At 46.9% G+C, this 1,153,433-nt stretch overlaps 2 protein-coding genes and 1 pseudogene across 6 annotated transcripts; 1 reads left to right on the plus strand and 2 right to left on the minus strand.

Moving 5' to 3' along the window:
- Positions 1–693: 693 nt before the first annotated feature.
- On the minus strand, positions 694–570,133 carry MTO1 (mitochondrial tRNA translation optimization 1). Of its 5 annotated transcripts, XM_078652254.1 has the most exons (15): positions 570,007–570,057; positions 531,680–531,769; positions 531,493–531,581; positions 527,993–528,212; positions 473,210–473,409; positions 464,019–464,136; positions 463,606–463,895; positions 419,899–420,011; positions 357,483–357,673; positions 252,975–253,105; positions 250,166–250,370; positions 184,585–184,756; positions 75,764–75,882; positions 47,936–48,093; positions 694–6,059 (listed from the first exon to the last, which is right to left on the minus strand). In XM_078652254.1, the coding sequence occupies exons 4-15, from the start codon at positions 528,210–528,212 to the stop codon at positions 5,946–5,948; spliced, it is 2,031 nt and encodes a 676-aa protein (XP_078508380.1). In that variant the 5' UTR covers positions 531,493–531,581; positions 531,680–531,769; positions 570,007–570,057; the 3' UTR covers positions 694–5,945. The 5 variants fall into 5 exon arrangements, with proteins under 5 accessions (XP_078508380.1, XP_078508381.1, XP_078508379.1 ...); XM_078652255.1 differs by lacking the exon at positions 531,493–531,581 and having other exon boundaries at positions 570,007–570,108; XM_078652253.1 differs by lacking the exons at positions 531,493–531,581; positions 531,680–531,769 and having other exon boundaries at positions 570,007–570,133.
- Positions 214,516–215,713, minus strand: LOC144766783 (dnaJ homolog subfamily A member 4 pseudogene; annotated as a pseudogene).
- A 186,606-nt stretch (positions 570,134–756,739) lies between the features above and the next one.
- Positions 756,740–812,438, plus strand: STX17 (syntaxin 17). Its single transcript, XM_078652256.1, has 2 exons — positions 756,740–757,055; positions 809,633–812,438. Exon 2 carries the CDS (start codon positions 809,699–809,701, stop codon positions 810,617–810,619), a length of 921 nt encoding a protein of 306 aa, XP_078508382.1. The 5' UTR covers positions 756,740–757,055; positions 809,633–809,698; the 3' UTR covers positions 810,620–812,438.
- The last annotated feature ends 340,995 nt before the right edge of the window (positions 812,439–1,153,433 follow it).

Consider the following 1,153,433-nt stretch of genomic DNA (forward strand, 5'->3'; position numbering starts at 1 on the left):
ACTCCTTCAATTATATCTTGTTCAATTAGTAATTGTATTTATTTTTCAACTTTTCCTTGCATGTAACTAGGCACTCTTCTATGTGTTTGTGCTATTGGTTTTATTGCCTCATTTATGTGTAAAGTAATTTATTTTCCTTTAAATTTACCTAGGCTTTCAAATAGTTTAGGATACTTCTTTAAAATTGGATGATCTGTTGAAATATTACAATTCAATGCCAACAAACCCATAAGTTGAGCAGTTACATTGCTTAATAAGCAGGGACCTGGAACTTCACCTTGCAACACATGTACATCTTCTTTACTTGTTATATTTCCATATCGTAGGGTCTCTTCAAATTTTCCTAGGCATAGGACTGGACGTTTGGCACCCCATTGAAAAACACTAACATTTGAAGGTGTCAACACAGGTTAGTTTTTCATTTTCATATATTCAGGTATGCACATTATGTTACATGTTGCTCCACTGTCCAAAACAAAAGGAACTTCTTGTAATTCAACTAATAAATTTACGGATGTGGTTTTTTAAATATTTTCTCTTTTGATCATATTGATTTGTTGACAAACGCTACTTTCCTGTATTATGTTGCTTTCTTGCATCATATATAATTTTTCTGATTCCTCGAATTCTTCTTCAGACTCTCCTTCAATTTCTTCCATAGGTCTTATATATTTTGTGTTTCTAATTTATTTATTTATTTATTTTTTTATTTATTTTTTTTGAAAACCTTTATTATAGCATTCAAGAAAATACAGGCAGGGGCCTACAACCGCGGGGGCTGGCCGCTAGATAGATTAAGAACACCAATATTGCAGTACTACACAGCCCATCAGCCGACAACCCAGAGGTTCGGCGGCGATTCAGGACAAAACTGGTATAAGAATGCAAAATTAAGTTTCAGAATGAGTCGGAGGTTTCGTTTTATATTATATGAGAGAGGATCAGGTGCCATACAATCAAACCAGATAATGCGGGGGACAGGGTAAGAAACAGGATAGACACATTATAACCACTGTGATGGAGAGTCGGCGCCAAAGGATACAGATCGATGCAAATGAACACACAATATACAGTCCATGTTGCGCCAATTCTCGGAGCCTGCCCACCCGGAAATTGGATATCAGAAAAGCATGAGCACTAGATACAAGCATACGAGAAAAGTCCGAATGATTCGTAGCTATACTGATCCTTAAGAAAGAAAAGGAAGGAAAAGAAAGGCCATAGAAAATAAAAAAGGCAAAATTAAAAAAAAAACGTCCAGCCCCCCACCCTGCACCCCTGCAGATGGCTACAGCCTAACCCCACTAGCAGCGTGCCTGTCGCCCCTAATAACTAAAACCCTAAAGGAAGGAAAAAGAATGGAGGAGGGCATAGACATTCGGGCTCCCAGCCCCTTTAGACCCCCCGCCAGATACAGCAACCCCCTATCAATAAAAGAACACTTATGACAACAGTATAGAAGAGAGTAGAGAGTACCAGAAAACACCGCCCAGCCTCTTAGAGCAAGCAGTTGCAGGTCGAACACTTGTGAAAGTCACTCCTATCCTTCCCGACTTAGTCAATCCTAACCTTGGCCCTTCCGAACAAGAACACGGACCCCTCCCATCGAGACCCAAAGGCACACAGAGAGGTAATAAAGGAGAAAAGAGTCATCAAAAAGCAATCCATGGCGACTCGCAGGCAGTAGGTCCACGGGAACCTTAGACGCTGAAGACCTCTCCCTCCTGGACGAACAGTCCCAATGTATTCTGTACAGGAGTCGTAGAGTCACCAAGAGAGGAGAAGACGACCACAAAGTGAAAGGAAAGTCACAAACAAAAGTCTCCGGGAGGGGAACGCCTTCTGATATCTCCCCAGCCGGTAGCGGCGGAAGGTTCGGTGATACCATAACATCCACGGGAACACCGTCTCCCAGGGCACCATCCGATGGTTCCAACGCTGGTTTCCTCACGGGGCTCTCGCACGGAGTCAAAATGGCCACGGTTTGAATGGCTGCAGATTCCTGTTTCAATCGTAAGGCCGGGTCCGGGTCTACCCGGAGCATCTCTGATAGGCGCAAGTCCAATTTGCTCAATAAGACATCAACCTGTGATCGAAACGCCCAAATTTCCGCTAGTACTGACTTCAGCGATGGCTCATGCATCGTTCGATCCACGGTCTCATGCCCGATATCAATCCCAATCACCTCCCCGGGCGAATCCGGCATCCTCGGGGGGGACAAACAGGATCGCGAACAAACAGATGCGGAGGGTGACCGGTCTTTGCTCGCAGCCACGGTCCACACCGTTAAGGCAGCAGGTCAGAGGCCCCGAACCACGAACTCCGGCGGCCCCGATACCGGGTCCGCGGGACGGGAACCCCCACTCACAGCCAGCAATAAGCAGTATCACTCCTCCATTAATAATGAGCAATTGAAACGATCACTGCCAAATTCGGGCTTAAACAAAGCCTCCACTCCGGTCGACCGGACCCAGCCTGGTTCTTCTGGACGATGTTGTTGCACTGCAGCCCGGCTGTGAAAGTACTCGAGGCCCCGGCTTCACCGCTGGAGCAGGCCGCAAACTTCAACACGACAGAACTTCTTCCAACAAGCCGATAAAAGTTTCCGGATTTCACCATCGGAGTGCGGAACAGTTCATGCACACAGAGACCGGTCGTAGAGTCAGGATAATGTACAGGATATCGCGGCGGGTTACGGAGGTCGGCGGAGCCGGGAGCCTAAGCAGCCATCTTGTTTGCTGACGTAGCTCCTCCCCCCTCTAATTTATTTTTAATCAGATTAACTTGTTTCCAACTCTCTTTATTTTCTTTGTAAAATTTGCATATACTTGCAAAATGATTGTATCTTCTGCATTCTTTGCATTGTTGTCCTAATGCTGGACATGTTTTTTGATGTAGGAACTGAAATCCACACCTGTAGCATAATCTTTTTCCTCTGAATTGGGTTTCATTTTTTTTCCCTACTTTTTTGTTGTTGACATTTCTCTAATCTGTTTGATTGCTTTAATTCTCCCCTGTTCCATGTTTGTAGCATGCTTTTGGGCCTGCGTTTCTGTTTTTGCATGCAAATTATTTCTTGTAGAACATATTTTTTTTCTAAGACTTTTTTTCTAAATTTTATTGAGTTGCATCCTTGTATTACTCTTAGCCGAATGGCTTCTTCGTTGTTGAATTTGTCAAATTCACAAAATGCAACAAGTTTTTTAAGTCTAGTAACATAATTATCCATTGTTTCATTTTCTTGTTGGCATGCTATATTGAAATTATATCTTTCAAAATCTAAGTTTCTCTGAGGGTCAAACTTCACGTTTAGACATTTCATAATACCTTCATAGGTGTTTTTTTTCGCCTTCTGGGAATGTAGTTATCAGGCCTTCAACATCATCACCTACAAGGTTAAGTAATAGGTCTTTTGCTTGCTCTTCAGAGTATTTTTTACACGTTGCTTTTAGAAAATGTTTAAATCTCCTTGTCCACTTTTCCCACCTTTGTGAAATATTTTCTTGTTCAGACAGATTGAAAGGTAATGGTCTAAAAATTGTACTTGACATGCTTTCACTAGCATCTTCCTCATTATATATATCTGAATTCATATTTAAAACTTCATTACTTGTTTCTTCACCAGTCATGTTTTAATATGTATTGTTATATATTATGAAATTCAATTCTTATTCCAGTATAAGTTGTAATCAGAATAATCCTTTTATGTCTGTCTGTCACCTTGTTTAATAAAATTCAGTCAATATGTTTAATAAAATTCAGTCAATATGGTATTTGTCTGTTTTAATTATTTCCACATTTTCATATTTTATTGCTACTTTAATTTTCTTTTTTACACTGTAGCTGTTTTCCTTTAATATAGCATTCACATTTTCTTTTAAATGGGGCTCACGCTACTGGTAGCTATTTTCGTTTAATACTGTGTGACTCGCGCTACTGGCAGTTGCTTTCCTTTAATACAGCACTCGCGCTGTTCTCCAGCTGCTTTCCTTTTAATACAGCACTCGCCCTGTTCTCTTTTGACATAGCGCTCACTTTAGCATGCACGTAGCAATGTGGATCTCGCGCTTGAGCTGTTTTTTTTTAACACAGTGCTCGCGCTGTTTTCTTTTGACAAGGCAATTACTTAGGCATGCACGCGGTAATGTTTTCTCGCGCCTGGGCACGCACGCAGTGGCGCTTACGTTATTTTAATTGGTCTGTTTCCCTCGCCGCTGTGCATGGCCAGCTGATTTATGTTGCGCTCGCGCTAGAGGCTTGCAGCCAAATTAATTTACGTTCACTAACGTCAAATAAGTCCATTTTCAATCAAGGCACTCCGAACCATGTAGATCAGCCTGTGGCACTCTGAATCCTGTAAACAGCCGACGGTCAATTTTAACTCCTTGTGGAGATTTCTCGAAAACTTCTTACAACACGCTCGTCACAGCAAAAGAAGTCTTCATTCCTCACAGGTGTTCTTCTCCCTTTGTCGTCATTGTAAAAGAATCCTCTTAACACAGTGAGTACAGTTTAGTAATCTTGTTTAATGGAGCTTGTAAATCAGCTTCCAGATTCATCCCAGCACTTCAATTGAATGATGCATGCGTATTCTTTTAAAACCCTCAACATTCAACCCCTAACATTCTTTATAGAACAAATGACAAAACAATGTCATTTACACATTATTACACGGCCACATGTTTCTTAATGTCATCCCTCAGCCTGCCATTTAACAGTTTATAAATCTCCCCAATCAGATGTTTTTCTCCCCTCAACAACTCCACCAGTTCTACTTTATTGAACCCTTCACCTCCACCCTTTTTCTTCCCAACAAAGTCCCTAATTTGCAGAAATGTGAAAAATGTAATATTTCCTAGAGAAAAATTCCTTTTTGGGTCCTCAAATATGGCAAAGCCCTCTTCATTGAAAAAATCTCCAAGGATACAGAGGCCGCTATTCTCCCCCCACCGCTTGATGTGTGAATCGTGAAAAATATCTGGCAGGGGGGGATTATCTTGGAGGGGAGTGTAAAAGCAGAATTGCCCGATCCCTAGCTTTTTCCGAATACTAGTCCATACCTGAGCTGCATATAATATGGTTTTGAATCTTACTTTTTTAAAGTAGCTAAATTCGAGCTGTAACTTTCATTTCATTATCTTGATGTTTCCAGTATAGAACAGGTGCATATAAATATATGGTAAGCATATTGTTTTTTTCCAAAGTTTATTTTTTGTTGTTAAATGGAATATCACTATTAAAAAGAGTTCAAAGTGCATGCCAAATTTGGTGGTGTTGTATTCATTAATTCCCCAAAAACATTTGTAAAGGCATGAGTAGGAAATTACTTTTTGGTAAATAACTCCCCTTGTGACCTATCTTCAAACAAATAGTTTGGCACGAGCCTGTAAGGGGCTGACAAACTTATAGGCTGCCAAATGACCTGCATTAGCACAGAAACCAGCTGTAACTTTATACCCAGATACCTCTAGTGCTCCATCAATAGGGATGTACATAAAAACAGCAATAAGCAAAACTGCAAGCAAGCATCTTTACCCGGAAAGTTGTTTTGCTCTGTTTTGGATCATACGTATGTCTTGCACCAAAGTCCATTTAAAAATGTATTAATTGTCTTGACTCTTTTTGATGCAGGAAACTTTCTCATCGGAATAGAACGAAGGCACTCCCAGAGGCTTCACTCGACTGTCACTTATTAAATATCAGAAGGAACAAAGGGTAATATATAATAGAGTCACCTTGAGTCCATTCCAAAACCCACAACTCAGAGTTTTTATGGACGTTCTGTGGGGTTACACAATTCGATCTGTCTGAGGCACCAGCTGGGCACAGCGTGTGGCGCAGTCACCGTGTTGGACACATCCAATCCCTGCACACTATTCACAATTCAGGACAAAATGGTCAACACCATCTGCTTTGCAGCCGCTCGCCACTTCCGACCCTCGCACTTAATTTGGTGAGCTGGGACTGTTGTGTGCCTCTTTCCTGTTGCTCCTCACGAAGCGTAGCAGATTCACAATGGCAGCGGGGGTGATCCCAGGGACGCGGCTGGCAGCACCAATCTGGGAAACACGAGACACCATTAGAAGCGTTTTGAAATGGTTGCTCTGACAACTTCTTGTGTGAGTTACATTTTACAATAAACAATTAAATATATTTCATTCATAGTGTTCTACCAAAAAAGATGGTGACAAAATCTGAAAAAGTGCATAAAAGAGGTACAGTGTTCGGATCATTTGGCTATCATATTACAAAAGCAGAGCAGCAGTAAAGTGGAATTTTATCAGCAAAAGAAAAAGTGGTAGAAAAGCCAATACTGCAAAAGGGCAGAAGGTAGGGAAATAAGTGGTGATGCAAGGAAGCATGAAGCGCTAGAAGAAGAGTCAGTTTGTCAGCAGTTACAGAACAAAGTGCAGTTCTAGGAAATACATTATGCATCAGCAACAGCCACGCGAAGTAGAAGACTAAGCAAGGGTAAATATTTTTTAAATATTTGTTGCACACACTTAACGTTAAATCAAACACTAAAGATTATGGGAGGAAAACTTGCAAATAAAATAAACCACTCTCAATCGCTCTGTGTAGCGTTCTAACCCATAATTTTTAGTCCACTTCAGTGGTGGCTGGTGAACTTTGAAAATGGAGGGCATAAATCCATGCCTTAATTTGCACCAGGCAAGCAAGCCCATAGCCTGTGTTTTGGGGAATTGGATGGAGAGACAAGTGGCTCCTCCGTCAGATTTGTTTGGAACAGAGAAAATGTTACCTTTGTCAGAACAATTTCTCTCTGGCTCTTACTCTTTAGGAGCCCGAGCTGTGCCAGGCCATCAATATATTTGGAATGTAAATCGTGCAGCAAGCACCATCTAACGATTAGAGCCCCTTCAAAATCCCCAAAAGTTTATTTCTTTATCACACTTTTTCACTGTAGTACATCAAATTATATTACTGCATTGAGTGTTTTTTTTAGTTAAAACTATATTATTTAAACAAGAGCCTTAAAAACATTCATACACTTGCCTGCCCTTATGACAATGGGCCATATGTATCAATGTTAGGTTTTGCGATTCTCAAATAGCGAATTTTTGAGAATCGCTATTTGAGAATCGCAAAACGCTATGTATGTAGGATTTGCAATACATTTTGCGAATCCTACACATTCCTTAATTGCAAATCGGAAAATGCGATTCGCAATTAAGGAATACCTCCCCATTCATTACTATGGGCCAAGAGGCCCATAGGATGAATGGGAAGACGTTCTCAATTTGCGATTCCCAATTAGAGAATCGCAAATTGAGAATGCAATTTCAAGTGTGTCAGGGTGTCAAAAGGACACCCTGTTGCACCCCTGAAATGAGCATGGGTGCACATGTGGCGCACATACATGCCCTAAGGACATGTGTGTGCGCCACATGCCACTTTGTAAAATGCAAAAATGTGCATTTTTGAAGGAAATCGCAAATTACCACCAACCTGTAGTTGGTGGTAATTTGAGATTCCTTATGCCATATTCGTACAATTTGGGTGCTTCATACATTCCATTTAAGGAATCGCAATTTGCGATTCCTTAAATGCCTTCGCAAAATAAGGAAATGCAAATTTTGTGATTCCTTAATTTGCGAGACAGTTGTGCTTTCATACACCTTCATTAACTAACACAACACACTTCTTCCATCACAGCCGATATTGCCAGCTATCTGTTTTCCACAGCGAACTCCGTCCTGTAGCACCATCGGATATCACTTCTGTTCTGCCTCATCCGTTAGTGCCAGCCCCCCCCTCGCCTTCACACTTTCCTCACACTGAGGTAAGCACTTTCAATGCTCACTCAATACGTCATCAGGAACTATGTTAAGTATCTGTATCTCACTACCTCTCTTTCCTCTCACCTCTGTAGTACCCGGCTGGGTCCAGTGTGAGTACCTTTTCCTTTTTCCTCACTTGAACGGTGTTCTCACCTTATTCACGTGGCTGTGCGTACGCATTGTTTTTGTTCCAGGTATTGTCCTATTTATGGCCTTCCGTTTATTTATTTATCCTAGAACAACGATCCCACTAGATTAGAGCTTATGCCACTCTCCTTTTGAATTCACAGATGTCCCTATATCATTAGGTCCTGAGGAGACCCTATATTGTTTGAAGGGTCGAAACGCCGTCGACTTTGAAGAAAACTAATCTTTATACCAGAACTAATTATTGTCTATAGTGTTGGAAGAAACTGTTGAAAATACTAATGATCGTTTGTCAAGAATAATGGAAACCGCGTTGTAACTGTCACAAATATCACTACATTTATCTTTTTGATTCCAATTTTGCACTGGGGACACTATGCACCAATCTTTTTGTACTTAAGAAATTGTTTTTCTCAAATAATTGCTATAAACTTCTAAAAAACGCAAGTACAGTGTACTCGGCTACCTCTTTATCTGAAGTCCACTCGACCCATATACATTGTCATTGTGCATTCTTAATTATCCATGTAACCAACCAATGTTTCCACAAGAACCGTTGTTTCTTGATATACAATACGTGCCCATGTTCTCTGTGAGTAGGGTTTCCCTTGTGCTTGTTGAATAGTGCTTTCATACATAGCACTAGGCCAAATTGTGATCACAAACGCTAAAATTCTGCAAATTTCAGCGTTTGTGATCGCAATTCACCTTGATACAGATGGCCCAAAGACTCTAGTGTTGTTGCAGTAGGAGACCTAATGCAAAATTAACTCCAGAAACAGCAATCATTTAATTATGTGTCTGGGATCTCTTTCATGTAGGAAAAGAGGCAGCAGACATTCCTGTACTTTCTTCACACGTGAAACCTGCACGTGCATGATAAATTATGTTGATGCAGTGTACACCGGCCCAATTAAAAAACTCAAAAAAACGATTTTACATCAAACCTTAATTTGAATACATGGACAGAGAAGTGGCAGAAATCAGGGCACAGAACGATACAACAGAATAGGCAGCAATAGGCAGCAATCCACTACACCTTGCTTTGGCAGTTCCTTGTGGTTAAGTAGCTGAAACCAACAAAGTGGCAAAACTTTAGCGGTGATCGCAGAGTTGTATTAATCTACACTGTACTTACTCGAGTCTTGGTGCTGCAGGTGGCCAGCTGCAGATGGGGCAGGTCAATCCACATTTAACTCACACCCTGTGCTGTTCATCTCACAGCTAACAAGTCGTTCAAGCGATGCTGTCTCTAAATATGACCTGTACTTGCTCGTGCGTTTTCGGTTTGTGCAAAAAAGTCACATGCTCTGCCTACTGTAGTCCTCCCTCACAACGGCAGAGCCTGTCAGAAGCACACCAAACCAACGAAGGTGACTTATGAGATAAGTAACGTAAAGCCTAACGCATGGCTTCTTCTCACACGCCTGACTCAGTAACAATCAACTGCGCGTCTGCCATTCTCAACTACAGCACCCACTAAGTGATCCGATCCGAAGGTATATGTTGAATTGGCTATACCCAATTTAAAATGGCTAACGTACCTCAAAGTCGCTAGTAAATAGCACCCTGGTACCCAGGGTATGTAGGTTAGAGGTGTACCCTAGGGCTTGCTACACTGATTGTGTCACCCTGGAGGCCTTCCCAAGTAAAACAAGTCCCCTTAATCTGCCATTTCAGACTGATAGAGCAGCCATGCACTGCTACTCTGACTCAGACTCTGCCATTGACAGCAATGGCAAAGCCACCACTTCCCTTGGGCATGTGTGCATATCACCCCTTCGGCAGGCCTACCGAGCCCTAAATGCAGGGTGCAACATGACACAGGCAAGGTATGTGCTTTACATGTCCTGATAGTAAAACACATAAAACAACCATTTTTACTGAGGAAAGACTTGGCCGTCCGATCGGCAAGTACAGGGCTACACACTAACACCCTCCGCTGAGCCAACTCCTGAATATTGCAACCAAAGTGGGCACTCCAAGAAATCAAACAACTCGTTACATTAAGCCCGACTTGTATCTTAAGCTGAAATTAATGTAACGTGTTGCAGTGTGCAGCTTTAGCAGAGCTGCCACATTGTTGCCTTTAAAACTCCTGTGCCTTCCCGGGCACACATGGAACCTGCTCCACGAGACAACTTTCTGCCCTCCTGGAGAGACATGCAAGGACTCTCAGGAAGAAGAACAATGAGGGATTGCAGGCCAGGGAGGTATCCCCTCGTTCCTGCAGGAAGCCACTTAGGTGTTAGCCCCAAAAAGCAAGCTCCAGAGGTGAAGCCTACTTTGAAGATCTGCTCTACAACGTAGGACACCAGGGGTAGGGCCTCTCCATTGTTGCGGTAGACAGGCTGGCATAGGGAACAGAGAGGGGAAACCCGTTCCCAAACCGTTTTCCCCAGGGATATGTAGCCCTGAGATAGCCACACTTGGAGGGAGGACTAGGGAAGTCTGTATACCAGGAGAGGGGTCTTGCCATCTTGGGAGTGGGCAGAATGGTGAATCCTGGGATAGCCAGATGCCTCACTCCACACAATTAGTCACCAGGTGGGAGGGAACCTGGTAGCCCATTGGCTACCAACTGCATCAAATCCTGAGGGCACCTTTGAAGCATAAAGAGGGCACCCATGGCACGCAGACCTCAGATATCGACCAACTCAGAAGGTCCGAAGAACTGCCCTGCTGCAAAGAGGGATCAGCTAAAAGAGGCTGCACCGATGAAGACTGCACATGGTGGCTAGCAAAGAGAGGGACTGTGCCTGACGTGTCCTGCTCAAAGAGAAGTCATCTCCTGAGGCCAGGCAAATCCAGAGAAGTCCAAGGGCCAGCTGACTGGCCTCTTGTTCGCAGCACAGAGACCCAACAGCTGAAGAAGCAAGTTGGGGAGAGTTGGTAACCCAAAATATTCAAGCCACTGCCAACAACTTCGTGCAGCACCAAGGACCACGTCCCGATGCACAGAGTTGCACCAGAGTTCGCAGAATGCTGGAGTGCTGTCTGAGAGTTGCTGGGAACCTAAGAAGGCGAGTTATCAGCTCAGGATGAATTGGTCTGTGAACGCGACAACGGGCAACTGGTAGTCCATTGGTGACTGGACTTTTGCCTGACCCAAGAGGAGTTTGTTACAGAATTATGAGGCAACATTTGTCTTTTGTGGAGATGCATGTGACAAAGCTAAGCTTGGCAAAGCTCAGTTTTGCAAAGCTCTAAAGCAGATTCTGATGTCTGGATCAGCAAAAACGTGTGGTTGCAATTCCATGAGACATTGTTTTTCACGTAGATATGCACTGTAGTGGTCCTGGAGGAAGATCCTTGAAAGCTTAGTTTAGCCAACTTCTAGTTACTATATTTGTCCCCAAAGTCCTTGCGCAACTGACTAATGATATTTTTTGCTAGCAGGTGGATTTTTTCTTTCGGGAGAAATTTCAACATTATTACTGATCAGATGTGGAAACAGACTTCAGCAAGGTCCAAGGGAGCACGCTTCCAAGTCTACTAGGGAATTACCGAAATCCCTCACCTTAATAGATGTTTGTGGATAGACACAACACGCACAACAAAGGAAACAAACAGAATGGATGCTAGGCTAGAGTACTTATTGATTCGCAAGTTACTTGGTAACAGATTAAAAGGCAGACTTGCAGAATATCCACCTCTCTGATTACAGTCCAAACCAAAACATACTAGACCTGGGAGACCGACACGGTACAGACTAAACCACTCTCCCCTCTGAAGCCCGCTAGAAAGAAACTGTGCAAAAATGCTTCTTCCCCCCGGTAGAGGGCAATTTGCTGCTTGGTCCATCACGACGGAACTGACTGTCCATGCAGTAATGCTTCGTGAATGTATGGAGGGATCTCCATGTGGCAACTTAGTAGATGTCCAGGACAGGTGACCAGTGGACTAAAGCAGTGGTGGTACCCTTGGCCCTAGTAGAGTGAGCCTGGGCTTTAAGCCCTTAGGTGGGTGTTTTTGTCAATGCAGAGCACTATCCATGTTTCTGCAAAGCCTTCCATTCTTTCCGGCAAACCCAATGAATAGTTGGTCATCCACCTGATGGTCTTTAGTGCGATCAATAAAGAAGGCGAGCGCTCGATTAGAGTCCAAACGTTGGAGTCTCACCTCTTCATTGGAAAGATAAGGTCCAGCTTGTCAGGGAAGAAATTGGTATATGGAGGGTGAACCAACAGAGCCTAAAGCTCACTGACCTTCCTGAATGATGTAATGGCCAGTAAGAAAACCGTTTTGATGGTCAAGAGCCACTAGGAGCAGCTATGTAGGTGCTCAAACAGAGAACACGTGAAGTAAGTAATGACTACATTAAGATCCTATTGGGCACAAGGGGATTAGGTGGAAAGAAATGCTGTAAACCTTTCAAAAAGTAAGTCACAACTGGTGACTGGAACATAGGAGGGCTGATCTTGCAACTGCAGAAAAGGCAAAATTGCTTGAAACTAGCTCTTATCAGTGCCTAGGGCACAGCCTTACCAGGTTAAAGATAGAACAAAAAGGAAAACCTTTCTCAAAAGTGCAGCGAGAGGGGTTCCACATGGCGTAAGGAACACCAGGCCACCATCTTCTTCCAACAGAAGGTGTAGACAGTTTTAGTGGATGGACGCTTTGCTGCCAAGATGACAAAACAAACTTTGGGAGGGAGATTGTAAACCCTCAACTGTCACTGCTCAACCTCCAGGCATGAAGGTGGAGCGTACACAGGTTCTGGTGCAGAACTCTGCCCTTTTAGTGCACCAAGAGGTCATCCCAATGGGGCATCCTGACTGGAAACCAGATGCTCAAGCTCAGGAGTTCACGATACCATACTCTCTTTGCCCAATCTGGAGCCACTAGTATGACTTCGGCCTGGTCGATCCTGATCTTCATGAGAATTCTGGGCAGGAGTCCTCAGTTCCACTCAAGGCAGGACGCTGCTCCGAGTCACAGCTGCTTTGGAAACTACAGCACACAGAAGTGCTGACATAGTGCATTCTCGTCTGTGGAGAACAGATCAAGCCAAGGTTCTCCCGAGTCTTGGAAAAGACCTAGCACCACCTCCTGATGTAGATGCCATTCGTGAGCCGAGAGGCATAGGTGTCTGAGTTTGTCCACCCTGGCATTCAGGGAGCCTGCTAAGTGCGGCATGACCAGGAAGATGTCTTGGCGCTCCAGTCAAGTCCAGAGGCGCAGACCCTCCTATCACAGGGTCCACAACCCCAGCCAGATGATTTTTACAATATCACATGGCGGTGGTGATGTCCGTGAACATCTGAATCAGCCTTCTCTTGAGGAACGGAAGGAAGGCTTTCAATATCAAGCGAATGGCCCTCAACTCCAACAAACTGAGGTGGAGATGAGACGAGACTCTGCCAGAGACCTTTGTTCTCCACCTCTTCCAGGTGGCCACCCCAACCCAGGAGTGACTCATCTGTCACTACCATGAACTCTTGGTTTTGAAGGGAGAGGATTCGGGTGCTCACCCAATCATGGGTTTGTGAGCCACCACTGACGATCTTTTGAGTTTGTTCAGATATCTTGACCAGGCCGGAAAGATTCCCTTGAGGCTGCTCCCACTGGGACTTCAGATACCACTACAGAGCCCGCATATGTCATCAGGCATGCTTTACCAGCAGGATGAAGGAGGCCATGAGAGCCAGCAACCTCAGAGTCAGGCTCACCGAAATCCAGGATATAGGCTGAAACATTTGAATCATAGCCTGAATATCCCAGACACACTGCTCCGGAAGATAAGCACATAAACTGCAGTGTCCAGAGTGGCTCTGATGAAAGGGTCAGGTGTGACTTCGGCATGTTGATGGTGAACCACAGCGAATGCAAAAGGTTTGCCATAGTCTAGAGGTGGGAAACGCCTTCCACAGCCAGTCGTTGAGGGGGAAGTGAAAACTGGAACCTCTGACCTCTACAGAGGTTCTACAACCATCACTATTATTTTCATGAACACCCGAGGGGCACTGGTGAGGCCAAGGGGGAACAGAGTGAACCAGAAATGCTTGCGGTCCATGGTGAACCACAGGTAGTGCCTGTTGGCCGGTATGACTGGATATGGATATAGAAATGTGCATCCTCCAGATCCTGCGATACCATCCAGTCCCCGGGATAGAGGACAGACAGATCTTGAGCATACTTTAGCATCTTATATTTCCCTTTAATAAGTTGATAGCGCAGATCTAATATAGGGATAGGGCAGAGGCCTGTGGTTTTTTTTTTGCACCAGAAAGTAGCAGCAATAACAACCTAGCCCTAATTATGGTGCAGGCACCCTCACAATAGTTCCTTTGGTCAAAAGAGCTTGTACTTCCTGATAGATTAAGGAGAGATGTTCTTGGGATTGGGGGAGAGGCTGCGGTGTGTCCACAAATGGTAGGGAGTTTCCCTTCTGCATAATCTGAAGCACCCACTTGTCAGATATAATCGCCAACCACTGAAGCAGGTGGTGCCATTGGGATGGCTGTGCACGATGGAGTGCGCAATAAAGGGGCTTAGAGACCCCGGCAGTCAGAGGGGCAGGGGACTGGGCAGCATCTTGGGACTTGCTCCAGCATCCTTTTTGGACTCAACGGCCTTGTCTTTGAAAGGGCTGGGCAGGCTACTGGACCGGATATGGCTAGTAATGTTAGCCTGGTGATTAAACAGGCGGAGACATTTAAGGGCATGTGTGTGCCAGTGGACTGTAACCAGGGGTGGTGGTGCAGCACTACCACAGAAGCTATGGCTCTACCAGGGAGTCTGAGGAGTTCAGTCCATATGGATTGCCAATTTACTTGGCAGTGTTGCCTTCTGAGCAAAACACTCTAGCTCCAAGTGTCTCCATTTATTGTTTTTTACCAAAATTAGGGGCGCTTAGAAAACTAGGACTGAGTCACATTTGTGACTCATGTATTAAAAGTAATTGGCCATCTTACCTCTGCACTCATGAGATAGCTAATCAAGGCCAGGGAACTACTGTGCCTTTGTACAACATTAAAAAGTGTTATCGTGGGATAATGAAAAATATTCCGAGCTATACGAGAGTAGCTGCTTCTAAAGACAGACAATGCCTAGCTAAATATATCTTGATTCAGGTTTCAACAAGTTGTGAACCTGATCGAGAGTTTGGGCTTAATAGATATGATCTAGAACAGGTGTGAAGTGGTTCATGCCGTGTCGATGGGGTGGAAAGAACTGTGGCAGATGCCAACTCCACCTCTCAGGAGGGGGAGGCAAGGTGAAGCACATATCTCAGTCCCCTCCATCTTGAAGATGAGAGGATTCCGCTAATTAGGAAGAGGCTCATGTCCCCACCCACTGGAGTGTGGCATAATAGGGGTTGTTGCCACTCCAAGGAAGGGACCCATTGGTCCAGACCTGCACACCCCTTTAACACCCTAAATTTAGTATATAGGGGTGACCCTCAACCTTGCCTCCTCAGACTCAAGGATGAAAGAAGAAGGACTGAAGAGCTGTGCTGACCCCTGAAGGAGAAGAGGACACCATCTTCCTTGGCCCCAGCCCTACCAGCCTATCCTGTCTAGGACCTGCCTACTGCAAGAATCCTGGCGAGTCCAGCAGCCAGCAACCCCCAGAGCTGGGGGACCTGCCTTGCGACCTTCCCACAGACTGTCGCCCGTGGGCACCGGATTTGCTCAACCCAAGACTCACCTCCAAAATCCGGGCTCCGTCGACTCTGCAATTCTGCACCCGATACCCACGGCCCGAGTTTGAGTGGCCCAACACCCCAAGGAGGTCTCCCCAGCGATCCTGACTTGGGATCTGGTAATCCCCGACCTCCCTTAAAACTCCCAAGGATGCCTGCAACCACAACCCGAAGGGTCCCCCACCGCGACCGGAGCTGGTAAGAAAATCCGATGCCAGAAGACACCCCGCCCCACGGCCTTGGGTGGCCCAACCTACGGTGTTCAGGAATCCCCCAAGATCCCAACTTACCTCTCCAGCTGGTGGTCACCTTCAGGAAGTCTCTCTGCTGGAGCCTGCAGCGAAGAGCTCCATTGGAAAGCACAGGGTCCCAACGTCCACTGGTGGTGCAGCAGCTGTGCTGGTCATTGGCCCCTGCAGTGCTGACCTTAACCCTAGAAGCTTGGCTCCCACTACTGAGTGGCCCGCTCGTCAGCAGACCCTAACCAAAGGCTCCATTGGCTAAGATTGGGCCCTGCATTCTTCACCCAGCCGCCCCAGTGCCGCTGGTGGTGCAACTTGAGTGTCTATCTAGACCTTGGTCCTAACCCCCAACGCTCACCCTCGTGAGTCGAGTACTTACCTCCAAAACCAATAACCATTTTTCCTATAAGAACCCATGTTATAAGATTTTGGGCCTAAAATTGTTCCAAGTGTGGAACTGTTAATGTATGAACATGTATCATTTGATATTTATTTAGAAAGCAATGCTCTACACCTCTTCGACAACCATGAAGAAATGGCCATGGGTACCAGCAGTTCTCTGTGCTACTGTACTGCTCATGGTGTCTGCAGATTTCACATAAATACCTCTTACTTCAAAGTAGGAACATTGAATGACATTGAGTCTTAACTTTTAATACACGATTGGCAATATAACCAAACATCTAGGAGAATGCAGCAGAGGTCTCCAACCTTTTCTGTAATAAGAGTTTCTTATGTTCTATGAATACCGTTCAGAGCTACTGTTATTATCATTGTCCTAGTGAGCATATCAGAAAAGATTACATTAGCGACCATCTATGCAAGATTACCAGCAGTAAAGTGCCACAGACCGGGTTACCAGCACTACTTTAAAAAAAAAAAAAAGGCTATATCAATTTAGAATGCCTCTACCTGGGTAATACATACTAGCCATAGCTGTAATGGACAAGTTACTTACTTTCGGTAACACCTTATCTGGTAGAGAAATGATCCTTACCGTTGACCTTCCAAGCGTCAGGCTGGATCCGGAAGATTTTTCTTTGCAGTGCCCCTGTGCGCTAGTAGATGGCGTTGGTTGCTCCATGTGACTTTGTCGTGTTCGGCGTCGTTGTGATGTCTGCATCGTTAACATAACTGCGACTCTGGCGCGCTGATGTCAGTACTTTTCATGACCATCCACGCCAGAAACACAGAGCCATGAAGCGACTGACCATGGTGTGTTAAAAAGAAAAGCTAGGGCCCTGAAGGGGAACAGCCCTGACACTAAAACAATTCCGCAGAGTGGGGAGGACGGGTGGGTCGGTAAGTAATATGCGGCTAGATTTCTTACCTTTGAACAGATACCCAAGCAATACCTTCCCCGGAGGTGGGCCTGCGGTAATGCTTTAAACCAGGAAATTCTGCAAGACGAAGCAGCTAAACAGGCCCTTCCTGTGAACCTCAGAATCCAGGAAATAGTATCTGACAAGCGTGAGCAGAGACCCCCACGTGGCTGCTTGGGAGATATCAGCAAATGGAACACCACACTGAAGCTACAGGACGCTGTATGTAATTCCTTGGGCCAGGATCTTTAATGATTGTATGACTACAGGACTGCCCCTCTGCCTGCACTCATGGGAGGTGCGTGGTCCTCCAAAATTTGGTTGGACATCTGATTGATGTAACGCCACACTGAGGATAAGTATATCCATAAGGTGTAGTTTTCTAATGAAATATTTTCAACATTTTGATTACTTTTCGGTTTATTTTTCCAGGGAGGGAATTTACACTGTTGGTTTACCCTGAAGAAAGCCATGGACCCTTAGGGCCGTCTGTTGGCTGAAACACGTTGGCAAGTACTATCCTTGGAACACCCTTCATTTGTTTTTAATAGCTACCACTACTCCATATTAAAGGGATACTGGGAGTTGTTGGTGGTTTTTTAATCTTTAACCGCCCTGGCCTTTTCTCTTAAGTACTCCCTGAAACACGGTCGAGCCCACCCTGGCCTTTAGGAGCCAGGGTGAACCAGATGATGAAGCATGACACTACTAGTGTGTGTGTGGGTTATTATAATCCATCCAAACTGACACAACTGGCTGATCACTCAGCTGGGGCAAGGTCGTGAAATCACCCCTTGCTTAGGTATAGTATTCCTATAGCTAACCTTATATCTAGACACATATACACCTATAAGTCACTCCTATGGCAGGCCTTAACAATCCTGAAGGCAGAGTGCTTGGTTTTATGTGAGATGGTGCTCTAGCATGAGCTGAGCATGTCTGCAGCTTTCGGAACCATGTCCTTATAGCTGTTCTAGGATATTGCCATACCATATACTCTTAAGTGCATTATGATCCTCGCGGTTATTGCTATCTTTGGTTTGGCTTTATCAAAACATGTCGTGTAAGGTGTCATACGCTTTGGAATACTACCCCCTCGCCAGTTCTGGCGACCGGGGTAGCATTCCACCCTTCTAGAGGGAGAAGACATGTTACTTCCATTAATCCCGGTTAAAGTTAACCAGAGCCTCAGCATCACAAAATGGATGCTGCTGCTACAGACACAAGTCTGACCTCCTGCTGCTGGGAGTCCTTCCAGCGAGGGAGGCTTGGACAATAGGTTTCCTGTCACAGGGAGGTGCTAGCACCACCCCAGACAGGCTATAATGTATTGGGGCAGGGAGGGCTGAATGAAATGAGACACTGCCTGGGGCACACAAGGTGTCCCATGCATAGTCCAGTTCAAACCGGTGCTGGGGCACTCCAGCCCCAGCTCTGGCGCGAAACTGGACAAAGGGAAAGGGGTGTAACCACCCCCTTCCTGGGTTCCACCCATAGGAGGGACCTCGCAGGTAATCCAGCCCCTAGATTTGGTATATAGGTAGGAGCTGTATCCTTAGACTTTAGATATATCCTGACTGAAACTCTGATACGAAACTCTGGACCTTCGACATCCTACTCGACGTAGGAGACTGAAGAATCTCCGTTGTGGTCAAGGAGTGACCACCCTGTGCAAGCAGGCACCATCAAGAGCTCAACGGTTTGCTTTGTCGTTGCTCCCGCCGGAGCTCGAACACAGAGCCTGACAAGACCCGGACTTCCAGACATCCAACAGCCCGATCCACAGCCACAGCAAAGCTGAGACCCGTGGAGGCGACGAGAGACGTGGGACCGGCCATCTTGGAAAGCCAGCGAATTGCTTTCCGTGCAACTTCTGAGGCACCCTCGAAGTTGTGCATTGGGGATTGAGAAGCCCCAGCCCGAGCACCAACTGCACCGAAGATCACCTCTCCACACTCACCGAGTGCTGCATGGGGCCCTTTTGCATTTTCCTGTTCGACGCGTCTGTCTTGTCACTTGCCCGTTGGCTAGTGGCCTCTGTGACGACGAAACTCGAAATCTACACTGCTGGTCTGGTTGCTCCAGACTGGCCCTTGCTTCCCTGCGAAGGAGAAGCCCCTCAGTCCTTGCTGGCCTGAGTAAGAAGCCATCTTCGATTCCTGCGTGGGTTGCATTTGCCAAGGCCTGTTGACTCCGAATCGAGCACCGACACCGCCAACAGCGAGAGCCTTCGTGGGACAGTCCGTATCCAGCTCCTGGTCGTCGTCGACACCTCCTGGTCCACGTGGCTGCAGAGACAAGCTTCACGACATCACCTGATTGCTTCCCGACATCGCCTGGTTCCTTCCTGGTCACTGGCTAGTGACCCAGACTCTGTCCCCTCTGCTTTCAGGTACTCTTCATCCTCGATCCACCCTTGGATCCAACCGGACTCTTCTCTCCTGGTCGCCTGCAGCATCTTTTCTCCAAGGCTCCATAGAACTTCACGACGAAACCCGACACACTTTGAGACCTATGCACCCGCTTCCTGTGGGTGAGGTACCGCGAGTACTGCGGTGCTCCTGTGAAGATTAACTCTCCTAGTGTCCTAGTTTCAAGTGGTTAGCTTCTAGTCCAGTCGGAAGACTCCTAACTCTTTAACTTTCTAACTTTACGCACCCATTGACTTCTATGTGTGCACGCATGTGCATTTAGACTCTGCACCCGCATCCCGCGGGCCTCCTGCTCCCTAACAACTGTTAGTCCAGTGTAGCCCCAGCGATTCCCAAGGCCCTAGGCCTTTCAATTGTTCGTGACGTGGTTCTTATACCACTATTTTAGTATATGGTTTAGCGGGCTACCAGGGCCTATCCATATTTGTGCAACTTATTGTATGTTATATTGAGTTACTTGTTATGCGCTTGTGCCTCTGCCCTCATAAAGAGTTTAGAGGATTGATTTAGAAATAAACACATATATATTTTGAATATATAACCTGTGTGGTGTCTTTTCATTTGGTATTAAAGGGATTGCATATGGTAAAACAGCTGGCTTCACATGCCCTCTTGAGTTTAGCCTAAGACTGCTTTTGTCCATGCTACCACTAGGATAGCTGGTCTATAAGGTTGACTTCACAACCATCACCATATGGGTTGTTTGGACTGGTGCAAGGTGCTCACTAGAATAGTGAACATCATATACCAAGCCAACTTCTCACAACAATCATAGCCTATTTCTGGCCCAGAAACCTTTTTTATAGCTCCCTTGGCCAAGATAGTTTTGACTTCCTCACAGAGTAGAGCACGGTGATCCTCCGTCAGCGGATTGAAAACTGGAGGCATGGATGGAGGAGTAGTCTCAAAGGGGAGGGAGTAGCCCCGTCAGACTATTTGCAATACCCACCTGTCTGAGGTGATGTCCCGCCAGTGGTGGAGATGATGAAGTATTTTGCCACCAATGGGCGTGAATGATCCTGGGGTATCGACCGAGAGGGTTTTGCAGTGGAGGAGGGGATTGTGGCTTGGCTTGACTTCTGGCCAAACGACCCTTGGGGTCAGAGTGAACTGTGCCCATGACCCGCAGAGGTTGCTGAACGTGTGGGCCTTCTGACTGCAATGGGGTTGGTGTGGTTGGTAGCCCCTTTAGTAGTCACGAAAGGAGTAAAAAGCAGACAAAGGCTGGGATGTTGTAGTGAGGCCCAAGGACCGGGCCGTAGCCTGCGAGTCCTTAATACGCTCAAGTGCTGCATCTGCTTTGTCTCCAAAGAAACGGGAGCCATCAAAGGGCATGTCCATGAGATTAGCCAGGACATCCCGAGAAAAACTAGACGTTCTCAGCCAGGCGCGGCAACGTATGGCTACCATCATGGAAATCACTCTGCCCAGAAAGTCTGTTGTGCCCAAGCCACATTGGATGGAGAACTTAGCTGCATCTCTCCCATCTGAAATAGCCTGGGAGAGCAGAATCCAGTTCTCCTCCGAGACTCTGAGCAGCACCTGCGCAACTGGGCCCCGTATGGAATGGGAATAACTGCACAAAAGGCATGCAGTGTTCACCGACTGCACTGCTAGACTGGCAGAAGAGAAAATCTTCTTTCCAAAGATTCCAGTCTCTTGGATTCCCTGTCCAGGGGTACGAAAAGTAATGCGCCACAGGAAGTGGAAGCTTGAACCATCAAGCTTTTTGGGGTGGGGTGGGGTGGGCGGGCTGTGAGGAACAGCGGGCAATCATTCTGTTTACAGGAGCCCTGTGCTGGGCTTGGACCAGGTGCCCAGAAGAACATCAGTCAAGGCATAATTGAAAGACAGCAAGGGTTCCGAAGTGGAGACACCAGGCTGCAGGAACTCTGTCAAGGCGTTAGTCTTGACTGCCACTGTAGGGAGCTGCAGGCCCAGGACCTCCGCAGACCTATGCACCACCATAGCAAATTATGCCCCCTCACCAGTACCCAGGTTAGTGGGAGACAGCGTGCCAGAATCTGGGGAGGTGTCCAGGCCACTTGCATCACCCAGTTCCTTATACCAGTCCATCTCTTGAGGTTGCAGGATTTCTAAGGGATCCTGCTCCCCCTCCCAACCCTCCTCATCCATGCCTAACTCTTCAGAATAGGGCAGGTTGGGCTGCATGGAACCTTACGGCTCCGTCAGCACTTGTCTCCGGCATCGGTGGGCGCCCGACCGGCTCCGTTTCCTCAGGAATGAGGACTGGGAAGGTGCCGCCAGTGGGGACCTTGACAGCGGAGGCGGCGCTGGGAAGGTCGCCGTGTAGGAGCAACAGGCGCTGGTCCGGACCTGGGGACGGGTCCAGTACGAGGCTACAGTGATGGAGCCGAAAGCATAGAACCCAAAGGGACTCCTTCATCCGAGGCTGCGTGGAGAGGGCGCGTCAGCAGGGTCGGGCCACCCAATATGCTGCACATGGCGTCATAAAACTCCTTAATTTGGGCGGGGGTCACTCCCGGCCCCTGAAAGGGAGGGAAATACAGAGCCGACCCAGACACCCGCTCCACGGAGCAGGGCATCAAACGCAGAGGTTACTCCATCTTGTTGCGCGACGGACGGTTGACTTCTTGTGTTTCTTGTGATGCCTCTTACCAGATCGTGATGAGTTGGAGGAAGAGGACTTCGATCATCCGGAGAAGCAGTCGGACCTTCCTCTCGCCGAGACCAGGGTTGAGACTGAGATCGACAGAGTGACCTCCAAGATGCTGGGTGTGACTAGCTTTAAGGAACACTCCCTCAAAGCTTTTGGCACCATGGCCCGGCAATCGGAGCACGACTCTGTGTCATGGTCACACTCCAGGCACCAAAGACGCACCTAGTGGGGGTCCGTGACTGACATGGCGTGATGACAGGTATTGCATGGCTTGAACCCCTGAGGTCTTCTTGCTAGACATCCCTAGCACACCAGAAGAAGTCAACAAAAGGTAGAAAAAAGTCTACCAAAAAATGAGAAGGGGTAAGCTCTCGTTGACGGAACGGCGATAGCTGGTGCGGAAAGAACTGACGTCAGCGCGCCGAAGTGGCGGCTATATTGATGACTCGGATGTCATAACGATGACGAACACGACGCCAATGACGTCATGTTGAGTAGACCGACACCATCTATCAGCGCACAAAAAAAAAATCTTTCAGATCCAGCCTGACGCCTGGCATTTCAAAGATATGCAGCTAGATGTCTCTATCAGATACCCCTGGTACCAAAGTAATGAGTCATCAGTCTCCCTGATGCTGCTTGATTTATCACTTGTATATATCGTCTTCAAATATATTTGACAAAGTCTACCATTTTTCTCAAAACATCACCTTATGAGTTCTGAAAATACTCCCATTTTCATCTTCAATACACTGTTCAAATTTGGTATAAATATATTAATTCAACCTAGCAAAAGCTTCTAATTTAGACTGTGTTCAGAATGACTATAATGAAAAGGAGTGTCTCAGAGGGAGCCGGGTGTGACTTAAGCACATTGATAGTGAACCCAGATAATGCAGAGGCTCGTCGTAGTCTGAAGGTGGGAAACAACTGCATGGGGCGAAACAGACTACAACAACCAATCAACGAGGTAGGGTCAGACTAGAACCCCTGACCCCCACAGATTAGCTGCAACCACTGTTATCACGTTTGTGAACACCTAAGGGGAACTGGTAAGGTCAAAGGCGAGCACAGCAAACTGAAAGAGCTCTTAGCCCACCGTGAACCAGAGGTCACGTCTGTGGGCAAACAAAAAGGAGATGTGGAAATATGCATCCTGCCAGTCCAACACTACCATCCAGTCTCCTGGTTCAAGAGCAGACAGGGCTTGGGCAAGCGTGAGCATCTTGAATTTCTCTTTCCTCAAGAAGAGGTCGAGAAGGCACAGATCTAAGATAAAGCCAAGTCCTCTGTCCTTATTCGGCACCAGAAAGTAGCAGGAATAAGAACTACAATCTACTTCTTATGCAGGCATCCTCTCTATGGCTCCCTTGGCCAAGAGAGCCAGCACTTCTTGAAGGAGCAAGGAAAGATGGTCCTCTGTCAGCCGATCGTATGTGGGTGGCACAGGTGGTGGGGTAGTCACAAACGGGAGGGAGTAGCCCTTTCGGATGTTCTGGTGGATCCATAGGTCTGATGTCACTGCCTGCCAGTGGAGTAGGTGATGGCAAATCCCGCCTTGCACTGGATACCCATTGTGTTCAGAAGGCAAACTAAAGAGGCTTTGGAGGCAGCAGCTGCTGGGGGAATGGCAGACTGACTCGACGGCTGTCCCATGCTGTCTGTGGAACCAGCACCCCTGCCCATGAAAAGCCTGTTGGCCATGGTGGCTGGGAGGGTAGAGGCGCAGTTGGAGAACCTTCCGTGGTGACAAAAGGGACATAAGGCAGATTGGGGTTGACAAGGGTCCACAGACAAGCCCAAGGACCAGGCCATAGTTCTGATGTATTTTAAAGTGCTCCAGCGCTGAATATGCCTTCTCTCCAAAAAGGCAAGACCCATCGAAGGGCATGTCCCTGAGGACATCCCCTGAAAAAACAGTTGTTCTTAGCCAGACGTGGCACTACAAGGCCAATGATGAGGAAATCGCTTAGCCCTGAAAGTTGTTCATGTCACACCCACACCTTATGATGAACTTTTTGGCATCTTGATCATCAGCAATACCATAGACAGCACTTGTGGAACAGATTCCCATATTGTATGAGAATAATGGCCCAAAAGGCGCACAGTGTTCGCCAACCACAATGCTAGGCTGGCGGAAGAGAACATTCTCTTGTGAAAGGTGTCCAGCCTTTTGGAATTCCTATCTGGTGGAGTGGTAGGGAATGTCCCGAGGTTAATCTTGGACGTGGATGCTTGGACCACCAAACTCTCTGGGGTGAGGTGCTGGAATGAGGAAACTTGGATCCCCAGGAGTGGGGTGATGGCGGTAGGCAATCAGCCTATGCACAGGAGCCCTTGTGGTGGGCTTGAACGAGGCCCCAAGTATGATATATGTAAGGGCTTCATTAAAAGGGAGAAGGGGTTCAGAAGGGGAGACTCCCGGTTGAAGAACCTCTGTCAAGACATTTGTCTTGATTGCCACTGTGGGCAACTGAAGTTCCAAGACCTCAGCTGCTCTACGCATCACCATCCCTGAAGAGGCTCCCTCCTCTGTAACCACAGTAGGAAGAGAGACCAGGCCAGTATCGGGTGAGGTGTCTAACACACTAGCCTCCGCCAGTTCCTCATACCAGTTGTCCAATTCCTGCTCTTCTTCAGGGAACTGGTAACCATAAGGGTCCATAGACCACTTCCACTTGTCTCCTCTCCCGTCCCATCATGTAAATAAGGCACTACTCCACTCCAGGGAACATGGGCATGGTCGGTGTCCGTCAATGTTGCTCTGGTTCTTTTGAAGGAGTTGGGAATAACGATGGGTGCAGTGCCACCTAGGGGCACTGGCAACCCTGGCACTGGAGCAGGCATCAAGGAAGCTCTCAGTGATGACTCCGCTCTAGATCCAGCAAGAGATCCATGGGGCCCGACTGGCCCGATGGTGTACCCGCTGTCGGAGATACAGTAGGGCCCCTCCCATCCAAGTGGGGTCCAAAAGCGCTCCAGAGGGGCTTGGCTACCCAAATTTGAGGTGCATGGCCTCATAAAACTCTTTTAACTTGGCAGGGGTCACTCTGTCCTTGGGAAAATCAAGGAAGTGTGGAGCTTTAGGATGCGCTCCCTCAGTGCCTTGGGGTGCATGGCACGGCAGTCATTGTAATCGTGCTGTTGCTTCAAGCACCACACACACACACACCAGACCCCACATGGCTTAAAACCAACTGGTTTCTTCAGTAATATACCCACACACCAGGAGTAGATCTCAAAAAAGATTGTCAAAAATTTGCAAAAAGCCAGGCACAAGTGACTGAGGGCTAGCTGAGATCAGATCAGGGCTATTTGGCATGGAAAAAAAAGAACTGATGTCCGCGTGCCAAGTTGGCACCTATATAGGCACCGCGCACATCACTTCCAGCGCAGACGACACCAAGCAGAGCCAAATGACGCCACCTATCGACACGCAGGAGTAATGCTTGAAACTTTTCTGTATCCAGTCTGACGCCTAGACATAGTTCTAAGGTAGGTAATCCGCAGCTAGAAGTCTCTATCAGATTTTGTACTTTTGCAGTAATTCGGGATCAGGGACCACAACATATTGAAATTTGAAAAAAACTAATAAAAAAATAGCTGCGGTGGTACAGATGCACAGGCTATCAGGGCCTTTCATTCTCACAGCTCACATTTTCCACATTACACCTAAATGAGAAAGTATTCTAAATCTCACGAGAAATCCTGGCTTTGTGCTCAATAATGAAATTAAAAGACTACATAGGATTGAGCAACTTCAAGGCTGTGAGACATTATGAGTGTTTTGCCCCCCGTCTGAATAGTAAAGTGTGTTCCAAACAAGAAGGGCTGAAACGGTTTCAATATCAACATGACCTCAAAACATTTATTCTTAATTTCCGCCATGGATAGCCAACACTAACTAACAAAAGCAAGTGGGTAGTCTCAACTTATCACGTTTTGTTGAGAGAGAACGCCATACTCTAAAGTTTAAGTCTCAACAATGATGACTGACGGAAATCTTGCATCTTTAGGACTAGCGCCTTGCACAAAGACTTTTTCAAGTGATCAAAGGCAGCTGACAATCCGCAATCCAATTTACCTTCTTAGGTTGCTTCTGAGGCATCATTGCTATGAGTGGAGCAGTAATTTAACAGTAGTTCACCACGAAGATCTGGCAATACCCAGAGAGACCCAAGAGTGCCCTCACATGAGTCTAGGTAGGCTGTGTCTCCCAATCCAAGATTGTGTGAATTTTGGTCAATAACCACTTGCTGACCAAAGCAGAACACACTTGGCACTTGGTTTCCTTGACTGTGAGCTTGGCTTTCTTCCTTCCCTGCAACACCTGAACACTGTCAGGCTGTCTAAGTAGACAACATAAAATGTATCCAGGACACTCTGGTCATGGTTCATCCTTCTCCTCGAAATCAGTAGGTGCTCATACAACATTATCTAAAATTGAAACATGCCTCGGGGGGGAAAATGTAGTCTTACTCTTGGAATTGGGAGCTGCCAGCACTCAATAGAAAAGTCAAAGCTGACCAGAAAGTGACCTACACTACCTTATTGACCGCTTGGTGCTCTTTCAGTATTGTGTGGAGTCCACTGTTTTACATACAACAGCAGGGGTTTCTCAACCCCTACTTCAGTGCAGTCACCACTCTGTCCAGGGGCTTTATGAGGACTCAATGATGCCTAAATGTAGCATCTTGGAGATTTCAACTATGAAGTTGTCTTGAAGTTTTTTTTATTACATCTGATATGTCTTTGACTTGACAAGCAAGCTTTCTTCTACACCTATGGCGTGGTTACATCAAGGTATAAGACTAGGGGCCAAAGAAAACACCTCCATAAACTACCCTAACTGGGACTTACACTCCTCCTCTAATAAGGGTGTCAAATTGTAGAAGAGTTGGACTTCCTCCACAGAGCATCTGCTCAGCCTCTCACAATATTTCAGGGAGCAACTCACTCTCTTCGAATTAACTAAAAATGTGATGACTTTTTTAATGAAAATTATCATACTCTACAGAGACGCATCAGGACTGTGGGTAATCTAGGGTAAACTCCCTCTGGTTCAGATTAAGGCGGATGCAGGGAAGGTAGCAGTGAAAGCAGGACTCCCAGTGGCGAATGATAACTTCTGCTACTTGGGGACTGACAATTGCTTTCACCCAACAACATTATTGGCATCTCAACATACTGCCACTGCTGTCCAAAACAAAAAACGATTTTAAAGTCCGGGCATCATTACTGCTCTCAATGGCGGCCCGAGGGGCGTTATTTAAAATGTTAACCCTCCCTCGTTTCCTTTGTATCCAACAGCATCACCCGTATGAGATGCCACGTACATTCTTTGCAGGGCTACGTGCAAACATCAGCATGTTCCTCTGGGTAGGAAAGACCCATGCGTCTCCTTCGAAAAATGCTGTAGAACGGTATACTAAGCAGGATTGGGATGGGTCGATATCCAGCTATATTACTCGGCATCCCACATGATAAATGCTCAGTTTTATGCTGACAGAGAAGTAGGAACTCAACTTTATACAGCCACATGATATCCTTACCCTGCTCTACAGCGGGTCTCCACAGCATACCGTACCCCGATCTCATGTCACCCCGTCCTATGCTGGCATGCCATGTTAAAACACATCAAATGGCATGCCACACCGAGTGGGGCGGGTATGCCCAGACCTGGGTCCGTGCTCTCCATGCCACTGGAGTGAAGCTTCCTGGCTGAAAGCCCGAAACCGGTCCTAGGATGCTTGTTTCCAGTCCAGGGAGGACCTGGCCTGACAGTTCGGGCTGGACTGTTCCCATTGGGTGCAGGGTCAAGAATGATTTGCATATGGCTGGGTCCAATCTGGAATGGCATGGTGAGCAAAAAAAACTATGGATTTAGGCCCAGATCTCTGTACTGAGGTGAATGTATGACATTGTTCTGCATTCTGTCCATCAATTGTTCTTTTTGCATTTGTCACCCCGAGTGGGACACGTATGCCCAGATGTGGGTCCGGTGCTCTCCATGCCACTGGATGCAACCTATCCTGGCTGATGAGGGCTGAAAGCCCGAAACCGGTCCTAGGATGCTTGTTTCCAGTCCAAGGAGGATCTGACCTGGAAGTTCGGGCTGGATTGTTCCCATTGGGTGCAAGGTCAAGACTGATTTGCATATGGCTGAGTCCAAACTGGAATGGCATGGTGAGCAAACAAACGATGGATTTAGGCCCAGATCTCTATACTGGGGTGAATGTATGACATTGTTCTGCATTCTGTCCATCAATTGTTCTTTTAGCAAGCAACACCCTTGAGGTGGGAAACATGGCTGTTAGAGACAATAAAGCTATCCTATTGGAAGCTGGGACCGAATACGCATATCCACCCTGGGTGACATCTGGACAGTAGTAGGTAGTCACATTTGATCCTTTGAGGAACTTTCCACAGAGTTTCAGCTCTTTGCCACACAATTCTATAAATAATTACAATTAAGACATGCCCATGACACCTACAGAGACATGCTCACTGTGGTCCTGAAGTACAAACCAATCGAATGATACCTAACACTAGAAACCCTGGACAAGTAGGACATATCCCAATTGTACATAGGACTAAGGGCCAGCTGAGTGGCAGGCTTGTAGGGGTCCTAGAGGACAAAGACGGGAGTGGGGCAAAAATGGCTCCTAGCATGCTAGCTATATTATTATTATTATTATTATTATTATGCGTTCTTATATAGCGCTCGATTACCCGTAGGCATCTTGGCGCTTGCCTTGGGAACCCGTCCTGGCTTTTTTCCCTGTGAGAAACCCGTACTGGGCATCCCCAAGGTGCAAGCCAGGCATCCCGCCGCGGGAGGGCCGTAGTGGAGATTAAGCAGGTTAATGCCCAGAGCTGTAGAGTGTGAACCCGTGATTCGAGTAGGCACCGAAACGAGAATTATCTAGTCCGTGGATATTTGGGCTCAAGACCCTGCCGCGTCGGGAATTGAACCCTGGTCCCGGGTCTGACCTCTGCTTCAGGTCTGCCTCCTCTAACCAGTGAGCCACACTTCTCCACTATCCATGTTCTTACCTTGCCTGGTTCAACTTCCTCCATGAATTCTACTATACACCGGCACGTTTGTGGCAAATGAGTCGCTCCACCAGCCCTGCCTGCCTTTGCTATGAGGCCTCACAATGACAGAATCTAGATCAACCATTTTTAACAGGCTGTTTCCGAAGGTGAGGCCAAAAGACATTTCCAGGCCCTCACGGCCAAGTAAATATACTTTAAGAACAATGGTTTTAATGGTTGACGTTGTAGCAAATGCAGGGGAAGGTAGACGAATAGCACATGTTTAAAGGAAGAGAGGCTTTGTGACCTCTGCAAGAAACATGTTCAAGATTTAAATCATGACAGAATGCGTCAACGGGATGAATCTATGTGCTGCAGTGGTGAAACTGGTATGCACAGGTTGAGGAGCCTCAAGAAGAATGTTAAGATCTTGGGCTGACACAATGGAGTGAATCTGCACTTTGCGACTGAAATGGAATTGGGGGAGGGGGAATGCATATGCTTTGCTTTGGTACATTCCCAATTGGCTACTTGTGCACCCTTCTAAGTCCCTATATATGGTACTGAGGTACCCAGGGCATAGGAACACCAGAGGTGTCACCTAGGCTGCAGCATGTATTGTACCACCCAGGGTAGTCCCCTTAAACTGTGACAACATGCTAGCCACTGCAGCCTGTGTGAGTTGGTGCTTGCACCTCTCACAGCAGATATGTTTCCTTATATCTGAGGTCACTACATTTAAAATCTACAAGTCACCCCTAGGGCAGGCTCTTCAGTAGTGATGCCAGGGAGCTTGGTTATAAGTGTGAGGGTGCCCCTGCATAAGCAGGACACCCCTACAAACCCCGGAATTGATACTATAGGCTTTGTAAGTGCGGTTAGCCATTTAATACACATAATGGACATCAAGTCAGTTACGAGATGTCTAACTATATTTTGGCTGCACTGAAACCGGTCACTGTTGGTATCAAACATGTTGGACTCCTGCCCGATACCGATTCCAGTGTTGGATGTGGGATCCCATGTACTGGGGGGCTCCCCTAGGGTGCACCCCTGTATTCCCGGTACTAGCCTTTAGTGGTCTAACAGCAAGCTAAGGCTGCTGCCGACCACAGACCCGTTTCTGCCCTGCTGAGCTGAGCTCAAGCAGGGGAAGATAGAACAATAGGTTTCCTGTCACAGGGACGTGTGACCACCTCCTATACAGGGCTTAGTGTATTGAGACGGGGTTGGGGGCGCTTACCAGTGCCATCAGACTGCTTTGAAGGGTACATTTGGTGCCCTCTTGCATACTCCTGTTTTAGTCAGTTCAGGGAGCGTTTGGCTCCCGCTCTGGTGCAAAACTGAGCTGTATGTTAAACATGGACTTAAATAAACCTCCGCTGTGGATGGGCAGAATTAAAGTATGCTGACATGGAAGCTAATAGGTAAACTGTAAAGTATATAATTTGTTCAAGTTTTCCATACCATCATTTGTTTAAAGACTATGCATGTCAGGTCAGTACAAGTTATTATAAGAAATACAGAGCAAGTTATTTAGATAGAACGCAACATAAATCAAATTTGCTCTATGCTTAAATAACAAGTGACACTATTAATTAACTGCATAGTATGCACTTTATTAAGTTCAGTTTGGGACCAGTGAACTGCATGATGCACCTAGATTCCAGCAGTAGGGCCATTAATTCCCTTAGATTTCTTGCTTGGATTGGAATCCGAATTCAGATTTCACAAACAATCTTTGCAGAAGGCACATTACCAAGTGATCACTATTACTGGACAGTAGGTGCCCAGCATCTACCAAATGTTATTCGTTAGATCTTGGACCCAGTTTCACTGCTATTAATAGCCAGAGGCACCAACTGGCACAGGTATCATTGTCATGGTAGAAAGGCAAGTTTGCCACACCACATACAAGGTAATTTTGTTTCTACAAAACTCCCCTCTTGCCCTCAACATTCAGGAATTACATGGAACATAATTGTATGCCCAGATAAAAGTGTCTAAAAACCTTCCATGTTCTTTCGTATCAAGGGCAGCAACAGTACTACAAAAAGATAATCCGGCAGGGTAGGTACCAGGATATCATTTTCGGAATACAGTCTGCCCTAAATATTGTGCCCAAAGTATCGTTTACAAATGTCTTGCCAGCGCTGCCGCTAATGGTAGAAAATCTATACCCAAAGGAACGATATTTTTGCGAATGATATTTAGAGAGAATATTTTCGAAAGACATACTTCAGTCACAGTGTACAATATTCTTACATACAACCTCTGAAACAATGTGAATGCACCCAGGGTACATAATGTTTTTTTCTACTGTCTCTTTTTTTAAAGATACTCAATAATTTTAATACTGTAGTCAGTATGTGATGACATGTCAGTGCAAGGCTTATCTGTAAGTGTATGTTTCTTTCTATGAGCTCCCTATAAAGCAGGTTCACTGATATTTTATCAATTTAGCTTTCAGTGCGTCAAAAGAAAAGGATTTTAACATTTATGGGGCATGTCCTTAACACGTCTCTAGAGAGAAAAGGAAACTCCCAGTAGCCTTCCCAAAAGCAGCGGAGGGCCAAGAGAACTTTGTAAAGCCAGGGTGAAGAAAGAGGGCTTCAGCTGCGTCATCAGACATGGCTACTACTCAAAAAGATAATGGACCCGATTTGAATTAGCCAGTGGATATGGATTCCTCTACCAAGTTAAAATCATGTCCTATCCCAAAGTGTCTTTTTTCAGTCTACTAAAATTAAATAAACGCCAACCACAGAATGGGTGGTTGGATAAGGAGTAGTTTCTGTCCTGTAACTCCAGTTCTGTAGTAGGGGTATCTCTGTTATAGTCATGATCTAGTGAATAGTCCCGCCCATGTGCGTGGACCCCGGAGCAATCAAAAATAATCTCTTAAAGTGTCGAAACAATGCAAAACTGCACAGACACTTAAGAGAGAAATTAAAGACAGATAATGCAGCCTATAAAAGGCTACACTGTCCAGTACTTCAACTAGAAATTCCACCACAAAATCCACAAAACAGCAAAGCCTGTACAGATTTTCCCTTGCTTTAACAGCAAACACCCTCTGGAATGATAGAGAGGAGAACCTGGACGACAAGCCCCATAGGCTGCCATTATGTGGCTCAGAACAGGATACTGTGCCTTTAAGAGAACCTTCCAGAACTTCACAGTATCCCAGAATGCACTGCAGGTCCCATTTAGTTTCAGTTCTTTTTGAAGGCGTAACACGCCAGACCTGTAGCATTCCGTACATGAATATCTCTCTCCACCGGGGAGGAGGGCGGGCGCTTATGACTATAACAGAGATACCCCTACTACAGAACTGGAGTTACAGGACAGAAACTACTCCTTCTGTAGTAGGGGATCTCTGTGTATAGTCATAATCTAGTGAATAGAGTGGCAAGCCCATCCCCACACCAAAGCGGCGGTGGAGAACGAGAAATAACACCACTATTGCGCGAACAGATTTCGCAGCGAAGCCTGCCCAACCTGAGCATCTGCCCTGGCATCAGTGTCCAGACAGTAATGCTTAGCAAAGGTATGGACCGACTTCCAAGTGGCCGCCTTGCAGATTTCTGCAATGGGAACATTACGAAGCAAAGCCGTCGTGGCAGCTTTGCCCCTGGTGGAATGAGCCTTAGGTTTGCCCCCTAAGGCCTTTTGGTAACACAATTGTATGCATGACACAATCCACCTCGAGATGGACTGTTTAGAGGTAGCAAGACCCGTCCTGACTGAACCATAATTGATAAACAATTGGTCCGACCTACGAATATCTTTGGTTTTATCCAGATAAAATTTCAACACCCTCCAAACATCCAGGGAATGTAAAGACCTTTCCGCTGGAGATGAAGGATTCTGAAAAAACGTAGGCAAAGTTATAGTCTGGTTGACATGAAAATCAGAAATAACCTTGGGAAGAAATTTAGGGTGAGTACGCATAACAACCTTAGCAGCATGAAATACAGTATAAGGTTCATGGCAACACAACGCCTGAATTTCACTCACCCTGCGGGCCGATGTAATGGCCACGAGGAACGCCGCCTTCCAGGACAGGTGCTGCAACGAAGCCTTATGAATAGGTTCAAAAGGCTCCTTCATCAATCTGGACAGCACCACATTCAATTCCCAGGAAGGCGAAGGAAGCCTGACAGGAGGGAATACTTTCTTCAAGCCTTCCAGAAAGTCTTTGATCACAGGGATCTGGAAGAAGGAAGTCTGCGAAGGGCATTTCCTGTAGGCAGTCAAAGCAGCCAGATGAACCTTAATGGAATGGACATTAAGGCCAGACTGCGCCAGATGTAGTAGATATGGAAGGATGACATCCTCCTTGCAAGTTGTAGGGTCATAGTTCTTGGACTTGCACCAGATGCAAAACCTCTTCCACTTGTAAGCATAAGAAGTCCTAGTGGAAGGTCGCTTAGCCTCCGTCAGTATGTCCATGCAATCCTCTGGAAGATTCAGATGGCCATATTGCACTATCTCAGGAGCCATGCCGCCAAACTCAAAGACGAGAGGTTGGGGTGCAACATCCGCCCCCCGAACTTCGTGAGAAGGTCCGGCCTGCACGGCAGCTTCATGTGAGGAAGGAGAGACCGGTGAAGCAGGTCCGTGAACCACCACTGTCTGGGCCATTCCGGGGCAATCAGTATCATCCGCGCCCTGGACTGGGACAGCTTGATGAGAACCGTCGGAATCAGGGGAATGGGTGGAAAAGCGTACAGAAAGCTGTTCGACCAGTCGATCCATAACGCATTCCCCAGCGTCCCCGGCTGGTAGTACCTGGAGGCGAAGTCTCGGCATTTGCTGTTTTTGGCGGTGGCGAACAGATCTACGTCTGGAGTTCCCCACCTTGCGAAGACCTCTCTTAGTACTTCGTCGTTCATGACCCATTCGTGGTTTTCCTGAATCAGTCTGCTAAGTTCATCTGCCTGAACATTCTGCACACCTGGCAGATGGGTGGCCGTTATCGTCAATCCTCGAGCCAGAAGCCAGTGCCAGATCGCCTGCGCCTCCTGCGACAGAGTGCGCGACCTCGAGCCCCCCTGCTTGTTGAGGTAATACATCGTGGTCGTATTGTCCGTCTGTACAAGCAGAGAGTTGGTCTGGAAGGACGGGTGAAAAGCCTTCAGTGCCAAGTGAACAGCTCTGAGTTCCAGGAAATTGATGTGGTACGTGGACTCCGTCGGGGATCACGTCCCTTGAATCTGTAAGTCTCCGGAGTGCGCTCCCCATCCCTGGAGAGAAGCATCCGTCACGATCGTCTGAGTGGGAATGTCCTTGTGGAAGGGAACCCCTCTGAGGAGGTTCTCCGCTGAACACCATCACTTCAGAGACTGAAGAGCATGCAGAGACAGTCGTATCTTGTCGTCCCAAGATCCTCTCCTCTGGTCCCACTGATCTTCCAAGCACTCCTGCAGCGGTCTCATGTGCAGCCGCGCATGTGGCGTCAGGAAGATGCAAGAGGCCATCGATCCCAGTAGAGAAGACACCGTCCTCACTGTCGTAGATGGAGTGGTCAGGAGAGCCCGAACCTTCCGAAGGAGTGATAATCGTCGCTCCTCCGAAGGAGACACGCTTGCCGACAGCGTATTGATGGAGGCTCCCAAGTACTGAATGCACTGGACCGGAGTCGGGACAGACTTGGACATGTTGATGTGCAACCCCAGCTTGTTCAATAGAACGCACGTCTTCCGGAAGTGCGCTTGAGCTTCCGAGAAGGAGGAGGCCTTGATCAACCAATCGTCCAGGTACGGGTAGACGAACACCTTGTTCTTCCGCAGGTGTGCCGCTACCACTGCCATGCACTTCGAGAAAGTCCTGGGTGCAGATTTCAGCCCGAACGGAAGTACCGTGTACTGATAGTGATTGGTGCCGATTTTAAATCGCAGGAACTTCCTCTGTTTGTGTGCAATGGGCACATGGAAGTATGCATCCTGTAGGTCTATGGCACACAGCCAGTCCCCTTGTTGCAACTGAGGATAAATCTGATGCAACGACAGCATGCAAAACTTTTCCCTGCGAATCCACTTGTTTGCCTGTCGCAAGTCTAGAATGGGCCTGAACTCGTTCTTGTCCTTCTTGCGGACCAGAAAGAACCGGGAGTACAGACCTCTTCCTCTTTGAGACAGAGGTACGTCCTCTATCGCCCTTTTCCTTAACAGGATATCGGCCTCTGCCTGGAGCTCGCGCAGCTGATACTGCGAGCTGACCGGAGGAAACGATGGAGGAGGGCTGGTGAACCGAAGACTGTATCCATTGCAAACAATATTCAGCACCCACTTGTCCTGAGTAATTTTTCTCCACTCTGCCAGAATAAATTGAACGCTTCCCCCCACCGGAGCGGGTAACGGATGAAGGGGAAGTAACCGCTCAGGGTCGAGACCCGGCCGGGCCTTTGTTCACAGTAGAGGACTGCTGTCCACCTCTACCCCTCTGGCGTTTTTGGAAGGGTCTCCGGAACTGCTGCTGTTGTTGTTGTTGCTGCTGTTGTCCCGAAGACTGTCCTCGTCCTTTTCCCTGCGAACCGAACCGCCTCTGGAACGGGCGGTAGGGCTTCTTTTCTTTGGGCTTCTCCAAGCCCACAGCCGTCAGGGTCTCCGCCTCAGCCTTCATGCGGGCCATTTCATCATCGGCATGTTTTCCGAACAGTGTCTCTCCGGAAAAAGGCAGATTGGCCACCCGCTGTTGTGCCTCCGACTTGAGTGACGTAAGCCTGAGCCAAGCATGGCGGCGCTGGTTGACCCCGTGACAGTAACCATGGGCCGCCAACAGCGAGATATCCGCAGTGGCGCTGATGACCTGGTTTGAAACCAGCATCCCTTCCTTAACTATTTCTTGGAAGTCCTCCCTCCTGTCACGTGGCAGAAGATCCGCGAACTGTTCCAGGGAATCCCACAGTGCACGGCCGTACCGCCCCAGCAATGCCGAATCGCTGGAGGCTTTCATGGTCGTGGAAGAAGTCCCACAAGCCTTCCTTCCAGCTGAATCAATCCACCGGCTTTCTTTATCAGGCGGCACGGTGGAGGACGGGGAGGTAGAATGCAACTTCCTGGCCGCCGTCACAATCACGGAGTCGGGTACTGGGTCCATCCGCAGGAAGGCCGGGTCCGAATCCGGTGCCCTGTACCTTTTCAGAAGTCGGGAGGGAGCGGCCTTCACCACCGCAGGCGTAAGGAACAGCTCCTCCGCAGGTTCAACCAGTCCTGGCACCAATGGCAGCAGAGGGCGAGACAGATGTTTCTTGTGAAGAGTCTCGAATATCACGGACGTCGTAGGTGTAGGAGCCGTCACCGTGATGCCCAATTTCGCAGCCCCCCTCAGGAGAACCTCCTGGAACGTGCTGATGTCGTCTACCGGAGACACCCTTGTCTCCGGGGAGTCCGATAAGGTAGGCGAATATGAGCGAGTCCTAGAGGAGTCCGTACGGGACCTGGATCCTCGCCTCCTATGGCGATGCCTAGATCTAGTGGAGGACCTGTGTCTACTCCTCGATCTTCCTCTCCGTCCGGAGCGTGACCGTGATTTCCTAGGTCTGGGATGCTCTGCCGGCTTCCCCGGGGCGGGCGTCTTGGGCTTGGACGGGACCTGTGGCTTAGGAGTCCCTTTGGGAGGGGTCGGAAGCCTGGGCAACGAGACCGACCTCGGTGGAACCGGGGTAGGCCTCTCTGGCACATGAGGCCGAGGCACCGGTGGAGGTGGTGGAGGTAGAGGAGGCAACGGAGGAGGGGTCGGAGCCCTCGGAGGGAGACCCCTCGGCAACGGAGGCAGAAGTGTAACATGCTTCTGTGATGGAGTATACACCTCGGAGTACACCGATCCCGGTGATCCGCCGTCCTTTCCAGATCCGGACTGTGGAGAGCCTCCCACAGCATCAGGCCTCTCACCACGATTCCTCGACGTCGAAGAACGGTGACCAGACGGCGAGCGTAGGCCCCTCGACGTCGAGCGCCTCTTCCTCGGCGTCGACCGTCTTCCATGCCTCGACGGCGACCTCGGCCGCCTCGACATCGATCTCGTCCGCCTCGACGACGACCTCTTGCGTCTCGACGACGAACTCTTGCGCCTCGACGACGACCTCTTGTGCCTCGACGGCGACCTCGACGGCGACCTCTTGTGCCTCGACGGCGGCCTCGACGGCGAGGATCCCCTCGACGACGATCGCTTCCTCTTCGCCGACGGCGAACGGTGGTGTCGCTTCGACGGCGAGCGCCGACGCCGGGCCCGTCGACGTCGATGACTCGACGTCGACGCCGACGATGATGACGATGAAATCGTCAAAGGAGACTTCGACGGCGGCCTGTGTAACTCCCTCGACGTCGACCGTCGACGTTTCTTCGACCCAGAGCCCTGGGGAGATGGGGAACAGACCGTAGTCATCCCTCTCGACGTCGTGGTCAGTGCCACCGACCCTGATGGAGAATGGGAACGTTTGCTGGTCTTCCTGCCCCTGGGGAGCCCCCCAGAGGCCTCAGCATGGGCAGAAGAAGCCCCTCCAGACCCACCTTGCGCCTTCAGCCTTCTTTCCTCGAGGCCCTGAAGCCTGATCTTCTGTCTTTCCTTCAGGGTCCTGCCAGAGAAGCCTTGACAAATCTCACACTCCTCAGTGATGTGGGAAGAGGGAAGGCAGAGGATACACACCTCATGGGAATTCTGATTTTGCCTTCTTCCTGGAGCACTCCGGGCATTTGTCAAATAATGCAGGCATATTTGACATCAAAAAGGAGCAAAAACTAAGAAGAACAGCACTAAAGTACTTTAAAAGCACTCAAATCGAAATTAACAGTGAAAAAACACCAACAAACCCTTGAAAAGGGAGAGCTCAATGCTCCAGGGTCCTGCTTGCAGGAGCCGGAATAAAGAACTGAAACTAAATGGGACCTGTAGTGCATTCTGGGATACTGTGAAGTTCTGGAAGGTTCTCTTAAAGGCACAGTATCCTGTTCTGAGCCACATAATGGCAGCCTATGGGGCTTGTCTGTCCAGGTTCTCCTATCATTCCAGAGGGTGTTTGCTGTTAAGCAAGGGAAAATCTGTACAGGCGTTGCTGTTTTGTGAATTGCGATTCTCCTATTAACATGACCAGAGAATCTGGATTTCATTAAAGACACGGAGGCTAACATTATGCATTAATCCTTTTAATGCAGCTCACACAGCCGCCTACATCACAAAGGTTTAGAATAATAACAAGATGACATCACAGTATCCATAAAAGGCGTGTGCCAGGAGAGATCAGCCTCTTTTAAATGCCTTGAACGACAGAAGGAACGAAGAATGCATCTCGGAACTTGAAGGAGGTAATGAAGAAACTTGGAAGATCCCTGGAGAGACCCGGAGAATCCTTGGAGATTCATCAATTAGCATTGTCTGAAAGGAAAACAGGGGGAGTCAAAAAGGACACAAGGTAACCTTCAGAAGCAGTAACAAGGAAAGCATGAGGTTAGAAGGCATGAATCAATAAAGACAAAATAAGACAAGTCAATTCTCCATATCCCTCAAGGGAGGGACGGGAGGGATAATGTTAGCCTCCGTGTCTTTAATGAAATCCAGATTCTCTGGTCATGTTAATAGGAGAATCGCAATTTCATTACAAGACAGGAGGCTACATTATGCATGTTGGTAGCCCTGAAGAACAGCATCTGAGACGTGTTCTATGGGTTTGCAGTAATGGTGTGCAAAGGTAGAAGCATTAGACCAGTCAGCACAGTTTAGAATTACATTCAACTTACCACCAGACCAAAAGGACTTGCTGGACATAGCGCTCCTTAGGGAGTGAGCTTGGAATTTAGAAAGGTCAATACCAGCAAGGCTCATGGCCAGCTTAACCCATCTAGCAATGGAGCAAGATGAAATGGGTTTAAAAGGTTTGACGTAGGAGATAAGAAGCTGGTTTGCATCAGGTGGACGAAGGTCCTTCATTCTAGAGTCATATTCCTTCATGCAATTAACAACACAAAGTTTTGGGCAGAAATCAAAGCGAGGGTAGGAAATGAAATCAGACATAGTCTTGGTTCTCCTATGAATCTCGAATTTAACACCAAACATGTCATAACATCTATAAGAGATATCCAAGGCTTTGACATCGGAAACCCTGCGACAAGAGATCAGGCACAAGAGAGTGGCAAGTTTAATAGAAAGACATTTCCTATTAAGAAAAGAGTTATCAGGCCAGGAGGAAAAAAGGTCAAGCAAAAGTTTGACATCCCAGACAGATTGATATTTAGGTCTAGGAGGTCTCTTAAGTCTGATACTTTTGAGAACTCTACAAATAATAACATTTTTACCTACCGTCTTATGATTGACGAGAGAGTGTCCAGATGAAATTGCAGATCTAAAACAGTTAATAGATCTATAGGAGAGACCACTGTCGAAGAGTTCCACCAGAAAATTGACTATACTGGGGATAGGAGCTTCCACGGGATCCAAGTCCCTTTCCAAGCACCAACTAGACCATTTCTTCCAGATGTTATTATATCTGTAGTGTGTTCCAGGTGCCCAAGATTCTCCAAGGAGGGTGAGAGCCGAAGACGAAAGTCCAGACAATTGGTTAGATTGCCTGACACTTTCCAGGCAAGAAGGTTCAGGTTCCCTGAGAGAACCAGGTGGTGATCTTCTCCGCTTGCGTTTAGGAGGAGTCCCTGAGAAGCCGGAATCAGGAAGGGAACGTCGCAAGAGAGTTCCAGAGCAGTGGGGAACCATGCTTGAGACGGCCAGAAGGGGGTTATCAGGACCAAGGAGCATTGTTCCTGTCTCACCTTCTGCAGAACCCTTTGGATCATCGCAAAGGGGGGAAAGGCGTAAGGGCAGAGGGGAGCCCAGGGCTGGAGGAAAGCGTTCACAGCCAGAGCACCCGGGTCTGGCATCCAGCTGAAGTATTGGGGGAGTTGAAAAGTCAATCGGCTTGCGAAGAGGTCCACGTCGAAGGGACCCCAGAAGTGGAAAAGGGAATTGAAAACAGAGGTATCGAGTTTCCAATCGCTGAAGTCTAAAAGGAACCTCGAGTTCCAGTCTGCTGAAAGATTGGATTTCCCTGGGAGATATTCTGCCCTCAGGGAGATTTTGTGTTCTAGGCAGAACATCCAAAGTTTCTTGGCCAGGTCTGATAGGTCGGCAGACCTCGTGCCACCGAGACGATTGATATAAGAGACTGCAGAGATGTTGTCCATCTTCAGGAGAACGGATCTGCCCTGGAGAGAGTGTCTGAAACTCATCAGAGCGTAGAGTCCAGCTGTCAGCTCTAAGAAATTTATGTGGTGAGAAGATTCTGAGGGGGTCCAGACACCACCGGTGTCCTGGTCGAGGAGGCGTGCTCCCCAGCCGTGAAGGCTGGCGTCTGACTCTAGAACGAAATCCGGAGTTGAACCGAAGATAGCCCTTCCGTTCCACGCATCCAAATTGTCCAGCCACCAAGAAAGTTCTAGTCTGGCTTGTTCGTCCAGGGAGACATGGTCTCCGTACCAGAGGCCGGATCTGAGAGCATTGGCTTTCACTCTCTGAAGGGCACGGTAGTTCAGCGGGCCTGGGAAGATGGCCTGGATCGAGGAAGAGAGAAGACCAAGAAGTCTGGCCAGTTCTCGGAGGGAGAGAGATTGTTGTCTCAGGACGAATCTGATTTCCTTGCGGATTTTGGCAATCTTCTTTTTTGGGAGTAGGAGGAGACAGCTGGAGGTGTCCACAGTGAAGCCTAGGAACTCCAGAGAGGTGGAGGGTGAAAGAATGGACTTTTCCCTGTTTATAATGAATCCGAGGTCCTCTATGAGATTCATGGAGGCCTGGAGATCTTTTAGTAACTGCGAATGGGATTGGGACATGATGAGGATGTCGTCTAAGTAAATAATGAGACGGATACCTCTGGTTCTTAGGGTGGAGACGATCGTTCTCATGACCTTGGTGAAACACCAAGGTGCGGATGAAAGGCCGAAAGGGAGGGCCTGAAACTGAAAAAGGCGATTGTCCCAGATGAATTGGAGAAAGGGTTGATGTTCTGCAGCCATGGGTATGGTGAAATAGGCATCCTTTAAGTCCAATTTGACTAACCAATCTCCTTGGAGGAGGAGATCCCTGAGAAGATGGATGCCCTCCATCTTGAAGTGTCGATAGACGAGGTATTTGTTTACCTCCCGAAGGTTTATTACTGGGCGCCAACCCTTGTCCTTCTTCTCGACAAGGAAGAGGGTGCTTACGAAGTTTTTCTGAGACCAAGGTACCTCTATTATGGCACCTTTCTTTAACATAGAAGAGACCTCTTCTCTGACGATTTGCAGGTGTTCTGGGGGAAGAACCAGAGGGTTCGGAGTGACGTATTGATATGGGATCTCTAGGAAATCTATTTTGAACCCTTGAACTGTTTCTAGAACCCAGGGGTCTTGTGTTAGGGATTTCCAAGCGTGAAGGAAATGTTTGAGCCTGCCCCCGACCTTGGGAGGGGAAGAAGGAAGAGGAGCACTTACCTTGGGTAGTGTTGTTGGAGGCACCACGGGGGGGGAAGCCTCTTCCTCGGGAACCTCTTCCTCTAGGCGGGTAGTATTGCCTATTGTTGGAGGGGTAGAATCCTCTGCCGGTCGAACCTCTTCCTCTTCCAGATGAGAAGGGCCGGAAATTTCCACGGCCGGAAGAGCGGCCCCTTCTTCCGGCCCGGCCAAAAAGGTTTGTAGGGAAAACCCTTTTCATATTAGATTGTGCTCTGTCCAGAGCGGTAAAGGTCGCGACATATTTACCCAGCGTTTTAATCATGTCCTCTCCAAAGAGGAGGCCATTAGGCTTAGAGGAAGGCTCCTTCTCTGCGAGGTCGCCAAGTTTGGGGTTTATTCTGTTAAGGACGGTCCTCCTTCTTTCGATGTTAAGCGAGGAATTTGCGTTACCCAGAAGGACAATTGCCCTTTGGCTCCATCCCCTGATTAGGTTAGTATCCAGGGGAGTGTTGGAGATGTGGGATTCCTCAGCTAGGTCGAGAATTTTAGTAAGGGGGCCTAAAAGGTCGAGGAGGCGATCCTGGCAGGCTTTAAGGGCTCTTTCAAGGCCCCTCCTGGGGTCCTTCCCTAATTTGAATAGGAACTTTATAAGGTCAGGGTCTAGGTTGGGGGTTTGGCATACCTTGTCCTCAATGTAGGGCCTGGGGCATTCAGACCTCATGGTGTTGCGGGAGTGTAGCTCGAGAGAGTTTCTGAGCCATTTAGTTACGAACTTTGCAACATGGTCATGTGGATACCATCTAGAGCTGTTGGGGTGAGATATGTTGGTTGGGGAGAACATTTCTCCACCTAGGGGGTCAAGGACCGCGTCCTTTGAAGAGGGTGAGGAGTCTGCCTCTGAAAATGTGTTGAGATCCAAGTCGCCCAAGTCTCCCTCATCGAGGTCGAGCACGAACTCATCGTCTGGTTCGTTGAAGAACTCGTCTTCATCAGAACTAGGATCCACACGAGCGCTGTCAGTATATGTGCCGCTTAGGACACCTGTCAAAGTTGTGCCGCTAGGGACACCCAACCCAAGTGTGCCGCGAGGGGCAGCCTTGCCTTTTGAGGCGCTAGGGCCTCCCAAACCTTGTGAGGTGCTTGGACCTCCCATGATGTGCGAGGTGTCACGACCTCCCATGATGTGCGAGGTGTAACAGTGAAAAAACACCAACAAACCCTTGAAAAGGGAGAGCTCAATGCTCCAGGGTCCTGCTTGCAGGAGCCGGAATAAAGAACTGAAACTAAATGGGACCTGTAGTGCATTCTGGGATACTGTGAAGTTCTGGAAGGTTCTCTTAAAGGCACAGTATCCTGTTCTGAGCCACATAATGGCAGCCTATGGGGCTTGTCTGTCCAGGTTCTCCTATCATTCCAGAGGGTGTTTGCTGTTAAGCAAGGGAAAATCTGTACAGGCGTTGCTGTTTTGTGAATTTTGTGGTGGAATTTCTAGTTGAAGTACTGGACAGTGTAGCCTTTTATAGGCTGCATTATCTGTCTTTAAATTCTCTCTTAAGTGTCTGTGCAGTTCTGCATTGTTTCGACACTTTAAGAGATTATTTTTGATTGCTCCGGGGTCCACGCACATGCGGGACTATTCACTAGATTATGACTATACACAGAGATCCCCTACTACAGAACTACACTGACAGGTTAGCTTTGTTGATCATCTCCAAGGAGTGCTGTGCCATTAGACACGCTCTCAAGAAGTCTAACCATTATCGACAGAGCATGTAGAGACCATCGTTTCTTTCACAAAAAGCTGAGGCTAGTTTGCGGTCAAGTTGACAATTTTTACAGAGTGTGGACCATTTTACTCACTCTTACCATTCCGCGCTCTTGGTGCTGGAAGACAAATTGTGATTTCGAAATTGACAAGGGAACTAGCTCCTTTTAACTAAGAATGAATGTATAATTAAGGCATGAAAACCAGTCTGTGCTAGAGCTAATCAACAACTTGTAGTTGGTGCATCATGGAAGTATACCCAGTGAGACATGGTTCTTCCGGGCAATATCTCTAAATAGTGGGAGAAGCAGAGGAGGAGCTCACCCACCCTACAAGGAACTGCAGAGATGTCAAATTTCTTGCGATGGTCGAGCAAAGAATTCTAAAACTACCAAAACCGGGGACGAACAATATAAACAAAGGCTAACAAGCAGACTGACAGAAGGAAGTAAGAGGACCACACTGTGCCGTCTTCGTAAAAAATTTCTTTCAAAAAGGGGGTGGTGATGGACAGAGTATCCGAGTTAATCAGAACACTCCTACCCAGTCAACAGATCAGGGCTTGATCCATCACCGTTTTTTTAGCTCACTGCACCATCCCAGTTCAGAACCTGGCTATATGCAAATTAGTCTGTCCCTAGCCCAGTGCATCATGGGAACAGGGCAGACCAAACTACCAAGCCAATTCTTCACTGGAAAGGAAACAAGCTTCCGGGGACCGGTTTCTGGCATTACAGCCGTCTTCGGGCCGGCTTGCTTGAATCCTGATGGTGCAGTGAGCAAGGGACTCATGTCTGAGCATACCCTTCCACACTTGTGGTGGCCAAAATATTTCAAAAAGGGGGTGGTGATGGACAGAGTATCTGAGTTAATCAGAACACTCCTACCCAGTCAACAGATCAGGGCTTGATCCATCACCGTTTTTTAGCTCACTGCACCATCCCAGTTCAGAACCTGGCTATATGCAAATTAGTCTGTCCCTGGCCCAGTGCATAATGGCTACAGGGCAGACCAAACTACCAAGCCAATTCTTCACTGGAAAGGAAACAAGCTTCCGGGGACCGGTTTCTGGCATTACAGCCGTCTTCGGCCCGGCTTGCTTGAATCCTGATGGTGCAGTGAGCAAGGGACTCATGTCTGAGCATACCCTTCCACACTTGTGGTGGCCAAAATATTTCAAAAAGGGGGTGGTGATGGACAGAGTATCTGAGTTAATCAGAACACTCCTACCCAGTCAACAGATCAGGGCTTGATCCATCACCGTTTTTTAGCTCACTGCACCATCCCAGTTCAGAACCTGGCTATATGCAAATTAGTCTGTCCCTGGCCCAGTGCATCATGCAGTGTTGTTGTTAAATATTTTGTCCACCCTAAGCGTGGAAGGGTATACTCAGATGTGAGTCCCTTGCTCATTGCACCATCAGGATTCAAGCAAGCCGGGCCGACGACGGCTGAAATGCCAGAAACCGGTCCCCAGAAGCTTGTTTCCTTCCCAGTGTAAGAATTGGCTTGGTAGTTTGGTTTGCCCTGTTCCCATCATGCACTGGGACAGGAACAGACTAATTTGCATATAGCCAGGTTCTGAACTGGGATGGTGCAGTGAGCTAAAAAACGGTGTTGGATCTAGCCCTGATCTCTTGACTGGGTGAGAGTATTCTGCTTAATTCAGAAACTCTGTCCATCACCATCCCTTGTTGTTAAATATTTTGTCCACCCTAAGCGTGGAAGGGTATACTCAGATGTGAGTCCCTTGCTCATTGCACCATCAGGAATCAAGCAAGCCGGGCCGACGACGGCTGAAATGCCAGAAACCGGTCCCCGGAAGCTTGTTTCCTTCCCAGTGTAAGAATTGGCTTGGTAGTTTGGTTTGCCCTGTTCCCATCATGCACTGGGACAGGAACAGACTAATTTGCATATAGCCAGGTTCTGAACTGGGATGGTGCAGTGAGCTAAAAAACGGTGTTAGATCTAGCCCTGATCTCTTGACTGGGTGAGAGTATTCTGCTTAATTCAGAAACTCTGTCCATCACCACCCCTTGTTGTTAAATATTTTGTCCACCCTAAGCGTGGAAGGGTATACTCAGATGTGAGTCCCTTGCTCATTGCACCATCAGGATTCAAGCAAGCCGGGCCGACGACGGCTGAAATGCCAGAAACCGGTCCCCGGAAGCTTGTTTCCTTCCCAGTGTAAGAATTGGCTTGGTAGTTTGGTTTGCCCTGTTCCCATCATGCACTGGGACAGGAACAGACTAATTTGGATATAGCCAGGTTCTGAACTGGGATGGTGCAGTGAGCTAAAAAACGGTGTTGGATCTAGCCCTGATCTCTTGACTGGGTGAGAGTATTCTGCTTAATTCAGAAACTCTGTCCATCACCACCCCTTGTTGTTAAATATTTAGTCCACCCTAAGCGTGGAAGGGTATACTCAGATGTGAGTCCCTTGCTCATTGCACCATCAGGATTCAAGCAAGCCGGGCCGACGACGGCTGAAATGCCAGAAACCGGTCCCCGGAAGCTTGTTTCCTTCCCAGTGTAAGAATTGGCTTGGTAGTTTGGTTTGCCCTGTTCCCATCATGCACTGGGACAGGAACAGACTCATTTGCATATAGCCAGGTTCTGAACTGGGATGGTGCAGTGAGCTAAAAAACGGTGTTGGATCTAGCCCTGATCTCTTGACTGGGTGAGAGTATTCTGCTTAAATCAGAAACTCTGTCCATCACCACCCCTTGTTGTTAAATATTTTGTCCACCCTAAGCGTGGAAGGGTATACTCAGATGTGAGTCCCTTGCTCATTGCACCATCAGGATTCAAGCAAGCCGGGCCGACGACGGCTGAAATGCCAGAAACCGGTCCCCGGAAGCTTGTTTCCTTCCCAGTGTAAGAATTGGCTTGGTAGTTTGGTTTGCCCTGTTCCCATCATGCACTGGGACAGGAACAGACTAATTTGCATATAGCCAGGTTCTGAACTGGGATGGTGCAGTGAGCTAAAAAACGGTGTTGGATCTAGCCCTGATCTCTTGACTGGGTGAGAGTATTCTGCTTAATTCAGAAACTCTGTCCATCACCACCCCTTGTTGTTAAATATTTTGTCCACCCTAAGCGTGGAAGGGTATACTCAGATGTGAGTCTCTTGCTCATTGCACCATCAGGATTCAAGCAAGCCGGGCCGACGACGGCTGAAATGCCAGAAACCGGTCCCAGGAAGCTTGTTTCCTTCCCAGTGTAAGAATTGGCTTGGTAGTTTGGTTTGCCCTGTTCCCATCATGCACTGGGACAGGAACAGACTAATTTGCATATAGCCAGGTTCTGAACTGGGATGGTGCAGTGAGCTAAAAAACGGTGTTGGATCTAGCCCTGATCTCTTGACTGGGTGAGAGTATTCTGCTTAATTCAGAAACTCTGTCCATCACCACCCCTTGTTGTTAAATATTTTGTCCACCCTAAGCGTGGAAGGGTATACTCAGATGTGAGTCCCTTGCTCATTGCACCATCAGGATTCAAGCAAGCCGGGCCGATGACGGCTGAAATGCCAGAAACCGGTCCCCGGAAGCTTGTTTCCTTCCCAGTGTAAGAATTGGCTTGGTAGTTTGGTTTGCCCTGTTCCCATCATGCCCTGGGACAGGAACAGACTAATTTGCATATAGCCAGGTTCTGAACTGGGATGGTGCAGTGAGCTAAAAAACGGTGTTGGGTCTAGCCCTGATCTCTTGACTGGGTGAGAGTATTCTGCTTAATTCAGAAACTCTGTCCATCACCGACCCTTGTTGTTAAATATTTTGTCCACCCTAAGCGTGGAAGGGTATACTCAGATGTGAGTCCCTTGCTCATTGCACCATCAGGATTCAAGCAAGCCGGGCCGACGACGGCTGAAATGCCAGAAACCGGTCCCCGGAAGCTTGTTTCCTTCCCAGTGTAAGAATTGGCTTGGTAGTTTGGTTTGCCCTGTTCCCATCATGCACTGGGACAGGAACAGACTAATTTGCATATAGTCAGGTTCTGAACTGGGATGGTGCAGTGAGCTAAAAAACGGTGTTGGATCTAGCCCTGATCTCTTGACTGGGTGAGAGTATTCTGCTTAATTCAGAAACTCTGTCCATCACCACCCCTTGTTGTTAAAAAGTCTTCGTAAAAAAGGCGTAAAGTCAGCCATACTGAACCTTTTATTGTATGTTCACTTTTTAACGGTTTTATAGTATGATATTTTATGATCTTTTGTAACATGTTTTGCACTGGTTTTAATTAACTATGCATAATAAACTTTACCTTACCTTACCTTACCACCCTACAAGGATCGAGTAGTTGGGGGTCATGTATGGTCTGTTTGTGATGTGTACAGATAAGTGAATGGGCATGATGGTCATTGCTCGCTTTGGTGCCATTCTTTACTTGCGAGACCTGGTCTTTAGAAGCATGCCCAACTGTCAACAAGAATCCATGCCTGTGGTGCAAAAATGCCCCCCATCTGCAATGCCTTACCGTTTGTGGGCGGCTAAAGGCCAGCTTCTCACGAACCTCCAAAGACAACACAGCATCCAGGCTACGGTAGTCCAGATCCACTGGGAGCTGCAGCGCCTCTTCTCGCTGGACCTCAGCCATCTCTTGCTGCTGCAGTGCAACATGCAGTTCGTAAATTGCTGGATGAAGGGAAGTGCAGAAGGAAAGGAAAAGAACAAAGCCTTAAAAAGACACCAGATACCCGATTCGCTGACAGTTTGCAATAGGAACATTTGCCAGAAAAATACCCAGAAACCTGGGGTGTATATGCCAACATCTGTATCAAGTTTCCAATTAGCGTGCACATCTTCAGCAATGTCTGTGAATTTATCTGACCCTACTAGCAGAGTTTTTCTGTGAATTTCTCTGTCCTTGGGGACTCTGCTAGTGAAAAATCATTAACCACTCTCTGTCCTGACAATGAATGTACTATTACATTGTGACTTTTTCACATTCTCAAAACGTGCCTATCCCACACCCAGTGGCAGGACTGAAAAATTATCCTACACCTGTCTCAATAAAGAGCTTATAATGCTGATACCACACATGGGGTCTCTCTCAGGACTCGGTGGTACCACCATAAGCAATAAATGATCAGGTAAATAAACAATTTGGAGCAGTCCCTTGCATTGTCAGGCTACACCTCTTATTCCTCTGTCACCAAATGTGCTGATACAACAAAAGGAAAAACTTCAGTCCTTGAGCAAAAAAAATACCATCATCCGATTTATGACGGGACTTACTGAAGCCAATGAGCTGAATAAATCCGCTTTACCAGGCACATAGGCATAACTGACAATGAACATGCCTCCTATTCCTACTGTATGTGTGCCTTTGCCAGTACCCTATTCTCACCAAATGGTGAGAAGCAAAACTAATTTCTCTAGTGCTTAGTCACTTCCTTAGCCGTGGCTTAGCTTTGATCCAGAGGGATCCTTTCTTTAGCTGTATTTTTCCTCAGTCTGCTTCAGATGTTGTCGTTTATGCTGCACTGCTCCAGGTTTAAGTCATACACATAGCATAATTGGCTACTTGCAGCTGCTGATCCGCATTAACTTCTGAATCTTGTGTTTGAGGGATATACGCCCAGGACACAAGTATCCTCTGTTTGCTACCATCAGTAAAAGGAACCCTCAGAACATTGTAAGTTGCTGCATTTTAAAAGCACACGTATCCTGAAAGAGATATTGGATTTTATTACCAGGAAGAGTAATGAGAGAGAAGAGTTCACCCAGTATGGTACCGAGAACCCTTCTTGTCAGTGAGATGATAGCAGGGCATTCCTCCCAGGAATCCCCACTCCTTGCTGGAGGTCACCTGTAATGACACTACACAAGTCACATAAGTAATGCATAGGAAGATGAAAGAACCTGCTCAAAGGGCCATTTATCCACAAGTACCTTACATGTTCGATCCCGAAATGTATCATCAAAGGCAAGGGGAACAGGGGCGCTTGTAGGTCCAGCATTCTTATAAGTATTAATTGTATCAAACAGGTATGCAGTTCCTTCGGACATAGTCAAATAAAGAGAAAATGTGACTGGTCGGTCTAATATCTACACCATGGGACAAGTCCGCTCCTTTTGGAACTGGGGCCCTCAGACACCCAATTGGTGTGTCATGCTTTATCATTGGGCTTGCTCCTTGTTGGGCTGGTGCAGCAATGCCTGACCCGCACCCATAAAGGAGCTCTTCATCAGAGATCTTTTATTGGAATTCTGAAGAGAGATGTGTTGTCTATTCTGAAGGTAGGCAGCCATGGTGGGCAGATGTAATCATATAGAGGTGAAGGCTAGACCGGAAAGCTGCAAGTGGAGTAATTAGCAGACAGTGTCCTACACTGTGGCTTTAAAAGGATCAATATCTTTTTAGTGACAGTAGTAAAAGATATCTTCCACTTGGCCACATAGGAGGCCCGGTGGCCAGTCTGCAGGCTTCCATGAGAATGCCCATACATAAAGGGGGGAAGATTAAGGTACCCAAATTCTATGATCTCAGAAGCCAAATTGCAAGGTTGAGGAACTTGCGGTTTGGGTGTCTGATTTTCCCATGATTCTACTTGGGAAGGTCCAGCCTGTTGAGGAGCATCTTGTGCAGAACTAGAGAGAGTTCGAGCAGAGTCATGAACCAGAGCTGGTGGGCCCATGTGGAAGCTACCAGGATAAGAGTGAGGGACGTCTGCTGAAGCCTCCGAACCACTAACAGGAGGGGGGAGAAGAGGAAAAGTGTAGGCAAACATCCCTGACCAGTTCATTCACAGTGCAGCATTGCGGCTGGACTATGGGTGTGTAAACATGGAGGCAAGGTTTGGGCATTTGGCATTTTCTGCTACTGCAAACGGGTCTATTATGGGAAACCCCATCTCTGGAAGTAGCAGAAGCGGTTTTGCTAATGGAGTTCCCACTTGTAGATTTGTTGCCACATCCTGCTGAAGAGATAGGCAATGTCGTTATCCATCCCTGGAATGTACTCCATGAGCAAATTGATTTTGTGGCGGACAGCCCAGACCCAAATTCTCTGGGAAACCTGCAAGAATTGTGGAGAGCGTGTGCCCCCCTTTTTCTGAGGAGAATACGAGGCTGTGATATTATCCGCCTGGACAAGAACAACCTTGCCTATCAGGTTGTGTGCGAATCCCTTTGTTTGGACGGTCAGGTTCTATAAGAGTGCACTCCATCCCATAAGGGAGGCATCCATTGTAAGGGTCCTTTGCGGAACAGAGTTGAGGAAAGCGGTTTCGCACCACTGCAGAGAGCGGCAAGTGCAGTGGCCAATCAACACTAGATCGTCCCAATGACCCTCCATTTGAGACCACTATAGTGCTGGGCATTCCTGCAACGTACGGGACTCTGGCAATGCAGGAGACCATCATGCCTAGGAGGCGCATGACTGTTCTGACTATGAAGTTTTGATCTGGTTGGAAAAGAGGAAGCCCTGCCTGAAAAGACTGGAGCCTGACAGGGTTTGTCTACCCTCTAATACCTCTGAGCTGAGAATAGCCCCCAGGTAGGGTTGGAGGTGAGATGTTGTGGCGCTGAGTGCAAACCGTATTTCGTGAAGAAGGGCCATTGTGACCTGTGTGTTCACGGCATTGCCGGCAGGTGGCACTCTTTATCAGCCAGTCATCCAGATAAGAGAATAGAAAGACCTGTCTGCGCAGGTGTGCGGCCACCACCACAAGGCACTTGGTAAACAATGGAGGTGATGTAGTAACCCTGAAGGAGAGTGTAAGAAAGTAGGATCTGCTTTCACGGGTACCCCCACTTTTTGCATGGCGTCAGTATGTTTGTGACTAGTCTGACTGGGATCCTGCTATTCAGGACCCCAGTCACTGTGCTTTCTCCATAAATTGACCATGGTAAGGACTTCTGTACATCCACAATTGTCTACTGGCGGACCCTTATAAGCCCATTGTATATGGTACTAAGGTACACCAGGGTTCTCCCATGGGTTTCAGAATGTATTGTGCCACCCATGAAGACCACTCAAACTGTGACTACAGGCCTCCCATTGCAGCCTGTGTAAACTGGTGCTTACAACAGATATATGTTTCTAGGATTCCGGCGATCATGTTCGCGGACGATACCCTGCTCTTATCAAAAACACCGATGGGTATCCAGCGAGTCCTGGACGGTTTTGTTTCTTTTTGTCAGGAGCGAGGACTTGAAACCAACTCCTCCAAAACTAAATTTATGATTTTTAATCCACCTCCCAAAACACGTCCAAACCCTGTCATTGAGGGAGTACGCCTTGACAGGGTGTATACCTTCGACTATCTTGGCCTGACCCTCAATGAATCATTTAATTGGGCACACCATCAAGTAAGATCACCACTCAAGCTGACCCAGATAGCAGGGGGCATTGTGAAACTACTGAATAAATCTGCTTTTAAGCCGCTTGGCCCCCCTCTTGAAATTTACAAACTAAGAGCACGTGGGGCAGTAACTTACGGGGCCGAGCTTTGGGGTTTTAAGCCTGTGCCGGGGATTGCAGTTGCAGAGAATAGATTTCTCAGGCAGCTGGTAGCTTTACCACCAAGCACCCCCCTGGTTCCTCTTAGACTTGACTTGGGGATCTGGGCCATAGAAGAAGATCTGGCCCTAAGACCATTAATTTTCTGGAGGCGGCTCTGGGTTACCCCAGAGTTAAGTGTCTATAGGGGAGAGTTATCTGAGATCTTGCGACTACCTAATGCTGCTAAACTATCTTGGCTTATGCACGTCAGAGGGGAACTTTTGAATCTAGGCCTTGAGGCACTGTGGACTGACCCGGAGCAGGCATGTGCTGGCATTTCGAGACAGCAGTTGGCTAATCTGTTCCGGGAAAACAAAAGGGCACGCTTACTATCTACCAAGGACATGGGATCATTAACAGCTACGTTCCTAGTAATCAAGGATAACTATCACTTTGAGCAAGTCCTGGATGAGATTAGCCCCACTATGTCGAGAAAGCATTTTTTTCAGTGGCGTCATGGATCCTTGCCAATTAGAGCGCTGACTTCGAAATGGACCATTTCATCCTCTGGGAGTTGTCCAGGATGTACTGCTAGTCTTGAAAGTGAGGTTCATGTGATCTTTTTTTGCCCTGCCTATGCCACTCCAAGGAGGATTTGGCTTGTCCCGTTATGTAAAAACCTGGGTTTAACACACTGTGCCCAAGCCTTCAGGATTCTTAAGTCCGATCTTTCCCCGGTTGTTGTTTTCGCTGTAACAAAGTTTCTAGCTGCAATGTGGTTTAGGAGGAGGTCTCTGTTGGAACCCCCTAAAGACTAGATCTATGACTGTGACTGGACCACCCGGGGGTTGATGTGCCCTATTTTGTGCTGGGTTTTGCTTAATTATCTATCATGCACTTTAGCACTGTTTAAGGCATCAGTTTTAATGAATCGTTTATTGGTTAATTTTTACTTTTGTTTTAGCATTTTTAAATGTATACATTTGTAACTGCTCTTTTATGACAAACACACTGTCGAAATAAAGAATTTATGGATATATGTTTCCTTATATTTGAGTTCATTTCAGTTAACACCTATGACACCCCTAAGGCTGGCCTTTCTATCCTTAAGGCAGGGTGCTAGGTTATAAGTGTGAAGGTGCCCCTGCATGAGCAGGACACCCCTACAAACCCCCAAGTCGATTCTCCAGGCTTTGTAAATGCAGCCAGCCATTTTGATACATATAGTGGCCATCCATCATTACGCGATGGCTAACAATGTAGTGGCTGTGCTGAACCTGGGCATGTTTAGTATCAAACATGTTGAAATGGTACCCAAACACTGTTACAGGTGTTGGATGTGTGATTCCATACACTGGGGGCTCCTCCAGGAAGCCCCCAGTACTCTATGTAACAGCCTTTCAGGGTCTGCCAGCCATCTAGTGCTTCTGCCAACCCCAGACATGATTCTGCCCTCCTGCTGCTGAGCTGAGCTCGAGCAGAGGAAGGTAGAACAATAGGTATCCTGTCACAGGGAGGAGTGACCACCTCCCAGACATGACTTAGTGTATTGGGCTGGGGTGGGAGCGCTTGCCAGCACCACCAGACTGCTTTGAAGGGCACATTTGGTGCCCATCTTGCATACTCCGGTTTGAGCCAGTTCAGGGAGTCCTTGGCTCCCGCTCCGACACAAAACTGGACAAAGGACATGGGAGTATCCTTCCCTCTTTCCAGCACCTCCTCTGGGAGGGACCCCTAAATCGTCCTAACCCCATTCCTAGGGTATTAGAGGGCTTACCTGTGGGTGGGTCCTCAGATTCGTCGTGGGACAAGATTCAATCCTAAAACCACATCACTCTTTGACCGTCTGGACACTTGAACTTCACCTGGAACCGAGACTGCATCAAGGAAGAATCCTGCTGCTCCTGGTCTCACTGTTCTTCAAGTCTTCTTTGTCATCTAGGTTTCTTCCAGGATCTTAAACAGACCTGTGGACATCAAGGGTGCCCAAAGTAATCTCCCTTGGAGTGAGAAGTCACTCCCCTGCATCTGCTGGCACCACAACAAAGCTAATTGGTCTGCTGCTCCTGACGTCGCACAAACCTCGTCGACTTGCTGTAGCCAAGGCTTGTTGGCTCTGCACTCCAGAGATCTCCGGGATACAAGAAGCTCCAGCTTCCAGCATCTTTTCCTGCAAAGTACATCGTCCTCACCACATCCTCTACACTGTGGGCCTTCCTTCTTGGTGAGCTGATCGAGATCCTCTTTCAACTTCTGTACCTTTGGATGGTGGGTTCTCATAAGGGTCTCCTCCTGCTTCAGTGGGCTCCCCTGCTTGCTCAGGGCCCGCTCTGACTCTCCTGCTTGTGGGGAGTCTCTTGACCTTGCTAGTCACAATGTTGCTCCTTTATTCTCCACTGCAGTTGCAGCTACCAAGGCTTGTTAATGCTCCTGCCTGACACCAACTCCCTGGCCACCAACATTCGACATGGGACAGCTTGTGCACGGCTCCTGATCTTCGTCAGCATCGACTGGTCCACACAGCTGCAGCGACAAGGTCACCGTCAACTTGGTGCGCATTGCTCTTCCGTGCCTCCTGGTCACTCCTGTGTGGCATAGACTTTGTCCCCTCTGCTTGCAGATTTTTTTCATTCCAGAATCCAACATTGGATTCCACTGAACTTCTTCATCTTCTTCTCCAGAGGCACTTTTCTCCAAGTCTTCTACTGTCGTCTACGGAGGTTTCCAGCGTCTCTTCACCCCTATGCATTTGGCTTCCCTGGGGTAGGTAACCTGGTGTCTGGGATATACACGAGTGTGGTGGCTCTCCAACTTACTTCCTCCAAGGGAATTCTTCGGGGTTCTCTGGGAAAGGTCCTTCTGCTGCAAAATTGCAACTGTGACTTCTCCATTGACTCCCACTGGACTCGCGGCTGTGTTCCCATTCGGCACACAGCCTCCGTAAGGTTCTTGAGTACATACATTGGGTGGTTACTTCTGTCCCCGGCTCCTCTGGGTCTTCTGGTTCAAGTCCTGTCCTCTCCTGCAGTTTGCATTCTACTTTCTTAATATATAGTATGGTCTCCCCTGGAGACCACTGTATTTTGTGCTACTTACCTTCTTGCAATTGATGTATTTTTGGTGTATTGTGTTGATATCTCCGGGTAGGAGATATACCAATGTGTTAGTGAGTGTTGTGTAATAAATAGAAGTATATTTAAATAAACACTGTGTGGTTATTTTTCGTTGAACCTACACTACATAATTAAAGTGGTAAAACAAGCTGCTTAACACTCCTTCAAGATAAGCCTGAAGGCTGCTCTCCGCAGCTACCACTCTGACAGCTTTCTATGGTTTTCAAAGACCACTAAAATCACCATAATGGTTACCTGGATGAGTGCAAGGTACATCATTTAAATAAGTGTGACCCATATACTAAGCTAGCCTCCTACAGAGAGCATTTTGAATTGGTAATGTTTTCTGCCGACCACAAACCTGAGATATAAGCCATAGGCCGGATGGGTTGGTATGTGGAAATAGGCGTCCTTCAGGTCAAGTGCGGTCATGAAGTCGCCCTTTTGGAGAAGCAGAATGATATCTTCAACAATTTGTTTAGAGGTCTGAGATCCAGAATGGGTCTTAGGGACCTGTAATTCTTGGGTATTAGGAAGTAAAGAGAGTACACTCCCTTGCCCTGCTGATGGTAGCGGACGGGTTCTATAGCCTCTTAGAGAAAGAGTGCTTGGACCTCCTCTCTTAGAAACCTTTGGGGATCTGGGGAGTCTGTGTTTGCGAGTTGGAATGGTGGGAGGACGTGGAAGTGAGCTCCTGACAATAACCATGTTGGTTAATATCCAATACCCACTGGTCTGAGGTGACGGTCTGCCATGTGGGAAAGAAGTCTTGGCGGCCCCCCTCACAACCTGTGCTGTGTAGTAGGGGGTGGAAGGCTGGGGGAAAGAGGGAAGTCAGGGTTTGGTCGTGGTTGCAGCTCCTTTTGGGGTGCTACCCTTACCTCTGCCTTTAGAATTGTTGCCCAGTAGGACCCTGTAAAGCATGGGAACTCACAGACATTTTCCCAGGAGCCACAAAGTATGGTCTATGGTGTTACCATGGGCCGCATTAATGCTAGCAGGGTGGAGGTTGGGTTATATGAGGTGTGAAAGGTGGGTATACGGGAAGCAAACAATGCACATGTAATGGCTGAATTGCACAATGTAAAACCAGAAAACCTGTGATCAATTTGGCCTCCCAGCTTGACCAAACTGTGTGATCCTGGGCAATTGCTATTTTGAGGTCGAACCTGGGCAGCGCATGCACTGTTGTGCGAAGCATGCTGTACTCAAGTATGGACTTGAAGTTCCGCCCATATTTTTCATTGCCTTGTCATTGACTTTTATAAATGCTGGCTTCTGATTCTATAATAGGCTTGTTAGTCCCTCCTTAGTACCGCCTTGTCTTAATTTGAAACCTCCCATGAGGACTGGTCCTTTTACTTCTGTTACACGTCTTATTTAGTCAGTAAGCACCATTTTCTTTCATGAGTTTATCCTACTACAGGCACAACATGCTTTCCTGCAAGATTGAGCACATCATGCGCGCTTTCACTTTCCAAGCAGCCCGAGAAAAGGGCGGCCGGTTCTTTGAAATGAAATAAGTCTTGCATTTACAAAAGTCTGAGCTATTGACATTGTAAATGACAATGCCTTTTATTTATGAGTTAATTCTCAAAACAGATAAAGGCATTTTCATTTACAATGCCAATAGCTTAAACTCTCGCAAATGCGAGACCTATTGCATTGCAAATGCTTGTTTCACTTTGCCTCCTTTTACTTCTCTTGTGTTTGATTTGACACTGATTATATGGTTTGAGCCCTCCAATCCCTTGGGAGAAGGTATGTAAAATGTATTAACAAGCTCCATGCCGCTCTGTAGTATCGGCCGACAACAGCAGAAGAAGTTGGTCTGGTCTGACACTGGGAAACCTTTTTCTTGCCTCCTTTTTGTAGCCTTGACTGGGGTCTAAGAGAGGGAGGAAGGTTTCCTGGTTGACTGAAGTTGGTCTGGGACAAACATAAGGGGCATGCAGAACATCTGGGTTGTGGCATTTCAAAGATTACATAGGTTTTGTCCAGTGGGGTGGTTGTGTTGATGTCCAACTATCTAACTGCTCTGTTAGTGAGTTTACGGACTGCAAAAATGTTTCCCACTGGTGAATCTCAGCCTTGATATACCGTATTTTCCGGCGTATAAGACGACTTTTGAACCCCTGAAAATGTTTTGGAAAGTCGGGGGTCGTCTTATACGCCAGATGCCAAATTAGACCGTTTGTTTTTATGGGTTTTTCAATAGCGCGGACTACTCCTGAAGGTGTCAGACTGCTTCTGCATCAGAACACGTGGTTTTTTTTCCATTCCACAAGGCATTGTTTAGCGAGGGGCTGATCGGTACTTGCTCGTGATAGCTCCATTCAGAGAGACTCGCAGCAACTGTGCATCTAACTTAGATACCATACAGCCATGGCTGCAGGGCACTTTAGTAAATTAAAAGACATGCCAAGTAGCGATCAGGTTTCGTGCTAAGAGGCACTTCAGTAAATAAAAAGACATACCAAGTAGCAATCAGGTTTCGTGCTAAGAGCCAGATCGAGTATTCACAATCACAAGTAGTGTGGACGTACTTACGGTACCTCTAAGTCATAGAATGCAAGGAGCCTTGTCACAACTAGAGATGTGCGACCACACACATCCTCAGATTAGAAAACAAAACTATGCCACGGCCCCAACAAAATCAGCGAGGGGCTGATCTTGGATGCGAGTTCGAGCTGCACCATTTCCCGCCCACGCTTCCGACCCAGCCGGGGGGGGGGGCTCTAATCCGCCGTCCGTGCCCAGTGCCCAGTGTCAGAGCTCCGCCTCCCCTCGCACCGCGGGGGCTGGGGGGATATTGGAACGTCACTATGCTTGCTATGTTAGGTACCGGTATATTCATTTGGTATCAATACTGTTACTGTAAAGTGCTCTGACACAAACGGGTAAAGTCCGCGCTATATAAAATCGCATACCGTACGGTAAACCTTTTAGAGCCTAACCGTATAAGACACTCACGGTACCTAGATTTCTATTTCTAGCTTTTACCAACACAAGCCCAAGCCGTATAAGACACTCTAAACTAAAGACTCTAAAGATGGCAGCCGGGGATACCGAGAAGCTTCCACAGGCTTCCACAGGCGTTTCTGTAGGCACAACTACCGTATTAACATTTCACAGTGGAGCGGAACCGTTTATTTCATAAACCCAAACAAGGAAGTGGGGGTAGTCTTATACGGCGAGTATAGCACGAAACCTAAATTTTATCAAGCAAAGTAGGGGGTCGTCTTATACGCCGGGTCGTCTTATACGCCGGAAAATACGGTAATCTGGATTTTGTGAAGAATATCGTACCAGAGGAGGAGCTTAGCGCGCACCCAAGATGGTCGCGTGAGCTTAGAGCTCCCGGACCTTCGCCACCTCCACCGATTATCCTGTACCCTATCCTGATTTAGATGACGGGTTCTTATTGGCGCGACCCTGCTGATCATTTATCCGTTTTCGTATTTCGATTTGGACTCCGGGAGCCGAAGATATGGACTTTTGAACATTTTCGGCCTGCTCCATGGTACTGCCCCGGGCTTGATTTCTCTGCCAGCCGGGTAGTAATTGAATAACAACGGCTCATGCGAGTCTCCCTTGCCCGGTCTTCTACTTTCAGTTTCGATTCTCGTGCTTCGACCTCTTTGACTTTGCCTTGGTCGCCCTGGTTTATTGCTTTCTTTCTAACCACGCATCATTGCTGGTGATCCGGACTTTCATTGCTCCTTGCCTGGTGGCTGACCCTCAACCTATTCTCCAAGTTGCTGCGGGCGCATCGAGTGTAGCCATTCTTACTAGGTCTCAGAATACCCTCCGGGGCGCACGACCCAAAATGGCCATCAAGCCCGAGGGAGAAAAACGCAAGACCAGACCGGCAACTCGAGGAGGTCCCGTGCAGTCTAACGTTATGGACAGATATACCCTCGCTAAGGGCTCTCCGGGCGGACTGAATAAACCCCCGGCCAATTTTGGAGACGAATCCCCGATGGGTGAAGATCTGTCGTTGAAGGACGTCATGGGCGCCATTGCCGGGATGAAGGCCACACTGGGACAACAGTATGAAGCCCTGACCCACAAGTTGGACACGGTCGCAATAGATGTTACCCTGATCAGGGCAGATCTTGCGAAGACTAATGAGAAGGTCAAATCCCTCGACCTGAAGACATCTAGTTTTGTTACCGACGTCTCCGATTTACAGGCAGAGGTCGGTAACCTGCGGTCTGCCCGTGACTACCTCTCTCGACGCCTGGACGATTTGGAGGGCCGTGCTCAGCGGAACAACGTCCGTCTGGTCGGTGTCCCGGAGACGATGGAACCATCATCGGTGGACCTGCTGGTGGAGGGCCTGGTCCTGAATCATTTAGCGCCCAAGGGCCTCAGCAAGTTTTTTGCAGTAGAACGTGCACACAGGATCCCGGGTGGCCCGCCTAAGCTGGGAGCTCCTCCGCGTCCCATCATTGCTCGGATCTTTAACTTTCGGGACAGGGATGCGATCCTGCAAGCTTCACGTATGTCGTGCCCTACGGCGTATGAGAACACCACAGTCAGCTTCTACCCGGACTTCACCCAGCAGGTTCAGAAGCAGCGACTTGGCTTCCAGGGGGTGAAAAAGAGACTGAGGGACAGAGACATGAAATATGCCATGCTTTTCCCGGCCCGACTACGTGTGGTCCACAATGACAGAACTTTTTTCTTTGAGCATCCTGGAGTAGCTAGTGACTGGTTGGACACACTGCCCCAGGGACGAGAGCAATCTGATCATTCTGAACACTCCGGTGGAGCAGAGGGCGGCCCGGTGGACCAGGAATAGGGAGCGTAATCGGCTCCTGGACCAACGTATTGACTTTCGGCAGTGGTTTGATGCTATGCTACTATTGCTCGCTACTGTGTTGTCTGAATGGGGTGTGGGTGGGGGTTGGGTGAGTCTTCCTCCTCTGGGGTTCTTTTCGTAGAATAGTTGTATGTCAGGGCGACAGGCACACTGCAAGTTGGGGTGGCTTTTGAGTCTTACGCAGGGGTGCGGGGTGGGGGGTATGATGTTTTGGGGGGTTGAGGGGTTACGGTTTGCGTTTCTTTGTTTTAATCAAGGCATAGTATCGATGATCTTCTGTTTTACGGCGTCGCGTCTGGTATGGGGGGGGACTTGGGGTGGCCTCTGGGATGGGGGGTAGGGGACTACGAATACTGTGTTGGAACGTTAATGGGTTGGGAGAGAGAATTAAGCGGGGGGTAGTTTTGCAGCTGCTGCGACGTCTGTCCCCTGATGTGGTTTTGCTTCAGGAGACGCACTTGCTTGGTAATACGTGCCATGCAATGAATAGGCGTGGCTATCGTCTCATTGCGCACTCAGGTTTCACTTCTGGCTCCAGGGGGGTGGGCATTCTGGTTCGGAGCTCCCTCCCTCTAGCCGTTGACGACATTATACTGGATGATAAGGGACGATACGCCGCCATTGTGGGGCGCTGGGAGGGGAGAGTGATCACTCTGTTCTCGGTCTATATACCGCCAGGCCTCCAGACTACGACCTATGCCGACCTGGGAAGAGTGATCTTGGGAGTCCCCGAGGGTCTGCTTGTAGTGGGTGGGGATTTCAACTCTGTAGTGTCTGGGATGTTTGATCGTTACCCTCCCCGTGACCTCGCGAAGTCTCAATCCTGGTTGGGGGACTTCCTGGAGGCGTTGGGATTAGCCGATTGCTGGCGCCTGCATCACCCTGGGCAAATGCAATATACTTTTCACTCTGGGGCCCATGGCAGTCTTTCGAGACTGGACTACGTGTTGATTCCCTCCTCCCAGGCATCCCTCATAAGGGAGGTGAAACATCTTGCTAGGGGTATTTCGGATCATTCCCCACTGTGGATGGTTGTGGACGCATACCTGGGATCGGAGGGTAGGGTGGCCCCGATCAACCCATGGTACCTCCGTGATCCCAAGGTCAGAACGGAACTAATTAAAGCGATTGATCACTACTTTGCTGAAATGTGGGTTCTGTGTCCTCTTCTGTCTCATTGTGGGAAGCATACAAAACTGTAATTCGGGGCCAGGCCCTCTCATCGATAGGCAACGTTAAGAGATGTAAGCGGGAGGAGGTTGTCCGTCTTGAAAATGAAATCTCCGTTCTTGAGGGGGAGTTGGAATCTGAGGTCTCCCCGGAGAGGCTGCACCTTTTGGGTCTGAAACAACTTGACTATAGAGCGCTGGTGACTGAAGCTGCGAAAGAGATGGGTCGGGAACAGCAGGGACGTTTGTATGATGTGGGAGATAAGGCTGGTAAATTGCTTGCTTGGTTGGATAGGAGGGAATGTGCGAGTCGGGTGGTCCCTGTTATTGTTGATGTGAATGATGTGAGTATCACTGACCCTGCTGAAATTGTAGCCTGTTTCGCGGATTATTTTCGGGTAGTGTACTCCCCTGTGTCCGATAGACCTGAGCAGGACTCCCACTTGCTTCTACGCGATATCTCGCTGCCATGCCTGTCCGACCCTGAGAGGGATCTGCTGGAGGCTCCGCCTGCGGTTGATGAAATCGCGGTCGCCATCCGCTCGATTCGCTTGGGGAAGGCCTCTGGCCCTAATGGGCTCCCCATTGAGCTTTACAAGCTCCGTCCGGATGTGCTGGCGCCGTATCTACTATTGTGGAGTAGTGTGGCTCACTGGTTAGAGGCGGCAGACCCGGGAGCAGAAGTCTGCCCTGGACCAGGGTTCAATTCCCGACGCGGCAGGGTCATGGACTTGGGTCAGCGGACTCGATAATTCTCGCTTCGGTGCTTACTCTAATCAGGGGTTCCACTCGGCAACTCTGGGCATTAGCTTGCCTAATCTCCACAACGGCCCCATCAATTCCGGGGATGCCTGGCTCCACCTTGGGGACTCCCAGCAGGGACCATCCCACAGGGAAAGCCAGGACGGGTTCCCCAGAGTTATACAGCGCCAGGAAACCTACGGACGGGTAGCAGTGCGCTTTACAAGCTCAAATACAAATACAAATACAAAATCTACGGTCGATGTTTTTAGAATCACTGGAGACGGGCTCTCTTCCTCCTGATCAGAGATTGGCCTCCATAGTGGTTATCCATAAGGAAGGTAAGCCACGTGACCGTTGCGACTCCTTCAGGCCTATTTCTCTGATAAATGCTGAGCCGAAGATCCTGGCCAAAGTGCTTGCCAATCGTTTGGTATCTGTCATAAGCGATCTGGTTCACCCGGACCAGTCCGGATTTATACCACACCGCAATACGGCACTTAACCTTCGGCGCCTGCATGGAGTCCTTGCGCGAGCGGAAACTTTGCGTGAACCGGCCATCTTGGCGTCTTTGGACGCCACCATGGCGTTTGATACGATTGAGTGGCCTTATCTTTGGGCGGTTCTCTCTAAATTCGGTTTCGGACCCGCTTTTATTAGCTGGGTAAAATTGCTCTACACTGACCCTTTAGCCCAAGTAGTGGTGAATGGGCGTGTCTCGACCTCCTTTGCTCTCGGTAGGGGAACGCGTCAGGGCTGCCCTTTGTCCCCACTCTTGTTTGCCCTCGCTTTGGAGCCGCTGGCGGCTTGGTTGAGATGGGAGCCATCTTTGAGGGGCATTAGATGGACTCCGGAGTTTGAGGATCGTGTATCTCTGTACGCACACGATATACTCTTGTACCTTACGTCGCCTCTGAAGTCGTTGATCGTCCTTTTCGACGTTTTGACTTCTTTCCGTAAAAACTCCGGTCTTGTCATCAACTGGTCGAAGTCTTGTATTTATGTCCTCTCCGGCGAGGCTCCTCTCCTACCACGTGGCTGTCCTATCTCGGTGGCGCTGGAGGGATTCGAGTACCTGGGAATCTTTATCACCTTGGACCCTGTGCTTCGATATGAGCGCAATTTGCTGCCCCCTCTCCAGCGTCTCCGTGCTGATGTTGTAGCGTGGGGTAGGCTCCCTCTCTCTCCTCTGGGACGAGCGGCGTTGTTTAAGATGATGTCGCTCCCCCGATTTCTTTATGCGCTTCAAAACACGCTTGACATTGTACCAGCCGGTTACTTTCGGGAGATTGAAAGTCTACAGCGACGATTGATATGGGAAGGCCGTTCTCGTATCGCCCTTTCGAAGCTGACGCTCCCTTGGTACGATGGGGGCATCGCGCTCCCGGACATCCGTCGCTACTATTGGGCCTCTCAGCTGGGGGCCATCAACCACGGCACTTACGCTCCTTCGCCGAACCCGGCCTTTGCGATGGATAAATGGCTGCTGCCTGGTGGAGATTACAACAGGGCTCTATACGCGAAATCTGCCGGCGGATCTCTTACAGGCCCCACTAAAACAGCAGTACAGGTGTGGTATCGTGCTACGGCGGCCACGGGATGGGCCGACAAGCCTACCCGTGCTACTCCGCTTTATGCTTCGGATAAGCTTGGCTCCCTCTGGAAGTCGAAGGGTTTTGATAGGTGGGACATGATTGGAATCAGCAGGGTCGATGATGTGTGGATCAAGGGTAGAGTCAAGACGTTTGAGGAACTGAAGGTTGAGTACGACCTGAATGATAGGGAATCCTTTCGGTATGCGCAAGTCCGGCATGCGGTCCTGTCTGTTTTTCCCCTGGGTTCGGACGTTCCGGAGGCGTCCCCGCTTGAAGATTGGATACTGGATGGGCATGTCCCTGATAGCACGATCTCGCTCATATATAAAAAATTAATTAATACCAGGATTGACCTGCTGGATAACCTTCGAGAGTTATGGACTAGTGATGGCCTAGAACTCGATGACGAGGACTGGCAGTCTGCGATCTCTTCTCCGAAGGAGGTGGCTATCGGTTTGTCCAGCTCAAAATTCTACATAGGGTGTATGTACACTAGTGGAGAAGTGTGGCTCAGTGGTTAGAGGCGGCAGACCTGGAATCTGAGATCGACCGTGGACCAGGGTTCGATTCCCCGCCTCGGCGGGTCTCGGGCTCATAAATTCCACGGTCTCGACAATTCTCGCTCCGGTGCCTACTCGACTCACGGAGTCACACTCTGCGACTCTGGGCAATAGCTTGCTTAATCTCCACATCGGCCCCTCGCGGCGGGATGCCTGGCTTTCACCTTGTGGATACCCTGCCGGGGTTTCTCACAGGGGAATACCAGGACGGGTTCCCTAAGCAAGCGCGGAGATGCCCCAGGGTAAGTCCTGCGCTATATAAGTTTCATACATTTACATTTACATTTACATGTGACTGGTCCACGTCTGGTACGCATGGGGTTCTCGGCGGATGGATTGTGCAGGCGTGGCTGTGGTATGGTGGGCATGTTTCTCCATATTATTTGGGAATGTCCTGCTGTACTACGCTACTGAACTTGCGTGCATGATGTTATGTGTGAGGTCACGGGTGTGCAGTTAATGCCTGGAGCGCGGAGATGCTTGCTGAATGTCTGGGAGCCGAATGACTATATTCAGGCGCAGTTTCGATGGGTGACCTTGGGTAACATGATTGCCAAGAGGGACATTGCCCAGCTGTGGGGCGCTCAGAGGCCACCGACAATTCTGGTGTGGCAACAAAACATGGACTGGTGCATGTTTAGAGAAAAGACTGTTTATGTTTCCCGTGGCAAGCCCCGCAAATGGGGGAAAATCTGGACTCAATGGAACACATACCGTGGCGATATATGTACTCCCCCCTTTCCGGAACTTAATACCGACCTGTCTTCCTCCCAACCTGATGTTTCCTCCGCAGGAATTTAGATTGAATATGCTACTTACCAGTATGCATCTGTTCTTGGCATGTAGGGCTGCTAACATTCATATCTATTGCATAGATCGCCGCCTAGTGTTGGGTCCGGATGATTGCACATTGTTGTCCTGGAAGAGTCTTCGAAGTATCACGAGATAGGTGGCTCCTCCCCTGGACTACAGTGTGCATGGGCATCGACTCCATCCCCAGATTGTTTTTAGCCATTGTGGCAGAGATGGAGTGAAATAGTGTAAAGGATGTCCATGCTAATGATGAATGCAAGAGAGTATCTGCAGCCGCTACGGGCACCGGGGAGGAGGGCGGGCGATATGAATGTTAGCAGCCCTACATGCCAAGAACAGATGCATACTGGTAAGTAGCATATTCAGTTCGAGGCATGTGGGCTGCTAAATTCATATCTATTGCATAGAATACACAGCAGTCCCTCCATTAAGGACGGTTGCCCGTGCCAGCTGCAGAAGCTTGAAAAAGTGTTTTGAGAACAGCCTGTCCTACAGCTGCTTGCTGTTTGGAATGCACATCAACACAGTAATGTTTGGTAAATGTGTGTGGTGTAGCCCATGTGGCTGCTCTACAAATGTCTTCCAAAGGAATGTTTCCCAGGAAAGCCATGGAGGCCCCCAACTTGCGTGTGGAGTGCGCCCTTGGGGGTATTGTTAAAGTACGCTTAGCCTTTTGATAACAGATTTGAATGCATTTAACAATCCATCTGGCTATTCCTGCTTTGGAAATGGGGTTGCCTTTGTGCTGCGCTGAGAAGGCAACAAAAAGTTGTTGTGTTTTCCTAAAGTGTTGCGTTCTGTCAATGTAGTACATCAACGCCCTCCTAACGTCCAATGTATGAAGCATTCTTTCCGCTACTGTTTGTGGGTTTTGGAAGAATGCGGGTAGGTCAATAGTTTGCTTGATATGAAACTGTGACACTACTTTAGGAAGGAATTTGGGGTTAGTGCGGAGCACTACCCTGTTTGAATGTATTTGGATGAATGGCTCTTGGATTGTGAGCGCTTGGAGCTCACTAACACGTCTGAGCGATGTAATAGCAATGAGAAAAGCCACTTTCCATGTTAGAAACTGAATTTCGCAGGAGTGCAGTGGCTCGAAAGGTGGACCCATCAGCCTAGTGAGGACCACATTGAGGTTCCACACTGGAGCTGGTGGTGTTCTTGGAGGAATGACTCGCTTCAGTCCCTCTAGGAAGGCTTTAATGGCAGGCACCCTGAAAACAGAGAGATGCTGCCTATTCTGGAGATAAGCCGCTATGGCGGATAAGTGTATCCGAATGGAAGCGTACGCTAGATTGCATTTGTAAAGATGTAACAAATAGCATATGATGTTAGGAATGGATGCATCTAGCGGGTTGATATTGTGGTTTGTACAGTAAATGACAAACCGCTTCCATTTTGCTGCATAGCAAGCTCTGGTAGTGGGCTTCCTTGCCTCCCGTATGATATCCATGCATTCAGGAGGCAGGTTGAGGTAGCCAAACTCTAGGACCTCAGGAGCCAGATCGCCAGGTTGAGCTGTTGCGGATCTGGATGCTGAATGTCTCCATGGTTCTGCGTTAGGAGCCTGGATGTGAGATGCAACCTTTGATGCGGCACCACGGAAAGTTCTAGAAACGTGGTGTACCATGGTTGGCGTGCCCATGTTGGAGCAACCAGGATGAGAGTCATCGAGTGTTGCTTTAGCTTTCTTGCCACCAGCGGAATGAGAGGCGCTGGGGGGAAAGCGTACGCAAATTTGCCTGACCAGTTCATCCATATCGCATTCCCTTGCGATTCCGGGTGAGGGAACCTGGCGGCAAAGCTTTGGCATTTTGCGTTTTCCCTTGTGGCAAACAGGTCTATCTCTGGATGACCCCACTGCTGGAAGTACGGGTGGAGTACTGATGGATGTATCTCCCACTCGTGCATTTGATGGCTGTATCTGCTGAGCAGATCCGCCATCTGATTGTCCTTGCCCGGGAGGTGTTCTGCCATGAGGAAAATGTTCCTCTGAATGGCCCACTTCCACATGCTCTGAGCCAGATGAGACAGCTGTGGCGAGTGAGTGCCTCCCTGTTTTTGGATGTAGTACATGGCTGTCATGTTGTCCGTCCGGATCAACACGACTTTGTTGCACAGATGTACTTTGAAGGACTTTAGCGCCATGAAGATTGCCATCAGTTCTAGGTAGTTGATGTGCAACTTCTGTTGCTGGGTGGACCACAGTCCCTGCACAATGTAGTGGAGCACATGGGCTCCCCACCCCTGGAGAGATGCGTCCGTCGTTAGGATAGTCTGTGGCACTGGCTCTTGGAACGGTCGTCCCTTGCAAAGGTTGTGTGGATTCCACCAATGCAGAGAGTTGTATGCCCGACCGGTCACCAACACTAGGTCTGTCAGTTGCCCCTGAGCCTGTGTCCACTGATTTGCCAAGCATTCTTGGAGCGGACGCATGTGCAACCTCGCGTGCGGGACTATGAAGATGCAGGAGGCCATCATGCCTATCAACTGCATGAACACTCTCGCTGGTAGGGAGTGTTGCGGTCTGAACCTCTGGATCAGCGATTGAATCGTGTCGATCCTGACTGGGTTTGGCTGAGCCATAGCAGTCAGGGTGTTTATTGTCGCGCCCAGGTACTGTCGCACATGGGCTGGTTGAAGGTGCGACTTTGGGTAGTTTAGTGAGAACCCCAGACTGTGAAGGAGGTGAATAGTGTGGGACATGTCCGTGGCGCACTGTTGTTCCGACTTTGCTTGAACAAGCCAGTCGTCTAGGTACGGGTAGACATGTATGTCTGCCGTCTGAGGTGCGCCGCCACTGTCGCCAGACACTTTGTAAACACTCTGGGGGCAGTAGTCACCCCGAAGGGCAGGACTTTGAACTGATAGTGCCTGTTGTGAATGGTGAACCTGAGGTATTTTCTGTGGGATGGGTGGAGTGGGATGTGGAAATAAGCATCCTTGAGGTCCAAGGTTGCTAGGAAGTCCCCTTGGTTTAGCAGTGGCAGAATTTGCTGCAGTGTTAGCATGTGAAAGTGTTCTGACAGTATATACATGTTGAGAGGGCGTAGATCCAGAATGGGTCTGAGGGATCCGTCCTTTTTTGGGATGAGGAAGTACAGGGAATAGACTCCTGTTCCTTCCTCCTCCACCGGTACGAGCTCGATTGCGCCTTTTTGCAGCATCACCACAACTTCCTGCTGCAATAAGTGCAAGTGCTCTGCTGACATAGGACGGTGTCTTGGGGGAATGTTGGGAGGAGTGGATGTTAACTCCAAACAATAACCGTACTGGATAAGTTTTCTCACCCACCTGTCCGTGGTGATGGACGACCAGACTGGCAGGAACTGCTGGAGTCTCCCCCCGACAGGTGTTGGATGGTCGGGGGCAGCGACAGAGAGTCACTGTTTGTTTGCGGCAGAGGAACGGGAGTTGTTGTTCCCTCTGCCCCTGCCTTTGGCACTGTTACCTCGGTAACCCCCTCTACCCTGCTTGGGGTACGAGGTTTGTGCACCACTTTTTGCGAACTGTGTTTGTTGACCCAACTGTCCTCTGGTAACACCACGTGCTCCTGAGCGACGAAAAGTGCTTCCCCGGAATTGTTGAGACTGAAGCGCCCCCATGGACTTAGCAGTCTCATTGTCCTTTTTAATCTTTTCCAGGGCGGTGTCAACATCTGGACCAAACAGTCTGTCTGGATTGACGGGCTGGTTGAGTATTGTAGTTTGGATATCGGGTTTAAATCCAGATATGCGAAGCCAAGCCTGTCGCCTTAACATGACGCTAGTGTTAATCCCCCTAGCCGCTGTATCAGCCACATCAAGTGCACACTTTATTGCTGCGATTGAGATGAGCTTTCCTTCTTGTATGAGCATCTCGGCCCCTTCCTTAAACTGATCAGGGAGGTGTTGAAGGAGCTGTTCTAGGGTGTCGTAATGCGCCCTATCGTATCGTGCCAATAGTGCCTGTGTGTTTGCTATACGCCAGATATTGGCAGCCTGCGCAGCCACCCTTTTGCCGGATGCCTCAAGCACTTTCGACTCCTTGTCTGGGGGAGGAGCTTCACCCGTTGTTTGGGAGTTCGCCCTCTTGCGGGCATTTGCGACCACCAACGAATCCAGAGGCAACTGCCCCCGAATATATGCAGGGTCTCCAGGTGCTGGTCTGTATTTCTTTTCGATACGTGGGTTCACCACTCTCGCCCTGGTAGGTTCCTTAAAGATCTCTGGGGCATGTTTAAGGACACCTTTGAGCATAGGAAGGATTTTAACTGTTCTGTCTGAGACAGAGAAAGTGTCAAACAAAAAATCCTCCTCTACCGGGTCAGCATGCATGTCCACGTCATGATTTGCTGCCGCCCGCTCTATCAAAGCATTAAACGCTGCTGAATCCTCTGTTGGTGATGTACGTGCCCCAAACCCCTGTGGATCTTGTACCACCTGATGTCCACCTTGATCCCCAGTATCGCCATATGAGTCCAGTTGAACATCAGGGTCAATGTCAACTGGGAAATTATACTGGTCATCTTGGTCATCATCCTCTCCACCTGATTGGTCGGGGGAAGGTGATGGACTCCTTCTTGGTGGTGGCAAAACTGGTTCAACAAGGGCAGGAATGTCCTGTGCCGGCCTTTTCTTTTTCAGTGGAATGACATAGGATTCCAGTGGTTGGGAAGTGATTTTCCTTTTGTAGAGGGTCAATTTCCCCGTTTGGGCATCGATGTAATGCTCTGAGTGGTCTTCAGAGGCGTGATGTCGATCCAAGCCTTCGTGCGTGGAAGTATCCGACGTTACAGCGATCCTCGGCACCGATCTGGGTGCAAACGCCTTCGGTGACACCTTAGGTGGCAGAGAGTAGAGAAGCTTCTGAGGTGTGTCCACCGTTTTCGGAGCCGACGGCGTTGACGGCAAAGTCTTGTCCCGAATACGTTTGAGGGAGTCTGTGACCTGCTTAGTGAAGGAAGCAGAGGGTTTAGAAAGTGACGGCCGATGTTCGGTAGCGTCGGAGTCTCTCGGTGCCGACGAGTTGTCCGTCGACGAATCTTCGTTACCAACGGCTCGCGGGCCAGTTGCAGTCTTTGGCGCCGACGCCGGTGCTGCCGATCCGGCATCTTTGTGCCGATGCGTAGTGCCCCCTGCCTTCGGTTCATGGCTTTTAGTCGATTTTGACTCGACTGTGCGCTTACTGGTAGGCGCCGCAGCGGCGGCTGAAGGCGTTTCAGCAGTCTTCGAGGTCCGCGCCGGAGCAACTGTGCTTGCCACTTGATGGACGTCCTTCTTAGAGGATGATTCCTTGGGCACCTTTTGCGGCGCTGTCGACTCGACAGCCTTCTTCGACTTCTGTGGGCCGGAGGTCGACGGAGTCGATGAAGGAGTAGGCTTCGCTAATTTGTGTTGGACGTCGGCCATTTTAGGTTTTGTCGAATCCGATGGTTTCGGTTTCGATTTTGATGGGACGTCGGCCATCTTTGGTGCCGTCGAATCCGAAGGTTTCGGTTTCGATACGTGTAATGGCGGCTCCGCGTGAGTGTCCGTGGCCGGGCCAGAAGGTGGGGCCGAGGATAGCGGTGCTGGGTCGTGGGTAAGGCCGAGTGGCGATCCCGTGACCTGAGCCTGAGTCATGTAGATTTCGGGGCATAGCTCTTCCTCCGAGCTATCTTCCGCGGCCCCATAAACTTCTTCGTCGTCCCCTACCTCCTCGACGTATTCAAGGTCCAGGGCCTGTCCTTCGACTTGTTCTTCGGGCTCTGCCTCGACCTCCGTCGACGGTGGAGAAATCTGAAGATGATGGCTACCGCCTTCTTCTGCGGGGTCGTCGAATATGTCGTCGGGTGCCGGGGCCGCTCGCTGGGCCTCGAGGCGCGCCGCGCGCTGATGCTTGAGCGTCTTCTTTGACCTGAATTTCGAACAGGCCATGCAGTTTTCCTCGTGGTCCGGCGAGAGGCATTTATTACAGACCGGATGCACGTCGATATGTGGATATTTGGATCCACAGACGGGGCAGAACTTGAACGGGCTCCGCTCCATGTTAAGTTCGTCGGGGTCTTGCTGCGACGAGAGGGCCTCGATGTCCGAAGAGTAACTCGACTCCGCAGAATTCCGGCTCAGAGAGTCGGAGGATGGTCGAGACCGTACGCAAACAATACCGACGCAGGTAACGAAGGCCTTTTGGCCTTAAGAACAAAGTTTTCGGTTCCGACACGGAGACGTCGAAACCACATCCGAACCCAATGGCGGAAAAAAACAATCTGGGGATGGAGTCGATGCCCATGCGCACTGTAGTCCAGGGGAGGAGCCACCTATCTCGTGATACTTCGAAGACTCTTCCAGGACAACAATGTGCAATCATCCGGACCCAACACTAGGCGGCGATCTATGCAATAGATATGAATTTAGCAGCCCACATGCCTCGAACATTTTGTTTACTTCTGGTCTCCTTCCCCCCCCAATCTCACTGTATGCTCCGATGTTTGATTTACGTCGGTACCCCCCCCCCCCCCCCTGGCAACGTGGTGACGCATTTGTATCGTAATGCCTTGTTTTTGTTTTGTTTCTCCGTTTTCTTGTTCTTTGAATTCAATAAAAAGATTTAAAAAAAAAAAAAAGAATATCGTACCAATCCAAAACAGAGCTTGAGCCAACATGTGATGGCCACTGTGTGATCTGGACCTCGTTTAGATAATGACAAGGTAAGCCATGATGCCTGCAGCTATCCTGGCTGAAAAGGGCTGAAAGCCCGAAACCGGTCCTAGGATGCTTGTTTGCAGTCCGGGGAGGACCTGGCTTGGCAGTTCGGACTGGACTGTTCTCATGGGGCACAGGGTCAAGACTGATTTGCATATGGCTGGGTTCAAACTGGAATGGCATGGTGAGCAAAAAACGATGGATTTAGGCCCAGATCTCTGTACTGGGGTGAATGTATGACATTGTACTGCATTCTGTCCATCAACTGTTGTTTTTGCATTTGTCACCCGAGTGGGACGGGTATGCTCAGACGTGAGTCCCGTGCTCTCCATGCCACTGGAATAAAGCTATCCTGGCTGAAGAGGGCTGAAAGCCCGAAACCGGTCCTAGGATGCTTGTCTCCAGTCCAGGGAGGACCTGGCTTGGCAGTTCGGACTGGACTGTTCTCATGGGGCACAGGGTCAAGACTGATTTGCCTATGGCTGGGTTCAAACTGGAATGGCATGGTGAGCAAAAAAACTATGGATTTAGGCCCAGATCTCTGTACTAGGGTGAATGTATGACATTGTACTGCATTCTGTCCATCGACTGTTGTTTTTGCATTTGTCACCCCGAGTGGGACGGGTATGCTCAGACGTGAGTCCCGTGCTCTCCATGCCACTGGAATAAAGCTATCCTGGCTGAAGCGGGCTGAAAGCCCGAAACCGGTCCTAGGATGCTTGTTTCCAGTCCGGGGAGGACCTGGCTTGGCAGTTCGGACTGGACTGTTCTCATGGGGCACAGGGTCAAGACTGATTTGCATATGGCTGGGTTCAAACTGGAATGGCATGGTGAGCAAAAAAACGATGGATTTAGGCCCAGATCTCTGTACTGGGGTGAATGTATGACATTGTACTGCATTCTGTCCATCAACTGTTGTTTTTGCATTTGTCACCCCGAGTGGGATGGGTATGCTCAGACGTGAGTCCCGTGCTCTCCATGCCACTGGAATAAAGCTATCCTGGCTGAAGGCCCGAAACCGGTCCTAGGATGATTGTTTCCTGTCCGGGGAGGACCTGGCTTGGCAGTTCGGACTGGACTGTTCTCATGGGGCACAGGGTCAAGACTGATTTGCATATGGCTGGGTTCAAACTGGAATGGCATGGTGAGCAAAAAAACGATGGATTTAGGCCCAGCTCTGTACTGGGGTGAATGTATGACATTGTACTGCATTATGCCCATCAACTGTTGTTCTTGCAGCTTGACACACCCCTTTGTCTTCCATCAGTTGAGGATCCTGTATTCTGCCTCTTGATTCTGTCGGAGAGGTTTCTGTTTGCCTGTCTTCTGAAGAAGACTGGTTACTCAAGGCAAATTACTGACACAAGCCAAGAACCTTAACTTTGACTGAGGGATTTCCGTATAACGACACTGAGTAGGACACCATGAAAGCCATGAAGATCTAGTGTCTTTATGTAAAACAAAAGTGAAAAGGCGTACCTTCTTTGAGCAACCTTTCCAGGTGTCAGAGAGAAACAAGACACTCCAGGAGGAACAAACAACTTACCACTGAGCTTATGTTGGACTGATACCTTCTAAGAGACACCACACTGATCAAAATAGATGCCTAGAAAATACAGTACACAAGCTGCATTTGTTTTTTCAGAGGTTTCCATCTTAAGAAAGGTATTTGCCATGTTTACAAGATGGATGAGTAGAGACTCACCCCGATAAAAAACTGGAATAAACCTAACTTCAGGAGAAAAAACGGAAGAAAACCGTGACTGACATCCAAGATCTTTGAGTGAAGCCAAAACCTTTCTTCAGAGAAGAAAAGTAATATTAAGCCTAAAAAGGCAGCTATATATTCAAATATCCTTGCTCTATGAAGCATAAAAACGAACACGTAAACTATCTTTGCAAGACATAATAAACACAGTGTATTCGAAAAACTTTAAAGGGAAGGGACAACATTTCTCTTTAAGTAAAAACACAAAAACTCCTGCGCAATTTCTGCATTGCTTTTCTTTGTAGGAGTTTTTGGAAAAATAAAAAGAGAGTTCATTCTGTGCAAACAGTTATTCAAGGGCAATTTACAACCAAAATTAATAATATACAGAAAATGTGTCTTAGAGAAGTTTTCTTAATTTAATTTTTACAATGTAAAATGTGTCTCAGAATCCATGCGTCGACAGAGAGTGCACAGAGTTTATGAATTCAATGAAAATCCCATGATGGTGAAGTGATAAATCGACTGAAGAATCTATTGGCAGAATCTCCTCTGCCATTGGACTGTACAGGGAAGGAAATTCTGCTAGAGGGATCTCCACTTGATTTACTGTTTCATCCTGTACTCTAAAACGACTCTTCACAAGAAGCAAGGGCCATATGTATGAAGGCAAATTGCGATCGCAAACGCTGAAATTCGCAACTTCAGGTTTTGCGATTTCTTCGAAAAATTCACTTTTTTGCATTTTTCAAAGTGCCATGTGGCGCACATACATGCCCTTAGGGCATATATGTGCGCCACATGTGTACACATGCTTATTTAAGGGGTGCAACAGGGTGTCCTATTGACACCCTTGCAACCTTGAAATTGTATTCTCAATTTGCGATTCTCTAATCGGGAATCGCAAATTGAGAATGTCTTCCCATTCATTCCTATGGGCCTTCTAGCCCACAGGAATGAATGGGAAGGTATTACTTATTTGCAAATCTCAATTTGCAATTCGCAAATAAGGAATATGTAGGATTCGCAAAATATTTAGCAAATCCTACTTACATTGCATTTTGAGATTCTCTAATTGCGTTTCCCTAAAGATCGCAATTTGAGAATCTCAAAACGCTTTTTTGATACTTATCGCCCCAAGTGATCCACTGAGCAGCTCCAGGTGGTTTCCTGGTTATACCGACCCTTGGATGTGTCCCAGACTTAGCATCATATTTGCACTTATACCTTTTGATCAGCTGCCTATTCACTGCTGTATCAATCTTCTTCGCAGTATCACTGAGTGTCATGCTTTGGGCTATTATTTGACATTTAAGGTTCTTAGGGTTAAGAATTTCAGCTGGGTTTTTATTAATTTTACGGCTTTCCCTTTAAGAAATATATCTTCTTTTTCGACTTCGGGGGGTACTCATTATCACTGAATTAGTGATTCGTTTTACCTAGTATGCAAAATTGTGCATTTAATCTCCAGAAGTGCCCCTAAGGGTGAGCCTGTCAGTAGCTGGCCGCCGAGTCCCTCGATGTCGCTAGTTGTAATAATGTTCCTAGTTGTTCATAGGTCCCTGGCAGTGGCAGTCAGTTTTTGTCCTTCAACTACAATACATTATGAACCGCTTGCGCAACATAACACAAATAATTGATGTGGCCTTCTGTCACTGGCTCAGCTAAACTTCCTGATGAAAAATCTCAAATGCCTAAGCCGGAGACCAGATTGCAATTAGAGATTTCATGAAGGCCACATGGTTGATAATTGCTCAGAGTTCCAAGCCATGCCTGCTCCAAAAGCTACCGCCTGGGCAGAAAAATATCTGCTTCTTATAATTCCCATTTTGCATCTGATAGGAAAGATGAATAGTGCTGAAGATCAGCAAAATGTCCTACCTATGGCATAGAGTGGAAAGGTGTAATTTAAGAAATTGTGGCTCTTATCTGCCAAACTGATGGCCCAAAATGAAGAAAGACGTTTGCATCACCCTTTAGCTCACTAGGAGCTTTTAGTGTGTTAAAAACCATTCAGGATTATCAACACTAGGGCGAAAGAGTTTGGGGAATCAAACGCTGGTTACCTATAAATATAGACTAATGGCATAATCATGAAAAGGCCAATAAGATCACTGCATAGGCTCCGTTCTAAAAGAATGGATGCAAATAGTATGACAGAAACCAGTTTTTATTTGAAAAAAATAAGTTGTCTACTAGTTCATACATCGCTTTAAACGATAGCAACCTCGAAAGTAAAAAAAAAAAAAAAGGGGTGGGCATGGCAGCAAGGAAGGCCAACACTATTGAAACCAAGCAAACGTGTAGCAAAGTTAGGCACTAGATCAGTGTGTTGTGAAATGCAATTGGTAAACCCAAATGTGCAGGTTGAAGTCAGGAGGAGTAAGGTATACTTGAAACATGGACCAAAACAGAGCCATGCAGGACTGTGTGTCCCTGGAATTGTTGGTGTGACTACTTATCCCTCGGATTACTGGACAGTTTATCTATGTGCAGTGTGTGTGTGATTTCATCAGCTTGGTATCTCTAGGGAACATTGGTGAGGCTATTGAGTTTGCCTGTCCCTCTGATTTTGTACATTTCCAGGACCTATGTCCGTTCCTGGGGTCTCTGATCTCAGTGGGATTCTCAGTATATGGTCCAGAGGATCCTAGAATGTACCTTCAATTTTGAGGCGCTCCGACACTTTTTCAGATTCTGAAAATTTCTTCAAGGATTCTGGAAATATTTGCGCAAGTTTTTCTAAGTTGATATCTTGATATCTCAGCATTTCCAGAGCACTGCAGAAACAAAAGGATAGACGTTAGATACATCTGTGTGTAAGGGGCTAGGATTCCCCAAGTTAAAGGCCTGTAATGCACGTTTTTTTTTAAACCTCAACTCAGAACAAACATTTGCAATGCAATCGGTCTCGCCTTTGGGACCTTATATGTATTTAGCTATGAAGCACATTAGCCTGGGTGCTAAAACATCTACTGTTCTTTAACATGGAGGGAAAGTAAGCACCAAACTGCGTGACACACTAGGTATGGGAACACATGGAGAGATATATTGCCTTTCAGCAGGAAATGGTATAGTCTAAAGCTCTGTTTTTAATATAAAATCAAGGCCTTCGGTGGTCATATCACTAAAAATACAAGATTTAAAAAAAATATGATTGTCTACGGGTGCTCGTGGAGGACAATTTCTATGGACTGGAATCTAGAGAATGCTAAAGTGATTCTGGTATTTTACTGGCCTCTGCTGGTCGTTTTCTATCAAGAACGTTAAATAGAGGCAGTTGCCAGAAAAAGAAACAAGCATTTACAATGCAACGGTTTCGCCTTTGGAAAAGTTACAGCCATTGGCATTGTAATTGACAAAATTTGTATTTATGTGTTGGTTTTGAAAACCGATAAATAAATGGCATTGTAATTTACATTGTCAATAGCTTAATCTCTCGCAAATGTGAGACCTATTGTACCCTACGGACGAGCTCAGCAGGCAGCAATTACTACCACACACACACACACACACACACAGCCAGCCACACACACCCAGAGCCAGCCACACACACACACACCCAGAGCGCCACACACACACACACACACACACACACACCCAGAGCCACACACACACACACCCAGAGCCACACACACACACCCAGAGCCACACACACACAAACCCAGAGCCACACACACACAAACCCAGAGCCACACACACACACATACTGCCACACACACACACACACCCAGAGCCACACACACACACACACACACCCAGAGCCACACACACACACACACACACCCCAGAGCCACACACACACACACACACACCCCAGAGCCACACACACACACACACACACCCAGAGCCACACACACATACATACACACCCAGAGCCACACACACCCACCCAGGGCCACACACACCCACCCAGAGCCACACCCACCCACTCAGAGCCACACCCACCCACCCAGAGCCACACACACCCACCCAGAGCCACACACACCCACCCAGAGCCACACACACACTCAGGAGAGCAAGCACAGCGAGAGGGCAGGGAAGCAAGCACAGCGAGGGGGCAGGGAAGCAAGCACAGCGAGGGGGCAGGGAAGCAAGCACAGCGGGTGGAGCTGTGTGTAGGAGAAAAATGCGAAAAGAAGGCGTGAAAGAAAGGAGGGGGAGAAGGATGGGTGAATGAAAGGAAAGATGAAAGGTGTATGGAATGATGGAGAGAAGGAAAAATGGAATGTAGGCTGGAGAGAAGGATGATGAATGTAATGATGAGAGATAGTGGGATGGAGAGAAAGAAAGACAGAACGGAAGGGTGAAAGAAGGATTCATGGGTGGATGGAATCAAGAATGGGTGGAAGGAGGCATGAATGGGTGGCCGAAGAGCAGCCAAGAGGATGGAGAGATTGATAAACAGATATTATGTCAGCTGCATTTTTAAAGCACGCTTATCACCCGCAAAAGTACTCTGGCACTGTGGCAGATGAGTGAGTCTGGCCCTGGTAGGCTTCCTTGAAGAACCAATTGTGCGCTCATAGTGGAACTCAAGAAGGGAGAAGGAGGCTCTGATGTGTTGTGACAGGTTGTTACATGCTTTAGGAGCCATGTATGGGAAGGCAAAGCCTGATCTGCATTTGTGTATGATGGGGTGTGTGCTAGTGAGAGTGGGTAGAGCACATGTATGAGAGATAGGTGGAATTGGATGTAGTTGTTCAAATAGGTAAGGCCTATGTTTTGGAGCACTTTGTAGGCGTGGGTGAGGAGCTTAAAGTGCGAAGCACACAAAGTGTATTAGGAGTGAGTAGAGCTGCTTAAAGTGGAGTGTGTTATGGGCTCGGCATTGGAGATTAAGGACTGGTCTGGCAGCTGAGGTCCTTATGGTCGGAAGTCTTATGAAATGGTTGGTTATTCCTGAGGACAGACTGCCTCATAGTCTGGTCTGCTGGTGAGGAGGGCTTGGGTTCCCATTTTCCTGGTGCTGCCTGAAAGCCACTTGGGTGTACATGTCCAGAGTGTTGTCTATGATGAGATGAGGTTTCTTGCTTGCGGGTTGGGTGGGTCTGAGGTCTGTAAGCCACCAGGTGGAGTCCACATTTACAAAGCAGTTGTAATAAGCATGATTCAGCAACTCTGTTCTCAGCACTCTCAGGAAGAGGAGGGGCAGGCCCGCTCGCCTCACTGCCGCTCTGGGTGGGAGTGAGAGGGGGTCATATTACCGGCCCAGGGCAGCTGCTACTCAACCCGGAGGGCCGGGGTGGTGGGTGCAGAGCACGGTACCGACAGGCAGGGCACTGTCCTGCGAGAAACGGGCACACGGACAGAGACGGACAGAGGGGGGGGGGGGCGGGAACGGGCACACGGGCAGAGGGGGGGTGCGGGAACGGGCACACGGACAGCGGGAGGGGGGGCGGGAACGGGCACACAGACAACGGGCACACGGACAGAGACGGACAGAGGGGGGGGCGGGAACGGGCACACGGACAGAGGGGGGGCGGGAACGGGCACACGGACAGCGGGAGGGGGGGCGGGAACGGGCACACAGACAGCGGGAGGGGAGGGGAGCACTCACCTGGACTTCTTCCGGCGGCGGTCGGCCAGGAGGAATGACCCAAAAAAAACTTTAAAAACCACCGCCCACCGCCGCAATGACGTTCACAAAGGGGCGGAGAGCAAAAACATCACTGGAACGCCCATGAATCTGCTCGGGCAATGACTGACGCATCTCTGTTCCAATGGCTCGCCTCCATTTATGGAGCTAGCCGATGGAACAGAGAGGCGGGACAAAGCCCCATACTGCTTCTCAAAAGATTTCGCCTGCGCGAACGCTGCTGCACAGCGGACGCCAGGCGAAACATAAAAAAAGAAAGACCCTCAGCAGAAAGCAATTCTGGTATTTTACTGAACTCTAAAGGTCGTTTTCTATCAAGACAGCTAAAAAAAGGCAGTTGAACAAGCAGAAAGCAATTCTGGTATTTTACTGACCTCTACTGGTCGTTTTTTATCAAGACAGTTAAACAGAGGCAGTTGAACAGAAAAAAAGTCCCTGAGCGGAAGCAGACAAGTTCTAGGGCTGATCTCCAGAGCCCACATAGTACATACACATTTAAGTATATACTATAGTATATACAAGAGGTCTTGAATGCTCAACCTAAAAAGGGACATGGGAGGTAAGAGGGCACAGGAAAATAATTCTGATTCAAATTATAATAATTGGTTACTAAAACGATTGCAACCATCCCATTGCTCTACATTTAAAACATGAATACATGTATTTTAAGAAATGAGAACATATTAAAGAACACACAGTTAATTTTCAACAACCTTAGAATTACAGAATATTATGTTGGCCAACAATTAAATGAAAAACTGGTCGTCCAAATTCAATTAAAATTTGCAATGACAAAACAAATTCTTTAGAAAATGTGTTGTGGCTTTGCAGAGTTAAGAACAACGAAAGGCATTGGTAAAAAAAAGTCTGGCATTTTTAGAATAAAGTGCATTGGTTTTAGCAACACTTGCTACCTGAATCTAATGAAAGACCAACTCTCGCTGGATCGACGAAATGCAAGGCAAGTCTACAAACATCATATACAATAAAGTGCATTGGCATTAACTCCAGAGGACATCCAGCAGAGCCAATTGGACAACAGCCCCCCCGATCGATTAGTAAAGTGCATTAGAAAAGTGCCTTGGTTTTAGTAACAGATGCTGCCAGGATAAATGAACATCTAACCCCTGCTGCACAGAGGGGATACAAGGAAAGACTGGTAGTGCCATGTACAGTGAGGTGCATTGTTTTCAACACCAGAGGGCAGTGCATCTAACAGAGCTAATTGAACATATATCAGAGCTAACTGGAGTTCCGCTCCCCGCTGGATTTATATAATGTATTAGAAAGGTGTCTTGGTTTTTAGCAACCGACTCGATCAAAGCTAAGCGGACATCTAACTGTAGCTAGATCAGTGAGATACAAGACAAGGAATACCGCATCTTGTACGATAAAATGCATCGATGTTAACGCCATAAGGCTGCATGTCTACCAGTGGTAATTAAACATCAATTTCCTGCCAGATCGATAAGCTAGAGTTAAATAACACTGGAACAAGCGAAGAAAAATTACAGATGATTAAGACAACACAATATGTACAGAAAAATTCTTTAGTGTAACAATGGAGGGGTACAGTTCTTCCAAGGTAGATTAACCACTACCCTCACTCTATAAGGTGTGCAATGTAAAAGCTTGAGGAATACAGTATCACAGCACATTGATCAGCGGGCTAGAGGGCAGCCAGATAGATGCTAGTCTAAAATAGAGCATTGCCGTGTTTAGGGTTCTGATAGTCCTAGTATAGGGCTGTAGTTAGTGGGATAGGGGCAGCTCGATCCTTTTCAATTGCTACATGTTATGTTATGTTATATTTAATTTATACAGCGCACAGCTACACAAAAGTGTTCCGGCGCTGGGGTTGGAATGGTGTTGGGTACTGCCAGAAATGTAAGAATTGAGCTTGGGCCCAATATGTGTATAGTGTAAGGCCCAGGGCCCCCAATATACCCTGTGCCAGTGGGAGGGTGAGAAGTTCCCTGGATACTCTGGGATGTTTGCCTACCTATACTAATACAACCACAATGGATTTAAGGCGTTTTAGGAAGTGTAGAGTAGGTGGCATTGGGATGTTAGCAAAGAGGTACATTAGCTTGGAAAGGAGTATCATTTTTGTAATCTGTTTCATATGTGCAGTCTTATCTCTAGCCAAGTCACTACCCTGCCATTGTTTGCGCTCCAGAACTCCTGAGTATCTCTGCTTATCCAAATGCTCAGGTAGCGTACTGGGCAGTGAGACCATGTGATCTGGTATTGTAAGTCAAATATTTGCGTGCCCTCGTTGAGCAGGAGTAGGGTGGACTTGGCCCAGTTTATTTGGATACCAGACAGGCTCCCAAAGTGTAGCATCTCTCGTGTCACTGGTGTGAGATTCACATCAGGATCGCAGATGTATAGTGTGACATCGTCCACGTACATGGAGACTATTAGCCATCTGTCGTTCTGAGGAACAACTATTACTGTTTTGTTTTTAACCAGGACTTTCTTCCTGATAAACGTAAGCAACTAACTGCTGCTCTAGTGTGTACGTTAATCCAGAAATCTTTAGTTCAAGGACGCAAACATCCTTTTGGTTGCTTGGGAATAACTCAGTTTGACTAGTTTTGGGGCTGCTTGTAATGTTCTTAGAAATTGGAATTACTGCTCCTAGATTGTGTCAGCTTCTGCCATTTCTGCCTCCAGGCGTCTTTTCTTCTTCTCCGTCTCGAGGGCCCCTTCGGCGTCTGAAGCCGGGGAGATCATCTTTTTGGGTGTGGTGGATCCTGCCTCCGAAGGTATGATTTTGTCCTCAGCGGCCTCTCGTCCGGCCCTGTCTTCAGGATTTTGACATTCTTCCCTCGTCGGTATCCCTGGAGTGGGATCTGTGGGGGTCTTTCCGGCATGGCTGACCCTCGGTCACCATTTTTTTTGACAGCTGGCTGCCTTTTGCGCCTTCTTTATGAGGCCCTTGGTAACCGACAAGTGAGGGGATTTTGTTACCTTGTCTGTTTTCTTCTCTACGTCCTTCACCGTATTTTGCGGGGTACGCCTCCTCCCAGCGTCCCCTTGGAGGGTCTCAACATCCGATCCTCCGTGTGTCTATTCTGCAGTCACCTCCTGTTTGTCTTTGTCGCTTGAGAGGCCAAGTCCCTCAGCAATACCTGTTGTTCCTGGCTGACGAGCATGGCTGCGAGATGGTCCTCCCTCTGCATTCGACGGGCCTTGAGAGTCTTCAACACGAATACAGCACAGGACTCGCAGTCCTAATCCTTCTGATCCCTAGGCAGACAGAGGTTACAGACGTTGAGTAGATCGCGTTGTGCAAAGTTGTGGTGGCAATTAGGGCAAAATTTGAAAGGGGTATTTTACATGGCCCCTGTTAGACCTGGTCCATTGCATGAGTCTCCCTTCCATTTTTCTCTGTTGTCTCCTCTGTTTTTGATATGTTTTTGCTGGTTAGATTCTTTGGGCATTGTGCCACTGCTATTCAGTGCCACAGTGCAAGTGCTCCCTATTGTAAATTATTGTAATGGATTAGTGACTCCATAATTGGCTTATTTGATTAACCAGTTAACCGAGCCCCCACAACCCCCGGCGTGACTGCCACGCCCACTGACACTTGATCTTTGGCGCCCGGAGGCGCATTTAACATCGGCGCTTCCCCGGCAGAGCGGGGGAAAGTCCTGAGAATCCCGTAGGTTGCCTGGAGGTGACTTCTGGTCCTTGGGGGTTAATTGCTGCCCGTGGACCTCCCCGCCGCCGCAAACCATTACAACAGCGCGGCCGCGGAGCGGGAGGACCACAGCCCCCACAACCCCCGGCGTGACTGCCACGCCCACTGACACTTGATCTTTGGCGCCCGGAGGCGCATTTAACATCGGCGCTTCCCCGGCAGAGCGGGGGAAAGTCCTGAGAATCCCGTAGGTTGCCTGGAGGTGACTTCTGCTCCTTGGGGGTTCCTTGCTGCCCGTGGACGTCCCCGCCGCCGCAAACCATTACAACAGCGGCCGCGGAGCGGGAGGACCACAGCCCCCACAACCCCCGGCGTGACTGCCACGCCCACTGACACTTGATCTTTGGCGCCCGGAGGCGCATTTAACATTGGCGCTTCCCCGGCAGAGCGGGGGAAAGTCCTGAGAATCCCGTAGGTTGCCTGGAGGTGACTTCTGCTCCTTGGGGGTTACTTGCTGCCCGTGGACATCCCCGCCGCCGCAAACCATTACAACAGCGACCGCGGAGCGGGAGGACCACAGCCCCCACAACCCCCGCGACGCGGGACGCGCGCGGGCTAAGTCCGGGCAAAGGGCGGGCCCTCTGTGGCCCTCAGAGGCCTGAGGAGACTGGCCTGGGCAACGGACTTTGGTTGTACAGTAAATACCTGTTGCTTAGATTTAGGCGTGCATAAGTTTTGTTTGCGTGACTCTAATAAGGCTCAAATTCCTCAGCTTCTTTGCCCTGTATCTCACTAGTGTGTCTGGCTAGTTGTGCTTTTGGAGGTGTTCAATTAGGTAGCTAGTAGTTATTTAATATTGTTAATCACCTGGTTTACATTTCAATCACGCTGTGTAAATATGTCTATTTGTAAAAACACCACCAAGGGCCCGGGAGTATCCACACTTGATAACTACTTAGTAAAAGTGGTCTCCAAAATTAATAGTGATCGGAGAGCTTCACTAGGGAAATCTGGCTCCTCGGGGGTTTTGCTCCCTAGCTCCCTCCCCGATACAACAGTGACCCCCCTCGAGGCTAACGCTGACTCAGGAAGCAGGGGAATGGTAGTGACAGACGTCCAGGTACACCCACCCCCAACAGAACTAATTCCCAATATTGTTGCTAGCCCAGTTGGTTCACCCGGGCCAGATGAGATTCGCTCCAAAACAGCGAGAGCAGTCAGGGCCTGCAGGAAAGTGCCAACCAAACGGGGTGGTGGGAAGCCAAGAAAAGCTTTAGAGAGTAAGGTATCCCCTCGCAAAAATAAAGGCAAACATGGGGGACCAGAATCGCCGCAAACTATTGTAGGCTGTAGTACAAACATGGAACAATTTGAACTCCTACTGGGCGCTTTCGAGACTAAACTAGAGACAAAAATGGTAGAAATCATATCCCCCCTGTTGCATAAGATAGATGCACTTACCTCAGAAGTTGATAGACTGATGGCTCTAGTTAAAACCCAGCCCTCTCCAGTAGAAGTGGATAGATCTACAGATAAAGCCCCTGTTGAGCATCAGGATGGAAATAGCTCTGTACCTCTATTGCAACGAGCAGAAATTCTACCCACAGAGAGGCCCACACAAATTCAGACACCTTTAGTTAATCAAGGTCCCTCTGGCCACAAAAAACCTGATCCCATTGTTACAAAGTTAAACGTGAACCAAAATTCCAGAATCGACCTCCCCCCAGATGCGGCGCCCTTTGTGTGTATATTATCGGGGGTTCCGGAACTTAAACAAGGGAAAACAGAAGGCTATCAAGAGTTAAAAAATAAAGTAGCCTTCTGGCTTTCCAAGAATAGACCCCTTCCTCCTACCATAGATGGCCGTATCTTAAATGTTCGAAGGGTGGGGTGGCTTGGCCGCAGGACTAAAGATATATCAGGCGATCTGGTAATTGTTAACTTTAGGAGTACCCAGTAATTCCATTTCTCAGAGGCTGGCGTCCACAAGTTGGTGATGGCCCTATTGTAACGTGGGAACTCTTTGACTTTTTTCCTAAAGCCCGCACTAGCATTAATGTGACACCCTTGGTACCCAGGTCTAACAACATCCATTTCCGGGGTCGTCCAAACCTGCTAAGCGTCGAGTCTTTGATCTCCGCCGGGAGATATGCTCCATTGTCTTATCTTGATGGAAATGATTGACTCACTGTTGGGAATGTTCTATGTAATACAGGGGAAAAGAGGGGTTTGGCATCAGCGGATATGGGCTTGGAGGTTTTATCCTTTGCTCAGTGTTCTGAACCTTGTATTAGCGTTAGTACAACAACGGCACAAGATAATATCTCATTCATTGCCCCAGTTACTGCGTCAGTCCAGCTTGCGGTAACAAACCCCCACTTGTTGGACTCCGCCTACACTAAGTGTGTAGGTTGGAACATAGCTGGGCTTGAGTCCCGTTTGTGTATCCCTGATTGGGTGGACTTTATAGATCAAGGGAATGTTTGGTCCTTTCAAGAAACATGGGCACTTGTGCCGGTGTTTCGGGTGGGGTTTCTAAATTTTAGTAAACCCGCTATAAAAGGACTAAAAGGGCGCCCCGCAGGAGGGTTGACAACTTGGGTCCGTCAAAGTGAGGGTGTATGGGCTGAAGAAGTTGCCATAGACAGCCAAGACATACTAATAATAAGGATTAGATCTTCCAAAGGCTAAAATATCCTTTTAGTTAATATCTATGTTAGGGGCCTCCAGGGTGGACGAGTCTCACCAACCCTTCTCCTCCTGGACGACTTCCTCTTTAATGTAACTGAAGAAGGGTACAAGGTCGTGTTGGGGGATTTTAATACTTGCTTCGAGCCACTGGGCATTGATGATGGTTCCCTTACAGAGGAAGAAGACATGTCGTGGGGAATACCACAACTCGATCTACCACCGATTGGGAAATGGTCTTGCTCCGCCACGTTTATCAAGGGGTTGTGCCTAGATCAGGGTCTGAGAGCAACTAATGGTAGGGTAAGATCAGACAGGAAGGGTAGGCACACATTCAACAACGGCAGACACAGCAGTCGCATCGACTATATCTTAGTCGATGTGCAGCTGTGGGTTGCAGTTGTTGATATGGAAATTATTGAACGCCCCGAAAGTGATCACGAACCGCTTGTATTGGCTTTAAGGGACTTTAGCTTTCAAAAGACCAAGAGTTGGGAGTCAAACGTAGTCCCAGCTGAGGTTACCCTAAGTAATGATATGAGAAGGGTGCGCTGGCCCAAAATTGCTGTGGATGAAGGAGCGAGAAAGGAGATTAGAACTTTAGTGTCCAGCTCCTTGGAGCTTTTGAATAATTGCGGGTCGCAGGACGAGATTAATGCAAATCTTACAAATATACATTCCAATTTGTTTCGGGGCCTTAAAAAGCTGTTTATTAAGACTATCCCTAAACAGGACAGGAAGATGAGGCCTAGAGTAGTCACATGGTTTGATGATGAGTGTCGACGGACACAAGGGGACTTGTTTTTAGCTATTAAATCCAAAAACCATGGTCGAGTTAGGTCCTGTAGAAAAGTTTACAATGAAGCTAAACATAAGGCTAAAACTAATTGGGATGAGGACCGGTGGGTAAGTCTGACTGAAGCCTGTGGCTATCGAAACATGCAACAGTTTTGGCACTTACTAAAATGGGGGAAATGCCAGGAAGATCACCCTAGCCCAGCACATGTTGGTCAACAACAGTGGGTAAGCTTTTTTGAGGAACAATTCAGGAGTAACAATGTTGTTTTGGTTGACCTCCCATGCTCCGTCTCTGAGGAATCACTTACGTTTTCTATTTCTGAGGTTAGAAATATCATGACAACAATTCCGAGAGGTAAAGCACCTGGCCCGATTGTATTCCTGCTGATGTATTTCTGCAGGATCAGGATCTCTGGGCCCCGTACATCTGCCACTTGGCAAATGCTCTTGCGTCGGGAGCAAAGGTCCCTGATTCCTGGTACGGGGCAGAAATTCTACCAATTTATAAGAAAGGCGATCGCTCGGTTCCCTCAAATTACCGACCGATCAGCCTCATCGATGCGGTGCAAAAAATAATAGCCCGCCTCGTATTAGGTAGGATTCAGGAATGGATTCATGATTTTGATATTCTCACACCTCTGCAGGCAGGCTTCCGGTCCCATGTGAGCACTCTCGACCAAGCATTCCGCTTTGTGCTCCTATATTGGAAGACAGTTGTTTTTGGGAAGGGCAAGCTATACGCAGCCTTTGTGGACCTAAGGTCCGCTTTCGACCTCGTTCCTAGGTCCAAGCTGTGGGAATGCCTATTGAAGCTGGGAATGCCCGCTGTTCTGGTGCGATTTTTAGTGAACTTACATGCCCACACTTTTGCACAAGTACGTTGGGGTAAGCCTGGGGAGGTTACGGATAGATTTCCAGTTTCTAAAGGTGTTAGACAAGGGTGTGTTTTGGCCCCTACTTTGTTTTCCCTTTTTATTAATGGGGTCACCAATTATTTTGTGAACCACCCCACGGATGCTCCCACACTGGCGGTGATGAAAGTACCTCTGCTCATGTTCGCGGACGACACCCTGTTAATATCTAAGACGAGGCAGGGTCTCCAGCAGGCCCTGTCAAGATTTGAGTTGTTTTGCCGCGAGCATGAGCTGGAGGTTAACATTTCCAAAACAAAGTTTATGGTGCTGAGAGGAACATCTCCAACTGCTGCCAGGGTTACAATGGGTGGCACTACCCTTGAGCAGACTACGTTATTCACATACTTAGGTGTCACTTTTAGTGAAAACATTAGTTGGAAACCGCAAGTCGAGCTCTTGGCACTAAAACATGCGCAAATAGGAGGAGCTCTCCTTAAAGAACATAAAAGCTCCTATACTCGGCCAATCTCCCCGCTCATGAAAATTTACGGCCCAAAAATTTTGCCCTCTGTTCTGTATGGGGCTTCAGTAACCTGGATCCCCTAAAGGTGGCCCAAAATAAATTTCTTAGGGCGGCGATTGGATTACCGAAATCATCTCCGCGCATCCCGCTTTTGTATGATCTAGGGTTCCAACCAGTGGAAGACCTAGCGAGATTCAGACCCCTAGCATTTTGGCGGCGCTTGTGGACTACACCTGAGCTGCTGCTCTACGCCAAAGCATGTCTAGAGGTAAGGGATTTTCTGGGCTCTGATAATTTAGGATGGTTCAAAGGGGTAAGATCCACTCTGTGCGCCATGGGACTTGGTGAATTATGGCACAACCCTGACTCGGCCACCTTTCCACCCAAAAAGGAGCTGAGAAATCTATACTGGGAATGGGTTGTTGGTAAAAGACACTCGGAAATGACAGGAAGTTCTTTAACAACGACATTTGTTCTTTTGAAGGATGTCTCTTCCTTTGAAAAGTACTGGGATGTCATCACCAAGCCCCTGGATCGCAAACTTTTCCATCAACTGAGAGTTGGCTCGTTACCACTGAGGTGCCTAACTACATCATGGGGTAAGGGAGGGCCAGAGCACAGTCCACTCTGTATTAGGCAGGGTGAAAGTGTGTGTCATTTTCTTTTTGTTTGCCCCCTGTATGCTGCCCCTAGGAAAAAGTGGCTTCGTCCACTATGTAGAAGTTTGGGCACTCGTTCAGCATCCATAGCCTGTAGAATCCTAAAATCTGATCTATCGCCCTTGATAGTAATAGGGGTTGCAAAATACCTAGGTTGGGCTTGGATTCTACGCTTGAGGTTGATTAACTCGCATCAAGGTCCCAGTTAATTAAGCTATAAGGTCCTAACTAGACTCGGTCATTTTGTATTAATTGTCTTTTTTCTATCATGTTTAATTTTTAACTCTGCAAATGAAGTTGTGTATAAATGATTTAATACTGTCTTAGTTCATGTTTTTAACTTCACATTAAGTTATTTTTTTAAACAAATAGCAGTGCACTTTAGAAATGAAGATATAATGTTGGATGTGTAGCATGTATTTTTTTAAGATGAATAATCGAATAAAGGCTTCTTTTGACTTGACTTGATTAACCAGTTAGACCCTAGTACAGTGCACCATGTGTGCCCATGGCCTGTAGATCAAATGCTGCTAGTGGGCTTGCCAAGAGACTGACCAAAAGAGGGTTTGGCATATACGCAGCAAGGCCACGCCCGTTAAACAATAAACAAATCCAACTGCCAGTACTGCCACTGTCTTAAAAAATTCAAATGGAGGACTCGAATTAAACAAGTCTCTCTTAACCACTTTCTTGGTTTGAATTAATCTATTTTATTTTTCAATTTTCACCATTTTTAGAAAAGAGCAATTATTAGACACTTTCGATAAACATAACAACAAATATATTCCTCCCCACAACAAAATTCACATTGGTAGAAAAATTATTCGCACTGTTCACCGAGAATCTTTCAACGCCATTCTCACTCCCATACTTACGTGCAGTGTAGCATTTAAACTTGTGACTGACTCATTCTCACATTCTGACATACATCATATCTGCAATCACACAAAACCAACCCTTTAATGTCTAAACAACACCTCTATGATACAAATATATACAAATATTCAATGGAAACACTTCGTTGGAAAGTTTGTGAATCGAAAAAATCATACAAGGACTTGATTGGCCTAGAGTATCATGGTCGATGCAGAAGGCTGCGTGTTGTTGGGAGCTGGAAGCGCGACTCAACGTGAAGAAGCGTGTCACATCCGCAGCTGTCGCCGTCGCATCATCGGAGAAGCGTGTCGCCACCGTAAGGGTCGCCGTCGCATCACCGGAGAAGCATGTCTCAGTCGCAGCTGTGTGTCGTCTCATCACCGGAGAAGCATGTCGCTACTACAAGGGTCGCCGTCGCATTACCGGAGAGGCCTGTCGCGGTTCCAAAGTTACAGAGTCACCACACGGCCGTCGCACGTGCACGCATCGTCTTCACCTTGTCGCATCGCATCAAGGGCGCCATTTTCTCGCATCACACCGGATCGTCGCATCGGATCAAGGCGCCATTTTGTCGCATCGCAACCGGGCCGCACCACGAGATCGTTGCATCACCTCCTCTCCGGTAAGGAACAGACGCATCGCCTACATTGCGCAAGCGCTGAGTAACAGACGCATCGCCTCCCCTGAAGCAAGGAACCGACGCATCGTTCTCCCTGTGAACCTTTTGTTTATCTTGCGGGACGCATCCAAAGGTACTTTTTGAGAAACGTGTCGCATTTACCATCTAAAGTGAACTGAGTTATTTATACCATCTTAAAGTCATTTTCTTAATACCTTATTGTGGATTTTTGTCGTTTGGGTCTTGTGTTAAGTCTATATAAAAGAATACTTGGGGAACTTTGTGTATTCTGCCACTTTACCTGCTGTGCTTCCTGTTGACTTTTGCTGATTCTTTGTTTCGCGAGGAGCGTGACAACCTGGGTCTTTGCCCACCCGCCTCCCACCGCCTGACCTCTTTTCCACCTCGGGGTCTGGCCGCCGAGTGGAGCGTGGTGTGAGGCCTAAAAGACCACAAGACCCAGCATCCTTAGCGGCATACTCCGCGACATTTGCGCGCCAGGAGGCGCTCAAATACAGCATCACCCCGGTCGAGGGGGGGAACTTTGTGTATTCTGCCACTTTACCTGCTGTGCTTCCTGCTGACTTTTGCTGATTCTTTGTTTCGCGAGGACCGTGACAACCTGGGTCTTTGCCCACCCGCCTCCCACCGCCTGACCTCTTTTCCACCTCGGGGTCTGGCCGCCGAGTGGAGCGTGGTGTGAGGCCTAAAAGACCACAAGACCCAGCATCCTTAGCGGCATACTCCGCGACATTTGCGCGCCAGGAGGCGCTCAAATACAGCATCACCCCGGTCGAGGGGGGGAACTTTGTGTATTCTGCCACTTTACCTGCTGTGCTTCCTGCTGACTTTTGCTGATTCTTTGTTTCGCGAGGACCGTGACAACCTGGGTCTTTGCCCACCCGCCTCCCACCGCCTGACCTCTTTTCCACCTCGGGGTCTGGCCGCCGAGTGGAGCGTGGTGTGAGGCCTAAAAGACCACAAGACCCAGCATCCTTAGCGGCATACTCCGCGACATTTGCGCGCCAGGAGGCGCTCAAATACAGCATCACCCCGGTCGAGGGGGGGAACTTTGTGTATTCTGCCACTTTACCTGCTGTGCTTCCTGCTGACTTTTGCTGATTCTTTGTTTCGCAAGGACCGTGACAACCTGGGTCTTTGCCCACCCGCCTCCCACCGCCTGACCTCTTTTCCACCTCGGGGTCTGGCCGCCGAGTGGAGCGGGGTGTGAGGCCTAAAAGACCACAAGACCCAGCATCCTTAGCGGCATACTCCGCGACATTTGCGCGCCAGGAGGCGCTCAAATACAGCATCACCCCCGTCTCGCGGGACGCCGGGCGAAGCCCGGGCCAAGGGCGGGCCCGTTTAAGCCCGTTAAAGACCGGGTAAGACTGGACTGGGCCACCCCATTGACATTTGGGTTCAAGTCATCTCCCTTTCCTGTGATACATTAACTACTGTTGCTTTGTTGTGTCCCGGAGCTGCACATTAATCTCCCTAACTCTGTGTACCCTTACTGTTAGCATGTCGCCTAGAACTACAAGAAGCAGTAAGACATCTCATGCTGCCCAGACCATTGGCCCGATTGATCATTTTATTGCAAGGGCTAATGATGCTATCAATCAAGGTGTCCTCATATTAGAAAGGCGGGTCTCCCAAGATCTGGCTGCAGCCAAGCGTTCCTCCTTGGGACTATTGGCTGCAGCTAGAACTCCGCTGCGCCATTTAGACTCTGGCGCACCATTGGACTCCCACACCGTTCCAGGTACTGTGGATCTGTCGGTGTCTATTGAACTTTCAGCCACTCAGCTATCTCAGTCTCCCACACCCCAATCCCCCTTATCACTCGAGAGAACTCCGACTCTCTTTACAAATCCGAGTGGGGAGGACTCCCATACCCGGGGTCTTAGGGAGGGTGCTATACCGAAGAAAAGTAAAGGGAAAAAAGGGAAAAAGAACATGTCCCAGAAAACCAATTCCCGGGCTCATCCAGAATCTCTGATTCAACCCACCTCACAATCTTCACCGTCTAAACAAGGTATTAGCCAATCTTCGTTACCTCAGCAAGAGGCTAACTCTATAACACCAGATATTATCAATCTCTCGTCTAATATGCCTAACCTTAGCCTTAGTGGTAACGAGGAAAGAGGGCACGACCCTTGTACCCAAGATATCCATTTATTGGATAGACTAGAGGTACTAATTAAGTTACACATGCAACCTATCGTGCTATCCTTGTCCAAAATAGAAAAATCCTTAGAAATGCTAATTTCAGAATCCAAAACTAAGAAGAGCTCAATTCTTACTCTTCCCGTGGCTCAAACACTCAACCCCAAACCTACCAAAATAGGGACAACAACTATTCTCCAAGCACCTAAATCTACTACTACTACTGTAGTAGTTCACCAAAAACCATCAAACACGGCTGTGCAGCAAACAAAATCATCTACTGCCGCGAAAAAGGGCCCTGTTACACCATCAGTCCCAGTCCCACTTCCAGCCCTAGTCCCTACTCGTACTTTAATTCATGCCCCAGCAATTAAAAATGCCGCCTACAACACTAATCGGAAAGGCGGTCGCTCTTTCCACCTCCCCCCAGAAGCCACCCCGTTTGTTGTCATCATGACCGGGGTTCCTGAGTTAAACCCAAACTCAGAGGAACCAGGCTGGTCCTTAAAAAATAAAGTGTTACACTGGCTATCAGCTAACAGGCCCCTTCCCCCCTACTCTAATAACAGAGTCACAACGGTCCGTAGGGTCCCTTGGGTAGGCAAAGAGTTAAAAACAATTCACGGGGACTGTGTTATTATTAATTTTGAAGATTCACAAACAGTTGAACATATTTGCTCCTGGGTTTCCCAACCAACACAAGACGGAATAGGCACCAAACGATTGTCTTTCTTTTATCCTCCAGCTAACCGCTTTGCGTCAGGTCCAGAATGGAACTGGACCCAGGTAGGAAATTGGAACAGAAGACCTGATTGGCTAGACTGGGCAGGGCAAGGGGGTAGAGACACCGCGCCATCCTTTGGCTGGAGGGGTGTTCCTACATATAACAGATATGACTGCCTGGAGATGGTGGATTGACCACCATCTGTTAATATCCAGGATAACGTGAATTCCCTTTCCTCTGGACTATTACCATTTACTTCACCGAAACCTTCATTACCTCTGACTCTACCTCCTAGTTCCTTGTCATTGCCTCATATTGAAGACACAATTGTATTAGCAGAATTACACCCTCAATTGTGTTTTGAAGCCCAGCCTGCCCCTGTCACTGAAGACAATCATACTTCTTCCCACATTCCACTCCAATCAGGAAGTTCAGTCGTTAACACCTTAACTTCCCTTACTCTGTTACTATCTGTATTATACTGGAATGTAGCAGGTCTTCGTTCTAAGATCGTTCTTAAATCATGGTTGGACTTCGTATATACCCACCAGATAATTTGTCTACAGGAGACCTGGACAACTGACCCAATACATCTACAAGGTTACAAAACATTTCATACCCCAGCAAGTATTACTACTCATGGTAGACCTAAGGGAGGTTTAGCAGTGTACATCTCCAATAATCTGGATGTAAAGAATATCACTGTTCTCCATACCACTTTGAATTACCAAATTATAATGGTTATTTTTAATAACTGTACGTCATACTGTTTTATTAATTTTTACAATAACCTATCCCCTGTAGACTGTGTGAAAATTGTATCTGACATTTCCCACCTTACAAATGAGCAACGAATCAAGCAACCATCATCTGCCTGTAACGTAATTTGGGGGGGGGGGATTTCAATGTCCCACTGTGCGCTAATCACAAGAAAGGCATTTGCGGGCTTCTGGATGAAGAAGATTGTCCATTGACTCATTTTTCGCATTCCCAATTAGGTGACTCTCTTAATGACAGTCTCATCTAATTAGAACTGATGTACGCAAATGATCTCGTAGACCCCCCTGCAGACTTCAGACCCACTTTTCACGGTAGGGGTTTTTCAACTACTATAGACTTTATTTTATGTTCTTATACTTTAAAGGGCAAACTTCTTAAGTTTACCACTGGCTCAGAGATCTCAGGTGACCACTTTCCGAATAGTATCATCCTTAAGATAACCATGGATGATCTCCACTCAAATAAGAAGAGTTTACTGACCAAGAAATCTTTGGCCATGGATAGAACCAATGGATTTTCAGTGAAATGGTCCAAGATTGATCCCACAATAGTTACCAGTAAGGTTATATCCAAGGCACTTCCCTGGATAAACACCTGCCTGGCGGATGAATCCCCACCTGAGCTGATCATATCTAGTTTTCAGGAGATTCTAAATATTATACAGGCCGAGTTACTCCGTCATCATAAACAGGGCAATCAGCCTTCTCCAAGATGGTTCAACTCGGCCTGTCGTAAAGCACTATGGGCCAGATGTAGGTAGGCTTTTACCGGGTGGTAACGGCCAAATTCGGCCGTTACCACCCGGTAAAAGCAATTTGACATGTAGGTCCCTGTAATTTACAGACTCGGTAAATTTACCGGTAGGTAAATTTACCGAGTATGTAAAATACCGAGTCGGTATCATTACTGATTCCGGACAATTGGTATGTAGGTGGGACTCTTCTGAGTCCCACAAGCAGTACCACATCGGTATTTTACCATCAAATAATACTTGATGGTAAAATACCGTTTCTGGTGTGCATGCACATGTGTGCATGCACACCTATGCCATATGACAGGCAGACCTGCCCTTAGGGCAGGTATGCCTGCCACATGGCACCCGAGCCTCTTTTGGGGGTGCCAGAGGGTGTCAAAGTGACACCCCCTGCACCCTTGTGACAGTCGGTATTTTCCGATGTGGTAAATACCGACCGGTATATGCCCAATCAATCCTATGGGCTTCAAAGCCCATAGGAATGCATGGGCATTAACTGGTCGGTATTTACCACATCGGAAATTACCGACTGTTTCCGATTCGGTAATTGCACATCTGCAATTACCTACATCTCGGTATTTTTATTTTCCGACCTCTTAAATACCGAGTCGGTGTGACTCGGTATTTAAGAGGTCGGTAAATAAAAATTATCTACATCTGGCCCTAACTGCCTTAAAAAAGGCAATACACAATCCTGTTAGAGATAAAAATGAAATAGCCAAACTTAGATTAGAGTACAAACAGGCTCAGAATAACTGTAAAATGGATCAAAAGAAAAAATTATGGGCCCAATTACACGCGAGCTGCCAAAGTAAGGACAGCTCCCAGTTTTGGCATGTAGTCAAATCTCCTTTCTTGGCTGATGTAAATTCACACCAGCACTTGGATGTGGCTGTGACTGCAGACGAATGGGTGACCCACTTTTCAAAGATCTACAGTGGTTCTCCTTCAACCTGCACCACACAGGCCAAAATGACAGCTGATCCTCCCAGGACGCAGGTATACCCAATAGACCTCCACTTCAGCCTAAGTGAGATCACACAAGCTTTATCTTCTTCAAAAACCAGAAAGGCTCCTGGCCCTGACGGAGTCCCCCTTGACATCTTTGTTACCAACATAGACCTGTGGTCCCCCATCGTCACCCAGGTGATGGCGGCGGTATCAAAAATTGGCTTATTAGACTCCTGGTCCTCCTCCATACTCCTTCCAATTTTTAAAAAGGGTGATCGAAACAATCCAGCCTGCTACAGGCCTATTTCCCTCCTGGATTCCATGGGGAAGGTCGCGGGGCGCCTGATCCTGGAACACCTCCAGGATTGGGCGTCAGAGAACAACATCATGACCGACCTTCAGTACGGTTTCCAGGAGGGGCTTGGTACTGTTGAACAGGCTCTAAATTTAACCCTTTTAATAGGCAAGTACGTGGGGGCAAAAGGGGGTAACCTATACCTGGTCTACGTCGACCTCAGTGCGGCGTTTGACTGCGTAATACATGCCAGGTTGTGGTCCATCCTAGAAGAACTGGGTGTTGATCCCTCACTCATCAAGTTTTTACGTGAGCTTTACTCTGACGCCACGGCCTGTGTAAGATATGGGATAGGCGGAGAACTCTCACCCTCATTCCCAATTACAAGAGGAGTCAGGCTGGGCTGTGTCCTGGCTCCCTTCTTGTTTAACTTATATACTAACGGCTGGAAACAGCCATGTTAGTAAGGAACCAGGACCTACCTACTATTAGCCATCGCCCTATCCCAGCATTACTCTATGCTGACGACTCCGTCATACTAGCTAGAACACTAGTTCAGCTACAAAAACAAGTGGATAAATATTGCCAGTTTATGCTCTCTCTGGGGTTAAAAGTGAACAAAAGCAAAACCTTCATTATGTATACAGGACCCAAGGTAAAGAATCCTAAACCTCTTTATATTGAGCAAGTCAGATTAGAACGAGCTAGGGAATACCCTTATTTAGGTATTTTAATCGATGACCAATTGTCTTGGAAAAGAGCGATGGCAAGCAGGAAGCTGCTCTATCAGAGAGCGACCTCTGCGCTTGTCTCCTTTTCTAGGAAGTTGGGCAAACCTGCCCCATCTGAGTTGCTAAAAATGTATCACGCTAAATGCCACAGCATAGCAACATATGGCGCAGGTGTCTGGGGATATGTACCCACAGACGAATTGCAAAAAGTCCAAAATGGCTTCTTAAAGTACCTATTGGCAGTCCCACATAGTGCTCCAATTTACGGATGCCATATCGAGCTTGGCATCGACTACCTTTCTGATAACATCAAATGTCAGCCAATTCTCTTATGGCACCGTATCTGGAACAAGCCACAATGCCACCTAACACGCTCCTTGATCTCCGACTGCTTAAATATGGTGTGCTGGAAGAAAATTCCATGGTTAATGTATGTTTTTAATTTTCTAGAGGACCTGAACCGCACACAATACTTCACTGAGCCTTCCACATTGGTTGATATTAGCAGAAGTGCTTTGAAAAACCTATGTCTTAACCATCTAAGGGAATTACGTCTCTCTCGTGAAGTAACTAAGCAAACAAATGTGCAAGTATTGATGGTCCAAGTTTCCGCTGGTATCCAGCCTTACCTTACCTTTTACCTATCCAATTATGAAAAATATTTACTAACAAGGTTTCGTTTTAATTTATTTTTTCGTCTTGTCACTTTCCCCACTGTGTTAAACTGGTCCCATGATTTAAACAAATGCCCGTGTGACCAGGACTCTCCCCAATCGACTATTCATCTTATCTTGTTTTGTCGATACTATGAGCAGGCACGCAAGCGTTGGATTATTCCACTCTTGCGCCAAATGGGGTTGAGGACCTGTCGCCCAGCATTTCTGGCACTTCAGCTGTTAGATTCACAATACGTGGCAAAGAACGTTGCCCTTTTTCTGAAATCATGTTTAATGACTCGTAGTAAAATAGGGCTAATGTCTCACTAAATTTATGCTTATCCGAATTAAATTGTATATAGATTTTATGTAAAGTCTTTTTATTTGCTATTTCATAATGTAATAAGGTGATTTTATATAACTGTACTTAAATTGTATGATGTACTTTTTATGATTATCTAAAAGTTAATCGAATAAAGGTTTTCGAACAAACGAATACTTATTTTTATAAAACCTGTGTTGTGTCCATCTGTAGTGTTTTCACTGTATTACTGTATGTGTCACAAATGCTTTACACACTGCCTCTGAGATAAGCCTTCCTGCTCGTGCCAAGCTACCACAGGGTTGAGCAGGGGTTATTTAGGAGTGAAGCCCCCTTACTCTGACTAGAAGCAAGGGTCCCTATTTGGACAAAGGTGCAAGCCATTGCCAACTAGAGACCCCCCAGTTCTAAGAGCCCCTACCTTGCCTTATTTTGGTCTATCTGCGTTGTCGTTGCTCCGTCGGGATCCCTTGATCGGGAAAGGTGTCCGGAGGTCTCTCTCCTTCTCCAGTGTATTCTCAATTGACGAATGAGGGTTTTTCCTCTTAAATTCCTAGATTTTTGGGGTGTGGCCAAGCAACATGGCCGACAGGACGTGAGCTCCTTCGGCTCCCTGTGGAAAAGTAAATTTTGCCATGTTCTGTGTCCCTACGTGTCATCCATCATATGTTATGTGTGCATGATTAAATATGCATATGTACTCCCTATGTTTGATTAATGACGCAATTACAGTTGTGTCCATCTCTAAGTATGCCAGTTTCCAGTTCTCGTGAATACTACGAATATTAGGCCTATGTAAAGCTACGTTGCCACATTTCCCAGTGTGCACGTTACTCCATTGTAAAGTCCCCGTTTCTAGGCCTCAAAAGGGCCTGGACACCAGATTCAGCTCCTGTCTCCAGAAACCTCGCTGAGGAGCGATACAGCCCCCACCTGTATCCTCGACCCTTCACTTACTTCCTGCCTCGCAGTGCCCGGTCCAGCCTGGCTCTGCCTCTGAGTCTGCCAAAAGTATGTTATGATTCCAGTTATCAGTTCAGTCCTCCTTCTCTGCATTCCTAAACTACTGAATCGCATCAATAGTTTCCGTCATTGTCTAGCCTTCACGTCTCCACGTTAGAGAAATACTGCATTTAATGGTCATTTAATATTCTTCATCACGCACTACATGTAGAATAATGCATGGTCCAGTCTTAGAATCAAGTTAGCTTTTCCCCTCCTAACTTCTAGTTTATATCAACATGTTCTCTAAACATCAGATACTAGATACTGTTTAGGTACATGTCGCCCTGACTCTCCAGACTTCAGTCTCTGCTCCTAGCACAGAGTTCATAGCCCCCAGCTTCTCCTAGTGATACGTCATTGCCAGTTTGCGCGCACCATCAGGTTAGAGGTCCCGGCTCCTTAGGTAGCCCCCTCCATGGTTTCCGCCCCATTCATGACATATTCTGTTACGTTTGCATCACATGTCTATGTATACGCCCTGTTACACCTCTTTTCCCCCTTATCTTTCGCGACTGCTACGCGTCACGCCTTCTGCTCCACCCACTGCTACGCCTACTGCAATGTAATGCTATGTGTTTGCATTATGTATATATGCTCATGTATTGTTATTAAAAGTCAGCGCGCTCATCCCAGATCCAGCCCCAGCAGCTGCTGGGCCCTGCCATCCTATTCCTATGCAGGTTGTCCTGTTCCTGTCCTTATGCTGTATTAAACCTGCAAAACTCCTACTACCTCGAATCTTGACTCTTATTTATTGAGCTATCTGTTATGATATATGTCTAGTCAAAAAGAGAGGTATTATTTATTTATTTACCACATAATGGCGCCCGAATAGGGACTTGCCCTTTCCCCACGCGTCGGTGAAGCCACGCCGACCCCCTGACCCTCTGCAGTCGTGACGGAACTCTTCTGTGCACCGGCAGATATTTCTGCTTCAAGTATCCCTCAGGCCCACGGAGGAGACGGAGGAGGCGGTCCAGCATCCAAACGAGACGGTGGAGGAACGCGGCGAGTCCCGACCATAGCCCAAGCCGAGAGTTCAAGGTCCGAGGTATCCGGAGGCCCACCCGTAACAGAAGTCCGAAATTCGTCGTCCGTCGTCGTAGCAGTTCAGTCCGATCCGAGGCCTTCCGTTCTTGCTGCCCGGTGAGTACCATTACTGGGGTAGTATCTAGACAGGGTCAATCTAAATTGACTCTGGTCCGTGGGTTGGTGGTACACAGACTCACAAACGAAGTGTTCACCTAGGTGGATACGGGTCTTGATGCGTCCCTTTATGGGACCGGTATGTTCCGTACTGTTTCAGCAGTGCATCCAGTAACTCTAGTCTGTTCCGTTCTCGAGAAATTCTTGTGTTTCTGTTCCCAGTATTCCAGGTAATATTCTGTTCGAACTGTTATTTCTAAATGTTTTTCATGTATTTTAATGTCGTGGTATGAATGAGGAATAAGTATCGTGTTCATTGTGTATTGTATTGTGTCTAGATTACAGTCCAGTCATGCCACTCTTTTCGAAGTTACGTCAGTTAAAAACTAGAAAGGGTCTGCTGGAAGCAGCAGTTCCAGTTCCGTCTAGGGACAGTCCAGGTCATTTTATGTATCAGAAGCATGGCATAAGCGCCATTTTGTATCTAGATTTATGGGTAGAGTATACCAAACAGTTAGAAGAGAAGTATAGATGGCCCGTATCGGGTACATGGGATGCCGAGTGCATCATGCGAGTAGAAGAAGCATTATGGAAAAAGAAAGCCAGACAGTCACAGAAAGATGCCATCGAGTTATGGCGTAAAGAAGCCCATAAAAGAACCGAAAAAGAAATCAGAAAGTCAGAATTAAGTAGAGAATCCTTAGAACGAGCACAAGAAAAAGAATTAATCGAGATAGGTGAACAAGTCAAAGCCGAACAGTCAGACAGACAGAGGCATGCCCTTATTAGGGGTATGTATCCTCTCCTTGCCGAGGGCTTGCCAAAAGCGACCCCAGAGGCATCCAGTAATTTCCCGCCACCATTAGTTCCGACCAAGCTACGTCACAAACAGACCGCAGCTGATATTTTTATTTCGTCCTATTTGGATGACACAGTCCCAGAATATGCAAATCCTGTTCGCGCTCCGCCAGTCCCTGTAAATCAGGCACTTCCCGCTCCTCCAGACACCGGAGTACCTGTTACGGTACCCCCGGTCCAGCCCGCCATACAAGTCCAGCCTACATTTCCATTTCCAACTCTGCCAGGACGAAGAGCCTCAGTAGACGACTCTAGTTTAGGGGCCGCAGGAGGAGGTCCTCCTCAAACCCCGCCGCCACGTAATCGTTTAACGACAGCCGAATTACATGCACAAGCGTCACAGCGTACGCCCAGACATCAGACTGTAGCAGAAATAAGAAAATCCCTTGCCGAATGCGGCTATGATCCAGTCCCAGGCGAGGATAGTATGGTTCTATATTCATTCCGCGTAAGAAAGGTGGCCGAGTATCTAGTCACCTTACCGAATATGAAAGAAGATCTAGACAGAATATATCGTTTCATCCGTACAGGGGATGATCCAGAAAGTATTAGCGAGGCCATGTCTCAAAGGAAAGCCGAGATCCAGCTCATGATATTAAAGTTCCTGATCAATTGTCTAATAAGAGAACAAGATTACCCGTCTAAAGATCAAGCTGAAATGAGAACCCTGACAAGGTGGAGTGATAATATAGCCGAGGGTAAGCACAAGACCGTCGGTGCTATGGAGAGTATGTACAAGAAAATCCGTAGAGAAATAATAAAGATACACGAACAACGTAAAGCGGCACAAGTAAGCGAGAAAGAAAGTAACTCTGATACTGAAGAGGTAGAAGACGAGAATCCCGACAGAATAGCGTATGTAGGAAAACCTAGATTTCCAGATCGCCACTTACGCCTAGAACACAAGTCTATTTTCCACCATCCAGCACCAGAACAAGGTTCACTAGAACAAGTGTTTCAAGCTACCGATCACATTCTGAAATCACGAATCGGTTACAGTGAGTTAAGTACTATGCATGAACAAGAATTAGCCCGATCAGCAGTCCGATGGATTACTGATTCTACCACTTTTCCAGACGAAATAGTGGCACAAATGTTTCTGAAACTGCCCCCAGCCGAGCAACAACTGGTGGGTATGTATATGATCCAGCACCTCATTACATTGTATGAGGGTCAACACTCTGATCCAGGCCCGTTACACGATATCCTGAACGAGTTACTCCAGTATAGATGGAGAGGTCTAGGAACCGATTTAATTAGTGTCATTCTAGAACAGCGCCACAAATATAGAACGTTTCTGAACCCGCATTTTGTTCATGTCTCACCCCCAGAAAGTAAACCATTTTACATAGACAGACAGAATCCGTTACGAGAAGTCCACCCAGTTAGAGGAACGGGTGGCGAAATGCAACGAGTGTTTGTATACACTCCGATCACAAAGATGGAACTCCTCGAGATGAAGAAATTAATTCCCTGTCATGACAAAGATCCAGCAGGGTTCCATAGAGAATTAAAAGACATGCTCCGTATGGGAGAATACACGTATCCAGATATAATTAAAATGTTAAAAGTTCTGCTGCCCGCAGGGGTGTATGAAAAGCTCAAGGAAAAAGAATGGGAGGTGGGAGAGAAAAAGATCGATTGGGCAGTTCTAGAAGCTGAAGACAAGGCACGAGTACCAGGTACCGGTCTTGGAGATAAATGTAAAGAATTACCAGAATTATTAATACAAGTTTTACCCAGATTATTGACAACTAGAAAAGAAGACTGGGATGCAATCTCAGCCTGTAAACAGAAGCAAGACGAAGATATTAGTGATTTTTATTCTAGATTTGAAAAATGTTTTAGCATCAACAGTGGCCTCAAGACAAGTAGTGAGTCATACCCTCACCTTTTTGTTACTAAATTAGTCGAGAATTCAAGTCCACAAATTAAAAATCGAGTTTTGAAAGTCGAAAGTACCTGGCAAGCTAATACCCCGTCCCAGATGTTACAAATGCTCCAATACCACCAGAATAGAATTAGAGAAGAGCAAGAACACGAGAGAAAACGTATGAAAGACACGAAAATGAAAGTACTAGTTGCACAATCTGTTCCTCAAGACAGTCAGAAGAGGGGTCCAAATCAAGCCAGTCATCCAGCAGCTCCCGTTAAAGGGAATTGCAATTATTGTAAACAGCCAGGTCATTTTATAAACGAGTGTGCAGTTCTGAAACACAACATAGCTACCGGTAAGACTAAAGAAAGACCACGTCCGCCTAGACAAGAACAAGTTTCACAGATTCCTCAGCCACAGAATGCTCCACAGACAGTTACAGCACCGCAGCCTATTGCTGCAACACAGCACGTTACATCGCAGATGTACCAGTATGCACAGTCTGAGTATCCAGAGTACCAGCAGTATTCATGAAACAGCCTAGAGAGGGAGGTAGGCTTGCCTCTCATCGAGATACCTGTAGATCAAGAAGGTCCCTATGTTCACAGTCAAGTATTAGGGAAAGACAGAAAGTTTTTGATTGATACAGGGGCAAGTAGGACCACAATTAGTCACGCCGAAGTTCCAGGGGCTCCGCTCTCAGGCTCAAGAAATGTTTCCCTTGGATTTTCAGGAAAACCCATCGTAAATGAAATATCAAAGCCAGTTTCTCTAGAAGTAGGTCCATTGTCCCGTACTACTGATCTGTTACTTACTAAGTCATGTCCAGAAAACCTATTAGGCATTAAGACACTGAAAGAGTTAGGTGCAGTTATATGCTGTTCCCCAGAGGGAATACGATTGTTCCTACGTGACTTTAAGGGTCACTATGTATTACGAGATTTTGATTCAAGACTGTCTAATGTCCCGCAGCATCTATGGGCACAAGGTCCAACTGATGTTGGTTATATGCAAATCACACCCTATCGTGTGACTCTCAAGCCAGGTGTAGTGTTACCACGAATCAGGCAGTACAGATTGCCACCTGAGGCTGTAGCAGCCTTATCCAAAATTATTGACGAGCTCATGGCTCAAGGAGTAGTTGTAGAAACTGACTCCAATGTATGTAATTCTCCGATCATTCCAGTCATGAAACGTACTGATCCAAATGCACCCCCAGTATATTGATTAGTGATTGACTTACGAGAACTTAATAAGTGTATTGTTCCTCAGTACCCAGTTGTCCCAGACATTTCTTCCCTATTAACAGCCATTGATTTCGAAGCCACGTTCTTTACTGTAATCGACCTCAAGAACGCATTTTTCAGTGTTCCTATTCATCCAGACAGCCAGTTCCTTTTCGGATTTTGTTTAAATGGAAGGAGCTATATGTTCACACGAGCTCCTCAAGGTTTTACAGAAAGTCCTAGTATTTACAGTCAAGCACTCAAGAGACAACTAGACAACATTCACATGCCAACTGACACTGCCCTGCTCCAGTATGTCGATGATCTACTGATCACAGCCCGTTCTGAACGTGCTTGCGAGCGAGCATCCCTTACAGTCTTGTATTTCCTAGCCGAGATGGGGCACAAGGTGTCCCCTTCTAAGCTTCAATTCTGTGTCCAGCAAGTGGTCTACTTAGGACACTTACTGTCCAAGAGGGGTAGGCAGTTGACACCAGACCGTATCCAGTTAATAGCGAGTCTTCCTCAGCCCAAGACCCAGAAGGAGGTACGTGCTTTTATCGGCCTCACTTCTTACTGCAGACAATGGATTCCCCAGTATGCATTTCTAGCCAAGCCACTGATACAGTTAACGACACAGGAGGCAGCCGTATCGACTGTCCTCCCTTGGACATCTGAACATACACTTAGTTTCAATGAGTTAAAGAAAGCTTTATGCCAAGCTCCAGTTCTAGCTACACCGAACTACAGTAAGCCTTTTACACTTTTCGTTACTGAACGCGAAGGTACAGCATTATCTGTTCTCACACAAGATCAAGCAGGACAATACAAGCCCTGTGCTTATTTTTCGAGCACATTAGATCCTGTAGCCCAGGCTCTGCCTGCGTGCCTCAAGTCAGTTGCAGCCACAGCACTAGCTATCAGACAAAGTGATTCCATAGTTTTAGGACATTCCTTGACAGTACAAGTTCCACATTCCGTGGAAGTTCTTTTAAACCGAACACAGACTCAGCACTTGACAATTGCACGTTTAACAGGTTATGAATTGACACTGTTTCAGCCACACATAGAAATCAGACGCTGCAACATCCTGAATCCTGCTACACTGTTACCATCAGTTACTCCGAATTCTGCCACACATGACTGTGTGGAAGTGGTTAACATTACGACAAAGCCAAGACAAGATCTGACAGATATTCCGTTACCAGATCCCGACCTGACACTTTATGTGGATGGTTCATGTATGAGAACAAGTACAGGAAAACTAGTCGCCGCGTATGCAGTGACTACTGACACTAAAGTTATTGAGACCCACCGCATTGATACTCTGTCCGCTCAAGCAGCAGAGCTAGTTGCTCTGACACAAGCCTGTATACACGCCAAGAACTTGAAAGTCAATGTTTACACAGATTCACGCTACGCATTTGGAGTTGTACACGACTTCGGAGTGCTCTGGCAGGAGAGAGGTTTCATGACTTCTCATGGAACCAAGATTCAGCATGGTCTCCTTATTCAAGCTCTGTTAGATGCCCTACACTTACCGACATCTATTGCTATTATGAAATGTAAAGCACATACGAAAGTTACTGACATTATTTCCCAAGGTAATGATCTAGCAGATCGCACAGCCAAGCTTACAGCACAGACTCTAGACATTCCAGTTAACATGACACATACTCCAGATCCGACTACATGTATGACAGTTAAGGACCCTACACAAGATGTCATAGACATACAGTTCCATGCTACTCCCGAAGAAATCAAGAAATGGTCCGAACAAGGAGGGGTCCAGACAGATCAAGGATGGTTAACGAAGGGTAGAGCCACATGGTTTCTCCCCGACTCTATGGTTCAAGTCATTATCAATACCGCACATAGTCCAGCACATTTAGGAGAAAAAGCTATGTTAGACAGTATCCAGAACATTTGGTTCAACAAGCATTTACGAGCTGCAGCCAAGCAGAAAGTCCGTACCTGTATGATATGTTGTCAGTTTAATCCAGGTAAAAGTGTCCCGGTGGAACAAGGTGGATTCCAGCCCCCTGACCACCCTTTTGAAGTCCTCCAGATGGATTATATTCAGATGGAGCGATGTCGAGGTTTCAAGTATGTCCTTGTAGTTGTATGCGCTTTGTCCAGGTGGACAGAAGCATATCCAGTCCCAGATTACACAGCCGCGACCACTGCCAAGCAGTTGGTTCGTGAGTTCTTCCCCCGTTATGGACTCCCTAGAGTCGTATATTCTGACAACGGCCAGCCATTCTCATCCGAACTCATGAAGCATGTTTCCCTGTTATTAGGGTACCAGTGGAAGTTCCATTGTGTACGCCATCCTGAAGCAGCCGGTCTCGTAGAGAGACATAACCAGACCCTGAAAATCCGTATTGCAAAAGTGTGTAAAGAAAAAGGTGTGGACTGGCTAGTAGCTCTGCCAGTCGCTTTATTTTATATGCGCATGGTCGCACATTCCAGATCAGGTCTGTCCCCGTATGAGGTCGTTTTCGGCCGCCCCCCTAACATGTGGGGTACTCCTAGACCCCGAAGTATTACCGATGTTTCAAGTAATATGCTGACAGATTACCTAGCTTCCTTGATGTCTGCCCTCAACTCATGTCGTTCACAGGTTGCCGCTGCATTTCCAGACAATACCGAGGTGGCACCGCACGAAATCGTTCCAGGATCCATGGTGATGGTCCGTAATTTTGACAGAACAAGTCCGCTGGAGCCTCGTTGGAAAGAGCCCCGACAGGTCCTCCTCACCACCCGTACAGCCGTGAAGTTGGAAGGACGCAAAGGCTGGGTGCACCTTTCTCATATTAAACTTTTTAATGGACTGAAACCCGTCTTAAAGAACATTTCCCAGGATTTGAAGGATTGCCAAAATATTGTTCTCAAGGACTGTCCCGCAAAAGACATTGCTACAACCCCTCCCCTGTTAGAGAAAACTCCGCAGCAGGAGTATAAACTCAAACTCCGGTCTAGTAAAATAAGTCAGCCAGTTTGATTGTCTAAGTCCTCCCCTAGGTGAAACGGTTAGACTGTTTCTGACATGTATAAAATAGACCCCCATAGTGAGAGAGTTAGTCAAAACTCAATTCGATGTATCATTTTTCTAAGTTTCATTTTATTTCTCAGCATTATGATTTCCTGCACCAGTTATGCATTTTTCCTGTATTTCCCAGTTCTTCATGTAAATAAGTCTGCTAATGCTACAGTAGAGCACATGTTTAGTGACCTACCTCCTCATGAACTCTCTTACCGACTCGCTATGCGAAATAACTCATTTATCCGCATGTTACATTACTCACACCAGACCAGCAATGCCACTAATTGTTGGGTGTGTGGTCGACTCCCCCCTTTCCAGACCCCGAAGGGAGTTCTGCCACTTTTTCCTTATCCATTTTCACATAATGGTTCGTGTGGAGCATGGTCCACGTTAACATCATCCTCAACAGATATGTCTTTTCTTAACAGTACATGTTTTCCAGACAAGCAAGGTCTCCCCCACAGAACAGGTTTAGATCTAGAAAATGAAGTGTATAACTTAGGTAATTATTCGTCGAATTTCATGGTCCTGAATGTTCAGTCTGATACTACTCCAGACTTACCTGCTATTTCAGTACTACCAGTTAAAGGCGAATTATGTGTCCGAAATAATGGTTCCGTACATGTAGGACATAGTGATTGTACTACCATTGTCAAGTATAGTGACAGTGGGAAATCTATTTTTAAAGCTTCACGTCATTCCTATTTTATTTGTGGTCAAACCGCATATGTTCGTCTGCCCCTCGATTGGGAGGGAACCTGTTACATTGCCTTCCTACTGCCACCTGTTTTTCTAGCCCCACCTGATTATCATAGAAACACACATCTAGTACACATTAGACATAGAAGGGAGTCCCCAATTGTCGATTATACTGAAACTGCTCTAGAACAGTATACAGATTTCAACAGAGGTTTCTTTTTCTTTATAGGACCTATCCAGAATAGTAAGCTAATCCGTAGGTTAACCAGAACCCTCGAAGCTGTAGTAAATGAGACTGCCTCTGCTCTAGGTAATTTAACTGAAGAGCAATCTGCTATGAGATTTGTCGTTTTACAGAATCGTCTCGTCCTTGACGTCATACTGGCCGATAGGGGCGGGGCCTGTAGAGTCATCGGATCCAGTTGCTGCATTTTCATTCCAAATAACGCGCCGTCTGTTTATTCAGCTATAACCAGACTCCATAAAATTGCCCATATGATACACCAAGACCCAGGCACCTGGACATGGTCCGGTTGGTTCTGGAATATAATTTCCGCATGGGGATGGAAAATATTGTCCTTCCTAGGTATTGCAGTAGCGATCATATTCAGCTGCTGCCTCTGTATACAATGTGGCCCTGCGATTTGCGGCATTTGTGCTACCTCTTGTATTCCTAGTCCCAAGCCCCGTTCTAAATCCCGTTCCAGGATAATTCGAGACGAACAAATGATACTGTATGAGATGATAGATGGTATCATGAAAATTGATGTTTCCTGATGGAAACGTAGTGACAAGGAGGGAATGTGGAAAAGTAAATTTTGCCATGTTCTGTGTCCCTACGTGTCATCCATCATATGTTATGTGTGCATGATTAAATATGCATATGTACTCCCTATGTTTGATTAATGACGCAATTACAGTTGTGTCCATCTCTAAGTATGCCAGTTTCCAGTTCTCGTGAATACTACGAATATTAGGCCTATGTAAAGCTACGTTGCCACATTTCCCAGTGTGCACGTTACTCCATTGTAAAGTCCCCGTTTCTAGGCCTCAAAAGGGCCTGGACACCAGATTCAGCTCCTGTCTCCAGAAACCTCGCTGAGGAGCGATACAGCCCCCACCTGTATCCTCGACCCTTCACTTACTTCCTGCCTCGCAGTGCCCGGTCCAGCCTGGCTCTGCCTCTGAGTCTGCCAAAAGTATGTTATGATTCCAGTTATCAGTTCAGTCCTCCTTCTCTGCATTCCTAAACTACTGAATCGCATCAATAGTTTCCGTCATTGTCTAGCCTTCACGTCTCCACGTTAGAGAAATACTGCATTTAATGGTCATTTAATATTCTTCATCACGCACTACATGTAGAATAATGCATGGTCCAGTCTTAGAATCAAGTTAGCTTTTCCCCTCCTAACTTCTAGTTTATATCAACATGTTCTCTAAACATCAGATACTAGATACTGTTTAGGTACATGTCGCCCTGACTCTCCAGACTTCAGTCTCTGCTCCTAGCACAGAGTTCATAGCCCCCAGCTTCTCCTAGTGATACGTCATTGCCAGTTTGCGCGCACCATCAGGTTAGAGGTCCCGGCTCCTTAGGTAGCCCCCTCCATGGTTTCCGCCCCATTCATGACATATTCTGTTACGTTTGCATCACATGTCTATGTATACGCCCTGTTACACCTCTTTTCCCCCTTATCTTTCGCGACTGCTACGCGTCACGCCTACTGCAATGTAATGCTATGTGTTTGCGTTATGTATATATGCTCATGTATTGTTATTAAAAGTCAGCGCGCTCATCCCAGATCCAGCCCCAGCAGCTGCTGGGCCCTGCCATCCTATTCCTATGCAGGTTGTCCTGTTCCTGTCCTTATGCTGTATTAAACCTGCAAAACTCCTACTACCTCGAATCTTGACTCTTATTTATTGAGCTATCTGTTATGATATATGTCTAGTCAAAAAGAGAGGTATTATTTATTTATTTACCACATCCCGACCGGCCAGCCGCCAAAATCCTTCATTATCTTGCCCAGAGATGCCTGCGACTGTCTCTCTTGAGCAACGGAGACTCTGCGAGCTGCGGGAGTACACTCAATTGGAACGACGGCCTGGAACTGGCCAAAAGAATCCCGTCTTGCTAGGCCCGGTCTGCCACAGTTACGTGAGGCCGGGGATACGTCTGGCGCCCGCCTGAAGTGTGCAGGGGCTCCGGGGCGGTCCGCTCCCTTTCTGCTTGTCCTGCGGACGCGGCGGCTGCTGCCGGGGCTCTGTCTGTCACCAGGAGCCTCCCGAAGTGCACCCACTCTGGCCTGTGTCACTGTACCTGGACGCGAGGGAGGCTTCGCAAGGGGCATTTTTTTGCAGAGTTTTATATAGCGCGAACTAGACCCGAACCGAATCAGGTATCAGAGCGCTTTACATATTTTTCCAGTTACGTTACATTTTTACGTTTTCCAGTTACTTTCATTTTAGGCACGGGGAGATTAAGTGATTTGCCCAGAATCACAGGAGGTTTTTTTTTTTCGTCGTTACCGAGACTCGAACCCAGTTCCTCCAGGTCCGAGGTCGAGCGCCCTAGCCGTTAGGCCAACTCCTCTCCCGATTGAGAGGCCTCTGCCTTGGGCCTGGGAGGTGTCTGGGGATGGGTCTGCCCTCCACTGCCCCCGCAAACCTCGCACTCGCCGAGGAGCTGTCTGTTGCCGTTGGGAGACACTGGGGGAGGGGACTGGTGATCCTGCGCATCCCTGCCAGACCTGCTGTAAGTTACGGGCTACGGCCTGGGCTCCGTGGCGGTCCTGAGAGAGGAGGTCGGGGAGGCTGTGAACAGCAGCAACCGCCCGGAGCTATTGAACGGTCGCAATCTCCCCCCTGTTGTGCTCGGGAGCCTGTAGAAGCGAGGCGGCGCGATCGGCCACACTGGACCAGACTATTGGACCAAACTTAAATATAAAGAAACACTAGCTGTCTATAAAAGAATGATTCACGAAGGGAAAAAGAAATATTTTGAGGAACAAATTGAGAATTCTAAAAATTCATCTAGGCAACTATATCAGGTGGTTAAAACACTGGCGGGGAAGTCGGAGGACCTAGCTCCACCACCCTCGCAGGAATTCTGTGATGCCTTGGCCAGTTTCTTCTTTTCCAAGGTTCACGATATTTATGCTGAGTTTTCAATAACAAAATCGAATTGCATAGCTGAAGCCAAAAACTACACATGTTCGTTCTCCCAATTTAAAGAGATGCAAGATGAGGAGACAGCTGATATCATCGGGATGATAAAAACAGGGTCAGCTTTAGATCCATGTCCACCCAAAATTTTTCCCCCAATAGTCGATCATATAAGTGGAGTGACAACACAGGTCTGTAATAAGATGTTCATTTCAGGGGTTTTCCCGGATAGATTAAAAAACACCTTATTGAAGCCACTTCTTAAAAAAGCGGGGCTTGATAAAACCATGCTAAAAAATTATAGACCTATTGCAGGTCTGCCGTTCATAGCTAAAGTCGTAGAGAAAGCGATGAACAAGCAGCTGTCCCTATTCATTGAACAAAACACCTTACTCGACGATTCACAGTTTGGGTTTCGTAAAATGCACGGGACAGAGACTGCACTCATCAAGGCTGCAGACGACATCAGGACTATTAGGGACCAGGGAGGGACAGCGCTGCTGGTCCTGCTTGATCTTTCTGCGGCATTCGACACGGTCAATCATTCTATTTTGATTGGCCGTGTCGAAGAACTGGGAGTTCATGCCAGGGCAAAGGCCTTGCTGGCCTCATTCCTGTCAGGTAGATCACAGACAGTAACATTAGGGCCCTTTAAATCTAGGGATCTTGCTCTTCCATGTGGCGTTCCCCAAGGCTCATCTCTAAGTCCGACACTTTTCAATATATATGTGTCGGACTTAGCTAGGGTTATTAAAAGCTACCAGATGAGCCTCACCACATATGCCGATGACACTCAGTTGGTATTGGCCATTAAGAACGACAGGGAAGAAGTGGCAGTTCGATTCCAGAAAGGCATGCTGGCAATCAAGGAGTGGATGGCAGATAGCTGCCTACGTTTAAACTCTGAGAAGACCGAGGTAATTATCTTTGGAAAATTATCTCCGATATGGTCTTCCGTTTGGTGGCCTTCGTCATTAGGAACCATGCCAATCCCGGTTCATCAGGTTAGAAACCTAGGGATAATTTTCGACGAAAAGCTGAACTTCACTAATCATGCTAATCAGGTAACAGCGGTGGCATTTTATAAACTTAGACTCCTTAGAAAAATTCTACCATTTCTCCCAGAGAGTGCGAAGAAAACTGTGGTCAGTGCCTTGATATTATCATCACTGGATTACTGCAACGGTTTATTTGTGAATGCTCAATCTAAGGTGGTGTCCAAACTACAACATATTCAGAACGCAGCAGCAAGGCTGCTGTCAGGCACCCCAAAATTCACATCCGTCAAGCATGTAATAAGGAATTACCACTGGCTCACAGTGAGTAACCGGATCAAATTCAAAACCTTATGCCTTACTTATAAGGCATTACAAGGTCTTGGACCGATGTTTCTGAGACAGAGGCTCACCTTGTATCATCCTACGAGATCCTTAAGATCTGAACACCTGTACCAACTCACAGTGGCTCGGACGAGGACAGTCACCTGGGGAGACAGATGTTTCACCAACACCGCGGCCAAACTTTGGAACACTCTGCCGAAGGTGATAAGGTCGACATCATCACTGTGGCAATTTAGAAAACTTGTGAAGACCTGGTTGTTTGACCAATGATCTACTTCCTCAGCATGCTCCTTTAAAACTGACAAGGTTCTGACAGAGACAACAAGATGAGTTACAGCGCCAAGACACCTACGGGTATACGCCGCGCTTTACAAGTTGCAAAAATAAATAAATAAATAAATATTCGCACTTCCTGCGGTGTGCCTCGTCGGTGAATCCTCCCCGAATCTTTCTGTTGGTGCCTGGTGGCCCCCTGGGGTCTCAAGGGACAAATAACTGCTGCTGGCTATCCTGGGAGGTGGACACCTTGCCGCGAGGGGACTAATCCTGCCCCGGGCCCTTCTACTTATTGCCTGGGGATAGTGGGGCTGTCTGAACGTACTGGGGACCCTCGGACGGCCCCCTGCCTGGGGAGGGCCGCGGAGTTGACACTAGGGTTCGAGGACGCTGCGGACCCCTTAGCTGACGAGTGAGAGGTCCGACTGCATCACACTGGCAGCAGCATTGAGGTGAGAGGCCTTGAGATCTCGGCTGGACGCTTGCTCGACCCAGTCCTTGGACGCCACGGCCCTGGGGCCCCCCGGATGTGTCGGGTGTGGACGTGTGCCCTCTGGTCCTCGACTTGGTCCCCCGCATTCCTGGTGACATCTGCGGATGAGACATAAGTCTGCAGCCCTATAGACGGAGCTCGGCGTTTGCACCGTTTTGGGGTCCCCTTGAGAGCCTCTGCACTGCCTGAAACATGGATAAGGACAGACTTCCTCGCGCCCTCAACACCATCACACAGTACACCACACAGCGCCTCTCCACCCAGCGGATCACTCGCCAGACGGGACAGGATGGTGAGGGCGACACCTCCAAAGAGCCGTCCCGAGCTGCGCTGCTAGAGGCGATACAGGGGTCCAGCACCGCCCTGGAAAAACAAATAGAGACAGTCTCCATTGACGTAAACCTACTATGGGTGGACTTGTGGAAGGTGGCAGACAAGGTCTCCACGGCAGAGGGGGACATCGTCCAGCTTAAGGGAGAAGTGGCTTCCCTGAAGCAACAAGTGTCTCAGCTCACTCATTCTACCGGGGCACTGGAACACCGAGCGCAGGAGGCGGAGGGGAGGGCCCGTCAAAGCAACATCAGGGCCCTGGGTATTCCGGAGCGCTCAGAGCAGGGCAATGCGGAGCGGTTCCTGGAGAACTGGATATGGACTACGCTATGCCCCAAGGGCCTCTCAGAGGTCTTTGTGGTGAAGAGAGCCCACAGGGTGCTGGTCCCTCCACCACCGCCAGGGGCCTCCCCTAGGGCACTCATAGCAAAAATACTGAATTATCAGGACAGGGACTGTATTCTGAAAGCAGCGAGAGAAGCAACGGACCTCACTTTTGACAATGCCAAGGTCTCCATTTATCCGGACTATACCCGCCAGGTGCAGGAGCAGAGGAAATCCTTTCTTAGCACCAGGCAGAAGCTACGTGAAATTTATCTACAGTACATGTTACTGTATCCCACGAAACTTAAGGTGATATCCCAAGGAAAGGCCCATCTTTTTGACGCACCTGAGGAGGTATGGGAATGACTCGAAAATCAGGGGAGAGACCCTCCCCCAATGCGAACGGAGGGGATCCCGGAGTGCTTGGGTGTCCAGACCTCCAGGGAACAGCGGGAGAAGACGCAAGAATCGAGTCCAAGGTGATGCCCAGGCGGAGGAACAGCGAATTGCAGTGGGGGACGATGGTGCCCTGCGCGTGGAGTCTTCGGACTCTGACGACTCTCCCCCGCCAACTGGGTCAGGGATTCCCGAAGAGAAACTGGTGCCAGAGACTCTTCCGCCAACCTCTCATGTGATACCCTAATCGGTCATGGACCCGCTCACGCCCACTTTAGCTCCTGCAGGAAGGCTATATCCTTTTTATTTATTCTCTTTAAAAGTTGCTGTGGTGGGCGTGGGCCGGTCATTAGAGGCCTGGGGACCATTGACTTGTAGTGACTTGGGAGAAATGCTTATTGAAAACCGGATGATGCCATATGCGTCTTGTGGACAATACTGCACAATCTAGCACCATTGTCTCACATGTGTAAAACAGGGCAGTTTGGGTTATTTATCTATACCATGTGGTGGCTGGCCCAAGTCGGGAGTTGGTTCTAAGGAGGGGTTCTTATAGTTAGGTCTCGCCTACGCAGCGCGCATGCGCTGCATAGGAAAAAGAACTTTAGCAATCGGCACAGCTTTCTTGGCAAAAACGTGCACACGTTGCATTGCTTCTTATGGCAACGCGTGCATGTCTGGCGATTCACTTGCGGGAGCGAGCAGCTGGTGCCATATGTTATGAATTATCGTGCCTAGCTGCTCGCTCCCGCAAGGTAATCGCGCAGGCCCCCTCCTCTCTCCCCTTCCTCTGCTGCCGCGCGAGGCGCGCGTGCTTGCACTTGTTTTCTTTTCTTGCAGCTCTTCCTTGTTTTAGCGTGCTAGGGGCCGATTTATAATCCTAATCCAACCCTCCTCGAAGTATAAATTAAGTCATGCAGTAGTTCGAAGTGGAAGGAAGTTGCTGCTGTGCACTTGGGGTTCTGTTGTTTCTCGCCCATGAATGCAAGCCTAATCGGGAAGGTGGTGAGGGGAGCGCACGGCGCGCAGATACAATGGCGCATGAACAGCCGCACGCTTCTGTCCTGTTCCTCACTGCCATCTCTGCCCGAGGGCTCGCAGCCAGCACAGCCCCGGTGGTGTTTATCGGTATTCAGTCCCCGAGCCTCCGTCCCTCGAGGAAAGGCTGCTGCCCAAAAGACGTATCATTCTGCTCCCACTGCAGATGGCAGAGACGCTAGCAGTCATCAGCACAGGGTGTACCAGGCGGCTTCCTGTGCACCGGTCCGGGGGGGAGGATCAATGGCGGTTCGGTGTGTACCGGGCTTTTTAATGTGTAGCTAACGGTGACCAAGGCTCTCGCGCGCAGCACTGCGCATACCAGACATTCTTGTGTGCAGCCGTCTGGGGCACAGGCTCAGGGTAACAGCTGTGTGTACCGGACGGCGGCACCCCCTTGACGCACACCTGCCTGGGGAAAAGACTCAAGGTTGACACTGTGTGTGGCGGGATCTTTCACGTGCACCTTCCATGAACCAATGCACAGGTGGGTTTGCATGTACAGGCTGATTATTTGTGTGCACCTGCCCGGGGCTTATGGACGGCACTGCGTGTACCAGGTTCCTTCAAGTGCATCAACTGGCAACAAATTGTGTGCTGGGTTATTTCAGATGCATCTATGTGGTGACACTGTGTGTACATGGCTCCTTCATGGCATCTAGCCCTCCGCGGCATTGGTGAAGATGTGTGTCTCCAGTGAGCACTGGGCAGTGCTTTGAAAGACCTAAGGTTGTGGATGGATGCACCCGCCAGCTAGGGCGTAGCTTCCTTTGGTGACACAGGTGCAGTGGCACCTGGGCCTAGAGGCCTGTGAAGGGCCCACTCAGCCCTGATTATTGCTGTATTGCACAGTTCAAACGGCGGTCAGTGGGCGCATTTTCTTCCTTGCACGAGGGCCCAGGAAGACCGGCTACGCCACTTCCCCCCAGGCCCCCTCTGTGGCAGGCAGGGAACTACAGCTCTCACTGGCACAGGCAGCACTGCCTGGCACTCGAGACTGAGAATAAACGGCATCATTTTAATGAGTAATGGCCTTATTTATCACAGGACTGCAGCACTGCGAGGTTCGCATTCAATACTGCTGTTCAAACTGGCAGGAAAGAGGCACGAAAAGACCCGCAAGCAGAGACGTTCACACAGACACAAATAAAACATGGCCAACCTAACACCAAACTAAGTCACAGACATGCTCAATCAAACTCACACAATTTACACTCACTCAGACAGCCACACTGAGACTCAAACACATAGAAAACAAGCATTGGCACAGCCAATAGGTCTCGCCTTTGGGACCTTATAAGTGTTTAGCTATCCAGCACAATATCCTTGGTGCAACAACAACTGTTGCATGGCTAAACACTTAAAAGGTCCTAAAGGCGAGACCTATTGGCTATGCCAATGTTTTTTTTTTGTGTGGAGTATTTTTTAGCCGTGGTTGGGCTAATGGTACAGCTGTGCACGTCCTGGCACCAGCATGGGAAGGGCATTTCTGTATATTTTGTTGTCAGTATATTGCTTGTGGGAGGGTGTTTTTAGGGGGTTGTTTTTTTTCCCAGGCATTGCATGTACGGCATCTGGGGCTCAGGGTCTATGTAGCTACATGGGACATGGAACACGAGGGGACTGCTTATTTCACCATCCATAGGGTTAACATTTTTAAGCTGGAATGTGAGGGGGCTGGGCACTTGCACCAAGAGTTATAGAGTACTGTCCTTCCTCCGCAGGCATCAGGTCTCGATAGCATGCCTCCAAGAAACTCATCTTACTGAGGACGGAACTCAGAGGTTGATGAAGAAATGGCGAGGACAGATTTTCCACTTTTCATTCTCTTCCTACACCAGGGGTGTACTTATGTGGGTGGCCCCGGAACCCCATTGGCCGTTCAATATGTAGAAGCTGACATTAATGGGAGGTACCTGCTCCTTAGAGCTAAGCTAGATGGCAGAGATGTTGCAATAATGAACACCTATGGCCCAAACACAGATGACTCGGACATCTTTCAGTCCCTACAGGAGGTTCTGATATCAGAACTTGAGGTCCCATTGCTTTGGATGGGGGATTTTAATTGTGTCCTAGACCCCGACCTTGACAGGTTCCCGCCCGCACTGGTACGAAACCTAAGATGACGACGAAACTCCGAGAGGTTATGGGGAACATAGGGGCTCACGATATATGGCGCCAGGGACATCCAGCCCATAAAGTGCATACTTGTTTCTCACCCACCCATAATACACAGGATTAGACAGGATTCAATTTGCTAATCCCGATGCGGCTATATCTTTTGAGGTGACCTATCAAGCACGATTCCTATCTGACCACTCCCCTGTGGCATGTGTAGTTGACTGGAGGTTGCCGGCAGAGGTTCTTAAGGGCCCAATAGGGAAGCATCACATAGAACATGCCATAAATTATTATACTGACCTAAATTGGGATGGTTCGGGCTTATCACAAGCCACGAAGTGGGAAGCCCTCAAGGCGGTGGTAAGGGGAGCATGCATGGGCCTTATATATGGGGTTCAGAAACCGCTCCAAAGGGAAATGCAGGAGGAGGAGCGTCACCTTTTGCAACTACTGACGCAGCGGGGAGGGGAGGGGAGCGTGGCATCCAGGAACGTATCCATGACATTTGGGACAGGCTCGACAAATACACCATCACACAGTACAGACAACGCCTTCATAGGGAAGGAGAAAAATTGAGCTGGCTTTTGGCTTGGATACTCCGGAGGGAACATGCCCCTGACACGATAGTGACTTTGCGGGAGCCCATGGGAGGATTGGTCCACTCGGAGGTGGGACTTCTCCGAGTCCTCAGGTTCCATCTGCAGACGGTCTATACTGCAGACCCTGCGATCTCCGAGGCATCCTATCTCCCTTTCCTCCAAGACCTGTAACTATGTGCTATCCTTAAGTCAGCACAGAAAGAGCTCGATGAACCCCTAACGCTGGGAGAAATACAATCTGCCCTGCAGCACTTGCCGCGCGCCAAAACCCCGGGGAGCGACGGGTTCCCCCCGAAGTTTTATCAAGCCTTCATGGGCACGCTTCCCCGCCCCCTATTGCAGGTCTACCTCGAGGCATTTGAACGCGCCCCCCCCGAGTCTGACACAGGAGGAAATATGCACGATTTTAAAGCCTGGAGGGGATGCCCATGGCCCCTCATCGAATCGTCCGATTACGATGATAAACACAGATGTTAAAATCTTATGCAAGCTCTTGGCAACCCTATTAGCACCTTACATGCCTCACTTGATCCATGAGCACTAGTGTGGCTTCATACTGGGACGAAACAGCGATGAATCTGCTCCAGCTTACTCATATCATGCATGAGGTGCGTGATCGAGAGGAACATATGGTCTTGGTCTCCATTGACCTTGCAAGGCGTTCAACACGGTGGATTGGGGATACCTTCACAAGGTCTTACAGGTTGTGGGGTTATGCCCTAAATTTTGTCGCTGGATTCGAATCTTGCATACAGCACCTCGTGCAAGGGTTAACCTTGGGAGAGCGAAAGACTGGCAACTGGGATCGGGCACTCGCCAGGGGTGTCCCCTCTCACCCTTATTGTTTGTTCTGGCCAAAGAGCCCTTCGCGGTCCGGATCAGGACTGACATGGAACGATGGGGAATTACACGAGTCATATCATTTCATTATATGCTGACGATGCCCTGTTTTATTTGACTTCTCCTCGGGACGCACTACCGGCCCTGCTGCACCACCTAGGCAGATTTAGTGAGGTCTCGGGCTTGCGACTCATCCACGGTAAGTCCCTGATTTTTCCGCTGGCGGGACTGGCCTCTGTGCCTCTGAGGGATCTCCCAGACCTGGGACTGATTTGGGAACAGGTGGGATTCCGCTATCTTGGGATACAGGTGGTCCTGACGGACACACAGGCGTTAGCACATAATGTGGACCGCATAATCGCGTCTCTACAATAATCAGTGACATTTTGGACCACTCTTCCGCTGTCAGTGATGGGTAGGCTGGCCATCTCTAAGATGGTAATGCTTCCCAGGACACTATACGTACTCCAGAATTCCCTATGTCCGCTGCCGCCACGTGTCTTCAAAACCCTCAAGATGCTGCTCACATCCCTGCTTTGGGCTGGCCGACGTAGTAGAGTAGCTCTCACCACTATTATACAAAGCTATGAGGAGGGCGGTTTGGAAGCCCCACGCTTCGACTTACATTATTTTGTGGCTCAACTGCAACATGCGGCCCACTGGCTGACAGACACAGACAACTGGGAGAAACGCCTTCTCTCCGACAGGGTGGATACTCAGGCACTGCAGGAAGCTCTGATGCATGGCAAGAGGTCAGACGCATCTCTTCCCTACGTAGTGCGACATGCATCCGGTATATGGCAGCGTTTTGTCGAAAAAGTCCTAAGGAAAGCACCTTTTCACAGGAAGCTCCCGATTTAGATACTGGCCCCCTTCACAGACATGGGACGATACATGTCCTTTCAACATTGGAGGGAGAGTGGATGCAAAGTTCTTGCCGACCTTTTTCCCAACGAGATATTCATCACCTACGAGCAAGCAGAAGAGAACTTTGGCCTCGGACAGGGTCCATTCCTACACTTCCGGGGAATTCAGGACGTAGTGAAAACCACCTGGCCACATTACCCAGATATTCCACCCCTCACACACACCCTAGATATCCTGCTTAAGAGCGGTACAGGTCGCAAACTGACTTCTCTCCTCTACAAGGCTATGAAACAAGACTCTGCCCCACCGGTGCCACTATCTCGGGCTGCATGGGAGAAGGATCTCTCTCTTCAGCTGGAAGAGAAACAGTGGACAAGCATAGGCGCCCTTACACGAAAAGTCTCCTGGAAATGCCAGGTTTACATTAACACACTTTAACTTCCTGCATCGTACCTACCTAACCCCGGTATTCCTGAACCGCATTTCGCCTGATAGGGGAGATAGATGCCCTAGATGTGCTACAGAAAAGGCGGTCTTTTTACATTTAGCTAGGGATTGCCCTCTGGTCAGGTAGTTCTAGGTAGAGGTGGTGGGCAGGATTGTTGGGGCTACAGGCATACAGATGCAGCTTGAACCCTTGCATTGTTTACTTGCATTTGTCCGGAAGCCATAGAATAGGAAACTCCCATATAAGCTCCTGCAGTTAATGCTAGTGCTTGCTAGGTGGAGGGTAGCTATAACCTGGATGGGGCAGAGGGGCCCAGAAGTGCCCATCTGGCTTAAAGATGTCCGAGAGTGGCCCCTAGCCGAAGAAACACACATGCAACTCACCGGAAGGGACGAGAAACTGCAACAAGACCTAATGGTTTGGCGGGTGTTGTTTTCCTCTGGGATGGAGGAGAGGGAGTCCTCCTCGCAGGATATAACAGATGGTGAGGAGAGTGGGTTGGATGTAGAAAGTGGACCTCCCCTTGCCCCGGAGTGAGGGGACTGACCCCGGTTATATGCACACTGGGAATCAATGCTATGCCCCATGCCCCCTCCTCACTGTAATATGTTTCTGTATACTTATGTGACCCCATGGTATTTCCCCCCGATGCGACCATCTGTGCTACATGCCATTGATAACATAAACAATATGTCTATGTATGCTGTATTGATGCCGATTTGTTTCTGTATTTGTATAATGCAAATTGAAAAATAAAGTTTCCCCCCCAAAAAAATTCCTACATTTTTTCTGGGATTTCGTCCAAAAATTCAGTGACGTCCCTTGTCTCCAGATCCAACGGCGGAAAAAAAGAATCCGAAGATGGCAACGACCCACAGGAACTTCCGGGGTGCTGTCTGACGTCAGACAAGGGATGGACCTAGCACCAAATGGTGGTCGACGATGCCCCACAGGAAAAAAAAAAAAGAGACAATTCTGGAACCAACCACTAGACAATGGATTAATGCACAGCATCTGAATACATAAAAGGATTCATGCTGCAAAACTGTAGGACTCTCAGCACCCAAGGTTTCAAGGCTGAGAATAATAATTGTTCTTAGAATTTTGTGCGGCATTTCCCTCATTGTAAATATATTTTTATTGCAGCAAAGTAGGTGGTACAAACAAAGCATTAGCATCAAACCCCTCGGTGCCCGGTAAACCCATTAGTCTCCTGTACTTGTTCCACACAGCCGTTTAGCTCACACCCTGGAGGTCGAGCGGCGCAACCGTAAATGAAAACTCGTGTAAGGATATACAGCATGACTCCGTAGCATCTGGGCGTCCGTGAAATGGCAATGCTACTTTCCAGTTCTCCTTGTCTCCCCCCCCTTGCACATTGTCTAGTAGGATCAGTAATTATTCTTCTGCAATGTTGACCAACAATCTATGCGGCATTTCCCTCATGCAAAACTGCTGGCACCAACTCCTTTAAGATCTTATTCCCAACTGATCCCTTGGCAGTAAAAAGATTACATTTAGGGTATCAGTCAAAATATCAAGTTTGAAATATCGACTTCCACTAATATAGAGTTTTAAATATTGTGACACAATAATATCGACAGCAAGAATATCGTGGTCAAGAATATCGACTTTAAGGTAAGAAATATAGATTTTAAAAATATAGAAGTCATTAATATCATTTGCAAAAATAAAGTTATTTAAAATATCGAGTTTTTTAATTAGTGGTGTATTTTAGTATATATCTTAAATGTATGTGAGGTATTTTTTGGTAGTAGTATTCTATATGTTTTTTAATATATGTGTTAAATTTCTAGTAGTTATTAATTTTATTTTAATTAAATGTTGCGTTTTTTAGTTCCATAGCAGGTTGTGGGTTTATGGGAGAATTGGGTGGGAAGTAATTTAATTATAATAAAGTAATGAATATTTTTATTTATTAATATATTTTAAAATTGAGATTTTATAATGTTAATTGTGTTTTACATTTTTTGGGGTCAATTTTAGGTGCAGGATGTGGGGTTTATAGTGGTAAAGGGTGGGAAGATATTTATTTTTAATTAATTCATAATTAGTTGTTAACTAACATCAATTCATTAATTGACCGTTGCTATTGATAACTTCTTTTGTGGTTGCCTATGTATTGTATATATGAACCTGATGCTTGTTTCATAAAAAGAAATATAAAAAAATAAAAAATAATTAATTGACCATTAATTATGGCTATTGTGTAATTAATTTTAGGTTCGGGTTGTGGGAATTATAGGGGTAAAGAGTGGGAAGTATTTTTTTTAATTAATTAATAATTAGTTGTTAATTATATTGTGTTATGCTATGGTACCAATATTTGTACCACACTCAGCTACTCAAAGAGTGCCCCGGCGCGTGCCCAATGGGGTGGGAACAGAAAGAATAGCAAGCTAGTTAAAGAGGAAGGTCTTCAGTCTCTTCCTAAAGATCTTCGGATCCTGAAGGCCACGTAAGTCCAGTGGGAGTTGGTTCCAGGCCACAGCAGCCATATATGAGAGGTAGATGCCACCTAACCTTTTTCGACGGAACCTAGGAGTGCAAGCCATATGCATTGTAGAAGAGCGCAGCTGCCTAGAAGGGGTATAGAACCTAATACACTTTCTCAGATACACCGGACCAAGCCCATGGAGGGCATGAGCCAGTACCAAGGACTTAAACTTCACCCTCTTTCACCGGCAACCAGTGCAGGTTATGCAGATGTTGCCTGACACTAACCCTCTTAGGGAGGTTCAGTAAAGTTCTGGCTGCAGCATTGTGAACAACCTGAAACTTGTTTAATGAATAGCCGGGCAGACCAATGTACAAAGCATTGGCAAAGTCAATGTGCAAATTGATAAGAGCACGGATAACAGTTTCACTTGCGGAGGGCAAGAGTAGTGGACAAATGTAATTTTTAGTGCTTTCAAGATGCCGAAAGCACATTCCAGTCAATGTACTAATCTGCGGGCCAAAGGTCAGCTTTTCATCAAACCAGATCCCTAAGTTCCTAGTAGGTTGGACCCTGGGTGTACGCAAAGGGGACTCATCCGGCCAGATAGAGTGCCAGAACAGAGGAGGGAAATGACCAAATAAGAGAATCTCAGTTTTATCCTCGTTGCGTTTCAGCTGAGCCAATGTAAGCCAGAGGATACTGCTGTCAAGCAGGTTTTAACATGGGAGGTGGAAGACTAATTTTTATTCCACGTGAAAAGAAGCTGAGAGTCATTGGCATACACAATGACTTTGGCACCCAAAACCTCAGCCAGCCGAATAAGGGGAGACACATAAATGTTGAACAACAAAGGGCTCAGTACAGATCCTTGACCACAGTCATCAAATTCTGGGCAGTGGTTGTAAAAGGAGGAATCCAGATTTGCTGAGTTCTGTCCTCGAGGTAAGATTTCAGCCACTTCCATGATGACCCTATTATGCCAATTTCTATAAGACGGGCATGCGGAGCGCTATCAAATGCTGCCGACAGGCCCAGAAAGACCAAGGCAGCCCTGCCCCCTGCATCTAGAGTTTCACGGATCGCCTTGGAAATTTCTACAAGTGAAGATTCCGTGCTATATGAGCCTCTAAAACCCGATTGAGCCGGGTGAAGAAGATCATGTTGTTCCACAAAGTCAGACAGCTATTTGTTGACCTGTTTTGCACAAACCTTAGCCGCAGTTGGGAGAAGGGAAATGGGACAGTAGTTGGAGGGAAGAGCAGGATCCAATGTAGGTTTTTTGAGTAAGGGAACACTCATTGTCTGTTTAAAGCGAAGGAGGAAACATAGCTGATGCTAAGGATAAGTTGATCAAAGTGTTCATCACCGGATGGATCACCTCAGAAGCACCGGCCAACAATTTAGCCGGGCTGGGATCAGAAGGTGAGCCAGATTTAAGGGTGTTTAAAACTGCTAGTGATTGCCTCACTAGTATAGGTTCAAAGGCTATGAGTTTGACAGAGATGGAAGAAGGCAACAGAATGGAAGGGACCGTCGTCACTAGCTGGTTATACCCATTGCCGAAGTTAGCTTGTAGGGATCAAACCTTATTAATAAAAAAACTGGAGAGTTCCTCACACCAAGCGAGCAAAGAAGTGTGGATACTAGTCTTAGCTTTAGGGGAAAGGAAACTTTGGACAATAGTGCAGATTTCTTTGGCATTATTACCAAACTGGGCAAGTCACTCTGCATAATAAAGACTTTTAGCCATAGCAATGGTGGCATAGTATTTCTTTTGTGCCTTTTTGAGATTCATTCTAGAAATGGGGCAATAGCCCTGTCTTCATTAACGTTCCAGCCTTTTACATTGCTGTTTCTCAATTTTAAGGGAGCCTGTGAACCATGGCTTAGAGGGGAGATTCCTAATGCGCCTGGGCCTGGGCCGAGTCTCAGGAGAGAGGCGCTCCACCACCTTGTATATCCAGTTGGTGAAAATCCCGAGGGCTTCATTCAAATCACAAGATATTACAGGACATGTCTCAGCTAATGCTAGACTTAATACAGCTGGGTCTATTCTATGGCCAGCTTTCCCTTGTTGTTCTATAAGTAATAAGGGAACTATAAGGAGAAAAGAAATAAATGACAGACGGCAGAGAGTAAAACATAAGATAATATCTAACAGATAAATATTTAAACCAAAGAGCATAATTAAGCTAGAATAGACATCATAACACATCAAATTGTATTGCCTAAAACAGAGACTCCCAAATTGCATTACATTTAACAACTGAGCGGATGTCTCTTGTCTTGGCCAATGCCTGTTCCATATCGTACGTCTTTCTAACAAGAAGCCACCACCCATAACAGATGGTTTGGTGAAATCCACACCCGCGCAATAGTCAGCCTTGCCGAAACCAATAGAATAGCTAGTAAACCATTAATTTTGGAACCTACATCCCAACATAATTTCCTCTATCGTCAAAGGTATTTCCAACCCCAGCTTCTGAGAAAGGACATTCCAGACATCACGCCAGAATATCCTCAATTTTGGACATGTTACAAACATATGTTTAATATCCGCCAGATATAAATCACATCTTGGGCACTTTGTCCTATCAGTATGTAAAAAAAGTTCAATCGGGTCGGGGACAATCGATATTTGCCCGGCGGTATTGCCTCTGTGACCCTCTAGTTATTTAAATCAATGAAGAGGCAGGCGCTGGAGACTGGAAAGCAGGAAACAAGGTTTTTTATTCTCTCCGGAGGAGAACACAACGAAACGGACAGAAGGTATCGTTCTGAGGTGCTCTAACTGTATTTCTGAGGCCTGGCCTCTTATACCCACATTTATGACTTTATTGCAGATTACACATACATGTTTAAAGCTTTGATGTATGGAAAAGACATTCTCGGAACTCCCCTTTGGGCCCGTTCCCACACACATTTACAGTTTGAAGTCCCCACCCTAGTCACAACAGGTGATGAGCATCGCGCAGCTGGATAATCCGCCGATTCACGGAATGTGGGGAGTTTGATCGGATCTCATGGGGTGGGGGCTTTGATCAACCCGGGGATTCTTTGATGGGGGAAGCTTTCTATTGTACGGGGAGGGGCAAGGATGGTATCGGCAGAGCTGGGTGTCGGCTTGGGAACGGGGAGGACAAAACGGGCACACGGGAAAAAAGGGGTTTGCATCTAAGGGCCGGAGATCATGAAAGGAAAGCAGGGAGGCGTCGCGCTGGGAACAGGATGAGGGCCTGTGGCAGAGCAGCGCCGGAGAGGGGTTTATGACTCAAGGCAGGTGCAAGCAGGGGGTGGTCAGCGTGCGGGCTTAGCGAAGGCAAAGGGCTATGTCAGGGGCCAGCGGCATGCAAAAGGGTTTGTTCTGATCGGGGCATTTTAAAATGGCGGGCGCGCACGACAAAAGTGTGGCATCAGGGAAGAGGCAAGATGGCGCAGATAATGTTCACCAAAACGCACTAATTTTCCACAGTCCTCCCTTTAACATATTCAAGACATCTTGCTGGTTCATTTTCTATTCGGTTCTACTGTGGTGAGCATGAGAAAGAAAACGGTAGGAACCCTAGATGGAAAAGAGTTGTAAACAATACATTTTGAGGTTTCTAGTTTTTTTTAGGAGGTGCACCTATTTGATAAAGCAGGAAAGTCATAGGAATGAAATACAAAAACGGCGAGCAGCAAGTACATATCATAACGTGAACTGGCAGGTTAATACATGTTTCAGATTCGGATTGGAGCAGGATCAATACAATGGCGGCTGGGAGAGAAATGAGGCGTAGCAAAACGGTGGTTGAGGATGTCGAATGTTCGAAGTTTTATGAGTTCTCATTGTTCTTTGTGGTCTTTCGTTGGCGCTGTTGAGCACCGGCGGTGGAGCTACAAGTCCAGCTCTGTTCTAAGTTCTGCGTTGCAGGGCATGACCCTTTCCTCGCGTTTCTGGTCGGAAAGGTCCTTTTCGCCCTGTGTCCTTTGAGGTGATTGTCAGAAAGTTCCGATGGAAGAAGAGCGTTCAAAACAGTCCATAGGGTAGGTCAGAGGAAAAAGGGGGATGGAGCAAGGCCAAATTGGGAACAAACTAGGGGAACGAGAGACTTCAAATGGGCGGGCGTGCGACGGAATTCAGAGAGCGGGGACTTGTCGAAAGGCACTGGACGTCGAGCAGGGGCATCAGGTCGACCCTTTCTTTTCATGCTGTCGAAAACAGTGCCTCGTCCTGCAGCTCCTTTCAGTCGTGGTCTCGCCTTGGCTAATGTCGCAGGTGTCCCTTAGTCTGCAGTCGGGCCTCGTGCTCCCACATCCGGTCCTTCTCTCCTCCAACAGCAGTACCCTTAAACAAGTTTGAAAAGACAGTCTTTAGAAAATTTGCAGATGAAGATAATCAAAAAGTCTATTTCTCTCCCAGCTCCAGGCAAAGAATGAAAATGTCCGTTATATTTAACGTTCACAACTGGCATATGAATGACCGGTGGCGGACCTGTTGGATTTACTATGACTTTTCCTTCATAATCATTTATTACAGGCATGACAGTTCATCTGATGGTAACCCACCTTCGGGAGACAAATCTGGCAAAGATATGCCGTTCTCTAGAGTTTCACATTTACAAAAGGGTACAGTGAGTCGTCAACATGGTACTACACAGGTATTTTGCTGAGAGACGAACATGGCTAAACATTTCCTTTCTATCGGTGCATCCTGTTTTTCAACTACTGCGGGGTTCATTTTGATGATTTCTTTACCTTGGTCTAGTCTGTTAACCTTGTAAAACATCATTCTGGGTCCTACGTAACCTTTTACAGCCCGGTTACTTAACTAGGAAGGACAGGGGTTTTATGGGAAACAACCAGGGACATAGACAGGGGAGGTAACGGGGGTGATCGTTTTTCTGGTTTGGGTATTGCGACGATTCGGGGAGGGGAGGGTCGCGTATTCTGAGGTCCTTGTTTTATACTATAGGAGCCGTTGACATGTAGTTCCCTTATTTCGGGCCAGATTAGGGAACCTCTGTCGTCTTACCTGTCCTTTCCCTTACGGCCCAACCTGGGTTCATTGACTTCTAGCGGAAAAGGAGAGGTAATGACGCGGCCTCAGGGTGATTGTATTAAAGACAAGCGTTTGTGCAAATACTGACGGTATTTGAAGCCAATTAGGTGGTGTGCTAGGGGTGGCAATCTGCCAATTTCGGGGCTAACCACTCGGAAGAGTGGTAGTGCAAAAATAGAGAGAGAGAGAGAGAGAGAGAGAGTGAGAGAGAGAGAGAGAGAGAGAGAGAGAGGGAGGGAGAGAGAGAGAGAGAGAGAGAGAGAGAGAGAGAGAGAGAGAGAGAGTGCAACGGCAGGCTAAATAGTACACGTGCAACAGAGAGGGCGGCAGTGCATTCAAGAAAGGCTATTTAGTGCATTACACAGTAAAGGGTATTCACGAGTCCGCGTTAGAATCTTGTAATCATGCAGTTTGAGCATTAGACAGGGTAGAGGGGACGTGCTTTGAGAAAAGGAAAGAAGAAAAAAGGAGGTACCATTTTGTCGCACTTTCTCGCATTCTCGGTCCTTTGACCAGTTGGGTCAACGCCTCAGTCACACACACACACATTCCCTCACAGTTTCGCATCATACGTGACATGGGTTCATTCGTCCGGTCTGGTTTAAGGGTGATCACTTTTTATCAGGTTGTGCTAATTTTTCGGGTTTGTTCGATACGTGAGTAGTTTGCAGGCGTGCTTAGACACCACCCTGCGGCGCTAGTCCGTTTCGTGTATTCAGACATGGCAAGGTCTCAGATCTTCGCCACACCTTGGCTGTAATCTCTGATGTAACCTGCAGAGGGAGGAAAAAAGGGGGGGGGGGTGGGGGAGACAGCATCCGCGCGCATTCAAATACATGGATTCATAAGTCCTTTACTTACCTCTTACTCGTCTTTCCTCCTTGGGGCAGGGTCCCCGGGGATATAGTTTTCGGAGTCGAGGGGGGGGGTAGTGTGTTCATGTAGGGCGTGTGCGGGGAAACATAAAAAGGAAACCAGAGGTGCCTAGTGCGAGGTATCTAGTCAAAGGATATATCTCACTATCGGGATCCTTAAACCTCTTTCAACGCCGTGGCGTTCTAAAGTTCTTCGGTTCTTGGGTCCCTGCTACTTTGGAACGTTGTACTTTACAATATTTACATTATTTCATTTCACCCTCCTTTTACATTCCCTCATTTACACCATTCGTTTTACCCATCCTTGGAAGTCACGGTCTTCCTCTACGCGAGAGTTCATGAGTCAGTCGCGTACTTTTAAGACGGAGTGTCGTGTTGTCGATCCGATCCGTCCTCCAGGGCTGGGCAACCATCTTCCTTTAACCTTAAAGAGAGAGCAGAGTAGGGTGCACAGAAAAAGAACTTTCCTACCCATCCCATATTGTTTTAAAATAAAGCATGCAATACCCGTCCATAGTTTCAAAGACTTTATTTTGCAAATTCATTTCAGCATATGGATTAGGAGGGTGTGGTCGTATTTGGTCGGTCGTGGCAATGGCTAAAGTGCGTACAGTGGGGGGTGTCGTTTGCAACAATAAAAACATCGGAAAGTTTTACTCATTCATTTGTAAGAGACTAAAACGTCTATTAATTGGCTGGGGGTTCGGGGGCATATATTTTCATAATTTAGAAGCATAATCATAACAGTTGTAATCAGATTTCCTATATGCATACCGTACGTGTGCGTCGTAAATGAGGTTTACATCAGTTATAAAAATATAATACATTGTACATTCGTAATCAACATTTGTAACGGGGATCTTTTCACACTATTCGTCGAGTGAGTTCTCTTCGTCTTTTCTAGCCAAGTGTACAAAGGATCATATAAAATCTCAGAACATCAAATTTATATTAGTGCGAAGGAACACCACGAGGTGTTCGTAAGTTCCGATTGATACCAGCGCCATTTTGGGCGGGGCCGGCACAGTCCGGAAGCAGCATCAGGGGGAAATGTTTCCATTACTGGCAGTTTGGACCAGAGTCCTTTTCGGCAGTTCTAGAATTCACGCTAACAGAAGGTGTGGCAATGTCATGTTTGTTTCGTTGGCGATCAAGGCAGCCGTCCCTTACCGGAAACCTGCAAAGGCCGAAGGTTCCGCCGGGGACCTTTGTATGATCTTCAAGGCTGCGGAGATGCTGTCGGAGATGGGGGCTCGTGCTCCATGGGACAAATGTTCGAGTTGTATGGCTGGCCAAAGTTACTCTAGTGGCCGGGGCCCGCCTTCCAGCGGATCCAGACGCCATTTTGAGGCCCTACAGGGGCCACTCTCGTCGAGTTTGCAAGAATGGAAGAGACCCTTCGGAGTGAAAGGAAGAGGTCCCTGTTTTGTGAGAGCGGGACGTTCAGCTGGGGTGCAGCTGTGATGCCCCCACCTGGGGGGCGAGGGAGACTCGTTCACATCGTCTCCTTCTCCCGGTGCACTCCATGCCGCTCCTTTTCATCGCCCCGCATGAAGGCCTCTCCACATCCGGTGTTCCCCAAGCGCCACCATTGTACGTTCGGTGCTGCGCAAATACTGGGGTGCCACCATTGTACGTTCGGTGCTGCGCAAGTACTGGGGTACCACCATGGTGTGTTCGGTGCTGTGGAAGTATGGGCACCATCGCCTGACTGGGGATGTTCGGCGTCGGGCTGGGGGCTGGGAAACCTCCTACCGGTGGAGGTGGGAGAGGCTCGTCCGCGTCGCCTCTCCCTCCCAGCCCAACTTGGACAAATTGTTGTGGAGGTACGTGCAGGACATCCCGCCGTCCAGGACTGCTGCGGCTGTGACGGAAGAGAAAAGGAAGAGGTGCCTTGTTCTCCTCTTGGACATGTGGCGGGACTACCTTAGTCTTTCCAGGCCCGTTGCGGCCGGCCAAGGAGACATGTGGCGGGACTACCTGCAAATGCCCAGGCTGCGGGCTCCTGCCTCTCCTCCGGCTCCCCCATACGTTAAGATTTCCTGACCAAGAGTTGGCGGCGGGGCTCGCCTTATATGGGTTGCCGTTGGTTGGGCGTAGCCGTAACCCTGCCCTACTTTGGAAGGTTCCAGAATGGGGGGGGGGGGGCGAATGTTCTGTTTGACTTTCATTTTCTACAGTTTATCGTTATTATTCCTTGTTTGTTGTGTTAAATTAAAAGTTCAAGTTTATTAATGGTCTACGGATTTTGTTTTACCATTTCTTTCTTTCCAGGTTGCTTTGATGCTAGGTTTCTGCTAACAGAGGTCGAGTAACACGGAAACACGTGTAGAGGGATGACGCAGATTTGTACATTACATACACACAAACTCAGACGGGGGACAGTACAAGTACGACATACAAAGACCCAAGACAAATATAAAAACAGTTATTGGTCATAATTATCTCTTTCCGTCTGTGAATTTTAAACGAGGCTGGGTTCCCGTCTTGACATTGCCCGACCTAGGAGAACTTGATCATGCCGCTGAGATTTTCCTGGCGAAATCTGTGCCATCGGGCATAATCAAACGCGGTGGTTCTGTCTGGTCTGTCTATGTAAGTCGGGTTCTTCTCTGTCTCGCGCCTTTTCTCGTACTGTCGGTCTGTCGTTCTTGTCGGCCCTTTGCCTTTACTCACGCTCAGTAGAGTCGGGCATTGGGCTTTCCAGTGTCCGACATACCTACAAAAAGCGCATTGGTCTGACCCTAAGTCTGGTCGTCCTTTGCATAGTGTCGGGGGATAAGTTGTGGGTAGCGGTGTCCTGGGGTTGTCCTGTCGGTATATTTCCCTACTTGGTTTATCCTCGTCTTTTCTCTGTCGTTTCGTAGCCTCTCTGCGCCACATACCGAGACTGTCGAGCATAATTGGCGTCGTCCTATTATTTCGAAAGGCTATTTCTAACGTTTCTATTTTATCAAGGTCAAAGGATCCTGCCAGTGGCCACTGTTTGTCTTGGCTATCTTCGGTATACCTGTGCCATAGTTTATTATAAGCTATGGTGACTAACCCATAGTTTATGAACATGTCCTTATTAGGGGTGCCTTCTAGTGGAGCTATATGGTCCACCTCTAACACCCGGTCCGGGCTAAACAGGCTATTTATCAGTGGGGAGAAGACAGACATGACGGCTCGTAACGAGGGACTAAAAAGTCAGCACTGCCTATCTTATCACTAGGTGCAAAGACTAGACAGAATATTTCTATTCTACGTTGTTTGCAGGTAGTGAATACCTCATGGATCAAAAAAAAATATATAAAACCAAACGACCAATAAATAACAATGGGGAGAATGAGTAGGTCCGCAAAGATCTGCGTTACCTACCCTTTTCACTATCTGCAAAAAGGGTGGTCTCTTCCCTGCTTGCAGACAGGGAATCTCCAGGAAACAATAGTTTTGTGAACAACAGTTCAGTTTCAAGCAATTATTGAGTGGGGGAGAAAAAAGAACAAGCACGGCTGCTACCCTACCTATCCTCCACTGCTTGCAAAGGGAGAGAGAGCCTGTTGTTTCTCCGTTTGCAGACAGTGAATCTCCAAATAAAAATAATCAGAGCAATACTAGTATTTTGAACAATCAAGCAATCAAAACAAATTTTTTTTGCAACTTGTCGTGGCAACACGACCTTACCCGGACCATGTGGACAGTTTCTTGTCTTCCGAATCCAGCGCCCGATCGTCCTCTTTTTCTCTTATTTCTCACGGCACTCCTGATGGTTCCCAGTCAGGACCGTAGATCACTCGAGAGAGGTCTGTTCGGAACTAGTGAAGTTCGGATGATCGGCTGCCAGACGAGGGTCTATTGGGCAAGAGCTCTCCCGATCGTTGCAGTCGTTCACTCTGTCGTCGGGACCTCTCCCACTGGATCCACGAGTCGCTGATGGGCCCCACGCTTGGGACGCCAATTGTAAAAAAAGTTCAATCGGGTCGGGGACAATCGATATTTGCCCGGCGGTATTGCCTCTGTGACCCTCTAGTTATTTAAATCAATGAAGAGGCAGGCGCTGGAGACTGGAAAGCAGGAAACAAGGTTTTTTATTCTCTCCGGAGGAGAACACAACGAAACGGACAGAAGGTATCGTTCTGAGGTGCTCTAACTGTATTTCTGAGGCCTGGCCTCTTATACCCACATTTATGACTTTATTGCAGATTACACATACATGTTTAAAGCTTTGATGTATGGAAAAGACATTCTCGGAACTCCCCTTTGGGCCCGTTCCCACACACATTTACAGTTTGAAGTCCCCACCCTAGTCACAACAGGTGATGAGCATCGCGCAGCTGGATAATCCGCCGATTCACGGAATGTGGGGAGTTTGATCGGATCTCATGGGGTGGGGGCTTTGATCAACCCGGGGATTCTTTGATGGGGGAAGCTTTCTATTGTACGGGGAGGGGCAAGGATGGTATCGGCAGAGCTGGGTGTCGGCTTGGGAACGGGGAGGACAAAACGGGCACACGGGAAAAAAGGGGTTTGCATCTAAGGGCCGGAGATCATGAAAGGAAAGCAGGGAGGCGTCGCGCTGGGAACAGGATGAGGGCCTGGGGCAGAGCAGCGCCGGAGAGGGGTTTATGACTCAAGGCAGGTGCAAGCAGGGGGTGGTCAGCGTGCGGGCTTAGCGAAGGCAAAGGGCTATGTCAGGGGCCAGCGGCATGCAAAAGGGTTTGTTCTGATCGGGGCATTTTAAAATGGCGGGCGCGCACGACAAAAGTGTGGCATCAGGGAAGAGGCAAGATGGCGCAGATAATGTTCACCAAAACGCACTAATTTTCCACAAGTAGTTATGTTATTAGACGCCCACTTAGCTATTCTTTCTGGGGTGTAGTATAAAAGGCATATTGTCCAATATTGATGCAATCTCAAATTAGTAGAATGCACCGCTTCTTTTATAGTACTAAAAGCTGCGTAATGGTAAGCTTTTAGTACAATAATTTTTAAGTGTCACTGTAGGAAGGTATGATCCTTCTAGCATGGTTACCCCCACTTTTTGCCTGGTGCCAGTGAGTTTTTGACCTAGTCTGCTTGTATCCTGCTGATCAGGACCCCAGCAACTGTGCTTTCTCCCCTAAATTGACATGGTAAGAACTTACCACACAATTGGCCACTGCTGTACCATTTTAAGTCCCTAGTATATGGTACTGAAGTACCCAGGGCATAGGTACACCAGGGTTCTCCCATATATTCCACCCATGAGAGTCCACTCAAACTGTGACTACAGGTCTGCCATTGCAGCTTGTGTGAGTTGATGCTTGCACCTCTCACAACAGTTATACGTTTTTACTTCACTTAAAACCTATTACTCACCCCTCTGGCAGGTTTTTCAGTCCTGAGGGCAGGGCGCTTGGTTAGAAGCGTGAGGGTGCCCCTGCATGAACAGGACACCCCTACAAACCCCAGAGTCGATTCTCCAGGATTAGTGAGAGCGGTAAGCCATTTTTAGGTTTCGCCTGGCGTCCACTGCGCAGCAGTGTTCGCGCAGGCGAAATCTTATGTTAGACAGTACGGGGCTTTGTCCCGCCTCTCTCTTCCATTGGCTAGCTCCATAAATGGAGGCTAGCCATTGGAAGAGAGATGTGTCAATCTTCGCGGGAGCAGATTCGTGGGCGTTCCGCTGGTTTTTTCGCTGTCCGCCCCTTTGCGATCGTCATTGCGGCGGTTTATTATTTTTTTTTTAAAGGTTTGTTTTGGCCATTTTGAAAGTGTCGTTTGCAGGGGTGGGTTGCGCGATTTCAGTTTCCTGGCTTTGCTAGCAGGTAAGCGGCATTTGCACTTTGTATGTCTATCCCGCCCCCCCTCCCGCTGTCCGTTCCCGCCCCCCTCCCGCTGTCCGTGTGCCCGTTCCCGCCCCCCCTCCCGTTGTCTGTGCCCGCCCCCCCTCCCGCTGGCCGTGTGCCCGTTCCCGCCGTCCCTCCTGTCCCCCTGTTTCTGTGTGCATAAGTTGCTGTAAACTCTGCAGGAAGATCTCGTTTGTGTGCCGTATTATAAATCTCCGGCGGAATCTCCCTGTGTTTGTTGTTTCCGTTGCTGTAAGATCTGCAAGAGGCTCCCCCTACAACCCTTTGTTTGTGTGTCTGTCTTGTGGCATTACTGTGAGCTGCGAATCAGAATCGCCCTTTGACCCCTGTGTATGTAAGTTCAACTGTGTGCCTCGTGTTACAGTCAGCGCAGCGAGGAGCTCACCCTTAAGTGCCTGTAGGTCTTGTGGTACTGCAATCTCAGTAGAAATGCCCTCTAGCCGCGGTGTGAATGCATACATCCCCTATTACTGCGGTCTCCCCAAGCACAGGCTGACAGAGCCCCCCGTGAGATTTCCAGTGAGGGGTGGGGCGGGCATGAATGAACCGCCTCTTTGCGATCATCAGGGCCATTTGTTTCCAGGATGTCAAAGATCAAACTAACGTTTAATAAGCCATGTGACCCATGTCTGTGGAGGGCGTACCAGTCCCCCTTCCCGTGACACACATATTCCTGCTGCGAAGAGTTCCCAGCAGCAATCTCGGAGCCCTTCCAGGCATTTGCTGAAGTCCAAGCAGCCACCATGCTTGGCAAGCGACATGGGGAGAGGGGAGGGCGCTCTGGAATTAATTTCCTATCCGCAAAGCTCTTTGAATTTGGGGGCCTTTATGATCACAAAGGGAACTGTGAAGTGTTTGTTCCGACTGGGCTTGAATTTGCCTCCCCCCCTCATTTGCCTCCCCTCCTCCAATTTATTTATTTATTTCATGCGATTTTATATAGCGCGAACATTACCCGAAGGTGTTATGTTTCAGTCATAAGCGGTACAAAAGGGGGTGGAAGCTTGTTTCCGGTCCAGGGAAGGCATGGCTTGGCAGCTCGGGCTGGACTGTTCCCATGAGGCACAGGGTCAGACTGATTTGCATATAGCCATGTCTGAACTTGGGTGGCAGAGTGGGCTAAAGAACGGTAATGGTTTAAACCCAGATCTTTTGACTGGGTGTGAGTGTTTGATTAGTTCATATGCTCCGTCCATTACCACCCCCTTTTGTACCGCTTTTGGCCGCCATAGGTGTGGCAGGGTATGCTCAGACATGAGTCCCTTGATCACTTTGCCACTGGATTCAAGCAAGCCGGGCTGAAGACGGCTGTAATGCCAAAAACCGGTCCTCGGAAGCTTGTTTCCGGTCCAGGGAAGGCATGGCTTGGCAGTTCGGGCTGGACTGTTCCCATGAGGCACAGGGTCAGACTGATATGCATATAGCCATGTCTGAACTGGGGTGGCAGAGTGGGCTAAAGAACGGTGATGGATTAAACCCAGATCTTTTGACTGGGTGTGAGTGTTTGATTAGTTCAGATGCTCCGTCCATTACCACCCCCTTTTGTACCGCTTTTGGCAGCCATAGGTGTGGCAGGGTATGCTCAGACCGGAGTAACTTGCTCACTTTGCCACTGGATTCAAGTAAGCCTGGCTGAAGACGGCTGTAATGCCAGAAACCGGTCCTCGGAAGCTTGTTTCCGGTCCAGGGAAGGCATGGCTTGGCAGTTCGGGCTGGACTGTTCCCATGAGGCACAGGGTCAGACTGATTTGCATCTAGCCATGTCTGAACTGGTGTGGCAGAGTGGGCTAAAGAACGGTGATGGATTAAACCCAGATCTTTTGACTGGGTGTGAGTGTTTTCGATCAGTTCAGATGCTCCGTCCATTACCACCCCCTTTTGTACCGCATGTTTCAGTCATGACCCCGGTCGGTCCGGAGTTTACTACCCCCCCACCCTGCCCCTCCCTCGGCCCGCCCCACTTCCCCGCAGCACTCCCTCCAGGAGCCGCGACTGCACACACACGCACCAGTACCTGGCATGGGATCAGCTGTAGGTTTCACCATCTAATAATCCGTATACAATAGTTCACTTCTACCAGGCTGGCATTCACGGGTTTCAGACAGAGCTGCAAGTGGCTTCATTATAGACATGTTATTTTCAAGGCACGAACCAAATTAAAATGAGTAAACAAAGGTTTAAATCAGCCACAGTTCTCGTATGCCGCCGTTTGCAAGTGAACCGAGGGACTTTAATCAAACCCTGATCACATTCACACAAAGCGCCTCTCTTTACTGTTAGCAGGAGCATGGCCGGTAATGCGACCCTTCAAGGTTTCAATGAACAGCAGCACGAGTCTTGACTCTTTGTCACTGATTGGAGAGGAAGCAGGTGTGTTATTTGTCTGCAGCAAACATACTCTCTGCTAAGCAGGCCAGAGCTCTTGTGGCACTAACAAAAGGAGAGCTTAAGTTCTGTTTACTTGGACAATGCACTGTATGGGCAAACCCTCGGGTCACAGCAGTGACTGAGGTGCAAGTCCAGCATGTTAGTGGGGGTCGATATCATTTAAAAGCAGGGGGTCTGTGTGGTGGGTGGGTGCGTGTGGCTCTGTGTGTGTGTGTGTGGGTGTGTGTGGCTCTGTGTGGTTCTGTGTGTGTGTGGGTGCAGATGCAATAGGTCACGCATTTGCGAGAGATTAAGCTATTGGCATTGTAAATGACAATGCCATTTATTTCTCGGTTTTCAAAAACAACACAAATAAAACGTTTGTCATTTACAATGCCAATAGCTCTAACTTTTGCAAAGGCGAAACCGTTGCATTGTAAATGCTTGTTAGACATATAGTGGACATCAGTCATTACAAGATATTTATCTGTATAGTTTGATACCAAACATGACCGAATACGGTCATGTTAGGTATCAAACAGGTTAAAATCATACCCCAACTAATTAACTAATTGGAAGTATGATCCCATGTACTGGGGGGCTTCTTATGGGACCCCCTGTACTCCCACTAACAGCCTTTCAGGGTCTAACAGCAAGCTAGTGCTCCTGCCCACCAGAGACACAATTCTGCCCTCCTGCTGCTGAGCCAAGCTCGAGCAGGGGAAGGTAGAACAATAGGTTTCCTGTCACAGGGAGATGTGACCACCTCCCACACAGGACTTAGTGTGTTGGGCTGGGGGCGCTTGCCAGCGCCACCTGATTGCTTTGAAGGGCACATTTGGTGCCCTCCTTGCATACTCCAGTTTGAACCAGTTCAGGGAGCCCTTGGTGCGAAACTGGACAAAGGACATGGAAGTATCATCCTCTCTATCCTGCCCCTCCTCTGGGAGTGTTCCCAAGTTGTACCAACCCGTTCCTTAGGGTGCTTAAGTGTTTATATTTTGGTGGGTCCTTAGATTCGCCATGGGACAAGACTAAACTCTGAAACTACATCGCTCTTCACTTGTCTGGACACTTGGACTTCAACAGGAACCGAGACTGCACCAAGGAAGACTCCTGCTGCCCCTGGTCTCGCTGTTCTTCAAGTCTTCTTCGAGGTCCGGGTTTCTTCCAGGTTCTTCAACAGATCTGTGGGCATCAAGGACACTAGAAGAAATCTCCCTTGGAGTGAAGGAGTCACTCCCCTCCATCTGCAGGCACCACAAAGAAGCGGACTGGTCTGCCGCTCCTGTAGTCCTACGGACTTCCCGAGGTCCGCAACACAGGTGGTGGTTCTGCAACTCTCTTCAGGCCCGACCTGTCCTCTCCGCAATTTTGAGGCCAGTATACTTTGTCGGTATGGCTGGGACTGAACTCTTGGGCACCGTGTTGATTTGGCGTTGCCAAGGCTTGTTGGCTCTGCACTCCAGAGATCTTTGGCCTACAAGACGCTCCAGCCTCTCTTTCCCCCAAGATCAGCATTTTCACTGCATCCTCTGCACTGTTGGCCTCCATCTTTGATAAACTGCTTGTGGTCCTCTTGCAACCCCTGTGCCTTCGGCCTGTGGGTCCTCCTGAGTGTCTTCTCTTGCTTAGGTATTTTCCCCTGCTTGTTTGGGTCCTCCTCTGACTCTCCTGCTGTTGGTGAGACCCTTGGACCCTACTGGTCCCAACGTTTCTCCTTTTTCGTCTTCCACAGCAGTTGCGACTGCCACGGCTTGTTGGTGCTCCCGCCAGACATCGACCACCTAGTCACTGACATTCGACGAGGGACAGCACGTGGATGGTTCCTGGTTTTCGGAACCTCCAAACATCGGTGGCCATTGTGTCTCCGGGTCATCTCCGAGTGGCATAGACTCTGTCCCCTCCGCTTGCAGGTTCTTCACATCCAGAATCCACCCTTGGATTCTACTGGACTCATTCGCAGTCTTTTCCAGAGGCATCTTCTTCGAAGTCTCCCATTGCTGTCTACGGCAGGTTCTGATGTCACTTCACCCCCATGCACCGGCTTCCCTGGGGCAGGTAACCTGGTTCCTGGGGCATCTACGGGTGGGGTGGCTCTCCAGCCTTCTGTCATTTAAAGGGTTTCTTCAGGGTCCTCCGGAAAGGGTCCTTCTTCTCTAAAACTGCAACCGCAATTTCTCCATTGGCTTCTATCGGACACATGGCTATGTTTCCTCTCTGCACACAGCCTCTGTGGGGTTCTTGGGTACTTACCTAATGTGGGTCCTTGTGTCCCCGGCTGCTCTGGGTCCTCTGGTCCAAGTCCAGTCCTCCGCTGCAGTTCGCATTCCACTTTCTTAGTATATGGTTTGGTCTCCCCTTGAAGCTCATTGTATTTTGTGTTACTTACCTGATTGCTTTTGAAGTTTTCTTGTGCATTGCGTTGATACTCCAGGTAGGAGATATACCAATGTGATAGTTACAGTGTGTTTTAATAAACAAACTTCTTTATGCTAATCACTGTGTGGTTTCTTTTCATTAAATCTGCACTACAGATTAAACTGGTAAAACAAGCTACTTTACAATCCTTCAAGATAAGCCTGAAGGATGGTCTCCACAGCTACCAATTTGAGAGCTTTCTTTGGTTATCAAAGGCCACTAAAATCACCATAAGGATTGCCTGGATCAGTGCAAGGAGCTTCACTTAAATTAGGGTGCACCATATACTAAGCCAGCCTCCTAAATTGGTGTGCAGCGGTTAGGATTAAAGCCAGCACTGTTTTACCATTTAATCTAGGTGAAGGTTACATGACCATCACTAGCTAGTCATATTAAATACTTTTGTTCTGAAATCTTTTGGATTGGTAGTTAAGGATCTAGCACAACCCTTTCCCCACTCTTTTGAAGTTTAGTGTTCACTAGGGTAGGTAGGTAAGTTCCAAGAACAAGGACCCTGGCTGCATCCAAAAGACTTAAAACAGGTAGCATCCGTACCACATAGCAATTCTTAGAGTTGCTCCTGCAGGATGTCATCCAGAATCCTGATAAGTCAGAAGAGCAGTACCATGTGGGTATGGATGGTATGGCTCTGAAAGAAGGGTCAGGGTTGTCTCGCCCCAATGCTGAGCCTGACCAGTAGGAGTCTGAATACCTCTCACTGGTGAACTCGAATCCCCAGGGAATAGCTCTAGTGGCACAGAAGGTGGACCTAGAGGAAGGTCCCCCTTTATTCCTCCTTGGAGGGTGCAAAGAGTCCAGGGGCGATCTAGGTCCTCCTCTGTAAATTCTACCTCCTCTAACCATTGAAAGGAACCCACATCTCTAGCTAGAGGGAGAACTCATTAGAAAGGGAGTACCATCTGTTCAAGCAGGGGAGAGCCTAGCTCAGGATCAAAAAGGAACAGTTGGCCCTGGATAAGGAAACCCTGGAAGTTCAGAGGGCTAGGAAGAATTTGGGATTAGGCTCCCATGGTGACTGCACTAATGAGCATAGGGTTACGAAACACTCCTTTGACACTAGGAACTTCTGCAGGATTGTCCCTCCTTACAAGGAGGGGATGACATCCATAAATGGATCATTGCTTTAGAGAGGGCCTGTAAGGTGCATAAGGTCCTTCAGAGGCGGTGGACAGCTATCCTGTGGTAGGTACAAACTTCTCACAGTCAGGGAAGAAAATGCAGACAATTACACAGTCTTGAAGAGTGCTCTCATTCAATGGGTTGGTTTAACCACTGAACAATACAGGTTACGTTTAGGGACACACAGAAGGCACACACCCAAGACTAGGCAGTACACAGTGCTATTAAGGCTCTGTAAGGCTGGCTTCTTGGAAGTAATGTATATGACTAAGCAGGACTGTACAATTTACTAGTGAGGAAACACTTCCTTAAGAATTGTCAAAATCAGCAACGGCACCAGTACCTGGTAGACTCAGATCTGACCTCTCCGCAAGAATTGTGAAAGAAATATGCCAAATGGGTTCGTATCAGAGTGAAACACAAGTCTCGAAGTGGTGGTCCCAGAAGAAAAGTGGGGAAATTAAAGAATTCTGAAGGTCCCCAAAAATCGTCCACTGGGGTGGGTCCCAATCCTCTTCCTCCCCTGGTAAGACACCTTGGTGCTATTTGTATAAAGAGAAAGGCCATAAGGCACAGGACTCCAATTGCTCTAAAGCTAGCACCCTCACTACTATTACTACACCCCCTAGTGCCCCCAGTAGCAGCACTGATAGCAGTATTTCACCCAAGAATTTAGTTGGGTTCACATGGGGTACTTTAGTGGGATCTGGCCTAGTCAGATCACATACTCAGACTACCTTAGTCTGGGACAGTGGTATGAGCCTTGCCACCTTGGCTGTAAGTCCCACTAACTTGGGAAAGTACAGAGAGGAGTGTCTTGTAAATGGTCAAGAAGATGTAGCTTAGAGGGACACAGGAGCCTGTGTCACCATGGTGACATGCAGACTCATTTTCCCTCTACAGCTCCTACCTGGTCAAATTTACCAGGTGACCAATGTGGAAAGTGTCAGCAGTGATCACCCCATGACAGTGGTCAATCTTAGCTGGGGAGCGGTAGATTGCCCTAAGAGGGTTGCAGTATCCCCCAGACTGCCGGTAGATTGTCTCCTGGGCAATTATTTAATTTAGAAACTTCAGCCTGTGCTGATCCTGCCCCTTGTGAAGGAACTACCCCAGAGGTGGTCAGGCCTGTCCTGGCAGAGCCACGTAGAGCAGGGAGACCTTCTAAGAAAGAAATAAGTCTGGAGCAGGTATCCTGCCCCTCTGTGCAGAGCCTCTGTCAGCCAGGTGCTGTAGAGGCCAGGGATGTCAGTGGACCCCACAGGGTCCACTGTCACAAGGACTCCCTTTATCCTCGGATTAGGGACCCCAGCCTGGTAGTACTAGGAAGGTAGATGACTCTCAGCAATCTAAGTGATCCCTTTCATCACTAGCAAATAAGTGTTTTGCTACTCTGAAACTACATCGCTCTTCACTTGTCTGGACACTTGGACTTCAACAGGAACCGAGACTGCACCAAGGAAGACTCCTGCTGCCCCTGGTCTCGCTGTTCTTCAAGTCTTCTTCGAGGTCCGGGTTTCTTCCAGGTTCTTCAACAGACCTGTGGGCATCTAGGACACTGGAAGAAATCTCCCTTGGAGTGAAGGAGTCACTCCCCTCCATCTGCAGGCACCACAAAGAAGCGGACTGGTCTGCCGCTCCTGTAGTCCTACGGACTTCCCGAGGTCCGCAACACAGGTGGTGGTTCTGCAACTCTCTTCAGGCCTGACCTGTCCTCTCCACAAATTTGAGGCCAGTATACTTTGTCGGTATAGCTGGGACTGAACTCTTGGGCACGTGTTGATTTGGCGTTGCCAAGGCTTGTTGGCTCTGCACTCCAGAGATCTTTGGCCTACAAGACGCTCCAGCCTCTCTTCCCCCCAAGATCAGCATTTTCACTGCATCCTCTGCACTGTTGGCCTCCATCTTTGATAAACTGCTTGTGGTCCTCTTGCAACCCCTGTGCCTTCGGCCTGTGGGTCCTCCTGAGTGTCTTCTCTTGCTTAGGTATTCTCCCCTGCTTGTTTGGGTCCTCCTCTGACTCTCCTGCTGTTGGTGAGACCCTTGGACCCTGCTGGTCCCAACGTTTCTCCTTTTTCGTCTTCCACAGCAGTTGCGACTGCCACTGCTTGTTGGTGCTCCCGCCAGACATCGACCACCTAGTCTCTGACATTCGACGAGGGACAGCACATGGATGGTTCCTGGTTTTCGGAACCTCCAAACATCGGTGGCCATTGGGTCTCCGGGTCATCTCCGAGTGGCATAGACTCTGTCCCTTCCGCTTGCAGGTTCTTCACATCCAGAATCCACCCTTGGATTCTACTGGACTCATTCGCAGTCTTTTCCAGAGGCATCTTCTTCGAGTCTCCCATTGCTGTCTACGGCAGGTTCTGATGTCACTTCACCCCCATGCACCGGCTTCCCTGGGGCAGGTTACCTGGTTCCTGGGGCATCTACGGGTGGGGTGGCTCTCCAACCTTCTGTCATTTAAAGGGTTTCTTCAGGGTCCTCCGGAAAGGGTCCTTCTTCTCTAAAACTGCAACCGCAATTTCTCCATTGGCTTCTATTGGACACATGGCTATGTTTCCTCTCTGCACACAGCCTCTGTGGGGTTCTTGGGTACTTACCTAATGTGGGTCCTTGTGTCCCCGGCTGCTCTGGGTCCTCTGGTCCAAGTCCAGTCCTCCGCTGCAGTTCGCATTCCACTTTCTTAGTACATGGTTTGGTCTCCCCTTGGAGCTCATTGTATTTTGTGTTACTTACCTGATTGCTTTTGAAGTTTTCTTGTGTATTGCGTTGATACTCCAGGTAGGAGATATACCAATGTGATAGTTACAGTGTGTTTTAATAAACAAACTTCTTTATGCTAATCACTGTGTGGTTTCTTTTCATTAAATCTACACTACAGATTAAACTGGTAAAACAAGCTACTTTACAATCCTTCAAGATAAGCCTGAAGGATGGTCTCCACAGCTACCAATTTGAGAGCTTTCTTTGGTTATCAAAGGCCACTAAAATCACCATAAGGATTGCCTGGATCAGTGCAAGGAGCTTCACTTAAATAAGGGTGCACCATATAATAAGCCAGCCTCCTAAATTGGTGTGCAGCGGTTAGGATTAAAGCCAGCACTGTTTTACCATTTAATCTAGGTGAAGGTTACATGAAAAACCACCACTAGCTAGTCATATTAAATACTTTTGTTCTGAAATCTTTTGGATTGGTAGTTAAGGATCTAGCACAACCCTTTCTCCACTCTTTTGAAGTTTAGTGTTTACTAGGGTAGGTAGGTAAGTTCCAAGAACAAGGACCCTGGTTGCATCCAGAAGACCTAAAACAGGTAGCATCCGTACCACAAAGCAATTCTTAGAGTTGCTCCTGCAGGATGTCATCCAGAATCCTGATAAGTCAGAAGAGCAGTACCATGTGGGTATTGATGGTATGGCTCTGAAAGAAGGGTCAGGGTTGTCTCACCCCAATGCTGAGCCTGACCAGTAGGAGTCTGAATACCTCTCACTGGTGAACTCTAATCCCCAGGGAATAGCTCTAGTGGCACAGAAGGTGGACCTAGAGGAAGATCCCCCTTTATTCCTCCTTGGAGGGTGCAAAGAGTCCAGGGGAGATCTAGGTCCTCCTGTGTAAATTCTACCTCCTCTAACCATTGAAAGGAACCCACATCTCTAGCTAGAGGGAGAACTCATTAGAAAAGGAGTACCATCTGTTCAAGCAGGGGAGAGCCTAGCTCAGGATCAAAAAGGAACAGTTGGCCCTGGATAAGGAAACCCTGGAAGTTCAGAGGGCTAGGCAGAATTTGGGATTAGGCTCCCATGGTGACTGCACTAATGAGCATAGGGTTACGAAACACTCCTTTGACACTAGGAACTTCAGCAGGATTGTCCCTCTTTTACAAGGAGGGGATGACATCCATAAATGAATCATTGCTTTAGAGAGGGCCTGTAAGGTGCATAAGGTCCTTCAGAGGCGGTGGACAGCTATCCTGTGGTAGGTACAAACTTCTCACAGTCAGGGAAGAAAATGCAGACAATTACACAGTCTTGAAGAGTGCTCTCATTCAATGGGTTGGTTTAACCACTGAACAATACAGGTTACGTTTAGGGACACACAGAAGGCACACACCCAAGACTAGGCAGTACACAGTGCTATTAAGCCTCTGTAAGGCTGGCTTCTTGGAAGTAATGTATATGACTAAGCAGGACTGTACAATTTACTAGTGAGGGAACACTTCCTTAAGAATTGTCAAAATCAACAACGGCACCAGTACCTGGTAGACTCAGATCTGACCTCTCCGCAAGAATTGTGAAAGAAATATGCCAAATGGGTTCGTATCAGGGTGAAACACAAGTCTCGAAGTGGTGGTCCCAGAAGAAAAGTGGGGAAATTAAAGACTTCTGAAGGTCCCCAAAAATCGTCCACTGGGGTGGGTCCCAATCCTCTTCCTCCCCTGGTAAGACACCTTGGTGCTATTTGTATAAAGAGAAAGGCCATAAGGCACAGGACTCCAATTGCTCTAAAGCTAGCACCCCCACTATTATTACTACACCCCCTAGTGCCCCCAGTAGCAGCACTGATAGCAGTATTTCACCCAAGAATTTAGTTGGGTTCACATGGGGTACTTTAGTGGGACCTGGCCTAGTCAGATCACATACTCAGACTACCTTAGTCTGGGACAGTGGTATGAGCCTTGCCACCTTGGCTGTAAGTCCCACTAACTTGGGCAAGTACAGACAGGAGTGTCTTATAAATGGTCAAGAAGATGTAGCTTAGAGGGACACAGGAGCCTGTGTCACCATGGTGACATGCAGACTCATTTTCCCTCTACAGCTCCTACCTGGTCAAATTTACCAGGTGACCAATGTGGAAAGTGTCAGCAGTGATCACCCCATGGCAGTGGTCAATCTTAGCTGGGGAGCGGTAGATTGCCCTAAGAGGGTTGCAGTATCCCCCAGACTGCCGGTAGATTGTCTCCTGGGCAATGATTTAATTTAGAAACTTCAGCCTGTGCTGATCCTGCCCCTTGTGAAGGAACTGCCCCAGAGGAGGTCAGGCCTGTCCTGGCAGAGCCACGTAGAGCAGGGAGACCTTCTAAGAAAGAAATAAGTCTGGAGCAGGTATCCTGCCCCTATGTGCAGAGCCTCTATCAGCCAGGTGCTGCAGAGGCCAGGGATGTCAGTGGACCCCACAGGGTCCACTGTCACAAGGACTCCCTTTATCCTCGGATTAGGGACCCCAGCCTGGTAGTACTAGGAAGGTAGATGACTCTCAGCAATCTAAGCGATCCCTTTCATCACTAGCAAATGATATCCCCCAGGTGGACAATGTTGGGCAAAGCAAGATCTGGGACAAGACTGTCCCACCCCTTTACTGGCCCCACATTGCTACAGACAGACAGGATCAACCTCAAGCTGTACTCAGCAACAGATTGACTCCTAGGGAAAAGTACAAGTCAGTCATAGAGAGGAAGGCCTCTGCTTTGGTCTGTGTTCTGAAGAAGTTAAGACCAATTCCTATAGTGCCCACTTCCGTAGTCAGACACACCACAAGCCCCTTTCTTGGCTTAAACATTTGTCAGGTGAAAAATTGAAACTCTGGAGAGGTTCCAAATGCCTACAGGGGAAGAACTTCTCAGTAGACCACAGACCAGGGAGTGTCCATGCCAGTGCAGTTGGACCTTCCCTATATGGCTACTTAGGAAATTGAAACCACTAAAAACACCATTAAGGTTGCCTGGATTAGTGCAAGGTGCATCGCTTGAATACTTGTGCACCATATTCTAAGCCAGTCACCTTTCCACCTTCTCCCTTGGTTTAAGACCTCCGGTCTGTCTCATGACAATATAAGAATTAATTAATTGGTGGCCGAAAAACCCATCTCCGACCGCAATGAGCTTGTGCACTGGAGATCTTTACAAAATGTAGGGCTGCGCCAAGGCTTTTCAATATTCCCCTCACTACCTCAATTCCACAATTTCCAGACCGTCAAAGATCAGGACCGCTGCACATCATTAAAGTTGGAGCACTGGGAAATCTGTTGGGTCTATGCATGCTTGGCACGTGACCATCGCTCACTCCAGTAATAATTCTGATTCATGGGCGAGGGTTTCTTTTAGAGATTCATATGGCATTATCTTGTTAGGAATCATATTGTAGAATGCTGGTTCCTAATCATACTAGGGAGGCTGACTTTGACTAATATAGTGGCGGAAGGGTTTATAGCCTCCTCCCCAGCCCGGGAGCATGCACATGAAAAGCATCACACACAGAGCTCTGTAACAGACGTCTTTATTCCTCAGCATACGATCACATACTAACACACTGCGTCATGACTTTAAAAACCACACCGTAACACCTCCTGGCAGCTTGCATAATTCCTAAATTCCTATTTAATGTCGGCCCAGAACCACGAGGGTCCTAGCGCTCATGATCCAAAATACCCTACATCTCCTTTGTTACATGAAATGTACAAAGAACATTAACATATATTTCCTCAATACGTCATCGAGGCGTGCGCTCTGGTCTGCCAGATTTGGTGCTACAAGGTAGTAAAGGAGTACAATGATCATTCACTGATGACAGACTCAGATGCTTGATATGGGCATTCAGGTGGGGTTACCTCACTCATGACCTCAGAGGCAAATGTCTAAAGTGTCTAAAGTGTGAAGAGTCCCGTGTGATAGACTTCCAGTGACAATGAGCAATCACCGTGTGTCCTTTCGTCTTTACAATTCTTATAGGATTGGCAGCAATTAGAGTGTCAGTTTTCTGCTTCCGTTTCTGTTTGACCAGTACTTAGTTCCCTTTATTGAAGACCATATCTTGGGGTGTCGATGCTGATCAGAATCAGTTTTCATCTTGCACTTTTGAGAAGCGTCTGTGGCGCGAAACTTATCAGTGTTTATTGATCGGTCCAATGTCCATTGTGGTAGCTTAGTTCTGATGGCTCTCGCAAAAAGCAAGGTGGCAGGACTTTCACAAGTGGTGGAATGCGGAGTTGATCAATTGGCACAGAGGGCTTGACAAGTGGCTTGTTTAAGATTGATTACCTCCATCATTGCTCACTGAGGGTGCCCATAAATCATTCAACAACACCATTGGCTTAAGGCCAGAGGCATACTCCTGTGATGCATGAAATGGAGTCCAACAAAAAACTCCTTGAATTCAAATGAAATTGAAAGGCAAGCTATTGTTAATCCAGCCGCTTGAGGACTTTGTCATGGGTTGTTGATGATACATTTTCCACCAAAGGAAGACATGAGGATTCACCAATGCTACCATGAGATGAACTCCATTTTCTAGGAGCCCAAAGAAAAGCCACTATCTCCCAGGTATAAGCAGGAAGGTCAAACATGATCAATAGATGCTGCATCTCTTAATGAGATAAGCAGTTGCACAAATCTAAGCGAGGGAACCACACTCTCTCACTCTGTCTCTTAGTGCTCTTTTGATAGCCGGAATGCCACAACGTCCTACATGGCTAGCTCAATGACTTGCTGTCTCAGGCTCTCAGTGATGATGGTTCTCAAGCCTCTCAATACGCTACCCTCTTGGGTGATGGGATAGTTTATCTGGTACATTCTTTAAATTTGTTTAATTCAACATTGTCAGCAAAGGGTCGAATGCTTTTCTTCCATGCTTGAGTTGAAATGAGGTCTTTGAGAATAATCATGCTCTTATCTGTATTGGTATTCGACTGGCATAGGCAACAATGTGTCCCTGAGCATTTGGACGACCACTGTGTTGAGCAAGGATGGTCCCCAGCCCCACAAGGCTTGATCTACCGTGATCTCAGTATGTAGTTTGGGGTCACAAAAGGACATTTCAGTTGCATTCTAAATCGCATGTTTTATCCTTTTTAAACTTTGGTCATATTCAGGAGACCACTTTAATGGGGCACTCCGCATTGTTAAGTCTCTCAATGGGGAACTCACTATCGCAAAGTAACAAATGTATCTTGAGCTGTTAACTGGCCATGCCTAAGAAGGATAGCAGCATGGTTAGATCTTGTGGGGGACAAGTAGATGACAGTGCTTTTATCTTATCTGGGTCAAGAGTCATTGCCCCATCAGAGAATATGTGCCCAAAGAATTTAGGTTTGGTCTTGTGAAACTCACACTTTGTTGCATTCAAAATGAGACCTGCATCAGCAAGTAATTGACACACTTGTGCAAGAGCCTTGTCATGCTCCTTTTGTGTTGTACCAAATACCAGTATGTCATCACTGTAATAAAAAGCATGCAACACAGGTTGAATTACTCTGCATATAACATCATGAAATATTTCTGCAGTCGAAGACACTCTCAAACTCAGTCTTTAGTATCTGAACAAACCAACATGAGTTGAAAAAGTGGTAACATACCTGCCTGCAGTTCTCTTCCAGCTCGAGTTGTTCAAGTAAAGGCAGGAGAAGACTTTGGCTCAGTTCAGCTAAGTGGGGACCTGCATGCCTTTCTCGCTCAATAGTTTTGTTGGCCTGGCACATGTCAACACAAATGTACACAGCACCCCTACTGTCCTTTTTTAGCACCAACACTAAGGCCGAGACGCATGGTGTAGGATCGGTGAAGAGTTCTATAATGTCATGCTTCAACAACGTTTCAAATTCTTTCTCATCAGCTTCTTGCACATGAAAAGAGGTTCTGCGGTGCTGTTGTGCAATAGGGCGAACGTCCTCATTAATGTGAAGTTGCACTTTCATTTTCTTGAGTTTTCCTAAACCACGAAAAGACGGAACCTGACTTATAATTTCAGACAGAGGCTGTAATTTAGAGCTATCAGTCCCATTTCAGCAGCAGTGGCAAAGCTGAGTAGACATGCACTGGATGAAGTTCCTTAAAGGATATGCATTGGCGTTTGCACTGATGTTTTGTGCTGCATGGTTGCTGTGAATGACCCTTAGTTTTGCAGTGGTTCAGAAGCAGTCCCAGTGTATACCTTTGTGCCTGAACGAGTGAGCCAGGTACAGGAGACAGGTTGTTAAACTTTTCTTTAGGCATGATGTTGATCAAGGCTCCACTGTCTATGATGATAGTTTATGTTTAATCATTCACTTTCAGTGTGATTTTGGGACAACGTTCAAAAGAAGTTTGGTAAATTACGTTTGAACTGCTGTAGTCTTTACAAGCAGCTAATCCTACATGGGCACACCGCTCATTGGTAGCTACGATTAGCACACAGCCAACGTTCAAAAGCAGTTGGTGAATTACTTTGAACTGTGGTATTCATTACAAGCAGCTAATCCTACATGGGCACACCGCTCTTTGGTAGCTACTATTAGCACGCACCCATCTTCTTCCTCTGTAATCAACAGCAATGTTGAAGAACCTTTGTACGATGATCTTCACAACAATTGATCTAGCCTTGCTTTGATTTGTTGTAGCTGATGTGGCTTTTTGGTTTTTTGGGTGTGGCGAGAATGTTTCTGGAACCTTCTGGTGCCAATTTTCTCTTCTTGCAGCGACGCATTTCATTTCTCTTTTGCTTTGCAGACCATTAAGAAGTGTTTTTCTTTCACTCAACCCTGCATGCCTGTCCTACTGCTGGACATTCGTCTTCATGGGAAATAAAAATACACATTGGAAACATAACTTTGATTTCTTTAAAGATGTTGAACTACTTGCATCTTGTTTTCGCTTGTGCTTACCTTTTATGGTCAGAGCCGAATCATGATGAGCCGTTCCCGCCTCTGTATCAGCAGCTTTTCGATCTGCTCATTCTTCTGCTCTCACAGCCATTAACATTTTCTCCAGAATTTATGTTTCTCTCAACATGCGCCTACTAAATGAATCAGAAAGGCAGTCAGAGATGATTTTGAGACGAATGACTTCTTCGCTGGTAAAATCACATAAGTTGCAATGCTTAATGAATGTATCAAATCTTTCAACAAACTCCTCCATTGCTTTGCCAACCTGCTGTTGTGCTTGGTTGAAGATGTATCTTTCATAGTCAAAGTTTGGCATTTGATTGAACTTGGCTTTCATTCTTCTTTTATCTTTTGGTATAATTTTGCTTCAGTTGGCGAGACTTCCTGTATCACTTCTTTCACTCCATCACCAGTACTTTAAGTATTTACTGATCTTTTTACTGCATCTATGAAGTCATCAGATGTTTCGATCCAAGCAGCCCACTTTGCACCAATGTTCTGTTTCTTCGCCTTGTTGAATGGCGGGGATGGTGTCAGGAACATAGCTGCTGTATATTTTGTGCTATCCTCGGCCGACATTGTGCTGGCACATGTAGTCTGGGCAATTGCGGTGGAGAATAGCCTGTAACACCTGTAACTTCTGTAAGGATTATGTTATTTACCCTGTAAACATCTGTTCTTGACATGTAGAGCTGTAGATTAACATACTTTGCATAATCCTGCCATCTAGTGCTGGGTCCTGATGTTTGCAACTGTTTTTCTTTGATGAAGTCTTTTCCAGTCACGAGATAAGGTGATTCCTCCTTTCGTGATAGTGCGCATGGGTATCGACTCCATTGTTAAGATTGTTTTCCCACAAGAGGGCGAGAAAGGAGTAAGTAAGTGTTATACAGAGATGTCCATGCGTATGTAATGTGAATAATAAGAACTGCAACATCCACAGGTGTTCGGGGAGGAGGGAGGGCGCATGAATCTACAGCTCTACATGCCAAGAACAGATGCTTACAGGGTAAGTAACATAATTAGTTTGAGGCATGTGTTTTGTAAATACACATGCTTTGCATGGACTGTATAGCAGTATTCTCGCAAAGCGTTGGCTAACCAGTGGGTGTTGCAGTGGTTTGAAAAAGTGTATTTCGCACTGCTTGTCCTACATTAGCTTGTTGATGTGCTAATACATCCACACAATAATGTTCGGTAAATGTGTGGGGTGTAGACCATGTAGCTGCTTTACATATGTGAGCTATTTACCTAAAAAGGCCATAGATGCTCCTATTTTGTGAGTAGAATGTGCTCTAAGAGGTATAGTTAAAGTTATTTTAGCTTTAACATAGCAAGTTTGAATACATTTGACAATCCACCTAGAAATACCAGATTTAGAGATAGGATTTCCTTTATGAGGTGGAGCAAATGCAGCAAAACGTTTTTTGTTTGGCGAAAATCTTTTGTTCGATCAATATAATGTAATAGTGCTCTTTTAACATCAAGTGTGTGTAGAGCCTGAGGGCGTGGCTTCGCCTGGCTGCAAAATGGCAGACATTGAGGGAGCTTTGCCAGCCGAGTGACAATAGCTGACATAATCCAGCAGCCAGAAGACACATAAATCCACTGAAGAGGTGGATCGGTAACCCCTGCGCCATGTAGAAGTGGACGGATTGAGCACTCACCCATAATTGGCTCTGAGCTAGCTGCGACACAGACCTGGCTGTGTGAGGGAGCCTGTCTAACAAGCGGCCTACCCGTGAAGCAGGTGTCTACAAGCAAGGAACGCGGCTGGGAGAGCCTGTGAAGGCTGCGCATCCTGCCTTTAGAAAAATTACTTTTATTTGATTTGGTTTAAATCATAAAAGAGCGGCTTACCGCTAAAACACATAAAATCCATAACCAAGATACAAATTATTTAGTGAGTTCTCGTTAAAATATATGATAAAACTTTTTTCTCTAAAAACGTAGTACAACTGGTTGCGCATCCTACCTGGTGACAAAGTGATCTGTGGAAGCAAGAAACACGACAGGAACAGAGGTTGTGCCGCTAAGGAGCTGCAAACATCGAGGTGAAGCATTACAGACGATAGCGTGAGGAGGCCAGGAAGGAAAACAGATCAGTAGCTCTAGGCTGCAGGAGCTACCCTGAGGTAGGAGATGCTCCTACGGGAGGTGCGAGGGTCTACAGGAAAGTCTGCGGCAGTACGAGAGTGACCCGCACACTGCAACGCGTACTCCACTGCCCACCCCTCCCCACCCAAGATGTAGAGCGACTGGAGGGCCCCCGTGAGCATCGGATGCCCTCGGCAGCAGTGAAGAACAGGAACCGGGCCGGCGGCCCCTCCCCGCATTGGGCCTGTTTCGCGGCTACCCCAGCAAACTGCGATTGGTCAACTGGGGGAGGGCGAGCAGCTCCTGGTTGGCACCGCGGGGGAAACATTGTGGCACCGGGCTGAGCTGAGCACAAGAAAACTGCCCCAGGCTGCGCAAAGGACAGCAGCACACAGAGGTGGCTAGACCCGTGGCCTGTTGTTCGTCGGAGCTGCGCTGAGGTAGGAGAGATTACTGCTGGGGTGTGGGGGACTGGCGGTAGAGAGGACACAGTGCGAGAGTAGGCCACACATTCCGCCTTCCACGACACGTCCTCCGCTACTCGCCCCACCTGCCTAAGACACAGCGAGACTGGGGGGCCCTCGCAGACGCTGGGCCCCTCGGCAGTGATAGGGAGCAGGGACCACACCGGCGCCCTCTGCACTCGTCGGGCCTGCCTCAAGGTTGCTCCGGCAGTCACCAATTAGGCGGACAGGAGAGGGCTGCATGACCCACATTCAGCTACGCGAAGACAGCATTGCGACGCACGCCCTGGAGCCTGGCTGCCCCTCTGACCTAGCCGAACACAGGGATCTGCTTCAGACCGGACAAGGGACATTTGCACACCAGCAGAATGTGAAAGAGAACAAGAGAGTGCCCAGACTGAACGATATCCGTGGGAAAAATGAACAAGCCTGATTCCAAGCAGCCCAAACTTACATTTTATGGGCACTGCAACACAAGACAGGGTGAGCCCTCCCACACACACAACTGAAAAAAAAAGCCCTGGATGAAGACATGCGTTCAATAGTAATGGATGTTAAAACTAACCTAAAAACCATCGACAACAAGCTAGACCTCCTGACATCCTGCTTGGATCAGGTCAAGCAGCAGGTAGACACACACGATGAGCACATAAAACACACACATGGAGACAAGGATATCAAACACTAACGATTGAACGCCAAACAGAAAATGCTGCATATGGACAAAATACTTGAAATAATAAAGGCTAAAAACAAATATTTAGAACCGCGCCCTCACAGAAAAAAATGTATCTGCATCACCAGAATTCTGGAATCCACAGCTATTTCCAAGATGGAAAACTTTGTAGAGGACTTACGTGAGCTGGTTGAAAGTGATCTATCCGTGGTCTTGTCGAGAGGGCTCACTGAACTCTTGGACCGAGGCTGCCACCTGGAGCCCTAGCCCGCCCTATAAATGCCTGCCCCCTGCATTATTGGGACCGAGATATAATCCTCAGCCACGCAAGAGAGCGCGGAGAAGTGCAACACCAGGGAAACATCTCTTTCTACCCTAATTTCACTTTGGTGGTGCAGGCTGCTAGAGGAGAGTTCATGCTAAACAAACGCTTGCTCCAGCAGCTTGGAGTGAAATATGCCCTGTTGTTTCCGGCCAAGCTCTGAATTTCGCATGAAGGCAAAATTCAAAAGTTTACAGATCATTCAGCTGTGATGAAACTAGCCAAGCAAATCGGCCAAAACAGACGGGCCATATCAAATCCCCCCGCCTAACTGAGGTAGGCGGCACAAGTGATAATGATTAACTGCGTCAGAGGCTACACCCCCACAGCTCATTTTATGTCATAAGGAAAGAGACAAAGATGTTAAGGCAGTTACACTCAGAATATAACTAGATCATCCTTACCGATTACATACAATCACATATCTCATGATCTTCTTAACCACTTTGGTGCGTCGGACGGCCCACAGCCGTCTGACGTCACGGTGTGCGTGTGCGGAGGACGGCCGGGGTCCGCCGAACCACGCAGGTGTGGAATTCTCCAGCACGGCGGGGGAATTCCGGCCGAAGCGAAGCAGTTAATTTCACTCGGCCACCCTGTCCTCGTGACAGGATTGTCCCCCGGAGAACCCATGGCCCCTTGGAATAATTCCCAAAACTCTAAGATGACACGAAGTTTGGGGTTGGAAAAGTGGGTGGGGATGTTTACTCAACCTGATTGGGGGGTTGGAGTGTGACTGTCCACAATGATGTTTCTATAGTTGCAGGATAGTGGGGCGGGGGAAGGAGGGATGGTTGGGATTCTAAGGGTCGAACACACAAGACTGCACACAAACAGTGGGATGCACCGCGAGTATGTCCAGTTCCACTGTACATATATTAGTTATACACAAACTATTGAAATTAAAAGCCCCTAAGCCAACGGCCAGATTGTCACTGACAAACATATCAATACTTTACTGCGATGGCTAATGTTAATTGCCTAACGTTGAATATCAGAGGCTTAAATGATCACGGTAAGTCTTGGCTAGTACACGCGTATCTTGCACCAATAAGGACAACATATGCTTCGTACAAGAGATGCATTTGACAACTGGCGCACTTTCTAGACTGAAGGCCCGCGGGTGGGGCGAAACACGCTCGGTGTACTCAAACTATTGACAGGGAGTCTCGCTGTTGATTAGCAAAGAGTTACCAGAGCACACCACTCACTGTCACCTAGACCAAGAAGGCAGGTATGTAATTAGGACTGGCACACTATATAAGCAACCATCGACACTCATAGTAGTGTAGGGGCAGAACACAGATGACCGGGATTATTTTCTGAAAATATGAAAGTATGGAGGCGGGCAGCGAACTATGGCTCGCAGACAGTGCTATTGGGGGGTGGTGGGGTGACTTTAACGTGGCGCTGGAGGGGACACTGGACATCTGTGGGCCCTGGCGACCAAACCCATGGGCAGCAGAGCTCTCAATACTTATAGTTGAAACAGTGCACACAACAGGGAATACTAATTTGCCAACAGCTAGAACCGTTATGCCTAAGGGAGGATATCAGTCAAGTATTTATCTATACCAGGTTAGGGGAGACAACAATTACCCAGTCTACAGTTTTTGAGGCGTGAAAACCCTCCTTGGCTAAGAGATGGTGAACCATTGGGCCTGTCACTGAGTTGCTAATAAGGCGATGTCAGCTGCTAGTGAGATGCCAGTAGTGCATCCCAGCTCTGTGCAATGGGCAACTTACGAAGTCCTGCCGTCTCCTCTTTATGTAGTGCCGTACTTTCCGCCTGCGCCCATATTTTAAGTGAGCGTTTCCAACTAAGTATCTCCGTCGGGCGTCATTTTCCCATTTTTTAGTTATGAGACGTTTAGCAGTGATGAGACCCAAATCTCAGAACCTTGAGATGACTTTAGTTTTTTTGGATCTGGTGATAAAGCCCTAAAAGGCAAACCTTCCACGACAACGGCATCACCGTGTTTGTACATAAAGCCAGCGTTCTGACAATCTCTTGCCAATAAGTCTGGAGGGATGTAAAAGACCACAACATGTGCAGCAGGTCTGCATCAAGATGCTGACAGCGTGGGCATGCAGAGGTGACAATGTGGAAATATCTATTTATCATGTCTGGTGAGAGATATGCCCTCTGTATGATATATGTATGGATGAGCTTGAATCTTGAGTTATTGGGTATAATCCCAGCGCCTGCTAATATGGCCTCCCATTCCTTGTCCTTCCAAAGCTGACCTCTATCTGCCTCCCACCTAGTTCTATGTCGTTGCATGGGCTTCAGCGTGTGTATGAGAAGTGCCTCCGTCAGCCAATGCAGCACATTACGTGTAAGTACTGTACTAACAAGTGTGTCGGCGGCTCAACTGCCAGATATCCCCAGGCAGTTGATAAAGACTTCAGGATGGAAGTGTGTAGCAGAAATTGGTCCGCGGGCAGTTCAGCTCTCAATACTTTAACATCAGACAAGTTGCTCACTGATGTGTGGCGACACACCCACCCAAATGCACAGGAAGGCACATGCTTTTCCCCCTACCATGGCTCATGGTCACGCCTCGATTACTGTTTAATTTCCATGGATGCGCTTGCCAGGGACTACAGCAATCACACACCTCCCGCACAAGCTCTCTGACCATGCACCGGTATTATTAATGCTCCACGTTCCACAGACCGTCCACACGCACCTTCTTGAGGCGGCTGCCTCCAAACGCACTGCGCGACTCGGCCTTTAGAGAGGACTTCCGCAAGGAAATCATGAGCTATTTTGGGTCGGTTGAGTTGCCCTCCATGCTATGGGAGGCATTCAAGGTGGTCATACGCACAGTGGCGGCTGGTGACATCTGGAAGTGGTGCGGAACAAAGTTTGTGGTGAGCGAGTGTATTGAGCGAGCCCCAATGTAATAGGGTGGGTTCGGGTAGTTGTCCCCCGAGAACATTTTGAAAGAAGAGTGGGTAAATGGTGCATTTTAGTTCATATTTGCAAAAGCAAGAAAGTTATAAAGCAATTGTTATAGTGTCTTTTCAGACTCCCAAGCCGGTCAATAAATCTGCTGGTACTGCTCCAGCTCAGCTGTCCTTTCAGACTCCAAGTACACCCTTTAACACTCCCAGGCCTGCCAGTAAGTCTAGCGTCACCGCCCCAGCTCCACTGTCCTTTCATACTTCCAGGCCTGCCAGTAAGTCTACCGTCACTGCCCCAGCTCCACTGTCCTTTAATACTTCCAGGCCTGCCTGTAAGTCTACAGACACTGCCCCAGCTCCACTGTCCTATCAAACTCCCAGGACGGTCAGGAAATCGACTGGCACTACCCCCCAACTCCACTATCCTATCTCTGCTCTCTCTCTGGCAGGAGAGGGCCCTTTGGGTGCTAGCAGTAATTTCTCGTCCCCTTTCTGACAAGAGAGGACCCTGACGGGGGCTGGCAGTGGTTGCCGGGAGGATAATGTCTGATAAGTCCGAATTTTTGCGGCTCATGTTGATGTACTTTGACTCAGTGTGCCCTGGGTTCCTGCCAAACAGGTACCTAGGGCCTATGTTCTTTCCCTAAACTATACTGTTGGCAAACGCAATTGGCAACTCTCTGGCCACATGTAAGTCCCTTGTAAAAGGTACCACAGGTGCACTGCGACCAGGGAAGGCCTCTAAGGGCTGCAGCACTTAATGTGCCACCCATAGAGGCCCCTTAGCTTTACAAACACACCCGCACTGCCATTGCAGGCTGCGTGTTTTGGTGCAGAGCTAAGCGAAGAGTCGACATGGCATACATGTGCCATGCCTACAATCCGCTGCTCAGGTATAGGTAAGCCACCCCTCTAGCTGGGTGCACTATACCAGTGGTGAGGGTACAAGGGCATGAGTCCTATACCCCTACAGTGTCTAAACCAATTCTTAGACATTGTAAGTGCAGCAACGCCATAAAGAGTGTATGGGGCTGGGAGTTTGTCATTACGAACTCCACAGCACCATAATGGCTTTACTGAAAACTGAGAAGTTTGGTATAAAACTTCTCAGCACATTAAACCCACACTGATGAAAGTGTGAGATTTAATGAAAAATGCACTTAGAGAGCATCTTAGAGATGCCCCCTGAAAAACGACCTAACTCTAGTGTCCAGGCTGAGTGGCTGCCCGCCAGCTGCTGTAGGAGAGTAGGGTCTGCTTTCCTATGGTCACCCCAATTTTTGCTTTTTGCTTCACTGGTTTTCGACTTAATGTGGCTGTGGGCCAGCTCATCAGACCCACAGCCTGCTGTTCTTTCTCTAAATTCACATACATGTACTTTAGGTACATCACCAATTGGGTATTGGATCACCTTATGAGCACCTGTACAGTATACTATAGGTACCCAGGGAATAGGTGCATCACAGGCCTACCAGGGGCTGCAGCATATCTTTTGCCACCCCTGGCTGGCCATCCAAACAGACACAACTGGCTGATCACTCAGCTGGGGCAAGGTTGTGTAATCACCCCTTGCTTAGATATAGTACACCTATGTCCAAACCTATATCTGGACACATATGCACCTATAAGTCACTCCTATGGCAGGCCTTAAGAATCCGGGAGGCAGAGTGCTTGGTTTTATTTGAGATGGTGCTCTAGCATGAGCTGAGCCTGTCTGCAGCTTTCGGAACCATTTCCTTATAGCTGTTCCTGGGTATTGCCATACCATATACTCTTAAGTGCATTATAATCCTCGCGGTTATTGCTAACTTTGGTTTGGCTTTATCAAAACATGTTGTGTAAGGTGTCATACACCTTGGAATACTACCCCCTCACCAGTTCTGGCGACGGGGGTAGCATTCCACCCTTCTAGAGGGAGAAGACATGTTACTTTACTTAAATGCGGTTAAATCTAACCAGAGCCCCAGCATCACAAAATGGATGCTGCTGCCACAGACACAAGTCTGGCCTCCTGCTGCTGACTGAAACTCTGGCAGGGGAGGCCTGGACAAATTGTATCCTGTCACAGGGAGGTGTTACACCACCCCAGACAGGAGATAGTGGATTGAGGCAGGCAGGGCGAGTGAAACTAGACACTGCCTGGGGCGCACAAGGCTCCCCATGCATAGCCCAGTTCAAACCGGTGCTGGGGCACTCCAGCCCCAGCTCGGGCGCGAAACTGGACAAAGGGAAAGGGGTGTAACCACCCCCTTCCTGTGTCCCACCCATAGGAGGGACCTAGCAGGTAATCCAGCCCCTTGATTTGGAATAAAGGTAGGAGCTGTGTCCATAGACTTTAGATAATCCTGACTGAAACTTTGAAACGAAACTCTGGACCCTTCGAAATCCCACTCGACGTGGAAGACTGAAGAATCTCCCTTGTGGTCAAGGAGTGACCACCCTGTGCAAACAGGCACCATCCAGCGCCCAACGGTTTGCTTTGTTGCAGCTCCAGCCGGAGCTCGAGCGACAGAGATCGACAAGAACCGGATTCCCAGACATCCAACAGCCCGATCCACAGCCACAGCAAACCTGAGACCCGTGGAGGCGACGTGAGACGTGGGACCGGCCATCTTGAAAAGACTGCAAAGTGCTGACCGTGCAGCTCCCGAGGCATCCTCGAAGCTGTGCATTGGGGTTTGAGAAGCCCCAGCCTCGAGTAGTTTGTGCACCGAAGATCACCCCTCCACACTCACCGAGTGCTGCGTGGGGCCCTTTTGCATTTTCCTGCTCGACGCGTCTGTCCGGTCACTTGTCCGTTGGCTAGTGGCCTCTATGACGACGATTCTTTGAAACTTCTGAGGTTCTGAGATTCTGAACCCGTTTCATAAATGTCGTCGTATCATGACGATTTTGGTATCAGCGGACCGAAAATGGCGAGCGTAAGATGTACGAGTGTTTTCGTCATGTTCGAGTAACGTGATCATCATGAAATCAGGGATTCTGTTCTGAACCCTTGGGTTCCATTTTGTGTACGGCAGCCATTTTGTGGTTGCCCTCACATAGGCCGATGACTAAGGCCGAACGAGTCCTTGGGACACGTACACCTTTAGCTGACTTCTGTGTGACCTGGGCAAGCTGACTCCGTTGCGCGAGGCCAAACTTGTTGAGCCAGTTCCTTGCTCGGCAGCTGGTCAAGATTGAGGATCAGGGCCCAGGACATCAGAAATCTTTTATTGCACACAACTATGTCTTATCTTACTCACACCTGTCTCTGCTCCTTTCTTTATGGTCCGTTTACGATGGGGAGGTGCCCGTTTTTATTAGGGGTCCGTTCGACTTATCTGATGAAAAGTGTTGGGTCTTCCCGGGAAATTGATGGTGGGCTGGACAATGAAATGTGGGTTTGTCATGCAATACTTTTGTCGTGCACACATGGGATTGGTCAACTGTAAATAAGGAATGTTTGCCTGAAGCACAATATTTGGTATAAAAGGGATGGCTTGCTTTGTAAAATTGAGCAGTCTCCTACGAATATACAGCCTTTGTACTTCGTGGACCTCTGTTACTGGTTGCAGCCAATAAATTTGATCTTTGACGTCACCAAGAAGAGTCCGTGTTTCTGTAGTTCTGAGACAGGAGAATCCGGAGACTTCGGGTGTGTCCCCTGGCACCGCTGGGTCTTAAATAACCCGGTTCTTCATTTGGCGCCCAACGTTGGGCGACTTCAGCGGTACCGGTCCAAGCCTGAATATCGTGAGGAGCTTCGTGTGGCCAACCACTTCATCAACCCCTGTATGTCGTCGTGGTCCGAAAGTCTTTGCTGCGAGGTTCCCCACTTTCCAACGGCTACAAAGGACTGCTGCCCTGACTGTCGCCCTGTCTTGGAGCCTAAGACGATTTGTAGAGCGAGACGATAGACGGGTCTTCTGGTGACGTCATCGATACCTCAGTTAAGTATGAGTGGAGCGTCTCCCAGTCCTTAGTTTTTGGATATCCCTTGGGATCTTTGATTTGCGTTCTTTGATTTGGGACTTGCAAGTACCAAAGCCGAGGGACTCGTGTATTCGCGAGACTATCGTATTCGATACTCCCTTGAAGTTTGAAGCTAGACTAGAGAGCGAAGATGCCTGGTCTTAGCAGACTTGGAAGAATATTTTGTTGTGGTCGTAACAGGGATTCCCGATTGGAGGACTCGTGTCCGGTTCCTCCGATTGGAACTCCAACCTATGAGCTGTATGTGAAACATGGCGTGGGCCCCATCACGTATAATGAAGTATGAATTAGGTACACTAGGAAAGATGGTGTCCCCAAATGGCCCAAATATGGTAGTTTTGATACGGAAATTTTAGATAATCTAGAGGTTAGACTTTTTAAGAAGAAAGCCCGGCCGGCGATGTTTGACTCTTTCCGCTTATGGCGAAAAGAAGCCAAACAGAAAGAAATTAAATTAGCAAAGAAGAATAAAAGAGAGAAGGGTATCTCGATAATGCAAGCTGCTATGCAGTTTAAAGATAACGAAGAAGAACAAGCGAATGAGCAGTTGCACAGACAACGTATAATGGCGATTGATAAATGTTACCCAGCTTTGCCGCTTCTTCAGCAAGATGCAGCAAAGGACATTGAGAAAGATCCCTTGATGTCGCATTTGTTGAGTTCGCCACCCCCTTATGTGCAGAGTGCTACAGCACCTCCGCAACCTTTAGTTGTGCAACCTCCAGTTGTGCAGCCTCTTGTTATTCCACAGCCGCCAGCTCCTCTTCAGTTGGCTCCTACTCCTTTGGCGCAGCCTTCTCAAGGGCCACCGCCTTTGCTACCTGCTCCGCCTTTAATTCCTGCAACTTTTTCACCTGTTCTCGCTACCTCCTCTGCTACCGCTCCTACGTTGACCTTTTCTCAGTCCGCTTTTTCTCCTGTTCTGTCAACTTCTCCTTCTGTTCGACAGAGGATGACTGATACTGTCACTAGTCTTTCCCCCCCTTTCTTTGGGTCATTTAGTACGACCCCCGTTTCAGAGCGTAAACAGTTGCGTAGTCAACTGCCTGATTCCCAAGAGAGGGAAGTATTGGATCAGTTAGCGCATAAATGGGTCACTCGTCCTTTAAGGTATGATGTAGAGTCTGTTATGGATGTCTTTCGTCAATGGGAAGCGCCAAAGCAGAGATACGTCTTTGATAAGATGTGCACGTTCCTTCGAGAGGAATGGGAAGACGATGAGCTGGAACGAACTCCGCCAGCATTGTACAATGTGCAATCAGAGTTTGCGAAAGGCACGATTGTGGGTCCCGACGTCGAAAGAGCGGTAGCGACGCTGCTTTCGTTCAGGACTGAGTCTCCTTCTCGGTCGTTATTCGAGCCTGACCCTTCAGCTAGGAGGAAAGTGAGACAGTATCCCATGAGGGAAGTTCCTCCTGTATGGAAGGAAGCTGTTGCGGCTGATGCCGCTCATAACATTGATGCCGTACCGGCTCATTTTCAGCGTGTTTGGGTACATGTTCAGTGGAAACGTGCTGAAGTTTTGGCTCTTAAGCAGACTTTACCAGACCCCCGTAAAAATCCTGCAGGTTATTATAAGGAATTATCACAGACCGCAGACTCCTGTGTGATGAATTTAGCGGATATAGACATGTTGTTTGGAAATGTGGTCCCGCAACCTTTATCGGGATTGATTCGTCACACTGATCATGTGCAAGAGTTAGGTGAAACATGGGCTAATATTGGTGCTGCGGATGCGCGACAAGTTGGTGGTGCTAGACCTGAGCCTGTAGTTGCAGAACTCCCTGGTAGGATCATTATCTACATGAAAACATTAATGCCCGCTATGCGAGTAAACTGGGATAAACTGTCTGCGTATATGCAGAAGAAGGATGAAACCGTGTCTGATTTCTTCACTAGGTTTGAAGAGACGTTTATTGACCATAGTGGTCAAGACATGAGTACAGAAGGTGGTCAACGTTTGTTTGTTGATAAGTTCGTGCACAATTTACTTCCGAGTTGTGTACCAAGTTAAAGGATTCAGAGAGTTCTTGGGCTGTTTCCTCTTCAGCACAGATATTGGCTACTGCGCAGTACTACGAAAATTTGGGAAAAGGATGAGAAGGATAGAGCAGACAAGAAAATGAAAGAGTTGAAGACGAAGGTTCTTTTACAGCAAGCGTATCCCCCCCGTAGTAGCCAGCGTGATTATCAACAGCCTCAGCAGTTTCAGAGAAGCTCGCAAAGGTTCGAGTCTCCTCAACCGCGTTTTCTGGTAGGCCCCAATCAGTGTTCATATTGTAAGGAAGAGGGTCATTTCAAGTATAGTTGCCCTATTTTGTTGCAGCGTGCGAATGGTGTTTCTGGCACAAGAGGTCGGGGTATTCCGCAAACTTCTAGAGGTAGGGGACGTGGAGGTTTCCCCCAGAACGCACGTTCCTTTCCTCCACAAAATTCGATTAATAGTTTTGACCAGCAAAATAATGCATCTGGCAGGACGACTCAGTACTATGCTGACGACTACTACGTTGAAGGTGAGAATGTGGATGGTAATGATTGCTAGGACAGCCATGGACAAAGAGAGGGAGTTGTTTCAGTTCCAGTAGATCAGAGTGGACCTTATGTTGAAGTGATTACATCAGGTGTGTCAGAGCCTTTTCTGTTGGATACTGGTGCTACGAAGAGTTCTATTATGCACTCGACTCCCTGGCGCACCTTTGTCTGGCTCAACGAATGTTTCAGTAGGTTTTTCTGGCGCCATAGTTAGAAACCCGATTTCTAGTCCTTTGTCTCTTTCTGTTGGACCTCGTGAACTAGAAGCACCACTTATTCTGACGACAGGTTGTGGTGAGAACTTGTTGGGATTGGATCTGTTGAAAAGATTGTATGCGACGTTGTATTGTTCTCCTTCGGGAGTACAACTTACATTAGGTAAGAGAGTGGTCTCTCCGATGTATTTGTCGAGGGATCATCTTCCGACCGAATTGTCTTCTCTTCCCGACACTATTTGGGCTACTGGTCCTAATGATGTGGGTCTTTTGGAGATACCACCATATGTTGTAACGTTAAAAGCGAACGTTAAAATGCCACGCATTCCACAATATAGGATCTCTAATGATGGTGAAAGGGCGTTGCTAGAGATTATCCATGATTTGATTGAGAAAGATGTGATCGAGGAAACAAGAGGTAATGTGTGCAATAGTCCTGTTTTGCCTGTTTTGAAACGTACCGATTCTTCGCAACCGCCTGTTTACAGGTTTGTGATCGACCTTAGAGAGGTGAATAAGATAGTTGTGCCACAGTTTCCTGTTGTTCCGGATATCACTGCTTTATTGACTATGATTCCAGCTTCGGCAACTTGGTTTTCGGTGATCGATTTGAAGAATGCTTTCTTCAGCATCCCGATTGCCGAGGAGAGTAGGGATATTTTTGGCTTCTCTTTAGGAGGTCGAAGTTTCCGGTTCAAACGCGCTCCTCAAGGCTATTGTGAGAGTCCGTCAATATACAGTCAGGCTTTGAAAACGCAACTTGATACAATTGTTTTACCTGATGGCGCTGCCCTTCTTCAGTACGTTGACGATTTGTTAGTCGAAGCCGATACTGAGGAAATTTGTAAGAAGGCTACTTTATCATTGCTGCGTCATTTGTCCGATTTTCATCACAAAGTGTCTCTTTTGAAGTTACAATATTGTCGACAAGAAGTGACCTACTTAGGTCATCTCTTATAGAAGGAGGGAAGAAGATTGACCCCAGAACGAATTCAAGCGATTGCAAACATGAGTGTGCCAATTACACAGAGAGAAGTGCGCGCTTTTCTGGGTATTACGTCATATTGCAGACAATGGATACCGAATTTTTCTCTGCTGGCCAAACCACTGGTGGCATTGACCTGTAAAGATACACCGAATCCCCTCCCGTGGTCTGAAGATTGTCAGAAAAGTTTTTCCGAATTGCGTGATGCATTGTGTTCGGCTCCTGTGTTGGGTACCCCCGACTACAGCAAGCCTTTTACGTTGTATGTCCACGAGAGAGAGGGATGTGCGTTGTCAGTGTTGACACAATCTTTTGGGGACAAGCAGCGTCCATGTGCATATTTCTCGTCGACTTTAGACCCAGTAGCTACAGCGTTGCCGAGTTGTTTGAGAGCCACAGCGGCAGCAGCTGTTTCTATTCGACAGTCTGCTGGTTTGGTGATGAATAATACACTGATTGTGATGGTTCCACATGCAGTGGATACTTTGTTAAACAGGACCAAGACACAGCACTTAACTAGTGCTCGATTGTCAGGTTATGAGCTGACGCTTTTAGCGAGTCATGTGCACATAAAGAGATGCAATACGTTAAATCCAGCTACATTATTGCCAATTTCAGTTGAGACAGATGCTTCTGAACAGCATGACTGCTTTCTCAGGACAGAAGAGGAAACGAAAGGGAGAATAGATCTTAGGGACACTCCTCTTGTGAAGTGTGATGGTACCTTATGGGTGGATGGTTCATGCTTCAAGCTTCCGAATGGTGATACGACTGCGGCATATGCTGTTACGACTTTGCATACGATTGTTAAAGCTGCACGTATCCCACATAATTCAGCCCAAGCAGCGGAGTTGATCGCACTTACGAGAGCGTGTGTGTTATCGAACGGAAAGAAAGTGACCATATATACCGACAGCCAGTATGCGTTTGGTGTGGCTCATAGTTTCGGACGCTTGTGGAAGGAACGTGAGTTCCTCACGTCTCATGGAGCGAAGGTTCAGAATGGTCAGTTGGTAAATGAGCTTCTGGAGTCACTTACCTTGCCGTTGCAAGTTGCGATTGTGAAATGCAGTGCACACAAGAAGGTTACCGATGATGTTGGTCGTGGTAATGCGTTTGCAGACGAAGTGGCGAAAGACGTGGCAAGGGATGTGATGAGTCGGATGTATGTTGCGGGTCCGGCAAGATGGGTTCCGGATAGAGGAATGTGCGAGGATACGATAGAGAGTGTGAAGTCTATTCAAGCTGAAGCTACAGAGAAAGAATTGAGTGTGTGGAGAGAGAGTACGAGTAAATTGGATGCAAATGGTTGTTGGGTTGAGTTGTCAGAGCATCAGCGATGGTTGTTACCCGATGCGTACGTGCTTGCAGTGGTTACGATGGCGCATGGAATGGCTCATATCAGTGTGAAAGGGATTTGTAAGTTGTTGGCTCCAGTATGGCAAAATGCTGGAATTCCTAAGTGTGCAGAGAATGTGGTGAAGAATTGTATGGTGTGCTTGAAGTACAATCCTGGTAAGGGAACTCCAACCCCAGCTGGTCACTTTGCGCCTCCGACGTATCCGTTTGAGGTTTTGCAGCTAGATTTTATCCACATGGAGAGATGCAACAACCTGAAATACGTACTCGTGGTTGTTTGTGCCTTCTCAAGATGGGTAGAAGCATACCCCTTGAAAGATAATACCGCCTTGTCCACAGCTAAAGCCCTTGTCAAAGAGTTTTTCCCTAGGTATGGTTTGCCGAGAATGGTCTGGAGTGATGATGGGAGTGAATTTGTGGGTCAAGTGATGAAGAAAGTGTGCGATGGTTTAGGAATACGCCAAAAAATCCACGCTGCAAATCACCCCCAATCAGCTGGATGGCACTCTTAAACTGAAACTTGCCAAGATACGGGCGAGCTCTGGTCTTAAATGGCCTGATGCTCTGCCATTAGCACTTTTGTCAACCAGGATGACTGTACATTCCCGAGTAGGACTTAGTCCTTATGAGATTGTGTTTGGTCGTCCGGCCAACATATGGGGAGTGCCGAGGCCGACGAAATTCAGTGAGATTGAACACCCTGTATTGCTTGACTATCTTCATGATTTGACGGCTAAATTGCGTGTCTTACACCAACAGGTTCACAATACATTACCTCAGGCCTCTGACGATCCAGGACATGTCATCTATCCTGGCTCTTGGGTGCTAATCAAGAACTTCCAGCGGACAAAGAACGATCAGCCTCGCTGGATTGGTCCCTACTTGGTGCTCCTATCAACGCGATCTGCAGTGCGAGTACAAGGAAAAAAGAACTGGATCCACGGCGTACACTGTAAGAGGGTCCCTTTGCCTCTGCCGGACGACCAGTGGGTCCAGGAGGGTATCCCTGATTCAGAAACTGACACTGTGCCTCGTTTTCTGCCTTTTAGCGATGCACGTTTAATTGGAACAAGTTCTGAGCAAGAAAGCGACGATCTTCTGTAAGGAGCTGTGTCACCATCAGTTCGACTGGACACTACTGAGCCTGAACTACTGTTTCACGACCAGACATTGCCTGGCAAAGGCCGTTATAATTTGCGACCAAGAGTCATGGACAAATAAAGTGACCAAATTTTTCCTTTTGATATTTTGGAACATTCAGCTCTCCCATCTGAGAAACTGTTTTGACCGATTTTTGTTTTTCGAACCGCCATCCGGGTTCAGCTGTAAGGTCGCGGTGCCACGTCTTTGGAGTGCAAGCTAAGACGTTAGGTCGACGGTTCTGGTTGGTCCAAGGGCGTTCCCTGGACTGACAGGCGCATTCCTTAGCACGGAACACCTAACAGCCGCGAACAGCACGGTTAGAGGATGGAGTTTTTCAAGATGGAGAGACCTGTTGAAGAAATGAATTTCAAAAGCAGAATGTGTAAAATAATGAGCAGAAAATGTTTTTTAATATTGTGTCTTTTCATGTTGCTTAGCTTAATGATGTTTTTGGTGGGCTATATAATATTCTCTTTTCAAGTGACGTTTGCACCCACCACACAGCCCATACCTCCTTCTATTGTTTCTCCACACTCTTTTCATCCTCTGCCTGAACATGAGTCCATTAGAAGATTAGAATTCGTTAATAACTCTTTTGTTCAGCTTCTGCACCAACACCAACTAGTAGTGAACACGACTAACTGTTGGGTGTGTGGTCTTATGCCGCACACTACTGATAAAGGTATTCCTTATCTGGTCCTGCCATTCAGCTACAATGGTTCCGTGTGGGCATACATAACGATGTTCATATATGCACGCGAAGTCTACCTCCTACGTTCTGTGAAGGACAATCCAAAGAATAGTGCTCTAGTTAAGGGAATAGTCGACATGATTAGAGGAGTTAGTTCCTATGAGACAATCCCGAGAGACGAGACACTAGCGTATATTGGATGGAACGTGACTGGATATGGAGTTAGTCTGAGTGAGAACCAGCGAGCAAAAAGATCCTCTCCGATCTGGATCGTACCCCATCAGGGTCATCTTTGTCTGCAAGGTAATGGCAAGAATCCGAGAGCTCAGTTAGGGAACAGTATCTGCACTGAGACGTATGTTTTTGCGTCCCAGACTTCCCCATCGTTTCTAGCAGCTAAGGGTACCTATTTTGTCTGTTACGATAGAGCGTACACAAGGTTGCCCCCTGATTTCTCGGGCACATGTTTTGTCTCGTTCCTGTTGCCTCCCACCTACACAGCTGCGGCAGATTACCACAAGACGAGAGTTGTCAGAGGTGTCTTCAGTAAGGAAGATACTGCAGGACAAGAGTTAGGAGATTTCTTGAAGGGTTTTCTGCCGTTCTGGGGACCGATGGTTAACAGCAGGAACATACGGCAATTAACGAGAGTGGTTGAGTCCACGGTAGTTGAAACTGCCGGTGCCCTTAGTAACTTGACTGCCGAGCTCCAGTCGGATCGTCTTATGACTCTCCAGAACAGAGTTACGTTAGACGTCATACTTGCAGATAGAGGAGGGGTATGTAAATTGATCCAATCGAGCTGCTGTGTTTTCATTCCCGACAACGCTCCGACAGTATACCAGGCCATTTCCAAGTTACATAAGATCTCCGAATCTATACATGTGGATAAAGGAGATTGGTCGCTGATGGGATGGTTTTGGGAACTGATATCCACGTGGGGATGGAAGATTCTGATGGTCATTGGGATGATCTTAGCCATCCTTTTCCTGTTCTGTCTTTGTGTACAGTGTGCTCCTACTATATGTGGTCTCTGTGCTACATCGTGTGTAAGGAGACCGGTATCACGAGACGTGCTAAGTAATAGGATGATGCTACAGCAACATCTTAATGATCTGATGAGTATAGACCTAGATTCAGACTGACATGGGTTTAGGTTATTGCCTATGTAAGGGCAAAAGGAGGGTCTGAGGTTCTGCGATTCTGAACCCGTTTCATAAATGTCATCGTATCATGACGATTTTGGTATCAGCGGAACGAAAATGGCGAGCGTAAGATGTACGAGTGTTTTCGTCATGTTCGAGTAACGTGATCATCATGAAATCAGGGATTCTGTTCTGAACCCTTGGGTTCCATTTTGTGTACGGCAGCCATTTTGTGGTTGCCCTCTCATAGGCCGATGACTAAGGCCGAACGAGTCCTTGGGACACGTACACCTTTAGCTGACTTCTGTGTGACCTGGGCAAGCTGACTCCGTTGCCCGAGGCCAAACTTGTTGAGCCAGTTCCTTGCTCGGCAGCTGGTCAAGATTGAGGATCAGGGCCCAGGACATCAGAAACCTTTTATTGCACACAACTATGTCTTATCTTACTCACACCTGTCTCTGCTCCTTTCTTTATGGTCCGTTTACGATGGGGAGGTGCCCGTTTTTATTAGGGGTCCGTTCGAATTATCTGATGAAAAGTGTTGGGTCTTCCCGGGAAATTGATGGTGGGCTGGACAATGAAATGTGGGTTTGTCATGCAATACTTTTGTCGTGCACACATGGGATTGGTCAACTGTAAATGAGGAATGTTTGCCTGAAGCACAATATTTGGTATAAAAGGGATGGCTTGCTTTGTGAAATTGAGCAGTCTCCTACGAATATACAGCCTTTGTACTTCGTGGACCTCTGTTACTGGTTGCAGCCAATAAATTTGATCTTTGACGTCACCAAGAAGAGTCCGCGTTTCTGTAGTTCTGAGACAGGAGAATCCGGAGACTTCGGGTGTGTCCCCTGGCACCGCTGGGTCTTAAATAACCCGGTTCTTCACTACTCTGCTAGTCTGGTTGCTCCAGACTGGCCCTCGCTCCCCTGAAAAGGAGTAACCTGAGAGGGAGGAGCCAAGCTCTCGTCCGTGATGGCCGCGTTTTAGCTCGGCTCCGTTCGCTTTCCTGTCTGGAACGTCTATCCTGTGTTTTATCCTGCCCCGGGAAGTATTCTTTGATGGACTATGGAACTACGACATTTCACAGGCACTTACCGTTTGCTCCGTTTGTTCCTGGGTGCCGCGGATCCTGAGCTGCGCCCTTGTCTGCTTCGGGGCCTCCGGAGCGAGCGGGCCTGACACTCCTTGGCGGCGCCCGGGCGAGACGGAGCGCTGTGGCCGGCCCTTGGTGGCGGTGTGGGTTCGGTCGGAGAGGCCGATGTGCAATTAGACCGGTAACGGATATCCGGGCCTGGTCTGACGGTCCTGCGGCCTGGTGTTGGGGCGCTGCCTTCCATGGACGGGGTTGACCGTGTATGTGGCTCGTCTCCCCTTTGTTCTCCGGTCCGGCCATTTTGAGTCCCTCCGCCCGGACTCGGAGAACAGAGCCGGTGGCGTGTGGGGAGCCGGCGACCCGCCTTCTTCTGGTGGCCCCCCTTCATGCTCTGGTGGTGCCTCTGCTGGTGGTCGGCTGTATCCTGTTTGCCCCGCTGGTGCCCGGACGGGGGTCGGAGTTTGCCACGGCCCCGCCGGGCTTCTAAGATGGCGGCCGGCCCCATGTCTCTCGGCCGGGCCGAGACTGGCGACGCTGGTCCGCCGCATGGCACGTTTGCTGAATACCGTAAAGGTGAGCCTACACTTGGCGACATCCTCGCCGCCTTGCGCTCCTGGGGTGCTCCCTTGGCCGCACCTATCATTGACCTGGAGGAGGATCATTTTGCCGGGCCTGCCGGGCCCCCCTTGGTGGGTGCGGCTTCATCTCTGTTGTGTGCTGCTGGAACTTTCCTGGAGGTCGTGGGCCCGGCGGCTGCCGTCGGTGTGGGTGTACAGATGTCTGCTGCCCTCCTTCATCCTGTGCTCCCCCCTGTGCAGGGGGTCCGCCGGCCGGGTCCCGTCCGGACCGGCCTCGTTGGATCTCCCTTTCCTTTTTTGCCTCGAATTGCCGAACGAAGATCCTGTGATTGCTCTGCCGGATCGGCTTTCCTCATATTGTCGCCGGAACTGTGCCTGCATTGCCTGATGTGGTTGCCGTCCTTTCCTGTTCATCCGGGTCGCAATCGATATGACTTGTGTGGATTGCCGATCGGACTCCCTGTTATTCACCTCCTGTTCTGCATGATCTCGTTCCTTGTACGTTGGACGACTACAGCTTGGGATAAACAAGGACAGGGTTGAGATGAACTTGCCTCGGTGGACTATTATCTTGCGGTATGATCGGATGATCCGTTTGTAACTGTATGACTATGTTCGATTCTCCTTCATGTTCCTGGAGTTTATCCTTGTGCTTACTCTCTTCCCGTGGGCTCTGAGTATTCTCGGACGGGGAGGTGGGAGCTGATGGGGTTTTGATTATATGGCTCCTCTCCCGTTGTTACTTCCCTGTTTTCCCTTCTTCTTTTTGTCTTTGTGGTTCTTTCTTACTTTTATCTCTTCTATATTTCGGGTTCTGATTAGGGCGACAGGCACGCTGCCGGGGGGTAGGCCATAGCCTTCTGCAGGGGTGCAGGGTGGGATGTGCGGGGTGGGGGGGGGGGTCTGTCGTATTGTGTTTTCCCTTCGTTCTTTTTGGTTCTATGGCTCTTATGTATCCCCTTTTTTCGAGACGCGGTGTTGGCATGTGGCCCCCTGGGGTGTTTTTGCTAGCATGGGCCCTCTGGTATTCCTGCCGTCACGGTTTACTACGCATTCATTCCTCCTGTTACCACTAGTTCCATGTGCCGGTCTATTCTTGAGTGCTTCGTTAGCCGTGGGGCGCGTGCAGTGATGCTGCGTTCTTACTTCTCCCCCCCTTTTTTCCTATGTCCTTTCCCTTCCCTTTTTTTCCCCTCTCCCCCTTTTTTCTTTCCTTCCCCGGGTTGTTGTAACAGAGGGCTCTTTGTTTTGTAAGCCAAATTTTAGTTTTGTGTATTATTGTGTGTTCTCGTAGTGGTGGGAGGGCGCTGGGCAGCGGTTGCAATTGCTTATTATTGTGGGACTCACGTTCTGCCTTTACCAAAATGTGACTGTTCTTTTTGACTTTTCCTGTGTTCGTTATTTCTGCTTGCTCGCGGCCCACCACGGCCCTCTGGACTTTACAGATTGCCATTATTCTGCGACACCCTTTCTTCTATTATAAAATCAACCTTCTCTCATCCTGTTCATGGTGTTTGCTCGGTGGCTTCTCGCCTTTGCTTCTTGTATGGATTGCTGTGTTATCCTCATGGAGCTTCTGCACTGCCTGATATGTTTCTTTCATTGTGGTGGCCGGCCCGATGGGTTGTAGGCCCGTATCTGTGAGCGCTTTCTGTACAATAAAGGTTTTAAAAAAAAAAAAAAAAAAAAAAAAAAAAGAAAAGGAGTAACCTCTCTGACCTTGCTGGTCCGAGTAAGAAGCGATCTACAATTCCTGCGTGGGTTGCATTTGCCAAGGTCTGTTGACTCCGATCCGGAAGCCGACACCGCCGACAGCGAGAGCCTTCGTGGGACAGCTCGTGATCCACTCCTGGTCATCCTCGATGCCCCAGAGTCCACGGTTTGCTTTGTTGCAGCTCCAGCCGGAGCTCGAGCGACAGAGATCGACAAGAACCGGATTCCCAGACATCCAACAGCCCGATCCACAGCAAAGCTGAGACCCGTGGAGGCGACGTGAGACGTGGGACCGGCCATCTTGAAAAGACTGCGAAGTGCTGACCGTGCAGCTCCCGAGGCATCCTCGAAGCTGTGCATTGGGGTTTGAGAAGCCCCAGCCTCGAGTAGCTTGTGCACCGAAGATCACCCCTCCACAATCACCGAGTGCTGCCTGGGGCCCTTTTGCATTTTCCTGCTCGGCGCGTCTGTTCGGTCACTTGTCCGTTGGCTAGTGGCCTCTATGACGACGATTCTTTGAAACTACTCTGCTAGTCTGGTTGCTCCAGACTGGCCCTCGCTCCCCTGAAAAGGAGTAACTTCTCTGACCTTGCTGGTCCGAGTAAAAAGCGATCTACAATTCCTACGTGGGTTGCATTTGCCAAGGTCTGTTAACTCGGATCCGGAAGCCGACACCGCCGACAACGAGAGCCTTCGTGGGACAGCTCGTGATCCACTCCTGGTCATCCTCGATGCCCCAGAGTCCACGTGGCAGCGGAGACAAGCTTCTCAACAACCACCTGATTGCGCCAGACATCGCCTGGTTCCTTCCTGGTTCCATCCTGGTCACTGACTAGTGACCCAGACTCTGTCCCCTCTGCTTTCAGGTACTCTACCTCTTCGATCCACCCTTGGATCCAACCGGACTCTTCTCTCCTGGCCGCCTGCAGCATCTTCATCTCCAGGCTCCATAGAACTCCACGACGAAACCCGACACACTTTGGCACCTATGCACCCGCTTCCTGTGGGTGAGGTAACGATCTAACACCGGTGCTCCTGTAGTGGTTTACACCTCTAGGGTCCTAGCTTAAAGTGGCTAAGTTCTAGTCCAGTCGGAAGACTTCCAAAACAGTAACTTTATAACTTTTACGCACCATTGACTTTGCATTGGTGCATGCATGTGTGCTTTTAGCGCTGCATGTCTTCCCTGGACCGGAAACAAGTTTCCGAGGACCGGTTTCTGGCATTCCAGTCCCTTGCTCACTTTGCCACTGGATTCAAGCAAGCCGGGCTGAAGACGGCTGGAATGCCAGAAACCGGTCCTCGGAAGCTTGTTTCCGGTCCAGGGAAGACATGGCTTGGCAGTTCGGGCTGTACTGTTCCCATGAGGCACAGGGTCAGACTGATTTGCATATAGCCATGTCTGAACTGGGGTGGCAGAGTGGGCTAAAGAATGGTGATGGATTAAACCCAGATCTTTTGACTGGGTGTGAGTGTTTGATTGATTCAGATGCTCTGTCCATCACCACCCCCTTTTGTACCGCTTTTGGCCGCCATAAGTGTGGCAGGGTATGCTCAGACGTGAGTCCCTTGCTCACTTTGCCACTGGATTCAAGCAAGCCGGGCTGAAGACGGCTGGATTGCCAGAAACCGGTCCTCGGAAGCTTGTTTCCGGTGCAGGGAGGACATGGCTTGGCAGTTCGTGCTGGACTGTTCCCATAAGGCACAGGGTCAGACTGATTTGCATATAGCCATGTCTGAACTGGGGTGGCAGAGTGGGCTAAAGAACGGTGATGGATTAAACCCAGATCTTTTGACTGGGTGTGAGTGTTTGATTGATTCAGATGCTCCGTCCATCACCACCCCCTTTTGTACAACTTTTCACAGCTGCCACCACCAGACATGTTTCTGGACCCCTAGGACAAAAGCCTGCCGCTCTGCGGATCCTGAAACATTGCACATCCTGGGACGAGGTGCCAAGCCTCCACGAAGAACAGGGTCCACGAAGGGGACGCTTCAAAGGCCCTCACCGGTCTGACCCCCACTTTGGGTGGGAGCACTTGCTGCTATACATCAGTCATGTCGAAGCGAGTGACTGGCGTCGTCGGAGGAGGAGCTGAGCACACGCCAGTCACTCGCATCGACACAACTGACGTATAGTAGCAAGTGCGATGAGTATTGCGTATGTGGACTAGTACACCCTCGCAATTAAAAGGGGTCGCAGGCATGCCCATGAAGGGCAACTACCCGGTATACATTAAACAGACAGACAATTGGTGCAGTGTGGAAAAGTGACCCTTGCCCTCATGAAATTGCCGTAAGAACACATTGGCAATGAAACATGTTGTTTTTTAATTGAGCAGACACACAGCAAGGAATAAAGTAGTATAGCCAGTGGTTGTTTAGCTCGTTTTTAGACTAGGAGTAGCGGGTTTCTATGCCAGACCCCGTTACACCTTATAGGGTTCACATACACCACGCAGAGCACTTTGCTTTTTCTTTCCCTTTATCACTATTTTGGTTATAAGTTGGCAGTCGCTAATGATGAGAACCTGAGGATGCAGGACTAGAACCAGCCTGTAAACTCCCATGGTGTTACTCCAGTGAGGCACTGCCTAATTTTTTTGCACTATTTTTCTTTCTTTATTGATCACTTACACTGCGGGTGGGATATACCTTGAGAGATAGAGTACACATGCATATCTGGTTTTAAAGAATACCAAGTGATTCAGGTCACCTTCGAACAGAAGGTATACATAACCGCTGTCTTGTCATACAAAATTGTGTGACTGTAAATGCATGGTGGATGCATTGAGCAGTACATTCATCTATAGAACAGGTCTGTTGGATAGTATATACAGAGCCAGCTTCCTACAGAATCCAACTGTGGATCAGACTTCCACTGTCACTGGCAGCCGCATAGCCATAGCCAAGATGGTGGTGCTTCTGATGTTTCTGTACCTCTTTGCAAACATCCCGATCCCTCTCATGTCACAGTTCCTCAAACAACTCCGTTCCAATATGATCACACTCACATGGGCAGGCCGGCCACCACGAGTATCCTATGAAAGATTGACGCAACCACCCAAGCGCTGAGGTCTAGGCACACCAGACATGCAGCTATATTCACTAAGCGCCCGATCGCAATTGTTACACCACTGGCTCCACCCCACCCTGTTCCAGCCACACTTAGCAATCAAACACGACCAAGTTGTACCGTGGCCCCTGAAAACTGCAATATTCTAACGTTACAAGGCCCACAAAGCTGAACTTAACATTGTGGAGTGTATGCGCTGGGCATGGAATGGTCTCCGCAGACGGGCTGGCCTGCCGATGCTGTATGCACCCACAGCCTCCTTGATAGACAACCCTCTAATCCCACCTCTGCAGGACAGGGGCATGGCTAGATGTAAGGAGGCGCGTGGCATTAAAACATTTACAGATCTATACTCTGATGGCGAGTTTGTACACTGCTTCACTGACGCGGAGCGATCAACGCTCTCCGACATACTATTATCTTACCAAATCCAAGCACACTGTCATTCAATTCACAACTCATTTCCCGCTTCCCCACCAGACCTCACAGCACTAGAATCTTCGACATACTATTATCTTACCAAATCCAAGCACACTGCCATTCAATTCACAACTCATTTCCCGCTTCCTCACCAGACCTCACAGCACTAGAATATGTACACACAAATACTTCCCTGAGAAGACTTATAACCCGGCTGTACACACTGACACAGATGACATCAACAACTACCACCATGAAGGCCCGTATGGCCTGGGAAAGAGAACTACAATGTGAAATACCGGAAGCGCAATGGCAATATTGCTGTGCCCAACTTGTGAAACTGCCTCATAATTATAGATTGCAATTGATACATTTCAAATTCCTACATAGAACATATTATACGCCAAAACAACTGTACAAAATAGGACTTATAGCTGACTCACACTGCTTAGGCCTCTTTCTTTCATTTGGCAGGACCTGCTCCAAGGTGGCTAGGTTCTGGGCTGTGGTATGTGATGAGGCGGGAGCCATCACTGGAGCTGCCTTATTGCCGGACCCTATTGGTTGCTTGCTGGGCTTCGTGGAGGGGTCCCGGTGGGATGCAGGCACCTCACCCTGATGCTGCTACTGCTAGCTAAGCGCAGGGTAGAGATACACTGGGGGAGGCAGCCAATTTCGACAAAGCAAGTCTGGTTGGCAAACATCTCACACTGCCAGGAGCAGCTGACAGCAAACTGGGACATGATGTCTCTGGCATCCTGACCGAAAGATGTCTGGGAACCGTTTGTGGCTTATCTCAGATAGGTTGATATGAACGGGACAATCACTCCGAGCCCTTATGCACCTCTCACATAACACACAATGAGGACGATTAATAACAGACAATAGAGCCTGCATAGATGATGATTGCGCTGGATATCGCAGACAGGAAGGAGAGATGGAGGAAAGAAGGCTAATTGACATTGTTTTATGTAACTTTTCCAACAGGTATGGACATAACAGCCTGGATTGTGTGTACTGTATACTAAATGCTATGCAATGTCATCCTACGTGGTCATGTTGGGGTTGAGTTATGACATGTGGAAAATCAATACATTTAAAAAACAAAATGTGTGTAGAGCCCTTTCTGGTACTTAATCAGGTTAAGGGAAGAACACAGGTAACTCAACTGATTGATTAATATGAAAAGCCGAAACTACTTTTGGAAGGAATTTTCGATTTTTACGAAGAACCACTCTGTCTTTATGAAGTTCAAAGAAAGGTTCTTCTAAGGTTAATGCCTGTAGCTCACCAACTCGCCTTAATGAAGTGAAAGCAATTAGAAAGGCAACCTTCCATGAAAGAAATAGCAATTCACAATTGTGTAATGGCTCAAAAGGTGGACGCATAAGCCTTGTGAAAACAATATTAAGGTTCCAAAATGGTGGCGGTGGTACCCTGGGGGGGTATGATTTTTTTAAGGCCTTCCATAAAAGCTTAAATTACTGGAACCTTGAATAACGATAAATGTTGTGTATTTTGCAGATATGGAGCTAATGTCGCAAGGTGTAGTCGAATTGCTGTGAATGCAAAATATAACAAATAATATTTGCTGTGAATGCAATATATAACAAACCTTTTCCACTTTGCTGCATAGCATATCCTAATGGTAGGCTTTCTTGCCTCTTTAAGAATTGTCATACAATCTAATGGTAGGTTTAGGTAACCAAACTCAATGACTTTAGGAGACAAATCCCTAGATTGAGCTCCTTGCGATTTGGATGTCTGATTTCTCCATGGTGCTGTGTCAAAGGTTGGAAGTGAGGTGCAGCTTTGGGTGTGGAACCACTGACAGTTCTAGTAGTGTGGTGAACCATGGTTGATGAGCCCATGTGGGTGCCACCAGAATCAGCAAATGTCTGTCTGAGTTTCCGAACCAGAAATGGAGGGAGAGAGAGAAGTCGAAACGCTTAAGCAAATATCCCTGGCCAGTTCATCCATAGGGCATTGCCTTTGGATAGGTGGTGTAGGAATCTGGAGACAAAGTTTGGGCATTTTTCGTTTTCTGCTGTGGCAAAAAGGTCTATTTGTGGGAACCCCCATTGTCGGAAGTATGGAAGGAGAACTTGGGGATGAATTTCCCATTTGTGTACTTGTTGCTGCATCCTGCTGAGGAGGTCGGCAAATTGGTTGTGCATACCTGGAAGGTGTTGTGCTAGAAGATGAATCTTGCAATGTATCGCTCAACGTCGAATGTTCTGAGAGAAGCGTGACAACCGTAAAGAGTGTGTCTCCACCTGTTTTTGAACATAGCTGTCATAATGTCCATCAGGACTAGGAAAACTTACCCTTTGAGGTGAGGCTGAAAAACTTTTACCGCAAAATATACAGCTAGAAGCTCCAAGTAACTGATGTGGAGACTTTTGTACTTGGTGTCCCACAAACCCTGAATTGTTAGATGCTGGAGATTGTACCCCAACCTGTGAGATATGCATCTGCTGTTAGTACAACTTGTGGAATAGGGTCAATGAAGGGCCCCCCTTTTTTTGTGTTCCACCACTGCAGAGAGCGATGAATGCGGCTGTCTACCAACACAATATCTGTTAATTGACCCTGTGATTGATTCCACTGACGTGCTAAGCATTCGTGTAGGGAGCGCATGTGTAATCTTGCGCGAGATGCATGCAATGCATGATGCCATCATCCCTAACAGTTGCCTTAAAGTATTGACTGTTAGGTATTGGTTGTTTTGAAACTGTAGTAATACAGTTTGAAGGTTTTGAATTCAGGCTGCACTAGGAGAGGCTAGAGCTGTGCGAGTGTTTAGCGTTGCTCCCAGAAATGGTTGCAGTTGTGAGCATTGAAGGTGGGAATTTTGTGCACGGACTGTAAATCCCAACTGATGGAGAAGGTTTATGGTAGCTTGAGTGTGTTGTAAACACCTTTGCTGTGTGCTGGCTTTGATGAGCCAATCGTTCAGATATGGGAACACATGAATTTGTTGTCCTCTTAAATGAGCTGTAGCTACTGCTAGACATTTTGTAAATACTCCGGGTGCAGTAGTCACTCAGAATGGGTGTTCTTTGAATTGATAGTGATTTCCTGGTATCACAAATCTGAGATATTTGCAATGTGCTGGGTTTAAAGGAATATGGAAGTATGCATCCTTTAATTTTAGTGTGGACATAAGGTCTCCTTGTTGTAGAAGTTGAAGCAGTTGTTGAAGGGTAACCATATGGAAGTGTTCTGACAGTATGTATAGGTTTAACGTTCTGAGATCTAAGATTGATTTTAGAGACCCATCCCTTTTGGGGATTAGGAAGTAAAGTGAGTAAACTCCTGCTCCTTGGTGTTGTAATGGAACTGGTTCTATAGCTCCTTTTGTTAAATGAGCTTGTATTTCTTGTTTGAGAAGTTGTTGGTGTTGTAGCGAGACTTTGTGAATGCGAGGTGGAATATTGGGAGGATTGCTGGTAAGCACCAGGCAATAACCATGTTGGATAATATCCAAACCCATTTGTCTGATGTTATTGATTGCCAAATGGGAAGAAACTGTTGTAATCTTCTCCCAACAGGCGATGAATGGTCAGTGTGAGTGTTAGCAAGTCCCTTCTTGTTAGTGGACTAGGAGGTGCGTGTTGGTGGGCCTCTACCTCTCCCTTTAACATTGTTCCCGCTATAGCCACCCTTATAGAATCCTCTAAAGGGGGATTTTAGTGCTTGTGTCTTGTATGCCGAGACGCCTCAGGGTATTTGTCGCGCTCAATAAATGTCAAAAAATAAATAAATAAATAAATAAATATGAAGATGCGGCCGCATCTGTGTTGTTAGTTTTGGAGCCCCCTCTGTAAAAGGAGCGACGAAAGAACCTCTGATAGAAGGAGATTGAAGTGCTCCTATAGATTTTGCTACTTTGGTATACTTTTTCTTCTTTTCAAGGGATTGGTCTATTTGAGGATCAACAAGGTGTTCTTTATCAAAGGGTGCATTAGGAATGGTTTGTTGCACCTCTGGTTTGAAACTAGAAATTCTGAGCTATGCGTGTCTCCTAAGCAGAATGCTAGTGTTGATTCCTCTAGCTGCTGTATCTAATGCACACCTGATAGAGGAATTAGAAATAAGCTTCATTTCTTGCACTATTTCCTGCCCCCTTTTTTGTGTTCTTCTGGGAGATATTGCAATATTTCTTCCATCTCACCCCAGTGAGCTCTATCGTATCTGGACAACAAACCTTATGTATTAGCTATACACCAATTGTTGGCTGATTGAGCAGCTAATCTGTTCGCTGATCTATCTATCAGTTTGGATTCTTTATCTGGAGGTGGAGCCTCCCCTGATGTTTGTGAAGTTGCCCTCTTACGGGCATTAGAGAACACTAAGGAATCCAAAGGCAACGCACCCTTAATAAAAACTTGGGTCAGGTGGTGGAATATATATTTTTTGTCCACACTAGGTGTTAATATACGCGCTCTAACTGGGTCTTTAAAAATATCATTAGTATGCCTCATTATACCTTTTAGCATAGGCAACATTTTTGTTGTTTTGTATGTGTTTCCTAAGGTTTCAAAGAGGAAATCATCTTGTAGTGATTCTTTGTGTAAAGGCACTCTGTGGTAATTGGATACCCTAGCAATTAATTCCTGATATGCGTTGTTATCAGGAGGGGAAGGTTTTGCAGGATATAGATCAGGTTCTGTGTATTGAGGTTGATCTATGTTATAATCATCCCATGGATCAGGCGGTGGCTGAATATAATTGTCGCCACCCTCTCCTATATCAGGATTTGTGTTAGGCAAACCTGATGGTGTAATGTGTGGAGGATCTGTATCTGGTATAATGGGCACTGGTGAATAAGGTGGAGGGGTTTGAGGAATGTTAATAGGGCTGGAAGCCAAGTCCTTTTTCTTCATGACAGGGATTTTGTATTCAGTAGCTGCCTTTCGTTTTAAAGGTATTACTGGTTTAGCTGTTATGTGTCCAGTATCAGGATTTATATTCAAATATTTATTAACATTTGGATCTCATATGAGGTCCACTTAAAAGAGCATTCAAATTATTACAAAAATAAACTAAACATAACTAAACTCATTCCTCGTTTGGAGTTAACAACAATCAGAATACAGTGGCAAGGCATATCCTAAGAAATACAAAAATGTACGAGAAGCAATAGGTAGCAGCTAGTTCAGGTACTTGATAAAATCCAGAATTCATACTCAGCAAAACGTTCAGCTTTCACAGCAAGAGAAGGGACTATAAAGCATGGCCTAATATGTGCAAACAACAATTCAATAGCAGCAGAACATGTGCAAAACGCATTCCAGAATCACACTTTGGGTGAGTTTTTAACTTGACAGCGAAACAAAAAGTGGGAAATGAACATAGCATCTCCCTCTTGTGCAAACAGCAGCACAAAACAGCAATTACAATATATACATAAACACCTTAAAATAGTTAAAAAGTTTTATACACACTGCTTCATTTTTGGGAGAAAGTAAAAAATCGTGGGCTGAAACTACATTTTTAACACTATTTAGTAAAAACATTGGCCGAAGCCAACGACGGCGGCTCGAGGCCAATGCTGGACATGCAAATAAGACATGATCCAAGATCTGGGAACTTAGATTGCAAAGGTTGCAGATTTTTCCATTTCCCAAATTTGGGGACCAGTTTGCGGTTAGATCGTTTAGAGGTAGAAGATTCATGTGACAAAGTGTGAAAAAATGTCGGGAACCATGGTGTAATTTCCAATATACATATTTTTGTAAATTTTCAGGATTTATATGAATCTTTTTTCGTTTGGGATCCGGCTTTTCTTTCATTTTTTCCAAAATCGGCTCCAGTGGCTTTAAGGGAGCGTCTTTTTGTTTCGGTACCGACATTTTCGGTGCTGAGCTGAATTTGTCTCTTTTCTCTTTCGATCGGGAATGTTTCGGAACCAAAGGGGTATCATCTCGGCCCCGAGTCAGAAGGCTGGACTTGGTGTTTTGGTGCCGAGCCAGAAGGCGGGGCGTTTGAATCAGTGTCTCAGTGCCTACCATTGCCTGATTGCAGTAGTGGCCCAACAGCTTTTGGTTTAGTGGAGACTGGTTTGGGGGTGAAGGGGCTTTGGTAATCACGACACACTGTCCAGATGGAATGTCGTGGGACTCTGGTTCGATCTCCAACTCGAAATGGTTAGCCCTGAAGGGAGAAGGTCTCTTCTTCCGCTGCAGATACTTCCATCTCTTCTTGCTCAATATCTTCTCAGAAGATATCAGGGGTGTCCTCTATAGTTTGCCGCAGCATGTCTCTTCATCGAGACAGACGGTCCCGCAGAGTTTTTGGATCAGAACGATCGTCACAAATCGCAGTCTTCCTCTTTATATTCCGAGGAGAGAGAGAGGTAACAGACCTTATGCTGGTCGGTGCATGGGTATTTGGAATGGCATCCAGGACCGAATTTAAACGGTGTCCGTTCTATCAACAGAAGGGTGGATGCTGGGTTTTGAATTAGATGTCGATCGAAGAAACAAGCTAGGCCCGAAGGCAGTGTTTACAGTTTTTCCAATTAGAGAGTTAGAGGTTTCATAAATTCAGACACGAAAAAGGTTGAAGACGCGATTGAAGCAATACCGATGAAGGTAGAGTAAATTGCACACCGAACGGATCCCGATTGACGGTTTCGAATCAGAGCGCTGCAATACACGTCTGAACCCGATGGCGGAAAGAAAACAATCTAACATTGAAGTTGATGCCCATGCGCACTATCACCCAAAAGAAAAACAACTTGCAAACATCCAGACCCAACACTTAATGGCTGAAGTATGCAAAGCATGTGTATCTATAGCACACATGCCTCAAACACACAAACCTTGTACTTGGGGGTCTCCACATCTGATCGGAGGTCATAAGGTGCTTTACTCGCTGTTAGTAAGCAAGCTTCTGCCTTCATACCTGCTTATCATTGCCTTTAGCATTTGCTTTGCATGGATGATGGTTCTGTGTTATGGCGCATCGCAATGTCTCTTCTTTCAGCCCTACCAGCAGATTCTGGCAGGCTTTTGGAAAGTGCTCCTTTGCCGAGCCTTAAACTTCTTCTAGGGCTGTGTATGGGCTGGAGCGGGGCTTTGACTCCACATACACCAACCTCAGACTGCTTCACACCGATTTGTGGCACAAATGGCATGCATAAGCAGTTTGCTGCACCGTTGCAAATTCTCAGGGAGAGCAGTCTTGTTTCTTTAGGGCATGTATTTCCTACTCGTCACCAGTTGCAGCTTCCTCCCCAGGCCCTGGGCACGCAAATGAAACAAGCCATACACGGAGCTCTATAATAGACGTCGTTATTCCTCAGCATACGATCACCCACTCACGTATTGTGTCATGACTTTAATAACCACAGAATAACACCTCCCAGCAGCTTACTTAATTCTTGTTTAAAGTCTCCGAGAATGACGAGGAGCCTAACGCTCATGATCTTAAAGACACTACAGGGTTAAGCTTAATAATATGGCTCTGGCTTCAATTCATATTGCTCGGCTTATGATTCATGCTAAGTGCATGTTTGTTATAGATTATTTATTGTAGGAAATTAGGATCTGCTTTTATGGGTACCCCCACTTTTTGCTGGTTTTAGTCTGTTTTCTGATTAGTCTGACTGGGACTCTGCTAATCAGGACCCCAGTCACTGTGCTTCCTCCCTAAATTTGACAGTGGTAAGTACTTTGGTACCTTTTCAATTGGCTACTGGTGTACCCATGTAAGTCCCTAATATATGGCACTAAGTTACCCAGGGCATAGGTACTCCAGGGGTCTCCCATGAGCTGCAGCATACATTATGCCAGCCATGAGAGACCACTCAAACTGTGACTACAGGCCTCCCATTGCAGCCTGTGTGTGTTGGTGCTAACACAACTTACAATAGATAAAGGTTTCCTTATATCTGAGGTCAGGGCAATTAAAACCTATAAGTTACACCTATGGCAGGCTCTTCAGTGCTGAGGGCAGGGTGCTTGGTTACAAGTGTGAGGCTGCCCCTGCATGAACAGGGTCCCTCTACAAACCCCGGGGTCGATTCTCCAGGCTTTGTAAGTACAGTCAGCCATTTGATACATATAGCGGACATCAAGTCGATTGCGAGATGTCTAACTATGTATAAAAGGCGGCACCGAAACCGGTCATGTTTGGTATCAAACATGTTCGAATCCTACCCCAACACTGACACCAGTGTTGGATGTAGGATCCCATGTACTGGGGGCTACCTTAGGGCGCCCCCCTGTATTCCCGGTACCAGCCTTTCAGGGTCTAACAGTAAGCTAGTGCTGCAGCTGACCACAGACACAATTCTGCCCTCCTGCTGCTGAGGCAAGCTTGAGCGAGGGAAGGTAGAACAATAGGTTTTCTGTCGCATGGAGTGTGACCACCTCCCCAGACATGACTTAGTGCATTGAGCTGAGGTGGGGGTGCTTGCCAGCAACACCAGACTGCATTGAAGAGCACATTTGGTGCCCTCCTTGAATACTCTAGTTTGAGCCAGTTCAGGGAGACCTTGGCTCCCTCTCTGGCGCGATACTGGACATGGGAGTATCCTGTTCTCTGTCCAGTCCCCTCCTCTGGGAGGGACCCTTGAATTGTCTCAAATCTTTCCCTAGGGTTCTTAAGGGCTTACCTGTGGGTTGCTCTTCATCTTCAAATTCATTGTGGGACAAGATTCAAACTCAAATCCACTTCAACTTCAAGTGTCTGGGCACCTTGGACTTCGCCTGGAACCGAGATTGCACCAAGAAAGACTCCTGCTCCTCCTGATCTCGCTGTTCTTGAACCCTTCTTCGTCTTCTGTGCCTGTGCTACATCCAGGTTCTTCTCCAGGCATGTGGGCATCAAGGACACACAAAGTAATCTCCATTGGAGTGAAGGAGTCACTCCCCTGCATCTGCAGGCACTGCAACAAAGCTGACCGGTCTGATGCTCCTGACGTCCAATGGACTCCGAAAGGCTCAGAAACACAGGTGGTGGTTCTGCAACTCCCTTGAGTCTTCTCAGCAAGTTTGGGGCCAGTTTTACTTGTCAACCGCCGGGTCAGATCCCCTCTGCACCGCCTCGACTTGTCGGTGCCAAGGCTTGTTGATTTTGTCCTACAGAGAACTTCAGGCTATAGGAACCTCCAGCCTCTCTTCCTGCCAAGATCTTCGTCCTCACTGCACCTTTTGCACCGTGGGTCTGCATCTTTGGTGAGCTGCTTGAGGTCCTCTTGTGACTTCTGTGCCTTTGGCCTGTGGGTCCTCTTGAGGGTCTTCTTTGGCTTCAGTGGGCTCCCCTGCTTGCTCGGGCCTGCTCTGACTCTCCTGCAATTGGTGAGTCAGTGGACCTTGCTGGTCCCAAAGCAGCACCTTTTTCTTTTACGACGTCTGTTGCTGCAGCCAATGCTGGTTTGTGCTGACGTGGGACAGCTCGTGAATGGCTCCAGGTCCTCACAGCTGCAGCGTCATCACTCCTGCATCTTCCTTCATTGGTGGTCATTGGTCTCTCCTAATCACTTTCGAGTGGCATAGACTCAGTCTCCTCTGCTTGCAGGCACTCCTCTTCTAGAATCCACCCTTGGGTTCAACCTGACTCGTGCACAGTTTTCGCCAGCGTCATCTTTACTGAAGTCCTCCATTGTGGTCTACGGCAGTTTCGGACCTCACTTCGCACATATGCACCCGGCTTTCCTGGTGTAGGTATCCTGGTTCCTGGGGTATCCACAGGTGGGGTGATTTGTCTTCCATGGGGTTTCTTCAGGGTCTACTGGGAAGGGCCCTTCTTGTTGAAAGCTGCAACCACAACTTTCCTATTGACTCACATTGAGTACGCAGCTGTGTTTTCACTTTGCACTGGGTACTTACCTTGCGTGGTTTTTTGGGTGCCCAGCTCTTCTGAGTCTTCTGGTTTAAGTCCTGACTTTGGTCGCAGTTCGCATTCCACTTCTTTAGTACATGGTTTAATCTCCCCCACTGTGTATTTGTGCATACTTACCTGTTTTACATTTGAAATACTGTGTTCATATCGTGTTGATATCTCAGGGTAGGAGATATACCAATGTGTTAGAGTGTATAATAAATATAACTATTTTTATGACTACACTGTGTGGTTCTTTTTCATTTAACCTACACTATACGATTAGTTCTGGTAAAACAAGCTGCTTAACACTCCTTCTGGACTAAGCCCGAAGGCTGCTCTCCACAGCTACTACTTAGAGAGCTTTCTATGTTTGTCTAAGACCACTAAAATCACAATAAGGATTGTATGGATTAGTGCAGGGTGCTTTACTTAAATAAGTGGGCCCCATATACTAAGCCAGCCTCCTACAAATATGATAAAGGCAATTATGACCAATTTTGGGAAGCGTTTGGTATTATTCATATAGTGGGGGTTGTTCACACTTCATAGTAAAGGGTGTTTACAATTCACATTGTGAGTTGTGGTGGGATAGGATTCACTTTGAGAGGGAACAGATCAGGATTTGCATTGTAGCACTGGTTATTATTCATGTTAGGTTGTGTTACGATACACGAGTGGCTGTGAAGATTCTTAGGAGTTGATAAGGCTAGTGGTATGATTTTGCAAAAGGATTCTCACCTGATCAAGCTGCTGCGGTTGACACTGATCCCCGCTTCCGGTAAAAGCCGAACCCATTGCATGCTGGACAGTTTAATGGACCGGAGGGTTTCAATGCCTTCCTCCAGCAAGGCCTTCACCCTGGATGTGTGGGAATACCTCTCCTGTGACACACAGCCCGCATCAAGATATCCTGAAGAGGAATACAAGCGAGATTTAGAAAGATTAAGAGAAAACATTCTAATGGGGTAGGTAGCTACACTGATAGGGAGTGCTACAGTGAAACAAGTTGTCATGAAGGGAAAAGTAACGTACATGCAACACTGGTTATCTATCCTATCAATCTTCAATGAATTTATGAACAGTAAATAGCTCTTCCTGTGAGCAGTAACATTTTTTCAAGACAATTTTTACTGGTAACCCCTCAATCCAAATACAATTTCTATATTATTTTACACGTATGCCTTTCTAAAAAGGTTTGATAGACAAAAAAATTACCTGATAAGTTAACTAATCTATGTCACTAGCCTTGGAACATTTCTAATGTTTCTGTTTCTTTAACTGAAAAAGTGAAAAAAGCAAGCAGACAGATAGCCCTGATTTACATAGAGAGATACTGCACTGTGTCTATTCAGGTCTGGGCGACCCACCTATCCGAGATGACTCAGCCTTGGCAGTTGACTGGCAGTTCATTTTGAAGCTCAATTAAGGCACTAGCATCTTAGTTTAGAACAGTCAATCTAAGGTTACTTTCCACATTCACACAAAAGATGGTGGGTTGTTCATGATTTAGTATGAGTCAGTAAATCCACTTCTGCGAGTTAGAAATGTTTTTCAAACTCACAAAAAGGGTTACAAGTATATCAAAAAGGCTGTTTTGCAGTTGCAAACCCTGTAATTTTGTGAATCGCAGAGTTTGCAATCCCAAAATGGCTGTGTACATCTGGCCCTAGAAAACTCAACTGCATCCACCCAGATCATGTCTTTAAGAACCCCAATATAGTTTAGTCCCTCATAACTTTGAGCTCTAGCACACCATTTGTGCGTTAACCTTAAGGGTAACATACATTACAGATACTGCCTTCCTTGGCCTGTCAACAGCCAACGTTCTCCTCTCTAGAGACTCTTCCATAGTGTCTTTGTCAGGTCTGGCACCTGATGACAGTAGGAGTTTTAGCTGCACTTGTCTATAGATCTGTTTTAGGTCAATGTCTTATTTGGCCTGCAGATGTGTAAATAGCACTATGCCATTTGCATACCACACTTCATGCACTGTAAATATCACAATGCTATCTATTTGCCTAAAACTTGTAAGGAAGGACAACACCTTTAGCTTGGTTCCTCAACAATTGTTGCTGGGTATCAATCCGTTCTTACACATCATTTCCATATTAAGCTTTTTTCAGACTCCTACCACCACAGCGGTAACAGGTGGTACATTCTATCCATCAATTTGGATTTGTAAAGCACATGGCTGCCCCACTGGGACTTCCCAGAATACAAAAAATAGAAATTCCAGGTCTTCAAAAGTTTTGTAAAACGAGTCTACGGTGACTTGCATTCCCAAACTTTTGTAGAAAGGCAGTTCTATAATTTAGCACCCAGAAAGACAAAAGAGCGCCCTACCTACCCAGCTAATTTTACTCTAGGAATAGCTGAGAAATTGCGCTTGCTGGAATTTAGTGCCCAACTGGGGAGGTAAGGATACACAAGCAACCTTAAATATTTAGGTTCAGGGTGAGTCAAAGCTTTGTGCATTTAGCATAATGCCTTAAATTGAATACATCTAGCTATGAGGCGCCAGTAAAATTGCAGAAGATAGAGGGAGACCGATAACTCTGTCCCATTTAAACTGGTGGAAAAGAGGCTGGACACGGAGGGTCGATATGTGTTTGTCCGTGGGTTGTTGGATGGTACCCCGGTGGTAATAGGCAGTGTGTATGCCCCGAACTCTGGCCAGTCAGACTTCCTAACTAGCATTAATAGAATAGTAGCGGAATGGGCAGATTATCGCTGGATCATAGGTGGGGATTTCAATGCTGTATTAGATATTACGTTGGACAGGTCCCACCCACCATTATAGGCCACGGAGAGCAGGAGACAAGCAGATGCACTGACAAGGTGGGCCACGGGATGGGGACTGGCAGATGCATGGAGAAGTAAACACTTGCTAAGTAGGGAATACACCTTTTACTCCCCACCCCACGGCTTGCATACTAGAATAGATCATGTCTTTTGCACAAAAACCCTGCTGGGGGAAGTCACTCTGGCGGAACACATGGGTAAGACTCTGTCTGACCACAACCCTGTGGAGATTACATTTCAATGGGGCAGGGTTCCGACTCCAATACCTACATGGCGCCTTTCGCCGGACCTATTGGAAGACACGGTCTTTTGCACGTCCCTTGCAGAAGCTATAACCTCCTACTTTGACACTAACGATGGATCAGCGAGCTCCAGGCGATTGGAATGGGACGCTTTTAAAGTTTCCATCAGGGGTGTAGCGATGAGCACACGGGTGGGAATGCGAAATATTGTGATGGACAGACTCCGGGAGGTGGAGGGAAGGCTAGCTTTACTTGAGAGCGAGGCTGCTGGAACGAACGTCCCATTCACACCACTCCAGGAAGCGCACATTCAGCATGCAGAACTGCTAGAGGAATTGCGTGTCCTGGATTACAGGGAATATACCTGCAGACAGCATGCACTAGCTGAGAGGGCGGGCCCCTACTGGCTGCATGATATGGAATGACCCTGTACAGTTACCTATTGGAAGTTATAGATCAGGATGGGACCACAGCAGACACACAAATGGGTATTAACAGCGCATTCCGGGCGTACTATGCGACCCTGTACGGCCCCCACGAACCGCTATCAGACGCTGCGCTTGGGGAGTTCATGGAGGGGTTGGACATGCCGCACCTCACTACCCAACAGAGCGAGGAACTATCCCGCCCCCTTGTGCTTGGGGAAATACGACAGGCCATACGCGCGTTGCCGCGGAATAAGACGCCGGGCACGAACGGCCTTCCAGCCGAATTTTACGGAGCTTTTATTGATCTCCTTGCCCCGCGCCTCCTCGTGGTGTACCGTGAAGCGTTGCAAGCACAGGGACTGCCGCAGACATCACTCCAGGCCCTGATAGTGTCACTACTGAAACCAGGCAGGGACGGCATGCACTTAGGTAATTACAGACCGTTATCACTACTGAACACAGATTATAAAATATTAACCAAGATTTTAGCAACAAGACTGGCGCAATATGTCCCAAAACTGATACACCCAGATCAGTGTGGCTTTGTGCCGGGCAGGAGTACTGCCATGAACCTACGGAGACTTAGCCAACTAATGCTCAGTGGCCCGGAGGAACTGAAGAGGGAAGGATGTATCTCCCTAGACCTGAAACAGGCCTTCGACTCCATCCGATGGGATTACATGTTGGCGACTCTTACGCGATTCGGAATACCTCCCGAATATGTTGCATGGGTTAAACTACTGTACACCCAACCGACGGCCCGGGTCCGTACGAATGGGTGCATTTCGCCACAATTTGATATCGCGAAAGGTACCAGACAGGGGTGCCCACTGTCCCCGCTGCTGTTTATACTTGCATTGGAGCCACTGCTCTGTAAACTCCGGGGATTAGCGCAACACAGGGGCATATGTAGGGATGGAATGACACACATAGTATCGGCCTATGCTGATAATATTATCCTGTATGTCAGAGACCTGGGAGGGGGACTGGACCCTATCCCCAGCATCTTTGAAAACTTCTGCACCTTATCAGGGCTCTCTATAAGTGAACCGAAATCCTATGGGTTCTATTTCTCGGCGACGGAGGCAGAGGACCACCTGCCATTCACACCGCACTCCTTCCAAGTGGCGGAGACAACCTTCCGCTATCTTGGAATACAGATCTACAGAACCGCGAAAGATATGCTAGACGGCAACCTAGGGAGGGCAATCGCGGCATTGAAGTCGCAGGTACTCTTTTGGACAGCATTGCCACTGTCCGTACCGGGCAGGGTGACTATATCTAAGATGGTAGTACTCCCCCGTCTTCTTTACTATTTCACAAGCATGCCCTTCTTGATTCCCGTATCCACGTTCAAACTGCTGAATACACTGCTGACTGAATTGGTGTGGGGAACAGGGAGGAGGCGGATTAGCTTAGCCAAGCGCAGCTCCCCCCCCAACAGCGGGTGGTATGGGGGTCCCGGATATGCAAGCTTACAACTTCGCCTGCCAACTACAATGGCTGGCTTACTGGGTGGCCGGGAGGAACCTGCACGAAATCAATGTCACTGAGGCGGACTGGAACAGGGGGAAAGTGCACACCTTGATGCTGCCAGGAGTGGACATCCCCAGATCGTCTCCTCCTCTACTCCGGCTTGCAATTGCTTACTGGAGGAGGGCAGTGAGATATACTTCACACACGACCTCCTATGCCCCCACGATACCACTACTCGGCCTCCCGGTGGGACTGAGACCACTTTCGAACCAAAGGCTTCTGGGATGGAGGGAAGCGGGTGTGACGCAGACCGGGGATTTGTTCGCGGGTGGTAAGATCTTGTCATATGAGGACTTTCGTGCCACGCACCACGCACAGGGAGGTTCATTCCTGCTGCATGCAGGGGTGCGCATATGTATCACAAACATGTGGGCACCAGACGGGACGGAGCCGCCCACGAACCCCCTGCTCACAATGCAATACCTCATGGGAACAGGCAGCCACCTCACTAGATGGTTAACTCATGGAATACGGGAGGGCAGAGCAATCTCATTACAGACTCTCCGAGACACATGGGAGGGAGACATAGGAAGATCGTTCAGGGGCAAGGAATGGGACAGAATACTTGCATTCCCGAAAAAAGTGTCGAGAAACCTGAAATTTAAGTTCATACAACTCGTGATATTGCACAGAGCGTATCTGACCCCACACCGCATCCATGCAATGTTCTCTACCGCAACAGACACGTGCCCCCGATGTGGTGCGGAGAATGCAAATTTGATTCATATGCTCTGGGAGTGCCCAAAACTGGGATACTACTGGACAGCAGTACATACTGCCCAAGCCAGACTGGTCCCCTCCAAACCCTACACTGCACTGGAATACACATTACTGGGGCTGGGCCCTGTGGAGCATAAACGGAGTGTGGGATCACGCTTCACTGATCTGGCCCTGCTACTGGCGAAACGCACCTTAACAATGAGGTGGAAGTCGCCTAAACCGCCAGATCCGGAGATGTGGAGGGCGGAGGTGGTGCGATGGGGGAAAGCTGAAAGCATGACGTTGCAACGGGAGGAACGTAGGGGGCTCAGGAAGACCCCCATATCATTAGACTGGAACGCATTACTGGGGTCGTTTGAGGCAGGAGAGGATGGTACTTCTGATGACTCTGATGTGGTGATTAGCCAGCCGTAGAGTGTAATGAACAGCTGTGCTAACTGTCGCTAGAGTTGGCCATGCACAAGGACTGCGGACTATGCTTATCTCTAGGTGCACAGGGTAGCCACGACGTCCGAGAGATTTACATGTGTTCCCATAGGGAGTTGTATTGGACACACTACAAATAGTATACTCCAATAGAGTGGAATATGGCACGCGATTGTTGAATGGTGCCCCAAAGTGCCCAGGGTGGGAGGGGTTGGGTGGGGAATGTTGTACGGGGAACGTTTTGAACTGTGTTACCTGAAAAATGACTTATTGCTGCGGAGAAATGGTTGCGATTATTCATATGAAACGTAACATTTATGTATGAGAATACCATGACATGAGAAAGTTTGAATACACTACTAATAAAAAGATTTTCAAAAAAAAAAAATAGAGAGAGACCGATGCAGATTTATGAATGTGACATAAAAGGTGATCTGTCACGTTCTGAATGATCTGGAGCCTCTCATTAAGAATTTAGTAGCACCAAGGTAAAGAACACTGCCATAAGAAATACACAAGGCCTGCACAATCATCCTTTGAATGAAGGAAGGTAAAAGCCAAAATATTTTCCTAAAGCACCTAAGGATGCCAAAGCAACAAGCTGCCACCTTGATTATTTGCTTTTCCATAGTAAGTTTATCACCCATCCAGGAGCCAAGATCTTTAATCGCTTGACTGGGAGTTGATCAATAGCCCAATTCATTTGGCCATCAATGTGGTACCAAAAAAGAGATTTATTACCCACCAGTAGAACTTTGGTCTTGTTTCTATTTATTTTTAACAAGAAGCCTTATTCAGCCTGCATGCTATGGATCTCAGACTCCGTAACTCGAGGGGCCATACCTTATATTGGCTCACCAAACGGCCAGATCAAGCCGATGCTGCGTTACCGGTCCGGACATGCCTTAAGACATAAAAACAATGATGTGCACAGAGTGCAACACATAAAGAAAATATGTGTGAGAGCAAGGAAAGTACCTCACCAAACGGCCAGATCAAGCCGATGCTGCGTTACCGGTCCGGACATGCCTTAAGACATAAAAACAATGATGTGCACAGAGTACAACACATAAAGAAAATATGTGTGAGAGCAAGGAAAGTACCTCACGGACGAGACACCCGAGGGGGTTCCCGGTCTATAAATGATCGGTCTACCCACTTCTCATCATCGGTTACTTTCCTTGCTCTCACACATATTTTCTTTATGTGTTGTACTCTGTGCACATCATTGTTTTTATGTCTTAAGGCATGTCCGGACCGGTAACGCAGCATCGGCTTGATCTGGCCGTTTGGTGAGCCAATATAAGGTATGGCCCCTCGAGTTACGGAGTCTGAGATCCATAGCATGCAGGCTGAATAGGGCTTCTTGTTTGAGATTCGTTGAGTGGGGGACTGCCCTATATAGCCTCCTTTTCCCCTTGTATCCCTTTTGACTGATCTATTTATTTTTAAACAGTTGTTCCTCGTCCAGCTGGCAACCTCTGCAAAACAATGGACAAGATGAGGTGGTATAAGGCCTGCCTTAGCAGACAATGATACAAAGACTTGTGCATCATCCATATAGGAGAAAAGTGTCAGGCCTAGCGCTTCCACTATGTCCACCAGAGGGCGGACATATATATTAAACAAAGTAGGCCCCAGGAGGAGCACTGAGGAACTCCTTAAGGTAATGTGAACCGAAGATTCGTGAGGTTTGGAGATCGCTTGAGAGAAAGTCTTTCAAAAAAGATTGACATCGGGAAAGGGCAAAGTCCTGGATACCAAAGTCAGGTAACCTTTGGAGGAGCACATGATGGAACACAGTATCAAATGAGACGCACAAGTCCAGATGGATAAAAGCAGGGGTTCCCCCTGGGTCCAGCTACAGTCTGAGGTGCTCAGTTACACCTCGCAGCGCGGTTTCAGTGCTATGTTTGAGCAGGAATCCTGATTCTGAGAGGTAGAGCAAGTTATTAATCTCCAAAAAGCTGACAGTTGGCAGTTAATATGCTTTTAAATGATATTTTCACAATGGGGAGCAGCAAGATTGGATGATAATTAGCCCAGTTTGAAACTTCCAAATTCAGTTTTCTAAGTAAGGGTATCACCATCCCATAATTCCAGACCTGTAAAACCCAACCATTTAACAGGGAGGTATTGAGCAGATTTACCACGATTAAGGAAGAGACGGGAGCTCACTATTCTCTGAATCATTCTCCGTCATCGAAGTGGGAGTCTCACGGTACCATAGTAAGCAGTAAGACTTCTACCATAGGCCATAGTGGCAATAGGAGACACTTTTATAGCCTATCTAGAACATTTTCTACAAAAAGAAACAAACTTGACATGTAGCCAATTAGGCGAGAGCACCCTCTAGAATACGCCAGACAGAGACTGAATCCCTCACATTGTCACGCATAAATGGGAATAAAACATCCCAAACTTGAGGGGAGCCTCTATGGGGAGGAGTGTGGGTCACATGTGCATCTATGCAAGATACCAATAATGGATAAATGTAGTTACTGGTAAGTAAAATATTTTCTTATACAGTATTGGGGTATCTTTCATACATTCACAAGCTTGAATCAGAATACCAAGCAGTCCATAACTGTAGAAATATACATCATATTCACATAAAAGAACCCTTGTGGATAGTGGGTATCAATGCAACATGTTATACATCAATTTGTTAAATATGAATACAAGAATGTAAATTATTTTAAATAGAGTCAAATCAATTACAGTTTCGAAGGCGCACCTCAGCGAAATAAATGATGTAAAATTGCTTGCCGAACAGTAGCATCTCTTTTGTGGGCTGACTCCAAGCAGTAGTGTTGAGTATATGTATGAGCATTCTTCCATGTTGCCACTCTACAAATTCCATCCAGTGGAACACCGGCAAAAAAGACCTTCCTTCCAAATGTAATCAATGATCGATCCTGCCCGGGCTTTCTAACCGACTCCTTGAAATCATGCAGGAAGCAATCGGATTGCTTGATGGATGTGGGGAGATGGAATCTTGATGCTGCTTTGTCCATTAAGTTATGAAAGCCTCCAGTGTCTTTAGGGAGAGAATCTGCCGGATGAGGAGGGGGAGGAGATGGCATAGCAATCAAATAGTCTTGGAATCACTCAAGGGTGACTGTTCCTGAAGAAAGAAAAGCTGGCCTAATTGGTCGCTAGAAGGACTGGTAAGAGAGACTATCTCATAGAGTAGGTTGAAGTGAGACATTAAGGCAAGGGAATTCCTCCTTTTGGAAAAAGTGCCCTCACACACCCATGCGGGTATCATGCTTCATGTTCGGGCGTTGCTCCTCGTGGGATTGGCACTGCAGTCCCCCACGGACTCCGCGAGAGGGCTCTTTGTGGGAGTCCTTTTCTGAGAAACACCGCAGTGGTGAGTGCGGGTGTGTAGGGGGGGGGAGAGGTGAGTGAATTAAAAATACTGCACTGGTACCCTTCAGGGGTCCGTGTAGTATGGTTAAAACAGGTGACAAGAGAAGGCCTCTTGATTAACTTTATTAGAGGGGTGAGTATTTTCCCCCTGCTTATTGTCAAGGTGAGTGTGATACTGGAGAGTGGATCAGTTAGGTCAACATGTTTCACGCCTTTAATAGGTCCATAATGGATCCTTCGGCATTTCATCAGGACCGTGCTAATAGTGAAAGAAGTTAAAAATAGGAATGTGAGACGACGACACTCAGTAATCCCAATGGAACCTATATTCAGGTTTACTGTCAGGGCGTCAGTGCACCCTGAGAGCAACGCCCACTAGGAGTTCTGCTAAATCCGACCTAGAAGGGAAAAGGAGAGAGAACAAAACTGTTCCTTTAGAGATAGTCTTGGCACTCATTTGTATCGTGCAGAAGGAGTGCAGATGACTCCTACACTGCATTTGTGTCATAAAGAGGGGCACGGGGGCATGCTGTCACATTCATACCCCAGTTGCCGAAAACCGGCTAATGCAGTGCTCACACACACTGCACATCCATGCCCAAAGTTGTGTCGCTGGTCGCAATATATACGGCACCTCAACACACATGGACTGTGTGGAAGAGTCAGCATGCTGGTGTGCGCTTACTAGGATACATGTATCCACATTCATAATAAGAGCACAAAGACACACGCCTGTGATGTCTATTACAAATGGCGTGGGAGCCGTGATTTGTGTTGCAGTCCGTTAAAAGAACACTTGCCATTCAAATTCCTGTAAAAAAGTTACTCGGTGCGGCAAACAGACAAAAAGACATAAAAGCATCTACATCCTACCCCAACAAGTAGAAAGGCTGGCCTCATCTGCGTGGAGCGCGGAATGGAGAGGACTACCTGTGAGTGACATGGTGGATATGAACAATCGGCGGTTATGCTTGAAAACATACCTCTCGCGGGGTAGATGCAAGACAGAAAATACTCACGGACCCTCCCCAGGAACGCAGCATTTAAACTGCCCTCCGCAGCTTGAATGCTGGTGGGAGGCGGAAAATACTGTTTCCGTATATGTACCACGCCCTCCCGTCAACTCGGGGGCCGAGTGACGTGGGGGAGTGGAGCGTTGTATCGTGTAACTCCGTTTACGCGCCATGGTGGCCATATAGGAGGTAGCAATACCAGTTTGACTACTTGGTTACAACAAGTGTGGTTGACGAATTGCTGGAGGATTAAGGCACCAAATGTCACAATGGCAGATATACTCAGACAATTTACAGGGTTATCAAGAGGCTGTATTGGCAGCATTGCGGCCATAGTAAATGATACGTGAGAATAAAAGTGCATATTGCCACAACGGTGATGATGTAAAGGGTAATATGGCCAGAGGCAATGGTTAAAGTGAATGAAAAAGAGGGTAGCTGGCAAGGTTATGCCCAAAAAGAGGTTGAAGGGAATAGAAATCCCAGAGTATGTTGTCACAATGGTGGTCATGTTCAGCTTATCGAGTGGGCATATTGGCTGTATTATGTTACAATGATAGTTGTGTTCAGCGTATCAGGGAGGGCATATTGGTAATAGTATGGCCATGCCAAGCTTGACAAGGATAGGCTACTAAAGCTGTGTGGAGTTAAGCTCACAGTGCTCATAGCAGTAATAGCTGTCATATTCAGGGCCTGGAGACCTCAGTGCGTTTGGACCTCACCAGCAGCAGGTGGCAATTATACAGGGATCTGCTCAATGGGATAGACCTCTGCTTGGACATGAGCTAGTACGTGTGCCTGGCAGAGCTTCCTAATTGTAGGGTGCTGGACGGTCAAAACTGAGGACTGAAAGTGATGTGTCAAACCTCAGTTGTACCAGGACATCATAGGGCTTGCAATCTGTGGTGCAGGGAGATTCCTCTATGTCTCAGGTGTTCGTACAAGGAGGCGCTCTCATATCATGAGCTGCTATGGGTGATACAGGTTGTTGATATCAGGAGCGACCTTTGGCTGGAACAGTGATCAGTTTATAAACTCCGCCCAGGGGATGTCGTCATTCAAGCCTCTGGTGTTGCTCTGTAGGAGGAACACCCAGCGTTGTTTCTGTGTAAAGAGGGTTCTCGCTTACCAGTTGGGATTGGACTCGATAATGGTCCAACTCAAGCTATTAGGTGTATGGTTGGTCTCTGAAAAATTACTAAGCATTCTGTTATTTGTCTTCTTGCATCGGATAGTGCTTCTATGTTTACTAATCCGGACCTTGACAGGTCTCGTGGCGTAGCTAGGGGGGTGCGGGGGCGGACCGCCCCAGGCGGCACTGTTTTGGAGGCGGCAAGCCACCGTACAGTGCGTGCGGGTGAGAATTATGTAATCTTCCGAGCGCCCCACTTCTGCTCTTGTGTCGACGACCCTAACATAGATGTCCAGGGCAGAGATGGCAGTGGGGAGTAAAAGTCCCCGCGCGCAGATCCCACCGTTAAAAGGGAGGAATGTGAAAGGCCGAGCAGATGGCCCTCGATGCACAACTCCATGGTGAGGGTCCTTGGCACGTGCAGAAATGCGCCTTTAGGGTCGCACATTTCACTCGAGATGGCTCTGATTAAACTCTGGGAAAGCAGGCCGCGCAAACCTCGCAGCAGGCTGAGGAAAATGAATAGTCAGGTGTATTGAGACAGGTGTCAACAGTCCGTTCTAATGCCAAGGCCGCAGAGAAGCATTCTGTTACTGTCACTATATGTGTGATCGTTTTTCAACTTTCTACCTAGCAAATCCCTGAAATTTGATTATAAGGATGATTGTACAGTGTTCTGTTTTCTCTACACATAACACCTCTGAGTCGTCTTACAAAATAGAAAACCGATAAACCTATATGCTGTAATACATACAGTACAGGGTTTTCCTCTCATGGATATATTTTCCCTTATTATCCTTGTGTTGGCTGTTGAAATAGAACACGTCCCCTGCATGGCTCCGAAGAGCGGGCACAGCTGGCTCAAACTCCCTGTAGTGAGTTTGTGTTGGTCTTGGATAATTTTACCTCAGCTGAGACTTGATTGTTCCTCTTAACTACATCTTGTCACAAGCAGCCAAATGTGTAGTGACTGAAGCAGATGGAACTAAACTCCAGTAAGACTTTACCTCCAAAATAAATCCCTTTGTTCCAAATTAGATCTTCACAATGACCTCGTGAATCAGTAGGCATTTTTTTTATTTCTGCGCGGCCAGCAGGCAGTAGAGGAATGTTTGGGGTAATGCGGAGCAATATATGTCAGCAACATATTTATATACAAGTAAAATGTATCCTTCTCGTTTTATTCACTTCCAAACTAATGCTTGAAATGATGTTTACATTTAGCGTGACATATATAGAATGTAAAAATCGTATTCCTGTTCCCTCACGTAGGTATTGAGAGGACAAACATTGAATGACCATGAAAGAGTGCTCATTCAATGAAACTTCACGGGAGTCACTGGAGCAAATGGACCATTGTGATCAATCATTCTAAGCATCAAATAAATTACAGTTGTTCAGTGGGGTGTCGGAGAACATTCCATAAAGTATAGAACCCTGAGAATGCTGGTAATTTCTACATTTTTATTTCTTGATTTGAAATTGTATACCACACGTAGACGACGTTAAAGTACTCTACAGTTATTTTTTTACAAAAAACTGTAAGAAATGATTCCAAATAATAAACATACATATTTACAAAGAAATGTTCAGGATGAGGTCAGAGCATTTTGCAATTTGTAGATACATATTCTGAGAAATGCATCCAAGTCATACAAATCCATGTGTTGTCTTATAGTGAACGTTAAGTCATCAGTTTGTTCTTCACGCTACAATATTTAATTTAAGAATTGCACTGCATATGTGGCGGTGCAGGTGTTGAAGAGTGCTGCAATTAAATGTCACAAATGTAAGTGTTAGTATGGTGGCAGTCTGTGTGTTTTCCCTTGTACTGCGGTCACCGGTGTATTTAACTGTGTAACCTTGGACCATGTCATGTAGGTGCATGTAACTTGCATGATCGAGGTAACTATTAGCGGCGATACTACGTGTCTCTCGGTCCTTTTTCCCCCGCCCCCTCCCCTCCTCTCCAGGGGCGGCAATCTGAGGGATAGCCCCGGGCGGCACAAGCTCTAGCTACGCCCCACGTTCTACACGTTGGAGGGCCACGTGATAAGGTATACACAATTTTTGGTGTTGCAATTGGTATGTCTCTTTTGATGCCAAGGTTTCTGAAGTCCCAGATCTATGTGTTTTGTAGCTCTAATCAGGTGACATACAGCAGCACCCACAGGGAAAATATCCCTCTACTGGAGGAAGAGCCCACAGAGTAGGTTGCCTTGTCAGTTGGGGTTTTGGGCGAGTATGTACAAGTAAGTCCCTCATGTTCTGGGTGCGTTTAAAGGCAAACGAGTGAGTAGGTCCAGGGAAGAAGTTGCCTGTCTGTAACATGCCCCAGTGTTTTTTAATCACCTTTTGTATCCTCTTAGAACTGGGGGTGAATGTGGTGACACAGGTAAGTGTCAGTGGGTGTCTTGACCCTGCTTTCCAAGAGGCTCTCTCTGTGATTGTTCCTGGCCCTTTTGTATGCTTGGCGTATCACTTTCTGCGGATAGTGATGTTCATCAAGATTAGTTGTCAGGATAGTAGCTTGATTCTCATACTCAGCCATGGTGTTACAGTTCCTACAGAGGCGTAGGAACTGCCCCACCGTGAGGTTATCCCTGAGGGCCTTCGGGTGATGGCTGTTGTAAAGTAGGAGACTGTTCCTGTCAGTAGGTTTTTTGTAGTTGGTGGTTAGTATTGCCCCATTTTGAATGGAGGTCAAGAAAGGGGATACTACTGTTTGACTTTGTGCTTGTGAATTTCAAAAAATGGTCAAGAGTATTGACCCAGTCACAGTAAGTTTAACACCTTTCTGTGTCACCCATCCAAAGCACCAGGATGTCGTCTATGTAGCGGCGCCACACTAGTAAGTTTTCTTGGAAAAGGTTGCTCTCAAGTAGGATGGAGTAGTTTCTGTCCTGTAACTCCAGTTCTGTAGTAGAGGTATCTCTGTTATAGTCATAATCTAGTGAATAGTCCCGCTCATGAGCGTGGACCCCGGAGCAATCAAAAATAATCTCTTAAACTGTCTAAACATGCAGTCCTGCACAGACACTTAAGAGAGAATTTAAAGACATATAATGCAGCCTATATCCACAGGCTACACTGTCCAGTACTTCAACTAGACATTCCACCAAAAACCACAAACAGCACAGCTTGCCAAGTTAGGATACCGTGCCTTTAAGAAAACTTTCTAGAACTTTCTCAGTATCCCAGAATGCCCAGCAGGTCCCATTTACTTTCAGTTCTTTTTGAAGGCTTATAACGCCAGACCTGTAGCATTTCTAACATAAACATCTGTCTCCACCGGGAAGGAGGGCGGGCGCTTATGACTATAACAGAGATACCCCTACTATAGAACTGGAGATACAGGACAGAAACTACTCCTTCTGTAGTAGGGGATCTCTGTGTATAGTCATAATCTAGTGAATAGAATGGCAAGCCCATCCCACACCAAAGCGGCGGTGGAGAGAAGAAAAGTACAACACCACTACTGTGCAAACAGATTTCGCAGCGAAGCCTGCCCAACTTGAGCGTCTGCCCTGGCATCAGTGTCCAAACAGTAATGCTTAGCAAAGGTATGGACCGACTTCCAAGTGGCAGCCCTGCAGATTTCTGCAATGGGAACATTACCTAACAAAGCAGACGTGACAGCTTTGTCCCTGGTGGAATGAGCCTTAGGTTTACCCCCTAAGGTTTTATTGGCCTTTTGATAACACAATTGTATACTGGACACAATCCACCTCGAGATTGTCTTTTTAGAGGTAGCAAGACCTGTCCTGACTGACCCATAATTGATAAACAATTGGTCTGACCTATGAATATCCTTGGTTTTATCCAGATAAAATTTCAACACCCTCCTGACATCCATGGAATGTAGAGACCTTTCCGCTGGAGAGGAAGGATTCTGAAAAAACGTAGGTAAAGTTATGGTCTGGTTAACATGGAAATCAGAAATAACCTTAGGAAGAAATTTAGGGTGAGTACGCATAACAACCTTAGCAGCATGAAATACAATATAAGGTTCTTGGCAACACAACGCCTGAATTTCACTCACCCTGCGGGCCAATGTAATGGCCACGAGGAACGCCGCCTTCCAGGACAGGTGCTGCAACGAAGCCTTATGAATAGGTTCAAAAGGCTCCTTCATCAATCTGGACAGCACCACATTCAATTCTCATGAAGGCGAAGGAAGCCGGACAGGAGGAAACACTTTCTTCAAGCCTTCCAAAAAATCTTTGATCACAGGGATCTGGAAGAAGGAGGTCTGTGAAGGGCATTTCCTGTAGGCAGTCAGCGCAGCGAGATGAACCTTAATGGAATGGAAATTAAGGCCAGACTGCGCCAAATGTAAAAGATATGGAAGGATGACATCTTCCTGACATGTCTTTGGATCATAGTTCTTGGACTTGCACCAGATGCAAAATCTCTTCCACTTGTACGCATAAAAAGTCCTAGTGGAAGGTCTCTTGGCTTCCTTCAGTATGTCCATACAATCTGCAGGGAGATTCAAATGGCCATATTGCACTATCTCAGGAGCCATGCCGCCAAACCCAAAGACGAGAGGTTGGGGTGCACCATCTGCCCCCCGAACTTCGTGAGAAGGTCCGGCCTGCACGGCAGCCGAATGTGAGGAAGGAGAGACCGGTGAAGCAGGTCCGTGAACCACCATTGCCTGGGCCATTTCGGGGCAATCAGAATCATCCGCGCCCTGGACTGGGCCAGCTTGATGAGCACCGCTGGAATCAGGGGACTGGGTTGAAAAGCGTACAGAAAGCTGTTCGACCAGTTGATCCATAACGCATTCCCCAGCGTTCCCTGCTGGTAGTACCTGGATGCAAAGTTTCGGCATTTGCTGTTTTCGGCGGTGGCAAACAGATCCACGTCTGGAGTTCCCCACCTGGCGAAGACGTCTCCGAGCACTTCGTCGTTTATGACCCATTTGTGGTTTTCCTGGACCAGTCTGCTCAGTGCGTCCGTCTGAACATTCTGCACACCTGGTAGATGAGTAGCCGTTATCGTCAGTCCTCTGGCAAGAAGCCAGTGCCAGATCGCCTGCGCCTCCTGCGACAGGGTGCGCAATCTCTAGCCCCCTTGCTTGTTGAGGTAATAAATCGTGGTCGTATTGTCCGTCTATACAAGCAGAGAGTTGGTCTGGAAGGACGGATGAAAGGCCTTCAGTGTCAAGTGAACAGCTCTGAGTTCCAGGAAATTGATGTGATACGTGGACTCCGTCTGGGACCACGTACCCTGGATCTGTAACTCCCCGGAATGCGCTCCCCAGCCGTGGAGAGAAGCATCCGTCACGATAGTCTGAGTGGGAATGTCCTTGTGGAAGGGAACCCCTTTGAGGAGGTTCTCTGCTGAACACCACCATTTCAGAGACTGTAGAGCATGCAGGGACAGTCGTATCTTATCATCCCAAGTCCCTCTCCACTGATCCCACTGATCCTCCAGACACTCCTGCAGAGGTCTCATGTGTAGCCATGCGTGTGGCGTGAGGAAGATACAGGAGGCCATCGACCCCAGTAGAGAAGACACCGTCCTCGCTGTTGTAGATGGAGCGGTCATAAGAGCCTGAGCCTTCCGAAGGAGTGATAAACGTCTTTCCTCCGAAGGAGACACGCTTGCTGACAGCGTATTGATGGAGGCTCCCAAGTACTGTAGGCATTGGACCAGAGTCGGGACAGACTTGGACATGTTGACGTGCAACCCCAGCTTGTTCAAGAGATCGGACGTCTTCTGGAAGTGCGCTTGAGCTTCCGAGAAGGAGGATGCCTTGATCAACCAATCGTCCAGGTACCGGTAGACAAACACCTTGTTCTTTCTACCACTGCCATGCATTTTGAAAAGGTCCTGGGCGCAGACTTCAGCCCGAATGGTAACACTGTGTATTGATAGTGATTGGCGTCGACTTGGAATCGCAGGAACTTCCGGTGTGTCTGTGCAATGGGCACATGGACGTATGCATCCTGTAGGTCTATTGCGCACATCTAGTCTCCCCTTTGCAGTTGGGGGTAAATATGGTGCAAAGACAGCATGCTAAATTTTTCTCTGCGAATCCACTTGTTTGCTTGTCGCAAATCCAGGATAGGCCTGAACTCGTTCTTGTCCTTTTTGCAGACCAGAAAGAACCGTGAGTACAGACCTCTTCCCCTTTGAGACAGAGGGACATCTTCTATCGCCCTTTTCCTTAACAGGGTATCGGCCTCCGCCTGGAGCTCGCGCAACTGAAACTGCGAGCAAACCGGTGGAATTGCTGGAGGCGGGCTGGTAAACCGAAGACTGTATCCATTGCAAACAATATTCAGCACCCACTTGTCCTGAGTAATTTTTCTCCACTCTGCCAGAAAATATTGAATGCTTCCCCCCCCACCGGAGTGGGTAAGGGATGACAGGGAAGTAATCACTCAGGGCCTAGACCCGGCCGGTCCTTTGGTCGCGGTGGCAGACTGCTGACTACCCCTGCCCCTCTGACGTTTCTGGAAGGGCTTCCTCTGGAACTGCTGCTGCTGCTGTTGTCCAGACTGTTGACCTCGCCCTCTGCCCTGTGCCCCGTACCGTCTCTGGAACGGGCGGTAGCTCTTCTTCTGGTCCTTGGGCTTCTCCAAGCCCACAGCCGTCAGAGTCTCAGCCTCCGCCTTCATGCGGGCCATCTCATCATCGGCGTGTTTCCCGAATAGGGTTTCGCCCGAGAAGGGCAGGTTGGCCACCCTCTGTTGGGCTTCAGGTTTCAGTGACGTCAATCTGAGCCACGCGTGGCGCCTCTGATTAACTCCGTGGCAGTACCCGTGGGCTGCCCGGAGCGACGAGTCTGCAGCTGCGCTGATCAGCTGGTTCGACACCAGCAATCCCTCATTCAGAATCTCAATAAAATCCTCCTTCTTTTCCCGTGGGAGGAGGTCGGCGAACTGCTGGAGGGACTCCCACAGCGCCAGATCATAGCGCCCCAAAAGCGCAGAAGCACTGCCAGCCTTCATCGAGGTAGCGGCCGTCCCGCACACCTTCCTGCCCGCTGAGTCCAACCAGTGACTTTCCTTGTCCGTAGGCACATTTGAGGACGGGGTGGTGGCGTGTTGCTTCCTCGCCGCCGTCACAATCTCGGAATCCGGAACTGGATCCAATCGGAGGAAAGCCGGGTCTGCATCAGGAGCCTTGTATTTCTTTAGCAGCCTGGAGGGTGCTGCTTTCGCCACCCCCGGAGTGAGGAAGAGCTCCATGGCGGGTTCCACTAATCCAGGCACCAAGGGCAACAGAGGCCTAGATAGGTGCTTCTTGTGGAGAGTCTCAAATATTACGGAGGTCGTAGGCATGGGCACAGTCAGTTGGATGCCCAGCTTACTCGCACCTCTCAACAAGACTTCCTGAAAGGAGATCGCGTCGTCCACAGGGGATACCCTCGTCCGAGGGGATTCTGATAGCGTTGGCGAATAGCCCCTTGCACTGGACGATCCCGTGCTAGACCGAGACCGACCCCTCCTACGGTGTCGTCTGGATCTCGTCGATGAGCGACGGTGACTCCTGGATCTCCCTCTCCGTCCGGAGCGAGATCTAGATCTTCTAGGCCTTGGACGTTCCGCGGGTGGTTGCGGCGGCACCTGCGGTTTCGCAGGTGCTTGCGGCGGAGCCTGCGGTGGTGGCCTGACCGGGGACCTCGGCCGAGGTGCCCCCTTAGGCGGCGTAGGGAGGTGCGTCAGTGAGACCGACCTCGGAGGCCGTGGCGGTGCATGCGGAGGAACAGGAGGAGGTGGTGGCGAAGGAGTGCGCGGCGGCGGCTCATTCGGCAGTGGAGGAGGAGGAGTAGGTGACTTCGGCTTGGGAGGAAAGTACACCACAGAGTACACCGAGCCCGGTGACTCCCTCATCTTCTTCCTTGGCGTAGGCGATCGAGAGGTAGCGCCCCCTGTCGGTGACCGACGTCGCCGTCGTGCCCCTGAGGATCCGGAAGGACTCCTGGCTCCAGAACGCCTCCTGGAGGATGATCTCTTCCTCTTCGGCGTCGAAGAACGCCTCCTCGACGCCGGCGAACGCCGTCTCGGCGTCGACGACCTATGCCTCGACGACGGGCTTCGCCGCCTCGACGCTGAAGATCTGCGCCTTGACGTCGAACGTCTCCTTCTCGACGCCGATCGCCTAGTCGACGTCGAGGGCGAACATCGGTGGCGCCTTGATGCCGAGTCGACGCGAGGGCGAACGCGGTGTCGCCTCGACGGCGAGCGCCGACGCCGACTGGAATCCTTACGACGCCAAAGTGTCGACGACGACGTCGATGATGACGATGCCGATGATGATGATGACGTCTTCGGCGGCGACCTCGGCGGCGGTCTCGTCAGTCCCCTCGACGCCGAACGTCGACGTCGCCTCGACCCTGAGCCCTAGGGAGACGGGGAGCAGACCACCGTCATGCCTCTCGACGCCGTCGTCGATGGTATCGACATCGACGGAGAACAGCGACGCTTTCTGGCCTTCTTGACGCTGGAGAGCCCCCCAGAGGCATCAGCATGGGCAGAGGAAGTAGATCCAGCCTGCCCAGACCCACCTTGACTCTGCAGACTTCTTTCTTCCAGTCCTTGGAGCCTGATCTTCTTTCTGTCTCTCAGGGTCCTGGAGGAGAAGGTCTGGCAAATCTCACACTTCTCAGGTAAATGAGTAGAAGGGAGGCACAAGATACACACAGGGTGTGGGTCCGACTTGGCCTTCTTCCTGGAGCACTCCGGGCATTTATCAAACAATGCTGGCATTTTTGACAAAAAAAGGATTGCTCAGAATACTAGAGGAAGAGGGCACCAAAACACGTCGAGTGTAAGCACTCACACACTTTCAAAGTGCAAAAATTCTTAGAACAAACCCAAAAAAGGGAGAGCTCAAAGCTCCAGGGTCCTGCTAGCAGGAGCCGGAAAAAAGAACTGAAAGTAAATGGGACCTGCTGGGCATTCTGGGATACTGAGAAAGTTCTAGAAAGTTTTCTTAAAGGCACGGTATCCCTTTTTGAGCCACATAATGGCAGCCTATGGGGCTTGTCTGTCCTCCCCTTCCTCTCTATCATTCCAGAGGCTTTGTTGGTAGAAGGGGAAGTTTTTCTCTATGAAGAAAACTTGGCAAGCTGTGCTGTTTGTGGTTTTTGGTGGAATGTCTAGTTAAAGTACTGGACAGTGTAGACTGTGGATATAGGCTGCATTATATGTCTTTAAATTCTCTCTTAAGTGTCTGTGCAGGACTGCATTTTTAGACAGCTTAAGAGATTATTTTTGATTGCTCCGGGGTCCACGCTCATGAGCGGGACTACTCACTAGATTATGACTATACACAGAGATCCCCTACTACAGAAGATTTTTTTCTCGAAGGCAGACATGTACAGGAAGGCCAGACTGGGAGCGAAGGTACTACCCATGCTGGTTAAAGGCGTGAAACATGTTGACCTAACTGATCCACTCTCCACGATCACTTTCACCTTGACAATAAGCAGAAGGAAAATACTCACCCCTCTGATAAAGGTAATCAAGAGGCCTTCCTTTGTCACCTGTTTTAACCATATTACACAGACAACTGAATAAAGTTTTTTTGGGTACCAGTGCAGTATTTTTAATTCACTAACCTCTTTCCCCCACACACCCGCACTCACCACTGCAGCGTTTCTCTGAAAAGAACTCTGACAAAGAGCCCTCTCACGGGCCCCGTGGGGGACTGCAGCGCCACCCCCATGAGGAGCAACGCCCTTTGATGAAAAATGACACCCGCATGGGTGTGTGAGGGCACTTTTTCCAAAAGGAGGAATTTCCTCCGCTTTAATAATGTCTCACTTCCAACCTACTCTATGAGATAGTCTCTCTCAACAGTCCTTCTAGCGACCAAATGGGCCAGCTTTTCTTTCTTCAGGAACAGTCACCCTCCAGATATTATAACGTTAGTCTTGGGAGCTCTGGGTCTGGACCTCTCTTTCCATTTGCTCCCATTCCCCTCCTCTTTTTGTTTTTCGGGAATCAAACAGTCTTCCCATTCATGAGGTGGTGGTTGGTGTTCCTGAATTTCACCTTCCTCACGTTCATCCTCTGAGGAAGTATGGTCCTGTCTTGGGGTAAGCACATTAGGTCGAGACGATATGATCGATACAATAGGTGCTGGATTTACTGGTATAGCCAGTGGTGCAGGCTGGGGAGATACTGGTGTTTGTTCCTGTGGGTTGTCGGGAAAGCGCCTTTTATAGGCCTGCAACATAGCTTGTAAGTCATTCATAGTTCCTAATCTCCTCTGCAGTTGATAGCTATAATGTTGCTAATAATGCCTAGGATGACCATAATATGATAAATAATGGTCTTCACAGGATGAGCAGGATCTACTGAGACCTGTTTTTGAAGAATCAGACATGGTAAAGATATGCCAAATACAGAAAAATCTGAGAAAAATGGAGTAGAGCTTAAATAGACTCTCTTCACACGACATGTGGTAGAAAATTTGAAGGATTCAGCCTCGGTCTGGTGTGTTCTAAAGGGTGCTATTGCTTGATTGGCTGTATGTAATTTTTTTAAAGGGCCTAGATGGGCTATAAAAGTGTCTTCTATTGCCAGTATGGCCTACGGTACAAGTCTTACTGCTTACTATGGTATCGTGCAACTCCCAATTAGATGAAGGGGAATGATTCAAGCATGTGAATCTATGAAAGTTACCCCAATCCTGGATAACTAGAGATGAATCTGAAGTCAAAGTAGCATTAGAAGAAGCACAAATATGTGTCACCTTTAAAAAAAAAAAGTTTGCTACAGTCTGTTAGAGAGAGAAGGTAGGGGCAAAGCTGTAGCCAAATCTAACCAAGACTTCACAATTTGAAAGATTTCTTTAGAATAATTTTGGGCGGTATCAATTTTATCAGAGCAGCAAGGAGCAGCATGCCCTATGTTATTCTCTCAATGCCATCTTAAGCTTAGCTTTATCCTCTTGAGAACATTGCTTGTGCCAAGATCGTCCCAAGTATTTGTAATGTTTCTTTAAGGCTAATACTGAATCACATAACCAGGGGGCCGGAAGGAGAGATTTGAATTTAATTCCTGGTTTCAATTGGAATTCTCAGCATAAAGTGGTGTGGATCCAATCGGCAACAGCACTTGCCAGAGTATCCACAGTCTCTTCTAACTCAGGCTTAGAATCTTGGAGATAAGTACAGAAAATGGTGGGATTGCATGTGGACCATATAAAACGGGTCATACAACCTGGAGCAGACTTGCTTGCCTCAATACCCCAAATTGAAACATGGACAGCAAAATGATCAGACCAAATAAGGGGTATCAAAGAATCTACCAATGCATGTAATAGGTTAGAAAAAATAGGATTTAATAAATGTCCCTTTCTATGAGTGGGTGCACCGACTAGAAGCTGCAGGCCCAGAACGTTAAAATCTACAATAAGGGAGAAGGCTCAATTGCAATTAGAATTGTCAAAATGAATAATAAAATCACCCAAATATTAAAATTGGCACATTTAAGAACGTAGGGGGATAAAGCCCCCACCACCAAATAGCTCCACCTACCAGCAGATCCTGGTGGACGGTAGATCAACGAGCCAGACAAGCGCGGTAAAACTGGGCAAGCAATGTCGGTTAAAAACATATAGAACTTTAAAAAGTAAATCGTTCCCCCACACTAACACATTGCAATAAGCTGCCTCAGTGCTTATATTAGTCGCACTGTTTACTGGGTACATCCTTATTTATGAAGCGTGTAGATTGCCCTTCGTTCCCAAAATTAACCTATCCATTGTAAGAGTAGACTTTTTCAGGTGATCAAAGACCTAATCTTTCACCACACACAGCAGCTGCATAATATTTTTTTATTTGGGGTGTGATTTCCCACTCATATGTGGATCTCTGACACTTATTCAACACAATCCTTTGGGCACCTTTTGTCCAGAGCAGCTACCTGACCATGGCATCTACATTTTGGAAGAACCTATCAGAGACAGCTTGTGGTATGTTTTGCAATATGTACAAGAATCTTGGCAGATGAATCATTTTAAAAAATCATCCCTGCCCACCCATCACATTTTTGTTTTCCTCAGTGCGATGCATAAAGTGCCCTGGGTATGCCTAGACATTGTTCTGGGGTTTCTTGTGTTCCAATCTGGAGGACACCTGACATGGTAGTTCAAACTGGACTTTTCCTATCAGAGAGGGACCAAAGCTGATTTGCACATGGCTGATGTATATTTAGAGATGCATAACTCCCCTGATGTTGAAACCACTGTCTTCCCGTTACGCAACTTAAGTGACCTCATCTACCACCTTGCATGCGGTACCAACAGAATGTGTCAGACCATCAAGAAACATGGGTTAAGAACCTGCAGAACAGAAAATCTAATCTGTTTCTGAAACATGGGGATAATATCCTAAATATCAGATTCTCTGAGGAGGCGCAAGATCACACATGCAGATTGTGTCCAGAACAGTCCCATTGATTGACAATACCGGAGTCAAAATGAGGTTTAACTTCTGCCTATTGCTAGAGAACCCCCCCAAACAAGTAGGGTCAGGGTGTGCTCATAATAGTCCATGACCAGTACCAGGTACCTTTTTTCACCGGCCAGTAAGAGAATCACTAGAATAAATGGACTCCCGACCTCCTCAGAGAAGCTTCCACCACTTAAGTGAAGACAAAGGGGCTGTTGTGAGACCAGATCCTAAGACACAAATTGGTAGTGATGGTATGCACCCTGAACTAATCTCCAACATTTCAAGCTGCTAGTTACTAAGGATCATGTTACGTATCTTGTAAGCATCTATTCGTAGCATGTAGTACTTCAGATTCACATGCTATGCATACTCTTGCCATCTAAGGTTGGGTCTGGACCTTGCAAGTTGTTTTTCTCACGGAGGTTTTATGATCGGTGTAGGCAAGTAGAATCTGCTTTTATAGTTGCCCCCACTTTTTGCTGGTGTTATTCTGTTTTCTGACTAGTCTGACTGGGATCCTGCTAATCAGGGACCCAGTCACTGTGCTTCCTCCTTAAATTTGTTATGGTAAGTACCACAATTGGCTACGGGTGTATCCTAGTAAGTTCCCAGTATTCAATACTAAGGTACCCAGGGAGGGGGCGTGGCCTGCAGGGGCAATATGGCAATCGCGTTTTGAGCTTGCTCCGCCAGTTATCCCCTTAATCTGACACATTTCTCCCCTTTAATGCACCATCCATGGTACGGCGTAGTAGCGACCGGTGTGTGAGTCCCCCAGAACTTCATGAACAGACGACATCGCTGTGGCAGCTAGAGGATCAGGAACTGAGGCAGTGACTTGAATCAGGAAGCTGGAAGCGGGCGCCCTGCAGGGAGCCTGCGGACTTGCTCGTGGGCGGGCGCAACCCCCACCTCAACAGGCGAACAGTGGCAAAGAGTGGTGCGGCCTGCTCCCCCCGCAAGCATCAACAATGGAGGTGGGAATGGCACACAGCAATATCTGACAAGTTGCTGGGCGAGCAGCACTGCGCAACTAGAAATCGGACCTAGGCCCGTCTGGTCTGTCTGAGGAGGGAGTGCGGGGGCGGCTGCAGGGCACCGAGGTGAGGAACCGCGGAGGACGTAGGTGTGGATCACGACGCCTAAGGCCGTCTGGTAGGAGAGAAGACGAGTGGCGCTGTACTGCAGAAGCGTGACCAAGACCCGAGGGGAGGCCTGGGCTAAGGAGGTGTGTGATGTCCGGAGTGCTGTGAGCAGGCCGCAGTGATCACCTGTGGGCCACCTTAAGTTGGGCAGGGGAGGCCGGGGCCCAACTTGCTCTGAACATAGACTGGTGGCAGTAAGGCGTGCAGACACAAGAGTTTCCGGGTGGGGCCTGAGCCTTGAAGCGCTTGAACTTATTTGCAGCAGCTGGTTGCGCTGCCATGGGAGTTGCCTGCCTAGGATGAGAAGAGGGGAAAAAAATGCCTGTAGGCCTGTCACAAACTACTGTATAGAAACGGAAGATGGGTCTGGAGGAGCACTAGGAGTTAATATCCCACATGAACGCAGGTGCTAATAGAACGCTGCAAGCGGTCTATATTTGCAGAGATGGGCGCATGACTGTGTGTTATAGACATTCTAAAAGATAAGAAGGAGCCACGTCATGAAGAGATCTGGCGGGAGGAGTGTTCGAATATTATTGCTGCAACGTCTTTAGTATTAGTGCTGGCTATGGTCAGAGGACAGTGTATGCTTTCAGATCTGGTAATATGTGCACGCACAGCTGATTGGTGAAAGAGATGGAATAAAGGCTTCCGTCAGAAGACACTCATATGCTAGCAGACTACAGTGTAACGCACTGGATTCAGACGTAGGCTTGACAGTCTGGTGTACGACGGGCTGGTTGAAGTGGCTGTCTGGGTCCCACCTTTCTTCGAAGGGGAGCCATGGACCCCTGATAACAGACACTAGTCTACAGCTGTAGAGTGATTTTGTGAGGGGCCTGAGATATACTCCTGGGCCTTCCAAGCGGGGACCTTGTAAGGGGCCCACTGTGGTGCGCTCACTGAATGACACAATACAGCAAATAGTGACGACTCTGTGATTTTACTTCTTTGCCAAGCGAGGAGTGCTGTGGCAGCATGTGTGCTTTGGAAAACTTATCAGAGCAGATGGGTCGCACTAAGGGAACTGGGTCGAGGTCCTCCTCGAAGGTTACTGGTATGGCTGATGTGGATGAAACCTCCCTAATGATCGATTTGACGCCATCTTGAATGCTATAGAGAGATCCAGGGAGTCGATGGAATCCAAAATGGATAAAGTTGCACTAGATCTCACAATACTACATGCGGATCACCGGAAATTAAAGGACAGAGTTACGGCTGTGGAACAGGATGTTACTGAATTGAAGCCCACCACTGATTTCCTGGAGAAACAGTAAAATGCACATGAAGCCAGGATACAATATCTTGAAGACCGAGTGGACGATGCAGAGGGTCGCTCCAGGAGGAAAAATATCCTCCTGATTGGGCAGCCAGAGGGTGCTGAGGGTAAAGATACAGTAGCCTTCCTGGAAAACTGGCTTAAAGATCTGCTGCCCGCCTCTTCCTTCTCTCCTTTCTTCATTATGGAAAGAGCGCACAGCATTCCGGGCAGAAGGCCGGCGCCTGGTGCCGGGGCGCGCCCACTTATATTTAAATTGCTGCACTTTAGGGACAGAGATAGGATCCTGCATGAGACTAGGAAGATGTTGGAGATCAAGATCGACAATGTTAGGGTCCTCTTCTACCCAGACTATGCAATAAGAGTTCAGAGTCAAAGTGGATCCTTCCTACAAGTCAAACAAAAGCTTAGACAACTGAGCAGTGCATATTCGCTGCTGTACCCAGCAAGACTTCATGTGGTCTCTGAGGGTAAAACGAGATTTTTGATATGCCACAAGACACCTTGGACTGGCTGGAAACCACAGGCCAGTTCACTGGCCCCAGGCTGTCTGGCATACCTGGCAATAGGAGTAGGGAGATAGGAGTAATGAGGATTTCGCCGTAGATTGCTCAGGAGACAGGGCCCCAATTGGTCAGTAGCACCAGGTCCGGAGCCCCCTTTTCTAGCGAGTCAGTATTGATAGTAGGTGAATTGCCAGACACCACAGGCTTTAAACATTCAGTACAAGGTGTAGTTATAGGTATATGTGAAAAAGAGTGCAGTAACCAAGCACCTTGGATAATGGTGAAAACCTGACAGCTGACGTTTAGAAAACATGGAAAGCAGTGTTATGAGCCCCAATGTACCCCAATATAGGCCTAGGTAGCTAGACAACCTTTTACTTATATTCGTCCTGCCTTGTTCTACATAACGGTACGGACGCTGACCTTTTACCTAGTTAGGAGCTGAATAAATGTTTTGTGGTTTTCTTCGAAAACTAGCCTTATTTGTTATGCATGAGGATTTCTTAGTATCACGCAGCAGGATTACAATCTTCTGTAAAATAACTCTGTACAAAAGTCACTGCTATCGTCATCCTTGGATGAAAGGCCCACAGTACCATTATGCATCTAGGTGGATACATACTAGGTTCACTTCGATAGGGTCGGCATAGTAGGAGTATGCCTGATTATTGCTATGTATCTATATGCCTGCATATATTGACTGTTTTAGCACCATGGTAGAATTCTACCTTTTATTTATCTGTTGGTGCTTACAACTTTATATATCTGTTTCTATATAATGGTTGTTGCAGCACACATATTATTTACACCTGAGTGAGCACGAGTGATTGAGCAAAATGTGCTGTACTGTTTCCACGATCCCTGAGGGGGTCAGGGTTGTCATGTTCGATAGTTGCCAGAAACGATTTGCTCCTTGGTAAGGGCGGCTTATAGTGGCACTGTGAGCTAGCTGGTCTGCAGTATAACATATCATTTGAGGGTGTCTGGAATCAGTCTGGACACCAATCCCATAATTTATATTGTCTAAACGCACAGATCCTATATAGATTTATAGGAACGACACTATATGGCGCCCCCAACATTGGCTTGTTTCTTATTTAACGGTCAAATCTGAGTAGTTCTGTTGTGATTTCTCAGAGACCCCTACTCACATGTACCCAGAGACATCTGGAGTGGGAAGGGAAAATCTGCCCTATCTGAGTAGGCATATCCTATGTATTGGCTGTAGGTATGTTCAAACTTGAAAGATTATAGTTCCCCGTATTGCGCAAAACCTTATCTCTATTACCTTACAATTCCTTTCACATTGTCTGTCCAAGAAAGTGCTGCAAATGCAGGGGAAGCTGAGCAGGAAGGTGCTCTAAACATTTCACAAAAATTGCAGACATGCACTCACTATGAAATTAGTAGATTATAGAATCCCAGCATTGGGTGGGACGGTTACTTTTGTGATTGAGCCACATGAGGCATTCAGGACCGAAGTATTCTATTCTTGGATTAAATTCCCACCGCAGTTGCACACACACATTTGTTTCATACTTACATTCCAGATGAGACACCCGAAGAATATAATCCATACGAGTACACGGAAGTCCTGTTAACTTACCAGAAGCATATAAACTGGTTTAAAGGCGCCCTTACACATACCAAAGAAAAAGTAAGACTTGGTCCAATCAGCAGAGACGGAGTGATGTCACCAGTCGTAGCTGCTTACACACCTCATCCAGAAATTGACACATTGCCAGCAGCAGACTTGCGTCCATTTTACAAAGAATGAATAAAGCTATACAGAAATCTTATACAATTTGTAATGTAAACACTTACTATTCAACCTACAAGAGTCACTCAAGCTGGTCAGATACAAGGGACTGCAACAAAAATCACCCCACAAAAACACAAAACGCAATTATGAGAAGAACGCCCACTAGACTTGAGCAAATGCCATTCTGGATAGCACAGAAAATTACACAGTTAGAGACAGTGTTTCCACACACTGGCCCACAAGAAAAATACAGAATACTGACAATTTGCTTGCCAATGGGGATAGCTCCCCTGATAGAGGATTGTACCTCTTGGGGTACAGTTTTCACTGCCGTTTACACCAGAACTCATGGTATTCCCTCAATAGCTGTGATACCAGAAGTATTAAGACAAATACAGAATGAGTACGGAGCAGAACCTGCTCTGAACTTGGGGATGAAATTATTCAGCAATTTTTCCAAGGCATCTACAATTATGTTAGCAAACATAAATGGGGAAGCAGAAGCGGTGGCTATATACCAACGCCTGAGGGAATGCACTCCTGCACAACAGGAGCAACAATTACCTAAAATGATCGAAGATACATATACCGAATTAGGTAGAGATAATTTAGGAGCTAGAGCTACAAAACCACAAGTAATGGGTAGTCCTGAAAAGATAACTCCAAGCAAGCACCTGATTCTTCAAAAAAGAAATGGGATAATACTCAACAGAAAAGTAGAAAGAATAGGTCACAATCTAGGGGTGGGTCTCCTCAACATTAGCCCTCCGAAAGGAGGTAGAACCTTAGAAATCATGATAACATTAAAAAACCTGACAGGTATCAGGATACTGATACACATTCCTCTCGTTCCTTTCAGGGGTCATCAAAAAACGCTGAGAGGGAAGGATGGTCAGAACACAGATCAGAAAAACGAATAAAGTCCAAAGATACACATCGTACTTCGTACTATAATATCAAAAGAGAAGATAAACCCAAATCAAAACCTCAATTTAAAAAGAAGAAAGTAGCTGGCCTTAAAGTAAGGAATGCCCAGGCTGTTTAGGACTCAATTTCTGAACGGGGAATGGGCTCTGACGATGCTAGACAGCGTAGCAGAAGTAACAATAGAGCACCAGAACCTGGTGGAATTTCTGGTGACAGCGACGTTGAATGAACATGGTGACACCTGATACTAGGGTAAGTGTCCCAAACCCATTATACAAAATAACAATGGAGGGGGACAAACTCAGGAAAGTTAAAGGTCTCTTTTGGGAAAACCTGAGTTTTGGTTATGACATTCTTTTGTCTGAAAAAGATTGGCCACCCGAGTTTTTTATGCATTGCCCAAAAAGACAAATTGTAATTTTACCAGCTTTCTCTAACCTCGTTCCAGAATCACTAAAACACTTAATATGTGCAGAAGTGGGCCGTAGCACTAGCTCCTACATTATACCGCAATCAAGTAGGATGGGATGCTGAGTCACCTCACCATGTATTCCCAGTAAAAACTACTCCAACTCCATGGAGACAAAGCCCCATAAAACAAGATGCGAAAAAACAAGTCAGAGAGCTCTTAGATCAACTTGAACACCAAGGTGTAATAGAGAATTGCACCTCTTCCATGAATAATCCTTTGTTTCACGTAATGAAACACGATAATACGTTGTTTTTAAAAATAAATATTTACAATTTATTCAGTGAAAAAAGAAGCGTCTCACTCAAGTTTCACTCTCATTTTAACATCGCACTTAATTTAGGTCCCAGAACAAATGAACAAAGGAAAATATTAATATACAACTACATACATACAAATAATTACAATTTCACAAGTGCATAAAAAAAACTTAAAACGGGTAAAATGCATAGTCTCTTTGAGTTCGCTTCAAGTCTTTGTACATTAGGATGTTTAACATTGCGCACCTCCTCTAGGTTCGTCATGCCCATCTTCCTCATCATACACATTATTGCTGCAGCCATAGCGCCTTTCATTCGGATTGTAATCTGTTAGATCCACCTCTTCTGCATCATCTATGATCATCATCTCCTGCCTTGGGGAAGAAGGGATTCCAACAGCTGTAGTTTTCCCAAGGGAAGCCAGAAGTTTTCAAGGAAATGAACCATGAAGTGTATGATCAAAATTCCCCTCTTGAAAGGATCCCTGTAGATGGGCATGCCTTCATTAAACACAAACTTTAAACTGCCATGCTTTATTACTTCCCCTTGCCTTGAAGTGATCACAAGCATGCAATTATCCATCATCTGTATTGTCCTGTTACATCCACACAGAGCTTCAACAAGATCAATATCAATTTTCATTATTAAGTTATCTTCTTGTCGCCTGAAACAATGGTGATCTTGTTGATCCAAAAAAATTATGACGTCCCCAGCTTCCTGACCAGGCTCTTGATCTCCTTCACCATGGAAGGTTATGGTCTGTCCATCTTTCATATGTTTATCTATGTGGACTTCAAGGATCTTTTTTCACCGGTTAATCTTCCTCCCATTACAGGTTTTTCACCGGTCCTTTGGGTTAATGCGTTTCCCTTGGCCTGACACTCTGAACACATAGTCTGAATTTGCTGCACCATGCCTGGTCTAAGTTGCTGGATGTGAACCTCAATTCCTCAACCTTTGCAAACACTGCACTTCTCTACAGCTCCTTTCTTCCCTCCTCGCCCTTCACATTTATCACAAATTACATACTTCTGAAGATCCAATTTTCTTGCAGCTCCATTATACAGATCTTCCAGTGTCACAGACAGCTGATGAACAACATCCTTGCCTCGTTTCTCTCTATTCATCCGACTTCCACCACCACAGAACATATTGACGATATCCATCAGTGAGGAGAAGCCACCTCCACCAATGCCTCCTTCTTTAATAGCCTGCTCCCCTCCCTGGTCATAGAGGTCTCGCTTCTTCTGGTCGGAAAGAACTTCATAGGCCTGGGATATAAGTTTGAACTTTTCGCCCTCATTAGGGTTTTTGTCAGGATGGTATTTCAGTGCCAACTTCCTGTATGCCTTCTTTATTTCATCAGCGCTGGCTTGGGGCTTGACCCCTAGGCTGTCGTAGTACCCAGTTTCTTTCACCATCTTAAGTCTTTGTCTGACTTTCTTGAATTGCCAATGATCTTCTGCCGCACCTTTTCAGAATATTCTTATGAAGTTCTCCCTTAGCACAATGAGCCGAAGCCTCGCTGGTTAAAGCTAGGAATGTTTATTACAGGCTGTGGTTCGACTCCTCTCCTTGACTCGCCCACTGCTCGCGCTCTGTCTGACGGACTACAGGCATTTGAACACATCCACAAACACATTTGCAGTACAGAATGCACACAGTGCTGCATTGATGAATGACATTGTGCAGAAAAATACAAAACAACCCTAGATATCTCAAATGGATTCTTCTGCCAAAATATAGAGCCTGAAAGCAGATATTTTCAGCCCTAGGCTCTCACTGTCAATTTTGTCGACTGCCCCAAGGGTACAGAATAGCCCCGGGTTGTTCACAGCAAGGGTAACAGAGTTGCTTCAAACTTTTGATGAAGAGGCATTGTCCTATGTAGATGATATTTATCTGACGGATGATGAATTATTGATCCCTTGACCCGGGTGAACAACATCATTTTAGAATGCTCTGAGGGCAATAGATTTAACTAAAAAAAAAAAAAACGAAAATTGCCCACCTCAAAGTCCTATTTTTGGGATATGAGCTTTCAAGTGAAGGGAAAAGACTAGCAGCTAACTTTTTATAAAAGTGTGCGCTGCTCCAACCTCCAAAGACTCAGAAAAATGTAGAATCCATTTTAGGATTCCTAAATTTTGGCAGTACATACATTTTAGATTACGCTGAAAAAGTAAAGCTTTTCTACTACTTAATCTGACCTGATTTTTCAGTTCACCATTGGACACAGGAGCAGTCAGAAATCCATTGTTCCTTACAAGCTGACATGATAGCTCCCAAACACTTACACACATGTGTAAACACCACAAATTTGGTGATTCGTGTAGCGGCGTGTCATTCCGGGTACACCTACCTAACCTTCAACAAAGGCGAAACTGTATCTATTGCATACAAATCTCACCTGTACACAAACACAGAGATGCGCTTTGCATCCACTGAAAAGATTCTAGCAGCAGTACAGACTGCTGTAGGGAGAGAAGGAGCACTGGCACAGGGGGAACAAATAATTGCCGTGACTCCTGTACCTGCCTTAGAGGCAGTTACAAAAGCTAGCATTTCAAATGCAAAAGCACTGCATCCACGATGGATACAATGGGCTAATTCTCTCACTGCAACAGATGTAGACTACAAATTCGATTCTACACTAAAACACAAGCATTTCTACAGTGCGAACAAGAATATCCTTTACCGAATGAAATAATGCCTCTAGATCAGTATGAATACATCATTTACACTGACAGGTCTGCTCAGCCTGCCATAGGAAGTAAACATCAGTACAGCACCGCATATGCGATTGTAAAGGGTCGTATGTGGGATGGCAAGTTCCATCCTAACAATATACAGACACAGTCTCTAGGAGATTGCATGGCTCAGCTTGCAGAACTAAAAGCCCTAGTAATGGCACTCAAAAATACGGATCGAGAATTCCCCACACTTATTTTGTGCTATTAATTTAATTGTGTCCTGTCATACAATGAATAAGTTCACTACTGGGGTCAGAATGTTTTTAAAGAATCAAAAGGTTGCACAATAAAGCACATGTTGATGTGGGAACAGGTGGCAGAGCTGAAAAAAACTTGCAGAGGGCTCACGTGATTCATATGCTGAGTCATCAATGTGTTGACATGCACGTTGAAGAGAATTCATTGGCTGATGAAGCCGCCAAGGCAAAAGTGCAAACTGCTGCCGTAGCTGCAATCACTCTTTCTCACACCAGAATAGACGGAGACATAATGGTAGCTGTCATCGCTCCACGCCAAAACAGCTTAGCCTTTCCAAAAGGCTTTCCACTCAAGTACTCCTACAATGTTAGATGAGCAAAATATTCTGTATGCTTAAATTCCAGTAGTGGGGGATAGAGTAATGCCAAATATGGATCGCAGATTAGGTTCATTCTAGCGGCAAACGTGGGTCTGGGTTCAGCACACGCAGAGATTACTGCGACTGTTTCACTATTGAAACACCGCTATTGGTGGCTACGTCTAACGAAACAGACAAAAGCATTTGTCCTTAAGTGCAACATCTGTCAGCAGCTGAAGGGTTCCACCATAGCACTCCCACCGCAAACATCACTACTGATATCAGACAGACCTCTCGCTTGTGTCTATTTGGACCTCCCTTACAATTCGATTGGGCTTACAGGTATATCTTGGTGGCAGTGGATTCATGCTCTAGATTCCTGTGGCTTTGGCCTCAGTGCTTGGCCGACACCCGAACTGTTATACATTAACATGTATAACTGTTAACATTTTGTAATGCAATATGGCCGCCGAGTAGGAGCTCTCTTGCAGAAGCTCCAGGGTAGGGGATAATCGCATCGATCAATATCACCCGTTTGACCCACCATCCACCGGCATCTTTCAACCTACAAGCAACATTATAAGTAACGGGATCCCATAAAGACAGAAGGTAATTTTTGCTCACCTGGACGACGTTCATCACTGCCTCGATTGGGACCGCTCTGCATCGCCGTTCCCCTCCTGGTTTGGGCGACTGAGGACGCAGGCCCACAGCTTCTTCCTGGAGACTTTTCCACCTCGCCGCTCGCCTCGGGGGCTGGACGCTCCTCCCGGCTGCTAACCTCTCGACGCAGAGATCAGTACTGCGGAGGGTTCCGGCCTGGAAGGCCACTGAGTTTTTGCCATCTGGTTCACGCTCACACTGCTGACGGTGAGTTCTTGGCGCCTCATCATTGCCGGGGATGCAGCCTTGCGCCACAGACGACGCAGTTGTCTGCCCAGCTCCACGCCGCGTCTCTGCCAGATTCGCCGCTCGTCTCTCCTCATGCGGACGGTGAGTTCTTGGCACCGCATCACTGCCGGGAATGCAGCCTTGCGCCACAGAAGACGCAGTTGTCTGCCCAGCTCCACGCCGCTTCTCTGCCTGATGCGCCGCTCGTCTCTCCTCATGGGGGCCCAGAAATTGAACTTCGACCTCAGCATCCTTAACGCACTGCTGGTCTGCGATCATCCCCTGCAATAATAATGATGCAGCCCCTTCTCCGCCGACAACTCTCCTAGATGAGGGCCTCGAAACCACAACAACGCCTCACCACTGCCTTTTATGACAGAGCGCCTTGAGGCTTCTTCGTCACCGCCACCTCCCCTGACTGAGCGTTTACGAACCACAAAGCGCCTCACGCACTGCCTCGTAGGACGTAGCGCCTCGAGGCATCAAAGTGCCTCGGAACCTTCAGTAAGTCCGCTCACTCGGACTTGCCATTGCTCACTTTATGACTGGGACCAGACTGCCGAGGTTCCCAGCAGGAAATTTAGTTAATTGTTGTGAACCCCCCACCAGCACCGATCGGGGCCTGCCTCACTAAGGCTGCCTTCTGCCTTCGCCCAGCATCGCTTCATTTGCTGTTATGATGCGAGTGGAGACACGTGAAGGAGCGCTATTTTATTAGTGGCTTTGAGGTAGGGAGACCAACTGGGCTAATGTGAATTAGAGGAGTTGAGGCAGTGCTAAAAGGTGTGGTAGATGCACGGTTGCGACATAACTGTGTGATCTCTTGGTTGTCTTGGTTGTTTTGGAGCTAATCATGTCCACCCTTTAAAAAGTCCAACAAAATGGCATCTAGCCGGGGTCTGAAGCCTTCTAGGCTCCTCAAGATTGACGCGTAGCCAACAGAGAGGAAAAAAAAAGAACAGTGCCCCTTTCTACAGCAACACCCCTGATTTCTCTTCTCTGTGAACTTATACTGATCCAGTCCTCGATCCAGTCCTTCAGACCATTCCTTAGCCTGGAGCTCCCCCTAATGGCCTTACCCTAATATCCAGCCTCCCCCTGTCTCCAGCATCTCTGTCATATTGAGGCCTAGCCGAACTCCCCTCTCACCTAGCTCACCTAGGCCACCTCCCCAACCCACCTCCATCCACTCCCTTCCACTCCCCAAAGCTCCCCCTAAACCTCTTTCCTGCACGCATGTCAATTGTCGGTCCGCTGTTCGACATGCCACTGAAATCTCTGAAACTATTCTTAGTGAATCCATCGACATCGCGTTCCTAACGGAAACCTGGCTCAATGACCACTAGACAAGCATCCTTGACCTCCTCGCCCCTGCGGGCTACTCTATTCTCAGAAAAGACCGGCCCATCCGAAAAGGCGGTGGTGTTGCCATCATCTTCAAATTGAAATTACAACTTTCCCTTGTGAATAACACTAATTACTCCGCCCTTGAATACCTCGAAGCTGAACTCAAAATTCACGGCTCCCAACCCATTCGCCTTCACAACATATATAACCCTCCCGGCAATACACATCCCTTCGTTGATGAGCTATCCGACCTTCTTACACAATCGTCACTTTCCAACTCCCAAAACATTTTCCTGGGAGACCTCAACCTCCATTGGAATGAGACCAATAACCCCTCTATCACCTTCCTATCCAACCTTCTCGAGATCAATAACCTTGAGCAACTTTGTAAATCTTCAACCCATTCCAAAGGAGCAATCCTAGATGCCATCATTACAAGCAAAGATCTAGCCGTCCTATCCAACATCGTTCCCATCGACTGGTCCGACCATCATCTCATTCTGTTCTCTATAGCGGTCACTGCCCTCCCCCCCCCACGAAAATCATTAAACCCATGAAACTGTCCAGAAATCTTAATAATATCCCCCCTGATTTACTGGAATCCAAAACTCCATGCCAAACTTCTCGCCATCCCTCCCTCACTGAACACGAATGAGCTTACAGAACACTACAACAAAGCAGTCATGGATACCCTGGACCTCCTGGCCCCGCTGAAGCTTAAAAACCAAAGAACCATTCCTTCCAAATCATGGTTTAATACTGAGCTTAATAATGAAAGACGCTCACTTAGACGGACAGAAAGAACGTGGAGACAGCACCCTACCCCTGTGCACCTAGCTCGCCTTAGACTTGCAAGATCATCTTACAAAAAACACATCTTTAAACAAAAAGCATCCTTTTTCCGAGCACAACTGGATCGAGCCAAAAATAGACCCAGAGAACTGTTTAACATTTTTCGCAATCAAACCTCATCCACTCCTCCTGTACTTCTGGCCTCGACCACTAGATGCGAAGAAATAGCCCTCTTTTTCTCTGAAAAAATTGCTAGAATAGAACAATCCTTCCTCCAGACTCCGACCCCTACCTCCATTTTGGACATCTCCCCTAACTCACCCGCATCCCTCCCACCCCCCCCCTGCTCCCTCCATGATCCTACATAACACTGATCTCCCGTTCCCCTCCATTCCTTCTACCCTCCACGATTCCAATCCCCCTAACACTCTCCTTAAAAATAACGCCGCCTGGCATAATTTCCAGCCAGTTACTGAAAGAGATGTCTTTGACATCATTGCGAAACTTAAACCCTCCTCCCACACCAAAGACCTCCCCCCTCTAAACTTGTCCAAAACCTCAAACAAATCATTGGCCCTTCCTGGACCTCGATCATGAACACTTCCCTAGCCACCGGCTGTGTCCCCACCTCCCTACAACTGGGCCAAATCACCCCCATTCTCAAAAACCCTACTACCAACCCTAATGACCTCAACAACCTCCGTCCTATTTCCAATCTGCCCCTTCTCTCGAAAGCCCTTGAAAAATGTGTCCTTCTTCAGCTTGACAGACACATTGAACTTTTTTACTTACTTGACCCCCTCCAATCAGGCTTCAGGAAAGGTTGCAGCACCGAAACCGCCATGCTTAATATTGTAGATGACATTCACCACTCCCTCGACAATGGCGAATCTAGCCTATTGATCCTCCTCGATCTCTCCGCAGCGTTCGATACCATTAACCATTCTGTTCTACTCAAAGTCCTTAGAGAACGATTCGGCCTTAATGGTATGACTCATATTTGGTTTGTTTCATACCTGCAACACCGTGCTCAACAAATTAAAATCCACAACTGCTTATCGAACCCCTCCCCGATTTCTCTAGGAGTTCCGCAAGGATCTATACTCTCTCCCTCTCTCTTTAACCTCTTCATGGAACCCCTCACCCTCATTCTCAAACAAGCAGGGATCAACTACCATCTTTACGCTGACGATACACAACTCTACCATATGATAAAAACCCATGCTGACATCCTCCACCTCAACAACACCCTCATCAAAATTCAAGCCTGGTTCCACTCGAACCACCTCAAACTTAACCCTAAAAATACTGAAATTATTCTTTTCTCCCCAAAAAACAACCAGCTCCCCATTCAAAATTGGATCACAGACCTTAATGCCCTCAACTGCCCCTTGTCCCTAGCCACCTCAGTCAAATCCTTGGGCATCTCCCTTGACAACCGCCTATCTCTCAACGTACACATCAAAAACTCTGCCAAAGGAGCCCTCTTTACCCTTCATAACCTTAAGAGAATTAAGCCCTTCATCCCAATTGATGATTTTAGACTAGCAGTTCAATCTCTTGTTCTATCGCGCATTGATTACGGCAATGCCATCCTCACCGGAATTCCCAAAACGCACCTGGCACCTCTAAAATCAGTGCTCAACCTCGCGGCCAGGCTTATCACAGACTGCAAACGATTTGACCACATCTCTCCCACCCTCAAAAGGCTCCCCATTGAAGGCAGATCCACTTATAAAACCGCCTGCATTACGCACAAAATCCTACACCAAAACACACCGACATACCTTGCTATCAAATTGACCAAAGCAGGCTGCACGCGATCCCTAAGAAGCTCTAACACCCTCCTACTTATCCCCCCTTCAGAAAAAGAATTCCACTCAGTCACGCTCCTTTTCAGGCAATGCCCCACTTATTTGGAATGCCCTCCCAACAGACCTCCGTTGTAACCCGTCCTACCCCAGCTTCAAAAAAGAACTCAAACGTCTTCTCCTCAATAAATACGGGGGCTTCTAATACCTCCCGAGTGGCCTCGCCCTCTTAGCATCCCCCCACCCAGCTGCTCCGCCTACGGCTAGTGACCCCCCTCCTGCCCCCCCTCTCCTTCCCTTCCCCTTCAATCTGATCACCTTACCTCCCCTCCTTGCCTCTCCTTTACCTCCCGTTCCTTACTACACTTTATGACCTTTAGTTTTCTTTCACGTTTTGGTCCTTCCTGCTCCTAGGTATACTATATCGATCCTTCCCACCAAACTGCGACCTCTATATTGTATATCTCATTGGGTTTAGCAATTGTTTTTAACTTTTTCATCTAGTTTAACCTTTATCCTATGTGGACTGCTCATTTATGAATCAACTTTCTGTACTTATACACACTGTACCTGTATATAAACACCTTTCTATTACAATTGTAAAGCGCTATGATACCTCTGGGTCCAGCCAGCACTATATAAAACCTCTAAAATAAATACAAATAAAATAAATAAAGGATTTGCAAGTCTTTATAGGGACATAAGCAATTGGCACATTATATTCTGACCATGGCCCCACATTTAGCTCTAAGGCTTACAAGTAATCCATGGGAAGTTTGGGTGTTACATTACAGTACTCATCTCTCTATCATCCCGAGGAAAGTGTGATAGTGGAGAGAAAAAAACAGGACTTAAAGCCATTCTTAACATCAAGGATATTAGGCTCGGTGGCAGTTGGGGCAATAATCTATATACGGTCCAGAGAGCAATTAATAACATTCCAAGAAGTTCTCTAGGAGGCCGCACTCCACATGAAGTCCTATTTGGGACGAGAATGTGGGTACCTGACCTCGATTGTGGCAGCACAATGGCGGACAAAAACCCATTTGACATCGATAACCCTTTGGCTGTTTTACAGGGACTCAATGAACTCCGGGCACCAAAAATGCAACGTCCAAGTAAAACACGTCCACTGGGGAAGTAAAATTAATAATGGCAAGACCTGCCTGGATCCCAAAAGTAGGGGATCTGGTCAGAGAAAAGATTGTGGACAAGAAAGAATTTGGGCCATCTTACAGAACACCTGTACCTGTCCTGGCTGTCGCAGAAACAAGAACAGTACTTCTTCTGCATCTTGCCAGTAAAAAAGAAAAGAGATTCATCTCCATTGATCTGATCAAACCACACAATGTGGCCGATACTGAATAGCAGGCTGTGTGGACTCCTTGGTAGCTACCTATCTCCTCTCGCTGCCATACAGGAGGTTCAGACAGAAAGACTGATAACGTTTGAAGATTCTACTCTACGAAGTAACTGAGCTGCCAATAATGGAATGGAACTCATGCCTATTGAAATTGAACAACAAAGCACAAATGAAACACAGATCTCAATTAGGCTAGATAGCTACATCAATGTGAATATGCCTCCAAAATGAGTCATCTGCCAGTTCAACAAAGCTGCTGAGCTACCAAAGATAGATCGAACTGCATCTGGCTATTTCATCGATTTTGATACCTTCTCTCTGGATCCGAGTGAACTCGAGTCACTGCCAGCCCCAGTTTCCCACAAGAAACAACTTCATGATTTCTACTTTTGCCTGAAAAAGACTTACTGTGTTTCTCCCTAGCTACAGCTTTAGATAGCACTTGGTACACTGTTCCTAGCCCTCTGGATAGGTTTAGGGACTGTCTTTTTCTGGCTTCTGAATGGACATTATTTCCCAGAACGCTCCGCAGTATCAGCTGGTTATTGAAACCACATAGGACATCTCATTGTGAACAAAGAGACCTGCTCTTTGTGAACATTACAGAAGTTCCTGTTCCTGAAGGAAAAGTTTGGGATAGAGTTTCATATGATGTATTTTGTCCCACTATACTTGTAAAAATACTGCATGTATTTAAAAGACATTTGAATGGTATCATCACCTCCAGTACATACTCCGACGATGTTGTTGGTGCAACAACATCAAGTGTTGCAAGGTTAAACACTTATAAGGTCCCAAAGGGGAGACCTATGCGCTATGCCAATGCTTGTTTTGAGTGAGTGGCTCGTGCAGGTATGCCACTATGAGGTAGAGATGCTGAAAGTGCTTTTACAGGAGCCCCTGAGACATTGCGCCTCTTCAAAATGTATCCTGGGTCTGGGATAATACTTCTAGCCCCTATTCCCATCTTCTCGCAACCAATGCATCCTTAAATATCCCATGTGCAGCTGGGGTTGACACTCCTATAACCCCTGCCCTCCAGTGACAGTTTAATTGACACGGGTGGTGGTGTGGGGTGGTGGACGTGGTGGTGGACGTGGTAGTGCTGGTGGACGTGGTAGTGGTGGTGGACGTGATGGTGGTGGACGTGGTGGTGGTGGATGTGGTAATGGTGGTGGACGTAATGGTGGTGGACGTAATGGTGATGGACGTGATGGTGGACATGATGGTGGTGGAGGTGATCGTGGTGGACGTGGTGGTGGTAGACATAGTGGATGTGGACGTGGTGGTGGACATGGTGGTGGTGGATGTGGACGTGGTGGTGGACATGGTGGTGGTGGATGTGGTTGTGGTGGTGGACGTGGTTGTGGTGGTGGACGTGATGGTGGACTTGGTGGTGGACGTGGTAGTGGACAAGGACATGTTGGTGGTGGACGTGGTGGTGGTGGACGTGGTGGTGGAGGTAGTAGACGTAGTGGTGGATGTGGTGTGGTGGACTGATGGTGGTGGACTTGGTGGTGGTGGACGTGGTGGCGGACATGGTGGTGGTGGACGTGGTGGTGGACATGGTGGTGGTGGTGGACATGGTGGTGGTGGTGGACGTAGTGTTGGAGGACATGGTGATGGTGGTGGATGTGGTGGTGGTGGATGTGGTGGTGGTGCATGTGGTGGTGGATGTGGTGGTGGTGGACGTGGTGGACATGGTGGTGAATGTGGTGGACATGGTGGTGAATGTGGTGGACATGGTGGTGGATATGGTGGTGTTGGATGTGGTCGTGGTGGACGTGGTGTTGGTGGACATGGTGTTGGAGGACATGGTGGTGGTGGTGGACGTGGACGTGGTGGTGGTGGACATGGTGGTGGACGTGCTGGTGGTAGATGTAGTGGTGGTGGACATGGTGGTGTTGTGGACGTGGTGGTGGTGGATGTGGACGTGGATGTGGCGGTGGACATGGTGAATGTGGTGGTGGATGAGGTGGTGGACGTGGATGTGGTGGTGGACATGGTGAACGTGGTGGTGGACGAGGTGGTGGTGGTGGATGTGGTGGTGGTGCATGTGGTGGTGGTGGACATGGTGGATGTGATGGTGGTGGACGTGGTGGTGATGGAAGTGGATGTGGTGGTGGACATGGTGATGGTGGACGTGGTGGTGGACGTGGTGATGGTGGTAGTGGATGTGGTGGTGGACATGGTGGTGGATGTGGTGGTGGACGCGGTGGACATGGTGGTGAATGTGGTGGACGTGGTGGTAGTGGTGGACATGGTGGTGGTGGACGTGGTGGTGGATGTGGACGTGGACATGGTGGTGGACGTGGTGGTGGACGTGGTGGTGGTGGACATGGTGGATGTGGTGATGGTGGACATAGTGGTGGACGTGGTGGTGGAGGTGGAGGTAGTGAATGTGGTGGTGGATGAGGTGTGGTGGACGTGGTGGTGGATGTGGTGGTGGACGTGGTGGTGGACGTGGTGGTGGTGGATGTGGTGGTGGACGTGGTAGTGGTGGACGTGGTGGATGTGGTGGTGGTGGACATGGTGGTGGTGGTGGATGTGGTGGTGGACGTAGTGTTGGTGGACATGGTGATGGTGGTGGATGTGGTGATGGTGCATGTGTGCTGGTGCATGTAGTGGTGGATGTGGTGGTGGACGTGGTGGTGGTGGACATGGTGGTGAATGTGGTGGATACGGTGGTGGATATGGTGGTGTTGGACGTGGTCGTGGTGGACCTGGTGTTGGTGGACATGGTGTTGGTGGACGTGGTGGTGGTGGACGTGGTGGTGGTGGACGTGGTGGTGGACGAGCTGGTGGTGGATGTGGTGGTGGTGGATGTGGTGGAGGTGGACATGGTGGTGGTGTTGTGGACGTGGTGGTGGTAGACGTGGTGGTAGACGTGGTGGTGGTGGACGTGGCGGTGGATGTGGTGGTGGACATGGTGAACGTGGTGGTGGACGAGGTGGTGGATGTGGTGCATGTGGTGGTGGTGGACATGGTGGATGTGGTGGTGGTGGACATGGTGGTGGACGTGGTGGTGGACATGGTGATGGTGGACGTGGTGGTGGTGGTAGTGGATGTGGTGGTGGACATGGCGATGGTGGACGTGGTGGTGGTGGACGTGGTGGTGGATGACGTGGTGGTGGTAGTGGTGGACGTGTTGGTGGTGGACGTGGTGGTGGTTGTGGTGGTGGTTGTGGTGGTGGATGTGGTGGTGGACGTGGTGGTGGATGTGGTGGTGGACGTGGTGGTGGATGTGGTGGTGGACGTGGTGGCGGTGGATGTGGTGGTGGACGTGGTGGTGGACATGGTGGTGGACATGATGGTGGACGTGGTGGACTTAGAGGTAGTGAATGTGGTGGTGGATGTGGTGGATGTGGTGGTGGACGTGGTGGTGGACATGGTGGTGGTGGACGTGGTGGTGGATGTGGTGGACGTGGTGATGGACGTGGTGGATGTGGTGGTGGACGTGGTAGTAGTGGACTTGGTGGTGATGGATGTGGTGGTGGTGGACATGGTGATGAACGTGGTGGTGGTGGAGGTAGTGGACGTGGTGGTGGATGTGGTGTGGTGGACGTGGTGGTGGTGGACATGGTGGATTTGGTGGTGGTGGATGTGGTGGTGGATGAGGTGGTGGACGTGGTGGTGGACATGGTGGTGGATGTGGTGGTGGTGGACGTGGATGTGGTGGATGTTGTGGTGGTGGACGTGGTGGTGGTGGACGTGGTGGTTGTGGACATGGAGGTGGACGTGGTGGTGGTGGACATGGTGGTGGTGGACGTGTTGGTGAACATGGTGGACGTGGCGGTGGTGAATGTGGTGGTGGACGTGGTGGTGGTGGACGTGGTGGTGGTAGACGTGGTGGTGGACGTGGTGGTAGACGTGGTGGTGGTGGTGTTGTGGATGTGGTGGTGGATGTGGTGGTGGACGTGGTGGTGGACGTGGTGGTGGACATAGTAGTGGTGGACGTGGTGGTGGACGTGGTGGTGGACATAGTGGGGGTGGTGGACATGGTGGTGGTGGACGTGGTGGTAGAATTAGTGGTGGTGGATGTGGTAGTTGTGGTGGATGTAGTGGTGGTGGTGGACGTGGTGGTGGTAGACGTGGTGACGGTGGTGGTGGTGGTGGTGGACGACTATTGGGTAGGAGGGTGCTGGCAGAATGCGGAAGGAAAGGAGGATCTCAAAGGGGGCACATGGGAGAGCAGAAAGAGGCCGAATATTAGAAACAAAAAATGGAGATTAGATAGAACACTAAGCAGATTTAATGGGGTGGTCCATTCCTATAGCGCATGTGAATGTTCCTTAGCACCCTGTTTTTAGGAAACAGGGGGACCATGGGTGGATTAATTGATTAATCACGCATGATGATCGCACGCGATTAATTGATTAATCACGCATGATGATCGCGTGCGGAAGCTGGTGTTGTTCGAGTCACGGCGTTGGCTTACCAATGTGTGAATGTAGGCAAATTAGTTAATCTCCCGTGCCTTCTAAAAGGCAATGTGTTCTTGTGTGAATGTGCTCTGGTGTAATGTAACTGGGTGTCTTGTAAAGGTCTCTGCTTCTCTTGAGTTCAGTTTGCGCTGTATGAATTTACTAAACATACAGCCAGCAGACCTTGTAGAGCAAGAGCCCATTATATCCGTTCATGTAGCGCACGCAAAGCAATGAGGGCTCTGTACAGCCCAGTACTGCACACTACACAACAAACAAATATTCGTTCATGTAGGGCACGCACAGCAATGAGGGCTCTGTACAGCCCAGTACTGCATTTAAAATATAAAGCGCATTAAAACGCAATGCTCGATTAATAAAAAAAAACATGTTGTGCCTGCAGTGAGAGTGGCTCACAAAGAAAAGAAAAAAGTACTTAGCGGCTAATTAAGAGACACTATCTCCCGCCGCAAGTAAAAGATCCAATCCAGGTGGGCGGGGTCAAAAGTGGACAGGGTGGTAACCAGGAGGGACTAAAAAGCCTCCTGGACAATCGTAACACCCGGTTTTGCATAATTGGTGACGCAAAATGACGTGCACCAATGCAAAACATGGGCGGAGCAGAAAGCGAGCTTCTGGAATCGTATTGATTCCAAGAAGCCCTCGCATGGCGGCTGCTAACGCCAGGCGAGACCTAAAAATACATCAGATCAAAAGGGAAAATATAACAAACAAATATACAATTTCACAATATTTACACACAAAAGTGGGAGAGAACAATGGACAGAAACAGTTCATATCATTGTATAGAACCACCAGTGACTGTTAGATTATCTGTCATAGTTGAAATACTTTACATAGTCTTTTTCATTAACTTGCAGATATCCTAGTGATCTAGTGTCTATACATAAAAAGCATCAACGTGTTTCGGTGGGTAGCAGTCTATTAAAACCACCTTCTTCAGGATTGTTGGTATCTCCCGGCTATCAATTGTATAATCTTTCCAGGTTTATTTCACACAAGCTCTTGAGAGTCTTCAATATACTCTAAGGCTTTTAGAGATGTGTGGCCGAGTAATTCTGATCCATTGTCCCAATAACAGGTTTAAAATCTGTATACTTCAAAAGTGACACACTTTGCCAGTAGCGATAAAGATGGAGGGGTCAGTATCTATCTTTCGTATAACCAATATCTGTAAATTGTAATTTCTCCACTATTTTACAGATGGTTACGGTCCTCACAATTCAGTAACCAGATCCCTTCCAATTTCGAGATTGTACATCAAGATTCCTTTCTTTTTTTTGAGACAACATGGGGACCGCACCTCTGTGAAATAATGCTTGAAGCATTTAAGATTTGGTACATTTGTGCTCTTATGATGCGGTATGGATATATTATGTGGTTGTAATTGAGTTGTCTGGCTGTGCAAAAGAGGATATTAGTGTTTTGACTTAAGTCTATTTTGTGCTCCACTTCTTTTGGTCTTTGATTAGCCAAGATTAGAGACTTGAACACACCTCCTATTCCCTCACTTTCACACATTGAGGGATGGCAGAATTATACAGAGCGCAGTGAGGGTATGCTAGATGACATCATGCATGACATTTCATATAATTCATCAGTCCCCCAATTGGAAAGGATGGTTAGTTTGGCCTATTGGCACAAATAGGTGTCAGTCAAGATTCAAGGGTACCACCGAAGGGTTTAGTATCCATAGGCCTGAGCTACACCATGTATAACGAGAACATCCGGGGGTGGTGACATCATACGGTGTTGGGAAGTTATGCCTAGATTGGCTAAGAACCTCAACACTCTCTCAGGTGAAATAACACTTGTCCTTGCTCTCAGAAGACATGGATTTAAGGGATTTTTTTGCTAGGTACCCAGACACCACGTATTAAACGCTTCTTATATGCTATTTACAATGACATTTGTTACATTTCTCAACAGGAAGCTGCAAAGAGATTGCTTGAAATTGACAAAGTTAACTTAGAAAAGACTTTGGCAGTGGTTGACAATGGAATGGACACACTAACATTCAGAATGTAATCACTGGGCAACATTGTGTCTTCTGCTACAGATATAATGGAACAGGATCTGCCCATCCTACAACATGGACAATCACAGTTACTATCCATTTTTATTATTAAGCTGGACGCTACAATCATTTCGCTCTGGTTACGTGCCTTGGCGATATATCAACAGCACGTCTCTGGTCTCTGCATATAATTTAACACAAAGGCAGACAACAATGGCACAAAGAGATGCGAAATATACAATGCTGCACATTGAAAAATTAGACCAATTACCTTTCACAGTGGCAGAGTCACCGTCCACAAAATGGTTAATTCATGGCCATAAAACATTACCAGTAATAGCTTTCCAGTTCAATATTGCCTAGAACACCACCAGGTAGGCAGGTATAAAGCAATGGGAAAGGACTTCATCCATGACTCTTGAGAATTACCGTATAGATTTAGATGCAGGAATGAGGACACTGAAGTGTTTCTCAGCGGTACAGACTATGAGACTTCATTAAGTGGGTCTCTAATTTTCCAGAATTATATGCTTCATGAGGCCTGCAATGGTTTAGTTGCAAACTTATCCTGTCATGTAAAGGGATCCCCAGCTGCCGTGGTTAATCCAGTGTTCAAGCTATTCTCGAATGTGAGTTACTTAATGCTGAATGACCAAGGTTATTGTGGGATGCTTCCAGGCATCGCATATCAAGTAACAGTAAGTTCCAGTGTAACTTGTTGTATGAAAGTATTGTTTCCACCCACCCACACAGTCAGGAAGGCGCCGTTATGGCCTTCGTTGAATGTTTCCGTTATACGGTTTGATTCTCTGAGCTGACTGAAAGCCATGCTTTTACAGAAGGACGAGCCCTTAACTTCAGCCCGAGAAACTTTTGATCTTCAGGTTGCAAGGTCCCATGCTGAGATACAAGCACTAACATGAACTAACTTCCCTTTCGCTTTCGGAGAAATGGTACAGCAAATCTTTAACATGTCTGATACAAAGGGTATTGTACACCTATTTAAGACCATACGTTCTGGACTGTTAAGCACCTTTCAGACAGTCTTCAGAGTAAATCCAGCTATTATACACTCCGTAATCGGAAGCGTCTTTGGAGGGCTTCCGCTAACCCTGCTACTGGTAGTGGGTATCCTGATTTTAATTTTTCTGCTACGCAATAGGCATCCCTATCACCAAAGGGTTGGAAAAACGCTCTTGAAATGACATTGCCGTGACCGCATGGTACTCAATCTGGGCACTTCTTGACTTCGGGAGCTAAGCGAGTCTTGGTTCCTATCATTCGACCAGTCTGGATTGACTGTGTTCTGCCTGTTGTTCGCTGCTTATTCTGTGGACAAGAATGCCTGTTGGACCTCTATCTAACACTTCCATTCTTTGCGCCTCCGGACGTGGATGTATTACTGGACCCGTTAAGACCCACTTAGTGCAGTGTCCTCAGCGTATTCCTATGTTGATGTCTGCATTCTTAGAGCTCCCAAATGATGCTTCAGCTCCTGTTGCATTAGACACCGCTCTACTACAGGCACAAAGGCTTTGGATGTCTCCAGTGCTTCCTCCGCATCAGCTGTGGGAACTGAAGATCACCTTTGTCCTATTGACTGGATTTGTGAAGCGTTACAGGGACCGTCGCCGGCGAAGGCAAGCAGCAGTGATGCTGCGTCTCCCACACGGGACACAAACATTTGGCTCTCCATGTGCTTGGAAGAATTCGGCCTCTTTTCCAAAACAACTGAAATTGGATTTTTTTTTTTTTTTTTAAAAGAACCTTTATTGTTTCAACATAGAAATACACCCATAGGCCTACAACCAAACCGGCCGGCCGCTACGCAAATCAGGAAAAGGTACAAAAAGAAGCAATATAGCGTACAAAATACAGCGGTCCGGAGGTCGAGGGCTGACAAACATCCAGGATATGACATACAGTTAAAGTATCACACAATAAGAAGGATCTGAGTCGGTTCATTTTGCAATAACGGAAAATAAAATAGAATCAACGTCGCACAGTCATACAGTCCCCCAGCACAGCCAACTAAAAGCAAAAGTTACGCCAGCGATGTACATAGATTGAGAATGACGGGGGAGGGCATCAGGGTAAGGAGAGACGCAATAAACACTAAGCAATCATGGCGAACTAGTCCCACCCCTCATGGCAAAACACACTATGGGAGACGTGAAGACGACGACATCGAAAAAGAAAAGGGCAAAGGGCCATAGAGATAGAAAAGGAACAAAACAACAAACCCATCCCCCAACCCCCAACCCTGCACCCCTGCAGAAGGCTACGGTCTACCCCCCCCCCAGCAGCGTGCCTGTCGCCCTAAATAAGAGACCCGAAATACAGAGAAGAGAAAAAGAAAAAGAAAAAATACAGGAGAAGGGCCCTCGGTCTAGTGTTCCGGTCCCTCCCACCTCCGCATGCAAAAAACGTCTAAACAGCCTCGGTAGAAAAATACAGATAACAGCAGTCATGTGTAACGCAATCAATTACAGCTCAGCGAAGCGCCCCTAAATCACCATAGACCAGCTATAAGTCCCTCCATGTCCCAAACAAAGTCACCCCTGGCCTCTTCTGTCGATAGTACCAACGTTGAACCAGTTCTCAGACAGGACAAAAAGTAGCACAAAAGCTCAGAATACACCGGGAGGACCCAGCAGTGCCATCATGCCGTTGAACACAAGCCACCGGAGTCTCGCCAATGATGCACGGCAGAAGACGGATCGAAACAATATTAACAGCACCAACAGTCTCGAGTCCGAAGACAGTCCTGTAGTGTAGTTCCTATCTTCCCAATAGGCTCTGCGCATTGGAATAATACCTACAGCAGTAAAGGCCTAGGCCAGACGTTAACTAGGTCTACTACTGTCGATACTAGACTTAAGTTTTGGGTTTGCCAGCGTAGCTCAGAGTTCGCTAGAAACTTTCTCGAATGTTCAGGAAAGAATTAACTCCCCTGATTAGACAAGAAGGGATTTAGTTTCTGACAACCATAGAACATGACAACTTTGCTCTCCCCTAATCAAGAGTCAATCTCGAGAGTCGTGTGAGCACAAGGCAATTATTTTACTCAGTCAGTACGTGCATTCTTAGTCTCATCAGATTGTAGAGAAAAGGGAGAGACGGGCGTGTTCAATAAAAAGGTGTTATTTATTGATCAGTCTCTTTTCTCGTACAAGAGAAATGGATCGATATTATTGCAATACTTATAGTTAAGTAAAGTGCATACATTAAAAGCAATAGTATAAAATAATACTGTAAAAACATTGATATGGTTTCTGAGCCATATGATGTTTAAAATGATTAAAATATATTTACATACACATATACATTTGACTAAACGTACTCAACTGGTGTTTCTAAATACGCCTACCCCGTGTACCTGACCTAAGTCTAATGCGTGGGCGGGAATAGAAAGTTACAGTTTAAGTTAAGTTTGTTTTTGCCAAGTGAATAACTAAAGAATTCTCTGTGAGGGGTTATTCAGTTCTGTACCTGGAAGTTAGGATGAATGAGGAATGGTATCTCTTTCTCTGCTCTCGATATTCCAGGCTGCCTGCGAGGGCTGCCCAGAAGCGCCGGTGCTGGGTCTCTCGGCTTGAGATAGCAGCGCGTCTCTCAGCGCGTCAGGAAGGCGGGGCTGCTGCCAGCGGGGTCTGCTTCTGCTCTCGGCTTCGGCAAGTATGGCTGCTCCGTCTCGTCACCACGCGTGTGTTTGCATAGGGCAAGATCGGCAATATTTATACCTTAAAGGTGCCGAGATTGACGTAAGGATGGACATAGATACGTCATTAAAGATGTCATACGACTTGCTCGTTAGCACATTCTTTACTAAAGTTCTCTGTGAAATCAAAACAATGGCCGCACGGATTTTCCAGGTTGTCATAGGTTTGATTTGTTATGAGAACGTCGTATGCCTTATCAGGGGCTGGAGGAATGTCGCTTGTCTAATTAGATCTCAAGCGTTATGACCTAATCAGATAACACGTTCCTGTGCCGTAGTGTGACTGCGTCAGATAACGGTATCTGCATCATGGGGGCTTTTCTTGCCTCATGGGCTGACTGTTAGTTAACTTGATAGTTAGTTTAACCAGAATAGGGTCAGGAATAGGGGGATCGATTCAGAACCTATAGGAATACATGACAGTCCCGCCAGCCTTGAAAAAGGAATCACACGTAGCGGGAAGCGCTGAAACCCCGCCGGCGCCGTCCAAACCATGGACCGATGCTGTTCCCCAACTCGCAGGTCAGGGATAGGCCCCAAGGAGACAATCACATATGTAACAGGGTCATCCACAGCCAGTTCAAGAACCAAAGCCATCCTCGTCTCCACGAGTACAGATTCATCCGGGGAACACGTCAATGTAGCAAAGGCAGACACAGCGGCGCCTCCTGGAGAGCGATCCGCGCCGTCACACAACGGCGGAACAACAATGGCGGCCATCCTGTTCCCCAATTCTCGAGCATCCCGGATCAGGGTAGTCTGCAGGGATGTTAAAGCAGCCAGGACATCTCTGGGAGTGGGTGTTTTCTCATGGTGCCAAACCCCGGGTATCTCTCGTGCATCGGCTTCCCTACCCAGGTGAGGGGCACGCAGGAGGGCACCATCCGCCATAACAGCCGTTCCGGTTTCTCGTCCCTCCACCTCACCATGGGATCGGGCCCAACAACCGGACACTGCAGGATCCACAGCGGGATCTCAGTATTCGGGGCAGGCGACAGAAAGGAGAGGCACCAAAAGGCTAAACCAGCCCCCGTCGCTCCTCGAGAGCCATCCACAGATTCCCGGGGCGGGTCGTGATCGTGATCGGACGTTTCTCCGAAGGGGAGCCGGGCATCCCGAATTTCACTCCGGCCCGGCTATAGATCACCTTCCGCAAGGCAACCCACTATGGGGAGTGGGTGGATCTCATCTCTTTCGGCTCTCGGATCCCAGGTTCTCTCCGATCGGCTTCCCAGTGTAACCAGAGGCCGCTGGCATATCACTTCCGGCCGGACACTCTCCTCTCTCGAGATCCCGGTCTCAACACCTCGAAGGCCGCCAAACAATCGGGGACATTTCTTCGGGTCCACTGCACGGAGGAGCCTCAGAAGTAGACGGTAAGTGAATGCTTCCCTTCACCAACTCAAATTAGCAAATGCTGCTCAGGGTAATCGCCAGGATATACGTGCGGGGCGGGAGGGTGCACGGAGCCAAGCGTTTAAACAGCCTTCCCGATCGCCATCTTGGCTCCTCCCCCCTGAAATTGGAATTTTAAACCTTTTTTTCTTTTCTCGGTCTTACTGAGCACCATGGCTTTCAGGCGTACTCAGTTGCTCGAACTTTATAACTATTTTTAAGAACCTAGAGAGCTTTTTACATATTTTAAGGACTTATAAAGTTTTTTTTGTACATTTTATGACATTTTTACATTTTCAGTATGCAATGTTTTTTATTTCTTATATATATGTCGTGACATATCGGCCAGACGGATTAGGAGTGGGTGTTATGATTCATAATGTACCCCAATATAGGCCTGGGTACTCTCCTAACCTCTCACCAACATTTACACTGCCATTGTACTACGTAACGGTTTTGGTGCTGACCTTTTACCCAGTTAGGTGCTACATAAATGTTGTGTGGTTTTCTCCGAAATCTAGCTTAATTTATTATGCATGAGTATTCTCAGAATCACAGTGGTATTACCATTTTGTGCATAATAGCTGTGCATAAGGTTCATCACTAACGTCATCCTCGGCCGACATGACACAGCAAGGTAGAACTCCTGAGGGTACCTTTTGGGTATATAAACACCATATCTTTGCTGGGGCAGGTAGGGGAGAAAGGCTTCCATGCTGGCACGAGATGCTGAGGATCTTGCACGCAGACACTATCCCTCGCGGGGTGTCCATCTCGAGACAAAGACAGGGTCCTTCCTTTTCTCACTTCAGGTATTGGGGTTGGCTTTATCCTAGATTATCCTAGAGGGATTCTTGGCTATACACCTACATACATGCTAGGTACATTTTGGTTTATCTCGTTAGGGCTAGCATCGTATGAGTACGCATTACTATTGTCATGTATCTATATACCTGCATATATCCATTGTTTTAGCACTATGGTAGAATTATACCATCTATTTACTCTATAGGTGCTAATAACCATATACATCTGTTTCTGTCTTTTGGTTGCTGCAGCACACGTATTTTACACTAGAATTATGCTGGTTCAATAAATGATTATTTAAAACGTCCCCATCATTTATTCTGTGTATCTCTCTTAGACAAAGTGAGCATGAGTGACTGAGCGAAAAGTACTGTACTGTTTCCACGATCCCTGAGGGGACAGGATTGTCATGTTCTATAGTTGCCAGAAACTATTCTCTCCTTGTTAAGAGGGGTTCATAGTGGCACTGTGAGCTAGTTGGTATACAGTCTAGACACCAACGCACAAGTTACTTACGTTCGGTAACAATATTAGTAGCGATAGATTCCTTACCTTAGAATTACCCCCAGGCGTCAGACTGGATCCGGAAAGTTTCCGTCAGCAGAACCCCTGCACGTTGGTAGGTGTTGTTGTGTGGCTCCGAGTGCGTCGTTGTCGCCGAGATCACGCTGCTGGAGTTACTTAGCCACGCACGCTGACGTCAGTTCTGTACACAACTTTCCGCGCCAGGAACGCAGAGCCATGCAAGAAACTGACCACTGGTGCCATGAAACTAGGGCCCTGAAAGGGATGACCTTGACCCTAGAAATCAGTTTGCAGAACGGGGAGGATGGGTGGGGCGGTAAGGAATCTATCACTACTAATGTTTCTTACAGGTATATTGTTACCGAAGGTAAGTAACTTGAGCATCTGAAAGAAACACGTAGTGATAGATTTCTTACCTTAGAATAGATACCCCAGCAATACCGACCCTGGTGGTGGGTCTGCAAACCAAGATCACACCAGAAAGTCCTGGAGAACAGAACGGCCAAAGAAGCCATCTCTCCGGACTTGGCTGCCCAGGCAGTAATGCTTGGCAAACATGTGCAGCGAGGCCCACGTAGCTGCCTGACAGATGTCATGCAAGGGAACTCCCCGTCCCAAAGCAGTTGCTGTTGTTGCCTTGGAAGAATGGGGGTGCAGTCCCACCAGAGGTTCCTTTTTAGCCAAAGAATAACAAGCCTTAATGCACAGAACGACCCACCGAGAGATGGTCTGCTTGTGCACGGCCCGACCATTCTTGGCGCCCACGTAGCCAACAAAGAGCTGGTCATCCATCCGGAACTGTTGTGTGTGGTTAAGGTAGAATGAGAGCGCACGTTTTATGTACAGACGGTGGAGCCTCTCTTCCTCTTTTGAGGGATGCGGAGGCGAAAAGAAGGTGGGCAAAGAGATGGTCTGCCCGATGTGAAAGGCAGTGACAACCTCTGGCAGAAAAGATGGACCAGTCCTTAGAACAACTTTGTCAGGATGGATAGAGAGACAAGCATTTGCAATGCAATAGGTCTCGCATTATTAAAGTTAGAGCTATTGGCATTGTAAATGGCAATGCCTTTTATTTATGTTTTTTTTAAACATTTACAATGCTAATAGCTTAGCCCCTTCACTGCGGGGGTAAGAGCTGTCAGCATGACCGTCAATCACAGAGAGAGTATTAAAGAGAGCAGCACTCGACAGAAAGTTAGTTTCGGTACCTGCAGGTCTGTGGACTGATGCTGGGGAATAAAATATAATGTGCACTGTTTGTTTTAAATAGTTTCTTTACAATGCAATAGGTCTCGCATTAGGAACGTTTGAGCTATTGGTATTGTAAATGTCAAATTTTTTATTTATGTTTTGTTTTTGAAAATAGCTAAATTAATAGCTATGTCATTTACAATGCTAATAGTTATAACTTTCGCAAATGCGACACCTATAGCATTTCTAATGCAATATGTGTTGTATTTACGTGACTTAGATGTATTGATATTACAAATAACAATGGCTGTTAATTTTTTCAAATAATTAATACTTAAATAAGTTATTGTAATTTATAATGGCAATAGCTTAATCAGTGGAGGCATGAATAGGCAAACTGGTGACAGTACTCCTAACCCTCGCCCCACCATGAACCGGGCCGCTACAACATGCACAAACTAGGTATAATCCTGTGAGTGGACCCACAACAGCTTCACTCTAGTGTGCACCCCCCTAACCACACCCCTCGGTGAAATCTTGTGAAAACGCCCACCACTGCATGGTCACCAGATAAAATTCACAAGAAGTAGCTACTACGAATAAGCTCATTACTGACAGGCCAAAGAAATGTACTATAAAGCATAACCCATGTGTAAACTATACAAGGCCCCCAAACGAATTAAAACACACTCCGGGGAGCGAGTCACCCTCGGATCCTCCCTACCCAGTGTCCACGACTAGAGTACGCAATTTCGAGTAAGCACCATGTCCAGCAGTCTTAGGGACACTCGGCAGCGGACGCAGTCACGATCCAATATTATACATGGGTTCACTGCCCCCCGCCCCCCTTATGACTTGCAGCACCCCAAAACAAGCAGTGCTTGCCTACATCTATGTTGTTTTAGACCCGGTCTTTTACTAGATTACTGTAGGTCTATCATGAAGCAGTGTCTCTGAATGGCACTCCGTTCCCACCCCCGCCGCATCCTCTGCCCCTCCCCCATGTCCACCCACCCGTGTCCTCTGTCAGCTGCATACAGTAACGCACGCACCTCTGGGGCCCTTCTTTACCCCCTCCCCGCACTCTAGCGCCTTACCGCCTCCCGCAGCTGCCTCTCGGTGTCCCGCTCCCGCTGCAGGCACCTGGCCCGCGCCTCGGCGTTGTCCGCCTGCTCCTGCAGGGCGCGGATCTTCCGGCGCACCGCGTCCAGGGAGGTGCCCCCCCAGACATGTTGCAGGTCGGGGAGCAGGGGGGCCTCAGCTGGGCGGGTGAAAGGGCTGTTGCGTCTACACCGGAATAGGCGAGTGAGAAAAAGTCCTGGACAGGTCTGCACGGAGGACGGCAACCCAACCTTTGAGCTGGCGGAGGACGCAGGGACGGTGCGGTTCCGGGTAGCTCGTCCCCCCCCGCGCCTGTAACCGCGCTGCCCTCTGACCCCACGGACGCTCGGACCGGCAACCCAGAGAAACTCAGCTGCGGGCACTTTATGGGGGCGCCACGCCTAGCTATTCCTGGCAGACAGCAAGTTCTGGTTGTCCTTCGAACCCAATCTGTGGGTGGTATCCTGACGATGGAGCATGATGGTGACGGTGAAAATGATTTTGATATCGTCTGGTCACTGCACATGCGCGTTTGAGCCAGTTCCTTTGGGCGGGACTTCCGTCTTCGGAAGTCCCGCGCACGCGCCCACGGAGTGCCTGAGAGCGGGGCTCCCATGCCCGAGGGAGAGCCCCGGCTACCGAAGTCCCGAATGGCGGTAAGTGGGGCTTAGTTCTAGGGGGGGGGGGTGCGCTTGTGTGTGTGTGTGTGTGTGTATGTGTGCGATGGCGGCGGCGGGTCTTTGTATGTGTGCGTGCGTGTAGGTGCGCTGGTGTGTGTGTGGGGGGGTCTCTGTGTGTGCGTGTAGGTGCGCTAGTGTGTGTGTAGGTGCGGCGGCGACGGGGGTGTGTGTGTGTGTGCCTGTGTATGCGTGTGGCTGTGTATGCGTGTGGCTGTGATGTGCGCATGCGTGAGTGTGGGTGCGCGTGCACGCAGTGAAATCCAGGACAAGAGAAGCGCGTGGCACCCTCTTGTCCTTCCTTCCCCCGAGACAGGCAACTATACGTCTCCAGCGGGACACACATCCTTCGGATGAAGTTTACCAGCGAGACCTAAAAAGGAGGCTTAGAAGAAAGAGCCTGGAGCTCACTCACTCTTCTGGCAGAGGTGATAGCCACCAGGAAAGCTGTCTTTAAAGTAAGAGGACGAAGAGGACAGTTGTGAAGTGGCTCAAAGGGAGCACACATCAGATATTTCAGAACCAGGTTCAAGTCCCACTGAGGCACTATGAAGGGAACAGGAGGGAAAATATGAGTAATGCCTTTTAAGTATCTCTTTACAACAGGGGACTTGAAAAGGGAAGGCTGATCTGGAAGCAGTAAAAAGGCTGAAATGGCCGAGAGATAGCCCTTGATAGTGCCCAGAGTAGAGCCCTGCAGGGCCAAAGAAAGGAGAAATAGAAGGACCTCTGAAAGAGGGGCAGAAAGGGGATTCAGAGCCTTTGCTGTGCACCATGCCACAAATGTATTCCACCTGCAGGCGTATACCGTCTTAGTGGAGGGACGCCTGGCTGCCAAGATTACATCACAAACTTCAGGAGGCCGGTCAAAAGATGTCAACTGCTGCCGCTCAATCTCCACGCAAGAAGGTGGAGGTTGGGCAGGTTCAGGTGGAGGACCGTCCCCTACTGCTGCGGCAGAAGATCCTCCCGAATAGGCAGTCGGATCAGGGGATCGATAGCCATGCTAAGGAGCTTGGGATACCATACTCTTAGAGCCCAGTCTGGAGCCACAAGAATGACTTGGGCCCGGTCGCGCTTGATCTTCTTCAGCACTGTGGGTAGGAGTGGTATAGACGGAAAGGCGTATAGTAGACCGCAACTCCACTGGCAACGGAAAGCGTTGCCTAGCGAGTGCCGCCTTGGAAATTCCAACGCGCAGAACTGATGACATTGCGCGTTCTCTTCGGTCGCAAATAGATCTAACCAAGGCTCTTCCCACTGCTACAAGAGATCTTGCGCCTTGTCCGAGTTCAGACACCATTCGTGATCCATCATGCACCGGTGGCTGAGTTTGTCCGCCCTGGCGTTCAGAGAACCTGCCAGGTGTTGAACCACCAGGGAAATGCCCTGATATTCCAGGCATGCCCAGAGGCACAGAGCCTCCTGACATAGGGTCCACAACCTCACTCGCCCTGTTTGTTGCAGTACCACATGGCAGTGGTATTGTTCGTAAACATCTGCACTACTCTTCCCCGGAGAGAGGGAAGGAATGCCTTCAGTGCAAGCCTTATCGCCCGAAGCTCCAGAAGGTTGATGTGGAGCCCGGACTCCGCCGTAGACCAGAGGCCTCTGATCTACAGCTCTCCCATGTCGCTGACCTATCCCAGAAGGGACACATCCATCACAACTGAGTGTTCAAGTTGGGGAAAAGAGAGGGATCTGTCATTGACTCAATCGCAATTTGTGAGCCACCGCTGCAATTGTCGTGCAGTGCCCTCCGAGATCTGGACGGTATCGGACAGGTTGCCCCTGATGATGTGCCCACTGGAACTTCAGATCCCACTGCAGAGCCTGCATATGCCATCTGGCATGATACACTAGCAGGATGCAATCAGGCCTGGTAGTCGGAGGGTCATCCTGACCAAAACCAGGGACAGAGGCTGAAAGATCGGAATCATAGCTTGAATATCCCTGCCTCGCTGCTCGGGAGGATAAACCCAAAAATGCGCCGAGTCCAGAACCGCTCCGATGAAGAGGATCTTCTGAGAGGGAATCAGGTGCAACTTCGGGCACGTTGATGGAGAACCCCAGCAAATGCAGGAGGTCGGCCGTAATCTGGAGGTGGGAGACGACTGCCTGGGGCAAACCCGCCTTCAACAACCAGTCGTCGAGATAGGGGAAGACTGGAACCCCTGATCTGCGCAGATGAGCTGCGACCACCGCCATCACTTTCGGGAACACCAGAGGGACGCTGGTAAGGCCGAAGGGGAGCACAGTAAACTGAAAGTGCTCGTGGCCTAATGTGAACTGCAGGTAACGCCGGTGGGCCGACAGGACGAGGATGTGGAAATAAGCGTCCTGCAAGTCCAAAGCTACCATCCAGTCTCCAGGGTCGAGAGCAGACAAGACCTGAGCTAGCATCAACACCTTGAAATTCTCCTTCTGGAGGAATTGGTTGACGTTCCTGAGGTCCAAGATAGGACGCAGGCCCTTGTCCTTCTACGGGACCACAAAGTAGTGGCAATAACAACCACGACCTACTTCGGGCCCAGGAACGCGCTCAATGGCCCCCTTGGCCAAGAGGACTGTGACTTCCTGCTGACGAAGCGCACAATGGTCCCCCGACATGTTGTGGTACTAAGGTGGCATGGCTGGAGGGGTAGTCTCGAAGGGGAGGGAGTAGCCACTTTGGACAATTTGCAGTACCCACTTGTCCAAGGTGATGTTGCGCCAGTGGGGGAGATGATGGCGAATTCTGCCACCCACTGGCGTTTGATGGGCCTGAAAGTTCAGACTAGGAAGGCTTTGGAGTGGATGCTACGGGGGTGGAGGTAGACTGACCCACCCGCTGGCCCCCAGAACCACCTCGAAGGTTCTCACGTCCGCGGCAGCACTGAGGATGTTGCTGGGCAGGCCTGTGGCTCTGGAACGAACGTGTTGGGGCACCCCTTCCTTGGCCACGAAAGGAGCGAAAAGCAGAAGGCGGAGAAGGGCGAGTGGCCGACAGGCCCAAGGACTTGGCCGTAGCCCGTGGGTCCTTAAAGCGCTCCATCGCACTATCTGCTTTATTGCCAAAGAGGTAAATGGCATCAAAGGGCATGTCCATCAGAGTATTCTGGACATCCCCTGAGAAGCCAGTTGTCCTCAGCCAGGCATGGCGCCGAAGCAACACCGTTGCGGAAATCGCCCTGCCCAGGGAATCAGCGGTATCGAGCCCACAACGAATAGTGAACTCAGCTGCGCCTCTCCCAGCTGCTATAGCTTGGGAGAGCACTGTCCGAAATTTTATGGTATATGAGAATCCATTTTTAATTTGGAAAGGCTTGCAGCACCAGAATAAAGATAGAGAGCTAGCAACCCTGACCTCTAAACATTTTTAACCATTTTGGGTTGCACTTTACACACTTATTTTTGTTGGGGTGAGTGGTGCACTGTTACATCTTCCTATGCACCCTGTTATTAGAAAAATGTCTTTATCACTATTATGACTACCTACACACTTTATTGTTGTTACTTGGTTATTTTCACACACTGCACACAGAGAGAGTGACCGATGATGAGAAGTAGGTACACTGGACATTATTAAACCAGGAACCCCCTCGGGTGTCACGTCCGTGAGGCACTCTCTCTGTTCTCACACATTTTTCCTGGTGGTTGTGGGAACCTGTATCTATTGTTTAAAGCTACATCCTTGACCTACGAGATCAGTGTTATTTAACACGTTTAGGATGATCTAGATGGTGCATCAGAACATCCGTGTTGGTCTATAAAGTTTGGATGTTTTGAATTAGGTAAGGCGCTTTTTGTTTATAGAGCACTGTCCGTGCCTCCTCCGGGCAGTTGGGCAGCACCTGCGCAACCTTTTTCCACACAGAGTGGGAATAATGGCCCAAGAGGCATGAGGTGTTCACCGACCGCAGCCCTAAGCTGGCAGATTAAAACAGCTTCTTGCCAAGCTGCTCCAGCTTCTTGGATTCCCTATCCGGAGGTTCGGAAGGGAACGCACTCTGGGAAGCAGAGGCTTGGACAATCAAGCTCTCGGGAGTGGGGTGTTGGGAAAGAAAGAGGGGGGTCACCCGGAGCCGGGCGATTGCATCGGGCCACGTTCCTATCCACAGGAGCCCCTGTGTTGGGCCTGGACCAAGTGCCCAAAGGAACGTCCGAAAGTGCATAATTAAAGGGGAGCAAGGGCTCCGAAGAGGGCGCCGCCGGCTGAAGAACTTCTGTCAGGAGGTTAGTCCTGATGGCCACTGTAGGGAGTTCGAGTTGGAGGGCCTCAGCCGCCCTACGCAACACCACTGCGTAACAGACTCCCTCCTCCGTAGCCACAGTAGAAGGAGACAGCATGCCACGGTCAGGTGAGCTGTCAAGACCACTGGCATCCCCCAAATCCGCTGCCCAGTCAGGATCATAATCAAACTGTTGTATGAGAGGGTCCTGAGACCCCTTCCAGTCCTCCACTTCCTCCGAAATCTGTGAAACAGGCTGAAAGTAAGGAGGACGGACATAGGGGTAAAAGACCCCATCGGCGTCGGAATCAGCGTCGAGCTACGCTGATCCGGCACCGTGTTCAGGTCGGGGCTGACGTCGGCGGTGGCACCGGACGACGTCGGAGGTTGTGCCGGAGGAGGGTCAACCACCGGTGGAGGTGTTAGGAGGTCAACCGTTGTCACCCGGGATCTGAGCCCTGATCCAGGGGGTCCTGTGGCACCAGGGCCGAAGCTGATGATGGAGCCAGGGCCGGAGCCGCCGGTGATGGAAGGGCAGGACCCCCAGTCGGGCCCACGGGTCCGTAGCTGCACCGGTGGGGCCAGATGGCTCAAAGAGTCGGGCCATGGTAGCAAGAAACTCTTGCACATGAGCAGGCTTTGCTGATGGACCCAGAAAGGTCAGGTAGGCCAGCGGCGACATCACAGGCTTCGCCGGGACGGTGGCACCACCCACACCCTCAGCTGTGTCGCGCGACAGGCGAGGGGAAGTCGAAGAGCGACAACGCTTCTTCAACTTCTTTTTGGAATGCTTCGACTTACCTGACCCCAAGTGCGAAGACTTAGATCCAGAAGAAATATGGTGACGGCTCCACGACCAGTCCTTCAACCACCCACGGGACCGGGACCTTGAGCCAACTGCCGAACTTCCAGCAACTTTTGGGACCGCTCCCGCAAAGACTTCGGTGCCATGGCCCGGCAGTCAGGGCATGATTTAGAGTCGTGGTCGCACCCCAGGCAGTAGAGACACACGCGGTGTGGGTCCGTCACCGACATCATGGGGTGACAGTCCCCACAGTTCTTAAAGCCGGGCATCCCTACGACACCAGGAGTCAATCGACTCCAAAGAATTGAGACAAAATGACTTGAAAAAACTCAGTCAAAAAGTGACTGGGGGTACTTGCTCTTCCTGGATCTGCGCTTGCTGGCATGGAAAAAGAAAGAACTGATGTCAGTGCGAGTGGGCGCGTCTAAGTAGCTCCAGCGACGTCATCTCGGCAACAACGACACCAACGACGCAACCGGATCCGCATGACGACGCCTACCGATGTGCAGGGGTACTGCTGATGAAAACTTTCCGGATCCAGTCTGACGCCTGGGGGTAATTTTAAGATAAGGAATCTATCACAACGTGTTTCTTTCAGATCTTACAGTTTATGGTGTCTAAACACGCAGATCCTATATAGATTTATAGGAACTACCTGACAATGCCACAGCGAACACATACAGATTTTTAAGTCCTTTCCAAGCAAGCAAGTATTGTTAGTTATATAGAACACGACATAGGAAAGGTTTGTGCTAGCTAATAGTATGATTGTAAGATAAAAACAAGACTTGTAAAAGAAAATCAACTGGCTTTCATATGGTTATAAAATGTCTTGTGTTAACCCAATTACCAATGGAAGCAGATAAACATTACCATGATGCCTTCTTTCTTACCACAGTCTTTATTGTATGCTTGACTTTCAGGATTATGAAGGTTTCGAGTGAGAAATTGGATCATTCCAGTCTTTAAGGACAAGAACAGAGAAGATGAACACAACGCTGAGAAGTCGGTAAGAAAAAATGTTTTGATTAAAGCCTCATCTACTGACAGAAAGAGAGCATGTCTCATTTATGTAATGGGGAATCAGATCCACACGAGGAGAGCGCTTACAGATTAAGTTTTGTGAATATTTTTTAAGGATGCCTCTTGCAAAGGAGTTAAACCTGAAGTCTCTTTTATTGATTATCAAGGCCGTCTCTTTCAAAGGAATTAAATGTGATGTTCGAGTAGCCGTCCCCATAACATAATAATGTCATTTCACTCATTCCAGACAGTAGAGTTTCCTTTATGCCTTGGTCACTCTATACAAAAGCTGCCTCCATACTCCACTTGGACACATCTACAGTATCAAATGCAATTATGTATTATTATGGTGATTTCGCAAAAGATTTCATATGAGTGAGTTTTCTCAAACTGAATTAAGAATGGTAAAACAGCCCCAGGCTTAAGTAAATTCCTTGGACTCAAATGTGCTTAGAGTTAAACACAGTCTACCTCTCTGGGAATATTCACAGCAGTCACAGTAGATTACTCTCTACTTTCTCTCAAGTTCCAGGATTATGAAAGAGAATCATGAATGTAGGCAGTCACAAGCAAAGGGTAGGGGCTTACCGCCCAACAATAGGCAACTTTTGCGCACCTGAAGAATGTGGCCCATCCATGCACACTGGTTTCCTACTACACTCTCCAGCTGCCCTAAAACACAGCCCAAGCGGAGGTGCCACTAACAGACAACCGTCCTCTCAAAAGTAGGGTAGCACCACCGAGACAATTGTACTTAACTGGTTTCAACCAATGTCGCCTCCACTGAGCCGCAAGGGGAGGCTTACTGTTGTGTCCTATGTGGAAAGACACCAGGAGCCAGGATGTATTCTCAGGACTTCTTTATTCAGACTTCAGTTAAGGTTACAACATCTCTGTACTCCAGCCAGTCTAGTGTGGTACCAGCCCCACCAGGAGCAGCCTCCCTAGCTGCTCAGCCCATCTCCAACTGCCACATTCACCCACTCAGTCACCCAGGCATTCCACGCATCACAGGCACACCAACATTCTAATACCAAGACACACTCTGGCTGAGCAGCTAGTGGCAGCAGGGCTACAATACATGTTATATAATTATGTAGGATATAACATTACCTCTTTTTCATTAAACAAAAGAAAACTATTACATCACATTACAATTACATTACAGATCTCAAAGATGGAATCATAAAAGTAATAAAAATCACCAATAGCTGTTACTCTTTAGGATGCAATAAAAGTAAGCAACAATGAAGATAAAATCATTAAAGAACAAATTTCTAATCTCAAGTATGCAGCGATGATAATAATACATCACAAGAGAACCATATACTGTAAAGGAAGGACGGTTAAGATAAAAACAATTTAATTGCATAATCCCCCATCCCCCTTTATGAGAAGATAATAACAAATATCAGAACGTTGAATTAAGTTCCATAAATACTGTGACATGAAGCACTATGACCGAAAGGGTCGAAAGAACACACAACCCAAATGCCCAAAAGCATAACCAAAAATAGTGCTAAAGATAAAATTACCTATGACTAAAACCCAAGAGTAGGGAAAACAAAATAAATGGGTCGTCACCCATACTACCAACCATAAAGGTACTGTGCACAACTGAGACAGAGATAAATCTCACAACCAACCCCGCGTAGGAGTTAACCTAGGTACACACTAATGGGAACTAACCAATGACCCAACCCCCGCGTGAAAGTTACATACTCCAGAGTAGGAGTAACACATTTTCCCATAGAACTAATAAACCTGAAGTAGGAGTAGCACATTTTCCCATAGAACTAATAAACCTAAAGTGAAATGGAAACTGACTAAAGATCGACCACATATGACTATCCCTCATGTAAGGGAACTGTGAAAACCACCATTGTTAACCAGTGGCATCACTACCTAAAAGGTTGTACAAAAACACCTTACACTCACACTTGAAATGAAATAACATTTCCTTCGACATACTAGATATGCTGCTAATTTACACACCGAACAACACCAAATTCAAAAACAGTTAGACATTCCCAGTAATAGAAATGAATTACCAGAGGACAGTGAGCAAAAGCAACTAGATGGTAGTGTAAAACAGTGAAAGAAAAAGTACATGTAAATACGATTTTACACACATATTTAACAAACCTACACTCCAACGAAAATGGTTCGTACCACCCTGACTATTTCCAAAAAGAATTTTCTTACTGCCAAAATTACAAAATCACAGTAGACACGCTGTGGACTACGTTACCCATGTGCTGCTAAATAACCAAAGCATAGTTCACATGCACTCCGTTTCTTATGTACTGCTACAACGTTTATCCAAATCGATTTTCCTCCACATTCTATCTCGGCTACATCAGTGCCGCTACGTCGTTTTTCCACAGCACTTTTTCTCCAGATGCTCTCTCGGCAACGTCAACGTCACTTTCTACTCGCTGCAGTCCTATTTATAAACGCACCGCTTGTACAGACTTTAATGGAACACAGAGAAGTTGGCACAGCGCGTCGTATTACAGCCTTAGTGTGTCCGTAGAAAACTGCAAGAAGGTTGCACGTAATTACACGTAGCGCCGGGTGGCTCCCAGCACGTACATGCCCCACAACGGACCTAAGCAGCTGAAGCTCGTAGCCAACGGAAGTCCTACTTTACTCTCACTACTCCTTCGAAGACTTGAGAACGCACAGATGACTCATCGCTGCTTCGCTGAATCGACAAGAACATTCCACGACGTCATCATTTGCTTGCTGCTCTGGCCAGAAGAAGATCTCTGTCATGGATACAATGCAGGGCCAGGGACCAACCATCACCACACAGCTTCGCGAAGCTCGTTTCCACACGCAGCAGTTGGACCCACCCGTTAACCTCCACACCATAAGAAAGGTACGTTTATCTGCCGCTGGGGAAAACAACCTCATTCTCTTCTTTAATTAGAACAGCCGCTGGAGGAGGATAATGTTGACGGATTTTATTTACAGAAGAATTTCTATTTTAAAGCCAACACCTTTTTGATAAGCCATACGCCCAAACTTCTGAAATACTAGTCATAAAAATGTATCTGTGCTACCATGTGAACATAAACCTGTAGCGCCCAGAAGTGGAGGTTGTCCCATGAATAAATAAGCAGCAACTTCCCAAAATAGCACATAGTTTAAAATGGTGTCATTCTTTCTCCAGGTTTTAACACACTGAGACTACTGTAAAACCTTGCACCTTTGTAGAGTGATGAGGGAGAGTCACCAACACAAGTAAGAACTATTCCTCCAACTCACGAAATCCTTTCAACACACAGCATATTCATACTTCCTTTGTAAATAAACTCCAATTGTGTAGTCACTGCACGCTGTAAGGTAAATACACCTTTGTGACTACACCTTCCAAATTGTGCCACAAACTCTTTTAAGTCACTTTAAATAAAAGGCACTCCTCACACTTTAGCGTGATGTGGCTGGTACACCTACATCTGGTTGTAGAGACGCTACGCATCCAACTCACAGTCAATCTTGTACTTTACCAAGTGTCTGGAACTCCAGATGAGGCTGTAGATGAACTACTCAACCAACTCACTGTTCACCCATGTGGCTGGACCACCCAAAATCGGTTGTAGTTGCGCTACTCCACCAGCTCACAGTTGCAGATGTATTCCCAGGCTGAAGCGTCAGTTGGTGGTGACACTGCTCGTTGGGGCTGTCCATTGGAAGGACACTGGTGGGGCTGGCGCTGGCTTGCCTGGAAATACCTTCTCTTTTTTCTTGAATTTGCTTGTTGGATCTCTTGGTTACTCTCTTAGTTGTTTAATTTCTTTTATGTACCAAGAGTCTCTGGGGTTCAAGACTGTCCTCGTCGCCAAAATTATGTTGTGTCCTATGTGGAAAGACACCAGGAGCCAGGATGTATTCTCAGGACTTCTGTACTCCAGCCAGCCTAGTGTGGTACCAGCCCCACCAGGAGCAGCCTCCCTAGCTGCTCAACCCATCTCCAACTGCCACATTCACCCACTCAGTCACCCCGGCATTCCACGCATCACAGGCACACCAACATTCTAATACCAAGACACACTCTGGCTGAGCAGCTAGAGGCAGCAGGGCTAGAATACATGTTATATAATTATGTAGGATATAACACTTACCAACACCGCTCTGCATGTGTGCCAACATCCCCACAGATTGTTAGATGTGATTGATAATGAATGTAACTCTCCTTGTCCGTCTCCTACCTCCTCTTTCCCCTTTCTTTTTTCTGCCTTTTTCTGACTGCCTTTCTTTTCTCTAATTATCGATCAGGGGGGTTAGCTAAACAAACGTGACACAATGTCTCAAGACACTGATGTATAAACTACGCCTGGGACAAACTATGCTGACCCTGTAACATAATTGCTAATGTGTTCTTGTATAAAAAATAAATAAAACATGTTGAAAAAAAAAAAAAAAAAGCACCATACCTTGGGGCGTGAGTCTGATGTCTGCATTGTCAGGACGCAGAGACATCCGGAACTCTGCACGGCTGGTGAACATCCGATAGGGCTCATTTGTCCCCAGCATGGTGAGGTCATCGATAAGCACTCCAATGTAACCCTCAGTACGACCTATCGTGAACGGGCCTCGCCTGTTAACACGAAGGGCAGCGTTAATGCCAGCTATCAGCCCCTGAAAGAAAAAAAAGAGTGTTAATGTCAAAGATAGTTTCCTTTTACCTGATAAGTTACGAGAAAATGCGATAAACAATGTATTTGGTTAATTAGTAAAATACAATTCAAGAAAATCAAGCAGAGTCTATGAAAGGTAAGAGTAAGGCAACACAATTACAACAGGAATGAGGATCCCAAACACAGTATCTCAATATAATTAAAAGCAATATAGAGACCTAGGAACTGAAATAAGAATGTGCTTTATATAAGCTTATCAGAAAAGCTCAAAAACAAAAAAAAAAGATAATCACAACTGGAACCTCTAGATAAAAACATGATGAGCCACATGAAAAAGAACTTAGCTATAATACTCATTCTCTACATGAAAGCCTTTATAAAATGTCATAAATACTGAACAGACCTGCTGTCATGATCTGGGTCAGGATCTAAGCTTACCTTTCTGTGCCTAATGAATGAACAACCGTAACACTATGAGCTCACATTAGTTACATTTATTCCGGGGATGGAAAGGTTGGCAGTGCACTCACAACATTGGTGTCACTTGGCTTTGAGTATTTTATGGGCACACTGCATTGGTCTTTAAATTCAAAATAAAAACTACATTCCCCATGAGGCAATATAACTGTCATGGCATTTTGAATATGGCGGAATCCACCTGGAAGATAATGAGTAAAAGTTCTGTGTGGCCCAGAGAGCCCTTACTAGGCAATCAAAATACTTTGTTGTAGCAGCCATTGGTCTGTTACCAGACAATTGTTTAAAGCCATATAGATTGTTTCTGTGAAAGGAGGCTGTAGTTGAACTGAGAAGTATTGCAAGAAATTTAAGTCAAGTAAAATTTGATTTGATTCTGATTTTGGTAAAGTACTGTTCAAAGAACACCCCTGGTGGAATAGAAACACTACCTTTTGTTTTTTCACTTGGTTTCCAAAGCTACTGGAGGAAGGAGAAGGATCCTCAATAAATTCAGAGCCTGTTAATATTTTGAGATGTATATATATATATATGTGTCTAAGATAGCAGTTCATCCTTGAAAAATGATTCAATAGTGTATTAGCATACTCAGGATTTATACAATTCTGATAATTGTGTATATTTCAGTTTTGAGAAACAACTCAAAAGTACATGAAAAAACATATAGGAGTTAATTGAGAAAGTTAAGTTCTTATATTACAAGAGAGTAGACAGTTTATGCTTGTAACACAGACCATGGGGCTGATTTAGATGAATTCAAATGCACCAGTGAAATAAGGAGCAGTTTTAAGGGCGCTACTGGGGACACAGCTTGACATTAGATGTGTACGGTAAGTGCATTTAAGGAAAGGTGACTGGGGCACATGAAACGTAAGACGTACCAAGGGGCGTCTTACTCTTTCGCACAGAGAGTTCCTACACAACCTGCAGAACGAGCAACAAGCAGACACAGACTCGCCAGATCTCACAAATGTCACTAGACAGGGGTTAGAAGAAACCTGCTAATCCCAAGCCCTACTGATGAGGAGGCACTGTTGAATTTGGAGCTGGGAATGCACCTCTCACCACAGATTTAGCATTTGACAACAGGATTGGGGTCACAAACTGAACACACGCCCGTTATGCTCGGGGTCGGGGGCCACACTAGTTTGACTCACTGTTACTTGTATTTTTACTTTGTCCTACTCATTACTTCCCCCTCCCAAAGTGAATGCACTTATTTACAACTAGCGCAATGCTGGTAACATGTAAATGTGACCCTAGACATGGCAACTACCACTGATCGAGACACACTGCTGGCCAGGACATACACGATGCGCCTAGTCTACAAAGCGCAATTAATGAGTATATTGTAGCCGATGTGATGGAACCAGGTAGGTGAAGTTGCCGCTGTTAATTCTATACATATGTCTAATGTAGCAAGAATTGTGAAATTGGAAATGTAACGGTCTAACCTTGTCAATAAAAAATAAAAACAGATTTAAAAAAAAAAAGAGAGTACCATAAGAACTATGCTATCTTATTGGTGCAGGACTGGGGGGTCGCTGGCAGGCCGCAAAGGGCACTTTCAGGTCTGGACAAAGCCCTTCCGGTACTGAATGTCTCCTCCCAGCCTTCAGACCTCTGGGAAATGCCAAAGATCCTGTTGACCAGTCCAGTCTTGGCTTTGTTTAACCCTTGCAGACCATCATTACTCAAGGCTCCATCCACATTCACTTGCAGTTAACTCTGCCTTCCCCGTCAGTAGTACATCACGCCACAAGGCATTTCCTGTGCTGCTTGCCGTTCTCCCCCTGCAGTACCTCCTGGCTCTTGATGGCACTGAGGTATATGGCTATCTGACTTACTGGCCAGTGCGGTTACCAGTGCCTTTCCCTCTTTTACCTCCTTAATCTTTACTGCTTGTGGTTTCACAGGCCATATTTCAGACCACAGATCCCAATTTAAATTTGTTCCTATAACACGATATCTCAAAATGTGCTGTTGACGGGTCACTACCCAGTAGGAACCTTAATTTAAGGGATTATATCTTTGCAGTGCAATAAAATCTCAGAGCACAAAATAGGCCATTCTTGTCACAACCTGCCGCCTTTGCTTTCACACCAGGGTAAGCCACTGACAGACTCACCTGTGCTGCTGCCTCTTCGTAGCCTGTGGTCCCGTTGATCTGCCCAGCAAAGAATAGTCCTTGGACCCGGTGGGTCTCTAGGGATGGGCTGATTTGGCGAGGATCAAAGTAATCATATTGGACGCCATAACCTGAATCAAAAAGCGGAAAAAAGGCCTCAGAAATAGATCTGTATACCAGATCTCTGACATCAAACTGACTTGTGACACATATTTGAAAGTCTGCATTTTCCTCCAGTAGGATTTCAATTTTAGAAGAAATCCTATTATCATGAGGGATGTAAATGTTACTTAACCTTATTTGTAATCCGCAGTTCCATAATATTCATACATAATATTCATAACTGTTAGAATATTCCAACAGAGCTGGTCGGATCCCTAAATGCATTTAAAATTTGTATGGAAAAAAAATACAATTTTGAGCGCTCATATCAGAGTCGTTAAAATAAGCCTCTGGCTCTGTTTATCTATAGACCCAGAGGAAGATTAACCTGTAGGATACGCTAATCTTGGTCTTGCTGCATAAACTACAACAGAACCACATCGTGGGTGATCCTAGGATATCAAAAATGCTCTGGGTAAGTCTTATACGTCCTCTCTTGCCAGCTGCAACATGATCTGGTCGAAGTGAGGATCATCCATTTGAGCATTCTAGGGAACATACATTATAGACAGATGCAGAAAAAGGATGCAGGTGCTTTGAAAAGGACTAATATTGACAATGCTATTAAATCTGGTGTTGGCTAGGGACTGTTTGGTTTTGCAAGTGCTTATTTTGTTTATGAATTTTTTTGTAAGGCACACATATGAAACAAGCATTGTCTAAAAGTAAACCTATTTTTTAATGCAAAAGCACAAGTTACTTACCTTCGGTAACAATATATCTGTAAGAAACATTAGTTAGTTACAGATTCCTTACCTTAGAATTACCCCCAGTTGTCAGACTGGATCCGGAAAGTTTTTTCATCAGCAGTACCATTGAGTGTCGGAAGGTGGTGTTGGTCGGCTCTGCGTCCGAGGTTGGCCTCGTGTCGCCTGAATGACGTCACAGTAGCTACTCAAGCATTTGGAAAGACAAGGGTCTGTGGGAGGCCAATAGGGTCCTCCTGTAGCCTAGGTACTAACATTTCTGTAGAACAGCGATAATCAAGAGGAAAAATCTTTAGGGAAGTCCAGGCGGGACTGGTTACGCGATGTAAGCTGGGACACAAGGTTTGGTATGACATCACGTTTATTAACAGCATAAATGGAGTATCATAGCATATTTCTCGTAATAGTTCCAGTGCTCACACAAAAAGTGTACACGACTTTCTGCACCAGAAACGCAGAGCCATGCAAGACACTGACAATTAGTGCACAAAACTAGGGCACTGAAAGGATATCCTTAACTCTAAAAATCAGTTTGCAGAACAGGGAGGATGGGTAGGGTGGTAAGGAATCTATAACTAACTAATATTTCTTACAGATATATCGTTACCGAAGGTAAGTAACTTGTTCATCTGGAAGAAACACATTAGTTATAGATTCCTTACCTTAGAATAGATACCAGAGCAATACCAACCCCGGTGGTGGGTCTACAAACCAATATTACCCCAGAAAGTCCCGGAGAACAGAACTGCCAAAGAAGCCATCTCTCCGGACTTGACTGTCCAGGCAGTAGTGTTTTGTAAACATGTGCAACAATGCCCAAGAAGCCGCCTGACAGATATCGTTCAGAGGAACTCCTCGCCTTAAAGCAGTAGTGGCTGCCATCGCCCTGGTGGAATGGGCGTGCAACCCCACTGGAGGCTCCTTTTTTGCCAGGGAACAGGCCTTGATACACAAAATGACCCACCAAGAGATAGTACATTTGTGTATGGCCTGACCTTTTTTGGCACTCAGGTGGCCGACAAAGAGCTGGTCATCCACCCAGAACTGTTTTGTGCGGTCTAGATAAAAAGACAGCGCACGTTTTGGGTCCAGACGGTGGAGCCTCTATTCCTCTTTGGAAGGATGTGGAAAGAAGGTGGGCAAAGTGATGGTCTGCCCAATGTGAAAGGCAGTAATGACCTTTGGCAGAAAGGATAGACGGGTTCTGAGGACAATTTTGTCCGGATGCACAGAGAGAAAAGGAGGCTTTTGAAGAAAGAGCCTGGAGCTCACTCACTCGCCTGGTAGAAGTGATAGCCACCAGAAATCCAGTTTTGAGAGTTAAAAGCCTCAAAGGACAGTCGTGTAGTGGCTCAGAGAGAGCGCACATTAAATAAGTTAACGATAGATTCAAGTCTCACTGAGGCATACCCAAATAGGAGGAAAGATATGAGTTATGCCTTTCAAGAATCGGTTAACTACTGTGGACTTGAAAAGAAAAGGCTGATCTGGAAGCCAAAGGAAGGCAGAAATGGCCGTGAGATAGCCCTTGATAGTGCCCAGAGCAAAGCCCTGCTGGGCCAAAGCAAGGAGGAACAAGAGAACCTCAGAAAGAGGGGCAGAGAGAGGATCCACAGCCTGTGCTGTGCACCATGACACAAATTTGTTCCACCGACAGTCGTATACCGTTTTAGGGGGGGGGACGCCTGGCTGGCAAGATTACATCGCAAACTTCGGGGAAGCAGGTCAAACGACGTCAACTGCCGCTGCTCAATCTCCACGCGAGGAGGTGGAGGCTAGACAGGTTCGGGTGGAGGACTATCCCCTGTTGCTGCGACAGAAGATCATCCCGAAGAGGCAGTCGGATCGGAGAATCGATGGCCATGTTGAGCAGCTCAGGATACCAGACTGTTCGTGCCCAATCCGGAGCCACAAGAATAACTCGGGACCGGTCGCGCCTGATCTTCTTCAGCACTCTGGGCAGAAGTGGTATAGGCGGAAAGGCGTACAACAGACCACAACTCCACTCGCGACGAAAAGCGTTGCCTAGCGAGTGCAGCCTTGGAAATTCCAACACACAGAATTACAGATATTGCGCGTTCTTTTCGGTGGCGAATAAATCTAACCAAGGCTCTCCCCACCGTCGAAAGAGACCTTGCACCACCACTGAGTGAAGATGCCATTCGTGATCCATCATGCACCTGCGGCTGAGTTTGTCCGCCCTGGCGTTCAGGGAACCTGCCAGGTGTTGACCCACCAGGGATATGCCAGCCATGTCCAGAGGGGCAGAACTTCCTGACATAGGGTCCATGACCCCACCCCGCCCTGTTTGTTGCAGTAACACATGGAGCTGATGTTGTCAGTAAACACCTGCACAACTCTTCCCCGGACAGAGGGAAGGAATGCCTGCAGGGCAAAACGAATCGCCCGGAGCTCCAGAAGGTTGATTTGGAGGCCGGACTCTGCCGGAGACCAGAGGCCTCTGATCTCCGCCTCTCCCATGTGGCCGCCCCATCCCAGGAGTGACACATCTATCACCACTGTGAACTCTGGTTGGGGAAGGGAGAGGGATCTGCTGTTGATCCAATCCTGGTTTGTGAGTCACCACTGCAATTGTCGTGCAGTGCCCTCTGACATTTGGACACAATCGGTCAGATTCCCCTGATGCGCCACCCACTGAAACTTCAGGTCCCACTGCAGATCCCGCATATGCCACCTGGCATGGTCGACCAGCAGGATGCAGGCCATGAGGCCCAGCAGCCTCAGGGTCATCCTGAGGAAACCTGGGACAAAGGCTGAAAGATCGGAATCATATCCCGAATGTCCCAGACTCGTTGTTCGGGAGGATAGACCCGAAACTGCCCCGATGAAGAGGAGCTTGTGAGAGGGAATCAGGTGCGACTTCGGCACATTGATGGAGAACCCCAGCAAATGCAGGAGGTCAGCCATAGTCTGGAGATGGGAGACGACTGCCTGGTGCGATCCCGCCTTCAACAGCCAGTCATCGAGATAGGGGAAGACTGACACCCCTGAGCTTCGACCACCACCATCATATTTCGTGAAAACCCGAGGGGCGCTGGTAAGGCCAAAGGGGAGCACGGTAAACTGGAAATGCTCGTGGCCTACCGCGAACCGCAGGTAACACCGGTGGGCTGGCAGGACAGGGATGTGAAAATAAGCGTCCTGCAAGAGCAATGCTACCAACCAGTCTTCCGGGTCGAGGGCAGACAAAACCTGAGCAAACGTCAACATTTTGAACTTCTCCTTCCGGAGGAAGCGATTGACGTCCCTGAGATCCAAGATAGGACGCAGGCCCTTGTCCTTCTTGGGGAACAGAAAGTAGTGAGAATAACAACAACGACCTACTTCTGGAACGGGAACGCGCTTGATGGCTCCCTTGGCCAAGAGAGCCGTAACTTCCTGCTGGAGAAGGGCCAGATGTTCCTCCGACATGCAGTGGTATCTTGGTGGCATGGCTGGAGGGGTAGTCTAGAAGGAGAGTGAGGAGTCCCTTCGGACTATTTGCAAGACCCACCTGTCAGACATGATGGTGCACCAATGGAGGAGGTGATGGTGGATCCTGCCGCCCACTGTTGTTTGATGGGCCTGAGAGGTCGGACTAGGAGGGTTTGGAGGCTGCTGCAGGGGGGGGTTGGTGGACTGGCCCGCCCGCTGGCCCCTGTAACCACGCCGGTTGTTTTCACGTCCCCGGCCACGTGAAGGTTGGGGAACTTGCTGCAGCCTGGGGCTCTGGGTGGGACCTAGCGGGGCACCCATTCCGTAGCGACGAAAGAGGGCGAACAGCAGACTGCGCAGGTCGGACAGAGAGGCCCAAGGACTTGGCCGTAGCCCTGAGTCCTTGAAACGCTCTAGAGTGTTGTCGTCAAAGAGGCGATGGCCATCAAAGGGCATGTCCATCAAGGTGTTCTGGACATCCCCATAAAAACCAGTCGACCCCATCCAGGCATAGCGACGAAGCGCTACTGACGTTGAAATGGTCCTGCCTAGAGTCTCGGCGGTGTCCAGCCCACAACGTATCGCAAACTTTGCTGCAACCCTCGCGGCGGCAACTGCCTGGGAGAGCACTATCCAGGCCTCCTTCGGACACTGAGGCAGCACCTGCACCACCGAATCCCACACAGAGTGGGGATAACGGCCCAAGATAATATTTACTGCCACTTAAATTGCGTTTTTATGTATTTTATCTTTGTTTGCTCATGATTAAATGAAATGTGATGATTGTTCTGATTAATACATATTATGTATTGTGTTGTTACACAATTTTTAACGGAATTGTTTCTTATGAATCATTAAAATGAATGCTTTTTAGATACACATTTATATTTTTTTGTTTCGTTAATTCTCCTGTACATCACTGTTTTAATAATCATATAATTGCCTAGGAGTTGTTTCTAACTTCATTCAGATAACGGCCCAAGAGACATGCAATGTTTACGGACCGCACTCCTACGCTGGCGGAAGAGAATAATTTCTTTACAAGGTGGTCCAGCTTCTTGTATTCCCTATCCGGTGGAGCGGTAGGAAAGGCGCTTTTGGAAGTGGAGGCTTGGACCACCAAGCTCTCCGGGATGGGGTGTTGAGAAAGGAAAGTGGGATGCCCGGAGCTGGACGGTGGCGTCGGGCCATCATCCTGTCCACGGGAGCCCCCGTGTTGGGCCTGGACCAAGTGCCCAAAAGGATGTCGGTGAGGGCCTCATTACACGGATCAGTCACCGACAACATACGATGACAGGAACCACAGGGCGTGAAGCCGGGCATTGCTCATGCACCTTAGGAGTCAAAGACTTGAAAAAGACGTCAACAAAAGTCGAGAAAATGTTAGTCAAAAAATGACTGAGGTACTGCTCTTCCCGGATCTGCGCTGGCTGGTCGGAAAAAGAAAGAACTGATGTCAGCGCGGGATGGAGGCGTCTAAGTAGCTACTGCGACGTAATTCCGGCGACACCACGGCAACGACGGACACGGAGCCGACCGACGCCACCTTGCGAAGTGCAGAGGTACTGCTGATGAAAAAACTTTCTGGATCCAGTCTGACGCCTGGGAGTAATTCTAAGGTAAGGAATCTATAACTAACATGTTTCTTTCAGATGCACACATTACACCATTAGTCACAGGCTCTGCATGGGACTACCTACTGTACAAATGCGCACATTGTGTAAGTGGAGAATGTTGTCACTAACAGACAGGTAAGCCAATGGGCGAGGTGGACTGACCCCGAGCCCTAAACTATATGCTGTTGTGGGTGGAAGCAAAATATGAAAGACACTACCATAGGCCTATGGATGAAGAGGGCTGACTGAAAGACACTGTAAGAGAGCATATATTTCTATCAAAAAGGTATTGGACGACTTCAGATCTAATGAAAAATAATTGTTCAGAATTCTGGGCAGGTAACTCTATGGGACTTCTTGCCTATGAACTTGTGGTTCAGGGGTGCTATGTGCCATCATGTCTGAGATCTGTGTTCAAGTGAGACTTTTTCCCTTGACTGAGATCGAAACGTATTACACCTGACCTTGAGTCTCCTCTGCAAGAGATGACTGGCGATCCAAAGTGTGCCTGAAGTCTAGCCACTAATCAACAATGGACGTCTCAAGGGCGACCATCTAGGATTCAAAGTTATCGACAGGCGACAACCACCCTGACAAGTCAACGCCTAAGCATTTCAAGCTACCTACAACCCTGTCAGCAAGGTTTAAAAGAGTGGATCCCCAGTGCCATTTAATGAGAAAAGTCAGTTACTTTCAAAAACACTTTACTATCATGTAAAACAATGACAAAAATGTGCAGAGAGGGGAAACAAGATAAGAAGCAGTACAAACTGCAAAAACCAGAAGAAAACCCCAGTCAGGGTAAAGAGTACAAAATAAAGCCAAATAACGATCATCTAGGAAAAACGAATTTAAGGATTTTGCTGATTCCATGATGATGAGTTCAGAAGGACTTTCAACGGACATCAACGCAATTCCATACAAAGCCCTGTAAGAATTCAAACGTGCACACAAATCACAAACGATCAAGCCACCATGGTTATGTAACAATCGATAAAACGCATTAAGAAAGTAAGTGTTTTTGTTAGTGTTTTTTCTCTCAGTAGCTTTGTCTGACAGTGGTTGTTTGAGGGATTCCAAAACCGCTCTTTTTCAGTTTTTATTTTTATCAGACTTTGCATTTCTCACATTTAAAAAAGACTACGCAGTAGTACATAGGTGAAATTGATAAAAGAAAAACTGAAGTACACAGAACAAAAAATCATTTACTTTAAAAATACCATTAATTATACACCCCAAACACAATTTATTTCTTATTAATTTCAGAATACAACCAAGTAAGGTTCACATGGAGGTCACCATACATACAAGGTAGTACATAAACATTAGGATGATTGATGTACAAATAAACAGATCTAATCATTAAACAAGTGTGAGTTACATAAATTGCTGCAGTAGTACATCAGTGAAAATTATGTACAAAGAAACTGAAAGTGCACACAGAAAAATTCAATTTATTATACAACAAAAGCAGAATGTATTTATATTATTCTCAGAAAACAACCAAGCAAGGTTAATAGGGAGATCAGCAAACATGTTAGACAGTAGATACACATTAGGATGGTGGATTTGCGAGAGTTAGAGCTATAGGCGCTGTAAATTACTACTACCCCAGCTGTAATTTTGCAAGAATAAATAAGTATACAAATAGGTAGTCCGAATCTGTCTCTGCCACCGATGCAACAAGAGAATACTTCAGGGTCTGCTGTGGTATTGACATGGAATATTGCTGATTATAACCAAAAAAGATCAAATGGAGGGAGGAGCTACGCTAGCAATCAAGATGGCCGCGTAAGCTCCCGGCTCCGCTGACCTCCGCCAGCAGCTCGAATATCCTGCCTTTAATCCTGAACTTACATCAGATTTCCTTGTTTATTAAGTTTTTCAGCTTCTAATGGCGCAATCCCGAGTTTTCTACCTCATCGGCTGACGAAGATACGCCGTGTTTCCATTCTCGGCCTAACAACGTGTGGAAGCCGGGGCCTCGATTTCTAGCCTATCCGGGTTGGAATTGATCAACATCGGCCGTGAGACCTGGACTGAGCCCGGTCTCCCGAAGTGTGCCGTGCATTGTTGGTTTTTGTGACGATCCTGTGCATGACCAACACCGAGGACACACCGGCTGCCGGGGTGGGGGTCCGGTGCCCGAAGACCTTGCTGCCCTCCCGGGGTCGACGGGCTGGGGCCTTCACTGTCGGCGAAGGTGTGTTCTGCTAGACGCGGAGCGCCCACTGTTCAACATCAGATTTGCGTGGCCTGTTACCCCGGAGTAGCCGGCCTCCAGGGTTCAAGTCCTGCTCTGTCGCCTACTGAGGGGGGATGGAGCGGACGGAAGGCACGCCATCGCTGCAGGCCGTTATGGCCGCCATTGGGGCGCTCCATTCGCATACCATCGCTGTGTTCTGGACACTGATTGTGAAAGTGGACGGTATCCTGGAACCGGAGGACGACTCTGTGTTAAGTTTCCGGCTAGCTATGGTACCAGCGGTGCAACGAACGTCTGGAATCGAGGTCCCCGTGCAGATCCTGGATTTAATGAGCCTTGGCGGTCACCAATCAACAACAAGCCAGCCCGTGCTTATCGCCAGCGTCTCCTGCTCGATTCTGATGCCGCCTAACACATCTATGGACGGTCTTCTGTGTGGTAACAAGTTCCTCAGTGACTGTTCGAGATACTCGCTGTTCTTGGACACCTTTCCTCGTTCGATTCGTGAACCTTTATCCTGTATTCAATCCTACTGCACTGCCATGAACTTTTATGAACGCTTTGCCTTTTCCATCAAGATGGCGGCTCGAGTGAAGAAGACTCTTATGAAAGATCGTACTGGCCAGGGCTGAACTTGATCGCTTAGATCTGATATAATAGCTTTATGCAATGCCGGGGTTGTGCCTATACTGTGACGGGAGTTGGGTGGTTATCGACTATACTCCCCCGACTGGTTTGTATATTTTGCTGACTATTGGTTTTACCACGTCTCGGGGTGGTCGCTGTTGGCGGGGGGTACGGGAGACCGGGAGTGTGTTTGCTCTCTCCTCCTCCACTTTCTTTCTCTCTTTTTCCCTTCTTTTAGGGTAGTTCTTGGGCGACAGGCACGCTGTTAGTGGGGTTAGGCGGTAGCCATTGCAGGGTGGGGGGTTGGGTGAGGGTTTTTTTATTTTGCCTTTGTTTTGTTCTATGGCCCTTTTGTCTTTCCTTTTTCCTTTCTACGAGAGGTGGGCTGTTTACTCTCCACGGATCCTTTATTGTCAGGGTGTCTACGCTGGCTTTAATTATCCTGTATCATTGAGGACGGGGTCGCGTGGCTGGGATTGTTTTGGATCGTATAATAGACTGTTTATTTCTCCTTTCTAATGTGCGTAATCGTGATGGGCCATATGTTCCTTACGATGGTTTTTGGTATGTATATTTCCCCGCCTGTCTCTGTTCTGCATTTTACCGTTTGACACCTGATATCTGTAATGCCTACTCTTGTCTTACTGTTAAAATAAAAAAATATATATATAAAAAAAAAAGATCAAATGTTGAATGGTTGCCCTCACTTACATCTAAAGATGTAGCATGTTTATAAGAGTCATGGGAACTTGAACCAATATATTTGAATGGGTATAGCTCATTTCAAACTGCTGCTATACCTTCACCAGCTGGTCGTGCCAAGGGCGGGTTACTGACCCTACTTTCTAATGCTTTCCCTCTCAAAGTGAAGTATTTTTTAAACACATCGCCATACTATCACATTATTTTACTAGAGTATCATGTAGATCAGTATTGGTGCCTCATTAATTTTTTATAATAATAACTTTGGAAGTAACCAACCAGCAGTACTAGCCCCCCTAGAAAGATATATCGAATTTTTGCAAAATAAATGAACTAAACCTTGTAATATAATTTGGTTTGGTTGGGGTTAACGCTCACCCTTGTGAAAAGATGAATTCCCTAGTATGTGGAATGTTGGATGACGATGGAGAGAGCGTATCCCATTTTAATCACTAGGGGGTACGGTAATGCTTTAAATAGATTATTAATGACAAATAATCTTGTATTTTTAAATGTGTCTGAAAGTCGAACTGGTAAGTTAGGATATACTTTTTTAAATCATTCTTCTTCCTCTACCCTTGATTATTTCTTGGTTCCTGATCCAATAAGAGGGCTATTTTCTCATTTTGAGATCAATTTTTATGCCTTTAGTGACCATACTGCTATAACTTTCCTTATCCCCTCCCTAATGAAAAAAGAACCTACTTTCAAATTACATGAAACCCCAGTTATTGCAAGGAATAATGGAATTGTTTTAAAGTGGGAGAAAGTAGATACTGGGAGGTTTTTGGTGAACCTAGTCTCCAGTCGATATAAAGAGAGAATGATTTGTTTAGATTCTAATCATAACGATAACAAGGTCTCTGCTTAAGAGTTGATATTATCAGAAGCAAAAAATAACTTAATATAGCCTTATAGCCCGCCGTAGAGGGCTATACCGGCTATTAAAGGCCCTCTCCAGGGTTAAAGGCCCCGAGCCGAAGGCGAGGGCCTTTAACAAGGGAGAGGGACTTTAATAGCCGGTGTAGCCCAGCTACGAAGGGCTATAAGGCTATTAGAACATTCTGCCACTAGAGGGCAGAATGTTCTAACAAAAAAGAACAAAGCCTTATGGGAGCGTGAGGGGATTGGAATCCCCTCAGGGTCCTTGAAGCCCTTGTTCACAGCCAGAGCTGTGAACAAAGAATCATTGGAATGTTGGAGCTCCAGGCTTATACCAGCCATTATAAGGCTGGAGCACTCCATTGTTTTCAATGGAGCTCCCAACATTCCAATGTTCTAATTTGTGTTATACGCAAGGGTCAATCCAAGAAATTTAGTTGGTTTGATAAGGACTGCGATAAATCTCTAAAAAATCTCCATATGGCCTTAAAATCTAAACCTCGTAACTTACCTTTGGTTAAGTTATTGTGACAGGCATATAAAAAAGCAAGGGTACTGAGGCTGAAGTCCCTAAAGGAAGAGTGGTGGGAAAATTTGCAAAAGTTTGCTTTATTAAAAAGTTCACAAGCCTTTTCGTCTGTTATTAATGCACCATTTTTAAGAGATGAACATTCTATTTCCGATGGGGTGATGTATTTAAAGTTCTGGTCGAGCTATAGGTCTACATTTTGACCTGGGTGATTAAAGCAGCGGCTGAGGGCACCTATCTGGACGAACTCCATTATAGTCGCACACCTTTAAGTAGGGAGACTGATCTGATTCTAAATGCTATCGCCCCATCTCCCTCCTGGGCACCTCTCCAAAGCTGAAGGGCAGGGTACTTTTACAAAGACTGGAGCAGTAGGCGTCCGATAAGGTTATTCTTTCGGAGGCCCAGTGCGAGTTTAGGAGGGGCCTGGGGACAGTGGAGCAATGTGACAATTTGGATCTGCTTATAGGCAGATATACAAAGATTAAGTCAGGTTCCCTTCACTTGTGTTTTGCTGACCTTAGCAGTACCGTCGCGTTGGTGGATGACACAATTTTGTGGCATACACAGCTCTCACATGGGGCTCCCGAGAATATTGTTCACTTCTTGTCTCAGTTGTATGATAATCTATCTGCAAAAGTTTATTATGGCTCCAACGGGGAATGCTCTCCCTAGTTTAAAATGAAGAGGGGGGGGGGGAGGGGGGTGGGAGGGGGCTCAGGCAGGGATGCACCTTGGCTCCATTCCTCTTTTCCCTTAATGGAGTAGATGGTGCCCTGCAGGCTCAGCTGGCTGATTCACCCATAGTTGGCAGATGTTCAGCCCCAGTGTAATTGTAAGCAAGAAAGTGGTCCTAATGTCTAGGACCACTGTCGGTCTGCAGAGACTGATGGACACATTTACGGATTTTATTGAGGGTAGAAAAATAAAGATCAATATACCTAAAACTTTTACAATGACTTGTGGTAGAAATATCTTGAAGTGTAAGACATTTTTTAAAAGGGCACTCCGATTGTGAAAGTCAATTAATTTTTCTATTCGGGTATCCTTTAAACTACAATGATTTATTGATTCAACCCATTCAAAATGCTCGATCCAAAATGTGTAGAGTATGTGAGGGAGTTTTTTGGCTCTCCCGTAAACTTGGCAGTAGACCCACTAGGAAACGGTCATCATTTACAAAACACGAGCCCTTTGACCTCTGGGGGTCAAACTTACTGCTGTCCTCTTCAGGTGGAAGAGAACGGTTTTCTTAGACATCTTTTGTTTACCCCGCCTCAACACCATCCAATATTGTGCATAAGAAAGTGGGGCTAACCCACCTGGAGGACCTGCTCTCTCTTAAACCCATGTTACTTTGGCACTCAAATTTGGGCAAAAACCTAAACGGCTTTCATGAAATCTATAATTCTGTATTGTTTAGCATTAGACCAGGTTTTCAATATCCTGTGGCTATCCTATATTAATGTACTTTCCAGATCATTGCTTGTTACCCATGTGCTTTATGATGCCCTACAGAATCCTTGTTTTTCACAAGAGTGTGGTTAAGGCTTCATTTTTAGGTTTTAGGATACAAAATAGGGCCCCTTGTTGAGTCCAAAAATTTGACCGCTGTTTTTAATTTCTCAGACGCCTCTCCGGAAAGCTTTCAACTGTATTTATCTCTGGTGATCCATTTCCATTTCCAATCTTTATTTCGGCCATTTGGCCATAAAAGATGAACAATACACATATACATCACAGATAAATCAGTTCATAAGGGGATAAAACCATTGGAATGCATATACAAGGAATACTATAAAAACTGTGCATCTAGAATTTTAAGAAGGACCCAACATCTTTAAAATACGGTTACGCGTATGCCAAACCTTAGTAAAAAATTTTGTTAATGCGAAAACAGTTGGGCCAGAGACATCAGATTTTAAAATCCTATACATTGGTGCATATTCCCTACAGCCCATGTTCCTAATCAATGGGAGGAGCCAGTATTTTCTAGCTACCTTGTAGGCTGGGCAGAAAAAAGCCACGTGTAGGTCGGTTTCCTCCATGGCATCACAAGCCGGACACTGCTTGGTGGTGGGGGACGGTGACCAAGTGCTTGTAAAGGACCGGAAGGGCAGCGTGCCGTATCTCCATTGGAGAAACAGCTTTCTAGCGAGTACAGGGGAAATGGGATCCAATACCTTCTCAAACCTATAAAGGTCCTTGCTTTGCAAAAACACAGAAGATAGAGACCCTTCTGCCTGTGTAGCTTGGGCCCTAGCCAATTTTTGTTCATGGTATATATTAGCCAGGGACCTTTTGGAGATGTTTAATGCGGCATTCGCCGGCTCCGTCCATAAGTCAGGGAGCCCTAATTCCATACAAGTGACTTGGATGTTTTTGACCCAGGGGATGCGGAGCGCTTTTGGATGGTTCAATAATTCGACCAATTCCGCCCGATATTCTGCAAGGTCATTACTGCTCCACAGCCTACGCCAGAAGGCTATAGGTCTCAGGCTTATTTCATCGGCTAGCGGTCGTAGGCCCAAATCAAGCCTCAAGGGGAGGAGCGGGGTACTGGGCGGAAGTGCGGCTATCTGTCTTAAAAACTTGTTTTCCGTTAATGACAGGCTCCGACAAGGTGTATGACCCCACAATTCCGCCCCATACATAATCGCTCCCCTAGCCTGGGCCTTGTATATCTGGATTAGTGCCCCCAGTGGGCGGTATGATGAGCCAGTCATCATCCGGGCAATACCCCCAGTAGTTTGTGTAAGTTTGAGGTTTGCCCTACTCTGGTGGGATCCCCAAGACATGGTTTCGTTAAGAGTCACACCAAGATATTCGAAGGTGGCTACTCTCTCGAGTCGTACAGCTCCCAATTGCGGATTCGACCGCAATTTTTGATTCGGGTTCAAAACCATGAATTTGGTTTTTGCCGCGTTAATTTCTAGCCCCCTGTCAATACAGAAGGCTACAAAGGAATCGAGGATCCTCTGTATCCCCATTGGGGTTTTGGATAGCAGCAGGGTGTCGTCCGCAAACATAATTGCGGGCACCCTGCTGCCATTCAATTTGGGGGCGTCAGTATAGTCAGTGGCATTCAGGTGGGCGATTACCCCGTTGACGAAGAGGCAAAACAGGGTCGGTGCCAACACACAACCCTGTCTTACCCCCCGGTCAACGGGGAATCTATCGGTCAGTTCCCCCGACCTCCCACACCTCACTCGGGCGTAATTATTGTGATGCAGCCTCTGTAAGATTAGTAGGATGTCCGGGGGAACGCCCATCTCTGCCAAGACGCTCCAAAGTTTCCCCCTAGGCACCAGGTCGAAGGCGGCCCGTAAGTCCACAAAAATTGTGTACAGACTACCGCCCTCGAATTTTGCTGCCCTCCAATAGATAAGGTTCAATCTGAAAACCTGGTCCACTGTGGATACCCCCCTCCTAAATCCCGCCTGGTAGGGACTAAGGGCACCCACCTCCTCCATCCAATCCTGGAGCCGATTCAGCAAAACCCTACCAAACAGTTTCTGTGCTACGTCTATTAAACTGATGGGTCTGTAGTTGGCTGGGAGCAGAGGCGAGCCCTTTTTGAAGATGGGGACCACCTCTGCCCCCAGCCAAGTACTAGGGATTTCCATGCCGCCAAGGACTCCATTGAAAAGGGCAGTGAGGTAGGGTGCCCAGACAGTGGGCTCCTGTTTAAACATATCCCCAGGTAAGCCATCCAGTCCCGGCGCCTTTCTAGAAGCCAGAACTGAGATGGCAGCAGTGACCTCACCCAACGTTATTGGCTCCCCCTCGCAGCCCGGCCAGCCCACCTCAGTGACGGCAGGAAATTCACCCGGCTCAGCGCTGTATAAAGACTGGAAGTGTGCCTGCCACACCCCTGGAGCAATGTTGGGCTCTAATGCCGATTGTAGGTTCCCCGACCCCCGCTCACTATCCTCCAAAACAAACGGTGGTTTTGGATGGCTAGGGCCTTGGTGAGTTCTTCCCACTGATTTTCCTCCCATTCGGCCTTAGCGTGGGCAACTAGTTTCTTGTAAGCTCGCCTACTTTGTTTTAGGCTATCCCCCCCTAGCCCCTCCTTAATTAGTCTGAGGAGTTCTGCTTTTGCCCTTCTACATGCTGAGTTATACCATGATATTTTGCCTTGCCGCACCTCTCTTGGCTTTCGTGAGCTACAAGAGAGATGAGGGGCCGCAGTTTTTATAAGGTCCTCATGAGCCTTGTACAATTTGGCCTGGGAATCTTTATTGTTTGCCTCGGTGTCCAAGCTCCCCACAGTTTCCAAGATGGGAGTTATCCCATCATAGAGCATGGGGAGTTTGTTCTTGCTTGTAACCAAGTGCTCCCACCTGATTCTTCTCCTGCTATTATCCAGGAGAAGAGCAGGTTTGTTCCCTTCCGCATTGATCGCGGGAGCTTTGGGACCAGGGTGGACAAGGTCAAGCTCAAGCGGGTTGTGGTCACTATCGGTCCTCTCCATCACCCTAAAGTCCTGTATTGTCGGCCACTTCACTATTTGGGCCAGGACATAATCCAGGCGGGACTCTCTTCCCAGTCTGTTATAGGTGGTTTTACTGGGTATGTCAGATTTCATTCGCCCGTTACAAGCTCTGATTCCAAACTTTAGGGTGAGGGCTGTGATTTGTAGTGCTAGTGGGGTCCAAGCCTTCGGGGGGGGAGCTTCCACTAGGGGCACTGCCCATCTGGCCTCTTCTTCCGATGAGAACCCCTCCAGAAGACCAGGTAGAGGCTCAAAGTGAGAATTAAAATCCCCTCCCACCACATAGGATGAATCACTCGGTAGTTCAGATATATAATTCGAGAGTTCATCTATGGTCGGTGATTCCTTTGCAATTCCCGCTGGCCTAGAATAGATGTTAATAAACACAAGTTTAGCTTGGTTAGGCCAGGATAATGAAACCACAAGGATGTCTTCGGAGTTAGCCGACAACCGTGTTGCCACGCAGCCCAGATGAGATGCAACCCAGGTCGTAAGCCCCCCTGATGGACGGCCTTTGCCTTCCCACCTAGCTGGGATGAAAAATGACATGTAGCCTTGGTGACCATAATCCTCTCTGGCCCAGGTTTCCTGGAACATACATACGTCTCCAGTCTCGATATAATTTGCCCAGTCCGAGTCACCCAATTTGTTGGCCAGTCCAGCAACATTCCAGCAAATTAACCTCAAGTGTTCAGGGGTGTTAGTTGCCGTGCCAGAAGGGTTGAAGGGGATGGATTCAGACACTGTTTCAATGAGGAGCTCTGACGCATTACCAACAGTAGGGGCAGGTGGCTCAGGAAGTCTACAGGAGCCATTGTCCGCAAACACTGGCTCATTCAATATTCCAGATGCATTGTCAACATTGTGGGCAGATGGATCAAAAAGTCCGCTGGTGCCATTATCCGGAATCACTGGACCATTCAGTGGTCCAGGGGTTTTACCAACAGTCGGGGAAAATGGCTCGAAAAATCTACAGGAGCCGTTATCCCGAGACACTGGGTTGTGAGCGGAGAGTCAATCAACCCCATCCAAGCCATTCAAGCAATTAAAACAGTTGAAGTGGAAATAGGGTGTATCCGGCAATTGAAGATTTGGGCGTTGTGCATGATCCTTGAGTCTGCGTCTGTGTTCCACCCTTATCCATTCATCATGTGATGGAGCATAATGCATGCGAATAGGAGGGAAGAAGAAGGATACTGGAAGGGTCTGAATAGTAGAATCCAGTGAACGATTTACGCCTTCACAAATATGCAAGACAGTGCCCGGATCTTTAAAAGTTACCAAAATACAATCCCCTATTATTGTTTTTCTGGACCTCCCTAACCAAGGGACCCTTCTAACCATAATGATCTCATTATTGAAATGTGATGGTAGGGGTCGGTTCCAATTTAGCCATTTAATGACCTTTTTCTTTAGGGATTGGTAATCTTCATGTTCTCCTGTTCTTAGATGGGGGGCGCCTGCTAGTACCACCGGTTAGACTATTGGCTTCTGGCGGGAGATCTGGTCTCCGTGGTCTTGGGGCTGGCTGACCCGGGGAGAATGCAAGGGCGCTGCCAGCTTCTTGGTGGCCATCATTAGTCCCCATCTGGGAGCTTTGAGGGGCAGAGTCTGTTGGTTGTAAAGGCCTACTGGATGGATTATTGCGCGGTGCCTCGACTGAAATAGCCATTAGTGGCTGCAGGGGGGGGACAATAGGCGCGCTCTGAGGGGGGACTTTATTGGCACCCTGTGAGGCTCCTATTTTAGGAGGGTTTCCTACGGGGAGATAAGGTCCCATATTTTTAGATTGCTTACTAACTAAAGTGTTCAAGGTAGTAAGAGATGTCTCTAATAGAGTGAGCCTAATCTCAACTTTTTTCAGGCTATCGCTGATGGGCTGCAGAAGGGAACAGAATAGGAATTCTATACTCCCTATAGATATGGGCGGGGGGTTTGTATTAGATGTGTTGGCCACTGGATCGCTGTTAATAACAGGTATGTTGGAGCTTGGGACCTTAGAGGGGACAGCGATAGGCGCGGTCTCATTATCCTTCCCTGGTTGGAGTGCATTTGTATGTTTTTTCCCAAAATCTAGATGGGATAGTTTGGTTTTCCCCCGCCCCCCCATTGACTTCCTACTGCGTTTGCTAGGTGGAGGCCTATGCAACTCCACCACAACACTTGGTTTTGGCTTGCTCTTCTTATTTATATTCAAAACGGGAGTTTGAGTAACCAGATTAACTGGGGTAGCACATGTCATGGGGGGAGTTGTGTCTATGATCTTTTTGGGCACCATACCGGGGGTGCTTGGAATTGCCCGAAGTAAAAGGGGGAAATCCTCAAGAAACGGGGAATTTAAGTTATTGGGGGACGTACCCTCCTCTTGAGAGATAGGATACGGGATAATTTCTGTCAAGGATCTACTCTTCATAGATTCAATGGAGCGCCGTCGCTCCGCCCTACGTCTCTCCAAGGAGTTTTCTTTGCTCCCATCTCCTTTGGCAGATTTAAAATAATTGTCCAGCGTCCCTGTGTTGTTGCCCCCCTCCCTTGATGGAGTTTCACGTGCTGCCGGCGAAGGCATCACCTTAGTCAGAATGGAAGTTGAAAGTAAGTAAAGGGTTAGGGGTATGGCCCAGCCCAGCCTCCTTCGGCCCCGGACGGCCACAGACGGTCCCGCCCTTGTCCCGGGCTTCTCCCGGCGAGCTCCCGCGCGCTCCCGCGCAGCGGTATTCACGCGTTATTTTATAACTGTGGTTTGAAAGATGGGTTGTTGGGGGCGGGGAGGGAGAGCAGCCCAGGTGGAGCGGGCGCGGCTTCCTGGGACTCCTGGGATATGGAGTCCAGCCCTTTCGCTCGCAGCCCTCTGCCCCTGTTTAACCCCAGAAAACAGCTTCCACACAAAGACAAGAGCGCCCCTCTGCGATGCGGGACCCGCGCAGCGGGTTCCGCGAGGCGTGGAGGTAGACTGTGCAGAGTATCCTCGGGAATGCAGGATCGGCAAAACAAATAGCAAAGTGATCAATACTCAACCTTCCAAGGCTGCGGCTAGGTATAGTACATCACCTAGTCACCTTCTTGTTTATGCGTCAGTTGCACAGGGACCTATTTCTATGTTTTTCTATGTTTTAGAATAGCTTCTTACGTATGGAGAGCAATTCAGATGAGGAAAAACATATCTAGTTTTACGTCGTTTTTATTTTTAGACTGCACCTTTTGCTGTTGTGCATAGCATGTTTTTAGAATCAATCATTTTTATTGCGTGGTAGCATGGTAGTAAAAACACAGATTAGCTGCCTACATCAGGGCGCCGGCAGAGCGAAAACTGTTTAGAAATACACAGCGTTCAGGTCTACATCCCGTAGGGCGACCTCGCAATGGGTTCAAGTCTTAGTTAAATATTAATGTACCCAGCGAAGATACCACATTTATAGGAAAACAAGAAAACAAAGAAACAGCCCCACCTCCCCCAGCACACCCCCCACCCTCTCTCCGCATCAGTTTGAGCCCGCCTAATCCGCTGCACACAGCCGCCAGAGCAATGGTCAATCATCTATCAATTCGATCTGTGGATTCAGTAGGTGGTTCTAATGGTATGAGCTGTAGGATTTTCAGATATTTCGGACACGTTACTTCTCTCATAACTTTGGTAAGAATCTGCAAGAAGGGGGCCCATAGTTTCTCGAATTCTTTGCCTTTTCCTTCTACACTAAGCGATAGGCGCTCCATTGCTAAAAGTTGCCAGAGTCGATGGATCCAATCTCGAGGGTCTGGAACTAACATAGACCCCCAATGCACTAAGAGCACCTGACGCGCTGCAAGTAATGCCATAGCGATCTGCTTGCCCCTCAGTGACTTCAGCGGAAAAAACCCAGGGTGGGGAAGAACCAGTAGTGTATGTTCAGGAACACGTGGCAATGTAATCTGAAATGCTGCATCAACGTCATCAATGATTGCTGACCAATAGCGCACCAGTTTCGGACAATGCCAGACCAAATGCACCAGGGTACCAGTAAGACCACACCCCCGCCAGCAGAGGTCTGACTTGGACCTGTCCCAACACTTAATACGCGCTGGAGTATAATACCAGTAAGTAACCACCTTATATGCAGATTTTGCTCCTGCCGTATTGGAAGCAGTGCGATGTGCTCGGTAAAAAATGTGTTCCCACTCTTTGTGTGATAAGGGCCTCCCCAGTTCAGTCTCCCATCTGACTTGCACCTTTGTGCGGTGCCTCTTCGGATGTGTAGTGATCATGGTGTAAAGTTCAGATATGAGCTCAAGATCATCTTTTTTACACACCAGCCACTTTTCGAAGGTTGTCAGGGGCGAGACATGAGGGCGAGTTCTCAGCCAGTGTAACCCAGTGTGTGACCTGTGAATAGTGGAAGGCATCCAAAGGTGGTATGTAATAATCTTTACGCAACTGAGGCAAGGGGATCAAGTCCTCAACATCAAAAAGGGAACCCACTCTCTTGCAACCCTCCTCCCTCCATCGATGGAAGATCGGGGACGCACAGCCTGGCTGAAAGATGGGATTATCCACGATGGGGGACATAGAAGAAGGAAATGTGGTCCAACCTTTCGGGCCGGCTAGTCAGTCCCACACCTTGGGAGTCGGGGAAGTAACCGGGGAGGAATACAGTCTCCACGCTCTACGCTTGCGCGGGAGCCACAATTCGCACCATATGTTCCGTCCGGCCACCGATTGGTCCGGCGGGTTCAAAGATAGCATTTAGAAGATGTACAGAATGCGTGGAAGCACCGTCAACTTCACCGTCGCCATCCTCCCGTACCATGCCAACTTGAGACGTGACCAGGCAGCCAGCGCCTTGGTCGTTTGCTCCATCAGTATGGTGTAGTTGAGAGAGACCGTCTTAGCGATGGACGAGGTCAGACGAATGCCCAGGTACACGATGTCCGTAGGCTCCCATTGAAATGCAAAGTCTTGTTGTAGATCCTGTACCTCATTCACCGGAATAGAGATGTTAAGAATCTGCGACTTTTTGAAGTTGACCTTGAACCCTGCAACGTTCCCAAAAGCAGTAAGCTTCCTAGTCAGGGACTGCAGTGTAAACCAAGGCTGACTGAGTGAGAGGATGACATCATCGGCATACATACTAATTTCATTTGTGTCAGCTCCAAATTTAATGCTCACAATGTCAGGGTTTGACCAAATGCTTTGGGCAAAAGGCTCCATATAGAGCGCAAATAAAAGTGGGGATAGGGGACAGCCCTGACCCGTACCCCGGGCAATGGGGAACAGGGTCGATTTGCAACCATTAACCCGCACCGCAGCTGTGGGGGAGGCATATAAGCAACTAACCCATCGGATAAAGTAATCCCCGAATCCAAATGCGGGCAGCACCGCGAACAAGTACTCCCAATCGACGCGGTCACAGGCCTTTCCGTGTCAATCGAGAGCAGGAAGGCCTGAGTGCGTGATCGGTGTATAAGATCGATGAGATGCAGTAGTCGTTTAGAGTTATCCCCTCCTTGCTGCGTCGGTATAAAACCTGATTGGTCCGGGTCTACAATATTGTCCATAAGGGGGCTAAGGCGTGAGGCTAAAACACCCGCATACAACTTTGCGTCAATATTAAGGAGCAAGATTGGTCGGTATGACCCACAATCTTTGGGTTCTTTCCCGTCTTTAAGGATCACAGAAATTGCCGCCTCAGACATTGTAGGTGTCACTTCCCCCGTGTCCAGGAAAGAGTTAAAAAGTTGCGTTAAGGGGGCGTGGCTAAGATGGCGTCGGAGTAGGACGCTTCGCCTAACCTCTCCGGCGCCGATCCAGCAAAGCTACTTATAGCACGGTGCTGAGTGAGCGGACTGGCCCCTGAACGGTGGCAGAGGTCTCCGACACGCAGCGGAGTGACCTGGAGCCGTCGGCGGGGCGAGGCGACGCCTGTGGCGGCTACAGGAGCAGCGGCGCTTTGGGGCCTGAGAATCCCCGGTCTGGCGTAGTCTGGGGGCCGGCTCGATAGATCGCGGAGCCCGCCGCTGAGGGGGAGAGCCCTGACCGCGTCCCGCCCGCAGTTCACCCTGCGCCGGCTACCGGAGGTGGAGCGCGCTTTGCCAGTGAGGGGCGGACCAGTTTACCGGTGTGCCCCGGGGGTGCTTGGCGGTAACGGCCCGAGGAGCGGAGGGGGCCCAGAGTCGGTGGTGCACGGAGGCCCCGCAGTGCACGTCCAGGGGGACGGAGGAGGCGCCTGGAGGACAGCGGAGGCTGAGCACAACGAGGGTCTCTAGGGGACCTGGATCCGGTGAGTGGGCCCCCACCCTAGTCGGGAGAGGAGACGGGTGGAGCCAGGCCAGTGGACAGGGCCCGCCAGGAGAACTGCAGGACGTGCTGATTGCCCGCAACGTGGAGGCGGCCTGGTGATAGCTGCGATGTGTTACCCCTGCCCTCACCCTGCTGATCAACGCGGTGCCACCCACGCAGGCACTGGGGGGGGCGGGTGCACGTGGAGGCTGGACATCAATATTGCCCTGGGGGCCGCTTGAGCGGATCAGACACGGCACGCAGCACACCGTGCGGCTTGGAGGGTGCGACGGACGGTCGCTGGAGCCGCAGATCCCGACTTTGAACCGATGGTGGCACTAGCTACAGGAGGTCGGCACCAAGTGTCCTGGGTGCATTCCTCGGCAGGGAACGCCGCGGGGCCATTTTATCTAGCTCCTCCTATGGGACTGGTTTGCGCTCTGCGACCCTAACCTGCGGATCTCGAGAGACACTGCATTGCTTGTCGCCGAGGCACCTCTTGGCGGGAAGCTCCATCGACGCCATCCTGATAGGGTGGCTGCTGCTTGCATCGTGCCTCAGCTGGGGCGGACGGGCTGAGCTGGCCTCTTGCGGCTGCGGAGACCCCATAGCGGAGTTCCGCCTTTGGTCCCTGGAGTAGGGGGGATCGCCTTGACCCGCGCCTATTTAGGAGCTCTGAGATGTCCAACGCCCTGCGTAAGGGGAAGCCGGGGAAAGATGGCGCCTCTAAATCCTCGCAGCAGCCGGCCTCTCCTGGGGCGAGTGGATCGTCTCGGCAAACGGATGATGAGGCGCCCGCCACCAAGACCTTTATGACTGAGTTGTTCGCCGCTATCAAGGAGGACATCTCGGACCTCCGTGCTCAGTTGGCGTCGGACCTACGTGAGGTGCGGAGAGATGTGGATGGAATTGGCGAACGAGTGGCGACGCTGGAAGACCATGATATGAATGTGGCGAACGACGTGCACCAGCTCCAGCAGGACATCATCCGCCTCACTGAACAGAATCTGGATCTGCAGGCCCACTCAGAGGACTTGGAGAACCGATCTAGGAGGAACAACATCCGAATTCGTGCGGTCCCTTGGGAGGGTGAGGATGGTGATCTACGTGGCTATGTGCAGGCCCTGTTCTTACAGATCTTGGGTGAGGAAGATGTGCAGGAAATAAGAATGGATAGGGTCCATAGAGTCGGTTTACCTAGGAGAGGAGGGGGCCTCCTCCGGACATCCTCGTCTGCGTGCACGACTTCCAGGTGAAGGAACGCATCCTGCGGAAGGCCAGAGCCATCTCCTCCTTGCAATTTAGGGACCACCGTCCACAGCTCTACCAGGATCTGGCGGCGTCGACGCTTCAGAAGAGGAGGGAGTTCCGCCCGGTGACTGCCTTTCTGCGGGACCGCAACATCCCCTACTCGTGGGGGCACCCCTTTCATATCATATTCCGCTGGCAGAACCGGCTGGAGCGAATCCGCTCTCTTCAGGTGGCTAAGGACCTGCTGGGCCTGGATGACGTTCCTCCTTCTCAAGAGGCACGTACTTCTGCATCGCGGAGACGACATCGGTCGTCCTCCTGGCAAAGAGTTGGTGCGTCCCCGAACCGGCGGCGGCCGGACAGCGCTGCCAGCTTGCAAGAACGAGGAGATGCGGTGGCATCGGTGGCCTCCGCCACGTTGGCTGAATCTCAGCAAATCTCGGGTGCAGCGTGATCCTGGATCTATGGCAGATTGGCGCCGGAGGGGATCTGGCCCTAAGGTCCCGGGGGTGCGATTGTACTTTTGGAGAAGACACCCCGGACCGTGGCCCTGGGGGTCACCGAGTTGGTACCCTCTCCCCAGTCCCGGTCCAGAAGGGTTCTTGTGACCTGTGACCTTCTGGAACTGTTGAAGACATTGTTCAGGTTCAGTGCCTTCAGTTATTTTCTATTGTTGTTCTGTTTGCGGGTGTGGGGTGGTGGGTGGTGGGTCCTGGGGGCGAGGGTTGCGGGGGGGGGGGGGGTTTGGGGTGGGAGGGAATGGGATGGTGGTGGCGTCCGGAAGCTGTATTTGCGAGGTGCTGTTTACATTCGAGGTGTTCTCCTTTAGCGTCTGGTGCAGGGGCCCTTTCTCTGGAGCACTCTCTGCTTCATGCATAATTGCGAGTTATTTCATTGTTATTGGCTGCTTGGTGATGAGTGACCTGGAGTTCTTATTTGAGCATTGTGCTGTTTCCCGGGGAGGGACGTTGGCCTGGTCGCTGGTAGTGGTGTTTCTATCCAGTTGTCATCAGTGTGAGCTGCTTTGCGGGACGCCATGTGTGCCTGGCGCTGGGAGACCTGGTGGTGCGGATCTGGCGACGAATAAGGGGTGGAGGGGGGGCTGGCGGGGGAAGCTTGGAGTTGGGCCTGGCCCGGGTGCATGTGAAGTGGAGGTAACACTGGTCGGGGAGTGGGAGAGGATCCTGCTGGTAGGCTTCCAGGGCAGAGATTCCCAAGGTCACTATGCCTATTAGTGTAGGAACCTGGAATGTGAAGGGTCTCAACTCCCCGCAAAAGCGCCAAAAGCTCTGGAAGTACCTGTCGGATCACCATCTTGATGTGGTGGCCCTCCAGGAAACCCATCTAGCCAGGAAAGATGAACTTAGACTTCGGCACCGACAATTTCCCCTCATCTATAGGGCGTCAGCGTCCACCAAACATAGGGGGGTGGCCCTCATGTTCAAGGCGTCTCTTCACTTTCAACCTCTGGGGGTGAGCGGTGATAAGGAAGGTTGATGGCTAATGGTGAAGGGGTCCTTGTATGGCCGGCAATGTACTTTTGTGGTTGTGTATGCCCCTAATGCTGGACAGATTGGTTTTCTACAGGAGTTGCTGGACAGGGTGGGACACTTCGTGGAGGGGCACTTGTTCCTCTTGGGGGACTTTAACATGGTGTGGGACAGAGACATGGACAGTTCAGGAACGCGCCGGGCAGACTCGGGTTTTTTTTCGGTTGAAACGCAACGACAAATAGAGGCTTTGGGATTGGTGGACAGCTGGCGATTCTTACACCCGCATACTAGGGACTATACCTTTTTTTCCTCTGTACATCGTTCTTACTCCCGTATAGATCATGTTTGTATTAGTCAGGCCCTCAGGGGAGATACCGAAATCGGAAAGACACTGGAGAGTTGGGTATCTGATCATAGCCTGGTGGTTCTTGGCCTGCAGTGGCATGTTGGGGGGGACGGTTGGCGAAAGTGGTACTTCCCGGCTGCGTTGACACGGGATGAGGTGTCTTGTAAAGAGCTGCGGAAGGCTATAGGAGACTTCATGGCACTTAACCCGCCCTCTGATACCTCAGTGTATGTCACTTGGGATGCGTGCAAGGCCTCCCTACGGGGCACGTGCCTCGCCCTTAATGCCCACCTCAATAAGCTTAGGAGAAAGGAGAGGGAGGCCCTAGAAGCGGAGCTTGCTCTTTTGGAACAAGCACACAAATCCAACCCGTCTAGGGTGACTCTCCGTCCGTTGACGGCGGTGAGAGGGAAATTGAGGGCCCACTATAATAACCGGGCTGAGTTCACCCTCCTCCGCCTCCGCCGCATCTCCTACTCTCTAGGGAACAAGGTGGGGCGGCACTTGGCCCGGCAACTTCGCGATAAACGCGAGAAGGACTACATTGGGGGAATAAGGGACCACGTGGGATCTGTACAGCACAGTGATGCGGACAAAGCGGATCTTTTTGGCCGCTTTAACGCTGATCTCTATTCGGGTGACGCCCTTGACCCAGAGGCTCAATCTGCGTTTTTGAATGGTCTCCCGATACCGCAGGTCTCCAGAGAATGGAACGACTTGCTGGGTTCCCCCATCACTAGAGAAGAGGTACTAAACGCTATCAAGGCTTTAAAACTTCACAAGGCACCGGGCCCGGACGGCTACACTGCCCTGTTTTACAAGACGTTTGCGTCGGACCTCTGCGATTACCTGGTCTCCCTCTTTAATGCCATGGCATCGGAGGGCAGAACCTCTGAGACTATGGCCGAAGCTTTGATCACCGTCCTCCCCAAACCGGGGAAAGATCATACCGAGTGCGCTTCTTATCGGCCGATAGCGCTCCTCAACCTGGACGCTAAGTTGTACTCGTCTATAATCGCGGGGAGGCTACAGGACTTGATGCCGGCTCTGGTGCAGCCGGACCAGTCCGGATTTATAAAAGGACGGCAAACTCATGACAACTTGAGACGCGTGGTCCACCTGATCGAGAAGGCTAATAGACTTCATATCCCGGCGGTTTTAGTGGGGCTCGACGCGGAGAAAGCTTTTGACCGCGTCGACTGGGGCTTTTTACATCGTACCCTGGAGGCTTTGGGTTTTCACCCCGCTTCATAAGAATGATTGAGGCTAATTACAGCAACCCTATGTCTAGAGTGATGGTTAATGGCCATAGATCCGGGCGCTTCCGTCACTCGCGTGGAACGCGTCATGGATGTCTTCTCTCCCCACTCCTCTTCGCTTTAAGTATTGAGCCATTGGCGCTTGCGATTCGGGAGGACGACAATATCTTGGGCCTCCCCTTCTCCGGCGAACAGCATAAGATTTCGCTGTTTGCGGATGACGTGCTGCTCTCACTTAGAGATCCGGCGCTATCGTTGCCATATGTTCATGCGGTGCTCTCTGACTTTGAGACGGCGGCGGGTTTCAGAGTCAACCTCGCCAAATCGTATATTCTGAACTTGACTCTTCCCCCCGAGGAGGTGCTCCGACTGCGAGCACTTACCCCCTTGTCGTGGTCGACTTCATCTTTGCTGTATCTGGGAGTCCGTCTGACACCTACTCTAGGCGCCTTATTTTCGGCCAACTTTACACCAATGAATTGAATTGAAGAAAATTTATAGTGCGCAAAACAATAACCCGCAGGTATCAAGGCGCCTAACAATACAATCAAAATTTGAAACAGGCGTCCTTACATATAGGCTTGTTGAAAGAGGCGAGTTTTTAGGGCCGTGCGGAATTTCTGTAAAGATGGAAGAGATCTTAAATCAAGAGGGAGATCGTTCCACCATTTGGGGGCTAGCGTGGAAAAAGCCCTGCCACCCCATTTAGCTCTTCGGACACGGGGGGTTTTGAGAAGCAATTTCCCAGAAGAACGCAGGCTCCTACCAGGGGTATAATGGGAGATGATGGACCCAATACCTGTATCGCAGTTTTTAGCGATGGCTCTGTAGGTCATACAAAGGACTTTAAACCGGATTCGGAGTTCTACCGGTAGCCAGTGCAGTGATTTCCTGGCCGCAGTGGCCGAGGAGCGTTTGGGAATATCCAGGACAAATCTGGCTATAGCGTTTTGGACCACCTGTAAGCGCTGTAGGTGGCTCCGGCTTAGTCCAGCATACAGCGCATTACAGTAGTCCAAGCGAGAGCCAATAAGTGCGACAGCTATTTGTTTTCTTGCCTGCAAGGAGAGATATTTCCTGATCCTTCGCAGGGTATGAATCAAACCCCAACAGGTGGAAACAGTTCTGTTCACCTGACTGCCCATATCAAGGGCTAGATCAAGCATCACCCCAAGATTTTTAGCAGAAGTTGTAGGGGAGGGACATGTTCCCAATGAGTCAGGCCACCAATTGGCTGACCAGATGTTTTCTTTCCCCCCAAACACCAACACCTCAGTCTTCTCCCCATTCAGTTTAAGAGAGTTCTGAATCATCCAGTGACCAACCGCCTCCATACAAGATCTAAACTTGGAGGCGGCAAGCACATCAGAATGGGGGAGAGAGACGAGTATTTGGGTGTCGTCTGCATAAGAGACTACCTCCATCCCGAAAGATCTTATTAGCCTGGCCAGTGGGGTCACATAGATGTTGAAAAGGGTCGGACTAAGCGCCGACCCTTGAGGGACCCCACATAGTACTGGTCGGGATGGAGATAGGAACTCACCCAGCTTGACTCTTTGTTCCCTCCCAGTCAGGAAGGAAGTCAGCAGATCTAGGGCTGCACTTCTCACCCCTATCTCCCTCAGGCGAGATGTAAGCACTGAGGGGGAGAGGGTATCGAAGGCCGCTGTTAGATCTAACAGGATCAGGAGGGAGGTCTGGCCCTCATCTACTGTCGTGCGGATCTTATCAAGCACGATGGTGAGGGCTGACTCGGTGCTATGTTCCCTCCTGAATCCATGCTGGGAGGAATCCAAACATCCCGAGCCTTCCACAAAAGTAGCGAGATGCTTGTTAAGATGTGCCTCAAGCATCTTCGCTGGTGCAGGAAGCAACGAGATGGGGCGAAAGTTTTTTAAAACCTCCGGATCAAGGGATGCCTTCTTTAACAGGGGTTTGACAACCGCCTTCTTCCACTCTGTAGGGAAAGTACCATCTCTGATGGCTAGATTCATTGTTTCTAGCAGCGGTGGTAAGAGAGTCTCCCTACATAGCTTGAGAATTTTCAGTGGACAGGTATCCAAGGGAGATCCAGACTTGATCTTATTAAGCAGGATCTCCAGATCTTGTAAGATCAACGGAGGAAAAGAGTCCAGAATGCACGGTGGGGAGATGTCAGTGGTAGTCATATTCATCTCAACCCGAGTGATAGGCGCACTAACACAGAGTCTTTGTTCCTCGAGAGCTAGATGGATATCCTGTATCTTAGTGTGGAAAAAGGAGGCAATCCTGTCACATAAATCCTGTGAAGGAATAACAGGGTCAGGGGCTTGCAGGTTAACTAATGAGTCAACAGTTTTAAAAAGCTCCTTAGGCGAGGAAAGCGAGGTGGTCAGGGTAACAAAGTAGTCTTGTTTGGCCTGTATAATCTCGGCTTTATATTTCCTGACAAGAATTTTGTGATCTTCCTTATTCTTATGTTGAATGTTGATGATGATACGCGCTGAACTTGAGCGGTGGAAGCCGAGGTACATTTCTTGGTTGGGTAGGATTCACGCACTCAAGACCGTCCTCCTCCCGAAACTTTTGTATCACTTCCAGGCGTTGCCCATACCGGTGGAGTTAGACTATTTCCGTCGGCTTAAAACTCTGATGTTGAAGTATGTGTGGCAAGGTGGCCGGGCACGACTTTCATATGCAGTGCTTCGCCGTCCGCGAACGGAGGGGAGGGTGGGGTTCCCGGACATGCACATGTATTATAAAGCGGCGCAATTGAGAATACTAGTTGAATGGTCACAACAGCTTTCGGAAAAGCATTGGCTCCATATGGATCGGTGTGTGGCCGGACGATCCATTTGGGATCTGGCATGGAAGCCCAAGGCTGACCGGCCCAGGAATGCATATATTAGCACCCCAACCAGCACGGTATTGAAGGTCTGGGACACACTCAGTGGTGACGATCGATGGACTACCTTCCCGTCTCCATTTACCCCTATTCATTTTAACCCGGCTTTTCCTCCGGCATTGACTGACGGACCCTTTGACGTTTGGAGGGAGGGTGGTTGCCGAGCTCTTACTCACCTGTTCCATGGGGCGACACCTCTCACCTTTCAAAACTGTATGCGGGATTATGGGGTTCCGCCCACTGAACGCTTTCGACACCTTCAACTCTTACACTGGGCGACATCGACTGCAGTGGGGGACGCCGCCACTAGACCGCTGACGAAATTTGAGGCTTTTATTCTCCGCACGTCTACGATGAAGGGAACGATTTCCTTCATATATGGGATGTTACTGGATACCGCGGTTTCCCCCCGCCCTCGTTACATGGACCACTGGGAGGCTACCCTGGGTAGGGACATTTCTCACAGCGAGTGGAGGAGCCTTTGGCGGGATGTGGCGGCACATAACCACTCAACAGATCTTAGGGAGGCTCATTTAAAACTCCTGTTTGACTGGTATCTATACCCCTCTAAGTTACATCGGATCTTTTCGACTTCCTCAGATAGGTGTTGGCGGGGCTGCGGTATGTTGGGGGATTTCCGCCACATTTGGTGGGATTGTCCCACCATCCGACCCTTTTGGTCCGAGATCCTGTCCCATATTAAAGATGTGCTGGGTTATCCGGTTCCGAATTCAATAGAATATGTGCTACTGGGACTTAGGGACCCATTGTTGGAACATCAGACTAGAGCTGATAAGCGCATGGTATGGTTGTGTTTAGGGGCGGCCAAGTTGACATTAGCAACCGCCTGGAAAAACCCATCTGCACCGGCCATCTCGCTATGGCACGCGCGGCTGTGGCGACTGTTGAGTATGGAGAGAATGTCCGATATATTTTTGGGGAATTTTAAAAACTTCATGTTTACCTGGGGTCCCTTGGTTAGATTCTTATCCCGAGGTCTACCCTCTGCGGTCTGCCCCTCAGCGCTACGTGCATTGCACCTCTTCCAAATTTAACCATCTACATATGTGACGTTGTGCTGCATGGATGTTGGTCGCCACCACCGGGGGAAGGGTGGGGGGTGGGGGGCTGGGGGGCTTGAGGGGTGTTGGGGTGGGGTTGTAGTTTACTCTTAGTTGCGACATACTTTGCATGTGGAAGTGACCTGCGTGGCATTCCTGTATAAATGGGCTCCTGGTTGGAGACACCTTCTCTTGTAACCCTTTGGCCATTTGCTACGGACTTGCCGCACCCTCCAAATCGGTGCTAGTTGGCGAACACGAACATTGACATGGGTGTCGAACAGCAAATTGTACCATATATGACTTGGGGTTCTACAGCAATATTTTCAGCACCCCCTGTGTGGGGATATGTGGCGGTTTGTCGCCTGTTCCTTTATTCTTCTCCTCTTTCTCTTCTTCTCTTCTTGCTCTTCCTCGCTTTTCTACTTCAACCTTGAATAAATAACAAATAAAAATAAATTTTTTTTTAAAAAAGTTGCGTTAAAAGGGGAGCCAGCTCCACGCAAAATGTTTTATAAAACACAGCCGGGAAGCCATCTGGACTCGGTGACTTAGCTACTTTTAGCCGCGCTATCGCCGATATGACCTCTTCTATGCGAATAGCTGAGTCCAAATTATCGGCAGAAGTTTTGAGTAAGGGAGAAATATTGCAGGAGTTCAAGTATTCCCATGGATCATGAAGTTGGGCGTCGCCTTTCGCATAAAGGCGTTGATAAAACTGACGAAAGGAATCAAAGATAAGGGCATCTGTGATGTGTTCCACCACTTTCTGGTCTTGTATGAAATGGATGGCAGATATCTACGCTTGCGCTCGCAATCTATGTGATAGCATCTTCCCACCCTTATCTCCACTGAGGTAGAATTTGTGCCTCAGTCTCAGGAGAGCATGCTCAGCCCTATCTAGGTCCAGGTGTTTCAGCATGCGTCGCCGCATTTCCAACTCTCTCCAAACTCTCGGAGCCCCGGTCCGCTTATGAACTGCCTCCAGCTCTCCCACCTCCTTTTCTAATTTCGCGCGTTTCTCTTTGCGAAGGCGCACAAAGGACGCCGCAAAAGCGATTAATTCACCCCGCACCACCAACCTCAAAGCCTCCCACACCGCAGCAAGGGGCGTGCCCCTCTGGTCGTTCTCAGAGAGGTAATGTACTATAGTATCTCTGATCCGTTTGGTGACTTCCTCCGAGTGAAGTAGAGATTTGCGAAGTCGCCAGCCCTGCGGGGTTGAGTGCGAGCACCGTGCTGGGAGCAGCACTGAAATGAGGGCATGATCTGAGAGGGAGCGGGGGGTGATATCTGCAGCGTGCAAATTAGGGAGAAGAGATGAGGAGGCTAAAAAGTGATGTAGACGCGCATATGTTTTGCGTGCCGCCGAAAAGTAGGTATAGTCGCGCACAATAGGGTGCTGTATACGCCATACATCACACAACCCACAGTCAATCATTGTTTCCCAACCTGCGACAGCGCCCTTGTCTGATGAGACCTCTGCCCTGATCTATCCAGATCAGGATCCATTACAACATTTAAGTCCCCCCCGACTAATAGCGCCGTTTCAGGAGAGGCAAGAACCTCGGACAGGCCTAGGCGCAAAAAGGGCTCCTGCCGTTCATTCGGCGCATATAAGGACCCTATTGTCAAGTGCGTGTCCCCCAATTGTATCTTAACAGCCAATAACCTGCCCTTAACTTCTGCCACTGTGGAAACTACTTTGCATTGCGAGCGCGCACTAAAGACGATCGCCACACCATTTTTCTTGGATGGTCCAGAGGACCAGAGCTGCTGTGGGAAGCGCCTATCCTTCATGCGTCTGGTGTCTTTATCTATAAGGTGGGTTTCTTGGAGCAAACAAATATCACCCCCAGCATTCTCCAAAAGGGATAGTATTGCAGATCGCTTTACAGGGTTATTTAACCCTCGCACATTCAAGCTCACAATTTTCAGATCCCTACCCATCGCAACATTGTGGAGGAGAAAGGCTATGCACCCGCTCAAGCCCACCTAAATCTAGGACAGTAAAAGTCATCTCGTACAATCTAGTTACCTGCCTATCTGGCCCGTGAATTGATGCGGAGCCCCAAAGTAACACCCACAAAAAAACCATGCCTAAACCATGAGAAACCACTAAAGAAGACAAGAAAGTGAGAAAACAAGAAAACATGACAAAAGTTAATCTTAATGGTCAGCGTCCAGGGAAACGTAGCACAGGTCCAGTCCATACCAAGTTTTATGTGACTATCACTCTGATGACCAGGGTATGGTGTCACTGTACACAGTCGATGTGCTTCCCCCCTCCGGCTCCAGATGATGAATCCAAGTGGCAACCATGCTTAGAACATCAAGGAGTCTCCGGACATTCTGTTACCTGCGCCACCGACGAGAGGGCCACCTCCCTCTCCAGCTTACTAGCAGCCGTGTCAGGTGAGGGGCTTGGCAGCGATTTCCCGACCCGCTGCCATTCAGACGAGCGACGTCTTCTGCGAGGGAGTGGCTCAGCATCCCCTGTCCCAACAGAGTCTTCTCAAGGCCAAATCTGCAACAACTTGCCTTGATATTTGAAGATGAGGCGGAACGGGTGGCCCCAGGAATAAGGAATATTTTGCTCTCGGAGGTGGTTGGTGATGGGCTTAAATTCTCTGCACTTAAGCAATGTGGAAGCCGCCAAATCCTGGAAGAGTGTAGGTTGGTGACCACGGAACTGGACTGGATTAAGGTCTCGAGCCCTACACAAGATGAGTTCCTTCAGTTGAAAGTCATGAATGCAGACGAGTATATCAGGGGGGGAGCTTTAGCAACACGCAGAAGCCCCACCCGGTGGACACGGTCCAACTGTATCTCCTGTACCTCCTCGTCCCCAAGGATCTGTAGGAACAAAGTGCTGATGTAGGCACGGAGGTCCTCACCTTCCCCTTTCCAAGGGACTGCTCGGATACGAATATTATTACGTCTGGAGCGGTTCTCCAGGTCCTCCACATGGGCTTGCAAATCACTGTTCTGTTCCTGAAGGCGTAGCATCCTTTGCTGCAGCTGGTGTAAATCGTCCTCCCTACTCAGATCGTGATCCTTCAAAGTCGCCACTCTTTCTCCAATGCCATCAACATCACACCGAACCTCTCGCAGGTCCGCAGAGAGCTGTGAGCGTAGGTCCGGGATGTCCTCCTTGATAGCTGAGAAGAGCTCAATCATGAAGGCCTTCTTCGCTGGCGCGTCCTCTCCGTCCACTGGTGGTGCCCCGGCAGCAGGCTGTGGAACAGAGTGTCCTATTGGCTTCTGTAGAAGGTCCTTCAGGGATTTCTCTTTCCTTCCTCTGGTCGACGACATGATGGCCCCTGGCAACCTCCGCTCTTATGGCCCCTGGCAACCTCCGCTCTGTACCCCTCTCGTCACAGTATGATAGATGAGAGCAGTGTACCAGGCCTCATAATAATATCGGGCACCCGCTGTCCGGCTTGGCAAACTAAGCCAGAGCACCGTCTGTGCGTAGTAGGAACAGCACTCTTTGCCCCGCACCGTGGGATTGCGTCAGCCCCATACATGCGTGTACACTGCCTGCCTCGGGCCGACCAGATCTCTTTCCAGGCCAATATCCCCCAGGCCCTCAGCTTTGGCTCAACAAGAGGACTACTGTGATCCAGCAGGTCAGTTGGACTCCAAGGGCAATGGTACTATGCAGCAACCAAGCTGAGCCAGTCAAATTATGGAGCCCACCCCACATCCAACAGAGCTCAGAGCCCAGCAACGGCGGGAGGGTGGACTGCCACTGCGACTAGTCAGCTCTCCTGCAGCCTGCCTCGTGGACGCCTGCTCGGGTAAGGGGCTCCCGCCAGTGCCTCATCGGGGGAATCCCCACCCCCACTGCAGTTCCTGGATGTGCAGAGGCGATCCCGGGTGCAGCACCAAGCACAATAGGCACACAGTGAAGCTCGCAGTATGCTTGGTTGCAGCAAGAAGGGCATGACAGTCACAATCGTGCAGGGACACCTCCGGGGACCCCCACGTAAGCCTCCAAGAGCAGCCGCGCCACCTGCAGGGCCCCACCAGCCACCCTCACGTGCCGACTGGGATGTGTCATCCGATGGAAAATAGGCACCCCCTAGCTCTCCACCAGGCCAGGCGCCACACACGCTGCAGTCCTCTGCTCTGGATGATAGGCCTCGCTTAAAAATGGGGGCCGTCTAACGATCTGCGGACCTTCAGCCATACGTGCGCTATATAAATTGACAAATCAAATCGATGTCAGCCTCACCTGGCCACCTGAACACCACCGGTCACTCAGTCCTCACCGCCGATCCCCTGGAGGGCAGCCAGCTCCCATGTCATGCCCCACTTGGAGATGGGAGCATTGCACCCGTTGCTGCAAAAAATGTGCGGGAATCCCACGCCGTGACCCACTGTGTGTGCTGCTCCACCAGTTAGGCCCAAGGCCGCAGGGCCGTTTCTTAGTCACCAGACTCCGCTGTCAGTGACACACACCTTCCGGGCGCTCGCCAAGATCCGCGGCTGCCCACCACACTGCAGGCTCGGGGGGGGGGGGCACGGGAGAAGATACACCGCTCGTCCCGGTCCATAGACACTGGCGACGGCCCTCGATCACCGGATTCAGCTCCAACAGGCCACGCTACCGGCCCCCCGCTCCTCACCTCCGAGCCTCTGGGGAGGCGCCTTTGTCACTGGCACAGGAGCACAGGGCCACACCACAGCTCACAGGAACCTCAGCGTAACCTGGGCCCAAGCAGCGGGAACGCTCAGGGACGGCCCCACGCGTCCGCTAGACCCGCGCTCCCCCACCTGCTGTCTTTTGGAGGTCTTCAATCAGGCCGCAGCAAGGGAGTTTAAAATGGCGCCGGCCTCAGTCCGCGCCTCATTGCCGATACACCAGTGGCTTTACTCCTACGGTCCGCTCCCGGAGAAGAGCCCACCAGCGGGGCGCGCCTCCGTCCCGCTCACCAGGTAAGCACAGCAGGCAACAGCGCCAGAGCCCCAGGATGCCCGCAGGCCCGTTCCTTGCTCGCTGGGCCGCAGCAATGCTGAGGCCGGATAGGACGCAGAAAGCAGGAAAGGCCACCAAAGCTCAGAAAAGGGGCCCGCCGTCAGAGTCGGGGTGACCACCCATGCAGCAACAACCACCGGGGAGCGTAGATGGGCTCCGATATGGGTGATATTGCAATGCTAATGAGTGGCGGCGCCGGAGGGATAGGAATGCACGTTCTATCTCGCCGCCATCTTGGCCACGCCCCCATAGCATGTTTTTAATATGGGAAGTCTGCTTGAGTGCTATTTGTGAATGATGTGTTTTAGTGCTGCTTATAAATGTATGATTGCTTCTGAGTCTTTTTAAACCGTTTTATCTGTGCTGTTGTAGTAATTTCATACTGTTTGTTCTTTTATGGTCTAATGAGATTGTGCCAATGATTCTGAATCTAATCGACCACATTAACACGCTTGTAGCCTAAAATCTGCTAATTTACAATAAAATACAATACCATTTTTAATGTTGATCCAACACATTTGCAGCTTGTAGTAAACTCAGTAGAACAGGATTACATAAAATGAATAAAAAGATAAAAGGTGTCAGATAAAATGAGTCACATGTAATCTACACATTAAAATTGTGGTGGCGGGCGCCAATTAGCCCTCTAGCGACCTGCCCATATCGCGGCTGCCATGTTCTCCGATGAAGCAACATCTTTACAAATTTGTTTTCATCTATAGTGAGTGTACCCAAGTTGCAACTCTCCCCCACCCCATAAAGGTCTTCAGTTTGAGCTCTATATTTATAGACCTCCAGGGCTGGTGTTACAGTCTAGGATTTAGTAGCTTGACGTTTTTTTACAATGCCTCAAAGAAAGAGAGAGGGACCCAACAACCAAAAGAGAAGGGTAGCAAAAAAGACCTAGGCCAAACACCCCCTTTGGGTCTATCCACACATAACATACCACACTTACAAAAGGAACCTCAGGTCACCAATATGAAGACAATGGACAAAAAGACAGTGTAATCAGAAAATAGGCCTAATATAAAACATACACATTTATTCAATAACATATATGCAGGTACCTATGAATAGCAATGTACATCAATTTACTAAAAACAAACATTAAAAATATATAGTCCCTATCTGAACTACATATAACACAAAGCAGTTAAAAATCATCAATAAAAACCTTAGAATGGCGAAAGCCTAATCACGATAGTAAGAAAATACTCAAAAGAATTGTGAAAACAAGTAGGAAAAATTATTCCAAATCACAGAAAAGTACGACTAAATCATAAACAAATCAATTGTAATCATTTGAGACATTATATCATTCATCATGTATCCTCTAATACAATTGTCCACATAGATTTAAATTAGACTTTCCTTCTCAGTGCATCGACACGTTTCGGTGGGCACTAATTTATGGCCGTCACCTTCTTCAGGAAAAACCAAATATAGCTCCCAAGATCAATATAAAAGTCTTGACGGATGTGTCAGTTTTCGTACCAGGCATGATTAGCCTCCAAATAAAAGCAACCAAATGCTCAATTCAGTGAATTCCAAGTATCTATGACCAGCACTGTCTTGCAGCCTAATCACCCGATAGTATGGAGATGCAGGAATCTTCCAATCTTGTTTTGACGATCTACGGTGTCACGCCCACTATCTCGACCAAATTGCGAGAATAGGAAACAGCCCAGTTACAGGATCTGTATTGGCCGAAAAACACCACGGGGTATACACCTCCGTAAATCAGTAAGTTTACTGATTTACAGAGGCGTATACCCCGTGGTGTTTTTCGGCGTGACACAAAAGAACAGTGTATTTGTGAGTATATATTTTTATTAACAGTTTTGCAATAAAATCACATTGCATCTCATTACAATTATTTGAACGACAGTAGTATTGCTGTTCAGTAGTAGGACATATATCATTTACGCTAGGGGGATTCGTGAGATAGGGATATAATGAGGTAGACTGTCTACAAACGTATATAAAGCACTAGAAAATACATGATAAATCTCTAGCATGAATTCGGACTTATTCCCAATAAATGGCTACTTAACTGACCTACGATTATTACCAATGATAGGCTGAAGCAAATTTCTAGCCTTATCCTATGCCCAGGACTCAAAAAGAGTTACTGACACCTCTAAACAAAGTGGAAGATGATCGATGTCTGCTCTTTGGTCAACTTTGAAATCAACTACAATACCCCATAGTGTAACACTAACCATTATGTAATCAATTTTAATTTTAGCAACACTTCTTTTGAATGTAAGTGCATTTGGGCTATCTGATGGCATCCTACTTGCAGGCTTGCAACCCATGATCAAATGCAAAGCGAGAAAGTTCCATAGCAGCTGCTATACATAGGACAGAGGTACCTCAGTCTAGAAGAGATTCCAACCCAACTAATTGCAGTTTAGGTCACCACCAATAATAACTGCAGCTCCAGGGCGTATAGAGCCAAGGATGCTTTCCAATAATTCTACCCCAGACTACTCCATACTAGCAATTTTTGGTCTAATGTAAACATTAAGCAAATACATTTAATCTCTATTTTGCATTTTTATCTTTACACCAATAATATCAGGTGAGAGGTTTTCTAGTACTTATATAATTACAGTTAAAGAGATTTGTATCCATATAACCAGGTCCCCTGATTTCCTACCCCTCGCTGAGGGCTCGGAGTTTACACTGTATGATTTGTAGCCTAGTTTATTTGGTGGCTCCAATGGCCAAAATTCATGGAACAGGACAAAATCTAATTGGTCCATATATTCTTGCCACTCTGGGTCTATTAGTTTCTGGTTTAATCCCGTTATATTCCAGAAGATTTTAGATTTAATTGCGACTCATTACATGTACTGGCTAATAAATTGGCTTTAATATGCTCTGCTTCAACAGGGCAGTCAGTCACTCCACCGCCGCCCGGCTGCACTTGGTTAAAATATTCTGATATCATATTTTCTAAGATACTAGGTATAAAATACGGGACATTATGCATTGTCTTATCATTTAAAGTAGTTATGGTCCTCTGCCTTGCGAGTCAGTCAACAGATTCTAGGTCATTTTGTGCATGGCTATGACTAGGGTAAATAGTTCCCTTCATCATCATCAATGAAACTTTATTCGGCCACATTATGGCCATAAAAGTACATTTACACTAAGAGTAACCCAAAAATACAGTACAAATAGATGTTAAAAAAAGAGCAAATATACTTTTACATATACAATTATTTCAAAAACTGTTACTTAGCCCTTATATATATAGGGCCATATGTATGAAACGAAATTTGACTCGCAAATGCTGCGAATCGCAATCAGCATTTGCGACAAAAATTTCGCAAAATGCGATGTATGAGACATTATCGCAACGCAAAAATAAGGAATCGCAAAAATAGCGATTTCACATACTACGCACCAATAATTCTGCGATTATGAGTGCGAATTCCTAAACTGCGATTTTCAATTTGCAAAAATCACAAATTGAAAAAACGCATTTTAAGAAATCACAATGAAATGTATGAACAAATCGCAATTTGCGATTTCACGAAATTCGCAATTTTGAGAATCGCAATTACCACCAAGTCTCAGCAGGTGGTAACCAGGTGCAAACTATTTAAGGAGGCCCACAATGCAACAGATTTTTCCACAATGGCTGGGCTGTATGTGATAGCCAGGAGGCTGCAACTCAGAGCTGCTGCACAGAGGAAGAGACGCCAGGAAAGGATCTTTTGTGCGCGCATAACCTTGTTCCAGCGGACTGAGGAGGAGATCCATACAAACTACAGGCTGGATGAAGAGAGCATCCTTGATTTAATTGAGGAACTCAAACCTATACTTGAACACCCCACACGCAGGACACACACCATCCCCACCCACATCCAGGTCCGGTACTCACTGCACCTCTTGGCATCATGTAGCTTCCAGGGGGTGATAGCCTCAGCATGAGGGGGTCTCACAGAGTGCACTGTCGCGCCTTTTCCACGCATTCCTTGATGCCATGGTACAGAGGCTGCATCACCACCTCCATTTCCCCAGCACACCACAGGCAGTAGACCAGACAAAGCAGCAGTTCTATCAAATAGCACAATTTCCGCACGTCATTGGATGCATAGATGGGACACATGTCGCCATATACCCACCTCCCAGAACGTGTATGTGTTCAGGAATCGCAAATCCTACCATTCCCTGAACATACAGGTGGTGTGTAATACCAAGCATATCATCACCGACATTGTCGCTAAATACACAGGCAGCACGCACAAGTAAAGGATAGCATTGGCTGGACAGTGTCTAACCATATTCCTCCCACCCCACAGGTGACAGTGCGTATGCGGTCTGTGATTTCATACTGATTCCCTACCTGAATCCTGCCAAAGCTGGGGAGCAGAGGTACAACAGTGCCCACATAGCAACCAGATGTATCATTGAGTGGACCTTCGGGATACTCAAGAGCACATTCAGATGGCTACATAAGAGTGGAGGGGCACTACAATACAGCCCCCAGACCTGTTGCAAGATAGTGGTAGCATATGCTATGCTGCACAACATCGCCACCAGGAAAGGCACACTAGTGGAGTCCAGTGAATCGGATTCATCAGATCAGGAGGGGCCAGCACCAGGACGTATGCCAGCCCATGTAATTGGTGCAGCTGCTGGGCGCCAGAGGCGAGATGAGATCACACGCAACTATTTCTAGGTAAGAAAATATTACACAATGCTAAATATCAGTTGTGAGACTGTGTTTTATGTCCTTAACTTCAGGATGAATGACGGCACACAGACTGTGTACCACACAATGTACTGACTTATGCCCATCACATGTTAGTATCACAGTGCAATTGTACAATCAGGATCAAGTGTCCATGTAAACTGGGTTGATGCACCCATCTCCTGGTCCAAGTTAGTGCACCTCAATTGCGGTGCTGTCGGATCGGAGCCCCTGGCTGGGGGTGCACAGTGCCCTCCTCACCTGTCCCAGTAGCCCTACTATTACGCCCACTACGGCGCCTATCCTGATGCTGCTCCTGCCAGATTGTGCGTCCTCATCTGTTGGAGTTGTGGTAAATAAATAATTAATTACCGGTTCTATTTTTTAATACAGTGAATGAAACAGATAGCTCAATAAATAAGAGTCAGGATTCGAGGTATCTTGAGTCTACAGGCTTTAATCAGGCATAAAGGACAGGAACAGGACAGCCTGCAATAGTACGGGATGGCAGCTGCCAGGGAAGGGACAAGGGAAACTGGGTAACTTTTTGTAACAGTTCATAGTATATATATCAAAACAATTGCATTACATTCAATACAGTAGGCGTAGCAATAGGCGTGACTCGTAGCAGTCGCGAAAGATAAGGGCAAAATGATGTAACAAGAAGGCGTGTACAGGGCGTATACATAGACATGTGATGTAAACGTAACAGAAGTGTCATAAACGGGGCGGAAACATGGAGGGGGCTACCTGAGCAGCTGGGACCTCTAACCTAGTGGTGCGCGCAAACGGGCAATGACGTGTTACCAGGGAGAACTGGGGGCTATGACTTCTGCGCTAGAAGAGGAGACTAAAGTCTGGAGTGTCAGAGCGACATGTACCTAAGGCATATCTGGTATCTGGTGTTTGGAGTACATATTGATAGAATCCAAAAGTTATCAGGGCAAAGGCTACTAGACATTAGGACTGATGCATGCATAATTCTACATGTATTGCGTGTACGAGGAATATTCTATGAATATTAATACAGTATTTCTCTTACATGGAGACATAAAGGCTAGACCATGACGGAAACTATTGATGCGATGCAGTAGCTTAGGAATGCAGAGAAGGAGGGCTGGACTGATAACTAGAAGCATAACATATTCTTGGCAGACTGGCAGGCAGAGCCAGGCCGAGCCGGGCACTGTGAGGCAGAAAGTAAGCGAAGGGTCAGGGATGCAGGTGGGGGCTGTATCGCTCCTCGGAGAGGGTTCAGGAGACAGGAGCTGAATCTGGTGTCCGGGCCCTTTTGAGGCCTAGAAACGGGGACAATTCAATGGGTTAACGTGCACACTGTAAAATGTGGCAACGTAGGTTTACATAAGCCTAATATTAGTTGTTTTCACGAGGACTGGAAACTGGCATACTAGAGATGGACACAACTGTAATTGCGTCTTTAATCGATCAGAGGGGTATACATGCATATAGATCATGCACATATAGCATAATATGGGGAACACGTAGGCACATACAACATGGCAAAATTTACTTTTCCACATTCCCTCCTTGTGCCCTACGTTTCCATCAGGAAACATCAATATTCATGATACCATCTATCATTTCATATAGCATCATTTGCTCGTCTCGATTTGTCTTGGAACGGGATTTAGGACTAGGAATACAAGAGGTAGCGCACATGCCGCAAATCGCAGGGCCACATTGTATACAGAGGCAGCAACTGAATATGATCATTACTGCAATACCTAGGAATGACAATACTTTCCATCCCCAGGCAGATATAATACTCCAGAGCCAACCGGACCATGTCCAGGTGCCTGGATTCTGGTGTAACTGATGGGCAATTTTATGAAGTCTGGTTATAGCTGAATAAACAGACGGCGCGTTATTAGGAATGAAAATGCAGCAACTAGATCCGATGACTCTACATGCTCCTCCTCTATCTGCCAGTATGACGTCAAGAACGAGACGATTTTGGAGCACGACAAATCTCATAGCAGATTGCTCTTCAGTTAAGTTACCTAGAGCAGAAGTAGTCTCATTTACTACAGCTTCAAGGGTTCTGGTTAACCTACGTATTAACTTACTATTCTGGATAGGTCCTATAAAGAAGAAGAAACCTTTATTGAAGTCTTGATACTGTTCTAGAGTAGTTTCAGTTTGATCGACAATCGGGGACTCGATCTCCCTTCTATGCCTGGTGTGCACTAGATGTGTGTTTCTGTGATAATCGGATGGGGCTAGAAAAACTGGTGGCAGTAGGAAGGCAATGTAACATGTTCCATCCCAATCGAGGGGCAGACGAACATATGCGGTCTGACCACAAACAAAATAAGAATGACGTGAGGCTTTGAAAATATATTTCCCACTGTCACTATACTCGACAATAATAGTACAATCACTATGTCCTACATATGCGGAACCATTCTTTCTGACACATAATTCGCCTTTGACTGGTAGTACTGAAATAGCAGGCAAATCTGGAGTAGTATCAGACTGAACATTCAGGACCATGAAATTCGAAGAATAATTACCTAAATCATATACTTCATTTTCTAGATCTAACCCTGTTCTATGGGAGAGACCCTGCTTGTCTGGAAAACATGTTCTATTCAGAAGGGACATATCATTGGAGGATGACGTTAACGTGGACCATGCTCCACACGAACCATTATGTGAAAACGGATAAGGAAAGAGTGGCAGAACTCCCTTCGGTGTCTGGAAAGGGGGGAGTCGACCACACACCCAACAATTAGTGGCATTGCTGGTCTGGTGTGAATAGTGTAACATTCGGATGAATGTGTTATTACGCATAGCGAGACGATAGGATAGCTCGTGAGGAGGCAGATCACTAAATGTGTGCTCTACTGTAGCATTAGAAAACATATGTACATTTGAAATTGGAAAACATAAATGTAATGCATAACTTGGTAACCATAAGACTCAAAAATAATGGAAAACATAGAACAATAATACATCTTTTAGAGTTTCGACTAACTCTCTCACTGTGGGGGTCTATCTCATACATGTCAGGAACCTGTCTAACCGGCTCACCCGAGAGGGACTTAGACAATTAAACTGGCTGACTTATTTTACTAGACCGGAGTTTCTCTTTATACTCCTGCTGCGGAGTTTTCTCTAACAGGGGAGGCTTGAGTTCAGAGTCTGTTTTTAGGCAGTCTTTAGGAATAAGGCAGTCCTTAGCAAAAGTCTTTTCTCGTAATCCATGGAACTTCTTTATATGGCTCAGGTGGACCCACCCCTTCCTGCCTTCAAGTTTCACCGCGGTCCTTGTTGTTAGCAAGATCATTCGAGGCTCCTTCCAGCGGGGCTCCAGCGGACTTGAACGATCAAAATTTCGGACGAATACGTAATCACCGGGAACGACCTCATGCGGTTTCACCTCGGTGTGGTCTGGAAATGCGGCGGCAACCTGTGAACGACAAGAGTGTAGGGCAGACATCAAGGAAGCTAGGTAATCTGTCAGCATATTACTGGAAACATCTGTAATACTGCGGGGTCTAGGTGTACCCCACATGTTTGGGGGGCGGCCGAATACGACCTCATACGGGGACAGACCTGATCTGGAATGTGCAACCATCCTCATATAGAACAGAGCAACTGGCAGAGCTACTAGCCAGTCTACACCTTTTTCTCTACATACTTTTGCAATGCGGATTTTCAAAGTCTGATTATGTCTCTCTACGAGACCGGCTGCTTCAGGATGGCGTACACAATGGAACTTCCACTGGTACCCTAACAGAAGGGAAACATGTTTCATGAGCTCAGATGAGAATGGCTGGCCGTTATCTGAATACACGACCCTAGGGAGTCCATAGCGGGGAAAGAACTCACGAACCAACTGCCTGGCAGTGGTCGCGGCTGTATAATCTGGAACTGGATATGCTTCTGTCCACCTGGACAAAGCGCATACAACTACGAGGACATACTTGAAACCTCGACATCGCTCCATCTGAATATAATCCATCTGGAGGACTTCAAAAGGGTGGTCAGGAGGTTGGAATCCACCTTGTTCCACCGGGACACTTTTACCTGGATTGAACTGACAACATATCATGCAGGTACGGACTTTCTGCTTGGCTGCAGCTCGTAAATGCTTGTTGAACCAAAGGTTCTGAATACTGTCTAACATAGCTTTTTCTCCTAGATGTGCTGGACTATGTGCGGTATTAATAATGACTTGAACCATAGAGTCGGGGAGAAACCATGTGGCTTTTCCCTTCGTCAACCATCCTTGATCTGTCTGGACCCCTCCTTGTTCGGACCATTTCTTGATTTCTTCAGGAGTAGCATGTAACTGTATGTCTATGACATCTTGTGTAGGGTCCTTAACTGTCATACAAGTAGTCTGATCGTGAGTGAATGTCTGTGTCGTGTTAACTGGAATGTCTGGAATCTGAGCTGTAAGCTTGGCTGTTCGATCTGCTAGATCGTTACCTTGGGAAATGATGTCAGTGACTTTCGTATGTGCCTTGCACTTCATGATAGCGATAGCTGTCGGTAAATGTATTGCATCTAACAGAGCTTGAATGAGGAGACCATGCTGAATCTTGGTTCCATGAGAAGTCATGAAACCTCTCTCCTGCCAGAGCACTCCAAAGTCGTGTACGACTCCGAATGCATAACGTGAATCTGTGTATATGTTTACTTTCAGGTTTTTGGCACGTATGCAGGCTTGGGTCAGAGCTACTAGCTCTGCTGCTTGAGCAGACAGGGTGTCAATACGATGTGTTTCTATAACTGCGGTGTCAGTAGTCACTGCATACGCGGCTACTAGTTCTCCTGTACTCGTTCTCATACATGAACCATCCACATAAAGTGTCAGGTCAGGATCAGGTAATGCAATATCTGTCAAGTCTTGTCTTGGCTTTGTCATAGTGTTAACAACTTCCACACAGTCATGTGTGGCAGGATTTGAAGTAACTGACGGTAACAGTGTAGCAGGATTTAGAATGCTGCAGCGTCTGATTTCTATGTGTGGCTGGAACAGTGTAAGTTCATAACCTGTTAAACGTGCAATTGTCAAGTGCTGAGTCTGTGTTCGGTTTAAAAGAACTTCCACGGAGTGTGGAACTTGTACTGTCAGGGAATGTCCTAACACTATGGAATCACTTTGTCTGATAGCTAGAGCTGTGGCTGCAACTGACTTGAATTTTTAATGTAAGGTGGAACTGCACTCCTGTACTCAATGGTGAAAGTGGGTTATGTGGATACTGAAAAATCTTAGCGTGCTTACTAGTGTGAGGGTTGTGTGCCAAACTCCCTCCTAAGTAACAGACATGTAAATACAAGCCCAAGGCAACCCTGGGCTGCTAGTCGCACAGCAGATGGGCAAAACGCCTCTATAATTTAAATGGAATTTTTCTCATATATTTAAATGTTCAGGTTAACATTTATTTTTCAAAAAATAGTGTTTTAACTCTTACACATTATACATCAAAATTATGTCTCTGTACACTTGTTTCACAAACTATTCATGGTCACAACGTGAAACACTTGAAAATATTAACACAACATATTTTCAATCCAAGTGAGATAATAATAACGATTCATCAGTAATAGAAATTCAAAAAACAAAAACCCAATGCATTTCGGGTACATAGAGCACCCTTCTTCAGGGGATTAAACATGTACAAACAAAATTCAATGGTCCTTGAGTGATTTGGTCTTTCAAAATTCTGATTCGACAGGATCTAAAAGGCAACAACATACCGAACTCTGGTAAGTATTTCCATGTATACAAGGTATCATCTCGCAAAAAACATGCTGGAGTGAACACTGAAGAAAAGCAACCAAAAGTACAAACCACCACAAAACACCCGTGTTTTGTAAAGCAATCAGTAAAAGTGAAATGTGAAAGTCAGAACAGCTTATGAAGGAAAGAGAAATTAAAATATGAGGTTTTTACTTTCTCAGGAGTAAGAAGCAAGCTCCTAGCCGTGCCATCCTAAAACAACATGCTGGTGACAGTTTCACCTACTAGATTACTGTGCTCTACTGTTGGCCCTTAATCCAAACAAAATGTTGCTGCAAAGTAAAGAAATACGTACGGTCCTGTTAACAACTTTTTTCCTTTTTGTTGCTGGTCCAGCGAAAATATCCCTCTCTGTACCAACACCTGAACGACAAATTAATGCCAGTCTATAACTGCTGCCGTACAATATGCAATAAATAACTACTTTACTCTAACGCCGTAACATGTCTTACCGCCACTTTAAATGGGGGTCCACTCAGTGTTCATAAATAGTCGCCCTGCAGCATTCTGAGCTAATAGTACAATTGATGAGTCCGTGGCATTCAGATGATTTTCACCTTTTAGTTTTTGGTTACATGCATTCACTCATTTTACACACGTAATATTCTTTTCACACACATTCAGTCACCTTAGATTTTCATATATTGAGTGTATGTACATAGCGGGAATTTTCGACATTATGGCAGAGGTTATATACTTGAGTATAATAATAAATATGAGGATATTTTGGAACTATTTCTTTGATTCACGAGTGATGCAGAACTCTTACAGCGGTAATAATTGATTACTACTATGGATAGGTTTATTGTAGATCATTTTGCCACACGTTGTTAAAGTTTATAGCACGTATAAGGCATTAAGCAATACGACTGCCATTAGTAATGAGGAGAATCTAAGTTGAGCGTAGATAGTCCCTTCTTTGTGTTTAATGAGGCAGTAAACACCGGGCGAGTTCCGCACCACGTGATCGGCAGGGCGGACTCGCACCGGGAAATCATTCAGGACGCCGATGTTGGAGGCGCCAGGTTAGTGTTTGAATGGGGAAATTACAGAGACTTTAGGCAAGGGTGGTTACCGTGTAACATACAACTCACCACGAGTTTTTCTTTAAACACAGAATGCTGCAGGGCGACTATTTATGAACACTGAGTGGACCCCCATTTAAAGTGGCGGTAAGACATGTTACGGCGTTAGAGTAAAGTAGTTATTTATTGCATATTGTACGGCAGCAGTTATAGACTGGCATTAATTTGTCGTTCAGGTGTTGGTACAGAGAGGGATATTTTCGCTGGACCAGCAACAAAAAGGAAAAAAGTTGTTAACAGGACCGTACGTATTTCTTTACTTTGCAGCAACATTTTGTTTGGATTAAGGGCCAACAGTAGAGCACAGTAATCTAGTAGGTGAAACTGTCACCAGCATGTTGTTTTAGGATGGCACGGCTAGGAGCTTGCTTCTTACTCCTGAGAAAGTAAAAACCTCATATTTTAATTTCTCTTTCCTTCATAAGCTGTTCTGACTTTCACATTTCACTTTTACTGATTGCTTTACAAAACACGGGTGTTTTGTGGTGGTTTGTACTTTTGGTTGCTTTTCTTCAGTGTTCACTCCAGCATGTTTTTTGCGAGATGATACCTTGTATACATGGAAATACTTACCAGAGTTCGGTATGTTGTTGCCTTTTAGATCCTGTCGAATCAGAATTTTGAAAGACCAAATCACTCAAGGACCATTGAATTTTGTTTGTACATGTTTAATCCCCTGAAGAAGGGTGCTCTATGTACCCGAAATGCATTGGGTTTTTGTTTTTTGAATTTCTATTACTGATGAATCGTTATTATTATCTCACTTGGATTGAAAATATGTTGTGTTAATATTTTCAAGTGTTTCACGTTGTGACCATGAATAGTTTGTGAAACAAGTGTACAGAGACATAATTTTGATGTATAATGTGTAAGAGTTAAAACACTATTTTTTGAAAAATAAATGTTAACCTGAACATTTAAATATATGAGAAAAATTCCATTTAAATTATAGAGGCGTTTTGCCCATCTGCTGTGCGACTAGCAGCCCAGGGTTGCCTTGGGCTTGTATTTACATGTCTGTTACTTAGGAGGGAGTTTGGCACACAACCCTCACACTAGTAAGCACGCTAAGATTTTTCAGTATCCACATAACCCACTTTCACCATTGAGTACAGGAGTGCAGTTCCACCTTACATTAAAAATTTATACCCACAGTGCCAACTAGTGGACTAGCACCCAAGAATAATCATGTCCTGGCAGGACATTTCAAATTTGACCACGAACCAGGCAGAAACAAAAGTTTACTCACCAGAAGAAGCGGAAATAATTTATGCCTTAGTGAAGGAAGTGAGGGAATACGGAACATCAACAGGAACTACTACGCAGCAACTTAAACAACTCGAATATTTAATGAGAAAAGAAGTGAATCAAAGATTACACGCAACAACGCTGATTGAATATCACAAAGTCAAGCGTATACCTCGAGGCTTAAGGGTGGCTCTACGCCCAATGCTCTTCAAATACAACAAATCTTTTATGGCCCGTTGGAACGCTATTCTGAATAAATGTTCTCTTGATTTAATTTTGCTTATAATAGAAGAGATATCGACACTGTTAAGCGAATTAAGCTTCGACATCAATAAATTAAAAAACGAAATAAGCAACCGGATGGAAAATGAGAATTGGAATCAAGTACTCGAGAAGATAAATAAAAATCTTGATATGCATGCAAAGGAGGTACATGAAAGGAAGATCCGTAAGTTCCGAAGGGACACGATAGATTACAAGTTGGACGAGGTCTATACTTGGGCCGAAAAATATGCACAGAAGAGGGTCTTCAAAAAACCAGATGCAGCATCGTCCGAGGAGAGTATAGTACAAGATGAGGACTTAACGTTGCAGAGGCCCCCTGCGACTTTGACACATCTCACAGCACCAAACTTGGAGACTTCTGCTACCTCTTCCAAAAGTAGTGGACCTTTTTTAGGGGAGGGCCCCTCGATCAGAACTCCACCAGACAAAACGCCAGCACAGCAAGACGAAACACAAGGCGTGGAAAAACCAAAGGTGCACAAGAAACAAGGCAGGCCGCAGCGCACTGTGAAGAAGTGAACTCCTTGGTAATTAACATCTCATCAAGACAGTTAACTTCGGAAGAGATCAAAGTACTTAATAAAGGAACCTCTTTTGTTCCATCTTACACATCTAATGCACTAGAAACGGAGGTAGCCCTTTTTAAATTCATGCGAAAATTAAGATTAAGGTGGTTCTTCACAATCAACCCCAGTCAGCAAGAACTCACGCTTGAACAGAAGAAATTCAGACCCAAAAGCAGATTTTTATCGCCAATTTCTCATAAGACCCTTGACATCTTTGAATCCCAGGTCAAAAAGGATTTAGAATCAATACAATATGGTTCAAAACAACACCAAAACTTGAGTCCAAAAGAACGACGCACCCTTAATAAGCTGAGACAAGACTCTTCAGTGACATTTCATCCAGCAGACAAAGGAGGTGCTCTAGTGGTGCTTGACACCGACTTTTATAACAAGAGTGTAATGGAACACATTCAAGACAAAGATACTTACCTTCCTTTGGATCACGATCCCACAAATGAATTGTTGAGAATACTTGACGAGTTCCTGTCTAGAGCTTTAGAATCTGGCATCATAGATGTAAATACAAGGAAATTTCTATTCAATTCTGCACCTAAGATCCCGACCTTATACATGCTACCGAAGGTGCACAAGCACAGAACTAAACCACCTTTTCGTCCGATAGTAGCCGGGTGCGGATCCATCCACGAGTCTCTTGGATACTATCTTGACTTTTACCTACAACCGTTGGTCCAATCCTGGAAGACATACGTTAAAGACACCACAGATTGTTTACTGAAACTGGAATCACAAAAACATCTCTTTGCTAATGACATCTGGCTCTGCACAATTGATGTAGTCGCACTATACACCTCTATCGCACACAAAGAAGGACTGGAGGCAATAGAATGGCGATTGCTAAATTCCGAAATTGATCATGATAAAGCAGTGTTTTTACTAGAATTACTACATTTTGCACTCTACAACAACTATTTTGTTTGGATGGAAAACTTTTTTATACAGCGCACAGGAATAGCGATGGGTTTTCCCGGAGCGCCATCGTACGCTAATACCTACATGGCCCATTTCGAGGATCAATATATACTTTCAAATGAGATGTGGAAAAAACATGCAGCAGTTTTCTTGAGGTATATAGATGACATTTTAGTCATCTGGACAGGAACCAGAGATGAATTGGAAGAGAGCATTTCCAAACTGAATGAACGGAACCCTCGCATTCAATTCACACATAGTATTGAAAAACAGAAGATTCACTTTTTGGACATTGAAATAAGTAAAACACCAACAGGGCTATCCACGTCTGTATACAGGAAGCCAACAGATGTGAATAATGCACTGCTCTTCTCAAGTGCTCATCCATATAGTCTAAAAAAACATCTTCCGATTTCGCAGATGATGCGAATCAAGAGAATAACATCAGATGATGCACGAAGTGAGGAAGAGATTACCGCACAGATACAACAATACAAAGAGCGAGGTTACCCAGAGAAAATACTCAGTGAAGCTGCACAGGTCACATCAAAAAAAACTCGGGATGAACTTTTAACGCCAAAAGAAAAAATCCCCACGCAACGTGAGGTATTTGTTCTTAAGAATTCCACGCAAGCAACACAAATCAAAACAGCAATCAGGAACCGCTGGGAACTTATTGAAAATGAACCCGACTTTAAAACAGTCTTTCATGGCAGTCCCCTTTTTGCACATACCAGAACTAAGAATCTAAGAGAATTCTTGAAACCCCAAAAAAGAACCACCCGACTAAGAGAGAGGGGTATGATGAAATGCTATAACTGCGGACAATGTGGTAACGTCATCACAGGTGATCAATTTCCTCACCCGCAATCAGGGGTGACCATCAAATTACGACATAATGCAGATTGCAATACAGAAGGAGTTGTATATGCGATTAAGTGTCCCTGCGGACTAGTTTACGTGGGACGTACGAGTCGTAAAATAAAGACTCGCATAGTGGAGCATAAAAGTCGAATTAGGAATCGCACCACAACTTCCCCATTGGCTAGACATTGGGTAGAAGCTAACCATACAATTCCCCAACTAAGGTACACAGTCTTAGAATGTATAGAGCGCTCCCCAGGATTGGATTTGCATACACTTCTAGCTAGAAGGGAAACACACTGGATAAAATTCTTAGGAACAATTAATCCGAATGGTTTAAATGATCATTACGAACTTGTGTGTTTTCTCTAAATTTCATAACAGAATGCATGTCAGATTGTAAGGAGGAACACTGAGTCTTGAAACCTATTTATGCTTCCTTTTTTTCCTTTTTTTTCTTTTCCTTCCTATTCCTTGTCACAGCTAGTATATGATTGAGCTAATAGTACAATTGATGAGTCCGTGGCATTCAGATGATTTTCACCTTTTAGTTTTTGGTTACATGCATTCACTCATTTTACACACGTAATATTCTTTTCACACACATTCAGTCACCTTAGATTTTCATATATTGAGTGTATGTACATAGCGGGAATTTTCGACATTATGGCAGAGGTTATATACTTGAGTATAATAATAAATATGAGGATATTTTGGAACTATTTCTTTGATTCACGAGTGATGCAGAACTCTTACAGCGGTAATAATTGATTACTACTATGGATAGGTTTATTGTAGATCATTTTGCCACACGTTGTTAAAGTTTATAGCACGTATAAGGCATTAAGCAATACGACTGCCATTAGTAATGAGGAGAATCTAAGTTGAGCGTAGATAGTCCCTTCTTTGTGTTTAATGAGGCAGTAAACACCGGGCGAGTTCCGCACCACGTGATCGGCAGGGCGGACTCGCACCGGGAAATCATTCAGGACGCCGATGTTGGAGGCGCCAGGTTAGTGTTTGAATGGGGAAATTACAGAGACTTTAGGCAAGGGTGGTTACCGTGTAACATACAACTCACCACGAGTTTTTCTTTAAACACAGAATGCTGCAGGGCGACTATTTATGAACACTGAGTGGACCCCCATTTAAAGTGGCGGTAAGACATGTTACGGCGTTAGAGTAAAGTAGTTATTTATTGCATATTGTACGGCAGCAGTTATAGACTGGCATTAATTTGTCGTTCAGGTGTTGGTACAGAGAGGGATATTTTCGCTGGACCAGCAACAAAAAGGAAAAAAGTTGTTAACAGGACCGTACGTATTTCTTTACTTTGCAGCAACATTTTGTTTGGATTAAGGGCCAACAGTAGAGCACAGTAATCTAGTAGGTGAAACTGTCACCAGCATGTTGTTTTAGGATGGCACGGCTAGGAGCTTGCTTCTTACTCCTGAGAAAGTAAAAACCTCATATTTTAATTTCTCTTTCCTTCATAAGCTGTTCTGACTTTCACATTTCACTTTTACTGATTGCTTTACAAAACACGGGTGTTTTGTGGTGGTTTGTACTTTTGGTTGCTTTTCTTCAGTGTTCACTCCAGCATGTTTTTTGCGAGATGATACCTTGTATACATGGAAATACTTACCAGAGTTCGGTATGTTGTTGCCTTTTAGATCCTGTCGAATCAGAATTTTGAAAGACCAAATCACTCAAGGACCATTGAATTTTGTTTGTACATGTTTAATCCCCTGAAGAAGGGTGCTCTATGTACCCGAAATGCATTGGGTTTTTGTTTTTTGAATTTCTATTACTGATGAATCGTTATTATTATCTCACTTGGATTGAAAATATGTTGTGTTAATATTTTCAAGTGTTTCACGTTGTGACCATGAATAGTTTGTGAAACAAGTGTACAGAGACATAATTTTGATGTATAATGTGTAAGAGTTAAAACACTATTTTTTGAAAAATAAATGTTAACCTGAACATTTAAATATATGAGAAAAATTCCATTTAAATTATAGAGGCGTTTTGCCCATCTGCTGTGCGACTAGCAGCCCAGGGTTGCCTTGGGCTTGTATTTACATGCAACTGACTTGAGGCACGCAGGCAGAGCCTGGGCTACTGGATCTAATGTGCTCGAAAAATAAGCACAGGGCTTGTATTGTCCTGCTTGATCTTGTGTGAGAACAGATAATGCAGTACCATCACGTTCTGTAACAAAAAGTGTAAAAGGCTTACTGTAGTTTGGTGTCGCTAAAACAGGTGCTTGACATAAGGCTTTCTTTAATTCATTGAATACAAGTGTATGTTCCTGGGTCCAAGGGAGGACAGTCGATACGGCTGCCTCCTGTGTCGTTAACTGTATCAGTGGCTTGGCTAGAAATGCATACTGAGGAATCCATTGTCTGCAGTAAGAAGTGAGGCCGATAAAAGCTCGTACCTCCTTCTGTGTCTTGGGCTGTGGAAGACTCGCTATTAACTGGATACGGTCTGGTGTCAACTGCCTACCCCACTTGGACAGTAAGTGTCCCAAGTAGACCACTTGCTGGACACAGAATTGTAATTTGGAAGGGGACACCTTGTGCCTCTGCTCGGCCAGAAAATACAGAACTGTAAGTGACGCACGCTCGCAGTCACGTTCAGAACGGGCTGTGATCAGTAGATCATCGACATACTGGAGCAGGGCAGTGTCAGTTGGCATGCGGATATTGTCTAGTTGTCTCTTATGTGCTTGACTGTAAATACTAGGACTTTCTGTGAAACCTTGAGGAGCTCGCGTGAATTTATAGCTCCTTCCATTTAAACAAAAACCGAAAAGGTACTGGCTGTCTGGATGAATGGGGACACTGAAAAATGCATTCTTGAGATCGATAACTGTGAAAAATGTAGCTTCAGAATCAATGGCTGTCAAAAGGGATGAAATATCTGGGACTACTGGATACTGGGGTATGATACATTTATTAAGCTCCCGAAGGTCAATCACTAATCGATATACTGGAGGTGCATTTGGATCAGTACGTTTCAGGACTGGAATGATAGGAGAATTACATACATTGGAGTCAGTTTCTACAACCACTCCTTGAGCAATAAGTTCGTCAATAATTTTGGATAAGGCTGCTACAGCCTCAGGTGGCAATCTGTACTGTCTGATTCGTGGCAAAACTACACCTTGTTTGAGAGTCACACGATGGGGTGTGATATGCATACAACCTACATCAGTTGGACCTTGCGCCCATAAATGCTGTGGTACATTCAATAATCTCGGATCAAAATCACGTAATACATAATGACCTTTAAAGTCTCTCAGAAACAATCGGACCCCTTCTGGGGAACAGCAAATAACTGCTCCTAATTCTTTTAATGTCTTGATGCCTAACAAATTTTCTGGACATGATTTCGTGAGTAACAAATCAGTGGTTCGGGACAAGGGACCAACTTCTAGAGTAACTGGTTTCGAAATTTCATTAACAATTGGCTTTCCTGAAAATCCAAGGGAAACATTTTTAGAGCCTGAGAGCGGAGCCCCTGGAACCTCGTCATGACTGATAGTAGTCCTACTTGCCCCTGTATCAATCAAAAACTTTCTGTCTTTCCCTAATACTTGACTGTGTACATAGGGACCCTCTTGATCTACAGGTATCTCGATGAGAGGCAAGCCTACCTCCCTCTCTAGGCTGTTTCATGAATACGGCTGATAATCTGGATACTCTGTCTGAGCATACTGGTACATCTGCTGTGTAACGTGCTGTGTGGCAGCTATAGGCTGCGGTGCTGTAACTGTCTGTTGTGCATTCTGTGGTGACTGAGAAGTCTGTGAAACTTGTTCTTGTCTAGGCGGACGTGGTCTCTCTTTAGTCTTACCAGTAGCTATGTTGTGTTTCAGAACTGCACACTCGTTTATAAAATGACCTGGCTGTTTACAGTAATTGCAAGTCCCTTTAACGGGAGCTGCAGGATGACTGGCTTGATTCGGACCCCTCTTCTGACTGTCTTGTGGAACAGATTGTGCAACTAATACTTTCATTTTCGTGTCTTTCATACGTCTTCTTTCGTGTTCTTGCTCTTCCCTGATTCTGTTCTGGTGATACTGGAGCATTTGAAGCATCTGTGACGCAGTATTAGCTTGCCAGGTACTTTCGACTTTCAATACTCGATTTTTAACTTGTGGACTTGAATTCTCGACTAGTTTGGTAACAAAAAGATGAGGGTACGATTCACTACTTGTTTTCAGACCACTGTTAATAATAAAACATTTTTCAAATCTAGAATAAAAATCACTAGTATCTTCATCTTGTTTCTGTTTACAGGCTGAGATTGCATCCCAGTCTTCCTTTTTTGTGGCTAGTAATCTTGGCAAAACTTGTATCAATAACTCGGGCAATTCTTTAACTTTACCCCCAAGACCGGTACCTGGTACTCGTGAATTATCTTCAGCTTCTAGAGCTGCCCAATCAATCTTTTTCTCTCCCACCTCCCATTCTTTTTCCTTGAGTTTTTCATATACCCCTGCGGGCAACAGAACTTTTAACATTTTAATGATATCAGGATACGTGTATTCTCCCATACGGAGCATGTCTTTTAATTCACGGTGGAACCCTGCTGGGTCTTTATCGTGACAGGGAATTAACTTTTTCATCTCTAAGAGTTCCATCTTTGTGATAGGGGTGTAAACAAATACTCGTTCTAGTTCACCACCAGCTGTCCTAACTGGGTGTACTTCTCGTAACGGATGCTGTCTATCTATGCAAAATGATTTACTTTCTGGAGGTGAAACATGAACAAAATGTGGATTTAAAAACGTTCGATATTTGTGGCGCTGTTCTAGAATGATACTAATTAAATCAGTACCTAAACCTCTCCATCTATACTGGAGTAACTCGTTCAATACATCATGTAACGGACCTGGATCCGAATGCTGTCCCTCATACAGTGTAATGAGGTGCTGGGTCATATACATACCCACCAGTCGCTGCTCGGCTGGGGGCAGTTTCAGAAACATTTGTGCCACTATTTCATCTGGAAAAGTGGTAGAATCAGTAGTCCACCGGACTGCTGATCGGGCTAATTCTTGTTCATGCATGGTACTAAGCTCACTATAACCTATTCGTGATTTCAGAATGTGATCGGTAGCTTGGAATACTTGCTCAAGAGAACCTTGTTCTGGTGCTGAAGGAGGGAAAACTTTCTTGTATTCTAGGCGTGAATGTCGGTCGGGAAGTCTAGTTCTACCTACGTACGCTATTCTGGAGGGATTCTCGTCGTCTACCTCTTCATTAGGAGAGTCGTCTTCTTTCTCGGTTACTTGTGCTGCTTCTCGTTTCTCGTGTAACTTTATTATTTCCCTACGGATTTTCTTGTACATACTCTCTATACAGTTCTGTGTCTTGTGTCTTCCCTCGGCTATATGGTCACTCCACCTGGTCAGAACTTTCATTTCTTCCGGATCTTTATCCGGATAATCTTGTTCTCTTATTAAACAATTTATTAGAAACTTTAATAGCATGAGCTGAATCTCGACTTTTCTTTGAATCATGGCGTCGCGAACACTTTCTGGATCTACTCCTGTACGGATAAAACGATATATTCTGTCTAGATAACCTTTCATATTGGGCAGGGTGTCCAAATATTCGGTCACCCGTCTTACACGCAATGAATATATGACCATATTACCATCGCCTGAAACTGGATCATAACGGCATTCAGTAAGTGCTCGCTTGATATCTGTAAATGTCTGAATTTTTGGCGAACGCTGTAACGCTCGTTCATGTAGCTCAAGTATCGTCATACGTCTGTGTTGAGGCGGGGTTCCAGGAGGACTTCCCCCCGTGGCCCCTAGACTAGAATCGTCGGTGTGTACTGTACGTGCTGGTAGAGTGACTGATGTAGCGGGTACATGTACTGTAGGCTGGACCGGGGGTGCCGTAACAGATGCTGCAACGGGTGCCCCGGTGGCTGGAGGAACAGGAATTACATTATTTACGGGAGCTGGCGGAACAGGATTTGCATACGCTGGGACTGTGTCGTCCAAATAGGACGAGAGAAAAATATCAGCTGCGGTCGGTTTGTGACGTAGCTTAATCGGAACCAAGGGCGGCGGAAAATTACATGGTGCTTCCGGGGTTGCTTTTGGCAAGCCCTCGGCAAGAAGAGGATACATACCCTTAATAAGGGCATTTCTCTGTCTGTCTAACTGTTCGGTTTTAACTCGTTCACCTACTTCGATTAATTCCCTTTCTTGGGCTTTTTCTGAGGATTCCCTACTTAATTCTGTTTTTCTGATTTCTTTTTCGGTTCTTCTATGAGATTCTTTGCGCCATAACTCGATGGCATCTTTCTGGGACTGTCTGGATTTCTTTTTCCATAATGCTTCTTCTACTCGCATGATGCACTCGGCATCCCACGTACCTGATACGGGCCATCTATATTTCTCTTCTAATTCCTTGGTGTAATCCACCCATAAGTCTAGATATAATATGGCACTTAAGCCATGCTTATGATACATAAAATGACCTGGACTGTCCCTAGGCGGGACAGGGACTGCTTCCTCTAATAACCCTTTTCTGGTTTTTAACTGACGTAACTTGGAGAATAGAGGCATTGTCTAGGCTGGAATCTGGACACAATACAATACACGATAAACACAATAATGACTGGAAAAACAAATCATTCATACCACGACATTGAAAACACATTAAACGATATTTAAAATAATAGTTCGGACAGAATATTACCTGATATACTGAGAACAGAACACATGAATTTCTCGAGAACGGAACTTACTAGAATTTCTAGATGCACTGCTAAACAGTACGAAACTTACCGGTCCCATAAAGAGACACGTCAGGACCCGCATCCACCTAGGTGGACACTTCGTGTTGGATCTGTGTACCCAAACCCACGGACCAGAGACAAATTAATTGACCCTGTCTAGATACTACCCCAGCAACGGTACTCACCGGGCAGCAAGAACGGAAGGCCTCGGACTGGACTGGACTGCTACGACGACGGACTACGAACTTCGGACTTCAGTTACAGGTGGGCCTCCGGATACCTCGGACCTTGGACTCTCGGCTTGGGCTCTGGTCGGGACTCGCCGCGTTCCTCACCGCCTCGTCTGGATGCTGGACCGCAACCTCCGTCTCCTCCGTGGGCCTGAGGGATACTTGAAGCAGAAATATCTGCACGTGCACGGTATGGTTCCGTCACGGCTGCAGAGGATCAGGGGGCCTGCGTGGCTTCTCCGGCGCGTGGGGAAAGGGCAAGTCCCTATTCGGGCGCCATTATGTGGTAAATAAATAATTAATTACCGGTTCTATTTTTTAATACAGTGAATGAAACAGATAGCTCAATAAATAAGAGTCAGGATTCGAGGTATCTTGAGTCTACAGGCTTTAATCAGGCATAAAGGACAGGAACAGGACAGCCTGCAATAGTACGGGATGGCAGCTGCCAGGGAAGGGACAAGGGAAACTGGGTAACTTTTTGTAACAGTTCATAGTATATATATCAAAACAATTGCATTACATTCAATACAGTAGGCGTAGCAATAGGCGTGACTCGTAGCAGTCGCGAAAGATAAGGGCAAAATGATGTAACAAGAAGGCGTGTACAGGGCGTATACATAGACATGTGATGTAAACGTAACAGAAGTGTCATAAACGGGGCGGAAACATGGAGGGGGCTACCTGAGCAGCTGGGACCTCTAACCTAGTGGTGCGCGCAAACGGGCAATGACGTGTTACCAGGGAGAACTGGGGGCTATGACTTCTGCGCTAGAAGAGGAGACTAAAGTCTGGAGTGTCAGAGCGACATGTACCTAAGGCATATCTGGTATCTGGTGTTTGGAGTACATATTGATAGAATCCAAAAGTTATCAGGGCAAAGGCTACTAGACATTAGGACTGATGCATGCATAATTCTACATGTATTGCGTGTACGAGAAATATTCTATGAATATTAATACAGTATTTCTCTTACATGGAGACATAAAGGCTAGACCATGACGGAAACTATTGATGCGATGCAGTAGCTTAGGAATGCAGAGAAGGAGGGCTGGACTGATAACTAGAAGCATAACATATTCTTGGCAGACTGGCAGGCAGAGCCAGGCCGAGCCGGGCACTGTGAGGCAGAAAGTAAGCGAAGGGTCAGGGATGCAGGTGGGGGCTGTATCGCTCCTCGGAGAGGGTTCAGGAGACAGGAGCTGAATCTGGTGTCCGGGCCCTTTTGAGGCCTAGAAACGGGGACAATTCAATGGGTTAACGTGCACACTGTAAAATGTGGCAACGTAGGTTTACATAAGCCTAATATTCGTTGTTTTCACGAGGACTGGAAACTGGCATACTAGAGATGGACACAACTGTAATTGCGTCTTTAATCGATCAGAGGGGTATACATGCATATCGATCATGCACATATAGCATAATATGGGGAACACGTAGGCACATACAACATGCAAAATTTACTTTTCCACAGAGTGAGGACTCCTGGGCCAGTAGTGAGAGCTGCCTGCGGATGTGACCTGTACCAGGGCCCTTGCCACGGCTGTTGTGTGCCACCTCATGCTGCATACAGATGCTGCACCTTGACAGCACATTTGTTGCTGAGGACAGGCGGTTAACCGCCCGGGTGCAGAGATCTAGGCGCTGCATCTCCCTGCGCCTAGCAGCACGGTCTGCCTTTAGTTCCACACAGAGTGCCTCCAGGGCACCCGTCATGCCCATGAAGCCAACCCTGATTTGCCTCTGTAGTGATTTTATGTTTTTCGCCTGCAGGCGCTGTACTTTCAACATGTGCCCTTCCAGCCCGCCGAAGACTGTGTCCTCTCCTGGGGCTGCTGCACTGGTGGATGCATGTGCCCTGCGCCTGGATGGAACTGGTGGGATCAGTTCAGCACGTGCTCGAGCACGGTGTTGTGGCTCTGGCCGTGCTGGGACTGGTTGGACATCGCCATCGGTGTCCTGGCCTTCATCCTCCAATGAGGGCAGTGGTGGCACTACAATCCGCCTGCAGCGTTTTGGAGGGATTATTGGGCTGTCCTCCTCCTCCCCCGTTTCCTCCTCTTGTCCTTTTGCCTCTGGGTTAGGGGATTCGTCCTCTCATCCACTGACTGTTTTCTGTGTTACTGATGGTGCTGTGGACGTAAATGCACACATTAATTTTCTGCCCTGACTTGCACTTGACATGCATTAAATGTCACTGTTTGGAATTACATGGGTCCTGTCTGTCTGTATTTGGCCTTTCCTGATGCGCACATGCTGTTAGGGACTGGCTGGGTGTAAATGCACCACTGTAATGTGCATGTGACTACATCTAACATTATGCATTGCTGTGTGTGCTTGTGTACCTGCACTGGACTTTTAGTTTTGTTCTGCCCCCGGGTCGCTCCTGGGTGTGTGGGGGTAGTTGGATGGTATCAGGGGTGTGACGTCATGCTTCTTATCTAGTCTTGGTGCCTGGGGGTCGGAGCTGTCCAGGTCGGCCACGCCCATTACACTCTCTGGAAGCAGGGTCCCCTCAACCAGTTCCTCTAGTGGTGTAGAGGCAGTGGAGGTCCCAGCACCAGTCTTCTTGGCCTGCTCCAACCTGGCAGCCACCTTCTCCTTGGAGCACTGACGCATATCGTACCAGCACTTCCTTAGATCTTCCACGCTTCTTTGGGTGACGCCAACTGCATTTACTTTGCGCTGGATATCAGCCCAAATCCTCTGCTTGCGTGTCTCAGGCACCTGCAGGGACTTTTTTCCAAAGAGGTGCTCGTGGCTTATCACCATTTCCTGGATCAGGACTTCCAGCTCAGTTTCAGAAAGCTTTTGTTTTCTTTTCCTCTGTGTTTCCCCCTGCTGCTGTTTGTCGTGGCTGGCCATTTCTCCAGTGTCTGCCATTGTCTGTTGCACTGCAGAGTTCCCTCACCTCCACTCCTCCTCTCTCACTGTGCTTCAGAAACTCAGGTGCAGCATGGGTAATCACACTTCCTGGTTGTGATGTCATCAAGCTGCACCTGAGTTTCCGATTCTCAAATTGGCAAATTTCGCAAAATTGTGATTTTTTGGAATAAGGAATTGCTATTTGAAATGTCGCAATGAAAATAGCGATTTTTACGGAATCGCTATTTTATTGCGATTTTTTACTTACATACCGTTTCGCGATTCTAAACTTGCGATTCGCGAAAAATCACAAAATAGGAGTTTGATACATATGGCCCATAGTGTATCATGACAAAACCTATAGTATCGGCAAATACCTTCATAACAATGGATGTTATACAATATCAATACTAAGTTAAAAAAGATCATCATGCAAGTTTAAAAGCATTTCTTCATTCAGGACTGCAAACCCAACCTATTTCTATGGCTGATCCAAGTTTTTTCTTCTACCTACATCCCCTGCTAAAAAACTTGTAACCCCATAACATATCAGGGGAGATGATAGCATTTGCAGACATATCAGGGCAGGTCTTACTTGTGCAAACTGGAAGTTTTTTGAAAGAGGTCAAATATATTTAGACCGTAAATCATTACAAAAACCGCAGAAAAACAGAAAGTGCATCAAATCTTGGTCCGAAAAATCATCACAAGAACAAGGCTTTAGAGTCCCTGCCTTAGGGACTGAAAGACACAATGATTACAATTAAACCTAAATCTAATTAAAAGAAAGCGATGATGAAAATTATTGATAAAAGACCAAAAAGGTTGATCTAAAATCCCAGGGCTTATTATCATATAATGACTAATCGTGGGTTTGATAAGCTCACTATTTTTCCTTTCAAACCTTCTCCTGGTTAAGAATTTACTTTTATTGTCTTTCACATCGCAAAGGTACAACTGTCTAGGTTGATTAAAAAGCTCAGGGCGCCCTAATTCCATGAGCTATTGTGAGACATAGCCTAACCAGGGGATGTCTAACTTCATGCAATCTGCTAAAATAATTTGATTTAGGCAGGGTATGGGTCTAGAGCAGATTTTTTGCCACCATATTATGGGGGCCATTGCAATGCAATCTGTGATGTAACCCTGCCTTAGTTCTTCGTGCACCAGAAAGGCGGAGGTGCTCGGAGGGACAGTTAGAAATTTAAGTAGATATTTTCGCTCCTTGCAGAACATTAACCTCCTTGTAGCCCCGGACCTCACTACCATACGTTGTCATACGGACGCAATTCTCGTTATAAACCTTCAATAATGGTAATAGGGGTTACTCCCTAATCTCCTGGCAAAATCCAGTGTTGCTCCTGCTGCTCTTGCTAGTGTATTGTTCTTGAGTGTTCACTGGGCCACCCAGGATCCCTTTTCATCAAATAGAACACCCAAGTATGGAAAGGTTGCAACATTAGTCAAATCCCCGCCTTAACATATAAGTTATCGCTTCTCACTTTTTGTATTACCAGATGACGTTATATGGGATTTTGAAAAATTAATAGAAAGGTCGAGTGCGACCATAAAGTCAATTAAAGCATTTACAAGTCGTTACAGCCCTGTTTGGGTTCTGGCAAGTAAAACTGCATCGTCAGCATATAAAAGGGCAGGGATGGATTTAGAACCTACCCTTGGGGTATCCTTGCTTGCGCCACATAACACAGCTCTTACGTTATTAATATAGAGTGTAAATAAAACCGAAGCCAAGATACATCCCTGCCTCACTCCACTCTTGACCTACCATGATTTTGTTAGGGAGCCATTTTCAATATATCTAGCAGAAGCAGTTACATTAAGGTGAGACCAATGCAGGAAGGACACCAAGTCAGCATCCATGCCTATTTCTAACAGTAAAGGCCATAGCTTGTATCTATTGACTCTATCGAAAGCAGAAGTTAAGTCCATGAATGCCATAAACATACAACCTTTTTTGGCAAGAGTATATTTAATTCATGCATTGGTCCACTGTTCCCATGCCTTTTCTAAAACCAAATTGCAGGTCCGATAGCACATTGCTTTCTTCGAACTAATTGCTTAAACGATCTAAAATTACCTTACCATTATTTTGGCTGTCAAGTCTAATAGCGAAATAGGAAGGTAGCATGCTGGATCATCCCTGGCACCCTTTTAATAAATAGGTAAAATCACAGTCGTGGACCAAGAGTGTGGTGGGCCAACCATTGTAGCAGCATTAAAAACCCTTGTTAAGATCTTTGCTCATGTTCCTGGGTCGGACTTATAAAGATCCGCGGGAACCCCATCGGGCCTTGGGGCTTTTCGGGCTGTGGCAGCCACAATCGCTTTCTGGACTTCGTCTACCCTAAAACATAGCGAGAGCGACTCAGTACTGGGTTCCCAGGGAGTGGCAATTTGTTCTAAAACCACCTCAGTGTAAATCTGCTCAAAATGGCTGACCCATCTATCAGCGGGAATAACACACTCTGTTCTCGACAGATTACTATTCCGAAAAAAAGGGGTTTTTACAATCTTCCGGAATTTCGAGCTATTTGCCAGGACACTGACCTGATTTCGATCCTCCCATGTCTGTTCCTGTATGTTAACTTTCCTTGATTTTAAAGCCATCTTATATGCTTTCCTACGAGCTTTGATTAATTTTGGTCTTCTTCTTAGTCTTATTTTTTAATGCAACCATGAGGGCTTTAGAGGAATTTGTATTAAACCATTTTTCCCCCTTAATGTTTTCTGATCTTTTTTTACAAGTTAGATTTTTTACAACCTGCTTTGACAGCTTATTGAATGCTTCTATTACCACATCGGCTCAGTGTGGGTATCAAGGCACTGCTTAAATGTCATATTTGCCCTCCATATACAGCGCGTTAAAAAATCCTCTGGGATGATCCTCCCCCACCTAATTTTACGAGCCTGGTCTATTGGATAGAATTCCCTATTCGCGAGGCTCTTTAACTCAACTCCTCAAAATATCATCAAACTCTTAGATTCAAGAATAATTGGATTATGGTCACTGTAACTGGTCCAGGATGAGCTCACTTTCATCATATTTAGACGTAAGGGGGCAGATACCACAATATAATCTATAGTTGTACAACACCCCCTTCCAGAAAAGGAGGGTACCGCCTATGTTTCGTTTGTGTGCTCTAAACAATGTACATTATTGACAGCAAATAAGCTCTCTAGAAAAATACCTTGGGCCGAATGTTCAAAATGAGCCAAGTGAGCCAAGGGAGCCAGACTGTCCATTGCCCCCCTGCCCAGTATACAGTTTGAAGAGCAACGATGTACATTAAAGTCCCCCATTATAATAAATTCGCAATGGGTACGACTATCCTGTGCAACCTGCTTGGGAAAGCTTTTAAGTGCAGCTAAATGCTCACTATCATCATTTCTGCAGAAGGAGTTATAAAAATGAATGACCACCACAGTTGGACTCTTTGGAAAAGTTAGTTCAACTGCTAGCAGATGTGGGGAGGAACTAAACAGGCTCCTAATAGTACACGACAATTTAAGCGATATTAAAATAAGCAGATCTCCCTTTGCTTGTCCTGTAGAAGGTGGAGATGAAAAAGACGCAAAACCATCCAAAACAAAAAAAACAGACGTATCCCAGGTTTCTTGCAGTGAGACAATATGCCCGGATTTTTATATCGCTAACCACTGCTCATCATCCTTTTTCATCCTGCAATATTTCCAGGACATTAATATACAGATTGAGGGACCTTTCTCAATGGAATCAGAATGTGGCTGGGTCGAATTTGCCACTCTAGATGACAGGGGGCACCCTGTGTTTGCCATGCCATCACTTGGGGCTAATAGTCAGTCAATACTATCTAGGTTCCTCAATGGGGCAAATCTATTTACAAGGGAAATAGTCCTATTCATACTAGGGCACACTTTTGAGCTTTGTTTCCCTGAGACAGACTATGGGCATTACCCCGCACTCTTTGGTATTGGGCCCCTTCGGGATAAAAAATGGAGAGCGGGATGATCTGAATTCCTGTATTAGAATCTTGCCTGTGCGGACTGTAAATCACACCTATCTGTTTTTGTGGCTTGCCCCACCCATCCCACTCTTCTGGCCATGATGACATGAGGGACTATAAAACACCCATTTAACAATGATCTAAACAGCCAATGGGTCACCTTATGTACCAGGTTTGTTGTTGCCTCCTTAGAGCCCCGCTTGACTGGTGGCACACCCGCCAAAACGGTCACTAAAGGAACTGACTCAGGGGGTAGGTTTAAGACACAAGTTCTCTCGTCCAGCTGTACAGGGAGATTAGAGGATATTAAATCCTGTAAATCAGTCCCCTGGTTTTGCCCGGGTATCTATTAGGTCGGCCACTAATGATCTCTGCAAGGCTACACCGAGACCATCTTGTTACTCCCTATTATTTTTTGAGGATCTTAAACTCCCTTGTAGGCCCAAACTACCTACAGGTTGCTTGTTATGCCCTGGGTCTGTCTGTAGGCTCCCACCTATGTGCTAAATGCGGGCCACTGCTGGCTTGCAGACCATAACTGGTTAAGGGAACTGTAGTTCCAAAACCACCCTGCTGATTATGTCCCGGCCCTTCCTTCATTCCCACAAGCTCTGTCCCTTGGCAACTAGTTATGGGGCGGGAATGAAGCTCATTCGACCTACAAAGCAAGGCTTCCATCTTTTCCAACCCTAAGATAATAGGAGCTAGATGTGTCTTTAACATGTCTTTCATTGTTTGGAAAGGTTCAATCAAAGTCTGGCTCATGGCCACATTATCTAGATCAAGGACAAGTGGTTCTGTTTGCTTTTTTGAGGCCTGCGTGAATTCCTCCCCCTCCCAACCTCCTCACCTGTTTTCTCTTTAACTGGGGGTAGCAGCATAAAAGTACCATCAACTTAGTTGCCCTCCGCTCCCTCTGACAGATCGGTCACTGCTGTCAAAATAGGCACGATCTCGCTTTGCTCAACTGTTGGCAAGGAGCAACTAAGGGATGCTGAGCTCTGTGGAAGATTAATTAATTCCTAGGAGAGTCTCCTTTCCATCAAGGTGATTTCATTCGACAAGACATTTGCTTCCCTGCCCAGAAATGTATCAAGTCTTGTTACTGCCGCCCCTCCAACTGGCCCAGGCATAGTTTGCTTTCTCTTACCCATTGACTTTCACCAGTCGTTCAATGAGAGGCTGCGCAAATCGGCGCACAAAAGTGTCCCTTTCAACAGCAAATCCTCGGGGCACTGAGGTTAGATGGGTGCCCCAGCAAAGCCTCTTCCTGGCTCTGATGAGCACTTCATGTGCTGCGGGTGACCCGGGGCTAAGATAAGCACCTCCTGGAGCTTTCACATGACCCACGTTGGCGGTGGTACTCTGGCCGCATTGGTTGATGGGAGATGGAGTCCCCTCATCGTCCCTCTAACAGGCAGTAATACTGTACTGACTCCAACACTGCGGAGACCCGGGGCGGAGTTAAGCGCCTCCTGGCGCTGTCAGATGACCCACGTTGGTGCCGGTTCTCTGGCCATAATGGTAGATGGGGAATGGAGAACCCTTGTCATCCCTCTTTGACTTTAATGGAGCTGTTTGCTTTTGTTCTACTCTACTTGCTGTTGGAGCTGTATGCTTTTGCTTTTGTTCTACTCTACTTGCAGACTGATTCAACTTAAATCTTATCTGGGAGTTTGGAGGTGGGCTGGTTCTTAGATCCAATGCGAACATGCTATCGACTAAACTCTTAACTCTAAAAGTGAGGAGTATAGTATCAAAAGTTCCATCTTCACTCGTCAGACGTTTGGCCCTATTTATTTAGGATCGTACAATTGACCAACACTGGCGATTATGTCTAATACAGTGGATCGCCTTGTTTTTGAGTGAGTCCTTGTCTTCACTACCTACTGGCTTTAATCTAGGAACATTGGTCATGAACACTTCAAAATCCCCAAAGTTACACTGATAATTATTTACATAACCACTTTGTTTCAGTACTTACGGTTCAAATGTGCATGAGTGTTTAGCGACCCTCGCCCCTCAGATCTGGAAACCTGATTTCTCTTTATACTTGTACAACTATAAGGACTATAAGGACTATCCGAAAGAAACAATGACATGCTATGTCGCACCATTTACGCCCACTGTTTTTGTGACTTTGGATCATTTGGAAGCCTTGCTACTATTCTCCCTCACGGAATACTTTCTTGGGGGTTAAGCAAAAGTTGCGGGACTTACCTTTTAGGGTAGAGCGCAGGAGAGCAGGCGCTAGGGCATGCGTCTCGCGTGCAAGACACTACTGTATACAATAAGGGCTTGGAGCCCGACCAATGCTTACCATTTGCTGGCTTCATGTCACTCTTCTTTGCAGCCTTCTTAATCACCCAGTGCTGGCGAAATGCCATTTCCGATCATTTCTGTGGAGCAGAGGAAAAGCACAGATTGATTCAAGGTAATCTGTGCCTGTCAGCTGCACCAAAAGTGACTGAGGTAGTATTATTTTTCCGTCCCCGCCTGCTGCTCCCTCGATAGTGCTTATTTTATCTTGAAGTCACTCTTGCGAGATGTACGTTTGAAGGAGGAGCGGCCACATTTCACTTTATTTCCTCCGTAGACCTATTTACCATCTTGTGTTTTACTTTCAGGGGAACGCTGTTGGCCATTGTAATTTTTTTCTCCTTGGAGCCGCTATGTCTTTTTTTATGTCAATACTAGAATCGTTTTGTTGCCTATTTTATTTTATTTTTTGCTGACTTATTTTGCATGTTGACTGTTTAATAACTCATTTACGATGGATTATAGCTGCCCTGTTGGAAGCACAGCAATACACATCATCTTCACTGAAGCACATCAGTTGGCAGGGGATTAAGTCTTGCCCTTACATCCTGCATATTTTTTAAGCCTTTTGAGGTCGCCTTGCATATTTTTACAGTCTTTAAGTTTAGCATAAGCAATTTTTTGCTGAGTGGAATGCGCCATCACTTGCGTTTCAGGAATGATGGGAGTATGCTTGCCAATAGACAACATGCATGAGATGTGTAGTAGGTACAAACTTTTACCTCAAGATTACTTTTTTATATGTTTTATTCTTTTTTTGTGTTTTACAGGTTTAACTTATTTACCAAGTATGCACGAGTGCTGCTTGGGTCCCTGTTTTCAGAAACACATATACCCTTCCGTGAAGATCACACCAAAGGTTCTTGTGCTGCGTTTATTAAGTCTGGCATCTTCTCAAACGACGTTCAGTTTCACTATCACACTGTTATTTACCCTCAATGCTATGTAGATCTGCGGTACCATTTCCATTTGAAATGGTCCATGTTGAGCCAACATGTGAAAAAGCAAGCCGTAAGCCCTAAAGGCTGTTCTCCAAGAATGGTTTCAAATGGTTGGGGTGTTTGAACTACAGCACCAGTATACATGTGCCATTTCAGTAACCTGAAAAATTACCCATTTAATATAATGAGCTATAGTGACTTCGTCAGTTTTGGAATCAAGAGACAAAAGATCTGATTTCAGCCTCCTACTTGCCCGACTTGTTTGATCCTGACATTTTGAAACAAAATTGGTATGGCTTCAAAATGGGTAAAAGACTTGTGTTAAGCATGCATAAAAAACTCCTGGACACTCGTTTACACTTAAAGATAAATGGTCACGGAGATTAATGCAGATTCATTACAGCCTTCAAAAACAGGCATTGGCAAAGCCATTAGCTCTTGCCTTTGGGACCTCTTGGCTTTGCCAACTTCTGTGGCAATGTTGTACAGCAGTGGTTCCCAAACTTTTGACTCCTGAGGACCCCCATTGAGTCACCACTGGAAGCCGGGGACCCCCAAGCAATTTGTATGAGTTAAATTTCAAATATTCAAACAGTAATTAAAAAAAAAAACACACGTGTTCACACAAAACAAATACTCAAAGTACTAAGGATTTTGGGGCCAGATGTACGACCATTTCATTTAGCGCCTCGCAATTGGCGACATAATCCAAGTGGCAAATTGCAAGTCGCTAAATTAAATGTACAACAGTGTATTTAATACGGTTTGGGAATCCCAACGGGGTCGCAAATTGCGGGGCTCATTAATATTAATGAGCCTCTCGCAATTTGCGAGCCCATTGGAAATGCCCGCCCTCCCAGGGATGGTGGCCTGCTGGGCTCAGCAGGCCACCATGTCTGGGGCTGCTTTTAAATAAAGCAGTTTTTTAAAAATGCAGCCCCTTTACCATGCATTTAAAAAAAAAAAAAAAGAAAAGAAAACGCTACGTATTAGTTTCATTTTATAAGGGCAGGCAGAGGTCCCTGGGACCTCTGCCTGCCCTTAAAAAATTATTTCGCATGTATTTGCAAAGGGGAAGGGGTCCCCTGTGGACCCCTTCCCATTGGCAAATGCATTATCATCTATTTGAAGTAGGTGGTAATTGCAAGTGTTTTGCGACCGAAAAACATTTGTACATGGTTTTGAGACTCGCTATTTGGAGGGGAATGCCCCTTCCAAATAGCAAGTTGCAAAACCTATTTGGCGAGTCACAAACAAATTGCAACTCGCGAAATAGGCTATGTACATGGCCCAATAGGTTTTTGCATTCGCAAATGGGTTCACGAACCCATTTGCGCATATAAAAACCGATCGTACATCTGGCCCTTTGTATTTTATATTGAAGGAACAGCCCCTCTGTCACATGTATTTCATTTGTTTTATAGCATCTCTCATACCATTGTAGGATGTCAGAGCACTTTACATCACACACATATAGAGACATTGAATCATACATGTAAATCAGTGTGTATATAAAATGTTACATAAGGTAAAGGGGACTACAAGATTACATGTCATTCATTCTGGTAGGCATTTTTAAAGAGTGTTTGGTCTGGAAAAGCACAAACTCAGGATTCAGAACATAACACAGTGGCTAGTAACATTAAAAGTATATTTCCGCCCAAATAAATCTTTTTAGCAGCATCAGGATAATGAATAACTGGGGAAAAACATAAGTTACTAACTGGTACCATGCAGTTTGCAAGCAGCTCTTAGATGACAGTTTATAGGCCCCTCTGCTAGATTACGATTGCCACTTATGAAGTCCACAGTAACAAAATAATCTCTGTGACAAAAGCAGTAACCACGAACCTATGCACATAAAATACTGCTTTTCTAAAATGCATGTTACACGTTCTTTGCAGTAGGCACATTAACCCTCTGTGCTACATTAGTTAAGTCAAAGCTGCCACTGAACAAAACTCTCCTCACGCTCCAGCAGGTACATCAATCACTGGTATTATCTTGACACTTTTATTGTTGCTGGAAAGCTGCTAATTACACAAGAAACTTTTCTGTGCTTTTAAAACTGCTGCCTACGGACCCCTGGGGGTCCGCGGACCACAGTTTGGGAAACACTGTTGTACAGCACTAGCAATGCGCTGTGCAGCATGGGCAAAGTACATTTTAAAAAAGCAAATAAAAAAAAACAGGCCAATGACACAAGTGAATCATTTTGTAAGCCCACGCATGTGATGTGTGCATTTACAATCATAATTACAAATATGGGCCTACAAAACTATCTGAGTGTCATTTTTTAAATGTACCAATATGTGATTGATCAGCAAATTGAAAAAAAATAGAAAACAAAAACGCACAGAGTTGCTTTATGTTGAGGCGACCAGACAAATGCAAATAGAACAATTGATGGACAATGCAGAACAATGTCATAAATTGATCTCAGTACAGAGATCTGGGCCTAAGTCCATCGTTTTCTTGCTCCCCATGCCATTCCAGTTTCAACCCAGCCATATGCAAATCAGTCTTGACCCTGCTCCCTATGGGAACAGTCCAACCTGAACTGCCAGGCCAGGTCCTCCCTGGACTGGAAACACGCATCCTAGGACAGGTTTCAGAGTTTCACCCCTCATCAGCCAAGCTAGCTTGACTCCAAAGGCATGGAGAGCCCGGGACCCACGTCTGGGCATACCCGTCCCACTTGGGTGACAAATGTAAAAAGAACAATTGATGGACAGAATATAGAACAATTACATACATTCACCCCAGTAAAGAGATCTGGGCCTAAATCCATAGTTGTGTTGCTCCCCATACCATTCCAGTTTGAACCCAGCCATATGCAAATCAGTCTTGACCCTGCTCCCTATGGGAACTGGACTGGAAACAAGCATCCTAGGACAGGGTTCAGAGTTTCACCCCTCATCAGCCAAGCTAGCTTGACTCCAGTGGCATGGAGAGCCCGGACCCACATCTGGGCATACCCGTCTCACTTGGGTGACAAATGTAAAAAGAACAATTGATGGACAGAATACAGAACAATGTCATACATTCACCCCAGTAAAGAGATCTGGGCCTAAATCCATCGTTTTGTTGCTCCCCATACCATTCCAGTTTGAACCCAGCTATATGTAAATCCTTCTAGACCCTGCTCCCTATGGGAGTAGTCTAGCCCGAACTGCCAGGCCTGGTCCTTCCTAGACTGGAAAGAGCATCCTAGGACCGGTTTCAGGGTTTCACAGCTCATCAGCCAGGCTAGCTTGACTCCAGTGGCACAGCAGTCTCGTCATGAAAGACATATTGGGGGCTTATCTAGAGCAGAGAGGAGCTTGCAATCCGCATATTGCTTACCATTGGCTGGCTTTACTGTCACTCTCATGTGCCTGCTTTTATTTCAATGGCTTGCCTTGTACCACTTGTGTCTGTACCTTCCCCGGAGGTTTTTTCTAATTTACTTGTGTTTCTCCACTGTTCACTTTTAGGGAACTACTTTTTTTCTTTTGTCTTAAGCACTCCACTAGAGTGCATGTGTTTTCTAGTTGTCTCCAAAGTGTGCTTCTCTTCTCTACCAGCACGTTCTGTGTTGCACTCTCTCACTAAGTGCTTCTCCACATCGCCCTCCATGAGGCGCACCCTCTCGTGCGCTTCTCCTGTCGCATTGCTCTCTCACCTGTGTACTCCGCCCTAGCTCCACATGGCTCTCTCTTTCCCGTTTGTTTTTCTTCCTCCATGTGTGCCTAGTTGCTCTCTCTCTTGGCCATTTGCTTTTCTCCTCCCACACTTTCCATGTTGCTTCCACCATCTGTGCCCCAAAGTTGCTTCCGTCCCGCATTGCTTTCCCCTCATCCAGCTTTAAAAGAAAAATATGCTTTCATAATTTTTTTCTTTTTACTCAGATTGGTAGAAAAAAAAAGTCTGGTTCCTTTTGTAGTGTGCACTTATGTGGTTCATGCATTTAGAAAATGAACTGGCCGGCCACATAAAATAATTTTATTTTTAATTCTTCTTTCTCCATGCTGCTGTGCTTTTGGGGATGCTGTACAGCATCGCTGGAAACCAAAGGGGCAACCTATTGGCTTTGCCGGTGCTTGTTTATTTTTGGGTCAACGTGTACTAGTAGAGTCCGTTTTGATGTATAGATTTACACACATTTTTCCATAAGGTTATACAAGCGTATATTCCGGCCGATCATTGCTCCTCACTCTCCCACTTAAGTAATTTGCTGGTAGAAGCAGAATATGTATAGTGTGATTAATAAAAACCATTACAATATAATATGGCAAATTTTCATAAAACGCAACAAGGATTTAAAAAAGTCTTGACTTAAAAGAGATAATTAGCAGCACATTATAAATTTTCCAATTAGTTTGGAACATGTTCATGAATTTGACAAATCTGCTTGTAAAAAAGTCTTCTTTAGTATTAAAAGAAAAACAAGTTACTTACCTGTAACTTTAGTTCCCCAGTATTGGTAACTTTCATAGATTCCCATGCTTTTGTATCATTCCCCGTCGTCGGAATGGGAGTCTCTGTAACTAAAATTACATAGCAGTAGGTACAAAAGAGAAAGAAAAAAGGCCTAGGCCTCATTCCCTTTTGGAGCATATAACCCTCTTTGTGTAAAAGAGACCAAACTTTGGCATTAGCCAATCAGAAGAGCCTCACCCCTTAGAACCCTCCTGAAGGAACCTCAGGGCCTCAGATTTCCGTAGCCGTTGTGTAACAGTCACCATATCTGCTGAAGGCTGAGCTTTCCCCGGGAGGTGGGTGGGCGCATGGGAATCTATGAAAGTTACCAATACTGGGGAACTTTACAGGTAAGTAACTTGTTTTCTTACCCCAGTATTGGAACTTTCATAGATTCCCATGCTTTTGTATCAGAGTAGCAGGCAGTTAGCAATAAGAAAACACATTTTGTGTCATACTATACATTGCAATAGCCAACATGACATAAAGATACAAAATGTGCCAAATTACGGAAGGTGGGATAGAAAGGAAAGCTCACCAATTAGTGGAAGAGGTTCCTCAGGACTGCCTGGCCCACATCCGTATCTTCTTGTTGCAAGGAGTCCAAGCAGTAATGCTTAGTAAAGGTGTGGACACTGCTCCAGGTAGCAGCTCTGCAAATATCCTTAATATGTACCCCCGCGAAGAGGGCTGTTGAAGACGCCACTGATCTTGTGGAATGTGCCCGAACCCTGCCAGCCAGTGGTTTACCTGCTGCAGAATGACAATGTAGGATAGCACTGGTAATCCATCTTGCAAACCCCTGCTTCGACAGAGGGAGACCCTTGCTCGGACAACCAAAAGCAACAGACAATTGGGAGGATTTTCGAAATCCCTTGGTGTGATCCAAATAGAATTTCAAACATCGCTGCACGTCCAGAGAATGTAGCGATCTCTCCGCTGATGTAGCCGGGTGAGGAAAGAAAGCCTTAAGAATAACCGGCTCGTTCAAGTGGAAGTCCGAGGGTACTTTCGGTATGAACCTTGGGTTATTTCTCAAGATGACTGCGTTTCTTTTGAATTGTAGAAAAGGCTCCTGGATTGTGAGAGCCTGCAACTCCCCAATACGCCTTGCTGATGTGAGGGCAAGAAGGATAGCCAATTTTCATGACAGGAACTTCATGTCTGATCGAGGAATTGGTTCAAACGGGCATTTCATGAGTTGAGTGAGGACGAGATTCAGGTGCCAAGTAGGAGGCGGAGGCCTCACTGGTGGATAGACCCTAAACAAGCCTTTTAAAAATTGTTTAACAATTCTGGAAGACCACAACGAAGGTCCTGACTCCGACCATCTGTATCTTGAAATTGCTACCAAGTGTAATTTTATAGATGAATGGGCCAGCCCAGACTTAGCCAAGGATAAGAGATAAGGCATAAGCTGATGAGGTTTCGAAGAAAAGGGGTCAATTTTCTCTCTCGTGCACCAAATACAAAATCTCTTCCATTTAAGGCGATATGTTCTGTTCGTGGAAGGAGCCCTCGCTTGGGAGAGGACTTCTTTAATTTCGTTCGAGATGGGGAGATTCATAAATTCTCGCTGCTCAGGAGCCATGCAGTCAGGTGTAATGACTGTGGATCCGGATGCCAAATTTGTCCTTCGGACATTGTAAGAAGGTCTGGAATAGTCCTCAAGGGAAGAGGAGGAGCTAGCGACAACAGATGGAGTTCCGTGTACCAGAACTGTCTTGGCCAAGCAGGAGCTATCAGGATCATCCTGCATGGTTCCACCTTGATCTTCCTGATAAGCATCGGGATCAGTGGAATGGGGGAAAGGCGTAAACAAATGTCCTTGACCAGACTATCGAAAGCGCATTCCTCAATGATCCTCGGTGGTGAATCCTGCTTGCATAAGACCGGCATTTCTTGTTGGTCGGCGTGGCAAAAAGATCTATCGCCGGTTTGCCCCACTGGCGGAATACTTCTTCTAGAACTTGTTGGTTTAGTTCCCACTCGTGACTGACTGAAGATAACCTACTCAGTCTGTCGGCATTCTCGTTTAGAACTCCGGGCAAGTGTTCTGCCTGCAGTGACATCCCGTGAAGGATATCCCATTCCCAGATCTCCTGAGCTTCCTGCGACAACGGGAGAGACCTGGTTCCTCCTTCTTTGTTCATGTAATGCATGGCCGTGGTGTTGTCCATCCTGATGAGAATTCGTGAACCTCCTAGGCGAGGGAGAAAGGCTTGTAGAGCTAGTTTTATCGCTCTGAGCTCCAGTAGATTGATGTGGAGCCGACGATCGTGAGGAGACCAATGGCCACTGACATGCAGGTCTTGCATCACCGCTCCCCAACCATCCAATGACGCATCCGTTGTCACTACTTGAGGAAACGGATCGCCTACAAAGGATAGACCTTGGGACAAGTTTCTCTGGTCCGTCCACCACAGGACCGCTCTTTTCATTGTCGGAGTGACGGTCACCCTGTCGTCGAATGATCCGTGAACCTGTTTCTATTGAATGTCCAGTAGTTCCTGAAGAGGACGCATTCACAGTCTGCAGTGAGGAATCAGGGGTATGCATGATGAAATTACCCCCAGCAGTGACTTGTAGCTGCGTACTGAAAGACACCTTCTTTTTCGTAAGTCCAGAGCCATGGTTTGCAGCTTTTCCCGCCTTTCTATGGTTGGAAAAGCTTTTGAGAGTTTGGAGTCCAGGATGGCTCCCAGGAAACGTGCCTTCCTGGATGGGACCAGAGATAATTTGTCCTTGTTCAATGTGAGTCCCAGATTCTGAAACAGGTTTGTACAAGCCTGAACAGCGTCCCGCGCTACTTCCCTGGACGGAGCCTTCAGCAACCAGTCGTCCAGATAAGGGAAGACTTGAAACCGATTTCTTCGCAGGAATGCCGCTACTGGCGCCAGCACCTTCGTGAAAATCCTTGGGGCAGAGTGAAGTCTGAAGGGTAAAACCCTGAATTGAAAGTGGCTCTTGGCTACTGTAAAGCGTAGAAACCTTCTGTGTGCTGGGTGAATCGGTACATGAAAGTATGAATCCTCGAGATCGAGCGTGGCCATGAAATCCCCCGGATTGATCAGCCTCAGGATGTCTTCAAGAGAGACCATCCGGAAAGACATGGAGATGAGGTAGGTGTTGAGCTCCCTGAGATCTAAAATGGGGCGCCATTTCTCTAACGTCTTCCTTACCAGGAAGAACCTGGAGTAGAATCCCTGTCCTTTTTGGTCGGCGGGGAACCGGCTCTATGGCCCCCTTGAGGAGCATCTGATGAACTTCGAGCCAGAAGACGTAGGTGTTTTGATGGAATGGCTGCAGGGGGCTTTGGTGGTGAGATTTGAGTGAATTCTAAAGTATGGCCCTTTTGAATGATGATGAGCACCCAACAGTCCAATGTTATCTTGGACCAATTCTGAAGGTATTCGGATACCCTCCCTCCAACTGATGACTTCTTGGAGGAGGGTCCAGTAGGAAGAGCCAGGAGGCCGCTATTGGCGCTTGGACGCATCACGTCCCTGGCGAGCCTGCTTTCCTCTGTTGTTAGGCCTGGAATAATTGGAGGATTGGCCCTGCCTTTGTTAGTAAGGCTGGCGGTACTGCTGAGAACTTGATCCGTAGGACGAGTATCTTTGCTGTTGGTAAGATCCTCTGTAGTTTGTATTCTTGCCCCTGGACCCTTTAAAAGGAGTTTTGCGGTAATGGAGCGTACCCAAGGATCTTGCGGTCTCAGTGTCCTTTTTGATGTCTTGGAGAGTGTCGTCTATCAATTTCCCGAACAGTGCCTCTCCATCAAATGGAAGATCCAGGATCTTATTCTGGATCTCGGGACGAAACCAGGTCGCTTTCAGCCACCCCTGGCGACAAAGAGCCGCCGCTCCTGCCAAAGAACGAAACACCGTCGTGGCAATGTCCATGGCGCAGTCAATGACCTCCACTGATGTCGCCTCCCCCTCTTGCAAGACCTTTCTTGCTTTTGCTTTTGGTTCTAGCAGAAGCTGGTCCAGGAATGGTGCCACATCACACCAAAGTTGGCGGTTGTATCTGCCCAATATAGCTAGGGCATTAGCTGCCCGCACCAGAAGACTCGCCATCGACGAGAATCTTTTCCCGGCATTGTCCAATCTCCTTCCCTCCTTGTCTGGAGGAGTTGTTAAAGGAGCAGAGGGGTTGCGGGATTTTCTCTGCGCCGCTTGGGAAATCACTGAGTCCGGTCTTGGGTGGCCTGTCAAGGCAGCTGGACCATCATCAGGCGCTTTGTAAGTTTTATCTAGACGCGGTATCACAGGGACCACCGTCGCTGTTTTTTTCATAGCCTTAAGGCCTTCATCCCAGAAATGCTGTACTATTGGTATGGACCTTGTCGTCTTCCTGTAAGGTTCTTTGAAATAGTACAAGAAACACTCAGAGGCCACCGCAGGCATTGTTAGCTTGAACCTGCCAGTCGCTCTTTCCATCAGCTGATGAAAACCTCCTATATCCGCAGGCGGAGAATCCACCGGATCCGGACACGGAGATGGAGGGTCCGGAATGACGTATTCATCCCACTCAGAGGCCTGATCAGCTCCATTCTCAGAATCATGATCCTCATCCGAGGAAAAATCATGAGTTTCTGCTGGTCTGGAAGGCTCCAGTGGAGTTGATGCCTATTGCTGAGGAGACACCTGAGCTGGTAATCCAGGAACAGCCGCTGAGGCTGGCGCCGGGACAGGCAAGTCATGCGCAACTGGAGCCGGAGCAGGCCCTGCAGCCTTAGACTTGTAATCTTGCAGCATTTTGTGCAGGTCCTGCAGGAAAGAAGATGGTACCGTAACCATCTCTTGACCAGAATATTGCTGTGGTTGGGCAGCATGATGTTGATAACTTTACTCCTGGTCATATCCTCCTTCCGAGTCCGTCTCCTGGCATTTGACTGAAGTTGAGAGGGGCTGTCAGCATAGCCATACGAGTCCTGATCATCCCCTTCGGACTCATCTTCATCAAACAGCAGAGCTGGAGGCAAGGGGGTTACCCTCCTGGGAGATGTCATGTCCGGCGTAATTCTGGTCATGGAAATAGTCATTCTCTTTTCCGAAGCCAAATTCGTCGCCGGGAATTGAGAATGCAGCCGTCGTCGGCTTCGTCGCCGGAATATGCTTAGTCGACACAAGAACACTCGACGACGAGATGGGCGTCATCGACGACGAGACTGACGACATCCCAGTCGTCGTCAATGTTGCTGTCGTCAAGGCCCTCGTCGACGACACTGTCGTCGTCGCCACCGGCGACGAACTCCTCGTCGTCGACACTTTCGTCGTCGACATCCTCGTCAACGTTGTCGTCGACACCCCCGTCGACGATGCCGTCGTCGGCGAGTCCCTCGTCGATGCTGATGTAGCTGCCGTCGACGAATCCATCCTCGTCGACGATCCCGCAGTCGTCGATTGTCCCGTCGATGAGTCCGTCGACTGTCCCAGATTCAGTTTTAGCTTCGATTTCTTCCTCGCCGGAGCCTCCGTCGACGACGCCTTCTTCGTCGACGACTTGGAACTTCTGTCAGAAGATTGGGAAGAGGGTTTCTTGAAGGCTGGATCAGTCTTCACACCATTAGAAGGCGTAGATGGTCCTACCCTCTCCTTTTTACCATGGTGAGGAGATTCACCTGGACCCTGGCTCTCAGACTCTCTGGGGGTCTTTTTTGAGGCCTTAGAAGGATGCTCCACAGAAGTAGAAGGGGAACCCCTACCCCTTTTCACTGACCGTCTTGTTGAAGACACAGAAGCAGAGTCCTCACTGTCACTGGAGACAGTACCCTTCCTGGACTTCAACTTCTGGAGCCAAGTCAGAAGCTTACCCTCACGGTCCCGGAGGGTCTTGGTTGAAAAGGTGCGGCAGATCTTGTAGTCCGCAGCTTTGTGATCAGGATAGAGGCAGTAGATGCAATCCTTATGCTTATCCTCAATGAAAAGCCTTTTCTTGCCACAGGTGGAACATGGCTTGAAAAGGGCCTTCTTCTCCTTGTCAGACATCCTGGAAGGATCAGCAGACAATCTGAAGAAAAATCTGAAGAAAAATCTTGAAGAGAAAAAACTCCTGAAGAGTAGAATGAGCAGAGCTCAAAGGAGACTCCCTAAGCACAACGTGCGGTAGAAAATCTGAGGCTCCGAGGTTCCTTCAGGAGGGATCCAATGGGTGAGGCTCTTCTGATTGGCTAATGCCAAAGTTTGGTCTCTTTTACACAAAGAGGGTGATATGCTACAAAAGGGAATGAGGCCTAGGCCTTTTTTCTTTCTCTTTTGTACCTACTGCTATGTTATTTTAGTTACAGAGACTCCCATTCCGACGACGGGGAATGATACAAAAGCATGGGAATCTATGAAAGTTCCAATACTGGGGTAACAGTGTAATACTGCCTCATTGCAGGTTTGTAGTCCTTTTTTCTGAATGTTGCAATTATGAAAGATCGCCGCCGCAATGCAAATTTTGGGCAGCAGCAAACTTTGTGGGCTAAGCTTTCTCTGTGGTAACTGCAAAATGTGCAGGCAAGGATAAGTCTTGAATCTGCATTTTTGTTTAATTTTCACAGCACCAAAAAGACCAAAGCGTAATAGCAAAAACTTAATTCTTAGAGCCCATGAAATGAAAATCGCATGAGAAGGCAAAATGTTAGTGTTTATATAGTTGCCTGCAAGCAGGAAGCGCTGCTCACGAGGGCTTAATTTCTGACGGTTTCCTTCATGAGAGACAGAAAAGGAAAATGTTACTTACCTCCAAGCACCTGTTTGAAGTGTGTAGTGCTGTAGATTGACATGATCTCCATTCTTCTGCCATCCTGTGTTGGGATTGGATGTTTAAAAGTTGTTTTTCTTTGAAGAAAGTCTTTCGAGTCACAAGGTGCCTGAGCCTTTTACCTCAGTTGGCAATGAACATGGGCACCGTCTCCATGTTAGACTGTTAATCGCACAGGGGGTGAAAGGAATATGGAGTGCTGCGTGAGGAAGTTATGGTGAAACACGCAAAGGAAGTTCAATGGTAAGAAATGGAAAACGTTATCTGATACCAGAGCCACAAACTTCCAGGAAGGAGGGTGGGTGCATGTGATTCAACAGACTACATACAAGAAACAAATGCGGACAGGATACGTGGCATTTTCCATTTGTAGCATGTGTTCCTGTAGATACACATGCTTTAAACAGAATGTTAAGCAGTACCTCCCTGCAAACGGTAGCTAGCGAGTGGTGATGCAAATGTCTGGAAGAGAATCCTGAGGATCATGTGGCCAATCACTGATCGTTGCCTGGCTAGAATATCCATATAATAATGCTTAGTAAAGGTGGGTGGGGTTGCCTCAGTAGGTGCCTTACAAATGTTCCCTAAAAAACCCCATGGTTGCTTCTTTCATGAGTGTAGTGTATGTCCTGGGGGTAACAGGGACACCCCTGTTCGCTTTGGGATAGCAGCTCTGGAAACATTTGACTATACACCTGGCAGTGTCTGTTCTGGAGTTAGATTGGCCCTGTGTGGTTTTGCAAAGGGTATGAACAATTGGTTAGTCTTGCGAAAAGACTTTGTCCGGTCAATATAGTACATGAGAGCTCATTTGACATCTAGGATGTAAAAAGCTCTCTGCCACAGAGTCCAGTGAGGAAAAGCAACAAGAGCTCAATTTGAGGTGGAAAGTGGACACTAATTTGGGGAGGAGATGTGGGTAACTTCTAAGCACTACTCTGTCTTTGTGAACCTAAAAGAAAGGCTCTTGTATTGTGTAGGCCTATAACGCACAAACAAGTCTGCTAGATGTAATGGCCACAAGAAAAGCTACCTGCTAGTAAAGGATAGTTAAAGAGTGGAGGGGCTCAAAAGGGGGTCCCATGAGTCTGGTGAAGACTATATTAAATTTCAGACTGGTGCAATTGGGACATTTGGAGGTCTAACTCTGTTGAGGCCTGCCATGAAGGGTTTAATGAGTGGCATGCAAAAAAGGGAGAAATACTATGGCTGCTTAGTAGCTGAACTGTAGGCAATGTGATGTATTCCTATAGGTTCTGTATCGATCCCCCTATTCCTGACCCGGTTCTGGTTAACAACTAACTAGCAGCCATCCCATGATGCAAAAACCGTTATCTGATTAAGCCACACCACGGCACAGGAACGCGTTATCTGATTAGGTCATAACGCTTGCCATCTAATTAGGCAAGCACTATTCCTTCAGCCCCTGATAAGGCATACGGAGTTCTCAAAACAAATCAAACCTGTGACAACCTGGGAAAAACCCTGCGGCCATTGTTTTGATTTCACAGAGAACTTCAGTAAAGAATGTGCTAACGACCAGTTCGTATGACATCCTTATTGACGTATCTATGTCCATCCTTACGTCAATCTCGGCACCTTATAGGTATAAATATTACCGACATTGCCTTAAGCAAACACAAGCGGTGGTGACGAGATCGGAGCAGCGAGACTTGCCGAGGAGCCCAGCAGAGAGCGAAGCCCTCTGGCGCTGCCCCGCCTTCCTGACGCGCTGAGAACGAGACGCTGCTTTCTCCTGCCAAGAAATCCAGCTCCGGCGCTTCCAAGCGGCCCTTGCAGGCAGCCTGGAATATCGAGACCAAAGACGAGAGATACCAGCCCTCAACCATTCTAGATCTCAGGTACAGAACTGAATAACCCCTTACAGAGAATTCCTAAGTCAGTCACTTGGCAAAACAACCTTAACTTAAACTGCTACTTATGTACTCCCGCCCACGTATTAGGCTTAGGTCAGGTACACTGGGGTAGGCGTAGTTAGAAGCACCAGTTGAGTACGATTAGTCAAAAGTATATATGTATGTATCTATTTTATCCATTTTAAACCACCATATGGCTTAGAAACCATATAAATGTTTTTACAGTATTATTTTATACTTCTACTTTTATTGTATGCACTTTACTTAACCATAAGTATTGCAATAATATCGATTCATTTCTCTTGTACGAGAAAAGAGACTGATCAATAAATACCATCTTTTATTGAACACGCCCGTCTCTTCCTTTTCTCGACAATCTGATGAAACTAAGAATGCACTGAACTGACTGAGTAAAATAAGTTGTCTTTTGTTTTCACACGACTCTAGAGAGAGCAAAGTTGTCATGTTCTATGGTTGTCAGAAACTAAATCCCTTCTTGTCTATCCAGGGAGGTTCAACTCCTCCCTGCCTATTCGAGAAAGTTTCTAGTGAACTCTGAGCTAGCTGGCAAAACCCAAAACTTTAAGTCTAATATCGTCAGTAGAAGACCTAGTTAACCTCCATCCTAGGTCTATACTATTGAAGGTATTATTCCAATGCGCAGAGCCTATTGGGATAATAGGAACTACACTACATGGCGCCCAACGGTTTGGATAGGCGATAAAACTAACGCAAGACATTAGAGTAACTCAGTCGTGCTTTTTCACACAGAACCCCTTTTTCCATAATACTCCAAAGACGTCTGGAGTGGGTGAAAGGTCATATCCGCCAGACCTCGCAGGAGGAGACTCCTATGTATGGTTCTTGGTTTAGTCAACGTTGAAGGATACACTGTTCCAAAATATTGTGCATCTAATCTTTGTTTCCATAGAAACCTGATCTGCAAACAAACAAAATAACCTTCCTGACAGTACAATGTCAGACACTGAAGAAGAAAGAGAGACAGCTAGAATAGCAGCTGAACTACTAGCAGCTGATAATACTATGCAAGAAGCAGACCCGGATATAATACTCATCCCGGTCAACAAAAGGAAATCAGTAACTTTAAAACTTATAGAAAATGGACTGACACCTAGAGGTGGCACAGTCATATTCGTAATAGAGGCACACGAATATCGGCCGACAGAGGTATTCTATTCATGGATAAACTTTCCAGCAGCAAACGCTGTAACATAGGACTTCCACTATTACAAAATAGAGGAACCTCCTAATGAGTACACTCCTTTCGAGGAGGTGGAAGTACCACTCAAATTCCAAGAGCACCTGCTCTTGTTTAATGGCGCCCTAAAACATAATAATCACATCACCAGGCTCGGTCCACTAGGTAGACCAGGAGCAACGTGGCCGGTCCTAACCGGATACACACCACATCCAGACATTGAAGAAATGCCTGCACCAGAGCTTTTAGCACAGCTAAAACAACTAATTAAAATACACAGACAATTAGTCCAATATGTAATGCGGACTTCAACAGTTCAACCAGCTATTAAAATTCCACAGCTGACCCCTCATCAGGGGAACACAAATAAAATTACACCACAGAACATACAGTCCTGTCTAGGTAAAGTACCCGCAAAACGGGAACAAATACCTTTCTGGCTAGCACGAAAAATCACTCAAATAGAGGCGGTGTTTCCAGACACCACTCCTCTTGAGAAACACAGGATTCTGACTATCTGTCTTCCAATGGGAATCGCACCACACGTGGAGGACTGTGACACTTGGGGAACAGTCTTTGCTTCCATTTACACAAAAACACATGGTGTACCATCCATGTCAGTAATACCAGATGTACTAAAACAAATTCAAGATGAATATGGTCCAGAACCCGCTTTAACTCTCGGTATGAAATTACTGAAAGACTTCAAGCAGGTCTCGGCTATATTATTAGCCAACATAAAGGGAGAAGCAGCAAATGTGGCGATCCGCCAGAGGTTAAAAGAGACAAATATAGCAGACCAACCATCTGAAATTGCCAGAATCATAGAAAAATCCTGTGAAGAACTAGGTAGAGATAGTTTGGGTGGAATACCGGTAAAACCCCAACTAATTGAAAGTCCAGAAAAAGTATTTATTAAAAATAATTTAAACACTCAAAAGAAAAGCTGGGATGGAAACAAACAATTCAATCCTAAAGAAAAAAGATTCCAGTTCAAGGATGGTCTCCTCGGCGGAGAGAAAGATTTCCTGACCAAGGACGCAAGTCTCCCCAAAGGGAGCCCTCTGGGAAAAAATACAACCTTAGAAATAGGGATAATATAAAGAAACCTGAAAGATATCAAGATATTGATACACGTCCCTCTCAATCTTTTCAGACTTCCTCGCAGAAAACGGAAATAAGAGGACGATCAGAACACAGGGAAGAGCACGTCAAGTCCAAAGACAAGGAACCTGCTCATCCAAATAAAAAATTACAATTTCCAAAAAAGAAGGTAGCCAGCATTAAAGTAATTAAGAATGCCGAGAATACTGAGGACACAACTGAAAAACGGAGAATGGGCTCAGACAATGCTAGACAGCGCAGCAGAAGTGAGCATAGCTCGCAAAGTCCTTATGAATCATCTGGAGACAGTGGACACGAATGAATACATTCAAGTGGAAACTGCAGATACCAGAGTTAGCAAACCTCATAAAATATATGAAATAACATTGCGTATAGAGGGGGATAAGACTAGAAAAATAAAAGGCCTATTTTGGGATAATCTCTCCAAGGGCTATGACATCCTTCTAGCTGAACAAGACTGGCCACCCGAGTTTGTCAGGGAGTGCCCACATGGCGAAGAAATAATTATGCCTGCCTTCTCAAATCATATTCCAATTCATAAAAAATATACACTTGCAAGAAAGTGGGCAGTAGCTCAAGCCCCTGCCTTATATAAAAATCATGTGGGATGGGATGAGGACTCTCCTCCTCACAAAATCCAGTTAAAATCACAACCTACTGCACAGAGGCAGTACCCAATAAAGCAAGAAGCTAAAAAACAGGTAAAAGAAATCCTAGATCAACTTGAATACCAGGGGGTGATTGAAACTTGTACCTCACAAATGAACAACCCTTTGTTTCCTGTCGCCAAACCAGACAATTCATATCGTCTTGTTTTGGATTACAGACACCTTAACTCATGTTGCAAAACTTTTGCAGTGCAAAACTCGCATAGTGCTGCACTAATGAATAACATAGTGCGCAAAAAATACAAAACAACATTAGACATCTCTAATGGATTCTTTTGTCAAAATATAGCACCGGAGAGCAGATATTTGACCGCGTTCTCAATAAATGGCGCTCAAAAAAGCTTCTGTAGGTTACCACAAGGGTTCAAGAACAGCCCGGATTATTTTCAGCGAGAGTAACAGAATTACTACAAACATATGATGACGAGGCATTATCCTATGTCGACGACATTTACCTAACAGATGATGACTTGGATACTCACTTGAAGAGAGTGAACACCATAATACTTGGGTTCGCAGTAGAGGGTTACAAATTCAACTTTAAAAAGTCTAGAATTGCCCATCTAACAGTCCTGTTTCTAGGATATGAACTATCAAGTGAAGGCAAAAGCCTGGCTGACAATTTCCTAGAGAAATGTGCTGTACTCCAAGCACCTAGAACACTAAAAAAGTTACAATCAATTCTAGGCTTCCTAAATTTCGGAAGAACATACATTGCAAATTACGCAGAAAGGGTAAAACCCCTTTATGATCTAATAAAACCAGATTTTAAAAGAATCAATTGGACTCAAATACACACAGAAATTTTGAGATCGTTACAAACAGACATGTTAATTAAAACAAAATTAGAAACACGTGACAACACACGCAATCTTGTGATTCGAGTCATCCCAGGAAGATGCGGATTCCCATACCTGACCTCTAATGAGGGAGAAAAGGTACCAATTGCATACAAATCACACTCGTACACAAAAGCTGAAAAGAAGTTCAGTATTAAAGAAAACATTGTTCATGCAGTTCAAACGGCTATAGCAAAAGAAAAAGACAAAGCAGACGGTAGACGTATCACAGTCAGAACAGCTGAGTCAGCCTTTGAGGCATTAACAACCCCATGTAATTTACCAACAACAGCGTTGAATCCAGAATGGATACAATGGGTGAATTCAATTACAACGGACAGAGTAAAATACTACTTTGACCCAGAATTAAAAGAATTAAAATATCTAGAATATGAAATGACATACCCTCTGCCAATCGACATTCGGCCCTTACGACAGTACGCCTGTGTAATCTATACAGACGGCCGTGCTCAACCACCAGGGTGGGGAGAACAAGCATATAACCCCACATGTGGAATCACAAAAGAAGTGTGGCACGGAGGGAAACTGAGACCTCTGCTAATAAAAACACACTCAGTAGAAACTAATTCAGAAGAACAAACTGAAATAATAGCATTGAAAATGGCGCTAGATAATGCAGATCGCGAATTCCCGACACTTATAGTGTCCGATTCATATTACTGCGTCAAATCATATAACAACGATTTGCAGAAATGGATTCAAAACAGTTATAAAGATGACACAGGTGCAACAATAAAGCAACAAGTGCTTTGGAAACAAATAGTTCTTTTGCAGAAAGAACTACCAAAAACTCACGTGATACACTCACTGAGTCATCAGCGTGATGGCGTTCACGTTGCAGGGAATTCATTGGCTGAGACAGCCACAACGGTAGCAACTGAATCGGCTTCCGTAGTGAGAAAAAAGCGTGCAGTAAAATACATTGACGGTGAAACAGTGCTGGCGGTGAAAACGTCATCAAAAGGCGACTGCTCAGCGCTACCGATCAACTATCCACTCAATTATACAAACATAATCGATGCAAACTCCGTCCCTTTTGCTCGAATCCCTGGAGTGGGGGACAGAGTAATTCCAAACACGGACAGGAGAGGCTTGTTAATAGCAGACGCACATATGGGTGAGGGTCTTAGACACCTCATACTAAAAGATTCACTGGAAGAATTACAATCAGTGTACTGGTGGCCAGGCATGAGCCTGCATCATCACATCTTTGTAAAGAACTGCCCAGACTGCAATAGAAATCGCAGTGGCGAGAGAAACGGTATATTACCATGGCGTTTCACTCCAGAATGGATCAACAGTAAAAAGCAAAGCGTCCAATTAACATATACAGGCTAGTTTCCACTTATAATGTAGATCCCCAGCACTCAGCTGACGTCTGAACTGTTATAAAAAGATTTGCGAGTCTATAATGGCATATACGCTAGAAGCATGCTACGTTAGGCTAAAGTTTTTCCGCGTACCCTAATGCGTGTGGAAAAACAAGGTCAAATGAGCATAGCATAGCGGGACTCTTCTCCCTTCCTACCTGAGGGAACGGGATGGTGTGAAGAAAAAACTAAAGGCATAGAGCAATCTATAACAGCGAAGGTATTAGGTTCGGGAGCTGGGTGGGTCAAACATCTAATAAGTGTCCAACGTAGTCTAAACAACCTGCCAAGAAATTCTCTGAAGGGATTCAGTCCGTACGAATTATTGTTTGGGACTAGAATGATGGTCTTAGATCTTGACAGTCAGACTTCAGTGGTGAAAGACAAAAGCTTTGATATCAAAGATCGTTTGGCTATTTTGCAGGACTTAAACAAAACAAGGAAAGACCTGAGCAACATAAAGTTGAAACAACAGCCAACAACCACTGAAGAAAAACCACCTGTCCCAGCAAGACCTGTCTGGATTCCTAAAGTCGGGGATCTAGTCAGAGAAAAGATCGCGGTAAAGAAGGAATTTGGGCCTTCTTACAGAAAAGCAGTTCCTGTCTTATCTATCAACGGAACAAGATCAGTAGTACTACCGCCCCTTGCTGGTAAAAAGGAGAACAGAGTTGTATCAATCGACCTGGTAAAACCACAATCATGTGGCCGATAACAAACAGTAGGCCAAGTGGACTCCCGATAAGTAGTAGAACACCAAGGTTTGCTACAAACACAGAGGTTCAATCTAAAAGGCTACTCACATTTGAAAAGTCTACAGAACAACAACAAGGACTATGTAACAATGCTATGGAACTTAAACCTCTAAAAACCCAAATAAAAACTTTTAGCAGAGACACACCAATCTACAATGAAGTAACTAATGACTATGCTGCTGCAACAAAACACACTGATAAAGCAAACAGTAATCCTGAAGCAATTGAAACATTAGACGGAACGGCATCCGGCTACTTAATCAACTTCGATGATTCATCTGAAGATCTAAGTGAATCAAAGGAACAGACATTAACAAAAACTTTTAAAGATAAAGCTAAGGAACTTTTTAAAGAACTGAAAGAAACCTATCTGATTTCTCCATGGATTGAATTCTGGGTGGCCTTAGGTGCACTTATCCTCATACTTTGGCTCGTCATGATACTATGTTTGGGACATTTCATTGAGGGAAAATATGCTAAAATGGACACAGCAAGCCAGAAAATCAACTTGGTCCTCAAACCACACACGTCTTCACACGTAGAGAAAAGAGAACTTTCTTCAGTCAACTTCACAGCCAATCCTATACCCGGTGGGGTAGCATGGGACAAAACTGATTATGAAATCTATGGTCCGGTTGAAATCCTGAAATATCCACATCAAATCAAGATCTCATTGAGTGACTTTGTAAAACCAAACTCAATTGCTGATGATTGGGACTTTGAAAGTATTAATGATATGATGTCTGACCTAGTAATGTCTGCTAAATTTACAAAACATGATTATTTGCAGGGTTCGTCTAAATATGATAAGATGTTCTGCTATAATCACTTTAGTAACCATTATCTGCATAAATCTGCACAACCTAGAAATGTTTTAAATTATAATCAATGGGAACACTGTGCAACTCCTCCAAAAGGTAGCTCAATAACTTTTTATGACAAATATTCATATTTTTCAGGGTTCAACACAAGTAATGCAGAAACATTTTATTTCAAATTGTCAAATAAGACAGGTTCAAAGACCATGCTTACAAACACTAAATTGATATATTCAGACTCATTTTTTGAGCAAATGAGTACATTCGGGTTTGATTATTGGGACAAAAATGTTGAAGTGAAAAGTGTTTGGGGTACAAAAGAATGGCAAGTACAAGGTATAGAATCATTGTTTAGAGCCTGCATGATCCCTGAACAAATTATATTTTTGAATGACACTATTCAACAAACTACCTGTCTTGGCCTAGCCAAAATTATTTACAACAAGGGGTGGTGATGGACAGAGTCTCTGAATTAAGCAGAGTACTCTCACCCAGTCAAGAGATCAGGGCTAGATCCAACACCGTTTTTTAGCTCATTGCACCATCCCAGTTTCAGAACCTGGCTGTATGCAAATTAGTCTGTCCCTGGCCCAGTGCATCATGGGAACAGGGCAGACCAGACTACAAAAGCCAATTCTTACACTGGGAAGGAAACAAGCTTCCGGGGACCGGTTTCTGCCATTTCAGGCGTCTTCGGCCCGGCTTGCTTGAATCCTGATGGTGCAATGAGCAAGGGACTCACATCTGAGTATACCCTTCCACGCTTAGGGTGGACAAAATTATTTACAACAAGGGGTGGTGATGGACAGAGTCTCTGAATTAAGCAGAGTACTCTCACCCAGTCAAGAGATCAGGGCTAGATCCAACACCGTTTTTTAGCTCATTGCACCATCCCAGTTTCAGAACCTGGCTGTATGCAAATTAGTCTGTCCCTGGCCCAGTGCATCATGGGAACAGGGCAGACCAGACTACAAAAGCCAATTCTTACACTGGGAAGGAAACAAGCTTCCGGGGACCGGTTTCTGCCATTTCAGGCGTCTTCGGCCCGGCTTGCTTGAATCCTGATGGTGCAATGAGCAAGGGACTCACATCTGAGTATACCCTTCCACGCTTAGGGTGGACAAAATTATTTACAACAAGGGGTGGTGATGGACAGAGTCTCTGAATTAAGCAGATACTCTCACCCAGTCAAGAGATCAGGGCTAGATCCAACACCGTTTTTTAGCTCATTGCACCATCCCAGTTTCAGAACCTGGCTGTATGCAAATTAGTCTGTCCCTGGCCCAGTGCATCATGGGAACAGGGCAGACCAGACTACAAAAGCCAATTCTTACACTGGGAAGGAAACAAGCTTCCGGGGACCGGTTTCTGCCATTTCAGGCGTCTTCGGCCCGGCTTGCTTGAATCCTGATGGTGCAATGAGCAAGGGACTCACATCTGAGTATACCCTTCCACGCTTAGGGTGGACAAAATTATTTACAACAAGGGGTGGTGATGGACAGAGTCTCTGAATTAAGCAGAGTACTCTCACCCAGTCAAGAGATCAGGGCTAGATCCAACACCGTTTTTTAGCTCATTGCACCATCCCAGTTTCATAACCTGGCTGTATGCAAATTAGTCTGTCCCTGGCCCAGTGCATCATGGGAACAGGGCAGACCAGACTACAAAAGCCAATTCTTACACTGGGAAGGAAACAAGCTTCCGGGGACCAGTTTCTGCCATTTCAGGCGTCTTCGGCCCGGCTTGCTTGAATCCTGATGGTGCAATGAGCAAGGGACTCACATCTGAGTATACCCTTCCACGCTTAGGGTGGACAAAATTATTTACAACAAGGGGTGGTGATGGACAGAGTCTCTGAATTAAGCAGAGTACTCTCACCCAGTCAAGAGATCAGGGCTAGATCCAACACCGTTTTTTAGCTCATTGCACCATCCCAGTTTCAGAACCTGGCTGTATGCAAATTAGTCTGTCCCTGGCCCAGTGCATCATGGGAACAGGGCAGACCAGACTACAAAAGCCAATTCTTACACTGGGAAGGAAACAAGCTTCCGGGGACCGGTTTCTGCCATTTCAGGCGTCTTCGGCCCGGCTTGCTTGAATCCTGATGGTGCAATGAGCAAGGGACTCACATCTGAGTATACCCTTCCACGCTTAGGGTGGACAAAATTATTTACAACAAGGGGTGGTGATGGACAGAGTCTCTGAATTAAGCAGAGTACTCTCACCCAGTCAAGAGATCAGGGCTAGATCCAACACCGTTTTTTAGCTCATTGCACCATCCCAGTTTCAGAACCTGGCTGTATGCAAATTAGTCTGTCCCTGGCCCAGTGCATCATGGGAACAGGGCAGACCAGACTACAAAAGCCAATTCTTACACTGGGAAGGAAACAAGCTTCCGGGGACCGGTTTCTGCCATTTCAGGCGTCTTCGGCCCGGCTTGCTTGAATCCTGATGGTGCAATGAGCAAGGGACTCACATCTGAGTATACCCTTCCACGCTTAGGGTGGACAAAATTATTTACAACAAGGGGTGGTGATGGACAGAGTCTCTGAATTAAGCAGAGTACTCTCACCCAGTCAAGAGATCAGGGCTAGATCCAACACCGTTTTTTAGCTCATTGCACCATCCCAGTTTCAGAACCTGGCTGTATGCAAATTAGTCTGTCCCTGGCCCAGTGCATCATGGGAACAGGGCAGACCAGACTACAAAAGCCAATTCTTACACTGGGAAGGAAACAAGCTTCCGGGGACCGGTTTCTGCCATTTCAGGCGTCTTCGGCCCGGCTTGCTTGAATCCTGATGGTGCAATGAGCAAGGGACTCACATCTGAGTATACCCTTCCACGCTTAGGGTGGACAAAATTATTTACAACAAGGGGTGGTGATGGACAGAGTCTCTGAATTAAGCAGAGTACTCTCACCCAGTCAAGAGATCAGGGCTAGATCCAACACCGTTTTTTAGCTCATTGTTTCCTTTCCAGTGAAGAATTGGCTTGGTAGTTTGGTCTGCCCTGTTCCCATGATGCACTGGGCCAGGGACAGACTAATTTGCATATAGCCAGGTTCTGAACTGGGATGGTGCAGTGAGCTAAAAAACGGTGATGGATCAAGCCCTGATCTGTTGACTGGGTAGGAGTGTTCTGATTAACTCAGATACTCTGTCCATCATCAACCCCTTTTGAAATTATTTGGCCACCACAAGTGTGGAAGGGTATGCTCAGACATGAGTCCCTTGCTCACTGCACCATCAGGATTCAAGCAAGCCGGGCCGAAGACGGCTGTAAGGCCAGAAACCGGTCCCCGGAAGCTTGTTTCCTTTCCAGTGAAGAATTGGCTTGGTAGTTTGGTCTGCCCTGTTCCCATGATGCACTGGGCCAGGGACAGACTAATTTGCATATAGCCAGGTTCTGAACTGGGATGGTGCAGTGAGCTAAAAAACGGTGATGGATCAAGCCCTGATCTGTTGACTGGGTAGGAGTGTTCTGATTAACTCAGATACTCTGTCCATCATCAACCCCTTTTGAAATTATTTGGCCACCATAAGTGTGGAAGGGTATGCTCAGACATGAGTCCCTTGCTCACTGCACCATCAGGATTCAAGCAAGCCGGGCCGAAGACGGCTGTAATGCCAGAAACCGGTCCCCGGAAGCTTGTTTCCTTTCCAGTGAAGAATTGGCTTGGTAGTTTGGTCTGCCCTGTTCCCATGATGCACTGGGCCAGGGACAGACTAATTTGCATATATCCAGGTTCTGAACTGGGATGGTGCAGTTAGCTAAAAAACGGTGATGGATCAAGCCCTGATCTGTTGACTGGGTAGGAGTGTTCTGATTAACTCAGATACTCTGTCCATCATCAACCCCTTTTGAAATTATTTGGCCACCATAAGTGTGGAAGGGTATGCTCAGAAATGAGTCCCTTGCTCACTGCACCATCAGGATTCAAGCAAGCCGGGCCGAAGACGGCTGTAATGCCAGAAACCGGTCCCCGGAAGCTTGTTTCCTTTCCAGTGAAGAATTGGCTTGGTAGTTTGGTCTGCCCTGTTCCCATGATGCACTGGGCCAGGGACAGACTAATTTGCATATAGCCAGGTTCTGAACTGGGATGGTGCAGTGAGCTAAAAAACGGTGATGGATCAAGCCCTGATCTGTTGACTGGGTAGGAGTGTTCTGATAAACTCAGATACTCTGTCGATCATCAACCCCTTTTGAAATTATTTGGCCACCATAAGTGTGGAAGGGTATGCTCAGACATGAGTCCCTTGCTCACTGCACCATCAGGATTCAAGCAAGCCGGGCCGAAGACGGCTGTAATGCCAGAAACCGGTCCCCGGAAGCTTGTTTCCTTTCCAGTGAAGAATTGGCTTGGTAGTTTGGTCTGCCCTGTTCCCATGATGCACTGGGCCAGGGACAGACTAATTTGCATATAGCCAGGTTCTGAACTGGGATGGTGCAGTGAGCTAAAAAACGGTGATGGATCAAGCCCTGATCTGTTGACTGGGTAGGAGTGTTCTGATTAACTCAGATACTCTGTCCATCATCAACCCCTTTTGAAATTATTTGGCCTAGCCAAAATCAAAGATTTGAACAAACCGTCTATTCCAAAGCCAACTATGAACAGTAATAGCTCTATATATGAGGAGATAGACGTAAACCATATATTAAGCCAAAACAGAACACATCCTGATTGGAAACATTGGTTAATCTGGCCCACAGATACTAATAACTGTCAAGACAGATTCCTGAACAAAAAACAGGGGTTCAAATTGACCAGGCCAGACCCTAGATATTCCCAAAGACAACACCCAGGGATAATTACCACGTACAGTGTGGGCAACCTCTGCCTTCAATGGCTACAAACATCCACACTGACAGAAATTAAGCAACACCTAACTTTACTTACTGATGGTGCTGACTTGCGTGATTTCATTATGGGACCGCGCAAACAGCGTCAAAAACGCTTCATAGCAGCCTCTGTATATGCAGCTTATAATGAAGCCTGGAAAATAACTCAAATTGAAACATCAGAGAAAATACGGGAAATTGACCGTATTCATTTGGAAAAATCACTTTCGGTAGTGGACAACGGGTTAATGACTGTCCTCCAGAATATACTCTTTGGACAGCATTGTGTCTTCAGCAATCGACATAATATCGCAAGACTTACTTGGGTTACAACCCGGTCAGTCCCAATTGCGTTCTATTATACAGCTTGGCTGGACGTTACAAAATCTGCGTTCAGGCTATGTGCCTTGGCTTTTAATCAGCAAAACGTCACTATTCAATATCTTTAACCTTACTGATAAACAAATCGGTATGGCACAGAAGGGTGCTGATTATACAATCCTGAGCATTGAGAAACTCGAGAGATTACCTTTGACAATGTCAGAACGACCGGTCATTGAATGGATAATACATGGAATAATTAATATTCCAATATCTACTTTCAGGTTTTAATATTGCCAAAAATATATACAGGCTGGCATGTACGAAAAATTGGGTAAAGGGTACATTAAGTCAACATGGAACTTGCCCTATTCACATGCATGTGTCAGTAATAAAGGCCAGAAAGTGTTTCTTAGTGGCAATAATTGTGCGATGTCACTAAGCGGTACACTACTGTGTAATGGAATTAGTTTACACGGAGCCTGTGAAGGGTCTTCAAATAACCTTTCATGTCACCAGCTAGGCACACCTGCAACACAAATAGAACCATTCTTTAGGAGACTATCGAACGGGAGTTACATTCTGATTGTAGAACGCAGATGTTGTAGTTTACTGCCTGGAGTACCTTATCTCGTAACTACGACTGCGAAGGTCATGTGCTGTGAACGAGTATTGTTCCCCAGCGCAATGCCAGACAGGGAGGCGAGGTTATGGCCGAGTTTGAAATTTGCTTCTATTCGAATTGATACTTTAAGCAGAATGAAAACAGTGCTTCTTCAGACGCCAACCATGCTCACGTCATCAAAAGAAACGTATGATCTCCAAGTTGCAAGGACAATGGCAGAGATTCATTCGTTGTTATCAACTAATTCCCCCATACATTTCGCAGAAGTCCTGAACGAAATCTTAAATATTTCTGATACCAGTGGAGTCTCAAATGTATTTAAGATAGTGTTTTCGGGGGCTTTAACACCATTCAAAGCCATTCTGGGTATTTTTCCAGACTTTGTCCATTCCATCTTTGGTGGACTTCCTCTCCTTTTGGGACTAGTGGCAGGAATCCTATTTTTGATCCTGTTATTTCGCTATGGCAGACTGAGTCACAGACAAAACACCTGCGACAAGGGAAGAAACAATCCTAGCCATTGGATACCGGGACCGGATATCTAAAATCCTTGGACTATCCCGGCTTAGAGACCTGAACATGACTTGGTTTCTTTCATTTAGACCAATGTGGCAAAGATGTGTTTTACCTGTATTAAGGTGCTTGCTATGCGGAGAAGAATGCGTGTTGGACACCTGTCTGACGCTACAATCGGATGCGCCAATGGATGCAGAAACTTTGTTGGGTCCGGTCACGGCTCATGCATTGTGCTGTCCCCAGCGGCTACCAATCCTGATGACGGCATTCGTGGAAACTTCACCACTACGATTGAGGGGTAGTGAGGTTCGAGATGAAAGCAGCATCGATCAGGTACGACCTTCTGTCAGCTATGCTGATCAAAACATCAATGGAGGCAATCATGCTCATGAATGCATGTTTTCCGAGTTAGTGGAACTCTCACGGGAAGCTGTTGACAGCTTTTTCGACAGTCTGAATGATATGATGTTCACACCAGAGCAGAAATAATGACTTTGAGCAAGCTAGCACACGGCATTCCCATCGCCCTGAATTTGGCCTTCAACTTTAAAGATAAAGTAACATGAACAATTTTTTCTCCAGTCTACGGACAGCAGATTTTTCATAAACCCCAATATATTTTTCCGGGACACTTATCTTCTGCTTAAAGTAGAGAACTATTCTTAAAGAACTGAATTTCTATTTTAGGAACTTTAGAGACATTAGCTGCCCTCTGGCATGTTCATGGATATTTTATTTTGTGATGAAATGGACTCGCATTTTTTCTTCTGTATTAAGAGCCATTTCATGTGTCATTTTCATATCTTGTTGATAATAATGTATGAATATGCGTGATTAATTTAGCATTCCTCTACTGCTTATGTGCATATAGTGCATATAATTATATTTTTCTCGTGTATTACATGATTTCGAAATACATATGGATGTATTTTGGGGTGGTACGGTATACACATACGTCACTGTATATTTACTATGCCTAGATTTGTAAACATGGACATAGTTAGCGTGGAGTGGGTGTGATGTATTGCTATATGTTCTGTATCGATCCCCCTATTCCTGACCCGGTTCTGGTTAACAACTAACTAGCAGCCATCCCATGATGCAAAAACCGTTATCTGATTAAGCCACACCACAGCACAGGAACGCGTTATCTGATTAGGTCATAACGCTTGCCATCTAATTAGGCAAGCACTATTCCTTCAGCCCCTGATAAGGCATACGGAGTTCTCAAAACAAATCAAACCTGTGACAACCTGGGAAAAACCCTGCGGCCATTGTTTTGATTTCACAGAGAACTTCAGTAAAGAATGTGCTAACGACCAGTTCGTATGACATCCTTATTGACGTATCTATGTCCATCCTTACGTCAATCTCGGCACCTTATAGGTATAAATATTACCGACATTGCCTTAAGCAAACACAAGCGGTGGTGACGAGATCGGAGCAGCGAGACTTGCCGAGGAGCCCAGCAGAGAGCGAAGCCCACTGGCGCTGCCCCGCCTTCCTGACGCGCTGAGAACGAGACGCTGCTTTCTCCTGCCGAGAAATCCAGCTCCGGCGCTTCCAAGCGGCCCTTGCAGGCAGGCTGGAATATCGAGACCAAAGACGAGAGATACCAGCCCTCAACCATTCTAGATCTCAGGTACAGATCTGAATAACCCCTTACAGAGAATTCCTAAGTCAGTCACTTGGCAAAACAACCTTAACTTAAACTGCTACTTATCTACTCCCGCCCACGTATTAGGCTTAGGTCAGGTACACTGGGGTAGGCATAGTTAGAAGCACCAGTTGAGTACGATTAGTCAAATGTATATATGTATGTATCTATTTTATCCATTTTAAACCACCATATGGCTTAGAAACCATATAAATGTTTTTACAGTATTATTTTATACTTCTACTTTTATTGTATGCACTTTACTTAACCATAAGTATTGCAATAATATCGATTCATTTCTCTTGTACGAGAAAAGAGACTGATCAATAAATACCATCTTTTATTGAACACGCCCGTCTCTTCCTTTTCTCGACAATCTGGTGAAACTAAGAATGCACTGAACTGACTGAGTAAAATAAGTTGTCTTTTGTTTTCACACGACTCTAGAGATACACTCTTGATTAGGAGAGAGCAAAGTTGTCATGTTCTATGGTTGTCAGAAACTAAATCCCTTCTTGTCTATCCAGGGAGGTTCAACTCCTCCCTGCCTATTCGAGAAAGTTTCTAGTGAACTCTGAGCTAGCTGGCAAAACCCAAAACTTTAAGTCTAATATCGTCAGTAGAAGACCTAGTTAACCTCCGTCCTAGGTCTATACTATTGAAGGTATTATTCCAATGCGCAGAGCCTATTGGGATAATAGGAACTACACTGGAGGTGGAGGAAATGATAAATGTCCTGAACTGCCAGACTTAGATAATCTAGAAGCCGAGGAATGCAGTAGTGGACAAGCCTCATTCACTTCACTGCATAACTGAAGCAAGTGGTGGGCCTGCCGACTTCTGCAGAATGCCATGCATTCTTGCGGAAGACGCAGATATCCGAACTCTAGGACCACAGGTGCCAGTTGATTGAAATCTGAAGTACAAACAATAAGAGTGGGAGAGGCAGAAAAGTGTAAAGAAAGATCCCGGACCAGTTTATCCATTGTGCATTGCCCAAGGACAGTGGGGGAGGGTACCTGGCGGCAAAGCTTGGGCATTAAGAATTTTCTGAAGTGGCAAACAAGTCTATGAGTGGTGTGTCACATGTTGGAAATAGGAAAGCAGGACCTACAAGTGGAGCTCCCACTCGTGGACTTGTTGATGCGTCCTGCTGAGCAGGGCAGCAATGTTGTCGTACCCCCCAGAAGGTACTTCATCTCGAGGTGAATGCTGTGAAGTGCCCACTGTCATGTCTTTTGTGTTGGAGAGGAGCGAGTGCATGCATCCCTGTGTTTTTGAAGGTAGTGTATAGCGCACTGGCGTAACGAAAACTGAGGGGGCCTCCCTGCACGGCATGCAGAGGGGCCCCCTCCAGGCTCAACCAGGAGCTCTCTGGGCAGAGTGCAGTGCCGAGGGGGCCCTCTGGAGCTTGAGGCCCCCCCTGCACTGCGGGGGATGCAGGGGCCTGTGTTACGCCCATAGTAGTCATACTGGGCCAGATGTAGGAGGCCATTTACCGACCGGTAAATGGGTATTTGGGATGTAGGGGCATCGTTTTACAGATTCGGTAAATTTACCGATTCTGTAAAATACCGAATCAGTATTTTTACAGATTCGGTAAATCCCAGATGTAGGTGGGACTCTTCTGAGTCCCACAGGCCTTACAGATTCGGTATTTTACCACCCAATCCAATTGGGTGGTAAAATACCGAATCCAGGTGTGCATGCACATGTGTGCATGCACACCTAGCCATGTGACAGACAGACATGCCCTTAGGGCATGTCTGTGTGCCACATGGCACACATGCCCGTCTTTGGGGTGCTAGAGGGTGTCAAAGTGACACCCTTGCTGGAATCGGTATTTACCGAATGGTAATGCCCATTGATTCCTATGGGCTTCAATGCCCATAGGAATCAATGGGCATTACCGAATCGGTATTTACAGAATCGGTAAATACCGAATCTTAACGATTCGGTATTTACCGAGTCTGTGTTACCTACATCCCCCCCCCTCTATTATACCACTTCTTAAATACTGAATCGGTAAAATTTGGTATTTAAGAAGTGGTAAAATAGAATTACCTACATCTGGCCCACTGTCTGTTATGATTAGAACGATCTTGCCCTAGATGAGGGCAAGGAAGTCTTCGTGGGCAAGTTTTATGGTAAGGAGTTTGAGGTAGTTGATGTGTTGTCTCGGTGATAAGGAGCCCACATCGAATGAATGGTCCTGTTTTCCAGATACACCTCCAGCCGGCATGCGGCATAGGTAATAACTCACAGAATGGGGTGTAGGAAGAGCCTGTTCTGCAGCAAATTGTTGCTGCTAGAAGGCTAGCAACCCCTCTGTGGGTGTGTGCAGGCTTTCCCTGTGTCCCTAGGAAGGGCTGGATCTGAACGGTCTTTAGGGGGAGGGATTTGTTGGCTGTGTAGGAGAAAGATCATAGTCTGCGTGTCTACCGGGCACTGTTGCTTGCTTGCGCTCTTCATCAGCCAAACGTTGAGGTAGGAAAAATATAGACACTGCTCCTTCTCAGCAGCTACTACCAACAGGCACTTTGTGATGACCCTTGGAGCTGTGATGACACCAAAGAGGAGTATCTTTAATGGCTAGTGATTACCACTTACCATGAAGCAGAGATAGGAGCAGTGGGCGAGATGGATGTGGACATAGGTGTAGGCATCCTTGAGGTCTAACGACATCATATGATCCCCTTGTTGCAACATAGGAGCGCCTACTTGCAACACAAGAATGACATCCTGGACATTACCGTATGGAAATATTCGTAATGACTGAGGGGACGTCCTTCTTGATGACGAGGAAGTAAAGAAATAGCTCTGCCTTGCTCCACTGGTTGGTGGGCACCAGTTCTATGTCCCCTTTCTGAATGAGTATCTGCACTTTTTTCTGCAGAAGGATGAAGTTGTCACTGCTAAGTGTACAAGTGCGAGGTAGGATCTTAGGAGGACGTGTGAGAATTTCTAGGCAGTAAACGTGGCAGACCACAAATAATATCCCTGTGGTAATTTCCCAGCATGGGAGGAAATGCTGAAGTCTCCTCCCGAAAAGGGTGTGATCAGAGAAGAGGGGGCGAGTCAGTGTTTGAAAATGGAGACCTCTTCACTAGAATCTCCTTTGCTTCCCTTCCTGTTGCTATTGCGTCTGTAGGAACTCCTGGTGTAGAACTCCTGTCACCTGCTAGTGGTATAACTGCTGCTTTTGGTATGAGTGGGTAGGGTCTGGAGAAGTGGCTTTGAGACTGCCCTGAATTGCTGCCTAAGAAAGGAACCCCTGGATGAGAGAGCCTAAATGGCACCCATGGCTTTTGCGCCGTCAGTGTCCTTCTTAATTTTCTCTTAAATCTGCTTGACCTGCAGGCCTTAAAGATGTTTACTATCAAAAGACAAGTTCAACAGATGTTACTGAAATTCCAGCTTGAAGCCTGAAATATGAAATCAGTTGTGGTGCCTAATGAGGATACTGATGTTAACTCCCCTAGATGCAGTGTCGGCTGTGTCAAGGATGCAGAGAATGATGGCATTAGAGTCCCCTGCAGACTACTTACTCCACTCTCTTGAATTCTTCTGAGAGATGCATAACCAACTACTGCATCTCATCAAAATTAACCCTGTCTTAGTGGGAGAGGAGACCAACAGTTAGCTATCCTCTAGGGGCCATTCCTGCTACCCTCTTAACAGCAGTGTCAAGACACTCACTTTCTGTTTTGGGCGGGGGAGCATCAGACATAGCCTGAGCAGAAGCCCCCTTGCGTGTTGTGTAGACTATGGAGTCTAGTGGGACATGACCCCTAATACAGGTCAGCTCTATGGGAGAAGGCATGTAATTTTTCTCTTCGCATGGCGTTATTATCCTCGCCTTGACGGGCTCCTTGAAAGTGTCAAGGTGTGATTTGAACATGCCCTTCTATTATCCATTTAGATGCTCTAATAGGGTAATGGTCCAGGTCTGGATCCCACTATGGACCGACGCTGTAGTGGTCCCCCGGGTCACCTGTTGGTACAGGGTCAGAATGGTGCATCGTAGGGGTTGGTAGGGTCGAAAGGGCAGCTTTCTCTGCAAGAGGAGTGAGGGTAACCCTCTGGTGAGTGTGGAGGCAATAATAGAATAATCTCTAAGGTGGTGTTGGTGGTGTAGGAGGGGGCGGCAGAGGTGGAGGAGGGATATGGAGGAGAGGGCTGGCGCCCCAATCATTGTGTCTCTTGGGCTTAAAAACTGGATAGGGGTAAAAGACCAGTTGCTTCTCAAAAGTCAGCTTTCTGGAGTGTGCGTTGCTGACATCTTTCCCGTGTACTGGTGGGTGAACATTTGATTTTGCCATGCACCCAATTCCTCCTGGGGTGTCTGCTAGACTGGCTGCTTGAAGTCATCAGAGCCTGCTGTGATTGAATTCTCAGTGTTGTTGCTTGTAGCAGTCTCTGAGCCAACGGCAGCCTTGGGGTCAAGGATGGACTTGGTGATACGGGATATGCCCAGCTACTGTTCTCCCCACATAGGTTCCAGATGGCGCCCTCGACATTTAAATATTTAGGGATACAAATATACCGCGACACGCGAGACCTTCTGGATGGTAATCTGGGTAGGGCGCTCACAACTCTTAAAGCACAAATACAATTTTGGACTACCCTGCCATTGTCGATAGCAGGAAGGATAGCTATCTTCAAAATGGTGGTACTACCCCGATTAGTATACTTCTTTACGAACCTCCCACTCCTAATACCGATGAGCTCCTTTAAATTACTGAACACTATGTTGACGGAACTGATATGGGGAGCGGGGAGACGACGTCTAAGTCTCGCTAAGTTACAACTACCATCACAAGGCGGTATGGGAGTCCCTAACATGGCGGCATATGGCTACGCCTGCCAGCTACAATGGCTGGCCTACTGGCTAGCAAGTCGTAACCTCCATGAAATAAATATGACCGCGACCGATAGAGACCGCGGAACCATACATCGCCTGCTCCTACCGAATGTCACATTGCCCAGATTAACACCACATCTATTACGTCTTGCAATTAGGTGCTGGAAGAGAGCTGTCAAATACACAAACGCGACGACCCCTTATGCACCCACAATACCTTTACTGGGCCTGCCTCTCGGGACTGGGACACTTACGGAGCACGCGCTCCAACCATGGCATGACTCCGGTGTTGCGCACATAGGCGACTTCTTCGCAGATGGCAGACTCATGACGCACATGGACTTCACACGAGCGCACCAGACCCCTGAAGCATTGTTCTTACTGCATGCACGAGTGACGCACTACATTACTACGACGTGGGCACGAGACGGAATAGAGCCGCCTACGAACCCGCTTCTCACCATGCAATATTTAATGGGGAATGGTAGTCTTTTAACGAAATGGTTGACATATGGCATTCGCATTGGCAGGGCGATCTCATTACAACCCACTCGGGAACGATGGGACCAGGACATGGGGCGAGCGCTCAGAGATAAGGAATGGGACAAGATACTAAAATTCCCCGAAAAGGTATCGCGGAACCCTAAATTTAAATTTATACAACTAGTGATTCTGCATAGAGCGTACCTTACTTCCCACTGACTGCACATCATGTTCCCCGACACGGCGGACACGTGCCCTCGGTGCATGGCCACGGATGCCGGCTTGCTACACATGTTGTGGGAATGCCCCAGGCTGGGTCATTACTGGGGAACAATCCACAAGGCCCTGACTGCGATCGCCCCCGCAAGACCTTACTCCTCCCCGGAATACTGTATATTAGGCCTAGGCCCTAATGAAAAGAAGAAAAGTGCCACCACACGAGTTGTAGATCTGGCCCTCCTATTAGCTAAAAGAACGATAACAACGAGGTGGAAATCAGCCAGACCCCCTGACCCTGGTGACTGGCCCGGAGAGGTGATACGATGGGGGAAAGCAGAAGGGACCGAACTGCAGAGGGAGGAGGGTAGAGGCCTTCGCAAGACGCACATCTCAATGGACTGGCAGGCCATACTCATAGAATTCGAAGCATATGATGTCACTGCGTAGGTATGGACAAATGTTGCTAGTACAGTGATTATAATGATGAACAGATACAGAAAACCAGGTCCACCTCCCCTCTCCCCCCACCCCCACCCCCACCCCCCCTGCCTGGCATAGTGGCACACTGAAGGGAGCAGTAGTTGATAAAGTTGGAAGAAGACAATACAGAAAGCAGAGATGTCGGAAGTAGAGGAAGTCGAAGATGTTACTGTAACATATAGCGATGGCCCAGTGAAATGTGGAATATGTAGATACTTTGAACTGAGTGTGGGGAAAGTTGTGGGAGGGAGGTTTAGGAACTCATTGGGGATTAGTTGTATGAAACAAGAAAACTGCATTATTATGTTTACTAAAGCTCTCTGTATACAGTATATTGTAAAGGATTCAATATATTGGATTTAAATGCTGTACTGATATGACAATTAATGCAGAACAATAAAAATATATATATTTTTTAAAAGGATGGACTTGGTGCCAGCACAGAGGAGACTTCCGCTTCTAAGGTCCTTGTAGAGGATTCTGGGGCTCGAGGACCTAGGAGGGTCGATGCCGGGAGCAGAGAATGTTGTTGTCTCGTTCGATGCCTAGGGGTGGTCAAAGGCGGCAGAGGCCCAGATAGATGAATGGCCGCAAAAGGGCTCCATGCCTGAACCACTCAGGCTGTGCTCAGCCTCTGTGTGGACATACAACTGTGTCCAAATAGCAATCATTCAAAAGGTAGTTATTCATTCATACAATACTTGACCAATGTATCGTTAGGCGCATATAGTTAGCAAAAGATGGGATTAAAATTACGTTCCATACATGATTTTTTTTATTTGTATATACTTATGTGCGGCATACACAATGGATCATTAAAATATATACACAATCCGTGCTCAGTGTGTGGTGTGAACACATGCTGCTTGAATTGTCTGGGTGACGCAAAGAGGTGTTCACAGTAAACCAAAGGCAGTGAAAAGAAAATATGACATTGTATAAAGCATTGTGTGCAGATCTGTTATCCAAAGGAATCAATGTCCCAGATGGTATTTTAGAAAAAGCTTTCTGCACTGAAGTCTATCAACGATAGTCTTTTCCAGCCAGATAGCTCTAATGGTGTTTCGACCCATGCCAGGTTAATGGGTCATCATCAGGGCAAGATCAGGAAACAAAACAAATTATAGAGGCTGCATCAAAGTGAGAAACGATCCTTTAGGAATACATAATTTAAGCAGAGTCGGTATAAATATTACTTGTGTTATAAGTCATATCAAGGGTACCAGAGTGTGCAATGTAAACTACCTACAAGAAAAAAAGAAAAATATACAAAATGATTTATATACGATTTAACTGTATCAATATCTAAGAGGTATGCACACAGTGACACACAAGAACTGTTTCCAAAGGTACCATTGTCCTTTTGATGTTGTAAAAACTCTGCCTCTACATGAGGCCTCCTCAGAGGCTTGGTGGGTGTTTTGGTGCCGGGCATACTCATGACCCTTATGAAGGTTTTTGTACAAGGGCCAGAGAATGTCAGCATTGGAGGGACGTACTGCTCCATCTCCTTCTGGTTGGAGTTGGAAGAAAATATGGCCTCTGCACTGGGAGACGGCTGATTTGTTTGAACGCCTGAAGGTTATGCACGCTCAACTTCTTTAAAGTCAAGCCGGGCTTCTTCACCAAAGAGGTCAAGCGTGCCGTCAGTGGTCTGCCGTTGCATCTTTTGTTGAGCCTACCTCCTTCACATCGATAGCAGAGGATTATCTTTTAGTGGAAGGTGAGGCAAGCCTGACACATGGTGTTGCTGTTGACAGGGAAGAGGCAGAGGTGGCACACCTCGAGATAATCAGACCACAGGTATTTAACTTGGCACTCTGGACAGTATAGTAATGGCATTTGTTCCATCACCCTGCGTCCATTCTCTAAAGAGAAGTCACTGAAGACAAGGGGCATGAGGCACTGCAGACGCGTTGAGCCCTGCCATTTGGGAGTGGCTAAATGAGTTGATCTCTGAAAGTTGACATCAAGATGGAGCGTGGACAAGGAAAGTTCCTCGATGGAACAGAATAAAATGATACCATGTGGGCGCAAGTGGAATATTCAGAAACGCAACAAAACTCAGACCTCCGGTAGGACATGTCCAAACCACTTGGGTGGAAGAACTCAATTTAACATGGAGTCGGTGTCCATGCACATTGCCAACAGAGGGAGGAGACTTACAGCACCTTGTGAGTTCAAAGACTTACTTAGGAAAAAAACTAAAAACTTTCAAACGTCTGAGCCGAACACTGGATGGAAGTCGTATGCAGAGCATGTCTATCTACAGCAACACATGCTACGAACAATATGTTTCTTAGGAGACTCTTAAAGGAGGATCTAGAAATTGCCTCGTCTCGTGGGCATTCTATTTTCGTTTAAATTAGACTTCTGGCTATTGCTGCATGCCATGGTGTTTTGGCTTATAATTTTGGGCTGACCAACTGCTGGGATGAAATGCTTTAAAAAGCGGTCGGCTCAGTTTTTTTTTCCACATCAAACCAGAGTCTAGCGAGGGCACCATTTGCTCGAAGTTCTAGATCAACTGGTCCAAATTCCAAACAAACATCCACTAGGCTTGAAGATTGCAGAAGATTGAAAATCATTCTCGATAGTTGTCTCTGCTCCAGATTTAATCAAGCGCTAGGCTTTTCTAGAAAGACCTTCCATGCCATTGGTTATTGCTGGTAAGTATTTAGTTTTGATAACATTTAAAAGAGCCATAATTGATGTGCCATCTAGATTTTTAGATAGTTTTAGCAGCGCAGTCCTCAATGATGCAGCCTTACTCTTTAGTCTGGCCAAATGTGTTCTGTGGTGGTCTTTTATATACAAGGTGAACCTAAATAAGTATAGGAGTCTACAAGTTTCAGTTATTGCCCTCCCGCACTTCAGGCTGGGCTTTTGACTTTTTGTTGAGTAAATTACGTTATTTAAGTTTTTTTCATAGTTATTTTGCCTACTGATGGTTCTCGCACTATGTAGATAGCTTACTTACTTACTGCAAGCCGATTCTGGTGTAATCTAAACAACCCTTACCCCAATCGCTCAATCACTAAAGCTCAATGCAGCTTTCACTACAGCCTTTTCTCTGGCCATCTAATGGGGGGGCTGACTGCTCCTTACCTGGCTGTAGTATTCTTGCGTGCTCCAGACCCCGGATTTCTCTGATCATCTGCTCCTGTATGTCAGCTGGTAGTGTAACTGACAATCCTTGAGGGTAGATGACATCAGAGTCTAGTCCCTCTGGTTCCAGCCATAGTTGATGGACTCGGTTTGGGAAACGCAAAACCTTCGACTCTATGGAAGGACAATATCTAGAAGTAGAGAAAGACAATCACATGGAATAAAGTGAAAGCTTATAGCAATAATTTACAACTGCATCTAATAAAATGGCAACACTGAAATGAATGGCCTGATTTCTAGACTGCGGTGTACAATTGGGCATTGTGCTTCATGGGCTCATAATACTTGGATCACATCTCATGTTCACATTTGAGATATGCCACTCTTAGAGGGGGTTAATCTTGTTAATTTGAAAAATTTTACTGAGACACACCATCCGTTTGATTTTAACTCTCCTAATTGCATAACTTTGAAACTGTGTTCCATTCTGCTTAATTTTTTTTATTTTTAACAGATAAACGTAACATTCAACACACTTTAATTTAAACACATTTCCAATGGTGGAAATACACAAATGTAATGACGGGGTTATCCCTTTACCCTAACCCCATTACCTTATGCCCAAATCCTTACTTGCGTATCCTTATCCATTTACACTTAAACATTTAACCTAGACAGTATAGCTTAGTACTTACAAAAGTAACATATAGATTTAACCCTAGAAATTCCCCTACCCCCAATACCACATACTATCAACTGTATACCCCAACCCCTTAACCCTATAGCCAATCTCCTTAAAACTAACCCCTACCCCATACACAATACCCTCTATTCCTAAACCTATGTGCTTACCCCTTACCCAGAAGACCTATATCCAATATCCCAAAGCCTAGCCCTCATTTCCTAGCCTCATACTCTGGTCCCATGTACCATTAACTCTTCACATCTTAACTCTATACCCCGTAATCCTTAACCCAATGCTTTAACCCTATACACTTAACCTCAACCTTTAACCCATTACCCATAAGCCCTGTACCCGAAACCCTCAAGTCTGAACTCCAACCCATGAACCCTAACCTTCAACCCTGAACCCCTATAGCTTATATCAGACACCACAAACTCTTAACCCTATACATACAACCCATAACAACTTACAGCACACCCTAAAGCCATAGGCACATACCCTACACTCTAAACCCATAAACCTACTTTAAATACTCCAAGCCCTATACCCAAAGTTCTTAACCCTATTTAGCTAACCACGAGTCAAACCGTAATATCATTAAACCCTGTACCAGATATCTTATACCCTATATCCTTAACCTTTTCACCCTTTTACACTGTCCTTACTTTAATATATTTTGGAAACAAACACTTTGGAAGTAAGTGTTCCCTTTTTCGCATAATTTGTTTTAGAAGCTTTGAGCAGAACCTTACAGCAGAAGCACTCATCGCGAGCATGTCCATGGCCTACAGTGGAAAAAGCGTAAAGGAAAGAAATAGCATTGGACATGCACTGAACAGATAGTATAAGTAGAGAGAACAGACAAGGCATGTACAAAGGGTGGATGAAGCACATGCAAAGGAAGCAATGTGCATCTAAAAGACAGACATAATGAGCGCAAAGAAAAGATAGTGCATGAGCATATTAGAGCCAACATGAGAAGCCCTTAACTTTTTCAACGTTAAGGGGTCAGATTAATCCGAATGTCATTAATGGTCCTTAAGGAGGACCATAAAACAAAGCAGCTTCTGCTATTGCCTGCGAGTGAATCTCTACAGCCTGCAGCTGCTGGCAAGTGTAATGTAGTCACTAGAATGTCCCAGTAAATAACCTCACATCACAAGCTCACATGGGGGATTCAGTATCTACTAACACTTTATGAATGTTCTGAACTGTCTTGCAATTCTTAGTGCATATCCCAGTATGCCAACATAAGTATGGTTATTTTTCAGAAGATGGTGACTGTTCCATGTTAGTTATTTCTCCTGTGTAATTCAAGTGCCAAGATAAAGTTGTGCGTGGGGACACAATAAAATAATACACATTAAAATAATCAAGGCACAATAACACTACCAATGGAGATGTTGACCACAGGAAGAGATTTAAAGAAAACAGGTTTGCCACCCAAACATCTATCCTCTTCCAGACTTGATGGGATCTCCCCAAAAAAGCTCTGTGCAGATTTCTTAAGGGAGGGAATGTGTACAGGGAAGAAGCAGATATAACAAAAGGCAGGGTGACTGATGACTCAGAAAGACAGAATTTCTACATATGGACCAGACACACCTGTGAAGTTGTCCAATACCGCGACAGGAAGCACACAGGAGTGGGTTGCTAACATTAAATGGACAACCAGAGCAGGCAGATGGACGGTGATTCACCAACTGAGGAAGGACATTCTAAACCTAAATATCACATTTCATGTCATATATAGATTCGAATGCCCACCCACCTAAACACAACTAAGTACAACATATCATCTCCCTTCTTTCACAAAAGTCACAATGAAACCCACACAACAGCTCAAAACATAATATGAATGAATAAGAAAAACTTATAGTAAAGTAATACAGTAAAAGATAATCGTGGACAGGTGTCTAGAACACTTGGAAGATAAAAAAAAAGAAGAACAAAGGTGGAAAACTATAGAGCTGTTGACAGTCTCATGTATTAACTAACAGCCTTGATTCCAATGAGGACTCATGATAGTACATTTACCCCTGACCAACAGAATGCAAGGTTGAAGCGGAACATCTTTTGCTAAATCAGGAGAAGCAACTCCAGCAGCCCCACACTTACCTCATCCACTGTCTGCTCGGACCAATCTCAACCTAATCCAATTATCTCCAGAATCCCTCTCAGCACACTTTTCTCCAGACCTACACACCTGTGAAAGATGCCAGAGATCCACTGCCTCTGTTCTTGAAACATCTTGGTCTATACACCATGCCACCAACCTCCAAACATTTCCATTTGACTAGGATTTCTGTCAAACTACCCTTTGTACTTATCCTGGTTCTTCACAACCCTCTCTGACAGGTAACCTCTTTTCAACTTCCTGTCTCTCTCTCTCTCTCTCTCCACTAATCCAAAGGACTTTCAATCTTGATCCAGCAAGTCTCCCTTTCAAAAACACAAATGTCACAATTGTTATTATGTGGCCCCAAATTGTTTCAGCTAATGTGCAGTTCAAAGACCTCCTTAACTGTTCTACTCTCTGCACACAGCTTTTAACCATCCTATTCATACTCTAAACCTAACCATTTGTTGGGACAGTAAAGAGCAGTTTTGTAATGCCTGTAAGCTAAGCTTCCCAGAAAATCATGTATCTCCGCTGATTCAGATTGTATTCATTATCCATGATGATGCATCTCGAAATGCCTTTCATGGCTAACTCCTCTTTCAAGAACTCCCAACAAATTTCTGGCTGTGGCCACAATTATGCATCTCATAGCAACCCACTTATTTGTGTTGTATACTAACAGCACTCTGAGGGTGGCAAAGAATGAAATAGACCCACAGTGCCCATCTCCAGTTTACAGCATTATTCTCCTGGCACCTCCACTGGCTACAAAGGAGCTTTTCTCACAACTTTTTGAAGTGGGGGTGTCATGTGGGTTCGTCTGGGAAGGTCGAGGACGAGTCTAGCCGTTGAGTTCTATATTGACTGTAGTCTATTCAGAAAGGGTGCAGTGATTCCTACGTAGAATATGGTCTTGTAGTCCAGCCTGCCGGTGACGAGGACCTGCATGACGATCCTTCTGGTGTTATGAGCTCCTGGAAGATTTTGCGTAGCATGCGTAGGGTGTGGAAGCAAGCAACTGAAACTGCGCTGACCTGTTTTTTCATAGATGGCTTGCAGTCCAAGACGATACTGCAGAGGTTGTGGGTATGGTCTGTAAGCCATCATGTGTTGTAGCATGGAGAGATGTTGTTCCCAAAGATGAGGACTTCTGTCTTCTCCATGTTGAGTTTAAGACAGTTGTCCCTCATCTAGTCAGTGACGTTATTCATATATATGTAGAAGTTGGCTCTGGTGGTGGAGGGGCCTTCTGCCAGCAAGAGGATGAGCTGAGTGTTGTCGGCATAGGAGATGATGTTGAGTCAGTGCTATTTGATGGAGTTTGGCCAGGAGGTTAGGGGGGGTTACTGTATGTGTTGAAGAGGGTGGAGCTGAGGGACGACTTTTGGGGGATGCCACAGATCTTGTGCTTTAAGATGAACAGTGGGAGACTGCTTCTCTGGGTTCATCCTGTGAGGTATGTGGCGATCAATTTGATGGCGTCTCCCTGGATTCCAATGGGGTGGAGAACGTTGATCAAGATGTGATGGGAGACTGTGTTGAAAGAGGCTGACACGTCCAGGAGGATGAGAGCTGCCATTTTGCTGCAGTCCAGGAGGGCCCTAATGTCATCGGTGGTTGAGATTACAGCTGTCCCAGTGCTGTGGTTGGTTTGGAATCCAGATTGGGAGGGATCCAGAAGGTTATGTTCTAGGTGTTCGATGAGTTGCTGGTTGATCGTCGTCTCGAGAACCTTTACTGGAAAGGGGCGCAGGGAGGTGGGCCAGTAGTTATTAGATTCTACTAGGTTAGCCAATGGTTTCTTCAGGAGGGGCCTCACTTCAGACTGAACTATTTTGTCTGACGCCCGATGGAGCTACTTAGTTTAGCTATAGGGGAGATGGGCCGTGGATTCCCTCCTTGGTCGTCACCTACCCAGTCGGACTTTAGACAGACTACTTTTCGTCTCTCCTCATTGTCTCATCCCTAGCTCCTATCCCCTCTCCCCCGAATTCTCTCCCCTTGCCTGCTACTCTGCCTACCCCCTGTCCTTTGTGCCCTTTGACTAAGCACTCCTTCTCCCCTTGTTGGGGAAAGATCCAATATTTATACTCTGGAGTCTCAGCGAACCCGCTGAGTGAGTCCACTGTGCCAAGGGAGCAACTCACACTTGAGGTATGGTATGGCACCCCTTGCCTAAGCACTCCCGCTCCCCTTTCTGGGGAAGGATCCAGTATGTAGGCATTGGAGTCTCAGGGACCTCTCTGAGAGAGTCCACTGCGCAAAGGGAGCCTCTCGCAACAGGGATGGGGTAGTGATACCACTTCCCCTGGGATCACAGCTTACTGGACTTTGGACGTTTGCCTTGACTCGTCTACCGGTTTGTGTACCCGTCACCCTTCCCCTCCTCTTCCCATGCTGTGTCTCTCACCCTACCCTCCTCTTTCCCGCCTTCATTATCTGTCTACTTCCCCTGCTCCAACGCCCCTCCCCTGAATCTCCCACCTTGCCTGCTTTTCCCCTAACTTGTTTGTGCTTGTTGTTTGTCTCGACCTTACCAGTAACTATGTGGCCATGCTCTAAGAACTATGTAACCTTTGTTATGATGTAACCTGTAACTATGATCTGATGCACATGTAAAGCGCTCTGATACCTCCGGGTCTAGCCAGCGCTATATAAAACTCTTGAAAATGAAAATAAAATTCAGCGTGTTTCCAGTCCTCAAAGAAGGAGGCCGCATGACTGGCATCTCTTCACCTCATTCTACACCATCTGGTCCAGCTTTGCCCACCAATATGTTTTCCACACCGGAAACTTTGTCATATTTCTACCCCGATGTCTCATGTATGTCAAAATCACAACTCTTTTGCAGACTTTCAGTGGGCAACTCATCTGAAACCACTTTTACTAAACATAATTCACCTCTCATGTTCCAGAACAGCTTCTCAGAGTCTGACAACTCTTTATAACTCGGACAACCCCTAAGCTTCATGATTTTGATTCGTCTTCTTTTTAAGCCAAATCCCAATTTGTTTTATCTGCCTTTCTTTCACTCACCCACATTGTAGTCTTCCGCTTTTGTTCAGGTCTCATTGGTAACCTAGAAAGACTATTTGTGATTGTAATCTTCAATTCTGATAGACCCTTCAAAACAAAACTGAAATCCCTTATACCTTTCATCCACCTACTTATCCTTAGAGTAGCCGCCTTACCTCCTTTACATGTGAAAAGATTCACTAAGGGTTTTTGACCACTTCTCATCACAAACATTATACCCACAAGAAAAACTTGAAGTGATGTACTGAATGTAAGAACTTCTTGCTAAATAAACAAGTAGCTCCACTCCTCCTATTTGAGAGAGCAGGAGGCAAATTCCACAACTCTCCTTACCATTCTTAACCTGAGTCAGCACCGCACCCAATCCAAACTGACTCACAGCAGTAGTCAATGCAGTCTTCTTCCTTACATCAAAATACACTAAGATGGCATCCTCTGTATTTCCTCTTGGATACTACTCAATGGCAACTGACAACTAGACATCCATCAAAACCTTTTACCCCTTTCCAACAAGACTCTCAAAAGGTGCTCAAGGGATTCATGCGACAGGCAACGTCCTGAATAAACTTTGAGTACTATTCATCAAAACCAAAGAAAAAGTGTGCTGTTGATCCTGGTCTCTCGGGCAGGTGCTTTAAGTATGGATTCTGTCAACTCAATATTGGGACTAATGCCTCAAGCCACCTCCCCCTACTCTGCCCCGCCAAAAATAGTGTGTCCTGAATAAACTAAGTTAGAGTCCCCATTCTGGATAAAGATTAAAAAACCTCAGTCAGACCCCTGTTTCCCTTTATTCTTGGGTCTGCCTGGGTCAGTTTTCATTGATTAAATGTTTTTAATGAATCCTTTCCCTTTGTGTCTGTCCCTGATTCAACCCTACAGATGGAGCCTGGCAGTATACAGACACACTAACACTTCACACACCGCGAGGAGTGGCTACTCTGCCCTCGCATCACGGAGAGGATAGGGACTTCCCATCCTGTAATTCTCCTCGCATAGGGGGTTCTCCTTCTGCTCTGAAGAAAGTCCAGGACCTTTATGGCCTCACAGGACTGAAACATGTCGGCACTAGAGTCTTAGGATCATAATATTCCAATAAGCCCGTTTTTAGATTTTTATTGACCCAGCCAGACCCAAGAATAAAGGGAAACCGGGGATCTGACTGAGGTTTTTTAATCTTTAACTCCCCTGGTCTTTATTTATCTGAAGAGCTCCCAACACTGTGGTTGAGCCCACCCCAACTTATAGGGGTCGGGGTGACCCGATGATGAAGCATGACCCCACCAGGATGTGTGAGGGTAATTAAAACAAATGGTGCTCTTTCCCATACACACGGTTGTGATTAGCACAAACCTTCCACTAGAGAGGCCCCCCTCATTTTTCTTTCCCCTTCTGCCCCTGCACTAGGGCACAGGAAACATAGTAGCAATTCTGACCACTGGTTGGTCAATATGGAGTATTTTTTGTGATAAATAGTTTGAAGGGAGGATATACTCCGGTTGAGATTCCTCTTTAACCCTCCAGAAGCTGGGAATTTTCCCAGTATCCTAATGTGTTAATATATATATATATATATATATATATATAACACGAACAGATGGCGTGCTTCTGCCGCTTGCACGGCGGGCGCTCGACAGGATCGCCGATCCTTCAAATAAGTTTAGAAAACTGGTATGGTCCTATATGTAGAAACCAGAGTCGAGGCCCAAATTAAGTTTTAAGTGCTCAAGGTTTAATTGGCAAAAATAAACAGCCCCAACGCGTTTCGAGGTAAGCCTACCTCTTGGTCACGGGTGGAGTCCACCCGTGACTGTTTATTTTTGCCAATTAAACCTTGAGCACTTAAAACTTAATTTGGGCCTCGACTCTGGTTTCTACATATAGGACCATACCAGTTTTCTAAACATATATATATATATATATATATATATATATATATATATATATCCCAAGGGTGTCACAAATTAAGTCAAAAGCCCAATTCCTACCTCAGCTAACATCAAACATCTGTGCTTGGCCTAGTAGCACAAACTCTTCAGAAATGTTGGGACGTTGTTGTCTATCTACCCAGATATTCTGATCTTTAAGATCAACACACATCCTGATGGTCTTAACATCATCCTTGGGAGCGAACACTGCAGGGTCTAACCATTTAGGGGCACTGCCTTGTTTTCCTCATTAACCCCACTCCTTTTGGTCAATCCAATTCTACCCTCTAGTATTCATCATCAAATCTAGAACCTTCCTCATAGATGAACCATTGGTGTTGCTACCTTATTAGTACTATCCTGTGTTGAGTGTTTACCAGTAATTCGATTTTATTCTTTTATGCCTTCAGAACTTTATCTACAATGCCTTACTCTTCACTCACATGAGAAATGATATGGGATTTAGGATTATACCATGTTGGTGCCTCCAGCACAGGAGATTAGATACTCTTTGCCATGTACACCTTACCCAGCATTTCTTTATTTCTGAAGCAAATCTTCATGCAGGTGTACCCTATTAAGTCACTCTTAGTTCTACCATATTCTCCAGGATTAATATCTTGTTCCAATGATTAAATGTTGCTGCCAAATATCCTTTCCAAATGTTGATCGCATATCAAGGTGTATGGTGACCTTGTTTTGGACAGTATGCTCATGACCATGCCCCAATTTCAATCTCACACTCCAGCATTACAAGTTAACCATGGTCACAATCTTCCACCAAACAAGTCTCCTTAACATGAAAGACAATGTCCTTTACACTTTCATGAACAAAGTACTTAAAATTTCCTACAAGTGGCATTACTTGCAAAGTAGTTGGTTCTCTTCGAACTATGTGCAGGACTACTGCACGTGATACTTCTGAAGTTATCAACTACTAATTACTGTAAACCCATATTCTTTTTTCAGACTTGTTTTATTGTCTTGACTAATAGCTTTAATTATCGCAACATCTGCCAAAATATTAAAACATCACCTTTCATTCTTGCATCCATCCCATAATATGGTCCATACCCTCACAACATCGTTCAAGTCAGGGTTTTTTGTGAACAGTTTCTCTTGCACATGTGGGTAGTTGGTGTAGTGGACAGATTGATCTCTTATCAATGACTCTGCGAGGTCCCCACTCACAAGTTTGCCAAGTTTCTCTATAATGCTATGCAGCTCTCACTCACTCAGTTTTGCCTTGCTGTGTGATATAACTCTGTAGCATCAGGTTTACTTGAGTCATAAAATGATTGCAGTTGTTATAGCCAATTCGTCACTGGGTATGCCCAGACATGGGTCCCATGCTCACTAGGTCTCTGGTACCAAGTTGTATCTGGCTGATGAGCCAATAACTAAGGCGACCTGGCTTGGCAGGTTGGACTGGACTGTTCCCATGAGGAGCAAGGTCAAGACTGATTTGCATATGGCTGGGTCCAAACTTAGGTGGCATGGTAAGCAAAAGTACATGTGCTGGAGTGCTACTCTGAGCTAAGGCCATTGGTGAGACTTCTTGCCAGCAGCCTCCCATCACCTTTTGTGTGTTTCAGGGTTTAACATTTATAGGATTTTCAGCCATGCTGCATTTCCGTTTTTTATTTGTAAATTTACATAGTCTTAATGTTTTTCATGTTTTTCTGCATTATTACTTTACTCCATTATGGTATTTTCTTCATTTTTAGGGCTCGGGCCTACGTCACCACGAAGTGGGGGCGGAGCTTCCGAGCTCTTATGTATTAAAAAAAAAAAAGAATTCTGAAAGGGATCCGGGCTGCCACATTCCTTAGTGCGCGCCGCGTTTTTTATGGCATCTGCCTAGTGATTCGTCTTCGCTGTGCTGTCTATTTAGTAGCCTTGACGTGATAGGCTATATTTACTTTTCGTCCGTCATTGATGTTAGTTTCATGGCATATTCTCTGCGGTTACGTGCACGGAAGACTTATTAATCTTAATTAGGAGCTGTCAGAGTGCCCGTGTAATGCAATCCAGATGGTGCGAGCGCGTTCACCATTGCATTGCATGTATCATGCGCGCGTTTAACATTTACCTTTCGCGCACGGCAGTACATTCATTTTAATTAGGAGCTGTCAGAGTGCCGCGTTCACGGCGGAGATAATGGAAAGAAGTTTCCTGTAGCTTCAAGGGCAGTCACAGTATTTTTTAAGATACCTCGCATACAAGCACCCTTGCCTCGCCAACCCGCGTGTCTTCTAAAATAAAAGTGCGCAGTCTTTCAAGATTTCTGAAAAGATATTTCTTTTGTTGCACGAACATTTGCCTCTTCTCTGCGAGGAGTGATTTCCGTAGCTGTTTTCTCCTCCCTTCAATATGGTAGAGTTTAACAGAGATTTTCGCAATAAACAAAAACACCTATGTAGATTGCGGCGTGTTTTATTTGCCATCACCTTGAGTTGATTTTTACGTACGTTTTTCACACACACACAGTAGTGAGGGCAGAGTAGTGAGGGCAGAGTGTAGAGTAGTGAGGGCAGAGTAGTGAGGGCAGTGTAGTGAGGGCAGAGTAGGGAGGGCAGAGTAGGGAGGGCAGAGTAGGGAGGGCAGAGTAGTGAGGGCAGAGTGTTGAGGGCAGAGTAGTGAGGGCAGAGTGCAGAGTAGTGAGGGCAGAGTAGTGAGGGCAGAGTAGTGAGGGCAGAGTAGTGAGGGCAGAGTAGTGAGGGCAGAGTAGGGAGTGCAGAGTAGTGAGGGCAGAGTAGTGAGGGCAGAGTAGTGAGGGCAGAGTAGTGAGGGCAGAGTAGTGAGGGCAGAGTAGGGAGTGCAGAGTAGGGAGTGCAGAGTAGGGAGTGCAGAGTAGGGAGTGCAGAGTAGGGAGTGCAGAGTAGTGAGGGCAGAGTAGTGAGGGCAGAGTGCAGAGTAGTGAGGGCAGAGTAGTGAGGGCAGAGTAGTGAGGGCAGAGTAGCGAGGGCAGAGTAGTGAGGGCAGAGTAGGGAGTGCAGAGTAGGGAGTGCAGAGTAGGGAGGGCAGAGTAGGGAGGGCAGAGTAGTGAGGGCAGAGTGCAGAGTAGTGAGGGCAGAGTAGTGAGGGCAGAGTAGTGAGGGCAGAGTAGGGAGTGCAGAGTAGGGAGTGCAGAGTAGTGAGGGCAGAGTAGTGAGGGCAGAGTAGTGAGGGCAGAGTAGTGAGGGCAGAGTGCAGAGTAGTGAGGGCAGAGTAGTGAGGGCAGAGTAGTGAGGGCAGAGGGCAGAGTAGTGAGGGCAGAGTAGTGAGGACAGAGTAGGGAGGGCAGAATAGGTAGGGCAGAGTAGGTAGGGCAGAGTAGGGAGGGCAGAGTAGTGAGGGCAGAGTGCAGAGTAGTGAGGGCAGATTGCAGAGTAGTGAGGGCAGAGTACTGAGGGCAGAGTAGTGAGGGCAGAGTAGTGAGGGCAGAGTAGGGAGTGCAGAGTAGGGAGTGCAGAGTAGGGAGTGCAGAGTAGTGAGGGCAGAGTAGTGAGGGCAGAGTAGTGAAGGCTGGAGTAGTGAGGGCAGAGTGCAGAGTAGTGAGGGCAGAGTGCAGAGTAGTGAGGGCAGAGTAGTGAGGGCAGAGTAGTGAGGGCAGAGTAGTGAGGGCAGAGTAGTGAGGGCAGAGTAGGGAGGGCAGAGTAGGGAGTGCAGAGTAGGGAGTGCAGAGTAGTGAGGGCAGAGTGCAGAGTAGTGAGGGCAGAGTAGTGAGGGCAGAGTAGTGAGGGCAGAGTAGTGAGGGCAGAGTAGTGAGGGCAGAGTAGTGAGGGCAGAGTAGTGAGGGCAGAGTAGTGAGGGCAGAGTAGTGAGTGCAGAGTAGGGAGTGCAGAGTAGGGAGTGCAGAGTAGGGAGTGCAGAGTAGTAGAGTAGTGAGTAGAGTAGTGAGTAGTGAGTAGAGTAGTGAGTAGTGAGTAGAGTAGTGAGTAGAGTAGTGAGTAGTGAGTAGAGTAGTGAGTAGAGTAGTGAGGTGAGTAGAGTAGTGAGTAAAGGAGTGAGTGCAGAGTAGTGAGTAGAGTAGTGTGTAGTGAGTAGAGTAGTGAGTAGAGTAGTGAGTAGAGTAGTGAGTAGAGTAGTGAGTAGTGAGTAGAGTAGTGAGTAAAGTAGTGAGTGCAGAGTAGTGAGTAGTGAGTAGAGTAGTTAGTAGAGTAGTGAGTAAAGTAGTGAGTGCAGAGTAGTGAGTAGTGAGTAGAGTAGTGAGTAGAAAGTAGTGAGTAGAGTAGTGAGTAGAGTAGTGAGTAGAGTAGTGAGTAGTGAGTAGAGTAGTGAGTAGAGTAGTGAGTAGAGTAGTGAGTAGTGAGTAGAGTAGTGAGTAGAGTAGTGAGTAAAGTAGTGAGTGCAGAGTAGTGAGTATTGAGTAGAGTAGTGAGTAGAGTAGTGAGTAAAGTAGTGAGTGCAGAGTAGTGAGTAGTCAGTAGAGTAGTGAGTAGAGTAGTGAGTAGTGAGTAGAGTAGTGAGTAGAGTAGTGAGTAGAGTAGTGAGTAGAGTAGTGAGTAGAGTAGTGAGTAAAGTAGTGCGTGCAGAGTAGTGAGTAGTGAGTAGAGTAGTGAGTAGTGAGTAGAGTAGTGAGTAGTGAGTAGAGTAGTGAGTAAAGTAGTCAGTGCAGAGTAGTGAATAGTGAGTAGAGTAGTGAGTAGAGTAGTGAGTAAAGTAGTGAGTGCAGAGTAGTGAGTAGTGAGTAGAGTAGTGAGTAGAGTAGTGAGTAGAGTAGTGAGTAGAGTAGTGAGTAGAGTAGTGAGTAGAGAAGTGAGTAGAGTAGTGAGTAGAGTAGTGAGTAGTGAGGGCAGAGTAGTGAGTAGTGAGTAGAGTAGTGAGTAGAGTAGTGAGTAGAGTAGTGAGTAGTGAGTAGAGTAGTGAGTAGAGTAGTGAGTAGAGTAGTGAGTAGAGTAGTAGAGTAGTGAGTAGAGTAGAGAGTAGTGAGTAGAGTAGTGAGTAGTGAGTAGAGTAGTGAGTAGAGTAGTGAGTAGAGTAGTGAGTAGAGTAGTGAGTAGTGAGTAGTGAGTAGAGTAGTGAGGTGAGTAGAGTAGTGAGCAAAGTAGTGAGTGCAGAGTAGTGAGTAGTGAGTAGAGTAGTGAGTAGAGTAGTGAGTAGTGAGTAGAGTAGTGAGTAAAGTAGTGAGTGCAGAGTAGTGAGTAGTGAGTAGAGTAGTGAGTAGAGTAGTGAGTAAAGTAGTGAGTGCAGAGTAGTGAGTAGTGAGTAGAGTAGTGAGTAGAAAGTAGTGAGTAGAGTAGTGAGTAGAGTAGTGAGTAGAGTAGTGAGTGGAGAGTAGTGAGTAGAGTAGTGAGTGCAGAGTAGTGAGTAGTGAGTAGAGTAGTGAGTAGTGAGTAGAGTAGTGAGGTGAGTAGAGTAGTGAGTAGTGAGTAGAGTAGTGAGTAAAGTAGTGAGTAGTGAGTAGAGTAGTGAGTAGTGAGTAGAGTAGTGAGTGCAGAGTAGTGGGTAGTGAGTAGAGTAGTGAGTAGTGAGTAGAGTAGTGAGTAGAGTAGTGAGTAGAGTAGTGAGTGCAGAGTAGTGAGTAGTGAGTGCTGAGTAGTGAGTGCAGAGTAGTGAGTAGAGTAGTGAGTAGAGTAGTGAGTAGAGTAGTGAGTAGAGTAGTGAGTGCAGAGTAGTGAGTAGAGTAGTGAGTAGAGTAGTGAGTAGTGAGTAGAGTAGTGAGTAGAGTAGTGAGTAGTGAGTGCAGAGTAGTGAGTAGTGAGTGCAGAGAAGTGAGTAGAGAAGTGAGTAGTGAGTAGAGTAGTGAGTAGAGTAGTGAGTAGTGAGTAGAGTAGTGAGTAGAGTAGTGAGTAGTGAGTGCAGAGTAGTGAGTAGTGAGTGCAGAGTAGTGAGTAGTGAGTGCAGAGTAGTGAGTAGAGTAGTGAGGTGAGTGGTGAGTAGTGAGTAGTGAGTGCAGAGTAGTGAGTAGAGTAGTCAGTAGTGAGTAGAGTAGTGAGTAGAGTAGTGAGGTGAGTAGAGTAGTGAGTAAAGTAGTGAGTGCAGAGTAGTGAGTAGAGAAGTGAGTAGTGAGTAGAGTAGTGAGTAGTGAGTAGAGTAGTGAGTAGAGTAGTGAGTAGTGAGTAGAGTAGTGAGTAGAGTAGTGAGTAGAAAGTAGTGAGTAGAAAGTAGTGAGTAGAGTAGTGAGTAGAGTAGTGCGTAGAGAAGTGAGTAGTGAGTAGAGCAGTGAGTAGAGTAGTGAGTAGTGAGTGCAGAGTAGTGAGTAGAGTAGTGAGTAGTGAGTAGTGAGTAGAGTAGTGAGTAGAGTAGTGAGTAGAGTAGTGAGTAGAGTAGTGAGTAGAGTAGTGAGTAGTGAGTGCAGAGTAGTGAGTAGTGAGTAGAGTAGTGAGTAGAGTAGTGAGTAGAGTAGTGAGTAGTGAGTAGAGTAGTGAGGTGAGTAGTGAGTAGTGAGTGCAGAGTAGTGAGTAGAGTAGTCAGTAGTGAGTAGAGTAGTGAGTAGAGTAGTGAGGTGAGTAGAGTAGTGAGTAAAGTAGTGAGTGCAGAGTAGTGAGTAGAGAAGTGAGTAGAGTAGTGAGTAGAGTAGTGAGTAGTGAGTAGAGTAGTGAGTAGAGTAGTGAGTAGAGTAGTGAGTAGAAAGTAGTGAGTAGAGTAGTGAGTAGTGAGTAGAGTAGTGAGTAGTGAGTAGAGTAGTGAGTAGTGAGCAGAGTAGTGAGTAGTGAGTGCAGAGTAGTGAGTAGTGAGTAGAGTAGTGAGTAGAGTAGTGTGTAGAGTAGTGAGTAGAGTAGTGAGTAGTGAGTAGAGTAGTGAGTAGAGTAGTGAGGTGAGTAGAGTAGTGAGTAAAGTAGTGAGTGCAGAGTAGTGAGTAGTGAGTAGAGTAGTGAGTAGTGAGTAGAGTAGTGAGTAGAGTAGTGAGTAGTGAGTAGTGAGTAGAGTAGTGAGTAGTGAGTAGAGTAGTGAGTAGAGTAGTGAGTAGAGTAGTGAGTAGTGAGTGCAGAGTAGTGAGTAGTGAGTGCAGAGTAGTGAGTAGAGTAGTGAGTAGAGTAGTGAGTAGTGAGTAGAGTAGTGAGGTGAGTAGTGAGTGCAGAGTAGTGAGTAGAGTAGTCAGTAGTGAGTAGAGTAGTGAGTAGAGTAGTGAGGTGAGTAGTGAGGTGAGTAAAGTAGTGAGTGCAGAGTAGAGAAGTGAGTAGTGAGTAGAGTAGTGAGTAGAGTAGTGAGTAGAGTAGTGAGTAGTGAGTAGAGTAGTGAGTAGAGTAGTGAGTAGAGTAGTGAGTAGAAAGTAGTGAGTAGAGTAGTGAGTAGTGAGTAGAGTAGTGAGTAGTGAGTAGAGTAGTGAGTAGTGAGCAGAGTAGTGAGTGCAGAGTAGTGAGTAGAGTAGTGAGTAGAGTAGTGAGTAGTGTAGTGAGTAGAGTAGTGAGTAGAGTAGTGAGTAGTGAGTAGAGTAGTGAGTAGAGTAGTGAGGTGAGTAGAGTAGAGTAGTGAGTAAAGTAGTGAGTGCAGAGTAGTGAGTAGAGAAGTGAGTAGTGAGTAGAGTAGTGAGTAGTGAGTAGAGTAGTGAGTAGTGAGTAGAGTAGTGAGTAGTGAGTAGAGTAGTGAGTGCAGAGTAGTGAGTAGTGAGTGCAGAGTAGTGAGTAGTGAGTAGAGTAGTGAGTAGAGTAGTGAGTAGAGTAGTGAGTAGAGTAGTGAGTAGAAAGTAGAGTAGTGAGTAGTGAGTAGAGTAGTGAGTGGAGAGTAGTGAGTAGTGAGTAGAGTAGTGAGTGCAGAGTAGTGAGTAGTGAGTAGAGTAGTGAGTAGTGAGTAGAGTAGTGAGTAGTGAGTAGAGTAGTGAGTAGAGTAGTGAGTAGAGTAGTAAGTAGTGAGTAGAGTGCAGAGTAGTGAGTAGTGAGTAGAGTAGTGAGTAGAGTAGTGAGTAGTGAGTGCAGAGTAGTGAGTGCAGAGTAGTGAGTAGAGTAGTGAGTAGAGTAGTGAGTAGAATAGTGAGTAGTGAGTGCAGAGTAGTGAGTAGAGTAGTGAGTAGAGTAGTGAGTAGTGAGTGCAGAGTAGTGAGTAGAGTAGTGAGTAGAGTAGAGTAGTGAGTAGGACATCACAGGCAGCAGCTGTGCAAGCTTCTTACACTCACAAGGAGACCACAGGCAGCAGAGGTGCAAGCTTCTCACACTCACAAGAAGGACATCACAGGCAGTAACGGTGCAATATTCTCACACTCACAAGGAGATCCCTGGCAGTAAACACCACATGAACACACTCCATAACACATAGCAACAATACATTGGCATTTACAATGCCATTAGCTCAAACTCAAATAAATCCGAGCCCGATTGCATTTCTAATGCTTGTTGATTTGTAGTCATTGTTTATTATGCGGTGGTTCATTTTCACATAAGGTTGTGTTTATTAGTTGTGTGACTGGGAAACTTGCTCCACTTACACTTATGCAGTGCTGGCCTGAATGTGAGAGAATAATGCAGTGATGCTTTGTCTAGTCTGTTCTATGCAAGATGAATGCTTGAAAAGCTGCATCCTGAGATGTGACTCCTCTTTGTATATCGAGTTCCCGTGGAGATCGATGCATGGAGCACAGAGTAGCAAGGACAGCTGGGTGTCCCTCGAGTAGGTACAGGGCTGAGAGGCTAATTAGCAGCACCCTGTATAACACCCTCAATTGTGTGAATGAGGCAAGCTTTGAGTATACTTACATAGCTCATTACTAGTGCATGGACCATTTTGGACATGCTGCAAAAGACCTTTCGAGTATACGAAGGAGGACACTTTTGGTAAGCAATGTATGTTTCGGAGTTACTGCAATACCTTTGTCTTCCCTTTGAGTAAACCTCTTGCCTGTATTTACACTCCTACACACATGAATAGTGCTATGTGCCTGCTGGATGACATCACCCCATACTGTATTTCCATCATTCGTATAGGGCTCAGATTCAGGAGAATGAAACCGTGAAAATCCACCCCCCCCCCTCAAAGTTCAGTGCTGGCCAGTAACAGGGCTGTATTTCTCCTTAATCGGGAGCTCCTCTCTCCCGCCTAAGCGCCACAGATTCAGCTTTACTCCACTTAAGTGTTGCAGCACACCAGTCCTTTAACCCCGGTTAATAGCAATGGACCTTTGGACTATGAGCAGCATCAGGTCTATGAAGCGGTTTGCATCGCTTCCTACTTTCTTGCACGTGTATAAGCCCAGGGATCCACTCTCCATGGTACATAGATCTTCGTACCCTGTGATATCAGACCGTGCGCCCTTGACCTCTCGCCACAGTACCAGTGCTTTGGGGCAGTCCTAGAACATATGACCCATGTCGGACTTCGGTGCTCAAATACCTTGCGCAGTCCTGCATGTGAAAAAATTCACTACGGTTTTTGATCACTCCTCATCACAAACATTATACCCACAAGAAAAACTTGATGTGATGAACTGAATGTAAGAGCTTCTTGCTTAATTAACAAGTAGTTCCACTCCTCCTATTTGAGAGAGCAGGAGGCAAATGCCACAACTCTCCTTACCATTCTTAACCTGAGCCAGCACCGCACCCAATCCAACTGACTCACAGCAGTAGTCAACGCAGTCTTCTTCCTTACATCAAACTGCACTAAGATGGCATCCTCCGTATTTCCTCTTGGATACTAGTCAATGCAACTGACAACTAGGCGTCCATCAAAACCTTTTCCCCCTTTCCAACAAGACTCTCAAAAGGTGCTCAAGGAATTCATTTGACAGACAAAGTCCTGCATAAACTTTCAGTACTATTCATCAAAACCAAGGAAAAAGTGTGCTGTTGATCCTTGTCTATCGGGGCAGGTGCTTTAAGTATGGATTCTGTCAACTCAATATTGGGACTAATGCCTCAAGCCCTCCCCCCCGTTCTCTGCCCCGCCAAAAATAGTGTGTCCAAAATAAACTAATTTAGAGTCCCCATTCTGGATTGATATTACTTTTGTTTTTTTAAAGAGCAGGTTTGACATGTTCAACCTGTTTTGCTACATAAACCAACATATCATCGCAGGAAAAATCTACTTTGCTTCCTCCAACACCTTACTCATGACTCTTTGGAAGTAATCATAGCAGATGCCCACCCAAAACAAGTTCTGACGCAATAGTATATTCCCATTGGTGTCCCAAATTAAGTCGAAAGCCCAATTCCTACCTCAGCTAACATCAAACATCTGAGCTTTGCCTAGTAGCACAAACGTTTCAGAAACGTTGGGACGTTGTTGTCTATCTACCCGGATATTCTGGTCTTTAAGATCAACAAACATCCTGATGGTCTTAACATCATTCTTGGGAGCGAACACCGCAGGGTCTAACCATTTAGGGGCACTGCCTTGTTTTCCTCATTAACCCCACTCCTTTTGGCCAACCCAATTCTACCCTCAAGGATTCATCATCAAATCTAGAATCTTCCTCACAGATGAACCATTGGCTTTGCACATGAATAGTGCTATGAGCCTGCTGGATGACATCACCCCACACTGTATTTCCATCATTTGTATAGGGCTCGGATCCCCCCCCCTCCCCCCCCCCCCCCAAAGTTCAGTGCTGGCCAGTAACAGGGCTGTATTTCGCCTTAACCGGGAGCTCCTCTCTCCCGCCTAAGCACCACGGATTCAGCTTTACTCCACTTAAGTGTTGCTGCGCACCAGTCTTTTAACCCCGGTTAATAGCCATGGACCTTTGGACTATGAGCAGCATCAGGTCTATGTAGCAGTTTGCATCGCTTCCTTCTTTGTTGCGCTTGAATAGGCTCAGAAATCCACTCTCCATGGTGCATAGATCTTTGTAGCCTGTGATATCAGTCAGTGCGCCCTTGACCTCTCGCCACAGTACCGGAGCTTCGGGGCAGTCCTAGAACATATGACCCATGTCGGACTTCGGGGCTCAAATACCCTGCGTAGTCTTGCCGGGGTGAGACAGGCCCTATGTAAAATGTTATGTTGAATGCATTGGAACTTGCATTACGAGAAAGTTTACGTGGACATACCAATATCCTATCCCATCCTTTCTGTATCAATTCTCGGCTTATGTCATGCTCCCAGCTCCTCCTGGTCAGTAGCAAGGGATCCTGTGGTGTATATGCTAGAGCATGTGTAAACCAGGTGAGCAGCTGTGGGCCTTTGCCTTTAGTGTGAAGGGTATGAACCAGTGGGTGCTGCTCTGGCTCAACAATCTGCCAGTGTCACTTCATTTCAGCTAACAAATGGCCATAAGACAAGAAATGTCCCACTGGCAATTCACAACCAGTCTGTAATTGCTCTAACAGTATTAGTATGCAGTTATGGGACAGGGTGTCCACGTCAGCAGCATCCCATGCCATCAGAACCTCCCCCCGTCTAGGTTCTGGAAAGGCCCAATGGAACTAAAACAAATCTTGGGGGAATATTGTGTTAGAATCAGCATTAGGCGCAGACTCCTACAAAAGCTGTTATGTGCTACACTCAGCAGATTGTTGATCTGACGGAGTACTCATGCACTGCTAAATAATAACATTCAAAGTTAGGGACCCCAAGACCCCACACCCCTCAACCAGGAGCTGTAACTTAAGTAGTGTGACTCAGTTCTGGCTTTTATTCCAAGGAAGTCCCCCAGTGTAGCATGTAAGGCACGAAACGTACTTCAGGGTATGTGCACTGGAAGATTGTGGAAAAAATATAGCAAAATTGGGACCAGCACCATTTTAGACAGTGATACTCTACCTTGGACAGTGAGTGGGAGCATGCTCCAAAAAACCATTGGAGGGCAGAGGGAAGCGACAGCCCTAGTAAGGTTGCCATCTATGAGATCTTGTGTGGTATTATAAATGTGAATGCCCAAATATTGGATGGTGCGCGGTTCCCAGCAGAGAAGGTGCGAGTCCACCATCAAGTGCGGTGGCAGGCAGTCCGGGTGAATCGGGATCAGATCCGATTTAACCCAGTTCACTCCCAAGCCCTAAGCGGCTCGGAATTCCATCAGGATGTCCCTGATCTCCGAAATGCCGAATTTTAATGTCATAGACGTAGAATAGTACATTATCCGCGTATAGGGAGACTATATATGTCTCTTCACCTAACGGTATGCCCCACGCCTGGCCTTGTTGTCTGAGCACTGCGCCAGCGGCTCCATCGGTAAGGTGAAGAGGAGTGGGGACAAAGGACATCTCTGGTGCATTCCTCTACTGAGGTTCCGTGACAATTGTAAGTGATGTTTTCGACTCGCACGAATATGGTCGAGTCTGGTATCTAAGAACCGCAAATGACGAGTTTAGTAAGTATGCGCAGTTTCGCTGTGCTAACTTAAACCGTTCGTTTGATATGTGGGTTTTTCATCTGTACCCACGGGTTCCATCTTAGATACGGCATCCATTTTGTCTCTTGCCCTCAAGTAGCCAGCGAACGGACACTGTCCGCTTCGTTACCCTGGGACTTTCAAGATATTTGTGGAAGACACATGTTCTTTGTAAGTATCTTTTACGATGAGGGGGATGATACTGTAAGGCAGATGGCCCCGCTCGAGGCTCATCTTGCCGTGCCGGTTTATTGTCTCAGCCGTGCATCTCATTAGGCACGTCCCTTTGATGCCTGTATCTCGTGTTTCCCGATACCTCCCCTTTTACACCCTTTTCAATCTCCCACTGTCTCCATCTTCCTCTGCACCTGTCTTTGTCCCTATTTCGATCTGTTTTACTGCCGATCGGAATTCACTAATGTTGGGAAGACGGGTTTTTACAGTTGGGAACCGCCAAATGTTTCCGCACTTATGTTCCGGACCTTATGTGTACCAAAGTGACCAAAGCGACCCCTCTGGGGGATAATTATGGGAACCAGGTTGTAAACTTTTGTGTACCATGTTGTCCTATGAGTAAATTCTGTATAAAAGGAGCGCTCCACAGAACCAATTTGAAGCAGTCTCCCCAAGTTGCACGTGTTGTACTTGTTGTGACTTCTGTGTTCCCTGCAGTAAATAAACCTTGAATCTTTGACGCCGAAGGAAGTGTCCCGTGTCTCTGTAGTTTGTGCGCCGAAACAGGTATCCCATGAAGGTTATAGGTGTTGTTCCCTGGCACCGCTGGTACTGTTAAAAAGTCCAGTCCTTCAGTTGGCGCCCAACGTGGGGCGACTTCAGCGGTACCGGTCCAAAGCCTGATGATCGTGAGGAACTTCGTGTGAAATCTCCGAGGGAAGGTGCACCCCGCTTCATCGATCCTGTTGTCGAAATAAGTGGCCCGAAGTTTTTCCCTGCGAAGATTCCCGCCTCCTGACGGCTGCGACGGACCGATGCCCTGACTGTCGACCTGTCTTCGACGCCCGGCGTAGACCTTATGTACAAGCGAGACGATAGACGGGCCTTCCTGGTGACACCATTGAAGTTCTGAGTTAAGTATTTGTGGGTCGCTCCCAGTCCTTAGTGGTTGTTCTAGCTTTTGAAAGCTTTGTTGTTAGCCTTTAAGGCTTTGTGGTAATAGCTCACTGAGCTTTGTAATAGCCTCCTCAGGCTTTGTGGTTAGCTCTCCGAGCTTTGTGATAGCCTTAAGGCTTTGTTGTATTGCATGGTTCCATTGCATTTGTGGTTCTTAGTATTGGTTTTTAGTATTATTTGACAGTTGCAATTGCCAAAAACCGAGGGTTTTGACTTACACGAGGTTTTATTGCTTCGGTAATCCTTGAAGTTTGATACTAGGTTAGTGTGCACGATGCCTAGCCATAGTGATTTGTTTCGTATTTTCAAATGTTGCGCAATGGATTCCCGGTTGGAGGACTCGTGTCCGATACCTCCAGTTGGAACTCCGATACATGATCTTTATAGTCGACATGGTGTGGGTCCTATAATCTATAATGATTACTGGGTCCGTTATACAAACAAAGACGGTGACCTTAGATGGCCACCACATGGAACTTTTGAACTTTCGATTTTAGATAATCTTGAGGCTAAATTATTTTCAAAGAAAGCTAGGCCAGCTATGTTTGATTCTTTTCGGATATGGCGTAAAGAGGCCAAGCAGAAAGAAATCAAACAACTTAAAAAGGATCAAAAACAAGAGTTCGTTCCTATAATGCAAACTATAAAAGAATGTAGACAAGACAAAGAAGAAAAAGACATGGAAATCGCTACTAGATTGCATCACATGAAAATAGATAAATGTTACCCAGTTTTACCGAATAAATCAGAAAAGAAAGAAGAAGATTTGAAGGAGGATTCCTTGCTGTCATACTTGATGAAATCACCACCTCCTTATGTACAGGGTGCTACTGCTCCTGTAGTTGCTCCTGTAGTACCTCCTGTTGTACCTCTTGTTGCTCCAGCGGCTGCGGGTCAGCCCGCTGTTAACCCTACGTTTGTTTCACCACCTGTCCTCGTTCCTACTGCTCCTGTACCTGTACCTTCGCAGGCTGTTGTTTCTGCCACTCCAACTATCTTGTCCGTTCCTACTATGCCTTCCTTCACCTCCAGTGTTGTTGCCCCTGTTTTTCTTTCTCCTTCTGTTCGTAAGCGTGTTCCTAACTCTGTTGCTACCCTTTATTCACCTCTTTCTGGTCCGTTATTTTCGTCTAATTTATCTGAAACTCCTCAGAGACGGAGTCAGATCCCTAGTGGTAGGGAGAAAGAGACGTTAGTAACAATGGCACATAGGTGGATAAGACATCCTGCTAATTACACTCCACGTGTAGTCTTTGATACGTTTTCTCAGTTTAATGAGCCTACGCAGAGATTCGTATTTGAGGAGATGTGTAACTTTTTGAGAGAAGAATGGTATATTGATGATGTAGATAATGTACCGTCCGACATAATTGAACTTCAGAGTCACTTTTCAAACGGTATGATTATAGGAGGCGATGTACGACGTGCCGTGGAACGCTTATTAGCATTCAGACCCACAGCACATTCTCGGGTATCATTAGATGATACCACTGAAGACTGGAAAGCGGTTCCTGGTCAGTATCCTATGAGAGAAGTCCCGCCACTGTGGGTGCCTGGAGATCCGCAGGGTAACCCTGTGGTGCTACCGCATTTTCGAAGAGTGTGGATACATCTTCCATGGAAACGATCGGAAGTTTTGCAAGTGAAGCAATCCTTACCCGATCCGCGTAAAAATCCGGCTGGTTATTATAAGGAGTTATCACAACTGATAGAAGCTTCTATTATGAACCTTGCCGACATCGACATGTTGTTTGGCAACGTTGTACCACAACCAGTTTGGGCTAAAATTCGTCAAGCCAATCACGCAGCTGAATTAGGGGGTGATTGGGCTGCACTGCTAGCAGCTGATGCATTACAAGTTGGTGGGGCCAAGCCTGAACAGCTGATTTTGGATTTGCCTCAGAAAATCATTACGCTCATGAAAACTCTCATGCCAGCGATGAAGGTGAACTGGGATAAGTTATCAGCTTGCAAGCAAAAGAAAGACGAGAGTGTCTCAGATTTCTTTACAAGGTTTGAGGAAGCGTTTGTCGACCACAGAGGCCAGGACATGGGCGCTGAGGGAGGCCAGCGGTTATTCGTTGACAAATTCGTGTCGAATTTGTTGCCTGAACTAAGCAACAAACTAAAGAATTCAGAAAGTGCGTGGGCAGTTTCAACCCCTGCGCAAATACTAGCAACGGCTCAGTATTATGAGAATATGGAAAAGGAAGAAAGTGATCGTGTAGAAAAGAAAACTAAGGAGCTCAAAACGAAGGTTTTGTTGCAGCAAGCATACCCTCCACGATCAAACCAAAATGATTCGCAACAGCAGTATCGACCACGAGCACAGCCCGATAGGACACAGCCGCGCTCTGACAACTTTGATTACAGATCTTCACTTGGGTATAATCAGTGCGCATATTGTAGGAAAGAGGGACATCTAAAATATGATTGTCTTGCCTTACGGGACCGTCTGAATGGTGTGTCGACACGTGGAAACCGTGGTGGTGGTCCTCAACAGGCACTTCGTGGTAGAGGTCGTGGTTCATCCCACAATCAAAGTGATCGTTATCAAAATCAATCAGACACAAATAATTGTTTTGATCAGCGAAATGCGGGGTCAGTTCGATCTGCACAGTATAATGTTGATGATTATTATGCAGAGTATGAAACTGTTGTAAATGACCATTACTAGGACAGCCAACGACAAAGAGAGGGAGTAGTGTCAGTTCCGGTCGATCAGAGTGGGCCTTACGTTGCAGTGGCTACATCGGGTGTAGTTGAGCCTTTTCTGTTAGACACTGGTGCGACAAAAAGTTCCATCATGCATTCAAAACTCCCTGGCGCACCTTTGTCTGGCTTAACGAACGTTTCCGTTGGATTCTATGGCGCCCCTGTTAGTAACCCAGTCTCTAGTCCTTTGCCTCTTATGATTGGACCCCGTGAGCTAACCGCTCCACTGATTCTATCTACAGGTTGTGGTGAAAATCTTTTGGGTCTGGATTTGTTGAAACGATTATATGCAACATTGTATTGTTCCCCCGAAGGAGTGAAGCTTACATTGGGACGGAGAGTGATCTCTCCCATGTATTTGTCAGTCGATAAATTCCCACCGGAGTTGAGTTCCCTCCCTGCGTCCTTATGGGCCACAGGTCCCAATGATGTGGGCCTGTTAGACATTCCACCCTATGTGATTCAATTGAAACCAAATGCGCGATTACCGCGTTTACCTCAATATTGTATTTCTCTCGAGGGCGAACGAGCGCTATTAGAAATTGTTTATGATCTCATTGGAAAGGGTGTTGTTGAAGAAACTCGTGGAAATGTATGTAATAGCCCTGTATTGCCAATTCTGAAACGAACTGACCCAACTAAACCTCCTGTGTACCGTTTCGTTATAGATTTGAGAGAGGTAAACAAAATAGTGGTTCCACAATTCCCCGTGGTCCCTGACATTACGGCTTTATTAACAATGATCCCGGCATCTGCCTGCTGGTTCACAGTGATCGATTTAAAGAATGCTTTCTTTCGCATCCCAATTGCAGAGGAAAGCAGAGACCTATTCGGATTTTCATTAGGTGGTCGCAGTTTTAGGCTAAAACGCGCTCCACAGGGCTACTGTGAGAGTCCGTCAATCTACAGCCAAGCACTTAAAGGTCAACTTGATGACTTTGTATTACCAACGGGTGCAGCTTTGATTCAATACGTTGACGATCTTTTAGTGGCAGCTGATACAGAAACTATTTGCAAAACGGCTACAGTATCATTGTTACACTATCTACATAACTTGCACCACAAGGTATCGCCTTCAAAGCTACAGTATTGTTGTCAAGAAGTTACCTATTTAGGTCACTTAATGTCAAAAGAAGGGAGAAGGTTGACCCCAGAGAGAATTGCAGCGATTTCCCGAATGACTGTGCCAAAAACCCAGAGAGATGTTCGCGCCTTTTTAGGTATTACGTCCTACTGCAGACAATGGATTCCAAATTTTTCATTGTTGGCGAAACCATTGATAGCCCTTACATGCAAAGATGTTTCATCCCCAGTACCTTGGTCTGAAGAATGTCAGAAAAGTTTTTCTGAATTGCGTAATGCGTTGTGTTCGGCTCCTGTGTTGGGCACTCCTGACTACAGTAAGCCGTTTACACTATACGTTCACGAGAGGGATGGTTGCGCGTTGAGTGTTTTGACACAACCTTTTGGTGGTAAGCAACGCCCATGTGCCTACTTTTCTTCGACTTTAGACCCAGTAGCAAGAGCTTTGCCAAGTTGCTTAAGGGCAACAGCGGCAGCTGCGGCGTCCATTCGACAGTCCGCAGGTCTAGTCATGGATAATATGCTCACGGTAATGGTTCCGCATGCAGTCGACACTCTATTGAACCGAACGAAAACTCAACATCTGACAAGTGCAAGATTGTCTGGATATGAGTTGACGTTGCTGGCCAGTCACATACGGATAAAACGATGTAATGTGTTGAATCCAGCAACATTGCTGCCGATCGACACAGAATCAAGTGGTGAAGCAGTACATGACTGCTATCTCAGAACTGAAGAGGAAACCAAGGGTCGCATTGACCTAAAAGATACTCCATTGACAGATCCCGATGGTACTTTGTATGTGGATGGTTCTTGTTTCAAGTTGCCGAACGGTGATGTGACAACTGCGTATGCTGTAGTTACATTGAGAACGATTGTGGAAAACGCAAGGTTAAGTCAGAATTCGGCTCAGGCTGCTGAGTTAATTGCTTTGACGAGAGCGTGTGTGTTGTCTAAAGATAAACGGGTGAATGTGTTTACAGATAGCCAATATGCGTTTGGTGTGGCACATAGTTTTGGACGACTGTGGAGAGAGAGAGGATTCCTTACGTCACATGGTATGAAGATTCAGCATGGCCAGCTTGTAAATGATCTTTTGGATGCACTTACGTTGCCTAAGCAAGTGGCGATTGTTAAATGTAGTGCGCATCGTAAGGTGACGGATGATGTTGGTCGTGGTAATGCGTTTGCGGATGAGACTGCTAAGGAGACTGCCCGGAACCTTAGCACTCGAATGTATGTGACGAGTTCGGTTAGGTGGCCTGCAGAATCAAGTATGTGTGAAAACACTATCGAGAGTGTGAAAGCAATTCAGAATGAGGCCACCGAGACTGAAAAGACGAAGTGGAAAGAAAGTAAGGGAAAGTTGGATGCGAATGGTTGTTGGATTGACTTATCGGAACAGAAAAGATGGATGTTGCCTGATGCATATGTGCTGGCTGTTGTGACTATGGCACATGGGTTAGCACATATTAGCGCGAAAGGTATCTGTAAATTGCTGTTTCCTGTGTGGAAGAATGATGGTATTACGAAATGTGCTGAACGCTTGGTTAAGAATTGTATGGTATGTATGTTGTACAATCCTGGTAAGGGAACCCCAACTCCTCCTGGTAGTTTTGCTCCCCCTTCATGTCCCTTTGAGGTGATCCAATTGGACTTCATCCATATGGAGCGATGCAATAACTTAAAATACGTTTTAGTTGTTGTTTGCGCATTCTCCCGATGGATTGAGGCCTATCCTCTCAAAGACAATACTGCTTTGTCCACTGCGAAAATCCTACTGAAGGAATACTTTCCTCGGTATGGAATGCCTAGAATTGTGTGGTCAGACAACGGAAGTGAGTTTGTGGGGAGTGTGATGAAGAGTGTGTGCAAAGGCCTTGGAATTGGGTGCATGCCACCCATACCAAGAAAGTCCCCATCCCGTTGCCAGCAGACTCGTGGGTGAGGAAAGGCATTGCATCAACTGAAACCGAAGGATTGCCGGCGTTTGTACCTTTCAGCGACGCACAACCTGTCGGAGAATCCTCAGTGCAGCAAAAAGGCATTGTTGAACACTTGTCATCAAAAGACTCAAGACCAGAACATTCAGCTGATCAACAGGGCGTTGTCCCTTCGACGGATCTTTTGTTTAACGAACAGACACGTCCTGGGAAAACCCGATATTTGTTGCGATCCAGCACTAAAGACTAATAAAAAACCCCGTTCTGTCCCTTGACAAGTGCATTATCCAGTTTTCCATGATCAGTTTGAACACTCATACTATTGTAATTATTTTGTACATATTCATTGAGCTTCGTTCCTTACACTTTTTTCCACAGCTGAGAGACATTGTTTTCGCATATATATATATATTTGTGAAATGAAGGCCGTAGGGCCGCGCGCGTACTTCCTCCTGGTTAGTAGGTCTTGACGCTAGGTTAAAGACCGTCGGTTCCTGGGAACTCCTAGGAATTGACTATTGCTACACAGAACGAAGTGCGTCAAGAAACGTTGCGGACGGTCATAGGGAATGGCATTTTCAAAGCTGATGGACTTGGAAAGAGCTCAAGCACAAAGATTCAAGCTGCAGCAACTCAGTCGTACCAAATGTTTTGTGTTCCAAATATTCGTACTGTTTGTGACTGTTTCTGCGTTATTGGTGGGTGGAGTATATTACACGATGTCTTACTTCTTGCCTTCTACCATACCTACTCCTACCCCTGACCTTAAACTCACCTCCACTGTTTCTCCTCATTCTTTTCACATTTTACCTGAACACGAGCAGGCTAGACGTGCAGAATTCCGCAACAATTCCTTTATTCAGCTCCTTCATCAGCATCAGTTAGTGGTTAACACTACTAATTGTTGGGTGTGTGGGTTGATGCCGCATACTACGGATAAGGGAATTCCATATCTGGTGTTACCGTATAGCTCCCAAGGGTCTGCTCGAGCATTTCAAACAATGTTTCAAAGCGCACTGGGTTTCCACCCCATTCGAGAACCACGTTCCCCCTACTCTGGTCCTACCTCGTACCAAAAACCTTTGTCTATAGCAATAGAGGATTTAGATAGCGATATCTATGATCCCTCGCTTATCCCTGAAGAAGAGGTACAAGCCTATAGAGTCCTAAGTAGAGGTGAATATAGTGTGTTTACTGGTGAAAAACAGCTTAAAAGCTCGCCTCCGATATGGGTCGTACCCCACATTGGTAACTTTTGTTTAATAGGTCGCGGCCGTAGATCGAAAGCCCGACTTGGAGAGAGTGCTTGCACTGAAAATTATATTTTGCCAATGGTCTCGTCCCCTGTGTTTTTGGCTGCCAAGGGTACATACTTTATTTGTCATGATCGTGCGTATGCATGGTTGCCCTCTGACTTCATGGGCTCATGTTTTATCGCAAACTTGTTGCCTCCGACGTTTACTGTAGATGCAGATTATCACAAAACTAGAGTTGTGAGAGGCGTAATTAGCGAAGAGGATACTGCCGGTCAAGAGGTAGGAGACTTTTTCAAGGGTTTCCTCCCATTTTGGGGACCTATGGTTAATAGTAGGAACCTGAGACAGTTGACTCGAGTGGTAGAATCGACGGCTAATATTACTGCCAGTGCCCTTGGTAATATCACCACAGAACTTCAGGCGGATAGACTTATGACGTTACAAAACCGTATGGTTTTAGACGTGATCTTAGCAGATCGAGGTGGGGTATGTAAGGTGATCCATTCGAGCTGCTGTATTTTCATTCCTGATAACGCTCCGACTGTCTATCAAGCCATCTCGAAGTTGCATAAGATCTCCGAATCCATACACGTGGATGTAGGGGATTGGACGCTACTTGGATGGTTTTGGGGCCTGATGTCGACTTGGGGTTGGAAGATTCTGATGATCATTGGAGTCGTTGTAGCGTTCCTGTTCACGTGTTGCCTTTGCGTGCAGTGCGGTCCTGCCTTATGTGGCCTCTGTGCTACAACGTGTATGAGACAGCCACCTGTTACCAAAGGGTCTCGGTTGGACAGAGCTATGCTACAGCAACATCTCGAGGGTCTGATGAATAACGAATATGATTCCGACTAGTGCTTGCCTACATGAGGGCAAAAGGAGCGTCTGAGGTTCCGTGACAATTGTAAGTGATGTTTTCGACTCGCACGAATATGGTCGAGTCTGGTATCTAAGAACCGCAAATGACGAGTTTAGTAAGTATGCGCAGTTTCGCTGTGCTAACTTAAACCGTTCGTTTGATATGTGGGTTTTTCATCTGTACCCACGGGTTCCATCTTAGATACGGCATCCATTTTGTCTCTTGCCCTCAAGTAGCCAGCGAACGGACACTGTCCGCTTCGTTACCCTGGGACTTTCAAGATATTTGTGGAAGACACATGTTCTTTGTAAGTATCTTTTACGATGAGGGGGATGATACTGTAAGGCAGATGGCCCCGCTCGAGGCTCATCTTGCCGTGCCGGTTTATTGTCTCAGCCGTGCATCTCATTAGGCACGTCCCTTTGATGCCTGTATCTCGTGTTTCCCGATACCTCCCCTTTTACACCCTTTTCAATCTCCCACTGTCTCCATCTTCCTCTGCACCTGTCTTTGTCCCTATTTCGATCTGTTTTACTGCCGATCGGAATTCACTAATGTTGGGAAGACGGGTTTTTACAGTTGGGAACCGCCAAATGTTTCCGCACTTATGTTCCGGACCTTATGTGTACCAAAGTGACCAAAGCGACCCCTCTGGGGGATAATTATGGGAACCAGGTTGTAAACTTTTGTGTACCATGTTGTCCTATGAGTAAATTCTGTATAAAAGGAGCGCTCCACAGAACCAATTTGAAGCAGTCTCCCCAAGTTGCACGTGTTGTACTTGTTGTGACTTCTGTGTTCCCTGCAGTAAATAAACCTTGAATCTTTGACGCCGAAGGAAGTGTCCCGTGTCTCTGTAGTTTGTGCGCCGAAACAGGTATCCCATGAAGGTTATAGGTGTTGTTCCCTGGCACCGCTGGTACTGTTAAAAAGTCCAGTCCTTCACTACTCACAGATATTGGGTCAGAAATACATGGCCTAATCTTCACCCGGGCAGTGGGCTCCGTACAGAAGAGTCTGATGAGGCGTTGAAGACTACCAGTGATGCTCATGGGTGTAAGTGTCGTGAACATAAACCCCCAGTCTAAGGTATCAAATGCTTTCTCCAAGTCTAATACTATATATACCTCATAGGGTTAGTGGGCAGGGGCCAGCTCATCACTCTATGGAGTCTACAAATATTGGGGATGGTGATCTACCGGGGATGAAGCCATTCCGATCCTGGTGGATCAGATGCAGAAGACATTTAAGGAGCCGAACCGCAATGATCTTCCTTAGGATTATGCAATCTGTCCCTAACATAGACAATGGGCAATATTATGCCATCTTTAGAGGTTCTGAGAGGGACACAAGTAAGGACTCGTGGTGCGTCAGCGGAAGCCGACCTTCTGTTAAAGCATTCTGATACAGCTCAAGCATCTCAGGAACTAGAAGGTCCTCATAAGCTTTGTAGAACTCTACAGGCAGCCCATCTAATTCCAGAGCCTTACTCGAGGCACCACCCCGAATGGCTCCCCTTGATTTCTTGCTCTGTGAGTTTCTCCCTGTCTAGTGGATCGACAACAGGCAGTGTAACCCTTTCGAGAAAGTCTCGGATGTGGGGCTGGCAATCTACGGGGGGGTCTTAGAGGTTTTGGTAGTGAGTAGTAAATGCTGCATGTTTATTCGCTTGACTAGTTATTAGGCAGGTCAGAGTCATTCGAAGCATGGTGATATGGGTGACCGGGATCACGCTCCTCAGTAGCGATGACAGCAGATGGCCAGACTTGTCCCCTTCTGCATGCATTTTTACCTGAAAGGCCCAAAAGTCTAGGCATCACAGTTGGTCATTCAGTTGGGCATAGCGCTCCGTCGCCAGAGCCAGATGTGGGTTGCGGTCCAGTTGCTGGCCGCATCCCACCCTCCTCCATACTGGATAAAAGGAACCACCCTTCCCGTCCGCGCAGCAGGCGGGCGCGCCAAAGGCAAGCCCGACTGTGCCCGTCCGGGGCCGGAAGGGGCTAGGGGCCCAAATCTCTGCTCAAGTCACCACTGATGCTCTGAAACCGATTAGATATTCCAAAGACCAGTTAATAAGTCTCCGCCCTCCCATCTTGAGAGCCTGTAGTCATTCACTGAACGCTGAGAGCTTACCCTTGAGCTGTGAGACCTGTCGGTATAATCCAGCTAATAACACCACTGTAGAGGGTAAGTCAGAGTCTTTGAATATGCTATTGATTAACTGTCGCTCCCTGAGGAAGCACAAGCTGGATATCTACGATCTCCTAGTGGAAAAACAACCAGAGGCACTCTTCCTAACCGAGACCTGGCTGGATGCAGAGTCCAATCCTGATATACTGGAAGCACTCCCGCAGGAGTATGGGATAGTAAGACTAGATCGGGTCAAACAGAGGGGAGAAGGGATCGCCATTATTCATAAACTGGATCTGTCATGTACTCTTGAGACAGTATTAATTAAAGAATGTGAAGCTGCCCTATTTACTATAAAATATCGCCATAACAGGGCTATGAATGGTTACTTGATATATCGCCTGCCAGGTAGGACGTCACCTTTTTTGGACAGCCTGACGGAAGCAATTGCCCTCCCTGCACTACGGTATAATATGTTTCTCATTTTGGGTGACCTCAATTTTCATATTGAGGATGAGAACGATAAGGAAGCTCTAAGTTTACTTGCATCTTTAAAAATGTTCAATCTTAACATTCAATCCCTGATGCCTACCCATAAAGCAGGTAATCTGTTGGACCCGATCTTTGCCAACTGGGAGGGGGTGGCGGTGCAACCCCCCAGTAAGGTACTATGGTCTGACCACTCTTTGGTGGAGTTCACCATTTGTGAGGAGTCTAAATTAATGTCTAACACCAAACCAATGGTATGTAAACGTAGGCAATGGGGGAAAATTAAGCAGGATAAGTTAGAGCTGGCTCTAAAAATAGGTAGCCCCCCACTAAAAGATAATGTAGATGAAGCTTGGTCAGACTACGAAAAGTGGCTGTCAGGAGCTTTAGATGAAACTGCCCCGTGGACTACTAAGGCCCCAGCGAGGTGTTCAAAATCAGCTCAGTGGTTCAATACTGATTTAAATGCATGTAAAACGAAATTCAAAAGACTGGAGCGCATTTGGCGCAATAAATATGAGGAAGCGGCTAGACTCAACTATAAAAAGTGTATTAAGAGCTATCATAAACTGATTAGAGCGACGAAGTGCAACTTCCTAAAGAACAGAATTGAATTGGCTGATAATTCTACCAAAGAACTCTTTGTTATTTACAAAGAACTTACCTCATTGAAGAGAACTATAGCTCCTGATCTGCATTCTACGGATATGTGTGAAGCTATTGCTGACTTTTTTGTTCAGAAAGTGGATAACATATACAATACCTTCCCAGAAGTACTGGTAGAACCCCTTAGGGACATATCCACTAGCAGTGAGAGGATTAACAACGGGTGCCTTAATCAGTTTGTGGTGCCCAACACCATGGAGTTGCTGAATATTATACGCAGCATTAAATCTGGCTCCCCCAAGGATGTGGCTCGCCCCAACGTCCTCAGGAATCAAGTCGAGCTTCTGGCGACTCATATAGGCCATATGGCGAAACAGTCTTTTCTAACAAGCCACATACCTCAAGACTGGAAAATAGCGTAGGTCATTCCCTTAAAAAAAAAAAACCATTTGAGTGCTGCGCAGTTGGATAACTATCGACCTATATCACTGCTTCCTTTCTGTGCTAAGGTAGTGGAAAAGATAGTTAATAAACAACTTTCTGAATATTTGGACAGCGGACTGCATTTTCACCCTTCGCAGTCAGGTTTTAGAGCGCACCACTCGACTGAATCGGCACTCCTCTTTTCCACTGAGCTATTAAGGAGTAGAGTTGATGAGGGGAAGACAGCTGCGCTCCTTTTATTAGACCTGAGCGCGTCATTTGACACCGTCTCCCATCCCCTGCTGCTTTCCCGTCTCAAGGAGGCTGGTATCGAGGGTCTGGCTCGCGAGTGGCTGCGTTCATTCTTGGCGAACAGGCAATTCCAAGTCTATTGCCCTCCTTTTAAATCTGAGGTACGCTCGCTCAGACATGGGGTACCGCAGGGCTCAATTTTGAGCCCGACTTTGTTTAACCTTTATATGGCGCCCCTGGCCAAGCTGGTTGCGGCGTACGGGGTTGAGATAGTGTCATACGCTGATGACACCCAGCTGGTAGTGACACTGTCTCAGCCCCCGGAGGAGGCCTCAGCCAATTTTACAGCATGTCTGAACGGATTGGCCGGATGGATGAATACCAATTGCTTGTGCCTCAACGCGAATAAAACTGAACTTTTGGTGTTGGGGAAATCTCCATCCATTTGGTCATCGGCATGGTGGCCTAAAGAACTTGGCACCCTCCCTAAACCATTAGAACAGGTTAAAAATTTAGGGGTCAAACTGGACGAGACTCTATCCTTCGAACAACACACTAGAGGGATAGCAGGGAAATGCTATGGGATTCTTAAGGTCCTACGCAAGACCCTGGACTCGCTCCCTGCGAATAGCAGGAAAACGTTAATCCATACACTGGTGACACCCCAACTTGACTATAGTAATGCCTTATACTTAGGTCTGAGTAGGAAAGGATTGCACAGGCTCCAATGTGTCCAAAATGCGGCAGCGAGACTGGCTCTCAACCTCTCCAGAAGATCCTCAGGGAAACAAGCCTTAGCTCAACTCCACTGGCTCCCTATATGGGAGCGCATAATCTTTAAGAGCATGTGTATAACCCATCGCATTGCTTATGAGAGAGGTCCTGTATATCTCCAAAAGCTATTGACCAAATACCACCCCAATCGTCTTTTACGATCCCAGGGCCGTATGCTCTTTCAGGTGCCCAGAATTCAGCGGGCACGGATGGGTGGACGGTCATTCAGATATCTGGCTAGTAAACAGTGGAATGACCTCCCCATTGAGCTCCGGATGGAGCCATCTGAAGGAAACTTTAGGCGCAAATTGAAAACCTACCTCTTTCCCAAATCTTGAGTTCCTCCTGTTCCTCTCCTTCAGCGGTCTTCCCGTTTTGGGGTGATGTGCTGGTAATCAGTTTTAAAGCGCGGGGCACACTGTTCCTAGTGTAACCAGGCGCTATACAAAAGGTGTTATTATTATTATTATTTATTATTATGTGCAATGGACTCGGAACGCACTGCTACTTCCAGGGCTTCTAAAGATGTCTCCGCCTGGACCAGGTCTCTATGGAAGTCTGCCCTCGTGCCCACAACCACATGGATGAATGGTCCTCGAAGCACCACTTTCAGCACTTCACATTCCACTGATCTGGAGGGACCTGTGTCCCAGTTCTCAGTCAGGTAGTGGGATAATGCCACATGGGTCGCATCTCGAAATGTCGGATCCTCCAGCATGGTTGGCTGCAATTGCCATGAAAGGACCGGTGGACGCGGTGCACCCCATTCAAGATGTAATGTGAGAGATGTGGCACAGCCGCCAGAGTAGCTGACTCCGGAGCGCGGCGCTCACGGTATGACTCCCGGCAGCAGCTCAACTCAACATCACGGTACTCTAGGCAATAGCTCACTTAATCTCCCCGATGGCCCCCAGTGCATTGAAACCTTAAGGGGTGATATGGTCGCGTGTTACAAATATGGATTATTATAATTGGAGCAGGTTGTGGTCTGAGAATGTGTTCCCTTAAATATTCGGCATTAATGGCCTGCAGCAGGGGGGCCGGGTGACAAAGTATTCGGTCCAGGCAAACATGGAGATCACATGGGGGTGAATAGTAGGAATGATCTATTGCATCTAGATTCAGGGACTATGAGCCACTTCGAAAGGCAGGCCAGGGCTGCCACTGAGGGAAGGTTGGCAAAGGAGGATATGAGTGATCTAATTGCGAATTGAGGACAGTTGAAATTTCCCCCAATGATCCAAGGAAATGCGACCATCTGGTAAGGATGACACTAAGACAGGCAAAAAATGCTTGATGTGCTACATTTGGCGCAAAGATACTACCTAATGGAAGGGGCCTGCCATTTAGCTGTCCCTCCACCATTACATATCGCCCTTCAGGGTCTAACCCATATAAGAGCTCAGCGGCCAAATCCTTAATATGTAGTGCCATAGCATTGACCATATCAGCGTTTCAGCAGGCATATGTCTTCTCCTCCAGCTATGGTATTTTTAGGGAGGAACGCTATCTAGGTGTCTCTCCTTCTGATATATTGATGTACTGCATGTTGCCTGCGCCCGGTCCCCATTTGCGCGGGAGAGAGGGAAACGTGGGGATCAGAATATTTCTCAAGGGCATCTGCATGTAGGGTAGGCAATACTCAGCGCTGAACAATGTCATACTGTATGACCTTACAAGCAAGTGAAGAAGAACCCCCAACTCCCTACCCAGGGCAGTTGAGGAAACTTCAACTGCCCAAACTAACAACAACAAACAGTCCCATAGGTGTGTTATGAGCCCCAATGTACCCCACTCTAGGCCTAGGAAGCTACACAACCTTTTACCTACTCCTACCTTGCTCCGCATTGAATTGAATTGAATTGAAAAGGTTCTTCTATAGCGCATGGCTACTCGAGAGCATCCCAGCGCTTGATAGTTAACCAGAAAGAGAGAGAGAGAAATAAAGATCTGACGTAGACTGGGCGAATGTAATTATGTGTTGGGAAACAGAATAGTTTTTATCTTTTTCCGAAAGACAGTCAAACTGGGCTCTAAGCGAAGTGGAAGAGGGAGGGCATTCCACAATCTAGCTGCATTACGCGAGAACAGGCGGTCCCCTGTTCGAGCTCTGTAGGTCCTGGGGATTGTGAGGAGGTTTTGCTGTTTTGAACGGAGATCCCTAGATGGTCTGTATGGTATGACCATGTCTTTTAAGATGGGAGGGCCATTCCCATAAAAAGTTTTGTGGACCAGACAGAGAGATTTAAAATGCACCCGCTCCTTTATGGGGAGCCAGTGCAAAGTCCTAAGTGATGGTGCAGCTGATATGCGGTGACTGGTTCCGGTAAGTAGTCTTGCTGCGGAATTCTGGGCGATCTGAAGTTGTCGTATAACTGAAATGGGGGCGCCCAGATAGAGTGCATTCCCATAGTCCAGCCTTGATAAAATAAGCGACTGGACTATGGTTTTTTTTGCAGCTTCTGGTAGCTGAGGGAGGATTTTCCGAATTGTTTTAGTTAAGCCAAAGCAAGTGGCTACAGTCTTTCTTGCCTGTATTTTGAGAGACAGTTCCGTGTCAAGCCAGAAGCTAAGGGTTTTTATTTCAGATTTTGGAGTGGGCCCGAGACCCATACAGGGAGGCCACAAGATGGTGTTGTTAAAAGTGGCTTTCCTTCCCAGCAGCATTAGCTCAGTTTTTCCCCCATTTAATTTCAGGTGGGATGCATCCATCCATTTCGCCACCGCCTCCAGGCAGCTACGTAGATTGTTTGGGGGGTGGTCCACCCGATTTAGAGAGACCACTAACTGAGTATCGTCAGCATAGCTTATCAGCTGGATTCCAAAAGGGGCTACAACCTCCGCTAAAGGTGCCATATATATGTTAAACAGTGTGGGGCTAAGGGAAGATCCCTGTGGTACCCCACACTGCAATGGCACGGGGAGGGAGCAGTTGGTATCTGAGAAGACCTTGAAGATTCTGTCACTAAGAAAGGACCGAAGCCATTCAAGGGCCTTGCCCATGACTCCAATCCTCTCGAGGCGAGCCAGAAGGACACGGTGATTAACCGTGTCAAAAGCGGCACTGAGGTCCAGGAGGATGATGGCCGCGCTGCCACCTGCGTCCAAAATCCTCCTGGAATCCTCGACCACTCTTAACAAGGCTGTCTCGGTCCCTTGTCCCTTTCGGAATCCCGTTTGGGTAGGGTGTAGCAAGTCATAGGTCTCCAGGTATGATGCTAGTTGTTTATTTACCCATTTTTCGGTAAGCTTAATGATACCGGGAAGGAGGGAAATTGGGCGATAGTTTGAAAAATCGTCGGGATTAAGGTTTTTTTTTTTAGCAAGGCCTTTACCATGGCCAGTTTCCAATCTTGTGGTACCACACCAGATTCCAGTGAGGCATTTACAAGATTAATGATATAATTGTTTACATAGGGTGAGGCGAGTTTTAGGATAGCCATAGGTGCAGGATCAAGAGGAGACCCACTTTTTATGGAATTGAAAAGAGCGGGAAAGAGTTCGCTATTAAGCGGGAGGAAAGATGCCAGGCGGGGTGAGGTGACGTTTGAAGCATCCATCAGCAGCTGGTTTGGTTCAGTTACAGGAAGGGGGGGGAGAGAGAGAAGAATGTTTTTAATTTTTGTAGAAAAAAAACTTGCAAGTTCATTGCAGCGCACACCAGATTCCTCTGGAGAGAGTTCGGGGGAAGATGGGTCGGGGGCTTTTATCAGTGTCTTTACTATTCTGAACATTTCTCTAGGGGCATTAGCAGAAATTTCAATTTTTTCAGCATAGTAGATGGATTTAGCTGTATTAAGGGCGGATTTATATTTTTTTATGGATGATCTATATATAATTTTCTTCTCTTTGTCGAAATGTTTTCGCCATAGCCTTTCTTCTTTTTTGCATTCCTGTTTGAGTAGCCTGAGGTCTGAATTGAACCAGGGCTGTTTATTGGAACTTTTTTTGTGTGCGATTTCTTTTTTGGGGAGCACTTTGTCCAATGACAGCTCAATCCAATGATTAAAATCTGCGTTAGCCTCTTCAATGTTTTGATTGGCCAGAGGTTCGCTCTGCTTTAGCGATTCAATCCAATCATCAGATTCCAATTTTGTCCAGCGTCTATTTAAAATTTTGTGGGAAGATTTTTTTTGGATGGGTCTGGTAATTTTCCATGAGAAGGGAATCATAAGGTTCTAGCACTGACCTTTTACCGAGTTATGTGCTGAATAAATGTCGATCAGTTTCTTGGAAACTAGCCTCATATATTATGCATGAGGGCTCTTAGAAAAGTCCCCTGCACATGACGTACATCACAGCATAAACATACTCTGCGTAAAAGTCATGGTCATCTTTATCTTAGGGCGAAAGAACTACTTTGAATAATTGCAGGTATTGTTCTAGGCTCATTTGAATGATCGCACCCATAACATATTGATTGTGTAAGGAACCCTGAGGCTATCTTTTTGTTAAAAAAGAACCATACCGAACACTAGTTAGAGGAGAAGCTTCCACACTGACATAATACGCTGGGGTCCCGGCCTGCAGAATCTACAACATGCAGTGCTCTGACATCCCATGCGGGGTGTCCAACTCAAGACCAAGACACGGTCCTTTGTTCTTTCCCATCAGGTAATGGGGTTGGCTCTTTCCTAGCGGATTCTTGGCTTTACACCCACATACATGCTGGGAACACATAGACGCACACTAAGATTTGGTCCGCATAGTAGGAGTACGCTTGATTACTGCCATGTATCTATATGCCTGCATATATTCACAGTTTTAGCACCACGGTAGAATTCAACCTTTTATTTACTCTGTTGGTGCTTGTAATCTTATACATCTGTTTCTGTCTAATGATTGTCGCAGCAAACATATTTTATACTAAAATGACATTGGTTCAATAAATGCTTAATGAAAACGGCCGCATAGTTTATTCTGAGTATCTCTCTGAGACCAAGTGAGCACGAGTGACTGAGCAAAAAGTACTGTACTGTTTCCATGATCCCTGAAGGATCAAGGGTTGTCATGTTGGAGAAGTGTGGCTCAATGGTTAGAGCAACTTTTGGGGTTGGGCTGCACACCAACTTTCGTCAAGTTCATCCTCTTACTCCTTTTATCATAAAGCGTGCTCAATGGTCGTGTGCCCAGCTCCTAGGCACATACAAACATTAAGTGACTGAGATGGGGCACTGTGTCAGTGTCCCAAACCATGACACTACAGCTAATGGTTAGAGCGGCAGACCCTGATGCAGAGGTCTAGCCCGGGACCAGGGTTCAATTCCCCGCCTCGGCGGGTCTTGGACTCAAAATTCCATGGACCTGATAATTCTCGCCTCGGTGCCTATTCCAATCATGGAGTCCCACTCTGCAACTCTGGGCAATAGCTTGCTTAATCTCCACAACGGCCCCCACAACGCTAAGGATACCTGGCCTCCACCTTGGGGGTGCCCAGGAGTGCACACCTCACAGGGAAAGCCAGGATGGGTTCCACAGCGGTATTCGTACAAGCGCCTTGAGACCCTTGCGGGTGAGTAGTGCGCTATACAAGTATCAACTTATATTTACATATGTTCGATAACTGCCAGAAACTATTTGCTCCCTGGTAAGGTTAGGGGGCTCATGCTAGCACTGTGAGCTAGCTGGTCTAAAGGCCAACATATCCTTTGGGGAAGTCTGGAATCAGTCTAGACAACAATCCCTTTATTTACGTTGTCTAAATGTGCAGATGCTATATAGATTTGTAGCAAGTACACACAGGTGGGATTCTCCGGGTTGTGTCTATGGATGCAGAACTATTTCCAAGAAGAGTGTCTAGGGGGCAGCTAGCGTGTCATGGCCCGGTGCAGTTCAAATGAAAAGCGTATCGGTCACATATTACTCAAAGGTGGGTCTGTCGACCCATTGCGTCTTAGTGAAAGGCAGGAATAGGAAAATCTGGAGCGGGTCCCGCCAAAGACGGGCGGCAGAACCATTCTTACATGGGCATCCATGAGTTTTGGGGAGAGAAGGATGACCTATTTCACGGTGTCTTTCAAGAGATAGGCGGGCATTCACCTCCCAATTAATTGCAGGGTCGGTTAGGGTATTTCACAATCGTGGCCCTGTGCGTCTTGCCAGTAGTCCCCTCACACCAAAGTATCTGCAGTCTGTGGATTAATCTCTGACAGGATTATTGATGTGGCACTGCCCATTAAGGCACTCGCACCTGTCTCAAAGAGCGTTTCCTCAGGGGCCTGGGCAGGTGGGATCACTGGGCCTGGGCAGGTGGGATCACTGATCGGCCCACAAGGTGGTTGCAGTCGACAGTGGCTCGATTTTTTCTTCTTGGGCCTACATCATCAGGGGGGGCGGGGGGTGTTTACTCTGGGCTCTCCATTTCCACAGTTTCTGCGTTTACTCAGCTGCTGGGTTTTATCCGTTCGGGATCGTGGAGTTGATAGAGCCGAGGGCCCATATCGGCGCTGCTCCAACCAGGCTCAGTGAAGAAATTGCTGAACCGGTTCATGGTAACCTTCAACTTAGCTGGGAATAGTAGTGAGTAGGTAAAGCCTGTTTGTCTAAATCATCGCTTCACTCCCAGGAAGGATGCTCTGCGGCGTTGCACTGTAACCTGGGAATTGGAATATATGCAGGTCTTCAAATAGTATTGGCTCCAAAGATCGAGATCCAAAGATAGGATGGCCTCCTTATCTCTGTAGTTCATTAGTCTGCCCACCACCAACCATCCTGGTAGGTCACACGATGCATGCATTCAACAAGATAATGAGTTGATTGTTTCACAGGATGCCACCACCTTCACCAGCCATGTCTAAAAGATGAGCATAGAGTCAGAGGCCTCCACCCCTTTGTGGAAGCCCACTATTTATAGCTTTTTGCAGCAGGTCTGCGCCTCAGAATTCTCTGCTCTGTTCTCCAACACATGGGCCTCGGCCGTAAGGGACCGCGGCTGCTCTTCTAGGTCGGACACTGTGGGCTGAATATCATACAGCGCGCTTTCTGTTTGTGTGATGCAGGCAGGGAGCTTTCTTTGGTTATCACGCAATAGCCTCACTTCCACTGCCACCGCCTCAACCCTATTTCGCAAATTCTACCTGGTGTCAGCTATAGCAGCTAGAATTTTGTCTAGCTTAGTGTCCGCTAGGGTTCCTCTAGTGGCGTGGCAGCACCTGCTCAGTTTGTTTAGCGGGGACAGCTTCTGGGTGTCCCACCGGCTGGGAGCCCCCAACCCTGCAGTTCCATTGCGGGAAGTGATGTGCCGTCTAGCACTCAAGTGAAAGCAGTGATTCTGGGTTAACAGGCTCCTGGATGGGGGTGGGAAGGCCATTTTGTTTTAATGGGTGTCTTCTTCCTGTGGGCCCACCAGCCTCCATCGGAAGGCCTCTTGCTGGGGCGACACATGCAGTCCTGGCGATGAAAGTTCTGCTTCACTAGTGCACCTTGATGCCCTTGGGATGACGTTGTAATGACCTGCAAGACCTGGGGCTCACAGGTACGCCTAAAGCAGGTCGGCGGCTGCTCACAGTTGGTGGAATCAGCTAGGGTCTCCAGTTGGTTGCAGTTCATCCATGATGTTGGGACCCATCGCACCCTTCAAGCCTGGAAAAGACTGGGTGGGAGGAGGGGCACGAGCAGTCCAGGTTCCGCACAGCCCTGTGATTGCATCAGATAGTGAGTTATTCCAAGTGGAGGGTTGTTTAGGCTGTGCGTGGGGTGAGTTTCTTTTGAGACCCCAAGAGCATGCAGTCACTCGCATGGCTGCCCTACAACGTAGGCTGCCGCTATCTTAGGAGCCCGGGCGTCAGTACAGGCCAGGTTCCTTCTGTGTGCACCAGCTATTGCTCTAGTTTCCCGGACTCATAGCTATGATCGTGGCATCTGGTGTGAAGAGGAGCTCCTCATTAAACAGTCCAACAGTGCCAAAGTAGAGGGGAGGAGCCCCACCATCCCTCTGTGCGAGCCACACGTGCAGTATGGGGCCAGCGGCAACCCCACTGCATGGGCCGCAGCGTCGCACCTCGTCAGGGCCCTTGGGGGAAGTCTGTTCGAGGCTTCGCAGAGGCTGGGCGGCTTCGTTCCAGGGTCTCACAGGCCTCTAAGAGAAGGGGGAGGGCGGCGGATTCCCGTGCATATGTTATGGCCGGGAAAGCGGCCGCAGTGCCTTGCAAACTCCCTCGATGGTTTTCAGGGACCACCCGGGTCCCACTGGTTCATCTCTCACCGCTGGATGACTCACACCCAGATAGTTAGGACCACATTTCCATAGGAAAAGCAATTTTTGGTTAGCTAATAACTGTGGCACCTTTTGACAAATCATCATGGAACCTTGCTCCCCCCCCCCTCCCCCAACCCGACCAGAAAAAGTTCATACACCTCAGCTCCAACCTGGATTTTCGGGATGATCTGTCAAGGAGTAGCTAAGAAAAAGGGGGGTGCCAAAGAAGTTTTCCTCATGCAATTTTCCATTGAAAAATGAGCTATACTCCAAAAAGTTTGAATGGAATTGATTCAAATTTGGCAGAAAACTAGATCTTGGTCCAAAAAGAGTGCTTTTGTGATTTGGTGTAAACCTGTTCAGTAGTATTTAAGAAATTAAGGTGTTAAAAAAAGAATTACGCTGTGGAGGGGCGGTGGATCTAACAGGCTAAAAGATAAGACCTGGTTGCCTGCCGTCACATCAATACAAATGTAGCAGCAGCCATTTTAGGATTCAGGCACTCAGTTGCCTGTCCAGAAAAAATAAATAGAAAAACATATAGACGTGCTGGGTAGGGATACCCTGCCTCCCCAGTCCTCTTGGACTGGGATGAGGGAATGGGTGAGGGCCCTGGGGGGCGGCGCCATGTATCTTTTAAAGGGGGGCCCCTCCCAGAGCCCATTTTAGTGCTTGGGGACCCCCTTCCCATGGCAGGTGTGATTTAAATCTTTCAGAAAGACCCAGGGACTCCAAACCCCAGGGCTGATATAAAAGGGAAGGGGGTGTGCAACCCTTCTCCCAAAGAATGTAAATGGCCCCATGGACCCATCCCCCGTGGCCAACTCTTATTTGGGGTGGTGGCATTAATGGCACCCCGTCCTGGAGCCATAGGCGTGCCCACAGGAGGCACCCCATGCACAAGGGCCAGTGTTTTCATTGGGGGGGTGGAGGGGTGTGTCAGGCCCCCACTCCCGATTGAAAGATTACGCGGGGATGGTTGGGGCCCAATCAAAGTTGTGCCCTGGGGAATGGCACCTATTTATTATTCTCTGCTCTAAGCACGGAGCGCCCCATAAGGCCCTGTAAGGGCTTTTAAAAATTATATTTATGTTGTTGCGGGCTGCAGTAAGTACATCAGCCCCCCAGCAACATTAAAAATTCCTTGTATTTTAAAAAAAACACATTTGGTATCCAGGGTCTCTGAATCTGTGACCCCATAAGAGCTTACCATCTATAAATGTTTTAAATCACTCCAAGCTGTAGCTGTTTGCTCTTCAGCTGGAGTGCAGGGACCTCTTGTGGTTGGTTCTATGGCTGCACTTTGTGGCCTGAAAAATGTTATCTTTTTTTGTAAAAAAATCAGACATGTTAACTGTTTTTATATTTTAAAAAAATGCTATATTAAAAATATTTTGTGACAATCACTTATTAAACATTGCAATGTGTAAACGTATGAAATATACATTATATATAGCCATTAATGACCTAGTGATAAAGCCCAGGCAGCTGGAAAAAAGAATATTGAAATGCCCCCGTCCTGTGCAATATCAAAACTATCCCAAAGAATCCAGGCTCTCTTTGCCCATTCAGAAAGTCCTACATGTAAGAAAAGGAGTTGAGGTGAGTTGCAAAGATGTCTACGGATGGCTGACCTAGGCCTTGAATGCAGGGTCAAGGAATTGGCAGAGAATCTCCTGCCTATGTGATCAATAGAGATGCCGGCTTTGCTGCCCGCTCTTGTGCTGTTTATCTCGGCAATCTGGGAGACCAGCATGAAGATGCTTTGCTGTAAAGCCCACTCCTGCAGAGCTTTGACAAGCTTCAGTGATGAGTGCCACTTTATTACCCAAGGTAAACAATGGCTGTGGAATGGTCCATGTGGATGATCACCACAGTGAATGTCAACGTTGGTAAAAAAATACTTTGGTGCATTGAAGAGTCAGTCATGAATGCTAGCTGTGGATGGGGTAGGCAGTAGTGGTATCCTGCCAAGGGGTTGGGAGCATGTGCCCACTATTCTGAGGTAAAAACAAAGGATCAATGGACCCAAATGTAGCTTGATATGGGATATCATTTCAATGCAGGGACCTTCTGAAACAACCAGGATGTCAGTCTCATTGGTCCAGAAGTGAGTCTGGACGTGGTTAATGGATGTTACCACCTCAGGGTCCTTATCAGGCTGCAGTCCAAAATCACTAATGAACTGATCCTTTTGGATGGAAACCAGGAGGATTTGGGGTAGTTCACAGAGTTCAAACGGGTAGAGTGGTCTCAAGCATCAGTGCTGGCATGCATCTTCCCAGTACTCTGACAGACAGTTATCAAGAGACATATATGAACTTTCTGCTACTGCAGGATAGTCTTCAGAGGGCGAAGATCTTGGTAAAGATCTTGGTAAAGATCAGTGCTGATCTTGGTAAAGAGCAGCACTGAGACCAGTATCCTGTACTTGTAATTCTGGCATCATACCATAACCAGGAGGTAAATCCTTTCTTTCCTTAGGACAGGTGAATGGAAGAAGGCATCCTAAAGATCAATGGAATTCTATGTAATTGCTCTGAGAAGGTTCCAATACCCGAGCCAAAATCAGCATTTTGAACACTGGCACGAGTAAGAACTGGTTTAGACTACAATGATCTAAGATGAGAGGAAAACGACCCCCTTCTTCTTTACAAGTGAATGGCGCAATTTAACTCCCTCTCACCCCTGCCAGAGCCCATGTCCTACCCCTGTTATTGGTCTAAACCGAGAGATAAACAGATTACTGAGGGCACAATATCGGTCTACCTCCTTCGAACAAAGTGAATTAATCTTTTCGAAACAAGAAGACATAGATTAAAATGATCTTTAAAGAAAGAAAAGGTTGATTTTAATTGGGTGCAGCTAAAAGAAGCAGCCTCGCGTAAAGATACTAAAAGATACTGGGAAATTTTTTCGAATATCCGTAGCACTAGTGTAAAATCCCTCCCAGGTCCAATAAAGCAGTTTGGAGAGCCTATTTAGAGGTACTTAATTCCGATAATGCCATTACAGTGTGGTTTCATACTTCTACAGAACCTTCCTTTTCTCCCCCAGTATGTTGCATCCCCTCAATGAAAGAGATTGAGAGTATTATCAGGGGAATGAGGGCTTCAGGGGGCAATGGGATCAGATGAGGTGCCAATTACTGTTATCGAAAAGGAGCCCTCTGTTATCAATATGGTGTGACCCCCCTTCTGGGTCTGTAAGCGTTTTAATTCCTCTACACAAAAAGGTACCAAGACATCTCCCCGGCAACTACCGCCAAACAGCACTTCTGGATGCGGTAGGGAAAATATTTGCTGGGAGCATCTTAGAACATCTCGATAACTGTATGGGTCGAAGAAGAAGGGCTACTCCCTATTGAACTAGCGAGTTTTAGAAAAAATCACTGTACACTTGATAACATATGCATGCTGAAACTTATAGCCGAAAAGTATACTTCAATCAGAGGTCTAAATGTATATGTGGCATTCATAGATTTTTCTCTGGCTTGCAACAGGGTGGACCGTCCAACGTTATGGAAAAAACTAACAAAGTTAGGTATGCCCGATATCCTGCTTTCATTAACAATCGTTCTTTATTCCTCTACATGGTGTCAGCTGCTGCTAGGTGGGGATCGAGGACTATCCTCAATTATTCCAACTAAAAATGGTCTGAAACAGGGCTACCTGTTGGCTCCATTACTTTTTTCATTGTATAATTCTGACCTCCCCGATTGCTTAGCAACTAACAAGGGAGACACTCCCAAGATAGGCAGCCGCCCTTTACCTTGTTTGATGTATGCAGATGATATTGCAATCTTGTACTTAACTCTCAATGGCTTGAATAATAGGCGATTTTTTTTTTACCGCAGTATATCACTTTCATCATTTGAAGATTAATGTTTCAAAGAGCAAGGTATTATCCTAAATAGTGGAAAGGCTCAGAAGTCCAATAACTATGCCTGGGCTTAGGTTCAGAGAACTTGGAGGTTGTAAATTCATATCCCTATCTAGGGAAAATTGCTGCAAGTGTCACGCTGGAAAAAGCACATATTGAACATTGCTCCTCTAAGGCCTCTTCACATGATAACGGGAATTCTAGAACACGATGGGACAGAGACATTTTATTCATTTGCGATCCATTTTTAACACCTTGAGCGCCGCGGGTTTTCCCGCTGTGCGCTGACTTTTTAAAAAACACGCGGTTCATGACGACCTCAGCTCGTCATGAGCGTACGAGAGGCGTACCTCATGATGAGCTCAGCTCGTCATGAGCGTCGAAGGGGTTAAGGTGAAAATTCCACTGACTTTACTATAAGCTGTCAAATCAATTAATGTAACAAAGTGGGGTTTTCTAAAGAAAATGAAAGGACACATTTCACGCAAACTTTGTAATCTTAATTAGTCTGTCTCGACCCCAGCACTAAGTCTGGAATTTGATTTGATAAGCTGCTAAATGCAAGGGCAGGCCAGGGTGATGGGGTGGGGCTTCCAGCTTAGGATTAGTAAAAATGGCTCAATGGAAAGACTTATGAATCTTGAAATCTTTGGCTTTCTCCCACACAATTTAAAAGCTATTTAAAGCATTCCTCAAGTTCTACTAGCTATTGCTTAGACACTATGTACTGTATGTCCTAGAAAAAGCTGGAGGTAGTGACTTCTTCCTGTGATCCAAGGTAGCTCAGCAGTACCTGACCTGGAATTTGGACCATGGTCTTCACCGCTTATGGACACTATTTCGAATAAACTTGCTCCCTTTAAACATGTTACCAGCAAACTGGTCCTCTTCTGGGAAAAGAGTGTAACTGTAGTGTAGTTCCTATTTTCCCAATAGGCTCTGCACATTGGAATAATATCTTCAATAGTATAGACGTAGGACTGTGGTTAACTAGGTCTTCTACTGACGATATTAGACTTAAAGTTTATGTGTGCCAGCTAGCTCAGAGTTCACTAGAAACTTTCTCGAATAGGCAAGGAGGAGTTTAACCTCCCTGGATAGACAAGAAGGGATTAACAGCCTGATTCATGAAGCAAAATTGCACTCGCAAAGGGCAAGATTCTCAGAATCTTGCCTTTTGCGAGTGCAATTTTGGCATTTGGGATTCACAATCTCAAATGCAAAAATCGCTAATGAAGAATTAGCTAATATGCGAGGATTAGCATTTAAGGAATCTCCATTAGAGATTCCTTAAATGCTATTCATGACACTTTCAAAAATTGCGATTTTGCAAATTTGGGCCGCTATTTACCGAGAGGTCAGACCTCTCGGTAAATAGCAAAAACTTAGAAAAATGCTTTTAAAAGCATTTTTCTAAGTTGCATGTTGCACACACACATGTCCTTTGGACATGTGTGTGCGCAACACCTGTTCAAATGTGCATTTTAGGGGTGCTACAGGGTGTCCTTTGGACACCCCTGGCACCCTTAAAATCGCTATCTTATTTGCGAGTAGTAAATTGCTACTCGCAAATAAGGGGTACTCCCCATTCATTCCTATGGGCCTTTTGGCCCATAGGAATGAATGGGGAGTTATTCCTTTTTTTGCGAGTAGGAAATTTCTACTCGCAAATAGAGAACATGTAGGAATCGCTATTTATTTAGCAATTCCTACATGAATACCGTTTTGCGTGTCCTCAATAGCGAGTCGCTATGATTCGCTATTAGGGCCACGCAAAACGGCCCGTACATGAATCAGGCTGTTAGTTTCTGACAACCATAGAACATGACAACTTTGCTCTCCCCTAATCAAGAGTATATCTCTAGAGTCGTGTGAAAACAAAAGACAACTTATTTTACTCAGTCAGTACGTGCATTCTTAGTTTCACCAGATTGTAGAGAAAAGGAAGAGACGGGCGTGTTCAATAAAAAGGTGTTATTTATTGATCAGTCTCTTTTCTCGTACAAGAGAAATGAATCGCTATTATTGCAATACTTAAGGTTAAGTACAGTGCATACAGTAAAAGCAGAATTATAAAATAATACTGTAAAAGCATTGATATGGTTTCTTAGCCATATGATACTTTAAAATGGATAAAATAGATACATACATATATACATTGACTAATCGTACTCAACTGGTGCTTCTAACTACGCCTACCCCAGTGTACCTGACCTAAGCCTAATACGTGGGCGGGAGTAGATAAGTAGCAGTTTAAGTTAAGTTTGCTTTGCCAAGGGTCTGACTCAAGAATTCTCTGTAAGGGGTTATTCAGTTCTGTACCTGGGATTTAGAAGGCTGGAGGGCTGGTATCTCTATCTCAGGACTTGATATCCCAGCTGCCTGCGAGGGCGGCTGGAAACGCCGGAGCTGAATTTCTCGGCAGGAGAAAAGGCAGCGTCTCTCTCTCAGCGCGTCAAAAGGGAGGGGCAGCGTCCGTGGACTTTTTCTGCATCAGCTGGGCTCCTCGGCAAGTCGCGCTGCTCCAATCTCGTCACCACCACCGTGTGTTTGCTTAGGGCAATGTCGGTAATATTTATACCTGAAAGGTGCCGAGATTGACGTAAGGATGGACATGAATACGTCAATAAGGATGTCATAAGAACTGGTCGTTCTTACATTCTTTACTGGAGTTCTTGGCTAAATCAAAACAATAGCTGCGGGGGATTTCCCAGGTTGCTGGAGGTTTGATTTGTTTTGAGAACTCGGTATGCTTTCTATGGGGGCTGGAGGAATAGTGCTTGCTTAATGTGGTAGCATGCGCTATGACCTAATCAGAAAGCGGGTTTCTGTGCCGTTGTATGGCCACTATTGATTTATTAACCGGGCAAGGAACGCCATCACGTTGATGACTCAGTGTATGTATCACGTGAGTCTTTTGTAGTTCTTTTTGTAAAAGAACTACTTGTTCCCAAAGCATTTTATGCTTGATTGTGCCACCTTTTGCATCTTTAAAACCGTTCTGAACCCAGATCTGCAAGTATTCATTGTAAGATTGAACGCAATAGTACGAATCGCACACTATGAGTGTGGGGAATTCTCGATCGGTATTTTCAAGCGCCATCTTAAATGCTAGTAGTTCAGCTCGCTGAGCTGTACAATCTCCTAGAGATTGCGTTTTAGTGACCAGTGGTCTAAATTTTCCTTCGTGCCAGCGACCTTTAACGATCGCGCACGCAGCACTGTAAGCATGTTTACCCCCAACTGCGGGTTGTGCTGATCCGTCTGTATATATTATACAGCCGTAATGTTCTAGAGGCAGAATTTCGGTCGGCAGAGGACATTCAAATTCATATTGGAGAAATTCTTGTGTTTTTAAATTAGGATCAAATTCGTATACCACGTCTGTTGCAGCATGGGAATTAGCCCACTGTATCCATCTCGGATGTAGTGCTTTAGCATTTGGAATGCTTGCCTTTGTTACCGCCTCCAGGGCTGGTATTGGTGTCACAATGATTATTCGTTTACCTTGTGCTAGGGCTCTTTCTTTCGCTACAGCAGTTTGTACCGCGGTCAGAATTTTTTCCGTTGGGCTAAATTTCATTTCGGCCTTTGTGTACAAGTGTGATTTGTACGCTATCGGTACCGTTTCTCCCTCATTAGAGGTCAGGTATGTGAATCCGCATCTTCCTGGGATGACTCGAATCACAAGATTACGTGTGTTGTCACGTGTTTGCAGTTTTGTTTTAACTAACATGTCTGTTTGTAAAGATCTCAAAATTTCTGTGTGTTTTTGAGTCCAGTTGATTCTTTTAAAATTTGGTTTTATTAGATCATAGAGGGGTTTTACCCTTTCTGCATAATTTATAATGTAAGTTCTTCCGAAATTTAGGAAACCCAGAATTGATTGTAGGTTTTATAATGTTCTGGGTGCTTGGATTACAGCACATTTCTCTAGGAAATTGTCAGCCAGGCTTTTGCCTTCACTTGATAATTCATATCCTAAAAACAGGACAGTTAGATGGGCAATTCTTGACTTTTTAAAGTTGAATTTGTAACCCTCTGCTGCGAACCCAAGTATTATGGTGTTCACTCTTTTCAAGTGAGTATCCAAGTCATCATCTGTTAGATAGAGGTCATCGACATAAGATAATACCTCATCATCATATATTTGTAGTAACTCTGTTACTCTCGCTGAGAATAATCCTGGGCTGTTCTTGAACCCCTGTGGTAAACGACAGAAATTGTTTTGCGCGCCATTTATTGAAAACGCGGTCAAATATCTGCTTTCTGGTGCTATATTTTGACAAAAGAATCCATTAGAGATGTCTAATGTTGTTTTGTATTTTTTTGCGCACTATGTTATTCATTAGTGCTGCACTGTGTGAGTTTTGCACTGCAAAATTATTGCAACATGAGTTCAAGTGTCTGTAGTCCAAAACAAGACAATATGAATCATCTGGTTTGGAGACAGGAAACAAAGGATTGTTCATTTGTGAGGTGCAAGTTTCAATCACCCCCTGGTATTCAAGTTGATCTAGGATCTCTTTTACCTGTTTTTTAGCTTCTTGCTTAATTGGGCACTGCCTCTGTGCAGTAGGTTGTGATTTTAACTGGATTTTGTGAGGAGGAGAGTCCTCATCCCATCCCACATGTTTTTTATATAATGCAGGAGCTTGGGCTACTGCCCACTTTCTTGCAAGTGTATATTTTTTATGTATTGGAATATGATTTGAGAAGGCAGGCATAATTATTTCTTCCCCATGAGGGCACTCCCTGACAACCTCTGGTGGCCAGTCTTTTTCAGCTAGAAGGATGTCATAGCCCTTGGAGAGGTTTGCTAACTCTGGTATCTGCAGTTTCCACCTGAATGTATTCATTTGTGTCCACTGTCTCCAGATGATTCATCAGGATCTTGCGAGCTATGCTCACTTCTGCTGTGCTGTCTAGCATTGTCTGAACCCATTCTCCATTTTTCAGCTGTTGCCTCAGTATCCTCGGCATGTTTGATTACTTTAATACTGGCTACCTTCTTCTTTGGGAATTGTAATTTTTTATTTTGATGAGCAGGTTCCTTGTCTTTGGACTTGACGTGCTCTTCCCTGTGTTCTGATCGTCCTCTTCTTTCCGATTTCTGCGAGGAAGTCTGAAAAGATTGAGAGGGACGTGTATCAATATCTTGATATCTATCAGGTTTTTTTATATTATCCCTATTTCTAAGGTTGTATTTTTTCACAGAGGCTCCCTTTGGGGAGACTTGCGTCCTTGGTCCGGAGATCTTTCTCTCCGCCGAGGAGACTTTCCTCTGGTTTGGAATCTTTTTTCTTTAGGAGTGGATTGTTTATTTCCATCCCAGCTCTTTTTTTGAGTGTTTAGATTATTTTTAATAAATACCTTTTCAGGATTTTCAATTAGTTGGGGTTTCACTGGTTTCCCACCCAAACTATCTCTTCCTAGTTCTTCATAGGATTTTCTATGATTCTGGCAATTTCAAAATGGTTGGTCTGCTATATTTGTCTCTTTCAACCTCTGGCGGATCGCCACATTTGCTGCTTCTCCTTTTATATTAGAATTCTGCAATGGATCGCACTCCGCTAGCCCCTCCTCCGGGTCGCCCCTAAGCACTCTGGTATTTGAAGTGCGTGTAGTTCGAAGAATAGAAGTCAAGTTGATAAGTGGTTCACCAAAATTGGTGCGAGTAGGTACTCGTTGTTCCCAAAATCTCTAGACCCAAGACATGGCTCGGGTTTCGGGATAGTTTCCCTCATCAGTAGAGAACAAGTATGGGGTGGATGAGAAGGCCGCCAAGTAACCATCACAGGCCTCGATGCCTCTCTGGCTCGCAGGGCGTCTCCAGAAGCTCGTCAGCTTGGCGCTCAAGGGAGCGATAAGTAGAATTCTGCAATGGATCGCACTCCGCTAGCCCCTCCTCCGGGTCGCCCCTAAGCACTCTGGTATTTGAAGTGCGTGTAGTTCGAAGAATAGAAGTCAAGTTCATAAGTGGTTCACCAAAGTTGGTGCGAGTAGGTACTCGTTGTTCCCAAAATCTCTAGACCCAAGACATGGCTCGGGTTTCGGGATAGTTTCCCTCATCAGTAGAGAACAAGTATGGGGTGGATGAGAAGGCCGCCAAGTAACCGTCACAGGCCTCGATGCCTCTCTGGCTCGCAGGGCGTCTCCAGAAGCTCGTCAGCTTGGCGCTCAAGGGAGCGATAAGTAGAATTCTGCAATGGATCGCACACCGCTAGCCCCTCCTCCGGGTCGCCCCTAAGCACTCTGGTATTTGAAGTGCGTGTAGTTCGAAGAATAGAAGTCAAGTTCATAAGTGGTTCACCAAAGTTGGTGCGAGTAGGTACTCGTTGTTCCCAAAATCTCTAGACCCAAGACATGGCTCGGGTTTCGGGATAGTTTCCCTCATCAGTAGAGAACAAGTATGGGGTGGATGAGAAGGCCGCCAAGTAACATGCGCTCCATTGCGGTGGTTTCTACTAATTGGCTCCCTTGAGCTTTGAGCCGACGGGCTCCTGGATGCTGCCCTGCGTGCCGGTTCGGGCATCGAGGCCATTGACGGTTGTTTGGCGGCCTTCTCCTCCACCCCTAACCATTTCTCTACTGATGAGGGAAGTTATCCCGAAACCCGAGCCATGTCTCGGGCGATACCCAAAAACCCGGGACATGTATCGGGTCTAGAGATTCATCAGTCCAACAAGTACCGACTTGCACCCACCTGGGTGATCCACTATTGAACTACAAGTACCAGAATCCCGAGGGGCGATCCGGAGGAGGGGCTAGCGGTGTGCGCTCCATTGCGGTGGTTTCTACTAATTGGCTCCCTTGAGCTTTGAGCCGACGGGCTCCTGGATGCTGCCCTGCGTGCCGGTTCGGGCATCGAGGCCATTGACGGTTGTTTGGCGGCCTTCTCCTCCACCCCTAACCATTTCCCTACTGATGAGGGAAGTTATCCCGAAACCCGAGCCATGTCTCGGGCGATACCCAAAAACCCGGGACATGTATCGGGTCTAGAGATTCATCATTTCAACAAGTACCGACTTGCACCCACCTGGGTGATCCACTATTGAACTACAAGTACCAGAATCCCGAGGGGCGATCCGGAGGAGGGGCTAGCGGTGTGCGCTCCATTGCGGTGGTTTCTACTAATTGGCTCCCTTGAGCTTTGAGCCGACGGGCTCCTGGATGCTGCCCTGCGTGCCGGTTCGGGCATCGAGGCCATTGACGGTTGTTTGGCGGCCTTCTCCTCCACCCCTAACCATTTCTCTACTGATGAGGGAAGTTATCCCGAAACCCGAGCCATGTCTCGGGCGATACCCAAAAACCCGGGACATGTATCGGGTCTAGAGATTCATCAGTCCAACAAGTACCGACTTGCACCCACCTGGGTGATCCACTATTGAACTACAAGTACCAGAATCCCGAGGGTAGATCCGGAGGAGGGGCTAGCGGTGTGCGCTCCATTGCGGTGGTTTCTTCTCCCTTTATATTGGCTAGTAATATTGCCGAGACCTGTTTGAAGTCTTTTAGTAATTTCATACCAAGAGTTAAAGCAGGTTCTGGACCGTATTCATCTTGAATTTGTTTTAGCACATCTGGTATTACTGACATGGATGGAACACCATGTGTTTTTGTGTAAATGGAAGCAAAGACTGTACCCCAAGTGTCACAGTCCTCCACATGTGGTGCGATTCCCATTGGAAGACAGATAGTCAGAATCCTGTGTTTCTCAACAGGGGTGGTATCCGGAAATACCGCCTCTATTTGAGTGATTTTTTGTGCTAACCAGAATGGAATTTGTTCCCGTTTTGCGGGTACTTTACCTAGACAGGACTGTATGTTCTGTGGTGTAATTTTATTTGTGTTCCCCTGAGTAGGGGTCAGCTGTGGAATTTTAATAGCTGGTTGGACTGTTGAAGTCCGCATTACATATTGGACTAATTGTCTATGTATTTTAATTAGTTGTTTTAGCTGTGCTAAAAGATCTGGTGCAGGCATTTCTTCAATGTCTGGATGTGGTGTGTATCCGGCTAGGACCGGCCACGTTGCTCCTGGTCTACCTAGTGGACCGAGCCTGGTGATGTGATTATTATGTTTTAGGGCGCCATTAAACAAGAGCAGGTGCTCTTGGTATTTGAGTGGTATTTCCACCTCCTCGAAAGGAGTATACTCATTCGGAGGTTCCTCTATTTTGTAATAGTGGAAGTCCTTTGTTACAGCGTTTGCTGCTGGAAAGTTTATCCATGAATAGAATACCTCTGTCTGCCGATATTCGTGTGCCTCAATTACGAATATTACTGTACCACCTCTCGGTGTCAGCCCATTTTCTATAAGTTTTAAAGTTATAGTTTTCCTTATGTTGACCGGGATGAGTATTGCCCCCGGGTCTTGCTGTAGGAGACTATTGTCATCTGCTAGGAGTTGAGCACCTACTCTAGCTGTCTCCCTTTCTACTTCACTGTCTGACATTTTACTGACAGGAAAGTTATTTTGTTTATTTGCAGATCAGGTTTCTATGGAAACAAAGATTAGATGCACAATATTTTGGAACAGTGTATCCTTCAACGTTGAATAAACCAAGAACCATACATAGGAGTCTCCTCCTACTAAGTTTGGCGGATTTAACCTTTCACCCACTCCAGACGTCTTTGGAGTATTATGGGAAAAAAGGGTCGGAGTGAAAAAGCACGACTGAGTTACTCTAATGTCTTACGTTAGATTTATCGCCTATCCAAACCGTTGGGCACCATGTAGTGTAGTTCCTATTTTCCCAATAGGCTCTGCGTATTGGAATAATATCTTCAATAGTATAGACGTAGGACTGTGGTTAACTAGGTCTTCTACTGACGATATTAGACTTAAAGTTTATGTGTGCCAGCTAGCTCAGAGTTCACTAGAAACTTTCTCGAATAGGCAAGGAGGAGTTTAACCTCCCTGGATAGACAAGAAGGGATTTAGTTTCTGACAACCATAGAACATGACAACTTTGCTCTCCCCTAATCAAGAGTATATCTCTAGAGTCGTGTGAAAACAAAAGACAACTTATTTTACTCAGTCAGTACGTGCATTCTTAGTTTCACCAGATTGTAGAGAAAAGGAAGAGACGGGCGTGTTCAATAAAAAGGTGTTATTTATTGATCAGTCTCTTTTCTCGTACAAGAGAAATGAATCGCTATTATTGCAATACTTAAGGTTAAGTACAGTGCATACAGTAAAAGCAGAATTATAAAATAATACTGTAAAAGCATTGATATGGTTTCTTAGCCATATGATACTTTAAAATGGATAAAATAGATACATACATATATACATTGACTAATCGTACTCAACTGGTGCTTCTAACTACGCCTACCCCAGTGTACCTGACCTAAGCCTAATACGGGGCGGGAGTAGATAAGTAGCAGTTTAAGTTAAGTTTGCTTTGCCAAGGGTCTGACTCAAGAATTCTCTATAAGGGGTTATTCAGTTCTGTACCTGGGATTTAGAAGGCTGGAGGGCTGGTATCTCTATCTCAGGACTTGATATCCCAGCTGCCTGCGAGGGCGGCTGGAAATGCCGGAGCTGGATTTCTCGGCAGGAGAAAAGGCAGCGTCTCTCTCTCAGCGCGTCAAAAGGGAGGGGCAGCGTCCGTGGGCTTTTTCTGCATCAGCTGGGCTCCTCGGCAAGTCGCGCTGCTCCAATCTCGTCACCACCACCGTGTGTTTGCTTAGGGCAATGTCGGTAATATTTATACCTGAAAGGTGCCGAGATTGCCGTAAGGATGGACATGAATACGTCAATAAGGATGTCATAAGAACTGGTCGTTCTTACATTCTTTACTGGAGTTCTTGGCTAAATCAAAACAATAGCTGCGGGGGATTTCCCAGGTTGCTGGAGGTTTGATTTGTTTTGAGAACTCTGTATGCTTTCTATGGGGGCTGGAGGAATAGTGCTTGCTTAATGTGGTAGCATGCGCTATGACCTAATCAGAAAGCGGGTTTCTGTGCCGTTGTATGGCCACTATTGATTTATTAACCGGGCAAGGGTCAGAAGCAGGAATATTGATACAGTTCCCATAGGAAATACATCACATAACCTGTGTAACTCGAAGATCCAGGACCTTAATCATGTGCATTTTGTCCGCGCTGCATGACCCTTCAGCGGCCTCACATTCTAAGGCCTATATTTTTAAAGAATAATATCAAATCAGCTGCAGCAGCTTGAGATTTGTTTTTTAACCCAAATAATTAAGCAATTTGCACAAAAGGTTTTACATTTTTTATAGGCTTTATGAACTTACATTAATTTGTATGCAGGCTGCTGCTATATGAAAAAGAAGTTAGGTGTATAAATGTCTCTCAACTTTTAATGTTTGGTATTAATCTGTTTTACGTTTGTTTCTACGTTTTGTTTTATGAGGATCTCTTTTGAGTTTCAAAACATAAATGAATAATTGAATTGAAGAGGTGTTAACAGTATCCCTATTCTGTTCTGAGCAGGACACCTCCTAAAAGGACGAGCCCCTCAACAGCGGACAGAAAGCCTTTAGATAGTGAATGGTACACAGGTGGTCTGAATAATGTTGGCAACTGTAGAGCACAGCCCTGCTTCACCACTGAAAGGACACATGCATCTTTAGTGAACGAGGTCTAGTGGTAGTGCGCCTCTTATTCCACCACTAGAGTGGAGATGACCTCCTGCCATGATGCAGTTTGGGGAGTTGCTGCAATGGAAACTGCAGGAACTTCTTGGCCTTGGTAAGGGCTAGGAAAAGTCTTGTTTTTTCTGCTGCATAATCTCTTGTTTTCTGTAGGAAAAGAAGGCTTTGGCCTGAACATTACACAAAAGGACTTTATATCCTTAAAAGACTGGAATGCCTTTAATGATGGAAAAAGAGGAAGTCTTAGCAGTAACACTTTGATGACACTTAGTGAATCAGCAGGAACTCCCTAATACTACTAGAGATTCCACCCATCGCTGGAATGATCGTGTTCATCCCATCCAATGAGTTTCTTGTGGAAACAGATTCTAGAACGAGGACTTGAGCATAGTCAAGACCGCACCACATACTTGTGTTCTCTGGTACAGATCTCAGGTGGGTTTTGGATCGAGAGCCCATTTCTTCCAGAAGAGGCCCTGTGAAAAGGTTGTCTGGGAGGAGTATCCATGGGGGAATCATCCATTCCTAAACGGCCAGCAGGTGTGATTGTAATCAAAATGAGAGCTGACATACAGACCAATACCAATTGTGTCGGACGGTTCAGTGGGAATGTTGTCTTAGATTGACATCTGGTTTCAGAAGTTGAACGCATTGAATACTTGAGCTACACTGTGATCTGAGGCAGATGAGCCTTCAGCTCTGCATTCCAAGCATTCAGGATTAAGTCTAAGGAGAGTACTGAGGGTATGCAGCTAAAGTCTGCAAAAGGGTCAGAAGGCCCAAAAACTCCTGATTTAGCAGTTTTCTCATCAATAATTCCACTGCAAATATTGCAATGATATCAATGATGTCATGTGTAATGTAATATGTGGGGTAATTAGCAGTGCATGGCGAGGGCGCAAGTTATAGTTACTTGAGCTAACTAGAGCTGCTGAATTTCTATCGTTTTCTGACCCCAACTATAACGAACCTGTAAAATTTTGTTTTTTTCTGTGAATACTTAAAGTTTTTTTAATGCTATATTCTAACTGTAACATCCCTGTAACCTTTGTTTTTTGACTGAATTTCACCCTTTTTTTCTAACTATAAATTGTACTATGATCTGACCCGTAAGTTTAATTTACTAATATACATTTTCACAAGTTTATAAATACATTTTATTCAAACATTCATTCTTATATATTTTAAAGGCAAAAATGCAGGTAAGGTAACTTGTGTAGTCTTTTCATGAATGCAACACACCAATTCTTTTTTTAAAAATATATTTTATGGATCTGTGGAACCGTTACGAGCCCTTAGACGATTAAGGGGTCTGCAGGTTATTTTGCACACATTCAATACTAAAACAACAACACTTTTAATACAAACATATGCTATTGCAATTCCTATAAGTGTATTACTGCACGTGTGTGGATGTGTGAGTGACTGGGTGGGTGTGTGAGTGGCTATATGAGTGTGCGTGTGGGTGTGTGAGTGGCTGTGTGGGTGTATGAGAGGCTGTGTGGGTGTATGAGCAGCTGTGTGGGTGTGTTTGACAGATCCTCATGACATTTTCAAAACTAATTTGCCACTCACTTCAGCTGCTGTGTTGGAAATTAATTTCGGGGTGATCCGTCAAGCGGGGCCGAAAAAAAGGGGGGGTTCACAAAACACGTTTTCCCCATGTTAATTTCCATAGGAAACCTTAGAAACCGCTAAAGCCCGAACTGTGGAACAGAATTACACCAAATTTGGCAGAAAGGTAGCTGTTGGTCTAGAAAGCGGGCTACCCCTCTTCCCTTCCCTTCAAAAAGAAAACAATTTTTTTTCTAAAGCCAGCAACTTGCTGGAGGCCCTGCCCTGTTTGTCCACCACTCTGCAAACGCTCCTCTTGGTGCACTGCTGGTTGGGGGATGAAGTCTCTTTGGCTGCTAAGGGCCCTTAGGGGCCAGCAAGACCTTCTTTTACCTCCCGTAAGCCCTACACAGCGGGCTTGCCGAGAGGTGTTCAGAGGCCGTGTCCCATTTTTTCCACCACACTGCAAACTCACCTCTTGGCTCACTGCTGGTGGGGGGGGGGGGGTGACGTCCCCTTGCCACCTGCGGGCCTCAGGACTAAAGTGGATGTCTTTCTCTATGCAGTCGTGCACCAGGAGATGAGTTTGCACAGTGGTGGAAAAAGGGTGTGTGGCCTCTGATGACCTCTCAGTAGTCCAGCTGTGTCTTACTGGAGGTAACAGGAGGGCTAGTTGGCCCCCAAGGACCCTCAAGAGCCAAGGGGACTTCACCCCTTAACTAGCAGTGCACCCGGACATAGGTTTGCAGAGGGGTGGAGAAAGGCAGCTTCCACACTACAATTCTCATACACATTCATACACCAATACCAGTACTTACATACCCACTCACTGATTCATAGGGTTACACACATCCAGCCACTCACTAATACAGCCACTAACCTATCCACTCATACACCCATACAGCCACTCACACACTGTCAGTAACCTATAGAATCAATCACACAGCCACTCACTCACCCATACAGTTACACACACAGCCACTCACTTACTCATACAAATAAATAATGTACTTACTCACCTATACAGTCACTGACACAAGCACACACCCATACAGTCTCTCACAACATTCACCTATACTGCCTTTCACGTATGCAGTTACTCACCTATATACCACTGACACATCCAGTCACTCACCGACAGCCTACACACACTCAGTCACCCATACAGCCCTCACGCACACACTCACCAACCCATACAGCTGGTGACTCACCCACTCACTCATCCATACAGGCAGTCACACACCTCCTCACCCACACAGACACTCATACACCCATACAGGTACTCAGAAAACAAATCACTCACCCATTCAGCCACTCACGTACCCACTCATACACCCATACAGCCATTTCGAAACCAACTGCCACCCTGATAAAGACATTCACACAACCAGTCACTCACCCATACATTCACTGAGACACGCCATCACTCACTTATCCAGTCAGTTACGCACCCACTGAATCATCCATACAGGCACTCATACAACCAAAGACTCACCAATACACCTTGGTATACATATATTTAACACTCAAACTTTTTAAGAACACTCAGTCACTTGATGATGTCCTCAGTGATGTTATTTTAGATATGCTCTGTGATTGCTCTGTGATGTCACTGACCATGTCATGTGACATGTGAGGTCATAAGCAGTACACTGCGGGGGCGCAAATTATAGTTAGCTCAGCTAACTATAACTGCTGAATTGCACTGGTATTGTACGAGTGAAATCTGAGCCTAACTATAACATTACTGTAACCTTTAGTTTTTTCAGTGAAAAAAAAAGATATATATATTTAGCTTGTGTTAGTGTGAAGTTATATCACAACAAAAATGTGATTATTCATAATTTAAAATTACTCATTTTAGAAAAAAAAATTAATTAAACTTTCAAAATAAATATAAAGGTAATTTATTTACATTTATACAATACATACATTTATTTTAATTAATTCAATATTTCATAACTATTTAACTTAATGAATTATTGAGCTGCACCATTTTATTTTATTAGTTCTAGGTTATTAGAAATTATTTAAAATGAATTTACAATTGCATTAAATTCAATTTTATTCATTTTCCCTATACCTTACCATAGGGAGATATGTGACCCGGTAGTGGAGAGTGACGTTTACATATAAAAAGTTATTCTCGTAAATGTAATCTTAGATGTCTTCACACACTGTTTTCGGGGAGGTGAGGACATGCATGTCTACACTTATGTGCAAATCTGCACACAGAATTGGAGATGTTTCAATTAATTACGTTTATTTTTAAGTTCATGATTATTTTAAAATTAAAAAACATTTAAATTTAAATACAACATAACTTCTTACACTAAAACATTATTTATATGTATTTTAAGCTTTTGAATAGTTTCATTATTTTAACATTATTTTCTATTGGGTGTTGGGATGCTGCTTCCATTATTTTCTAAGAACGTGTGTTGTAGTACCTGTGAGAGGCCATGTGACTTACTCAAAGTTTGAACTGGAGTACATTTATGACGGTTTTGTGGCCTTCAGGCTGTAGTATATTTACAAGTGCAATTTGTGAACTGAAATGAGATTATTCTTTTGTGACTTGGTATTTGTATGTCCCTCTTTAACCCCTTCCATGCTCATGACGAGCTCAGCTCGTCATGCAGTACACTGCTCGTGTGCTCATGACGAGGTGAGCTCGTCATGAAAAATGGAAATATGAAGAGTTCAGCACCAGGGGAGAATAGCTTTAGCATTGAAGGTGTTAAAAACCTTTCCTTACCTCCTCCCTCTTCTTAAACCTTTCCTTAGCTCCTCTCCAACCCACTCGGTACTTTTCAATAAACTCATCCCATTTAGTAAGAGATATGCTCTGTTCCAACACTCCCCCTGATTGTTCCGATATTTGCTACTAAGTAGTAGACTTACATATGTAGAGCTCTCCCCATGGAAAAAGTAAGAAAAGCGGAGGTGTAAATCTCCACCTGTGTGTTTGTCAATTGCATTTTGTAGAATGTGGGCAGTACTTCTATAGTACTAATTCCATACCACAAAATGCAGTTTGTGAATTGGGCCCTGTGTTTCTACTGAGGGCTACAGAAAATAAAATCTCACTTATTCGCGTTTTTTGGCTTGTACATTTTTGACTTCTGCGCTTTTTAATCTACCTTGAAATTTTTAAAACTACGTTGTTTGTATTTCTATAGTAAGCCAATGAAAAAAGTCCTTAACAACTTGTGAAACAAGACATATATTCTAAAGACAAACGCATCAAGTTCACGCTATATAAAACTTTATAAATAAATAAATATAAATAAACTGTAACACTGTAGACTTCCACGTAACCCTTGCCACGAGTCAGCACATCTCCAACACCTAAAACACACGCTGCAGTCATGTTTAACATTCTAGGTACTTCAATCTAACATTAAGAGACACTTTCCATGGTTCAATGGCTACATAAAGTAGAGAGTAAATATAGGGATCTGGAGACAATATGGCAAAAACACTGACGTAGACAGAAAGTTATCTTTGAGCCCTTAACACTAAATTTACTCTAAAAGATTTCCAGGAACTCAGAAGACATCTTAAGGCCCTGACATGATTACTGAGCACAAACGACTCCTTTACTTTGCTGGTTCCTGCTCAACTTGAAAATACCTTGACTTCAGTTACCAAAACCTATTTAAATAAGAACCGTAACTCTGAAAATTAGTAATGGGTCTGTTTCAGAGTTGGTTCAGTATTCCTGTACTCAGGTTTCCTGTGTGGGGGACCACATTTTTCCAGGCGATAAGTTTACATAGAAAAAAAAAATCACATGACGTTTTGGTTGCAGTCAAGCCTCATTGCCCCTTGTTTTCTGTTGTAGGGAGTTAATGCCAGAATTTACCTTTCCCTTCTCACTACTACTCCCCACACACCCCTCCCCCCACCACAACCTAAGGTAGAAGCGTAGCCTTACCATATGCTTAGAGGAGGTGGTAAATGGGTAACAATCTGCGTTAAACTCCACAAAAATAGGAATAGTGCTTAGTTGGAAATCCGGACCCATATGATATTTGCCCATTATTCATTAGGACTTAACTTGTAATTGCATGGTACTTGTGTGGATTTACTGCACAGTTACAGTAAATTTGATGTCAGTAAATTACCTGACAGTACCGTGCAGCTCAGAATCAACGCCTAATTGAAGATTTATCTTGCTTGTTTTTTTTCCACTGCAAATTCTGCATATTTTTTCTCACCTAACCCAGAATTTGATTTATTATGACTTGTTTTTGTATTGCGATGTATTGAGCTAGAGATCGTATGATTTATTTTACACTCACTTTAAGTCTTGATCCTTCATACACCTAGGAATAGCACTCACACTTTGACCCACTATACCGATGGAAGGTACACGTTTCTGATGTTCTGAGCTGTTTTCTAGAACACACAGGGTCAAATCTAAATGTTGGATTAGGTTCAGTGCACTGGACTTCTCCATTCCCACAAATTTTTACAGTGGAAAAAGGCTTTAAGATTGCATAACATCACCACCACTGCATGTACCCACCGAGGCCCTCGGGTGGTCTCTTTCACATGGCTGTTGAGATGAAGGTTTTCTCGGATGATCTGCTCCACTCTAGGAGTTGTATATGTAAGATGACAAGGCAGCTGCTCCTCGGCCTGAGAAGAAATAAAACAAGTGTAAGCATAGAAAATGCTGAGATGGAGATGTGTAAATTCATAAACAAGATGTGTGGCCACCACCACCACCAACAACAACAACAACATTCAGTGACCTCTGATACCTCCCTCTTTCAGATGGAACAATCAACCTTCTCCAAAAATAAGATACTCTATAGCACAGCCGCTTCACGTGTAGTATTCTGCGCTACTGTCCGCTCACTTAGGAAGCACCCAGTGTCACATCTCATTCAGACACAGGAACCTAACTACAATATCCCTTCAAATACTGCTTCCAGTGCTCATTCATACAGGATACCTGGTGCCACTGCAAGCCAATACAATACCATTAAGCACTGCCCCATCACACAGTACAATGTGCCACCGTAATCTTACACAATATCTTACAAGTAAGCACCTCCACAGAGATGACTGCACATCTATGTCTCTTCACAAACAGGTGCTTTTGTGTCGTCATTGCCCCTGACGTAGAGAAGCCTTCATATCACTGTTTCCTCTATGCCACAGATCATTTGTGCATGGGATAGTGTACCATCTGGTATTCACACTAAGAATACTGTGAGTCTGCCTCATAGCTTTGCTTATATTCACTCAAGCACAATTGTATTGTACTATGTTGCAGCATTTATATATAGCACTTAGTAGCCCTATAGCGGGTGCTAAAGTGCTGGCCTACATGGGTAGCAAGGTAGGATGTGTGGTTGGAAGTATGTTGCCTTTGTTTTTACCCTATGTGGGAGGTGTGTCCATGTCATGTGTAATGACCACCAAGGTGCAGTTATCGTGTTAGGGGACACATCATGTAGAAGTATGGTGGATGATGAACAGTTCTGCAGGTTCCTTTATGGTATTTCTTATTTTTATGGTATGCTTAGCTGGTTACTGCACAGGGCTGTCTAGTCTGATATTTTGTCAATAGTTTTGGGAATAAGCGGACATGGTTGGAGGGAGAGAGAATTGGAGCAATCTGTCGGGATGGGCATTGTCATCATCCCTTATCTGAGTGTCATTGTGAAAGGTCAGAGTGTATATATATATTGGGAACCTGCACTGGTCTACTATATGAAAGTCCTCAAAATTTCCCAACAGTGCATGACCACTCATGTTGTTTATTACATGCTTTTTGTCTGGTGTTTTGACTGTACAGTACTGGTGATGGACAATCTTTGTAGAAGATACGTCTGTGAATATAAAAAGTAGACATTACAATTTGCTGCTGACCAATGTGTATTATTGTCATAGTATTATTGTGGGCCATATATATGGTATTTACGAATACATACCTATATAATGCCACTGCATTCCATAGATCACCCCTTTTTAGCCTATCAGCATATTAAAAACCGTTTGCTGGTTGGGGGGGTTTCCAATCTGAGGGTTGTAAGGTGAGGATTGAGCCTGACAGTGCGACTGTGTTTCTGATTTCTGGGCTCTTTCTGGGTTCCATTGCTGGGATGCAGGGGGTCACAGTTATCTAGGAAATAGCCATGTTTTACACTGTCTTTGGAAGAATATATGCTACTAGATGCTTCTAATACTGGCTGATAGTCCAGAGCTTGATTGCTTGTACTGAGAAAGCAGTGTCTCCTACAGATTTCTTATGGTAAGGTATTGCTTGAATTTAACTTGAAGGTATAGCAGTCCTTTTCCTTGAGATTCTCTGTGGACAATGCAGAGTGCCTTGAACGCTGCCCGTCTAACTCGCAAGGCTAGAGTCATGCCGTCTCTTGGGTAAAAAATCGAAAGGCAAAAACAAGGGGACCCTACTCACAACGGAACCAGGATAATTAAAGTGTTAAAAAAGAACAATGGTTCCTGTGGAAGAATATTTATTATTTACTAATAATATCAATAGCGAGAATCGCATGTATAGGCAGGGATCAAGTGGGATGTCAGATAGGAAGAGACTCAAGTACACTGGTTTTGTTTATACAGTAATTTGTATTGGATCAAGCAAAATTAAGAAATACAAAAATAATACTAATAATAAATTCAAAACAGTTCTGCAATAACGACCGCGGAGGACGGACTTACGCAGCTCCTCTGAGAAGCCCCTTGTACTTAAAAGAAAGAACTCTACGCAGACTGCGGTGACTGCTATCAGTGCCCGCAGAAACAAGGGCTACGACTTCAAGGCAAGCTATACCTGGAAGCAAAAAGGACAGCCATTGAGCTTCGCATTGCAATTAACTCAAGCCACATATTCACAAGGGAACCCGGCTGGGTTGCTTAGTGAGTATTTTTAATTTTATCTTTACCTGCCCATGGTTCCCATGCACTTCATCAACATTAAGCAATTCTTACGACAGATGTCCCACACATCTTAAGTCCTGAAGAGACCCTATATCCTTGTTAGGGTCGAAACTCCGTCGACAACTGAGAAAAGCGAACTAATAGAACTGACATTCTATCACTCTATAGATGTTATGTATTTGAAAAAGGAATTGGTCGCTTTCTGTATAGAACAAAAATTAACTGAAACCTTACACATATTGTTTCACAAATGTTTCCGTATGTTTTGGTTCATAAATTCACTTGGGACACAAACATCAACTGTAAATATAATTATTGCAGAACTGTTTTGAATTTATTGTTAGTATTATTTTTGTATTTCTTAATTTTGCTTGATCCAATACAAATTACTGTATAAACAAAACTAGTGTACTTGAGTCTCTTCCTATCTGACATCCCACTTGATCCCTGCCTATACATGTCTCTTGGGTAAAGGCTGAGCAGGATGTTAGCATAGAGAAGCTTGGACATTAGTGTGTGAGGATGGATTGCAGTTCATGTTGGTATACCAGGTGTGGGAAGATGCAACTGAGTGTTTTCACTGTGTAGAAGGCACTCTTTTGTGACGGTAATATGAAGTATCAAGGATAGATTTGAATCCTTCACACACAAGATCCTGTTGTAAATGAATCTAGGACCCTAGTGTAATTTTTCCCGATTTATGCCCTTATATAGGTATAGATTATCCGATCCTTATATAGGCATAGAAATCATTACCATATTTAGACTGAGCCTATGCAGCCCAAATACGGCATGGCTACTTCCACTAAGTTCCAAGAATCAACAACAATTTTTTAGAGAAACCCGCCTTCAGGAGCTAGGGACTTCCCCTTGCCTGAATACTAATTTATCTAGGAAATCATAGAGTTTTCGAAGAACTGAGTCTTTGATGACGTTATTAAGTCCAATCACACGTCAAACTCGGCACCTTCAAAGTATAAATATGCCTAGATTTGCCCAGACAAACACACAGTGGTTTGAAGCAGATCGACTTACCACTTGCCCGACGCCCTGCAGCAGCAAGTGCCGAAGGAAGCCGACCCACCAGCTGACGCACTGAGAGACGCTGTCTTTTCTCCTGCCGAGAAATCCAGCTCCAGTGTTTCCAGGCTACCCTTGCGGATTGCTGGGAAATCGAGTCCTGAGATAGGGATACAAGACCTCCTTCATTCTAAACCAAGGTACGGAGCTGATTAGACCCTTAGAGAATTCTTGGACAGATTCTTGGCAGAGAAATACTAAACTTAAACTACTCCTCACTTACTTCTTCCCTTGTACTGGACTTAGGTTAGGTACACCGGGGTAGGCGTATTTTAGAAGCACCAGTTGAGTACTTTTTAGTCATTATTTTATCACTGTATGTATTTTATGTATTTTAGGTATTTTATGGCTTAGAAACCATATCATGCTTTTACAGTACTACTTTATAATACTTCTCGTATTATATGCCTTGTACTTTATAACCAGTATTACAATTGTAGCAGTACATTTCTTATGCTTGAGAAAGAAGACTGTTCAATAAATACTTTTTATTGAAAACGCCCGTCTCTCTATTTTCTCAGCACCTCTGGTGAAACGAAGCATGCACGATTGACTGAGTAAAATAGCTATCTATTGTTTCCGCGACTCTAGAGATTGATTTCTTATTCTTGGGAAACAAAGTTGTCATGTTTATACGGTTGTCAGAAACTAATCCCTTCTTGTGAATTCGAGAAGGTTTCTAGAGACCTCTGAGCTAGCTGGCACTCACAATTAAGTTTAATATATTCGGTAGAGACCTAGTCGACCTCAGTCCTACGTCTAAACTACAGGACATATTATTCCAATGCGCAGAGCCTATTGTGAATATAGGAACTACACTACAATCCTCTATGCCAACATCACATCAAACACACTATACCATGTGCTGCTACACCACTATTCTATGCCTGTGACTCCCCTCCCACACTAGAACCAGTGTCTACAGGCAGGTTCCACTGTGCCACTCCTTTCCCACTCCCTGGAACCACTGTCTACTCAAACATGGTACCATATACATGTGAGAGTCCATGGCACTGCTGCAAGAAGAGTTCCTGTTAGAGGGGCCCCAAAACACACATCATATAGTGGTGCATCCTTTTGCAGTATTAGAAAGGGTAGTCAAGGCCTCTCAGAATTGCCTGGGAGATCTATGACTGTCTGCTGCAGATCCAGTAGAGAATGCAAGTAAATTATCTAGTGCCTACGTTGTATAATGCGGAGTGAACTGGAGCTAATCCTTAGTAATTACAACTCTGTGGTGGCATCCTGCTTCCTTTCTGTTTCAATTGGTCAAGAAATTATGCATAATGAATGGCTTTACGCTGTCTGGATGAGCCAAATTCTATCAGGAGGTAAGTACCTGATATGCTGCCTCCGGTCTATTAAAGACGCAAACTCATACATGCCAACAGACCTGATTCAGGTGGGAGACTGCTGAAATGGTCCCTACTTCAATACAAGTGAAAGAAGATAATAAAGTCCCCCCCCCCCAATTATTTTTGAAAACTCACCTTCTGCTTCCTAAACATTAGCATGCGTGTATTTAAACTCCATTAGCAACCTTGAGCATACAGCATTCTTTGCCAGAGCTGTGATATGAGTATGGCAATGTCACAAATGAAAATATTTTGGCCAAAAAAATGCAGTGTTTCCAGATGATTCAGAATGAGGCTATCAGTCTCATCTGTGACTTGAGGTCACATCAATATCTCACTACAGCGTTTGCTCTGCATGCCAGCTCGGGTCATAGTGGTCATTAAGACAGCTGCTGCAGTGGCACCGGTGCAAGGGCATGTTAGGGGCCCTTTGCACTCTAATTATGGATGTTTACTATACAGCACAAGAGTGGCAGGCGCATTATCCATGCTTGCAGTAGAGTTCAAGGCACCTTGTTGAATCCAGTCCAGAAAAGTATACCCTAAGGTTCTGTGCGTGGTACATCAGAGCTTGCATTGAAAGGGAGAGCACTAACTTAGATTCAAAATAACCAAATAGCTCATTTTGAAACCACTAATTTTGGGTCAGTCAGCTGAACGGATATCACCTGGTTTCAACTTTTTTAATTATGGAGGGATATTTAAAATCCTGTACTGCTTCTATTACAACCCCATTAAATTAAAAGTCATGGGCCATGCAGCAGCGGGATGCACTGTGCTGGAGACTGTATCACTAACCCATATCCTAGGGACCTGTTCCCGGCTCAAGGATTTCTGACAGGGTGCACTTGAAATTACTGAAGATGAAACATATACATGGCAGAATGCCTGGGATGATGGGAGTGCCCTCACAAAAAATATATCCCCTACACAATAGGAAAGGAAAACTCCTCTCCCACATACTCCTGCCAGCCCAAAAAACCATCTTGTTCCACTTTACCAGAGGACATGTGGGTACGGACGTTGTGGTAGATCTTGGGCACAAAAAAAACTTTAAACCGCCCAAAGCAAGGAAGGAGTTGCGGAAACAAAGGGAGACAATTATAAACTACTCAACTACCAATGTTAGGGAACTACAATGTCCCCAGTGGTTAAGAAAGGTACACATTCTAGACTAGTCCATTCTGGAATATTATTACTAACACAGACAGGGTCTTGGGTCTGACTGACCACAATCCAACTGAGAGACCGCACACAACTGCTTGATGTAATCATTCTTGAATAATACAACTGTTGACTGTTTTGTTGTCATCTGAAAACGCAATTAAAAGGCATTAAAATTAAAATTATAGAAGGAGATCATTTGCAGTGACAGGAATAGTCTTATGAAAAGACTTCTGATTCAAACTGGTGCAGACGCAAAGTCATGTACAGCTTCATATAACGTAAAAGACCTCTTTTGCACAATAAATCATTGTCAATCAAGGTTGAGTCACCCTTTATAAAGCAAACTCCAGTAGCGCTGACCCAAACAGCTTGCTTGCAAGAATGGAAAGGTGAATCCAGTAACTACCTGTCAAGTGAGAAAGCCCCAGAGCCAAACATAACCCTTATGAGGGTTGAAAGGTTGCCAGTTTCTCTAGGGACCAAAAGTTAATATAAAGGAAGATTCCTTAGCTCTCTAGCATCTAATAGAGTTGACCGTACCATATTATGATGCAGTTATGTTCCTTCTTGAGATGTCTTGTCTGACCAATTATAGTTTTTCTAGAGCGGATGGCCTGACAAGTCGGCTTGGGGCCTCTGCCAAGCACTACAATGGGGATAACACTATGTTGCTTTCCTGACCAGGGACATCACCATGCCATCCCATAAGACTAGGGGGATGGAACAGAGGGAGTAGGATTGTCCACTGGCCTGCCACATCAATGGGCTGCTGGAGCAGAACCCATTCAATTAGATAATTCATGGCTATGCCTGGGCCTGGCTAGGTATTCCTGACTGCCAGCTATTGAGACAGGTCAGACCCATGCACCAAGGGAAAATCCCAATACTGGTTAATGAGTGATAGAGTGGAAAGCTCACAGTAATCTCTCCTTGTAAAAGTACCACTACCCATGTTTTCCGCTCAAGGTGAAGGATCTCTTCCACTGTGTTATGACCAAGAGGACACTACATAAACAAGCATATCAAATGCAAATAAATATTTTAGTCAATAATGAGAGTTGTAAGCAGTTTTAAATGGAATTTTTTTCCATCAAAATTGAAGTTTCTCTGACTTCATTCATCAGTCAGATATCAATCAGGATACAGGATTGAAAATAGAAAAATTGGATTAATACAGAGCATATCATAAACTGCATACAGCGCGTTCCATAAAGGAAGGAATTCCTATTCTAAAAAAATGAGGCATAGATGATATCAGTCACAACTCATGAAGAGTTCAAGAAATACAAGCAAGAGTGAGCTTAGCATGAAGCTAAATCAATAATGAAAAAACTCCCATAAAGAGAAATAGAGCATAGGGAAAATAAGTCTTGGCAAAGCCAGTTAGTCAAAGCATAAAGCGTGGGGGTTTTAGCAAAAAGCTTGCATCTAAATCTGCCCTTATTCCTTTCAGCTGATTCTCTCTCCTCTTATTCAGTTCTGAGCCAGTCTGCTCTTTCTCCCCTGAGTCTGCCCACAGCACCTCCTTTCTTTGCAGAACTCAAAAGAGAACACCCACCTCTCAGCTAGGAACGCGTATATAGTTCAGCAAAATGTTTCAAACATGTGACATTGATCTTCCAATTGAAGTGCAGAAAAATATCAACACCCCTCGGCTGACTACCCACGTCAATCAGGTGAGATCTTGTAACACATTTGAAGTTTACTCTAAATGTCTTCATCTCCTAACTTCCTGCTAAAGAAACAATCTTCAACTAAATAGAAAACATTTATTCCAAAAATAAATGATTTTTTAGGATGGACACTGTAAATATTACAATAATAATAGGAAAAATGTGTGCTTTGCTGTTACTCTAGCTATTGAATGAATGAGGCTTTGTTTAAACAACTGAATACTGATAAAAACAAGTTACCGGCTGTAAATTATAAGAAGCTTCTTTCTTTCATGGAGAAGAAGGGAGCCAAACATTCCATTCTTATCTCAAGGACAGTGTTGAAGCTCCCAAAGCAAAAACGAAATCACCAGCTGTATTTCAGCTTTTCTACACTTCAAAATGTGTGTTAATACAGTGCGAATATATGCTACTTTTCAAATTCAAAATACGTTTTACAAATTAAATCTACATTCTATAGTGAGGTAAAAACTAAACTACACACATTTAAAGTCAACCATGACCTAATTGTGCATGGTTTTATATTATTCATTAAATGGTAAGCATATGACCAGGCCTCTTGTTTTCACTTTTCCAGCACCAAATGTCTGCATGCCGCTTTTAAAGGCAGTTTTATGTCTGAAGCTCAGGCAGCTTTTGTCATTACTTTTTTTTTTATTTGAAAAAAACTTTTATTGGCATCAGCAAGAATAAAAGAAACATACAAAAATATATATATAGGTGGAGTGTACATTGGCGGTTTTTTATATCTACAGTCCATTTGTGGATGCGCGCTCTTTTCGTTTGTTTTCCCCCAGTTGAGAGGAGGGAAAGAAAGAAGAGAAAAGGGGGCAGAAAGGGAGAGGAAGGGGGGGGTCTCACATTTGTCGTTGTCCTTTACTGGGTCTTCCTCAGGTGCTCGTCGAGTGGGCCCCACATGTGTACTTTGGCGTTGTGTTCTTTCGAGAAGTTGCCTGTGATGTTGTCTGCTCCTCTCAGGAAGGTGACCCAATTAATCCATGTTTTAAAGTTTGCTTTGGCTGTGTTCTTCCAGTTTGTCAGGATTATTTTTAGGGCCGCTGTGAGGAGCAGGTCTAGTAGTTCTCTCTCTTCTCTACTTTTTAAGTTCGCGGTCAGGTGTTCTGTTGCTAGGCTTACGAAGCTGATTGTTAGGTCAGCTTTGAGCATGTCGTTTATGAAGGTGTTGATCTGTGCTCAGAACCTCTTGACTTTCACGCAGTTGAAAATGAGGTGCTCGAGGGTGCCTTCTTCTTTCTGGCAGTTCAAGCATTTGCCCGACTCCGCGATGCCGACTTTGTGGAGCTTGGACGGTGTCCAGTAGGCCCTGTGGAGGAGCCAAAACTTTGTTTGTGCTAGTTGTGGGGTAATTTTGTTTGTTGTCGCTGAGCTCCACATTTATGCCCGTTCTTTTTCATTTAGTTGCCTGCCCAGGAGCGTTTCCCATGTGTTGGTTATTTTCTTGTTCTGCGCCAGTGTGGAGGGGCTCAGGAGCTTGTAGATCTTTGCAGTTTGGTGGCCTGCTGAGTTGAGGATTTGCATGTATTTGATGATGCTTGGTTCCTCTTTATGTAAGTTCGCTTTCGTTATAGCTGTCTTGATCTTGAGGAAGTTGTAGAGCTCTTGGTTCGGGAGGTCGTGTAGCTGCTGTAAGTTTTGGAACGTCAGCGGTCCTCGCTTGGTTTCCATCTGTTTGGGGAGGCTTAATCCTTTCTCGATCCATATGTCGTTGTGCATTGTCGCTCCGTGATAAGTTACTCTTGTATTGAACCAGATAGATTCCCATGCTGTACTTTTCAACTTCTGCGTCATGCGTCTGTCTATTTTCATCAGCGCTTCCCTCGTGTGTTTCAGTATGGGGTTGGTCCTTTGGGGATGTTTGTTTGCTGTTAGAAGGGCTACTGGTTTGAGCCCCCCCCAGGATGTCCTTCTCTACCTCTAGCCAGACTGGTTTGTATGTTTGTTTGTCGTCTATCCAGGCTATACCCTGTCTCGCTAGGCAGGCCGTTTGGTATGTTTTGAAGTTTGCCAGATTGAGGCCTCCAAGGTCCTTTGTCAGTCTCAGTTTATGTAGGCTTATTCTGGGTTTTTTGTTTTTCCATAGGAAGACGTTGATAAGTTTGTCTAGTTTCTTGTGGAAGGCTTCTGTCATTGGGAGTGGTAGCATTGTTAGCGTGTAGTTTATCGCCGGTGTTATCATCATTTTGATGGTCTCTATCCTTCCCCACCAGCTTATGTATTTTGGCGACCATAGTTCTAGCCTTTCTTTTATTTTTTTCAGTGTGAGGTCCTCATTAGGCTGGAGCGTTGATGCGAGGTCCCTTCCAAAGTGCAGTCCTAAGTATTTTAGTGGTTTCGTCTGCCATGCCAGTCCGGAATCTCCTAGGACCTCTCTTGTGGTGTGGACATTCATTGGCTTGCACTCCGATTTATCTTTGTTGAGTTTGTAGCCTAAGGCTCCCGCGTACTCTCCTATTGTGACCATGAGCGCTTTTATTGACGGAGATGGGTTTGTTGTTGTGATTAGGATGTCATCTGCATATGCCGCTAGTTTGACTGTCTTCTCTTTGATCTTGACTCCTGTTATACCTATGTTGTCTCTTATTCTGGCTAGAAGGGGTTCCAGAGCCAGCAGGAAGAGGCAGGGGGAGAGGGGACATCCTTGTCTGGTGCTTCTTCCCAGCGTGAGCGTTTCGGATGCACTTCCGTTCACCACTATTTTTGCTTTTGGTTTGTTGTAGAGGGCCATAACCATTGCTATGTATTTTTCCCCCAGTCCGAATCTTCCCATGCAGTTTCTTAGGAAGGGCCACGAGACTCTGTCAAAGGCTTTTTCCGCGTCCAGCGCTATCATGACTGCTTGTTCACTGCTCCGTGTTGTGTGATTGATGAGGTGGCACAGTAGCCTTGTGTTGTCCTGCGACAGCCTGCTTTTGATGTATCCCACTTGTGAAGTGTGGATGATGTCTGGGAGAACTCTGTTTAGTCTATTGGCCAGAATCTTTGCGTACACTTTGCAGTCAACATTTATTAACGAGATGGGTCTGTAGTTCTGGGGGTATTGTGGGTCTTTCCCCTCCTTGGGGATTATGGTGATGTTGGCTTCGCTCATGGACTCCGTCATCCTACCGTTCTGTATGCATGCCGAGTATGTTTGTGCCAGTAGCGTTTTTATGTGGTGGCCGAAAGTTTTGTAGAACGTTGTGGAGTATCCATCTGGCCCTGGCGCTTTGTTCTGTTTTAGCTGGCTTATTGCTGTTTCAATCTCTTTTTCTGTTATATCGGCTTCGAGCGACGCCCTCTCCTCCTCTTTGAGTTCTGGCAGATTGGTGTCATTGAGCAGAGTTAGTCCTGCGTCTTTGCTCAGGTTCTTATCCTCTGCGTATAGTTCTTGGTAGAACTGTCTGAAGACTTCTAGTATTCCTTTGTTCGTTGTTTGGGACTTGTTCGTTCGGTCTGTTATCGCTGCGATCGTGTGCTGCCTTTGTTTTGCCTTTAGGTAGGATGCCAGCTGTTTCCCCGCTTTGTTGGCTGCGCACAAGTTGACTGATTTGAATTTTGTTAACCAGGACCCTGCTCTCTCGCTTAAAATCTTGTTCAGTTCGTATTTCTTTTTCGTGAGCAGGGTGAGTGTGTTCTTATCTGTTATGTTTGCGCAGTGACCTCTCTCCAGTGCTATTATATCCTCCTCTATTTCGGAGATTTTCTTGTTTCTGCCTCTGTTCATCCTGGATTTGATGTTGATTAGTTTCTACCTTAGTGTCGCTTTGAGGGCGTCCCATATGATGCCCTTCCCTACTTCGCCATTGTCATTGTGCTTGAGGTAGTCTTTAATTGCGTCTTCAATTTCTTTCACGTTTTCTCTGTTCTGGAGGATGTCGTCGTTAAGTCTCCATCTTCTCGTTGGGCTTTTGTTGTGTTTGCCGCTTAGAGTGAGTGTTATGTGAGCGTGGTCCGAGATAGTTATTGGAGCTATCTCCGTTTCTTCTATAAGGTGCCTGTGGGTATTGGACACCAGTATGTAGTCAATCCTACTGTAGGAGTTGTGTGGGTGTGAGTAGAACGTGTACTCACGCGCCGTTGGGTGCTGTAGCCTCCATGGGTCTGCTAGATGCTGTTTGATGCACAGGTCTTTCAGGGTGTTGTTGTCGTTGTTGGAGTTATGGCTTGGTCTGTTTGGGTGTCTGTCTGTTGCCTGGTCCATCGTCTTGTTCATGTCCCCTGCTATGACCAGGAGGTCTTCTTGGGGTAAGCCGGATAGTTTGCTGTCCACTTCCTGCCAGAATTGTTTGTTTTCAGAGTTTGGGCCGTATATGTTGACCACATGTATTCTGTCGCTCCCTCTCTGGACGCTTGTTATTAGCATGCGTCCATCCTCGTCTGCGTCCGTTTTTTGTGTTATTAGGTTGGCCCTCTTGCTCAGGATCGTTATTACTCCTCTTTTTTTCCCTTTTGCCGGTGAGCAGAGTACTTCCCCTATCCATCTTGCTTTGAGTTGCTTTGCTTCTTCCTCTGAGAGTTTGCTCTCTTGCAGCGTGTATACGTCCCCCTTTAGTTTGGCCAGGTGCTCTAATATTTTCCTGCGTTTGACCGGATGGTTCAGTCCTTTAACGTTCATGGATACCACCTTCAGGTCAGTAGACAGGCCAGCTTTTGTTGGGTCTGTCACGGTGGGGCGGTGTTATCGCTGATGCTTTTTTTCCCCCTACGTTTTGGCGCTGGCCTGTATGTCCGTTCTCCGTGGTGCGTCTTGTGGCCCCCCCCAGGGGATTGGAATGCACGGTGTGGGATGAAAAATGAGAGAGGGAAAAGGTAGGGGATGTGAAAAGAAAAATGAAAAAGGAAAGGGAATTTTTTTGTTACACAAATGATGGCTGTATCATCTACCGTCTTGTCCACCTGCCCCGCTTCCCCCCCCCTGTCCGCCCCCTCCCACCCTCCCCCCCACCCCCCATCAGTAGAAAATCGGGTGTGCGACAGCAAGGGTCCTCACACTCCCCCCCAAGTCCTTGCATAGTCTCTACTGTTGAGTTGGGCACGTGCCATAAGGGTCCATCCGTAGAGATGGGAGAGGACAGGGAATAAGACGTTACAATAAAAGGATATGGCTGTTGTTGTTCTCCCTCTTCTTCCCGTAGTTGTGGTGGCACTGCTGAGGTAGCTGCGGTTGCTCTTGTGTGTGTTTGTCTGAGGTAGATTAGTTCGTTTAAGTTCGAGTTTTGCACGTGTACGTTAAAGCGGTTCCCCTTCCTATTCCTCCCCTTCGTTCGTTTCATCCGAGGATGCTCTTCGCTTTGCACCCGGGCTTGGTAGCTCCATTTCTTCTGGTGCCGGGCCTTGTAGGTATCTGTGTAGGTCGTTGGGGTCGTCGAAGATTCTGCTTCCGTGCCTGTCTGTTACTCTCATTTTGGAAGGACCCGCAAAAGTGAAGGCAATGTTCTTTTTGCGCAGGTGTTCTCTCTGGGCTAGGAAACCTTTCCTCACCTCGACTGTTAGCCTGGAGAAGTCTTGGGTGATTGTTACCTTGCTCCCGTTTATCAGCATCGGGCGGCCCGATCGCGTCGGTGTGGTTGTCTCTTAACGGTTTGCATATTATCGGTCTGGGGGCGTTACTATTCGCTTGCTTTCTGGCCGGTATGCGATATGCTTTGGTGATTTCGAGCGGTTTGTCGAAGCTAAGTCCAGTAAGTTTGGGTATTAGAGTTTCCAGCATTAGGGCGCATGCCCCCGGTGTGTCTTCTTCCTCCTCGGGCACTCCCAAGAGTCTTATGTTGCCTTTTCGGCTTCTGTCCTCCTGCTCCGCCATGGCTTTTTGTAGTGCTGTGGTCCTCTTTATCACCAACCCCAGGTCTTTGTGTGTTATATTGGCATTGTCCTCCAGCTGGCCTATCCTTTTCTCTGCCTCGTCAATTCTGCCATTGGCTTTGCTTTGCTCTGTTCTAATCGCTATTAGTTCCATCTGGATGCTGTCCACTGTTTTTTTCGTGGCCTTTGCTAGCTCGTTTCCTTCCGTTATTTTCCTCAGGAGAGTGTCAAGTGTGATAGTCCCGTCACCTTGGCTGCTGCGCTCCTTGGCCGGTGAGGCGGGGGTGTCATTCTTGCTCTTTTTCAGGTCGTTCGTGCCTTGTTTGCCATCTCTCCCTGCCATGGCGTCGGAGCCTCTTCTGACCTGGTGCGTCTTGGGTTTCCCTTCTATTAGCAGTTGTTTCGTGGCGGCCTTTTTTTGCCCCTTTTCTTCCTTGTTTCTCAGGGTGTTTATTGCCGTTAGGGGGTTGTCCCTGAACCTGGGTGGCCACTTGACCACTCTGGTTTTTGTCCTGTACTCCGCCAGCCTCTTGCGGTGCCCCCCCTTTGTCTTGCCTTTTTCCACTCTTTCAGGCTCTGTTATTTGTCGCTCTGCTCCTTCTGCTGCTTCTGCTGGGGGTGTCGACTGGTTGGCCGGGGGTGTGGGCCTTTGCTCTGGCTTGGTGTTTCACGACTTGTGGCAGTTCTGCTACCCTCAGACACCTAAGTACTTCCCACCCCGCCCGGGTCTGGCCTGCTGCCCTTGTGCTTACGGCATATGGTTTATTTCGGTGTGCGTCTTGTTATGCCCCCTTTCGCACCTTGTTTCCGTGCTTGCTGCCTTGCGACTGCTGCCTGCACGCTACTTCTGCCGGTTTGGGGTTGGCCACTCTCTGGGTAGCTCTGCGCTAAGTTGGTGCCCCCACGCTGCTGCTTCCTCCAGATGGCAGCGCGCTTGTCTAGTGCCTTCCCTAAGATGGCCGCCCTTCCTTCTGTGCTTCCCAGGGTGGGTGCGTGGTATTGCCGTCACTGCTTGCACACTTTGGGTGTACACTCTGCCTCTGCTCGCTCAGGTTTGTTTACTCTCCGCTTCTCCTTCTCCAAAATGGCCGCTTGCTCGCCTCAGTACCTCTCCTAAGATGGCCGCCCCCTTCTGTGCCTCTCCCAGGTAGACGCCTCGTGCTTCGAGTAAGCGTTTTTTGTTTCCCCTCTTCCTTTATTTATTTTATTTATTTTCCCCCTCTTCTGCGCGTCAGCACTTGCCTCTCGCTGGCATGCCGTTTCAGCCCAGAGCGCTCTTACTTGCAGGCGACTTGGTGGTGAGCTCTGTGCCTCCCGGCTGCCGCTTCCTCTCGGACCTCTTGCGCCCCTCTGTCTTGTTTTGTACTTGTCTCTGCCGATCGCGCTATCGCCTTGTAGTTCCCCCTTTACGCCCTGGCGTCTGTGTTCCGCTCGGGTGTACGAGCCCACCTTATGGTGTTACCAAGATGGCCGCCCCTCGCCTCTTTCCTCACCCAAGATGGCCGCCTTGTCTGCCTCGTCGTCGGTAGGCGGGGGGGGGGGGGTTGCTCGCCGCTTCACATGCGGTTCGAGAGAGGGTGTGATGTATTCCTATAGGTTCTGTGTCGATCCCCCTATTCCTGACCCTGTTCTGGTTAACAAGTTAACTAGCAGCCATCCCATGATGCAGAAACCGTTATCTGATGAGGCCGAGCTACGGCACAGGAACGTGTTATCTGATTAGGTCATAACGCTTGCCATCTAATTAGACAAGCGATATTCCTCCAGCCCCTGATAAGGCATACGGGGTTCTCAAAACAAATCAAACCTATGACAACCTGGGAAAAACCCTGCGGCCATTGTTTTGATTTCACCGAGAACTTCAGCAAAAGAATGTGCTAACGACCAAGTCATATGACATCCTTATTGACGTATCTATGTCCATCCTTACGTCAATCTCGGCACCTTACAGGTATAAATATTACCGGTATTACCTTAAGCAAACACACGCGGTGGTGACGAGATCGGAGCAGCCAGACTTGCCGAAGCCCAGAGCAGAGCAGACCCCGCTGGCGCAGCCCCGCCTTCCTGACGCGCTGAGAACGAGACGCTGCTTTCTCCTGCCGAGAAATCCAGCTCCGCCGCTTCCGGGTAGCCCTCGCAGGCAGCCTGGAATATCGAGACCAGAGACGAGAGATACCATCCCTCATTCATCCTAGATTCCAGGTACAGAACTGAATAACCTCTTGCAGAGAATTCTTGAGTCAGTCACTTGGCAAAACAAACTTAACTTAAACTGCTACTTTCTATTCCCGCCCACGTATTAGGCTTAGGTCAGGTACACTGGGGTAGGCGTAGTTAGAAACACCAGTTGAGTACGATTAGTCAAATGTATATGTGTATGTATCTATTTTATTCATTTTAAAACACCTTATGGCTTAGAAACCATATAAATGTTTTTACAGTATTATTTTATGCTTCTGCTTTTATTGTATGCACTTTACTTAACCATAAGTATTGCGATAATATCGATCCATTTCTCTTGTATGAGAAAAGAGACTGATCAATAAATACCATCTTTTATTGAACACGCCCGTCTCTTCCTTTTCTCTACAATCTGGTGAGACTAAGAATGCACGTACTGACTGAGTAAAATAAGTTGTCTTTTGTTTTCACACGACTCTAGACATACACTCTTGATTAGGGGAGAGCAAAGTTGTCATGTTCTATGGTTGTCAGAAACTAAATCCATTCTTGTCTATCCAGGGAGGTTCAACTCCTCCTTGCCTATTCGAGAAAGTTTCTAGTGAACTCTGAGCTAGCTGGCAAACCCAAAACTTTAAGTCTAATATCGACAGTAGAAGACCTAGTTAACGTCTGGTCTAGGCCTATACTATTGAAGGTATTATTCCAATGCGCAGAGCCTATTGGGATAATAGCAACTACACTACAAGGGGATGCTTCTACCCCCTTCTATGGGCCTCTGGGGGGGGGGTCTGCGCCTGAGATCGGGTGCTCTTACTTGGTGGCTCAGTGGTCGCGTTTTCGTTTATCCCCTCTCGGGTCCCTCCGCCATCTTGCGCCTCCTCTTCCTCCTCCCAGCTAGCTTCTTTCCGCTTTTTCCCGCTTCTCGGTGGACGCAGCTCGACTTGGATCAGCTCTGGTGATGCCCCTTGTGTTCATGCACCTCCTCTTTCGAATGTTGTCGCGTTTCTCCGCGTTTCGCCTCTCCTGCTCGCCGTTCTTTGACTTGGGGGTCGGGAGCTCCGGACTTAGGTCTGCTTCCTCCTTGCCATCCAAGCCACGCCCCCAGCTTTTGTCATTACTAATGCTTAAATCTACAGGTGATTTTTACGCTTTCTCATGAGCATTTGGAAAATAGAAATATATTGTACTGTACATTTGGAATATAAGAAATATAGGTTATTTAACATATGGAAACTTTCAATAACTGTTACCCAGAATGTCCCAAAGGTATTTTTTACCTGCATATTGTAAAGACCTTTCGAAAACGAATGTATCTACAAACATTAAACCATCATGAAAGTATCTCCTAATTAAAATACTACTATAACATTGGGCTCATAGACAGGCTTATATTCTAAAAGACAATTTTGAAGGAATATGTACAGGACAGAAATGTACAGATGCCTCTAGAAGGTGATTCAACAGAAGAAGGCAATTTTGAAAGTAATTATAAATAAGGCTTGTTACTAAGGGTGGATTTCAGAAAAAAGAAGTGACGTTTAACCATAGATTATCAAAGGGTCCCAATACTGTACCTGCTACTAAAAGATCATAAGGATTTATTGGATATACCAAAGAGCCCAGCTGCTCAGACAGACTCTATACACAAAATGATTAGAGAGCATATCCACACACTTCGGAAAAAAACTGAAATTTAAATAAAACACGTAAAAAAAAAAAAGAGAATAACCCACGGATAACATAAAAAACTGTTAAATATTCAAACCTCGGTCGGGCCATGCTCTATGGATGTGAAGTCGCAAAATACCTGGAAAACTCAGGAGGAAAGGATTGACAGTGGTGGAACACAATTTACTACAATTTGACATTAACGTTACAAATCATATTTTTAATGCAACACCATCTTTTTCCGTTGTATTGCAGATACTTTAGAATAGAAGGAAAATTCTACTTGGAAATATCTAGAACATCTATTGGCAGTAGAAAATATAAGAGCATGGGATATAAGAGATTCAAAGGCTTGCACTGCAGATAGAAATAATCTGTTGAAATATGAGAGTTTCCAGTCAACACCATTAATAGAGAACTTACCTTTACTCCAGAGGATGAAAACTATGCAGATAGTGTCAGATTAAAAAGAAAATGGAAGGTGAACAAAAGATGATAAAAGAAATTCTAAAAATGAGGCTATACCGACAGAATTATAAACAAAGCCATCAAAGGAGATAAAAGCAAAACCTGGAGAGCAACTATTCAGACATAAGGTTTGCATAAAGATCGATAGATTACCACTTCTATTGAAATACTTAATGCAGATTACATTAAGTAAGAAAGTAATATGTAACAACTGGAAATTAATAATCATTGAAAAAGAATTACAAAACGTTTTAAGTAATGAGATCATATTTTCAACAAAGAAACAAATATTAAAGATTATATAGTGAGTAATAGACCAACCTCAAAAATCACAAATGGTTTACCAAACTTAAAAAGGACAACCATTTCTTGTTTAAATTACCAACATTGTTTGAAATTGGTCAGAGAAGAATATATACTGAATCCAAGAACAGAAGAGAAATTCAAATTAGTACAGTATTACCTGTGTGGCACAAGCTACTGCATCTATACAATCACATGCCTGTGCAATTGTGCCAGTGAGGGTAAAACATCTGGATTGACAAAGGCTTGCTGGATTGAGAACAAGTAAAATAACAGACATAACACCAGCTGCAGCACACTTTACTCAACAATGACACTGTTTCAAATTAAGATTTAAACTCTGGAGAAGATTCTAGGATTTAAACAAGGAGGCAATAGGGCGTTACATTTGAGTAAGGAGACACTGGATAAACACTAATCAAAAATGGCTCCCGGCTGGATAAAATGACTGAAATGAAACCAAGTGTTTCCTCCTCGTGCCCTCAGGGGAGGAGGAGGAGAATCCACGCACCTGTAACCAGAGCTATCAAGCTCAATCAACATCGACGAAGAAGATGCTTCTGCTGCACACTAAGGGACTCCTAGAATTCCTGTTTCAGGGGAGTAGGAGAATCCCTGTACCCATGACCTCTGGCCAATGCAACACAGCTCAATCAACACAGGTGCAGCGGGGTCCGCACCTGGGCCAAGCACACAGACTGGTCTTTGCCTATCATCACCTGGAGTAGGTTGGGCTTCGTCCGTCCCTCTTTCATTCCTAAACTGATCAACTAGCTTTTAGATTGGGTACTTTTATAATATATGTTTTATCATTTTAACTTGGGAACCTTTGCTATTAATTTCCAATAATATGGAACTATTTGCTGGGGAGACTTTTCACAATTGCTTGACAGTGCTGACGCTTGAACTTAATACGGATGTAATGCATATTTATACGGTCAACTTCTTTCTGAACACAAGAAAAAATGTATGGGAAATAGAAAAGCTTTAGATAATCCCCAGGGTTTGATAAACCCCAAAAATGTGCCCAAACATGCGGCTGAAAACTGTATGTTGAAAGATTTTGGCAATTTAATTAAATCAGTGTAAACTATTATCACATCACATGAGATGCAGAAGAAAATCCATGAGCAACTGAAAAAAGCTGCACTTTTTTTACATAAGCAAGATAAACCAATAAAATCTATAATACCTGATAAGAGTACAATATTGACTATGGATGACTGTTTAAAAAAAGGTTTTAGTGCTCTAACATCTGTTGTTAATGACACTTTTGTTCCTATGGTTGATCAAACATGTACTCATGGAACAGCAGGGGTAGATAAGTTATGGAAAGAAATTAGTGAGGTGAAAGATTTGGTCTAATCTTTAATCAAAAAATTGGCAGGTTCTTATTGCGACTGCCCAAAAGAATGATCATTGTTCCTTATGGCATATAATCGTCCACTGCAGTATTCAACATTTCAATTAAATAGAGAGTTATTAAGTCCACAGGCCTGGATCACCCATTTTTCCGTTCTTTACTGTGCACAGTTGCCAACTTAACACTTTTGATTTATTATTAGTTGATGATATTTAACATATCCAATACACACAAGTTAAAATTTACTGTACAGGAAACTCTAATGGCCATAGCACCCTTGAGAAAATGCTTTCCTTTTCAGCCAGGATAAGATTACAATGGATTTGTTCTGCTCGGAGCTTGCAGTATGGGCCCCTATGTAAAATGACATACCAACACAATATTGTCAGGAGCAGAGATTCCCTTGAATGGGACAGAAGCTCGGATTAAACAGATTTATAAAAAGGGATTAAAAGATGATCCAGTTAACTAGAGACTGGTCATCTTATTAGATAATGTACAGTATTTCTGTAAGCAAGAATTGGAGCGGTCAAAAAACCGGATTGCAGAAAAACTGATTATATCCACATTATAGACTGGCTTTACAAATAAGGTCAGCATAGTAGACTAGGTTTTTCGATTTTGCATGCTAAATTGGAAACATGTCACTCATTTAAAACAACATTTGTTTTTGGCTTTTCAGATCTGAGGGCCGATTTGGTCTCTAGAAGTAAACTATGTGTAGTATCCTTGCACTATCCCCTTTTATTATAGAAAGTTCTAGCTATGATGCGCAGTGGAATGTTGGCAGTCTGTGGGCTTAGGCTGGGCAGTTGGCTTGGGGCTGAGCATCATGCAGGATGTTCCTGTTGGGGTCTTTATGGTTTATACCATCTTATCTACCTAACTTCTAATAAACCATTTATCTACATCTACTGTCTGAGGACATGATTACTACAATATTTATGGCGACGATGTGACCTTCCCACGTACTGGGTGAAGCAAAATTCAGCATAAAAAACAACCCAGAGGTAGTCTTCAAAAGAATTAAGTAAAGAAAATCCTTCAGCAGAGAGAAAATGACGAGCGGAAACAAGAACATCAAGACAAAAGAACCAAGAGCCACAAAACGTAAAAGACAAGGAAGTTATCATCGAAAAGAAGAAATCAAGAAATATAAGATGCTTCAAAGTAAGGAACCACTAAAGGAACATCAGCGCAGTAAAAAAAAAACGACCCCATCAGTGTCCATCAGATCGGACGGCCTTTGCCAAAACGTGCTGTGAGTGGTTTTCCTTGTACATATGGTCATCTTAAGCATCAGAAGTAAGCATGATCTTATCTTTACTTGTTTTTGGCTCTTTAAAATGCAGTGCGACCTGCGATGAGACATTTAAAAAAAAATCTTGTGCCGGTTAGAGCATGTAGTACACTGTCTACACAGAATGTATTTTTTTTTGGTCGCTTGTGTACATGGAAAAACCGGTACTTTCACGAGCGCAACTTTAACATAGACGTGTTGTAATTCATCCTATGTTTTTTAATGGCTCTGAAGACATTAATCGCAAGTTCGACACCAAGCAAAAGCACTGTTTACATCTCGAATTTATTTTTAAAAGTACTGTTTACATCTCGTAACGTTCAACTTGGGATTGGCAGTGAAACGAACTATTAATGTATTAAGCTGTTTAGTCTAGTCACATTAATAGCGGATGTGTGAAACCGTGCCTTCTACTGTCTCAGGAAGAAGGAAAGTGAACAGATAGAATAAACCTCACCATCCTGGATGTGTGAAACCGTGCCTTCTACTGTCTCAGGAAGAAGAATATAGTGGACACTGGAAGTATTAGAAGTGTTTAATTTTCATCGTTAACGTTGTTTTTAATCAACATTATTTTCAACTGCGTCATGCAATGTGCTCGAGATACCAACTGTCATTTTAAATCTTGACAATGTGACAACGCAAGGCTTACCTTTGCTCCTGAGCACTTTATGACGTTTTGTCAGTGTGCGTCTTCTTCACGTCTGTAAGCAACGCTGTGCGCAGAGCCACTCGGCGCAACGTAGAAAACGTGACACCATTTTGCGTACTGAGTTTACTTATCCATTGTCACCATGGGAACTATCTTTCTACGAGAAGCACGTTTTTTTTTGTTGAAATCCTTCAACAAGGACAGTAAAAGACATGTTATTTTACGCACTAGCGAAATGGTTATCCTGTCTGGCAGTGAAATTTTAGAAAGAAGAAAACTTTCTGTTTAAGTCGGAAAAATTACGGCTACGACCTTCATAGATCGACGAGTTGCTTTGGTGACCTCGGGTGAGAGACCGCTCACCGGAGCATATACTAGCTCTTATTGTATTTTGCTGGCAATTTTATAATAGAGAAAGTATTTTGTTGCGGTATTGTGTGTGTGACTGGCTGTGATCTTATCTAGTAGTTTTGGGTTATAGCGTTTTTGCTGTTTCTATGCAGTTCTTTCCATGTGTGTTTGACTGGGTCTTTTCGTGTGTGTCTGACTGGCTGTTATCTTAAATTTCAGCGTTTTGTGTTGCATTGCAGTTCTTTTTGGTGCTGACACGAATTAGTAGCGTTTTGTGTTTCAATGTAGTTTTACACGGACTTAGTGTAGGAGTGGGTTTTAGTCCCGTGATCCTTAGGAATGGGTTTTGGATTTAGTATCCTATTTAGGCAGTCCCACTTTCTTCTTTGACATTACTCTGGTTGAGAGGTGTATGGTTTTTTTTTGTATAGGAATGGGTTTTAGTCCCATTACCCTGTAACACGCTAACTTTTAAAAAATTGAAATTATTAGTTTTGTTAGAGGGGGTTTTGGTCCCACCTTTGCGTTTTTAGGGGGTGTCAGTCCCACCTAAATAGTGTTACACTAGGGTTTGAGTCCCATAGTGTCTCTTAAAAGAGGGTTGGCGTTTTTGGCTACGTCACAGTCTTCTCATGTGAGAAGCACTTTGGAGTGGGTTCTAGTCCCATTACTCTAGTCTATGTTTTTTTATCCTTGTTTAACATTCATGGTCCCTAGTTTTTGGGGCAGGTTTAGGTTTTAGGTTTGAGGTCCCATTTGTTTATCGGTCCTCAGTTTTTAGGGCTAGATATGGGTCTTAGTCCCTTCATCGTCTATTTTACACATATGGATAGGAATTTGTTTTTTTAGTTCCTATCTTCTTATTTCTCTGTAGTCTTTATCCATTTTAGAAGGCATTTTATTCCTATTAGAGGGATTACTTTATTAGTCTTGCCTTATTGGTTTCGTTATTATACACGTGGGTTGTAGTCCCATGGTGTCTTTTATTACAGGAGTGCCATTAATTTTTTTTTTCTCTTCTTGTCTGTAGCACTATCTTGGGTTTTGATGAGCTCATTGCAGTCTTTTCTGAGTTTTGAGTTAGTTTATGAGAGATCAATATTTACATATTCTAACATTGTTCTAAATTAGAGGAGGAGGAGGATGGTGAGGTTTATTCTATCTGTTCACTTTCCTTCTTCTTTTACAATTTTTGTATTTCTGTTTTCCCTTTCGTGATGTTAATTTTAATTCCATCCCTGGGTTACAGATTTCTTTATATTTGTATTATATTTCAGTTTTTTTGTTTTTCCCTGTAAGTTTATTGTGTTCCGTTATTAAAGGGAGAGGATAATGTAGTATCCTTGCACTATCCCCTTTTATTATAGAATGTTCTAGCTATGATGCGCAGTGGAATGTTGGCAGTCTGTGGGCTTAGGCTGGGCAGTTGGCTTGGGGCTGAGCATCATGCAGGATGTTCCTGTTGGGGTCTTTATGGTTTATACCATCTTATCTACCTAACTTCTAATAAACCATTTATCTACATCTACTGTCTGAGGACATGATTACTACACTATGGTTGGTAATGCGGATATGGGGGTTCCTCCCTGCATACTTGAAATATCAGAATTCATAATTAACTACGCTCAAGTTCACTGGGGAGGGAATAGCGAATTAAAATATAGGATCCCAACTAGAAAAGGGGTTAGACAAGGTTTCATATTGAGGTTTACTCTATTTACATTATATGTTAAGGATGAGATTACTTTAATGAATAATACTGTAAATGATCCATTCAAGTTGAATGGTCAAAACAATTCCGGTCCTACTGTTTGCAGTCGATAGCTTGCTAACATCCAAGACCCCTATGGGCCTTCAATTCTTACTGAATAAGTTCCTTGCCTTTTGCAAACAGTTAGGACTGGAAATCAATGTGAAAAAGACTATATATGGTCACAGGACCAACAAGGGCAGCCCGCAACTAGAGAATAGTATCCTAGAAAGGGTAAATGAATTTGAATATCTAGGAATAAAAATATGACGGACAAACAATTCACATTTGTTTAAATGTGGCATCCATGAAAGTGTCTAACACAAGGCTTCAGCAGTATTGAAAGTGTATTAAGAAACTTCAAGATCAGTCTCCCCTACTATACAGATGTATTCTCTTAGGCCCAAGGAGCAGATTTAGATGGGGTATAGTGGGATGTAAAGTTTTAACTACTAAAGAGAATAACTTTATTAGAACCTCTTTTAACTTGCCTGCAAGTACTCCAATACGCCCACTCTATTTAGACCTAGACCTAAAGAGAATTGCAACTATGGCTAAATTAAGACCACGTGTTTATTGGTCGATACTTCGGTATACCCCTGAACTGGTCTCGTAGATTGGAACTAGTAAAGCTGATGGAGAAGGCTAATGCGAAGGGTCTTCTTTGGATAAAGTATGTGAAACATTGACAATATACTCTCTGATTGAACGACCTTTGGATAACCCAAATGTAATTATAGTAGCTCTGTAAAGCTCTTGAAGACACAATATTGGTTAGATGTTTCTGCCAATGTGTTGTGAAGGCAGAGGAAGAAGGATAAATGGCAACATTTTGATTATGATTATGAAATTTGAACCATATTTGGACAATGTTTTTCTCCCTTAAGCTAAATGTCTCTATATTAAATTCAGATTATGCACCTTACTAATTAACGCCTTTACTGTTAAATGGCTTTCGAGGCGTGATAAATCTGCTAACTGCCTCTTCTGTGAACATGTAATTGAATCAGTAAAGCATTTAATATTTTTTTACCCAATGCATATGCAGATGTCAGGAAAGTGAATTTCCCCACTCTGTTTGTATTTGGATTTACAGAATAATCAGTTAGTATTAAGAATTTTAAAATTGGACTCGCACAAATTTATAGATTTTAGTCTGAGTAGATTCTTGCATAGTGCGTGGGTAACAAATGTAGGAAAGTAGGTGCTGCTTTAATGGTTACCCCAACTTTTGCTGGTGTCAGTATGTTTTTGTGACTAGTCTGGCTGGGATCCTGCAAATCAGGACCCCCCAATCAGTGTGCTTTCTCCATAATATGACATTGTAAGTACTTTTGTACGCCATAATTGGCTAATGGTGTACCCCTATAAGCCCCTAGTATATGATACTAAAGTACCCAGGACACTGCTGTGTACCTGCTATGGGAATCCATTTCCAAGTGGCTGACTGTCATGGGCATGCTTTGTGCAAGAGGATGGCAACCCCTGGGGATCCCTGTTGTACCGTGCGCGATATAACTTTTTATAACCATAGCGGGCCAGAAGCAGGCAGTTGGTGCCCATGAGGTGGGTGTCTTGCATTAAAAGAATATCAGGAGTGTGACGCCTAGCAAACCCCAGAATAGCCCCTCTCTTTTTTTTTGTTGTAATTTTTTAAAGATAGCCCCTCTCTTAATACGGTCATTGCAGCTGTTGAGGTTCCATGTCGTGACAATAAAACGGCTCATGGTTTGTTCTGGGGCCTGGGCGCAGAGGAAGCAGGGTCACAGGTGGAGCCGAGCCTGGTGCTCCTCAAGGCAGTGCAGGCCAAGCTGCACATTTGATAGCTTGACTGAGGCACAGATTGTACGTCCCTGGCTGCCATCTGAGAGCATAGCTGAATAAAATCCAACCAACGAGGTCAAACTCCCCCTCTAAACATCAACCCCACCCTAAACTTCCAACCTAGAAGCATCTTTCGCCTAAAAATCAATAAAACCAAACAAATGTTTGTAAGTGAGGCCACGGTGTACCAGCTGTTCCCTCGGGGTGAGCAAAATGAACATAGGAGACTGTGTGTTGCTGACTATCTGCATGGTAAGGTTGTTGTGCATAGACCTGTTGGAGCCAAGGGGTTTTGTTGTAAGAGTATCTCAAGCCATCCCTAGACCCCAGTGAGTTTCCCAGGTATTTTCACTGGGCTAGGATCCTGTGAGCAAGTAATTTCATCATCCGCATCCCATCCCCACGGTGCAGTGTGGAGACTCGGGTTCGCTTGGCCAGTGTCTGAGGGTGAGGATTTCAAACATATACCTTGGCATTTCCGTGTTACCCAGTCACCTCTGCACATTGTGCGGCTTCTTAGGCATGCACCGGCCCCATCCCCACCCTATGTGTTATGGCTGGTCTATGTGGGGGTTGGGGGTGAGTTAATGAAACTGAAGGGGATGCTGCTCTGTCACCCACTCCCACGCCACCTCCAGAGTATCAATAAGAGTGATCTGGATTTATGAGCTACCCGTAGCCTGGCGGGATATGGAAGAATAGAACATATCTTTAGTGTTCATAATTTACACTTGACTGCTTCAAAGGATTTACGCTGCTGTTGTACTCCCCTAGCATATTCTGTGAATAGAAGGATCTGTAAGGATTGGTATTGAAGCTCCTCCAGTCCCCTAGCTGCACTCAGAATCGCGTCCATGTCTCTTTAGTTTAGCATTCTGGTCTTGATCGGTCGGGGAGGGGCACACAGAAAAGGTCGCTCTGTCACGGGTCTGTGGGCCCACTCAACTGCCAAGCATGCAGGGAGCAACTACTTTAGGGCCTAGGCCTTTGTTCTAGGAAGGCCTCTGGGGCTATCCCCCCACTGCCCCCTCCGGGAAGCCCAGGAACGTCAACATGCACCTGCAGGCATGGTTTTCTAGGTTTTTGCATGGCCAGATCTCTGTTGATGGCTGGCACTGAGGGTCCGAAAACTCAAGGGAGTACATCTGCCATCTTGTCTGCCATGGCCACGCTACCAGAAGCCCGAGTATTTAAGCTGTTTGTGGGAAGTTTGATGTTTGTGACCATGTACTATAATGTGTGTTAAAGGGATAGTGCAACCCATTTTGGAGTTCCGAGACCTTATTAAAGAACTCGACCTTCAGGTATGTTTCTCTCTATGGACGCAGAACTCCTAGGTGACTTGCAATATCCTTACGATGTACTTCAAGGGGTACTTTATCCCATATATTAAGTGGACTTAGTATCTGTTTTAAATTGGTTTTGAGTACTTCCCCTTGTCATGGGGATGAGCCTTGCATTTACACTGTGTTAAGTTGGCATGAGCTTATTAGAAGTTTAAACGCAATTTTTAATTTCTCTTGCCTTTGCACACGGCAAACATTATTATAAAAGAGTTTAGCAGAGTGTTTTGCTTCACACGAGAATAATATGTTTTTCTATACGAGCAGCTTTGCTTGGTAAGCTTTGTCTGAACAGTGAGTGCCGAGGCCTTCAAGGTTATTTCAACACAGTGGTTGTTGTTTGGACTGATCAGCGCACGTTCTAGACATAACACATATGCAGCTGTGGCCACCTCTGATTTTGGTGCGTTTAATAATGCACTGGTAGGCATTCTCACACACTTGGAGAACACTCACATGCAGAGAACTGGCGCAGAAAATAATGTGATCCATTTCTGCTAGGACCAGAGGTATGGGGCCGCCCTTGTAATCCCAAGAGACCTTCTGTAGATATAAAATAACCTACTAGCAAGGGGGGGTGATATCTAGGTGTAATCTAGCCTATTTCCATTTAGCATTTTACCATGCTTTCTCCCTTTGTATTTTATGGAATAGTAACTATGCTGATAATCTTGTTGCGTATAATATGTCTGCTTGTATTAGCTAAGATACTGCGCCTGAGAACACGGCATTAGAAATAAATATTTCAAACTTGCACGTGAGTGTTCATGTGTTCCACATTGCCTGAGGTATTCTAAGTTCCATGTTGTGGGTTGTCTAATCATTGGGGGTATGAAAGAACCAATGAGACACTTATTGCTAGTCTGGTAGGGGATTTTGGCTACTAAGGTGAGTTTTGGTACACCCTAATTCACTGAGGTTCCAGGTCTCTATGCACAGTTCTGTGTATGAGCAGAATCCCTGCTACATGGCGCCCTAACGATGGTGGTCTTATTACATGACACTTGAGTAATACTTCTATCAGTCCTTAACCCCCTTCACTATTGTTTCAGGATAATAGTAGTGTCGTACAAACCTACCTATAGTTACATAGGCTTTTTCGGATGTATGACGTTACAACGCATACATTTACAACGCCTGCCTTTACATCGCAAGTTTTACAACGCATACCATTACAACGCATAGTGCTTTTGGGCGCTGGATAGTGAATAGTTTAATTTACTATTCCAACTCCAGTCCCCGTGGATAGTAGGGAAGGTGTTGGATAGTACATTAAACCTATTCCCTATCCTAGAGCGCCCCCCAGTGCAATGCGTTGTAATAGTTTGCGTTGTAAAAGTTGCGTCGTAAAGGCACTGCGTGGTAAAAGTTGCGTTGTAAAGGATGTTTACCGGTTTTTTCAAGCTTGAATCTCTCAAAACGGTTTCCTTTTTAATTACTACCCAGTTGTGCTACTTAGTTTTACATTGTACCTATCTTCTCTGTGTCACTATGGCTAACGTTGACATTCCGCAGCATAGTTGCATTGCGGTCCGCAATCGTTTGCAGGCTTATAACGCTGGTTTGGAGGGCATGGCAGTTATCTTAGTGGTGAGTACTGAAGTTGCTTACCCGTTTGAGATTTTCTACTCATGGGTGACATTTCCGGCAGTGGAGGCAGATACTCAAGTATTGAGACTTGTACTCACACAGCCGTGCCCCTTGGAATATGTTCCTTATAGGACACAGGAGATTCCAATTTCTGCATGGCAGCACCGTGTTTGGTTTAATGGCGCCCTTCTCCACAGTGTAACGGCGATTAGATTGGGTCCTTTGTCCATTCCGGGCGCTTCTTGGCCGGTTTTGGCTGGATTCACCCTGCATCCTCGTGTGGGGCAAGTCCCCGTTGCTGAATTACGGACCCTGTATAACTCTTCTATTAGTGTTATTCGGGCCCCAGTTCAATATATTACCTGCAATTTCCAGGGCGGGCCCCTGGTGTTGCGACCCTTCCAGCTGGACCGAGGGGAATGAAGCTTAGTCTCGTGATGGTCAATGCAGTGATGGGCAGGCGTCCCCAAGAAAAGGATGATATGCCTTTTTGGCTTGCCGAAAAATTTGACCAGCTGGAAGTAGTGTTTCCTAATTCGACTCCCGTTGAAAAATACAGGATTCTTACAATTAGTTTGCCCAAAGATTTGGTACCAGAAGCCGGTGACTGAGTCATGGGGGATAATTTTTGCGGCAGTGTACACGAGGTGCTTCGGCACTCCGTCAATGGCTGTCCTTCCAACGGTCATTAGGCGTGTTCAGGATGAACACGGACCTGAGGCTGAGGTTGAATTGGGAATGAGACTCGTTGGCATTTTTGATGTAGTAGCCGATCTCGTCCTTTCTAATGTAAAGGGAGATGCGGTGAACTTTCAGGTGGCTAATGCCTTACGCGATGTCCCCGATGCTGACAAACCCCGACAGTTACCGAGAATTATTACGGCTGCGTATAAAACCATTGGAACGCAATGGTTTAGGTGTCAAGCCCTTTACTGCTGAAGATAAAAAGCAAACCCAGGGTCAGAAGTCTGAAACAGACGTTCAACGCACAGCTCCAAAGAAAAAATGGAACAAAAATAAAAAACAGGGGAAACAGCAACAGAAACAGGAGTCCCGTCTCCCATCACCGCACTACGATTAAGTCGCCTGATAGATTTCAGGTTCCTGATCAACGCTCTCCTCGTTCTTTGCAGGACACATCGGCCTCATCGTCCGGTGGTGGAAGTGGCGGCAAAGGTAGTGGTGGCCAGCAGAGTCGCGACCAGCCCCGCCCGAAAGACGGAAAAGGCAAGCAGGACGATTCTTTGCAGAAAAGACCCCAGTTTCAGAAAAAGAAAGTTTCTGCCTTAACAGCGAGATATGCCACAGATAGTGAGAACGCAGCTTCCGAATCAGACATGGGCGCTGACGTTGTTGGACAGCGCGGCAGAGATTACCATAGTGCGAGAGGCCCTGTGTCCACTACTGAAGGTGACAGCGGCTGACCAATATGTTGCTGTGGAGACAGCTGATACTAGAGTAGCTCCCCCTGATAGGCTTTATGAAATTGTCCTTTTAATTGAAGGTGACATACAATGTACCATAAAAGGGGTATTTTGGAAAATCTTACAACTACCCATGACATTTTGTTAGCGAAGGCTGACTGGCCCCCACCTTTTGTTCTCGCAGCTCCAAGAGGGGAGGAGGTAATCCTCCCTAGTTTCGCGCACAAGGTCTCAAAGGAGCATGCGTTGAGTTTTGCAGAGGAGTGGGCTAAAGCCCTTGCGCCGGCTCTGTACCGTACGCACTGTGGTTGGGATAAATGGTCCCCACACCACGAGATTCCCTTACGGTCTATGCCACAGCCCCAACCTCAATATCCCATCCGGCGTGAAGCTAAGGCTTCAGTTGCAGGAAATCCTTGAACAATTAGAATATCAAGGAGTGACTGAAACTTGTGTGTCACCGATGAATAACCCACTTTTTACTGTGACCAAGCGGGACGATTCGTACCGTTTGGTATTGGATTACCGGCATTTGAACTCGCATTGTCGTACCTGTGCAGTACAGAATATCCACGGCTCTGCTTTGGTGGATGGTCTTGTGCGGAAACGGTTTAAAACCAGACTTGACTTATCCAACGGTTTTTTTTGCCCACAATTTGGATAGTCTAGGTTCCCAATGGACCAGTTTTACCAGTGGCAGCAAACATAGCCTTTAAACGCCTGGCTATGTGCTATAAAAATAGTCCAGGTGTGTTTGCCGCCCGCATGGTATCTCTCTTGGAGAGAGTAGACCCGGATGCGTGTTCGTATGTGGATGACAGACGACGAAATTTGGACGCATCTGTGTCGCATTGACCGCATAATTTGTAACTTTGCGGACTTCGGTTACAAATTCAACTTTGAAAAGTCTCACATTGCAGAGTACACAGTGTTGTTCCTGGGCTACGAGCTCTACAATGAAGGTCGAGGATTGGCTCCTCACTTCTTGGAGAAATGCGCACAGCTGCGCGCTCCTACAACACTGAAAAAGTTACAGTCCTTGCTGGGATTTTTGAATTTCGAGCTTACCTACATACCCGAATATGCCCAGCGTATGAAGCCTTTGTATGCTTTGATACAACCTACTTTCACCAAATTTTGCTGGCTGCCTGAACATTCAGCCATTTTGCAATCTTTGCAGGCTGATCTTCTAGAATCTAAATTCTTACTGACTCGTGATAACCACATCAACCAGGTGATCAGAATCATCCCTGGGGTGGTGGGTTTCACTTACCTTACTTTTAACGAAAGAGACACATTACCTATTGCTTACAAATCACACTTGTACGCTTCGGCTGAAATGCTGTTTTCCACTGTGGAAAAGGTTTTGACAGCAGTGCAAATGGCGATTCTCAAGGAACGTGCAATGTTGCAGGGAAAACGCATGTTGGTGGTTACCCTGTATCCTGCACTAGAGGCAGTGACGAAGGCCAGTGTACCAAACTCTAAAGCTTTGCACCCACGGTGGATACAATGGGCAGCATCATTGACGTCTCCGGATGTCATGTTTATTTTTTATGCCTCCTTACAGTCACAAGAGTTTTTGCAGTATGAGTTTGTTCATCCTGCGCCATTGACTTTGCGGCCTTTGGAGGATTTCCATTGTATCATTTACACTGATGGTTCAGAGCAAGTTGAGCATGGGTCTAAACACTCATACATCTCAGCTTGTGCCATTGTGGTAGCTACCATGGTGAATGATGAGTTCAAGTCCAATGTCGTGCATACACAGACATTGGGGGACTGTACCGCACAATTGGCAGAGCTCCGTGCTCTGATGCTTGCATTGGAGTACGCTGATCCTAGTGTGACGACTCTTGTTGTGAATGATTCTTACTACTGTGTCCAGTCTTACAATGAAAACCTGTTTCTTTTGGATTCAGAATGTTTTCGTGATTCCAAGGGTAGCACGATAAAACATAAAATGATCTGGGTCTGAGTGGCTGAGCTTAAAGAGCAGTTTCCACTCGTGTATGTGATTCACACTCTCGGTCATCAGCGTGTGGGAGTTCACGCTGTTGGCAATAGTTTGGCCGATGAGACCGCTAAATCAGCAGTATCGACATATTTGGTTGCAGCAGTTACACGTTCCAAAACTAAGATTGATGATGACATATTGGCGGTTGTAGCCGCGACTGAGAAGGGAAGTAAATATCCTAAGGGGTTCCCTTTGAAGTATTCATAGCACTTAAGTCCTGATAAAGTTCCTTATGTGAAAATACCGGATGTTGGTGAAAGATTGATTCCCAACGCAGATCCACACTGATTACAGCTGCCCACAAGGGTGTTGCGTCTGCGCATTTGGGTGTTTCGGCTACTGTATCTCAGTTACAACAACATTTCAGGTGGCGGGGACTGTACAAACAGACACGTGATTATGTCCTTCAATGTGACATTTGTCAGCAGATTAATCCTTCAACTGCTGCGCGTACGCCCCAGACACAGTTGTACATTTCTAATAAACCACTTGATTGTGTTTATGTAGATCACTGCGGTCCTTTTTCCTCCGATACTGCGTATAAGTACATCTTAGTAGCAGTTGATTCATGCACACACTTTGTGTGGGTGTGGCCACACTGCAGTGCTGATTCGCGAACTGTCATAAGAGACTTGCGTGTCTTTGGAGGGATTTTTGCCTGTGGCACCTTCCATTCGGATCAGGGTCCTGCTTTCGCATCTAAGGCGTATAAGTAAGCCATGACTTCGTTGCGGGTCCAAGTCAACTTTCGTCTCCATACAGACCTGAGGGTAATAGTGTTGTGGAACGAATGAACGAGATTTAAAGCAGTCTTTGACAGCTAGGGTTATAGGCACTGGCAGGAACTGGCTGGCCCACCTCAATAGCGTGCAGCGTGCCCTTAAAAATCTCCCTAGAAGGTCTCTGGGTGGGCGGACCCCATACGAAATGCTCTTTGGTATCAAGATGTTCATCCCGGACCGTGACGGTCTAGACCAGGCGGCAGTTGCTGCCTCCTTTGACGTAGATGAACATTGCAATGTTTTACAGGATCTACAAAAGACGAGAGACAGTCTTGCAAAGGAACACTTGCCCTCCACATCTGAGGCTGCGTTGCAGATTCCGGTAGTTGGCTGGCTACCCCAAGTTGGAGAACTGGTTCGAGAGAAGATCGAAAACAAGAAAGAATTTGGTCCCTCATATCGAGCTCCAGTTCCAGTGCTTGGCGTGAAGGGCACAAGAACAGTAATTTTACCACCACTTCCAGGTCATAAGGAACAAAGGTACATCTCCATTGACAATGTCAAACTACACAGAGTGGCCGATTCTTATTAGTATGACTCGGGCAGTCTCATGTCCATCGATTTTGAGAAATTCTGTTTTGGCCCCGGCTCCTAACCCCAGGCGTGATGTGGCCCTCGAGATGCCTGCCGTTTCAAGTCCTTTATTGAGTTCACTACCTGGTGCTCACCTTGATGAGACTGAATATACTTGCCCCACTGACTTATCGATACCTGATTTACAAACTTGTTTGGCTACGGAATCCAAATTTTCATTTGACACGGACTCTCGCACATCGAAAACCCCTTCAAGACTTTCTGTTTTTGCAATGTTGTTTAAAAAACATTTTTTGATTCCACCTTGGACCTACATTTGGTTGGTACTTTTTTCGATTTACCTGTTCATGTCTATTGGATTTGTGGTCTATTTTTTCCGCCTTGTCAACGGACACTATGTTGAAGAAAGAACATGCATTCGACATATTAATGGAACATTGGCTCCCCATTCCTCATCACACAGATTGAAGAGGGACCTGGCTTTTGTTAACATCAGTGCTTGGCCCGTCTTAGATGGGATTGTGTGGGATGCTATTAGATTTCAAATCCATGGGCCCACAGGGTTTCTATGAGGGATGTAATTAAACAAAATATACAATCTGATGATTGGGATGTTCAGGCCGTAGAGACTGCTTTCTGATTTGAAATATTATGCTGCCTTTGATGCTGAAGATTTGTATTTAGATTCTGCAAATTATGGTGATTTGTTTTGTTATCAACATTTTGGCAATCACTACCTGCATAAAGCAAATACCAGGAGGAATACTGTTAATTATACACAATGGGAACATTGTCCCGCTCCTGTACAAGGCAGTTCCACTTCTCTTTTAAAGAGGTTCACTTACTTTACTGATTTTGATCAGTCAAATCCCAATGCGTTTTATTTAAAATGACCGATAAGTCCACTTCCAAGGTTAGACTTACCCACACAAAATTATTGTATTCGAAGGCCTTTTTAGACCAATTGGCTGTTGGGGGCTATGAGCTGTGGAAAGATACTATTGATCTTAAATCTGTTTGGGGTTCTAAAAATTGGCAAGTGCAAGGCACCGAGGCTTTGCATCGTGCATGCCTCATCCCGAACCATATGTTGTTTTTGAATTCTACTATTTCACAAACTACATGCTTTGGATTGACTACTACTAAAAAATTGAATGCTCCTTCTTTTCCTGAACTAGAAGAAAATTCAGGTTGGAATAATAATACCAAGTTTTCCATCAGAGATTTACAGACTCTGTTACTGAATTCTTCCTTTAACATATCCAGTTTGGATTCTAAGGGTTGGTTGCTGTGGCACAGAAGTGCTGATTCCTGCCAGCTTCGTTTTCTGGGTTTAGCTTCAGGCTACACACAGGTCAGGGTGGATCCCTGTTTTGAAAGTGGTCATTCTGTGAGTACATATTCGGTAGGCAAATTATGTCAGAGTTGGCTCAAACATTCCACTTTGGCGTCAGTTAAGCTGCATTTATCTAAATTGACTGACGATGTTGATCTGAATGATTTTGTGAAAGGCCCGGCTTCCGGCAGATCTAAAAGATGGATATATGCCATTTACAACGAAGTCTGGAAACTGTCCCAAATTGAGGCGGCTTCCCACATTAGAGCAATAGATCAAGCAAATTTAGAAAAAGTGCTAGCAGTTGTAGATAACAGCATTAACACGCTTTCTTCCCGCATTTACACATTAGATAATATTGTTTCATCTGTTGTTGATATTGTGCAAGATGATGTGTCTGTTTTGTACCATGGTCAAAATCAATTGCGTTCTATTATGCAGTTTGCATGGACCTTGCAAACCTTAAAAGCTGGAAAAGTGGCTTGGCACTACATGAATACTTCATCATTATTTGCCCCGTTTAATTTGACTGAAAAGCAACGTTTTATGTCTATGAAAGATGCAACTTTTTCCATGTTACACATTGAAAAGTTAGAACCGGTACCATTTTCTGTGGCTGAAACCAATTCTTTAATTATCAAGAGGGGGGTGGATCACTTGTCCTGCTGAACCCGGATTAATCGGTATTCGGTGCGTCCCTTGGTAAAAGAACCCTCATGCCCTCGAGTTGATCAACGTAAACAAGCGGTATATCTTGTTTCTCCGCTTTGGCACTCGGGTATCTGCATAATCATCGTTTTGTTTTAGGTATGCAGCCTCCACCCGGAGGTTTTTAGATCCAAGGTTGTGCAGTAGTGTCCAGTGATAGTGGAAGTGGTGATGTTTAAAATAACACAGAATCCAGAATTCAAACTTTATTAGTCTGGGTTCTGGGTTAGCAAAGTTGAAAACTTTTTTGGTATGCGTAATGGGAATGTTAGGATTCTCTACGCTACCGGTCTTCGTGTTTATAAAATGGTCGACATGTTTCAGCCCTTTCGTCAATCGATCAATGGGCTTTCTTCAGGACCAGGGTGAGTTAGTGTGAAGAAGATAAATTTATCTCTTCCTTTCAGAGTTACACATTTTGTGCCTATAGAAAAAGATATTACCTTGGAATTAAAGGACGTCTTATTTTATGTGAATACATTCTATATGTGAATGGTTAAAAACATTATATACAACATTTGATACTAGTTTCCCCACGTTACCACTTCAGGCAACCACATACTCTTATCTAGCCTTTACAAGTTTAGGTTATTCTGCTTATTCATTCTATCAGTTTCTTGTTAATTCACATTTGACTGATATTTTTGTTCATATTGCAACTATATTACTCTCGATGTTATTGAGCTCAAAGTTTTTGATTTGAATGACCAACAGTAAACATGAGGATATTTAAATACCCCTTCTCTTCACATTTAAGTAATTATATTCAACATCTCTTTTGCCATATCTATTTTTCTCTACAAAGCGATTTCATTTCTCATCCAGCTGTGTAATAAAAATGGTCACATGTGGTAATCGCTCGAATTAATATTTTCTTAGCCCACATATATCCTAATTAAATACATTCTAGTGGGGTAGGGCTGTGTTTCTGGGCGTTCTACTTCGTATACTTATTGAAGCAGTTTTAGCAGTTCTAAGGGTTCCCATCATTACACCTACCTCCTCACGTTTTATTACGTGCTTCCTCGGGTCCCCATTCAGTCTTTTGACGGCCTTTCTCTACATTTCAAGAAGAGAGGGAGTTGTTAAGGGCCAAGTTGGGGGTTATTGCGATACTTATCTTATTTAGTGCGTCCTCGCCGATGTTTACCTCGTGGTCCGTCATACGCTACTTGTGCTGACTCTGCCGATGGAAACCCGGTATGGTTTCTCGGCATGACGGCACCTATTTCATTCTCGGATTCTTCATGGTAAATGAAGACAGACTTTGTCGTTACTGTGGTCAAAGGAATTTTGTATGAGGAAAGACTTACCTAATAAATAAATTGCGTTTTGGTGAAAAATTATCTCGTTTTGAGACCATTATTATTCGGACGATCTTTGTGTTCAATTTATTTGGCAAACAATTTATATTTTGTGTTTAGCTCGCAAATCTAATCCATTGTTTATTTGTCAATATTAACAATTGTATAGCCGATTAATGTATTTTAATAAGTTGGGAATTAATAATTAGAAAATTAAAAATTAACCATAAGGTTAGGGAGGACCATAAGTCCAAAAGGACTGTACTTAGATAATCATTATCTTAGCAAAGGAATATTCATATGTTTGTGTGATCATTCAAGTGAGCTCTATTTAGGGAGTCATGTAGTGTCTATCGGTGCATACTTGCCCAAGGAACATTATCGTTCAGTCCTTGTACATCTGTGCCCAAACGATGTACCCATCTTTGCTCTTTTTCGAATAGGATACGTTCCGCATTGTGATCTTTTATTTGAAGTGTTTCAAGTATTAGCCAATGTATATCATCCACTGTGTGGCCCTTCTCCAAATAGTGTGTGGCCATTTTAGTTGTTGTCTTTTTACATTTGACGTTGCTGCGATGCTCGCAGATTCTCTGTTTGGCCTTGCGGCACGTCATTCCTATATAGTTCAGGCCACAAGGACATGTGATCATATAGATCACATGGCTTGTGTTACAATTTGTGTGTGTCCGAATTGTCCACCTGAAATTTGGCAGAAGTTCCAATTCCTTCGTTGGTTTGGTTAGCGGGCACACTGAGCAAGTCCCGCATGGGAAGTGTCCCATTATTGGTGGTAGGTCCCAGAGTGTTGTCTGACTTTGTTGGGCCTGTGGTTTAGGTCTCGTATGGACCAGTTGGTCCTTCAAGTTTGTTGTCCTTCTGTTGGCAAAGCGTGGTTTTGGCCAGTTGAGGCTCGCAGAGGTCAGAATTCGCCAATGTTTATTTATTATTTTCTTAACTTGATTTGCCACTGGGCTGTATGTAGTGACACATGTAAAGAGATTTTCTTCTTCTGTTCTTATAGTTTCTTCGAGGAGGTTCTCACGGTTCTGGTTCCTTGCTCTTTTTTTACATTTCTTGATCGTTCTTTGTGGGTAGTCTCGTGCTGCAAGTTTTGTGCATAGGTCGTTTGCCTGGCTTTGGTAGTCTGATATTCTACTACAATTCCTCCGCAGTCGTAAAAATTGGCTGTAGGGAAGGTTTTCCCTTAGCGGACGCGGATGGTAACTGTTAAAGGACAAGAGGCTGTTTTTAGCCGTTGGTTTGAAGAATGTTTTCGTGTGTAATTGATCATTCTCAACCCATATTGTGATGTCTAAAAAGTCAATACTTTTCTTATCGGCAACATAGGTGAATTTCAGCCATTCGTCTTGCATGTTCAACCAAGTGTGGAATTGGATCAGACTTTCATTATCACCCACCCAGATTAAAAGGATGTCGTCAATATAACGTCTCCAAAAATGTATCTGGTGCCGGTAGGGGTTTTGGCATGCCTGTACAAATTGTTGCTCAAAATTACTGACGTAAAGTCCGGCCACACTTGGAGCAAAGGTACTCCCCATGGAAGTACCGTGGCGTTGTCTGTACATTGTGTTCTCATACCCGAAGAAATTCTCCGTCAGTGCCAAATTACAGCATTCGAGAACAAAGTGTCGTGGTGTTTTAAAATTCCACTCTTGTTCGAATAGGAGATTTTCCAGGGTTTCCAAGGTTTTCCTTTGTGGCAGGCTAGTATAAAGACTTTCTACGTCCAGTCCTACCAAGATCATTGTGTCCTCTGAGTAAGTTGTCTGTGTTAGTTGGTTCAAGAGGTCTCTTGTGTCTTTTAGGTATGTAGGAGTACGTTGTACCATTGGTTTCAGATATTCATCCGCGAATTGTGATAAAGGTTCCAGGACAGACCCAATGCCAGAGACAATGGGTCTGCCTGGTGGAGGTTGGCGGGCTTTATGGATTTTTGGAAGGGAATAAAAATACGGTGTCCTTGGTGTTTTTGTCATAAGGAATTCTCCTTCTTTCTTTGTAATCCAGTTGTTTACTTCCGCTTCCTCTATCATCAAACCAATTGTTCGTTGTAATCTGGGGGTTGGATCTGTTGTTATTACCTCATAGAATCGGTTGTCCGAAAGGAGGTCAAGGCATTGTTGTTGGTAACTGGCTTTGCTCAGCAGGACTATTCCACCCCCTTTGTCCGCTGGTTTTATCACGATTGTTTCGTCATTCTTCAGATTATTCAATGCTTGACGTTCTGGTCTTGTCATATTCTGAAAAGTTCTCGTGGGATCTTTTTTCAGTGTGTCCAGTTCTTTCATCACGGCTTGTTCGAATGTCCCAATCTCTATTGGTACCTGGGAATTTAGTGGGCAGAATTTGGATTTTACACGCAATTGAGTGTCTCCCTCTGTAGGTGGCGGAGTCCGGTCGGAGAAGAAGGCCTTCAGTTTTAATTTCCGGCAAAATTCCGAAACCTCACATTTTGTTCTAAAGATGTCAACTGTTGGTGTCGGGACAAAGCCTAACCCTTTGTTTAGGACAGTTGTCCCATCCTTTGATAGGATCCTATCTGACAGATTTACGACGAGGGTGCTGTACTCGGGCCCGCTTTTGCTTTTGTCACGCTCCTGGTTTGATATTGGCGTGTTTGGTCTGACCATGTCACTCCTCTCCGTCGTTGGTTCTGTGGGGCACGGCCTCCCCCTAAAAAAGGAACTCGCTGATTGTAATTCTGTCCATTTCTTGGTTGGTATTGTTGTGGGTTCATCATCGGGGGGCCAGGAAAATAAGGGTTCATCCATCCCTGGAAATTTGGATGGTATGGCTGGAAGGTTGGTGGACCCATTTGTTGTTGTGGCCACATATTTCGTCCTCTACGGTTGCCTCTCCGGTTGTAATTTCCTCTTCTATTTATATTTTGTTGATCGTCTCCACCAGAGTCACTGCCATCTCCAGATATGCTGCTGTTTGAGCCGTAGTTAGATGAGTTGTCAGTGGTTTTATAGTCTTTACTGCTGTAAGGATTAATTTTTTTCAAAGAAAATTTCTTTAGTTCTTTTTCCAATTTTTGCATCTTTGATTGTGTTAGAAATTCTTCCATTTCACTCATTTCTTTGTTTATTTGATCCAGTGATGTTTTGTAAGTTGTTATATGGACCATGTTGTTCAGTTGAGTTTCTAATATTCGAATTTTGATTGTTAGCTCATCTTTAAGTCTGCTCGCTGTTTTTATAATTAGGACTAAATAGTCACGAGTACATTTCCAGGATATTGCAGACCAGTCCTTTCGGAAAGCCAAGTCTTTCAGAAAAATGCGTGGCGAGTTTGTTACCCAGAGTCCTCGGGGAGCTGCATTTGCTCTCAGATATTCGGTCATGATGATTCCATGGACCATTGTTCTTACTTGTTCTTTTTTCAAATCCGTAAGTTCATCCCATTCACTTGTATTGGCTAGAGTTTGAGTCAGATTCCCTTCAGCTCGGAGCGGTGGGTTAGCTAGTATGGCGTCGATCTCTTCTGTAGAGTAGCTCAGGCCGAAAATTCCTGCCATGTTTTTCAGGACGTATGGCTACTCATGCACTCTTTATTCACAGTTCCTATCAGCCGATAGTGTAGTTTTTACTTTTTCACTCCCACTGCTGTTCGCAGCTAAGTATTGATGACATTTACAAATCCAAATGCATATAAAGTAAGTGCATAACTCCACTCTCAAAACTGCTACTCTTCCAAACTTTGGGCATTTATTTCCCTTTTTTTTCCTATTCTTCTATTTTGCACAGGGTGGTGGCATGCTAAGCATGACTCCGTCTTTCTTTACACTTCTATTTACTTCCTTGATAGAGCAGTAGTCGCTTTTAAATACTTAAAAGAAATGTTGATATGGCACTTTAAACTGATTTTGATTCCTTTGTATTTTTAGACTCCCCCTTACAACCTCAGCTGCTCTAATCTAATGAAATGGTGTGGTCCTGATGAAGGTGGACTCAAATTCAATAATACACTGAAACGTTCGTTGACCTGATCATTTTCCAGCTGGCACTAAAACCGTGGAAAATAAAGAAGGATTCTCCCCATGAGTTCATTTGCGAAAGCCATTCAAGCTGGAAATTTATGATTGTGATGTGTGAATGTGTATGATTGGGATGAGGTGACTGTGAGGTTAGTTCACTTATGACTATGGAAGCGGGTGAACTTTAACATAACAAAATGTATGTTTAATATTGCACAATTATGCTTTAACTGTACATTTTAAGAACATTGCTTATACTTTTTTTTAATTATGCATGTTTTGCACTGTATATAAGAACACAGAAAGATTTCTAAATTTAAAAAAATTCAAAATGGAAAAAATTGTTTATAACTAGTAAAATAAAATCACAACAGAAGATCAACAAGATAAATAAAAAATATGAACTAATGAACTGTTGCTGTCTTTAGTCATATCTACCACAAAGGGATAGCCCGTATGAGCTATATTTAGCCATTGAGAAAATAATTGTTGGTTGAGTGGGAGGTTCTTTATATATTATTGCATTTTGATTTCTCCCAGACCATGCAAATGATTTTTTAAGGGGTACCTCTGACCTTGTATATTACATTATGAAACGCCTTCAATACAAGTTCACCACCAGTCAGCCAACACGTTTCATCACACTTCGTTCCAGCTGAAGCAGGCCTTCATGACCCAGTACATATTTTGGGAATATGATTTGAAGAAGATCGTTAAATTGTTATACATATGAATACGTAGGCTAGAAGGTGGTTTTTGGTATTCGTATAACCAAAAAGATTCTATCAAAAAAGTGAATAGGTGATGGTTTTTATAATTTTTAATTTTTAACTATTTCAGAAGTGGTACTAGGCTCTCTCTTAAGCATGGAAAGATGGGAGCACAATGTGCTTGTTAAAATACCCCTCACACACTAAAAAAACGTTAGTGTCATGCTTCATCATAGGGGTCTTCCCGCCCCTATAACGGGACGGGGCGTGCTACGACCAGACGGACTACGCGGGAGCACTTAAATTGTGACAGAGGCTATGTGTGGGTGCATGGGTATCAGTGAAAGTGTAGGGACCTAACACTAGTGAGTGTGAAAAAAGTGAAAAAAGATTAAAAATTCCCTGGCTTAGTAGAAAAAAATAATTTTATTAACTTCTCTAGCTGGGAACGTTAAGAAGGGGTTGTGTGGTAGAGCATTAGCTGCTACCTAGTCGACATGTTTCGTAAGCAGTCCCCTACTGCTTACTCATCAGGACCAAATAGCGATCCCTACTTGTTAATACTCAGTTCTATGAAGTTGTGCCTACTGTCCTACAAACAAATCAGCAAAAATAAGCTGGCTGTTTGGGCTTCGGGGCATGAGTTGGCCCAGGTGAAGCAAAAAAATAATGCAATAGGTATGAAAAAATGACCAATGTGGTCTTTATCTCAATAATTGTCATAGCCCCATGAGTTAGCAGGCGAGGGGTATTCTGCGCAGTTTAATGTCTGCCAGAAAAAGAAATCATTGTTCCGGAGGAGCACGGGGGTAGGAACAATGATTTCTTTTTCTGGCAGACATTAAACTGCGCAGAATACCCCTCGCCTGCTAACTCATGGGGCTATGACAATTATTGAGATAAAGACCACATTGGTCATTTTTTCATTTTTTCATACCTATTGCATTATTTTTTTGCTTCACCTGGGCCAACTCATGCCCCGAAGCCCAAACAGCCAGCTTATTTTTGCTGATTTGTTTGTAGGACAGTAGGCACAACTTCATAGAACTGAGTATTAACAAGTAGGGATCGCTATTTGGTCCTGATGAGTAAGCAGTAGGGGACTGCTTACGAAACATGTCGACTAGGTAGCAGCTAATGCTCTACCACACAACCCCTTCTTAACGTTCCCAGCTAGAGAAGTTAATACAATTATTTTTTTCTACTAAGCCAGGGAATTTTTAATCTTTTTTCACTTTTTTCACACTCACTAGTGTTAGCTCCCTACACTTTCACTGATACCCACGCACCCACACATAGCCTCTGTCACAATTTAAGTGCTCCCGCGTAGTCCGTCTGGTCGTAGCACGCCCCGTCCCGTTATAGGGGCGGGAAGACCCCTATGATGAAGCATGACACTAACGGTTTTTTAGTGTGTGAGGGGTATTTTAACAAGCACATTGTGCTCCCATCTTTCCATGCTTAAGAGAGAGCCTAGTACCACTTCTGAAATAGTTAAAAATTAAAAATTATAAAAACCATCACCTATTCACTTTTTTGATAGAATCTTTTTGGTTATACAAGTCCTGCTCTGGAGGGTGATTCTGTCAGTACCTCTACGCTTCTCTTTTTGGTTTGGTTTTTGGTATTCTACACAATGAGAAAATTGTGTGTAGCTTAAAAAATCCTATAAAAATTTAATTTTAGGTCTCACAATGTGAAACTGAATGCGGCAATTACATCAGTTTAATTTCCTTTTGTGGTTTTTACACCTATTAACGAAGTTGGAGGGTATGGTATACATGCGACACACTGTGCTTTTGTCACTTACCAAAACAAAAAAAAACAAAAGTGTGTTTTCACATCTGCCAATACAATTTGAGAACAAATCATTTGTTGGGAACCTTAAAGTAGTTATAATGGAGGATTTTATAAAGGGGGCTGAGAAGGGGATTGAATTCTCACAGCTGGGCAGATGCAACACAGTTAGTCACATTTTTCAGGAAACCCCAATGCTTTCACCTATACTAGAGGCCACTTCTCCCTCCCATAAACAGGACCCTCTACTTCACGCCCTCATGCGCAGAATCCTGTGCCAATGCTCCTACTCTCAAAATCCCTGTTCTTTTGCACCCTCCCACAGAGGATTCTAAGCCTCTTCCTGTTCCACACAAGACCCCTTTCAATGCCCCATAACCAAAAAGATCCCCTTTACAAATGTTTTTTTTTCACAAAGGAAGCGTCTGAACCACTGCTTCGCTCTCCACACAAAGAACACATGCTGCCACTGTTCCCTAAATACTGGAACCTCTGTGCCACTGTTCTCTCACATGTAGGAACATCTGCACCAGTGCACACTAAATGCCTGTTTTTTGTGCAATTGCCCTCACACACAGGACCCACTGCTCCAAGTGACCACTCATCAATCCGTGCATCCAGTCACACTCTATCACAACTGGTTAAGTAGCCCACTACAAAGTCTAAAACCACAGATTTCAACAATTGTATTTTCTGCAATTTCAACACCCACCCACAGATTCCACCTTGCTTTTCTTACAAGATGTGTCATTGTTGACATCCTCACAGGTTCACCTTATATGTAGACTTACAACTATCGAAATAAGTGCTTTTCAGCAATGTCTCCTACCTGAATCCACACCGAGTCGCTCAGGAAACTGAATGGAACTGGGGGGTTGTCAGCAGTGTGCCTTTCCAGGACACTAAAGTCTATAGAGTCCTTAGCAATGCGCGGTGGGGTCCCAGTTTTTAGTCTCCCCACAGTGAATCCTAAGTTCTCCAGGGTATGAGCCAGTCCAAGTGAGGGCTGTTCTCCCATACGTCCAGCCGGGTGTTGTGCCAGGCCGATTCCAACCATCCCACGAAGAAAAGTGCCATTAGTCAGGACCACGCTGCCCGCTTCAATGAGGCTTCCGTCAGCTGTATCATGAAAAACAATATCACACTGTACTATAACTTTCCAAAAAGATACTTTGATTCAAGAGGCAAGCTCACAGAAAAGCAAAAAAAAGGTCACAGCACAGAAAGTGGTTTAAGGCATACCCAGAATGACTCCTGTGACTCTGTATTTTCCTGGAAGCTGTGGTTCTGGTTCGGAAATGAGAAGATCCTCTACAGAGCCTTCTTGAACTTTGAGATTCGGGATGCTCAGGATTTCTTTCTATAGAGAATACATTTCAAAAGTTACACCAACCACTATCAGATGAAGTGCATCTGGCACACTAACACCCTTGCCTCTCACACAGGAAGACAGATTTCTGCTTGCATTTGTTTGAGGAGCTTTTATGACAGAAGGATGAATGCATAACCTTAAAGACAATAACATGAGTTATACCAAACATTACACATTTAAGTCCATGAAGGGTTTACGTTACACCCAACGGGATACTGACCTTGCGAACGGGAGAATGAGGGACTTTGTTCAAGGAGGTGAATTTTCATGAACATGCTCAGGTTAGTAGCACCTTTTAGATCAAAGCGAAGGTATTTAAATGAAAGAACAGGAGTTTACGTGAACTGGATCTTGTGCAACAATAGCAGATTTAAGGGTTGTGAGGACATGTTTGTGATAAATATGGGCAACCCAAGGGGGGAAGGGGTGGGGGGTAAATAGAGGTAATCAGCACCAAGGAGTGGGGTGGTACGGAAGAGACTCATTTGGGCCACGAGGGCCAACCGCGTGATGCACAGCATGGCAGTGCTGCAGATGAGGCTGGCTGGGCCGGGACCGCAGAGGTGGCATCAACCCATCCGCAATGATCGGGGTAGGAAAACAGCCACCACAAGATCGATGAACAAAGAAAGGAGCTGTGGGATAGACCCTGCAAAGTTCTTACATGGAATGTACAAGGGCTAAATAACCTCAGAAAGATGATGATGGTGCATGCATACCTGCACCACAGAATGTAGATGTTGTATTTTTACAAAAAACGCACCTCCAGCCTCAAGTCGACGGGTGTATTACAGAAATGGGAAGCACTATGGGGCATATGTATCATCTGTTTTTTATTTGCAAGCACTGCGATTCGCAAAAAAAGCAGCGTTTGTGACTAAAAAAATGGAAAATGCGATGTAGGATTGAAATCGCATCGCAAAAATAAGGAATTGCAAAATTTGCGATGCCTTAATTTTGCATCAGCATTTAAGGAATCGCAAATTGCGATTCCTTAAATGCTATGTATGAAGCACCCAAGTAGTGCGATTTCTAATGAAGAAATCGCAAATTACCACCAACTTGAAGTTGGTGGTAATTTGCGATTTCTTTCACAAATGCACTTTTTGCCATTTGTGAAGGTGCCATGTGGCACACATGTAAATTTCAGGGGTGCATCAGGGTGTCCTTATGACACCCTTGCACCCTTGAAATTATTCTCAATTTGCGATTTCTTTCACAAATGCACTTTTTGCCATTTGTGAAGGTGCCATGTGGCACACATGTAAATTTCAGGGGTGCATCAGGGTGTCTTATGACACCCTTGCACCCTTGAAATTATTCTCAATTTGCGATTCTCAAATTGCGAATCGCAAATTGAGAATAACTTCCCATTCATTCCTATGGGCTCTCCTGGCCCATAGAAATGAATGGGAAAGTATTCCTTAATTGCGATTTTGCAATTTGCGAATCGCAATTAAGGAAAACTAAGAAATCACAAAAAAATTGTGATTTATTACAAACATCTCATTTTGCAATTCTCAAATAGCGATTCTCAAAAAATCACTATTTGAGAATCGCAAACACGGATGTTGATACATCTGCCCCTATGTGTCATGTCACCACATTCAAACTATGCTACGGGGTAGCAATCTTCGTCAGGCAGGGTACTCCATGCTGCCTGATCCGTACAGTAAGTAACAACACAAATGTCATAATGCAGGACGCGTTTCACTCCAAACATGTCACCATGGTGAATGTGCATGGCCCAAACATGGATGACTCTGATATCTTTTGTGCCCTATGGGGAAGATTAAGGAGCTGGTACCCAAGTCAGTTATCTGGGGCGGGGATTTTAACTACGCTAAGCCCCTCAATAAATAGATTGTATGCTACATCTAGGGAGCGCTCTGCTGCCAGTGAAGTCATCATTACTATCACTGGTGATCACATGTTGGTAGATGTCTGGTGACACAGACACCCTGGTATAGGGGAAGGAACATTTCACTCAGCAGTCTACAAAATGTGGTTCAGATTAGATTATTGGCTCACATCCGGTGATGTTAGTTCCTGGATGAGGGCTGTGATGCACCAAGCTTGCATGCTCTCTGATCACTCTGGCACTTGACATTACATTGCTTAATGTGTCCCTGGGCAAAAGACGATGGCACCTGTCGATGAGGGTGCATCTGGATATCTGTTTTCAGGATGAAATAAGGGGCAACATACAAAACGATTTCATGGAAAACAGAGGGTCAGTAACAAAACACTCTGGCTATACTTTGGGAGGCTTTCAAAGTGGTTCTAAGGGGTCACTGTTTGGATAGACAGAATGTGTACGCACTGTTTGGCTAGGCCAGCATACTCTCCCGTGTGATTTTGCATTCTACACATCTGCATAACATTACATAGACAACATGGGGTACTTCAGGCACTACAACAACACATGAAAACATTAGAAACAAAGATAAAAGAGCTAGAGGGGAAATAACAAGCAATGATGGTACCCAGTACATTGAAGAACTAAAACGCTGTAGTACAGAATATGACAAACTCAGGAAAAGCGAGGTCAATTACCTAGGGAAATATGCACAGGTACACGCATATGCAGAGGACTAGAGACCCGAGAAAGCGCTAGCTGCCATTATTCGAAAACCTTGAGACACGAATGACATCCCTCAAATCATGCACAAGGATGGACACACATTACAAGGCTGCAGAAATACAAGAGGTGTTCCACTACTTTTCTAGTGACCTCTATGCCTCTAGATGTGGGGGCACCCCATCACAAGTACATTCATACTTGTAAAACACTTGTGTGGCTAAGTGCAGCTCAACGCAAATTTCTGTCTCTCCCACTCACGATTGATAAAATAAAAGAATCCATCCGAGGCTGCCCAATGTCAATGTGCCTGGCTCTAACGGCTTTCTGGTCAAAATGTACAATTCATATACATACTTATTGATAACTGGTGGTGTATGGAAAGGCGCTGGAAATTGGACACCTGCCACCGACCATGGGTGAGGCTATAATAATCACGCTTCTTAAGCCCTCTAAACCAGACAATCAATGTAAATCCAATCGGCATTTGTCACTTATAAATTGAGGTATAAAAATACTAGCTGAAGCCATCGCCAACAAACTGTTACTGTTTCTCCCCATGCTGTTTTTGCCAGATCAGCTGGGCATTGTCCCATAGAGGTCTACTATGCACAACCTCAGGGCCATATTTGCCATTTTACATCAAATTGACATCAAAACCCGAGCCGCTGCAATACTATTAGATGCTACAAAAGCATTTGACTCGCTGGAGTCGAGCTCTCTCAGGATGACTTTCAGCGGCTTGGGAGTACTCCCATTGTTTTTTACCCTGGTTAAACTTGAATATGGTTTTCAGACGGCTAGCCAATAAATGAACAAAGGGCTCTCTTTGCCGATCCTTATCGCACAAGGAACTAGACAGGGTTGTACCCTGTCCCCCCAACTATTTGTGCGTACTGTGGAGCCCTATGGGGGCTTAACTCAGACAACATTACACACAGTGCGCATGGAGTTGTCAGGACAGATCCCCTCCTAATATCTATGTATCCAGATGACATTATGTTAGAGATCCGCAGACAAACCTCGATCCTGTCTAACAAGAGTTTATCAGATTTGGTGGTCTGTCTGGACTAACCATAAACTGTCAGAAGCCTGCCTTAGTCCCTCTAATGAGGTTAACATCTACATTTGACACTGAATATCTTTTGGAGTGTTGTGATGCCCTCATCAAATACCTTGGGATATGGATAAGCCTAAATATGAAGGAAATCATATCCGTGAACTATGGCAGGGTGATTACTGCATTAGAAGATCAAATAAACTGATGGCTAAAGCTCCCATTAACGATGGCTGGTAGGATCAGGCTCGTAAAAATGGTAATCCTCCTGAAGTTCCTTTACTACTTTTTAAACATTCCCATGTGGCTGAGAGGATGTTTCTTCAAAACACTAACCTCCCTTCTAGTTAGACTTACCTGGGCCGGGAAAATAATTTGAACAGTTTGGGACACCGTGCAATAATCCTATCATAGAGGTGGATTTACCGCTACTAATATGGAGCTATATTGTCAATGCGCCCAAGCCCAACATGCACATTTTTGCCCCATAATAATCATCTCACATCTTTATCGAGAAAGATATTACAGATCCTACTACCTTAACAACCGCATTATGTTTGTGATTGAATAATGTGAGCATAGAAATACAAATAGAGATTTGTACAACTATGGAGTGGGAGAGCCTCAGAATAAAGGAAAACTCAAAATATTATGTACTCTGCATGCCCACCGCATGCCCATCCACCACTTCCTGCAACATTTGAACAGGTAACACAGTCTCAAATTCAGAGACTTCACATCACAACATGGGGATGATTTATACCCACAAGGTGAATTTCTAACCATGAATGACCTCCTGAGAAAATTGACTGTTACCCCTCTTAATAGTCTCCTATACTTTGACTAAAATCGATGAGTAAAAAACTGCAGCCAAATTTTCCATGAGAGCCTGACAGTTTCAAACCAATAGAAATCACAGTGAGCAATGGAACCACCAAAAAGCTCATCACACTGCAATAAAGGGCAGCACAAGCTGATAGGCCTACCAGGGATAGCTTTGCAAGAGAAGGATGGGAGACGGATCTAGACCAGTTGAAAGATGACATTTGGGAGTATTGCTGTGCACAAACAGATCTTCTGCTCAGCAGTCGACTACAATTAATCCACTATAGTACGTTAACATGGTATATTACACTCCACCAACACTGCATAAGTGGGGACTGAGGAAGACTCAAGGTGTGCCCTATGCGGGCAAGCCTCGAGCTGTTCATGGATTTATCAGTTCTGGTACAAAGCTGTTCGTGGATTTATCAGTTCTGGTGACAAGTGTTTGATAGTCTCCAAGAAATTACAGTGGTTCCTTGACAAACATCTGCATTGGTAGGCCTGCTGGGTTGGGTGCAGAGGATTCCCTATTCTCACTGTCAATTTACATCCCTTGCCTTGCTCCTAGCCAAACGATTGATAGTAAGTGATGGGGGTAGGGGTGGGTCACATGAAGGGGGCAGGGATGTGTCGCAATGACGAAACAATGGATGTTGGAGATTACATACTGCAGCAAATAATTTGAGCTATAATAAAAAAAAAATCTCCCTGAATCATCCTGCCCCCGGTATGTATGGGCTCTGTACCGCTATAATATGTTGCAGGTGCTGAATCTGATGAGCACTAAGGCACTGATTGACCACAATTGAATGTGTGACCTGTGTTGTCCATTTGATCTGCCATCTATGATGGGTGGGTGTATGAGGACTTACTGCTCGACTTTTATTATTTATTCTGTTATCACAGGCAAAACTTAATTTAAAAAACTAAATTGGAATACAAGAGCACCAGGACAGAGAACACAAAGTCTGCATGATATTATGATAATATGGGGAAAGAAACACTAGCTATGCCTAAACTGGACTAACCGCATTAAAGACTGTAATAAAGGCTGAAAAGAGATCAAAGGTGGCAACAATGGACACGCAACGGTTTGGTAGGAAAACGGTGTGAAGCTTTCGATGCGGGTACAAGATAGATCAGGGGAGATTTACACATTTATCAACCAATCTGTGAATGAACATTTAAAGTATTCATGATGTTGGCTTTTATTGAACTACTGCAGTGCTTACACCAAAGCAATAAACAAATACAAGGTGCTACAAAAAGAATCATTTGAAAATACATAAGAGGACATCAGGAGTACTATTACTTATGAAAGCACAGTGGTATATACATAATGTATCTTTAGAAAAGAAAACAAAGAGTAAAAAGCAGGGCAGATAGGACAAAGAGGAAGGGAATAACAATACTTGGGAAAATAGGAGAAAAGCAGTGAAAAGGAGATGAGAAGACCATGAAATACAAGAAGAATGTGTAAGAGGAAAGAGCAGAGCGGTGCAGCTAGATTATGTCTAGGGAAAAAAGGGAGGCTAGAGAAAAGGGAGCACCACTATGAAAACGCTGGAAAATTATGCAATGAAAGCTACAGAGGATACAAGTATGAAAGGAGAGTCAGCAAAAGGAGGCAAGAAACGTGTAGGATGTGAAGTTTATAATGATTCGCTTGAAGGTCCTGCTACGAACAGTAGTCAAGAAAGAACGCAAATAGAGATTAGCAGCTTCACAGCATGGATAGGAAGTGACACATTTTGTATTTCAATTTCAAAGATGCTTTATTCGGTTTGTAAAATAACACAACCATATAGCAACAGACATAAAATTTTACACATTTTGAAACAGCTATAAAGAAGAGAAATAACAAATAACGGGATTGCGCTTAAAATAAAGACATTTAGCAACAATAATAGTGCAAAATCATAAGGTCATCTAGAAAAATACATTTGGCTGTAGTATTGATAATTATACGACCATTGATAATGTGCAAATATGCAGTTAAAGTGCTAAGTATCATCTCTGTATAAATACAGATTGATAATTTCTAAAAGGAATTCTGCAACATACTTCCCAAAGTGCAATATGCATATAACAGCGTCTAATCAGGCTATTCACAAGGAATAACTATGACAAAAGTGCAGGTGCTGGATCGTTCCAATAGTGGATATTATTCCATAGCAGCATGTACTCAAACATATGTGTGCAAATTAGCATGATAATACATGATATCAACAACATCCTGTTATAAAGTGCATAATACATTTAGCAGCTTGCGAAATTCATGTAATAATTGATTTTCTAGCAGAAATACATTTTAAAATATAACTAGCCACATAAAAACATACATCTGGGAACTCTAGATTAAACACTAATTTCATTGCTGTTTGTAAATGATGCGTATCATATTTTAAAAAGATGGGTTTCAAATAATATTTCCTAAAAGACGTATAAAAAGTGCAAAATAGCATAAAGTGACATACGCTCTGTTTTGATTTGCCATCACATGGGCACAGGCACGTTCCAGGTTGTTTAGGCACAGGGAAGGCCACGAGATGATGCACAATTCCTAAACGGAGACGGGTTAACACAAATCGATGGGAAGGAATACTAACTGTTACAAGATAAAATTGGAAACCTACATTAATGTTATATTGTTGGTAGAGATTGAATGTACTTTGATTCTTATATTTTTCCACTCTAATCTCAGCTCCCGTTTTGATAGAATAGGATCCATTTTAAAATCTTTAAAAATGTCCAGACCATACAATGTTTTATACCAATGATGTATATGGTTCAGCCAAGGAATTTTTGATCGATGGTCAAGATTAATACAATCAGTTATTACATCCTGTGTAAACTTTGTCTCCTCCTTTGCCCATATTGAACGCCATAAGGACAGAGGACGAAGCGCAATTAAATCTTTGACATAATACAGGTCTAATTCCTTGTGTAATAACTCCGTTGAAGCCGTAGCTGGGGCACTGATTAGTCTTTTTAAAAACACATTTTCCTTCCCCTGAACAGTTTTGGCACTCTGTGCATCATACCCCCAAACTCCAGCCCCATATATGGCTGACGAAATGCATCTGGCGTTAAAAAGGGTCAACATGTCAGGAATTCTGCGATCCCCTAGTTTCGCAGCAAATCTGAAAATACTGTTAGTATTCCTGGCCATTTTAAAAAGAACACTTTTTTGTTCATTAATCCATTTCCCGTCTCCTGAGAAGGTAATACCTAGATAACAGAAACTATTAACACTTTCTAATTTCCCCCTTCTAAGAAAAAAGACTTGTGTTTTCTTTGTTTCTTACCACACACCATGGTAACTGTCTTCCCTTTATTAATTTTCAATCCCCTGTTTTCTATAAATACGTGGAATTGATTAATTTGGTGTTGCAGTCCGTTATGAGTCCTGGAGAGGAGGACCGCGTCATCCGCGTATAAAAGGATTGGGATAGGGTTACCTTTTATAGTTGGTGCGTCTGCATTGGTCATTCTTAAAGTTGTATCAACGTAGTTAATAAATAAGGAAAATAATAAGGGGGCGAGTACGCATCCTTGACGGATGCCTCTCTTGACATCAAAAAAAGGGGTGCATTCACCATCTGTTCCAAACCTTACTTTGCTTGATAGATTATTGTACAAGCGGGCGAGCAGATGGATAATTTCAGTAGGGGCGCCCATTGCCAGTAATGTGGGCCAGAGCAATGCGTGTTCCACTTTGTAGATATTGTATTGTGGGAAATGGCACATCAAAGAAATAACAGGAAAATGAGGTGAGAATGGAACTGGGGGCAATGCATAAGTCAGATTGTAAACATAGGGCGACTGAGAACGCAAAGTTGCTGAAACTGTAATAAACAGTGGGTGTGTCAGATGAAATGAGAAGAAGCTGGGGGAGAAAGATAATCTTAGTTGTAAGAGGGTTAATGTAGAGGGAACGGGAACACAACAGGTTTGTATGGAGAAGATACAATTTGAGATCTTGTTCAACGAGGGGTTAAGTGTGCAGAAAAAGACAAGGATTTGAGAACTATCAGTATAAAATCTATCAGAAAGACCAAAGGAGATAGCAAAGGCAAGAGGAGTAGGGTAGATACAAAAAAGGAGTGAGGCAAGGACAGACAGAGCCTTTGGATACTCCAAAAATAGGAAGGAGGTGGGGGGGTTTCAGGTCAGCTCAAGCTAGAGCAGTCAAAAAGACACAATGAAAGCACAATACAAGTTACCCCAAAAGAAGCAAGAGTGAAAGAAAGAACATGTGGTATACCATGTTAAATGCTGCTGATAGAGCCAAGAGAAAACAACTGTCATTTGGCGTGGCAAGCTGATGTTTGAGACTGCTTTACTTAAGACTTATTCTGATCTGGCTCAACCTTTAAGAGATGGGCACGATGTGACCGGTAGATGTGAATCCTGATGTGCCGTCTAAACCTGGACACAGAATGTAAGACTTCAGATGTGGATACTAAACTGCAGGCATTACATGCAAAACTGCACAACATACCCTAGCTACATCCTCCAAAATGACAAGTATGCAGGTGTTGACTCCAGAGCTAGATTTACATCAATTTCCATCTTCTGTCTCCTTTTGCACTAACCTGCATGTTCTTCTTGTAGAGTTTCCTGTCGATTTGTGCTCGAAGTCCCCATACTGCTGGCCCCTTACACCGATTGAGAACCTTGTAGTGAATACCAGATTGGTCGCAGATTCTGGCACACAGTCCATCTAGGGCATCCACCTCCCGCATAAGGTGCCCCTTCCCGATGCCCCCAAATGAAGGGTTACAGGACATCTGACCTGCAAGGTTAAAAAAAGGAGCAGTTATAACATGTTAAAGATATTCAGCACCTCTGCCTATCATGAGGATACAGCACACCCACCCAAACAACACCACTCAAACTAAACAAGGAATGGGGACCAGAGCTGCAAAACAAGATAATATTTGATGGCTGGGTAATTTGGCTCAATAGCTTCTCGTTCTGAATGGATTTTACAATCTAAACACCAATTTATAGGACTTGTCATCATCCAACTAAATCCTCATGTGGAGAGCCACTAGGTAAATGCCTTTCTTTTTTTTTTTTTTTTTTTTTTTTTTTTGTAAAATTTTTATTTTTGATTTGCAGAAAGAATAAACAGATAAACAAAGGGCTGCGGAGGAACCGCACATTACTCCATATCAGGGCAAATCATAGTGCATGCTTCAGCAGTGTTCCAAATTATATTACAGGCAAATCCAGGCCAGGAGCGAGACAACTTAGCAACTAGGACCACAGTACCAATCGGCCTTCAAGCCCATCATTAGGCCAGGCCATCCAGGATAACCAGTGCTGCAATAAGCTGGGCCCCAATCCTCCAAGTCCCACACAAGCTGTGTAGATAAGCAGTCCGTGGACCCTCCACAGCCCATAAACCATGACAACCAACCGCCCCATCCCACCCCCACCCTCCCCCCCTGATGGTGACGCCATTCATTCAACACTCAGTCCACAACCATATTACACTTGAAAGAGGTGCATCGACCTCAATGAAGCCGGACATACCGCTGAGGGTAACCCCTTAGAGAGAAAGTCAACCAGGGGACCCCACTGATATCGGAAATTCTTATACTGGCCAAGGAAGATGTCCGCCACTCTTTCCAAACTGAGCAACCTCCAGAGTCGTGCATGCCACAGTGACACTGCCGGGGCATCCTTCTTTTTCCAGGCCGCGGCCAGCGTGAGCTTCGCAGCGCCGAGGCATAGCCACAAAATCTTTTTATCGGCCCTGGTCTGATAAACAAGTCCAGGGTCACGCAGCCCTAGCAGGACACAAGCCATAGACTCATCAATGGGATAAGTCAGCACTTCCTTTATATGCGAGAGGATTTCCTCCCAGTACGGACGGATCACCGGACAGTCCCACCAAATGTGGCGGAAGTCTCCTAGAAGTCCGCAGCCCCTCCAGCACTTATCCGAGGTCGCCGGGAAAATGCGGTGAAGCCTAGTCGGGCACATATACCATTGCATGACCGTTTTGAGGTGGGCTTCCCTCAGGTGCAAGGAATGGTTAAAGGTCGTCAGGTCCCGCCAAAGCGCCGACCATCCCACATCCGAGATATCTCGCCCCAGCATTTCTTCCCATTGCCCCATATATCGAGGTCGAGGAGCTACCGACGATTGAAGCAACAACTTGTATATGAAGGAAATGGCCCCCTTCATGGTGGACGTTCGTAAAATAAAGGCTTCAAACGGCGTCGGCGGTCTCGTAGCAGCCTCCACCACCCCAGGTGACGTAGCCCAGTGAAGCAGCTGGACATGCCGGAATTGTTCAGTCTGGGGGACCCCATAATCTCTCATACAGTTAGCGAAAGTTAGGGTGTCCAAGCCGTGGAACAAATGGGTCAACGCCCGACACCCCCCCTCCCTCCACACCGCAAACGGCCCTTCACGAAGCGCCGGAGGGAAAGCCGGGTTGCAATGCAAGGGCGTAAATGGCGAAGGGAACGTGGTCCAACGGTCGTCCGCCGCTAGCGAGTCCCACACCTTCAACACTGTGCTCGTAGGAGTGCTTATATATGCGTTGAGAGGGCGGTCCCTCTTCGGTTTCCAGGCTAAGTCCCAGATCGACCTGCCGGCAACGCAGCGGTCCATATGGAGCCAATGTTTCTCGGAGGTTTGTTGCGACCACTCCACCAACACTCGCAGTTGCGCGGCTTTGTAATATAACTGCAGGTCAGGGAGCCCCACTCCACCCTCAGATCTCAGCCGCCGAAGAACCGCATAGGAGACCCGTGCCTGACCCCCTTGCCAAACGAAACGCAATACATGGGTCTTGAGCCGCCGAAAGAAATCGCTGTCTATGGGGATAGGCAATGCCTGGAACAAATATAAGAATTTAGGGAGGAGAACCATCTTCACGGCATGAATTCTGCCCAGCCATGACAGAAATTTTGGTTTCCACCTATCCAATTCCGTCCGGGACTTCGCCAACAAAGATGGGAAATTGGCCTGGAACAGCCCGCCCACCGTCGGAGTCAGATGGACCCCCAGGTAGACAATCGAACCTGTGGCCCAGGCCAGCGGAGTCAGCGGCCGTACCCGATCCCTCTCGACCTGCGAAAGGGTAAGATTCAGGATGTAGGACTTGCTATAGTTGACCTTAAAGCCGGCCACGGCCTCAAACTCCAATAAGACCTCCCTAATGTACTGCAGCGAGTTTTCCGGATCAGTAATAGAGAACAAGACGTCGTCCGCGAAAAGCGAAATCTTGTGCTGTTCCCCCGCAAATGGCAGACCTCGGATCCCGACGTGCTCCCGCACCGCTACCGCTAGCGGCTCGATGCTCAGCGCGAACAGCAGGGGAGACAGAGGACAACCCTGTCTAGTTCCCCGAGTGTGAGTAAAGAACGCTGACATATGACCATTCACCGCCACCCGGGACCGGGGGCAGCAGAAATTAGCCTTCACCATAGTGACGAAAGCCTCCGAAAAACCAAAGGCAGTCATGGTATTGAACAGAAACCCCCAGTCCACCCTATCGAAGGCCTTCTCGGCATCCAGGCCCACTAGGACCGCCGGAATACGAAATCTTTCTGCCTTTTCTATTAGATGCACCACCCGACGAGTGTTATCATGCGTCTGGCGCCCCTTGATGAAGCCAGACTGGTCTGGATGGATTAGCGCCGGCATAAGATCCTGTAGCCTACGTGCCAGGATCGCCGAGTATAGTTTGGCATCCAAATTAAGAAGCGCTATCGGGCGAAAGGAGGCGCATTGCGCTGGATCTTTCCCCGGCTTCGGCAAGACCGTAATCATCGCCTCCGCCAAGGAGCCAGTAGAGGAACCGGAGGTGGCCATGTCATTAAAAAGGGTGACCAAGAAATCGCAGATCTCGGAAGCGTAAGATTTATAAAACACAGCGGTGTAACCGTCCGGGCCAGGCGCCTTGTGAAGCTTCAAGTTCGCAATAGCTTCTAGCACCTCCTCCCTGGTAATCGGGGCCCCTAATAGCTCGTTCCATTCCCTGGACACCTGCGGAAGATGCAGACGCCCCAGGTACTCCCTCTGGGCAGCCGCTCCCAGCCTTTCCCCCTCGTATAGATCCGAGTAGAAGCGTCCGAAGATGGCCGCCTTTGTTTCGTCCCGGTGCTGCAACTGACCCATAGAATCGCGGATCCCCCCAATGTACTCACGTTCCCGCCTGTCACGAAGTTGTCGGGCCAAGTGCCTCCCCACCTTGTTACCACAAGAGTAGGACTGTCGGCCCAATCTCAGAAGTGTGAACTCAGCCCTGTTATTGTAATGTGCCCTCAATTTCCCCCGTACCGCCGTAAGAGGCCGGAGGGTCACCCTCGAGGGGTTGAGTTTATGCGCCCGCTCGAGAGAAGCCAGTTCAGCCTCCAGGGCCTCCCGGTCCCTACGTCGCAACCGATTGAGTTGTGCATTAAGGCCCAAACATGTGCCCCTGACGGACGCCTTAAAGGCATCCCACGTGTTGGATACAGAGGTATCGGACGGCGGATTGAGGGTAAAGAACTCCCTAATGGCCACCCGCAGCGCCTTGCTAGAAGCCTCGTCCCGAAGTACCGAAGCCGGGAAATACCATTTCCGTTGCCCGGTGTCTGCCGACGACCAGCGTAGAGTAAGCACCAGCATGCTGTGGTCCGAGACCGAGATGGGCAGTATGGTGGAGTCAAGGACATCTCCTCTAAGAGCCTGGCTGAGGAATACATGATCCAATCGTGAATATGAGTGGTGTACATGAGAATGAAACGTGTAATCTCTGGACGTTGGATGCATAAACCGCCACCCATCAACCAACCCCATGTCCGCAACCTTTTGCCGTGACAGCTCCGAGAACACACCAGTATCCGCCCTGCGAGCGCCTGAGCAGTCCAGCGCCCTGTCCCACACCAAATTACAGTCCCCCATGAGGAACAACCGCCCTTCAACAAAATCACCCACTTTATGCAGCAAGCCTTGCAAGAACTTATTCTGGCCAGTATTAGGAACATACATCACAACAAAAGTACACAGCCTCCCCCGCACCAGCCCTTTCACCATCAACCAACGGCCCTCCCTATCCGTGCGCACCGCCACAGGCTGAAAAAGCAGCGAAGCATGGAAGAGGAGGGCCACCCCCTTATGCTTCGTGGACGCAGAGGATCTGTATATTAGGGGATATGCCTTATGCTTAAGACGCAGCTCATCTTTGCGTGCAAGGTGAGTCTCCTGAAGTCCCACTATATCCAATTGGTGGTCCGTTATATATTTCCACACCTTTAGCCTTTTCTGCGGAGAGTTCAGTCCCTTAACATTCCATGTCCCTAAGCTAACAGGCATCGTGAGACAAAAAACTAGACTCCTCTATGACTCTGGAACATGCCCACCACCCCCGCCAGAAGGAACCCCGGTCACAACACATATGAAAAGCAGACTCCCGCCAATCCTTCACCCCACAATCCCAACCTCGAGCCCCGCGCCAAATCACCCCGCAACTCACATACCAACAGCGCCTCCCACCTTCCCTCTCACCACCACATGACACAATCCACAACACGTCCGCGTCACCACCAGAACCCCCCCACACCCCCAACCCCAACACCCCAAACAGCCCCCCCAAGACCCTCCCCCCCCGGAAACCCCCAAACAACCCATCCAAAGTACCCAAAAGTCCTCCCAGGGCCGGCGAGGAGACAACAGCCGAAGTCCCCTGTAGGCCGAAGGAAAAGGGGACAGTGAAAGTGGAAACAAAACAAAAACAGTGCAGAAAATACTCATCAGTCCCAGTGGTCCACAGGTCACGAAACATCGACCACTCCGGGGACCGGTCAGGAAGACCATCTCGGTTCTTCCCAAGGTCACGGTCTGGGGAGTCTTCTCCGAAAGTACATCCATTCACCCAGACCGGGGGGGTCCATGCCCCTCCAGCGCCGATCCGTAGTATCAAGTCACCGTCACGCCGCTCCAGAGCTGGCCTGTGACGCCGGCACCGTCGCTGAAACTACTGATGCCACTGCATTTCCCCTCTCCTGCTGGCTGGCATCGCGGTCCGGGCGCCCCCGCGCAGGAGAGGACCCCACTCTATGCCACGAGGAGGACCGACGTCGCCCCCGAAATGGGGACGCATTCGACCCCTGGGACGGTGCAACCTCCTCCAAACCCAAGAGCTCCCTCGCCTCCCGCAGGGAGCGCATCTGCATCAGTCGATTCTGCCACCTGAAGATGATCCTGAACGGGTGCCCCCAAGAGTAGGCGATGTTGCGTTCCCGCAGAAAGGAGGTCACCGGCCGGAAATCCCTCCTTTTTTGAAGTGTAGACGCTGCTAGGTCCTGGAAAAGCTGAGGATGATGGCCCCGAAATTGCAGCGAATCGATGGCCCGAGCCTTTCGGAGGATGCGCTCCTTCAATTGAAAGTTATGAACACAGACAAGGATGTCAGGGGGCGGCCCCCCCCCTCTCCTAGGCAAACCAACGCGATGAACCCTATCCATCTGGATATCCTTCACATCGTCCTCATCCAGGATCTGCAGCAACAGCTCCTGCACATAGCCTCGCAGGTCTCCCGACTCACCATCCCACGGTACCGCTTTAATGCGAATGTTATTCCGCCGGGAGCGGTTCTCAAGATCTTCCATGTGTGCCTGCAGGTCCAAGTTCTGCTCCGTGAGGCGAATGACGTCTTGCTGGAGTAAGTGGACATCATTGGCCGTGCTCAAATCATGGTCCTCAAGAGTCGCCACCCTTTCTCCAATCCCATCAACATCTCGCCGTACTTCCCGGAGATCAGAGGCCAGCTGCGCCCGCAGCTCGGAGATGTCCTCTTTGATGGAAGCAAAAAGTTCGGTCATAAAAGCCTTAGTGGCCGGGGCCTCGTCATCGGACATCCTGGGCGACCCACTTGCACCGGGGGACGCCGGCTGCTGCGACGATCTAGCTGCGCCGTCCTTCAGAACGCGTCCCTTGCGGGCCTGGTTAGCCATAATGTCGGGCGCCTTGCACCAGGGCGAACGCTCCACCAATCACCACCAGAACCAAGCAGTACCCAGAGCTGGACCTGCAGGCGCAGTAGTTGGCCCCGGCGGGCAGCCCCACTCCGTGTCCGCCACACAGCTCCCGGCCAGAGGCTCCCAGCGAATCTCCGGCGCCCAGACACCAGGAGATAGGAGTGCGCAAAGCCCAGAAGTCAAGAGGCCCCCAGGCAGCTACGATAAGCCCTGGATAGGCGGTGCACGAAAGCAATCCAGACAGCAGAAGTCCAGGAGCGAGCGCTACGCACTCAAACAATCGGTCGAGCCAGGCAAAATGGCGGCGCCACGCTCCTCAACCAGAGCACCTCCGGGCCTCCAGGTACGCACCCCCAACAGCACCCCTAGCCCGCTCCAGCTCGCAGCGAATGACCGGAGCCCCCTCTGGAAGACCGAGTACAGGCAATGAGCAGCCGCAGTCCCCTCGGCTCACACACCATCCATTCTGGCACCAAACGCAGCCGGTAAGGCCCTCCAACAGCGTAGGAGGCCGCGCCAGCCTCGATCGCTCCCGTCCTGCTGGAATCGTCGTCCACTGTTAGCACCCCCACAGGGCCTGCGCCTGTCTCCACGCATCAAGTCCAGCAGCCTCAGATCGGGTAAAAGCGGCCTCTGGGAAGCGCCCGGGGCCTCCACTACACCTCCTGGCCGGTGCCCCCGGGCCCCCACACTCCTCGCAGGTCAGGACCCTCCGCCGTGTAGGTACTCTCCCACAGCACCGGTGGCGCCGTGCCAGTCCACAAAAGGCCCGGGGCGTGTACCACCCCAGGAGCAGTCACGAGGCCGTCGCTGCACCAGGTGCCGGCAGCACCACCAATTCGTCCCTCGACGGGCCCCGTCAGCTGGTCGGCTCCCTCCGTACCTCCCCCGTCCAGAGCGGGGGGTCACGCACCAGGACTAGGCTCCCTGGGGCCCTCGCGGAGCCCGGTCCTCGCCGCACTACAGGTGCTACTCCGGACCCCGGCGGGGCACAGTGGCGCCGCCCCTCACCGAGGTCTCCGGAACCTCTCTGCTCTCTGTTCGCCACTCGCCGGCACCCCCAGGCCTCACCGGTGATCGCAGCCGCCCCTCGCCGCCTCCGCCGACAGCCCGCAGCCCAGGCGGGCCGAGGCAGAATGACCCAGGACGGGGCGGGGCGCAGGAAAGGGTCTCCTCCGTCGCGGTGGGCCCCGCGACTCGCCGGGCCGGCCTCCGCTAATCTAGCCCGGGGATCCACAGGCCGCAGAGCTCCGCCGGTCCCGCAGCTTCTCCGGGCGATCCCTCACCTCGCTGACGGCACCGCTCACCACCGCAGGACACCGGCGACCTCCGCCACCGAGTAGGGGCCGAGCTGGACACCAGGTGCCGCGCTATCAGCAGCTTTGCTGGATCGGCGCCGGAGAGGCAGGGAAAAGCGTCCTACTCCGACGCCATCTTGGTCACGCCCCCGTAAATGCCTTTCTTAATTAATTGAAATCAGTGTAATGGTACCCCTCCTCAAAAGTAGGCTGGCGCTGAATATCTTAGCAGCAAACTGCTCAGCACAGCAAACTCTGGAGAGAAAAAGCACAAAATCATCCCTGTGCATTGACTAATTCATTAGTTCTAAAGCATCCCATGACACACAAGAGGGGAACAACAAGGTCTGCACCAAAACCTCAGTAGACATTGTTTGGGGCTTGGCCCAAATTTAAAAAAAGAACGCTGGGTATGAGACAGAGGAGAGGCAGGTGGAGGGCACTGCAGGTACTTTGCTGTCAGTTGTGAAAATTGCATCTAAGGTATGTGAGATGAGGAAATAGTCTCTCCTATGCACTTGGGAGGACAGTGCCTACTGGATCTAGTTTGAGCTCTAGAGAGTTGTTTCTGAGGGGAATATTATAAGAGTTAGAATTCTAGGCTCACAAAAGCTTCAATTGCCCTTCAGTGCGAGCCGTTTGTCTCATTGCATGCAGTGGCAGGATGGGAATGTCATAGATAGGAGGCTAGACAATACAGACTCCTAGAGTGCAGATTCTGAAATTACATCACCTCCTCACATTGGAAAAAGGGCTTATGAGCCGCTGTGCAGTATAGGCCAAGTGTGTGGAAGACGCTGTGCCGTGAAGGGGTTAATTATCTAAGGCAGTGATGAGGAGTGGAAATGCATGCAGAAAACCCATGTACCACGCTGAGACAGATGTATGTTTTTTCTATTTTTTAGAAGACGCAATTATCTGCCAATGCTTTGGTTTAATGTACCAAGCAGAGGCATGTGAATCGTGGAAGACATACCATTGAGGCTGTACTGACCCAGAAAAGGCCTGGAAGTAGTCTGAGGGCCTGGGGAGGATGCTGGATGGGTACAAGTAAAAGCAAGTATCTTGAGTTAGCTTAAACACTGATACCACAAGATTCACCAGTATAAGACAACAACATAATGTTGCATAGCCAGCTTTTAGGATATAAATGGAGGGGTGCGGATGTCTTGAGAAAGCTCACACATTGAGTCGTGCACCCTCTGCCGCTGCCCCTGTTGCACCGTTTCCCAGGGAGGGAGAGACAGAGAGGTTGGAGCGGGCTTCCCGGTGTTAGCTACTAAGTTAAGTACTAGGGGTTGATAGACCAAATTCTTCTGCCTTATCTTGATTTATGGAATGACTCTTGCACTTTGATTCACTGCATTATGAATGATTCAAAGATTGTTTCTTTCCTGCAATATTACTGAGCTAGCATTGCACCATCAATATACATGTAACCATTATGCTAATGAATAACCATTTTTGCCACAACAGATTCTTGTGCAAGTATTTCATTAAAGCTAAACTGTACCCTCTAACTGTGTGTTGTTCCTTATTGAGTGTCCTTATTGATTTGTACCTGATTGACATTGCTTGGGGTGGTTGCCAGCAGCCAGTCTAACACAGCAGCTAATGCACCCAAGTAACGACAGGGGACACTATTTGCTTGACTGAATAAAGCATTCTTGCAAATGCTGCATCATCACTAAATCAAGAAAATAGAAGGACAAGACTAAAAAACTTGAAGGGTGGAAAAAGAACCACTCAAGAAGGTGAGAACATTGTGTAAAATACTGTTTTCTCGCCACTTAGACAAAAGAACTGAGATGAACTAGCTGCACTAAAGCGGATCTCTCTGTCCTTAAGTAAACTGCACTCATAACAGGCACAAAATGTAAAGATGGAGCCACCTATGGTACTTCTGTTTGAGGTACTGTTCTGTATTTTTACATTTTCAAAAATATTTTCAATAGCCAACGTTAAAAAAAAAAATACTATTATTTTAACGAACACAGAGTTCTTTAGAGATCCAGCATGAGGCCTAGAAACTATTACCTTTATGAATCTGAGAAGCATTCCTACCTGCATAAAATTGAAGGAACGTTCTTCTTTTTTCATGGAATAAGGTAGTGTTAAATAAACAACAGAGGGGAAATATCCCAAGAAAGCAGAATCAAATCAAATCAAAAATAGCCTTATTCGATTTTGTTTCTTAAAAACCATAAAAGCAGAATAAGTAGGATAAAATATACCAAACATATTCACATGAACAATATTCTACAAAATCCTTCTTGAACCAAAATCATTGTTAACATAAGACGCTTGGTATGTTATTTACACAAGAATGTTGAACTCGTTTAGTAAAGACTAGAGATTTAGTGCATTTTATTCCTATGTCTAATAACAGCTTTTAAAAAGGACGATACAGCAAATGTAATAAATTCACACTCTAACAAATACATCATTGCCCCTTTATGGACCGATATCATCAACTCCTCACTTTCTACTGGCTGTGTTCCTCCCTCCCTTCAGCTAGGTTAAATCTCCCCCATTCTTAAAAACCCCACCGCTGACCCTAATGACCTGAACAATCTACGCCCTATCTCGAACCTTCCGCTCCTCTCTAAAGCCCTTGAAAAATGTGTCCTGTTTCAATTAAATGACCATATCATCTTCTTCAATTTCCTCGACGTTTTCCAATCTGGTTTTAGAAAGGGGTGCAGCACCGAAACTGCTATGCTCAATATTACAGATGACATTCAACGCTCTTTAGACAAAGGCGAATCCTCACTACTAATCCTCCTCGATCTCTCAGCTGCTTTCGATACTGTCCACCATCCCACCCTTCTTAACACCCTCAAAGATCATTTTGGCTTTGAAGGCACTGTACTCAAATGGTTCTCCTCGTTCCTTCAAAATCGATCACAACAAATTAAGCTCAGTCACTGCCTCTCCAAACCCCAACCTGTCTCACTCGGTGTCCCTCAAGGGTCTATCCTCTCCCCAACCCTATTCAATCTTTTTATGGAACCACTCACCCTCATACTCAATGAAGCCAAAATCAGTTACCACCTCTATGCCGACGATACTCAACTATACTACAGGATCAAATCCCACAATGACATCCTCCAATTCAATGACACCCTGATTAAAGTCCAATCATGGTTCCATCTGAATCATCTCAAACTTAACCCTAAAAAAACTGAAATCATACTTTTCACTCCCAAAAATAATTCCCTTCCCATTCAACTCTGGATCAACGATATCAATGCACTTAATTGCTCCCTCTCCTCCTCCAACTCTGTCAAATCCCCAGGTATCAGCATCGATCATAATCTTAATCTCATCCCCCACATAAAAAATGCAGCCAAAAGTGCTCTATTCTCCCTTCATCACCTCAAAAAAATTAAACCCTGCATTCCAGCAGATGATTTCAAAATCGTTGTCCAATCTCTTGTCCTCTCCAGGATTGACTATGGTAACGCCACTCTTGCTGGCATCCCTAAAGTCCACCTAGCACCGATTAAATCTGTTCTCAACCTAGCTGCCAGACTTATTTCTGACTGTAAAAAATTTGACCATATCTCTCCTGTTCTCAAAAACCTAAACTGGATCCCAATTGAAGGTCGATCCACCTACAAGATCGCCTGCATCACGCACAAAGCCCTTCACCAAATCACCCCTTCATACCTTTCGAGCAAACTACAGAAGGCAGGGTGTTCCAGATCCCTGAGGAGCACTAACTCCCTTGTCCTTATCCCTCCTAAACTAAAATGTAATAAGACCCAATCACGTGCATTCTCTGGCAATGCTCCTACAATCTGGAATTCACTCCCCAAGGATCTTCGCTGTAACCCCTCTTACCCTCTCTTCAAAAAAAGTCTCAAAGTTCTCCTCCTCAATAAATATTGGGGTTCTTAATGTTACTGATTTTGTCCCTACTCTTTACCTCTATGCTCTGATGTGCTATTATTACCCAACACCTCTCCCCCTTTTCCAATGTTTTTATCTTGTTTGAATTTTTCTGCTCATTGTCAATTGTATAATGTATCATAACATGTTTATTTACCATGTAAAGCGCTCTGATACTCCTGGGTCCAGCAGCGCTATATAAAACCTTTTAAATAAATAAATAAAATAACATTTGAAGCCTCAAAAATGCTGTTCTACATTGTCGAAGTTCCCACTTCTTTAAAATGGGTATTAAAAATCTTTTCCTAGGGAATTCATAGAATTTACAGAAGAATATGCAGCGCAACATAGATTGGGTGGAAACGTCTTCACACGGGCATGGTAACAGGTGTTTGGACCATGAGTTTGCCTCTGGGAAAGTAATCATTTTAAAAAAGGACCCACCACGGAAACGAGTTAGCAACATGCGTGGGTAGCATCCTCGAACCTGTACCAATTAGGGTTGAATACCATTACACTGCGACATCAAATGATTATCCATGACTGAAGGCTTTTCTTTTTCAGAGAGCCAACGCTTGTTTTCTAGATAATTTAAACATATTAGTTTCAAGTTCTTCCTCGATATACTTTCTAAACAATTTGGAGAATCCAAGTATTCTGGGTGGCCGATGTCATACGATCGTTTTTTTACATATTTAATCCATAAAATCCTGGATGACCCTACAATTTAAGACAGTCCTTAATCACATCCCTATTAAAACTGGGCTCAACGGAAGACCACACCTTATGCCAAAAAAGAAGGGGATTAACTTTAATAATATCGGAAATATAAGGCAGGCCCAGTTCCTTATGACATACAAATGTAGCAGTGGAACCCAGGACAGCTAGAAGGTAACGCAAAAATTTGTTCTCGCAACACTGGATTTTTTGGTCATCAGCTATTCCCCAAAGCCCCGCCCAGAATGTCGGAGTAGATACACATTTGGACTTATAAATATCCACCAGCACCGGGACTGGTCGGCCGCCCAGTTTATTTGAAAAGTTATGTACTGCGCCTATCGCTCTAGAGAATCATAGTTTTCTTATATTTACAGCTGATGACCACGAGCCCGATTTATCAAAATTGATACCTAAATAGGAGAATCTGTCTGTGGTATCTACTTTGGTGTTATCAATAAAGATTTTACATGTATTTCCTTTTTTTTTATCCCATAGCACATAGTAAAGGTTTTACTTTTGTTTATTTTCAAGCCTCTTTCCATCATATAAGTTGCGAATTTAGTGACAGCTCTTTGCAGACCTATCTGTGTCCGCGCCATGATGACTGCGTCATCCGCATATAATAAAATGGGGACTGGGTCATTCTAATTCATAGGGTAATGAAATGAAATGAAATGAAAATGATTTTTATAGAGCGCACATAGTTGCCCTGAGGCGTCCAAGCGCTAAGACTGAGAGTGTTATCTGAGGACGCGTAGAACTGGGGAGGGCTTTACTTTACTTTGGTAATCCTGCCCGTCCTGGGCCAAATATGAACCTACACTATTTATATAGAGGTTAAACAGGAACGGGGCGAGTATGCAACCTTGTCTCACTCCATTGTTAATATTAAATTTGGTTGTACACTCTCCCCGTTTCCCATACCGGACCCTCGCCCCCGCTCCCCTATATAGCTCCTTGATGAATAGCAGCAGGTTTAGATCAACACCCATCTCAGGGTGCTCCACAGTTTGTCAAGACTTAAGCAGTCGAAAGCTGAACTTAAATCGACAATCGTTAAAAAAAGTTTTTCCCTTTTTGCTAATACGCATTTGCCTGTGATTAGAGCTAAGTTTAATCCATGTTCAATGGTTCTTAGTCCTGTCATGAACCCATATTGGAACTTTGAAAGTAAACCTGTCTCTTCCACCCAGGATTGCAATTTATTTAAAATGACCCTCCCCGCCACTTTGATTAGAGAATCCAGTAAGGAAATAGGACGGTAACAGTTGGGTTCGTTTCGGTCACCCTTTTTAAAGATGGGAATCACGATAGCATCTGACCAAGTGGGAATAAACCTATATCTATTGCAGCTATTCAAAACCTTAGTTAGGAGCGGGCCCATAGCTCGGTGTTAGACCTGTAAACATCTACTGGCACGCCGTCAGGGCCTGGGGCTTTCCCTCGGGCACTCTCTTTAATCGCTGTTAAAACTTCTTCAAGATTTTAATGTTCAAAGGGAATGGTGTAATATGAGCATTTCTCCCTCCATAATAGTAGTTCCCACACTCTGGGCTAAAACATCAGCTTTATAAAGATCCTTGAAGTAGTTGACCCATTTATCTTCCGTGATTGCCACGTCAATAATATCAGTGTCCCTATCTACAAAAAAGGGCACATTAACAGCCCTCGAAAAGCTTGTGTTATCCTTTGTTATACAGGCCTGGTGTAGCGCCTGCCATGCTTCCATTTTTAACTGGGCCTTACGCTTTTTGATTTTTTATTGATAATCAATTCTGGCCAACCTCAGTTCTTCCTTGCTTCTATTTTCTTGTTTTAAGACCTTCTTTAGGTGAGCATGGGCCTTGCTACAGTCCCTGTTAAACCAGCCCTGTGCCTTATTCATGGCCTGTTTCTGCCTGCTGGTGAGAAGATCTTGTATTTCCGCTGTAATTCTAAGGAAGGCTTCAAACACTAGTACATTGTCGTCCATCTGCGAGAGACAAATCTCAAAATCCCCAAATTTATTTTTTACTAAAGTTTCTAGAAAAACCATAGGTTCCACTCTATCCCAGTTTATAGCATAACCATTTGTCCTAGCAAGATTTATGTCGCGGTTATACATTGCTTGCATTTCCTTGGAGGTACGTTTACCCCCTGCAAGGAAGAAGAATAAGCAGATAGGGTGGTGGTCACTCATTGCTATTTCAGAAGTTTTATACATGTGGACGTTAGAAGAGTATCGTTTTGACATAAGGAAAAAATCAATTACTGTGTTACAGCCCCTCCCTATAAAGGTTGGTTCAAATGATACAGACGGTATGCATAAGTCATTAGCGAAACCCAGATCAAATTGGAAAATTATATAGTTTAACATGTCCCCCCACAATAGTATGGGAGAAATGTGTTAAAGGATCTTCTTTGTCTTTGTTCATGCCACAAATGCCCAGATGGTTATATGGGCATAGCGAGCAGTTGAAATCACCAGCCCATATTAAGCACATATCACCCCTCAGTTGATCGACTATATTTTTCAGGGTTCGGCATGATTCTGCTAATACTTTAATAATTTCCGTTTTCTGAATATTGTTATAGAAATTTATTTAAAAAGTTCCCTTCTTGCCCCCAGGACTTACTGACAATATCTGGTAGAATTCTGTTTCATTCTCAAATTTCACTACTAGATCGACCGTGAGATTAGACACATAGGTACATAATCCCCCCATTACATCCCATCAAACTAGATCTAGCAGGGGTGTGGAATGTACTGTATCCAGCTATGTGTAATGCCTCAATTGCCCATGATTCTTGTATACAGATAAGATGCAAGCCCTGCAACATTCCATGATAATAACATGAAAATGTTGCTTATTTCTGATGTCTCAAGTGTGGGCCTTGAATTTACTGCGTTATTGGTGTCTGTCCCTGGTCTTCCCAGGTCATTCCTAGGTTCACCTTTGTTAATTCGGCATTTAACTGCAGGTTGTTTACTCTCTGGGGTCACCATCAGGTCCCATCTATCTATAGCTACAGGGGACACCAGGTTATTATCTTCATTCCTAGGTACATCCGGTATAAGAATCCCCCGGCTAGATATAGGGCTATTTGATTTGACAACCGCTGTCAAATGGCCTACCTCCTCCTACCACCATCTGTGGGCCCTATCACATCACTTCAAGCAGACTGTGATTTCATACTCTCAGCCCTCACATCCAGGGTATTATCACTATGCTGGTTAGTCCTGTATGTAGTCAGTCATTCCACCATTTCTAGCGTGCTGAATCTATTGCTAAGGGGATACTCGACACAGGTCCCAACTCATCATGACCTATTCTATTACTGGCGTTGCCATAGCGAGATCCCCTATCACTTGACTTTCCCTGAAGGCCAGAATTCTCTTTATACAATGAGGGGTAATAGAAATAGTTAAGGTCAAAAATCCGGATACTGGTTCTCGTGATATGAGAAGGCCTTTCACAAATGTAACGGACGACCCTGCTATCTCGAAAATGAATGATTATACAGTCACCCGCTATATCTTTCGTTCTTCTACCCACCCAACTCACTCTCCGTGCAAAATAATTTGACTGTGGATGTAAGGGGGGATGGGTCTATTTGTATTCAACCAGTGAATCGTTTTATTCTTTAGTTCCATGTACGATTCAACCCGGCCCTTGTCTAACTCTGGAAACCCTGTGAGGACAGCAACATAGGGTACGGACTCTAGTGGCTGGTCAATATTTGGGAACATGTTCTTATAGCCGTTGATGTTATGAGATCCCTTTCTGCCTTCTTGGAGAATGTTTTTCGCCGTCCCCTCGCCCAATTTATGATGTTCTATTGGCTTGTCCTTCGTGAAGTCTGAGGTACAATGTGTATCTACACCTCCCTTGGTGCTAGGACCAGATCCACAATTTTCCCGGGATGTTCCTTCCAGTGGACCCAGAGGCATCCCATGGGAGATCCGTTTGGTATCGATAGTGTTCCTAGGTCCATTTATCGGCAGTTCTTTCTCTTTACCACACTCAGATAGATTTTTGTTGATACTCTCCAAGTTGGTTGTGGTCATACGTTCAAATTTCTCTATTCAGTCCTCGATTGACAGTAGCCTAGCAAGAATGGGCTGTATGGAGGCGGTAATAAGATCATGTCTTTTTGACCAAAAGTCCTCGTTCATGATCGGCATGGAACCAACTGGGGTGTCATGGGTAAGGCGCTTGGTGCAGGTATAGTTACATATGGGGGCCCAGGTGTAATAGATGCATCCGTAATTGCGACACACACCTTTTCACCCGGTTTATTTGATTTAGCCAGCTTAGGGTTTTTCCCCCTCTGTACGCCCCCGCCTCGCTTCCTTTTGGAAGCCACTCCCATTTTATGCCTTGGTGAAATGGGCCAACCTCGGGCACAGACATCGTGGATGCTCGAGTAGCGACCCCGCCGGCCGGTGTTGATGATAGGTTATAATTGGTTTGAACCGGCAGACTGGAGTCCCCGTCACTCCTAATAGTCACAGTGATTCTAGTTGTGCTTTGGAGCGATCCGTATAGCGGGGTTGGAGAAAAATGGGGCAATTTAAAAAAAAGTGTGTTTTTTCCATGCTACTTCCCATAGAGATTTTAAGACACGCCTACAACTCGAACCGCTGGACGGAATTACACGAAATTTGGCAAAAAGGATTTTTTTTTCAGCTAGAAACCACGCTTTTTGTTATTTCGTGTAAATTTGTTCAATTGTTTTTCAGATATTAAGGGAAATCCAAATTTTTGTATCTAGGACTGTGAAGCCTTCAGGAATAATGACGAGCTATTGCAGAGATCTGGAGAGCTCTGATTGGGTGCCAACACTTCAACCAGGTAGTGTTGAAAGCCATTTTGGGACTCTGCTTCAGCTGAGTCCCCCACCCCCCCAAAAAACAGCAAAAAAAGAAAAGGCGCTGGATACGAATAACCTGACCCTGTAGCCTTGGTCTTAAGGTCCCCATGGGACCCTACCAGGGCAAAAAAGCATTTTTTAATTCACCGTGTAAAATAAAAAAAAAATTCTGGTCTCCTGTGCTGGTTTTTAATGAAGCCCCTGGGTGGGCCAGGTACTGAGGGCATGCATATTTTTATAATAATAATAAAGGGGGAGCATGTTGTCCCCTTCCAGGGGCATTTTTATGCCCTGGAGACCACCACTTCCCCGAGGCTACATATACATATATGGGGCAACGCATAACACCCCCCCCCCACTCACCCAGGGACAACCTCTTCCCCAGGGCTAAATTAAACAATATTGAGGGGGTCTGCACGGTTCCCTGGCAACCCCGGGCCATATGTGGCCCCGGGGACCACCACCCCCCTGAGACTGACAATGCAAAACAAAGGAGAGAGCTACTGTAGCCCCCTACTGGAGCCATTTATGGCCCGGTGTACGACCACCCCCCAGGGCCGGCTCCCGCTATCTCCCGAAGGTGCCTACCCTCGGGACATAGCAGTTTGCTTTCCTTTGGTGGTAGCTGTGACAGCTGCCACCAAGTGAGAGCAAACACTAACATTGCTCCCGGCAAGCAGTAGCTAACAAACTGCTCCCGCTTGCTGGGAGCGGAGGTTTCATCCGTTTCCCTGCCTGCTGTCAGGAAGGCAGGGAAACCGATGACAATGGCTCCCGCACGCAGGGAACCATCTATTTAGCAGCTCCCTGAATGCTGGGGGGGGGGGGCAATGCGGTTCCCGAATGGGGCAGGGAGCCAGCAGGGACAGGGGGGCATTCAGGCTCCCCCTCCGGTCACCATCAAAGCACCCTGTATGGGCCAAGACACCCAGATAAACAAAGCCTTTAATATTACGGTGAGCACTCTAAGGAAATGGAAGGTCAGACGGCACTACCAACAGTGGTTTTAGTATAAAAATGTGTACACACATTTGCAAAGTTTAACAATACGAGGCTTCATATAATGACTCCAGAATGCTCTCTGATTAGATGCAAATTTGTGCAAAAGCTTGAAAGCAAGATTGATGATTCTGTTATTTCAAAATAAAATGTTCATTAAAAAAATGCAAGTAGGGAAAAAAACTTTTTTCTTAACTACTGTGAAATTTTAGGTGCCATTTCTTTGAAGCATCATTTAGTAAAATATGTTGATGCATGCTAGTATTTCCAAAAATAGTCATAATGGAAATCAGTCTAACCAGTTTCAACAGAATTACAGGCAACATGAAAATAAACAAACATTGGCATAGCCAATAAGTGTGACATAGTTGTTCAGCCTTTTGGTTTTGTCAATGCGTGTCTTGTTTTAACATGGTTTTTGTGAGACTTTATTTTTGTGGGAGCTGCCGGACCGTCATCATTATACCAAAACTTTGGCAAAAGCAAAAAATATTTTTGGTTTCAAAACCACAAATTGCCATAGTAGTTTCTGGCACTGAACAAAAGCCAAAATGCTCTTTTTGAAAGATCAGAATGCAGCCACTCACAGTGAAGCCATCCAGTACAGAGAGGGAGAGAATTATAATAAAACCAAAAGATCTTGGGTAATGCCAGACCTACATAGGGGCCTAATTCTTAATGAAAGTCACTAAGTCCACCCATGGTATTTCCTTACATTAGTACTTATTAAGGGCTTTCATGAATTCAGAGAATTTACAAAAGTAGGTCAGAAAATCATACTCCTATAAAAGATTTGTGAACTGCACTTTAAGCATGAACAAATATGCATGTGTAGATAAGCTCATGTGAAAATCTGTTTAGTGGAAACTAGTTCACTCTCCCACCAATCAATTGTTTTCCCCAACTCTGGAAGAAGTTTTACTTTTGCCCTTGTCAGGAGATAATTTTCAATCTTGCTCTGTATTGGAAATTATTAGAGGCGAGCTGATGAAACCCATAAAACATGCAAGTTAGTAGGTTTGCACGGACTCAGAAAGGCATTCCAAATGGGGAACTATTGCTTACCACTCCCTCCAGCCCCAGTATGTAGATGTCCGAAAATATGGCAATATAAGGGAATTGCTAGTAATCAAATCCTACAATGGTATGAGCTTGGACATAATCAGAGAAGCTATTATCAGAGCTCCTTAATAATAGGATTGCTGCCATAATGTGTCACTGCACTACATGGCACCAAAGGGACATGTGGATTTTGTTACAGGACAAGCAGATTTATGAAGCAACCTATCCCATGGACAAGTAGATATTTTATTAAATTCCACGCCCCCTGGAATTAGGCATTTAGGAAATGTTATTACCATTGATTCAAAGTTGATGGCAACCATGTGCAAAGTAAAAAATGCATTTAAAAATGCGTTGTTTAATGTGAGTGGAATGTGTGTGGAATTGCTATTTAGGAAATGCAAAATAAGATTTACGTACATCTGACCCATTAACACCTTAATTGAGGAGGTGTAGTGTATCCAGAAAACTGGCGCACCCAGGAATGACTACAATGACAGAGCGCCAGGAGGAGGAAAGGTGGCAGAAATATTCAAGAGAAAGCCAAAGCCATCCAAAGCCGTTCCTAACATCAACTCTTCACAGCTCAAAGAGGGCCCAACTCCCTTCGATCTACAAGAAGTAATTGGGTATGCTGAGCTATTCCAAATGTAGAGTGCTCCAATTCCAGCTCCACTGCCAGATATCCCCGATATCACAATGCATTGCTCCAACCCTTCTACTCGACGAGGCACTTGACCGTATCAAACTTTAAGAGCTGAGGAAAGCAAACTAAAACAAGTAATACTTGTTGTAGCAGATACCCTTGCTAAATTCTCTGGTAGTCGTTCAAGTTTTCCCCTCTAACAGAGTAGTGGGGTTTCAAGTTCCACTACTTCTCTTCCTACAGGAGATTTCACTCAACCTTCAGATGAGCTCCTAGATAATCACTGGGCGCTACTCAATGGGCCTAAAATAGTGCCTATGTTTCTTATACACAAACAACTCATGTTGCTGGCTGTGCCGCAGCATAAAGTGTTGCCTACCCCAATAGAAACATGCCCCTAGATTCATCAAAGTCCCCTTTTGCGAGTCTGTAATACCGATTATTAAGGAATCGCTATTACAGACTCGCAAAACGGGATTCATGTAAAAATCGCAATTTTTATTGCGATTCCTACAGCTTCCTTATTTGCGATTAGCTAATTGCTAATCGCAAATAAGGAATAACTCCCCATTCATCCCTATGGGCCTAAAGGCCCATAGGAATGAATGAGAAGACATATCAATGTGCGAATCGCTATTAGCGATTCGCATCTTGAGTTTGCGATTTCAAGGCTGCAGGGGTGGCCAAAGTGTGGTAAATAAATAAATAATACCTCTCTTTTTGACTAAACGTATATCATAACAGATAGCTCAATAAATAAGAGTCAAGATTCGAGGTAGTAGGAGTTCTGCAGGTTTATTACAGCATAAGGACAGGAACAGGTCAACCTGCATAGGAATAGGATGACAGGGCCCAGCAGCTGCTGGGGCTGGATCTGGGATGAGCGCGCTGGCTTTTAATAACAATACATGAGCATATATACATAACGCAAACACATAGCATTACATTGCAGTAGGCGTAGCAGTGGGTGGAGCAGAAGGCGTGACGCGTAGCAGTCGCGAAAGATAAGGGCGAAAGTAGGTGTAACTGGGCGTATACATAGACATGTGATGCAAACGTAACAGGATATGTCATGAATGGGGCGGAAACCATGGAGGGGGCTACCTGGGGAGCCGGGACCTCTAACCTGATGGTGCGCGCAAACTGGCAATGACGTATCACTAGGAGAAGCTGGGGGCTATGAACTCTGTGCTAGGAGCAGAGACTGAAGTCTGGAGAGTCAGGGCGACATGTACCTAAACAGTATCTAGTATCTGATGTTTAGAGAACATGTTGATATAAACTATAAGTCAGGAGAGGAAAGGCTAACTTGATTCTAAGACTGGACTATGTATTATTCTACATGTAGTGCGTGATGAAGAATATTAAATGACCATTAAATGCAGTATTTCTCTAACGTGGAGACGTGAAGGCTAGACAATGACGGAAACTATTGATGCAGTTCAGTAGCTTAGGAATGCAGAGAAGGAGGACTGAACTGATAACTGGAACTATAACATATTCTTGGCAGACTCAGAGACTGAGCCAGGCTGGACCGGGCACTGCGAGGCAGGAAGTAAGTGAAGGGTCGAGGATACAGGTGGGGGCTGTATCGCTCCTCAGCGAGGCTTCAGGAGACAGGAGCTGAATCTGGTGTCCAGGCCCTTTTGAGGCCTAGAAACGGAGACTTTATAATAGAATAACGTGCACACTGAGAAACGTGGCAACGTATCTTTACATAGGCCTGATATTCGTAGTATTCACAAGGACTAGTAACTGGCATACTAGAGGTGGACACAACTGTAATTGCGTCATTAATCGGACATGGGGAATGCATATGCATATTTAATCATGCACACATAACATATGATGGATGACACGTAGGGACACAGAACATGACAAAATTTACTTTTCCACATTCCCTCCTTGTCACTACGTTTCCATCAGGAAACATCAATTTTCATGATACCGTCTATCATTTCATACAGTATCATTTGCTCGTCTCGAATTATCCTGGAACGGGATTTAGAACGGGGCTTGGGACTAGGAATACAAGAGGTAGCACAAATGCCGCAAATCGCAGGGCCACATTGTATACAGAGGCAGCAGCTAAATATGATCGTTACTGCAATACCTAGGAAGGACAATATTTTCCATCCCCATGCGGAAATTATATTCCAGAACCAACCGGACCATGTCCAGGTGCCTGGGTCTTGGTGTATCAGATGGGCAATTTTATGGAGTCTGGTTATAGCTGAATAAACAGACGGCGCGTTATTTGGAATGAAAATGCAGCAACTAGATCCGATGACTCTACAGGCCCCGCCCCTATCGGCCAGTATGACGTCAAGGACGAGACAATTTTGTAAAACGACAAATCTCATAGCAGATTGCTCTTCGGTTAAGTTACCTAGAGCAGAGGCAGTCTCATTTACTACAGCTTCAAGGATTCTGGTTAACCTACGGATCAGTTTACTATTCTGGATAGGTCCTATAAAGAAAAAGAAACCTCTGTTGAAATCTGTATACTGTTCTAGAGCAGTTTCAGTATAATCGACAATTGGGGACTCCCTTCTATGTCTAACGTGTACTAGATGTGTATTTCTATGATAATCAGGTGGGGCTAGGAAAACAGGTGGCAGTAGGAAGGCAATGTAACAGGTTCCCTCCCAATCGAGGGGCAGACGAACATATGCAGTTTGACCACAAATAAAATAAGAATGACGTGAAGCTTTGAAGATAGATTTCCCACTGTCACTATACTTGACAATAGTAGTACAATCACTATGTCCTACATGTACAGAACCATTATTTCGGACACATAATTCGCCTTTGACTGGTAGTACTGAAATAGCAGGTAAGTCTGGAGTAGTATCAGACTGAACATTCAGGACCATGAAATTCGACGAATAATTACCTAAATTATACACTTCATTTTCTAGATCTAAACCTGTTCGGTGAGGGAGACCTTGCTTGTCTGGGAAACATGTACTGTTAAGGAAAAACATATCTGTTGAGGATGACGTTAACGTGGACCATGCTCCACACGAACCATTATGTGAAAAAGGATAAGGAAAGAGTGGCAGAACTCCCTTCGGTATCTGGAAAGGGGGGAGTCGACCACACACCCAACAATTAGTGGCATTGCTGGTCTGGTGTGAGTAATGTAACATGCGGATAAATGAGTTATTTCGCATAGCGAGGCGGTAAGAGAGTTCATGAGGGGGCAGATCACTAAACGTGTGCTCTACTGTAGCATTAGCAGACTTATTTACATGTGAAACTGGGAAACATAGGTAAAATGCATAACTGGTGCAGGAAATCATAAGGCTGGAAAACAATATGAAACATAGAAAAACGATACATCGGATTGAGTTTTGACTAACTCTCTCACTATGGGGGTCTATTTTATACATGTCAGAAACAGTCTAACCGTTTCACCTAGGGGAGGACTTAGACAATCAAACTGGCTGACTTATTTTACTAGACCGTAGTTTCTGTTTATACTCCTGCTGCGGAGTTTTCTCTAACAGGGGAGGGGTTGTAACAATGTCATTTGCGGGACAGTCCTTGAGAACAATATTCTGGCAATCCTTTGAATCCTGGGAAATGTTCTTTAAGGCGGGTTTCAGTCCATTAAAAAGTTTGACATGAGAAAGGTGTACCCAGCCTTTGCGTCCTTCCAACTTCACGGCTGTACGGGTAGTGAGGAGGACCTGTCGGGGCTCTTTCCAACGAGGCTCCAGCGGACTTGATCTGTCAAAGTTGCGGACCATCACCATGGATCCTGGAACGATTTCGTGCGGTGCCACCTCGGTATTGTCTGGAAATGCGGCGGCAACCTGTGAACGACATGAGTTGAGGGCAGACATCAAGGAAGCTAGGTAATCTGTCAGCATATTACTTGAAACATCGGTAATACTTCGGGGTCTAGGAGTACCCCACATGTTAGGGGGGCGGCCGAATACGACCTCATACGGGGACAGACCTGATCTGGAATGTGCAACCATGCGCATATAAAATAAAGCGACTGGCAGAGCTACTAGCCAGTCCACACCCTTCTCTTCACACACTTTCGCAATACGGATTTTCAGAGTCTGGTTATGTCTCTCAACGAGACCGGCTGCTTCAGGATGGCTTACACAATGGAACTTCCACTGGTACCCTAGCAAAAGGGAAACATGCTTCATGAGTTCAGATGAGAATGGCTGGCCGTTATCAGAATATACGACTCTAGGGAGTCCATAACGGGGGAAGAACTCACGAACCAACTGCTTGGCAGTGGTCGCGGCTGTGTAATCTGGGACTGGATATGCTTCTGTCCACCTGGACAAAGCGCATACAACTACAAGGACATACTTGAAACCTCGACATCGCTCCATCTGAATATAATCCATCTGGAGGACTTCAAAAGGGTGGTCAGGGGGCTGGAATCCACCTTGTTCCACCGGGACACTTTTACCTGGATTAAACTGACAACATATCATACAGGTACGGACTTTCTGCTTAGCTGCAGCTCGTAAATGCTTGTTGAACCAAATGTTCTGGATACTGTCTAACATAGCTTTTTCTCCTAAATGTGCTGGACTATGTGCGGTATTAATAATGACTTGAACCATAGAGTCGGGGAGAAACCATGTGGCTCTACCCTTCGTTAACCATCCTTGATCTGTCTGGACCCCTCCTTGTTCGGACCATTTCTTGATTTCTTCGGGAGTAGCATGTAACTGGATATCTATGACATCTTGTGTAGGGTCCTTAACTGTCATACATGTAATCGGATCTGGAGTGTGTGTCATGTTAACTGGAATGTCTAGAGTCTGTGCTGTAAGCTTGGCTGTGCGATCTGCTAGATCGTTACCCTGGGAAATAATGTCAGTGACCTTCGTATGTGCTTTGCATTTCATGATAGCAATGGATGTCGGTAAATGTATGGCATCTAACAGAGCTTGAATAAGGAGACCATGCTGAATCTTGGTTCCATGAGAAGTCATGAAACCTCTCTCCTGCCAGAGCACTCCGAAGTCGTGTACAACTCCAAATGCGTAGCGTGAATCTGTGTAAACATTAACTTTCAGGTTCTTGGCGTGTATGCAGGCTTGTGTCAGAGCAACTAGCTCTGCTGCTTGAGCGGACAGGGTATCAATACGGTGTGTTTCAATAACTTCAGTGTCAGTAGTCACTGCATACGCGGCGACTAGTTCTCCTGTACTAGTTCTTAGGCATGAACCATCCACATAAAGTGTCAGGTCGGGGTCTGGTAACGGAGTATCTGTCAGATCTTGTCTTGGCTTTGTCATAATGTTAACTACTTCCACACAGTCATGTGGGTCAGGATTCGAAGTAACTGATGGTAACAGTGTAGCAGGATTTAAAATGTTGCAGCGTCTGATTTCTATGTGTGGCTGGAACAGTGTCAATTCATAACCTGTTAAACGTGCAATTGTCAAGTGCTGAGTTTGTGTTCGGTTCAGAAGAACTTCCACAGAATGTGGAACTTGTACTGTCAAGGTATGTCCTAAGACTATGGAATCACTTTGTCTGATAGCTAGGGCTGTGGCTGCAACTGACTTAAGGCACGCAGGCAGAGCCTGGGCTACAGGATCTAATGTGCTCGAAAAATAAGCACAGGGCTTGTATTGTCCTGCTTGATCTTGTGTGAGAACAGATAATGCTGTACCTTCACGTTCTGTGACGAAAAGTGTAAAAGGCTTACTGTAGTTCGGTGTGGCTAGAACTGGAGCTTGACATAAAGCTTTCTTTAACTCATTGAAACTAAGTGTATGTTCAGATGTCCAAGGGAGGACAGTCGATACGGCTGCCTCCTGTGTCGTTAACTGTATCAGTGGCTTGGCTAGAAATGCATACTGGGGAATCCATTGTCTGCAATAAGAAGTGAGGCCGATAAAGGCACGTACCTCCTTCTGGGTCTTGGGCTGAGGAAGACTCGCTATTAACTGGATACGGTCTGGTGTCAACTGCCTACCCCTCTTGGACAGTAAGTGTCCTAAGTAGACCACTTGCTGGACACAGAATTGAAGCTTAGAAGGGGACACCTTGTGCCCCATCTCGGCTAGGAAATACAAGACTGTAAGGGATGCCCGCTCGCAAGCACGTTCAGAACGGGCTGTGACCAGTAGATCATCGACATACTGGAGCAGGGCAGTGCCAGTTGGCATGTGAATGTTGTCTAGTTGTCTCTTAAGTGCTTGACTGTAAATACTAGGACTTTCTGTGAAACCTTGAGGAGCTCGTGTGAACATATAGCTCCTTCCATTTAAACAAAATCCGAAAAGGAACTGGCTGTCTGGATGAATAGGGACACTGAAAAATGCGTTCTTGAGGTCTATGACAGTGAAGAACGTGGCTTCGGAATCAATGGCGGTTAATAGGGAAGAGATGTCTGGGACCACTGGGTACTGCGGAATAATACATTTATTAAGCTCTCGTAGGTCGATCACTAATCGATATACTGGGGGTGCATTTGGATCAGTACGTTTCATGACTGGAATGATCGGAGAATTGCATACGTTGGAGTCAGTTTCTACAACCACTCCTTGAGCGATGAGCTCGTCAATAATTTTGGTTAAGGCTGCTACAGCCTCAGGTGGCAATCTGTACTGTCTGATTCGTGGTAACACTACACCTGGCTTGAGAGTCACACGATAGGGTGTGATTTGCATGTAACCTACATCAGTTGGACCTTGCGCCCATAGATGCTTTGGAACATTAGACAGTCTCGAATCAAAATCTCGTAATACATAGTGACCCTTGAAGTCACGTAGGAACAATCGTATTCCCTCTGGGGAACAGCATATAACTGCACCCAACTCTTTCAGTGTCTTAATGCCTAATAGGTTTTCTGGACATGACTTAGTAAGTAACAGATAAGTAGTGCGGGACAATGGACCTACTTCTAGAGTAACTGGCTTTGAAATCTCATTTACGATAGGTTTTCCTGAAAATCCAAGGGAAACATTTCTTGAGCCTGAGAGCGGAGCCCCTGGAACTTCGGCGTGACTAATTGTGGTCCTACTTGCCCCTGTATCAATCAAAAACTTTCTGTCTTTCCCTAATACTTGACTGTGAACATAGGGACCTTCTTGATCTACAGGTATCTCGATGAGAGGCAAGCCTACCTCCCTCTCTAGGCTGTTTCATGAATACTGCTGGTACTCTGGATACTCAGACTGTGCATACTGGTACATCTGCGATGTAACATGCTGTGTTGCAGCGATAGGCTGCGGTGCGGTAACTGTCTGTTGTGCATTCTGTGGCTGAGGAGTCTGTGAAACTTGCTCTTGTCTAGGCGGACGTGGTCTTTCCTTAGTCTTACCAGTAGCTATGTTGTGTTTCAGAACTGCACACTCATTTATAAAATGACCTGGCTGTTTACAATAATTGCAGTTCCCTTTAACGGGAGCCGCAGGATGACTGGCTTGATTCGGACCCCTCTTCTGACTGTCTTGAGGAACGGATTGTGCAACTAGTACTTTCATTTTCGTGTCTTTCATACGTTTTCTCTCGTGTTCTTGCTCTTCCCTGATTCTATTCTGGTGGTACTGGAGCATCTGGAGCATCTGGGACGGAGTATTAGCTTGCCAGGTGCTTTCGACTTTCAAAACTCGATTTTTAACTTGTGGGCTTGAATTCTCGACTAATTTAGTAACAAAAAGGTGAGGGTATGACTCACTACTTGTCTTGAGGCCACTATTGATGCTAAAGCATTTTTCAAACCTAGAATAAAAATCACTAATATCTTCCTCTTGTTTCTGTTTACAGGCTGAGATTGCATCCCAGTCTTCTTTTCTAGTTGTCAATAATCTGGGTAGAACTTGTATTAATAATTCTGGTAATTCTTTACATTTCTCTCCTAGACCGGTACCTGGTACTCGTGCCTTGTCTTCAGCTTCTAGAACTGCCCAATCGATCTTTTTCTCTCCTACCTCCCATTCTTTTTCCTTTAGCTTTTCATACACCCCTGCGGGCAACAGGACCTTTAACATTTTAATGATATCTGGGTAAGTGTATTCTCCCATACGGAGCATGTCTTTTAATTCTCTATGGAACCCTGCTGGATCTTTGTCATGACAGGGAATTAATTTCTTCATTTCGAGGAGTTCCATCTTTGTAATCGGGGTGTAAACAAACACTCGTTGCATTTCACCGTCCTCTGTCTTAACTGGATGCACTTCTCGTAACGGGTTCTGTCTTTCCATGTAAAATGGTTTACTTTCTGGGGGTGAGACATGAACAAAATGCGGGTTCAGAAACGTTCTATATTTGTGGCGCTGTTCTAGAATGACACTAATTAAGTCGGTACCTAGACCTCTCCATCTATACTGGAGTAACTCGTTCAGGACATCGTGTAACGGACCTGGATCAGAGTGCTGACCCTCATACAGAGTAATGAGGTGCTGGATCATATACATACCCACCAGTCGTTGTTCGGCTGGGGGCATTTTCAGAAACATTTGTGCCACTATTTCGTCTGGAAAAGTGGTAGAATCAGTAATCCATCGGACTGCTGATCGGGCTAGTTCTTGTTCATGCATGGTACTTAACTCACTGTAACCGATTCGTGATTTCAGAATGTGATCGGTAGCTTGGAACACTTGTTCTAGGGAACCTTGTTCTGGTGCTGAATGATGGAAAATTGACTTGTGTTCTAGGCGTAAATGGCGATCTGGAAATCTAGATTTTCCTACATACGCTATTCTGGCGGGATTCTCGTCCTCTACCTCTTCAGTATCAGAGTTACTTTCTTTCTCGCTTACTTGTGCTGCTTTACGTTGTTCGTGTATCTTTATTATTTCTCTACGGATTTTCTTGTACATACTCTCCATGGCACTAATGGTATTGTGCTTACCCTCGGCTATATTATCACTCCACTTTGTCAGGGTTTTCATTTCGGCCGGATCTTTAGACGGGTAATCTTGTTCTCTTATTAGACAGTTAATTAAAAACTTTAATATCATACGCTGGATCTCAGCTTTCCTTTGAGACATGGCATCACTAATACTTTCTGGATCATCCCCTGTACGGATGAAACGATATATTCTGTCTAGATCTTCTTTCATATTGGGTAGGGTGACTAGATACTCGGTCACCCTCCTTACGCGTACTGAATATAAAACCATATTATTCTCGCCTGGGACTGGGTCATAGGCACATTCGCCAAGGGCTTGCCTGATTTCTGCAACAGACTTATTACTCTTGGGAGTACGCTGTGATGCTTGAGCATGTAATTCGAGTGCTGATAAACGCTTGCGTGGCGGCGGGGTTTGAGGAGGACCTCCTCCTGCGGCCCCGAGACTAGAATCATCGACTGATATTCTTCGTGGCGGAGCGGGAAATTGAAATGCTGGCTGGACCGGGGGTACCGTAGCAGGTACTGTATGGGGTGCCCCGGTGTCTGGAGGAGCAGGATGTGCCTGATTTACAGGGACTGGCGGAGCGCGAACAGGATCTGCATATTCAGGGACTGTGTCGTCCAGATAGGACGAAATAAAAATATCAGCTGCGGTCGGTTTGTGACGTAGCTTGGTCGGAACTAGTGGTGGCGGGAAATTACTGGATGCCTCCGGGGTCGCTTTTGGCAAGCCCTCGGCAAGAAGAGGATACATACCCTTAATAAGGGCATGCCTCTGTCTGTCTGACTGTTCGGCTTTGACTTGTTCACCTATCTCGATTAATTCTTTTTCTTGGGCTCGCTCTAAGGATTCTCTACTTAATTCTGACTTTCTGATTTCTTTTTCAGTTCTTTTATGAGCTTCTTTACGCCATAACTCGATGGCATCTTTCTGTGACTGTCTGGCTTTCTTTTTCCATAATGCTTCTTCTACTCGCATGATGCATTCGGCATCCCATGTACCCGATACGGGCCATCTATACTTTTCTTCTAACTGTTTGGTATACTCCACCCATAAGTCTAGATACAATATGGCACTTATGCCATGTTTCTGATACATAAAGTGACCTGGACTGTCCCTGGGCGGGACGGGAACTGCTGCTTCCAGCAGACCCTTTCTAGTTTTTAACTGACGTAACTTGGAAAATATGGGCATGACTGAACTGTAATCTAGACACAATACAATACCCAATGAACACGATACTTATTCCCCATTCATACCACGACATTAAAATACATGAAAAACATTTAAAAATAACAGTTCGAACAGAATACTACCTGGAAATACTGAGAACAGAACACATAAATTTTCTCGAGAACAGAAACTGACTAGAACAGAAACTAGATGCACTGCTGAAACAGTACGAAACTTACCGGTCTCATAAAGAGACACGTCGGGACCCGCATCCACCGAAGTGGGCACTTCGTTTGTGGGACTGTGTACCACCAACCCACAGACCAGAGTCAATTTAAATTGACCCTGTCTAGATACCACCCCAGCAACGGTACTCACCGGGCAGCAAGAACGGAAGGCCTCAGACTGGACTGGACTGCTACGACGACGGACGACGAACTTCGGACTTCGGACTTCAGTTACGGGTGGACCTCCGGATACCTCGGACCTTGGACTCTTGGCTTGGGCTCTGGTCGGGACTCGCCGCGTTCCTCCACCGTCTCGTCTGGATGCTGGACCGCCTCCTCCGTCTCCTCCGTGGGCCTGAGGGATACTTGAGCAGAAATATCTGCCACTGCGCAGAAGAGTTCCGTCACGACTGCAGAGGGTCAGGGGGTCGGCGTGGCTTCACCGACGCGTGGGGAAAGGGCAAGTCCCTGTTCGGGCGCCATTATGTGGTAAATAAATAAATAATACCTCTCTTTTTGACTAAACGTATATCATAACAGATAGCTCAATAAATAAGAGTCAAGATTCGAGGTAGTAGGAGTTCTGCAGGTTTATTACAGCATAAGGACAGGAACAGGTCAACCTGCATAGGAATAGGATGACAGGGCCCAGCAGCTGCTGGGGCTGGATCTGGGATGAGCGCGCTGGCTTTTAATAACAATACATGAGCATATATACATAACGCAAACACATAGCATTACATTGCAGTAGGCGTAGCAGTGGGTGGAGCAGAAGGCGTGACGCGTAGCAGTCGCGAAAGATAAGGGCGAAAGTAGGTGTAACTGGGCGTATACATAGACATGTGATGCAAACGTAACAGGATATGTCATGAATGGGGCGGAAACCATGGAGGGGGCTATCTGGGGAGCCGGGACCTCTAACCTGATGGTGCGCGCAAACTGGCAATGACGTATCACTAGGAGAAGCTGGGGGCTATGAACTCTGTGCTAGGAGCAGAGACTGAAGTCTGGAGAGTCAGGGCGACATGTACCTAAACAGTATCTAGTATCTGATGTTTAGAGAACATGTTGATATAAACTATAAGTCAGGAGAGGAAAGGCTAACTTGATTCTAAGACTGGACCATGTATTATTCTACATGTAGTGCGTGATGAAGAATATTAAATGACCATTAAATGCAGTATTTCTCTAACGTGGAGACGTGAAGGCTAGACAATGACGGAAACTATTGATGCAGTTCAGTAGCTTAGGAATGCAGAGAAGGAGGACTGAACTGATAACTGGAACTATAACATATTCTTGGCAGACTCAGAGACTGAGCCAGGCTGGACCGGGCACTGCGAGGCAGGAAGTAAGTGAAGGGTCGAGGATACAGGTGGGGGCTGTATCGCTCCTCAGCGAGGCTTCAGGAGACAGGAGCTGAATCTGGTGTCCAGGCCCTTTTGAGGCCTAGAAACGGAGACTTTATAATAGAATAACGTGCACACTGAGAAACGTGGCAACGTATCTTTACATAGGCCTGATATTCGTAGTATTCACAAGGACTAGTAACTGGCATACTAGAGGTGGACACAACTGTAATTGCGTCATTAATCGGACATGGGGAATGCATATGCATATTTAATCATGCACACATAACATATGATGGATGACACGTAGGGACACAGAACATGACAAAATTTACTTTTCCACAAAAGGACACCCTGTTGCACCCCTGAAATGACATTGGACGCTGGTGTTACGCACACACATGTCCCAAGGACATGTGTGTGTGTAACATACAACTTAGAAAAATGCCACTTAAGTGCATTTTTCTAAGTTTCCGCTATTTACCACGAGGTTTGACTTCGCGGTAAATAGCGGCCCAAAATTGCGAATTCTCAATTTTCAAATGTTTCATGAATTGCATTTAAGGAATCTCAAATAGAGATTCCTTAAATGCAATTCCTCGCACAATTGCGAATTCTATAATAGCGATTTTTGCATTTGGGATGATGAATCCCAAATGCAAAAATTGCGCTCGCAAAGGGCCAGATTCTCAGAATCTGGCCCTTTGCGAGACGTTTTTCGTTTCACGATTCTAGCCGTAAATGGTTACTTAACAGACTTACAGCCTGATTCATCATTCTCCCGTTTTGCGAGCCCCTATTAAGGACTTGCAAAACGGGATTCATGTACAAATTGCATAAAGAAATGCGATTCCTACACATTCCTTATTTGCGATTAGCAAATTGCTAATCGCAAATAAGGAATAACTCCCCATTCATTCCTATGGGCCAAAAGGCCCATAGGAATGAATGGGGAGTATTCCTTATTTGCGATTAGCAATTTGCTAATCGCAAATAAGATAGCGATTTAAAGGGTGCCAGGGGTGTCCAAAGGACACCCTGTAGCACCCCTTAAATGCAAATCGAAACAGGTGTTGCGCACACACATGTCCAAAGGACATGTGTGTGCAACATGCAACTTAGAAAAATGCTTTTAAAAGCATTTTTCTAAGTTTTCGCTATTTACCCCGAGGTTTGACCTCGCGGTAAATAGCGGGCCGAAATTGCGAATTCGCAATTTTTAAATGGATGATGAATTGCATTTAAGGAATCTCAAATAGAGATTCCTTAAATGTAATTCCTCGCAAAATAGCGAAATCGCTATTACCGATTTTTGCATTTGGGATGATGAATCCCAAATGCAAAAATAGCGCTCGCAAAGGGCCAGATTCTCAGAATCTGGCCCTTTGCGAGCCGATTTCGGCTTGATGAATCAGGCTGAGAGTACTTTTGCAGCTTGAAGAGTTTTCTGGATTCAAATGCTGTGCATTCGTCTGCCATCTAGTGGTTGGGTCCGGAACGGTCTTCTCTTTTCCTTTTTAGGTATCGCCTGTCAATGCGCTTGCACATTGAGCTTGCGAGAATATAGGGGCTTATCTAGAGCTTAACTATCGGGCGATTCCATGCAGTGCCCGTGAAAAGCAAGCTCAATGCGCAAGCGCATTGACATAAAAAACGCGTGCACATCAAAGCCAGCCATCTGTTCCCCAGCTTGGTGCCTTCAGCAGCTCTTCAAAGGTATCCGCTCCGCCCCTTGCTGCATCAAAGGCTTTCATTTCGCGCCGCGTTTTTTACTTTCATTTCGCGGCCGCGTTGCCCGACTTGTTATTCTCTAGGCAACCGGCATCTCTAGTTCCAACACAATGTCCGCGTGCTTGGTAACCCAGGACCCCTTGGCCACCTTTCTCAGTTTTATTAATACGATTCATAAACTGATTACCTGGAACAAACAATGCTAAAAACAGTGACTCCAGCACTCATACCTTCCCGTGTGCTAGTTTTAAAACAAAGGAAATCTAATTACGAGCTTAGAGAATGAAAGCTGTCATGATCTAATTTAGATAGGAATACGTATGGAATATTGTATACAAGCTTGCTCTACGCCACTGCTTCTCAGATTTTCATGCCTCCCCTTTCTGCTGGCAGTCGCTGGCTCCTTCACACCCAATCTCCGACGCCCATGCAAGTTTCACTTTCACGGCCGCCAGGCCGTGTCGCATTTCTCCTCCCCCCTCCCCACAGCAATGGTCTTTTCCTCTCTGTTGGTATATATGGCCATGTTGCATTTCCCTCCGATGCAGCTCTCCGCCACTGCTTCTCAGATTTTCATGCCTCCCCTTTCTGCTGGTAGTCGCTGGCTCCTTCACACCCAATCTCCGACGCCCATGCAAGTTTTTGCTCTGCGTTCTCCTTGCATGACAGAGTGCGACGAGACAAGCTGCTCCGCACCCCAGCACATTAATTAATCTCCTGAGGCGCTAGAGGTCACCAGCCATTACTTCCCTCGCTCGGGATAAATAAGTGACTTTGTTTTCAGGTAATGGTGTATAAGAGGTTACATTGTACAGACTCCTTAAGTGCTATCTAAGGACATTAAAAACTTGCTAGTGAGTGAAAGGCAGGAATAGAGGGGTAATCGGGGTCCCGTTTCAATGTCACATTTCCAATACAGTCCGTGCTGTGTACTAACAGGATCTGCCAAGCTTAAAGCCTTGCTTTGGCACTGCCTGTATATTTAGTGGTGCAAAGTAGGCTTCGGTGCCTTGCATGCTATATTTTGCAGTACGATTCGGGCGCTTCCTGCATTTGAGAGAAGATAAAGCTACAGGAAATAGAATGTACTGAAGTAACCGGGCAGGACGACCTAGCTGCATCGGCCATGGGGGGGCAACAAGATCTCTGGCTTCGGACATTGTTGCCCATCCCCCATGTTCACAAGTGGTCTGCACTACGGCTGGTGAGTGCTACAGAGTTCACTAAACATCATAGACAAGTCACGGTAGCCAATTCAGTCTATAATTTGGTCGTGCACATTGGGTCCCATTTTACTTGCGCATTCGGGTGGCTTTTGTTTTGCAATGATAAAGGTTTAAAAAAAAAACTGAAGTGAGCGGTAAGTGCAAAGGAGGAAGTATGAGCTGCGCCTGACAAAGAGCCAAGAATATCCTGCAGCCGACTGGACAGTACATTCTACTTGCGAGGGAAGCGTGCACAGCCGCTGCTTCTACTCTATTGACTTGAAGCTGCTTTTCCGGAGTGTGCCTTCAGTGCACCATCTTGATATCCATCACACATGCTAAGGAGTGTACATGACACCCAGATCGCGTGCACATCAAAGCCAGCCATCTGTTCCCCAGCTTGGTGCCTCCAGCAGCTCTTCAAAGGTATCCGCTCCGCCCCTTGCTGCATCAAAGGCTTTCATTTCGCGCCGCGTTTTTTACTTTCCTTTCACAGCCGCGTTTTTTTTTTCTGCCCCTGTTGTGCCGCCTGACTTGTTATTCTCTAGGCAACCGGCATCTCTAGTTCCAACACAATGTCCGCGTGCTTGGTAACCCAGGACCCCTTGGCCACCTTGCTCAGTTTTATTAATACGAATCATAAACTGATTACCTGGAACAAACAATGCTAAAAACAGTGACTCCAGCACTCACACCTTCCCGTGTGCTAGTTTTAAAACAAAGGAAATCTAATTACGAGCTTAGAGAATGAAAGCTATTGCTAATATAAATTGCAAGAACTTTTATTTCAGTATTAATTATTTTAAAAAATTAAAAGCCATTTGTATTTGTTAGATGAATACATCTAAGTCACGTACATACAAAACATGTTGCACTACAAATGCTATAGGTGTCACATTTGAAAAAGTTTAAAGTATTGGCATTGTAAATGACAAAGCTATTCATTTGGCTATTTTCAAGACCAACACATAAAAAAAAAAATGTCATTTACAAAACCAATAGCTCCAACTTTTCTAATGCGAGACCTATTGCATTTCCAATGCTTGTTTTCGTGGGCTTCCACAACCATTTAGTGGTATGTCCATCCCATATATGACGTCAGACAGCGTCTCGTATGATCTTGTGCATAGTCGCAAACTTTCTATTTATTTTCTGGGTTTGGATTTCTTATTTTTTCCTTTTCACACCTGTCTACATTGCTTCCCATTTCTGGGGAGGGAGGTGGGTTGTATATGAACTCAGAAAACTCTTCAAGCTGCAAACTACTCCTACTGGCAAGTAACCATTTCGTTTTGTAGCATTAATGCTTTTCTGGATTCACATGCTGTGCAGCATCCCTTCATTCGGTTGGGATGAAATTAGGAAGAATTTGCAAACAGGTGCTGAAGTACTTTTTGTCCCACCTGTGCTTCCTTGTTCATTCGAATGTCCACACAGTAATGTTTTGCAAATGTGTGTGAAGTCCACGTTGCTGCAGCGCAGATTGTGCCTATGTGTACGTTTGCTAGGAACACTAAAGTTGAGCCATTCTGACTTGTTGAATGTGCTCTTGGGCATGAGGGTAGTGTCTTCCCTGTGCCTACTTAGCAAGTTTGTATTATTTCCACAATAAATTGTGAGATGGTTCCTTTTGATACTGGAGAACCCTTGCTTGCTTTTGCGCAAAAGACAAACAATTGGTTTCCTTAGCGAAAGTCTTTTGGTTCTTGCAGATAGTACATTAAAGCTCTCCTTACGTCTAAGGTGCATAGGGGTCTTTTCATTTATGTTTGTGGCTCTTTGAAGAATACCAATAGTTCTATGTTTTGAGTCACATGACATTTGCTCACTATTTTTGGTAAGTATTGTGAGTTGGTTCAGAGAAACACCCTGTCCTTGTTTTCTTTGCATGTATGGTTCCTGCATCGTTAAAGCTTGTAGTTCACTTACTCTCCACAAGGAGGTGATTGCAATTAGGAATGCTGTTTTTAACTGTGAGTGATTAGGGATCTGCCTTGTGCATAGGTTCAAATGGCTTTGCCATTCATTGCATTAGTACTGTGTTAAGATTCCACATCAGAGGTTGGACTGCTCTTGGGGTGCAATTCTTTTTGAACTTTCCAAAAACCTTTTCACCACTAGTGATGTGAAGAAGCTGTTACATGAAGTGCCAGTGGTGTAGGCTACTATTGCTGCTAGATGTACCTTTAGTGTTGAATAGGCTAGCCCACGATCCTACTGGTGAGTGAGGTATGTTAGTACAGTTTCCTGTTTTGTTCTTCTTTCCATTCTTTTGTTCTTCCTGCACCAGTGGATATATAGCTTCTACTTCGCTGAGTAGCATTGTCTTGTGGTAGGTAAGCAGTAACTGTAGGTTTCTGAACTCTATGTATTCAGGCGCCAGGACATCTGATTGAGTGTTGCTAGTTCCGGGTGCTACACCTTCCCCTCCTGCACTGTGAGGAGGTCCCGTTCCTTTTTAAATTTTAATCATTTGTTCCTTGGACACCTCTAATAGGTTTGATACTAGAGCTAGAAAGAAAAATAATAAATACATAACTAAAACAACTGGCTGGCCCATTGCGGGGCTATGAGGATGAGGTTTATTCCTGGTTGTCTGGCTTTCTCCAGCACCTTGGGTATTAGGGGAATTGGTGGAAAGGTGTATGCAAATCTCCCTGACCATTTAAGTGACAGGGCATTCCCCTATGACTGGTGGTGTTGAAACCAAGAGACAAAGTGTTGATATTTTCTGTTCTCTGCTGTTGTGAACGGATCGATTGTTGGATTGCCCCAGGCCTAGAAGATCATCTCCTAGATGTTCTCCAAGGTTTCCTGTTTCAGTTCCCATTTGTGGAAGCGGTTTTCTTGTCTGCTCAGTCCATCCGGCTCGGTCTGTCCTTTTCCTGTTAGATGGACAGTTTGTAGGTTGATCCTCCTTGGTATTGCCCTTTGCCATATTTCCTGGGCTAGCTTGCTCAGGGAGAATGAGTGTGCCTCCCAGTTTGTTCAGGTATAACATAGTTGTCATGTTGTCTGTTTGAAGTAGTACGGTTCTTCCTGCTATGTGTGCTTGGAAAGCCTTCAGAGATAGGAACACTGTTTTCATTTCCGGGAAGTTGACGTGCGTCAACGCATCTGTGTTGTTCTATTGTCCCAGTCCTTTCAGGTTGCCTGTGCTTCACACCCCTTGTGGGGTGCATCTGTTGAGATTGCCACTTTTGAAGTTGGCGTCTTGAATAGCTCACCATTGTATCTCCATTTGTATTTTTGCTGTGACAACTACTAGATCCTCCCAACTCTTGGTGGCATGAAACCAATTATTGCATGGCCATTCTTGGAAAGGCCACATGTGCAGTCTTGCATGTGTTATGAGTGTGATGCATAATGCCATCATGCCCATTAGTTTCATGGCTTTCCTCAATGGCAGAGACCTTGGTATAGAGGATCTTGCTCTGCCACCATTTTTACCCACCTCTGCTTAGGGTATGTGCATGCTGTCTTCGAGTTCACGGTCACACCCAGGAACATCTTTTCATGTTCTGGTTGTGGTGACGATTTCTCGTGGTTTTTGGTGAACCCCAAGAATTCTAAGGTTCCGATTACTGTGTGAATGTCCCTTTGGCAATTTTGTTTTGTGTTCGCCTTTGCGAGCCAGTTGTCTAGATATGGGTAAACATGTATTCCCTTCCTTCTTACAAGACATTTTGTAAAGACCATTGGTGCTGCCTATAATGCCGAATCGTTGGACTCTGAATTGGTAGTGAATTTTCTCTAGTACAAATCGTAGCTACCGTTTGTGTGCTCGATTCATGGTATGTGCAGATAGGCATCTTTCAGATATAAAGTTGCCATGTAGTCCACTTTTCGAAGGAGTGGGATTACTCCTTGAAATGTTGTCATCCCGAAGTGTTGTGTGCAGATGAATCTGTTTATGAACCGGAGGTCCAAAATTGATCTCAAAGTGAGGTCTTGTTTGGGAATCAGGAAGTAAGGCGAGTAGTTCGCCTTGTTTGTGCCATTACTGGCACCTTCTTTATTGCCTTTTTTTGTTTTGTAAGAGTTCTTTGACCTCTTTCCTGAGCTGTATGACCCCCTACTCCTTCATATCTTCTTGTTTTGGGGGGAATTGGTTGTGGTTTTTTGAGCTGTTCTAGGCAATATTTGTGATGCATCATGTTCAAAATCCAATTGCCCGTGGTGATTTCCTCCCACTGCCATGGTGTAGGAAGCTGGCTCTTTAATTGGTACATCAAAATGGGATACATTGTGTAAACAGTCCAGGAGTTCCCTTATAAGTGGACAGGGGCTTGCTCTAGCGATTCCAAGGTGTTCTAGGGGGTAGTGTGGTCGACCAGCCTATGGCTTATCATAGAGGAGTGATAGACAGCTGAAAATACACACACTGATCAAGAAATGAGGCACATAACTCAATAAGGAGTTCCACACCAATTTACAATATAACACGTATCTTTATATATGTTTAGGCACCAGAAGCAATTTGCTCAGTTAAGTACGTTTTTAAATAGAAGTTCTTTTCAGTTCAAAAAGTTGACAGTGCAATTGTTGGAAGCTGCAATGTTATCCTATGAGATGGAAAGTCGATGCGGTATTGAGGTACAGTACAGTGATTTACAGGGCCAATCTCCAGGAGTTAAGGTGAGTGGTGTGCAACGTTCAAGGCAGCACCAACAGAACACCACCAGGGAAGGCGAGTGCAGGTGTACAAAACAGCGTTGGGGGCTCAATGTTATTGTACGGAGATCGGTCTTCGCGTAAAGAGGCTGCAGGCTCAGTCTGGGAGGCCAATCTGGATGAACCAACAGGGGGGCTCAAGCCTCAAGATGTTCGGGAATGTAGGGACACCTTTGGTCCTCTTCTCAACAGCTTGGGGGCGACGGGTGCAAAGGTGTCTTTAGGCTTCTGGTTTTTCTTATCGGTAGAAGTCGCTGGAGGGAGGGTGGGCCTGAGTGCAGAGGCTGCAGACGATGTTGCAGTTTATGAGAGGTGAGACCACACTGGACTATCTCTGAAGGGCCAGGGTACCACGTTGATACCGTTGGCCCACTTTAACTAAGGCTAGGAGCGACAGGTGCAGTGATGTCTTCAGGCCTTGAGTTTCTGGAGTTCCAAAGTCCTTTCAGGAGTCTTTAGATGCCTGGCAGATGCAGGTCCGCTACTTCTCAGGAGGTCTTAGTTCCTGGGTGAAGTGCTGGCAGCTCTCCCGGGCTTTGGGGGCTCAGCAGCTGCGGGACAAGTTGTCTTTTCGAGCAATTGTTGAAGTCAGCAGGAAGGCTGGTAGGGTTGGCGCCAAGTCAGTTGTTGGGTCTTCTGTTCTTGCAGATGCGACTCTTCACGTCCTTCTTCGGCTTTTAGGTCAGTAGGATCTGATTTCCTGGTGCCAGAGGCTCCCCTACATGCTAAATTTAGGGGCATTAGGGGAGTGCAGGATGGTAACCAAAGGGCCACTGACCCCTGGGGTCACTATGCCCCCTCTACGACCACGTACTGTGGGGAGTGGGCATAATTCTGTCCCAGAGTTCTTAAGTGTGCCAACACAAAGTGGGCCACTTCTGAAAAGTCATACCCACATCAGGTTAAGCCACCTTGGGGGTGGTACGAGCCTGGAGCATAGGCATGCTTACCTGACTAGCTAATTAGCTAATTTCCTGCCAGTCCAGGTGCCAAAAGGCTCTAGAGGATGGGGGTGGGTGGACGGGGCGGGGGGGGTCACATTTCAAAGATGGGAGCTTCTTTGAAGCACACCAGCCTAGGAGTGTGGGTTTATTAATACAAGATGTTTAATACCAAACATACCTATCTTCAGTGAAGCCCTCATCTAGCTGGAGAACGTGTTTTCACCAGTATCCAGCACATGTTCTAAAATGGCTTCCCTGTTCACTTGCACTGCCAGTAATAGCACTGTCCAGCACAGGGGCATATCTGCTCATGCAGGTATGCCCTCACATGTGATATTAAGCACCCGTTCTTAGGGCTGTAAGGCCTGCTGTAGGGTGACTTACAAATGCTACATGCAGTGTTAGGAAACATGGCACACAGAACACGCGGCCTGCAGTGGCAGTCTTGTATGTGTTTGGTGAGGAGTCCTTTAGGGGGCACAATGCATGCTGCAGCACTAAGGACCCTTAGTACTTCAGTCCCTAGGGTCCAGGGGTTCCATTTACTAGGGACTTACAGAGAGTGGCAAAGGTATTTCCCTATTGAGGGAAACAATTCTAGAGTTTTGGGGGAACGAACACCCGCACTAGGGACCTGGTTAGCAGGAACTCAGTGCAGGTCAGTCAAAGTTGCATCAATAACCAGGCTAACAGTGAGGGGATTACTGCAAAAACAACCCAGTTTCCTACAAAAGCCCCCTCCCCAGCCCACAGGACAGGAGACTCAGACAAACCTGAGAGAGTCTTCCTAGTCAATCAGGCAAGGAAGAGTAAGGAAACAGGCTAGATTGTTTCAGGGTTTACTCTACCTTACATCCTCTTGTCCAGGTCTGAAGAAACAGGGTTGGGACCTAATTTAAAATGTCCTTTTTTTTTTTTACGTTTCAAACCCTCTATTAAATCTTCATACAGTACAGTGTCAGAAAAAGTATGAACTCCAATTTAAAGTTGTCAAAGTCCCAGGCTGTGTTTCATGGCAATTGTCAAATCAGCAAACTGCATTAACCTTCCCTCCCTCTAATCCCCCCGTACCTCAAACCCCCCCCGTTCCACTTTCGACGGCATTGCATAACATTACCCAGTCTGGCATCAGTTGCTAGTGCACAGCAGGGGATAAAATTTTTACATTTCTGCGTTATTTCTCCTCCACGTAGAGCATTTCCTGGGTTTCGTATCTACATTCGTCCACGTCTATTCTCTTGTAGTAGATATTCCCGGTAAGCCCTCCCTCCTCATGCTCTGGTATGTTCAGGTACGTCCTACCTCATCCAGTTTTCAGTTTCCTCCCTCTCTAGCTGTTGTCCCTCCCTCCTCCTGTACTTCCTCACTGTCCGCAGCTTGTGCTAGGAGGTAGGCCGTGAGTGGGCCCATATATCTTTGGGCTGGGATTTCATGGGCAGGGTGTCTGCATAGTTATGTAGATGCTCCTGCCAGATGGTAAGATCTTGTACCCAATCCTTGAATTTAGGCGTACAACCCCTTCCCCATCTGCAGGCCACTTGGCGCTTTGCCAACAGTATGCCCAGTGCCAAGTACTTCTTGTGGAAAGTTTTAATATCTTGTGTCAAACCCAGTAGAGTTGTCAGTGGGGACATTGGTATCCGTACTCCTATCATATTGGACATTCCCTCAAGCACCTCCCCCCAGTAGGTCGCTACCTTCGGGCACTGCCGTGCCAAGTGTATAAAGTCCGCCCCTTCCCTCCCGCATCGTTCACATCTGTCATTTTCTCTCAATAGAAATTTGTGCAATTTAACCGGGGTGTGGTACAGCCTATGTAGAAATTTAAAATGTATCAGGCGCAGCCTGCTATTCCCCGTGATCGCCTCTGTCTTCATACAGCTTGCTTCCCATTGTTCGACTGTTAGGGGGGCTTCCAGGTCTGTATCCCACTCTGTTCTGGCTCGCAGAGGATGAGAGAGGGGGGTGTCCCACACTTGTTTATATAATAAGGATATGACATGCCTGGGGGCCTCTTTTTGTAGCAATGTATGCAGGGGTAAAAAAAATGTCCGGTTCTAAAGGGAACTCTGGGGAAATGGATTTCATGCTTTGCCGTAGTCTGGTATACATGAATACATCCATGGTAGTGGGTGTGTGCTCTCCAAAAAATTGCTCCTTAGTACGGAACTGCCCTTCAGTGTACAGGCCCCCCCCAAGCGCTATAATGTAGGGCGTGTAGCAACCTTCGGCATATTTACTCGCTTGTAACACGCAGCAACGGAATACGTGCCAGCGTCACCCTAGGAGAATACATCAGTGACACTTTCATTCTGCGTGCTATCCACCCCCATTCAGTTACAGTACAGTTCACGGTGGAAGGGTCCCGCTCTCGTCCTTTCACCGTCGTGAATATATATATCCCTCTGGGGGAGTCGGGCCATACCCACCTTCCACTGCCAAGTGCGCCATGTAAGGAGGCGAGTGCAACCAGTATACGGCAAAGTGTGCCTGGGCGCAGTAGTGGTATTGTTCGAAATTAGGGACATCGTACCCTCCCTGATGATATGGCAGCATCAATGTGTCTAGTTTGAGTCGTGCTTGTTTCCCCCCCAAATAAGCCGTTAGAGCTGCATTTGAGTGTGCTAAAATAGAATATCCCCGGGTAGTAAGGTATATTAGTAAAGAGATATAGAAATTTTGGCAGTATTGTCATCTTAATGAGGGATATCCGTCCCGCCATCGAGAGGGGCAATCTAATCCATTTGGTTATACTATCCGTTATTTTGTCAATGGCCACTCCATAATTAGCATGTATTAGTACTTCTTTGCCCTAGCAATGTGTATCCCTAAGTATTTAAAATCATCCGCCTCCCATATTAAAGGGTAGTCTAGCTGATGCTGCGTGGTCTTATTTGTCAGTGGAAATATAGCAGATTTAGCCCAATTTATGTGTACTCCTGAGATGGCCCAAAATTTGGTTATTTCGCGCAGTACCGGGTTGAGGTTGTCCTGGTTTTTTTTAATGTACAGCGTCATATCATTCGCATATAGGGATATGAGCAGTTACCTAGCCGGGTATATCAGTGCACTGTCCTTGTGGTGTTGTCGTAGTTTCGCTGCTAATGGCTCAATCGCTAAGGCAAATAATAATGGGAATAGCAGGCATCCTTGCCTCGTGCCCCTGGAGACCATACAAGAGCCTGATCTGGCCCCATTCAAAAGTACTGTGGCTCGAGGTTGGCTATACAGTAGTTGTACCCAGTTGAGGAATGTGAGTGGCATTCCCATGTAACCCAATATTCCTATCAGGTAATCCCACTCCACAGAGTCAAACGCCTTTGTGAAGTATAAAAAGACAGCCACCGCCGCGCACTCAGGGTCTATATCTTGCATTATAGCCAGTAGGGTCCTGAGATTATGTGACGTGACCCTGTTTGGGACAAATCCTGCCTGGTCCGGCAATACCAGCCGTTCCATCAGAAGGTTGAGCCGGGTGGTCAGTACTTTTGCTAGTATTTTAGTGTAACAGTTTAACAGTGAGAGGGGGCGGTATGAATCGCAGCTCGCCGAAGGTTTACCAGGTTTGAACAAGGAAATTATCTGGGCTTCGCGCATGGTGTCCAGCAGCCTTCCCTCCTCCAACGCCTCATAGAAGACTTCCTTTAGAATGGGGGCAAGTAAATAGGCCTTGTAGAACTCTACAGGCAGTCCATCAAACCCCGGTGCTCGTCCTGAGTGCATGCTCATTATTGCTTCCTTGATCTCGTCCACCTCCAGATCAAGATTCATGAACTTTCGCTTTGTGTCCCCCAGCCACGCCAAGGCTGTGTCCTCAAAGTACTGCCCCAAATCTAATGGGGTGCCCCTCTGAGAGGTGTAAAGCTTTGTATAGTAGTCTACGAATGTAGCCAATTGCTCTGGGAGGTTGCTGTGCATCTTGCCCTGTGCATCATGTATTTCTGCTATATAGTTCGCAAATTTAGGGGGGCATACTGCGTTCGCTAAGGTTCTTTCTGGGCGGTCTCTCTCACCATACACCCGAGCCATATGGGCCTTCCCTCGGAATCTACATTCCTGATCCGCTGCTTCCTCATAGTCCATCATTTTGCCACGTAGTTTAGCCCTCGTGGCACTCTCCTCATCTCCAGCTGTGAGTTCTCGCTGGAGAGGTTTTATTTCCCCCTCTAATTTATGTAATTCTCTTCGGAGGTCCCTAAGAATGCCACCCCCCTTTAGAGATACACCCCCCTCTCACTGTAACTTTGAATGCCTCCCATACTGTTGTTAAGCTCGAGACTGATTTCACATTGCGTGCAAAGAAGTACTGAGTTTCCTGTTCTGTTTCCTTTCTAAAAACTGAATACTGAAGGTGCAAGGGGTTGAGGCGCCAGTTAATATAGGGGGATTGGGTAACCGGAGCCTTCAGGGTAGCCACTACTGGCAAATGATCAGAATAGGTGCAGGCTAGATGGCTCAGATGTTCCAGCCAGTGTGCCATACCCACTGATACTATCAGATAATCCAACCTGGCCCACGAGGAGTGTAGTGAAGAATGATGCATCCCTTCCTGCTGTGTGGGATGTTTATACCTCCATGTATCCAGAAGATAGTTAGATTCTATTATGTCTCGTAATTTGCGTTGCATATTAGTATAATGCATAGGGGAGGCTCGGGATCTGTCCACCCGCGGGTTCAAAACCGTGTTCAAGTCTCCCCCCCCCAAATGACATATGTTGTGCCAAGTGCTTGGATTTTAGTCCATAGCAATAGCAGGGTGTGCGGCTCATCAGTGTTAGGCCCATAATAAGTGGCAACGGTGACATCCTGCGTGTTCAACCTCCCCCAAACCAGGTAATATCGCCAGGATGGCCACTCCCCTAGAGTACCCGGAGTACGATGCGAAGGAGCGACAAGATGCCCATTTCGCTGCAAACTGGGGAGTAACTTTGGGGTTTAGATGAGTTTCCTGAAGGAATGCCACTTTAATATGATGTATGTCTAAATATCCCAGTACCTGCCTCTTTTTCTGTGGATTATTCAGTCCCCGTACGTTTCAGGATAACACTGCAATCTTACTAATGTCCCCTGCAGTATCCGCCATTTCCTCTGTACATGGTTATGTCTAGAACACCTGTGCCGTAACTCTCACTCAACTGTGTAATAAGCAACTTTTCCTCATGAATACCCTCCCCCCCCCCCCCCACCCTCCGGCTTCCCCAACTTGCCAGGCATGCGTACCCTCCCTCTTAACAGCTTCAAAATTAGTAAATCCCCCACCCTCATTAAGGAAGAGAATTTGGGGTTCGCCCTCGTATGGAAGTCACTAGGGACTCACACCTTGCCCACTCTCCTCCCCTATTTCACCCGCCAGCCTCCCCACTTAATTAAGCAGGCAACTTTAGCGGGAAGGAGGTGAGTGTCCGGGCGGAACCAATGTCACAATCATTATCAAGATTAATACGCCACCAATCCGGAGAAGTTCACATGCTGCAGTATGCTCCCAGCAGTCAATTGTCCGTTAGTTGGGGCCTGCCGCTTCATTCTGGGTTCGACCTTGGAGAGAGGGATCTGGACCATCTTCGTGCTTCCTCCTCTGAAGATGCCGCTTGACGGGCCCGTCGAAGGTAGTCTTCTGCTTGCTGGGTAGTAGCAAAAAAGTGTTGTTTCCCTAGATGGGTGATCCTCACCTTCGCAGGATACATCATAGCATACGGTATGTCCTGTGTTTGGAGTTTTTTCTTCACTGCCGCAAATTTGCGTCAAGCTTCCTGCACGGTCTGTGTAAAGTCAGGAAAAAATGCCAGTGTAGTGTTCTCATAGCGAACTTGTTTCTTCTACCGTGCCAATCTTAGCACCGTATCTCTATCACGGTAGTTTAGGAAGCGTACTATTACCGGCCTCGGCGGTGCTCCTGGTGGTGGACGCGCTGCTAGCGACCTGTGGGCCCGTTCCACCGTCATATGTGCAGAGAAGGGTTCTCTTCCAAAGAGCTTAACCACTAGATTTTCCATAAAGTCTTCCATTCGGCTCGTGTTGGTGGACTCCGCAAGGCCAAGGACTCGGACCTTATTTCTTCTAGAACGTACTTCCAAATCCTCGTTCTTATCCCCTATTAGTTTAAGCAGTTTGTCCATTTGGAGTACATGCTCTCTATTTGCCACTGCGCCATCTTCTAACTCTGACACCCTGGTTTCTGCTTCTTTGATCCGCTGATCATGTTGCTCCAGTTTGTATACCACTGAATCCATCCTGGCATTCATGGTGTCCATTTTCGCATCTATGGATGATAGGCTTTGCTTCATGCCCAATAGTAAAGCTTTCCAGTCCTCCTCCTGGTGGCCCGCCGTATCCGACGCCGTCTGCTCTGCCGAGTTAGATCGAGGCGGTCTGCGCGAGTCAAATGAGAGTTTAGATTGCTTGGCATCCGCGCGCCTCATGGTGCCTGCTCGTTATTGACTTGGAGGCAAGTAACTAGTTTCCTCGGTTCCAGATAGGTGCTTTGTAACAGCCCCCCATCTGCCTCTTTCAGCGTCGTTCTTGTGTTGGTCGTATGCCTTATGCGTGACCTCCGCTGTATGCACTACGTAGGTGTGTGAGTCTTGACTCCACCTGCTCGCACTGTGGCCTCTGGCAATCAATCAAACTTTATTGCGCAGTCGTGGTCGGTGCTGCTCATGACACCAATGACCGTCGGATCCCACTGCAGTTTAGAGCGTTAGCTTTTAAGAGCCCTCAACAGAGCGAACCCATACTTTCGAATTTCTAGGTGCCTGCATGTGCATGAAGCTCGTGGCCTGACTAGCAGCGTCTGCAGAGCCTTCCTTAGGTCTGTGGGTCTCGCGTTCACGCTCCCAAAATGGATGCCCCACCGGTTATCTCATGCCAAATCCTCGTGCTGCCATTCCCTTTTTCATCTGGCCTATGGGCAGTATGTGTACCTAGTCGCCACTGGGCCTCAATGTGCAATTCAGGGGACGCTCAGTGGGGACTCGCCTCTCTCACTCCCGCAGTTCAGCCTGTAGGCTAAAATGGCGGCTTGCCTCCGTCGTCATCAGCACAGCAGGGGGGTGCACGGCGGCAGCAGCGTGGTTGAACCGTAACTTGCTCTCCCCAACAATGCCAGCATATAGTGCAGTATGCCATCCCTCACGCTGTTTAAAATCTCTGCCGCAGCGCGCCTCCCCTTATCCGCGTCCGGTATGCTGTGCGTTACCGGTAGGCTCTGGTCTCCCTCACCAGGCAGATTCCAAGTCGTAGTGGCTTGGCACGTCCGTCACAGCTCTCTCCTAGTACCCTGGGGTGCGTCGTTAGTATTCCGGAGACGCCCTTGCTGCAGTCCAGGTCCTTCTCTCACTGCGGCACCTCCGTCAATTATCCCCGGCCTTTCCTGACGTTTTCCGCCGCCACATAGTTCCAGCGTGCCGCTACCCCCTCATGCCGAGGGTTCCCTCAGTTGTTCACTCCGGCTCTGCTTTGCTTGCAGCAAAAAAAGGATATCGCCGCACTCCGCTGTTATTCCGCTTCACTTTGGGACGTGTTTAAGGTTTTATAGATGGTTCAGGATGGGGATGAAGTATATATTCCCGCCCGGGCTGGCTGGAGCCTTACTGGTGCGCGGCCATCTCTGTCGTGCGCCACCTAGCGCCTCCCAATTTAAAATGTCCTTTGTCTGCTTCTTGAGTTACCTTAAATCGACCATCTACCACTGCATTTACGACCATGTTTAATTTAGTCTATTACTTTTTACTAATATGATAAAGTGCTAGTGTGCCAAGTGTACAAATCGAATGTAATCTAGCTTACAACAATCAAATTCAATAAATACCTACCTCCAAGTATAAAATGCTGTTTGTGTTCCGACTTCTACAGTAAATTACTGTACATATATGCACATCATTAGAATTCTCTGACCTACATGTAGGCCATCTGGAATCTGTTCTAATGGTCCATATAACTAGCTCATTGAGTGTATGATAAAGCATTCCGATAGTATTACGTCGCTGTAACTTGGATATGGTGGAGATATATAGCTGATGGGGCTTGCATAATGTCTTCTGGAGGAGAGCTATCCATCCCACTTTTAATGGTCCATGTCAGCCAGATCCAAAAATCATCCTATATAGTATTACAAAACACATCCAGCTATCTCAATATGTGCTTCTCTGCATTGCTGTCTCCCTTGTGTTGAAAGCTCTCTCTTCAAGAGCTCTCCCACAGCCAAACTCCCTGCCTCTTCCACATTCCATGTTGCTTTCTTGCTCATGTGCTTCTTCTACCAGCCCCTGTGTTGCTCTCCCTTATGTGCTGCTTTTCCCCTCTCCCCACCCACTCCAGGCTGGTCCCTCCTCACCAACTACTCCATTGTCCCCCAATCCCACTGTCTTTTTTGCTCCCTTTTATTTGTTATGGGGAGAAGGGGAGGATCAGGCAGCAAATTGCTGTCCACCTCTTTGTGCTAAAAAAAAATCTCTTTTGCACTAGTTTTTCATTTTTAAAAATGCATCAAACCATCTCGGATCAGTAAACGGAGCCTGCGTCATTTTCTAAGCGCACATCCATCGTTACACTTGTAAGCACCAACGAAATGACATGGCCATTACAGCCGCATCAGCTGCCTTTTTAAAAAAAAAACTTTTAAATGTTTGACCAACATACACAGCATCGGCAAAAGGCATTGGGAAAGCCAATAGAAGCCACAGGCGACACTTATTAGTTTTATCAAGGCTTGCTTTATCAGCAGTGAGAACTGAGCGGTCTTTAGGCATCAGGGAACATTCCTTGAACTATAGGCATTGAATAAGTTGGTCTACTACCGGGTGATGTTAAGGGCACACTCCTTGAGTAGAGTCGTATGAATGGGTTCAGAAAAGTTGGAGGAGTGTTTTGCATTCACAATTATTTTAGTCAGTTCTACTGCTAGGACTTATCTCAAATTAGACAAGGAAGTGTTGACGTTTAAAGGCTTCCCGTTGTGGTCCTGTGAGTTCACAATGTTTGCGAGGGAGAATTAAGGTCTCCTTGACTTTCTCTAAGGACTGAGCGGTCTGCTTCATGTTCTCTGAAAAGTTGGAGAATTCTTGACATCTTTCTTTGGCATTATTAGATAGGCATTCTGTTTTGGAAAGGGTGGTTGTTTTTTTAGGACTTGCCGTTTTTATAAGCCGTATTTTGCTTGATCTATCTCCTTTTTTATATCGTAGATTTCATTCTGATTCAAATTTTTTATACTTATTCCTTCCTGCTCAGAGCTTAGCAAGGTTTTCGAAAAAGGGACTTTGTTGCCAAAATGTTAATCCAGTAGCCGCGGTGGATAATAACACGGTAGTATAGTGCTTTTGTGGTAAGTAGTGGGTCTTTTGTATTACTCACATTCAGAACACTATAATTATTATTTAGAACATAGAACTGTTTGATGTATTAGAATTCCTCTGGGTCAGTTCTGGCTGTAGACCGTTCGTACTGGTTGTGCCTACTGCGCAGGGGCTGGAAATAAAGGATCATACTCAAACTATAAATACTAGTCTGGTGTTCTTCTGAAGATACTACACCGATTTGGAGACAATTGATGGTCCAGCCCCTGCCTTTTCTTCAAGAAAACCTTACTATCTTGAAAATACACCCTAATTTACAGTTTTCTACAAAGGATGCCAATCTGCTAAATTATTCGAAGCAAACAGAAGAGAGACTTCAATAAGGGGATTTCACTGACTCATTGTGAGTTTATATATATATATATTTTATTTTTTTTCTCTTTTCCCCTTTGTTCATCTCTTCTGCAACGTACAAAGTTGACAATCCTGCTTACTTTCAAATCTACTGTAACCCGCCGCTCCATGTGCTACTTTCAGCTCCCAAAGCCAGGCATTCTATTCTTCTTTTCTGCGTTCCAGCGCTACGGCAGTTTGCTACAACGTCAGAGCGTCCCTGTATCACGACGCTGAAATGTGCGATGCACGACTCTGATACGCGCGAGGTCACGAGCGGCCATCTTGGATTTTTATTTCGAAAAAAGTGCTGATACTTTATTTATACTACAGGAGACAATTTGATTACCTTCTGTGCGAATGCGAGTATAATTACAAGCAGATAGTAACAATTCATCTCAACTATCCTTTGACTACAGTAAGACTGTTTTATCTTTATTATTACAAAAAAAAATTTAATCCTTCACACCATTTTTCTCACTGTTTTAGCATCATTGCATATTACTCATGGAAGGGAATTCAGGCACTTCTAATTCTTCTAATGTCACACAAGTGGCTAATGTTACCATCACCCTCAATAACCCCAAAGAATTTCTAACTAATCCAGGGGAACCCATTGTCAAGTGGCTAGAGTGGAAAGAGTATTATATAAACTATATGCCCATTCTTGAAGACAATGGCAACGTGTTATCTCCTGAAAGGAAAAAAAGAATTCTAATGCATTGCTTAGGGCCTGAAGGTCTCAGAGTTTATTGTCAAATGCAAAAAAATGAAAGAAGTGGGGACTTTGATGTTTTCAAGAGTGCCATAGCTGACCTGGATGATCACTATTCACCATCTGTCTGCGTAGCTGTATCCAGGCGTACTTTCTATAAGCAGAAACAAGATCCCAATGAATCAGTTGATGATTTTGTCTCCTCACTTACACTTCTTGCCATCAAATGCAAATTTGGCATGTTACACGATGACATGATCAGAGATCAAGTAGTTATGTGCACCAAGAATAAAAACATCCAGGATAGACTGTTGATTGAAGGTGAAGCACCTTTAAAGGATATCATTACACTAGTTAATAAAGCGGAACTCTCAGAAAGATGCACCAAAGCTGTTTCTCCTTCCACTGACATAGTCTATGTCAATAAAGTCAGTGATGACAAAAAAGGAAAGACTCCTACATTCAAATCAAAGCCGTTTCCTACTTCCAATTTAAAAAACAAGAGAACTACACCCGTCCTGGGTTCGTCTGCTACAGATGTGGAAGCACTGCACACACAGCTTCTTTTAACAAATATCCTGCCAAATCAGCTAAATGTTTAGAATGTGGTATCAAAGGTCATTTTTCTAAAGTTTACAGAGAGAAGCGTTTTTAACAATCTCGAGTTGCATGTGTTACAGACATCAATTCAGACTTGTCAGGCAATGACTCTGATGAGTCCCCTGAGAACTCTGATATTGTGTCCACTAGCTCAAAGAAATATGTGGTAGTAAATATCACTGGAAGTGACAGTAGCAAACCTTTATGCATAATTTCCTTTGGCGGTATTGATTAACAGGTTGGAGCAGATTGTGGATCTCTATTTACGATAATTGCTCAGTCTGTATGGGAAGACAAATTTTCTCAAGTGATTGGTTTGCACTTACAACCTACTGATGTTAATCCAGAAAGTTTCACAGGGCAAAAGACTGATATGTTGGAGTACATATCTTTAGTGTTCCAATTTAAAGGAAGAAAAGCATTGTGTAAGTTATATGTGGCTATAGAAGGACCTTCCATTCTAGGATGGAAAGACCAACGTTCTCTTAACATTGTGTTAGATCTCAATAGTCCCAAACAAGTATTGGTACTTTGGGATGCTGAAAACACCAAAAAGTGGATTTTAGATGAATTTCCCAAAGTTTTCAACGGTACTATTGGGAAACTTGATGGATTTACTCATAAAATCCTTGTTAAGCCCAATGCTATTCCCCATATACATAAAGTTCGCCACATTCCACTGATTGTTGGAGAAGAGGTTAAAAAGGATTGCAGAAATTTCAAGATGCTTCCATAATTGAACCTGTGGAAACATCTGATTGGGTTTCACCCATTGTGATCGCCAGACGGGCCAATGGCAAGATGTGTATGTGTATTGACTGTAGTTACTTGAATGATAACATAATTGTGGATCAATTCCAACTCCCTAGGATTGATGAAATGCTTTCTTAACCAAGGGTGCAAAATGGTTTTCTACCATTGAGCTCCCCTGCACGTATCACTAGATATCTCTGCATCCCAAGAGCAGACGCTTTACAGCTTTCTGCACCCCTTTTGGCTGTTTTCAATTCCGACGCATGACATTTGGACTTGCCTCCGCTGCGGAAGTCTTCCAAAGACTAATGCACGAGTTATTTGGTGATATGCAAGGTGTGATATTCTTTCAAGACGACATCCTTGTGATGGGAGCCAATAAAAGAATGCATGATGAGCGCCTTAGAATGGTCATGAGAGTGTTACAAGAAAATGGTGTCACTGCTGAAATATCTAAGTGCAAGTTTGAGAGACAAAGGTCACGTACCTAGGTCATGAAGTAAGTTCTCAAGGCATTAGACCCAAAACTAGTCTAATAAAAGCAATTACTGAAGCACCTGCTCCCAAGTACAAGGAGGGTCTTTCCTTGGTCTTGTAGAGTTGTATTCTAAGTATGTGGAAAACTTTTCCGAGAAGACTCAAGTATTGAGATCACTCCTCAAAAACAAAGTGCAGTTCTCTTGGTACTCTGCTTGCCACCAATCCTTCGTTGAAATTAAAAGAGCTACTACTCAAGCCCCCCTAATCTTCAGGGTTTTGAACCCCGTGCCAGCGCCATTGTAACCACTAATGCCAGCAGTAAAGGTTTAGGTGCTGTCCTAACCCAACCGGATGATAACAATGGTGAATCTGTTGTTGCCTTTGCTTCGCGTTCGCTCACTCCTGCTGAAGAACGATATTCAGTGATCGAACGCGAAACATTGGCATGTGGAAATTTTTATGGGGCAGGAAATTTGTGTTACGATGTGATCATAAACCCCTTACTAAACTCCTTACTACTGAAGGGTTGACCAATGCCACAGCCAGAATTGCCAGACTCTCCTTGAGACTGCAAGATTTCTTGTACAATATACAATACATACATGGTGTTAAGAATTTCACGGCTGATTTCTTAAGTCATATGTCGTTACCTTTAACTGAACTGAACAAAAATCCTTGGAACGACTTTTCAGTTGCCTCTATATCCCTTGATATTGTTCAGAGCAGTTTTAGTAAAGAGGAATGGCTTGAAGCTGAGAATGCGGACCAAGTCTTACGGGATCTTAAAAATTTGAGTGTGAATGGATGGAATGGAATGGATAAAAAGTCACTTACTGATGAACTCAGAGGTTTCAGGGAGGTGCGTAACAAACTGTGTGACAATTTATTCCTACGTGGTGATAAAATTATCCCTCCATAGAATCTACGACCAGAATACTTGATCTGTGTCATGAAGGGCATTCTGGCATCACACGTACCAAGCTACGCTTGAAAGAACTCTATTGGTGGCCTAAAATAGACATAGATGTGGAAAGGTGTGTAAGATCATGTGTCAAGTGCGAAGTTTCTGATAAGACTCTTAAAACTTTCAATCCTCCTTTAGCTTCTCCCTCATGTCCGGAACTTCCATGGGAAGTCATTGCAGTAGATTTTATGGGTCCTGTTGTATGGCAAGATGGTTCTCAGAAGTACGTTTTAGTTCTTGTAGACACTTTTTCCAGGTGGTTGGAAGTAAGTGTAGTAAGTACAATTAACACTAAAACGGTTATCACATTTCTGGACAACATTTTCCTGAGGGAAGGATTTCCCAAAATTATCCTATCTGACAATGGTGTGCAATTCAAATCTACTGAAATGGAAAACTACTTGTCTGCCTCTGGCATTCAACCAAGGTTCACTGCACTTTATCATCCCAGCGGTAATGGTATTGTTGAGAGGGCCAATCGCAGTATCAAAGGTATTCTCCAACTAGCCATCAAAGGAAACCTGTTGTGGGATGAGGAGTTAAAAAAATTACTTTGGGCTCATAGAAGCACCATTCACTCCTCTGTTGGCGAGAGTCCCTTCTCCCTCATGAGAGGTAGGATTCCTCATTCAAAAATTAATCCTGGTTGGTTGAACAAAAATGGTATGGTTTAGTGCGATATACCCAGTGTGAGAGAGCGTATCCAAGTATACCAGTTTAAAAACAAAATTTACTATGATCAGAAACATGGTGCTAAGCTAGTTTGTTTGCGTGACGGTCAATGGGTTCATGTGAAATGCTCTAAGCATGTCTCTAAAGGAGAAAGCAAGTTCAGTGAACCCAAACATGTTGTTAAAGTTTTTAACAACACAGCCTTATTGCATAATGGTGAAGTTAGGCATTTCAGTTGCCTTGCACTGGTCTCATTCGACTTTGGTGGCATAATGGAGAATATTGAGAATGAAGGCAACACCTATTGGTGGTTAGACACTGTAAATGTCACTCCTGAAATGAGTGATCCCAGTCTTATCCATCCTGAGTCTACCGACCAAGTTCCTTCTCCTACTCTTAAACCTGCTTTATTAGCCAATGTTCCAATTTCTGAAACTGTACCTGCCTATAATGACAATGTTATTAAAACTTCCAGCGGTAGAATTGTTAAGAAACCTAAATCCCTAGAAATGTTTGATTGTCATTAAGTTTTTTTTTGTGTGTTTTTTTTTTCTTTTAAAAGGGAGGATTGTGTAGTATAGTGCTTTTGTGGTAAGTAGTGGGACTTTATTAGATTTGTATTACTCACATTCAGAACACTGTAATTATTATTTAGAACATAGAACTGTTTGATGTATTAGCATTCTTCTGGGTCAGTTCTGCCTGGAGACCGTTCGTACTGGTTGTACCTGCTGCGCAGAGCCAGGAAATAAACGATCATACTTAAACTACAAATACTAGTCTGGTGTTCTTCTGAAGATACTACACCGATTACACCTTTTACCACTAAGCAAGGTCTACAATGCGAGTTCTTACACATGTATATAAATTTTATAAATCAATATTTCTACTATACCGATAGTCTCGATCTTGTGTGTCACAAGCAGGGTTCGTGCCCCTGCCCTGCATGTAGCGGCTGCAGCTTCAGTCCCAGCATGTCCACCTCCAACCACGATAACGTCATAGTTGGGCACAGCGACATCACTGGCTGTGCTGCCAAAGTGAAGAGTCAGAGGCAGTTGGTTCTTGTAGGCAGAGGTGAACTGTCGATAGAAGGTAGATCTCAACGAAAGCATCTGCCAAAAAAAATCAATTTGTTAGAACTAAAAAGTGACTACCATTTAAATACAAATATGTTTATCATTAAATGTGGCATGTTTGCAATATTCTGAAAGTATACAAATGACGATTACCTTAAACTCCAGCAGTTTACAGAAAAGTGTTAAACCTAAGGCTCACCACTGATTTACAGGACTGTGTAAAGGGGTGAAATATGAGTGGATCGGATAAATGCATATTTCTACCATTCATCTAGTTTACAGTAAAGTCACTACTGAAAAGTCGTCATACTGCCTTACACCTTAAGTAAAAACCGTGAATGTTACCGTCTGCTAAAAGGCGTGGTGGTATTACCAAATGCTGTTCAAACCAAGAAATGCAAATGCCAAGTCTGTTAGGCGGGAAGCAGCCGCCATTGCTGGAGCTAGCATCCCGCGAGTGCTGTGTACATTAATTAACACCTTCGCTGCGGCGGCAATTCCGCCGCAGCGCTAGGGGGGTGGGGCGGCCGCGCGGCGTTCCCATGTTCCTGACGGAACCGCTCCGTCACGAGCCTCGGGTGCGCTGTGCTTATGACGGAGCGGTTCCGTCATGGCCCCGCCCGCTCAATGGAACGTCCAGCGCAGGCGCGGAATCCGCGCGCCGCACAGGCGCTCCGAGCGGGCCGTGACGGAACCGCTCCGTCAACAGCACAGCGCGTCCGTGGCTGGTGACGGAGCGGTTCCGTCACCAGCATGGGAGGGGTTAAGTACATAGTTCTATGAACTGCTATTGAAAGCTCGCAAGTAAGGACACATGTAAGAGGGCTAGTACTCATGGGAGGTAACAACAGAGTAAAAGGTGGTACTAATGAGGGACTATTAAGCCTATTACCAAATCAGAAGCCAACATTTACAAAGGACGATGACACAAGCCAATGAAAAATATGGGCAGAGCTTCAAGACCATACCTGAATACAGCCTGTCTCGAAGAGACACAGTAAGCGCTGAGTAGGCGAGATCTAAAAAACTAAGCATCCAGCAACTCGACACCCACCTTGAAAAAACCTGCGCCCAAAAGATAAACATAAACACTGTCTAAACTAGATCTCCACTGCACTGGGCAAACAGATACAAACAAAAGCCACATCCAGAGTTAACCACAAAAACAACAAAACATTGGTTAATGACAACATTAAAAGAATGAACACACAACTCGGCATAGTTCAATACAAATGAAGAAAAGCAGGAGATGAAACAGACAAAAGTCCACCCTGCTCTATAATAGAGCCTATAAACGAGCCATCAGAACCACAAAAAGACATCACCTCTCCATGCGCATAACTGAAGCAGACCACTCTACAAAAGAACTCCATAAACGCCTGACAGAATTCTGCAGTCCCGAGCTCAAACCCTACAGCAGATTTCTCATCATAAATAAATACTATGACCCATGAGACCCAGCAAACTACAGGCCCATAGCAAATGGCCCTTTCGTAGTAAAAACGTTTGAAAGGGCAGTGTTTACACACCTCTCTATTTGTACCTCACATTCTGGCCTACTGTCGACCAGGCCGCGAAACAGAGTCAGCTATTATATCCATCTGGGATGAACTTATAGTCAAAATGAACAAAAATGGAGCAGCTGCCTTATTACTTCTGGATTTAGTGGCTGCATTTAGGAATGTCCACCACCACACTCTACTGCACAGACTTTGCAATATGAGAATCCATCAAAAATGCTATAAAATGGACAGCTTCTTATCTCACAAAGTGTAATCTAGCTACCCCTTTTCACATTACTTCTTCACACACAACACGATGGTGTTCTTCAAGGGTCCTCTATATGCCCTCTATTATTCAACATCTACCTAACTCTCTTACCAAACTGATTAAATCATTCAACCTGACCTGTGACAACTATGCAGATGACACCCAAATAATTTTAAAGATGGATAGCCCCAAAGACTTCTACAATTAAAAATGTGAAGACTGACTCCATGCTATAATCACATCGATGTGGAATATGGGGTTGTACTGTGCACTCCACTTATTTAGCAGGACAATTACTAGTGACAGGTAATGAAGTTTATTCTCTACAGTACCATCTTACTGCACTCACGCCCTGAGTGTCAGCTTAGAAGAACTGATGAATGATATGTATCAATCTAGGCAACAAACATAATACAAATAGGAAGGGACTGAGCTACAACCTTTGTTTTTTGTTAAAAAAGAGTACAATTTTATTCAAAGTTTATCAAGACACATAGTTTCAAGTTACACATTCAATATCTACAGTTAGCAAACATGACATAATAAAATCAAAAAACACAATGCATCAATAAAAAAGAAAAATCCAATTTGTATATATGGATGTACATAAAATAGAAACAAGGTAAAAGAGGAATGTGGCAAATTATATCTCTACGCGCGTTTCGGCGGACCAGCGCCTTCTTCTGGAGCAGCCACGATAATTTCTAAAAAAGGAAAATACCATACAGGGAAGATTATACATAAAATCTTATATATTCTTCAAATCCTAATTTTTGATACATAAAAATTCTAATTTCTAACGCTTTAATTTATAAAGTTTTAAACAGTAGTCTCAGTCTTTCCATCTTGCAAAAACATCGCATTTTAACATTTCAACATTTTGTTTAAGTAAATTTCGTTTCCTTGCCTTACTAGCAGTTGCAAAGTTGAATTACATTATTTGGGTTTAACACAATGTATGGAAACCCAAAACAATGGCTGTCAATGACAGATATACAAATGAAGCCATACAATTCTAGACATGACTTTTATTCCCAGGGAATGATATCTTGTATAGGATTAAAGGTTCCAAGGATCGGAAATAACCTACTTTGAGAAAGAGTGTATAATTTTAAGTTACTAATATAACTCCCTTACTTGCTGGCCACTTGTGTAAGATAGAAAATTATACAAGTGGGGCATGACAAAAAGTCATTATTGAGAGGTTTATACTTTCCTATTATTACATCATAAATGGCTGGGGATGGCGGATATTAGGATGAAGCCATACAGTTATAGACCTGACATTTAGTCCCAGGGAATGATATCTTATATAGGAGTAGTGGTTCCAAGAATTGGAAATAACAAACTAAGAGAAAAGGTGTATAATTCAAAATTCCTAATGTAAAGCTCCCTCAATTGCTGGACTCTTGTGTAAGGTAGAAAATTGTACAAGTGGGGCTTAAAAAAACCCGTTATTGAGAGGTTCATACTTTCCTATTATTTCACCATGAGGGGACCCGTAGGTTTGTTTAAATGTATTTATTCAAAGCATAGGGTCACTTACTTAAAAAATGGAGTGTACTACGTTTAGCACAAGGAATGAATCTGGTTCCTAAGCGAGAAATATATCCTTTCTTGATATCTGATGATATGCTATAGGCCAAAAGAAAACAATGGAAGGACAAGGTGATGTTATTACTAGGTCCATGATTGTTAATTCGAAATAAGGATTTTACCAAGATGGTGTTTACCTATTTCAATTTTCGTCCAGTGATGAATTTCCAAATGAAGTTGATTCTATCTGATGGTTTCAGGTGTTAATGTTTTAGGTTTTACGTATCCTAAAAGATATAAATTGATTTTTAAGTTTTAAAAAAAATTAATGTGACTAAAGGTATATACACTACGAATTTCCACAGTATTCATTCAGGTCGAATTAGCTTAGAAGAACTCACATTGATTACTGCTTGAATTCGTAGGTTGTGTAACTTCGTGTTTTCAACATCGTGACTTTAAATATTCTCAGTCACGGGACAGGGTTAGATAGTTGGTAAGCTATTTCCATTGTTTTAGGTGCCTTATTTTTCCATAAGTTCACACTCACAAATCTTTTGGTGGAGGTTTTTTCTGCTTTTCTTTTCACATCATTTAAGGTTTTCAATCATGGTTGTTACAAAACGATTTATTGCAATTGTATTGAACCACTTTGTATATATTGAGAAACATTGACGACAATTTTGTATTCATTCTTTTCAGTTCCCCTGAAGAAGGGATCCTTTTGATCCCGAAATGCATTGGGAGTCTCAACAAACTGAATGTATAAAAAATGTATATTGTATGATTTGCACATATATGTTTTTGAACTGATAATCAATTTATTTTTGTTCTCATGAAAAATCAAATGAGCATAAAAACAGTCATTATAATTAATATGACCAATTAAAAAAAATATAAACTTTTTTCTTGATTAAGAACAATTTTATTACTGTTTATGTATTGTTTAAATCCACTGAAAATTGTAACACAATAAACTGAGCAAACCAAGAGTTTGCAATCGCTGTGCAGGAAGGGTCAGGTGATCAACTTGACACTTGTTCTAACCATAATCACATCGATGACACATGGCGCTAGTGTCCCTGGCCTCAGATGCAGATAAAAAAAGACGCAGCGTGGATGCAACTGCATTAGGTGGGGGAACTGAAGGAACGTTGCTAAAGATTGCTCTTACTTGCATTTTAATGTTTTAAATTAATTTAACTCTGCATATGCTCTACCGTTATCCACACTTACTCACTCTTCTGGTACGAGGAGGAGGGACCAGCTAATCTTGCCTCTCTGCATAGCGCTCGGAATTGCGTCCATTCTCCCTACTTGGGGAACACCTGGAGCCGTCATTTTGGTTGAGTGTGCACTCTAGTGTCCCAGGCCTCAGATGCAGATAAAGACGCAGGGCGGATGCGCCACCGGTGTGCAGAAGGAGTACCAAAGACACGCCTGTCTGCGCACTGAAGTGTCCCGGAAGTGCCGAACACCAGCTATTATGCCCGAATGGTTCCTGAAGGTAAAAGGAAATATTTCAACTATGCAGACTAGCGCCTACACAAACCTGCATACTCTTGGGGCCAGATGTATCAAAGGGTTTTACCCATTCTGTGTCTATGGGAAAATGTGTTAATACATATGGCCCTTAGTCCTGGACTCCTCTGTGCACACATAAACAAGATGCTGTTTTGCGGCGCGACATAGGAGATACGAGGGAGAGGGACATGTCTGACTGGGAAGGGGGTAGGTGGGGCCTGTTAGGGGAAGAGGGAAGGGGGGGTTGTTAATTAGTTGTTTCATTAGATGTGGGGATGACTCAGAAAATGATCAAGCCTGGGGAAGCATAGGGTCGACGTCCCTGATAGAATAGAAGGGCACAACGTATTAGCAAAGTAGGCTAAGTGGACAATTCTGAAGAAGTAGTCAGCGATGAAGATCTGGATGGGGATGCATTGAGTCGGACTGTGACATGAATTATAGCTAATATATTAAACAATGTATTATTGAATGTATAAGGCAAGATGAGTATGATGGCTCATGCAATTGGAAATAATGAATAAAGTTTGTTTAAAAAAAAACATAAACAAGAGGCTCTTTTTGCAGATTCCATACATCTACGAGCGACCTGGACAGAGACTCTAGTCTGTCTTGTAAATCAAAAAGCATAAGGTCTTAGAATTCGCTGCAGCTCTTATTAATGTCCGGTCACTCCCTAAACATGTTGACTAGATTTCCGATATGCTAAGTGATGAGACCGTAGACGTTTTGTTTGTAACAGAAATGTGGTTAACTGACTCCTCTGGCCCTGGTCTGCCCTGCAATCCCAATGGGTTAAAATAAATTCGGAGAGGTTTGCAAGACTAGAAAGCGGGGGGGTCTTGATCTATAGGGATAATCTTATTTACACTCCTGTTCCTGTAGTAGGTCTGGATGAAGAGGAGGTTCTAGGTTTCTGCACTACCTTATCTCCCAAGCAATCCATAGCGGGAGCTTTAGTCGATAGACCCCCAGGCCCAGGTGCCTCCTTTCGCTCTTCCCTATATTATGCGTTATCCCTCCTAGCCCATAGATACTCCCATTTTTTCTTGTAGGGGATTTCAATCTTCACATGGAGTTGGGTGAAGAAAGGGATGTTCTAACACTACGCAAAAGCATCTCAGCTATGACTATGACCCAAACTGTATTCCTGCCTACACACGAAGCTGGACATACTCTGGGTCAGATTTTACTAGTCTTCCCATAGAAGTGGATATTCCCATCCCTTTAGTTTCGTCACATCATTACCCGATTGGGTTTAGGTGGCTCAAAATAGAGAAATCCACATTCCATACAGACCTTAAACTTAAAGGGGCTAGAACCTTTTATAAAATTCAACCGGAAGTATTTTGTAGGGCCCTAAAAGCGAAAATGCCCTCTCTCACAAATAATGTGGACCAGGATAGATATTTTAGATAGCTGGATTGGAGGCACTACTTGCGCTCTAGCACCGGAATGGATACTGCATTCATGTCAAGCCAAATCTTCTAATCCATGGTACACTAACTCTCCGAGAGAAGTCAAATTAGCGTGTAAACACTTAGAGAGGAAATGAAGGGAGTCTTATTGCCCTATCTCCAAAACGAGGTACAACCTTGTTAGACTTGGCATCTATTGGCCTGTTTCCCCAGAGTTTTTGCTTTCTGACCTCCCGGTGTTGACTCTGTTTTTGCTGGCATAGTGTTTCTGCACACTTTTCTCACTGCTGATCTGTGGTAAAGTTCAAGTGCTCCTGCGGTACATTGTGTTATGCATTGGTGTTTCCATGATAGGATATTTGATTTACTGGTTAGTCCCTAGTAAAGTGTGTCAGGGCCTGGGAATCAAATGCTGCTAGTGGGTCAGCAGCACTGATTGTGCCACCCACGTCAGTAGCTCTGAAACGGTAACTCAGACCAGTCATTGCGCAGTCTGCGTGCAGTTAGTTTGTAACTGCCATGTCGACTGGGCCAGTGCACACACTTGCCAGTCCCTCACCTTCCCTTTTCTTACATGTCAGCCACCCCTAAGGTAGATCCAAGGTACTCCTGCTGGCCGGATGCAGTGTATGTGAAAGATAGGACATGCTCTGGTGTGTGTGTGGCATGTTCTGATAGTGAATTACGGCCAATTTTGTTTCTCGCTATTGCAAGGCTACCTGTTCCCCATAGGACAGAATGGGGAGTTTATTTATAACATCTTATAAACATAGCTGGCAGTAGGTAGGGAAATAAAGTTTAGTATGCCTGAACTCAGAATCTAAAAATGCATCTTTTAGTGAAAGTAATTTTTACATTCTGTGTTTGAAAATACCACTTTTAGAAAGTAGGTATTTTCTTGCTCAGTCATCCCGTGTGCCTCTGCTGGAATGTGGATTGCCTGTCTGGGTTTTGAATGACAGAAGGCTGGGGAGCAAGAGTGGCTCCAGATAGTCTAGGTGTGTCAGGAAAGGGCTGAATAAACCTGGGCTTCAATAGGGGAAGGGGGGGGGGGAGATTTCCTTGCACCTTAAAGGGCCTGGTCTGCCTCTGACCATGCCGTCTTCATCTCCTGCCAGGAAGTCACACCAGAGAAGGCAGACTGGTTCTGGCTAGGCACAGACACTCTCTGCCTAAGAGATCAAAGGATTTTGGGATATAAATATTGGGGCCCAGACCCCTGAATGTTAGAACTCTTTTAACTAAGAAGAAGAGCCGGAGAAGCTGTGAGGAGGAACTACCACTTTGCTGTGGGCTTTGCTGTGTTGGCCTGCAATGGCTGCTTCTGTCTGGGGCAGTGAAAGGACTCGATTGAACTTTCTGCAATATATTTTGTGAGTTTCCCCAAGGGCTTGAGGTAGAGCTTGCCCCCTGTTCAAGAAGTCTCACGAACTGTAAAGACTTCAAGTTCTTCTTCCCTCAGCACTGGAAACTGTGTGTTTTGTGCTGCAACAGAAAAAAAAAACTGATCATGTCTTGCCGACTGCAATACAGAGGACCAGCCGCGGCTTTAATCTAAGGCCCGTAACTCAATTGATTTGAGTATTGCTGCTTTTGAACATTCCCACACGGAGAACTGACGATTATCCCTCACAAATAATTTGCGTGGTCCCCAGCATTGTGCATTTGGCCAACGTTCGGGTGTTAAATACAGAGTATGAGTTCTCACACAAGGCATGAGGTCCTGATGAGAACCCCTTAAATCTTTAAGGGGTCGAAACGCGTAGACCATTCTACCACACCATAAGGCCATCAAATTCAAACTAATTTCTGTTGAAATGATAAAAATAAGCTGATTTGTTTTTCTAGAGCGGTCGTCTATGGTGCTCTCTTTCTTCCCCATTTAGTTGTATCCTAATAATCAATTTGTGACATTACAATTGTATATATAGTTGTGAGTGTGTGCTGTGCATGAGAGAATGAATGTTAAATGTTGATCAACTTGGAATGTTAGGATTTTTTTAATGAATTCTTTCAGGTTCAGGTTTTAATGTCTTTATTTCGATATTAAAATCATAAAAGACAGATTTTCAACAGTCATTTAAAACAATTTCATCATCCCTACATAAAAGAGAGAATATTATAAAGTAGTTGCTTCTATATAACATCAACAATCTAGACTCTATTTAAAAACCATAATTTTTTAAAAAGTTATTAAACCTTGTTAGAAATACACAAGACATTACATTTTGACAATTCTTAAAAATTAATTTTATCAATTCTTAAAAAATATATTTGACAATTATTGGAAGGTATTAAACAATTTGCACACTATTATTTAATCATGTGGCGGATGAATTCGTTCTTGCCCTGATTACCCATGCCCATCCTAAGTATTTGGCCAAACATATCACAGTGAAATCAGATGTATTTGTTTTTAGGGCCCATATTGCATCCGAGGATTTTTTGCATTTCGTACGTTTAAAAATGGGTTTTAGCCATTTTAGACGGGGTTCTCTATATTGGGGGCAGGCGAATAAGAAATGACCCTCTGTTTCTTTACACCCGGGGCAACAAATACAACAATTGTTAGTATTATTGCACCAGGATGAAGTAAAGGAATTAAGAGGTAAAGAACCCACCCGAAATTGGTGGAACAATTTTCTGTCCAATGGTCTGGAGATAAGATCCCAATATGTCTCACGTACCGGATCCAATTTGAATCTTAAGAAACGCCCCGTTAAATCATCAAAGCTTGATGCACGTGCCAACGAGTGGCGTGTTGAGGCCCAAAATAAACTCTTAAATTCCTTTTTTGAGGGGAAATTGTGAGTACTTGGCGAGACCCATAGGTGACTAAGACCCATATCACAAAGGCTCTTTTTCACCGATTGAAGCCAGGGTATTCGCTCTGAGCGCCCAATTGCCTTCACCTCAGTTAGCTCCCTCGCAAAGAGTGCCAACTCCTCCGTAGTCCACAAACGCCTCCAGGTGGACACTACTCTAAACCTTGCCATGTCCGATATCGGCAGGCAACCCATGTCATGACAAAGAGGGGTCAGTGGGGTTGATTGGGGGAGCCCCACTAAGTTGCGAAGAAACCTACACTGGGTTTTATACAAGCTCGAGAGATCCATAAAACCCCATAACTCAGCCCCATAGAGTGTTGCAGCATTAATTTTAACATCATAAATTTGTAATGCGGGGGCGACCCTTTTGGTAATAGATTTCTTTTGCTCTCGCAGGAGGCAACCGGTCAGTTGGGCCAATTTTAGCTGCTGGGTCTCTATTTGTGGCTTCCAAGACAAACGGTAGTCCAGGGTGACCCCCAGATACGTCATCGTGTCAACCTGATCCAGGTTAACCCCGTTAAGTTGGACACTACTACGTATTGGTTTTTTCCTAGAGAAAACCATGAATTTAGTTTTCCCTACATTTATTTGGAGGTCATTTTGGTGACAGAATTCCTCAAAGTGGTTTAGAGCTCTCTGCAGGCCCCCCCTCGTCCTCGATAAGAGGAGGGTGTCGTCCGCGAAGATCAACATTGGGAATTTAGTCCCCGCCAAGGACGGTGCATCTGTATTGAAAGTCCCGAAGAATTTCACTACCTGATCTATGAAGAGTAAGAATAGGGTGGGTGCGAGAACGCACCCCTGGCGGACTCCTCGTGATACTCGAAATGGGTCCGTAACTTGCCCTTGTGTCCCCCATCTAACCCTAGCGAAATTATCTTCGTGTAGTCTAGTAATAATTTCCACTAGTTCCCCCGGCATTCCTAGGTCCCTTAATACCCGCCATAATTTTTCCCTCGGCACCAAATCAAAAGCCGATTTCAGGTCGATAAAAGCGGCAAAAAGGGTACCACCGCCAAGTGTGACAGTCTTCCAAAAGATCATACAAAACCTCAGGACCTGGTCAATGGTACTTATACCAGATCTGAAGCCCGCCTGTAATGGGGACAATATTCCTTCAAGCTCCATCCACCCCAGAACCCTCACCAGAATCATTCGAGCAAACACTTTTTGAAAACAGTCAATCAAACTGATTGGGCGGTAATTCCCCGGGTTTGATCTATCACCCTTTTTATGTATGGGGATGATCTCCGCCCCTTTCCAGGTATTGGGGATGCTAGCACCTCCTGCTATGGTATTGGCTATATTAGTTAGATAGGGTACCCAAAGGCCGGTGTTTACTTTGAAAAGGTCTACCGGGATTTGGTCCAACCCAGGTGCCTTCCCCCTCTTTGTTAACCCTAGCGCATACTCCACTTCAGCTTCGGTAAAAGACAGGGTCGTAGTACTTGGGATTATTACCGTCAGCATAGAAGGTCTGGGTAAGGGGTCTACGGCTACTGGGCAAAATTGGGTAGAATAATATTTAGTCCAGTCTTCCGGGGATACATGGTTGGACGGAGTGCGAAACTCACCATCCTTTCCACATTTAACTATATCCCAGAATTTAGTCTGGTCATTTGATTTACTGGCATCTAGTAGATCTGACCAGAACTCATCTTCCCAATCCTTTTTTGCCACCCATTGCACCCTTTTATACCTTTTCCTGGCCTCTTTAACTGCACCAGAATCTCTGGATTTAACTTGCTCAATGAGATGTCTATGGGCCTCTCTACATTCTCTATTGTACCATTTTGCTCTTTGGGGATTCGAGTGACCGCTGTTTAACTTACATGGCTTTGATAAAATCATTTTAAGTTTAGAAAAACATTCATCATGTAGGCGCATCATCGTATTTAATTCACCCTGACCCCGCTCAGCTGCAACGGACCTCATATTCTTTATGGTGTTAGTAACAACATTTTCAATGTCGGCCTGTATCATTGCATCGTTGGAAATTAGTGACCACTTCACTCTCCTCCGATCATTTGCCAAGGTTACAACCCCAGGCCCCCTTTGAACAGGTTCTCCTAGGCCTATCTGACCGGACATTTTAAATTTCAAGGACAAGGGATTATGGTCACTTTCTGGACGTACTTTAATTTCCATGTCATCAACTATACTCCAATATTCCATTTTTATAAAGATGTAATCTATCCGACTTTTCCTTGCACCATTGTCAAAAGTGGGTTTAGCTTCAATGTCCGATTTGGTGCGTCCATTCACTGCCCGAAGTCCCCATGTAAGACAAAAAGCTGTCCAGTTCAGGGCTGCATCCGTGGCTTTGACTGGAATTTTGTTGGAAAGTTCGGGGATCATCCATGTGGCGTCTTCCTCAAACCCCCAATTGTCCTCCGGCAGATACAATGGCTCAATCGTACAATTGATATCCCCTGCTATAACGATTAGTGAGGCTTTATTCCAGCCCGTTAGTAGCGTATCTAGAGCACCAATCAACCTGGGGCTTCGGCCACCCGGGAGACCTCTGGAATATATATTAATAATGAGCATGTCCTGCCCCCCTGCTATGCTCACCCTAATAGCCAGAATGTCAGGATTATCTATATACAATTCAGCAGCTGAGAAACACCAGGACTGTTTTACCCATGTGGTTAATCCCCCAGATGCCCGCCCCTTTGTACCTTTTATAGCAGGTTTAGAGAAGTTTAAATAACCAGCCAGATAAAATGGAGATGTAGCCCACGTCTCCTGCAACAACACAACCTCATAATTGCCTATAAACCCCAACCAATCCTCCGATTCCAAGCGCGACTTGGCTCCAGCAACATTCCAAGACACCATATGTGAGTTTAGTGGATCTATCTCTGCATGATTGTTACTAACAGGGATAGAAGAATGGGGGCTCAGTGAATCAGTGCCAATTGGCCCATTGGCTTCTATATTAGAGGTGGTGATGTTAGTCCCCCCATGCTCCCTCTGCGTCCTAGGATTATGGAGCGTAAGCAGTTGCTCCTTTGCTAGTTGTTGGATATGAGTGGGAGGGGTATACACTTCTTCAACTTCCATAGATCCTGAACTAGGTAGCTGGGTCGTTGCACATAGTCAGTCCACCCATTCTAGGTCTGACAGTGCCTCAAATTGGTTGTGGAGTGGAGGATAATATTGGGGGTGGTGTGTTGCAGGCTCTCGGTGTCTTCCCCCTTTAACTTTCCATGGGTTGTGACTCATGTTATGAGTTTGGTGTATGTAGGGATAGAAGTAGCCAAGATTTAAGGTCTGAACGTCACCCAAACGGGCGAATCTTGGTTTCCTCTGGATTCTGTCTACCACCCAGTAATCTCTAAATGAAACCAAAATACAGTCCCCTTCCAGATCTTTTTCGCCCTTTCCTACCCATTCTACTCTCCTTACATAAAGGATTTCTGTAGGGGAGGAAGGGGGAAGTGGGCGATGTTTATTCAGCCAAAATGTGACCTTATTTCGCAGATCCATTTGGGATTCTTTGGAACCCTCTCTAAGGGGGGCCACGCCTGTTAGTACAATAGTATATTGTGACGCTTCTGGGGGCAGATTAACTCTCTATGGGTTTCGTGTGGATCTATTATTAGTCCTCTTATTCCTGTCGGTATATGGGGTTTTATTATCCCTTCCCAATGCAGGGGTGTAAACCGGGGTGTTTTCCCCCTGATTTGATGCACCATTCCCTCGTTCTTTTTTCCCCTGAACAGTATTGACTGCCAAAGGATATTTGGCCTTCGGTGTTTCTTTGACCGGGACTCTACTAACAGGTGGTATTTTTATCCCCGTTTGTTGTTTCTTGTTTGTATTAGTAGTTGGTGTCACCACTGGATTGATCTTGGTTATCCCCGTATTTACAGTTGTTCCCCCATTTGGGTTTGGGCCCCTCAGCTTTATACCAGTGGGTATTAGATTTTGTAAGAGGTCCATATTAATATTAATAGCTGCTTCTAAAACATCTATTTTAGCGGACATTATCCTAGTATTCTCAATAACTGGAAGCAATAGAGATTTAACCATTGCTTCCATTTTTGCCAACAGGGCATCGTCACTGCTAAAACAGGTTGGACATGTGTTTGACGACCCAGAGTGAGCCAGTGATGGACAATACACTACTGGGGGTCCTTGAATAGACTGGGAGTGGGAGGAGCTATCTGCAAGATCTAGTTTGATTTGTTTCTGCTCCATGACCCCCTGTGGGCTTGAAACGTGTTTTCTTTTTCGTGAAGCCTGCTTAGGAGTTACAGGTAACGGGACAGGAGTACTAGGTAGGGTAAGGATATGTACTTGCGGGTTTCCTGGCGAAGTACACTTATCATTCTCACTAATTACGCTATCCCCTTCTATACTAGTCGAACTGTAGTCGGGGTTCAAATCCATATTTTCTTGTGGCTTATGTGATATAGCTTCAACCCCGTCCTCATGAACTATTATGTCAGTGTTTGATATGGAGATACAGTTAAACGCTGCATTGGTTAATGGGCTTTTAGCACAGGCCAGAGCACCTAGTGAGGAGCGTTTCCCAGTGACTAAGTCCAGGGACAATCTATGCTCGACCTGTTGAATTTCTTTTTCTAATATTCCTGTAGCTCTGGTAATGAAAGCATCTAGGGGGCCTGAAACAACACCCTGTGTGGTTTGAATATGGACCAATCGTTGTTTACCTGATCTCAGGGCCATAATTATATGTAAGTGTTAGAGCCTCTGGGTACAGTTAGACAAAAGTATCTAAATATAATATAAAATTAAAAAAATTAAATGGACCAGGACTTTTGGCCCAACCCAACCTCGTCCGGCCCCGGACGGCCACAGACGGTCCCGCCCTTGTCCCGGGCTTCTCCCGGCGCTACCGCGCGCTACCGCGCAGCGGAAATGTCGGTGACAATTATATGCAACTGAAGGGGAGGGGGAGGAGCAGGCAGGGAGAGCGGCCCAGGTGATCTCTATTTGGGCAAGCAAGCGCTCCTGGGAGCTGTGGTCCTGCTCCAGCGCCTGCTTTCACTCGCAGCCCCGCCTGACTCACTCCTTCGCCAGACACCGACGTGAAGATCAGGGGTCCAGAATCCACCCCAGGCGCAGCGGGACCCGCGGAGCGGGTACCGCAAGAAGTAGGTTTTTACACAGGTTACACAGGTTAATACACCGTCCTCGCGCTAGCAGCCAAATGCACAAAATAAGGGCGTCCCGGTGCAGGTCCAGAACACAGGAGTTTTAAAGTCCAGAGGAGGGGGAGGAGCAGGCAGGGAGAGCGGCCCAGGTGATCTCTATTTGGGCAAGCAAGCGCTCCTGGGAGCTGTGGTCCTGCTCCAGCGCCTGCTTTCACTCGCAGCCCCGCCTGACTCACTCCTTCGCCAGACACCGACGTGAAGATCAGGGGTCCAGAATCCACCCCAGGCGCAGCGGGACCCGCGGAGCGGGTACCGCAAGAAGTAGGTTTTTACACAGGTTACACAGGTTAATACACCGTCCTCGCGCTAGCAGCCAAATGCACAAAATAAGGGCGTCCCGGTGCAGGTCCAGAACACAGGAGTTTTAAAGTCCAGAGGAGGGGGAGGAGCAGGCAGGGAGAGCGGCCCAGGTGATCTCTATTTGGGCAAGCAAGCGCTCCTGGGAGCTGTGGTCCTGCTCCAGCGCCTGCTTTCACTCGCAGCCCCGCCTGACTCACTCCTTCGCCAGACACCGACGTGAAGATCAGGGGTCCAGAATCCACCCCAGGCGCAGCGGGACCCGCGGAGCGGGTACCGCAAGAAGTAGGTTTTTACACAGGTTACACAGGTTAATACACCGTCCTCGCGCTAGCAGCCAAATGCACAAAATAAGGGCGTCCCGGTGCAGGTCCAGAACACAGGAGTTTTAAAGTCCAGAGGAGGGGGAGGAGCAGGCAGGGAGAGCGGCCCAGGTGATCTCTATTTGGGCAAGCAAGCGCTCCTGGGAGCTGTGGTCCTGCTCCAGCGCCTGCTTTCACTCGCAGCCCCGCCTGACTCACTCCTTCGCCAGACACCGACGTGAAGATCAGGGGTCCAGAATCCACCCCAGGCGCAGCGGGACCCGCGGAGCGGGTACCGCAAGAAGTAGGTTTTTACACAGGTTACACAGGTTAATACACCGTCCTCGCGCTAGCAGCCAAATGCACAAAATAAGGGCGTCCCGGTGCAGGTCCAGAACACAGGAGTTTTAAAGTCCAGAGGAGGGGGAGGAGCAGGCAGGGAGAGCGGCCCAGGTGATCTCTATTTGGGCAAGCAAGCGCTCCTGGGAGCTGTGGTCCTGCTCCAGCGCCTGCTTTCACTCGCAGCCCCGCCTGACTCACTCCTTCGCCAGACACCGACGTGAAGATCAGGGGTCCAGAATCCACCCCAGGCGCAGCGGGACCCGCGGAGCGGGTACCGCAAGAAGTAGGTTTTTACACAGGTTACACAGGTTAATACACCGTCCTCGCGCTAGCAGCCAAATGCACAAAATAAGGGCGTCCCCCTTTCACTAATTGTTGTGCCATCCATGTTTGTTTTAAGAATATGTAATTTTTAGGTCGAGCGTAGCGAAGGGACCTCGTGTATACTTTTAGTATACTTTGTAAATGTGGGAGGTGCACGCGCTGGGACTGGGGAGGTGCACGCGCTTTCCGTCGTGGCTCTCGGATTTGACCTCGTGAGCGCGCATGTGGCTCTTAGGTTTCGTTTTCCTAAAGCGCATGGCAGAGTCGCGCTCGCACACATGCGCGCTCACGAGGTCAAATCCGAGACGCCGAGCCTCGGTAATGCCAGCATGAACGTGAGATTTCAACGAGTGGGAGCTGGGCCTGGACACGAAGCGCCGAGGGACAGCGGCAGCAAGTCGGAGCAGGGGCCCGTGAAGGCGGAGAAGAGGACCAGGGTGCGCCGGGTGCGGGAGCCGAGGGGTGCCGAGGACAGCAGACCCAGGTACACAACACTTCAGGGACGGGCAGCGGGAGCGGGTTGAGCTTCTAGCGTCATCCAGGACGAAGTTTGAAACAGGCGAACTTTCTAGTTTCAATAACTCATCGGTTTTCCTTTACTTTTTTGTGCCTGAGGCTGTCTCATATACCTGCGCAAGTCAAATGCCCATACAGTCCATGTTTTCTTAGACCTCTTACCCTAGGGATGTCATGGGTAATGTGATCTCCTTCCCACAGGGCCCCACATTGGCCAAAGACAATCTCTTGAGCTGTCGAGTAGGCCAGGTGCAAGACCACATCTTCATAAGTTTGTGCGCCTGGCTTGACTCCATGGTGCTGGTGCAGCCTGGCTGCTTCGGCTTCCCACTGGATCAACAGGTTAAAGCAGTTCCAGACCTCACCCAGGCCATACCAGTCACATGCAGTCCCAGTTGGCCAACTAAGGAAGTTGCAGCCCCTATCCGTCTCACATTGTCAGCAGTTCAGGAGCAGACCTGACTGGCCTGATACAGGCAGTGTGGTCTCGATCAGATCACAGCAGGTAGAATGCATGAAGCCGTTCCCGCTAGGAACCAGCTTTGAGAGATGGGTTGGTGGGGTAAGAAGGAGGAGAGGGGTCACCCGTGGGGGTGAGTATAATTCCTAGATTACCCTCAGATAATCAGCTTCCTCTGGATTTCCCAGAGTCCTGGGGACATGCTGGGCTTCCCTTTCACAACAGTCAGTCTTCCTGCTGGGCCAGGTAGACTCCTTCCCTTTCACAGCAGAAAGTGTACACTTCAGGTAATGCCCTCTCACCTCTGTTAGTCACACACCTGCTGTGGTCAAAGAGCATCCCTTTGCGTGCTCTGTGGGGCACTCTATTCCTATGTCTTGAAGGGCGTTGAACAGGGACCAAGCATGATCAAACGTGTATATACATTTTCTAGATATGGTATGTGGAGCCACTGTTGCAAACTGTGTCAAGTGCTTTTCTCAGACTGTTCTCCAGATACAGTATTTGTGCAGAGTGATGCTTTTCACAGTTGGTAGCACTGGTGGGGTCTCCGAATTGGAGCACCCACAGCACAGACATAATGAAGTTTGAGGTTTCTGCATGTGGTTGCTATCAACCTCTCTGAAGCAGTAATCCGGGGTAGACAAAAGGACAGGTCTGACCTAGAAATGTCTTCACATTTCACAACAGATTCGACTCATACCATCAACCAAATGACGGTGCTCAGGAAGAACTGATAAGCATCTTCTTGCTAACCAAAGCCCTGGTGAAATTTTTAAAGGTAGCTCCATCTCCATCCTCCTCACTTCAGTATCTGGATTGCCACTCTCCAGACACAGAAATTCAGGCGATACACTTCCATTGTTTGGGAATGCTGTCCTCATCCTCCACTTTGTGCCTTGCCAAACTTGTTTTTATTAGTCATTGTTGCAGCTTGCTCCTCGTCGCAGTCCCACCCCGGGGCGCGTGCAAAACATTCAGCTTTAGGAACAATACAGGCGCCATGCCTAATATTCATCAGTGAGATCCAGTGGGGTCTGGCTGCAGCGACGCACAGCCTCCAGGCAGCAGCCAAGGTTAGTGCCCTTGCATTTCTAGTGCTTGCTTACAGCAGTTTTAATATCTTAGAGTTTCTTGTTGCTCAAATCGGTGTCATTTCTATAGGTTTCCCTTGTCTATATTGCTTGATTTTGCTCGTAATATGATCGTGTCACTCGTAATCTTTTATGTATGCCCATTTAAAGTTGGTGCTATATAAAAATGCACAAATTCTACTTGCCACAGCTGTAGGGGCAGTGGTTGTGTAGGACGGGACAGTGTACTTCAGCTGTATCCACGCATATAAATTACTGGACATTTAAGGGAGCACTTGTTATGAATAGTTGTCCCTGTATTGTTTGTGTTCGAAATTTTGTTGAACTTTTGGTAAACTTTGAACCAACTGATTCCTTTCAAATAATTGATTTCATAAATAAAATAGATTCAAGCTGTGAACTGTGTCACTGTCCCGCACTTAGTTTAATTCTTTGCGCGCAGGACATTTTACGAAAATAGAGATCTCAGTACTGGCTTTTTGGTTGTTTAGTTACATTTAAGAGGCTTGGCCTTACTGTGGGAAGCCCACACCCAGTGTTGTTTTTTCGCAACAGAAAAAAAGCCACCGGGCGAGGTCTACGATGCTGCTGCCGACTCCGTGTCCTGAAGGCACTGCAGAGGGCACGCCGCAACACTGCACCGCGACCCTGGTCTCACTGATGATGCCTGCTGACGCCGCCACCGAGCCACTGCTCGCACCGTGACCTGTGAGCCCCGCACTCAGCACCGCCTTGCTTCACAACGACGCATTGGAATCCCCGACGGTGCCACTCCACGGCAAAATCGAGGCAGCTACTTGCACCGCGGTTCGAGGGCACCACTCGTAAAGTTACATGACGCACCACTCTCATCCCACACCGCAGCCTTGGCCTACCGCCTCCGGCACCATCGACTCCAGTTCGTCAGCCGACGATAGCGCTTCAGCAACGACTATGACGCTGCTTGCAACGTGACCTACCAGCACCGCGACGAGCACCGCTTCCACTTCACACTGCCACCCTGGTCTCACCGACGACGCCATCTGATGCCGCCACCGAGCTGCTGCTCGCACCGTGACCTGAGGGCACTGCAAGCCACACCGCTGCACTTCGCACCGCAGCACCCGATGCCTGCCGAAGCCAGCGCTCCTGACTTCAACAGGGAGGAGTTCGACCTGCAACGCGTGTGACTTTAAGGGCTCCGACGTACTGTTTGCGGGTCTTACCGACACCGTAGCTGGTCCGCGACACCGCGGTCAGCCAGAACTGTTTGGATTTGTTTGCTCATGACGCTGTGATAGCCCCAGACGGAGCTATCGACATCAAGGAACTGTTTTTCAAGCATATTTTGATAACCGAAGATTTTTAAGTACTGTATTGTTGATTTGTAATGTTTTGGTCTTGTCTTAAGTATATAAAAATATTGGATATTTTTCTAAACTGGTGTGGTGTCCTTTTGTAGTGCTCACACTGTATTACTGCTGGTTATGTGCAAATGCTTTACACACTGCCTCCAAGATAAGCCTGACTGCTCGGGCCAAGCTACCAAGGGGGTGAGCAGGGGTTATTTTAGGAGTGCAACTCCCTTATCCTGACTAGAGTGGTAGTTTCTGCCTGGCTTTGGTACATGCCCTAGCCTACCAAAATTCCAATTTCTAACAACGCTATACCTAAAAAAGTATCAGAAAGAAAAACAATTATACTTTGAGGCCCAAATTTTAAAGGTGGGTAACAAATCCAAGCACGTCTTTATCATAGTGAAGTCCTTCATTTCCCCAGTAGCCTGCATACCCCAACAGGTGCCTTCTAGGAAATGGTTTTAACAACTGGCCAACTACTTCCAGGATAATATCTCTAATATCCAAGCTAGTTCTCCCCTCTCAGTACGGAGAGAGGAGAGTCCGAATACCAAGCAGTGTGCTAAGCAAACTTCCAACTCAACTACTTCCTTGGATAGTTTTGATCCAATCTCCCTGGAGGACTCCCCTCTTGCCATCAGGAGTCTTAAATCTGGCTCTCCTTCTGACCCATGCCCCATCAATCTTATGGTCATTGGAGCAGAGTCTATCAATCCTCTTGTCAATCATCACCAAAATACCTCACTTACGTCTGCTATTGTCTCTAAGAAATGGAAACAGGCCAAAATTGTGCCCCTGCTTAGAAAAACCACAAACAGTAATTACGGATCTGTCTAATTACAAACCGATCTTGCTTCTCCTGGCCCTTTCCAAAATACTGGAAAAACATGTTAACCAGCAGCTGTCTCGGTACCTACAAAAAAAAATGACTTGTTACACCCCAGTCAATCTGGCTTTCGCCCCAGCTGTAGCACAGAAATTGCAGACCTGGCATTCTTGGCGTGGTTCACCCCTAACTTTTTGCCATCATATCGCCTGTTTTCTAACTTCGTTTTTGCTCACCTTAGGATTCTTTGCACTTTACCACTGCTAAGCAGTGCAAAGTGCTTGTTCTCCCTCCGTTTACATGGTAGACTTGGCTTATAATGAACGGACATACAGAGAAGGAAGACGCGAGCCGTTACCGATCAGACTCTGTGTACGCGGCACTTGTTCTAACCTAGCTTTGGTCTTATTTATTTATAACTTGCTTTCAGCATTATTTTATTCTATTTTATTAGCTTCTCCTTACCTCTTTTCTTGGACTCTTCGGTCCGCAGCAGGGCTCCCCCGATTGCGCAGAAAGAGTTCTTAATTTTTACTCTCACCTTTCTTCTGAGCTGGCCTCCATCTTAGGAGTTGGCGGTCCACCTCTTTTCCCCACTTTCGGTTCTGCACTTCCAGTTCTGCACTTTCGGTTAAGGATACGGGGGCATTTTAACAGGATGCACCTCCGAGCACGCAGCGGGCGCGCCGCTGCAGCGCGCTCCAGATGCCACCCCGTCTGCGCCCTACCGCACCTGGACGGTGCCAGGGGCCAGGCAAGCTGCCTGTTTTGTCTCAGACAAAGATTTCCAGAAAATAGCTTACTTTATCACAGGAGAGGCAGACCATTGCTGGCAATGTAACTTCTGCCCCATTAATGGTCGGGCCTCCATCCCGGGTTCCCTGGTAGGGCCCCAGAGGCCAGGAGCAGGAAAGGCGAACAAGCGTAAAACTTTGGGTGGTTGCGAACCCAGCCCTTTTAAGGGAGCACTGATTAACGCTCGTTCGATGATCAAACACAAGGCCGAAATTGCCCAAACCATCCAGACACTCAATCTGGACTGCCTTTTTATCAGTGAACTTGGGCTAAGGATCACTCTGGTCCCGACTTGGCAGACACCGTCCCCCCAGGCTACATTATCCTTAGATGTGACCGCCCTGATAGAAGAGGAGGCGGCCTAACCCTGGTGGCTAGGGACTCCTTCAGTTGTACCCTCAGCCCTTTGGAAGGTGTCCCTGGCTCTCTTCTGGAAGCAGCCACGTTCAGAATTAAGCTATCTGAAAATTGCAACTTTTTAGGCCTTCTGGTATACTGTCCGCCTGGGCCCAAGGCCAGGTTTCTTGAGACATGAGGCCAAACTCTTGAACCCTTTGTCACCATGGCTCATTACACTGTCCTAGGGGATTTTAATTTCCATCTTGAAATCAAACAGGATAATGATTCTGCTCACCCTCATGACTTCCATGGGATTTGAGCTACTCGTCCACTCTCCCACCCACTGGGCTTGCCACACCCTGGATGGCATTTTTGCTAACCACAATAGTCCTAAGATCGAGGCAGTTCAGTCTCTCAGCTGGTTTGATCACTGGCTGGTCCGAGTTCAACATCACTCTCCCTCATCCCACTAAAACCTGCATAGGTTCCCCCTGACATATACAGTGTAGGAGACTGAACATGGTTACTGCCATCAACTGGAAGGCCGCATTGGTCTCAGTCTCGGATGGGAATTCCATCTCTCACCCTCCCACGGCAGAGGGCTTTCGCTGTTAAATTACTGAGGCGTTGGACATCGTTGCTCCATTCAAAAGCTGTGTCATTATAAGAGCTAAACCCTCGACTCCATGGTTTTCGGAAGAACTCATGGGTCTCAGATGCCTATGCCGCAGGAAAGAACGGAAAAAGGCGTGCGGACCCTTGCCCTCGGGAAAAAGCCAAGCAGAAATCTCTCCTGCGGGACTATAAACACGCCATCTTCCAGGCCAAATCCCATTATCTTACTGATAAGAATGTATTGGCAGACAATTCCTCAGCATGCTTTTCAAAGTCATAAAGGAGATTGCTGAGCCCCCAGGGTCACAGCTCCTGAACCCCTCCCAAGACTTCTGTGACAGAATAGCACTCTACTTCCAGGAGAAAGTCCTTAAGATCTTTCACAAGTTCTCCCTGACCGTGGAGGATGATCCTGTCACAGAGGTAGCCGAAGGATAAAACGCAGACACTCCTAAGGGGAAGCCTAGCCAGGATCCCGGGAAGCTTGCTCTGTCCCCTTTTCCTTCAATCACTGCTCCACGAACCAAGGAACTTTTACTTGGCCTGAAGTCCAGAGCACTTTCTGATCCCTGCATGTTCTCCACATTTAGACTTGCTCCCGATTCAATAGCTAACTTCCTGTGCAAGGTCTTCAATAACACACTTATGTTCAGGCACTATCCAGTCACCTGGAAGAAAGCAATTGTCTCACCTCTCCTTGAAAAACACAACGCCGATCCCTCAGAGTTGACGAACATTCGACCTATCTCCCATCTCCTCGCCCTGGCCAAAATCCTGGAAAAATGTATCAATGTTGAGCTGATGAAACATATTAAATCCCAGGAAATCCTGGACAGCTCTCAGAATAGATTTCGGGCCGGTCACAGCACTGAATTTGCCTTGGTAGCAGTCTCTGACTGTATCTGCATGCAGGTTGACCAAGGGGGATCTGCGTTGTTAATTCTCCCCGACCTCGCGCCGGCATTCAATACCATCTCCCCAGCTCTAATGACTCAGCGACTACGGGAAGCAGCAGTCACTGGGAGGGCCCTAAAGCTTCTCCAATCTTTTATGAGCGGTAGAACCCACATCGTCAGTTGTGGAGGCTTTAAAGCAAAGGCCTTTGACCTTCCTTGTGGGGTCCCACAGGGATCTTCACTCAGCACCCACTCTTTTTAACCTCTATGTGACCCCTTTGGCAAATTTGGTGAGATCGATCAGGTTTCAGGTGCTCTCCTTTGCGGATGACATACAAATCATTGCTTCCATATCTATTGGTTTGCAATCTGTTTCCCAAAAGGGGAAACATAGTTTACATCGCATGTGGTACATCGCATGCCATTACAATGAGGTCGTTACAACGACTGCGTTGTTACATCGTAAACCCTTACGACGCAAGTCGTTACAACGACTTGCTGCAGGGGGCAGAAGATGATGGATTTAAAATCCAACACCTTCCCTACTGTTGCACAGACTGGAGTTGGAATAGTAAATTATAATATTCCAACATCCAGTGCCCCCTACAGCAAGTCTTTGTAACGTCTTGTATTATAATGGTATGCAATGTAGCAAGGCGGTGATTGCAATAACCATGTTGTAATGACATGCAATGTATTGCGGTCCCCTTTCCGTTTTGGTTAAAGCTGCTAATAATCTGGGGGTCCCCTTCGACGAGGGCCTGTCTTTTGATGCCCAGGTGAACCGTACATTCAGCACCTGCTTTAACATCCTTAAAAGCTTGAGGAAAGTATTACCATATATCCCATTGGAGCTACACCAGCCCACTATCCTTGCACTAGTCACCTCCCGGCTGGACTACAGCAACGCTTCGTACCTCAACATCAGCGCAGGCTCCCTGAACTAGCTTCAGGTGGTACAGAACGCTGAGGCAAGGCGGATACTTGACATCCTGAAGTATCAGCCAGTGAGGGAAGGAATTCGAGCCTTGCACTTGCTTCCCATCAGGAAGAGCATCTCCTTCAAGGTTCTGAATTTGGTGTAAAAGGTAATGCATAGCCATGGCTCATCATATCTTAAAACCATGTTTCAGTGGTATACTCCAGGTAGGGCCTTGAGATCCTCTTCTCTAAACAAAACTGTTCTCCCAGATTTCGCAGGTCCAAATGGGGTGGTCGCTCATTCTCTGTGGCAGCAGCTAAACTCTGTAACTCTTTGCCTCTTCCCATTTCTAAGGCGGACTCACTTCCGGTCTTCAGGAAACTTTTGAAGACCTGGCTCTTTGCCTCCTAGCTGGTTGTTCGCGTTCTCACTCCTCCCTGTTCGCTAAGCACCTTGACACCACTTGGTATAACTGCACTTTACTATCCAATCCTATCCTTAATTTACTTGTAAGTCCGAAGCAAAATGGCACTACATTGTGCCCAGGGCCTGTAAATGAAATGCTACTAGTGGGCCTGCAGGGCGGATTGTGCCACCCACCTGAGCAGCACTTTAAAACATGCCTCAGGCTGCCATTGCAGCCTGTGTGTGCAGTTTTAACTTGACATTTCGACCTGGCAAAATAAACATTTAGCCAGGCATAAACCGTCCTTTTTAATACATATATGTCATCCCTAGGGTAGGCTCTGGACATCCCAGAGCGCACAGCACAGTGAATTTAAAATGTAGGACACACACTTTTAAGTTTCACATGTCCTGGTAGTGAAAAACTCTTACATTTGTTTTTCACTACTGCAAATCTTACCTCTCCCGTAGGATAACATTGGAGTTACCTTATTACATTTAATAGGCTGTAACTTCCAAATGGGAACAGCTAACTCATTCATGTTTGGTTTGGTGTCTTTGGAATTATGGTGAAAAATCCGACTTATGGTGAAATCTGATTTTAAATTAATTCACGTTTAAACTTGACATCTTTTTAGACGATGACTTTTAAGTTACTTTGCACGTACATGATGGCATATTCAGAAAGTATTTTGCTTGCAAAGCATATTTCTTCATAAACATTTTAATCCCAACACTGTACATTCTGTTCAAGGAAAAAATACACTGAGTATGCTTGAGGAAACTATTTTATTTTTATGTAGAAGCCATTTTACTTTTAGCTTCATTCCTTCCTGTAGAGAAAATATACTCTCCTGTTTATTCCAGCAGGCCTGGGTTCATGGAGAGTGTTAGTTGGAGTGTATGCATTAGTAATCACTTTCATTGCAGGATGTTCTTTTCATGGTCCAGAAATCACTAAGGAAGTACTTAACTGTTGCTTATTTTGTTACGTTATGTTATGTTATTGTGTCTTATAAAGAGCGACAGCTGCCTCTGCAAAGGGGCGTCCCGGCGCTAGTGTAGGAAAGACTGACATAGCAAAAGAGCAGGCATGAACTAAGATGAAGGGAAGAGAAAAGTCATAATGGCCTTCCTCAATTCTAGGTAATTGTTGAGACCACAAATCTGCACAGGGAGTGTGTTCCAAAGAGTGGCAGCACTGTAGCGAAAGGAGCGGCCGCTGGCACGAGCTCTACATATCCGGAGAACCACCACCAAGTGCTGGCCCTGTGAGCGCAGAAGCCGTGGTGGGGCATATGGCGAAAGAAGATTGGCCAGAATAGAAGGGGTGGCCAGTTTCAAAACCTTAAAGGAAGTACATAGGGTTTTAAATTCGATACGCCTGGCCACAGGTAACCAATGAAGACAGCGGATGGCGTTGGACACAGAGCAAGACTTGCTGAAGCCTAAAAGGGTTCTTGATGCTGCATTCTGTGCCCTTTGCACCCCACCTCACAACCACTGCCTTATTGGACCCTAGATAGAGGGAGCAGGCATAATCAAGTCTGGACAAAACTGTCGCCTGAATGATGACCGGACGCGTAGATGCGTCAAAGAAGCCCAACAGTGGTCTGAGCCCCCGTAATAGTCCAAAACAAGTCCCTAATGTTTTTTTGGTTTGGAGTTACACTGAAGGAACAGATGAGGAAGTCGGGGGCAGTTTCTTTTAAACATTACAACCCTTGCCACAAGGGGCAACAGGTTGTTTTTTTAATACATTTTGAGCCTAGTTTACAACCATATAACAGGCCTTTATTACAACTAATCTAAGGAAGGGCATAGAACTAAGGGATATATACCAAGTAGAGCATGGCTCAGCAGAACTTAACTATCAACCCTCCACATACATTTTGGGTGGCAGGTCCACAGCCAGCAATGAAGTGGGTGGAATGGAAGGACTATTTCATTAATTATATCAAGGCTGTGGCCGAGACTGGTAAGATGAAAGCAGAACAGATGAAAAGAATTGTGTTGCATTTATTAGGGCCAGTGGGATTGAAAACATAAACCTGCATGGCAAAGATGGTTACAAGCGGAGAAGTACATGTTTTTGAACTGGATTTGAAAGATCTAGACAACTACTTTGCATCAAAGGTTTGGATTGGCGTGGTACGTTACAGATTTTTTTAAAGAAAGCAGAACATTGATGAATTAAATAAACGAGCCATTGAATTGTAAGTTCGGTAGTCTACATGGTGATTTTATGTGATCAATTAGTCATGCATAGTAACAATTCAACAATCCAAAACGTCTGTGGATCAATGGGGATGCACCACTGGAAGATGTGTTGACAATAGAGTGAAAATCAGAAATGTCCAGGAGATGTGCGACAGAACTTAAAGATTCAGACAAGGATACTGGCGGGGGTTTCAAAATACAGAGCATGAGCAAAAACCAGAACAAGCCGTAGATAAATGCATTGGAGGGAAAGAGACCAGAGGCGAGAAGATGCTATCGCTGCAAAAGCAGAGAACATTTGGCATTCAGCATATTTTGTTGTGCGACAAAACAAAAATGTAGTATTTGTGGGTTAACTGGACATTTTAGTAAAGCGTGTAGAAGGAAGAAAGGTAATATAACAACTATGTTAGAGGTGAACAGTCCTGAAGCTAGTGAAGTTGAAGTGTAAAGTTTTTCATGGGAATGTGTGAAGAATTTACAGGGCAGTTTTGTGATAAACATTTCAGACAGCTAAATAGAAGGGAAACCAGTGTGTGACATGTAAATAGAGGAAGTACATGTTAAAATGTTTGCAGACTCTGGATCACTAAACACTATTGTAAGCGAGGACATTTGGAAAGCAAGGTTTGTAGGCAAAATTGGACAACAGTTGACTCCCACTGATGTTAACCCAGTGAGCTTCACGGGAGAGAAAATCAGTATGCTAGGTGGTTGACATTCTTATTATTTAAGGGGAGGTCAGCAAGAGGGAAACTCTATGTGGCCAAACTGGGACCATCAGTTTTAGGTTGGATGGGCCAGAAAAATGTGCATATTATCCTAGACCCCAACAGCGAGGATAAAGTACTCATTGTGGATGAAGGTAGCAGTATGGGGAATGTTATGACTAAGGATTTTCCAAAGGTTTTTGAGAAACAAATTAGGTGTGCTGAAGGGGTTCAAGCATACCATTGTACTGAAAAAGGATGCTAAATCTAAAGTGCATAAGGTGAGAGGCATTCCTATCTTAATTAGAGATGAAGTGTTAAAAGAATTGGAAGGGCTGATTGAAAAGGATGTGATTGAAGAGGTGGAAAGTTCTGAATGGATTTCTCCAGTAGTGGTAGCACGCAAAAGTAATGGAAAGATTTGTCTATGCATTGACTTGCGCCATTTGAACAATAACATTGTCATTGAATGGTTTCCGTTGCCAAAGATCAATGAGATGGTGTCATCTCTCAAGGGAGCAACTTGGTTCTCCACCATTGATCTTTTGGCAGCGTACCACCAGGTTATGCTCACGCCGGAGTCCAGGAAACTTACAGCCTTTATAACACCTTTTGGTTGCTACCAATTTAAACATATCCCATTTGACCTCGCATCAGCAGCTGTGGTATTTCAGCCGCTAATGCACAGGCCGTTTGGGAAAATGTGTTGAGTGAGTTTCTTCCAGGATAACATTTTAATTTCTGCTAAATCCAAGGAGGGTTACAATGGTAAGTTGAGAGAAGTGTTAGGAGAGTTGCAAGATGTAGGCTTGACTGTGGAGCTCAGCAAGTGCAAGTTTGCTCAGAGAAGTGTATCTTATTTGGGACACATAATATGTGAAGATGGTGCGAGGCCCAAACCCTCATTGGTAAATACTATTGTTGGCACATGTACACCAGCAAACAAGTATGAAGGGAGATCCTTTTTGGGTATGGCAGAATATTGTGCAAAGATTATTTCCAATTTTGCCAGTAAAGTTTTTTTTTATATATTTCTTTTTATTAAAACAAGGCATCAATAAACACATCGGCGCATAGTACAGAAGCAGGTCGTTCACAGTGTCAAGACACAATACAATAAATATTGGCGGGGGGGACAAAACATCGATATCATAAATATTCACATATACGGGTCATGGGGAAAGTGGGACATCAAAGACTACATTTGCAGGTGGCACACAAATATTCCCTCTATAATTATTTCAAGGGCTCCAGACATTGTTCCACTTCGGAGGACGACCCCTTGCGAGGTAAACAGTTTTTTCACGGAACATACACCAATCCATACTTTCCTTCCACCCCCCTATCGTTGGCGGCCTTTCAGAGCACCACTGCTGTGCTATATTTCGCTTAGCAATCATGGCCCCCAACGTGACCCAATGGGTCTGTGCAGTGGTTAGGTCCGTAGGCTCCCAAATATTCAGCAAGCATCTCCTAGCTTCCCGCAAGAGCGCCACACCTGTCACTTCCTGCATAACATCATGGACAAAGCCCTAGTAGTTTACCATATACCGACATTCCCATATGATATGGAGAAATGTCCTCATTTGACCACATCCCCGCTTACACAGACCTTTCTCCGTTAAACCCATTCTAATCAGACGTGGACCCGTGACATAAACTCTGTGGAGTACTTTCAGCTGGACGAGTCTCAACCTTGCTGGAATCGCAACCTCCTTTGGAGAGGAGATTGCAGATTGCCAGTCTTCATCATCAATTTCGAGACCATCTCGGGTCCACTTATCCCTCAAATCCACCAGGAGATCCACTCTGTGATTTATCAGTTTTTTTATAAATAAGAGAAATGGTGCTATCGGGCAGATGTCCCTCTAGTATGCGGTCCTCCAAGGGGGATGCCTCCGGTATCTCCTCCCCCTCGGGGAAGACCGATCTCACTGCATGACTAACCTGCGCATAACGAAAATACTCCGTCCCACTCAGCTCGTATTCAGTTTGTAATTCAGCAAATGACTTAATCTTCCCTTTCGCCCAGAGATCACCTACAGTGGTAATCCCTATCAGGTCCCATTTGTCAAAGCCCTTCGTATTCCATAGCTTGCCAAACCTATCAGATCCGAGGAGAGGGGTAGCCAAAGTCAAGCGGTCCTTCCATCCAAGCGAACTAGTAATCATGCCATATACTTACCGCCACCCTGGTCGGTCCAGTCAGATTTTTCTCTACTGATCTGGTATACAGCGCTCTGCTATAACTACCACTAGGAAGCAACCATCTGTCCATGATATAACAGGGATCTGTATCAGACCCGTAGGCCAGTAAGGTTTTTAATATACGTTTGTTGCTGAAGAATACCAAATTTGAGTGGGCTACAAATTGTGAGGCGGAGTTTCGTCAGATCAAATCTGATTTAGAAAGAGTAACAGCTCTGAGTACTTTTGACCCAGAGTTGGAATGTTATTTGATGACCGATGCCAGCAACAAGGTACTGGGAGCAGTATTGTCACAGAAAAGTGTGGAGGGCAGCAAAAAGATAATTCTATTGGCTTCTAGGTCGTTGTCACCTACAGAAAGCAGATATCCTATTATTGAGAGGGAAGCGTTGGCTTGTGCCTGGGCGTTAGAAAATTTCCGTGCTTTCGTCTGGGGAAGGCTGTCACCATACGCACTGATCATCGAACATTGGTAAAAAAATTCTAACTACGGAGGGCAGTGTGGCAGCGTCTGCTAGGCTGGCGAGGCTTTCGATGAGATTGGAGGAATATGTGTACAAACTGGTATATGTACCTGGCAGACTGTTTATCCAGGATGACGGTTCCAATGTAGGAGTGTGTGGACGACCCATGGGGGGATTTTAAGATTGCCTTTATACAGATTTTGAGAAATCAGCAATCAAAAAGACAGAGTGGCTTGAGGAACAATTAAAAGAAAAAACATTACAAGATGTTTTGCTCTATTTGTGTGTAGGGTTGACTAGGAAGGAGGGCGTAACGGATGAGTTGCGAACTTTTTGGGAAGTCAAAATAGAGTTGTCTGTGGAGAGAGAATTGATTATGAGAGGGGACAGAGTTGTGCCACCAGAAGGTGTGAGGAACAAGGTTTTGCAACTTTGCCATGAAGGGCATTTTGGAGTGGCTAGGACCAAGTCCGTTGTCAAGGGTGTTTTCGGGAGGCCAGGTGTGGACGAGGCTGTGGAGATATTTGTGAGAGGGTGTGATGTATGTTCTTCAGCAGACAAGTCTTTGAAGACCTTAAGACCACCAATGTCTGAAGGGTTAATTCCGAGTTTACCTTGGGAATTCGTCGCTGTGGAGATTTTTGGCCCAGTAGGTGAATAACAGGAATATGGAATTGTTGCCATTGACTTGTTTTTCCCCCAAGTGGCCAGTGGTAGAAATTGTGGAGAAGGTGGATACTAATACTGTCCTTCAGTTTCTGGACAAGATTTTTGTGATGGAAGGGTTGCCTGTCATTCTTTTAAGCAATAATGGAGTGCAGTTAACATCCAAAAGTGCTAAGTTCTATTTTGAAAGGGTCGGAGTAAAGCATAAAACCACGTCCCTTTATAACCACAGTGGAAATGGCACAGTGGAACACTTTAACAAAGTGCTAAAGGGTGTCATTCAGGCAGCTATATGTAAACTGAGGGAGACTGGAAGTTGGAGATACAAAAGGCTGTGTGGGCTTATAGAGTGACTATACATGATGCAACGGATTTGTCTTCTTTTGTCATTATGAGAGGTAGGAAGCCCAGATGCAAATTTTCTCCGGCACGGCTTTCAAATGGAATGGTGGAGCAGTGGTCGGCCCAAGATATAAAAAAATAATTTGGATGACACCCACAACAAGAGTAAAGTATATTATGGCAAACCTCATGGAGTGAAGGAAGTGCAAGTGAGAGTGGGTGATTGGGTACGAGTGAGAAACCCCGGTAAGATTCCCAAAGGGGAGAGTCAGTTTAGAGCACCTCAGGAAGTTGTGGAGGTCCTGCGCAATGCCGTGAGGTTGAGGAATGGGAAGGTGTGGAACTTAAAAAGTGTGGCTATGGGACCTGTGCAGGATTTTGAGGTGGTGCAGAAAGAGCATTCATTACAAGAGAGTGGATGAAAGGACACGGAGTGGGTGGAAGATTTTTTTAACAGAGTCCTGATCAATCAAGTAGTCAATTCAATTTAATTTCAATTCAATCAGCTTTATTCAGCTTTATTCAATTAAAAAAAGTAATCATAAAAGCACAATAAAATATTAGGGATGATATATACACACATTAGAATTATATTAATCCGTACAGTAACAGTGCAAGTCATGTCCAAAAAATTAAAAGAATATATATATATATATTTTTTTTACATCATGATACATTTTATCACCAACTTTAAAAATATTAAAATTGAAACGGTCAACTGTTCTTCTCCTAATGTTTGTAGAAACAGGAAAGCAGGCCGGCATTGTCTTAGGCCTCGGTTTTTTTAAATTGGCAAAATCCACCTATGTCTGTTATAGGAATAGAATTTACAAAAAAACAGTACATGCATCGTCGATTGAGAGGATACATCATCGCAAGGAAAGTTACACAACTCCTTTGACCAGTTGTTTTGGGAAGGGAAGGTAACAAGCCGATGAAAAGTACCCAATCTCAGACGGGTTAACAAGAATCTATCATGTTCTCTTGTAAACATAGTTAGGTAGGGCTGGAGTCTGTCACTTGCCACTATCAACTGGTGGGCTTGGACCGAAACTGTTTGGTATTCTGTATACCTTCTCTTGTTGTCCACATAAAAGAGACAGCTAGTTTTAAGTTCTTTCCTATTTATATCTAGTAAACTGAGGGGGTCCGAAAAATATTCAGGGTGGCCGAGATCACCAAAAAACAAAAAAAGTTTTAATATACTCAAGCCATCTAATCTTTCGCACCCCATCCAATTTATCACAGTCTAAAAATATCTGTCTATTAAGCTCCAGTGAGTCGGAAGTCCAGATTCTATGCCACTGGAATACAAGTTGAATTTTACATATATCCGATATAAAAGGCAAGCCCAATTCAGTGTGACAGATATAGGTAGAGGTGCTAACCGGGACAGCCAATAAGAATCTTAAAAACGTATTTTCAATACATTGGAGTGAGTTGACGCTCTCGTGGCCCCAAATACCTGCCCCATATGTGGCTATTGAAATGCATTTCGCCTTGTAAATCTGTATTAGGACCTCTGGTTCCCGTTTCCCCAGTTTCTTACTAAAATTAAAAAGTGCGGCTACAGCTTTGGAAAACAGCAATTTCCTTGTTTTAATAGCCTGGGTCCATGTCCCCCTCTCATCAAAAAGTATTCCCAGGTAGGAAAAGGTATTGCAGCGGTCAATTTGTGTCCTTTTGAGTGAAATGGGTCTAAAATGTGTGATCCCTGACCCGCAAATCATCACGATGGTTTTAGAAATGTTGACTTTTAGACCTAATTTGGCCATATAAGCGGCAAAACAATCAACTAGCCTCTGCATCCCTAATGGGGTGCGTGACATTAAAAACGCATTGTCGACATACATTAGTGTTGGTATAGGTCTCTTACCGACTTGTGGAAGGTCCTGGCATTCTTTCCCCAGCGTATTTCCCAAATCATTAATATATAGAGATCAAGTAGTCAATAATGGAGAGGAAGGTGTTATGGAGGAGAGAGTGGTGAGGAGCAGGGAAGTTTTGGAGGGAGCTGCTGCGGTGGAAGAGGTGCAGAGCAAGAAAGTTTTAGAAGGAGCTGCTGCGGTGGAGGAGGTGCAATCTGGTGTTAACGACCCTGCAGTTGTGGAAGGGAGTGTCAGGGATGGTGGCAAAAGGAAAAGGGTCCTTCCCGCATGGTTGAAGGAATGTATAATGTAACTGTTTCCTTTTGCTATTTGTGTATCCTTATTCAGTTCATTGTTCGTTTTTTGCTTACATTTACAGTTGCATTTCTTTTCGTTGTGTTTGGGGGGGGTGTTGTGTCATTGTATTCTTTTTATTGTATCCTCTTACCGGAGCGAGGCATGGAATTGTTGTTACATTCTGCTTGCTGATTCCAGTCCAAGACATTCGTTATGAGAGGTCTTGGAGTGGAAGCTGCGCTACCTGGCTCCTACCTGTTCTATTCTTGTTATTTAATAAATACTTAAAGCAATCACTTAGAGGCTACTTGCATCACCCTGCTCTTACTTGCTGCCATCACAGGAATAGCCAGCACCCACCCCCCCTCCCTCTTTCCTTTGGCTGCAGCAGGTGACAAACGAAGGGCCGCCACTGGTGGCCAAAGACCTAGCTATGCCACTGTTTACAGGCGTCCCCATGGTGCGCAAACGTTACACATCTCCGCTCCCCGCTCCAGTTCAGCATATAATCTAAGAGCGTTTCACCCTCCGCGTCACTTTGAATGACTACCTTGGCTCAGCGGCCGAAAACACAAACTGTCTCACTGCCGACTGAACGAGAGCTGTGCGAAGGGGCCGTCTGTTTCTGCACGCCTGGGCCCACAGCGATAAGTGCGATGCCCCTTGAGGATCCCGGGGTCGAGGACCTTCCCCGAGACAGAAGGTACACAGTGCAAGGACCGGCAAAGGAGCGGGGCCCGAGCCACGACACCAATCGGCATCAACATCAGCCAAGGGATCCAGCATGCTGCTTCCGCCTACCACCACCCGGCCTTCTACCCCCACGGCCATCTCCACCTCCCTACCGACCCAAGGCCACCGCCCCTAATTCAGTGGTCGAAGTGGGGGGGAAAAAGTTGGGGAACTGTGTGTGGAGAATGGGAGAGCGGGAATAACCCAGGGATTGGATTAATGGGCGGAGCCAGAGGTGTGGCCAGAATGAGCAAACATCCCAATTTTTAGTATTTGTTTGGCATTTCACTGCCCAGTTTAATCAACCAACGGATACACATGATTATTTAAGGTTTTAATGAGTTATTGACATAAATATATCTTCACAAAGTGGGATATGCTTCTAATCACAGAATATTCCAAATACAATAAAATGTGGAAGCACAAGCCATTTGTCTCTCAACCATGGAGTTTCTGTCATCAGCACTTCTCCCTTTTTAGGTCTCGTGACCCATCAATGCGCATGCGCATTGAGAGAAGCGAGACTATAGGGCTTTAAACAAAGTTTAACTAACTGTGGCGATTTGGTGCTGTGCCCGTGCGCTTTTAGGTCAATGCGCAAGCGCATTGACCTAAAATGCGCGTGCACATCATCAAATCGCCATCTGTTCCCAAAGCCACACTCCTCCCACACCTTTGAAGTGAAGCTTAGATTCACTTGAAAGGCCCCGGCTGCTTCACACCCTCATGCCGCTCTCCCCGCTCCGCCCCCTCCCCTGCCCGCCGTGTGTCTCCCCTTCGGTGTCTTAAGTTGTTGTGTGCAATCTCAACAATGACCTGGACCTATTGTCTGTTTTAGTTATGTTTTTGTGGGTAACAAAGTTGCTGTTTCATAGATGAGTCTGTAAACATATAGTCTGTTCATTAGACCAGTTTTCATTCTTGTGAGAATCAGTACCGCTTCATATGCATCTCCAGTCTGGTTGCAAAGAGCACTGCCAGGAACCAATCATAGCAGCGTTAGTGTGATTTTAGTGCATCAAACTACTACAGCACTTTATTGCGTAAAAATGTTTATTTCTAAAGGTTTTTTTGTTAACAGTTTTACATCCTAATATTGCACGTCATCTAATAACCCTCTTCACACTCTATTATGAATCCAGAGCAGGAGAGTCTGGCCTGGATTCCCTCTTGCCTTAACTTCTTTCCCTGCATGCCTCCTCTCTCTGGCTATAGCCTACTCTGTTTAACGTAATCATTTAATGTATTTATCCAAATTGCCAACGCGTAATTTCATGAGCCTCATCCTTGCCGTCTTTGAACCCCTATCCGTATGATCATTATTCTTGTTTGTCGCCCTGCCCTTTGCTTAGTCACTATACCTGTCTTCTGTTTCATGCTCCCCCTCTGCCCTTTCTGTCCTGAGAGCAGTTTACTTGGCAGTGGAAGACGGTACTTGAAGGTAATCAGCAGAAGTCCTTCCCAAGCTGCCCTCGTGTCCTTGTCATTCCTCTCTCTACCTGTACTGGAGCTCGAAGCCATCTCCTCTGCGTTCGGCTCCGTTCTGATTACCTCCGAGTCCTCCACATCACCTGTTCTTTCACTTTCGCTTTCTCGTTATATGCCCATATACATCTCCCCTCACACTCACCCTCACTCACACTCACCCTCACTCACCCTCACCCTCGCTCACCCTCACCTTCACTCACCCTCAACCTCACCCACCCTCAACCCCTCACCCTCACCCTCACTCACCCTCACCCTCAACCCCTCACCCTCACTCACCCTCACCCTCACTCACCCTCACCCTCAACCCCTCACCCTCACCCTCACTCACCCTCATTCACCCTCACCCTCACTCACCCTCACCCTCACCCTCACTCACCCTCAACCCCTCACCCTCACTCGCCCTCACTCACCCTCACCCTCACTCACCCTCACCCACCCTCACCCTCACCCTCACTCACCCTCAACCCCTCACCCTCACTCACCCTCACTCTCACTCACCCTCACCCTCACTCACCCTCACCCTCGCTCACCCTCACCTTCACTCACCCTCACCCTCACTCATCCTCAACCCCTCACCCTCACTCACCCTCACTCACCCTCAACCCCTCACCCTCACCCCCTCACCCTCACTCACCCTCATTCACCCTCACCCTCACTCACCCTCACTCACCCTCAACCCCTCACCCTCACTCACCCTCACCCTCACTCACCCTCAACCTCACTCACCCTCACTCACCCTCACTCACCCTCACTCACCCTCACCCTCACTCACCCTCAACCCCTCACCCTCACCCTCACTCACCCTCACCCACCCTCAACCCCTCACCCTCACTCACCCTCAACCCCTCACCCTCTCACCCTCACCCTCAACCCCTCACTCACCCTCACTCTCACTCACCCTCACTCACCCTCAACCTCACTCACCCTCACCCTCCTCACCCTCAACCCCTCACCCTCACTCACCCTCACCCTCAACCCCTCACCCTCACTCACCCTCAACCCCTCACCCTCACTCACCCTCACCCACCCTCACCCTCACTCACCCTCACCCTCGCTCCCCCTCACCCACCCTCACCCTCACTCACCCTCAACCCCTCACCCACCCTCACTCACCCTCAACCCCTCACCCTCACTCACCCTCACTCACCCTCACTCACCCCCTCACCCTCACCCTCACTCACCCTCATTCACCCTCACCCTCACTCACCCTCACTCACCCTCAACCCCTCACCCTCACTCACCCTCACCCTCACTCACCCTCACCCTCACTCACCCTCACTCACCCTCAACCCCTCACCCTCACTCACCCTCACCCTCACTCACCCTCACCCTCACTCACCCTCAACCCCTCACCCTCACTCACCCTCACCCTCACTCACCCTCAACCCCTCACTCACCCTCACCCTCACTCACCCTCATCCACCCTCAACCCCTCACCCTCACTCACCCTCAACCCCTCACCCTCACTCACCCTCAACCCCTCACTCACCCTCACTCTCACTCACCCTCACTCACCCTCAACCCCTCACCATCCCTCACCCTCACTCACCCTCACCCTCACTCACCCTCAACCCCTCACCCTCACTCACCCTCACCCTCTCACCCTCACCCTCACTCACCCTCACCCTCACTCACCCTCAACCCCTCACCCTCACTCACCCTCAACCCCTCACCCTCACTCACCCTCAACCTCACTCACCCTCAACCCCTCACCCTCAACCCCTCACCCTCACTCACCCTCACCCTCACCCTCACTCACCCTCAACCCCTCACCCTCACTCACCCTCACCCTCACTCACCCTCAACCCCTCACTCACCCTCACCCTCACTCACCCTCATCCACCCTCAACCCCTCACCCTCACTCACCCTCAACCCCTCACCCTCACTCACCCTCAACCCCTCACCCTCAACCCCTCACTCACCCTCACTCTCACTCACCCTCACTCACCCTCAACCCCTCACCCTCCCTCACCCTCACTCACCCTCAACCCCTCACCCTCACTCACCCTCACCCTCTCACCCTCAACCCCTCACCCTCCCTCACCCTCAACCCCTCACTCACCCTCACCCTCTCACCCTCACCCTCACTCACCCTCACTCACCCTCAACCCCTCACCCTCACTCACCCTCAACCTCACCCTCACTCACCCTCACCCTCACTCACCCTCACCCTCAACCCCTCACCCTCAACCCCTCACCCTCACTCACCCTCACCCTCACCCTCAACCCCTCACCCTCACTCACCCCCTCACCCTCACCCTCAACCCCTCACCCTCACTCACCCTCACAACACATATTGTGTTACAATAGGTGTCACATTTGCGAAAGATAAAACTATTGGCATTGTAAATAACAAAGCTATTAATTTCGCTATTTTCAAAACAAGCACATAAATAAAAAATGTGTCCTTTACAATACCAATAGCTCAAACTTTCCTAATGCGAGACCTAGTGCATTGCTGTGCTTCTCTCCCCTGCTGCACTCTCCTGCTCTCTAGAGATGTGGCCTAACGACCAGAGCTGCCATCTAAGTCACGTAAATACAAAACATGTTGCATTCCAAATGCTATAGGTGTCACATTCGCGAAAGTTATAACTATTGGCATTGTAAATGACAAAGCCATCAATTTAGCAATTTTAAAAACCAACAAATAAATAAAATATGTCATTTACAAGACCAATAACTCCAACTTTTCTAATGCGAGACCTATTGCATTTCCAATGCTTGTTCTACAACAGCAGTTCAAACATGAATGGCAAAATATCCTAGTTTGCAAATGTTTTATATATAATTATGGATCAACCATATTTGCCTCATAATGCAAGATCTGCTGCATGATCTGATCATTTAAACTAATAAACTGTAGCCCAAACGTATCAAAAGTTAATAAAAAATGTGACTTGTGTTGCTGCGGAGTGATGGCCTATTGCAAAGGTTGACTGATCACCTTTCTCACCGCTGCATTTGTATGTTACACTGGTACTAATAAGGCAACATCTTCCCAGAGACTCTTAGCATGTGTACGCGTCAAAATACTAAAATATTAGAAAATATACTTCATTACTCTGCAGCCTTTTTTTAATTCATAATTTAGTCAACACTGCGGCATCATTTTGTCCTCCTTTGCTGCATAATGAATTACAGGGGCCCCACGGCAGGCAGCATATGTTAAAAGTGCTTGTGAATGAAGCAGAGAGACTGTGATGTTTGCGAACTTAGTTTGGTGTGTGTGCAAATCCTGCATTGCCAATCCCTGGTGAGTTGCAGATACTTCTGCTGAAACAAGGCCAATGGTGGTACTATGGGTGTGGCAGACTGGCCTCAAGGGCAGGGCCGGCCTGAGCACTGGTGGTGCCCTGTGCATTATTGTTTGTTAGTGCCCCCCAAATACGACCTCTGCCGTGGATTCCCTCACTACCACCCTCAAACTGTGCCCCTCAAGTCTCCATAACCACACTCTCTCTCAGATGCATTTAATTTGATTTACAGCGCCACACATACCATTGTAGGGTGTTAGAGCACTTTACATCACACACATTACACAGAGACAGTGAATCATATGTGTGTAAAGCAATGCATAGATAATGTTACATAAGACTAAGGGCTACAAGGTGTAGGAGTCACATGGCAACCATACTAGTAGGCCGTATAGTTTTATAGTGATTGGTCTGGATAAACACAATACCCGGAATTTAAAACATAATACCATGGTTGGGGGTTCTCTTTAATAATAAGAATGGATTTCTGTCCAAGAGAACACTTTTTGCAACATTAGCATAATCAAAGACTGGGGGGGCAAACAGAACACTCTAATTTACACCTTGCAGTTTGTATGCAGCTCGTAGATGACAGTTAATAGCTCACTGTTCTATGTTAGGAATTTAACTTATAAACTGCAAATAACAAAAGGATCTCTCTGACAAAATCAGTAGCCCACTGACCTATTTACATTGTGTGCACTTTGTGATCTGCATGGTACATGTTCTTTGCAGCAGGTACATTAACCCTCTGAGCTACCTTTCCATGAGTCAAAACTTCCACTAAACAAAATTCTGATCTCTTTCTAGGGAGAACATTAATCACCAGTCATCATGACATTTTTATTGATGCCGAAAATTGCTGGAGGTCAGGAAGGAGGCAGCAAGCGCTTTTAAAACCATAATACTTGCAAACATGATACCTCCACCTAAAGTCAGCACCCGATGCGGTACACCGGTGGCACCGCCCTAGAGCTGGCCCTTCTCAAGTGTCCCGTGATCTCAGTGACAGGGTTACTGTTGTTCAAGGGTGTGATGCTTAATAGGCCTGCCCGTAAGACTGGAGGTGAACTTCAGTATGGATAGTGGTGGACAAGCCTTGAAGGTTAATCTACACTTGTCATGCTAGGGTCCATCTGCTGGTGCTACGACATCAGGGCTTCTAAGGTCTTGCGAAGGCTTCTTCATGTCTAGCATGAGATTGTGCTCTCTCAGGAGAGTGGTCTGGTGGACTGGGTATTAAGGCTGAACCTGGTCCCCAGTTCCAAATTCAGCAGCTCTGGCCATAGTGTTAAATCCTCTCCCCCACTGAACACCATACTGCCCCACTGTGAAAAACTCACACTGCCTTCAACTATAACCCAATTGTTGCCGGCTACAAAAACCTGGATTTGCCTCAATTTAAATTACGCACTAGACAAGAGCAATATGCGGCCTACAAAAAAAAAAAGTAACAACATCCTGGAAAAAGCAAACACTCATAGGGAATGCAAAATGTAGCACAATGTGAAATGTAAGCAGGAACAACATGGTTACCTTAACGCTTTTAAACTCACTATTCAGAAATCAGTGAGTGCTTTTGCCTGAAAAGTTAAGGACATGACTACAGGGCCCTGAATGGACCCATTTCAATGTCCATTGCTTGTATCCTTACAATACGTAAGCAGTATGGTAAAAATACCTCATGCCTGGACGCAGAGCCGCCATACACATTTTGTTTTCCAGTCCACGCATTGCAGCACCTCCAGGATTGGTGCACTAGTTCCAAGTCCAGGGAAAACAAAGACAAGAAAACAAAAATAGCGCTTCGCTGGCAAACTCTGTAAAAGTGGCGCTAATGTGTTTGGGTGTGAATAAAATCAATCTGGCCAGTTTGCTACCACTCTGTCTTACTTTATTTAGTTATTTTTCATATTTGTAACCTTTTATTCCGGCTGCTGCACTTTGGAATTAAAATGTCAGAAAAATACGACTTTTCCAACAAAAGTGTTTTTCTTTTTTATATCCATTTCAAAGGGGAACAAATAAAAGAAAGGAGGAAAGAGAGTGAGAACCCCGTCTTGAAGCAACGGTTTTCAGTAAGCGAAGAACTGCTAGACAGAAAGAAGGAAAGAGTGGGGGGTCAGCTGAAGCGGCAGAGCAGAAGTGGACACTGTCTTTGTATTCTCTGGGCAAGAAGGAAAAGACAGAGTCCTGTTACTTCTCTTCAGCCCCACCCGTCACTAGCGCCAGGAACGCCGAGCTTCATCTATAGGCGATTTATTGCGTCCTGGGACGCATTTTCAAAATAAAAAAGTAGGGGGACGGAATCTTTAGAATTAAAGAAGTAGGGGCACGCCGTGCCTTGCCGATCCCGCCCACTTCGACCACTGCCCTAATGGCAACACCACCTGAACTCTTGGCTGCACGACGGCAAGAATGTGATGCTCCGTAAATATGTAATATATAATTGTTCAAGCCTAATCGCTTTTTAAAATGTAATCTTGAGTGATTTGCAACTTGTATATATGCAACTCTAACCACTAGTATCAGTAGTAGACGTATGTACTTACTACCATTTTTATGTACATTTAGAGTTTTTCTGTTTGTATCTTTCCCTTGAGTGAATTTTCAACTTGCATATATGGAACTCTAACCGCTAGTACATGTAGTAGACGTATGTACTTACTACCATTCTTTTGTGAATTTAGAGTTTTTTTATTTGTATCTTATTTATGTAACTCATGTACTCCTTAGTCCTTATGTAAATGTAACTGATCCTTTTGTAAAGCGCTCTGAGACCTTTGGGTAAAATTCGCGCTATATAAAATCGCATTAAATAAAATAAATAAATAAAATAAACTGTAAACCCATACATATGATCACGTTTTACATAATTGTGGGAAGCTTCATACCGGAGCAGCAAATCCAGTATGCCGCCCGGAAGAGAGAAGGGATTTATTAGTGTAATCAATGGCAATAGAAGAAAGACTACAAAAACCGTACTGGCGAGACATGCTTGTGGGGAAGAGCATGTCCTGAAGGTGGGGCCATCTCAAACAAGACAGAGGGTAACGGTGTCACTCGAATTTTTGTTGCACAATGATACGGACACACATTTTTGGTTTTATCAGAGATGTTGCTATTATGTTGAAGTTTCGGATATGCATACTCATTCACTTATCAAGCCATCAACGGGGAAGACAGAGTGCAGCTCTTTATTTCGCCATGAATGTTATCTTGCACTTATGCATTTAATATACTGAAAATTAATGAAACAGTTTCAAAAGCATCACGGTGGGACAAGGACAACACAGTAACATTAAGGAAATTGACACTAAAGGTTCTGACGTGCTTATGGTTGGTAGGTGAAAAACAGACTCCTTCACGACAGTATACAGGACGGCGGATTTATTCGGGCACTCTGACGATAATAAATAAGAGTGTCAAGATCTAAATTGTTGCTTGAGTAAACAAGGCACTAAAACGTAATCTAGAGTTGCCCTAAACCGCTCTGCCCCTGAATGCGCCGATTCTTCACCTCACAGTCCTATGTAATCCGACAACAACTAAAGCACGTAAAGGTCACTCTTTCACATTTGATTTAACTTGCTTTATTGTAACTGTAATATTGCAAATGCAGTGTGGAAAAAGTCAATAATCTACGCACCCCTGGAATGGAGTGACATAAAAACTCCGCTCTAGATTCCTTCCACTCAAACATCCGCCCCCTGCCACTTGCATAGTAACTTCACTGTACCGCCGTTCCTTAAAAATCTATTGTGTGGTCGCCTCGCCGTTCACAAATCTTAACACTAGCTCACGTTTCACAATCAATGTCATGTTCCATATTTTCACCTCACCTCATTGGTTTCCGATTTCTAGCGCAACCCCTAAACTCTCAAGCTCGCCGGTGTCTAGTATTTTTTGCTCCACACGTTGAGCCTGGTGGGCAGCACAAGCTCGGATTGGCTAACAGCCTGCTGCCTCTCATTGGTTGCGCTAAAAATGACAACAGCTTTACGCGCACACCCATTCAAATCTCTCAGGTCTCTGATGCTCTGATGCGCTGAATGGTTTCACTTTCTACTGTCTGCTGTTCGGAAGCTATTGCCCGCACGAGATGCTCGTTAATTATTGAGAACTAACAAATGCTGCGTTTTGTTTATAAGAAGGGGGAGTTGGTAGAGGGGTGTGAGAAACAGCTGAAACAAGATGGAAATGAACAAAGAATTCAACATGCAGGACTGAGCGACCAAAGATATGAGTGGAACTAAGTGAAATAAACATAAGGGAAGAAGATGAAAAAGAAGATAAAAAGCTGTCCAGAAGGGCCAAAACGACCCACGAGAGGTGGAGCAGAGAAAACAAGGGGAAAAGAAAAGCCCAGGAGAAAGGAAATGTTTACTTTTCTAAAATCATGAAACCGTTTAGAAATCTTGGTTGTTGGAGATGATGCACAGGTGTTGCTGGACTTGCAAGAGTGCAAGCTTCCCTTTAGCAGCCTCATACAAGTACATGTATGTGCAAGTGGCCCCCATTCATGTGTGGCCCCTTCAATCAGACTGCCACTTTAAACCTGCTGGCTGCAAGTTACATACGGGGATTTGTAGTTTGTCTTTCACCATTGAAAGTAGAGGCTCAGCAATCGCAGCAAGCAAAGGTTTGCTAGGTTTGGCAGGAGGTGTCACACATGACATGAAGTCACTTGGCAGGTATGGGTGTAGTATGAATTATGATTGACAACATTCCATCGATCACACTATGAATATGGGAAAATCAGCAACAGACAAAACACTGCTTATGCAAATAACAATTACTGTCATGGTTACAGTTGCCGTTGTGAGACAAGCTAGCTAGGTATCTCCCATGGGTGTCAAGTCATATACCAAATTGAGGGGGAAACCTAATATTAAAATAATGTTTATGAAGCGTTCTGCGTAGGTTATCTGAAGCCACTTCCTCTTGTGTCTTTTTGGGGTCAAGGGGAGGATGACATCTCTTCCTCTACTCCTGAATTTGAATAATTAATACTAGTACTGAGTTGGTGACTAACATAAAGAAGGGTGTGAATCTTAAAACAGCACGCTATGGCCCACTTCTCATTTTGTATGTATGTGTGAGGTATTTGTAAAGTGTGAATCTAGCCAAAAGGCAGCATTATGCTGTGCAGGCCTAAAGGCAGAAATGCAATAGTTGAATGGTTGGAGGGGTAATTCTATGGCAGGACAGGAGGCTCAGATTATGCTTTCTCGATTTCTTTACTACAAACAGCAGCCAATAGGAACACAGTAAAGAAACGAAAAACTACAGCTCCCATGAGCACTTAGGTAACCATAGAGAACATATCCCTATATAAAGAACCATAGAGGGCAAGACTTCCTCTTTCTTTGCTGCTTCGCAGTCAGTTTAGTCATTTTACCTTTGTTATCTTACATTCATGTGCTTATTGCATTAACTGCTTTGTATTTGCCTTGTGCGCGCACATTCAGCTTGCCTGCTTGCAGAGTGGTGTACTTTCGCCGTCTTCGGCGTCCGCATTGCCGCTGCTGCGCTCGTTGCGCTGTGTTTCTCTCGGCTTGCCTGTTCGCCGTCTTTGTTTGGGAGCGCGGGGTCGCCTCTCTTTAGACTCGGGCGCTTTGGAGCCCTCGTCGCTGGTGGAGTGGGACTGGGGACACGAGCGGTCGCGCGTTTCAGTCACGCGCCGCTCTATTTCCGCTGTGCTCCCCGCTTGACACCCTTGCTTATATCGAGTTGGGGTTGGATAATTTGTAGAGGCTTTTGCCTAGAGTGGCTTTCTGCAAGCCTGTCCCTCCACTTTCAACTTCTTTGCGTGGGGAGTGTGTAGCTCTCCATTGTAGGCTTGCAGAGGGGTTGTCACTCCCCCTGACTGGGTCACTTCTGTGTCCTGTTCCCTTTTTCTGTGTGGGCTTCTTGTTTGGCTATCCTTTTTCAGCCTCGCATTGGTATATCATGGCTGGTTATGAGGAAGATGATTCTTATTCTTACGACGCGGAGCCTGAGGACTCCTTTGAATACAATTTGGTCGATGCACTTGATCAAGGAGTGCAACATTCTGTTACTACTGCGCTAGTCCGTGCCATTGGGCCATTGAAGCGTCACCTGACGGATTATGCGCAGGAACAGGGCTGGATTCCTTCTTCTGCGTCCGCTAAGCGCTCTTCTAAGTCCCCTGGAAATCCACACTCTTCAGACTTTGTTAAATTGGCTAAATCTTTGTCAAGCTCCAAGAGTTCTAAAAGGGCTATGCCCTCTGCCCCAGATACTGATGAGGCCTCTTCCTCGTCCTCCTCTTCTGGTCCCTCTGCTCCTCCTGCTAAGAAATCGAGGAAGGAGCATTTTGTTGACGCATCGGCGCATCCTCCGGTGCTTACCTTTGAGCCTACTGACATAATCCACCCTAGTTCGAAGTCTTGGCTTCCTGCTCCTGAAGTCGCAGAGTACGTCCAAGCCCATATTCGTGACTCCTTTGACCAGGAGGTGCGTTCTCGTCTGCGGTCCGAATGTCCTTGCCCGGATTTGGCAGACAAACTCGCTGAGACTCCTGAGGTGGATCCCACCATCCTTACCTACCTTCGGAAGTTCACGAAAGATCCCAAGAAGGGCATTGATAGGTCCTGGCGTCTATGCCAGGATAAATTGTTAGATCTCCTTGGTCCGCTCACTAAGATACTGGACTTAGGGTACCAGGCACAAGGGTCTGCTTCTGGCATCGACCCGGATGAGCTGATTGGTTGGGCCCAACGGGCTATTTGCCAGTTGGGCAATGCGAATTGTGCCCTTTCAACGGAGCGTCGTCGTTCCATTCTTCTTAAAATGGACCCACGTTTAACTGAACTGGCTTCTTCGGAATCTGGGCCCCTTGCTCAGGGTCTTTTGTTTGGTCAACCGTTCCTTAAGGAGCTGACGAAGTTCGTCTCTACATTTAGTGGCCTGGATAAGGCGCAATCTCAGCTACGCAGGGCGTTCCGCCCGGTTTTTGGCAGGGCCGGACGCTCCCAGGGACGTTCGTTCGGCCGTGGTTCAGGCCAACAACGTGGCACTCAGTCCCAACAAGGTAGAGGTCAGCAGTCTTCCTATTCCGGTTCCAAAGCCAATTTCTACCCCTCCCGCAAAGGCCGTGGGCAGGCCTCTAAAGGCGGTTATGGCGGACAACAGGGAGGACGTCAAGATTTCGCAAACACAGGTGAGCCTAATTCCTTACGATTCAGTTGTCCTGGGGGGAAGGGTGCAATATTTCCTCCCCAATTGGCGTACAATCTCCAGCGATGCTTGGGTGTTACAGACTGTTCAAGGTTACCACATAGAGTTTTACCATCCTCCCCATCAACCTCTCGCCCCTTCTCCCCTTGTTTTTTCCCAACGAGATCAGGCCGTCATCTCCGCGGAAATAGAGTCCCTTCTGACAAAGAGGGCCATTGTGCGGACTTCTCTGCACCCGCAGGGCTTCGTCAGCAATGTGTTTCTGGTGGAGAAAAAGGGGGGAGGTTCTCGCCTGGTGCTCAACCTCAAAGAGCTCAACAACGGAGTGGTCTATCGCCACTTCAAGATGGAGGCCATCCATCTTCTCAGGGATCTCCTTCGCAAGGGCGACTGGATGGTTCGCCTAGATTTGAAGGACGCTTACTTGTCCATCCCCATCTTCCAGCCTCATCGCCGTTTCCTTCAATTCCAATGGTTCGGGACGTGGTTCGAGTACACGGTTCTCCCGTTCGGTCTCTCGTCCGCTCCGTGGTGCTTCACGAAGCTCCTGAGACCTGTCATGGAATCGCTGAGGGTGCGCGGGGTGCGTCTGATCGTATATCTAGACGACATTTTGTTGATGGCTCAGTGTCCTGTCCAACTGCAGACCCATTTGGCATGGACGGTCGAACTGTTGCAGTCTCTAGGGTTTCTAGTGAATCCTCAAAAGTCTCTTTTACATTCCTCTCAGTCGATCGAGTTCCTGGGTTTCCTAATCGACTCGGTCTCTTGTCAACTGCTCTTGCCCTCCCAGAAGGTCAGGTCTATCAAGAGAGAGTTGACGTTACTGTTGTCCAAACAGAGTGTCTCCTTACGATCGATCGCTCGGATTGTCGGACTGTTGGCTTCATCCATTCAAGCGATCTTTCCGGGTCCCTTGCATTATCGGGCCCTGCAACGTCTCAAGATCCGACACTTGCAGAAGGGTCTTCGCTATTCCGATCTTGTTCCTCTGTCACCAGACGCGAGGTCGGAGATGATGTGGTGGCTCAACCACATGGAGGCTTGGAACGGGAAAGCCCTGTTCGGCTCGACTCCGGATGTGGTGCTGAAGTCGGATGCGAGTCTTTGGGGCTGGGGAGCCCGGTGCGGGTCTGTGACAACGGGCGGCCGTTGGTCACAGGACGAACTGAGTCTTCACATCAATTGTCTGGAGCTCCTGGCGGGATCTTTTGCGATCCGCAGCCTTGCTCCTCAGGCGACCAGCTGTTGCATACTGCTCCGCATGGACAACATCTCTGCGGTGAGATATGTGAACAAATTAGGAGGAACGAGGTCGAAGCTCTTGGCCGAGATTGCGAAGGACTTCTGGCACTTCTGCCTTCAGAGGAAGATCACTCTTATTGCAGAGTATCTCCCGGGTCGCCAGAATCAGGTGGCCGATTGGAACTCTCGCCATCTGCAGGATTTCAGCGATTGGCGGCTTCATCCCCGTGTCTTTCGGCACCTGTCTCGCCTCTGGGGTCGACCTTGGATCGATCTTTTCGCCTCTCGCCTCAATGCCCAGGTTTTACAGCTGGCGTCCGGATCTGGAGGCTCTGGCCACGGATGCCTTTCTCCAGACTTGGCCCCTTCACCTTTGTTATGCGTTTCCCCCATTCGCGATGATTCCGCGAGTCTTGGCACGAACAAAGCACTTCCAGTCGGAGATCATTCTGATAGCTCCTCTTTGGAGGGCTCAGGCGTGGTTTCCGGATCTTCTGGAGATGAGTTGCTCGACGCCGTTCCTGCTTCCACAGAAGTGGAACTTATTGTTAGATCCTCTTCTCCACCCGCATCCTCTGGTTCTGTCGGGTCAGCTCCGGCTGGTTGCGTGGCGCCTTTCGGGGAACGCTGGAAAGTCCCTGGCTTATCTGGAGACGCTACACGATTTATCGGTGAGGCTTGGGCCCCCAACACGCACAAGCGTTATGCATCAGCTTGGCGACGATGGAGTGGTTGGTGTTCTGAACGGAACTTGGATCCCGCTTCAGCGGATGTTACTTTAGTAGTTAATTTTCTTGCCTCCATAGCGTCTTCTGGTTCTGCTTATAGGACAGTTAATTCTTTTCGCTCCGCTGTTTCTGCGGGCCACGATTTTGTTGATGGGAAGCCTATTGGGGAGCATCCCTTGATTTCTAAATTACTTCGTGGCATTCGGCTGGTAAAACCGCCTTGTCCAAAGTATGTGGCCCTTTGGGATGTATCCATTGTCTTACGTTTTCTGGAGGCTTGGCCTCCCAACACTTCCTTGTCTCGTAAACAACTTTCAGCGAAGCTGACGATGCTACTTTGTTTGGTGTCTTGTAAACGCATTTCGGATGTGCGAGCATTGGACCTCGCGGGGCGTTCGTTTTCTCTGGACGGGGTCACTTTTACAGTTTCCCGGCGCACCAAGAGTAACATGTCTTCTGTGACATATCCTGCTTTTCCTCAGAACCCACAGTTATGTGTGGTCCAATGCATAAAGGATTATGATGTAAGTACTGCTCCTTTTCGCACAGATTTATCTGGTCAGTTGCTGATTGCTTTGCAGAAGCCTTTTAAGCCTGTGGCGCCGGCTACCCTGGCCCGTTGGGTACGTTGGCTCATGTCTGAGGCTGGAATTGATGTCTCCATTTTCGGAGCTCATTCCGCTCGGGGTGCCATGGCCTCTAAGGCTTTTACTGTTGGTGTGCGTTTGACGGACATTATGAAGGCCGCTGATTGGTCTTCCGATACTGTGTTTAAAACGTATTTTTTCAAACCCATTGTGGATGTTGCTTCTGTGGTGGTGAACCAGCTTTGAACAAGCATAATCTAAGCCTCCTGTCCTGCCATAGAATTAAAAATTTGCAAACATTCGTGACAAGAATTTTCAATTCTATTAAGGACACGGAGGCGAGGATTATCCAACCCAAATGTAATTTACTGCATGTATCATGTATTTTCTCCTTGCTATGGCATTGTGACATGTTTTCTTGCACTGTTTCCCTACCCTTTGTATTTAACCTTATGGTACTGGGATGGTGTATTACGGCTCTGGTTTTCTTTTAGGTTCTGACCAGAAGTGAGATCCTTCAGTTTTCTCCTGCCTTGGTTCAGTTTTGGATTCTGGCCCTGTGGAGTTCTGCCTACTCCAGTCGTCTGCTCCTTGGTTTCCTAGGAAGATCGCCTAATGATCGTTCTCCTGTTGCCTACGGATGTTTCCTCCCGGCTGTTCTTCGGTTCCACGTGAATTGACTTTTCATTGACTTATTTATTTCCTTTACTGACCAAAGAAAGAGGAAGTCTTGCCTTCTATGGTTCTTTATATAGGGATATGTTCTCTATGGTTACCTAAGTGCTCATGGGAGCTGTAGTTTTTCGTTTCTTTACTGTGTTCCTATTGGCTGCTGTTTGTAGTAAAGAAATCGAGAAAGCATAATCCTCGCCTCCGTGTCCTTAATAGAATTGAAAATTCTTGTCACGAATGTTTGCAAATTTTTAATTGGATTCTAACAGTGAAATGGGTCTACAGCTATTGCCTATAATGGAGCAAAGTTGTCCGATTGGAGAAGTGTGGCTCAGTGCTTAGAGGCGGCAGACCCGGAAGCTGAGATTGGCCGTGGACCAGGGTTCGATTCCCCGCCTCGGCGGGTCTCGGGCTCTAAATTCCACGGACTCGATAATTCTCGCTCCGGTGCCTACTCGACTCACGGGGTCACACTCTGCGACTCTGGGCAATAGCTTGCTTAATCTCCACTACGGCCCCTCGCGGCGGGATGCCTGGCTTTCACCTTGTGGATACCCTGCCGGGGTATCTCACAGGGGAATACCAGGACGGGTTCCCTAAGCAAGCGCTTAGATACCGTGTCGGCGATTTGCGCTATATAAATACATTTACATTTACATTTACACATGCACATCATTCCAGGTCATGGACACGTAGATGAAGACATGTTGCCTTTTTACCCTTTTTCACTTCTTTGCCTCCAGTCTGGTGGTTTCCTGTCTGCGGATGTGCTGAGCCACCAAAGATGCTTTGCTTGTCAGCCTAAGAGGAATAACCCCTGCACAGGGCCCACTCCCGAAACAGACATGTTACCAAAATCACAGCCAACACGAGTTGTAGTTTGTTGTGGTCGTTGTTGGCCGCAGTTTTATTACCATTATATACCAACTCATTTTTCTGTCCCCTTGGCATCACTTTTATGGCCAGGGTCATAAATCATTATCATGGCATATCATAAATCATGTGTCATACATCATCTGTATGTCATAAATCATTGGTGTCATGATTAATCGGACGTCATAAAGGATAAGCGTCGCCTGTCAAATTATTTGTCATAAATCATTTTGTTGGTCATAAATCATTTTGTCGGTCATAAATCATTTGTCTGTCATCGCTTATTTGCATATCAGAGGATCATACATCATGTGTCATAAATCATTTGTGTACCATAAATCATTAGTGCCATAACTTGGACGTCATAAATCATTTGTGTTACATTGTCGTAACTCATTTGTCATCCATCATTCTTGGTCATAAATCATTTGCTTGTCATGCCTCCTCTGCATATCCTAGGATCGTGAATCACCATGACAGTTCATTATTCCGCTCTCTTATAGGCGTATTTCCTTTCTTGGCAGTTTTGTGGTCCAACTTGTTCTGTTGGTTTCCACGCCCCTTTGCGTGTGTGGGGTAGCCTCTCCCCAGAGCTAGGCCCCAACTCGCTACCTTGCTAGTCTCTTTTTGTGCCCTGCCGTCCGGCTGGGTCTGGGCTGCAAGCGCAGTCTCTGTCTGCTACCCCCTTTTGCAAGCCTACTCACCCTGCCGTTCGGCATCCCAGTGTGAGTGGCCCTTCTTCTACACACCGCCCTGTTGGTGTGCCTCCAGAACCATCCGCTGTACCTCTCTTATCTGCCACGCCGCCAGGGAGGCTTTTGTGTTCCTGCGGCACCCCCATTTCCTGTGACGCTAGTAGCTCCGCTTCTGCTGCTCTCTTCATGCAGCCTGCTGTCAGTGGCGTGCTCTGCTCCCTTCTTGGTGTTATAGAGTGGATCACCATTCGACTTCATCAGCATTGTCTCAGCTCGCCGTGGGCCATACACTGGCCATGGGCCATACATGAAAAATACAATTGGGAGACCGTCAGCTGCAGCTTATGGAGGCCTGATACAGCACCCAACGCCAGATAAACTCACCCACTTCACCACTGCCCCTTACTGGCTCCCCGTAATAACTCACTGGTTATCAACTGGCAGCAGGCAGCTGGCCTGCTCCCTTGTGATGTGCAATTGATTTCCAACAAGAAAACTTGGTCTTCCGCCTTGGACTTCGGCGAATGGCTTGTGCTCTCCGGTATCTCACCAGCTGCTTGTCCTCTCCGGTATCTCACCAGCTGCTTGTCCCTGTGTGCTTCGCCAGCACGTGTCTCGCGTCACTATCGTCGAGAGTGACGTCCCTTCAGTGCACTCTTGAAAATATCTTCATGAAATTATGTTAAATACACAGTTCCATTGGTTTGATTCAGAATTTATTTGATGCTGTTTTCATTTTTAACAGTTCTTTAATTCGCACATTATTACGTCATAATGTTATTTATTCATATTATGGATTTCCGCCCAATCCATTTCGGGCGATAGCCCTTCGTCAGGGGACTTGATCCTGTGAACAAATCCAGTATAACACATTTTTTTTTTTTTTTTTTTTTTTTATAATTCTTTATTTTCAGGAGTACAACAGAGATAATCAAACTTTCATTCGTCAGGTGCATTTACATAGTATCAGCATGTGTAAGCAGGAGAAATGAACAAAACACATCGTGTGTCCTCAACTATCAAAGTGTGCCATGGTCAGGTATTGGAGCAGTTAGGAGTAACAAGCATATTCAGATCGTGGCACAATTCCGCCTCTGGTCCATAAGTCATTCCCTGACAGTACATCTCTGATATATTCATCTGAGACTAACAATGTAAAGTTTTAGAAAAAACAAAAACATTAAAACCCAACTATGGTCATCATTGAGCAAATTAGTGTGTTCATCCACTGACAGTCTTCTGCAGGTACAGTTATTCAACAGTGCGCCTAAGGTAGTGTTGCGTTTCCGCATTCTCCCGGCTGCCCCCATCACCGCACTAGCATAACCTTTTCGGCTAGTCCTCGTCTTCCTCTGAGTCCGAGTCCTCACCTTCCGGCAGGGGCTCACATGGTTCTCCCCTATATTTGTTCCACGGTGTCCACACCTTATTCCACTTGCGGGGGCATGCCCGTAACACATACACTGCTCCTTCCTTTACCATTAGGAGGTCCATATTCCTTATCCACCCTGCTACCGTTGGCAACTCCGGGGCACCCCACCTCTGCGCAATGTCTCGTTTGGCCACTGTCACCGCCAGTGTGACCCATAGTTGTCCATACCTGTCTAACTCTGTAGGGTCCCAAATGTTCAGCAGGCACTTACGGGGTTCCGGCAGGACAGATATTTTGACGGCCTGTGAGACTGTGCGCATTATCTGCCTCCAGAGTTCCCGGATTTGAGGACATTCCTATAGCATATGGAGCAGAGTTCCCTCTTCCCCGCATCCCCTGAGGCAGTACGGGTGCGGTGCCCTTTGTATTCTGTGAAGTAGTGTGCGGGTGTAGTAGGTGCGGTGTAAAATTTTAAGCTGCACTAGGCGGAATCTGGCCGAAATGCCTACCTCTCGCGGTGAGGCAAGCGCCTCGTTCCACTCCGTGTCATCCATTTCACCCAGTTCTCCCACCCATCTCTCTTTAAGATTCTGTGTGGGGTCTGGCAGGTTGTTAATCAGTTTTTTGTACGTGAGTGAGGTCGCCTTTTGTTCCATAAATTCGGTCAGTAACCGATCTTCCAGTGGCGACGATTCCGGGAGTGTGGTGTCAGGTGGGATTGCCTGTAACAGAGCGTGTCGGATTTGCACATAACGGTAAGTTTCAGAGGGGCCCAGGCCGTATAGCTGTTGAAGCTGCGGGAAAGGAATAACCGTGCCCTTGTCCCAGAGGTCCCCAACCACCGAGATCCCTATGGTATCCCATCGTGTGAACCCCTTACATGTCCGCAGGTTCCCCAGTGTTTTAGTGTCCCATAATGGAGTTAACCTGGTGATTTTATCCCTCCATCCCAGACGTGATTGTGCTGCATGCCATAGCGTCGCCGTGTGAAGCGTTGGGCCGAGCAGGGTCTTAACTTGCGGGTAGTTGTATAGCACTGAAAGCATGCCTTCAGTTCCCAGTTGTGACCAGTCCGCCTTATACGCAGGGTCCTCCCGTGTGACGTGGATCCAGTGGTTAACAACCTTAAGCTGGGACGCCCAGTAATAGAGTTGGAGATTGGGCAGTGCGATCCCCCCTTCGTACCAGCTCTTAACCAATTTAGTCTGCGCTATTCGTGCTGGGCCATTGCTCCATAGCAAACTGGAAACCAATGCCGCGACCTGTCGAAAGTATCGTGGGCTCACCACATAAGGGGAGTTTTCAAGCACATATAGAAACCTTGGGAGAGCCATCATTTTGTAGAGTGCCGCTCGCCCTAGGAGGGTCAGCGGTAGTGTAGCCCAGTATTTGACATCTGCACGCAAGCGTGTCAGAGGCGGCCGCAAGTTCTCGGCATAGAATTCCGCAGCATTGGCAGACACAAAAATACCCAGGTACTTAAATGAGGTGGTTGTTATCTTTAGGGGACATTCGGCTGGCAGCACTGGACCCGGGCCCTTGAGTACATAAAGTACGGACTTGGACCAGTTCAGAGTGTAGCCCGAAGCCCTGCCGTGTTCATCGCAGAGAGCCAACAGGGCAGGGACCCCCTCATTGGGTTTGATCATGTATATCAGCATGTCGTCCGCATACAGGGAGACTTTGTCCTCCCACCCTTCCTCCCAAGTGATGCCTCGGAATAGTGGCGTCGCTCTGAGCATGATTGCCAACGGCTCCAGCACTAATGCAAATAGAAGGGGCGATAGCGGGCATCCCTGTCTAGTTCCCCGTCCTAGTGGAAAGGCTGACGATAAGTGACCATTCGCAACCACCTGCGCAACCGGCAAGGTGTAGAGCAGTCGCACCCATGCAAGATACTTTGGGCCGAATCCCATTCGGGTCAGGACAGCAAACAGGTACTCCCACTCCACCAGGTCAAACGCCATTTTGGCGTCTAGGGAAAGTATCACAGCTTGGTCTGTAAGAAGATGCGCCCGCGCCAGCACCCCGTGCACCCTCCGTAGGTTCAGCGCTGTGCTCCTGTGAGGCATGAAGCCCGATTGATCGGGGTGTATCAGGGCACTCAGATGCTGGGTCAGGCGACTGGCCAGGAGTTTCGCCAAGATCTTCGCTTCAGTATTGAGCAAAGAAATGGGCCGGTACGAGGTGCATTCTGTCGGCGGCTTGGCTGGTTTGGGAATGGCTACGATTGTGGCCGTGCGCTGGTCGAGTGGAAGCAGCGCCTTTTCCACGCTTTCAATGTACATGTCCAAGAGAGGCTTGGCCAGCACCGAGGCCATTGCCTTATACCATTCCACAGGTATTCCGTTGGGACCCAGAGCCTTGCCGGACTGCAATGCCTGTATCGCTAATTGGATCTCTCCCTCTGTCAGGTCCATATCCAGTTCCTGCTGTGCTTCAGGATCGAGCACAGGGATAGGAATGTTTCCGAGCGACGCCATGGCCTCCTGTTCCGTGACCGATCGTGTCGGTGTGTATATCCCCTGGAAGTGGTGCGCTAGGGTGTGCACTATTCGTTCCGGGTGAGTCTGCAGCCGGCCCTCAGCATCACATAGGCGTTGTATCCCCTTGTTATTGCCGCCCCGCTTGTCCAGCCACGCCAGCATTTTCCCTGCCTTATCTCCCACATCATATATGCGGTGTGCATTGTGTGCTAGGTGCCCCCTAGTGACTGTGGTGAGGTGCGCCTGGTGCTGCTGCTGTCGGAGCTGTAGCTCATGCACGGTGTCAGGGGTGGGGTCTGTCATGTGGGCAGTGTGCGCTGTGTGCAGTGCCAATTCTAAATTTGCAAGTTCAGCTCTGGATTCCCTTTTGTGCCCAGTGATTGCCGATATAGATGCCCCGCGTAGGACCGTTTTGTACGCCTCCCAGAGCACCGAAGGTGAGGTGACCGATCCCATGTTTTCGCTAAAGTAGTGTGTCGTAGTCAATTTAAGTTTTTTCCTGACACCAGAAATTTGCAGATAATTGGGATATATCGGGTACACTCTAGCGCGCTTTTGTTCTCTGGTAGTAAGGTGAAGGGATATCGGGGAATGGTCAGAAATGCCTCTCGGTAGAATTTCCATCCTGTCTATGGAGCCCAATCCCACCCCCAGAAAGAAAAAGAAATCAATGCATGAAAGGCTATCGTGGGGGGCGGAGTAGTGTGTGTATTGCTTTGCCGTGGGGTTTAGATGACGCCAGACATCCGTGAGTCCCAGGGCAGTCAGGAATCCAGGAAGCGTGGCAGTCCCCCTCTGGCGATCCCGTATGGGAAAAGTGTCCAGTAAGGGGTCCGTTATAGCATTGAAGTCCCCCCCAATGATCATATCACCCTCCGGGAGGTCGATGAGAAACTGCCCAAGAGCTGGCAGTGCTGTAGAGTGAAGCGCCGGGGGGATGTACACAGATACCACATTGAGGGCCCTTCCCTCCCACTGGCCAGAGAGTGCCGCAAAACGCCCCAGGTCGTCCGTCTTGTGGCTAGTAACCAAAAAGGATGAGTTTTTCTTGAGGAGTATCCCAGTGCCTCTGGAGCCTGTGGTGAATTCAGCGTGTACTGCCATGTTGTAGCCACGCCTGTTCAGTGCTTTGCAGGTGGTCCCCGCCAAATGTGTTTCCTGAAGCAGTACCAGATCAGATCTATGGCGTTTGATGGTTTGCAGTACCAAACCGCGCTTAATTTTATCCCCCAGCCCCCTGACGTTCCATGTAAGCAGTTTCAGTGGAGGCACCATTGTCATTACAGGGGCGCCCTCAGTGGGTGCTGCTTGCGCTTGTTGTGCCATTTGGGTTTATGACCCATGTTACCAATATACAGTAATGTGGTAAAGCCAGTGTGGTGAGCTGTGCGCCGGGGTACCTGGCGCTGACGGCCAGCAATGTAACTGCGCCTCGCGCAAACTTAGTGATGACCAATAACCATAACTTTAACAGTACAACTTTCCCCCCCCACCCCCTCCCTGCTCCCCTGCTCCACGGACGAAGTCCCGCCCGCATCCCCAACTTGGCAGAGTGCTTAGTCCCCTCCCTATCTATTCTTACTTGCTCGTGGGGTTGGTGAGTCCCCTACAGGCACCGGCCAGTGCCCGCCCTACTCAGTTCCATCGGCCCGATGTCCCAAGGGCTGTGTTCGTGTCGTCTCGCATATAGCTCAGGCAGTCAACCCCTGCTAGGATGACCGGAATCAAGCGGATCCCTCTCAAGGTCGGAGTCCAATCCCGCGGCGGCGCCCTGTTCAGTTGTCGGGCTGGCTGCCCGGTGGTCCGTCGTCCTCTCGTTGCGGCGGTCCTGGTGGTCTCTGTGCGGGCGCTGGGGTTTGCCCACCGGCCTCCAACCATCCAGCCACTCTCGTGCCACCTCAGGTGTGTCGAAAAACCACGTCTTCCCCTCAGCCACAATCCGCAATTTGGCGGGGAAGAGCATCGAATAGGGCAGGCCCCTGTCACGTAGCGTCTTTTTCACTTCAGTGAAGGACTTCCTGCGTCTGGCCACCTCAGCCGTATAGTCTGGGAAGAAGGCCAGAGTGGAGTTTTGAACTTTCACAGGTGGTGCCACCCTTGCCGCCTGCAGAATGGCGTCCCTGTCTCTGAAGTTGAAGAGTCTAGCCAGCACCGGCCGCGGCGTGGCTCCCGGTTTGGCCGCACCCCCAGGGACCCGGTGTGCTCTCTCGACAGAGAAGAAGTTGGACAGGCCTTTAGGCTGTAGTTTGGTTTTGATAAGGTCTTCGATGTATAGGTCCATGGCGCCCTTCCCCTCCGATTCCGGAAGGCCTAGGATGCGGACGTTGTTTCTTCGAGAGCGCCCCTCCTGGTCATCCAGCTTTTCTTGCAGTTGCTTGGTGGTCTTTTCCAGTCGTTCCATCGCGACCTGTAGATCCGAGGTGTCCTCGATGAGTGACTTAGTGACCACCTCCACTTGGGATACCCTCTCTGACATCTTCTTGAAGTCTGCTCTCAGCAGGTTTACTTCGGAGGAAATGGTGCCCACTGTCGCCTGGACCTCAGTGAGGGTTTTCATGATGTCTTCCAATGTAACTTTCCCGGCCCCGCTCGTGGCTGTGGATGCACCAGTGGAGTGACGCCCAGGCCCTTGTGAGTGGCCATCCTGGGTATACGCAAATTTATCAAGCCTCGCTTGCGTCGTAGTATTCCTCGTGTTTTTGCCTGTCATAGTGCTGTGTTTGGCTCTGTAGTGTCCGGCCTGTCCAGTGGTTCCAGGTCCAGCCTCCCGCTGCTCTCACTCTTCCCCGGGTAGGCGCTGGTGTCGTAGATCGCAGGAGCTCGGACCGCAGTGCACTGTAGCCCCTCGATGCCCAGCCCGGGTCTCTGTCCGCTTGGGGGTCAGTCTCTGTGTCCCACCACGTGCGTGGCCCTTCCTTCCGTGGCCGCTACAGTATGCCTTGGTGTGGGGCTGCGATGTGCCACTGGTGGTGTCTGGGCTATGAGTGCCTCGCCGGTAGCAATTGATTGTGGTGGTCCCCCCTCCAATTGGGCTGTAGTATCGGTGTGTCCGAGCCGCCAGGTCCGACTCTCCCTCTCACGCACTGTCGCTCTCAATGTCGTTATGAGCGCCTTAGTCGCAGGCACTGCCAGTCTGCAAGTACCGTCTTCTCCCAACGCAGCCTCAGGCCGGAGTCCTATGTACCGGGCTGCGGGCGGGCTGCGCGATCACAGGCTCATTTCGCCTTGCCCTGTTGTGCGTGTGGGATGCCCGACCGGCTGCGTAGTCCCAAGATGGCGCCGCCACCCGGCAGGGACGCCTCAGCCCCCGAGGGCGCCCACTCCGTGTGTAGGAGGAACTTTCTCTCAGACCCCGGCGCAGCAGCCGTTTTCGGGTCCGCTGGCTGCCGCGCTGATTATAATTCGCGCTGGTACCTTTCTTCTGGCGGTGGGACGTGGGCGCCGGCCAGAGTCGATGCCCCCTGGCCGGGTAAGGTGGATTTCCGGTCGGGTACGTCCAGCACTCCAGGCCGGTGCTACTGGGCAGGCGGAGGCCCCACTACGCCTTCGCCGAACGGAGCACTTCTCGTTGTCGGATTTTCGCCGGGGGCGGATCAGTGTGTGCCGCTTGCTTCCCCGAGCCGACTTCACTCCTTCGGGCGGGTTAATGTACGGATGGACTTAAGGATAATTGCGCGGGCCGGTCAGCCTTGTGGAGCTCCCGAGTTAAGCTGCCGCCATGCTCGGCAGTTGGCCACGCCCCCTCAGTATAACACATTTTTAATGTAAGTGTATGACTACACAAAATCTCATAGTACTTGTGCTCAGGTAGATGTTTTAGGTTTAAAGCATTTTATTGCACGTTTATGAACAAAGAAAACAATACATACAATGTATACAGTCGTCAGAAAGGTGCTATGCAAAGTCTCTGCTCCATGAGCGCCGTCAGTATTCCAGACATTACAATTAGAACATGTTGTAGAGCCACATGCTAGGTGTGAGGGCAGTGACGACAAATTCCAAAACCAACAACTCCCCCCCAACTCCCTTCTCCCTGCCCCCCCCAAACCCCCTCCCCCCCCCCCGTGCTGAGCGAATGTCACACACCTTCTTCACCTCTGCGGTGGAACCATACCCCTCATCACCGTCTTCATTTAAGCTAACTAGGCCTGTGGAGTAGTCAGGGATGCCAGTCGCATTAGCCTGAGATATCGGGGACATGTAATTTCTTTGAATTCCGACTGTAGTAAGGAAAGGAAAGGCTGCCACAGTTCCTCAAACTTATCCACCTCGCCCGCCACTGTGAGGGACAGTTTATCCATACCCAGAACATGCCATAACCTGTGCAGCCAGCCTATAGTGGTGGGAAGGGTGGTGGTGCGCCAATATATGAGTATGTTCTGTATCGCTGAGCCCAATGCAATCGCTATCTGTCTGCCCCTCCTGGACCTCAGAGGATACATCAACCCGTTAGGTAACCCCAGCAGGACATAGGCAGGGAAGCGAGGCAATTCAATGTCAAAGCACTGGTCTATCTCGTCTAAGATCTCCTTCCAGTAGGGGCCCAGCAACGGACAATCCCATAAGACATGTGTAAGCGTGCCAGTCTGTCCGCACTCGCGCCAACAGGTGCCTGGGATGTTATGGTTCATTTCATGCAGTCGTTGGGGTGTGTAGTACCAGTATGTGGTTATCTTGGTGAAGGTCTCGGTGAGCCCAGTGTGATAAGCTGAATGACGCGCACGGTAGGAGATGTCGTCCCAATCTTTGTGGCTTAGTTCCCTCCCCAATTCCCGCTCCCAGCGATCCCGTCCGGGGTTGTGGATGTGGAAAGGGGGGGGCTGTAAGAGTCGGTATAGGTCTGAGATGAGCTTGGCGTCCGAAGAGCGCGTCGCCAACCACATCTCGTATGGAGTAAGTTTCCGGTCAGCCAGGTCCTGCACTTGCGGCTGCAGCGCCCAATGGCGTACCTGTAGATACCGCATACGCTCAGTCTCGGGCAGGTGGTAATCCCGTCTGAGGTCTTGGAATGACACGGTCCCCTCCGGACCGTATATGTGAAACAAAGCGCAGCATTTGGCAGCCTGCCAGAGCGAGAATGCGCCAGGTTCCATCCCGGGGTGAAAGTCGGGGTTCCCAATCAATGGTGTAAGTGGCGACGGGAAGGTGGTAAGCTCATGCGCAGCATTCACGGCATCCCACACTCTGAGCGGAACTTGCGTGATAAAGGACGTGTAAAGATTGGGGGGGCGGTGAGCTCTGCGCATGAAGGGTATTTCCTGCAGAGTCCTGCCCGCCACCGCCTGGTCCTGAAATAGCCAGTGTCTGTCAGATTCCCACTTGCTCCATTCCACTAAATACCGTAATTGCGCCGCCTGAAAGTACTTGTGGAGATCCGGTATGCCAAGGCCACCGGATTCAGGCGCCAGCGTGGACAAAGTTCTTCTAAGTCTGGGTTTGCGGCCCTGCCAGACAAAGCGCGCGATGTCGGCCTGAGCCTGTCGGATCCAGCCTTTCGGTGGCTGAAGCGGTAGGGCCCGAAACAAATAAAGTACCTGCGGCAAGAGAGTCATCTTCACCGCAGCGATCCGTCCCAGCAACGACAATGTGCCCTTGTTCCAACGGGACAGTTCCTCCTTTATCTTCCGGCCTAATGTGGTGTAATTCGCTGTCACCATGGCAGGCAAAGAAGGTGCCAATAAGACACCCAAGTATGGGATCAGATCTTTAGACCAACTCATGGGGAAACGTCTTTGTAACTCAAGTCTCGTTGCAGTGGACAGCGAGATATCTAGGGCTGCCGACTTCCTCATATTCATTTTGAAGCCCGCTACCGTGGCGAAGGCGTCCATCTCGGCAATGCAAGCTGGGAGCGCCTCCCTCGGGTCATCAAGCATTAAGATCACGTCATCCGCATACAGACTAATGGTGTGAATGTAGCCCCCCATCCGGACGCCAGTCACCTTCGGGTTCTGACGAATCCTCTGGGCAAATGGCTCCATGTAAAGAGCGAAGAGTAGCGGTGACAGTGGGCACCCTTGTCTGGTTCCCCTCTCTATCGCGAATTGGTTGGAGCTGCACCCATTCACCCGTACCACCGCAGCAGGGAATCTGTAACAGTTAAATATGAGGGTGCGGAATTTCTCCAATATACCCAGTTTGCAAAGCACTTTCTCAAGGTAAGACCAGTGCACTCGGTCGAACGCTTTCTCCGCGTCGACCGATAGCAGCATGCGTTCCCCGGGAATACGGGAGGCTTTCTCCAGGACGTGTACCACCCTCTTAGTGTTGTCCACCGTTTGACGACCGGGGACAAACCCGGCTTGATCCGGGTCCACCAGTCCTGGCATATGTTGCGCCAGACGCGTTACTAGGATCCCCGTGTAGAGCTTGAGGTCCACGTTCAATAGCGAGATTGGCCGGTAGGAGCCGCATTCAGTCCTGTCTTTCCCCGGTTTGGGAATAACCGATACTGTTGCCCGGAGCCGATCCGGAGGGATAGCTCCCGGCTCCGAAAAAGAGTTATAGAGCCGCGTCAACAGTGGCGCCAATTCCCGGCAGAACGTTTTGTAGAAAAGTGGGGTGTAACCATCGGGTCCCGGGGCTTTCCCGTGCTTAAGTCGGGAGATAGCCGCAATCACCTCTTCTGGTCGAATGTCTCGCTCCAGGTGTTCAATCAATCAATCAAGGACATTTATAGAGCGCACTATTTACCCGTAGGGTCTCAAGGCGCTGGGGGGGGGGGGGGGGGGGGGTGCCGCTACTGCTCGAACAGCCATGTCTTCAGCTTCTTCCTGAAGGAGAGGTGGTCCTGGGTCAGGCGCAGGTCGGTCGGGAGGGAGTTCCAGGTCTTGGCGGCCAGGTAGGAGAAGGACCTTCCTCCTGTAGTCGCTCTTCGGACGCGGGGGACGGCGGCGAGGGCGTGGTTGGCTGATCGGAGGTGGCGTTTGGGAACGTAGAAGTTGACTCGGTTGTTGAGGTAGCTCGGGCCCTGGTCGTGTAGGGCTTTGTGTGCGTGGGTGAGGAGGCGGAAGGTGATTCTTTTGTTGACGGGGAGCCAATGCAGGTCTCTCAGATGTCCGGAGATGTGGCTGGTTCGTGGGATGTCGAGGATGAGTCTGGCTGAGGCGTTCTGGATCCGCTGGAGTCTCTTCTGGAGCTTGGCGGTGGTACCGGCGTAGAGGGCGTTGCCGTAGTCCAGTCGACTGGTGACGAGGGCCTGGGTGACGGTCTTCCTGGTCTCGGTGGGGATCCACCAGAAGATCTTCCGTAGCATGCGTAGGATGTTGAAGCACGCCGAGGAGACGTTGTTGACTTGTCTGGTCATGGAGAGGGAGGAGTCCAGGATGAAGCCCATGTTTCGTGCGTGGTCTGTTGGTTTGGGTGCGGTGCCCAGGGCGGGAGGCCACCAGGAGTCGTCCCAGGCGGAGGGTGAGGAGCCCAGGATGAGGACCTCCGTCTTGTCCGAGTTCAGTTTCAGGCGGCTGGTCGTCATCCACTCGGCTACCTCTTTCATCCCTTCGTGTAGGTTGGCTCTGGCGGCGGCGGGGTCGTTGGTCAGGGAGAGGATCAGCTGGGTGTCGTCGGCGTAGGAGATTATGCTGAGGTTGTGTTGTCGTGCGATGGCCGCGAGGGGGCTCATGTAGACGTTGAAGAGGGTGGGGCTCAGCGAGGATCCTTGAGGGACGCCGCAGATGACTTCGGTGGCCTCTGACTTGTACGGTGGTAGGCGGACTCTCTGTGTTCTTCCGTCGAGGAAGGAGATGATCCATTCCAGAGCCTTCTCCTGGATTCCGACGTTGCTGAGGCGCTGTACTAGGGTGCGGTGGCAGACAGTGTCGAATGCCGCGGAGAGGTCTAGGAGGATGAGGGCCGCTGTTTCTCCTTTGTCCATCAGGGCTCGGATGTCATCGGTGGCGGCGATGAGGGCGGTCTCGGTGCTGTGGTTGGCTCGGAAGCCAGACTGTGAGGGGTCGAGGGATCCATTCGTCTCCAGGAAGGCGGCCAGCTGCTTGTTGACGGTCTTCTCGATGACTTTGGCTGGAAACGGGAGGAGCGAGATGGGGCGGTAATTCTTGAGTTCGGTGGGGTCCGCTGTGGGTTTCTTGAGTAGAGCGCTGAGTTCGGCGTGCTTCCAGCTCTCAGGGAAGGTGGCGGTGTCGAAGGATGTGTTGATGATGTCTCGCAGGTGGGGTGCGATGACAGCGTCGGCCTTGTTGAAGACGTGGTGAGGGCAGGGGTCGGTCGGCGAACCGGAGTGGATGGAGTTCATCGTGCGGATGGTGTCTTCGGTGCTGATCGGAGTCCAGGCGTGGAGGGTGGTGGTGGGGGGTGGTTGTTCGGTCTTAGTGTGCGTTGGTTGGTTGTTGAAGCTGTTGTGTATGTCCGCGATCTTGTTGTGGAAGTATGAGGCGAGGGAGTTGCAGAGGTCTTGCGATGGGGTGATGTCGTTGTTTCCTGCGCTGGGGTTGGAAAGCTCTTTCACGATGTTGAAGAGTTCCTTGCAGTTGTGTGCGTTGTTGTCCAGCCGGTCCTTGAATGCAGTTTTCTTGGCGGCGCGGATCAGCTGGTGGTGCTTCCGGGTGGCAAGCTTGAAGGTGGTCATGTTGTCCGGTGTTGGTTCCCTTCTCCAGGCTTTCTCGAGGGCTCGGCAGTTCTTCTTGGAGCTCTTGAGTTCGTCGGTGAACCATGGGGCTTTCTTGCTGCCGGGTCTGCTGGGCGGGATCCTCAGCGGGGCGAGCTCGTCTGCGCAGTTGCTGATCCACTTTGTGAGGTTGACGGCGGCCTGGCTGGGGTTCGCTGAGCTGGCAGGCGGGTGCTGGCTCAGTGAGGTGGCGGGCAGCCTGTTGCTGGTAGTGGTGGGTCGTCGTTCTTTTGAAGGTGAAGTGGACGCAGCTGTGGTCCGTCCATTGAAGCTCTGTGGCGTGGCTGAAGTCGATGTCTGTGCTGGATGAGAAGACTGCGTCGAGTGTGTGTCCGGCGAGGTGGGTGGGGGTGGACACCAGTTGCTTGAGTCCAAGATTGGCGAGGTTGTCGAGCAGGGTGCTGGTGTTGCGGTCGTTGTTGTTCTCCAGGTGGAAGTTGAGGTCCCCCAAGAGGATGTAGTCAGCGGAGGGGAGGGCATGCGGGCTGACGAAGTCGGCGATGTCCTCGCTGAATTGGGAGCGTGGTCCCGGAGGTCGGTAGATCAGGGTGCCTCTGAGGGTGGTCTTCGGGTCGGTGTGGATCTGGAAATGCAGGTGTTCGGCGGTGGTCAGGGTGTTGTCGGTGCTGGTCGTGAGACGGATGGTGTTCCTGTGGATGATGGCGATGCCTCCTCCCATCTGGTTGGCGGTGCGATCCCTCCGGGTGATCTTGTAGCCCTCTGGGATGGCGATGGCGATGTCGGGAGCTGAAGAGGCGTTCATCCAGGTCTCCGTGAGGAAGGCAACGTCAGGAGCTGTGGTGTCGAGGAGGTTCCAGAGTTCGATGGCGTGTCTGTGGACGGAGCGGGTGTTGAGCAGGATGCACTTGAGGTGGTTGCTGCTGGTGTTCGACTTGGCTGGTGCTGGTGCGAGGCAGGTCCGGATGCAGGTGAACTTGCAGGCGTGGCAGCTGAAGGGTCCGTGGGTGTGCTTCGGAGTGGCTCGGTAGCAACCTGGGAATCGGCCGGTGTTGAGAGCGGTGAGGGTGGCGGCGGAGTACGTCAAGCGGGTCGGTCGGGGTCTTCGTGGGCCAGGGGTCCTGGCGCTGGGCGCGGTCCGGTCGCGGACGGGCGCAGACGGGCTTACCTTTGGCGCGCCTTCGGCGCACAATCGGCGCACCCGCTGCGCGTGACCGCTGCGCGTTCGCACGGTCGCCATATATGGCGAAATGCGCGGGGGGGCGGAGCAGCTGGGAGGCGGGAGCGGGGAGGGTACAGAAGGCAAAAAGGGGCGGGGTAAGCGGCGGTGGCGGGAAGCGGGGAGGGAGGGAGGGCGAACGGCGGCAGGTAACAGGGGGAAGCAAATTACAAATAAACAAGCTATACTAAACGACTAAACTGTCTAAAGACGGCAAAAAACAGCAGGGGCAGGGAAATACGATCACAGAGAAACAAGCAATAAGGAATGGCAAAACAAGACAGAAAACGGCAAAAAACGGCAGGGGCAGGGAACTACGATCACAGAGAACAAGCAATAAGGAACGACAAAACAGACAGAAACGGCAAAAAACAGCAGGGGCAGGTCAGCCGGTCACGGACCACGCCGCTCGGGGGCAGGGGGCGTGGTCACGCGGCGGCAGGCAGCAGCGAGGCAGTCAGGCAGGGGAGGCACTCGCAGCAGCTGGTGGCCGTGCGGCGCGGGGGTGTCCTAGAGCTAGGTCACACTCACCTGCGCCGCACGGTCGCCATATATGGCCAAGTGCGCGGGGGGGCGGAGCAGCTGGGAGGCGGGAGCGGGGAGGGTACAGAAGGCAAAAAGGGGCGGGGTAAGCGGCGGTGGCGGGAAGCGGGGAGGGAGGGAGGGCGAACGGCGGCAGGTAACAGGGGGAAGCAAATTACAAATAAACAAGCTATACTAAACGACTAAACTGTCTAAAGACGGCAAAAAACAGCAGGGGCAGGGAAATACGATCACAGAGAAACAAGCAATAAGGAACGGCAAAACAAGACAGAAAACGGCAAAAAACGGCAGGGGCAGGGAACTACGATCACAGAGAACAAGCAATAAGGAACGACAAAACAGACAGAAACGGCAAAAAACAGCAGGGGCAGGTCAGCCGGTCACGGACCACGCCGCTCGGGGGCAGGGGGCGTGGTCACGCGGCGGCAGGCAGCAGCGAGGCAGTCAGGCAGGGGAGGCACTCGCAGCAGCTGGTGGCCGTGCGGCGCGGGGGTGTCCTAGAGCTAGGTCCCCGCCTGTTCCGGGGCGAGAGTGGGGAGTTCGACCGATGCGAGGTAATCAGCCTCAGCCAATGCCGAGGGGGGTTCGCCCGCGTATAAGTCGGCGTAATAGCGACGGAATCCCTCCGCAATCTGGCGGTCCTCTGTAACAGTCGTCCCGCCGGGAATCAACAGTTCTGTAACCCGCTGGCATTTCATCCGAAGTTTGTTCGCGAGTAGTCGGCCGCACCTATCGCCACCGGTGTAATACGCGTGCTTCAGGCGCAGCGCTGCATTGCCGCCCTGTCCATGTCCAGTGCGGAAAGAAGTTTCCGGGTAGCCTTAAGCTGCCTCCAGATTCTGGGGGCCCACGTCCTCTGATGCATCTGTTCCAGCTCCCGCACCTTAGTCGTAAGCTCGTCCCTTTTTTGTTGTCGTTCTCTATTCTCCGCGGAGGAGGTGGCAATGAACTCACCACGGAGCACCGCCTTCAAGGCGGCCCACTGCGTCGCTCGGGTGGTATCGCCATTATCGTTGTGGGACTGATACTCAGCAATCGCGTCGCGTATCTGTTTCACTACTGACTGCTTATGCAACAGGGTATCCCTGAGGCGCCAGACCCCCCGTGAGGGAGACACCGGCGGCAGCTGAAAGGAGCCCGACACCGGGGCGTGATCTGACAACGTGAGAACCCCTATGTCGGAAGCCGTCGCCAGGTCGGCGACTGGTCCCGTAACCAGGAGATGATCCAGTCGTGCGTACGTCTTGTGCGCGTGGGAGTAGTAGGAATAGGCCCGGGTGGTGGGGTGCAGGCGTCTCCATAAATCATGCATATCGAGATCACCCAAGCGGGAGTTACTCAGCCATGAGAACTCACCGGTGTGATGAGCCGGAAGGGGTGGCCCCAGGAATACTGCACGCCATGTTCTCTCAAGAAGTCTGTGGCGATTTTGAAGGATTCGCGTTTTTGTAGGGTAACCGTAGATAAGTCCTGAAACAGCGCCACCTGATGTCCCCGGAAACTCACCGGTTGCCGTCGTCGAGCCTCGCGCAGAATCCGCTCCTCCAAAGGGAAGTCCGGCAGGAAGGCTAAGATGTCCGGGGGCGGCGCCGAAGCCCGTCGTGGCAAACCCACTCTGTGTGCTCTGTCAATCTTCACCGGGAAATCGCCGGGTTCACCCAAGATGTCACGAAACATGTCTCCCAGGTAAGCGGCCACGTCTTCCCCTTCTCCAGATGGGACGCCCCGGATTCTGATGTTGTTGCGCCTGGACCTGTTCTCGAGATCTTCGGCGTGGGCCTGGAGGTCAATTTGTTGGTCTCTGAGCCGCAGGTGCGCGATCTCTTCGTCGCGGGTGTGGCCAGTTTCTTCCATAGTGGACACTCGCTCTCCAAGGGAATCGACCTCCTTTCTCACCTCACGGACCTCCCCAGCCACCTCCTGCTTCAGCGTGTGGAAGTCCTCCCTGAGGGTGCTGAACAGCGACTCTAGAAACGATCGGGTCACCGGAGGTTCCCCTCCCTCTGCCCCTCGAGAGCTGGTTGAGGGGCTCGGGGCAGGCTGGCTCCTGTCCTGTCTTGGGGCAGTCCTGCTCATCATCTCCGGCAAGGTGCGCTCACCTTTCTTACCCCCTCGGTTGTTTGACATCGTAGGGACGGGAGCGGTCCGCGATAGAGAGGGTACTGATAAGGTTCTGAGCAGCGTGGGGGCCGAGATCCGCGCGCCAGCACCCCCGGGTATGGCACTCCGCGGAGTAATCCCAGCTGTAGGGCTTCCCAGACCTCCGTGTCGTCACCTCCAGGGCGGGTACACCAGTCCGCCACCGACAGCAGGGCACCCCCTCTGCACCACCGCGCGGAGGAAAGCGTCCAGGGGTAAAGGCAGTAGGGTCCACTCCGTCGTACCCAGGCCAAAGCGCTGCGATGTCAGGGTTTCCTCCGTACCCCCAGGCCAGCTGCAGCGGTATAGTCCACCTGTAGGGGTCGGGGCAGCCCCCCTCAGTGTCGCAGTAGGAATGGCGCAGGCCGATCCCCCTCGTGGTCGGTGCACACCACCGCAGTCCACGCGCCACTCAATGCATGGGCCAGGCAGGATTCTTGTCAACAGTGTGGCCCCCGCCGAGGGGTCCCAGCGCAGCGGTCGAGCTCCGATGCTGTGGGTGGAGAAGGAGGCAGGGCCCCTCTCCAGGCAGGGCCTTCAATACAAGCGCCGCTTCCGCGCTATAGGCCCAACGGGGCCCGCCTAGGATCTGTGTCAGGGTGGGGCTTCCGTGCTGCGCCCGGGAACCCCAGGGCGCCCCCGAACGCCCCCCGTCCTCCGCACCGTACCTTCAGTCCTTTGGGGCGATGTGAGGGGCTCCGAAAGCCGGCGTGCAAAAGTAGGCCTCCCGGCCCTCCGGATCCCCGGGCTCGCGTAGACGGTCCCCGCCGGGTCCGCCCCACGAGGCCTCGGCCGGCGCGCCGGCGGCTCGCTGTGGTTTACCGCTCCGCTGCCTCGCCTGCGGCTCGCACTGGGTGCGCCTCCGCTCCGCTGGTCACCGCCGCTCCGTTAAGGCCTCCCGCTGCACCTCCGGCGGCCTCCGATCAACGGCCCCACTGGCCTCCGCTGGCTTGGCGGCTAGCCTCCGCTCCGGGGACCACTCCGGCTCGGTCTCGCTGTGTCTGGGGAGCCACCGGGGACCCCCAGGTCGCGCCACCACTCGCCCACCGGCACCGGGCACTGCCTCCGCTCGATCCGGGGGAGATAAGCGGTGTCAGGGGGTGCAAAGGCTCCGGGGTCTCGGGAGCTCACGAGGAAAGCGTCCTCCTAGCTCGCCATCTTGGCCACGCCCCAGGTAGAGTGTTTTAGATAAGAAAACGATGCGGTGGGAGTCAGCAGGCAAGCAGTTTGTGAGTAAAGCTGTGTTGGCAGTGGAGAATCAAAGTAAATGGTGCTTCAGGCGATAACGGTGCACGCGTAAAAAAAAGGAAATGGGTGCGACCCACGGTAACCCAAGGTTGTGTGCAAAACATTCCTCATGCACGGTGAGAAAAATGACGTTGTGTGAAGATTCGATCAAGAAGAGTAATAAACCGTGTGACAAACGTGGTAAATTAGAAGACAGGTAATATACGTAAAAGTTTGTCATTGTAAACCAACCTGAAGTGGCGCGGTAATTTACAGTTCAACGCGGTTGACGGGTATACACAACCTTAAAAATAAATGGAAGAAACCAGAATCGTAATAAGTTTCTGGTAGGGTTGGCACGCGACGCGTGACTTACAGAATACCGGTGAATAAAGTTGTACAATCTTACCGGGTGGTCGGCGTGGAGATTAGTTCACGAGAGGTGCTTCAGTCAACGACGGTCCAAGACTCGCTGTGGTTAGAGCCGGTAGTGTTGATGGGTGAGCGAGAGTCATGTGACCCGATGGGGAAGAAGCTTAACTATGATTGGCTGGTGTAGCGTGGCTGTGAAGCGCGGTTAAAGTTACAATGGAACGAAAATTAAAAAAAGACTGAATGAACAGTCGTGACAGTGAAAAGGGGTGAAGAAATACGAGGATATGATCTATATGCAAGATGTCAAACAAATCAATAATACTTAATCACAATAAACATCGCGGCATAGGCGGAGAGGAGGGTAATAAAAGCTGCACAGTGCAAACTTCATAAATAATAAACAGTGCTCACTTATACATTTATGGCTATTTAAATGACGATTCAAAATATGAATGAAAGAAGGCAGTTCATAGGTAACAACTAAATTCTAATCGTTCATTGAGCCCCTTGGGCTGAACTGCAGACAAACGGTGTATCCAGTAGGATTCTCTTCTCAGAAGGTACTGGGCGTTGTCTCTTCCTTGGAGGATGGGTACCATTTCTAGGATGCAATATCTTAGTTGGCTGGGATTGTGATTGCGTTCTTGGAAGTGAGTGGCTACGGTTGATTTAATGGATTTCATGCGAATATTACTCTTGTGTTCAACCAACCGGGTTTTAATCTTCCTAATGGTTTTTCCAACATAAATTAAGCCACATGGGCATTTTAACATGTATACTAAGTTCATGCTGTCACATGTTCCATTTACTTTCAATTTGATTTTAGTCCTGTGTAGGGGATGAGTGATTTCATTGCCTCTTATTATTGAGTTGCAACTTCCACAATTGTGACAAGGTAATGTTCCCTTGAATTCTTTAACAGGAGTCTCTGTTTTCTTATTCAGAAGTTCTTTGATGTTCCTAGTTCTTTCGTAGGCAAATATAGGATACTTGGTAAATATTCCATTAAAATCCTCTTCCAAAGCTAGTAATGGCCAATGTTTGAGAATCGTCTTTTTGATTTTTAGACTCCTTGTTGAATATTTTGAGACAAAAACTGTCCTGCGTTCATCTTTTGAGTCGGGCGGTGACAACAACTGTTCTATTTTGAGTTCTTTCGCTCTGTCTACGGCCTGTGTTAACGTGGTCTCAGGGTACCCACGGTCCTTGAATTTTTGAATGATCTTGTCTTTATGCTGTTCATACTGAGGTTGAGAGGAGGCGATCCGTTTGATTCTGAGCAATTGTGAAAATGGAAGGTGTCTTTTGAGGGATGGTTGGTGAAAACTGTGAAAATGAAGGAAGTTGTTTCTGTCGGTAGGTTTGTGGTAAACGGTGGTTTGTAGGCTGCCCTGGTTATGAAGGACAATGACATCAAGAAAAGGTAACTCAGTTTCACTGATGTTAAATGTGAATTGGATTCGGTGATTGATGTTATTGAGACTCTGGATTGCTGAGCGTAGTTCTGAGGATGATCCCTTCCATAGAATGAATATCTTGTCGATGTATCGTTTGTACAGTATGAGGTTGTCTTGCCATTCCTGTTTGTTCAGTATGTGTTCGGTTTCAAAATGGTTCATAAAGATATTAGCGTACGACGGGGCCGCACAATTTCCCATTGAGGTACCTGAACATTGAGCATAGAATTGTTCTTGATACTGAAAATAACTGTGAAACAACGTGAAATGCATTAATTCCATGATTAGTACTTTCAAAGATTCTTCCTTGTTGCTGTAAAGTAATGTTGCTTCAATGGCTTCTAATCCCAAATTGTGGGGAATGGAAGTGTACAACGCTTTGACGTCAATGGTAGCCAAAATCATATCTGGGGTGAATGTTCCTTTGTGTTCTTCTAGGATGTTAAGAAAGTGGGTGGTGTCTTTAATGTAGGTAGGTATCTTCTGTACCAAGGGTTGCAGGCATTTATCAATAAATTTGCCAACCGGTTTATGAATGGAGTTCACTGTGGAGACGATGGGACGGAATGATGGATTGGTGGGATGTTTATGAATCTTTGGGATCATGTAGATGTATGGGATGGATGGATTTTGTTTCACCAAATATTCCTTGTCTTTAGGGGTGATCAGACCCGTGTCAATTGCTTTATCGATGATTCTGGTCAAGATCTTAATGAATTCTTTGGTGGGATCGCTCTCCAATTTCATGTATGTGTCAAGGTCATTGATGTGTTCCATCACATTTTTTTCATAGAATTGTGTGTCCATGATTATTAGGGCGCCGCCCTTGTCTGCAGGTCTTATGGTAATTTCCTTGTTTTCAGCCAGAGTTTGAATGGCCTGTCTTTCTTTGAGTCATGTTCGTGCATTTGGTTCTGGGAGATTTAAAATTTTTTAAGAGATCTTGGCTCATAACCTTCTCAAATGCGTCCAATACTTTGTGACTTATCGGTGGTTGGTATCTACTTGGGGTTCTCAACCCTAGTAAGATGTTAGATCTGGTGTTGGTTTCTTGATCTTGTTTCTCCACAACGTTGGTAAAAAAATGTCTGAGACGTAAGCTTCTTGGGAATTTGTATACACATACTTGTGTCTCTAAGATGTTCGAATGGTATGTGGGGACAAAGGATGTCCCCTTTTGTAAGGTTTGGGTCTGACATTTTGTGATGGTTTGTTTTGAAATGTTGATGATCAAGGTTTGTGACTCCTCGTATTCTTTGCTACTGGTTCTGTGGTTGGTCCTGTTCTTTCCCCCGCTCTTCCCCCTCCTGGTTCTTCTTGGGGTCCTCGGCCCTTCTCTAAAAAAGGGTTGACGGTTGTTTGTCTGCGATTATCCTCTGATCGCATGTCTTCTTGTGTCTGCCTTTCCGTTCGTTGGGGTCTAGGGCATCTGTTATTGGATTGAGAGTCATCTGATGAGGCTTCGTCAGTTGATCTGTGTTGGGTTGGTCTCTGTTGGCGTCTGCGTGCGTAGATATCCGCCCAGGAGTATACTTCTCCTGTGCGGTAATCGGTACTGTCTCTCTTGAATTTTCTTTGTTTGCGGTCGTTTATTTCTTTGGTGTATGTGTCAAGTTGAGTATTTAAGTCCTTCAAAACGTCATCCCATTCATCTTTCGTCATCATTGAATTCAATTTGTCTTTGAGTAATGCTTGTTCTTTGTGGAGATCCTCTAGAAGTTTGGCTAACTCTTCTATGATTAGTAATATGAGGTCTAACGAACATTTATTGAGAATAGCAAACCACTTCTCGGTGAATCGTGTGTTGTTTTTGCATAAAGTGGATTTCAAGGATATCCTGAGGTCTCGTGGTATATGTTGTGCCTTATGATATTTTATTAATGTGCTTGCATGTAATCGTTGGTTGACAATGCGTTTCGACAAGTAGATGAGCTGCTTGATGTTCGTTTGTGTTGAACTGGTACTTGGGCCAGGACCTTCTTCCTCCTGTATTAGCGAATAAATGCGTTGTGAATCTGCTTTGGTGAAAGCTATGGTATCCGCTCTTTGGTCAAAAGAGTGTAAGATGTCTTCTTGTTGCATGATGTTAATAAGGTGCTGATTCCACAGTGGCGCAGGAAACGATGAAGAATAAATCCTATACAAGGTGTGTGGGAATCGCACACTTATGTGAAAGGAGTTTTCAAAAGTTCACAATGTGGGTGGTGCAACTGAAGTGTACCCCCCTGAGCCTGGGGTGAAGAATGCATCTCGCGTCACTATCGTCGAGAGTTACGTCCCTTCAGTGCACTCTTGAAAATATCTTCATGAAATTATGTTAAATACACAGTTCCATTGGTTTGATTCAGAATTTATTTGATGCTGTTTTCATTTTTAACAGTTCTTTAATTCGCACATTATTACGTCATAATGTTATTTATTCATATTATGTATTTCCGCCCAATGCATTTCGGGCGATAGCCCTTCGTCAGGGGACTTGATCCTGTGAACAAATCCAGTATAGCACATTTTTAATGTATGTGTATGACTACACAAAATCTCATAGTACTTGTGCTCAGGTAGAGTGTTTTAGATAAGAAAACGACGCGGTGGGCGTCAGCACGCAAGCAGTTTGTGAGTAAAGCTGTGTTGGCAGTGGAGAATCAAAGTAAATGGTGCTTCAGACGATAACGGTGCATGCGTAAAAAAGGAAATGGGTGCGACCCACGGTAACCCAAGGTTGTGTGCAAAACATTCCTCATGCACGGTCAGAAAAATGACGTTGTGTGAAGATTCGATCAAGAAGAGTAATAAACCGTGTGACAAACGTGGTAAATTAGAAGACAGGTAATATACGTAAAAGTTTGTCATTGTAAACCAACCTGAAGTGGCGCGGTAATTTACAGTTCAACGCGGTTGACGGGTATACACAACCTTAAAAATAAATGGAAGAAACCAGAATCGTAATAAGTTTCTGGTAGGGTTGGCACGCGACGCGTGACTTACAGAATACCGGTGAATAAAGTTGTACAATCTTACCGGGTGGTCGGCGTGGAGATTAGTTCACGAGAGGTGCTTCAGTCAACGACGGTCCAAGACTCGCTGTGGTTAGAGCCGGTAGTGTTGATGGGTGAGCGAGAGTCATGTGACCCGGTGGGGAAGAAGCTTAACTATGATTGGCTGGTGTAGCGTGGCTGTGAAGCGCGGTTAAAGTTACAATGGAACGAAAATTAAAAAAAGACTGAATGAACAGTCGTGACAGTGAAAAGGGGTGAAGAAATACGAGGATATGATCTATATGCAAGATGTCAAACAAATCAATAATACTTAATCACAATAAACATCGCGGCATAGGCGGAGAGGAGGGTAATAAAAGCTGCACAGTGCAAACTTCATAAATAATAAACAGTGCTCACTTATACATTTATGGCTATTTAAATGACGATTCAAAATATGAATGAAAGAAGGCAGTTCATAGGTAACAACTAAATTCTAATCGTTCATTGAGCCCCTTGGGCTGAACTGCAGACAAACGGTGTATCCAGTAGGATTCTCTTCTCAGAAGGTACTGGGCGTTGTCTCTTCCTTGGAGGATGGATACCATTTCTAGGATGCAATATCTTAGTTGGCTGGGATTGTGATTGCGTTCTTGGAAGTGAGTGGCTACGGTTGATTTAATGGATTTCATGCGAATATTACTCTTGTGTTCAACCAACCGGGTTTTAATCTTCCTAATGGTTTTTCCAACATAAATTAAGCCACATGGGCATTTTAACATGTATACTAAGTTCATGCTGTCACATGTTCCATTTACTTTCAATTTGATTTTAGTCCTGTGTAGGGGATGAGTGATTTCATTGCCTCTTATTATTGAGTTGCAACTTCCACAATTGTGACAAGGTAATGTTCCCTTGAATTCTTTAACAGGAGTCTCTGTTTTCTTATTCAGAAGTTCTTTGATGTTCCTAGTTCTTTCGTAGGCAAATATAGGATACTTGGTAAATATTCCATTAAAATCCTCTTCCAAAGCTAGTAATGGCCAATGTTTGAGAATCGTCTTTTTGATTTTTAGACTCCTTGTTGAATATTTTGAGACAAAAACTGTCCTGCGTTCATCTTTTGAGTCGGGCGGTGACAACAACTGTTCTATTTTGAGTTCTTTCGCCCTGTCTACGGCCTGTGTTAACGTGGTCTCAGGGTACCCACGGTCCTTGAATTTTTGAATGATCTTGTCTTTATGCTGTTCATACTGAGGTTGAGAGGAGGCGATCCGTTTGATTCTGAGCAATTGTGAAAATGGAAGGTGTCTTTTGAGGGATGGTTGGTGAAAACTGTGAAAATGAAGGAAGTTGTTTCTGTCGGTAGGTTTGTGGTAAACGGTGGTTTGTAGGCTGCCCTGGTTATGAAGGACCATGACATCAAGAAAAGGTAACTCAGTTTCACTGATGTTAAATGTGAATTGGATTCGGTGATTGATGTTATTGAGACTCTGGATTGCTGAGCGTAGTTCTGAGGATGATCCCTTCCATAGAATGAATATCTTGTCGATGTATCGTTTGTACAGTATGAGGTTGTCTTGCCATTCCTGTTTGTTCAGTATGTGTTCGGTTTCAAAATGGTTCATAAAGATATTAGCGTACGACGGGGCCGCACAATTTCCCATTGAGGTACCTGAACATTGAGCATAGAATTGTTCTTGATACTGAAAATAACTGTGAAACAACGTGAAATGCATTAATTCCATGATTAGTACTTTCAAAGATTCTCCCTTGTTGCTGTAAAGTAATGTTGCTTCAATGGCTTCTAATCCCAAATTGTGGGGAATGGAAGTGTACAACGCTTTGACGTCAATGGTAGCCAAAATCATATCTGGGGTGAATGTTCCTTTGTGTTCTTCTAGGATGTTAAGAAAGTGGGTGGTGTCTTTAATGTAGGTAGGTATCTTCTGTACCAAGGGTTGCAGGCGTTTATCAATAAATTTGCCAACCGGTTTATGAATGGAGTTCACTGTGGAGACGATGGGACGGAATGATGGATTGGTGGGATGTTTATGAATCTTTGGGATCATGTAGATGTATGGGATGGATGGATTTTGTTTCACCAAATATTCCTTGTCTTTAGGGGTGATCAGACCCGTGTCAATTGCTTTATCGATGATTCTGGTCAAGATCTTAATGAATTCTTTGGTGGGATCGCTCTCCAATTTCATGTATGTGTCAAGGTCATTGATGTGTTCCATCACATTTTTTTCATAGAATTTTGTGTCCATGATTATTAGGGCGCCGCCCTTGTCTGCAGGTCTTATGGTAATTTCCTTGTTTTCAGCCAGAGTTTGAATGGCCTGTCTTTCTTTCTGAGTCATGTTCGTGCATTTGGTTCTGGGAGATTTAATTTTTTTTAAGAGATCTTGGCTCACAACCTTCTCAAATGCGTCCAATACTTTGTGACTTATCGGTGGTTGGTATCTACTTGGGGTTCTCAACCCTAGTAAGATGTTAGATCTGGTGTTGGTTTCTTGATCTTGTTTCTCCACAACGTTGGTAAAAAAAGTCTGAGACGTAAGCTTCTTAGGAATTTGTATACACATACTTGTGTCTCTAAGATGTTCGAATGGTATGTAGGGACAAAGGATGTCCCCTTTTGTAAGGTTTGGGTCTGACATTTTGTGATGGTTTGTTTTGAAATGTTGATGATCAAGGTTTGTGACTCCTCGTATTCTTTGCTACTGGTTCTGTGGTTGGTCCTGTTCTTTCCCCCGCTCTTCCCCCTCCTGGTTCTTCTTGGGGTCCTCGGCCCTTCTCTAAAAAAGGGTTGACGGTTGTTTGTCTGCGATTATCCTCTGATCGCATGTCTTCTTGTGTCTGCCTTTCCGTTCGTTGGGGTCTAGGGCATCTGTTATTGGATTGAGAGTCATCTGATGAGGTTTCGTCAGTTGATCTGTGTTGGGTTGGTCTCTGTTGGCGTCTGCGTGCGTAGATATCCGCCCAGGAGTATACTTCTCCTGTGCGGTAATCGGTAGTCTCTCTTGAATTTTCTTTGTTTGCGGTCGTTTATTTCTTTGGTGTATGTGTCAAGTTGAGTATTTAAGTCCTTCAAAACGTCATCCCATTCATCTTTCGTCATCATTGAATTCAATTTGTCTTTGAGTAATGCTTGTTCTTTGTGGAGATCCTCTAGAAGTTTGGCTAACTCTTCTATGATTAGTAATATGAGGTCTAACGAGCATTTATTGAGAATAGCAAACCACTTCTCGGTGAATCGTGTGTTGTTTTTGCATAAAGTGGATTTCAAGGATATCCTGAGGTCTCGTGGTATATGTTGTGCCTTATGATATTTTATTAATGTGCTTGCATGTAATCGTTGGTTGACAATGCGTTTCGACAAGTAGATGAGCTGCTTGATGTTCGTTTGTGTTGAACTGGTACTTGGGCCAGGACCTTCTTCCTCCTGTATTAGCGAATAAATGCGTTGTGAATCTGCTTTGGTGAAAGCTATGGTATCCGCTCTTTGGTCAAAAGAGTGTAAGATGTCTTCTTGTTGCATGATGTTAATAAGGTGCTGATTCCACAGTGGCGCAGGAAACGATGAAGAATAAATCCTATACAAGGTGTGTGGGAATCGCACACTTATGTGAAAGGAGTTTTCAAAAGTTCACAATGTGGGTGGTGCAACTGAAGTGTACCCCCCTGAGCCTGGGGTGAAGAATGCGTCTCGCGTCACTATCGTCGAGAGTTACGTCCCTTCAGTGCACTCTTGAAAATATCTTCATGAAATTATGTTAAATACACAGTTCCATTGGTTTGATTCAGAATTTATTTGATGCTGTTTTCATTTTTAACAGTTCTTTAATTCGCACATTATTACGTCATAATGTTATTTATTCATATTATGTATTTCCGCCCAATGCATTTCGGGCGATAGCCCTTCGTCAGGGGACTTGATCCTGTGAACAAATCCAGTATAGCACATTTTTAATGTATGTGTATGACTACACAAAATCTCATAGTACTTGTGCTCAGGTAGAGTGTTTTAGATAAGAAAACGACGCGGTGGGCGTCAGCACGCAAGCAGTTTGTGAGTAAAGCTGTGTTGGCAGTGGAGAATCAAAGTAAATGGTGCTTCAGACGATAACGGTGCATGCGTAAAAAAGGAAATGGGTGCGACCCACGGTAACCCAAGGTTGTGTGCAAAACATTCCTCATGCACAGTGAGAAAAATGACGTTGTGTGAAGATTCGATCAAGAAGAGTAATAAACCCTGTGACAAACGTGGTAAATTAGAAGACAGGTAATATACGTAAAAGTTTGTCATTGTAAACCAACCTGAAGTGGCGCGGTAATTTACAGTTCAACGCGGTTGACGGGTATACACGACCTTAAAAATAAATGGAAGAAACCAGAATCGTAATAAGTTTCTGGTAGGGTTGGCACGCGACGCGTGACTTACAGAATACCGGTGAATAAAGTTGTACAATCTTACAGGGTGGTCGGCGTGGAGATTAGTTCACGAGAGGTGCTTCAGTCAACGACGGTCCAAGACTCGCTGTGGTTAGAGCCGGTAGTGTTGATGGGTGAGCGAGAGTCATGTGACCCGGTGGGGAAGAAGCTTAACTATGATTGGCTGGTGTAGCGTGGCGGTGAAGCCCACAGCCCAAGGGGCTCAATGAACGATTAGAATTTAGTTGTTACCTATGAACTGCCTTCTTTCATTCATATTTTGAATCGTCATTTAAATAACCATAAATGTATAAGTGAGCACTGTTTATTATTTATGAAGTTTGCACTGTGCAGCTTTTATTACCCTCCTCTCCGGCAATGCCGCGATGTTTATTGTGATTAAGTATTATTGATTTGTTTGACATCTTGCATATAGATCATATCCTCTTATTTCTTCACCCCTTTTCACTGTCACGACTGTTCATTCAGTCTTTTTTAAATTTTCGTTGCGTTGTAACTTTAACCGCGCTTCACAGCCACGCTACACCAGCCAATCATAGTTAAGCTTCTTCCCCACCGGGTCACATGACTCTCGCTCACCCATCAACACTACCGGCTCTAACCACAGCGAGTCTTGGACCGTCGTTGACTGAAGCACCTCTCGTGAACTAATCTCCACGCCGACCACCCGGTAAGATTGTACAACTTTATTCACCGGTATTCTGTAAGTCACGCGTCGCGTGCCAACCCTTCCCTGAAACGTATTACGATTCTGGTTTCTTCCATTTATTTTTAAGGTCGTGTATACCCGTCAACCGCGTTGAACTGTAAATTACCGCGCCACTTCAGGTTGGTTTACAATGACAAACTTTTACGTATATTACCGGTCTTCTAATTTACCACGTTTGTCACAGGGTTTATTACTCTTCTTGATCGAATCTTCACACAACGTCATTTTTCTCACCGTGCATGAGGAATGTTTTGCACACAACCTTGGGTTACCATGGGTCGCACCCATTTCCTTTTTTACGCGTGCACCGTTATAGTCTGAAGCACCATTTACTTCGATTCTCCACTGCCAACACAGCTTTACTCTCAAACTGCTTGCCTGCTGACTCCCACCGCGTCGTTTTCTTATCTAAAACACTCTACCTGAGCACAAGTACTATGAGATGTTGTGTAGTCATAAAAAATACATTAAAAATGTGTTATACTAGATTTGTTCACAGGATCAAGTCCCCTGACGAAGGGCTATCGCCCGAAATGCATTGGGCGGAAATACATAATATGAATAAATAACATTATGACGTAATAATGTGCGAATTAAAGAACTGTTAAAAATGAAAACAGCATCAAATAAATTCTGAATCAAACCAATGGAACTGTGTATTTAACATAATTTCATGAAGATATTTTCAAGAGTGCACTGAAGGGACGTCACTCTCGACGATAGTGACGCGAGACGCATTCTTCACCCCAGGCTCAGGGGGTACACTTCAGTTGCACCACCCACATTGTGAACTTTTGAAAACTCCTTTCACACAAGTGTGCGATTCCCACACACCTTGTATCGGATTTATGCTTCCCCAGCACCACAGCTGGCTAACCATACTCGAGGTGATATGGACCACCGTTCCCTGTTGCTCCACCAAATTGGTGTCCCTAAAATGTTGCCATAGAAAGTGTGCATACCCCCTGAGACCGCTTCACAATATCAGATACTCCAATGGAAAGGACGCCGTAACCTGCCAGGCTATGCAAGCAGTGGCAATGCTTGTGATCTCTAAGCCCCAATCGGGCGCCAATACTGTCACCTCAGCTCAAAAGGATGTTGTCACTTGGAAGATTCTTACAATCAACCTTAATGCTTGATTGACGTAGTGGTCCTTACCATGGGGAATATATACATGTTTGTATGTCAGCCATTACCCATGGTAGAGTTGGCCAACACCTCAATCCACTTTTTCAGCCACGGCTTGCAGGCCGGGCTGCACGAGACTCAATAGTTGTCGGTGTCAGAAGTAAACAGGGGCGTTTTGCTTATATGCTTTCCATTGTATCATTGGCCTGGCTTAGATGCTCAAGCGAGGCGGACTGACTGACTGCATTTCTTGGTAGTAATTAGGACATAAAATGTTGTGCAGCCTCCGCAGATGGGCCCTCGTGTGGTTTTTCCTAAATAACCCTGGTACCTGGTGGTTATTCCCTCCATCTCTCAAGCACGTGTGCTAACAGCCCCCAATTTAATTATTCATTATTGTCGCGCTTCAGAATTAGAAAGGAGCTTACTGACTGTATTCCAAACTGTTGGCCACATGCGGTGCACTAGCGGGAGCCCAGGCATTGTTCTGCGTTACAGGAGACTTCCTGCCAACTTTCCTCCCAGGCTCCCTGAGCCCCCTCATGGCTGTGACCATATATTATTCTCCTGGCTACAGGGGGCGTATGTTATTTACTTGTTTTCTAGACCAGACCCCTGCCTGCGTGATGACGCAATTACCATCTCTAGGCAGATTTTTACTGCCATTGTGTAATCTATTGAGCTGAGCCCTGGTCTCGGTTGGGCAGCTCTAGCCTTGACCCCCCCCACACGCGCCTGTATCTTTCAAGCTGTCACAGACTGGAGTAGAGGCAGTCCCCGCCGAGGTAAGTAGGACTGTTCTGATGAGATACATTTGTATTGTAAACCTACACCTTATGCTAGTAGTAGTACAAAGCTTTATTTCAATATAATAATATCTTAAAAGCACATGACAATTAAAATACAATTCATATTATTAAAAAACACTCAATAAATAGTTAAAAAGACAGTTTAAAACAGTATTAAACAATTTACAGCTTTGAGTTTAAGAGAAATAGGGAACCAAGAATTGCCTAAAGGAGGATTCGTCACATAGCTTTACATCTGATCACCCACGCCCAACTAAGGAATTTGGCTACCCCACATGCCAGTACTGTGTTAGGGTCAGATTGTAGAATTCTTAATGCTGGGGCATAGCCTCTGGTCTCAAGAGGGCGACAGACAGGTTTTAGCCATTTGGATCTAGGCTTATTATAGGCACTGCAGACAAAGAAAACATGTGGGATAGTTTCCAATTCGGTGCTGCAGTGCGGACAGGTCGCAGGCGTCTGGTGGGGGGGTTTCCATTTGGAGGTGCGTTCACGGACTGGTATGGTTCCTATTCTAAACTGTACATATAATGCCCTATCTTTGGGTTTTCTAATAAAGTCCATGTAGGGTTCAAGTAAGGGTACAGTTTTGTGCAGTCGAAACTCATCGGTGAGTCTGCCCAAGTTATCCGCTCTAGATTCCAGGCCGTCGACCCACCTCCAATAAGCCCGCTTGACTTCTAGTTTGGACAATGAAGCACCGGACTCCCATGCCACCCAAAGGCCAATGGCCAACAGAAGTTCCTTTATTTTAGAAAGCCAGGCTATTTTATGTGACCCCTGCAGGCTCATGATTTCTTTGAGGCCGTCTGCGTAGCTCTCAAGCTCTGGTGTATGCCACAGGCGGGCCCAATAAAGAAGCGGACGTAAAATTATAAGATCTTTAATAGATCTGCGTCCAAGATCATATTGAATGGGCTTGCTGGGGGAACTCCTGGGATGGACAACAGCTCCTTGTAGAATTGATTTTCAGCCATTACTAGCAGATCAACATTACTAAAGCCCCAGAGCTCTGCCCCGTACAGTGCACTGCCTACTGCTTTTGCTGAATAGATCTCTAAGGCAGGGGCTATAGGTCTTGAGACTGAGGATCTATGCTTATTAGAAAAAAGGGGACCCCTATATACTTCTCTTTCACTTGCAATACATAGGGAAAAGGTACGTTAGGAACAGTCTATAGCTAAGTGACAGAAACAAGCAACAATTACGTGGTTACATATAATTGATAGTAACCCTCTATCTAATATCATCCATCTGTATAAAGATCAGGTGTCACCTACCGCTTTGCCTTCAACATTTGTACACTCTGATATCTGTTTATTGTCTGTGTTTTTTTAGCACAATTTTAATATATGGTTGAAAAGAAGTTAAAAATATTTCTATATAAAAATATATTTGTACTGGTTTAAAAAAACAATGGATACGTACATTAAATACAAATAAAATTATATTTGAAGTATCTATTGATGTTTGATCTTTATACAGATGGATGATATTAGATAGAGGGTTACTATCAATTATATGTAACCACGTAATTGTTGCTTGTTTCTGTCACTTAGCTATAGACTGACTGAGGATCTATGCTCCCTACTTATGGCGCCCACTACCCGTTTGTGGTTTAGGGCCATTTTTTCAATGTGGAGTTTCCACTTGAGTTGGTCAGAGATCCTAATCCCAAGATAATCGAACGTTTTGACCCGCTCTAGCGGCTCTTCATTGAGAGTAAGCGTGCGATTAGCTTTTCTACTGGGATTGAAATAAAGGAGCTTTGTTTTGGAAGTATTGATAACCAAGCCCCTTAAGTTACAGAAGACACAAAACCGGTCCAGCAGTTTTTGAAGCCCCATGGGCGTTTTGGAAACTAGTAGCGTGTCGTCGGCAAAGAGCATGGCGGGGACCTTCACGCCAGCCAGACTAGGGGCGTCGGCATCAATGTCAGTTAAAAAGAAACCACCCCATTAACAAATAGGTAAAAGAGGGTCGGCGCCAGGACACATCCTTGGCGGACACCTCTGTTCACCGGAATTTGTTCTGTTAACTGCTCCTTCGTACCCCACCGAATGCGTGCGTAAGTTCCATCGTGCATGCGGGCCAGCAGGTGCAGGATGGGCAGAGGGAACCCCATCTCGTGAAGGACCGCCCACAGCTGCCCTCGGGGGACCAGATCGAATGCGGTCTTCAGATCAATGAAGGCCAAGTACAGACCACCCTTGCTAATCAAGACTGTCTTCCAATGCAGTAATAACAGTCTGAAAGCCTGGTCTACAGTGCTTGTACAGGCCCTAAACCCCGCATGGAAGGGGGAGATAATTTTGTTCTCCTCTGCCCAGGAGAGGATCCTTTCAAGGAGGACTCTGCCAACCACCTTCTGACCAGCGTCGATCAGGCTGATCGGACGATAGTTGGCAGGGTCACCCCTTGGCCCCTTCTTATATATAGGGATCACTTCTGCTCCCCTCCATGAGTTTGGGACTGGAGACCCTAGGAGGAGAGCATTGATCAAAAAGGAGAAGAATTGTTAGGGTGGGAATTGGGGGGAAGTTGTGGGGTAGTGGGAGTTGGTGGGGATAGGGGTGGAAATCGGGGTTATGCAAATGGGGTTTTTTTCTCCTGTTGTCGATTGGACATTGTCTCTGCAATATACACTGTGCTAAGGCTCTTGGTGGTGATCTCCCGACTGTGGGGAGCCACATCTTTTCTTCTGCTTCGATCACTCAATAAAATTTGTTGTGAAAAAAAAAAGGAGAAGAATTTGGACCATTGCTTGGGGCTGGCACGGAACAGATCGGCAGGGATGCCATCCTGGCCCGGTGCCTTGCCTTGGATGATTTTACCGATTGCAGATTCTACCTCCCTCTGCCCTATTCGATCCATGAATGGGGGTATATCATGGTGGGGTAGTGTGCATTCAGCTGTCGCTTCGGTGTTCTCGGGGGCCCCTACCCCGGCATACAGTTTCCTGAAGTGGTCAAACCATTCCCCATCCGTGATGTGGTTAGGTGGTCTGTCCCATCATCATTATTATTTCTCACTAGAGCCCAAAATCGTTCCCCATTCCTATTCTGGCTAGCCAATTTTAACTCTTCCCAGTGGGAATCATCCCAAGCCCTCTTTGCCACTATAAGTGAACGCCTGTACACGGCACGGGCTAGGCGAACCTCAGTCGAATCTCGGGTTTTGATAGCACAAATCAGGTTAGACTTGGCCTCCCTGCAATCGTGGGTATACCACCTGGCGGCAGGCTTCCTACGTTGCAGCCGGCTTGTCCCACGTCCGTCGTAGAAGAGGGCGGCCATCCTATCTATTGTCTCCTCAAAGACCATATTGACCTGGGCGGAACCGGGATCATCGGCACAGAGTGTGGAAATCTTCTCCGTCTGATCTTTAACAATTTCCCCCAGGGCTTTGGTCTTTTGCTCATTGATGGCAAATTTGTGCCATTTGATGAACCTTTTGCAGTTCGAAGGTACTATTTCTCTTGTCGCCATTGTTAGTCTATTGCTACACGGGGGTTCCCCGCGATTATCAGATTGCACAGGCTAAGAGATAGGGGGTTGTGGTCACTATGGATAGAAGGGATAACCACCATATCCAACACATGTTTTCACAATCTCCTATCTACCAGAATGTAGTCAATTCTACTGGGGCAACTAACTCTATTGTAGGTACACGCTCCGGAGAAGTCAGACGGAGTGCGTCCGTTCACTGCTACCAAAGCATGTTCCAACACCAAGGCATTTATTTGGATAGTGATAGGTGTCCACTTTTTAATCGGCGCGGTCGTCAATTGCGGGATTCCCCATCTCGCATCCTCCTCCAGTAGACCAGCCGCGCCGTTGACAGCCAACGGCTCAAATGTGCAGTTGAAGTCGCCAGCTATTAACGGCAGTGTATCCGGGGAACAGTTACAGAGTAAGTCTGCAAGTAGAGCTATGGTTGGGGATCCCCCCCCCGGTATACCTCTAGCATAGATGTTAAAGACTTCCAGAGTCTCTGGGGCTTGGGGACCTCATCATGCCATGGGAGATGTTAGGGGAGTGGGAGATCTTACAGTTTAATGAGATTTTAACCCAGACTAGCAGACCTCCAGATGGGCGACCCCTTCTAGAGGGAGTTGCAGGGACATGGAAAGTGGAATAGCCGGGCTTATATACTGGTTCCAAGCACCATGTCTCTTGGAAGATACACAGGTCATACCTTTCTATCAGTTCGTTCCAATCGGGGAGGGTTGTTTTATTCCCGAGACCTGCGACATTCCAGGAAACAACGCTCAAATCTCTACTTTTACCATTGATGAGTAAGGTGACCGGTTCAATCTCATGACCAACTGTGGAAATTGGAGTGTTGGGACTGGCGGGAACTATGAGCTCCTCGATCCCAGCATTACCTGTATCCTGCGATGTAATACAATCTACCTCAATTCTTCTCTCACATAAGAAACAATCGTTGCCCTGTACTTTGTGGTTGTCATCCCTGGTTACCAAAAAAGTTGGCATTGGGTTGCCACAGACTAGGTTTAAGCTCTGTAAGTTACCAGTTTGTTTTTTTGCAGTTTCGGTTAAGGGGATATGAGGGCAAGAAATTGCCGGGGCTTCCGTAAGTCAATCAACAGCCTCCAGTGCACTGTACCTATTGTAACAGGGAATGGGAGGTTGGGTGAACTGGGGGCCATACCATTCTTTGCTACGCAGACTACCTCCATGGGTAGGCCAACCACCTCTGCGCTGTGATAAATTCCATCCTTCTACTACCCCACCACCTGGGATGAACCTGTTCAAGTCCCTACGCACCTCATGCCTCCTCCCTCCCCGGGTATAGTTATTATCCCTCAGCCAGCTCCAGCCATTATCCAACTGCTCCCCGGGCATATAAAAATAGGACAGCGATCTAGCCACGATCGAAGTACCATTGGTTACAGGTTTCCCCATGCATATGTGCTCAACAGTGCGAGGGTCCTCGAATGTCACTGTGACACAATCTCCCTGAAGTGCTTTTCTATTAGGACCCACCCAAGGGGCTCTCTCAACCATCAAGATGTTACTGTGGATATTGGGTGGTAGTGGGTAGATGTTTGCTACCCAGTGGCATACCTTATTCTTAAGCGCCGAAAAGGGCTCTAAAGATGTCGGGGCCAATTCCGGTACACCTGTCAAAACGATTAGCGGGATGAGAAGAATCTGGTTTAGGGGTGGGGGCAGCGTGATTGTTTGTTTTAGTTTGGTTAGTGTGCTCAGCTGATATGTGGGACCGGACACCCCCTTTTTTGGACTCGGAGTTAGAAGTGGTCGACAATAGAGTCGTAGGTGTGTTATTTTTGCTACCACTGGACGTTTATTGGCTGGTTGAGGGTTATTTGCTGGGGGTAGTGGCGTTAGTGACGTTGGTTACCCTATTACACGGAGTGAAGCATGGGGTCTTGGGTCCTTTTGTAATTCTTGTAGCAATTTTTCAATTCCTAGGAGCCTAGCCTCTAGGGGAGCTAGTAAAGTTTTAATGAGATTGGTCAGGGCGTGGACTACAGGCTCATCCCCTCTGGCTAAACCTCCCGGTCTATCAGCTCCTGACGCGTCAGCTATAGAGCTGTCTTCGAAGATGACAGCCATGGTGTTGTCTAGAATAGTGTCATCCAGTATACTCAATGGTAGGCATAGAGCCTCATTTCGTGGCTCTTCGATCCACCTTATGCTAGCGCTAGCTCGATCTTTTGAATTCCGGGCACTTAGTGAACAGCAGTTGTGTTGTAGCTAAACACTTTTTTTGTGTGCGGGGGGGGGGGCTGGTCTTCCAGAGTCACCAGCTGCTTGATCCCCCGCGAGCCCTGGTGCCCGATATCCCGCAATTCGCCCAAGTGGCGCGAGCTCGTTAAGCCACATAGATTGACATTTCCCCAGGTGGGCGGTCAAGACATTTTGCCTGTTGACTAAATACTTTGTTTGTGTCGGAATCCCGAGCGGGTGATTTAGGAAGGCTAAATGGCATGCTATGAAAATTAGGTCTGTTGTTGGGCAGTGTACGCTAGAGGGCGCTGTTGTCTTATGATACATTTTCTTTCACCCCCCCCCAATCCTGCAGTTAGCCCAGCTGCATATTCAAGGACTGCCGGGAGCTCGCATCAATTTATTATTATTATTACTTTTTGTGTGAAATCGCTACCACCCAGCTCATCCTTTCGTCTCAGTACGTACTAGGTGTCGCTGACCCTAATCGTGTACTTTGGGCAGAAATCTCGCCAAACGAAGGGCATCTGAGCGCGATGTTCCCTTGTGAGTGTTCTTTTTTTGTGCTGGGGCGCCGACATTTGTCTATTAAATTCCCTGTTTATATTTAACCGAGACTCACCACTGCGCTCGTCCCTCAACAGCCTCCCAGTTTCGCTGCATTCACAAGCAGCGAGCTTGAAAGTTCAGGTAGCGCCAAACACCCACATGGTTTTGATATTGCTGGGTAGCCCCCGGTTTTGAAATCGCTGGCAGTAATTGCACGGGCTGTGCGGGGCGCACCTCCATCGCTTTTGTTGTCCACCCAGACCCCAACCACAGGCCTGGGGAAGTGCTTCACTCACGATCGCCCCATTTTAAAAACATTTTTTAGGTCTCGCCTGTCGATGCGCATGCGCATCGAGCTTGCGAGACTATTGGGGCTTAAACAGTCTTTAACCAACTTGCAAGGAATCGTGGCGATTCCTTGCAGTGCCCGTGAAATTCAAGCTTAATGCGCATGTGCATTGAGCTTAAAAGCGCGTGCACATGCCCCCAGCCGCCTGCTTGCATGTATTTTCCCTCAGCCGCACTCCTCCCACACCCCCGCTCCGCCCCCTCCCCTGCCTGCCGTGTCGCGTTTCTTCAGTTATCTTAGCCGCACTCCAGGCCCCTGCTGCTTTCACACCCTCATGCCGCTCTCCCCGCTCACCCCCTCCCCTGCCCGCCGTGTCGCATTCATCCCCCCTCCCCTTCTCTGCCTTCCCTCCGTCTTCCCTCCCACTAGTTTACGACGCGCGTCCACATCACAGCCATCAGCCTCCCTCCCGCGGGCAGTTTGGCCTCAGGTATTCACCCCAGCGCGACTTCTCCTCCCCCCTAATTACATGCCTGCTGTTTACTTCTTTCACGGCAGCTCTCTCGCACATCAAAGGCTGCCCCCCACGCCTCGCAACAGACTTCGTTCGCCCCGAGGCAACCAGTTCTGACACACACCAACTTAGAGCTTGACTTGTACTGACCCTGCACCCCAGCAGACATGCAAGCATCAGACATCCACAAGCATCAGACATATATATTCACCGACTCTGCTTCAGTCACCCACTCTGCTTTAGTCACCCACTCTGCTTCAGTCACCCACTCTGCTTCAGTCACCCACTCTGCTTCATTCACCCACTCTGCTTCATTCACCCACTCTGCTTCATTCACCCACTCTGCACCTTTCACCCACTCTGCACCTTTCACCCACTCTGTACCTTTCATCAGACATCCACAAGCGTCCCTCTTCATTTACTTACACAAATCTCACAGATACCCCGAGCAGCAGTGCCCGCACTACCGAGCGTTCTGTTATGCCACATCTCTCACGTTACAGATCCCTTCGCTCTTTCTATTCCTCTCCACGTTTCTGCAAATTTCACTCTCTTCCAACTCTCTCCCTCCCTCTCCAATTACTTACACAAATCTCGCCGATACCCCGAGCAGCAGTGCCCGCACTAGCGAGCGTTCTGTTATGCCACATCTCTCAGATTACAGATCCCTTCTCTCTTTCTATTCCTCTCCACGTTTCTGCCTCTTTCACTCTCTTCCAACTCTCTCCCTCCCTCTCCAATTACTTACACAAATCTCGCCGATACCCCGAGCAGCAGTGCCCGCACTAGCGAGCGTTCTGTTATGCCACATCTCTCAGCTTACAGATCCCTTCGCTCTTTCTTTTCCTCTCAACGTTTCTGCCTCTTTCACTCTCTCTTCCAACTCTCTCCCCCCTCTCCATTTACTTACACAAATCTCGCAGATACCCCAAGCAGCAGTGCCCGCACTACCAAGCCTTCTGTTATGCCACATCTCTCAGCTTACAGATTCCTTCGCTCTTTCTTTTACTCTCCACGTTTCTGCCTCTTTCACTCTCTCTTCCAACTCTCTCCCTCCATCTCCATTTACTTACACAAATCTTGGTGATACCCCGAGCAGCAGTGCCCACAATACAGAGCGTTCTGTTATGCCACATCTCTCAGCTTACAGATCCCTTCGCTCTCTCTTTTCCTCTCCATGTTTCTGCAAATTTCACTCGCTCTTCCAACTCTCTCCCTCCCTCTACCTTTACTTACAAAAAGCCCGCAGATACCCCAAGCAGCAGTGCCCGCACTACCGAGCGTTCTGTTATGCCACATCTCTCAGCTTACAGATTCCTTTGCTCTTTCTATTCCTCTCCACGTTTCTGCCTCTTTAACTCTCTCTTCCAAATCTCTCCCTCCCTCTCCATTTACTTACACAAATCTCGCAGATACCACGAGCAGCAGTGCCAGCACTACCAAGCGTTCTGTTATGCCACATCTCTCAGCTTACAGATTCCTTCGCTCTTTCTTTTCCTCTCAACGTTTCTGCCTCTTTCACTCTCTCTTCCAACTCTCTCCCTCCATCTCCATTTACTTACACAAATCTTGGTGATACCCCGAGCAGCAGTGCCCACAATACCGAGCGTTCTGTTATGCCACATCTCTCAGCTTACAGATCCCTTCGCTCTCTCTTTTCCTCTCCACGTTTCTGCTAATTTCACTCGCTCTTCCAAATCTCTCCCTCCCTCTACCTTTACTTTCACAAAGCCCGCAGATACCCCAAGCAGCAGTGCCCGCACTACCGAGCGTTCTGTTATGCCAAATCTCTCAGCTTACAGATTCCTTTGCTCTTTCTATTCCTCTCCACGTTTCTGCTCTTTAACTCTCTCTTCCAAATCTCTCCCTCCCTCTCCATTTACTTACACAAATCTCGCAGATACCACGAGCAGCAGTGCCAGCACTACCAAGCGTTCTGTTATGCCACATCTCTCAGCTTACAGATTCCTTCGCTCTTTCTTTTCCTCTCAACGTTTCTGCCTCTTTCACTCTCTCTTCCAACTCTCTCCCTCCCTCTCCATTTACTTACACAAATCTCGCCGATACCCCAAGCAGCAGTGCCCGCACTAACGAGCGTTCTGTTATGCCACATCTCTCAGCTTACAGAACCCTTCGCACTTTTTTTTCATCTCCAAGTTTCTGCCTCTTTCACTCTCTCTTCCAACTCTCTCCCTCCCTCTCCATTTACTTACACAAATCGCGCAGATACCCCGAGCAGCAGTGCCCGCACTAGCGAGCGTTCTGTTATGACACATCTCTCAACTAACAGAACCCTTCGCTCTTTCTTTTACTATACACGTTTCTGCCTTTTTCACTCTTACAACTCTCTCCCTCCCGCTCCATTTACTTACACAAATCGCGCCGATACCCCGAGCAGCAGTGCCCGCAATACCGAGCGTTATGTTATGCCACATCTCTCAGCTTACAGATACCTTCGCTCTTTCTTTTCCGATCAACGTTTCTGCCTCTTTCACTCTCTCTTCCAACTCTCTCCCTCCCTCTCCATTTACTTACACAAATCTCAGATACCCCGAGCAGCAGTGCCTGCACTACCAAGCGTTCTGTTATGCCACATCTCTCAGCTTACAGATACCTTCGCTCTTTCTTTTCATCTCCACCCTCACCCTCACCCACCCTCAACCACTCTGTACCTTTCGCCCACTCTGTACATTTCGCACACTCTGTATCTTTCACACACTCTGTACCTTTCACACACTCTGTACCTTTCACCCACTCCGTACCTTTCGCACACTCTGTACCTTTCGCCCACTCTGTACCTTTCGCCCACTCTGTACCTTTCGCCCACTCTGTACCTTTCGCCCACTCTGTACCTTTCGCCCACTCTGTACCTTTCGCCCACTCTGTACCTTTCGCCCACTCTGTACCTTTCATCCACTCTGTACCTTTTGCCCACTCTGTACCTTTTGCCCACTCTGTACCTTTCAACAACTCTGTACCTTTCACCCACTCTGTACCTTTCACCCACTCACCCATCCACAAGCGTCAGACATCCACAAGCATCACAAGCAGCAGACATCCACAAGCAACACAAGCTGCACACATACACAAGCAACAGACATCCACAAGCAACAGACATCCACAAGCATCAGACATGCAGCAAACACACTCACTGACGCTCACACACCCTCACACACCGTCACACACCCTCAGCTTCACACACCCTCACTCACCCTCACACACACACACACACACACACACACACATACAACAACAAAAGGAAGAATAGAAATAAACCATCCTAATCCACACTCTAACTCCAAGATAGAAATCCTGAGTCCTAATTCACCCTAATAAACTAACAGCCTAATTCACCCTACAAATACACCCTCAAGATACGCAACAGAAAGACATCCTAGAAAATAAAAACCAAAGGAAAAATACGCCATCCTAATGCACCAGCCAAATAAACAATCAAATAAAACTAAACAAAACACAATATAAGTAAAGACTCAAAAAATAGCCTCCTATTCCACCCTATTAAAAAAAATGATTGTGCATTTAACAGATAGATAAGTTTTATGCCATTTTCTGAGACATAAACAAATTTTAGCACGCAATTAAAAACAAAGGGGGTCAACGGAGTGGTGCATCAGATACGTTACACACAAAATCTACTTCCCAAATGTGAGCTACAGCATGCAATGATGTTTATCAGGCTTCAGGTCACCAAACAAAAATTATTTGGACAAAATAACACCAACAAAAGAACGAAGAAATATCTGTCAGGAAGCGAGGACGAGGATGTACAAACACAAATGTGAAACAGCCTACTTTTTTGGGGGGGAATAAATAAGCATTATTCAGCCGGGGAATGGGACGGATTAAACACAATTGTCAAGAGTTACACAAAAAGCCGTACGCATATAACACGAGCTTTTAGTCACACGAAATTAGCGCAAATATACAAAATAAAAATTTCTCTACTCTACAGTAATGTGGACATAAGTCACAATTCAGAAAGCAACATGGAGAAAGCATATATAACAAGACAATATTGCTTTAAAAATACATCGTAACACAAAGCGGAGACATTGCATTGATTATTAACGAAGAGGAAGTATCACAAACAACAGCACGAAATTTACATACACATCAAATTAAAAAGCTATACAAACATACGTTTAATAATAACTGCAATAACAGAAAGTAGAGATGAAACAATATAAATTATTCACGCAGATATACAACATACTACACAATTACACCAAAAAAACACTGCTCTAATTATTAACACAACTAGTAACAAAATACATACATTTTAAAAATTAGATCTGAACAATAGGATACAATGCATTACATACATAAAGAGCCGACAAATCAAAATAAACATCCTTCGTTGCAAAACAAAGACACTACTATGCCAATAAAAATAATAGGAAACAACAAATCGAATATTCACCCACTCTGCATCATTCACCCACTCTGCATCATTCACCCTCTCTGCATCATTCACCCACTCTGCATCATTCACCCACTCTGCAAATTAATGAATGTTATGCCATTTTCATAGACATAAACAACTTTTAGGACGGAAAAAAAGGGGGTCTACGGAGTACTGCATCAGATACGTTACACACAAAATATACTTCCCAAACTGAGCTACGGCATGCAAGGATGTTGATCAGGCTTCAGGCCAAAAAGCAAAAGTCATTCCTACAATATTACGCCAACAAAACAAAGAAAAATATGTGGCAGGAAGCGAGGACGAGGATGTACAAATACAAAAGTGAAACAGCCAATTTTTAATTGGGGTAATAAACAAGCACTATTCATCCGGGGAATGGGACGGATTAAACACAATGGTCAAGAGTTACACAAAAAGCCGTACGCATATAACAATAGCAGTTCATCACACGGAATTACATCAAATATAAAAAACATATTACGCAACTTGGATTCAGCGCTAACAGCATCAATAAACATTACATATGTCTCTTAGCTTCACAAAACAACGCGTAATACAATTAATACTTTTGAAGTGTACAATATTCATGGCGAAAAGAGTACTTAGAAACTCAAAGAACAGCTCTTGTACGTCAAATAACAAACAACTGCTAATAATACATTACATAACACTTTAAGAAAATAAATACATTACATATCGAAGAATAAAAACAAGACTTTAATTACATTACATAATATTCATTTCGAAATATTACAAACAAAAAAATACAATGTCAACATTATTAAATATACACTCCTATTCATTCGTTAACTTAAACATACTATAGATAGTAAATAAAAACACTTACTTACATATAAATTAAATAAATGACTACAATAATTACAATCGCTAACAAAATATGTCACTATTTATATAAATACACTCATAATTATTAACTAATTTATGCATACTATCAATACTACTTTAAATTAGATTAAAAAAACACTTAGAGGAAATCTCTTACCTATCATACGACGCACCAACAGCACACGAACAGGAACACGCCTTCCGCATCCCACGATTCTCGATGTTCTGGAGAATTCCAGCGATTACGTATGCAAATCGGAACGCGACGTCAAAAACGTAGCGCTCCGATTGGCTAAAAAAAATGTCAATCAAAAATAATACGTAACAATAGGAAAAAAAGAAAAAAACTACAACGCTAACCTATTAAATGTTGGTAGCGTTAAGGTGGCGCGTTGCGTCCGACATTTAAATAAAAAAAAAAATATCACCCTCAACCCCTCACCCTCACTCACCCTCACTCACCCTCAACGCCTCACCCTCAACCCCTCATCCTCACTCACCCTCACCCTCACTCACACTCACTCACCCTCACCCTCACTCACCCTCAACCCCTCACCCTCACTCACCCTCACTCACCCTCACTCACCCTCACTCACCCTCACTCACCCTCACCCTCACTCACCCACCCTCACTCACCCTCACTCACCCTCACTCACCCTCACTCACCCTCACCCTCACTCACCCTCACTCACCCTCAACCCCTCACCCTCACTCACCCTCACCCTCACTCACCCTCACCCTCCCTCAACCCTCACCCTCACTCACCCTCAATCCCTCACCCTCACCCACCCTCAACCCCTCACCCTCAACCCCTCACTCACCCTCACTCTCACTCACCCTCACTCTGCCTAAACCCCTCACCCTCACTCACCCTCACCCTCACTCACCCTCAACCCCTCACCCTCACCCACCCTCACCCTCACTCACCCTCAACCCCTCACCCTCACTCACCGTCAACCCCTCACCCTCACTCACCCTCACTCACCCTCACTCACCCTCAACCCCTCACCCTCACTCACCCTCACTCACCCTCACCCACCCTCACTCACCCTCAACCCCTCACCCTCACTCACCCTCAACCCCCCCTCACTCACCCTCAACCCCTCACCCTCAACACCTCACTCACCCTCACTCACCCTCAGTCACCCTCACCCTCAACACCTCACCCTCACCCACCCTCAATCACCCTCACCCTCACTCACCCTCACCCTCACTCACCCTCAACCCCTCACCCTCAATCACCCTCATCCTCACTCACCCTCAACCCCTCACCCTCACCCTCACTCACCCTCACCTTCACCCTCTCACCCTCAACCCCTCACCCTCACTCACCCTCAACCCCTCACCCACCCTCAACCCCTCACCCTCACTCACCCTCACTTACACTCACTCACCCTCACTCACCCCCACCCTCACTCACCCTCACTCAACCTCACCCTCACTCACCCTCACCCTCACTCACCCACCCTCACCCACCCTCACCCTCACTCACCCTCAACACCTCACCCTCAACACCTCACCCTCACCCTCACCCACCCTCAACCCCTTACCCTCAATCACCCTCACCCTCACTCACCCTCAACCCCTCATCCTCACTCACCCTCAACCCCTCACCCTCACTCCCCCTCAACCCCTCACCCTCACTCACCCTCAACCCCTCACCCTCACTCACCCTCAACCCCTCACCCTCACTCACCCTCACCCTCACTCACCCTCACCCTCACTCACCCTCACTCACCCTCACCCTCACTCACCCTCACCCTCACTCACCCTCAACGCCTCACCCTCAGTCACCCTCAACCCCTCACCCTCACTCACCCTCAACCCCTCACCCTCACCCTCACTCACCCTCAACCGTTCACCCTCAACCTCTCACTCACCCTCACTCTCACTCACCCTCACTCACCCTCAACCCCTCAGCCTCACCCTCACTCACCCTCACCCTCACTACAACGCTAACCTATTAAATGTTGGTAGCGTTAAGGTGGCGCGTTGCGTCCGACATTTAAATAAAAAAAAATATCACCCTCAACCCCTCACCCTCACTCACCCTCACTCACCCTCAACGCCTCACCCTCAACCCCTCATCCTCACTCACCCTCACCCTCACTCACACTCACTCACCCTCAACCCCTCACCCTCACTCACCCTCACTCACCCTCACTCACCCTCACTCACCCTCACTCACCCTCACCCTCACTCACCCACCCTCACTCACCCTCACTCACCCTCACTCACCCTCACTCACCCTCACTCACCCTCAACCCCTCACCCTCACTCACCCTCACCCTCACTCACCCTCACCCTCCCTCAACCCTCACCCTCACTCACCCTCAATCCCTCACCCTCACCCACCCTCAACCCCTCACCCTCAACCCCTCACTCACCCTCACTCTCACTCACCCTCACTCTGCCTAAACCCCTCACCCTCACTCACCCTCACCCTCACTCACCCTCACTCACCCTCACTCACCCTCACTCACCCTCAACCCCTCACCCTCACTCACCCTCACCCTCACTCACCCTCACCCTCCCTCAACCCTCACCCTCACTCACCCTCAATCCCTCACCCTCACCCACCCTCAACCCCTCACCCTCAACCCCTCACTCACCCTCACTCTCACTCACCCTCACTCTGCCTAAACCCCTCATCCTCACTCACCCTCACCCTCACTCACCCTCAACCCCTCACCCTCACCCACCCTCACCCTCACTCACCCTCAACCCCTCACCCTCACTCACCCTCAACCCCTCACCCTCACTCACCCTCACTCACCCTCACTCACCCTCAACCCCTCACCCTCACTCACCCTCACTCACCCTCACCCACCCTCACTCACCCCCAACCCCTCACCCTCACTCACCCTCAACCCCCCCCTCACTCACCCTCAACCCCTCACCCTCAACACCTCACTCACCCTCACTCACCCTCAGTCACCCTCACCCTCAACACCTCACCCTCACCCACCCTCAATCACCCTCACCCTCACCCTCACTCACCCTCAACCCCTCACCCTCAATCACCCTCATCCTCACTCACCCTCAACCCCTCACCCTCACCCTCACTCACCCTCACCTTCACCCTCTCACCCTCAACCCCTCACCCTCACTCACCCTCAACCCCTCACCCACCCTCAACCCCTCACCCTCACTCACCCTCACTTACACTCACTCACCCTCACTCACCCCCACCCTCACTCACCCTCACTCAACCTCACCCTCACTCACCCTCACCCTCACTCACCCACCCTCACCCACCCTCACCCTCACTCACCCTCAACACCTCACCCTCAACACCTCACCCTCACCCTCACCCTCACTCACCCTCAACCCCTTACCCTCAATCACCCTCACCCTCACTCACCCTCAACCCCTCATCCTCACTCACCCTCAACCCCTCACCCTCACTCCCCCTCAACCCCTCACCCTCACTCACCCTCAACCCCTCACCCTCACTCACCCTCAACCCCTCACCCTCACTCACCCTCACCCTCACTCACCCTCACCCTCACTCACCCTCACTCACCCTCACCCTCACTCACCCTCACCCTCACTCACCCTCAACGCCTCACCCTCAGTCACCCTCAACCCCTCACCCTCACTCACCCTCAACCCCTCACCCTCACCCTCACTCACCCTCAACCGTTCACCCTCAACCTCTCACTCACCCTCACTCTCACTCACCCTCACTCACCCTCAACCCCTCAGCCTCACCCTCACTCACCCTCACCCTCACTCACCCTCAACCCCTCACCCTCACTCACCCTCACCCTCACTCACCCTCAACCCCTCACACTCACTCACCCTCACCCTCACTCACCCTCAACTCCTCACCCTCACTCACCCTCAACACCTCACCCTCACCCTCACTCACCCTCAACCTCTCACCCTCACTCACCCTCACCCTCACTCACCCTCAACCCCTCACCCTCAACACCTCACCCTCACTCACCCTCACAACACATATTGTGTTACAATAGGTGTCACATTTGCGGAAGATAAAAATATCTAGAGATGTAGCATAACGACCAGAGCTGCCATATAAGTCACGTAAATACAAAACATGTTGCATTCCAAATGCTATAGGTGTCACATTTGCGAAATTAATAACTATTGGCATTGTAAATGACAAAGCCATCAATTTAGCAATTTTAACAACGAAATAATAAATAAATTATGTCATTTACAAGACCAATAACTACAACTTTTCTAATGCAAGACCTATTGCATTCCAACCCCACTCATCCACGCAACGCCACTCACACACGCAACGCCACTCACACACGCAACGCCACTCACACACGCAACGCCACTCACACACGCAACGCCACTCACACACGCTACGCCACTAACACACGCAACGCCACTCACACACGCAACGCCACTCACACACGCAACGCCACTCATCCACGCAACGCCACTCATCCACGCAACGCCACTCATCCACGCAACGCCACTCATCCACGCAACGCCACTCATCCATTTGCAAAACGAAAAATTTCAAACTCTTCTATTGCGAGACCTATTGCATTTTCAATGCTTGTTTTAGGTTGCAGCCGTGTTGTCGGATCCCTTGCCTCGTCAGTTGGGCGCCCCGTCCTCCCACAGAGTACTCGTCTGGGTCGGTAGGCGGCAGCAGAATTCAGGTGGTGCTCTTCCCCTCACCGACCTGTAAGTCACGCCAGTGCCGAGGGCTTGCCCGGGCGCCCCTCTGTCTCAGTGCGTTTCGTTGCCGCTTGATCCCCTCGTGGAGCTTGGGGAGAGATCTTGAAACCACCATACGGCGCAATGAGTCCTCTGGCTGACTGTATAAAGATTTCAGCACGACAAGCTGCTCCACATAGCTTCCTCCTAAGGGTATGTTTTCTTCTGCAAATTCGAAAATCCTTCTGCGCCGCTCCCCAGCTCCACTATGTAGTGACTAGGTGCAGTATGGGGAGTGGCGTCTTATACTTCCCCCACAATTTTCCCGCCATGAACGGGTGGTTCTGCCATTTGGGGGAGGGTTAAACCTCACATAGCCCCACCCCATTGGCCAGGTGCCTAGGCGCCACCCTGGCGCGTGTTTTTTTGCCGCGACCAAAGTGCCCCTTCTGGTTCGGTACAAAAGGGGGTGGTGATGGACGGAGCATCTGAACCAATCAAACACTCACACCCAGTCATCAGATCTGGGTTTAATCCATTCCCGTTCTTTAGCCCACTCTGCCACCCCAGTTCAGACATGGCCATATGCAAATCAGTCTGACCCTGTGCCTCATGGGAACAGTCCAGCCCGAACTGCCAAGCCATGCCTTCCCTGGACCGGAAACAAGCTTCCGAGGACCGGTTTCTGGCATTTCAGCCGTCTTCAGGCCGGCTTGCTTAAATCCAGTGGCAAAGTGCGCAAGGGACTCACGTCTGAGCATACCCTGCCAACTTATGGCGAACAAAGTGGTACAAAAGGGGGTGGTGATGGACGGAGCATCCAAACCAGTGGTACTGTACAGGCTGTGTTAATTAAGGACTCCACCAGCTCCTTATATTTTTACTTGATTTAATTTTTATAATAATGATTTCTCTAATGCAGTTTGTAGAATATATTCAGCTTAGGGGAATTAATGCCAGGGTGCAGTATTTAGACCTTCCTTTCACTAGGTGGGAAAGGTACCTCCTAGCCCATTTTAGGCCTGGACCAGTTTGGCGACAATTAAGTTTTCCTTTTGGGCCTGGTATGTTTAGTAGTTGCCTGCTGGTTTCTGCCTGTGACGATGCGTCCTCTCAGTCTTTATTATATTTTATGTTTTTTTGTACATATTTTAGACTGTATTTTGCCTTATATTTAAACCTGATTTAAAGCGATTAGGGTCTAGGCAATGTAGAATATCACTACCTTATCTAGAAATTTTAGATAACGCAGAGGTGTGTTTTAGAGTTTGCTCCTTCCTCAAAGCAGCAGTCAAATCATTTAAATCTATGGAAGGATATTTGGTTTTTACGTATTTTTCTTCTGTATTTTAACTTAATTATTTTTGCATTTTAAGGTTTTATATCCGTTCCTTCTGATAATGTCCCGCATAGGCTCATCCTTAAATTCTGTTCATAACAGACTTGAAGAGGTTTCAGATATCAGAATAGTTAGCTGCTGGTGGGATTCGCAGCATCTTGTTTGTTGTTGCTATTCATTCCTATGCATTTCAAATTCTTGGTTTTAGACATGCTTTTTAATAAGCCATTGGTTCCGGCACATTTCTATACTACATACTTATACAAGGAAGAATATTAGGCAACAAGTCATGGGATCCAGCTATAGTTTAATCATTTTTGCAAATCATACAAGAAAAGAATGAGAATGTCCACATCAAACACACAACTTTCCCTGTCGCAGCATCTCTCCCCCCCCCACTCCTCCCAACCTCCCCACTCATGATAAAATTCTGTACTTGGTCCACGCAGTCCATATCTTTTCCCACTTCTGGGGGGCAGCCCCTATTTTGGTATACAATATTTTCGGCTTGTTGCCACCAGTCCACATCTCTTACCCAGTCTTCAATCTTTGGTGTGGATGACCCTCCCCATGCCTGTGCTATGTTTCTCTTGGCCACCCCAGCTACCAGCTTGAGCCACATTGTGGTGTATTTTGCCCAACCCGTCTCATCTTTTACCCCTAATATGAGCCATCTCGCCTACACTGGCACCTGAGTTTCCACCACTGCCAACATCACTCGGGTGACTTTTATCCAGTATTCCTGTATTTTAGGGCAGGTCCAGAGAATAAAGAAGAATGTGCCTGTTTCTCCACATCCTCAAATGCACCCTTCAGAGCCGCAGTGGCACATGCAGTGTTGGAGTGTCCTGGGGGTATATGACCTATGTAGGATTCACAGTTGTATCAACCGAAATCGCGTTCATATGGTAATTTCCCTCAGGCAGTGTATGGATTCTTCCCAATCGTCATCCACCAGCAAACCCACATCCGCCTCCCACGCCCCCCTCAGGGCACCCAGCACACCGGGGGAGTTGATCTTGATCTTTCGATATGTTAGTGAGACCACTTTATCAATCATCAGGTCAAGTAGGAGAATGTCTCCCAGGGGGGAGTACTCAGGTATTTGCTCTCCCTCCAGTATGTGGCATCACAAAGCATGTGTGAGAAGTTGGCCTGGTAGGGGATGTTTCCAATTCTGGAACCACCTACTACCTGACCAAACAATCCCTTATGGTGTCTGGTTGTAAGTCAACCTTATTAGACAAGCTATCCTAGGGGTAGCATGGACTAAGCAGCCTAAAGGCTTAACTTAAGAGGTCGTGTTAAGCGAGCTGTTTTACCACATACAATCCTGTAATATCAAATGAAAGGACACCACACAAGTATATATTATAAAAATATATGTGTTTATTACTAAAAACAATCCCCAGTATTCTTTATGAATAAAGGGGCACAAGCGTTAAATCAAAAGCACTGTTTAAACATACAAGTTGCACAATTATGGATGAGGGCGGGTGGCCACTCAAACCATATACTAAACAAGTGGTATAAGAGAGGCCACTCGAACAGTGGTTAGGCCTAGGGCCTAGGGAATCGCTGGGAGCAGTCAGGACAAGCAATGCTGAAGTCGGGAATGGCCCTCGGGATTCGGGAGATGTGCGGAAAGCGCACGCATGCACCAATGTTAACCAATGGTGCGTAAAAGTCATAAAGTTAAAGTTTAAGGACACTTCCGCTGGACCTAGAGGAACAAAACTTAACACACAGACCCTAGAGATGTGCACCAGTGTGGGAACACCGGCGGAGCAAAGTTACCTCACCCACAGGAAGTGGGTGCACAGGGTCGAAGTGGCGTCGGGTTTTGACACGCAGGCTCTTGGTGCTTGAAGCTGAAAGGGCTGCAGGCGGGTTGAAGATGAAGTGTCCGGTGGAGTCCAAGGGTGGACTCAAGTTGTAGAGTACCTGAAAGCAGAGGGGACAGAGTCTGGGTCACTCAGCAGTGACCAGGGTGGAACCAGGACGGAACCAGGCAATGTCGGGCGCAATCAGGTGGTCGTCGAGGAGCTTCTCTCCGCTGTCACGTGGGCTCTGGGGCATCTGCGATGTCCAGGAGCAGGTCACGATCTGTCCCACGCAGGCTCTCACCGTCGGTGCAGTCGGCTTCAAGTTTGGAGCAAACAAGCCTTGGCAAGAGCAATCCACGCGGGATCGGAAGAGTGCTTCTCACTCGGACCAGGAAGGTCAGAGTCGGGGCTCCTTTTCAGGGGAGCTGGTGTGGATCTGGAGCAACCAGATTCACGAGTCTTCTTAGGTAGTTCGTCGGCACAGGGACCACTAGCCAGCTGGCAAGTGACCGGGCCAACGCGTTGAGCCAAATAGAGCCAAAGGGCCCCACGCAGCACTCGTCGAGTGTGGAGGGCTGAACTTCGGCTCAGGAGCAGCTCAGGGTGGGGGCTTCTCAAACCCCGGTGCACAGCTTCGAGGGTCACTCGTGGGCTGCACGGTCAGCGTCTTGTGGTCAATTCAAGATGGCGTGCCCCACGCTTCCGGTCGCCTCCACGGGTCTCAGCTCTGCAGGGACTGTGGATCGGGCTGTTGGAAGGCAGGCAAGCTTGATCTCGTCGATCTCAGTCGCTCGAGTTCCGGCGGGAACTGCAACTAAGTAGACGTCGAGGGCTGGATGGTGCCTGCTGCTGCAGGGTGGTCACTCCTTGACCACAAGGGAGATTCTTCGGGCTTCCACGTTGAGATGGAGGTCCAAGGGTCCAGAGTTTCGTTTCTAATGTTTCTTCCAGGAAATCTGATGTGCATTGGCACTGCTCCCACTCTTATTCCAATCTGGGGGGCGTGATTACCTGCTAGGTCCCCTCCTATGGGTGGGACCCAGGAAGTGGGTGGATACACCCCCTTCCTTTGATCCAGGCCGCCCTGGCACGAGGGCTGGAGTGCCCCAGAACCGGTTTGGCCGGATTATGCAAGGGGCAGCCTTGTGCGCCCCAGGCAGTGTCTGGTTTCTTTCAAACCTCCCTGCTACAATCCACTATCTCCTGTCTGGAGGGCGGTGACACCCTCCTGTGACAGGAAACCCTTTGTCCAGGACCCCTTTGGCTGAGTTTCGGTCAGCTGCAGGGGTCCAGACATTTGTCTGTGGCAGAGGCATCCATTTTGTGGATCTAAGGTCTTTGGAGAAATCAACCGCATTAAAGCAAAGTAACATGTCTTACCCCTCTAGAGGGGTGGAATGCTATCCCCGTCGCCAGAACTGGCGAGGGGATAGTATTCCAAATCGTATGACACCTTACACGACATGTTTTGATAAAGCCAAACCAAAGTTGCTATATAACCGCGAGGATTATAAGGCACTTAAGAGTATATGGTATGGCATTATCCTGAAACAGCTTAGGGAGTTGTTCCCGACAGCTGCAGACAGGCTCAGCTCATGCTAGAGCTCCATCTCACATGAAACCACGCACTCTGCCTCCAGGATTGATGAGGCCTTCCATAGGAGTGGCTCACAGGTTAATATGTGTCCAGATATAGGTTTAGATATAGGTATACTATATCTAAGCAAGGGGTGATTACACCACCTTACCCCAGCTGAGTGATCAGCCAGTTGTGTCAATTTAAGAACCAGCCAGGGGTGGCAAAAGATATGCTGCAGCCCCTGGTAGGCCTTGGTGGCCCCTATGCCCTGGGCACCTATGGTGCATTATACAGGGGCTGACAAGGAGTCCATTTCCAATTGTGGTATGTACCTAGGGTACATGGAATCCATTTTACAGAGAGAGCAGATGGCCTGGGGCCCTGATTAGCAGGGAACCAGGTCAACTAAGTCAAAAAACCAGCTAAACACAGGCAAAAAATCTGGGGTAACCATAGTCAGGTAGCCACCTTCCTACATAACCCCCCCCCCAAACGAAAGGAGATAAGGCTATCCTTGGCCAGGTAAGCCTATATTGCCTGAGTGGCCATATAAGGAAGTACCTGCACTAGCATGGGTACCCCCTGTCTCATGGTCCACTAAGCAGTCCCTCACCCTTTGGGTATTAGAGGGTCTCCACCATAGGGAATCACTACCTTGGGTGTGTTTATGCAAAGTTAAAGGCTGGTTTGGATATGGAGTTTTGAAGTGAGGCTCTACTAAGTTAGGGCTTGGCTTCCTCCAATTATCTTCCACCATGTGTGCCTTTCTTTCTTTAACTGAGTTGCACTGTGCTCTCAGGGTCAACCTCTGGCTACCTAAAGCTGGAGGCTGGGTCCCTCTGTTTGGCTTGCTGGAGGGACAGTTCAGGTTTGGGCCCTTTGGGTCCCAGGTTTGGCTGTGCCCAACAGAATCCATCTGTGGGAGGTCCCTAACTGTTTTTAAGGGGGCTCCCTCAGGAGTTTTTAAAGTTTTCACCTCACTAGGGCTACTAGTTTTGGTGCCCCTAATCTGTTGATGGGGGTGCTTTATTTGACAGGGGGCCCTCTGGGTTTCACTGTCCTTCTTGTCCTCTGCAGCCCTGGGCTGGCTAAGGCAAGGGAGAGAGGGGCAGGTTACCTGCTCCAGACTGGGTCCCACCTGAGAAGGGTCCACTGACATCAGAGGTTCTGTCAGGCTAGGCCCAACCACCTCTGGGGCAGTTCCTTCATCAGGGGTAAGATCAGTTCCCTGAGGAGGCTGATCCTGTCCTAAAGTCTGGTGAGGGGGAGATTTCTCTTCCTCCTCCATGCTCTCAGTTTGTGTGGAGTTATCCATCATTTCAGGCTTCACAACACACATATCAGTTTGAGTTTGGGCTGTGGCCATCACAGCCCCACCAACCCTTTCAGGAGGAGACTCAGTTTGGGTTTCTGCTGTTATCCTAACAGCTTTGCTATTCTGTTCAGGAAGAGCTTTTGCTAAAGATGGGGCAGAGAGTTTCTCAGCCCTACCAACCTTTTCAGGAAGGACATCTTGAATTGGGGCTGTAGCCATTACAGCCCCACTAACCTTTCCATTGGAATTCACCATTCTAGAATGGGTTTCCTGTTCAACCTCAGCCCAGGCTGAGATCTCCAAATCATTACCAAGTAGGAAGTCTACAGGCAAGTTTGGTGACACTGCCACTCTCTTTGGGCCAATGACACCTCCCCAGCTGAGACTTACTACTGCCATGGGATGATTTGTTTGGATTCCATCAATGTTTGTAACCTGGTATGTGGCACCAGGTAAAAGTTGCTTAGAGGGGACTATGCCATCAGCCACCATGGTGATACTAGCCCCTGTGTCTCTAAAAGCTTCCACTTTCAAACCATTGATGATGGGTTCTTGTCTATACTTGCTCAAAGTATTTGGGCAAGCAGAGAAGTTGGCAAACCCCATGCCAGTCTCATAAACAAGATCATTGGGTGATGGGGACCTGGATAGGCCAGGGTCCACCTGGGCTCCAACAGTAAACCCACCCAGATTCCTGGGTGTGCTTCCACTTCCTGGGGGATTACTGCTGACAGTAACAGGAGGTGTTGAAGCTGGCTTTGGAGGTATATTTTCTTTATTGTTATTCTTGGGACAACAGTTGTCTGTTTTGTAATGCCCAACCTGTTTACAGGCATAACAATAAGGCTTTTTCTCAGTTGAAGAAGTGTCTTGGGACCCACCCCCATTCTTGGAGTTTTGGGGCCCTGGGGAAGTCTTTTCTTTATTTTTATCCCCACCCTTATCTTGAGGCTTGGTAGACTCCTTCTTCTGGTTACTGTCCTGATTCTTAGGCCTAATCCTGGTTCTGACCCATTTGTCTGCCTTCTTTCCCAATTCTTGGGGAGAGGTCAGATCAGAGTCCACCAGGTGCTGGTGTAAGAGCTGGTTCTGACAATTACTTAGGATCTGCTCCCTCATAATCAAATTATACAATCCTGTAAAGTCATGTACTTTGCTGCCATGTAGCCAACCCTCCAGAGCCTTAGTTGCACAATCAACAAAATCAGTCCAGTCCTGAGTCTGTGTCTTCTGGGTGTCTCTGAACTTCAACCTGTACTGTTCAGTGGTTAAGCCAAACCCATCTATTAGGACACTCTTCAGGACTTTGTAATTGTTTGCATCCTCGTGTCTAACAGTGAGGAGCTTATCTCTCCCTTTCTCTGAAAAGGAGTACCATAAGATTGCTGCCCACTGTTCCTCAGGAACCTGCTGTACCATGCAGGCTCTCTCAAGAGCAGTTATCCACTTGTGGATGTCATCCCCTTCCTTGTAGGGGGGCACAATCTTTGTCAGGTTTCTACTATCATAGGACCTGGGTTTCTCTTTAGGAATATTGCTGCCACCAGTGGCATCTAAGCCACTTAATTTCTGCTCTCTTGCCAAGGTAAGTCTAGCTTGAGCCAAGGTAAGTTTAGCTTGAGCCAGGGCTACCTCCTCCCTCTCTATCTGGAGTCTGACAGCCCTCATTCTGGCCCTATGCTCAGTCTTTTGAAAGGCAGTCATACCTCTCTCAGATTCTCTGGAGGCACTAGAAATATGAGAGTCCCCTGAGGGAGATCTCACTCTTCTGTTGCCTGGGAGAATAAGACTGTGGGATCTGGGGAGGTGCTGGCCCTCTCCATTTCCCAGTAGGTTTAAATTGGCCTGGCTAAGCCTGGCAAATCCAACCTGGCTACCCTCCTGACCCTGGTCTTCTGTGTCCTCAATCTCTGAGTCCTCATCCACCTCTTCTCCTTCTTCCTCCTGAGGGGTACCAGTTACAGCTGGGTTCTCTCCATCTCCTGACCTTAGGGGAATTCCCTTCGCCCTTTCTAAGTCATCCTGTTCTAGAATGGCTATCAGGATTGGACAGGTGGGGCTTCTGCCCCTTTTTAACCCTCTTGATTTGCACAAGGCAACCAAGTCCTTTCGGGTTAGCTTGTCATAGCTGGAAGTTGCCTGGGTAAGGTCAACTGTCACAGGAGTAGACCCTGAGGCTTTTCCTGTGTCAGACATGACTCTAGTGTGGTGTAAGTGATGCACCTACCTACATTAAGTGTTTTCCTACTGTACCTTACTAGTGAGTTGTAGTCAGGGTGTGCTAATCCCTTCAACCTACAACTACTAAGTTCAGTAGAACTTAATATGCTAAGCTTTTGATTTTATATGTACCTAGAGGTACTTGATGTGATCTTTCAATTTGATACAAAGATTGCAATGGTAAAACAACAGCAAGCTCAAATCCGCACCGCTGCTCACCAATGTGAGAAGTTGGCCTGGTAAGGGATGTTTCCAATTCTGGAACCACCTACTACCTGACCAAACAATCCCTTATGGTGTCTGGTTGTAAGTCAACCTTATTAGACAAGCTATCCTAGGGGTAGCATGGACTAAGCAGCCTAAAGGCTTAACTTAAGAGGTCGTGTTAAGCGAGCTGTTTTACCACATACAATCCTGTAATATCAAATGAAAGGACACCACACAAGTATATATTATAAAAATATATGTGTTTATTACTAAAAACAATCCCCAGTATTCTTTATGAATAAAGGGGCACAAGCGTTAAATCAAAAGCACTGTTTAAACATACAAGTTGCACAATTATGGATGAGGGCGGGTGGCCACTCAAACCATATACTAAACAAGTGGTATAAGAGAGGCCACTCGAACAGTGGTTAGGCCTAGGGCCTAGGGAATCGCTGGGAGCAGTCAGGACAAGCAATGCTGAAGTCGGGAATGGCCCTCGGGATTCGGGAGATGTGCGGAAAGCGCACGCATGCACCAATGTTAACCAATGGTGCGTAAAAGTCATAAAGTTAAAGTTTAAGGACACTTCCGCTCGACCTAGAGGAACAAAACTTAACACACAGACCCTAGAGATGTGCACCAGTGTGGGAACACCGGCGGAGCAAAGTTACCTCACCCACAGGAAGTGGGTGCACAGGGTCGAAGTGGCGTCGGGTTTTGACACGCAGGCTCTTGGTGCTTGAAGCTGAAAGGGCTGCAGGCGGGTTGAAGATGAAGTGTCCGGTGGAGTCCAAGGGTGGACTCAAGTTGTAGAGTACCTGAAAGCAGAGGGGACAGAGTCTGGGTCACTCAGCAGTGACCAGGGTGGAACCAGGACGGAACCAGGCAATGTCGGGCGCAATCAGGTGGTCGTCGAGGAGCTTCTCTCCGCTGTCACGTGGGCTCTGGGGCATCTGCGACGTCCAGGAGCAGGTCACGATCTGTCCCACGCAGGCTCTCACCGTCGGTGCAGTCGGCTTCAAGTTTGGAGCAAACAAGCCTTGGCAAGAGCAATCCACGCGGGATCGGAAGATTGCTTCTCACTCGGACCAGGAAGGTCAGAGTCGGGGCTCCTTTTCAGGGGAGCTGGTGTGGATCTGGAGCAACCAGATTCACGAGTCCTCTTAGGTAGTTCGTCGGCACAGGGACCACTAGCCAGCTGGCAAGTGACCGGGCCAACGCGTTGAGCCAAATAGAGCCAAAGGGCCCCACGCAGCACTCGTCGAGTGTGGAGGGCTGAACTTCGGCTCAGGAGCAGCTCAGGGTGGGGGCTTCTCAAACCCCGGTGCACAGCTTCGAGGGTCACTCGTGGGCTGCACGGTCAGCGTCTCGTGGTTAATTCAAGATGGCGTGCCCCACGCTTCCGGTCGCCTCCACGGGTCTCAGCTCTGCAGGGACTGTGGATCGGGCTGTTGGAAGGCAGGCAAGCTTGATCTCGTCGATCTCAGTCGCTCGAGTTCCGGCGGGAACTGCAACTAAGTAGACGTCGAGGGCTGGATGGTGCCTGCTGCTGCAGGGTGGTCACTCCTTGACCACAAGGGAGATTCTTCGGGCTTCCACGTTGAGATGGAGGTCCAAGGGTCCAGAGTTTCGTTTCTAATGTTTCTTCCAGGAAATCTGATGTGCATTGGCACTGCTCCCACTCTTATTCCAATCTGGGGGGCGTGATTACCTGCTAGGTCCCCTCCTATGGGTGGGACCCAGGAAGTGGGTGGATACACCCCCTTCCTTTGATCCAGGCCGCCCTGGCACGAGGGCTGGAGTGCCCCAGAACCGGTTTGGCCGGATTATGCAAGGGGCAGCCTTGTGCGCCCCAGGCAGTGTCTGGTTTCTTTCAAACCTCCCTGCTACAATCCACTATCTCCTGTCTGGAGGGCGGTGACACCCTCCTGTGACAGGAAACCCTTTGTCCAGGACCCCTTTGGCTGAGTTTCGGTCAGCTGCAGGGGTCCAGACATTTGTCTGTGGCAGAGGCATCCATTTTGTGGATCTAAGGTCTTTGGAGAAATCAACCGCATTAAAGCAAAGTAACATGTCTTACCCCTCTAGAGGGGTGGAATGCTATCCCCGTCGCCAGAACTGGTGAGGGGATAATATTCCAAATCGTATGACACCTTACACGACATGTTTTGATAAAGCCAAACCAAAGTTGCTATATAACCGCGAGGATTATAAGGCACTTAAGAGTATATGGTATGGCATTATCCTGAAACAGCTTAGGGAGTTGTTCCCGACAGCTGCAGACAGGCTCAGCTCATGCTAGAGCTCCATCTCACATGAAACCACGCACTCTGCCTCCAGGATTGATGAGGCCTTCCATAGGAGTGGCTCACAGGTTAATATGTGTCCAGATATAGGTTTAGATATAGGTATACTATATCTAAGCAAGGGGTGATTACACCACCTTACCCCAGCTGAGTGATCAGCCAGTTGTGTCAATTTAAGAACCAGCCAGGGGTGGCAAAAGATATGCTGCAGCCCCTGGTAGGCCTTGGTGGCCCCTATGCCCTGGGCACCTATGGTGCATTATACAGGGGCTGACAAGGAGTCCATTTCCAATTGTGGTATGTACCTAGGGTACATGGAATCCATTTTACAGAGAGAGCAGATGGCCTGGGGCCCTGATTAGCAGGGAACCAGGTCAACTAAGTCAAAAAACCAGCTAAACACAGGCAAAAAATCTGGGGTAACCATAGTCAGGTAGCCACCTTCCTACAGCATGTCTCAATTGTAGGTACCAGAATCTTTTTCCGTCTGTCATTTTATATTTCGCCTGTAGCTTCTCGAACGTATCACAGCCCCAATGCGCCAAATGTTGCCCAAATGCTCTATCCTTATAAGATTCCATTTGCGAAAACTCTTTAGCTGCCAACTTAACCCGGAAGGCCACTATCCCATAGTTGGGTTTGTTCTGACAATTTGTTTTCCCACCCCAGTATTTTCGTGGTCCTACGCTACGCCTGTACCACCGTCCGTGCGTGCGTCGGCAGCAGCCCGTCTTGCTTTTTTCTGTACAGTACTCCCCGATAGCCTCAGGTCCCCATGGCTACTCGATATCATTGTGTGCTGCGTATACCCAGTGATTGACATTAACAAGCTGAGATGCTAAATAATAGTTCCTGATATCAGGGACTGCCAGGCCGACCTCATACACCCCGCTACAGTTTCGAAGCGCTATTCATGGGTTAGCCCACCCCCACAGCAGGGTGCGCTGTTCTGCCTCAAGTACCCGGAAAATTGTCTCCAGCACGCAGTAGGGAGTATTTTGCAGCATGTACAGCAGACTGGGAGGGCCTTCCTTTTAAACAGAATTGTCCTATAAGGGAGACTGTGAGGGGTCGCCAATAAGCCATGTCCCAACGCAGCCTCTCAAGCTGGGCATAGACGTTTCGGGCCATGAAGACTTCTTCTGCTCTGGTGATCCAGATACCGAGGTATTTGTACTCCTCTCGATGGACCAGGGCTGCGCAGGTGAACATGAGAACCGGAGCCCCGCCAGCTAGGGAAAACACCAGAGACTTATCCCAATTTATATGGTAACCGGAGTAGCTGCCAGAAAGTGACAATATATGAATAAGCTTGTGGAAAGTCTGGCGGGGCCTTTTTGCGTATAACAAAATGTTGTCCGCGTATAGAGAGAAGCGCTCTTCCCAGTCGCCCCACACATCTATACCCACACAAGCTGGTCCTCATGGACCCAAGCCATCAGTGTTTCCAGCGTGAAGAGCAGAGGGGAGAGAGAGCTATATAGATGGAATGGTCTAGAGACTGTCCCGTTTACTTGGACCCTTGCCATTGGTTCACAGTAAAGGAGTTTGATCCACTTACAGAACTTTGGTCCGAATCCCAGCCTAGTAAGGACCACGAAAAGGTATGGCCATTCAATACTATCAAGTGCCATTCGCGCATCAAGTGACAGTAGCACTGCAGTCACAGTTGGCCGGGCTGCTGCCGCCCACATCACACCATATAGGCAGCGTAGATTCAGACTGGTATTTCTGTGTGGCATCAGGATGGAATATGCTCGACACCACTGGGCAGAGTCGATTGGCTAACACCTTTGCCAGAACCTTCACTTCGAAATTGAGAAGCAAATTTTGGCCTATAGGAACTACATAGTTCAGAGGGCCTTCCTTTCTTCGAAATGACAACAATAGTTGCCATCCGCAAATCTTCGGCAACTGTCCCTCATCTTGTGCATCCTCGAACATGCTAAGCATTGGCTGGGCCACTCCCTGTGCCACACACTTATATAATTCTGTGGGAAGGCCGTTTGGGCCCGCTGTCTTTCCAGATTGTAGATCTCGAATAGCCCCTACAATTTTTTCTGTCATCAGGTCTTGATCGATTACCTCCTTGTCCTCCCCTGACAACGTCATAAGGGAAATATCATTGAGCAGCTCTGCGCTGTCTTCTCCCCACTGGTTAGAGACTGATTGGTATAGTTCCTCGTAGTAGGTTGCAAAGACCCCTGCTAGTTCCGCTCCTGTCTTCCTTGGGGGGGGTCGCCTGGGTCTCAAAGCTCCAAGACCCAACTTCGGTTCTCTCCTCATGCTATCATCTTATTGGCTTTGTCGCAAAGATCGTATACGGGTATTTGTGTGGCTATTGCAGCTTTTTCCAAATCCCTAAGCCCTCCCTGTTTCAATCGCAGTTTCAACAGTGTCTGTCACCACTACCTTCCCCAGTTGCATCTCCATGTCAGTTATTTCTTGTTCTAACTTTTCGCAATGGGAACGTCGCTCCTTTCTCTTTCCCCCAGCCACCGCCTGTACGTACCCCCTTGCTACCACTTTATACGCTTCCCGTCAAGTACTGTGGTAGTCCACTGACCCCGTGTTTTCATCAAAGTATTGTTGTGTTTGTTCGCAGAATCCGTCCTGGAACTCGTGGTCTCGGATGTGCCATGGCTCCACTCACGGCTGGAGTGTGTAGTCCCGGATGGGAAAGGGTAATGTGTTCTTGACGAGGCCTGCAACCCCCCTGGAGCCGGTTGTAAATCCTGCATGGGCTAAGAGCATGTACCCAAACCTAATTAGTGCCAAATATTTGTTTCCCTTCAAAAGCATCTCCTGCAAGAGAACTATGAAGGGGGAGTGCCAGGACCATAGTTAGCTTTATTTTGTCCCCCCGGCAGTTGACGTTCTACGTCATAATCTGCAGGGGCTTTTTAGTTGGTGCTGTTGTAGCCATTTTGTTGTAGGTTTCGTTCTCTCCAACTTCTCCCTGGTTTCCTACTCCTCACGCCCCCTGTCACTATAGATTCAGATGTTACATGTGTTTAGTTGGTGGTGGCTCAGAAGCTAAAACATAGACAATATGCAATTGGTTCAACATAATAACACACAAGTAAATGTCCCCCCTGAAAACCCCACACCCTGCTATCCTGCACTGTTTGTAAAAAACTACCTACATCACCAATTTGAGGAGCGCCTGTCGCCTACTAAACAGTCTCTAAATATTGGAGATGGCTGGCGCCGCTTCTTGTATCTTCTCCACAGCCCCCCACCCCTTCCCCACGAAATTATCTAGTGTCCAGTATTTTAACCATCCCTGGACTTGCGTGTTGGAGCCGCTGCATTTATGGAACCTTCTAATATAGATGAGTTCGTATCACAGTCTTCAATTCTTCCTGCCCAGACGTCGGGCAGTACCTTTTTCATTGCGGCTTGTCTCCCAGCGGCTCTGGTCCACTGGAGAGGACCAATGCCTCTTTGTGTTGGGAAAATTAACAACAGTGTCTCAACTGGTGTTTTTGAAGGAAAAAGCTATTCTATATGTATGTACAAAACATTAAACGAAGAAGGAAGGGAGACTCAGGTTATTTGGTTTTGAAAGTGCTCAAGGCATCATATAATTAGTTGTAGCAATTTATACAATACAGTTATATCAGTACTGTGGGCATAAATTGCAAAGGCAACCCAAAAACAATAGGTGCACGTTGTGCTTGTGACATAAAAAGTGACGGCGCAAGTGACACGTGGTGAAGAACAGCGAAGGGCGCAAGGTGACAAATGTGACGAAGAATATATACAGAGTTATGGTTCAGCTTTAAAAGTTTTGAGGCATTTGAATTGTATTATTCAAAGTATTCCGGTGAACCATATAGGCAGATGCGCCATGAATTGCGCTGAAAGTTGGTCGATAGTGTTTCGATCATATTGAGTCAGGATCATCATCAGGACCGGATTGCCGATTAACAAGTGCTAACTGTGGATCAGAGCGGGTCAGCGTGGTACAAGCTGAGTGGTCGGAGTCCCGGGCCACTGAACAACCTGCAGGGCGTTGAGGGCTATCGAGGGAAAGATCAAGTAAGCTGCGTTGAGTAAAGTCAGCCGAGGTGTCCGCCGTGCTCGGAGTCAGGCACAGTACCATAACTCTGTATATATTCTTTGTCACATTTGTCACCTTGTGCCCTTCGCTGTTCTTCACCACGTGTCACTTGCGCCTTCACTTTAAATGTCACAAGCACAACATGCTCCTATTGTTTTTGGGTTGCCTTTGCAATTTCAAAACCAAATAACATGAGTCTCCCTTCTTCCTTCGTGTAATGTTTTGTACATACATATAGAATTGCTTTTCCCTTCAATAATACCAGTTGAGACACTGTTGTTAATTTTCACATATGTACCCAGATCTCAATGTGGTTTATGGGTTTATACTCCTGTTGCTTTCTACTTCTTTGAGTTGGGAGTGCTCAATGGGCCGGGTTTTGGTGAGGTTCCAGGGAGGAACCTCCACTCAAAGCTGCATCTTGTGTTCCATGTGAGTCGTCTCCTCCAGTCTTGTTGCTGCCCCGCTATTCTTGTTGATGTAGCTTCAGTACAGAGTGCATTTTGCCTCGTCGAATGTGCGTCGTTGCCGCTGTACCACAAGGGTGAAATTTGGGAAAAACAGGATCTGTGCATTTTTGTAGCGCAGGTCCCCTTTTAGGCACACAGCCTTAAGTATAGCATCTCGATCTCAATAGTTCAGTATCCTGGCAATGATTGTCCTAGGTGGGGCCCCCGGTCTTGGTGGTGGTACCAGTGCCCTGTGTGCTCTCTCAACTGATAAGGAACTTGATATGCTTTTTGGTTTTAGGTGTTTCAGTATAAGGGCCTCCATAAACAAGTCCATTGACGGGCTCTCCACCCCCTCCGGGACCCCACCACCCTTATGTTGTTCCTTCGGGCCCAGCCCTCCTGGTCCTCGAGTATAGCTGCCATTATCTTTTGTTGGTTGTTTAGGTATTGGACTTGATCTTCAAGTTTCTGGATGGCCACCAGGTCAGTGATATTTGTTTATGCGACTGACCTTCTCTGAGGTTTTGTTCATGTCCACCCTGTGGAGATTCATCTTTATCGTGACCTTATCTATTTTCGTTTCAAGGGTTGTTCCTAGTTCATGAATAGCTGCCATGATGGCCCTAAGATGGTCCAGCCTCCTCTTCCTCCCGTCCCCCCGTCGCACCTCCGTCCGAGCCCGCTTGCCGGGGCACCTTGTATTTGTCCAGTTTATTCGACTGGATTGGGGGGGGGGGGGAAGTCCCTTTGTACATATATTCGGCGGCTACCTAATGGGCTATCTTTCTTATTGCTACATCCCACCCCCTGTTGAGGGCTGCAGCCGGTCGTGTAGATCAAGCCGCCGTCAGGGGGCGTGGCAGAGGAACCTCGGTATGCTCCTCTTAGGCTCTTGTTCACCTCTCCACTCTGGGCGATTCAGAGCACTCTCAGGACCTATATTGCACACCTAGCTCTGTTCAGTGACTTCACTGTGTTGCACTGCCCTGTCCTGTGCTTGCTGGTTATCACTATTTCTCATTTTCCTAAGATCAAGCAAGCTGTGTCCTGTATTATTGGCTGGTTCCCACTCCTCAGTGTAGTTCCAATAGCATTTTGGCTCGTTATGGAGTCACTATAGGTCCATTGTGCCCATGTACCAGCGGTTCAAGAGCCGGCAATTAATTACCAGGCTGGAGCGGCAGTCTTTGCTCTTGTTGAGTGCTCCTGAGGGCTCCCAGCCCCTCCCCACTTCTCTGGACACCTCAGGGCACTGTCCCAGTGGTGCAGGCCTTCTCACTTGTACTCCAGGGTCCTCATTGCCGCTTCTTTCGCCCCCCCCCCCCCAGGTCATTCGGCAGCAGCTCACCGTCCCAGCCGCTGCTCTCCTCTTAGCGCCAATGGGCCCGCCAGTGCTCACTATTGGACGAATGAGGATTAGGGGGAGGGCGTCCAAGATACTTCGGAGGGGACCCTGCTCGTGGCCTTCCCCGCAGGCCTCAGACCCCGATCGGCACAATTTCACTCCAGGGATGCCCATCTTCAGCTATCCCTGCTCGGCCTACCTTCCAGCACTGCGGAGCTTTTCTCAGGCGAAGTCTCGTGTCAGCGCAGGCCCAAGTCGCTTCGGTCACCTCCGGGCAGGTTCTTCCCACCACCGACAGCTCCCCGGCAGCTGCTCACTTTACGGAAATTCCACTTCGCTGTAGGAGGCAGAGCAGGGCGGAGTCATTCGGATTTTGGAATGAGGTAGAGAGGGCCATCTTAGCTGGTGCCAAGCCACACCCCCCTCGCATTTCACAATTTTGAACTGCATTGTATTTTGTCATCTTGTACATTCTGTATATACTTTATTATGATTTCGAGAACGCTATTTTATAGATTCATGAATAATGCACTTTGTATATTTACTTTTTTTTTTAAAAACAGATTTTATTAGTCAGGTTGCATATATCATGCAGCGCCCTGCACACCAGAGTCAACTGCCAAAGCATTTCTAGTACATCTAAAACAGAAAACGACTTGTTTTGTAGTCTTTCAATTCCCCCCGTAAGCAACAGCCCCATATACTGGATCATAAAAGAGTAACACACCCCATCCCCAACTCCCTCCCCCAAACTCCCACCCCCCCCCACGGTCGCACCAGTCCATATCAGCCTGATTATGCACAAGAAATACTCAAGAAAAAAGAACCCCAATTCTCGCCCACCACCCCCTTCATTCCACCCCTCAAAATCTATATGTGATCCTCTACTTAAACTGGCAACGAGGGCTCTTCCATCGCAGGGGGTTCCAACCATAGACCACGATACTCCGCCCACCGGTTCCAGATTTTATAATGTTTGCGTGGGCACCCCCTGGCCACAAATATGGGCTGCTCCAGGCCCATGCACAAATCGAGGCCGTTTCTCCAAGCTGCCACCGATGGGGCCCTTGTTACCTTCCAGGCTTGCGCAATGTCCAGCTTTGTCAAAGTAAGTCCCAATAGCAAAAGGTGTCATTTGTAGATATTGCCCCCAACCCCTCCTTGACATGTAACAGTGCCAGCTGTGGTGTGTGGGTAAGCTCCCAGCCCAGGACCTCTGAGAGACAAGCAAAGACCCCCTCCAGAATCTATCCAATGATGAACATTGCCATACCGTGTGGATAAATGTGCCCTCCGCCTGGTCACAACGCAGACATACCGGTGAGGAGATCATCCCCACCCGCCATAAGCGTGTCCTAGTAAAGTATTCCCTGTGGAGGTATTTAAATTGGACTAGGCGAAGTCGCATTGCAATAGCCGCCCCTCTTGGGGCTACCAGGGCTTCTGCCCAGTCCTCCTCTTCCAGCCCGCCCACATCAGCCTCCCAGTCCCCTCGGACCTTCCAAAGTGTGGAGGAGCAATGTATTACCAGGGTTTGATATATGCGCGAAATCTTCTTTTCCCCTAAATCCCCCACAAAATGTTTAGCCTCGATGGGACTGAACTCAGGAATGGACTCCAGACCCCGCAAACTAGGAGATAGCGCATGCCGCAGCTGCAGATACTGATAAAACTGTGTCTGATGCAGATGAAACTCCTCTTGGAGATCCCGAAAGGATTTAAACGTTGTATCGGCCACTACATCGCCCAATGTGGAAATACCAATGGTATCCCACCCCCTAAACCCCGGAAGGGCTGCCAACTGGGGCAACCGCCCGTTGTGCCACAAGGAGGTCTCCCAGGTCAAGATGCCCCACCAGCCCATGCACCACAGCGCCTGCCTCCAAATCATGAACACCACCCTTGTAGCCGGCGGCAGTGCACCATGCAACCTTGCCGAGTACAGTATAGTGTGTAGCGTGTGCTGGCCCATAAAACAGCACGCCAGTGCTTACGCCGGGTCCCCTCTGTCCCCATACCACCAGTCGTTGAGGACCAACAGGTGCGAAGTATGAGAGGAGATCCGGGGATGCCAACCCCCCGCTGTAAGTAGAGAGGAAACAAGTACGCATTGCCACCCGCGCCCTCCCGCCCTTACACAGAAACTGCCCTAACACGTAGTTCACCATTCGGAACCATCTAGCTGGGATCGGATATGGATGATTCTGCAGTTGGTACAGAAGTTGGGGGAGTGCTATCATTTTAAAAATTGCCGATCTGCCGAACAGCGTTAAGGGCATGCAAGACCAGGACTTGATATCCGCCCGCACCCGCTCCCACACAGGTGACACATTACGCTCCCAGGTCACTGTTGGTACCTCCGTGAGCACTACCCCCAGGTATTTCAATCCACCCGCTGCGGACTGAACCTTTGACGCCCATGAGCCCACCTTGGTCTGCCCACCAAGAACCCATAGTGGAATTGTAGTCTTTCAATTCCCCCCCGTAAGCAACAGCTCCGTATACTGGAGCATAAAAGAGTAACACACCCCATCCCCAACTCCCCCCCCCCCAAACTCCCATCCCCCGCCCACGGTCGCACCAGTCCACATCACCATGTCCACAATTATGCACGAGAAATACTCAAGAAAAAAGAACCCCAATTCTCGCCCAAGACCCCCTTCATTCCACCCCTCAAAATCTATATGTTATCCTCTACTTAAACTGGCAACGAGGGCTCTTCCATCGCAGGGGGGTCCAACCATAGACCACGATACTCCGCCCACCAGTTCCAGATTTTATAATGTTTGCGTGGGCACCCCCTGGCTACAAATATGGGCTGCTCCAGGCCCATGCAAAAATCGAGGCAGTTTTTCCAAGCTGCCACCGATGGGGCCCTCGTTGCCTTCCAGTCTTGCGCAATGTCCAGCTTTGTCAAGTCCCAATAGCAAAAGGTGTCTGTTGCAATCAGACCCTTTGGTATGTTCCGTCCACCCCTACCTTTCTGTCCCTGTTGGTTTGCCCCACCCTGAAGCTCACTGTGGAATGTTGGTGTGCTCTCCAGTGAGGAGAGTGGATGGTCAAAAAACTACAACTTAACCTATCTACAGAGTCCTGTCTTCTTCCAGAATTCCAACACTGGCGACGGAACTGCGCAGGGGGCAGTATTGACCATTTCCCCTTTGTGTGCTCTCTCTACACGAGGAGAGAGATACACCAGGACAAAATATATTGTATTCTTATTCAGTGTCAGGTTGTTAAGAACCTTTCGAGATTACATCGAGGAAGTGCAAGCGGATTATCCAAGCGTACAGGAGGACTCGTGGTTAACCCTGACTCAACCCTTTATAGTGCAGCTTAGGGTAAGACTATGTATGCCTTAAACTATTGAAGAACATTTAAGGGGTAAAGTATCGTGGCTGGGTCTTGGTCTGATCTCAGCGTGTCCGCCGTGGGAGAAGTCTCTTTTGAAATTATTCTTCTCTCAGCGTGTGTGCTGTCAGGCTAACGCTGAGTTGCGAGTGGAGCGTGGGTTATGTGATTCCCTGCTGAGCGGACCGGAATAATTGAAATTCATTGTGCCTTCCCAACGAGCCTCAAATAATTAACTTTGTACCTGCTTCATCGGCGGTGTGCGTTCCCGATCGACTGTGATGCAAAGCAGCAGGAGGCTTGATTGAGGCACGGCGGCAGCCTGGTGAGCGAGGTCCTCATCAGTGACAGGATTAGGAAGGGCGTGCACTCGGCATCTGGAGTGGTGAATCCTGTCAGCTTCTGTCGGTGTGTTCCAGTGCTGAGGCGCCTGCGTAGGGAAATTTCTTCCGTCAGCTGTGGGGACCGGACCTGCCTATGCGGTGAGCCGCATCCGGTATTTGTCAATTTCTGCCAGCGCATCAGGTACTGAGGGCCGTCAGTTTCCTGTCAAACGGCATCAAGGGTATTGTGCTCCAGTTCATCGGCTACCTAAGGACCTTTGTAGTGAAATTGAGGAAGTGAATATTCCTGGTTGTTGACATTCTGGCAAGGCGGTGAGCGAATTGACTTGCAGCTGGGCTCCGTATTTCAAGTTTAATGCATTCCAGCATTCATCGCCATCTCCTCACCTGAACACTTTACTGTGGTGGTGTATCCAGCAGAACATAAAATTTTTGGTGGTGGTATTGGGTTAACTGTGGTAAATGCAAAATTTAACCTGAGTTTTAATAATTTGCTAGCCTGTATTATATTTTGTTACTAGGTCCACGCCTTATCAACCATCTACAATATACACTTCCCATTCTCTCTGGTGCTTTTACACCCTCCTGGGAAATAATGGCAGCAGCCAGCATGAATCAACCCTCGCCCTTTTTGAATGATATTGGAGAACCTGAGATAAGTTGGAAGGAATGGGTGAAACTGTTTGAATCTTATCTCATAGCTATTGGGGGTCAAAGGTTCAACTCAGTAAGGAAACATCACATATTACTCCATAATTTGGGTGTGCAGGGGCGCAAGGTGTACGAATCATTACCAGTGCCAGAACAGGAGGAAAATGTAGTTGGAGAGGTTGATGTGTTCGCGCAAACCATGGAGAAACTAGAAAAACATTTTGGAGATAGAGTCAATGTAGTTCTAGAACGTCACAAGTTTTTTAAAAGAAGTCAGGGCAAACAAGAGTCAGTGCAGAATTATATTGCAGCTTTGTGGGGCCTTACTCAACTATGTGAGTTTGGCAACCTCACCGATTCATTAATAAGAGACCAACTAGTGAGGCGCACTAATAATCCTCGCATCCAAGAAAAATTATTGGCAAAGAATCCAGGGCTAAGGGAAGCTATCAAAATAGCAAAGTCAGTTGAGCACACTGCAAGGTGCGTTAAGGAAATGAAACCTGACGGAGAGGTTGTGGCAACTATTAATGATGTAGAAGACAAGAGTGATGTGTATAAGATGAAATTTAAGGAGAATGCTAACACCAGAGTAGATAACAGAGAAAGGGGTCCTAAGTGCTACCGGTGTGGCAGTAATAACCATTTTGCTACTTTTTACCAATGCCCTGCCAGGTATGTCACTTGCAAAAAATGCAATAGAAGAGTGCATTTTGCGAGGGTGTGTCGTGATGGTGAACTACACATAAGAGAACAGGATAGGAACACGGAGAAGGTCACAAGTAAGGAAGTGAAATGTATTGAGCAAAAAATGGAAAAATTTGTTTTGCAAGTAAAAGATGTCAGTGACACGGTAAATTCAATTTATCCTAAATGTGAAGTATTCATTGATGACGAATGTGTAGAAATGTATGCTGATTCTTGTTCACCGTTCACACTACTAAACAAGGATGATTATGTTTCCCTGGGTAACAATAAGGTTAGTGACTTAAAAACACCAGATATTTCTCCTACAGGTTACAACAAGGAAACCATTCCTCTTTTGGGTATGAAAAATGTGCGGCTGCAGTTTAAGGACAGGAAAACTTATGGAACGGTATATGTAGTAAAATCAGGTTCTAATCTTTTAGGATGGGTACACCAGAAAGAGCTGGGAATTATCTTAGACCCCAATAGTGCTGAACAAGTCCTGCTCACAGAAAGTTCCATAAGGGGGATAAAATTTGTGAAGAGTTCAAGCAACTATTCAAGGAGGAACTAGGTTGTTTGCACAATTTCCAACATAAGATCAAGCTAAAATACAATGCAAAACCTGTTGTGCACAGTTTACGTCCAGTGCCTCTCAAATTGAAAAATCCCCTTGAAAATGAGTTGCGCAAGTTATGTGACTTAGACATAATTCAACCTATAGACTGTTCAGAGTGGTTGGCTCCGATAGTTATCGCAGCCAAGTCCAATGGAGAAGGAATTTGTCTCTGTGTAGATTTGCGCAGTCTCAATGACAGTATTTGGGTAGAAAGACACCCCTTGCCCATAATCAATGAAATGCTTAGCACTATGGGTCCGGCAAAGTATTTTAGTGTGATAGATTTATCTATGGCGTACCACCAGATTGAGCTACATCCAGATTCAAGATCACTCACGGCGTTCATTACACCTTTCGGGGCATTTATGTTTAAAAGAATGTTATGTTATGTTATGTTATGTTACTGGGGGTTTTGTAAAGCGCTCAGCTGCTCAAAGAGCGTCCCGACGCTATAGATCCTCACACAAACACCAGCAACTAACAAAAACAGCCCTACGGCACAAAACACCACAAAACAGCTTACAGGGCAAAGAGATAGGTTTTAAGTCCCTTTCTAAAAGCAGACAAATTGGAGCACGTTCGCAACATCAGGGGCAGAGTGTTCCAGAGACGGGGGGCAAGGTAGCTTAAAGAGCGGCCTCCACAGCGCACACGTCTCACTGCCGGCACGATGGCATTGGCCTGGGCAGCCGACCTCAAGGGTCTAGATGGTAGATAGAAGTTGACCCTTTTCTGCAAATAACCAGCGCCAAAATTGTGAAGCGCCTTAAAGGGTGTAGTTAAGGTCTTAAAAGCGATGCGCTTACGAATCGGCAGCCAGTGCATAGTCACAAGGAGGTTGCTCGCCCTGGCCCTTCTGGTAAGACCAAAGATTGCCCTGGCTGCCGAATTTTGGACTATCTGCAGGCGGGTCAGCAGATATTCAGGAAGACCCAGGTAGAGGATGTTAGCATAGTCCAGGCGTGACCCTATCAGGGCCTGCACCGTAAACTTCTTGTGCTCCAAAGATAGATACGGCAGAAACTTTCTTAACATCCTTAATATGGCAAAGCACTTCCCCGTCAGGCCAGCTACCTGGGCCGTGAAGGAAAGAGTGTTGTCAACCAACATGCCCAGGTTCTTAGCTGTAGCAGAATCGCTGGCAGGGGGAACATGTTCGCAGGCCACCAGTGCCTCCATCTTGGGTCTGCAGGACAACCAAAAAACAATATCTCGGATTTGTCGGAGTTGCATTTGAGGCCGCTTTTCCCGAACCAATCAAACACAAACTCCAGACATTTCCGGATGGCCACTCCATCGAAATCACAGCCCCTGTCACAAGTGAACAGGAGCTGCGTATCGTCCACGTAGGACACGATCTGAGCCCCTAGCTCCTCCACCCGTGCCGCCAAAGGTGACAAAGATGTTAAAAAGGGAGGGGCTGAGTATGGAGCCCTGCGGGACCCCAACCTCAAGCTGCGGCATAGGGGCGGCGTAGGGGGGGGCCCAGATCGTTTGTCTGCGGTCGGCCAGAAAGGATTGAAACCATTCGAACACCGTTCCCCTCAGGCCAATCTCCCAGAGTCTTGTCAGGAGAAGGTCGTGGGGAACGGTGTCGAAGGCCGCCGACAGATCAAGCATGATGAGCAAGGCCTTTCCACCCCTGTCTAGAGTTTCCTTCACAGCCTCCGTCACCTCGAGTAGAGCGGTTTCTGTACTCAGGTTAGATCTAAACCCAGACTGAGACTGATGTAATAAGGAATTCACCTCTAGAAAACTGGTTAAGGTGGTATGTGCATGCTTTTCCGCTATTTTGGCCAGAGCGGGCAACAAGGAGATTGGCCTGTAGTTGGAGTGCAATTTGGCATCTGCATTCGGCTTTTTAATAAGGGGGAGAACAAGGGCCTGCTTCCAAGATGAAGGGACTTTTCCCGAGCTCATAGATAGATTAATCATGTGATTGATAATAGAGTTAAGAGCAGGCGCCAAGGTCGCAAGACACTTGGCAGGGCAAGGGTCAAGTGGAGAGCCAGATTTCAAGTTGGACAAGAGGTCAATCGAAGCCTGAGGCTCTAAAACAGGGAAGCAGTCAAGAATAGGAGTATTTGTGTCCGATACAGATGAATATGTCCATGAATTAAGAGAGCCGTCAGCCACAGAGGCACAATCCGAGATGTTATGGGCTCCTTGCAAGGCCGACTGGATGGTCCGAATTTTATTGGGAAAAAATGCTGCAAGCTCCGTAATCCATGGTTCCGAAAAGACAGACATCGGAGCACAGCAGGAGGGAGAAATAAATTCTTTTACAATCTTAAAGATCTCTTTGCAGGAGTTGTCTGCTTCCTCAATCCTTATAGCTAAAAAGGATTTTTTCTCTGCCGTAATCTCCCTATGGTATTCCTTCACTGCTTCTCTATAAGACCGCTTAGCAGATGTGTCATACTGCCTCCGCCAGATTCTCTCCAGCTTCTTGCAGTGCCTTCTCTTACCAGCCAGTGTAACTGAGAACCACGGAGCGGATGCTCTTGCCAGTTCTGACCTGACCTGGCGAGGAGGTGCCAGAGCTTCTAGGCGTGCGGTGAGCCAGTTCTGAAAACACACTACATCGTCCTCCAACCTACCTGTGAGAACACAAGGATAGGTTTCTAAGTCCCGGGTAATCATAGCTGGGGTGACTTTGTGAAAGGCTCTAGGCATACGTGCTGTTTGCCGCTGCACATTGCGATCGGCCACTAGATGATGTACTATCACAAAGTCCGCTAGGAAGTGGTCCGACCAGAGGACTGGGGCAAGGGAGGAAAGGGACACTGGCACGGTCGAGAAAATTTGATCTAAAGTGTGCCCTTTCTCATGTGTAGCAGCTTGCAAGTGCATATGAAATCCCACAGAGGATGCCTTTTGGCCTTGCGTCCGCTGCGGCTATTTTTCAAAAAGCAATGCAGAAGATTTTGGAGGGTGTAGAACAGACTATGAGTTTCCAAGATGATATTTTGGTCTACGGCCAAAATTCAGAAGAACATGATGGTGTACTAGGGAACGTTTTTAGGAGACTCATGGATGCTGGCCTAACAGTAAAAAAAGAAAAGTGCAAGATAAGAGTACTGAGGAAAATGATATTTTGCCTAACCAAATATGTCCTCTACATATACCCTATGTTACATGTCATGTGCATGTCACCCATGCATATTTCCCGTAGTGGCCTGAATCACTAGGCCTCTGCAATCATGTCCTGCAAGTCAAGTCATCAAGTCTCCCAAACATTAAGTTAGCATAAGGCCCATGTATTTGCATTGCATTGTGCACTGTTAAATAAATATTCTAATGAACCCATTTTGTGGCGCAGCCCGAGCCACTTTTCTGAAATAAGGGTGTTTCATGACTCCTGACACACTGAAGCTGCAGTTACGTCCCTCTGACCTCGCATACTTCTAGCTCAGCCGAGAGAAGCCCAGCAAGAGGCCTGCCAAGACAGTATTATTTATGAATAACAGTTATCTGTCTGCTGTACGGAGTCACATATCTGCCCGGTGAGGAAAAGTAAACAGAACCCGTCCGAGGGAGATAGGCCTAGCCATTCTTGTCTCCATTTAAGTAAATCACAGTGCTTGCACCCATAGAAAGCTCATGCAACGAATAAATATGCCCTCTCTGTCTTTTAGTGACGAACAACCTTTGCTTCTTTTGCTTGCTGACTCTAGATATCAGTTGTACTAGATGTGCTGGTCGCCTTGACATAAGAGATCTCTCTACTAGGTTGAAAGTCAGCTTCCTCCCAGTTACACGTCAATTGCACGTCATGCTCAAAGTTGCACAATTAGGACACAGTTCGAGCTGGTCATGCAAACTCCTCCTCTGTGTACCACCCACCTATGACACCTACCTATCACCTACCTATGACTCATCAAAGTACACACCCTCATGCACACCCACATGTTCTTATCTCATTTTCTGTCTTGCTCTGCCTCGAGCTCCCTATGTACAAGGAGTAAAAAGTATATATATGATGTTTTGTTATTAAATGATTAGAAGACTCTTCCTGAACCTCTGTGGTGATGGAACATATTCTCCCTTTGACTCGAGTTATTGGAATAAAGCCCATTTTAACTCGGATACCACGGACTCTGCCTCTCACTTGATGCATGCTAATTGTTAATGCCTAGAAATTCAGCCAGGGTAATTTTTATTTACCACATAATTTGGCGCCCGAATAGGGACATATCCCTTTCCCCACTCGCCGGAGTTGTCGGTCTAGTCTTTGCCCCCTTCTACAGCCGTGACGGATTCAAAGCGCTCCAGCAGGACTTCCTGCCACTCCCTCAGGCCCACGGAGGAGGACGGACTGCGACCAGGCATCCATGTGAGGCGGTGAGGAACGCGGGTCGTCTCAACCAGAGGCCCAGCCCGTGAGAGAGCAAGGTCCGAGGTCTCCAGAGGTCCACCTGTTCCAAGGCGCAAGCGTAGTCAAGTCAAGTTTCCGAGGCCTTCAAGTTTCAAGTTCTGCTTTCCCGGTGAGTACCACTATGGGAAATGTATCAAGTTTCAAGACGGGCTCATTATAAATGAGAACGGTCAAGACGGGCCCACGGTAAAAGGTGGGCCCGGTAAAGACGTGTCTCTTTTTTGAGACCGGTATGGTTGTACTGTATTTTCAGTGCACAAACTGTTTTTCAAGTACATGTTTAACTCTCTGTATCAGTTTAGGTTGTATCTGTATCTGTTTCAGTGTTTAAATTGTTTAGTGTGAATGATTGTTGATTGTTTCAGTCTATTTTTGTGTATTGTGTTTCCATTGTATTGGTTTCTGTTTTCAAGATTACGTCAGATAGGGACCAGAAAGGGTATACTAGAATAGACAGTTAAAATACGGCCTAGAGACACACCTGGTCATTTTATGTATAATAAGCATGGGCTAAACGCCATTTGGAAAAAGAAGTCAAGACCCTCTCAGAAAGATGCCATTGAGATATGGCGCAAAGAGTGACATAGGAGAACAAAGAATGAATTCAATAAAGCAGAGAGAACTAAACAAGCCAAGAAATGCCGTTGTTAACTGGTATTTATCCCGTTCTGTCAGAAAAACTAGCTAAAGTGACCACCTCAGAAAGACCCAGTAGGTAGAGAACGCCACCACCTGTACCCTTTAGAGTATGTAGAATTAAAGCCAACAACATCTGAAGAGTTCATTTCCTTGTATCTAGACAAGTCCCTCCTGGACTGCGAAAGTGCCTTGTGAGTAACTAGTTGGTTTATTTGTGAATTGCGCTTTGTGCTTAAGACTTGTGAATAGTTTGTTACATCCATGTGTGTAACGCCTTGTGAATGGCTTGTAGTTGCTTGTGAATAGCGACTTGAGATTAAGACTTGTGAGTAGTTTGTTGAATTTTCTTAAGTATAGCTCCTTGTAAATATGCCTTGTGAATAGCGTGTCATTATTGTGACTTGTTGAGTTTCTTGTAAATATGGCTTGTAAATAGCGCCATGTAGTTATGGCTTGTGCAGAGCATGTTATCATCAGGTCCCTAGCCATTACGTTAGGCAGGAGAGAGCTGGATCTCTTTCAAGTGCTTAGAGACAATGTTTTGAAGATGTGCGTATGTGTTATGTGATAACGTGGAGAGATGAGTTCATGACTTTCCCATGTACTGCAGTCATTGGGGAATGTTTGTGCATCAGCTGCCAAAGAGTTAATATCTTTTATTGAGAAGGCAGTATTTGTTTTAACAAGGTGTTGAGGAATTTTGGCGGTTTTTTTTGGTGTTTGCGGGGGGGCGTGTTTTTGAGCGGAAATTCGTACCCGTTCCAGTGGAGGGATTAGGTTGCTCTTTGGTGAGGATTTAGGGAATCGCTTGGACTACTGTCATGCAAAATTTGAAAAGGATCTGAGCTGTGGAAGTGGTGGGAAAAGCATGTTTTGTGTGGAGGTGCGATTTGCCATGTTATCCAATGGGCGTATTCAGTTTGCAGATTGAATGGTAAAATGTTGCATGGAGAGTAAAGAAGTGTATTTGTAAGGGTTTTGCTTTGGGACACTTGATTTAATGTGTTTGGCTCAGAGGTCAGTATAGTTGTAAATAGACCAGTCGAATTGAGATGAGGGTTTGCACAAAGAGTGCTTAGATGTTTTCAGGGTTGACAAGAAAATATAAATCAGACCCATCTTAGAATGTGCTTTAATTAGTGTAATAGAACAGTGTGTTTTTTAAATAGGAATGTTTCTACAGAATATTTTTCCCAATGCAAGCTGCCCTTTAGAATTGCGTGTGAATGTTATCCCACTCACTTAGGAAAATGGCTATTTGTGAAATTAATGAACGTGGCCCTTTTTGATAGCTACAATACACTACCATGTTAGTGCATTGCTAAGAGTCCCCTACATTAGTTTGATTTGCATTCATTTAGTTTCAAGGCTCACCTATGTACTTTGACAGGGTGCTTCAATTAATATGTGCAGAGAACAGTCCCCACTAAAATTAGAAAAGATGGCCTTTTGAAAAAGTATGAATCTGGCCCTCTTAATAGGTAGAATAGAAAAGTTTGCACACTTACTTATGAAAATATTGGTTATGCAATGCAGAATTAAGGAGTTCGACATGTTATTTAAAAAAAAAAAGTAAAATATGGTGTGTTTCCATGCCATGATTGTTTTGTTCTGTTTATTTTTTCCCTTGCAGCTAGTAGCAGTACAGAATTATTTAAAATGCTAGCATGTCACTCAGTTACAGAAAAATATATGTCTTTATTAATTTACTTTTTAACACGTTTTAAAGTTTGCTTCAGTTAAAGTTAGAAAAGCTCTGGCCTGGGAAGAGATATGTTATGACGTACAAGGAATGTGTTTTTTAACCTTGAGACAGTCCGTCCGAGACCGAGATGGCCTGGCTCCCAGTGAATGTTTATGTAAAGGGAGGGCTACTCCCTCTTGGAGCGAGCAGTGCCTGTCTTGTTGGCCATCCTCCAATTCTTTTCCGCGGACAATTATTGGCTGTCCTCCAGCTGAGTCAGGCTCTTCCTTGCAGCCAGCTTCATTGACTTCAGATAAAGTCACGCTTGCAAATGGATAGTTATTCCCCCAGTAGTGTAAACAGAATAATTGGCAGGAGTCTTGCTCTTGCAATGAGTTCAGCATCTGCCAGTCATTCAATTTTAGATCACAGTGTAGCCCGGCTTGGGGTTGATTCAAAACTCCGAGCGCGAACATAATTCTAGAGGGAGGGGCTGTTTCTCACAGAGGCTCCAGCCTTCTGTCTATGACAAGAATACTTTGGATTTTATTCAGATACATTTAGAGAACATATTGTAGGTAGTATGGTCATACTATTACCAGGATTTAGAGTAGGATTTATTGTAAAAATTGCAGAGGTTTTGGATAGAGGTTCCCCAATATAAAATAGTGCTTTTGAATTGAAAATTCATTTTTATTTATTTATTTTTATATAATTATTTTTGCTAGATTGATGACAGTGAGCCCTAGCATTTACAGTCAGACACTAAAGGAACGGTTGGACAGTGTTTACATGCCTACCAACACATACAACATTCTAATTACAGCAAGATCAGAACCAGACTGTGACATTGCATCTCTGACAGTCTTGTACTTTCTGTGTAAAGCAAGTGGTGTACAACACTTGCTTTCCAAGGAGGGTACACCAGGTAGACAGCTAACACAAGAACCATACAGCTCATTACTAACCTTTCACAGCCCAGGACACAAAAGGAAGTATGTGCCTTAATTGGCCTCACTTCTTACAGTATGCATATCTAGCAAACCACTCATACAGTTAACTACACAGGAGGCAGCCATTTTGACTGTTCTCCCTTGGACACAAGAACACACCTTGGCATTTGAGGAATTAAAAAGAGCATTATGTCACGCGCCAGTTTTAAGCGACTCCATGTTACAGTAAACATTTTATGCTTTTTTTATTTTTATTTATTTTTACATTGACTGTAGCGAGTCTGACAGGATATGAACTGACATTATTTCAACCACACATAGAGATCAGACGTTGTAACATTCTGATTTCTGCAACGCTTTTGCCCTCAAGTACAGTAAATGCATCACCACATGACTGTGTGGAAGTAATGAATAAACCAAGACAAGACCTGACAGATATTGCACTTCTAAACCCAGACCTGACACTCTATGTAGATGGATCATGCATGAGAACAAGTACAGGAGACTTAGTAGCAGCGTATGCCGTGACCACTGAAGTCATAGAGACACAGAAAATAGACACACTGTCTGCTCAAGCAGCAGAGCTTATTGCTCTGACACAAGCCTGCATAAGAGCAAAGCACTTGAAAGTAAACATTTATACGGATTCACAATATGCCTTTGGCGTAGTTTTGACCTCTCATGGTGCCAAGATTCAGCATGAGCCAGCTTATTCAGGCCCTGTTAGAAGCCATACATTTACCTACAGCCAATTCTATCCTGAAATATAAAGCTCATACCAAAGTTACAGACACCATTACCCAGGGTAATGGCCCGAACAGCTCAGACAGCACAGACACCACCAGACACGACAAGGACAGAGGTACCATTACTGACATAAAGCATGACAGTCAGGGATCCCACACAAGATGTACTCGACATACAGACACATGCCACAACAGATGAGATAAAGAAATGGACTTTACAAGGAGGGGTCCAGACTAACCAAGGTTAAATGACTAAGGGAAAAGGTACATTGTTTTCTTCTCAGCACATAGTCCAACACACGTAGGAGAGAAGATGATAGATGATGATAGACTGTTTACAGTATATTTGGTTTAACAAGCACCTATGTGCAACAGAAAGTGCGAACATGTATGATCTGTTGTCAGTTCAATCCAGGTAAAGGCATTCCGGTGGAACAAGGCGGATTTCATCCTCCTGACCACCCTTTTGAAGTTCTCCAGATGGATTATATCCAAATGGACAGATGTAGAGGAATCAACAAACATGTCTTAGTAGTTGTGCACTGTCTAGATGGACAGAAGCATATCCAGTTCCAGATTATACTGCTGTTACAACAGCCAGACAATTAGTGCGCAGTACTTCCCCAGCTATGATCTACCTCATGTGATCTATTCAGATAACGATCAGCCATTCTCCTCTGAATTAATGAAACAAGTGTCCCTTCGAGGAAATTCCATTGTGTCAGACACCCAGAAGCCGCAGGCCTTGTAGAAAGACAAACCAGACAATTAAGACAAAAGTTGCTGAGATCTGTACAGAAAAAGGCGTGGATTGGATGGTGGCCTTGCCGGTCGCCCTCTTTTACATGCTTATGGTAGCTCATTCCAGAACAGGCCTATCTCCTTATGGAGTATATATGTGGGGTACGCCTATGCCTAAAAATGAAAAACTAACTGATGTTGACAGTAACATGCTGACAGATTACCTGGCTTCCTTGATGTCTGCACTACTCTCTTTTCATTCACAGGTTGCTGCTGCCTTCCCTGACACCTGACACCCAGGTCAAGGAACATGCCATAGCACCAGAGGATTCTATACTTGTGTCCGGATTTTTGATCGTTCAAGTCCCCTTGAGCCACGTTGGAAGACGCCGAAGTTGGTGGAAGGACGTAAAGGCCGAACTCACTTTCATCACTATTTGGAACTTTTGGAACTTTGAAACTTTTGCTAGAAAATTTGCTAGAAAATACCCCTCAGCAAGAGTATAGGTTAAGAACTAGCAAGTCAGACGTAGTTTAATTGTTTAAGCCCACCCGGTGGTGAATCGGTTAGACTCGATTCTAACATGCATAAGATCACAAACAAGAATAGTAAAAACGAGAATAGCAAGAAGAGAGATAAGAAGGAAAAGTACTGCAAGGTATTACGCAGTAGATGTATAGTTACTTTGATCATCCTTTTTATTCTGTGCATTGTTATAATTGGTGTTAGTTTATTGCTACATGTTTTCTTTCCCATTTCCTCACTTATACACTCTTCCAGTAACAGTACCATAGAGCATACATTTAGTGACCTGCCTCCCCATGAACTGTCATATCGACTTGCACTACGTAACAATACCTTTATTCGAATGTTACACCATTCTCATCAGACCAGCAATACGACCGATTGCTGGGTATGTGGCCAAATGCCACCTTATCAAGAGACGAAGGGAGTATTGCCATTCTACCCTTTACCGTTCTCACACAATGGTTCGTGTGGAGCATGGTTTGCTCTAATGACCTCAATAGATAGAAGGTACATAGCTTATCCAGGTGGCTGGATATACGGAAACCTGAATAAAGTAATGAATGAAGCATGCTTTCCAGACAAAGACGGATTCCCCCAAAGAAAGGGATCCGATTTAGAGAATGAAGAGTACGAACAGGGAAATGCATCTGTTAATTTTATAATGTTAAATGTTCAGCCCAAGCAAAATACAGGTCCACCGTTTATATCAGTCCTGCCAGCAAAAGGTGATTTATGTGTTAGTAAGAAAGGCTCAGTACATATGGGACACAGCAAGTGTAACACTGTAGTAGAGTTTGATGATAACGGACTTTCTTCTTTCAAAACATCACGCCATACCTATTTCATTTGCGGTCAGACAGCCTATGTACATCTGCCCTTAGACTGGGGTGGGACTTGTTATATAGCATTCTTATTGCCCCCCGTTTTTCTAGCCCCATCCAATTATCACAGAGATTCACGACTAGAACATGTTAGACAAAAGAGAGAGACAGATTCTGCAGGTATCGATCAGACTGAAACAGCATGGGAGCAATATACAGATTTCAACAGAGGATTCTTTTTCTTCATAGGTCCCATCCAAAACAGTAAACTGATACGCAGGTTAACAAGGACTCTTGAAACAGTTGTAAATGTAACTGCATCTGCCCTGGCGAACTTAACCCAGGAACAGTCTGCTATTAGACTTGTCGTTCTTCAAAACCGCCTCGTTCTAGACGTCATCTTGGCGGATAGGGGCGGAGCTTGTAGAGTCATCCGATCTAGTTGTTGCATTTTCATCCCAGATAATGCACCATCTGTGTACGAAGCAATAACAAGGCTCCACAAGATTGCTCATGCCATACATCAAGACCCAGGCACATGGACTTGGTCCAGTTGGTCTGGGGTGTAATATCTGCATGGGGATGGAAAGTTATGTCCTTCCTAGGAATGGCCCTACTTATGGTATTTGGTTGCTGTCTCTGTCTGCAGTGCGGCCCGGTGATTTGCGGCCTGTGTGCTACTGCCTGTATTCCCCATCCACGTAAACAAAGAGTTAAAGATGAACAAATGATTCTGTATGATGAACTATACGGTCTCATGAATATAGATGTATCCTAAAGGGTTATGTAGGGAACAAGGAGGGAATGAGGAAAATGATATTTTGCCTAACCAAATATGTCCTCTACATATACCCTATGTTACATGTCATGTGCATGTCACCCATGCATATTTCCCGTAGTGGCCTGAATCACTAGGCCTCTGCAATCATGTCCTGCAAGTCAAGTCATCAAGTCTCCCAAACATTAAGTTAGCATAAGGCCCATGTATTTGCATTGCATTGTGCACTGTTAAATAAATATTCTAATGAACCCATTTTGTGGCGCAGCCCGAGCCACTTTTCTGAAATAAGGGTGTTTCATGACTCCTGACACACTGAAGCTGCAGTTACGTCCCTCTGACCTCGCATACTTCTAGCTCAGCCGAGAGAAGCCCAGCAAGAGGCCTGCCAAGACAGTATTATTTATGAATAAGAGTTATCTGTCTGCTGTACGGAGTCACATATCTGCCCGGTGAGGAAAAGTAAACAGAACCCGTCCGAGGGAGATAGGCCTAGCCATTCTTGTCTCCATTTAAGTAAATCACAGTGCTTGCACCCATAGAAAGCTCATGCAACGAATAAATATGCCCTCTCTGTCTTTTAGTGACGAACAACCTTTGCTTCTTTTGCTTGCTGACTCTAGATATCAGTTGTACTAGATGTGCTGGTCGCCTTGACATAAGAGATCTCTCTACTAGGTTGAAAGTCAGCTTCCTCCCAGTTACACGTCAATTGCACGTCATGCTCAAAGTTGCACAATTAGGACACAGTTCGAGCTGGTCATGCAAACTCCTCCTCTGTGTACCACCCACCTATGACACCTACCTATCACCTACCTATGACTCATCAAAGTACACACCCTCATGCACACCCACATGTTCTTATCTCATTTTCTGTCTTGCTCTGCCTCGAGCTCCCTATGTACAAGGAGTAAAAAGTATATATATGATGTTTTGTTATTAAATGATTAGAAGACTCTTCCTGAACCTCTGTGGTGATGGAACATATTCTCCCTTTGACTCGAGTTATTGGAATAAAGCCCATTTTAACTCAGATACCACGGACTCTGCCTCTCACTTGATGCATGCTAATTGTTAATGACTAGAAATTATGCCAGGGTAATTTTTATTTACCACAGTACAACAAGTCTAGTACCTGGGACATTTAATCTCTGAAGATGGATTCAGACCAAAGAGCAGCTTGATCCGAGCAGTAAAAGAAGCTCCCCATCCAAGGAACAAAGAGGAACTTAAGTCCTTCCTGGGGCTCATGGAGTATATGTCCAATTATGTCGACAACTTTGCTGCAAAATGCGAACCTATGAGAGAACTCTTGAAGAAAAACAAAGAGTTTGTGTGGAATGAAGAGCAAGAAGTGGTGGCGAATGCCTTAAAGGACAATCTGATCAACTCTCGAGGCCTTGGGAACTTTTGACCCGTCCAAGAGAACTATACTTGCAACTGATGCCTCAAACAATGGGCTGGGTGCCACCCTCTTTCAAAAAGATGGAAGTGATGAGAAGATCTATGCTTTGCGTCCAGGAGTCTCTCAAAACCAGAGAAGAACTACTCCGTAATTGAACGGGAAGCTTTAGCCTGCTTTTGGGCTGTGAGACATTTCAAGTTTTTTCTATGGGGTTTGAGGTTCACGATTCGGACTGACCACAAACCCCTCACATTTATATTTTCAGTGAAAGGTCTTGAAAATTGCACCCCGCGCATCAGCAGATGGATCCTAGGACTTGAACATTACAATTTCAAAATTGAGCATGTGCAGGGAAGGAAAATAGAATTGCAGATTTCCTATCAAGGTCACCGTTGCCAGAAGCAGGAGTCACTGAAGAGGCTCTAGACAGTCCAATATTGATGATGGACTTTCCCGCCATCACTGAAAAAGAATGGGAAGACGGTATGAAGGCGGATAAGGAGCTGTGTACCCTAAAAGAATACATGAGACATGGATGGCCAAATAAGAAGAACGAACTTGAAGCAGGGATCGAAGAGTATTGGGAAATCAGGAATGAACTGAGTGTCCTTGGAGAAAAGGTATACCGCAATAACAGGGTAATACCCCCTAAAGAGCTCAGAAAGAGAGTTATTGACTTGGCACACGAAGGCCACCTTGGGCAGAGTGCTACCAAGGCTAGAGTAAGATCAAATTTATGGTTCACAAAAATGGATGCCATGGCTGAACAAATTGTAAAGGAGTGTGGGGCATGTGCCAGAAGCGACAAGTCGAAGGTAGTACACAAAGCTCCGTTGTCTCCAGTCAGTGTTCCGACCAAGCCATGGAACAAGTTGGCGATGAACATCATTGGACCAATGCAGGAACTTGGTGTGCACAAGAGATTATTGCTGGTCCTGATTGATTATACATCACACTGGGTCAAGCAAAAGTTTGTACATAGTATCACCACAAAATCGGTGATTCAGTTCCTAAAGGAGGTGTTCTATGAGGAAGGGATACCCTCCATTATAATCACCGACAATGGGGTACAGTTCACCTCAGAAGAGATGCAGGAATTTGAGGGGTTTGGACATAAGGCATGAAACCACAGCTCTATTTTGCCCGAAGGCTAATGGTCTGGTGGAGCGTGCAAACAGGATTATTAAAGAAAATATCCAGTTAGCTGCCATCAATGGACATGACATAGAGAACTCTCTTAGGGAATGTCTGTGGGCATATCATACGTCACCAAATAAAGTAACGGGGGTTTCACCTTTCGTGGCTTTACGTGGTAGGAAACCTTGCACCAAGTTCAATACCAGTTGGTTAAGCGGCGGCAGTGTCAGGGGAGTAGATCAGGAGGAGGCAGGAGAAACGATCAGACAACACCAAGACAAATACAAACAGTGGTATGACCAAAAACATGGTGTGAAAGCCCACAAGTGGGAGGTGGGCGACATGGTACAAGCTAGAAGGAACAACAAGATGGGGACCACTCTCAGCAGATATCATTCCTGCAAGTAAGATTATTAAAGTGCTTAAGAATGTGGTCCAGCTCGAAAATGGTCAATGGTGGAGTTTTGACAACATTGTAAATGCACATACGTAATGCTCTCTTGCTGTGTTAACCTCTGCTGCTGCATTACCGGCAGGTCCTCTCCAGCCCCCCACCCCTAATTGCCACTCCGGGTGTCCTTTTCCTTATCCCTTTCGTCCTCTTTATAAGGAAGTGAGATGTGTTGCAATCAGACCCTTTGGTATGTTCCGTCCACCCCTACCTTTCTGTCCCCGTTGGTTTGCCCCACCCTGAAGCTCACTGTGGAATGTTGGTGTGCTCTCCAGTGAGGAGAGTGGATGGTCAATAAACTACAACTTAACCTATCTACAGAGTCCTGTCTTCTTCCAGAATTCCAACACTGGCGACGGAACTGCGCAGGGGGCAGTATTGACCATTTCCCATTTGTGTGCTCTCTCTACACGAGGAGGAAGATACACCAGGACAAAATATATTGTATTCTTATTCAGTGTCAGGGTGTTAAGAACCTTTGGAGATTACATCGAGGAAGTGCAAGCGGATTATCCAAGCGTACAGGAGGACTCGTGGTTAACCCTGACTCAACCCTTTATAGTGCAGCTTAGGGTAAGACTATGTATGCTGTAAACTATTGACAGTGTCATTTGTAGATATTGCCCCCACCCCCTCCTTGAAATGTAATAGTGCCAGCTGTGGTGTGCGGGTAAGCTCCTAGCCCAGGACCTCTGAGAGACAAGCAAAGACCCCCTCCAGAATCTATCCAATGATGAACATTGCCATACCGTGTGGATAAACGTGCCCTCCGCCTGGTCACAACGCAGACATACCGGTGAGGAGATCATCCCCACCCGCCATAAGCGTGTCCTAGTAAAGTAGACCCTGTGGAGGTATTTAAATTGGACTAGGCGAAGTCGCATTGCAATAGCCACCCCCCTTGGGGCTACCAGGGCTTCTGCCCAGTCCTCCTCTTCCAGCCCGCCCACATCAGCCTCCCAGTCCCGTCGGACCTTCCGAAGTGTGGAGGAGCAATGTATTACCAGGGTTTGATATATGCGCAAAATCTTCTTTTCCCCTAAATCCCCCACAAAATGTTTAGCCTCGATGGGACTGAACTCAGGAATGGACTCCAGACCCTGCAAACTAGGGGATAGCGCATGCCGCAGCTGCAGATACTGATAAAACTGTGTCTGATGCAGATGAAACTCCTCTTGGAGATCCCTAAAGGATTTAAACGTTGCATCGGCCACTACATCGCCCAATGTGGAAATACCAATGGTATCCCACCCCCTAAACCCCGGAAGGGCCGCCAACTGGGGCAACCGCCCGTTGTGCCACAAGGGGGTCTCCCGGGTCAAGACGCCCCACCAGCCCATGCACCACAGCGCCTGCCTCCAAATCATGAACACCACCCTTGTAGCCGGCGGCAGTGCACCATGCAACCTCGCCGAGTACAGTATCGTGTGTAGCGTGTGCTGGCCCATAAGACAGCGCTCCAGTGCTTACGCCGGGTCCCCTCTGTCCCCATACCACCAGTCGTTGAGGACCAACAGGTGCAAAGCCTGATAGTATGAGAGGAGATCCGGGGATGCCAACCCCCCGCTGTAAGTAGAGAGGAAACAAGTACGCATTGCCACCCGCGCCCTCCCGCCCTTCCACAGAAACTGCCCTAACACGTAGTTCACCATTCGGAACCATCTAGCTGGGATCGGATATGGATGATTCTGCAGTTGGTACAGAAGTCGGGGGAGTGCTACCATTTTAAAAATTGCCGATCTGCCGAACAGCGTCAAGGGCCTGCGAGACCAGGACTTGATATCCGCCCGCACCCGCTCCCACACAGGTGACACATTACGCTCCCAGGTCACTGTTGGTACCTCCGAGAGCACTAGCCCCAGGTATTTCAATCCACCTGCAGCTGACTGAACCTTGGACGCACATGAGCCCACCTTGGTCTGCCCACCAAGAACCCATAGTGTGGATTTCTGGGGGTTCATATAGAGACCCGACGTCTCCCAAAAAATCTGCATTATACGTAGGAGCCGTGGACCCGTCCTATCCACAGTCGTCAAGAAGAAGAGAACGTCATCTGCGTATAACGCTATTCTATCGGAGAGGCTCGTGGCCCACTCAAACCCATGCACCTGTGCGTCCATGCGCACCCAGGCCGCCAGGGGCTCCATACCCAGGACAAACAGGTATGGCGACAGGGGACAGCCCTGCCGCGTGCCCCTCTGAATCGCAAAAGTGGAGGAGACAATCGCTGTTAGGCCGGTGTACAATAGTTCTACATAAGAAAGGAATCGCGGGCCCAGGTTGAGCCTAGGCAGCAAGGCAAACAGGTAGACCCAGCTCAGGGAATCAAACGCCCTATCCATATCAGCCAAAAGTAAAGCCGCCGGCTCCCCTAGTTGCTGGATCACCGCAACCGCCACCTGCGCCCTTCTGATGTTGTGTCGAGTAGTCCGCTGGGGCATAAATCCTGCCTGGTCTGGGAGTACCAGCGATGCTATATGCAGCAGCAGCCGATTGGCCAGCGCCTTTGCCAGAATCTTGGCCTCCACATTTAAGAGGTAAATGGGGCGGTAGGACGCATGGCACTCCGGTGGGCGCCCGGGTTTGTGGAACACTACCACCTCTGCGTACCTCTCGTCCGGGGGAAGCACCCCCTTGTCCCCCGCCTCCTCCACCACAGTCCGGTAATGGCGGGCCAGCTGCAAATTATAGCGACGAAAAAACTCGCTCGGGAACCCATTCGGTCCAGGCGCCTTCCCGGGATTCAGTTCTCCCAGGGCCGCTCCCAGCTCCTCCTCCGATAGGGGGACTTACAACTGGTCCCGCTGCTCATCCAAAAGCGCCTTGGGAGGTAAATCAGTAATGAATTTCTCAACTGTGGCAGCATCCAGGCACTCCCGGGGGGCATAGAGATCAGCGAAATACTCAGCAAAGCTCTCCGCTATGGCCGGGGATCCGTAATCGGGTCTCCCGCCGGATCCAGTATTCCCGGTAGGGCCTGAGCATGGAAGGTGCCCTGGCACAGGCTGTGCAACATTTTACCCAACTTGTCACCCCATTGGTACACCCTACTGCGCGTAGCCAGCCAGGTCTGACGCGCCTCCTCCATTAGCATTGCTGCACATTCCTGTCGGGCCAGAAGCAATTGCCTCACTCCCAGATCACTCCATGACTCTCGATTCTGCCTATCAAGTCTCTCTTTGTTTGCCTCTGCGCGGGTCAGTTCCTCCCTATGCTGCCTTTGAGCCGCTGCGCACCAGGATATATCCACCCCCCGCAGTGTGGGCTTCAGCGCCTCCCACAACATGGCAGCGCTGGACACGGTGCCCACATTCCCTGTCAGTTACTGGGCGATGGATTCCCCTATATGGGCTGTATATTCCGCGTTTTGAAGAATCCAAACCGCTAGGCGCCATCGGAACTGCTGCCTGCATCTCCCAGTGTCCAGCTCTATATATATATTGGGGAGTGGTCCGAGAGACCTCGAGGCAGTATCCCCGCCGCCCCCACCCTACCCGCCCTAGCCCGAGGGACAAATATATAATCTAACCTGAAAAAGGATTTATGAACTGCCGAAAGGTAGGTGTAGCCCCGAGCCGCACCATGTGCCCAGCGCCATGTGTGGACCCAATCCATTCCCGTCACGAATGCATGCAGTTTTGTTGGCAGATCCCCTCTTACACCGTTTCCGGTCCTCGACCTGTCCTGTACCATCTGCATGACATCGTTCCAGTCCCCACCCACCACTGACATGACATCGGGCATATCCACCCACAGTGATCGCAGACATACAATTAGATTCCATTGTAGCGAGGTGGAGCGTACACACCACCTAATATCAGAGGGTCCCCACCAATCCTGCCCCGGATAAACAAGTAGCGCCCCTGCAAATCGGACCATTGCTGTTCATGTGTATGGGACCCTTCCATGCACCAGTATGACCCCCTGAGGAGGCCTGCGTGAAAAACCTGTTGGAATCCATAGCATTGCAGGCATAAGGCCTTCGTGCCCATGAGGTGTGTCTCTTGTAGCAGAAGAACATCTGCCTGCGAGCGCACAGCATGCTGGAGTATTTCCCCCCGCTTGACCTTGTCTAATGCCCCTCGGACGTTCCAACTTAGAATACGAAGACCACCCTGCATTCCATGCCCACCCATAGACGGAGTAGCCATTGGGGAATCCCTTGCCATGTAACATGAATGCTAAGCCTTGGTGGTGTGTGCGTGGCGTGTCGAGCCTGTGGTGAAAGTGTGACCTGATAACCAAAACATCCCCTACCCAACCCCAACCCTGAAGTATCTGTCGCGGAGGGGCTGATCCCCAGTCCACAACAGGGGGATGGGTTCTACCCCAGCCAATGGATCCCCAACTCACAGCCCATATACATTCGACGGTATACAACCTTTACAACGCAACTTTTACAACGACCTACCATTACCACGCATTTTTTTACAACGCAGGATCCATTACAACGCATACCATTACCACGCATGTATTTACAACGCAGGTACTTTTACAACGCATACCATTACAACGTAAGTATTGGTAAGTATATTATTTTATTAAAAATATTATTTGGGTTTTTGGGTAAAGGGGTATTTTTAGGGTTCAGGGTCAGTTTTGGGTTTTTTGGTAAAGGGGTATTTTTAGGGTTCAGGCTCAGTTTTGGGTTTTTGGGTAAAGGGGTATTTTTAGGGTTCAGGGTCAGTTTTCAGTTTTTTGGGTAAAGGGGTATTTTTAGGGTTCAGGGTCAGTTTTCAGTTTTTGGGTAAAGGGGTATTTTTAGGGTTTAGGGTCAGTTTTCAGTTTTTGGGTAAAGGGGTATTTTTAGGGTTTAGGGTCAGTTTTCAGTTTTTGGGTAAAGGGGTATTTTTAGGGTTTAGGGTCAGTTTTCAGTTTTTGGGTAAAAGGGTATTTTTAGGGTTTAGGGTCAGTTTTCAGTTTTTGGGTAAAAGGGTATTTTTAGGGTTCAGGGTCAGTTTTCAGTTTTTTGGGTAAAGGGGTATTTTTAGGGTTCAGGGTCAATTTTCAGTTTTTGGGTAAAGGGGTATTTTTAGGGTTCAGGGTCAGTTTTCAGTTTTTGGGTAAAGGGGTATTTTTAGGGTTCTGGGTCAGTTTTCAGTTTTTGGGTAAAGGGGTATTTTTAGGGTTCAGGGTCAGTTTTGGGTTTTTGGGTAAAGGGGTATTTTTAGGGTTCAGGGTCAGTTTTGGTTTTTGGGTAAAGGGGTATTTTTAGGGTTCAGGGACAGTTTTGAGTTTTTGGGTAAAGGGGTATTTTTAGGGTTCAGGGTCAGTTTTGTGTTTTTGGGTAAAGGGGTATTTTTAGGGTTCAGGGTCAGTTTTGGGTTTTTGGGTAAAGGGGTATTTTTAGGGTTCAGGGTCAGTTTTGGGTTTTGGGGTAAAAGGGTACAGGGTAAAAATTAAATATAATTAAATTTAAATTACATTAAATTGATTAAATTAAATTACATTATATTAATTAAATTAAATTTTAAAAAATATTATATACTTACCAATACTTACGTTGTAATTGTATGCGTTGTAAAGGTATATGCGTTGTAAATACATGCGTGGTAATGGTACTTCGTTGTAATGGATTCTGCGTTGTAAATATTGCGTGGTAATGGTAGGCGTGGTAAAAGTATGCGTTGTAACGTCATACATCCACATTCGACAGATCTCCCGCCAGTTCATTCCTGGCGGTAACACAAGCACAGTTCAGGACAATCCGGTATCTTTCAAGTGAAGTTCTGCCTCGCAACACCGGCGTCCCCCGCTATGGCTCCAAAGTCTGTTCTCCCAGGGCTGGCCCCATGCGGGAGGCCGCACTGCTGGACTGCGAGCGCCGCCAGGACCTTGCCCATCTGTCACTGCCCTGCCGCCAACCTCGGGGACCCTCCCCCCCCCCCGAGCAGCATCACTCACCGAGGAGTCCGATTCTCTTCCCGGTGGGGTATGAGGCCTCACCCACACGGTCTCATCCGTCCATCGAAATACCTCCTCTGGGCTGTCAAAGAAGTGGGTGCGCGGTTGATAGACCACCCGAATGCGAGCAGGAAACAGCAGGGCGTATGGAAGTTTAAGCGCTCTCAGCCGCGCCTTAGCGGCCATGAACGATTGGCGATGCTGCTGAACTTGTCGCGTGTAGTCGGGAACAATCAGGATACGGGCGTTGTTGTATAATAAAGGTTCTTTGGCCCGGGCCTGTTTCAAAATCATGTCTCTGTCCATATAGTTCAGTAACTTTGCGATGAAAGGCTGCGTGCGGGCCTTAACCGGAGGTTTCAGCATGAGTGTATGATGTGCCCGCTCCACTACAAAAACTTAGACATAGACTCAGGCGGAAGCCAGCCCTTCAGCCAAGTGGTGAGGAAGCGCTCCATGTTCCCTTCCTCGCAACCTTCCGGGAACCCAACAAAGCGGAGATTATTGCGTCGGGCCCGTCCTTCCGCGTCTTCCGCTCTGAGTACAAGGCCCTTTTGGACAGTTTCCATCGCCGCCACCTTCCGCTTAAGTTCCGTGACATCATCCTCCACTCCTGATATGCGGGGCTCAGCCTCGGAGATGCGGGACACTGCGTTGCGCGGGTCCTGTCGCAGCAACATTGCATCCGCTCCTACAGCCCCTATCTTTGCATCCAGCATGTCCCTGGACTGGGTGATGGCGGCCATGAGGGCCGCATTGTCCGGCACCCCTCCCAGCTGACCCCCAGATGCTCCAGGCCCTGCCCGGAGCATCTGGTAAACTTATCGATAGGCCCTTGTGTAGTCGAGCTGCGGCCTCCTTTGTCTCTGGTCATGGCCACTCCGCAGACCTGAACCAGCTCACCCCTGCGACTCCCCAAGACTGGTCACTGCCACCCCTCCGCACTGGGCCCAACCACACAGTCTCACCCAGGGGCCCCAGTTCCACCCGGGTACTCCAGCCGGCCCGTGCTACCCTGCAGGTTCCTCATGCCGTCCCCACGGGCCCACAGGCAAGGCCGAGCTCCTTCCGCACACCTACGGACAGCCCCACAAGCCCCAGCAATCACAGAGGACCTGTTGCGTGTCCCAGAGCGTGGAATCTGATGTGGGCCCGCAATCCAACCTCCAAGGCCCAGCCTCTCGACCTAACGATGCTGCCGATGTCCTGCCCTCACTGCTCCGCCACAGGCCCCACCAGGCCCGGGCAATGTCCCTGGGTGGGTGCCTCTGGCTGTACCCCCCTCTTCGCCACTAACCACCGTCCATAGGGGGGAACGGGGGCGCGCCAAGCTTCGCACAAAGGCCCGGCATAGCCAACCCCTGCACACAGAGAGGGCCTGCGCAGCCTGCCCCAGCCACAGAGGCCCTCACTCTGCCCGACCAGACCTCCAACCGCCACTGAGGCCTAGGTAGTGAGCCCGGGGGGGGGGGGGAAGGCCCTCCGCTCCGCAGCTGCCGCCACCAGACCCCCAAGGGGCCCCCAGGCACCCCCGAAGAGGAGTGGAGTACGGGGGGTGAAGCCGCCAATCGATACCCCCAAGGGCCACGATGCTGCCGATGTCCTGCCCTCACTGCTGCGCCATAGGCCCAACAGGCTCGGGCAATGTCTCTGGGGAGGGCGCCTCCGGCAGTACCCCCCACTTCGCCACAAACACAGTCCATAGGGGGGTGAAACGGGGGCGCGCCAAGCTTCCGCACAAAGGCCCAGCGGAGACGGCCCCTGCACACAGAGAGGGGCTGCGTAGCCTGCCCCAGCCACAGAGGCCCTCACTCGGCCCGACAGACTTCCAACCGCCACTGAGGCCTAAGTAGTAAGCCAGGGGGGGTGGGCCCTCCACTCTGTAGCTGCCGCTACCAGACCCCCAGGGGGCCTCCAAGAACCCCCCGAAGAGGAGGGGAGTACGAGGGTGAAGCTGCCAATCGATACCCTGAGGGCCCCACACGTGGCCTGACAGTGCCGCCGATCCCCACCTCTACCCCAGGGGAGAGAAACTCTCGGGAGGACAGGCCCACCGCCCCTCTCGCCGGCCGCCTGTTCCCTCTCACATCGTCGTCTCCCTCTGACCTCCCGAGTAGCTCCAGGCACTGCTCCGCACCGCCGCAGTCCGATTTGACCGCCGGGCCTCCCGGACGCACCCTAGCTCGCCCGTTCAAGACTCCGGGCTCCCTCAGGGCTCAGGACCGTCGGACAGACCCTCGCTGCCACTCCGGACCGCCCACCGCCTATCGGAGCGTCTGTCAGCCAGGCCTGGCACCGCACTCCGCCCCGGATCCACCGTAGCTGCGCCGCCTCACTCTCGCGGGCCCCCTGCACCCCGCCAGGCCTCACATCCGCCTTCCGACAGATCTCTGCTCCACGGCGGCCCACACCTCAATTTATGGACGCCAATCGACGGGGGAGCATGCGTCGCATTCAGACACTAAAATAGCATCTCAGAGAGACTGGATTGCCAGGATAATCGGCGGGCTGGTCGGAGCACGTCCGCCATTCTATTTATATTTGAATTGAGCTTTTTGAAACAAACTGATGTCATTTTGGAAGTATCATCGACCACTGGGGTTCAAAAGGCATCAGTGTATGACTCAGGGTTAAACTGCCTGAGCAGCATCCTGGGGGAAATGCTGAGTGGAAGTGATGATAAAAAGAAAGTGGAAGGGTGCAGTGAGTTCAGAGGAGGCTTTCAGGCAGTGTGCTCTCTGTAAAGGACCTGAGCTCCTAGTGTTAGGTGTTAAGCCCACCTAGTGAGTCCTTGGGCTGCCTTACGAATCCTAAAATCTATGCTCAGACCCTAAAGGGACATTTTCCTTGTGGCTCCTGTGCTGTTTGACCTTACACTAGGGTGACACATGAGATTTATCTCGGCCTGAAAACGCTGTGGAAGTTAAATAAACACACAAATTGCAACACTGAGGGAGTGATCGATCTACTGAGATGTCCTTGCAATTTTAATTATTTAGGAATTACTACCCGCTAGGCAAAACCGAGGATTACAGAGCATCGTAGTGCTATAAGATGCCAGAAAACAAACACCAAACTCACCAGGCACTTCACTATTCAGAGTCAAACAGACAATGACATCTTCTGGTTAATATTAGGTTTAAAGCATTTTATTAAGACATAAAAACACGGGGGAAGGGAATTAGGAGGTCAAGTCTACATACAGTACATAAGGAGACATGTTGCAGCGATTCTGGTGGAAAGTGGGGAGGTCGGCAGTCCCGGAGGGGGAAAAAGGCAAATGCTGTAAGGCAAGAAAGCCGTGCGAACAACCCTCCAATAGTCCCCAACCTCCCAATCAAAGCTAAGCATGAGTAGCGACCCGCAACACAGCATAAACAACACAGTCCCTCCAAGCCCCCCATCCCCAGAAAAAAAGAAAAAGAAGAAAACAATACCCCAACATCCCCGTCCAATAGCCCGTTATAGAAACATTGTCCCCAGCCACCCACCCCCAGCCCCCAGTCCCCCCGATCCCATCCCTCTCAATCCGCTGGAGCCGCCGGCGGCGTCAGCCTAAGAAGGCGCAGGTACCTCGGACATGTGATCTCCCGAAATTCCGTGGACAACAGTGCCAAGAAAGGGTGCCAGAGCTCCTCGAACTGGTCAACATTACCAGCCACCGTGAGCGACATCTTCTCCATACCCAGTACCTGCCAGAGTCTGTGTAACCAGCCAGTGATAGAGGGGGCAGTGGGGGTGCGCCAGTGCACAAGGATATTTTGAACCGCTGAGCCTAGCGCAATAGCAATCTGCCTACCCCTGCGGGACTTCAGCGGGTACATCAAGTCGTTGGGGAGGCCTAGCAGGACATACGCCGGGAGGCGCGGGAGTTCAACCTCGAAGTGCCTGTCCACCTCATCTAAGACCTCCTTCCAATAAGCAAATAGTATCGGGCACCCCCAGAGAATGTGCGATAGAGTACCCTCTTGTCCGCAGCCCCGCCAGCAACCCTTGTCGGTGAGTTTGTGCATCTCGTAGAGCCTCTCCGGGGTGTAATACCAGTAGGTGGACACCTTGGTAAAAGTCTCCGTCAGCCCAGTGTGGTACGCAGAGTGCCTCGCCCGATATGCGATCCCGTCCCACTCCTTGTGGCTCAGGGTTCTGCCCAATTCTCTGTGCCAGCGCTCTCTCCCCGGGTTGTGGTAATGAAACGGCGGGGGTTGGAGAAATTTGTATAGATCAGTGATAAGCTTGGCATCCGAGGTCCGAGTCACCAGCCACCGCTCGTAAGGTGTGATTTGGCGGGCTGCGACGTCACGCACTTGGGGTTGGAGAGCCCAGTGACGGACCTGCATATAACGCAGTCTGTCCACCTCCGTCAGACCAAAGTCCTGTCGGAGTTGTTGGAAAGGGAGCACGCCCTCCGGCCCGTAAATCTGAAAGAGCGCCCTGCAGCCCGCCCGCACCCAGTGAGAAAAAGCTCCTGGGGCCAGGCCCGGAGTAAAGTCTGGGTTACCAACTATGGGCGTGAACGGTGATGGGAAAGTAGTGAGCTCGCGGAGTTCACAAACCGCATCCCACACCCGTAGCGGAACCCGGGTGACAAAGGAGGCGTAGAGATTAGCCGGGCGGTGTGCGCGCCGCAGGAATGGAACCTCTTGAAGGGTGCGACCTGCAACCGCCTGATCTTGAAAAAGCCAGTGCTTGTCCGATTCCCATCTGCTCCATTCCACCAAATACCGGAGTTGCGCCGCTTGAAAATACTTCCGGAGGTCCGGAACACCGAGACCCCCCGCCTCCGGTGCAAGCGTGGAAAGAACCCTCTTCATCCGAGGCTTGCGGCCCTGCCACACGAAACGGGAGATGTCAGCTTGCGCTTCCTGTATCCAACCCACAGGGGGCTGGAGAGGTAAAGCACGAAAAAGATACAAAATCTGGGGCAGCACCGTCATCTTCACCGCCGCGATACGGCCCAGCCACGAGAGCAGGCCCTTGCCCCATCGGCCGAGTTCCTCTTTAATCTTCTTGCTAAGGGAAGAATAGTTGGCCTTGACCATCTCGGGCAGCGAAGGTGCAAGCAGGATCCCCAGGTACGGCACCGTGGAAGAGGACCACTGCATAGGGAAAAGACGCTGGAGGTCTCGCCTGGTGTCCGCGGAGAGCGACACATCCAGAGCGGCCGATTTAGACATGTTCATTTTAAAGCCGGCTACGCGTGCAAAGGCGTTCAGTTCGCGAACGCAGGCAGGGAGTGACCGCCTGGGGTCATCCAGGGTCAGCAGGACATCATCCGCATATAGGCTAACAGTATGGGTATACCGACCCATCTCAACCCCAATAGCGTCCGGAGTGTCGCGAATCCTCTGGGCGAACGGCTCCATATAGAGGGCGAACAAAAGCGGCGAGAGGGGGCATCCCTGTCTCGTACCACGCTCAATGACAAAACTACTAGAGCTGTGTCCGTTGACCCGCACCGATGCTGACGGTCTCCTATAACAATTGAAGACCATGGAGCGGAACTTCTCGCCGATCCCCAGTTTCCTGAGAACCAGCTCAAGATACGGCCAATGAACCCTATCAAAGGCCTTCTCCGCATCGACCGACAGCAACATCCGTTCCCCCGGGATGCGTGAGGCCTTTTCTAACACGTGCGTCACCCTCTTGGTGTTGTCGACTGTCTGCCTACCGGGCACAAAACCAGCCTGGTCCACCTCCACCAGGCCCGGTAGGTGCAGGCCAAGTCTGGCCGCCAGGATCCCCGTGTAGAGCTTAAGGTCCACATTCAAAAGCGAAATAGGCCGATATGAACCGCACAGGGACCGGTCCTTCCCGGGTTTCGGAATAACCGACACCGTCGCGGAAAGAAGGTCTGGCGGGATGGCCCCCGGCACAGAGAAGGAGTTGAACAAGCGAGCCAGTATAGGTGCCAGAGTGGAGCAGAAGGTCTTGTAGAACAAGGCCGTGTAGCCATCCGGCCCCGGGGCCTTACCGTGCTTCAATCGCGCGATAGCGGAGATGACTTCCACCACATGGATGTCCCTCTCCAGATGGTCCGCCTGGGCGGGCTCCAGAGACGGGAGGGTCACAGACTCCAGATAGGCCTCAGCTTCTCCCGGCGGGGAGGGCTCCGCGGCGTATAGCGCCTCGTAAAAGCTACGGAAAGAATCCGCCACATCCGCGTCACCGGAAACCGGGACCCCATCCGCGCCCACTAACTCCTTCACCACATTGCGTTGCCGCGCAGCCCTGAGCCGATGGGCCAGGAGCTTACCGCATCTGTCTCCGCCCGTATAAAAGGCATGCTTCAGACGCAACGCTGCGTATTCCGCCCGATCTAGATCTAGCGCAGAGAGGAGTTTCCTCGCCGCTTTCAGCTGCCTCCAGACCCGAGGAGCTCCCGTGCGGCGGTGAACCTGCTCAAGTTCCCTGACTTGCGCCGTCAGTTCGTCCCTCTTACATTGCCGCTCTCTGTTCTCCGCCGAGGAAATGGAAATAAATTCCCCCCTGAGGACCGCCTTCAAGGCTGCCCACTGCGTCGCAAGAGACGTGTCGGAGTTGCTATTGTGGACCAGGTACTCCTGAATGACCTCCTCCACTCGCGTCACCACCGACTTCCTATGTAGAAGCGTATCCCGAAGCCGCCACATCCCTCTAGAGGGGGGGGCTGCCGGCCAAGCAAAGACTCCCGAAACCGGCGCATGATCGGACAGGGACAGGACCCCGATGTCTGCCGCCGTGGCGGCCGAGCGAAGCGGTCCGCTCACCAAGAGGTAGTCCAACCGCGAATAAGTACGGTGCGCATGGGAGAAGTATGAATAGTCCCTATCGGTGGGGTGCATAGTGCGCCAGAGGTCATGCAGATCCATCTCAGCAATCTGGTCTCGCACCGCTCGAGAAAGCTCCCCCGTCTGCGGGAAGCGTTGGGCAGACCTATCCAAAGCTGAGTCGAAGACCATATTTAGGTCTCCCCCCAGGACAACATGGCGATCGGGCGAGGCAGTGACGTCCACCAACACTGATGCCAGGAAACGATCCTGGTGGTCATTCGGGCTGTAAACGGAGCCAACCGTGAAGGCGATACCCCCAAGCCGCATGCGATACACTAGGAGCCTCCCCTTCTGCTCGGCATATTTATACAACACCTCGCCCCTGAAGGAGCTGGCTAAAAGAATGGCAACACCCGCAGTCTTGGTCGCCGCCGAAGAGAAGAATTGGGTGGGGAACTTGGCAGAGCGCAACCTATGACAATCATTGGAAAGTAAATGGGTTTCCTGCAAAAGGCAAATGTCCGCCTGCGTCCCCTCCAGCAGGGAAAGGATCGCCCTACGCTTCACAGGGTTGTTCAGACCCTTAACATTAAGGGTCACCACCTTCAAGGACGGCATCGCTCCCAGGGGATCGAAGCGCTATGCAGCAAGCGAAGGAACAGTGGAGGGGGCGCGCGGGGCAGGGGTGCAGGGAAGGCCAGAACCGGCCTCGCGCGTTCATGGGCAGCATCGGACGGGACCCCACCAACAACAAACCAACTCCTAAACCCTCCCCGAACCAACCCACGGCAACTAGCCAAAAACAGAAACAAAGAAAAACATCCCATTGTCTCAGTCCGGCCCGAACGGGCAAGTCTGCAGAAATCAATCAAGTGGACGTTCAGCCACTCACCTCCGACTAACCCCCCCCCAACCCCCCAGTCCCAACCCAGCATCGTAGAGGCTAAGAATCTCTCCCCCCGGAGTGAAGTTAGGCCGTCATGGCCACACCGCTGGATTCAGGCGAGGTCCCGGCCGCCGCCCTCAGGGCCTCCGCCATCTCCGCTCTGACGGTAGGGGAATCAGGGCGACTCGCAGTCGCCGGCGATTGTCGTCTCCTCGATCTTCGCCGGCCCCGTCTCTCGGGACGTCTCCATGCGGGCGTTGCTCCGTCCTCCTCCGTGGCTGTGAGTCCCAACACCCCGCAGATGTCTTGGAGGGAGCGCAGCTGGTGTAACACTCCATTCCATCGGAAGATTAGACGGAAGGGGTGACCCCAAGAGTAGGGCGTCTCATGTTCCCGCAGAAAGTCTGTAGCGATCCGGAAGGACCTACGCTTCTGCAGCGTAATGGCGGACAGGTCCTGGTAGAGCGCCACGGGCCGCTCTCTGAAGGTTAAAGGCTGCTTCCTGCGGGCTTCTGTCATAATGCGCTCCTTCAAAGGGAAGTCCGGCAGGAACGCCAGAATATCAGGGGGGGGTGCCGATGACTGGCGCTGGCGGCCCACTCTGTGCGCTCTGTCTATGCGAATCGGAAAGTCCGTGTCCTCTCCTAAAATCTCCCGGAACAGGTCCTGCAGATAGGCCACCAGGTCCGATCCCTCATCTGTGGATGAAACACCCCGCACCCGGATATTGTTCCGCCTGGACCTGTTCTCAAGGTCCTCAGAGTGGGCCTGGAGCTCGACGCATTGCTCCCGTAGGCGGAGAACATCCTGCTGGAGATGGACTATCTCCTCATCGCGGCGCTGGGCTGCCGTTTCCACCGTGTCAACACGCTCGCCAAGGCCCTCGACCTCTCTGCGCACCTCTCGGACCTCGCTGGCTACCTCGCTCTTGAGCGTCTGGAAGTCCTCCCTGAGGGAGCTGAATAGGCCCTCCATGAAGGACCTCGTGACCGGTGGCTCGCCTCCAGTGGCGTCTGCCGAGGCCCGAGAGGGCCCCGGGGATGGTTGCGTCCTGTCCCGCTGCTGCTGGGCCCTGCTGAGCATGTCTGGCAGGGTGCGGTCCCCCTTTTTTGCGCCCCCTCTCCCAGACATCCCGGCCTCCTCAATGGGCGAAGCTCAGGGCTGGCCGCTGCAGATGCGTCCAGTCGCTCGTGGGCACCAAATGTGAAGGCCCCGCCAGGGACAAGGGTGATGCGTCACAGATGACAAAATGGCGGCACAGTCCAGGGCGAGACGATCACCGCACCGACCAGAGCGGTAAGCAGGGCCAAAGTCAGGGCCCCTTAGTAGGTCACTCTCAGGGAAGCCGGAGCGGAAGCCAGGGCGAAAGGAGGCACTCGGTCAACAAGGGCGCCGGGTGGGTCGCCAGTTCCAGCTCCTCGGTGACAGGATTGCGGGAGAGCGGGACCCGGGAGGGCGGCCCAGGCCGACAAGACCGCCGTAGACCGCCGGGCTGCAATGGGCCAGGAAAGTACAGAGCAGGTGCCCCACAGTCGCACCGGCGGGCGCGCCCAGATCGGCCGCCGCTGAAACGCCTCCGTCCCTCGCCTCCAGGTCCGGGATCAACGTCGCCTCGCTCACCGGCACCAGCGGCGAAGAATCAGAGCACCAGCGAGGGTCCAGGGTCTGCTGCCCATCGGCGATTCCGGTCACGTAGGCTCCGGCCGGAGGGTCCCGCACTCAGCAAAGCACTTCGGGTCCGGTCCCTCGGGAGCACCAGCACTCCGCACTCGGCCCAGCCGAGGCGCCCGGACAGCGCCGCAACACGCTCCGCCCCCAGGCTCCTCTCCGCGGCCCAAGCCCTTCTCCGTGGAGCGATCTGCGAGCAAACTTTAGGGCACTTCCTCCGGGGCGACAGGAGTCAAAGTGGCTTCAAAATGTGCCCCAGGAACTCCGGCACAGTCCCCTCGCCCGCAAAGCAGCCGCGGGGGGAGAGAAGCGCAGGAACCGGGGCTCGAGCTGAGCCGGGACGGGGGAGCCACGGGAGGAAGCGTCCGCTCACACCGCCATCTTGGCCACGCCCCCTTCTGGTTAATATTAGACAAGCCACACTATACAGCCACTATGGGTTCACTAGACACTGTATTCTTCCATAGAGAACAATGCTGGGTATTTAGGCTAAAGAGTGACAAGCTAGGGCTCAACGATGAGCTTCCTTGGTCTAACCTAGCTAGATAACCTGACTGACCTAAGCTATTTACACTGAGATGTTCCTCTAGCAATAGGACATAGACATCCAACGCTTAGTCACATACCTCGTGGTCAGCATGCAACATGGCAAGAGGAATTTGCGCCACATGTTGATTTTATTCGCTCTTTCTGATTTACACGCAACCTCTTATGTACATAGATGGCAATAGTAATGAGTACACTGTGGTCTAAGGACCTTAGCACTTTCTATGTGCTATATAGAATATATATATCTATAGCCTTCATCCATGATCTCACATAGTGGTAGTGATAATGAGATTCTAACAACCAGTAGTCAGGTCTAGAGGACTTTGAGATCCATAGTTTCACAATAGGTATTTTATAATTTGATTGTTACTGGTAGTAGCTGAGCAACAAAGCAAACACAATTCCAATGTATCCGGGCCACCTTGTTTTTTTATTAAGGTAATTTCTTCTACAAAGGTCACATTTCCATTTTTACTTTTTGTATATATATCCCCCTTTTTTGCTTAACAATCAAAGGTTTCCTTTTTAGAACATTGATTCTAAACTGAATCGATATCTGTACATTTCATTGATCATGACAATAATCCTCCTTGAAAATCGGGACTACATGTACTAGATACCCAAGTTCAATAGCCCATGTGAAATGTGTTGCACTTAACTGACATAGATGACGCAGGTTTGGATCTTCCTAAATAATGCCCTGGCGGCTTGAGTTTCACTCTCGCCAGGACGTCCATGTAGTGGTGCACCATGCTAACGGAGGTAAGCCGTTCTCCATGTTACCGCTTTTCACTCTGCTTGGTTTTACTCCGGGGTGTGAGGTATTGGAGGAATTCCTTAGGGTGTCCTTGTATAGACAGGATCTCTGGAATCTAATACACCTTTCTCTAAACAGTTGATTTAAGAGAGAATTAACCGCTGATGTTAATGAGAGATAGTCATGCCGACCGGTTTTTTTTAAATACCCAGGTCGGCTCACAGTTAGTTGCCGAAGTGATAACTCTCACTCGTTTGACACATATTTTTTATAGACATTGTTGAATAAGTTTGCATACTTTTGACCACTTGGTGATTTCTCGGTTAGAGATGACCTACACAGATGTTTAAACCTTAAGTGTCTTGATGACATACACGAGTATTACAGTGTGTATGGATATTAGTATGCATAGTTGAAACACATTGTTGTAATTTATTTCTTTTAGTTGGGCACTAAGAGATGTTCCTAGAGCTTGGAGAGTTGGTTTCTCAAACCCATAGTAGGTAAGAGGAACTAAGGACAGACACAGACAATGTTCCTTGATATTGTCAGAGCATTGAGTAATAGTAAAATGTTATGATATTTTTTGATTTGCAGGAAGACGAAACCCTAGAAGTTACATCGATCGTTGACTATCTGACTGCCCTGATCCTGTGGTGGCCAGTATATTTACATTTACTCACTTACGCAGAGTGATTTTTTTTAAATTAAGGTCCTGAAGAATGCCGGTGGATCCCTATGGGGGACCGACTTATGGCAGAAACATGTTGACCAATGTTAGGGATATATTTGGTTTAATCCCTAGTCCTCTTATTAAATTTTGTCCCAGAGACCATTCAGTAAAGATTCAGCGGATCTACAGGGACAATTTTAAGTCACCATATTTATTACATTTTTTGCACACTGCACCTCTCTTCACCGCTAATCTTGAGAAAACACCTCACCTCCTCACCTCGGGCAGTTGTAGCCCACACCTTGGTGTGAGGAGAGAACCCATATGATGAAGGATGTCAACAAACAGTGAGTGAAGAAAAAAAGAATAATAGAATAGCTGATGACTGGGCATTCAGGGGTTGGATGCTTCAAGCAGAACACCATGCTATAAAATCCTACCAGCATCCGACAAACAGATTTAGTTTGTTACTGTGACAGGTGGTCCACCCGAAGGGGCAGCGGGATAGGAGGACATGTGCTCATGGCCAGACGTTCCGGGTGCAACACTGTCCACACCCAGCTCAGTACCACTATGATGATTTGAGCCTGGTGTCTCTTGATCTTTTTCTGTATTCTGGGCAGAAAAGGGAGAGCAGAAAAGCATACATGAGTCCCTACCCCCAATGTTGTTGGAAGGCATCCCCGGGGATGAACTGCCTTGAGAACTCCAACGTGCAAATGTTTGGACACTGCGCATTATCTGTGGTGTTGAATAGATTGAGCCAGGAATCTCCCCATTGCTGGAATATGCCCTGTGCCACCTCTGAGTGCAACCGCTGTTCGTGATCCGCTAGAAGACGTCAGCTGAGTTTATTCACCCTGGTGTTTAAAGATCTTGCCAGGTGCTGGGCAATCAGGGAAATATGCTGAAAGTTCAGCCACTTCCAGAGATGCATGGCCTCCTGGCACAAGACGTATATCCCCACAATGCACTGTTTTTTGCAGTATCACATGGCAGTCGTGTTGTCTGTGAGCACCTGCACCTGTTCCCCTTTGATGGCCAAGAGGAAAGCTTTCAGTGCCAAAAGGATCACTCGCAACTCCAGCAAGCAGATGTGGAGTTGAGCCTATGCTGGAGACCAGAGTCTTCTGCTCTCCAGCTCTTCTAGATGTCTTCCCCAACCCAACAACACTGCATCCATCACAACCATTATCTCTGGGTGGGGTAGGGATAGGAGTCTGCTACTGGTCCACTTGTGGTCAAGCAGCCATCACTGAAGGTCTTTTTCAGTCTCCTTCAACATCTGAATGGAATCAGATGTTGATGAACCCACTAAGATTTCAGTTCTCTTTGCAGAGCCAGCACATGCAAACTGACATAGTCCACAAGCAAGATGCAGGCAGCCAGGAGGCCCGGAAGCCTCAGAGCCACTCTCACTGAAACCCACATCACAGGTTGGAACATCAGGTTTCTAGCCCGAATGTCCTGCACTCATTGAGACAGAAGGTCAGCTCAGAAAAACACTGTATCCAGGATGGCTCCAATGAGGGTGAGCTGCTCTGAAGGAGTCGGTTGTGGCTTCTGCACATTGATGGAAAAGCCCAACAATGTCAACAGGTCGGCCGTCATCTGGATGTGGTTCATGACTGCTTGAGCCAAACCCGCTTTCAGTACCCAGTTGCCGAAGCATGGGAAGACTTGTATTTCCAACCGCCACAGCATCGGACTCAGGCATGGGTTGACTGGCGCGGTCAGCTTCAGAGATGGATCCACACACGGGCCTCTGACAGCCTGCCACAACAAATTCTTGGAGTCCAATTGTGATCTAGAGGGATTCAGTGGGGGACCAAAATTAGTGGCTGGTCTGCTGCATAAAGAGGTGGAAGCACTTCGGGAGTTCACTTAGTGGAGCGGCTTCAATACCAAGAGGTACCATAGCCTTCTCTTATTAGGACTCTCTCAAATCAACACACACACACTACCACCCCCCAAGGAAATAGAACAAGGAATACGTATTATGCAGTAGAGAGCTCAGTTCAGTTAATTTTATTTCTTTTTTCGGTAATACTTAGTACAACAAAAGTCAAACCGATAAAGGCCATTATTATATTGTATACAAAACATCACGTCACATGCTCCTTACGCAAGGAACGCCGGTTGTACGTTCATATAATTAACACGCTTCCACAGGCCCAGTGTCTACAGGCCGCGATGTGAACAGTTTAGGTGTTCCTACGGGGAGTCGTTTAGATGCAAGTAAGTGAACTCTAAAAAGAATATGCAGGACATTTTGGCAGCGCGGTGACATATCGAACACCCGTATCCAGAGAGATAAATGCTGTACACAGGGCGATTGACAAACCATTCTTTCTCTGTTGTATTTGTAGATTTTCTAAACGTGAAGGTTTCCCCTGCCACGGACCTAAGGGGTAATTCTCATACTAATATAAAGTAAGTGGGTATTTCATGGTGCTTTGAGTTTTCCATGCTGGAGATGTTTTTAACTTCGAGTCGGTTTAAACGGGCACTCTCAATTTGGAGTAAGATTCAAGGGCCCGGTCACATTATAATTTATGTTGGGCTCGTGAAGGCTTTTCATAAAACAGTCAAAGCTTTCCTAATAAAACTAAAAACTAAAAATATTTAGCGTTCTTATGCAGATTACCACAAATGGTGTAGCAGTTCATTAAACTGGGACTAATGTTATCCCCTAATTTTTTATTCCCTGTTGATATTTCGGATTTGTTCAACAATTACAAATGTTAATTAAAAATTGAATATATGGATATTACGGGGGTTCTATGAAATGTATTTAGCTCAGGCTATCTTTTTGAAACTAGCCAATAAGGAGTTATTTAATGAGACTGCCGAAAGAATCACAAGTAATGATTTATTGTTTCAGATTGATCATCCCTCTACTGTGAGAGGGATTCTGCACGGAAGTCTGCGTGTATGAATTTACAGATAAGTTTGTAATTTTAAATATATTTTTTAAATAAACTTTGATACCCCGCCTCTTATGATTATGTCGCCACAGTGAGCGCGTAACATAAGGCCAGGGTCCATTTGGTCCTGATGAATGCTGAGCTGACGTTAAGCTCTTGCAAGAAACATGTCGACCCTCTAGAACATTTGGTTCTAACTAACTCAACCTTATATATGTCCGACTTTGCACGATTGCTTTTAACAGAGTTAGAGCTACCCCTACATTAAAATTCTAGTCTGGGGTGTAGTCCATACTCTTTTTAACTGAGCACTTTTTCCTTTCTTTGACAACGTAGTTTTTTCACGTATTCACAATAAGGACCCAATGAAGACAATTGGCAACCAATCTATGTAGTTGGTGCCTGAGGGTTCCTTTTCCTCAATGAGGTCTGGTCTATTTCACCTTGTTTATTTTTGGTGTAACACATCTCTTTCACCCGACGGTGGTGGTCATTAACTCCTTATCTTTATAGCTCCGAATTGTAGTTTTAATCAGTCTTTCATAACTGGTACTCTTTTGTTGTTTCCGATATATTAGCTCTAAGGGGTACAAGAGTTACCTATTGACCCTTTCTCTCTTGTTGTTTGGTTTACAAAACATCACAACATTTAACTATCAAATAAAACATAAAAATGACCCTACAGATAGGCGAGTCATTATGGGACAAAGACCGGTCATATTCATCAAACAGAAGCTCAAAACTGGTCCATTGACAAGACTTTCACGTAACAATCCACATAGACATTTCATCATTTGCTTACAATGGAAAACACTAGCCTAACCCTGTCAGGGCTAAGGCTATTCTCTCAAACTAGAAGGACAGGCCAAGGAGGTCACCTCAGCTCCTTCGCTGGTTTAACTGCAAGGAAGCTGTCTTCCAAGTCACATATGTGGTTCCACATCCTTTCAATTCAAAGCACGCCCACACAACCTATAAAAATGTCTGTGTGTAATTTCTTTCAGAATTTACTCGAGTGTCTCAGACTAATCTATTTGGTGCCTAGTATGAATAAAATGAAGATAGTCATGCTGGAAATCCTGTATTACAGATAAATAACCTTTTCTTCATTGGTTTCCATAAACACCAGACAACAATATTCTGATTAATTAGCAGTCATCCTTATCAATGTTAGTTCTCTAATCTTCGTTTCAGTTAGTCCTGAAGCGATTATTTCCTCTCAGAGACAGTAAATCTTAGATGTGCACTCTAAATAAAACCAATTTTTGCTCTGCTGGGTGCTAAACCGGTCTGTATTCCCATCATTACCCTGACATATTCAATCTAACCAGGGTCTTACAACCAAAGGATGGCGGTCGGAATATAGTAACTATCTCAAGTATGACTACCAGTAATCAATATTTGCTTCTGTGTAACCAGGACATTTCCTCTTTTGTCCCTCATCCTAGATTATTATTCTAGAGGAAAACCAAAACTGTGTACTGGCCTATGGACAGGAAAAAGCCATATAAAGTCAGAAGTGCTCAGGAACCAGTAACTTTATCTGTGAACAAAAAGATCAAGTTGGGATGGAACTGAGCACCCGCACACAAATAAATCCCATAACCTCCAAAACCTGCAAATGATAATGGTTAACAAACGTACAAGTAAACAACGAGCACTTATAAATACAGAGGTAAAAATGTTCGCCACTGCTGTGGCCCAACGACTCCGCCCCCATTTGCAAGAGTTGGTTCACCCAGATCAGTTTGGCTTCATGCCAGCCCGGGGTACCCGGCATAGCATACGCCACCTTCACCTTGCCCTTGCACACCGCCATCACCTCACCCCGTATCTGGCCTCTCTCCCTCTCCCCTCCCTTGGCAGGAGCTCCCTTTTTAAAATGATGGTCCTCCCCTGTTTCCTATACATCTTACAAAATATTACCCTTCATCTCCCAGGAAGTTGGTTTCGGGATCTAGACGGTGCCCTCACCCGGTTTTTGTGGGGAGGCGGGAGGCCGCGAATGTCCCTGGCACATTGCCACGTACCTCCCTACAATGGGGGGTAGGGGGTAACCAATCTGCCCGTCTACAACCTGGCCACGAGGCTCATTGTGATCCACGACTGGTTCGCGGGCGATGGTCCGACCCGGCATACCGGGTGGAACTCAAGTCAATAGACTTCACGCAGATCCAAGCCTACCTGTACGCGAACCCTGTGCCCTGGGCTCTTACCCCCGTCACCATAACAGTGCTTATGGCCTGGCGAGCAGCCTTACGCCACGCAAAGTGGGACCAGAAACTCACCAGGCAGACGCCTCTGTGGAGTAGGGCTTCTGTCGATGGGACCACATCGGGATCTCGCTATTGGGAGACATCTGGGTGGGAGATCACATCAGATCGTTTGCAGATTTACAACAACGTTACTCCCTCCATTCCTCCCAATTTTATAAATATTTCCAGCTAAGGCATGCCCTCCAAGTACACATCCCGTCTCCTACCTCCTTCCTGGAATTCAGCCCCCTGGAGGCCCAAGTGATGATGGGGAACCTGGGCAGAGGGGAAGTGTCACGGGTTTATCGCTCCCTAGTGAACAATGGCCCCGCATCTCTAGATCTGCTACTTGCACACTGGGAGGGGTGGCTGGGTCCCCTGTAGGACGCGGATTGGAGGAACGCCCTAATGGCCCCCAAGACCTTGACGACCTCCTCCAATTTACATCTAGTCCAACTCTATTATCTCCATGCGGCATACCTCACCCCAGCACGCCTTTACAACGCCCGCATGCGGCCCTCCTTATCCCACACGCGCTGCAGCCACGCTCTAGTGGACTTTTACCACATGATTTGGCACTGTCCCGTCCTTGCACAGTTCAGAACGGGGGTGGAACTTAAGCTCACATAAACCCTAGGGTGGGAGATTCCTCACGACCCGCTACGGCTGATCCTGGGGGTGTTTGACGGCCTTGATGGATCCCGGGCCGATAAGCGCTTCCTGGGAACGGCGGTGGCGAAGCACGATATAGCGGCATTCTGGTCCCAGGCCAAGCCAGCTACTATGCGGAAATGGAGACGGGGAGTAGATTGGTTTGGAATCAGGAGGAGCCCCTCTTCGAGGCCCGGGGTTTCCCCGAACTTTTTGGCAAAATATGGGGCAAATGGTTCAACTTAATGCCCGTTTGAGGGGTACGAATGTGTCGTGTACATGAATGTTTATAAGCAAGTGTTTTACTCATCCCACAAGATCCTTACAAGTCTCCGTCGTCTTCTCTTGAGTATACTTTATCTGAATAATGTGTCTGATTTGCTACCGATGTATCTTCGTTCTAAAAATCCAATAAACTTCATTATCAAAAAAAAAAACAACGAGCACATTTCAGCAAGAGAGGTCTCCAACCACCTCAGTTTAAGAGGCAGCCAGACCCGAGAAGACAGACTAGAAATCTTTTCAGGAAGAGGAGAATCAGCTAGGACAATAGTGGATCGAATCACACAGCTGAAAGAATAGACTTGTGGGCCTTCTCAGCTATCGCAAACTCTGTCCAAATACACAAATTGGTCTTCTAGGCACACCCAAACCATACTATAGGACCTTTTCAGGAAACAAAGGAAAAGGTACAAAAACAATCATATCAATCTTGTGAGCAAGACGAGGCATAGAAGTAGCCTTGAGCAGAATCTCTGGGCCAGGACAAAACACCTCCACATCCTCAAGAAACTTGCAAAAAGATCTGCACAAAAGCAGAGAGGTGATATCCACCAAAAAGATGACCTTGAGAGTCTGGAATGTAAGGTCTACAGTCTCGAAGGGTCAAAAAAGCAGCCTGTAAAGCCATCAGGTCTAAAGGCAAATATCAAGGCTGAGCAAGGAGGTGAACCAAAGGATGAAGAAAAACTTTTCAGAAGTCAAGCTGCAAGTGAATCACATTCCCCAGGCAATCCCAAGCTGGGATCGGGTTAGTCCAATATTTTGGATCTAGCTTATATATATATAGCTTGTGGAATGCAATTCGGGAATGGCGCACCGTCACTTCTGCCAGCCTTAATGACTTTTTTCACTCTTAGCGATGTATATTGTTTGTGTTCTAAATGGATTGAACTTTCACACAGGGGCAATATTGCGGAATTATTTGTACTGTCTGACTCGATTGCTTCCCGATCAATGTATCAATACAGACACTGCTCCCCGGCGGGGGCAGTGGCTGTAGTCACACTCTAGGGGAGACAAAGAAGAGTACTGGCAAGGTAAGCTCCCTTCTTGTCGTTAAATATCAAAGTGCTCAGTGCTCCCCCGGTCCCACTTACTTTTTCAAGGTCCACTGCCTATGTCAGACACCTATTGAGGCCCTTACACGAGGTCCTGGAGATATGCACGAGCCAGCGTCTCCCATCTATGTAATCGTTGTGGGCGGTGAATGGTCAGGGCGTGATATGCATGTGTTTGAGTGATGATGTAGGGAGTCAGCTCCCTATTGGTCTAGCCTGACCAGCACCTAGATTGATAACCCTCTGCGGGAAGCACAAGTCTTGCCATGTATAATTCCTAATGGCTGTTCACGTCACACAACGATTACGCAGAAGTGGGACCTGGAGGAACGCTGAGCACTTTGATATTTAACGATAAGAAAGTAGCTTACCTTGCCACTACTCTTTTAGGTCTTCCCAAGAGTGTGACTACCCGCCAAGCATGGGAGGAATAGGGGCGGCCTATGTATCTATATATCGCACAGGCTGAATATAAGTAAAGTAGACTTTGTTGAATCCAACACTTATTACCAGGTCCTGAAAATAAGTATTGATAACTCACTGTTCCGTTTTTGTAAATTTCTATAATAACATTCCTAACATGCTAGCTGAGGGAGTCCTAAAAGACCTGCAGAAGGTTCTGGATAAAATTCACATGAAATGGGGTGGGGATTTTAACATTGGCCCTTGCCTATATGCAGAAAATGGTAACTGTGGCCTATCGTCTCAAGACAAGAAAGATAACTCTAATTTCTTGCACCCCCCCCCCCCCCCCAGGAGACCAATTTAATCTGATTCAGTATACTATGGATCTGGGCTTTGCTAACAATCTTTGTTCTCCTTCTATCCCTATCTATCATACTTTTAAGGGGCATGGGCTGTGTTCGACTATTGATTTCCTACTTATCTCAAACAGACACGCTGGTAGATTATCTAACTTTAAAACCCATTCAGTCGCCTTTAGCGATCATTATCCTTCCGGCCAATGTGTTATCTAAAAGACGTACAGCCACCCAGGTCCATCGAGACATCGCCATTAACAGAGCAAATGGTTATACAATCAAATGGGCAGGAATAGACTCAATACAGCTAACCAAGTTCCTTTTAACCAGCTGTAAGGTGGACTTTCTTGTCTGTCTCGACGACACCGCCTCAGAACCCTCTATTCTTAACTCCTTTTGTAATATCACACAGGCAATTCAAAACAATATAAGATCTGAATCCGCTAAATCTACTAAAAGTAAGCCAGCATGGTTCGATTGTAAATGTAGCAAGTCGCATGCAAACCTGATAGCTGCCCTACACAAGACCACAAGAGACCAGGCAGCTATCAAAAGTGCTAGGGCAGCGTACAAAAAGTCCCTAAAAGAACGTAAAGAGGCTATAAGAATTGACGTGTGGAAAGCTCCAAAGCAAGCATCAGATAATAAAGACATGAAAAGCTTCTGAAGGGCGGTGACTGCCCCGTTCATGTCCCCAAAAAATCTACCTAGTATTGAAATTTCGATCAGGGAAGACCAGTGGGTGTACCATTTTTCTAAATTGTACTGTATCTATGATGCCAATGCCCTTGGTGAGGATTCTGGAACAGCTCCACCATGTCTTCTCCCAATTGATATTGATTTCAATATGGATGAGGTAATTTTAGCAATTAATGCTAGCATAGGCGGAAAAGCTCCGGGTCCAGATAGTATACCAGTGGACCTGTACAAATCTTGCCCCCTGCTGTGCACCCATTATTAACCCTGGTCTTACGGGCCTGTTGTACACATGGTTTCACCCCGACCTGGACGGAATCTATACTTGTACCCATTTTTAAGAAGGGTGACCGCAATGACCCGGTCTGCTATAGACCCATCTCGCTGCTGTACTCCTTTGTGAAGGTGGCCAGGGGTGTCGTCCTAAATAGACTGCAGCTGTGGACAGAGGGCACTGGTGTCATCTCTGAGCTACAGTATGGATTCCACCAAGGCCTGGGTACTGTGGAATATAGTTTGAACTTATGCCTCTTACTGGGAAAATATATAAAGGCTAAAATGGAGAGTTTATACCTGTGCTTTGTCAACCTGAGTTTGGCCTTTGATTGTGTTAACCATCAGAAGCTGTGGGGCAAATTAGAGGCCATGGGGGTAGAACTTCCTGTTGGTAACTTCCTAAAACAGTCCTACCTCGGCCCCTGGGCCAGGGTTCGTTTTAGCAGAACCGGTAAACTTAGAGATAACTTCCCTGTCAGGAAAGGGGTAAGGCAGGGGTGCGTGCTAGCCCCCCTACTGTTCACACTTTACACAAATAGCTTGGGGGATACCTTAGCCTGGGAATGTTTGGATTTACCTATTATTGTAAACGGCCAATTGGTGTACTCTTGTATGCCGATGAAGCAGTCCTGTTAGCCTGTACCCAAATTGGCCTGCAGAGAATTGTCACAAGTTTTGCGTCTTACATGTCTAGCCTGGACCTCAATGTAAACATCGCCAAAACTTTCACAATGAAATGTAGTAAGTCCATCACCAAGTGGCGAGATATTTTTATTGATAATAATATGCTTGAATTTGCCAAATTCTTTTCGTACCTGGGCATTGTTTTTGGCAATAGGGGCTCTTGGGTCAATGCAATTAACTCCAGGAAATTGCTTTTCGCGAAAGCTGTAGGAGCCTTGGTAAACTTCGCCAGAAGGTTAGGCAAGCGCCCAATTAATGATCTGTTGATAATCTAAAAGCCAAAATCATTTCTATTGCCCTGTATGGAGCTAGCATTTGGGGTTACGCAAATGTAGAATCCATCCAGAAACTTGAGAATAGATTTTTTAAAATATCTTCTAGCTGTCCCTAATAGTACTGCAACGTTTATTTGTCATGCAGAATTGGGACTACCATACATATCCGACTTAATTAAAATCCAGCCAATATTATTAAGGCACAGAGTCTGGACCGGCGTTTCTAGCGGCCTTAACCGGGATGTGATAAAATGATTGTTTGAGTTTACAAGGGGCGCTACGTATTCCCTGGTTTGTTTACATTAAAAAAGTCCTTAAAATATTGAGCACCCTGAGTATTTTGTCAATCCAGACTGTTTGACCAAAGTCACAAGAAAGGAACTAAAGTCATCATGTACTAGCCACCTGGAAATGTTAAGACTGTCCTCTAATATTACGAAAACATCGGTCAGTGCTAACCAACTGATTATGACCCATCCAGGAATTTAACCCTATTTAACTTTTAATCTGAGTGCTTATGATAAGATACTTCTGACGTGTCTACGTCTAAGCAACTTCCATATAATGGTCATGTTTCCCCCAGATAAATGATTGGTCACGTTCTTTGCGCCTATGTCCTTGCGATGATATTTCTCCTCAGACAACAATCCATGTTATCTTCTTCTGTAAGTTCTATTTATTAAATCAGGAAAAGATGGATTGTACCTAGACAATGAAATTCACACTGCTCATATTGCAAAATATCTAAAAGGAGTGGTTAGATTTAAGAGTTCAATGCAAGGACCCCTTTTATTGTAACAGTTCACATTGTAATTTTATCTGGGATGTGTAAGGATATTAGTATGTTTCCTCTCTTCTTTTAAATCATTGTTTTTATAAAATGTCAAATTACTTAATTAAACGAATAGATATATTGTGTTTTTTTTTTGTGTAAAATTTTTATTTTGTAATATGCAGTGAATCGGAAAGGGGGAAGGGGAACAGAGCAAGAGGAATAAGAAAAGAAGAAAGGAAGAACAGGCGACATATCGCCACAAATCCCCACACAGGGGGGGCAAAAAATGGGGAGGAAACATTCGCAAAGGAAGGGGCAGTAGAACTCCAAAGTCCACCACTAGATGACAGCAGCCAGGCAAAGCAACAGAGTTCGGGCCAGGAGGCCGCCCAGCAAAGCGTTCAGATCAATCCTGGCGCCCCAGTCGTGAATGCATTGTTCGTGGTTAAGAAAGGCAGCCCCAACCTCAGCCGAGGTCTAATGCCTCACCCAAGAGCCAGGCAAGTCGCAACATAAGAAGGAACCCAGAATTAACTTCCCCAACTACCCCCCCACCCTCGTCCACCCCTCACACCCACCCCCCCAGTGGTGGCGACATTCAAGCTCACAAACCAACACAGTGACTCCCACAATGCAAGGATGACATCCCTAAGGTGCTCAAATCTGGAAGAGATGTAAGGACCTCAGCGCTGACGGGCATACCGCCGAAGGCAGGCCTCGGGACAGAAATCTCACAAGTGGACCCCAATTGCACATAAAATTCTTAAAGTTCCCCCGGAATATGTCAGAGAGACGTTCCATGCTCAACAAACGCCATAACCGGGCATGCCACAAGGAAACAGCAGGGGTAGATGGGGACTTCCAAGCAGCTGCCAAAGTCATCTTAGCCGCACCCAAACACAACCACATGACACGCTTATCCGCCCTAGTTTGGTGCTCAAGCATTGGATCCCTTAGACCTAATAGGACAAAGGCCATGGAGTCAGGGATAGGGTATCCCAAAATATCCTTCAAATGGGAGAGAATCTCGGCCCAGAACGGCCGAATGGAGGGGCAGTCCCACCATATATGGCTAAAGTCCCCCAGCATCCCACAACCCCGCCAGCATCTATCTGAAGTAGTTGGAAATATGCGGTGCAATTTAGACGGATATAAGTACCAATCAAAGATGAGTTTCATGTGGGCCTCCCTGAGGTCAGTTGAGTGGTTATGTGCCGTCACATCCCGCCATAAACCCTGCCACTCGTTGACGGAGATATCCCTCCCTAGAGCGGACTCCCAGTGATCTTGATAGCGCGGCCGCGGAGACATAGCAGTATCTAAGAGTAATCTATACAGAAAAGAGATCGCCCCTCTCATGGTGGAAGTGCGAAGAAGAAAAGACTCGAATTTCGTCAGAGGTCTGGTAGCGGCATCCACAACTGCAGGCGACGTCGCCCAGTGCAGGAGCTGAAGATGTCTATATCGCTCCGTCGGTAGAACTCCATAGTCCCTCATACAGTTGTGGAAAGTGAGGGGTACGGTGCCATGGAACAGGTGGGTGAGGGCCCTGCAGCCACCCTCCCTCCAAGTCTCAAACGGACCCTCCATCAGAGCCGGGGGGAAGGCCGGGTTAAAATGAAGTGGGGTGGAATGGGGATGGGAATGTGGTCCAACGGTCATCGCCGCTCACCGTATCCCAAACCTTCAAAACCGTGCTCGTGGGGGTGCTAATGTACGCATTTCTGGGTCGGTCCATCTTAGGCTTCCAGGCTAGATCCCAGATGGAGCGGCCCGCGACACTCCGGTCCATGTGGAGCCAATGCTTCTCCGAAAGCTGCTGGGACCATTCCACCAAAATTCTCAATTGGGCAGCTTTGTAATACAGCTGCATATCCGGAAAGCCCACTCCACCCTCCAATCGTGGGCGTCGAAGAACCACAAATGGAAGCCGCGCTCGGCCACCCTGCCAGACAAATTTCAGCATCAGGGTCTTCAATCGGCGAAAGAAGTCCAGTCCCATCGGGATGGGTAAAGCCTGAAACAGATATAAGAGCTTGGGGAGTAGAACCATTTTGAGTGCATGGATCCTGCCCAGCCATGAGATAAATTTGGGTTTCCATCGTTCCAGTTCAGCCCGGATTGATGTCAAGATCGGCGGGAAATTAGCTTGGAACAGGGCACCGACGGTGGGAGTTAGTCGCACTCCCAGATAGAGCAAGGATGACGACGCCCACGTAAGCGGAGTAAGCGACCGGATCCGCTGCACCTCCTCTGATGACAGGGTCAGATTTAAGATGTAGGACTTATCAAAATTAACCTTAAATCCTGCAACCTCCTCATAGGCGGAGAGTACCGAATGAACAAAGGGGAGTGACGACGCTGGGTCACGAACGGACAACAAGACGTCGTCGGCAAAGAGCGAGATCTTATGTTGCTCACCCGCAAAAGGAAGCCCCAGAATCCGCTCATTCTCCCGCACCGCCAACGCCAATGGTTCTATGCTAAGAGCGAAGAGGAGGGGCGAGAGGGGACATCCCTGGCGCGTCCCCCTGGAGTGGCAGAAGCTTCCGGATCTGTGGCCGTTGACCAACACCCTGGAAGTAGGGCTACTGTAGTTGGCCTCGATCATACGCACGAAGTGGGGCGAAAACCCAAAGGCCTCCAGAGTCATGTGTAAAAACCCCCAATCGACGCGATCGAAGGCTTTCTCCGCGTCAAGTCCTATTAGTACCGCAGGCACGTGGAATCGCTCCGCCTTTTCAATGAGGTGGACGACGCGGCGCAGATTATCGTGAGTCTGCCTACCCTTAATGAACCCAGATTGATCAGGGTGGATCAGGGCAGGCATCAGGTCTTGCAGTCTGCCCGCCAGTATAGAGGAGTACAATTTAGCGTCTAGATTGAGAAGCGCTATCGGGCGATAAGACGTACAAGAAGTGGGGTCCTTCCCCGGCTTGGGGATGACAGTAATCAGTGCCTCGGCCATAGAGTCCGTGGTCCTACCGTCAGCCGCCATCGCATTGAAGAGAGAGACTAAAGAGTCGCAAATGTCAGCTGCGAACGACTTGTAGAAGAGGGCCGTGTAGCCGTCAGGCCCAGGGGCCTTATGCAGCCTCAGGCCCTTGATGGCATCCAGGACCTCCTCCCGTGTGATAGGGGAGGACAGCAAGTCATTCCATTCCGTAGAGACTTTCGGAAGAGGCAAACCCTCCAGAAACTTGGATTGCGCCTCCGGATCGAGAGCATCACCCGAGTAAAGCGCTGTATAGAAGCTCCCAAAGATGGCTGCTTTATCCGCATCTCTGTGCTGAACAGAGCCCGCGTGGTCACGTATACCACCTATATAATCTCGCTCGCGTTTGTCACGAAGTTGCCGGGCAAGATGGCGCCCAATTTTGTTGCCTTGGGAGTAGGAGGCACGCCGAAGACGCAAAAGAGTAAACTCCGCTCTGTTGTTATAATGGGCCCGCAACTTCCCTCTCACTGCCGTCAGGGGGCGCAGAGTCACCCTGGAAGGATTCGCCTTATGGGCCTGTTCCAAGGTGGCAAGTTCCGATTCGAGGGCCTCCCTCTCCTCACGCCTCAGTTTGTTCAGGTTTGCGTTAAGAGCAAGGCACGTGCCCCTTAAGGAGGCCTTGCACGCATCCCACGTGTTATATACCGAGGTGTCTGAAGGAGGATTGAGGAGAAAGAATTCGCCAATGGCCTTGCGCAAGGCCTTACAGGACATCTCGTCTCTCGCTAGAGCGGCCGGAAAGTACCACTTACGCCAACCGTCCCCCCCAGCGGTCCAATGTAGCCCCAGCACCACCAGGCTATGATCGGATAACGAGAGTGGGAAGATAGCCGACATTTGTATATCCCCCCGGAGAGCCTGGCTAACCAAGACATAGTCAATGCGAGAGTACGAGCGATGAACGTTAGAATAAAAAGTGTAGTCCCTAGCCTGCGTGTGAACAAAGCGCCAACTGTCTATGAGCCCCAGAACACCCACCTGACGCTTAGTTTCCTCCGTGAAAACGCCAGTGTCCGCCCTACGCGCTCCAGAACTATCCAAGTCCCTGTCCCACACCATGTTGAAGTCACCCAGCAGAAACAAATGCCCCTCTATAAAGTCCCCCATTTTATCCAGCAAATCCTGCAAAAAGCCATTCTGACCTGTATTTGGGGCATATAGCACTGCAAAAGTACAAAGGCGGCCATGCAACATCCCCTTCACCATAAGCCAGCGGCCGTCTTTATCAGCATTCACACCCACGGGCTGAAAGTGTAGGGAAGCCCGGAAGAGAAGGGCCACCCCTCTATGTTTCGTGGTCGCGGACGCCCTATAGATAAGAGGGAACTGTCTATGACGGAGTCTCAGTTCGTCCCTCCTAGCCAAGTGGGTTTCCTGGAGAGCAACCACATCCAAATGATGGTCCACAATGTACTTCCAAAGCTTCTGCCGCTTTTGCGGGGAGTTAAGGCCTTTGACATTCCAAGTGCCTATGCTAATAGGCATAATGGGAAATTAAAACACCACGCCATGCACACGTCTGGAAAGGCACTCAGCCCAGGCAGCCCTCCGACATACTGTGGAGCCCAAGACCATCGAGGACATTCAAGCAAGGGGAACCAGGGGTAAGACCCCAGCCAGAACCATATTGAGGGGGCCGCCCGCCTACTCTCCGAACCTCCCAGGGCGGCCATCCCTCCAGGAAGTGTAAGAGCAGAGGGAGCCATCACACAGGTCAAACTACGAGCCGTAGGAGCACACAGCGTTGAAGACACCATCATCATACAGCTAACACACAAGGTCGCCACCACCCCCCCCCCCAACACCACCCCCAAACCAAAGCGCTCTGCCATGACACCTACTTGCAGAACACCAATCAACCCGCCCCCCCGAAACAACCCCAACACAAAAAAAACAGAGCACCAGGCCCGTAACCTGAAACGTAGGTTCGTCAGTTCCAATGGGCCACAGGGCACAGGGTCCACATCAGACTGGTATCGGGGTGGGGACTCCAGATCAGGGGTCCCCAGGACCAGGACCCGGGGTGTCTTCTCCAAAAGTACCATAGTACCCCAGGGCCGCAGGGACAGAGGCGCCCCGGCGCCCGATCATCAAAGAAGGCAGGGATCACGCCGCTCCAGAGGACTGCTGAGTATCCGTAAGAGTGGCCGATGCCACCGACGCCACCGCTGATCCCCTCTCCTGTAGGCGGACAGAATGATCCGGTCTCAGCCGCTCCGGGGAAGCTCCAACTAGGTGCCAGGATGAAGAGCGACGTCGGCGCCGCGAAGAGGAGGACTGTGTCGCCTGCGATGACGAATCTTCCTCTAATCCCAACAGGTCCCTCGCCGCTTTCAGAGAGCGGAGCTGCACCAACCTGTTCTGCCACCGGAATATAATCCTAAAAGGGTGACCCCAGGAGTAGGAGACACCCTGTTCCCTCAAATAAGCAGTCACAGGCCGGAAGTCCCTTCGCTTCTGCAGCGTCGATGCTGCCAAATCCTGGAATAGCTGAGGCTGATGGTCACGGAAGCTCAAGGAGCCGAGGGTCCTGGCGTTCCGGAGGATGCGTTCTTTAATCTGAAAATCATGGACACACGCAAGAATGTCTGGGGGGGGCCACCCCGCCTGGGTAGGCCAACTCTGTGCACTCGGTCCAACTTAATCACCTGAACATCTTCCTCGTCCAGCACCTGGAGGAAAAGGGCATGTACATACCCCCTTAGGTCACCAGCTTCGCCATCCCAGGGGACCGCTCTGACACGGATGTTGTTTCTTCTGGAGCGGTTCTCCAGGTCCTCGGCATATGCCTGCAAGTTCAGGTTTTGATCCGCAAGGCGAAGAACATCCTGCTGTAACTGGTGAACGTCATTTGCCATAGTCAAGTCATGATCTTCTAGCACGGCTACCCGCTCCCCAACGCCGTCCACATCTCTCCGGACCTCACGTAGGTCCGACGCCAACTGAGCACGAAGCTCAGAAATGTCCTCCTTGATCGAGGCAAAGAGTTCCGCCATGAAAGCCTTGGTGGCTGGCGCCTCCTCGTCTGATTGCCTGGTCGAGCCACTCGCCCCAGGGGAGTTCGGCGGTTGCGACCCCTTCGAGGCCCCCTCCTTCACTGTCCTCCCTTTGCGCGGCAAGTTCGACATCGTGGCGGAGCCTCGGATACTAGGCCGTCCAAGAAGTAGGCCGTGCAGGGCACCACGGCAACGTCCAGTCCCAAACTCTCCGCACACACCGACAGTCCCAAGTCGCAGGCAGCGCAGTGCCCAGGGGCCCCCCCGCGTGGCTTCGTAAGTCCAAAGATAGGGGAAACTTCCTAGGCCTCAGGGGTCGCGACAAGGCGCCAAGCAGGGACAGCCACCCCAAGCACGTCCGATGCCGCCCGGGCAACAAAGTCCAGGGTCCTCCCCGCCGGCCAAAGCTCACCTGCAGACTCCGAGGAGCTCGCTGCTGCGCTGGGCCCCTCGCTCACTCCTCCTCCCCTGTCAGCACTGTGCAGCGGCGGCTGGAAGTACGGCAGCCCGGCCCTGCGCTCCACCACCACTCCAGGGCCCGGCGCTGTCTCAGGCGGGGCAAAGTCCTCGCTTGGCGGGTAGGCTCCGCACTCATCCACAGCACCCGGCAGAGCTCCTCATGTCGCGGGCGCCATCAGCAGGCCGCGGGTGGGCTCCGCAAGTCATGCGAAACGTGGGGCCGCCGCTCGGGCTCTCCGTCGGCCCACGGGCCGCCACTCACCACGCGGGTGGGCTCCGCTGCAAATCGGATGGACTCCGGCAGTCCGCCCTTCCCCCGCACGCCTCCACCGGGGCAGCCGGGCACCGGCACTCGAGGTACAGGGTGGGCTCCTGGTCGCCTCGGGCCGCACTGCAAGCTCCGCCGTCCTCCGCTCAATGGGATATATTGTGTTTTTAACGTTTTGTGTTTTTATGATGTGCTTTTATGATTTAGTTGTTTTAAATCGAATAAAGCTTAATTTGACCACTTTGATAATTAAACAAGATGATCACATTTGTAGTTTAAGGTGGTTACTGACTCAATACTGAGCTATAACCACCAGGATGCATGCAGTGAAAAGTTTGTAGTTTTTTGGCATAATTTATGACTGCACACACGCTTTCCAGATCACGGGCCATACAAGAATTACTTGTATGAAAACAAATGAAAGCTATGCAGTCGCTCAGATAGAGTTGTTGTGTCCTCAATAAGATACTTTGAACGCACGGACTGATAATTGAGACACAGGTGGTATGCGAAGAGGAATGTTCATTTTGCTTGCAGCCATCTACGTTATAGATGGCAGGGCACAGGTGCACTATATCATACACTGCATCAAAATCGACTGTGTTGTTGTGATTACCAATAATTGATTCACACTCTTTGCTTACAGGTACAACGAGTTAGTTGAAAAACGTGAGTTACTGTTTCACCTAAGAAAAATATAGAGAATATCTCCACCACTTAGCACACCTTGGTGTGTGTGGTTTCACATCACTCAAGACCAAATATTTTTGGGCCTTTCACTTATGGTCCTGAAGGAAGCCTCTTACTAACCACTTCCATTTGGCTGAAACATGTAGACCGAAATTAAGAATATAGGAGATCAATTATTTTTCCCCCAGATATCAGCAGTCATTTTTGTTTAACCCTGCCACAGGACCCCACTATTAAAATACTCCTGGCTAGGAGGGGTATCCTGGATACACCTGCTCCACTGTAATTAGGCATCGAAACACACCTACGACGCACTCGGCACTCTAGGTGGGAACCCAATGATGAAGCATGCCACCAACTAGGTTGGTGGGTGAGGGTTCTTTTAAAACCTATAGGTTTTATCTACATAAATGGCTTTGAATGCAGTAAACCTTTCTCGAGCCCGTTCTTTTTGTTGTATAGCATGACGTACCAACCAGAACACTGGATACATTAGCCAGACCAATGGACTTGCCAGCCAGATCACTGGATGCTTTAGCTATCCCTCCAAACACACCAACCAGCCCTCAGACCATACAAACCCAACATCCAAATTCACCAGCTGGATTTCTTTACTTTCCCTAGTAGGATGTCAGAGCTCGTGACGTAGAACTCAGCTCTCCAGCCTGGCTTTGTAAAGAAAACAGGTAGATCTCATCACATGCCTGTCAGACATCTCCACCCACAATAAGGACCACTTTAGCCACCAGTCATACCACTTCACCCGTAGCCACATCTCAGGGCATAGAAGCCCAGCTTCATGACACAAAAGCCATGTCACCGGACCTACCAGCCAGCCCTCAGGTTCCACCAGCCTAATATAGGAACTCCCCAACCTGACATCTGACCCTATGAACCTTAAACATAACTCCATAAACTGACACCAGAATCCATTGGCTGGATCTTGGCACCATCTATAAGGATATAACAGTTCACTAGCCAGTCAGTCAATCAGTTCATAGCTCGCCAGCCTGGCCGTTCAAACAATGGCCAGACATCATCATCCATAAACCAGCTCTCACCACCCACTGGCCACTCATCACCATCCACCACCCAGACTTTTCCATCAACTTGCCACATTTCTGGACAAATGAACCTAGCAGTAGGACACAAAGGCCAAGCCTCAAGACAGACTAGCCATCACAACAGGCACACAAATCAGGTTAGAGGACATAACCTCTTGATCCCCAGGATAGTATATGAAGTCACCAGCAGGACATCACACCCTAACAGCCTGAAATTGAAACCCACCAGCCTGGAATCAGAGCGACCACTATAAGGAAGTTAGTGCTCGCCATCCAGATCTCACAACCCACTAGCCTGATCGTGTTAACAGCCTGTCCTCATCATTGATGAGCCATACAGCTTTACCCACCAACCAGGCTTCACCCACGAGCTGCCATACCATTGCATCTATGAGCCATATAATTCCAGGACCAGCAATAAAACTCCACACACCAACTACATCCAATGATCTACAAGCTAGTGCCTAAAGCAAACCATGTCACCGAAAATAACCATCTGGACCACAGATTCCACCGGCCTTACATTTTAACTCCTCAGCTTGACATCAGATTATAACAGTCTAATATCCAAACCTACAAGCTAGACCTTGGCAGCCACTATTAGGATGTCACCAGAGCTTGCAAGAAAGGGCTCACAAACCAGAGCTCACAGCCCACTAGCCCAGCTGAGACTTCACCACCCACAATCCTGACCTCTACTTCTACTAGCTGTATCACCCCACTCACCAGCCACATAGCAGAACACAAAAGCCAGACCTCACTACAAAAAAGGCAGGCCTCAGGACACACAAAATAGGTTACAGGACAAACCAACCATACCTCAACTTCTAGCAACCTGAACATCGAAAATCCACAAGCTGGATCTTGGCAGCAATTATTAGGATGTCAAACCTCACCAGCACACAGTCCACTAACGAGACCTTATAAACAATAACCAAACCTAATCATCTATGACCCAGATCTCACCAGAGAAGACCTGGCCTGGCAGTATGGGCTGGACAGTTCCTATTTCAGCTGGGTCAAGAATGATTTGCGTATGGCAGAGTCCAAACTGAGGTTTCATGATGGGCAAAATAGCGACTTGCTGGAATGCTATTCTGATTGCCTAGCGGCAAGTGTATGCCCATATGCGAGGTCCATGCTCCTTGCGGCACTGGAACCAAGCTACACTTGACAGAATAGCATCAGTCAGGGTGAAGCCGGTCTTGGGCTGCTCGTGTTCTAGTTCAGGGAGGACCTGGCTTGGCAGTACCGGATGAATTGTTTCTATTGGAGCAGTGTCAATACTGATTTGCATATGGTAGGTTTCAAACTAAGATGGCATAGTGGGGAAAAAAATGATGGATTGGAATGCTACCATGAACGATTGCCAGTAGTTAGACTTATTGCAAGCTGCTGGGACGGAACCGTCCCTCACATGGCACTAGATGGGAACCCTTTGCTGCGAGTGTCCTAGTTGCGGTGATATCTGTATCCTTGGTAATGATTTTTGATCATATGTGCACCATGACATAGGCTGGTCTCACGGTTTGCGAGGACTCCCAAAGCACTTTTTGTGGTGCAAGGCTATTGCCTTCATCGTAAGATAAGTAACACAAGCGCACTGCATACCGTGTTTTAAAGTAATAGTGATCAGTAGATTTTGGAGGGGCTCCTGAGCCGAGTCTTCCTGATCAAGTCACCACCTATGCTCAAGTTGCTTGCAGTGGCGCCTGGTCATTCTGGAATTTTTCATGTACCAGATAGCTTGCAGTATGATTCTTGTGGCTTTGGTTGGTATAAGCAGGCCCAGGTGTCTGTGCTGGCAGCGATACAGGCTTTGAAGTTGGAGATGCAACCAGCGGTTGTGTTGAGGCGGGTGTTCTAGAAGTTCAGAAGACCTGAATACTCTGAGACCTTTATCAACGCTAGACATGAGGATTTGGTGGTGGTGTTTCTGTGGTGATGGGAATGCAGAAGTTAATGAAGGTGTGGTGGGATCAAGTGCCTGGTGTGGACTTGTCTTCAGTGATGCTGCTGAAGCTGGTGAATATGGGATCCAGTAGGTGTGCGGCGGTATGTGGGGTCTTTCACTCTCTCTGTGAGACAGAGGTTGGATAGGTCATTATGAAGGGAGGTTGTGTGGGATTGGAGTGGTCTTCCACGTGAAAGTTTAGGTCGCCGGGTAGGATAAAGGTACTGGAGTCAAGTATCAGGAGATGATGAAATCCGCAATAGTGCTAACAAATATGGTGCATGAGCCTGGGTGGCAGGAAGAGGTAAAGAGTGCTACGTGAGGCAAAAGAGGACACAGGAAACATGAAGGAAACGAGGAGCAAGAGCCAAAAGGAAGAAAACTGTGGCAAAAGCGCGAAATAGGCACAAGGGAGCAGAGGCAAAACAGCGAAACTAAGCACAGAGAAACCGAGACAAACGGCAAGTAAGCATGAAGTGACAGTGACACCAAGAGTGACATAGGCATACAGATAAACAGTGGCAAAGGAGCAAAATGAGCACAGGAAAAACAATGGTAAATAATCAAAATGAGCAGAGAAGAAACAGGGGAGTACGAGTGATATTAGCACAGTACAAATAAAGGCAAAACATCGTGGTCAGAACAAAATAGCAGGCAGAAAAGTCTAACCAGCAAAAGAGGCAACAGATGCAAGAGACGGTGGAGCCAAAGTGAGAGGGTGAGAGAGAGACCGGGGAGAGAAGTAGCGAGAGAAAGAGGCTGGGTGCCTCAGAATGCCCAGGAGGAGAGTCCACAAGAACTGTGCCTGGTCAGAGAACCAGGTGCAGACAAGTCCAGCTAGGGGTCAGGCAGCTCCAACTTAGAGTGGGAATAGTAAATCTGAGACCTCCAAATTCCAAAACTTTCCCAACTTTTGTGCCTGTAGGACTGAAAATAGTAAATCTGAACCCTCCAAAGTCCAATAATTTACCTACTGTTGCTCAGGTTGGGGTGAGTAGTGACTTTTAACTCTCCAATTCTATTTCTTTATTTGATTTAAGTTGTTTTAATCTACTGTTTATGAATTTAAATTTTTTGTTTAATTTACATTATTTATTTTTGTTATTCAATTCAATTCAATTCAATAATAACTTTATTCGGTAGTTTTACAAAAACACCATAAAAGTGCAAAATAAGCAATTTACAGGTTTTTCAAAGAAGTTAAAAACCGTTAAGTATGCATTTGTTAAAAGAAAGCATATTAAAAATAGCAACTACTTCTCAATTCAATTTGTGTAAGTTTTTTTCAGCATTTATAATGACATACAATTTTCCTGTTATCTTAATTTCTTTCATTTGTGCAAAGTTGCAATGTTATTCGTGCTCATAAATTCATGCGGTGACGTATACAAAATTTAAGATAAAATACGATCGCTTTAGCATAGTTTTCATTTTCGAGGTACTGAAGTGCCAGATACGCTGGGCGACATTGTCGAAGACACCAGAATTTCAAAATGGGCAGTATCCAGCGTTTACGGGGTTCAGTAAAGTATTTACAAAATAACATTGTGTGTATCGTTGATTGTGGGGACACTAGATCACAAGGGCACATAGAAAGTGTGGATAACCTGACATTTTGCTTTGGAAATGCAACCAATAAATGGAACAGGTCAAATCTGAAACGAGTGAGCAACATTTTTTCAAACTGTGTTAATTTAAAATTCAAGTAGGGTTCAACAGTGAACACAGTCTGGGCAAGTAAAGAGTGTTGAACAGATGGTTTATGGACCTCGGATAGTAAGCGTAACTGGCGCAGATGAACAAGGCATTCCCTTTTTAAGTTCTTTTTTGGGATTTCTTTTATCAGTAACGGATGGTCAAAATACTTCCTATATCCTAGATCTGTTAATAGCGCTTTGACATAGGACAACCATTTAATCTTCTTAGAGTGATCCTATGTTAAGATATCTTGAATGATCGCCCTAGTCAAATGACATTGCTCAGTGACCCATATTCTACGCCACAACATTATTGGCTGCAGTTTTATAGTGTCTGTAATATAGTCAATGCCCAACTCAATGTGGCAGGCATAGGTAGAACAAGATTTTGGTACCGCCAACAAATATCTCAGGAAGGAGTTCTCTATTCTTTGTATTGAGTACACGTTTGTAAAGCCCCAAATCCCCGCCCCATATGTTGCTGTACTTACACATTTTGAGTTATATATTTGCAGTAATTCTTTAATTGGTCGCTGCCCCAGTCTTTGTGAGAAGGTTTTTAGCGAAGATGTCTCTCGGAGAAATGACAATTTCCTTGCATTGATAGCTGGGCTCCATTTAAATTTTTCGTCAATGACAATCCCTAAATAGGGATAGGTAGTAGTCCTATCCAGGTGTTCACCATGTACCAGTAGTTTCCTGTGTTTTACATTTCTTTTCTCCCCTGCATGCATTGTATAGGTTTTTTTTGCATTTAATTTCAGGTTCAGACTTGCCATGAAGGCGCAATATCTGTTCAAGGCCAACTGTAGTTCATTTGGTGTTCTTGCTAAAATAACAGCATCGTCGGCGTATAGGAGCGCTGGTATCTGCCGACGAGCTATTAAAGGAAGGTCCTTACTGCCTTGTATCATGGCGGCCTCCAAGCCGTTCGTATAAAGGGTAAATAGAAAGGGGGCCAGGACGCACCCCTGCCTGACCCCCTTTTCCACCCTAAAGGTGTCCGTGAGCTCACCCCTCACCCCGAATCTTACCCTGCCTGTAGTGCCTGAGTACAGTTCTCGGAGAAAGTCCACGATTGGGGTAGGAACTCCCATTTTCAAGATAGTTCTCCACAACGTTGAGTGTGCCACGCAATCAAACGCTGCGGAGAGATCGACATATGCCATATGAAAAGAAGACCCTTTAGCTTCCAGATATTTGCCCGCCAGTAGGGACAAGTTTAGGGCCTGGTCAACTGTTCCTAGCCCCTCCCGGAAACCGTATTGTAGGTCTGAGATAATCTTATGGTCGGTAGCCCACTCCTGGAGACGCTCAAGGAGTATTTGTCCTGCCATCTTACCTAACGAGTCCAGGAGGGAGATCGGCCTATAGCATGATGGACTGTTTCGATCTCCTTTTTTAAAAATAGGTACCAATGTTGATGTTTTCCAAGAGTCCAAGAGGCCTACTTCAACGGTAGCGTTCAGGACGTTGGTCAATAGGGGGGTCCAAAGATCCTTTTTGAACCTCTTCATGGGAAAGATAAAGGTTTAGTGGGTAGGCGATGTGTGGCAGAAATTCAGGATGGTCTATATCTTCTGTCGGATCTTTCGCAAAGACTTTTGTAAAATAGCTCACCCATTCATGTTCACTTATAGCAACATCAATTGAAGGAGAATTGTCTTTATCTGTTAAGAATGGGGAACGAACTACCTGCCAGAACAAAGCACTATTTTTTAATTCCGAGCTTTGGATCAGAGTTGACCATAGTTCAGCTTTCACTTCTTTTTTCCTGTTGTTTAGAGCAGCCGTGTACTCCTTTCTGAGTCTGGTAATTTCAGCTCTATCCCTATGATCACTGTTTAGAGCTTCTTTTAAACGTGTGGATGCTTTTGTGCATGCTGAGTTGAACCAACCTTTCTTTAACTGGGGCCTTTGTTTGTGCATCCTAGTTAGTTCTTTTTGTATACTTGTTGTAATTGTCAGGAAGCTCTTTATAATTTCGCTTGATTGTGTAGTGGAGTCCAAGCAATTTATAATATCAGTTTGATTGTTTATGACTATTTTTTTGGTTGTTGCTTCCTTGTCAATACTGCCCCACTTCAGTGTAAAGCCATTCGAGGAGCCTAATTCTATATCGCATTGATTTAGGGCGGTCATGATGTCATGTGGTTTATTCGTTATTGTTTCAGCGAGAACCATGATGATTGGAAAATGGTCACTTAAAGGATTTTTAAGGACCTTGAAATCTTCTATAGTGAATCCTATGGGTGGTGAAATCAGTATAAAGTCAATTAGGCTTATTAAACCTCTTCCATTAAATGTGGGCTGGAAAGGAACAGATGGAATCTTTGTTTCATTAGCAAAACTTAACTCTAGTTCAGCCATAATTTCGGTCATTGTTTCTCCCACATTAGAATGTGTAAAGTGCGTGAGGTTTGTGTCAACCTCATCGCTAATACCGCACTTATTGTTATCGCTGTTACTGCATAGGTGAAGGTTGAAATCTCCTCCCCAGATTATTGTACATGACTTTTTGATGTATTTAGTTCGTTGCTCTTGTAATGTTGCAGAGATCTCTGGGAGGAGAGTGATCATATCAGCGTGAGAGAGGTTGTTGTAAAAGTTTATAATTAAGTAAAGTCTTTGCTTGGTGACCTTTAGCACTATAATCTGGAAGTTTGTATCTAGTCTTAGGGGGAGTACCTCATCCACAGGAAGAGTATTTATAATGTAAGTGGCTAAGCCTCCGCTATTTCTACCAGAGGTTGATTTCTTCGCAGGTGACCAGAAAGTTTTAAAGCCCACCATATGTATTGGCCTTATGGCCCAGGTCTCCTGAAGGCAGATACAACCGCTCAAATTGATCTGGCTCAGGAAATCGGGGTCTGTCTTCTTTGCAGAAAGACCTGCGATATTCCAAAAAGTGAAATGAATCTGCAGAGTATTTGGAATGAGATCAACGGGATTACCTGTATCAGCTAACAATTCAGCGGCTTCCAAATTAATTTGAGACGATGTTACAATCGCCATAGCATCTATATTATGATGATTTGTTATTGAGCAGTTAAGTTTGCCAGGGGGTGAGGACAGCTGTGTTGACATTTTTTCATAGGCGGTGCATGAATTAGATAGTAAAATCATCTCTGTTTTAGATGGTTGTGGGAATTCCCTGGTAGAATAAGAATTGGGAAGTCAGTCGTTAAAGTCTAAACCAGAAAGAGCATTAAATCTATTGTAAGTTGGAATATTATAAGGAGTAGCTAATGGAAGGGCCGCTTGTCTCCATCGATTATCTCCGTTCTCTTGATAAGGGGTTTCAGAGAGATAAGGATGGGTAGCTGGCGGTATGGGCGTTTGGCTCTGGTGCCACTGTACCGAACCTGTTGGATAAAGGAACTTAGAATTCTGAAAAGAAGTGGGAGGGTAAGAAGTGGAGGGGAAAGATCTTTCTGGAAACGGATTCATAGAGGTAGGCGGGATATTGTTGTTTGTGTTTAGTAAATGCCTATAGAAATAGCCCAATGGGAGAAGGGTTGTATTGAATTCCCATGTGGAAGGTGGAGGTGCCTTAGCTAGTGTCTTTTCGGCCCACTGGGGATTTCTAAAGGTAATCGCTACACAGTCCCCCTCGAATTTTTTGCGTAGGGGGCCTATCCAGCCTACTCTTTGGGTGTGGGAAATTTCCCCGGCACATTCTATTGGAAAATTACAGTTCAAGCTTAGCCAGTGAAGTATCTTGTTTTTCAGGGATGATGTTGTTTCACTCTGTTCTTGTTTGAGTGTTGGTACGTTTACCAATACAAGGACATAGGCTCCACATTCAGGGGGAAGGGTGATACGTGTTGGAATCTGTCTTGACCTATATGATTGTTCATACGGTATCTTTGGCTGCTGGGCCTTTGCAGTCAAGTGGTTAGATTGCGTGGATTTCTGTGGTCCTTGTTGAGATGGTACATGAGGGTTCCCTGACTGAGTAGTGGCTGATTGGGTGTTCATATTAGAAGTGAGAGATGAACTGTTAGATGTTGGGGGTTTGTTTACGACGGTTGTACTATTGTTATGGGGATTCTGTTTCGGGAGAGTTATTGGGGTAAGGGTAGGTTTCTGTGCTGTGACTGCCTTAGCATAGTTGGCAGTCGTAGGAGCTAAAGAAGATAGGGTGGTAGTGGGTGGTTTAAGATAACTAGTGTGGTTGATTAATCTAGCAATCTGCTTCTCGATGTTGTTTAAAGTTCGCTCTATTGGTAAAAGTTGGGTTTTTATAAGATCCTTGATTATGTCTAGCACTTGTGAGTTAAGCTCGAGATAGTTTAAATTGGCAGCATCATGACCCCTGTAAGCGTCGTCCGACGATGCAGCTAGAACAGAGGGGTCGTCCACATTAACCGGCAATGAATGGCTTGCATTATTTCGAAGGTTGGTACAAGGCGTTTTTATAGACCTGGTGCACTTTGGTAGACAGTGTTGCTTAGTCTTAACTACTGGTCTTGTGCTGTCTTGATTAGGAAAGGCGCCCTCCCTTGGCTCCTTATCAGGTTTTGAGGGGGAAGCGGCTACTGGAGATGGCGACTCAGTTAAGGATTGTGACTCAGTCAGAGTTAACAGGGCAGTTTGGGTGGGGCTAATCACCAGAGTAGGTGTTTTCTCCAGGTCTTCCAGAGTAACTTCCCCAAGTGATAGGTGAGTGACAGATAAGTCAATGCTCGTTGGAATGGTGTGGAGTTCAGCACGGATTTCTTGCAATAGTGGGACATTAGTTCCCTGTTGAATAGGTGTTTTGGCTAAAGCCAGAAGGCCCAATGAGGATCTTCGTGCTGCTGCAAGGTCCTGGGAGACACGTCTTTCTTTTCCCCTGGTTGATCGCATCATTAGCTTTGGTAATGAATTGGTCGATCGGGCCAATCACCGGACCGATCACCGGACCCACTCCTTGTGCCGTCTTGTTCCTCATTGCCCTAGTAGTCATGATGGCGCTGTAACGCACGTGGTTTGTTGAGTGTTAAGAATAATAACAAAGGGCAACCAAGATGCGGTGTAAATAACAATGGGCAAATGAAGAAGACAATGGGTTGGCCCAGACCAGACTTGCCCAGGCTTGAACGGGCTTAAACGGGCCCGCCCTTTGCCCGGGCTTCGCCCCGGGCTACGACCCGCGCGCGTCCCGCGATGCGCGTCTATGCTCTTGCCTTAATAGACTGTCGGGTGAGAGGGGGGCGTGCACTGGGAGGGGGCGCGGCTCACACGGGAAGAGGCAACAGCTGATGGAGTTGAAGGCTGAGCCTCGCAGTCCCGGAGCCGCGCCTCGCACCTCCGCTGCGGCCACGCAAACGATAATACTTCCCTCTTCACCAAGGGGCTGGAGCAATGTCAATGCAGGGAGCTACTCCTGTAGCGGCAGGAAACGTGAGACACAAGAAACCTCAAAGCGAGCGTTATTCATTTCCTTGATAATTGTTTATTTAGTATCTGTTTTCTAATATCCAGTGTTTGTATTAGTATTTTGCTACCCATGTTTAAATAATAATTATGCTTTAAATATCTGTATTATTTTTTGCAATAATTTTAAAGGATACATTTTTTATTTTTAAGTTATATTGGTTTATACTTTTTATAAGAATATCTTGTAATGTAGTATTTTAAAGAGACTACATTTTAAAGGTGATAGTGTGTAATAGGTCAAATTTTAAATACCATTTTCGACAATATAGTGATCTATATTTTTAATCAATATTTTTGATCTTACAAAGTATATGAAGTCAATATTCATGTTTGCAAGATTTGAGTTCTCAATAATTGTGTCACCAATATTTTGGTTGCTGATATTTCATCAGACAACCACGCCTGCCATTGGAGGAAATAATTAGGAACATTTCTACAACTAGGTCCACCAAAATAGTAATTTTTTAAGGTATTGGGGATTGCCAGCCCATCTGTGCCATGATAGCCTCACACACAAGCAGTAGCTCAACCGCGGATTTAATTTTATAACACTTTTTGTAAACCTGAACACAGCTTCACAACACAGTAAATCTTCATTAAGTTCTACTATGTTGAAACATTCATTGGCAAAACCAATTACTGGTGCCTTTATAATGCGAGTATTAACCTATTGGCTTTGTCAATTCCTATTGTTGGAAAAAACATTTTAAAACACTGCATAAACAGGAAACACATCTTAATGTACCGCAAAACAAAATTTTGAATTCAATATTTTCATTCTTTATAAACACAGTATTTAATTTTTTTCCAAATACTTTTCACACAGGAAACTCCGAGCAGAATTTAAAAGGCCTTTTTCACATGATATATTTCTTAAAAGGAACATACAGTACTAGTTGCAGGTGCTTCAAAGAACATAGCAGCTATCTGAGTATTTGTATAAGGAAGTGTCAGAATTTTCAAGAAAACACTTAGCATGGGCTAATTTACTTCCCTCTGCACTGGAACAAATTGTCAGGCTAATTGGTGCAGTGGCCCAAGGATGGATTCATGGGTCAGTCCATCCCTCCCCCAGTGCCATAAACACTGCAAACACATGGACTTCCATGAAACTTGTGGAACACAGTAAATAAAACAAAATCAACCTGATAAAGCCTGCTCTTTAGTCAAACTGTACAAACATATATATAATTGTTGCTGTAATTTTACAGAACATCTGGGAGTGGGGAGCAACACAAAGTGCAGTAAGGTGAGGGGAGAAGAGCACGTGGGAGAAAACAAAAAAACATATTCGGCCAACGGAGTGTTGAAAAAAAGTTCCAAGGTGTGAGGTGTGGAAGGATACAAGTTGTCAACAAAAAGGATGGTAAAGAAGCTACACTGCAGGAGAGGGAAAAGTGCATTAAGAGGAAGGAAATCTATTGAATAAAAAGCAAGCAAATGAGATTGACAAGAAAGCCAGCCAATTAGACAATGGGCTGACCAAACGCGCCCTGTAAGAACTGGTTTGGTACACAGTAGTTCTTTGATTAAAGGCAGCTGAACGTTGTCTGTGACTGAGACCTTGCCTGAAAACGGATGGAATAGTATGAAACTAAGAGTAATTAGGTGGCATTAATTCAAGCGATCTACCTATCACTGTTTTTGTTTTTAATAGTACAGGAGCATCGTATTGCTGACCTTTTACCTAGTTAGGTGCTACCTGACTGTCCTGTGGTTTTCTCCGAAAACTAGCCTCATATTATGCATGAGGATTCTTAGTATCACAGCGGGATTACCATCTACTGCATAATAACTCTGTATAAGGGTCACCTCTGTCGTCATCCTTGCCCGACATGCCCACAGTACACTTTTAGGTAGAACCTCTAAGGGTACCTTTCGGGTATATAAGCACTACATCTTCGTTGGGCAAAGGAGAAAGACTTCCATGCTGACACACTGACGCAAGACGCTGAGGTCCCTGCACACAGACACTTTAGCACGCAGGGTGAGTCCATCTCGAGAACAAGACGAGGTCCTTTGCTCTCCCACATCAGGTAATGGGGTTGGCTCTATCCTAATGGGAGGCTTGGCTATACAGCTATATACATGCTAGGTACACTTAGGTACATCTAGTTAGGGTTTGCACCGTAGGAGTACACATTATTACTGTTATGTATATATATATGCCTGCATATATTCATTGTTTTAGCACTATGGTATAATTCTACCTTTTCTTTACCCCATTGGTGCTCATATCCGTATATATCTGTTTGTGTCTAATGGTTGTTGCAGCACACATATTTTATACTAGATTGACGCTGGTTCAATTAATACTTATTGAAAACGTCTTCACCGTTTCTTCTGTGCATTTCTCTGAGACAAAGGAAGCACAAGTGACTGAGCGAAAAGTACAGTTTCCACAACCCCTTAGGGGTCAGGGTTGTCATGTTCGATAGTTTCCAGAAACTATTCGCTCCTTGGTAAGAGGGGCGGGCTCTTAGTGGCACTGTGAGCCAGCTGGTCTACAGACTAACATATCCTTTGGGGTGCCTGAAATCAGTCTGGACACCAATCCCTTTGTTTATGTTTGTAGATACTGATAACAGGGTTGATAGTAATGCAGCAAGTATTGGCGCTTCTGATTTTAACATTAGTATGATGCACAATACCTATGCCCACGGTGCTACAGGTGAGAGGGTAACCCAAAACCTCCAAATCGGACCACAGTCCTCAAAACAGTAACATGGATGACCTGTGCAGATGTGATTTCGATTAACAGTGTCAATACTGAGAGTTTACTACAACAACACAATCACAAAATATATGATCCAGATGACGTTTTCTTTCTGTTCGGTTTATTAGTTTTCCACGATACCCAGCCGACACGTGTTTCATCAGGGTATACCCCACGACTTCTTCAGGGCTAAAAATGCATAAGGGCAATAAGTTACACAGTTGTGATTGCCTCTAAATTTTACAGGTAGTGGCAGACTATTAAAATGTATCAACTTCACCCGTTGTGACACCCGATCAAACCAAAACATAGTGTGTGCATAAGAGAGAAAGGATCACCTGATCCATGCATTTTATCTGGTAGTGCTGTCAAAGTCTTCAAAGTTGCCAAGTTAATTAACACATATGAAGCAAACAATTTTTTGTTATGGTTATTCTACCTGTATCATAAGACGCAATAGTTACACCGAAGCTCAGTCATATTAGGTAACCCTCAGGAAAACATCAGGTGTAATCAAAACTCAACATGTAATCCACTTTTCCCAGATATATATATAAAGTGTCAAAGTATAAAGGAGAAGAAACAAGAGACAGACGATAGGAAATGAAGGGCATGCAGCAAGCCACAAACCTGCTCTGCAAAAGCCATCTTACCTATTGGACAGATGGCTAAAGCGTCAAAATACCTACAGAAATGGGGGAAACAGTCTGATGAATAACTGAGTAGGCTACACTCTCAGAGTACTAATTGAGTGGTCAGAGCAACATAACCCACTCTTCTCACCTCTCCGCCGGTTCTACTTCCGTCCCGGCTGTATCGTCAGAAGTTCCCGAAAAAAACGATTGTGCAAAGGAGTAAATGGTACGTACCAAATATGGAGCACTATAAATGAACAGAAAACCTGTATCAGTACGAGAATCATGCAACCAGCCTCATAAATCAACACACAGCAATAGGTGTGCCACCAATACAAAAGATTAAAAAGAGGACATGCCCAATAGGGTGCCACTAAACACTATTTTAAGGACTACATTGCACTAAATTGGAATCTCAAATAATTAATAAATACGTCGCTGCAAGTGTCTGTTTCTGTTTTGAAATTGGACAAAACCTCCTCCACGGTGTACCCCTTTATATCAATGCGGGGAACGAATAATGACCTAAAGTCATTCTGCAACTTCAAAGCTGAAATTAAGCCAGAAATTCGAGCCGTCATCACTGGTTCATCTAAGACCAATGACTTCCTCAGTACCCATTTATCGTCAAGTAATACACATGGACTATCTCCCATTCTTCATTGCTCTAATCCAGGCCCGGTTCTAGCGGGTGGGCCGGGTGGGCCAGGCCCACCCAAACATGAGACTGGCCCACCCAAACAGGATCTTTGGCCCTCTCAGTGAGGGCTTGAAGGCAGGCCTCTTTGGGATCTAAGTGCTTCAACTCTCCCCCGTCGCGTGCGTCAGCCCGGGCCGAGGGGCGCACACACACACACACACACAGACAGTTTTAGAGATGATCGTAGCCGCACCCCAGTACTTCACAGGTCTTTAAAGACCATGTATATTTTAACGAGGCTTTGTTTATTTTTTCACCCGTTCATCTCTGCATGGCGAAAGGCGACAAATCCTTTCTTTGACAAGGGTAACCTTTGGTAACCTTTGCTTACTGTCCTGCTGCGTTGATATTTATTTTTATATGCAGCGCAGGAGAAATAAGTTTCTTTATTCCTATTCACCTTTCCTGACCCCTGCAGTGGCTTATCACATAAGGCTGTGACACAAAGTTTGACTAATGGAGTAGGTAAGAGAATGTGTTACTATATATTTTTCTTTTTAAAATTTGCACAGGCCCAGCAGGACACATACGTGTGTGCTTCATTTAAACAGTTTTTATCATTATCATGGCCGATGTAGGACAACAATAAGAATACAAAATGCCCAGATAATGCTGGTGATTAATAATCCTGCTGGAGAGCAATAATTTGTCTGTTAGTAGTTTTCAAATGCAGATGAACTGTATTTTATGTGGATAGGTACAGGGCTTTGAGTGGGATGAAAAAACTAGGGGGTCTCTCAAAGGGGCGTGGCCAATGTAATTGAGGACGTGGCTTAAAAATAGTACGTTAAAAATCTCTGTTTAGCAGTGTGCGTCCCGACTTGTATTTTGCTGTTCTGTCATTGCATCCAGGTATTTGATACAAGTAACATCATACCTACAAGTCAAGACTATTGGCTTTGTCAATGGTTGTTAGTTGCATAAGATAAATAACAGCAACTATGGCTTGTATATAATTGCAACATTTTCCACTTAAAGCACTGGTGACATCAAAACAATGTTGCTGCTCCTGAGTTTCAAAAAGAGAAGGGAGATCCAGAGAGAAAATGACTCTCTTTAAAGGATTTCCCTTCCCCCTTCAACGCTCACCTGGCATGATGTCATGCTCTAACATTCCACTTGTGAGTAGTGTGAGCAGGGTACACCGATGTGCCTGTTGTCGCAAAACGGGTCTCTATTGGGCTCTGTTTTGTGTCCTGGCACTTTTTTCCGGACTGCAGTGACAGCAGACTGCTGTCACTGCAGTTCGGAAAAAAACGGACTACCTGTGACCAGCGCACAAAACAGAGCCCGATAGAGACCCGCTTCGAGGCCCCTTTAAAAAAACTGCCAGTGCTCAGACCCAGTGAGACCCGGCCCACTTAAAGCCCTGGATAGCTCAGTGGGCTACTGCCTTTGTCACAGAGATCCTTGTGTTACTTGCAGTTCAGAAGTTACAATCCTAACATAGGACAGTAACCAATGAACTGTCATCTAAGATATGCATACAAACATGAATGGTATAGTTAGAGCTTTGCTTTTTTGGTTTTGTGATATAGTTAGAACTTCCCCAGTCTTTCATTATTCTAATGTTGTTAAAATGAGTATGTTTGGGCAGATATACATTTTTATCAGTAAAGCTGACCCCCATGGCAATGCAGCGGCAAAGCTTATTACAGGTTCGAGGAAATTTGACCATATCTCCCCTCACTTGAAAGCTTTAAACTCGTTACCCTACGAAGCTAGAGTACAGCTGAAAATGGCATGTATCACCCATAAAGCGATTCATCACAACACATCGAGATATCTCGCCCACAAAATAGAAACTTCAGGAGGAAACAGACCTGCCAGGAGTGCCAATTATCTGCTCCTGAGACCACCTATCTTCAAGAAGAAAAAAACCTACGAGAGGACGTTCTCAGGCGTGGCTCCCAGAATTTGGAACTCCCTTCCCGCAAACATCAGAAAAATTACACTCTGTAACATTTAAGAGGGAAACTAAGATCTTTCTTATGAGTAAGTTCCTCCCATAGGTACGACAAATCGCCACCTAAGACTTATCACTGAAGTGATTACTAGATACTTATCATGGGAATGGAGTTGATAGAGCCTTTAAGAAAAGTCGTTAAAAACTTTTCAATTACTACCTCAGAGCATTATTTACTCGTGTTTAATCGGTACTGGCCCTTTATTGTTTTCTTTATATTATCTAATTATAGACTAGGTCTAAAGTAATACTAATTAAGTTTTTTTAGATCTTATTGCTTTTTATACATTGTTGTTTTAACCCATGCCATGTGATGTTAAGCGCTCTGATACCCAAGGGTCATGTTCCCGCTATAGAAAACTGTTAATAAATAAATAAATAAATAAATAAGGTTGTGTTTCCCAATACAAAACCCTCTTAAAATATCCCACCCACCAGTATGGATGACATGTGATTCATCCACCTTGTAATCCTCATTGGCTTATGTGACATTCCCTATATACTGATTTACATAATTTTATGATTCATTGTATCTGTATAATGTGTGCGTTGTGTAAAGTACTGACACACAATACACTGAGATGAGTAGCGCTATGCGACAAATGAAATGCATATGAGAGGGGGGCTACGTAAAGATAAGGGGCCCTGTTGGAGGGTGGCAGTGAGGGAATCCGAGGAGGAGGTAGTGGGAGGGGCTATGGAGCGATGAGGGGCACTGGTGGAGGGTGGCATTGAGGGAATCCGAGGAGGAGGTCAATAGGGGGAGGGGCTATGGGGAGATGAGGGGCACTTGTGGCATGTGGCTTTGAGGGAATCCGAGGAGGAGGTCAATAGAGGGGGGCATTGGGAGATGAGGGGCACTGTTGGAAGGTGGGAGTAAAGGTATTTACGGAGAAAGAGGTTATTGGCGCAGCGCCAAAAAAGACTTTCGCATCAGCGCTGAAGCCGGCCTTTCTGTTTTTGTTTATTTAATTAGCAGCCGGGTCATAAGGGCTACTATGGAAAATACTTTAAAGTGTGTGCTAATTATATTTACTGCTATATTCAATGTTTTAAGTTTGAAGGTGATTTTCCTAATGTCTTTACTGGGAAAAATTAAAGTGGAGCCCGATGGTGCCTGATATGGGGCTGGGACCCAAGGTCATCTGTAAGATAAGGTGCACTGGAGAGGAGAAGTGGATAATCAAGCCTGTAAGGGAGTGCGTTGCAGAGTCCGTGGTCAGGTGGAGGTAGTAATGAAGAGGGATTCTCCCTGAAGGCTCGCACAGAGGGAGCCCGAGAAGTGTCACTTGCCTGAAACTCCCACCTCAGAAACCTCCTCTTCCCATCAAAGGGACATTACATGGAAAAAACACTTTTTGAGAGTGATCACATTTAGAAAGAGATTTGGGAAAGAGTGTGTTTTACTGGGCCTCGTAAGACTAAGAAGAGATAAAGGAGGGCCCTGAAGCAGGCCTGCCCAGACATATATGCGAAAAATCGAGCTCGCAGTGGCCCACCCAAATACACCCTTGGCCCACCCAAATAAAAATTCCTGGACCGGGCCTGCTCTAATCTAAACAGTACATCGCAATAGCGGCATCTACTCTGTTTAAAACCCCCAACTCTATTGGGAGACCAAATCTACCAATGCTGACAGTAGGGCGAATACAACAAGAAGATTACCGACAGGTTTAAAAACTCCATTGAGTTACTTCGAAAAGGGTTGACAAAATACATGTCAACCTCCGCATTAACTGCCCAATTTGCCCCCAGCACACCTAATAATGCTCTTCGCCACGCGGTGTACGAGTGATCCTGCTGGCGGCGTGCCTCAATAATCTGTGACCGGACGCGAATGTGTTCTCTGGTCTCCGCCTCAAATCAGTGCGGAAGTGTAAAAACACTACAACGCTAACCTCGTTTCCGGAATACCCACTATGGGTTACAACCGGAAGTTGGCCATTTCCATATAAAATGTGTGGCGGCACAACGAAACCCATTAAGTGTTGAAAGTTATTCAAATTAAATGTATGATACTGTCTACATTCGGCACGGCTAATCATAAAAACATGTGATCCCACCTCATTTATTTAGGGCTCCATTGCCTAACATCATGTCAGAGGACTACCCCTGACATGCATAAATACCATATGTCATTGGCATCATAGAATCAAGACGAGGTTAAGTGTTCACCTAATTATATGTATAAAAAATTCCACACCTATTTTACATTAATTAAAATAATCCGACAAATAATTTTTTAATTTTGAAACACCAAATATACGTTCCCATTATGGGCAGCATTCAGGGGCATAATTGTAAATTGAAAGTGCAATCAAGTTCAGGATACAACCAGTTATCCTCAACTGGCATTAACAATTAAGATCCCTATATGCGGCAAGATGAGCTGAGCAGTCAGAAAGTAAAGAAAAAGAAGGTAAAATTTGTGACAACCGATTGCTGGTGAACATATCAAATTATGTAAAACATACGTCAATCAATACTTTCAGATCAAGGGCAAAATTATGTTTCCACCTCATAACAATATCACCCCTCCAAATATAGAAAGCTTTACAATTATTCATGTACATATCACAAGGTAGCTCAACAAATCCTTATAGATGGATGTTACAGATTCCATCTGTTACATCCAATAGTACATTCCGAGTGGATTCATTGAGATGTCACATCCATTAACACACATATCCATACTTCCTGTGTGTTCTCTATCCCCTAGAAAATACTGTAACTCATGGTCTGAATTGAGCCCCAGTTTCACCGCCTTAAGGCGCATTATCCAAGTAGCCTCTGCCCGGCGTAACGACAGTTCCATGTCTCCGCCTCTTTGATGGGGTGGAATCATTTCAATGCCAAAGAAATTGAATCGTTTATACTGTCCTTGATCTTTACAGGTCATGGCATGTATGGTCATTGGGTATCTAGCATCCCCTTGTTTAAGCGCTCTGGCATGCTCACTGATCCGATCCTTCAGCATCTGAATGGTGCTGCCCACATATTGTTTCTGGCATCTCTGCATACAATTATATATACGACAAATCGGGTCATACAGTGAATATTTTGCTTGATAGTGTATTCCCTCCCATCGGGGACTTGAAATTTGTGGGTGTTGTGCAGTGCCCGTTTGCACACGCCACAACTACCACATTTATGAAAGCCTAACTTTTTTTTGGTAAGCCAGTCAATATCTCTAGTGACAGCGGGGACAGTCGGACGAAGAATGCTTTTCAAGCTGGCACCTCTTCTGTATGTGACCAGAGGTCTACTGGTGGTGCAGGTCTCTAAGGATTTATCGGCTCTTAGGATGTTCCAATGTTTGTGCATGCTCCTAGTCATGATGTCTACTTTAGGATTGAAATTAGCAACTAATCTCACTGGTTGTGCAACAGTATTGATGGACTTTTTATCCCTCAGTGTCTCAATACGTGTGACCTGGAGTATGCGTTTCTCTGCTTTATCCAGTGTTCTTTGCTGGTATCCCCTGGCCCTGAATTTCCTCTTCATGGCATGTATACATGTTTGAAAATCTATGTTTCTGCTGCAATTCTGCCTTGCCCTAGTGAATTCCCCATAGGGGATGGCATTGACTTGATGATTAGGGTGTGCACTCGAGGCGTGTAAAACCGAGTTGCACGCTGTTGGTTTTTGGTGTAATCTACTGTGAATTGTATCCTCTTGTACATATAATTCCACATCCAGGAAAACAAGGCTGGTTTTACTATGTTGGTGTGTAAATTGCACTCCTATTCTGTTTGCATTCAGAAATAGAAAGAAATCATGGAAGGTTTGTTCAGGTCCCGACCACAGGAGCAGACAATCGTCAATATTTCGACCCCAGTACACAATGTACTGGCTAAATCTACTACCTGTGTCGCCCCAGACCCATTTGGCTTCGAAGTATCCCATAAAGAGATTTGCGAAGGAGGGCGAAAATTTCGAGCCCATCGCCACACCTCGTGTGTGCTTATACCAATTGCCCTCAAACGTGAAGGAGTTATTACTCAATATAAGCTCAATCATAGTCAGAAGCATTAAGAGCTAAACTTTTTACACTCTGTTTCTCTGTCAAAGTGCAATAGCAGAACAAACACTGTCATGAATTGTGGGCTCTCTATATGCTGTATTTCGTTTTGCAAGCTTTATAAATGTAGCTTGGAATGCTATTTTCTACTGTAATATGAACTTTTATGGTTTTGTATACAAAAAAAACGAATAAAGTAATTTTGAATTGAATTGAATAGTCAGAAGCATTCTACTATGCTTCCATTGTGTGGCTGGTTTATTACCAAAATGCCATTCCATGGCTTGCATGCCAAGGCTGGGATTGATATTTGTATATAGTGAAACAACATCTAATGATGCTAGGATGATGTCATTATCCCAAGTCCAATCCGACAGAAGGCCCAAAACATGTTTAATACCCCTGATATATGCGGGAAGGTTCTGAACCAGGGGTTGCAAAAAGATATCCACATATTTGGCGATACGTTCAGAGGGACCACCTATGCTCGACACGATGGGCCGGCCAGGTGGGAAGGGGAGGTTCTTGTGAACCTTAGGCAATGTGTACAAGGCAGGAAATCTAGGTTTCTCTACTTTCAGGTACATAAATTCTTCTGTGCTTAATAAGCCTTCTTCATGCCAAGCTCTCAGATGTTTATTGAAGAGAAGTGTCAGTGTGCCTGTAGGATTGACCATGAGTTTCTCATAACAAGTATTGTCATTTAGTTGTCCCAACACCCCATCATTATAGTCCTGCCTGTTCATGATCACGATGTTGCCACCCTTGTCTGCCTCCCTGATTGTGATGGATGTATTAGTAGATAGTAACTTTAAAGCTTAGCGTTCCCTTGCCGTAAGATTGTCTTGATTTGGAATTCTATTGTATTTGTTTTTAGATTCATGTCTATCAATGTCCTGCAGGACCAGTTTATAAAATGTGTCAATCATATTGCCACCTGGTAATGTTGGGGTCCTCTTTCACCTAGGTTTCAGGCCACTTGAGATGGTATAATCACTTTCAATATTCAGGTCTGTCAACAATTGACTCAAATCATTAGGTGTAACATCTTGATTAGTGATAGACAATAAAAGCTGTGTATCATATACATCCTGTATACTTATTGCATCATTCACTCCACACGCTGCAATATTTTTCACATGTTTATTGCTTGTTGTATTATGCAAGAACAATTTCTTACGTTTTAAGTTTCTGACAAATTTGAACAGATCTATTTTTGCCTTGCATACATCACCCCTATCGCTAGGGCAAAATCCTAAACCTATCTTGAGAAGAGATTCCATGTCTTCAGTAAGTATGAGGGATGAAAGATTGATAATATCCACCCCCAATTCCTGGTCTTCTATTAGTTCTTCTTGTCCCCTGATCTTAGATTTCTCCTGTACTCGTTGGTGACCTGCTCTTTTGCCTCTCCTTGGTTTCTTATTTGAGCCCCACTGTTGGGTTGTGTTCTGTTCCCCTTTTTTATGAGCTGAACCTCATTTAAAAAAGAATTATCTGGTCTGCTCTGGTTGGAGGTGCCTGGCGCATTATCTACCTCCCCATCGCTGGACATAGGTGCACTCAAAGAAGTTGAGATTGATGAGATAGAGTTAGAGTGTTGCATCCCTGCTTTCTGTCTATGCTGATCCCCAATTAAGATTTCATCGTATTTCTTGGCAAAGGTGAAGACTCTACCCTCCCTGTAGTCTATTTCATCATGCTTCAGTTTTCTTGCTTTGCGTTGCTTAATGTCTTCCTGATGTTTAGATAAAACCTCGGCTAAGATCTCATAGTTTTTAACAGTGGCCTCTGGTATACTCAGGTCCTTAATTTCATCTTCTAATTTCCTAATCTCAATTTGGAACGCTGTCACTTTACGGTCAGCATTATCAATTAATATTCCCATCAAATTTTTAGAATTTAAGGTAAGTGAGTCTTCCCATAGTTTCCGTAGGTCATCATCAAGCTCATCATACGTGGGGAATATCTGAGCACGCAATCCCCTTGGCACCCTGTCTAGTCTCATGTATTGTCTTAGTGTTTATGTTGTCTAAACACGCTGATCCTGTATAGATTTGTAGGAATTACATGACGTCTCCATCAAAATAAAACGTAGCCAGGTAGAGTAGACTCGAATAAAGCGAGCACAGCAGTGTTTAAGACCTCCAGAAGAACATCTCAAATTCTCCAAGTCTGCAATACTTGTGGAAGAAACAATAAAAAAAAATACAAATAGATATCGGACAAAATGAACAATTGAGCCCATATTATTTTTCATAGCATATATTGTCTAATTATGCTAAGCATGACATCAAAATCATACGAACATCTGAAATCATAATAATGTAAAACAGATTGGATTCCATTAATTTAACAGGCGCTGAAGAATACTTGCGAATCTGTAACACTGTCAGGCACACAAATCCTAAGGGAATCCTTTGAGAACACCCATTAATCTGTAAAACTGCCAGCATTATGCATTATCATTGTAATAGTGCAACTGTATTGAAAACGGTGCAGTGACAGGACAGCAGCTGGAGAGAACACGTGCACTCTCATGGAGTGCTTAACCAAAAAAGTAGTTTCCTACAAGTGTGCAGTCAAAGTATAGTAAGCCAGCCAATCGAAAGAGGGTGAAGAGGCTATGCTCCAGGTGATGGACAAATACAAGACGGACAAGCTGGGGCTTAGAAAGCCATTGAATAAGACGCAAGAAAATAAATGACAAAGCCAACTGTAAAAATTGAGCACTAACCTGTTTCCTTTAGCGCAATGCTATCAAAGCAGCAAATTCTCAATGCAACTCAAACACCGTCATCCTCGAAAGATTGCCACTTCAAATGGTCGAGAGGCCTACATGTCTCAGTGACCTGGAGAGCTATGCTGTGAGAGCTTAGACTCTGGGCAGAATTGTCCAAGTCAGACAGGACAAAGGACAGAGATCACACAAAGCGCGATCCACTGGTCCTCCAGGTAGGAGGTTAGGCAAAAAAAGCATTTGTTACAGAAATAGCAGCAAGAACCACTAAATCTTCTGGGAACGAGGAACTTCCAGAGTATTTGCAAGAGACATGCAACACACAAACATTGTCAAAACAAACTATTATCTGCTACCTGGGTCAAGCCAGCCGGATGGGGGGGGGGGGAGGGGTGGTCTGGATGATAAAAGAAAAAAATAATACCCTGTGTATGGCCTGGGCCCCTTTTTCAGCATAGGTACTTCTAGACCATGTCAAGACAAAAGAGATTTTGTAATGCTACGAAAAACCTTAACACAAGACTGCACCTGAACTGATACCTTCTATGAATCTTTCACATCTAAAAGTTCCGTCTTTCCCACTTTGAATTTTTGTTGAAGGCTAAAAGTATCAGCTTTCAATCATCCCTAAAATAAAATGAAATAGCGCAACCATGTCAGTCTTTTCTAACGCAATGTGTTAGCTTTTAGGAATCTCTAAGAGTTCCCTCAGTGAACTGATGTAGATATACATATTATCCAGGAGAATTGCATAAAATAATGAGTTAGGGAACTATGTAATTTCCAGTGAGATCTCCAACCTATCTCATTTAGGCAGACAATAGGTACAGGCCACTTTGGATGAGAATCAGGCAAAAGTCTTTAATGTCCATGTATTCAATCGATAGTAGTTTAGTATGGGCATTTTCCCAAACAAATTATATTCGGTCTATTGTTTCAGGAGTTTCACTGTCCAGATACTGTTGAAAACATGGAGCACATCCAGGACAGTAAGCAGCAATCCATACAAATTTAAAATGTAGGTCTTGCTGCCTTAATTCTCCAGTCCTCTCTTGGTAAGTCTTTTTCTCTCTTGTGTTTTGAGGTCACCTTGATGTTTCCTCCACAACTCAGACGTACGGGCTAATCAACAGCAGCAAGCAGGTCAGAACTGCGGGCACGAATAGGACACATTACAACGCAAACTTTTACAACGCATGCCTTTACAACAAGGTTTTTACATCGCAACATCCATTACAATGCATGATTTTACAATGCGTGCCATCACAACGCAAACCATTGCAACGCATACCATTACAACGCATAATACTTTTAGGGCAACAGTAGTGTGAGTGTTGGATAGTGTAGGGGTAGAAATTACTTCTCAAACTCCAGTTCACTGCAACAGTAGGTTAAGTGTTGGATAGTGTAGGGGTAACATTACTATTCCCACTCCAGTGAGTGCAACAGTAGGGTAAGTGTTGGATAGTGTAGGGGCACAAATTACTATTCCCACTCCAATGAGTGCAACAGTAGGGTAAGTGTTGGATAGTGTAGGGGCAAAAATTACTATTCCCACTCCAGTGAGTGCAACAGTAGCGTAAGTGTTGGATAGTGTAGGGGTAAAAATTACTATTTCCCATTACTTACCTTATAATGCATTGTAATGGCATGCGTTGTAGTGACATGCGTTGTAATGGCATGCGTTGTAATGGCATGAATTGTAATGGTATGAATTTTAATGGCATGGGATGTAAAGGATGTTGCCTTGTAATGACTGCATTGTAAAGGTAGAGCGCTGTAATGACTATGTTGTACTGGTTGTTTCCCGCAGGCACCAACCTCCAGTAATACAGGAAAAAATTGGAGCAACAAACATCAGGTAAGAAAGGATTCTTTTTAAATTAATAGCAGGCACCGTGTTTTTCCCGGGTACAGCTTTTATAGTCCATTACGCCCGAGAATCATTGTTGTGACATGCGTGGACTTCTGGGTGCGGTGCTGCAATACATACGACGCCGCTGGGAAACACCAGACTGAATCTCATGTGCCGGAACTTCAACTCGAAGTAACAGCTGCATTCGTGTTGCTCCTTGGTGAGCCGCAGTAGAAGTAACACTAATAAATGCCAAGCAGTGAGCAGGCAGTAAGTAAACATCTTACACTGTCTGGTAGGCTCAAGCTAACAAGCATTGGAATAGCCAATAGGTCTCGCTTTTGGGACCTTCTAAGTATTTAGTTGTGCAGCACAATATCCTTGTGTGTTGCGTGGCTAAACACTTATAAGGTCCCAAAGGCGAGACCTATTGGCTATGCCAATGCTTGGTGCGGTTGTGTGTGTGTGTGGTTGTGTGTGTGTGTGTGTGTGTGTATGTGTGTGTGTGGTTGTGTGTGTGTGTGTGGTTGTGTGTGTGTGGTTGTGTGTGGTGTGTGTGTGTGTGGCTGTGTGTGTGGTTGTATGTGTGGTTGTATGTGTGGTTGTGGTTGTGTGTGTGTGGTTGTGTGTGTGTGGTTGTGTGTGTGTGTGGTTGTGTGTGTGGTTGTGTGTGTGGTTGTGTGTGGGTGTGTGTGTAGTTGTGTGTGTGTGGTTGTGTGTGTGGGTGTGTGTGTGTGGTTGTGTGTGGTTGTATGTGTGGTTGTATGTGTGGTTGTATGTGTCGTGTGTGTGTGTGGTTCTGTGTGTGTGTGGTTGTGTGTGTGTGGTTGTGTGTGTGGTTGTGTGTGTGTGGTTGTGTGTGTGTGGTTGTATGTGTGGTTGTGCGTGGTTGTGTGTGTGTGTGTGGGTGTGTGTGTGTGTGTGTAGTTGTGTGTGTAGTTGTGTGTGTGTGTGGTTGTGTGTGTTTGGTTGTGTGTGTGGTTGCGGTTGTGTGTGGTTGTGTGTGGTTGTGTGCGGTTGTGGTTGTGTGTGGTTATGTGTTTGGTTGTGTGTGTGTGGTTGTGTGTGGTTGTGTGTGTGGTTGTGTGTGGTTATGTGTGTGTGGTTGTGTGTGTGTGGTTGTGTGTGTGGTTGTATGTGTGGTTGTGGTTGTGTGTGGTTGTTTGTGTGGTTGTTTGTGTGGTTGTATTGTGGTTGTGTGTGTGGGTGGCTGTGTGTGTGGTTGTGTGTGTGTGTGTGTGGTTGTGTGTATGTGTGGTTGTGTTTGGTTGTGTGTGTGGTTGTTTGTATGTGTGGTTGTGCGTATGTGTGGTTGGGCGTGGTTGTGTGTGTGTGGTTGTGTGTGTGGTTGTGTGTGTGGTTGTGTGTATGTGTGGTTGTGTGTGTGTGTGTGGTTGTTTGTGTGGTTGTGTGTATGACAGTAATACTAAAAGCATCTCAAAATAGAGGAACACAAACATCAAGTTTGTAAGTCAAACGGGCAGCAGCAAAGCATTAACATAACAACATGTTCTTTGATGTTTGATGTTTGTTGTTCTTTGAACGAGAACATCAAAGGGGCGCCGTGAAAGTGATCGCAGGCGAAAGTGAAAGTGATCGCGGGCGCTTAATGAGAATGATGAGGTTTGCCTCTGCTCCTAAGCGCGCGCCTGTGCACATGCACTGCAAGCTGTAGCCGGCGGTAGCATTTTTGAAGCCCTTCTTACTTAAGGTCTGGCCAGAGCAGCGCAAGCACTGGGTCAGGCGAGACCTAAAAACAAATTATTCATCCTGTGGCACTTTGCAACTACTGGAGATATGATATAATCTTCAATGGTTCCAGATGAAAAATAAAGAAACAAACAACCCAGACTTTCCTCTGTCCATTCTGCTTTTTTGTTTCAAAGTAGTTCAGATTTGTTAAAGCACATAACCATGTTGCTAAATTAGTATAATGCAACTAGCTCCTTGACTCCCAAGTAAACTCCCAGTAGCACTCCCTTTTATCTATTTAACATCTATACTAACGCAATCATAACTATGCTCAGTGAAATCGATTTTCCTTCAATTGCTAGACCAGTGACTCACTGAAACAAGATCACTTTATTTCTACAGACTGTGTTCACATTTATCGTAGGAATATTTTGTTAAATACTGCTTGGTATGTGCTAATGTTTTACATTTCAGACTGCCAGTTTACAGGGGATTTAAGTAAAATAAACTCCTAAACCGCCTGTCGAACCAAAAATCCAGATCATGTTCCTAAATTGACTGCCCGTAAATAACCTTGAACACATCACTTTAAATCACCCTATGGATATCTGCATTTATTGACCACAAATTGTCTTTACATCTAAGTTTGTGGCAAGATCAGATCTTGTCATCAAGTCCTTTCTTTTGACTATACATATTTGTTCTGACCCTTTCCTCACAACTTTTAAGCAGCGCCATAAACATACTTATTTTGATATCAATATTGCAGTTTGGAACCATTTATGTAATTCTCTGTTAGGTCCTTTTGTCCTTGGATTCTTTGTAATTGTTTTTAATTTAACCTTGATTGTGACCAGCTTTGACTGAACTGAATAATAAACCCGGATCAAGCAAGATAGCGGTTAAACGAATCCCAGATTCACTCAAGCCTAATCAGATCGAGCAACTTGAGCCCCAGTTTCAAGCAGGGACATGGTGTGCCAAGTGTTGTAAGAAACACTTACACTTGTACAAGGCAAAAGGTCAGTATAAGCTCATATCTGGAATCAACGGTGTACAGGCCACTGAAATTGTGCAGCAATGAGAGGAGCAAGTTATGCAGAAGCTTGCCTAGAATAGAATGAAGTAAAGAATTGCAAATTATGTGTCACACTCTGTGACACTGCATCAGCATATTAACACAAACTGACAAAATAGAATTCCACACTATAAAATTACACCTGTTTGAAAATGATATGTGTCCTTTGAAGTGGAGATACGCTGCTTTGTTGACTCATCATTTTGACATTGGCGGTCAGACTTACCAGGCACGTTCAGCTGGCCTCCAAGGAACCAGCTGATCCTCCCCTTGCCAAAGTCACAGTCACAGACGGTGTCATATGGTTTCACCCACAGTAATCTCACCCTGTCCAGGACAACCCAGAAGGTCATGGGGTCACTGACTAAGACGTCCAGGAGCTCCCTAGAACCTTCCGGAGTCGCAAGGCGCTTGGAGGAGGAGAAGTCACGCCACGAGACAGCGGTTGGCGAGTAGTGGGGTCGGACGAGGAGTAAGGCAGTCTCGCCAACACCGCCGAGTGCCCAAAGATAGGGTTTTTTTGCGGCTTAGCCACAGCAGCTTTCCGTGTGGCCCCTGGGGCCACAGCCAGCCCACCAACTGTGCCCAAGGATTGGGGATCTTTGCGGTTCGGCAACTTTGGCCTTCATTGTGGCCCCCTGTGCCCACATACAGCAGACCAACTGCCCCACGGACGAGGAGTAAGGCAGTCTCCGCTGCTGCCAAGTCATTACGAGTGCCCTACATTAGGGTCCACATATAGTGTATCATCCTGCTGCATATAATTTCCTGTAAGAGCTACCATCACGCACGGACCAGCCGCTCCTCTTGGATTCATTAGGAGTGGCTATCGTTGTCGGTGGTGGTGCCAGGTGGCGCACGGTGCGCTGTGGAGGCTCCCTGGCCCGGTTTTGGGAGCATTGCCTTTATTGGAGCTGATGCTGTTTGGAGTTGCATTCCCCACACCTCTAAGCCTTTAACCTCCCTGTCCAGCTCGCGAAGAAGGAGAGGCGTCTGAATGAGGAGGGTGTAGTGTCTTTCTGTGGAGGGTAGCCCAGGCCCCCTGCGGAAACGGCCCAGCTGGGATGGTGGGTGACTTCAATGCCAAAATCTCAAGCAGTTCTTCCTTGGCCTTTTGCAACTGAGAATTTGAGGATGTATGGTCCATCCCAGAGTCTTCACTGCCCAGCCATATTAGATCAGATAGGCAAGGGCTGTCTTTTTTGCATAACCTGAGAAATAATGGCCTTGTCACTCTAAATGGCAGATTTCCAGATGCCTCTCCAGCCTCTTTCACATTCCATGCTTCACGTGGGGAATCCCTAATGGACTATACGATTGTATCCTATCAGCTCTTTGGTGCATGCACTCATTTTAAAGTACTGAGAATAAATTTAAGTGATCACAGCAGTTTATTAGTTGATGTCAATCTGGAGCCCGCGTTACTGGAAATCTGGAATCCAAGAGATGATAGTATTCTGTATAACAAAACAAACCGCCATACTTTTTGGTCTAATAAAAACCTCCCTTGTCTTGGGAGGCTTTTTGAAAGAGTGAGCTTAGGCACTAGACAGGAAAATCTCATCTCCTGGTTTGAGTAATTTCTGTCCCTATTTAGATCGAGTGGAAGGATAAGGCGTGTTTGTAGCAATAATTCCCTAGTGGTTACATCAGTGGAGGCAAAAAAAATTAAATCGCAAGATCAATGCCCTAATAAGGCAACAATTTAAGCAGGCTCCGATGCTTCGATGAGTAGACAAAGGGAAATTAATAGATTAAAGCAGGCAAGAAAAAGAATGCAGGCATCGGAGTGCATAGGAGTGGAAGACGCAAATTAGCTTAAATTAAGAGAGGTTGCACTCTGGCAATTCACGTAAATATTGGGCTTTAGTAGCTACATTTTGTGATGGTAGACTAAGGCAAAGGCGATTTTAATATCAGATGCAGAATGAACCTCCTTTATTTCAGTTATATGCTCAAAATCCCTTGGCTGGGCCCAATCCGGAGTCTCCCATGGGGATTGATTACTGCCATCCCCCGTGTAAGGAAATAGAGTGCTTTATTAAAGGGGCAAGTGTTACATCCTGCTTTTCTTTCTTCTCTGTCCTTCTTTAGTGTTTGTTATAACTTGCTCAGCATACATCTATGATGTCACATAGAATGCTGGTTGTGTATGCTTGAGAGGAGAGTCAGTTACATCTGAGGCTGAGCAGCAGTCCAGCTGCTCCTGGTGGGATTATAATTGAATTTACTTAATACTTTATTATCATTTTGATCAAATACAAATCTTCAATAAATCAGATCTATTTCTATCAACTGGATTCAAGGTTCTTCATTTAAATGTTACAATGGCGACGAGGTACAGAACCTATGCACTAAGGAAAAGACTGAATTACTACAACTAAGGAATTTAAGGAATCTGCAACTGAGAAACTATTTGAAGCACAAGAAGAAAAGGTAAATTAAGAAAATCACCCTGGTTAACCCCACCAGTGTCCCTTATGATCTGGACAGCCTGTTTCCCCAGGGTGTTGGAATTTTACTGCATGATTTACGCTACATTGGCCTAAAATTTAATGTTTGAAGAGTGAACTTTTACATTTTGTCTTCGGTTTTTGAGAGTGAAAATTTTGCTTAGCACCGTTGGATTATGGAAACCTGCTTACAAATGTGTCATTGAACCTGTTTCAAACACATGACTTGGATGTATGTCATGTTTGAGGAGAAACACGCACCTACCATCACCTGTGTGGGAGTGAATGTACATCATTTACTTATTATTCGACATTCCAGCAGTGTGAGTAGAAGAAAAGAAGCCCCTGCGGAAGAAACACTGACATTTATAAACAGAGCACATTAATCAGTTTGATGATAACAGCTGTGCTCAGTCTCTAAAAATAAAAAAAGGGGAATAAGTGAAAACTATGGATGTACGGAACAAAGATTAGTTGCCTGCTTTCACGGAGTTGAACGCGTCAATTATCTCACAGTTTATTACCATTCTTAACCTTTCTATCTGACCTCTGAAGAAATCGGATTAATTGAAAGCTGTGTGCAGGGAGAAGACATTTATTTCAATTTTGTTTTCAGTTGTTGACAATTTAACAACAGCAGCGCACACTTGATATAATCGGACTTTCTGTGTGCAAGTCAAGATTTAATGTGAGCCTCTTCCCAATTTTGTCATTTAATTTGTTTTTACTGCGCAAGAGTTGACAGTTTAACTCTCATAGATACCCTTAAGTTTACCTGCTGTCTTCCACGCGAAGAGCTTTCTGACGTCAGTGATCTGCTGCTTCATTTCTCTAATGTTTTTGCAAGCACAGGCGTGCTGTGAGTCACCCGGGGCTACGTTAGATGCGTGCCTCCATTTTGAGTTACACCCGAAATGTATTGAAAATTTGTCGGTGAGTTTCGTTTTGGAAATCACCTTGGAGACAGACATGCCGAGTCACTACCAGTCTTGTGATATCTGTGCTGTGTTTTGAACACAAATGCAGCGTAATGAAGAGTAATTTTGCCAGCAATTTCTTGTGTTCTGCAACAGGTGACATTTTATGAATTATTAATTTTCTTCTGCGCAGAACCCGGGTGAGAGATCGCTCACCGGAGTTTGTTTATTCATCTGATTACTTAAAGGAAATTAACAATTTATTGTATTTCATTTTCGGAGGGAGGTGGTATGCGTTTTAGAAGGAGTGCACATTTTATGTTAAAATTTTACGCTATTGGTAATTCTCACAAGTTTGTTACATGTGTGCTATAGTGCAAACAATTTCAAGTGTATAAAAGTGTGTTGGTTTACTTTAAGGTAGTGAGCCATTTATATACTAAATTAACATTGAAGTGCTCAGTTGTTTTGAATTTTGCTTATATATTGATGATAATACTACAGTGAGTTAGTATCTTTAATGGAGGGAGCCATTCTTATGCTCAACTTAGGTTGAGGTGCCCCGTTGTTTTTAATTCAATTTTCTGGTATGTAATTTCTTTTATGAAATCAGCCATAGTGCTTTCTTGTGCAGAACCACCATTTAGGTGCTCAATTTCTATTGAGGTGTTCAAATTTATTATTTCTTACTTTTAATGAACCACATTACTCAGTACCCTAAAATTTTAGAGGGGTTCATATATGTTACTGAGAGGAGTAATGCATTTTCTTTTATTGTTGTGAACCACAAATGTGCTCAAATTATTTTGAGGTGTTCTTTTCAGAGAATTAGTTGTCCTAGTGTTAGATTTATTGGATGTGTATTATACGGAACCACATTTTGTGCTCAATTTTGAGGTACTCCATTTTTTCAAGTTAGTTTTAAGAGCAGTGCTGTGCTCTATTTTGCGGAAGATGTTCATTTATACAAGGAGTTATGCAGTGTTATACGAGGAATTATACTGCTTCTAGATTTTATGTATAAGGTTTGCATCTGAGGATGAACCATTTTTCAGAAATTTCATTGTGTTAAAAGCGTTAGTGCTGTGCTGAACCACTTTATTTAGTGCTCTTATATTTTAGAGGCGTTCAGTTTGTTAAGTTTAAAGGAGCCGTTGGTTGCTCTATTTACAAATGTATTTATTTATCTAACCCATCCGTTTTCATTCTTGTGGATGTTATTATGTATCAAATCCATATTTTCCATTCTAGTGGATTTTATTAAGTTATGCATCAAATCCATATTTTCCATTCTAGTAGATTTTGTTGTGGATGTTGTTATGTATCAAATCCATATTTTTCCATTCTAGTGGATTTTGTTATATTATGTATCAAATCCAAATTTTTCCATTCTAGTGGATTTTGTTATGTTATGGGTGACTGTACTTCTTTCACCAATTGAGGTTTTAACCTTTTTCTATTTACTTTATTTATAATATTCACGGTGTAGGTGTGGTATGTTCTATCTTCTCTACGCTATTCATTCTTCCATTCTTGTGGATTTTGTGTTGTTGTGCATGATTGTATTTTCTTCCATGCTTTCACTATTTTAACTTCCTCCTTTGTATCTTTTCAATAATATTTGTCGTGTAGACATTGTATGTTCTTTCATCTACTTTTCTACTTTCTTTGTTTCTTATCTGTTTTTATTTCTATTAAAGGGGGAGATGTGTTACATCCTGCTTTTCTTTCTTCTCTGTCCTTCTTTAGTGTTTGTTATAACTTGCTCAGCATACATCTATGATGTCACATAGAATGCTGGTTGTGTATGCTTGAGAGGAGAGTCAGTTACATCTGAGGCTGAGCAGCAGTCCAGCTGCTCCTGGTGGGATTATAATTGAATTTACTTAATACTTTATTATCATCTTGATCAAATACAAATCTTCAATAAATCAGATCTATTTCTATCAACTGGATTCAAGGTTCTTCATTTAAATGTTACAGCAAGATATTCAGGTTTGATGGGCCCGATGACTTACCTATGGCGATATTCAAACAAGATAGTTCAGCGTGGTCACAATTTCTTTGTCCGGTATTTTCATATTGCTATGCACACAGGACTATCCTCTTGTGGTTCAATTATATAAAAAGGGTCCCAAAAACCCCACTGCCAGCTTTAGGCAGTTCGCATTATTGGATGCGACCGGAAAATTGTTTGCCAAAAGCTTACTTCTCAACCTCCAGGATTGGGCTTTTGGAAATGGCCTTGTCCCTGCAGAGCAAACTGAGTTCCGTAAACATAGTGCCACTCTCGATAATATCACTGCCCTGCAAACTTTAATAGAAAAATATTCAATGAGGATGGGTATGGCCCTATATGCTGCCTTTATAGATTTCTCCACGGCTTTCAACTGTGTCGACCGGGTGACACTGTGGAGGAAACTGGTCGCCCTGGGGATCCCCACAAACCTGCTCAGACTGATCATTGCATTGCATTCCTCGACGTTGACTCAGGTCCTGCTGGGAGGTACCCAGGGCCTGTCAAAGTAGAGACTCATATTGGGTTGAAGCAAGGATGCCTATTGGCTCCTCTTCTTTTCTCTCTTTACATTAATGATTTACCAAGTAGGGTGGGCCTCTGAAAGGGGTTTCGTCAAAACTAGGAACAATGAAACTGAGCTGTATGTTCTATGCGGACGATGCCATTGTGTTAGTCCTAACTCCAATCGGATTACAATATCGCCTTAATGAGTTAGCACTCTACTCAGATGATTACTTTTGAAAAATAAATACCTCAAAAAGTAAAATAATGTTTCTTAGATGCCAGGGGTGTAAAGTTAGGAAAAACATGCACCGGTTCCTGGGGATGGACAAACTTGCTGTAGTAAATTTGTATCCATATCTAGGAAGACCTCCTCAATTGGCAGTTTTGGGAAAAGTCATTTTGCACATGCTTTATTAGTCTATAAAATTAAAATCTTTCTATGCTGAGTTATGCCTGTGAATCAGTAGATAAACAACAGTGGGATTACTTCGGGAAAGTTGAGGGGCAGCCCCGTTAGCAGCGATTCAGCTTGAATTAGACTTACTCTCCACTTATGTGTTCGCCATGGCAGCGTGTCTAAGATGGAGCAATACCCTATTGAATACTGCTGAGAACCCCTCACGGGTAGCAATGTGGGAGGAAATATTTTCTTCCCTGAAGGGGAAAATTGTCATCTTCAGAAATTACAAGAAAGCTGTAAAATGTTTGAAATAGAGCACAGCGGCACATGCTCTTTTACTAAACAAGTTTTGGAAGCATGAATTAGAAAAATAATCCATGAAGACTCTCGCAAAAGAGATATCATATTGTGTTCAGCGCATTCCAATAACTATATTATAGTGGGGAGTAGTATTTATAAACAGCTCCAACCTTATGTTGTTTGGAATTTTCCCCATGGAGTCAGCAGGACCATCTTGTTGTTAACCACATCGATGCTATGCATTTTCCCGCTGTGTGCTGGAAGCAACAAAAACACATGTTACATGACGAGCTGGGCTCGTCATGAGCGTAGCAGGAGGCTACCTCATGACGAGCCCAGCTCGTCATGAGTGTGGAAGGGGTTAAGGTTGAATTTGCTTGCCTTACGAGTAACAGGGGCATTGGAGAGTCTCCCTAACTTGGATAGACACTGTCACCTATGTGCAAACGGTATGCAGGATCTAAATCATGTTTTGTCTGCCCCCTACTACATCCCTCACAACGTAGTTTTTTGAGACCACTATCCCTAAAATATAACATTTCCACTGCTGAGGAGTCCCGAAATGTCCTTATGCATCCCCCCTCTGAACCAGTTTTTTAAAAAGTTTTTTTTTAAATGTTTTAATATATTTTAGAGAAGGATTATATTACTCCGTACAGATGTAGTTGGTAGCATAGAGTTCCCTCTGGCATAAATCCAATTTATTTTATAAGTAGAACTTTTTGGGTTCTTCTACCTTATAGCTGACATTATTATAAGTAGTACTTGTTGGGTTCTTCTATCTTATAGCTGGAATTATTAGAGTATTTAATGTTTTCCACTAACCAAGCTATGGTGCTATCATAAAGGGCTTATAAAATTGGTGCTGTAATTGCCCTCTTGCACTTTCAACACCTTTTATGTTGTTATGAATTTCAACACACTTGATGAAATATAGTCAGGAATAATATACCTGTTAGGCCTTTCGTATGCAATTTGAATAATGGTCATTTTTGGCCAAATCTACTTCTAGCTAGAATTCGAATTTCTTAAGGATTTTTTAATCCGTTATCATGCTTGAGCACTTGCACTTTCTTCATTGTATTGCTGTTATTTACGGTGTACTGTATTTAGAATTGTTAATCTTTTTGTATTTCAATCATCGTTGTGAATCATGCTTTTTTAGGTCTTGCCTAGCATTGCAGCGCACCTGCACTGCTCGCTCTGCGAGACATATTGTGCTAGAGGAGATTTCAGAAGGGGACTTGAAACCTCGCCCATCATTTTCATTGGCTGGCGTCATCGTTTATGATAAACGGTGGACTCCGATTGAAAATGAGGCTTCTTTGTTACCGCCCTGTCTCCTTTTCAGACGGCCCATCTGCAGCAGATAACACAATATGTGGCCAGTGAGGCAGATCCATAATTTTGCAGATAATGCAGACACTGCAGAATTTCAGTACCCTTACTATTCTTCGTGTATTACAGAGTGGCATTGCTGGAGGCACCCAGGAATCACCCATTTGTAAACCAAACCAAATTCAAATCACACGAGTTAGATATGATGTGCACCATGAACAGTGGTGGGGTGACAGCGGATAACGACAGTACTCACATAGGCTGCCGCCAAATACCAACTGTCTGCTCCTGGGTTAAATCACTAGATTCCAGACTTCAGGAAGCCCTAACAGCACTGTACACCTGTAATCCAGTGACACCTATGGGTCACATGCAGTACTTTATCGGGCAAGGAAAGTTTCACAGCAAATTTCTCTTCCCCTTTTTATATCCATGCAGTTCCATCTCCCTTAGTGATGGGTGCCTTTCCCCTTTTTGTGGATTATCTGAAGAAAAAAATAGGTATTTCACCACCCTAACCCAATATCTTGCATGAAGCCACAGCTCTTTCCAAGGACCTTGCCAATTAAGGTCCCAATGACACTTTCTGGGTACACAATTGTTCTTAGCTGACAGCTTCTCATCCCCCTCCTCTTCTTTGTCAAACTGGAACTCTGCCATGGCCTTCTTTCAGTGTTACTGTTTGTAGCATCCTCTTCTCAGTTCCATCCTATGCTGCATGCTTCCTCCTCCTAAGCTTCACCCCTTATTCCCCAACACTCTTCCACAGTGCTCATTACTCTCTTTAGCTCCATCACCCTCAGCGAGCCCCAATACACAGATTTTGGTTGTCTTGTTTTGTAATCTTGTCTCGGCTGGATGGTTGTATGATGTTACAACACATTCCGTTGCAACACATGCCTTTTCCAAGCATGCGTTACAACGGGAATGCCATACCACGCATATGGTTTACCACGAAAATGCCTCTACCACGCATACCTTTACAACGATTTTCGTTGTATAACTATGCATGATAATGCCATTTTCATGGTAAACCGACTGCAGGGCTGATTATTTAGTTCAAATCTATAAATATATATTTTAATAAAGCCTAACCTATTAAATGATTATAATAAAAAAAATTATACTCACAGTTTCTATGGACGGAATTCTATTACAGGACCAGAGGCTTCGTATTATGCTTTCTCTTTCATTTATTGCTACACACAGCAGACAATGAAAACATAGTATTGTATAACAAAAACTACATTTCCCATGATGCAGATGACACATCACAGCCTGTCATACCCCATAAGAGCCAGTCAATACCGGATATCCTCCTCTTTCTTTGCTGCTCACGCAGCCAGTTAAGTGCATTTCTATATCTGTCACTTTATGCTGTTCATGCATTGATTGATACGTTTTGCTGTATTTTGATGCACGCGCCTATCGCGTTTGTTTACTTATTGCTTGTCTGCTTTGAGATTGTGCCAGCGAGCCTTGTGCTCGTTTTCGTTACGAAGCCGCTTCCCATTGTTGTCGGGAGACGTGTGCTATTGGGGGAACGTTCGGGGAAGGGACGGTGTTGTGTGTGTGGCGCGTGCATCGCGCTTGTGTTAATAATCCTCCCCGTCACTCCCGCTGCTTCGGGGAGTGCGCGGCGGCATCGCTGCATCGGAGCAGCTTGAAGTTTGAATTTTCCCGCTCGGCGGGCTGGGGGCAATACGGCCATGCAGCAGTCAAAATTAAAAAAAAGGATAGGCTTACCGTTACCATCCTGCCGACGGCGGAGGTTAGTGGGCATCAATTACATTTGCAGAGGCTCCCCTAATCAGCCAGAAGCGCAGGGAGCATTTACTTTCACTTTTGTCTTGGTTTTGATGTGTGTAGCCCAATTGGGCTACGCACACCGCTACTGCTAGTTTTTGCCCATTTTCACTCTGATTCTTCCCAGAGCAGCACCCCTACGCCTGGCAGACTGTAAAAAACGTTGGGCCTGGAGGGGGCACACTCCTGTATATCAGAGACTGCTCTTTTTGCTCCATCTACGCCATGAGGGCTGCAAGAACTGCTGTTACAGCATATGCTGAGGAGCTAGGTACCTGGTAATTTTTTTGTGTGCTTGGGTTGGCTCCCCCATTTACTCCTCTCAGTATTTTTGCCTCATTAGCAAATATATGTACAAATTTGGCACTACCATGGATGATTGGGTTACCTATGAAGAGGATGACAACCTGTATGAAGAGGAAGTGAATAATAATTCCATTGAAGATAACATTGTTGAGGCCTGGACGCTTCAGTCCAGGACTCTGTCAACAAGGCCCTTGAAAAGACAGTTCCGAGAACTGTGCTGCAGGCGCTAGCTACTGCGCTAAAACCTATCACTAAGCAGTTAGTAAAATTCGCTGAGCGTCATGGTTTCACTGCCCCGACACTTCCTCAAAAGGACTTGGTATCCTCTGACTCTCAAGCTAAGTCCTGGCCTCACTCCTATACCTTGTCCTCATTGCCTGCACCTGACGCCAGCAAGTCCAAGGCTCCAGATACTGATACCGATACAGACACCACATCTACTGACACCCCCAGATGAGTCTCCCCCTAAGAAGAGGGCCAGAAAGTCAAAGAATGTGGAGCCTTCGCAGCCTATATCCACCCCCTTTAACTTTAACCCAGCTGACATTGTTCACCCGAGATCTTCTGACTGGCTACCGGCTCCTGAGGGTGCCGCATATCTGCATGACAACTTCTGCAAACGTTTCGACAAGGAGGTGCGTAACAGCTTCCGCTCGGAGTGTCCTAGGCTGGATATCTCCGATAGGGTCGCAGAAACCCCTTACACACTCCAGCCTTCTGACCTTCCTAAAAAAGTTCGCAAAAGACCCCAAGAAGGGCATTGATCGTGCCTGGCGGGGGTGTAAGGACAAGCTCCTGGACGTAGTGGGACACCTGGCAAAGATCTTGGAGATGGCTTTAGAGGCGCAGGAATCTGGTGCTGCCTTGGATCTGCATGTACTAGTGGGTTGGACCCAGAGGGCGATATGCCTCTTGGGAAATGCAAATTGCACCATATCCTCGGAACGCCAGAAGTTCCTCCTTATGAGGACGGATTCCAATCTCACCGAGTTGGCAGCGGCGGAACCGGGACCTTTGGCGGATGGTAACTTGTTCGGTGAACGTTTTGTCAAAGACGTGGCCAGGTACGTAGGCACCTTCACGACGCTCGACAAGGCTCAATCGGGGATCAAGAGAGTCTTTCAGGCTGGTGTTTTCAACAGGGCCGGACAAGGTCAGGGACGCTCGTTTGGCCATCAGTTCTCACATGGTCCCGAGAGAGGAGACTTTGGTCGAGGACGAGGTGATTGGGACTTCACCTGTGGGGGGACGTTCTACCCCACCAGGCAACGTTTCAATAAGAGGCGTTTCAACAGAGGGGCATATCATGGAGGCTTTCAAGCCCCAGAATCTTCAGGTGAGTGCTCCAGACACCTTTCCCCCTACCTTGGGGGGTCGTACTCGATTTTTCTTTCACAGTTGGGTTTAATTGTCTCAGGATACTTGGATACTTCAGACTGTTCAGGGTTTTCATCTAGATTTGTTCCAAATTCCTTGTCAGGACAGGAAGCCCAGGCAGCTGTCTTTTTCCCAAACAGAATGCGCTTTTATAGATTCAGAAATCGAAGTCTCGGTTTTTGTGGTCAACGAAGCCAAATCCGTACTGTGTCCTTCACAAAAGTTCGATTTTCTAGGCTTCGTTATAAATTCTCACACGGCTCAGTTGAGTCTCCCTCGTTCCAAACTGCGGGACATCAAAAAGGAGCTGCGCTCTCCTTTGTCCAAACAAACAGTATCGCTGAGAGTCATTGCCAGGATAGTGGATCTCCTAGCGTCGTCCATTCAGGCGATCTTCCCAGGTCCCCTTCATTATCGAGCCCTTCAGAGATTAAAGATTCAACATCTGCAGAAGGGTCTCTCATACACAGGCCAGGTCCCTCTGTCGTCAGGTCCGGGAAGAAATTCAGTGGTGGCTAGCCCACGTGGAACGGCAGAGCCATCTTCGGCTCCCTTGCAGAGGTCGTCATAGAGTCGGACGCCAGCCGCTGGGGCTGGGGGGTTCGTTGCGGAAATATTTCCGCAGGAGGGCGGGGTCCCTTCAAGAGCTAGATCTCCATATCAATTGCCTAGAGCTGCTCGTGTTGCATCCTTTTGCGGATGGACAACATATCGGCAGTTCGCTACATCAACAAACTGGGAGGCACGAGGTCCTCCAAGTTAGTGTAACTAGCGAAGGACTTTTGGCACTATTGCCTAGCTCACCAGATATCGGTCTTAGCGGAATACATTCCGGGCCAGTCGAACGTGGTGGTGGACTGGAACTGCCGACACCTCAGGGACTACAGCGATTGGCAACTCCAACCTCAGGTACTACATCGGCTACAGGCGATCTGGGGGTCATGCCAGATCGACCGGTTTGCGTCCAGATTGAATCGGCAAATGACCAGGTTCTTCAGCTGGAGACCAGATCCGTTAGCTCTGGCAACGGATGCCTTCACTCAGGACTGGTCTTAGTCTCTGAATTATGCCTTTCCCCCGTTCATATTGATTCCTCGGGTGTGCAAGCAGATAATGCAGCAGATTAAGAATCAAAAAGGGTCTTGACTCCTTACTCAGCAAGGCTGAGTCCAACCAATATCATCAAACAAAACAAAAGCCAATGCTGGGACTCCCTGTTCACCAAACAATATTCTTCAAAATTAGCTGCTTTGAATTAAACAAAAACAACCTGTTTTTGATTTAACACCATGCGGGATTTATTCTCTTTTAGTAGGATTATTTTCTTTTTTGAGCACACTATTTTTCGTGCATGGAAAATACAAAACACAACGAAATTTTTATATACAATATATACATACGAATTTATAAACAATATTATACAAATTTCATACACACATAATGCAGCAGATGGCGGAAGTGACCTTAGTGACTCCCTTGTGGAAGTCGCAGCCTTGGTTCCCGACTCTCCTGGAGGTGAGCTGAGACTCCCCCAGGAGAATTCCGGAGTCCCTGATGATGCTCCAGGGCCTTCATGGAGAGATGCACCCGATGGTAGTGTCGGGGCAGTCATCCCTGGTGGCCTGGAGACTTTCCGGAAACGTTGGCAAATGCCATGATTTTCGGAAAAAGCTTCATCCTTTATCAACCAAGCTTGGGCTCCCTCCACCAGGAAGAGATATGCTTCAGCCTGGAAGGGCTGGGTTCGCAGGTGCGTGGAACAGCGCGTGGATCCCGTGGGGGCAGGATTACCCTGCATTGTGAAATTTCTTTCTCAGAAAGCTTCCGAGGGATTGGCATATCGTTCCATTAATAATTTCAGTCCCACTATCTCGGAGGGTCATTCTCAAATTGAGGGCAAGCCTGTAGGAATGCATGCGTTAATATGTAAGCTTTTGAAAGGTATTACAGTGGCGAATCCACCTAAACCCAAGCATACATCCTTATGGGATGTCTCTCTAGTTCTTTCCCCGTTTAATCAATGGCCTCAAAATGACATGTTAACCAGGAATTAACTTTCAGACAAACTGGCCAAGCTTTTATGTCTTGCGGCATGTAGATGTTCATCTGATGTTAAGGCTCCGGACATTACAGGTAGAGTATTTACTCCGGAAGGAGTCTCATTTAACATTACTTCCAGAACTAAGACAATGTCTCAAAGTGTAGATTTCCATGATTTTCCTAGTAATGCTAAGCTTTGTGTAGTGCAATGTCTTAAGACCTACGAGGAATGCACCAGGTCCATTCGGCTTGCTGGTATAGTGCAATTATTGATTGCTTTGCAGAAAACTTTCAAGCTTGTTACTGCGGCTACAATAACCAGATGGTTGAAATATTTTATGCAAGAGGCGGGTATTGATACCCAGGTATTTGGAGCGCATTCTGTTCGTGGCGCCATGGCCTCTAAAAATTTTATGTTAGCCTCTACTGTTCAGGACATTATGCATTCTGCCGATTGGTCTTCAGAATCTACTTTTAAACAGTTTTATTACAAACCGGTGGATGATATTTCCTCTGTAGTGTTTCATCAGTGTTAAACTAGCATAATACGAAGCCTCCGATCCTGTAATGGAATCAAAAATTTGCTAGCAAGCGCGCCAATAATTTTAAATTCTATTAAGGACACGGAGGAGAGGATTATCCCACCCGGTTATATTACAAGTATTGTAATGCTTTACCCACCCATGTGTTTATGGTCCGTTTAAGCAGAGGTTACAGGTTTTCTATCTCTCATTCTTCCAGACTCTGAGAAGAAGATGGACTAAATATGCTTCCTGTTAAGGAGAGGTTCTTTCCAGTTGGATGATTCTTCTACGTTGGAGGGTGTTTTGTTGGACTAGAGTTATTTCATAGACTGTTACTGTTCGAAGCAAAGAAAGAGGAGGCTATCCGGTATTGACTTTTTCTTATGGGGTCTGACAGAATGTGATGTGTCATGTGCATCATGGGAAATGTAGTTTTTGTTATACAATACTAAGTTTACATTGGCTGCTGTGTGTAGCAATAAATGAAAGAGAAAGCATAATCCTCGCCTCCGTGTCCTTAATAGAATTGAAAATTATTGTCGCGATAGCTAGTTAATTTTTTATCCTCCTTCTTCTATCACTGTTTTCAGTGGTCCTTTTTCTATTTTTCTTGAAAATGCAGTACGTACAACCACGTTCGTAGTCACGTCATTATTGAGGCTCATCACATGAAGCACAAGAGGCACAGAAGAGTGTTTTTAGGTAGTTTTTTTTGTTAAAACCCACTCTTTTTTTGGGGGGGGGACGCCCCCTTTTTTAATTCGACCTTTAACTGACATTCCTTTACTACGTATCTCGTAGTAAAGGAATGCATGGTTAAGGTTATACATGGTAACCACGCATGTGTTGTACAGCATGCGTGGTTAGTGTATTTGTGGAAACGGCCGCATTGTAGTGGCTGTTTCCCCGGCTGGATATATGTGTATTGTTCCACCTCACAAAAAGAAAAGGTTTCTGAGAAAGACGAGAGACCAGTCATGACATCCAATGGCCCCAGATCGCTTCCGGGAGGCTCCACTGGAAGAACCAGGATTTCCCCATTCCTCTAGCATGCTAAGAGGGTAACTGTAATATGGGTTCATAGTTGCTTTATGGACAAGGCTGCTTAAGCAGTCTGATTTCACAATAAGTAATCTGCATTCGTTGGCAGACAACTTGACGTATGACAAGTTCCGAATGAAAACGGCCATTAGTACACCCAATCTCGATGGTTTCAGTGCTAATTTTATAATGAGCGGTACAAAAGGGAGTGGTGATGGACGGAGCATCTGAATCAATCAAACACTCACACCCAGTCAAAAGATCTGTGTTTAATCCATCACCGTTCTTTAGCCCACTCTGCCACCCCAGTTCAGACATGGCTATATGCAAATCAGTCTGACCCTGTGCCTCATGGGAACAGTCCAGCCCGAACTGCCAAGCCATGTCTACCCTGGACCGGAAACAAGCTTCCGAGGACCGGTTTCTGGCATTCCAGCCGTCTTCAGCCCGGCTTGCTTGAATCCAGTGGCAAAGTGAGCAAGGGACTCACGTCTGAGCATACCCTGCCACACTTATGGCGGCCAAAAGCGGTACAAAAGGGAGTGGTGATGGACGGAGCATCTGAATCAATCAAACACTCACACCCAGTCAAAAGATCTGGGTTTAATCCATCACCGTTCTTTAGCCCACCACCACCCCCTTTTGTACCGAATTTTATAATGAGGGCAGTTGTAAGCAATACAACCCCATTCATCTCAAATTTGACATTGAAGGCTGTGTGGTACCAATTAAATGGGGATACAAAGAGGGAGGGTCAGCCCTTTATGTCTAAGTATTTGGGGCTCCTCACTACCGAATTTGAGTGGCTGCGGTCGTGTAAGAACTGCAGATTTGTTAGGGACGTGTTGAGGTCTCCAATACTGGGCATGACAAAAGGCATACATGACTATGACATCTCTAAAAAATTATGTAAGCATGTTATCTGAACAAGTATATCAAGGCTCGAGAAACCCCACCCTCTCACTTATCAATCAGATACAGTACATTATCAATTAAGCTGGTGGATACCAACGTGAGGGATGAGTCCCCTATCAGTTGACACATGGTGCAGGCACCAAATTATCGGTTTATAGCCATGGGACTTTCCAAGCCTGACCCAAATAAGTTGAGGCTGCCATTTGTCTTCTCAGTCCAAATTCTGATGGCTCCACTGACCTATAAACTAGCCATACACCAGAAATCTTGCATATGGGGGCACTGGAATTATGGCAAAGAGCATAATTATGTAGCACAGTTGAGTAAATTATGCTGCAAGAAAAGGCATATTGTGTAGCATAACATGCCACATTTTGATATGTTCTTACTTCATTATTTGGTAATTTTCACACTTGTTAACACAGCCTGGGCATTAGCTGCCCCTCATTTGATAGCCAAATACACTGTGATTAAGCCACTTAATGTATGCAGACGATGTTAAGATAGTTATGTTTTTTAAATACATTTTATCATGACTTTACTGTATTTGAAATGTACAATAATTGCGATGGTTTTAATTTATCTGAAGCATTAAATGTTAACTTGAATAGGTAAAAACAGCAATAAGTAACAGAAAGATGAACAGTTAACCCTTGCACAGGGCCTTCCACTGCACAGCAACACTTGCAGCTGTGTTTTAAGTAACTTTTGAACCGTTTGAGATAGAATTTTTTTTTCTTATACTGTGCAGATTATGACTTTTGGCAAATCTATTATTATGCGAAAAACAATGCAGCTGCGCAATCACATAATTCCAGTGGGCCAGCTTATAGCTCTGTACCCTTGATGTAGGGTTCCCTAGCAGTTGCCAGGCCCCTACTCCAGCCCTACCCTGCTCCTATGCAACACACAGCCTACCATTACCTGTATCCAAATTCTGTGTTGAAGAAAAGCCCATCCTCACAACAAAGACCAATGATAAGGTCTTGTGAGCTCCACAAGAAAAATACAGCAGCAAAAAACAGATGGAGATGTGTTCAGGAGGGTCGAGAAGCTAGGGAACGTAAGGCAAGAGACTTGGCAACCAATTCAAGCTCAAAAGAGATAGAGGAGTTGGCGTAACGGCTAGGTCAGCCGACCTCGAACCTGGTTCGAGTCTCGGCAATGACCCTGAACATCCTGTGATTCTGGGCAAATCACTTAATCTCCCTGTGCCTTACACAAGGGCACATTCATTTTTGTAACGCAACTGGTGCTATGTAAAGCGCTCTGATACCAGATACCGGGTCTAGTTCACCCAATATAAAACTCCGTAAAAGAAATATAGAAAGAGCTGCAAATTTTGCCTCCTCTGCAGCAGCTCCCACTGCAGGAGGACTCTACTACTTTTCAGGCTTAAATCGGAGTAAGAGTGCCCTCCATAATTGAGCCAGATATACCGGCATAAATAGCAAATTTCAAGTTTGAATACTCCTCATAGAAGCCGGCCTCCTCCAAGAGGAGTCCGCTCTACGGAACCACCTTCCCCTCAGTGAGAACAAAACCATCCTGGAATTGGGCTAGGAGGTACTACTGACCTACTGTTGTATGAATTATGCTGTGATCACTTTGGGCTGGCCTCAGCCCAACACTGGAGATACTTTAGGCACTACAGTAGTCCTATTTGATCTCGATTTGTGTGGTGAAAAGCATAACGGTTGGATTGTTGAAAGAGATGAAAGCAACAAATTACACTTGCTTATTTAATCTCTTGAAGATTCAACATTGCCATGGACTGGCCATTGCAGGACAGTCTCACTCAGATGTGAATGGTGGGTGCAGTTTTGGCTCATCTTGCTTGGAAGTACCTCTGAGGAATCAACTCCTGAAGAGAAGCAGTAAAAAAAAAAAACACAGTAAAAGGCATCAATCGGAGGAAAGACGGGGGCAAGATGGCGGCGGCGTCCTAGACCGCTGCGAGAGGCTCCACTGACCAGTACCCTGTAGTGAAGATTTGAGAGGTGCTGGTTATGCATATCGGTGGAAATACAGAGCGCTGCAGTCTAACCAAAATCCAGGCATAACAGTATGGGAGAAATAAGACTCTGAAACAAATTGGCTACATTGTAATACTGTGGCAACAACGTAACGCTCAAACTTACTTCTGGCTTCGTAGCAGCGCTGAAACCGGATGGAGGAGCTTCGCGCTGGGAACTTGCAGGGCTCGGTAGATTCAGCAGCAACCTTGGAGCACCGATCTCGCCTGACTTTCCTGTCTTCACTGATTGGCTTCGCTGTGCTGCGGCTTGCTGGACACGCCGCTGCTCAGCACAGTGCCGGTAGTGTGGATAATTCATCGATCTGTCCTGTGGCGGCGATTGACTCTCCTTGCTTCTCGGGGAGTGATTTTTCCTGCCAAGTGAGCCTGCGGGACCGCACAAAAAGAATGGCCCCAAAGAACGCTGCTTCCACAGCCGCCGCTGCAGCCTCTAAAACTAGAGCGGCAAAGCAGGCTCTCCGCGACCGTGAGCTGGCGCTGAAACGAGCTGGAGCGCTGGGCTCGGACGGGACCCTCGGCTCCGGTTCCGGCTCCGAGATTATGCAGGACTCGGTACCAGTGAAGAAATCATCCAAGTTATTGCCATCTACGCCTGGACCCGGCCCCTCGGTGGTCGATCTTCTCAGGAAAGTGCCTGCTTCAATCTCCCCTCACCTCTCAAGGATTACAGCGCTGGTGGTCAAAAAGCGACGGCTGGTCTCTCCTCTCCTGGGCTGGAGATTATAGCTGAGATAGGGGGAATGTCAGGAGGTTGCACTCTCGAGCCTAGTCGGGAGGGGGAGAGGCCAAGGAAGCCTGATACTGTGTTGGTAGATAAGCAATTGAGTACCTTAGTGGCAAACCTCCCTAATCAACCGCAGATTACAGATAAACAGCTCCATGTGACCTGTGTAGACAATGACTTACACGCATCACCCTGTGGCACCTCTGCCCCTAGAACTACTCCTGCGGATCATATTTCTAGCCTTATATCTGCTCAGAACCCGGCTCCTGAAGATTTCAATGCATCTTCATCTTCGTTAAACACCTTGACTATGGTTAATGAGCCCGAGCCTGAGCCTGAACACGAACCCGAAATCGAAACTGAGGTTAACACTGGAAATTTAACCAAATCACAGGTGCAGCTGCAAAACGCAGAAAATAATGAACCTAATGGGAAGGTATCAAGCCACGTAAGGAATGTAAGGATCACACTGTATCTGACTCATTGGACACAGATAGAGATCCCTCAGACTTTTACTCGATATCTGAAGGCGTTGACGATCTCAGATGGTCACAAGAATCAGATTTGGAATCAGAGGTCAATACAGGCACTGGCTCTGATACTAATGCAACAGAGAGTGGTCACGATCCAGCACGAAATGAGTCTAGGGGAGGTAAGAGGACTGTACGGAGGAAGAAAAGGACCCACCATGGCGCATCAGGACTGCTTTGGGACTACTCCCCAACAACAGTACCAGCTCTTAACTCTCAGGAACATGCCTCTATATCTCAGCCCGAGTCAACTATCCCTGTAGATCAACAAAACGCTACACTGAATACAGTAATGGATACAGTCCTACAGGCAATTGCTTCCCACCGAGAGCAAACCTCAAGGGATGGCCGAAGGGCACAATTGGCGCTACATAAAGTACAGGGTGTTGTGCGTAAACTTTCAAAATCTGTTGCAGCGTCCAATGCAAGGATGACGGAGATGGAAGATCGCATAGTAGTCAACGAAGCAGAAGCCACAGTCACTCAGGAACGAGTTGAATCTCATGAGGAGGAATTAAAGGATGTTAGATGGAAGCTGGAGGACATGGAGAACCGTCTGCGACGCAACAACCTCCGCGTCCTTGGAATTCCTGAAAAGAGTGAGGGTGAAGATATATGTTCTTTCATCATCCAACTATTTAAGGATATTTTTCCGGAGCTTGCCTCCTGGAACTGGGACATAGAGGTGCAACGAGTCCACAGAGTTCCATTCACCCTGAAGCCATCCTCATCACAGGGGAAATACCCCCACGCAGTATTGGTTTATTTTGGAAATTTTCTTCTCGGTCAGGCCATCGCCGACAAAGCCAAACCCGAAGCTCGGCGCACCAGAAATAATATCTCCTACTTTGTTAGGCCTGATTTTTGCCACACTACTGTGGAGAGAAGATGGCGTCTTCGCCAGATGATTAAACCTTTCCTGGATAAAAACGCTCAGGTGTATCTAAACAACCCTGCTAAATTGAAGGTCATCTATAAAGGCCAGGTTAAATTTTTCACCTCGGAGATAAAAGCAAAAGAATTCCTAGACAGTATGACATAAGCTTTGAGACTAATCCCGATAGAGACCTTTATAATGTAGCAGTTAGACACCTGATATATGTTAGTTATACATGCAAGTATATTTTTGTGAATCAGGTCACAGGATTACAGATGCTAAATTAATCACCCTACTTTCCTAATTGATATATTAGTCTCGTATTTCTCTCTATTTTTCTACCCCTTTTTTTTTGTGAAGACACGATTTGGGCACTTCTCTTGCACCTTCTCAACTCTAGTGGTTTTTGTTTAACACATGTTTTGCTATTAATGGTACTGGTCAGGGAACATCTCACCATCACTATAGACTCTATCAGAGTCTAAATGCCTCAAAAGTTGGGGAGTGGGGGGGAGGGGGTGTTGGGGGTGGGGGGAAATCAAAAAAATAAGCAACCTCAGTCAAATAAGACAATGTCAAGCAATTCTTTTCTCTTGTATACAGGATCAAATGATAGTAGAAAAGATAAACCAGATTAAGAACCTTTGGCTTAATATATGGATATACATAGCTAACTGTGCCGTCATGACCAAGTCCAGTATATATCACCTTAAATGGGGAGATTAAAACTGTGCAATTGGAATATAGCAGGTCTTAATGACAGAAACAAAAGGGCACAACTATATTAACTATTACAACAAGATTCTATCGACATACTATGTCTACAGGAGACACACATTGCAGAATCCGATAAAGAACTACTAAAGATCCCAGGTTATAAGGTGATCGTAGCAACTTCCCAAACATCTAAAACCAGGGGGTTGCAATTTTGGCAAAACCTATACTTGGCAATCCTAGACGTAAGTTGGCTGACAAACATGGAAGATGGGCTATAGTGCAGTTAGAACTGGGTCCCACGATTTGTGTAATTTATGGATCAAACTTTGATGATCCCTCAACGTTTAGAGATCTAGACTTAGAATTGGCTTCCTGGCCCTCTCCTCTTATTTTCTGTGGAGATTTTAACATCTCACTAGGGACTCTTGTACATAACCGACTCCCTCAGAACTATAATGGACGTAAGCCTAAGGTGTATAGGGCCATACGCCAATTAATGGATAGCCACAATTTGCGGGATGTTTGGGGTTTGAAGAAACATCATGATTCCGGCTTTACTTTTTTTTCATACCCACATAATAAATACGTTCGAATTGACTACATTATGACCTCCTTGATGGACCTGGAACTAATAGATATAATCAAATCCCCAAAAACAATATCGGATCATAATGCACTCACTCTCATTTTTGATCTATCCAGTTTTAACAGACCTAAATCACAATGGTCTTTTGACAGAAAGTTACTTGTCAACTTGGATTATATAACCCATATTACATCTTGGGCCCAGGTTTTTTTTTACTGTAATCAATATAGTGCACCCAGACTGATTGTCTGGGACTCCTTTAAAGCAGCACTAAGGGGCGAAACTATATCATTTGTTGCCAAAAGCAAAAAGATAGATGATAACAACAATCTGGGGCTTAAGCGTGAGCTATCTAATCTTGAGGCTTATCACGCCACCCAGATCCATCAAGGAGATCTAGCTAACGACACTCTTCATAAAATATCAGTACTGAAGACCGAAATCAATAGTTCATTAATTAAGAAAGCCGCAGAAACGTATGAATCAAACAAAAGAAGTTTATATGAATCTGGGGAAAATGTTGGAAGGCAATTAGCCCTACGTACACGTCAAAAACAATCATATAATAATATAAAGATGATTGAATACGAGGGTCATCAATACACGTCCACACAGGACATAGTAGGGGCTTTCCGGAAATACTATCAAAAGCTATACCCAAAATGACGACCTATTCTCTAGCAGAGATCTAAAAACCTTTCTTAATAACTGGTTATCAGAGATAGGTCCCAACCCATTGATTGATGAATCTATCAAAGCAGAACTGGAAAGGGAAATTTCAATCACAGAGCTGGAGCTTGCATTAGCTGAGCTCGCAAATGGCAAAGCAGCAGGTCCTGATAAAATTCCCTTGGACCTTTACAATATACTGGGCAAACAAATACTCCCCTACTTATTGGATCTTTTTTTAGGGGTCCAGTATAATGCAATGCCGCCGGAGTCTTGGAAATGTACTTATATAGCGATCTTTGCTAAAAAAAAACAAAACATCTTCATATAGGCCCATATCTCTTATAAACTCCGACTCAAAACTATATGCCAAGGTCTTAGCCAATCGGTTGAGTCAGGTCGTCGAGTGTCTTGTCTCCCCGTGGCAGCATGGCTTTATTCCGGGAAAGGGCACCACAGATCATACCTGTAGAGCCATTACCCTATTTGACATCATGGGCGCCACGGGGGGCAGGATGTCGATGATCCCTCTTGATGCCGAGAAGGCATTTGACCGTGTCTCTTGGCAATTTTTGTGGAACATCTTAGAATTGAATAATTTCGGGTATAAATGTATCAATGCTGTAAAGGCCCTATACGTTGGTCCAAAGGCAAAACTTAACATCTGTGGTTCTGAGTCGGAGTTTATAGAGATACAAAGAGGCACAAGGCAGGGGTGCCCCTGCTCCCCGATATTATTTGCCCTATACATCAATCCCCTTATTTTAAAATTACTTTCCTCACCCATCATTCAACCTGTTACGGTGGATCTGTTCTCGACAAAAATTTTGGCTTATGCCGATGACGTGGCCGTATTAACAACAAACCCAACTGAGGCAATTAATGAAATGTAACTAATTACTCATACTTTTGGTATTCACTCAGGTTATTCTCTTAACAAAGATAAAACAATGGTCCTATGTACAAATAATACGATATATTAAAGCCCTTATAAAGTGAAACAGGCAACATATTTAGGAGTCTGCATATCCTCTGACGTGGGTGAAATTAACCATCTCAACTATACCCCCTTGATTAATAAGATAAAAGAAGACCTTAGAAGAGTGGACAATTTACATCTGTCTATTATTGGAAGGGCTAACTATTTAAAAATGAATATCTTCCCAAAAATACTCTACCTGTTTCGAACAATTCCGCTATTGCCTGGAGGTAGTTATATTAAGATCCTTGACTCCTCCATGTCTAAGTTCATCTGGAGCTTTGGGAAGATTAGAAGAGCACTACCACTCCTAACTTTACCTTTAGATAGGGGGGGGTTAGCTATCCCTAACTTAACCTTATATTTATGGGCAACACTCATCCAATATATGGGCCCTCTGTTAAATTTTAAAATATCTACTCCAATTAATAGGGAACATTATATCCCTTCCATCTATGAGCTTAGCCTGGGGACGAAATGTCAGGGGCTATTCTTGAGGCAGGTTGAACCATCTTACTTAAAAAAAATGAAGTTAAAAGTAATTACTGATGCGTGGAAGGTTTGGAAATTCATATCTAAACAACTAAATATTCCGAAATTTACGAAATATACGCCCTTATGGAACATCTCGATCCTTCAGGACTGCCTTAATGATAGTACCTCTCGGAGGTGGGAAAATTTAGGTATTAAGACAGTTGCAGATTTTTAAACCCAGGAAATACTACCACCTTTGACTGGCTTCAACAGAAATATACTATTCCTGCTACTGATTTTCTTAAATACCTCCAAGTATTCACGTCTATTCGTAATTGTGTTCCCAGAGTAGAATTAAACAACATTCACTTTTTTTCAATTATTGGAAAACGATCCACCAGTATAGGTAGTCTATATCAATTATTGATGGAAAATGCCAAGGATGATTTGGAGCGGGTGGAGCAAGCTTGGGCTCTAAGGTTGGCTAATCCAAATATAGACATTGATCTCTCTTTGGCCCTATCATCGAAATTGTTTATTGCCTCCAACCTTAAAGCTCAATACTACAGAGTTATATATAACCTATATTATACACCATCAAAACTGTTCTCTTGGGGCTTGCGGGCTGATGACAACTGCCCAAGATGTAAACAACCTCAAGCGAACTTAATCCACATGTTCGCTGAATGCCCCAAATTAGATTTACTAAAAAAGATAATGAAATTCTGGGCCCAGGTTTTTGGACGGAATATAAGAGACTCAGTTACCCTTTATGTGATGGGACATGATAATTCGTTGGGTCACAGCATTGAGGAGCAAAGGTCTATGTTTTTAGCAACCGCAATTCTACGTATTATTCTTGCTGCTCGTTGGAAGGACTTAGAGCCACCTACATTTCAGATGTGGCTTGGCCGCTTCCTGGCCACATATAAACAAGAGATTTCAATTTACGGTACTAGGGGTAAAAAAACTAGACTTCTTGGAAAGCAGATCTGGGCCCCAATTTGTGATTGGTACACTAATGTGAAGTCGCCTGCCTTAACTGCCATATCTTGATTCGATAGGATTATATTGTCTAATTTACTGACGAATCAAATTTTTGAAGTGTATATCGTTGAATACATTGAATGTTGCATTTTCTTTTCTTTCTCTTTCTTTATTATTATTTTCTTTATACAGCTGATTTAGGTATTAATATGCTTGACTATTCATTTTTTTGAGTTTTAATATCTTTTAAATATTGTAAATATATTTGACAATTATGTATCATTATATTTGCTGACTGAACTTTGCTTAATAAAAAAATTTAAAAAAAAAGTAAAAGGCATCAATCTCCGGAAGACTCAGTGGGTGCACCAGTGTACAGCCCAGAACTAAATCCTCACAGAGGTCTAGGAACTTCTGGCTCGTTATGGGCTTAGTGTTCCACACTGTTGGCCTGCTGAAGTAGGAATGATCTCAGATCTTGAAAGTTGCATGTTGGAAAGTTCTCTGGCACAGTGACCCCTCTGCACCTGAACTCAGTGATAGCATCTCACTATCCCTCCCCCACCTCAGGGACAGAAAAAATTGCTGATACATTTAGCCTCTAGGCTTCAAATAGCTGAACGCGTAAAGTTGCAGAAAACAATTGAAATGATTGCCGCCCCCCCCAATTTTATTGAGAGGGCATTTGATTGACATACCAGAGGCCACACACTAGTTGGAGGAGGATATTTCGACAAGATGTCTAGAGGGACCGCCTAGGAATCTTCTCTTAGGAATCATATCCTGGACAGTAATTCGACAGGGTGAACAATTTGTATGCTCCCATGCATCAGGGGTGTACATTGTAGGGCCAGATTTTCTGAATATCCACAGAGGCTACATTAAAATACAATGAATCTAAATTGATTTCGTTTACAGAGTTGACCATTATCCTGCAGAGCGTGTTGCACTCACAGAAAGTGCAATAGTAAATATGGCTCTGGGACACCAGTGGTAAATTACAGTATCCACGCAGGATACTGACCAGTAGTTATGACTGCTGAAAGACGAAAAATGTTTTTAAAAAGACGTAGGGGAACTAAAAGTAAAAAGGCAGGCAGGGAAGGAGTGGTAGCATTTAGGAGCAAAGATGGAGGAGAAACTGCATTGCTTGCAAGGGGCAATTGGATTTGTTCACCGTGGGGTTCCTATGATCACTGAGCGGGGTAACCGGCGTTTGATAGAAGGGACACTTAATGCCATTTTAAAATGTAAGAAAATAAATTAGTTGTTGAAGATTAGAGTTCTTCCAGAGTAACAAATTCATAAACGAATCTGATTAAACATACAGTTTCAATATTTTAAACATGGTCTTAACTCCCGGTAACCATGGCTCACAGCAGACTTCCTTAACTTGAGAAATTGTGTAAAGTATTTAACAGTGAAGAAATTGGAGAGGAAGAAATAACAAAAATAGACACAAAAAGTGAAGGGATGAGACAGTACAATTTAAGAACCCTCACTCACCAACCTAGTGGTGACATGCTTCATCACTGGGTTCCCACCGGAAAGACCTAATGTCTTCCCAGTGTGCTTCAACGCCTGCTTACAGCGGAGCTGGTTATTGTGTGTGTTGAGGGTGTATTCTGGCCAAATTTAGCTAGGTGAGTGCAAAAAACAAGGGGGGTTAAAAAATGCAAAATCGTGACTTTCAACACCTTTATTAATAGTCCGGTTTGCACTGGTTAAAAACAAATTTGAATGGACACAAAGGAATAGTCTCAAATATTAAAGACCCCTGGTCCATAGTGAAAAACAAGGTTAGGTCGACATGTTTCTGCTTTCTTTGAGCCCAAGTCGCTCAGCGTTCATCAGGACCATATAATGTGATCCTCCGGTGGTGTACACGCACTAAGGTGCACCCTGCCGTGAGGAATTTGTGTGAAAAGACAAAAAAAGGAGAAATTTTTTTTCTTATTTTTTGGTATATAATATACTTACGGCTATTAAGCCGTTCGAGACAACTACAGCAATTTCGCTGAAGTCGGATACGAGAGGAGTGTCAGTGCTAGTCCTCATGGGCGAACGCGGTGGGGGGTTTTCTTCACGCCGCTTGTATTTCAGCAGGCGACTCCCCGCAGCGTACCTATACGAACACCACCGCGGCCCGGTCTGTCAGACCGGGCTGCGGGGAGTCGCCTGCTGAAATACAAGCGGCGTGAAGAAAACCCCCCACCGCGTTCGCCCATGAGGACTAGCACTGACACTCCTCTCGTATCCGACTTCAGCGAAATTGCTGTAGTTGTCTCGAACGGCTTAATAGCCGTAAGTATATTATATACCAAAAAAAAAAAAAAAAAAAAAAAAAAAAATAAGAAAAAATGTTTCTCCTTTTTTTGTCTTTTCACACAAATTCCTCACGGCAGGGTGCACCTTAGTGCGTGTACACCACCGGAGGATCACATTATATGGTCCTGATGAACGCTGAGCGACTTGGGCTCAAAGAAAGCAGAAACATGTCGACCTAACCTTGTTTTTCACTATGGACCAGGGGTCTTTAATATTTGAGACTATTCCTTTGTGTCCATTCAAATTTGTTTTTAACCAGTGCAAACCGGACTATTAATAAAGGTGTTGAAAGTCACGATTTTGCATTTTTTAACCCCCCTTGTTTTTTGCACTCACCTAGCTAAATTTGGCCAGAATACACCCTCAACACACACAATAACCAGCTCCGCTGTAAGCAGGCGTTGAAGCACACTGGGAAGACATTAGGTCTTTCCGGTGGGAACCCAGTGATGAAGCATGTCACCACTAGGTTGGTGAGTGAGGGTTCTTAAATTGTACTGTCTCATCCCTTCACTTTTTGTGTCTATTTTTGTTATTTCTTCCTCTCCAATTTCTTCACTCTTCTGTTGTTTATTATAAATCTGGTAAGGGGTGTAAGAGTGAATATTTATACCCTTACTCTCTCGTTGTTTTCTGATGAAGTATTTAACAGTACCAAAATGTTTAAGTCAAAAAACAATAAAAATCCCACAACAATGTTGCAAAAATAAATAATTTAATAGGAACACAATTTTGTAAAATCCAATATGGGGAAACAAATGTAATTTCTTTTTACTTTTTAGGGCAAAAAGTGCCAATGAAAAGTCACTGTTTGGGGGCGACTGGAAACTACATGCAATTTCAGGACGACCGCAGTAGAACAGAGGGCAGCTACACCAAGCAGGTCCTTACAAAGTTTTTCCTTTCTTACTAGTCTTTTATGGAAATCAAAATCCTCCAGCAGGAAGTGGTTGAAGGCTGTAGTCAATTAGTGATTAGCTAATGTTACCACGTTATAGGTCAGAGCACAAACACTGGAGACTGTTCAGCAGTGCCATGACCTGCTGAGTTCAAAGGCCAGCAATTAAGTCAACAAAAAATATGGATGTGACCACACAAAAAGAGACATTTTCTAACAGATGTTAATTGACATCATTCTAGGCATGGGGGTGGTGGTATCTGAAGCATAGTGGGAACCCTAACCTAGGCGGGTAATTAGGAGACATGGAAACTGACATCTGGTTTACAGCTGGAGAGAACGCAGTCCTAGAGAACACAACTGATTTAGATCAAGACGGCACAGCACTGCTCTTTGACCTCTATAGCATTCAACAGTTTCTCACCATGTCTTACTCGAATGTTTATACACTAGGTGCTCGAATCTGCTTTAAATAGAAGGCTCGTTTCTCTTGAACAGATATTAGTAATTTACATTAGGTGCCATAGCTTTTGAATCAGAACATGGGGTTCCATAGGCTTTTTCCTGAGCCACACGCTGTTTAATGTGTGTATGGCTCCTCTGGCTTAAGCTGTTAAGAGTGTAGGGTCTTGCATAGTTTCTGGTTAATAAAACAAAGCTAATTGTGTTGACTTCCCATGACTCTACAGTCAGCAAAGAACATTTCAAAGCTGGCCTTCCAGAAATGGCACAATGGAACACAGACACTTGATTGAAACTAAACGTCGAAAACAAGCAATCAAAAATCCACCTGGTCTAATCTCCAATGGCCCACAGATCTAGTGTCCATGTCAGTACCAACTGAATCGGCCAGCAACCTAAGGTTTGTCCTTTATTCTAATGCCTCCTTTTCATCTCATATTAAAACCATTGTAGCTACTTGATTCGCATTGCTATACGCCATGAAAATAATCCTACCTTTCCTGACTTAGCAGCCCGCAAGACTACTACGCAAGCGCTCTTCACCTCCAGATTGGAGTAAAGATAACTCCTTATGAGTTATGTGCTTACCTTATTAGAAACATTTCAGGAGTACTGGATGCTGGAGCAAAGCTTCTCCTGAACCTTCCCTGCCAACACTCCTATCTCAACTCCTCTTTAAAAAACAAAAATACCAAAGTCTGCACATGCTCACTCATCAGGAAACATGTCCTGTTTAAAATATGCCGGTCCTTTGTTAGCAAAGTTATTTAAAGAACGCATCAGACAGTACATTCCTATTACAGCACTCCAGTCAGTTAAGTAGTTTGTTTCCTCAGTGCCAGGTTGCCTGGAATTCTTGGGGCATCGTGGCTCTCTATAAATCTAATATTCATTGAACTGGGAAATTGGCATTGAGGAAAGACATATGAAGGTAGGGTGGAGTTGTCACTGTGGAGCCAATTAAGCATTGCATGTAGAAGGAGCACCTTAGGCTCATACGGTGGGGCCCCTAGAGACACCTTTTGAAGACCATGAGTTGTGGGCACATTAAGAGGCATCTGGAACAACGTTCTGGCTTGTAATGAGAAATTAATTGTGGGAGGAGAACATGAGGGATGGGGACTACAAAGAAGGGGAAACTGCTAAAAATAATGAAGTCACCTGGGGACAATTGGTGTTGGGAATGCGGAGTGGCTGATTTGGGGTGCACTAAGAGTTTTTGTTTCAACAGTGGGTGTGAAGAATCTTTTTCCACATAATAACTGTGGCACAATAATTTGGGGCACCTTAGGAGAGAGGAAGCAATGGAAACGACTGCTAGGAGGCATTAGAATTACAAGAAAGGTGCCATTCAAGTTTGGAATAATGGCCATGTGGGAATTTTGGGGACACTGACTGAGCGCCTCGAGTCATACAGGGCCCAATTCACAATTTGGCAGTAGTGACCATTCAGAAACCTGCTGCCATAAGATTACTCTCTTTAGAGCAAATGTTGCAATTTTCAGGGATTCAAAAAGAATCCCAAGAGTATACCTAGAAATCTATGCTGGTCATCAATTTCCAGAATTCGTGCACAACAGTTCCACCAAGTAAACAATCCTGGATGTGTATACATGACGCAAAGGTGTATTTTGCTCCATCAGTTCCCTCCCCATTGTCTAAGTGTTTCCTTTCCATTTCAACTCCAGAAGTTCGTGTACTTTTGGCAACGACAGGAATAAATTTACATGCTTTTATTTTGAACGATTTCTGTGGCATTAAACACATATGTATGGATGTTCTTCTCATAGGGGTAAAAAATGTACTGTTTCAATGTGGTCAAATACATTGATGACACCTGCATGCTCAGTGAAATTAGGCCACTTCCATTCGAGCACATGACCTTGAAAGTTCAGCCTGTTCGTTCATTTGGTATAAGCATTTACTTCAACAACAACAAAAACTGGTTATTTTTCCATGGTAGAAAATTGACATTTCAAAACCAATGTCTGTTTATGTAGTGTGAACCGGCATGCTCAGGAACAGATGGTCATTTGTCTTAAGTTAATGGCCTATGAAGTTTACGATCAACTCCTAGAATGGGAAATAGCATTTTTAATGAAAAGGCTAATTTTCATCCAAAAATAAGGCATATACTGAAATCCAACATATTAACCTCCCCTGAGAACTAACTTGAGCATCAATCATGCTAATTCCCATGAGATAAAACGGCATATAACATTCAAGTACGTTTCCTGAAAGAGATAAGTGCACATGATGTCCAAGAATCGCCATTGCTCTTATGGGAACAAGTAGGCTTAGTACGTGATCCTAGCTACTTTGAAAATAATTCTAGTCACCACAAGGACCCAGTTATTTGAGACCTAGGCCTTTGTTACGATCTTGTCAGTAATGCCAACTCAGACGGAAATGGGTGTTTGTGTCTGAACTGGTATTAAGAGTTATGTGCAGAATGTGTAAAAAGACCTGGCTGATAAGGTGGAAAAGTGCACTATTATAGTATCCCGCATTTCAAGCAATGAACCCGAGAATAAGGGATGTAATGGTGCGCGAACAGGTGGGGGCGGTCAAACCATGCGTTACGGTATTCCCCCCCCCCCCACGATTACTAGCATTTTCCGTGGCAACGCCAGTTACCAGTAGAATACTTGACAAACAGAAAACGACTTGGCAACTAGAGCTGTAGTTAACTGCAAATTATGGGCTACGTAAAAAACTAAATTAAATGTTATTACAGTCTCGTTATTGCAGTTGATCTGTCTAAAAAAACTCAAGTACTTTTATTACCTAATAAGATTCGAAAAGTGTGAAATGCCTGCTTCACATACACAAAAAAGACATATTAAGCGTTAGTTCGACTACAGTTGTCAAAATGGAACATAACATAATAAGGGCCGTTCCATCGTCGCAGAAGTGGCTGCAATGCCCTCAGAGCTTCTACGCCTTCAGTGTAGAGCAGAACTCAGTCTACGGGAAATTGAGCGTATACAAGCCAAAGAGGACACCCCAAAAATCGCATCTTCACTGGAAAATGTCTCCGTCGTAGGACACGGGGCAGAATTCCTCCTCCAACATAAAAAGAACTCAAAGTAGTAATGTGCCTCTAAACAAGATGCTGAACCAAGGACGAATATTAATGAAAACAACGAGCAGGCACTGTTTGTTACTTGTTGGGTAAAAGGCATTACTTGAGCGGAATGCTGAAGGAAGGTGCAGGGAAGCGAACCTGGGTCTCAGTCTCACGGAGCCTAAGAAGAGAAAACAGCCATGTAGGCGTCATCGAACAGGCGCTCTCCTCTCCTCCATCCATGCATTGCCACCGTCTAGTGCTCCTTCGTGGCTTCCTTCCTCGCCTCTCAAGTCATTCATTATCTCCTCACTCTCTTCGGGAGACACGAGTTGCGTAGATGCTTGAAGACCCTCGTATCCATCTTCGTTCTTCGGCTCTCTGCTGTGGGATATAGGTGTCACCTCCGCCTTTTCATCACCCACTCCTTTCGGGCTTGAAACCGCCATTTCCACCTCAAGTTCTCGGTTCTTGACCTGGTAGGCTGCCAGATCAGACTCGTACTTCTTCCGGAGGGCTGCGGCACGGATCTCGAATGGTCGCCGGTGTTCCGGGCTCAGCTTCGCCCAATACTCGCCCATCTTCTTGAGGGCTTCGGCGTAGTTTAGACTGGGCCATTCGGATCGCACCTGATTTTTATGCTCCGCCGAGTATAGTAAAAAAGCAGTGTGTGGTCGCTTAGGTTGCAGAGGGTCTCGGGGAAGTCGGATTTGATTGCCCCTGGAAGTTCCGGGTTGTTGCTCCCGGTGAGACTCTTTTGGGTGTTTTTTGTCCTTAGTGGTTTGGACTTCCTTTCGCTCTTTGCTGGTCCGTGGCCTAGAATGTCCTCGCGTATCAATGCTGTCGCCCACCCACTCTCCCACGGGCGAGCCCACGGCAGCCTCTGGCCCCCTGACCTCCTTAGGAGCATCACTGAAGAAAAGGGCAGCTTCCTCGGGGCCCCCATGGATCTCCTCTCGCTGGAGCATACTCCCAGGGGATCCGCTCTCCTGCCGATCCTTCCGTGGCCTGCCACGTCCATCGGGCGCCCCCCTCTCCCGTTCCCAGCGTTTCTTGTCGACCCGGGAGAGGTGCTCGAAAAGAGCGCGCTCCTTGGGTGAGGTGTGCCGCCATCGCTCGGCGCAGGCCTCGGACAGGACGGCCGGGCTCACCTCCACTTCCGGGCGCCGCCGTCTCAGCTCCGCCCGGCAAGCCTGCACAAAGAAAGCGAGAGGAGACATGCGGGCCCTGACCCGCCTCCGGTTGCCCATGACTCGGCGGCTGGGGCACTGAAGGAGTAGATTCTGGTAGAAGAGGGCGAGAGGAAACAAGGAGGGCACACCTAATGAAAACCTATTATAGGTACTGCCCAGACGTAACTATTCATTTTACTGAAGGGATTCGGCTGTGATTGCCGGAAGTGACATCATTTGACTCAGACGGCTCAACCAACGGTGTCTACTTGTGGGCGGTGGAAGGGGCGTTCCGAGATCCTGATGTGAATAAATGACACTTATTTCCTGGAGCGATCGGAAGTGACTCTTTGAGCTCTACTGCTCTGGAGGACAGAAATATAAATATTTCCTGAAATAACAAAGTTAAAAAAAATTCTCGAGAATATTGGGACGAAGGAGCAGCTGGTAAATTAAATGAAAGGGTGCGGAGAAGTTCTGGGTCTGTAAAGAACTCCTAGGAACCTCGGTGAACGATCCAACAGCTGTGGTTTCCAGAGCAGATTCTTGTAATAATAATGTAGTTTTGGGAGACCTCGAGTGCTTCTTCTTTCAGGGACAGGTGAGTTGCCCCCACCCGGACGAGGCGCTGTCGCCATTGTTGTGTTACAAACAGAGGCGAAGTGTTATACGTTCTGACTATAACTGGTTTGATTACAGCAGCGTTGTACATTCTGGCATCACGTACCCAAACCTATGCGAAACACTTAATTTCAACCCAATGGTCGTTAACGCGTACCTAATTTCTCATGATTTGTTTTCCTGCTACATTTCCTGTTCTCACATGCGGCATATGTGAATTACGTCTCGGGCTTTTTAACGATTATAAAGTGAACATACGATATTGCGCACTGTCATTTAGCAGTCATCCATTATAATGCAACATGCACTTACTTTCCCTAAGTCCGATATGGTGATTTATTGGTTCAATGACAGTGAAACACAGTTTTAGTGTAAAGCTAATTATCCTATTTAGCACTATAATTCTAGTGCACTATAATAAAAAAAATATGAACTCATATTATCAAAAAAAGTACAAACAACGTGCCGAACAATTCTTATTTCTTAAAATAATGTATACACATGAATTAACGTACATACAGTTCGGAGAATTCATGAAAAAAAGCCACACACTCACTTTCTTGGTAGCTTCAACAGGTAGAGAAAGAGTAACATATTACAATTAGACCACACTTGTGAATACGTAAGAGTGGTCTTTAGGTAAATCAGCTTTTCCTTTTTAAGGACAGAGTGAAAAGCTTTGTTCCAAGTCAACTGGAGACTATTCCGTGAGCGTGGCCGCATTGAACATTTTAATTGTTATCTCTTCCCACTTACCTTGGCTCGGAGCCATACTTGATCGTTCATATGGACCATCGCACTGGAGGATTTACATGCACTGATTATTTTGGCATTTTTCACCGTGAGTTACTTAAACTGTATTAATGCAGACGTTCTCCTCATCTTAATTGATGGTAGAGGAGTCCTACCCTCTTTCAGATGTGAAAACACGGTCCTCCCAGATTTAATCTTGCATATTAGGCTTAGACACTGGCCCCAACCTTGCCTTGACCACTTCGATCAAAATGTTTAGTCTTTTCTTTGTGCCAAAAATAGATATATGCATTAAAGCCTCCCTAGCAGTTACTTCCCTCTTATTTCTAAACCAGTTTCAACACAGATTGTACTTTCTAGGTAATCATTAAATAAATATAGCTCACTTTTGAGGCAATGTTAAGAGTGAAGTAGTAGAGCCAATTTTCTTCTTATTTAATCTGGTATATTGCATTTTGAGAGAAATCCAATATTTCCGGTGGAGGGGCACATTCATGATCTTGACTATATAGGGTTCTGAGGACAACTGATGTGGACTTTAGACTGCTGCTTTTGCAAAACATTGCTGCAGGTATGACTCTTCAGTCTACTGTCTGTGGTAATTGGGAACAAAATGGAAATATTTTCCCCAAATTAAATGATGTGGATGAATCCAATATGTGTGTTTAATTGGTGTTTCATCCACTATGAGGTCTGCCGTTTTTTTCAACGATCTGTATGGTTTGGCCCTTTTGTATGCTTGAGTCCGATGGACTACTGGCTAGCACGTGGAGTATGACATTGAAGACAAATTAAGGATGGAGTCCACAAGGCAGGTGTACTATTAATGCTGTGCTTTTCTTACAGTTGTGCTTTCCTACAGATAGCAGGAATCCACATTTACCTGATGCCATGGAGGCTAACATGCCAATTCACAGCCTACTAATCACGTTTGCAGTAGCCCAGTCTGAAATAAAAGGCCTTAAAGCTGTACGTGTGGGGCCAGTTTGCCATGCATATGGGACTTAGAGGTAATACTGCCATAGACAGATGCAGGGTGCACTTGTGTTTCTACCTCAACCAGCTAAAAGAGTATGCACAATTCAGTGGTCCAAGGTTGAAGCTTAGATTGCAAGACCCAAGCTCCAAAATTATGCTTAACACTCATGTTGGTGAGGACCCAAATATCTCTTTGCTTTTTGAGGCTTTGGCGTGGGAAAACAACTAAATATTTTTTTTGCATGCATCCTGTTCAAGGATTAGAATGTTGGAGTAGAAGAAATCCTGGTGGAGATGGGAGGTCTTAAGGCAGTGGCCTTCAAACTTTTTAATGCAGCGCCTCCAGTGTAAAAAACAAACCATTAAGGTCTCCCCAGAATAAAAACATTTTTTCACAATAATTCTGTAATTCTGGCAATGTTTAAATCTGGCTAATCATATTTAAACATTTCAGTTAATCTTTTAAAAATAGAATCAAATACACAATTGCCAACATACTATTCTGGTCAGCCAGGCCTTACTAAGGAGCACAAATAACCAAGTATTAAGGTGTAAAAGTGTGATTCTTTATCGGAAATGGAGAGGGTGGGGGTCGAGGATTATATGGAGTCACTTCTGCTTTTTTTGCCTACTCCCGCCATGATTTGAATGACAAGCATTGGAAATGCAATAGGTCTCGCAGCATTAGAGTTAGTGCTTTTAGAATTGTTTATGGTTTTTTGTGTAAATCTTTAGCATTTTTGTTTCCTGTAGCCAATGCTAAAGAATTAAAAAAAAAGCCATAAACATTTCTAAAAGCTGTAACTCAAATGCTCCGAGACCTATTGCACTGTGTGAGGGTGAGGGGTTGAGGGTGAGTGAGGGTGAGTGAGGGTGAGGGTGGGTGAGGGTGGGTGAGGGTGAGTGAGGGGTTGAGGGTGAGTGAGGGTGAGGGGTTGAGGGTGAGTGAGAGCGAGGGTGAGTGAGGGTGAGTGAGGGTGAGTGAGGGTGAGTGAGGGTGAGTGAGGGTGAGTGAGGGTGAGTGAGGGTGAGTGAGGGTGAGTGAGGGTGAGGGTGAGGGTGGGTGAGGGTGAGTGAGGGTGAGGGTGGGTGAGGGTGGGTGAGGGTGAGTGAGGGTGAGTGAGGGTGAGGGTGAGTGAGGGTGAGGGGTTGATGTTGAGGGGTTGAGGGTGAGAGGGTGAGTGAGGGTGAGTGAGGGTGAGGGTGAGTTAGGGTGAGGGGTTGAGGGTGAGTGAGGGTGAGGGGTTGAGGATGAGTGAGAGTGAGGGTGAGTGAGGGGTTGAGGGTGAGTGAGGGTGAGTGAGGGTGAGTGAGGGTGAGGGCGAGTGAGGGTGAGTGAGGGTGAGGGTGAGTGAGGGTGAGTGAGGGTGAGGGCGAGTGAGGGTGAGTGAGGTGTTGAGGGTGAGGGTGAGTGAGGGTGAGTGAGGGTGAGGGCGAGTGAGGGTGAGTGAGGTGTTGAGGGTGAGTGAGGGTGAGGGTGAGTGAGGGTGAGGGGTTTTGGGTGAGTGAGGGGGAGTAGTTGAGGCTGAGTGAGAGTGAGGGTGAGTGAGGGGTTGAGGGTGAGTGAGTGAGGGTGAGGGGTTGAGGGTGAGTGAGGGTGAGGGTGGGTGAGGGGTTGAGGGTGAGTGAGGATGAGTGAGAGTGAGGGTTTGAGGGTGAGGGTTTGAGGGTGAGGGTTTGAGGGTGAGGGGTTGAGGGTGAGGGGTTGAGGGTGAGTGAGGGTGAGTGAGGGTGAGGGGTTGAGGGTGAGTGAGGGTGAGTGAGGGGTTGAGGGTGGGTGAGGGTGAGTGAGGGGTTGAGGGTGAGGGGTTGAGGGTGAGTGAGTGAGGGTGAGGGGTTGAGGGTGAGTGAGGGTGAGGGTGGGTGAGGGGTTGAGGGTGAGTGAGGATGAGTGAGAGTGAGGGTGAGTGAGGGGTTGAGGGTGAGGGGTTGAGGGTGAGTGAGGGTTTGAGGGTGAGGGGTTGAGGGTGAGGGGTTGAGGGTGAGTGCCACAGATCTGAATGTATGTAAAACAACACCCTTCTATTATTTATTGTTATGTATGTAACTGGGCTGCACAAAGAACACATCCGTCTGACTGTGATTGGTAACGGTGGCAAAAAATGAGCCTGGGCTAGCGAGAACAAATTCGAAAACATACCCAGCTGTAAGCCATTAGAGTCTACAACAATTTAACAATTGCTTTCTCTCAGACAACGATCATCATTTCTCATTAGATGAATATGAGGGGCCCCTCCGCTCTATACTGGGAGCTCCCTTGGCCTGGGTCTTACAGGCGAGGGTGACGTGAGAGGATAAACATGAGGGGCCCCTCCGCTCTACAATGTGAGCTCCCTTGGCCGGGGTCTGTGAGGCGAGGGGGAGGGGAGAGGATGAATTTGAGGGGCCCCTCCGCTCTATACTGGGAGCTCCCTTGGCTGGGGTCTGTGGGGCGAGGGGGACGTGAGAGGGTGAACATGCGCAGCGCCTCGATCACCTCTCCTGCATTAACAAAAGCTGCAAGAACGCGTGGAACCGGCTGCTGCAGCCTCCAGTGCTGACAGCACGCTACATAAATAAAGCATTAGCCGGTGAAAGTGAGAAAGGCCATACAAACGACGCGGCTGGAACACAAGCTCCTGAGAAGGCGGGAGACCGGGTTTCACCAGTGGGCCCAACGCGTTCCATGGGAGCTGCAATCAAACGTGGGAAGCATGGAGCCGAAGGGATAATGAACCTGGCAGCACACGAGCTGCGCGGCGACAGCGGCGGCGCTGGGACTCGAGAGGTGGAAAGTACGGGAGCGCCTTCTATTTAATAAACTTGAAATCTAAACTGAGGAATGGTAACGGCTGGTCACCGACGGGACAGCTGGGCCTGCTCAGGATAGGTGTCAGCTGTTTACTCGAAGCCGGGAACACTCCGACATATATAATAAACAAAGGGACAAAATCATTATCCGACAAGAAAGATGTGTCCGTTCTTAAAGTAGCCAAAGCATAACACCATTAATATTCTCACCGGAAGAGGTCGGGGTATCGAGCAATACTGCTGCTTGCTACCGCTAACATTTTGTTTGCTTTCTAGCGGCAGGCAGGCAGGGGAGGAGAGGAGGAGGGGGGAGGAGAGTAGGGGAGGACAAACGACGCGGCTGGAACACAAGCTCCTGAGAAGGCGGGAGATCGGGTTTCACCAGTGGGCCCAACGCGTTCCATGGGAGCTGCAATCAAACGTGGGAAGCATCGAGCCGAAGGGATAATGAACCTGGCAGCACACGAGCTGCGCGGCGACAGCGGCGGCGCTGGGACTCGAGAGGTGGAAAGTACGGGAGCGCCTTCTATTTAATAAACTTGAAATCTAAACTGAGGAATGGTAACGGCTGGTCACCGACGGGACAGCTGGGCCTGCTCAGGATAGGTGTCAGCTGTTTACTCGAAGCCGGGAACACTCCGACATATATAATAAACAAAGGGACAAAATCATTATCCGACAAGAAAGATGTGTCCGTTCTTAAAGTCGCCAAAGCATAACACCATTAATATTCTCACCGGAAGAGGTCGGGGTATCGAGCAATACTGCTGCTTGCTACCGCTAACATTTTGTTTGCTTTCTAGCGGCAGGCAGGCAGGGGAGGAGAGGAGGAGGGGGGAGGAGAGTAGGGGAGGCACGGCCTAGCGGCCGTGCAATCAAGTAGTGAGGGGGCGGAGCTGGGGGAGGCTGTGGAAGAGAGTAGGCAAGGCGACACGGCGGGAGGGGGCGGAGCGGGTAAACAAAGACGGACATGCACGCGCCCGTGACTTTTAAGGTCAATGCGCATGCGCATAAGCTTAATGCGCATGCGCATTGACCTTAAAAGTCACGGGCACTGCAAGGAATCGCCACGATTCCTTGCAGTGTGGATAAAGAGTGGATAACTCGCAATACTCTCGCCTTGCTCGATGCGCATGCGCATCGACAGGCGAGACCTAAAAAACGATGTTAGTGATGGCCTATTACAGAGTGGCTTTTTTCATTGGAAAAAACGCACTGGTGTCAGGGTGATGCTTCTCTTGTGCAGTGCCTGGTGCCCCCCCCCCCCCAGGTCAATTAAGGCCCCTCCGGGGGGGCAACCCCAGTTTGAAGACCCATCTTAAGACATTGCAGAGCACAGTAATGTAGCAGAACTGGAAAAATGGCATGAATTGAGGAAGATGGGTGGTAAATCTGTGGACAGAAATCAATGGAGAGCAGGCAGTGATGTGATCTGGTTTCACATCAGTAGACAGGATGGCATTGTGCATGGTGTCCAATAAGGTTTCCCCATATCCTTCATCCTGTATGCAGGCTTGCATTAGTGTGCTCACGACCCCAGTAGCCCTGAGGTGTTTCTTTTGGCATTGGGCTGGATTTGTAGTACAAGCACAGATGTTTAAAAGTTGCTTGCCCTAGAAGACTTTAAAAGGATTTGAACAAGACACTGGCCGCTGTGAAAGGGATAAGGTTGGTGGTGCTTTGACTTTCCTATAAATTATTTTCTATGGGTAGTTTGGCTAGTCATTTGTTTCTTTTGCAGATAGAACAGACAATTGAAGGTCGAAAAACTATTTATGTTCCTGGGTTGTTGAATTGCAGAGCTTGTGGCATGTTTATCTTCATTTGTCAATTAAGAATACCATTCCTATTAAAGCTAAGATTCTATCTACAGGAGTCCAGACAATTTATTTGACACAATTTGGTTCAGGACACGTTAATTATATAAGAAAAGAGGGAGCGACCCCACTAACCAAGAGACAGGGTACTTCAAGTAATGATCAAAATGAACTCTCTTGGACCAGATCAAAAGTTATGTTCATCACTCTCATTCAAAGTTATTCAAATTTCCACTAAGCAGTTATACTGATACCGCACACAAGACTTTAACATGAACCCAAAAAGCAATTGTATAGACATATCTATAACAACAATCAATTAAAAAAAACATGTTTTTATTAATATAGACAATTTATCGTAAACAATTCTCCTTGATCAAAATTAAAAACACTTGTATCAAATTTTACACAGCAGATATATATACACAAACACAAAAATTTGGAGAGACAACTAGCATGTGAAACATTAAAAACATAATCAATTGGTTATTCCAACCGGAATCAATCACAAAGGTCCACTGTGCATTAATTAAGTCGGTCCTTACGAGTTCCTTGGATATAACCTCAGTAAGTATGGCATAGACGCGTTTCAGTGGTATAAATATGATTGTACAACCACCTTCATCAGGACATGATTAATAAGTAGTCTTTCTTAACACCTAAGTTAAACACACAAAATTTAAAAAACCATAACCATAAACTATTACAATACATATATTTATATTTTGATCAAAAACAATAGATCTAAACAAATTCCTTCTACATTACATATTTATAAATCAAAACATTTTAGATAATTGTCAGACATTTGTTATGAGGGTTCAGCCCACGTTCAAACTCCTATCCTCACCGGATAGATGCATACTACCAAGAGAGCCACATTTATACTGCAATCCTGTATGGATATGTCAGTCTATTATAATCGAAACTCACTAGAAATAGTCCACCTATTTCCAGATTAAAATAATGAATTATTATATATTAAGGGGATAATTGAAAACATTAATTTATCCTATTCTAGATATAAATTACATTTTAACACCCACCTTTACGTGGTGTGACTCAAACTGTTATATTGGTAATGATACAGCAAAGTTTGAATTAGGAAATGTATCATTCTGCAAAGATAGATAATACAATTCAAACTTTGCTGTATCATTACCAATATAATTTCTCCCCTTTTTAACATATAATAATTCATTATTTTAATCTGGAAATAGGGGGACTGATTCTAGTCCGTTTCGATTATAATAGACTGACTCATCCAAACAGGATTGTAGTATGAATGGGGTTCTCTTGGTAGTATGAATCTATCCGGTGAGGATAGGGGTTTGAATGTGGGCTGAACCCTTATAACAAATGTTTGACAATTATCTAAAAATGTTTTGATTTATTATTATGTAATGTAGAAGGAATTTGTTTAGATTTATTGTTTTTGATCAAAATATATGTATTGTAATAGTTTATGGTTATGATTTTTTTATTTTGTATTTTTAACTTAGTTGTTAAGAGAGACTACTTATTAATCGTGTCCTGATGAAGGTGGCTGTATAATCCGGTTTTTACCACCGAAACGCGTCAACGCCATACTTACTGAGGTTATATTCAAGGAACTCGTACGGTCCGACTTAATTAATGCACAGTGGACCTTTGTGATTGATTCCGGTTGGAATAACCAATTGATGATGTTTTTAATGTTTCACGTGCTAGTTGTCTCTCCAAATGTTTGTGTTTCTGTATGTATTTATATATATATCTGCTGTGCAAAATTTGATACAAGTGTTTTTAATTTTAATCAAGGAGAGTTTTTTATGATTGTCTATAATAATTAAAAAACATGTTTTTATTTAAATTGATTGTTGATATAGATCTATATGTCTATACAATTGTTTTTTGGGTTCATGTTAAAGTCTTGTGTGCGGTATTAGTATGACCGTTTAGTGGAAATTTCAATAACTTTGAATGAGAGTGATGAACATAACTTTTGATCTGGTCCAAGAGAGTTCATTTTAATCATTACTATCAGGACACGTTAAGGCAACTTAATTTCCACTACAGGTCGTTTTTGGAGATAAGAGCATTTTGTTATAAACATCTTATTGGGTGTTACAATAAATCATGTCCCGTTTCCACTCTGCCACAGTAGGTACAGGACCCCTTATCCATCCCAGTGCTAGTCTACGCTTAGCTAACAGGAGGCCCATCGCCGCAAGTTTGCGTACATTTTTCCGGAGATGCTTAGTATACCCTAGAAGCACCAGCAAGGGATCCAGAGCAATGGAGAGCCCAATTATGTCATTCAAAATTTGAAAAATCTTATCCCAGTAGGCTTTCACCTGAGGGCATTCCCAGGCCAGATAAAAAAAAAACAGCCCCCGGCATATCACAGCGCTCACAGTTATCAGAACTCCGCAAGTCATATCTAAAGAGGCGTAGTGGGAAATAATAAACTCTATTTAAAATTTGTAAACGTGCCAACCTATGACGACCATTAATGGAAATCTTACGGGTGACTTTGCAGCAATAGGACCATACTTCTTCCGTGATAGGGACGCCAACATCCGACTGCCAGGCCTGTCTAACCTTACTGAGAGTGGAAGTCTTAGTGGCCAAGGCCGAGGCATATAGTCTAGATATCAGCTTACCTGGGGTTTGTGAGCTCAAAAGTGTAGTCCGAGTTGGGATGTCCATTGGCTCTAGGAGCTCGTCCCCAAGTACAGCTCGCATAGCATGCCCAGTTAAAAAAAAAAATGGAATTTTGTCAGCGCCGATTGTGAACCGTCAGCGCCAGCCACCTCCTCCCATGTGCCCACCCGCCCGTGTTTAAACAAATCCCAAATTGCATTTATGTGCGAACTATTTAGAGAGTCTAGGGTCCCCTTCTCCGAGCTGAGCACAAGCCATTGGCATCACTCCACTCGCATCGGAGGCGAATACTTTTTTTTAAAAATACTTTTATTTGATTTGTAAAAAAAATCATAAAAGGGTGGAACTTACCACCATGCGGTCAACATTTACATCTTAGTTCCTGAAGTGCCGGACATATACATATTAAGTGCAATAGTGACTCCGCGCCCTTTCCACAGAGGCGACAGTCGGGTGTTGGCCACGACCGTAGGCATTTGGGGGTGAGGTCTTTACTCAAGAAGCAACCCAGCCTTAGCAGGCTTAATTTCCTTTTGTAAGAGTCCCTGAAGCAGTCTTGCAGATATGGATGAGGTTTCAGATGGATGTATGATGGCAAGACAAACCAATCGTGGCTTTTACCAGCCACTGCAGCTTTGTCCATTAGTAGTGACGCTTGTTTAATTGCTTTGCTGGTTAACTGTTTGAAAGCGGTGTAAGTCATGGGTAAAAGCCAGGATTCTTCCAGTGCTAACGCATGAAGCGCTTGCCTAAGGGACTTATATATGGAATTGGGGAGCCCTGCCTGTTTTTCAACTTTTAGCTAGCACAGATGAGCCAGGGAGTAATCTTCCGCGTCCCTCATTCGCCAGTAGTATTTGGCAAGGGCTCCTTGTCTTGCCGGGTACTGATTTGTGAGACCATATTCCAAACGTATTTGGGCTTGGGAAATGTGGCGCGGAATTGAAAAAAGGTTTTTGAACAGGCTGGATTGGGGGAGGTTTAGGACTATGGAGTCCCGGGTTGCCATCATCTCAGAGCCATATGTAAGCGAGGGCAGGAATTTAGCAGCTGCAATCTTTAAAATGTGGCCAGTGGAGTTTCCACGTAGATGTTTTTGTACGGTTTTAAAGGCAAATTGGAGATGTTTGGCTTTTGATTTCCCTTGTTCCAAGTGCTGTTTGTACTTTAACTTATGGTCCAGTAAAATGCCCAAATATTTGTATTGGTCTACCTGAGTTAGTGTAGTAGAGTTTATCTTCCAAACAAATTTTTGTCTTTTCTTGCGAGAGCCGGAGAAGCATAGGATGTTTTTTTAAAAAAGATTTATTGTTAGTTGTGCATTCGAGAGATACAATGCACATTTGGAAATCATGCGTTGTAGGCCGAGAGGAGTTTGTGACAGGAGCACAATGTCGTCTGCGTATTGGAGACTCATTATGGGTAAATTACCCAGTTTTGGTGGATCTCCCTGGATAGAACGTAAGTCACTTTCTAGGTCCACGGTGTAAATGTTGAAGAGGCAGGGGGCCAATACGCAGCCTTGCTTTAAACCGTTAAGCGTGCGAATTTCTTGGTCAGGCATCGGCCGTCTCCTTTTTTCACTTGGACCCATGTGTGTGAATAGAGCTCTATAATTGCTCCCATTAGCTTTGGCGGCGCACCCCAGGCTTTCATTTTGACCCAAAGTTTGGATCTGGGGACTTTATCAAAGGCCACTTTTAGTGTACACCGGGTTAGAATTGTCGATTGCCTTTTTAGCTAGGAGGGTTATCGCGGATAAATTGGTAAGAGTGCCCATCCCTGGGCGGAAGCCTGTTTGTGTCAGGGGGATTAGCCCTATGCTGCTAACCCAAGCTTCCAGTTCTATCAATAGATTTGACGCGTAGATCTTAGCCTCCACGTCTATTAAGGCTATTAGTCTGTAGTTGTTAGGGTCTGAACGGGACCCGGATTTATGTATTGGGTGTAAAATGCTGCCCCTCCACGATTCAGGAATGTTCCCGGTCCTTAGACTGTGACTGAATAAGGGGAATAGTTGGCTGGCCCAAAACGTAGGGTCTTTCCTGAATAAGGCATTGGGAAGACCATTTGGTCCAGGCGCTCCGTCTGCTCTCATTGATTTTATGGTGTTAAAAACCTGCATAGGTGTAATCGAGTCGGTTTTTCCTGTGTACTTTATTGTTGATGGTTCACTGGTAACTTTAGAATCAAAGGACTTTGAATCTGCTGTTGTTCTCAGGCTTGATGGGGGAGTCTCTGGGAGAGACTCGGCTTTGTTATCTATAGATGTGTCGGGCGTGGAGTTGTGTAATAAATCGATGTGACTGCAGTTAAACTGCCGATGTTTACCATTGAGCAAGAAGTTTATTTTTGCCCAAAAGTCTTTTGAGTTCTGCAACTTACTTGCATGGAGTATGGTGCACGCTGGTTTTTCCTTATATGTTCGCTTGGCTCGATTAGTCTCTCTTTTTAGCTCTTTTTTTAAGGCTTCAATTGTTTTCAGAGTTTGTTGTGACAAGTGAAGTTCCTTTTTGCGTTCAGCCCTAAGAAATGCGTTCATTTGCCTTTTTAGTTGTCGCAGTTTTGGGGTGAACCATTTCCCTCCGCTGTTTCTTATGGTTTTTTGTCCTCTCTGGTTAGATTGAAATTTCTTATTTATATCTACTACAAAGGACTCCCAGATCTTTATTGTGTCCTTTTGATGTATCGGATAGGGAAAGCAATACGTGGCATGACACTATTAGGTTGGGGAGGTTTTCTTCGTTCCAATTTAGCCGTTGTAGGTTAAAGATTTGGGTGTTCAAAGATAGAGGCAGTGCTTGCTCGGACTTTTTTGGTAGGATAGTCAAGGTAAAGGTCTGTGGGAAACGATCACTTTCTCCACGATCCTGGATTTGAAGGTCTCTGATATAAGGGAATAGGTTGGGGTCGGCCAGGGTATAATCTATGGTTGATCCTGAGTTCTTGGAGACCCTCGTTAGGGCTGCCGGTGTATCTAGGTGGCCCCTTCCATTTAAGGTGTACAAGTGAAGCGCTTCCAATTCTGTAGCTCATTTCCTTCCTTTGCGCTTTGTCTGCCTTGATTGCCCTGCCATGGATCGATATGGGTAGGAAGAGTCCCCTCCTGGCGTTGAATTAGATTCATATTGAAATCTCCGGTTATAAGCATGTTTTCGCTTGGGTAGGTGGACTTTAACATGTTGATTACGGTTACTAGTTGTTTTATCCTTTTCCCTTTTTGTTTTCCACCGGGATGCATATAAAGGTTCACGATCAGAAGGCCCATGTTAAGGGAAATTTCAATTTTGATGCATTGCATCCATGTGGAATCTAGATCAATGCAACTATGTGACCACAGGAAGTCCGTCGATGTGAAAATGGATAGACCTCCTTTTGCCCTGCCGGAACGTGCCTCCTTGTATGCTGGTATGAAGAATTCTTTGTATCCCACGAGAGGCGTGTTTTTGGTCTGCCATGTTTCCTGGAACAATAATATTTTAAATTGAGTAATAAATTCTATAAAGTCTTCTTCCTCCAACTTCGCATTTAATCCGTTGACATTCCATGAGCAGATCGTACAACACTGCTCTTTCCCAGCCATTGGTCTACTGTTAATTCATTCTCTGTTCACTTGGATCGATGCCAGAGGGGCATGTTGGTGCCTTTCGGCATGTCTGCCTCCTGATGGGCAAACGTGATTGTAATTTGCCTGAGTTGGTGGCCTTCTTCTACTGTGCTGCTTCTTAAATCTGGGCCTTTGGCATTTTTTAGGAGACTTCGTTTTTGATTTTGTTTCCGCAACGGGCTGAGATATCGAGCGGGCTCCACTTTTTTAAGATCAATACCCCATAAGGCAAAGTCCTCCCGATAAGTCAGGATCAATTCTGTGATAGTGTGGTCAGTCCATGTTGTTATCGTGGAATCAGGGCCTTGTTTGAGAGGGTTTGGTCTAAACTCTACTAGTTCCAAGTCGCTTGATTTTAAGTGTTGCAGGCCTGGTAGGTCTTCTAAGAGTCTTAAGATGGCCCCTCTATTCAAGATGTCATGGGTCCCTCTTGAGCGGTTTTGCAGAGTTAGCTCGATTTTGTTGCTTAAGATGTGCCGCTTTTGGATTTTTGGTCGTCTGCTCTCCCCGATCGACCTCTGGGTCAAATGTATGCAGGTTGACTGTCTGTAGACTGCTTGTAGTTACTTGTCCGTTGAGGACTGGAACTAGTGGTGCTTGAGTTTCTCCACCCTGCGTGTCTCGTGAGATTATTTCCTTGATCTTTGCGGGTTTATCTATATCGACTTGTCTTTTATTTTCTAGTGCTTGAGTGGATAAGGTGCTATCCTTTGATCTGTTTCTTTGCTGAATGTTTATGTTAGTGGCTTGCTCTTGGGTTGGTGGTTTGCAGTTTGGCAATTGTGCACCTTTGTACAGTCTAAGAAGTGCATTCCACTCATGAACAGTGGAGTTAATCGAGTCAAGTATTCCGCAGCGTCTCATGGGCGCCTGTGTTATAAAGCGAGGCAATGCCTGCGGGGCAGCGGCGACCCTTTCAATCTGGAGGTGAGGCAAATCATGTGGGCCATGCACCCAGCTGTATGAGTGAGAGGCCTGCGTGACCCTGTAATAAAGTTTAAGATTCGGGGGAACCCAATCCCCCAGCCGTGTATGGGAGCATGAGAGTATCCAAGGCAATCCTAGAAGACTTACCCGCCCACCCAAGCTTAGTCACCAGAGACCGAAGTACTCAAACAGGTGCTGAGGCACCACTAAAGAAATATTGACAAAGAGAAAGAGCAGGCGAGGGAGCACTACCATCTTCATTATTGAGACCCTACCGGCCAAGGACAATGGAAGCCGTATCCATCTATCTATATCAGCACCGAGCTTATCAATCACTCTACTGTATTTAGCCTTAATGACCACATCTGCATCTGAGTGCACTTGAATGCCCAGATAACGCACCGGGTCGGATGTCCATTGTAGGGGAAAGTCCAGCGGAATCTGCACCGTGGTTGATGCAGTTTTGGGAATATTATGGACTTATCCCAGTTAATCCTAAGGCCATACAGCCCCCCGAAACGCAGCACCTCATGTATAACCGGAGCCAAATGGATCTCGGGATCGCGGACAAACAAGAGTGTATCATCCGCATAGGCTGAAGTGATTAGATTGTAGTTAGAAACACAAAGCCCTTTATGACTATGATACTCGCGTAACACCTGTTGCAGGGGTTCAGCAGCCACTGCGTATAATAATGGGGATAAATGGCACCCTTGTCGGGTGCCTCTGGAGATTTGAAACGGGACTGAGACCGCTTCACCTGTGCAAACTCTGGCCATTGTGGAGTTATATAGCACCGAGATCAATTGCAGAAAGACCTCCCCAACTCCCAATCAACGCAACACCGCATGCATGAAGTTCCATTCGATCGAATCAAAGGCCTTTTCAACGTCTAAAAAGACAGCAGCTGCCTTAACCTCTGACCGAACATGTTGCAGGGCACCAAACATTGTGCAGAGATTATATGATAGCATGTGTCCTGGTATAAAACCATCTTGCTCAGGACCGATCAGTTGAGGAAGTAGCGGGAATAGATAATTAGCTAGAATTTTCGCGTACATTTTGGTGTCTACGTTGAGTAGTGAGTGCGGGAGATAGTAGGGGCCCTTATGGGGGTCCTTATCCGGTTTCAACAAAGTGATGATCAACGCCTCGCTCATGAAAGAAGACATTATACCATCTGCAGCCATCTCATTTTTAGATGTGGGATCAGATGATCACTAAAACACTTATAGAAGATGACCGTGAGGCCATCTAGCCCGGGGACGCTGCCCTCTCGCATCGAGCCCAGAACTAGCCGAACCTCTGAAACCTCAATTGGACGCATCAAGAATTTGCGTTGCCAGTTCTGTAGCCAGGGAAGTTGAATATATTCCAGGTAGTGCGCTATGTCATCGTCGCTGGGGAAGAGCTTGGAGCAATAAAGGTCCTGATAATAGGAGCAAAACTGATCGTTAAATTTAGTTTGTTCCATCAGGACTGTCCCTACATCGTTTATTAATTCGGTAATGCACCCAGAGTCCATATGGCGGCGAGCCAGTTCCGCCAGCACGGAACCCGGCCGGTCAGCCTCACCATAAATTCTGTACAAAAGGGGGTGGTGATGGACGGAGCATCTGAACCAATCAAACACTCACACCCAGTCAAAAGATCTGGGTTTGATCCATCACCGTTCTTTAGCCCACTCTGCCACCCCAGTTCAGACATGGCTATATGCAAATCAGTCTGACCCTGTGCCTCTTGGGAACAGTCCAGCCCGAACTGCCAGGCCATGCCTTCCCTGGACCGGAAACAAGCTTCCGAGGACCGATTTCTGGCATTACAGCCGTCTTCAGCCCGGCTTGCTTGAATCCAGTGGCAAAGTGAGCAAGGGACTCATGTCTGAGCATACCCTGCCACACTTATGGCGGCCAAAGCGGTACAAAAAGGGGTGGTGATGGACGGAGCATCTGAACCAATCAAACACTCACACCCAGTCAAAAGATCTGGGTTTGATCCATCACCGTTCTTTAGCCCACTCTGCCACCCCAGTTCAGACATGGCTATATGCAAATCAGTCTGACCCTGTGCCTCATGGGAACAGTCCAGCCCGTACTGCCAGGCCATGCCTTCCCTGGACCGGAAACAAGCTTCCGAGGACCGGTTTCTGGCACTACAGCCGTCTTCAGCCCGGCTTGCTTGAATCCAGTGGCAAAGTGAGACAGAACGGTGATGGATCAAACCCAGATCTTTTGACTGGGTGTGAGTGTTTGATTGGTTCAGATGCTCCGTCCATCACCACCCCCTTTTGTACCATCACCATAAATTCTGGCTGAAGCATACTTGCCCATATGCATGACCTCGCTGTCAGCCTCCTCATGAAAGTCAGCCAGCATGGCCTTGAGTTGCTCACGCAAATCGGGGTCATTACTGGGAAACAATTGAGCCTCCATATCAGACAGACGGGTCTCTAGCAAAGCAAGACGTGCTTGAATGGCCCGTAGAACACCCGCATGTTTGCTAATGGCAACACTCCTAATGAAAACCTTGAACGCCTCCCAAACTGTGGCAAAGGAGTCAAACGATCCCACATTAATATCAAAACACTCCGAGATCGTGTCGCGCAACTCAGACTTAAAGATGGATCCAATAATAAATAAGGAGGAAAGCGCCACAAAAAAGGAGGGGAGCGCGGGGGCACCGTGATAGTTAACGTAATAGGCAAATGGTCTGGGAATGAACGGGCCAGGATTGAACAGTCTTGAACCCTAGGCAGCTGAGTCTGTGAAATGAACCAATAGTCTATGCGCGTATGTGTATCAAGTTGCGCCGAATAGTGAGTGTAACCACCACACACGCTAGACCAAGACCTCCATACATCAGCCAGGTGTAGCTGTAAAGCGATATCTGTTATTGCCTTCGCTGAGGCGGATAAGGGACATGAGGGGCCCTTCGAGCGGTCAAGAGACGTGTCCATTATAAAATTAAAATCGACCCCCCCCCTCCCAAGAGCACCGGCAGGGATCGGCGATCCGTGAGTAATGAAACAAGCATTTGCAATGCAATAGGTCTCGCATTAGGAAAGTTTGAGCTATTGGTATTGTAAATGGCAAAGTTTTTATTTATGTTTCTTTTTTTTTTTAAATAGCTAAATTAATAGCTTCGTCATTTACAATGCCAATAGTTATAACTTTCGCAAATGTGATACCTATAGCATTTGTAATGCAATATGTTTTGTATTTACAAACCGCGAGAGGACAAAAAAAAGCTCCGGACCACCGCCTCCTCCCAGGCCTTCAAAAGGGACCTCAAAGTTCTCCTCCTCCAGAGACACCTCCAAAAGTAATTCACGTCCTCTTGCTATTGTGAGGAAGACTTCCCACTACTGATAATTTCTACTTTCCATGACCATGGAAGTGCCTTCCCAGTGTATGCCTGTGATTGGAGGGTCTGCCTTTTTGCAGTATTTTCCATGTACTGGTGTTCGGTGCCCTTTTGTAACATGCACACACCACTCTGCCCTTGCAACACACGGCTGCTACCTCTCACATGTCTTTACCTTTGATACTTGCACAAGTGCCACCTTGCCCATGTAACGCTTGTTCCTGAGCCTGAGTGTCTAGCACTTATTGCAGGACTATACCTCTAATCATACTCTGTTTTCTCTTATAACTGCACACTTGTCACTTTCATTTCCTCTTGTGCACTTTTGACTACCTCATGTATTTTGGTTGCTCACAATTGTCACTATTACCTTATGTAAGTAACGTATGTTTTTGCAACCTGTTCTTTTGTAATGTTTCTCATTATGTTTCATTTCTGTTCCTGTTGTGAAGCCTCCGACGCCTTCGGGTAAAGTCCGCGCTATATAAAAATGCATAAATACATGGATAAATAAATACCGCCTTCGGGTAAAGTCCGCGCTATATAAAAATGCATAATTATATGAATAAATAAATACCGCCTTCGGGTAAAGTCCGCGCTATATAAAAATGCATAAATACATGAATAAATAAATACCGCCTTCGGGTAAAGTCCGCGCTATATAAAAATGCATAAATAACTAAATAAATAAATACCGCAAATCAAACATCCTCTTCACTCTGCCGGCCTGCGACCAGGAAGTCAGGCAGGCCGGCGCGACAACCGGAAACAGGAAGTAGGAGGGCGGGAGCCTACCCCGCCTCCCACGGAAGAGCCGCGATTGGAGCCGTGTTGGGAGCACCGGAGCAGGCAGGAGCCTACCCTGCGCCCCGGTGCCGAAGGAGGGAAGAAGAGTCCTGCTGCCCAGCTGAGGAGAGGAAGCCGGTGAGTGGGTTGCTGAGCTGCGGGCGGGCGGGCGGGGGGGGGGGAGCATGTGTGTGTGTGCGCGCGTGCGGGGCCGGCTGTGTATGTGTGTGTGCGTGCGTGTGTGTGTATGTGTCTTGGAGTGCGTGTGTGTGACTGTGGGGGAGGGGGTGTGTGTGAGCGAGTGTCTGTCTGCGCGCGCATGTGTACGGCGCGGGACGCGACGTGCGCGTTCGCGCACACGAATCCAGCTTGAAAAGCTTGTACACCCTCTTGTCCTCCTTCCCCCCAGACTGATCGCTATTGGTCTCCAGCTGGACAAATGCATCCTTGCGGATGCATTGCCAGCGAGACCCAAAAAGGGACTACTAGAACCCTGGATCGTCATAGTTCGGGCCATAGGAGTTTACAATCAAACATTCCCACTCAGGACTATAACATCTAGACACAACATATCTACCCACCGGGTCCGTTTCCCATTGTTTCAGCTTGAGACCCGCTTTGGGGTTGAGCCATGTCAGCACACCTCTAGAGTGTGAAGTAAAGGATGCAGCATGACAGTCACCAGCTAACCTGCTACCTGTGAGTAGTGCTCATCCAGGTTGTAGGTGTATCTTCTGAAGTAAGGCCACATCAATCTCCTTACTTTTCAGGTAGGCAATTATTTTCCGCACCTTACAGTGGTCATTTAAGCCTGAACATTCCATGTCATGAAGGTCAGTCGTTTTACCTGGCTTCTGCCCTCTGTGAACTCTGTCATGGAACCCCAAAGTGCACATAGTGTGACCTCCCTCTGGAGCCCCACGTCACACCCCGCCCACCATGGATAGAAAAGGACACGTGATCTGTGAAAAAAAACAAAAGTTATGCCTGAATAACATTCCCACCCCCACCCACGCCCTGCACACCCCAACTTTGCAGGGGCGAGTATCAGCCTACCCAAATACTACAAAAACAAACAACCATGACACACACCCATCATAAATACTACAATGCCCCTATAAAAAAAGAGGAAATACAGCGGGTAACTCAATGGGTCGGATGTTACCCAGCAGTACAAATGAATCCAGCCCACCTCCACAACACTGCATACTAGTCATAAAACTTCATAAGAAGTGACACCTAACAATAAGGAAATAACTAAGCAGCAACTTTGGATGTGCCATTTTGATACCAGTGAGCAACATGGGGTTGTCCCCATATGTATCCATGCAGCTCCACCCCCCCCCCCCCCCCAGACCAAAGGGAAGTGAGGGGGGAGGAAAACAAAGAAGAAGAAGCGTGCCCAATACAAATACACAATACCGCAGCCATCTGAACCAGCCATCCGACCCGCTAATCATCTTGACATTATACATGTACCCCTATAACATTGTGAAACCATTACAAGGAGTACATCAAGTCAGCAACCCATTTGCGGTAGCTGCGCACCCTCTCAGTCATTGTCGTCAAGTCCTCCAAAGCCACCAGCTGCAACTCTGCCCTTTCCCACGCTTGCCAGCTCTTTCCCAGTCTTTAAACGCTTTCTGGAGGGACTGGGAGTCAGAATAAATCCTACGTTTACCATCAAACAAGACCTTAAGTCATGCCGGGTATAGCATAGCATACTCTATGTGCTGTTCACGTAGTTTATGTTTTAAGGAAATAATCTGCTGTCTGGCCTCCTGCACTTTCAGGGTGAAGTTCGGGAACAGAGATATAGAGGCCCCCTCATATTGCAAGGCACCCAGTTCTTTAGCCTTACGCAGCGCAGCATCCCTGTCTCGGTAGTTTAAGAGTTTTGCTATTATGGGCCAAGGCGGGGCACCAGGTTGAGGGCGAGGGCCAAGTGAGCGAGCACTCTTTCCACGACAAATAAGTGAGAGAAAGTGTCCGCACCTAACAGAGTAGTGAGCAATTTTTCAACAAAGGACTCCATATTGCCCTTGGCCGTAGACTCTGCCAGGCCTGTAATACGGAGGTTGCTGCATCGCGACCGGGCCTCCAAGTCTCCAGCTCTGTCCTGCAAGGTAGTTAATGCGCGTTCAACACGTTTCTGTGTGCCACCGGCATCAGACTAGGCCTCTTCAACCTCTGTGATGCGGCGCTCTGCCATGTCGATACGCTCGGAGTGCTTATCAACCCTCTTCGATGTCCTATCCATCCTATAGGCTAGCGTGTCAATTTTCGAGTCGATGGCAGTTAGACCCTTCTGCATGGATGCAATAATCTGTTTGATGTCACCTACCGGGTCATCAGAATGGGGCATCCGCCTCAGACAGCGCGTTGTCCGCTGATTCTTCACAGTGCCGAGACTTGCGCTGCTCAAAATTGAGCTTTGGTTGAGATTTGTCTGGCTTCCCCATCACACGAGCCGCAGCACAACGGGCTACGCAGGAACACACTCGCCAGATCTAGCTGGGGGAGTTTAACAAGCGATGAGGGTGACCAGGTGTATGGGCTGTGTCACCAAAATGAGGCAAACTCACTATGAGGCATATAGCCACAGCGCCAGACCGGCCACACACAGCCTGTCTGTCGTTCAAACTCCCATTGGGGGGGGGCACTCAGCGTGTTCAACAGCACAAAGAGGATGGTGATTGCAGAGATTTACCGGGCAGCACCTGCAGGTAGTGCACTCTAGTCAGGAATCCGCAATTTGGGCCATGAAGATGTAGGCCAGCGAGGCCAGGAGCAGATCTCAAGTAGCGCACCGCGGCCCCCAGCTCTTTGCCCCGCAGGGCATGGGTTCACCAATTGCGCCTCGCAGTGTCTTCGGGGGCAGGGACCGCGACACAGGGCTCCTTCGCAGTGCTAGAATCCAGGAGTCCGGTCAGATCGCGAGGGAGGCCGCGTAGAGCCCAGGGATGCAATCACGACTCCGGCCTCCCCGCAACCGGCCCAGCCACGTCTCACCTGTCCCACGCTCCCTCAGGCAGCAGGGCCCTCCAGATCGTCTGCAGTTCCGGGCGCTCGCGGCCATGGCCCGGGCCCACAGGGACTCTGCCGGCTTCGCTGCGTCACCAGCAGTAACGGTTCTCCACCACTGTGGGGCCAACCACTCTCCGCACGGATCTAGGCTGCGCTGTCAGCAGGGGCACATCGTGGCAATCGAGGTATCCCAGCAGTCCTCAAGGCAGCACCGGGGACCCAGCGCTGGGTTCAGCAGCGGCAGGGGTGCCCACCAGTGTTGGCGCACCCATCCCGGCCCAGGGAACCGGGCCCACGGCAGGCTCCACCCACGGCAAGTAGGCCTCTCCGCGCCACAAATTTTTCTGGTCAAATTGACAGCCCCGCTTCTGGAATCCGCAGCATTAGGCACAGCCTCAGCGACAGCAAGTCATCAGGGCTGTGAATCCGTCGTTTCCACAAAGGATTGGACCGGTTGAAACCTTAAATTCTGTCGGATAGAGACAGTGTGTGGCGGAGCTCTATCACAAGGCGGCCATCTTCAGGCCGGGCAAGCTCCGCCCCCCCCCCTGCAGCCATACTCTTATGTCCGTTTCCCGCCAATGTGAAGGAAACCAAAAGTTTTATTGGATGTTCACATTTTTTGTTGTCTAATTATTAAGAATTTTGCACATCTTACTGGTGATATTATGCATGTCATAAAGAAAAAATATATGAAAGTATGTTTTCATTGGGACTTAAAGCTGAAGAAACATTTAATAGCCTAAGAGTACGTTCATAAAGGCTCCTATTCGAAGTCACTTTAACGTTACAAAGAAACTTAGATTAGAAACTGATGCTTCTGGAAATAATGGCATTGGGAGTTGTTCTGTTACAATTTCAAGACGATGGACAGAGAATCCAGTTTTGGTCAATTTCATATTTTGTCAAAAACTGAACTGAGCTTTTCAGTGTTTGACACTAAGTTATAACCATGGACAAAGCCTTGTGTTAAGTGGAGACATTTGCTGATTGGTACCGGGTTTTGAAATTTAGATTCTCAGAGGTTAACTGTATAGAGAACCAAAGTTATGGCCAACACCTGCCCTGGAGTCCTACTGTGATGGTATTAAGGATTTTTTGGTCCCACAGTATTCATGGAAAATACAATGGCTCTGTGCAATAAAGGCCTTACTTTTAAGATTGAAATTGGATGAATATCAGACCTTCCCAGAGAGTGTGCGCCAGATTGGTTAGGTTAGGCTAGCCTAAAGGGACTATTTTGGGAAAGTGTGGCAATTGATATTATCAGGGTGGAAGGGCTCCCTATCAGTGTCTTTTATTGACCGGAACCAATAGCAGCCTATGAAAGCACCATTAACTAAATCGTCCCTCCATTGGCGAGGAAACTATCTCCAATTCAGGTATTGCACCTTACCTATAAAGTCATTTATGTGCAGATTGCAACAGGAGAAAGGCTCAATTGACGATTTGTGTGTAGGCTATGAAGGCCGTTCTGAATCACTTCTCCATATTTAGTTTTTTTTGTTCTTTTTATAAATCTATACATGCAAAATGGATTGTTCCCCTATGCAAACATTTGGGCCGTAGGGAGCATTGGGAACCACTTAGGATACTGCAGAGTGACACCAGCCAGATTGTAGTTTTTTTATGTGGTATGTTTTTAGGTTTAAAGTATTTTATTGCATTTCCATAAACAAGAAAAACAGGACAAACAAGGAATACAATCGTCATGGTGAATATTCGCTCAAGCTCCCCTCCATATCACTATCTAAAAATCACAGATCGGTATCAACCCATTCGCAGAGCCATAGTTGTCCGTAAAAGGTCTGAGACGACTTATTCCAGAGCCAACAACCCCCCCAACTCCCCCCTCCCTCACCCTCCCCCCCCAAACCCCTCCCTCCCCACCCTCACCCTTCGTGCCTGTGCAAATGTCTCACATGTCTCACACTTTCGCAGAATAGCCATGTCCTCCAACGTACCCACACTCTATTTCGATTATGCAATTGGGTTCGTGAGTCGCAGCAGCCTAAGATAGCGTGGGCAGGTAACCTCCTTGAACTCCGATTGCAGTAGGGTTATAAAAGGCTGCCACAGTTCGTCAAATCTATCCACCTCCCCTGCCACCGTGAGAGACAGTTTCTCCATCCCCAAAACGTGCCATAACCGGTGCAGCCAGCCAACGGAGCTAGGGAGGGTGGTGGTACGCCAATAAATGAGTATGTTCTGGATCGCCGAGCCCAAAGCGATCGCTATCTGTCTGCCCTTCCTCGATCGCAAAGGGTACATCAACCCATTGGGCAACCCCAATAAAACATAAGCAGGGAGGCGAGGCAATTCAATGCCAAAGCACTGGTCTATTTCGTCTAAGACTTCTCTCCAGTACTGGTCCAGCAGCGGACAGTCCCACAAAACATGCGTAAGCGTGCCTATTTGCCCACAGTTGCGCCAACAGGTGTCCGGGACATGACGATTCATTTCGTGTAACCTCTGTGGTGTGTAATACCAGTACGTGGAAATCTTAGTGAAGGTCTCTGTGAGCCCGGTGTGGTATGCAGAGTGGCGCGCCCTGTAGGAGATGTCATCCCATTCCCTATGACTCAATTCCCTCCCCAGCTCTCGTTCCCAGCGAGCCCTCCCGGGACTATAGATGTGGTAAGGGGGGGGTTGCAGGAGTCGATATAGGTCAGATATAAGCTTGGCGTCCGAGGAGCGCGTTGCTAGCCATAGCTCGTACTGGGTAAGTTACCGATCGGCCAGCTCCCGTACCTGCGGCTGAAGCGCCCAATGGCGCACTTGCAAATAGCGCAATCGCTCAGTCTCAGGTAGGTGATATTCCCGACGAAGATCTTCGAACGGCACGGCCCCTTCAGGGCCATAGATATGGAACAGTGCGCAGCATCGAGCCGCCCGCCAAAGCGAGAACGCTCCGGGTTCCGTTCCAGGATGAAAGTCCGGATTCCCCACCAACGGAGTAAGCGGTGACGGGAAGGAGGTAAGGTCCTGTTTAAGATTCACCGCGTCCCAGACCCGGAGCGGGACCTGGGTGACAAAGGACGCGTAGAGATTGGGGGGTCGGTGAGGTCTGCGAAGGAAGGGCACCTCCTGGAGAGTCCTCCCCGCCACCGCCTGATCCTGGAACAACCAGTGCCTGTCAGACTCCCACTTGCTCCACTCAACCAGGTACCGCAGCTGCGCTGCCTGAAAATACTTGTGGAGGTCCGGAATCCCAAGACCACCGGACTCGGGCGCCAATGTTGACAGGGACCTCTTGAGTCTGGGTTTACGGCCCTGCCAGACAAACCGTGCGATATCGGTCTGAGCCTGACGTATCTACCCCTTCGGCGGCTGGAGTGGTAGGGCCCGGAATAGGTACAGTACCTGCGGCAAGAGGGTCATCTTGACCGCGGCGACCCGTCCCAATAAGGACAATGTACCTTTGCTCCAACGGAGCAGTTCCTCCTTCAGTTTCTTGCCCAAGGCCGCGTAGTTAGCTGTAACCATGGCAGGCAGAGAGGGCGCCAGCAGTACCCCAAGGTATGGGATCAGACCCCTAGACCATTGCATGGGGAAGGCACTCTGCAGCTCACGCCGCGTGGCGGAGGCGAGCGAGATGTCAAGGGCTGCAGACTTTCGGATATTCATTTTAAAACCCGCCACCGCAGCGAAGGTGTCCAGCTCAGCAATGCAAGCGGGGAGCGATTCCCTCGGGTTATCAAGCATGAGAATCACATCGTCCGCGTACAAACTGATAGTATGGATGTAGCCCCCCATCCGGACGCCGGTCACCTCCGGGTTGCACCGAATCTTCTGGGCAAAAGGCTCCATGTAGAGAGCGAAGAGCAGGGGGGAAAGTGGGCACCCCTGTCTGGTCCCTCTTTCTATCGTGAACCGGTCAGAGTTGCATCCATTCACCCTCACCACCGCCGTAGGAGATTTGTAACAATTAAATATGAGGGTGCGGAACTTCTCTCCTATACCGAATTTGCTAAGTACGCGCTCCAGGAATGGCCAGTGCACCCGGTCGAACGCCGTCTCCGCGTCAACCGAGAGCAGCATGCGCTCTCCGGGGATACGGGAGGCCTTCTCCAGGACGTGGATGACTCTTTTAGTGTTGTCCACCGTCTGACGGCCCGGGACAAACCCGGCTTGATCTGGATCCACAAGACCCGGCAGGTGTGGTGCCAAACGCGCCGCCAGAATCCCGGTGTAGAGCTTGAGGTCCACATTGAGTAGCGAGATCGGCCGGTAAGAGGCACATTCTGCCCGGTCCTTCCCAGGCTTAGGGATGACTGTCACCGTGGCCCGCAGGAGATCTGGGGGGATAGCCCCAGGCTCGGCAAACGAGTTAAAAAGCCGCGTCAACAGCGGCGCCAGCTCCAGGCAAAACACCTTATAAAAAAGTGGGGTGTAGCCGTCGGGACCCGGGGCCTTCCCATGCCTGAGGCGGGAGATAGCGCTAATCACTTCCTCCGGTCGGATATCTCGCTCCAGGTATTCCGCCTGCTCCGGTGTGAGAACAGGGAGGTCGACCGATGCAAGGTAATCGGTCCCAGCTTGGACGGAGGGGGCATCACTTGCATACAGGTCGGCATAGTAACGGTGGAATCCGTCTGCAATCTGGAGGTCGTCCGCGGCCAATAGACCGTCAGAGGTAGACAACTCCGTAACCCGCTGGCGCAGATGTTGCACCCGAAGTCTATTCGCCAGCAGGCGGCCGCAGCGGTCACCCCCGGTGTAGTACGCATGTTTCATGCGCAGCGCCGCATATTCCGCCCTATCCATATCGAGCGCGGAGAGTGACTTCCGGGCCGCTTTGAGTTGTCTCCATACCCGGGAGGCCCCCGTCCTCCGATGCATCTGTTCTAATTCCCGCACGGTGTCGGTTAGCTCGTCCCTCTTCTTTTGGCGGTCTTTATTCTCCGCTGAGGATATGGCGATGAATTCCCCCCGCAGCACCGCCTTCAGGGCAGCCCACTGCGTCGCCCGGGAGGTATCATCATTCTCATTGTGTTCCCGGAACCCCGCAATTGCAGCGCGCACCTGTTTCAGTACCGCTGGTTTGTGCAACAGGGTGTCCCGGAGGCGCCAGACCCCTCGGGACCGAGGCTCTGGCGGCAGTCGGAAAGATCCTGTCACCGGAGCGTGATCAGACAGGGAGAGGACCCCTATCTCAGAAGCGGACACCAAGTCTGCCATCGGTCCCGTGACCAGGAGATAGTCCAGCCTCGCATATGTCCTATGTGCATGGGAATAATAGGAATAGGCCTGCGTAGCGGGGTGGAGGCGTCGCCAAAGATCGTGCATGTCCAGATCCTTGAGGTGGGAGGTACTCAGCCGCGAAAACTCCCCTGTGTGTGGGTGGCGCTGTATGGACCTGTCCAGGGAAGAGTCAAAGACCATATTCAGGTCGCCTCCAATGATTATGTGCCTATCTGGGGTAGTTGCGATATCTTCTAGGGCAGACTGCAAAAACTGGTCTTGACGGTCATTGGTGCTATACACAGAGATCACAGTGAACAGAAATCCCCCTAGCCTAACCCTGTATGCCAGGAGCCTCCCCTTTTGCTCTGCGACTTTGGACAACACTTCCCCCTTAAACTTCCTGGACAGCAAGATAGCCACTCCCGACGTTTTAGTAGCCCCAGAGGAGAAAAGCTGAACTGGAAACCTCGGGGACCGCAACCTGGGACAATCTCGGGCCAATAGGTGTGTTTCCTGCAATAGGCAGATGTCCGCCTGGGTGCTCTCAAGTAAGGACAGTATAGCTCTGCGTTTGACCGGATTATTTAACCCCTTGACATTAAGAGTGACAATTTTAAGAGCCATGGTGAAACATCAAAAAAGTGGTGGTAAGTGGGCCTGAAACATCAGAGGGACCAGTACAGGCCGGCAATATGGGACGGGGCAAAAGCCACGCACAGCTAGCACGACATCCCGCCCACTGGCCTAGTGGAGGAAGGACATGGCAGTAACAGCAACAAGAGATCAGAGCAGTAACCCAACATGAATTCTGAAACCCCTCCTGAGCAGACCCCACCCCGTCCCAGTGAGGCGACATGAGGACACAAGAAACACAGCATGAGACACATGCAGCACAACCCGAACCCCGAATCCTTCCCACCCCAACTCCCCAAACAATCCCCGAACTCCCCAACCCCCCACATCCCCACCCCATGACCAAAGCCCTACCCACCTCCCCTCCCGCACTCTGCAGCATCAGCCCCAACTTTGCGGAAATCCCCAATGTCCCAGTCCAGCCCCTAGCGGGCAAGTCTGTGGTAAAGTGTCCGAGTGGACGTCCAGCCACCATCAGTGCCCCCCCAGAGCCCCCATCCCCCCCGGAACCCTCAAACCTGCAAAGCCAGTGGTGCTAAGACGATCTCCCCCCGGATGATGCTCAGGCCGTCAAGGCCACGTCACTAGTCGATGTGGAGCCGGATACCTCCCGTATGGCGCTGTCCATTTCCGCCCTGATCGTGGGAGAGTCCGGGCGGGGAGGCGGGAGCGTGGTCCGGCGCCTTCGAACCGATTGCCAGCCCTCCCTAGAAGTGCGGCGGCGTGGCGTTGGTACATCATCATCCGCGGCAGTGATACCCAGCACTCCACACGTGTCCTGAAGGGACCTCATTTGATGCAGTGTGCCGTTCCACCGGAAAATAAGCCTGAAGGGGTGTCCCCAGGAATACTGCGTGTCGTGCTCTCTCAGAAAGTCCGTAGCAATCTTGAAGGACTTGCGCTTCTGCAACGTGATTGTGGACAGGTCCTGAAATAAAGCAATTTGGTGACCTCTGAAGCTCACCGGCTGTTTCTGACGTGCCTCGCGGAGGATCCGCTCCTTCAGAGGAAAATCCGGCAAAAAGGCTAAGATATCTGGGGGTGGCGCCGAGGCCCGGCGCGGGCGTCCAACTCTATGCGCCCTGTCGATTCTCACCGGAAAGTCTCCCGCTTCGCCCAGGATATCCCGAAACAGGTCCCGTAGGTAGGCCGTTACGTCTTCCCCCTCCTCCTGAGACGGAACGCCCCGGACCCTGATGTTGTTGCGCCTGGACCGATTCTCAAGATCCTCGGCGTGGGCCTGGAGGTCGATCTGTTGGTCCCGAAGCCGCAGTACTTCCTGTTGCAGGTGCGCGACCTCCTCGTCCCGGGAATGATTAGCGTCCTCCATGGTGGCGACCCGTTCACCAAGCGCGTCGACCTCTCTCCTCACCTCTCGGACCTCGCCAGCCACCTCCTGTTTCAACGTCTGAAAGTCCTCCCTGAGGGTGCTAAACAGCGACTCCAGAAAAGACCGGGTGACCGGGGGCTCACCCCCCTCCGCCCCACGAGAGCTGGCCGAAGGACTCGGCGTCGGCTGGGATCTGTCCTGTCTCGGGGCGCCTCTGCCCAGCATCTCCGGCAAGGTGCGGTCTCCTTTCTTGCCCCCTCTATTGCCTGACATCGCAGAGGTGGGGGTGCGTCTCAGAGAGAGGAACGTGAATGGGGCTGTGTTCCACGTGGGCCTCCGCAGCAAGTCAGTCCAGCGCAGCCCCGGGGCAGCGTCCCACGCCCGGGCGCAGTAACCAATGCACCCCCGCAGGTAGTCGAGGAAGGGTAACTACCAACACCCAACTGCAATGCCCTCAAAAGGTACCCCCGCGTTCCAGGAGCAGATCAGCACGCTGTCTCTAGGCCATCGGCCGTGTCGTCACTCCTCCGCCACTGTCCGGGCGTGCTCCGCCGCCCCGGGAGACTCAACACCAGGTAGGCCCCCTCCAGGCCAGCACGCACCAGCCGACCAAGCGTCTGAGGGGCCCCAGGGGTGGCGCTCGGGCCCAAGAAGCCCGCCGGGGAGCGTGGGTCAGCAGCGCAGGTTCGGGGGTCAACGGCCTGGTGACGGGCAGGATCGCCGAATTTCGATGCGGCCCTCCGACTGGGCCCTGTGCAGGGACCTCCAACTTGCTGCTCGTAGATCTGTCTTGCCGGTCACGAACCGGCCGGGTAGGCAGAGGTGTCCCACCAGGTCCTCGTCCGGCCCGCCCCGCAGCCGGGGCCCACAAAAGAAGTCCGCCGATGTCTCCGGCCTGCTAGGCCTCTCGGCCCCGCCAATCCCCGGGGCCGCGTAGCGCGGCTCACCAGCTCCTCCCCCAGTCAGGCGCGGGAGGCGCCGCTCCGCTGTGGTCGCCTCCTCCTCCCTCAAGGGCGCACCGGCGGTACAGGAGGGGGACTCAGCTGGGCCCCCGCTGGTCGGCGGCCCGGGAACTCACCACCGCCCCGGGGCACTGCGGGGCGGCCGCTCTACTTCCGCTCTGCCGCGTCCGAGCCGCAACGCCCGCCCGATCCAGGGGCCTGCGCAGCGAGACGTCGCTCTCCGCCTCCACGTCTCCGGAGGCTCCAGAACAGCTCTCACCGGGTTCACGGCCGCTTTCGCCCTCCCCTTCGCTCGATCCGGGGGAGATCAGCAGCGTAGGAAGGGTCAAGGGCCCCGGGGACTCAGGAGCTCACGGGAAGAGCGTCTTGTCAGCCCGCCATCTTGGCCACGCCCCCCTGTGGTATGTTTTTAAAGGCATTTTGGATTAAGCGAGCTAAACTCCTACAGTCTGCCACCAACCTTTGATATGAATTACTTGATGTTATGTGGTGGGGTTTTTTTTTTTTTTGCTGTAAATTTTATCTGTGGTTTTAGTCCCTTGCTATTTTAAGTTAACGGTTGTGACAGGAATTTTATGTGGTTTTTATATCATGTATTTTAACAGCCAAATTGTATGTACTGATATTCATACGTGTGTGTATATATGTATTGTGGTTGTCTTGTTGTCTATAACGTTTATGATCCATAGTGATCGGAATGAAGGCTATGATGAGGATGATTAAAGGCAAGGAGGCTAGCATTATGCATAACCTTTTACTCGCCACTTCTGAGAAGCACTTAAAAGCTTCAAATAGAACAACATGAAGTCCTAGAACAGTAGAACATCCACTAAGTACATAAAACCCCAACGTTCCAATCTCATCCTCTTTTATTTCTCTTCTTCTGATAACATCTTTTACCATCTTCTTACCCTGACTTAACTTGCTGAGACGCCAACATTTTCAAAAAAATACATCTAAAATAATTTCTACTCAACATATAAACAATCCTTAGTATTAAACTTCAATATATCAATATACTTTAAAGCACAATTTCTGTAGTTGTTCCATCTTCTTTCTTACCTCGTCCACCTTCAAGGGTGGGAGGAAGGGATACTGCTAGCCCCCTTGTCTTTAATAAAACCACGATTCTCTATACAATTAACCTCTGAGAATCTTTAACACTCAAAACTACTTGAGGTTATTTAGGGTCCCTGTCGCCCATTAGTAATTAGGACTTCTTGTGAAGAGGGTCATCAGAAGATTTTTGAGAGGTCGTCTCACCCTTAACCTATCAAGGCATGCTTCATCATTGATGACCTCTCACACTGGAGTAGGAACAGTGTCATCCCAGCGAACTCAACCGAGGGCAACTATTCATAACCCTGGGAGTTCTTAGAAATCTGTTGCCAGGACAAATTCTATGGTCCTGTTGATTTGGCAGGAAAATAAGTTGTTAAACATACATAGAGGTATACCCAAAAGCTACTTTAATAAAGAGTACCTCTGGTATGGTTAAAACACCGAACTTTGGGTGATAGCGTGAAACCAATGAATCACTTGACCCCCGGTTAATTATTTTGTTACCAACATGGTTCAAACCCTGTGCTGGCCTAAAAAGTATTGGGTCTTCTTCAGGGTAAAAATAATTATATAGTTAGTGAATGCGAGACGCTGTGAATGCAGGTACAGTACTCCACCCCTACCAGTTCCCTCATACTATTTGCACCACTCGATGTATAAGATACTACCCTTCAATCCCGTATTTTATTTATTTATTTATTTAATAGTTTTATAGAGCGCGAACCAGACCCGTGAAGGTATCGGAGCACTTTACAGGATTATGGGGGAGAAATGCAAAGCGTAAGAATGGGAGGGATCACATTGGGAAAACTAGGGATACATTGTACGGGAGGAGCACGCAGTATATAGTTCAAGCTATATGTTGGATAAAATTGAAGCAGGTAGATAAAAAATACAAGGGGGATGCATTATACAGGAGGTGTATGCAGTCAAAGGTCCAAGCTACATGTGGGATCAATATTAAAGTAGTTAAAATTAAAGCAGGTAGGTATAATACACACGCAGTCTCAGCTCTTGAGGGGATGCCCCAGAGTGCAGAAAAATGTTTCCTCCATGGAAACCGTGGATAATGCCGAGGTGGAGGGTGGAACAAGTCGATGAGGTGATTGAAAGGTATTCATTAGATGAGTTATTTTCCCATTGAGAACGTTTTGGTCTCCTTTTTAAAGTTTGCCAAGGACTGAAGTCTTCTGATGGACGGTGGGAGAGAGTTCCAGATTCTTGGTGCGGCCCCAGAGAATGCCCGATTGTAGGTTTTTTTCTTCCGGAAGCGTGCTGGTTGCAGCAGCAGGTCTTTGGCAGATCGGGAGTTTCTGACTCTTCCGGATAGCACAAGTTTTTGTGCGAGAAATGTAGGAAAAGTCAAGTACAGAGCTTTGTGAGTAATGCAGGCCAGTTTAAATTGTATTCTGGCCTCAAGGGGAAGCCATTTCAGCGCTTTGAGGTAGGGAGAGATGTGGTCCAATTTTTTGAGCCCGTTAGGAGTCTGGCGACGGTGTTGAGGCAGGCTTTTAATGGGGCCAGATAGAGCATCCATATTCAAGTCTGGAAATGACTAGAGGCCTGAGTTGTCGTTTTAAGGTCTGACGCATCGAGGAAGGGTTTTAGGTTTCTTAGGTAGCTCAGGTGGAATCTAAATCTAGCCATAGAGTTTATATGGCCTTGCATATTCAAGCTGCCGTCAAGGGTTATTCCAAGGGATTTCGCAGAGTCAACAATGATAGGAGGGCAGTTTAGTGCCGTGATGGTCTTGATCCACTCCTGGATGCCTGGATTGGGTTTGGGTGGGGAGATCTAAAGAAATTCGGTTTTATTTGCGTTGAGTTTCAGCTGGTTGGCAGTGAGCCAATGGACTGTCAGCTTCAGGGCCTCGTTTAGGGAGAGAATGTCCTCGGGGGAAGAGATTTTTATGTAGACCTGTGTATCGTTGGCGTACATAAGGTAGATGTTGGCGGCACAAAGCACCTTGGTGAGAGGTTCAAGGTAAAGGTTGAAGAGGGTTGGGGAGAGGGTTGATCCTTGGGGGACTCCAACAGAAACCGGAGAGGGGTGGATAGATCACCGTTGATGAGGACTCTCTGTGAGCGGTTTTGGAGGAAGGATCTAAACCATTCAAGGTCGGTGCCATCCAATCACATCCTGAGTTTGAGGCGTTCTAGGAGAATTTCGTGGTTCACCGTATCAAAGGCGGAGGAAAGGTCTAAAAGGATTAGGAGACCGGTTTTGCCTAGGTCTAGGGCCTGGAGGGCGTCATCCACAATGTGGAGGAGGGTGGTTTCCGTGCTGTGCCCAGGTAGAACACCTGATTGGAAGTCATCTAGCAGGTGGAAGTTGCTGATGTGTAGGCTTAGTTGCTGTTGCACACATTTTTCCAGAACTTTGGCAAGGAGTGGGATGTTAAATATGGTTCTATAGTTCTCAGTGGAGGCAGGGTCCAGCGTGTTTTTTTTAGGATGGGGACAACTTGGCCAGCCTTGAGCGAATCAGGAATTGAGCCCTGTAGGAGTGAGGCGTTGATTATTGCGGTCCAGGAAGGGATGATAGTCTGAGAGGCAGCAGCTAGGGTGTTAGAGGGGAGAGGATCATTTAAGTGATTGTTCGGTTTTAAGGAGGCAAGAATTCATTCTCGAGATAGTGATCATCATAGATTTTAAAGTTGGACCAGTGCGCTCGGTTTTTGGGTGAGCTTTGGGAGGACAATGCGGAGAGAAGAGGTGGAGCTGGCTGATTTTGATTTTGGTGGTGGGTTTCGGATTTAAGCTCATTTCCTAAAGCAGAGATTTTGTCACAGAAGAAGGAGGAGAATTCCTTGCTTGATATTAGGGGTTTAGGTGTTTCTTTGGTGGTTTTCGCTGGTTTGTTGAATTGGTGTGTGACCAAGTCCAACAGCTTGCGAGGTCAATTTTTGGCGTTCTCCAGTTCAGTTCTGAAAAATTCTTTTTTAGTGTTAAGGATTTTCTTATTGTAGGCATTTCTGGCCTGCCGAAGGCGTTTTAGATGTGCTGCAGATGGGTGTTGTTTCCAGATTCGTTCCGTCTGTCGAAGGGATCTGCTCTCCTTGTTAAGGAATCCGCGGAACCAGGGATTTCTGTCCTTGATCTGGGTTCTTTTTAATTTTAGGTCATCGAGAATGTCGGTTATGGTGGAGGAGTAATGGTCCGCTAGGTTGGTGACTGATGTGCACTGTGGGGGTGGTCAGACTCACAACGCGCTGCCAGTTTCTTGTGGTCGAGGTTCTTGGTGTCCCTAACCCATCGTTTGGGAATCACAGGTTGAGGTGTGCATGATTTATGGGTGCTGAGCAGGAGGAAGGTGATGGTGTGGTGATCAGACCAACCACCAGGATCAATGGAGATAAGTTTGACCGCTGATTCCTAGCAACAATCCAGTCTAGGGTGGCACCTTTCGAATGAGTAGGGAGGGAGCAGGCTTGGGTAAGGGCTTGATCGGCCAAGAAGTCTCTGATGGCATAGACCTGAGGGTCCTTAGGATCGTTCCAATGCAAGTTAAAATCGCCAAGGAAAATGTTGTTAGAGTTTGGGGACACCTTGGCTGTGATGATTTCCATGAAAAGGTCCGTAAAGGTGTTGTTCTTGCCAGGGGGGTGGTGAAAGATGTGAAGTTTGCACAGCTGTGAGGTGTTATTGGAGATGGCGATTGCGAGGTATTCACAGGAGTCGGAGGGGTCCACCGGCAGTTCCGTAACAAGGAGGTTGGAGCGGTATATACACGCAATGCCACCCCCTTTCTTCATGAGGGCCATTCTTACGTTGTTATAGTTGAGCGGACTAAGAGGTCGAGGTAGGGCGATGGGGAGTCCTTGAGCCAAGAGTCAGTGAAGACCGCTAGGTCCGATTTATGACTCGGGATGAGGTCGGCGACATCAGATGCATGCTTTACTGCTGACCGGCAGTTTATTAGGAGGCCGGCTAGGGAGGGGTAGGAGTGGGTGACGAATGTAGAAGCAGAGGTGGGAACTTTAGCTAGGTTGCTATTGACCACCCATCTGATGCGGAGGGTAGCAGATCTGTTAGCGTTGGTTGCAACCGTGCAGATAGGGTGTTCTCCCCTCAGGTCTAAGGGGCATGGGGTTGTCAGGGCCGAGTCATAGCTACTGAGGAGGTCAGTCACTTCTTCCTCCGTGAGTTCTGAGGGATTAAACGTGCCAGGGGTGGGTTTGTAGGGTGCGAGGAGAGCTAGAATTTCCTCATCAGAGAGGTGACAGGGTTGCTTAGGAGGGAGCAAGTGTCTCAGGGATAGTGGTAGAGGGTGGAGGAGGGGCATCGTGAGGGGGATGTGGGAACCTCTGAGAATCAACATTTTATGACCAGACACGAGGATAGCATGTTTAAAGTCCTTTAAAACTAGGTTCACTGCATGCTCAATTGGTCTGAAAGAAAATTTCCTGAAGAATCTATCATTTGACCAACCTGCTGCTTTTAAAATGTCACTTACATTTCCACAAACATTAAACACTTTTGATGCCATTGCCCCAAGAATTGAATGCACCTTGAATGTATCCAAATCCTCATCCGAGTCACGCATCGCGTTCTTTACACACCTTTACCCATCACCTGCATCAAAACTCTCTAAATCATGGAAAAAGGTGGGGATGCATACCCTTTCATATCTTGCCAATTGAGACTGTAATCATCCACTGCTCTTGCCCCTCAATCCGACCTCCAACTCACATACCTGTCTAACTGATTTGTCAACCTTAACACAAACAATTCTGTCTCCAGTGGATCCAACCATCTCTATATTTCTTGGAATACTCTTGGTTTCAACTTTCAATCGCTGACAACCTTCAAGAAGCGGGATTCTATTCCAATACTAAATTCTCCCTCCCTGGCAAATAATGCTCACATACTTATCTGTGCTCCATACAAATATTCCAAAAAATCCTTTACCAACTCTGACAGTCTCCTCCTTGACCTGCTTCTTCTCAATTTGTTTGTGTGTCACAACCGAAGTATTGCCCATTTGCAAAAGCACTGTAGTACCCTGTATCGGTCTCCTGAAGCTACAAACCGCTAACTCCCCAGCTCGCATCTCCAAACAATTAATATGTTCCTCTCTTTCCAAAATACTCCATCTTCCTCCTGTCCCTAGAGCATCTAGTCTCATCCTAAATTGCTTGCATCCATCTCCACCACAAAATCTTGGGTTGCTCCAAAAATTGACGACCATTCCATGCCTGCAAGTTCTCCAGCCACCAACTGAACTCCTCCTAAGCTTCGGCATTCAATCTCACTTTGTCTCCATACCAGAGATCCTTGTTGAGACCTGATTTCTTGACTCTTGTAAAGCCCTGTAAGGTAAAGGCACTGGAAATATTGCCTGAATCGATGACGACAAAAGCTCTATTACTCTAGTCAACTGCATCAAACTCACCTCTTGTTGCCTCAATGAATTCTTCACTTCTCTCTTTCTCAAGTGAATCTTCCTTTTTCGTAATTGCAATTGTGCCTTTACTGTGTCTACCACAAAACCCAAAAACTCAGTCCGCTCTGCTGGCTCCATTATTGATTTTTCTTGATTTAGCACACAACCTTAGCATTGTAACAAATCTTGAACTAACACTATGATTTTGTAATGCCTTCACATTCTGATACATAATCAAAATGTCGTCTAAATAAATCAATAATCTCACACCTCCTTTCTGCAAAATAACCCACAGCTGATCTCAAAACCTTTGAAAAACACCAAGGTGCTGACGATAGACCAAATGCAAGACAAGAAATCTGGCAAAGCTGACCTTTACACCAGACTTGATAATACTGTTGACTTATCTGCACTATCGGTATGGAACAATATGCATCCTTTTAATCTATTTTTATCAACCAATCTTTGTCCACTGAAATGTCCCTCACCAGATGGATTCTCTCCTTCTTGGAATGCCTGCAGTCCACAAAATAATTCAAAACCCTTAAATTGGAGGAGCCAAGATGGCGACCTGAATGGAAGCGTAGGCTCCCGGCTCCTCAAGCCTCCGAGCCCCGCACGGATATCCTGCTTGTACTCCTGTGATTGACCAGCGGCGGGGTGACGGTGAATGCGCGCAGATATCACTCGCGCTATCCTGACGCCTCTGACGGCCCTGTAGCCGGAGAAATCCACGAAATAGATTTGTGACCCCGCGGCCCTGGAGCCGGGACCTCACCCACGAAACATGGCCGAGTGCTAGTGTGTCAACAGCGGCCAGCTGAGCCTGGGTGGAGCCGGTTCGCCGGACCGGAGTGACTGCTGCGGGAAAATTCATCGCTGGGGAGCTGATTGCAACGCGACACTGCCGGCTTATACCCTCGAAGTGAGGGCTCGGTTATCATACTGTTTACGAGTGGAACGCCGAGGGTGAGCTATGTCTGCTATTCTGCCCGATCTTCGCGGGCCGCTCCCGAATTCGCTGCCATTGCCGACTCGGAGGGGAGATCGCTCCTTGGGTGTGTGTTGTGACGGCCCCCGAGTATCGCACTGCAATCTACCCGAGCCGGACTCGTCCCTGCCTTGTCTTCATTCTCCCTCCCGGATAGCCCCGTTTGATGATTGCCTGATTGAACGGCAGGACATCGCCCTGCCTACTGAAGCACAGTGGGATGGGAACTGCGGTTTGCCGAGCGATACTGTATGGTGGAACACACAGCCTGCGCTGCTTTGCGGTGATATTCTTGCTGCTCTTATTGCCCTGCAGTCCGATTGGGAAGAAGGATCCCGTGTGTTGGGACGTAAGCTTGACGATCTTGTATCCACACTGGAACGATCGCGATCGGATGGCTCCTGGGGGTGCGAGGATTTGCCCCTCACTGTCTTTGAGGGTGGTACTGTGGTCGCACTCGAGTGCGGAGGAGTCTTGCAGATCCCGGACTGTACTGATGCTTGTGGACAAACATCCGTATGCTTCTGCTACACTGAAGGGTTCCTCTCTCGGCAGGAAATGGTGACCTCGCCCATCGAATCGCTGCAAGTGGCCCAGACATTGCCTCAGCGACTGCTGGCTCCGGTGACTGCCTCTTCTCTCCTCGCCCCTGTATTCTGGCTATGGCAACAGTATCTTGGGGTGTTATTGGGGGTGATGGTCATGAGTGAAGGTGACTTTGTTGGTAGTCTGTGGCGTCCCATTTGCATTTGCATGTTGCTCTTTTATCTTCTGTGGCCATTTTGTTCCTTTATGTCGGATGAAGCGGGCTTTACTGGGCGAACATCCCTCGGAGAACCCACAAGATCGGGCCAAGGCTAGGTGATTTCTTTATTGTGTGACTTCTGTATGGCTAGCGGAGGGGCGGGTTGGTGTATTTCTATGCTACACTTCTCTGCGCAGTTTAGGTTGCCTCTCCCCATTTTTATCGCACTACCGATTACTGTTGCTGCTGTGGTTTCTGGGGTAGAATGTACCTTCTTGGCTGGGGAGACCGGGAGCCTGTGTGTGTGTACATATATGTACCTCCTGCCGTTTTATGTAACTTTTTCTTCTTTCTCTTTCTTTGTCTATATTTCGGGTACTCTTTTTCGGGCGATAGGCACACTGCGAGGGGGGGTAGGCCATAGCCTCTGCATGCGTGTAGGGTGGGGGGGGGGTTTGTTTAGTCCTTTTTTAGTTTCTATGGGCCATTATCTCCATTATTTTCCCTTTTTGTTTGTCTTCCCTTTCTTTCCTCTTTTTCTGGGTCAGTATGGAGGCTAGGTGTAGAGTTGCTTGCCTTTTCTGTCTCTTTTGGGGTCCACGTTCACATTTACGGGGTTGTATATGTATATGGGGTGGGTATTGCCCGATACGAAATTTGACTGTATGCCTCTTTATCCTGATTAAGATGGTTCTGTACCGCTCCTCCGATTAATATTCTCCGTTTTTGGGACATCCTTCTGTACGTATTGCCCACTCCGTGTCTTCAATGGACTATTTGGTCTCTGATCCTTCTTGTATTGTACTTTAATTTAAAAATGGACCTTAACTCCTGCGCTCAGTGATCGCATCCGATATAAATGACAATTGTAATGTTTGCTGTTTTCTGTCTTTGGGGACTGCTGAGCTGTGTTATTGTTGCCGTATGTGCTCTGATTTGATTTCGAGGCCAGCCGGACTGGTTGTGGGCCCGTAATTGTATACTACTTTTGCACAATAAAGGTCTTTAAAAAAAAACAAAAAAAAAAACCTTAAATTGATTACTGGTCTCCACCCCTTGTCTTTCTTTTCCGCTACAAAAGAGTACTTACAAACCCTTTTTGTTTATCTGTTATATGTATAATTGCCCTTTTCTCCAACATTTCTTTTATCTCTTGCTCCACAGTGATTTGTACTTCTTTTTTAAGATAAATCTCCCTGGGTTATTTTCCTTGAATAGGTTCAGAATTAAACTATTGCATAACCCCCTACTGCTTCCAACACCCAGGAATCTCTTGTTATCTCTTCCCATTCCTTTTGACAATATTTCAACCCCCCTCCTGTGTTACTCTGGATAGAACCAATTACTTTCCTCATACTTGCCTTGTCCTGATTGAGATCCTGCCTGAAATTCTTCTGCTCTCCCACGGCCAGCTCTGTTTCTTCCTCCTCTACCTCGTCGAGGATAGAATCCTCCTGAAGATGAGCCACCTCTGTAACCTCCTCTACTTTGTGTACTTCCTCCTCCTTGATAATATGGGGCTCTGTAATATGGTCGGCCGAAAGTCTTACCCCTCCTTCCAGCCCTGCATTTAAATTTCAATCTCCGTAAACTTTCCTCATAGACACATGTGTTTTGTCAAGAGCGTTTAAAGTTTGGACATGTTTACCTAGCAATTTACACTATGCCTTCTCCAAGCTAAAGTTCCATGGACTCTTAACTACTTTCTTTTTTTGTTGTAAAATTAGCTAATTTGAGGCTTATTCTGTAAAGTACTTCTTTGCATCTCTCTGCTATTAAACCTGCTTTGGCGTTGCTAATAAAACAGATTGATTTTCTACGTGGTTGGAGCCAAAGAGCAATGTCTAATTCTGTACCATTTAAATAGGATTCTTCCACCATATCGAAGATCCTTGCAACAGGACCTAAAACATCTAGATGCCTGTCTTCACATTGTTTCCGTGATCGATCTCTCTAACTCTTTTCTTGGATCATGATCAAACATGTTATGAGATCTAGGTCTAAATTTGACCATTATCACTGGCCGTGAGCATTCTGCTAACATTAAATAATGCTAATTTTTTTCAAAGAATGCCTATTCCAATATTTAATATAGTCTGCCACATGTCTGAGGGCCACCACTCTGAGCTTTGAGGATGTCTTATCTGCGGAGGATTAAACAATGCATGACCCAGAGGATCCTTCCCCTCTTTTTTTATTTCCCTATCTCAGAAGATTAATTTTGTCCCTCATTATATCGCAGATCCAATATATATTCATCATCAAATTTTTCATCTTCCCCCTGTTCAAAACAGTTATCTGTCTGCCTCTCTCCTTCACAGGGTAAGCCTACCTCTCCTTTTTGCTGCTTTAGACACCAATCATTGACTCACCAGAAGCATTCGCTTATTTCCTTGTCGAACCAGTGTCAATGTCAGTGGTAGTCCTGTGTTTTTGTTATTTGTAGCATTTCCCTCCTGGTCTTCTATTTTGTGACTCATCTTCCCCTAACGGAGTCCAAAATTCCTCTTCCTCTACACTATCAATCCTCCTCTTTCTTTCCTTCATTAATTCCTTTACATTTTCCTGTACCTTACTACCTATTTATCTTTCAATTCATTTTTCAATAATCTCCTCCTGCACTTGTTTTGAAGTTATCCCACTTCCCTCTATCATTTTCCTTTAAATTTTTTCATCTTTAAAAATACTTTCCATCCTTCTATTACTCCAAATAAAGTATTCCCAAAAGTGTACTCGATAATTATGCTCCGATCGGCAACTGCCAGCCGATACCAATCAGAGACATGTTGCCAGCATACCTTTCATACTTGTCATTGTTTTGAATGCCTACAGGGTAACAAGGCCAACCGGCTCCTAAAATCCAGCTTCTTGTTTGACGCTTTTTAAAGTATGCCCAATTTGGCATAAAAAACAGCTTGAATGATGTGCACAGCTCGTAAGCCTTGAGCCTTCAGATGCACTGCCCGACCCTCGCACAGAGATCCAGACAAGAAGGCGCAAGTACCATCAAGCACAGGAGCGGTTGCAGTTCCCCGCTCAAGACCGTTGAAATAACGGAAGGCCTGTTTCCTCAGCCACATTCAACTTTTCACCCAAAATTAATCTACATATTTAAATTAAAAGTCTAGTCCTAATATTTTATCCTAATAATTCATTTCTGACTATCTCTGTATTCATTACCCGACAATCTGCTATATAAATAAACAATTTACACAATCCTATACGTACTAAAGTACAAATACGATAATCGGGGGGCGTGTCCAAGATGGCGACGGAGTGAGACGTGTAGTGAAGTCCCTCCGGCGCCTTCCTGCCTGCGGCGACCCCCGCTGCCAGGGAGTACGATCCGGTTGCGGAGTTTGGGCCCCTGGAGGCGTAGCGACGCTGAATCGCGCGACATGGGCCGCAGTGGAGCGAGGCCGGAGATCCCCGGCCTCGAGTAAGAGAAGGGGCTGGGACTTTCGAGCTGAGGCGCGGCGTTTGGACGCCGGCGGAGAGACGTGAGTGGGGTGACCCCGGCCCGACTGGAGCTGTGCCCCCCCCTTCCCGGCGACTGCTGCGGGTGCCCCTCGGACCTTGGGGGCACTGCTGAGCGGATACGTGGGTGCCTGCGGGCCAGACGCTCGGCCTACAGAGAAGATCGGAGCGGCTGCCGCGCCGCGCCTCCCTCCGCCCTCGGTCGGTGAACCGAGCCCGCGCCTGGAGCCGCCTGGCTGTTGCAGGGTGCTGGGAATCATGAGGCCTGCTGGGGACGCGAAGAGCAAAGTCGTGCCGCCCCTTCCCTGCCCCCGGATGGCGGGCCGCTCAGCCGCGAGGAGCCGCCATTGAGGTGCACGAACCTGTGGCCGCGCGGTGAGCCTGCGGGACGACGGAGCATCCGCTCTGTGGCTGCAGTCCTGCGGAGGGCCCCTGGGGCCGAGGAGATTCTGTGGCTTGGGCCCCGGGACCCCTGCATACCGAGGAGCCTGAACTAGCGGGGGCTGGAGGTGGGCGGCCCGCGGGACTGGCGCCTGTGGCGGTTGGGGTGAGTGACAGCGGTGAACGGTGCCCCCGGTCCCCTGGGGAGTCTGGACTGCTTGGTGGCCCCCGTTGATTAACCGCACTCAGGTGGCTTGTCCCCCGGACTCTTTCTGGTGCCGCTCTGGGCCCGTTCTGACTTGGTGGCCTAGCGGCTCGAGTGGAGCCGGCGGTCGGCATAGGCACCCGGATGGTGTGGGCTGTGAGGGCGCCATATAGCCCGTGGAGAGCACGGTCCTTCCCAGGGGACCGCCGGACAGTACCTCTTGCCTCTGGGCCGGGACCTGGATAATCGCGATGCACCGTCCGGCCTGGGGTAATACGAGTGACGGACTGTGACCCCTCGCCCTGCGTGCCTCAGCGAGCAAAGGTGCCACGATGTCCTCCACGCAGCGTAAAGGGAAGCCTGGTAAAGATGGCCCTTCCAAGGGTTCTCCGCAGCCGTCGTCCCCTGGGCCCAGCGTCTCGCCTAAACCGACGGAGGACGAAGCCCCCGCCACCAAAGCCTTTATGGTGGAGCTCTTTGCCTCCATTAAGGAAGACATCTCGGAGCTCCGCTCTCAACTGGCTTCGGATCTCCATGAGGTGAGGAGAGATGTGGACGGTATCGGTGAGCGGGTAGCTACATTGGAAGATCATGACCTAAGTGTAGCGAACGATGTCCACCAATTGCAGCAAGATGTGATCCGGCTCACTGAGCAGAACTTGGATCTTCAAGCACATGCAGAGGACTTGGAGAATCGTTCCCGCCGGAACAACATTCGCATACGTTCAGTACCTTGGGACGGGGAATCAGGTGATCTACGGGGCTATGTGCTGGCACTCTTCTTGCAGATCCTGGATGATGAGGACCTACATGACATCAAGATGGACAGGGTCCACAGGGTCGGTCTACCTAGACGTGGAGGGGGTCCTCCACCCGACATCTTGGTCTGCAGTCACGATTTCCAGTTGAAGGAACGCATTCTCCGGAAGGCTCGTGAGCTCCCATCGTTGCAATTCCGCGACCACCACCCACAATTGTACCAGGACTTGGCGGCGTCGACACTTCAAAAGAGGCGTGAGTTTCGGCCTGTGACCACCTTTCTGTGGGAACATAACGTATCCTACTCCTGGGGCCACCCCTTCCGCATCATTTTTAGATAGCAAAATAGATTGGCACAGATCAGATCTCTTCAGGTGGCGAAGGACCTCCTGGGCATTTCTGACACGGCCCCCCCCTCAGAGAGTGGAAGCTCCCCATCGCGGAGAAGACGGCGGTCCTCCTCATGGCATAGAGTGGGACGGGAGTCGAAACAGAGAAGACCTGATCGTGCGACCAGTCTGCAGGAGAGGGGGGCAGCGGTGGCTTCTGTGGCCTCGGCCACGGTGGCGACATCCCAGCATGGCTCTGGGGAGGCGTGAGTCCTGACACGAGGGCCGCTTGGCGCCGGAGGGACACAGATCTGCAGGTACCGTGGGTAAATTTGTACTTTTTGGGAAGACACTCCGGTATGTGTCCTGCGGGGCGCTCCCTGTGGCGTCCCGTCTTCGCCCCCTGGAGGATTTCACAGACCTCTCTTTCCTGGAACAGTTCAGAACATTGTTCCTCCACGTTCTTCTTTCTCTCTGTTGTTCTATTGCTTTTGGGGTTGCACTGGGGTTCCTTTAGGGGGGGGGTGGTGGTATTCCAGGGAGTTGTAGGGGATATGGGGAGGGGGGGGACTTGGGGGGGGGGGGGGCAGTGGTGGTGGCGGGAATGTATGGTTGGCTGTGTATTTTGTGCTAGGGTGTGTGAATGTTGTATCTGCGGATGGTGTGAGTGTGGCCTCAAGGGCGCCAGGCTTGTGCTCTTTGACTGCGGGGAGCTGGGAGGGGTATCTGGACGGCTGTGCTGCATTACCGGTGGTTACCAATGGTGGATGCGATGAGGAGGGGAGGGGGGTGCGGTTGTAGCCGGTATGGGTCTGTTATTTAATGATGCCTCTTAGTATTGGGACGTGGAACGTCAAGGGTCTGAATTCACAGCAAAAACGCCAGAAGGTGTGGAAGTATGTGCTTGATCACCAGCTTGATATCGTTGGTCTCCAGGAGACCCACTTGGCGCGTAGGGATGAGCTGCGCCTCCGGCACAAACCTTTCCCCCTCATATAGAGGTCGTCTGCCTCTACGAAACATCGGGGGGTAGCTCTTCTCTTTCGTGCGGCCCTGCACTTTCAGCCTATGGATGTACGCAGTGATAAGGAAGGCCGTTGGCTGATGGTGAAGGGCCTAGTCCATGGTAGATTGAGCACCTTTGTAGTGGTGTATGCCCCCAATACGGGTCAGAATAGCTTTCTCCAGGGCCTGTTGCGGAGGGTGGGAGACTTTGCTGAGGGACACTTGTTCCTGTTGGGGGACTTTAATCTACGTTGGAGTAGAGAGATAGATAGCTCTGGTGCTCAAAGGGCGGATGCAGGTTTGTTCTCGGTGGAGACGCAACGGCTTATTGGTGAGATGGGCTTACTCGATGGTTGGCGTTCCATGCACCCCATGTCCCGTGACTACACCTTTTTCTCCCATGTCCACCACTCCTACTCCCGCCTGGACCACATTTTTATAAGTCAAGCCCTTAGGGGAGATGTCCTCGACTCTAGTATATTCCTGCTATCAGTCTCTGACCATAGCCTACTTGTGCTCGGACTGCGCTGGTCCCCAGCAGGTGACGGACTAGGAAAATGGTATTTCCCGGCTTCAGTAGTCAGGGACGACACCTCAAGCAAGGAGTTACGAAAGGCTATTAGGGACTTTTTTGCTCTTAATCCTGTGTCCGATACGTCAATATCCACCACCTGGGACGCCTTCAAGGCGTCGATTAGGGGCACCTGCCTAGCTCTTAATGCTAACCTCAATAAGTTGCGACGGAAGGAGCGAGAGGAATTGGAGTCGGAACTTGCAGCCCTTGAGCAGGCCCACAAATTAAATCCTTCTAGACTGACCCTTCGCCCCTTGACGGTGGTTAGGGGGAAATTGAGAGCCCACTACAACAATAGGGCGGAGTTCACCTTGTTGCGACTGCGGCGCCTTTCGTACTCCCACGGGAATAAGGTGGGGAGGCACCTGGCTCGCCAACTTCGGGACAAAAGGGAGCGGGATTATATAGGAGGGATTCAAGACTCGACGGGTGAGCTGCAGCACCGTGATGAGGCTAAGGCTGCTTGCTCTCTTTGGCCGCTTCTATGCGGACCTCTATGCGGGAGAGGCACTCGATTCCGATGATCAGCGGGAATACCTACAGGGCCTGCCCATACCGCAGGTCTCTAAAGAATGGAACGAGCTACTAGTTGCCCCATTCACTAGCAGCGAGGCGCTTGATGCCATTAAAAACCTGAAGCTCCATAAGGCCCCGGGACCGGATGGCTACACCGCTCTCTTTTACAAGACGTATGCCACTGAAGTGTGCGACTTCCTGGCCTCTCTTTATAATGACATGTCTGAATCCGGCACAACAACCAGCTCGCTCGCTGAGGCCGTGATTTCCATTATACCTAAACCCGGGAAGGACCCCTCTCAGTGCTCTTCGTACCGCCCGATAGCCCTCCTCAATATTGACGCCAAACTATACTCCTCGATCATTGCGAACAGGCTTCAAGATCTGATGCCGGCACTCATACATCCGGATCAATCTGTATTTATTAAGGGGCGTCGGACCCATGATAATACAAGGCGGGTTGTCCATTTGATAGAAAAAGCTAACAGGTTCCGGATACCGGAGGTGCTAGTGGGCCTTGATGCTGAAAAAGCTTTCGACCGTGTGCACTGGGGCTTTCTATTCCACACTCTAGCTGCCTTTGGCTTCTCGGACAAATTCATCTCGATGGTGCGGGCGAACTACTGCAGCCCCCGCTCTAGAGTGGCTGTAAACGGCCATATGACTGCATTTTTCTCACATTCCCGCGGCACCAGACAGGGCTATCCTCTCTCCCCCCTGCTCTTTGTCCTGAGCATTGAACCGTTGGCTCTGGCGGTGCGGGAGCACAAGGGGATACGGGGTCTTCCCTTTACCGGAGAGCAGCACAAAATTACCCTCTTTGCGGATGATGTCCTGCTCTCTATTGCGGACCCGGCACGCTCTCTACCACATGTCCGAGAGGTATTAGTGCGCTTTGAGGAGATGGCCGGCTTCAAGGTCAATTATGACAAATCCTATGTGTTAAACCTCACGGTCTCACCTGCAGAGGTGGAGCAAGTGCGACCTCTTACCCCGTTGGCTTGGGCCTCCAGCTCCATCGTGTATCTGGGGGTGCACTTGACGCCCACGATTGGAAAATTGTATTCGGCAAACTTCCCTCCGCTGTTGGCACAGACCCGGGCGGACTTGGATCGGTGAAAGCCCAAATACCTATCATGGTTGGGCAGAATTCACACCATAAAGATGGTCCTCCTCCCCAAATACCTTTACCTCTTTCAGGCGCTCCCTATCCCTATGGATATAGACTTCTTTCGACGCCTTAAAACTCAAATGCTCCGGTTTGTCTGGCAAGGGGGTCGAGCGCGATTCTCCTTCACAGTTTTGCGACGGCCACGGGAGGACGGAGGTGTGGGTCTCCCCGATATGCATCTGTATTACAAAGCAGCACAATTACGAGTACTGGTGGAATGGTCCCAACAAACCTCGGAGAAACACTGGTTACACATGGACAGGAGTGTCGCAGGTAGATCAATCTGGGACCTGGCCTGGAAACCCAAGAAAGACAGGCCCCAAAATGCTTACATTAGTACTCCCACCAGTACCACTCTGAAGGTCTGGGATACGTTGGCCACTGATGACCGTTGGACCACATTTCCATCTCCGTTCACGCCTATACACTTTAATCCGGCATTTCTGCCGGCACTACAGGAGGGCCCCTTCCGGGTATGGAGGGAGGGGGGTTGTAGGGCTTTAACCCACCTATTTCACGGCTCCGCTTTCCTTTGATAACTGTATGAGGGACTATGGTGTCCCGCCGTCGGAACGATTCCACCATGTCCAGCTGCTCCATTGGGCCATGTCTCCTGAGGTCCTCGATGCGGCTACGCGACCTCCCTCACCCTTTGAGGCCTTTATCCTCCGGACCTCTGCCATGAAAGGTGTAATTTCCTTCCTTTACCGGCTTCTACTTGCTTCAGCGGTGTCGCCTCGTCCCCGCTACATGGGGCAATGGGAGGAGCTTCTGGGGCAGGACATTTCAGACAAGGAATGGTCAGCCTTGTGGCGCGATATTGCAACGCACAATCACTCATTGGACCTGAGAGAGGCCCACCTTAAGACGCTCATGGACTGGTACTTGTACCCGGCCAGACTCCATCGTATATTCCCGGCTACTTCCGACAGATGCTGGAGGGGCTGTGGTCTGCTGGGGGATTTCCGCCATATTTGGTGGGACTGCCCAATTATTCGCCCGTACTGGGAAGAGATCCTCTCCCATATTAAGGAGATCCTTGGTTATCCGGCGGCGGACTCTATGGCTTATGTAATACTGGGCCTCCGAGATCCTGCCCTTGAGCGTCAAACGCGTGCGGACAAACAGATTTTGTGGCTCTGTCTTGGAACTGCCAAGCTTACTCTGGCCGCCGCCTGGAAAAAAACGGAGGCTCCGGCGATCTCCTTATGGCACGCAAAGCTATGGAAACTGCTTAGCATGGAACGGGTGGCGGACATCTTCCTAGGCAACTTCAAAAACTTTCAGTACCGCTGGGGTCCCTTGGTTCGCTTCCTCTCCAAAGGCCTTCCATCTGCAGTTTGCCCATCCTCCATACGAGCACTTCACCTATTTCAGGTTTAATGAAGGGGTCACATGAATGACTGAGGAGTGTTGCGGTCACCACCACTGGCGGCGGAGGGAGGGGAGGGGGAGATGGGGGGGAGGGATACTGTGTTTTGTTATTTGTTAGTTTGAGGCACCCATGTAGATACTTAAGGCCTTTCAGATCCGGACACGATACCATCTGAGCATAAGCGGCTATGCCGCCTCTTGCTGAGCTTCCATTTGGATGGACTTTTAGTACTATGCTCACGCCGAGACTGTTTCTTTGCCCTATGGCATTGCCCTGCTGCTATGTCCGGTTGCGGTTCGCTATTGCTTATCACCATTGCATAGTGCCTGGTTTCTGCCCCTGTGTGGGATGATGTGCGGGATTGTCGCTGTTTTTTCTTTGTCCTTTCTGATAACTCAAAATAAAACATTTATTTAAAAAAAAAACGATAATCATTCACAATCAATATAGAAACGTAAAATCCACATACTTTGTCACAAATACACAAAAGGAATACAAAAATATACTCATCTGATGAGAAGCAGCAAACTAAAGCGGATGATATTGGAACGGGTTTTATGTACTTAGTGGATGGTCTACTGTTCTTGGACTTCATGTTCTATTTGAAGCTATTAAGTACTGCTCAGAAGTGGTGAATAAAAGGTTATGCATAATGCGAGCCTCCTGTCTTGACAAAAAATCTAGACTGATCATAGGAATTTACACTGTATATGGAACTTTCACTATAAAAATAAGCTAGACGCACATTTTTCTTTTCACATATTGACTTGACTACAATTTATGTTCCTTGTTCATATAATCTGTTGACAGATGCCCTGTCTTATCATTGTCCTGAGTCATCACTAATTCAAGATCAACTGATTTATGCTTTCAGGTTGTGTGTTTGGAATTATTCAGTCGTTCTTGGCAAAAATTAAAGGGGCTCAAGATTAGTTTGATCTTAAGGAGCTTGAAGAATCTCAAGTCATGATTCCCTTGCAAGACATAATAATTTGACTTTGAGCCAGCAAGCTACATTCACCCATATGAAGAAATGTGTTGTCTTACCCATCTGTACTCACAGCAGTTCTTTACATTGGAAACCTTTTGTACAACTGTAACCTTTACTTGTAGCTCAATTACTAAGCCATACAATATCCACTGGTGTTATCACTGATTTTCCCACCTTCAGAAGGATATGGAGTCATTTATGAGAACTGCATGACTTAGTCAAAAATGACTCCTTTTCTCCTCTATCCCAATTGCCAATAGTTGAAGAGATGGCTCTGTATTTTTACAGGCAGGTTTTTACCTTCATATGTTTCCACACACTATGACACAGGAACTCCATATCTATCTTGTTTTGGAAGGCTTGTGTAAGGCCCCAAGAATTAAACAAGCCATTTTTTCAGGTTACCTCCCTTGGACCAATGAGCAAACATAGCAAACTATTTGGAAAATATCTTTTTTTGATAGTATAATGTCTTCCAGGATGAGCAGGCCTCTCATCTACCATTAGCTCGATTTATCTTACAATGACACACTTCATAACTTCACCAAAGATTTTACCCTTTTAGAAAGTTTTCATCCAATGATGTGTCCTTCTTCATCTCATGTTGACCCTCTAATTCCAGCTGCTCCTGATCATGTGAAACAGATATAGGAATCAAGACAACTAGGGGTCCATTAGGATGTCGGGCGGATTGCCTCCGCCAGGGTGGCGGTGGCCACCGCCACCCTGGCGGAGGCAATCCGCCCGACAACCACTCTCGGTTTCCCCTCCGCCAGATTAGGATGGCGGAGGGGACAGCGGCGGACGGAAAGACCGTCCGCCGCTTAACGATTGCGGCGTTAATAGATTAATATGGTGGCGGTGTCCAATGGACACCGCCAGCCATATTACGATGGCACAATGTAGGGGCCTTTCCGCAATGCTGCCAAGGAAAGGCAGGCGGAGATTGCTGCGGGGGCCCCCTGCAGGGCCCCCAGGTTGCCGCTACTGTCGGGGGGCACATGGGGGGTACCTATGGTACCCCCCCACATTTACATATGCAAAGCGGCAGGCACCGCGCGGTGCCTGCCGCTTTGCATATGTAAATGCGTCTACTTATGTTTTACATTGTGGCAGGCGGTGCAGAGAGCACCGCTAGCCACAATGTAAAACATATAGGATGTGCCCGCCACTGTGGCGGGCACATCCTAATACCCCCAACGGGACCCCCGCCCTTATGGCGGGCGGTCCCGATCTCCGTTGTCCGCCCGCCATCCTAATGGACCCCCTAGTCTCTGTCAGTCTACATCATTCAAAGCCCACGGAAAAAGAATGCACTGTCAGGATCTTGGGAAGCATTGGTGTCCTTGCAGCCATTCTGAGGGATTTCCACTGGCAGTGAACCTCTCTTCATGCGGGACCAGTATGTCTTCGGAAGAACAAATATGGTCATACAGAGTCAGAGATGCTCAGTGGATGAAGGGCAGAATGTCAGGCATTCAATCATTAACCATATAGAAGGGAAAACTATTTTCTGTGTAGGTGGGTATGGATTATTTATTCCTTCCTAACAAGAATGGCCATATTTCCCATTTGTACTGCCAGAGCCAAAGATGTTGGTCCAGCATTGTGCTTAGACGTCCATTCTGGTTCAATATTTAAGCCCAACTTGGTGTCTGTGAACACTGAATTCTGCGACCCGTTACAGTCTCAGGACCTTTTTCCTGCAAGATATCCATTCAGGCTTTTAGCACTACATAGAACTTTCTTGTGAGCTTCAACCATGTCATAACTTACCACTATACCTTAACAGAGGCACACAATTCCTTACAAATGACCTCTTCGTATCAGAGCAAACACAAGGAAATAATGGACGGAGCGCTGAAACATTTCAGACTCTCACCCCGTGTCAAAGATCTGGGTTGAATCCAATATCGTTCTTTAGCTCACTTGGCCACCCCAGTCCAGACCCAGCCATGTGCAAATCAGTCTTGGCCCTGTGCCTCATTGGAACAGTCCAGCCCGAACTGCCAGACCAGGTCGTCCCTGGACCGGCAACAAGCATCCTGTGACTAGGGTCTGAACTTGGGTGACAGAGTGTACTAAAGAACTATGATGGGTTCAACCCAGATCTGTGACTGGGGGTGAGTGTCCTAAACATTTCATCTCTCTATCCATCATCTCCTTACGTTTGCTATATTCTCATCAGATACTTCTTTCTGACAAGCTGCTTCTGTAATACAAAAGCTTTGAAAAAGTCAAAGTGACAAAACATGCGTTGGCTGTACTTTCATCTACCAAAGGGGCCTTCGACAACTATTGTACCAACATCTGACTGTCTTCTCTGACATTGATGAGCCTGTCATCGAAAGGCTTTTTTGTATATGTGTCTGTATCAAACGATAACAGTTGCGGTAAAAGTTAAAATTTGTGGTGTTTGTAAACACAATAAGAAAACAAGTGCCATATCTAAACACCGTAACACATTGGACCCTTACTCCACTTCATCCAATATAGACTGTTCGTTTTATACATAATACAACTACTGTTTATACTTATTCATTTGGTGTGCTCCAGACTATTTCGTAATCTTTAAAGACCCAAGTCTGTGAAGAATAAGGATCCCCCTTGGAATGCTTGTCACAATCCTTACACGGTTTAACTGAGGTGTTTGAAAGCTGGGTGGAGGGGGGGAGGCAGGCGATATCGCACCAGCGATAAGGCTGGAATAAATATTGGAAAGGAGTATCTCAAGTACCCTCACAGCAGTTTTCCCCATTGACTGCCACACATCATTATTTGAGCTTTTTTCATTCATTCTTGTAACACCAGGGTATTTCCCTTGTGCTTTAGCCCTATGTGGCTTTGCCATTCCATTTTTGTCTTTTTTTCGCTCTGACGCCTTCGCATCTCCGTTCTGATGAAGGGGAATCTTGATTGAGGCTGCTTGCTGGAGCATAATCAGCTTTGTAATATCTCGAGGACACGTGTCTGATTTACTTTTATGTTCTGTTTTTTAGCTTTACACCCAAGACAGGAAGTATAGCATATTAGCCTTCCTGGCTTAAGGTAACATTTTAAACACCCCATATATTCCAACAAGCCACTCTGTCACTGTTCTTAATGACTCATTGTAGACGAGATGTTTTGAGAGACACATCACCATTAGCTCCTTACACAGAATTCTTCTAACCTTTGTGTTTGAAATTTCTGCATAGTACTTGTCACTTTTTTCCACCTTCTTCGTGAATATCGTACTCCACACCAGCCTTTGCAACAGAATGTTTAATTTGATTTGCGTGTTATTTGTATGTTATGGATAGCCTAGAACAGGGCTCCCCAACCAATAGCTCGTGAGCTACTGTAGCTCTCCAGCTACCTATGATAGCTCACCTGTGTGCAGCCCAGCTTATTAAATTGGAATGCTTGTTTGAATTAATATACACATAACAAAATTGAGATTTTACAACACTAATAATATTAGTAGCTCTCAATGCGTTTCATTGAACATAAGTAGCTCTCAGTACAGAAAAGGTTGGAGACCGCTGACCTAGAACCTGTAGTTTCTGTCTGTTGAGCAGATGGCTAAGTGTCCAATATCCGCCTCAAAGGAGCTGCCATCTTCACAATAGCATCCAAAGATATGCATGATCGTTAGTTGCTTCATTCTTCTATTCATTATGCGTTTTCACATAGGTAAAGTTCATATCTCAAAATGTGAAAACAGCACAAATAGTGAGGGTATATAAATATTAATAAATTCCAGACTCTGACTGAATAAGCCCCAAATAATTGAGCACTTGACAAATCCTTGTCTTGTTCCTGCTTTATTAAAGCCACACTCATTCCCTGTGAGAGCCTGTTTTCTTCATTACAGAATGTGATGGTATGGATAACACCTGCAAGATTCTCACACTTCTTGAGAAGGGCTTGAAGTTGCCATGGGAGGAGAAAGTATAGTGGCCATGTTGGTTTTGCTTCAGTCGTTTGGGAGTTCTAATAATTCCTTTTAGATCCTTCCTAGCAGCACACAGTGCACTGCTTATACTCGTAATGCAAGAGAGGAGTGGAGGATGGTATTATTTTCCCTGGGTTGTGAGATCTTTCAATCAGACCAGCAGGATCTTGTGAAGTAAAGCGTGGTGCTGCCAAATTATGGTTAATTTACATGGCAGAGACATAATTCCTGCAACGAGGGATCACTTAATATAAATTGCCATCTCTTGTTCTATACAGCCACAGGTGAGTGGAATTAAATCATTTTTCAGACATTGAGGGGCGAGGACGCCCCCACACACACAAGTAAGAAAATCAGGGTTCAAATTGCTTTATAAACCATATATATTTACATATATTAAAAAGTTGTAGACTAGATCAGGAAACAAAGTGGGAATTAGTACTGCCTAAAAAGAGGGAGCCTTGCTCAAAACAGGTGGGTTTCAATTGGCAACTATGCTGAGGGTTGGGTTGTTACTCTTTCAGGGAAATTGGGGGTATTTATTTTCCTGTCAGGGAGAGTTGAGGGCATTGCTTTTCCTCCCATGGATGGTTAAGACATACCTTTTCCTCTCTGGAAGGCTGTTTTGTTTTCTTTCTTATTCCATGTAGGCTTGAGGTATTTCTGTTTCTTTCATAGATTTATTATTTGTATTGCTTCTGTGAGGTGTTTGGTGTTGATGAAGGCGTTGCTGTTCCTCAAAGACCAAACCTTTTCTTACTGATCATTATACTGATATGGTAACTATAACTATAAATACTTGCTTGTTGTTGCCTCACATGCCTATACATATCTATCCTTTTCTGTAGGTGGCGGGTTCCAGAGCAAAAGAGCTACTTTACAGAATCCAGTGAGCATCAATTTATGCTGGAAATATGTATGAGACTCATGAGAAGCTCCCCTTGCGCCGCTTGCAGCCTTCCATCCAGAAATTCATCAAGGTGGCTATCCCAACTGACCTTGAGAGGCTGCACAAACACCAGATCAACATTGAGAAGTACCAGCGCTGCAAGTTGTGGGCCAGACTGCATAAGGAGCATATCAATGCTGGGCGGACTGTACAGCAGTTGCGAGCTAACATCCGTGAGATGGAGAAAGTATGCATCCGGGTTCGCGAGGAGGACTCCGAAGCCTTGTTGAGAATGATCAGCCCTGTCAGGGAAAATGCTGCAGATGCCACAAGCCAGTTTCTGCAGATACATTCTGAGTCTTCCGAAGAGTTGAGAAGACAGCATTCCTTGTTAAAGGTTCCTCTCAATAGGTCATCTACTACAGAACCATTTTGTGAGGCTGAGGGAATGACCGAAAGCCAAATAGAGGTACAGATGTTTTCACCTCTTCCTCCGATCCCAGATGATCAGAATGCTGCTGAGTCGTGGCAGACATTAGAAAGTGACCTGATGGACCTGAGTAAGCTGGTCACCGAGTTCTCAGAGATGGTCCATTTGCAGCAGGAGAAGATTGACACTATAGAGGAAAACGTCAACATGGCTGCAGTGGACGTAGAGGAGGGAACTAAAATCCTGGGAAAGACTGCCAAGCTGAAGGTGGCGGCATTGCCCATTGCAGGAGCTCTCCTTGGAGGTGTGATTGGGGGTCCTTTAGGGCTACTTGCAGGCCTTAAAGTGGGCGGCATTGCAGCTGCACTGGGAGGTGGGATTTTGGGATTTACCGGCGGCAAACTGATACAGAAAAAGAAGGAAACTATGATTCAGAAAGAACTTTCTGCCAGCTGCCCTGAGTTTAACAACAAAGGAGAGGAGCAGTGTTGTAAACACAGTGAATCAGAACATTAAATTCTTAAAATTGAGAAATGCTGCATGGTTCATGACCAGCCAGTTACATAAGCCTCCAAAAATGCTGCTGATCCCAATGAGACCATAGCACAGCCTGAAAAGTGGATTAATTGAATTATTTCCACTAAGCCATTGGGTTTGGTGTCCTAATTCAATTCCGACAAAGGTTAATCCCTGATGATATATCCTTTGGTATTGTCTCCAGATTCTCCAATCAGCCGAACAAGAGTGCCTTTGACTACTTTATCAGTGAAATATTCTGACACTGATAATGAAAAGTTCAAAAAAAGATTAATTTCTTCGCAGCTCACAAAGTCACGACTACTAAACACTACAGCTTAGAACTACTTGCTTTCTTTTGAATGAAATCCCAGAAGGTGCATTGAAGTGTTGTTATTTATTCACCAGAAAGTGCGCTGGCAACTGTATTGATGTGGCCTGCCTTGAAAGAGCATTTGTAGCTCCTACACATTTAAAATCCTCCCCTCTTGCTGTGAATCTCAACCATTCGAGCATCCCCTCAATGTCTCGCTTTCTGAGCAGTGAAGACTTCAAGGCTCTTTTGAGGAAGGGCAGTCTTTCACTGAGGGTATCCCAAGTAATGTTGTAGTAAAAGGGAACATCACTATTTCTTGGACAGCAGGTTCTGCACAATGAATACTGGATGTCCTTGTATAGCTCGTCTTTTGTTTACATACTCCGTGCTTCCCCTTCCTCAATCCTCTATAGCTGTGTTCTTAAGGATTCAACACAGTAGATTCTACAAGAGATCCCTTTTGTTTCATATGGTCTCCCATCTTATAAAATCAAGTTCGCTTGGGACTTTTGTTTGTGCTACTCTCTGTAAACACCACCCTGTTATTGCTCACTAATCTCTTACCTGTGGGCTTGTGGGGACCACAGTGAATGTATGCGTTAAATATAATATCAAAGGGAAACAGTTTGCTAGACTGTGCCCACCAATAATAGAAGAAAAGATTCTACACGTCATTGGAGCGACCACTCATTAGGCAAAAGCTGCACTGCACTGGCTTTACAACAAGAGCTTGGCTTTTGAAGCTGCGGTCTAGCTGGGCCCCAATTACAAGTTGGACGGTACTGGCTTACTTTGATTTTGAAATTTACATTACTGTGTGGGAACACCTTGCCGGTGCTGTGTAATTATGAGTTAGAACCTATGTATTGGGAATTAACCATGTGGGACCTCATTTATTAGTCATAAAATCACATACAATTCTCAGTTCCATGGGGTTTAATGCAAACATCGATCACCTGTTCTGAGCAGGCGGTAAATATATGATACAGCCTTCGTGTGGGTAGGGCAGAGAGACGGTGGGGTGGGTAGTAGAGGTGTGAAGGGGAAGTTATTTTCTGGCAGTGGAGAGCATTGTATGCTCCTCTCTTGTCAAAAACACATGGGGAAGCAAAGAATCATGCAATTTTGTGGGAAGAATTACGGTCTGGTAAAATAGGGTCTCCATAGGTTAGAGTCGAAATAATTGAATATATTTGTAAAACTTTCTATAGTCCCTGGAAACTTTGATGAGTACTACCTCTGTTCTCTTCTGAAAATGTTAAATCGTCTTGAACCAAATGAATACGGTTGAACCATAAATTATGAACAACATTCTTGCAAGTGACAGGCTTTTTATTAAAAAGATCTTTTGTGCCAAACTAGTACATGTTCAAGGTGGTACTGCATTTTCTGCTTGAAATTTGTTAGCAGTATTCCATGAATCATAAAAGGTTTACAAGTGCTTTGAATTATTTGTATGAACGTTGTCATTTATGTTGTATTAAAGTATAATTTTCCAATGTTGACAAGTCTCCCCTAATTAAAATGTTGAAGGACATGAGGCGAGGTGGGTATTTCAGCCAGAATTTGAGTTGCTCTGCGTATACCACCTTCGGGATCTTGTTTGATTATGAGAAGACCAAGGCATGTCTAACTATTTGCTCCCCTTCAATATACGTTAATTTTTGTTTGAGCTCCTACGTTGAACCTCTTATGTATGTCTTCCAATGAAATCTCCTCACCATCTTGAATTCTTTAAAGAGGGCGCTGGTCAGGCCTGTCCTATATCCAAGCCAGTGTATGGTTTTATTTCTTATGGCAGACCAGATTTCATTTTCAACTGGTGCAAATGGCGGTATGTTAGCTAGGATGACAGTGTATGGGGTAACAGCTGGTGGCAAATTTAGGGTATGAGGGATACATGCGTCCTCTGCGGTGTTACTATTTATGAGAGTCGTTCTTCTAATTCTTTCGCCCACCCTTCCTTCGACTGCAGAGTTACCCGTCCTTCCTAAATCATTTTTCCTGTGTACGTCTCTCTCACTTGGGATGGTATTTTTTGTATTTGCAGTTGTATCAGAATGAAAACCTGGCCCCTTCCTCTTTTCACTACCCCCAGTTAGTCCCTTTACTATAGAGAGAGCTGCTTTTGGCGTTGAATTCTCAAACTAAGTAGTGATACTAGGGGATTTGTTGTATTGCATACTCCCATCTTGAACAACCATTTTCTGGGCTGCAAGAACTTTCTCTATTCCTGCTTCTATTTTTTCCAGCTTCTATTTTTTCCAGCCAACCAGTGAAAGTGCTGATAGACTGTGTAACAAGCTCCGTTAACTCTTTTATCACCCTAATCAGATTAACTGTTTCCCCTGGTGGGGTATTACATTTATTTTTCCCACGTGATGCATTTAAAGAACCTTCTTTCACCTGGGTCTTGTTTTTAGAGCCCTGAGACTTTCCCTGTAATTTGCTTGTAAGCTTCTTAGTCAGTCTAGGCTTTTTTTGAGGAATATAGGTTCATTTGAGTGGAGAGTCCAGTATTTCTAGACTTGATGATTTACAAGATTTTTTAGAAGGGGGTAAATTATCAGTGTCAACATCATCAGTAGAAATATCGTCAGAATAGTGAATGCATCCATTGTTTATCCGCTCAGTAGGTGTTTTACCTAGAGATACAGCTGCATTATCCCCGATATCTACGTACGTAGTAGTTTTGTCCTTAATTTCAGAACCTAATGGGGAAGTAGGGTCCATGTTTGGTGTTTCTTCTACCGAATTTATCTGCCTTTCAATATCCCCCACTGCCCGTGTTAAGTAATTAAGCAAAGTCATATTGCCGTTCCTTTGATTGCTTGGTAATTTGGGAGCGTGACTTGCTGTTTGCTTCCTTTTCCCCATGTTCAATTAATCAAAAAATTCGGGTCGTATAGCCCAAATTAACAAGGCCTCAATGATTTTGTACACTAGTTTGCTTTTTAAAAACAAAATAAAAGATGCAAAATTGGTCTATCTTGCAGTTGTAATAACGGATCCCAACAAACGGGGTACAATGTAGAGTCCCAAACTGTGTCCAATAATCAGCGGGGGAAATGAAGAGATTAATATGCTATTCAAATACTTCCCAAATTACAAAAACAACGTGCAATGTACAGTATTAGAATAACATGGACCCAAATGTGCAAAAACGCAGGATTGTTCGGCAAACCTTACATGGACATGGACAGATGAAAGTGCGATGTGCGTTTAGCATTTAGCAGCAAAGATAAAAAAAACAGCAAATGGGACGTTACAAACGTTTAAACAAGATAATGGCATGAAATTGCAGCGTGCAGTAACCTATTAACAAGCATCTAAAGATCCAATCAGTTTAAACTAAATATCAAATGATTTACTCAGTTGGAAGGGCGGCTGCTAACTGGAAAGCAGGATAGGAGTGCAGTCTCCCTAACTTATAAAACCCTCAATAACAAATATGCCTGACACTCTAAGTAGGCTGCGAGCGAAATGGGTGGAAACGTAGGTGAATTCGGAGGACATAGATTGGGAAACGGCCCTGATGCACCCACGAGAGGTAGCAATAGATTCCAACTAATACAATTTAAAGTCCTTCATAGAGTTTATTTTGCTAGGCAAAGATTGCACACCATGGAATAACACCAGAGCCACTCTGTTTGAGGTGTCACGGTAGAGAAGTTTCCGTATTTTACACTGTTTAGAGCTGTCCAGTGACCCAGGCATATTGGCTGGCAGTTATTGGGGAGTTTAGTAAAGTTCACACAGAATCGATCCCCCTAGAATCCATATTTATCCTCCTGTGGATCCATAATGATGCTGAGTTGCCATGGTATAAATTGCTATTTGTGGCCTAGGACTACTGGTGGCCAAGAGAGATTTAACACTGTATGGGGGTGTAGGTGAAATCCCGATGCTTCAGGAGAAGAAAAGGGGCATGAATATGTATATGGTGTCGGTAAAAGTCACAGACACCAGTAGGGGCTGCCCACTAAATGTTCGTATGGGATGGATGGATGCAGTATTACTCTCTGGAGACACTGGGGGAAGAGGGAGTCAGAGACAACATGGGTTATAAGATGGTCGTGGTCCTGGGATGGTTATATAATGTTGTCATTGATTTTATGCTTTCCTGTTCTTTTGCACAGAGGAGGGTGGTGCGGGGTATTTAGCTGTATTAGGTCACTGTTCACAATGTTCTTCATGTTGTATTGAAGGCGTACGCCCGATATCCTTTATGATCCCTTTATTCTCACTGACGAGTCCTATGAAAAATCCTATAAAAATATATATTTTTAAAAGAGCGCAGGAAGGCTAAGGACAAAGAGTCCAAGATACCACAGCATACAAAGAAGACCCATAAGACTGTTGATTTGGCAAAGCTGCACTTCACGTCGAAAGACAAAAACATAGGCTCAAAGCAGAAGTAGTACACCCATTCTTCAGAAGAACAAGTAATTTTATGCCTCAATGGTCTATTATAAAATCCCAATTAAAATGGGTCAAAAAAGACCGAAAGAGGAAGATGTAGAAGAAGAAGTACTAGGGAGCCACTTTACCCCAGAACCAGAAACTCTGGGGCAGAATCCTCAAGTAAAAACAGAAAGGAGGAGACACATCAAGAAGATAGAAATGAAGCAGATAGCAACATACCGGATCAGATAGAACAGTCATCACAAGTGGAGGTATAGACCTACCCCCTAGACCATCTGCGCTAGATGATGTGTTCATCTAAAATGGGTAATGAAGGTGAGTAAAATATATGACATGCAGCTAGAAGGCAAAAACGTATGTTTCCTTTTAGTAACTTTCCGTCCTTTATAGGGGAAAACTACCTCTCAATGTTACCTAGTGTCTTTTAAAGTAGGAAGTAAGTACATAAAGAACGTTATTACTGCAAAGCAGTTATACTGAGAGTGGTGAAAGATATTACTTGCATTAGAGTCCATGCAGAACTCTGAGGCACACGCATCAAGCATTTTTGTATTTGCAAACGGGCCGATTCTCAGAATCGGCCCGTTTGCGAACGCAAAAAATGCTTTTCAGATGCAGCAAACCCAATAACCTGTTACCGAATAGCAATTTAGGTTTTGCGATTCGGTATTAGGAAGGGGTGTGATTAGAGTGTCCCTTCCTAATACCGAATCACATCGGTATGTATGAATGTTTTGCGACCGAAATGTGGTTGCAAAACATTTGCATTTTACCACCTACTTAAAGTAGGTGGTAACCCATTAGCAAATGGGAAGGGGTCCCCAAGGAACCCCTTCCTTTTTGTGAATGTTTGTAAAAGCATTTTTAAGAGCAGGCAGTAGCCCCAGCGACCACTGCCTGCACTTAAAAAATTAAAGGAAACATTTTCTTTTTTTTTTTTAAACGCAACCCATTTTACTTTAAGGAAAGCGAGCTGCAATAAAACATTTTTTGCTTTATTTCAAAGCAATCCTAGACATGGTAGCCTGCTAACCTCAGAAGGCCACCATCCCTGTGATTTTTGCGATTCCTAGGGGGTTGCAAATTGCGATCTACCTAATTAATATTAATGAGGTAGGTCAGTTTGCGACCCACTACGAATCGGTATATGAAACTCATGGAGTTTCATACATTGGACATTGCAATTACCTAATTGTTATTCTCCGGTAATCGCAATTAGGTTATCACAATTTTCAATTTTGATACATGTGGCCCTCTATTCTATGTGACTAGAGCATGGAAGAGGGCAAGTAATACGACCACTACCAGACCACTTCTAGACAGTGATAGTAAAAGGCTGATTGCAGTGGGCAAGGAGATTGAGGAAGCAGTAGCAGCAACCCAATGAGGATTTTAAACTTCACTGCTCTGCTCTCCAAAAATTACCATGAACAATAGGATGAATAGAGGAGCGAATGCAAAATCTACCTGAACAATTCTAAAAGAACAAAGAACAATAATAATTACAGAGAGCAAAACCACATCCAACACTTGCCTAAACTCCTCTTTGGATTCAGCAGATGCAGCCAGTAGACATTTATGTACAGGTATGGTATTACATAGCCAAGTATGGCTACAAATCTCTGGGTTTAAACCGGAAGTACACACCTCTATAACTGATGATCTCTTTAAAGACTAGGATTTGTTTGGGAGCGATGTTGATAAATCTTTAGAAAAAAGGAAGGCCATAAGTAGTGCAGCTCGAGCTATGTAAGCATTTTAAACATGGGAAAGTTTTCATAGAACACAGACTCCGAGAAGAGGAAATGGTTGTAATTGTCCATTCTTCATGTAGGACCAAACACAGTCACCAGAGAGTCAGGGTACATCATAAATGTCAGTACAATGCCAACAGAATTCACATTAACAAAAGTCTTTTCAAAGGAGAATTAACAGAAGGTGTCCGCGTGCAAGAGGAACCTGACAAAGTGATTGTATCATGTTGGCCCCAGGACAATCAACATCTGTAGGCAAAATCAAATGTTTCCTACATGGAGAGAAATCACAATAGATAAATGTGTGTTAAATATCAGCAAACATTGATACTGCATGGAACTAGACAGCAAACCAACACCATGTATATCCAAGACAATGGGCCTACAACAACCAACCAAGGACTGTGCTAACACACAAAATATAGGAACTTCTAGAAAAGAATGTTATAGAGAGAGTACCGGTATCTAAAACAAGGGAACCCGTAAAGGTGGCGAAGGACCCCGGGTAAAACTAATATTTAAGGTTAACAAAGGTCCTAGGCTTAAGATTACTTTAAGAAAATGATAAGCACAGACTTAGAATAAGGACTGTGTGTTTTTTCAGTGTCCAGCCAGACAGAGAAGTATTTATTTAGTGAATTAGATAGAAATATACATTTTATAAAGTGAAACAAGTCACACATTAATAACTGGGCACAACCTGTACCAAGTCAAGGAAAGACAGTACATAGGAGAAGAAACAATACGAGGGAGAAAATAATAGCAGGCAAACAAGTTGGAGAAAGAGGTGGCTTACAATACAATAAAATCTTAAGTAAGCTCAAACCCACAGTAACTGCAACAGAAATTACAAATTGCAAATGGAGCAGTACTGTACAAACAGTCGACGAACGTTTCGATCCCTATCTCCAGAATTTAAATGGGGATCATCTTCAGGACTACAATAAAAAAGCTTTGCCTGATTGATTGCATTTACATAAGCCTGTGGAGTTGAACAGGAGGGGGGAAAAAGGGGGAAAGAACATTTTTATTTTATAGATTGTTTACATTAGTAACAGCTAGTCAGTTGCAGTTCTATACATAAAAGGTGCAACTAGTGCACATGCAATAGTGCAGAGAGCCTTCGATATTATTTCCAAAGGGCACGGGTGGCTATGTGCTCATATTTGGAGAAACAAGTGCAAGGTCATGCTGGCGCATGGGCGTTAGCTAGCAAGTGATGATCCTATGGCAGGGACCCGGCGTTTAATTTGTGCCAAGTGAGGGTGACGGATGTGGCAAAAACAGTGGCAGTGATGATACCTCCGGTCGTGAGCAACGGCAATTGGCATGTGCCTGGTGACAAAACGCATAAAGTAATGGCTGGTGACTAGTGTGGCCGATTATAAGGGCGGCGGTGAAGAGCTGCAGACTGACCGGGGCACTTGGTTGTAGTGCGGTCACGTCGTGGATAGGAATGCAGCAAATGTCACTTCTATGATTTGGACAGAAAAATGGCACGTTAGTGGTTGGAGAAAATGCTCGGTTCGTAGTGAGCGGTAAAAACATGAGGATAGATTACCTAGGGGGCCTGGCTTAATAGCGTAGGCATCGTTACGGTTGTTGCTGGACCCGCAAACATGTATCCGGAGTTTCGGAGAACCTGCATAAAACCAATTATAGCTATGAAATTACCCATGTGCTACGGCGTAAAACGGTGTGGATCACGGCAATTTCGGACAAAGTTTTACCTTGACAGTAATTACTGGATGTCTGGCAGCGCGCTTGATGGCGTGGGCCTGTTCCGGGCGAACCTACAACAGTGAAAGAACCATACGGCCCATGAGTCTTATGGACAAGTTATGGACCTAAACAGCAGCCGAGTGAGCGGAGTGAACACAAGTGAAACTTACCGCAAAGTGAACGCGGTAGGACGAAAGATGGGTCCCGTCTGGTCAGCGTAATAGCTGTTAGAGCAGAGCCAGGGAGGGAAGTGCCTGGTAATCTATCTTCTCAACCATAGTGAGTGAAAGAGTGAAAGGACTACATAATTGTCATAGAGGTGGTTAGAGCATGCACGCCATCTTGGAGTGGTGGCCTATAGGGTGAGGGAGGTTATTGGCTCTCTGCTGTTGGCGGTACTTCAGACAAAAATTATTTCAAATGAAACTGATAATAAAAGAACATACTGTGCGCTTAGCATGATTCCACTGAATTGATGGACGATATACATTTTGCTGATAGGTTGGAAGGGAACAGGAACTATTGGTAATTTCACAAACTCAGAACATTTTTTACCAATATGTAACAGTGAAGGAACATTTTGTACGTTTGGCTCAATTTGCACTAAATTGTTTACATTTAGCTCACGAAGGTAGGAGAGTTCAGAGACAGACAACCCATGAGGAAAGTTATATTAGACTGGTCCAATCCTCGGTTCTGTTTAGGCCATCCTGTATGGAATTGAATTGGATAATGGACTTCAATTCTTCTTTATTTAGCAGCTGTCCCATGTTGCCGCCTCTGGGCGGAAGCTTCAGCACTTTCAATACAGTCCATTTGATGTCATTTTCTGAGTGTTTTAGTGCTGTGAAGTGCTCAACCAATGGTGCATTGGGGGTCCCGCACCGGATGCGACTTCGGTGTTGTCCAATGTGGATCTTGACTTTCTGACTGGTTTGCCCTACATACACCTTTTGGAAGGGGCATTGGATCAGATAAATGACGTTGGAAGTATTACAATTCGAGAAAGAATGGCATTGTACAGTAACATTATTAAAAGTGAAACTTTTTCCTTCCATAGTACAGTCACAATTATTACAACAGCCGCATTTCGCATGTCTGACAATGGGGGACAGACCCCATATTGTGTCAAGAGTAGAAGCAGGTAATGCACTAGGTAGAGCTGCCCTAACCAGGTGGTCTCTAAGGTTTTTATTCTTCTTGAAGGCAAAAACTGGTTTTTCGATGGTAATGACACCTGAATTAAGGATTGGCCAGTGTTTAAGAATTGATTTTCTCAATTGGTTGGAAATGGGTGAGAAAGTGGACACACATGCAATACGTTTTGAGTCAGTTTTTGGTTTGGGGGCGAGTAAGATCTCTCTTGGACAGTACCAAGCCCGTTTTGAAGCACTCTTCACTATTTTCTTAGGGTAACCCCTTTCTTTCAGTTTGAGTGCTAGAATATCAGCTTCTTGAAAATAGTCGTCTTTGCAAGAACAGTTGCGCCTAATTCGCAAAAATTGGGAATAGGGGAGGGAGTCGCGCAAAGCCCTTGGGTGGTTGCTGTTATATGCCAAGAGAGTGTTCTTTTCGGTAGGTTTTCGATATAGTCGTGTGAGTAGAAAACCTTTGTTGTGGAAGATTGTAAGGTCCAGAAAGGAGATTGATTCATTGTTAGTAGTGATGGTAAATGTAAGACCCATGCAGTTATTATTCATCCAGTGTAGGAATTGGCGCAGGCAATCGATGTCCTGTTTCCAGATGATGAAGATATCATCGATATACCTGCGCCAAAACCCTATCCCTGAAAAGAAAGGGTTGGAGGGATTAAGGATCACATTGGTCTCAATCTGGTCCATGAAAAGTACAGCCAAGTTTGGAGCAAAAATTGCGCCCATGGCAGTGCCCTTGATTTGTTCATAGAAGCTGCCATCAAACAAAAAGAAATTTCTCGTGAGGCATATTTCGAGCAATTGAAGAATGAACAAACTTGGCACGGGATGAGGGCGCGGCGTGAATCTAAGATCTTTTGAATCACAAGAAGTGCTGATGTCTGGGGGATATTAGAGTCTAGAGTCTCTTATTATTTCATTAAGGGTTTTGTCCCATCAACTCAATGCTACATAAAAGACTCCATGCATATGATCAATATGATTGAGCACCACCCTTTCAACCCCACAACAGAGACTAGTAACCATGGACGTTGAGTCCCTGTATACTAATACCCCCCAGACATCAGCACTTCTTGTGATTTAAAAGATCTTAGATTCACGCCCCAGCCCTCATCCTGTGCCAAGTTTGTTCATTCTTCAATTGCTCGAAATATGCCTCATGAGAAATTTCTTTTTGTTTGATGGCAGCTTCTATGAACAAATCAAGGGCACTGCCATGGGCGCAATTTTTGCTCCAAACTTGGCTGTACTTTTCATGGACCAGATTGAGACCAATGTGATCCTTAATCCCTCCAACCCTTTCTTTTCAGGGATAGGGTTTTGGCGCAGGTATATCGATGATATCTTCATCATCTGGAAACAGGACATCGATTGCCTGCGCCAATTCCTACTCTGGATGAATAATAACTGCACGGGTCTTACATTTACCATCACTACTAACAATGAATCTCCTTTCTGGACCTTACAATCTTCCACAACGAAGGTTTTCTACTCCCACGACTATATCGAAAACCTACCGAAAAGAACACTCCCTTGGCATATAACAGCAACCACCCAAGGGCTTTGCGCGACTCCCTCCCCTGTTCCCAATTTTTGCGAATTAGGCGCAACTGTTCTTGCAAAGATGACTATTTTCAAGAAGCTGATATGTCAAGGTACAATGTCCAAGATGACAATACTTTGGGAAGGCATTACTAAATTAGGAAAAGAAGACTTCTTAACAATGGTAAATTTAAAATATGCCTAATTTTGCATGTCATTATTTAAAAAAAGCTTTCTTTTTCAGTTTTGTATTACACAAACCGCAGTAGTTGAAGTAAAAGACAGCACAGCAAGCATAATACGGGAAGATGCCTCGATAACCAAGAATCCCATACATGATTTCTGAGAGTCCAACCAGGATATAGTATCTCTTCACACATAGACACACAAAGATGTGCCAAACTTCTAAGTGGAGTCCACTTCACCATCCCCATACGAGTCGACATCCCCATCGTCAGCTATACTATCGATATCTGAGGAGGCTGCGGTGGCCTCCGGATCTAAGAGTGTGTCACAGAGGTCACTCCATACTTAGACGTCCTCCTTAACCACCTTGTTGTCTCGCACACTTTGATTTATGTGCGCTTCCTCGGCGAATGCTCATTCCTGTATATCACTATGCCAATGGTCAGTCAGGTGCTTTTGGTCCGATCCAGGTGATGGCGATCCTGCGTCTGGCCAGAACTAACTCCAGTTGCAGAATCTGTAACCACTCGGTTCCAAAAGCATTGCACCTCCCGGCAATGCCATGCTAAATGCAAAAAGACTGCTCCACTACCACCACATTGGGAACAACTGTCCGTTCGGCAGGAGGTCAATCTGTGTAGGTCTTTAGGGGTAATATAGGTCCTGTGCAGGAAATTATAGCTACCCAGCTTAAAGTGTACATTACAGGAAACCATGTGTGTGAAGTCATTGTCTCACAACCAGTCCCCATCATCCAGCGGTACATAAATGTCGGCATCCCATGCTGCCCATCACCGTGGGGGAGACCCACAGCTCCATCAATTGGCGGCAAGAACTGCTGGACAAGAGTATTCTAGAGTATGCATGGGTCTGGGCGCAGCGGGAAAAGTGGGCAAGGTCTGCTAAGCCGGCATGGTTTAGTAAATGCCCAGGGCAAGTGTAAATGTGAGACAGGCTTCCTTGAATGATATGTAGATCTCTTCAGGGTACAGATTCCCAAGGTGAGCACACCCGCTGATGCGCCATGCCTGGCAAGACACATTATCAATCATCTGTCTGACAGGTTTCAATATCCAGATCAGGAGTTCTAGGGGGGAATGGGGCCCGCTTTAGCACTGTATGTGCAAATTGTTGCCAGATTGTGGCTGTAAATCTAACTGTGTCTGGGACATTGTGTGGGAGCCCCACACCCTCCATCAGGAGCTCAGATAGGTGAACCACTGCAGCCCTTCCAGCCAGTAGACATTTTACCCAATTGTCGGCTGGATCCAGCCATTGGGCCGCATGTTATAAGTGAGTGGCGCAGTAGTATCGATCAAGTCGTGGGGCTTCCAGTCCCCCCCCTCCTCATACATCCCCATCAGAGTCGACAGGGCCACTCTGTTACGTCTACTTGCCCACAGAAGGGATATGAGAAGGGAGTCAAGTTGCCTGAAGACCCTCGTTGAAAGGGGGCAAAGTGAGTTCTCTAAAATGTACAGGCACCTTGGAAGCAGCACTATCTTGCCAATGGCCAGTCAGTCCATCAGTGAAAGGGGCAATGTGTTCCAAAAGAGAATGGAGGACTTTAGTCTCTCCACGAACCTGTGGGCATTAAGACTAAGTTACAGTCTCACAGTTTGTGACACTTTGATCCCTGAGGTATCTGTACTGAGACGTCTCACAACGCAGGGCCATAGTAGGTAATAGCTCCGGTGGCATGCCGGCCAGCGAGGCATGTGTGAACAACTGGAATTTGGTACAATTGAGCCCAAGTCCGGAAAGATTCCCAAAACCATCTAACAGCTGAAGTAACATCAATATAACAATGTGGGGGAAGACAGATAAAACCGAGCATCACCTACGTAGAGCGAAAAGATTTGTCAAACGCCTCCTGATCGTATGCCCCAATCCCGCAGCTCCCAGAGCGTCCATAGCGCCAAAGGAGCCATTGCACGCGCAAACAAGAGTGGTGGGAGTGGGAAACCCTGTCGAGTTCCACGTCCTTATGTCCATGCCTCCGAGCGGCCATACCCCACACACACTCAAGCTCTCAGCTCAGTGAAGAGCACTCAACCCCACCTCTGAAACTTTGGACTGAATCCCAAGACACGCAATATCTTGAGTAGGTTGTCCCAGTCCACTGTGTTAAAAGCCTTCTCTAAATAGATGGTGATCAGTGCCATCTCGTTGTCACGGCCCAGTATGTCATGAAGCACATGGAACAATCATCTCAGATTCATCCCAGTGTTGTGTCCCGATATGAATCCACAATGGTTTTTATGCACCAGGTGGGTCATAAGAGCGGTCAGCCTAGTAGCAGCAATTTGCAGAGCACCTTCATATCCGAATTGATCATTGTGAGGGACCTGTCAGCCTCGTCTCCACCCGGTTTGAGGATCATGCATATTTCCCCCTCTTTCTTAGCAGTAAGATGCCATTGTCAAGTGCCTCCTGGTATACCCTCAGGAGACTCTGTGTCAATGTTTCCAAGAATTCCTGATAAAATTCGAATGGAAAGCCAGCTCCCCAGTGCTTTCGACAGCAGGAGAGCATGTAGTGCAGTCCTGAGCTTCTCCAAGTCTAAGTGGGCGTCTAGGGCTGCTGCCGCCAATGGTCTGAGTTTAGGTATGTCCAGACCCTCCAAAAAGGGAGTCTATTGTTGTGCCTCGATGCTCTGGTCTGTGGTGTATACACACTGTAGATGTTGTTTGAAGGTTTGTATTATCTCCGCCCGCCGTGTGACCCGTGGTGAGTATAAACAATGGTCTAGGAGAGGCCTGAAGGGTCCTCGGGTAGCCTGGGCTACAGATGATTTAAGAACAGAATGAATCAATGTACAAATTCACGAGAGTCCCGGGGGGACTAGGATACTTGATATATATGGACACAAGGTTTGAAATGACAACACATTTATTATCTGCATAAATGGGGTATCATATATTTAGGTAGTATTTCTAGTGCTCACACGGCATGGGAGTGCGTGAAGTGTGTAGGTGACATTTTAAAATTTACATCGAATTGAACAACAACAGTAATTATCGAAACTCCGCAAAAAAATGAAAGTGGAGTTTTTTGTAGAGGAGGTCGACAGCGTTTCGATCTCAAGCAATTGAGATCATCATCAGGAGGTGAACATGTGAGCAATTAGAATTGAAGGGTAATTTTAAGTAAGGTTCAAGGTGCCCGGGAGGGGGCGAAGCTTGAGGCCTGAAGCGTTGTGAAGGGTCACTAGCCCACTGGTTTAGTTTAAGATAGCACGTGGCTCAGATGATTCCATAGCTAGTGGGTGCAGGCATCAGAAAAGGTCCGATTGCCTCGTCGGTGTTGGTGATTTAGAGACCCACATGGGGCAGACAACGAAGGTGGAAGCCTGTGTTACTTCGGGTTGAAGCTGCTCGTCAAGGCGTCTATTATCGTCTGTTTGGATTACGCAGCTCAAGTCAGCAGGGTGGACCTGTTCTTAAATCATCTGTAGCCCAGGCTACCCAAGGACCCTTCAGGCCTCTCCTAGACCATTGTTTATACTCACCAACCTTATACTACCCCGGGTCTCAGTACTGGGGTCACTTGTTCTTTAAAATATAGACTCCGGGGGCGTGGCCAAGATGGCGCGGTGAGCGGTCGCACTCTCCGGGAGCTCCCACGAACCTAGGCCCCTACACCGTGAATTTTTGCAGATCTCCCCCCGGTCTGCTGGTGAATTGCACCGGAGGTGGTGAGAATCGGTGGGTTCCTCCGGGGCCTTGAGCAGCCTCCGGGAAAGCAGCGGCAGAGCTCCGAACAGCGAGCAAAAGCAGGAGTGGAGCGGAGGAGGGGCTGGGAGCCGAGGCCAACTAGCGGAGGTGAAGGCATAGCGACCTGGCGTGGAGCGGACCCGAGCGGCGTGGATCGCCTACCTGTGGGGGCGAGACCTTAGTGGAGTCACCGGTGGAGCCCCACGGCGAGGGGGCGCCCAGAAGCAGACAGCGGCAGTACCGGGGCACGTGAGCCGGCATTGCTCCCCTACGCAAGGCCGGAGACGCGGCCTACTGCGGAGGCGGCCTGGGCCCCTGCCTGTGACTGGACGGCTGCGGGCCCCGCTGCTGGCGGGGTGAAAGCAAAGAACCGGCAGCGGTGAGGTTACCGGCAGAGGGCTGGACCCCTAAGGTGGTGCCGAGACGCCGTCGAAGAGAGGAGCTGGTCCCCGGTCGGCCTTCGCCTGTGGGCGCTGCCTTTTCAGCGGGCGGCCGGGAGGACGGCCGGCCTTTGTAGCGGAGGATTGAGGCGCGGGCCGAGCTCCCACAGATCCGGTCGGACCCCTGGTGGTAGAGGTGAGGAGTCTCAAGCGGGAGAGCCCCGGTCCAGAGGCAGCCTCCGAGGGACGTAGCTTACGGGAGCAGGAGAGTGTGACCGAACCCCCCCCCCTGTGGGCCGCGAGGCAGACGCGGGACCGCAGGACCGGGCAGGAGCCTCGTGATAGCTGGGAGCCCGGACAGTATTGGTGAGGGGGCTCGCCGGGAACCGGGACTGGAGTGAGGCGCGCTCTGGCGACTTGCACCATGCGTGGGGCCTCTCCCTGATTGCGCCCATATCGAGGGACAGTAGTTCTGCCGGGGTTAGCCCGTAGTCTTGGAGAACGGACACGGCGACCCAAGGTGATCACTGAGAGGACTAGTGGACACGCTGCGGCGATACCAGCGGACGGCAGAGACGGCGAACCTGAGCGGCTAGTGGCGCAAGGTGCCTGAGGCCCGGCACATCCCTGGAGTGTGCCTGGGAGTTCCCGTCAAGGGGCGCAGTGGCGGCCTACCGACGCACCCGGAGGTCTGAGGGAGAGCCTGCTGGACATTGCTAGAGGGACACGGCATGGGAGTCGCTGAGAAGCTGCGGCCCCGATCAGGCCTGGCTGTCCATAGGCCTCGGACGGCCAGAGGAGGATTGTAACCAGGCCGGTGTGACCTAGGGCGCCGGAGGCGGGACCTGCCCGACAGTGGCTGATAACCGGTGAGCCCGGTACCCTGCGAGACAGCGACAGCAGTGAGTGTGAGGGAGGCGGTGGTGAGGCCTGGACGCACTAACTGGGACGAGCCCTGCCGTGACCGATCTGGGGCTGGTGCTAGCCGCCGGCCTATGACTGGGTGCTAGGAGTGACCCAGAAAAGCTACGGCAGGGGGAGCCGAACCACTGCCCCACCGGTCGAGGGAGGCGAGCGGTGCCTCGGCAACAGCAGAGGTGGACTCCCCGGGTTGGTTGCTGTCCCTGAACATTGCTGACCTTTGAGGCTGGTCGACAAGCACGACAGGGCTCTTGCCCGGGAGTACCCTCTCATACGATGGCTGGCAACAGAGGGGGCAAGAAAGGGGACCGGACATTGCCGGAAATGCTGAACAGGGGCCCACCGAAACAGGACAAGGGGCAGCACTCGCCGGGCCCCTCGAGAGGCTCGAAGGAGGCGAGCGGAGGGGAACCACCGGTCACCAGATCCTTCCTGGAATCTCTCTTCAGCTCCCTACGGGACGATTTCCAGACGCTGAAGCAGGAGGTGGCCGGAGAAGTTAGGGAGGTACGGAGAGAGGTTGATGGCCTGGGTGAAAGGGTGGCTACCATGGAAGGAGCGGGACACACGAGGGATGAAGAAATAGAGCAGCTGCAGCAGGAGGTGGTGCGTTTGAGGGATCAACAGCTGGACCTCCAGGCGCACAACGAAGACCTCGAAAACCGGTCCCGCCGGAACAACATCCGGGTCCGGGGGGTGCCTCCTAAAGAAGAGGGCGAGGACACTGCTGGGCACCTGCAGGCCTTGTTTAGGGAGGTACTAGGTGAGCCGGAGGACTTCCCTATTAGAATTGACAGGGCGCATAGAGTGGGCCTGACGCGTCGGGCTTCGGCGCCACCGCCGGATATCCTGGCCTTCCTGCCTGACTTCCCGCTTAAGGAACGGATCCTCCGTGAAGCGCGGAAATAGCAGTCGTTGCACTTCTGAGGGCACCCGGTTGCTCTCTTCCAGGATCTATCGGCAATCACGCTCCAGAAACGCAAAGCATTTAAAATAGCGACGGACTTTTTGAGAGAACATGGGACACAATACTCCTGGGGCCACCCTTTCTGCCTCATCTTCCGATGGAACGGCGCCCTGCACAAACTTCGCTCCCTCCAGGATACCTGCGGAGTACTGGGAATCACCGCGACGGACGAAGATGCGCCTACACCACGGCGGCGACGCATCGCCAGGGACGGCTGGCAACGAGTCTCTGGACGCCGGTCCTCTGAGTCCTCTGCTCGACTGGACACGCCTACCATCCGAGCAGAAATGGACAACGCAGTGCGGGAGGTGGCCAGGGATACGGCCCAGAGGGACGTCGCACTGACAGCCTAAGATGCCTCTGGGGGAAGATCGACACAGCAGTCTTCACAACGCAGGTTTGGGGGTTCTGGGGGGAGGGGGGCGGGCGGGAGTGTAGTGGCTGGACGTCCACTTCAGTAACTTACCACAGACTTGTCCCCTGAGGACTGGACTGGGACTATGGGGTTCTGGAATTCGGTTTGGGCACAGGGAGGTGGGGGGGGGGTGTTGGGGTTGTTCTGAGTTGGGGTCAGGGGGGAGGGGGCCGGAGGGGAGGGGCGGGGGAGTTCTGGTTGGGGGTAGGGGAACCGGGGGGTGGGTGGGTTGTCCAGTGCACTACGCAGGTCTTAGCCGCCCTAGCGGCATTCATACACCTTGATCCGCTCAGGCGGGAGTTTTACGCTTTAACTTTCACCATCCCACATGCCTCCCACGACTCTTAAGATAGTGACTCTTAATGTCAGGGGCCTAAACAACCCGGTTAAGAGACGGGCGGTGTTGTCTCTATTAGAGAGCACCTAAGCAGATATCTGTCTTCTTCAAGAAACCCACTTGCTGCCCCGTGACTCCCATAGGCTGCGCTCCCATAAGTTCCCAACACAATTGTTTTCTTCCAGCAACACTAAGACTGCGGGGGTGGCGATCCTGTTGGCCCGGCATTTCAGGGGAGAGGTCCTCCACAAACATGCAGAACACAAAGGCAGGCTGCTAGCTTACAGGTTTAGGATTGGGAGTGTTGCTTTCACGGTTGGGTCCCTGTATAGCCCTAATGAACAGCAGGAGCGCTTCTTACGATCGGCACTGGTAGACATCACTGCCTCGCAGGACAGGCACATTGTCATCGGAGGCGACTTCAATATGGTCTTTGACTCGGCCCTAAACAGATCCACACAACGTTCTCCGCAAGCCGGGGAGCTCTCGGCTGGATGTAAAGCACAGTTGTCGGAGGTGGACCTCCACGATCTCTGGCGTTGCATGCACCCCACTGACAAGGGATATTCATATTATTCCCACGCACATAAAACGTACGTGAGACTGGACCATCTCCTGGTTACGACTCCGCTACGTGCGTTGGCCTCAACGACGGAGATGGGAGTAATCTCCCTATCGGACCATGCCCCGGTCTCCACAACGCTATGCCTGCCGCCGGTATCTTGCCCTCCCAGGGTCTGGCGCCTTAGGGACACATTATTGCACAGGAAGGCGGTGGTTAAACACATAACGGATGCTATCCGGGACTATTTGTCCCACAATGATAACTCCGACACCTCCCTGGCGACACAATTGGCGGCCTTGAAGGCTGTAGTTAGGGGGGAGTTCCTAGCCATCTCCTCGGCAGAAAATAAGGAACGGCAGAGTAAGAGGGATCAACTCACCCAGCGGGCACAGAGAGCTCGAACAAATACACCGTTGGACGGGGGCCCCCCCGGATCTGGAAGCAGCTCAAGGGGGCAAGGAAACTCCTGACGGCCCTGGATATAGACCATGCGGAGTACGCTGCGCTGCGTTTGCGCCATACCTACTACACCGGGGGGGACCGCTGTGGGCGACTGCTGGCTAATAGGCTCTGGATGACGCACCAACAACAGATGGTGAAGGAGGTCTCAGACTCCATGGGGTCGATGGTCACGGAGGACGCCCATATTGCTGAAACCTTCCGCAGGTTTTACGCAGATCTCTTCGCCGGGGATCCCCCGGATGAACCTGCGACGGCGGCGTACTTGGACTCGATCACCCTCCCTTCCTTGGCCCCCCGCAGGCAGAGTACTTGGACAGAGATATTCGAATGGAGGAGGTGATTTCCGCTATCGCCATACTTGAGCACGGTAAGGCTCCGGGGCCGGACGGATATACGTCTCTCTTTTATAAAACGTTTTGCACGTCGTAGGCTCCGCTCCTCACCCACCTCTTTAACTCGTTCGCTGCTCCGGGGGCCATCCCACCTGACCTCCTACGGGCCTCTCTCACGGTCATCCCCAAACCAGGGAAGGACCGGACGCAATGCGGCTCCTACAGGCCGATATCTCTCTTAAATGTAGACCTTAAGCTATATACCGGGATCCTCGCGACCCGACTGGCCCCCCACCTACCGGGACTTTTAGAACCGGAACAGGCGGGATTCGTTCCCGGGCGGCAGACGGTGGACAACACCAAGAGGATCGTTCACCTCATAGAGAAAGCCTCCCGAATTCCCGGAGAAAGAATGATGTTGGCGGTGGACGCCGAAAAAGCGTTCGACCGTGTACACTGGCCCTATCTAGAACAGGTCCTGCTGAAAGTAGGTATAAGAGAGAAATTTCGATCCATGATCCTTAATTGCTATAAATTCCCGACAGCGGTAGTACGGGTGAATGGTTACAGCTCGCGGAGCTTTGACATCGAGAGGGGTACTAGGCAGGGGTGCCCGCTCTCGCCCCTGCTCTTCGCCCTTTATATGGAGCCCTTCGCTCAACGGATACGTACCAACCCAGCGGCAACGGGGATACGGTTTGGGGGCTTCACTCACACCATAAGCCTCTATGCAGACAACATTATACTGTCGCTGGACGACCCCCGGTCTGCCCTTCCGGTGTGCATTGAGGAGCTGGACTCCTTTGCTGCTGTCGCAGGCTTCAGGATGAATATGGGGGAATCGGTGGCGCTGGACGTGTCCCTTGCGCCAGCCACTAGATCTTATTTACAAGGCCGGTTCCCAATGCTCTGGTCGTCGGATCTGGTGCCTTACCTGGGGATCCAGCTGGCCCCCACCATACCGACTATGGTGACAGCTAACTACACCACCTTGGGCAAGAAGATCCGGGAGGAACTCGGACGGTGGAATCGCAGCACCCTTTCTTGGTTGGGCAGAATAGCTGCAGTTAAAATGACGGTCTTACCCCAGATTCTATACCTGTTCAGGGCCTTACCGCTCCAGCCGCCCGCGGGGTGGATCCAACAGACACAGGCAGACCTTTCGCGCTTTATTTGGCAAGGCAGAAAGCCCAGAATGAAGAGGACAATCTCTATGCTAGCCCCTGAGGCTGGAGGACTAGGGATACCAGATCTCCGCAAGTACTTCCAAGCGGCACAGCTGCGTTATCTGGTGTAATGGAGTAGGTGGGAATCGGACAAGCACTGGCTCTTCCAGGGCCAGGCGGTAGCGGGCCGGCCCTACAGGAGGTGCCATTTCTGCGTCGGGCTCATCGCCCCGCGAATTTATATGCCTCCTTTGTCACCAGGGTGCCCCTGCGGGTCTGGGATGCCACCAACATCGTTCACAATCTTACCACATTCCCCTCGCCACTCACACCACTGGTCGATAATCCGGACTTCACTCCGGGGATGGAACGAGGGGCCTTTACCCACTGGCGAGCGGCCGCGTGTCAGGCCCTATGCCATGTGTACGGCCCAGAGGGTGTCGTCCCCTTCCCGCGCTTCCGACAGGTACATTCATTCCCAGAGACCGAAAGGCTCCGCTACATGCAGGTTCGCCACTGGGCACTACACCCGCAAGTACGGGAGGCGGCCGATAGGCAACTCCTCCCTTATGAGAGATGGCTCATGTCTCGCACGTCGGATGCGAAACTGATTACAGACCTCTATAAGCTATTGCAACCGCCTTCTTCACACTTCTACAACCCAGGGAGGGAGCGCTGGGAACGGGAATTGGGCAGGACACTGAGCCATAAGGAATGGGAGCAGATATCGTACAGAGCAAGGCACTCGGCATACCATATGGGACTCACTGAAACACTGACCAAGGTCTCTACCTACTGGTATTATACCCCAGAGCGAGTACATGAAATGGACCGTAGTAAGGATAGCGCTTGTTGGAGGGGATGCGGGCAAGTGGGCACACCGACACACATTCTATGGGACTGTCCGCTCCTAGACTCTTACTGAAAAGAAGTGATAGATGAAATTGACTCCCATTTCGACACCGAACTACCACGCTTCCCAGCATACATATTGTTAGGACTCCCGAACAGGTTAATGTATCCCCTTAGATCTCGCAGAGGCAGACAGATAGCTATTGCATTAGGCTCAGCAGTACAGAACATCCTACTACACTGGCGCACCACCACGCTTCCCTCTATCACAGGCTGGCTCCATAGACTGTGGCATTTGTTAGGAATGGAGAAATTATCGCTCACAGTGGCAGGGGATATAGAGCAATTTGACGACCTATGGCAGCCGTTCCGGTCTCTGCTGCTCACTGAATTCAGGGAAATCACCTGCCAAGATACCTCCGCCTCTTAAGGCTCACGACACCCGAAGAGTCGACCTCTTGAATGGACGCTGGGCTAGTTTCTTTCACTAAAGAGCGACCAGGGTGGACGGCAAGGGATAGGACTGCTCACTGGACGAAGGGGGGGTAGGGGTAAGGGGATCAGGGAGTTGGGGTTCTGGGGGGGGAGTTCGGAGGGGGGATTGTTATCTTATTGCAACACTGCCTGTCTTTATGTGTCACTGCGGACTAGTCTGCAGCTGAGATGTCCTTGGAGAAGCTAACGCCGAGAGTACGGCCCTGGCCGCAGTGACTTGACACCTTATACGCTCTGTATGTCTTGTTTATTTGTGTTGCTCCAATAAAATGCTTTAAACCTAAAATATAGACTCCATGTGACCCTGGCGCCCTTGGGCGTCGTCCAGTGTGTCACGAGTGGAGTGGCAGTCTTTCTGCGCAGGATCCAGGCTAACAGCCTGCCCAGCTTGTGACCCTCCCGGTGCCGTTTCTCTCCATACTGTCTTATTGTATATTTATCTAACAGGTCGCATATGTCTTCTGTTCACAGGCAGACCGTGTGTTCCTTCCTATGTGATTCAGGGCAGGTCGGTGCATCTGCCTGCATCCATGCCAGTTTGGCCTGTTCCCTAAAGGGCACTGCCTGCATACTCCACATGTGAAACCCAGGCAAGTGCTTCTCAAAACCACTTTGAGGACCCCCCATTCCATGGATCTAAGTGTTGTGGAGCTCCAATTTCACTCGATGTAGCCAGTGAGCGAGCGAGAGAAGGCTTCGCACCCCTCCGGGTCTAGCGGCATCTTCCACGAGTGCGCGCCCCCCAGGTCACCCTACAGCAAATGGGAGAGTGATCAGATAGAAAGCGTGATAGGTGTGTGACCTTGACATTCTCCAGACGTGGGAACCCAGCAACCACTAACCTGTCCAGCCTACTGTGCGTATTGTGTGTCAATGAGTGACGTGTAAACATGTGTGGGGGTGTGTCAACTGCCATATGTCTTGCAACCCAATGTTTTGTATTACATCATCATCAGAAGACTTTATTTCAGCCAAACATGGCCATAAAAGCACAGATAAAAAAGACCACAATACATTTGGTTAAAAACCGAACTAAAAAGAGCTACATTGCATTTGTTACATTGTCAAAACCATTGCACTGGGAGAGACACCAACTAGCACGGTAGAGATATGTTTAACAATCATATTCCATTATCATCTCAGTGGTCCCTCCAGCCCACCCCACAGCCCCACGTTATTGTTTAAGTGAGAGACTAATAAAGTGCTTGTGCATCATAAAGCCAATCTTGGAGATCATGACTCCATTGTCCCTCTACCTCACCCCGTAGCCCAATGTTGTTGTTTAAGTAAAACAGACATAAAGTGCTTGTGCTTCATACTGGCAATCTTTGGGATTTTCAAAATTTCTGCAGAATTAATTTAATAACAAAGCCTGTTTGTAAGCAGAGGGTAGCCATGACATAGGTCTAGCACAATAGACAACTGTACAGAAAAGAATGAACAGTAGCTTATTTAAGCATTTATAGTTAAAAATAATTTTCTTAAAATGGTTCTAACATAACTCCTTTCAGTTTAAAATAGATACCAAAATGATACTAAAGACAGGGCCTATTGTGGAAAAAGTGATACAGTGGGTTATCCCATGCTAGGCGGTTATCTTTAGAATGGCACTACGAACGCACCACATTGAGAATGAAAAACGTGGGACAGAAAACACAATGGAGGGTAGTGTGTCATATTTCAATAGCCTGTATGCCTCCCTGCAATGTCTGAATCCCAGATTTCTGCATATCTGGCTGAGCCAGCGGGTCCTAACCCTTTTATATCCTAGGCAGATGAAAATTAAATGGATATCTGTTTCCTCTATGTTGCTGCAAGATGAGCAACCCCGATCCGGTGAGTCCGCCCACTTACTGGTGAATGTGCGCAGTGGGAGCACTTTGTGTCGGAACTGAAGGTATAGTTTCTTGGCCAAGAGTGGCTGAATGTCATCCGGATCCAACCCTAGTCTGTATTGGTCTTTGACATGTAAAAACTCGAGTGTTAAACGACCGCTGTGGGATTCCCTATCGCCAGGGTTTGTTTGTATTCCCTATAACTCTCCACTAGAGATTTCCTAGGCGTTGCAAGGCAAGTTTCTTCTGCATTAGTCCAGAGATTACCTCTCCCTATTGCGACGCAGGCATTCCTTATATGTACCAGCCAAGCGAGTTTACCTGCCCCCTTAAAGGCCTCAACACTTCACTCAACTCTTCCCTATAAGTCGACAGTTATGGGGTGCTCTACAAACGGCGCCAGAATAAGAGGAGTCTGAGGGCGGTTTAATCAGAAATTGACCTAATCCCAACGTCCAGTCTGAGGGCTGTTCAAGGGGAGCCAGGGGGAAGTCCAAGGTGTCGCCTAGCGAAAGAGTTCTCAATAATTGCTAAGTAGCCCAGGGGGCGGTGGCCCTAGATTTCAGCACCGTACAGTGCAGCACCCCTGGCTTGTGCTTTATAGATTTCAACTGCCGGGCTTATAGATTTATGTGTACAGCTCGTATATGCCCTTATTAGGCCCCCGTCGACTGTGCCAGCTTTAAACTTGCTTTCTAGATTTGTGCACCCCAATCCAATTTTTCTGTAAGCATAATCCCGAGGTACTCAAAGATGGACACCCTCTCTAGCGGGTTTTCATCTAAGCAGGGATTGGGCAGAGTACTAGTATTTGCATTACAAACCATGTATTTAGTTTTTTGTAGGTTGATCTCCAAGCCCCGATTCCTACAAAAGGAACTAAAGTTGTTAAGGGCCCTTTGAATTCCTATGGGCGATTTAGATAGAAGGAGAGTGTGATCCGCGAATATCAACGAGGGAATTTTGCGATTCGCAAGTTTAGAGGCGTCAATATCAATCTCTGAGGTTAGTGACTCAACTAGGCCATTGATTAAAAGACAGAAGAGTCTCAGGGCCAGGACTCAACCTTGGCGTACACCTCTTTCTACCAGCAGTGGAGCGGTTAGTTCACCATTTTTTCCGAACCAGATTTGGGCATAATTGCCTTGATGGAGGCGTTTCAACAGATGACAAAGCTATGGTGGAACGCCCATGTCCAACAAAAGTGCCCACAATTTCCCCCTCGGAACCAGATCAAATGCGGACTAAAGGTCCACAAAGATCAGGTAGAGGCTGCCACACTCTATAAGTACGGACTTCCAGTATAACATTTGAAGCCTAAAGATTTGATCGGTTGTTGAGATCTTGGCTCTGAATACAGATTGGAGGGGCTAAGTACATTATGCTCATCCATCCAGCTCTGTAGCTGTCCAAGAAGGATGCAGGCAAATATTTTTTGACTTACGTCAATAAGACTAATAGGACGGTAGTTAGCAAGGAGAAGTGGCGATGCCTGTTTGAAAACGGGAATCATTTCTGCCCCAGCCCAGGTGGTGGGAATCGCCATTCCGTAGAGAATGGAATTAAACAAGGACTACAAGTAGGGGGTCCAAATGGCGGGTTCAGAGCAAAAAAGATCACCAGGAATCTTGTCAAGGCCTGGGGCCTTGGAGGGAAGGATTCTGCTAACTGCTTCTGTTATCTCTTTTAGGGAGATGGGTGGAGTGTTTATCTCATACGACATGCATGTTGTGCCCACTGACTCCTCTACATCCACTTCCCTCACTTATAGTGATTCGAAATGTGCCCTCCATTCGTTCTCTGCTATATTGGGTTCTGTAGCCTTTTTAGCTTCCTGTGTGCCCGTGTTAACTATATTCCAGAAAGTTTGCATATCGTGCGTACTTAAGGCGTTGTTCAGGGTGTCTCATTTTGTTTCCCAACTTTTTTTTGCTTCCATAACGGCTTTACTTTGGAATAAGATTTTCTCTCTGATTGGTGCCCTATCGTTATTTTTAATAGCGGTAATGAGATCTGTCTTAGGCTTACGGCATCTCACATTATATCATGGGTATCATGGACTTCCAGCCCCCTTCGTTCTTTTGCTGGGGTTAAGTATATTAGCCAGACTGATTACTAAGTTTTGGTGATTGTTAAAAATTTCAGAGAGGGAGTTAGAGACCCCATCGTTCACAGTTAATTGTTCCACTGTTAAAAGAAAGGGAATGGTTATTTGGTATAATAGAGCAAGCTTTTTTTTGGATTGGCAAAAATCGCCCCAACGTACCCTCCTCCTACAATTGCTCAGTTTTTAGCCTATGATCAGGTGAAGATAATACTACAGATGCGTTCTTTCACAAGGTGAAATTACCACTAATGTGAGAGCGTTGTGGTCACTGTCATGGCGGGGACGATATTAAAGTCTATCGCCCTATGCCACGATTTAGAGACTACCAAGATATAGTCTATGATAGATATAAAGTGTGATTCCCTGGTGTATCAGATTTAGTGCGTCCATTGCACGCTCTCAGTGGTTGAGTGTGAGGGTGTTCATCTGCAACGCTAATGAAGACAATACACGTGCTGTGGGAATGTCTGGCTCCAGGATAGTCCAGTGGAGGTCCTCATCACTTGGGGTTCCAGTGACCCAGCCATTCAGTGTTCATACTGGCATTTAAAATCCCAGCCCATTATAACCCCAAAGTTGTCAGGGATTGATGGCAGAAAGGCTGTCAGTTGGTCAAGGGTTGGTGACTCTAGGCCATAGCGGACCGTACGGGAATAGAAATTAATCAAGGCAATTCTGATCTTCGTGGGGAAGGTCAGAAAACTGCAGAGGATATCACATGATGATGTCTCTATCTGTTTTGCGACACATCCCAAGTGCCAATAAATGAGCCCCATTCTGGATTATCTAGTTTGGAGGTGATACCTGCTATGTTCCAGGAAAGACACTTTAACCTGGGTGGACAACCATTATCATGTCTTGAAGATCTTCTTGTAACTTGTCTAACTGGTCCTTTACTATATCTTCTCCCAGATTGGCCACGACAGGGCTGTTTTTACTGACTTGTTTTCCTTGACTCTGGCAAACCTTGGGGAAATGTCCTAGTTTGTTGCAAATTCTGCATGTAACATTACGTGCTGGGCAAGGTCTGCAAGTTTTAAAGTGAGGTAAGTTTCCACACCTAAAACAAACATTAACTTGTTTGAAAAACTGCAGCTGGGATGCGTGGCTGCCCGCCTTCCTCTCTGGTCCCAACACCATGGAGTTGATCTCGGTTAGGGTCTTTAACAGAACTTTTGATCTTTTGCCTAACCGCATTAACAACTTCTGATTTACGATCCTCTAACTCTTTTACAGCCAATTGCGAGGTTTCAATGCTTATAGCTATTCGTAAAGTCTCTTCCAGTGAAGGATTATGTAAAGACAATAACTTTTGTTGAATGGCTTTGTTGGAACAATGACAAATAAATTGATTGCGTACCAATTGATCAGTAAATAATTCAAACTGGCAATCAGCAACTAACCTTCTAAGAGCTGACACATAAGCATCAACGTTCTCCCCAGATAACTGTTTGCGCATAAAAAAATTGGGTCTCAAGACCACCATACTGGGTTGGATATCAAAATATTTTTCTAATTTCTTACCACATAAAGTAAAATCATCGTGGACCTGCACATCACCTTCCTCTAAATTAGGTAAATAGTTAAAAATTGAACGACCCTCAAAACTCAAAGAATGTAAAAGTAAAAACTTTTTCCACTCAGGGCAAAATCTGGAAGCACCAATGGCCCCCAAATAAGTCTCAAAAGCGTCAAACTAATTCTTCCACACAACAGGTGGTTCCCTAGGTGATTCCAAAAAAGGTGGAGGGGGGTTTTCGGATTGCATAGCTGCTACTAAGCTATTCTAAAAATGATGATGAGCAAGAACTGGGAAACAAGGAAAAATTACCAACCAGTAGATGTCAAGACGCACACAAACAGAAAGAGTATGTTCATAACGAAATTGAATGTTCACATTGAATGCTGGGAAAATTAATTATGCTTCCGGAAAGTCATGAAGATCGCCAGGAGAGAAGAGTAGAGCTGATGAGCACTTCTTACACGAAAATCAGGGCAAGTGAGTACACCAGGAATGAACATCCCAAGATGAATGCTGTTGTGTAGCAATAAGTTGGTGAGTCGTCAAGCTGTGCCCATCAGCGGAGTGGCAGAATGCGCTAGGGCAGTGAAGTGAAGGTAGTCAACAAGATGTAGAAGGTGAATATAGTATTTATTCGAAGTAATAGTAAATAACAGATGAGAGCCAGGGAAGCGATGTCCTTCTCTCAGCAGCTCTGTACAATGCCCGTTCCACATGGAACTATCAAACCATTACACTCTATGTTCTAACCTCGTGGACTTAAAGGAACAACAACATAACAGGCAGAGACCTCAAATTACCTGAAGCGCTGTGTGTAAACGATAACCACCATCAAGCACAATCAAACAAAGGAGACTCGTGTGATTGTCGTAAGACTGTGCTTATCAGCGTAAGCACATCGCAAGTAACAAAAGAAAATATATCAAGATGTGCCCATCAGAGCAAACACAATCAAACAGAGAAGACTTGTCTGATTGACTTAAGGCTGGGCTTATCAGCGTAGGCATATTTGCAGGTGACAAATTTCAGGATGTGCCCATCAGCGAAGGCACAAGTACAATAGTCAGTAACCAGCGACAGAAACCAGCCAAACATTGAAAATAAAAACTTTGCACATGCTTGACGTCAAGCTGTGTCTTTTAGACTCCTTAGATCTCCGACTCAGCCACCTGGAAAAAGAGAAATGTTGAACACTAATTAAGCCGTGCGTGTCGGTGATGACTTGTTGGGGAGAATGTAGAAACGGGTTGCTAAGATACGTTGCTGCTTAGATAAGCAGAGTGTAAACAAACGTTGCTGTGTAGAGATAGTGCCGTGCGTGTCGACGGAGACACGTTGTAAAAGATGCGTTGCTAGCTTACACATATGAGCCAAATGGCAATTGATGTACTTGCTGATGTAGGCCGCACATGCGCAATGTTGCTCAAAGGGGGAAGCACGTAAGCCTGTTACAGAAAACCAATACAGCAATAATGATTAATAATGGGTTAATAATGTTGTAGCAAGATGGGCGTTGGGTGAGGAGCTTCGGCCGGGAGCTCACGGCCAGGGATCTCCTTTTTGGCATAAATCCCCCAAAATCCTCCCTCCAGCAACCCACCCTGCTTACATGGGGTCTTGTGCGACGGTTCTCACCTCCCTGGTCTTCCTCTCTTGGACTTGAGACCTCCCATAGAATAGTGATCGATGCTACTGGCAGCGATCCTGAACAACATGCCCGATACCGGTGGAGCTGCTCCGACAGCTATTGAGGAGATTGGCTCTGGTTCACTACCTTGGCTGTCACCTATCCAGCGGACATCGAGCACAGTGCTCGTCTTCACTCCTCTGGCTCTCCTTTCTTCCTTCACCTCCTAGCCAGCTCCTGCGTGTCTGCCGGTCGCTAGTTCGCTGCATCTCTGCGGAGGCCTGGCTTTGCCGCTATGGTGGCCCCGCCGATCGACACTTCCTTTCCAGACTTTGCTGGGATCAATTGCCATCAGTGCTTCTCTGGTAACCGCAGCTGGGACTCGTGGCTACCCGCCTTCCTCTATGGCAGAGGTCTTCAAACTTTTTGATGCCGAGACCCCCTTATAAAACCTTTTTAGGCGTAAGGACCCCCTTCCGACAAAAGCTTAAAGAAACTGGTACTCCTCATCATCAACAACTATCGACAACCATAAATGCGCCTGTTAGACCTCATCAAATCCATCCATCCATTATTCATCCACCCACACTTTCACACATCCATCCATCCTACATCCATCCACCCTTTCATCCTTCCATCCATACATCCATCCTTCATCCATCCACCCTTTCATCCTTCCATCCATACATCCATCCTTTACCCATTCACCCTTCCATTCATCCATCCATCCACCCATCATTCATCCACCCACCTTTTCACACATCCATCCATCATTCATCCATGCAACCTTTTATCCATCCATACATCCATTCTTCATCCATCCACCCTTTCATCCTTCCATCCATATATCCATCCTTCATCCATCCACCCTTTCATCCATACATCCATCCTTCATCCACCTACCCTTTCATCCATCCATCCACCCATCATTAATCCCCCACCTTTTCACACATCCATCCATGCATCATTCATCCATGCAACCTTTTATCCATCCATACATCCATCCTTCATCCATCCACCCTTTCATCCTTCCATCCATACATACATCCTTCATCCATCCACCCATCATTCATCCCCCCACTTTTTCACACATCCATCCATGCATCATTCATCCATGCAACCTTTTATCCATCCATACATCCATCCTTCATCCATCCACCCTTTCATCCTTCCATCCATCCATCCACCCATCATTCATCCACCTTTTCACACATCCATCTATCATTCATCCATGCAACCTTTTATCCATCCATCCTTCATCCATCCACCCTTTCATCCTTCCATCCATACATCCATCCTTCATCCATCCACCCTTTCATCCATACATCCATCCTTCATCCAACTACCCTTTCATCCATCCATCATTCATCCCCCACCTTTTCACACATCCATCCATGCATCATTCATCCATGCAACCTTTTATCCATCCATACATACATCCTTCATCCATCCACCCTTTCATCCATCCTTCATCCATCTACCCTTTCATCCATCCATCCACTTATCATTCATCCACCCACCTTTTCATCCATCCATCCATCATCCATCCACCCTTTCATCCTTACATCCATCCATACATCTGTCCACCCTTTCATCCATCCATCAACCCATCATTCTTCCACCCTCCTTTTCTGTGCCTCTCTCATGGGGCGGGGGCGGGGGTGGGGGGGGGGGGGTGTCAGTATCTCTCTGCGTCTTCTTCCTTCTTCTTCCTCTCTCATGGGAGGGCATATCTGTGCCTCCCTGGTGGGGGCGAGGGGGAGGGCAGACAGGGTGTAACAACACCTCACCGTGAAGAACAGCGCCAGGTATGAGGGCTCATGGGACTTGAACCAATGATTTATGGGATGTGGGGGGGGGGGGGCGGAGGACCTTTCACGTGCAATTACTGGCGGGACCCACAGCTCCAGGCACGCAACGTCCATTGAACTCAAACTCAAAAGTACTAGTCTCTGTCAGGTGGTCAGCAGCAGCATGTTTTGACTAGCACTGGTCTCTGTCAGGTGGTCAGTGGTAGCATGCTGTAACTAGCACTGGTCTGTCAGGTGATCAGCGGTAGTGTGCTGTGACTAGTACGGGTCTGCCCGGTGATCAACAGTTGCATGCTCTGGCGATCATTGGTCATTGTTGCCTGTCAGGTGATCAGCTGCAGCACATCGAGCATTGTTGAGTGATCATAAGAAGCATACTCCAGCTGTCAATGGTCACTGCTGAGTGGTCAGAGGCATCATGAAATGTCTCTTGCGTGTCATTGCCAGACGTCACAGTCAGCATGCATTGCTGCCATTGGTAGTTTTCAGCTGTCACTGTCCATTGGTGAGGCGCGGCATTCTTCAACTGTCACTGCTCATTGGCAGGGACAGGAGGCTCCATCAGTCACTGATCACCATTCAGTGGTCAGAGGTAGAGTCCTGCTACTCTCAAAGGCAGCGTGCTCCAGCTATCACTGGTCGCTGTCACAGGCAGCATGTTGTGGATATCACTGTTGACGGTCCGGTGGTCAGAAGCAGAGTGCTTCAGCTACCGCTGGTCAGTGTCAGGCAGTAAGAGGCAGTACCCTCTAGCTTTCTTTGCTAGAATCAGCATGCTACGGATGTCACTGGTCACTACAGCTGGTCGGAGGCAAAGTGCTGCGGCTATTGCCACACGCATCCCTGGTCACTGCCAGGGGGTCAGAGGTAGCATGCTGCAGCTGTGAGGTGGTCAGATGCTTCATGCCTCAGATATCATTGGTCACTTTCGGTGGGTCAGAGGTTGCATGCTCTGGCTATCACTGGTTTCAGTGAGAGTATCAGCTATCACTGGTCTCTGTCAGGTGGGCAGACGTTGCATGTCCAGGGCTCTCACTAGTTAGTCAAGGAGTCAGGGATAGTATGCTCTTGTCATGACTTATCACACTCAGGCGCTTTCACGTGCAATTACTGGCGGGACCCACAGCTCCAGGCGCGCAATCTCCATTGACCTCAAAGGGCTACAGCCTCCTCCCCCAGCTACCCCACCCTGCTCCCCCCTTGTGTATGTGAGCCCAGCTGAAACAGCTTGGACACACACAAAGCCACACCCGAGTACTTCACAGGTCTTTAAAAGACTTTTTTTGTCAAATCTGTTTATTGGCATTTTTTAATAAAGACATCACATTTCATGAGACATTCCAACAGCAAATGCACAGTAAGCGGGCATTACAGGCGGTCTTCAAGCGTCTATACACCTTACACGCAGGCAGTCTAGCCACTTGACTAAAATAAGAAAGGAATTGTCCCACACATTACTGGCAGATCATAAATTGTCGGGTAACCGCCTCAGGGCGAGTCCGTGCCTGTCCACACACTAAGCTGGTGTACGTTAGCAGAATAGAGGGTGGATCTTCCCTACGCCAGGGTTATGCACATCATTGACATTCATACAACAACTATAAATCAACAATAAAGGAAGCGCAAAAGAAACAGTAGCGGCTTGATCAATAACACTGATACCATGTAGTATAGTTCTCACCTCCCTCCCCCCCATCGTGCGCGTGCGCCCACCACAGCCACTGCTAGACCCACTCTCTGGGCCTGTGTACCCCTGGTGAAGATTGTCAATGGTCATTGGAACGACTAAGTAGGAGCTCACTTCACTGCACACCCCATCTTTAAAGAGCGCCGATTAGGCTTCCACCCCTCCCGTGTCCTCGGCCGCGCCCGCCGGTCGCAAGACTCTGAGCATGCCTTCCCAGCGTTCCGCCATGGGCCCCACCGTTTCCTCCCTGGGTAAGGCCGTCCACTCCACTCGGGCCCACGCCTGAAAGGAGGACGTCCATGCCTGCACACTTGGCGGATCGCTCCCCTTCCAGCGCTTCGTGAGCAGGCGTGTAGCCACCACCATCCCTAGGTCCAGAAATATGGATGTCGCTTTATCTTTGGGCGGCCTCCGGAATAGATGTAGAATATACTCCGGCCAGTCGAGGGGTATACTGCGCCCAGTGCACTCGCAGAGCCGCTCACCAATTACGCTCCAGTAGGAGCCCAGCTCGGGGCAGCTCCACAAAATATGTAGGATCCCTGCATCTAGCTCCCCGCATCTGGGGCAGGACGCATCCGCACGGTGGAAATATCTGTTTATGAGCGCAGGCGTGAGGCAGGCTCTGTGGACAACATAGAGTTGTATCTGGCAGAAGCGCAGGTTTCTGGGGATGCGTACCGGGCTCTTAAGAACTCGTTCCCACTCCTTATCTGACAGTTGTTTGCCCAGGTCGCGCTCCCCTTTATCCCTTAACGGGGCCAAGCTAATCTCCGTGTGCACCCTTAAAGACCCCGCAAACCAGCGCACCAGATGCCTACCCCTACCCATGATGTGTAAGTATTGCATAGTTAGGTGTTGTGCAGGTTCCGAAGATATGTCCCCCCATCAGGCCGTCATTTTTGCCACTATGGCTCGGGGCAGCAGGAACCCCCCCAGACGGGAGTTCATCGTCTGCAACCAGTGTCTCATATGCCACCAGCACTCCATCCCTGAAGAGGTCTCCCAATGTCTAGATGTCCGCCTCTTTCCAGCGCTCTAGCAACGGCCGCACGAGAACTCCATCTCCGCCCATAAAAGCCTCTAGAGGCACCGCGGGTGCATATGTGAGAACCCGTCGGGTGAGAAAGAGGGCCCTAGGGGTAACATTTGTACGCTACTGCCAGCAGCAGCGGGACAGGCCTCACAGGCACCTCCAAGGGATGAAAGAGCCTAGTGACTCTCTCCAGTGAATACGGCGGTTCAGCTGTGGTGGTGTCTTCTCTACCCCTGTCCGCCAACCAGTAAGCAATCCATTGTAGCTGCGCGGTGATGTAATAGTGCTCGAAGCAGGGAGCGGCCAGCCCACCCCTGTCCGTTGGCAGGTACAGTTTTGCTAGCCAAACACCAAATTGCCCTAGTTTTCAAGGCAGTTTTTATTTACTGATCTGTAGACATCACTGGTTGTATCACAATTACAACACATCTCTCCTTTTGCAGAAAATTAAAGTAGGGGATGTCTCAGTCTGCTGCCATTATTAAAATAGCCCACCTCTGATTAACAAACATTTACACCAACATACAGCCCACATTCACCTAGACTGACAACAGGAAAAGGTGAGAAAGGCAGGATGGCACCTCACGGACGCACCACCAATGGGACCCCTGGTAGGTACTCACCAGGATGGCCCTATTATCATCATTGGTGCCATCAAGCCCAAACGGAAACGTGTCCTAAACCCAAAGAAATGACAGTGAATGGTGCAGTGAACAAAATTTATATGTACAACACTTACAACATTTAACACTTAACATATAACCACTGAGCAACCAGGACGAAAAACTTTACTAATGTTCCTTTGTGTTGCAAACAGTACACAAAACACTTATAAAAAGGAAGGTGTGGATACTCCCTATCGATTCACACCTTACTACCAGCCGACATGTTTCATTGCCTTGGTCTTTATCAGGCAATTTCCTCAGGGCAAACCAATTTTTCAATGCCACTGCGAAGGACACTGGGCCTTCAAACAGCTACGCCTCTCATACCAGCCGAGAGGAATAAAAACGGAATCCGGCCCCCGTGGGTGAGCACGGTCCAATCTCCCCTCGTTTCGGTGGAGAGTAACTATTCGGCGTCTTCTCAGCACTCGAACGCCGGTGCCTAACAGCTGTTCTCTTTTCAAGCTGGCTCAGCTTGAAAAGAAAACAGCTGTTAGGCAACGGCGTTCGAGTGCTGAGAAGACGCCGAATAGTTACTCTCCACCGAAACGAGGGGAGATTGGACCGTGCTCACCCACGGGGGCCGGATTCCGTTTTTATTCCTCTCGGCTGGTATGAGAGGCGTAGCTGTTTGAAGGCCCAGTGTCCTTTGCAGTGGCATTGAAAAATTGGTTTGCCCTGAGGAAGTTGCCTGATAAAGACCAAGGCAATGAAACATGTCGGCTGGTAGTAAGGTGTGAATCGATAGGGAGTATCCTCACCTTCCTTTTTATAAGTGTTTTGTGTACTGTTTGCAACAAAAAGGAACATTAGTAAAGTTTTTCGTCCTGGTTGCTCAGTGGTTATATGTTAAGTGTTAAATGTTGTAAGTGTTGTACATATAATTTTTGTTCACTGCACCATTCACTGTCATTTCTTTGGGTTTAGGACACGTTTCCGTTTGGGCTTGATGGCACCAATGATGATAATAGGGCCATCCTGGTGAGTACCTACCAGGGGCCCCATTGGTGGTGCGTCCGTGAGGTGCCATCCTGCCTTTCTCACCTTTTCCTGTTGTCAGTCTAGGTGAATGTGGGCTGTACGTTGGTGTAAATGTTTGTTAATCAGAGGTGGGCTATTTTAATAATGGTAGCAGACTGAGACATCCCCTACTTTCATTTTCTGCAAAAGGAGAGGTGTGTTGTAATTGTGATACAACCAGTGATGTCTACAGATCAGTAAATAAAAACTGCCTTGAAAACTAGGGCAATTTGGTGTTTGGCTATTCATAGAGTGGAGGGCGCCCAGTTTTCTTCTTTTCCCTCTAAACTCCTTTTCTGTTTACACAGTTTTGCTAGCGCCAGCCGGTGCCGGGACCCGCCCCAGATGAAATCCCGCAACATCGCATGTAGCGGCGAGAATAATGAAGGCGGCACATAAAAGGGTAGATTAACAAAATAGTACAGAAGTCGGGGAAGCATAATCATTTTGGCAAGGGCCACCCGACATTTTGTGGTCAGTGGAAGAGAGGTCCAAATATCTGGGACCTAAGCGCTGTCACCACTTTGCCGAGATAGCCTTCAAGGAGATCCGCCGGCTGCCTGTAGATCTGGATACCCAGGTACTTGAAGGTGTCAACCTTCCATTGGACCCTCGTGCCGCCAAGACAATACCCGGATCTTCGACTTCTGCATTGAAGGCATAGAGACCGGACTTGCTCGCGTTCGCCCGTAGCCCCGAGACAACTGCAAATTGCTCCAGCAACTGGGCCAAGTGCTCCGGGATGCACGCCACGTCTTTAACGAACACCAGCTGGTCGTCCGCGTTAAGCGAGACCTGATGAGTCGCGTCTCCCAGGGGTATACCTGCCTCCAGAGTCTGCCTCATGGCCGTTGCCAATGGTTCCACAGCCAGCGCGAACAACAGCGGGGACAAGGAACAACCCTGGCGGATTCCCCGGCCCACCACAGAGGAGTTGAACCATCTGTAGGAAACCCTCACCAAGGTCATAGCGCGAGAGCACCGCAGCTAAGTACCCCCACTCCAGGCAATCAAAGGCCTTTTTCCAAGTCTATTATCAGGCATCCCACCCGAGGCCACTCCGCTGCCGCTTCAGCCACCACCCTAAAGAACCTCCTATGGTTCAGAGACGTGGATCGCGCCGGCACGAACCCGTTCTGATCAGGGTGCACTAGATGCGGGACCACTTGCCCAAGGCGCTCCGCGAGGACTTTCGCGAAGATTTTATAGTCCGTGTTGAGCATTGCCAGTGGCCGTGTGGTCTCTGTCTGGTTTGGGCAGGTAGACCAGAAACGCTTCCCGCAGGGATGGGGGGAACGAGCCTTCGTCGATGGCGGCGTTGTACAGCTAAAGGAGTAAGGGCGCCAGTATGTCTCGATTCGCTTTGTAGTATTCAGCGGGCAGGCCATCCGGCCCAGGGGTTTTCCCAGTCGCCATTTCCCTAATTGCATCACCCACCCTCCTCCAATGTGAGCGGGGCGTTCAATGCGTCTCCGTGCTCCTCAGACACCACAGGCAGGGTGACTGCATCCAGGAACGCATCTAGCACCTGCCGTGAGCCCGTGCCTCGAGACTTGTACAGCTGCCTATAATGATCTGTCAGGGCACGATGGATCTCCCGTTGCGTGTACACCATTTCCCCTCCCACTGTCCGCAGCGCTCCTATGGGGATTCCGCGCCCTTCCCTCTGTATCAGCCAGACGAGCAGCCGGCCTGCTCTATCCGCCCTTGCGTGCGTTCTGGCCATATGCGCCGCATAGTTGTGGCATCGCAGCTGTTCTATAAGTGTTGCATGTTGATCGCACAGGGCATTGAGCTTACGCGCATGCTCACCCATCCCCTCGCCTTCCCGTTCATAATGGAGGAGTTCCAACTCTAGCCCCTTCAAAGAGTCCTCCAGCCTTTTGCGTATGTTCCATGTGGCCCCCATGCAATGCCCGCAGATAGCTGCCTTATGCGCCTCCCACTCAACCAGCGCGCTGCTCGCCGTATCCGCGTTGGTCTCAAAATAGCGTAGTATGGCCGTGCCCAACGAGGATCTGAACTCAGCATCTCTGAGCGCAGCAGGCTGCAGCCTCTACGTGTGTACCGGCGGTCGATCTGCCTCCCAGCTCAGCGTGAACCATAAGAGATTGTGTTCAGAGTGTGTCCGCCCGAGGTATTCTGTCTGAGTTAGGAGTGGAAGCAGTGATTGGGTGCCTATTATGCGATCCAAGCGGACATGCAAATCGTGAACTGGGGAATAGTAGGAGTAGATTCTATCCGCGGGATGCTGCACGAGCCAGAGGTCACACCCCCCCCCCAGTGCGCAAGCCAATCCCTGAACGCTTGCGCTGCGGACGCTACTGTTGTGGCTCGAAGAGGGGGGAAAGACCTGTCCAGATGGGGGTCCAGCACCATGTTAAATTCCCCACCAACTAGCCAGGGGAGTCCAGCGTATGGGTGCAATATTTGGTTCAGGCTCTCTAAATAGGCCGCTGATCGGTGTTCGGGACATAAAGGGATCCCAGCAGGAGTTCCTGTCCATTTAATCGCCCCCGTACCAGGGTATACCTGCCTGCAGGGTCTACCAGCGTTTCCATACACGTGAAGGGGACGCCCACCCTCACCCAAATCAGTGTGCCGCGCGTGTGGGTTGAGAAGGTGGTTCCGAATAGCTGTCCCCTCCAACACTTGCGCAGTTTGTCCAGCTCGACCAATGTCATGTGTGTCTCCTGGAGAAGGGCAACCCCCACCCCATGCCTTTGGAGGTAGAAGAACACTGAGTAACGGTGGGACGGGGTGTGCATGCCTCTAATATTCCATGTCACTATGTTAGTGTGCGTTATGTGTCTGGTCTGTTCGCGCGCGGGAGCAAGGGAGTGCCCCAAGTAGGGCCCTAGGAACGTCAGTGCAGGAGGGGAAGTCAGTGCGCCGCATTACAAACATGAGAACTAACTCAAACAATAGAACAAGAAGGGCGCGTTCCAAACGAGACATGCGTCCAAACTTTAACTAGATCCACCTCGCAAGAGTGGGTTAACTCCGTGTGTTTGCTGTCTGGGTATGCGCGCTACCAAGTAGGCCATTACTCTGCCCCCCTAACGTGATGCGCCTGACTGCGCGAGAGGTGCTGCTGGGTAGCTAGAGCCCGCGACCATGCTAGGCCGGTCCGGGAGGCCCGTAGGGGAGCCTGCTAGGGAGATAATCGCGCATTGCCCGCCAGGTGTGTCCCAAAAGCTACCCCCTCCATCCAGGAGCCTCCCGACACCCCACATCAGGGCCAATAAATATGGAGTAGAGGCACCCTATCGCATCAGCACGGGCATCCGTGAAATAGGTAGCACCTTCCCACCCGGTGCCAAGACCTGTATGCGTTTCTTAGCATGCTCGCTACAGTGCACGCTACATAAGGAGATCAGCAGTTTGCGGTGTTACCACAGGCATGACCACATCTTCAGAGTTCACAGTTGATGGGGATGACGGGCTGCCCATGTCCGGTTCACTGCGCGTCTGTGAGTTTGGTCGGCCCGCTTCCTGTGATGGCCCCAGATTCACCACCGTGTCGAGTGCTTTTTGCCGCTCACGACGCATGTTCTCAAGGCTGGGTGCCGTTGGGCCAATGCTCAGACCGCGACGGGCGCCTCGCCTCCTGCGCCTTCTCGACCTCTGCGCTTGCCATTCACCATCTCCCTCCACATTTTCAGGTCGGGCGCCCTTCCATTGCCCCGTTTCCTACCAACCAGTCCCACACATCCGACGGCGTGTCAAAGAAGCGGGCCCCTTCCTTAGAGATCACTCGGAGCCGGGAGGGGAACAGCAAGGAGTATGGCAGGCCCAGTTCCCGTAACTGCCTTTTCACCACTAGGTACGTGCTCCTCCGCCGCTGCACTGTTGCTGTGTAATCTGGGAAGAACATCACCCGGCTATTCCCCACCGTCAGATTGTCCAGCTTCCTAGTTTAGCGCAGCACCACGTCCCGATCACGATAGTTGAGTAGCTTGAAGAGGAATGGGCGAGGCCGGGCTCCTGGTTGAGGCTTCTGTGCCGGCACCCTATGCGCTTTTTCTATGACAAAGTGGGAGGACAACGCCTCCGGGGGCAGGAGTTTTCTCCAGGATTCAGTGTATCACTCCGGGTCCTTCCCTTCTTCGCCTTCCGGCAGCCCAACCACACGGACATTATTGCGCCAGGAGCGCCCTTCCGCGTCTTCCACGCGATCCTCTAGCACCTGGACCCCATCGAGGACGTCTTGGAGCGCCGCGGTATGTTGATGCACCACCGGCTGTAGCTCCTGGAATGACTGGCGTTGCTCGACAACTGACTCCGCCAACTTGCGGTGGTCGGCGTGGAGTAGAGTAAAGTCTGACGTTACCTTGTCGATTTGGGCCTCGAGGGAGGTCTTCGTCAGCTCCAGCGTGCTACCTGTGCGCTCCACCGCCGCCAGCACCGAGTCTATCGCCGCGTGAGCCATGTGACGAGCCCAGGTCCTCTGCTGCCTGCTGCTTCTGCTGGGATTTATCCCGAAGTCTGCCCATCGCGAGCTGCTGTGCAGAAGGCATCCACTCCTGCTTATGGCCGTCCGTCACCTGGCAGCAGGCCCCTACCAAGGTCCCGGCGGCATGGGCACCCCACCAGCCCAGCACCACCTACTGCAGCCAGGGGAATCACCACTTCAAGCCTAATATCAGCACAGACCAGGCCCCAGTGTACAGCAGACCGCGCTCACCTCTCGTGTGCCCTCAGCTGCGGACCGACCGGCACCTCGCAGTCCAGTAGGGTCCAGTAGGGTCTTTCAGAGGCCCTCTCCCCTCGTCCAGGTGTTTCCAGTGGTCAGAGCTTCCTTTCCAGACAATCACCGTTAGTACCCCGTCGCACCTCCGGCGGCGGAGGCCACAAACGCTTGACAGGGCCGTTTGTGTCCCCCCCGACTGTTCCAGGCTCTCTACGGCGTCTCCTATCGGGACGTCAGGCGTTCACCTGATGTGGCCGCCCAAATAGCACCGACAGCGAAGATGGCGCCCACGTTAACAAAAAGAAGATGGCGCCCCAGTCTCGCCGTGGCTGGGTGCGATCACACAGTCTTGCTCCAACGGCCGCAACCCAGGGTCTTTAGTGCCACCCAGCCTACCACAATCGCCGCACAGCACTGCAGTGTGCACAGGTCAGTGTCTCTCCAGCGCACTGGTCCAAGTGTCACTCAGCTCCCGACTTCCCCTCACGCACATCGTGTAGGCCTCAGCTCGCCTGTTGGGTCTTCAGGCTTCGGGTCTTCCTCCAGTCTCCTCCAGGCACCCCCGTTCTCACTGCTCACCTCGGTGGGAAAATGCGCCCAGCAGTTGCTCCAGCAGGCGCCAACTCCAGGTCGGCACTCTGCGTCTGGCCGCTACTTCTGACTTAGTGGGGCAGAGGAGTCCCTCTCAGCTCTCAGGGGACGCCGCCAGACCCCGTCCTGCGCCGACCACGGCGGCCACCACTGCCCCCAGCAGTTCAGTGCACGCCACATGCCACCTCAGTCTGTTCCGCCTGGTGCACCTCAGGGAGTCCCGGCCGCGGTCGCTGTCTTCTGGCGCGGCGGCAGGTGCACACCCGGCACTGGGCACCTAGAGAGCGGCTGCAGGGAAAAGGGGCGCCAACGCCAGCAACAAAATGGCACCCAGGGCTCGCTGCGCCCGGTTGCAGGCGCACAGTCAGGTCCCAGTGCTCCCGGCTCAGGGTCGTCAGGAAGGGCCACCCAGTCAGCTACAATTGCCGCCCAGCACTTCAAGGGGACGCCCAGCCCCTGGTTGGAGCCAGGTCTCCAGTCGCCTCAGGGCCCCCGGCGGGCCTCACCCCTGGGTCTCCTCCCGCTCAAGTCTCTGGGTTTGGCCCCTCATCCGGGGCGCCGCTCTCGCTTATTGCAGGCCGGACCTTAGGCGCTGGCCGCACCCCGTGCTGTCTATGTGAGAGCAGCTCGGCTCGTCAGGCACCCAGAGACATTTCCACCGCCACTCTCTCACGCTGTGCAGGCCTCAGACCCCTCCCGGGGCCTCCAGGTCACAACTCATCTTCTGGGCTCCTCTTGAGCCCCCCAGGTCCCGCTCCTCACCATTTGGGGGGCCACCTTACAGTCGCCTAAGCCGGCGCCCATGCAGGGTCTCCACACGCCGTCCAGCCCTCTCTGCCGTCCCAGAGAGGCGGTGAGGCCTCACCCAGCTCCCGGGCACCAGATGGCTGCACCAGGCTCCGCTCTGCTGCCATCTCGATGTCTTCCGCGGCCCCGGCCGCTTCGCGCACCACGCCAGCCGCTCCGACCTGCCGTGCCTTCTCCCTCTGTAGGTCGTGGCGCCGATGTCTCTACGCCACTTGCGGGAAGCCCGGGGCCCAGGGCAGTGTCTAGCCTCCCGCAGTCGCGGCCGGGTGTCCGGGTGACCAGCCGTTGGCGCCCTTCGCGCCACTCTGCCACAGGCCGCAGGTCGCCAGACGCCTGTTGCTCCGTGGCTCCGTAGCGGAATCCGCTGGGCTCCTGAGGCTCCCACCGCGTCCTCACATCAGTCCCCAGCAGTTCAGGCCCAGTGAACGCCTCTCGCAGGTAAAAAGACAGGATAATAAGGGGCCTCAGCACGGAGCTTTACTTAAGTGCGTCCGGCGTGTTAGCAGGCTAGCCACGCCCCCATCGTCTTTAAAAGACCTTTTACTTGTTAATGAGGCTTTGATGTTTTTCACCCCTCGGTGTGAATTAGGCCTCCGTCGTGAGCACCCTCAATCAGCCCGACGCCACTAAGGCTTACCACGCGTTTCAAGGAACTGCTCTGACAGAATCTGCGACCCCCTTCTCAGGACTCCACGACCCCCCTGGGGGTCGCGCCCCACAGATTGAAGACCTCTGCTCTATGGTCCCGACAATGGTGCCTGCCATCCCGCTGCTCATCAGTAATAAAAACAGCGAAAATGCGCTGAGGAGGTCTTGCCTACGCCTCTGTGCTGCTCCACTACGTGGCAGCCTGGAGTCCCGCTGGCACCTTTTCTGGGGTTTTCGACGGGGAGACGCGTGGGTCCTGTCTTCCCCTCGTCAGAGCTGCCTCAAGTATCGCGACGCGGCTATTCCTGATCACTGAGATTTCTGATGCGAACGCCGAACCAATGGCTGCCTTCCCCCTATGAGACAACTGCCTTGCTCCTGTTCTTCCCCGGACTTTCGATGTGTCGTGCGCGATCTCCCACCTCTTGACTTCCTTCATTATGCGTCTGGTATGTGCCCCATCTCAACCCTGCTTGTGGGGAAGGTTTTTCCTTTTTGGGAACTTTTCACCCGATTTGTATTTGCCAGCCATGCCGCCATTTTTGATTACGAGGTACCTGAGATCCGGGTGACTGAAACCGCCATCTTATGGTCTCGTCATTCCCCCGAACTGACCCTTTCTCCTGATAAGCGCCTTGTTCCACCTATGGTCCTGTTCTAATCTACATTTGCCTCCCCTCTTCCTCTTCCTCTTCACCCTCTACCCTTATTCACCTTTTCCACTCGATGTAACATCCTTGCAACTGATGTAACTTGTATCTGATATAACTTTGTAACAATATGTAACTCATGTAAAGCGCTCTGATACCTCCGGGTCTAGCCAGTGCTATATAAAACTCACCAAATAAATAAATGAAATGTGCAGCGCTTAAAGCAGGAGATAGGGAAATAACCCTTGCATAGGAAAACTTCAAAGTACTTGTGTGACAGAGGGGTTAACATCAAAAGCCTCTTCTCAGTTTAGGTACATCAAAAGATAGACATCCTTGACAAAACCTCGGCGTCCTCGGAGGAGAACTGGCAGAAAACACCGTCAACGGCTGCTGGAAGAAATGACACGAGACGTGGCTCCATCTTTACGGATAATTTGAATAAACCATCCTAATAAAACGAGGTACAATCCATGGAGACTTCAAGTTGAGTTTATTGTATACCCTCCAGGAGATCCATATCCAGCAGCCGGATGCTACAACTGACTCATCTACTGAAGTCACAGCGTTCCGACACTGACATGGTTAGTATTCTATTGATCCAACAATAATTAAAGAGCAGATTACAACACATCTTCCCTTTATAAAACAAAGAAAGAAAGAACAGGAAAGAAGAAAAACTAAGGGAAAAGCATGGAAAATACACAAGAGAAATTTAGAGAGCATATAAATATGAACCAACATCACTATAAGAAACTAAGCAAGAGGAATAAACAACAATGAAAATATAAGATAACATTCCTGAAAAATAAATTAGCATTCCTATTTAAGCACATAATCCTGAAGGTGGCTTTCTGAACCTAACAGGACGTCCAGAAAGATCAGATTGAAACTCACCAACACCACTCAGGAGGCGACTGCCCATAGATGGATGGGAGTGCCTGCCTTGGGGTAACTCTACAGATGGCTGGGAGTGTTTGGCTTGAGGTAAACCCCCACTCCCACATGTAGAAAGACGAGACATACTTCAGATGCCACCCCCAGGAAGCATGACAACATTTTTCATAACTTTGATAATGCGTTTGGGACCAAAATACTTGCTTTCACCTTTGGAGGACCACACACCCTTTTTTACAAAGACAAGATCACCCACCTTCCAGTCAAGCTTGTGCACACCCATTCTGATGTCAAACCTTTGTTTGTAGCTATCTTGATACTTTCTGACTCTCCAATCATCAACAGAATTGTTTCTGTCAGTAACACTTAGCCATACAGGGTTGAGTTTTGAACTGACTGCCCTGCCCCTAAGCTTCCTAAAGGGAGAGCAGCCAGTAATGCTGTTGGGAGTATTCCTGTGAGCCCATATTTTTTTTCTCTAACAACATCTTTGAGGTGGCAACCAGTATCAATAGTAGACTGAGCATATGCCCTCACTACCTGTTCATACTCTCAACCAAACCAATTGCCTGTGGTGAGTAAAGAGCTGTGCGATGGTGGGTGATGGAAAGACCCTTCAAAAAATCAGTCATCTCTTGTGAGATAACAAGCACACCATTGTCAGAGACCAAAATATCAGGTACTTCTTCAGAAGTAAAACTGTCCTTCAGGAACTCAATAATGTTTTTGCTGACCACAGAACTCAAACAACATGCAGAAATCCATTTGGAAGTATAATCAACAAGGACCACAACAAACCTTTCAGAAGGGGAAAGCATTTCAAAGGGTCTAACAATATCAAAGGCTAATTTGGACCAAGGACGTTCAGAAATAGCCACAGGAGAAAGCGGGGAAGTGCTGACCTTCCTGGACTTGTCATTGGCAGCACAAATGGTACAGTCCCTGACAGCCTCTTCAACTTGCTTATCAACCTCTGGCCACCAGTAGGACTCTCTGCCCCTATTCTTGGTCAAACTGTGCCCCAAGTAGCCTTCGTGCGCTAAATTAGTGATTTTTTCCCCTGAGAGAGTGAAGAGGAAGTAATCTATCACTGCTGAAAAGCTCACCATCAATAATGTTCCTCCCATCCTCGTCGCCAGTAATAAAACGAGGTACAATCCGTGGAGACTTCAAGTTGAGTTTATTGTACACCCACCTGGAGATCCATGTCCAGCAGGTGAACGCTACAGCTGACTCTCATCTACTGAAGTCACAGAGTTCCGACAATGACATGGTTAGTATTCTATTGATCCAACAATAATTAAAGGAGCAGATTACAACACATTTATACCTGCATTTCTTGTATGAAGTCGAATTTGCAGACACTACACTTTACTTTAATCTGGACAGTTAAAACGTAATATTTCACAGCACATAAAACAGTCACAATTATTGTACTGGTGCATGGGCTACGGTGCCTTGTATTCTGCTCCACCTCTCCCTTCTGTAAGGTGGCCCTCCCTTTGTTGGGTATAGGTAGGTCTCCCGCTGGGGTTGAGTATCTCTTGGGCGTGTATCAAGGCTTAGGTGCAGATTACCCCAGAGTTCAGTTCCAGTGCTAAGTACTCAAGGAAGTCTCTACTGTTGTACAGTCACACCCCAGTGCAGACGTCAGAGTTAGTTTTCTGGTAGGGACATGCACCATGCATCTTGCTTCACTCTTTCTTCTTGGAGGAGACGCGCTGGCTGGAGACATGCTCCACCATCCAAGTGAGAGTGGGAGCCATTAACGTTTGTTCTTGTAGGTAGGTGGTGATGTTGGCGAAGGTGGGTCCTATTCTGAGATGCCAACGACTTGTAGTAGGTAGGCTTCCAAGGTCTCAGCAGCACTAAGGCAGCCACAGCGGTATCTCTGTTGCAGCAGCGCAGCACTGGGTTGAATGGCAACAGCACAGTCCTGCTAGGCACAACTTCTGGTTGGCGGTGCACTTCACCTCGGGCACAACCTTCTCAGTGGTGCACTCTACCTCCGGCACAATTTCTTGATGACGACGACCACTGACCAAGATTCCGTCCTGCAACCATGTTCATTGAGGGGCTGCTGCCCACAAGCCTCAGTAAACACAAATTGCTTTCCCCAGTCTTCCTTCGGCTGGTGTTCCCACAGGGCACCGGGGCAGGGACAAGCAGCTCAATGCTTCAAGTTAGTCACACTTCTGCAAGGTCAGAAGGTTGCTTCCATCTCTCAGCAGCAGGTGGCTTCAGGTTAGAGAGACTGCTTCTTCTAGCAAGGCCAGACTTCAGGTGATGTGTACTCACGTCCGGGAAGCTCTGACTGTGCAGCAGTCCTCTGAGGACTCTGTGGAGCACTCCATTCCTTGGTTAAAGAGAACCTAGGCAAATCCTCGGGATGCAAAGCAAAGCAATCATAAAAACTGACATTAAGAAACCTTGTGCCTAGTCAACAGGGCATTACCCCAACCCCAACTCTCCCTCCCCACCCCTAGCCTCCCCGTCCTCGGGTCCCGATTCCGTAGAGGAGAACAATTCAGCACTGGTTGCATCGGAATCGCTGCCAACTGACCCCACAGCGCACATCATTCGCCATGCGAGCAAGTCCTCCTGCAGCCACTCATCTTTACGCGTATGCTGCATGTGCGTCTCCTCAGCCAACATCCCGAAGCCACAATGACATGTCTGGTGCCCTCTGTCCCATCCAGGTAATAGCCACCCGTCTCCTAGCCAGCACCAAGAGCAACTGCAACATTTTATATGAGAGGTTCCTCTTCCTAGGTTTGGGGACCAGGGCCAACAAGCAGTGAAGTGGGGTCAGGTCAATATGCAGGCTCGTGATCTTCCGGATGTGGACTACCACTGCCTTCCAGAAGTCTCCGACCAGCGGACACTCCCAAGCCAGATGGAGAAATCCGGCTCTGACTGTACCACATCTAGGACAGGCATCCAATTTATCCGCGGCAATGAGGTGCAATGCAACTGGGGTTATGTAAGTGCGATGCACAAAATTGAAATGGATCAGTTTGAACCGTGCGTTACACGACACTTTCCTGGTAAGTGTCCCTATTCGTTTGCGTTGTCCCGGGTCTAAGGCGACCCCCAGATCCGCTTCCCATGCCGCCCAGGACGGGGATATCGGGGGGCTGAATCACATCTCATAGCCGTATATAACAGCGTAATCAGTCGCCGTCCCCTGCCGCACGATAATAGGATATTCAAAGTATGGGACACCTGGGGCGCCTCTGGATATTGCGGCCAGGTCACCCTCGCCATGTCCTATAGGCCTCTATAATGGAGATACTGTCCCCCAGTGAGACCAAAGGCCTCCGTAGCCCTTTCCAGGGTCACGAAAGAGTCGTCCGGATACAAGTCCGCCAAAGTTTCACAGCCGCCCTCACGCCATTCCCGGAACGACATGTGTTCCTCCATCAACGTCACCGGTGCCAATATCCACACCGGTAGCTCCCTTTGAAATGGGGCCCGTCTCAACACCCTCTCCACTACACGCTGCCAAAGTCCCGCAGTGTGTCGAACAATATACGGCAGGGATTCATCCGCTCCCCTACCCCGCATCAGGGCCACCTGTAGCGTCCTCTCATCCGCTCTACCCGCCAGGAGTCACAACTCCCAGTTGTCCGTACCCGCAAACCAGCGGGTGGCTGGTAGCAGTTGGGCCGCATAATAGTATAGGTCAAACCTCGGGGCCTCTAGGCCCCCTTCCTCCCAGCGTCGGACCACCGTGCGCAATGCAACTCTGCTGCGCCTGCCCGCCCAAAGCAAGGAGGTGAGCAGCGTGTTAAGTTTGTTGAATATGCGAGGAGGGAGAGGGCACAGGGTATTCTGCAAGGTGTACAACACTCTGGGCAACATCACCATCTTCGAGACGGCCACCTTCCCATGAGAGAGAGTGGGAGCGTATTCCAAAAGGACACGGACTGTTGTAGGGAACTGAGCACTCGGTCGGCGTTCCGGGCCAGCAACTGCTCGTCAGACCTGGCCACTTGGATTCCCAGGTATCGGAAGGCCTCTATTTCCCATCTAAGTCCCAGGGACGGGAAACCCACTCTGGGGTCCTCACCACAGCCCGCAAGAGGGAAGATCAAGGACTTCTCAGGATTAAGGCGCAGCCCAGAAGCCGCACCAAAACGATCCAAGTGTTGTACCAGGAGCGGCATCGATTCCCGGGGGGAGGTCAGGTAGAACAGCGCGTCATTGGCGTACAATGAGACCAAGTGCACTGCATCCCCCACTTGTATCCCCCAGGGGGCCATCTCCGCTCGGAACGACACCGCTAGGGGCTCAATCGCCAGTGCGAATAGGAGCGGCGACAGGGGGCACCCCTGACTGGTGCCCCTGCCCAGTTGCCACTCTGCCGATCGGGCCGCCCCGAATCTGACCCTGACCGTAGGCGCACTATAGAGGATTTGGATCCAGGCGCAGAAGAGGGGTCCCACCCCAGCCATCTGAAGCACCTCCAGAAGGTACCCCCAGCTGACAGTATCAAAGGCTTTAGCCAGGTCTATCGACACCAGGACCTGAGGATCCTCTCTCTCACACACTTCATGGAGAACGTGGTTTAAGCGCCGAAGGTTCATGGCGGTGTTGCGGCCCGGGATGAACCCGCACTGATCTTGATGGACTAAGCGCGCCATATGTGGCGCCATCCGGGTGGCCAAAATCTTAGTGAGGAATTTTGCATCGGTGTTAATTAGAGTGATAGGCAGGTAGGCTGCGGGATCAGACATCCCCTCCCGGCTTCAGAATCATGCAAACCTCACCCTGTTGCATGGTGGGTGGGAGTGTGCCACATTCCAGTGCTTCATGGTAAACCTGGAGGAGATGGGGAGCGAGGGTATCCGCAAAGGCCTGATAGAACTCTGGTGGAAAACCGTCTCCACCCGGCGTCTTAGCCGTCGGTAGAGCGGCCAACGCCCCTCTGACCTCCTGAAGCGTCACAGCGATGTCCAGTTCCTCTGCATCCTCCCTAGAGAGGGTCTGGAGTGTCAAGCCTCGAAGGTATGGCTGATACGATGCTTCCGTCACTAGGGGATCTGCGGTATACACCGTCTGTAGATGAGTGCGAAGCACAGCGAGGAGGTCCAACTCCGAGTGCACCAGATCCCCAGCGGGGTTTCTCAACGCCGCGATCCGTGCAGGTGCCGATTCCCTGCGGAGAATCCAGGCCAATAGGCGGCCTGATTTGTCCCCTTCACGGTGGAGTCGCTGGCGATATCGGCCGAGAGTAAACCTATCCAGCCGGGTGAGGATATCGTGAACGCCCTCACGGGCCGTCCGCTCAGAGTCTAGGTCCGACCCATCCGGTTCCGATAAGGATTGACAGTGGCAGAGGCGCTCCTCAGCACACTTGAGCTCACGGAGCAGCTGTCTCCGGACTCCATAAGTCAGGCCCATACATGCGCCCCGCACAACCGCCTTAAGAGCGTCCCATTTGGTCGCATAAGGCATGCTGACATCTCCCCAATTCAGATCCAAGTAGGTATGCAGGGTTGTTTTTTTTTTTTTTTTTGTTTGTTTTTGGATTTATATAGCGCTTATAACCCAGGGGTCTCTAAGCGCTTTGCCTTGGGAACCCGTCCTGGCTTTTCCCTGTGAGATAGCCCCTACAGGGCATCCCCAAGGTGAAAGCCAGGCATCCCGCCGCGGGGGGGCGTTGTGGAGATTAAGCAAGCTTAATGCCCAGAGTTGCAGAGTGTGAACCCATGATTAGGTCAGGCACCGAAGCGAGAATTATCGAGTCCGTGGACATTTGAGCTCGAGACCCTGCCGCGTCGGGAATTGAACCCTGGTCCCGGGTCTGACCTCTGCTTCAGGGTCTGCCTGCTCTAACCGGTGAGCCACACTTCTCCACATGTTCCCGTCCTACCGGATCCTGTAGGAGATCTCCCCGCATCCTCCAGGTCCGCGGGCGGGAGGACTGGGCCGCCCATTGCACTATGCACGTTAAGGGCAAATGATCGGACAAAAACCGAGCCTGATGAGTGACCGACAAAACAAGGGATGCATCGATATTGGCAGCAAGGACTCTATCGAGCCTACTATGAGTATTGTGCGTGGGGGTATAACAAGTGTATAGTTTCAGTCCCGGATTACCGAGGCGCCACACATCGACAGCACCCAGGTTATCCATCACCTCCCGGAGACGTGCCGTCATCCGTGGGTTCGTGCCTGCGCGGGGAGGATGCCTGTCCAGCAGCGGATCAAGTACACAATTAAAATCTCCAAACCAGAGGAAGGGGGCATCTAAATCTGACACTATAAGCTCCTTTAAGGTGGAAAAGAAACACGGGTCTTCTACATTGGGTGCATAGGAATTCAACAGCAGGAAGTCCCTCCCATCCAGCTTCACCCATAGAAGTATATATCTGCCCTCAATATCTGCCTCAATAAACTGGACCACCAGGGGAACCCCGGGTGCCACTCAGATCAGGACCCCCCTAGTATAGGTAGAGAAGGAGGAATGGAACATCTGACCCCTCCACTTCTTTGCCAGCTTAAGGGCACCCTCCTCATTCAGATGTGTTTCCTGCAAGCACGCCACATGGCGGCGGAGAAATGACAGTACCCTGTGTCTCTTAGTGCAAGTGCCCAGGCCACGCACGTTCCAAGTTAAAAATTTGTATCCCATAAGCAGTGGTCATGCCCATCCGGGCAACCAAGTCTAGCATCTGCAAGCAGCCTTCCAGGGGATCGAACGGTACACACGATGCCAAAAACAGTTCCCCCCCATAAACCCCTCCAACCCCACAGTCCCCCCAACCACTCAAACTCTGAAGAAATCCCCCTCTCCCCCACCCACGAGCAGGAGTAGCGCAACAACCAAACATGCCACCCCACCCTGCCAGTGCCAGGACGTACACAGCCACCCCATTCACCCCCCACCACACACGCACTCAACCACAACAACCACCCCCCCTCAAGCCCCCCACCGAACCCAGCAAAAAATAGGTGCACTCTCCCCGGTGCGACCAATGCAATGCAAGTCCCGTTCCATCAAGTAGCCTCCCCCCCCCCAACTCCCAGCAGATCTCTCATATGGAAAAAGAAACAAAGCAGGTCCGTCAAGGCAATTAGGCACCAAATGTCAAACGCTGCCCACAGCAGTCCTCAATCAGGAATGCGGCCCAGACACAGGCCAGCAGGTCAAAGACATAGAACAGTCTGGAGCCACATCACCTCAGGATGAAACCGGTACCTGCAACAACTCAGTCCCTCCAGTTTCCGGGATCACAGGAGCAGTGAGGAGCGTGTTCTGTAGTGTGTCTTGCAAGGTGTCAGGGACCAGGACCTCATCAGGATCCACCTGACTGGGGTTCCCCAACTCAGACGCACCCGGCAAAGGCTCCAGAAGCATTGCACCGTCCTTGCAAACCGTAATCCTAGGTTCCTCCGGGTCAGCCGACCCAGATCCTCGCCTCCGTCTGCTACGGCGTCTTTGTGAAGGCCGTGTTCCCCAGGTCTCCCGGGGCCCCCCCCGTTCCCCGGGCGGGAGGTTGTCACCTCGGATTTCCAGCCATTCCCAAACCTCCGCCGGAGAGTCAAAAAAGTGCGCCTTCCCTTGCGAGAGTACCTTGAGCTTTGCGGGATACAATAGCATATATTGCAGCTTCATCTCGCGTAGTTTCCTTTTCACTCCCAAATAGGATTTCCTCTGTTCCTGGACTTGTTGCGTGTAGTCAGGGTAGATGGACACCCGGCTATTCTCTGGTGAGATCCGCTGTTTCCCGTGCCGCCCGCAGAATACAATCGCGATCTTTATAGTTCAGGATTTTGGCGATCAAGGCTCGCGGGGGCGCTCCGGGGCGCGGCGACGGGACCAGAGCGCGGTGCGCTCGTTCGATAACAAAGACGTCTGAGAGGCCCACCGGGCACAGCGTCGTACGGATCCATGTTTCTAGAAAGCGTTCAGCGTTCCCCGCTTCCAGCCGTTCCGGCACCCCAAGGCCCGAATGTTGCTTCGGCGGGCCCTTCCTTCTGCATCCTCAGCCCTTCGTTCCAGAGCCTGCGCCGCAGCCGTGAGGTGCGTGACTGTCTTTTTGAGAGTGGCCATCTCACCCTGCAGCTCCGCAATATTCCCCTCAGCAACAGTGACCTTATCGGCAACCTTACGAAGGTCAGTACGCAGCAGGTTGACGTCAATGGAGACCGTCTCGATCTGCCTCTCTAGCGCAGTATGTGAGCCCTGTATGGCCTTTAACAATTCCCCCCGTGTTGGTTCCCCAGGATCTCCCGCTCCCTCATCCTGGCCCGATTGGCGCGTAATCCGTTGGGAGGGCAGCCGCTGCGTGGTGTATTGGGTGATGGTGTTGGGCTGCGTGGCAAGCGACATTCTGTCCTTACGCATGGCCAGTGCCCAGAGCGCTCACCAGCCACTAGGGGAGCCCCCTCAGGTAGTAACAGGACTGGGCACCCTCAGAACTGAAGTCCCAGGTGACACCCAGTCAACGGGCACAGGGATGTAGTGACGTCGGGCGGCCCCCCAGCCACAGAGCGGAGACCCCGCGTGAAATGGGTCAAGAACCAGGCTCCAGCAGCCGCTGTCCGGCGAAGTGGACCCACACCACACACCAGTCCCCTCCAGTGTGCCGTCCCCCGGAACAGGTAATTCAGCGCGGAGGGGGGGTCAGGATATAGAATGCCACTCACCAGAGCGCCCTCCGGGCCCCCAATCCTCTCCCAGCAGGGCGGATATGGCTACGGGGCAGCTCTACTGCCAGGAGTCCCGGGCCCTCTGCAGCAGTCGGAATGGTGTGTTCGGGCCGCCCAATGGTCACCAGCCGCCAGCGGGGGGAACGTCGCCACAACAGGGCAGGCCAGCAGGCCACGAGCCAAGCCACCTCCGTCGCAGACAGCCTCAGTCCCTCCGTCGGGCACCCAGAGGACGGGGTCGCTAGGACCGACAGGGACTCCTCGCCGTCACTGCTGGCGTCTCTCAGGGCCGCCTCTCATTCCGCAATGTGGCGCCGGCGGGAAAGGCCTTCCGGTGCGGCCACCTCCGCGGGCGTCGGTCGAAATGGCACTCCCGTGGCAGCGACCAGCAGGCTCTAGGCCCCGCCACAGGAGCTGTAGATGGCAGCAGGCTCAGATGTGGGTATGAAGGCGCTGGGCTCTACAGGAGCCACAGGGGATCGGGTCCGCTCCACCTCCGTCACCCCCGACTAGGCCTCAGACCCCGGCCTCGCGTAGTTAGAGGCCCGGGGCTCAACCAAGGCACTCCCGTGGCAGCAACCAGCAGGCTCTAGGGCCCGCCACAGGAGCCGTAGATGGCAGCAGGCTCCGGTGCGGGCAGGAAGGCGCCGGGCCCCGCAGGAGCCACAGGGGATCGGGTCTGCTCCACCTCCGTCACTCCAGACTGGGCCTCAGACCCCGGCCTCACGTAGTTAGAGGCCCGGGGCTCACCCACAACAACTCGCGGGTCGGCTGTGTGGTCCGGCGTTCTCCGTCGCCACTCGCAGGGGGGGGTCACCAGTGGCAGGGGGTCCTTCGACCAGCGCCGCAACCGGTTCTGAGCACTTACAGGATATATAAGCAGGATTTATGGGTTCTTAGGCCGGGAGCTAGCGGAGCTCACGTCCTGCCAGCCATGCTGCTTGGCCACGCCCCCTTCTGGGGGCATCTTTAGTTCCGCTCCTGCACTGACCAGCAATGCCAACACAACACAGGCTGTAGCACAGGTAAAAAGCTGGGAATCATTCAGTGAATTGAAGAATCCAGTAAAAACGCTCCTACATGGAGCTACAACGATGGAGTATTTAAGAGCCAATGCAGTTCTGGCAGTCTTAATAGTCAACAATGGACCTCATATTTCTTGAGGACAAACAGTTAAGATAAAACCGGTCCCTCTAAATCTAGGTAAGAGGCTTTTTATGGCTTTCTATTATATACTTAGCTATCCTATATGCACTGGACAGAAGATAAAATCATATTTCAACCCACCATTACTACCAAATGACCTGAAATGGCAGCTTTCAAGCAGGCAGTTATCGAAGATGTCGAGGCTATAGATGACAAAAAAGTACAGGACCATGGCCTCCAGGCTATAGAGCACAGAGCAGTTCAAACCTTCCAAACCTGAGATGAGATTGTGATAACACCAGCAGATAGGAGAGGGCGGTAGTCCTGTAAACAAAAGAGACAAGTATCTAGAGGCGTTTGACAGATCAAAGAAACTATCTGATTTAATCAACTGGTCCAAGAAAGAAACTACACACAGAAATCTGAGACCTTGTGGAGAGGGCTAAAGAGCTTGACTGGATTACTAAAAATGAGGCACAATTGTTAATAGTAGACACACCTAGAACCCCCTTTCTTACTTCTGCACCTTGCCCAAAATCCATAAGCTTAGAGACCTTCCACCCAGATGTCCCATTGTTTCAGTGATAGGTTTAGTCTTAGAACCACCATCAACATACTTGGGTTAGTTCCTACGAACCCAGGTTACAGGGATTAGCGCTCAGTAAGAACTTTTGAAATTTAAGAAATTGTGTATTTACAACACAGTACTTCAATGGGCCTTCACCATAGTGCCTAGCTGTGAAAACAATTGCCCTCTTTCTACATGGTATGCCCCCACTTTTTGCTGAATTGCTGATGTTCTTTGACTGAGTGTGCCATGGGCTCCACAGCTACCGAGGTCCTATGTTCCTTCCCTAAAATTGCATTGAAGCCTAAACCCAATTGGCATCCCTGGCCACAGGTAGGCCCCTCGCAAATGGTACCACAGGTACCCAGGGCTCTGTGACCTGGGAAGGCTCCTAAGGGCTGCAGTACTTATTGTGCCACCCTTAGAGGCACTGTACCCTGACACACACACACTGCCTTTACACGCTGAGTGTCTTGGTGCAGAACAAAAGTGAAGAGTCGACATGGCACACATCCCTGTGTGCCATGCCCACTGCCCTGGCCTAGATCAGCCACCCCTCCAGCTGGGTGCACTATGCCAGTGGTGAGGGTACAGGTGCATGAGCACTGTACCCCTACAGTGCCTTAGTCCATTCATAAGCATTGTAAGTGCCATCTCTTGCCATTAACATTATATGGTGCTGGAAGTTTGTCATTACGAACTCCACAGCACCATAATAACTGCAGTGAAAACTGGGAAGTTTGATATCAAACTTCTTAGCACATTAAACCCACACTGATGCCTGTGTGGGATTTAATGTAAAATGCACAACAGAGGGCATCTTAGAGATGCCCGCTGAAACTCGACTAACTTCTGGTGTCCCGACTGAGTGGCTGCTTAGGCTGCCACCAACAGACATGTTTCTGAACCCCTGGGTCAAGAGCCTGCTGCTCTTGGGGGCCTGAAACAATGCACATCCTGGGATGAGGTGCCAAGCCTCCTCCACCAGGATGGGCAGCGTTCATGAAGGGGACGCTTGAAAGGCATGCCTCCTTTGTGAGCTTCTCCAGGCCACTTGCTGCTTTCAGCAACTGGTCCCCACTGGTTCTGACTCCCACTTTGGGCGGGAGAACCAGTGGAAAAAACGAGTGAAGAAGAGAGGTGTTCCCACCTCTCCCAACTCCACCCTTCAGTTAGGGGAGGCGAGGTGAAGCACAACTCTGAGTCCCCGCCATCGTGAGGATGGGGGACCCAACCAACCAGGGACAGGCTCATGCCCCCTCCCACTTGAGGGTGGCATAATAGGGGTGTACCCACCCCAGGGAAGGGACCCATTTGTCCCTGCCCTTTACTTACCTGTAACACCCCAAAAATTAGTATTTAGGGGGCACCCTGAACCTTGCTTCCTCAGATCCAGAAACAACAAGAAAGAAGATAAGAAGAAGGACCGAAGAGCCGTGCAGAGCAAACAAGAGGATGACGCCCACTGAGTTGGCCCCAGCCCTACTGGCCTGTCTCCCCTCGAACCAGCTCCTTCGAAATACCGGTGTGTCCTGAAGCCAGCAAACTCAAAACCCCCGGAGGACGTGCCTGCCTTCACTTCTAAAGACTGCTTCTCCCGTGAACACCGGATTTGTTCAACTGCAGCCTCTGGCTCCAGCGGGGACACAACGAATCCAACCCACTCTGCACCCGCCGACCCCGTCCCGAGCTCAAGTGGGAAAACACGAGGGGGTCTCCCTGGCGATCATGACCTGAGATCCCGAGATCCCAGACCAGCCTCAAGACCCCAACCGACGCCTGCAGCCTCAATCCAAAGGGTCCCCTCTACCGCGACCAAGAGTTTCAGACGCCAAAAGGCACCCCTGCACGTGACACCCCACGGCCTTGTGCGCCCCAACAACAGCGCCTAGCCAACCCAAAACATCCCAACTTACCCCTCAAAGTGGTGGTCGCACCCAGAAGATCTTCATCCCTGAGCCTGCAGTGTTTCTTTAGTCCGGAGTCTCCATAGCAAACTACAGGGCGCCCGGCGCCAAAACAGCACTCTGCACCCGGTTGCCCCAGTGCCGCTGAAGAAGCATCTTTTGTGCTGACCTGAAACCCCAATTGCCCTGTGCTAAATCCCGGGAGCTTTGCTCCCACAACCTTGTGGCCTGCTTGCTGGCAGCCACCAACCGGAGACCCCCTATCCTCCATAGGATAACATTGGGCCTCAACACTCTGCACCCAGCCGCCCTAGTGCTGCTGAGGGTGTAACAAGAGTGCATCACTGACCCTGGGGGACCCCTGAGTCTAACCCCAGAACCTTAACTCCCACAGTCGATAACTTACCTTTGAACCGATAACCAACTTGTATGTTTTTCCAGATATTTCCTATATGGGCCTTTTTTCTAATTTTTCTATTTTTCACTTTTTCATGTGTGTACTGATGTTTTTTGTCTTGAATAATTGTTTATTGCCAGTATCTGTTTGTGCAATTGTAATTCCTTAAATACTGTTGAACCATTGTTTGGATTAAATAGAGAAAATAGCTAGCTCGTGCGGACCAAGTCAGGCATCTCCAGTACCCATAGTCTAGTTGTCCCACCCAGCCCTCCCACCCATGGCATAAATGTGTGAAGTTATCTGGGGCATTGATTATCAGGGACCAATAAATCGTCTACATTTTTCCCCTACCCAGACGACCCATCAATAGCTTTGCTTCAAGAGGGCTGTATTCGGGCAGCTGCACTTCTGCTGGGATGTGAGTTAAAAGGGCATGACACATCTGTAAGTAATTGAAAAACTGTGCTCATGATAAGTTATATTGTTCCTGCAGTTCTTAAAAGGACATCAGGAGCCCTCCTTTTTTAATGTAACCCATGTAGGTAATGCTGATGCGGTCCCATTGGGAGAATCCTGCGAGGCCGGCCAACTTACACAACCAGGTGTCCTGCTATAGAGGCCTATCTATGAGGTGGCGTATCTAGCATGTGAGGCTCAAGGCCCCCTCCAGCACAGCACCATTACCTGAGTGCAGGACAGAACCAACTTGGACAACGGGGTACCGTACAGGAGATCCAGAAGTCTATCAATGCCCAGATAATGTAATTCAAGCCGATAGACTGGCTCCACTTAAACTATTCGTAATCCAGTGTCAATTGAAGAGAACAAATATTGAGAGACCAGGTCAAGTTCGGAAGACAAGAGATGTGTTCTGTCTAGTAGGGATATTGGAGCACCAGATTCCCAAATAAGGCGTTCTAGTGAGGGGCTGCTGCATCCTTCAAATCCAATGGCGAATACTCCTTTCCGGCATAAAGCCACACTGGTCCGGGTGCACCAGATCTGAGAGGGTTCAGCCAATCTTGGATGCCAATGCCTTTGCAAATATCTTAATATCGTCATTATTGAGAGATATTAGGTGGTATAATGAATAGCTTTCTGCTTGTTAGCCAGCCTTGGGCTAAACTACGATAGTGGGAACGCAGAGGTCTGAGGAAAAGGAACTGTGTTTCAAAACATTGGCATAAAGGGCTACTAAATGTGGTGACAAGATCGCAGAATGGTTTAAAAAACTCTAAAGGGAACCCATTGGTCCTGAGGTCTTCCCCAATTGGAGATCATTTATTACCTGTTCTACCTTTTCACCAAGAAACCGTCCGGTGAATGCCGCGCTTTATAAGTAATTTTTACATTACATTACATTACATTACACCAAGAGCAGCGAATCCAGTTCACGTGCTAAGGTGGAGGGAATAGCCAGTAGGGGAATATTCCCAAGAAGAAGGCGGTAAGACTACTCTAGAGGAGGTGGGATGCCACATAAAAATCCTGTTAGTAGGCTACAAACACTTGGGCTATGGCGGGTAATTCTTCCCACAAGTTGCCAGAATCACTTCTAATACAGGCTTACCCTACTGGAAACCTCCCTGGTTGCCAACTAGTACAATAACTTACCCGATTTGTCGCCCAGGGCATACACCCTTTGAGGGTCCGCCTTCCTACATTGTTGTGCCTCCTCCAAGGAGATCTGGCGGAGCTTAGTCCACTATTAAGCGAATGGTTAGTGATAAATTATCACAACCATACCAAACGCACAGCAAAATTATACTTTTTCCTCCTTTTCTTGCTATTAAAAAACCATTTAATTCAAACTGACAATTTTTTCTTTCATGTGATTTTCACATTTATTTGAATCATGTTATTCTTGTTATTTAATTCATAACCAATTTTAAATTTGAACATTCATTATCATCATTTCATTATGGCACCTATTTTCTGATGCATTGTATTGACAATCATACAAACATTTTATAATATGCGACGATAGTTGCAATAGTTGGCCCGATGCATTTCGGGACCGATGTCCCTTCTTCAGGGGCCTCTGTGAAAAAACCGTAAACAAACATATATTTTAACCTCATGTTGTATTCAAATTAGTTATAATAGCCACTTCAAAGTTCTGAGTTTGTCACCTTGTTCGTGTTATAATAAAGTTTGCATATCTACCTCATTTTGATGTCTGATAAGTTTGCAATCATAGATTGTTTAATGTATTTTAAGTCGTTTAAACATGGAGCTCATTGATGGAAACCAATATCTGTGTAACCATGTGCAAGTATACATTCTGTGTTCTGCTTAAATACCCCTGTCTACTGCCCAAACTATGCAGAATATATATGTAATCCATAATTTTATCGTTCGCAAAACGATTCTGGGGAAACACTTACATCTTCGTATATCGTGCGTAGTATCACTCGGCGGTGTTGTGGTGACTGTGCACCTAATTAAAATCTAATAAATGAAAAACGGGACGATTTTAATCAAATACCCACTTCTGTCATTGAATTGTCTGTACAGTTCTAGTGAGGAACAAAGAGTCAACGTTAAATACCTGGTCTTGTAGTCGTTTGTGTATATCTGAAATAAATCAAAATAGACAACCACTCTAAGTATCAGGCACCAAAACCAAAGCTTGGGCTGCGCTATACGACCGAGTAAGGGCGACAATTGACTCACCTTAAAGATTGTGTAGGTGAAACTTAACGCATCGCGTTCAGTACTCTACGTCCTGCCGGGTTTCCGAAGTCGGATAACCCTTCTCGCAATTTTAATGAAGTACGGATGGCGAGTGGGATCAACGTAGCGTCAAAGATAGAAAGAGGCCGTAATACTGCGGCGGCCATGTTGAGAGTATTCTACATCCTAAGCACTCCGTGGAGTTTAAAAATAGATAGAAGTAAGTGCACACACTCAATATAAACGCGAGGTGTGCAAAAAGAACTACACATCCCCACGTCAATTGAGCTTCAGTGTAACCTGACAATGTTTATGTGTGTCGGATCGCATGCATTATGTGTCTATAAACTGTGCTACTCTAAACCTATTTAATGAACACGTATCAAAGTATTAGTTTTATGGGCCTAGTGATTATATCAGTGTATAAGCATGGTGGTAACTCGGTGAGTGAAACCTTCAATAATGAGTGTAATAAATCTATCAGACCATCACTTAATGACAGTTCTATGCAGACAATCACTTAATGACAGTCCTAAACATTCATCCCCTTAAAAACCGTGATTTTTGAACAACTCCTGTATACAATGCAATTATGAGTGATTTTGTCTTACAGTGATTACACATATTACAGAAAACATCCTAAATCTAACTTATCATTGAGACCTTGAGGTTCCATGTTTTGAAATTTTTTGATTAACATCACTTCCCTTTGGAATAAGATGTTACGACTATCTGTCCCTTCTCTTATTGCAATTTTCTCAATGACCATGAACCGAACTTGAGGTTTTTTCACAGAGGCCCCTGAAGAAGGGACATCGGTCCCGAAATGCATCGGGCCAACTATTGCAACTATCGTCGCATATTATAAAATGTTTGTATGATTGTCAATACAATGCATCAGAAAATAGGTGCCATAATGAAATGATGATAATGAATGTTCAAATTTAAAATTGGTTATGAATTAAATAACAAGAATAACATGATTCAAATAAATGTGAAAATCACATAAAAGAAAAAATTGTCAGTTTGAATTAAATGGTTTTTTAATAGCAAGAAAAGGAGGAAAAAGTATAATTTCGCTGTGCGTTTGGTATGGTTGTGATAATTTATCACTAACCAGTCGCTTAATAATGTACATTGTCCTAGGGACAGGCAGCCCCTAGTTACCAAACAGCACGCTGCAGCAGAAAAATATTGTTCACGTCGAACTCTATGCAGAGTACACTGCTTTAAAGGAGTGCCACAGGCCAACTTTGATCATATTATTTCAAGTTTGGAGCTTAGTCCACACCATCTCCAACAAGTGGGCAATGGCCTCTGATGTTGACTCCTCCATTGCGTTCCTATGGGCAATGATTTGGGCTTCAATCTCAGTAATGTGAGCCTGCCTCAGCAGCTAATCGCATCGCACGTACCCTTTTAAACGGCCTTCAAGGAAGGACTTACTTGCTGCCCATAAAGTACCATGGGAGGCCACAGAAAGTTGATTTTCATAGAAGAAGGTCTGTATCTCCTGTTCCACAAAGTCCATACACCTCTGGTCCATTAAATACCACGCAATAAAGAGCCACATTGGATGGGAGACATTTACAGAGGCACCCCTGTCAAGAAAAAGATGAGTGTGGTCTGAGATGCCTCTTGGCAGTATTTGAATGATCTGGATCTAAAGTAGGGCACAGGCGGGGAGCCAAAACAGATCAATCCTTAAATCAACCCTATAAGCAGCCAATAGGTTTGACAGCAATGCTTAAAGACAAAATAGAAAATGATTTATGCAATGTTAATGTGGGGAGCCCCAACCCCATCTCCTGCTCAAGTTATGTAAACAACAAACATTGTAGAGCATCGATCCTGGTGCATAACCGAGAAGCCTGATCCCCTATCTCGGGGCTCATGCACATTTGCATTAAGGATAATGGTCATTCATGTCAGAGAGCCAGGCAAGCTCTCCTGTGGTTTAAAGATTGCTGGGGTATCAGACAATGAGGCTCTTGGTCTAAGGCCTGGCAAACCCAATGGAGTTTATCTATCTGATCACATGTCTCTGTGTGCTCAAATACATAGGAATGATGTCAATAAAGATCAAAAAGGGTGAGCATTACAGCAACATCAAGTGTCATTGAAGTACCATGAAAACAACACCCCATTTTTTTGTCCACTGGTCACAATGAAAATAATCTTAGATGGACCATCCCAGATGACATAATTAGCAGTGCAAACATGGGGAAAAGACTTTTAGAACTCGAACATGGGTGGGTCTAAAAACCCCAGTGTCTTGCTTTACCCTAAAAAATACCACTCCCACACCATGGCCCAAACACAATGAAGCAGAACACAACGAAGCAGGAGACATAAAACACAACAACACCTAGAAAGGGGTTTCACTTTACAAAATGCAAAGACTCTCTTTTTAGAATAGGGCTTGAAGTTTTATTTATGCAATGCTCTCTAGGAGAATGGCTTTTCCAGATGTCAAATGAACAATGTTCAAATGTATCTATATATCTATATCTATATCTATATATATCTATATATATATTACCTACTGGCAGTCGCCAGTAGGTAGTTATAGTTAGGACCTAGTTACCATAGGAAAATGGCTACATTTATTCCTAGAATCTATGACAAAATATCGAATACAAAAATATCTACATACAAAAATATCGCAACAAAAATATCGATTACAACAATATCGACATCCTATCTCTAACAAGGTAAGTACAAAAATATCGAAACAAAAATATAGATGTCGCCAGTAGGTAGTTATAGTTAGGACCTAGTTACCATAGGAAAATGGCTACATTCTATTCCTAGAATCTGACAAAATATCGAATACAAAAATATCTACATACAAAAATATTGCAACAAAAATATTGATTACAACAATATCGACATCCTATCTCTAACAAGGTAAGTACAAAAATATTGAAACAAAAATATAGATGTCAAAAATATCGTTAAAAAAAAATATTGTTTTCTTATTTAAAAAAATTTAATATTAATAAAATAACACTTATAAATGTAATAAACATAGTTAAAATATATTATAATTTTAAAAATTAATAAATTATGTAATAATAACAAATAATAATAAAGATATAATACATAGTGTATACTCCATTAATATTAACTCTAAAAAATTATTTTAATGACTTATAAATCAATGAAAATATAATAAATTACAAATACATTTATATACATAAAATAATATAAATAACAATTAATAAAAATGTAAAACAAATTTAAAAAAGTAAGTAAATGTTGGATAGCGTATGGGTAAAAATTACTATTCCCATTCCAAAGAGTGCAACAGTAGGGAAAGTGTTGGATAGCGTAGGGGTAACAATTACTGTTCCAACTCCAGCGAGTGCAACAGTAGGGAAAGTGTTGGATAGCGTAGGGGTAACAATTACTATTCCCACTCCAGAGAGTGCAACAGTAGGGAAAGTGTTGGTAGCGTAGGGGTAAAAATTACTATTCCCACTCCAGAGAGTGCAACAGTAGAGAAAGTGTTGGATAGCGTAGGAGTAACAATTACTATTCCAACTCCAGAGAGTGCAACAGAAGGGAAAGTGTTGGATATCGTAGGGGTAACAATTACTATTCCAACTCCAGAGAGTGCAACAGTAGGGAAAGTGTTGGATAGCATAGGGGTAACAATTACTATTCCAACTCCAGAGAGTGCAACAGTAGGGAAAGTGTTGGATAGCGTAGGGGTAACAAATACTATTCCCACTCTAGAGAGTGCAACAGTAGGGAAAGTGTTGGATAGCATAGGGGTAAAAATTACTATTCCCACTCCAGAGAGTGCAACAGTAGGGAAAGTGTTGGATAGCATAGGGGTAAAAATTACTATTCCAACTCCAGAGAGTGCAACAGTAGGGAAAGTGTTGGATAGCGTAGAGATAAAATAAATATAAACCATTTACAAATACCAATACATAATTATTAAAAACATGATTACCAATAAATAATTAGGTACAAAAATTATTAAAAAATATCATTTAATAAAATTTAATTACCAATTAATAATTAATTAACAATCATATAATTAACAAAATAATTAAATAATTTAAAAACATTATTACTTAATTACATTTAAATTACTTCCCACCCTATTCTCCTATAAACCCACAACCCGCTACAGAACATATTTATCAATTATTCAATTCAATTCAATTCATGCTTTATTTCGATTTTGGTTGGAAATCATAAAAGCATACAAAAATAAATATACATATAAACACAATTTAAATAATCATACATAAGTACAATATGATAATAGAACAGTCTTCACAAGTTAAAACATAAGGCGATTAACAACCAGCAGAGTGAATACATTTAAAAATATGGTGTTGCTTATTTGAGTATTAAATTTAAGACTGACTACTGTGCAATGTACAGTCTAAATTCGTACGGTGTCGAACAAGACATTTAAGAAAACTAACCACTAACAATACTAACTGCTCTCCCTGTAACAGTTGTAAAAAAAGCAAAGCCGGACGACATTGTCTAAAACCATTATGTCTTAAGAAAGGAACACGCCATTTTTTCCTACGTTCACAATAAAATTTGCAGAAAAGAATGGTATGCAGGGTAGACTGAGAAGAGATATCATCACAAGGACAGGGCGTAAGCTCTTTGGCCCAATTATTTCTAGTAGGAAATGCAACCATTCTATGAAAAAAGTTCATCCTAAACCTTACCAGGAGGTAGCGCTCATAGCTCGTGGTGTTATAGGTAAGGTACGGCTGCATGGTGGATACTGACTGTATCAGCAGAGTGTGAATAACGGAAGGTTTAATGACCTCGCTTATCAATCTTAAATCCTCAAGATGTGCGAGACATTTCTTTTTTAAATCCTTCCTTGATACCTCACGAATTGAGGTGGGGTTATGATAATATTGGTCCCATCCCAAATCATGGAAAAACCTTGCAATGTACCTCAACCATCTAGAGTTATTAGAGTTGTCCAAGGTTATGCAATCTAAAAGAATGGATTGAGTGAAGGTTGCTTTGTCCGAGGTCCAAATCCTTCGCCATAATAACAAAGGTTCAATTTTAGCTAAGTCCATCACATGTGCGAGACCCAACTCAGTGTGACAAGCAAAGGTACCCGTACTACCAGGTACTGCGAGTAGGAACCTCAATAAAGAATTTTCTACCCTCTGGATACTTTCCGTAGCCACAAAACCCCAGAGACCAGCCCCATACAAGGCCACAGATAGGCATTTAGCTTTGTAGATCATAATGATTTCAGGGGGAGCTCTCTTTCCCAACTTCCTGGAAAATTAACCAGAGCTGCTGTAGTTCTTAAAAAGAGTAGTTTGCGTGTTTCCACAGCTGGTTTCCAGGAAAGTTTATGATCTATTGTTATGCCCAAGTAGGAGTATTTATGTGTAGTCGCTATTTTTTCCTTATTAAGGTAGATACCCCTCATTTTACTTTTATGACCTGAACCTGCCCTCATAACAAAGGTTTTACTGATGTTTATTTTCAGGTCCAGATCTGCCATAAATGTGGAGTATCTATCCAGATTCTTTTGAAGTTCAAGGGGTGTACGAGCTAATATGACAGTGTCATCAGCATAAAGGAGTGCGGGAATTGGGGGATTGTTTACCATTGGGAGATCCTGGCACCCCTTCAGCATCTCTCTTTCCAACCCATTCGTATATAATGTGAAGAGGAAGGGTGCCAGGACACACCCTTGCCTCACCCCTCTTTCTACTGAGAACTCTGCCGTCAGCTCCCCCCCACCCCATAGCGCACTCTTGCTGTGGCATTTGAGTAAAGTTCTCTCAGGAACTTTACTTCATTCGACGGTGCCCCCATATCCATCAGCAATGACCAAAGTTTGGAGTGAGAGACACAGTTGAATGCAGACGATAAATCCACATAGACCATGTATAGGTCTCCTCCTTTGATGGAAACATACTTGTCAATCAGGAGTGAGAGATTTAAGGCCTGTTCAATGGTCCCCAAGCCCTGGCGAAACCCGTACTGAAGGTCTGAGACGATTCTGCCGTCATCTGCCCAATCTTGCAATAGTTCTAAAATGACTCGACCAGCCACCTTGCCAAGGGAGTCTAAAAGGGAGATTGGGCGATAGCAGGTAACCGACCCCCGATCTCCTTTTTTTAAAAATGGGAACTAGTACGGACCTCGACCAAGATTCCATTAAACCAACATTACAAGTTGCGTTTAGGACTCTAGTTAAAAGAGGGGTCCAGAGGTCCATTTGGGCTTTAAACAAGTCAATGGGAACACCATCTGGACCCAGTGCCTTTCCATTTTTACTAGCTTTCAGGGCCTGTTCAATTTGGTTCATTGTGAATTGTAAGTCAATAGGATAGGGGCTGACTGGGTCATCCCGAAGGATGGAATCCTTAAATTTTAAGTCCTGGGGGTTAAGAGGCTCCGGACTATGAGAAAAAATCTTAGAAAAATGGAGGACCCAATCCTTCTCCTCTATTGCTACCTCTAACTTTGGGTGATTAGTATTATCTGTTAAAAAGGGAGACTTGACCACTTGCCAAAAAGCAGCCAAATTTTTATAGGTGCAACTTTCATGCAGTTGTTCCCATAATAATTTTTTAGTTCTTTTTTCCTTGTTTTCAATGCAGAATTATATAGCTTCCTTAAGTTTGTTACCTCTTGTGGGATTCTAACCGACTTTCTCAAAGCAGTTTTTAGATTGGAGTAGGCAACCGTACAGTCGTGATTAAACCAGCCCTTTTTCTGTTTAGATTTATATTTTAATTCAACCCACAAAGCCTCATTAATCACTTTAGTAATTATCTCAAAATTAGCAATGATTTCTAAGTCTGTTGCGTCTGGAGCAAGACATTTTATGAGGGAAGAGAAGGCCCTTACTACCACTAACTTTGTTATTTCTGTGGGGTCTACTTTCTCCCATTTCAACGCGTATCCATTTAGTCTATTTAGAGCCATGTTATTTTGTGCTAAGATGGAACTAAAGCCGCTCGATGGCTTGTGGGACAATGACATAGAAATACTAATAGGACAATGATCACTTAGTGCGATTGCGTGTGTGGTAAACACTGCATCTGTTGTCCTTTCTCCTTTTGAGACTAAAATGTAGTCTATAACTGTTTGATGCCCCCTCCAATGAAATGTAGGGGCAAGTAACAAGTCTGCCTTGTTCAGATTGTTTGCTAGGACTAAGTCTAGCTCGAACAGAGTTTCGTTGAGAAGGTTACCTAGGGTGGAATGCCTAAAATGTGTAATGGGATTTCCAAATTCATCTAGTATGCCACAGATGTCATTTCTGCCAGAAAGGCCTGGTCCCAGGTTGAAATCTCCCCCCCAGATAATTACCTCCTCCTTGGTTACCTTTCTTGTTTGAGTTAGCAATATGGAGCGGATCAAGGCTCCCACATTCAATGCCTCAGCGTCGGGCAAATTATTGTAGAAATTAACTATAAGGAAGCTATCCTTGGTGTTAAGATGTAGCCTAAGAATCTGAAAATTAGGATCTAGTTTTATGGGGACTACTTCCATTGTATTAAGGAGGTTTGCAACATAGATTGTTAAACCTCCTTTTGCTCTGCCTGAGATGGATGGTTGGGCAGGTGAAAAATAAGTTTTAAAACCCTCCATATGTATCGCATCACATGACCAGGTCTCCTGTAATGCTATAATGTCGAATTGGGGACACTACAAACTTTGCTCAGCGCTCATACCTGGCGTTTGCTGTTGGGATTCTGTTGCTGGCTGCTTGCCGCCTGTAGAAGCTCGCCGCACCCGCTCCGCGGGTGCCGCTTCGTCGTCCCTTGCTGGGGGCTAGACTTTGTTTGCTGCGCCTGGCGCTTGTGAGGATCCGGGCTGGGTGAGAGGCACAGCGGGGCTGCGAGCGTGGACAGGGACTCCATTGCCCAGGAGTCCCTGCGTGACCCTTTCAGACCTTCCGGTCCGCTCTCCCCGTTGGCCCGCCCACTGCCCATTGGAGGGTATTTTATCTCCTGTTCCTGTCTTTGCTGTGGGACACTACAAACTTTGCTCAGCGCTCATACCTGGCGTTTGCTGTTGGGATTCTGTTGCTGGCTGCTTGCCGCCTGTAGAAGCTCGTCGCACCCGCTCCGCGGGTGCCGCTTCGTCGTCCCTTGCTGGGGGCTAGACTTTGTTTGCTGCTCCTGGCGCTTGTGAGGACCCGGGCTGGGTGAGAGGCACAGCGGGGCTGCGAGCGTGGACAGGGACTCCATTGCCCAGGAGTCCCTGCGTGACCCTTTCAGACCTTCCGGTCCGCTCTCCCCGTTGGCCCGCCCACTGCCCATTGGAGGGTATTTTATCTCCTGTTCCTGTCTTTGCTATGGGACACTACAAACTTTGCTCAGCGCTCATACCTGGCGTTTGCTGTTGGGATTCTGTTGCTGGCTGCTTGCCGCCTGTAGAAGCTCGCCGCACCCGCTCCGCGGGTGCCGCTTCGTCGCCCCTCGCTGGGGGCTAGACTTTGTTTGCTGCTCCTGGCGCTTGTGAGGACCCGGGCTGGGTGAGAGGCACAGCGGGGCTGCGAGCGTGGACAGGGACTCCATTGCCCAGGAGTCCCTGCGTGACCCTTTCAGACCTTCCGGTCCGCTCTCCCCGTTGGCCCGCCCACTGCCCATTGGAGGGTATTTTATCTCCTGTTCCTGTCTTTGCTGTGGGACACTACAAACTTTGCTCAGCGCTCATACCTGGCGTTTGCTGTTGGGATTCTGTTGCTGGCTGCTTGCCGCCTGTAGAAGCTCGCCGCACCCGCTCCGCGGGTGCCGCTTCGTCGTCCCTTGCTGGGGGCTAGACTTTGTTTGCTGCTCCTGGCGCTTGTGAGGACCCGGGCTGGGTGAGAGGCACAGCGGGGCTGCGAGCGTGGACAGGGACTCCATTGCCCAGGAGTCCCTGCGTGACCCTTTCAGACCTTCCGGTCCGCTCTCCCCGTTGGCCAGCCCACTGCCCATTATGGTCTCTATATCTAGGAACATCACTCCCGCAGCGCGGGACGCAGCTCGGGGCGAAGACCGGGCTAAGAGCGGGCCGTTTGAGGCCGTTCGAGGTCTGAGAGGTCTGGTCTGGGCCCCCTCTCTTATGCCCTAGCCTTGCCTTCCCTCTAACTGACTTTGGCTATTATTTTTGCCTAGGCCGGTAGTTTACTTTTGTAATCATGTGTACTCGTGTTACTCGTAATAGGGCTGCCAAGGGGGGGTTAGTTCTTAATGGTCCTATGGATGATTTTATCACACGCACAAATATCGCCATAGACCAGGAGATTACCAAACTCCAAACTAGAGTGTCCCTTGACTTGGCGGCTGCTAGGAAGCTGTCTCTAGAGTTTGCTAACTCCAAGAAATCTTCCCTAGGGCACATAGCATCAGCCATCACACCGAAGCGTTTGCACAACCAACAGTGTGTAATAACGATGGCTGATGTTCACGACACTTCAGTTTTGCCTATCCCTTCGCCACCCCTGTGTCCACTACCTTTGCCCGAAAGCTTGTCCAACCCTGTGGTTAGCCCTCATCATCTTCTTACCCCCACTTCTTATTCCCCAGATATTTCTGATGCGTCCACTTGCTACGGTAGACTTGACAGCATTCCGGACAATCCGCACAAAAGAAAACACACCCCTAGATCGACTTCGTCACATAAGAAGGCCAAAACCTTGGGGGCACACGTACCTAACACTGTCAACATCCCAGCTGATGGTAGGTTGGGAAGGCTCCACACTTTTCCACAGGCCCCTTGGTGCACTGATAATGTTGGGGTAGCTCCTGCTGCCATCGAAAGCAATACACCTACCGAGAGAGCAGACCTCGACTTAAACGACCAGGAGGGGAGGGAAGGGGAATTTATAGGAGTAGTTTGGGATACACTAAAAAGTCTCTTATCTCCCCTGGATTTAAGACTCTCTCGAATCGAGAACCATCTCCTAGAGATGGAGAAAAGCATTATAGCCTTGGCTACACTTGGCTTGAGAGGTCTTGAACACCAAGGTTTGATAGAGAATAACACTGCTCCTCAGGCTTTAATCCCTTCCCCCACAGTCCCGCTTGGCCCGACTTCTAACCCTATTGCGCCTTGTCCCACTCAGCCTATCCCTAAATCACGCACCAAGAGAGTCGCCACTACAAATCTCGCACCCCCGCCCGGGGTTAACACCCCAAATGCTTCTACCTTACAAACACACACCCGCACTATCAGGGCTGCTCCCAGGAGGCAGAATCCTAACAGTTCCACCCTCTGCCCTACTCAGGTCTCCCAGAATAAAACTTCCCTCCGTCCTACTGGGGGCCCTCACATCAAGAGCAATTTCCGAGGGGGGTACATTGATCTCCCTCCAGAAGCCAATGATTATGTGGTGGTTCTGACTGGCGTGCCGGAGGCAGCGAATGGCCACCACGAATATCACCGGTCCTTACAGAATAAGGTCATGCACTGGCTTAATACGTACAGACCGATCCCTAATGGCAGGACGAGTAGAGTCAAAATGGTACGTAGAGTACCGTGGGTGGGTTCCACAAGGAAATCCATTCCCGGCGATTGTATAGTCGTGACGTTTGAAGACCCCTACACGGCTAGTCATATTTGTTCCTGGGCTGTTGTGGATGGGGGCTCCTCTATTGCCCCGAGGCCATTGTCTTTCTTTTACCCACCTCGAGTTGCATACTCACACGGGGGCAATTGGTCCATGGTTCCCTATCAGCCCAGTTGGGGGTATTCCTCCAAAGAGCATAATCCAACTAGAGGCTGGCTCGGGTTAACAACCTCAAACAGGTACGACTGTCTCGAGGATGTTGACTGACTACCAATGCTCCCTGACTTGGCACCACCAACTCAGCCTCATGCACCTTCGGTGGAAGTTGGTCTTTGTCCTTTGTCGACTACCCTTGTTGGGACTAGCCCTGTCCCCCTTATTCAAACCAGGACTCAGGCTTTGCCTGTTCAGGGCTCGCTGCATTCTCTCAACACCAATTGTACCACCAGTGCTACTGCAATTGTGAGTGAGATTGTTTTTGCTCCGTTGTCACCTACAATTCTTCTCCAGTCCTCCCGGCCTCTCGGCTGTAACACTGTCTCCCCTGCCCTTGTCCCCTCGATCTGTAATAGATCCATAGATAATTCCCAGCTTAAGATCTTAAGTTGGAATGTGGCAGGGCTTGCTCAAAATTTCGATAAGCCAGATTGGAATTCTTTTGTGGACCCCTATGGGATCTGCCTCCTTCAAGAAACCTGGTGCTTGGAACCCTTTCACAGGGTAGGTTTCACGACCTACTATGTACCAGCATCCAAACCTCAGAGCAGTAAAGGCCGCCCTTCTGGTGGCCTTCTTATCTGGGTCAGTATCACACTGGGGCTCTCCATAAGACACATAAATATTTAATCTCCAGACCTTATGAGACTCACTATACAGTGCCCGGGGGGCAGGAAGTCAGAGGTGTTCAATCTGTATCTCAGGGGGGCCAGGGGGGGAACTCATTGCTATCTTCAACTGGAGTCGAAGAGGAGCTCAGTGGTTGCAATATTGACTCCCTTATTGTCCTGGCTGGAGATCTTAACTGCTGTTTCGAACCGTTAGCCAGTGAAGACATCTTGGACACCTGGGAAGACGATGCTAAGAGAGGCATCCCTTTGCTCGCTCTTGATCCAATTAAAAAATGGACTCAGAATGTCATTGATATTAATTCTCTCTGTTTAGAACACGATCTTAGAGCCACTAATGGCCGATCTAAATCAGATTCTAGGGGTGCGCACACCTTTAATAGGGTGGGCTACACCTCAAGAATAGACTACATACTGCTAAATCATAACTTATGGCAGTATTTCCAAGACATGGAAGTCCAACAAACAACCGATAGCGATCATAATCCCTTGGTCCTAACCCTTGCCCTCCCGTGGGAAGAAGGGAATCCTCCATCGCCTCGATCCAATTGGAAATCATCCCACGAAGTTGTACCATCCAATTGTGGTAGGCGATTAAAATGGGCGAAAGTCGCCGCGGACGAATTGAGAATGGCCCAAGCTGGGAGCATAATGCTAAAAGCAAAGCTCCATTTAGGTGCGTTGGATTCTGATAATGACGTTCTTACGACATTCACAGAGACCATCGCATCTATTAGTAACCTGTTTATAGTTCCTCAGGGAAGGGCCAGGGACACTCGGAGATCGGCAACTAGGGGTAGAGACCAATGGTACTCCTCTGCCTGTCATGCAGCCAAAAGCGATCTTATCCGGGCGGTTGGAAAGAAAGACTCTGCTCAGATTACACTCGCTAGGAAAAATTATAAAAAAGCCCAAGCAGTGGCAAAGGATACCCATGAAACAAATTTTTGGAGAGATCTTATGGACGCCAGCTCCAAAAAGGATTCAAGGGGTTTCTGGGCCCTGCTCAGAGGGAGGGATAGGCCGGTCGACTCATTGCTGACATGCAATATTACAGGGGAGGTCTGGTTGGCCCATTTTTCCAAGCTCTACTCTAATCCATTAGAGGCTCCTGGGCAGAATAGGGGTCCCAGACACAGCGTGCCGGTAGCTAACACAGATTTAGACCACACTTTTGCAGCCAAGGAGGTTGAAGAAGCGATCAGGTGTCTTGTGCCTAATAAGGCGGCAGGCCCAGATGGTGTCCCTGGCGACTTGCTCCGGACAAACACGGAGGTGTGGAGCTCACTCATTGCCCTGCTTTTGAATGAGGCCATGTCTGGTGGATGCCTCCCGGACTCGTGGAGGGGCGCGGAAGTCGTCCCTATTTTTAAAAAAGGTTGTAGGGACGACCCTGCCAACTACCGTCCCATAGGTCTGCTTGATTCTACCCAGAAGGTAGCAGGGAAAGTTGTTTTAGGGAGGATTTTACAGTGGGCCGAAGAAAAGCAGGTCTTGTCTGACTTCCAGGCCGGTTTTAGATCTGGAACTGGCACGATTGAGCAGACATTCCGATTCCTAATGCTTTATTGGAAAGTGGTTAAGCTGGGCAAAGGCAGTCTGTATCTCGCCTTTATAGATCTACGGACTGCCTTTGACCTAGTTCCACGTAACCAATTGTGGGCTGTTCTTGAGGGCTTGGGCATCCCCCCGTACCTGCTGGCATTGATCATCAAATTCCACGAAAGCAACTTTGCTCAAATTAGATGGGGCGCACAGGGTCAAAAAACATCTCGTATCTCTGTAGACAGGGGCGTCCGCCAGGGGTGTGTGCTAGCCCCCACTCTGTTTTCACTATACCTAAACGGAGTGGTGGAGCATCTTCTTAAACTACCAGCAGACGCACCCTCCCTGGCGGGCAGGAAGATACCAACTCTCCTGTTTGCAGATGATACCCTGTTGATTTCGAAAACCCCGATAGGCCTCCAAACGTTGCTCTCAAGGTTTCAGGAGTTTTGCGACTCCAGGGGCTTGGCCATTAACATCAGTAAAACCAAGTTCCTGGTTTTGAACCCCCCTAGGAAGACAGTACATCCTCCAACCCTTGACTCAGTCCCACTCGAAAGGGTAAGGGAATTCGATTATTTAGGCATCCGACTCTGTGACTCTATGAGTTGGAAGGCGCACCATCAAAAAATCATTCTGACTCATAGGAGGGTCACAGGTGCATTGTTAAAAGAACATCGTGCCTCACCCCGTAAACCCATCGGGGTGATATTAGATATTTATAGGGCAAAAGCAGTGAGTGCAGCGTTGTATGGGGCAGAGCTCTGGGGTACGCAGAAATTTGACACTCTGACCCATCTTGAGAACAAATTTCATAAAGATCTAATGAGGCTACCTCACAGCTGTCCCACTCTTCCTCTCCTACTTGATACAGGCACACGCTCCATATCCGAGCAGGCAAAGCTACGCCCCCTTCTACTATGGGCCCGCATATGGAATGTTCCTGAACTCTCAAGCTACGCAGATGCCCTGCGTGAACTCCTCTCAACCCCGGGCTGGTATAGGATCGGTTGGCTCATGGAAGTAAAGCGCCTCCTTTGCGAACTGGGCCTGGGAGACGCTTGGGCCAATAGATCTTCACCACCTAAACAGCTGTTAAAGAAAATATTCTGGTCGTGGGTGGGAAACGAGAGAGCGAGCCACTCCAACCTATGTAGATCTGCTGCTGAGTTTTTGCTTATTAAAGATCTCCCCCTTAGAGAACCCTACCTGGACCTGATCTCCAACCTGAGAGATAGGGCACTGTATTTTAAATTTAGGGTTGGAGTCCTGCCCCTAGGTATATGGACAGCGAGCTGGAAACCACCCTGGCAAACCATTGCGACTTGTCCTTTCTGTGCCAACAGGGATGAGTCCATCGCCCATCTAATGTTCGAGTGTTCAGCGTATGTTGCACCTCGCCGCAGATGGCTGAAACCCCTTTGCTTGAGGCTGGGCACCCGGTCACACTTGGAGGCCTTACAGATTCTAAGATCAGATACTCACCCCTTGTTTGCTTGCTGCCTGGCAACATTTCTGGGATGGGCTTGGAGGATAAGATCTGTGAGGAAATTGCTCCTCCAGTAAAAGGTCATCCATCCTGACTTTTCTGGTTTTAGCTATTTTGATGTTGTGTTTTTTTCTACTCCTCCTAATGATGGTATATGCTGTTTATTGTATAAATGTATTTTAGATGGTTGAATTGCACAATTGTTGTACATTTTAAACTGTCTTGTACTGTATTGCCTTTCTGTATTAGATGGTCGAACTGCACAACTGTCCTATATTTTAAAATTGTTTTTGTACTGTAATGCTTTTAAGAAATGATAAATATTTCGAAATAAAGCTATTCAACAACAACATATAATGTCGAATTTGGGAATAAAGACCGTCCATTCGTCATTAGTCACTTTGGAACGTTGCCCTGCCCCATTCCAGAATAAAACTGTAAGACATGGTTTTTTCTCACCCCCTTTGTGACCCTTGTTATCTGGTGGCAGTTCAGTATCGGATTTAGAATTTAAATCCTGTTCAGAGATAACAGGTGAACAAGGTTGATTCTGGGCCGGTGTCTTGGCCACAGAATCAATCACTATGTGCTGCAAACTAGTTTGTTTTAAGTGCGGGACATGTGAGTTACCATTGGGTGATGGTTCTATGGTCATCGAAAACACCTTTTGCAAGCTGTCAGCAGCAGCGTTTGCTGTGCCCCCAGAATGCAGTCAGTCTACTCCCTCCATGCTTGATAGAACAGCATATCGATTATAAACGGGAATAGAACGATCAACCTGCTGTTGAAAGAAAAACCTGGAGCGACCTTCCTGGTTTTGAGATGGAGCCCTAAAGCAGTCATCCTGATTTCGAAATGGAGGCCCAGTGTGATTGCTCTGAAAGGGAAACAAGGGCATGACATTGGTTACTGGGGCCACTAATCCTCTAGGATAAAAATAGGTCAAATCCTGAGTAGTCATTGCGTTGCTGCCATTTTGGGGAAACCAGTTTACAATATGTCTTACTGCTCTGACATCTCTAAAATTGATTATTACAATGTCACCTTTTATATCCTTTATTCTTTGTCCTAGCCAGGGAAGACGCCTGACATTTAACCCCTTCGACGCTCATGACGAGCTGGGCTCGTCATGCAGTAGCCTCCTGCTACGCTGATGACGAGCCCAGCTCGTCATGTAAAGTGGTATCTGTAGGATCCCAGCACAGGAGAAAAATCCCCATAGCATTCAAGGTGTTAAAATTTCGCCATTTTTATTTGGTGGTAATGGGCGATTCTGTCTGAGCCAAAATATAATTTTATTTTTCAGTTGGTAATGAGCTTCTCTGCTACCCTCCTCTAAAGGTGGCACTCCAGTAAGAACCACCACATATGGAACTGCTTCCGGAGGCAGTTCTACTGTATGCCTCTTAGATGCAGTTAACCTCGCAGGATTTTCAAGACCTTTCAATTTTGGGGGATTTGATTTTAGGGCATTTCTCGAAGGATTAGATTTCCCACCTACTTGAGCCTCCTTGTCTTTATTTTTTGTGTTTGGCGCTGTTGTTTTAGGAGGGATTAATTTCGTTGGTTTTGTTTTAGCTGAGTTGGTAGTTATTGTCTCTTTTTGAGCGATGATATTAGTGTCTAAAACAGAACGTGAATGCTCTAGTGTGGGCTTTGTGAAGTCCTTAGTTGCCCCTTTAATTTCCCCGATAGCTTGTTCCAAATTGTCCAGTTGTTGGGCTATTCTTTTTAGCCTCTCTACTAGTGAGGATATGAGTGATCTGATTAGCTGTTCCATACTACCCACTAGATCAGTAGTGGATGAATCTTTCATTGGAACGTGTGGAGGGATATGTACTGCAGGTGTTGAGGGTGCATTGAGTGAGGAGCTTTTTAAATTCCCCAAATTAGAATGGATGATCTTATTTTTCTGAGGACCATTCCCCCTCTTTCTCCTTTTTTTCGGGGGTGGGCCTTGGGCATGAGGTGTTTTGGGGGTTTTCTTGGTATTTTGGACAGGCTTTGCTTGTGGCAATGGAGTATCCGGCAGAACTTCAACCTCCGGAATCGAATTACAAAAGGAGGCTGAGACATTTATGGTCGGGACATTAATTTCAGCTAGACAAGGGGATCTATCCCGCAAGAGTAATGGGATACTATCACTTAAAGATAACTCACGATCCTCCCTTTCACTATATGTGCTCGGAACGGGTGAGATAGCTAGCTGTAACGGGCCCAGAGACGAACGCTTGTTCTTGATGAGTTCTACTGAGCGTCGTCTTTCGGCCCGTCGCTCTTCAAGTGCAATTTCCCTATCGATTTCTGTGGTGACCCTGATTACATAATTATCAAGTGTACCTCGATTAGCTCCTCCAGCCAATGAAGACTTATCTTTGGAAAGAGATGACATCATAGTGATAGTCTCTGGTCACAGTAGGGACTGTGGGGGTCTAGTTCAAGCTCACTACAACAATAGACGTAGTCTCAAACAGCTCACCAAGTATGCATGTATAACAAGAAACAAATGGAGTACCTTAAGTATGTTTACTAACTCCACAATTGAGGTAGGAGTCCTTTTTCATATATCAAAAAACGTCACTGGAAATGGGGTGGGCCCAGCCCAGGCTCCTTCGGCCTCTGAGGGCCACAGAGGGCCCGCCCTTTGCCCGGGCTTAGCCCGCGCACGGTCCCGCGACGCGGGGGCTCTGGATGTTTATGAGCGCCTCCAGGCGCGAGAATGCGGCTGGCGGCTTCCTGTACTGCCGCAAGGTACGCTGGGAAACGTAGCCCCCCTCCGCACTACGACCGCGTTTGGATGGCGGCGGCGGGAGGGAGACGGGCAGCGGCTGGAACCCTGTTCAGGTAAGGGTAGCCCCCAATGACAGATGATGCCTCCAAATGCCTCCAGCTACGTAGAAGATTCGCCTGCTCCGCCAGGGCTCTGGATGTTTATGAGCGCCTCCAGGCGCGAGAATGCGGCTGGCGGCTTCCTGTTCCGCCACAAGGGACGCTGGGAAACGTAGTCCCCATCCGCACTGCGACCGCGTTTGGATGGCAGCGGCGGGAGGGAGACGGGCAGCGGCTGGAACCCTGTTCAAGTAAGGGTAGCCCCCAATGACAGATGATGCCTCCAAATGCCTCCAGCTACGTAGAAGATTCGCCCGCTCCGCCGGGCCTCTGGATGTTTATGAGCGCCTCCAGGCACGAGAATGCGGCTGGCGTCTTCCTGTTCCGCCGCAAGGTACGCTGGGAAACGTAGCCCCCAACCGCACTGCGACCGCGTTTGGATGGCAGCGGCGGGAGGGAGACGGGCAGCGGCTGGAACCCTGTTCAAGTAAGGGTAGCCCCCAATGACAGATGATGCCTCCAAATGCCTCCAGCTACGTAGAAGATTCGCCCGCTCCGCCGGGGCTCTGGATGTTTATGAGCGCCTCCAGGCACGAGAATGCGGCTGGCGGCTTCCTGTACTGCCGCAAGGTACGCTGGGAAACGTAGCCCCCCTTCGCACTACGACCGCGTTTGGATGGCGGCGGCGGGAGGGAGACGGGCAGCGGCTGGAACCCTGTTCAGGTAAGGGTAGCCCCCAATGACAGATGATGCCTCCAAATGCCTCCAGCTACGTAGAAGATTCGCCTGCTCCGCCGGGGCTCTGGATGGCTATGAGCGCCTCCAGGCGCGAGAATGCGGCTGGCGGCTTCCTGTTCCGCCGCAAGGGACGCTGGGAAACGTAGTCCACCTCCGCACTGCGACCGCGTTTGGATGGCGGCGGCGGGAGGGAGACGGGCAGCGGCTGGAACCCTGTTCAGGTAAGGGTAGCCCCCAATGACAGATGATGCCTCCAAATGCCTCCAGATACGTAGAAGATTCGCCCGCTCCGCCGGGGCTCTGGATGTTTATGAGCGCCTCCAGGCGCGAGAATGCGGCTGGCGGCTTCCTGTTCCGCCGCAAGGGACGCTGGGAAACGTAGTCCCCATCCGCACTGCGACCGCGTTTGGATGGCAGCGGCGGGAGGGAGACGGGCAGCGGCTGGAACCCTGTTCAAGTAAGGGTAGCCCCCAATGACAGATGATGCCTCCAAATGCCTCCAGCTACGTAGAAGATTCGCCCGCTCCGCCGGGGCTCTGGATGTTTATGAGCGCCTCCAGGCACGAGAATGCGGCTGGCGGCTTCCTGTTCCGCCGCAAGGGACGCTGGGAAACGTAGTCCCCCTCCGCACTGCGACTGCGTTTGGATGGCGGCAGCGGGAGGGAGACGGGCAGCGGCTGGAACCCTGTTCAGGTAAGGGTAGCCCCCAATGACAGATGATGCCTCCAAATGCCTCCAGCTACGTAATCAATTAATAAAAATTAATTACCAATTCATTAAATTTAATTACCAATTCATTACAATTAATTACCAATTCATTAAAATTAATTTATATTGCCTATAATTAATAATTAATTTAGTATAATTAAATTACTTCCCACCCTATTCCCCTATAATGCCACAACCCGCTACAGAACATAATTATCAAATAATTACAATTAATTACCAATTAATTAAAAACATTTTATAATTCCTAATAATTAATAATTAATTTAGTATAATTAAATTACTTCCCATCCTATTCCCCTATTAACCCACAACCCGCTACAGTACTAAAATACAAAAATTTATTAAATTACATAAAAATAAAATAAAAACATAATAAACACATAATAATATACAAAAAAATATAAAAATCGATATTAGTAACATCGATATTTAAAACATCGATATTACTAATATCGATATTAAAATCTATCGATATTACTTACCTTTTATATTATGTCCCTTTGATATTTAAACATCAATATTATTGAATATCGATATTTAAATTTCGATATTTTGTCTGCATACCCTATTCCTAATAACTTTGGCGCTGCTTGACGAATCGTCGCGAAATTTTCAAAACAAATTCTTTGTTGATATCAGTTTCTATGTTGTTAAGTTTGGGGGTGATTCGTCAAGGGGGGGTGGAGAAAAAAGGTGTGTCCCAAAACTTGTTTTCTCCATGTTAATTTCCATAGGAAACTTTAGACTAGGCTACAGGTCGAACGGGTGAACGAAATTACCCCAAATTTGGCAGGGAGAAGGGTCGTGGTCTAGAAAGCACGCTTTTGTTTATTTGGTGTAAATTCGTTCAGTAGTTTTGGAGAAATATCAACATTTACAGCTATTGATATTTGAGAATTCTGCCATCTCATTGACTGAGGCGTTACGAGCCCGAGCTTGCTGCTGATCCGCTGCGAGCGGTTGCAACTAGGAAGTGTAGGCAGCCATTTTGTGATTCTGTTGCCATTTTGTGATTCTGTTGAAGCAAGTAAGGGGAAAAAAGGGTGAAAAAAGTGGGAAAGAGAAGGGTAGGAGCACTGTAACCTCTGTGGGTTGTTTAGGGTGTGTTATAGAGGGGGTGCGTAGTGAAGTATTCACCCCTACCGGTGTGAAAGTGGTGGGCTACGAAAATTAAGTGAGGTATTGCCTAGAGTCTGATGCTGCTAAGGGGAGCTGGTGTGTGACTCGGGGATTAAAGCGTGGGCCCAAATTGTGTGTCTTATGCTGTCAAGTCATGTGCTGTGGCCGCTGCACTCCACTTGTGGAATTAGTGTCAGCATGTGTTTATAACTACTAGGACAAACTAGTGACCTGTACTGGTCTGAAAGTCCTGGGGTACAGAAAATATGTGAGGTACTGTCTAGAGTCTCATGCTGCTAAGCTGAGCTGCTGCTGGACTCGGGGATGAAATCGTGAGTCCAAACTGTGTGTCATATGCTGTGAAGTCATGTGCTCTGGCCGCTGTGCCACATCTGTCCAAGTAGTGTCAGCATGTAGTTATAGCTACTTGGATGAACTTTTGTTTCGAACATTGTAGCTTGTGTATGGTGCTTAGGGGGTGTTATAGAGGGAGTGTGAAGGTAAATTTGCGCGTATCAAATCAATTCGGTATTTGTGAAGTGCTAACTACTCACTCCTACGGGTCTGATGGTGCTGGGGGCGTAAGCTGAGATGATGATGGACTCGGGGTAAAGCCGTTGAACTACCGACCCATACCGGTCTGAAAGTGCTGGATATGGAAATTAAGTGAGGTATCGCCTAGAGTGTCATGCTGTTAAATTGAGCTGCTGCTGGACTCGGGGACCAAACCGTGAGCCTAAACTGTGTGTGCTATGCTGTGAAGTCATGTGCTCTGGGCGCTATGCTACACTTGTTCAACTTGTATATGGTGCTTAGGTGGTGTTGTATAGGGAGTGCAAAGGTAAATCAATACAGTGTTTGTAAAGTGCAAACTAATCACCCTTATGGGTGAGTAGAGCTGGGGATCAAAGCGAGGGATCTGTGCTGCAAAGTGAGATGGTCTGGCCGCTGCGCCACAGCTGTGTGGAGAATACATTTTGGCGAAGGTCCCGGAGTTGCCGTTATCTGGCCCTAAAATAGCGGGCCTAAGTTGTAAGTTATAGGGTGGCTCTAAAAAGAGCCCTTGTGTTCATTAGTTGGAGCTACATATAAGTGCGGGTGCACAGCTTCAAGTTATTCAGGAAAACTTGGTTTCGCTGATCTGTGAAGTGTACTCCATCACTTCTGAATATATCCGCCATATAAAAACGTATGTTGTTGTTGTAGATGGAGCCAATTTTGTGGTCTCTGAGGTATGCAGACACAGCTTTATTGACTTTCTTCCGAGATTTTTCAATCTGAGGACAAACTTGTTTGGACCATTTCCACTTCTGTCTTTGGCATATATTGGAATATACAAAGACAGTTTGAGGCAAAAGTAACATCAATTGTCCAAAGGTGTCCTTCATAAGCATATCCAAACCTACCCCAGTCAATGTGCCTATGGCGTTTCCACCATAGTGCACAATCATGAGGTCAGGACGTCGGAGATGCAAACAGGTTTTAACCAAAGGCAACAATTGGTGCCACTTCAATCCTCTGTCCAAACCATTCAATGTCCACATTTTGTAAACCTAGGTCCAAGTCAATACGTCCATGTTCTACATATCTCGTGCACAAGAAAACATAGCTATGTCCTACGATCCACACTAGCATTTTGAAGGTATGGCTGGAAGGTATGGAAAGATGTCTGTAGCTCATGCAGTTCCTTCATAGAATAAGAGATATGTTTAAAGATGGGGAACTAGTTTCTTTTCGCATACAAAACGGTACCTGATTGGGAGATGAAAAGCATTGTTTTTTGACTTTGATAAACTTTTATTCGGTTACACGTAACGAAACCATAAAAAGTACAGAATTAAGATGTTACAATGCATATAAAAAGTCTCAATGTATGTTACATTAAAAACAAATAATTTTATTTTTTTAACATTATAACCATTGATTTAAAAAACAATTCATTAGGATACCATACAGTTGGGCAAGTAAATAAAAAGCTTCAATATTTACAGCGAATTTTTAAACATGATTTTAAAAAGCAAGCTACACATTTGGCAATATATTGAGAATCTAGAAACTGCAGGGCCAAATAAGCTGGCGGACATGTTCTCAGACCCAATTTCCGGAGAATAGGAATGATCCAGCGCTTGCGAGGAATCTCGTAAAATCTGCAGAACAATGTTACATGAATTGTAGATTGAGATGATGTACCATCGCAAGGGCATTTCATGAGGTTATGCGACCAGTCCTGCTCTTTTCGAAAAGTAACTAGGCGAAAAAAGGAATTAAAGCGAAACCTAGTCAAAACATACTTTTCATGGTTAGTTAGGTGGAAAGATAAATATAATTGAGTACCCAAAACGGTCTGGACCGAAAGAATCTGTACATTAGAGGGTTTCCTTACTTCTTGTGCGAGGCGAAGTTCTCTCAGATGGGTTAAGCACAGTTTTTTCAGATCTTTCCTGGTGACAGCTACCAGTGTGGTAGGTTCTGAGAAATAAGATGTGCAATTCAAGTCCTTGAGGAAGTTGGAGACATACAGGAGCCAAGGGATTTTATTCCAGTTTGCCAAGGTCAAGCAGTCGGTTATCAAGGAGCGGGTAAGATGACATTGCGTTTTAGTCCAAATGCGGTGCCATAACAGAATCGGCTGGCATTTAATGTTGTCTGTCAAATAATCAATACCCAGCTCGATGTGGCATCCGTATATTGGGGCGCTTTGTGGTAGTGCCAGTAGATATTTTAAAAACCCGTTCTGAACCGTCTGCAGGATATCTGTGGGAGCATAACCCCAAACCCCTGCGCCATAGGTTGCTACGCTGTGACATTTGGCGTGATAGATTTTTAGCAACTCTGCTGGGGCAGGTTTACCCAGTTTCCTAAAGAAGGAGACTAGAGCTGAGGTTGCTCTTTGGAAGAGAAGCTTTTTACTTGACATGGCTTGTTTCAAGATAGTTTGTCATCCACTAAGATTCCTAAATAAGGATATTCCCTAGTACATTCCAACCTAACTTCGTCAATGAAAAGGGACTTGGGATTCTTCGCCCTAGGGCCAAGGTGCATAACAAAGGTTTTGGTTTTATTCACTCTTAGGCCTAAAGAGAGCATGAATTGGCAATATTTGTTTAGCTGTCTTTGTAGCTGGTTTAATGTTCTAGCTAGAATTACGGAGTCGTCCGCGTATAACAGGGCGGGAATGGGGCGTTGTTTAATAGATGGAAGATCCTGGCTCCCTTCAAGCATGGCTGCTTCCAGGCCATTAGTATATAGAATGAATAGGAAGGGAGCCAGGACGCAGCCCTGTCTAACTCCTTTAACAACAGAAAATGATGGAGTTAGTTCACTGCCAATCCCATATCTAACGCACGCAGTAGCGTCAGAATAGAGTTCGCGGAGGAATTGAATAAGAGGGGGATCTACCCCCAAGTCGCAAAGAATGGACCACAGCCTGGAATGGATAACACAATCGAATGCTGCGCTAAGATCAACATAAACTAAATAAAGGTTACCGCTTTTAGCCCCCACATATTTACCAATTAGAAGGGCATGGTTCAGCGCTTGCTCAACAGTGCCGAGTCCCTCCTGGAAGCCATATTGGAGATCTGTCAAGATGTTATTAGAGGAAGCCCAATCCTGGAGGCGTTCCAGGATCAGGCGACCAGCGACTTTCCCCAAGGAATCCAGGAGGGAAATGGGCCTGTAGCAAGCGGGATTGTTGCGGTCGCCCTTCTTGAAGATTGGGAGCAAAATGGAGGTGGACCAAGAGTCTATTAGGCCAATTTTTGTAGTTGCTGACATGACCTGAGTAACAAGGGGTGACCATAGTTCCGTATTATGTACAAAGATATCTAGAGGAACCCCGTTCGGTCCGGGAGCTTTACCAGTTTTGGAAGATGACAACGCATTAATGACCTCCTTGTGATCAGAGAGAAGGTCAATGGGAAATGTCGGGTCGTCGGGAGGGTCATCTGCCAAAACAACCTCACCGATGGTAACGGGATCACCAAATATCTTTGAAAAATGGGCTACCCACTCATCGGCTGTCACTGCCACATCTAGATGTTGAGAAGATGAGGCATCTAACAAAAAGGGTAATTTTACTGTACGCCAAAACAGTGAACTGTCTTTGCGTAGGCAGCTCTCATGTAGTTGGGCCCACAAGTTATTCTTAATTTCTTTTCTGCGGTTTCTTAGTGCTAGATTATAAACCTTTCTGAGTTTAGTGATTTCAGCACGGTCTCTGTCGTGGTTGTGAACTGCTTTTTTTAAGTTGGTTAGGGCTATACGACAAGTTGAGTCAAACCAGCCTTTGGTTTCTGGGTTTTTGATTACGAAATAGTTCATCTCGTATGATTCTAATAATTTCCAGGAAGCTGGTTAAAATCAACTGGGGAGAGGAGTCTAGTGCTAAATAGTTGTTCATCCATGGAAGAGCTCTGGTTACCACTTTACTAGTTATTGCTGCTGGGTCGATTTTGGACCATTTTACAGAAAAGCCGTTTACTCTGTCCATAGACAGTGATTGTTGATTCAGTAAACTGGCCCTGGTTGAGACAGGTAAAACATTTTTAAATGACAGGCTAACACTAATTGGAAAATGGTCACTAGAGATGTCTGTGCCTGTATTAAAGGTTTTAAGTTGACCCTTTGTTATCTGGGAACATAGGATATAGTCGATGACACTTGATAGACCCCTTCCATGAAAAGTTGGCAAAAAATCAACGGGTGGATCCACAAGGTCATTCGCATATTCCAGCTCCAGAGAAAATAAACAGTCATTTAGGCAATTTCCTAACTTCGTGTGTGTAAAGTGGGTCAGGGAGCATCCGTTTTCATCCTGGAGACCGCAGGTACCTTTCTTATAATTATTACATAATGGTACATTAAAGTCTCCCCCCAAGATCACATAAGAAGTAAGGGTGGTAGGCGTATTCCGCTGTTCCAATAGAAAAGATGCAATCTCGGTTAAAATATTAATACAATCATTGGGGTAGAGGTTGTTATAAAAATTAACCAAGAAATACGACGTGCATTTATTTAGTAGAATCTTTAGAATTTGGAAATTCTCACCAGACAGTAGAGTGGTTATGTCCATTGCTGGGAAATTGTTTGCGGTATATACTGCAAGGCCACCTTTAGGTCTACCAAAGCGTTTAGAGCTAGCTGGGACGTGATGTGTTTTATAGCCTAAAATGTGTATAGGCTCAATGGCCCAGGTTTCCTGAAGGCATACTATTTGGTATGCGCTAACTACGTCTAACCATGGTTTATGTTTTGTCTTGGAGCGGAGCCCAGCCACGTTCCAGAACAAAACTGATAGTGTTAAAGTTGAATTTGTCAGGACAGTAGTTTCAGGGAGAACATTGCAAGCTCTTGTACCAGACAGTGGGTACTGATCTGGCAGCGGGACAGTAGAAAGCTTTTTAACTGGATCGTTAGGGATAGATGGAGTCACACAAGTTAAACCTACTTCTGCTGCTCTTGCAAAAACTACCTTCCCCACAATACCAGATGTCTTGTTTGATTCGTTTGTAATAGCAAGAAGCTGTGGTGAATCAAGAATTATTTCTGGGGTAGAGGTAGGAGTTGTGGATTGTAAGTCCACCGGCGTAACGGGGGCTATACCTAGACGGGAGGATCTAGTGGATCTTACAGATGATAATAGGGTTTGATGTCCCGAAGGAGGAAGGCCCTTGTAACCCTGACCAGTACGCAATGATGGTCAATCGACCATTTCTAGGCCATTAAATCTGTTTGCGACTGGTATGCCCCTCCAACCTATATTAGGAGCGGAATCTCTACCTCCATATCCTGACCAATTGACCCATTCTCTTCTCCTATCCCAGTTTCCTACTTGAGTCCAGTTCCAAAGTGAGCTTTCATTGTAGCGAGGTGTTGGCGGGTAAAAGTAGGCAAGTCTTTTTGTATCAATCCCATCGTTTGCTACTCGCGTACCCCAGGAGCAAATATGCTCTACTGTGAGTGGATCGTCAAAATTGACTATGACGCAGTCTCTGGGGATTCTTTTAGGCTCATTACCTATCCACGGGACCCTGCGGACCCCTGAAACTCTGCTCGTGGAGTACGGTGGTGAGGGTCTGTTAGTGGATAGCCAATGCAACACCTTATTTTTTAGGGACCAGTCCGGTTCCTCCGCGTTGGGACTCAACTCGGGAACCCCAGTCATAATTACCACAAAAGGACTTGCTTCTGGTGGTAAATGTATTGGGTGCCCACCCCTCCCCTTAGATCTATTGTTGGTAATTTTTACTCCTGGAGGCTTAACGTGGTCAGGCTTCAGGGTGTTAAGGGGGGCTGGGGTTATTGGTGACTCTAGAATTTTTGTAGTCTCTGGGATTTTCTTCACCCCTACGGGAGGGGGCTTCGGTTTTGCATTTATCACAACAGTAGTGGTTTTTGAGGCTTGCACCCCTACCTTAGGGGTTTTGGTGTTCACTTTTTGCCCCCCTGATTGTACCGGTCCCACCCCTTTGGGGATGTTTGATGTTGTATTCAAAGCAGCTATCTGCTTTTCTAACTTAATGAGAGACAGTTCAATAGGTTGCAGATAAGTTTTGACTAATTCACCTAATCTGGTTAGTAGTTGGTTATTTATCCCGCAAACTTTGCACCCTCCGCCCGTGTTACTATTTACACTCAGGTTTGCTATATTCATGGAGAGGTTAATAATTTCTGTAGGTGTAGTGATTAACTCTCTCTGTGGTGGACTAACTTGACCAACTGTCAGGGTGGTAGGTAAGTCTTTGTGATTAAAATGTTTCTTGGGGTGTTTAGCTTTTTGCGATTTCTTCTGAGTTTTTTGTTTAGGGATAGCACCCTCCCTTAGACCCCTACAGGGTGCTATACTAGGGTCCACCCGGGTCGGGCTTGCAAAAAGAACGGGGTTTTTTTCTAGCAGCATAGATGATTGCGAGTCCGAAAACTCGAGAGAAGGCGACAAGTCGACCGTACTAGGCATTGTTTGGGTATCTACGTGTAATTCTGCGTGTACTTCAGTGTGTACCTCCAATAGAGGGCCAACTACCCGAGGCTGAGTGGGTGTATTGGCTGCAGCTAGAGAACCCAACGAGGATCGTTTGGCCTGGGCCAAATCCATCGATACCCTTCGTTCGAGTAGGATTATGCCCTGGTCAATCGCCTCGTTGGCCCTAGTTATATATTGGTCAATTGGACCAGTTATAAGTGCAGCTCCCTGTGCAGTTTTGCTCCTGCTACCTCTGGTAGTCATGATGATAAATAGCAGGTATCAAAGTTATGACAATAAAAAGGGGGCAGAGGATAATACGTATCCGATAGGGAGCTAACAATAATAAGTATCAAAGAGCAGATGGAAAAGGGGTGGCCCAGTCCAGTCTTACCCGGTCTTTAACGGGCTTAAACGGGCCCGCCCTTGGCCCGGGCTTCGCCCGCGGTTCTCCCGCGCGCGTCCCACGACGCGGGTAGTGACGCTCTGCTTTAAGCGCCACCTGGCGCAATTTACCGGCAGACGGCTTCCTGCCGCTATGACCTCTGGGAGTTGTAGTCCCCTGTGACTCTAGCTCTCCCCCACACTGCGGCCGCACTGATGTTCCTGGGGTGCGACGGCGGGAGGAGAGCGAGCGTGGCTGGCAGGACAGCGATGGCAATGCAGGCAAGGTGGATAACGGGCACAAGTTCGGTAGACTCCCAGTTCAATAAGAGGTATGGACTTTACATTCACCAAGTGTAGAAAGGCGTCCCACTCCACCGGTAGTGAAGCTCTGCTTTAAGCGCCACCTGGCGCAATTTCCCGGCAGACGGCTTCCTGCCGCTATGACCTCTGGGAGTTGTAGTCCCCTGTGACTCTAGCTCTCCCCCACACTGCGGCCGCACTGATGTTCCTGGGGTGCGACGGCGGGAGGAGAGCGAGCGCGGCTGGCAGGACAGCGATGGCAATGCAGGCAAGGTGGATAACGGGCACAAGTTCGGTAGACTCCCAGTTCAATAAGAGGTATGGACTTTACATTCACCAAGTGTAGAAAGGCGTCCCACTCCACTGGTAGTGACGCTCTGCTTTAAGCGCCACCTGGCGCAATTTCCCGGCAGACGGCTTCCTGTGCTATGACCTCTGGGAGTTGTAGTCCCCTGTGACTCTAGCTCTCCCCCACACTGCGGCCACACTGATGTTCCTGGGGTGCGACGGCGGGAGGAGAGCGAGCGCGGCTGGCAGGACAGCGATGGCAATGCAGGCAAGGTGGATAACGGGCACAAGTTCGGTAGACTCCCAGTTCAATAAGAGGTATGGACTTTACATTCACCAAGTGTAGAAAGGCGTCCCCTTTTTTTAAAAGTAAGGCGCACATTCGTTTTCTGGAAAAGCATCTTTGTGATTGGTTTAGAAAAAGCAGTTTGAACATGGAGTACATATTATAGGATAACATTTGATCAAGTCAACCACACATGCTACTTGCATTTGGAATTCAGTGTTCGAACTTAAAACAATTGTGAACTTTTAACCTGCACGTGCCGTTAAATGTTCGAGAAAATGTTGCAAAGAAATAACATTAGGTTTAAAAAAATGTATGAACTTTTAACCTCCATGTGCTGTAGAATGTTTTAGAAAGTGTGTTGATAGAATACGTTGCATTTCTGACTTCTAAGTGTACTTGAATATTAATTAAATTGTTTATATGGAAAATTAGAAAGACAATAATAGAGAGAAGTTTTTTTTTTTTTTTTTTTTTTTTTTTTCGCAAGACCTTTATTGAAAATCAAGCCTTTGACACAGCATGAGCCTACAACCCGGAGGCCGGCCCGCTACGTTTATTCCATTAACCATCATTGTGATCCAATGTTACACAGGTTTTAGAATATTGCAGATTGTTACACGTATGGTTAATCGCTGGCATTCCAACTGAGTCTCACTTTTTTTTTTCCACTTTTTATAACAAGAACATTAGAACAACATACCCCAATTCGGCCGTATCATGTAATCTTAATGTACTATCCAGCAGTAGCTACAATTTACCTAAGGCCCCTCTCCCCCCGCTGCCCTCTCACACCTGCTCCATCAGCACTCATGCAATCATGCAACCCATTCAGTCTATGTGTGGAAGTTCCTCATTATCCTGCAATGACGTCAGATAATCCTCTAGATAGACCCACACGTTTTTGGGTCTGGACTTAGCTGGTAGCAGTTCTTCGAAAGTTTGTAACTTGTCACGGCATGTGGACATGTCATGCAACCATGTTTTTAACTTCGGCACTTTCCGACTATGCCAGCATTGTGCCACTTGTCTCTTCGCCAGTAAGAGCGCTATTGCACAGAACTTCTTCTTCAAGGCTCTTAATTGCGGTACTATCCCCAGTAAACAGAGCTTGGGTGTGCAGTGTACCTCCCCCTCCAGCATGACAGATAAAGTAGTAGTTACCTGCTCCCAGTACCCTGCCACCTGTGCGCAGTCCCACGCTAAATGTGCAAAACCCGCACCCTCCATGTTGCATCTTTTACATCTGTCCTCCTCTTGCAGCCCAAATTTAAACAATTTCTCTGGTGTGTAATATACTTGATGGAGGAATTTAAAGTGAATCAGCCTCAGATTACCATTCGGCGTGAGTATGTGTGTCAAAGCGCATGTGTTAGCCCACTCTTCATCAGATAATGGCGCTTCTAGTAGTGCATCCCACCGCTCTCTCGCTTTGAACGCTTGCCCGTCCAGGTCCAGTTGTGCGGCCGAGTACAGCCTGGACACCAGGTGTGATAAGTCATTAGTTGTGATTAATAGCTGCAGCGGTGCAAGGCATTGCGGTTCTGAAGGGAACGTGGGGTAGTGCTCCCTCAGGGCTCTATTAAGTCTGTAATAAGTGAACCGAAACATGGTTGTCTGGTTATTAACATAATCTAGGTTGTCTAGGCTCACGAACTCCCCATCTCGAAACACGTCCCCCATCCTATCGATACCGGCTTTGGCCAGTAGTGACATTCCGACGCCCTCCCCAGTCACCGAGAGCTCCTGGTGGTGGTGTAGCATCATGGCTGGCGCATACAGTGGTGTCTTGTGAGCTAGTTGCCCCAATTTACGCCAGGCTTTGACCGTGGTATCTACCGTGTTGATATCCCTAGCGTGGAGCGGGGGGCGGGTGTGTGAGATGATTGCCGTGAGTGGAATAGGGTGCGCGTCGCTTTCCTCTATAGCGGTGTGGGCGAGGTAAGGAACTGCGTGATACCAATAAGCTGCATATTGTGCTTGCGCGCACAAGTAATACAGGAGAAAGTCAGGCACCCCGAAACCACCTCTAGCAAGTGGGAGTTGCAGAGTTCGTAGATCCACACGTGCCTGTTTACCTGCCCATATCAGGGTCCGCACCAAGGAGTTAATGTGTCGGAAGATAGTCTGCGGTGGAGTGATTGGGATGTTGTTAAACAGGTATAATAGCTTGGGCAGTATGTTCATTTTAACAATCGCTATCCTGTCCGCCAATGAAAGGGGCAGATGTATCCATCGTTGCACACTTTCCTCCAGTTTTGTCAGCACCACTCCGTAGTTTGCCCTGAGCACCTCATCCGGATCTCTGTGATACATGACCCCTAGGTATCGTATAGGATCTTGTTGCCAACCCAGCGGAAAGTCCACCGCAAACGGATACGAGGTGTCCGTGAGGGGTATGATAAATGATTTGGACCAATTTATGGCTAGTCCCGAATGTCCCCCGAACCGTATGTATTCCCTGAGTATGGCGTTCAAATGAGTCTCCGGGTCCCGGACGTATAGCAGCATGTCATCTGCATATAAAGAGATGTGAAGTGGCCTGGCTATGAAATTCAGTGCCGATTCTCTGTAGTTTTGACGTATCAGGCACGCCAACGGTTCTAGCGCTAATGCAAATAATAGTGGCGAGAGTGGGCAGCCCTGCCGCGTCCCTCGCTCAATCGCAAATTGGTCCGAAATATACCCATTAATCCTGACCCTAGCATTCGGTTTCGTGTAAAGCAGGGTGACCCATTGCACAAAGCGTTTGGGGAACCCCATTCTATTGAGGACTGTTATCATATACCTCCATTCAATAGAGTCAAACGCTTTTGCTGCGTCTAGCATGACCGCTACGGCTTTAACTGAAGATTGTAGATAGTGCGACAACGCAAATAGAGTCCGGGTGTTATGTGCTGTCGATCTTGTGGGTACAAAGCCGGACTGATCCGGTAGTACCAGACTAGTCATCAGTGGTGATAGCCGCTGTGCTATAAGCTTAGCCAGAATTTTCGAGTCTACGTTGATTAAAGATAACGGTCGGTACGAGTCACACTCCTCCGGATCCTTAGATGGTTTCAGGAGAGCAATAATCATGGCTTCGCGTAGCGTGGGGGGAAGTATGCCTTTCTCAAAGGCGGTGCCATACATATTTACTAAGTGTGGCGCTAACATGTCCGCATATTGTTTATAAAATTCCGGGGTAAACCCATCCGGGCCAGGTGCCTTGCCGTTCGGAAGTGAGCCTATAATTTCTTTAACCTCATCTGCCGTGATAGGCCTTGCTAAGTACTCCCTGTGTGCATCTGACAGCCACCCTATCGCTACATCTTGCAGGTATGTGTAAGTGTCCTCTGCCGGAGCCGTGGGTTGTGATTTGTATAGGGAGCCAAATGAGTGTACAAAACAGTTCAGTATGTCAGTAGCATGGGTTTGTGCGTCGCCCTCCCCACTCTTAACCTTAAGTATCGTAGTCTGGCCTCTACCTGTGCATATTTTCCTAGCCAGTACAGCCCCTGGCCGCCCTCCTTCCCCAAAAGCTCTAGCCACATGTGTGCGGTTTAAATATTTCAGTTCAGAGTCTAGAAAGGTCTCGTGTTCAGTGTGTATTTCGCGAAGCTTGGCCAAGTGCGAGGTGTCCTGAGTGGATTCATATAGGGATTCCAGGTCTCTCATTTGTTGTTCGCATCTGCTTATCTGAGTTCTAATATCCTTCAGAACCCCCACTGTGGTGCTTATACAGACCCCTCTTATCGTGGCTTTGAAAGCTTCCCAGAGGATGCCAGGATCGTCAATCGATGGGGCATTAAGGTCAAAGTAATCTTTAATCGCCTTCTGAAGCGTGTCTGCATAAATGGCATCAGTAAGAGCACGCGCATTAAAGCGCCATTGGAAGGGGGGGGGTGTGTATAGTGGAACGTCGAGCTGTAGTAGGACAGGATTGTGATCGGACAGCGTGCGAGGAAGCACCCGTATTTGTCTCACCCATAGTGCCAGATCAGAGGAGCCCAGCCAGTAATCCAACCTGGACCAGCTATTGTGGGAAGCATTAACGTGCGTGGCCCCAGGTGCATCAGTGTGTCTCAATCTCCAAAGATCCTCCATATCCAGATCCTTCATCATGTGTCCCACCATTGTGCGTGAGTGTTTGTGCTGTTCCACCGAATTAGCTGAACGGTCTAAACCGTCACGGAGTGTTACGTTCCAATCCCCACCACACAATATATGCGCGCTATTGTGTTCCTGCAAGTGTCCCCACACCCCCCTGAAGAAATCCGGGGCATCAGTGTTAGGACCGTACACATTCAGGAATGTAACTTTCTGTCCCCTCAGTGTCCCAGAAACCATTAAGAACCTGCCTTCGGGGTCCTGTGTTACTGTGTGACTTACAAAACCCACCCCACGTTTCACCAAAATGATCACCCCCCTAGAGTATGAAGAGTACGAAGCCCTGAAAACCTCCTCCGCCCATCTTGCCCCCAGTCGTGCTTGTGTGTGTGGGGCCAGGTGAGATTCCTGGAGGAAGGCTATATCAACATTCCACCTCGTCAGGCTCGCAAAAATCTGTCGTATTTTACGCGGCTGCGAGAACCCTCTGATGTTCCAGGTTAGTACGTTCAAACTGCGTCCGCCCACCTCTCTAGTCCCCATTAGTTTTCAATGACATAATTCCTGAGTGTTCAATACAAAACATTTGCAGATTGAATATAAGCAGTTCCCCAATAGGGGTTCCAACCGATCCAGTAGTAACGGGGACCAACTCGGGACCAGTACAAAAAGACATTACATATTCTGTCGGCCTAACAGTACAAACACACATCCCGCCCCCCCAGAACCCACCCACTCCAGCAACCCCAACCTGCCGAAGCCAGTCCCGTCTAGTGCACCAACTTAGAACTCCCATAAACAGTAACATAGTGCCAGTACTAAATTCGTATTGGGTAATACCCTCGCAGAGGTCCGCCAGGGGCACAATTCTCCACCCGGTGTACAGGTGTGGGCGATGCTAAAACAGCTGTACGAATCGCAGTTCCGGTGCATACCCGCCGCCCCCCCCCCCCCCCCACCCCCCGAACAGCCAACAACCAAGCCACCGGCTAATTGACATTACTGGCATAGTGCGTCCCAATTGCAATACAAACAGTTCGTCAGCAAGGCACATCATTCCTCCCTCCATATTCTCCCTGCTGAACACACAAAGTGCATTTGACCTCTCCCATAATCAGCGATGTAGGCCACCCATAGTTCGACTATATCGAGCATAGTACACCATACAAAGGGGCAGTCTCTCGCCAGTCGCGTCTTTGCCTGCATTGGGAAGTTGCCCCCAGGTGATAGCGTCACTCCATTGTGTATGCCCACACCGCCCCATGGGATGTGCATGAGTTGTAATGTATTTCCAGTGCAAAGTTAGTAGTGAGTCGCATCTCCAAAGAGAGTCAGTTTAACCCCAACTGGGTCTCTATACTCAAGCATTTTGCATATTGTGAGTCAGTCCCACCACCGGGCGAGCCGGAAAACAAGTTCTCAGCAGGTTAGCAAGTGTGGAAATGACAGGCCATGCTAAAACGCATGATTTAGTAATTGAATTGGACACTCACCAGTGGCATAACACGAAAGAACCCTTCATTGTTAGTCCGAATCTTGCTGTTGTTCACGTTGCGAATTGTCTCTGATCTCCCGCTGAACCCTTTTGAGAAATTCCTGTGCTGCTTTCGGAGTCGGTAGTATTGTCGCTTTCTCCTTCCACACCACTCTGAGGCGCGCCGGATACATCATGGAGTAAACAATGTTCAATTCACGCAATTTAGATTTCACTGTAGTGAATTCTCTCCGGGCCTGTTGGACCGCAACTGTGTGGTCCGGATAGAATTCCAAGGAATTCCCTTGATGCTGGATCTTCCCTTTCTCTCTTGCTAGTCGAAGGATCGTGTCCCTGTCGCGATAGTTGAGGATACGCGCAACAATCGGTCGCGGCGTGGCACCGGGTGGTGGCTTCGGGGCCAGCGACCTATGCGCACGTTCCACGATAAAGAGGGGCGACAGGGCCTCAGCTCCGAACAGATCCCTGCACAATGTTTCCACGTAGGTTTCCATGCGGCCCGTGTTTGTGGACTCCGGCAGGCCCGTGATCCGAACGTTGTTACGCCTCGAGCGCGCTTCTAAATCCTCCTCCTTCGCCTTTATAACCTCCAGTAGCCTTTCCATATCTGCGCACTTTGAGGTGGAGGCCCGCGCCTCATCTTCGACCGCAGATATTCTGGTTTCGGCCTCGTCCAGTCGTTCCCCATGCTTTTCCTGTCGCGCTGCCATGGTGTCCATTCTACAAGTTAAGTTATCCAACTTGCCATTAATATCCTGCAGGTTTGACTGTATCGCTAGCAGGATCTTCTCGATGTTGGTATTGGGCGCCTGACCCGCCTCCTCTTCCGGTACACCGTCAGTGGTTTTCTGCGTTTTCTTCATCTCAAAAGGCAGTTTCTGTTGGTGCTTGTCCGGCTTGCCCATGTTCGCAGATGGGGAGGTTGGCTTTCTGTACGTGGACCCCGAAGCCCTCGTCTGTCTGGTCGCTGACGCCGTGTTGAACCCCGCCCTCAGGGCGAATGTCTCCCAATAGACCCCCTGCACTTGGTGAAACTTAGGCTTTCTAATCTCGTAGAGGATATCACAGGCCCTCCGAGGCCCACAGCCGGTATGTCGTCGTTCTATGGCCAACACTCTCCCCCCCACTCAGTGTGAGAGTAGGCAGCCTTACACGTTGGTGCAATAGTTCCGTAGGGTGAGCATATGCCAGGCGTTGTCTCTCCGTGTGGCCCGTGCCGGCGTGCAGGTTCGGGGTCCGTGAGCGACACACCAAGAGAGGCCGCCCCGCACGTGGTCGTCTGAGAGGGTACGCTATTTACAGCAGGCACCACCCACGGCGCCAAAACATGCAGCGATCCGTTCACATGGGCAGATGGGGTCCGGTAGCGGTGGCCACAGGTCTTCCAGCCAAAGGCTAGCCTCCGCAGGTGACTTGGCAGCACTGGCCACTGCAGACCGTTCGTTCCTCACAGCAGCCAGTACCACCCACCCTATATGAGCGCGGGTACCTCCACCTCTTCGTTAGCGGCCCGCTCTGTGCATAGCGCTGTTGACTCTCCTGCTAGCTGACCTCCCCTCCGTTGTAGCAGGCCACCGCCAGTATCCAGCTACTTCCACAGGAGACGGGGAGCATTCAATTAAACCCGCGTTTTTCGGGTCGCCGCCGCCATTTTGTCAGGCAATGTCTCCAGCTCCGGAGTATGGCTATCCGGTGCTGTGCAGCGCCACAATTTAACATGCAAGGGTAGCGGGGGGGATATCCCTCATAGGCCTACCTCCGCCATGTGCCCCTGCTCCTTTACAGTAGTGGGGCGCCCGTCCTCCGTTCGCTCGTTGCGTGGATGTCCCAACACGGCGGCCATCTTGTCAGGCGCCCGGGTTCCTCGCTACTTGTGATCGCAAATTATCTGGTCGCCGTTGTCTGCCGGTGGCCGGTTCTCATCCCGACCTCTGCACGAACAGTTCGCACATCATGTCCGGCTGCCGAGGGGCCGGTCGCGCGGGCGGGGGCGGCGAAAATCACCACAGTTCGTGATCGCCCGGCGGAGCTGCGTCTCAGGCAGCCATGTCGCCGTGCGCCCCCTAGCGCCTCCCATAGAGAGAAGTTTTGAAAGCTAAAAGAATCAAGGAACTATTCTAATTTGTTCTTTATTACCTACTGGCAGTCGCCAGTAGGTAGTTATAGAGTTAGGACCGAGTTTCCAAAGGGAGAGCATTTTTTGTTTTGCTTATAACTTTGGCGTCATTTGATGAATCTTCATGAAACTTTGAAAATTAATTCTTTGTTCATATCAGCTCCTATGTTTAAAGTTTGGGGGTGATTCGTTAAGGGGGGGGCCAAGTTAAAAGGGGGGTCACAAAACATGTTTTGTCCATGTTAAATTTCCATAGGAAAGTTTAGACAAGGCTACAGGTCGAACAGGTGAACGGAATTACCCCAGATTTGGCAGGGAGAAGGGTCTTGGTGTAGAAAGCACACTTTTGTTTATTTGGTGTAAATCGTTCAGTAGTTTTTGAGAAATATCAAAATTTACAGATATCCATATTTGGACATTCTGCCATCTGATTGGCTGTGGCGTTACGAGCAGGAGCTTGCTGCTTATTGGCTGTGATGGTGTTGCAACTAGGAAGTGTTGGCCGCAATTTTGTGATTCCGTTGAAGCGAGTTAGGGGAAAAAAGTGCAAAAAAAGTAGGAAAGGAGGGTAGGAGCACTGTAAGCTTTGTGGGGGAGTGTGAAGCAAAGTAGTTTCTGTTACCGGTCTGAAAGTGCGGTGTTGCTCAGATTGACTTGGTGCTGATATGATATGGTGCTATACTCGGATATGGAACCGAGAGTCTAAACCGTGAGGTCATTGCTGTAAAGCGATGTGGTCTGGTGTTTGTAGCATACGTATGCAAGTAGTGTTAGTAAGTGTTTATACCATACAGGGAGTGGGAAGAGAACTACTGACTGCTACTGTGTGTTGATAGTATACCGGAAGCGGGAAGCGAAGTAGTTACGCCTAACGGTGGGAAGACTTGGGGATGAAATCGAGGTGATTGCTGTAAAAGGATGGGTTGTGGACGCTGTAGTATATGTATGCAAGTAGTGTTAGTAGGCGTTTATACCATACAGTGTGTGGAAAGCGAACTACTGACCGGTACTATGCGTTTATACTATACCGGAAGTGGGAAGCAAAGTACTCACGCCTACCCATGTGAAGACTCAGGGATGAAACCGAGCTGATTGCTGTAAAGTGATGGGCTCTGGGCGCTGTAGGATACTAGCCACTATAGTATAAGTGTGTAAGTAGTGTTAGTATGCGCTTATAGTATATAGGGAGTGAGAAGCAAACTAGTCACCCGCACTGGTGTGAAAACTCTGGGATTAAACCGTGAGCCTAAATTGTGAGCTCATTGCTGTAAAGTGATGTGCTCTGGGCGCTGCAGCATACCTCTGGAAGTAGCGTTAGTTGGCGTTTATACCGGTCTCAAGATTCATGGATGAAACCATGAGCTCATTGCTTTAGAATCTAAGTATGTAATGTTAGAATGTAGGGCTGTCATGAGGGGAACCTTGCGGAGTTTGTACACGGTGCTGGAGAAGACGGATGCCTTGCTGTCTGCTCCTGTTGGTGGCTGTTTCAGGTGTCCTGTTTTTCTGTAATAAATCTACTTATTGGATCTACTGCTGTCTGCCTCTTCACTACATAAATTTGGCAACGAGTGGGAGAAGGTAAAAAGAAAGCACCACTCACCAATAATTCAAAATTGCTTGCGTGATGCTGAAGACCCGTTTTCTTCGTGAAGCTGTTTCTGCCATTGCCAGGGTCGTCGGCTCATTGAACTATGTCATCCGACTTCTGGTAGGATTTAAATTTTTAGATTTTGCACTTTCTCTGCTTCTTCACTACATTCTGGTTGCTGTACTACAGTGTGTAAGTAGTGTTAGTATGTGTTTATACTAACAAATGCATCATAGTCCTAGGGAGGGCGACATGTCAGATGCAGCTCATACAATGTCCCGGGGTGTGCATTTGCGGGACATTTGTGTTTGCTATTAGAGGGCTGGTGCATGGCTTCCACCCTGTGATAGCAAATACTTGTTTGACTACTTGAAGAGAGAGGAGGAAAACCTTGTATCGCTTTAATAGAGGGGATGTGGATGGTAAAAATGGAGAGAAAAAAAAGAAAAAAGCGGGGTCTCACCCATTCTTTTAAATAAGGACCCTGCTGGGTAAAGTTCCGTGGCCAATCCAATTATTATATTGCGGGGTCTCTGTAGGACTGGGGATCTTAATGTCACATGTAAATTAGGTGCGGAAGGGCCCAGAGACGTTTTGCAGCCTAGTGGACCGCCACCTTCCCGGGTATTGTTTACTAATTGTTCGGGGGGTTCAAGGCCAACTGAAGTCTGGGGATTGCCACACTCCGGGGCATTATTTAAATATGCAGGGTGGGCCTCGGCAGTCCCTGAAGGCTCGGTGGTCCTAGGCAGTGCCGTATTTATTCGGTAATCACACAGGCAGTACTTATGATGTTATCAAGTGATACACTCATAGAACTCTGGCAATTGTAGAATTACCCAGGCTTCAATTGTCTAATAGTCAGTTAGATTATGTTTGGTAGGTGCACTGTAATAGTAGAAAAGTTTGCCCTTAAAATGTCCTATAAACAGATGATTTTCACAATAAATAATAGACAAGTGTTGTCAGAAAAAGAAGACCTATACACTCAGTTATATATTTGGAAAAAAGAGTAACCTTTATTAAAACACAAATAAATAGAACCGTAAGTTTAATAAAAACAAACAGTATAATATAAAAAACGTGGGTTGGACTCCAGTGGAAGCAGCGTAGGAAACCTGCAAGACAAAAATGAAACATAAGAATGTGTGCCATGTGGAAGAGGTAAAGAAAGGTAGTCCGAATAAAAGGACGATAGTGAGAATGGAAGGGAGGTGGAGTGGGTGGAAGGGAGAAGGGGAGGGAGAGTCAAAATAAGAGAGGGAGGAGGAGACAGAGCGTCGGCCTACTGCACCCAGCCCTTAGTGTTTACCCTCCTGTCACCCATTTGTCTAGGACGCTGGGGTCCACGAGAAAGAGTGTGGTTCAGCAAGTCCTTAAAATAAATGCCGCTAAAGCAGTGATAATGTTATCGCTGTTCATTGATAATATAGTCCTACATTATTAGGTACGGGAACATCGCTTGCATGCACCTGTGCACCTCAGCTCCTTCCCCCACACTGTGCTCAATTGTAGGTCTTGCACACCGAGGCTTCACTGCTCACCTACCACCACCGGTGTGTCCTGCGACGTGTTGGGGCAAGCTCCGAGTCCAGGGTACGTTTGTACGGTAGACTAGGTCTCCGGTCGGGGACGGTGTCTTGATACCCTGATGGAAGGTGTCAGAATGCCCAGGGCATCATTGCAGGGTCAGCTCCCGCTCCACCCTTCTTCAGGCAATCAATTGAATGTCTGAAAAGGGAGAAATCATTTTATGGTGGAAACGTCTGGAGGTAAATGAAGTTTGATAGAAAACAGGAGTTGAGTGCATCCTTCGCTTTTGAAGTACGATCTACCAACTGTTAGTGGTAATCGTGGTTCAAAGAGGAGTTGGAGTGCTCGAGAATTCACAAGGTTAAATAATAATACGTTATACGAAGGTTTATATAGAAAGGAACAGAGCGCATGCTAGAAGCATAATGTGCGCGTGAAATGCAGTGGCGGAAGCCTGTGTGCATGTACACTTAGTAACAAGCTCACTACAGTGCCCTAAAAGCCAACGCCACGTGTCTGTAGGGCAGCACTGCCCGCTGGCTCAGGCCTACAGTATGGTACAGCAGGTCCTTAAAATGAGACATATGTGACTGAATGAGGCCAGAGATCACATCATTACGCACGGCAACATCGCTTTTTCGCACGTGCGCACTCAGGGTGATGCACCCTAACCCTCCCGCAGCATCGCGCTCAACAGGTCTCTGTAGGGCAAGGCTGCCCGCTGGCTCAGGCCTACAGTATGGTTCAGCAGGTCCTTAAAATGAGACAGATGTGACTGAATGGGGTCAGTGATCACATCATTACACAAGGCAACATCGCTTATTCACACATGCGCACTCAGGCTGATGCATCCCACCCCTCCCGCAGCACCGTGCTCAAGAGGTGTCTGCAGGGCAGCACTGCCCGCTGGCTCAGGCCTACAGTACGGTCCAGCAGGTCTTTAAAATGACACAGAGATGAAACTGAATCAGGTCAGAGATCACATCATTACGCACGGCAACATCGTATGTTCGCATCTGCGCAGCCAGGGTGATGCACCCCACCGCCCTGCCGCACCACGCTCAATTGGAGGCCCTGTGCACCCAGGCCGCTCTGCTTACCTGCTGTCATTGTTGTGTGAGCAAACACTACGGGCAGCAGTGCTCACAATTCAGGTGGAGTGATGATTGCAGGATGGTGTACACCTCATGAATCCCTTTCGTAGACAACGGGCAGTAGGGCTCACAGTGTAGAGCCGTGTTGATTGCCAGGATGGTGTACACCTCATTGATCCCTTTTTCTTTATTGCACTTTGGGATATGCGCGATGGATGCGCCCATATCACCTGAGGCAGTGTGGAAGAAGAGGGACGTGCGTTGTCGTGGTTATCCTATTTATACGCACGCAAAGTGGGCTGGGCTTGCGTATACCATGCCAGCGTAGGGGTGTGAATAATTATTCCGGGGACCTGGGCATTGTTCAGTTCCGGTCTGGTCAGGAAGTGTACTTATGTGTGTTTCTTTTGTAGTTGTGACCTCGCAGAGTGTGCAATTTACATTAGTGTAGCATGTGTCGGGAGGGCGGAAACTATCGTTAATGAGATGGTGTTTGTAAAGATTGAATTGTGAACATTACATGTTGTTGTCAAGGTTGTGGATATGCGCAGACATGCATGTCAATGGTGTGCGGTATTATTGAAAGTGTTGCTATAGCGAAGCGTACACATGTGAATGTGGTCGGATGGAGGGAGAATCAGCAGTGAGGTTACGTCGTACACAGTGAGAACACTCATTACAGTCAAGGAATACATGCCAAATGTGAATCTGAAAGTCTCACATGTAACACATTAGTATATTGGTAAAGCCTGACAACAGAGCGTACAACAAAAGAAATCTACACATTGCTGTTTACTGTTTGTCACATGTGATCTAGGATGTGCACTCTGCCCGTGGCTCCTGATACTTCTTGGAGCCACGAATACCCAAGCCGAAAGGGAGCACAATAATGTGCACACACACCAGGGGCATGGTGTAACATATATTTGTTTTTTAATGGAACTTTTGAGATGCATGGCAATCACACGTGGAAAGCTAATGTACAGACCATGAATATTGATTAAGATGATTGTTGCATGTTGTGTGTAGTATAAGATATGTGTACATAGCAAAAAAGCTCTCTAAGCAGAAGAGGTGTCTCCCATCAACCGCTGTAGAGAGAATGAGTAAAATGGGTGGGGTTGTCCAACTGTACAATGGGAAATGTTATGAAGCAATCAAATGCTTTTTTTAAGGTCACATGGCAATCGCGTGCCAAGCGCGCAAGGAGGCCTCATCCGAAGCGATTTTGACAAAAAAATATTGATCATAATATAAGTTTATTACAGTTAGAAATATATAAATGTTTGAAATATTTTAGATTATCTCTTGCTCTCATATACTGTTTAAAGTTATTTAGATATACTTTTGAGTGAAAAAACGAGGGAACTGCATACATATGTCTGCGATGTAACACAGGGCCTGGCAGCGTGTACTTGTTGCATACGCAACACGCAGCGGGCGCGACCCCATACGTACATGACGTAACGCGTGGCTTGGTAAAGTGTACCCGTCGGATACCAAATTAGCAGCTGGGGTGACTTCATGCGTATATGATGTTAGGCGGTAGGCGGTGCCACAAAGTCATCGGATATGAAATGCGCATCATTTACGGGTTTAGCAATATGGCGGATAGGATTCGCGTGGTGATGGAGCTTAGTACGCTACCGGTATAGGAGTGCAGTTTTCTCCCCCCCAAAAAATATATATACATATTTTTGGGGGACGATATAAAACATTACATAATTTTTAAAGTTAAAAAAAAGTATAATAGAGTTGCAAAATATTTACAAAAATATTTGCAAAAATATAGGCTTTAGAAACATTAAAATATGGAATTAACATTTTTTAAAAAAAACTTAGAAATTCACTGAAAAAACCATAGGTTTTAGGCATGTTATAGTTGGGAATTAGCATTTAAAAAAGCTTAGAAATTCACAAAAAAAATATAGGTTTCAGGGACGTTACAGTTAGTTGAACATTTGAGCTAACTATAACATGCGCGCCCGCAATGAACGGCTGATGATGTCACATATTACATCATTCATGACATGGTCAGTGACATCACTGATGACATCTCAAATGTCATCACTTATGACATCACTCATGACATCATCCGAGATATGTGTGTTTCTGTAAAGGTTAAATATGTTTTATATATATATGCCAAGGTGTATTGAAGAATGAATGCATTTACAAGTGCCTAAAGGAATTATTTTGTATGTGCGTGACTGACTGTTTAAGTAAGTGATTGAACGTGTCTTACTGAATGCATGGGTTAGTGATTAAACTGTATAAAAGTCTGTATTAGTCTCTCAGTTGGTGTGTTAGAAACTGCATGGATTTCTGAATAGCTACATGAGGGTCTATCTAGGTTAATTTGTAGTCTGAGTATCTCTATGGGTCCCTGAGTGTCTGTGTGGGTGGGTGCGTGGGGGGGGTGTATAAGTCTGTGCATAGATGTCTGAGTGGGTGACTCAGTGGTTGTATGGATTAAAAAGTGCATCTGCAAAGGGCTGTATGGGTGAGTAAGTGAGTCTATGGGCAGTGGCGTAACGAAACTTGAAGGGGCCCCCCTGCAAAGCACATGGAGGGCCCCCCCCGCGGCGCGGCCCACCATGACTCCCTGGCGGCGCGGCCCACCATGTACCACTTTGCCCTACCACCCAGAAATTTAGCATATTTTGCTTTGAAACCTCCAACATTTAAATGAAATGCCTCTATATTGTCTTTCTGTAAGTTCTAGTGAGAAAGTGGGAAACACTCTCAACATACACGCTATGGCATTTGCAACAATCCTGTCAAAAGCAGATTATTTACCTGAGGCAGCAATCAGAACAATGCCAAGGAGTGATCCTATTGTCTCATGAACTGCCTATGGCTGAAGAACAAAGAGAAGGGTCTGATATAGAATTGACAATACCTTGAAACTTTGAAAGAGAAACCCAAACCTGCAATTCCATAAAAACTCGACTGACAATATACATGAGAAGTACACAAGCTATAAATCAGTATCCTGCGAAAGTCAAGAGAAATAGACTGTTGAATTATCTGCATGCTACACAGTAGCGACTGTCAAGGGTTGTGCATGATAATAACGCGAACTGAGGAAGGAATTTCAATCATAATGTCTTTATTAGTAAGCACTACAAAACAGGCAGGCAAACAAGCCAGGCTGAGGAAGAAAACGGTTTGGATGCTTCAGAACACTGATGCAGATGTTTGTTTTAATTTATCATTTCTGTAGTGTAAACAATGACTAAATACAAGATTTAAAGTACACGTATTGCAGACAAGTGCAAGCAACACCATAAACAACACTGTATGTATAATAAAAACAAACCATATCAGCAAGTTGGTAAAGGAAAAGAAAAAGTGCAAATACTTTCAAAGTGCAAAATTAAGCAATCACCAGTCCAGCAATATACATAAATCAAGCATGTTTTGCAAAACAATCCAACTTTCTTCTTGCATCAAGGTGAAAATACTTTCAAAGTGCATGGTAAAAACAAGTCCAGCAGTATGCAAAAATGAAGCCAGGTTAGTCAAACAATTCCCCGTTTGGTGTGTGCATAAAGGCAAATATATTTCAAAGCAACTGATAAACAACAACTACAGCACATTCAATAACCAAACCAGTTTAAACTATCAATTCCCTTTTTGAAGGCTCAAATATTTCAAAGTGACTAGCAAAACAGTAACAAGTACAGCAGACAGCAAAGCAGCATACATAAATCAAACCTATTTAGTCAGACTAATCCCCTTTGTTTGTGCATGAAGGCATAAATATTTCAAAGTGCCTGTTAAAGTAATAACAATTTAGCAGCATAAACATCAAACCCATCCAGTCAAACAATGCCCCTTTTATTTTTGCATAAAGATATTTAAACGTGAGTGATAAAAACAACAACAAGTTTAGGAGCATAAACAATAAACCAGTTATGACAAAGTATGCCCCTTTAGTTTGGGCATAAAGGCGCAAATATTTAAGGGACCGGCAAAACAATAACAAGTGCAGCAGCAAAATAAACAAAGCTGTTTACTCAAATAATGGCCCTTTTGTCTGTGCAAAAGAAAAGTGTCAAGGGGGTGCATATATGTCAGGTTAATCTGTATACATTTCTTCTTGCCTCTATAAACGCATTTTCAGAATTCTGAGGTAGCCTATATATAAGCGAACAATATTTAAAGTATGATATACTGGCAGAATACCATATTACTTACTGCTATCTCGTGGGACTCCTCACAGGACAGATACATGAAGTAGGAAAAGTACTTGCAGGAGCCTGATGAAATGTATTGCAGAGTTTTAAGGGTGATACAGCAGAAAACAATAGTTAGAGTGAACACAAGGCTCAAGACTGCTGCTTACATCAGGAAGAGTGACTGGCAAATTAGACCGGTGGCTGAAGGCTACTACTGCTTGGTTCACTGAACTGGAGAGATGTACTTGACTGAAAGAATGTTTGCCTCTTGGCCTTTCTTCGTGCAAAGTCTTCTGTTAAAGCTTTCACATTTATTTTTCTTGCTCAATCGCTCTCGATGCTTAAAGTTGCAAGCCCGACAGCCTTTCCTGCGTCATTGTGCTTCGGAGATAGTTTTTGATTAATTTTAACTTTGAAAATGACCGTTCTACACTGGCTACAGTAACTGGAATTGTTAGAAAAAGTTTCACTGCTGTTGCAACATCCAAAACACTGGGCAGAATTGCATGGTTTCTCAAAAACAGATCCTTTATTGTGCCACCTGAGATAAGTTTTATTTGTTCTTTCAACACTGCCTTGAAAGCGATGAGTTGTTGTGGAAACTCTGGGGACAGGTCTTTTTCGTAATGAACTGCAAGGGTCATGGCTGCTTCAAACAACTCCTCCTCACTAGCTCTGAGGATTTCTGAAGGCATCATGAAATGGAAGCATTGGATTATGGTGTTCATACCAGCAAAACAACTTTTTATCTGATTTACAACAATATCTATGTTAGCATAAAACACAGACACCTTAAAATTGTCTTCAGGATTGCACAGCCTTTGGTCTTCACAGAGTTCATCGAAGTGCTTTTTTTTGCGTCGTGGTCGTTTTTGTGTAAAATGCAATTGAATTCCCCATGCAGCTGCAAGTAAAGATGCTGAGCTTTTAACATAGTCAAACTGTTCTCTAAAACTGGCACATGTATTTGCTGCAGTACTTAACATATTTGATGCTTGTAAAAGGTCCAGATCTTTAGACTGAAGCAGTTTCGACACAATATTTATTGTCTCCAGCACTTTGGACTGGATTACAACCATTACCACAAACTCAAAAGTCTCCATGCACTTCCTAAGACCCTGAGCTTCTGTGCGCTCCTCAACCTTTTTAGACTGCAGTAAAATTGTAGTGAGTGCTTTCATGATGTCCATAAAACGATAGCGTAGAGCATGGAGAGCATCATGTCTGGATGCCCAACGTGTTGGACAGAGTCTCTTCAGTGTTGGCTTTAAATGAGTTGTGCTCTCTTTTGTAACCGTAAGAAGTTCCCACCGTTTGATGCTTTGGCTGAAAAATAAATACACTTTCTGTATAATATCATAAAATTCTGCAATTTCAGGAATGTGCATGCATGCATCATTCAACACTAAATTTAGATTATGAGCAGCACTGTGTACATAGACAGCATTGGGTTCTTTCTGCCATATTCTGGTTTGCACTCCACTATATATACCACTCATTGTGCTGGCACCATGATATCCCTGACCTCTACATTTATTAAGCATTAGGCCTTTGTCCTCTACAAGCTTTACAAGTTCTGTTGCTATCCCCTCAGTACTTTGGTCTGTAATTTTATAGAAACCAACAAAGCTTTCATTAATTTTGATTTCAGTTGGAATTTCCTCAGTGTTCAGGCACAGTGTCACATATCGGATGACCAGGCTTAATTGGTCTTCTTTTTTAATGTCCTGCGTTGTGTCCATTATAACGGAGTAAAATGGTGAATTTTTGATTTCACTTACTATCTCATTTTGCACTTTATTTGAAAGCATTTCAATCAGCTCATTTTGAATAGCAGGACTCAAGTATTTAACTCTACTCTCTCTTGTAATCAGATGGTTTAGAACAGGATCATATTTGGCCAAAAGTTCAATGACTGCCAGAAAGTTCCCACCATCTTTTTCTTTCAGTTTTTCTCTATGTCCTCTGAAAGGTAAATTGCAAGTTGACAACAGAAGTGTAACATCGATGATCCTACTCAGATTTAGTGTCCAATAGTTCACCTGCTCTTTGTAGTCGGATTCCAGTTGTGTATTGATCGTCTCATCCTGCCTCCATCTTCCATGTACAGCACAAGCCGCTAAATGTGAGTGCGTCATTTCATGTTCTTTAATTTTTCGAGATATGCCTTGCCAATCTTTAATACCATTAGACCATGCTTGCTGATAGGATGAAAGTTTTCTATCTCCAAAAAGCCAACAAGGTTCACAGTATGCACTGTCCATTTTTAAAGAGTAGCACAACCACAGTCTTGGAGTCTTATCTCCAGTCCTATTTTCCTTGTAGTAGTAGTTTGTGGAAAAGCACCTGTTTTTATTATCTCGTGGGAAGGGTCCTCTAGGCTTGCATGGGCCACTTGCAATGACAAACCTTCCTAACTCGGTATCATGCCAATGTTTGTCTAAAAAGTTCCCTCTACCATTCGGGTACAAATCCTGGCAAAACTGGGTACTGCTTGATTCTAGTTCTTCTAAGTCTAAATCCACATCCTTACTCATAAGGTCTTCAGTTTCTTCTTCAATGTTTGGCAATACTTCAGAAACAAGTAGCACATTTGAAGGTTCTTCACGTTCTTTTGATACATCTGGTGCACTTACAATTTCAGCACTTCCTTCACTTGTTTGTAATATTAGACTCAGAGATTCATCTGCTGATGGTGTATTCTCAGTCTCTGAGCTTCCTTCAGTCACTGGTAGCAGTGTAGGCCTAGCTGGTGTACCTACAATTTCTCCGACTCCTTCTGTAATAGATTGAGGCACTGCTGACACAGCTTGTTTACTTTTGCTTTCTATATTTCCTATAGTAGTTGTTGTTGCCTGCAGTGCTGCCACAATTGGTGCTTCAATGCTAAAAGGTACATCTGTGGTTTGATCAGAGCACTGTAATTTTTTGTCATGTGGTGAGACCAATTGGGATTGTGGCAATGCTGCTTTGTCTCCTGTTGATGAGGCAGCTGCATCGTCTTCCGGTAATGATGCATGAGATGATGGTGCGTCATGATCACCTTGAGACCTAAACATAGAGTCAATTTTCATAAATTTGCCTTTAACCTCCTCTTGTTTTGATTTAATTTGCCGCTTTTGAGCACCGCTTAAATACTTTCTTGGCTGTTTGCTCATTTCTTTGATTAAAATGTAATTGTAGAAAGTCAATGTAGTAGTAGAGTGCACGAATATGAAGGTAGCAGTAAGAATATTTTGTGTACACCACCAAGATTGTAATTGTAGGTTTTGTTTCACCAATACTGCCTAAAAGGAAGGGAAATCCAAAGCATTATAATTAAACACTATGGTAGCTTAACCATAATAACTATTCATGTAGAGAGTTAAGTAAGGGATACTTGAAGGCAGGCACTGGCGGAATGGATGCAAGAAGGGGAGAGATACAAGAGAGGAGAGGAGTTGGCCTAACGGCTGGGGTGGTCGACCTTGAATCTGGGGAACTGGGTCCGACTCTAGTCAATGACGCTGAACATCCTGTGCAAATCGCTTAATCTCCCTGTGCCTAACAAAAATGAATGTGTCCTCATGTAACGCAACTGGTGCGATGTAAAGCGCTCTGATAGCAGATATCTTCGGGTCAAGTTTGTGCTATATAAAACTCAATAAATAGCAGAAAAAAACAAGAAGGAAATAGTGGAAGGGATGGGATTGAGGAGGTAATCACTCATCAGTTGGATGAGGATGGTGAGAGCGAGCGAAGAATGCAGGAGTTGTAGGCAGATGCAAGAAGGCATTAACTGAATGGACGGCTGCAAGGTTTGTGTTTGTGTTTCTTCTGATGGCATGTTTCTTTTTGACTTAAGCTTAGTGTGGGCCTTCATGGTGGGCTAGCCAGGTAGGGGCCGGGGCCGGGCAATTAAAATTATGGAAAATAAAGGAGGCGGCGCGGCCATCCAGTCAGGTAGGAACCCTTCACTTGTACTAGTCAGCACCGTTCCCAAGGGCCGAGCATCTCCCACTCACCCACACAGGTAGCACCCGCCCCCAGTTAGGTAGCATCGGCTTCACTGCATAGAGAGTACCCCGCAAATGTGGACCTGCCAACAGCGCCCCCTCCAGTGACAGAGCCCCCCCTGCAGACCAGGCAGCACCCCATCTCCCAGGCAGCACCCTCCTCGGCTCTCTCAATCTGTGCTCGTCTCCCTAGGCTCCTTGTGCATACGGCTACTGCGCCGGAGCTGTCATTAATTGGCATTGCTCTGTCTCCTCTCCTTGCTGTCAGCACCACCCCTGCTGCTTGGCATCCTATTCCTCAGCGCCCTTTGCCCAAGCCTTCCATTTTGCCCAAATATGCCAACCTTACGGAGTCGGCTGTCCTACTTTTACACCTTGTTGCTGTGTTATGTGACTGCACCCCTTCCTCTCTTGCGGGGTTCCTATGAGTAATTGAAGGCTGGTTCCTCATGCTCTGCAATTAGTGCTCAGTAGCCTGATGTCATTTACATTGCAGTTCCAGGCCCTAGAAATGCACGCCAAAGTAGCTGAAGATTCAACCAGTGCGTGGCTCGCATCTCTCCCAAGATGCACACTCCTGGCACCTGCAGCTGACCCGTGATAATTCTTTATTTCCCTTATTTTAACATATCACTTGTAGTCAGCTTTTTCAGTAAATAGGCATGCATTAATTGGCCAGATATCCATATTGCGGGAAGGGCAATGACCAGAGTGCTTTTGACTCATGAACATGGCTTTCTGCCAGCGCATTAACATGTTTTGTGTGAACCAGCTAGGTTTAAGTGTAGGTCATTGTGTTTCTGTAGTTTTAACTCCCGGTTATATGCATATTTGGACTTGTTGTCTAAAGGGACCATTGTTTAGAAAATATTTATGAATGAATGAGGTGGTTGTATATCACATCACGATGTATCCACCTCCTCACTGCTTTAAATGAAAAGGCAGTGCCAGGCTCTGTGGACAAAAGTTGCTTACCACGGTACGACATGTGGCTAAGAGGTCGTCTTTTTTGGTGAAAGCTTGGAGCACTATGATGTAAGTTATTGGGGTCATTTACTTTTAAGAGTCTGACAGCAGTGCAGGTATTTCCATATATTAAAGGGATGTTTGAATTTAGCTTAGTCATGGCATTATATACTCCTCAGAGGCTTACAATATATATCCTCATAATGTATGACACATACTTTATTCCATTTATGCTAATTATAATAATAATAATAACATTTTAAGCCTTGTGACCGATGTTACTAATACGAATAATGATATTGAATGTACCAACCTTGGAAAGATGGAGAGTTGAGACCCTTTTGCCAGAGTTTGAGCTCATAATTCATGGAGATATCAGCAGCATAATCTCACTGATATATTTTGCCAGCTCTGGAGAATCATTCCTACCAGACTTTACAAATCTTTCCAGGTTCAATGTTATAACTTATGTGGTAGATCTGAATTTCTTAGTAGGACACTTTCATGTTCAGCTATCAAAAGAGTCCACATTCTACCTTAGAACCTCATAAATCCACATCGAAAATCTGACCGAAGACCAGTACATATAAGGAACTACAGGAACTATGATCGACATATTTGCTCCTCGTTGTAATTGAAAATTAAGTCCTTCCATGCACCTATATTTCCATTCTCAGCAAAGTTAGAGAACATGAAAACAGCTAGGGGAAACCAAGTAGATAAAATACAGAGCACCTGGCATCAAAGCATTTAATGAGCATGAGTATAGCGCAGCCATTTTACTCACAATCGCTTTAAACAACTTAAATAATGTCCTGATTTAGGTACATTTCTGTGACTGATACCCCTCTGAATATGAAGAGCACACTACAACCAGGGTTGTTTCACCCTTAGGTCTAATGTCTCTAAGCCATCAACTACCAGATGAACAGCACTCAGCTGCTGCTTAATGCTAAATAAATGTAAGCAATTCTTTTTGTTTAAAATGTGGAGCAGCTGTGTATGCTATTCATCCTGTTTTTGATAATGGCAATCTCTGAGAGGTGCACAAATTGCAAAAAATAATTCAGCATTATTTACCCAGACATATCGTTAGAACAGAACAACACGTATCAGAAGTAGTTAAATAATGTTTTCCCACTGCCGTCAGTTCACAAAAATCATGCCATCTGTTTCCTCAAAGAATTGGTTTTTAGTAGGCAAAAGTGGCAACAAATATGTTTAGCAAAGGATCTTATACATGTTTTCCTAACTTTGGGCCTAATTGCGACAGAGCAACCTGTTCGACAAGCTCTAAATCAGGCCCTAAGCTTTCATAAGACCTAGAAGCCGCACAAAATGCAGGCGTGTAACTTGTTTATTCTGGCAATAAGTCATAGTGGTCATTTTGTGGTAGAGTGTCTGGCATAGCAATGCCTTCCTGGCCTAGGCTCGCTACCATCTCATTCTCTACAGTCTGCCTGCAGACAGATTTTGGCTTACGTGTGAAACAATTTGTATGGCACTAAAGGGTTGTTGACATCGATATTACATGCCGAATATCTATGCAGACCCAGGATTGTAAGATCACAGTCCGTTACCCTTGTTTGTGTAATAGCACAATGCCAGGACAACAGTACTCTCATGAGGACTCCAAAGGCTACTGTGGGGAATCCTACTTTCAGACAAACAATCAGGAACGAGATAGAATACAATTTTAGGAAAATGATGAGTTGACCTGTGAGGTGCTACGGACAAGTCACTGAATCATACATTAATCATACATGCTGCTGCTACCCAAGTTTATGAATATCAAAAGCTAGTGCGCCAGTCCGTCATGATTTATGAAGTCAAACTAAGTGCTGTTATTTACAATTCAACGCTGTTTTGCCATCACTTTTAAACAAAAGGGATTTTTTTTAAATGCGTCTTATCCATTCTCATCAAAGTTGCAGTTTTGACACACGGACATTTCTCTATTTTAAACATTTTTCCAGCTTAGCGTGTACCATAAACTTTTATCAAAACTTTCAAAGCGAGGAGGAGCCAAGCTAGCAACTAAGATGGCCGCTTAGGTTCCCGTCTCCGGCGACCTCCTCACCCCGCTATGATATCCTGTCATTAATACTGTGCCTGCGCGACGCTCTCGCAAAGATGAACCAAACCGGTGCCGGATCGTGTACTCCCGAGTGCTCCACCAGCTACGAGACCGGAGAAACATCGTCTTTCGGTCTGCGGCCTGTCTCGGCTTTGAAACCGGGGACCCGAGTAATGTAGCAGCTGGCTCCTAACCAAACAACAGCGGCTGATGAATCCGAGAGGGGCCGGCCAATCTGCACGGAAGTTAATCTGCACTTCCCACGATGACCACCCGGCCACCTAGTGGCGTACGTGGAGCTCGCTGATGGCGCCGCGGATCTGTGATGTTTCTTCACTAGTCGGAGCCGCGAATGTGAGCGGCTCGGGTGTTGATTGCTACGTGCCTCTATGAATGTGGCATCTCCCGGAACGTCGCTCAGAATACTCCCGCACGCCGACGAGCTCAAGGTGGGTCGTTGTTCTCTGGTGTTACTGGTTCCCCTTTCGCGGATTCGGAAGAGGGATCACGTTCGAGGGGAACGGTATGGCGCCCCATATTGACTTGTGTATGGTTCGGTCCCACTCCTCTGGAGTGCCGGGAACATATCAAGCGCAAACTCTGAGACCCACTACCCTCTCTAGGGGGTCTGTGCCAAGGGGACTACGTGTCGGAATGAGGGGTGAAGCTGAGGCTAAGGCCAGGGCGAAGCCAACGATCGGTGATCTCATGGCGGCTATCCGTGACCTGTGTTCTTCCATGGCTTCTCGTGCCCAGTCCCTCGAAGGTACACTGGATCTAATTACGTTTACATCTGAGCAGACGAGGCCAGCCTTTCCTCAATCACGCGCCACATTGGCGGATTTGCCACCCAAACACAGTACTGCGGTTGACCCTGAAACGCTGGCCACACTGGAGGTTCCGGACTGTAAAATGGCTGCCACTCGAATATCGGGTCTCCCGGGTTCACCGATATGCTCATCAACACAGACGGGGGGAAATCTGCGCTATACGGTGCCCCCGATAATTTATACAACGACTCACTTGCGGCCTGATGGTGAGTTCCTCCTTCCCTTTCCGGACCCAATACCACTGGACTGGAAGTCACGTTTTGCGAACCTGTGGACGTGGTCTGGACTCTGTCCCGAGGGATATGTTTCTATTTTGTTGTTTCCAACTGGCTCCGGTGAGCAATTGCATAACTTATCCTGGTCATCCCGGTTCTCTACATCATCTACTGTGGTGGGTGTTTCGCTGAAACCCATTCGTCTGCTCGCTCGGACGGGCCAAGGCTGAGGATGTTTTATAAACTGAGGACATTTACCTGGCTGGTGACTGAGCGGGACACACTTTAAATGATGGTGACGGAAGATGCTGCAGACCGGACTTCAGAATTGCTGTTAGATATGCTCTGTGATCTATGCCGGGATTGTAGCGGGTATTTTACTGGGTGTCGGGCGGTTTTTGTTGCTGTCCTCCCCATGTAGATTTTCGATATTTGCTTTATTGATGGACAATATGTTTTGGGGAGGTCACTAATGGCGGGGGATACAGGGGCCGGGGATGTGTCTGTTGTTCTCCTCCTCTGCTATCTTTCTTTCCTCCCTTCTCTGGGGCAGTTCCGGGGCGATAGGCACGCTGTTAGTGGGGTAGGCCGTAGCCATTACAGGGGTGCAGGGTGGTGGGTGCTGGGGGGGGTTTGTTATTTTAGTTTGTTCTGTTCTATGGTCCCTTTCCCTCTTCCTCTTTCGGTGGGCTTTCCTTTTCTTCAGTAGAGTTGGTTGTATCTCCTTATTTCAATTCTTTCTCTATTGGGCGTTCATACTTGCCTTTACCTCATTGTTTCCGGAGGGTGGGTTTTATGACGATACTCTTGCTATATCGCTTGCTATTGTATTGATTTTACTCCTAGTCAGCCTCGGCGGGCGTGGGGTGTTTAAGCCGTATTGTCCATCACCTGGTCCTGATTGCACTGCGGGGCGTGCCCCCCCGTCTCTTCTCATTTTACTGTATGGTGTGATGCCATTGATAGTGCGACCACTACTGCTTCTTCATAACTTAAAATGAAACCTTTGATATCCTTTCGCATTGTGGCACATACAATCACATGCTGTAATTGCATCGTTGAGATCGCTTGGTCGTCTTATTTGCATGTTTCCTGACCTATTTCCTGATTCTGCGGCCGGCCCCTGTGGTTGCAGGCATGCCCATGTAATCTTTTGCATACTTCAATAAAGGTTTTAAAAAATATATATATATATTTTTCAAAGCGTCATTCCCAAGATTTCCCCAGTTCATTATTGCTGCTTCAGTAGCATGCATGTGTTGGTGCCCCTCCTCGCGCGCAGCAGCGCACCTGGAAGGACCTCATCAGCTTAACATTCTTATGAAGAGGTTCTGCGCTGGTAAAGTAAAAGACACAGTTGAAACAAACATGCACTCACCAGCATGTAGAGCACAGCGCAGTGACTGTGACCATCGGAACTCGTGGCTGCTCGAGCTAGATACCTCAAAATCACTTGAGTAGCCTTTCCAATGAGATAGGGAAGAAAGCAAGCACTGGCAAATGCCATTGAGTTAGACTTGTGTTTGCTGAAAGGTTTTAACAAGCTTCACTGGCCTACAGCAGGGTTACAGCATGGGCGGCAACAGCTTGCCTTAAGCTTCCCTAACACGACGAGGAGCAAGCAGACAATAAGTGCATGCAGTAGAGGTGGAAAGTTTCCTCTCTCACCTCACCCCTCCCCCCCCACACACACACACCAGGTACAACGGAGACGGGGCAGTCAAAATAGCTAGTAGTAATGGTACATGCCAGATCCTGTACATGCCTGAGGCCTCATTGGCGCCCGGTGACAAATGTAATGTCGCAGCGGCGATGCAAGCTTCTCAGACTCTCACTCTCCCCCACAGAACTGTTAAGAATAGCCTTCTGGCTTCCTCACGACACACGTGCAGCAAAGCAGCAGGTCATGTCTCCCAAAATTCCCCTTCCTACTACCTGTATGTATGTTTGTTGACTGTGGGCCAAGGGTAAAATACTTCGTTTTATATGTTTGGAAGAAGAGTGGACTTGGTCCCCTGGAGGCAGGCCCCGCCGGTGACGGACTTACTTCGGAGTTCGTTCCAGTCCTGGGTCGTTCGGACAGACTGAGCGTGGGCGGGCCTGGCTTTGTCTTCGAATCGAAGTTTGTTGTTCTCTGTCTTCTTGACTATGGCTATGCGCGCCCCTGATGCCACACGCACGTCGCACACGGCCACACATTACTGTTTATTGGGCCGCCGGCGATTGCGCATGTTTTGTACCCCTGGTGCTGCCTGGCATTGGTCACCACTCACCAGCAGCCAGCCCTGCCCCCGCCCCCCACGAGGCACGCGCATACGCAGCGGTGGATCGGAAAGTGAAAGAAAGTCAGGACTGGTCTCTCTCGACTCGGGAGTGAAAGTGAACAACAAGTCAGGGTGTGCGTGCTGCTCCCGCGCGCATCGACCCTGTCCGCCATTTCATAGATTTGAGTGGCTCAGTATAATAACTGCTCACACCAGTAAAAGTGCCTCACTCACTCAGACACTCACACGGGTGACGGGCCCGGTCGGGGCTCCCCACCATTTCGGACTTGCTCTCGGGCCCCGGCCGGGGGTCCCTGCACCATTTCGAAGACTCGGGCCCCGCCCGGGGACCCGAACCATTTCGAAGATTTCCAGGGGCCCCAGCCGGGGCCCCCGCACCATTTTCAAAGACTCGCAGAGGCCCTGGCCGGGGCCCGCACCATTTCAAATACTTGCAGGGGCCCCGGCCGGGGGCCCGCGCTGCGCACCATTTTAGAGCCTACAGTGCGTCACGGTCAGGCACAGATGTATTGTATTAAGTGAGGAGGGGCCCGGCCAGGGCCCCCCGGAGCGCGAGGCCCCCCCGCAACGCGGGGCCTGCGGGGGCTTGTGTTACGCCCCTGTCTATGGGTGTGTTGGTGAGTGAATAAATGTCTCAATGTTATATCTGTGACTAACTACATATGTTTTAAGGCAGTAGATGGAGAGTTAATGACTATACATGAGAGTAAGTTATTTTAAGAGGGGGTGTATAAATAAGTGTCTGCTTCTATCAGTGTTTGTATAAGACAGTAAATATGTGTTAGTATCTGTATAAATAAGTGATGTGGTATGTCTAAAAATAACGAAGTTGGTGTGTATAACTGTATACATGACTAAATGGGTATGTGATTGATTCTTTGCATGACTGACTAGGTGTGTGAGTAACTCTATGGATGAGTGGCGGAGTGTGACTGTATGTATAAATGTACGAGTGCACATTATAGTCCTGTATTGATGATTAACTACTACAAGTATAAGTGCGTAGACCTAGGAAATAGTGAGTGCTATGTAGTATATAGCATTCTTCTGTGTATGGTTTCAAAAGTAGTAGTCAGCATTTTAGAATGGGTGTATCAAAGTTTACATTAGAGCATCAGTATGTGCATCAGATGCATGATGTCATGGGTGATGTAATCAGTGATGTCATTTGAAATGTGACTGACCATGTCATGAGTGATGCACTATGTTACATCATCAGCAGTGCATTGCGGGCGCGCAAGTTATAGTTAGCTCAACTAACTATAAAAGGCGAATATTTCTTGTTTTATATGAGTCAAATGTTTAAATAACTATAACGTCCCTGAAACCTGTTTTTTTTGTTAATTTCCAAGGTTTTTCAAATGCTAATTCCTAACTTAAACGTGCCTAAAACCTATGGTTTTTCAGTGAGAAATTTTTTATATATATATATAAAACCCACTGGCGGTTGCCAGTAGGTAGTTATAGTTAGGACCTATTTTCCATAGGAAATCCGCAACATTCTAATTGCAATAACTTTGGCGCCGATTGACGAATCTTTGCAAAATTTTCAAAACTCATGGGGTGCTCCAGTCCGCTCCTATCTTGAAAATTTGGGGGTGATTCGTCAAGCAGGGGTTGAGAAATAAGGGGGGTCCAAAACACGTTGTCCCTATGTTATTTCCCATAGGAAATTTTAGACATGGCTACAGCCCGAACTGCTGAACAGAATTACACCAAATGTTGCTAAAAGGTAGCCCTTGGTTCAGAAAGTGCCCTTTTTTTTAAATGGTGTAAATCCGTTCAATAGTTCCTGAGCAATTCAAAAAATAGTGGTGAAAAAATCATTTTCCCATAGGAAACTTTAGACACTGTTATAGCAAAAACTGCTGAACAGAATTACACCAAATTTGGCAAAAAGGTACTGTTTGGCTCAGAAAGCAAGCTTTTTACAAATGGTTTTTGAGAATGTAAGGATTAAAAATAGTGATATCTATGGCTGCGGTGGATCCGCGCACCCTGTGCGCACCCTCCGATCATGAGCTTCATGTTAATTGGCTGTCAACACTCCAAACCAGGAAGTGTTGGCTGCCATCTTGTGCTTCAGTAGAACTGAGGCAAAAGAAATTCGGGAAACAAGTCCGCAAAACGGGGGCAGGGTAGAAATACCCTGACCCCCTAGGCCTGCTTAGGGGGTTCCAAAAGGACTCCCAGGGGCAAAAAAAGTTTTCTTTTTTAAAGTGACAAAATCCGCGTAGGGTGCGCGGATCCTGCCGAGAAATTAAAAAAAACGAAGTGCGGGCTCCCGCACTTCGTTTAATTAAAGCCCCCGGGTGGGCCAGGTCCCAGGGGCATTCAAAAAAACGTGTGTGTGGGGGGCCTTAATCCCCCCCGGGGACCACCACCCCCCGGGGCTTTCTAAAAATATTTGTGTGGGGAGGGACAGAGCCCTCCCCGCAGACTGCCACACCCGGGGCTTTATTCACATATTTGCGGGGGGCTCACGGCCCACCCGCAGCCCCGGGGACCTCCACCCACCAGGGCTTGTTTTAAAAAAAATAAACTACCTGTGTGGGGGGGCTCAAGCCCTCCCACACGCCCTGGGGACCACCACCTCTGGGGCTTTGTTTTAAGTGGGAGGGGGCAACTTGCCCCCCCTCCTGGAGCTCTCAATGGCCCAGGGGCCCTCACCCCCAGGGCCAGCTCCTGCAGTGTCCCGGGGTGCCCACCCATGGGACACTTTAGTTTGCTATGGCAGGGCGGAAGCCGATTTTGAAAGAGAGAGCAGGGAAACCTGTTCTCTCTTTCAAAATCCAAACCAGATTGCTTTTCCACACAGGGAGCTGCATGTTAGCAGCTCCCCATGTGGAAAAGCAATGCCGGCTCCCGAAGCACGCGGGGAGCCGGCGGGACCGTGGGGGCATTGGGGCTCCCCCCACAGTGCCCAACGTGGTATAAAGGCCCCGGGGGATGGGGTCCCCGAGGAGAATATAAATTAATGATAGGAGCAAAACATTTTTTTACTGTAAAATTTGGAGTTGCACACCCAGCGCGGTGCTCAGCGCGGCCCCCTGGTGTGCATGTGCTGGGTGCGCGATTCCCAGCGCGGCCCCCTGGTGTGAACGCGTTGGGTGCGCGACTCCAAAACACGCTGGGTGCGCGACTCCAAGCAAAAAAAGTAATATTTTTTAAATATACATCAAGCCTATGTGTTTACATCTTGCGTGGCTCTAAAAAGAGCCTTGTGTTTATTGGGAGATTTTGGTACCTACAAGTAAGTACCAATTCAGAGTCTAAAGTTGTTGAGGAAGACTCTGTTACCCTCATCTGTAAAATGTACACCATCTCTCCTATAGATGCCGTCCATATTAAAACGCAGATTGTTGTTGTAAATGGACCCCATCCTATACTCCCTGAGATAGGCAGAAACAGCTTTATTGACATGTTTCCTAGCTTTCTCAATCTGTGGCAAAATCGATTGGACCAGTTCCATTTCTGTCTTTGGCATATGTTAGATTAGACAAAGGCAGTTTTTGGAAAAAGTTACATCAATTCTCCAAAGGCGTCCTTCATAAGCATTTCCAGACCTACCCCAGTCAAAGTGCCTAGGTCATTGCCACCACAGTACATAATTATGAGGTCAGGGTGTTGGAGATGCAAAAAGGATTTAACCAATGGCATCATTTGGTGCCACTTTAATCATCTCTGTCCAATCCATTTAATGATTACATTTGGCAAAGCTAAATCTTTGTCAATATCTCTGCTTTCAGCATACCTTTTCAACCAGAAAATATAGCTGTGTCCCACAATCCACACTCTAAGCATCTTGAAGGGAGGTCTGGATGCACTCAGAAGGTGTCTGTATGTGATATGGGCGGTTTGAAAACTAAGATTTTTCTAAAATGGCGGATAAGATGCAGTTTTAAAAAAAGAAGAGAAATTATTGGCTGTTTGAAAACATTATGGACTAAAAAATAGGGTGCATGTTTCTGTGTTTTAAAAGCATGTTTCTTATTGGTTAGTAAAAAGTATTTGAAAGGAACATTAGATAAGATAAGCTTGTACTTTGGAAAGTCAAGCACACTTGCTGTTTGAACTCCCCATCTTTACATTTAAAAGGAATGAAAATTTGAAAAATAACCTGGTTCACATATATCGTGAACCAGTCATGATTAGACAACTTAACTTGGAAGGTGAGCCGGTCACAGGAAATTTCAAATGTGGATCCGGTAGTTGCTGTGACCAATGTATTGTAGGAAAAAGTTTCCAATTTAAAAATCAAACCATCACGCCTAAACATCTCAATAACTGTAGGAGTAAAAGTTTAATTTACTTAGTGCTGTGCCCTTGCGGCATGGGTTATGTCGGTGAAACGGGCTGTGAATTCAGAACCCGGTTAATAGAACATAAATCGGCAATTAGAAATAAGAAGCCCAATGCTCCTCTTGTAGACCACTTTAATTCTTTGAATCATCTAGAGGATGCCATGCAATGGTTTATTTTAAAAAGGATCACAGGTTGTAAACGCGGTGGGGACATGACCACGAAACATAAATTCAAAGAACAGTGGTTCATATCTATCCTTGACACTGCTAGAACTGGCTTGAATACAAGGGAAGAATGGTTATGTCTAATAAATTAAATGAGCCATCTGTGATAATATTATAACATGCAGTGCTCACACCTCACATGGGCCGGTTGTCCGGCCAACTGGTCCTTGGAGCAATGTGCATGCTGCATGTTGATCATCCAATTTATGTAATATAATGGTTTTAATAATTGATTGATTGATTGATCCACTTATAAGGCGCGCGAATGCCCGAAGGCGTCTTGGCGAATTGTGCATTCTCTAAAATAATTGATGTTAACAACATCTTGCACTTATATAGTCATTGTGGGCTTTATCAACCATACCCGTAATGCTCAGTAAATTCCCCACGAATCTCTTAAAAAGACTGATTGCAATTCTTATTTTTCAGAGACATTACGGTAACTTCAGAGCCCGATTAGGCATGTTGTTCTTGATCACGTATTATGTTCGTAACACAAGAATTTTATTTCAGTTAAGTGGATATTCATTTAATAAAATTATGTCAATAACACCCTGTAGTATTGTGAATTTTATTATCCAACTCGTAAAGCTGGTTGAATTCCCCACGAAGGATTGGTCAGGGTTTACGGCTATGCGCGTTTCTGAGAAACAGCTATTCGTGTTTCCTCGAAACATTACGGTAACCTCAGAGCCCGGTTGGGCATGTTTACATTGCGCGAGGCATTGACGTCATTTATCACGCGCTATGCACGGCGACTCATGGCCAGGTGAAGGTAATCCACTAAGGATTAGCGTGTATATATAAGAACGGCCAAAAGCAGGGGAGCTTATTTCGATTGAAACCGAGCAACACTTGACTGCCGTGAGACGAATTTAAGACACTACCAGGTATGTGAGTCAGATAGGTTTTCCGAGCCCTGTTAAGACATTAGCAATTTCATTCTTGCTTAGCAGAACTTAATTAATCACGATTAAAAAATGTAATGTAAAAAATATATATATATTCCTTTCTGCATAGGTTCACCGAAACTGGGGACCATTTGAAATTGATGACTGGCATAGCGGTTTATACATAAAATTCATACATATCTCAGAAGGTTGTGCCTACCTGAAGAGTTTAATACCAGATCAGGTATGTTTAATGAATAAGACTATCTCCCTCTCAATTGCGAGAAGATTCTAATGAAAACGGAGTATTGACAACAGTTTTTGTTTTTATATTTAGGTTTCCCATACTAGGAACTACTCGAGGTGCAATAACGGCGCTACTTATCAAAGTAACAACTATACTTCACACACTTTGATCAACTACAGATAGTTTGTGTACAACAAGGCATTCAAGGTATTTATATAAGGTCCTTTTTGCAGGAGCATGCAAGATAAAATAGGGCGTAAGATAAAGAGTTTTAATCATGCTTCGTCTTTACCCTTAGAACCTAAATATACATAGAAGGCTAAGCCCACCTGAGGGTTCTATAGCTGATAATATTTCACGAGGTGAGAATTGAACATTACTCTGCACATGTTCATTATACACGAAGAAGTTAAACGGTTTGATATAAATGGTGATTAAAGGCATATCGGGGTAATAAGGCGCGGTATGCCAATCTCTAAGGTTAACACATAGATGTGGGGATAACCTTTTGAGATAACAGAAAATAACGATATGATGTTTAACTATGTTATCTATGAAGCATTGCCATAAACATTAGATCAAGTTGTGTGGTCCTATGTATTGACCATAAGAGTATGATGAATGATTGGGAGAGTGAGCAGTGTCAAAGGTTAGAATCAATGATGTGCAATATTGGCTGCGTACATTTAGGAATTTGTATTTAATGATGAATTCTGAGTGGTACATGAATTTAATGTCCTGAACTTAATTATGAACTCAGAAGAACAAATTGGTTTGCTATTTTGGATTTATAAGATGTTACCTTAATCTTCAACATGTAAAATGTTTTTAATTAAATGTCATTATTTAGATACAAGAAGTTTTTGGTGGGGCGCAATCGGTGTGTCCCCGTTGTAACTCAGAGGGTGCTGACTTTGGCCACATGTTTTGGGCCTGCGCGGGGCTTGGTTCATACTGGGCTGATGTTGTGACCTGTCTGAATGAGATTACTGGATGTCAAGTTGAAACTGACATGGGAGTTTGCCTCCTGCTCTGGTTCCCGCACACCCCAACCACGAAGGTTACCAGCAAATTCTTCGACCTGGGGCTGATCCTGGCCAAGAGGGAGCTCGCCCTACACTGGAAATCTAGGGAGGGTCCAAGCTTCTTGAGATGGCGGGGGTGCTTTCAGCAATGGGCATCTAGTGAAGGGACTCTCCGCTTACAATTGGCCAACTGCGCAGCTAATGATAAAGCACTAGAAACAGCCAGGGCATGGTGCGCGCTAGTAGCAGAATTACAATCAATGTCAGAGGTCGTGGAGGATAGTGAGGAGGAGGCGCAAGCGAGCCAAGGGGAGGAGATGGTAGCAGGGAGGGCGGGGCCGCCTACGGGGGACACTGCACGCTAAGATTGCACACCCGTTAGCAGCCAAGGAACCGGATCATCACACCGGAGGTAGAGAAGATGTGATGGGGCTCCATGCACGGACCTGCGTAGAGTTTGGACCTCGCCCAGGCGTAGGAGTTACTATTCGTGATCTAGGAGGAGTTATTTGCCATTACATGTTGAGTTATGTTACACTGCAGGACTAATGTGTGAGGCACACTGACATGGGGGGGTGGGGGTAGAGAGGGCGGGGGAGGTGGGAAGGATAGGGTATTGATGTGTGGGGCGTAGTAATGGAACTATTGATCTGTAACATGCAAATTGAGAACCCGCAATCATTTGTTTGTTTGTTGATGTGAAAAATCAATAAAATTTTGTTATAAAAAAAAAAAGAAATTTAGATACAAGAAAATGCTATTCTAAATTGTGTTTATGGATATAATATTTGTTGTCGGTTTTTATGAACGATCAGCTCTTTATATAGGAAGATTGGCCAAAGGAGATTGCAGTTGGTATTTTGTAAATGTTTTCTTTTGATAATATGTTGTACATAGTCTGATGTTTGGGCTTATTGGTTTTTTTAATTGTCTTTTTAGTGGTAACTATTCAATAAGAGACAAGAAATAATTACGTCTTGATAAAGGTGGTGCAATATTAACACCGAAACGCGTCAACGCATATTTACACCATTAAATCCGAGGAACTACTGAGGGTGCCATCAGTTAACAAAAGTTGCACCAAATAAACTTGATTCTAATCGGATTAATATTCTATGATGGTTTTCAATGAATTCACTTTGCTTTCTGTCTCTTACTTATATTTTTAATTGTGTATATTTTTGGTGATATTGTGTTTTTTAACATTTGGAAATTGTGAATTTTATGTATTGTTTTTTATTTTATTATTTTTGTATTTTTTTTATTTATTTACATTTTTGTATTGTAAATGTAAAATGTTATAACTTTATAATAAATCTACAACAAACTCAACATCAGTTAATTTTTGTTATATTTACAAAATTTAGGCCATGGCTTCTTTAGGAGCATGTTGATCTCCGACACTGGAGTGAATGAAGGGTGTTTGCAATTTATCAGTACATAAGCCTTTTCACTCAAGGGGCCCTTCTTTTTGTTGATCATAATCAGTACCCAGACCCTTGATAGGTGGGTCACTCCCTTTTTCTTTTTTGACAGCATGGTTACAACTCCATAAAATACAAAAGAAGGAATCATATTACAATGATAGTGCAAACAGGTGATAGAGTGCCTACTTTAAACACCCTCCCTATATAGGAACTATGTATTATAAGCTATAGAAGGTCTCCTGAGCTTGTTTTGGGGGACCCCATTACCTTTCCGCTCAGTAAGTGTAAATTACATCTGGATCGGCAAGTCTCTCTGCATCCCTGGAATCTTCCAAGTGTGTGAAATTATGGCAAGTGTGCTATGATAAAGGCGCCAGAATCTTGCTTGGCTCGCAGCTGCCAAAATGTTGTGTCTAGAATGTGTTACACGGACATGCCGATAAACAGGCTCACATGTTATGATAACCTTGATGGCTCAGCACTCACTGTACAGACTGGGGGCACGATGTATGTCTAGAGATATCGAAAAACAAACCTTTTCTTATGTATAGACCTTTGTGAAAGCTAAGTTGCAAAAACAACTATGCAGTGTCGTGTGCAAAAAGCAGCAAATGGTAAAATGGTGTTTAAACTTCTAATAAGCCATGCTAACATAACATGCACGCAAAAAAGAGGCCCTAAACCATACTACACCCTCCCTTGTTCGGGTAACGCACAATAACTGGAGCAAGGTTCATAGAACGCAGAGTTCAAGTTCGAATGAGACAGAACCAAGTTCAGGAATTTTGCCAAACTTGAGAATTGGGAGTAAAAATCCAAATTAAAATAACCAAGTGAGTGAAACTAATCACGGGCGGCCATGGTGTGAAAAAGAGCTCAAACATTCAAGGAAAATGTAAGGCATTAAAAGAAAAAAAATATTCACGAGTTCAGTACGTGTTTATGAAGCAGAAAAAAAATCTGTACTTCAATCCAACAGCTTATAAGCACCATACATTGCAACTGCCTCCAATAGGAAGTCGTTGTTATCATCCATGAACTTTTCAGCCATCCAATTAAGTAAAGGACAACTCGGGCTTACTTCTAGATAACTGCGCGCCAGAAAGTCATTGGCCGCAGTCCAAATATTCCAATTGCCTAGAACCCAATGAGCCGTTGCGCAGGCCATAATCCTGGCACTAGAACAATCTAGTTCATGAGCAACTAAAGGACTCATTAGTAGATTAAAATCCAGGTCAGTAGACACCGTGTTGCAGAGACACAAATCCAGGGCCTATTCAAATCAACAATCCAAGCAATGGAAAACAGGCTGCACGCAAGTGAAGAATGAGAACCCGAAAGATAAACCATAGGCCACACTCAGAGTCGCCAGAGGCAGCGATCCATAGTATTCTAGCATCCGGTTACGAAGGTGAAACAGCCGGGACAGATCGTCATGGGGCACAGACTGTGCATCCATTTTGTAACAAACAAATTAACAACAGTATGCCCGCGCCTAAAGCCAGGAGCAAAGGGAAACCGCAAAAAATCAAATGAAAAAATGCAGGGATCACACCAAATATTGTGATGTATTCCTATAGGTTCTGTATCGATCCCCCTATTCCTGACCCTATTCTGGTTAACGAGTTAACTAGCAGCCATCCCATGATGCAGAAACCGTTATCTGATTACGCCAGACCACGGCACAGGAGCGCGTTATCTGATTAGGTCATAACGCTTGCCATCTAATTAGGCAAAGCAATATTCCTCCAGCCCCTGATAAGGCATACGGAGTCCTCAAAACAAATCAAACCTATGACAACCTGGGAAAAACCCTGCGGCCATTGTTTTGATTTCACCGAGAACTTCAGTAAAAGAATGTGCTAACGACCAGCTCGTATGACATCCTTATTGACGTATCTATGTCCATCCTTACGTCAATCTCGGCACCTTACAGGTATAAATATTACCGACATTGCCTTAAGCAAACACACGCGGTGGTGACGAGATCGGAGCAGCGAGACTTGCCGAAGCCCAGCAGAGAGCGAAGCCCACTAGCTGCCCCGCCTTCCTGACGCGCTGAGAACGAGACGCTGCTTTCTCCTGCCGAGAAATCCAGCTCCGGCGCTTCCGAGCAGCCCTCGCAGGCAGCTTGGAATATCGAGACCTCAGACGAGAGATACTATCCCTCAACCATCCTAGACCTCAGGTACGGAGCTGAATAACCCCTTGCAGAGAATTCTTGAGTCAGTCACTTGGCAAAACAAACTTAACTTAAACTGCTACTTTCTATCCCCGCCCACGTATTAGGCTTAGGTCAGGTACACTGGGGTAGGCGTAGTTAGAAGCACCAGTTGAGTACGATTAGTCAAATGTTTATATGTATGTATCTATTCTGTCCATTTTAAATAACGTATGGCTTAGAAACCATATCAATGTTTTTACAGTATTATTTTATAATTCTGCTTTTATTGTATGCACTTTACTTAACCATAAGTATTGCAATAATATCGATCCATTTCTCTTGTACGAGAAAATAGACTGATCAATAAATAACATCTTTTATTGAACACGCCCGTCTCTTCCTTTTCTCTACAATCTGGTGAAACTAAGAATGCACGTACTGACTGAGTAAAATAAGTTGTCTTTTGTTTTCACACGACTCTAGAGATACACTCTTGATTAGGGGAGAGCAAAGTTGTCATGTTCTATGGTTGTCAGAAACTAAATCCCTTCTTGTCTATCCAGGGAGGTTCAACTCCTCCTTGTCTATTCGAGAAAGTTTCTAGTGAACTCTGAGCTAGCTGGCAAACCCAAAACTTTAAGTCTAATATCGACAGTAGAAGACCTAGTTAACGTCTGGTCTAGGTCTATACTATTGGAGGTATTATTCCAATGCGCAGAGCCTATTGGGATAATAGGAACTACACTACATGGCGCCCAACGTGTTTGGATAGGCGATAAAACTAACGCAAGACTTTAGAGTAATTCAGTCGTGCTTTTTCACTCAGACCCCTTTTTTCCCATAATACTCCAAAGACGTCTGGAGTGGGTGAGAGGTAAAATCCGCCAAACCTCGCAGGAGGGAACTCCTATGTATGGTTCTTGGTTCAATCAACGTTGAAGGATACACTGTTCCAAAATATTGTGCATCTAATCTTTGTTTCCGTAAGAAACCTGATCTGCAAACAAACAGAATAACCTTCCTGACAGTAAAATGCCAGAAAGTGATGATGAAAGAGAGAGAGCTAGATTAGCAGCTGAAATAATAGAAGCTGATAATACTATGCAAGGAGCAGACCCGGATATAAAACTCATCCCGGTCAACATAAGAAGATCTATAACGTTAAAACTTATAGACAAATGGACTGACACCAAGAGGTGGTACAGTCATATTCGTAATTGAGGCACACGAATATCGGCAGACAGAGGTATTCTATTCATGGATAAACTTTCCAGCAGCAAATGCTGTAACAAAGGAGTTCCACTATTATAAAATAGAGGAACCTCCTAATGAGTACACTCCTTTCGAGGAAGTGGAAGTACCACTCAAATTCCAAGAGCACCTGCTCTTGTTTAATGGCGCCCTAAAACATAATAATCACATCACCAGGCTCGGTCCACTAGGTAGACCAGGAGCAACGTGGCCGGTCCTAGCCGGATACACACCACATCCAGACATCGAAAGGATGTCTGCAGCAGATGTTTTAGTACAACTAAAACAATTAATTAAAATATATAGACAACTAGTCCAATATGTAATGCGGACTTCAACCATCCAACCTGTAGTTAAAATTCCACAGCTGACCCCACATCAGGGGAACACAAATAAAATTACACCACAGAACATACAGTCCTGCCTAGGTAAAGTACCAGCTAAACGGGAACAAATACCATTCTGGTTAGCACAAAAAATCACCCAAATAGAGGCGGTGTTTCCAGACACCACCCTTGTGGATAAACACAGGATTCTGACTATCTGTCTTCCAATGGGAATCGCACCACACGTTGAGGACTGTGACACTTGGGGTACAGTCTTTGCTTCCATTTACACAAAAACACATGGTGTACCATCCATGTTGGTAATACCAGATGTGCTAAAACAAATTCAAGACGAATACGGTCCAGAACCCGCTTTAACTCTTGGTATAAAATTACTAAAAGACTTCAAGCAGGTCTCGGCAATATTACTAGCCTACATTAAAGGAGAAGCAGCGAATGTGGCGATCCGCCAGAGGTTAAAAGAGACAGATATAGCAGACCAACCAGCTGAAATTGCCAGAATTATAGAAAAATCCTATGAAGAACTAGGTAGAGATAGTTTGGGTGGAATACCAGTAAAGCCCCAACTAATTGAAAGTCCTGAAAAAATATTTATTAAAAATAATCTAAACAGTCAAAAGAAGAACTGGGATGGAAACAAACAATCCAATCCAAAAGAAAAGAGATTCCAGTCCAGAGGAAGGTCTCCTCGGCGGAGAGAAAGATCTCCGGACCAAGGACCCAAGTCTCCCCAAAGGGAGCCCTCTGTGAAAAAATACAACCTTAGAAATAGGGATAACATAAAGAAACCGGATAGATATCAAGATTTTGATACACGTCCCTCTCAATCTTTTCAGACTTCCTCGCAGAAATCGGAAAGAAGAGGACGATCGGAACCCAGGGAAGGGCACGTCAAGTCCAAAGACAAGGATCCTTCTCATCCAAATAAAAAATTACAGTTTCCAAAAAAGAAGGTAGCCAGTATTAAAGTATTCAACAATGCCGAGAATACTGAGGACACAGCTGAAAAACGGAGAGTGGGCTCAGACAATGCTAGACAGCGCAGCAGAAGTGAGCATAGCACGCAAAGTCCTTATGAATCATCTGGAGACAGTGGACACGAATGAATACATTCAAGTGGAAACTGCAGACACCAGAGTTAGCAAACCTCACAAAATATATGAAATAACTTTACGTATAGAAGGGTATAAGACTAGGAAAATAAGGGGCCTTTTTTGGGATAATCTCTCCAAGGGCTATGACATCCTTCTAGCTGAAAAAGATTGGCCACCAGAGTTCGTCAGGGAGTGCCCACATGGCGAAGAAATAATTATGCCTGCCTTCTCAAATCATATTCCAATTCATAAAAAATATACACTTGCAAGAAAGTGGGCAGTAGCTCAGGCTCCTGCTTTATATAAAAATCATGTAGGATGGGATGAGGACTCTCCTCCTCACAAAATCCAGTTAAAATCACAACCTACTGCACAAAGGCTGTATCCAATCAAGCAAGAAGCTAAAAAACAGGTAAAAGAAATTCTAGATCAACTAGAATACCAGGGGGTGATTGAAACTTGCACCTCACAAATGAACAACCCTTTGTTTCCTGTCTCCAAACCAGACAATTCATATCGTCTAGTTTTGGATTACAGACACCTTAACTCATGTTGCAAAACTTTTGCAGTACAAAACTCGCATAGTGCTGCACTAATGAATAACATAGTGCGCAAAAAATATAAAACAACATTAGACATCTCTAATGGATTCTTTTGTCAAAATATAGCACCAGAGAGCAGATACTTATCAGCGTTCTCAATAAATGGCGCTCAAAAAGAATTCTGTCGGTTACCCCAGGGGTACAAGAACAGCCCAGGAGTATTCTCAGCGAGGGTAACAGAGCTACTACAAACATATGATGACGAAGCATTATCTTATGTCGATGACATATACCTAACAGATGATGACTTGGATACTCACTTGAAGAGAGTGAACACCATAATACTTGGGTTCGCAGCAGAGGGTTACAAATTCAACTTTAAAACATCTAGAATTGCCCATCTAACAGTCCTGTTCTTAGGATATGAATTATCAAATGAAGGCAAAAGCCTGGCTGACAATTTCCTAGAGAAATGTGCCATACTCCAAGCACCTAGAACACTAAAAAACCTACAGTCAATTCTAGGCTTCCTAAATTTCGGAAGAACATACATTGCAAATTACGCAGAAAGGGTCAAACCCCTTTATGATATAATAAAACCAGATTTAAAAAAAAACAATTGGACTCAAATACACACAGAAATTCTGAGATCCTTACAAACAGATATGTTAATTAAAACAAAATTAGAAACACGTGATAACACACGCAACCTTGTGATTCGAGTCATCCCAGGAAGATGCGGATTCACATACCTGACCTCTAACGAGGGAGAAAAGGTACCAATTGCATTCAAATCACACTTGTACACTAAAGCTGAAATGAAATTTAGCCCAACGGAAAAAAATCTTACTGCAACACAGACAGCTATAGCAAAAGAACGAGCCCTTTCACAAGGTAAACGAATAATAATCGTTACACCGATACCAGCCCTAGAGGCTGTAACAAAAGCAAGCATACCGAATGCTAAAGCGCTTCATCCGAGATGGATACAATGGGCTAATTCTCTTGCTGCAACAGACGTGGCATACAAATTTGATCCTAACTTAAAAACACAAGAGTTTCTCCAATACGAATTCGAATGTCCGCCGCCGACCGAAATTCTGCCTCTAGAACATTACGGCTGTATAATATATACAGACGGATCAGCACAACCCGCAGTAGGAGGTAAACAAGCTTACAGTGCTGCGTGTGCGATTGTAAAAGGTCGCTGGCACGATGGGAAATTCAAACCAGCGGTCACTAAAACACAATCTCTAGGAGATTGTACAGCTCAGCGAGCTGAATTACTGGCGTTCAAGATGGCGCTTGAAAATACCGATCGAGAATTCCTCACACTCATAGTGTGCGATTCGTATTATTGCGTTCAATCTTACAATGAATACTTGCAGATCTGGCTTCAGAATGGTTTCAAGGATGCGAAAGGTGGCACAATCAAGCATAAAATGCTCTGGGAACAAGTAGTTCTTTTACAGAAAGAACTACCAAAGACTCACGTGATACATACACTGAGTCATCAACGTGATGGCGTTCACGTTGCAGGGAATTCATTGGCTGATGAGGCCGCGAAAGCAGCTGTGCAAACGGCTTCCGTAGCTGCCATCACACGGCCAAAAACAAAAATAGACAGCGAAATATTACAGGCTGTCAGCGCTACAGAAAAGGATTCGATAGAAACACTCCCGAAAGGCTTTCCAGTAAAATACTCATACATAACTGATGCAAACAATGTTCCTTTTGCTCGAATCCCTGGAGTGGGGGATAGGGCAATTCCAAACATGGAACATAGGTTAGGACTAATAATAGCGGCACACGAAGGGCTTGCTTCTATACATGCTGGCGTCTCAGCCACAGTTTCATTATTAAAACAGAGATACTGGTGGCCACAAATGAGAAGACAAACAAGGAACTATGTTTTAGAATGTGAAATATGTCAAAAAATGAAAGTATCAACGGTGAGACGTCCAGCACAGACGCCCCTTCTAATCTCGGATAAACCATTAGCCTGTGTTTACCTGGACCACTGTGGTCCCTTACAAAGGGATGGTAACTATAAATATATCTTGGTTGCAGTGGACTCATGCACGAGATTCATATGGATGTGGCCCCAGCGAACGGCTGACGCCAGAACTGTTATAAAAGATTTGCGAGTCTTTATCGGCACATACGCAATTGGCATGCTGCATTCGGACCACGGTCCTGCTTTTAGCTCTAGAGCTTATAAGGAGGCCATGGTCAGCATGGGCGTGGCATTGCGGTACTCTTGTCCATTTCACCCTGAGGGGAACGGAATTGTTGAAAGAAAAAACCGTGACATAAAGCAATCTATAACGGCAAAGGTATTAGGTTCGGGAGCTGGGTGGGTCAAACATCTAATAAGTGTCCAACGTAGTCTAAATAACCTGCCAAGAAATTCTCTGAAGGGATTCAGTCCGTACGAATTATTATTTGGAACTAGGATGTTAATCTCTGACCTTGACAGTCAGACTTCAGTGGTAAAGGAAAAAAGCTTTGATATCAAAGATCGTTTGGCTATTTTACAGGACTTAAACGAAACAAGAAAAGACCTGAGCAACATAAAGTTGAAACAGCAGCCAACAACCACTGAAGAACCACCACCGGTCCCAGCAAGACCTGTCTGGATTCCAAAAGTCGGGGATCTAGTCAGAGAAAAGATTGCGGTAAAGAAGGAATTTGGGCCTTCTTACAGAAAAGCAGTTCCTGTCTTGTCTATCAACGGGACAAGATCAGTTGTACTACCGCCGCTTGCTGGTAAAAAGGAGAACCGAGTTGTATCCATCGACCTGGTAAAACCACAATCATGTGGCCGATAACAAATAGTAGGCCAAGTGGACTCCCCATGAGTAGCAGAACACCAAGGTTTGCTACCAGTACAGAGGTCCTAACAAAGAGGCTAATCACATTTGAAACGCCTACAGAAGAACAACAAGGACTATGCAACAAGGCAATGGAACTTAGACCTCTGAAAACCCAAATAAAAACATTTAGCAGAGACACACCAATCTATAATGAAGTAACAAACGACTATGCAAGAAACAGTAATCCTGAAACAATTGGAACAATAGACAGAACTGCATCCGGCTACTTCATAAACTTCGATGATTCCTCTGAAGGCTTCACTGAATCAAAGACACAGCCATCAACAAAAACCTTTAAAGATAAAGTTAAAGTACTTTTGAAACAACTGAAAGAAACATACCTAATTTCTCCATGGATTGAATTTTGGGTGGGTTTTGGTGCATTTATCCTCATACTTTGGCTCATCATGATACTAACATTGGGACGCTTCATTGAGGGAAAATATGCTAAAATGGACACAGCAAGTCAGAAAATCAACTTGAGCCTCAAACCACACACATCTTCACACGTCGAGAAAAGAGAACTTTCTTCAGTCAACTTCACAGCCAATCCTATACCGGGTGGGGTAGCATGGGACAACACTGACTACGAAATCTATGGTCCGGTTGAAATCCTGAAATATCCACACCAAATTAAAATCTCATTGAGTGACTTCGTAAAACCAACACATTTGCTGATGATTGGGACTTTGAAAGTATAAACAATATGATGTCTGACTTAGTGATGTCTGCTAAATTTACCAAACATGATTATTTGCAGGGTTCGACAAATTATGATAGTATGTACTGTTATAACCACTATGGTAACCATTTTCTACATAGATCTGCACAACCTAGAAATGTTTTTAATTATAATCAATGGGAACATTGTGCAACCCCTCCAAAAGGAAGCTCAAGAACCGTTTATGACAAATATTCATACTTTTCAGGTTTTAACATAAGTAATGCTGAAACATTTTATTTCAAATTGTCAAATAAGACAGGGACAAAGACCATGATAACCAACACAAAATTGATATATTCAGACTCATTCTTTGAACAAATGAATTCTTTTGGTTTTGATTATTGGGACAAAAATGTTGAATTGAAAAGTGTTTGGGGCACAAAAGAATGGCAAGTACAGGGTATAGAATCTTTGTTTAGAGCCTGCATGATCCCAGAACAAATTATATTTTTAAATGACACTGTTCAACAAACTACCTGTCTTGGCCTAGCCAAAATCAAAGAGTTAAATAAACCGTCTATTCCAAAACCAACATTGAACAGCAATAGCTCCACAGATGAAGAGATAGACGTAAATTATGTACTAAACCAAAACAGAACACATCCTGATTGGAAACAGTGGTTGATCTGGCCCACAGATACTAATAACTGTCAAGACAGATTCCTGAACAAAACACAGGGGTTCAAAATGACCAGGCCAGACCCTAGATATTCCCAAAGACAACACCCAGGAATAATAACCACCTACAGTGTGGGCAAATTATGCCTTCAGTGGCTACAGACTTCCACACTGGCAGAAATTAAGCAACACCTAACTTTACTTACTGATGGTGCTGACTTGCGTGATTTCATTATGGGACCGCGCAAACAGCGTCAGAAACGTTTCATAGCAGCCTCTGTATATGCAGCATATAAAGAGGCCTAGAAGGTTACTCAAATTGAGACAGCAGAAAGAATACGGGAAATTGACCGTATTAATTTGGAAAAATCACTTTCTGTAGTGGACAATGGGTTAATGACTCTGTCCTCCAGAATTTTTTCTTTGGACAGCATTGTGTCTTCAGCAATCGACATAATATCGCAAGACTTACTGTTGTTACAACACGGTCAGTCTCAATTGCGTTCTATTGTACAGCTTGGCTGGACGTTACAAAATCTGCGTTCAGGCTATGTGCCTTGGCGTTTAATCAACACAACGTCACTTTTCAATATCTTTAACCTTACTGATAAACAAATCAGTATGGCCCAGAAGGGTGCTGATTATACAATCCTGAGCATTGAGAAACTCGAAAGATTACCAGTGACAATGTCAGAACGACCTGTCAGTGAATGGATAATACATGGGATAATTAATATTCCAATCTCAACCTTCAGGTTTCAATACTGCCAGAAATATATACAGGCTGGCATGTACGAAAAATTGGGAAAAGGGTACATTAAAACAACATGGAACCTGCCCTATTCACATGCATGTGTCAGTAATAAAGGACAGAAAGTGTTTCTTAGTGGCAATAATTGTGCGATGTCACTAAGCGGTACACTTCTGTGTAACGGAATTAGTTTGCATGGAGCCTGTGAAGGGAACTCAAATAACCTTTCATGTCACCAGCTAGGCACACCTGCTACAGAGATAGAACCATTCTTTCAAAGACTCAACAATGGGAGTTACATTCTAATTGTGGACCGCAGATGCTGTAGTCTTATGCCCGGGACTCCTTATCTCGTAACTACGACTGCGAAGGTCAAGTGCTGTGGACGCCTTTTGTTCCCCAGCTCCTTTCCAGACAGGGAGGCAAGGGCATGGCCCAACTTGAAAATTGCTTCTATTCGAATAGATACTTTAAGCAGAATGAAAACAGTGCTTCTTCAGACGCCGACCAGACTCACGTCATCAAAAGAAACATATGATCTCCTAGTCGCAAGGACGACTGCAGAGATACATTCATTGTTATCGACTAATTCCCCCATACATTTCGCAGAAATCCTGAATGAAATCTTAAATATTTCTGATACCAGTGGAGTCTCAAAAGTATTTAAGACAGTATTTTCGATGGCATTAACACCATTCAAAGCCATACTGGGTATTTTTCCAGATTTCGTCCACTCGATTTTTGGCGGACTTCCCCTCATTTTGGGACTAATTGCAGGAATCCTATTCTTAGTCCTCATATTTCGTTATGGCAAACCATGTCACAGACAAAACACCTGCGACAAGGGAAGAAACAATCCTAGCCATTGGATACCGGGACTGGATATCAAAAATCCTGGGACTATCCCGGCTTAGAGACCTGAACATGACTTGGTTTCTATCATTTCGACCAATGTGGCAACGATGTGTTTTACCTGTATTAAGGTGCCTGCTATGCGGAGAAGAATGCGTGTTAGACACCTGTCTGACGCTACAATCGGATGCGCCAATGGATGCAGAAACATTGTTGAGTCCAACAAAGGCTCATGCTTTGTGCTGCCCTCAACGGCTACCAATCCTGATGACGGCATTCGTGGAAGCTTCACCACTACGATTAAGGGGTAGTGAGGTTCAAAATGAAAGCAGCATCGATCAGGTACGACCTTCTGTCAGCAATCCAAATCAAAATGTCAATGGAGACAATCATGCGCACGAATGCATGGTTACACCTATTTCCGAGTTAGTGGAACTCTCCCAGGAAGCTGTTGACAACTTTTTCGAGAGTCTAAATGATATGATGTTCTCACCAGAGCAGAAATAGAGACTTTTGAGCAAGCTCGTACACGGCGTTCCCTGAATTTGACCTTCAACTAGAATAGCAAAATACCATGAACAATTTTCCCTCCAGTTCACGGACAGCAAATTTTTTCAGCAGCCCCAAAATATTTTTGCATATTTTTCGGGACACTATCTTCTGCTTAAAGTAAGGACTATTCTTAGAGAACTAAGATTTCTACTTTTAGATAGCTTATAGACATTAGCTGCCCGCTGGTATGTTCGTAATTATTGTATTCTGTGATGGAATGGTCTCGAAACTTTTTTCTGTATTAAGAGCCATTTCATGTGTAAATTCTCATATACCATTTAGCAATAATGTATACAAATGCGTGATTACTTTAGCATTATTTCACAGCTTGAGTGCATACAATACATGTAAATGCTTTTTTCCCCGTATATTTGATAAATTCAAAATGCATTTATGTATTTTGGGGTGGTAAGGTATACACGATACTCTACAGTATGTTTTACTATGCATAGATTAGTAAATATGTCCATAGTTAGCGTGGAGTGGGTGTGATGTATTCCTATAGGTTCTGTATCGATCCCCCTATTCCTGACCCTATTCTGGTTAACATACTAACAAGTTAACTAGCAGCCATCCCATGAGGCAGAAAACCCCCATGATGCAGGAACCGTTATCTGATAAAGCCACACTACGGCACAGGAGCGTGTTATCTGATTAGGTCATAACGCTTGCCATCTAATTAGACAAGCGATATTCCTCCAGCCCCTGATAAGGCATACGGAGTTCTCATAACAAATCAAACCTATGACACCTTGGGAAAAACCCTGCGGCCATTGTTTTGATTTCACCGAGAACTTCAGCAAAAGAATGTCCTAACGACCTGGTCGTATGACATCCTTATTGACGTATCTATGTCCATCCTTACGTCAATCTCGGCACCTTAAAGGTATAAATATTACCGATATTGCCCTATGCAAACACACGCGGTGGTGACGAGGACGGAGCAGCCAGACTTGCCGAAGCCCAGAGCAGAGCAGACCCTGCTGGCGCAGCCCCGCCTTTCCTGACGCGCTGAGAACGAGACGCTGCCTTTCTCCTGCCGAGAAATCCAGCTCCGGCGCTTCCGGGTAGCCCTCGCAGGCAGCCTGGAATATCGAGACCAGAGACGAGAGATACCATCCCTCATCCATCCTAGATTCCAGGTACAGAACTGAATAACCCCTCACAGAGAATTCTTTAGTCAGTCACTTGGCAAAAACAAACTTAACTTAAACTGTAACTTTCTATTCCCGCCCACGTATTAGACTTAGGTCAGGTACACGGGGTAGGCTTAGCTAGAAACACCAGTTGAGTACGATTAGTCAAATGTATATGTGTATGTAATATATTTTATTCATTTTAAACTTTCATATGGCTTAGAAACCATATCAATGTTTTTACAGTATTATTTTATACTTCTGCTTTTAATGTATGCACTTTACTTAATCATAAGTATTGCAATAATATCGATCCATTTCTCTTGTACGAGAAAAGAGACTGATCAATAAATAACATCTTTTATTGAACACGCCCGTCTCTTCCTTTTCTCTACAATCTGATGAGACTAAGAATGCACGTACTGACTGAGTAAAATAAATTGCCTTTTGTTTTCACACGACTCTCGAGATACACTCTTGATTAGGGGAGAGCAAAGTTGTCATGTTCTATGGTTGTCAGAAACTAAATCCCTTCTTGTCTATCCAGGGAGGTTCAACTCCTCCTTGCCTATTCGAGAAAGTTTCTAGTGAACTCTGAGCTAGCTGGCAAACCCAAAACTTTAAGTCTAATATCGACAGTAGTAGACCTAGTTAACGTCTGGTCTAGGCCTATACTATTGAAGGTATTATTCCAATGCGCAGAGCCTATTGGGATAATAGGAACTACACTACAGAACCACCACCTGTCCTAGCAAGACCTGTCTGGATTCCAAAAGTCGGGGATCTAGTCAGAGAAAAGATCGCGGTAAAGAAGGAATTTGGGCCTTCTTACAGGAAAGCAGTTCCTGTCTTGTCCATCAACGGGACAAGATCAGTTGTATTACCGCCACTTGCTGGTAAAAAGGAGAACCGAGTTGTATCCATCGACCTGGTAAAACAACAATCATGTGGCCGATAACAAACAGTAGGCCAAGTGGACTCCCGATAAGTAGTAGAACACCAAGGTTTGCTACAAGTACAGAGGTGCTAACTAAAAGGCTAATCACATTCGAAACGCCTACAGAACAACAACAAGGACTGTGCAACAATGCAATGGAACTCACACCTCTGAAAACCCAAATAAAAACATTTAGAAAGAGACACACCAACCTACAATGAAGTAACAAATGAATATGCTGAAGCTGCAAGAAACAATAATCCTGAAGCAATTGGAAAAATAGAAAGAACGACATCCGGCTACTTCATCAACTTTGATGATTCTTCTGAAGATCTAAGTGAATCAAAGACACAGCCATCAACAAAAACTTTTAAAGATAAAGCTAAGGAACTTTTGAAACAGCTGAAAGAAACCTATCTGATTTCTCCGTGGATTGAATTTTGGGTGTCCTTTGGTGTATTTATCCTGATACTTTGGCTCATCATGATACTATGTTTGGGACGCTTCATTGAGGGAAAATATGCTAAAATGGACACATCAAGCCAGAAAATCAACTTGATCCTCAAGCCACACACGTCTTCACACGTCAAGAAAAGAGAACTTTCTTCAGTCAATTTCACAGCCAATCCTATACCGGGTGGGGTAGCATGGGACAATACTGACTATGAAATTTATGGTCCGGTTGAGATCCTCAAATATCCACACCAAATCAAGATCTCGTTGAGTGACTTTGTAAAACCAAACTCATTTGCTGATGATTGGGACTTTGAAAGTATTAATAACATGATGTCTGATCTAGTGATGTCTGCTAAATTTACCAAACATGATTATTTGCAGGGTTCATCTAATTATGATAGTATGTACTGCTACAACCACTATGGTAACCATTTTTTACATAAATCAGCACAACCTAGAAATGTTTTAAATTATAATCAATGGGAACATTGTGCAACCCCTCCAAAAGGAAGCTCAAGAACCTTTTATGACAAATATTCATACTTTTCAGGGTTCAACACAAGTAATGCAGAAACATTTTATTTCAAATTGTCAAATAAGACAGGAACAAAAACCATTCTTACAAACACGAAATTGATATATTCGGACTCATTTTTTGAACAAATGAATACATTTGGTTTTGATTATTGGGACAAAAATGTTGAAGTAAAAAGTGTTTGGGGTACAAAAGAATGGCAAGTACAAGGTATAGAATCATTGTTTAGAGCCTGCATGATCCCAGAACAAATTATATTCTTGAATGAAAGTATTCAACAAACTACCTGTCTTGGATTAGCCAAAATCAAAGACTTAAATAAACCGTCTATTCCAAAACCAACAATGAACAGCAATAACTCTGCAGATGAAGAGATAGACGTAAACTATGTATTAAACCAAAACAGAACAAATCCTGATTGGAAACAATGGTTGATCTGGCCCACAGATACTAATAACTGTCAAGACAGATTCCTGAACAAAACACAGGGGTTCACATTGACCAGGCCAGACCCTAGATATTCCCAAAGACAACACCCAGGGATAATCACCACCTACAGTGTGGGCAAACTCTGCCTTCAATGGCTAAAAACTTCCACACTGACAGAAATTAAGCAACACCTAACTTTACTTACTGATGGTGCTGACTTGCGTGATTTCATTATGGGACCGCGCAAACAGCGTCAAAAACGCTTCATAGCAGCCTCCATATATGCAGCTTACAACGAGGCCTGGAAGATAACTCAAATTGAGACAGCAGAAAGTATACGGGAAATTGACCGTATTAATTTGGAAAAATCGCTTTCTGTAGTGGACAATGGGTTAATGACTCTGTCCTCCAGAATTTATTTATTTATTTATTTTTTTTGAAAACCTTTATTGACATCAAAAGGAAAGACAAAGCGAGGCCTACAACCAAGCCGGCCGGCCGCCATATGCAAAATAATCAGGAGTCACCAGACAAATATCACATAATCAATCAGTACAAAGCAGAGGCCGTACAATCGTAGAAGGGGAGAAGAGATAAGAAACCAAAGGGCTAAAACACAGGAGTAAATAAGGCTTAATTTTATAATATGGGGAGAAGGCATATGACAGGCTCACTTGCAATACGGAGGTATCCGGTATCCCAAACCAACCTCAACATTAATAAGGGGCATGGGGGCAAATTATCGGGGGAACGATACCATGCATTCGAGAAATCAGGATGTGCGAGACACAATCAGCCCCTGAGCATTATCCTCGTAACATGCCCGCCACCCAAGACACTACCAAGCCAGAACAGAGGGAACGGAAAAACAATGCATCAAAACCAGCCCGTCATAGTAACCTCTGGGACACAGGAAGGGAAAAAGGGGGGGGGGGGGAGGGACGAAGTGGGGAAGGGGAAGAGGAAGGGAAAGGAAAACGAAGAGAAGACTAAATAAAACAAAAACAAAAAAAGAATAAAAAAAATATGAAAAACGAAAGGAAGAGGACACGCCAACACAGGCCCCCCGTGGCGGGAAGACAGGAGACAAAAGGAGTAGCGGCCCAAGTGGGGGTATGGCGATCGGGGAGAAAGACAGCCGAAACATAACAGGAGGAATAACGACGCCACACCCCCCACCCGAAACACACCATAGGAGGTCGGGACAGACGCGGCCTCACGAAAAAGAGATACAAAAGGGCCATAGAACCAGAAGACAAACAAAAATAGAGCCCAACCCACCCATCCCACCCTGCACCCCTGTAGAAGGCTATGGCCCACCCTTCAAACAGCGTGCCTGTCGCCCTAAACCAGAACCCGAAATATAGCGAGAAGTAAGAAAGAAGAAAGAGACAAAAAGGCAACAAAAGCGGAAAAAAGAAGACAGGAGGGAGGAGCAGAAAAACTATAATCCGAACGGGCGGCCGCAGCCCTCCGCCCAACCAGAGAAGCACAGTCAAAAACAGATCAGGACGACACCCCATCATGTGCCACAAAACATGAGGAAAAGGGGACCTCCCACCTTTCTACGAGTAGAAACAATTATGCTACTAAGTCGTATACCGGGAATCAAACAGAAGTCGTACCCTTCACCCCCAACCTTTTCGAACGATACACCCCACCCACCACATGACAATGTAAAACCACATACTAAATACGAAATCAGCATATAATCGAGTGGAATGGTGACTAGCATAGTTACGTGGGGGGTAGATAAATCCACAAGGGAGCAATAGTCCAAACAGAAAGTATAGATGCATCAAAGATCGCAGCACGAACAATGAAAAACAGGAGTTCAGTTGCGCCACTGGAGCGGGCGATGTGGCCCCAATTATAGACACAGGCAAAGTCATCGAAGCAGGCACAGGAAGCAGTCCACCAATAGTTTCAGGCAACAATGTCAAACAGGGTCGCAGTACAGCATCCAGGTCCCCGGGGTCCGAACCTCGAGAGGCAGGGCGCCCCAAAGTCACCGACACACTACACGATCTTCGATCAGTGGCGGAGACACTCAAGTCAATCGAGGGGGGCGAGGCAATGAAGTCTTCGAAACAAGAGGGCGACGAGAAGAAACGGCCGCCCAAAATGGCGGCAGATCGTGGCGGACCCACCGAGACGCCCAGGGCCAGGGAAGCGTGTAGGGATCTCAGGGCTTCCAGGATATCTCTGACCGTCGGCTCACGTCCATCAGATCCGCTCCCCACACCAATAGGCAACACGGGCCCGCCGCCACAGGGTGATTCTCGTTGCAGAGGGTCGGCCGCCATTTCGTGAATCAGCCCAATCGCCACTCACCAAGACCCCCGGAAATAACAGTTCGCAAATGTAGGACTTTACAAGCTCCGGGGGTCCCCGCAAGGGCGGCCTCGATGCCAAAAGGATATCCGCCCCAAACGGGTCTCCGCCAGCACCAGCACCGGTGCCCCAAACAAGCGGAGTCCGGGCCCCAAGGACCAGGGCCGACGGACAAACCAGCGGCGGGGAGAGACCCCTTCACAGAATCAGGTCCCCAGGCCTCTCATCCACGTCGGCCGCGCGGCCACCAGGGCAGGCCCGGGTCAGGATCGCCGGGATCTTCGCACATCGGTTCCCAACACTGGTTCTCGCTCTCGGCCGGGGCCGAGAGCCGTCGGATCCCACCGGCCAGGTCCCGGTCCAAGTCTCGCAGAGGCCCCGATCTCTCAGAGGCCACAACTCCGGAGCCACTGCACACCGAGACCCCGGGGTCGGATGGTAAGTACAAACAAGCCGTTATGTTACCAATGCCCCAAAAATGTGTCGTCCTCGCACAGGATAAAAGACAGGATAAGCAATCAGGACGGAGGGCTGCGGGAGCCGAGCTAAAGGGCGACCATTACGGCCGCGAGCTAGGCTCCTCCTCCCAGAATTTTTTTATTGGACAGCATTGGGTCTTCAGCAATCGACATAATATCGCAAGACTTACTGTTGTTACAACACGGTCAGTCGCAATTGCGTTCTATTGTACAGCTTGGCTGGACGTTACAAAACCTGCGTTCAGGCTATGTGCCTTGGCGTTTAATCAACACAACGTCACTATTCAATATCTTTAACCTTACTGATAAACAGATCAGTATGGCACAGAAGGGTGCTGATTATACAATCCTGAGCATTGAGAAACTCGAGAGATTACCATTGACAATGTCAGAACGACCTGTCATTGAATGGATAATACATGGGATAATTAATATTCCGATATCTACTTTCAGGTTTCAATACTGCCAAAAATATATACAGGCTGGCATGTACGAAAAATTGGGAAAAGGGTACATTAAGACAACATGGAACTTGCCCTATTCACATGCATGTGTCAGTAATAAAGGACAGAAAGTGTTTCTTAGTGGCAATAATTGTGCAATGTCACTAAGCGGTACACTTCTGTGTAATGGAATTAGTTTGCATGGAGCCTGTGAAGGGAACTCAAATAACCTTTCATGTCACCAGCTAGGCGCACCTGCAACAGAGATAGAACCATTCTTTAAAAGACTCTATAACGGGAGTTAGATTCTAATTGTGGATCGCAGATGTTGTAGTCTACTGCCCGGGGTTCCTTATCTCGTTAGTACGACTGCGAAGGTCATGTGCTGTGGACGCTTATTGTTCCCCAGCTCCTTTCCAGACAGGGAGGCAAGGGCATGGCCTAACTTGAAAATTACTTCTATTCGAGTTGATACTTTAAGCAGAATGAAAACAGTGCTTCTTCAGACGCCGACCAGGCTCACGTCATCAAAAGAAACGTATGATCTCCTAGTCGCAAGTACGACTGCAGAGATTCACTCATTGTTATCAACTAATTCCCCCATACATTTCGCAGAAATCCTGAATGAAATCTTAAATATTTCTGATACCAGTGGAGTCTCAAATGTATTTAAGACAGTATTTTTGATGGCATTAACACCATTCAAAGCCATACTGGGTATTTTTCCAGACTTCGTCCATTCGATTTTTGGAGGAGTTCCCCTCATTTTGGGACTAATTGCAGGAATCCTATTCTTAGTCCTTATATTTCGTTATGGCAAACCATGTCACAGACAAAACACCTGCGACAAGGGAAGAAACAATCCGAGCCATTGGATACCGGGACCGGATATCAAAAATCCTGGGACTAACCCAGCTTAGAGACCTGAACATGACTTGGTTTCTTTCATTTCGACCGATATGGCAAAGATGTGTTTTACCTGTATTAAGGTGCATGCTGTGCGGAGAAGAATGCGTGTTGGACACCTGTCTGACGCTACAATTGGATGCGCCAATGGATGCAGAAACACTGTTGGGTCCGGTAAAGGCTCATGCATTGTGCTGCCCTCAACGGCTGCCAATCCTGATGACGGCATTCGTGGAAACTTCACCACTACGATTAAGGGGTAGTGAAGATCAAGATGAAAGCAGCATCGATCAGGTACAACCTTCTGTCAGCAATACTACTCAAAACGTCAATGGAGACAATCATGCACATGAATGCATGGTTACATCCTTTTCCGAATTAGTGGAACTCTCACAGGAAGCTGTTGACAGCTTTTTCAGCAGTCTCAATGATATGATGTTCTCACCAGAGCAGAAATAATGACTCTTGAACAAGCTAGCACACGGCGTTCCCGACACCTTGAATTTGGCCTTCAACTTTAATAATAAAGTAGCAAGATCAACTTTTCCTCCAGTCCACGGACAGCAATTTTTTTAGCAGCCCCAAAATGTTTTAAATTTTACGGGACACTTTTCTTCTGCTTAAAGTAAGAACTATTCTTAGAGAACTAATTTCTGTTTTTAGAAACTTCATAGACATTAGCTGCCCGCTGGTATGTTCATAAATATTTTTTTTTCTCTTGAACTGTGATGAAGTGGTCTCGAACTTTTCTTCTGTATGAAGAGTAAGCATGGGCGGATTTTGCGGATTGGCAATCCGCGAACTTGCGTATTTACGGATTCGCAATCCGCGAAGATCCGCGAACTCTAGCGGATTTGCGGATTTTTCCGTTTTTTGTGTTGGCGCGTGTTCGCGCCGATTTTGGGACAAGTTCGCAATTGCGAACTTACTTTTCGGCTTGCAACGGCCGCGACTATGTTGTTTCTACGTCTGGTTTATCATCACAGGTTCACAGCACCCTCTGTTTCACCACTGCCACCCTCTGGGACACCCATGCCACCCTCTAGTACATCCTCACAGGCACCTATTAGGTTTATTTATTACTGTAGATTATGGTGGTTGAAAAAAGCTAGCACACCTGCCCTTCTTCAACTGCCATCAATTAATTTGTGTTTCATTAATGTGTCAGTAATTTTGAAAGTTCCAGTCTGGCTGGCACCTGCTTCCTTCCTTATCTGTAATTTGCTTTTTGTTGCAGTGAAATTTTTTTTTTACAGGACCTTTATGGTGCTATTCTATGAGCCTGCTGTTTGGGTCATAGCAGGGTCATAGAATTGTTGCAAACTCTGGAGGGGCCCATCAGGAAGCACTACCTTGAATGTTACTAATGTTAAGTTTGAACTTTTGCACCTGCTCATTGCTTTCATTTTAGCTAAAATCGTTTTTTTTGCAATTTCGCGCGTTATTTGGGGCGCGAATCCGTGCGAGATCGATTTCGGAAGCCGCGAATACGTGCGAATACAAAATTGTTTTTGTTGCGACGTGTATATTCGCGTGATCTTGCGCGTGTTCGCGAGGCGCTTCTAGCTATTCGTTTGCCAAGTTACCCTATCGGTCGTACACGGGCGCGGCCATCTTGTTGGCGTGACGTAATTCCGTTTCCGCCCGCTATGTGTAATCTCGCAAAGTGTGCTGCTCGCGAGTACAAGTTCGCGCGTACTCGCAAGGAAAATCTCGCGCGAACTTACCCACGCGGTCGTGAACGGGCGCGGCCATCTTGTTTCTCATTCATTGCTATGGTTCTGGGCATGCTTTCTCTATCCTCTCTCAATCTCTGCCATCCTTTGCTTGTTTGAAGTTTTTTTGATCTAATTTTACTTATTATCTAACCCTCTATTTTTCTAGCTCTATATTTTTGTGTTTTCTGCAGCTTTTATTTACTTTTAAACTACTTTTTTAAACTCTTTTCTTTTCTTCTTCACTATTCTATTTCTTCTTTATCATTTAAGTTTATTTCTGCCCAGACCATGGTAAAGGGAGCCGGGAAGCACCCTGAGAAGGGGAAGGGTCCCGCACCCCGTGCCCGGCTCCCGTGCGGGCGTTTAAGGGGGGAGCAAGTGGTCCCGAGGGAGATCTTCAGCGCGGAGGAAGTGGCAGCACTGATCTTCCATGTCCAGCGCCGCCTCCCCAAGACGATCCTGGGAGGCGGCAAGATCGCGACCGGCTATGGCATCCGGGAGCGCCGCCAGCGGTGGGAGAAGGTGTGCCGGGCCATGTACAAGATCTCTGGGGTCCGGCGCACATATAACCAGGCCACCCACCGCTGGACCGATGTCATGGACCGGGAGCGGGACTTGCTGGACGCGCTCGGCGTAGAGCTCCCCGGGCTTGGTGAGTAGTAGTAGTAGTACATTTACTACTCTGTTTTATCCTGCTCTGTTATTTGCAAATCTTTGTTCTTTACCAAGAGCAATAATGCTGCCGATTACATTGAGGTAAATTATATTTCAAAATCTTCTATGCATTTCATTTTCAGGTGCACTGCTCTCCTTCTCAGTAGCCTTGCTTGCTACTATGCTTCTTTGTTTTGTATGTTGTGTTCAGAAGCATTTCATTGGCCTGAGAAATTATGTATCAGTGTACTGTAAAGAAAAGAACTGCGTAATGCTAGACAGTAAGGGTCATATTTTCAATAACCGGCGCATCCCTGCAAAGTAGCAGGGATGCGGCAGTAATTGTGTGCCATGCCACCACCACCCATTGGCCCAAAACGTCACAGAAGCCTTACGCATCTGTGCCGTAAAGGCAGCGCATTGCTGGAGTTGCGTGCCAACGATGGCGCAGCTCCAGCAATGCTCTGGGGTACCCTATCTCCCCAATGCTGCATCAAGCCGTACGTCGGCTTCAAGCGCGCAGGGTTTGAGTCATGCATCATTGTCATAAAAATGACTGATTGACATCTTGTAGATTTCCCTCAGCCACTTTTAGGATTCGTTCCTGCGCAGGTACGCCCTCCCTTGCGCCGGAACGCCCCCTGATGGCGCAGGGCTTTACAACGTGATGCATCGCCCATATGCCCATATGTGTTTTTTTTTTAATATATACGCCGCACCAACACCATGGCGAGTCTTTTGTTCTGCCGCTGCGTCAGAAAAGGCACGCAACAATGGAGGAAAATCAGCCGCAACTTCTGCAAGGGACTTATAAATCAGCCCCAACAGACTGAAGTCCAGTGTCCTTCCTTTAGACAGTCACATGGCTATCAGAAGAAATAGTGGCGGTGGTGGCGGGTGGATTGATAGTTTGAGTATTCACTGATCTGCAAGCAGGATGGACTTTGTCTGTCACGTGTTGCGCACTACTGCCTGCAGTGCCAGGCCTAGGCAAACCTCTTTAGTAGTCTGTTTATTGAGTTACATAGGAACTTTCTAAGTCAACGTTCCGCAAATCAGGCAATACGAATAACGTAGTATACCACATGAGATAGATCCCGTGGAATAGTTGTCTATCTATTTGCTATTTTTCCAAAATATGTTGTTATTGTTCTTTTGAAATGTTTGATTTGGTTGAAAAATCTCATCCATGTTTTATGGTTTTTCTTTCTTTCATGTTGTACATCAGCTCCCCCCAAGGGCAAGAGGACACAGGAGGAGGGTGCTGAGGATGCAGGCAAGGATCGGGCAGGCGAGGGCTCCTTTGCTGGCCCCAGTAAGTTTACATTTTACTAAACAGTACCTATTTTTTCCTAGCGTTCCTCATTTGATTTTTTCTAAATCGTCTTTGATCTTCTTGTAGACTGGATATAAATTCTTATCCTGCCTCGAATATGACTCCCTGTGGTATTACTAGACTATTCTTATTAGTCTGTCTGTGTAGCTAACTAAGATTGGACATTTGGCAATTCCATTGGACTCCCATTATATTCAGCAATACCTCTATGCACTGTCTCCTTACTGACTAGATAGTGTGGCAGAGTCATTCAGCTCCCGAAGTCACCGATTATAGATCCCCAATGATCTCTAGATTATCGTACGCAGGACAAGAGAGTAGTACGGAGTCACAGCACAGTCAAGAAGTGTCAGAGGCACTCATGCTTGCAAAAATTCCAAAACCTTTAGCTCATCCACTCTAGTCTAGAGGAACAAAAACCACAGAGTCTATTTAAGTGTAAAAGCTTTATTAAAAGTAAACACATTTATTAAAATCTACTTTGTCATAAAACTATTTAACTGTAAACGGAAAAGTGGTTAGTGCTGACGATTAATTGGACACATTTCTTGTGGTCGAGCCGAACTCTCACCTACTTTGAACTTGATCCTGGTCGTGTTCTTAGGACTCAGGAGTCAAGCTTCTGTCTGTTAGGAGAAAAAGTGGTGCGTGTTAAAAATCAAATGCAAGCATTCATCAGTTGTGCATAAAAGTGCAGCAAGACAACAGCCTTCCCTGGAAAATGGGACATTTTTACTATGGAGTAGACAGTCACAAATTATTACATTGTATTCTGTTTTTTTAACATTTCTCCTAGACCAAATATTATATAGTAGTGAGTGGTGTATTCTAACTTTCTTAAATGTACTTTGTAGGTGTAACATCTGGTGACGGGGCCAGCGCGGAGGTGGCTGTGTTGGACTTGGACTCGGAGGCCTCTGGGGAGGATGCGGCGGTAGAAGAGCTGGTGGCCGTTCCTGTGGGGGATCAAACGGTGGTGGCGGAAACAGGTAAGCTATATATTCCTTACTTATTGAGATTGAAGACTGCATAGTGTGCTTTCTGCACGGGTGTATTACAATTACAAATCAACCAGGTAGTAGCCTCCTCGAAATGTACTTCGACTTAGCTGTGAAGTTTTTGGTGAGAAGAATCCCAATAAGTTCTTAGACGAACGTGATGGATGGGATGAACGAAAAGCGAAAGAAGGGTGTAAGTAAGTGGGACGCGAACTTGTATGATGGCTGGCAAAGAAGAACGATATGTGTTTGCTTGGACCCAGAGGTGGCTGGGAAGGAAAGAATATGGTATGGTGCATGGCTGGGTCAATGATGAAGCAAGGATGGGTGGAAGGACAGCAGCCTGGGTGGGTGAAACAGAAACTGTATGTGTGCGTATACTTTGAATGAATGGATCCCTGGAGCATGGTATTCTCTGACTCTTACATAGCAAATGTGTATCTAGAGAGAGTAGATGGTCGCCAGGTGAAGTAAGTGTTACCTTGAAGAGCATGTACCACCGCACCCGCACGTCCGTCCCAGTGCAGGGAAGGCAAGGAAAAGAAATTGTAAATGTGTCCAATACTACCATGAATAGTAGCAGTACTTTGTATTGCGTTTGCATTCACAGCATATATCTGGTTATTACGGTGGACACTCCGTACCTCTCTTAATAACTTTAGTTTACTTGTAGTACGTCATTCATGTGTGGGTGTATCACTGTGTTCACTCAATATTAAGCAAAGCACCTAAAGTCATCTCATCTGTCATTAAATACGTCCCATGTGAAGTGATAGATAATCAAATTAGTTAGCTTCTTCAGTTTCCTTTTCTAGTACTCATTTGCACTGTAGGGTGAAAGGTAAATTAATTAAGCAGTAGCCCTTGTAACAGAGTATTCTCAGTGCCACCCGTAATAGAAAAGTAATAGCTTCACCACCTGCATGTACTGGACCGGTACAGTAACGCAAGTCTGTCTCCATCATCATGGTGTGCAACTTTTTTTCTCGGGTGCAACTTCACTGTGCTGTGTCCATGTCATTCTGCCGGCTTGCATAAGATAACGTACCCATTTCCCTAAACAAGAGAGAAGAAGAAGAATAAGACTGGTGTACTGTCATAGTCGACTGTAATGGAAGTCCATAGTGGTCGTAGAATTAGTTCATTAAACTACCACTACTGTTAGAGCAAGGATGCAGAAGTGGGAGGTTACATAGATACTGTCCTCAATAGTTATGTACTGTGCTTTCAATTTGCTACTTGTACTCTGTGACCCAACTTTCGGCTCAATCACTTTGTGTTATTAATAAGGAGCATTGGTTACAGACTATGTCTTTCTTTCTTCATATAGTTGCTCCTTCCAAATCAACAGCAAGGAGGGAGCAGGCTAGATTGGCCCGGCAACGGAGGCTGGAGGCCACAGTCGCCGAGTATCGGCGGCTGGTGGCCCTGGAGGAGGAGGAGGACACGCAGTCGAGCAGGGCAACATCTTCGACTGTGACCACTGCATCCTCCTCCGTGACTAAACCAGCGGGACCGAGCCGGGCTAAGAAAGCCGACCGCCACCGCCAAGCACCCGAAATACCAGCTGCCCCCCACAGGAGCTGCAAGGAACGCCAACGCCGCCTACGAGTCCGCATGTCCAACCTGGAGCAGGAGGTCCTGAGGTATAAGACCTTGGTTAAGGGCCTCCGCTCCGAGCTTGCCACCCTCCGCAAGGAGTATGATGCCCATGCCGCATCATGCACCAGCACCAGCACCCTCCAGTAGTGGAGTGTCCCTTGCCCTTTTTTTATAGACTTTTGGGGGGTGGGATTTGGGAGTTGGGATCGTTTTGGGACGTTTCAGAGACAATCGTTGGGGTTAGGGTGGGTGAGGGAGATTATTTTGTTAGGGATAAATAAATATATTTTTCAACTACTTTATCTGACCATACCTGTTTTTTACTGCTTTTCAGTCTGGTGGGTGGGGGGCGGGGGTGTAACAGTAACTTTGTTTTCCTGAACAGTCGTAGGACTTTAGTAGTACAACCGTCAATCTCTTGTCTACTCCGAAATAATACTCCATTATACTACCTCCCACCAAACGCTTATCTTACCTGTAATTTGTGTTAGAAATTAGGGCTAGGCCCAGGGCTGGCTCCAGGTGAAATGGGGATTAACGTTGTCATTCATGGGCGGGTGACATTTCCTCATTGCGGTGTTACTAGTGGTGTGACACAGTGGCAGTTGCATGCCTATGGAAAAAAAGAAAACGAAACCTTGTTTGTACTCCTTACTGTAGCATTACAACGGTTACGGTACGATCGAGAAAATAGCAGGTGACAGTACACTAGAACAGTGCCATAATGTAGCCTAACAAATGGTAAAGTATTGCAAGTATAACTAGTACTTGCGTTGAATTTATTTGACATTGGCTACTACTACTAGAAGATATAGTACTGAAGCTGAGTAAGTCTAGAAGATATCCTCGTATTCCTTCACCAGCCTGTTGCTGCTATCACCTTATCCTCCCCAGCAAGTGTGTGGAATTATTGATGTCATTTTAGTCAGACATCAAGCAAAACAACACAGCCCGGGGGAAGAGGGTTAGGGTTTGTAAAATGGATGGGAATGGGGGTTTCTTTTTGGGTAGGTTTTGTTGAGAGAAGAAAAAAAAAGCAGAGCATGGACAAACAATAATTGAAGATACAGAGTTTACAGACAATCTTTGGTTACAAAGTAAAGGTAAGCACATGCAGTCACACTCATAGAATAAAAGACAACAATGGATACTGTATCTGTATTGCGTATGTTGTTGGAGTTGTCCTGTTGAAATTGGTAAGTAAGTTGCATGCAGCAAACAATTCCTCTTATTGGCGGCACTCCTCCATTCCAGCTGACGCTTCGTCCATCAATGTGGTGGTGACCACTGACAGAAGAGACACCCTGTCCACTGCCTGCCTGGCGGATGTTGACTGAAACCCGGCCTGTAATTATTGAACGGAAAACAGGAAGTGCTATTACAATACCACTGATAAATAAATAAAAGGTATGTACGCTGTGTGGTTCAAAAAGTGACACTTTGATTTCCCTAATAGACAGTACAATATTTTTGAAATTGCGTGCTCTGTCTGAGTCACCTTTTTAAGGATCAATAAGTATGGCCAAAATATTATAGCGGATCTTTCCCCTCAAGGTGGGTGTACTACTGTGTTTTAGAACAAAATTTGACCTTCCCAGCAATGCTCCCACCAAGACCCTTACTAAAGCCAGTCGCAAAAATGTAGAAGAACCCAATCATATCTCCAAAAACGATGCCTAGCAGAAAAATGGTTACAAAACGTACTTTGAAAGTAACAGTAGACCCAAATACAGACCGTGGATTGTATTCAAACCACTTGCCTGCAAGCAAAAGTATCCATAGCCAGCATCGCTCCAACAGTGCTCTACAACAACAGAACCGCGTTGCAATAGAACCCCCCTAAACACATGCAATCCTGCTGCTAGGGCTAACCCTAACGAACCCTAACTTACAAAAAGTGCAAAAACTGGTGTTTCCTTATGGATTTTGTCCAACAAACTTCTAGCCGGTATTAGACCTTCCCAGGAATGCCCCAGGCAAGACCCGCCAACCCACCCGCAAAAAAACACGCGACACAACACCACCAAACAGCGAAAAAGCTAAATCTCATACTTACAATGTCTCTCGGCCTTCGGTCCAAACGCGGCGCTGTGCAGCTAGGTCGTCATCATCATCAATCATCATAACTCCTGTTTTCCACCACGGATTTCCTGAAAAGCAAATGCAATCAAGATTAGACTGTCGCAGCAGTGCCTCGACAGAGACCCCGGCCGCAACCCACCCACGAACAGCAGGAAGCCCCCCAAAATGCTACATTGAGCAAGATGTCTGAAGAAATGGCAAAAAAAAGGCTGTTCCTTATGGATTTTGTCCAAAACACTTGTATCCGGTATTAGACCTTCCCAGGAATGCCCCAGGCAAGACCCGCCGGCGCCAACCCACCCGCAAAAAAACACCCGACAACACCCCCAAACAGCGAAAAAGCTAAATCTCATACTTACAATATCTCTCGGCCTTCGGTCCAAAGTAACGCGCTGTGCAGCTAGGTCATCATCAATCATCATAACTCCTGTTTTCCACCACGGATTTCCTGAAAAGCAAATGCAATCAAGATTAGACTGTCGCAGCAGTGCTTCGACAGAGACCCCGGCCGCAACCCACCCACGAACAGCAGGAAGCCCCCCAAAACGCTACATTGAGCAAGATGTCTGAAGAAATGGCAAAAAAAAGGCTGTTCCTTATGGATTTTGTCCAAAACACTTGTATCCGGTATTAGACCTTCCCAGGAATGCCCCAGGCAAGACCCGCCGGCGCCAACCCACCCGCAAAAAAACACCCGACAACACCCCCAAACAGCGAAAAAGCTAAATCTCATACTTACAATATCTCTCGGCCTTCGGTCCAAAGTAACGCGCTGTGCAGCTAGGTCATCATCAATCATCATAACTCCTGTTTTCCACCACGGATTTCCTGAAAAGCAAATGCAATCAAGATTAGACTGTCGCAGCAGTGCTTCGACAGAGACCCCGGCCGCAACCCACCCACGAACAGCAGGAAGCCCCCCAAAACGCTACATTGAGCAAGATGTCTGAAGAAATGGCAAAAAAAAGGCTGTTCCTTATGGATTTTGTCCAAAACACTTGTATCCGGTATTAGACCTTCCCAGGAATGCCCCAGGCAAGACCCGCCGGCGCCAACCCACCCGCAAAAAAACACCCGACAACACCCCCAAACAGCGAAAAAGCTAAATCTCATACTTACAATATCTCTCGGCCTTCGGTCCAAAGTAACGCGCTGTGCAGCTAGGTCATCATCAATCATCATAACTCCTGTTTTCCACCACGGATTTCCTGAAAAGCAAATGCAATCAAGATTAGACTGTCGCAGCAGTGCTTCGACAGACACCAAAAATTACACACAAACCCCCGGAACCCCGCCAAAGAGCACCTCAAAGGCAAGCAAGTCAGCAAAAACGGCAAGAAATTTCCACCTCATATTTGGTCCAAAACACTTTTGTCCATTATTAGAGCTTCACAGCAATGGGCCCAAAACCGTCAACTCACCCGCAAAGAAGTACAACACCCCCACAAGTGCTGAGTCTTTCTTCATTGTGCGTAATCCAGCACTCTGCTTGGAGGGAAATCGCAGTCTGGAGGAGGAGGATAGAGGAGCATGTTCTTCAGAACTTGTGAACCTGAGGAATGTAGACTGCGGCACCTTCAAATCAATAAGCAAACAAGTGAAGACAGTTCTGATGATGGTCTTGTTTTTGGGATTAGGTGATTAAAGTTTGAATTAAATTAACTGTGCAAAACAAAGAAAGAGAGACACAAAGCACACAGGAATAAAAGTGAATAAGGACGAAAAAGAAAGTTCTTGATTGATTGTCTCATTTTCAGGGCTCGGTGTCAGGGAATAAGAACAAGATTTCGTCATCATACTCTGCGAATTCAGGCTGGATGAGGTCAGTGGCACCGAACAGAGAAAAAATCCCCTCATCTACGTTGCTGTCCTCATCGTCTTCATGTGGCGTGCTTTCTCGCACTTTGTAATCTGGTGGTATGAGGTGCTGATTCATCTTGATCATTGTCAGCCGCTCCACATTTTTGGGCGATAGGCGGCTCCGTTTGGCAGTTACAATGCCACCAGCAGCACTGAAAACACGTTCAGAAGACACACTTGCGAGTGGGCAAGACAAATAGTTTATAGCCAGGTTGTAGAGCTGTGGCCACAATTGTTTTTTGCCATGCCAATACTGCAATGGCTCCTCATTAAGAAAGACCACTGTTGAGTCATTCAGATAGTCCTGCACCATCGACTCAAGGTCATCAACTGTTCCTCCACTTTGCTTACTTTTTGCTGTGCCTGTGACATTTTTTAGAGAACCATACCCCATCAAACTTAGCCAATCCTCCTCCCCAGCCACTGTTAGTGTTGTCATTGTGTGTGGTGCAGATGATCCAGTTGCCGGTGTCTTTAACGGCTGAGAGGTCACTTGTGCCCCAGCCACAGGTGCAGAAGTGGATTCTTGTGACTGCGGATGGCCTGCTGATGCTGATGCTGATGTACTGGCTTCTCCTTCAATAACCTGCCGTTCTTTTTCAAACCTCTTGGCTGACCAGGCTAACCAATGTTTGTACTTTTGAACATCTGCATCAGCGAAAGGAAAGAATGCGTTGTCTGCCAGCGCCTTTTTGTAGCGTGGATCCAGAATAGTAGCACAAATGTAATGCTGATCTGAGTTGATGTTTTTAAGACGTTCATCACCACGTAGGCGATGTAATAATTTCTCAGACAAAATGAAATGGTTTTTTTTTTTTTCATCTTTTTCAAACTCAGAAGAAACCGCCATCAGTTGGTGCTCCAGTATGCACAACAATGGGATAGCTTTTCCCAAATTACAGTCCTCCTGGCTGACTGCACGCGTGAAGAACTCAAAAGGACGAAGCATGTCTGTCAGGCTTTTAACTATGGCCCATTGCGCCTTACTCATCCGCAGGTCCTCCTTCTGAGATGTAGCCTCTGTCAAGAAATAGTGATCGAGTACCGTATACTGCTCATGCAGACGCTCAAGCATGTAGAAGGTTGAGTTCCAACGTGTTGCCACCTCCTGGATGAGTGCTTTCACTGGCATTCCACGTTGAAGTAGCAGTCTCCGCAGATGCTTCCGGGCCTTAAAAGAATGGCTGAAATGGTTGCACATTTTGCGGCAGGTGGCCATTACCTCGAACGCTGGACTCTCTTTATCACTCAAGAATTTTTGAACTACCAGGTTGATACAGTGCGCCAAACACGGCACTCTAACATGGTGACCCTGTGACATGGCCTTAACTACATTGGCGCCATTATCCGTGGAAACATAACCAATCTTGCGTTTTAGGGGGGATAGCATTGACAACACCTTTTTGTCAAACTCTTCCAAAAGGTTTTCTGCTGTGTGACTTTTCTCCAAGGCAAACATGGCTAGTGTTGCATGTTTCCGAGCAGCTTTGAAAACTTGGTCCGGGTCAACACCTGCGTTTAGCTTTGCTATAACACCTGAAAAAGAGACCCAGTGTGCAGTGATGCACATGTAATCATCGCCTGGGCCACTGGTCCACATGTCTGTTGTCAGATGTATTGTGTGAACAGCACTCTTCTGCAAAGCTGCCCCAATCGCCTGCAGCACATCTTCATGTAGTGCTGGAACCGCAACTCTGGCAAAATAGAACCGGCTCGGAACCTTCCATTTAGGGCAGAGCGTTGCAACTAATTCAAGAAAACCTACCGCTTCTACAAAAGAAAAAGGTAGAAGGTCCACAGCTAGCATTTTAGCCAGCTTAGTGTTATACAGACGCGTCAGTGGGTGGTTGCGTTCATATGGCACCTCTGAAGTAAGCATTGTTCTAATGTTGCCCTGGACCAAGCATTTACGGGCTGATAATGACTTCGTTGACCCAATTTTGCTCGCTGGTGAACTTTTGTGCGTTGGTGTCTCACTCGCTCCAACACTCTTAGTGTGCCTCACATTGGGTGTGCTGCTGAGAGGGGTACTGGGTGTAAGGGAAGTGTTTGACACGTCTTCTTCCTGCTCGTCAACATCAGATGAAACATCAACGTTTCCTTGATTTTGGCCTTTCTTGATCGCAGCTAGGTGCGCAAACCATTGGACACCGTGCTTTCTGTCAAGATGACCACTCTGGCCGCCGGTACCATAGTTGCTACCTGGCTTACCACGACTAACTGCAAGCTTACAAAGGGTACAAATGGCAAACCTTGGATTTTTGGGACAAACAGTAAAGAAGTCCCAAACTGGGGACTTGAAGTGTCTGTGGGACCTGGAGGAGGCGGCGATACTGGTGGTGGTGGTGGTCATGAAGCTAATGCCAGATGAAGTGGAGGATCTGGATTGGCCAACTTTTGTACGTTTTCCACTTTCACCGCCACTAATTAAGGTCGAGGTTGACGCAGGTCTCTTCTTGCCAGAAAGAAATATGGAAGCGGGACGAGTTGGTGTACTACTTAACTCCAATGATTGTGGTGTTTCCACTGCCTCCTCATCGACAACATCATCACGCGCAGCAGCTCTTCGGGCTAGGGTCAAAATGTCTGTTTGCTGCATGCCCGCTGGGGCTGCAGTGACCTTTATGATGACTGGGTCGTCGTTGGCAGAGTCTTCATCAGCAGCAGTATCCGCCACTTCTTGTTGAGCCTCATCACACTCCATAAGTCTGAGACTTTGGACGAGCTTCCTTTTACGCTTAAGTACCTTTGTTGGATCATGGTGTGCCTCACTCTCAGACGGCTGTGGTGCTGGTTCCCAAGTTTGATCCGTATCATCAGAAGGAGGTGTGCTTGAAGAGGATGTAGACACCACCCTTGATCTCTTCCTTGCTAGGGTTGTGGAAGACAATGAAGGATCATCAGGAGGAGTGGCTTCCTCAAATGATACCTCGCCTTGATTGTCGATTTCCTGATGTGCCCCTACTTCGGGAGGAACAACTATTGTGGGCACTTGTTGTGACCCTCCATGCACCTCTGCATGCGCATCTCCTTGCGCTGCCTCTCCTTCCACATGTACTTGGGCTTGTACTTGCACATGTGATTGTTGTTGCCGCTGTGGTTGTTCAACACTCGTCAGATGAGCTACAACAACCTGTGTTGATTGAGGGACATTGCTGCTGCTTTCTTGCGATGAGCCAACATCACTGGTCGATGGTGATTGAAGAAGTATACTGGCTGCCTCTGCAGCACTCAAGGGCTTGGACTTAAGTTGGCGTGGTGGTGGTGGTGGCACTGAGCCCAATGGAGCGGGGGTGCTGCTGCCAGCTTGGTCCCCAGCAGATCCCGCTGCAGCTGCTGCAGGCATACTTTTTTTTTTACTCACAAAAAAAGGGGCGGGCGGCACACCAGTGTCCTTGGTAACTTGCTTCTTCTGCTCCTTACTGGCACCTTTCTTGCTAGAGGAGCTACGGGTTACTTTTTTTGGGGCCATCTTCTTCAGAGCAGGTCAGCAGGCAGCAGTTGCACGAGTTGCAGAGGGTTCTGTGTCCAGACGTGACGTCGCGTGACGTTATGCTGCACACACCGCTGCAGGACTTCTTCCTGGCACTGGTGGTTCTATTGAGTCTTCTTGTGCACCTAAAAGCAATGGAAGACAGAGGAACATCAGTTCAGTTATACACCCCAAAAAATCGACAAAACACAGAAAAATTAGCACAATCCCATGCCATCCATGATGTTTACATTGAAGACACCCCACAGAAAGACTAGGGACATGCAAGTATGCAACACTCACTACCCCTGGGCATAAGGGATGAAAAGTAGGCAAAATAAGTGCAGGCCTCAGACACTGCCTCTCCTCAAAATGGCCCCCTTACACCCCAAGCACATGTTGCCTGTACCAGCCAGCACTCAAGATGGCCACCACCACCACCCACATGGCCAGTCCACATCAACAGTACACCCCCAAAAAACAGAAAAACTGCCAGAAATCACCACAATCCAATGCCATCCATGATGTTTACATCAAAGAGAGTGAGACAACACCACAGGCACACTCAGTCCATGCACCACCACCACCCCTGGGCAAGCAAAAGGCCACACCAGCAGCCCCCCAAAAACGACAAAAAACAATAAAATAAGCACAATCCCAGCCCATCCATGGCCTCAATTATGTTTAAATTCAAGAAGACACCCCACAGAAAGACTAGGCCCATGCAACACTCACCACCCCTGGGCAAAGGGCCACACCAGCAGGCCCAAAAAAACGACAAAAAACAATAAAATCTGCACAATCCCAGCCCATCCATGGCCTCAATGGTGTTTAAATTCAAGAAGACACCCCACAGAAAGACTAGGCCCATGCAACACTCACCACCCCTGGGCAAAGGGCCACACCAGCAGGCCCAAAAAAACGACAAAAACCAATAAAATCTGCACATTCCCAGTCCATCCATGACCTCAATGGTGTTTAAATTCAAGAAGACACCCCTCAGAAACACTAGGCCCATGCAACACTCACTACCCCTGGGCATAAGGGATGAAAAGTAGGCAAAATAAGTGCAGGCCTCAGACACTGCCTCTCCTCAAAATGGCCCCCTTACACCCCAAGCACATGTTGCCTGTACCAGCCAGCACTCAAGATGGCCACCACCACCACCCACATGGCCAGTCCACATCAACAGTACACCCCCAAAAAACAGAAAAACTGCCAGAAATCACCACAATCCAATGCCATCCATGATGTTTACATCAAAAAGAGTGAGACAACACCACAGGCACACTCAGTCCATGCACCACCACCACCCCTGGGCAAGCAAAAGGCCACACCAGCAGCCCCCCAAAAACGACAAAAAACAATAAAATCTGCACAATCCCAGCCCATCCATGGCCTCAATGGTGTTTAAATTCAAGAAGACACCCCACAGAAAGACTAGGCCCATGCAACACTCACCACCCCTGGGCAAAGGGCCACACCAGCAGGCCCAAAAAAACGACAAAAACCAATAAAATCTGCACAATCCCAGCCCATCCATGGCCTCAATGGTGTTTAAATTCAAGAAGACACCCCACAGAAAGACTAGGCCCATGCAACACTCACCACCCCTGGGCAAAGGGCCACACCAGCAGGCCCAAAAAAACGACAAAAAACAATAAAATCTGCACAATCCCAGCCCATCCATGGCCTCAATGGTGTTTAAATTCAAGAAGACACCCCTCAGAAACACTAGGCCCATGCAACACTCACTACCCCTGGGCATAAGGGATGAAAAGTAGGCAAAATAAGTGCAGGCCTCAGACACTGCCTCTCCTCAAAATGGCCCCCTTACACCCCAAGCACATGTTGCCTGTACCAGCCAGCACTCAAGATGGCCACCACCACCACCCACATGGCCAGTCCACATCAACAGTACACCCCCAAAAAACAGAAAAACTGCCAGAAATCACCACAATCCAATGCCATCCATGATGTTTACATCAAAAAGAGTGAGACAACACCACAGGCACACTCAGTCCATGCACCACCACCACCACCCCTGGGCAAGCAAAAGGCCACACCAGCAGCCCCCCCAAAACGACAAAAAACAATAAAATAAGCACAATCCCAGCCCATCCATGGCCTCAATTATGTTTAAATTCAAGAAGACACCCCACAGAAAGACTAGGCCCATGCAACACTCACCACCCCTGGGCAAAGGGCCACACCAGCAGGCCCAAAAAAACGACAAAAACCAATAAAATCTGCACAATCCCAGCCCATCCATGGCCTCAATGGTGTTTAAATTCAAGAAGACACCCCACAGAAAGACTAGGCCCATGCAACACTCACCACCCCTGGGCAAAGGGCCACACCAGCAGGCCCAAAAAAACGACAAAAAACAATAAAATCTGCACAATCCCAGCCCATCCATGGCCTCAATGGTGTTTAAATTCAAGAAGACACCCCTCAGAAACACTAGGCCCATGCAACACTCACTACCCCTGGGCATAAGGGATGAAAAGTAGGCAAAATAAGTGCAGGCCTCAGACACTGCCTCTCCTCAAAATGGCCCCCTTACACCCCAAGCACATGTTGCCTGTACCAGCCAGCACTCAAGATGGCCACCACCACCACCCACATGGCCAGACCACATCAACAGTACACCCCCAAAAAACAGAAAAACAGCCAGAAATCACCACAATCCAATGCCATCCATGATGTTTACATCAAAGAGAGTGAGACAACACCACAGGCACACTCAGTCCATGCACCACCACCACCCCTGGGCAAGCAAAAGGCCACACCAGCAGCCCCCCAAAAACGACAAAAAACAATAAAATAAGCACAATCCCAGCCCATCCATGGCCTCAATTATGTTTAAATTCAAGAAGACACCCCACAGAAAGACTAGGCCCATGCAACACTCACCACCCCTGGGCAAAGGGCCACACCAGCAGGCCCAAAAAAACGACAAAAAACAATAAAATCTGCACAATCCCAGCCCATCCATGGCCTCAATGGTGTTTAAATTCAACAAAACAGTTGTATCATGCACCCATAACCAACCCTGGTCCTACTGGATACTGTGGCTACCCACAATATAATTTATTTAATTTTCTGAAAAAGTTCCAAAATTGTACTTGCAGCAACTGTAATGCCCCAAACAAACTTACTTGTGAAAGTTGATTTCTAATCCAAAAGTGATCCAAAGACAGTCAAAAAGGCCTCAAATCCAAATATCCAGCAGCACCCACAAAAAGTAATCCTTCCAGCTCCAGATCCAAATGAAAGTGACCAGGAGATGGACAAAGCACTGGGAGGAGCCTGCTGGACAGGAACAGGAAGTTGGAGACTGTGGGGCACTTCCTTCCTCCCCCCCCCCCAAAATGGACTCCTTGCAAAAAAAAAGGCCATGCAAATGTCAACCTGAGGAGTGATTCTGATAAAAATCATAATTTTCTGAAGGTTTATCCTGTTTGCTGGTGATTTTCTTGTGCGAAATTGCAAAATCTCTATTTCGCAAGTGCGAGATTGTTCCTTTCCGCCGCAACTACATGTTCGCAATTGCGAACTCTCGCGAGGTGTGCTGTGCAAGGTGGCAAGCCGCGAGTACGTATTCGCGGGCGACAAACTCCCGCGGGAACACGCAGCAAGATCTAAAATGGCGCGTCACTCGCAAAGAAAAACAACTCGGCAAACGCTAAAATGACGGAAAGTGAACGCCGTGCACCACGCCGCGCGCCGCAACCAAGCAAAAAATCCGCCGCGAGCGGATTCACGGATTTTCGACAAATTCGCGAGCGTTCGCGGATTGCGGATTTGCCGAAAATCCGAAAAATCCGCGAGCGGAGCGGATTTTACGCCCATGCTTAATGAAGAGCCATTTCATGTGTAATTCTCATATTCGATTACTAATGATGTATACATGCGTGATTAATTTAGCATTAGTCTACTGCTTAAGTGCATATAGTACATATGGCTATTTTATTTTTCCCGTACATTACATAATTTCGAAATGCATTATATGTATTTTGGGGTGGTAAGGTATACACGATACTCTACAGTATGTTTTACTATGCCTAGATTCGTAAATATGGCCATAGTTAGCGTGGAGTGGGTGTGATGTATTCCTATAGGTTCTGTATCGATCCCCCTATTCCTGACCCTATTCTGGTTAACGAGTTAACTAGCAGCCATCCCATGATGCAGAAACCGTTATCTGATTACGCCAGACCACGGCACAGGAGCGCGTTATCTGATTAGGTCATAACGCTTGCCATCTAATTAGGCAAAGCAATATTCCTCCAGCCCCTGATAAGGCATACGGAGTCCTCAAAACAAATCAAATCTATGACAACCTGGGAAAAACCCTGCGGCCATTGTTTTGATTTCACCGAGAACTTCAGTAAAAGAATGTGCTAACGACCAGCTCGTATGACATCCTTATTGACGTATCTATGTCCATCCTTACGTCAATCTCGGCACCTTACAGGTATAAATATTACCGACATTGCCTTAAGCAAACACACGCGGTGGTGACGAGATCGGAGCAGCGAGACTTGCCGAAGCCCAGCGGAGAGCGAAGCCCACTAGCTGCCCCGCCTTCCTGACGCGCTGAGAACGAGACGCTGCTTTCTCCTGCCGAGAAATCCAGCTCCGGCGCTTCCGAGCAGCCCTCGCAGGCAGCTTGGAATATCGAGACCTCAGACGAGAGATACTATCCCTCAACCATCCTAGACCTCAGGTACGGAGCTGAATAACCCCTTGCAGAGAATTCTTGAGTCAGTCACTTGGCAAAACAAACTTAACTTAAACTGCTACTTTCTATCCCCGCCCACGTATTAGGCTTAGGTCAGGTACACTGGGGTAGGCGTAGTTAGAAGCACCAGTTGAGTACGATTAGTCAAATGTTTATATGTATGTATCTATTCTGTCCATTTTAAATAACGTATGGCTTAGAAACCATATCAATGTTTTTACAGTATTATTTTATAATTCTGCTTTTATTGTATGCACTTTACTTAACCATAAGTATTGCAATAATATCGATCCATTTCTCTTGTACGAGAAAAGAGACTGATCAATAAATAACATCTTTTATTGAACACGCCCGTCTCTTCCTTTTCTCTACAATCTGGTGAAACTAAGAATGCACGTACTGACTGAGTAAAATAAGTTGTCTTTTGTTTTCACACGACTCTAGAGATACACTCTTGATTAGGGGAGAGCAAAGTTGTCATGTTCTATGGTTGTCAGAAACTAAATCCCTTCTTGTCTATCCAGGGAGGTTCAACTCCTCCTTGTCTATTCGAGAAAGTTTCTAGTGAACTCTGAGCTTGCTGGCAAACCCAAAACTTTAAGTCTAATATCGACAGTAGAAGACCTAGTTAACGTCTGGTCTAGGTCTATACTATTGGAGGTATTATTCCAATGCGCAGAGCCTATTGGGATAATAGGAACTACACTACATGGCGCCCAACGTGTTTGGATAGGCGATAAAACTAACGCAAGACTTTAGAGTAATTCAGTCGTGCTTTTTCACTCAGACCCCTTTTTTCCCATAATACTCCAAAGACGTCTGGAGTGGGTGAGAGGTAAAATCCGCCAAACCTCGCAGGAGGGAACTCCTATGTATGGTTCTTGGTTCAATCAACGTTGAAGGATACACTGTTCCAAAATATTGTGCATCTAATCTTTGTTTCCGTAAGAAACCTGATCTGCAAACAAACAGAATAACCTTCCTGACAGTAAAATGCCAGAAAGTGATGATGAAAGAGAGAGAGCTAGATTAGCAGCTGAAATAATAGAAGCTGATAATACTATGCAAGGAGCAGACCCGGATATAAAACTCATCCCGGTCAACATAAGAAGATCTATAACGTTAAAACTTATAGACAAATGGACTGACGCCAAGAGGTGGTACAGTCATATTCGTAATTGAGGCACACGAATATCGGCAGACAGAGGTATTCTATTCATGGATAAACTTTCCAGCAGCAAATGCTGTAACAAAGGAGTTCCACTATTATAAAATAGAGGAACCTCCTAATGAGTACACTCCTTTCGAGGAAGTGGAAGTACCACTCAAATTCCAAGAGCACCTGCTCTTGTTTAATGGCGCCCTAAAACATAATAATCACATCACCAGGCTCGGTCCACTAGGTAGACCAGGAGCAACGTGGCCGGTCCTAGCCGGATACACACCACATCCAGACATCGAAAGGATGTCTGCAGCAGATGTTTTAGTACAACTAAAACAATTAATTAAAATATATAGACAACTAGTCCAATATGTAATGCGGACTTCAACCATCCAACCTGTAGTTAAAATTCCACAGCTGACCCCACATCAGGGGAACACAAATAAAATTACACCACAGAACATACAGTCCTGCCTAGGTAAAGTACCAGCTAAACGGGAACAAATACCATTCTGGTTAGCACAAAAAATCACCCAAATCGAGGCGGTGTTTCCAGACACCACCCCTGTGGATAAACACAGGATTCTGACTATCTGTCTTCCAATGGGAATCGCACCACACGTTGAGGACTGTGACACTTGGGGTACAGTCTTTGCTTCCATTTACACAAAAACACATGGTGTACCATCCATGTTGGTAATACCAGATGTGCTAAAACAAATTCAAGACGAATACGGTCCAGAACCCGCTTTAACTCTTGGTATAAAATTACTAAAAGACTTCAAGCAGGTCTCGGCAATATTACTAGCCTACATTAAAGGAGAAGCAGCGAATGTGGCGATCCGCCAGAGGTTAAAAGAGACAGATATAGCAGACCAACCAGCTGAAATTGCCAGAATTATAGAAAAATCCTATGAAGAACTAGGTAGAGATAGTTTGGGTGGAATACCAGTAAAGCCCCAACTAATTGAAAGTCCTGAAAAAATATTTATTAAAAATAATCTAAACAGTCAAAAGAAGAACTGGGATGGAAACAAACAATCCAATCCAATCCAAAAGAAAAGAGATTCCAGTCCAGAGGAAGGTCTCCTCGGCGGAGAGAAAGATCTCCGGACCAAGGACCCAAGTCTCCCCAAAGGGAGCCCTCTGTGAAAAAATACAACCTTAGAAATAGGGATAACATAAAGAAACCGGATAGATATCAAGATTTTGATACACGTCCCTCTCAATCTTTTCAGACTTCCTCGCAGAAATCGGAAAGAAGAGGACGATCGGAACCCAGGGAAGGGCACGTCAAGTCCAAAGACAAGGATCCTTCTCATCCAAATAAAAAATTACAGTTTCCAAAAAAGAAGGTAGCCAGTATTAAAGTATTCAACAATGCCGAGAATACTGAGGACACAGCTGAAAAACGGAGAGTGGGCTCAGACAATGCTAGACAGCGCAGCAGAAGTGAGCATAGCACGCAAAGTCCTTATGAATCATCTGGAGACAGTGGACACGAATGAATACATTCAAGTGGAAACTGCAGACACCAGAGTTAGCAAACCTCACAAAATATATGAAATAACTTTACGTATAGAAGGGGATAAGACTAGGAAAATAAGGGGCCTTTTTTGGGATAATCTCTCCAAGGGCTATGACATCCTTCTAGCTGAAAAAGATTGGCCACCAGAGTTCGTCAGGGAGTGCCCACATGGCGAAGAAATAATTATGCCTGCCTTCTCAAATCATATTCCAATTCATAAAAAATATACACTTGCAAGAAAGTGGGCAGTAGCTCAGGCTCCTGCTTTATATAAAAATCATGTAGGATGGGATGAGGACTCTCCTCCTCACAAAATCCAGTTAAAATCACAACCTACTGCACAAAGGCTGTATCCAATCAAGCAAGAAGCTAAAAAACAGGTAAAAGAAATTCTAGATCAACTAGAATACCAGGGGGTGATTGAAACTTGCACCTCACAAATGAACAACCCTTTGTTTCCTGTCTCCAAACCAGACAATTCATATCGTCTAGTTTTGGATTACAGACACCTTAACTCATGTTGCAAAACTTTTGCAGTACAAAACTCGCATAGTGCTGCACTAATGAATAACATAGTGCGCAAAAAATATAAAACAACATTAGACATCTCTAATGGATTCTTTTGTCAAAATATAGCACCAGAGAGCAGATACTTATCAGCGTTCTCAATAAATGGCGCTCAAAAAGAATTCTGTCGGTTACCCCAGGGGTACAAGAACAGCCCAGGAGTATTCTCAGCGAGGGTAACAGAGCTACTACAAACATATGATGACGAAGCATTATCTTATGTCGATGACATATACCTAACAGATGATGACTTGGATACTCACTTGAAGAGAGTGAACACCATAATACTTGGGTTCGCAGCAGAGGGTTACAAATTCAACTTTAAAACATCTAGAATTGCCCATCTAACAGTCCTGTTCTTAGGATATGAATTATCAAGTGAAGGCAAAAGCCTGGCTGACAATTTCCTAGAGAAATGTGCCATACTCCAAGCACCTAGAACACTAAAAAACCTACAGTCAATTCTAGGCTTCCTAAATTTCGGAAGAACATACATTGCAAATTAGGCAGAAAGGGTCAAACCCCTTTATGATATAATAAAACCAGATTTAAAAAAAACCAATTGGACTCAAATACACACAGAAATTCTGAGATCCTTACAAACAGATATGTTAATTAAAACAAAATTAGAAACACGTGATAACACACGCAACCTTGTGATTCGAGTCATCCCAGGAAGATGCGGATTCACATACCTGACCTCTAACGAGGGAGAAAAGGTACCAATTGCATTCAAATCACACTTGTACACTAAAGCTGAAATGAAATTTAGCCCAACGGAAAAAAATCTTACTGCAACACAGACAGCTATAGCAAAAGAACGAGCCCTTTCACAAGGTAAACGAATAATAATCGTTACACCGATACCAGCCCTAGAGGCTGTAACAAAAGCAAGCATACCGAATGCTAAAGCGCTTCATCCGAGATGGATACAATGGGCTAATTCTCTTGCTGCAACAGACGTGGCATACAAATTTGATCCTAACTTAAAAACACAAGAGTTTCTCCAATACGAATTCGAATGTCCGCCGCCGACCGAAATTCTGCCTCTAGAACATTACGGCTGTATAATATATACAGACGGATCAGCACAACCCGCAGTAGGAGGTAAACAAGCTTACAGTGCTGCGTGTGCGATTGTAAAAGGTCGCTGGCACGATGGGAAATTCAAACCAGCGGTCACTAAAACACAATCTCTAGGAGATTGTACAGCTCAGCGAGCTGAATTACTGGCGTTCAAGATGGCGCTTGAAAATACCGATCGAGAATTCCTCACACTCATAGTGTGCGATTCGTATTATTGCGTTCAATCTTACAATGAATACTTGCAGATCTGGCTTCAGAATGGTTTCAAGGATGCGAAAGGTGGCACAATCAAGCATAAAATGCTCTGGGAACAAGTAGTTCTTTTACAGAAAGAACTACCAAAGACTCACGTGATACATACACTGAGTCATCAACGTGATGGCGTTCACGTTGCAGGGAATTCATTGGCTGATGAGGCCGCGAAAGCAGCTGTGCAAACGGCTTCCGTAGCTGCCATCACACGGTCAAAAACAAAAATAGACAGCGAAATATTACAGGCTGTCAGCGCTACAGAAAAGGATTCGATAGAAACACTCCCGAAAGGCTTTCCAGTAAAATACTCATACATAACTGATGCAAACAATGTTCCTTTTGCTCGAATCCCTGGAGTGGGGGATAGGGCAATTCCAAACATGGAACATAGGTTAGGACTAATAATAGCGGCACACGAAGGGCTTGCTTCTATACATGCTGGCGTCTCAGCCACAGTTTCATTATTAAAACAGAGATACTGGTGGCCACAAATGAGAAGACAAACAAGGAACTATGTTTTAGAATGTGAAATATGTCAAAAAATGAAAGTATCAACGGTGAGACGTCCAGCACAGACGCCCCTTCTAATCTCGGATAAACCATTAGCCTGTGTTTACCTGGACCACTGTGGTCCCTTACAAAGGGATGGTAACTATAAATATATCTTGGTCGCAGTGGATTCATGCACGAGATTCATATGGATGTGGCCCCAGCGAACGGCTGACGCCAGAACTGTTATAAAAGATTTGCGAGTCTTTATCGGCACATACGCAATTGGCATGCTGCATTCGGACCAGGGTCCTGCTTTTAGCTCTAGAGCTTAAAAGGAGGCCATGGCCAGCATGAGCGTTGCATTGCGGTATTCTAGTCCATTTCGTCCCGAGGGAAACGGAATTGTTGAAAGAAAAAACCGTGACATAAAGCAATCTATAACAGCAAAGGTATTAGGTTCGGGAGCTGGGTGGGTCAAACATCTAATAAGTGTCCAACGTAGTCTAAACAACTTGCCAAGAAATTCTCTGAAGGGATTCAGTCCGTACGAATTACTGTTTGGGACTAGGATGCTAGTCTTAGATCTTGACAGTCAGACTTCAGTGGTGAAAGAAAAAAAGCTTTGATATCAAAGATCGTTTGGCTATTTTACAGGACTTAAACGAAACAAGAAAAGACCTGAGCAACATAAAGTTGAAACAGCAGCCAACAACCACTGAAGAACTGTGATGTATTCCTATAGGTTCTGTATCGATCCCCCTATTCCTGACCCTATTCTGGTTAACATACTAACAAGTTAACTAGCAGCCATCCCATGAGGCAGAAAACCCCCATGATGCAGGAACCGTTATCTGATAAAGCCACACTACGGCACAGGAGCGTGTTATCTGATTAGGTCATAACGCTTGCCATCTAATTAGACAAGCGATATTCCTCCAGCCCCTGATAAGGCATACGGAGTTCTCATAACAAATCAAACCTATGACACCTTGGGAAAAACCCTGCGGCCATTGTTTTGATTTCACCGAGAACTTCAGCAAAAGAATGTGCTAACGACCTGGTCGTATGACATCCTTATTGACGTATCTATGTCCATCCTTACGTCAATCTCGGCACCTTAAAGGTATAAATATTACCGATATTGCCCTATGCAAACACACGCGGTGGTGACGAGGACGGAGCAGCCAGACTTGCCGAAGCCCAGAGCAGAGCAGACCCTGCTGGCGCAGCCCCGCCTTTCCTGACGCACTGAGAACGAGACGCTGCCTTTCTCCTGCCGAGAAATCCAGCTCCGGCGCTTCCGGGTAGCCCTCGCAGGCAGCCTGGAATATCGAGACCAGAGACGAGAGATACCATCCCTCATCCATCCTAGATTCCAGGTACAGAACTGAATAACCCCTCACAGAGAATTCTTTAGTCAGTCACTTGGCAAAAACAAACTTAACTTAAACTGTAACTTTCTATTCCCGCCCACGTATTAGACTTAGGTCAGGTACACGGGGTAGGCTTAGCTAGAAACACCAGTTGAGTACGATTAGTCAAATGTATATGTGTATGCAATATATTTTATTCATTTTAAACCTTCATATGGCTTAGAAACCATATCAATGTTTTTACAGTATTATTTTATACTTCTGCTTTTAATGTATGCACTTTACTTAATCATAAGTATTGCAATAATATCGATCCATTTCTCTTGTACGAGAAAAGAGACTGATCAATAAAAAACATCTTTTATTGAACACGCCCGTCTCTTCCTTTTCTCTACAATCTGATGAGACTAAGAATGCACGTACTGACTGAGTAAAATAAATTGCCTTTTGTTTTCACACGACTCTCGAGATACACTCTTGATTAGGGGAGAGCAAAGTTGTCATGTTCTATGGTTGTCAGAAACTAAATCCCTTCTTGTCTATCCAGGGAGGTTCAACTCCTCCTTGCCTATTCGAGAAAGTTTCTAGTGAACTCTGAGCTAGCTGGCAAACCCAAAACTTTAAGTCTAATATCGACAGTAGTAGACCTAGTTAACGTCTGGTCTAGGCCTATACTATTGAAGGTATTATTCCAATGCGCAGAGCCTATTGGGATAATAGGAACTACACTACATGGCGCCCAACGCGTTTGGAAGGGCGATAAAACTAACGTAAGACATTTAGAGTAACTCAGTCGTGCTTTCTCACTCAGACCCCTTTCTCCCATAATACTCCAAAGACGTCTGGAGTGGGTAAAAGGTAATATCCGCCAAACCTCGCAGGAGGAAACTCCTATGTATGGTACTTGGTTTAGTCAACGTTGAAGGATACACCGTTCCAAAATATTGTGCATCTAATCTTTGTTTCCATAAGAAACCTGATCTGCAAACAAACAAAGTAACCATCCTGTCGGTAAAATGGCAGACAGTGATGATGAAAGAGAGGCAGTTAGATTAGCAACTGAACTCGCAGCAGCTGATGCTGCACTGCTAGACGCAGACCAGGATATAATACTCATCCCGGTCATAAAAAGGAAATCTATAACCTTAAAACTTATAGAAAATGGACTGACACCTAGAGGTGGTACAGTCATATTCGTAATTGAGGCACACGAATATCGGCAGACAGAGGTATACTATTCATGGATACATTTTCCAGCAGCAAATGCTGTAACAAAGTACTTCCACTATTACAAAACAGAGGAACCTCCTGGAGAGTACACTCCTTTCGAGGAGGTGGAAGTACCACTTAAATTTCAAGAGCATTTGCTCTTATTTAATGGCGCCCTAAAACATAATAATCACATCACCAGGCTCGGTCCCTTAGGGAGACCAGGAGCAACGTGGCCGGTCCTAGCCGGATACACACCACATCCAGACATCAATGGGATGTCTCAAGCAGAGCTGTTAACACAGTTAAAACAATTAATAAAACTACATAGACAATTAGTCCAATATGTGATGCGGACTTCAACAATTCAACCAGCAATTAAAATTCCACAACTGACCCCTCACCAGGGGAACACAAATAAAATTACACCACAGAACATACAATCCTGCCTAGGTAAAGTACCAGCTAAACGGGAACAAATACCATTCTGGTTAGCACAAAAAATCACCCAAATAGAGGCTGTGTTTCCAGACACCACCCCGTTAGAAAAACACAGGATTCTGACTATCTGTCTTCCAATGGGAATCGCACCACACATTGAGGACTGTGACACTTAGGGTACAGTCTTTGCTTCCATCTACACAAAAACGCACGGTGTTCCATCCATTTCGGTAATACCAGATGTGCTAAAACAAATTCAAGACGAATATGGTCCAGAGCCCGCTTTAACTCTTGGTATGAAATTGCTAAAAGACTTCAAGCTGGTCTCGGCTATATTATTAGCCAACATAAAGGGAGAAGCAGCAAACGTGGCGATTCGCCAGAGGTTAAAAGAGACAGATATAGCAGACCAACCAGCTGAAATTGCCAGAATCATAGAAAAATCCTATGAGGAACTAGGTAGAGATAGTTTAGGTGGAATACCAGTAAAACCACAACTGATTGAAAGTCCTGAAAAAATATTTTTTAATAATAATTCAACATCACAAAAAAAGAGCTGGGATGGAAACAAACAATCCAATCCTAAAGAAAAGAAATTCCAGTCCAGAGGAAGGTCTCCTCGGCAGAGAGAAAAATCTCCGAACCAGAGACACAGGTCACCCCAAAGTGACCCCTCTGGGAAAAGATATAACCTTAGAAATAGGGATAATATTAAGAAGCCTGATAGATATCAAGACATTGATACACGTCCCTCTCAATCTTTTCAGACTTCCTCGCAGAAATCGGAAAGAAGAGGACGATCAGAACAAAGAGAAGAGCACGCCAAGTCCAAAGACAAGGAACCTGCTCATCTAAAAAAGAAATTACAATTTCCAAAAAAGAAGGTAGCCAGTATCAAGGTAGTTAACAATGCCGAAAATACTGAGGACACAACTGAAAAACGGAGAATGGGCTCAGACAATGCTAGACAGCGCAGCAGAAGTGAGCATAGCTCGCAAAGTCCTTATGAATCATCTGGAGACAGTGGACACGAATGAATATCTTCAAGTGGAAACTGCAGACACCAGAGTTAGCAAACCTCACAAAATATATGAAATAACTTTACGTATAGAGGGGGATAAGACTAGAAAAATAAGGGGACTATTTTGGGATAATCTCTCCAAGGGTTATGACATCCTTCTAGCTGAAAAAGACTGGCCACCAGAGTTTGTCAGGGAGTGCCCTCATGGCGAAGAAATAATTATGCCTGCCTTCTCAAATCACATCCCAATTCATAAAAAATACACACTTGCTAGAAAATGGGCAGTAGCCCTAGCTCCTGCTTTATATAAAAATCACGTAGGATGGGATGAGGACTCTCCTCCTCACAAAATCCAGTTAAAATCTCAACCTACTGCACAAAGGCAGTACCCAATTAAGCAAGAAGCTAAAAAACAGGTAAAAGAAATCCTAGATCAATTAGAATACCAGGGGGTGATTGAAACTTGCACCTCACAAATGAACAACCCTTTGTTTCCGGTCTCCAAACCAGACAATTCATATCGTCTAGTTTTGGATTACCGACACCTTAACTCATGTTGCAAAACTTTTGCAGTACAAAACTCGCATAGTGCTGCACTAATGAATAACATAGTGCGCAAAAAATACAAACCAACATTAGACATCTCTAATGGATTCTTTTGTCAAAACATAGCACCAGAGAGCAGATATTTGTCTGCATTCTCAATAAATGGCACTCAGAAACAATTCTGTCGGTTAGCCCAGGGGTACAAGAATAGCCCAGGGGTATTCTCAGCGAGAGTAACAGAATTACTACAAACATATGACGACGAAGCATTATCGTATGTCGACGACATATACTTAACAGATGATGACTTGGAGACTCACTTGAAGAGAGTGAACACCATAATACTTGGGTTCGCAGCAGAGGGTTACAAATTCAACTTTAAAAAATCCAGAATTGCCCATCTAACAGTCCTGTTCTTAGGATACGAATTATCAAGTGAAGGCAAAAGCCTGGCTGACAATTTCCTAGAGAAATGTGCCGTACTCCAAGCACCTAGAACACTAAAAAACCTACAGTCAATTCTAGGCTTCCTAAATTTCGGAAGAACATACATTGCAAATTATGCAGAAAGGGTCAAACCCCTTTATGATCTAATAAAACCAGATTTTAAAAGAACCAATTGGACTCAAATACACACAGAAATTCTGAGATCCTTACAAACAGACATGCTAATTAAAACTAAATTAGAAACACGTGACAACACACGCAATCTTGTGATTCGAGTCATCCCAGGAAGATGCGGATTCACATACCTGACCTCTAATGAGGGAGAAAAGGTACCAATTGCATTCAAATCACACTTGTACACTAAGGCTGAAATGAAATTCAGCCCAACGGAAAAAATTCTAACTGCAACACAGACAGCTATAGCAAAAGAACGAGCCCTGGCACAAGGTAAACGAATAATAATCGTGACACCGATACCAGCCCTGGAGGCGGTAACAAAGGCAAGCATTCCAAATGCTAAAGCGCTCCATCCGAGATGGATACAATGGGCTAATTCTCTTGCTGCAACAGACGTGGCATACGAATTTGATCCTAACTTAAATACACAAGAATTTCTCGAATATGAATTTGAATGTCCTCCGCCGACCGAAATTCTGCCTCTAGACCATTACGGCTGTATAATATACACAGACGGATCAGCACAACCCGCAGTAGGGGGTAAACAAGCCTACAGTGCTGCGTGCGCGATCGTTAAAGGTCGCTGGCACGAAGGGAAATTTAAACCAGCTATCACTAAAACACAATCTCTAGGAGATTGTACAGCTCAGCGAGCTGAATTACTGGCGTTCAAGATGGCGCTTGAAAATACCGATCGAGAATTCCTCACACTCATAGTGTGCGATTCGTATTATTGCGTTCAATCTTACAATGAATACTTGCAGATCTGGCTTCAGAATGGTTTCAAGGATGCGAAAGGTGGCACAATCAAGCATAAAATGCTCTGGGAACAAGTAGTTCTTTTACAGAAAGAACTACCAAAGACTCACGTGATACATACACTGAGTCATCAACGTGATGGCGTTCACGTTGCAGGGAATTCATTGGCTGATGAGGCCGCGAAAGCAGCTGTGCAAACGGCTTCCGTAGCTGCCATCACACGGTCAAAAACAAAAATAGACAGCGAAATATTACAGGCTGTCAGCGCTACAGAAAAGGATTCGATAGAAACACTCCCGAAAGGCTTTCCAGTAAAATACTCATACATAACTGATGCAAACAATGTTCCTTTTGCTCGAATCCCTGGAGTGGGGGATAGGGCAATTCCAAACATGGAACATAGGTTAGGACTAATAATAGCGGCACACGAAGGGCTTGCTTCTATACATGCTGGCGTCTCAGCCACAGTTTCATTATTAAAACAGAGATACTGGTGGCCACAAATGAGAAGACAAACAAGGAACTATGTTTTAGAATGTGAAATATGTCAAAAAATGAAAGTATCAACGGTGAGACGTCCAGCACAGACGCCCCTTCTAATCTCGGATAAACCATTAGCCTGTGTTTACCTAGACCACTGTGGTCCCTTACAAAGGGATGGTAACTATAAATATATCTTGGTTGCAGTGGACTCATGCACGAGATTCATATGGATGTGGCCCCAGCGAACGGCTGACGCCAGAACTGTTATAAAAGATTTGCGAGTCTTTATCGGCACATACGCAATTGGCATGCTGCATTCGGACCACGGTCCTGCTTTTAGCTCTAGAGCTTATAAGGAGGCCATGGTCAGCATGGGCGTGGCATTGCGGTACTCTTGTCCATTTCACCCTGAGGGGAACGGAATTGTTGAAAGAAAAAACCGTGACATAAAGCAATCTATAACGGCAAAGGTATTAGGTTCGGGAGCTGGGTGGGTCAAACATCTAATAAGTGTCCAACGTAGTCTAAATAACCTGCCAAGAAATTCTCTGAAGGGATTCAGTCCGTACGAATTATTATTTGGAACTAGGATGTTAATCTCTGACCTTGACAGTCAGACTTCAGTGGTAAAGGAAAAAAGCTTTGATATCAAAGATCGTTTGGCTATTTTACAGGACTTAAACGAAACAAGAAAAGACCTGAGCAACATAAAGTTGAAACAGCAGCCAACAACCACTGAAGAACCACCACCTGTCCCAGCAAGACCTGTCTGGATTCCAAAAGTCGGGGATCTAGTCAGAGAAAAGATTGCGGTAAAGAAGGAATTTGGGCCTTCTTACAGAAAAGCAGTTCCTGTCTTGTCTATCAACGGGACAAGATCAGTTGTACTACCGCCGCTTGCTGGTAAAAAGGAGAACCGAGTTGTATCCATCGACCTGGTAAAACCACAATCATGTGGCCGATAACAAATAGTAGGCCAAGTGGACTCCCCATGAGTAGCAGAACACCAAGGTTTGCTACCAGTACAGAGGTCCTAACAAAGAGGCTAATCACATTTGAAACGCCTACAGAAGAACAACAAGGACTATGCAACAAGGCAATGGAACTTAGACCTCTGAAAACCCAAATAAAAACATTTAGCAGAGACACACCAATCTATAATGAAGTAACAAACGACTATGCAAGAAACAGTAATCCTGAAACAATTGGAACAATAGACAGAACTGCATCCGGCTACTTCATAAACTTCGATGATTCCTCTGAAGGCTTCACTGAATCAAAGACACAGCCATCAACAAAAACCTTTAAAGATAAAGTTAAAGTACTTTTGAAACAACTGAAAGAAACATACCTAATTTCTCCATGGATTGAATTTTGGGTGGGTTTTGGTGCATTTATCCTCATACTTTGGCTCATCATGATACTAACATTGGGACGCTTCATTGAGGGAAAATATGCTAAAATGGACACAGCAAGTCAGAAAATCAACTTGAGCCTCAAACCACACACATCTTCACACGTCGAGAAAAGAGAACTTTCTTCAGTCAACTTCACAGCCAATCCTATACCGGGTGGGGTAGCATGGGACAACACTGACTACGAAATCTATGGTCCGGTTGAAATCCTGAAATATCCACACCAAATTAAAATCTCATTGAGTGACTTCGTAAAACCAACACATTTGCTGATGATTGGGACTTTGAAAGTATAAACAATATGATGTCTGACTTAGTGATGTCTGCTAAATTTACCAAACATGATTATTTGCAGGGTTCGACAAATTATGATAGTATGTACTGTTATAACCACTATGGTAACCATTTTCTACATAGATCTGCACAACCTAGAAATGTTTTTAATTATAATCAATGGGAACATTGTGCAACCCCTCCAAAAGGAAGCTCAAGAACCGTTTATGACAAATATTCATACTTTTCAGGTTTTAACATAAGTAATGCTGAAACATTTTATTTCAAATTGTCAAATAAGACAGGGACAAAGACCATGATAACCAACACAAAATTGATATATTCAGACTCATTCTTTGAACAAATGAATACTTTTGGTTTTGATTATTGGGACAAAAATGTTGAATTGAAAAGTGTTTGGGGCACAAAAGAATGGCAAGTACAGGGTATAGAATCTTTGTTTAGAGCCTGCATGATCCCAGAACAAATTATATTTTTAAATGACACTGTTCAACAAACTACCTGTCTTGGCCTAGCCAAAATCAAAGAGTTAAATAAACCGTCTATTCCAAAACCAACATTGAACAGCAATAGCTCCACAGATGAAGAGATAGACGTAAATTATGTACTAAACCAAAACAGAACACATCCTGATTGGAAACAGTGGTTGATCTGGCCCACAGATACTAATAACTGTCAAGACAGATTCCTGAACAAAACAGAGGGGTTCAAAATGACCAGGCCAGACCCTAGATATTCCCAAAGACAACACCCAGGAATAATAACCACCTACAGTGTGGGCAAATTATGCCTTCAGTGGCTACAGACTTCCACACTGGCAGAAATTAAGCAACACCTAACTTTACTTACTGATGGTGCTGACTTGCGTGATTTCATTATGGGACCGCGCAAACAGCGTCAGAAACGTTTCATAGCAGCCTCTGTATATGCAGCATATAACGAGGCCTAGAAGGTTACTCAAATTGAGACAGCAGAAAGAATACGGGAAATTGACCGTATTAATTTGGAAAAATCACTTTCTGTAGTGGACAATAGGTTAATGACTCTGTCCTCCAGAATTTTTTCTTTGGACAGCATTGTGTCTTCAGCAATCGACATAATATCGCAAGACTTACTGTTGTTACAACACGGTCAGTCTCAATTGCGTTCTATTGTACAGCTTGGCTGGACGTTACAAAATCTGCGTTCAGGCTATGTGCCTTGGCGTTTAATCAACACAACGTCACTTTTCAATATCTTTAACCTTACTGATAAACAAATCAGTATGGCCCAGAAGGGTGCTGATTATACAATCCTGAGCATTGAGAAACTCGAAAGATTACCAGTGACAATGTCAGAACGACCTGTCAGTGAATGGATAATACATGGGATAATTAATATTCCAATCTCAACCTTCAGGTTTCAATACTGCCAGAAATATATACAGGCTGGCATGTACGAAAAATTGGGAAAAGGGTACATTAAAACAACATGGAACCTGCCCTATTCACATGCATGTGTCAGTAATAAAGGACAGAAAGTGTTTCTTAGTGGCAATAATTGTGCGATGTCACTAAGCGGTACACTTCTGTGTAACGGAATTAGTTTGCATGGAGCCTGTGAAGGGAACTCAAATAACCTTTCATGTCACCAGCTAGGCACACCTGCTACAGAGATAGAACCATTCTTTCAAAGACTCAACAATGGGAGTTACATTCTAATTGTGGACCGCAGATGCTGTAGTCTTATGCCCGGGACTCCTTATCTCGTAACTACGACTGCGAAGGTCAAGTGCTGTGGACGCCTTTTGTTCCCCAGCTCCTTTCCAGACAGGGAGGCAAGGGCATGGCCCAACTTGAAAATTGCTTCTATTCGAATAGATACTTTAAGCAGAATGAAAACAGTGCTTCTTCAGACGCCGACCAGACTCACGTCATCAAAAGAAACATATGATCTCCTAGTCGCAAGGACGACTGCAGAGATACATTCATTGTTATCGACTAATTCCCCCATACATTTCGCAGAAATCCTGAATGAAATCTTAAATATTTCTGACACCAGTGGAGTCTCAAAAGTATTTAAGACAGTATTTTCGATGGCATTAACACCATTCAAAGCCATACTGGGTATTTTTCCAGATTTCGTCCACTCGATTTTTGGCGGACTTCCCCTCATTTTGGGACTAATTGCAGGAATCCTATTCTTAGTCCTCATATTTCGTTATGGCAAACCATGTCACAGACAAAACACCTGCGACAAGGGAAGAAACAATCCTAGCCATTGGATACCGGGACTGGATATCAAAAATCCTGGGACTATCCCGGCTTAGAGACCTGAACATGACTTGGTTTCTATCATTTCGACCAATGTGGCAACGATGTGTTTTACCTGTATTAAGGTGCCTGCTATGCGGAGAAGAATGCGTGTTAGACACCTGTCTGACGCTACAATCGGATGCGCCAATGGATGCAGAAACATTGTTGAGTCCAACAAAGGCTCATGCTTTGTGCTGCCCTCAACGGCTACCAATCCTGATGACGGCATTCGTGGAAGCTTCACCACTACGATTAAGGGGTAGTGAGGTTCAAAATGAAAGCAGCATCGATCAGGTACGACCTTCTGTCAGCAATCCAAATCAAAATGTCAATGGAGACAATCATGCGCACGAATGCATGGTTACACCTATTTCCGAGTTAGTGGAACTCTCCCAGGAAGCTGTTGACAACTTTTTCGAGAGTCTAAATGATATGATGTTCTCACCAGAGCAGAAATAGAGACTTTTGAGCAAGCTCGTACACGGCGTTCCCTGAATTTGACCTTCAACTAGAATAGCAAAATACCATGAACAATTTTCCCTCCAGTTCACGGACAGCAAATTTTTTCAGCAGCCCCAAAATATTTTTGCATATTTTTCGGGACACTATCTTCTGCTTAAAGTAAGGACTATTCTTAGAGAACTAAGATTTCTACTTTTAGATAGCTTATAGACATTAGCTGCCCGCTGGTATGTTCGTAATTATTGTATTCTGTGATGGAATGGTCTCGAAACTTTTTTCTGTATTAAGAGCCATTTCATGTGTAAATTCTCATATACCATTTAGCAATAATGTATACAAATGCGTGATTACTTTAGCATTATTTCACAGCTTGAGTGCATACAATACATGTAAATGCTTTTTTCCCCGTATATTTGATAAATTCAAAATGCATTTATGTATTTTGGGGTGGTAAGGTATACACGATACTCTACAGTATGTTTTACTATGCATAGATTAGTAAATATGTCCATAGTTAGCGTGGAGTGGGTGTGATGTATTCCTATAGGTTCTGTATCGATCCCCCTATTCCTGACCCTATTCTGGTTAACATACTAACAAGTTAACTAGCAGCCATCCCATGAGGCAGAAAACCCCCATGATGCAGGAACCGTTATCTGATAAACCACACTACGGCACAGGAGCGTGTTATCTGATTAGGTCATAACGCTTGCCATCTAATTAGACAAGCGATATTCCTCCAGCCCCTGATAAGGCATACGGAGTTCTCATAACAAATCAAACCTATGACACCTTGGGAAAAACCCTGCGGCCATTGTTTTGATTTCACCGAGAACTTCAGCAAAAGAATGTGCTAACGACCTGGTCGTATGACATCCTTATTGACGTATCTATGTCCATCCTTACGTCAATCTCGGCACCTTAAAGGTATAAATATTACCGATATTGCCCTATGCAAACACACGCGGTGGTGACGAGGACGGAGCAGCCAGACTTGCCGAAGCCCAGAGCAGAGCAGACCCTGCTGGCGCAGCCCCGCCTTTCCTGACGCGCTGAGAACGAGACGCTGCCTTTCTCCTGCCGAGAAATCCAGCTCCGGCGCTTCCGGGTAGCCCTCGCAGGCAGCCTGGAATATCGAGACCAGAGACGAGAGATACCATCCCTCATCCATCCTAGATTCCAGGTACAGAACTGAATAACCCCTCACAGAGAATTCTTTAGTCAGTCACTTGGCAAAAACAAACTTAACTTAAACTGTAACTTTCTATTCCCGCCCACGTATTAGACTTAGGTCAGGTACACGGGGTAGGCTTAGCTAGAAACACCAGTTGAGTACGATTAGTCAAATGTATATGTGTATGTAATATATTTTATTCATTTTAAACTTTCATATGGCTTAGAAACCATATCAATGTTTTTACAGTATTATTTTATACTTCTGCTTTTAATGTATGCACTTTACTTAATCATAAGTATTGCAATAATATCGATCCATTTCTCTTGTACGAGAAAAGAGACTGATCAATAAATAACATCTTTTATTGAACACGCCCGTCTCTTCCTTTTCTCTACAATCTGATGAGACTAAGAATGCACGTACTGACTGAGTAAAATAAATTGCCTTTTGTTTTCACACGACTCTCGAGATACACTCTTGATTAGGGGAGAGCAAAGTTGTCATGTTCTATGGTTGTCAGAAACTAAATCCCTTCTTGTCTATCCAGGGAGGTTCAACTCCTCCTTGCCTATTCGAGAAAGTTTCTAGTGAACTCTGAGCTAGCTGGCAAACCCAAAACTTTAAGTCTAATATCGACAGTAGTAGACCTAGTTAACGTCTGGTCTAGGCCTATACTATTGAAGGTATTATTCCAATGCGCAGAGCCTATTGGGATAATAGGAACTACACTACAGAACCACCACCTGTCCTAGCAAGACCTGTCTGGATTCCAAAAGTCGGGGATCTAGTCAGAGAAAAGATCGCGGTAAAGAAGGAATTTGGGCCTTCTTACAGGAAAGCAGTTCCTGTCTTGTCCATCAACGGGACAAGATCAGTTGTATTACCGCCACTTGCTGGTAAAAAGGAGAACCGAGTTGTATCCATCGACCTGGTAAAACAACAATCATGTGGCCGATAACAAACAGTAGGCCAAGTGGACTCCCGATAAGTAGTAGAACACCAAGGTTTGCTACAAGTACAGAGGTGCTAACTAAAAGGCTAATCACATTCGAAACGCCTACAGAACAACAACAAGGACTGTGCAACAATGCAATGGAACTCACACCTCTGAAAACCCAAATAAAAACATTTAGAAAGAGACACACCAACCTACAATGAAGTAACAAATGAATATGCTGAAGCTGCAAGAAACAATAATCCTGAAGCAATTGGAAAAATAGAAAGAACGACATCCGGCTACTTCATCAACTTTGATGATTCTTCTGAAGATCTAAGTGAATCAAAGACACAGCCATCAACAAAAACTTTTAAAGATAAAGCTAAGGAACTTTTGAAACAGCTGAAAGAAACCTATCTGATTTCTCCGTGGATTGAATTTTGGGTATCCTTTGGTGTATTTATCCTGATACTTTGGCTCATCATGATACTATGTTTGGGACGCTTCATTGAGGGAAAATATGCTAAAATGGACACAGCAAGCCAGAAAATCAACTTGATCCTCAAGCCACACACGTCTTCACACGTCAAGAAAAGAGAACTTTCTTCAGTCAATTTCACAGCCAATCCTATACCGGGTGGGGTAGCATGGGACAATACTGACTATGAAATTTATGGTCCGGTTGAGATCCTCAAATATCCACACCAAATCAAGATCTCGTTGAGTGACTTTGTAAAACCAAACTCATTTGCTGATGATTGGGACTTTGAAAGTATTAATAACATGATGTCTGATCTAGTGATGTCTGCTAAATTTACCAAACATGATTATTTGCAGGGTTCATCTAATTATGATAGTATGTACTGCTACAACCACTATGGTAACCATTTTTTACATAAATCAGCACAACCTAGAAATGTTTTAAATTATAATCAATGGGAACATTGTGCAACCCCTCCAAAAGGAAGCTCAAGAACCTTTTATGACAAATATTCATACTTTTCAGGGTTCAACACAAGTAATGCTGAAACATTTTATTTCAAATTGTCAAATAAGACAGGAACAAAAACCATTCTTACAAACACGAAATTGATATATTCGGACTCATTTTTTGAACAAATGAATACATTTGGTTTTGATTATTGGGACAAAAATGTTGAAGTAAAAAGTGTTTGGGGTACAAAAGAATGGCAAGTACAAGGTATAGAATCATTGTTTAGAGCCTGCATGATCCCAGAACAAATTATATTCTTGAATGAAAGTATTCAACAAACTACCTGTCTTGGATTAGCCAAAATCAAAGACTTAAATAAACCGTCTATTCCAAAACCAACAATGAACAGCAATAACTCTGCAGATGAAGAGATAGACGTAAACTATGTATTAAACCAAAACAGAACAAATCCTGATTGGAAACAATGGTTGATCTGGCCCACAGATACTAATAACTGTCAAGACAGATTCCTGAACAAAACACAGGGGTTCACATTGACCAGGCCAGACCCTAGATATTCCCAAAGACCACACCCAGGGATAATCACCACCTACAGTGTGGGCAAACTCTGCCTTCAATGGCTAAAAACTTCCACACTGACAGAAATTAAGCAACACCTAACTTTACTTACTGATGGTGCTGACTTGCGTGATTTCATTATGGGACCGCGCAAACAGCGTCAAAAACGCTTCATAGCAGCCTCCATATATGCAGCTTACAACGAGGCCTGGAAGATAACTCAAATTGAGACAGCAGAAAGTATACGGGAAATTGACCGTATTAATTTGGAAAAATCGCTTTCTGTAGTGGACAATGGGTTAATGACTCTGTCCTCCAGAATTTATTTATTTATTTATTTTTTTTGAAAACCTTTATTGACATCAAAAGGAAAGACAAAGCGAGGCCTACAACCAAGCCGGCCGGCCGCCATATGCAAAATAATCAGGAGTCACCAGACAAATATCACATAATCAATCAGTACAAAGCAGAGGCCGTACAATCGTAGAAGGGGAGAAGAGATAAGAAACCAAAGGGCTAAAACACAGGAGTAAATAAGGCTTAATTTTATAATATGGGGAGAAGGCATATGACAGGCTCACTTGCAATACGGAGGTATCCGGTATCCCAAACCAACCTCAACATTAATAAGGGGCATGGGGGCAAATTATCGGGGGAACGATACCATGCATTCGAGAAATCAGGATGTGCGAGACACAATCAGCCCCTGAGCATTATCCTCGTAACATGCCCGCCACCCAAGACACTACCAAGCCAGAACAGAGGGAACGGAAAAACAATGCATCAAAACCAGCCCGTCATAGTAACCTCTGGGACATAGGAAGGGAAAAAGGGGGGGGGGAGGGACGAAGTGGGGAAGGGGAAGAGGAAGGGAAAGGAAAACGAAGAGAAGACTAAATAAAACAAAAACAAAAAAAGAATAAAAAAAATATGAAAAACAAAAGGAAGAGGACACGCCAACACAGGCCCCCCGTGGCGGGAAGACAGGAGACAAAAGGAGTAGCGGCCCAAGTGGGGGTATGGCGATCGGGGAGAAAGACAGCCGAAACATAACAGGAGGAATAACGACGCCACACCCCCCACCCGAAACACACCATAGGAGGTCGGGACAGACGCGGCCTCACGAAAAAGAGATACAAAAGGGCCATAGAACCAGAAGACAAACAAAAATAGAGCCCAACCCACCCATCCCACCCTGCACCCCTGTAGAAGGCTATGGCCCACCCTTCAAACAGCGTGCCTGTCGCCCTAAACCAGAACCCGAAATATAGCGAGAAGTAAGAAAGAAGAAAGAGACAAAAAGGCAACAAAAGCGGAAAAAAGAAGACAGGAGGGAGGAGCAGAAAAACTATAATCCGAACGGGCGGCCGCAGCCCTCCGCCCAACCAGAGAAGCACAGTCAAAAACAGATCAGGACGACACCCCATCATGTGCCACAAAACATGAGGAAAAGGGGACCTCCCACCTTTCTACGAGTAGAAACAATTATGCTACTAAGTCGTATACCGGGAATCAAACAGAAGTCGTACCCTTCACCCCCAACCTTTTCGAACGATACACCCCACCCACCACATGACAATGTAAAACCACATACTAAATACGAAATCAGCATATAATCGAGTGGAATGGTGACTAGCATAGTTACGTGGGGGGTAGATAAATCCACAAGGGAGCAATAGTCCAAACAGAAAGTATAGATGCATCAAAGATCGCAGCACGAACAATGAAAAACAGGAGTTCAGTTGCGCCACTGGAGCGGGCGATGTGGCCCCAATTATAGACACAGGCAAAGTCATCGAAGCAGGCACAGGAAGCAGTCCACCAATAGTTTCAGGCAACAATGTCAAACAGGGTCGCAGTACAGCATCCAGGTCCCCGGGGTCCGAACCTCGAGAGGCAGGGCGCCCCAAAGTCACCGACACACTACACGATCTTCGATCAGTGGCGGAGACACTCAAGTCAATCGAGGGGGGCGAGGCAATGAAGTCTTCGAAACAAGAGGGCGACGAGAAGAAACGGCCGCCCAAAATGGCGGCAGATCGTGGCGGACCCACCGAGACGCCCAGGGCCAGGGAAGCGTGTAGGGATCTCAGGGCTTCCAGGATATCTCTGACCGTCGGCTCACGTCCATCAGATCCGCTCCCCACACCAATAGGCAACACGGGCCCGCCGCCACAGGGTGATTCTCGTTGCAGAGGGTCGGCCGCCATTTCGTGAATCAGCCCAATCGCCACTCACCAAGACCCCCGGAAATAACAGTTCGCAAATGTAGGACTTTACAAGCTCCGGGGGTCCCCGCAAGGGCGGCCTCGATGCCAAAAGGATATCCGCCCCAAACGGGTCTCCGCCAGCACCAGCACCGGTGCCCCAAACAAGCGGAGTCCGGGCCCCAAGGACCAGGGCCGACGGACAAACCAGCGGCGGGGAGAGACCCCTTCACAGAATCAGGTCCCCAGGCCTCTCATCCACGTCGGCCGCGCGGCCACCAGGGCAGGCCCGGGTCAGGATCGCCGGGATCTTCGCACATCGGTTCCCAACACTGGTTCTCGCTCTCGGCCGGGGCCGAGAGCCGTCGGATCCCACCGGCCAGGTCCCGGTCCAAGTCTCGCAGAGGCCCCGATCTCTCAGAGGCCACAACTCCGGAGCCACTGCACACCGAGACCCCGGGGTCGGATGGTAAGTACAAACAAGCCGTTATGTTACCAATGCCCCAAAAATGTGTCGTCCTCGCACAGGATAAAAGACAGGATAAGCAATCAGGACGGAGGGCTGCGGGAGCCGAGCTAAAGGGCGACCATTACGGCCGCGAGCTAGGCTCCTCCTCCCAGAATTTTTTTATTGGACAGCATTGGGTCTTCAGCAATCGACATAATATCGCAAGACTTACTGTTGTTACAACACGGTCAGTCGCAATTGCGTTCTATTGTACAGCTTGGCTGGACGTTACAAAACCTGCGCTCAGGCTATGTGCCTTGGCGTTTAATCAACACAACGTCACTATTCAATATCTTTAACCTTACTGATAAACAGATCAGTATGGCACAGAAGGGTGCTGATTATACAATCCTGAGCATTGAGAAACTCGAGAGATTACCATTGACAATGTCAGAACGACCTGTCATTGAATGGATAATACATGGGATAATTAATATTCCGATATCTACTTTCAGGTTTCAATACTGCCAAAAATATATACAGGCTGGCATGTACGAAAAATTGGGAAAAGGGTACATTAAGACAACATGGAACTTGCCCTATTCACATGCATGTGTCAGTAATAAAGGACAGAAAGTGTTTCTTAGTGGCAATAATTGTGCAATGTCACTAAGCGGTACACTTCTGTGTAATGGAATTAGTTTGCATGGAGCCTGTGAAGGGAACTCAAATAACCTTTCATGTCACCAGCTAGGCGCACCTGCAACAGAGATAGAACCATTCTTTAAAAGACTCTATAACGGGAGTTACATTCTAATTGTGGATCGCAGATGTTGTAGTCTACTGCCCGGGGTTCCTTATCTCGTTAGTACGACTGCGAAGGTCATGTGCTGTGGACGCTTATTGTTCCCCAGCTCCTTTCCAGACAGGGAGGCAAGGGCATGGCCTAACTTGAAAATTACTTCTATTCGAGTTGATACTTTAAGCAGAATGAAAACAGTGCTTCTTCAGACGCCGACCAGGCTCACGTCATCAAAAGAAACGTATGATCTCCTAGTCGCAAGGACGACTGCAGAGATTCACTCATTGTTATCAACTAATTCCCCCATACATTTCGCAGAAATCCTGAATGAAATCTTAAATATTTCTGATACCAGTGGAGTCTCAAATGTATTTAAGACAGTATTTTTGATGGCATTAACACCATTCAAAGCCATACTGGGTATTTTTCCAGACTTCGTCCATTCGATTTTTGGAGGAGTTCCCCTCATTTTGGGACTAATTGCAGGAATCCTATTCTTAGTCCTTATATTTCGTTATGGCAAACCATGTCACAGACAAAACACCTGCGACAAGGGAAGAAACAATCCGAGCCATTGGATACCGGGACCGGATATCAAAAATCCTGGGACTAACCCAGCTTAGAGACCTGAACATGACTTGGTTTCTTTCATTTCGACCGATATGGCAAAGATGTGTTTTACCTGTATTAAGGTGCATGCTGTGCGGAGAAGAATGCGTGTTGGACACCTGTCTGACGCTACAATCGGATGCGCCAATGGATGCAGAAACACTGTTGGGTCCGGTAAAGGCTCATGCATTGTGCTGCCCTCAACGGCTGCCAATCCTGATGACGGCATTCGTGGAAACTTCACCACTACGATTAAGGGGTAGTGAAGATCAAGATGAAAGCAGCATCGATCAGGTACAACCTTCTGTCAGCAATACTACTCAAAACGTCAATGGAGACAATCATGCACATGAATGCATGGTTACATCCTTTTCCGAATTAGTGGAACTCTCACAGGAAGCTGTTGACAGCTTTTTCAGCAGTCTCAATGATATGATGTTCTCACCAGAGCAGAAATAATGACTCTTGAACAAGCTAGCACACGGCGTTCCCGACACCTTGAATTTGGCCTTCAACTTTAATAATAAAGTAGCAAGATCAACTTTTCCTCCAGTCCACGGACAGCAATTTTTTTAGCAGCCCCAAAATGTTTTAAATTTTACGGGACACTTTTCTTCTGCTTAAAGTAAGAACTATTCTTAGAGAACTAATTTCTGTTTTTAGAAACTTCATAGACATTAGCTGCCCGCTGGTATGTTCATAAATATTTTTTTTTCTCTTGAACTGTGATGAAGTGGTCTCGAACTTTTCTTCTGTATGAAGAGCCATTTCATGTGTAATTCTCATATTCGATTACTAATAATGTATACATGCGTGATTAATTTAGCATTAGTCTACTGCTTAAGTGCATATAGTACATATGGCTATTTTATTTTTCCCGTACATTACATAATTTCGAAATGCATTATATGTATTTTGGGGTGGTAAGGTATACACGATACTCTAAAGTATGTTTTACTATGCCTAGATTCGTAAATATGGCCATAGTTAGCGTGGAGTGGGTGTGATGTATTCCTATAGGTTCTGTATCGATCCCCCTATTCCTGACCCTATTCTGGTTAACGAGTTAACTAGCAGCCATCCCATGATGCAGAAACCGTTATCTGATTACGCCAGACCACGGCACAGGAGCGCGTTATCTGATTAGGTCATAACGCTTGCCATCTAATTAGGCAAAGCAATATTCCTCCAGCCCCTGATAAGGCATACGGAGTCCTCAAAACAAATCAAACCTATGACAACCTGGGAAAAACCCTGCGGCCATTGTTTTGATTTCACCGAGAACTTCAGTAAAAGAATGTGCTAACGACCAGCTCGTATGACATCCTTATTGACTTATCTATGTCCATCCTTACGTCAATCTCGGCACCTTACAGGTATAAATATTACCGACATTGCCTTAAGCAAACACACGCGGTGGTGACGAGATCGGAGCAGCGAGACTTGCCGAAGCCCAGCAGAGAGCGAAGCCCACTAGCTGCCCCGCCTTCCTGACGCGCTGAGAACGAGACGCTGCTTTCTCCTGCCGAGAAATCCAGCTCCGGCGCTTCCGAGCAGCCCTCGCAGGCAGCTTGGAATATCGAGACCTCAGACGAGAGATACTATCCCTCAACCATCCTAGACCTCAGGTACGGAGCTGAATAACCCCTTGCAGAGAATTCTTGAGTCAGTCACTTGGCAAAACAAACTTAACTTAAACTGCTACTTTCTATCCCCGCCCACGTATTAGGCTTAGGTCAGGTACACTGGGGTAGGCGTAGTTAGAAGCACCAGTTGAGTACGATTAGTCAAATGTTTATATGTATGTATCTATTCTGTCCATTTTAAATAACGTATGGCTTAGAAACCATATCAATGTTTTTACAGTATTATTTTATAATTCTGCTTTTATTGTATGCACTTTACTTAACCATAAGTATTGCAATAATATCGATCCATTTCTCTTGTACGAGAAAAGAGACTGATCAATAAATAACATCTTTTATTGAACACGCCCGTCTCTTCCTTTTCTCTACAATCTGGTGAAACTAAGAATGCACGTACTGACTGAGTAAAATAAGTTGTCTTTTGTTTTCACACGACTCTAGAGATACACTCTTGATTAGGGGAGAGCAAAGTTGTCATGTTCTATGGTTGTCAGAAACTAAATCCCTTCTTGTCTATCCAGGGAGGTTCAACTCCTCCTTGTCTATTCGAGAAAGTTTCTAGTGAACTCTGAGCTAGCTGGCAAACCCAAAACTTTAAGTCTAATATCGACAGTAGAAGACCTAGTTAACGTCTGGTCTAGGTCTATACTATTGGAGGTATTATTCCAATGCGCAGAGCCTATTGGGATAATAGGAGCTACACTACAATATAGTTTGAAATGAGGTCACAAGGCCAGAACATACTACTTTAAAAAAATGTGCCAGGCCAGTAGTCGACTAGAGGCATTTAAGATTGTGGGAATCAAAGCACCGAAATGCAGGGGAAGGTCTGTGTTTAATAAGGCATTTACCTCAGTACGAGTATTTGCAACATGAAGTACGAATGTCTCACGCGCAGATGTAAGGGGGACTTCGTTCTGGGACCAAAGACCTCTTATTCGACTCATCTTGTTGAACTCTGCTTTCAAGGTCGGAATAGAAGACCAGATGGAAACATTGAGCCTGCCATGCAGAGGAGGGAACAATACATTCTTACAGAAAACTACACGCTGGGAAACCGTAACGATATAAGGAATTCCAGCACGCATCCCACAACAATCTTCATTATTTAATAATAAATAACTACCGTTTGCAAGCAATGTAAATGTCGGTGTATTGGCCGGGAATGGAGTGCAGGCAGGGTTCGGTGCAAGTATATTACAAGAACCGTGAAATTGAAGATTTCTACACACTAATGAATGATCTGGTGTTGTGGTGCAATCTTCGCCATTTAAATAAACCTCTTTTTCTTCCCTCCAAAACCTGTATGTAAACGGGAGATTCCAGACTTCATGAAGATAAGCACCACCCAGGGGCTCAAACCTGCCTATTGCATAGTGTTTCATGCCGCTATCAACCCATGGATGAGCCAAACTGCCGAATTGGATTCCGCTACTAAAAAAGGTAAAGGTTCTAACTTTTCAATATGCAACAGTGAAAACGTGGCATCTTTCATTGACAAAAATTGCTGTTTGACAGTCAAATTGAAAGGCAGAAATAATAAACGTGTATTCATGTAATCCCATGGAATTTGGCCATTTTTCAACGTGTGTAAGGTCCGTGCAAACTGCATAACAGAACGCAATTGATTTTGCCCATGATACCGTACAGCAACCTCCTCTTGCACAATATCAACCACAGACGATACAATATTATCCAAAGTATAAATTCTGGAAGAAAGGATATTAATGCTATTATTTACAACGGCAAGTACTTTTTCTAAATTGGCCTGATCAATAGCTCTAAGTCTAGAAGCAGCTTCAATTTGGGACAGTTTTCAAACCTCGTTGTAAGCAGCATATATCCATCTTTTCGATCTGCCTGCTGCAGGACCTTTAACAAAATCATTTAAGTCGACAGTGTCAGTGAGTTTGGATAAATGAAGCTTAACAGACGCTAAGGACGAATGTCTGAGCCAACTCTGGCACAATTTGCCTACAGAATAGGTGGTTACTGAATGTTGAGTGTGAAAGCGCGGATAAACTCTAACCTCTGTATAGCCAGGGGTCAGATCCAGAAAACGTTGCTGGCAGGAATCTGCACTTTTTTGCCATAGCAACCAGCCTTCGGGATTAATGTTGGAAACATTGAAAGAGGAATTTCTTAACGGGGTTTGTAAGTCACTTAGGGAAGTACTGGTATAATTATTCCAATGGGGAAATTCACTCAAATCAGGAAGCAAAGGAGCATTTCATTTTTTAGAAGTAGCCAATCCAAAGCAGGTGGTTTGTGAAATAGTGTCATTCAGAAACAACACATGGTTTGGGATGAGACATGCACGATGCAAAGCCTCAGTGCCTTGCCCGTGCCAACTTTTAGAACCCCAAACAGATTTAAGATCAATAGTATTTTTCCACAGTTCTTAGCCCCCAACAGCCAACTAGTCAATAAAGGAGTTTGAATACAGTAATTTAGTGTGGGTAAGTCTACCCTTGGAAGTGGACTTCTCAGTCAACTGAAAATAAAATGCATTTGGGTTTGATTGATCAAAATCCTTAAATAGGAAAACTTTTTCAAAAATGTTTTCGAGCTGCCTTCCACAGGTGCGGGACAGTGCTCCCACTGTGTGTAGTTAACCACTTTTTTATATGAATTTGTCTTATGCAGAAAGTGATTGCCAAAATGCTGGTAACAGTACAAATCACCATAATTCGCAGATTCCAAATATAAATCTTCAGCATCGAAAGCAGCATAATATTTCAAACCAGAAAATAAAGCTTCTACTGCTTTAAAGTCCCAATCATCAGAGCAGATATTTTGTTTAACCACATCCCCCTTAGAAGCACGGAGTACATTGGGAACATTAATAACCTCTGTGGGTCCATGTATCTGGAACTTTACAGCATCCCCTACTATCCCATCTAAAACGGGCAAAGTAGTTATATTCACAAATGTCTGGTCCCTCTTCATGATGTGCGAAGAGGAGTGGGGAGCCAAAGTTCCATCAATCATTCTAATTGAAGTTCTTTCTTGAACGTACTGTTCATTGATAAAACGGAAAAAATACACCACAAATCCTATGGACATGAATAAAAAAATTCAATAAATGATTCGTAAGTGGACTCCTTCCAACAACAACATCAGGCCCGATGGCAGGATCCAGGGCCAAAACAGAGTGTCGCACCATTGATGTACACAAAACCGCAGGCGTCATACTATAGAGAATCGGCCACACTGTGTGGTTTGACATTGTCAATGGAAATTTACCTGTTCCCCTTTTGTCCAGGAAGAGGAGGTAAAATGACTGTTCTTGTACCCTGCACACCAAGCACGGCAACTGGAGCTCGATAGGAAGGACCAAATTCTTTCTTGTTGTCGATCTTCTCTCGGACCAGTTCTCCAACTTGTGGTAGCCAGCCAACTACCAGCTTCAGACATGGAGGGCAAGTATTCCTTTACAAGACTGTCCCTGGTCTTTTGTAGGTTCTGCAAACATTAGAATGTTCATCTACGTCAAAGGATGCGGCTCCCGCCGCCATGTCTAGATCATCAAGGTCCGGAACAAACATCTTGATGCCAAAGAGCATTTCTTATGGGGTCCGCCCATCCAGAGACCTTCTAGGGAGATTATTTAGTGCATGTGGAACGCTATTGAGATGGGTTAGCCAGTCTCTGCCAGCACCTAAAACTTTTGCTGTCAAGGATTGCTTTAAGTCACAGTCCATTTGCTCCACAACACTATTACCCTCAGGCCGGTATGGAGACGAAAATTTGACCTGGTCCCCCAATGAAGCCATGGCATCCTTGTATGCCTTAGAGGCGAACGCTGGACCCTGGTTCGAATGGAATGTACCACAGACAAAAATTCCCACAAAGACTCGCAAATCCCTTACGACAGTTCTATAATCAGCGCTCCTTTGAGGCCACACCCAGACAAAGTGCGTGCAAGAGTCAACTGCTACTATGATGTATTTATACACAGTATCAGAGGAGAATGAACCGCAGTGATCTAAATAAACAAACGCAAGTAGTTTATTAGATATGTACAAATGAGTTTGGGGCGGGGTGCAGCAGAGGAAGGATTAATTTGCTGACAAATGCCACATTGAAGGACAAAATCACGTGTCTGTTTGTACAAACCCCGCCACCAATATCGTTGTTGGAGAAGAGATACAGTAGCAGACACGCCGGCATGCGCCGAAGCCATCTCAGCATGGGCTGCTGTAATCAAAGCCTGTCTGCGGACTGCGTTGGGAATCAACCTGTCACCAACGTTGTTAATTCTCACATAAGGTACTTTATCAGGACTTAAATGATAAGAGTACTTAGAAGGGAAACCCTTATGGTAATTACCTCCTTTCTCTGTTGCGGCAATAGCTGCCAAGATGTCATCATCAATCTTACTTTTGGAACGTGTAACCGCTGCCACTGCAAATGTTGCAACTGCTGTCTTCGCAGCCTCGTCTGCGAGACAGTTGCCAACAGCGTGAACTCCAACACGCTGATGACCGAGAGTATGAATTACAAAGACGAGTGGGAGTTGTTCTTTGAGTTCAGTCACTCGAACCCAGATCATTTTATGTTTTATTGTGAGACCCTTGGAGTCACGATAATCATTTTGAGTCCAAAAGGTCAGATTGTCATTGTAAGACTGAACACAGTAGTAATAAGAGTACTCCAATGCAAGCATCAGAGCACGAAGTTCTGCCAACTGGGCCGTACAGTCCCCTAATGTCTGTGTATGCACGACATCCGACTTGAATTCACCATCCACCATAGTACCAACCAAAATTGCACAGGCCAAAGAATACGCGTGTTTTGAACCCGTAGCTGCTTGCGCACTACCATCAGTGTAAATGATACGGCGGAAATCCTCAAGTGGGCGCATAGTCAGAGGAGCAGGATGAACAAATTCATACTGCAAGTACTCTTGAGTCTGCAGGGAGGAATTAAAAATGAACGTGACATCCGGGGATGTCAAGGTCGTAGCCCACTGTATCCACCGAGGGTGCAAAGCTTTCGAATTCGGTACACTGGCTTTCGTCACTGCCTCTAAGGAAGGATACGGAGTAACAACCAAAATGCGTTTTCCCTGCGACAGTGCACGTTCCTTAAGAATCACCATTTGCACTGCTGTCAAAACTTTTTCCACAGTGGAAAACCGCAACTCAGCCGAAGTGTACAAGTGTGACTTGTAAGCGTTAGCGTCTTTGTTACCCTCATTAAAAGTGAGGTACGTGAAACCCACCGCCCCTGGCACAATTCTTTTCACCAGGTTGATGTGGTTATCACGAGTCAACAAGAATGTAGATTCAAGAAGATCAGCCTGCAAAGATTGCAAGATGGCTGAATGTTCTGGCAGTAAGCACGATTTGGAAAAAGAAGGTTGTATCAACGCATAAAGCGGCTTGATACACTGGGCATATTCCGAAATGTAGGTACGACTGAAATTCAAAAAGCCCAGTAAAGATTGTAGCTTTTTCAGTGTAGTGGGAGCTCACAAAAGTGCGCATTTCTCTAAGAAGTGAGGAGCTAAACCTCGACCTTCATTGTTGAGCTCGTAGCCCAGGAACAACACTGTGTACTCTGCAATGTGTGATTTCCCAAAGTTAAATATATAGCCTATGTCCGCAAAACGGCAAATTATGCGGTCAACACGGCACAGATGCGGCCATAACTCATCATCTGTGAGATAAATGTCATCCACATACGAACATGCATCTGCGTCGAGTCTCTCCAGGAGAGAGACTATGCGAGCAGCAAAAACAACTGGACTATTCTTGTAGCCCATAGCCAAATGGAGGAATTGGCGCTGTTTGCCACCACTTGTAAAAGCCGTCCATTGACTACTCAGAGGGGACAGATTGTGGGCAAAAAAGCCATTGGATATGTCAAGTGTGGTTTTGAACCTTTTACGCACCAGACTATCCACAAGAGCAGAACTGTGAGTATTCTGCATCGTGCACGTACGACAATGTGAGTTTAAGTGGCGGTAATCCAATACCAAACGGTACGAGCCATCTGGCTTGGTCACAGTAAAAAGTGGGTTATTCATTGGAGACACAGACGTTTCAATCACACCTTGATATTCCAATTGTTCAATGATTTCTGCAACGGAGGCTTTTGCTTCACGTAGCATGGGGTATGGGGCTGAGGCTGTGGCATCTACCGCAAGGGAATCTCATGTCGAGGGGAAAATTTGTTCCATCCACAGTGAGTACGGTACAACGCCGGCGCAAGCACCTTAGCCCAATCTTCTGCAAACTACAGAGCCTGCTCCTTCGGCACTGTGTGAGCGAAAGCAGGGATGATCACCTCCTCCCCCTGCGGAGCAGCCAAGACAAAGGGTTTAGGGCCAATCGACCTCCACCAGCAAATTATCATAGATAGTTGTTAGATTTTCCCAAAAAACCCTTTTATGGTACGTTCTACGTCACCTTAAATTACAAGGACAATTTCATAAAGTCTGTCAGGGGGAACCACTCTAGTGTCAGCTGTCTCTATTACAACGAAGGTGTCAGTCGCTGTCACCTTCAGTAGTGGACGCAGCGCCTCTCGAACGATGGTAATCTCCGCTGCGCTGTCCAGCAGCAACAGCGCCCATGTCAGATTCCGAAGCTGCGTTCTCACTATCTGTGGCATATCTCTCTGTTATCGCAGCAACTTTCTACTTCTTAAACTGGGGCCTTGGACGCGATGTCTCGTCTTGCTTGCCTTTTCCGTCAGCCTAACAAGGCTGCTCACGGCTCTGTTGGGCACTTTGACCTCTGCCGCCGCCTCCTCCGCCGGTGGTAGTTACCGATGTTTCCTGCGAAGAGCGAGGAGAACAATGTTCAGGAACCTGAAATCTATCAGGTGACTTAATAGTACTGCGGTCGCGCAACTCATATGCACGCTCAGCAGGGGCAGGTGCAGGTGAAGCGGGACGGGACCCCTGTTTCTGTTGCTGCTTCCCCTGTTTTTTGTTCTTACTCCAATTTTGTTTCTGAACTTTTGGGCGGTCATCTTTATCAGATCACACTTGTTGAGTTTGCTGCTGTTTTTCTTTTTAGCGAAAGGCTTAACACCCAAACTTTTACGGCCAACGGTCTTATAAGCCTCCGTAATAATTTTCGGTAATTGACGGGGTCTGTCTGCGTCGGGTACATCGCGCTAAGCATTAGAGACCTGGAAACTCACCGCATCCCCCTTGACATTAGCAAGGACGAGATCGCGTACCATGTCAAACGCTCCCACGAGCCGCATTCACAACTCCACAGCCGCCTCCGGTCCGTGTTTATCTTGAACACACTAGATCACAGAGGGCAGGACAGTCATTGACGGGGTGCCAAAGCACCTAGTATAGACTGCCGCAAAAATCACACCCCAAGTTGTACACTCATTTACGTCTGGCACTAAGTCTTTCTGCAAACTAATCGTTAGGATCCTGTGTTTCTCCACAGGTCTAGTATTCGGGAATACTGTTTCCAGTTGGTCGAATATCTTGGCAAGCCAAAAAGGCATCTCCTCTATATCCTGGGGACGCTTGCCCATGACCGTATTAACCATGACGGGACTAAGCTTCAGCCCGCCCTCGCCAACTGGATGCGCCGCGCCGCGCCACCCGGGGCCCCACTCGGGAGGTTGCGGGTAATGTAATGAACCAGACCCCTAATAACTGACACTGCAGAGTCATACAGGGCTCTTAGTTGCTGAGCTGTTAACTGCCTCGCCTGAGGATGCGGGGTGGAAGCAGCTAAAACAGGCCAAGTAGCGCCTGGGATTGACAACGGCCCTTGTCTGACCGCTGTAATAACGTGTGGGAGGGCGTCATTAAACCAAACGGCATGCTGCCAAGCAGAAATCGGAATTTCCACTGTCCGATATGGAGCGTACGCAGCAGGAGCATCAGCAGGGTTGTAAGTGTGAAATACACCAGTACCAGCATCTACCACGGGAAATGAGTAATACAACTTAAACGGGTACGCCGCGTCAGCTGAGACAACAAAAACCACTGCCTGTCCCTCTAAAGATATAAGGTATTCCTGCAATTGATTCTGCACAGCCACACGACTGTGTGCTGGGATATCAACCGCAGCCATATCGAAAGAGTAATAGGGAAGTACAAGGCAATAGAACAAGGCACAACTGGGTAGTAATCCAAACAGAAAACCGTTTTAAATTATCAAGCTTGAAGAAACCTATGTAACTATAGGTAGGTTTTATCCGTCACTATTGTTAACCGGAAACAATAGTGAGGGAGTCGTAGACTGATATAAGCACTACTCAAGTGTCTCACAATAAGACCACACTTGGCGGCGCCATGTTGCAAGGATTTCTGCTCATACACTGAACTGTGCCTAGGACGTTAGTGAATTGTGGTGTACCAGAAACTCACCTCAGTACCTAGAAACCCCAACCAGCTAGAAATCAGTGTCACATTAGCTCTTCGTCCTATAGCAAAGTATCCAATGTTTAGACAACCTAGGACATGCAATTTAGGACCATCTCAGGAATGGTGGGAAGTGAGAACACTCTTTTGTTATACTCTCATACCAGTCCACACAGGAGTAAAAAAGAGACTCGGTAGGGTTAAAATATTTATTTTAACGACGTGATCTCATGCACAGTATTTTAGTCAACATAAGCCGACATATGATTACAAATAATATGGTCAGCATGGCTACAACTCCATAAAATACAAAAGGAGGAATGATATTACAATGATAGTGCAAACAGGTGATACAGCGCCTAGTTTAAACACCCTCCCTAAGCTATAGAAGGTCTCCTGAGCTTGTTTTGAGGGACCCCATTACCTTTCTGCTCAGTAAGTGTAAATTACATCTGGATCGACAAGTCTCTCTGCATCCCTGGAATCTTCCAAGTGTGTGAAATGATGGCAAGTGTGCTATGATAAAGGCGCCAGAATCTTGCTTGGCTCGCAGCTGCCAAAATGTTGTGTCTAGAATGTGTTACACGGACATGCCGATAAACAGGCTCACATGTTATGATAACCTTGACGGCTCAGCACTCACTGTACAGACTGGGGGCACGATGTATGTCTAGAGATGTTGAAAAACAAACCTTTTCTCATGTATAGACCTTCGTGAAAGCTAACTTGCAAAAACAACTATGCAGTGTTGTGTGCAAATAGCAGCAAAAGGTAAAATGGCGTTTAAACTTCTAATAGGCCATGCTAACAACATGCACGCAAAAAGAGGTCCTAAAGCATACTACGGTACAAAAGGGGGTGGTGATGGACGGATCATCTGAACCAATCAAACACTCACACCCAGTCAAAAGATCTGGGTTTGATCCATCACCGTTCTTTAGCCCACTCTGCCACCCCAGTTCAGACATGGCTATATGCAAATCAGTCTGACCCTGTGCCTCATGGGAACAGTCCAGCCCAAACTGCCAAGCCATGCCTTCCCCTAAAGCATACTACAACAGAAGCATGTAGTTACTTTATGTCTTTGCTGACACATAACTGCTTAAAAACCTACTCCCCTTGCACTCCTCTACTGACTCATTCAGCACCATGTACTAATCTATTCACTGCGTCAGAACCCAACCACTTCACCCAGGCACACTCCTTGCAGTACTCTAATCATTCAGTCAGTATCCAAGTACTCATGCACTGAGCCAGGCCTTAGCACATAACTGCTTCAAACGCCTATCCACTGTGCATGCAGTCCTGTAACCACCTACACACTTGTCTTTACACCTTCACTTCCCCAGTCAGTATCCATACACTTCCAGCAAACACCCTGTCACTCCCTTTGCACTCCTCTAGTGACCCATTCGGCACCATATACTAATCCATTCACTGCGCCAAAACCCAAAGACTTATAAATTCACCCAGGCACTCTCCTTGCAGTACTCTAATCATTTAGTCAGTACCCAAGTACTCATGCAGTGAGCCAGGCCTTAACACATGGACTGCTTCAAACCCCTATCCACTATACATGCAGTCCCCTAACTAACCGACACACTTATAGTTCTGCACTTATACATTCACCATACCCTACTAATGCATTCTTTCAGTCAATTAAGCTATACACATACATTCAAACAAACTTTCACACATTAACATACAAATATAGTTCTTTCTTTAACCAGAGAAGTTAGTTCTGAGAAGAACAATTTTTTTCTTTTATTTTTTTTGTATTTTTATGACTGATTTTGTTATTTTTTTGGTGTTGGTGTTTTTTTAAAAAAAAGGAAAAAAGAACGAAAAAAACAGGAAACTTCAGGAATTACCAGCCATTCCCAACAAAAAAAAGCAAACAAAAATCTAACAACGATGATTTAGTTGCGCCGCACACTCTGCTTCAACAGACTGCTATCCATAGGATATTAGTTTGTTGCACTTTATGCAGTGCTGCTTAAGTAGAGTAAATTCAGGACGTATGTCCGGTGGTGATGGTGACGTAGAACTGCCAGATGTACCAGGCACTGCAGGTGGAGGGTTCTGTTGTGCTCTCCTGCACTCCCCCCGAGCCAGATTCACTGGATGCAGAGTCTTCAGGTGCTTATACATCGAGGCAGTACCGCAAGAGTATTTTTTCTCAGCACTAACTCGGGACAAGACACGCTCACAGATCTTGCAGGTTACTTTGGTGGCATTCACTTTCTTCTGCCCCTCCGGAAAGGTGAAAAACTTCCACACCACCGATGCTGGCCTTTGTGGGCATAGAGCTTCCGGTAAAAATTCTTCCTCTGAAGAATGTTCCTCCTGGTCCTGTGGCTGTTGTCCTGAAGTCATGATGTTCTTTTTATTCTCAAAAACACCCAACAAAAAGTAATGGGAATAGGTTCTTCCAAGCAGAGAGATCACTCTGCAAAGAAGCTCAAAGAAGAATGATGGAAATGGGTGGGGTCCTTCAATAGTTAGAATGGGAAATGTTATGAACCAATCAAATCTTTTTTTTCAGGCCACATGGGGTCCGCGCACCCTGCGCAAAGGCAGCACATACCCAATGCGACTTCGCGAAATGGCATTTAAAAGTAATATTAGTTTATTACAAGTAAAAATATATATTTTTTATGAATAGCTTAAATAATGTCTTGCCCTAATATTTATATTAAAGACATATACATATATAATTTTAGACATTAAACATTTTTGCGTGAGTCAGGCACCCACGCGTCGAATATGCATATGACGTCACGCGGAAGAGCGCGAGCGTCGCATACAGTAATGCGCATGTGTCGCGAATGTGCGGGCGCTGTAGTCGTGTGCCGGTCGCATAGGGATCCAACACGAAAATACGCACCCGTCGCACTCCCTACGCGGATCCTTCACAACATTCCTAAAATGGCGGCTAGGTTCCCGCAGCGAACAAGAAAGGTACGCGTTGGGTGCGCGACTCCCCAAAAAAATTTGGAAAATAAACTATAAAGAAAATAATAAAAATATATTCAAATAAAAATATAAAACAAAAAAACAATATTTCAGTTGCAATATTAAAAAAAATCCATGTAAATTAACAATATTTCATGTAATTAAAAAAATAAAATATGTAAAAACAAACAGTTAAAAAAATGTAGATAATCAGTATCAAAAAAATAAATAGAACTATTATTACATTAAAAAAATTTCATTTAAAAAACCTTTGACATTCACTGAAAAAAACATAGGTTTCAGACATGTTATAGTTAGGTATTAGCATTAAAAAAAAACTTAGAAATTCACTGAAAAAACCATAGGTTTCAGGGCTGTTATAGTTAACTGGACATATCACTCATACAAAACCATTGAAATCCACTCCTCCTTCAATGCAGATTGCTATATATATATAATACATATTTAAATATCAAACCAAACCACATTCACAGGATCATGTCATCAGTGATGTCATCAGTGATGTCATTTGAGAAGTCATCAGTGATGTCACTGACCATGTCATGAATGATGTAATATGCGACATCCTCAGCAGTGGATTGCGGGCGCGCGAGTTATAGTTAGTAGACCTAACTATAACAGAGGAATTTCAATGATTTTGTATGAGTGATATGTCCAACTAACTATAACAGCCCTGAAACCTATGGTTTTTTCTGTGAAAATATATATAGGAGCCTCGATGTTTATGCCGGCAATACGGGACATTGGTGGAATGTGACATAACTCCCTGCTGTTCGCGCTACTACTTGGCGGCGCTATCCCGGCAAATCACTGCATGCTGGGATCTGCAGTCCGTTAACCATCCAGGAACTGCAGCAGGTGATACAGATCATCATCAGGGGCGGAGCGAACTACCTTTACTTTAGGTGGGGCAGGACTATTTACTTCGTGGCAACAGACTAACCTCATGTTATATTCTGGGCGCTGAAGAGGCTACACAGCCGAAAGGCATTTGCCCCTCTGTGCCGATTTTGAAATAAATAGACTCCGAAGTGTTCCCCTAACGTGGCCTCCGCCTTTCTTTGCTGAGGGGGTTCTTGTCGCATTTTGTCACGCCAGCCAGCGGCGTGCTACGGAGGCCTCTGCACATAAGTGGCCTGGTCATCTCTGGCATGTTTTGCTTTGGCAAAAGTACTTTTGTTTCTGAGGATTTGGAAGGACCAGGCCCACCACTGTTTGCGGGCGGAATGTAAGCGGTGCCAGAGTCATTGAACTCTGCCTTGGGCGAGGAGCGATGCCGCACTTGCCCCCGTGGATCACATACCTGCAGGCGGAGGTGGTGCAGTCTGGGGACCCAAGGAGCCTCAATTTTTCTGCCGGCAATACGGGACATTGGTGGAATGTGACACGACTCCCTGCTGTTCGCACTACTACTTGGCGGCCCTATCCCGGCAAATCACTGCATGCTGGGATCTGCAGTCCGTTAACCATCCAGGAACTGCAGCAGGTGATACAGATCATCATCAGGGGAGGAGCGAACTACCTTTACTTTAAGTGAGGCAGGACTATTTACTTCCTGGCAACAGACTCACCTCCTGTTATATTCTGGGCGCTGAAGAGGCTACACAGCGGAAATGCATTTGCCCCTCTGTGCAGATTTTGAAATAAATAGACTCCGAAGTGTTCCCCTAATGTGGCCTCCGCCTTTCTTTGCTGAGGGGGTTCTTGTCGCATTTTGTCACGCCAGCCAGCGGCGTGCTACGGAGGCCCCTGCACATAAGTGGCCTGGTCGTCTCTGGCATGTTTTGCTTTGGCAAAAGTACTTTTGTTTCCGAGGATTCGGAAGGACCAGGCCCACCACTGTTTACAGGCGGAATGTAAGCGGTGCCAGAGTCATTGAACTCTGCCTTGGGCGAGGAGCGATGCCGCACTTGCCCCCGTGGATCACATACCTGCAGGCGGAAGTGGTGCAGTCTGGGGACCCAAGGAGCCTCGATTTTTCTGCCGGCAATACTTGACATTGGTGGAATGTGACACAACTCCCTGCTGTTCGCGCTACTACTTGGCGGCCCTATCCCGGCAAATCACTGCATGCTGGGATCTGCAGTCCATTAACCATCCAGGAACTGCAGCAGGTGATACAGATCATCATCAGGGGTGGAGCGAACTACCTTTACTTTAGGTGGGGCAGGACTATTTACTTCGTGGCAACAGACTCACCTCCTGTTATATTATGGGCGCTGAAGAGGCTACACAGCCGAAATGCATTCGCCCCTCTTTGCCGATTTTGACATAAATAGACTCCGAAGTGTTCCCCTAACGTGGCCTCCGCCTTTCTTTGCTGAGGGGGTTCTTGTCGCATTTTGTCACGCCAGCCAGCGGCGTGCTACGGAGGCCCCTGCACATAAGTGGCCTTGTCGTCTCTGGCATGTTTTGCTTTGGCGAAAGTACTTTTGTTTCCGAGGATTCGGAAGCACCAGGCCCACCACTGTTTGCGGGCGGAATGTAAATGGTGCCAGAGTCATTGAACTCTGCCTTGGGCGAGGAGCGATGCCGCACTTGCCCCTGTGGATCACATACCTGCAGGCGGAGGTGGTGCAGTCTGGGGACCCAAGGAGCCTCGATGTTTCTGTCGGCAATACGGGACATTGGTGGAATGTGACACGACTCCCTGCTGTTCGCGCTACTAATTGGCGGCCCTATCCCGGCAAATCACTGCATGCTGGGATCTGCAGTCCGTTAACCATCCAGGAACTGCAGCAGGTGATACAGATCATCATCAGGGGCGGAGCGAACTACCTTTACTTTAGGTGAGGCAGGACTGTTTACTTCGTGGCAACAGACTCACCTCCTGTTATATTCTGGGCGCTGAAGAGGCTACACAGCCAAAATGCATTCACCCCTCTGTGCCGATTTTGAAATAAATAGACTCCGAAGTGTTCCCCTAACGTGGCCTCCGCCTTTCTTTGCTGAGGGGGTTCTTGTCATATATATATATATATATATATATATATATATATATATATATATATATATATACACACAAACAAGTTCCCAGTGATTTCCACCAAAGAAAACCGAGCCCAGATCCGTAAACGTGGTTATTTGAATATTTATTTGTTCAATGGCAAAATCGCCCGACGCGTTTCGGAGCAGTCGCTCCTTTCTCACAGGTCAGTAAATGTTTGTAAATCAATAGTACATATAGTGCTCATGTCACAGTGCAAAACATAAAGATAGGACTACTACACCACACCTGGAGTAATGCAAATTGGCAGCCATTTTGGAGTGGTGACTTATTCTCCATATACTTTTACCTGAAATATCATTTACATCATTAAACTAATGAGTTGTCAACATCGCAGACTATAATGTCATATAAATCCATTGGTACAAAATTGCTGAACCGTTTCATTAGACAATATAACTTAACAAAGGGGCGTGGCTAGACGAGCCAGCATGGTGGACGTGTTTTAGCCGAGCTCTGTCCAGCCCGACAATCATCCTGCTATTATCCTGACTCCCTCTGCATGTTTGTAGCCCCGGGGGTAATATTGGTATACCTGTAGCCCGCTGCACCGATTTGTCTGTGGTTTCGGTGCCTGGAAGGACTGGGGGTCGGAGCTGGGGACCCCTGTGAGGTGCGGCCTGGCAGTGAGCAGTGGAGCCGGGGCATCGAGTTTGGCGACTCCTGTGGCCGCGCTGGGCGGGAAGATCGGCGACGGACTCTCCGCCCTGTGAATCCCCGCGGTGGTGGGCCTGGCGGACGGAGGTCGGGGGGTGGCATATCGGCTCCCGGGGGTCTCCGTGCCAAATCCGGAGAGGAGAGGAGTGGCCCGAGGCAGACACGGCGACCGGTCCCGCTGCCTGGGGTGGATCGGCTGACGGGAGCGAAGATGGGGACCCGTGGCGGCGGGCTCAGCCGCATTGCATAGTTCCCTGCGCCGGAGCTTCTCTGGCATGCCCTCTGCATCTGCAGCCCCCAGTGGGGGACGGAGGTGCACCTACAGTAGGATCCGATGGCTTTTCAGACACCTGGCCATCTGAGCGTGAGGCCCAGTGTGGAGCAAGGAAGCCGGGGACTAAATTTTGGCACGTCCCATGTGTGCGGAGGGCCGACGCCCTTGGGACCAGTCGCCGCCCTGTGAGTACCCGAGACAGGTGACTAGGGGACCGGAGACCCGAGTTAGATTGGGCCCCCGGGGAATCCTGTGGTGAGGCCATAGTGGAGTGCGGGGCCTAATCACGCAGCCTAATCCTGCGGCCTGGGTACAATAGGTCGGCGGCAGCGGTGATCGTGGCCTGGGGTTGCGGGCTCCAACGACCGGAGCACCCCTCTGGGACGTGACTGCAGGGGTCTTGCCTGTCAGCAGCTCCGGAGAGAAGGGCCCCCTCCTGGGTTTGTGCTCTCCCCGCAGCTCGGCGGTGGGGTCACGCCATGCGGGGAGGACTGTGCGTCTCCTGGGTGCTGGGCCTTGCGGTGTCGGCTGCCGTGGGCATTGGTGATTGAGTGGCGGAACCCGGTGGACTCGGCAAAACTTTTGAATCATCATGACCACGATGCCATACTGAAACAGGCTAGAGTCAAGGAACCCCTGCTGTATGAGAACCATCGCCTCATGATCTTCCCGGACTACACAAGCCTAGTGCAGCAGCAGCGTCAGTCGTTCTTGGCTGCCAAAGCCAGTCTCAGGGACCTCAAGCTTCCTTATGCCCTGCTGTTCCCGGCCCGCCTGCGTGTGGTGTTCCAGTCACGAACCCATTTCTTCAATACTCCGGAGGACGTCTTCAAGTGGACGGATGAGACGGTGAAGGTGCGGGTGCTCACGCCGCCGGGGCTGGACTCGGACTCCTCTATGCAGACCCTCCAGGATTTCGCGATTTCGCAGTTTCCGCGAAATCGGCACTTTTGTAAAAATGCAGCGATTTTTACAAAAGTGCCAGCGAAATCCGAGGAATCCGCCCCCTTCTATGGCCAGTTGGCTCTCGCCATGGAGCCAATAGAAGGAGGGGTCCGCGGGTCCTCACAGCAGGCGAGAGGTGGAGTGCTTATTTAAACCGGTGGCATGGTGGACCCGCCACACAGGGGCACAGGGCGGGCCCTGGGGGGCATTTTTTTAAAGAAAATGTGTGGCTGCTGGGACCGCCGCGTGCCCCTGTGCGGCAGGCCCAGTGACATGGTGGGCCCGCCGCACAGGGCCACGCGGCAGGCCTGGGGGGCATTTTTTAAAAGAAAATGTATGGCTGCTGGGCCCGCCGTGTGCCCCTGTGCAGCGAGCTTGGTGACATGGTGGGCCTGCCGCACTTGGGCACGCGGCGGGCCCTGGGGGGCATTAAAAAAAAACCAGTGTGTGGCTGCTGGGCCCGCCACGTGCCCCTGTGCGGCGTTCCCAGGGGGGCATTCTTTTGGGGGCAGCTGGTTGTGTGGGCCCAGGGGGTACATGGGGGTGCTGTGTGGTTTTCAAAGAGGCGTAGTGGGGGAGGTGGCAGTGAGCTGGGACAGGTGCCATGGGAAGGGCTAGCCAAGCCTGCTGTAACTCTTTTTGCTTCCTTTTGTAGAGTCCCAGAGGGAAGAAACTACTGGTTCAAGAGTCGGTGCAGAGCAAAGGTAGGTTTTGTCGCCGCCGCGTCAAGCCTGATGTAACTCTTTTTTCTTCTTTTTGTAGAGTCCCGGAGGGAAGAATCTGCTGGTTCAAGAGCCGGTGCAGGAAACAGGTAAGTTTTGTCCCCGCCGCATGTCCGGTATGCGGCGTTCCCAGGGGGGCATTCTTTTGAGGCCAGCTAGTTATGCGGGCCCAGGGGGCACATGGGGGTGCTGTGTGGTTTTCAAGGAGGCATAGTGGGGGGAGGTGACAGTGAGGTGGGACAGGTGCCATGGGAAGGCCGCCGCGCCAAGCCTGGTGTAACTCTTTATTCTTTGTCTTGTAGTCCCGGAGGGAAGAATCTGCTGGTTCAAGAGCCGGCGCAGAGCACAGGTAAGTTTTGTCCCCGCCGCATACCCGGTGTGCAGAGGTCCCAGGGGGGCATTCTTTTGATGCCAGCTGGTTATGCGGGCCCAGGGGGCACATGGGGGTGCTGTGTGGTTTTCAAAGAGGCGTAGTGGGGGAGGTGGCAGTGAGGTGGGACAGGTGCCATGGGAAGGGCTAGCCAAGCCTGCTGTAACTCTTTTTCCTTCCTTTTGTAGAGTCCCAGAGGGAAGAATCTACTGGTTCAAGAGCCGGTGCAGAGCTAAGGTAAGTTTTGTTGCTGCTGCGTCAAGCCTGCAGTAACTATTTTTTCTTCTTTTTGTAGAGTCCCGGAGGGAAGAATCTGCTGGTTCAAGAGCCGGTGCAGGACACAGGTACGTTTTGTCCCCGCCGCATGCCCGGTGTGCGGCGTTCCCAGGGGGGCATTATTTTGAGGCCAGCTGGTTATGCGGGCCCAGGGGGCACATGGGGGTGCTGTGTGGTTTTCAAAGAGGCGTAGTGGGGGGAGATGGCAGTGAGGTGGGACAGGTGCCATGGAAAGGCCGCCGCGTCAAACCTGGTGTAACTCTTGTTTCTTCTTTTTGTAGGGTCCCGGAGGGAAGAATCTGCTGGTTCAAAAGCCGGCGCAGAGCACAGGTAAGTTTTGTCCCCGCCGCATGCCCGGTTTGCGGCGGTCCCAGGAGGGAATTCTTTTGGGGCCAGCTGGTTATGCGGGCCCAGGGGGCACATGGGGGTGCTGTGTGGTTTTCAAAGAGGCGTAGTGGGGGGAGGTGGCAGTGAGGTGTGACAGGTGTCATGGGAAGGCCGCCGCGTCAAGCCTGGTGTAACTCTTTTTTCTTCTTTTTGTAGAGTCCCGGAGGGAAGAATCTGCTGGGTCAAGAGCGGGCGCAGAGCACAGGTAAGTTTTGTCCCCGCCGCATGCCAGGTGTGCGGCGGTCCCAGGAGGGAATTCTTTTTGGGCCAGCTGGTTATGCGGGCCCAGGGGGCACATGGGGGTGCTGTGTGGTTTTCAAAGAGGCGTAGTGGGGGAGGTGGCAGTGAGGTGGGACAGGTGCCATGGGAAGGGCTAGCCAAGCCTGCTGTACCTCTTTTTCCTTCCTTTTGTAGAGTCCCAGAGGGAAGAATCTACCGGTTCAAGAGCCGGTGCGGAGCAAAGGTAAGTTTTGTCGCCGCCGCGTCAAGCCTGATGTAACTCTTTTTTCTAATTTTTGTAGAGTCCCGGAGGGAAGAATCTGCTGGTTCAAGAGCCAATGCAGGACACAGGTACGTTTTATCTCCGCCGCATGCTCGGTATGCGGCGTTCCCAGGGGGGCATTCTTTTGAGGCCAGCTGGTTATGCGGGCCCAGGGGGCACATGGGGGTGCTGTCTAGTTTTCAAGGAGGCGTAGTGGGGGGAGGAGGCAGTGAGGTGGGACAGGTGCAATGGGAAGGCCGCCGCATCAAGCCTGCTGTAACTCTTTTTTCTTCTTTTTGTAGAGTCCCGGAGGGAAGAATCTGCTGGTTCAAGAGCCGGTGCAGGACACAGGTAAGTTTTGTCCCCGCCGCATGCCCGGTGTGCGGCGTTCCCAGGGGGGCATTCTTTTGAGGCCAGCTGGTTATGCGGGCCCAGGGGGCACATGGGGGTGCTGTGTGGTTTTCAAAGAGGCGGAATGGGGGGAGGTGGCAGTGAGGTGTGACAGGTGCCATGGGAAGGCCGCTGCGTCAAGCCTGGTGTAACTCTTTTTTCTTCTTTTTGTAGAGTCCCGGAGGGAAGAATCTGCTGGTTCAAGAGCCGGCGCAGAGCACAGGTAAGTTTTGTCCCCGCCGCATGCCCGGTGTGCGGCGGTCCCAGGAGGGAATTCTTTTGGGGCCAGCTGTTTATGCGGGCCCAGGGGGCACATGGGGGTGCTATGTGGTTTTCAAAGAGGCGTAGTGGGGGAGGTGACAGTGAGGTGGGACAGGTGCCATGGGAAGGGCCAGCCAAGCCTGCTGTAACTCTTTTTCCTTCCTTTTGTAGAGTCCCAGAGGGAAGAATCTACTGGTTCAAGAGCCGGTGCAGAGGAAAGGTAAGTTTTGTCGCCGCCGCGTCAAGCCTGATGTAACTCTTTTTTTCTTCTTTTTGTAGAGTCCCGGAGGGAAGAATCTGCTGGTTCAAGAGCCGGTGCAGGACACAGGTAAGTTTTGTCCCCGCCGCATTCCTGGTATGCGGCGTTCCCAGGGGGGCATTCTTTTGAGGCCGGCTGGTTATGCAGGCCCAGGGGGCACATGGGGGTGCTGTGTGGTTTTCAAGGAGGCGTAGTGGGGGGAGGTGGCAGTGAGGTGGGACAGGTGACAGGTGCCATGGGAAGGCCGCTGCATCAAGCCTGCTGTAACTCTTTTTTCTTCTTTTTGTAGAGTTCCGGAGGGAAGAATCTGCTGGTTCAAGAGCCGGTGCAGGACACAGGTAAGTTTTGTCCCCGCCGCATGCCCGGTGTACGGCGGTCCCAGGAGGGAATTCTTTTGGGGCCAGCTGGTTATGCGGGCTCAGGGGGCACATGGGGGTGCTGTGTGGTTTTCAAAGAGGCGTAATGGGGGGAGTTGACAGTGAGGTGTGACAGGTGCCATGGGAAGGCCGCCGCATCAAGCCTGCTGTAACTCTTTTTCATCTTTTTGTAGAGTCCCGGAGGGAAGAATCTGCTGGTTCAAGAGCTGGTGCAGGACACAGGTAAGTTTTGTCCCCGCCGCATGCCCGGTGTGCGGCGTTCCCAGGGGGGCATTCTTTTGAGGCCAGCTGGTTATGCGGGCCCAGGGGGCACATGGGGGTGCTGTGTGGTTTTCAAAGAAGCGTAATGGGGGAGGTGGCAGTGAGGTGTGACAGGTGCCATGGGAAGGCCGCTGCGTCAAGCCTGGTGTAACTCTTTTTTCTTCTTTTTGTAGAGTCCCGGAGGGAAGAATCTGCTGGTTCAAGAGCCGGCGCAGAGCACAGGTAAGTTTTGTCCCCGCCGCATGCCCGGTGTGCGGCGGTCCCAGGAGGGAATTCTTTTGGGGCCAGCTGTTTATGCGGGCCCAGCTGGCACATGGGGGTGCTGTGTGGTTTTCAAAGAGGCATAGTGGCGGAGGTGGCAGTGAGGTGGGACAGGTGCCATGGGAAGGGCCAGCCAAGCCTGCTGTAACTCTTTTTCCTTCCTTTTGTAGAGTCCCAGAGGGAAGAATCTACTGGTTCAAGAGCTGGTGCAGAGCAAAGGTAAGTTTTGTCGCCGCCGCGTCAAGCCTGATGTAACTCTTTTTTCTTCTTTTTGTAGAGTCCCGGAGGGAAGTATCTGCTGGTTCAAGAGCCGGTGCAGGACACAGGTAAGTTTTGTCCCCGCCGCATTCCTGGTATGCGGCGTTCCCAGGGGGGCATTCTTTTGAGGCCGGCTGGTTATGCAGGCCCAGGGGGCACATGGGGGTGCTGTGTGGTTTTCAAGGAGGCGTAGTGGGGGGAGGTGGCAGTGAGGTGGGACAGGTGACAGGTGCCATGGGAAGGCCGCTGCAACAAGCCTGCTGTAACTCTTTTTTCTTCTTTTTGTAGAGTTCCGGAGGGAAGAATCTGCTGGTTCAAGAGCCGGCGCAGAGCACAGGTAAGTTTTGTCCCCGCCGCATGCCCGGTGTGCGGCGGTCCCAGGAGGGAATTCTTTTGGGGCCAGCTGTTTATGCGGGCCCAGCTGGCACATGGGGGTGCTGTGTGGTTTTCAAAGAGGCATAGTGGGGGAGGTGGCAGTGAGGTGGGACAAGTGCCATGGGAAGGGCCAGCCAAGCCTGCTGTAACTCTTTTTCCTTCCTTTTGTAGAGTCCCAGAGGGAAGAATCTACTGGTTCAAGAGCTGGTGCAGAGGAAAGGTACGTTTTGTCGCCGCCGCGTCAAGCCTGATGTAACTCTTTTTTCTTCTTTTTGTAGAGTCCCGGAGGGAAGTATCTGCTGGTTCAAGAGCCGGTGCAGGACACAGGTAAGTTTTGTCCCCGCCGCATTCCTGGTATGCGGCGTTCCCAGGGGGGCATTCTTTTGAGGCCGGCTGGTTATGCAGGCCCAGGGGGCACATGGGAGTGCTGTGTGGTTTTCAAGGAAGCGTAGTGGGGGGAGGTGGCAGTGAGGTGGGACAGGTGACAGGTGCCATGGGAAGGCCGCTGCAACAAGCCTGCTGTAACTCTTTTTTCTTCTTTTTGTAGAGTTCCGGAGGGAAGAATCTGCTGGTACAAGAGCCGGTGCAGGACACAGGTAAGTTTTGTCCCTGCCGCATGCCCGGTGTACGGCGGTCCCAGGAGGGAATTCTTTTGGGGCCAGCTGGTTATGCGGGCTCAGGGGGCACATGGGGGTGCTGTCTGGTTTCCAAAGTGGCGTAGTGGGGGAGGTGGCAGTGAGGTGGGACAGGTGCCATGGGAAGGGCTAGCCAAGCCTGCTGTAACTCTTTTTCCTTCCTTTTGTAGAGTCCCAGAGGGAAGAATCTTATGGTTCAAGAGCCGGTGCAGAGCAAAGGTAAGTTTTGTCGCCGCCACGTCAAGCCTGGTGTAACTCTTTTTTCTTCTTTTTGTAGAGTCCCGGAGGGAAGAATCTGCTGGTTCAAGAGCCAGTGCAGGACACAGGTAAGTTTCGTCCCCGCCGCATGCTCGGTATGCGGCGATCCCAGGGGGGCATTCTTTTGAGGCCAGCTGGTTATGCGGGCCCAGGGGGCACATGGGGGTGCTGTATGGTTTTCAAGGAGGCATAGTGGGGGGAGGAGGCAGTGAGGTGGGACAGGTGCAATGGGAAGGCCGCCGCGTCAAGCCTGCTGTAACTCTTTTTTCTTCTTTTTGTAGAGTCCCGGAGGGAAGAATCTGCTGGTTCAAGAGCCGGTTCAGGACACAGGTAAGTTTTGTCCCCGCCGCATGCCCGGTGTGCGGTGTTCCCAGGGGGGCATTCTTTTGAGGCCAGCTGGTTATGCGGGCCCAGGGGGCACATGGTGGTGCTGTGTGATTTTCAAAGAGGTGTAGTGGGGGGAGGTGGCAGTGAGGTGTGACAGGTGCCATGGGAAGGCCGCCGCGTCAAGCCTGGTGTAACTCTTTTTTCTTCTTTTTGTAGAGTCCCGGAGGGAAGAATCTGCTGGTTCAAGAGCCGGTGCAGAGCACAGGTGAGTTTTGTCCCCGCCGCATGCCCGGTGTGCGGCGTTCCCAGGGGGGCATTCTTTTGAGGCCAGCTGGTTATGCGGGCCCAGGGGGCACATGGGGGTGCTGTGTGGTTTTCAAAGAGGCGTAGTGGGGGGAGGTGGCAGTGAGGTGTGACAGGTGCCATGGGAAGGCCGCCGCGTCAAGCCTGGTGTAACTCTTTTTAGGTCGAGCGTCAGCGAAAGACCTATTGTCAGCCGTATTTGGGAATGTAGACACGAGAGGGGCACGAGCGCAGATTTCACCTCGTGGGCGCGCACGGCGCCGTGCCCCTCTCGTGCCTCATTCCCATGCGCAAACACACTCACACAGCCACACTCACGCATGCGCACATACACAGCCACACGCATACACAGGCACACACACACTGCATACACACACGCACCCCCCCTTAAACAGACGCACGCGCACACAGACAGACACACGCACAGACACACTCGAACACACACAGACACACGCACGTACACCCCCCCTTTCCACTTACCGGGCTCTTTCTGCGTGTCCCACAGTCCGGGTGTTCTCTGCACAGCCGGGGTACAGAGCTCCTAAAACCCCCCTTCTAACAAAGCGCTATGCACAGCCGCGACCTGTGGACTTCCCCAGGTGATCCAAGGAAGGCATGCCCGGGCCAGCGGACTTCCCCAGCTGGTGCAGGACAGACATGCCATCAGGTGCCAGCGCGCCCGGCTTACCTTCGGCCCGCACTGCTCTGCTGCACCCTTGCGGGGGCTCGCAGCCGCTGCCTGGGACACCCTGCTGCGCAAACACCACAAACCGAGGACGACCAGGGTGCCAAGCTTCAGCAAAGGTGCCATGGTACGCAGCCTTTCAGCAACCGCTGTGATCTGAGCACCTCAGGCGCATGCGCGCAGACTGCATGCAACACTTCCAAACTACTCCTGCTTCTCCGCTGTCCGACACGCCCCCAACTTTCAGGCACACCTCCTTTTCTTTAGGCTGCGCCTCCCAAACTTTTCGACACGACCACTGTGCGTGGCTTCATTGTCTCCCCACCTTCTCAAAGTGCCATTAAAGCTCGATTCACGCCCTCCTCGTACATCAGGTGCCCCGCCTCACCTTTCTTTTTTGTTGCATATTTTATATAGCGCGAACTCGACCCGAAGGTATTGGAGCGCTTTACCTTTACGTGAGCACCGTATTATTTACATTACACATTCAGGCACGGGGAGATTAAATCCCCTCTGTTCGTTGAAAAAGGACCAGGCACGTCACACTTAAAATGTACGCGCCCTCACAATACACAGATTCAAAACTTGAGCCTCCGAAGTTATTTTCATCCGTTTCATATTTAAGGCCGGAATCGGAACGTCGGCTTTTTTCACGTGGAGGAAGGTGATTTTATTTCCAGGTCCCAGCTTAAATCACTACAATTCACCAGTGCGGCAGCCGTGTGCTTCACGACGCAGCACTAAATATCCGCAAGAAACTGTCTAGAAAGTGCAGCGTTCATAATTATGCGCTTGTGATCGGATTTAGTAATTTGTAAAAAACATGAGAAGAAAAAAATAATTCATGGAAAAATCCATACTGCAACTGGCGAAATCAGCGTCTGTGTATTATCCAATACTAAAGAGGTATCGATTGTGTGTAATATAGATGCTTTATGTACAGATGTCCCTATTGCAAACATTATTTCGTTACTGATTGGCCACGCTTTCGAAAATTAATAACTTTTTTTTTCTATGAAGCCTGATTCCGCCGTTTTTGCGTGAGCTGTAAAAGAGGATGTTGGTCAGTTAATTGACCTCGGAAGGACGAACGGCTGAGTTGGCCCACTTTCGATGTCAAAAAGGTTAGGCTCTGATGGCAGCAGCGGGCGTTTAACTTTTAGCCATTGCTCTGTTTGCATTTACCTTTAATATGCACTTTTGATTGTGAAAATTTACATGCAATGCACATTGTATGGAACTCAGAAGGAAAGTACTCAATCACAGCGGTTATCTCTAATGAAGCTGACCCTCAAAATATGTATTTCTATATCTTTCCTTTTGTGTTGATACACCACTCAGACCTTGCTATTTTGCATCAGGTCGCATGCTGTTTATTTCTTCTACATTATCACTCAGCACCACCACAGCAACACTCAGCACCACCACAGCATAACTCAGCGCTACCCCAGCATCACTCAGCACCACCACAGCATCACTCAGCACCACCACAGCATAACTCAGCACCACTACAGCACCACTCAGCACCACCACAGCATCGCTCAGCACCACCACAGCACCACGACAGCGCCACTCAGCACCACCACAGCATCACTCAGCACTGCCACAGCATCACTCAGCACCACCACAGCATCACTCAGCACCACCACAGCATCACTCAGCATCACCCAGCACCACCACTCAGCACCACCACAGCATCACTCAGCGCCACCCCAGCACCACTCAGCACCACCACAGCACCACTCAGCACCACCACAGCATCACTCAGCGCCACCCTAGCATCACTCAGCACCACCACAGCATCACTCAGCACCACCACAGCCCCACTCAGCACCACCACAGCACCACTCAGCATCACCACAGCACCACTCAACACCACCACAGCATCACTCAGCACCACCACAGCACCACCACAGCGCCACTCAGCACCACCACAGCATCACTCAGCACCGCCACAGCATCACTCAGCACCGCCACAGCATCACTCAGCACCACCACAGCATCACTCAGCACCACCACAGCATCACTCAGCACCACCACAGCATCACTCAGCATCACCCAGCACCACCACTCAGCACCACCCCAGCACCACTCAGCACCACCACAGCACCACTCAGCAATACCACAGCATCACTCAGCGCCACCCTAGCATCACTCAGCACCACCACAGCATCACTCAGCACCACCACAGCATCACCACAGCATCACTCAGCACCACCTCAGCACCACTCAGCTTTTTTCACGTGGAGGAAGGTGATTTTATTTCCAGGTCCCAGCTTAAATCACTACAATTCACCAGTGCGGCAGCCGTGTGCTTCACGACGCAGCACTAAATATCCGCAAGAAACTGTCTAGAAAGTGCAGCGTTCATAATTATGCGCTTGTGATCGGATTTAGTAATTTGTAAAAAACATGAGAAGAAAAAAATAATTCATGGAAAAATCCATACTGCAACTGGCGAAATCAGCGTCTGTGTATTATCCAATACTAAAGAGGTATCGATTGTGTGTAATATAGATGCTTTATGTACAGATGTCCCTATTGCAAACATTATTTCGTTACTGATTGGCCACGCTTTCGAAAATTAATAACTTTTTTTTTCTATGAAGCCTGATTCCGCCGTTTTTGCGTGAGCTGTAAAAGAGGATGTTGGTCAGTTAATTGACCTCGGAAGGACGAACGGCTGAGTTGGCCCACTTTCGATGTCAAAAAGGTTAGGCTCTGATGGCAGCAGCGGGCGTTTAACTTTTAGCCATTGCTCTGTTTGCATTTACCTTTAATATGCACTTTTGATTGTGAAAATTTACATGCAATGCACATTGTATGGAACTCAGAAGGAAAGTACTCAATCACAGCGGTTATCTCTAATGAAGCTGACCCTCAAAATATGTATTTCTATATCTTTCCTTTTGTGTTGATACACCACTCAGACCTTGCTATTTTGCATCAGGTCGCATGCTGTTTATTTCTTCTACATTATCACTCAGCACCACCACAGCAACACTCAGCACCACCACAGCATAACTCAGCGCTACCCCAGCATCACTCAGCACCACCACAGCATCACTCAGCACCACCACAGCATAACTCAGCACCACTACAGCACCACTCAGCACCACCACAGCATCGCTCAGCACCACCACAGCACCACGACAGCGCCACTCAGCACCACCACAGCATCACTCAGCACTGCCACAGCATCACTCAGCACCACCACAGCATCACTCAGCACCACCACAGCATCACTCAGCATCACCCAGCACCACCACTCAGCACCACCACAGCATCACTCAGCGCCACCCCAGCACCACTCAGCACCACCACAGCACCACTCAGCACCACCACAGCATCACTCAGCGCCACCCTAGCATCACTCAGCACCACCACAGCATCACTCAGCACCACCACAGCCCCACTCAGCACCACCACAGCACCACTCAGCATCACCACAGCACCACTCAACACCACCACAGCATCACTCAGCACCACCACAGCACCACCACAGCGCCACTCAGCACCACCACAGCATCACTCAGCACCGCCACAGCATCACTCAGCACCGCCACAGCATCACTCAGCACCACCACAGCATCACTCAGCACCACCACAGCATCACTCAGCACCACCACAGCATCACTCAGCATCACCCAGCACCACCACTCAGCACCACCCCAGCACCACTCAGCACCACCACAGCACCACTCAGCAATACCACAGCATCACTCAGCGCCACCCTAGCATCACTCAGCACCACCACAGCATCACTCAGCACCACCACAGCATCACCACAGCATCACTCAGCACCACCTCAGCACCACTCAGCACCACCACAACACCACTCAGCACCACCACAGCATCACACAGCACCACCACAGCACCACCACAGCATAACTCAGCACCACCACATTATCACTCAGCACCACCACATTATCACTCAGCACCACCACATTATCACTCAGCACCACCACAGCATCACTCAGCACCACCACAGCATCACTCAGCACCACCACAGCATCACTCAGCACCACCACAGCATCACTCAGCACCACAACAGCACCACTCAGCACCACAACAGCACCACTCAGCACCACCACAGCACCACTCAGCACCACCACAGCATCACTCAGTACCACCACAGCACCACTCAGCACCACCACAGCATTACTCAGCACCACCACAGCATCACTCAGCACCACTCAGCACCACAACAGCACCACTCAGCACCACCACAGCACCACTCAGCACCACCACAGCATCACTCAGTACCACCACAGCACCACTCAGCACCACCACAGCATTACTCAGCACCACCCCAGCACCACTCAGCACCACCACAACACCACTCAGCACCACCACAGCATCACACAGCACCACCACAGCACCACCACAGCATAACTCAGCACCACCACATTATCACTCAGCACCACCACATTATCACTCAGCACCACCACAGCATCACTCAGCACCACCACAGCATCACTCAGCACCACCACAGCATCACTCAGCACCACCACAGCATCACACAGCACCACAACAGCACCACTCAGCACCACAACAGCACCACTCAGCACCACCACAGCATCACTCAGCACCACCACAGCACCACCACAGCATCACACAGCACCACTCAGCACCACCACAGCATCACTCAGCACTGCCACAGCATCACTCAGCACCACCACAGCACCACTCAGCACCACCACAGCACCACTCAGCACCACCACAGCACCACTCAGCACCACCACAGCATCACACAGCACCACCACAGCATCACTCAGCGCCACCCCAGCATCACTCAGCGCTACCCCAGCATCACTCAGCACCACCACAGCACCACTCAGTGCCACCACAGCACCACTCAGCGCCACCACATCATCACTCAGCGCCACCACAGCATCACTCAGCGCCACCACAGCATCACTCAGTGCCACCACAGCACCACTCAGCACCCCCACAATATCACTCAGCGCCACCCCAGCATCACTCAGCACCACCCCAGCATCACTCAGCACCACCACAGCATCACTCAGCGCCACCCCAGCATCACTCAGCGCCACCCCAGCATCACTCAGCATCACCACAGCACCATCACAGCATCACTCTGCACCACCCAGCACCACCACAGCACCACTCAGCACCACCACAGCATCACTCAGCGCCACCACAGCATCACTCAGCGCCACCCCAGCATCACTCAGCATCACCACATTATCACTCAGCACCACCACAGCACCACTCAGCACCACCACATTATCACTCAGCACCACCCCAGCACCACTACCACAGCATCACACAGCACCTTTCAGTACCACCACCGCATCCCTCAGCACCACCACAGCACCACCACAGCATCACACAGCACCACTCAGCACCACCACAGCATCACTCAGCACTGCCACAGCATCACTCAGCACCACCACAGCACCACTCAGCACCACCACAGCACCACTCAGCACCACCACAGCATCACTCAGCACCACCACAGCATCACTCAGCGCCACCCCAGCATCACTCAGCGCTACCCCAGCATCACTCAGCACCACCACAGCACCACTCAGCACCACTACAGCACCACTCAGCGTCACCACAGCACCACTCAGTGCCACCACATCATCACTCAGCGCCACCACAGCATCACTCAGCGCCACCACAGCACCACTCAGCACCCCCACCCACAACATCACTCAGCGCCACCCACAACATCACTCAGCGCCACCCCAGCATCACTCAGCGCCACCCCGCATCACTCAGCGCCACCCCAGCATCACTCAGCGCCACCTCAGCATCACTCAGCACCACCACAGCATCACTCAGGGCCATCACAGCATCACTCTGTGCAACCATTCAACAACAACTGGTTCTAATATGTTCTCAGAATGTTTCAAGCTTTATTACAAATGTCACAAAAAGATGTTAATATTTCACTTCTGTTCTTGGATTTTCGTCACAATAAAATACACTGAACATAATCTTCACACAAGTCATTTACAAAAGTTTAAGCTATTGCCATTATAAATTACAACCACTTTTATTTAAGTATTCATTATGTAAAAAAATTAAAAGCCAATGCTATTTGTAATATCAATACATCTAAGTCACGTAAATACAAAACATGTTGCATTACAAATGCTATAGGTGTCACATTTGTGAAAGTTATAACGATTGGCATTGTAAATGACAAAGCTATTAATTTAGCTATTTTCAAAACCAACACATAAATAAAAAAATTGTCATTTACAAGACCAATAGCTCAAACTTTCCTGATGCGAGACCTATTGCATTGCAAATGCTTGTTTCTTCTTTTTGTAGAGTCCCGGAGGGAAGAATCTGCTGGTTCAAGAGCCGGTGCAGAGCACAGGTAAGTTTTGTCCCCGCCGCATGCCCGGTGTGTGGCGGTCCCAGGAGGGTATTCTTTTGGGGCCAGCTGGTTATGCGGGCCCAAGGGGCACATGGGGGTGCTGTGTGGTTTTCAAAGAGGCGTAGTGGGGGAGGTGGCAGTGAGGTGGGACAGGTGCCATGGGAAGGGCTAGCCAAGCCTGCTGTAACTCTTTTTCCTTCCTTTTGTAGAGTCCCAGAGGGAAGAATCTACTGGTTCAAGAGCCGGTGCAGAGCAAAGGTAAGTTTTGTCGCCGCCGCGTCAAGCCTGATGTAACTCTTTTTTCTTCTTTTTCTAGAGTCCCGGAGGGAAGAATCTGCTGGTTCAAGAGCCGGTGCAGGACACAGGTAATTTTTGTCCCCGTCGCATTCCTGGTATGCGGCGTTCCCAGGGGGGCATTCTTTTGAGGCCAGCTGGTTATGTGGGCCCAAGGGGCATATGGGGGTGCTCTGTGGTTTTCAAGGAGGCGTAGTGGGGGGAGGTGGCAGTGAGGTGGGACAGGTGCCATGGGAAGGCCGCCCCGTCAAGCCTGCTGTAACTCTTTTTTCTTCTTTTTGTAGCGTCCCGGAGGGAAGAATCTTCTGGTTCAAGAGCCGGTGCAGGACACAGGTACGTTTTGTCCCCGCCGCATGCCCGGTGTGCGGCGATCCCAGGGGGGCATTCTTTTGAGGCCACTGGTTATGCGGGCTCAGGGGGCACATGGGGGTGCTGTGTGGTTTTCAAAGAGGCGTAGTGGGGGGAGAAGGCAGTGAGGTGGGACAGGTGCCATGGGAAGGCCGCGGCGTCAAGCCTGGTGTAACTCTTTTTTCTTCTTTTTGTAGAGTCCCGGAGGGAAGAATCTGCTGGTTCAAGAGCCGGCGCAGAGCACAGGTAAGTTTTGTCCCTGCCGCATGCCCGGTGTGCGGCGGTCCCAGGGGGGCATTATTTTGAGGCCAGCTGGTTGTGCGTGCTCAGGGGGCACATGGGGGTGCTGTGTGGTTTTCAAAGAGGCATAGTGGGGGGAGGTGGCAGTGAGGTGGGACAGGTGCCATGGGAAAACCGCTGCGTCAAGCCTGCTGTAACTCCTTATGTTTTTTATGCTTACCTCTCACCCCCACTGTCCTCCAGACGACTCAAAGTTGCCTAGCGGGACCACACAAGTGTGGCATTTCACTGCAAAGGACCTCTGCCTACCTGTATGTTAACGCGCCATGTATGCAACTTTGCCTCACAGTTACACACATTTTTGATCACGTTTAACCTACGTTTTCCTAACTTTTCATCCAACAATTGCAATGTCCTTTTCCCCTTTGGAACACATCTAGTAACCCCAAATATATTTGTAGGTGAGCTACGTGAGTGCACCACAAGCCTGAGATCTTTTGGATTCCAAGGGATCAACAAGCCACTACAACAAAAGCAGGATGGAGAAGTTTCTGCAGCCTGTGAAGACTGTGAAGCACCGATCACATCTACCTACCCATATAACTGCAGCAGATCGAGCCAAAGAGTACAGCGCCATGATGCATGCTGATGGTGGCGTGCTGTTTTGCAGTGTGTGCAATGTGGCGGTGGACCATATCCGGAAACACACAGTTGAATGTATGTGCGGTCCCAAAAACACTTGAAGCGCTGTTCAGATGATCCAGACCCTCACTCTTCGCCAAAACGTGCCTGTCAGATGACTGTGAACTCGCTGTTCACAAAGAGTACAGCTGCCGGTGCCTCAAACCAGGAAATTATAAGTGAGTGGATCAATGTCTGCACATCGCTGAACATTCCGCTGAGCAAAACCGACCACCCTGTGTTGCGCAAGTTTCTCCATGAGCGAGTACGAAATGGTGGAGCGATACCTGGGAGTCACCAGATTCAAGAACGTTATCTCCAAGAGAGATATATAGTAGCAAAGAACGAGCTGAAAGAACACTTGCAAGATCAGAAGATCAGTGTTATATTTGATGAAACACCTGATGTCGAAGGGCATTGTGTATTGAATGTGTTATTTGCAGTGGTCTCTGCGCAGGGTGGACGTAAGATCCACACCCACCTAGCAGACACAGTGTTCCTTTCACAGTGTAACCATGGGACTGTAGTGCAAGCAGTTGTGAAGGTGCTCACAGAGTACAGCATAGCCTTTCAGAACGTTATTTCCTTTAACACTGACAATGCGGCGTACATGCTCAAGGCATACAACACTGTTTTGAGAAATCTGTACACAAACTACATACATATCACCTGCTTGGCACACATAATGAACGTTATTTGAGAGTCATTTAGGAAGCCTTTCGTGGAGCTAAATGCTTTCCTTCTGTACTTCTCGCGCATCTTTTACATGGCCGGTAGCAGAAAGAGAAGGTACCTGCACCATCTTGCTGAGAACCATGGGATGAAACCACGGATGGCACCTGAGCCCTGCAGTACCCGGTGGAATTCTTGGTTTGCTGCTGTCCAGAACCATTGCAAGGATTTTGAGGTCTATGCTGGGTGTGTTGAGTCTGAGATGCAACTCAGCACATTTCCCCCCAGATTCCCTTGAAAATCTGCAAAGGATTTTGAACAGCGACCAAAGAAACTGCATTAAAGTGCAATTGGACATTGTGGCCGAAAAATGCCAAAACATTTTACATCTGATGGACTTATTCCAGAGTCAGACACCAGTGACAATGAAGGTGTATGATTATTTGGAGGACCTTCACATTGACCTAACAAACAATTCAGTCCTCACTCTGGAGTCACTAGAACCATTTTTACAGACCACTGCAGGGGCTAAATTAAGTCTGACACAGAAAAAAATATAACAGCCCAGCTTAATGAAGCTTTTGAAAATTCTCTGGAAAAGGCAGGCAAATACATGGGGGGGCCCAACCAGGCATGGGGTTCTTGAAGCAAGTGCGCCTTTTCAATCCTGCACGACTCTGCATCCTGCCTAAGACGGTCCCTCTCAGAGCAATCCATCCAGGCATTATTGTTTTTGCATTATAATCAGCAGCACAATATTGGCTAGATTTGGACTGCTCAGAAGAACTGCAAGATTAACACGACAAGCATACATGTTCCGTGGGCATTTATTCATTAACATGTTTATGTCCTATATGTAGCCTTGAAGCCAAACAAAGTGTCTACATTGTAAATAAACCAAATATACATAGCTTCATGTTGTTAAATAAGTCAAAAACGAAGATATCTGTGTTTGTCGTAGCAAAAACTGCCAAATAAAATGCCGCTAAATTTCCATATTTGTGCCGCTAAATTTCAATATTTGTGCCGCTAAATTTGCTAATCCATGCCGCATAGACTATGAGTGAACCACAGTCAAAATCCTCAAGGGGTCCTCGCCAGGGGGGAACTGGCGATCCAGATCCCGGCGGCGCTCTGAATCCTGTGGGGCCTCGGGCCGGGGTCCCCGGCTCCTGGGCAGCAAACGGCAGACTCTTGACTCCTGTTTCCTACAGGTTTAAATGATGTCAGGTTGCTCCTCCTAGGGGACAGATAGTTATGTCTGATATCATTGGAGGGAGGGAGTTGTGATACGGGCTGATTCCCCTTCAGTTTGGTACTTGTGGGGGGTGGGCCTGGGAGTTATGGGCTGTAGGGTGGGAATCCATAGGCATTAGAGACTTTAAGCCCGGCGCTGGGGGTCAGGGGCAAACCTTGCCGCAACAGGTACTTCAACGGTGTTGAGGTATGGGGTGGGGAGTGTGGGGGGTCAGTTGTTTGGGATGGGGTTTGTTCTTGTTGGGTATGAGTCGTACAGCCACGGTTTTGTGCACGCCCGCAAGGCTCGGTGCTCGTGCCGTGATCATGGCCGCTTTCTGATGGCAAATCACACGGATAGGATCTCAGGGTCCCACAATACCCTCCGTATTCTCAGCTGGAATGTGCGTGGAGTTTTGGATAAAATCAAGAGGGAAGCGGTGCTACGCCAAGCAAAAAGTGCTGGGGCTGAAATACTTTTGCTACAAGAAACTCACCTACTAGGTACTAAGGCCCTGTGCTTGCAACGCTATGGCTTTCAACAGGTCTTTCATGCAGGTTTTGTGAGGGGTTCCATGGGAGTGGCCATAATGGTGCATCGTAGAATTCCCTTCATTTATTCGAAACAATGGGCTGACACACAGGGGCGATATTTGTTTGTTAAAGGCATGGTCGGGGAGGACCCTCTGGAGCTGGGCTGCGTCTATGCTCCGCCACCCTTGCAGTGGTTGCTGGTCGAGAAGCTGTTTACGATCTGGGCGGACATCCCAGACACGCTCTCAGCAGTGGGGAGAGATTGGAATGATGTTCTGGATGTTACTAAGGATAGGTATAGGCCGGGGGAGACCCGAGTGTAGGCCACTTCACGAAGCTGCGGGATATGGTGGTGGGATTGGACTTGGTGGACACGTGGCGGCGCCTTCACGGGGATAAGCGGGAGTACACATTTCTCTCTGCCGTACACAAATCCTTTTCCAGGTTGGATTATATCTTTGTCCCCAGAGACACGGCGGGAAGAGTGGAATCGGCAGCGATCCTCCCGCGTGGCCTTTCAGACCACTCGCCCATTTCCGTGGATCTCCGGATGGGTAGGGGGAGACAACCATTTCGTTGGCGCCTCTCAGTGTGGCACTTGCAACAGGAAGATTACGGGAGGCATATGCGTGAGGCAATAGCCGATTATTTGTTCGGGAATGTAGGCTCTGTTTCTAGTGCCGGGATGCTATGGGAAGCACTGAAACCCACACTCTGGGGGTAGATATTGCCTGGTGTGCGGCGGCTCGAAAGCAGCGTCGGGCGGACCTGATGCGTGCTGAGGCAGAGATTGGGGAGCTGAAGCGTCGGGGACGTGCGGCGGGTGGGGTTCAGGGGGTGAGCCGGCTCCTCCTGGCGCAGTAGTCCTACGCGGCTCTGTTACTGGACGAGGCACGACAGGTCTGACTCGCTACGCATAGCAGAATATGTCAGTGGGGGATAAGTCCAGCAAAATGCTGCATTGGCTCTGTCAAGGGACCTTCCACGCGCAGACCTTACCGGGGATACTTCATGGAGCGGGTGCCTCACTGACGGACCCGGGGGAGTTGGCGGAGAGTTTAGCTGCGTATTATGCAGACTTATATGCCCCGACGGAGTGCCTACCTGAATAAATGGTAGACAAGTTTATAGCAGATTTGCCCCCTAAAGCTGTGTCGGATGAGGTGCGGGATCGGTTGGAGCTCCCCCTGACGGATGAGGAGCTGGGCACGGCCCTGGGTGAGCTCAACTCGGGGAAAGCCCCCGGTCCGAATGGATTCCCCAGAGAGTTCTTCAGGAAATATCATGTACAGTTAGCCCCTCACTATCGGGCAGCGTTGGAGGAGGCCAGGAAACGGGGCAACTCCCCCAGGACTGGAGACATGCAGAAGTTGTGGTATTTCACAAGCCGGGCCGACCCCCAGAAGCCAAAGTTCTGGCCAAGGCATTGGCCAACCTGCTCCTTCCTCATATCTCAGAGGTTATCCACCCGGATCAGACCGGCTTTATGCCTCATAGACATAATATTCGACGGGCGCATGTGGCGGTGGAGGCTGTCCGACACACTGGGAAACAGGCTGCGCTCCTCCTCGCTGACATAGACAGGGCGTTTGACTCGCTGAGCTGGGTCTATCCGTTCTCGTTACTGCCACGACTCAATTTTGGGCCTCGTTTCTTGTCCTATCTGCGTCTTCTCTACACTGATCTGAAGGCCTCGGTTCGAGTGGTGGGAGCGATCTCATCCAGTTTTCCCATTTGGCACGGCACCCGGCAGGGATGCCACCTCTCACCCTACATATTTGCCTTGGCTATGGAGCCTCTGGCGGCGTGGGTACGCATCAATGCGCAGTTGAGCGGGTTTGAGCTGGCACAGGGGCCGTCCGACCGTATAGCATTGTACGCAGATGATGTCCTCTTTTTTCTTACAGATCTCAATAGATCGGGGCCACGTCTCCTGCGGATTATGCAGATCTTCCGCGAGTCATCAGGGCTCTACATGAACCCTCGCAAGTCCACTTTATGGGTGCTGGGGGAGCGGACGCGAGTGGGTAATTGGACGTCTTCACTTCAGGTAGCGGTGGGGGGGTCTCAAGTGTCTGGGGGTTTTTATGTCGGAGGTCCCGGCCGTATCCTGGGAGCGGAACCTGGCGCTGGTGTGGGAGCGTGTACCGGCGGATCTCAAAACCTGGTCACGTATGCCGCTTACTATCTATGGAAGATCGGCGATTTTTAAAATGGTGGCACTCTCCCGCCTGCTATATCAACTACAAAATCACCCGTATCCAATATCGCCCGGTTGGTTCCGGCAGGTGAACTCCGCCATAGGGCGGTTTTTGTGGGGGGGTGGAGTGGTGCACGTGACAGTACGCACATGCTTCCTCTCCACTTATTGTGGGGTGTTGGCGACCTCGCATATCCTTTCCTACTACCAGGCCTCCCACCTTATGGTCCTGAACGAGTGGTGGTATGGTGACAGGGGGGATCTGGCGTATGCCATGGAACGCTATCTGATGGGATCCCATACGCTACACACCATTCTTTACAGGGCGTCGTTGCGAAGTGCGCTGCCAGCGGCCACTCAGGTGGTGTTTCTCATCTGGCGGCAGACTTTGCGCCGGATGGGGTGGTGGAATACCCTGACTGAAAGTCTCCCCTGTGGAACAATGGGTGACTTCCCGGCCTGGTGACGGTCCAGGGCTTTAGGGGATGGGACCACATAGGCATCTCAACCCTGGGAGATTTACTGCGGGGTACGACTCTTAAGTCCTTCCAGGACCTTCGGGAGGAATTCGGTATGCCTCGGTCCCAGTTTTTTAAATACCTCCAATTCCATCATGCACTATCCCCCAGCCTGGAGGGGTTGGAGTCCCTCCCCGAGTTTAGCCCATTGGAGGCGAAAGTGTTCATGGGGGATTTGGAGACGAAGAAAATATCCTGCATCTATCAGTCACTGGTCACACACTGTTCCCCCACGCTGCAGAGGCTACGAGAGGTATGGGAGGAGGATGTAGGCGAGCTACAGGAGGAGGACTGGTGAGAAGCTCTGGCCGCCCCCAGAAGTGCGGCCATAGCAATGCATCTCCGTCTCATACAATTTAAGTACTTACACCGAGTATACTTTACCAGGGTTCGGCTCTGGCGGGCGGGACTGATTGCCTCACCAGACTACCTCTGTTGTAACAGGGAGGAAAGGTCGTTCATACATACAGGCTGGAGTTGTGGATCCCTAGATCGGTTCTGGCGGAGGCTCCTGGCCTGTCTCTCCGAAGTCTTGGGTTAGGTGCTCCCACGTACGCCGCAGTTTGTTCTGCTGCATGTAATGGATGGGGTGGGGAGCAACCTCTACAAAAGACACCTGATGTTACTTGGCATTACACTGTCCAAAAGAGACATTGCTAAAGGGTGGAAGGATTCACAGGCCCCGTTGGTGGCAGTTTGGAAGAGGGGGTTAGATTTTTGTATCGGGCTGGAGCAGCCGATTTTCGTGGCCAGGGGTGCCCGCGGAAACATTATAAAATCTGGATGCGCTGGGCAGATTATAGGGGTCTGTGGCTTGAACCCCCGGTGGAGCAGGAGGATCTTCCCGGGGAGGGATGATGGGACTTGTGGTACGGGGCTGAGGGGCATGGGGCTAGAGTGGCGGGTGTGCATATACATTTCTTATGTTTTTGCTTGTATACTCCTAGCTATGTGTGGGTAGAGCCTGGAGGTGGTTGTGCGACTCGGGGGAGGTTGTGGGGATGGGGTGGAGTTGGGGGTGCTGGTGCTTTGGAGAGGGAGGAATGAGGGAGGGGGGTTCTAAAAGATTGCTTGGCTATCCATTCGCCTGTCTGTGCTTGTAAAGTGAAAAGTCGATTGCCTTTTGGATACTGTCATGTTTGTTACCTGCAGTTGTCCCTGGGGTACAGGGCCCTGCATCATATGTGCAGTCTGACAATAAAATATGTTTTCAGAAAATATAAATGAACACAGTGATATACATATTTCTCATCATTGGTTTTAAATCTCGCCCCAGTGGGCTTTCATCTTCTGCACAATTATATTCTCTTTAATAGTTTAAATATTACTTCAACAAATACTACTTGTCCATACTCCATACGAGTGATGCATCATTCACAATTCTGCCCCAGTGGGCTTTTTGCAAATCGTCACACATATATTAAGCTCTTTTGCATCCACCCTTACCTTATGATGATGATGTCTCCGTCTCCTACAATAAAAAATACAGACATGTGATTGCCGCCATTCAAGGAGGCAGAGTGATCGCAACATTTGTTTGGGTATATATATATATATATATATATATATATATATATATATATATGTATATATATATATATATATATATACATACATATATATATATATATATATATATATATATATATATATATATATATATATATATAAATATAAGCAATAACAACACACTTGGCAAATGTAACTGTTAAATGTATGAATAATAATAAGGAATAAACAAGCTACATTTACTGGACGTCCTGCAAGAAATCAGAAAGATATATACACTAAATACATCAAATGATTACTTTGGATGTGCAGTCTGACTCATTCAAACATCACAAAGAAAACACTTCAAATTATCATAGCCACTGGCCACACACCACAATGGCAATAATCAAAACTCAAACACTTCACCTGGCGTGCAAACACTGAATCTTAGCCCACTCCAGACCTGGGTATTGATAGCCGGGGTTAAGAGCCTCAGCAATCAGGGTTCCGCTGTACTGAAGTAGACGCGTCCGTCCCTATTCGGATTCCAAAATCAACAGAGTCAACAACCCTTAGTTTTATAGACCCAAAACACATTAGAAGGTTCAAGAGTATTTCCTTCCATGCCAAGTAAACTTACTGGAAGTGACCACCTTCCATGTAAGCATTCCAGGGCAAAAGGAGTTCCCACGTTCCCTCTACATTCTCACATGTTCCAGCCTTTATCTTACCGAAGCTTACGAAAACCTTTGGTACATTAAACAAGCTCTTCTCCAAAAACAAAAAAACTTTGAACGCGATTAACCCAAACAACTTGCAAACACGCAGGGGACCTGTTTGTGCACAGAAAACTCAAACAAGGCAGAGTCAGAATCCAGGATGACATGAGGCCATGTCAAAGAAAAACCAAAGGTGGTGATGGACGGAGCGTTGACAATACAAACACTCACCCCCAGTCAACTGATCTGGGTTTAATCCATCACCGTTCTTTAGCTCACTCCGCCACCCCAGTTCAGACATAGCCATATGCAAATCAGTCTGACCCTGTGCCTCATGGGAACAGTCCAGCTCGAACTGCCAAGCCATGTCTTCCCTGCACCGGAATCAAGCTTCCCAGGACCGGTTTCTGAGGCCATGTCAAAGCCAATAGTAAGAACTTCATAATACTTCCCAATGTACAACACAATGCACATTTGTGCACCACTGCTTATAGCATCACCTACTTCATCTCTCAATGAACAACACAATGCACATCTGTGCACCACTGCTCATAACACTGCACTTCGAGACCAGAAAGTAAATTCTACAGTAAACAGTCAAAATATCGAGTTGTAAATACCGACCTACAGAAATATCGAGTTAGAGATATCGAAGGTAAAGAATATCGATGGTAAGAATATCGTTGGACAGAATATCGACACTAAGGTAAGTAATATAGATTTTTTTATATCGATGTAAGTAATATCGAAGTCAGTAATATCGATATCAAATATACCGATGTTACTAATTTCGATGTTACTGATATCGATATTTGTACTATTGTTATGTATTTTATTATGTATTTAATATGTATGTTTTTTGTTAAGTATTTTACTTGTTTTAAATTATATGTGAACTATTTTCATATATTTATAATGTTATTTTTAAGTCAATTTTATGTTTTAGTACCGGAGCGGGTTGTGGGTATATAGGGGAATAGGGTGGGAAGTAATTTAATTATACTAAATTAATTATTATTTTTAAGGAATTAAGAATTAATTTTAATTAATTTTTGCGTTTAAGTTCTGTAGCGGGTAGTGGGTTTATAGGGGAATTGGGTGGGAAGTATTTTAATTGTAATTAAGTAATGAATTATTTTTATTTATTGGTATTGATAATTTATGTATTTTTGATTAATTATTAATTGGCAATTAATTATTTTAATTGGTAATTAATTTATTTAATTGGTAATTAATGTTTGTAATTGGTAATTAATATTTGTACTTGGCAATTAATTTATTTAATTGGTAATTAATGTTTGTAATTGGTAATTAATGTTTGTAATTGGTAATTCATTTATTTAATTGGTAATTCATTTATTTAATTGGTAATTAATGTTTGTAATTGGTAATTCATTTATTAAATTGGTAATTTATTTATTTTTTATTGGAAATTATTTTTTAATAATTGGTAATTAATGTCTTATAAAAAGTCTTTTTTGGTATACAAATAATTTTATTGTTTAATGTTTTGTAATTGCTAATCAATTTTTAATAATGAATATTTTTTTGTTTTTTCAAATATTTTATTGCTCAATATTTATTATTTGGTAACTAATATTTATTAATTAATATTTATTGGTATTAATTGTTAATTTATTGTTAATTAATTATTCAATTCTAATTATGTTGTTTTATTATTAATGGGTATTTCTAAATCATGTTTAGTTATTTAAAATTTAAAATATTAATACATTTAAATAAATAAATAATTTATAAGTATGTTATATTTAATTTTTATGGTATCCAATGCTTTCCCTACTGTTGGACTCTCTGGAGTTGGAATAGTAATTTTTACCCACCCGCTATCCAACGCTTTCCCTACTGTTGCACTCTCTGGAGTGGGAATAGTATTTTACGTCTACGCTATGCAACACTTTCCCTACTGTTTCACTCTCTGGAGTTGGAATAGTAATTTTTACCCCTACGCTGTCCAACGCTTTCCCTACTGTTGCACTCCCTGGAGTAGGAAAAGTAATTTTTACCCCTACGCTATCCAACGCTTTCCCTACTGTTTCACTCTCTGGAGTTGGAATAGTAATTGTTACCCCTACGCTATCCAACGCTTTCCCTACTGTTGCACTCTATGGAGTGGGAATAGTAATTTTTACCCACCCGCTATCCAACGCTTTCCCTACTGTTGCACTCTCTGGAGTGGGAATAGTAATTTTTACCCCTACGCTATCCAACACTTATTCTGCTGTTTCACTCTCTGGAGTTGGAATAGTAATTTTTACCCCTACGCAATCCAACGCTTTCCCTACTGTTGCACTCTCTGGAGTGGGAATAGTAATTTTTACCCCTACGCTATCCAACACTTATTCTGCTGTTTCACTCTCTGGAGTTGGAATAGTAATTTTTACCCCTACGCAATCCAACGCTTTCCCTACTGTTGCACTCTCTGGAGTGGGAATAGTAATTTTTACCCCTACGCTATCCAACGCTTTACCTACTGTTGCACTCTCTGGAGTGGGAATAGTAATTTTTACCCCTACGCTATCCAACGCTTTCCCTACTGTTTCACTCTCTGGAGTTGGAATAGTATTTTTTCCCCTACGCTATCCAACGCCTTCCCTACTGTTTCACTCTCTGGAGTTGGAATAGTAATTATTAGCCCTATGCTATCCAGCGCCTTCCCTACTGTTGCACTCAATGTAGTGGGAATAGTAATTTTTACCCACCCACTATCCAACGCTTTCCCTACTGTTGCACTCTCTGGAGTGGGAATAGTAATTTTTACCCCTACGCTATCCAACGCCTTCCCTTCTGTTGCACTCACTGGAGTTGAATAGTAATTTTTATCCCTACGCTATCCAACGCCTTCCCTACTGTTGCACTCACTGGAGTGGGAATAGTAATTTTTACCCACCCGCTATCCAACGCTTTCCCTACTGTTACACTCTCTGGAGTGGGAATAGTCATTTTTACCCCTACGCTATCCGACGCTTTCCCTACTGTTACACTCTTTGGAGTTGGAATAGTAATTTTTACCCCCACGCTATCCAATGTTTTCTCTACTGTTTCACTCTCTGGAGTGGGAATAGTAATTTTTATTTCTACGCTATCCAATGTTTTCCCTACTTTTGCATTTTCTGGTGTGGGAATAGTAATTTTACGTCTTTTGCTATCCAATGTTTTTAATACTGTAGTTTTTTTTGGACTTTAAATAGTAGTCTTATTTATTTTTCTATTAAATATTTTTTGAATGAATTTAGACAATGTATTTTTAACCATGTTTATTTTATTTATAAGGATTATTTACTTTATTTTACACATTATTTTTTAACAGATATAAAACGATATTATTAATTACGATATTTTTAACATCGATTTTTTTGTTTCAATATTTTTGTACTTACCATGTTGTAGATAGGATGTCGATATACTTGCCTTCGATATTCCAGCATCGATGGTTCTGTAGGTCGATATTTTGTCTGTCGATATTCTGTCATAGATTCCATTCTACACCTCTCTCTCTCTCTCATGCTTTCAAATGCACAACCCACACATTCTGTTCTTGGCAAGGCTGTTCTATTCTGTGACAGCTCCCACTGTAAGACTGCAAGATTACAAGAAAGAAACCTTCAAGAGAAACATGGCATATGCAGGACATACATTCATGCTAGGGTAAAGTAAAACACCAAAAGACAATTAAAATGATGGTAGTCAAAGGTCATCACGTGGTGTCAAACCATAAGAGTGCCTTTAGCACTACATTCCATCCCATGACTTTCGACTATCATAACATACATATATCATAAAATGAACTTCTTAAGTGAAAGCAGAAATATAAATGAAGCACACATTAAAACAGTGACATTATAAAAGCATGTAACATAACCATTTAAAAAAAAGCTCATGCATATCTGATAATAACAGCTACAAGAATAAATGTATAATGAATATACAAAATGAATGCACAAATAGAATCAAACATATGAACTCATTAATGCTCCTAATGTTACAAATGGCTAATTGTGGAACTTCTAATATTGAAGTAGCTAAACTTATATATTTTGTGCTTGAAAGTACAGGAAATTCAAAATTAATCTTCATCGAACTGAACAACTTCTCTGGTAACTTTCTAAATTGAATGAAAATATCCTCATGTGTTAAAAGTCAATACTCTTTCTTTGAACATATGACTTCATTTTCACAACATCAGTTCATTATCACTGGCTAGATAAGTCCATTTTGGTGATTCACCCAAAGAATTTCAGCAACGATGTTGGGTTTGCGTTGTCCGATGATCACTCAAAGGATGGAGGGGGGTCTCACACCTTCAGAGGCACACTCAGACAAAGGCACCCACATGTAGGACAGTGACATCAGGTACACTAACACGTCGCAGTATGATCTGGAAATGAAACAGGCATCACTCTTTTTGCTGAAAATATTTTTCAAAAAGCGTACATTCTCCTTTTTCTGTTTGGGTTTCATGGCACAATATTATCATTCCTGTCTGCACGTTTCTCTGCTGGCTCTGGGGAATTATCTGAGAATTCCACCCACATTATAGCCTCTGAATTCTTGGTATTGGAGTCAAACTCTCCTTACTCCTGCACAGTAAGAAGGGTTGGGGCAGTCCATTTCCTCACCATCTCTCCATACACTGCTAAATAAATGCACCCTTGATCATTTGGCATGAACCCAAGGCAATCCATCTGCCTTATCTGTTCTGGTAATTTTCCTTTCTTCAACTGGCCCCTCAGCATCTGTGGGACTGGTCTGCACTGGGTAAACTGACAAATAGTAATCACAGATCTAGGTAAGTCTATGGGGAGATGCATCCCTTCATTTTCTGCCCACCTGTTTTTATGGTCTTTCTCTCCTAGGTGCTCGCACTTAGTCATACACCCCAAATCAGAATCATGTATAACCACCTCTGTCTCCAAGATTTTAGCCTTTTCATCTGTAAGGGAATTAAAGTTCTGTCTAGTGAATGTATAGGACAATGAACATCTAACTGCTACACAGTAGCTGCGCTTTGCAGTAAAATGTGCCACTTCATTGGGGAATCCTGTGTTTCGGGCACCTCAAACACCACCCCTGGACTTTCTATTGGGACCTGCACCAACTGTTCATGCAAGACTGCAGTTTCTGTCTGTACGTACCATTTGATCACTTTTGCTTCTTGTGCATTACCTGTTCTGTATAACTCAGGGAAAATCTTTAACCATTGCATTAGAGAAGTTTCAAAAGTCAAAATCACATTATGCCATATTGTCATCTGCCCAGTGTCTGTCAGCGTGCAAAAGCACAAACGCACCTGTATCTGCCCTGTGTCTGTCACAGCACAAGAACACACAAACAATTGTGGCTGCCCTGTGTCTGTCACAGTGCAAGCAAAACATTCTCCAGCATTTGAAAATGTTTTAGTCCAAACGTCTAAGAGCACCCTCTTCTTTACTTCTTATTCGCACATACTCAAAGTGGCACATTGCCCCAGAACGGTCACATGTAGCTCAATGTTTCCTTTCTGTATTGGCCACACATACTGAACACATTGCAAAATCTCTTTTGCAGATTCAAAAGCACATTGCTGCTCCTCTTCTCATTCAACCTCATGTTTTAAAATCAAATTTTTTATAACGTCTCTCCATGTAAAGTAAGGTTTTTCATTCACTGACCAGTCTGTTTTATAACTGCCACCAAAGATCGCTAGGTCTAACAGGCTGGTTTGTTTATGTTCCTGGACGTTTACATTATCTCGGTTCAAAGTTACTTCGGAAGCTTCAAATTCAACCAAGATGCCGTTCATTTCTAGCTGAGGAACATGCTCTTAAGAATTAATTAAAACCTCCTTTGAGCATCGTAAATTACCCTGCAGCTTCTCTGTATCCATATTTTTCACAAATTAATCACTCTGGGTATCTAAAAAGCCAGACAAAATAAACGGTTTCAGTGCTTGGTACATTTTCAACTCTCTCTTCAAAGATTTATTTTTAAACTGAGCTTCAACCAGCTCTCTTTGTAGCTCATTAGTTCCTTTTCTAACTGTCCACATTTTTTTATGCATTCTGAGCAATGCATTCAAAGTGACACCACTTTTTCTGTCTGAAATACCAAGTTGTTTTCTCTCTTTAAAAGAAAAATCTGGTACACATTTAAATATATATGTTTGCCCCTCATCTGTCAAACATGCATTAGAGGCAACCTCTCACCCAAATAACTCAGTTGGCATCTGGGAATCTGCAACTAAAAACGTGGACATTTTAGGTATAATTTCTATTTTAAAATTGCACTTTTCGTAAATCCTGCAAGTGACACCAGAATGTCTTGCTTTGCCCTCAAAATACCACTCCCACACAATGGCCCACACACGACGAAGCAGGAGACATAAAACACAACAACACCTAGGAAGGGGTTTCACTTTACAAAATACAAAGACTCTCTTTTTAGAATAAGACTTGGGGTTTTATTTATGCAATGCTCTCTACCAGAAAGGCTTTCCCAGATGTCAAATGAACAATATTCAAATGTATATAGAAATATAGATATATTTATATGCAAGCAATAATAACACACTTGTCAAATGTAATTGTAAAATGCATGAATAATAATAATGAATAAACAAGCAGCAAATACTGGACGACCTGCAAGAAATCAGAAAGATATATAGACTAAATACATCAAATGATTACTTTGGATGTGCAGTCTGACTCACTCACACATCACAAAGAAAACACCTCAAATGATCATAGCCACTGGCCACACATCACAATGGCAATAATCAAAACTCAAACACTTCACCTGGCGCAAACACTGCATCTTAGCCCAATCCAGACCGGGGGATTTACAGCCGGGGTTAAGAGCCTCAGCAACCAGGGTTCCACTGTACTGAAGAAAATGCGTCTGTTCCTGTACGGATTCCAAAATCCCGGTTTATAAGTCAACAACCCTCAGCTTTATAGTCTCAAAACACACTAGAAGGTTTTTGAGTATTTCCTTCCGCGCCAAGGAAACTTTCTGGAATTGGCCACCTTCCATGCAAGCATTCCAGGTCAAAAGGAGTTTCCATGTTCCCTCAATATTCTCACATGTTCCAGCCTTTATCTTAACAAAGCTTACGAAAGCCTTTGGTACATTAAACAAGCTCTTCTCCAAAAACAAAACAACATTAAATGTGATTAACTCAAACAACTTGCAAACACTCTGGGGGCCTGTCTGTGCTCAGAAAGCTCAAGCAAGGCAGAGTCAGATTTCAGGATGATATGAGGCCAGGTCAAAGCCAATAGTAAGAACTTCATAATACTTCCCAATGTACAACACAATGCACATTTGTGCAATACTGCTTATAGTATCACATACTTCATCTCTTAATGTACAACACAATGTACATGGGTGCACCACTGCTCAGAACGCTGCACTTCGAGAGCAAAAAGTACATTCCACACCTCTCTCATGCTTTCAAATACTCATCCCACAGGTTCTGTTCTTGGCAAGGCTGTTCTATTCTGTGACAGCTCTCACTGTAAGACTGCAAGATCACAAGAAAGAAACCTTCAAGAGAAACAAGGCATATGCAGGATGTACATTCATGCTAGGGTAAAGTAAAACACCGAAAGACAATTAAACTTATGATAGTCATAGGGCATCACATTGTGGCAAACCATAAGAGTGCCTCTAGAACTGCACCTCAGATACATCGGACTGTCCTTAATGATGATATATTGTGGAATCAAATCAATTCCATGTAAATCTTCTGGGCTAAATCTGACGAAGCAATAACCTGAGATGGAGTCCACAGAGATACAGTGGCAGGTATATACATAAGGCTATAAGATTATCATAATAACACTGAAGATGAAAATGTCCTTATTGTCCATGGTGGAGATATCATGATGACACTGTGTTTTAACAATCAGTGGTAGTGTCCTATACTTGATAATGAAAGCTAGAAGATTATGTGACATTGATGCAGTCTGTACTACCACTGAGTAGAGCCATCACATAATGTTCCCCCACTTCACGGTAAGGTTTCATCAAGAAAAACATTATTGTCTAGAGATTTTACTCAAGTTCTGTTTAATGAGTTTTATATAAAAAAATAAGGGAATAAACGGAAATAGAATATAGGTGTCATTACACAGAGAGAATATTGCCGAAATGTTGCCACAATCATGTGTGAATGCAACTTTGACATAGCTATGTAGAAGGTAACAACGCTTAGGAGAAGCTTAGGGGAGGCGTGATCTGGCCTGCTGACAGAGTTACGCCTAGGTGAGTGGTCTTTCAAGCACTATGGACACCAAACAGAGGGTGCATGTGCGAAGTGAGGGAGGTAAACCTAGGAGGTGTGAAAGGAGAATGGGGTGTTAGGAGGAGGAGCCAGTGGTCCCCGGTGAGGTTTTCAAGGCCGTAAATCGCTGAGAATACCAGGGGGGGCTTTGCTTACAAAAGGGTGGTGTGCCGAGTCTGCTCGGTCAGAGCAGCATGGGAGGAGGAGGGCGTCATCTTCTCTAGTGCAATTGTGTGCCAAAGTTGTGCGAACAAGGAAGCAGTGGGGTGAGTCATTGGAGGGTGCCAGGATCGTGCTATAAGCTGCTTATCCGCACCTGGCATGTGTCGTGTTGGGTACCAGTCTGCATTGGTCATTGCAGATGTAGGACGAATGCCCAGGATAACTGTGTGATAGTCGTCTGGTATTGGATACCCTAGAGTGCCTTTAATGTGACTCAAGACTTTCTTCAAGAAGCCTTTATGGTGGGCCACGCCCACCATATATGTCGGAAATAACCTCGCTAATCCTCACAGCACCAGCAGGAGGTGTTGATAGGAGGGGGCATGGCATGTAGGCAGGTGGGAGTGTAGTACCATTGGAACATGACCTTATAGGCCTTTTCCTGTTGAGGAATTCTTTGGTGTATGCGCAGGATTTCCTGCCAGAGTTGTTCCCACAGTTTTTAGTAATTGCATATATGTCATCTGGGGACTATTTCCACTGATTTGGATGGCGAGGGAAAAGACATGGTTGTTGCAGGACTGCATATATTTTAGATACCAATCCCCGGGAACCTGGGTAGGTGCGAACGACTTGTTCGAAGAATGTGAGGGGGCGGGTAGCGGCTTCTGCATTTGGAGAATCTAGGGCCCAGTTTCCGTGGCTGCAAATATAGGTGGAGAGCAGTATCAGATAGGTGGAAGACCCGTTAACATTGTTCGAAAGGCTTGACAGTCGGGCCCGAGAGAATTCTTGTAGGAGCCGATACTCGCCTGACACCCACTCCAGGAAGGATTCTCGGGGAGAGCGGGGCCAAAGTCGGGGTTGCATGCTATGGGGGTATTTGGCGAAGTGAATGTGGTTGATCCATGTCTTGTAGCCAATTTGTCCCAGATCTCCAGCACCGTGCATGTGGTAGCATAGGCGCTGCGTGGTCGGGAATGTTTAGGCAGCCAGGCCAGGTCTCATAATGGCCTGCAGGCAACCGCACTATCCATGTGTAAACAGTGCTTTTCACTCTCCGCCACTACCCAAGCGTAAGTGTATCGTCCAATAATAATCAAAGAGGTTGGGGTATGCTGGTCTCCCAATATTGCGAGGAAGCATTATCAGTGCTACAGATATGCTAGGGTGCTTAGCTTTCCAAGTGAAGGCGATAAGGTCAGCATGTAACCTGGTGATGTCTTCAGTGGGAATGGGCTTTGGAATAGGTAGAGGAGCCTGGGAAGAATATTCATCTTCACCACATTGAAGCGGCCCAATCAAGAAATGTAGATCAGCTTCCATCGACGGAGGTCCTCACTAATCGCCCCCCGTAGGGGCGACCAGTTTGCTCTTGTCCAAGAGGATAGGGAGCCTGTGATAGGGAGACCCAGATACTGTATGGAGTTTAAGTCCAACTGAAATGGACGGAGTGCCTGGAGAGGCTAGAGACGTTGCAGTGGGAGGGGAGATTGAGCGCTTTGTTGATCTTAGAGCCAGAGATGCGCTCATAGGCTTGCAGGATCTGGATGACTGCCGTGAGAGAGCTCTGATAGTGCCAGGAGGAAGTAATCAGTGTATAGCAGGACCTTATGTTCCTGTCCAGCAAAGGGGATGCCTCTGATGTCCACTAAACACCTGAGTTTGATAGCCAAGGGCTCCACCACCAGGGCAAAGAGTAAAGGGGCAGCTGGCAGCCCTCACAGGTGCCTTGGAATATCGGAAGGAGGAAGTGGTTGTGCCATTGATATGAATTGAGGAAGTAGGTGCCATGTGGGAGGCCATAATTTTACTGATCATGACTGAGCTGAGCCCTATCTTCAACATAACACCCTCATGAAGGCCCAGCTTACCCGGTTGAAAGCCTTTTTTGAGTCCAAGGAAAGGAGGAGAGTGGGGATGGAATGGCGCTGCACCTTTGCGACCAGGTGAGCCAAGCGGCAAAGATCATCAGGGCCAGGGTTTGTCCTTTATAAAACCCACTTGGTCCGGCTCTATTTACCGAGGGAGGAGGTCCTCCAGGGGGTGCCCAGGACTTTGGCATAAAGCTTAGCATCAGTGTTTAGGTGAGCGATTGGTCAGTAGGAGGAGCACAGGGCAGGGCCCTTGCCAATTTTAGGGATCAGAATGATTTCTGAGTTAGACATGGTGGGCGTGAGGCCTGTAGAGTGGGTGAGTGAATTAAAAAGGGTGAGCGGGAGGGCCTGGAGTGGCGGCAAGAAGGTCATACAAAAGGACAGGGTGAGGCCTTTAGGGCCAGGAGATTTCCCTTTAGGTAGCTCCCGAAGCATTCTGCTGAGTTCAGTGGCCGTTATAGGCTCCCTCAGATTGCGAATATAGTAGGGATCCAGAGACAGCCATGTACAGTTTTGGAGATTATTATCTATCTCAGTGGGGTCTTCTCCCCCTGGGGTGTAGAGGGTTCAGTAAAAGTCCTGAAGGTCCTACTGCTAAACCGATTCCCTGAATTGCCCACGCAGAGTCTTCTGTCTACCCCCCTCCCTTGTAGTACTTTTGCCTTTGGCGAGGAGCGAGCACTCAGCCTTGTTGACCCAGAGGGCTGAAAGCTGACCCCTCAGGATTGCCTATTGATGCTTGGCTCTCAATGTGGGTGCTGTTTGTCGATGCACTCCAGGGCAACAATGTCTGCCCTGAGCTTGGTTTCAATGAGGCGCGCTTCTCGGGTCCTAGCTATGGAGATGGAGGTCAGCATCCCATGTATGGTGGCTTTGAAAGCATCCCATAGGGTGTGAGGGAAGGTGTCTGGCAGGGAGTTGATCTGGAAATACTCCGTGATGGCATCTAACACTGCCGCCCTGTCAACCGGCAGTTGGGAGGGAAAGATGCCTTCGTGAGGGCGCACTAGGTCAGGCAACACATGGTATCCATGTGACCTCAATGTGGGCATGATCTAAGATGGAAATGTCTGATATATGCGCTTTCACATAAGCAGGCAGCAGGGAGGAGGAGACAAATGGTTGGTTGATGCGGGAGTAGGACTGGTGAACATGTGAGTAAAAAGAGAATTCTTTAGAGTCTGGGTGGAGGTAGTGCCAGGCATCGTCCAGACCAGCGTCAATATATCTTTCTTGAGAGGTTCAGACATTGCCCCAGTGCACTAAATATGTGGGGTGCTTCGGTCTAGCAGGGGGTCCCAGACCAAGTTAAAATCACCCCTTACGATGAAAACGCCAGACGCTGCACCGAGCTGGCCTGAAAGGATGCGATGAATGAAAGCGTCTTGAGGATGGTTAAGGTGCGTAGAGGTTGAGGAGTGTCAGGGTGTCCCTTCTCCTCTTGACTGTAAGAGTGAGATACCTTCAATCTGAATCCCCGGTGAGCTTGAGAACCTTTGTGTAAGCGTGTCATTTGCATAGGATGGTGACACCGTGAGTCTTAGTGGTGGTATATGCCCAGTGTTGGTGCGGGTTTTTGGGGTAGGCCATGCGGTGACAATCCGCACGGATGAGGTGGGTCCCCTGCAAGAATATGATGTCTGGATCTTGTTCTAGGAGATAGCGCCACACCCAACGCCGTTTGCTAGGAGAGTTTAGCCCACGTACATTTAGGGAAAGCTGCTTGAGATCAGGTGTGTAGGCCGTGAGTGAGGACCAGGAGACAGGGGGCTTGGTGTGCGGAAGGTGATAGGTTGGGCAGAGGCTAGAGAGGGTGGACCCCCTCATTCTGCTCAAGGTGGAGCATGAAGGCTACTGTGGGAAAAGACCTTGGGCTGGAAAGGCACACAAGGATGGGAGAGTGATAAAAGGGCCAACAGATCCCAACCAGGCGACACCCAAGAAAGGACCAGGAAAGATGTACCAGACCCAGGGGAGGAGGGGACCTCAATAGAGGTTTGCTTGCTATGTGAGAGGGGTAGCCTATAGTAAGTCAAGCAACCTATGTGGTCAAGTAATCAATCAGTGAGAAACAACAAACAATGAGCAACAGTGGCCAGGTCTCCGCGCCCTGTGCCCTGCTGGGCGAGCACTAATCCTAAAAGCCAGAAATCTGGCCATGCAGTGGTGAGCTGGGCTTAGGTGCAAATGTCATTTGCCATCAGCTGTAGAAGGCGCCAGCTCTGTTTTCATGTACTGAAGGAGTGCTATGATAGCCGCTTTCGCCATCTCTCTGGTCTGTGAGGGCTTTGCATGGCGGGAGCGAACCTGCCGGTGGGCTGGGCGCATGGGGGAAGAGGGGTGAGGGCCTCCGTCCCCGGGATCCCCAGGGTATTCCAAATGAGACCTGGACTCAGTGAGAGAGCGGACAATCCGCTGCTTGTCGTTCCAGGTGAAGAGCAGTCTAAAGGGGTGAGCCCATTGGTATTTGACATTCTGGGAGCGCAAGTGCTCGGTTATGGACTTAAAGTCCTGCCTCCTTTTCAAGCTTGAGGGGAGAGAGCTTGGAAAATGTGTATAGTGTGGTCCCGGAACACCAGGTCCACCTTGCCCCTCACTGTCTGAAGTATTGTTTCTTTATCCTGGAAGAAGTAGATCCTGGCGAGAATATGCGGGGGAGTCTGTGGGTTCCCCGGGGGCGCAAAATCAATGCGATCTTTCCTGTACCTGGAGAGCCTCCCTTGAACACCCATGGACTGCCGTCAAGTGTTCCATGGTGAAAGCCATAATGTCCTCGCCACCTGCTCCGCGGGGGACGCCCCTGATGCATAGGTTGGTGCGCTGCCCTCGGTTTTCCAAGTCCTCCTGTTTGGCCTGGAGCTCGATATTTCGTTCCTCCAGAGGGTTTTCGTGTCACTATAGGGTCTCCTGGTCCTCTGTCCGAGAGTCGACAGAACGCCCCCGGTTGTCCACCCTATATCGCACCGCCTTGAAATCCCTGCACAGCTCGGCGAGGTAGCTTTTGAAGTCCGTCTTCAGAGAGCTGATCTCTTGGCGTATATGCCAGAAAGGAACATTTCTATGTAGTCCTGCATTAAGAAAAGTGCGGGAGAATGCCGGAAGGGGCTGCGAGGTCTGTTCTCTCTTGGTGCCCATGTCCGTTGCTGCCGATTTGACCCAGAGGGAGGCCACCAAGCTGTCTTTGGTAGACTTACTTCTGGGCATGCCAGTGGGGTCCACAGCATATAAGCCTGCTGCTAGGCATGGGAACTCTGGTTGGCGATATACAGGTGGCCACGAATTGGCACAGATGTGCAGGCACAATGGTTGGGTGTAGCAGGGGGGTCCCCAGAGGTAGTGGAGCATCAAGTGTCGTGGTGTAGTGGCAAGGGGGACCAGATCCAGGGTGGGTGTGGGTAGGAAGTCCAGCATTCAAGGGGACAGCGAGGTGTTGCCAGGGCCTGATAGCAAGATCCAGCAGTAAGACACACCCAGCCCCGAGAGGGGAGCCCCCACCAGGCGATCCTGCGTCAGTCCGACTACACAGCTGATGGCCGTTGAAAACAGAGGTCCACCACTGCATTGCCAGCCCTCTTGTGCAATCCCAGGTGGGCCTCCAGCCAGCCCCAGATGGAGCCACAGGGTCAGAACTGGCAGCAGGAGTGAGGAGGCCATGAACCATACAGTCAAAAGTGCAGAGAAGAGGTTCACCTCCGTCAAAGATGTCCATCCAGGCTGCTGAAGCAAAGGAGCCATCAATGCCCCTGACGGGGGCCGGGGTGTTGTGCAGCGTAGGATCCAAGGGCCCAGGGCAATGTAGCAGGAAAGGGCATGGCAAGCCTGCAGCGCAGGTCAGTCACCCCCTGGGCCAGGCAGCTCCCCAGGCCATCCAAAGCCAAGGATCCCAAGGCTGTCAGCAGCAGCAAAGGTCTAGAAAAACCTGGGGACCCGGTCACCCCAAGGCAGTCTTCCTCAGCACAGGGGGGCCCCAGAATGTCACCGGGCCCACGCGGGCGCCCCTGGGCTGCCATGCACCAAAGGGCTGCTCGGTTCAAGATGCCCACATCAGGCCTCGCAGTTGCAGGGATGAGAAGGGACAAGGGGGCCTAGAGGCAGGCAGCCAGGACAGCCCCGGAAGACGAAGGCACTGCAGCTGAAAGATCCAGGGGCTGTGAGGTATAGCACTTGGCGGTTGGTCGGCCCGCATTGGCCCGGGTGGGACTCCGGTCTAGCCCCAGGCAGGTCCGCAGGCTCAAGCCGAGCAGGTGCTGGGTGATGGCTGGAGGGCAGGCAATCCAATCAAAAGGAAGGGCGGGCACTCGACCCCAGCAGCAGTATACCGCAGAGCCGGTCAGGAGAGGGGGCCGATGGCACCGCCGGCAAGAGCCCAGGTGCAGTAGGCCCAATAGCCCAGGGGGCCAACTCAGTGCCCCCGGGAGTCACCGGTGTCACAAGGAGGGCCCCGAGGCACCCGCCGTGCGGATCCGTCCCCCACCCACACGGGTCCAGCCCACAGCAAGGCGATGAAAAGCTTAATTGTTAATATATATATTTTAAAAGCAGGGAGCATTACTCATGATTCTTGGGAGAGAGAACACAATACACTGACTCTTCAGGTCTCACCCCCACACACACACTAAGAGCTGTGTGCCTGATGGTGCCAGAGGTGCCTTCAAAGGGACCTCCCAATAGGTGCGCTATACTAACAAGGACTGAGTGAGCATTGTGTAGGTCCTACTTATGGGTGGTACCCTTGAAGTAGTGAGTGCGGAGAAATACTACTCAACATGACACGGTAACTGAATGTGAATTTATAGGCAGATACTAGTAGACTTTGTTCCTCTACTACCCACTATTACACAATGGGACAGGAGAGGGGGTTCCACTGCCTGCCCTTATGGAGTATCAATATATACTAAATAAGGGTAGGAAACAACTAGCTACTGTTATATTCACACTTTGCCGTGGAGTGTGCAGTATGATACACAGAGTGCATTCTCTAATTTTTGTATATTTTTATGTGTGCGTTTATGACTTAAAAATTAACATATGTTCTACATCTTTTAGGACATATATATATGCATTCTCTTATGGAGTGTTATGTACGTTCTTGCTTCCTCTTTCATAACAAATATATCAAATGTGCTGATGTAAGAACTTACACAACCAGTGATCATTTATATATATGCTATAATACACCTCTATAGTTTGTATTTTGTATATCCTCTTGTCATCGTTTTATTCTATACTACAATGCCTTTCGCATACTCTTAGCCTTTCATCCCTTTTTCTTTGGGTGATAGGTCTTTTAAAACACTTTAAATTGGTTCAACTGCTTCTGGCGCGTCATGTGACCAAGCTCCGTCCGCGGAGCGAAACGCGTCGAGGAGAGCACTTGCTCCATGATTGCAAAATACATTCTTTCCACTGCTGACATGACTCTGAATTGTTGTGGGGAAAAGAGGGCTGCGCCTGCTGAAGTCCGCGTTGATAGCGGACAGGACTGTCTTCGATATATATATATATAATATATATATATATATATATATATATATATATATAAAGTATCTTATAAAGCGCGCGGCTACCCCCGACAGGAGTGTCCCGGCGCTGGGCAGAGAGGAGGAGTGGGAGGGTCAGCATAGTGGAGCCCGTCCGAGGCTAAAGAAGACTGAATAACCAAGTTTTCAGCTGCTTACGGAAGCTGAGCTCCGAAGGGGCCTTCCTGATTTGTCGGGGTAAGGAATTCCAGAGGATTGGTGTTTTGACACAGAAAGAGCGTCCACCTATTCTGGCTTTGGCAAAACGAGGTGTAACAAGAAGTTCTTGGTGGTTTGATCTGAGACTTCTTGTCTGATGGGATTTATGAATTTGTTTCCTAAGGTAATGGGGGCCGGTGCCATTTATTGCTCTGTAGGTAATGGTTAGTGCCTTGAATTCTGTTTGCTTCCTTACTGGCAGCCAATGAAGGCTGCGCAAAGGAGGTGAGATATGATGTCTGAGGGGGGTGTTTCTTATAAGCCTTGCAGCTGCGTTCTGTATTGTTTGCAGCTTTCTGTACAGATAGTCTGGTAGGCCCAGTTATAGACTATTAGCATAGTCTAGTTGGGATGTCACTAAAGCGTGAACAATAGTTTTTCTGCACTCTATAGGTAGTAGGTGGAGGACTTTACGCAGAGCCTTTAGTTTCCAGAAACAAGTTGAGGAAACATGTCCTATTTGGGTTTTGCACGACAGAGTATTGTTGATTTTGAAACCCAAATTTCTGGCTGAGGTAACAGGGCAAGGCGGTGGATTAAGCACTGAAGGCCACCAAAGGTCAGATCTGGGGGGCGAAGGTTGGTAAAGAAAAGAACTTCGGTTTTATCTGCAATCAGCCATAGGCAGTTGGTATTCATCCAGGTAGAGATGTCTGTCAGGCAATGCTTAAATTTGGTGAACGCTTCTTCTGAGTGGTCTTTGAAAGAAAACATCAGCTGAGTGTCGTCAGCATATGAGATGACACTAACATCATGTTGTTCGATAAGTGGAGCTAAGGGAGCAAGATAAATATTAAAAAGGGTGGGGCTGAGGGCCGACCCCTGGGGGACTCCGCAGATCAGAGGGCAGTGTGATAAAACAAACAGTTGCTGCCTGATTCTTTGGACTCGTCCCTCAAGGAAGGACTGAAACCATGCTAAAACTGTCCCTGAAATCCCTAGTTGTCTGAGTCTGTTGAGGAGAATCTTGTGAGCAACCGTGTCAAATGCTGCTGACAAGTCAAGCAGCACCAACATTGCACAGCAGCCCTTGTCCAAGGTTTCTAGAATAGTTTCCATAACTTCCAAGAGTGCAGTCTTGGTGCTGTAACCAGCTCTAAATCCGGACTGCTTATCATGCAGAAGCTTGTTGGTTTCCAGGAAATTCGATAGCTGTTTTTGTACCTCCTTTTCAAGAACCTTGGCCGGGGAAGGCAAGAGGGAGATAGGTCTAAAGTTTTTTTAAATGGCTGGATCTGTGTTTTCTTTTTTTAGAATGGGTTGGATAAGGGCTGTTTTCCACACAGCTCATTTTCAATGAAGCATTCCAGAGCACATTCAATGAGGGGTTGATCAGGTGGGTCAGTGTATTGAAAAATGTGGGCGGGAGGGGATCCATGGGAGAGCCGGATTTAATTTGCTGCAGTAAGTTAAGCGAGGTTTCAGGGCTGAGTGGGCCGAAATCTGACCAAGTTTCTAAATGAGAGGATTGAGGTGATGTCAGGATTTCATTCACAGTAAATGAGATATAGATATCCTCGATTTTTTCTTGGAAAAAGCTCAATATGTTTTCACAGAGGGTCTCTGATGGAGTAATATTACTCTTCATAGTTTCCGGTTTCATGAAGCTTTGGACAATTTTAAAAACTTCTTTCGATGCTTTGATTTGAGTAGTTATATATTCTTTTATGGTGATATGCTTCAATTTGTGGAATTGGTTCACAGCTTTCCTGTAAATATTTTTGGTTTCAGCACAGTAGGTTTTTCGCCAGATTCGTTCGAGTCGTTTACATTTGCTCTTTTTGGTTTGGAGATTCTGCGTGAACCAAGGTGCAGAGGGTTTTTGTCTGGCTGATTTGGTGGTTTTCATAGGGGCAACAGTGTCCAGAGCCGTGGTAACCCAGTGATTAAAGGTTGCGGCATCGTTGTTTTGTTCACCCGTAAATAACATTGGTGTATTAAGAAGTGCTGGGCCCACAGATTCAGGAGTGACATTCCGCCAGTTACGTCGGACTTCCTGCTTGTTATCCCTATTGTCCAGGCTTGTAGTGAAGAGGAGATTGAATGGAACCAGATAGTGATCGGACCATGCCAGGTGGATGGGGTTTTCTACCGAAAGAGTGGAGATGTTAGAGAAGACAAGATCAAGTGTATGGCCGGCTGTATGTGTGGGGGCCGTGACCAATTGCTTAAGATTAAGACCTTTGAGGTAGTCTATTAGATGGGAGACTAGGGGGCATTGAGCATTATATGTATGGATGTTAAAATCTCCTAGGACCAGATAATTTGTGTATTTCAAGGACTGGCCAGCGATGAGTACGCATATATTCCACAACTTAGTTGGTTTAGAGTCAGGTGGTCTATAGATCAGAGTTCCTGAAATACTTAATACATTTATTTCAGGCATAATAAGGGCAAGTATGCCCTTTGTATGCTGTATGTTATGAGTTATCGTATATGGCCAGACAGTGTGGCATATAGTAAATCCTGGAAAAACATCTGGCCCCTTAGTGGCACATTTGTTAGGGATAAAACATGTTGACTTATCTCAGGGTGTAGGGATCCTTAATCCCAGCACACCCACATGCACCATTATTTATTTATTTATTTATGTATTTATAGAGCGCTGCGTTCATCCCGAGGGATATCAAGGCGGTAGTAGCAACTATCTTGGAAGGGTGGTGGAATTTAGGAATTAGTGTTTGGGGAACAGGTAGGTTTTTAGTTTTTTTCAAAAGAGTGTGTAGTTTGAGGTGAGTCGTTAGTCGAGAGGGAGTTCATTCCATTTCTTTATTAACCATACAAAGCCCCCCCAATATTAAAGGGACACTGGGATGTCCCAGTAGGTATTTTTTTTATTAAAAAAAGACCCAGTCGGATAAACATCGAAAGTACTCCCTGGAATATGGTTGAGCCCATACTGGTTTATAGACACATGATGAAGCATGCCACTAATATGAGCAGGTGAGGGTCTAATAAACCCAATGAGGGTTGGGTTTACCTTCCAAAATGGTACCCACAGGCTTCCATTACTCTGGCTCACTTCTACACACACTGCATGTACCACACTGGCTACATATGTGCATAGGCATAAGCACACTGTTGGAATGGTAGCTCAAGGTTTTAGGTTAGCTTAACTTTATATGAATTGACAAGTAGGCCTCCAGTCTAGTGACGCAGATAAAAAGGTCTAGTCACAACTACTGATTCACAAAACACGGTATGCTCCCATCACCTCTATAAATGCTAAATCTAGGATGGGGATGGTAATTAATTGTCTGCTAAATAAGGGCACGCTTGCTGTGCCTCTTCATGTCACAGTACCTCACCTATGTCAAGGGACAGGGAGAGGCCTTCTCGAACAAACTAGATTAGCATGAGGCTGAGGCCAACATTTTATTTTTCTAAAAAGGGTACAAGATACTCATAACCGAGCACTTATCGCAGGCTAACACAACTGTACACATTGCAGGGGTCATTTTCATCCCAGCATGGGCAATAAAGAACAAGATAACAGCCACAGCGATCCACCTAACAGGACAGTTAAATGTAGAAACAGACAGGCTAGGCAGAAAAATAGACTGATCTCATGAAAGGGAAGTCAATCAGGGCATTGTAGATGACATTTTCACAGAGTTGGGCTCAACAACAATAGACATCTTTGCAATGTCAAAATATGAAAACCTTGCATCCAAATACTACCAGCAACTTTTACTGGGAATGAGCTGTCACTGACCTGTTTAGGGATATTTGCCTATGCCCCCAGCATGTCTCATTTGTTGAAAGTGGTCACTAAACACAGGATATCAAGGGTATTCATGACTAATAGCCTGGTGTGGGAACCATAGCAATGGCTCACTCACCTAATGCCAATGTCCAAGTGACACATTAAAAGGATGCCAAAGCTTGCAACACCACTAACAATGCAAGGGGTGATATCTCATCCAGAGCCAGATGAGATAGCCTAGTTGCCTGGCTCCTGAAGACATGGAGTTTGCTCACCTCAATCTTCCTAACAGGTGTTTAACAACCATTAAGGAGACAAAAAGCCAAGCCACATCCAAATGGTATGCGGCTGAATGGCTACGATATCTCAAATGGGACCAGTAGCAGGGACAACAAAAAACAACAGTAGATAGAGGGTCTACGGGGGAACAAGAGTTTAAAGACCTATATACACCCTAACCCCTAATCAAACTAGTAAGAAACACAAAGGGGTGGTATCGGTCTGTAATGGCTAGAGAGTGTCTGTTTTCTAATAGATGAGTGTATGTATAAACTAATAAGGGTGACAAAAGGGAGAGGAAAGAGTTAAAATGAGAAAAGAAAACCCATCAGCCCACCCATTGGCGGAACATCATCATCTGGGATTTTAGAATTCAAACTGGTATCCACTAGGTGCCTCACCATGGAGTATTGTGAGGGAACTCTAGTATAGGATCCACCAGTGATGGAAAGCCAGACAGCAGTGTATCATGAGCTGTGGGAGATGATAAGTTGCAGTGCTCAAAGAAAATATGTGCTAGTAGAAAGTGTTGGATTAAAATTGACTAACATGGTGCCTAATGACTAATTTTATTAAGGTGGTCACCATGGTGACAAAGTTAAAAGCAGAGTGTGGATGGTTGAGAACAAATATTACCATCCATTGATGGATCAATTGGTCAACATGTTTCAACCAAAAAATGGCTTTCTTCAGGACCTGTTATTATAACACTACTGCAACTATGAAAAATAGTGAAAATTGCGTACCATGCAGAAGCAATAAACCTACCATTTGTGAATATACTTAGTGGTAGGATATGAAGTCATGGTTTGTGAAAAAATCTGCTCCTGAAACACAATTAGTAAATACAGACACACATATCAAATATGTAAATATGAAAACAACATATATGTAATGAGACATATAGCAGCCAAAAAGTAATTGCTCAATTTGTGTTAATTGTGTAATCACTCACCCAAAATTTACTTGGGAGTGGCCTCACCTCGCCTGGCACTCACTCAGGTAATGAGGCCCCGCTCTGAAGAAATTGGAAAAAGGGAGAAGAATACCATAACATCATCTTATGTATGATATAAATCCATTTCATGAATCTCCTAGGGCCAGATGTAGGTAATTCGTATTTACCGATTCATAAATACCGAATTTTACCGATTCGGTATTTATGAATCGGTAAATATGAAGGAGGGAGATTTAGGTACAATCGGTAATTGAATTACCGATTCTGTAAAAATCGGTATTTACCGATTCGGTATTGCCCATTGATTCCTATGGGCCTTGAAGCCCATAGGAATCAATGGGCAATACCGAATCGGTATTTACCAATTCGGTAAATACCGAATCCAGCAAGGGTGCAGGGGGTGTCACTTTGACACCCTCTAGCACCCCGAATACAGGCATGTGTGCCATGTGGCACACAGACATGCCCTAAGGGCATGTCTGTCTGTCACATGGCATAGGTGTGCATGCACACATGTGCATGCACACCTGGATTCGGTATTTTACCACCCAATTGTATTGGGTGGTAAAATACCGAATCTGAAAGGCCTTTGGGACTCAGAAGAGTCCCACCTACATCTGGAAATTACCGAATCGGTAAAAATACAGATTCGGTAAATTTACCGATTCGGTAAATTTACTGAATCGGTAAATTTACCGAATCGGTAAAATTGGCCCCCTACATGCCAATTCCTAAATACCGGTCGGTAACGGCCGAAATCGGCCGTTACCGACCGGTATTTGGGCTCCTACATCTGGCCCCTAGTGTTCATAAGTGGGCAGAAAAGCAGAAAAACAGCAGTCCTTGCTAGCCTAGCCAGTCAATGATCAAACGATGTTAAAACATTATCAATTCAATTTGTCAACATGAGATGTAAGTGACATATTCGCAGAAAAAATTGACGCCTGGCGTCATACTATTGTGAGTCCATAGGTGTCTACAGTAGGTCACAGAGATGACCATAATGTGCGTGACACCTGCTCAGATTAAACAGGTAGAAGTTCTATAAAAGAAAACTTCAAAATAAGGTTTACAGATTTGTAGTCACTAACTTTGGAGAAGAGGTTCTCAAGTTGAAGTATATAGCTATTGCAAAAATGTTAAGTATATAGCTGTTGTGATATAAAAATTTAACTGTTATTCAATATTGAAGGACAAAGGTATAAGCCTCCTATATGTTAACCTCTACCACACTTACCTGTCCGTCGGTACCTCACACCCCTACTGAGCCGAGGGGAAGGTAACTGGACGGAAAGGGAGGCCCGCATAAATACAGCTCTTGCGGACCAAAGAGGAAACATTAATTAAGAAATGACAACCTTCGGCGTGTGTCTGCCGATCGTGCTGGGCTCCCGTCGTTCAATATAGGCGGACCGGAGAGAGAAAGACACACATTTAGTACGTCACTTGCGGAAAACCCGTAGGCAGAAAAACAACCTTTGATTGGTTTAAAACGAGTATTTGTACTCGCTATTGGTTATGCCGCTGGCCAATAGGAGTAGTGTATTCACCCAGTGGCCCAATGAAATGTCCAAGGTCGTCTCCTCCAGGATATATACTTGGATGATTACAAAAGCCAGATCCCTATTAGTGGAAAGGATGCCCAATGACAAACGTCATAAACTATGATGGCTCCTACTCATCATAACACGATAAACTTAAGGAAAACAACCTTTGATTGGTCTTAGAGCGATGCGAGTACTGCGCTCGCTATTAGTTATGTAGATGGCCAATGGGGGTCGAGTATTCCCTCAATGGCCCAATGAAACACCAGGAGGTGTTCGTGGTTGTCACCATCAAGAAATATAGGAATGATTCCAGAGTTTTTGGAGATAACCAAATCGCCGTTAGTGAGGCAAATGTCCAGTGTCGATCGTCGAAATATATATGACGGCTCCGTCTCTTAATGACACGGTTACCACACACGTAAAGTCAGCTATATTTACAGATGTTAAAGACGATCATTATCGGGTCTGTTGGGCTGCCAAAGTAGCATCCGGAGGCTGACCACGCCTGTCAAGAAGATGGGGAGTGCGTGTGTGTAGGTATACAGAAGTCTCATTGGTTTATCAATGAACAGCAAGAACTCAAACTGTTGATGTTAATATTGAGGATAACCCAAATTACAATCTATGGAGAGTGAACACTCGTATTTATAGAGAGTTAGGACAGCCGCGAGGCCCTACTTGCTCCACCAGTTGCGAAACCATCCTTGAAGAATTTGACCTTCGTAACCACTTTCAGTACAGCCTCTACGCAAGTACAAAAGCTAATCCGCAAAAACTGGTGGATTTTGAACACTGCTGGAGTGACTATCCCTTGTCCTTTGTTTGCCTTTAAGAGGAGCCAAAATCTGCGCGATGGTCTAGTGCACACCAGGCCTCGCTCCCTCCCACAGGAGTCCATTACCACTTTATGGAATCTACCATCGGTTCAGGGCCATTACCCTTGTGGGGGGTGCTCTGTGTGTCCACAGACTGAGAAGACTTTAACAGTGGAATCACACTAATTGCAACAGTGAAAAGGTGATTTACATGATATCGTGTCCTTGTCCCCTTCACTACATAGGAATGACCACGAGAAAAGTAAAACTTAGGATACTTGAACATAAAAGCACTATCAGGCGAAATCGACAGGCAACGCGCCTGATGAATTATTTCCTTACTATGAAGCATAATGTCGAAGAAATGAAGTGGGTAGTCTTGGAAAAACCCTTCATCCCCCAGCATGTTAGTGATGTTTCTCACTATCTTTTTGTTAAGGAACAGAAGTGGATTTTTAAATTAAATTGTGTCACTGGAGGGTTGAATGACGAGATTCGTGGGTCCAAATCTGAGGATTTTATATTGACAACTTTTGCGACCTCCACGTCTATCCTAACTCTCTATAAATACGAGTGTTCGCTCTCCATAGATTGTAATTTGGGTTATCCTCAATATTAACATCAACAGTTTGAGTTCTTGCTGTTCATTGATAAACCAATGAGACTCCTGTATACCTACCTACACACACACACTCCCCATCTTCTTGACAGGCGTGGTCAGCCTCCGGGTGCCACTTTGGCAGCCCAACTGACCCGATAATGATCGTCTTTAACATCTGTAAATATAGCTGACTTTACGTGTGTGGTACCCGTGTCATTAAGAGACGGAGCCGTCATACATATTTCGACGATCGACACTGGACATTTGCCTCACTAACGGCGATTTGGTTATCTCCAAAAACTCTGGAATCATTCCTATATTTCTTGATGGTGACAACCACGAACACCTCCTGGTGTTTCATTGGGCCATTGAGGGAATACTTAACCCCCATTGGCCATCTACATAACTAATAGCGAGCGCAGTACTCGCATCGCTCTAAGACCAATCAAAGGTTGTTTTCCTTAAGTTTACCGTGTTATGATGAGTAGGAGCCATCATAGTTTATGACGTTTGTCATTGGGCATCCTTTCCACTAATAGGGATCTGGCTTTTGGAATCATCCAAGTATATATCCCGAAGGAGACGACCTTGGACATTTCATTGGGCCACTGGGTGAATACACTACTCCTATTGGCCAGCGGCATAACCAATAGCGAGTACAAATACTCGTTTTGAACCAATCAAAGGTCGTTTTTCTGCCTACGGGTTTTCCGCAAGTGACGTACTAAATGTGTGTCTTTCTCTCTCCGGTCCGCCTATATTGAATGACGGGAGCCCAGCACGATCGGCAGACACATGCCGAAGGTTGTCATTTCTTAATTAATGTTTCCTCTTTGGTCCGCAAGAGCTGTATTTATGCGGGCCTCCCTGTCCGTCCAGTTACCTTCCCCTCGGCTCAGTAGGGGTGTGAGGTACCGACGGACAGGTGAGTGTGGTAGAGGTTAACATATAGGAGGCTTATACCTTTGTCATTCAATATTGAATAACAGTTACATTTTTATATCACAACAACTATATACTTCGAATTTTTCCAATAGCTATATACTTCAACTGGAGAACCTCTTCTCCAAAGTTAGTGACTAAAAATCTGTAAACCTTATTTTGAAGTTTTCTTTTATAGAACTTCTACCTGTTTAATCTGAGCAGGTGTCACGCACATTATGGTCATCTCTGTGACCTACTGTAGACACCTATGGACTCACAATAGTATGACGCCAGGCGTCAATTTTTTCTGCGAATATGTCACTTACATCTCATGTTGACAAATTGAATTGATAATGTTTTAACATCGTTTGATCATTGACTGGCTAGGCTAGCAAGGACTGCTGTTTTTCTGCTTTTCTGCCCACTTATGAACACTAGGAGATTCATGAAATGGATTTATATCATACATAAGATGATGTTATGGTATTCTTCTCCCTTTTTCCAATTTCTTCAGAGCGGGGCTCATTACCTGAGCGAGTGCCAGGCGAGGTGAGGCCACTCCCAAGTAAATTTTGGGTGAGTGATTACACAATTAACACAAATTGAGCAATGACTTTTTGGCTGCTATATGTCTCATTACATATATGTTGTTTTCATATTTACATATTTGATATGTGTGTCTGTATTTACTATTTGTGTTTCAGGAGCGGATTTTTTCACAAACCATGATTTCATATCCTACCACTAAGTATATTCACAAATGGTAGGTTTATTGCCTCTGCATGGTACGCAATTTTTACTATTTTTCACAGTTGCAGTAGTGTTATAATAATAGGTCCTGAAGAAAGCCATTTTTTGGCTGAAACATGTCGACCAATTGATCCATCAATGGATGGTAATATTTGTTCTCAACCATCCACACTCTGCTTTTAACTTTGTCACCATGGTGACCACCTTAATAAAATTAGTCATTAGGCACCATGTTAGTCAATTGTAATCCAACACTTTCTACTAGCACACATTTTCTTTGAGCACTGCAACTTATCATCTCCCACAGCTCATGATACACTGCTGTCTGGCTTTCCATCACTGGTGGATCCTATACTAGAGTTCCCTCACAATACTCCATTATTTTTTTTTTAAACATTTTTTTATTGCGGAATGAGAAACAAGACTTCAAATCAGGTCAACCAGTACACTTACGACATCATCAAGCATACAGTTGGTAGGTATATCGTACACAGCCATTCAGCCCACAACCCGGGGGTCGGGCGGCGTGTCAGGTCATACATACAATAAGATGCCACAGTGCCCACCCATCACGGGTGGTCGGTTACCAGTATTATCCAGTTTCCGCTTTTAACCCCCCTAACTTCCAACTTCCCTCGCAACACCAATCACAAATAAACAACTTACGGAGTCAGTATCAGTGTGTAGTCCCTATTGCTGTATGATCCTATCATTTCTGCTAGTAGCGGATCACTTGGGGATATACTATTCTCGCCTCCCGGTTCCTGCCCAAAACCTCCGGGGCCCTTGCACTGCTGTCTCCAATTAGTTCTATCGCGCAGCCCTCTCCGCAATTGCGTCAGTGTGCTTAACTACCCCTATGCGACCTTCCCTTCCCCCCTCCTCCCTCCCCAACTGCTGCTGATGCGGGTGTACGTAATATGTAGTAGAATCGGATCACGCCACTAATCGGGGGTAACTACTGCTCATTTGCGCCTCATGGAGCCCTGGACAGTTATTACTCCTCACCCTCATCTTCACCCTCCACCATGCAATCACGCAGAGCTTGAACTATCATTTCCCATGCCCTCGCCATTTCCAAACTTTTGTCATTATCAGTCTTGGCAGCCTGTCGCATCCTAAGAGTACTTTCACAGCCGGCCCATTTCAACAGCTCATTCATCCACCTTTTCACTGATGGGCCTTCTCTAGACTTCCAGTGCCAGGTAATCTCTCTCTGAGCCAGCATAAGTCCCAGATCGATAAATTTGCTTGTGATTTTCGTCCTCTTTGTGTGAGGGAACCATAGCAGCAAACATGCCGCCATGTCAAAGTCTACCTCCCTATCCGTGACCATGTTCAGGAGATCCCCTACCTCAGGCCAGTACGATCCCAGCCTTGGGCACCCCCACAGCAAATGATCCAGATCCACCTCAGGCGCCAAGCACCTCGGGCACACGGCGTCCTGGGCCCCGAAGTATCGCATAATCCTCTCCGGGGTCAGGTAAGCTCTATGTATAATGAAGAAGTGTACCTGCTGGAATCGGGCATTCCTCGTACCCTTCCATGTACGCCCCAAAACATGACCCCAGACCGTGTCTGGTATGGACTTGCCTATACTATCCTCCCATCTCGCCTTCAGCGCCACCAGCGGTCCTAATCCCTCGCGTTGCATTCTAGCATGGAGGCAGGTCACCGCCTTGGTAGTGCCCGCAGCCATAACCACGTACTGGCACGCCATGGTCGTCTCCGGTTCAGCTAGCCCAGCCTTCCAGTGCTTTTGTATCGCTGCAACCACTGCTGCGTGCAGCAGAAAATTCCCGTCCGGTAGACCAAACTGTTCCTGCAACGCCCGGAAGGGGGCCAGTGTCCCCTCAAGGTATAAGTCTCCCACCATTTGCAGTCCCAGTTCCTCCCAGTCAGATAACGGGGACCAATCGCCCCCATGCGGCAGCGCAGTCAGCATCCCTAGCGGGATCTTTGGTGCATATGATCGGGTGCTGTTCGCTCTCTTCAGACTCCTGGTCCAGCAGAGTCTGAGTGTCCTTTCCTCCATCGTAAGGTCCCTCATATCCAGTTTCTGTTGCATGATTATGTAGATTAAGACATGCCGCTGAATACCGAGCCCCCGGTCGACGTCTGGTTCCCTGAATTCCCTGGCCACATGCTGCGTCAATATCTGCAATTGAGCTGCCAGATAATATAGTTCGAAATCGGGGACCGCCATCCCCCCCTCGAGCTTGGGCCTAGTCAGGGTCCTCAACGCCACCCTGCGACGTCCATGACCCCACAGGAAGCCAGTTACCAGCATCTGTATGTCTTTGAACACGCTCTGCGGGATCCATACCGGTAAAGTCCTGAAATAATAAAGTAGCCTTGGAAGTGCCACCATCTTCAATAGCGCCACTCGGCCCAGCACAGACAAGGGGAGGGATGCCCAAAAGGTCATGCAACCCCTCAGCGTGCGCGCGCATCGCCCCACATTACCTTCCAAGAGGTTCGCAATCTCGTGATATATGCGAACGCCCAGATATGTAAAGCTGGAAGGTTCCCAAACCACGTTCAGCCCAAGGGGGGGGCATAATGTGCCCTCCCGTAACGGGAAAACACAAGTCTTAGTCCAGTTCACCTTAAGGCCCGACATCTTACCAAATCTGGATAGCATTCCCACAGCTCCCTCCAAAGCTCGTTCGGAATCGGCTAGGTATAGTAACAGGTCGTCTGCATACAGGGATATGAAATGCGACTTCGCTCCCTGCGTCACCCCCTGAAATACCGCGCCCGATCTCGCCAGTGCTGCCAAAGGTTCCACAGACAGTGCGAACAGTAAAGGAGAGAGCGAGCATCCCTGTCTCGTCCCCCTACGCACAGGGTAAGCTGAAGATATTATCGGTCCCAGTCGCACCCTCGCCGTTGCGGAGGAGTACAGAACCCTCGTCCATCTCCTAAAACCCTCACCTATGCCGAATTTCGCCAACACCACATCCAGGTATTGCCACTCAAGGCTACCGAAAGCCTTTTCGATGTCGACTGATAACACCACCGGATTATGAGGCGAGTCCCTGGCATTATCCAGTATCTGGATCAGGCGGCGTATATTCATGGATGTGTTCCTGGTAGGTATAAACCCTGCTTGATCCCCATGAACTAATCTGGTCATAAACGGTAATAGTCTGGTGGCCAGTATACGGCTTAAGATCTTATAATCCACCGTCAGCATGGATAGGGGTCGATAGGACGTCACGTCCAATGCCTCTCTGCCCGGTTTTAGCAATGGAACCACCAGCGCTTCCCTCATCGTTTCGGGCAAATATCCCTTCTGTCTCGATTCCGAATACACTATCAATAGCCTGGGTGCTAATATATCGATAAATTTTACGTAAAATTCAATAGGCAGTCCATCCACTCCCGGCGTCTTGTTTCTGGCCATCTGTTTAATGGCTAGTTTGATCTCTGACAGCGTTATGGGTCCCCCTATATCCTCCGCGTCCTCGACTGCAAGTACCGGTAAAGGGACAGATTCCAAATAGCTATCTATCTCGATAGCCTCCACCTCCAGCTGATATTCATAGAGATCCGTGTAGTATGACTTGAAGCGCTCCAATACCGCTGACTGCGAGTAAACTATGTCACCTGTCTCCGTTCTTACGCTCATTATCGGGCACCCTCTAGGTTCTGGGTTGGCAAGCCTGGCAAGGAGCGTACCCACCTTATCCCTTTCTGCATGCACCTTGACAGTGTATAGCTTATAGTCATAGCACCGCAGCCGCTCAGTTTCCTTCGCCACAATCTCCTTAGCCTCAAGCAACCGCTCCTGCAGTTCTGGTCATTCAGGTCTACGCTGCTCTAATCCCCTCAGCACATCCTCAGCCTTCACCAGATCATTCAGAAGTGACGCCATCACAGTCGAGAACCTTCCCATGCACACGCCTCTCACCACCACTTTCATCGCATCCCATTCCACCGATCTCGCGGCCGCCGAGCCCTCATTTTCCCTGAAATAGTGTTCAATGCCCTGTTGGACTGCCTCGCTAAACACCGGATCTTCTAGTGTGTAGGGCTGCAACCTCCAAGTGGGGATCGTTGATCTCACCTGTTGCCATTGCACTGATGCCAGTAAAGGATTATGATCTGAGATTGTCCTAGTTAAATATTCCGTGTGACTAACCATGGCAGCCAGGGGACCACTACAGAGGATCGAGTCTATCCTCACATGCAATGCGTGTAATGCTGAGAAAAACGAATAGTCTCTCATTTCAGGATGCTGTTCTCTCCACACATCTATTAATCCCCATCTCTCCTGCCATTCCTTCCTCTGAGTGGCTAGCCTGCGCACCGTCGATTCGGTTAATGGTGGATGCGATCTATCAAGGTCCACATTAGTTATCGAATTAAAATCTCCTCCCAGAATGATGGGGCCCGCCAGGAAATGGGCCAGCGAGCTCGTTAGTTTATCAAAAAATAGGGCCTGATCAGCATTGGGGGCGTACACACTACAGAGTGTTACCTCCCGACCATACAGCCTCCCTTCTATCACCACATACCTACCCTCCGGGTCTATCCGCTGGGTCATGACCTGAAACGGTATCCCCGCTCTTACCCATATCAACACTCCTCTGGCAAACGCTGAGTACGTGGTCCCAAACACCTGCCCACGCCACCTCCTCTGTAATGCAGTGCATTCTTTTTCAGTCAAATGAGTTTCTTGTAGCATTGCAATCTGAACGCCACGTCTCACCAAGTGGGCATGCACCCTGTGACGCCTTACCATCGTTTGAAGTCCACGGACATTCCATGAAATGCATTTCAAATTAGGTAACGTCCCCATAGTAGTCGTCCCCGTATAGAATCAGCACCAACCCATCACCCCACACATCGCAGCAGTTGTATCCCCCAACCCAAACTCCCCAAAAAACTCCCCAACCCCCCAGCTTCAGCCCCGTTCCAAACTTGTAACACAACACACATTACACTACTCCGCGGTTACTACCGCAGAAGGCCTTAAGGGCCACTAGGGGGTGTATCAGCGCCGACCCAAAGCCAGCCGAGCTCCCACCCCACGCCCTCAATCCCATATTGTAGTCACAGCCCCATACCTGAATGTTCGTGCAGCATTCAGATAAACCGCCCTGTACAAAAGGCAGAGACGGGTACAGTCCAAATACATCACTCATTAAACAGTCCATCCGAAGTCTGTGGGGTGACCGCTGGGCCCTTCGAACTCTCTGCTTCCGATTATTCCCCTCCCGTTTTCGTTCCTTCCTCGTCAGAGTCCGACCCCTCAGATATCCTCTCTTGCTGTGATCCCGTGATGATTACCGTCGCTGCTAGCGCGCCCTTCCTGTCCGCTGCCATTTGGGCCTCCTGCAACGCTTTTTTAAGTTTATTCCGTTTACGTATACGTTGAGATTTTCTGACCCGGAGCGGTTGTTGCGTGCCCCTGCCGCTTTTGCCAGTGCGGTCCGTCCCAGCACGATAAAGTTCAAGCCACAACCAGGCCTCATCCGGGGTTTGAAAGAATTGTGTCTTCCCATCTAAGACCACTCTCAACTTTGCTGGGAAAAGCAATGAGTACTGAATCCCCTCGTCCCTCAATTCTTTTTACACGGGCAGGAAGGACGCCCTATTTCTCTGGACTTCCTGAGTATAATCCGGAAAGACCGTCACCTTGCTATTGTCCACTTGAAACGGGCCTTGCGAGCGCGCTCGCTGTATCAGGAGGTCCCGGTCTTTATAGTGTAATAGTTTAATCACCATCGGTCTAGGTGGTCGGCCCAACTGAGGCGGCCGAGCCGGAACTCTGTGCGCTCGTTCAAGGGAGAAGAAGGGAGAGAGGCCCTCCGGTGCAACAACCGTTTTAAACCAATCCTCCATGTAGGCCACAGCGTCATCTCCCTCAATTTTTTCTGGAAGGCCCACGACCCTCACGTTGTTCCTCCGGTTGCGGCTTTCGGCATCTTCCGCACGTCTCTCCAGGGTCGCCAACCGGCTCAGGATATCGCTCAGTTTACGTTCCGCAGTGACCACCGCCGGTTTCAGTTCCTGCAATAGTTGTTCGTTGTTCTTCACTTTGTCAGAAAGCTTCGCATGGTCCGCCTTTAGGAGCCCCAGCGCTGTAGCGACCTGCGCAATGTCCTGGTGCAGCGAGTCTTTTGTCGCAGTTATCGCTTCCAATATGCTGTCCAGCCGCCGATTCAGCCGTTGTTCCTGTGTCGTCGCTTCCAAGGGGGCAGGGGCCCCGCCATTTTGGGCCATGGAAATCACGTCGATCTGGCCTCGCTCCACACCAGGCGCGCCACCAGTAGCGGCCATCCCAGGTTCCTCCAGCACCTCCTCGGGGTCACCTCAACGAGCGACCTCGCTCATCCGCCGTGGATAAACCGGCCTCCAGCGTCACCCAGCGGGGCCCAGTCTAGTGCAGCGCCAGGGCCCAACCTCCGTGGCCAAAGATCGTCTTTAGGGTTCTGCTTCCTCGTGCGCCTCCAGCACACCCAAACCCAGGGCGCTTCCCACAGTACTGGAGCGTGACAGCTCCACTTCAATATCCAAGGAACGTGCAGGGCAGACGTGGGCTATCAGTATAGGGGCTCAATGATGGAGGCTACAGTCCGCCCCAGGCAGGATCTCTGCCCACACACTAACACTGCGCCCTTTAAGAGCGCTCTGCGCCATCACCCCGTAGGCAGCCCACTAGCGCTGCAAGGAGCACCACCTGTCCCCAGCCAGGGCCACCGCCAGCACCATGCGCCGGGCCATCATCGCCCCTCCACATCCTCGGCATCCGCCATTGTTCTGGGGGGATGTGTGGCAGGCAATTGGCGCAAACCAGGGCCGCGCCCTCCGCAGGGCGGCGGAGGACAGCCGCAGTGCCCCTGATTCAGCGCCCAGCCGCGGCCGCCGCAGCCCCCGACAGGCACATCGGCTCGCTGGCAAACAGTTCCGCACCCGTTCACCAGTGCAGGGAGGCGGGGGGATGGGCGCCGCGCCCGTCGGCCTCCCGGACGGCTAGAGCTGCACGCCTGTCCCGCTCAGCGCCGGAATATTTCGTCGGAGGGTCCCCGCTCCACTCGTCGTGGTCAGTTAATCGCGGCACTCCAGCTCCGCCCGGGTCCTCTCCCTGAGCGAGCTTCGTCTCCTCCTCGGCGTCTTGGCGCCGCCATCTTTCTTTGTTAGAGCTCAGCTCCGCTGAGGTTCGGGAGCCGTCGACAGTGTAGCGCCCAGGCACCAGCAGGCCCACTACGCCCTGGGCGGAAAAAACACTACTCAGGGGTTCTCAATCGGGTTGATATCAGGATTAATGGTGGGATCCGGCACGGAGCCGATCGCTCACACCGCCTCCTCGGTCGGCATCCAAGCCACGCCCCTTCCCTCACAATACTCCATGGTGAGGCACCTAGTGGATACCAGTTTGTATTCTAAAATCCCAGATGATGATGTTCCGCCAATGGGTGGGATGATGGGTTTTCTTTTCTCATTTTAACTCTTTCCTCTCCCTTTTGTCACCCTTATTAGTTTATACATACACTCATCTATTAGAAAACAGACACTCTCTAGCCATTACAGACCGATAGCACCCCTTTGTGTTTCTTACCAGTAGCAGGGATACAGGAACAATATGACAAGCGAGACCAACAATACATGATACTTAATGCATCTATTAGGTTCCAAACTGGTATACACAACACTAATCATTCATTATCATCAAGCTTTATTTTGTTTAAAACCATGAAAACGCAAATACAGAAACAATTGCTATACATGGTGTTTCAATAAAAAAATTACCCAATGAATTTATACCTTATTTCAGAACAATTAAAAAAAATAAAAAGGTATTTTAAAACTAGTGAACACAAAAATAAAATATCCTAAACCAATTCATGGACAAACTTTCAATCATCAAGCTCTCCACAAGAATCAGAATCACAAGAGTATTGTGCAAATATGGCGAACATGACAGAGAAGAGGGCTCACTGTTTAGAAAGCATGAACTTAAAACTACACATTAAAACCATCATTAGAAAATTACTTCCCCACCAATTTCCTCAATTTGACAGCAGAGGTAATACAATTATAAGATATCAAACATATGTATTCTGATTGTAATAGCTGTCGGTAAAGAAGAGCAGGGTTACCCCTTCTGAAATTCAGTAACCCCGGCAATGGAACTAAACATTTTTCCCTAGGTGTGGCATACAGTTTACAGAAAAAAATATATGGATTGTACACTGCACCATTCTTGAGTCTCAAGGACAGGACTCCAGGATAGATTGATGATATGCCTTACTAGGATAAGAAACCAGAAGATGGGCTATATTGAATCCAAACCTTATTAGATAAAATCTTTGATGGTGTAGAAATGGAAAAAGAAGATAAGACTCCACAAAATTTGAGGTCACTGATGGGATATGGGCAGACACTCTTTCTTTTCCTGTTTCTCAGTTTTCTCTTCAGTACCTGCATGCAGTCCGAAAATCTAACTTTAGCTGTTTTCTGATAATGGAGGTAATGCTTTGCGGTCTATAAAATAAATCGGTTCTCCCTAACAAAACAAATTGTTCTTTTACAAATCTTACCATCTGAATACTTTTTTTTTTTATTTATTAATTTATTTATTGGCATTTCAGGGAAAAAAACAGACACAGAGTACAAAGGCATCAAATCGTGGCATTGAAGAATACATACATAGTTTGAGTATCAGAGCTAAGCTGCTACAGAATACCCACAGTCCATAAACACAGTAAGAGTGTAGGTCCTCCCAGCATGACAGCGATCAACCCTCAGAGGTCTGAATATCTCGATTTACACTCCCAGCGTACCCCTCCCCCCGTACCGTGTCAAGAAACCCCACCCAGGGCCAGCACCACCCATCTCCATGTATGCAATCCGTCCAAGAACCGTTCAGAGTCTATGATGTAAACCCTCCACGAAGGTCATTACGTGTTCACCGTTAAACTATCCTCCCGTGTATGTGTATCCGTACTCTCGGCATCCGGTATGTCCCGTGTGGGCCTCTTGTCTAGAAATAGTGACCAAAGGTTCTTAGGTCTGTTACGTGGGGGCAACAATTAGCTGTATAATTCGGTCTGTGTGCTGCAATATAGCATTTCGTTAGCCCACTGCGTCAGCGTCGGCATGGGGCCGCGCATCCAAGAGAGCAATGCACCTTCTAGCTAGGAGGAAGGCCATATCGACCAGCCTTCTAAGATACTTCCGGAGGGCTTTAGAGTAACCCAGAATAGCCAACAGAGGGTCCGGAAACAGTGTTAAGTCAGTGACCCTATTCACTTCCTCATATATCCTGCTCCAAAAGGACACAACACCCGGGCAGGACCAGGCTACATGAAAGAAATCAGCCACTTGCGCTCTGCATCTATCACAGTGGGGGCTCTCTCGGAGTCCATATCTGTGGAGTCTCTCCGGTGTATAATATACTCTGTTCAGGAATTTAAAATGTATCAGCCGGTGGCGTCCGTTGAGCGATATTCGCTTCGTGCTTGAGCAGCAGTATTGCCACTTCTCGTCAGTAAGATCTACAGCTAAATCTCTCTGCCATTCCAGGCGAGGTTTAGCATATTTCGCCGTCTTTTCTGAGAGGGCAATGTGATACAAATTGGTTATCAACTTGGCGGGGGACTTAGCGTTAATGATGTGAGTGAATGCCGTAACCTCTGGGGGTTCCATCATGTCCTCTCCTAGGAAGTCCCTGAGTGCATGCCGCACCCTGTGGAACTGAAAATGTGACAATAACGGATGGCGAGCTTCCTCTGTCTCGATCTCCTCCCAGGTGCGTACAGCGCCGTCCGATAAAAGATCCCCCAAATTGCATATATCCAGTGAATCCAACGCAGCCAGCACCCCCTTGTCCCTATATGGTGATAGCCAGGTACACCAAGCAAGGGGGCAGTCGGGGCATACAACAAACTGCAGGCCTGTACGTCCTTCATATAGTGCCATGCGTGTGTGACCGTCTTCAGCGAGTCGAGGATACCGGTACGGCGATCTCAAGGGTTAGACAGTAACACAGGAAGAGGGATCGGAGCCGCAACAATAGATTCTATGCCTATATGCAGGATATCCACCAGGCCATGGATCCAGTGGTAGGCGTGCGAGCTTTGTGCTGCCTGATAATAAAGTTCCAAGTCAGGGGCACTCAGGCCACCCTCCGAATACGGACGGGTGAGAATTTTCCACGCTACCCTCGGCTGTTTCCCAGCCCAGGCTAGACGAATCATCAGCGAGTGTAGCTGTTGAAAGAATGATTTGGACAGCACCATGGGTATATTACTGAACAGGAATAGGAAGCGAGGCAGCACCATCATTTTCATGAGGGAGACCCGCCCCATCAGCGACAATGGCAAAGCAATCCACCTGTCGATGTCATCTTCCAGTTTGGAGATGGCAACGCCCGCTGTAGTACAACATCTGAGTCCGTATGCAGACGGATCACTAGGTATCGTACCGCCTCGGTGGTCCACTGAAGTGGGTTTTCTAGAACCACCTTCTTCGTGGCTGTTGTTAGTGGAAACATAATGGATTTATTCCAGTTTACATGAATACCCGAGAGGGAGCTGAACAAGACCACCTCCCACAGCACCACGGAAAGGTGAACCTCCGGGTCACGGATATATAAAAGGGTATCATCCGCGTACGTGGACACAATCAGGTTGTATGTGGGAAACCGTATGCCCCTATGCCCGTAGTATTCCCGCAGAGCGCATGTGAGAGGCTCGGCCGTGAGTGCATAAAGTATAGGGGATAGGGGGCAGCCTTGTCTCGTGCCTCTGCTAATTTGGATAGGGTCGGTGATTATAGTACCAATCTGGATGCGGGCTGTGGGAGCAGTGTACAGGGTCGCTAAGAGCTGAAGGAATAGCGCTCCCACCCCCATTCGGCTTAAAACCTGTCTCATGAATGGCCACTCAACAGAGTCGAAGACCTTTTCCATATCTAAAAAGACTGCAACTGCGGGGACCTCTGGGCACGTATGTTGTAGAGCTGCAAACACCGTCCTGACATTATAGGTGAGATTACGACTGGGCACACAGCCAGCCTGCTCAGGAGCAACCATCGTGGTGACCATGGGACTGAGCCGGTTAGCTATCAGCTTGGCGAAGATCTTCGCATTGACATTTAATAACGACAGAGGTCTGTACGAGGCACACTCTCCCGGGGGTTTCCCTGGTTTAAGTATGGCAACCAATATTGCTTCACGCATAGTGGGCGGCATTGCTCCAGAGTCTGCTATGTCCTCAAACAGCGCAAATAGCTGTGGGAGCAGAAGATCCGCAAAAGCCTTATAAAAGGCAACTGTTAGGCCATCACTTCCCGGCGCGCTCCCCGCCCGCATAGCTGACAGCGCCCAGACGACTTCCTCCAGTTCGATCGGGCGTACCAAAAATTCCCGATGAAGGTTAGACAACCAGGGCAATTCGATGTGGGAAAGATAATCAAATATGCGTTCCTCGGGGGCAGGCTCACAGGAGGCATACAGAGCCGCGTAATACTCACGGAACTTTTCTGCCACCCGATCCCAGGGAGTGGTGTGTCCGATGGCGAGTCCCTCATGTCCGGTATCACTACTTTGTTCCTGCGCTGCTTAGCCAACTGGGCGAGAACCGCCCAAGGGTGCTCTCCCTTGCCGTAGACTCTAGCAGTGGCGTACTTTCCCAGGTGTTTTACTTCTGAGTCCGCCTCTTCGTGGTATTCACGCAGCGTTCGAGCGAGTTCTTGCATGAGGGCGTCACTACAGTCTGTCAGGCGTCTAGCCTCTAGCTCCTTAAGCTTTTTCTCTAGGGTCTGCAGTCGACCCCGAATCGATTTGAGCGCCCCCGCATGTTTTGAGATGGCGATCCCCCTGATGTATGCCTTAAAGGCCTCCCAGACCATCTGAAACGAGTCAACTGTACCCATAATCATGTCAAAATACAACTCGATAGACGTGGCCAGCTCCTCCTTAAAGGAGTCGTCCAAAAAAGAATAGGGTGGGAAGCACCAAGTAAACGGTGGGATCCGCTTCCTAGGTGTGGCAATCATCAACAGTAGTGGTGAGTGATCCGAGTGATCCGAGTAGGTGCGTGGCAATATCGTGCAAGCTAGCACATTGTGAGTTAAGTGAGTAGAGGCCAGCCAATAGTCAATCCCAGTGTTTATATTGTATGGTGCTGAATAATGAGTATACCCTCCCTGGTATGGGTGCCGGTGTCTCCATACGTCTCTCATATCCAGTAGTGTCATTGATGTCTCTATTGCTCTTGCCGAAGCCGAGGGGCGTCTGTCAGGGCTGTCCGACCTGTCTCTATTGGGTTGTCTTACCATATTAAAATCACCCCCCCCCCCAGAGGACTGAACCCCTCGAGCGCTCTAGTACCTGATCTGTCAAATCCGAATAAAATGCAGGGTAGTCGTAGTTAGGGCCATAGGTATTCACTATACAAATCTCCATGCCCTTCCCACAACATTTCTAGATAGTGTATTGTCCCTCCCTGTCTGTTTCCATCGGCGTCAACGTCAGAGAGGCCTTAGGGTGAACCCATGTCAGCACACCCCTATCATGCAATGTGAATACCGCTGCGTGTATATTACCCAGAAAACCCCTGGTATGTAATATAGGACTGTCTGAATGGAGGTGCGTCTCCTGTAAGAGCGCGACATCATCTCTATGTCTGGAGAGGTATTGTAAGATCTTCCTAACCTTTCGGTGGTCGTTAAGACCCCTGACATTCCAGGTCATCAGCGTCAGTGTGTCCAGGGACTCCCTGGCTGGTGTTGTCACTGTGTTGGCAGTCTGTACATGGGTTGTGGCGATATATCTTGTACCCCTGAGATCGTGTCATGCCCTGTGACATCTGTGCCAAAAAATCAACGAGAACCCCCCCCTCCCTCCCTGTAGAAAAACAACACAATTTCCCGCTCCTACTCAATTGCCTCTTGAAATGGTCACAACCCCCCCTCCCAGCTCCCTCCCACGTCTGCCCAACCCAACTTAGCCGTGGAAATCCCCCCTCCCCTACACATTCCCCAAAAACATCAAACAAAAATGATAAAGAAGTGTAATTCACGCGGAGGTGGAGGTAGCTGACAGAGAAAACACAATTTGTTTCTATGCCTGCCTCGTGGTCGCCAACCCCCGTCTCACAGCAAATATAGATCGTGTGCAACATTGCCGTACCTGTGTGTACCTTAAACCTAAGGCTGTATTATGCACACTCCAGTCTGGCCTCCGATTCTGCAGTAGCTTCAACCCCTTTAACTGGTGGTCCCCTCCACCCTCATGAACCGCAAGTGATACAATCGTATATTGTGGCTTCTCGCTATTGGTGGTATATCATAACTTCAAAAAAACATGCACATCAGATCCATAGGACACTGTCAGGGACTGTCCGGGACTATGTGGGGAACACAGTCAGGGACTTGGACAAGGACTGGGAACTGGGTAGAAGACGTACACAGAAAGGAGGAGTACAGTGCTGCCCATGATCATACAGGGAGTCAGAGGAGAAAAAGGGATCCAAAGGGGAAGCCTGTACACGTGAACAAGATGGGTAAGACTCAGAAAGGAAGGGCACTCACAAGGCAATTTAGCATTCAGACTAACTACACCCAGGACAGACGTGCAAGAACTATATATAATACAACATTAACAATAAAGGGGGGTGTGGGGTAAAGCACTCAGGAGCTCCACATGGTAAGACTGAAGCTCAGTAAGTTTCTTACCCACAATTGCTGTTACAAATATGACTGCAAATACCCACATGTAGGATATGCATGCAAAGGCAGGGTCTGTGGAGCTTATACCTATGGTGATGTTATAAATGCAACTCATAGACAATACTCACAGTGAACAAGAAACACCACCAAGGTAGTCAGCTGTGCCCAACGATCCTGGTGATCAAACAGGAACACGCAAGGCAGTAACAGCAAGGAGGTAGAACTAAACACAAGCACAATAGACAAGGAGCTAGCAAGGAGGAGTGCTTAACAGGAAAGGAAGGAAATCACAGGGCACACTTGGCAGAAATTAAGTAACAAACATACAAGGTAACAGAAGCAAGGCAGCAGAATAGAAAGACCGTAAACTAGAACTGGAACCAAGGAAATGGGAAGAAAGGCAGGGACTGGAAAGGGGTGTACAGAAGGAGAGGCTACAAAAGTATACTAGAATAGTGCAGGTTAAGGATTCAAGACAAAGTAGCATAGAAGGCAGTGCTGGGGCAGGAACAAGAATTGAGCTAACGCTCAGGAGTCGAGGTAGCACTGCAGGCAGGGCTAGTTTCAGGAACAAGGAATTACTAAAGCTTAGGAGTCAAGGTAGCACTGCAGGCAGGGCTAGTTCATGAAACCGGGCATAGCTATAGCTCAGAAAACAAGGAGTCAAGAGAGCACTGCAAGCAGTGCAAACCAGGAACAAGAAAAAAGCTGTATCCCAGGAGCAGGAACACAGAATAACTAAAGCTCAGGAACTCAGGAAACCAGAGCACTGCAGGCAGTGCTAATTCAGGTACAAGGAATAGCTATAGCTCAGGAACTCAGGAAACCAGAGCACTGCAGGCAGTGCTAATTCAGGTACAGGGAATAGCTATAGCTCAGAATCTCAGGAAACAAGGTAGCACTGCAAGCAGTGCTAATTCAGGAGAAGGGAAACTGCTGCAGTTCAGGAACAAGGAATACTAAGGCTCTGGGGTCAAGGTAGCACTGCAGGCAGTGCTAATTCAGGAACAAGGAAAACAGCAGCAGGTCAGGAACAAGGCATAACTAAAGCTCAAGAAAGTCTGGAAACAAGAATAGCAAAAGCTTAGGGAGCACTGGAAACAAGGATCGGTCTCACCGGTAAACAGCTACAATGACCAACCTGGGCCTGAAGGGAACTGGGGCTTGTAAGAGCTCACATTAATCACTTGCAGCAGATGTGAGCAGGCTAGCAGCAGCCAGCCACAGGTGAGCTGAATTCCTCCACCCATCCTTGGCCTGCAGGGGTGGAGACAAAGCAGTGAGCAGGGAATTCTGGGTAATGGAGTTTCAGGCATGAGTAGGCTGGCTTTAAGTATAAGCAGGCTGGTTTTCACAAAACCCGGCATGGATTGGGAATGGATGTCAGTTCCCAATAAGTGTCCAAATGGCTGGAAGTCAGGATATGCATGCAGGGGATAATCTGAAAGCTTATTAGAAGACTGGAAAGTCCCACTATGTGGCCCCCTGGTGGTGGACACGAGAACACAGGGAGCGAATCGTGACAGTACTCCCCCTTCAAAGACCGTCTGCCGGAGTCTGAAACTGGATCCAAAGCCTTTGCTTCTAAGAATTAAGTCAATTTCCATCATAGATTCAGTGCACAATATCAGAGGACTGAAGGTAAATTGTGATGTTCTAGAGGGTTGGATAATACTCTGTAAATTAATAGCAGTATTGAAGGTAGAACTTGAAGAGTCCAAATCCATTGATAGGGGCTTAGAAGCCTGCATTAAAGGTGTTTGAAGTCCTGATGATGGCAGGCTAGAGTAGCACTCTGAAAACAAAGGAAGACCGACTGTAGGGTCAAACGCAGATAAAGGATTGTCAGGAGACACAGAGGTCAAAGGCAAACTAGCTGAAGACAAAGGAGGCAACGAGAAGCAGACCTGAAGTTCTGGCCCTGGATGAAGACATACTGAAGACTCATATGCAGGTGTCTTTGGAAGCAGGTATGCAGGAGACCCAGGCCCTGGAGGCTTACATGTTGAAAGTTTTGTCTCTGATGATGGAGATTCAGTCTCTGAATGTATATGTGCTGAGACCTTTGAATGCGGGCTAACTGGAAACACAGGGCCAAAAAGTTGGCAAGATAGAGGCTCAAGGCCAGAAGGCAGGGAGTCTGGAAGCTCTGGTGCTGAAGGCAGGGAGCCTAGAAGCTCTGGTGCTGAAGGTAGCGAGCCTGGAAGCTCTGGTGCTGAAGGCAGGCAGCCTGGAAGCTCTGGTGCTGAAGGCAGGGAGCCTGGAGGCTCTGGTGCTGGAGGCAGGGAGCCTGGAGGCTCTGGTGCTGGAGGCAGGGAGCGGAGGCTCTGGTGCTGGATGCAGGCGGCCTGCAGGGTCTGGTGCTGGAGGCAGGCGGCCTTCAGGTTCTGGTGCTGGAGGCAGGCGGCTTGCAGGTTCTGGTGCAGGCTTGGGCTCAGATGGCAGGAAGGCTGCAGGCTGAAGTTCAGGAGGCAGCAGGCAGGCTGAGGACTCTGAAGACTCTGAAAGCAGACAAGCTGATGGCAGAGAGGCACAAGGATGACAGTCTTTAAATTCTGGGAATGGCGATTGCCCATGAACATCCCTCCTGTCAATAGTGAAATCTTCACAGTTCCTTGGCTCATTAAAACACACTGACGTCCTTTCCTTGGGATGGCTTAGAATAGTGCTTTTCTTAGAGTCTCTGATGACCAGACTTCCTTTACCATTTGGCAGTTCACAACTCTTAGTCCGAGGAAATAGGCCAGAGAATACTTGGTCATGGGAGGTCTTTTCATTTTCTGCAGCATTACAAGGTGGTACAAATGCACCAGAGCATAGAGCATTATCATTTCCTGACTTTTCCATTTGTGTCCTGCTTGAAGGCAAGGGAGAAAACAAGGAATCAGGAGTATGTATCTTCTCAGCAAGGAGGTTGACTTGACTCGCAGCAGTTATATCAAGAGTGTGGTCTGAGTCACAGGATATTGTCACATCAGGGATAATGTGTGTCACTTGTTCAGGTTTTGTCTGTATGTCAATGGCCTGTCTATGGGTTATCTCGGAGATAGAACTGACCTCACTACCAGGAAAAGAAAGCAAAGAGATGTTTTTTGTTTTGCCTGGCATTTGGGGTTCCTGAAAAGTGGAAGGACGCATCTCAGATGTAGTGCCTACATGTAATTTAGCACTAGAAGACAAAACACCAGAGGAGTTAGAAAATTCAGACTTCATACACATACTTTCATTAACTGCACTGTGAGAAAAAGTACTATGGCTTTTCTGAATGGACTTTGAGTGATCAGTCACAGTATTAGTCACACAATTGCTGGACCAGCTCTGAGGGGAACGCAAAAGAGAGCACAAGGTTTCATTCTCTATTTCTAAGGAGGCTAAAATAGAGGTGGGAAAGTTGTCTTGTACAGGGGTTTTAGATTCCCACTTGAACTCTGGGTTATAGTTTTTCAACAGAGTTTGAAACATTTTATTTTCTTGTTGTAATTCAAGAATTTTAGATGAAATTATATCCTGTGAAGACTGACGATCTTCGTCTACAAGGACAGTCGAAGACTTGGCAGCTTCACAACAAGCAACAAAGCTACACCTTGTATTTTGTTCAAACTGACTATTAGTCACCTGCGTTCTAGTAGGTTTTTTCTCTCTTTTGTTAAACTGGTGGTTTACCTTGAATGTAGAATTTAACAAGGTCCCTTTAGTTTACGGGACTGTGATCTTTACTGGACTACAAGACTGGGTAACATTATGTGAATGGAAAACAGAGGTTATGAAATGGATCTGTTATTTCTTTGGTTGTATTTTACAACCACTTACAGCAGACATGGGAGAATCAGAAGTCTTGTTCAGCAAACTTAGTAAGGTATTATTTTCCTTTTGCAATTCTGACACAGACATTGAATCTGGATCCGGACAGAAGAGCAAGTCAGGATCTGGCAAAGGGTTATTTGAGAGCCAATGAGTAAAATATTCAGAACGTAAATGTCCATTTTTCATAAGAGGATTAATTGTTTGAGGACTAGGGTGAACGTTCTCAAACTGTAAATTAGACACTAAATGTCTCTCATTGGTGGGCACTGGGGAACTGCCCTGAACAAACTTAAATGATGCACTGGTGTGTCTCTTTCTTAAACCTCTCATTATGACACACTTTTAATATTTGCACACACAAATGAAACAGAATAAAGGTAGCTAACTGAATGCAAAGAAACATCACTAGTGACCCTGGAAATGGAGGTTGGTCATTCTGTCAGGGACTGTCCGGGACTATGTGGGGAACACAGTCAGGGACTTGGACAAGGACTGGGAACTGGGTAGAAGACCTACACAGAAAGGAGGAATACAGTGCTACCCAGGATCATACAGGGAGTCAGAGGAGAAAAAGGGATCCAAAGGAGAAGCCTGTACAAGTGAACAAGATGGGTAAGACTCAGAAAGGAAGGGCACTCACAAGGCAATTTAGCATTCAGACTCCCAGGACAGACGTGCAAGACATATATATAATACAACATTAACAATAAAGGGGGGTGTGGGGTAAAGCACTCAGGAGCTCCACATGGTAAGACTGAAGCTCAGTAAGTTTCTTACCCACAATTGCTGTTACAGATACTGACTGCAAATACCCACATGTAGGATATGCATGCAAAGGCGGGGTCTGTGGAGCTTATACCTATGGTGATGTTATAAATGCAACTCATAGACAATACTCACAGTGAACAAGAAACACCACCAAGGTAGTCAGCTGTGCCCACGGATCCTGGTGATCAAACAGGAACACGCAAGGCAGTAACAGCAAAGGGGTAGAACTGAACACAAGCACAATAGACAAGGAGCTAGCAAGGAGGAGTGCTTAACAGGAAAGGAAGGAAATCACAGGGCACATTTGGCAGAAAGTAGGTAACAAACATACAAGGTAACAGAAGCAAGACAGCAGAATAGAAAGACCGCAAACTAGAACTGGAACCAAGGAAATGGGAAGAAAGGCAGGGACTGGAAAGGGGTGTACAGAAGGAGAGGCTACAAAGGTATACTAGAATAGTGCAGGTTAAGGATTCAAGACAAACAAAGTAGCATAGAAGGCAGTGCTGGGGCAGGAACAAGAATTGAGCTAACGCTCAGGAGCCTGGGTAGCACTGAAGGCAGGGCTAGTTTCAGGAACAGGGAATTACTAAAGCTTACGAGTCAAGGTAGCACTGCAGGCAGGGCTAGTTCAGGAAACAGGACATAGCTATAGCTCAGGAAACAAGGAGTCAAGAGAGCCCTGCAAGCAGTGCAAACCAGGAACAAGAAAGTAGCTGAATCCCAGGAACAGGAACACAGAATAACTATAGCTCAGGAACTCAGGAAACCAGAGCACTGCAGGCAGTGCTAATTCAGGTACAAGGAATAGCTATAGCTCAGGAACTCAGGAAACCAGAGCTCTGCAGGCAGTGCTAATTCAGGTACAAGGAATAGCTATAGCTCAGGAACTCAGGAAACAAGGTAGCACTGCAAGCAGTGCTAATTCAGGAGAAGGGAAACTGCTGCAGTTCAGGAACAAGTAATACAAAGGCTCTGGGGTCAAGGTAGCACTGCAGGCAGTGCTAATTCAGGAACAAGGAAAACAGCAGCACGTCAGGAACAAGGCATAACTAAAGCTCAAGAAAGTCTGGAAACAAGAATAGCAAAGGCTCAGGGAGCACTGGAAACAAGGATCGGTCTCACCAGTAAACATCTACAATGACCAACCTGGGCCTGAAGGGAACTGGGGCTTATAAGAGCTCACATTAATCACTTGCAGCAGGTGTGAGCAGGCTAGCAGCAGCCAGCCACAGGTGAGCTGAATTCCTCCACCCATCCTTGGCCTGCAGGGGTGGAGACAAAGCAGTGAGCAGGGAATTCTGGGTAATGGAGTTTCAGGCATGAGTAGGCTGGCTTTAAGTATTAGCAGGCTGGCTTTCACAAAACCCGGCATGGATTGGGAATGGATGTCAGTTCCCAATAAGTGTCCAAATGGCTGGAAGTCAGGATATGCATGCAGGGGATGATCTGGAAGCTTATTAGAAGACTGGAAAGTCCCACTATGTTGCCCCCTGGTGGTGGACACGAGAACACAGGGAGCGAATCGTGACAGACACTAAGAATCAATTCCAATAAGCTCCATCCATTCCCTCCCTCCAACCCCCTACCACTCCAAGAATCAGTTTTTCGTGGACAGCCGCAAGGACAGCGCCACCAGGGCCCGTGCACAAAATTAGTCTGTGATATAACCGTCTGCGCCACCCAACAGTCAAAACATATACTCAGCCATCCGAAGCCATGCGCCGTGGTTAGTCCTGTTCATCCAGGGCGCCTCCCGCCGCCTCATCCAGTAGAGCTCTGTTCGGGGAGGATCGCGAGTCCTTGCGCCATTCCCTAAGGGCCTTCGGCAGCGCCTTAGGATCAGTGAAAATCATAGACTTCCCTTGCCTGTTGACCCGTAGTTTCGCGGGATACAGCATCGCGTAGTCAGTTCCCATTTCACTGAGCTGTCCCTTCATTGGCACGAATTGCAGCCTTGCTTCCGAAACTTTTGCCTTAAATTTCGGAAATAATGAGATCTCTGACCCCTTGTATTGTGGCGGCTGTTTCTCTCTGGCCAGTTTGAGTGCCACGTCCCGGTCCCTGTAGTTTAGTAGTAGTAGTAGTACAAGCTTTATTCGAGAGAACTTCTCATAAAAGCACAACACAAAATCAGATACAGTAGTTTAGTAGCATTGTTATTACAGGCCGCGGAGGCGCCCCAGGTTTCGGCCTCGGGCCCAGGGATCGGTGGGCCCTCTCGACCACAAACATGCCGGAGAAGGCTGTGTCCCCTAGTAACTTCTTTAGTAGATTTTCTACAAACAGCTCCATATTCCCTGTTTGCGTGGTTTCCGGAAGACCCGTAATGCGAAGGTTGCATCTCCAGGAGCGGGCCTCCAAGTCCTCCGTTTTGTCCTGTAATATCTGCATCACCCTGCCCAGCAGTTTGTGCTCCGAGTCCTGGATTGTATGTGCCTCTTCTGCCTCAGGCGGCGTTCGGACATGTCGATTTGTTCCGCCTGCTTATCGAGCCTCTCTGCCATGGGGTCCATTCGGGAGGAGAGCGCATCCATCTTGGCCCCAAGGAGGCGATCCTTCCCTGCAAGCTCTTCTCCATGGCGAGTAAGAGGCTGAGAATATCTTGCTGCGGGTGTTCATCAGTTGGCTCCGACTCTCCAGGTCCTCCTTCCGGTGCGGATTCGCCAGGTTTGGGCCTCTTCGGGTCAAACGAGAGCTAAGGCTGGTTCCTGTTTGTCCAGCCCATCGTATTGTCGCTGTACGTCCCTTTACCGTAGTAGATGTGTTCAAAATGGCAGTGTCCAATTCCAGGGGTCGCGACGTATCCCGCCGCGTGGTCAGCCTCTCTGCAGAAGGGTAGCGGTTACTTCAAGCGGCAGTCAACCTGCAGATATGCCAAGCTTCGTCCCTAGGATGCACGTGTAGATTTGTGGGACCCCAGGGTTACCAACAGGCCTCCCTCGTCTTCGATCACCCCAATGTGCACTTCGGGCTTCCAAGTCTGTCCCCTGTCAGCTACCTCACCTGGACCCAGTTGAGCCCCTTTATTTTAATCTAAAAAGCGGTATTGCTGTGCCCTTGGCAGCTTCTAAGAGCGCGGCGCCAGGCAGCCGGTGTCGTGTCCTGTGTGGCCCCAGCCGCAGTGCCCTCGCGCACCTCTCCACTGTTGGCTGCGTTTCAGGCTCTCCCCCTGGCAGTGGGGGGTGGGTCACCGGGGTTCTAGAGGGGTCTTTGTGCCTCAGGATTGACCAGCCACCAATCTGATCTACTGTGTCCTCCTTCCCTGCCGCATCAGTCCAGGGCTGCTTTCCCCGCCGGGCCTCCCCACCTCCGCACCCGTTTGCCGTTGGGGAAGGGGGGCCGGGGAGCACCCCTCACTTGACCGCACGCCTTACTCCCAGCAGATGCGATGAGGGGGCTCGCGCCTCAGGGCTCAGACTTCACCAGCGGCTGCACTTCAGGCCCAGCGGGGCCGCGCTCACCTCCCCTCGCAGCGCCGCGGTCTCGCGGCTGCCCTTCAATCTGCTCCGCACCTGGGCTCCAGCGGCATCAGGAGATCCCGCTTCCCGCTCCCCTGCCGATCGGGGAGACGACCTCCACCGTTGCTGAGCTGGCAGGCCAGTGGCCGAGCTGGTGTACCCGGCTCCAGCAGCCGGCGCAGTCCTGTAGCTCGCACCGCCACCAGTGAGCCAGGCCCACCCGTCGCGTTCCACGTGAATGGGGGGGGGGCAAAGATCCGCTCCTTCCCTGTTCGTGGGCCACAGCAGTCCCGGGGCTCAGGTCATCTGTGCTCGACTAGACTCCTCCCTCTCAATGTCCAGACAAGTCAACGCCGTATCGTCCTCCTGCTTCAACGTCCTTTGCATTCTCAAAAAGATCTTCCGCTGGATCCCCCCCGAAACAAGAAAGACTGTCACCCATGCACTGGTCACGAGTCGACTGGACTATGGCAACACACTCTACGCCGGAATTACAACAAAATTGCAGAAAAAACTCCAGTGCATCCAAAACGCATCAGCGAGACTCATATTAGACATTCCGCGCCAAGAGCACATCACCGGTCACTTAAAAAACCTCCACTGGCTTCCCGTCAACAAAAGAATCACTTTCCGCCTTCTTACCCACGCACACAAGGCCCTTTATAATCTAGGACCCGAATGCCTCAACAACCGACTGTCCTTCTACTATCCCACCCGCCAACTAAGATCATCCAATCAAGCCCTCGCCGCAGTCCCGCGCATCCGAAAAACCACCATGGGTGGCAGATCCTTCTCCTTCCTGGCTGCCAAGACCTGGAACTCACTCCCCACCCACCTCCGCCTTACTCAGAATCACATCTCCTTCAGAAAAGAACTGAAAACATGGCTATTCGATAAAAAGTAAACCCCTCCCTCCAGCACCTTGAGACCCTCTGGGTGAGTAGTGCGCTTTATAAATACATGAACTTGAACTTGAACTTGACTGCAAAGACCCGTACAACACGCAAGGTTAATTCCGGATAGTACATGAGACGCGGGAGCTCTCGTCTCAAGCAGCCATCTTGGCTGCGAGCTCGCTCCGCCCCCTACCATCTGAAAGGTAGCTTTATCTAATTGTAAACAATCAATAATAAATTCTTGATTTAGTAAGGTTTCATATTTAGACCAAACCGAATGCTACAGCTTAAGTGGAGCTAGCTTAATGCGATCGTCCAAGTTCAATAAGCCCAACCCCATGTGGCAAAGTAATATGGGTAAACTGTTTGGTATAGACAGGAGCCTTCTCAAAAATGCATTTTCATTAGCCTGTAAAGGGGCAATATCACAATAACCCCAACCCCCCAGGTTCATATATCGTAGGGTAACAACAGCAAGCAATTTAAATATTAATCATAACACCCTATTGCTTAGAACTCAGCTTCCCAGCAAACTTAAAACTAGCCTCTGTGGTTTGATCAAACTGAGCATTTCTAACCTTAATTAAATGAGACCAAGTGACACTAAAGATTCACATATCAGCTGTGCTAGCTTATACAAGGCACAAAGAAAATAAACAAGGCTAGCCTTTAACATATTTCTTGAAGGGGTCAAGAAAGCCTACGGCCAAGACCTCTCTGGCATCAATGTGCAACTCAAACACAGTTCTAAATCAACTCTTAAAAGCGCCTTTTGAAGCATTGCATATGGAATTTGAGGAGCTTACTAGAGTAGGGTGATCCACAATGTCGAATGCAGCAGACAGATAGAGGAGTGTAATGCTGGTTGGAATGTGATGTCCTGAAGTTATGAAGTTAATGGCAGGAAAAGTTGTTTCTGTGGAGTGGAGAACACTCATATCCCATCAAGGGGCATTTGCCATGACTCGCTCTCTGTGCTCTCATGCCCACCACCAGGGGGCTGAATTCAGGGCCGGACTGGCCACAGCGGGCACCGGGTGTTTTCCCTGTTGGCTGTAAGGATGGGGGCCGGTTTGGACCTGTGGGGGCCAATGTGGCCCATCCTGCGAACGCTGAAGAGGTCTGCGCACACCTGAACAGTCTGATTGATCCCGCTGAGGTTACGGTGGACTGCATTCTTCACTTATTCCAGCAACACATTCCATACGACCAACGGGGCCTGCCATGGTGTGGGGGACTTGACCCGGCAGCGCCTACACCTACTGGAAGCGGCCTGTCCGCCCCCCAGATCTTGGCACTTGCACTCGCCAACCGCCCCCACATCTGCTGCTTCCAGGCGCACAGGCCTTGAGGAGTCTCCTCTAGCGCTGCCCTGCCTCTTTCTCGCACCCATTGGCAGCCTGCTACAAGACCCCCCACACTTGTGGGCTGTGAATCGCTCTGCCGCATATAGTGACCCTACTCACCAGCATGTCAGTCATACTGAGCCTGCTGCAGCCCTCAGCCAGGCAGGACCTTGACCCTGGCTGTCACCTCGAACTACTTCGGGTCTCAACTGAATAGCACCTTACCACTTTGAACTGCTCCACACAGCACAACGGTTTGCCACTCCAGGGAGATCCTCTTCATGGTCCCTCCCAAAGAGCACAAACATAAGGAGGAACTGCCCACCTGTCGCCCTACGGCCACATACAGCCCCATCTACCTTTGCCTTCTTTGCTCCCACCTCACAATGACGTCTTCAAAAAGCAAGTGGGACCAGTCTATCAGAGAAATGCTCACCCATTCTACACCTGCTAAGGGTAATGACGCTGCTTCCACTTCTCAGTTCCCAACTGACGGCAAGACCAGCTGACAGCGTCCTCCCTGGTTGCTCACTGCATGCTATCTTGCTCATCCAGCACTTCTTTTGAACTGACGGCGCCTCAGGGGGTGGGGAAGCCCAAATTTGCGGGAGTGGCCCACATTCACGGGTGTGCCCTTTAATGAAACAGACAAGGAATGTAAGTAGGAGGATATTGTTCTTGGGAAGGACACAGGGCCAAGGTGACAATGTCCTACAAGCTGAGCACCTGAAAAATAGCCAGGCCCCTTTCTATTACCAAATTATTCCCAGCCCTCCAGCTCAGGAGCATCTGAAAACAGCGAGGCCCCTTTCTATTACAAAATTATTCCTCCGCCCTCCAGCGCAGGAGCAGCTGAAAAACAGCGAGGCCCATTTCTCTTAAAAAATTATTCCCCAGCCATCCAGCGCAGGAGCATCTGAAAAAAACGAGGCCCCTTTCTATTACAAAATTATTCCTCCGCCCTCCAGCGCAGGAGCACCTGAAAAACAGCGAGGCCCATTTCTCTTAAAAAATTATTCCACAGCCATCCAGCGCAGGAGCATCTGAAAAAAACGAGGCCCCTTTCTATTACAAAATTATTCCTCCGCCCTCCAGCGCAGGAGCACCTGAAAAACAGCGAGGCCCATTTCTCTTTAAAAATTATTCCCCAGCCCTTCAGCGCAGGAGCACCTGAAAACAGCGAGGCCCCAGCTATTTGTAAATTACTCAGCCCTCCCCATGCCTTAACTGCCTCAGGGCAATGGCGTGTGGCAGGAGAGGGGTTAAAGCAAACACACAGTTTCTGGGCCATCCATGGGGGTGGGGGAGGCTAAGGTGAAGATGGTGCGAGTTTCCCACATCACCTGGCCCCCATAGTGAGACGCATTCTTCCTCGCCCACTATGCCCTGAATGAGAAGTGCTGTGGGCAAGGACTAATGCAAGCACTGTTTCTGGGATGCATGGGCCCCAGGGAGGCCGAGGTAAAAATGGCTCATAGGCCTGAGCAACACCTGGCCCCTTGGGAGGCCCATTCTGGCACACAATCACCCCTCCCCAGCCCACCATCAGCATGATTGCTTGGCAGGGCAGGGAGTGAAGGAGAGGCTACAGCTGATCATCGCTGAACGGCCAGCCGCACAGCAAAGCTGCTTTCCTCTCCCTGGCAGTGCTCTCTGTGGGCTGGAAAGGGGGAAAACACCGGCCCACTGAGTGCCCATGCCCGAGTTCCCACAGTGCCAATCCGCCCCTGCGTAGTCGGTTATGCAGAATGCCATTGTGAATGGACTCTTATGAATCAGTGCTTTGATTGTGATGTTATTTCATGTTATCTGTTCATGAGGTTCTCATTCCTTCACCTTACATGGTCTGACTGAGGCACCTTTGTTTTGGGTCCAGTATCAGCTCTTCCCCCTGGGTTCACATTCTGCTTGCATTTTCCCTCAATCCTCCAGATCGTCCCGACTTACCACCTCCTTGATCAACTATCCTGGAACTCAAAACAACAAGCCTCAAAGTCAGAGGCCTTAATAACCCTACCAAACGGAGCGCAATGCCGTCCCTTCTAGAAAGCTCATGCAGCGACACCTGTCTTTTCCAAGATGCACACTTATTATCCAAGGATGTTCACAGCATGCAACCCCACTGTTTCCCAGTCAGCTGTGATCTTCCAACTCCTCTAAGCTAGGGGGTGGGGGGCAGCTATCCAAGGGTCTTAAGGGTGACATGGTGTCCAAAGTGACTGAGAACAAAGAACGACTTTTTGCATACACATTTTGACTTGGCACCTTCCACGTTACCCTGACATACATATACCAACAAGAATCATCATTAGCACCCTCTCCCTCTCCCTCGTCCTCCAGACCCCAGATGAAGCCATTCTTGTTGGAGGTGACTTAAACCTGGTCATAGACAATGATCGACAGTCTGGCCAACGCTTGAACCAAACGGGGGTGTTTACAACATAGTCGTCGTAGGGTATCTGTTTATTGTCAGACTGCGGCCTGTGTATTGTCCTAGCCACAGAGGACACAGACTCAGGTGTAGGAGTTGTTATCTACTCTTTATTCACATCTTCTCTTATCGCAATCCCTGACTACAACTGCCCTTCCAGGGCATGGCTCCTCCTCTTTCCCTGTCCCTCCCTCATCCCGCCTCCTCAGCCGAGGAGGTCCTAGTGCCCACAGATAAATGCAAATATTACATCCTGGATAATATTTCTAGGGACTACACCTATTACTCAGCAGCGCATAAAACATACGCCTGTGTTATTTAATTTTTAGCAACCTCAGCCCTTCATACTGTAGTGCACAACTATTAACACTATGCAATTGAACCCCTCGCCCTGGCACCTTAGAGAGACACTATTTCAGTTTCCCTCGATGATTCAAGTCAAGTCAAGTCAAAAGATTTATATAGCGCGCTACATACCCAGAGGGTCTCAAGGCGCTTGTAGAAGGGTGGGGAGTTACTTGTCGAATATCCACGTTTTGAGTTGCTTTCTGAATGCTAGGTGGTTCTGAGTAAGGCGAAGGTGAGTGGGAAGTGAGTTCCAAGTTTTAGCTGCTAGGTAGGAGAAGGATCTACCTCCCATGGTGGTTTTGTTGATGCGAGGTACAGTGGCAAGGGCTTGGTTGGAGGATCGTAGCTGGCGGGAGGGGGTGTAGAAGGATAGTCGTGTGTTGAGGCATTCGGGTCCGATTTCGTAGAGTGCTTTGTGTGCGTGGGTTAGGAGTCGGAAAGTGATCCTCTTATTGACGGGGAGCCAGTGGAGGTTTTTCAGGTGATCAGAGATGTGTTCTCTACGCGGGATGTCTAATATGAGCCTGGCTGATGCGTTCTGGATGCGTTGTAGTTTTTTCTGGAGTTTTGCGGTGGTGCCGGCGTAGAGGGTGTTTCCGTAGTCCAGTCGGCTCGTGACCAGAGCGTGGGTGACTGTTTTTCTAGTTTCGGTAGGGATCCAGCGAAATGTTTTTTTGAGCATGCGAAGAATGTTGAAGCAAGATGAAGAAACGGCGTTGACTTGTCTGTTCATCGAGAGTGAGGAATCTAGGATGATGCCCAGGTTCCGTGCGTGGTCCGTCGGGATGGGTGCTTTTCCAAGGGCCTCTGGCCACCAAGAGTCGTCCCAGGCGGAGGGGGAGGTACCTAAGATGAGGACTTCTGTTTTGTCTGAGTTCAATTTCAGACGGCTGTGCTTCATCCATTCGGCTACTTCTTGCATTCCTTCGTGTAGGTTGGTTTTGGCCGTGTTAGGGTCTCTGGTGAGTGATAGGATCAGTTGAGTGTCGTCGGCGTAGGAGATGATGTTGAGGTTATGTTGGCGTGCGATGGCCGCGAGGGGGCTCATGTAAACGTTGAAGAGGGTGGGACTGAGTGAGGACCCTTGAGGTACGCCGCAGATGACTTCAGTGGCCTCTGACTTGAATGGTGGAAGGCGGACTCTCTGGGTTCTTCCGGAGAGGAACGAGGTGATCCATTCCAGTGCTTTTCCTTGGATTCCGATGTTTTTGAGGCGCTGTAGAAGGGTGCTATGGCAGACTGTGTCGAAGGCTGCGGAGAGGTCGAGGAGGATGAGGGCGACTGTGTCTCCATTGTCCAGTAGAGTTCGAATGTCGTCTGTTGCTGCGATGAGGGCGGTTTCGGTGCTGTGCTTGGCTCGGAAGCCGGATTGTGAGGAGTCGAGGGATTTGTTGGTTTCGAGGAATGCGGCGAGCTGGTTGTTGACAGCTTTCTTGATGACTTTGGCCGGGAATGGAAGGAGTGAGATAGGGCGATAGTTTTTGAGTTCGGTGGGGTCAGCTGTGGGTTTCTTCAGGAGGGTGCTGAGTTCGGCATGTTTCCAGCTTTCCGGGAAGGTTGCGGAGTTGAGGGAGTAGTTGATGACGTCTCGGAGGTGCGGTGCAATAATGGAGTCTGCTTTGTTAAAGATGTGGTGAGGGCAAGGGTCTGTGGGGGATCCTGAGTGGATAGAGTTCATCAGACGGATGGTGTCCTCAGTGGAGATTGGCTTCCAGTCATTGAGGATGTTCAGGGGGGGTGGGGGTCCTGCAGGGGATTGGGTGGGTTGGTCTTCGGGTTGGTTGTCGAAGCTGTTGTGGATGTCTGCAATTTTGTTGTGGAAGAATGAGGCTAGGGAGTCGCAGAGGGCTTGGGAGGGGGTGATGTCGTTGGAGTTGGCTGAGGGGTTGGTAAATTCCTTGACGATGTTGAATAATTCCTTGCTGTTGTGGGCGTTGTTGTCTAGACGGTCCTTGAAGGCTGCTTTCTTGGCATTTCGGATTAGTTGGTGGTGTATGCGGGTGGCGTTTTTGAAGGCGTCCTTGGTGCTGGTGGTTGGGTCTTTTTTCCAGGCCTTCTCGAGGGAGCAACAGAGTTTCTTGGATTTCTTAAGATCATCGTTGAACCAGGAGGCCTTCTTGCTGCCTAGTTTGATTTGTCGTTTTTTCAGTGGTGCTAGGATGTCAGCGCTGTTGGATAACCATTGGGTGAGGTTGGTGGCTGCTTGGTCTGGGTTTGAGGAGTGGGCGGGGGGCTTTTGAAGAAGCGATGAGGAGATCTGGTCGATGGTGATTTTGTTCCAGTTTCTTTGCAGAGTGGGTTGGGGGTGGTTGTTGGGTGTGGGCTTGTTGTAGGTGAAGTGAACGCAGCTGTGGTCAGTCCAAAGGAGAGCTGTGGTGTGGCTGAAGGAAACATGCTTGCTGGAGGTGAAGATAGGGTCGAGTGTGTGACCTGCGATGTGGGTGGGGGTAGTGACAAGTTGTTTAAGTCCGAGGTTAGCGAGGTTGTCCAAGAGGGTGGTGGTGTTGCGGTCGTTGTGTAGTGTAGTTCCTATCTTCCCAATAGGCTCTGCGCATTGGAATAATACCTACAGCAGTAAAGGCCTAGGCCAGACGTTAACTAGGTCTACTACTGTCGATACTAGACTTAAAGTTTTGGGTTTGCCAGCTTAGCTCAGAGTTCACTAGAAACTTTCTCGAATGTTCAAGGAGGACTTAACTTCCCTGATTAGACAAGAAGGGATTTAGTTTCTGACAACCATAGAACATGACAACTTTGCTCTCCCCTAATCAAGAGTAAATCTCGAGAGTCGTGTGAACAAAAGGCAAATTATTTTACTCAGTCAGTACGTGCATTCTTAGTCTCATCAGAATGTAGAGAAAAGGAAGAGACGGGCGTGTTCAATAAAAAGGTGTTATTTATTGATCAGTCTCTTTTCTCATACAAGAGAAATGGATCGATATTATTGCAATACTTATAGTTAAGTAAAGTGCATACATTAAAAGCATTAGTATAAAATAATACTGTAAAAACATTGATATGGTTTCTAAGCCATAAGATGTTTTAAAATGAATAAAATATATTACATACACATATACATTTGACTAAACGTACTCAACTGGTGTTTCTAGATACGCCTACCCCGTGTACCTGACCTAAGTCTAATACGTGGGCGGGAATAGAAAGTTACAGTTTAAGTTAAGTTTGTTTTTGCCAAGTGAATAACTAAGGAATTCTCTGTGAGGGGTTATTCAGTTCTGTACCTGGAAGTTAGGATGAATGAGGAATGGTATCTCTCTCTCTGGTCTCGATATTCCAGGCGGCCTGCGAGGGCTGCCCAGAAACGCCGGTGCTGGATTCTCGGCAGGAGAAAGCAGCGCGTCTCTCAGCGCGTCAGAAAGGCGGGGCTGCTGCCAGCGGGGTCTGCTCTGCTCTCGGCTTCGGCAAGTATGGCTGCTCCGTCTCGTCACCACGCGTGTGTTTGCATATGGCAAGATCGGTAATATTTATACCTTTAAGGTGCCGGGATTGACGTAAGGATGGACATAGATACGTCAATAAAGATGTCATACGACTTGCTCGTTAGCACATTCTTTTACTAAAGTTCTCGGTGAAATCAAAACAATGGCCGCAGGGTTTTGCCCAGGTTGTCATAGGTTTGATTTGTTATGAGAACTCCGTATGCCTTATCAGGGGCTGGAGAAATATCGCTTGTCTAATTAGATCGCAAGCGTTATGACCTAATCAGATAACACGTTCCTGTGCCGTAGTGTGACTGCGTCAGATAACGGTATCTGCATCATGGGGGTTTTCTGCCTCATGGGCTGACTGCTAGTTAACTTGTTGGTTTGTTTAACTAGAATAGGGTCAGGAATAGGGGGATCGATTCAGGACCTATAGGAATACATGACACCCACTCCACGCTAACTATGGACATATTTACTAATCTAGGCATAGCATAACATAGTACAACATACTATAGAGTAGTGTGTATACCTTACCACCCCAAAATACATAAATGCATTTTGAAATTTTCAAATATACTGAAAAATTGCAGACATATATATTGTATGCACTCAAGCTGTAGAATAATGCCAAAGTAATCGCATTTGTATACATTATTGCTTGTATGGTATATGAGAATTACACATGAAATGGTTTCTTAAATACAGAAAAAAGTTTTGAGACCATTCCATCACAGAATAAAATATTTATGAACATGCCAGCGGGCAGCTAATGTCTATAAGCTATCTAAAATTTAGAAACCTTAGTTCTCTAAGAATAGTTCTTACTTTAAGCAGAAGATAGTGTCCCGAAAAATATGCAAAAATATTTTGGGGCTGCTGAAAAATTGCTGTCCGTGAACTGGAGCGAAATTGTTCATGTGACTTTATTTTTAAAGTTGAAGGCCGAATTCAGGGAACGCCGTGTGCGGGCTTGTTCAAAAGTCTCTATTTCTGTTCGGGTGAGAACATCATATCATTTAGGCTTTCGTAAAAACTGTCAACAGCTTCCTGGGAAAGTTCCAATAACTCGGAAATAGGTGTAATCATGCATTCTTGCGCATGATTGTCTCCATTGACATTCTGATTCGCATTGCTGACAGAAGGTCGTACCTGTTCGATGCTGCTTTCATCTTGAACTTCACTACCCATCAATCGTAGTGGTGAAGCTTCCACGAATGCCGTCATCAGGATTGGTAGCCTTTGAGGGCAGCACAAAGCATGAACCTTGATCGGGCTCAACAATGTTTCTGCATCCATCGGCGCATCCGATTGTAGCGTCAGACAGGTGTCTAACACGCATTCTTCTCCGCATAGCAGACACCTCAATACAGGTAAAACACATCTTTGCCACATTGGTCGAAATGATAGAAACCAAGTCATGTTCAGGTCTCTAAGCCGGGAGAGTCCCAGGATTTTTTATATCCGGTCCCGGTATCCAATGGCTAGGATTGTTTCTTCCCTTGTCGCAAGAGTTTTGTCTGTGACATGGGTTGCCATAACGAAAAATAAGGACTAAGAATAGGATTCCTGCAATTAGTCCCAAGATCAGGGGAAGTCCGCCAAAAATCGAATGGACGAAATCTGGAAAAATACCCAGTATGGCTTTGAATGGTGTTAATGCCATCGAAAATACTGTCTTAAATACCTTTGAGACCCCATTGGTATCAGAAATATTTAAGATTTCATTCAGGATTTCCGCGAAATGTACGGGGGAATTAGTTGATAATAATGTATGTATCTCTGCAGTCGTCCTTGCGACTTGTAGATCATACGTTTCTTTTGATGACGAGAGCCTGGTAGGCGTCTGAAGAAGGACTGTTTTCATTCTGCTTAAAGTATCTATTCGAATAGAAGTAATTTTCAAATCGGGCCATGCCCTTGCCTCCCTGTCTGGGAAGGAGCTGGGGAACAACGAGCGTCCACAGCACTTGACCTTCGCAGTCGTAGTTACTAGATAAGGAGTCCCGGGCATAAGACTACAACATCTGCGGTCTACAATAAGAATGTAACTTCCATTATAGAGTCTTTGAAAGAATGGTTCTATTTCTGTTGCAGGTGCGCCTTGCTGGTGACATGAAAGGTTGTATGAATTCCCTTCACAGGCTCCATGCAAACTAATTCCGTTACACAGAAGTGTGCCACTTAGTGACATCGCACAATTGTTGCCACTAAGAAACACTTTCTGTCCTTTATTACTGACACATGCATGTGAATAGGGCAGGTTCCATGTTGTTTTAAGGTACCCCTTTCCCAATTTCTCGTACATGCCAGCCTGTATATATTTTTGGCAGTATTGAAACCTGAAGGTTGAGATTGGAATATTTATTATCCCATGTATTATCCATTCACTGACAGGTCGTTCTGACATTGTCATTGGTAATCTTTCTAGTTTTTCAATGCTCAAGATTGTATAATCAGCACCCTTTTGTGCCATACCGATTTGTCTATCAGTAAGGTTAAAGATTTGGAATAGTGACATTGTGTTGATTAAACGCCAAGGCACATAGCCTGAACGCAGATTTTGTAACGTCCAGCCAAGCTGTACAATAGAACGCAATTGTGACTGACCGTGTTGTAATAACAGTAAGTCTTGCGATAATATATCGATTGCTGAAGACACAATGCTGTCCAAAGAAAAAATTCTGGAGGACAGAGTCATTAACCCATTGTCCACTACAGAAAGTGATTTTTCCAAATTAATACGGTCAATTTCCCGTATTCTCTCTGCTGTTTCAATTTGAGTAACCTTCCAGGCCTCATTGTATGCTGCATATACAGAGGCTGCTATGAAACGCTTTTGACGCTGTTTGCGTGGTCCCAAAGTGAAATCACGCAAGTCAGCACCATCAGTAAGTAAAGTTAGGTGTTGCTTAATTTCTGCCAGTGTGGAAGTTTGTAGCCATTGAAGGCATAATTTGCCCACACTGTAGGTTGTTATTATCCCTGGGTGATGTCTTTGAGGATATCTAGGGTCTGGCCTGGTCATTTTGAACCCCTGTGTTTTGTTCAGGAATCTGTCTTGACAGTTATTAGTATCTGTGGGCCAGATCAACCACTGTTTCCAATCAGGGTGTGTTCTGTTTTGGTTTAATATATGGTTTACGTCTATCTCTTCAACTGTAGAAGTGTTGCTAAACATTGTTGGCTTTGGAATAGACGGTTTATTTAAATCTTTGATTTTGGCTAGGCCAAGACAGGTGGTTTGTTGAACAGTGTCATTTAAAAATATCATTTGTTCTGGGATCATGCAGGCTCTAAACAAAGCTTCTATACCCTGTACATGCCATTCTTTTGTACCCCAAACACTTTTCAATTCAACATTTTTGTCCCAATATTCAAAACCAAAAGTATTCATTTTATCAAAGAATGAGTCTGAATATAACAATTTTGTGTTGGTTATCATGGTTTTGGTTCCTGTCTTGTTCGACAATTTAAAATAAAATGCTTCAGCATTACTTATGTTAAAACCTGAAAAATATGAATATTTGTCGTAAACGGTTCTTGAGCTCCCTTTTGGAGGTGTTGCACAATGTTCCCATTGATTATAATTTAAAACATTTCTAGGTTGTGCAGATCTATGTAAAAAGTGGTTACCATAGTGGTTATAGCAATACATACTGTCATAATTTGTAGAACCCTGCAAATAATCATGTTTGGTAAATTTAGCAGACATTACTAAGTGAGACATCATATTATTAATGCTTTCGAAGTCCCAATCATCAGCAAATGAGTTTGGTTTTGCAAAGTCACTCAATGAGATCTTAATTTGGTGTGGATATTTCAGGATCTCGACCGGACCATAAATTTCATAGTCAGTGTTGTCCCAGGCTACCCCACCAGGTATTGGATTGGCTGTGAAGTTGGCTGAAGAAAGTTCTCTTTTCTCGACGTGTGAAGATGTGTGTGGTTTGAGGATCAAGTTGATTTTCTGACTTGCTGTGTCCATTTTAGCATATTTTCCCTCAATGAAGCGTCCCAATGTTAGTATCATGATGAGCCAAAGTATGAGGATAAATGCACCAAAACCCACCCAAAATTCAATCCATGGGGAAATCAGATATGTTTCTTTCAGTTGTTTCAAAAGTTCCTTAGCTTTGTCATTAAAGGATTTTGATGATGGCTGTGTCTTTGATTCACTGAAACCTTCAGAGGAATCATCGAAGTTTATGAAGTAGCCTGATGCAGTTCTGTCAATTGTTCCAATTGGTTCAGGATTTCTGTTTCTTGCATTTTCACTTGGTACCTCATTATAGGTTGGTGTGTCCCTGCTAAATGTTTTTATTTGGGTTTTCAGAGGTCTGAGTTCTATTGCATTGCTGCATAGTCCTTGTTGTTCTTCTGTAGGCGTTTCGAATGTGATGAGCCTCTTCGTTAGGACCTCTGTACTGGTAGCAAACCTTGGTGTTCTGCTACTTATTGGGAGTCCACTTGGCCTACTGTTTGTTATCGGCCACATGTTGCGGTTTTACCAGGTCGATTGATACAACTCGGTTCTCCTTTTTTCCAGCAAGTGGCGGTAGTACAACTGATCTTGTCCCGTTGACAGACAAGACAGGAACTGCTTTTCTGTAAGAAGGCCCAAATTCCTTCTTTACCGCGATCTTTTCCCTGACTAGATCCCCGACTTTTGGAATCCAGACAGGTCTTGCTGGGACAGGTGGTGGTTCTTCAGTGGTTGTTGGCTGTTGTTTCAACTTTATGTTGCTCAGGTCTTTTCTTGTTTTGTTTAAGTCCTGCAAAATAGCCAAACGGTCTTTGATATCAAAGCTTTTTTCTTTCACCACTGAAGTCTGACTATCAATGTCAGAGATCATCATCCTAGTTCCAAACAATAATTCGTACGCACTGAATCCCTTCAGAGAATTTCTTGGCAAGTTATTGAGACTACGTTGGACACTTATTAGATGTTTGACCCACCCAGCTCCCGAACCTAATACCTTCGCCGTTATAGATTGCTTTATGTCACGGTTTTTTCTTTCAACAATTCCGTTCCCCTCAGGGTGAAATGGACAAGAGTACCGCAATTGCACGCCCATGCTGACCATGGCCTCCTTATAAGCCCGAGAGCTAAAAGCAGGACCATTGTTCGAATGCAGCATGCCAATTGCGTATGTGCCGATAAAGACTCGCAAATCTTTTATAACAGTTCTGGCGTCAGCCGTTCGCTGGGGCCACATCCATATGAATCTCGTGCATGAATCCACTGCGACCAAGATATATTTATAGTTACCATCCCTTTGTAAGGGACCGCAGTGGTCTAGATAAACACATGCTAATGGTTTATCCGAGATTAGAAGGGGCGTCTGAGCTGGACGTCTCACCGTTGATACTTTCATTCTTTGACATATTTCACATTCTAGAACATAGTTCCTTGTTTGTCTTCTCATTTGTGGCCACCAGTATCTCTGTTTTAATAATGATACTGTGGCTGAGACACCAGCATGTATAGAAGCAAGCCCTTCGTGTGCCGCTATTATTAGTCCTAACCTATGTTCCATGTTTGGAATTGCCCTATCCCCCACTCCAGGGATTCGAGCAAAAGGAACATTGTTTGCATCAGTTATGTATGAGTATTTTACTGGAAAGCCTTTAGGGAGTGGTTCTATCGAATCCTTTTCTGAAGCGCTGACAGCTTGTAATATTTCGCTGTCTATTTTTGTTTTTGACCGGGTGACGGCAGCTACGGAAGCCGTTTGCACAGCTGCCTTCGCGGCCTCATCAGCCAATGAATTCCCTGCAACGTGAACGCCATCACGTTGATGACTCAGTGTATGTATCACGTGAGTCTTTGGTAGTTCTTTTTGTAAAAGAACTACTTGTTCCCAGAGCATTTTATGCTTGATTGTGCCACCTTTCGCATCCTTGAAACCATTCTGAAGCCAGATCTGCAAGTATTCATTGTAAGATTGAACGCAATAATACGAATCGCACACTATGAGTGTTGGGAATTCTCGATCGGTATTTTCAAGGGCCATCTTGAACGCCAGTAGTTCAGCTCGCTGAGCTGTACAATCTCCTAAAGATTGTGTTTTAGTGATTGCTGGTTTAAATTTTCCTTCGTGCCAGCGACCTTTAACGATCGCGCACGCAGCACTGTAAGCTTGCTTACCCCCCACTGCGGGTTGTGCTGATCCGTCTGTATATATTATACAGCCGTAGTGGTCTAGAGGCAGAATTTCGGTTGGCGGAGGACATTCAAATTCATATTGGAGAAATTCTTGTGTTTTTAAGTAAGGATCAAATTCGTACGCCACGTCTGTTGCAGCAAGAGAATTAGCCCATTGTATCCATCTCGGATGGAGTGCTTTAGCATTTGGAATGCTTGCCTTTGTTACCGCCTCTAAGGCTGGTATTGGTGTCACGATTATTATTCGTTTACCTTGTGCCAGGGCTCGTTCTTTTGCTATAGCTGTCTGTGTTGCCGTAAGAATTTTTTCCGTTGGGCTAAATTTCATTTCAGCCTTAGTGTACAAGTGTGATTTAAATGCAATTGGTACCTTTTCTCCCTCATTAGAGGTCAGGTATGTGAATCCGCATCTCCCTGGGATGACTCGAATCACAAGATTGCGTGTGTTATCACGTGTTTCTAATTTTGTTTTAATTAGCATGTCTGTTTGTAAGGATCTCGAAATTTCTGTGTGTATTTGAGTCCAATTGGATCTTTTAAAATCTGGTTTAATTAGATCATAAAGGGGTTTGACCCTTTCTGCGTAGTTTGCAATGTATGTTCTTCCGAAATTTAGGAAGCCTAGAATCGACTGTAAGTTTTTTAGTGTTCTAGGTGCTTGGAGTACGGCACATTTCTCTAGGAAATTGTCAGCCAGGCTTTTGCCTTCACTTGATAACTCATATCCTAAGAATAGGACTGTCAGATGGGCAATTCTGGATTTTTTAAAGTTGAATTTGTAACCCTCTGCAGCGAACCCAAGTATTATGGTGTTCACTCTTTTTAAGTGAGTCTCCAAGTCATCATCTGTTAAGTAAATATCATCGACATAAGATAATGCTTCATCATCATATAGTTGAAGTAATTCTGTTACTCTCGCTGAGAATACCCCCGGGCTGTTCTTGTACCCCTGGGCTAACCGACAGAATTGTTTTTGAGTGCCATTTACTGAGAATGCAGTTAAATATCTGCTCTCTGGTGCTATGTTTTGACAAAAGAATCCATTGGAGATGTCTAAGGTTGTTTTATATTTTTTGCGCACTATGTTATTCATTAGTGCAGCACTGTGTGAGTTTTGCACTGCAAAAGTTTTGCAACATGTGTTAAGGTGTCGGTAATCCAAAACTAGACGATATGAATTGTCTGGTTTGGAGACCGGAAACAAAGGGTTGTTCATTTGTGAGGTGCAAGTTTCAATCACCCCCTGGTATTCTAGCTGATCTAGTATTTCATTTACCTGTTTTTTAGCTTCTTGCTTAATTGGGTACTGCCTTTGTGCAGTAGGTTGTGATTTTAACTGGATTTTGTGAGGAGGGGAGTCCTCATCCCATCCCACGTGATTTTTATATAAAGCAGGTGCTAGAGCCACTGCCCACTTTCTGGCAAGTGTGTATTTTTTATGAATTGGAATTTGATTTGAGAAGGCAGGCATAATTACTTCTTCGCCATGAGGGCACTCCCTGACAAACTCTGGTGGCCAGTCTTTTTCAGCTAGAAGGATGTCATAACCCTTGGAGAGGTTATCCCAAAATAGTCCCCTTATTTTCCTAGTCTTATCTCCCTCTACACGTAATGTTATCTCGTATATTTTGTGAGGTTTGCTAACTCTGGTGTCCACAGTTTCCACTTGAAGATATTCATTCGTGTCCACTGTCTCCAGATGATTCATAAGGACTTTGCGAGCTATGCTCACTTCTGCTGCACTGTCTAGCATTGTCTGAGCCCACTCTCCGTTTTTCAGTTGTGTCCTCAGTATTCTCGGCATTGTTAACTACCTTGATACTGGCTACCTTCTTTTTTGGAAATTGTAATTTCTTTTTTAGCTGAGCAGGTTCCTTGTCTTTGGACTTGGTGTGCTCTTCTCTTTGTTCTGATCGTCCTCTTCTTTCCGATTTCTGCGAGGAAGTCTGAAAAGATTGAGAGGGACGTGTATCAATGTCTTGATATCTATCAGGCTTTTTTATATTATCCCTATTTCTAAGGTTATATCTTTTCCCAGAGGGGTCACTCTGGGGTGACCTGTGTCTTTGGTTCGGAGATTTCTCTCTTCGCCTAGGAGACCTTCCTCTGGACTGGAATTTCTTTTCTTTAGGATTGGATTGTTTGTTTCCATCCCAGTTCTTTTTTGGTGAATTATTATTAAAAAATATTTTTTCTGGACTTTCAGTCAGTTGCGGTTTTACTGGTATTCCACCTAAACTATCTCTACCTAGTTCCTCATAGGATTTTTCTATGATTCTGGCAATTTCAGCTGGTTGGTCTGCTATATCTGTCTCTTTTAACCTCTGGCGGATCGCCACGTTTGCTGCTTCACCTTTTATGTTGGCTAATAATATAGCCGAGACCTGCTTGAAGTCTTTCAGTAATTTCATACCAAGAGTTAAAGCGGGTTCAGGTCCATATTCGTCTTGAATTTGTTTTAGCACATCTGGTATCACCGAAATGGATGGAACACCGTGCGTTTTTGTGTAGATGGAAGCAAAGACTGTACCCCAAGTGTCACAGTCCTCAATGTGTGGTGCGATTCCCATAGGAAGACAGATAGTCAGAATCCTGTGTTTTTCTAGCGGGGTGGTGTCAGGAAACACCGCCTCTATTTGGGTAATTTTCTGTGCCAACCAGAATGGTATTTGTTCCCGTTTAACCGGTACTTTACCTAGGCAAGACTGGATGTTCTGTGGTGTAATTTTATTTGTGTTCCCCTGGTGAGGGGTCAGCTGTGGAAGTTTAATCGCTGGCTGAATTGTTGAAGTCCGCATCACATACTGTACTAATTGTCTATGAATTTTTATTAATTGTTTTAGCTGTGTTAACAGCTCTGCTACAGACATCCCATTGATGTCTGGGTGTGGTGTGTATCCGGCTAGGACCGGCCACGTTGCTCCTGGTCTACCTAAAGGACCGAGCCTGGTGATGTGATTGTTATGTTTTAGGGCGCCATCAAATAAGAGCAAATGCTCTTGGAATTTGAGTGGTACTTCCACCTCCTCGAAAGGAGTGTACTCATTAGGAGGTTCCTCTATTTTGTAATAGTGGAAGTACTTTGTTACAGCATTTGCTGCTGGAAAATGTATCCATGAATAATATACCTCTGTCTGCCGATATTCGTGTGCCTCAATTACGAATATGACTGTGCCACCTCTAGGTGTCAGTCCATTTTCTATAAGTTTCAGGGTTATAGATCTCCTTTTGATGACCGGGATGAGTATTATATCCCCGTCCGCATCTAGTGCTGCAGCATCAGCCGCTGCGAGTTCAGCTGCTAATCTAACTGCCTCTCTTTCTTCTTCATTGTCTGACATTTTACTGTCCTGAAGGTTATTTTGTTTGTTTGCAGATCAGGTTTCTTATGGAAACAAAGATTAGATGCACAATATTTTGGAACTGTTTATCCTTCAACGTTGACTATACCAAGAACCATACATAGGAGTTCCCTCCTGCGAGGTCTGGCGGATATAACCTTTCACCCACTCCAGACGTCTTTGGAGTATTTGGAAAAAGGGGTCTGAGTGAGAAAGCACGACTGAGTTACTCTAAATGTCTTACGTTAGTTTTATCGCCCTTTCCAAACGCGTTGGGCGCCATGTAGTGTAGTTCCTATCTTCCCAATAGGCTCTGCGCATTGGAATAATACCTACAGCAGTAAAGGCCTAGGCCAGACGTTAACTAGGTCTACTACTGTCGATACTAGACTTAAAGTTTTGGGTTTGCCAGCTTAGCTCAGAGTTCACTAGAAACTTTCTCGAATGTTCAAGGAGGACTTAACTTCCCTGATTAGACAAGAAGGGATTTAGTTTCTGACAACCATAGAACATGACAACTTTGCTCTCCCCTAATCAAGAGTAAATCTCGAGAGTCGTGTGAACAAAAGGCAAATTATTTTACTCAGTCAGTACGTGCATTCTTAGTCTCATGAGAATGTAGAGAAAAGGAAGAGACGGGCGTGTTCAATAAAAAGGTGTTATTTATTGATCAGTCTCTTTTCTCATACAAGAGAAATGGATCGATATTATTGCAATACTTATAGTTAAGTAAAGTGCATACATTAAAAGCAATAGTATAAAATAATACTGTAAAAACATTGATATGGTTTCTAAGCCATAAGATGTTTTAAAATGAATAAAATATATTACATACACATATACATTTGACTAAACGTACTCAACTGGTGTTTCTAGATACGCCTACCCCGTGTACCTGACCTAAGTCTAATACGTGGGCGGGAATAGAAAGTTACAGTTTAAGTTAAGTTTGTTTTTGCCAAGTGAATAACTAAGGAATTCTCTGTGAGGGGTTATTCAGTTCTGTACCTGGAAGTTAGGATGAATGAGGAATGGTATCTCTCTCTCTGGTCTCGATATTCCAGGCGGCCTGCGAGGGCTGCCCAGAAACGCCGGTGCTGGATTCTCGGCAGGAGAAAGCAGCGCGTCTCTCAGCGCGTCAGAAAGGCGGGGCTGCTGCCAGCGGGGTCTGCTCTGCTCTCGGCTTCGGCAAGTATGGCTGCTCCGTCTCGTCACCACGCGTGTGTTTGCATATGGCAAGATCGGTAATATTTATACCTTTAAGGTGCCGGGATTGATGTAAGGATGGACATAGATACGTCAATAAAGATGTCATACGACTTGCTCGTTAGCACATTCTTTACTAAAGTTCTCGGTGAAATCAAAACAATGGCCGCAGGGTTTTGCCCAGGTTGTCATAGGTTTGATTTGTTATGAGAACTCCGTATGCCTTATCAGGGGCTGGAGAAATATCGCCTGTCTAATTAGATCGCAAGCGTTATGACCTAATCAGATAACACGTTCCTGTGCCGTAGTGTGACTGCGTCAGATAACGGTATCTGCATCATGGGGGTTTTCTGCCTCATGGGCTGACTGCTAGTTAACTTGTTGGTTTGTTTAACTAGAATAGGGTCAGGAATAGGGGGATCGATTCAGGACCTATAGGAATACATGACAGTTGTTCTTTTCAAGGTGAAAGTTGAGGTCTCCCAAAAGGATGTAGTCCTCGGAGGGGAGCGCGTGTGGAGTGATGAAGTCCGTAATGTCTTCACTAAATTGTGCGCGGGGTCCTGGTGGCCTGTAAAGGAGGGTGCCTCTGAGTGTGGTCTTGGAGTCGATGTGGATCTGGAAGTGAAGGTGTTCAGAGTTGGCGAGATTGACGTCTGAGCTGGTTGAGATGCGGATGGATTTCTTATAGACGATAGCGATGCCTCCTCCTGTGTGGCCGGTACGGTCCTTGCGAATGATCTTATAGCCTTCCGGGATGGCAATGGTGATGTCTGGGGCTGAAGAGGCATTCATCCATGTTTCTGTTAGGAAAGCGACGTCCGGAGAGATGGTGTCGAGTAGATTCCAGAGGTCAATGGCGTGTCTGTGGACCGAGCGGGTGTTGAGCAGGAAGCATTGTAGGTGGTTGGGATCGGATATCTGTTGTGTGTTCGTAGATGAGGAGTTGTTCTTGGTGCCGTCGAACTTGCAGGAGTAGCAGGAAAAGGGTCCATGGGTGCGTCCAGGAGCGGCTTGGACGCAGATGGGGGAGCGGCCAGGGTTAAGGGCTAGGAGGGTGGTGACATCGTAAGTAATGCGGGAGGGGTGGGCATTACGAGGACCAGGGGCTCTGGCGCTGGGCGCAGTCCAGGCGCGGACGGGCGTAGACGGGCTTACCTTTGGCGCACCTTCGGCGAGGCCGTAGCGCGTGGACGCTGCGCGTGGGACCATCTGACATAAATGGACAGTGGAGGGGGCGGAGCGTGGGAGGGTCAGCAGGGAGGCGGGATCAGAGAGGCGGGTCAGGGGAGAGCAAAACACAAAATGGAGGGATGAAAGTGAAAACAAACAGCGAAGGCACAATACAATGCTCGCCAGCAAGCTATCAAGGGCACTTAAATCCTGCACAATGTGTACACTTAAAGCGCTATCCACAGAGCAACCAACCTTGGAAGCGTTACACAACACAGATGTAAAGAGAAAATACACAGCGCTAATTCAATGAGCACAGTTGGGATTCCTAAGCGCTACACGCTAATGATATTCAAAGCGCAATTAGTCTAGTGAAAGAAGCACAGAGCGTGAGGCAGATGATACAATGCAGTTTTCAAGGCGCTGCAGGAACGAGAGCTTCAAAGCGCGACTATGCACAGAGCGCGAGGCAGATGATACAATTAGGTTTCTAAAGCGCTTCCAGAGTGAGAGCTTCAAAGCGCTACTATGCGATCTGAGGCTACGATACCAGGAGCAGTCGGGAGGTCGAGGGTGCAAGAGGCTTCAGCTGCGGGCTGTAAGGGCTGCAGATAGATCGAGCAGGGAGCGTGGGGGAGCAACCGTTCCGGACAGAATCCAGGCGGTCACCATTACGACCATTCGCAAGACAATCCTAGACTCCCTCCAGACTAATGATACTGACCAGGTCACACTGGCTTCCCTTTGGGAACCGTAAAAACTAGTAGTTCGAGGGGAATTTGCCATATCTGTGTATGAAAATCGTACCTGCAAATAGAAACAATGGATTCAATGTGTGGCTCAATGGTTAGAGCGGCAGACCCTGATGCAGAAGTCTGGCCCGGGACCGGGGTTCAATTCCCCGCCTCGGCGGGTCTTGAGCTCAAAATTCCACGGACCTGATAATTCTCGCCTCGGTGCCTATTCCAATCATGGAGTCCCACTCTGCAACTCTGGGCAATAGCTTGCTTAATCTCCACAAAGGGCCCCCACAACGCTAAGGATGCCTGGCCTCCACCTTGGGGGTGCCCAGGAGTGGACACCTCACAGGGAAAGCCAGGATGGGTTCCACAGCAGTATTCGTACAAGCGCCTTGAGACCCTTGCGAGTGAGTAGTGCGCTATACAAGTATCATTTTACATTTACATTTACCCTCAAACTGAAAAGTCATAGAGCATGAGGCAATATACAAACGCATGGGTCTAGAGAGAGTTGGAAAGAATATGCTTGCTTCTCAAAACATTGGATATAGACTGGGCATAATACCCCTCAATCCACCTAAAACGTAAGCTCTACCTAGGCAGCAATCACTGTGGTTGCCTACTAGCGCACCGCTTGCGAGCCAAGAATCATTCTGGGTCCGTTCAAGTGATTCGGTCTACCCCAAACACAGAGGTGCGCTCAGACCCGCAAATCGCGGAGGCATTTCAGAATTGTACACCTCCCTCTACAAAGAAACAGCAGGGGCCCCTGCCGCCCCTCGAGCTACCTTACAGACTGCGCCCGCCGCCGACTCTTCCATCCCAGCTGGTTGACTCCTTAGACAAACCTATACCCATTGAGGAAGATGTCTCAGCTGTAGCCCGCCTGAAGCTTATGAAGTGCTTGGGACTTGATAGCTTTCCCTCATAATTCTACAACACATATTGCTAAGAAATATCCCTGGTCCTCACTCGACTGTTTAACTCCTTCTCCACTGCAGGTTCCATCAATCAATCAATCAATCAGGGTCTCAATGCGCTAGGGGGTACCAAGGCACTGGGCAGGTGGGGGGATCGATCATGCAGCTCTGTATCACCCAAAGAGCCAGGTCTTGAGGCTTTCCCTGAAAACTTGCAGAGTGGAGGAGTTTGTTGCTGAACGGGAGTTTGGCCGCAATGTAGGAGTAGGCTCCTCCACCCGTTCTGGATCTGCAGATGCAAGGGGTTTTGGCAAGGGCGAGGTTGGCGGAGCAGAGGCTTCACTTGGGTGTGTACAAAGAGACTCTTTCATTGAGGTATTGGGATAGGCGCGAGTGAGTAGCTTGAAAGTCACTCTCTTCTCAACGGGGAGGCAGTGGAGGTCTCGTAGGTGCTGGGTGATGTGGTCATGTCGTGGGATGCCAAGGAGGATTCTAGCAGCAGTGTTCTGGATGGTCGGGAGTTTTCAGAGCAGGGATGTGTTGATTCCAGCATAGAGGGCATTTCAGTAGTCCAATCTTCTGGTTATGAGTGCGTGGGTGAAGGTCTTTCTGGATTCGGGGGGGGATTCATTTGAAGGTATTGCAGAGGATGTTGAAGCACTTGGAGGAGACAATGTTGATCTGTTGAGTCATGGTGAGGGAGGAGTCTAGTATGATGCCGAGTCTGTAGGCGTGGTCCATGGAATTGGGGGGGTTGCCAAGGGCGGTGGGCCACCAGGTGTTGTCCCATGCGGTGGGGATAGATCTGAGGACAAGGGTTTCTGTCTTCGCCGAGTTGAGTTTCAGGCAGCTGCTGCTCATCCAGGATGGGAAGTCTTTCATTACTTCCTGGAAGCAGATTCTGGTGGTGTTGGGTTCCTTAGTGCGGTAGAGGATAAGCAGGGTGTCGCTAGCGTAGGATACTATGTTGAGTCCATGCTGTCTAACGATGGGGGGAGGGAGTCCATGTAGATGTTGAAGAGAGTGGGGCTGAGCGATAATCCTTGGAGTACTCTGCAGCTGATCTCTATGGGTTTGTAGAGGAAGGGTTGGAGTCTGATAGTTTGGGTTCGGCCGGTGAGGAATGAGCTGATCCAGTTAAGGGCGGTTCCCTGTATTCCGGCGTCGTGGAGTCTGGCAGTGAGTGTGCGGTGGGAGATGGTGTCGAAGGCTCCAGAGAGGTCTACTAGGGTGAGAGCCGCCATGTGGCCCAGGTCGAGGAGAGTGCGTTTGTCATCTGTGGTGGCTAGGAGGGCAGTCTCGGTGCTGTGATTGCTGCGGAATCTGGATTGGGAGGAGTCGAAGATGGAGGTAGCTTCGATAAAGTTCGTGAGCTGGATGTTGATGATCTTCTCAGTGACTTTGGCTGCGAAAGGGAGGAGCGAGATGGGTCTGTAGTTTTTTAGGTCTGTTCGGTCTGGGGAGGGCTCCTTGGGGAGGGGCTTGACTTCTGCGCATTTCAAGTCATCGAAAATGTGCCGGTTTCGAAGGTAGAGTTGATGGTGCATCGTAGTTCAGGTGCTATGGCAGCGATGGCTCTGTGGAAGATGTGATGCGGGCAGGGGCCCGTGAGGGCTCCTGAGTGTATGCTCTTCGTGGTCGTGGCGGTATCTTCTGTGGTGACCGGGGTACAGGCGGAGATAGTAGGCTGGCTGGTGTTGCTGGAGGTAGGTGTGTTGTCGGTGTCTTGTTTCTGTTCACTGAAGTTGTTGCAGAGGGACTTGATCTTGAGATGGATGTAGGAGCCGAGTTTGTTGCAAAGGTCCTGGGAGGGTGTGACGTCTGAGGCTTCGCTGGGGGGTTTGGTGAATTCTTGTATGATGCTGAAGAGCTCCTTTGAGTTGCTGGAGTTGGCGAGGTTCTTGTCCTGGATGAAGTTACTTTTAGTGGATCTGATGCTTTGGTGGTATTCTGTCATGGCGTTCTTGTAGCTGGTCCGTGCTTCCGGGTTTCTCCATACTTTCTTGAGACGTCTGCAGGTGCATCTGGATTCACTGATGTTGGTGGTGTACCAGGTGGTTTTCGTGGTTGCTGTCGGGGTTCCTGAGGGGGGCAAGCTTGTCTGCGCAGTCAGTGATCCACCTGTGGAGTTCACAGGCTACAGAGTTGGCGTCAGTCATGGCGGGAGGGGGAGTGTAATTGAGGGTGAAGTTGAGTTGCTCTTCAGTGACTTTGCTCCTGTTATGCTTTTCGATACACCGACCTTTAAGGGTCACGGGAGAGGAACCTTCATTGACTATGTATTTTTAACATCATCTATGCAGTCCTTTGTGGATTCCTTCATTATTGATGATAGTGAATTTAGCGATCACAATCCACTCACTGTACACATGAGAGGCCCATGGTTAGCCAAAGAAGGTTTGAAACACGTTACAGGTAGGATGAGTACGACAGATGGGAGACGGCGATTAAGATGGTCAAAGATTACCCCAGACCTGCTGTACAAAGAGATTAAAATCACTTGTGCAGATGAGATTATGGTCTGTACGCAAGAAGGCGCCCAGCCAAACAATGTTCTTAGTGCTTTTCAAAATCTATCAGCTAAGGTTTCAAAGCTGTTGTCAGCCCCTGCAAAGAAGTTGGAGATCAAGGTACCTAGATGGTTTAATCATGAATGCTCAAAAGCAGCCAGAAATTTAAGACTAGCATTGGCTACCAAACCAAGAATAAAGGCAGAAGTTCAGCTATGCCGGAAAAATTATAAAACTATTATTGCAAGACATAAGAATTCCCTTAGGGAAGAGGCATGGAGTGAGATTCTTGATCCCACCACTCTGCAGTGTAGCACTAGATTCTGGGCAGTGATGAGGAAACCCTTTTTGGCCCAGGAGCAGGGTGACGGATTAGAATGCCACATACTTAAGGAGGTCTGGGAAGAACATTTTAAGAAATTGTATTGTAGCTCGTTGGATGAGTCTTATAATACTGCCCCTTCTGTCAGTGGTGGAGAAATGATTAGTTTCCATAGAGGCGAGGTTGTCAAGGGCATTGTGGGACTAACAGCTGGGAAAGCCCCGGGGCCCGATGGGATCCTGCCGGAATTATTTAAGTCCGAGCCCAACTTCTGGGCACCTATATTAGAGTCTGTTTTTAATGCTGCTGTGAAAGATGGTTGTCCGCAATCATGGGGTGTTTCTACAATTGTCCCGGTTTTCAAGAAGGGGGACAAAGGTAGTCCACATTGTTACAGACCCATTTCCTTAATAGACTCAATGGTTAAAATTGTAGGAAGGATGGTATTGCAGAGACTAACTGAATGGGCAGAGGAAAAAACACTATGTCCATTTCCCAGTATGGCTTCTGTAGTGGTTGCTCTACAACAACACAGTGCCTGAATCTCTTTTTAATTCTAAGTAAGTACACTGTAGTACAAAGGGGCACCATCCACCTCGCCTTCATGGATTTGTCCTCAGCCTTCGACTGTGTTAACAGGGGAAAGCTGTGGCAGTCCATGAGGGTAAAGGGGGTGGATAGTGGTCTGGTTGGTTTCTTGGCTGATTTGCATAATAACACCAGAGCTAATGTGAGATACTCCCAAGATCTGAGTGTAACAAATAATTTTAATATAGGAAAGGGTGTTCGCCAAGGTTGTATCTTGGCCCCCTTCCTTTTTTAATTTTTACATTAACGAGTTAGATAACGTGCTTCAGAATGTCCAGGCAGATTGCCCGAGAGTCGGAAGATGGGGAATTCCTATACTCCTATACGCAGATGATGCGGTTTTAATTTCAAGAACTGAGAAGGGACTCCAATCTCTTCTTAATGCTTTTAAATTGTTCATGACAGATAGAGATCTTTTGGTTAACAACTCAAAATCATTTGTCATGCAAGTTGGCCAGCAATCAAGAAGGACTTTCACTTTTAAAATTGATGACACTGTAATCCCTTTAACTAAAACATTCTCGTACCTTGGGGTTCTTTTTGATACCAAACTTAATTGGGCCCCTCACCTTGCAAAAAAGAAAGGAGAACTTGCGAGGGTTAATGCTTCCATTTTTAATTTTGCTTCCAAATTGGGGAAAAAAACGATTTGTGCTATGCTGAAATTGTATAATGCAAAGTCAGTGGCAACTGCCATTTATGGGAGTGAAATTTGGGGGTATGTTGATGGTGAGCACCTGCAGATCGCTGAAAACTCCTTTCTGAAGCGTCTCTTGTGTGTCCCAGTAGGCACCCCCAATCTTGTTGTACATGAAGAGCTAGGGACGCAATATTTAAGTGACTTGTTTTCTCTACGTCCCTTGACTTGTTGGGATCTGGAGCTCATTAAACGGGCCTTCTTGCTGGATAGGAGGATCCAGAGGGAGGATGTGGAGCTTCAGAAACAAAGCGTGAGGAAATTTGTCATGCTGAAACCCTGTGAAACCATAGAACCGTACCTGGCGGGCTCATTGACTTCCCATGAAAAATTTCTCCTAACAAGGTTCAGGTTAAACCTCTTCCATCATCTGCTGATTAGACCAAAAACAGATATTTTTAATAAATGGGCAGCACCCTGCGGCAGGATATGCTGCATTTTATATTTTTATGTAAGTTTTATGAATTCCCACGCAAGCGCTACCTGGTAACACTTTTAAAAAAACTTAATTTTACACAAATCAGACCGGCACTAATGTATTTACAGCTTTTGCATAGTGACAGTATCCTCCAAATCAAGGAATTTTTAAAACTAACTGTCAAACTGAGAAATTGTCTGGACCAGTAATGACTCATTGTGATTGTGTACTATTTATATTTTCATTATTTGTTCTGACTTTATTCTGTGGAAGAAAGTACATCTTTTTCACTTTTGGCAACTTACACGATATGTTTTTTTTTGTGTGATAAGAATTTTATATTGTATATGTACTTTTATGGTTTGCAAAATGATCGAAATAAAGTATTTATTGACTTTGCTCCAATTCCTGCGTGGGGGCATGGTGTAGGTTTGTGTGCAGTGGGTTTTGAGAATGGAGAAGTTGACGCAGTAGTGGTCCGTCCAGAGGAGTTGTTGGTATGGCTGAAGTGAATGTTGTTTCCTCCTGCAAATATGGGGTCATGGGTGTGTCCTGCTTTGTAGATGGGGGTGGTGATGAGCTGTTTCAGTCCAATGTTGCCGAGGTTATGCAGGAGGGCAGTGGAGTTGGGGTCATTGAGGTTGTCGAGGTGGAAATTCAGGTCTCCGAGTAGTACGTAGTCCATGAAGGCAATGCCGTGGGGCATGATGAGGTCTGTGATGGTTGCGGCGAAGGCGGTGCATGCTCCAGGAGGTCTGTAGGCAAAGGTGCCGCATATGGTCCTCTGGGGTTGGTCTGGATCTGGACCTTGCGGTGTTTCCTGGGGAGGGAAGGGTGGTTTGTGCTGGATGCGGTGAATCGGGTGCAGACTGGCTTGACGTGGCAGTGGCGCGCCCGCAGCATGCATCTGCTGCCGCCATTAATTAGGGGACTGGGGAGGGAGCACAGGTGGGAGTGGGAACCGGCGGGTAGGGAAGGGGCTGTGGGTGGAGCAGCGGCAGAAAAACGTCAGGAGAGAGAAAAAATGGCACAAAATGGGACAAATAGATACAAAAAGCGCGAATAGAAAAAAAGCAAAAGATCTCCGCCTCTCCCATGAGTGAAGCATCTGTCACCACTGTGAAATCTGGTTGGGGAAGGGAGAGGGATCTTCTGTTGACCCAATCCTGGTTCGTGAGTCACCACTGCAACTGGTGTGCAGTCCGCGCAGATTCCCCTGATGCTGCGCCCACTGGAACTTCAGTTCCCACTGCAGAGCTCGTATATGCCACCAGCCGGATGCAGTAGGCCATGAGGCCCAGGAGCCTCAGGGTCATTCTCACTGAAATCCGGGATAGAGGCTGGAACATCGGTATGATAGTCCGCATATCCCGGACTCGCTGTTCGGGACCATAGGCCTGAAACTGCCCTGTGTCCAGAACCGCTCTGATGAAAAGGAGTTTCGGAGAAGGGTTCAGGTGTGACTTTGGTACGTTGACTGTGAACCCCAGCGAATGCAGGAGGTCCGCAGTAGTCTGGATGTGGGCGACGACAGCCTGGGGCGAGCTCACCTTCAACAACTAGTCGTCGAGATAAGGGAAGAATGGAACCCATGATCAGCGCAGATGAGCTGCGACCACTGTCATCACTTTTGTGAACACCCGAGGGGTATTTGTAAGACCAAAGGGGAGCATGGTATACTGAAAATGCTCGTGGCCTACAGTGAACCATAGGTAACACCTGTGGACTGGCAGGACGGGAACTTGAACATAAGGATCTTTCAAGTCCAACGCTACTATCCAGTCTCCAGGATCGAGGGCAGACAGGACCTGTGCCAATGTCAACATTTTGAACTTCTCCTTCTGGGTGAAGCGGTTGAGGACACTGAGGACTAAGTGTGCAGGCTTTTGTCCTTCTTGGGCACCAGAAAGTTGTGGGAGTAGTAGACACGTCCTACTTCTGGCACAGGGACTCGCTCGATGGATCCCTTGGCCATGAGAGATGCAACTTCCTGATGGAGAAGGGTCAAGTGATCCTCCGACATGCGATGGAGTGTAGGTGGCATGGAGGTAGGGGCAGTCTCAAAGGGGAGTGAGTTACCCCTTCGGACTATCTGCAACACCCACCTCTCCGACAGGATATTGTGACAGTGGGAGAGGTGATGGCGGATCCTGCAGCTGACTGGCAACTGGTGGTCCTTAAAGGATGGACTTCGAAGGTTTGGAGGCTGCTGCAGAGGGGGCACTGGTGGACTGGCCCGCCGCTGGCCCCCAGACCCACAGCAGTGGGTCCCACGTCCCTGGCCCCGCAGAGACTGGACAGCTTGCGCGGGCCTGTCGCTCTGGGCAGTACGTGGTGGGGCACCCCTTCGGTAGCCACAAAAGGGGTGAAAAGCAGACTACACAGGGCGAGAGGTGGTAGCGAGGCCCAAGGATCTGGCCGTAGCCCTAGAATCCTTGAAGCATTCAAGCGCATTGTCCGCCTTGTTGCCAAACAAGCGACAGCCATGAAAGGGCATGTCGCCGGCATCGAAGGCCTAGAACCCCCAGCCGAGTCCGCGAGGCCTGAAGGCGCGCCAGTGGAGCTGGACTGCCCAAAGATGGAGCAGAGGGCTTTGTAAAAGCGAAAAAGTTGGGCAGGGTTCGCCCTGGCTCTCGGGAAGAAAGGGAGGCTCGGAGTCGACCCAACAGGCTCCGCGGGCAGAGCCAAACGAATACCTTCCTCAACCCGCGTCGCGTCAGCCGACGGACGGGGAGAAGGCGAAGAGCGACGGTGCTCCTTCGCATTCTTCTTGTGCTTCGACTTACCTGAAGACGAAGACTTCAAAGAGGAGTGATGGTGGTGTCTCCGAGACCGGTCCGGCGACGTCCCTCTCGACCAGGACCTCAAGCGGCACACGGGTGGCTGCCGGGCCTCAAGAAACTTAGGGGACCGCTCCGCAAAAGACTTCGGTTTCATGGCCCGGCAGTCTGAGCACAACTGCGCGTCTTGGTTGTACTCCAAACACCAGAGGCACACGAGATGTGGGTCCGTGACTGATATCAACTTGTGACCGGAGTTACAAGGTTTGAAGCCAGTCCATCGATGTGACATCCCTTGCCCCAGGAGTTGAACAACTCAAAAGAAGTGGACAAAAGTCGAAAAAACACTAGTCAAAAAAGACAAAGGGTACCGCTCTTTCAGGAGCTGCACTGGCTGGCGCGGGAAAAGAAAGAACTGACGTCAGCACACAGGGCTGCGTCTAAGTAGATATTGCGACGTCACTCTGTCAATCACGACGCCAACAACAAACGCGGAGTCAACCGACGCGCAGGGGTACTGATGAAGAAAAAGTCTCCGCATCCAGTCTGATGCCTGGAGGTAATTTTAAGGTAAGGAATACATAACTAATAGTTTCTTTCAGATATACGACTTTAATCATGCAGAGTAGGTTAAACGAAAAAGAACCACACAGTGTTTATATAAAAATACTTCTATTTATTACACAACACTCACTAACACATTAGTATATCTTCTACCCAGAGATGTCAACACAATACACAAAAATACTTCAAATGCAATAAGGTAAGTAGCATAAAATACAGTGGTCGCTAGGGGGAGAGCAAACCATATATTCAGAACGTGGAATGTGAGCTGCAAAGGAGAATGGAACTTGGACCCAGAGGAGCTATGGTCACAAGGAACCACCCAAGGTAAGTAACCAGGAACCCCACAGAAGCTGTGTGCAGAGTGGGAACATAGTTGCGTGCCCAATGGAAGTCAATGGAGAAGTCGCGGTTGCAGTTTTGCAGAAGAAGGACCCTTCCGAGAGGACCCAAAATAATTCCCTTGGAGGACAGAAGGTTGAAGATCCACCCCACCTGTGGATGCCCCGGGAACCAGGTTATCTACATCAGGGAAGGCAGGTGAAGAGACTTTGGAAATCTCTGTAGAAGACAATAGAAGACTTGGAAGAAAATGTCTCTGGAGAATAAGGTGAAAACGTCCGATGGACTCCAAGGGCGGATTGTAGAAGTAAAGAACCTGCGAACAGAGGGGACAGAGTCTATGCCACTCAGGAATGACTAGGAGGCACGGAAGTGCAATGCCCACGATGTCGGGAGGTTCAGAAGAGTCGATGGTGGCCTTGTCGCTGCAGCTGTGAGGACCAGGCGACACTAAGGAAGACCAGGAGCCGTGCACTAGCTGTCCCACGTCAGATGTCGGTGACTGGGTGATAAGTGTCTGGCGGGAGCACCAAAAAGCCTTGGTAGCCGCAACTGCCATGGAGAACAGGGAAGGAGCAACATTGGGACCTGCAAGGTCCTAAGGACCCTCCAAATGCAGGAGAGTCAGAGAAGGCCCTGAGCAAGCAGGGGAGCCCACTGAAGGAGTAGTAGACCCTCATGAGGACCCACAGGCAGAAGGCACAGGAGTCACAAGAGGACCTCGAGCAGCTCATCCAGAACGAAGACTCGCAGTGCAGGAGATGCGGTAAAGATTCTAAGCTTAGACAGATGAGATGCTAGAGATTCTAGAGTGCAGAGCCAACAAGCCTTGGCAAAGGCAAGTCGACGCTGTGTAGAGGGGGGTTAAATACCAGTAGTGCCTCAAAATGGTAGAGAGGACAAGTCAGGCCTCGAGGGAGTTGCAGAACCACCACCTGTGTTGTTGCTGAACCTCAAGAAGTCCATAGGATGACAGGAGCAGTAGACCGGGCAGCTTCGTTGCAGTGCCTGTAGATGCAGGAGAGTGACTCCTTCACTCCAAGGGAGATTACTCCGGGTGTCCTTGATGCCCACAGCTCTTGTGAAGCACAGACATAGATGACAAAGAAGACTTGCAGAACAGCAAGACCAGGAGCAGCAGGAGTCTTCTTTGATGCAGTCTCTGTTCCAGGCTAAATCCAAGTGTCCAGACCGTCGAAGAGTGACATGGTTTCAGGCATGAGTCTTTTTCCCATGATGAAGCAGAAGAGCCATCCACAGGTAGGCCCTTAAGTACCCTAGGAAAAGGGTTTGAACAACTCAGGGGTCCATCCCAGAGGAGGGGCTAGACCTATGGGAGCATACTTCCATGTAATTTGTCCATTTTCAAGCCAGAGCAGGAGCCAAGGACTCCCTGAACCGGCTCAAACTGGAGTATGAAAGGAGGGAACCGTATGTGCCCTTCAAAGCAGTCTGGTGGCACTGGCAAGTGCCCCCATCCCAGCCAAATACATTAAGTCCTGTCTGGGCTGTGGTCACACCACCCTGTGACAGGAAACCTATAGTTCTGCCTTCCCCTGCTTGAGCTTGACTCAGCAGCAGGAGGGCAGAATTTTGTCTGTGGTGGACAGCCTGAAAGGCAGTTACCGCTGAGTACTAAAGAGAGCCCCCCAGTACATGGGATAATACTGCCATCACTGAAATCTATGTTGGGGTTATGATTCCAAAACAAACACAAGGAGATGATGGACGGAGCGCTGAAACTTTTCAGACACTCACCCCCAGTCACAGATCTGGGTTGAATCCATCATCATTCTTTAGCTTACTTCGCCACCCCAGTTCAGACACAGATATATGCAAATCAGTCTTGAACCTCTGACTCATGGGAACAGTCCAGCCAGAACTGCCATGCCTGGTCTTCCCTGAACTGGAAACACGCATCCTGGTACCGGTTTCCGGGTAACACCACTCTTCAGCCAGGCTAGCTAGAATCCTGTGGCAAAGTGAGTAAGGGACCTGTCTGGGCATACCCTGCCAACTTAGGGCGAACAAAGCAAACACAAGGAGATGATGGACGGGGAGCGCTGAAACTTTTCAGACACTCACCCCCAGTCACAGATCAGGGTTGAATCCATCATCGTTCTTTAGCTCACTTCGCCACCTCCGTTCAGACCCAGCTATATGCAAATCAGTCTTGAACCTGGGCCTCATGGGAACTATACAGCCCGAACTGCCAAGTCAGGTCTTCCCTGAACCGGAAACAAGCATCCTGGGACTGGTTTCGGGGTAACACCCCTCTTCTGCCAGGCTAGCTAGAATCCAGTGGCAAAGTAAGCAAGGGACCCACATCTGGGCAAACCCTGCCAACTTAGGGCGAACAAAGCAAACACAAGGAGATGGTGGACGGAGCGCTGTTTCTGGTCCAGGGAAGACATGGCTTGGCAATTCAGGCTGGACTGTTCCCATGAGGCACAGGGTCAAGATTGATTTGCATATGAGACCCGAGGACTCACTGGAACTGAAAGGCATCAATACCTTGGGTAGCAGACCCCTTGCTGCAAACACCTCCAAAACAGAGTCCAGACGGACTACAACTTAACAGCGAGCCAGCTACCAATAAGTGAAATAAGGACTCCAAAAACCCATCTCAGAAGTGGTCCAGCAGCTTCAGAATCATCGTTCCAAGGTGCCAGACACTGACCGCAAAGGTTCTTCTTTGCGCGCCTTTGCCCAGCTGCACATTTACACTGTATCCAACCCGCACTGCCACTGCATCTTCAAACCAGCTGTGCTCCTGAGGCCCAAGAGCCCTTGTGACCTCCACTCTCCCTTGAAAGCCCCCAGAATTACCTGCAATTCCCCCTTTGCTTTCGTTTACAGGTGGGTCCCTTCCTTCCTAGCATGCCAGCTACAAAGTCCCTCTATCTCTTGTTTCCCTGGAAGCTCCTGAGAACTTGGCTTTGGCACGTTGGACCTTAGCCCTGAACCTTCTGAATCCCAAAAGGGTAACCACACAATAACTGTATTGCCTTGCTTTTTCCAATTGCCTCCTTCCTTCCGTAGGAAATGTATTGTGCATAATTGCGAACAACTGTAGATATTGCCTTTACTGTGATTTTCTCATATTGCGAAAAGTATTTACCTTGCACCCCAAGTACTTGGTCTATATATTTAAAAAGAGTATTATTTTTCTAAATTGGTCTCGAATTCATTCATTGAGTGTGAGTATCATTGTTTGCCTTGGGGTGTACTGCAAATGCTTAGCACTACCCTCTGATAAGCCAAACTGCTCGCCCACACTACCAGAAAATAGAGCGTCAGTATTATCTACTTTTGCCTCTGAAAACAAATACAGGTCTCTTTAATCTCTCTGCTCAGTGTACCCCATTGTAGCAAACTCTACAGAGAGGTAGGCTGCGCTGACCAGGGCCTCTCCAGCTAGTGGAGATGCCCACGCCCCCTGAGCAAGCCCCATTTTTTGTGGCGAGGTGGGCGAGAAAATTAGTAAGCAAGAGACGTGTGTATGCTCTCTCAGCCAGGGACAAACACTAAGGTACCCCAAGTTGAAGTGAACCCCTCCTTTGAGAATCCTCCATTTTATTTTGAAGGATTCTAGCCGATAGGGTTAGGTAAATGCCCCTTCCCCAGAGGGAGTTTACATACAAAGGGTGTAGGCACCCTAAAGGTAAGTAGCCCATTGGCTACTACCTACTGACCCCTGTAACACCCCAAAAACTAGTATTTACAGCACCCTGAACCTTAAATCGGAGATTACAGATGACCTATGAAGAAGAGGACAAAGAAGAGCCATGCAGCAGCAAAGACTGTAGACACCAGCTGACTTGGCCCAGCCTTATCGGCCTGTCTGCAGCCCTCCAAGACCCTACTACAAAAGAGCGACTCGTCCTGCAGCCCAATGACCTCCAGAACCCTAGGAGGACTGCGTGCCTTCTACAAAGACTCATGATCTCCTGTGGACAGCTGGCGTGTTCAGAAGAAAACCAGCCTTCAAGACCAAGTGCTCTGCCTGTGGAACGGCAAAGTCGACCACCTCTGCACCTGACTCCTACTCCAGTGTTCAAGCCACCCACCGATCCAGAAATGGTTGCAGAGCGATCCTGAGCAAGAGTCCCTCATTGGTTGATACATGCCAGACTCCACGTCGACGCCTGCTGCCTCTGTAGACAACCCTCCCCACCAACCGCATTGATAAGCTGACTTCCGACACCAAAGGAAGCCTCTGCAACGGGAGCCACTGGGCCTTGGGGATATCTACGGACAATGTCCTGATGCTCCAGCACATCACAATTTACTTTTGCAGCTGTAGGTTTCCATCGATCGGCCTGCTGGCCTGAGCCTTAACCCTTTTTCCAAGTTCGAGATTTCCCAATGGGTTGTCCTGGGCGCCCAACAACTGTGTTGGCGCTCTGCACCCGGCAGCCCCTGTGCCCCTGGAGGTGTACATTTGGTGCCTCCTTGTGGCCCCCTTCTGCTTACCATAACCCCCGGATACTGGGTTCCAAAACCACCTGATCACCTGCAAGTAGTATCACTTCCATTGCCACCCTTCTCTATTGGATAGCATTGGTACCAGATCCAGAGTTTCACCTCTGCAACCGGCTGCCCCAGTGCTGCTGGTAGTGCAGTGAGGTCCTTTACCTGAACCGTGCCCGTTACTGATTCTCCATCCAAAAGCTCAATACTGTAAATCATTTACTTACCTGCATATTGCTGATTGTGTTTCCTCTCATATGGTAACATTGTACTGATAGATAAATGCACTAAATGTCCCCTTTTTACACCAGAAAACTGTGATATTGCAAAATTAATTTTACTGCAACAAAGTATCTTTGGTTGTATAAAATAATTATACTAAAAGTAATATTTTTACAAACCATTGGTCTTGGGTTTAGTTTTTAAGTGTGTATAATAGTTTCATGCCTGTGTGTACAGATGCTTTGCACTGCCTTCTGGTAAGCCTAACTGCTCGCCCACACTACCACAATAGAGAGCATTAGTGTTCTCTACTTTAGACTCTGTAAAGCCTCTGGAGATCCACTGACCTATGTGCACAATGAAAGACTTCCTATCCTGGATGAGCAGCAGCTGCCTGAAACTCAACTCGGCGAAGACAGAAACCCTTGTCCTCAGATCTATCCCCACCGCATGGGACAACACCTGGTGGCCCACCGCCCGTGGCAACCCCCCCAATTCCATGGACCACGCCTACAGACTCGGCATCATACTAGACTCCTCCCTCACCATGACTCAACAGATCAACATTGTCTCCTCCAAGTGCTTCAACATCCTCTGCAATACCTTCAAATGAATCCCCCCCCCGAATCCAGAAAGACCTTCACCCACGCACTCATAACCAGAAGATTGGACTACTGAAATGCCCTCTATGCTGGAATCAACACATCCCTGCTCTGAAAACTCCAGACCATCCAGAACACTGCTGCTAGAATCCTCCTTGGCATCCCACGACATGTTCGCCAAGGTTGTATCTTGGCCCCCTTCCTTTTTAATTTTTACATTAACGAGTTAGATAACGTGCTTCAGAATGTTTAGGCAGATTGCCCGAGAGTCGGAAGATGGGGAATTCCTATACTCCTATACGCAGATGATGCGGTTTTAATTTCAAGAACTGAAAAGGGACTCCAATCTCTTTTTAATGCTTTTAAATTTTTCATGACAGATAGAGATCTTTTGGTTAACAACTCAAAATCATTTGTCATGCAAGTTGGCCAGCAATCAAGAAGGACTTTCACTTTTAAAATTGATGACACTGTAATCCCTTTAACTAAAACATTCTCGTACCTTGGGGTTCTTTTTGATACCAAACTTAATTGGGCCCCTCACCTTGCAAAAAAGAAAGGAGAACTTGCGAGGGTTAATGCTTCCATTTTTAATTTTGCTTCCAAATTGGGGAAAAAACCGATTTGTGCTATGCTGAAATTGTATAATGCAAAGTCAGTGGCAACTGCCATTTATGGGAGTGAAATTTGGGGGTATGTTGATGGTGAGCACCTGCAGATCGCTGAAAACTCCTTTCTGAAGCGTCTCTTGTGTGTCCCAGTAGGCACCCCCAATCTTGTTGTACATGAAGAGCTAGGGACGCAATATTTAAGTGACTTGTTTTCTCTACGTCCCTTGACTTGTTGGGATCTGGAGCTCATTAAACGGGCCTTCTTGCTGGATAAGAGGATCCAGAGGGAGTATGTGGAGCTTCAGAAACAAAGCGTGAGGAAATTTGTCATGCTGAAACCCTGTGAAACCATAGAACCGTACCTGGCGGGCTCATTGACTTCCCATGAAAAATTTCTCCTAACAAGGTTCAGGTTAAACCTCTTCCATCATCTGCTGATTAGACCAAAAACAGATATTTTTAATAAATGGGCAGCACCCTGCGGCAGGATATGCTGCATTTTATATTTTTATGTAAGTTTTATGAATTCCCACGCAAGCGCTACCTGGTAACACTTTTAAAAAAACTTAATTTTACACAAATCAGACCGGCACTAATGTATTTACAGCTTTTGCATAGTGACAGTATCCTCCAAATCAAGGAATTTTTAAAACTAACTGTCAAACTGAGAAATTGTCTGGACCAGTAATGACTCATTGTGATTGTGTACTATTTATATTTTCATTATTTGTTCTGACTTTATTCTGTGGAAGAAAGTACATCTTTTTCACTTTTGGCAACTTACACGATATGTTTTTTTTTTTTGTGATAAGAATTTTATATTGTATATGTACTTTTATGGTTTGCAAAATAACCGAAATAAAGTATTTATTGACTTTGCTCCAATTCCTGCGTGGGGGCATGGTGTAGGTTTGTGTGCAGTGGGTTTTGAGAATGGAGAAGTTGACGCAGTAGTGGTCCGTCCAGAGGAGTTGTTGGTGTGGCTGAAGTGAATGTTGTTTCCTCCTGCAAATATGGGGTCATGGGTGTGTCCTGCTTTGTAGATGGGGGTGGTGACGAGCTGTTTCAGTCCAATGTTGCCGAGGTTATGCAGGAGGGCAGTGGAGTTGGGGTCATTGAGGTTGTCGAGGTGGAAATTCAGGTCTCCGAGTAGTACGTAGTCCATGAAGGCAATGCCGTGGGGCATGATGAGGTCTGTGATGGTTGCGGCGAAGGCGGTGCATGCTCCAGGAGGTCTGTAGGCAAAGGTGCCGCATAGGGTCCTCTGGGGTTGGTCTGGATCTGGACCTTGTGGTGTTTCCTGGGGAGGGAAGGGTGGTTTGTGCTGGATGCGGTGAATCAGGTGCAGACTGGCTTGACGTGGCAGTGGCGCGCCCGCAGCATGCATCTGCTGCCGCCATTAATTAGGGGACTGGGGAGGGAGCACAGGTGGGAGCGGGAACCGGCGGGGGGGAAGGGGCCGTGGGTGGAGCAGCGGCAGAAAAACGTCAGGAGAGAGAAAAAATGGCACAAAATGGGACAAATAGATACAAAAAGCGCAAATAGAAAAAAAGCAAAAGATCTCCGCCTCTCCCATGAGTCAAGCACCTGTCACCACTGTGAAATGTGGTTGGGGAAGGGAGTGGGATCTTCTGTTGACCCAATCCTGGTTCGTGAGTCACCACTGCAACTGGTGTGCAGTCTGCGCAGATTCCCCTGATGCTGCGCCCACTGGAACTTCAGTTCCCACTGCAGAGCTCGTATATGCCACCAGCAGGATGCAGTAGGCCATGAGGCCCAGGAGCCTCAGGGTCATTCTCACTGAAATCCGGGATAGAGGCTGGAACATCGGTATGATAGTCCGCATATCCCGGACTCGCTGTTCGGGACCATAGGCCTGAAACTGCCCTGTGTCCAGAACCGCTCTGATGAAAAGGAGTTTCGGAGAAGGGTTCAGGTGTCACTTCAGTACGTTGACTGTGAACCCCAGCGAATGCAGGAGGTCCGCAGTAGTCTGGATGTGGGCGACGACAGCCTGGGGCGAGCTCACCTTCAACAACTAGTCGTCGAGATAAGGGAAGAATGGAACCCATGATCAGCGCAGATGAGCTGCGACCACTGTCATCACTTTTGTGAACACCCGAGGGGTATTTGTAAGACCAAAGGGGAGCATGGTAAACGGAAAATGCTCGTGGCCTACAGTGAACCGTAGGTAACACCTGTGGACTGGCAGGACGGGAACTTGAACATAAGGATCTTTCAAGTCCAACGCTACTATCCAGTCTCCAGGATCGAGGGCAGACAGGACCTGTGCCAATGTCAACATTTTGAACTTCTCCTTCTGGGTGAAGCGGTTGAGGACACTGAGGACTAAGTGTGCAGGCTTTTGTCCTTCTTGGGCACCAGAAAGTTGTGGGAGTAGTAGACACGTCCTACTTCTGGCACAGGGACTCGCTCGATGGATCCCTTTGCCATGAGAGATGCAACTTCCTGATGGAGAAGGGTCAAGTGATCCTCCGACATGCGATGGAGTGTAGGTGGCATGGAGGTAGGGGCAGTCTCAAAGGGGAGTGAGTTACCCCTTCGGACTATCTGCAACACCCACCTGTCCGACAGGATATTGTGACAGTGGGAGAGGTGATGGCGGATCCTGCAGCTGACTGGCAACTGGTGGTCCTTAAAGGATGGACTAGGAAGGTTTGGAGGCTGCTGCAGAGGGGGCACTGGTGGACTGGCCCGCCGCTGGCCCCCAGACCCACAGCAGTGGGTCCCACGTCCCCGGCCCCGCAGAGACTGGACAGCTTGCGCGGGCCTTTCGCTCTGGGCAGAACGTGGTGGGGCACCCCTTCGGTAGCCACAAAAGGGGTGAAAAGCAGACTACACAGGGCGAGAGGTGGTAGCGAGGCCCAAGGATCTGGCCGTAGCCCTAGAATCCTTGAAGCATTCAAGCGCATTGTCCGCCTTGTTGCCAAACAAGCGACAGCCATGAAAGGGCATGTCACCGGCATCGAAGGCCTAGAACCCCCAGCCGAGTCCGCGAGGCCAGAAGGCGCGCCAGTGGAGCTGGACTGCCCAAAGATGTAGCAGAGGGTTTGTGAAAGCTAAAAAGTTGGGCAGGGTTCGCCCTGGCTCTCGGGAAGGAAGGGAGGCTCGGAGTCGACCCAACAGGCTCCGCGGGCAGAGCCAAACGAATACCTTCCTCAACCCGCGTCACGTCAGCCGACGGGCGGGGAGAAGGCGAAGGGCGACGGTGCTCCTTCGCATTCTTCTTGTGCTTCGACTTACCTGAAGACGAAGACTTCAAAGAGGAGTGATGGTGGTGTCTCCGAGACCGGTCCGGCGACGTCCCTCTCGACCAGGACCTCAAGCGGCACATGGGTGACTGCCGGGCCTCAAGAAGCTTAGGGGACCGCTCCACAAAAGACTTCAGTTTCATGGTCCGGCAGTCTGAGCACGACTGCGCATCTTGGTTGTACTCCAAACACCAGAGGCACACGAGATGTGGGTCCGTGACTGATATCAACTTGTGACCGGAGTTACAAGGTTTGAAGCCAGTCCATCGATGTGACATCCCTTGCCCCAGGAGTTGAACAACTCAAAAGAAGTGGACAAAAGTCGAAAAAACACTAGTCAAAAAAGACAAAGGGTACCGCTCTTTCAGGAGCTGCACTGGCTGGCGCGGGAAAAGAAAGAACTGACGTCAGCACACAGGGCTGCGTCTAAGTAGATATTGCGACGTCACTCTGTCAATCACGACGCCAACAACAAACGCGGAGTCAACCGACGCGCAGGAGTACTGATGAAGAAAAAGTCTCCGCATCCAGTCTGACGCCTGGAGGTAATTTTAAGGTAAGGAATACATAACTAATAGTTTCTTTCAGATATACGAGTTTAATCATGCAGAGTAGGTTAAACGAAAAAGAACCACACAGTGTTTATATAAAAATACTTCTATTTATTAGACAACACTCACTAACACATTAGTATATCTTCTACCCAGAGATGTCAACACAATACACAAAAATACTTCAAATGCAATAAGGTAAGTAGCATAAAATACAGTGGTCGCTAGGGGGAGGGCAAACCATATATTCAGAACGTGGAATGTGAGCTGCAAAGGAGAATGGAACTTGGACCCAGAGGAGCTATGGTCACAAGGAACCACCCAAGGTAAGTAACCAGGAACCCCACAGAAGCTGTGTGCAGAGTGGGAACATAGTTGCGTGCCCAATGGAAGTCAATGGAGAAGTCGCGGTTGCAGTTTTGCAGAAGAAGGACCCTTCAGAGAGGACCCAAAATAATTCCCTTGGAGGACAGAAGGTTGAAGATCCACCCCACCTGTGGATGCCCCGGGAACCAGGTTATCTACATGAGGGAAGGCAGGTGAAGAGACTTTGGAAATCTCTGTAGAAGACAATAGAAGACTTGGAAGAAAATGTCTCTGGAGAATAAGGTGAAAACGTCCGATGGACTCCAAGGGCGGATTTTAGAAGTAAAGAACCTGCGAACAGAGGGGACAGAGTCTATGCCACTCAGGAATGACTAGGAGGCACGGAAGTGCAATGCCCACGATGTCGGGAGGTTAAGAAGAGTCGATGGTGACTTTGTCGCTGCAGCTGTGAGGACCAGGCGACACTAAGGAAGACCAGGAGCCGTGCACTAGCTGTCCCACGTCAGATGTCGGTGACTGGGTGATAAGTGTCTGGCGGGAGCACCAAAAAGCCTTGGTAGCCGCAACTGCCATGGAGAACAGGGAAGGAGCAACATTGGGACCTGCAAGGTCCTAAGGACCCTCCAAATGCAGGAGAGTCAGAGAAGGCCCTGAGCAAGCAGGGGAGCCCACTGAAGGAGTAGTAGACCCTCATGAGGACCCACAGGCAGAAGGCACAGAAGTCACAAGAGGACCTCGAGCAGCTCATCCAGAACGAAGACTCGCAGTGCAGGAGATGCGGTGAAGATTCTAAGCTTAGACAGATGAGATGCTAGAGATTCTGGAGTGCAGAGCCAACAAGCCTTGGCAAAGGCAAGTCGACGCTGTGTAGAGGGGGGTTAAATACCAGTAGTGCCTCAAAATGGTAGAGAGGACAAGTCAGGCCTCGAGGGAGTTGCAGAACCACCACCTGTGTTGTTGCTGAACCTCAGGAAGTCCATAGGATGACAGGAGCAGTAGACCGGGCAGCTTCGTTGCAGTGCCTGTAGATGCAGGAGAGTGACTCCTTCACTCCAAGGGAGATTACTCCGGGTGTCCTTGATGCCCACAGCTCTTGTGAAGCACAGACATAGATGACAAAGAAGACTTGCAGAACAGCAAGACCAGGAGCAGCAGGAGTCTTCCTTGATGCAGTCTCTGTTCCAGGCTAAATCCAAGTGTCCAGACCGTCGAAGAGTGACATGGTTTCAGGCATGAGTCTTTTTCCCATGATGAAGCAGAAGAGCCATCCACAGGTAGGCCCTTAAGTACCCTAGGAAAAGGGTTTGAACAACTCAGGGGTCCATCCCAGAGGAGGGGCTAGACCTATGGGAGCATACTTCCATGTAATTTGCCCAGTTTAAAGCCAGAGCAGGAGCCAAGGACTCCCTGAACCGGCACAAACTGGAGTATGGAAGGAGGGAACCGTATGTGCCCTTCAAAGCAGTCTGGTGGCACTGGCAAGTGCCCCCATCCCAGCCAAATACATTAAGTCCTGTCTGGGCTGTGGTCACACCACCCTGTGACAGGAAACCTATAGTTCTGCCTTCCCCTGCTTGAGCTTGACTCAGCAGCAGGAGAGCAGAATTTTGTCTGTGGTGGACAGCCTGAAAGGCAGTTACCGCTGAGTACTAAAGAGAGCCCCCCAGTACATGGGATAGTACTGCCATCACTGAAATCTATGTTGGGGTTATGATTCCAAAACAAACACAAGGAGATGATGGACGGAGTGCTGAAACTTTTCAGACACTCACCCCCAGTCACAGATCTGGGTTGAATCCATCATCATTCTTTAGCTTACTTCGCCACCCCAGTTCAGACACAGATATATGCAAATCAGTCTTGAACCTCTGACTCATGGGAACAGTCCAGCCAGAACTGCCAAGCCAGGTCTTCCCTGAACTGGAAACACGCATCCTGGTACCGGTTTCCGGGTAACACCACTCTTCAGCCAGGCTAGCTAGAATCCTGTGGCAAAGTGAGTAAGGGACCTGTCTGGGCATACCCTGCCAACTTAGGGCGAACAAAGCAAACACAAGGAGATGATGGACGGGGAGCGCTGAAACTTTTCAGACACTCACCCCCAGTCACAGATCAGGGTTGAATCCATCATCGTTCTTTAGCTCACTTCGCCACCTCCGTTCAGACCCAGCTATATGCAAATCAGTCTTGAACCTGGGCCTCATGGGAACTATCCAGCCCGAACTGCCAAGTCAGGTCTTCCCTGAACCGGAAACAAGCATCCTGGGACTGGTTTCGGGGTAACACCCCTCTTCTGCCAGGCTAGCTAGAATCCAGTGGCAAAGTAAGCAAGGGACCCACATCTGGGCAAACCCTGCCAACTTAGGGCGAACAAAGCAAACACAAGGAGATGGTGGACGGAGTGCTGTTTCCGGTCCAGGGAAGACATGGCTTGGCAATTCAGGCTGGACTGTTCCCATGAGGCACAGGGTCAAGACTGATTTGCATATGAGACCCGAGGACTCACTGGAACTGAAAGGCGTCAATACCTTGGGTAGCAGACCCCTTGCTGCAAACACCTCCAAAACAGAGTCCAGACGGACTACAACTTAACAGCAAGCCAGCTACCAATAAGTGAAATAAGGACTCCAAAAACCCATCTTAGAAGTGGTCCAGCAGCTTCAGAATCATCGTTCCAAGGTGCCAGACACTGACCGCAAAGGTTCTTCTTTGCGCGCCTTTGCCCAGCTGCACATTTACACTGTATCCAACCCGCACTGCCACTGCATCTTCAAACCAGCTGTGCTCCTGAGGCCCAAGAGCCCTTGTGACCTCCACTCTCCCTTGAAAGCCCCCAGAATTACCTGCAATTCCCCCTTTGCTTTCGTTTACAGGTGGGTCCCTTCCTTCCTAGCATGCCAGCTACAAAGTCCCTCTATCTCTTGTTTCCCTGGAAGCTCCTGAGAACTTGGCTTTGGCACGTTGGACCTTAGCCCTGAACCTTCTGAATCCCAAAAGGGTAACCACACAATAACTGTATTGCCTTGCTTTTTCCAATTGCCTCCTTCCTTCCGTAGGAAATGTATTGTGCATAATTGCGAACAACTGTAGATATTGCCTTTACTGTGATTTTCTCATATTGCGAAAAGTATTTACCTTGCACCCCAAGTACTTGGTCTATATATTTAAAAAGAGTATTATTTTTCTAAATTGGTCTCGAATTCATTCATTGAGTGTGAGTATCATTATTTGCCTTGGGGTGTACTGCAAATGCTTAGCACTACCCTCTGATAAGCCAAACTGCTCGCCCACACTACCAGAAAATAGAGCGTCAGTATTATCTACTTTTGCCTCTGAAAACAAATACAGGTCTCTTTAATCTCTCTGCTCAGTGTACCCCATTGTAGCAAACTCTACAGAGGGGTAGGCTGCGCTGACCAGGGCCTCTCCAGCTAGTGGAGATGCCCACGCCCCCTGAGCAAGCCCCATTTTTTGTGGCGAGGTGGGCGGGAAAATTAGTAAGCAAGATACGTGTGTATGCTCTCTCAGCCAGGGACAAACCCTAAGGTGCCCCAAGTTGAAGTGAACCCCTCCTTTGAGAATCCTCCATTTTATTTTGAAGGATTCTAGCCGATAGGGTTAGGTAAATGTCACTTCCCCAGAGGGAGTTTACATACAAAGGGTGTAGGCACCCTAAAGGTAAGTAGCCCATTGGCTACTACCTACTGACCCCTGTAACACCCCAAAAACTAGTATTTACAGCACCCTGAACCTTAAATCGGAGATTACAGACGACCTATGAAGAAGAGGACAAAGAAGAGCCATGCAGCAGCAAAGACTGTAGACACCAGCTGACTTGGCCCAGCCTTATCGGCCTGTCTGCAGCCCTCAAAGACCCTACTACAAAAGAGCGACTCGTCCTGCAGCCCAATGACCTCCAGAACCCTAGGAGGACTGCGTGCCTTCTACAAAGACTCATGATCTCCTGTGGACAGCTGGCGTGTTCAGAAGAAAACCAGCCTTCAAGACCAAGTGCTCTGCCTGTGGAACGGCAAAGTCGACCACCTCTGCACCTGACTCCTACTCCAGTGTTCAAGCCACCCACCGATCCAGAAATGGTTGCAGAGCGATCCTGAGCAAGAGTCCCTCATTGGTTGATACATGCCAGACTCCACGTCGACGCCTGCTGCCTCTGTAGACAACCCTCCCCACCAACCGCATTGATAAGCTGACTTCCGACACCAAAGGAAGCCTCTGCAACGGGAGCCACTGGGCCTTGGGGATATCTACGGACAATGTCCTGATGCTCCAGCACATCACAACTTACTTTTGCAGCTGTAGGTTTCCATCGATCGGCCTGCTGGCCTGAGCCTTAACCCTTTTTCCAAGTTCGAGATTTCCCAATGGGTTGTCCTGGGCGCCCAACAACTGTGTTGGCGCTCTGCACCCGGCAGCCCCTGTGCCCCTGGAGGTGTACGTTTGGTGCCTCCTTGTGGCCCCCTTCTGCTTACCATAACCCCCGGATACTGGGTTCCAAAACCACCGAATCACCTGCAAGTAGTATCACTTCCATTGCCACCCTTCTCTATTGGATAGCATTGGTACCAGATCCAGAGTTTCACCTCTGCAACCGCCTGCCCCAGTGCTGCTGGTAGTGCAGTGAGGTCATTTACCTGAACCGTGCCCGTTACTGATTCTCCATCCAAAAGCTCAATACTGTAAATCATTTACTTACCTGCATATTGCTGATTGTGTTTCCTCTCATATGGTAACATTGTACTGATAGATAAATGCACTAAATGTCCCCTTTTTACACCAGAAAACTGTGAAATTGCAAAATTAATTTTACTGCAACAAAGTATCTTTGGTTGTATAAAATAATTATACTAAAAGTAATATTTTTACAAACCATTGGTCTTGGATTTAGTTTTTAAGTGTGTATAATAGTTTCATGCCTGTGTGTACAGATGCTTTGCACTGCCTTCTGGTAAGCTTAACTGCTCGCCCACACTACCACAATAGAGAGCATTAGTATTCTCTACTTTAGACTCTGTAAAGCCTCTGGAGATCCACTGACCTATGTGCACGCTACAGCTAACTTTGGTGTAGTATATACAGAGCAAGCTTTCTACATTGGTGGACCAGCGGTGGGGTCTACAACTTGACCAAGGAGTTTACTGCTTTTGAGAGGGCCTGCCATAGCAGACAGGTCACCAGTGAGATGTGGAGTACAATCCTGTGGGACATGTTCTCAAGAAAGTGCAGGGATAGCTTCCTGACGCTCAATGAGAAAGATGCTAAATCCTATGATCCCACAAAGTGTACCTTGATTGAGGCCTTTGGATTCACCATTGAAAAGTATAGAATCTGGCTCAGGGAGGCTTGAAAAACCCAGACCTGGGTAGATTTTGCAGACTACCCAGTGAAATCACTTGGAGGTTGGTTAGCTGGTAAAGATGTGCATGACTTTGAAGGGCTTTATAATTTGATAATGAAGGAGCATCATTTAAATAATTGTTGCCAAAAGCAGTTACATTAATTCCTGGTAGACCTAGGTCTACATTCTCCTCAATATTTGGGGAAGAAGGCAGACCACTGGCTCAAGACAAGAGCTTCTTTTGAGCCAGCTGTGCTCCGAAGGCCCCAGAGCCCTTGCGACCTTTACTTTCCCTTAAGAGCCCTCGGACTAGCCTGCAAGTCCCTTTTTGCTTTGTGTTTACAGGTGGTCACTCTCCTTCGAAGCGCGCAAGCTAGAAAGTCCCTGAGTCTCTTGTTTCTGAGAAACCGAGGAAATTCCAGAGAACTTGGCAATGGCACTTTGGACCTTGGCCCTGAACCTTCCTTTTTCCAAAAGGGTAACCACACAATTACTATGACCTTGCTTCTTCCAATTGGCTTTTTTTCTTCCATATGAAATATATTGTGTGTAATTGTGCACAGCTGTAGATCTGGTCTTTACTGTGATTTTCTCGTATTGCAGAAAGTATTTACCTTGTACCTGAAGTTTTTAAGATATATATATATATATATATATATATATATATATATATATATATATATATATATATATATGTATATCTCATCTGTATGTCGAACAGTTTTTCTAAAATGGTCTCAACGTAATACATTGAAAATGTGCATCATTTATTGCCTTGGTGTGTACAACAAATGCTTAGCACACGGGTACTCACAGACATTTCCCCAGGGCCCACAAAGTACTGTGTGGCTTTCCGAGGGCCGCACCAATGCTAGCAGGGGAGGGTCGGGATGTTGAAGGGTGGGCTTAGGGGGACGCAAAGCAGATGCACAATAAAAAATACGTTGTCTAGAAAATATTCTTTGCTTCTTTACCTTTAGTTTAGTTAACCTGCAAGTAAAGTATGCAGGTTTCACAGCTTCCTGAATATTCCAGCTCTGTCAAGTGAACAACAGCCCAGTGCTGCTGTTCACCAGGAGGCCGCAATTAAAGGTCAGGTGGGCCGCATGCGGCCCCAGGGCCGTACTTTGAGTATCCCTGGCTTAGCAACACCCTTTGATAAACCTAACTGCTCTCCCAAACTACCACAAAATAGAGTGCTAGTGTAGGAGGCTGGCTTAGTATATGGTACACACTTAAGTGAAGCATCTTGCACTAATCTAGACAACCCTTATGTTGATTTTAGTTGTCTTAGACAACCATAGAAAACTCTCTAAGTAGTAGCTGTGGAGAGCAGCCTTCAGGCTTCGTCCAGAAGGAGTGTTAATCAACTTGTTTTAACAGATCTAATTATGTAGTGTAGGTTAACGAGAAAGAACCACACATTGTATTTATAAAAAGATGTCTATTTATTATACAACACTCAGTAACACATTAGTAGATTTCCTACCCGGAGATATCATTACAAATACACACAATACTCCAATTGTAAACAGATTAGATTGCACAATACATAGTGGTCCCCAGGGGGAGCCCAAACCATATACTAAGAAAGTGGAATGCGAACTACGTCCAAATTCGGGACTTAGACCAGGAGACTCAGAAGACCTGGGGACCCAAGGAACAATCCAAGTTAAGTACACAGTTACCCCACGGAGGCAGTGTGCAGAGTGGAAACACTGGCGAGCACTCAATAGAAGTCAGCAGGAAAGTAGTGGTTGCTGTTTTGAAGAAGAACAACCCTTCCCAGTGGACCCTGAAGAAACCCAGTGGAAGACAGAAGGATGAAGAGTCACCTCATCCGTGGATACCCAAGAACCAGGATAATTACACCAGGGAAGACTGGTCTATAGGTGCAAAGTGATATCAGAAACTGCCGTAGACCACAGTGGAGGACTTCAGTAAAGATGCCTCTAGCAAAAAACTGTGCAAGAGTCCAGTGGAATCCAAAATTGGATAGGTGGATTCTTGAAGAGAAGAACCTGTAAGTAGAGGGAACAGAGTCTATGCCACTCGGAGGAGACCAGGAGGCATGGAAGTGCAATGACAACTGATGACAGACGATGCAGACCTGAGGACAGTGGACCTTGTCGCTGCAGTTGTGAGGACCAGGCGACGTGGAGGAAGACCAGGAGCCGTTCATGAGCTGTCCCACATCGGATGTCGAGATCAAGGGGATCAGTGTCTGGCGGGAGCACCAACAAGCCTTGGCAGCAGCAACAGATGTGGACAACAATGAAGGAGCATCGTTGGGACTAGCAAAGTTCAAGGGACCAAGTGCAGGAGAGTCAGGGCAGGCGCCAAGCAAGCAGGGAAGCCCACTGAAGCAAGAGAAGACCCTCAAGAGGACCCATAGGCCAAAGATGAAGGCTCACAGTGCAAAGCTTGCAGGGAGGACAAAGATCTTGGTAGGAAGAGATGCTGGAGCTTCTTGTAGCCCAAAGATGTCTGGAGTGCAGACCAAATAAGTCTTGGCAATGGCAAGTTGACAATGCACAGGGTTTCGGACGAGGGATGCTGGCCTCAAAATTGAAGAGAGGACAGGTCAGGCCTCAAGAGAGTTGAAGAACCACTGCCGGTGATGCTGAGGCTTTCGAAGTCTGTGGGATTTCAGGAGCAGCAGACCGGTCAGCTTTGTTGCCTTGCAGGCAGTTGCAAGTGAGTGACTCCCTCACTCCAAGGGAGATTACTTTGGGTGTCCTTGATGTCCACAGGTATGTTGAAGATCCTTGATGAAGCAAAGACACAGGTGATGAAGAAGACTTGTAGAATAACGAGACCATGAGCAGCAGGAGTCTTTCGTAATGCAGACTCGCTTCTAGGCAAAGTCCAAGTGCCCAGACGGTCAAAGTGTGACCTGGTTTAAGGCTTGAATCTTATCCCATGACGAATCTGAGGACCAAACCACAGGTAAGCCCTTTTATACCCTAAGAAAGGGGTTAGGAAAACTCAGGGGTGCCTCCCAGAGGACAGAGGGAAGGCATACTCCCATGTCCTTTGTCCAGTTTCACGCCAGAGCGGGAGCCCAGGGCTCCCAGAGCTGGTTCTAAATAAAGTATGCAAGGAAGGCACCAAATGTGCCTTTCAATCAATCAATTAATCAATCAGGGGAATTATAAGCGCGCTACTCACCTGTGAAGGTCTTAAGGCGCTGGGGGTGCAGCTCCGGTCAGTTGAGGAGCCAGATCTTGAGAGTTTTCCTGAAGATGTGCAGGGTGGGGGCATGCCTGATGTTGATCGGTAGCTCATTCCAGGTCTTGGCTGCGATGTAGGAGAAGGTTCTTCAGACCGTTCTTGCCCTGCGGATTAGAGGTTCCTCTTTGGGGCATGGAAGGAGATTCTGTTGCTGAGGTATTGGGGTCCGGTATTGTGGAGGCATTTTTAGGCGTGTTGAGTATCTTGGAAGTTACTCCCTTCTCTACGGGAAGCCAATGGAGGTCTTGCAGGTGTTGGGTGATCTGTTTGGGTAAAGGTGATGCTGAAGACGAGCCTGGCTGCAGTGTTCTGTACGGTCTGGAGTAAAGACTTGTTGATCTCGGCGTAGAGGGTGTTTCCGTAGTCCTGTCTGCTGGTTATGAGTGCGTGGGTGATGGTCTTCCTTGATTCGGGGAGATCCATTTGAAGGTCTTTTGGAGGATGGTGAAGCAGGAGGGGCGACAGCGTTGACCTGTCGGGTATTGGAGAGGGAGGAGTTGAGTATGATGCCGATGTTTCGGGCGTGGTCCATGAGGGTGGGGGAGCTGCTGAGTGCAGAGGGCCACCAGGAGTTGTTCAATGCAGAGGGGGAGGGTCCGAGGATGAGGACCTCTGTCTTCTCTGAGTTGAACTTTAGCCAGCTGTTTCTCATCCAGGATGTGACACCTTACAGTCCTTCCTGGTAGTTGAGTCTGGTGGTGATTGGGTACTTGGTGAGGGAGAGGATGAGCTGGGTGTTGTCGGCGTAGGATACTATGCTGAGTCCGTGCTGTTTGACGATGATGGTGAGGGGGCCATGTAGATGTTGAAGAGCGTGGGGCTGAGTGACAATCCTTGGCAACTCTGTAGTTGATTTCCATGGGTTCGGAGAGGAAAGGTGGAAGTCTGATTCTTTGGGTTCTCCCGGCGAGGAAGGAACAGAGCCATGCCATTCGAGGGCGGTTCCCTAAATGCCGGCTTCGTGGAGTCTGGCGGTGCGTGCGCGGTGGGAGACGGTGTCAAAGGCTGCCGAGATGTCTAGTAGGATCAGGGCTGCGGTGTGTCCTTGGTCGATAAGGGTGCGGATGTCGTCTGTGGCAGCGAGTAGAGTGGTCTCTGTGCTGTGGTTGCTGCGGAATCCAGATTGGGAGAGGTCGAGGATGGAGTTTTCTTAGATGAATATCGTTAGCTGGACATTGACGGTCTTCTCAGTGACTTTGGTCGTGAATGGGAAGAGGGAGATGGGTCTGTCGTTTTTGAGGTCCATGGGGTTTGCTGAAGGCTTCTTGAGTAGGGGTCTGACTTCTGCGCGTTTCCAGTCGTCAGTGAAGATGCTGGTTTTGAGGGTGGCGTTTTTGGTGTAGTTCTGGACCGATGGCGATGGCTGCTCTGTGGAAGATGTGTGGGTGGCTGAGGTCCGTGTGGGCTCCTGAGTGGATGCCTTTCATGGTTGATGCAGTGTCTTTGGTGGTGATTGGGGGCAAGGATGAGATGGTGGGTTGGCTGGCATTGCTGGAGGATGCAGTGGTTTCAGAATTCGGTGTCTGGTCGTTGAAGTTGTCGTAGAGGCCCTTGATCTTCAGGTGGAAGTAGGAGCCGAGCTTGTTGCAGAGGTCCTGTGAGGGGGTGATGTCCGTGGTTTTGCTGGGGGCGTTGGTGAATTGCTGGATGATGCTGAGTAGTTCCTTGGTGTTGCTGGAGTTGGCGAGGATGTTGTTCTGGATGAAGGTCCTTTTGGTGGATCTGATTCGTTGGCGGTGTTCTGTGATGGCGTTCTTGTAGGTGTTATGGGTGGAAAGAACTTATTATTCATAAAGGTTGCATGTATTGTGGTTGTTTCACCAGAGTATCCATTTTGTTATTCACCATGCAACATCATGTGGTTATTTTACCAGGGTATTCATTATGTTACTATCATGTCTTATGGTTTAGCATGAAATTTGCCAGTAAACATGTAGCATTAGTTATTCCTTGAGGTAACACAACATGTTGTCAAATAGCACCAAAGCATGTGCTTTCCTTTCCAAGTTTTCAGCAGGTGCTCAGAGTAAGCAAATACACAACCATTAAAACGTGCACACGTGCAAACTGCTGCAACGTGTGTTCAGGAACAGAAGCAGAGCGCCCAGCTATTTAAACCGGGCTCGCTCCTACACACACGCTTCGTTTTTTGGAACCACGGTATTCACCTGACTCCAAGCTGCTCCAGTGTTGCTCCTGTTGTCCCCTCAGCTTCTGAAGAAGTTCCGGTTCCTGGTGTATCTTGGATCCCTGTCCCCAGGCGCACCTTCCGGCATCTAGGAAAGAAAGAACAAGACTTAAAGATCGGTTGCTTAGCAACCATAGAAACACAATCAGTAATGCACATACCAAACTAATTATCACAGTGGTAAGACTTTAATTACATTTTCAACCCTGCAGGACTTTAGGAGTGTACTTGAGAAAATGAATGAACATTAGCACAAGAACTCTTAGAGACTTTATTTTATTATGTTTGGCAACGAATGAACAAGAAACTAAGTATAGCAAAGAAGCATACTGATTAATTCTGTTTCTGATATTTAATGCTATTTAAGTTAAATAATAATGATCTCCTGAATTTTAACATTGTGTCCTAGATTATATTTCTGAAGAATTACGTTTGGAAATGGTGTGAACGCAGATGTTTCATACCGAGGCCACTGAATCAGAGATTCCCACATAGATAGAAATCGGTAGGCAGTCTTATAGGGTAAATATATTACAAGAGTGTAACCCATGTATAATCATAGTGCATGTATGATTAAGTTAGTTGCTTCTTTTCAAATAGTGTAATTTGACAATCATAGTCCAGAAGTCCTTCCTGAGACCAGAAGCCACTCCTTCATCCCTTCCCACCAGAGAGATATTCCAGTTAGACATATCCAGCAAAGACAGCAGAAAGAATAGGACGGAGTCCAGTTTCTTGATTCATTTGTCTCTCACTCCCATCCCCCTTCCCCCAGGGAGTTATTTGAGTGGCAAGCGGGTACCTTCCTTGCCATTCTTGTACTTTCCGGAGGGATGTGGGAATAGTCAGCATCAAGGAGGGAACAAACTGGAGTGCAGGTGAGTGACTAGTGTAACAGTAGGTGGTTCGGTCTTCTGAGGATTTGCTGTTTCTCCTGTTCTTCTCGAGGAGTCTGCCGGCGTGCCTGGATTCTTGGAGGTTGGCAGTGAACCAGGTGGCCTTCCTGGGGTGCTGTCTGTTGGGGTTACGTAGAGGTGCAAGCTCGTCTGTGCAGTTGGAGATCCATCTGTGGAGTTCTTTGGCTGCGAGGTTGGCGTCGGTCGAGGTAGTGGGGGCATTGCGGTTAAGGGCGGAGTTGAGTTGCTCTTCAGTGATCTTGCTCTAGTTTTTTAGTGGAGGGCGGGGAGTAGGTTTGGGTGCCGATGGTTTGTCGACGTGGAAGTGTGCGCAGTGGGGGTCCATCCATGGGGGCTGCGTGGTGTGGCTGAAGTGGATGTTACTTCCTGCGAAGATGGGGTAGAGGGTGTGTCCTGCCTTTTGGGTGGTGGTGGTGGTGACAAGTTGTTTCAGTCCGAGGTTGGTGAGGTTGTCCAGGAGGGTGGCAGAGTGGGGGTCGCTGAGGTTGAAGTTTTGGTCTCCGATAAGTATGTAGTCCATGGAGGCAATGGTGTGGGGTGCAATGAGGTCTGTGATGGAGGTGGGGAACGCAGTTCGAGGTCCGGGGGGTCTGTAGGCGAGGGTGCCCTTTCAGGGTCGTTCTGAGGCTGGTCTGGATCTGAAAGTGGAGGTGTTCAATGGTGGGCGCGCTGTCACTCGAGCTGTAGGTCGTGAGTTGGAAGGAGCTCTTGTGTGCAATGGCAAGTCCTCCTCCTGGGCGGTTGGGGTGGTTCTTCTTCTGGATCTTGTCTCCCTCGGGGATGGTTGTGGCAATGTCAGGGGCAGAGGTGGAGCTGGTCCAGGTTTCTGTGAAAAAGGTGACGTCTGGAGCGTACGTTGAAGATGGTGCATCTCAGGGCTCCAGAGGTGTTGGCGTTCAGTGTGTGGGCGGTGGTCGTGAGGGTGCGGTCGTTGGTGAAGTGTCCGTGGGTGGGCCTTTCAAAGCAGTCCAGTGGCGCTGCCAACTGCCCCCACCCCAATACATGAGGTCCTCTCTGGGGGTGGTCACACCTCCTTGTGGCAGGAAACTTAAAGTTCTATCTTTCCCTGCTCGAGCTCAGCTCAGCAGCAGAAGGGCTAAATCGTGTCTGTGGTCGGCAACAGCACTAGCTTGCTAGCAGACCCTGAAAGGCTGTTACCGGAAGTACTGGGGGCTTCACAGAGGAGCCCCTCAGTGCATAGAATCACACCTCCAGCACTGGTAACTGTGTTGGAGTATGATTTGTGATACAAAACATGCCCAGGTTCGGCATTGCCGATATATAGTTAGCCATTGCGTAATGACGCATGTCCCTTATATGTATCAAAATGGCTGACCGCACTTACAACGCCTGTAGAATCGACACCTGGGTTTAAAGGGGGTGTCCTGCTCATGCAGGGCACCCTCTCACTTAAATCCCAGGACCATGCATTCAGGATTGAAAGGCCGCCTTAGGGGTGACCTTTAGGTTTTAAGTGTAGTCACCGCAGATTTAAGGAAATGTATATCTGTCGCAAGTGGTGCTAGCACCAGCCTACCCAGGCTGCAATGGCAGGCCTAAAGTCACAGTTTGAATGGTCTCTCATGGGTGGCACAATCAAGGCCAAGGCAGAACAAAAGGTATGCTGTCACACGGAGTTGTGACCACCTCCCAGACAGGACTTAGTGTATTGGGACAGTGTGGGGGCGCTTGCCAGTGCCACTCAGACTGCTTGAAGGGCACATTTGGTGCTCTCCATGCTTACTTCAATTCAAACCAGTTCAGGGAGCCGTTGGCTCACGCTCTGGCGCGAAACTGAACAAAGGACATGCTCGCCACTGTCAGCCCCTTCTCTGGGAGAGACCCCTGAATTGTTCCAACCCTTTCCTTAGGGTACTTAAGTGCTTACCTGTGGGTGGGTCCCTAGATCCGTCATGGGACAAGATTCAGATCACATACCACTTCAACTTCGACTGTCTGGGCACTCTGGACCTCGCTGGACTTTGTCTTGGGAACCGAGACTGCAACTGGGAAGACTCCTGCTGCTCCTGGTCTCGTCGTCCTGCAAGTCTGCTGCAACGTTTGTGTCCATGCATCATACAGGTTCTTTACATGGCCTGTGGACATCCAAGACACCCCAAGGAGTCTCCTTTGGAGTGAAGGAGTCACTCCCCTGTATCTGCATGCACCGCAACGCAGCTGACCAGTCTGCTGATCTTGGGCTCCTACGGACTCCGAAACGCACAGCAACACAGGTCATGGTTCTGCAACTCCCCTTTTTTTTGTAAACCTTTTTTATTGGATTTGTCATATTCAGACAAAGTATACATCTTACAACATCATTTGTGATTGTCTATCTTTTAGTGCATTACATTGCCAGTGTAAAGTACCTTTAAGTTGACTGATTGGGTGTGTATTGTCCAGCGCACACAGCATGTGTGCTTGAGAGCGGTCTAGGTCTAATAGTCAACAGTTTGGTTCATGAGTTTCATTAGTGTATCTCTGCTGTTGTTGTGGCAAATCTGAAGGAGTCGTTTTCAATAAACCAACTGGGGGTGTAACTTGGGGGATGGGGCTAGGAGTGAGGTTTTCAGGGCTTATGGCACCATGTGTTTTCGCAGGTTTGAGAAACTCCAGGTGTATCTCTCCCACTGGGACGAGCATGAAGCTCAAGTAGGGGTAGGAGGGTAGGACCCACTCGGGCCGCCGTTTGTGAGGTGTGGGGCGTTGTGGGGCTTGGTGTCAGAGTAGCTGCTGGGAATTCCACGGGGAATGTGTGTACCTGTTTAAAAAACCATGTAGGTGCATCAACCACTCCATGGATATGTGGTGACACCGAGTTCCGCGTATCTCATCTAGTCTGAGTGAGTCTTCTTCTGCGGCTCCCTATTTCGTGACTGCCACCCTCCATGCTTCTATCGGAGGACCTGTAGGTGAGCATCAATGTAATGTCTTGTTTCGCTAGGAGGAGAGCCAGTACCACAAAACGGGTCTCTATCTTTTTCTTTTTCTGTTGTTTAAATATCCACAAGGCACTAGCTTCCCATGAGTCGAGGCCTGTCAGGCCTGTGATTGTCTGTATCGTGGTGTGTACTTCTGTCCAGTAGATCTGCAATGTGGGGCACGTCCATAGCATATGGACAAATGTGGCAACGGGTAGGTGGCAGCGCAGGCATTCACGCCGGTGTAAGATACACTCGGTGTAGTATGGTGAACTGAATGTTTTTAAAATGCTGGTTGCATGAAACTCTTTTATAGTGCTCTAGGGCTGTGAGCCATTCATTGTCCTGCAGTACCCGACCAAACTCCTCCTCCCATTTTGATAGGAGCCGTGTAAGAGCCGCGTTCGTGAAGTCTATGATAGATCTGTAGATCCATGTGATGTGGTGGCGTCCTGCACCCATGTTCAGTATCGCATGCAGTGTGGGGTGCGTTTTAAGTTCTCCGCCCGTCAAGTCCCATGTTTTCCTACAGTCGAATATGAGCTCTCTTTGAAAGAGGAACTGACCAGCGGGGAGCCCGCTTCCCTCTGTCAGGCTTTCAAAGGACGACAGCTGTCCTTCCGTAAACAGCGCTTCCACCCCCGTAAGCCCATATTCTGTCCAGGTTTGCAGGTCCCTGGATGTATAGTATTTGCGCCCCTTAGGGAGACCTGCCAGTGGCAGCAAGGTAGAGTATAGCGGTGTAGCGCGAGAGAGACAATGGAGTCTCAGCATACAGGATCTAGCCGCCTTCACCAGAATGGGATGGGTAGGATTCGGTTCGGTACCTGTGAGGAGGATTCAATGTATCGCTGGGATTGTCAGAAACCCTGATTGTGTATCTGTTTCCTATAGGTAGCTCCTGGCCGTCTAGCGCAAAAGCCATTGCGGCTGCACCGTGAGGAAGTACGCCTCAAAGGTCGGGACACCAAGACCGCCTCAGTCCCACGGGCGCTGTGATATCGCCAGAGCCACTCTGCCACAACCTCTTCCCCATATCAGCAATATGAGTAAGGAATTCAGCTCTCGTAAAAATGCTTGTGGGGGGATCACTGGGATATTTATGAAGTAGCAGAGGAGATGGGGTACACCACCATCTTTGATAGGACCACCATCCCTCTAGGGGCTAAGGGTAACGTTCGCCAGAAGTTGATCTGGGTTTTAATACCTCTCAGGGCCCTGTAGTGGTTGCCCTCAAGGAGATCTCTCGGTGTAGTATAGTCTAATTCCCAGGTATCTTGGGGTGTCCCTGTTCCACGCCAGTATTGCCTCCCCGCCTTTATTTCCTGTAGGGGTGCGTCCGGGTGAAGGGTGTAGATAGTGGATTTACCCTAATTCACTTTCAGTCCAGCAACCCTCCCGAAATCATCAAGTGTGGCCAAGAGTGGTGTGAGGTCTGCTGTGACATCCCTGATATATATATTAGGAGATCATCTACGTACAAAGATACGCTGTGGGTATGGCCCTCTAGTGGAATACCCCAATGTTCGCCTCCCCCCTAAGCATAATCGCCAGCGGCTCCAATGCGAGGGCGAACAGTAGCGGGGATAGTGGGCACCACAGGTCACCCGGAGAGGGGGCGAAATATGTAGACCTATGCGGACCCGGGTTGTGAGGTCGGTGTATAGCAGTTTGATGTTCGCCATAAGATGAGGGCCAATCCCCACCCGCTGCAAAACCCCGAATAAGTACTGCCATGCCAAGGAGTCGAAGGCCTTCTAGAGGTCCAGCACTAGACACGCAGAATGCGGGAACTGGCCCCGCACACTGTCCAAGACGTGGAATAGCCGGCAAATGTTCTGTGAGGTGTTCCTCCCTGGCAAAAACCTGCATTGGTCGGAGTGTACAAGGTGGGGAAGCACCCCCATGAGTCTATCTGCTAAGATTGTACCCAATATTTTGTAGTCGACTCTGAGCAGAGTGATCGGTTGGAATGACGACCTGAGCAAGGGATTCCGATCTGGCTTGGGGAAAGTCACTAATATAGATTTCCGCATGGATTTAGGGAGTGTCCCCATTTCTAAGGCAGCTTTATAGACCATGTCTAACTTCGGGGCTAGTTGTGAGGAGAATGTATTGCAGTATTCTAGTGGGAAGCCGCCGTGGGGGTTTTGTTTTTGGCTAGGTGATGGATCGCACTTTTAATTTCTGCCGGCGTGAGGACCTGCCGTCATCTGTCACCTGCGTCATGGTGATGGAGTACAAAAGTTTGTGGATGTGGTTCTCCCTGTCAGGCATCGGTTCTCTGCACAGGTCTTCGTAGTACTCGTGAAAGGTTAGCATAATCTCCGCCTGCGTGTAGGTAATGTCACCTGCTGCATTTCTTATACTGGTGACAGGTTGTGTGTCTAGGTTCTGCCGGATAAGCCAGACAAGCAAGGTTCCAGCACGGTTCCTCTCTCTGTGGGCTCTGGCAGCATGGGCGCGGATGTTGTATCTATGCAGACCTGCACAGGCTTCTATGTACTTGGTCTTAGCATCTGCTAATTGTGTAGGGGGATCGCGTGTTTGTCTGCATAAACGGTGCTTAGTTGTTTGTATCATCTGTTCTAGTATTTTACACACTCCTGTGATTTGCCTAATGCAGGCTCCCCTCATGACCACGTTAAAGGCATCCAAATCCAGTGCCCTGAAGCCTGAGGTATTTGCATTATCAGAGAAATAGTTCTGTATGTTTTCCCTTTGTTTGTGTTGGAACACCGGATCCTCAAGACAATCTCGTGGGAGCTGCCAGGTGGGGATTGGTGGCAAAGGCGGGCGCCATTTGAGGGTTATGACATGTGCATTATGGTCGGAAAGCACCCTGCCCAGATAGTCCGAGTGTTGGATTATAGGGAGAATCGTGTGGGTGCACAAGAACCGGTCCAGCCGTACTCAAAGATCATGCAGGATAGAGTGGAAAGAATATAGTTTAGTTGTCGGGTGTGCGTGCCGCCATGCGTCCCTTAGCGACCAGTGATTCGGCCACGTTCGGAAGTGGGCTGTGAGGTGAGACCGGGTGGGTGAATCTGTCTAGATTTTGTTCTAATGTGCAATTGTAGTCACCTCCCCAGATCCACAGTGAGGTGGTGAATTGGGCCAAGCTGTTCGATAAGGTCTACCAGAATACTGTCTGCCCTGTGTTGGGGGCATGGATGCTGCATAATAATATTGGTTGGCCATCCAGTGGACCCTCCAGCTGAGCGTATCTCCCTTTGGAGTCTATTTTTCTGCCGGTCTCTAAAAAGGGGGTCCCCGACCTGAGCCAAATAGGTGCTCCCCGCGCGTACGCTAAGTCGTGGCACAACATGGGCCCCGCCATCTCTTTTGAAGCTTTTCATGTTCCCCTTTTGTAAGGTGTGTTTCTTGTAAAAGTATGACCTGCACTTACTGGCGCTTGATGTACGCCTGGATGGTGTAACGTTTCCGAGCTGTGTGTGTGCCCCTTGAGTTTAGAGTGAGGAATTTAAAGTCCCTCTTGGGGGTCAAGGTAGTTTGCGAATCGCACAATGGTGGTGGTGGGGGGGTCCCGATTGGTGCTCCATGGTTGGGGTTAGATGTGGACCGTGTGAGAACTAGGTGTACCTGTGAGTGTTGTAGCCCTTCATGTCGGGGTGGGTGTGGGGTCGGGGTGCGGTGAAGAGTTGAACCAAATCTCTTTAGGGTTGAAGACCCAATACTGGGGATCTGCTGCAATGGACAGCACATCCAAACTGGTACAAACGTATACCCTCTAGTGTTCCATAAGGAGGAGGGGAGGTTGCATCTGGCTCGCGCGTACCTCCGAGACCTCCATGTAAAATGGGTCCCATAGGACTGCATGCATGGTCAGAGGGGGCCGTGTGCACAAGCGAGTTTGCGGCGTGCCCGGCTGTTTCGTGCATTATGTATCGTTGGGCTAGGCGATGAGGCTTTACTAGTGTGGAGGCACTATGTGCATATTGCTACAAGTGGACTTTATATAAGTGTGTCTGCTGTTTGCAGTGTGACTGTTGGCAAGGTCCCGGAGTTTCCGTTGGAGTTACAGGATGTGTTGGGGTCTTCTTCGGGTGTGAAGATGTGTAGACTATCTTCATTGTCCGAGGCTGAGAGGTTCGCACCCAGCTCCGCCGACACCTGGATAGCCTTTCAACGCTCTACTATGATTTGCTCCAGATCCGGTAGTTTCAGTGACTTATTCTGCGGCTGCGTGCCTGATTGGTTTCAGGCGCTCTTTGCTCTGTGCCTTGGGGGCCTGGCCGTTTTTGGCCCGAGTGTTTGGATGTTCCTCTGGTTTAGATTAGTTGGTATTTCAGTTCCATCCAGTCCATAGCTTCCTGCGGGTCCGTAAAGAAGGCTGTGGCGTCATTATGAATAATTTTGAGCCGCGCCTGGAACAGAAGGGAATATTGGACATTCTGGTTCGTCAGCAGCCTCTTCACCTCGAGAAATGACGACCTTCTCCACTGCACTGCCTTGGAGTAGTCGGGGAAGAGCATCCTCCACCGTGATTGGGCTATTTTGTCTGGCAGCACGAAGTCCAGAAAGTGGAGGAGTTTTACTAAGATGGGTCGTGGAAGGGAGCCCGTGAGCGGAAGTCTTGTCGGAACACAGTGCGCCCTTTCAACCGAGAAAAAAATCGGTGAGTTCCTCTCATGGTGTGAAGGACTGGAGCCAGGTTTCTGCGTATTCAATGGGATAGTTTCCTTCCATTCCCTCTGGCAGATTTAAAATGCGCAGGTTGCTTCACCTGGAGCGCCCTTCCAGGTCGTCTGTTTTTTCCTCCTATAACGCTACTCAGGCCTGCAAGTCTTTCATGGAGTCCTGCTGTGCTTTGGCCTCGGGTTGCAGTGTGGACAAGGCTTTTTCGCTATCTGCTACCTTGTCCGCTAGCCTCCGGTAGTTGTCCTGCACAAGGTTGAGATCCATGGCTAGGGTACCAAATCGCTCCTCCATGGTGACCTGTGAATGCTCTATGGCCTCTAAGACAGTGCCAAGCTTGTCTGACATGGCAGCATTGGAGTGTGGGTTTGAGTCGTGGGCTTCTTGGGTTGGGGACTTCGACCTTGTCTGGTTGGGGGCTGGGGTCCCTCGGCTGTCTTTGTGCATCCCATAACTGTGGCTAGTCATGTGGTCGTCGTTCCCCCTTTTGTTCTGCGGCCTCGGGGTGCCAGTGGTGTTCTGTTAGTGGCTCGACTCAGGCACGAGCTGGCCGCTGTAATTCACCGATCGATTTCTTGGTTGGGTTGTGGTCCCCAGGTTGTTTGTTTCAGCAGCAGCTGACAGGAAGGGCCCGCTTTCTTCAACTCTTCAGTGGGTGCACTTCCAGGCCTCCTTTGTGTCTTGCTTGTGTACTTCCCACTAGTGTGGACATAAGTTGCTCCCCTTCTGCACGTGGGCGTTGTTGTTCTTGGGGTGGGAGAGGGAAGTGAGTGGGGGTAGAGGGAAGGGCAGTGACTGTTCTAAACCCTCTTTTGTCCTTGGGTGTTCCCCGTTCAGGGGCACTGTGCGTCCGGATCACCTCGCCTGCCAGGTGCGTAGGCACACCGCTCCCTTGACCTAGGCTTCCAAGCCCCCCCCCCCCTTGTCTGATTCAGAGCTTTTCCGTACCTCCAGGCCACTCGGTGTCACAAGGGGCCCCCCACACTGCTGCTTACCACCTCATGATCCACTTGACAAACAGCGTGGCCTATTCTGGCTGGTGTGCAGAATCTGGGGTGTGTTGCCACTTGTGGTCTGTTATCCGCACATTGCTCATTCTCGCTGGTTCTTCGTGACTATTCCCCAGTGGCTGCTGGCACCCACCTTGAAGTCTCCCCCCCAAGTTATTTGTCGCTGGGGCTCAGGTCCTGCTGTCTCCCAGTTCATGGGAATGGGGGGGGGGGGGATTTTGTTGATGCAGGGCCCCCAGAGGGAGGATTGTTGGGACTCTCCGGGTGCTTGCCACTTGAGCTTGCTCGTCAAGCCCTTGAGCTGGATCTTGGAGGGGCCCTCTCCACCTGGTGTAGTGATTGCCCAGGGCCACCAGGCTACTCTGCACTGCTGAGAGCTCCTCCCACTGCTGCTCGTCTCCTCAGGCCCTTCTCAGCAGATTGCGCTGCCTATTCTCACCGGTGCACTGGGGTGTATTGCCACCTATTGTCTGCTGCTCGCACTTACCAGCACCTCAGCTGCTGGGTCTCCGACTCCAGGCCCTCCACAACTCTCTCTTGGGGGTCGTGTGCACGGCGCTGGCCCTCTGCTCGTGGCCGCCGCAGTCTCGGGGTCATGGAGCCCTTCAGTGTCGCTCGGACAACCACAGTAGATAAGGGGCAGCTGCCATTTTGAGTCCAGGCGCTCCACTCTTGCGGCCGCCCAGGTGCGGTTAATTGCCTCCTTTTCAGCTTGATTCCTGTCCCGCTCGGTGCTCACTTCATTTTGGGACTTGGTGGGAGCTCCCTGGTCCTTCTCATAGCCCCCAAAGCTACGGATGGATTTCGCTGGTCAGGCCCACGAGCTGAGCCTCAGAACAATGCATCCGCCATAGTGGCTGATTACGCCAAGCCCCTGGTTCTGCAACTCCCTTGAGGCTTGCACTGTCTTCTCACCAAGTTTGAGGTCAGTATCCCTAGTTGGAACCACTGGAACAGAACCCCAGTGCAACGCGTCGACTTGCTGTTGCCCAGGCTTGTTGACAGCATCTCCTACAGTCAAGATCTTTGCCTGCATTGCATCCTCTGCACCGTGGGCCGTCAACTTTTGTTGAGCTGCTCGAGGTCCTCTTGCGACTCCTGTGCCTTCAGCCTTTGGTTCCTCTCGAGGGTCTTCTTTGGCTCCAGTGGGCTCCCCTGCTATTCGGGGCCTGCTCTGACTTACCTGCTTGTGGTGAGTCATTTGGACCTTGCTGGTCACAACACCGCACCTTTTTCTTCAACTATGTTAGTTGCCAAGGTTTGTGGGTGTCTCTGTCGGACACTGACCCTTTAGCTCTTGACAGTCAACATTGGACACCTTGTGCATGGCTCCTCCTCTGCATCACCTAGTCCGTATAGCTTCAGCTTTAAGGGCACCGTCAACTCTCCTGCATCTCCGACATCAGTAGGCATTCGTCTTCTATGCCTCCTGGTCACTCCTGAGTGGCAAAGACTCTGTCCCCCCTGCTTGTAGGTACCTCTCACCTTGAATCCACCTTTAGGTTCGACCGGACACTTTAAGTTCTTCACCAGCAGCATCTTTTCCGAAGTCCTCCATTGTGGTCTACGGCAGTTTCCGTCGTCACTTCCCACCTATGCACCCGGTATCCCTGGTGTAGGTATCCTATTTCCTTGGGTATCCACGGGTGAGGTGACTCTCCAACCTTTCCACTTCCACAGGGTTCCTTCGGGGTCCACTAGGAAGGGTCCTTCTTTAAAACTGCAATCTCGATTTACCTATTGACTAACATTGAGCACACTGTAGTGTTCCCACTCTGCACACAACCTCCACGGCGTTCCTAGATACTCACCTTGGGTGGTTCCTTGGGTCCCTGGCCCGTCTACATCTTCTGGGTCCATTCTCGACTTAGGTACTGGTTCGCATTCCACCATTTTAGTATATGGTGAGGTCTTCCCCTGGAGACCACTGTGATTTCTGTGCTATTTACGAATTTGATTGTCAAAGTATTGTATTGTATCTCCGGGTAGGAAAAAATACACTGTGTTAGGGTAGTTATAAAAATATGTATTTTATTAGCACTCACTGTGTAATTCTTTTTCGTGTAACCTATACCATAAGATTAAGTACTGGTAAAACTAGCTGCTTTACATTCCTTCTGGACTAAGCCTGAAGGCTGCTCTCCACAGCTACCACTAAGAGAGCTTTCTAAGGTTGTCTAAAACCACTAAAATCACCATAAGGATTGTCAGGATTAGTGCAGGGTGCTACACTTTAATAAGTGAGGACCTTATACTAAGCCATCCTCTCACATGTGGGTTTCCTACAGACTCCATATTAGAAGCCTCAATCCCTGTTATCCCTTAATCGGGCAAAGACGCCGTCCCTATTTGGGTCTTACCGGCCCATATTTCTTCTTAACGTCCATGTCAAATTATTTACAAGCATATTTGTCCACCACCTCAAGCACCTCATGCCAGGACAGATCTCTCAGGGTCTGGCTAGCTTCATACCAACGCACCAATGTGGAGATAACACAAGACACATCTACCCTTCACTTGATAAAGTATAAAGAGCAAAAAAAGAAGCCCTTCTCTGAACTGACGCACAAAAGGTGTTTGATAGAGTCCATTGGCCCTATCTCTTTAAGACTCTGGAGCTCTTTGGCTTCGGTGAGAGGTTCCTACAATGGATCAAGAGCATCTACAGGTCTCCTATGGCAGCTGTGTGTGTTAATGGACTCTCATCTCAACCTTTCCCTCTCTGCCGCGACACGCAACAAGGCTGCCCCCTCTACCCTCCTTTGTGACCTGTACATAGAGTCCCTTGCTCAACACATACTGGCACACCCGGTTGGACAAGTTGCTTACCTTCGGTAACTCCTTACCTGGTAGAGACATGATCTAGCCGCAGATTCCTTACCTGTGAATTTCCCAGGCGTCAGACTGGATCCAGTAGATTTTTCTTGAACAGTTCCCCTGCGTACCAGTAGGTGGCATCAGTTGGCTACACGTGACATTGTATGCGCTGTCTCCGTCTTCATCTTAGAAACTCCAATGCGCAAAACTGCTGACATTGCACGTTCTCTTCGGAGGCAAACAGATCTAACAAGGCTCTCCCCACCGCTGAAAGAATCCTTGCGCCACCACCGAATGGAGATGCTGCTTGTGATTCTCTAGGCATCAATGGCTTAGTTTGTCTGCCCTGGCATTCAGGGAACCGGACAGGTGTTGAACCACCAGGGATATTCCTTGTTGTTCCAGCCAAGACGCAGGGCCTTCTGACAAAGGGTCCATAACCCCACCCAGCCTTGTTTGTTGCCGTACCACATAGCGGTGATGTTGTCTGTGAACACCTGAACCAGCCTTCCCTTGATAGATGGTAGGAAGGATTTCAGTGCCAACTGGATTGCACAAAGCTCCAAAACGTTGAAGTGGAGTCAGGCTTCCGTCAGAAACCAGAGTCCTCTGATCTCCACCTCCCCATATGGCTGCCACATCCCAGGGGTGATGCATCTGTCACCACTGTGAGACCTGGGTGGGGAAGGGAGAGGGGTCTGACTGTGACCCATTAGCAGTTTGTCAGCAACACTGCAGATTTTGCACAGTTCCGTCCGGGATCTGGAGCAGGTCGGTGAGATTTCCCCAATGCTGCACCCTTTGGTACTTCAGGTCCCACTGAAGAACCCGCATGTGCCAACTAGCAGGAGGCCATGAGGCCCAGCAGCCTCAGTCAGTCTCAACAAAATCCAGGATAGAGGCTGAAACATCGGTATCATAGCCTGAATACCCTGGATACCACTCTGGAGGATAGGCCCAAAACTGCACCGTGTGCAGAAGAGCCCAGATGAAAGGGAGCGCCTGTGACGGAGTCAAGTGTGACTTTGGCACATTGATAGTGAACCCCAGCAAGTGCAGGAGGTTCACCATAGTCAGTCTGGAGGTGGGAGATGACTCCTTGGAGCGCGCTCACCTTCAACAGCCAGTTGTAAAGATAGGGGAAGACTGGAATCCCTGATCTCCGCAGATGAGCTGTGATCAATGCCATCACCTTGGTGAACACCCGAGGGGCACTGGTGAGGCCGAAGGGGAGCTCGGTAAACTGGAAGTGCTCGTGTCCCACCGTAAACCGCAGGTAGTGCCAATGGGCAGGCAGGACAGGAGTTTGGAAAAAAGCGCCGTGCATGTCCAACGCTACCTTCTAGTCTCCCAGGTCCAGAGCAGACAGAACCTGAGCAAGAGTGAGCATCTTGAACTTATCTTTTTTGAGGAAGTAGTTGAGGGTTCTGATGTTGAGGATAGGACGAAGGCCTCCGTCATTTTTTGGGATCAGAAAGTAGAGGGAATAGCAACCACAGCCTACTTCTGGCCCTGGAACCCTCTCTGTCAGCCGATCGTATGTAGGAGGCATGGAGGAAGGGGTAGTCTTGAGTGGGAGGTAGTAGCCCCTTTGGACTATCTGTAGAACCCACCTGTCTGAGGTGATCTCCCGCCAGTGGTGGAGGTGATGACGTATTCTGCCCCCAACTGGACACTCATGGTCTGGGAGGAATGGACTGGGAGGATTTAGAGGAGGAGGAGGGTTTTGTGGCCTGACCTGACCTCTGGCTGCCAACCCACGGGGTTGGGGTGAGCCGCACCCACGACCATGCAGAGGTTGCTGAACTTGCACTGTCAGGATAGGGCTTACGTGGCTGGAAATCCCTTCCATAGCCACGAAAGGGATGGTAGGTGGACGCAGGATGAGATGACACAGAGAGGTCCAAGGACTTGGCCGTAACCCGAGTCCTTGAAACGCTCTAGTGCTGCGTATGCCCTATCTACGAAGAGAAGAGCGCCATCAAAGGGCATGTCCATAAGGTTGGCTTGGACATCCCCAGAGAAGACAGGATTCTCAGCCAGGTGTGGTGCCTAACGGACACCATTGTGAAAATCGCTCTGCCCAGCGAGTCTGTACTGTCAAGGCCACAGCGTATGGTAAATTTCGCTGCATGTCCGCAACAGCCTAGGAGCGGACAGCCTGGGTTTCCTCCTGGACCTGTGGCAGGACGTGCGCAGCTGTCTCCCTTAACGAATGTGAGTAACAGCATAGAATATATTTTCTTGCTGAAGGTATTCAACCTTTTGGAATCCCTATCCTGGGTGTCGGGTGAGATGTGAGGGAAGCTGGGTCGCCCAGTGCAGGGCGATGGCAGCAGTGATCTATTCACATGAGCCCCTGTGCTGGGCTTGAACTAGGTGCCCAGGAGAACATCAGTAAAAGCCTCATTAAATGGCACAAGGGTTCCGAGGTTGAAATGCCAGGCTGCAGGACCTCCTTCAAGACATTGGTCCTGACCGCCAAAGTAGGAAGCTGCAGGTCCAAGACCTCAACAGCCCTACATACAACTTTGGCAAAGGAAGCTCCCTACTCCATAGCCAGGTTAGGGGGAGAAAGCATGCCAGGCTCTGGAGAGGTATCCAAGCCACCAGCATCACCCAGTTCACACCCATCACACAGAATAAGATGGGACTTCTAAGGGATCTTGCATCCCCTCCCAGTCTTCCTCCAATCCTAACCGCTTCAAATAAGGCTGAGGAGTCGACAGAGTCTGAAGGCTTTACAGGCGCCAGCCTCAGTGGACTCCCGTCCGGCTCCCTGTCATCGGGGATAAGAATGGGGCTGACGCTGCTGGTGGGTACCTGCAACGTTGGGAGTCCTGGAGTCGGACGCAGTGCCAGGGAAGGTCATTTAGGAGGTAAGACCTGCACCGGTCTGGTTCCATGAGGTGCCACGGGTGCTGGGGCCGGAGACGCCGGAGTGGAAACCGATGCATCTCCTTCCGCTGAGCCTGCTGGGCCCAAAGGCATGCCAGCAGGGTCAGACAGCCCAAATATGGCACACATAACATCATAAAATTCCTTCAATTGGATGGGGGTCACTCCTGGTCCCGGAAAGGGGCGAAACGCAGAGCCCACCCAGGCACACCCTCTACGGAACTGTGACTGGCACGTCTAGACTACTCTGTGACGTGAAGGATGGGGTGGAGTCCAAGCACTCTTCAACTTCTTGTGTTTTTATAAGGTGCTTCTTACCTGACCCCTTCGATGACTTTGAATGGGAGGAGAAAGATATGGAGCCCACGAAGTGGTGCTTGGACCTTCCTCTCGATTGGGAGCGGGAACGAGACCTCAGAGGAGACCTTCGAGGCACCCGACTCCGAGCCTCAAGCAGCTTTAGGGACCCCTCCCCTCAAAGCTTTACGTAACATGGCCAACCTTCGGGTCGTGGTCATGCTCCATGCACCAAAGGAACACGTGGTGGAAATCCATGACAGACATGGCGCCATGACAGGTGCTGTACGGTTTGAATCCCGAGGTCTTTTTGGACATTATGAAACCTACACACCAATTTGAAAAAATGTCAACAAAAAGTTAAAAAAAAAGTCTGTCAAAAAATTACAGGGGGTTAGCTCTCTTCCACGACTCTGCACAGGCTGGTGCAGAAAGAAAATAACTGACATCAGTGCACTGAGGTGGCGCCATTATAGATGACACAGGCGTCAGGATGACAGAGACAAGGCCAACAATGTCACGCAGAGCCTACAGACGCCACCTACCGGTGTGCAGGGATACGCTCAACAAAAATCCGGATCCATTCTGACGCCTAGAAAGTTCACTGCTAAGGAATCTGCGGCTAGATGTCTCCATCAGATATCACAGGTATCTGGTTCGGGGAAGAACAGCACCTCATCAGCCTTTGCGCTGATGACGTTGTTCTGGCCATCACAAACCCGTAGCTATCTCTCACTGCCTTAATCACGGAGCTCCACACCTCTGGGTTCTTCTCAGGCTTCTAAGGTTAACATGAAATAAATCAAAAGTTTTTTCTCTTTCGGTCTCCCCTCAAAATGAAAACGTATTGCGAGCCCTTTTTTCCCTCGACTGGGTCTCTGACTCCATCCTCTACCTCTGGATCATGCTAGCAAACTTCTACCCCACAACCATTCCACCTAACTACAACACATTGACCAAGCAACTCTGATTAAATATTAACAACCGGGAACGCCTGGGGCTCTCCTGGCTGGGCAGAGTTGGGGCCATTATAATTACCACCTTACAGTGTATTCTTTATCTATTCCAAGCCCTACTGTTCACTCCACCTAAATATGCACTTCGATCAATACAAGTTAACATTAAAACAAGCATTTGCAATGCAATAGGTCTCGCATTAGGAAAGTTTGAGCTATTGGTATTGTAAATGACAAATTTTGTATTTATATGTTAGTTTTGAAAATAGCTAAATTAATAGCTTTGTCATTTACAATGCCAATAGTTTTAACTTTTGCAAATGTGACACCTATAGTATTTGTAATGCAATATGTGTTGTATTTACGTGACTTAGATGTATTGATACTACAAATAACAATGGCTTTTATTTTTGGTTAACAATTAATACTTAAATAAAAGTTATTGTAATTTATAATGGCAATAGCTTAAACTTTTGTAAATAACTTTTGTGAAGATTATGTTCAGTGTATTTTATTGTGACGAAAATCCAAGAACAGAAGTGAAATATTAGCATCTTTTTGTGACATTTGTAATAAAGCTTGAAACATTGAAAGAACATATTTGAACCAGTTGTTGTTGAAGGGTTGCACAGATTGATGATGTGGTGGCGCTAGTGATGTTGTGGTGGCGAACGAGTGATGCTATGGCGTTCAGTGATGATGTGGTAGCGCATAGTGATGTTGTGGTGCCCCTGAGTGATGCTGTGGTGGTGCTGAGTGATGCTGTATGCTATGCTATGTTTTGTTTTGCTATCCTATGTTTTGTTTTGTTATGCTATGCTATGTTTTACTATTCTATGCTTTGATTTGTTATGCTATGCTATGCTGTATTTTGTTATGCTATGCTATGTTTTGTTATGCTATGCTATGTTTTGCTATGCTAAGCTTTGTTTTGCTATGCTATGTTGTGTTATGCTATGCTATGTTTTGTTGTGTTTGTTATGCTATGCTTTGTTTTGCTATGCTATATTTTGTTATGCTATGCTATGCTTTGTTATGCTATGCTATGCTATGTTTTGTTGTGTTTTATTATGCTAATAATATATAGAAGTTGTTAAGTAACATCATGTCTTGTCCTGAGTACCTGCACTTGAATGAATGAAAAGAATGAAAAAATGTATTGTTCAGTTACTAAAAACTTACAATTAAAACAACATTTTACAATTCTTCTTACATGTCGTACATTATTAAGACCACATAATTAAAAGAAACTTTTCATCAATGTATACAACCAAATATAAATAAAACCATCCTCATTGTCCACAGTTAAGCAATTTCTTCTCCACTATTTCTATAAACTTCAAAAGTCTACCCGTGAATTGCAAGCTTTCTCCTTGTAAACTGGCTATGACTGCTTGTCGGCATGTTCGTATAATTTGACTATTAAAGTCCGACCTTGACAGCCTCCTACGTTCCTCTATTAGGGCAGGGCAGCTACAGATGATATGACAAATGTCTTCCCTCTTGTAATAACAGAGGCGACACGCCCTCTCACTATTCATCAATTTCCATTTAGGGGCGTCTCCAAGAAATTGGCTATTTCCAAATCGGAGGTTCATCAGCTTCAGCTTTGCCCTTTGGCTATTTGAGTCTCCTAAATATCTTTGGGGTTTTAGCATACCGTACAAAGCAATAACTGTCCATGCATGCGATCTCTTTGCCAGTACTGCTTTATCCCATAAAGACGACAATTTTTTGCTGCACCCATTTATCATTTTATTAAAAATCACCTGTGAAAGAGGTAAGGCCCATAGTTGTTCCGCATTGAAAGTATCGATCGCCTATTTGAAATATTCATAGGCCTGCTTGTGTTTATTATCGCATATTGCCTCCCAAACCACTGTCATAAGCGAGGAATTATTATCCCTTCTAATTTTGTGGCAGAATTTTCAATAAGCTCCTAAGCTATTTAGGTTCTGTCGTTTAAGTCCGAACTCAAGTCGGATTTGTGCCGGTGAAGAATGACGCGGGAGATTAAACAGGCGTCGGTAGGTCCCTGTCACTAGCTTATCTATGGTGTTGTCAGCACAACCTCTTAAGGTCTCTACTCCATATGCAAGAGTTGGCACATGTTTAACTGACATAATTTGTAATAGTTGGTGTAGGAAGGTAGATCCCTGACTATGGTTGCCCCCAACTTTTTGCCTGGTGTTTTGCTGGTTTTCTGACTTAGTTGACCTGGGGCCCTGCTATTCAGGACCCCAGGCCTACTGCTCTCTCTGTAAAATGGATTCCATGTACCTTAGGTACATATCTAATTGGATACTGAGTCACCTTATCAGTCCCTGTACAGTGTACCTTAGGTACCCAGGGCATAGGTGTACCCAGGGCCTACCAGGGGCTGCAGCATGTATTATGCCACCCCTGGCTGGCCATCCAAATCTGACACAACTGGCTGCTTGACAGCTGGGGCAAGGTGGTGTAATCACCCTTTGCTTTAGATATAGTATACCTATATCTAACCCTAAAAATGGACACACAGATCTCCTATCAGTCACTCCTATGGCAGGCCTTGACAATCCTGAAGGCAGAGTGCTTGGAATCGTGTGAGATAGTGCTCTGGCATGAGCTGAGCCTGTCTGCGGCTTTCGGGATCCATCCCTTAGCCGTTTCCATGATATCGCATACCATATACTCTTAAGTGCATTATAATCCTCGCGGTTAAATGCCAACTCTGGTATCGCTTTATCAAAACATGTCGAGTAAGGTGTCATACGAATTGGAATACTAACCCCTCGCCAATTCTGGCGACGGGGTTAGCATTCCACCCTTCTAGAGGGACACGACATGTATGTAACCCCTAACCCCGGTTAAAGTCAGACAGAGCCTTAGCATCCACAAAATGGATGCTGCCACCGAGACACAAGTCTGCCCTCCTGCTGCTGGGAGTCCTCCCAGAGCAGGAGATAAGGACAAAGGGTTTCCTGCCAGGGGCGGTGCCAGCACCGTCCCAGACAAGATTTTGTGTATTGTAGGTAGGCAGGGCTTCAGAGGAAGGTGACTGCACGTGGCACCCCGGTGCTCACTGTGCATAGGCTGGCTTGAACCAGTTCCAGGGACACTCCAGACCCTGTGCTGGGGAAAAGCCCGCCAAGGAAGTGGGTGTAACCACCCCCCTCCTGGTCCCACCCATAGGGCAGGACCTAGTCGCGTGCCAGCCCCTTTTTCCCAGATAAAGGTAGAGACTGGCCCCCTTCCAAATCAGATCATCTTTGAATCCTGAAACTACTTTCTACGAAAGGAACTCAAGACTTCTTCCTAAGATTTCTCCCTTGTGGCTAAGGAGTAGTCACCCTGCATCCGCAGGCACCATCGCAAGAACACTGCGGTCTGCTGCAAGTCCTTCCTCCGGAATACGACTGCCCAGCTCGACGAGAACCGGCTTCCCTGGCACCTCTGACCTCTACCCACCTCTACAGCCCAGCTGAGAACCGTGGGTGCGACGAGACCTCGAGGGACCGGCCATCTGCAAGACTGCACGACTTCTGCACAGCAAGCCCGCCGAGTAATTTCCTGGTGAGTGCTTTGGGGTCCGAGAAGCCCCGACCCTGAGCAGCTCCAGCACCGAAGTGCAGCCTCCCAGCATCTCCACGATCTGCGTGGGGCCCTTCTGCTTTTTGCTGCTCACCGCGTTGTTTGGCTACTAGCCCGCTGGCTTGTGGCCTTCTGAACGACGCCCGACGACATCACTGCTGCTGGTTTGGTTGCTCCAGACTGGCCCTTGCTCCCTTCCCGAAGAGGAGCACCCCGGACCCTCCTGGTCCACTCCAGACGCCATTTTGAGTCCACCGCGTGGGCTTGAATTAGCCAAGGCTTGTTGCCCAATCCTGGGTAACTCCGACGCCGACAGCTTCATCCATCATGGGACAGCTCGCCTCTCCATCCTGGTCGCCGACAACGCCTCCTGGTCCGTGAGATCTGCAGAGCCAGCGTCGCCCACTCACCTAGTCGAGGTGACTGCCATCCGGTGCCCTCCTGGTGCCCACTGACTACTGGCTAGTAGTCACGAACTTGGTCCCCTCTGCTTTCAGGTGTCCTCCATCTTCCAGATCCAGGCTTGGATCAACTCGAACTATCTTCACTGGTCGCCTGCCAGCATCTTTCTTACAGGCTCCTGGTCCGGCAACGAGGATTCCCGACGTCTTTTGAGACCTATGCAGCTGCAGCCCCTGGGCTAGGTAACTTCGGCATTTCGGTGCCCCAGCATAGCCTCACTATCCAAGGGTCAGGATCCACTGTCGTTTTCTCCCTACCAGGTCGGGTTCGCCCGTGAACACTAACTTTAGCGTTACTAGCTTCCATAGACTTTGTCCCGCATCCCGCGTGAGAGTGCACACTCTGCACCCGAGTCCCCTAGGTCTCCTAGAAGTAATCTAACGATTCCCTAGTCAAGTCCTAGCGATTCCAAAGCCTATTAGTACTGTACTTACCTGCTAGTAATTTCGCATTCCACTTTTAAAGTATATGGTTTTTCGTGCCCCTCGGGCATTTGTGTATACCGTGCTAACTTAAGTATTTTCGTAAGAGTTTTGTTGTGTGCCTAGCACCCTGTCCTCATAAAGAGTACAGGGCTGTTGTGATTCTAATAAATACATTGTTTATTTTCATAACACTTGTGTGGTGTCCTTTCACTGGGTGTTCAAGGGGTAATGTGATGGTAAAACAGCTGGCTTAACACGCCCTCTAGAGTCTTAGCCTTAGACTGCTCGTATCCATGCTACTAGGATAGCTGGTCTATAAGGTTGACTTACAACCAATCATCAATAAGGGTTGTTTGGACTGATATATAGTGATCACTAGAATAGTGAGCACTGCACATCAGGCCAACTTCTCACATTGGTGGGCAGCGGTTGGGATTTGAGCTTGCTGTTGTTTTACCACACATCCTAAGAATATCTTGTGAAAGATCACATAAGTACTAAAGGTACATATAACTTAGCTTAGAATAC

The sequence above is a fragment of the Lissotriton helveticus genome, chromosome 7, assembly GCF_964261635.1.
Source record: "Lissotriton helveticus chromosome 7, aLisHel1.1, whole genome shotgun sequence".
NCBI lineage: Eukaryota > Metazoa > Chordata > Amphibia > Caudata > Salamandridae > Lissotriton > Lissotriton helveticus.

What these genes read in the sequence shown, in the direction of transcription:
- STX17 (XM_078652256.1), top strand. Translation starts at nt 809,699, where the DNA reads ATGTATGAGACTCATGAGAAGCTCCCCTTGCGCCGCTTGCAGCCTTCC.
- MTO1 (XM_078652252.1), bottom strand. Translation starts at nt 528,212, where the DNA reads ATGCTTTCGTTGAGATCTACCTTCTATCGACAGTTCACCTCTGCCTAC. An exon ending in TCTACAAGAAGAACATGCAG is followed by an intron (nt 464,137 to 473,209) that starts GTTAGTGCAAAA and finishes TATTCTCTATAG; the next exon opens with AAAGAAATCCTGAGCATCCC. An exon ending in ACGAAGAGGCAGCAGCACAG is followed by an intron (nt 250,371 to 252,974) that starts GTGAGTCTGTCA and finishes TTTTTCTTTCAG; the next exon opens with GGGCTGATAGCTGGCATTAA.